The sequence below is a fragment of the Triturus cristatus genome, chromosome 3_1 (genome assembly GCF_964204655.1).
Source record: "Triturus cristatus chromosome 3_1, aTriCri1.1, whole genome shotgun sequence".
Lineage (NCBI taxonomy): Eukaryota > Metazoa > Chordata > Amphibia > Caudata > Salamandridae > Triturus > Triturus cristatus.
Genome location: NC_140583.1, coordinates 329039577 through 330193009, shown reverse-complemented (window position 1 = coordinate 330193009; position 1153433 = coordinate 329039577). Strand labels below are relative to the sequence as shown.

General features: G+C 44.9%; 3 protein-coding genes and 1 non-coding gene across 4 annotated transcripts in view; 1 reads left to right on the top strand and 3 right to left on the bottom strand.

Moving 5' to 3' along the window:
* Positions 1 to 14221, top strand: part of TSPAN3 (tetraspanin 3) — a 192921-nt gene extending 178700 nt beyond the window's left edge. Inside the window, exon 7 of the mRNA XM_085644042.1 lies at positions 13199 to 14221. Within this exon, the coding sequence (XP_085500168.1) occupies positions 13199 to 13291 (93 nt within the window). The 3' untranslated portion in view covers positions 13292 to 14221. The remainder of the gene's footprint in view (positions 1 to 13198) is intronic.
* A 147332-nt stretch (positions 14222 to 161553) lies between these two features.
* On the bottom strand, positions 161554 to 161625 carry TRNAH-GUG (transfer RNA histidin (anticodon GUG)). The gene has a single exon. It is a non-coding gene; the product is annotated as a tRNA-His (tRNA).
* Positions 161626 to 324195: 162570 nt separating this feature from the next.
* Positions 324196 to 957103, bottom strand: PSTPIP1 (proline-serine-threonine phosphatase interacting protein 1). Its single transcript, XM_085644041.1, has 15 exons — positions 956658 to 957103; positions 828873 to 828973; positions 824972 to 825046; positions 680038 to 680072; positions 533088 to 533194; positions 531786 to 531848; positions 504043 to 504141; positions 501179 to 501224; positions 495188 to 495267; positions 460930 to 461028; positions 430228 to 430324; positions 425121 to 425211; positions 390336 to 390421; positions 387177 to 387295; positions 324196 to 324715 (listed from the first exon to the last, which is right to left on the bottom strand). Exons 1-15 carry the CDS (start codon positions 956688 to 956690, stop codon positions 324584 to 324586), a joined length of 1263 nt encoding a protein of 420 aa, XP_085500167.1. The 5' UTR covers positions 956691 to 957103; the 3' UTR covers positions 324196 to 324583.
* A 95639-nt stretch (positions 957104 to 1052742) lies between these two features.
* The window catches only part of LOC146860199 (sodium/nucleoside cotransporter 2-like), a 347088-nt gene continuing 246397 nt past the window's right edge, over positions 1052743 to 1153433 (bottom strand). The window contains exons 12-18 of the mRNA XM_085644040.1: positions 1125803 to 1125933; positions 1125177 to 1125345; positions 1123964 to 1124161; positions 1123083 to 1123164; positions 1096521 to 1096619; positions 1083289 to 1083400; positions 1052743 to 1056260 (exon numbers count right to left, since the gene is read on the bottom strand). Of these exons, the coding sequence (XP_085500166.1) occupies positions 1056143 to 1056260; positions 1083289 to 1083400; positions 1096521 to 1096619; positions 1123083 to 1123164; positions 1123964 to 1124161; positions 1125177 to 1125345; positions 1125803 to 1125933 (909 nt within the window). The 3' untranslated portion in view covers positions 1052743 to 1056142. The remainder of the gene's footprint in view (positions 1056261 to 1083288; positions 1083401 to 1096520; positions 1096620 to 1123082; positions 1123165 to 1123963; positions 1124162 to 1125176; positions 1125346 to 1125802; positions 1125934 to 1153433) is intronic.

The window sequence follows — 1153433 nt, the reverse complement described above, 5'->3', positions numbered from 1 at the left end:
AGCAGACCAATGCTATTATGTCTGCCTCCCATTTTGTGATCAAGAAACTGAAGTAAATTCTACCTTATATCCCCGTCGACGCCAGAAGGACCATAGCGACTGCACTTGTGCAGTCAAAGTTAGACTACTGTAACAGGCTCTACCTGAATATGCAGAAACAATACCAAAAAACTTCAGATGGTTCAAAACGCAGCCGCAAGACTACTAGTGAATGTCCCTAAATAAGAGTCAGTACCTAAGGAAATTCGAAGACTACTGGCTTCGGGTGGCTCATCGTATCCAGTTCAAATCGCTATGCCTAGCATACAAGGCCCTGAACAACACCAGACCAATGTTTCTTGAAAATCTCTTCTCCTGGTACCATCCTGCCAGACAGGTACGTTCCACTGGTGCCAGACTTATGAGGGTTCCAAGGATCCGGACCTCCAGCTGGGGAGGCCGAAACATTTCGTATGGTACAGCGAAATTATGGAATACGCTTTCAATTGATATCAGAAGTGCGAGATCTCTTACCTTTTTAGGTCTCGGCTAGCGAAGGCTGCGCTTGCGCAGTCTCGCTCGCGAGATTTAATGTTTTAGAAGTGGGGCTTTAACCCGCCCCTCTTCTTCCCTCTTCTCCATTGGCTGGCCTCTTAAATGCTGGTCAGCCATTGGAGAAGAGCTTTGTCTCTCCAAAGAAGCCCCGTCTTTTTCGGATTCAGGGGCGTGTTTTTTACTTTTTTGCTCTCCTCTGGAATGTAAACATTCCAGCCAATGGCAAGAGGAGAGAAAGAAAAACACGGCCCGAATCCGAACATGACTCTGCGTTTCCCCGAGGCATTTCTGCTTGACCTCGGAGAAAGGCGTCACTATCTCCCTTTCCTCCCCGCCATGTTTGACATTTTAAAACGTTCGAGCATAAAATCGCCACATCTATGATTAATAAACCCATCTACTTCATCCCAAAACGTATAAACAATTACTTGCAAGCGGATAATTACAAATGCGCAGCGATGAAGCGAGAGCACATACCTGCTTGTATTTTCTGTTGATCATTCGGTCCGTTTCCAGCCCTCCGTGTGTCGAACAGCATAAAAAGACTGAACCAGGAAGAACCACAGCTTATCACGCAGAGCCTGGGTCTTGCACGTAAAAGCCTGTGTTCAAGCAACAAATCAGCAGCTGGTTTTCAAATTATTATTTATTATTTTTATTTTATAAATAATAAACGTGATCTTTAAATAGATCTTAGAATGACATCTTATTTTAATAGTGTGCTAGAATCGTGTTCAAGCGTGCTCCTTAGATGTGTCTACTACACACACGCATGCTTTAATTTGTGCTATTAATGCGCCTCTCCGCAGCATTGGGCACTCTTTTTCTAAACTGAAAGGTACGTATAGCACAGAAACGGCCAAACGCCCAGTAGAAGTAGGGTTGCCTGTACCCTGTTCCAGCATCTTCTGGGGGTAACTTGTGGCATTCGCTGAGTTCAGTTGCCTGCACCTCGCATTTGACCTTGTGTGACAGCTGGCTGCTACAGGCGATGTGCAAGGAGTCCCGCTGAAGGGACCGCGCGCGCTTGCAAAGGAGCTGCGGCGCGTGCAGGAGTGCTCTGCTTGCATAGTGGGAAAACACTGGCACCGAGCACAATAAAGCCTTCTGATAGTAGAACCTGCGTGATGATGGCATCTAAGTGATGACATCATTGAGCTGGCTTAGGGAGTAAGTAGATTTTGACGGGAGTACTGACTGTTCGCTATGACAACGAGGCTCTCACCAGCTGCTGATTTGTTGCTTGAACACAGGCTTTTACGGACCACAAAAGAGAAGTCCGAGTTAAATGCAGTTTTGGGGTACCATCTCTCCATCCCCACTGGTCACCCTTTACCAGGTTGTGCCTTTCACGCTCACAAATTATCATTTAAGCAAGCCAATAACGTAAGTGCCAGGACGCACCTGATTGTCAAAGGAAAGCAGTGAACTGGAAACATGGTAGCGAGGTGGCGGCCATATGTAGGAGGTCTAACATTTTTTGCCTTTAATTTCGCTTCAATTAATTACCAATGAACACATTTTACGTAGAAAATAGAACATTTCCATCTCTACTCACAGGTTTAGCCTAACCTGCCCATGTTTATTACAATAAAGCCTTATTATTCGTCAATGAGTACTTCCATTTCACACATTACTTCTAATATCGTTTCTTGCTGATAGCTTAATGACCATCCTTTAATCACCTCATGTGTCCGTCTCATTAAAAAGCAGACTTCAAGAGCAGCCACTTCTCAAATACACAATCTGAGCTGTGATCATGGTGTTCTCAGTGTGTGTGCGCGCCACACTGCCTGCTGGCCTGGCCTCTAGGACAACACCAGAACTGAGGAGTCAAACACAGGGGAAGAGACAGGTATAGGCCAACACAATTCCCCTGTGCCCCCACCCCCTCCACCGGATGGGCTCAACCTCTTATGGGGAGCTCGAAATAAATCTTTGAATCTGGATAGTTACACTAGAAGAATAGCAGTAACAAGAGCGCGCCTATGTGGAAAGAATAAGCATACGGGCGGATAGCTGTGCGTGCAGGAACTGGTGGGTGTGGGGGGGGGGGGGATCTGGTAGGGGCTACTAAAAGGCAGCCAAAAACATGGTAAACAAGACAAGGGAAGTGGGCAAAACAGAGGTTATAAGGGCTGACCTGTGAAGCAAGATCGCCGAGTACATGCATGGAGGCAGGAGCGCCTGTGCGGGAGACTGTGTGCAAGTGTTAGAATGCAAAGAAATACATAAACTTCCAAAATAAGGTAACAGGGCATTCATCTGTAGTAAACTTAAGTGACTGGGCGTCAGATGGCACGGGTGTGCAAGTTACAGTTGTTTTTTCTGGGTACAAGCGCGCACGGAGAGGGGCTTACACAGCTGCGAGGAGAGGGGTGATCACCGCACTGGCAGCCCGCAAGCAGGAGGTGCAAGAACCCACACCGAGGCGAGGAATTCGCCCTCCCGACTGGGCTTCACGAGGACAGGCTCCTATCTGGTGTTAGAAACAGAGAGCGCGGCGGCGGTCCTGGGAGGCAGGCCATACTAATTTGAGAGTGATTAAGCTATTGACATTGTAAATAACAATGCCGTTTCTTTAAATGTTTTAAAAACCAAAACATAAACAAAAATAATGTCATGAGCAATGCCAATAGCTCTAACTTTAACAATGCCGAGACCGTTGCATTGTAAATGCTTGTTTAGAAAGGGTCTCAAAACATGGTTATTTCAGAATTAGATGCTCCTCCTAGGCTTACTACAGTCTTGGTGCCAAGACACCTCCTGGTATTCGTGCGCTCAATACATTTTATTAACATATCATTGAAGGTTTAAAGAGGTTTGATCTGTGCCTCGCCAGTTTACTGGACCTTTTTTAACACATTCATCTTTACATCAATATGGGGCAGTGACGGTCCAGGACCTAAGCATTCCTTCTTATCACAGTGCCAAAAGAAGTACTTGCTTCTGTTGCTGGCCTGTGGGTGGGTGAACCAACCCAGTATCGGGTGAGGTGTCCAGCCCACTTAACCTGTATGTACATTTATCAGTTGTCCTCATCAGAGTCAGGCAAATCCTTCCCCATCCCCACCATTGCCATCTTCATATTGCAAGCTCTGGTCAGAGTACAAGCCAAAATACTAGTGTAATGTCTTTGCAAGGTATTATTATTATTAAAGCTTATATAGCACAACAGCTACCCACACGGGGTTTCTCTGCACTTAGATGCAGGTAAGGAGAAGTCTGAGCATACGAACACAAAACATCCAAGTCGTCAGGTTTCCAAAAAGCAGTCAGTGAGGTACAGCTTCTCAAGGATTGCAGAAGGGTGTTCCAGAGTTTAGGGCACTGGTAAGCGAAGGTGGGCCTCTCATACGAGTCTGTTTGACTCTCGTAACAGTGCATAAGGAGACATCTCTGGAACGTAGGGAGCAAGCTAGTTGATAAGGTTTCACCATTCTGCTGAGATATCGTGGGCCATCTCTTGAGCTTGCTCTGTGCAAGAAGCACAGGGCTTTAAATTGGAACAGTTTGTCCACCTTAAGCCAGTGCAACTCCTGCGGAAGAGAGGAGATTTATGCACTTTTTGGGAGCCCGTAGAGCAGCCTGGCCGCCAAATGTTGGGCCACTTGCAGCCTTCTCATGGAGCCTTTATCAGCTCCCAAATAGTCCAATCTAGATAAGATGAGTGCCTGGATGATTGTCCTTTGAGCTGAAAATTGAATTATCCAAAGAATTTTCGGCAGCCATTTCTTGGCCACAAAAAAGGTAGTAGGCACTTTCGCAACCTGGAGCTTCATGGACAGCTTTTCGTCCAGCAGGAAGCTGGGTTCTTAACTTTATGGGCCGGAGCTGTAAGAATGCCCAGGTTTTCAGGCCCATGATATGGGCCCCATAGGGGCGGGTTCTTTACTAGCGCCAGTATCTCAGTCCTTTCTCCGTATAGTTTCAGAGACTTTGTATTCATCCACAAGGCAACCAGACTGGAATTCAGGGCCTCAGAGTTATGGTTCTGACAAATGACCGAGAGAAGATGATTTGTGTGTCCCCTGCATAGGAAAATGTCAGGCCGAAGCTTTCAACCAGGTCAGCCAGAGGGCGGACACAGATATTGAATAAGGATGGACTTAAGGCAGAACTTTGGGGAACCCCTGAGGTGAGGGTATGTCATGCAGAGGACACATTGGCTGGAGAGACCTAGAAAGTTTGATCTTTCAAGAAAGATGCCATCCAGGATAAGGCCGTATCTTGGAAACCTAGGATGGCCAGTCTCTCAAACAGCGTGGCGTACGACACAGTATCAGTGCTGTCGTCACACCTTCTTCCCGGAGCCACCTAAGATGTGGTGGGACTCCTACAAGGGTAAATTTAGTACTATGACCCGCTCTGAACTCTGACTGTGAGGGATAAAGCCTGTTTTGAGTCTCCACAAAAGCAGAGCATTGTCTGTTAACATGCTTTTCCATGATTTTGGCCATATTAGGGAGCATATATATCAGTCTGTAATTGATCCATATTGGGTTTCTTCAGGAGTTTCAGAACCATAGGCTGTTTCTATGGCTGAGGAATGCACCCTGCCTGTTAGGATAAATTGAGGAGTCCCACCTTGAGCACCAAAATGTTGGGGTCCAGTGTATTAAGCTTCGCTGGAGGAAGAGGATCTGTGGGGGAGCCTGATCTTATGGATTGTACTAATGTCATGTATAGCAATCCGTTCATCATGTCCGATGAGGTAAATTTCTGGTAAACAGGTGTGGTAACAGAGGTGTTGAGGGAATGGGGGCGGGGAGTTATAGCTGGGGTGGTGGAGGCCTCAGAAATAGGAGGCGGCAAGTTAATGTTGAATGTTTTCAGCAAACTTCAGCGAACTAGATACTTGCAGTTTTGAACTATCTTTTCTACCACTTCCAAAGAAAGCCCTCCAAATATACTCTGAAAGTAATACTAATGTATATTCTTTAATCTCCTGCTATATGAGGAGATTCATTTAAACTCGAGAGAGTATGATATAGGGTTGTCAATTGAGTAAAATAAGATTGTGGTAGATCATATGAAAAGTTGGATGCTTCTTTGGTCCCAGAACCTCTGCCATAGTTGGTACAGCTGTTGCTTTCGCCACTTCAAAAAAGTGAAGATGAATCTCAAGTTATAAGTGAATAACAGTGACCTGTGAAGTTGACCTAAAGCACGAGTGTTTGAAATTGAATAAAGAGTGTTCCTTTCCGATGAGGTAGTCGCGTGAATACATCTTTGCTATATCATGTGATCATAGCACAGTACTCAATGATAGCAAACCTGTAGGGCTCCATCATGGCTTAAATCGCCTCAGCCACTATTCTAGCACAATGAGTGGGAAATGAAAATATTAAAACTGGAGGTTTTCAGTGAGTATTGCAACCCAGGAGCCTCAGATCCAAAACAGACAAAAATTGAAGTGTGGTAGTTCCCCTCATAGAATTCAGTGATGCCCAGAATGTCCTGCAGGTGACTTGCAGCACTCCGGTCATGTTCACTGGTAGGTGGACAGACTGATGTGTTTCATTTGGAGAAAAGACACCATTGTCTTCGGAGGGTATGTCCCGTAGAACTTGCTAGATGGATTTAGCCCCAGAACTAGCATTTTCATTTTCTTTTATAGTCGTGGACTCTAATTCAAACTTGTTGCACGTTCTCGTGATTAATCACTGGGATAGTATGTTGCAGCTGGTTACTTGCAACAGGCTCCCTTTACCTGGTCAAATGGAACAAAGCCATTGGGTTGATCAAATAATGAATTCCACTAAATGAATTTTGCTGAACATTGATGTTCGCTGCAAAGAATTCACTGAAGATTTGGTCAGTCTGATCACGATGCACTGAGCAAAATTCCACTTTCCAAGCAGTCTCCTTTGGCATCTCGAAATTGGTTCACCTTTAGGGAACACTGAGAAACTCGCATGGACCACTGTGCTGTATTCCCTGGGGCAACTTTGATCAACACATGAGAAAAGAGCCTCTGCACCAGTTGTTCTGGGAAGATCTGAAATTGTCTTGGGAAGAAAATAACTTGCGTCCAGTCATAGCTCAGCGAGGCATGCCACCTCCCACCCCAAACACCAACGTTTTCTTTACATGGGAATGGGTCCTTCATTAAACATGTTAAGGTCTGCTATCGTATAGATTCCTGAAGGAGGTTAAGAACAGCTGACAGGAAAGCTGCGACAGCTGCAGAAACCCAACCACTTTCTGAGTGTGTTTGAGGCGTTTCTTCCCTACTATGTGTAGTCTGCTCAGAAGGCTGGTGGCAGCAGGTGCTGTGACTGCCCTCCCATTCCCTGCTATTAACCTTTGAACACAAAGGCTTAGGGAGGCGTAGGGAGGGCCTATTGTGGACAAATAGTACAAGAGTGACTGGCGCATACAGACTTGGTAAGGGCCACCTGGATCCCGAGAGAACCTGCATAAAGAAACCTGAGTAGTACAGAGAGAAATATGAGTGGAGTGGAGTGGAGTGAGCTCTTAGAATTTGACCAGCTGCGAGAGGGATCCAGTTTCTGTGCATACAATAGAGCCAGGATTTGAAGTTGCGTTGTCATTCCTTTTACGAAGCTAAACATACGAAGCGTGGTATAAAATGCTTGATATTTATGGCAACAACTTTACAAACCGTGCGAATGGCACAGATGCACTGAATAACACACTTGATTTAACGGACTTCATTGCTGGTCCTAGTCTTTTACTCTATCATGTTCATCCAAGTGAAAAATAGAACTAGTGCTCCTACTTCATTCACTGATCATCTGCTTTGAAAAGAAAAACATCTGGAGATTTTCACAGTGGCATATACATATTTTTTACATACAGTTATGTATCCTATAACTTGCAGCAGAATAGGTTTTTGTACATGTGTCAGTTTCCGTGCAGGTGTAATAGTTTGCACCCTGCTTCACTACAGAAACAGTTTACTGTGTAATATTTCGCTGCCAGCGTGGTGCTCGATGCAGTCTTACAAGGCACTCGGTGTAACCGTGAGTGCGGTGAAACGGCTGGCCGATAACAAACGCTCGAACTCATTGAAATTGCAATAACCAGGTCACATGAAGGAGGAGGTTGTCTTGGGTATCTAGCTACGCATTGTCTGCATTTGTGAGTGAAAAGTGTGGGGCTGCCCTTCGCAGACGCACATGCCTGTCGGGAGAGGGTAACCGTGTGTTTGTTGCTGCCCCTCACCAGAAGAGACGTGACGTGTTGGAAAAAAAACATGTCAGAAGATAGTGCCATGAGAGGTATCATGCAAACTGCTTTGTGTTTTTTTCCAAAGCAAGGCTCCCCACTGTTGTACCAGATGCCTGCTAGGCTGTGGCAGACCAGTCCCATGGCATTTGCTTCAGAATTCCTGAGATTAAACAATCTGTGTTGTGTTTCCAAATATCCTGAAAGCATCCCTGACTCGAGCTCCAATCTGGTTGTGTTAAAAACTCCATGCAGCGGTCAGAAAGGGGACCAAGTGGAGGCCTTCATTGCTGGCAGCCCAGGACACACTAGACTGGCAATTGCCAAACTATTTTACTTTGTAGACTTACAGAAGCCCCATCGCTCAGGGCAGTGAGTATTCTAGCGCCTCTCGCTCACCATCTCTTGAACTAGAATGTTTTCTTTTGGGGTGAGTTTACACGAGGTCTGATGGCAGACACTTGAGAGAGGAAGAGGTAGCCTCCCGTGGCCTCTGCCCGTCCTGCCCAGCTGTATTTTGTTGATTGTACCATGATTTCTAACTGCCATGGCTTGATTTGTCTGACTGACACCCGTCGCCCTGGCACCCATCGCCTCCTCTCCCCTGCTGTTCCTTTCCTTCCAATTCCCTGTCCTACTATAGGTCTTGCTACCTGTCTCGCCTGCAAATTGCTCAGGCCAGCAACCCACAATGCACCTTGGCGTGGTCCGGTGGAAAGACTTGGCTTTTGATGAAGCCAACTCCATCCACGAGCCTCTTTCCTCTGTCCCTCTACCATCTCCTTTCCTCTCTTGTTTTCCATGTGCTCTGTAAGTCCAAGTGCTCTGAGGAATGCTTGAGGTTACATAAAATGCTGTTAACATAACTATCAAATGTACCAATTGGAACAACTCCATTCAATGCCAGGCATGCACACACACTTCTTTTGTAAAGTCAAAGTGCAAAGAAAATATACAAGTGGGGCAGATTGTAAACTTGTCCACTGTGACTTGATTAAAAAGAATCATTTAAATAAACATATTTTAGCCATGGTTAGATCTCTAGCCCAGTTGGACTACATGAACACATTCTTTGCATTTGAGTGCTTGTTTCGGAGAGTTACTTCATCCAATATACGTAAACAGATTCCCTTCTTGGAAAGTGAAATAAACATTGTGTGCATCATGGATTCTTCACTAGTATTATTAATGTGTCAAGCCCAGTTCTCATTCTAGTGAACAGGTCCCTTTACTCTGGTAAACAGTTGCTTTCACTAAATAATATCCGATTTCCTCCTGAGGCCTAAATTACGCACTTGAATTAAGCTAAAATTGAATTACAAAATAGCCGTGGCAACATGTTTCTATAAATTGTTTTTGCTTTTAAAATTACCATGTATGCACTAAACACATGGCATTGCTTTGAGCAGGAGTTTACAGAACCTGTACAATAGCCAGATTTCCCCTTTTAATCTGAATGAATGTTTGTTGTATCAAAATCAAAAAGCCAGGTAAAATCAAATGTGTTTTCCTGATGGTAAAATGTTCATGACTAGTGTTAGTTATCCTCATGCAACCTGTTTCCCACGTAATGACTTAGTAAGCTGGGGTGATGTCCACCTTTTAATCTCTCATAACTGTATTTTAAACGCATACAAATGCTAGCCTTCTTTATAAATGCACCATTTATCTGATAGCTGTTGATCCCAGTTATTTCCCTGTTGATGAGTAATTTCTTAAGACAACAGGCTATCTTGAATCTGGTGGCGTAGCGAGCACAGGACCCATGTCTGGGCATACCCTTTCCACTTAGGGCGACAAATGTAAAAAGAACAGATGATGGCAGGAATGCTGAATAAATCAAACATTCACCCCAAGCCACATATCTGAGTTAAATCTATATTTTTTTAACCCATGCCATACCAGTTTAGGCTCGGGCATATGCTAATCAGTCTTGACCCTGCTTCCCTTGGGAACAGTCCAGCCGGAACTGCCAGGCCAGGTCCTCCCTGGACTAGAAACATGCATCCTGGGACCGGTTTCGGGGTATCACCCCCTCATCTGCCAGGCTAGCTGTAATCTTGTAGCGTAGGGCCCCCATGGTAGAGTGATCTTTCTGCCACTCAATCTATCAGAATCTCTTGCAGTCTATCTTTATGTCTGACTTTCACTACCTGCTGTTATTTGTAGCACTTTTGGGTTCCCAAAACTTTTGGCTGGTTTTGTGTAAAAGTTAACATTTAATTAATTACTGTTTGGCATCATGAAGGCTTGAATTCGTAGAAAATAGGCAATAAATCCTAATTTCTTCTGAACAGGGGACCTAAAAAATCTTCCTTGCCCATGGCCCCGAAAATCCATAAGATTACACTGGCTTCAGCCCATTCACACAACATTCTGGATATACTATATTAGTTTACTGTCTGAAACTGCCCTTCTTTCTTCTTTGAATGGCAAATTAATAATAAATTATAGCCAAAAATGTTTTCAAGCTGGCTGCCTGGATAGGCCAGTGAGGTTGGTGGACAAGTGCATCTGTCGTTCATTTAGTGCTTTGTCTTTGGTAATATTTGGCTAAATCCCACCTGACTAGGAATCTCGGCCTCAGTAGCAAATGGCAGAGTTTTTTGTTAACTTAGCACCGTCTTCAAAATGATTTTGAAACCTTGATATTAAGTTTGTTTGGGCCTAAATTCGATTAAACATGTTTTATCTTAAGACATTAAAATAGGTTTGCAAAATAACACTTTGAAACCTGTGCATATTTTCGGTTCCTTAACCCCTCTTCCTCATATTTTTCTTCTTTACACTACTTGTTGACTCGTTTTCAAAGCCTAACCACCTTAGCACTTTGGGGTGACCCAGCGTGGCATGTAGTATTATACTAGTACGCCTAGCATAACTTTAACAAACTGAGTTCATCTTACATCGGTTTTTCCACGTCTTTCGTACACAAGAATTTATCTTGCTAACTCTGGCACATCGTGTTCTGTGTTCTTCTGTGTGCTGTGGACATGGGTTTGTGTTACAGCTCTATTTGTTGTGCAGACAGAATAAATATTTCAGCATGAGGCCTTCCCACACAGTCCCTTTATCAGGTTTCTACGGTCGGATCACGAGAGTCTGCTCCAGGCTAAGCTTGCAGTTATGACGGTTCTCTTGTACACCTTATCCTTCATATTATCAACTACTAGGCTATGCTCCTGGCGCAAAAGCTGTCTGAAATCTGCTCGAGAGCTTTCCTCTGCCTCCTCTGTTCCAGAGTCAGACTGGGCTACAGGGCAATCACGCAGTGCCCGATGGGCTGGTCTGTCAGATCAGGGTGTGGGTTGTGTTTTTTTTAGACATTTGCCTGGTGTGCCGTTTTTAGGTCTCGCCTACGCAACGCCTGAGCTGTCTTTCGAGACACGCTATATCTGCTCTGTGGGCTTTAATCATGATTTTAGCTTTTCATTGGTGCCTTTGTGTGTCTTGTAAAATCCATGTCTTTTGGGTGGTGATATCGTCCCAATAGTCACGCCTTTTTTGTTATAGTTGTCGCCCATGGCGACTGGCCCTGTTAATTGTATATTTTCACTTCTGTTTATTTAGGTTACCTGGCGCACTATTTTTTTTGTTGCTTTCTGAAGCCCGCCACAGGAGCCGACCTCCGATAACAGCTGATTAATGTTTGCGGGGTCAATTTGCAAAGGCAGCCCGGCTAGTGTCAGCCTGAAATGCAGGAGCCGTATGAAGCTCCCGCGGATGGCTTATCTCTTTCTAAGCAAGGCTTGCACGGTAAGGAGCTCCTAAAACCATTTGCTGGTAACTGCTTTTCCCGGCTTGCAAAAGTTCCTGCTCCACGCCCTCTGATAGTGTGCTCCGCTACGATAGCTGAACAGCATCCTTGGCGGCGCTTCATTGAGGCGTTGCCTTCTGTAGCAATAACCATACAATTAACGTGTTCTTTAGTGATCGTTTCCTGGTATGTGCAAGATGTGATTCAGTTCGGGATTGTCGGAGCACCCCAATGTGTGGACAGGGAAACTATAGTGACATAGGATTGCTCTATCTATGTATCTGTTCAAACAATGTTTGTACCTGAGCAGTCAGTCAGTCTATGACTGTAGACATCTCCTACCAAATGGAATGTTCATTAGGAGTTACTCGCTCCACTTTGAGAGCAGCTGATCGCTTTAATGCCTGGCACAACGCAGACTGTCTATCCCTGCTGGAAAAGACAGGAAAGATTGCTTAGGATAAGCCAATTTTGAAATAGTTTGCGGAAAGCAAGATGATTGGTTTCACTACAGAGTGAGACAGGCAAAGAATTCTATATTTTCACCACTAAACAAGAGAATGCACAATTAATATTTTACGAATGATGACACGTTCGGTAATCTAGCAGAAGAGGAGGTGTTATGAAATCCCTCATAGAAAGGTTAAATCCTTAGCTATTGACCACTTTATGGCAGATGTGCGGGCATTGGACACTGAGGCTTTTGCAACTGGTATTCCAATTTTAGCAGAATGTCCTGAAATGGAAACCCAGTGAGGGAGGCATAACAAAGGGGAACTGCAGCATTCTGAGCCATGTGCAGCTAAGGGACCAGCTAGGATGACTAGCCAGAGTATAAAAAAATGAAGTAGTCGAGGAATATCAAGACATCGCGTGGGCTACAGTAAATAAACTGCATGTAGACGATCGGAAGAGCATTTACGCACCATACTCCGGTTAGAGGGTGATAGTGCCCCCCTCAGAGTCTGCTTCTTACATAGCAGGGCTTCAAGGAGAGTCAGGCGGTGTGCAGCATGGCTTTTGGGGGCAGGAGGGAGACCAATCTCTCATGTCCCCCTCCACTGTTCCTGCGACCATATTTTTGTATACAGGCGGTAACAGGTTTTTTTTGTTGCTATTCATGTCACAGCTAAAGATGGTATTCAAACTAATTGTTGTGTTGCACTGTGGTGCTCAAAAAACCCCAAAGACAATAGTGTTTTTCAGTTTAATGAACGGTAATATAGTTGGATCAGTCTAGTAAATCGTCTAGAAATGGGGTGGCGGCTGGAGTTGGGGAAGTTTTTCTGACTCAGCAACTGAAAAGTTGATTGTGTTATGAAAGGTTCAGCTGTTCTTCATGGGCTGACGCACTTTACACGTTCGCTTATTTCTCAGCTACATCTTCAATTGATCGATTCCATACAGAAGTTTCCCCTGTGGATGGGTTTAGGACACCTAATGCCCCAATAAAATGAACACCCTCCCTGGCCGTATATATGTTCCAAGTCTCATCAGACCAACATTAATGCAGCTTCAGTAGAATATTGATACTTCACTTTGTCATAGCTATTTCATTAGCTGTTTTGGTCTATCCTCTAAGCAAGGTGCAGTCCACTCCATGATTGTAAATTGAGAACAAAGAGCAGATATTGATTAAATTCATTTTGTATGTGATCTCCCACTTGTATGGTCCTTTCATGTACTAATATTGGTTTCTTTTTCCACCGGCAGCTTTTAGGCATGCTCTGTGCCTGCATAGTGTTGTGCAGGCGGAGTCGCGATCCAGCCTATGAACTTCTCATCACTGGAGGAACCTATGCATAGAGGATTCTGTACCTGGAAGCTTTTCTTCTTTGTTTCTGGATGGTGAAGAGAGCTGGCCTGCTGCAGCAGCTTTCCTTTGTGTTGGCCAATAGCTGAAGTCCTCCTTGCACACAGTATAATGGCGGCCACTTTTAGGGTAATGGGCAATTTGGTAATCTGTGTGTGCTTACGCAAACGACCCGAGATGTCCCTATTCACATTCTCCTCTAGAGCCTTTCTAACCTAGACATTAGTTTCTAATCCCATGGCTGAGATGCAAAACCGGGTCACATGGGTGATATAAAAGCCTAGAGAGCATGCCTAAATTGCCTGGGTATCTCTGAGCATTACCTCTATGACCCGTAGAGATGTGAAAGCCCTTTAAATAGTAAAATGTGCATTTCTTTTGGTTTTATTTTGGCCAATGTGAAAAATGTTAATCCAGAATTACATTATGTGCTGCAACGGATGTTAAAATTAAATTTCATTTTCACTGGTATGTGTTACTTACCCCTAAATATGAGGCGTGTGGGCGAATGATGCAAGGGAGGGGGCGGGCGTGGTAAGAAAAATAATGGGGAGGGAGGTAATGGAAAGTCCAGTACAGGTAAAGAATCTGATTCAATAGCGACTGCTGACACCCAAAAATAGTTGGATCTGAATCATGTAGATTTCAGCATTCTGAGAATCAAAGATTGGATTTTCCAACTTTTTAGTGTTTGTAAAATACAAGCTGGCTTTTCAAGAGTATAGCGTATGCACTACTGTTCTATATTTAATGATTTTGTTCTGTTTTTGTTTCTGTGTAGCGCTGTTTTGTGTGAACTTTTTATTGTAGTTCTTTCATTTGATTTGAAAATAATGTAGCCTGTGTGGAACAGCAACGAATATGTGGAAATATACCCCTTTGTAAATAGTAAACCCAATTCAATAAAATATCTGTACAACCCATTTGAGTCTGCTGTAGTAATTTAAAAAGTTTATTTGATTGAACGCATGACAATTTGTCAAACTTTTTTATGCAGCAGTGTTAGTGTGCTGTTAAATTCAGAAAATGCTGTGTTATACATTAGTTTGCTGTGCCTTCCCTTCCATATTGCTGCTTAAATTCGACTTCATGCCTGCACTGACTTGGACCTCTGCCTTTACAGGAACAATTTGTCTGGCACTCCCTGTCACGAACTCTTCGCTCTTCTACCGCTCACTTGGTCCACACCACCAGAGCAAGAACCTCCAGGTTTGGAGGCAGAGCGTTCAGCTGTGTGGCAGCACAGCTGTGGAACAACCTCCCACCTAACATCCGACAACTAGAGGAGTCCTTGCAGTTTAGGAAAAAAATTAAAACCTATCTTTTCCCTTGGTGTGATAGAGCGCTTTATAAATGCTGGCTACATTACCGACATACATACATACATACGTTCAGTTCACTCAGGGAAATACTAGTTTCTGTGGTAACCCATGCGCTTCCAAGCTTTACTTCAGGTCCTTAGTCCCACGGGTCTCCACAAAGTTTTGTTGAAAGTCTCATTAGGCTCTCAACAGCTGTAGTGCCAGTGGGTGGGAGAACACTGCCTCTACTTCATCAAAATCCTGGAGTTTAAAACGATTTTCATATATCTGCTTTAGTGATCCCTGCTTAAATTCGACTTCATGCCCGCATCCGTGCAGTTCACTCTGTGAAATACTAGTGTTCGAGGCATATGAGCTGCCGATTACACACTGTGCATAGATCGCCATCTGGTGTTGGGCCCGGATGTTTGCAGTTGTTTTTCCTCTTGGAAAGTCTTTGGAAGTCAAAAGGTATGTGATTCCTCCTTTGGATCCTATTGCGCACGGGCTTCGGCTCCATCCTCAGATTGTTTTTTTCCGCCATCTGGCTCGGATGTGTTCTTCGCGCTCCAGTTCGGAACCGCTCCAGTTCTTCTGATCAGCGCGCAATCCTCTCCCTTTCGACGGTATTGTTTCGATCGCGATCTCCACGCTCGACGTGACTTATTATTCGAAGTCTTCGGTTCCGGTCGTCGACGAAGGCCTTAGGGCCTACCTGGCCTCCTGTCCTGGCTGATGGAAAGGACGCCATTCAAAAAGTGTCCTCAATGTGGGTCGAAGTTTCCCCACACCGATCTCCATGAGGTGTGCAACCTCTGCCTCTCCCCAGAACACGAGGCAAGAGACTGTCCGGCTTGCAAATCCTTCAGTTCGAAGAAGACTATTCGGGACCGACGAGCGAGGAGAACAATGGCTCACTCGTCGACTTCGATCTCCGACGACATCTTCGGAGAAGGCGTCGATGTTCCGGAAGAGCAGCACACCGAAGAGGGCCTCGTCAGCGCCTCCGAAGCTGATGACTCCGATGTCGAGGACATCACTCCGGCACAGAGGGGCGTGAGTACTAACATCGACCCCCACCCTCGACGACATCGAAAAAGGCTTCGGTCACGCTTTTGCACTCGGGCCTAGGCACAACCAAAGACACTGCTTCCCATACCTCGCTTTCTGGCCTGGTTAAGAAGCCCATCAAGCCTTCCGGCAGCTCGGGCTCGAGCCAGCCTGCCGTCAGTGCCGAGAAACACTCATCGGCACCGAAAAAGAAGACTGCATCTTCCTCCTCCGCGCCGAGCCCTACACCGAAGCACTCTGCGGCGAAGACTGGCACTAGCTCATCGGTACTGACACCATCCCCGAAGCCGAGCAAAAAATCAAAGGCCCTCGAATCCCACACCTTGAAGCCGAAAGTCATCTCGGAACCGAGGAAACAAACTAACATTTCAAAGCCCCACGGTTCAAAACAACTAACCAATGCCAAGTCCACGCCTAAGAAACCTACGGCACCGACACCTTCGGCGCCGAAGTATCGGCCCCCCACAGATTAACAATTTCGGCCCGATCCACTACAAAAAACACTTGTGAAGGACCCTAAAACTGGACATTTGATGCGCAGCATCGAAAAGAGACCGCTGGACAATCCAGCCCCAGCTCCACCTCCAAAGAGAAGAGACTTAGCTACCTCCCCTTTAAGACTGCCTTCACCCCCTCCTCCACCTCCTACTCCTCCTCCGCCTCTCCCACCTCATCATTCTCCCACACCCTCTCATGATGAGGATGATGATGATGACGTCGTCTACGACGACACAGGGGACGGGCCAGATGACCAGCCTACAGGGGACCCTACTCCTATAGGCTCCCCAGACCCATGGGACGACTGCAACATCCCAGACGTCCCGCAGGACGACCTTTACCCTTCAAGACCGTCCACCCCTGAAGGCACAATGGGAATTAACCAACTGCTCCATAGGGCTGCATACTACCACAGAGTTGATCTCCATACAGACCCCGTGGAGGAGGACTTCCTCCTAGACACTTTTGACACTACACAGAGGGCCACTTCCATTCTGCCCATACTTAAAGGGGTTATTAAGCACGCACCGGAGGTCTTTAAAGACCCGGTCAGGGCCAGGGTCATCAACCCTCACATTGAGAAAAAGTATAAGGCCGCCTCTACAGACCCCACCTACATCAGAGGCCCCGCATCACTAGACTCCCTAGTAGTCTCCAATGCGAGGAAGCGTGCAAACTCACAGGCATCAGGTGAGGCTCCACCACCCGATAAGGAGTCCAAACTCCTGGACGCCTCCGGCAAGCGAACAGCGTCCCAGGCTGCCAACGTATGGCGCATTGCAAGCACCCAAGCGCTTTTAACAAGATATGACAGGGCACATTATGATGAATTGGAAGCCATAATGCAACACCTCCCTGACAAATACAAGAATAGGGCCAACGAGCTAATCCAGGAGGGTAAAACCATCACCAACACCTTCATTTGCTGCGACCTCTATGTCGCTGACACCGCCTCTAGGGCAATTAACACCAGCGTCCTCCTGTGTAGGCATGCCTGGCTACGTATTTCAGGTTTCAAACCCGAGGTGCAGAGTTCCATCCTCAACCACCCTTTTGATGAGAAACATCTGTTTGGCCCCAACGTCGACGTTGCCCTTGAAAAAATGAAAAAGGACACCGACACGGCAAAATATATGGGAGCCTTGCAGTCGCAAGCTCCCAGGCGCTCCTTTCGCCGCTCTTCCTTTAGAAGCAACACCAGAGGCTACCCCTCCGACAGCGCCTCCACTTCCTATAAGGCCCCTACCCAATCCACCTTCACTAGGGGTTACCAGAGAGGCGGCTACAGGGGTAACAACAATAAAGGCAGAGGCAAAACTAACACTGCGCGCTCTGCCTCCATCCCCACCCAATGACTTCCCTCCACTCCCCCAAACCATCCCACTCCGGTCGGGGGCAGACTCCAAAATTTCCTTCCTGTCTGGACTACCATCACCTCAGACAGATGGGTGACACAGATAATTCGGTCAGGCTACTGCCTCGAACTAAAATCTACTCCCCAAATAGCGCCCAATGTCACAAAACATTTGTCACTTCTAAAGCAAGAGGTAATCTTCCTCCTACAAAAAAGTGCAATAGAACCAGTCCCTGCCCACCAACAAAACATGGGAGTTTACTCCCTATATTTTCTCACACCGAAAAGGGGCGACACTCTAAGGCCCATCCTGGACCTCAGACCACTGAATCACTACATACTCACATGGTCACACTCCAGCAGGTCCTTCCCCTACTCTCCTAGAATGACTTCCTTGCCACCCTAGACCTCAAGGACGCCTATTTCCACATTCCCGTTCACGACGCTCACAGGAAGTTTCTCAGATTTGTAGTGGACGGTCAACACTATCAATTCAAAGTACTCCCATTCGGAGTCACCACAGGTGTTTACCAAGTGCCTAACGGTAGTGGCAGCACACCTGCGAAGACAACACATCCACGTCTTCCCATACCTAGACGACTGGCTCATAAAGGCCAGCTCATACAACCAGTGTGTACAACACACTCACGCCACTATCCAACTAATTCACGAACTGGGCTTCACAGTGAACCACGCAAAGTCCCATCTGCAACCGTCCCAAGTACAACAATATCTCGGTGCCACCATTGACATCTCAAAAGCGCTACATTTCAACTGCAACACTCTCTTCCAGCTCGAGTGTTCATGCAACTTCTAGGAATGATGGCCTCTTGCATATTCATAGTACCTCACGCAAGACTCCAGATGCGTCCTCTCCAAGAGTGCTTAGCACGCCAATGGAACCAGGCCCAGGGTCAATTACAAGATCTGGTGTTGGTAGACTGTCGTGCCCATCGCTCTCTGCAGTGGTGGACAACCAAAAACCTTTCCAAAGGGTGACCGTTCCTGGAGCTGGTTCCTCAGATAGTACTGACAGCGGACACATCGCTCTCCGGCTGTGGCGCTCACCTACTACATCACACCATGCAAGGCAGGTGGACACCTCAACAAAAGTTTCTCCAGATCAACCATCTGGAGTTACTAGCCATATTCTTAGCCCTGAAGGCCTTTTAAACACGTCTCAGGCAAGGCCGTCCTAGTCCGCACGGACAACATGACAGCCATGTACTATATACAGAAACAAGGGGGCACACACACTCCGCAGCTATCTCAGCTAGCACAGAGCATATGGAGATGGGCCATACCCCAAAACATCTTTCTCCTAGCCCAACATGTCCCAGGAGTCCAAAACACCATAGCCCATCTGCTGAGCAGACAATCTGAAAGAAACATGTTAGTTATATTCCTTACCTTAGAATATCCCCAGGCGTCAGGCTGGATCCGTAAAGATTTTTGTAGCAATACCCCTTGCGCGTCGCTAGGCGTCGTCTGCGGCTCCCCGTCCGTCGTTGGCGTCGTGCGCCGGAATGACGTCGTCGGAGTACTTAGATGCCGCCCTCGCGCGCTGACGTCAGTTCTTCTTTTTTCCGCGCCAGACAGCGCCGATCCGGGAAGAGCTTACCCCGTAGTCAATTTTTGACTAAACTTTTTTGACTCTTTTTGGTCTTCTGTCGACTCGACTCCTGTAACTCCTGTCATCGACTGATTTCGGTGACGGACCACCATCACCGGTGCCTTTACTGCCTGGGGGCCGACCACGACGCTGAGTCGTGCCCCGATTGTCAGGCCTTGACCTCGAAGGCTAGGTGGGAGCGGTCCAGTAAGCTTCTCGAGCTTTGGCCCTCGTAGCCGCAGTCACCATCATCGCTCGTCGGGCTCGAAGTCTTTGGGTAAGTCGAAGCAATCTAAGAAGTCCAAGAGGCGATACCGTTCTTTGGACTCCCCTCGTCGGTCGCGCAACTCGGCCGAGGGTCAGGGTGGTCCAACCACCGCTGCTCCGTTGGAGCCGCAGGAGCCGCTTCCGTCCCCATACCCACCTGTCCCTGGAACTGACGCAACTCCGGTGGAGGTCAGTGCCTTCCTCTCGGCCATGAGGGGCCTGGCTCCGCTGTCGACGCCTGCCGGTGCGCCTTCGGGCCCCGCAGGCTCGACTGGCCGACCTCGCGCGCCGGCTGCTCCGGCGCCGTCGACGACTTTGGTCCCGACGCCGCAGGTCCCCGAGGGATCCAGGCCTGTATCTCTGCTGGCACCAGTCGACCTCACGACGCCTCCTCCTCCGGCGCCGACACCGGTTCCACCTCCGGCGTCGTCTCCAGACGACGACGTTCCCCGGTTCAGCCCCTGTCCGGGCCCGGCGCAGCGCCCCTTGACGCCACACCCGACGCCGATGGATGAGCGTTTCATCTACCGCTCGGCTCGGATCATTCCTCCTGTTTATCAGGACACGGATGACGGGGCGACTGGGAGGGGTCTGAGGACCCTATGGCCATACAGGGCCAACTTTCACAGGACTGGGCAGACGAACTGGGGGATGCCAGTGGTCTGGACACTTACCCGGACGCTGGTTTCATCTCTCCTCCAACTGTGGCCTCGGAGGAAGGTGCAGCTTTTTCAGTGGTGCTGCGCAAGGCGGCCGAAGCCCTGGGGCTCGAGTTGCCTGCTGTGGCCGTGAGGACTAACGTCCTCACAGAGGTGCTTCAACCGTCAGCAAGCTCCACAGAGCCTCTGCTGCAGTTCAATGAGGCCCTTATAGACGTTCTGCAGGGCACTTGGTCCAAGCCCTCCACAGTTCCTCCTGTGGATCAGAACGTGGCCCGGCGCCACCGCCCTGCTCCGGGCGACCCCAGTTTCCTGTCCCAACACCCCACTCCCGAGAGTCTGGTTATCCAGGTCTCCACTTCCCAATCCTCCTTCCCGTCCGCCCCTCCGGATCGGAAATCCAAGAGGCTGGAACAGTTCGGAAAGAAGCTGTTCTCTTCCCTGAGTTTGGGCCTGCTGTCTTTGAACACCGCTTGCCTCTTGGACCGTTTCTCCCACTCTCTGTGGGATACGGTGGAGGACGTGCTGCCCCTGTGTCTGGAGGAGGCCCGGACTCGTCTCACCCGGGCGCTTGCTGACGGGCGAGATGCAGCACGACCTGCCATACGGGGTGGACTAGACACCACGGACTCGCTGGGCAGGGCGATTTCCACCACGGTGGCGCTCCGGCGCCACGCCTGGCTGCGGTCCACGTCTTTTTCGGGGGATGTCCAAAGTTCCCTGGATATGCCCTTTGATGGCACTCGCCTTTTTGGTGAGAAGGCGGATAGTGCGCTGGCTCGTTTCAAGGACTCCTGGGCTACGGCCAGGTCCTTGGGTCTCTCGGCCGCAAACTTCTGCCTTTAGTGGCCAAGGAAGGGGCGCCTCCTCACATCCGCCTAGCCACCGGCCGCAGAACCAACCTGCATGCGGTCGCGGACGTGGCGGTACTGGAGGACAACGTGCCGGTCAGTCCACATCCACCCCGGCAGCATCCGCCTCCAAGCCCTCCTAGTCCGAGCTTTCCAGCCCATTCCACGCCAGTGGCCGGCAAAGTTCGCCATCACCTGCTCACTTCGGACAGTTGGGTGCTGCAAATCGTCCGAAGGGGCTACTCCCTCCCCTTCGAGACGACCCCTCCAGCCATGCCACCGCAGTGCCACCGTATATCGGAGGATCACTTGAATCTTCTGCGGGAGGAAGTTACGGCCCTCTTGGCTAAAGAGGCCGTTGAGCGCGTTCCTGGTCCAGAAGTAGGCCGTGGTTGCTATTCCCACTACTTTCTGGTTCCCAAGAAGGGCAAAGGGGGCCTACGCCCTATCTTGTACCTCAGGAGCGTCAACGCCTTCCTCCTGAAGGAACGGTTCAAGATGCTAACTTTAGCTCAGGTTCTGGCAGCCCTTGACCCTGGAGACTGGATGGTAGCGTTGGACTTGCAGGACGCCTATTTTCACATCCCCGTCCTGCCGGCCCACCGGCGTTACCTGCGGTTCATGGTGGGTCAGGAGTTCACTGTGCTCCCCTTCGGCCTCACCAGTGCCCCTCGGGTGTTCACGAAAGTGATGGTGGTGGTCGCAGCTCATCTGCGCAGATCGGAGGTTCCTGTTCCCCTATCTCGACGACTGGCTGTTGAAGGCGGGCTCGCCCCAGCAAGTCGTCTCCCACCTCCAGACTACGGCTGACCTCCTGCATTTGCTGGGGTTCTCCATCAACGTGCCGAAGTCACATCTGAGTCCCTCCCAGACGCTCCTCTTCATCGGAGCGGTTCTCGATTCGGCGCAGTTCCGGGCTTATCCTCCGGAACAGCGGGTCTGGGATATTCAGACTCTGATTCCATCTTTCGGCCTCTATCCTGGGTTTCGGTCAGGTTGGTACTGCGGCTTCTGGGGTTGATGGCCGCCTGCATCCTGTTGGTGCATTACGCCAGGTGGCGAATGCGGGCTCTGCAGTGGGACCTGAAGTTTCAGTGGGCCCAGCATCGAGGCAACCTGTCCGACCATGTCTTGATCTCGGAGGGCACTGCGAAACAGTAGCAGTGGTGACTCACGGACCGCGATTGGGTCAGGGGCAGATGCCTCTCCCTACCCCAACCGGAGCACGTAGAAGTGACAGATGCGTCCCTCCTGGGATGGGGGGGGCCATATGGGAGAGGCAGAGATCGTAGGCCTCTGGTCTCCGGCGGAGTCTCAACTCCATATCAACTTTTTGGAGCTGAGAGCGATCCGGCTTGCACTGAAAGCCTTCCTTCCCTCTGTCCGGGGAAGTGTTGTGCAGGTGTTCACGGACATCACCACCGCCATGTGGTATTGCAACAAACAGGGCGGGGTGGGGTTGTGGACTCTTTGTCAGGAAGCTCTGCGCCTCTGGACATGGCTGGAACACCAGGGCATCATCCTGGTGGTTCAACATCTGTTGGGCTCTCTGAATGCCAGAGCAGACGAACTCAGCCGCCGGTGCATGATGGATCACGAATGGCGTCTGAACTCGGACGTGGCGCAAGGTCTCTTTCTGCAGTGGGGAGAGCCTTGGTTAGATCTATTCGCCACCGAAGAGAACGTGCAATGTCAGCAGTTCTGCGTGTTGGAATTTCCAAGGCGGCACTCGCTCGGAGACGCTTTTCGTCGCGAGTGGAGTTGCGGTCTGTTGTACGCCTTTCCGCCTATACCACTTCTGCCCAGAGTGCTGAAGAAGATCAGGTGCGACCGGGCCCAAGTCATCTTAGTGGCTCCGGATTGGGCACGAAGGTACTGGTATCCCGAGCTACTCAGTATGTCAATCGATCCTCCGATACGACTGCCTCTTCAGGAGGACCTTGTGTCATAGCAGCAGGGGACGGTCCTCCACCTGTCCAGTCTCCACCTCCATGCGTGGAGATTGAGCGGCGACAGTTGATGCCATTTGACTTGCCTCCTGAAGTCTGTGATGTGATTCTGGCAGCCAGGCGTCCCTCCACAAAATCGGTACACGCCTGCAGGTGGAACAAATTTGTGGCATGGTGCACAGCAAAGGCCGTGGATCCCCTTTCCGCCCCTCTTTCTGAGGTTCTACTTTTTCTTCTTTCTTTGGCCCACTAGGGCTCTGCTCTGGGCACCTTGGAAGGTTATCTTTCTTCAATCTCTGCTTTCATACAGCTTGCTGATGAGCCTTCTCTATACAAGTCCCCTGTTGTTTCGCGTTTTCTTAAAGGCATTACTCACATGTTTCCTCCTGTCCCCTTCGTAATGCCTCAGTGGGATTTGAATTTTGTCTTAACCTTTCTGATGTGCGCTCCCTTTGAGCCCCTTCACAATTGTCCACTTCGTCTTCTGACCCTTAAGACTGCTTTCCTGGTAGCTATCACCTCGGCTAGACGGGTGAGTGAGCTCCAGGCTCTGTCATCTAAGCCTCCCTTTCTTTCTGTTCATCCGGACAAGGTTGTCCTCCGGACTCGTCCTTCTTTTCTTCGGAAAGTGGTGACCCCCTTTCACATCGGGCAATCGGTCACTTTGCCCACCTTCTTTCCGCCTCTGCATCCTTTGAAAGAGGAAGAGAGGCTCCACCGTCTGAAAACCCAAACGTGCGCTGTCCTTTTATTTGGACCGCACCAGACAGTTCCGGGTGGACGACCAACTTTTTGTTGGATACGTAGGTGCTAAGAAGGGGAGAGCCGTACACTAACGGACCATCTCACGGTGGGTTGTCTTGTGTATAAAAGTTTGTTACTCCTTGGTGAAAAAGGACCCTCCTGTTGGGCTGAGAGCCCATTCCACCCGGGCCACGGCGGCGACTACTGCCCTGGGACGGGGAGTTCCCTTGCAGGACATCTGTCCGGCGGCGACGTGGGCCTCACTGCACACCCAAGCACTATTGCCTGGACAGCCAAGTCCGGAGAGATGGCTTCTTTGGCCGTTCTGTTCTCCAGGACTTTCTGGTATGATCTTGGTTCGCAGACCCTCCACCGGGGTTGGTATTGCTGGGGTATCTATTCTAAGGTGAGGAATCTAACTAACGTGTTTCTTTGAGATGAACAAGTTACTTACCTTCGGTAACGATGTATCTGTAAGAAACATTAGTTAGTTAGATTCCTCACCGACCCACCCATCCTCCCCGCTCTGCGAACCGACATCTAGGGTTAAGGTCATCCTGTTCAGGGCCCTAGACTTTTTGGCACCAGTGTCGGTCTCTTGCATGGCTCTGCATTCCTGGCGTGGAAAGCTATGTACAAGAACTGACGTCCGCACGCGAGGGCGGCGTCTAAGTACTCCGTCATTCCGGCGCACGACGCCAACGACGGACGCGGAGCCGCAGACGACGCCTAGCGACGCGCATGGGGTAATGCTACAAAAATCTTTCCGGATCCAGCCTGACGCCTGGGGATATTCTAAGGTGAGGAATCTAACTAACTAATGTTTCTTACAGATACATCGTTACCGAAGGTAAGTAACTTGTTCAACGCAACAGATCCACGAGTGGGAACTCCATCCACAAGTTCTTCACCCGTACTTTCAAATGTGGGGGCATCCACAGATAGACCTCTTCGCCACCCACGAAAACGCCAAAAGCCCAAGCTTCACCGCCAGGTATGCACACCCATTGTCCAAAGGCAATGCGATATGGATGAACTGGTCTGTCAGATTTGCGTACGCCTTTCTGCCTCTCCCACTCATTCCATTAGTGGTGCGCAAACTACAGCAACACTCCCTCACTCTCCTAGTAGCTCCAACTTGGGCCAGACAACCGTGGTACACCACACTGCTGGAACTATCTGTAGTACCGCTCCAAAAGTTACACCTCTCTCCACGCCTATTAACCCAGAACCATGGAGAGATCAGGCACCCGGACCCAGCTCAGCTCAACCTTGCGATCTGGCTCCTGAAATCCTAGAATTTGGTTATCTTAATCTTTCCCCTGACTGTATAAACGTCATTAGAGAAGCTAGACGCCCTACCACTAGAGCTTGCTACGCAGCCAAGTGGAAACGTTTCGTGATCTATTGTCACAACAATAACTGCAATCCCCTAGATGTGTCCATTCAACACATCATAGGCTATTTACTACATCCACAAAGATGCAACCTAGCCTACACGTCTATTAGACTGCACCTTGCTGCCATAGGAGCTTATCTACAAAACCGGCAACATATATGGCAACATATATCACTCTTTAGAGTACCTGCCATAAAAGCCTTCATGGAAGGCCTCAAGAGAATAATTCCCCCCAGAGTGCCACCCTCGCCTGTGTGGAACCTGAACATTGTTCTCACAAGATAATGGGGCCTCCCTTTGAACCTCTACAAATGTGAACTTCAATTCCTAACATGGAAAACTGCATTTCTTGTAGCAATTACTTCCCTCAGAAAGGTCAGTGAGATACAAGCACTCACCATTCAAGAACCCTTTCTGCAAATGCACCATAACAAGGTTGTTCTACGCACTAATCCAAAATTCCTCCCTAAAGTCATTTCTCCCTTTCACCTAAACCAATCTGTGGAACTGCCTGTATTCTTCTTGCAGCCACAGACCATTGCAGAAAGAGCTCTCCACACACTAGATGTCAAACAAGCCTTACTCTACTACATCGAAAGAACACAACCCTTTTGTAAGACCAAACAACTGTTCGTGTCTTTCTCACCACCACACAAAGGCAACCCCATCTCCAAATCTTGGATAGCTAGGTGGATTGTCAAATGCATACAGATTTGCTACCACAAAGCAAAACGTATGCTCCCTGTTCCCCCTAAAGCCCACTCTACACGTAAGATAGGAGCTTACATGGCTTTTTTAGGGAACATTCCCTTCGATGATATCTGCACCACACACTTTCACTAAACACTATTGTGTAGATGTGCAAACTAAGCAACAAGCTAGTGTGGGCCAGGCTGTACTCAAAACTTTGTTTCAAACAACTGCAACAGATACTCTTGGTCGCCGCTAGGAGCGAGTACTGCTATATAATCTATGCACAGTGTGTAATCTGCAGCTCGTATGACTCGAACGGAAAATGCTACTTACCAGTATGCATCTGTTCTTGGCATGTAGAGCTGCAGATCTACACACGCCCACCCGCCTCCCCGGCTACCTTCATCTGTTCCAGTTTATCTTATTTAGATACAGAACACATGGGCATCTTCACTGCTTATTACTACGCTCCATCATTTTCCCGCTGGCGAAAAACAATCTGAGGATGGAGCCAAAGCCCATGCGCAATAGGATCCAAAGGAGGAGTCACATACCTCGTGACTTCCAAAGACTTTTTAAGAGAAAAAAAAAACTGCAAACATCCAGGCCCAACACCAGATGGCGATCTATGCACAGTGTAGATCTGCAGCTCTACATGCCAAGAACAGATGCATACTGGTAAGTAGCATTTCCCTTCTGTGGTAACCCATGCGCTTCCAAGCCTTACTTCAGGTCCTTAGTCCCACAGGTCTCCCCAAAGTTTTGTTGAAAGTCTCATTACAGGCTCACAACACCTGCAGTGCCAGTGGACGGGAGAACAGTCTCTACCACATCAAAATCTTGGAGCTTAAAACGATTTTCATATATCTGCTTTAGTGATCCCGCCTAACGCCCCTCCTCCGCAGGATTTTGTGAAACTACAATGAAAAATTTGTGTCACAAATTTGCATGGTTTGTGCCACTTTTGTGGTATTTTATTTTACAGAGGCTTCTTGGGTTATCACCATCTTCGGCCATTAACGTACCCTGTTATTATCATCACCCTCCTCTGCCATCACAGCCATCCTCCTCCTTGCCATCATCCTACTCACTCAGTGGGTACCTCCACTACCAGTAATCTCCTTGTTAGATTTGGGGGTGTCTATTTGGCAATGGTTTGCACCATGACCATGTAACTTTCATTTAGAAAATACCTCCTGTAGGGATACTCAATGTTTTTTGGAAACTCTGAGCTGCTGTGGGCTTGCCCAGCTGGTCGGAAGTTCTACTGATACTGCAGGGCACACCCTTGATGGGGTCTTTTCTAATGATCCTAGGCTAAAGGTGGGGCAGCCCATCCCCCTTGCCTGGTCTGATCATTTTGCTTTTCCGTTCGATCTGTATGGTCAGGCCTCGGCCTGCTCTGTCGTTAGCGATAAGAAATCAGACGAACAAAGAAATGTTAACCTTGTAGACAAAGAGGCACTTCGGCCTTTTCTTGATAAGTTGGAGCCGGCCTCCCAGCTTGATGCCAATTCCGCTGCCATAGAGCTAGCTCATACGTTAACAGCAGCCATGGATGTCCTTGCTCCGGCAAAAAAGCATTACTCGGCAAGAATTAGACCGTCCGCCCCCTGGTTTTCAGAAACACTTAGACAGGGTTGTCGTAAACAGGAGAGGCTGTGGCGTGCTCATTTAGAACCCTCGGAGAGGCTACGACATAAGCACTGCCTGAAAGAGTACAAGGTGGCTATCCTGGAGGAGAAGAGATTATATTTCTCGAGAGTTACCGCCTCTCTGAAATCCCCTAGGGATCTCTTTAAGGTTATCAACTCTCTTATCTCTCTGCGGGTAGTGGATCCCTCAGAATCCTTGCAGGAACGCTGTGATAGAATTTCGGATTTTTTTCAAGTTAAGATCTCTGATATATATTCCTTGCTGGAGGCAGCGAACTCCATTATTGGGACAGAAGCGAAGCTGCCGTCCCGGTGAAACCCTCCCCTTGGAGGAGACCCCGAGGTTGCTTTCCTTCCCCTTTTTGTCTTTGGAGGTGACGGACTGGCTCCTTGACGTATCAAATCTGGGTCCCCTTTGGATCCCTGTCCGCTCGAGGTGTTAAAAAAACTGCCAGGAGATAGTGATTCCTCTCTTTATGAGGGTCATGAATGCTGCCATCTCGGAAGGAGTCTACCCGTCCCTGTGGAAGACAGCGGTGGTTAAACCTCCTTTGAAGAAGCCCTCTTTAGACTCTGCGGAACTAAAGAACCTCCGGCCGATCTCTCTGCTTCCCGTTCCTGCCAAGATCTTGGAGGCCCACTTAAATTTTCACCTAAGCACATATCTAAAGGATCATCGTTTGCTTGATGGTTCTCAACATGGCTTTAGGAGACATCACAGTACAGAGACAGCTTTGACAGTAGTCTTTAATAACATCCGGACGCAGGTCTATGCTGGCCGTACTACGCTCCTGGTGCTTCTGGATCTCACTGCGGCTTTCAACACCTTATCTCCTCATAGGCTGATTGCTCGCCTTTGAGAGATGGGTGTCGGGGGCACAGCGCTGAGTCTCCTTGCCTCCTTTCTGGTGGAACGTGAACAGAAGGTGAAACTGGGTCAGTATCTCTCTGCCCCTAAGGCTCTATCTACAGTGTGGTGTCCCCCAGGGCTCTTCCCTAAGCCCTACACTTTTTAATATCTATGTGGCCCCTCTTGCTGAGGTGGTAAGATCCTTTGGGCTGGAGGTATTGTCCTACGCAGACGATACCCAAATAATGGTTTCTATAACTCATAACGTCAAAGACACAGCCCTTAATTTTAGGAGCTGCATGGAGGCAGTGTCTCTCTGGATGGTGGAAAATTTTCTGAAGCTGAACGGAGAGAAGACCGAGGTCTTGATCTTCGGAAATGATCAGGGAATCTGGTCCAGTGATTGGTGGGCGACCTCGTTGGGGGCCTGTCCTTGTCCAGTTTCCCATGGGAAAAATCTTGGGGTGATCATGGATAATGTGCTCTCTCTGAGGCTGCAGGTAAATAGGACTGTCTCCACCTGCTTTGGTATTATTAAGATTCTTAGAAAGATTTCTCACTTCCTTTCTTTTGAATCACGTAAGCAGGCTGTAGTGGCCTTGGTAACCTCAAGACTGGACTGTTGTAATGCCCTTTATTTGGGCATTAATAAAGGTCTCATCCATCGGTTACAGATGGTGCAGAATGCTGCGGCTAGATTTGTGCTGAATCTTCCTAGATCTCACTCAGCCACTGCCTCAATTAAGTCTCTGCACTGGCTCCCGTTGAATGATAGGATTATTTTTAAGATTCTCTGCCAGACCCATGAAGCCTTTTATGATGCCGGTCCTGAGGGTAAAAAAGTTGACTGTCAGTCACTATGCCCCCTCTAGGCCTCTTTGGTCTGCGGACAAAAATCTTCTTACTGTGCCCAGGTTTAGGAGGGCCAAATGGGGCGGTAGAGCCTTCTCTTCTTTGGCACCCAAAATGTGGAATTCCTTGCCTTTGAACATCTCTGGAGAGCCCTCGCAACCTCTATTCTGTAAGGCCTTAAAGACCTGGCTTTTCGTTAATCCTTCGGTATGAGCCTGTTTCTTTTCTCTCGTCCTTTGATGGTTTGCATCTAGCGCCTTGACGCCCTTGGGCAAAGTTCGCGCCTCTATAAATTTAATTTCATTCATTCAATTCCTGCAAACGTTTGGATATGGTGTTTGTGAAATCGCTATTGCTAAAATGTGAGGCTAGTTACTTCATGTGAAGTGTCTGTAGCGCCTGAACCCCGCCCATAGATCGTCAGCACCAGCCAGGAGAGCACGGGGTCTGATATTCTAACTGGAAGGCAGGGCCGTGAGTAAGAAGAATGCAAGAGAGGCATTAAAACAGAATTAAAGGCCCAAGGTCTGCACAGGTCCCGGATCTAGTCATTGGATTTGCAGTTCCTTGCTGTGGAGATTCTCACAGTGGAAGGTGCTAGCAGCATTGGTGCATGAGCATGGGCGCCTGCATGGAGGGGCGCTCGCCCCCCCCCTGGAATGCCCCTCCATGCCCCCCCCCCCCCCACTCCCCTCGAGTGTGTCAGCCCGGGCTGAGACAGCTTGTTTGCAGCCACACTCGAGTACTTCACAGGTCTTCAAAAGACCATTTACGTGTTAACGAGGCTTTTTGTGAGGCTTTGTTGTTTTTTCACCCCTTCATCGCCACTGTGCCTATTGTTGGAACAATTAGTGACCGCCGCCCCCCCCCCACCCTCCTGAAATTTGGGCTCTAGTTGCGCCTCTGGTCTGGGACTAAATATATTTTCACCACCCCTTCTGCTCTGCTCCGAATCCGCTCCGAAACTGAATCTAATTCCGATGTTTCCACCAGGCCAGAGAGTGGCGTGCATTGTACACCACGGATCACTGGAATTTTTATTTGAGTCTATCCGGCTATGAGTATGACTGTGATTACAAGTGTAAGTAACATTACTTGAGAGGCTGAGTGGATGTACTCAGACATTTCACGATGATCTGAGACTAACTATCTTGTGTGCTGCTTACTATTGCCAATGATTTCGTACCGAAGCTTTATGATGGAGTGGGTGATCTCTTTTTGTTGAATCCACTTCTCTGAGTGCTGACATAAGGGCCAAAAAACTACAGCTGCTGTCTAATTGTGAGGAAGGGGTGTCTACTTTCCAGATCATTCGGGGGTACTTTTCTCAGTCCTTGCACTGGATCTGGCTCAAATACTGTACAGTGTGCACAAACTACTTAAAACCAGAAAGAATATGTTTCTATTCGATCCTCCCACTCTTCATTTCTCTTTTAGTTTTCTTATAGTACTGCTTCCAGCGCTATTTCCAGTTTTTAATATGTAAAAAAGTAAATAAATAGGTTTAGGGACCCAATGTTTTTTTCTTAGAAGCTGCCAGCAGCACTGCTGAACACCAGGTTGGCCAAATACCAAGGCTGCATACTCTTGATTCCAGCTCACGCCTCTTATGTTCACCACCTTACACTTCTCTTTCTTTCTCCGAGTCTTGTCCATTCTTTTTCATCTCTGCTTCATGAACCCAGTTCATAAGTGTGGCCTCTTATTTTTGTATCCGGGCCGTTTGTACTCCAGTCTGACACTGAGTCTCCCAACACTTCTCCCCCTCCTTAGAACTCAGAGAGGGATCTCCCCTCACCTCTTAAACCTCCAATAAGTTTTGGATTTTGTCTCTCCCTTGTCAGTTGAAAAATTTGATCTTTTCTCTGTTACTACAGATGATTCGAGTCCTGCAGTTATGGTAAGTTGACACTCCCTTGGGCCATGTGCCACGTGCCACAAAGTCCACTGTAGAACTACAGGCTGTATGGCGCTAGTCGCAGAAGCAGCAGTAGATGGGCTTGCTTAACAGATTTTTGTAGCATCAGCCAGTCAAAATCTATTTATAGATGTTAAATCACGCAAACAACTCACGCATACAACCACTATATAGTGGCAGATACTGGAGGTGCCTGCATTCTTTCCTCAAGGACATTTTATTAACTTACTAACGGCTGCTTCTGAGTCACCTCTGCCGCTCATGGTCCAGGTGACGCTGTCTTTCCTGAGAATGTTTCTAAAAGCAGAGAAACACCCTGATGATCAGACAAAAAGGAACCATTAACTGAAAATAAGCTGAAAAAGATAGAGCGCTATGGGGTCTTACATACAGCATAACTGCGCTGTGCAAATGTTTATGACCTAGTGTCCTTGCACTTTGCTATCAAGAGGCCCCAGTTAAGAGACTTATCACTGCGAGTCATGGCGTTTTAGCCAACAGCAGTTTGGATTCTGCAAATCTGCTGTGATGCAGGCAATTTCAGAGTCTTAGGCAAAATTACATTTTATCGTTTGTCAAAAGTATTTTCCATAATAACAAGGCAAATTTAGGCCATTTGTTGCATTTTTTCACTTCCTCCTGTTCATTTGTGATAGTGCTGTCAAGTAACTGCCTGCAACAGCCTTAATTTATATCCGGCAGCCGCAGCCTGTGCAGGTAAGATCAGTGGGGGTGGTGGGGGATTTCGATGGACAATGATGAGTGAATTTTCTCTCCTCATCGTCCGTCGAAATACCACCCTTCCCCCCACCCCCCACAGACCGCGGCTACATCTAGCCCATTAAACCTCTGATAATCCCAGCTTTAGTCCAGAAGGCCATTTTCATTGCTTGCACCAGGACCCAAGGCATCTATACTGCTTTAGTGGGATAATACAAAATAAACATATATGGCAGTGGGAAATTTCCATAGATTGAGTAGTATCTTCAGAGCAAAGACCTTGCCCAGAGAATGCTGTCGTTGCCAAGTCTGCCAGCATTCTGATTATTTGCTGGATCATGCTGCACAGTACTAGATGGGGTCCTGAAAGTTGGGGTTGCATGCACTGACCTTGTGGCAATTTTCACTCAAAAGAAAGTTTCCGGTTAAATGGTGTTGCAGTAGTTCTGTGAGTTTTGGCCAGATTAACTGCTCACAAATCTTAAATTTACAAAACACTGATAAAGTTGTTTCGAAATTATGAAAACTAGTTGTCATATAACACCTCGGGGTAAAAATGGTTGCCAAAGATGCTAAATCCCAACTTCCAGAAATTTAAGTGATTAGGGGGGTGGCTTCACTCCTAAAAAATATTATCAGGGGGGGCTTGGCCTAAAAAAGTTTGAAGACCTCTGATCAACACAGTGAGACCTTCAGGAGGGGCTGTATGCCAGGACGACAGTGCTGCTGATCAGCCCGACTCCACTGAGTAGTATCAGAAGAGCAGGCAGCAGTTTTTAAGTAAGTTCTAGTAACTTTAATGCATTCTACAGCATCAGCATTACCTACTGGCTGCATATCTAGTTTACTCTAAGTCTTTCCAAACTGTGTGTGGCGACACAGCACTGTGTCGCCTCCTATGTGTGGGTGTGACGCAGCGCGACGTAATGACTTCTGCGGGCCGGGCCGATATGGGAATGTGAACTACCGTCCTAAGCTTGACAAGGACGACGTGCGTGCAAGGTGGAGCAGTAGAGCGGAACCTCGGCGGATCTGCAAGGTTCGCAGCTTGATTCCGCAATACCGAGGCTCAGTGGGGCATTGTCCAAGACTCAGCGGCGGACTGACGCGGGCCTGGATTTAACAAGCAAGAGGCCAGTGTGAGTATTGACCCCCTCCGGGAGTGCGCCGCATGGCGTGTGGTGTGGTGCTGCGGCGCTGCTCACGGCTCTGCCCTGACCCTGCCCTCACCGCTTCTGAGTGCGCGACCTTGTTGCGACATAGCGGCCAGGGAGCCGCCTCTGCCCCCCCATCCCAGGCGCTTGGTAAGTTATATTTGGACATTTACAAACTCCCACGTAGTCTGGCACAGATTTGACTTGTGCCTAACCATACGTGCCCTCTGGGTACCAACATTACCCCCACTCAAAGTCTTATTGCAACCGCCCGAAATAATTCCTGTTATTTCCTCGCCCTGCAATTGTTAGCCAGGTTCCAGGTAACTCCAGGGCCTGAGAAATTATAAGTCTTTGGGGAATAACATGTGAAAATCTGCATTACTATGACAATTCTTATATATTTTCCTCTTGTGTTTCAAAAGATTCCAGCTGCTTATAGCAGCCTGACAGATTTTGCTAGTGAAACACCAAAATGTATAATCCTGGTGAAGTTGGTACCTCGCTTCCCCTGCCCCAGAGGGCACTCTTAATGCAACTCCTCTTAGAAGTATTTAACTCTTAAAATCTGACATGAATATTGGCGACAGGGCAAATATTGTCTGTAGTTCTTTCTTGACAATATATCCAGCAGGCAAATAATGCAGCACGCCATGTACTGTAACAGATAAAAATACTTTCGGCACAGGAAATGCATGAAAAACAAACAGAATTTATTAAAAGGCCCTCCTATTATTTTTAATGGAGATTGTTTCTGAAGGCTAACCATGCCACAGTATTGTGCTTCTGGAAAGATAAGTAATGGCCCGCGCTCCATCAGAAAGTCTCTCCGGACTTCAGGCAACAGCCAAAGGTCAGAGGACCTGCGCATGTGACCACTGCGAGGGGGGAGGGGCAGGCAGCGCTCTATTGGCTTCTTGTCCCTAAAAAGGCATTTGTGCGGGACTGTGTGAGGCCAGCTGGCCCTTAGAATCTGCCTTTTGTACCTTCATATCTGGTGTCAAAGGGGCCTGCCTGGAAGTGCATGCGCGCCTCGATTTATCTGGAAAGCATCTCGAGAGCTGCTAACGGGGGTCGTGGGTGCAACTTGAGTTCTTCACACTCAAGCGCGTGCACAGATTTACTGGAAATATCATAGCTCTAGACTAGAACCAGAACCCTCCATCTTTTGCTCAAAGCACAGAAGCCCATCATTAAAGGCTAAAGCGGCGAGGAAAGTAACCCTATGCGCCGTCACTACCAGATGCTGAAAGACAATTAACTAAGTCCTATAATCCACAGAAAGCATTACAAGAATACAGTCCAAGTTTTTCAAGCTGGCCTTGATAAGATAGCACTGCACAATGCACTGGCAATTACACCTGGGGGAGTACAACTCGAATGTTACCCTTCCCTACAGTACCTGTGTGTTTGTATTAGTAGGTTGTGTTTTGTTAGCATGTCGTGTGTTTGTGTCTGCACACTTTTTCGTTTTTGCTCGTTCAGGTTTGTTTGATCCAGGCATTTCTTTGAGAGTTTGAGCATGTTTGTGGTGATATTTATGTCAGGTACTCTATTTCCCTGCGCTTGCCCGGATGCATTGGCCTCTGTATGTGTGTCTGTGATTGTGTGTTTTTTGTATGCGCATCTGCCCATGTGCGTGCACTGATTTGTGTATTTTAACTCTCTCTGTGCGTGTTCCTGTGTTCTGTGTATGCGCGTTTGGTTGTGTTTCTTTTTGTGTTTGTGTTTCTTATTGGAGTTTCTCTGCATGTGTTTGCACCGGTTTGTACTGTGTGCTCCTGGGACCATTTCTGGTTACATTCATGTTTAGGCTTTCCAACCTGCATTTATTGGCCTTCCTGTTTTTTTTGTGTCCTTATCTCTTATATGCAGTTAATTTTACTTCAAAGTTCTGAATGGAAAAACATATGACTCTTCTTATTTTCTGTTGCCTTTTGGCGTGATGCGCTGAGGAAAGCGGTCACACCTGAGTTCAATGCGCAGAGACCGGCTGATAAGTTGATGATTGTTTTACCACTCACAATTCCCCCTTCCTGAACGGAGTTTTGTATAACTCGTATTCAGCAAGGCAGCAGGCGGACTTTGTGCATGGTAGAAAGGGTTGGCAATGCGTGCACCCGCCCTTTTTGTGCCGTAAATGACTGGGGCATGCGTCAATGTGTGCATCATTACATTCTTGTTTCAGGCACAAACCTAACCTTGCTTACACCCAGGTTTGCCAGTCACTGTCTTTGTTAGAACAGATTCACAATTGCTTTATTAACTTTCCTGCTTTCTCAAATTTGCTTGAAAATGCACCATTTGCCCACTATTTTTTCAAAATATTCTCGGAGGGAGAACCCCCCTAAAGTGGTTCGGGCACGCTCGCTTTGCCGTGTTGCAAGATCAACATTGTCTAAAAGGTGTGTCACCAACATGAAAAGTTTGGAAAGCTGTGCTGTAAGTGAACGGTGTTCTAGACTTACATGCATGGAAATGTCAAGGAGGACAGTCCCCTCTGAATATGCAAATGTAGTGTAAACTTGTAGTGTTCAGCTTTTGGGGTGCCAGGGGGTAACTTTAGGGTTCATGTTGGGTGTGGGTTTTAGGGTGCCAGGGAGTAATTTTAGGGGTCAGGGTGGGTTAGTGATTGGGGTGCCAGGGGGTAATTTTAGGGTTCCGGGTGGGTATGGGTTTTGGGGTACCAGCTGCCAGGGTGTAATTTTAGGGTTCCAGGTGGGTATGGGTTTTGGGGTGCCAGGGGGATAACTTTAGGGTTCAGGGTGGGTATGGATTTTGGGGTACCAGGGGGGTAATTTTAGGGTTCAGGGAATGATTGAGTTTTAAGGGGCCAGGGGAGGTATTTTAGGGTTCATGTGTGCTCTAATTGTTGTCCAGTTTAAAATGCAGAATTCACCACTTTTTTTTTCTCTGCTTGGCCTGAGCATTACCCGATCCTGATTGTCTGCCATTTTAGCCCGTCCCTATTGATTAACATTAGCCACGCCCCTTCATTTGCCCCTCCACCCCCTCCCCCCCTGCAAAAATTTCTGCGGACGCCCATGTGCACGAGCCTTATAAATATGGGTGAAGAACACTTATACATTCATGCCCAGCAAGGTGTTAAACGCCACACCTGCTAACAAGTGATTTCTTTAGAAGGCCTGACTCGGGGCTAGAAGTGTGCTGCTGGCGTCGTAGGCACTAAAACGGGCTTAGCACATTGAGTTGTTGACGCACAACACTTTATTGTGAAGGGAAAAAAAATATTTGAACAAAAGTAATTGTATTAGCTAGGTCGTAAAAGCCCGTCGCACGTGCACAACAACCTCCAAGAATCTTCGCGTTTTGGCGCCTCTTCCCACTCCTCTCACCACACAGCTACAATGAAACGGAAGAAACAGGAAGTGTTATATCAAGGCACCAAGGATTCTTTCGGCCTGCCAGTTTAACACTGTTGAAACAACACACTCCACTGCTCCACACATGCCAGTATTGTTAACAAGCATTGTCATAGCCAATAGGTCTCGCCTTTGGGACCTTATAAGTGTTTAGCTATGCAACAGTTGCATAACTAAATACTTATAAGATCCCAAAAGCGAGACCTATTGGCTATGCAAAGCGGCCCTGCGGCCGCGAAAGTGATTGCGATCAAACATCAAAGCGGCCATGCGGCCGTGAAAGTGAGAGTAATCGCGGTAAAGCGCGGCGCGCTGGCCCGCGCACATGCACTGTAGCTCTATGCTGGCCTGGTAGCACTTTTTGGAGCCCTCTCAATAAGGCTCGCCAGACCAGCGCATGCGCTGGGGCAGGCGAGACCTAAAAATGAAAACACGAGATGTGATCTCAGAACAGATGTAGGGGTAGCCTCACGAAGAAGATGGGGCATCGGTGATTGTTGTGTGACCGAAGATGAAATAACAGTGGAGAACTAAGATTTGCTCTTTATTTGTTGAAAAGGTCTGAAAACATCTCGGAGCGTCTTTATTACTTGCTCTCTGTCTGCATAGTCATATTTTTTCTCCACCAAGTTAAGATATTGTATCAAACCCTCTGGAATTTCCTAGAGGGTTCCAACCTATTGTTTACCTCTGTATTGTAGCCTCTTGTGTCCTGTTCTCGTCCGTATGGAGGGATGTAATGGTGTATGCTTTTATTTGTCTCAAAGCATTCGAAATTGACCGAAAAGAAACGGGGATTAAGCTTTCGCCATACCAAGCTGAACAATATATGCCTCTCTTGAACTATCTGGTGTTAAAGGCTGGTCATGAAATGGCTCCTGTCCCTCCTAACATAATATCAGAACTGGGAATTACTCTTGCCTGAGCTCAATAGCAGTATGCCATTGGCGTCCTTCAGTGAGATGTTTGCCTTCAGTTAATCTTTCGTATAGGTTGACCCTGTGGTGCTGTTTGTACTTTTCTGTTTCAATCACCAGTGAGACGCTGATAGATGTTGAGGCAGTGATCAAGATGGAGCATGACATCAACATTGACGGAACACTTATCCAGATCTTTCGACTCATCTGCTCTCTGCTTTGCTAAGGACCAAGACCTAGACCTAGGTTTGTTTTGATTGCACTTCATTGAGTTTAGTATAATGAGGACTTTATAGCTTGTTCTTCCATACTAGAACAACTACTTGTGTATGGACTGAGATGCACTGAACATCATGAGCAGTAAATTCTTCAGCGAAAAGCTGGCTGTTGGGCTGATTCATTTGATAACCTGTCTGCTCTGTAGAAGATGTTCTGTTGGTCTGCAGGTAACAGAAATGTACCCGGCAGTGCCCTTATTAATGTGCATGGCCTCATATTATGATCAAAAGGAGGCGGATGAAGGGGAAGCACAAAAACCCAGTTGATTTTAATGTGGAGAGTACATGGTTTAAAATGTTCCTTGCCTGCGCTCACGCAATTTCGGTCTGCCGTCTAGTGCATGGGAACGTGTCTTAGTGTGTTCAGTGGCAGGCGGTGCTCTAGTGAGATCTTTGGCTGAAAGAATGGCCTAAATCTGTCTGAGCGAAATAAACTCTCCTATCTAGTACAGCCCTCTGACGAGAGCTAATGATCATGCATTACTTTCTAATTTCCAGAATAAATATGGTTGAGGGTGTTCCTGAGTCTCAAAATGTATCTGAATCTGCTCTCGAGAATTTCCATTACATTACGATTGTATAACTGGGTAATAATTGCATACATTCTAGTGTCCACTTTTAGGAGTACCTTAACCTTTTGGTATGAGCTTCTCATGTTGAACATCCCTGGTGATTCCTAGGCAAGGTCATCACTTCGGCATGTGCGGCACCTGGTGTTAATTACTTCTCTCCTCCCATCTTTCTTTTGTTGTATTAATTAGTTTGTATGCTACCTGAAATACCGGGAGCTTCTGACAGAACAGCTCTGAGAACACGTACCATAATCATTTCATGATGGTGATTTTCCCTCATGGAAACCACTGCTGTAGAATAATACCGAGAAGGTTAGAGACTGTCCCTAATCGTGTCCCATTTTTTGTCCCTTTTCTCCTTTGAGCATCTAAAAGCTGTGCTTCTTAAAGGTAGATATGCTATAGTATTTTATTGTCTTGAGTTGGACTTTAAGCCTTCCCATACTTATCTGGAAAAGAAAATACATTTGCAGAATTAGCTCTGATGTTACACATTGAACTTGTACATACAAATGATTTGCTATATACTATAGTATAATATATTTCATTAAATGGAAAGTGTGCTTGACTTTGGAGAACATGGGGGTGGGGTGAGGGAAATGGAAAAGTGGATATGCTTTGTATCACCAGTGACCTGCCCTACTCCAGTAGTGATAGAACTGCAGAATAGTTCATCCGGTCTTATGCCCTTGTCGAGGAAGCAAAGATCATGTCTAATAAAGTTGCTTTGAAAGCCCCCAAGATAGCCTGCTCCTTTATTTTTAAACTTTTTAAATATCCGGACATTGATAAAACCAGTACAATATAACCTAGGTCCACTGGTCATTGACTTGACTTGATCTGAATGTCCTTGAACTAATGTGTATAGCTTTCTGCTTTTTTTTTGTTTTACCAGTACAGGAACAAAACTTCAAGCTTGAGATTCATCCCACTGTACATGTATTCGTTAATGACTGGTGTTATCGTTCTTAATTGTTGTGCCTAAGCATGAAAAATGTTTCTCTTTCAATTTCATTTCCACTTAGAGTTAAGCCCTAGGAGGGCAAAAAAACAAGCACAATGTGCATTAAACAAGCCCTTATAAATTCAGAAAAATTGCCTTCTCATCCTCTCTTCAAATGCAGTTTTGGAGAGGGTGTTGACTAAGCATGTGCGTTACCAGAAACACTTCTGATGAATACTTCTATCTGCACGTTTTTCATCTCTTGAATCTCTCCCTGTCAGCAGAATCGATCCAACAGTGAATTGAAACAGCTCTCCTGTGCCACTAACTGGTACCATGGGTCTAGCTAGACTTACATGCCTCATTTGCGTTTGACCTCAAGGGGCTTCATGTGGTGCTACGTGTTTTTTTTGTGCTTTGTGAAGCAGGAGTTGATCTCTGCTGGAACTCTTTCTTCAAGGTGTTTTTGTAGTGACTTTTAAGGTAAATGTCACCACAGACAGCATCAGGATCTAGAAGATGTCTCGCCTGTCACAGTTGGCAATCCATTTCACTTTTCCAACATGTCTGTTTTTAAAATACGATTTGCACACCTCCAGGGGACTGGTGATGAACCTGGCTTCATGCATTTGGTGAATATTTAAGAGCTGGAGGGAAGTTCTTGTTTGACTTGAGTCACTGATCAATGCTACCAGCAAAACAAAGATAAGTCTCTTTGGCAGGCTCTAACATATCGCTTAACTGATAGAACACGATTATGGCCATGGCGCATATAGAGGTCAGAGAATAGACCTCTGCATGCCTTCCTCTTCTGGAATAGAAAGCACCATTAACAAGTTTGGCCCTTATAAGTCGTTCGACTCCAGGTCTTCTCTAGGTGGATCAGATCTGGCCATAGCTTTAATGAAAAGAACAATGCTGCTTCGGAGATAGGTTCGATTATCAATATGAAAGCTCCTACCGGAAGCGCCTTGACTCTTTCGGAGGTAGAAACCAAGGCGGGTCTAGCTGGGAAACTCTGTACACTCGTTCAACATTAAAGGCTGGGTTTATGGATGACCGAGTAAGAAACAGTTACTCTTCCTAAAGCACTTTTGCTTCACCTTACGTGAAGCCTACATCTGCAGGCTCCACGGGGAAAGGAATGCTTTATACCGAAGGTACATTTGGAAACAGAAGCTATGAGGCTTTTCGAGGATCGTCAAAAAAACCGAGACCAGGGACAAATGGGGAAATTTGGATTCATGGAGAGAACTGGGCTTTTTATTGGCTATCAGAGCAATTCTGGTTTTGGTGGGCCTGCTGGAAGTGGGATGAAGAAAAAGGTGATTCAGCCACTTAAACCCATTAGAAGAGTGTTTACCAGCAAAAAAACTAAATTTTACAAGAGCCGGACCAGTTGGCAATGTACTCAAGGAAGAGGAGAAAAATGGTGACAAAGATGAGAAATGCAGAATAGAAGCTCGGTGAGAGAAACAGACGGGTGGCGGGGGAAGAGAAAAACTAAAAAATATGGAGATGGATACATGATTTTAAGAAAAGGAGGTCACTTGGAAAATACTTTAATTCTTATACTTATTAATAAGTACATGTGAATATGATTATTATACCCATTGGTTTTTATGATGGTGATAGGGTGAATAACATGTGGCTGTTTTATCAATGTGGTGACACCTAAATGACATAGCCTTATATTGCATCTGGGATAGGTGTGGGTATTGTGGTTATGGGGTTCAGTATTCCACTATTGGTGAAATGTGAAATGAGGATGTCACCAACTGTATTTCCATCTAGCTGACGTATATATTAATAAATTAATGTATCAAGTCCCTAAGGAGAAACACTGGGAGAAGGTAGCATACTAATGTGCAGTCTTTAAATATAATTGGTATGCTCCATTTACTCAATCAGATGGCATAGAAGCAGTAGAATGGGAATCCTTAAATAAGGCGATTGAAGGGGTCACCAATATTTGTGTAATACAATAGTTACATAAATTATATGGTAGGATAAGACCTGGCAAAAATTACGCGGTACATCTGTGGCCTTGTGCAAACCCCAGGCTGGAACAATTTCTATATAAGCACATTTGAAATGAATAGATCTACAACAAGTATTGGGCCAAAAGATTAGTTGCTTGCTCGTGAGCCATCAAAGATATCTTTCTAACATGAGTGGCAATGAAACATCATCACAGAGAAATATAGAAGTACTTAACAATGCACATAACACAATAAAATGTGCCCAAAGCATTTGATGGAAAAAAATATATTGTTTGGATGGTGGGGTTATAATCAAAAAAAAGCACTGCTGTATTTAACAAATAGAAATTATATAAGAGATAAAGTAGCACCTACCCTACGTTAAAATGATATTGCAAGTCCATAAGTTCCATAACCATATATAGGAATGAGGCCGGAGGTAGAGTTCCTTTATAAGGTTATGGAACGTTGAGGTGACTTGCAGTATCCTTATCAAATACACCACGGGTACTTTATTCCATTTAATACATGGTCACGCAGTTGCCTTTCCCATAAACTACTTAAAACATTAGGGAGTAGCTCTTTCATATGAAACAGTGAGCATGTTTGCAAACATGAAGCACAGATAAAACCTCTAGTGCAAATTTCAACACATCAAAAGCCTGTTAGATATTTGTGGCCAATATTAGAAACAGTTCAATATGCCAGTTTAAAAAAAAAAAAAAAGGAAGCTGCAGTAGCACGGATTGTATCAAAACATGCAGAAAGAGTCTAGCTTTTCTCTATCTTAGGAGTGCAAAAAATAAACATATTCTCACTTTTTGTTGTTGTAAGCTATTAAAATAGGGCAGGAGAAATAAAAGCAACAATCCCTTTTTGTGTCTTTAAACAACTATTTCAATTATGCTCCGTGGCCTGACCTACTATTCACCTTGGCTGTTGGCTCTGACAGCAGGCATTGTGATGTCAGAACTTGACTGTTATAACTTACAATTGTCAAGTTATGACGTCTTTTCTTTATAATGGGTGACTGGGTGCATCCCAAGTCGCCAATTTTAAATAAATCAGAGATTGACGTTCATACAGGGTTTACAGAATCCCATGTATTTTATATTATATTTAACTGTCTTTCACAATTACCCTCCGAAGGTTAGTTTGCCACTCTCATAATTAGTGTAGTGTAGTTCCAACAAATCTGCGCGTTTAAACAACATAACCTAAGGGATTGGTGTCCAGACTGATTCCAGACACCCCCACAGGATATGTCAGCCTGTATACCAGCTAGCTCTCAGTGCCACTATAAGCTCCACAATCTTACCAAGGAGGGAATAGTTTCTGGCAACTCTTGTACATGACAACCCTGACCACTCGGCATTGTAGAAACAGTACAGTACTTTTTGCTCAGTCATTTGTCCTCACTTTATCTCAGAGAGGTACACAGAATAAACAGTGGGGACGTTTTCAATAGGTATTTATTGATCCAGCTTCATTCTAGTGTAAAATACATGTGTTGCAACAACCATTAGACAAAAACAGATACATACGATTACAAGCACCAACAGAGTAAATAAAAGGTAGAATTCTACCATGGTGCTAAAACAGTGGATATATGCAGGCATATAGATACATGGCAGTAATCGTGGGTTCTCCTACGATGCTTACCCTAGCTAAGTATACCTAAATGTACCTAGCACATATGTAGGTGTAAAGCCAGGAATCCCCCAAGGAAAGTGCCAACCCCATTACCTGATCTCGAGTTGGATACCCTGCAAGGGATGTCCGACCACTGTGTGCTGGAGTGTCTGCGTGCAGAGGCTTCAGTGTCTTGGGTCAGCATGGAAGTTTCTCCTCTGGTTTGCCCAGCGAAGATGTGGTACTTATATACCTGAAAGGTACCCTCAGGGGTTCTACCTAGATGTTTCATGGTACTGTGGGCACATCGTCCAAGGATGACGATAGCGGTGACCCTTGTACAGCGGTGACTGTTGTTATTATGCAGAAGATGGTAATCCTGCTGTGATACTTAGAATCCCCTTGCATCATAAATTAGGTTAGTTTTTGGAGAAAACCACATGACATTTATGCGGCACCTAACTAGGTAAAAGGTAAGTGCCAGAACCGTTATGTAGAGCAAGGTAGGACAAATGTAGGTAAAAGGTCGTGCAACTACCTAGGTCTATATTGTGGTTTATAACACCCACTCCTTATCCGACTGGATGTCATAATTAACAAATGCTAAAATATGCCGGTTTAAAAAGCATAAAAACTTTGCTAATATGAGTAAAAAAAATCTAAAAACGTTTTAGATGTTAAAAAACGAAGCAAAAGTTAAGAGCTCTATATTAGTCCTCTAAATAGTCAATATACTGCTAGACCATCTGAGCATGCCGAAAGCCATAGTGCTCAGTGAGATCAAGAGAGGACAAGCATTGGCATTGCCAATAGGTCTCGCTTTTGGGACCTTATAAGTATTTAGTTATGCAGCACAATATCGTTGGTGCAACAACATCAACTGTTGCATGGCTAAACACCTATAAGGTACAAGGTTTAGCCATTCAACAGCTGATGGTGTTGCGCAAAAGATATTGTGCTGCAAAACTAAATACTTATAAGGTCCAAAAAAGCGAGACCTATTGGCTATGCCAATGCTTGTTACAATTATGGGCACGTCGTGCCCATCAGACCCCTCCCTCCCCACACACACACACACTTGGACCACTGATGTGCGCAGACTCGGGTGGCTTCGGCACCCTCCACAAAGGACGGTTGTTGAGCCCACGCTGGGCGAGCACCAGACTTGTTTACACAGACATGAGCAGCAGCACCCTCGTGCACACATCTGGAGGAGTGGCGCTCAGTGGTGCATGCTTGGTCACCATCACCCTTTAGATACACTCGTAGCAGGGGCGCAACTAGAGCCAAATTTCGAGGGGGCTAAGAAAAAATTTCGGGTGGGGGGGCTGACTCTTCCAGCAGTAGTTAAGAGTGGAGATGCAGGGACTCTGAGAAGGGGTGAAAAACAGCAAAGCCTCATTCACAAGCAAATGGTCTTTTAAAGACCTGTGAAGTACTCGGGTGCCCAGGAAGCCGTCTCAGCCTGGGTTGCCACACACGACGTGAGGGGAGTGGGGCTGAAGCCCTTTGATCCCAATGTGCGTTGCGCGCCTGGCTCAAAGTCATCTGCACTGTCCCTTACTGTTCGTACCCACCCACACCCCTATTTAGACATGTTAACGGGCAATATGTTTCTTATGTGCATACTCGTCTACACCCCTCCGGAGGAAGAGCCTCGAAAGCCCCTCGTGGTTTCGAAATGAATCGTTTAAAATACTGGAAGCACTGCTTCGGATGGTTTTCATTTTTTCCGAGTTTTTTTGCTGTTGAAGTTTTATATAGCGCGAACGCGACCCGAAGGTATAACAGCGCTTTATATGGGCACCAGTTGCATTACAGACCCATTCATTTTGAGGCGCGGTGATATTAAAGGATTTGTTTAGTTATGATTTGGGTTTCGTTAAGTTTCTTGGAGAAGAGGATGTGGTCCGTCGGCTAAACTGCCGACTTTGGTGCTGGAAACTCAGCCTGGGTTGCCACACACGACGTGAGGGGAGTAGGGCTGAAGCCCTTTGATCCCAATGTGCGTTGCGCGCCTGGCTCGAATTCATCTGCACTGTCCCTTACTGTTCGTACCCACCCACACCCCTATTTAGACATGTTAACGGGCAATATGTTTCTTATGTGCATACTCGTCTACACCCCTCCGGAGGAAGAGCCTCGAAAGCCCCTCGTGGTTTCGAAATGAATCGTTTAAAATACCGCAAGCACTGCTTCCGATGGTTTTCATTTTTTCCGAGTTTTTTTGTTGTTGAAGTTTTATATAGCGCAAACGCGACCCGAAGGTATAACAGTGCTTTACATGGGCACCAGTTGCATTACAGACCCATTCATTTTGAGGCGCGGTGATATTAAATGATTTGCTTAGTTATGATTTGCGTTTCGCGGCGCGAAAGTGAAAGCAAATTTGGCGCGCGCGTTTGGCGGGGGCGGGGGAGTGCATTCCAGGCGGGGGAGCGGACCCTTTGAAGTACTCCCAAAAAGCGTAGTGCATGGCGGCACCAAGCGCGTGATTGTGCGCGTGCTAGCAATGCAATCCGCTTTTTGGGAGCACTTTGAAATGCCCTTTTACAATAATCTCGCTTTGCGATCGCTTACGCGATAGCAAGGCGAGACCTAAAAAATGAAACAAAAATGATGTTTTTGAATTCCAATTTTGGTTGTTTTGAAAAAGGCTGAATTGTAACTGATAGAGCGTCATGCGATTCTGAAATTTGTAGGGGTGCATCATATTCACTCTTAGTCAGCACCCGCATATTAATCGATGTGTGATAAGAAGTGTCATAGAAATGTAGTGCTGAAATCGTTTAACATAGAAGTGATTAGAAATGTAATAATGCTTTTGGTAAAGGATTTGGTTGTGTGGGAAATTGGTTTGCGAATTTGGAAAAGGGGTTTCTTGGATTCGTGCTGAAGCCTCTCATTATTGTTGTGGTTTGTGTGATCTGCTTGTGGGGTCTCATCAGAGCCAATAAGTGGTACAGAGGAAACCGAATTGAAAGAGCTCTCAGAGCGAGTGAGAGGCAAATGGCTAGACTGCAGGACAGTCAATACCAGAATCTCAAGAATATGGAGAGGTTCCGACGGGGGAGGATGGCAACAAGTACTGTTTAGGTCGGTTCTTTCTCCAAGGGAAGTAATTGTGTGATGGTGTGATGACATTTGTCATCAAAGGCGGGAACTGATAGAGCGTCATGCGATTCTGAAATTTGTAGGGGTGCATCATATTCACCGTTAGTCAGCACCCGCATATTAATCGATGTGTGCTAAGAAGTGTCATAGAAATGTATTGCTGAAATCGTTTAACATAGAAGTGATTAGAAATGTAATAATGCTTTTCGTGAAGAGTAACGTTGCAAGCTATTGTGAATGTATTTAGTAAATGCATAATGATTAGTTTTCATGCAATGTATTAGGTTAAACGTGTGCCATGTTAAAGTTACAAGTGCAAGTTGCTTACTCACGTATATGAGAATAATTAACTAATGCTTAGGGTGTGATTTAATAGTGTGTTTAACATTGTAAAGGCCTGATCACATATATTTTAGAAGAGAAAGGCCTGTTCATTTTCTTATGTTAGCTAACGTTGTAGGCCGAAAATGATTTCTCTTGGTAAAGGCTTTGGGTTGCAGGAAGACTTAAAATCCTGGAGACGTGAAATGTTTTTCATTACCATGTTTCTGTTGCAGGTGCAAGGACATTTAGCTCGTTAGTGAGACTAGGTCTTTGTTTTAGGAGTTAGGATGCTGCGAGAAGCCAACAGGGGAGTACATTGGAATGTGCGGATGATACTTTCAGCTGAGAAAGGTGCCTGGGACCCAAGGTCAAGCTAACCGTCGTTGTATGCCAGACAAGTTTGTAGGAAAACTACTGGGAGAAGACCTGGCTGAAGAGGTGTGCCGAACGGCGTGTTCTATGATTTTGGGGTTTTGTATTAGGGACAGTGCCCCGTGGGTTGAGCAGTTGAGGTTTAGAGCATCTTAGATCGAGCTCTGACTAAGTGAATGTACTTCTTAGGAAGTCTTCACTTCTGACACCTTTTCATTTTCTCGCCTGGGATGGGGAATGCTAAGTAGGGATGTCACCTTAGAGTTAGTGTAGGGACAGACTAACGCTTTTCCTTTTAGACTAATGATTCCTAATTTGGATATTGGCTTAACCATTGCTTTCTTGATGAGAATCCTCCGTAGACTTGCTTTTGTACTAGTGCCCATTTATCTTCTACACCTCGTATTGATGTGTTTGTATGTTCAGCTATTTTTGGTTGTGATAAAATCTTATACGTTTTAGATTCGGAGTCAGTGGTCCTTTCCAAGTGAAATCTAATTTTGGTGATTATGTTTGATAATCATATTTCCTCCCCTCTACGCTATTTAGCAGATAAAAAGATCCTGGCGACCGGAGAGGATTCTTGGAGATAACCAGGTAGGCAAGAATCCGGTCCTAGTAGTTGGTAGCAGAGGATGGTTATCTCTGATAGCGAGGGGAGATCTAGATCAGGAGAAGAGATTCTTGAGGCCAATAGAAGTCAAGTGATGGTGACTCATTGGATGGCGAGCAGCGGACGATGGCGGTTGATGGAGATTGATGGAGAGTAGCTGTGCGGCGGAAAGCAGCAGTTCGTGGAGGAGTGAGTATGAATAGGGTGAGATGTTTGTAGATTGTGTTGTTGATTTGTTGTGTGATATATTGCGGAGTTGGAGTGAGTGTTGAGTGATTGTGAGATCAGGCTGTGAGCGCGCGCAGCCCGGGAAAGTCTTAGGCTCGACGAGTAGCTTAAGCGATTGTGGTGTAGAAGACACCCAAGGTAGATTTTGTTGACCACCGAAAGGGGATCGTGAGACGTCATCGATTGTCCGGACCGAGATAGGGGGAGCGAATGTGTGAGTGTGTGAAGAACCGATGCTGGTCATGGGTTGATGTGCGTGGAATTGAGTATTTGTAACCTATCAGAGGTGATTGTCTGGTCATTCGTAGACAGACGGTTGCCAGCCGAGGTCGACAATTTCGAGAGACTGTGGACGGACAGTCAGAGAAGTAACTTGTTTGGGACAAACGGTTATTTCAGCATGTGAATGGGACGAATGCAAGGGTGAGACGTGAATTGTGAAGGAGGGGGAACTACTGCGAGCGGAGGACGAGTGACGTCAGAAGGTGCCGCGCTGCGATAGGTCGGTTGGTGTGAGTCACGCTGCTATTGGTGGGTTTGACATCAGGAAGTAAACGAAAACATTGTGTGCGAGAGAAAATTGCTCATCATGAAATGCTTTAAGGTTTTCCGAGAATTATGTAGAGGCTACAAACATGTGGTTAAAAAAAGAAGCCCCACCCGAGGATACTCCGGCGCACTACATGGCAAGAAATGTGGGGTTGCATACCATAATTTGGCTTGAAAATTGGCATAAAATGACTCGGGGTGAGGGTGAATTGGTTTTCCCAAGATATGACTCCTTCAGGTTGGAAGTGTTGTATCAGTTGAAATCTGTGATGGCGGCTTTACGACCTTTGCCGAGACCTAAACAATTTGAGGCGTTGCATGCATGGATTAGTGCAGCACGTGACAGGAAAAGAGATCGAAGTCAGGAAAGGGTGAAGAAGTCAATTAAGGCATTAAAGGATGCGAGGTGGGAGGCAGAAGAGAAAAGGTGGAGAGTGCAAACAATAGAGGGGGACAGGTTGTACCCACTATTGGTAAAGACTGATGACTCAAAGGTAAAGAGTGTGGATGATAACAGTGATACAGATGACAGCTTACTAGAGAGGTTGTTGTCTGAGAGACCACCTCCATACAATCCAGATTCTTATGAAGGTAAGTCAGCTCCAGTAGAAGGGACTAGTGGATTACAGACTCAGAAGTGAGAGTAGAAGGGAATATTTCGACAGTAATTGAGGGTACTGGAAATCAGCCTGTAGCTAGCACAGAGGTTGGGAGAGGTATGAGGCTACCGGATGCTTTAAAGGTACCGGTCACCATTGGACCCATTGTTTCTGTTTACGACCCAGATAAAGAGAAGGTTGGGAGTTCAGTACAGTCAGCTGTAAGAGCGAGGAGGGTGATCGAGGGAAATGGATCAGAGAGTGGAATGGAGCAGACTCCACAGCCTATAGAATGGAGTACGCCATTGCCAGCTACAGCAGACTCCTCTAGGCGACAGGCAGAGGCGAGACCTGTGAGGCCGAGGTCTTTGGCCGAGTCAAGATCAGATTTGAGGATGTGGGCACCACCAGTGAGAAATCAGAATCAGAGTGAGAGGACGGTAGAAAGTGAACGAGGCACTATAGTAAATCGTTCTGTTCCCATGAGTATGTCAGAAGACAGTAGGTCCCAGGAACGGGAATGTGATTATGACGAACGTGATGGAGCAGCTTGTCGAGAAATATTGAAGGGAGCTTTGAAAGGAAGAATGTTGGATGTTGTAAGGTTGAAAGCAGAAGTAGATGAGATAATAAATGGAAACTTGCCTCTTGAAAGAAACGTACATGTACGAAGAAGATGAGTTACTCTTTGTAGCGAAGGATGTGACTCGCAAGGCAAGAACTGCACATGAGAAGTTGTCAGGTTTGGCCAAGAAGTATGATGTGGACCTGTCTAAAACGAAATCATTGCAGGGAAGTCATAGATTGCAGTATAGCGATCAAGAATTGGAAGAGAAAAGGGTCATGGGATTGAGAACCCATATCAAGGATTTGATTGTAGCAATTCGTGCATGGCTCATGCTTGACAAGTGGGAAGAAAGGTGGTCCAATAAGAAGAGTTCTAGAACAACGATAGGAGAGACGCCACCTCCAGGTGGAGGGATGACAGAGGTAGGGAATTTCCCTTTATGAGAGGTACAGAATGAAGGATACGTGCATGTGCCTTGGAGTAGGGGTGACTTGGCTGCATTTATGAATGACTTTCCCCGTCTAAGGGAAAAGCCTGTGGAGTTGTATAGGCAGGTTGATCGGTTTGTTAAGATCTCGAAGGTGTTGTGGGTCTACGTTGTTTGACATTGTGGTTCCGAGTGATTTATGGTCGGCATGTAAAATTGCTGTTGAGTGGCCAACTTCAGAGCCTGACAGGGATCCAGTCTCAAATGGTCCATCACCCATAGTCATGAAGAAGTTCGAACAGGTGATCACATGGTTGAAGTCGAAAATCTCACCTCAGGATATTGATTGGGTCAAGATAGATCGGACAGTGCAAGAGCCAAAGGAGACAGTGCATGAGTTTTATGAGAGACTTTTGCAGGCTTTTAAGCAGTACAGTGGACTAGATGTATTAGATACAGAAGACATGGGACAGTTTGTTTCGAAGTTTGTTTTGGGATTGAGGCCAGAGGTTAGTCTCATGATACAACAGCATTTGATTTGTTGGCAGAACAAGCCTGTGGATGAGATCTTACGGTATGCTAGGTACTGTAGTGATGAGATAGAATCAAAGCACAGGAAGATAAAAGACAAATTGATGCTTGTTCAGATTCAAACTGCTCAGGGACAGCCTAATGGAGGAACGTTAGGAAGGGAGCAGGGAAATAGCCAAGGAGGAAATCAGAATGTTCAAGGTCAGGGAAGACCAAAGTCAATTGATCCTAAAACAGGGATGGATGTGGCGACATTGAAGAAGACCACTGCGTGTCATCTTTGTCACCAGATTGGACACTGGAAACGCAAGTGTCCTTTGAAACCGATGAATCAGGTGCAGCAGGAAGGGGAGGTAGTTCAGGTACCTGTATCTGAAATAGTTCCCACTGTGACTAGACCTAGGATGGTGAAAGGGGGACCAATAGCCCGCAAGTGCAAGCCCCTCAACCACCTAGGGTTCAGAACATGCAACAAGGAGTCCGAACTTACATGCAGATGCCCATGTTCGAGGGAAATGAGGAGTTTGGTCCGGATCCGTTGGCATGACGGTGCCTGAGAGGGGAGGAAGACTGCACACTTGGAGCAGTCTTAGAGGTAGACCAGAGGGGACCATTTGTGGAGGCTGACATTGATGGTCACCCTACCACCTTTTTGATTGACACTGGTGTTACCCAGTCTACTGTAAGATCAGCAGTAGTCCCCAACCTACCCCTCTCGGGACAATCGATCCAAGTTGTTGGCGTAGCTAATAAGAAACTAACTAGCCCACTGACAGAGCCAATTCCTGTGAGAATAGGAACCTTCAAAGATCGACACCAGTTTGTGGTGTGCGACTCGAGTCCAGTATGCCTGCTGTGCAAGCTGAATTGCACCATCTATTGCACACCAAAGGGAGTTGAAGTACAGACGAAGGATGATGATGCGACCTTTAAGGTTGCGAATCAGCGCGTGTGTATAGAAATGTACCCAGCGCTGACAGTGGAGGAACTTCCACTTGATTTGAGGGATTCTGTCAATTGATGTGTGGGACCTCAGTGGAGAGGAGATTGGATTGGTCAAGGGTGTAGACCCAGTGAAAATCCAGGTCAAGCCGAATGTAGAATTTCCTAGGACGCCGCAGTACATTTTGTCACCTGAGACAATTGCAGGGATCAAGCCTGTAATTGAGTCTATGATTAAGCAGGGAATTCTGAAAGAGATCATGGGTAGCCCATGTAACTCACCTATCATGGGACTACAGAAACCGAGTAGGAAATTCAGGATTGTACAAGACTTGCGAAAAATCAATGATATAGTTGTTCCATGTTGTCCGGTGGTACCGAATCCATCTGTAATTATGTTCCAGATTCCATGTGAAGCTGAGTGGTTTACAGTGATTGATTTGTGTCAAGCCTTCTTCTCGATCCCACTTCATGAGGATAGCCAATTTATTTTTGCTTTCCGGCTGGAGAACCGTGTGTTCACGTGGTGTCGTATCCCACAGGGGTACACAGAGAGTCCATCGATCTTTAATGAGATCCTGAAGAAGAATCTTGAAAGTCTTGTGTTGCCGCAGAACTCCATTCTGGTGCAATACATTGACGCCCTGCTCGTTGTGTCAGAAACTGAAGACGCTTGCAGGATCGATACCATCGCCTTACTGAATCATTTGGCAGAGAACGGACACAAGGTGTCTCCGAGCAAATTGCAGTACTGTCTGAGTGAAGTGCAGTATTTGGGTCACAAAATTGAGAAAGGCAAGAGAAAGGTGTCACCAGTTCGTATTGAGGCTATTATGAATATGCCTGTGCCTACCACTCAGAGAGAAGTCAGAATGTTCTTGGGGATGGTTGGTTATTGTCGCCAATGGATTCCCAGTTTCTCCTTTGAAGCAAAGCCCTTACAACGGCTGACGCGCAAGGATGCGAGTAATCCTGTACCATGGGACGAAGACTGCTTGAGATCATTTTTGAGGCTGAGAGAAGCCCTGTGTTGCGCTCCAGCTTTGGGGATGCCTGTTTACAACAAGGCATTCGCATTGATCTGCTGTGAGAGGGAAGGTTGCGCATTAGCAGTCTTGACTCAGTCATGGAGGTGTCCGTAGACCAGTTGCCTACTTTTCAGCTACTTTAGATCCAGTAGCTTCAGCGTTGCCCGGATGTCTTAAATCCGTTGCTGCAACAGGTGTCAGTATTGAAAGGTGTGAGAGCATTATAATGGGACATTCACTTACAGTCTATGTGCCACACTCTGTTGAACTGTTGATGACGAGAACTAAAACACAGCACCTCACAAACAATCGACTGACACGTTATGAGCAAGTTATACTTGCTACAGAGAATGTGACGTTGAAGAGGTGTTGTGTTTCAAATCCTGCGACATTGATGCCTATTCCAAATGTAGACGACGAAGATTATGAGGATCACGACTGTCTCGATGTGACTGAATTGTGCACCAAACCGAGACCAGACATTGTTGATGAACCGCTCCTTGACCCTGATGAAATTTTCTTTGTGGACGGTTCATGTTTAAGAGACAATGTCGGTCGACTGAGAGCAGCGTTCGCTGTATGTACCATCACAGGGGTGGTTGAAGCTGCTTGTTTAGAGGGAGTACACTCCGCACAGGTAGCTGAAATTATTGCCTTGACCCGGGCCTGCTTGGCGACTGATCAGATTCGGATAACGATTTATACCGATAGTCAGTACGGGTTTGGTGTCGTTCACGACTTCGGACAGTTATGGTCACAGAGAGGCTTTATGACATCTTCTGGTTCACCCTTTAGAAATGGGCAATATGTGAGACAGTTGTTGGAAGCATTGCAAGGTCCGAAAGAGATTGCTGTTGTCAAATGTTCAGCCCATTTCAAGGGAAGCGACTTTGTATCTATGGGGAATAGCTATGCTGACAAAGTCGCCCGGGTTTGTGCAGAACAAGGATGCGTATTTACTCGAGGGTACTCTGGAGAAAGCCAAGAAAGAACCGATCTCAGCATGATGTTAGCCATGGTCGATACATGGAGGAGCTAAAGCGACTGCAGGATTAGGTTACCGATCAGGAACGAGATAGCTGGATACGAGCAGGATGTGAGAAGGGAGATCTGGATGTGTGGGTTTTGAGTGATGGACGAGCTGTGCTACCAGAATGTCTGTTGAGTCCAATGGCAAGACTGATTCATGGTGCAGTACATCTTGACAGAGATGCGATGGTGTGAGTGTTCAGACAGACATGGTACCGTCCGAAGTTTCATGCAGTAGCTGAAGCTCTGTGTCAGAAGTGTGTTACATGTCAACAGATGAATGCAGGAAAGAGAACTGCTGTGACTTTAAGCCACATTGGGAGGTCAGGAGGGCCTTTCAATAGGATGCAGTTGGAATTTATTGAGATGCCGAAGTGCAATGGGTTGAGGTACATCCTAGTTGTGGTATGTGTCTTTTCAAGATGGGTGGAGGCTTACCCAACACGCAGATGTGACACACTCACTGTAACTAAGCTATTGCTGAGGGACACATTTCCATAGCGAAATCATTGCTCTGTGCTGTCTTGAATGTGGATCAGAGATTACATTGCAGTTACCGACCAGAGGCTTCTGGGATTGTGGAACAAGTTAATGGGACTTTGAAAGCACAGATGGCAAAAGTGTGTTCTTCGACATCCCTGAAATGGCCCGACGCACTGCCCTTGGTTCTTATGAGCCTTCGTAGTGTTCCTGATAGGAGGACTGGGTTGTCACCGTACGAGATACTGATGGAGAAGGCAATGCGAGTACCAGCGATACCTGCCACTGCTTTGATTAACATCACTGATGACTTGATTCTCGACTACTGTAAGGGACTGGCTGACGTAGTCCATTCTGTGTCACAGCAGGTGCTAGCAGCAACTGTTCCAGCCCCAAGTGACCTGTACCATGACTTGTGCCCGGGAGATTGGGTTCTTGTGCGTAAACACGTGAGGAAGAGTTACCTGGATGTTCGTTGGCGTGGTCCGTACCAGGTAATACTGATCACGAACATGGCAGTGAAATGTGGGGGACTGCCGAACTGGGTGCATGCCTCCCATACCCGCAGAGTTCCAGCACCCTTGGAAGATACAGCCCCTCTCGTAAATGAAAATCCAGCTGAGGTGGCACGGCCATCTGAGAGGGCAAGCCAAGCTGTGAGGGTTGCTGATGCAGTTGGTTGTGCACTAGATAGAGCAGAAAGGGGTTGTGCAAATCGAAGCCCCGATCTGACTCAGACGGAGAAAGTGTTGCTGTGGGTGGAGTAGAGTCAAATTCTGCTGAAAAAGGAAGTAGTGCACATGGTATCAGAAGGGAGAGCAGAAGTGCCACAGAAGCAGAGAGAGTTTGGCCTGTGAGTCAGAGGCGGCTGAACTTGAGATTGGCACCTGAAAGAGACCTTGCCCCAGTTTCTGAAACGTCTGAATCTGAGCAAAGTGACGAAGAGCAAGCTCGAGTCAATTTGAGAAGGTCCAGGAGAACAAGAGTGCTGTGTCAAAGGTACGCCTCACCAGAGTGGACTTACGTTGTGACTGATGCCAGGCGTATTGAGCACGGGGAGGCTGAGGTCTTTGACGCTGATCAGCAATTCTCTGAACCTTTAAATAGACGTGTTGTTACTGGTTCCAGGGGTGGAAATCAAAGGAATACTGACTCTCAATATTCCGAATCCACCACTTCTGAGTAAGGTTCGTGAGTTGATCTTGGAGACGCTGGTTTTTCCGACTTTTGGTATTGTACCACAGCATCAGGAGTTAGTGGTACTTCGTCTTGAAATTCTGCAAAGTGTCTTAGAGATTTTGGGAGCTGATCTTGTTCTGGACTGAGGGAAAAACCTTTGTTGTACATAAAGGTCCAAAGAAGAAGATAACCTAGACCCGAGTGGAAGAAGAGTAAAGTTAAGGACTTTCCGTCAAGACGATAAAAGAGGGCTAAGGAAGTCTTTTTGTGGACTGTAAATAAGGAACTGAAAACTGCAAGGGGATTTCCAGCTTTGAAGTGTCGTTTGAACTGGTTGACAAGCAATACCCGGAGGAGAAATAGACTCTTACTTGTTGCTGTCGAGCCAAGAACTTTGAGAACTTTGCAACATGGCAGATGCTGGAAATACTCACCGTAGGGCTAAATTAGTGATAGGTACACTCTTGGGGGTAGTGATTGTCACTATAGTTGTGATAGATGTAGCCTCATATATTGTTTCGCAGGAGGGGGAGGTACAGGGGACACCTACACCTACCACCTCTAGCCAGAAAGAGGTTACTATAGGAGCTCAAAGAGCTTTGTTACTTGAAGAGAGTCGTAGATTTCACATAGATCCATCTAGAAGTGACTTTAAGCTTAATGCTTATTCAAAGCTGTTGTATGAGTATGTGGATGCAATGGATGCGAAAGACTGCTATGTGTGTATGCAGCTACCTTCTTCAGTAGATGAGGGTATTAGATACCATCACCTTCCACTAACATATGGAATTTATTGTAGTTTGTTACTTAGTATCTTCTATGAGAGAAGACAGTTTGAGTATTTATTTTCCAATTACGATGCAGTACTTCCTGAAGTTCCAGCTTATAAGCATTTGAATAAATACGATTAATACAAGTCAGAGGATCGACTTCAGAAGTATTTCATACCGACTTTGGAATTGGATACGGCTTATGCTCACCGACATAATTTGACATGTTCATTGTCAGATACAGAGAAGAAGTTCATAGGTCAAGTAGAAGATAGATATAGAAAACTAACACAGACACAAAATACAGGAGAGAGTACAGTGGATTGGACTGACGAGGAGAGATTGCACAGATCCAAGGGGAGTTATGGACCCATAGCGTTAGATCAGGTGCAAAAGGGGAAGTTGTGTGTGAGACGTCCACAGACCTATTATGAAAAGGTTTCGGTAGGACAAAGTACATGTGATCATATCTTTACCATGTAAGACTCTGCTAAGAACTTTTTGCATGATCCAGTGCAAGTGATTCCAACTGTGTATTATGTGTGCAGAAGGAATGCCTATGTGAGGTTGCCTGCGAATTGGTATGGTGCATGTTACTTGGCTATTATTTTTCCGAAAATCTATCATGCAGAAGATTTGAATCTTTTGAAGACTGGACATCATTCTAAAGTACGGAGAGCTGCAAGTGCAGGAGCAGTAATTGGTGATATCTTTGGAGCGATGATACCAAGTCTGGGTGTGATTTTGAATGATGTGAAGATTAGAAGGTTGGCGACTGTGGTTGATGAGTTGTCGATGAATACTGCGAGGTCTTTGCTATTGGTGGATGGAGAGATGTTGTCGACAAGGACGATGGTTTTGCAGAATCGTCTTGCTATAGACGTATTATTGGCAAAAGAGGGTGGAGTCTGTAAATTATTGAAAGTTCAGGAATGTTGTACGTATATTCCAGATAATAGTAAGGACCTGGAGAAATATATAGATAACATCACTACGATTCATCAAGAGATTGGGGATTTGACTGAAGAGGGCGTGTGGGAAAAGATTGGAAAAGGATTTGGTTGTGTGGGAAATTGGTTTGCGAATTTGGTAAAGGGGTTCCTTGGATTCGTGCTGAAGCCTCATTATTGTTGTGGTTTGTGTGATCTGCTTGTGGGGTCTCATCAGAGCCTGTAAGTGGTACAGAGGAAACAGAATTGAAAGAGCTCTCAGAGCAAGTGAGAGGCGAATGGCAAGACTGCAGGACAGTCAATACCAGAATCTCAAGAATATGGAGAGGTTCCGACGGGGGAGGATGGCAACAAGTACTGTTTAGATCAGTTCTTTTTCCAAGGGAAGTAATTGTGTGATGACATTTGTCATCAAAGGGGGGAAACTGATAGAGCGTCATGCGATTCTGAAATTTGTAGGGGTGCATCATATTCACTGTTAGTCAGCACCCGCATATTAATCGATGTGTGCTAAGAAGTGTCATAGAAATGTATTGCTGAAATCGTTTAACATAGAAGTGATTAGAAATGTAATAATGCTTTTCGAGAAGAGTAACGTTGCAAGCTATTGTGAATGTATTTAGTAAATGCATAATGATTAGTTTTCGTGCAATGCAATGTATTATGTTAAACGTGTGCCATGTTAAAGTTACAAGTGCAAGTTGCTAACTCACGTATATGAGAATAATTAACTAATGCTTAGGGTGTGATTTAATAGTGTGTTTAACATTGTAAAGGCCTGATCACATATATTTTAGAAGAGAAAGGCCTGTTCATTTTCTTATGTTAGCTAACGTTGTAGGCCGAAAATGATTTCCCTTGGCAAAGGCTTTGGGTTGCAGGAAGACTTAAAATCCTGGAGACGTGATTTTTTTTTCGTTCCCATGTTTCTGTTGCAGGTGCAAGGACATTTAGCTCGTTAGTGAGAGTAGGTCTTTGTTTTAGGAGTTAGGATAATGCGAGAAGCTCTCTGTGCCCCTGTGCACCCTTCCCTCGTTTTTGCTTTCTGTACCCTGTGCCCCCTTCCCTCGTTTTTGCTCTCTGTGCCCCTGTGCCCCCTTCCCTCGTTTTTGCTTTCTGTACCCTGTGCCCCCTTCCCTCGTTTTTGCTTTCTGTACCCTGTGCCCCCTTCCCTTGTTTTTGCTCTCTGTACCTCTGTGCCCCCTTCCCTCGTTTTTGCTCTGTGCCCTTCTGCCTCCTTCCCCCGTTTTGCTTCTGTGTCCTTTCCCTCCCCGCCTCCCTCTGTGCCATTTTCCCGCCGCTGCGCCCCTGTCCCCCGCTGTTCCCATTCGCCACCCCGCTCCCACCTGCTCCTCCCTCCCACAGCCCCTCATATTTAGGCCGCGCGGCGGTAGAGGGAGCGACCCTTGACCTGTCCCCAGGTAGGTCCCCCCCCCAGCCGCCACACGGACCCCCGGTGACGCTGTAGCCTGCTCCCGATGCCTGTTGTTGCGTGAGTCCTTGCCATCTCACGTGTAGCCTGTCCTCTCGTTGCATTTCGCATTTCACTGTACTGCTGTGTTGTGCACTTGTGCCCCCTTCCCTCGTCTTTGCTCTCTGTGCCCCTGTGCCCCCTTCCCTTGTTTTTGCTCTCTGTGCCCCTGTGCCCCCTTTCCTCGTTTTTGCTTTCTGTACCCTGTGCCCCTTCCCTCATTTTTGCCCTCTGTGCCCCCTTCCCTCGGTTTTTGCTTTCTGTACCCTGTGCCCCTTCCCTCGTTTTTGCTCTGTGCCCTTGTGCCCCCTTCCCCTGTTTTGCTTCTGTGTCCTTTCCCTCCCCTGCGTCCCTCTGTGCCATTTTCCCGCCGCAGCGCCCCTGCGGCCCGCCCCCCGCTGTTCCCATTCGCCACCCCGCTCCCACCTCCCAGCTGCTCCTCCCTCCCACAGCCCCTCATATGGAGGCCGCGCGGTGGCCGCACAGCGGACGTGCGCAGCGGGCGTGCCGCTGGCGCGCCTATGGCAAGCCCGTCTGCGCCCGTCTGTGCCTGTCCACGCCTGGACCGCACCCAGTGCCAGAACCCCTGGCCCCCGACGGAGCCAAGGACCTCGACTGGGATACGACACTGCCGCCCCGTCTGTGCCCGTTCGCGCCTGGACCGCACCCAGTGCCAGAACCCCTGGCCCCCGACGGAGCCAAGGACCTCGACTGAGATACGACACTGCCGCCCTCAACGCACTCAACACCGGACGACCACCCGCCTGCTACCAAGCCACCCCGAAGCGAACACACGGACCCTTCACCTGTCAAGCCTGCAAATTCACCTGCCTCCGAACCTGCAGACCACCCCCCGGACCTAACATCAACAAAAACCACCTAAAGTGCATCCTCCTCAACACACGCTCCGTCCACAAGCACGCCGTCGAACTCTGGGACCTCCTCGACACAACAGCACCAGACGTCGCCTTCCTCACGGAAACCTGGATGAACGCCTCCTCGGCCCTCGACATCGCCATAGCCATCCCGGACGGCTTCAAGATCACCCGGAAGGACCGCATCAACCAAACCGGAGGATGAATCACCATCATCTACAAAAACACCATCAACATCACGACCGACGCCGAAGACACACTCCCCGCTGCCGAACACCTACACTTCCAGATTCACACCGACCCCAAAACCACCCTCAGGTAAACGCTCATCTGCAGACGCCCGGGCCCACGCACACAATTCAGCGAAACCATCGGCGACTTCGTCACCCCGCACGCTCTAGCCTCACCAGAATACATCCTCCTAGGGGACCTGAACTTCCACCTGGAGAAAAACAACGACAACAACACCACCAACCTGCTCGACAACCTTGCCAACCTTGGACTCAAACAACTGGTGAACACCTCCACCCTCCTCGCTGGCCACACGCTTGACCCCATCTTCTCTGCCAGCAACCACGTCTTCTTCAGCCACTCCACCGGACTACACTGGACCGAACACAGGTGCATCCACTTCACCTTCAAAAAGACTACATCCCACCAACGCACGCAACAAATCCCCCGCAGATGCTGGAGCAAAATCACCACAGGACCAGCCTCTCGCATCACTGAGCCAGAACCCGCCAACCGATACCGCTGACATCAACGACGCTGCCCACAACCTCGCACAGTGGATCACCAAATGCGCCGACGACCTCGCTCCACTGAAGAACTACCCAGGCAAGACCGGCAACAGGAAAACCCCATGGTTCACAGATGCTCTCACAGTCGCAAAGAAATCCTGCCGCACCCTCGAAAAAACCTGGCGCCAAGAACGGACAACAGAAAACATGACAGCCCTCAAGAACGCCACTCGCGAACACCACCAGCTGATCCGCACCACCAAAAGGACATCGTTCAAAGAGCGGCTGGACAACAACACGCAAAACAGCAAGGAACTCTTCAACATCGTCAAAGAGCTCTCCAACCCCAGCGCCAGCAACAACGACATCACACCGTCACAAGACCTCTGCAACTCCCTCGCAACGTTCTTCCACCGAAAGATCGTAGATATACACGACAGCTTCGGACCCCAGACTCCGCCTCCAGTCACCGAACCAACAACCCCCACCAACACCCTCAGCGCCTGGACCCCCACCAGCACCGAAGACACCACCAACGTCATGAACTCCATCCACTCCGGCTCCCCCTCTGACCCATGCCCCCACCATATCTTCAACAAAGCCGACACCATCATCGCACCCCATCTCCGGAAAGTCATAAACATCTCCTTCACGTCAGCCACCTTCCCTGAGAGCTGGAAGCACGCAGAAATCAACGCCCTTCTAAGAAACCTACAGCGGACCCCAAAGACCTCAAGAACTTCCGCCCCATCTCTCTTCTTCCCTTCCCGGCTAAAGTCATCGAGAAGACCATCAACAAACAGATGACTGCTTTCCTCGAGGCAAACAACTCGCTCGACCCATCCCAGTCTAGATTTCGAGCCAACCACAGCACCGAGACCGCCCTCATTGCAGCCACAGACGACATCAGGACCCTGATGGACAACGGAGAAACAACCGCTCTCATCCTCCTAGACCTCTCGGCAGCCTTCAACACCGTTTGCCATCGCACCCTAATAACCCGCCTCTTCCACACCGGGATCCAAGGAAAGGCCCTAGACTGGATTACCTAATTCCTCTCCGACAGAACCCAGAGAGTCCGCCTCCCTCCCTTCCGCTCAGAAGCCACCGAGATCTGCGGCGTACCCCAAGGCTCCTCGCTCAGCCCAACCCTCTTCAATATCTACATGAGCCCCCTCGCCGCCATCGCACGCAAACATAACATCAACATAATCTCCTACGCCGACGACACCCAACTGATACTCTCCCTCACCAAAGACACAGCCAAAACCAACCTCCAGGAAGGAATGAAAGACGTCGCAGAATGGATGAAGCTCAGTCGCCTGAAGCTGAACTCAGACAAGATGGAGGTCCTCATCCTCGGACAATCCCCATTGGCCTGGGACGACACCTGGTGGCCCACAGCACTGGGCACCGCACCTACACCCACAGACCACGCACGCAACCTGGGATTCATCCTGGACTCCTCCCTCACGATGAACAAGCAAGTCAACGCCATCTCATTTTCTTGCTTCAACACCCTGAGGATGCTCCGAAAAATCTTCCGGTGGTTCCCCACCAAAACCAGAAAGACTGTCACCCAAGCCCTCGTCACCAGCCGACTGGACTACGGAAACGCCCTATACGCAGGAACCACAGCCAAACTTCAGAAACGACTACAGCGCATACAGAACGCCTCCGCACGACTCATCCTCGACATCCCCCGCCACAGCCACATATCCGCCCACCTGAGAAACCTGCACTGGCTCCCCGTCAACAAGAGGATCACGTTCAGGCTCCTCACCCACGCACACAAAGCGCTCCACGACAAAGGCCCCGAATACCTCAACACCGCCACTCGTTCTACACCCCCACCCGCCAGCTCCGCTCCGCCAACCTCGCCCTCGCCACAGTCCCACGAATCCGCAGAACCACCACCGGAGGAAGATAATTCTCCTACCTGGGAGCCAAAACATGGAACTCCCTCCCCGCACACCTACGACGGATCCAGGGCCATCTCACCTTCAGGAGACACCTCAAGACCTGGCTATTCGAGCAGTAGCTACACCCCCCCTCCCCTCAGCGCCTTGAGACCCTAACGGGTGAGTAGAACGCTCTATAAATGGTTTGATTGATTGATTGAGCTCTCACTAACTGAATGGACTTCTTAGGAAGTCTTCACTTCTGACACCTTATCATTTTCTCGCCTGGGATGGGGAATACTAAGTAGGGATGTCACCTTAGAGTTAGTGTAGGGACAGACTAACACTTTTCCTTTTAGACTAATGATTTCTAATTTGGATATTGGCTTAACTATTGCTTTCTTGATGATTTTGGAGTCAGTGATTCTTTTTGTCTTGAGTCTGATGAGAATCCTCCGTAGACTTGCTTTTGTACTAGTGCCCATTTATCTTCTACACCTTGTATTGAGGAGTCTATATGTTCAGCTATTTTTGGTTGTAATAAAATCTTATACATTTTAGATTCGGAGTCAGTGGTCCTTTCCAAATGAATTCTAATTTTTGTGATTATGTTTGATAATCATATTTCCTCCCCTCTATGCTATTTAGCAGATAAAAATATCCTGGCGACCTGAGAGGATTCTTGGAGATAACCAAGTAGGCAAGAATCCGGTCCTAGCATTCCCATCACACAGAGAGCCAAATGTTTGTGCCTAGTGTGGGAGACGCAACATCAATGCTGCTTGCAGACGACGGTCCCTGTAACACCTCTTGGATCAGGTGAATGGAGCAAAGGTGTTCTTCTCCGGTTCCCACAGCCGCCGCTGAGGAAGCACTCGATGCTTGTCAGCCTATTGCAGAGCCGGTGTCCATGCCTATGGATACTAAACCCTTTGGTGGTACCCTTGAATCTTGACTGACACACCTATTTGTGTCGATAGGCCAAACCGACCATCCCTTCCAATTAGGGTCTGGCGAATTGTACGATCCATCATGTAGAATGTCATCTAGTGTATCCTTACTATGCTGTGTGTAATGCTGCCAACCCTTAAAATGTGTAAGTGAGGGAATCCGAGGTGTGTTCAAATCCTTTATTTTAGCTAATTCAAGACAGGAAGTCGGTTGCACAGTGTTGTTCAGGAAGGCAATATGCTGTGGTATGAGGCAGGCTCTAATAAAGGCCTCAGTTCCCTGAACCTGCCAATCTCTAGTCCCCCAGACAAATGTTGTGTCTGTGGTGTCTCTCCAAAAGTCGAAACCTTGTTAAGACAGCTGGGAAATAAAGGAAGCAGCGTATATATGTTTCGTGTTAGTGAACATATTTTGCTTTGCAGGTGTTGGTGCAATCTTATAATAATATTAGGTCAGGTCTGAATTATTAAACCCAGAAAAATAAGCAAACTTCTGTGCAAATGTTTGTGAACTACCTTTCGGTGGTGTTGTGCAATGTTCCCATTGATAGTAAGTGAAAACATTACGTGGCATACTTGCTTTGTGCAAGAAATGATGACCATTATGGTGGTAACAATACATGGTGTCAAAATCAGATGCATCCTTATACAATTCATTACTAGAGAATGCAGCAGATTGTTCTAAATCAGACAGCATACTATTTACCGTTTAAAGTCCCAATTATCAGAGAATGTACTGACAGTGATAGCATTTTAAGAAATTTTAAATGCATGTGGTATTTTCAAAAGTACAGTGGGACCAAATACATCATATGAGACCCTATCCACAACTAGTTCTTCAGGAACTGGAACTCTAACTGGAAGAACAGGCCTCCTGGTTCACGATGAGATGATGCATGTGGTTTCAGAACCAAGTTCACATTTCGTATGGCTGGGCATTTTGGGAAATAATGTCCATTCAGGAGCAGGAAAAAGACAGTCACTACACCTATCCATAGGACTAGGAGCAGTAGACCAATTGCCATCCAGAGCTGTAGCCAGGGAGAAAAAAAAGTAAGTCTTATTCAGTCAAAGGTAGAGTTTGCATATTTTTTCTTTGAGGGAAACAGAAGTTGGCGGTGACTCAGGTTCACTCGGACCCAGAGAAAAGATATCAAAATCGACAAAGTAGCCAGACGCTGTTCGGTCTATCTTTGGTAGCCCAGCAGGTTTTGTAGAACTGGCAGTTGACTAATTTTGAGACATATTCATATAGATGTTGGTATTTGGCCGAATTGAGATCTGTGTTTCATTTGTATTTTGTTGCTGTTCAATTTCAACAGGCACAAGTTCCATTCCATTGTTGTAACTTCTTTATTTCGTAGAGTCGAATCTTCAAATGTTATTGCTCTTCCTGTCTGAACTTCCTTAATGGTAGCAAAGGAGATCAGCAGCTACCCAGGAGCCCATGTGGCTTGCTATTCAGTATCGGCCACATAGTGTGGTTTGATCAGATCAATGGAGACTAATCTCTTTCCTTTTCTGCCGGCAAGAGGCGGTAGAAGTACTGTTCTTGTTCCTTCGACAGCCAGGGCAGTAGCAGGCACTCTGTAAGATGGCCCAAATTCTTTTTTGTCCACAATGTTTCCTCTGACCAGGTCCCCGATCTTTGGGACCCAGGCAGGTCTTGCCAGAACAGCTTTCACTTCCCCATTGGCGGTGTGCTTTATTTGCACGTTGCTTTGTAATGCCTGGAATTAATTGAGTTCCTGTAAAACAGCTAAACGATCATTGATATCAAATGCTTTTCCATCTGCCGCTGTTCTGCCACAATCGAGGTCTGTATCCACATTCTAGTCCCAAACAGGACTGTTGCAGGGATTCTGCTTATGCGCAGAACTATGCGCAGGAACCCAGGCCCTCAGTGAATTGCGGTGTACCAAAAACTCACCTCAAAACCCAGAACCCCTATCCGGCCAGCATCAGTGTCCCATTCGTTATCCGAGGTTTAGCTCGGCGGTCCCAATGTATAGACAACCCAGAGAAAGCGACTTAGTATATTTCTCAGGAATGGTGGGAATCAGAAACACCTTTTTGTAATTATTCTCGTACCAGTCACAACAGAATAAACAGAGACACGGGAAAAGTTTAAAGAGTTTATTTTATAAACCTCGTGTCCTAATATGCAGCAGTTTGGCTAACATTAGCAGACAAACGATTAAAATCAAAACCATCAGCATAGTTACAATACCATAGAGAATGAAAGGAGTAATCATACTAAAATGACAGTGTCTCTAGGCCACCTTCCTTTCTCTAACACACTAATAGTATTATTAGACTAATAAAAGATCTCTAGGCTTGAATGAGGAACCCCATACCGTATAGATCAGCTCAGAGAGTTCACATCACAGGATCAGCTATGCTCTGCTCCTAGGAACGCTCTTCTTCAGAATATCTTGAAAACATGTAGCACTGCAATATTAAAAGCATTCGACTTTCAGGTATTTGCAGCTGCGTGCGTGTTATGGCTAAACTAGTGGGCCGATCAACCTGAACTCAACAACATGCACCGTCTACCAATCCAGACTGTTTCTGTTACACTGTGTACAGACCAAGGTCGCTATTCACTGTTCAAGATGTTAACAACAGACAGTTCTCATGTGAAGCAAAGTCAAGTAAGCATTTCTCAATTCTAATAACATGTGACTACAGTGTTGTGTGCAAAAGCGGCAAGATGGCTTTCTAACATTAAACGCGGTTATGCTAACTTAGCGTTGTACATAGGTAGATAACGATCATCACTACATCCCCCCATGAACGGACCAGTAACCACTAGGGACGCACTAGCAAGAACGCAGAGTTCAAGTTCGATAGAACGGAACCAAGGGCATGAACTAGAAGTCCACATAAGGGAAGTGAAAAAGTACGAGAAAAACAATTTCAATGGAAAAAGTTAAAATGTAGAAGGGAGGTGAAAAAATCACACACAAAAAAAAAACAATCAAGGACTGAGGACCGAACGAAAGTACAAAAGTCAATCCATCAAAGTGTATGCACAATACGTTGCTACTGCTTCAAAGAGGAAATCATTGGAACGTTCCGCAAAAGTATCGGCCATCCAGTTCAGGACGGGGAAAGAACAGACGTGTTCTTCAACCACCGGAGCCTCCAGCACCTGGCGAGGACAACCGGTGGGTACCTCAAGATAACTGTTCGTCAAGAAGTCAATCGCCACATTTCCGATGTCCCAATTACCAAGAACTCCATGCGCTGCAGCACAGGCCATAATCCCGACACCAGAAGAGTCCGACTCGTCGGCCACTAGGGGGCTCATAAGGCGATCATAATCCGGATCAGGAGACACCGGGTTTGACAGACACAAATCCACAGCCCATTGGAACGGACAATCTAGGCAATGAAAGACAGGCTGCACACAATTAAAGTAGGCAAACCGGAAGGACAATCCATAGGCTACGCTCAGAGTCGCCAGTGGTAAGGTGCCATAGAATTCAATCATCTGGTTACGAAGATGGTGCAGCCGGGACATGTTGTTGTGTCACGCAAGTTGTGCATACATAGCGCAAGGCACAGATCAACAATAGTATTCCAGCTACGAGGGCAAGAAGTAAAGGGAGACCTCCGAAGACACTGGAAAAAATAGAATGAAAAAAGGCCGGGATCACTCCAAAAATAGTTTGAAAAGAGGTCAGGAGGCCGGAGCCCACGATTTTAAAAAAATGAGCTATGCCACTTGTGGAAGAGGCATTAAAGATAGTCTGTATCAAGGTCCCAAAATGAAGGGGAGATCAGTATTTAAAAGCGCTTGCACCTCAGTGCGCGTGTTTGCTACGTGAAGGACAAATGTTTCCCGGGATGAAGTCAAAGCGACCTCTTTCTGAGACAATAGAGCCTTTATTCTGCTCATCTTATTGAACTCTGCTTTCAAGGTTGGAATTGAAGCCCATATGGAGACATCCAGCCGGCCATGCGGGGGTGGGAAAAGGACGTTATTACAGCAAACCACCCTCTGTGATACAGTCACGATGTAGGGAATTCCCACTAGCATCCCACAGCAAGCTTCATTATTTAACAGCAAATAACTACCGTTAGCAAGCAGCGTAAAAGACAGGGTTATAACAGGGACAGGGATCCCTTTCAGGATGCAAGCTAAATTAGGGGCATGTACATCACATGCACCATGCAATTGAATGTGCCTACACACAACAGAGTGATCCGGTGCAGAAGTGCACTCTTCACCTTTCAAATAAACCTCCTTGCCGTCCCTCACACATCTGTATGTGAAAGGGAGCGACCAGACTTCATGTAAGAAGGCAGTACCCAACTGTTCGTACCTGCCCAAGGCATAATGTTTCATGCACAAACTAAACTTGAACAAGGGAAACGGTAGAGTGATCAACCCATGTACAAGCCACACGGCCGAATTCAGTTCGGCAACAGAGAAAGGCAAAGGTTCTAACTTTTCAATGTGCAGCAATGAATATATAGCATCCTTCATGGACATGAATTGCTGTTTCGCAGTCAAATTAAAGGGAAGGAATAAAGATGAAGTATTCATGAAATCCCAAGGGACTTTCCCTGCCTTCAATATTTGCAATGTCCATGCAAACTGCATAATAGAGCGCAATTGGTTCTGACCATGATACAAACCGATAAATCATCCTGCACAATGTCTACTACTGATGAAACAATGTTATCTAAAGTATAGATTCTGGAAGACAGGGTGTTAATGCTATTATCTATAACAGCCAGCACTTTTTCCATATTGGCCTGATCAATAGCACGCAATCTGGAAGCAGCCTCAATTTGTGACAACTTCCAAACTTCGTTATAAACAGCATACACCCATCGCTTGGGTCTGCCAACAGCAGGACCCTTAACAAAATCATTCAAATCTACTTTGTCATTTAATCGGGCTAAATGGAGCTTAACAGACGATAAAGTGGAATGTTGCAGCCAAGACTGGCATAACTTCCCTACTGAGTAGGTAGTTACAGTGTGAGAGGATTCAAAATGGGGGTCCACACGAACCTGTGTATACCCCTGCTTCAAATCCAGAAACCTATGTTGACAAGAGTCCGCACTCGTTTGCCACACCAACCACCCCTTCGGGTTCAATGTAGAAATATTGAAGGAAGTGTTGGAAACCTGTGTCTGCAACATATCAAGGGATAGACCCGTATGATTACCCCAATTTGGATAAGCACCCAGATCTGGCATGGAGGGAGAATTTAATTTTTTAGTGGTAGCCAATCCAAAACAGGTCGTCTGAAAAATGGAGGAATTTAAAAATAACATACGATTCGGGATGAGACAGGCACGATGCAAAGCCTCTGTTCCCTGTACTTGCCATCGTTTGGAACCCCAAACCGATTTAAGATCGACTGTAGCTTTCCACAGATCATACCCGCCAATTGCCAACTCGTCCATAAAGGACTTGGAATACAATAATTTGGTGTGTGCCAGTCTAACTTTAGAAGCAGCCTCAGGTGCAACCTTAAAATAAAAGGACGCTGGATGGGCTACACTAAAATCAGAAAAATAAGTGAACTTCTCCACTAGCGTGGTAGAACTGCCCATCCTAGGGGCGAGGCAGTGTTCCCATTGTGTAAAATTTACAAAATTTCTAAACGTATTTGCCTTGTGCAGGAAATGTGTGCCATAATGTTGATAACAAAATTGTTCATCATAATTAGCAGTATCTAAATACAAATCCTCAGCATCAAAAGCAGCATAATATTTCAAATCAGAAAACAGTGCTTCTATGGCTTGAACATCCCAATCATCTGAGTGAATGTTCTGTTTAACGACATCACCCATAGAAACACGAAATACATTTGGCACATTAATCACTTCAGTGGGGCCATGAATTTGAAATTTAACAGCATCCCAAGCGATCCCATCACGTACAGGCCAGGCAGTAATGTTCATAAAAGTCTGGTCCCTCTTCATTATGTGTGATGAGGAGTGGGGGGCCAAAGTTCCATTAATTAGTCGAATCGTAGAACGTTCATTCAGGTAGTGTCCATTGATAAGTCTAAAAAACACTACCACAAAGCCAATGGACATAAACAAAAAAACACATATGAGCACCAGCCAAATGTAAGTCCAAGGGGGTATCAAAAAATGTCTCGTGAACCAAGCCACAAAAATCGAAACCTTGGAAGGGGCAATGGAAGTCACTGAACGAGAATCAAAAGAGTCTTGTGAGAGGGCAACTGTGGTGGATTGTAAAACAGGCAAGGTAACATCCGCAGGATAAGCATATTCAACTTCTTCAAGCACGCCACTAGGTGTTTGTGGCAACAAGGGACCAGTAACGGCATGCATCTCAATGGCAACATCAGGCACTACGTCAGAAGCTCGGGCCACAACAGAATTTCTCAGCATCGAAGGGCATGAAACTGCCGGAGTCATACTAAGAAGAATCGGCCACTCGTTGTAGTTTGACACTGTCAATCGAAATGTACCTGTTATCCTTTCGACCAGGAAGAGGCGGTAAAATGACAGTTCTTGTACCCTGCACTCCAAGCACTGGAACCGGTGCATGATATGAGGGGCCAAACTCCTTCTTGTTCTCCACCTTCTCACGGACCAGATCACCAACTCGGGGCAGCCAGCCGACTACCGGAATCTGAACTTCAGCTTCAGATGAGGAGGGTACGTGTTCCTTCGCTAGACTGTTTCTGGCTTCTTGTAGAGTCTGCAATACAGCACAGTGTTCATCTACGTCAAAGGGTGCGGCTGACGCTGCCATGTCTAGACCGTCAAGGTCTGGAACAAACATTCGAACACCAAAGAGCATCATGTATGGGGTCCGCCCACCCAGAGACCTTCTAGGGAGATTATTAAGTGCACGTTGCACGTCATACAAGTGGGCAAGCCTGTTCCGGCCAGTACCCAAAACTCTGGCTGTCAAAGATTGCTTTAAGTCACGGTTCATTCGCTCCACGACACTATTGCCCTCAGGCCGGTATGGAGACGAAAATTTGACCTGGACCCCCAAACTTCTCATGGCTTCTTTGTACGCCTTAGAGGCGAACGCCGGGCCCTGATCAGAATGAAAGGTACCACACGCAAAACTTCCAACAAAGACACGCAAATCCTTAATGAAGTGCGAGAATCAGCACTCCTTTGTGGCCATACCCACAGAAAACGTGTGCACGAATCCACTGCAACCAAGATGTATTTAAAGCAGTATCTGAGGTAAAAGGACCGCTGTGATCTAAATAAACACAACCCAATGGTTTACTAGATATATACAACTGAGTTTGTGGTGGGCGTGCCGCAGATGAAGGTTTAATCTGCTGGCAAATGTCACGATTAAGAACTTAAGCCCTGGCCTGTTTGTACAAACCGCACCACCAGTAACGTTGTTGTAGCAAAGATACAGTAGCCGCAACGCCGGCATGCGTGGACGCCATGCCCTCGTGGGCTGCTAATATCAAAGAAGGTCTGCAGTCCGCGTTGGGAATCAATCTGTCACCAACGTCATTAATCCTCACTAATGGGACTTTATCAGGACTTAAGCGATAATGGTAACAAGCAGGGAAACCTTTCGGTGGCTTCATGCCCTGCTCTGTATCAGCAATAGCTGCCAAGATGTCATCATCGATCTTACTTTTGGATCTTGTAACTGCTGCTACCAAGTATGTTGCCACTGCTGTTTTTGCTGCCTCGTTAGCTAAGCTATTGCCGACAGCATGGACACCAACGCGTTGGTGACCAAGAGTGTGAATTACATTCACGAGAGGCAGACGGTCTTTAAGATCTGCTACTCGAACCCAAAGCAGTTTATGCTTTAAAGTGCTACCTTTGGAATCATGGTAGTCATTTTGAGACCAAAAATGTAGATTGTCGTTGTAAGATTGAACACAATAAAAGGAGTCACTAACTATAAGTGTAGTGACTCGGGGATCAGCAAACTCCAGTGCGAGCACCAGGGCACGTAGCTCCGCCAACTGAGCGGTACAATCACCCAATGACTGCGTGTGCACTACATCGGACATGAATTCACCATTCATGAAAGTACCAACTACAATTGCGCAAGCCGCTGAATAGGCGTGCTTTGATCCAGTTGCGGGTTGCGCAGACCCGTCAGTGTATATGACACAATGGTAATCCTCGAGCGGGCGCACGGACAGAGGAGCTGGATGAACGAATTCATACTGCAAAAACTCCTGAGTCTGAAGTGCCGCGTCAAATATAAAAGTGACGTCCGGCAAGGTCAAGGAAGTGGCCCATTGTATCCACCTTAGATGCAAAGCTTTAGAATTCGGTACACTTGCTTTCGTCACCGCCTCTAGGGCGGGATAGGGTGTAACCACCAACATGCGTTTTCCTTGTGACAGCGCTCGTTCTTTCAGAATCGCCATCTGTACTGCTGTCAGAACTTTCTCGACAGCGGAAAAACGCAGTTCAGCTGAAGTGTACAAGTGAGATTTGTAAGCAATGGGGACTGTGTCGCCCTCATTGAACGTTAAGTATGTGAAACCAACTGCGCCGGGCACTATTCTTATGACCAGGTTAGTGTGGTTATCATGTGTCAGTAAGTACTTAGAAGCAAGAAGATCAGCTTGCAATAACTGCAATATAGCTGAATGCTCAGGCAGCCAGCAGGATTTGGAAAAAGTAGGTTGAACCAAGGCGTAAAGCGGCTTGATACGCTGGGCATAATCCGGGATATAAGTTCGACCGAAATTTAGAAAACCCAGCAGGGATTGTAATTTCTTCAGTGAAGTAGGAGCACGAAGGCATGCGCACTTTTCTAGAAAGTGCGGAGCCAATCCTCGACCTTCATTGTTGAGTTCGTACCCCAAGAACAACACTGTATACTCTGCAATGTGCGACTTCGCAAAACTGAATTTGTAACCGAAGTCTGCAAACAAAACAATAATGCGATCAACGCGCCGAAGATGCGGGTCTATCTTGTCATCCGTGAGATAAATGTCATCCAAGTACGAGTACGCATCTGGGTCTACACCCTCTAAGAGGGAGACCACGCGAGCGGCAAAGACTCCCGGCTGTTTTTATAGCCCATTGGCAATCTTTTGAATTGTTTTTGTTTGCCACCAGAGGTGAACGCCGTCCACTCACTACTAAGAGAGGACTGGTTATAGCTGTAGAAGCCATTGGAAATGTCAAGTGTGGTTTTTCTCACGAGACTATCGACGAGAGCCGAACTATGGGTGTTCTGTACTGCACAGGTCCGGCATGAGAGTTAAGGTGCCGGTAATCCAAAACTAGGCGGTACGACCCGTCAGGCTTCGTCACAGTAAACAAGGGATTATTCATAGGTGTCACACATGTTTCGATTACTCCCTGATATTCCAATTGTTCAAGGATAGATGCTACGTGAGATCTAGCTTCACGACGCATGGGGTATTGGGCTTGTGGCTGGGGCGTAGTCCGTAACGGAATCTTATGGCCAGGGGAAAATTTATCCCAGCCCACCTGAGTCCGATATAACGCAGGCGCTTGCACCTGAGCCCATTCCCCGGCATACTTATCAGCTAGGACCTTAGGCACAGTGTGCGCAAAGGACGGGAGGATTACCTCCTCCCCTCTAGGAGCAGCCAAAACTAAAGCCGGGGGCCAATCTGCCTCCGCCAACAAAATATCATAGGTAGTGGTCAGATCATCCCAAAAAAAACCTTGAATTGTACGTTGTATGTCACCTTCAATGTGAAGAACTATATTATATAGTCTATCAGGGGGATACACACGAGTGTCAGCAGTTTCAATATTCACGAATATATCAGTTGCTGTCGCCACCAGATATGGACGCAGTGCTTGTCGCACTACTGTAACTTCCGCCGCGCTGTCCAGCAGCGTTAGCGCCCATGTTAGGTTCTGAAGCTGCGTCCGTACCATCTGAGGCATACCTCGCTGTCAGAGCAGCAACTTTCTTCTTCTGAAACGGGGGTCTTTGACGTGCAGAGTCTACTTGCTTGCCTTTGCCGTCAGTCTGTCGGGATTGCTCACGTGCTTGCGGTGCACCCCGACTTTTCCCAGCGCCTCCGCCACCGGATTGTGAAGCCGATGTTTCCTGTGAAGAACGAGGAGAGCGTTGTTCAGAAACCTGAAATCTATCAGGTGACTTAATAGTAGCACGATCGCGCAAATCATAAGTGCGTTCACTACTTGACTGAACAGGAGAGGCAGGACGGGACCCCTGTTTCTGTTGCTGTTTTTCCTGTTTTTTCGCCCTCCAACTTTGTTTAGGAAAGTTAGGGCGCTCATCCTTACCAGACAAATTTGCCTTTGTCTGCTGAGAATCAGGATTTTTCACAGTTGGCTTAACCCCTAAAGCGCTACGACCAACCAGTTTATAGGCCATCGCAATAATCTTTGCGAATTTCCTCGGCTTGTCGTCTTCGTCCACTGCGTCTAATTTATTAAGCACCTGGAACTGCATAGCATCTCCTTTGAGGTTGCCCAATATCATGGTAGCAACCACATCAAAGACACCGACAAGCCGCATACCTAATTCAATAGCAGCCTCCGCACCATGATTCTCCTGAACACGTTTTATAACGGAGGGCAGTACCGACAGAGACGGAGTGCCATAGCACTTCGAGTATGTCGCTGCAAAGACCTTACCCCAGTTTTCACAATCTGCCATATCTGGGACTAAGTCTTTAGGCAAAGCAATGGTAAGGATCCTGTGCTTCTCCACAGAAGATGTACGCGGATAAACCGCTTCTATTTGATCAAATTTCTCAGCAAGCCAATAAGGGAAATCATCCCTATTCTGGGGTCGCTTGCCTACCACCGAATTGACCATAACAGGACTAATAACCACCGCGTGGTGGTCCGTCGGTTGTCCTGCAACAGCAGTAGCGACCACCTGCACGTTGCGTGACACGTACTGCACCAGAGCCCTATGTACTGTAATCAGGGCAGTGTGCAGAACGCGCAACTCAGCCACCACTACCTGCAGGTAACGGGGATGAGGCGTAAATCCGGACAACACCGGCCACGTGGCCCCTGGAATTGACAAAGGGCCCATTCTCGCCGGTGTTACCGCATGGGGAAGGGCGCCATTAAACCAAATGTTATGCTGCCAAGCGGAAATAGGATTTTCTTGAGTCCTATATGGCGTATAGGTGGCTGGTAACGCCATGTGAGTATAACTGTGGTACGTATCATCGTCATCACTTATCGCCGGGAAAGTAACCCAAGAGTAGAACAACTCAAACGGAAACAACGCATCGGCACTCACTACAAAAATCACAGCCATACCATCGTCTGGCACCCCATAATTCGCCAAATTACGTTTCAGGGGTGCCCGGCTATGAGCCGGAATATCGACCGCCATTAGGACACTAACAGTAAATCTACAATATATCAGTAGCACTAGGGTTCAGATTAAATAACCTTTTAATTGATCAAACTTGAATGAACCTACTTAGTCGAAACACAGGTAGGTTAAACCGTCACTCCCGTTATCCGGAAACCAGAGTGAGGGTGTTGTGGACTAATACAAGCACTACTAAGGCGTCTCAAATCAATAGCCCAAACGTTAGGTGCGCCATGTTGCAGGGATTCTGCTTATGCGCAGAACTATGCGCAGGAACCCAGGCCCTCAGTGAATTGCGGTGTACCAAAAACTCACCTCAGAACCCAGAACCCCTATCCGGCCAGCATCAGTGTCCCATTCGTTATCCGAGGTTTAGCTCGGCGGTCCCAATGTATAGACAACCCAGAACAAGCGACTTAGTATATTTCTCAGGAATGGTGGGAATCAGAAACACCTTTTCGTAATTATTCTCGTACCAGTCCACAACAGAATAAACAGAGACACAGGAAAAGTTTAAAGAGTTTATTTTATAAACCTCGTGTCCTAATATGCAGTAGTTTGGCTAACATTAGCAGACAAACGATTAAAATCAAAACCATCAGCATAGTTACAATACCATAGAAAATGAAAGGAGCAATCATACTAAAATGACAGTGGCTCTAGGCCACCTTCCTTTCTCTAACACACTAATAGTATTATTAGACTAATAAAAGGTCTCTAGGCTTGAATGGGGAACCCCATACCGTATAGATCAGCTCAGAGAGTTCACATCACAGGATCAGCTGTGCTCTGCTCCTAGGAACGCTCTTCTTCAGAATGTCTTGAAAACATGTAGCACTGCAATATTAAAAGCATTCGACTTTCAGGTATTTGCAGCTGCGTGCGTGTTATGGCTAAACTAGTGGGCCGATCAACCTGAACTCAACAACATGCACCGTCTAGCGATCCAGACTGTTTCTGTTACACTGTGTACAGACCAAGGTCGCTATTCACTGTTCAAGATGTTAACAACAGACAGTTCTCATGTGACGCAAAGTCGAGTAAGCATTTCTCAATTCTAATAACATGTGACTACAGTGTCGTGTGCAAAAGCAGCAAAAGCGGCAAGATGGCTTTCTAACATTAAACGCGGTTATGCTAACTTAGCGTTGTACATAGGTAGATAATGATCATCACTACAGGACCTCATATGGAGTACAGCCTCCTAGGTAACTTCTTGGCTTGATATTTAGTGCTCTCTGGAACCCCATATAGGTGATTGACCCAACTACCACCCAGGCCTAATACCCTTGCTGTTAAGAACTGCTTTAAGTCCCGGTTTGTCCTCTCCACAATCTAATTTCCCTCGGGATGATATGGAGAGGAGTTTCACAAGACCACACCCAAACTTCCCATGGCTTCTTTGTAAGCCCAAGAGCTGAACTCAAGGCCACGTTCAGAATGTAATGTGCCAAATGCTTATGTCCCTTTAAAGACTCGCAAATCCTTTATAACAGTTCGAGCGTCAGCCGAGCGCTGGGGTCAAACCCACAGGAATCTATAGCATGAATCCACTGCCATCAAGATGTACTTTTAAGCCCCGTCAGGTTGTAAGGGGCCGCACTGGTCCAAATAGACACATGCGAGAGGTCTATCTGATATCAGTAATGGTAGATGTGCTACTGTGGAACCCTTCATCTGTTGACAGATGTCAAACTTAAGGACAAATCCCTTGGTCGGCTTGGTAAGACCTGGCCACCTATAACATTGTTTAGAAAAGAAACTGTTGCTGTAATACCTGTGTGTGCTGAACCCAGACCCTTGTGTGCAGCTAGTATTAAACCTAATCTGCGATCCATGTTTGGTATTACTCTATTCCCCACTCATGGAATTTGAGCATACAGTGTGTTTTGCGCATCTAACTTTTAGGAGTGCTTGAGTGGAAAACCTTTTGGCAAGGCTGAGCTGTTATTATGTGTAGCGTTGATAGCTACCATTAGCTGTCCGTCTGTCCTCGTGCTAGAACGAGTGATTGCAGCAATGGCAACAGTTCTCACTTTTGCCTTAGCGGCTTCGTCAGCCAATGAATTCCATTCAATGTGCACACCAACACGCTAATGACTCAGCTTATGTATCACGTGAGCCCGTGGTAAGCCTTTTGTTCAGCTCTGCCACTTGTTTCCAAAGCATCTTATGCTTTATTGTGCAACCTTTGGAATCTCTAGACCCATTCTGGCCCCAGTAGTGAAGATATTCGTTGTATGGCTGGGCACAGAAAAATGAATCGCACACAATAAGTGTGGGGAATTCACAATCCGTATTTTTTAGTGCCAGTATTAGGGCTTTAAGTTCTGCCAGCTGTGCCATACAATCTCCTAGAGACTGCATCTGCATATTGCTAGGACAGAACTTACCATCCTGCATACTTTCCTTTACAATTGCACATGCGGCACAGTATTGCTGTTTACTTTCTATGGCAGGATGAGCAGAACCGTCCGTGTAAATTATTTATTCATACTGGTCTAGAGGCATTATTTCATTTGGTAGAAGATATTATTGTTCCTACTGCAGGAATGTTTTTAATGTAGAATCAAATTTATAGTCCACATCTGTTGCAGTGAGAGAATTAGCCAATTGTATCCATCGCGGATGTAATGCTTTTGCGTTTGGAATGCTGGCTTTTATAACCGCCTCTAAGGTCAGTACTGGAGTCACAACAATTATGCGTTTCCCCTGACCTAGTCATATTTCTCTCACTACAGCAGCCTGTACCGCTCTCAGTATTTTTGCAGTTGATGCAAAGCGTATTTCAGCATTTGTGTAAAAATGGGATTTGTATGCAATGGGTACGGTTTTTCCTTCATTGAAGGTGAGGGAAGTGTACCCTTATTGACCCACGATTACGCAGATCACCAAATTAGTGGTGTTTACACTTGTGTGTAAATGTTTGTCATGTCAGCTTGTAAGGAACTGAGAATTTCTGTGTGCTTCTATGTCCAATGTCTAACTGAAAAATCAGGTCTTATTAATTAGTAGAATGGTTATACTTTTTGTGCGTAATCCAAAATGGATGTTCTGCCAAAATTTAGGAATCCTAAAATGGACTGTAGATTTTTCAGAGTCTTTGAAGGTTGGAACAGCGCACATTTTTCTAAAAATGCTAGGCTTTTCCCTTCACTTAAGAGCTCATATCCTAAAAATAGGACATTAAGGTGGGCAATTTTTGATTTTTTAAAGTTTCATTTGTAGCCCTCCAAGGCCAACCCCAGAATTATGTTGTTCACCCTGGTCAAATGATCCAATAGTTCATCCTCGGTCAGATAAATATCATTTATATAGAACAATGCGTCTTCATCAGAATTGTTAAGTAACTCTGATCCTAGGGCTATTCCTATACCCCTGGGGCAATCTACAGAATTGGTGTTGAGAGCCAAGGGGTGAAAATGCTGTTAAATGCCTGCTTTCAGGAATTATATTTTGGCAGAAGAATCCCTTTGAGATATCTAATGTTGTTTTATATTACTTCCACACAATGTTATTCATTAATGCGGCACTGTGTGCATTTTGCACAGCAAATATTTTTTTGCATGTATTCAAATGCCTGTAGTCTAAAACTAGACGGTATGAATTGTCCAGTTTCATTACGGGAAACAGGATTATTGATGGAAGAGGTGCAAGTTTTGATTACACCTTGTTATTCAAGTTGATCTAAGATCTCCCTGACTCGTCTTTTTACGTCATGTTTTATTGGGTACTGTCTCTGTGGAGTTGGAGTAGTTTTAACTGGGATTCCATGGTGAGATGACTCAGCATCCCACCCTACATGATTGCGGTATAATGCAGGAGACAGTGCTACCACCCACTCCTGCGCGTATGAATGACTTAGTGATTCTGGAAAAAGGTCGGAGAAAGCCGGTAAGATTGTGGTTTCTCCTTTTGGGTAGTCCATAACGAACTCAGATTGCCAATCTTCCTCAGCCAAAAGGATATCGGAACCATATGTCAGGTTCTCCCAAAAGAAACCTTTCACTTTCCTTGGTATGTCCCCCTCCATATGGAGTGTTATTTCCTGTAACTGATGTGGGATGCTTACCCTTTTATCAGGTGTCTCCACCATGATCATTCAACGCTGCTGTCACTAGAAATTCCATCAGGTTTTGGCGAGCTATTGTTAAATCTGCTGCGCTGTCTAATATCTTCAGAGCCCATTCCCTGTTCAGAAGTTGAGTCCTCAGTAGCCTGGACATTTCTTATTGTAAGGCCAGCTACCTTCTTTTTAAATTGAGGTTTAGATTTTGGTTTATCTTCTTGTTTGATAATGTAGTCTGAAGTGCGATGACTGTCCCTTAGCTTGACTCGCTCTTCTGATCTGCGTTCTGACCACGTTCCCTCTCAGAATTTCTTGATGGACCCTTAATGGAAAAAGAGGAACGTATATTAGTATCCTGATACCTGTCAGGTTTTTTAATACTGTCACGGTTTCGAAGGTTATGTTTCCTGTCGGAGAGCTCCTGTTGTGAAGACCCACTCCTTGCTTGTAAAGCATTCTGCTTGTTTTTCGATTGTTTATTATCCCATTTCTATTTAGAAGAATTGGGTGCTTCCTTTGAGTTATCCTTTTCAGGATTACCCATTAATTGTGGTTTGACAGGTCCAGCTCCCGAATTATCTTTACCCCAGGGAAGCATAGGTCTCTTCGATAATTTTAGATAATTCTCACTCCTGTTGTGCAGGAGTGCATTCCCTCAGGCATTGGTGTATAGCCATCACTGCTGCCTCCCCTTTTCTGTTGGCTTACATAATTGTTGATACCTGGACAAAATTGCCTTCAATTTCATCCCTAAGTCCAGGGCAGGTTCTGCCCCGTGCTCATTCTGTATTTGTTTCAATACCTCTGGTATCACTGCTATTGAGGGGGTACCATGAGTCCTGGTATAGACATCAGAAAAGACTGTACCCCAAGTGGTACAATCCTCTATCTGGGGAGCTATCCCTATTGGCAAGCAAATTGTCAGCATTCTGTGTTTTTCTTGCGGGCCTGTGTGTGGAAACACTGCCTTGAGCTGTGCTATTTTTTGTGCTATCCAGAATGGCATTTGCTCTCGTTTAATGGGCATTCTTCCCATAATCACGTTCAGCGTTTGAGGGGTTGTTTTTATTGTGGTCCCTTGTAGTTGACCTGTTTGAGTGACCCTTGTAGGATGAAGTGTGAGTGTTCGCATTACGAACTGTGTAAGATTTCTGTAAAGTTTAGTTATTTCTTTGTGAAGTGGACATAAGTCTGCTGCTGGTAATGTATCTGTCTCTGGATATGGTGTGTAAGCAGCTAGAACCAACCAAGTCGCTCCGTCTCTGCAGAGCGGACCGAGAATTACTTTATCTGGTGTATGGGGGAGGGTGTCTTTAAACCAATTTATATGCTCCTGGTATGTTAACAGGACTTCTATGTCCTTGTATGGAGAGTATTCATCTGGTATCTCATCTGGAATGTAGGAATTAAATGTATTTGTGCGTGCATCTACAGGTGAGAATTTGACCCAAGAATAGAACATCCCTGTTCTGTATGCCTCATGTGTCTTGATCACAAAGGTAAAAGTCCCGCCTAACGCTGAGAGACCAAAATGTTCTAATTTTGTAGCAAGTGCATTTCTGCAAATTTCTGAAATATATATAGCTCCTTCAAGCTCTTTTTCCCATACTTTTGCAGCGCCTTCCTGGACAGACATTGCGAAAGTATTTACAAGGTAATAGAGATATTTCGCACAATGTGGAACTATAATCCTTCAGGCTTGAATAAACCTACAGCCAATACATAGGGTATACCTACTCACCTGTGACTCCAAACGTCTCTGGGTAAATGTGAGTAGTGGACTCTGAGAAAGCCCGACTGAAATGCTCAAATTTAACCGATAAATGAGAATCAAACCAACGTTGGCGGCACCATGTAATGTAGTTCCTCCAAATCTATCTAGGATCTACGCGTTTAGACAACTTAACTTAAAGGATTGGGGTTCCAGACTGATTCCAGACACCCCCCAGGGTATGTTATTCTGTAGACCTGCTATCTCTCAGTGCCACTATGAACCCCTCAATCTTACCAAGGAGCAAATAGTTTCTGGCAACTATCGAACATGACAACCCACACCAATCAGGGATCATGGAAAAAGTACAGTACAGTACTTTTCGCTCAGTCACTCATGCTCACTTTGTCTCAGAGAGATACACAGAATAAACGGTGGGGACATTTTCAATATGTATTTATTGAACCAGCGCCATTCTAGTGTAAAATACGTGTGCTGCAACAACCTTGAGACAGAAACAGATATATACGATGAGAAGCACCAACAGAGTAAATAAAAGGTAGAATTCTACCATGGTGCTAAAACAGTGGATATATGCAGGCATATAAATACATGGCAGTAATTGTGCATATTCCTAAGATGCTAACCCTAGCTAAGTGTGGGGTCATGGTCTCGCCGGGCAACAAATTGGCCACTCGTTGAGTGAGCTCTGCCGGCCGAGACATAATCCTTTTAATATCCTGTCAATTGGAGAGCCAGTAGTACCTGCTACCAGCTACCAGGGGACTGTGCATCGGTGGAGCTGAGCTTGAGAACCAGATGGCCAGCTGATCCACCAGAAGATTGCAGAGTAGGAGACCTGGCGTGCAGGCCGGCCAAGAACATCGCAGGCAATTGACGTAGTGTGAGGAAAGGTCCGGACTCTGAGACCAGAGGAAGCCAAGGCCCAGCATGCAGAGGAGCGGAGCTGCAGTACTGGCGGCAGCCAGGAATCTGAGCGTGGTGCCGCTCTGCACCTATACTGAGTGCGCTCCGTTCTCCCACGGCATTCCCCTGGTGTGTCGGCAGTGAAATCTGGGCGGCCGCTCGCGGATTGCACTGGGCCTGGTGCAGCGTCGTTCCAGTGGGGACAGGAAGGAGGAGTGGCGTCCCGGTGCTCCTTGAGACCTGAGGTGAGTCGGCCCGTGACTCCTCAGCGGGGAGCGCCTGGAGAGCCGAAGGGCCTTGACACAGTGCTGCTTTCAGCAAGATCGGCTGGTGTGACAGAGGTGGCCTGGTGCTACCGACGGACGCAGCGATGTGCCCAGCAAGAATACATGCACAGATATTTCCAGGGCCCTGTCTGCATTTATCCTGGTTTGGGCCTGGAGATTCGCATAGAGCTAGATGGCTGATTGGGGCAGCCCCGGTTTGGCGGGGACGAGCCAAGGTGCCAGCAACTGCGACTTGGGTGGAGGAGGCGTGAGTGGCCCCCTTCTCTAGGAGCTTTGCGGCCACATGCGGCAGAGTGAACCAAGCTGCAAGAGGAGGCCAGTGTAGTTGTATGGGCACGTAGGGGGCGCTGTGACCAATGCATTCTGGAACTGTGCACCCCACATCAAGCCCATAGTCCTGTTGGCTCTGAGGCCGCTGTGCCTAGTGGTATGCGAAAGCATGATGCCAAGCAACCCAAATTAACCTTTGAAAACAAGAGGCGCACAGGACACATGGACACTGAGGCGGAAGTAGATTCAGATCACGGCCCCAGGGAGGCAGTAGACGGCCAAAACGATGATTTCTGTTCACTCTTGTTGGATATGAAATCCAGCCTAAAAACCATCGACAATAAGCTGGTTGTTCTTACCTCCCAGTTTGGACCAACTCAGGAAACAGTTTGGTACACATGAAACACACCTGGATCAGCTGGAGAACCGTTCCTCTGATGCCCACAAGTTCCAGGTCGAAACAAAAGAGCATCTGTTACAAATGGACAAGGTACTTAACATAGTTAGGGCCAAGAATGATGACCTGGAAGCCAGATCCCGCCGAAATATCCTTCTAATAACAGGCATACCAGAAATCACCGCCATATTCAAGATGGAAACTTTTGTGGAAGAACTTTTGTGAGAACTGTTTAGTATATATCTCTCCGCGGTGTTTATTATTGAGATAGCTCATCGTACCCTGGGACCCAGACCACCGGTAAGAGGCCCGCCCAGGCCGATTCTGGCCCGTCTGTTTGAACTACCGCGATCGCGATAACATCCTGCGTCTGGCCAGAGAACGGGGAAGCATTAATCATAAAGGAAACAACATCTCGTTCTATCCTGACTTCACTCCCGGCGGCCCGCAGGGAATTTGTACCTGTCAAACGTATCCTGTCACAAGCTGAGATCCCATATGCCTTGTTAAATCCTGCTATGTTGAAGGTGATGTATGATGGTGTATGATGGGTCAGTGCATCACTTTACAGACAACACATCTGCTATGAAATTTGCCAAACGTGGGAGGTCAGAAATGTGTTCTAAACACTACCAAAACAGTTCCACAGACACTGGCCTAAGCGACAATGACTGACTCTCTTCGTCATGGAGCACAGTAGAACACCACTTCCCTATGCCCAATCTGTAAGCACGAACGTTTAAGTCTACGCTGCGACGGCAACGGATCCTAGAGATGCTTCCACCTAAGATGTAGCCGATGATCACCATCAACACAGCGCTCTCATTCATTGATTCCTGGTTATCCCTTATATGCTCGGCCACCCCGCCCTTATGGCAGTGTTGTACGCTGGTGAACTCATGCCTACAGTGAGAGCTGCTTCCGTTTCTAGCCCCCAGGCTTGTTGCTGGTGAGCAGAGTTATGTTTGTCTGAATTTGTGGGTTTTTTCTCACATTACAACCTAATTGGGGGGTTGGTGTGGGAGGCGGGAGGATTGGGGATGTTATCGTAGGCGTTCTAGTAAGAGTGTCACCACATAGACATGTACTTCGACACTATAGGTTATGCTAAATCCTCTGGAAGGCTCAGCGGATAGGCCCACACTTACGCAAGGAGTCAGAGTATATTGGCATAGACAAAAACATAGAGAAGACCGCAATGCCCGGAGGGAACCTCGATCACTACCACACGCACTACAGCCTGACATGACCTCGTATAATTTCCTCACTTCGAACATCCGACGGTAAAATGACTACAGGAAAACCAGACTCTCCCACTACTATTTATTCAGACACAACATATACATCTGTTTCATTCAAGAAACTAATTTGAACAGCACATCCCACCTCTAAACTACATCACAAGAGATGGGGACACATTTACTCCTCTAAATACTCCAAATATGCTAAAGGGGTAGCTATACTAATACGTCAAGGGCTGGCATGGACAACAACTGAATCGCACATTGACCCGGAGGACAGATATGTAATGCTTAGTGGCATGTTGGGGATTGTGAGAATGACGTAATATGGGCCAAAAACCGACCAGCCCGATTTCTTCCAGGGTATCTGGGCAAAAATCAAGTTAACTGGCTGTGACACCCTTATTTGGGGGCAGGGGGGGTTTCAGTGAAATCTTAGACGATGTCTGGACAGCATTGGAGCCTCTCGTAGGCTACACCCCAGATCGAGTGAAACTCTTAACACTATCATATCAGATGGTAACCTGACATATGGCGGCAATGGAACCCTGATACGGCTGAGGTTACCTGTATTACGGCACACCATAGTGCCTGATCCAGGCTAGACTACTGGCTAGTGTCCAGAGAAATAGCTACCTGGACAACGATGTCATACATTTAACCAGGACACTATCGGACCATGACCCCTGCCGCTTACAACAGACCATTCCGGGGCTACCGCAATGGACTTTTAGTTGGAAGCTCCCTCCTGATGCTCTTTTGGACGCAGTATTTCGGGAGAACATACGGGCCGACATGAAGGAATATTTTGCATTGAACACAGGATCTGTTTCCTCTCAGGCCTCCTTGTGGGAGGCATTCAAGGTGGGAGGCATGCAAGGTGGTAGTATGTGGGAAATGTATAGCTCGACAAGCCGGGGCATTGAAATCAATCAGGAAATCCCTCGCTAATATAGAAACTCGCATCAGAGATATTGAATTGCAATATTAAACCCCCGAGAATCAGAGTCTATTAGCATCACTAAAGGAAAGGGTTATAGTGTTCGATGCGGAGGCGCAACGGGAGGTGAAATTCCTGGGAAAATACACTCAAGCTAGACAGTATGGCGAGGGAGTGGGCCGGGCAGAACCCTTGCGACCATACTTCGAACATTGCATAGTGCCACATATGTCACAGAGATCCTAGATGAGAATCGGAAACCTATTAGGGGCCCTCAGGAGATACTAGAACATTTCACACATTTTTACTCCAATCTGTACACCTCCACTTCCCCGACGGTTTTGGAGAACCTTCAGCCCTACCTACACTCTATAGAGCTATTATGGTTGGAGTGGGCACATAGGGCCTACCTGGATGAACCCTTCACCTCCGATGACATTATACAAGTCATTAATAGTATGCCTTTAGACAATGCCCCTAGCTCGGATGGTCTTACCACCGCTTAAAACTATGCATCAATACTGGCACCCCACCTTCTGACAGTCTTTGAGGAGGCACAGACATCCGGCATCCTCCCCCATTCCATGCGACAAGCAGTCATACAGTCACAGTTGAAAACTGGAAAGCCCCCTGACGAGTGGGATTCCTATCGCCCTCTATTGTTGATAAACATTGACAATGCTAAGCTACTTGCAAATAGATTGCAGACACTGCTCCCTTTAATTGCCTAACTCAACCAGTCAGGTTTTATCCTCGGTAGATCTACAGCACACAATCTTTGTACTTTCTTTGCAGTACTGCATTACCTAGATCCCCATACACAGGCACTTGTGGCACCAAAGCGTTGGACTCACTGGAATGGCCCTACCTGTTTGTCATTCTGGCGAAGCTGGGAGTCAGTCCGTCATTCTTAAAGCAGATTCAACTATTATACACTGAACCTATGGCCAGGCTTTGAATGACTTGCTAGCGGTTTGACTAAGGCAGCATCACACGTCCAGGGGGCTGGGGTTCACCACGAGAGGGCTTCTCATATTGCTTTATGTGGATGACATCCATTTATACATCAACAACCAGGCGAAAAATTTACATTTGATCCTTCGTGAAGGCCTTAAATTTGGAGGCCTATTGGGCGTACACAATAACTGGGCTAAATCAATCTTGTTCCCGCTGACCGAAGAGACCGTACCTTTTGCTTTGGACTATTCCCTCAAATGGGTGGAAGGTCTGGTAAAATATTTGGAGATTTGGCTGAGCCGTAGCGAGAAGGAGCTCTGGAGTATGAATTATGGACAGGCTATATCCTGGCTAGAAAGGAAGGTAAGCACATGGTCTAAATTGCCACTTTCCCTAGCTGGGTGAATTGCGATAGCTAAAATGATCATTTTACCCATATTCCTATACAGGTTTATAAATCTCCCGCTCCCACTTACTCAAGCCTTCTTCAAGGCATTGCGTTCTTTATTGTTATCTCTGGTGTGGGCAGGGAAACAAGCTTGCGCCTCGTGGGAACTAACACTCCCCCTGACTCCGGGAAACTGGGGGCTCCAGATATTCTATACGCATTCTGCGCGCTGGCCCAATTCCTGCACTATTGGATGCACCTGTTTAAACATCATGTCGCGGTTGAGATGGACAGGGCGGTGCTTGTGACCCCTTCTAAGTTGCAATCTTTCAGCCACACCGTCGGCGCCGAAATGAAATAGACTCAATTGAAGCACTGCGATGGGCATGGGAGAGCCTTTGGAACAGAGCCCAACTGGAGGCGCTGCATGCCCCCTCCGTACCCTTGGCGCACAACCCACAAATCCCTCCATTGGTAGATAAAGGAAATGTAGCCCTAGCGAGACAATTAGGCATGAATACATTCGCAGATCTATATCCAGGTGATAATTTCTGTTCCTCGCCATTAGCGACTGAGGAGAACACATCAAATTTCTCCATGGTGTTTCTGTATTATCGCATCTGCGTGTCATGACGTTAACTGCACAGCACCCAGACCAGCCCAGCTCCCCACCTACATTGCATGCCTATGAACACATAATAACGGAACCCTCGCTGCGCGGCTACATAATTTTTATTTTATTTATTTTTTGGAGTTTTGTATAGCGTGAACTAGACCCGAAGATATCTGTTATTGGAGCGCTTTACATGAGCTCCAGTTGCGTTACAGACGGACACATTCATTTTTGTTGGGCACGGGGAGATTAAGTGATTTGCCCAGAATCACAGGATGTTGAGCGTCGTTGCCGAGAATCAAACCCTGTTCCTCAACTGCAAGGTCGACCGCTCTAGCTGTAAGGCAACATCCTCACTCCCCATATCATGCAGAACACTTCCCCGTTGATTAAGCCTAAATCACTACTGGGTTGGAATGCAGAACTGAGCCCACAAGTAACAGATGAGCAGTGGGCATTCTGATGCGGACGATTACAAATGTTGTCCCCAAACTACAAGTTAAGACTGATCCTCTTTAAATTTCTGCACCGTTTCTATAGAACGCCCACCCAGCTCCAGAGGAAACCCGCAAACTTCACGCTATGCTGTTAATATTAGCGAAACGCAGGGTCGCCATGCACTGGGGGAAGAAGAAAGGCCCCCTGGTGAAGACTTGTATACAGTACGCCATCTTTTGTCAAAACCAACTTTCCACATTCTGGGAATTGATGCCCACAACCTCCAGGCCCGAAGACATCTGGGGTCCGTTCCTTGAATGGCTGCGCACACTCAATCTAGACGATGCTAGCCCCTAGAACTTAGTAGATGAGGACATATCACATATACCAGGTCTGGAGGCCATGGATAGCTCTTCAATACCCAAGGATAAACCGGTGGCAGATCAAAATAGGTTGTAGGATGCACCCACAGGTGGTGTTTAAATGCACTAACATACTCTAGGGTTAACATAGACTGGGATACTGCTTAAGTGTCATTACTCTGATCTGATACTGTCATTTTGACCTCTGACTGTTCTGTTAATGTTGTTGTTAGGTGAACTGCATATTTTTCTAAACTTGAATATGTCGCTTGACACCAGGATCTGCGACCATGTATGTGTTTGCCTAAATGCCAATAAACACATTTGTTTAAGTGCACCTAAATGTACATAGCATGTATATAGGTGTAAAGCCAAGAATCCCCCTAGGAAAGAGCCAACCCCACTACCTGGACCCTATCTTGGTCTTGAGTTGAACTCCTCGCGAGGGATGTCAGACCACTGCGTGCTGGAGTGTCTGCATGCAGGGACTTCAGCGTCTCGGGTCAGCATGAACGTTTCTCCTCTGGTTTGCCCAGCGAAGATGCAGTACTTATATACCCAAAAGGTACCCTCAGGGGTTCTACCTAGATGTGTCATGGTACTGTGGGCATGTCGGCCAAGGATGATGATAGCAGTGAACCTTGTAAAGAGTTATTATGCAGAAAATGGTAATCCTGCTGTGATACTAGGAATCCCCATGTATAATAAATAAGGCTAGTTATGGGAGAAAACCACACAACATTTATTCGGCACCTAACTAGGTAAAAGGTCCGCGCCCAAACCATTATGTAGAGCAAGGTAGAACAAATGTAGGTAAAAGGTCGTACAAATACCTAGACCTATATGGGGGTACATTGGGGTTCATAACATTACCTAGAATAAAATGAGTCATTTTGGGCAAATAAAAAAAGAAAATACAAGAAAGAATTGTGTGCAAAAAATTTCAAGCAAGGGCATGCCATGAATCAATCGTTCATGGAGCCATGGAGAATATATCTAAGTTTTCACAGTAATATTTACTTAACAAATGAAAGGAATATCAAATAGAATAGCGTTTATATACAGAGCCAAAGTAGATAAACATGAAATGAGTAAGCATTAAGGAATATTACATATGGAAGCTAACTTTAAAAAAATGCCACTAACTGCCTAGTAGAAAGTTGCTTTAGAAAGAACTTGGTTACTGTAATGAAAGGTCTCAGATCTCCCCTGGACCAAGGTATGTACCGTCACTTTCCCAGGGAGAGAATATCAGTTCCAAACTTATGGAATATAACATATACACAGCACTTCCTAAGGTGGGCAAACTTTCAACCCTCCCCCAAAGGCAAGGCAAGAAAACAATATCACATGAGTCTCCTCTAGACCAAGGTACCACACACAACACTTCTCTAGAGCGAGATATACTTTGCACATCACTTGCCAGGAGTAGAACAACTTCCTATAACACAATTACCTGCTAGAAGGGAATTCACCCATCCTTCTACAACAGAATACTTGGCCAAGAAGAGTCCACACCTCCTGCTACAAGAAAAAGACAAATTTGTATATCTGGGATATATTTATTAGTAAATAGCACCACACGGTAAGCCAAATGCACCTATCATAGCAGACTCTAACATATCAATAGTATGATTGAAACACAATCAAGACAAACATATATGTAGAAATATATATATGTATATAAATGTATGGAATCCTGAAAATAAAGTTATAGTAAGCAAGAACAGTAGGAAAACTAGAAATTAGTGGAACACCTCACCAACTGTCTGTCCATCCCGTTTCCACTTCGCCAAAGGGGAGTCCGTTTCTTCGGCCGAAACAGGAGACAGTAGTGACACTATATGCCCCACCGCCACAGCTGCACGTCTGCCCTGTGATGAACTTCCACCGAACAGGATAGGATAGGATATGATATAAATCTTTTAAAGCGCTCGAATGCCGAAGCGTCTTGGCGCTGGTAAGTGTGGAGAGGCAAAAACAGTCTTCAAATATAAGCTCCCTGAAAAAGCCAGGTTTTTAAAACTTTCCTAAAGCGTTGATGGTTATCTACTGATTTTAAAGAACAGGGAAGCCCATTCCAGAGTCCTGCAGCACGATTCGAAAAGGCTCTACCTAATCCTACTAACTTGGATGAGGTTCCGAGTGCTGGACCTTAGCACACGGCTGGGAGTATAATGGGTCAGTATTTTCTGGATGTCCTTGGCTCCGCCCCCAAAAACAGCTTTGTGGACCAGGCATACGGCCTTAAATTCTATCCATTGTTGGACGGGGAGCCAATGTAAGGTTTTAATTCCCGCAGAGACAGATTGATCTCTGGGAATGTCCAGAAGTAGTCTCGCCGCGGCATTTTGCAGAGCCTGCAGCCTATTAAGCTGTGCCTTATTTATCCATAACAATAAGGGATTAAATAGTCCAGCTTCGACAGCACAAGCGCCACCACGACAGTCTTGCGTAACTCTGGCGTGACAAAGGGGAATATCTTTCGCAAGGTCTTTATTAAGAAGAAACAGGATGATACAAGGTTGTTCACATGGGCAGAGAAATTTAACTGACCGTCAAACAGCATGCCCAGGTTTCTCACTTTGGGCACAGGGCAGGGGCACTCACCGGCCTTCGAAGGCCACCAAGAGTTGTTCCACAGGGGATTCCCCTGGCCAAACTCAATAATCTCTGTCTTTTCAGTGTTAATCTTCAGGAAGCTCTCATGCATCCAGGTCATAATTTCCGATAGGCAGTTGTGAAATTTAAGGGCCGTGTCGACAGTGGAAATTATGAGCTGGGAATCGTCCGCATATGAGACTAAGGCGAAACCATGCTTCCTGATGAGTCTGGCCATAGGGGTGACGTAGATGTTAAACAGTGTAGGCAACAACGCTGAACCCTGCGGAACCCCACAAGGGAGATGAAAGCTGTCAGACTGTAGGCCATCCCAGTGTAGACTTTGCTCCCTTCCTTCGAAAAAAGATGAGAGAAGGGACAGCGCTGGACCCTCAATACCGATCTACCGTAGTCTTCGTATCAGCACGTATGATTAACTGTGTCAAAAGCAGCCGACAGATCTAACAAGACAAGAATCGCCCTGCCTCCTTTATCGACTATGCTACGGATCTCCTCTGCTGCCATAAGCAGTGCTGATTCTGTCGAGTGTTGTGCACGAAAACCATGCTGGGTAGAATCTAACAGGTTATGGGAGTCTAGGTAGTCCATCAATGATCTGTTAACTGCTCTCTCTAAAATTTTAGCTGCAATAGGTAATGCAGCGATAGGGCGGTAATTCTTAGGTACAAGGGGATCCAGTGTGGGTTTCCTCAGTAGTGGTCTGATCGTAGCTATCTTCCAACTGGAAGGATAGCTACCAGACTCCAGTACTTGGTTAATTAGAGGAGCTAATTCACCTGCAATTGTATCAGCAGCGAGGTGCAAGATTGAAGGGGGGCAGGGGTCTTTAGGGGAGCCTGATTTGGTTAGAGTGATCAGTCTACGAGTTTCTTCTATCGTTTTTGATGGAAATCTCCTTAGTCGAGGGTGAGTCATACCTCTATTTGTCGGTGGTTGCCCTTGCTTCTCTAGGTCAAGGTGCGAATTCATGAGTTCTTTGTAAATTAGCTAAACCTTTTCCTGAAAAAAGGAGGCAAATTTTTCGCACATCGCTTGATCAGGCTGAAATGTATTATCCTGAGGTGGTTTTGAGAGTACAGTTATTGTTTTAAAAAGCTCTTTAGTCGAGTTCCCTGCTTCCCTAATCCTCGTTGCATAGAATAAGCTCTTTGCGGCAATTATTGCATTTCTGTACTGCAAAAGGGCACAATTGTACCTAGTTTTATTCTCCGAGCTATAGTTCACCCTCCAAAGGCGCTCGGCCTTTCTGCAGGCTATCTTTAGGGCCTTGAGTTCCCGACTATACCAGGGGGCAGACGACTTAGATCTCCTGACGACTTAGATCTCCTGACGGATAGCAGCTTTTCAGGCGCTACCTCGTCAACTGCTGTCGCCAACCACTTGTTGAAAACCCGAACCGCCTCAGAATTGTCCTTACTAAGAGGAGGATGGGACTGGCCAAGTGCAGTAGTTAGCCTATCTGCACAAACCTTAGACCATTGTCTGATCTTTACCTTTGCCGGCTTTGGACAAAGTAAAGGTGTTGGTAATCCTGATTTAATATTAAAGTAAATTGCATTATGATCAGATCAGGGAAGAGCAGTGATATTGGTCAACTCCAGCTCTATATTGTTGACGAAAATACCATCTAAGGTATGGCCCGCTTGATGGGTGGGACCATTGACTACTTGACTAAAGCCCAAGGCTGCCAAGTTATCAGGCAATTTGGTAGAATCTGGATGATTGGTGAGTTCCAGATAGTAGTTGAAGTCACCAAGAAGAATAAAAGGGTGGGGATCCATACGGTATTCTAGATTGTTCATTAGCGCTTGTGGAAAGGAAGTCTTGGGCCCAGGTGGGCGATAGACTAGAAGGCCCTGAAACTTAAAGAAGTTCCCTAGATAGACGGTAAAATAAAGTGCTTCTGCCAGTAAGTCTAGATGAGTTTCAACCCGTAGTTTTAGATAGGCTTGAGGAATGATCGCTATCCCTCCACCCCTATTTCCTACTCTATCTTGTGCAGTAACCACATAGCCGTTAGGTAGAGCTGTATTCCAATCTGGACCAGAGGTACTATCGGTCCAAGTCTCGGTTAGAAAAATTAGATCTGGAGAAGTATTGTCGATTAGATCCGCAATCTGATATTTGTTTTTATGTACAGACCGAACGTTCAGAAGAGTACAGCGTAAGGTTTGAGACTGGCCCATCTTACTATCTGTCCAGAAGTTATGTCTAGAGGAGTCTTCTGACCAAGTTACACCCACCCTGTCTAAAGAAATATCTGTCCCTGTGATGTTCTGATTACTACCCAGATCAGAGCCCCCTTAACTATCCAGTCTGATCTGATAGGCGCATTTAGTACAGGCCAGCCCTTCTGTATGTCTGCTAGGTAAAGCCAACTCATGAGCTTTACATAATGTCCTAACTAGATCCACCAACTGTTCTCTACTGTAAGTAGTTACCTTGAAAGGGGCAGGGGTCCTGGCGCAGGACGCGCTCCGGGTGCCGACGGGCGCAGACGGGCTTGCCATTGGCGCGCCTTCGACGCGCCGGCGGCGCGCCCGCTGCGCGGATGCCCCAGCGTGCCTTTTATGTGCATCCAGCAGGTAGAGAGCTGGCGCGTCAACCCAAGGTGCAATGCGGACCCGCCTAACTTCCGGGTTCTGCTAGGGTCCAGCGCCACAAAACAACAGGAAAAGCACGAAACGATCAGGCAAGGAGGAAGCAGGTAACATACATTTAGTCCAATTAAAACTAGGTTAAAATTAGATCAAAAACGTAATTTACAAGCGGTGTTGTGCCCAGTACTAATATATGTGCAAAATATGTGTGCAAACACGCGTTAGCAGCAAAGAGGAGCTGTCAGGAAAGATTAAAAAGATTACAGATCAAGAACTGGAACCCTCTTACTAACCACTGCGCGGACAGAACCCAGACACCTCCTTTAGTACAAGTGGAGATGTTAGACGAAGCTCCTGGTGAGCCTCGCCCCCTTTTCCCATCAGAGTCCGTACCACTCCGCATCAAGGCCACAACTTCAGCTGGCCAGGCGTCTGTTATGGCTTCAGAGCAGAGCGAGCACATTCCTCTGACAAGATCCAGTTCTTTCTGGTCAGTAAAGTGTGAAAAACAAGTGAAAAGGAAAACATGCCCATATCACCTAGTGAAGCTCAGAAAATGGCGACAGCTCAGAAAATGGAGTCACTCAAGGAGAAGCCTGTATTCACGCAAAAGAGCAAAATTAGTATGCAAGATGACATAAGATCAGGCCAAAGCCAATAGCAAGCACTGCCGTTAAGCAAGATAAAGTCAGTATCTGAAAGAGACATAATCAAGCCCTACTTCGTAGCTTATTCTTACTAGGCAGGCCTAGACATCCCTATATTATGTTATAATTTGCTAAATAAGAATGAGATGGTGAAGGGCGACTGCCATTATCAGGCTATTTATCCACATAAACGGCACATTCATTACATTCCACCCATGACCATCGTCCAACACCATTAAACATACAAAAACTTTAAACAATATGCAAACCATCTCTGGAATAAGAAGAAACATAACGTATAGACTGAGCATAGGTAATCCGAGGACGGATCATTCCAAAAAGATTAGGCACACATTGAATGCAACAACATAATGCAACTAAAAAACAAATAACAGATAATAATAGAGTGCACCACTCAAGATAGAACGTACCATACTAAAATCTGGTAGCCACCCCAAAAAAACAGTCCCACCACCCTTTATTCTTGGCAAGGCTATTCTACTGAAAGACAGCAAGATTATATAACAGAAGAGGAGCAGGCATATGCAAGACCATCCTACATTAAGTCTAGACTAACATAACACACTAAAATCAGTTAAAATGGTGGTGGTTGAGGGTCATCATATGGTGTCAGACCACAAACGTGGCTCATTCACTACATTGCACCCCATGACCCTCGATCATCACCATTCACATATGTCAAAAACAAAATCTCTTAACTAAAGGCACAACTATGAATGAAGCACTGCATCTCAACTGCTAAATTGAATTATTGCAAGGCAAATAGAAACTGTACATCATAACTGAAAAACAAAACTATCATTGAAGCACTGCATGTCTCAATTGAAAGCAAAAGCATTTAAAACTACATTTCTAAATTGAAAGACACAACTACTAAAAAGCACATGTTGAAACAGCAACTCATGTGTTGAAGTGGCTACACAAAAATATATAATTCAAAACAAATCATGACTAAAAAGCAACTATGATCGAAATACTACATTGCAAAACTGAAAACTCATCAAAAGTATATGATAATCACTTTAGAGCAAATAAAGACTGCATTCCCTAAATACGTGTAAAAACAATAACTCCAGTGCATCTAGAAATAGCACACAGATATCTGAATATATGTTGAATGGATACACAAAATAAATGAATCAAGCTTTTGAATGCTGCTAATGCCGCTAATGGTTAAACTGGAAACTCTACGGCCAAACTCATATATTGTAGCAACAGGTGTTTCTCTTCAGTCTCTAACTCAGAAAATATCTACTCTAATTTTAGTGTCTCTATTATTTCAACCCTAAAAAAAAGAAAAAGTTCTTCACTGTGAAAAAGAAATCACACACAGCCTTTTCCCAGCGCATCTGAACTTCACGTTGATAAAACAGTTCACAGTTCTGGCAAAGCACATCCTGTAGTTCCCTCGTTTTTTTCTTCACTTGTACACAAGCAGTTCCCCTGTGTGAAAGACACAAAGCCTTCATGCATGTAAAGTCGGCCTCACGTGAAGGAAACAGTTCCAATCGCAGCACACTCTGCTGATCTCTCTTCGCTTGGAAAGAAGCAGTTCATCTGTGTAGGACACAGCTCTCTGGCATCTATCTTCATCTGTATCTCCTTGACAAAGGAGGGACCCCATCCAGTCCGGTCAGCCACATGACATCAGCTGCCATTGTCTGGTCTGGCGATCACTCCGGGATTGGGGGGGAGGGGAGGGCCCCACTCACACGGGGGAAGGTAGTCCCACTCACACGGGGGACTGGGAGAATCTGAAAGAGAAACAAGCATCACTCTTCTTGCAAAAACATTTTTCAAAAGCACACGTTTTCTGTCTTGCATTTCTGAAAGTACAATATTTTAATTTCTGTCTACATAGCTCTCCTCTAGCTCTGGGGAATTGTCTAAGAATTCTACCCACGCTTTAGCCTCTGAATTCTTGGTAAAATCTCTCTTTTTCTTTACACAGCAAGAAGGGCTGGGGCAGTCTCCTTTACTCACTGCACCCCTCACAGGCGCTGCACCGTCTTCACAAAATCTCTGCAGACACTAACTGGTCCCTTGCCAAAAATAACAAGCAGAGCTCTCTCTCTGCTCCCTGACCTGGCCCCTCCTTTACAAAGTCTCCATAGACGCTGTGGAATGCCATCTTATCACAACAAGGTCATGGCAAGCCAGCAACAAACTCTCTCCTGTCTGGCCTGTTCCTCTCAACCCCTCCCTCTTCTTTTGCAGAGGGGAGGCGGGAAAACTGCTCCTATTTGCAAGCCTCCCAAACAACGCTGTCAATGAGGCATGAACTCTTCCCTTGCGCCAGATTTCTACGTGCCACCCACTCCCAGAACAACTCTTTTCATGTCTGAGAGGAAAAACAGCTTTAACATCTCCTGACCTCCAGCAAGACTTCACATTCTTTAATCTGAAAATGCTCCACCATTCTGTCTAACTAATTCAAGTAAATTCTTAACTGTCATTAGTCTACCACCTCATGAAAAAAAAAAAAACTAAACTGCTCTTGACATTCAGGGGCTATTGGTATCAAAAAGAAAAAAACATTGGCAATATCAAAAGTCACATACCAAGTCCCATGCTACTTCTGTAACAATATCTGGGACAGCATCAGTCAAAGAAGGTATATGTTTGTTCAGTTCACAATAATCAACTGTCATGCGCCAAGAATTATCACATTTGCGCACCAGCTACACAAAATCATTTTAAACATTAGTGATTGGGGTCACCAACACTACCTCTATAAAGTCCTGCACAAACTGCTTTTCTGTCTATATAGGCCATTTAATAACCATTGCAATCTCCCATAGGCAAATCACATTTTCTCTCATGCTGTTCTGTCCAGTATTGTTTAGTGCGCAAAAGCACAGAATCATCTGCATTTGTCCAGCATCTGGACAAATGCAAAGTGACCTCTTCTTTCCCTGCACTTCCCTGTAACTAAAAAGGGCACATTGCTCTTGAATTAACTCACAAAATACATTTTCATATTTCTGAATTAACCACATATCAGAATTATTGTACACAATCTGCTGTTGTTCACATTCAAAATCATATTGTTGCATTTATCTTTTGAAGCAAAATGGATCATTCACTGTCATGTCTAATTTATATCCGCAACCGGTGATCGTTAAGTCTAAAACACTGGTCTGTTTATCTCCCTGCACATTCCTTTCTGGCTGAAAAACCTCTTCGGAAGAGTTAATTAAAATTATCTGTGCAACTTGTAGCCTGACTGGATTCTCTGTTACATTTTTCATATCTAAATCATACACGTTTAATTCTGTCTTCAAAGATATATTTTCAAACTGGGCATCAACTAACTGTTTCTTCAGCTCACTGCGTTCTTTTTTGCAAATGCTCAAATGGTTGATGCATATCAAACAACAACACATTCAGAATAACACCGCTGTCTCTGTCTAAAATATCATTAATCTCCTGCTGAACACATTTTTTTCTCTAATGTCTCACATTCATGTTGCAGCTGAACACATTTTATATGCATTTCTTAATAAACACTTGAAAGGGATCCAGCCCTTTCTGCCTAACGTAGCAAGCTATTTATAAGCACTTTTTACAAAACACACCTAAACACACACACACCAATTCTAACTCAGCACAATAAGCTCACTTCACGAGCCAGTACACCATATAGGCTACCCCCATTCAAATAAATCAATTGATATCGAAGTCTGCTTTCAATTTCCCAAAAAACATAGTTTTTCCCCTTAATTCCACTTCTTCGATCCTGTTCGTGACACCAAAATGTAATGAAAGGTCTCAGATCTCCCCTGGACCAAGGTATGTACTGTCACTTTCCCAGGGAGAGAATATCAATTCCAAACTTATGGAATATAACATATACACAGCACTTCCTAAGGTGGGCAAACTTTCAACACTCCCCAAAAGGAAAGGCAAGAAAACAATATCACATGAGTCTCCTCTAGACCAAGGTAACACACACAACACTTCTCTAGAGCGAGAAATACTTTGCACATCACTTGCCAGGAGTAGAACAACTTCCTATAACACAATTACCTGCTAGAAGGGAATTCACCCATCCTTCTACAACAGAATACTTGGCCAAGAAGAGTTCACACCTCCTGCGACAAGGAAAAGACGAGTTGGTATATCTGGGATATATTTATTAGTAAATAGCACCACACGGTAAGCCCAATGCACCTATCATAGCAGACTCTAACCTATCAATAGTATGATTGAAACACAATCAAGGCAAACATATATGTAGAAATATATATGTATATAAATGTATGGAATCGTGAAAATAAAGTTATAGTAAGCAAGAACAGTAGGAAAACTAGAAACACCTCACCAACTGTCTGTCCATCCCGTTTCCACTTCGCCAAAGGGGAGTCCAGTTCTTCGGCCGAAACAGGAGACAGTAGTAACACAATACGCCCCACCGCCATAGCTGCATGTCTGCCCTGTGATGAACTTCCACCCGAACAGAGCCCAGACACCTCATTTAGTACAAGTGGAGACGTAAGACGAAGCTCCTGGTGAGCCTCGCCCCCTTTTCCCATCAGAGTCCGTACCACTCCGCCTCAAGGCCACAGCTTCAGCTGGCCAGGCTTCTGTTATGGCTTCAGAGCAGAGCGAGCAAATTCCTCTGACAAGATCCAGTTCTTACTGGTCAGTAAAGTGTGAAAAACAAGTGAAAAGGAAAACATGCCCTCTCACCTAGTGAAGCTCAGAAAATGGCGACAGCTGAGAAAATGGAGTCACTCAAGCATAAGCCTCTATTCACGCAAAAGAGCAAAATTAGTATGCAAGATGACATAAGATCAGGCCAAAGCCAATAGCAAGCACTGCCGTTAAGCAAGATAAAGTCAGAATCTGAAGGAGACATAATCAAGCCCTACTTCGTAGCTTATTCTTACTAGGCAGGCCTACACATCACTTTATTATGTTATAATATGCTAAATAAGACTGAGATGGTGATGGGCGACGGTCATTATCAGGCTATTTATCCACATAAATGGCACATTCATTACATTTACAGTAGCACCAGATAAATGTCAAAAAATCCAAAGAAAAATGAGTGCTGCATTAGGTCTGGGTTTTGACGGTGCATGCATGTCACACAGACGTTCATATCTTTCTCTCTCTCTCTCTCTCTCTCTCTCTCTCTCTCTCTCTCTCTCTCTCTCTCTCTCTCTCTCTCTCTCTCTCTCTCTCTCTCTCTCTCTCTCCCTCCCTCCCTCCCTCCCTCCCTCCGAAACCATAGGTTTCACACAGGTTATAGTTAGGTGGACATTTCACTCGTAAAAAACCAATGAAATTCCCCCGTTATAGTTAGTTCAGATAACTATAACAAAGGAGCAGCAATTAGGCCCAGTGTCGGCCCTGGAGTGACATGGCACGAATCAGCTGTGATGGCTGCACAGCAGCTGTTCCGAGCTCTCCACGGCCCGACAGTGAACTGAGCTGCGGCTGCATCAGAGGCATGCATGCATACCTTGTGATCAGGCGGTGCACCGGTGCATTCCTGACACTGGGGCAGCTGCAGATCGGCACTTGTCAGAAGATGTGCTTCTAGCCGTCAATGTCGGGCAGTGTGAGGGTCGCCGGTAAGAAGTTCTCCGTGGAGTGTTCTGGGCTAGCAACATGATTGTTCACTGCTCACTTTAGCCCTGCCAGCACCAGATTACCTTAACAAAGTCACCCCTGAGAATTTACTTATTATGCTGACCAGAAAGTCAGACTCGAGCCTGAGGATACATTTTCAGAAATAACCTGCTAACAAAAATAATAAAAATGTTTGTTTGCTATTCTTCATCCAAGCCAGTAAACACAAACGTGATTGCATCCATGCAGGTGTTTGGAAAAACTCAGTAAATCTGTCTACAAAATGAGCCATGGGCAAAAGTAAAGCTGTGTTGCAGGTTTGTTAAAGATGTTGAGCTGTGGTTGCAGCCCTCTCACCCACCCACTCACCTACTTATTGATCTCAAAGTTTGGTGATATATTCAGAAGGCTGAGATGAGCACAATGAACTTTCAGCAAATTCAGAATTTTTAGGCCACAGACTATATGAAACCAGCTTTGCAATGCGCCAGGTCTTGCATTTACGCGAGTTTAAGCTATTGACATTGTAAATGACCATGCCTATTAGTTTTATTTTTTTAAACATAAATAAAAGGCATTGTCATTTACAGTGCCAAAAGCTTAAATATGCGTAAATACGAAACCTATTGAATTGTAAATGGTTAAGTTTAAAACTAAGCGCGCGCCGCTTCAAGCACACCACAGCTATGATGATAATTGCAACGCATGACGGTGCTACAATTAACAACAGTACTTTCAGAAATACCCACAATCAGCCCACGCTAATGCAGCAAGTCCAAAAGCACGAGGTGTGCTTTACACGTCATGCTTGTGGACTTGATGCAGGTGACATGTTACTTGTTGTATTATATATCTGGATGCAGAGACAGTACGCCGGGTGGCACACTAAGCTAAGCAGAGATTTCGTAACTTAGGTGTTACCTAAAAGAAATGAATCCAGTCCGAAAGCATAGCGTGTGTGTTACACGTCTTGCTTTTGGACTTGCTGCATTTCTTTTAGGTAACACGCAAGTTAGAAATCTTTTCTTAGCTTAGTGTGCCGCCCGGCTGGTATTTTGCTGCTTCTTTCTGTTTCTGCATCCAGATATATAACAAGTAACATGTGTAACCAATTCATGTCATGGAGTGTGTATGCAAATCGCAAACCTGCCTGAAGACCCTTAACCTGGCACTGTTTGTGAGGAAATGCACAGACTTTTCACTTTCTTAAGCACTATTTTGGAGTGATATTTGGTGCAGCAACCACACGCGCAGTCTGTTTCCTGGCGCACATAGCCGTGGCTGCAGCGTACAGGGGCCCTACACTGCCGCACACAAAGGAAAAAAATTAGAGGGAACATTGGTTGGCAGCCATTTTGTGATTTACTCTGTCAGCTCGCATCTCTCCGTGTAGAAGCCATCGGGTCCGCAGTTTTACCTGTGTGAGGCAACACTGGCATCTGTGTCTGTGTGAGATATGCCTTTCACGCTGCCTCTCCTCATATCACCAGGTCGCGGGAATGCCTTTAGAAGCTCATCCGTCGGCTTGGAGCTCTGTGAGTCAGTCTGTTAGCACGACCCTCTACACTACCCAAACACCACTGCACTGTCCTAATCTCTATAACACTACCCCAGCACGATCCCCTGCACTACCCAAACACCAGTGCACTACCCTAAACCCTAAATCTACACCCAGCACAATCCCCCACCCAAAACCACTGCACTACCCTAAACCCTAAAATACTACCCCCAGCACAACCCCCTACACTACTCAAACACCACTGTACTACCCTAAAGCATAAAACAGTAGTAGTCTGTCAGCTTGCAGCTGTGCGTCTGCGAGCCGTCGTGTCCCTAGCTGTACATGTGCAAGTCAGTCTGTTAGGTGATTGGTGTGTCTCTGCTAGCAGGGCCATTGGCCCGTTGGTGACCCTTTGTGAGTTAGACTGGAGCTCTCCTTCTGCGAGCCAGCACGCCAGTGTGCGTTTGCGAGCCGACGGCCCATAGCTCACATTGTGCGAGCCGATGGCCCGTAGCTCTCCCTGTGCGAGCTGAGCCCTCGGGCCGCAGGTGTCCCTCTGTGAGGCTGCTGGACAGCCCGCAGGTCTCCCTGTGCTAGCCGGATCACAGCTGTCGCTCTGCGAACTGATATTTGGTATATAAAGTGGCTCTAAAAAGAGCCCTTGTGTTTATTAGTTGGAGCTACATATAAGTGCGGCTGCACAGCTTTAGGTTATTCAGAAAAACTCGATTTCCCATATCTGTGAAGTATACTCCATCACTTCTGTAGATATCAGCCATATGAAAACGTATGTTGTTGTTTTAGATCGACCCCATTCTATGGTCTCTGAGGTATGCAGACACAGCATTGTTGACATTCTTCCTAGATTTTTCAATCTGAGGACAAAATTAGTTTGACCATTTCCACTTCTGTCATTGGCATATATTGGAATATACATAGACAGTTTGAGGCAAAAGCAACATAAATTGTCGAAAGGTGTCCTTCATTAGCATTCCAGTCAATGTGCCTAGGTCGTTTCCACCACAGTGCACAATCATGAGGTCAGGGTGTTGGAGATGCAAACAGGTTTCAACCAAAGGCAACAATTGGTGCCACTTCAATCCTCTCTGTCCAAACCATTTAATGTCCACTTTTTTTAAACCTAGGTCTGAGTCAATACGTCTCTGTTCTGCATACCTCTTGCACCAGGAAACATAGCTATGTCCTACGATCCACACTAGCATTTTGAAGGTATGGCTGGGAGGAATGGATGGATGTCTGTAGCTCATGCAGTCCGTTCGTAGAATAAGAGGTATGTTTAAAGATGGGGGAACTACTTTTTTTTGCCATACAAAATGATACCTGATTGGGAGATGGAAAGCATTGTTTTTCAAAAGTAGGGTGCACATTCGTTTTGTGGAAAAGCATCTTTGTGATTGGTTAAGAAAAAGCAGTTTAAACGTGGAGTACATATCATAGGATAAAATTTGCTCAACTCAACCACACCTGCTACTTGCATTTGGAAGGCACTGTTCGAACTCAAAACAATCGTGAACTTTTAACCTGCACTTGCCGTTAAATGTCCGAGAAAATGTTGCATAAAAATTTCGTTAGGTTTTAAAAAATTGATGAAATTTTAACGTGCACGTGTTGTAGAATGTTCTAGAAAGTGTGTTGATAGAATACGTTGCACTTCTGACTTCTATGTGTCCTTGAAGGAAGTACAATATTTAGGACATAACATTGAAAAAGGACTGAGAAGGATAACCATAGACAGAATCAGGATCATAAAAACAATGAGTCCACCAATGACCCAAAGGGAAGTGAGAATGTTTCTGGGAATGGTTGGATATCGTCGTCAGTGGATTAGCAATTTTTCATTGACCGCAAAACCTTTGGTACGACTGACAAGAAGTGATGTGAAAGATCCCATTGATTTGAACAAAGAGGAATTGGCAGCATTCAAAAGATTGAGAGATGGGTTGTGTGAAGCACCTGCATTAGGTATGCCTGATTATGAAAAGGAATTTGAGTTGTATTGCAGTGAGATAAATGGATGTGGACTCTCTGTTCTAGTACAGAAGCATGGAAAACTAAGGAGACCAATTGCATATTTTTCATCAATGTTAGACCCAGTAGCTGTAGCCCTACCTGGGTGTTTGAAAGCAGTAGCTGCAGCATGTCGAAGTTTGGAACAGAGTGAGGGAATTGTGATGGGATATCCTGTGAAAGTGTTTGTACCTCATGATGTGGCGGTCCTTTTAACAAGGAGTCGTACTCAGTATATGACACACAGTCGGCTGACTAAGTATGAAAAGGTCATATTAGGTGCAACAAATGTGAGTCTTGTGAGATGCTTGAATGTGAATCCTTCAACACTGTTGCCTGATGCAGAAAATGTGGAAGTAAGAGATGAAGCAGATCATGACTGTTTGGATGTACTTGATTTCTGTACAAAACCACGACCTGACATAAAAGATTAACCCTTACCAGAAAGTGATTGTTATGTTTGTCGAGGACAGATGAGGGAGTGTTGAGTGCAGCATACGCAGTATGTACAGTTGCAGCAGTAATGGAAGCAACCTATTTGAAAGGAGTAAAATCGGCCCAAGTAGCTGAACTTGTTGCTTTGACGAGAGCATGCAAGATTGGGAAAAGTGTGAGAGTGACAGTGATAACTGATAGCCAGTATGGCTATGGAGTCGTCTACGACTTCGGCCAGATATGGCTGCAGAGAGATTGCCCAACCTCAAGTGGAACTCCCATTAAGAATGCTGAAGTGGTTGGAAAGTTGCTTGAGACGATACAGCTGCCTAGGCAATTGGCTGTTGTAAACTGTGCTGCCCATAGTCGCAGTGGTGATTATATTGCCACTGGTAACAAATTTGCAAATGACATGGCGCAATATTGTGCACAAAATCAGAATTCAATCAATCGAGCTAAGGAAAAGGAAGTGATTTCTTGCTTTTCAATGTTTACTAACACGGTAGGAACATGGGAAGAAGTAAGACAATTGCAGGAAGAAGCAGGAGAGGAGGAAATAAAACAGTGGGTAAAAGCAGGATGTGCACCAAGAGAGAAAGATCATGTGTGGGTCTATCGAGATGGAAGACCAGTCATGCCTGATAGCATGATGTCTGCCATGGCACGGATGTATCATGGACAGGGACACATGAGGAGAGACGCTATGATTAGGCCCTTTAAGCAAACCTGGTATAATGCAAAATTCAGACTTGTAGCAGAAAGTCTTTGTCAGAGATGCCTCATATGTCAGCAATACAATCGAGGAAGAAAGACAGTAGTGAGTCTAGGAACAATAGGTCGAGAAGGAGGGCCTTTTACCAGAATGCAAGTGGATTTCATTGAAATGCCTCCCTGTAACAGGTTGAGGTATGTTTTGGTTATGGTATGTCTATTTTCCAGGTGGGTAGAGGCATTTCCAACAAGAAGAAATGATGGGATGACCGTGGCAAAATTACTTTTGAGGGGATTTATCCCTAGATTTGGGTTCCCAGTGACAATTGAATCAGACCGAGGAGGACATTTTCATAATGAGATCATAAAATTGATTTGTGAAGCATTGAATGTACGACAAAAGCTACATTGTGCCTACCGACCAGAGGCTTCTGGTGTGGTGGAACAGATGAATGGTACCATCAAAAACAGAATAGGGAAAATGTGTTTAGCCACGGGTATGAAATGGCCCGATGTCTTGCCTCTAGTACTCATGACTATTAGATCAATTCCAGACAGAACTACAGGGTTGAGTCCACATGAAATCATCATGGGACGAGCCATGCGCCACGTTTTTATACCAGTCAACAAGCTGATGACTATAACTGATGACATGGTGTTGGAATACTGTAAAAGCCTGGCTGACGCAGTTCATTCTGTGTTTCATCAGGTTGGAGCGGATGCCACCACCCTTGAAAAGAAGCCAGCCCATGATCTAAGCCCAGGGGACTGGGTAAGGATAAAAGTCCACAGAAGAAGAAACTGTTTGGTTCCCAGGTGGGGAAAACCAAGACAAGTCATCTTGACCACAACAACAGCTGTGAAGTTTGCTGGATTGAAGAACTGGATCCATGCAAGCCATACTTTGAGAATTCCAAATCCAGACGACAGCACAGAAAAGGAGTATTTTAATGAATCAGAATCCAGTACTGAGTCAGATGACGGAGAGCCAAAAGACAAAGAAAACCCTGAAAGGGGGTAAACAGAACAGAGTTTAACTTTTGTCCCCAGAAGTAATTCCCTGAGGAGAAGGTTACAGATTTCTGATACCAGTTCAGATTCAGAGACAGAACAAAAAGCACAATCTTCCAGGAAAGAACAAAGAAAAAACAAAGAAAAGGACAGTGAAGAGACGATAAAAGAGATCCATGAGAAGGAAGTGCCAGATGAAAGATTGAGAGAAATTCCACCTGAAACAACACCTTTAGATAGACAGGTGCCAGATACAGAGAGAGAGGGAAAGATTAATGCGGAAGATCCCCGAGGAGTTGTAGGGAACTCCAACATCCAGTTAGAAGTAGGGACAAGTAGTCAGCAGGAAGATTGCGTGTCGGAGATTCGAGGAGGGACAGAAGTAGGGAAAACAAAAGAAGTAGTGGAAAAATAAACTGTTGAGAGTAAAAAGCAAGTTGAAACAGAGTCAGAGGAAAGCGAAGATGAAGTACCAGAAGGCCGAGTTCTAAGAAAGAGAGCTTGGAGAACTGAAAGGAACGATAAAGGGAGAAAATTGAAAAGAGCTGCAAAGGACGACGTTTGGCTGACTAAAATAAAAAGATTGAGATATCGACTAACACGAGTAAATTCACCAAGGGCTGAACAGGTAAATGAAGTGACGAGTCAGGAGAAATCAAAAGAAGAAGAAACAATTGTGGTTAAAGAAAGCAAAAGAACAAGGAAATCTAACCAGAAGTATAAATCACCGGAATGGACATATGTGTCCCTGCCTGAAGTAAAAGAAGAGGCGGATAGCCAAGGAAATCCAGAGGTGGTTGTACCGTAAGTGATTGAGGAAGACGAAGAATCAGAATTACTGAGAGTTATCTTGTCCGATATTGGAGAAGAAGCGGATGTTCGGGACATTCTGTATACCGAAAACGAAGGGAAAGTGAAAGATGATGAAATGCCAAACTGAATGAGACAAGAAAACTACTGATGGAAAGACAATAAAATACTGAAAAAGACAAAAACTGGTAGAACCAAGTAGGTGCTTAGAGCTTTGGATTAGAAAACTAGTTGTGAAGTAGAAGAGGCTAAGTCAAAAGACACGGTCCATTTTAGCAAAGATGGCAAACATAGATAGTAGCAAAGGTAGATGTACATTTTTGAGGAGATGGTGCAAAATGTGTTGTTGTACAGGATTATTAATGCTTCTATGGAGCATACTTGCTCTACTAATCTCATTTAAAGTTACTATAGATACATTAGAAGGACATAGTGAAAACATAACTAATATAGGGTAAATTGAAAAGGTAGTTCCGACTAGAATAGATAAAAATTATTTACATAAAGACAGGTCTATAACAGATTTTTCTAATAATGTGTTTTCAAAATTGTTGTATGAATATGTAAAGACAATGGACGTAAGGGATTGCTACGTATGCATGCAGTTACCTGCATCTGTATCAGAGGGAGTGACTTATCATCACCTTCTAGTAACTTATGGAATAACATGTAGTGTAATAGCTAGTTTATTTTATCAAACAGGTAAATTAGAGTATTATTTTTCAGATGTAGATACTATATTTTCACAAGTGCCGTCAATTAACAAACTAAACAAGGTAAAACCTGCAAAGGTAATAGGTGAATTTTTCTTAGAGACTGAAGAACTAACATTAGAATATATATTTAGAAATAATTTGACTTGCAGTTTAAAGAAAGAAGAGAAGACATTTTTAGATATGGTTGAAGAAAGGAGATTGAAAATGCAAAGAAAGGCTTCAGAAGGGAAAGTGGAGAAAACAGTCTGGGATGTAGAAATGGAAAAACACCTGAAAGGGGAAACGAGTACAACTATGGCTTTAGATTGGAATCAAACAGTATATGATAATTATTTTGTAGGGAATAGCGAGTGCCATGATACATACCGAATCATGGGAGGATGGGGATTTAAAGGTGGAAAAGATCCAGTTTTTCCAGGACTGTATTTCATTTGTGGGAACAGGGCTTATTATTGTTTGCCAGACCATTGGTATGGCACATGTTATGTTGGACTGGTTTTTCCAAAGATTTTTCATATGGACGTAGTAAGAGAGAATCTTGGACAGAAATTGTGGGTGACATTTTTGGAGCATTGATACCCGCAGTGGGAATATCTCTGAATGCAAACAAAATTAGAAGACTTTCAACAGTAGTAGATCGCTTGTCACCAAGCACCGCTGGAGGATTCTTATTGGTAAATACTGAAATGGTTGCCATGCGTGCTATGATAATGCAAAATCGACTTGCCCTTGATATATTATTGGCAAAAGAGGGTGGAGTCTGTGGAATACTGAAAGTTCAACATTGTTGTACTTACATTCCTGACGAAAGTAAAGATTTGAAAATTTATATTAAAAGTATTACAGAATTGCATGACGAAATTGCACCACTGGAGGTTGAAGGTGTTTGGGAAAAGATTGGAAAGAAATTATCAGCTATTAAAGATTTTGTAGTTAAACTAGGTAGTACATGTTTAGGTAAGATATTATTTCCATTAACGTGTGATTTTCTTAGTATTAATAATTAGATTATGATATATTTATCGTAAAAAGAATAAAAATCAGAAAAGGTTAAAAGGAGAAAATTTAAGGAGAAGCAATAAGAAACAAGAAAGAGAATTTGAAGAAATAGAATTGGAAGAAATCAAGGAGAGTATGTATAAAACAGCAAAAAGAGAAGAAACAGGGGAAACTGAAATATGAATAGAAACAAGAAATCACTTTGAAATTCCGCAAAAGGGATACAAAATTTTGGTGGTGTGGTGATATAATCACCAAAGGGGGGATTGCTGGAGCGGGTAGTACAACATTTTGTATACCCCCCCGCATTCTGCATGTTTATATTAATCTGAATAATCAACTAATAGTAATATTATTAATTTGTTTGAAGAGGAAACTTACCAATTATATTAACAAAAGAATTACACCTGGGATTTGCATTTTGCATGGCTAAATTAATTGTATACTAATATATGTACGCATACTAATGGTAGAAAATTAGAATATTGCATGATATATGTTGCTTTTGTGATGTAATTGTAAGTTGCGCCACACTGGTGAGTATAAACGCTTTGAATGTTGCTATTATGCTAGATAATTACTTACACATAGGGAAATCAGTGAGGGTTTAACATTTTATTAGCCATTTCCATGTTTTAATTAAGTTTTTGTGTTTGTTTTGTTTAAGTTGACCATTATGGCCTTCCTTAAGATGGCTGACTGAGACGTACAACGTGACTGCTGCCGTCACACGAGGTTTTGGGTGAAGTGCGCATGCGTCACCGCCAGCAACAATGGCCTCGTCCTGACCCTAGGAGACGATGTTCCTACCAAGGACACCCTGGGAGCTTCGACAGGACTACAACAATGGACTGTCTTTAAAACCGGAACCAGCAAGTGCGATGACTTAATCTTGCGGACTATGTGAGAACTTTACCGAACGACCCCAAATCCACCAATGAGGACTGTCTAAAACCCCAATCTTGATACATTTTGACATTAATTTCATTATAAAAGTAGGTAAAAAAGTGAATTAGGGAGAGTCCATCTTTGAACGAACTTTGATTTCCTGACGTTATGCTGACGGAGAGGACGGTGACACTGCTGGACAGCTGTTATCCTGATTCTGTGAGAGACTGAATTGCGGCCTGACTTTGATGAATTTAAAGATTTTTCCACGACTTCACTGACTTAGAGGACGACTAATAGCCAGATCATGTAAATATGATGTTCTGCGGTTTGATGGTGATTTCTAACAATTTGCAATTTTATTAGATAAACGATATTTGATTAATTGATAAATGTGTTGTGTCGATTATTTGAAGAAACTAGAATAAGAGAAGAGTATAGATAAATGAATTAAATCACTAAATCATATATACAACTAACTGATTCATCACCCAATGAGGGGAATATCACAAGGTTGGAGTTAATAAAGTATTCAATGCATTTAAGATTTAGGTAAAGATATTCCTTTCATGTCAGCGTTTGGAAACTTATCCCTCTAGGGAAGCAGATCAATGAAGTGTGATTATTGGTGTTATGGGCCTCACCAATGAATGTAGTTGAGTGAATTTGTTATTGCGGTATTTGGTCTGTGACGAAGGGGGAATTTGATGTTCCACGCTGCAACAATATTACCTCATTAAACAGCATTGCAGTTAATAGAAGGTTTTAAGACTTTAGTTACATTATAAATTATTTGTTGATGGTACCATACTCATTTTAGGAATTGTGGTGTGTTCTAAGGTGATTTTACCATGTGAAAAAGCCTTCTGCTGTGATATCATGAATCATGTTTGAGAGAAAACTATTTTCTCATGCTTTTCCCACAGAGGTTTGGAAGGTGATCTATAAGCTAAACCGAGAGCATATTTTCAGTAAATTCACATTATCTTTCTCAGTCATGTGAGAATGAAGTCTGACATTCTCAGTAAAACATGTACATCCAACAAGGGCAGAGACTGCCAGTTGATTCCTTTGTGTTCTACTGCAGCTTCCCAGAGTGTTCTAAAGTACAACTAGAGCGCTAACAGTCCTACTTATGACAAACGTATTGCACACCTGAAGCCATCTTGATTGGAATAAAGAGGTAACTCTTAAAATATTCAATTTAAAAAAGAACAAAATGAGGGGGTTCATTTTGCCATAGAAAGTATGATTAGTGCTGCAGAAAGAAAAATTAGGGCACATTTTGAGTGACTTCTCAAATCCTCTTCTATTTCATTAAAACATTCTGACATGCAGACTGAAACATGCACTTTCAATACCAGCAGCAGGTTTCCCTGGTGAGCAGTAGCTTTACTACAGTGATCTAATAAGCAACTAGAGTGCTAACATTCTGAATTTATGGCAAATGTGTGACCCATCTGAATGTCTTCTTGGTGGAATCAAAGTAAAAAACTGAAAGTATTTCCTACTGAGGAGACTGTAGTAAATGAGGAAATTAGGAAACTTCATAACAAATAAGTCTCCCAAAATGGCCACCAGAGACAAAAGAGCCCAAATGTAGCACAAATATCACCCAGATGTAGCCCAAGTATAGCCCAATGACAGAATGTCCCAGAGTGTTCTAACGAACAACTAGGGCGCTAACAGTCTTACTTAAGACAATATTATGGCACACCTGTAGCCATCTTGATTGGAATAAAGTGGTAACACTGAAAACATTTAATTTACAAAGGAACAAAATGAGGGGGTTCATTTTGCCATAGAAGTTATGATTAGTGCTGCAGAAAGAAAAATTAGGGCACATTTTGACTTCTCAAATCCTCTTCTATTTCATAAAAAAATTCTGACATGCAGACTGAAACATGCACTTTAAATACCAGCAGTAGCTTTACTACAGTGATCTAATGAGCAACTAGAGTGCTAACATTTAGAATTTATGGCAAATGTGTGACATATCTGAATACCTTCTTGATGGAATCAAAGTAAAAAACTGAAAGCATTTCCTACTGAGGAGACTGCAGTAAATGAGGAAATTAGGAAACTTCATAACAAATAAATCTCCCAAGATGGCCACCAGACACAAAAGAGCCCAAATGCAGCACAAATATCACCCAGATGGAGCCCACATGTAGCTCAATGACAGAAGTGTGCAAAACACTTATTTTTTGTGTATTTGCAGTTTTATATAGTGCAGACTTGTCAGGTATTGGAGTGCTTTACATGAGCATTGGTTACATCACACAAGATCAAATTCATGTTGGTTGTAGACATGGGGAGATTAAGTGATTTGACCAGAATCACAGAATGTTGAGCTGAAGCAGAAACTCCAACCTGGTTCCCCAGTTGCAAAGTCTGCAGCTCTGGAAGTAACACCACATCCTCTCCCCTAAGTGCAACATTAAATCAAGCGGTCAACTGGATAAAAAAACATAAAGATTACAAATAATTTAAAAGTTCTTTATCGCTATTTGAAAACTCAGAAAATATGTCCTCATTTTAGTTTTTTAGAGCACTAACCATAATTTTGATGCAAATAAGACCCTCTCATATATGTAATTTCTAAAGGAAATGCTCTAGGTATTACAGTTTTGATTACATCAAGATGACGTCAGGGGTTCCACACTTTTGTAATAATATAGAATGTTAGCAATCTAGTTGTTCATTGGGATACTGTTGAGAGGCAGAGGCCAGGGCCACGGACTCTGAAAATGGAAGGCAGATAGGAGAGTGCAGAGGCAACAATTTACCACACTGGGCAGGCAGGAAGGGCAGTGGCAGCACAACAGACGATGGAGGGCAGTGGAAAGGGGGGGCAGGGGCAACAAACCAACAATAAAGGACTGGCAAGAGAGGTTGTGGCAATATAATAGACCATTGTGGGCAGAAGGAAGAGGCAGTGGTAGTACAACCATACATGCCAACAGACCCGTTTCAGCCAGGAAACGTCTAATGTTTTTAAGCTCAAATGGGCTTTATTTGATCTGTCTCTTGTCTACAATCTCCTCTTTTTCAATGCAACTGAAATAACCCAGTTTTTTTTTCAAAATCTCCCTCTTACCAAGTTCAAAATATTCGCAAGTATGGTACATTGGATCATGGTAGGCAGGAGGAATTGGGGTAGGGACATGGACTCGGATAACAGAGGACAGGAGGGACATAGAGAGGTGCACCAAACTGACCCTACAGGGCAGGCATCAGGGTTTGCAGCAGCACAATACACCACACAGGGCATGCGGGACGGGAGTGCAGCACAACAATCCATAGAAAGCAATAGGGAGGGGACAGGACCATGCACATGGACAACAGAGAACAGAGGGTAAAGAGGCAATGGTAGCTAGCTGACCATAATGGACAGACAAGAGAGAAAGCTGCAGCATAACAGACCATAAAGTGCAGGAGGGACGGATCAGGGGCATTACAATGGAACAGACAAGCCAGGAGGGAGGGAATAGGGGTCTGCACATGGAAACAGAGGGCTGGGGGCAAGGTGGCAGGGCAGGAGCAGCAAGATGATCATGGAGGTCAGGCAGGATGGGCACTAGAAACAAGACACACCATGGAGAGCAACAGTGAGACTATGATGGCATACACACAGACCATGGAGGGAAGGTGGGAGCGGGTAAGGGGCAGCTAGCTGACCACACAGGGAAGGTGGGAGGGGCCATGGCATCACAGAAGACCATGCATGGCAAGCGGGAGGGTTAGTGGTAGCACAATGGCTATGATAGGCAAGAAGGAGGGTGCAGGGGCATGGAGAAAGGACCATGGAGGATAGAAGGGAGGGTCAGGACCTGGGCACACACAAGAGAGTTCATGGGAAGGGGCCTCACAACAGACCGCGCGGGGCAGGCAGGAGGAGCTGTTGCAGCACAACAGACCAGGGAGGGCAGAAGGGTGTGGTAGTAAAATGAACCATGGAGGACAGAAGGAAGGGGATAGGGGCATGGCATGTGGGCAGGCAGGGTGGAGGTGGCAGGGACACGTTACAGTCATCTGACAATGCTAGGCAGGTGGGAGGGGAGCTCAACAGAACACTCAGAGTAGATAGGAGTGGCAGGTCCATGGAACATGGTGGGCAAAAAGGATGGAGCAGGGGCATGCACAAAGACATCGGAGAGCAGGGGGAAGGAGAATAAGGGCAGCAAGCTAAGCACAGAGGCTAAGCAGGAGGTCAATGATGGGCCATAGAATTGGGCAATGGAGGGCAGGAGGAGTGAACTGGTACATCATGCTAAATGGAGGGCAGTGGCAGCACATCAGACCATGCATGGCAGGAGGGAGGAGGCTAACTAGCCCAACAGGTATCTCCGGTATGCACCAGGGAGCTGCGTTGCAAACAGATGTTTTGAGGCCACGCCCCTTTTTACACCTCTATGCAACGCAGCTCTGTGGCGCTTACTGGAGGTACCTAGTGGGCTATTTTGCCCCTAGGGACCCTCAGGATTCAAGGGGACTTAATCTCCCAACTTAAAACGGCCACAGGGCGTGTTTACACAGTGGGGAAGGGAGGTGTCAGGGCCTGAGGTGACGTGTGCAGACACGCCCTATGGCGCGTTTTAAGTTGGGGAAATAATTCCCCTTCAATCCTGAGGGCCCCTGGGGGCTAACTAGCCCACCAGGTGCTTCCAGTATGCGCCACTGAGCTGCGTTGCAGAGAGGTGGTCCAGGCCGTGCCACTTTTTACACCTCTCTGCAACGCAGCTCTGTGGCGCTTACTGGAGGTACCTAGTGGGCTAGTTGGACCCTAGGGACCCTCAGGATTCAAATGAACTTAATCTCCCAACTAAAAACGGCCACAGGGCGTGTTTATACAGTGGTGAAGGGAGGGGACGGGGCCTGAGTTAACGTGTGCAAACACGCCCTGTGGCGCGTTTTAAGTTGGGGAAATAAATCCCCTTCAATCCTGAGGGACCCTGGGAGCCAACTAGCCCACCATGTGTTTCCAGTAAGCGCCACTGCGCTGCATCGCAGAAAGGTGGTCTAGGCCGTGCTCCTTTTTACATCTCTCTGCAACGCAGCTCTGTGGCGCTTACTGGAGGTACCTAGTAGTCTAGTTGGACCCTAGGGACCCTCAGGATTCAAGGGGACTTAATCTCCCAACTTAAAACGGCCACAGGGCGTGTTTACACAGTGGGGAAGGGAGGGGACGGGGCCTAAGGTGACGTGTGCAAACACGCCCTGTGGCGCGTTTTAAGAGGTAGTTTTAATCCCCTGCCCTATTATATACTAGAGGCTTACAGAGGAGGTCATGCTAATCACAGGGGGACCCCAACGCATAGTGTTCCCTAGTGTATGTAGGTGTTTTCACTGTATTCCGAGTGTCTTTTAACATGGCACTGGCTCTAGGACTGGATAGTCCGACTCAGTTACCACCAGTATCCGTCTGAAAAAGTTGAGGGTACAGGATGATTTTGCAACAAGGCTTCTTTCTGCTCTTCTGTTTGTTCTTTCTGCACGTTATCCTTCTTCCTGCACTTTTCTTCGTCTTTGAGGACTTCTGTTGCTTCTTTCTACATTTCTTTTTTTTCTTTCTGTCCGTTTTTTCTTCTTTCTTCACATGTCCTATCTCTGTAGGCATAGTTAGAAATTAGCTTTTAAAAAACCTTTGAAATTCACTGAAAAAAACATAGGTTTCAGGCACGTTATAGTTAGGAATAAGCATTTAAAAAGCCTTAAAAATTCACTGAAAAAACCATAGGTTTCAGGGGCGTTATAGTTAGCTGGACTTTTCACTCGTACAAAACTATTGAAATTCCCCCGTTATAGTTAGTTGAGCTAACTATAACTCGCGCGCCCGCAATGCACTGCTGATGACGTCACATTACTATTTGGAATTTATAGAGCGCGACGGCTACCCCAAGTAGGGGTGTCCCGGCACTAAAAAACCATCAGGTGAGTTGCGGCAGCGAGTTATGAGCCATTAGGACCTGTTGAGATAGCCTAAAAGAGCCACGTTTTTAAGGCTTTTCTAAAGCCGGATTCAGTGTTTGCCTGCCGCAGGGCAACTGGTAGGGCATTCCACAGTGAGGCGGCACCAACTGTGAAGGTCCTCCCTCCCAGGCGTGTCTCCATGAAGCGGGGGGTTTGCAGCAAGATCTGAGAGTTTGATCGTAACACACGATTTTGCTTGTATAAACACAATCTTTGCTTCAGGTAGCTAGGACATTTGCCCTTAAGGGCCCGATACGCCAGAATCAGGGCCTTAAATTGAATTTGTTTCTCCACTTTCAGCCAATGGAGCTTCTGTAAATGCGGAGAGACATGGTGTTTAAAGGGTATCCGTAAAACTAGTCTCGCAGCCGCATTCTGTATCATCTGGAGACGTCCTATGGCATATTTGGGTAGACCAAGGTATAGGCTGTTTGCGTAGTCAAGCCTAGACGTGACTGTAGCATGTACTATTGATTTCCGGCAATCCTCCGGTAAAAAGTGAAGGATTCTCCGCAGACTTTTCAATGTACTAAAACAACCTGACGAGACCTGCTGAATTTGAGCGGTGAAGGAAAGATCCGCCTCCCATTTCACTCCTAAATTCCTAATGTGCGAAGCAGATGTTGGTGGTGACCCCATTTCAGACGGCCACCACATCACTGGATCTGGCGCTGAGCCCTTACCGAAGAACAAAACTTCGGTTTTTCCAGCGTTGAGCTTTAATTTGTTAGTATTCATCCAACATGCTATATCCTGTAAACAGCCCATAAAATTCTTAAAAGCTTCTGCCGTCCGCTCCTTAAATGGAAAAACCAGCTGGGTGTCGTCAGCGTAGGAAATCTCTTTCACACCCCAGTTGGCGATAAGGGAAAAAAGAGGAGCTAGATAGACATTAAACAGAAGTGGGCTTAAGGCTGAGCCCTGAGGAACGCCACGTCTATGTTGCTTAGGTTTAGAAACAAATGATTGTAGAGCAACTCTTGTGTGCGCCCTCTCAGATAGGTTTGCAACCAAGATAACACTGTCCCACCAAATCCCACGTCTTGTAATCTCTGGACCAAGATGGAATGGTCAACAGTATCAAAAGTAGCGGACAAGTCCAGGAGCACCAGCAATGCCGATGATCCTGAGTCCAATGTCCATCTTACAGACTCTGCCACCTCAAGAAGAGCGGTCTCCGTACACATATTACATCACTCATGACATGGTCAGTGACATCACTGATGACATCACTGATGACATCTCAAATGACATCACTGATGACATCATCCTCGTGATAGAGTGGCAGACCTCCTCTTCCCCTAATATAACCTTTGATACACACATTCAAAAATTGAAACTAAAATTTTCAAAACAATGGACATATCAATACCAGTTACAACAACCTATTCAGTAATTCTAAGATCCACATACACATCCACTCATTCACCAACAGTCCTATACAGTCACTCATACATGTACTCACTCATCATATGTACTCATACACCTATACATCCTGTTACACAACGCCACTCATCCATAGAGTTACTGACACGCATAGTCACTCATGCTAATAAAGAATCAAACATCCATTTACTTGCATATACAGTTATACACACACCACCACACTTACTTCTAAAGAAACTTACACATACTTAGTCTTTTAAACAATCACTTATAGAAACACATACTTATTCATACACAAACTCTTCCAATCTCTCACTCTCACATATACTCAATTATATACACCGATAGTCACATATACTAGTTTAAAACATATGTAGTTACTCATAAAGACACTATTGAGACAGTCATTCACTCACTAACACACCCCTACACACACACTCATCCACCCATACAGTCCTGCACACATGCTGTCTTCAACACATACAAACAGTGAGTCACTCATTCATGCATCTATGCACTTCGTAATACCCCCCACCGAACCATACAGACACTCAGACACTCATACTGATACTCAAAAACCAACTAATAACCTATATAGACATTCATGTAGCTACTCACCAACCCATCCAGCCACTTATACACAAAGTGAGAAACTGATACAGATATTTACATATTTAAACATTACTCACTAAGCCATGTATTCACTAAGATACACTTAATCAGTCAGTTATACAATCAATTTTTCAAAAACAAATCATCCATTTAGACACTTATATACCCATTTATTCTTCCATTGACCTTGAGATATACATATATAAAACATATGTAATTTTCAGAAAAACACACATTCACTGGATGATGTCATCAGTGATGTCATTAGTGATGTCATTTGAGATGTCATCAGTGATGTCATGAGTGATATCACTGACCATGCCATGAATGATGTAATATGTGACGTCATCAGCAGTGCATTGCGGGCGCGCAAGTTATAGTTAGCTGAACTAACTATAACGGGTGGAATTTCAATGGTTTTGTACGAGTGAAAAGTCCAGCTAACTATAACGCCCCTGAAACCTATGTTTTTTTCAGTGAATATATATATATATATATATATATATATATATATATATATATATATATATATATGCTCCGCTTTCAGCCATTAGCTTGATAGTTTGTCAATCATATCTTGGCTCAGCCCAGTAGAATATTCCCCTCTCAGTTAATGCCATAGGCACGTTAGGACAATTTATCCACCTTCACTCTAGCGCTTGCCTTGAACTGCATAAGGGACAAAGTTATTACTGTAAAGCTCCTTATTTATTGTCCATGCAACCAATAAAACTGTTCACAAGAAAAGAGAGTCAGTGGTGACCCGTTATAAACAGCCCAGGTGTAATCCCTCTTTTTAAGCATCCCGTGAGGTTTCAACAAAACCACGTGACTGTGAACACGATCTGCTAAATAAACAAGAAAGAAATGCATTAACCCCAGCATTGTAACGTATCCTGCGCACCATGCTCAATCATTATACTTAAATCATATTCTTGCCAGAATTGTTGTGAAAATAAAAATAGCAGCAAACAAAGTATATTAATACATCTGCCTAGTAAAAACAAAAGAAAGAGGAATGAATCAGTGTTTTAGTTAGCAATTTAGCTTAGAAAATGTTCGGCAATCCATTAATATGACATCCGCTGATGAACTTTGTATGACTCTGTATTCCCAGGTAGCCTCCGGAGTGGTGTTAGTTCTTTATGTTTGATCTTCAATATGAGTGCAAACGATTGGCGAGGTGTTAAAAATAGGGGTCTCTAGTTGGCAATGGTTTGCACCCTTGTCCAAGTAGGGACCCTTATCCTAATCAGGGTAAGGGGGATATATTTCTGAAATAACCCCTGCTCACCCCCTAAATAGCTTGGCACAAGCAGGCAGGCTTATCTCCGAGGCAGTGTGTAAAGCATTTGTGCACACATACAGTAATACAGTTTAAACGCTACAAATGGACACAACACGAGGGGGCGTGGCCGAACCGTGGACCAAGATGGCCGCGTAGTTTCGAAGCTCCGCTAATTTCCCCGGAACATTCAGCCAATCCAGCGGCCTCAGACATGGCAGCGGTGCGGCAATGATGTTATCGTGCTCCTGACTCACTCCGGAGCCCAGCGAGCCCTGAACATCAAACCCACGAGCACGTGAGCCGACATAGCATCGTGGTGCGCACAGGGCCTGGAACTCGCATGGGAGCCGGGGACTCAAGTAATGCCTACACTTACCCGAAGCGAGGGGCGCGCCTCGTTGCGTGATGGGAATTGGCGAGTCCCGTGCCTCAACTTTATTCCTCGCGACCTCCAGCTTGGCACTACGATGGAGACTAGCTATCAAGCGGTCAAATGAGCGGATGGGAGCGGAGATAGCAGCCGCACGGCACACAGTTAGGCCCACCTGATACCCCCGGAGGCCCCGTGGAGACAGGGTCCACGGGTGAGCCTGGGGACAGACCGGAACGTAGAGAAGCCCCCCCTTCCCTTGTGGGCCCGCTTCCGTTTTATTGTCCTGACCCCCCATGCTTAAAAGCACCCACAGCAGAGCGACTGGAGATCCTAGCTCCCACTCTGGGGCCACACCAGCACAACGCACCTGATAGTAGTGGGCAGCATCGAAGCTGCAGGAGCAAGTGCTAATCAAGAGCGCTGCAGCGACATTGTTTGAGCCACATCAACGCAATAAACTACGCTCCTGCACCAGTTGTAACCCTTGCAGCACCGACGACAAGGCTGACAACCCCCCCTGTTTGTCGTCAGCCTCTCAATAACTACTGACAATAATCATCAGATCGGCGTACCTTTAGACCCATTCCCTCACCCCCCCTAGATATGGATAAAGTGGACCCTAAGCCGAGGAAACTGCCCTTTGAGAAGACAACAGGTGGGACTGACCCCACTAGTGGCATTATGGCAGAAGGGGGTGACACTGCTAGCCCACCCCAAACCCCTAGGCTGGGTAATGAGGCTGTAATGGTGGAACTCAGGGCTGGATTTAGAGCACTGGACGCACACTTTGATGCCCTAGATATGAGGCTGGACGTGATGGGGGCCAGAATAGACAGACATGACACGAGGCTGGACATGGTTGAGGGCAGAATCTCGGATTTAGAGGATTGATCGGCTCAGGCAACCAAACGCATGGAAAAAGTGCTCAAAACCATTGCCATAAAGAACGAAGATTTGGAAGCCAGAGAGAGATGCAATAACATATGCATTGTGGGTATCTAGGGTCGACGAACACTGGACGGCTCGATGGGTTTGTGGAGGACCTTCTGTGCGATTTATTTGGTTGGAACTCTTTCACATCCACTTTTGTTGTCGAGAGGGCGCATCGGACCCTTGGTCTCCGTCCCAACCCTGGATGTCCCCCCGGCCAATCATGGCACGGTTTCTGAAATTTAAAGACAGGGACATTGCCCTACGGTTGGCCCGAGAGCGGGGATCTCTGGAATGGCAGGGATCCTCTATCTCTCTGTATCCTGATTTCACAGCAATGGTTCAGGAGGCCCGTTGGAAATTCGTGGCAGTCAAAGCTGCACTATGTAAAGCTGGTCTGAAATACGGGAAACTCTACCCAGCACATTTGAAGGTAGATACAGATGGTAGATCCCGAGTCTTCGATACCCCAACTGAGGTGCAGGAGTTACTCAAGCATTGTGCGAACACTGCCCTGTTACACAAATCGCCTACTCCAGACCAATCGCCTCGGTTGCCTGACTGGTGCCAGTTCTGACCTGTTCTTTGCACGTTCATAAGCTCGCAGCAGTGCAACAGACTTATAAGTACTGAACTCATATTTGACTCATTCCTTTCATTGATTCTAGTTGGCCCACTATGATTATGGTCCTTAAGATCTGTTTATATTATACACCTCTCAGACCCGGGGATTAGTTGTAGCGTTGCCTCCCCCGTGTGCTTTGGCACTCTTTTGTGATTTATATGTTTTGAGTGTTGCAACGATCACTAATGATTCTAACTGGGAATTGGGATTTCCCCTACGTACAGGGTAAGGGGATGGGTGGGAGGTGGGGGAATTGCAGGTTGATAACTCTTTTTTCCATTTATGGATTATTTGCTAGCCTAATAGTATATCCTTTGATCCACAATGCAGAATTGTCAAGAACTTTATTAATGTTACGTAACTCTAGCCACAATGAGAATATTACCCTGATGTCCTGGAATATTCGAGGGCTCAATGACACACGTAAACGTAAGCAGGTGCTCCATTATTTGCAGCGTCACCAGGCGGATATTGCATTTCTTTAAGAGACGCACTTGCCCCCACTCTCATCCCTATTTTTGCCATCTGCTGGGGTCCTAACCGATACTTTGCAGGTTACAGTACATACGTGAAAGGGGTCTCAATACTTCTACATAAGTGTCTGCCGTTTAAAACAGTTGCTGTGCACTCCGACCTGGCAGGTAGGTACTTATTGGTGAAGGGCTGGATCCTTGGCCACACAATTCTCCTGGTCAACGTTTATGCGCCCAATACAGACAGCCCGAATATTTTTTAATTTTTTTTAGCTCCCTCCCGCATAGATGCAATAGGAGCTGATCCCATTTGCGTGGGGGGAGGGGGGTGACCTCAACAGTCTTCTAAACCCCATGCTGGAAAGCACTGCCACCACACCTGACACAAAACCCAGAGCCAGAAGAACACTGACCACACTGACAGACACCCTTCAACTAATTGATGCGTGGCCTCACACACTCAAATAAACATGTTTACACACAATACTCGGCCCTGCACAATACATGGACGTGCCTGGACTACTGACTTCTCACCCCAAGCGTTGCAGTTTGGTTGAGCTCAATCACCCTCCTCCCAGACACACTTCCGATCATGCCCCTGTAGTGCTCGGACTATGGCTCCCGGGAGGCAGTGGTGAATCCCTGAGATGGCCCTCCGAGACTCTCTCTTTGAGGAGGAACTGCTCACAGCTGTGGAGGAATACTTTGAACTTAACTTAAATGCTGTAGAGTCCAAAGCCACGCTGTGGGACGCATTTAAAGCCTATATCAGGGGGATCTGTATCTCTAAAAGTGCCGGTATATTAAAGGATCTCCGTCATAAACTAGCTGGGATGGAGGCCAAGTTAGCAACCTTAGACGCAAGTCACTAGACGTCCCGGTCTAGCTCCGACCTTCGATTGAGAGCGACATTGTTGACCGGGTTCTAAGAGGCAGCAGAACGGGGGGGCTAATTTCCTGGCAAAATATGCCACGGCCAGGTGATATGGGGAGGGCGAGCAGCCCGGGCGCACATTAGCCAGACTGTGCCCCCAATCGAGGGCCTTCGAACATCACTAGCCTACACGGCTCGAACGGTGAGCAGATAACTGACTGTGAGGGCATTAACAACAGGGTTTTTTCATATTACCAGGACCTTTACAGGACCAGAGTCAACCCTGACCCTGCTGCCAGTAATGCCTATTTGGACAAGCTAGCCCTAGTCTGGTTGGAAAAGGTACATAGAGATTTCCTAGCGGAGTCTTTCACGGTCGATGAAGTGACCCAAGCAATAGAAGATATGGACGGCTCAAAAGCACCTGGCCTCGATGGGTTTCCAGGCTGTTTTTATAAGGTTTTCAAAAAGCCTTTGGCCCACACCTCATTGACTTGTTCCAGGAAGCTATAGAGAATGTGTGAGGCGGTTATTACGCTCCTCCCTAATTCCGGCAAGGATCCACAGCAGTGTGAATCCTACAGGCCCCTCTCACTGCTGAATTTTGACTATAGAGTTCTAGCAAAAATTCTAGTAACAGATTATACTTGATCATAGACAAGATGATATTGACCGCTCAGGCGGGCTTTATGCCACATAGGTCTACCGCTTTGAACTTGCGCACCCTGTTCGCCGCTCTCCACAGAATCAACTCCTCTCTTCCAGCGGCGGCTGTCCTATTGGACACCGAAAAAGCATTTGACTTGCTGGAATGGCCCTTCCTCAATGCCACTCTAGTGAGACTGGGTATACTACCTAGGTTTATATCAGTGATTGCACTATTATATACCTCTCCAATGGCGCAAATACAGCTGAATGGCTCACTCTCACCCCCCTTCATATTGTTAAGAGGGACCAGGCAGGGCAGCCCCCTCTACCTGCTCCTCTTTATAATAGCGATGGATCCGCTTGTTTTTCATCTCCAAGATAAACACTCCCACAGGGGTATACAATTTAATACGGGCCCTCTATTTCTTACAGTTTATGCCGGCGACCTCATCCTGTACGTGAGGAACCCAGATGAAAACCTAGGGCCGATCCTTCGTGAGTTCACTCGCTATGGTGCCCTTTCGGGCTTGCATATTAATTGGGGTAAATCTGAGTTTTTTCCTCTGACTGAGGCCCAATGCAACCAAAATTTGGATTTCCCACTTAAGTGGTGTGAGGATTCAGTTAAGTATTTGGGTATCCATATTCATAGGGACCAGTCACAAATCCTCCAACTTAACAATGGCCCAGCCATGGAAGAATTAAATGATAATATCGAGCGCTGACTGAAACTTCCTTTATCGATGGCTGGTAGAATTGCGTTAATTAAGATGGTCGTTCTCCCGCAGTTGTTATACCTCTTCCAGAATATCCCTATACCTTTGTACAAGAGCTTCTTTACGTCTCTTAGCTCACAGCTGTTGTGACTGGTGTGGGGGGGGGGGTAGTCAACCCAGGATTAGCTGGAACACCTTGACTCTTCCCTTTGAGCGCAGGGTGTTTGGGGTCCCGAACCTCCACATTTACTACTTGATCGCACAATGCAGCTTTTCACGCAATTGGTTCCACGTGGACGCTCGGATTCCCCATCTTAGGCCTGAAGCAGATCTAACCCTCTCCACCCCTTCTCGGCCCTGTTACCAGTAGGGCTGGCCCGGGACCCACAGGATCTGCAAACACGATCTACAACTAGTTGGGCATGGAAACAATTGATCCAGGCAACCGGGGCATCACTGCTGTACTCCTCATTCCTCCCCTTGGTGGGGAACCTGTGGATTCCTATTACCAAAGAGGCTATTGCCCAGCGCACTCTAAATAAATTCGACTTGAAAACATTCGGGGATCTATTCCCAAACAATCATGTTTTCTCTCGCACTGAGGACACCTGATTCACTGAAGCCACATTTCTTGGCCAGTTTATACTGTGCCGGCTACAGTATGCACTATGGTCGCAGGTCCCTCCATACCCGTTAGAGCCACCTGACTTCCCTCCACTGACACTCCTAATCAAAGACAACAGCAGGGAACACTTAATGTCTAAAATGTATAAAGCCACTATTGCACTCCTTCCGCCTGGGGATTTGAGGATAAGACAGGCATGGGAGCGTGACTTAGGTCAACCCCTGACGGGCTCGCAATGGCCCTTTTGCTGCGAACAAACTCGCAAAATCTCTTTCAACTATAGACATAAATTGTTACACTTCAAATACCTGTGGAGGGCATATTTTACACCACACAAGATCCATCGCATGGACTCCTCAAGGCCGCACACATGTACCCGATGTAGGACCCCTATGGCTGATTTTGCACGCCTGGACTTGACAGAGTTGCCTACTTGTGGGGAAAAGTATTTGGGGCACTATCTTCCATGTCGGACCAGCCTCTTCCTCCATCTCCCCTTATGGCTGTGCTGGGATATGTCAGAGATCCCCCAAGTCCCGCAGATGTTTCTGCGCAATGGCACTGCTTCTGGCTAAGAGGGAAGACGCTATATATTGGGGGAATAAATGCCCCCCGACACTGAAGGGTTGGATGTTCAGTATGACTTTTAGAAATGGGTGTCTCTAGTTGGCAGAGGTAGGTACCTTTGACCAAGTAGGGACCCTTGCTTCTAGTCAGTATAAGGGGGAAACACACTGTAGATAACCCCTGTTCACCCCCTTCGTAGCTTGGCAAGAGCAGAAAGGCTTATCTCCAAGGCAATGTGTAAAGTATTTGCACCATCACCCCCAGTAACACAGTGAAACGCCACAAATAGACACCGCACAGGTTGTTATAAAAATATATATATTTTTATCTAGATTAGGCAAGACCAAAAACAACAAAAATCCAACATACACGTATACTTATAATTGACTTTTCAGGATGTTACGCAAAAATCATTTGTAGGTTCTTCTTGGTACTTATGAGTAATTCAATCGTTGTAATGCAGTTCAATTCCGCACCGGCATTCGCGGTGCGGCCATGGTTAAAATATGCGTATTAGCTGCCAGCCCGTACAAAGATAGCCCCCAAATTGATGAGAAAGAAGAGTTAGATGGCACAAGGGTGACCCCGGTACTATTCTGTAAGTACGGGCCGCTCGAGGGTCTCAGCACAGAGACGCGATGCAGCTGGAGAGATCGGAGCTGCTCCTTCCTCTTCCAGCTAGCTCCCAGGTGACGCACACAGCGGCTCAGGACCAGAGTCCAAGCCTTACCTGAGGGTTGCTCCACTCGTCTCTCTCCACACGTCTGACGTCCTGCTGGGCGGCTCTGATGTCAGCAGCAGCTTGGCGGCTGAAGCACTCTGTTGCTACGCGATGCTGTGGCCGGACGGGTTACAGTGCTGCCTCTCCTCCTTCGGTGATCTCGGGCAGATTTCTCGGACCAGCAGAGGTCACGCTCACTCTCAGCTCATGCAGCTTCCGGGCTCGTAGAAATCCTTTTGTATGTTGCGGCTCGGGCTGGCAGAAGTGACAGACACTCACAGTCTCGCTACAGATGGCGGCCCGGACCGGGTGATGAAGACAGCAGCGTGGACGATGATTCACCCTGCGGGGGCAATGCGGTCACGGTGCACCTCCCAGATAAGCACCACAGACCCCACGGCAGTCTTAGGCTGCAAAAACACACGCACACAGTGTCTCTGAGACAGCGATGGAAACTTTGATGTTCCTGAGTTTCCACAACAGGAGGCCAGCTCTTCTCAGGCCCTTGGAGACTTGTTCCTTCAGGACACAGCACACAGCAAAGTCCTCTTGGCAAGAGGGGGGAGACACAGCACACAGCAAAGTCCCATGGTCCTCTCCTCAGTAGAAACAGCAAACTGCAGGCCAGCCCTAGACACACTTGGGCAGTACTTCTTCTCAGTCTCTTCAGCTGATCTTCATTGGCAGGAATTCCTTTTGATCAGGAAGTAGTCTAATTTTCAGGGGTTTCAGCTCTTACTTTTATACCCCAAAAGTCTTTATTCTCTGTGTGAGAGGTCCTGGACCTGGTCCAAACCAGTTCTGGGGGCACTCTGCCAGTTCACATCTTCTTCCTTTGTGAGTGTGGGCTAGGGCCATCAGACTCACCGCTGGAAGTGGAGCCAGCATTGTGGAAGGCAGGCACAGCCCTATTCAGGCCCAGGTGCTACTCCTCCCACCACTCCAAATGCAGATAGGTCTATTCAGCCGAGTGCTGGCTCACCCAGACTCCTGGAGCCACCTCAGGACCTGTCACAATCAAAACCAGACAGTCAATCCACAAACAGGCAGAGACATACAGAAAGGCTGAACAAAATAGCCACTTTCTAAAAGTGCTATTTTCAAACACAGAATTTAAAAACCATCCTTCCTAAAAGATGCGTTATTAAATTCTGAGTTCAAGGATAGCAGACTCCAATTTTCTATCTCACTCCCATGGGAAGATATGCAGGTAAATATGTTACACAGCATTCCCCAGTCTGTCCTATGGGCAAGATAGCCTTTCAATAGTGAAAAACGAAATTAGCAGTATTTCACTATCGGGACATTTTACACACACTAGGACATGTCCAACCTTTCACATACACTGCACCCTGCCCAGGGGGGTACCTTGGGCCTACCATAGTGGTGTCCTATGTGTAAGAAAATGGAATGGTTAGGCCTGGCAAGTGGGTACACTGGCCAGGTCAACATGGCAGTTAGCAAACTGTGCACAGGCACTGCGTTGGCAGGCCTGAGACATCTCTTTGGGGCTACTCATGTGGGTGGTACAATCATTGCTGCAGGCCCACTAGTAGTATTTGAATTACCAGCCCTGGCACACTCAGTGCACTTTACTAGGGACCTATTGGCAAGACAAATATGGCAATCATGGATAACCAATCACCATAACAATTTACACAGAGATCATATGCACTTTAGCACTGATCAGCAGTGGTAAAGGGCCCAGAGTCCTATAGCCAACAACCACAGGTCAGGAAACACAAAGGAGGAAGGAGCAAAAGGTTTGGGGATAGCCCTGCAAAATGGGCGTTGTCCAACAATGACTTACTGTAATACTAAATGTGAGTTATATGCCCAGCTACAGCCCCCTATGTCCAGCCCCCTTGATATTTGGCAACCCTTCAAAACTTCTGTCGGCCCAAATTTCAGTGAGCTCACAAACCGAACTGGAGTCCTCCCCAGAGCAATGACGGAGTAATTGCTATATTGATAACAACTTCAATTGTAATGTACTCAGGGAAAAAATGAACTAAATTGTTGTAATTTGACTGATATGTGTAAATGTGGATCTAAGATGTTTTGATTGTCATTAAAGGAAAAACTATAAATAAAGATTTTAAAAAAACAAATGGATACCACACCAGTTTAGTAAAATAAGTAATCTTTATCCAAACCAAACAAGACCAAAACGACAAAAATCTACAATACAGTAATAAAAATATAACTTTCAAAAGGTAGAAACAGTTATGTTCAAAGCACATTGCAGTTGCAACACTTTCAACACAAAGTACCTTGGATGTGTCAAAATCAAAAGCAAGAACAGCCGCAGGGATAGTGCGTCGGTTCCTTCCGCGCAGGGAAGGTGATGCATCGGTTCCTTACTCCAGGGGAGGTGATGCGTCAGTTCCTTACTGCCACGCAGGGGAGGTGATGCATCGGTTCATTACTGAAGGGGAGGTGATGCGTTGGTTTCTTACTGTGTGGGGGGGTGATGCGTCGGTTTCTTACTGCGGCCCCAGTGTCCTTATTGACTTGGCGCCCCAGTGCGATGCATGAGGATCGGGAATGCGGCGGTTCTCGATGCAGCTGCAACAGCACTTGCGTTGATTTCTTCAGCCACGGTCCCATGATGCGTTGGTTCTTGCAACCGCACAGCAAGACCTGCGTCAGAATCGATGCGGTGATCTCGGCCTTTGTAGATCGGTGCACTCGATGTGGCGTGCTGCGGTTTCTCGAGCTGCGGGAAGATGCTGCGTTGGTTTCTTCGGCGATGCGTCGGAAACAGGTACGGATGCGTTGCGCTACTCCTCATTGCGTTACTTATCTAGCTCCCACCAGCCAGAACAACCTCCAGAGGCCCAGAACAGCTACTTAGCAGGTCAAAATTCTCAGCAAGGGATACAGCACACATCAAAGTCCTTGTCCTTTCCTTGGCAGAAACAGCCACTGCAGGCCACCCCCAGACAGCACACAACAAGGGGCAGTACTTCTACTCAGTTTTTCCAGTTCTTCTCCTTGGCAAAGGTTCCTCTTGATTCCCAGAAGTGATCTAAAAGTCTGGGATCAGGACCCCTCTTTTTATAATACAAAATCCTTTGTTCTCTGTGGCAAAGAGGCTCTTTGCCCATCCCAAACCTGTTCTGTCTTCTCTGGTGCAGCTTCCTGGCAGGAGGTGGAGACAGCATTGTCCCTGGTATACCAGGCCCATTCTGGTGTGAAAGAAATATCTTCCCACCACTCTGAATGCATCCCAGGTCTATTCAGCCCAGCCCAGACTCACCCAGGAAAGGCAGGACACACATCAACCACCCCCCCCGCCCCGGTGGCCGTCTGAGAGAATGCACATCCCCAGCCCCTGTCATTCAAAAGCCAGACAGTCACTCCACAAACCAGCATAGGCACACAGGATGGCTAAGCAAGAAAATACCCACTTTCTAAAAGTATTATTTTCAAACACACAATATAAAAATAATCTTCACTACAAGATGCATTTTTATATTCTGAGTTCAGGAATGCTAAACTCCAACTTTCTATCTTGTCCCAGTGGGAAGTTATATTTATAGGATGTTATCAATAAACTCCCATTCTATACTATGGGACAGTAAGTCTTTCAATAGTGGAAAACAAAATTGGCAGTATTTCACTATCAGGAGATGCAACACACACCAGGGCATGTCCAACCTTATACCAACACTGCACCCTGCCCACAGTGGTACCTTGGGCCTACCTTAGGGGTGACTCACATGTAAGAAAAGCGAAGGTTAGGATCTGGCAAGTGGGTACACTTGCCAGGTTGACATGGCAGTACCAATCAGCGCACAGACACTGCGGTGGCAGGCCTGAGTTACATATACAGGCTGCTCGTGTGGGTGGCACAATCAGTGCTGCAGGTCCACTGGCAGCGTTTGATGTACAGGCCCTGGGCACACACAGTGCACTGTACTAGGGACTTACCAGTAAATCGAATACGCCAATCATGGAATTACTAATCCATCATAACAATTTACAGGGAGAGCATATGCACTTTAGCACTGATCAGCAGTGGTAAAGTGCCCAGAGTCATAAAACCAACAAACAGGTCAGAAACAGAAGGCCAAAAAGCAAAAAAGTCTGAGCATAAACCGACTGGACAAGCCAGGTCTAACAGGGGCCGAACTATATCCCAATAGATGATCGAGCGCACTTCTTATTTAAACAATCAATCTTATTGATGACATGCTCAGTGGCAGAATATTAGCGTGCAAACCTGATGTGTTCTCTGCCCCAATGGCAAGATCATCGAATGTATGATTGACCAGTGCTCTGTCACGTACCAGGTGCAAGTTGCATTCTTTGTGGGCAAAAGCCGACAATAGACTGGATTCTTTGTTTAACTATTGTTGGCTTTTACCCACAAAGCAGTGCAACTTGAATCTGGTATGCGACTGCGCACTGGTCAATCTTACAAAAGGTTTACTGTGCCTGGTTGAAATGGCAGTATAAAACTGTACACACACAGGCAGAAGTGGCAGACCTGAGACCTTTAAAGTGCTACCTAAGTGGGTGGCACAATCAGTGATGCAGGCCCACTAGTAGCAGTTATTTACAGTCTCTGGTCACAAGTAGTGCCACTTTACTAAGGACTTGCAAGTAAATTAAATATGGCAATTGGGTGCAAACCAATCTATTATTTTTAAAGGAGAGAGCACACACCCTTTAGCACTGGCTAGTAGTGGTAAAGTGTGTAGAGGCCAGCAAAAATTAAGACAGCCAAAACAGGAGGTATGAAGGCAAACCGTTAGGGGGAAAACCAATCCAAGGATGCTAGGTCTAACACCAGTTATGCAAGTTTACTACCAATACAAACGTGCGGAAAGTGGATTTTCAAAAGTACTTATTACTATTGTATTCTAACTGGAATATGAATAGTGTCATCAATTGACCCTGCAACCTATTGTATGTTGGACAAACAACACAAATGATCCAACAGTGCAGTGCATACGCCAACATCAAAGTCGCATCTGCTGCAAGGTGGAAGGGGCAGCCCTGGTCAAAACACTATATGGAAACACGACACACAGAAGAAATCATCAGATGACGAGTGGTGGCAGTGGTTAAACTGGATTCGGAAGGACGAAGCATCACTTTGATACTTTCCATGAGATAATGTAGATGATGGATCATCTAAGGGACTTGATGTATGTGAACTGCACAGAATTGCTGCACTTAACCTATGATTCAATTTTATATGGGACTTGTAAATTAGGATTATGTTTTCTTAATTTGTAGCCTCATTATGTAAACCAACCATGTAGAAGCTCACATGATGTTGCTCATATATATACGAGATGATAATATTATAATCTTATATTTTCCACAGACTTTGACCATACGCAGTGAGGGGTGGCCGCAGGGTGTGGCCATAGCACCAGCACCCAATCTGCTATTTGCGGCCTGCCTGTGATGTCTTTAGGGCTTGTCCTACAGAGATTGTCCATTGTCCAGGCCCTGTTTTTGTAGATCTCGCCTACCAGACCACACAAGAGGTCGTCTGCTTTTAAACAGGCCTATTTTCAGCTTGCAGTCTCTTTCATTTGCTTTCCTTTTTATTCATTAGATTAGGTAGACTTTCCTTGCTCTTCTTGTATTTGTCCCTCTCCTGGAGTATAGACATGGGGCCATCAATCTGAACCTTGGGATTGAACCAGGTTTGCCTGAGCAACTGCACCATGGCGTCTCTAGCTACATGTGCCGATCCATGCTATATTTCGCCATTGGAGGTAACCAGCTATCTAGAAAAAACAGGTCTTCCATCTCCTGAAAACCAAATGCCATTTTAATTTCTTGCCATTCATCCTGCTTTAATCCAGTTTTGCTGTTCTGCTTCTGACACTTCTTCCTACAACCTCCTAAGTTCCTCCCCAGGATAAACTAATTAACAACTGATTGCAATTTGTCTCATCCTGCTTTTCATTGTGATAGTCCCCCCTTAACGGTTCAAGCATTCAGGGCACAATACCTTGTGGTCTTACCTGCATATCTGTTGTCCACAGTAACATAGTTCCATTGCGGTTTGCAGCGCACTCAACAACTGCAATCTGGGCAGACAGCTGAAATGACTTTAACAGATTGTGTATGCTTTCACCATTGCAGATTAGTGACCTTGAAAAAGTAGTGATGAATCTGCGTTGCAACCATAACTGTCCAAAGTCATGAACAGCAACAAAGCCACACTGACTATCAGTGAAAATGGTCACTCTTAGCTGGTCTGAAACATAACATACCCTAGTAAGAGCAATCAATTTGCCACTTGTGAAACAGATACTGCTTGAATCCAGGAGGCTTCAACCACCCCTGAGACAGTACAGACTGCATAGGCAGTTCTCAGGGTTTCTTCATGGTCTCGTAAGCAGGAGCCATCAACAAACATCACATAATTTGATTCAGGTAGTGGCACATCTTGTATGTTAGGTCTCAGCTTGGTGCATAATTCAGTAACATCAACACAGTAATGCTCAATTTCACCTTCAGTGGCATTGTTTCCAGGTACAGGCAAAAGGGTTGCACTGTTAAGTGTAGTACATTTCCGAAGGGTGACATTATACGCACCAAGTATGACTTGCTCATACTTAGAGAGGCAACTGTTGACGAGATGCTGAATTCTGGTGTGAGTTACCAAAACCTCCACAGAATGGGGAACACAAACTGTTAATGGGTGGCCCATAACAATGCTCCCACACTGTTCGATATGGACACCTATGGATGCCATAGTTTTGAGACAGCTACAGCTTCTGGAGCAAGTATGGCTGAAAAATACACGACAGGTCTGCGAGCATTCCTGTGCATCTGAGTTAGCACTGAGAGAGCGCAGTCTTCCCTCTCACTGCAAAACAAAGCAACACATTTATTATAATCAGGCATTCCCAATGCCAGGACAAGGTAGAGACATTCTATCATCTCTGGGAAGGCACTCCTGCAGCTGTCATCCCATGGTACCAGATCTTACACAGCTCTCTGTGTCAGCCTGTGTAAAGGCTTGGCCAATATAGAAAAGTTGTGAATCCACAGTGGGCAGTAGCCCACCATTCACAAAAATCATCCTGACTTCTTTCTGGGTGGTTGACAGATTCACTTTCAGAATCGCCAAGATCCTCTCTTGTGACACCTTCCTCGCTCCTTTCTTAATGTGATATCCTAGGTCCAAAACTTCTTTCTGACAGTACTGCAACTTGGTTGGGGACACTTTATGCCCATTCACAGCTAAGTGAGGCAACAGAGAAATTGTGTCTCATTTGCAAGCCTCCTGCATATTTGATGCCACCAATAGGTCATCCATGTATTGGACCAAGACTGAATGATAGGGCATTACGAAGGACTCAAGCTTCTTCTTAAGTATCTCGTTGAAGATAGACGGACTCTCTGTATATACTTGTGAGATTCTGCACCATGCTAAAACATGACTGCCAAACTGAAATATGAAGAGGAATTGACTATCCTCATGCAATGGTATAGACAAGAATTATAGAACTGTGAGTCTCCTGAGGCGGAAGCCGGGAGTGAATTCCTACGCTTTTTAAACAAAAGTTGATTTTGTGTTTTTAACTAAGATCTACTCACCCCTGCTCTTGAACAGCGTTCTCAGCGCTGCAACGACTCCTTCATCGCCATCACAGAGGGCGAGGCGCGTCCTGAGACACGCCCCCTCAGCTGGCCACGCCCCCTGATATCACTTAAAGAGCGCGCACAGCTGACAGCGCGGCATTATAGAACTGTGAGTCTCCTGAGGCGGAAGCCGGGAGTGAATTCCTACGCTTTTTAAACAAAAGTTGATTTTGTGTTTTTAACTAAGATCTACTCACCCCTGCTCTTGAACAGCGTTCTCAGCGCTGCAACGACTCCTTCATCGCCATCACAGAGGGCGAGGCGCGTCCTGAGACACGCCCCCTCAGCTGGCCATGCCCCCTGATATCACTTAAAGAGCGCGCACAGCTGACAGCGCGGCATTATAGAACTGTGAGTCTCCTGAGGCGGAAGCCGGGAGTGAATTCCTACGCTTTTTAAACAAAAGTTGATTTTGTGTTTTTAACTAAGATCTACTCACCCCTGCTCTTGAACAGCGTTCTCAGCGCTGCAACGACTCCTTCATCGCCATCACAGAGGGCGAGGCGCGTCCTGAGACACGCCCCCTCAGCTGGCCACGCCCCCTGATATCACTTAAAGAGCGCGCACAGCTGACAGCGCGGCATTATAGAACTGTGAGTCTCCTGAGGCGGAAGCCGGGAGTGAATTCCTACGCTTTTTAAACAAAAGTTGATTTTGTGTTTTTAACTAAGATCTACTCACCCCTGCTCTTGAACAGCGTTCTCAGCGCTGCAACGACTCCTTCATCGCCATCACAGAGGGCGAGGCGCGTCCTGAGACACGCCCCCTCAGCTGGCCACGCCCCCTGATATCACTTAAAGAGCGCGCACAGCTGACAGCGCGGCATTATAGAACTGTGAGTCTCCTGAGGCGGAAGCCGGGAGTGAATTCCTACGCTTTTTAAACAAAAGTTGATTTTGTGTTTTTAACTAAGATCTACTCACCCCTGCTCTTGAACAGCGTTCTCAGCGCTGCAACGACTCCTTCATCGCCATCACAGAGGGCGAGGCGCGTCCTGAGACACGCCCCCTCAGCTGGCCACGCCCCCGTGACGCCCTCCCTCTTAGGTATAATTCATGTGCCTCGCCAGGAAGCGCAGCGGACGGGCGCAGCGGGCGCGCCGTCTGCGCGCCGAAGGCGCGCCAAAGGCAAGCCCGTCTGGGCCCGTCCGGGCCTGGACCGGGCCCAGGGCCTGTCCCCCTGTCCATGCTGCTGATTCCGCACGTATGTGCTGGACTAACTCCCAACTCCACTCTCTTAATCCTTCCCTCTGTACGGCCACTTCCTCCTGTAACCCTATCCATCTTGAATCAGCTCCATTTCACTGCCCTCAATGCAACTTCACTCTCCCGCCCTTCCTTTCCCATTCACTACCTTATCCCATGCCGCAGCTCTCAACCCCTAATCATCGGACACTGAAAGCAGGCTTAGTCAACTGCCGGTCTCTTCCCCCGTCATACCAACGACATCTGGTTGTTGATTTCCTCCGAGGAGTGGGACATTTTATTCCTCACTGAGTCTTGGATGACTGACTCCTCTTCTCCGGACATCTATTTAGCCATTCCATCAGGCTATGACATAAAATGTGTTAATCGCTCAGGGGGAAAATCGGGAGGCGGATTAGCAATTATCTTTAAATCTTATTTTCAGCTGACCATTACCAAACTCACCAACATTGGTATCATTGAAGCCCTCTATTTCTCAGTTTCCGACTCCGCGGCTGTTATTCTTGCTGGATCCCTAGTCTACAACCCCCCCTCGGCGGCTTCCCTTTCTCTTACCGCTCTCACTCACCAGTTAGCTGATCTAGCCTTGAAACATCAATACTTTTTAACTCTAGGTGATTTTAACCTTCATGTCGATAATTCCCTCTGCTCAAAAGCGAATAATTTACTGGAAATCATGGAAAGCCTTAATTTTACTCAACTTGTCACTGGTCCTACTCATGTGGCGGGTCACACCCTGGACCTTATTTTCGCTAATTTCCCCGCTATCACCCTCTCCCCCTCCCTTCCGCTTACCTGGTCCGATCATTACCTTATCCCTTTTTCTATGGCCTTAGACCGTAAACCTATCCCTCCTGTGCCCAGGAAAGAGCTGCGAAGGAAGTGGCACAAAGTCACTTGCGCTTCCCTGGACCCGATCTTCCATTTCCAGACGGACCATCTATCCCCGGATATCGACTCTAATATCGCCAAGCTCAACTCCGCCCTCATCAACGCTATTGACCACATTGCCCCCCAGAAACTCATCACTTCCACTAGATGCCGTCCTTCCGCTCCCTGGTTCTCCACCTCCCTCCGCGAGGAAAAAAGTAGCTGTAAAGCACTCGAACGGAAGTGGAGACTAAATTACGATCTTGAAGCTAAGCTTGCCTATAAGACGGCCTTGAAAAAATTTCTCAAACATAAAAAAACAGCCATGAAAGATCACTTCTCGCTCCAAATTTCCAAAGCCAAAAACTCTTCAAAAACTCTCTTCTCCATCGTTAAAGATTTCATTACCCCTCCGGCCAGGACCACTCAGGTCTTAGCTAGCCAGAAACTATGTGAAGGACTCTCGGACTTTTTCCTCGATAAGATCGATAGACTCTGCGTTTCCTTCCCTAAAGGGCCAATGCCTCGGCCTCCCTCTACCGATCCCCCTACCTCTCCGTCCCTCCTTGCCTTCGATAAACTTGCCCAGGAGGATGCTATCAGACTACTCATTCATTGCAAGTCTGGTGCACCCTCTGACCCCGTTCCGGCCAAAATTATGGGTGATCTGGCCCCCTTGCTAGCCGACCCTTTCCTCTCCGTCTGGAATGCCTCTCTGCACCATGGCTTTTTCCCTACCACCTGGAAGGAAGCTTTGGTGATCCCAATTCTAAAAAAGGCAGATGCCGATCCCACTGTTTTCTCCAACTACCGCCCTATTTCCCTCCTCCCCAAACCTGCTAAGGTTTTGGAAAAAGCCGTGCAGTTGCAACTCTCGGAGTATTTGGAGAACAACTTACTACTGCACGACTCGCAATCTGGATTTCGGGCGGGATACAGTACGGAGACGGCTCTGCTGGAGGTCTCGGAGACCATTCGGGAGTGCGTGGACAGAGGCGAGGAGGCCATGTTGGTCCTCCTCGACCTGTCCGCGGCATTCGATACGGTATCCCACTCCATCCTCCTTGACCGACTACGGCTTATGGGCATTGGCGGCACTGCCATCAGTTGGATCGAGTCCTTCCTCTCTGGAAGAAGTCAAAGGGTGCTGTTGCGACCTTTCAGATCGGAGGAAAAACCCTTATCTTGCGGTGTGCCACAGGGCTTGGCCCTCAGCCCTCTGTTTTTCAACATATATCTTGCCCCTCTGGCCGGCGTGGTGGAGTCCTACGGAGTCAGGGTGGTCTCTTATGCTGATGATACTCAGCTTGTGTTCTCCTTTAGAGGCCACTCTGACTCCGCGTTCTCTAACTTCCGCCGGTGCCTTAACAACATCAGTGATTGGATGTCTGAAAACCATCTAAGACTCAACGCAGACAAAACAGAGGTGCTGTTTTTTAACCAGAAAAATTCCATCCCCTCCTCCTGGTGGTGGCCCACGGCGCTCGATCCTGCTCCCTTTCCCGTCCATTCGGCCCGTAACCTGGGCTTCCATTTCAATGACTCCCTATCATGTAAGACTCAGATTCAAAAAGTGACCTCTGCCTGCTTCCTGAAGCTACGCATGATCAGGAAAATCCTCCCCTACCTCCCTTTGGATTCCCGCCGGACAGTTACCCACGCTCTCATCACGTCCCACCTGGACTATGCCAATAGCCTCTATGCCGGAGCTCCCCAATACCTGATTGACCGGCTGCAGATTGTCCAGAATGCGGCGGCGAGGCTGATTGGCAATATTTCTTATCGTCAGTCAGTTGCCGCATATCGTAAGGAACTGCACTGGCTACCTGTGGCCAGCCGTATTCAGTTTAAAATCCTCACTCTGACTCATCGAGCCATTAATGATCGCGGACCAAACTACCTAAAAAAACGAGTTTCAATATCCTGGTCCATCAGATCTCTGAGATCCAATGACCTACACCTTCTGATCTCTCCCCGCTTTAGACTATCCAGAATGGGTGGCAGAGGATTCAGTGTCATTGCTGCAAAACTATGGAACTCTCTGCCAGTCGATCTCAGATTCTGCCCTTCCGAATCTATCTTTCGGGCCAGACTCAAAACCTGGCTCTTTTCCAGACTCTGATTTTTCATGCCGCTTCCCCTGTTGTGCATTCTTTCCCCTCTAAGACTCAGGTTCTAGCGCCGGGACACCCCTTCGGGGGTAGCTGTGCGCTTTATAAGCTACATAAATAAATAAAATAAATAAATAAATAAGAAGGCTTAGCATAAGTCAATGATGGAGAACCACTCGACCTCACATGGAATCTGAAACAAAATCACAGCTGGATTTAGCACCACAGGACAACAAGGGACAACTAGGTTGATGACCTTTCCCAAATCTTGGACAATCCTATACTTTCCACTGGGTTTCTGCTACCCCATAATTGGTGAGTTACATGGATTCCCCTGTAGTGAGGACAGGGTTTGCCTACACACATTGCTATGTTGGCATAAGCGTTTTAGAAGTCAAACGCCATCTTGCCACTTTGCCGATTTTGCACACGACACTACACGCAACTGTTATTATAAGTAAAACTGCTTGCTTACTTTTTCTTCACATGAGAACGGTCTGTTTTTCACATCCCTAGACTTATACCGCGACCTTAGTCTGAACACTGTATGCAGAAACCGTCAAGGTCAAATAACAATGTATGCTGTTGAATTCAGGTTGATCGGCCCACGCTCTAGACACAACAAGCACACAGCTGCAAATAGCAGAGCATGATGCTGGCACTTTTGGAGACAACCTTTCCAGACACAGAGAGCAGTGCTGATCCTGTGATGTGATTCACCTAAGCTGATCTTGGAGGTATGGGGTTCCCCGTTCAAACCTAGAGACCTTCTATTATTATAAAACTAGCTTATAGCCAGGGGAGGGTGGTATACAAGGTGCTTTAGAACCTGTTTCATATGTCATTATAATATGATTTCTCCCTTTGTATTTTATGGAATTGTAACAATGCTGATGGTTTTATTTCTAATAATTTGTCTGCTTATGTTAGCCAAAATACTGCATCTTCGAGCACGTAGTTCAAAATAAACATTTTAAACTTTTCCGTGTCTCTGATTACTCAAGTTGTGGACTGATATGAGAGTAAAAACAAAAAGGTGTTCTTGATTCCCACCGTTCCTGAGAGTAACCTAAGTTGCTTGTTCTGGGTTGTCTAACCATTGGTAGATTTGCTGTAGTACGGAGAACGAATGAGACACTGATGCTAGTCAGATAGGGGTTCTGGGTACTAAGGTGAGTTTTTTGGTTTCCTGCCCATAGTTCTGTGCATGAGCAGAATCCCCGCAACACCCCTTAATCTCTTTCAGAATGCCTTGGTCAATCATTGAGTCAATCACAGGAGTAATCCCAGCAACAGTTTCAGGGGACTCAAATTACACACCTCAAATCAGTGATTCTCCTTGAAAGACCCTGTTCTGAGAGGTACTGCTTCTGAAACAGTGCTAGTCATTTGTTTGTTTGCAACTCCTAAAACTTGGATAGGTTGTGTACCTTTGCTATTCTCACAGTAGAGTGGGTAGCACCAGTGTTGATCAAGAATGACATGGGGTAACCATTCACCTCACCGTCCACAAATGGACCCCTCTAAACTACCTCAAAGGTTGTGACAAGCACGCAATCCTCCTCCCCTCTCAGGCCTTGCCATTATGACAGGTATTACCTAGTATCCTCGTCTATTTGTATTACAGAGCACTGTTGAGATGTACCCTGATTCACGAAAGAATTGGTGTTTACATTGGGAACTTGATTCAAGTTATATCTATGAACATTTTGTTGTTGTTGTGGCATTGTGGCTTGTGCAACCTGCATTACCTGGGCTTGAGGCACATTAAAGTTCTAGAGTCTCTGTACTTGCTGTGTCTGAGCCATGTTATTTCCTTGAGATTGCAAAAATCCACCATTCTCAATCTGATTCCCATTTGCGATGTTACCATCTTTGAAACAACATTCCCGTTTTCAGTGTCCCAACTTGCTGTAGATGTGGCAAGGATTGGACATTTTCAAAGTCGTCACATCAATCCCTGTACTCGGATCAATTGGAACACCATGACCTCTACCTTGCGATTGAAACGAATTTCCACATTGCATCACAGGAATTCCCTGCTGATACACTCCCTGCATATGAGCAGCATTCCCAGCAAACTGTTGATTCAGACCTCCCTGTTTGGATTTCAGCTGTGCCATAAACAACTTTTCTTTCAATTTCTTATGTTTCATTTGCAATTCATCCCTGCAATATTTAGCATATTGCAATATCTCATCAATGGGCTTACTCTGCCAACCAATCAAATGCTGTTGAATCATCAAACTAATATCAGGTTTCAATCCATGCACAAACCTGTACACTAAATGTCCCATGTCTTTAGTCTCAATTGTCTCTGTCCTACTATACTGCTTAAACACCTGCCACAGTCTCTCATAATAGGCATGCATTGTTTCTTTGGACTCTTGGGTTGTTCTGTCAATCATGACCCAATCTTTAGGAGATATTGTCGATTTCAAAAATGTAGTCACATGATGATACTTTTTTATCACCACTGGTAACAGAGTATATGATATACGGATGTCTCATCTGCTCCTTCTCGGGCCAATACACAGCAACTTTGCATTCGACCCACAAATCACCTGGATCCATAATTTCAAATAAGGTATTCCAATTATTCCACCGAAACTTTTATATCTTTACAAACCAATCAAATTGACTGTATAATTCCGATCGGGTTCTCTCAATTTTGGAAAATCATTTGTGAATGATGCAAAGTCAGACTTGCTCCAGAGTATGTGGACATAACCTCCACTAGGCACTTCTCTCATTGGAAGCATGTGTATCTCCTCCTCCTCCTAATGGAGGGAACTCTAATCTAACCTTTGGTTCCTTTTTCTTGGCCGATCTACCTTCCCATCTATCCAACTCACTCCATTTTTGGACATAAGCTATTAATTCTTTGATCTTCCACTTTATTCCTGACAGTCTCATGTTAGCAAGATCCCAGTCATTAATGCTCAAATGGTAACTTTAGATTTCTGCAAGTCAATTGCACATCTGTGAGCCAAAGCAGACAACTTTTCATGAGCTTGTCCAGCACGGCTAGTAATGTCTTTACACATGAACAATAGCTCATCATCCCGATCGACATTTAATTGTAACATGTTCCCAGAATAATTTCTTCCAATTCTGCTTTCAGGTTAGCCACCTCTATTGTTCTTTTCCTCTCTGGGACCTGATTATTTCTACCAATTATTCTGGGGTTTCTACTACTAGTCGGGCATCTATACCTCTGAAACAATCATTGAGTTCTTGGGCAGAAAGACCTGGTTGTTCTACTGGAGTATTAAGAATTATCTCTCCTTTAAAGGTACCACGATTTGTATAAGATGGTGAAGTCAAAAGAGACATGTCAGAACTTGGCGAACCCATTGGCATTTCTGTCCTGGGGTACTGTTACTAACAATTGAAAGCACATTCGTGTTGGGCAAAAAAAGGGTGGCGATCATTGGGAAAACCTTCCAGTGGGGTCAAACCATGTCCGATTTAATGTAGGGTCTGCACTCGCAGCACATGGGGTATTCTCTTGTGTCGGAACCAAAGGAGTTTGCGGAATTGGTTTCATTGTCGAGCCCACAGAATTGCTAACTGAGGTACTCATTCCAGTAGGAACAGCTAAAGTATGTGTAGTATTTCCTACCACTCTAGGTTCATACAAAGGAGCTACAGTGGCAATTGTAACAGGAACAGTCAGTGCATCTGGGGCTTTTACAGCAAGTGAATTTGAAGGACCTGAGCTTTCTTCCATTAGCTTAGAATTTACATTTACTGGTGCCGTGGGCACATCAAAAGTTTCACCAGTATTTACATTACTTGCTCCTCCAGCCTGGGACACATTGTATGGTGACGGACAGTTCAGTTATAAAGTCCTCATTTGAATCACTGTCACGGTCCTTAGCTACGTTCTCTTTATTATCTGCCTCCTTCTCATCCTTTTGTGTACCTTCCCCTTCTTCCTCACTCGTTAATACAGGATCTATTCAAGCTCCCTCAATCATATCAGTTCTCCAAGTTTTTCTGTTGTGCATCCCATTAAGCATCTGCACAAGTGCATATGGCTTTCTTGAACCTTTCTTAAAATCGCTCTCTGCCTAAGATGAGCTGTATGTTCCCAGACATTAAGTGCTTCATATTGTGTAGGTCTTAGAGGGGGTTTCACGTCATACAACGTCCTCTTTATATGTTCAATGATTCTCAAAGTAAATGTGTCATAATGAGGAAATGGCAGAAGACCATCTTTCTCAGTGATCTTGTGCCATTGTTCGAGCCAAATACATGTGTGAAGACCCATGTCTATTGCCCGATGATGACCAAGCGTACCTTCAGTTTGTGCCTCTGCCCCCTTTCTAACAGGTACAGTCACATCTCCCTTCATTAGACTTTGCAGTGCTTTAAAGAATTTCATATTCGATTATAATATACAAATGACTTATCGTTCAAACCAGGAAAGGATTTTTCTCCCACAATTCTGTCCAGCTATCACAATCCATACCAGCGCGGCTCTCTATGACTTATCCAACCAATACTAGCGCGTATTTGCACCGACTGACCAATACCAGTGTGGCACACTGTGACATCAATCTCACTCCTTGAAGCATCTCACACTCCTTTACAAATCTCACAAGTGCATTCTCTTAGCAATTTATGCACAAAACAAATGCAAGCTGTTGGACTTTCCCTTTTTGCAGGGTTATCCCCATACCTTTTGCTTCCTCCTCCTATTTTTTTTCCTGACCTCTTGTTGTTGGCTTTAGGACTCTGGGCACTTTACTACTGCTGATCAGTGTCAAAGTGCAAGTTCTCCCTGTGTAAATTGTTATTACAATTGGTTATCCATGATTGGCATATTTGAATAACTGGTAAGTCCCTAGTAAAGTGCACTGAGTGTGCCAGGGCCTATAAATCAAATGTTACTAGTGGGCCTGCAGCACTGATTGTGCCACCCACATGAGTAGCCCTGAAAAAGCCACTGCAGCGTATGCACTAAGTTTTAAACTGCCATGTCGACCTGGCAAGTGCACCCACTTTCCAGGCCCTTGCCTTCCCTTTTCTTACATTTAAGGCACCACTATGGTAACCCTAAAGTAACCCCTGGGCAGGGTGCAGTGTATGTGAAAGTTTGGATATGTACTGGTTGTGTTACATGTCCTGATAGAGAAATACTACAAATTTTGTTTTTCACTATTGAAAGGCTATCTGCCTCATAGGAAAGAATGAGAAATCCTTTGAAACATCTTACAAGTTTAACATCCCATTGGAACAAGATGGGGAAATAAAGTTTAGACACACTGAACTCAGAATTTAATAACACGTCTTTTAGTAAAGATGGTTTTTAAATTTGTTTTTTGAAAATGCCACTTTTAGAAAGCAGGCATTTTCTTATTTAACCATTCTGTGTGCCTCTACCTGTTTGTGTATTGATTGTCTGGTTTTGGAGTGACAGGGGCTGGGGATGTACATTCACTGTAGACAGCCACTGGGGGGGTTGAGGTGTGCCTTGCCCTTCCTGGATGACTCCGAGCTGAGCTGAATAGAACTTGACTGAATTTAGATGAGTGGGGGCAGTTTTCCTTGCTCCTAAATTGGGCCTGTCTCCCTTGTACAATGCTGTCTCCACCCCCTGTGGTCATACTTTACCAGTGAGGACAGAACTGGTTTGGACTGGGCTCAGAGACCCTTGCACAAAGACAAAATGGGGTATAAGTAGTGGACCTTAAACCGCAGAACTTTAGATCACTCCTGGACTCAGATTTCAGATTTAGAAATACGTTTATTTAGACTGTAGGTTTTTAAACAGCAAAGACATGATACAATACATTTAAAACTCATTAAAATGCACAACATTAGCTACACCATTATAATAACCTTATTCCCCCTGAGCCCTTACACTTCCACAATACAGTATATATAAAAGGTACCCATAATATTATAAAATCAGTAAAAAACTGTTCTAAAAAGTATTTCTTAAAACTAATAGCATCAAAAATTATTTTAAGATCAACAACCATCCTAACTTTAGGCCTAACTTTTAACCGTCCATTTCTTTTTCCAAGAAGGACCTTTTTACTGCCTTCATGTACTTTGCGATGGCTATTGCTATATCAAGGTTTGGCATATCCGTAAGGAGTTCTAGGCAGCACCATATATTTTTTTAATGGGGCGTTAAAAACAGTTTCTGCAGCTTTAAAATGTATTGACAATCCAATATGATATATAAATTGTCACATTTTGAACCCAACCTACATGAGCAATTACCACCAGGTTGTAGCATTACTGTTTTTATACTCCCAATTGATACACAATTATTACAGCCTATTCTCCATCTTAGAACTTCAGCTCTAAAATATTGATTGGATAATGTATCCAGGTAGGGGTACCAGGTTTCTTTCTCCCAACTGTTCATCATAAAATTCACAGAAACTTTCTTTCTCAGGTACATCATATCTTCTAACCTTGATACTTCCTTCCCTATTGTTCTGAGTTTGCCCTTTGTTACTTCTAATAGAAGATTCTGCAGATTAATACTCAAATTTAGATTTTTGCAAACCGAAAGCTTTTCTTTCTCACCTCTTTTGCCCATTTTAGGTCGCTATGCAGAGATTCATTCTTACACCATTGTGATACTTTCATATCTTCTCCTGAACCCAATCTTATCCAGAACCTTAAGAAGGCCACTTGCGTCATCACATTCCATGAAGTCAAGCCAAGCTCCAAACAGCTTGCCTGAATCATAGAGGAGGCAGGTAGTGACATTAAGGGTTTTAAACATGTCCCTTCCTCCATGTCCCAGCTAGATTTCCCACTTAAGCACAGAATTTCTACTCCATATAGAAATTGCGGGGGTATCATTGCATCATACGCTTTCAGCAATGGTCTGTGAGACATTTCCCCATGGATTCGATTACATTTTCTAAGCCAATGCACTGATGTAAGAGCTTTCGCTTTCTGCGCCTCCAAGTGCATGTCCCATTTTAGCAAATTGTCAAACCAGACCCCAAGATATTTATATTCATTCACATTTTCCAATTTGGTTGGGCCCAGGTACCAATTGAACCTCTGATCTCTCTTTCCAAAACACAGGATTTTGGTTTTGTCCATATTTACAGTCAGTTGCTTACCCACACAATATTCATTGAAGGCAGACAACTTCCTCTGGAGGCCCATCCCTATCTGATCAAGAATTACCAAGTCGTTGGCATACAGTAGGAAGGAAAGTTGTCTCCCATTCATTTTTGGGCTCGCACCTCTATCCACCGCCAAAATAGATGGCAAATCCGCCAAGTATATGGCGAAGAGCAGAGGGGCCAAAACACAGCCCTGTCTTCGACTATTGTTTATAATTAATTTCGGAGTCAAAGCCCCGGATGTATCCTTAATGACGGGCCCAATTATAACTATGTAATTCTTGGATGACAGCCAGGAGCCCCTCCGGGATATCACTTCTGGACTCAAGAGGAACTTTTGCCATGGAGAAGAGCTGGATAGCTGTGGAGGAGTACTGCCCCTGTTGTTGTGTGGGGTTGGCCTGCAGTTGCTGCTTCTGCAAAGGAAAGGACAAAGACTGGAACTTTGCTGAGAAGACTGCATGAAGAAGAATCTCCAAGGTCCTGTGTGTGCTGGCCTCCTGTTCTGAAGTCTGAGGGACACATAGACTTTACCCCCAGCTCCCCTAAACTCTATTGCTGAGAGTTAAGACCTGCCAGGAGGTGCCTATTCCAGTTTTGGGCCTCTGGAGGTTCTCCCAGCTGTTGGGAGCTGGAAACAACTTGAAAGAAGCAAGAAAACCATTCTCCGACGCTATCAGCGTCGCTGCTGTGACTCCGTGACCTGCACCGAGGCCAGGGGCACTGCTCATGAAGTGCACAATTCACTGCAGCTCAGACACCTGCAGTTATTGGCATTTCCCGATGCCAGCGCTCGCACCGACTCTGTCATCATCGCCGCCTGCTTCCTGTTGTCGTGGTGCCAGTAACCCCAAGGGTGACTCCCTTAACTTGCCTAATTCACACCATCACCGGAGCCGACGCAACCGACTTCCCCTGTCCTGGGTTTGGCATGTCGCCTCCTCGCGGACTCAATGCCTTGACTCCCCTGTGGGAACCAGGGAGCTGTCCTTGGCACCAATGCCACACCTCTACAAGGGCATGCATCATCATAGACTTTGTTATACAAAGGTACTGTTTGTTTGGGGGTCAGTGTGACTCCGTGCCAGATGCCGCACACCTCACGATCGGTGCCATACTTTGGATGTATTGCTGTCACGACGTCGCAATAGTCCCAGGTGGAGCTATTTGTTTTCTACAAGCTTCATTTTGGAAGTACCTATTTTGAAGCACTATTTTACTACATGTATGCTGGATTTTTGTTGCTTTGGTCTTGTTGAGTTTAGAAAACGATACTGTATTTTCCTAAACTGGTGTGGTACCCATGTGTGGTGTTATCACTGTATTACTGTGTGTTTTGAGTACAAATACTTTACACATTGCCTTGAGATAAGCCTTTCTGCTCGTGCCAGGCTATAAAGGGGGTGAGCAAGGGTTATCTAAAGTGTGTATCCCCCTTACTCTGACTAGAAACAAGGTACATACCTCTGCCAACTAGAGACCCACCTTTCTAACACAAGCAATTTCAACAACTAACTGTCTGCTCCTCTAATGAATTAAAGAAATTCATACATACAAGAACAAGAACCAGTTGGGGGCAACACTATCCGACCTACTCTGGTATTCACTACAAATGGAACCTCGACCAGCGGGGTCTCACTCAGATTGATACAGTTCCTCCCTGCACACTGAGATTCACTATACAAACCACACCATCACACAAAGATAAAGTGCCTATCTGAATAATGATGTTGACAATGCCTCGCGACTAGCATCACAACACAGCAGACAACTACATCCAGTGCCTCCTACACTGACAACTTATCTTTTGTCTGTCCGGGGATCTTAGGCTACGATGAACCTGATAACCACTTCAACTTCTCTGCATCAAGCGCCACATTCACACATCAACTTAAATCATCTTCGCAGAACACCACACAGCCACTGTAAAATACTGCTATCTAAGCATAAGCAATTGCAACGCGCAACCCACCTAATCCTCACAAACCCCGCTACTACAAATCATTTCCGATCTGCTGGAATTCCATCAATACTCTGACCAGACCATGAGCTTAGGGGTTTGGACTGAGCTTGGCCAATTTCTAAATGGGACACCCTAACCAGGGCCGGACTGGTTACCGGGCTTTCCTTAATAATGCAAAACAAATGTTTTTAAAAGTACGCTTTCAAACTATTTGTTTTGCATTGTTTATTTAGAAGCGCCGGCAGCTCGCCAGCAACAGTTAGGCCTGAGGGAGTTAGGGTCAGGCCCTGACCCTAACTCCCTCAGGCCTCTGAGAAACCATCCAACGTGCAACCAAGTTTATCCAGCGCTCTGGGCCAACCCTCATACCATTTATTCTCCGATTAATCTTTCCATTCCCAACTGAGAGGTGATGGGTGTTAACATTACATCAATCAATTGTAATTACAGTGTAACACATTTGGATACACAATAAGGAACAGGAATATGTGGCTATAGTTAAGAAGATTTATTACAAGTTCACAGTCAAGTTAAGGTACACAAATCTTAGCACCATGATATTAAGGTACAGAATAACAACTGGGAAACCCAACCTCCTAAAGATGTTCAGGCGTACCAGTATGAGACAAACAAGAAGTTAAGTCACAGCAATACAAAAAATCAATAACTATAATTTGGTGCTCAGAGTAGAGTTTCTGGTTCTCTCTTCTGTACATGAGTAAAATCTAGAATCATCTAGGTTAAAGTCCAAACTGAGAGGATGGTTTGATGGTTTAAGGAATCTCAAAATTCAGGGACATCCAGAAAAATAGGAAAATATGAGAAAATTTGGGAAGTAAAGGAAATAAGGGAAAGTGTCAGCCTCTCAGAAGCTCGGTTAAGAGTCTTTTTGGGTCAGAGGAATAAGTGATAACTTAAGCTACATTCAGCAGGAATCAAAAGAAAAAGCATAGAGGTGTAAGCCTCTCAGAGTCCAAGGAAAAGTGGCAGCAATATCAGGCAGTGTAGACCTCAATTATTTGCACCAAAATGTCCCAGGTACCACCCATCTGTTCACATCATCAGGAGTTCCATCGTCCTTGTTCAACCAAACGTTGTTGTGCAACACCTTGCATTAATGTCGTTAGGCCACACAGTAAACATGCTAAAAGCACGTTCATGTTAAGTATTTGTGACGTGTAAAGGTGGAGCTAAAATTAAGCTGATTCACACCTACCACATGATGCAGTCAGCCACTTCAAAGACTTTTTTCTAAAAAGGTAGCACAATGCCTCACATCCCAGCACTCCGTTCGCTCAGATGCATTATGGTAAAAGCGTTGCATGGTAACACTTACTTCAGATGCCCTTGCATTCATTGAGTAGTACAGACCCCTGAGAAGACTGTGAGCAGTATGTCCAGCACCGTTAAAACAACGTATTACTCTCTGCAAAAGAAGGACAACAGTACTGAAACACGTGTCTGGAGATACACAGCACAGGCTGCACCAACAATGGTGAAAACTAAAGGCTCTAATTGAAGTATGTATTACTATGGACTGCATTTACCATAATGTATCTGAGCAAACTGAGTGCTGGGATGTGAGCAGTGTGCTCCAGTCCCAGAACTTTTGTATATCCTTTGCAGATACAGGTGTTCAGGGCGTGCACACTTCTTCATTATCATGCAGTGGTTAGAGCGGCAGATGTTTCCATTGTGATGATGTGTTCTTGTTATTTGCCATCTACAGCTTACTTTCCATAGCTTGTTTGAAAATTATTTTCCTCTCTTGGTTTCCTGTGATGTTTTCCTTTGCACATCAATGCTGAGTTAATATTTTTCCTTATAAATGGACTCATCACAGCTCTCTGCCAGTAAGAGGAAATCCTCACCAGGTCCGGCGTAGTGCACGCACTGATTCCTTGGCTCCTCTTAACATTGTTTTCTTCAGAAGTTCCGGTGCATTGTATCGATTCATAAGTAATTTGATGTTTTGTACACGTCCTTTATTGTTGGGATGGTATTTGGAGGTGACGGTACTTGTTTCCATTTAGGCTTGCATTTTAGCCGAAGGTTGGTTGATAGTTGGGTATTGGGAAGGTATGTATATGATCTGAACATAATGTTTCCTCCGGAGTGCGGGTGGACACTTCTGTCATCGCACCTCCCACATGCTAAGTATTGCGGTAGGGGTGGGGAGGGAGGGGATGGGGGGTGATTGGGTTGAGAACGTCCACGTTTTCAATAACGTTTTCACTGATTTCATAGTTGATTCCTCAGCTGCTCTCCTTCTACTTTTCTTTCTTTTCCTTTCTTTCTTTTTCTCCTTCTCCTTCATTCCTCTCTTTTCCTGGTTTCTTCTACTCGCTAGACATGTCTGGTGCCCTATATCCCATATGCAATTTTCGGGATGTGATTATCTGACTCTCAAGGTTATAATGCTGTTGCAGATGTATGAGTTTGTTGACTGTCATATGAGCCCTGCTATGTGGTATTTAAAATATTCGCATCTGTTCCTATGTCAAGATCCATACTTATTGAGCTCACCATTTGAAACCGTTCCTGATGGCCACTAACAAACAATGTGCCCTTTCGAGCGATTTGAAGATAGTGTCTCTGAATGTTAAAGGTCTTAATCACCCTGTGAAAAGACGTAAGGTCTTAGAGTATTTAGCCAAGACCAAAAGTGACATTGTGCTGTTACAAGAGACAAAGCTTTCTGAGGAGGACAATAACCTCATTAAATGTAACTGGATTTCACAAATGGCATGCTCTCCAGCAGATAAGAAGAAACGAGGGGTCATAACCTTGATTTCGAGATCTGCTAACATAACGCTAGAATCCTCTGCACACGAAAATGAAGGCCGTTTTTTGATCACTCACTTGAGGAGAGGCGAAGATTTACTACATGTGGTCAATATTTATGGTCCCAACACGGATGACCCTTCCTTTTGGTCCAGCGTTTCAGACAGGTTAGATAGTATACCTCAGGAGGATCTTATAGTAATGGCAGGTGACTTCAACCTTCCCCTGGACCCGATAATTGACAGGCAGTCCAACTGCCATTATCAACCTACGAGCTCACACGCAGTGCTCACAACTATTTGCTCTAAATTTAATCTCAAAGATCCCTGGAGACTCCAGCACCCAGACACAAGGGATTACACTTTCTATTCGGCCCCTCACAACTCGTACACTAGGATTGATTATATCCTTGTCTCTGGGGCATACACCAGCCTCATTGAGTCCTCTGATATAGCTCCAAGGTTGATTTCTGATCATTCGTGCATCTCTCTTAAATTAACGGGAAGTCATAAGGAACAAACTCCCAAAAGATGGCGGTTTAACAACGATGTCTTGTCAGACCCTGAGGATAAAAAGAGGATTGCGGAGGCCATTTCAGACTATCTTGGTCATAACAAGGTGTCTGATACTAATATAAATATACACTGGGATGCCTTGAAGGCCACTGTAAGGGGACTAGTCATTGCTATAAAAACAAAAATAAATAAACGCCTGAACCAAGGACTACTCCAGCTAGAACGAGAAATTAGAGATTTAGAGACTGCCCACATTGCCTCCTTAAATGATTCTACCCTATTACTGACTTTGACACAGAAGAAATATGAGTACAATAAGATATTAAGTGAACGCGCGGGGGTGTGGATTAACAAATTTAAAGCACTGAATTTATGTGAGGCCAACAAGGCAGGGAAACTTTTAGCTTCATATCTTAAACATAGACAAAATCAATATGTCATCTCTTCAATCAAAGATGCTAATAATCAAACCCATACGACACACAATGGCATTCTCAGTACTTTTAAACAATTTTATCAGGACCTGTATTCAAATAATCAGACTTTTGACAGTGAGAAGTGCACTGCTTTCCTCCGTGATCTTAACCTGCCACAACTCTCAGAAGAGGATTCTGCCATGTTAGGTATGGAAATCAATAGCTCAGAGATAGAAAAGACGGTCAGGTCCTTGAAAGAAAATAAAGCGCCAGGGCCAGATGGCTTCACGGCATCCTTCTATAAATCCTTTTTAGGTCAATTAGGTCCTGCTTTGAAACAGGTTTTTAACCATAGTGCCACCACAGGACACACGCCTGATTCTATGTCCGAAGCTAACATTGTCGTTATCCCTAAGGAGGGAAAAGATCCTGTCTATCCAAAAAATTATAGGCCTATTTCGCTTATAAATGTTGATTGCAAAATATACGCCAAAATTCTTGTGGTCAGGCTAAATTCGGTCCTTCATAAATTGATAAGCAATTCCCAGGTGGGGTTTCTCCGGAACCGTTTATCCAATGATAACACACGGCTGTTATGCCATGTATTAGAAAATGCTGCAACTAAATCTGAACCCACTGTTGCCATCACGTTAGATGCCGAGAAGGCCTTCGACAGAGTCTCTTGGGCGTTCCTGGAACGTTGCCTGCATTTCTTTAGTTTGGGTAAGGACTTTATTAAAATGGTTATGTCACTATACCTAAAACCGACTGGCCGTATAGCTGTTAATGGGTCACTTTCGGAGGCCTTCCCTCTTTATCAGGGTACCAGACAGGAATGCCCTCTTTCTCCATCACTTTTCCTCTTGGCATTGGAACCTCTTCTTCAGGCCATCAAATTCAACACAGATATTACAGGAATTAATATCAATGGCGTACGAGTCAAATTGGCCGCATATGCGGATGATATTTTGATAGTTACAGAACGTCCGGACTCCTCCATTACAGCCCTGATGGAAACGATAGCATTATATTCTTTACACTCCGGGTATAAACTCAATAGAGACAAATCGGAAGTTAAACCATTAAACGTGTTTTGCACTAGCGATATGTTGGGGGACTCTGGGTTAACATGGCAATCGGGTAACATTAAATACTTGGGGATTGAATTTGGAAATAACATTATGGACACCCTGTATCAAAATGAAAAGGTACTCCTACAGAAAATTAAGAAACTTTTGGATGCCTGGTCCCCAAAATGTATCACGTGGTGGGGGAGAATTGAGACTGTCAAGATGATGGTTACCCCTTTAGTTAACTATCTCATAAGTATGCTGACTCCTTTCATCATAAATTAGATACTCTTTTAACATCCTTCATTTGGCGCGGTAAAAAAGCCAGAATTAGCATTCGAAAATTGAGGCTTGATAAGACGCTGGGAGGCGTTAACCTGGCTGACTTTCGTCTCTATCAATACGCCTTTCTGGCGAAACAAGGCCTACTTTGGGTTTCTCCTCCTGATAACTATATACCAGTGTGGTTGGAAGTGGAAGAGGCCCTCCTCAACAATATGCGCCACCTGTCCATTCTCACGGCCAACCGTCTTGTCGCCCCCCACTCTAGGTCCATCTTTAAGAACACTAAATTAGCTCTCTTGAAAATAGATAGGTCCATGGAAGTCAGTATGAAGGGCTCCAACATGGAATCGCTTTGGCTAAACTCCAAAATCCTTTATAATGGTAAACCATTATTCCTTGACTCCTGGTGCAAAAAAGGTATTTTTTTTCTCCATCAATTGGAAAATACTGCATACCCATTGACGTTCAAGGAACTTCAAGCTAGATACCAATTAGCTGATATTGAATTTTATAATTTCCTGAAAGTGAGGGCTGCCATTGCGAAATCCAGATTGTCCCCTAGTTCCCCATCGCTACCCACATTTCCAACAAAACTTAATAGGCTTGGCCATCAAGTCTCCCAGATTTACCAACTTTTGCGTCCAAAATCCTCAAAGCTTAATACTAAGGTAGTCGATTACTGGAACTTGCTTTCGGCTAATCAGCTAACCGAAGATTCGTGGTCTTCATTATGGAGGTCAGTTTCACGCAATAAGATTTCCCCAGTTCTATCTCAAACGAAATTCTGGCTATTACACAAGGCTTTTTGGACACCGGCTAGGCTGTTTTCCATGGGGATCCGGGAGGATGACATGTGTTGGAATTGTACTCAAGGCAGAGGAGATTTGGCTCACCTTATCTTACACTGTTCTGCAGTGAAACCCTTCTGGGATAGGGTCTACTTATTTTTGAATAAACTGTTTAACTGTGTACTTCCCAGGACCCTACCGACCGTGTTAACTGCTTTTTTACAGGAGGATTTGCAGTCGGAGGGGGACCGAGCTCTCCTTGATCTATTGTTGATTTCTGCAGTTAAAATGGTGCTCACCAATTGGAAGGATACTAGCAAGGCCTCTTACAATTGCTGGATGAACTGGGTCATACACCTCAGGGGGGCAGATAACATTGTCTTGCAACATTCACCTTGGAAATCCTCCACGAGGAGTATATGGTCTACCCTGGACGAATATTTTGCTTCTCATAAACCGCTATGATCTCTTTATTTTGAACGATAATTCCTATGTGGGCTTTACATTTACGAAAATTGTCCTGGCCAGATATTTGCTGTACTATATTAAGTATGGGGCTCGAGGCGCTAGACAATCTCTTCTCTCTTTCTCTTCCCCTTCTGGTTTTCCTTTCCTCTTTTTTCCTTTACTCACTCTATCTTTCCTTCCTTTCTTGAGCTGGTGATTAAGGGGTTACTTCACTGTTAAGATGTACGTCTATTGCTGGCATTTGCTTATTGATCAGTTGACATATCATTTCATGTACATTGTGGCCCTCGACCATGTTACCAGCTCCTGTTCTGATTTTACATAAAATTTCAATAAAGATAATTTGAAATTTAAAAAAAAAAAAAATAGTTTGAAGAGTTTCCCTGGGTGGTTTTAGCTATTAAATGTGTTTTTTTTTTTTTTTTTTTTTTTACAATTTCTGGTGTTTTACAGTGTTTGAATAGATGCTAATGAAGGTGTTGGTGCATGGTGTTAGAAACATTGACTCTTTATTTCGGACTTGGAGGGATAAATGTTGGTGACTCAACCCATATCATAACCTTGTACGCGTGTGACATCCTGCTTTATGTTATGGACCCCAGGTTAATGTTTGTTCCCATGGTGAACACCACTGAGGAATATGAAGAATAAGGGGCAGTTGTGGGTTTCCATGGGAACTGCATCAAATAGCTCTTATTTTCTTAACCAAATAAGATAGCAGGAGACTTGCTTGGGCTGCCAATAACTGTCAGGACAGGGTCCTTTACATAATTGGGCATACAGCCTATTACCCAATATCAGTCAATTGGAGAAATGTACAAAGTTCTGGCACCTTTCTACGATGTCTCTGATGGGTAGGATAGCAATACAAAAGATGATTATTGTGGGCAGCTTCCTACCCATTACGCACACTATGAATGACTAACCTATCCACCACCACTCAAATTACTTTCATATTTCACTATACTAATTCAACACTAATCCTTTAAGGGTTCCTGAGTAGCGTGCTACTCGCCAAAAAAGCACTTCAACACCTCATCAGGGGTAGTAAGCGCTATATAAATGCAATTGCAATACAGTACAATAGTGATAAATGAATAGATGGGCTGATGATGCCACATTTGTGGGATGACATATTGGCGTGTATAGCAATGACCACTCTAACACTTGTCTGGGACAGAGGTATGGCACTCCCCGATTTTAAAGAATGCTATACAGGTAGTCAACTACAGTACGTGGTGTCGTAGGCCTCTGGGCTTAGAGACTTGGTGACCTCTCAGACTGAGGACTTCACCAGTCCATTGAAACTGCTATCACTGTCCTTGCTGAGAGCCATGAAGAGCCTGAATGTGCCAACATATGTAAATACATTGACAGAAGTCTGTATTATGTTATGTTATGTTAAAATAAACTTATATAGCGCACAGCTACTCTAAAAGAGTGTCCCGGCGCTTTCCACAGGCGGCTCCGTGTGTAATAACATAACAAGAAAAAACTAATACAGAAAAGAAAAAAAAGAGAACCCCGCAAAGAAAACAGTTAAACATTAAAAAGCCAAGTCTTCAGGCTCTTCCTGAATTGAAGCAGATTAGAGGTACTGCGTAGCGCCAGTGGCAGAGAGTTCCACCACTGGGGTGCCTTAAAGCTGAAGGAACGGCCCCCAGTCCGCGCCTTCCGCACACGTGGCACCACGGCAGTAAAAAGAGATTCGGACCGCAGTGAGCGGGCAGGACGATAGAAGGCCAATCTACGCCGTAGATACCCAGCCCCTGAGCCAAACAGGGCTTTATGCATCAACGTAAGGGATTTGAACATAATCCGCTTACGGATAGGCAGCCAATGAAGCTTCTGCAGCAACCCAGAGGCTCGTGACCGCCTATGCAGGCCAAAGATGGCACGGGCAGCAGAGTTTTGTGCCACCTGAAGGCGTTGGACCAGGTAGTCCGGGAGGCCAAGAAAGAGGGCATTGGCATAGTCGAGCCGGGACCCGATAAGCGCCTGCACTGTAATCCGCCTATGCTCCGCAGAAAGCAGTGGAAGAAACTTGCGGAGCATCTTCAGAATACCAAAGCAGGTTCCGGCCAGACCCAGGATGTGCGCTCTCAGTGATAACTTATTATCAAGTTTGACGCCAAGATTTTTAGCAACCGCAGATGATTGTACAGGAGGACTCATTTCAGATGGCCACCATTGCCGCCACTCAGGGTTGGTGACACAGCCGAAGAATAGGACCTCCGACTTACTGGAGTTGGCCTTCAGGTTGTTATGCTGGAACCAGTCGAATACCCTGCCCAAACAACCCCGGATACTCTCTCCATCAAATGGTTGATCTTTACCACAAGTGAAGAGGAGTTGCGTGTCGTCGGCGTAGGACACGATCTGGGCCCCGTGAGCCTCCACCGCCGCCGCCAGGGGGGACATAAAGATGTTAAACAGTGATGGGCTCAACACAGAGCCCTGTGGAACCCCAACCCCCAGAGGCGGCATCTCGGCGGAGCTCTGGGAGACCCAGATCGTCTGGCGGCGGCCTTCCAGGAAAGATGTAAACCATTTGAGCACCGTCCCCCTAATGCCGATGTCGTGGAGCCTGGCGAGGAGCGCCGCGTGGGGGACGGTATCAAAGGCCGCCGACAGGTCCAACATGACTAACATGGCCTTGCCACCAACATCCAAGGTCTCTCTTATGCACAGCTTTGTTTATTGGGCAGTTCCCTGATTGACCTGTGTCCTTCACGTTAATTGCATGATAGGGGAATGATTGGCCCATCCACACACTCACGAAGAAGATACATTTTGGTGGTTTGTGAGAGGTGCGATAAATGGGGAATAATAGATATACATTTCCAAGTATATGGTAACATTTCAGACATTCTAGAATTTCCGGACATTTTGCTATCAACCTGAGAACTCCTCTATGGGACAAAGATTGGGGTGGAGTGTTGATACGTGTAGATCTGTAAGTAAGGATTCTAGATATAAACTTGTACGTGATATGGGAATTCACGGATTAGCAACAGCCCCCACTTGTTGCACTAAATTAACCCACAATTGAATGACTGATGCCCCAGATGCCGCTTTGAAATGGGGTCCCTGAACCGCGGGTGGAGAAAGTGTCAGGCGATCTGGACTTTCTAGGAGGCCGTGATCAGAGGACTATCTGAGTACTCTGCCTCGGTTCTAGTGGCAACTTCTAGCTGCGTCTAAGGACTGGTCTCAGTTAAGAAAACAGTCAACCAATCACAAAATGTGTGCAGTCTGGAATGGTACCAGCGGAAATATGTATTGCTACCCATGGAAGTCCATGAGGAGTGCACGGCTAAGTCAGCAGAAAAGAGAGCATTTACATATATTGGTGCGGGTGGAGGGCAGCATTAGAGATGGTTTGATATCAATTGAACACGTGCGAGGGGACTCAAATATGCAGTCTGCAGTTCTTACTAAGTTGGGTTGTCTGTCAGACAGACTGCTACCATGAGGAGACCTCCACGAGGCCAATTGTGTGATAGTGGCCCTCCTAAAAAGGAGGTCTGTTGTAATACATTGGACATTACTTCTCCTTACCTTGTTTAACTCAGATTGTAAAATATGTATACGGGATGGCTGTATGTGGTGTATAGATGTCATCCCATGTACAATGCAGATTCTTTTCAATATTGTGATTTAATAGATTGTTCTCCTGACTAGGGTTGAGGTTATGATTTAACTAGTAATTGGATTTTTTTTATGTACGCACCAAAGAAATGTATTAAGAACACAAAAAGTATTGGCCCTTTGCTCAATTACACTATGTTTGCACTTAAATTTCACTTTAGTCGTCATAAATCGAAAGGGACCACCATTTCAGGCATTTTGCCACCAGCAGCCAAGTTTGCTCGATGCGTCTTTCAATTTCCATTTTCCACGCATGATTGTATGGTCTACTCCTACCTGACAACTCCTCACTCACACGTTATTGCGATAACAACTGTGTGTGATCGTGTGTGATCTGTGTCTGCATAGATGATGATTATCCTATATCTCATTATACATACCTTTATGTGCTGTCCCTAAGCGGTCGATTAATGGAGTTCCTTGCTGCATGGAAAAAAAATGCCTTTTGATGAAATTGTCTGTTGTTGTATTGCTTAAAGAGAGGTGGGTCACTTGACTGTTAGCAGATCAGGTATACAAAAGGTGTCCAGGATTTGCTTGGTTGTGCCCAGTTTCGAGGACCATGCTCGAAATGTACTCCTTTTGGCTCACCCCCTACCAATAAGGGCAGGTTCTATCTCCTTGTGTGTCCCCTGGAATACAGGGCTAAAGTTGTAGTGTATTTCTACAGTGAACCTTTTGAACTTTGCAGTCAAGTGACCTCGGGACTGCAACAAATAAATGGATGTTTTTGAGAGCTGGCGTCCGTGAGGAGGTGGTGCCATCTATATTGTCTGTGCTGGAATTTAAGGTCTACCAGCATCAATAAGTCCTGCTCATTCCAGTGGACCTCCATGTTCTACAGGCCATAACTTAGGACCTTATATGAGCGATTTAGAACGTCCATTCTACTAGTGGACTACGCCATCATAAGTGTTCTTCTACTGCTTGTCAAACGTTGCAGCCCTAGATTCGCTCATGAGGCGATTGTTCCCACGGGCACTTGAACAGAGAAAAACGGTAACTTGATGAGTTTGCCACGTACATAAATACAAACCAGGCTAGAAGACACGGGAGACATAAAAAATATAGGAACTTGTTAAAATTGGCAGTGGATCAAAGCCATGCTTCCAAACTCACCCTCAATTGGTGGGTGTCATGCTTCTCGGAAACTCCCACCAGCAATATTGTCAATGAAGGGTAGCCTAAGGTAGCTGGTGCTACCCCTTGGCTTTCCCTTTGGTGCCCATCACATTGAACTTGGTAGAGTTGGGTCTGAGCTCATAAAACCAGAAAACGAAAGTATATTATTCTCTAGGGTGCACATGCATCAACAAAAGCAAAAGCGATTCCTTAATAGCGATAAATAAGGAATCGGTATCAAGGAATCGCTTTTCAGAATGCATCAACAGATTCGGTAAAATATAGCGATTCCTTAAAAATCGCTATATTTTACCGAATATACAATAGCGAGTAAAGAAAACACCGATTAGCTAAAAGCAAAATCGGCATCACCGATTTAGCTAATAGCGATTTCGGTATTAGCGAAATCAGTATTAGCGAAATCGCTATTAGCGAAAACGTGAAATAACGGGTCGCTCCGGGAACGGCATTATGACATCACCACCAGGAAATACTGCAGCCCCACCCTCATTGCCTCGCCAGAGGAGCAAACAGGATCTGGTACTGGAGACTGCCTGAGCCCATTGAAGCTAAACTTACAGGACTACCACCCTACACAACCAGGATGGAGAAAGAGGCACCATCCTGCGCAGAAGCTGCACGCAAGAGAAAACGCAAGTTTTCCGACCGGAAGCTGGAGCACCTGATCGAGGGGGTAAGCAGCAAACACGATCAGCTGTTCGGGAAGCTGTCCCTAAAGGTGCCAGAGTCAGAGAAGTGGCGCATATGGCTGCGCATCCGAGAGAGGGTCAATGCGGTGGGAGTGACGCCCCGCAGCATAGACGATCTAAAAAAGCGGTGGTACGACCTGAGGAAGCGGGCCGCGGAGAGGCTCCGGGAGGCATCCAGAACGGGAGGCGGACCTTCAACAGTGCAAGCAAACACTGCCCTGGAGGAGCTGGTGGAAGGGACCATCGAGCCTGAGGCCGTCGTGGGAGTTACCCAGATGGATACCTCCGGCGCAGCCACAAGTGCCCAAGGTAAGATGCATGCTTGTGCCCATACTCAGCATTCCCATTCCCCCAGCACAATCAGAGTGTGCATGCAGATTTGCCCCACACAACTTTACTCATAACAGTAGTGCATCATGGGAGTTGTAGTCAAGTCAGTGTGCATGCACAGGATAAAACTAAAATTAAAATTCACTACATCAGTAGAGGCTGGATATAGACAGTTTATTTAGTGGATCACAGAGGGACATGTATGTTTACAATACTACGTAGGTGTAACTATCCCACTAACCATGCACTGTTTCACACACAGATGCATCTCCTGGCGATTCCGACGACAGCGGCCGGCTGATCATTTCGGAGACACCAGCCGATTCGGACGTGGATACACCGCAAGAGACGCAATCACCACCTCCACCAGCAACCACACCAACACCAACACCACCACCACCACCACCACCACCACCACCACCAGCACCAGCAACACCTGCTGGCGCAACAACTTCAACTAAAGAGCGGAGACGCAGGTCACAAGTTCCACCCATGCAGGTGATGGATACATGTCAAACACCTGCAACACCATCGACCAAAGTCTGAGTATCATCCCACCGCCTGCAGCACCACCAGCACGTGTCAGACTCCCACAGCGCCGCAGGTCTCTGCACAGTTCACAATCTGTAGCCGACGTTGCAAGCTCCCCAAATGGTGGCATTGAGGAACGGATGCTGCGTGTCCAGCGCCTGCAGGGGAAACACATGGCTACAATCAGCTGTAACATAGCGCGCCTTGCTAAAGAAATGTGTTCCATGACTGCGGCAGTGAGGGACATGAGCACTGTGGTGGCAGAGGGCAATGGGTACCTGAGGGAGGACATACAGGAACTCACCCGTGCCATGAGAGAAGGCCATGACAGCGAGAGGAGGAGGCACCGGCAGAACTTGCTCCGGTCCGCAGCCTCTACGAAGGCCATCACCAGGCTGAGCAACAGCACCGCAGTGTTGGCACGCCGCTCGGTGTCACTGCAGGTGGACCTTGGACACTTTTGCAGTGATGTTGCCAAGGCCCTAGGACAGGTCACCGCTGCAGTTGAACACCTGCAGAGCGGTACATTCAGTGCTAGCGCATTGGGAGGGGAGGACGGCAGTGAGGCTGCCTCAAGTGTGAGCAGTGTTTCGGTTGCAGAGGCCAGCACCAGGCGGCGCAGTTCGCGGTGCTCCACAGGGACAGGCCGTGGTGAGGTGGTGGAGACACCTGAGAGGAGGCTTGGCGTTCATGACAAGCGCCACTAGACTAACTGACAGTCATGCTTGACCGTGGTGGGGCAACCAGGGTCCTCCCCTATTTGACGCTGCACAGCCGTGACTACAACGGCCATTTGTTGTTACACTTTTGTTGGGGATATATTATTTTATTGCTTGTTTGTTCGCACATACCTCAGTGCTCCTGTGCATTAAACAGTAGCACCACCAATGAATCGTCATGTTTCATTCTTACCTGGTTCATGAATGATGTTGCATGATGTATGTCCGCCTCCTATGGCCCTCAGCTGTGTTAGGGACGTGTGCCTGTCGGTGTTGCGCGGGTGGTTGGTCATCCCGGTAGTCGTCAGTCCTGTCCACCTCTATGGGTATCCCCCTTTTGGTCGCAATGTTGTGCAGCATTGCACATACAGCTACAATCCTGCAGCAGGTATCAGGTCTGTATTGCAAGGCACCGCCAGTCTTATGTAGGATTCTAAAGCGACTCTTCAGAATCCCAAAGGTCCTCTCTATGACATTCCTTGTGCTTATGTGGGCCGCGTTGTATCGTTGCTCCTGTGGTGTTGCAGGATTGATGTAGGGGGTGAGTATATATTCCCGCAGGGCGTATGCACTGTCACCTACAAGATAGAAGCAAAGGCTTAGCAACGGTGATGTATATACATGTGTGGTGCTCATGTGTGGAAGTGTTATGTGTACGTACCAAGCAGGAGTCCCTCTCCGAATTCTCCGTTGAGTAGACGCCTGTGGATGCCACTGTGTCTGAATATGTAGGAGTCAAGTGTGCTCCCCGGAAATTGTGCCACTAGGTCCGTGATGATGTGCTTGGCATCGCACACAGCCTGCACGTTGATTGAGTGGTAGGACTTGCGGTTACGGAATATGTACTCATTGGCAGAGAGTGGACAGATGGGGACATGCGTACAGTCGATGCATCCGATGACATGGGGGAACTGGGCCACCTGGTAGAATGCCTGTTTGTTGCGGTCCAACTGCTGTGGGGTTGTGGGTAAGCTGATGTGGGTGTGTATCATTGTCAGCATGGCATAAATGAATTTGTGGAAGAAGCGTGAGAGTACGCTTTGCGATACGCCTCCGGCTACGGCGATTACCCCCTGAAAACTTCCTGAGGCCAGTAGGTGCAGGCTGCATAGGACCTGGACGTGCGCAGGGATTGCATTGGTCCGATGTGTCTGGTGCTGCAGTAGTGGTTCGAGGTCTGCAATGAGGCGCATGATCATGGCACGATTCAGTCGATACTTGTCGTACACCTCGTCCTCATTCTGTCCTAGCAAGGTGATGCACACTCTGAATACTCTCTCCTGGACCCTTCTCCTGCGCTGTCCTGCTGCATTGATTTGCATCCTCCTTGCAAGCACGTAGAGGGCTGCCATTTTGTGCTGGCCAACAGGGTCTCCTGGGCCAAATTTAAGGGTTTACTGATTGGTACCATCTGTTGCACATGTAATTTTTTTTTAATATATTTTTGTTTCTTTGTTTGTAACTTTACCTCCAGGTTCTGATTCCCCTTAATCTGCTCATGCTAAATAGCGATTTTTGGGATTTTCGGTATTTGCGATTTTTGATGCATTGAGTAGCGATTCGTTATTAGCCATTGGCACTTGCCGGGAGCTAATAGTGATTTTGGTGATAGCGAGTTCGGTATTTTGCGATTATTTATTTTAGCGGGTTGGTTATTAGCGATTCCTTATTTTTCCGGGTCATTATTTAGCGATTCTTTATTTTTTCCCGATTAGTGTTGATGCATTGGGATTCGGTTTTTGACACTCGCTAACGGCTGATTTTACCGATTCGGTATTTTACCGACTGGATTTTTGCTTGATGCATGTGCTAGTAGGAGCCCTGTTTGCCTTCTGTATTTCCACTCCACGTTATTCTCTCTCTCCACCTCAGCAGAAAATAGGAGTCTGTTGTGAGGTTACTGAGCTGAAGGGGGCATGATACCATTTCCACTTCTCCTGGTATTTTAGTGCCCAACAGGCCACGTGCTTCCCATGGATGTCAATGTGGGCTTCGGCATGAGGCTGCAAGTGTTCCTTCCCCCCAAAGAAGTGTTCATCTCCAGCGATCTGAATTGGATAACCCACCACAAATTACTCTCCTTGGAGATAAACTAGGTTAAGAGCTATTCCCATGCAACAAAGATCATATTTTGGTTCTGAATTCATAGTGGGAGGAATTAAGACTCAACAGATTCCACCTGTGAACTGACACTAAGAAAAAGTTCTAAAAAGGATATAATAACAACAGTGGTTCCATTAAGAACCACATATTGACAAAAATGCTCAAAGTTCCTGGACACGATATGATGGTGGTTAGTTGTAGTGTGAGGATGACACGGATGATGCTATAACCATTTGCTGCAGAAACTGCTCTACATGATGCACGGCTTTGATTTACTTAGTCTCACTGGAATCAGGATATCAGAAGAAAGGATAGCGATTAAAGAAGACCTTCCTTTCATAGTAAGTTGACTGGTAGATTTATTTTCACAACCAAAGCGCACAACTTTGTAGTGGAAAGTTTGCTCTCAGGCCACCCTATATGGCTGATATTCAACAATTTTTTCTTCATACCCTCATGGGTGGCTTTTGCTCAGATGGTAACCTGGGCAAAACCAAATTTAGAGATGCCCACCAACCATCCCTTTAAAACTACTTCACCCTCTCTCTGCTTCTCAAGAAGTTATGCCTTTCAGACAAATTCCTTTCAGCCCAAATCTTAAGTGCGGGAGTCATGAACCTGTACATTAACTTTTTCTGACATCTGCTACTTTTATTATAGATACTACAAGCACTGATCAGGGAATGCTGCACTGGCCTTTAAGTACCATACGTAAAGTATTGCTGCAATGCATTAAATCTAAATGTCCACCGTGAGTGTTCTATTTGCACCTGACACACATACAGCTGCCTTACCTAGATTTATTTTGTCCCACATTAATATTAAATGTCTTTTATATTAAGGTGGTTCATTGTTTGGTCTGTCTCAACCCTAAAGTCATAGCACAAGTCCTAGAAAGGCCACAGTGGTGGGACTAATTAACATATCTAGTGATGTCACATGCAGGGACGTCACAGGAAATGAGTCACAAACCCCCATAATATCCTTCATGTGAAAGGGAGCGCTTCTACTTTACAACCAGCACGTAAATATAGTATTCGCTATACACTAGGATGTAAATATATATATATATATATATATATATATATATATATATATATATATATATATATATATATATATACACACACGCTGCATGTATTTGTATCTAAACCAAGTTTACATGTACATCTACTTGTCTGTAAATTAAAGCAGTACATGTTTTAACCAATGAGTAAATTTACATTTACTGCATAATCCCTGCATTTATATTCACTTGCATAGTATGAAATAATAGCCAAATAACTGATTAATACAAATTTGGATTAAGTAGCTATAGACTCTTAAATTTGACATGTTTATTTAGAACTAATTACATTGATCTCAAGGATAGTGTATGAAAGAAATTATTTACGATACTTAAAAAAAATAAAACATGGTGCTTAACATCTGATGTGCCCCCTTTCATGCATATTTGGTTTACAAAAGTAAAAATAATGAAGGCAGTGCACAGAAATGGAACAATATTATTTTTGAAGCCCATCTTTCTTTTTATAGGTCATGGATGATGTACATGGATCAATCGGTATTTACCCCTAGAAACAGCTGAAAATGAAAACATTGTAATAGACCACTAGAACGTGGTAATTACCTTTTGTAAACCTTAGGATATTTTAATTTTCACACTGATTTATAAGGCTCCCTTTTTTACGGATTGTAACAGATAAATACAGACAGAAACAATGTGTTCTCTGTCTGCATTTATATTTAAAAGTGGATAAATACTGAAAATGTGCTTCTTTTAAGTGACTCTTCGTGCTGTCTTTCATAAATTATAGCCCAATAGCGACCGAAGGAGACGTGGGAGCACTTACTGGAAGGTGTGAGCTATATTACTTGAAAAATAGGCGTGGAAGGGTCAGCGAGTAAGTAAACAAAATAAAAGAAAAGTGGTTTGGAGGTGCACAATATAATGTATGTGTAACTCCTGGTCTACATGTCTCAAGCCTTCCCCTGTAGCTTTTTGTCAGGGCCAAGCACAATTAATCCCCTAATACCACTCCTGAATAATGGCTGATATATTCCTCAGTACCTATTCAAGGTGTATTGTTATGAATTATGCGATACCCAATTGTTATGTTGCTTCAACGCTACCAATTTGGTATGATGTCTCAATTCATTTTATTATTATCCTAATTTTGCCCCATGAGCTCTGAATGGGAGGGGAGGGACGCTTGTAGTCAAACGTCCTTCAAACCTACTCCCTCTCCCAGCATACTGTGCCTGCCATAGCAAGAGTATCAGGTAGTAGTCTCGTTCTTAGAAGCAAAAATTACAGTTCAAAAATTGCAAATGGAAATATTTCCCTGAGATGTCTACCATTTGTATCAAAATAATTGTTACTTTGGTACAGTAAAATTAATTCCCAGGTCATGAGAGATACAGCCAGTGACCGGGCCGTAATGTGTAGCTATTCAATGCGGCTAATTCTTCAGTGACTTTACAAAGTAATAAAAAATGTTTCTACATATTCGAAAAAGTGACAATAATGTGCAGTACCTTTTACGTTTATGAACAATTAAGACACAACATGTAGAACAAAGTAACCATGAAGCGTTTAATGATGTTAATGTGAACAAATAATATGGCAATTTTAAAATATAAACATCCATATTAAAGAAAATATTTTTAAAAAACATACCCATCTGCCGTGACATTGCCTCACCGCAATGCCGTGACTCGGATTCGAACCGAGGTTGCTGCGGCCACAACGCAGAGTACTAACCACTATACGATCACGGCGAGCTACATGGGCTATGAAACACTCCTTGGCCTGTAGCTTAGATGAGTTTTAAATCACCTGACTGTTGACGAATGGTATTTGTTATTCTATCAGCCAATAGAAAATCAGGATCCTTTCTATATGCGACTGTGACCATAAGACAGTTAGGCAAACTAAACTGTCTCTGCTTACACGTATAATACACTTTTGTATAGTGCTAGCCACCGTTTATATCACTCGAAACGGTGTTTGAAGAAAAGAGGCTTTTCGCTTGATAAAGGAAGGGAAAGTGTTCCGTAATAGTGCGTTTTATGGACGATTCTAATGTTTCAGTTGTTGGGGCGAGCCCTGCCACAGTTTTTCAATGTCATCCTTCCAGTCAAGGAGTGATCTACGAGTCGATCCGCGTCCACTTCAGAAAGTAGCGCGTTGAAATGGTAGCAGTACAGCCATTCTGATGAAGCTGGGTTTTGTTACAGTTTTTTAGAGAGAAGTTCTTGTACAACAACTGCTGGCTGGCGGAAACTGTCACCAATCAATTGGAGGTGAGGGACGGTATTCGACACGCTAGGCGGAAAACAAGTTGGGGACACCCCTCGGACCGCAGGTGGTCTCCCCAAGTTATTGACGTACAATTTTGTAGAATAAATTATTGAGTCCTAACATGTTAGGCATCTAAATATTCTGATAACTCGAGTTATTTTAGGCATAATATTTTACAACGTGCTCCCAATAAAAGTTGGTTGAAGCTATGCGCACATTACTGGCATTTCAAAGAGGAATTTAGTTCGTAAACTTGGTGATTGCCGTAAAGTGAATCATATCCGTACTCTGTATTCGCGGTCAAATACAAAAACGGCAATAAGCGGCATGTTTGATTTTAAAAGTGGTGAAAATGATATATCGATTAAGTTTGTGGCAGTAATTTACTCAGGGCCAGCTGGTGGCGCCCTGTGCGACAATGTTTGTTGGCGCCCCCCCCAATGTCCACCTCCACCACGGATTCTCTCACTAGCACCCTTTAACAGTCTCTATAACCACACTCTCAGATACATTGAATTAGTTATATAGCGCCACTCATACCAGTGTAGGGTGTCAGAGCACTTTGCATCACACACACATTACACAGAGACAATTAATCATACGTGTTTTAAATCAGAGTATAGGAAATGTTTAAATAAGCCAAAGGACTAAAAGTGTAGGAGTCACATGTCATCCATACTGGTAGGCAGTATAGTTTAAGAGTGCTTGGTGTGGAGAAGCACACACTCGAAAAAGAAACGGCATAGTTGGGAGTTTTCTTTGATAATAAGAATCGATTTCTAGTCAAATTAACCCTTTATGCAACATTAATCAATGTTCTAATGTATGCTTTGCTGTGTGTATGCAGTTCTGTGATGAAAGTTAATAGCTCACTGTTGAATATTAGGACTTTAAGTTATAAATTGCAAGTAACAAAAGGAGGTCTCTTTTGAAAGCAGTAACTTGCTGATCTGTTTACATCATACGCACTCTGTAATCTACTTGGTACACGTTCTTTGCAGCAGGCATATTTAACCCTCTGCACTAACTTCACCTAAGTCAAAACCTCAACTATACAAAACACTGAGCTCTCTCCAGGAAGATAATTAATCACACAAGTTATCTTGACATTTTTGTGAGGCCTGGCAATTGTTGGAGGAAAGAATGGCTGCAGCAGGTGCTTTAAAAACATAATAAACTTGCAAACACGGCGCCCCCAGGAAACCAGCACCTGGTGCAGTGGCACTGGTCGCACCGCCCTAAAGCCGGCCCTGAATTTACTTATGCTTAGAAGTGCGTATTACGAATATCCGTTTTGTAATTGGAATCATCCTTTCAAATATGGCCTCTGTGTTCACATCAGCGACTGTAGACTAAAACAACAGTCTTTAAAATCTGCTGAGAGCAATGTGGTGCCCATCTTGGGACACGTTCTATGGTGATTGAGTGTAAACAGCCTTCTATTGAAAAGCTAATAACAGATCTTCAAAGCACGTTTTCTGTCCACAATGCGCCCATCAGTAGACTCTCTGTTGTGTCGCAGGGTCGCGGAAGATCTCCCGACCCTGCCGGGGTAATATGTGACCTGTGAAGGGGTTAATACATTAATAACCACAGGAGCCTGGTTACTGCTGGTGCTGCTGTCGCACGCCCTACTGGCGATACGTACGCGCACAGCCGTTTATTGCGACAGGGGTCACATGACCCAACGTGGCGTGCCTGTTACGTCACAGGCACGACATAACATCCCTCCCCAACAAACATCAAAACATAATCACAGCCATAGCGTCTGGCGGCTCGGGCAGTCCACGTCGGCAACAGATGGGCACTTTTAACAGCGCTTCAACAATAAAAATAAGAACAGTCTTACGTGAAATAATCTCGCAGCCTGCGAGTCGGCTCCGGATTTTCTCGAAGGTGATATCGGGAACAGCTACGCCCAGTGGTCTGACTTGCTTCAATATCAGCTGGCGCACTCACTTGATCATGCAGAAGACCATCAGGCTCATCCCCAGACACCTCCGTAGCAGGCCTGTTTTTCGAACCGGGAGCACAGTCAGGGAGTTCAACCGTGCCCCGTCTCGTGAGGTAGCTGGTCTCGGGCCCTGTTGGACCTGACGTCCTTGGGGTAGCTTGGCTCAAGCAGAAAGGCTTTTTCTCCAGAATCGCATGTTGCGCTTGCATCACACCCAATTCCCACTTCAGCGCTGCACCACTCAAAAAGGACGCTACACCAAGTAAGTAAAGCTGATAAGAGGAAGTTTTATATTTCCTTTTTAATTGCGCTCAATCAATTCTAACCATCACATTTCAGGTGCAAATATTTCATAGTATTCCAGTCAACAATACAATTCCTTCTTTTACTTCAGTATAGCCCCCCACCTAAACTTCATCAGATGTGTCAATCCAGCGCCTAGACCCTAGAGCGCCCTATTAGATTCCCACTTGTAGTGCTTCCCACAATGGTCTCATGGCATGGAATGTCAAAAGGTCAACACGCCCACTCGTTGCCCCTCAGTCCGAGGTCTACACTATCCACTTTACTACCTGGATCTTAGGCTGTGGTATACGATCACGCTTTTACCATTAGGCGCTATACTGCCACTCTAGTCTGTTGCTGGGAATCAAACTGATACATCTGAGCATGGCCACTGAAACTTCCTTTGCTACTGGTAATCAAGCTATTACAGTTGAACATTACACATGAATCTTTCTTTGTGCTGGCAATCAAGCTATTACAGTTGAACATTACACATGAATCTTTCTTTGTGCTGGCAATCTTACTATTACAGTTAAACATTACACATGACTCTTTCTTTGTGCTGGCAATCTTACTATTACAGTTAAACATTACACATGAATCCTTCTTTGTGCTGGCAATCTTACTATTACAGTTAAACATTACACATGACTCTTTCTTTGTGCTGGCAATCTTACTATTACAGTTAAACATTACACATGAATCTTTCTTTGTTCTGGCAATCTTACTCCCAGATCCTGGCTTCCCATGGGACCATCAGCCGGGACTGCCAGGTCTTCACCTGCTCGGTTCCACCCCCCTCCTTCCCTTTTCTCCTTAAGCCCAGCTTACTGTTTAACCTCGGTGTCCTCCTCTGCCTGGGAAGATCGGCGGTGCTGGGAGTTCAGTTCCCACTTCACGCGGGACAGACAGGGCTCAGGGGATTGGCAAAGGGAAGTCCCTCAAGGGGGGCGAACACGGGGCACACCCACCGGCCACCTCCCCCAAGGATTTCCCTGAGGCAAGGTCTTCTCACGGGGAGGAATCCTCGCACCAGCAATCCACAACACGGGCGCAGAGTCGTCCCCGGACCCCACACGGCTCCGCAGGCCAGGCGCTGACTCGGCTCCACTCCGCCGCTGCTGGGATCCGCGGCCGCCTGAGGCAACGCGGCTTGCGGGGGCGCGGCCTACTCCTTTTTCTGGCAACAGTGGGGCGGCGCTACTGAATCTGCCCTCGTCAGGTGACACTGGGAAGGCGCTTCCCGGCTTTACGCGACCTCTACTGCCTGGATGTACTTGTCCTCAGCTCCTCAGGCGCGTCGCCTGCTCACCGGCCCTCACCAGGGAGTCCCGATTCTCCCCTCAGACCTCCCAGAGACCACCGGCAACCTCCTAGCGAAAGCAGGCAACCTCCCAATCTCGGGGTTGCGGCGGTGAGTGCTCCAGGCGGGGACTCGTGCCAGGGGGGGGGCTGAAATTAAGGGTGCCGCGTTCACTCCAGGGCAGTCAAATAAGCCAACCAAATGCTTATCTCTAGGTCTCAGTCACCTTCCAAACAGGCAGGACTGGTGGTCAGACGTTAAGCCTTGTTCGATTCAACATCCCGGGCACAATAAGGGTGAGGGAGATATGGCTCAGGACGGAGGCTTTCCCCCTGGTCTTCCTTCAGGAATTCTGACTAAACAGGAGTCTCTTGAGGTGAAGATGTCCCGCAAAGTCAGTGGCTGGGGTCAGGGACAGGTCAAGAGGTCGAGGGTGGTATCAGCTGATGAGGGAAGTCATGCAGACCCTAAGACCTGTCAATTCCCTCTCTAGCGCAGCCACCTCCCCACTCAGGTGCCTCACTCCTGACTACCTCACAGCTCAGCTACCTTCTAAAATGGCCGACCCCCCTTCACCTCTATTTATAACCTGGGCCCTGACTGACCAGAGGGGTCCAGAAGGTTCCGGAACCCCCCTTGGCAGTCTATGGCCCAGGTTCTGAGGCGACAGTTGGGACCACCATTTTGTGGAGGAGCTCTCTCCCTCCCTCCATTTTAGGGAAGCGCCTTGCGCCACACCATCAATTAGTGATGATGGGGCACCCAGAGCCTATAAATCAACACCAAAAAAAACTAGTGGACAGAAAAATTAGAGGGTAAAGGGAGGAAAAAAATGAGGAGGGAACAGCCAAGGGCTGGCAGGTCTAACACGCGTCCCCCCCAGCTGAAAGTGGGGAGAGCTACCCAATCCCTTGGGAGTTCTCTTCACTAAGGCGGAAATACCTGGAGAGACCGTCAGCATTGGCGTGGTCCACTCCTGGGCGATGTTCCACCCTAAAGTCCATTCCCTGTAGGGAGATGGACCACCTCAATAACTTGGGATTCTCGCCCCTCATTTGCATCAGCCACCTGAGGGTCCGGTGGTCGGTCTGAACCAGGAAGTGCGAGCCAAGCAGGTATGGCCGCAGCTTCTTCAGAGCCCACACCACTGCAAAAGCCTCCCTCTCAATCGCACTCCACCTCTGTTCCCGGGGGAGTAGTCTCCTAGACAGGAAAACCACAGGTTGGTCCAGACCCTCTTCGTTAGGTTGCGACAGCACCCATGCTCCGACGCATCCGTCTGGACAATGAATTCCTTGGAGAAGTCAGGGGCCCTGAGGACAGGTGCCGCACACATTGCCTTTTTCAAGGTGTCAAAGGCTTGTTGACACCCCTCGGTCCAGATTACCCGTCGAGGGTGCTTTTTGGAGGTGAGCTCAGTCAAGGGAGCCACGATAGTACCATACCCCTTGACGAAGCGTCGGTAATAACCGGTGAAGCCCAGAAAGGCTCGGACCTCCGTCTGAGTCTTGGGGGGCTCCCAGGCCATGATAGTTTCAATCTTGGCCTGGAGGGGTTGCACCTTGCCCCGACCCAGCAAGTGACCGAGGTACACTACCGACCCCTTAACAACTCAAGAAAAATATGCTCTACCTAAACATATATCAATGGATCAGGAAGATCTCTCTGATTAAATAAACAAATTTGCCACCATAAAGAGAGGAACACACACTCATAGAAGGCATCAGGCAGTTGATAAAGAAGATTTATGATATTTTTATTATTGTTTTTTTTATATAAATCATATAAGATAACGAATTCAATCAGTGAGTTAACACATAGCTCCTAAACAGAAAATGAATGCACATATGATAATTGATAATACACAATACACATAGTAATCAAAAAGTGGGCCCCCTTCGGGGGTAGAAAAGAGTGAATGTATAATTAAATAACAATCAAATGATCAGGCATACAATACATTCATACACAATCAACCTTAAATGGTAAAAACATACATTGACTCTTAATTAAAAGTAGAGGGACAAAAACAGTGAGCAGAGGGGAAATCTCCTCGTGGTGAAAGGGTGTCTAGGATCAGGCACCGCTAGCTCATAGGGGGGGGGATGCGTCAGGACAAATGCAGTGGGACACGCCGACGCGCGTTTCGGTGCAATCACCCATAAAAATGGGGTGCCACCTTCTTCAGGGCGTTTTCTTTGATGTCAGGGGGCCTGCAGATATATAACATATAAAAGATTTAAGAAAAAAGAAATAGAAGAGAGATAATGAATAACAACACATAATAGGAGCTTTACACATACTAATAGATAGTGCAGTAAATCTAAAGTAAATCAAAAATAATGATGCAACAACTTAATTCTCATGTCACAGATAGACCAGACTTTAGGTGGCAAATAAATATTCATATTCGGTACAAAAAAAGTGAATTAAAAATTAAAAATTTTTGACCAATGTTCAAAGAGCAATCCAAATCTGGAGAAACAATATTGCTGCACCTCGTTGGTCATCTAGCATGGGATGGACCACCCATGGATGAACCAAAAACAGATCAGAAAAACTACGCATCAACAGGATAAGAAAATCAAACAATGAAACTATGTTCACTTCTGAGAGAGAGAAATTAATAAGTAAAAAATGATTATAGATATAAATAATATAATGGGGCCTCACCCAACTCAGGTAAATGGGAAGCTTCAAGGATGGTAGTGGTAGATGGCAATAAGGGAAAAGGATAGTACCACTTGCGTTGGGGTTCTAGAAAGTAGAAACAATTAGAAAATAGAATCAGATAAGTCAACAATAGAGCTTACTAGTAACCCAATCTAGAAATAAGGATAGAGAAGCAAAGGGGGGGATGGGGCTTGCCTTTAGATATGAGCGACTGAGGCGGTCATAGGATAAGTCTTCTAAGTTCATGTAGGTTCCATATGATATAAAGAAAACGGTAGTTGACTGGAACGTTCCTATAGGGTTAAGAGAACAGGCTGAATGATAAATTTTTAATTTTTAATTCACTTTTTTTGTACCGAATATGAATATTTATTTGCCACCTAAAGTCTGGTCTATCTGTGACATGAGAATTAAGTTGTTGCATCATTATTTTTGATTTACTTTAGATTTACTGCACTATCTATTAGTATGTGTAAAGCTCCTATTATGTGTTGTTATTCATTATCTCTCTTCTATTTCTTTTTTCTTAAATCTTTTATATGTTATATATCTGCAGGCCCCCTGACATCAAAGAAAACGCCCTGAAGAAGGTGGCACCCCATTTTTATGGGTGATTGCACCGAAACGCGCGTCGGCGTGTCCCACTGCATTTGTCCTGACGCATCCCCCCCCCTATGAGCTAGCGGTGCCTGATCCTAGACACCCTTTCACCACGAGGAGATTTCCCCTCTGCTCACTGTTTTTGTCCCTCTACTTTTAATTAAGAGTCAATGTATGTTTTTACCATTTAAGGTTGATTGTGTATGAATGTATTGTATGCCTGATCATTTGATTGTTATTTAATTATACATTCACTCTTTTCTACCCCCGAAGGGGGCCCACTTTTTGATTACTATGTGTATTGTGTATTATCAATTATCATATGTGCATTCATTTTCTGTTTAGGAGCTATGTGTTAACTCACTGATTGAATTCGTTATCTTATATGATTTATATAAAAAAAACAATAATAAAAATATCATAAATCTTCTTTATCAACTGCCTGATGCCTTCTATGAGTGTGTGTTCCTCTCTTTATGGTGGCAAATTTGTTTATTTAATCAGAGAGATCTTCCTGATCCATTGATATATGTTTAGGTAGAGCATATTTTTCTTGAGTTGTTGATGAGCTTATTTTCCCCTTCGCTCTACCTTATTATCCTAATTGGGGTACCCCTGTTTCTAGTGGACACTACCGACCCCTGCCCGATCTGGCAGTTACTGGCCTTGATCGTCAGACCCGCCTGCTGCAAAGCCTGAAGGACAGCCTGAAGGTGACACAAATGGTCCTCCCAGCTGCTGCTGAAGACAGCGATGTCATCCAGGTAAGCAACCGAAAAGGCCTCCATCCCGGAGAGGACCTGGTTCACCAGCCGCTGAAAAGTGGCAGGGGCGTTCTTGAGCCCAAAGGGCATTACACAGAACTGGTAGTGACCCTCAGGTGTGGAGAAGGCTGACCTTTCCTTTGCTCCATCTGTCAGGGAGATCTGCCAGTACCCAGATGTAAGGTCAAAGGTACTCAGATATTGGGTCAATGAGCTCATCCGCCCTTGGAATAGGATGAGCATCGGTCTTTGTCACAGAATTCAGTCCCCTGTAATCCACACAGAACTGGAGTTCCGGGGTAGTGCCCGGTGGGGCAGCTTTGGGTACCAGTACCACCGGACTGGCCCAGGGACTACTTGAAGGTTCAATCACCCCCAGCTCTAGCATCTAGGTAACTTCTCCATGGATGCTAGCCTTCACCTTATCCGATAAACGGTAGGACTTGGACTTCACAGGTGGGCTGTCTCCTGTGGCCACGTCATGGGTACACAGATGAGTCCTCCCCGGGATAAGTGAGAACAAGGAAGCATACTGTTCCAAAACCTGGCGACAGTCCCTCCGCTGTTCGGGAGTTAGGGATGGTGAGAGGATCACTCCCTCCACTGACCCATCCATTTCCTGGGACGCAAAAAGATCAGGAAGAGGTTCACTTTCCTCTTCCTCTGATCCATCAGTCACCATCATCAAAGTGACCTCTGGTCTATCTTGGTGGGGTTTGAGGCGGTTGACATGGAGCACTCGATGGGGCTGCCTGGGGGTCTTAAAGTCCACCACATATGTGACCTTGCCCTTCTTCTCAATCACCTCAAAGGGGCCTGACCAGTGATCCTGGAGGGCGCTAAGCGCTCCAGGCTCCATGACCCACACCTTCTGGCCAGGCTCCAGCTCCACTGGGTGAACATTTCGGTCATACCATTCCTTCATGACCGTCTGGCTGGCTTCTAGATTCTCGGAAGCCTGCTTCCACAACCGAGCCATTTGGCTACGAAAGGCCAGCATATAGCTCACCACATCCTGGGGAAGTTTTCTGGGAGTCCTTTCCCATCCATCCTTCACCAGGCTGAGGGGTCCACGCACAGGGTGTCCGTACAACAGCTCGAAGGGGCTGAAGCCTACTCCCTTCTGTGGTACCTCCCTGTAGGAAAATAGCAAACAAGGTAGGAGGATGTCCCATTTCCTCCGCAGGCTCTCAGGCAGACTCCTGATCATGCCCTTTAAGGTTTTGTTAAACCTTTCCACCAGACCATTGGTCTGGGGGTGATAAGGGGTGGAGAACCGGTAAGTGACTCCACACTCTTTCCACATAGCCCGCATGTATGCCGACATGAAGTTGGTACCTCTGTCCGACACAACTTCCTTGGGGAACCCCATCCGGGTGAAAATCCCCATCAGAGCCCGGGCCACCGCAGATTCAGTAATGGTCCTCAGAGGGATTGCCTCCGGGTACCGGGTGGCATGATCCACCAGAACCAGGATGAACCTGTGACCGGCAGACGTTGGTGGATCTAATGGCCCAACAATGTCGATGCCCACCCTTTCAAAGGTTGTGCCTGCCGTCGGTGACTTACTCGATTGTAGGCCCTCAGCCTTTGGGCATCCACCTGGGCATCATCAAGCACCTCAGGACGCCACTCAGGGTGGTGGGGAATAGAGTCAGGAACGATTCTCCCCATCAGCAGATGGGCTGGGGCTACCTCAGTGGTGGTGTGAGGTGTCTGGCGATAACTTCGCAGAAAAGTGAAGATGGCAAGTTCCACTGACTGACCCTTGTCATGAGCAAGGCGTATCACTTTATTCAGAGTTCGCAAGAACCTCTCGACCTCCCCATTTGCTTGGGGCAACCTTGGTGTAATTCTCTGATGTCGAATGCCCAATGCAGTGAGGTAGGCAGCCAGTTCCTGCTCCTGAAAAGGGGGTCCATTGTCCGTACGCAGCTCCTGAATAAGGCCATGAGTTGCCATAATCTTCTCCAACTTCGGGATCACTTTAGTAGCACTGGGCGAGGCTATGATCTAGACCTCGGGATACTTCGAATGGTCATCAATTGCTACGAACATGTGTCGGCCATCCGGCAGACTGCCAAAATCCAAGCTAACGCAGGACCACGGGGTTTGGGGTCTTGGTTCAACAATTATGGGAGCCGGACGAGGGGCCTCCCCAGTTACCTGGCACGATTGGCAAGAACGGACAGTAGCTTCCACTAGCTCATCCATGAGGGGTAACCATACCTTGGTCCTGAGCCGTGACTTTGTCTTGACCTGTCCAATGTGGGCCAGCTGAACGACCCGGGCTGTTAAGGCCGTGGGGCTTACCAGGGGATGTCCCCTTAGTTGACACCCACTGGCATCCTCACTGAGTTCTCCCCGGACATTGTACAAACTGTCCATGATGCGCTGAGCTCCAGTCAGAATTTTCCACTCCGCCTTTGCTCTGTGCCAATTGTCTTGTCGCAGGGCCACCTTTGCCCGTTGCAGACACTCATCCTTGCTCATTTCATCCCGTAGATCATCCATGGACAGAGGAATGGGGCAGGACTGGGCCATGACACATCTGACGTATTCCTCTGTATTAGCGGCATCTTCCTTTTCCTGTTCAATGGCCTCTCGAGGGTTACGCGACAGGTAGTCAGCCAGATTTCTCGATCCCGGCTGGTATTCCACTCTGCAGTTACAGTTTTGCAGCTGCAGCATCCATTTTTCGATCCGGGGTGGCGGCTTGGTGGACGTCCCTGAAAATAGAGCCACCAGGGATTTGTGGTCGGTGGCTACGACAAACGGCTTGCCATATACATAGAGATGAAAGTGACGGCATTCCCAATGTATCGCAATGGCCTCTTTCTCTATTTGTGAGTATCTCTGCTCCGTGTCTGTGAGGGCGCGACTGGCAAACGCTACAGGAGGCCAGTCTTCTTCAGGGCGTTGTCGTTGTAACAGCACTGCTCCCAGACCTGTGGGACTTGCATCCACCAAAATCAGTGTCATTTTCCTAGGATCAAAAAATGCTAAGGTGGTCGCCTCCGAGAGAGCCTGCTTGATGTCCCTGAAGGCTTTGTCTTGTTCCTTAGTCCATTTCCAGGGTACAGAGTCCTTCGTTAGCTCTCTCAGGGGCTGAGTGAGCGTTGTGAGGTCACGAATGAAACGTCCACAGTGGTTCACCATCCCGAGGAAGCTGCGGACTTCGGTGACGTTGGTGGGAGCAGCGGCATCCTTGATGCCTCGGACCTTGTCGGGGTCGGGATTGACTCCGCCAGCAGAGAAGGTGTAGCCAAAGAACTGCAGTTTCTTTTGCAGAAATTCACATTTCTCCCGGTGGAGAGTGAGTCCAGCCTCCTGTATGTGGCGGAGCACCATAGTTAGGTGAGAGTTGTGTTCCTGGATTGTCTTGGCATGCACCATGATGTCATCGCTGACATTGATGACTCCTGGTATGTCCATAATCAGCTCATATATAATGTTTTGAAACACTTCCGCCGCACTGGAAATTCCGAAACTCAGGCGAGTGTATCTCTGCAATCCAACGTGAGTCGAGAAGGTGGTGATGTTGCGGGACGCTTCATCCAGTACGAGTTGATGGTACCCCGATCTCAAATCTAACTTGGAGAACCAGCAGGCTCCGGCCATTTCTCCAATTAGGTCATCTATTGTGGATGTGATGTGACGTTCCCTCTTAATGGCTGCATTCGACAGCCTCATGTCCACACAGATTCTGACAGCCTCCGGTTGCTTGGGCTTCCGTGTGACGACGATTGGGGACACCCACGGGGTGGGCCCAGTCACCTTCTCGATAATGACGGCCACTTCCAACTTTTTTAGTTCTTCTTCCACTAAGGGACGCAGGTGGAATGCCACTCTCTGATGGTGCAGGGCTACCGGTTGCACAGTGGGGTCGATGTGGAGATGCACTTCTTTGCCTTTAAATCTTCCGATCCCTTCAAATACCTTCGAAAACTCCTCCAAAAGGTGTTGAATAGACTCCTGATGCACGCCGAATGCGAACATTACGACCCCCAGATCTTCTGCCGCCCGACAGCCTAATAGCATGCCTTGTCCATCTTCCGTCACGTATATGTTGGTGGTGATGGAATGCGTACCGTGTGAGATCACTGTCTTGAATTTGTCTCTTATTCTCAGTGGCGTGTCTCGACCATAAGTAAACATGGTGATCGCCGTGGTGAAGTACTGGGTTTTTCAGAACCCAGCGGTGCCAGGGAGCACACCCAAAGACTTCGAGTTCTTCCTGTTTCAGACTACAGAAACACAGAGTCTTCTTGGTGAAGTCAAAGATCGTATTTATTGGCTGCAACCAGTAACAGGTATCCTAGAAGTACAACACGGTGTATATTCTCAGGAGACTGCTCAACCTTACAAAGCCAGCCTTCTCTTTTTATACAAAATATTATGCTTTAGGCAAACATTACTTATTTTACAGTTGACCATTCACATATTTTCACTACAAAGAGAAAGCAAAGTCATGATGACAAGCCCATATTTCAGTTTGTCCAGCCCTCAATCAATTACCCGGCGAGGCTTAGTACTTTCATCAGATATCGACGGACCCCCAATAAAAACGAGCGGTCTGCTGATACCAAAATTGCCATGATACGACGATGTTTATAACACGGGTCCAGAATTTTCAGTACCACAGTGGGACGCAGCGTTGGCGCCGGATTCAAGGTCTCATACAGGCCAGTGGACATGATGTTGATAGTGGCACCCGTGTCCACTACTGCCATGATGTCATGGGAGCCCACGTGGATGTTGCACTGGGGCAGTCGCCGCGCCTTCCGGGTAGTCGTTCCTATCATGTGCACCTTGTGTACCACCCTCTCTTCTTCTTCGTCATCATCCATGTCACTGGGTTCTCTCTCTCCTTCCGGTACCATGTTGACCACTTGTCGGGGCTTCCGATATCTCTTCGACCGGCAGACTCTTTCGAAGTGATTGAAGCGCCCACATCCTGAGCATCTCTTGCCCTTCGCAGGACAGTCCCCTGCTTTGTGAGGTGGGCCTCCGCAGTACCACTGTGGAAATTTAGCTTGCAAACTGAACATTATCTGCGCCATCTTGCCTCTCTCCAGCGCCACGCACAGCGAGCACACGACAGTCATTTTAGACACCCCACTCTCTCCCCCGCTCATTGTCGATCGCCAGCGCGTTCCCCTGACGCTGCAAACACCCCCCGCGCACCGGCCACCCCCGCTCTCTCATACACGGGCCATAAACCCTCTCCTTCTGCGCGACCCTGCCATGGAACCACATCCCACGCCCGACCGACATCCCATACATGGTCATGCATCTCTTTGATAACCCCCTTCCTCTGCGCCCCATTATCCGAACCGGTCCCAGGCCATCACCTAGCCCTGCGGATGCAGTTTATTGCCCCTACTGTAAGGGAAACACCCCACATCAAAGGGATTACAGTGGATCAAAGCCCCTACCCCATGAGACCCGGCCGGTGGCACACATCCCCGGGAATTGGCGGAATGTCCAGCTGCGTGATAGCCATCTCCTACTGTAGATGGGGTGGGGACTTCCACTGTAGATATGTGTGGGAACGAGTTCGAAGTGGGGATTCCGAAGACGTTCTTTTATACATCAAAGTAATCTCAAGAATGTGCCATGTACAATAAGCCTGCAATAAAGTCATAAACCTGTGTATAAGAGGCCAGGCCTCAGAGATGCAGTTAGAGCACCTCGTGACGATACCTTGCTGTCTGATCTGATGTGTTCTGCTCCGACGGAATAAAACTTTGTTTCCTGCCTTCCAGTCTCCGGCGCCTGCCTCTTTCATTGGTAAATTATCGAATGGTATGAGAGGCGATTACCGCCGGGCAATACTTGAAGGGTTATCGACTGAAACTGCCGCTACCATTTAACAATTGGCGTCCCAAGCGTGGGGCCCATCAGAGACACGTGGATCCAGTGGGAGAGGTCCTGACGACAGAGTGAACGACTGCAACGATCGGGAGAGCTCCTGCCCAATAGACCCTCGTCTGGCAGCCGATCATCCGAACTTCACTGGTTCCGAGCAGACCTCTCTCGAGTGATCTACGGTCCTGACTGGGAACCATCAGGAGTGCCGCAGCAATAACGGAGAGTAGAGGACGATCGGGCGCTGGAGGCGGAAGACGAGAAACTGTCCACGCGGTCCGGGTAAGGTCGTGATACACGACAAATTGCGAAATAATTGATTGATTGTTTGAAGTTTTGAAAATACTAGTATTGCTCATTGATTGTTCTCTTTGAGATATTCGCTGTCTACAAACGGGGAGGAGTAGAAATACTCTCTCTCTCTCTCTCCCTTTGCAGATAGTGAAGGGTAGGTAACGCAGACTTTTGTCCCCGTTGAAACCCGTCGTGCCTATCTTTATCTCCCCACTGATTGATTGTTCGAACATTGATTGTTTTGAAGAATAGTGCTCTTTGAGATATTCTCTGTTTGCAAATAACGTAGAATAGAAATATTCTGTCTAGTCTTTGCAAATAGTGAAGGGTAGGTAACGCAGACTTTTGTCCCCGTTGTAACCCGTCGTGCCTATCTTTATCTCCCCATTGATTGATTGATTGATTGTTCGAACACTAGTTGTTCGATATTGGTTCTTTGGAGGTATTCTCTGCTTACAAATAACGAGGAATAGAGATATTCTGTCTAGTCTTTGCAAGCAGTGAAAAGATAGGTAGTGCTGACTTTTGTCCCCATTGAAACCCGTCATGCCTATCTTCTCCCCACTGATTGGTAGTTGGTTCTGCCCGGACCGCTTATTAGAGGTGGACCATCCGGCTCCACTGGAAGGCACCCCTAATAAGGACATGTTCACTAAATATGGACTAGTCGCCGTAGCTTATAGCAAGCTATGGCATAAATATACCAGGAAGGACCCCGAGAGTCAGTGGCCACTGATGGGATCCTTCGACGACCATAAGATAGAAGTGCTAGAAATGGCTCTGCGTAGCAATAAGACGACGCCTACTATGCTTGACAGTATCGGCATGTGGCGCAAAGAAGCAACGCAACGGAAAAAGAGGGAAGAAGTAAAGGCAGAAAAGGAATTACGAAAGGCAGCTCACCTTGCCGCTAGAAAGTTAGAAGAAGAAATAAAGGAGAGAAGGGAAACTAACCTAAGACAGGAGCCCGAAACCTCAGGCCAGTACGCTGTTAGGACCCCCTCTATGCTCTACCCTGAGTTGTCCTCTAAGCAACGAACGAATGACGAATTACTATTAGGTCCCCCAATCATTTACATGCCCCCTCCATACGCACCCTCCCAATCTGTAGTGCAACACCCACAACCCCCAAACACGAGCGAAAGCAGTACAGGGTCCTCGGTCCTCACGGCCTCCGCGCCGGCCGAGCCTCTTGTACTGAACACAACGTCGGCAATGACGTTGGATGACCCTGAGATAAGAAAGAAAGATTCCACCAGAATGAATCGACTAACGAAGGATGAACGAGCAGGAATCGACAAAATAGTAAAGGCACTGGTGGGATCCTTTTTGACCTTACAAAACTAAAGTAGCGCTAGAAGAAAGCCCTTTGTGGGATATATGAAACCAAGGGAAGGAGCCAAGCTCACGGTCGAGACGGCCACGAGGTAGCCCGACTCCATTACTCTCGCTACCTAAACATGTCTGCCCTACTGCCCACCCCGCCCAATAAGCATGACAAAATCCTGCACAAACGGAAGCCTGCTGACACCCACCATCGACGTCACCAAACTAGGGCTAGATCGCGCACAATTGGGCTATGTTATTTTTCCGATTACGCAGTAACATCCTTGTGCTCGTTGCCAGATTGCAAATATGTACAAACACTCCAACGAAGTAGTATAGTTATAACATTTTAATAACTTATAGATATAACAAACACACCAACAGGGTAAACAGGTTAAAACACGTTTTTAAACAACTATTTACATGACAGTCTGCTGCAACCTCCATCTCAAAGCCTTAACGTCCACGTGACACCGTCCTCGCCTCTCCTTCCTCGAAATTGCAACATTGGCCTGTTTTGGGCGGTCCTTTTAGTCAGCTCTGGGCTATAAAAACCATGCCAAATCCATCGACATCAGTGGCGGACGATTGTGCGAATAGGCCGGAGGCTATACGAAGCGCCAAAGCTCTGACAGTGCCAAGATGGAGTCTGCCACGCTGGGCGGATCTTCCCATTCTTTTCTTCTTTCTTCAATAACGGAGGGGTGCCCTGGCCGAGGGAAGCGCCGCGGACAGGCCTCCCCCACCTCCCCAGGTGGAGGCTCGCCAGCAGACGAGGGCACCCCAACCGTCGGATCTTCCCATTCTCTTCTTCCTTCAGTAACGAAAGGGTGCCATGGCCGGGGGAAGCGCCGCGGACAGGCCTCCCCCACCCCCCCAGGTGGAGGCTCGCCAGCAGATGAGGGCACCCCAACCGTCTTAATTCGCCGGCCAGCTGAGCTGCACCCAATCGTCATTAATTCGCCGGCCAACTGAGCTGCACCCTGCCGCTGCACGCGACCACCGGACAACCGCCCAAGCACGGGTTCACCAGGATCGCCACTAGCGCCCGACGCGAGGAGTGGGCCCCCGCAGCCAAGTAATCGGGGACCCACCCCGGTGGCGATACCATCCAAACTGCTGTCGTTGCTGCTACTGGAATCACCCCGGTGGCGATACCATCCGAACTTCTGCTGTCGCTGCTACTGGACCCACCCGGTGGCTGTACCGAAGAGCTGCTACTGCTGCTGCCTTTGGACTCCGGCGGTCGGTTCTCCGGATCCAGGCCTAGCCCACCGTGAGGCGATTCTGGACTCAAAAGCTTGTCTGCTCGGGCGTGGGCCCCACCCTTGACAAGACGCCCCCTCAGCTTTGCAGGGTCTGCGGGAGTCATTGGCACTCGACTCCCGCGGACTTCCGGTAAGGACAAACCGCCGCCATCGTCCTTTGCACCGGACAGCAGCCACCTTGCCTCTGCTTGGTGCAGTTAGAAAGACTGATTCAAGACGTCGGCGGAAGAACCCGCCTGCTGCCCCGCCCCAAGAACGGGCCACGACATTGCTACAGGATCGCGGTGGTGCCATGCTGACGCAAGTTGACGCTAACGAAAGTTCTCGAACTACCGAAAGGAATTCTGGTCCAACGGCTAATTCATGGAAAGACTTAGACTGTACACTGGCCCAACCCCGCCCCAGAATGGCGCCGATGTAGGAGAGGCCTACAACTCCTTGTGGCATTCCAGTCACGTGACATTTGTGTCAAAAGGATATGTATGTGATATTTCCACACATGATGAGCAGAGGGACGGGAAGGGTACTGACCGAACGTACGTACAATCTTACTGATTACTGACCTACCCATTTTTATTTAGCGTTCTTATTCTTAGATGCTAAAATAGTGTTGCTCATGATACTCGACGCCTCTCACGCCGTGGCCGGCCTGAACGGCTGTAGGCCCGTATCTTGTATACTGACATTGTTTTAAATAAAGGGCCTCTTGAAAGAATTACGGAATCAGTGTCATGACTAATCACATAGGTTGATAAAGATTTCTTCTTTTGAATAAATGATTGTTACTCCCAAGCAATAGAAAACAGATAATGCAGTCCCCATTTGCCTGAATCTTTTTGATTAACGGAATTTGTACCCATCACACCTACCTTTTTCCAAGAGTTGTCAAACAATGGTCAACCATAGCTTAAGATATATGCCGAACGCAAGGTATGGTATCTTGCACCTTAATACACGACCGATTGAGAAATGCATGTATGACAAGGGAACCCGAATTTAGGAAATGAATAACTTAGAGCATCTTCGTCTCGGACAAAAAGAATAAGAGGTCTGGGGTATTACCCACTCCTGCGGCTAGCCTAGTACGAGGTAAATAGAACTTTTTCGTGTCTACACGCGCTAAGGTACTTTGAATACTGCACATCCCCTCCCCTCTTTTTCCCCTCTATAGGTCACGACGAAGCTCCGACTGAAGAATGAAGTGGACATGGACCGCACCTTGTTCAATATCAGGAAAAACATAGACAAACGTTGTGGGATAGTGCATAAAGTGCAGACCACCCTTGGGGACATGAAAAACTGTATGGTGTGATTGTGCGTGTGTACTGCGATTATACGATGTGAATATGTATGCATTTCATGCTTGGGTCACTTGAAGAGAGCGTCACCATATGATTTAAGTTCTCGTCCATCGATCAAAGGGAGGAGAGCAGAAGGTCCGACACCCCCCCCCCCTCCCCAAGATAAACTACAAAATACTGAAAATACGCAGCATGCATAGGAAAGAGGACAGGAAAGGAGAAGTCCCCGCACTCAACGTAGTCCAGAGTCTCCGTCTTAAGTTTCTACGCTTGATGCATGTGCTGTCGCACCCTATGCGGTATTTGTGTGTACGTGATCACCGAATTTATGTCTTTCCCCCGCTTGTGTTTCCTTACATAGAACAGACCCATGCTACTCCATGTTGTGTGTGCACCAAGTGGCCTATTTTCGTACCCATGTCTCTCTCTCTCTCGTTTTGTGTCGTACATATGCCAAATAGCCTACTTGATGCACACGGCTCTCTCTCTCTCTCTCTCTCTCTCTCTCTTTCTATCTCTCTCTCTCTCTCTCTCTCTCTCTCTCTCTCTATCTCACTCCCTCCCTCACTAAAAAGCCTTCTTGCCCTCTTTCTTTTTGAATAAATTAACGACACATACCTCCTCGGTAAGTGTATAATTGGCCTGGAGCACGGTGGTGTTCGAACAAATTGACTGAAACAAAACGACCGTACTTTGCCACGTTACTACCTCTCCTTTCTACAAATATTGAGCTTAATTGGCTGAGAAAAGAAAGGACAGGTAAGACGACTGATGTCTCCCAATTTGGCCCTCATCACGGGGACTATATGTCAGTGGTTTCCGTTTTTTCAGAGCTTTAACAACACCATCTCCACCGCCCAGAATTGCCCCCACCCAATTTCCCCGAAATAGATACCTGTGAACCCATGACAGTAGCACCTCGCACTCTTTTCATAAACTTAGCAGTCCTCGGAAGGAAATATGTATTAACAAAACTTGTGTTGAGACGAACGAGTCTCTGCCGGAGAAGCCGGTTCGAATTTTTAATAGACTAGAAGGTTGACAGATGTCAGGCTTCCTGCAACCAGTATCGGGCGCAGGAATCGGCACCTAGAGGGCCAGACGATGGACAGGGACACCCACAGAAACTTGCACGACAGCAATGATTAATAGATTAGTAACGCACACACTAACATCAGAGTTAATAGACACCAATCATACAGCAACCGATAAAAGCATGTCCGCAACTACTCGGTGGTTGGGAGAGAGGATGAAGTATGTAAATGTCTTCCCTGCCAACTCTCTAAGATTTTGTTTCTTGTACTCATTTAAAGATAACGTGCTGCCATCGGAAGGGAGGGGTCGGACGTGACGCACAGCCTGGCTGCAGACCATGGAACATCTATGACATCGACCAAGGGGGAAGCTACGAAGCAAAAAGGGCATGAGACGAGACACCATTATCAGGATGATAAGCGCGAAGGGCTACATCGAGGCCCCCTGCTCACTGACCAGCGTGTCTGAAGTCTCAACCCGTCGGGCCCGATTGATGGGCCCAGTGCTGGAAGATCCTGCTCTCCTTGGTCCGCATTTTGATCCGATCCCACTCCACCCCCTCTTCCCTCGGCATCCCGACGCACGTCACACCCTTTTTTCTCTCTCCCTCTTTTATATGGATTATGAATTTGACCTAACTACAGAAGAACAAAAAGCGGATACACTGCCTTGAAGTACCTATGTTGAACTGTGTTAGGGAACAGGACTGTGATTGGAGAACGGCGAATGATCACACTCCGCCACGTGAGAAATTGGATTTGAGCTGGACCTTAGCTCCACCGCCGGTGCTCAACAGTGCCAACGAAAGAAGAACAACAATAAGAGCTTACCAGTGATGGCTCTTTGTAATAGGACACTGGAAAGAAGAACCTATGTTAAGTTGAAAATCCTCTCCCAACCACCTTTTTATTAACTATCTTCCTATCGAGTTTTCATGATGTTGCATCAGTCACCTCCGACTGCACACTGAGAAGTTTAGAAAATCTAACTTTGTATGATGACATTCATACAACGCCAGCCATGCACACGACTATACTGACTATCTTTTTGATCCACACAAAGTCTGGGCCTTATGTAATGTACGAAATATCCCTTGCTTTGCCAGAAACATTTTTGCTTTACAGTATCCTATTTGTGCTCAAACAAGCTCCCCCCTCCTACCCTTGGGCCTGACATGCGGCGCAGCTGATGTAACTTTGTATGTACTACCTCCTTGCCTACTTTATCACCTGTATGTAACTATGTACAAATGTGTCAGATTACTCCTGCCTGCCCTAAAAACTCTGTATCTTTAAGGAATGTATGACAGACATTAACGATATTATAGCTGAAGGTTAACGAAGGTAAATGTCGGCCAGGCAAGCTGGCGAGATATGTTAAAAGGGAGGACTGTGGAAATTTAGCTTGCAAACTGAACATTATCTGCGCCATCTTGCCTCTCCCCAGCGCCACGCACAGCGAGCACACGACAGTCATTTTAGACACCCCACTCTCTCCCCCGCTCATTGTCGATCGCCAGCGCGTTCCCCTGATGCTGCAAACACCCCCCGCGCACCGGCCACCCCCGCTCTCTCATACACGGGCCATAAACCCTCTCCTTCTGCGCGACCCTGCCATGGAACCACATCCCACGCCCGACCGACATCCCATACATGGTCATGCATCTCTTTGATAACCCCCTTCCTCTGCGCCCCATTATCCGAACCGGTCCCAGGCCATCACCTAGCCCTGCGGATGCAGTTTATTGCCCCTACTGTAAGGGAAACACCCCACATCAAAGGGATTACAGTGGATCAAAGCCCCTACCCCCTGAGACCCGGCCGGTGGCACACATCCCCGGGAATTGGCGGAATGTCCAGCTGCGTGATAGCCATCTCCTACTGTAGATGGGGTGGGGACTTCCACTGTAGATATGTGTGGGAACAAGTTCGAAGTGGGGATTCCGAAGACGTTCTTTTATACATCAAAGTAATCTCAAGAATGTGCCATGTGCAATAAGCCTGCAATAAAGTCATAAACCTGTGTATAAGAGGCCAGGCCTCAGAGATGCAGTTAGAGCACCTCGTGACGATACCTTGCTGTCTGATCTGATGTGTTCTGCTCCGACGGAATAAAACTTTGTTTCCTGCCTTCCAGTCTCCGGCGCCTGCCTCTTTCATTGGTAAATTATCGAATGGTATGAGAGGCGATTACCGCCGGGCAATACCGACTGAATTATCGACTGAAACTGCCGCTACCATTTAACACCCACAGGATCTTGCCTGCCCTGGGGACGCGGGCCCAGTGTCTTTTTTGGTCGACCGCGCCACTGGTTTAGTCGTTACCGCATTTACCGGCTCTATCTTCACTGGAGACTGCAGGGCCGCCTCCATGTGGGCCGCCCGGGCCTTGGATAATTCCTTGGTACGACCAAATGTTAGTATGTCCGTCATTGGCTTTCCCGACTCCTCAAGGATTCTTTCACGGAGCTTGGCCGATGCGCAACCTTGAATTATCTGTCCCCTGATCTCTTCCGTTTCATCTCTGAATCCGCATGTTACCGCTAAGTTCGTGAGCCAAGCGTGGAATGTATCTAGTGATTCGACAGGGAGTTGGTGCGCCTGCCGGAATATGAACCTTTCGTAATCTTGGTTCGCCATCGGCTCAAAGTATCCATTGAGAGCATTTATCAGGGTATTGTGGGTCTTGGGGGTGGCTTCTGCGAGAGTCTTGGTGATATTATGGATGTCTTTGCCCCCTAGGTGTAACAACATAGCTCTTTTTTGGTCCCTGTGCACCTTGGTAGCCTCGAAGAAAATGAGCAGGTGTTCAACCCAGTCTTTCCACTTAGGGGCAGGGCCGATGGGGACCCCTCCACTATGAATGGTTCTATAGGAGGGATGGTAGACATGATAATGACCTGCAAATTTAGCAGGGTCTTTATTACTGTCTCGCAGTGATTCGCTATGATCCTGCTCCTGACGCGCTGTGCACCTTACCCTTTTTATCTTTAGCACTGCTGTATATCCCTGACACTTTGTCCACCTCTTTGTGTCCCTGAATGTGTTGTTTTTTAATGTTATTTGTTTGCACCACTTGGGGGCGTTTTCCAGCCCTCTGCTGCCCACTGCACTGTTCCTTGTCTTTTAGTCTCACACAGACACGATGCTGTGAGGAGACGAGGTGCTGGGCTGGCTGCCACTCACTGCCTCGCGCGTGCAGAGCACACGGGAGCCCAGAGCAGGCGTTCACACTGGTAGGGAGCGCGCCCGCCTGCTGATGCGGTCACTCGATAGCGGGCTTCACATGCGGAAAGAAAATTGCGGGCTTCACACGCAGCAGGGCAATTATAGCGTCACAGTCGCTCTACGGCCTGACGCGACTGTCAATGATCAGCACCCTGCTGCGGCGCCCCTTGGCAGAGGTGCAGCGGCGATTGCAGCATTGTCGTACTTTAGAATTTGGGACCGCGTAGGAGGCAGGGCCCTACCTCTGTCTATCCCGGTATTAGCGAACCGCGAATGGTTAATGCGGTATGTACAAGTTCTTTGTGTAGCGTTTTAGCTATGAATGCACTGTGTATACGCTATTATACATCACTACGTGGGTTCCATTTTAGAGCGGTGGCCATCTTATGGTTGCCCTCACATAGGCTACATAGCATGAAGCAAATACGGGCCTTTTAGAGCACATGTGCTTTCCTTTGACTTTTCTGTGACCTGGGCAGCTTGGCTCCGCTGCCCCAGGTCAGTCCGGTCTCACCAGTTCCCCGTCCTCTGGCCACCTGTGATTAGCATCAGGGCTTGACACACCATAAAGCCTTTTCATCCTACACGAGCCTCCAGCTAATCTCTTTCACACCTGACTGTTCCTGCTTTATGGCTTGTTTTCCAAACAGGAGATGCTCATGTTTATTGGGGCCTATCGATATCTGATGTGGGATCTGAGCCTTGCTGGGTAAATAATTGCGGGCTGGCTTAACTGGAATGTGGGATGGTCATCATGACTCTGCTTTTTCGTTTGTAATGTATACTTTATATGGCCATGTCGTAAACTAGGAATGTATGCCTGAAGCAGGATATTTTTTATTTAAGGAGAAGCCCGTTTCTGTGATTTTCAGCAGTCTCCTAAGAACATACACGCCGTTGTACTTCTTGGATACCTGTAATTGGTCTGCAGCCAATAAATTGATCTTTGACTTCACCCAGAAGACTCTGTGTTTCTGTAGGTCTGAAACAGGCAGAACCCGAAGTCATAGGGTGTGTTCCCCTGCACCGCTGGGCTTAAAATTCCCAGTACTTCAGTTGGCGCCCAACTCAGCGCGATTTCAGCGGTACCGGTCCAAGCCAGAGGTTCGTGAGGAGCTTCGTGTGGAAATTCTGGAGGAAGGCCGCCACTTCATCGACCCCTGCATGTCGACGTGGTCCGAAAGTCTTTTCTGCGAGGTTCTCCGCGTCCCGACGGCTACGAAGGACTGCTGCCCTGATTAATCGCCCTGTTTTGGACCCTTGACGATTTTGGTAGAGCGAAACAATCGAGAGAGTCTTCTGGTGACGCCATTGATCATCGATATTCAGTTAAGTATAAGTGGAGCGTCTCCCAATTTGTTTGGTATCCTTCGGGATAATTTTGGTTTATTTGGAGTTTGCAAACCCCAAAGCCAGAGGACTCGTGTATTCACGAGACTATCGTAATCGATAATCCTTTGAAGTTTGGAACTAGACTAGTGAGCAAAGATGCCTGGTGCTAGTGTATTTGGAAGATTGTTTTGTTTGAGTTGTGGAAGGAATTTCCAGTTAGAGGATTCATGTCCGGTTCCTCCAATTGGAACTCCAACTTATGAGCTTTATGTAAAACATGGCGTGGGCCCTATTGCATATAATGAAGTATGGATCCGATATACCAGAAAGGACGGTGTTTTAAAATGGCCCCAAAATAGTAGTTTCGATACAGATATCTTAGATAATTTGGAAGTAAAATTGTTTAAAAAGAAAGCCCGGCCGGCGATGTTTGATTCTTTCCGCCTATGGCGAAAGGAAGCCAAACAGAAGGAAATTAAGCTAGCGAAAAGGAATAAGAGAGAGAGAGGTATGTCAGTGATGCAAGCAGCTGTGCAATTTAAAGATAATGAGGAGGAACAAATGAAGGAACAGTTACATAGACAGCGCAAACTAGGGATTGATAAATGTTACCCTGTTTTGTCACCCCTTGTGCAAGATGAGACAAAAGAGAAAGAAAAAGATTCCCTAATGTCCCATTTGCTAAGTGCGCCACCCCCATATGCGCAAAATGCCACCGCACCTCCACAGCTTGTAAATGCGCAGCCTCCAGTAAATATGCCGCAAGCCTTCCCACAGCTGCCAGCTCCTCCTCAGCTGGCTCCTATCCCTGCAGTGCAGCCCTCTCAAGGGCCGCCAGTTTTGCTACCTGTTGCCCCCGCGCTTCCTGCGACTTTGCCTAGCACGCCAGCGGCTTCCCCTGGCGCTCCTTCTTACACTACCCAGGTACCTGTATCTGAATCTGTTTTTCTTCCCTCTGTCTATCCCCCCGTTTTCGCCTCAACTTCTCCTTCAGCACGACAACGACTAGCTAATGTAGTTACTAGTTTAATGTCGCCTCTCTTTGGGTCATCTAGTGCGACTCCTGCCTTACAGCGTAAGCAATTGCGCAGTCAGCTGCCTGGTCCTGATGAGAAAGAGGTGTTAGATCATCTGGCACGTAGGTGGATTGGTTTCCCTTCACTTTATAATGTGGAATCAGTTGTTACCGTTTTTCACCAATGGGATGCCCCAACACAGAGGTATGTCTTTGACAAAATGTGTGAATTCCTCTGTGAGGAATTGGAGGATAATGGTGCAAACCCAAACCCACGGGAATTGTGTCGAGTGCGATTTGATTTTGAAAAAGGTACAATTGTGGGCCCCAATGTAGATAAAGCAGTTGCAACATTACTGTCCCTCAGAAATGGTGATTGTCAACAATCATTGTTCGAACAGGAATTCCCTGTGGGGAAGAAGGGAAAAGCGCGACAATACCCTATGAGAGAAGTCCCTCCGGTATGAAAAGAAGCCGTTGCGGCTAATGCCGCTCAAGGTATTGCTGCTGCTCCAGCTCATTTTCAGCGTGTTTGGGTACATGTTCCATGGAAGCGATCTGAAGTGTTAGCACTTAAGCAGACATTGCCTAACCCCCGTAAAAACCCTACCGGTTATTATAAGGAGTTATCACAAACTGCAGAATCATGTGTAATGAATTTGGCTGACATAGATATGTTGTTTGGGAATGTTGTTCCACAGCCTTTATGGGGATCCATTCGTAATGTAGATCACGCTGCAGAATTGGGTAACACATGGGCTAATATCATTGCTGCAGACGCTGGCCAAGTTGGTGGCGCGAAACCTGATCCTTTGGTAGCAGAACTCCCTGGTAGAATTATTACCTACATGAAAACTATAATGCCTGCGATGCGCGTAAATTGGGATAAACTATCCGCATGTAAGCAGAAGAAAGATGAGACAGTGTCTGATTTCTTCACCAGGTTTGAAGAAACGTTTATCGACCACAGTGGTCAAGACATGAGCACTGAAGGTGGACAACGGTTATTTGTTGATAAATTTGTGCAGAATCTACTTCCCGAGTTGTGTAAAAAATTAAAGGACTCAGAAAGTTCGTGGGATGTTTCCTCTTCAGCGCAAATACTGGCTACTGCACAGTATTATGAGAATAGAGACAAAGATGAGAAGGATAGAACAGATAAGAAAACGAAAGAACTAAAGACAAAGGTCCTCTTACAGCAGGCTTATCCGACACGTGGAGGACAGACTAATTATAGGCAAACACAAGGTATCTATCAGCAGCCCCAACAGTTTCAGAGTAATCAGCAAATGAATGGGTATTATCAACCACGAATCCCTGTAGGTCCCAACCAATGTTCATATTGCAAAGAGGAAGGTCATTTTAAATATAGTTGCCCTAAATTAATGCAGCGTAACCGTAATGCGTATGGCGCAAGAGGTAGAGGTGGTCAGCAAGCTCCTAGAGGCAGAGGGCATGGAAATGCTCCCCAGAACGCGCGTCCTCTTCCGCCTCAAAATACCATAAATAGCTTTGATCAGCAAGCCAACGCGACTGGCAATACAGCTCAGTACTACAATAATGATTATTATGCAGAAGATGACAATGTAGAAGATAACGATTACTAGGACAGCCATAGACAGAGAGAGGAAGTTGTTTCAGTGCCAGTGGATCAGAGCGGACCCTATGTTAAAGTAACTACAGCAAATGTAACGGAGCCCTTTCTGCTGGATACTGGTGCTGCAAAGAGTTCAATCATGCATTCAAAACTCCCTGGCGCGCCTTTGTCTGGCGAAATGAATGTTTCAGTAGGTTTTTCTGGCGCCCCAGTTAGGAACCCGATTTCTAGTCCTATGTCACTTTCTGTTGGACCTTGTGAGCTAAAAGCACCCCTCATTCTCACAACAGGTTGTAGTGAAAATTTGTTAGGCTTAGATTTGCTAAAAAGATTGCATGCAACGCTATATTGTTCTCCCTCAGGAGTACAACTTACATTAGGCAAGAAAGTGATTTCCCCAATGTATTTGTCTAAAAATGCAATGCCACCTGAATTGTCATCCCTTCCGGATGTCCTTTGGGCTACTGGTCCCAATGATGTGGGTCTTTTGGAAATACCGCCATATGTGGTCACTTTAAAAGCCAATGTAAGACTGCCACGTATTCCCCAGTACAAGATCTCCAATGAAGGTCAGAAAGCATTGTTAGCAATTGTCAGTGATTTGATTAAAAAGGGTGTAATTGAAGAGACAAGAGGCAACGTTTGCAATAGCCCTGTTTTACCTGTCTTAAAACGAACGGACCCTTCACAGCCACCTGTTTACAGATTTGTGATTGATCTTAGAGAGGTTAATAAGATTGTTGTGCCACAGATTCCAGTTGTCCCTGATATAACTGCCTTGTTAACCATGATTCCAGCCTCCGCTGCATGGTTCTCCGTGATCGATCTGAAGAATGCCTTCTTTAGCATCCCAATTGCAGAGGAGAGCAGAGACATTTTTGGCTTTAGTTTAGGAGGTCGCAGCTTCCGCTTTAAACGCGCTCCCCAGGGCTACTGTGAAAGTCCATCAATATACAGTCAGGCTTTAAAAGCGCAGCTTGATGCACTGGTTTTACCCAGTGGCGCTATCCTTATTCAGTATGTTGACGATTTACTAATCGCTGCGGATACTGAAAAGATTTGCAAAAACGCTACCTTGTCATTGTTGCGTCATTTGTCTGCCTTCCATCACAAAGTGTCTCTCTCAAAGCTGCAATATTGTCGACAAGAAGTGACCTACTTAGGTCATCTCTTATCGAAGGAGGGAAGGAAACTGACCCCAGAAAGAATTCAAGCCATTGCACAGTTGAGAGAAGTGCGTGCTTTCTTGGGGATTACTTCATACTGTAGGCATTGGATTCCCAATTTTTCCTTGTTGGCAAAACCTTTGTTAGCATTAACACGTAAAGACACACCGAATCCTATCCCATGGTCTGAAGAGTGTCAGAAACGTTTTTGGGAATTGCGCAATGCATTATGTTCAGCTCCTGTGTTGGGTACCCCTGACTACAGTAAGCCTTTTACATTGTATGTTCATGAGAAAGATGGTTGCGCATTATCAGTGTTAACACAGCCTTTTGGCGACAGACCGCGTCCATGCGCATATTTTTCGTCAACCTTGGACCCGGTAGCGAGGGCATTGCCAAGTTGTCTGAGAGCCACAGCCGCTGCAGCTATGTCTATTCGACAGTCTGCTGGCCTAGTAATGGATAACACATTGATTGTTATGGTTCCACATGCTGTGGACACATTGTTAAACAGGACCAAGACACAACACTTAACTAGTGCGCGATTATCTGGTTATGAGCTGACACTGTTAGCAAACCATATACACATAAAGAGATGCAACACGTTGAATCCAGCTACACTATTACCAATCCCAGCAGACCTAGATGAGATTGAGCAACATGATTGTCTGTTCAGAACAGAAGAAGAGACGAAAGGGAGAGTAGATCTTAAAGATACTCCCCTGACTGAGTGTGATGGTACTTTATGGGTGGATGGTTCGTGTTTCAAGCTTCCAAATGGTGATACGACTGCTGCATATGCCATCACGACTTTGCATACGATTGTGGAAACTGCAAGTGTGCCACAAAATTCGGCTCAAGCAGCGGAATTGATTGCCCTTACGAGAGCATGCGTGTTGTCTGAAGGAATGAAAGTGAACATATATACGGATAGCCAGTACGCCTTTGGCGTGGCTCATAGTTTTGGGCGATTGTGGAAAGAACGTGGGTTCCTGACTTCGCATGGAGCTAAGATTCAGAATGGCAAGTTGGTGAATGATCTCCTTGAGTCACTGACCCTACCGTTGCAAGTTGCGATTATGAAATGCAGTGCGCACAAGAAAATCACTGATGATGTTGGTCGTGGTAATGCGTTTGCTGATGAAACCGCGAAAGAAACTGCAAAAGATGTAAAGACTCGAATGTATGTTGCAGGCCCTGCAAGATGGGTTGGTGATGTTGGAATGTGTGAAAACACAATAGAGAGTGTAAAGTCCCTTCAAGCTGAAGCCACAGAGAAAGAGTTGAGCAAGTGGAGAGAAAGTATGGGTAAGTTGGATGAGAATGGTTGTTGGATTGATTTGTCAGAACATAGGCGATGGTTGTTACCTGATGCATATGTGCTTCCAGTGGTTACTATGGCACATGGAATGGCACATATCAGTACGAAAGGAATTTGTAAGTTGTTGGCTCCAGTATGGCAGAATGCTGAAATTCCCAAGTGTGCAGAGAATGTGGTCAAGAATTGTATGGTATGCTTGAAGTACAACCCTGGTAGGGGAACCCCAACTCCAGCTGGTCATTTTGTGCCTCCATCATATCCATTTGAAGTTTTGCAACTAGATTTTATCCATGTGGAAAGATGCAACAACCTGAAATATGTATTGGTGGTTGTTTGCGCTTTCTCAAAATGGATAGAGGCCTATCCCCTAAAAGATAACACTGCTCTGTCCACAGCCAAAGCCCTTGTGAAGGAATTTTTCCCTAGGTTTGGAATGTCAAGAATGGTGTGGAGTGATAATGGGAGTGAGTTTGTGGGTCAAGTGATGAAGAATGTGTGTGAGGGAGTAGGGATAAAGCAGAAATTCCACGCTGCAAATCACCCCCAATCAGCTGGATAAGTAGAGCGCTACAATGGCGCTCTAAAACTCAAACTGGCCAAAATCCAAGCGAGCTCAGGTCTTAAATGGCCTGACGCTCTGCCTCTAGCAGTCCTGTCCACCAGAATGAGTGTGCATTCACGAGTGGGACTTAGTCCCTACGAGGTCGTTTTTGGCCACCCGGCCAATGTATGGGGTGTGCCAAGACCGACGAAATTCAGTGAAATCGAACATCCAGTACTGCTTGATTACTTGTATGAATTGACGGCTAAATTACGTGTTTTACACCAACAGGTGCATGATACTCTCCCCCAGGCCTCTGAGGATCCAGGACACCCTATCGACCCTGGCACGTGGGTCTTGGTGAAAAACTTTCAGCGCAAGAGCAACGATGAGCCTCGTTGGATCGGCCCTCATCTCGTACTTCTATCTACAAGATCAGCTGTTCGAGTAAAGGGGAAGAAGAACTGGATCCACGGCGCCCACGTGAAAAGGATCCCTTTGCCTCTGCCGTATGACCAGTGGGTCCAGGAGGGTATCGCAGACTCTGAAACAGACACTGTACCTCGTTTTGTGCCGTTCAGTGATGCACGCATAAAAGGCACAACTTCAACACAGGAGAGTGACGATATTTTGCAAGAAGCTGTGCCACCGTCAATTCGATTGGACACCACAGAGCCAGAACTCTTGTTTCAAGATCGGACAGTACCTGGCCGTTTTCATTATAATCTAAGACCAAGGCCTATGGACAAATAAATATTCTTTTTCCTTACCCTTTTTATTTTTTGATAACCAGAGCTCTCCCATCTGAAGGACTTTCTTGATTTTTGTTTTTCGAACCACCATCCGGGTTCAGCCGCAGGGTCACGGTGCCAATACTTTGGGGTACAGGCCGAAGACGTTAGGTCGACAGTTCTGGTTGGTCTAGGGCGTTCCCTGGACTGACAGGCGTACTCCTTAGCAGAAGATACTCACCCGCCGCGAGCGGCACGATTAGAGGATGGAGTTTTTCAAGATGGAGAGACCCGCTGAGGAAATGAACTTTAAAGCAAGAATGTGTAAAATAATGAAGAGCAAACGTTTTGTATTTTTATGCCTGTTTGTATTATGTAGTATGGTAGTGTTTACTGTAGGATTTGTATTCTTCTCCTCTCAAGAGCCCATTGCACCCACTGTACAGCCTATACCTCCTCCTACTGTTTCCTCACACTCTTTTCACCCTCTGCCTGAACATGAACAAGCTAGACGATCAGAGTTTGTAAACAACTCGTTTATTCAGCTCCTGCACCAGCACCAACTAGTGATGAATACAACCAATTGCTGGGTGTGTGGTTTAATGCCACATACCATTAATAAGGGTATTCCTTATCTAGTGCTGCCGTTTAGTTACAATGGATCGTCATGGGCATTCCAGACCATGTTTCTCTTTGCTCTAGATGCGTACTCCCCGCGACAACCGCGTTCCATCAGACCTAGCACCAATAACAAAGCTTTAATGAAAGGAGTTGCCGATATGAGCAGAGGTATCGATGCATACTCATCTATTCCCAAAGAAGAGTTGAGAGCTTATGTAGGGTGGAACGCGACGGGGTATAGTATTAGTCTGGGTGAAAGACAGCGAAAAATCTCATCCCCAATCTGGGTCGTACCCCACATAGGTCGGTTCTGTTTGCAAGGTAATGGTCAGAATCCTAGAGCTCAACTGGGAAAAAGTGACTGTACTGAAACGTACACTTTTCCGTCACAGTTTTCCCCTGCGTTTCTGGCTGCCAAGGGTACATATTTTATCTGCAATGACCGAGCATATACATGGTTGCCCCCTGATTTCTCGGGCACATGTTATATTGCAAATCTGCTACCGCCAACATTTACTGCCGCCTCTGACTATCACAAGACCAGAGTTGTGAGAGGCGTGATTAGTAAGGAGGATACTGCCGGTCAGGAAGCGGGAGATTTCTTTTTGGGTTTCCTGCCGTTTTGGGGACCTATGGTCAATAGTAGGAACCTGAGACAACTGACTCGTGTGGTTGAATCCACTGTTAATGTTACGGCTGGTGCCCTTGGTAATTTGACAGCTGAGCTCCAAGCGGATCGCCTCATGACTTTGCAGAACCGTATGGTTCTAGACGTCATACTTGCAGACCGCGGTGGGGTATGTAAGGTTATCCAATCTAGTTGTTGCATTTTCATACCAGACAACGCTCCAACAGTTTATCAAGCCATCTCCAAACTACATAAAATATCTGAGTCCATACACGTGGATAAAGGAGATTGGTCACTGGTGGGGTGGTTCTGGGAACTGATATCTGCCTGGGGTTGGAAAGTTCTGATGGTCATTGGAATGATCTTAGCCATCCTTTTCCTGTTCTGTCTGTGCATACAGTGTGCTCCTGCGATATGTGGCCTCTGTGCTACATTATGTGTAAGGAAACCTGTATCGAGGGACGAGCTAAGTAATAGGATGATGCTACAGCAACATCTCCATGACTTCGTGAATATTGACCTAGACTCGGATTGAAATGAGTATAGTTATTGCCTATGTAAGGGCAAAAGGAGGGTCTGTCGTACTTTAGAATTTGGGACCGCGTAGGAGGCAGGGCCCTACCCCTGTCTATCCCGGTATTAGCGAACCGCGAATGGTTAATGCGGTATGTACAAGTGCTTTGTGTAGCGTTTTAGCTATGAATGCACAGTGTATACGCTATTATACATCACTACGTGGGTTCCATTTTAGAGCGGTGGCCATCTTATGGTTGCCCTCACATAGGCTACATAGCATGAAGCAAATACGGGCCTTTTCGAGCACATGTGCTTTCCTTTGACTTTTCTGTGACCTGGGCAGCTTGGCTCCGCTGCCCCAGGTCAGTCCGGTCTCACCAGTTCCCCGTCCTCTGGCCACCTGTGATTAGCATCAGGGCTTGACACACCATAAAGCCTTTTCATCCTACACGAGCCTCCAGCTAATCTCTTTCACACCTGACTGTTCCTGCTTTATGGCTTGTTTTCCAAACAGGAGATGCTCATGTTTATTGGGGCCTATCGATATCTGATGTGGGATCTGAGCCTTGCTGGGTAAATAATTGCGGGCTGGCTTAACTGGAATGTGGGATGGTCATCATGACTCTGCTTTTTCGTTTGTAATGTATACTTTATATGGCCATGTCGTAAACTAGGAATGTATGCCTGAAGCAGGATATTTTGTATTTAAGGAGAAGCCCGTTTCTGTGATTTTCAGCAGTCTCCTAAGAACATACACGCCGTTGTACTTCTTGGATACCTGTAATTGGTCTGCAGCCAATAAATTGATCTTTGACTTCACCCAGAAGACTCTGTGTTTCTGTAGGTCTGAAACAGGCAGAACCCGAAGTCATAGGGTGTGTTCCCCTGCACCGCTGGGCTTAAAATTCCCAGTACTTCAGCATTCCGATCGGCACTACTCCAGGCGTCAGCACACCGTGGCACGAGCACCGCAAGGTCGATGGCAGTACCTTTGCAGCCGCCGCACGGTGCACGCTCGGGGTAATCGCATCCTCGTCGCCAGTTGTTGTGTCGCAGGGTCGCGGAAGATCTCCCCACCTTGCCGGGGTAATATGTGACCTGTGAAGGGCTTAATACATTAATAACCCCAGGAGCCTGGTTACTGCTGGTGCTGCTGTCGCCATCGTACGCCCTACTGGCGATACGTACGTGCACAGCCATTTATTGCGACAGGGGTCACATGACCCAACGTGGCGTGCCTGCAGGCGCGACATAACAACTCTCCACATGGTCATGATCCAGCGGGTTACCAACCTCAGATACTCACTTACTAAACATTTACTTGGGCCCATAAACACACTTATTCATATAGGCTAGTAAATACCACTGTGGTCAATTTATTGTGCTAATACCTGTAAGATTAATTTTATCTGATTTTATCTTACCAAACTTCTTGATCCGATGTATTTTCCTCTGGTCAATGGCCCATTTAGTTAGCTAAATAGGTGAAACATTACATATAATAACCTTTATTGAATAACCACAGACTCGGGAGAGTTTAAAATGTTTATCTAATAAATTCATGTGAGCCAAGAACCATAATAGAGTTAGAACACAGTCTTTTGACAAGGAGAGGAAGAAAACATTAATTCAATCAAAATAATAGTTAAACAAAATTATTACGATGACAGAACCTGTGTAGGGGGGAAAAAGAGAGCAGTACATTGACATACTACACAGAGTTATATTTATTTATTCTTGCAAATTCACAGTTCTTTAACAGCCAACGCGTTTCGTTCTTTTACTTAGAACTTCATCAGGGCTGTAAAAACATATAAAATACAAATATATAATACGAGTTGCAAACAATCTATTAATATATTGTACTTTTTCTAAAACATTTTTCTAAAATATTTTTCTAAAATATTTTTCAATAGGCCAGAGACAGAATAAATAAAGGCTGTTAAGGAACTGTGAAATTGCAAGAATAAATAAAAGAAAATTATGAAAGCTTACATAAAGATGAATGGACATTCCTTCAATCATTAAAAGTCTGGACTATATGTTGTGGTGCAACCTGCAGTGGGTTTAAAGTTTTGGGTCTAGTTGATCACCTCTGAAAACGGCGGGGGTAGCAGGACTGCACACCACCATAGCTTATTAGCTTTTTCATTGGATCTACACTTTAGGAGGGTTGGCAATTGTATTGTCGAGAGAGGTGCAACCTGAATCCTTGGGGTTCAGTAATTGAACCGTTTCCTGTTGGTCTTACAGAGTTATATTTACCTAGTATGGTGTGGAAACCAACCCCTTGGCCAAGGAATTGGGAAGGACCCCTGGGACAGATCAGGCGACCAAAGCCCAGCCCAGGATTCAGGACAGGATAGATGACCTCTTCTAAACACGGCGCCTGCGCCGCACCCCTCTCTGACGCTATTTTTCTCCTCGACTCTTCTGCGATGTTCTCTAATTATGTGCCTCCTCGATTCTTCCGCAATGTTCTCTAATTAGGAGCCTCCTCGATTCTTCCGCGATGTTCTCTAATTCATTTACTCAAAGTTCTAAATCTGGATTTGGATCTTCTTCAGTATTTTCTCATCTCGGTCTCTCCACATTCTCCGTCTCTCTGTGTGTCTAATCTAACTAACTACCTCTATTATACCTTTCTAATGGCATGTACCACCCTTGAATGTTTCAAATTTACGAAACTCGTAACTCTGATTGGACAAGGAAAGGGGAGATGATCATCACACCATGCTAAGTTTAATAATTTTCTTTAAGCTCATTGTTCTGTGTTCCCTCCCCTTAATTTACTTTCCCATGCTTTATTTCCCACCCGTATTCATAAATTAATCAATACAAAGTATTTAGTTTTATTAAAATTTCTTCAGTTCGCAGGACATCATGCTTGTTCTCAGGACATGTTTCTTTTCTACTTTTGGATGACGTTCAAGGCTTTGCACAACGGCTCCTAGGTCATTTCAAATGCGGATGCGGAGTGGTCACGTGATGCGCGAGTTTCAGTCCTGCACGGAGGCCCAAATACGAACTAATAGAGAGGTCAAAGAAAATTAAAATAAAAAATAAATGATTTTACTGTATGCCACTTATCTCTACTCTATTCCCGTTTACTTATATAAATCTTACGCATTAGCATTTTAGGAAACTTACATGGTTTAGTTTCTATCAATCAATCAATCAATCATGTCACTTGTAAAGCGCACTACATACCCGGGCGGGTTTCAAGGCGCTGGGGGGGGGGGGGGCTGTTAGTGGTCAAAGAGCCAGGTCTTGAGTTGTCTCCTGAAGGTCAGCAGGTCTTCGGTTTGACGTAGGTGGAGGGGGAGGGTGTTCCAGGTCTTGGCAGCGCGATGGGAGAAGGATCTGCCTCCGGAAGTAGTTCTCCGGATGCGTGGGACCGTGGCCAGGGCGTGGTCAGCGGAGCGGAGTTTTCTGTTGGGTACGTAGAAGGAGAGTCGGCTGTTGAGAGAGGCTGGGCCGGTTTTGTGGAGTGCCTTGTGTGCGTGGATCAGGGGCTTGAAGGAGATTCTTTTGTCGACGGGGAGCCAGTGCAGGTTCTTCAGGTGGGGGGTGATGTGGTCGCTGCGCGGGACGTAGAGGATCAGGCGTGCAGAGGCACTCTGGATTCTCTGTAGTCTGCTGATGAGCTTGGACGAGGTTTCGGCGTAGAGGGCGTTTCCGTAGTCGAGCCTGCTGCTGACCAGGGCCTGGGTGACTGTTTTCCTCGTGTTTGTCGGGATCCATCTGAAGATCTTGCGGAGCATGCGGAGGGTGTTGAAACAGGTGGAGGAGACTTCGTTGACTTGTTTGGTCATGGAGAGTTTCGAGTCGAGGCTGGCTCCCAGGTTGCGTGCTTGGTCAGTGGGGGGCGGGGGGGGACCCCATGTGATGTGGGCCACCAAGAGTCGTCTCAAGCGGAGGGGTTGGACTCGAGAATTAGGACTTCCATTTTGTCTGTGTTCAGTTTGAGGCTGCTGATCTCCATCCAGTCGGCGACAGCCTTCATTCCCTGGTGGAGGTTGGATTTGGCGGTGAGGGGGTTCTTGGTGAGGGAGAGGATCAGCTGAGTGTCGTCGGCGTAGGAGATTATGTTGAGGTTGTGTTGTCGGGCGATGCGTGCTAGTGGTGCAATGTAGACGTTGAACAGCATTGGGCTGAGGGAGGATCCCTGTGGGACGCCGCAGATGATCCTGAAGGCCTTGGAGCGGAACGGGGGGAGGCGGACTCTCTGAGTTCTGCCGGAGAGGAAGGAGGTGGTCCAGTCCAGGGCCCTGTTTCGGATCACTGCGTTGTGGAGGCGCGTGCGTAGTGTGCGGTGGCAGACGGTGTCGAAGGCGGCGGAGAGGTCTAGGAGGATGAGGGCCGCCGTCTCACACAGGGCTTGTGATGGTGGGATGTCGTTGGCGTTGGAGCTGGGGTTGGGGAGTTCCTTCACGATGGTGAAGAGCTCCTTGCTGTTGTGTGCGTTGTTGTCAAGGTGGTCTGTGAAGGAGGTCCTTTTGGCGGTCCTGATGAGGTGGTGGTTGTTGCGGATGGCGTCTTTGTAGGCAGTGTGGCTGTCTGGCGTCTTGTTGCTGTTCCGTGTGTTTTCCAGTTTCCGGCAGGTGCGTTTGGAGTCAAGGAGTTCCAGGGTGAACCAGCTGACTCTTCTGCTGGTGCCTCTGTTGGTGGGGTTTTTCAGCGGCACGACGGTGTTGGCGCAGTCGTTCATCCAGCATTCGAGGGAGAGCGCACCATCATCCGGGTCGGTGGGGTTCGTCGGAGGGTTGAGTGCGAGGCTTGTCTGTAGTTGTTCTTCAGTGATTTGGCCCAGCGGCGGCGGGGTGTCTGTAGGGTGCGGTGGTGTGTGAGTGGTTTTCGGAAGGAGAAATGGATGCAGTGGTGGTCAGTCCAGGTGAGTTCGGAGGCATGGTGACGTGGGGGCTTGAGGAGAAGATTGCGTCAAGTGTGTGGCCGGCGATGTGGGTCGGCGTTGTGACGAGCTGTTTGAGTCCGAGGTTGGGGAGATTGTCGATCAGGGTGGAGGAGTTGCTGTCGTTGTTGTTCTCCAGGTGATAGTTCAGGTCTCCGAGGAGGATGTAGTTGGTGGAGGTCAGTGCGTGCGAGCTGATGAGGTCGGCGATGGAGTCGCAGAATTGATGCCGGGGTCCTGGGGGTCTGTAGACGAGGGTGCCTCTTAGGGTGGTCTTGGGGTCCGTGTGGATCTGAAAGTGCATGTGTTCGGCGGTGCTGAGGGTGTCGTTGGTGATTGTAGAGATCTTGATGGTGTTTTTGTGGACGATGGCGATACCTCCTCCGGCTCTGTTTACGCGGTCTCTGCGGGTGATCTTGTACCCATCAGGGATGGCTATGGCGATGTCTGGCGCAGAGGTTTCGTTCATCCAGGTTTCGGTCAGGAAGGCGACGTCCGGAGATGTAGTGTCGAGTAGGTCCCAGAGTTCGACGGCGTGTTTGTGTGCGGAGCGGGTGTTGATCAGGATGCATCTGAGCTGGTTGGGTTCCGTTGTGGTGGGTGTCTTGGCGCTTTCGTGGCAGGAGAAGTTGCAGTTCCGGCAGGTGAAGGGGCCGTGGGTGCGCCTCGGGGTGACCTTGCAGCAGGTGTGGGTCCTTCCTGGGTTGAGAGCGATGAGGGTCTTGGCGTCGTAGTGGAGGCGGTGGTCCTCGTCGCGGGGGTCAGGGGTTCTGGCGCTGGGCGCGGTCCAGGCGCGGTCGGGCGCGGACGGGCTTGCCTTAGGCACGCCTCCGGTGCGCCAGGGGTGCGGCCATGCAGCGCCTGCAAATATGGGGAGGTGGGGAGGTGGGGAGGTGGGGAGGGAGGAGCAGCTGGGCGGCGGGAGGCGAGGGACTGGAGTGACGAATGGGCGCGGAGCGGGCAGGGCCACAGGGGAGGCAGCGGTGGGGACGGGGGACAGGAGACTGGCGAGGTGGTACAGAAGATAAACGGGGAACAAAACAGGGTCACAGGCACAAAGTAAACACGTGGACGGCGAGGTGGTACAGAAGATAAACGGGGACAAAACAGGGTCACAGGCACAAAGTAAACACGTGGACGGCGAGGTGGTACAGAAATAAAAAAGGGGGCACAGAAGCGAGCGGCGAGCGAGGGGCAGGGGGCACGGACAGTCACAGGCACAAAATCAGGCTCACAGAGGCAAAAAGCAAAGGAACAGCACAAGGGAAATGGCACAGAGCAGAGTGGCGAGCGGGGGGCAGGGGCACGGGCAGTTACAGGCACAAATCAGGGTCACAGAGGCAAAAGGCAAAGAGACAGTACAAGGGAAATGGAACGAACCTAAGGCCACCACTGTCCACCAGGGATGAGGCGCAGCCGGAAGCCTGCGGGAGGTGGATGCTTCGAATTCTCCAGCGGCAGCGGCAACAGCGGGGGTGCAGGTGGAGCTACAGCGGGAGGGGGGAGCGACCTACCAGAAGGTCAAGGGTCGCTCTCCTCACCGCGCAGCGACCGCCATATATGGGGAGGTTGGGAGGGAGGAGCAGCTGGGAGGCGGGAGGCGAGGGACGGGAGTGGCGAATGGGCGCGGAGGGGGCGGGGCCGCAGGGGAGGCAGCGGCGGGGACTGGGGACAGGAGACCGGCGAGGTGGTACAGAAGATAAACGGGGCACAAAACAGGGTCACAGGCACAACGTAAACACATGGACGGCGTGGTGGTACAGATGATAAACGGGGCACAAAACAGGGTCACAGGCACAAAGTAAACACGTGGACGGCGAGGTGGTACAGAAATAAAAAAGGGGGCACAGAAGTGGAGCGGCGAGCGAGGGGCAGGGGGCACGGACAGTCACAGGCACAAAATCAGGGTCACAGAGGCAAAAAGCAAAGGAACAGCACAAGGGAAATGGCACAGAGCAGAGCGGCGAGCGGGGGGCAGGGGGCACGGGCAGTTACAGGCACAAATCAGGGTCACAGAGGCAAAAGGCAAAGAGACAGCACAAGGGAAATGGAACGAACCTAAGGCCACCACTGGCCACCAGGGATGAGGTGCAGGTGGAAGCCTGCGGGTGGTGGAGGGCCTCGAATTCTCTGGCGGCAGCGGCGACAGCGGGGGTGCAGGCGGAGCTGCAGCGGGGGGGGGAGCGACCTACCAGAAGGTCAAGGGTCAAGCAAAGCATGCGTATTATCATGTGGGTTTCAAGCAGCCATTTTAAGAGAGACTGCGCAGCTGCAAATATTTCCCTACAAGCGATAGTACGTCATACTGCGTAGATGCAGTAGACGCATGCGCAATGCAGAATCCTGCGTTTAGCGGCCATTTTAGAGACACATGAGTTACTTGTTAGTAATACACATATGCAAGCTTCCCCTACATTCTGTGCGCGGATCTTCTGGTGCGTTATTAGTATTTACAAACACAATTATTACGGTATTATAAGTTATTTGAGAAGATTGCTTCTGAGCAAGTTTCTTTTATACAAGTCCTTGCTCCATCAGGTCGACAACTGTAGTGGATACGCATGCCATACATGTGCAATAGTATATATTTTTCTTATCACCCGCCCCTCCTCCAACAATGTTGTTTCAGAGGGAAAACACATTTACATGCATCCCCGTAGTTTCAACCTTTTTTCCCCTAATTTTTGACAAGACACTTGCAATCGTTTTTACGGAGTACATTTTCATGAGTTTCCAGGCAGTGAAACAACCAGCACAAGCTACACTATTCATAATTGTCGAAGGAATTCCAAGCCGCATTTTGCTAGGAATGATCTCTTTTGTGGAAAGTCACTGTACCCGCCCTTAAAGTTACACCGGTCTTATGTCCACTTATTTTGTAAGCTTGATCCGTGAGGGGAAATGTCAATTGGTAACAGAATCAGGGACTTTCCATCCAAAGATCTCTTTTATGTACACTTCAGTTCCATTTTGCACAAAAAAATCTGTGAACTGGCCTATACCGATTTTGCCACAAAAGACCTGATTAGATGGTCAAGATTAGAACTGAGATTTAATAGTAAGCATCTAAGCCAGCACACCACATCTCTTCGCTACCTCCTCGTCCAACCTCACCGTCACAGTCCTTACATAGATGAGCGTCAGCTCCCCCTTCAGACTTCATCAAGAAAAAAAAAACACCAACCGCTCCCATCCCTAATCTCCAGGCCACGCCCACATCCTGTGGAACATAACCTCTGACTTCACATCCGGAAATCCTGTTGTTTTCTGCAGTTGGATTAGTCAATCAGAAGAGCTTGAGGCATGTCTCCGGATGTGCTGGTAAGTATAATTCTGGGCGGAGGTCTGCTCTAGCGACCTTCCTTGTTATGGGTGGAGGCAAGGCTTTGTGTCCCTGCTGTATAGGGACAGGCGCCTGCTCCACATTGATGCGTAAGAGCCTTGTTGAACAAGGCCTGTGGTTTGAGAATTGCGTCTCAGTGGCGCTTGCTCATTGACCACGTGGGATTCCGTGTCTGTGTGTATTGGGCGGATATCCTGTTTGGTGTGGTGGTGCATGGCCATTGGTGGTTTGGTGTACTAGCAATGGGTGTTGCTGGATTCTGGTGCTATGGTCCTGACCTGATTGGTTTAAGGACTATAAAAGGTTGATCTTTCGTATGGTCTCTCAGTCATCATGGAGGGTGGAAAGAGGTTGGAGAAGTGCCATAATCGTGAGGAGGAGGTGCTGGCTGGGCCTGTGGATGCTCCTTCCTTTGCTGATGTTCAAAGGATGAGAGAGGCGGCTGTATCACCTGCTTTACAGGCTAGAGAGACAATGGTACCTAAAAATCAGAGACTGGACGCCCCTGATCCTCCTGATTCTGACTGTGATTTGGAGGAGGAGGTGAAGCAGGTATATATTCAGGGGTCAGAACTTCGCAGTGTTTTACAACATATGTGGAACAGTTTGGCTTTTCCAGTGCCCAAGGTGGCTGAGAAATCAGAGAATTTCTTTGCCAATTACTAAAGATAAGAGCCTGAGCGTTTTTCCATTCATAAATCTGTCCGTAATGTACTGGAAGGGGAATGGAGGGATGTGGACAAGCATGCCTTTCCCCGTTTCTTGGCTAAAATATATCCATTGCAGGGAGTTTACAGAGGAGTTCCCTTCCGTTGTGAAGGTCGATATGCTATTGACTGGCCTTTCTTATCAGAGTGTGGTTGTTTCGGAGGATGCAGTGCCTTCAGGCCAAGTCATAAGCGGAAGTTGAAGGAGCTCTCAAGAGGTCCTTTGTTGCTTCCCATTTTGAGGTTAGGTCTGCTGCTTTTTATTTAGTTATTTAGTTCAGTCTCTGCTGAGGTACTGTCAGAGTATTCCTGAACAGCTGCTTCAGGATGATGAGAGAAGCAGTTGAGTTTTTTGTCCGACCTGTCTTTCGATTTCCTTTATGCCTCGGTGACAGCTGCTGGGGACTCCATTGCTGCTAGGTGGCAGTTGAGGCTTAAGCCTTGGAAGGTGGAGGCAGCGCAAAAGAGTGCGCTGATGAAAATTCCCTTCACGGGCTCCAAACTGTGTGGCGATCCCTTGGAGACGATGATCAAGAAGACGGAGGAGGACAAAAAATTGTTGGCCCCTGTCCGTCCACCCCAGAAAGGGAAGTTTGCTGGCTATAAAAGGGCTTTTGGCCAGGCTTTTCAGACCAAGATAGCCCTTTCGTGGTAGGGGATGTGTCCGGGGAGTCCCTTCCTTTAATGTCCCGGACCCTGCAGGGAGGTTCAGATGCTGCCGGTCAGGCTAAATCATGACTATCCTTTGTCTCTAGAGGGGGGCCTGGTTGGGGGTCGCGCAGGACATTTTTTGCCTGTGTGGGAGGAGTTTGTCAGGGATCAATGGGTCCTGCAGATTATCAGACTAGGCTATTGTATCAAGCTTTTGGCTCTTCCCTTGGAGATCTTCCGTTCTACCCTCGTTCTGGGGTCACCTGTGAAACGTCAGGCCCTATTGAGGGGGTTTCAGGAACTGTTGGACAAGGGGGCCATTGTAAGAGTCCCGGTGGAACAACGGGGAAAGGGGACTTACTTTGACCTTTTCTTGATCGAGAAACCGAATGGCAATTACAGACCAGTGTTGGATTTAAAGGCTGTGAATTTGAGCATTCCTCACAGGTCGTTCAAGATGGTAACTCTGCAACTGATTCTTCCCTTCCTGTCGGCGGAATATTTTCTAACCTCTCTGGATCTGAGGGGTGCTTATTTTTTTGTGCCAGTGCACCAGGCCTTGCAGAGGTTTCCGAGGTTCTGTGTGGGCGGCGAACATTTCCAGTTTCAGGTATTGCCATTTGATCTGTCTTCTCCACCTATAGTGTTTACCAAGGTGTTGGCTCCTTTGGTGGGTTTATTGCATGCGCAGGGGATTCAGGTGTTCCCGTACTTGGATGACTGGTTGATTTCTTCCTCTGCTTTCCCATAAGTCTCAGTCCCAGATTCAGGTTGTCTGCAGTCTTCTACAGAGGTTTGGGTGGTTGCTGAACCTGGAGAAATCCCATTTAATTCCCTCTCAGGTACTCTTGTTCATTGGAGGGGTCTTCAACATGAGGGTGGGGGAGGTGTTCCTTTCCGAGCCTCGAAGTATGAATCTTTTGCAAGAACACAGGGCAGTCTTGGCCTCTCTGGCTTCCACGGCAAGATGGTGGTTGAGAGTACAGGTGTTAATGGCCACTACTGTCACGATTATTCCTTGGGCCAGGTAGCATATGTATTCCTTTGGTGAATCACATCCTTTGCCTCTGGTGTCCGGGGTCACAGGATTACGAACAGTTGATTCCGGGGAGTCCGGGTATTGCCCAGGATTTGGCTTGGTGGTTGGATGTGGGGAATTAAGGGTTCTCCGTTTGTACTCCAGGACAGGGTGGTTTTGACGACAGATTCCAGCGAACTGAGTTGGGGAGCTGTGGTTGTTCAGACTCAGTTCTGGGGATCTGGTCGGTGCAGGAGGCTCGGATGTATTCCAGCTAGAGGGAGTTGAAGGTGGTCGAACTGGCCCTGGATCAACTTCTACCTTTGGTTGTGCATCGGGATCTTCTGTTGAGGACAGACAACACTGTGTTGGCGTGCTATGTGAACCATCAGGGGAGTGTGAAAGGACCTACTTTGAATTTGTTAACTCAGCAGATTTGCCAGTAGGCAGAACAACATTTGTTGATCTTCCTGGGGTGTTGAACGTGGATGCCGATCGCTTGAGCAGGTAGTGTCCTTCCCTTTTGGAGATGGGTTTATACAGGGGGTGTTTGGGGTCCTCATGCTGAAGTTTGGGGTACCTGATGTGGACCTCTTTGTGATGCCAGAGAAAGAGTTGAGAAACTAGTTTTGCTCTCTGAGTCTGGCGAGCAGGGTTTGGAAAGTGGATGCAATGTTGTTTGCTTGGGGGGAAGGGTTGATGTATCCCTTTCTTCTGATAGCAATGATTCAGAGGGTTCTTCTGAATGTCAACCAGGACAAGATGTCCGTGATCCTGGTGGTGCTGGGCTGGAACAGGCGGCTGTGGTTCCCTCCGTTGTTGCAGTTGGCGGCGTTGCTGTGTTGGAAGCTTACCCCTGGACCCGTGTACCCTGAGATTTCTGTGTCTGTCTCAGGAGTGTCTGGTCTGCTTTCAGTTGGCAGGCTGGCTATTGATAGGTTGAACCTTGTGGCTCTAGGTTGTTCTCCTGAGGTGTCTCTCTTTATTCAACAGTCTCGGAAGTTTTCTACACTGAAACCTATGCCAGACATTGGGTTTCGTTTCAGAGCTGGTGTTCTGGGAAGGGCTGATTGGCGTTGACTGTGGGCACTAAAAGTTCTGGACTTTCTGAAGGATGGTTTTAATTTCGGCTTGGCCGTTTCCACGTTATGGGCGCAGTGGGCTGCTGTGAGGGCTTTTCGGGGTCCAGACTGTGAGTGCATGGTGCAGCTTGTGGCATGGCTCTTGCAGAGTTGTTTTCTCCAGAAACCTCTGGTTAATGCCTTGTCTCCAGGTTTAGACTTGCCATTGGCCTTATGCCCGTTGCAGTCTGCCCTGTTTGAGGTTCTGGAGGAGATTTACCTTAGGTTTCTGACTATTAAGGTGATTTTCCTGGTGGCTATTACCTCAGCCTGGCGTGTGGGGGAGTTGGGCTAATTGTTGTGTTTAGAGCCCTTTTTGAGGTGCTATCCGGATAAGGTAGTTCTCTGGCCTGATCCTGTGTTTGTTCCTAAGGTGCCATCCTCTTTCCATTGTCTAGAGGAGTTGGTTTTGCCTGTGTTGTGTGCTGATCCTCAGTCTGAGGGTGAAGGCTCTGCTGCACCATTTAGATGCCAAGCTCTTGTGCTCCATGTTCCACTCTCGCTTGTCTGTGCTTAGCTCCCTCCGTGCTGCTCTGTCTTATCCATATGCTTCTTCCCCCATACTTTGTGTTCCGTGTTGCTCTTTCACCCCTGTGGTTTTGGTGTGTCTTTGGATCATACTCGCCCTTTTCGTAAGGTAGATTTACTTTTTGTGACCTTTGTTTTGTCGGGCCAGGGTCTGAAGCCTTCCGTGTCTACTCTCAGTCGGCGGTTGAAGTGGGCTATCTTTGGGGCTTATGAGTCCCGGGGGTATCGGTGCCTGGGGCTATGCAGGGCTGCTCTACCAGGAGGATGGCTGCTTCCTGGGCTAGTTTGCAAGGGTTTTCGATGGCTGAGATTTGTAGCGCTGCCACTTGGAGTTCACCTCACACCTTTATGTCCCATTACCGCTTAGTGGTGGGTGGGAGTGTGCCTGCTAGTTTTGGGGATGCAGTGTTGTGTTCTGTGCATGAAGTTTAATGATGCTGCTTGGTGTTTCTAATAAATTCTATTTTTACAGGTGTTTTGTTTCTGCTCACGTATGTAAGGACTGTGACAGAAAGGTCGAACAAGGAGGCAATGGGCGGTTACTTACCGGTAAAGTTCATAATTCTGAGTCAACAACCTCCCCATAACAGTCCTGGTTCCCCTCTCACCCTCCCTGTATTTGGCTTCATGTGCTTTGGTTTGCAGGATTTCCGGATGTGAGGTCAGTGGTTATGTTCCATGGGATGTGAACGTGGTCTGGAGGGAAGTGATGGGAGTGGTTGGAGGTTTTTTTTTGCTTGATGTCTGTGGGGGGAGGGGGTAGCTGACGCTCCCGTATGTAAGGACTGTGACAGGGAGGTCATAGACTCAGAGTAATGAACTTTACTGGTAAATAACCGGCCATTCCTCTTGTTTAACCGTACTATATTTCCTAGGTCAATGCGATCTGCTCCGGGCCAGGTTTTTTGTTGGAATTCTGGGACTTGTAGTCTAGGTTAATCCTTCACAAAACCAGGACTACTCGAACCTGAATTTAAAGGAAAGAAAACTGTAGTTGAGCAGATCATCAAGCATGGACCTGGGAAACTAGGCAGCTATGCTTGTTCTCTTTTCTTTCCTTCATTAATTACTTCTTTCTTTCCCATTTTTATCCCTCGTTGTTTCTACTTCCTTCTTTTTTCTTTTCATTGATTTTCTCCTTGCCATTCCTTTCTTCCCATCAAATCACTTTTCTTTCTTTCTCTCAATGATTCCTCCCCTCCTTCATTTTCCTCCTTTTCTCACTGATCTTTTCTTTCTTTATATTGTCCATTCCTTCATCTCACCACCCTCTTTCCTGATCTCCACTTCCTCTCTTAAAGTGGATAGTGTCGTTCCACTGGTGGATGTAAGGACACCTCTGCTTTAAGCATGTCATGTAGTTGTTGGTGAAATTAATCATTGTTAATGCATGCTGCAGATCTCTGCAAGGTTTCTTTTCTAGCCATTGCTATTACACCAGCCTCCCTCATCCATGCCCTGCCCCTATCTTTCACAAGTCATTGAGGAACAAGTTACTTACCTTCGGTAACAATATATCTGTAAGAAACATTAGTTAGTTATGGGAGCTCCCTGATATACCGTCCACCTGGTCCTTCCGGTGCCTTTTCGAAGGCTATTGGTGAAGTTATTGTGCCGAGGGCCCTGGCCTACTCGAATTTTTTACTACTAGGGGACTTCAACATCCATTTGGACTGTGTTGAGGCCACCGACACAAGGGACTTTTGCGACTCGCTGAACCTGGCTCAACTGTCCCAATGGATTAGTTCCCCATCTCATAGGGCGGAGCATATTTTAGATGCAGTCTGCTCCCACTTCCCTCTAAGTGTTCCGGAACTGCTTCCTGTTTCCTGGTCGAATCATTTTCTAATTCACTTTTCATGGACCATTCATGCGCCTTATCCTGCCAAAAGGTCCCCTAAGGACAGACCATCTCAACGAATAGAGCCCGCTGCACTTTGCAGAGTCCTGTCTGACACCCGCCCTATCGCTTCTATGGATTTGACTGACGCTTTTGGGAGCTTTAATAACTGGATCTCACAGGGGATGGAACATCTTTCCCCACCTCTGGCCAACAAGCGAGTGAGAAATACCCTGTCTAAACCCTGGTTCTCAAGCGAGCTCAAGGAGCTAAAGCATTGATGCAAAAAGCTGGAGTGCAGCTGGAGACAGGCCTACTGCTCATTGGCTAAAATTTTGCTAAGAAAATCCCAGAAAGAGTACTACGCAGCTATCAAGAAGGCTAAAGGCAATTTTTATACGGAGCGCATTGTTCAGACTAAAAATAACTCTAAAGAAATCTTTTCTATCGTCCAGAGTTTTCTGAAGCCTTGCGTGGAACGTATTACCTTCCCTGCCTCTAATTCTTGGTGTGAGAAGCTGTCCGGTTTCTTTATAGACAAGATCCAAACGATCCAGGACAGTTTCGAGACGAGTATTCAAGGGCAGGCGGGGCGCGCTATTAAGACTGCCCTGGTCTCTGACTCAGTCCTCACCTCTCTGACGGGTTTCTTACCCATTTCCCTGCTGGATTCACTGACCAGTCTTAAATCCCTCAAATCGGGTTCTCTAGCCGATTGATGTTTAGCTAGGCAGTTAGCAGCAGTTACGGAGGTGGTCAACCCCAAAGTAAATAATATTATTACTATATCGCTTCAGGCTGCCACTGTTCCACTCGAGTGGAAACAGGCTAAACTGCTCCCGCTGCTAAAAAAGGCATCCTTAAATCCTGCGACGCTAGCAAGTTACCGGCCTATTTCACTCCTCCCGGCCGTGGCGAAGGCGTGTGATAAGGCAGTGCAAAAACAACTCTCCTACTTTATTGAGTCCTCTGGTGCTCTCCACCCAGTGCAGTCAGGATTTAGGGCCACATGCAGCACTGAGACTGCCTTTGTTGAGATGTCGGAGGCGATTAGAGAATGCCTGGATGCAGGCAGCACAGCAGCTCTGATTTTATTGGATCTCTCTGCCGCCTTCGATACGGTGCCTCATCCTCAACTGTTGACCCGTCCCTCTAATATTGGAATCTCAGGCTCTGCGTGGGATTGGATTAAATGATTTTTAGAGGACAGAACACACCAGGTATGGCTGCCCCCGTTTTCTTCGGCACCAAGAAAGGTGACCACGGGAGTCCCGCAAGGTTCCACTTTGAGCCCCCTTCTCTTCAACGTATATATCACACCTTTAATCTATTTGGGAGAGTAGCTGGGAGCTAAGATCATAGCTTACGCTGATGATACTCAGCTCCTCTTTATGTGGAAGGGAAAAGATTTGTCCCCAGACTTAGCCAAAAATTGTCTTTCAGCCTTTTTTAACTGGCTCTCTAGGGCTCAGCTCAAATGCAATGAGGACAGGTCTGAGGTTCTACTATATGGGTCCTTACCTCCCCATTTCCGGGAAGATCTTTGGCCCGCCGACTATCCCAGGCGTAACTCTACGGGCAGTCCGGTGAAGAATTTGGGGGTCTGGTTCAGTGAGGACTTCAGATTATTACCACAGATAAAAAACATTAGCCGGAGTGTGCTTTGGCACACTGAAATCACTTAGAAAATTCCTGACTTTGCTGCCCAGATCGGCTAAGGAAATGGTGGCTCGTGCCCTCATCTTGTCATGCATTGATTACACCAATGCATTATATATAGGCCTTCCCGGATACCAGCTGAAAAAGCTGCAAACCATTCAAAACGCGGCCACAAGAGTGTTGCTTGGCATCCCCGGTAGATCAAGTTTAAAACAACATCTTCGGAATCTGCATTGACTTCCTGTGGTGGGCCGTGTTCTGTTTAAGGCCCTTACCCTTGCCCACGGCGCCCTATACAAGTGTGGCCCGCCCTATCTAAGGAGACGCTTTGTGATCAGCAGCCCAATGCCTCGCAGTTAGCCCCCGTTTCCGCCTGGCTAGAACGGGGGGGTAGCTCTCTTTCTTTTAAGGCGGCCAAAGCTTGGAATGCCCTCCCTTACGATCTGCAAAACACTAAAGACCTCAGGCTGTTTAAACAGCAGTTAAAGACCTTGCTTTTTAATTAACATTCAGCTCCTTTTCACGCCCCCCTGTCTGTCTCCTGTATTTGGCTTTCGCGCCAGGACACACTTGAGTATCCGTGCGCCTTATAAGTGCTGCCTAACAAAGGGAGTGGCTACCTTCTGAGATTGTGTTCTTTTGTTTAAGGTACAGTGGAGTATCATAGTGTAGGACTTTGTGTGTGAGACACACATTATTTAGCTCAATCCTTCTTCGAAAAGGAGACAGACGAGAGTCTTGAGAGATGGTGTGATATGGTAGAAGCGTAGTGTTTCTGTTATCAATCTTGCTGCAGTGTTAAGGGTTGCCTTGAGTGGAGTTGTATGGGATTTTAGTAAACCCGTCAGGGTCGCAATCCCATACTCCTGTCTTAATATCACTAGTGACTGTACTGTGATCTTGATGTCTGGGTGGGTGGGATGAACGGTTTCACCTTTTTGAGAAGGTAGAGTTACTGGGCTTCACTACAAGTGGATGCGTAAATTTCTGTTTGCATGTTAAGGTATTTTTTTTCAAAATCAATCTGAGGGGCTTTGTTGATTCAATTGTAGCTTGTTGCAATTGAGGGCATCTAGGTGGTTGATCCATTCTGATATGAGGGTGGTGCTGTTAAGTGGTGAAATGATAAGGAATTCTGTTTTCAGGGAGCTTGATATGAGGTGATTTTGTGGCAAAACCCCAGCTGTGGGTTTTTGTTAGGGTGTCATTGAGTTGGGTGATATCCTCCATGGAGAAAATGTTTACGTATATATGGGTGTCATCAGCATACATGTGGTAAGCAATGTTATCATTCTTGAGTATCTCAATCAGCGGCACCATCTAAAGATTCAAGAGTTTTGGAGAGATGGTGGAACCTTGAAGGACTCCACACCTGAGTGGGGATTCTTTGGATAGTGAGCTGCCCACTGTGACTTGTGAGCTATTTCAGAGGAAAGAAGTAAGCCATTTTAGAATGATACCAGATAGCCCCATTTTGTGCTCAATTAGCGCTAGGAGAGTGACGTGATTGGCCACGTTGAATACTAACTTGGGGTTGAGGAGGTTGAGCAAGAAGGAATCGTTACAGTGTAGGAATTTGAGAGCATTGTTCATGATGTAAAGGGTAGCTATTTCTGTGCTGTGTCCTTGTCTGAATCCAGATTGGAACTTATCTAACAGTTTGAACTGTTCAGTGTGCTCACAGAGTTGGTTGTGTGTGCATTTTTCAATGGTTTTGCTAGGAAAATATGTCAGAGACTAGATGAAAATTGTTTAGTTAAGAAGTTAAGATGTTTCATCATCTGGCTTTTTCATGATCATAGTTACATGTGCAATCTTCAAGCAGTCTGTGATTTCGCCTTGAGTTAGTGAGGCATTAACAATCCTCAGAGGAGAGAAAACAGTTGTCCAAGGCCCTTGATGATTATAGAGGGGATGGGGACATTGAAGTGTATGGTTTGTTTCATCGATACTATGATGTTATTGATATCATCTTCATTGAAAGTGTTGAACTGGTTGCAAAAAGCGTAATTTTTGGATTTCAAGGGTTAATTGGTTAATTGGAATAATTAACCTTATCGATTGACCGGCTGTTTGTTTGGATTCAGCTCCTGTTTCATGTCCTGGGACATGGTGGTTGACTCTTCGATCTTCTCTTCGAAAAAAAGAATGAGAAAGCATCACAGGACTCTGTTGAGGTGTTCATGCTTATGGTGAAGCTCACGGTTCTCAGTCAGTTTTGGCCATTTTCTAGTTGGGATCTTGTTGGAAATAGTCTTTTTTAGGGTGCTTCTCCTCGATTTTTTGCTTTTCCCTTTCCTGGATTTCAACTGATCTACGTGCTAGCCTTTGAACTTTTAGTGCTTTGACACTGCCATTCAGTGCCAAAGTGCTTGGCTTGTCATATACATACTGATGATTGGTGTATACATGATTGGCTGATTTGAGTTAGCAGTAAGTCCCTTGTCCAGTGGTAAGACATATACCTAGAGCATGTAAATCAAATTCTACTCCGTGGGCCTGCAGCACCGGTTGTGCTACCCAAGGAGCTAGCTCTTCAAACGTACCACAGGTTTGCTATGGCGGGGCCTGTGTGTGCATGTTACTGTTACTCAGCTTGGCATTTAAACGCTACTTGTCAAAGTTCTGCATGTCTCTCACTACATCTGAGTACTCCATGGGGGCAGAGTGTGGTACAGGGAAGAGATAGGGCATGTGTTTGTATGCGCTACCTGACCTAGGAGTGAATACCAAGGGATAGTGTGTTGGGGGATCTATGGGAAGGCTATTGAGCTGTATTTCCTACGTGCAGAAAAGTAGCAGTATGGGGTTTGTTATCAATGGATTAGTGGTAGCAAATCCTCTCTTGTAGTGAGAGCAGATTTGACATTACTAATGTGGATATGCCATTTCGTGGGCATTTCAATGCTCATGGCTCTATGTGTGCTTGTCAGCATACCTTTAATCCACACCTGGGTGCTGGGGGGACAAGTACATCTGTGCATTCCTGAGAGATGGCCATAAACTAGAGGCAGTCAAGGGAAATGTCAGACCTCTGACTCTGAGGGGCTTTCCTAGACGGATAAGAGGGGGTGGAATTGGCATGTGCATTCCAAGGGGCAGGGTCCTGGCCCCACTAAAGATATTGCTCAAGTCTCCCAGGTTAGGATGGCAGACAACACTAAATTTAGAGGATGCCTGTGCATTTCAAAGGTGGCCTTTTGAATTGATCTCATCGACAGAGGCCATTGTGGGTATAACTACTGGGACTCTGTCCTCAGAAGTTTAGAAATGCTTTTGGGACTTGAACCATACTATGTGGTTCAACTCTGGGACATAGACAAGAGGAATCATTGGGGCAGGAGGGACTGCAACTGTTTTATCCGCAGACTTGTGTTAGCCTGGGGCTTGTTGTGCTCCAGGAAGGGGACTATCACTGCAGGCCTGGATGTTGCTGAGCACTCTCCAATTGCCGGTTGGCTGGCTTCCTGTTCACGAGATCCCAGGGACAGAAAAGATATCTCCGTTTCCACTAGATTGTAAGGACTGCGCACTGTGTGGTGGAAATGGGTGGACGTTATCATCGGCTGGGACAAGGACCGTCTTGATGTATGCAGTAATCACACTGTGCAGAGGACAGTGCTCGTAAAGATCAGTAGCCTACCTCGGGTGCCGTACTGTGTGGAGTTTGAGGAGTTCTAGGGAAGTTAGGCGAGTTGGAGGGACTTAAGCTTGCATCTGGAATCCTGTGCTAGCTCGCACTTAATAGCTGACCGAGCGGTGTTGGGGGACATTTGCAGAGTCCGTGGGACCTTAGCAGAAAGCCTGGACTATTTCCAACCTCCACATTGTCAGGACGACAGTGCCTGACATTGCATCCTCAGTCCAAGGATACCGGCTCCCTCCCCCATGGACCTATGCCACAAGGCACTCTGTTGCTGGTGACATTGTGACTGGACGTGAGGGGTCTCGTTATGCTTTGCGTGCACCCACAGCTGCCTGCCTGGAGCAACTGCGGCCATGAACTAGGGGCACTCAAGGGAAACTGCAGACCCCTGACTCTAAGGGGCCTTCCTGTGATGGATAAAAGGGGATGGAATTGGCACCTGCGTTCCAAAGGACAGGGTCCTGGCTTCACTTAAGATATTGATCAGGCCTCCCAGGGTAGGATAGAAGACAGGGCTACATTTAGAGGGGGCCTGTGCATGCCAAAGGTGGCCTTTTGACCTGAGCTCATCTTCAAAGGCCATTGTGAGTATAACTACTGCGGCTCTGTCCGCAGAAGCTTAGGGACACGTTTGGGATTTGAACCATACTAAAGTGGTTCAATGCTGGGGCATCAAAAAGAGGAACCATTGGGAAAGGAGGGACTGCAACTGGATTATCTGCAGACTTGTGATGGCTTGAGGCTTGTTGTGCTTTAGGAAGTGGACTATCCCTTTGTGGATTTTGAGGCATAGTTTAAACCTGTGATTTCTTGACCATTACGACCATAAAGGATATGCGATATTTGGGAATGTTGTGGTTTATGCTAATGTGATAGCGGGAAAGTGGAGTACCTCTGAACAGCCTGCATACATGTTCCTGTTGTTTTAATGTTGGAGGGATCACTTGGATCGTGAATACCTTGAGGAAAGGATGCTCATGGGTTTATGTCGCTTTCAAGGCTAAGGGGATAACGGAGCAAGTGAATTCCTATGAAGGGTGTATATATATATATATACTGGTCAAATATGCGGAAAGTGACATGAAAGCAGCACAGATCAAAATTGTGGAATTTAATGAGTTAATTTCAAAGATTGGTGATTCAGAATCGGAAAGAAAATTCCGTGAAGAGATGCATAACAGATTAGCCAAGGAGGAAGATAGCATCAAAAAGCGCAAAGCGTTTAAATTTCAGAGGGACAAGATGGATTATTTAAATGGACAGGTATTCACATTTGCCCAAAAATTTGACTCTTTCAAAAGGGCTAATATATCGGGGCACCAATTGACAACAACCCATGGGGCCCCAGTCCAGTCTTCGACATCTGTCTCTGATCTAAGCTCTGTACCCGGTAGTGAATCTGAGGTTGAACAGGCGACCACTAGCTCACTGTTGGGGTTTACAAAGTTTTCCCTGGGCCAGGAGTTAGACTGTCTTCGCCAAGATCGCAGGCAAACTCTAGACCCCGGGTGTCAAATCGCAAAACAAACAAAGAGCAAACATCAAACGCCGTAAGCGCAGAGCAAGCCGCAAAAGGAGACAACAGCGGCAAGCCGATCTTCAAGAAACAACAGAAGAAATGGGCTCGCAAATAAGTCCTCGTGTTGAGAGTTCTCTGTCCATCATCAACTTATCTGATATGCAACTCACGATGGCTGAACATGATATCCTTTCTTTGGGACTTTCATTCTGTCCACCCAATAACTTCAATTACACGCAGACCCGCATTGATCTGTACAAATTCATCCGTAAACTCAAACTCAACAAGTTTCATCTCTTGAATACATCTGCACGCACAGTTCGGGAAACAATAACTGCTGTCAATCCTAGTCCGTCTTGCTCTTCGATAGGGGAGTATGAACTACTCTGTGATTTGCAGGAGCTGCACAGGGAAGGAACATTAGATCTGAATGCTGTTGAGGATAACTTACAGCCAAGATTGGATATGCCTGGTTGTTCTGGATTTAAACCTAAGTCAAAATTCAATCCCATCATGACACATGACAACATCGATGTGTACAACGACTTGGTCATTTCCCAACTCAAGAAATTGCATATCTCAACTCTGCAGGCACAGAAGCAACGTCAGAGACAAAACACCTGCTTTGGTAGCCTAATGAAAAAGTTGCAAAGCAATGACAATGTTGTAATCCGTCAATCTGACAAGGGGGGCAACATTGTCCTCTGGCCCAAATCCATGTACATGGCCGAGGCGCTCCATCATTTAAATGACCGCCATTGTTATCGATGTGGCGATTGGCAAGCTGTCAATCGAGCTTGAAATGAGCTGAATGCTAAGTTGTTATCTTGGAAAAGTATGGGCCTGCTCAGTGGCGATGAGTTCAAATTTTTGAAAACCAAATACCCGGTGATTCCAGTTTTTTATTTGATTCCCAAAGTGCACAAGGATCCAGCCTAGCCCCCGGGGAGACCAATCATCTCCGCAAGATTCAATATGATGGAGAACATCTCACGCTATATTGACTTCTTCCTTCAGGACCATGTAAAGAATCTACCCTCATATTTACAGGACACAGGGGATTTCCTGAGAAAAATAGGTACTGTAACCTGGCAAGATGACTTTCTCCTGATGACATTAGATGTCACGGCCCTTTATACCAGCATCCACCATTTGGATGGAATTCGGGCAGTGGAACATTACTTACGGACCAAACGTGTTCACATGCTACAACACAGTAAGATGTTAATTGAGATTATTCAGACCTGTCTAAATAACAACTATTTTTTATTCCAGAATCAGGTATACCAACAGATGAGAGGCGTGGCTATGGGGGCTTGCTTCTCCCCCAGTTACGCCAGTTTACATATGGGACTGTGGGAGGAGCAGGTCCTCAGAGTACGATTTGGTCTTGTTATCGATAATCATATTATAGCCTGGTATCGTTACATTGACGATTTGTTTATAATCTGGAAAGGTTCTGAAGCCTCAGCAAATGTGTTTGTCAATGATATCAATGTGAACAGCTTAAATTTGGTCTTCACGGCATCCGTGAGTAATGTTTCGGTTAATTTTTTAGACACAGAAGTATTCATCAGGGACAATCACTTAGAGACCAAATTACATCGCAAGGCCACGGCAGGCAACACAGTTTTACATGCTTCCAGTCATCATCCCGAACACCTGGTGCGCAGTATCCCCTACGGGGAAATGCTGCGCATCAGAAGGATCTGCAGCAGGGATGTTGACTGTGTGGCAGCACAGATGGAAAGCAGGCATTGTTTCAGAAATAGAGGATATTCCATCAAAGTGCTTGATTCAGCAATTAACAAAGCCAATTCTGTTACACGCTTGGCAGCACTTAACAACTGTCCTGCTTCCAACCCCTTGCCTGATCCGTTAGGCCCCAACTCAGAGCCACCGAGACTGATCACCACATACAATCGACAACACAGCAAGGCGCGATCAAGTTTTAACAAAAATTGGCCATTGGTCCGCAATGATCCGATCCTGGGTGATCAGTTGCCTAAACTCCCAGCTATCACATTCCGTAGATGTCGTTCTATGAATGATATGCTGGTAAAGAGTAGCCCTGAAGTCAGTACTAGAGGGACGTAGTTACAGAGCTCTAAGGGTTTTTTCAAGTGTGCAAGCTGTAAAGCTTGCAGATTTGGAAAAAATAGGACATCTTATACAACACCCTTTAGCGATGCTCCGATTTTGATCTCCAAGAAATTGACTTGCAAGACGGAGTTTGCCATGTATGTGCTGGAGTGTGCGTGTGGCCTGCAATATGTTGGTAGCACCAAGCTGCAGGTTCACAAACGCATTCTCCAGCACATACGGGCAATTGGCAACAGTGATCCAGCATACCCTGTTGCGAGGCACTTCAAGGAATTCCATGGTAACTGCCTGGAGTTTTTGAGTTACTTTGTAGTTGATACTGTTCCGCGTCTACGCCGGGGTGGTGACCGTGAGTCATTGCTCAGACAATTGGAGACTAAGTACATAGTTGAGCTTGACTCCAAAACTCCTAACGGTCTGAACTCCAGCGAAGACCTGTTCACTTGTCTGTGAGGTTCTTTAGCATCCTTGGTATTGTTTGACAGCTATCAATATGCAATAGGGTTTACAATCGGGTTGGTGCTCTTCTTTCTCCCTACTTGGTTTCAGCGAAGTTGATGCTGGCTGACCTCTCATATGTATAGCAAGTCACAGCCTAGGAGCACGTCATAATTTTAGCTACTTGTTCATACAGTTATCACTCCTCTTTGTACAATTAATTCACTCAATATGTGACTCACTTTCAGGCAGATTAGATATTGACAATAGAAGGTTTTCCGGGCTCGGGAACCCACACGCTGTATTTTGAATTTTACATATCATGTGGCCTATAAGCTTAATAGTTGTAGATGTTGTAATATCGTTTATGTGGCACTATTCTTGTCTGCATTTGCACTTTAACATGATGACTTTTTAATGGCATTACCTCACTATGAGGATCATATTTCTTGCACATGCCTACATTTTGCACTTGCTACGATTTGCACATTGCCTTGATTTGCACAGTTATTTTAGCTGGGCAGGTATTGTGGTACGATCAGCGCACTGTTTACTGAAATTATTCAGTATTTTATACTAGAATGCATGCGACGCATTACTAAAGGGTATTTATTCCATCAATGTTTTGTAAATGCTGCTAAATATAGAACTCTGCACTTGTATAAATTCACACAATGCTGGAATTTGCACAGTCACTTTATCTAGATAGATGTGGTGGCGTGATCAATCCACAGCGCCAACGGCAACTATGCAGTATTGTTTATTCAAATGTAGGTGGCATGGTGCTAATGGTCACACATACCATCAATATTTTGCAAATGCTGTTACAATTCGTTTTTATGCTAATGTTGACTAAATTTGCACAATTTATCTGCAAACTTCATATAAGTTTTACAAATGCCTGAGTTCAGGTCAATTGTTGTATGGCCACTAACCATTATGTATAGTTGCATTTTGTGGTATTTTCTCTATATCTATTGGCCTGTGTGTCACGAGTTACTTGCACTTGCACTTTAAATTTTCTGGCTTCCGCCCTAAGCGTCATGTGATCAAGGCTTCCGTGTTGAGGCCGAAACGCATCATGGTGGTACGAGGTCCACAAATGGAATAAAAATTTCACCTTGCACTATATTCCTTTGGGTCCGTGGTCGTCTTTCCCTGTGGATTGGGAGCAGCAGACGAAGTTCTTAGCATATATATATATATATATATATATATATATATATATATGTTCATGCCATTCTGCTGCTAATGGGAGAGGTTGACAATTGCATATAACTGTGAAGCATATAGCCAATGTGTATGTCGCTTTGATTTTGATGTGTGTGTAATGCAAAGACCAGTGTTCGATACATACAGTGTGGTCTTTTTGTATAGTACTTAGTGTGTTGTGAGGGTGGTGCTGTGCCAATACTTTGCACGTTGACCCTGAGAAGGGGTGTTGGGGGATGTTTGCTGAGTCCGCAGAACCTGAGCCGGAAGCCTGGACTTTCTCCTAATGGAAGATCGGTAGGGCGACAGTGCATGACATCACGGCTTCATTCCAAGGTTGTCCGCTCCCTTTACCCGGACCCACGCCACAAGGTACTTTGTTGTTGGTAACATTGTGACTGGACCCAAAGGGTCTCGTTGTGCTTTGTGTGCACCCCCAGCTGCCATCCTGGAGCAACTGAGCCTCGCACCTCCAGCTGATGGGAAACATTTCTCCATATTGAAAGTGGGCCTGCTTCTTGTGCCACAGTCTTTTGCCTACGGGGGATAGTGATCCCACACTCGTGAAGGTGCCCCAAGGTGCCTTGACAGGCTAATCTGGATGGACGAAACCAAGTAACTATTTCCTTCCACTTTAAGTGGTCGTGTTAATCTAATCAAAGTGTCGCCAGCGGGTGCAACATGTATCATTGACTGGTGTAGTTTGAGTGGCTAAGAGGCTGGGTCACAAGGCATAGTGAAAACCTGTAATTTCTTGACCATTACATCTGTATGTGGTATGCAATATTTGGGAATGTTGAGGTTTATGCCAATGTGACAGCGGGAATGTGGAATACCTCTGAACAGCCTGCATATATGTTTCTGTTATTTTTGATGTGGGAGGGATCGCTTTGCTCGTGAACACCTAGGGGAAAGGATGCACATGGGTTTATGTTGCTTTCGACTTTCGAGGCTGAGGGGATAAAGTAATAAGTGAATTCTGATAAAGGGTACATATAAGTTCATGCCACTTTGCTGCTAATGGGAGAGTTTGACAATTGCATATAACTGTAAAGCATATATCCAATTTGTATATAATTTTGATTTCGATGTGTGTATAATACAAAGACCAGTGTTTTATACATACGGTGTGGAGTCTTTTTGTAGCGTACTCAGTGCGTTTCAAGGGTGGTACTGTGCCAGCACTTTACACTTTGACCCTGAGGATAAGCCTGACCGCTGTGTGCCAAGCTACCAGAGGGTGAGTACAGGTTATATGATGAGTGCATTGTTCCCATCCTATCTAGGATGGTGGATTCTGTCTGGCTCCGGTGCATTCCAGCTAGCCAGAAGCCGCTGGCCTAATAGATTTGAATAAAGGCCGTTTTTGCATACCATATGCTCTTTTTGCTTTTGTTTCTGCTCTCCTGCAGTCGTTTTAGGTGTGTTGCCGAGGGATTGTTTCCACGATCTCTCTGCAATCTTCAAGCCTTCCTTTTTTTTGTTTAAATGTTAGTTGTACCAGGGGTTTTGCTGCTTTGTGTTTGTGGCTTTTGAGACGAACTGGAGCCATTGCTTTCATTATGGCATCATTGTTATATTATAATGATTGGTTAATTCTTGCACCCTTTGTAATCCGCTTGAGGGTGTGACATTCATTCAGTAAAAAGAGGCACAGCACTCTTTCCTCAAGCTTCTGGTGTCCCTTGTCCAATATTGTGGTTTGAGTCCTTGGTATTTATACTTCTGTCCCTTTGCTGGGAGTGGAAATAGGTATGATTCTGATCTAACCAGTCATCTGGGATTATATAGTCAATGTTTATTGTCCTTGTGATATGATTAAATCAAGTGTAACACATATGTCGTGTGGTGGGCCTCTACAGGCTTGCACAATGTTTTGATCGATGAGGAAGTTGGATAGAGTGGATACCAGTGGGACATCCTGATTGTTCCAGTGTAGGTTGAAACCACCTAGAAAGATGAAATTTTGGTTTTGCATGGAGTATACTGTGGTGGTTTCCAGTACTTGTAATAAGAACAGTTTGTTTCCTAGGGGTGTGGTAGAACAGATTAGCTATTAATATGCCTGCTGTGAAGCCTGATACTCCCATGTATTCACAGGAGGACAAATCATCCACTGGAAAGGGTTTAATGTGTAGTGAGTTTCTGTGTGTGATTGCAGTGTTCCCTCCCTGCCTCTGCTGATGGGCTAGATGCTTGATGGTAAAGTTCGAGAGAACAAGTATATCTATGAGCCATATATCTGTTAGGAGTATCTGGTCCAGTTCATGGTGAAGGATGGCTTTGGCAATGTCTGTGGTTTGTTTAGCGGCTGATCTGCAATTGTGTAGTAAGCACTTTAGGGTCCCACTTGCTGATGGGGAGAGGTTGCATGGTCCTAAATAAGCACGTTTGAGATCAGGTTTCCATGGTTCACAATTTGGTCTCTGCTATATGGCCTAAACTAGGTAGTGTTAACCACAACCTGTAAGGCATTTATCAGTAATGGAGGGGACAGATATACTTCCTCATAAAACTGCAGCAGGGATTCAATGTCCACTCTGGATAGCTGATTGATTGCCGTGGTGGGTCAGTGGGTATAGTTAGGTACTGGTTTGGAAGGCCATAGAGACTGGCTATGTAGAGGAATGGCTGTTGGTAGTAGGAGATGTCCCGCAATTTGATTGTGTCTATAACTCTTGTATTGATTTAAGAGCCAGTTTCAGGATCGACAAAACAGTTTTTAGCTCTTCCTTAAGTTTGTTGAAATTGTTCTCAATTGAAATTTGATGATGGAGCCATGGTTTAAGGTGGTCTTATCTCTGTTTAGTATTTCAGTGAAAGTTTTGATGGGCTGGATTCCCTGATGGTCTGATTGTGTGCTTCCTCTTCAAGTACGAGCACTGTAGTTTCTTAGCCGCCTTTTGAAATTCTTATGAGAGACTGTGTCTATTTGGCAATTGAGTAAGTGTCTATCCACATTTGGTGGGGGGAATTCATAGGGTTGTGTTCCCCTGTTGTGGTTAGGTGGGACAGAGAGAGTAAGGGACAGGTCTTGTGCACCATGGAGGGTTTCGTTGTTTTCTACCCTGCTGTTTCTCTATGGGAGGCTGTGTGCGATTTAGTTGGGGTTGAATTGATGTTGGCATTAAGTACGGGCCAGGAGGAGTTACTGGGCTGGTGAATGAGTTGGTCTGAAAGCTGCCTTCATAGCAGAAGGGATCGGTTTGGATGGATGGACATGGGGTGTTGACTAATTTATTGTTTTGGCTGGGCAATGTGCATTGATTGCTGGGAAATTACCACATGGCTATGTTTGGTTAATGTCAGTGTTAGGCCAGGTTGGAGACTTCTAAAGATAGGTGGGTAGCAGTACCATGTTATTCTCATAGTTGAAACTCTTTTGGCTAGTGAGTTGTTCTGTGTTTTTCCAAATATTTACATTGTAGGGTGTTGGCTCAGAGTGGGATGGTGAACTGAAAGTGTTATCAGCATTATGTCCTGAAACAGGAGGAGGATCTCGACAGTTGGGAGGATTAGGCATATTTTAGTGAATGGTCAGGTGACCTTCAGAGGTTGCGTTTTCAGCATTAAGTCCTGAAACAGTTGGAGGATCCTAACAGGTGAGGGGATCAAATGTATCATTGCAAGTGGTCAGGTAAACTTCAGAGGTTCTGTGGGCCTTTACATTGTGGATGAGCCGGTAAAAGGTCTCCAAACCGGGTCTGATGCTTGAACAAGAATACTGCCATTTTATGTAGATTAAGATGACTGCCTCTGCATTAAAAAAAAGAGGATGGTGAGATGGAAAGTTTCAGCCCATGAGAAATTTGTGTGGTCATGACCTCCAGGAGGGTGTTGAGCATATCTACCCATGGGCAGTGCGACATGTAAGGGTTCCTTTGTCCAAACAGAAATATGAGTCGAAGATGAGAGTTTCTGAGAGGTCTTTCAGGAGTCTGTGTTTAAAATTCTTTGTTGCATTCTTAGTAATGTTCTGTGGGTAGTCTATTCAGAAGGATTTTGGACCTGTTTTAGTTATCCTATTATTTGTGCTAGAGTGGGCTTGTCCAGTCAACGTAATGGTTGACGTTGCCTGACATAGGTGTAGAGAGATCAGGTCAGGCTTCAGGTACTATAAAGCTATGAACTCAAGTCATGGTGGGTTATGAGGGGAGATAATCCAAGTGCAAGATCCAGTACCTCCATTCTCTATTGTTCAGGGGCAGCCTTGCCTAAACTCAGAACCTAAGTTCTTGTGTTGCGTTATGGGTAATGTGTAGATTAGGATGTTGGGGACATCTCCTGTAATGTTATAAAGGGTGCTCTCTTGGCAATAGATAGGTGATCAATTCAAGGAGGCTAAGCATTGACTTAGTATGGTTAACAACCAGTTCATTAGGTCCTTCCTCAATTCTTCTAAGGAGGGAGCTCTTGTTAATAAAGTTTGAAGAAGTCAAGCAGGAAAATTATGGGTACAATTCAGTGCCTTCAAAGTAAGTCCTTTTCCTTCTCAGGCCCTATTACCAAACTGGAAGCTGTTTATTTATTCACCTGCACATTCTCTAAGGTTATTACTTTTCTGTAAAATAGTAATTTAAGCTATTAACACGTTTATAATTGATTGTCATAACTCCCTTTACATATGACTACCTGCCTATCTTATGCAATGCATTCATCTGATAGAGATTGCAATTTCTCACCATGTTAATGTGCCCAGTAAACATATATCTATAAATGTGTTGATATATTATATATTGTTTAAAAATTGTAGTTCATTTCTCACAAATCTTACCTGAGAATTATTCATTCTGGGGCAACTAGTGTGTACAATTATCTCCACTCTTCTTGCATTTGAGACATTGTCAGTGATGCCTGGATTATATTTGTAATTTTGAAGGGAGATATGTATTACTGTTTGCCGAAGTGGTAGTGGTTTAGCAGAATGGAGTGAGATGCTAGTGCCTGCATATTATCGTGTTTTCTCTGAAAGAAAAATGACCACGCTAACAATCTCCACTACCTCAGGTGGTATTGATTTCACTGGAACAATGAATTCCTGACTGTAGTTGGGTGCTCTTACACATGACGAATAACAAATCTGAGTGACAATGGTAAATGCCAGTGCACACCCAAATAAATTCAAAATCTACTTTAAAAATGATATCATATAAGTGGTGCTTAACTTGAGAAAATCCTCTCTCTCTCTCTCTCTCTCTCTCTCTCTTTCTCTTTCTCTTTCTCTTTCTCTCTCTCTCTCTCTCTCTCTAAACCATGCAGGAGTAAATATTGTTCCAGAAATAGGTTGAAAATTGATCAATAAGCCTATGCCTTAATGGTGTACTTTTGAACAAACTTTCAGTGCGGTTATGAAGAATACAGCCAATATTTGTTTTATCTCTTTTACAATTGGGACTTGGTGATTTTAATACCATTTGCAGGCACTGGTATTAGAAACTATGCTAAAACATAAGGCAGGAGATATTATTGGTCAGGTGGCTGCTTTCAAAGTACTCTGTGAGTGCCAAAGAAGTCCTGAAGTGGTGGATAGGATAAACAGTACCCGGTGGTTTATTGTGGTCAAATAATTGAACTATAGTAGTCGACATGAAGTGTAACGTGGGTTGTTGCACGTAAGTAAAGAGGGCATGAAGATAGATCCTATAGGTTGATTGTAATTGACCTAACTTGTGAATGGACTTATCAGAAATCATATGTCACGGTGGTGGTAGAGTGGAGTTTGCTGCGGTCCACAGTCAATTGATTCTATGTGATATCAGTCTTGGGAAGAATAATCCCGGTGCTTTACCAGGTTTCCTGGGCACTTCAGTTCAAAGTGCTCTTGTCCCTTTGGCAGGTTCTCTTGCGACGGCCAGCCGGACATGTGCACTTCGACACCTCTCTAACCCATCTATCTTAATTCAGATTGGTAAGACCAAGACCAGGCCTGCAGTGCCCTTGGGAGCACCGAGAGAGGCTGCTTTCTCCAATCCTGATGCTGCTCACATGCTGGTTAACAGCATGAGAGCAGCGCCAGGATTGGTTACGGGAGTTGTTGAGGTTACTGCGCTGGTGGCAGAGTCGAGAAGAAGAAACCAGACAGGAGCAAGGAGGACGTTCGTCAGTTAAGTGCTTATTTATTTATTTTCTTTGTTTAATGTGTGAAGTCTCCCACCCACCACCCATTTGCCCACCCCACCACTCTCTGGTGCTGCAAGCTGCAACTGGTCACAGGTATTAAAAACGGTCCATGGGTAGTTAAGAATTTATATGAGATTAGTACTCACACGCATGATGGTATTTGAATCAGATCTACAGTTGGATGGTGGGGCTAGCCCAGCCTCCTCCAGATAATAATGGGTGTTAGGGATATAGCACCCGCCCTGAGTTCAGCAATTACGGTGGAACTTTGGAAATGAATTGACAGTGTCTTGCCTGAACCGCCACAGTGCATCTGAGCTGGTATTCTTCTTACGACTGGTTTCGGCAATTAATTAATTGTGGGATGAGATGGACATTTGACTGACTCTCTGACATATTATCTACGTGGATTTTTGATTATGGCTGTTGTGAGGTATGCCATTCCCGATGAATAACATTGCAAGCACAATGACAAGTTTTCCCTGGGGGACAGGGGCAAGCCATGCAGGGTACGATATGTTAGAGGGGACTAAAGATTTTCATTTGGTATAATTAAATATTTATTTTTCTGGTTTTCATGTGCCTATTGGCGGCCGGATTGTATATTGGGTTTCCGAAACTATACTATTATGACATATGAAAACAGAGACATTTCCATTAGGATCAATTCTTATCTAACTACACCAATATGGCTGCCAAAAGATGAGGTATGCGACCTAAGAAGGCAGTCCTCTCTCTACTGCTGCCAGAGTCCTCCTTTAGGGATGTACGATGGTGGATATTTAAATGCTGTATGTATCATGGCGTCAATTGTAATGCTTAGCAAAGATTGAAAAGGCTAACGCCGAAACGTGTCTTCATTTGCCAATAATGGAAGAAACGGCGATCCTGTGAGTGCTCCATGTGGTCCTTTGGGACGTGTATTACTATGTATTCACGATTCCAGCCTCGCGTTATGGATATAGCACCCGCCCTGAGTTCGGCAAGTATGGTGAAACTTTGCAAACGAATATATATATATATATATACACACACATTATGTGTGTGTGTGTGTATATATATATATATCTTTATTACCAACTGGCGGGCGCTGGTTGATAGTTATAGTTAGGACAATGTTTTCATAGGAAAAGCGTTTTTGGTGCTGTTTCACAAATCTTTACGAGGTTGTCCAAAAATAGTACGCCGGTGATTCTAGTTGTGCATTGAAAGTTTTTGGGTGATCCGTCAAGCGGGGCCAAGAAAAAAGTGTGGTCAGAAAAAGTTTGTTTCCCATGTTTATTTCCTTAGAGTCTTTAGACACGCCTGCAGCCCGAACTGCTGGACAGAATTACACCAAATTTGGGAGAAAGGTAGATTTTGTTCCGTAGATTACACTTTTTGTTATTTGGTGTAAATCTATTCAATAGTTTCTGAGAAATTAAAGGAAAGCCAAATTTGTATATCTACGATCGTGAAGCCTTCGTGAATAAAGGAGAGCTCGTGCAGAGATCTGCAGAGCTCTGATTGGCTGCCAACACTTCAACCAGGAAGTGTTGGGAGCCATTTTGGGACTCAATTTCAGCCGAGTCCCAAATTACAAAAATATGCAAAGAAAAAGGGACAGGGTACGAATACCTTAACCCTCTATTCTTGGTCTAGGGGTCCCCTTGGTATCCTGCCAGGGCAAAAAAGCTTTTATTTATTAAAATTCTGGCAATTTTCATGAATATTTGCAAATTTCACCGAATTAGAAAAAATACAAACAAGGGTGGTCCCCTACGCTTGTCATAGTTATAGCCCCTGGGTGGGTCAGATCCTGGGGGCATGCCAATTTTATTTTTTTTAAATGGTGGGGGGCGCATAGGGACCCCATCCAAGGGCTTAATAATGTCCTGGGGACCACCACCTCCCCAGGGCTACTGGGAATATTAATGTGAGGGGACTACCACCTATATTTGCTTTATGGAAAAAATAATATGGATGGGCCTCATGGACCCGCGGGCCCAGGGGACCACCACCTTCCCGGGCTAAAATACACATAAAAGAAGGGGTACGCGCAGACCTCCGGCCCCGGGGAACACCACCGCCCTGGGATTTCTTTTTTTGTGTTTAGAAGGAGGGGGGGCATGCGTCCCTTCCTCCCAGGCCGTTCTCGGCCCAGGGATCCCCACCTCCCAGGGGCAGGCCCTTGAAAATCAAACGAGGGGGGCAGCACAACCCTTCCTCCCCCGGAGCCATACATGGCCCTGGGGGCAGCCACCCCCCAGGTCCGGCGCCTGCTATCCCCTGAGGTGCCCGCCCTCAAGAGATAGCTGTTTGCTTTTACTTGGAGGGAGCTTTCACAGCTCCCGTCAAGCTAAAGCAAACACTCCACTTCCAGCAGGCAGGAGCTGTCAAACTGCTCCTGCTTGCTGCAAGCAGAGTTTTCATATCTTTCCCAGCCCGCAGACATGTGAGCAGGGAAAGAGATGAAAGTATGACTCTCTCACACAGGGAGCTGCATTTCCAGCAGCTCCCTGTGTGCGAGAGCAATGCCAGCTCCCATAGGAGCCGGAGAGCCGGCTGGGACCGCAGGGGCATTCAGGCTCCTCCTGCAGTCCCCAGCAGTGATCACTGGGCACCCAGGAGGTTGTGGCTGGGTCCCGGGGGCCAAAAACAGCCTCGGGAGAGGGGCCATGCAGAGCCCCTCCCCCATTCAATTGCTTCCAGGCCCTGGGCCATGGGGACCCCAGGGCCGAAATCGGCCCAGGGAGGTAGGGCTGTGCAGTCCCCCTCTCCCATTACATTTCTACCAGGCCCCAGGGAATGGGGTCTCCGGGGCAAAAAAAAGCCTGGGGAGAGTGCCATGCAGCCCCCTCCCCCATTAAGTTGTGGCTGGGTCCCAAGGTATGGTGTCCCCATGGTCGTTCTGTCCCTGATGCTCATTTCAAAGAGATTAAACCTCAACAGGAAGAGCTTACAAATGTAGGCATAGCTGGTGCCCCAGCCAACACTCACTTCTGTAAAGGACAAATGATTCTAACTCCTGGGCTGGCAAAGGCAAAACAAGTTTGTTTTCTCTGCAGTTCCATATTGAAAAACGATCTGAAATGCTTTGTGGGGTGAATGCATCGTTGAGCTATTGGAGGCAATCTGTAGTGACTGTGACGAGTGGGTCCTTTCTTATCCTTACCTGGAGAGAGCAGAGTCCATGGTTCTCCCGTTAAATTGCTACGAGTTTTCAAATGTACAACTCTCTTGGAAGCCTGGCTGTTTGGCCCCGCCCACCTAAGTAGTATGCAAAGGTATTCCTACCTTTTTGCCAGGATGATGTACAGCTTAACAAGTGGCCCCCCCCAGCGCATTTTTCCACCGATTTTGGCGAGGCGTTCTTGATGCCGAGGAATATGAGGACATTTCCACCAAACAAAGAAGCACTTGCTTCCTATAGTTCAGAGGATAGAGCCTTGTTTGGTGGGGATTTACCTCTTTGTAGTCGCATTGTCTTCTCTATAGGAGGATTTATATATCACATATTTCTCTATATAGATGCACCAGGAACAATCACTTTGCCAAAACACACAAAAGTTCACTAATGGACATATCCTCATGCTCCATTACACAGCTGTAGTGTAGAATACGTACTGGACATTTACCCAATGAGGTAGCACTTAGTAATAAACCAGTATCAAGTACTCCACTTGGGTAGATATTTTGTGCAAAACTGCCGAGTCTTGATGGATTAAGTAGCAGGTGCGATTCTTTTGTGGCCCAGTCACTCACACAGCTACAGACACTTTGACACCTACTCATACTCTCAGGCACTTACACACGCATTGACAGTCCCACTCAGACACTGATACACCTGCTCAAAGACCCACTCAGACACACACACACCCACTCACAGACCCCCTCACACACCTACTCACAGACCTACTCAGACACTCTCACATGCACTCATAGACCCACTCAGACACTCATGTACCCACTCACAAATGCACCCAGCCCCTCACACCCACTCAGAAATCTACTCAGGCACTCATGCACTCACTCATAGAACCACTGAGAAACTCGTATACTCACTCAGACACTCATGCAATCACTCACAGACTGACTCACACTCTCACGGAAGCACTTGAGAATCCTCTCAGACACTGACAACCACTCACAGAGGCACTCAGACACTCACATACCCACTCACAGATCCACTCAGACACTCACACTGCCACTCACACAGCCAGGGAGACACTTATGCAGCTACTTCCAGACCCACTCACACACCCTCTGACAGACCCACTCAGATACTCTGCCACCCCCTCACAGAACCACTGAGACATTCATGCACTCACTCACACAGTCACTCTCAAAGATTACAGGTTACAGATAAGAAATAAAAATTTAAAAAACCTTAGAAATTCACTTAAAAAAAACAAAGGTTTCAGGGACATTATAGTTAGAAAATAACATTAATACACCGTAACAATTCACACACAAAAACAAAGGTTACAGGGACATTATAGTTAGGAAATATAATTTTAAAGGTTACAGGGACATTATGGTTAACTGTATGGGTGAGTGTGTGGATGTGTGAGTGTCTGTATGCGTGTGTGACTGTTAGAAATGGGAGTCTCTAGTTGGCAGAGGTAGGTACCTTTGTCCAAATAGGGACCCTTGCTTCTAGTTAGGGTAAGGGGGATATGCACTTTAGATAAGTTAGAGCATGCATCCTGAACTTTGTATTACACACTGACTGGCACTGTAAGAAATTCACATTACCTTCTGCCTGAACTCCACATCTCTCAATCGTGGCCTGTTGTGAACAAAGATCCACAACCCAAACTCATACATATGCATAGAGGGGACTCTTTTCACAATAGGAACAATACATGAGAAATATGTCACGAACAAAAACTACAGAAACACATCCTGGAAAAAGCAAATACTCATATGGATGCAAAAGTAAGTAAAACGTGAAATGTAAACAGGTAGAACATCACTGTTGCTAGGCTAAGAGGGGGCAGTGTCTGTTTGTTTTTGTTTGTTGGCTGCAGCTGTCGCCTGGCGGTGGGGCACAAGTGGGGTCCACAACAGTTATTAAAGGGTCGCTGCCCCACCTGACACCGCCTCCCTCATTTCCCACACTCCCAGTAACACCCCTACAGTATCATCTATTATAGCAGTAGAGGGCAGCTGCAGTAAACTGATGAAAGTGTGAATAGGGCTGATATGTGCAAATAATCCCTGTAGGAGTTTAACTGTGGTCAGGAGGTCCAGAACTCCCACAACAGTGAAACCATTCCGATAATGTGGTAGTAAAGTTACCAGCCTGTATCATGTTCATACCTTTGCACTTACAGAATTCCCAGACTGAGGTTCATCTTTCAGGCGAGTCCAGCATGCACCACTAAAACACCTCGTGGGCAGGTGGAGCAACACTATGAAGTGGTGGCAATGGAAAATACCGCGCTTTAGCGCAAAAAGTAAATTCATAAATGAATAAACGTTTTTTTATGTAAAGGGATAGCATCAAAAATGCTTTCTTTGGTTTTTGCCATCTTTCTCTGATTTTGCCATCGCCAGCAATGCTGCGTTGTGCCTCCTGCTAATCTGTGTTTGCTAGCTCACCACTGCAAATGTAGTACAAAGAGCCTAAAGCTAATTTGGAAAAAAGTCTGCAATCCTACATTTTGTATTCAAAATATTTCTGTTAAATGTCCTATGTCTAAGAAATGGTGTTCGAGTAACAGTTAGTTTAATGACTGCAATTTCCTCAAGGGTTGCAAGCCACATGCAAGCTGACAGGTGCGTCTGCTATATGAAACCTGCACTAATGCAGACACACCTAGTAAAACCTTCCATAGAAAGTGCGAAACTATCAGTGATGTAATCAACAATGACCCACTTTGTCTTGGCTTAGTGAACCGGATTTAGGTGTTCAATGGATGGCATTATTTCGTAAATATTAGTAGGATTTCACAATATTAATGTGTGGTTAAACTGTGGCCATTATTATCATTATTGTAGCTTGTAGAGCGCACGGCTACCTCCAACAGAGGTGTCACGGTGCTAGCAGCGGATGCAGAGAGGTAGGGGCAGGTTACCAAGTGCTAAGGGAGGCCAAAGAGACAGGTCTGTAGGATCTTCCTGAATTCAGATTCTAACTTGGCCTTCCGAATATGCTCAGGCATAGAGTTCCAAAGAGAAGCGGGTCTAACGGGGAACGACCGGCCACCTAGCATAGCTTTCGCAAAGCTGGGGAGTGACTAGGAGTTCCTGGTGATTGGACCTCAGGACCCTGTCTGATGGTATTTTCGGAGTCTCTTCATCAGATGTTGAGGGCCAGTGTCTCTGACTGCCCTGTAGGCGAGAGTCAGTGCCTTGAATTCTATCCTCCTTTTAATGGGCAGCCAGTGCATGCTGCGTAGGTGGGGGATATGTGGTGTCGGAGTGGTACATTTCTGATGAGCCTGGCCGCTATCCCATATTTAATGGTTCAAACCTTTGACTATATGCAGTGTCGTTCCTTTCACAGCATATGATTTGAAGTATAAAAATAGTAAATTCATTCTTTCTATGCATTTTTAAGCCGATATTAAAAGAATATGTTGTGTTTCTAAATATCTATATAGAGAAACAGTTTGCGATATAGAGGAAACGTTCATGTAATATGTGTTGTCCCACAGAAACCTGCTGATCTGAAGTGCAAGCAAAATGTACGTCCGTGAGCTGTGAATAAATATATAATAATAATAAAACAGGTTAAATAAACTTTTTGCAAATGCGTTGTCGTTCTTAGTTTTTGCGCAGTAAACCACACCTTAGCGGCCTTTATTTCCATGTTGCATGACTACGTCGTATAAACATAGCTAATCCTGTATGCACACACGTGCTCTCCTAATCTATACAAACTACTTTCCCAAAAGCTGATACGTTTAGAGAATTAGCTGTCGCTCTGTTCAGAGACCAAATAAGGAAGTAGAAGAACCCATCCTGGGAAAGTGGTGACCTTTCACCCTTAAAGGAGCGAAGCTTTAAAATGGGGGACAATTGGGTATTTCTTTGGTGCCAGCACACAATGTTCTGACAGACACGCAAGGGTCTTTTGTCTGGGCACGGCTAGCAGTGGGACCCTCTTGGTTCAGAGCAGTGATCTTCAAACTTTTTTATGCCGTGCCCTCCCCCCCCCCCAGGGAAAAAAAATCATTAGGACCCCCTCTCAAAAATGTTCACAATTATTCTATTAAACTGGCAATGTTTATATATGTCGAGATTTATTGCATTTAAGTTCTGTTACCGTTTTAAAAATGCAATCAAATACACGATTATCAAAGATACTATTCTGTTCAGGCAGGCTTTACTAATGTGTAAAAGTATCCACTGTGTGATCATTAGAAATGGGGCTGGGGGTTTTGAAGAATATTTGGGGTCCCTTTCCTTGTGACACCCTCCCCCAGCCAGGATATAAATGGCAAAATATGTTACTGATGGCCTAGTAAAGAGTGGCTAACTGCCGCTCCTGTTTTATTCCACGGAAAACAAAGCAGTGTTGTCAGCATAATGGTTGTCCCCCCCCCCCCCCCCCCCATCACTTGAAGCCCCTTCCCCCTGTGGGGCCCGCCCCCTAGTTTGATGACCCCTGCTTCAGAGGAAGACTCGGCTTGTGAGGCGCGAGAGCCTTCCCATTGTCCGTTGATGGAGCTGGGACTGTTGCCACCGACTTAGTAAATAAGGGAGGGGCGGTGAATACAGAGGGTGTTTCCTTACAGCAGCTGGCAGAGGGCGGCTGAATTGCCTACATTTGAAAGCAACAAAAAGGAAAACTGCTTAACAGTGTAACCATGACCACCTATCCCTTCTCTAGGCTTGCATAGATGAAAATACTGCAGGGACTAAGAAAAAAATAACAAGGCAGGTGAAGAAAAGTACTAAAACGTGGGTGAGATGAGTTACTGGGTGAATCGATAATTCACCATTTAATACAAGCACTGATTTTCCTGTACAAGCACCCGTCGATCCTGGTGAACTTTCAGACAAGTCAGGCATTATTGCCTGTTCTAGAACAAAGCAGGCAGCCAGAACTTAGCAAGCACCTTCATCCTTATCCTTGATTGTTGTAGTTGGAGCAGGAGATCTGTCCTGGAGGCAGGGCCGACTTTAGCGCTGGTGGCGTCTGTAGTGTTGGGGCCGTGGGCCTAGAAATCAAGGGGGCCACAACACACGTGTTTTCAACTGGTGGCTAGAACACTGCTTGCCACGCCCGGTGCTCCGGGCTCTTTATTACTTTACACCACGTGTCTCCTCCCTGGACGTCAGGCACGTCCACGGAAGGCACGTTCGCAGGGGGGCATGCTTTCACTTTGGCCAGGGACTCCCACGACAGTGGAAGGGTCCACCTGGCAACATTACATTCCTCCTTTACCCACAAATAGAAAAGCTTGAAAACAACAATAAACATAGCGACCATGGCCACACATTTCTTTTAGAGTCTCTAGCACAGTCTCTGCAGGTTTCCAGACACAACATCAACAAAGAATAGTCTTACTTGGTCTTGGCGCAGCTCACTTCGGCTTTGGGAGATGACAGCGGGCCACAAAGTCTCAGTATCTCTGGGATGGCTGCGGGCATGGGCGTAGGTGGTACCTGCTCTGGCTGCACCCTTCGGGAGGGGTGAGACGCATGTCCTCCGAACAGTCTGCGCCTGCTCCGTGGGGGCGGTTCTGTGTCTCTTGCGACTCCTGACCTACTTGGGCTGAGGCGGTCGGGGCGCTCACCTCTTCTTCGGCGCTGCGGGGAGTCACTCCTGCTGCCGCTGGTTCTTGTTCCGTGGCACTCCTGGGGCTCGGGTGCGCCATTGGCCAGTCATCTTCCTGCTCGGGATACTCTTCCTCTCCACCATCTGGGACCTTCTTGAAGAACGATACGTTTCTTGTGACCTCTTCACCATTCCTGGCCGCCGTGACCAGGGTTCCGCTGACTCGCGTGACTGTCCAAGGGTCCAGCTCGAAGGGCAGTCGGAACTTTCCCCCGGGGAGGCGGTCTTTCACCAGCACCTGGTCACCCACTTGGATGGTGCTGTCGGCCGCTCTCCTTCTCCGTGATGCTTCGCAATTAGTTTTTGTCCTTTGTTCCATGGACCGGTTGGGCGGGGTTGGTGCTGACGCCCACCGGGGATGGTGTGGAATAGTGTCGGTGACCGTTCTGCCAAAACAGAGGCGGCTCGGAGAAATCCCCGTGGTGCAGTGGGGCGTCACTCTGTACTCCCGTAGAAATTGATAGAGGGCTAGTTCTATGCTCTGGCCGTCTGCCAGTACGATTTGAATTGTCTTGTTTAAAGTCCTCATTAGTCTCTCGACTTCTCCATTAGCTTGCGGCCACCTTGGGGTTATGCGTCGGTGTTTGATGCTGTGTGACTGCAGGCACTCTGCCAGCTCGGTGCCATTGAACGGGGGCCCATTGTCCGTGCGCAGCTCCCCGATGAGGCCGTGGGTGGCAAGTATCTTTTCCAACTTGGGGACCACTTCCGCAGCGGCTGTGGAGGACAGGAGCTCCACCTCGGGGTATCGCGAGAAATCGTCCACCACTACCAGCATGTACTTCCCTCCGGGGAGACTGCCGAAGTCTGCGCTGGCTCGCTCCCATGGAGCCGTTGGGCCTTCCTCAGTGATTATAGGTGCTGGAGAGTTGGATAGGCTGGTCGCTAGGCACACGGGACACCGCTGGACGATTGTCTCCACCACCCTGTCGAGGCCGGGGAACCAGAGCTTGCTCCGGAGGCGGTTCTTCGATTTCACGATGCCTTGGTGCGCGCCGTGCGCCAGAAGGGCTGCCTGTTGGGTGAGACAGCTAGGTAGTACCAGACGGGGCCCTCTCAGGAGGCATCCTTCCGGGGATACGGACAGTTTGTTCCGGACTTGATGTAGGGCTTTAAGGGTTGCTTGGGCATCCGATGTGCGGAACGACGCTGGGCTTTGGAGGTCTTTCCAGTTGCCTGACGTGACGGCTTGGATGGCGATCTGGAGACAGTCATCATCTTTGGTGGCTAGCGCCACTTCCTCCAACGAGATTGGTAGTGGCCGCGACCTTTCCACGATCATCCTGACAAATTCCTCCGTGGCCGCGGCTTCAGCAGCCTCTGAGTCTGTGGCAGGACGTGCGTGCCTCGACAGAAAGTCAGCAGGGTTCCGGGTGCCTGGTCGATACTCCACCGTGAACTGGAATTCCTGGAGTTGGAGCACCCATTTCTCGATGCGCGGAGGGGGGCGAGTGGAGGAACCCTGGAACAGCGGGACTAGAGGTTTGTGGTCCGTGATGACCACAAAGGGGTGCCCATACAGGTAGATGTGGAAATGCCGGCACCCCCAGAGGATGGCGATGGCCTCGTGTTCAATTTGCGAGTACCGCTGCTCCGTTGGTGTGAGGGTCCTGCTCGCGTATGCAATGGGGGCCCATTCCCCGCATGCTTGTCGTTGGGTTAGCACGGCCCCTAGGCCTGTCGGGCTGGCATCCACCACGAGTTGCGACTCATTACGGGGGTCAAAGTAGGCCAGGGTGGTGTCGGCCGAGAGCGCCGCCTTGCTCTTCTGAAACGCCTCCTGCTGTGCCGGGCCCCATTCCCAGGTGGCGGCCGCCTTGGTGAGGTCCCGGAGGGGGCCGGTGAGGTCGGACAGGTCCTTGATGAACCTCCCGCAGTAGGTGACCATCCCCAGGAAACTGCGGACCGCGGTCACCGACGTGGGGGCTGGAGCAGCGTGGATGTCCTTGACCTTTTCTGGGTCCGGCCCAATTCCGTGGTCTGAGAACCGGTAGCCGAAGAAACTGATGTCTTTGCGTAGAAAGTCGCATTTTTCTCGGTGGAGGGTCAGCCCTTGCTCTTGGAGTCGGGTGAACACGGCGTGGAGGCGTTGGATGTGCTCGTCCAAAGTCGGTGCGTGAACCAAAATGTCATCACTGACATTCAGAACTCCCTCGAGTCCCGGTAGTACATTCTGGATGATGTTTTGGAACACCTCCGCGACACTCGAGATTCCAAAGTTGAGCCGGGTGTAGCGCCAGAGGCCCGCATGCGTTGAGAAGGTGGTGATTGGACGCGAATCCGGGTGCAGGGGAATCTGGTGGTATCCTGACCTCAAGTCCATCTTGGAGAACCACTTTGAGCCGGACAGCTCTCCGACTATTTCATCAATCATTGGCGTCAGGTGGCGTTCGCGCTTGATAGCGAGGTTGGGGATGCGCATGTCCACGCATATTCGCACCGCATCTGGCTGCTTCGGTTTCTTTGCCACCACGATGGGTGACACCCACGGGGTGGGCCCGCTTACCCTCTCGATGATGCCAGCCCGCTCAAGTACTCTCAGTTCTGCTTCCACCTTGGGTCGCAGGTGGAATGCAATGCGTCGGTGCCGGAGAGCCACCGGGGCGACCGACTTGTCTATGTGGAGGTGAATAGCAGGTCCTTTCAGGCAGCCTATCCCTTCGAATAGAGATGTGTGGTTCTGAACTAGGTGGTCGAGGCTGCTGGCTTGGACGGTGAGTGCGAAATGGATCAAACCGAGGTCTTGGGCTGTTCGACAACCAAGCAGGAATCCTGATCCCTCTTGCGACACATAGATCTTGGTTTGTAATCGAGTGGTGTCGTGGGACAGGTCCGTCCGGAACATCCCGCACAGGCGGAGTGTGCGACTGGTGCCGTAGGCGTACACTTGTACCCTCGTGGGATGGAGCGCCGGGGCATTCTCTAACGTCCGGTATATGCTGGCAGCCATCAGGTTGATTGATGCGCCTGTGTCGATCAGGGCCACCACGGCTTAGTCCTGTACGTTGACTGTGCACATGGGTTCTGTGGATGGAGAGGTCGCCAGGGTGTGTAGAACTCTCACGACATGGACAGAGGCCACGTCTGCTTCATCGTCATCCATGTCGCTGCTGGTGGATGTGCTAGGTAGCGGCTCTACCTGCCTTACCCTCCTGGGCGGGCCACTCTGTTTCTTCCGGGGTGCCGACAGACATACACTCGCAAAGTGCTTGGCCTTTCCGCATGCGCTGCATACTTTGCCGTGTGCTGGGCACGCTCCTCTGTGGGGCGTCGCTCCTCCGCACCACGCGCACGCGTGGCCGGGGGGGGCTTGCGCTGGTCTTGGGTTCCTCCGCCGAGGCTGCTTTGAGTTGTTCTCGCCGGCGTCGGTCTTGAGGGCGCACACTGGCTCTGTCTTGATTGCGACTGTCGGCTTTGGTTCCATGTGGGCGGCACGTGCTTTAGACAACTCCTTTGACCGCCTGAGCGCGAGGATGTCCCGCATGGGCATGTTGTCCGTTTCTAACACCCTCTCGCGCAACTTTGATGACGCGCAACCTTGTATGAATTGGGCGCGGATTTCGTCGTCCATGTCGGGGAGTGTGCATGTGCTGGCTAGCTTCTTTAGTCTGGCGTGAAAGACGTCCACTGACTCCTCCGGGAGTTGGCGGGCTTGTCGCAGTAGGAATCGCTCATAGTCGGCATTCGCAAATGGCTCAAAGTATCCAGTGATAGCGTCGCGCAGCGTGGCATACGTCCTGGGTGGACCAGCCTCCGTCACGTCCTTCGATATGTCGTGGATTGCTTCACCTCCTAAGTGTAGCAGCATGGCGCGCCGTCGCTCTGCCGCGATTTCCGCCGCCACAAAGTAGTTCTCGAGTCGTTCCACCCACTTCCTCCACCGTGCCGCCTGCGACGGGGGTGTGCCAGTGACTGCAAACGGCTCCAGGGGGGGCACATTGGCCATGGTTGTCGTGGGCGGGCGCAGCAGCGGGGGTAGGCTCACCTTCACCCTTTCGGGGCCGGCTCACTCGTCTTCCGGGCGTCGTGTACTGACCTTCTGGGGCCTTCCCGGCATCCAGGGGCGTCCTGGGAGGCAGGAGGGGCAATTCCAGGCTGCAGAACGGTCAAAAACGTGTCTCACGCGAGATGCATGAGAAACGGCAAGGCTGGATCACCCGGTGCACGCGAGATGCGTGAGGAACGGCAGGCGGGACCGGTGTTCCGCGTGTGCAGGCTCCGCGGGCTCAGAAGCTTCTCGGGCAGCCAGGCGGCAGGCGCTGGAGGCCGAGGGGGGCAGCGGAGGGCCCGGCTAGGCGAAGGATGGGCGCAGCACGGCTGGGCACCAGGTAGGCGGTCCGGGGGCAGCTGGGGGCCACGCTGGGGGCACAACTCCTCACGAGGTGAGGAAATCAAAGTCGCTCCTTGGGCAAGATCGCAGCGAGGCGATGCACGCGATGGGGTGGCGAGACCACCTCGTCGCCAGTGTAGTGTTGGGGCCGATGGCCTAGAAATCAAGGGGGCCACAACACACGTGTTTTCAACTGGTGGCTAGAACACTGCTTGCCACGCCCGGTGCTCCGGGCTCTTTATTACTTTACACCACGTGTCTCCTCCCTGGACGTCAGGCACGTCCACGGAAGGCACGTTCGCAGGGGGGGCATGCTTTCACTTTGGCCAGGGACCCCCACGACAGTGGAAGGGTCCACCTGGCAACATTACAGCGTCCAGTACCAAACATTTTTTGGGCCCCCCCCCAAATGTTCCCCTTCTCTGATTCCCTCACTACCATTCTTCAAAAGTGCTCCATATCTCGCCACAGCCTCTCTCTCAAATACATTTCACTGTTTAAAAGCGCTGGTAAAGGCTGACTTTAAAAACCACTCAGCTATCCACAAAAAATACAGATCTGTTCTTTACAGCAGGCATATTAACCTTCTGTACTACTTTATGGCGAGTCAAAACTGCCACTAGACAAAATTCAGATCCCTCTCTCTAGCAGGAACATTAATCACAAGAGTTGTTGTTACATTTTTATTGCTGCCTGAAAGCTGGACACACAGGGAACTCTGCAACAGGGGCTTTTAACATTACTGCCAAATAGAGCAACTCCCCCCCCCCTCACCTACCCCCCCTGAGGTCAGTGCCTCCCCCAGGTCAGCACCTAGTGCGACCGCACAGATCGCACTGTCCTGCTAGCAGAAATTGATTAACTTAAAATAGACAAAATGGCACATTTTACAGCACAATTTCGACAAATAGGAGTAAAAATGCAAAAGGTTTGACAGTCATGAAGGACACCCAATAAAACTCCAACACTTCAGGTTGCAGAATGATTCCGATCAGCGTTTTCTTTTTGGGGGAGGGAAGGCGGAGGGGGGGTGGGGGAGGTTGGGGGAGGCGTGTGGTTCTCCACTCAATAATATATTTAAATTTATTGAACCAAATCCACCAAAATTATTAGGCGTCAAAGGAAGTACAGATGATTTGAATATGCAAAATCTAATAAGCAGCTTCCTTCACTTCTACCTTTTTCTTTTTTTCATTGTTACTGCTCTACCCCTTCCCATGAGAATATCTACAGGATAACATGATGAAAGGGGAAGAGTGGCAAATATTAAGTCACCCCCATGTAATGAAATATTTTTCAATGTCTGAACATCTGCTTTGGTGAAGCCCTTACTGATGAAGAATTGATCAACTACTGTCCAATATCTTAATTATCCTGTAGAGAAAAGTATTGGAAATGATGATTCGCAAATGACAATGCTTCATTTTGTTCAGTCCAGGCATGCTTTAGAGTTTTGAGCGGGCCACAGAATGGGGTTAGTTGTGCTAGCAGTACTAGACAGCCTGGATACATCGTTCGACATCATTGGCATCATGACTATAGTTTATTAGTTCTCTCAGCAGCTTTTACCACCATCATGCTTACTAGACTGACTGACGCAGGCTTGGCTGAACAGTAAGTCATTCTAAAGAAAATGCCCAATAAGGTCATCATATTTCTTCTTGCCTCTCAACGCAGGGGATCTACCTGTGGTGTCCATCAAAGGTCAAGATTATTCCTTTTTAATACAAGATAACCCTATCCAATCTTAATTCAGCTGGAGCTACATAATACCTGTAGAAAGCTGACATCTAGCTTCATTTTTGGAAGTTAAAACAAGCTCTGAGTGCTGAAGGGATTCAAGATGTCCACATCTTATTGCAATATCAATCCCTCAGAAATAGAACTGCTCTTCACCACACAGCCACCTAGCACCAGGCAATCTTACTGCCTTCCAGGGAAGGCCGACCCATATGTCAAAATTACGCCCAAAAGAATCAATTTTCCTCTTGCTTGCCATTTGGATGGTTGCAGTATTTGAGCTCTGGGGCTTAGGGAGCTGAACATGGGGGCAGGGAGAATGTTGGTTCTTTAGGGTAGCAATTAGGGTCTAGTGCCAGGATGGACTGGGTCCTAACCCTTTAAAAAAAAATATATATATATATTATTAGCTTTCAGTGGGTTTCCTGCCCCCACGCAAGTACGTCTGTTGGGTTCCTAGGGGTGGGGGATGCGGCCCAATGTCATGACAGGCTGGCACCCACCTCATTTTTATTTTGATTAGCAAATTGCTGGGATTTAGTGAACTTGTTTTCCCTCCAGGGTAGGGCAGTTTGTGGGTAAACCCTGCAATTTGGTCCCCCAAATAGAACAAAAAGACTGTTAATGCATTTGGTGGATGGGGGAGCTGTCCCTATGCCTATGAGGGCTGCTACCCCCATCTTTAACAGCCCTAGTGGTCTACTGGGCTTTTTGGCCCCCTCTCTCAGAAGAGTAGAGTAGGGGTTAGAGGTCAACCACATACTCTGCCATCCATGAAGGAGCGGCAGAAGTCTGTCACTACACTCAGGTGGGATGCGACCCAGTGTTATGACAGGCTGGCCACTCCTCATTCTTTTCTTTTAATTAACTATCCCTCGGATCTGGTAGGTTTTCTGCCCCTCCTCCCCTGGGGAGGGTGGCTGGACAAAAATCCACCAACCTGCAAGGAGGCAGAAAGACTGTTGGGGATTTAGTATTGGGTTATACGGCCCGATAATAGGCCAAGCCACCTCTATCCAATTATGTTTTATAATTATCAAATCCCTTGTGTCTACTGGGCCTTCTGCCACCTTTGGGGTGATAGGTTGGGAATTCTCTCCCCAAATCTGCCCTCGGGAGGCAGAAAGACTGTTGGAGCTTTTAGGGTTGGGGGTGCAGTCCAGTGCCAGGGCTGGCCATCCCCCGCACCCAGTCCGTTTCATAAAAAAGCAAATAAATCCTAGATCTGGTTACGTTCTGCACAGCTGGTGGAGCAGATGGTGGGTGTACCCACCAGTTCCACCCTCCCCCACGGATAGATAAAGAATGTAGTCCCCCTTAGGGGGGTTTACGAATGCCTAAGGGGCATCCCTGCTTCGCTATCTCTTGTAGCTAGTGTATTAATTTATTTTTTGGGATTGCCATCCTGTGGTGATCCCCAAGCAGGGATGCACTAGCGAAAGGTAACATTGGAAAGCACAGAGTACCCTGTTTCAAGGGTACCTCTCCCATAGTCATCAGTGCTTGGAGGAAAGATAGGCCTTTGAGCACTGAGCGCACTGAAAGTAAAATGAGCCAAATGTTTCCGTTTACTATGACTTTCTCCATTTATGAAGTAAGCACACCATGTGCTGATCATCATTGAGGGAGGAAAAAATAGCCTTAGCCTACAGTGGAGACTGTTTCCTGGGAGCCTGAGCTGAAAGTATAACAAGCATTGGCAATTGGTCTTGCCAATGTGATTTCTAATGGCTTTGTTGGAGTGTAGTAGCTTGGCGTGGGGTGGCATAGTAAGTTGTGGAGTGGCATTGTGTGATGTGGAGTGACATTGTGTGATGTGGAGTGCAGTGGCATTATATGGAGTGGAGTGTAGTGGAGTGGATTGGTGCCGAGTGGAATGCAGTGGCATTGAGTGGAGTGCAGTGGAGTGGCAAGGTGTGGCATAGTGTGGCATGGACTGTGGTGGAGTAGAGCAGCACTGTTTGGAAGCGAATGGCACTGAGTGGAGTTGCATTCTATAGCATAGAGTGAAGTGGAATTGTGTGGCATGGACTGGCAATGTTTGGATTGGATTGGAATTGTGTGGTATGGAGTGGAGTGGAATTGTGTAGCATGGAGTTTAACTGTGTAGAGTGGAATGATGTGGTGTGGGTTGGAATTGTGTGGCATGGAGTGGAATTGTGTGGTGTGGAGAGGACTTCTGTGGTATGGAGCTGAATTGTATGGCGTGCAGTGGAAGTGTGTGGAGTTGAGTGGAATTGTGTGGGGTTGAGTGTAGTGGAATTGTGTGGTGTGGAGTGGAATTGTGTGCAGTAGAGTGGAATTGTGTGGCATGGAGTGAAATTGAGTGGCATGGAGTGAAGTGACTTGGACTTGTGTGGTGTGAAATTGTGTGGTATGAAACTGTAGCATGAAGTGTAGTGGAATTTTGTGGTGTGGAATTGTGTAGCATGGAGTGCAATTGTTTGGCGCAGAGTGGAATTGAGTGGCATGACATAGAGTGGATTGAGTGGAGAATCGCATCGCACCACCAGGAAGCCTGCAAACAGGGGACTGCATACCCTAGAAGCCTTTGCTGCCCGCGCCCGGAGGCGCTGAGCCGACATCATCTCTAAGCGCCCAGGGGGGCATATTTAGCTGATCGCCCGCATCGCACCACCAGGAAGCCTGCAAACAGGGGACTGCATACCCCAGAAGCCTTTGCTGCCCGCGCCCGGAGGCGCTGAGCCGAAATCATCTCTAAGCGCCCAGGGAGGCATATTTAGCTGCTCGACGCTCCCGCTTCGCAGAACGCGAGCGGGCGCGCGCCGGGCAAAGCCCGGGCCAAGGGCGGGCCCATCAGCGCCCGTCCGCGATCGGCTGAGACCGGACCAGGCCATCCCTCTTTCATCAGGCCTTCGGAATGGGTAAGCGAAAGGACCTCTGCTCGGCTGTATCTATTAAATATAAGTCTAAAATCCCACGTAACTGTGCCTCCATCATCACATATTTGACAACTGCTGTCGGGGCTATAACTAATGAGATTCAAGACGTGGAGGCTCAGTTGGGGTTGGGGATTGACACTATACCTGATGTTGTCATCGAGGATGGCATAAGTTCTGACATTGATCAAAGCCAAAATACAGCTGTGCCTACAAACAACACCGAAGCTGCTCCCCTATCCGGCCCCAGTAGGGGACCGGAGTATAAGGGAAGTATGGATTTGCTAAGTGAGGGGGCCATAGCCTCTGTAAAGAAAGGGAGGAAAAAATGTCCAAAAACTGGCCCGGCTACCAAAAGGCTTCCAATATGGAAGGTGTGCGCTGATCAACGACCCATGGAGAGACTGCTTTCTACCAACCTGGCCAACGTAGATTTGGACCCAGTATTTATGCACATTAACAAACTTGTTGATTCGCTAAAAGATGATTTATTTAAATGTGTCAAATCCGGTTTGGACCATGTAATGGCCAGGTTAAGTAAAATAGAGTCCAAACTTGATATTTTCAGCCTGAGTGGGCGCCAGGCCTATAAATCAAACGCAGTGGGTAATAAAACAGGTCAGGTTGAGGAAGTCAGAAGTCAACTTATACCCTGTATTACGACTACTGACAATGATACTACACTGACACCAAAACCCAGGGGTCTTACTATTAGATCTGCTGCTTGTAGTACTCAACTGGGCGATATTACTAAAGGAGTTGTGAGCTTCAAGGAACAGAAGCCCATTACATCACTCCCTACAGGGCCTCATTTATCAACCCCAGGAGCATTTGTTAAACAAACAACTCTGGATTTTCCCCAGGTGGCTTCCCCGTTGGTAGTGGGCCTAGCAGGGGTACTTCCTCTTAAAAGTAATTGCATTGAGACAACTGAAGAGCTTATTCGAAAAGTGATGTTTTGGTGTAGTAGGGCTTCTGAGGGAGGCTTAAGTGCTTCTACACATATTATAATGGCAAGGCGGGTAGGTTGGGTGGGGAATGGCCCAAAAACAAAGGATGGTGATTGCATAGTGATTAATTTTGATCGGCCAGAGGTGGCGGGGTGGGTTCTTTACGGGAGCTCTGATAGGGCCAGAGGAGGGATCACAGCTTTACCTTTGGGCTTCTTCTATCCACCTGATATGGGCATAAGGTCAAGAGATAGTGGGGGGGCACTGAGATATAGGACTGGTATAGGTGCATATGGTTCTGCTCCCCATCTCTTGCACAAAGTTACTCAGTCTCCCAGAGTAAACTCCATGGCTCTCACCCAAGATCATTTAGCAAAAGATACCACTGTAGATTATAGAGCTATAGAGAGCAGGTTCATGACATCAAATAGATTTGCCCCACTTAATCAGCTGGACAATAATGACTGACTAGCTCCTTGTCCTGAAGGTCGCAATGGGGATGGAGCTAATAGTATGAGATGTCGGAGTAAATTCCCCCAGGGGACTTTGAGTAACCCTGGACAATGCACCAAAGTTTTAAGTTGGAATACAGCAGGTCTTAAAAATAAGTCTGATGATGCCAGGTGGTTAAATTTTTTTAAGCAAATTTTGTATCATAGGACTACAAGAAACCTGGGATACCGAGAATAACTTCTGATTGGATGGTTACACAATTTATATGGAGTCAGCTAAAGCCACTGCTATAGGCAGGGCAAAGGGTGGTCTTATGACCTTGATCTCTATAAAAGTGGCAGGACACCATTGTAAATTGGATACAGGCTCACCTAATTGCTTAGTGGTACAGATCACTTTCCCCAATGCTTCAAATCTGCTTATTGTTAATTTTTACAATTCTTTTGATAAAACTACAATCAATGAACACTTGGTCAGTTTGAACTGTTTTCTTTATTCTTATAGTAAGAAACAAACTACTTCCTATTCGGTTATTATTTTAGGTGATTTTAATATACATCGTAGCTGCTTATATTGTTATGTTTCGGATAGCTTGAGCTCTACCGATTGTTCAGAAACCCATTTTGAACACACACCGCAGGGTGGTTTTTTGGATAGTATCCTGGCGGATCATGATTTATTTTATCCTAATATAAGGCAAGAAGGTGAGGATATCCCCTCTTTTAAAGGCAGAGGCGCGCATACTATCATCGATTATATCTTCACTAGCGCAGCTCTGACCCCTTAGGTAAAGGATTACACTATCAAGTGGTCAGTGTATAGCGATCACAACCCCATTAGCTTGATAATGGCGGGTGGTTTTAAGAAACCTCAAAAACCGGTTAGACCGGCTCGCATTCTGGATATTTGTTCTACAGATCAGGCTCGCAGACTCAAATGGTGCTCCATAGTACCGGGGGATTTTCAGGCAAATTTGTCATATACCGTCGGAAGAGAGATGAACCTCTGTTTAGATGTTAAATCGAGGGACAGGGACGTCCTTATGGCATATATTAAAATCTGTACCCAGGTGGCCTCTGATCTTAAATGCCCGGTTAGGAAACACCAATACAAAGGGGAGAGATGGTTTGATCACAATTGTTCAGTTGCTCATCGAAAGCTGTTAGTGGCCTTAAAATCTAATCCAGACGATAGGTCTGCCCTAGCAGGATAAGGAAAACATATAAACTGGCAATCCATAAACGCAAAAATGAGATCAAACAAGAGGCATGGAATGACCTACTTTCCACTGATGTTATTAAAAATAGTGCCAAATTTTGGGATATTGTCAACAAACCTGTCTTTCAAGAATCTATCGTCTCTTCCTTAGATTGTAATATACAGGAGCAAGATTGGTTTAACCATTTTAAATCGATGTATGGTGACCAGGGACCCTCAGCCATTACTTTTGAAGTTAAAGTTTATACTCTGATGTTCACGGAGTTAGAAGTTGCGGAGGCCATAGCTCAAATGACTGGCAACAAAGCCCCTGGACCAGACGGTGTCCCAGCCGACCTTTTCAAGTTTGACACTATGTTTTGGTCAAAAATACTGGCTCATGTTTTTAACTCTGCTTGTAAAATAGGACTCCCTAGCTCATGGTCAGAGACAGTAATCGTCCCAATTTTTAAAAAAGGAGACAGAGGGGACGCAAGCTGTTATAGACCAATATCGCTTATTGACTCTGCAGTTAAGGTACTTGGCAGGGTGATACTGGGAAAATTGACAGCCTGGTTAGTTGAATCCAAAACGCTTTCGACTTTGCAATACGGTTTTAGGAAAGGAAGAGGCACTATTGATCAATGCCTCAATCTGCACCTTTTAATAGGGAAGTACACCATTGCCAGGAAGGGAACACTCTACTTGGCGTTTATGGACCTTTCCTCGGCATTTGACCGAGTGAATAGGTCAAAACTATGGTCAATGTTTCTCAAATTAGGTGTTGATAAAAATATTGTTTATTTCCTTGCCGATTTGCATAGGGACCTGACTGCTACCGTGAGGTACGACCAAAGGGGGAATTGCACTCAGAGAATACGTATTGCAAATGGTGTGAGGCAGGGGTGTATTTTGGCCCCTTTACTTTTTACTCTTTACATTAATAATCTGGAGCAAGTTTTAGGGCAAGCCAGTAAGGACATCCCGCGTGTGGGGGTGCGATCGATCCCGGCACTCCTTTACGCGGATGATGCCGCATTGTTAGCAAGAACGGCAGTTGGTTTACAACTTCTTTTAAACTCCTTTGCCACATTTATGAAATCTCTGGGCTTAAGCGTAAACTTCGCAAAATCGCACACAATGATAATTGGCATTAAGCCTAGAAGGGTTAAAACACTTCATTGTGAGGGCAATGTGATCACTAGGGTTTCAACTTTTCCCTATTTGGGCGTCCTATTTGATGAACGAGGTACATGAATTCCGCAATTACATGCAAAGAGGAATTTTTTGGCAAGATCTACTTCCGCAGTTTTAGCCTTTGCTCGCAAACTAGGGGCAAAAGCAATGCAAGCCCTTTAAAAAATATATGGTGCAAAATGTATCTCCATTGCAACCTATGGTTCGGACATATGGGGTTTTCGAAAGGCAAGTGAAATTCAAGTTGTTGAGAACAAATTTCTAAGAAATTTGTTAGCGGTGCCACAATCCTCACCTACATATATAATCCATCAAGAGTTTGGGATTGGCTTTGTTGAGGACCAAATTGCATTAGCACCTCTCTTGAAATGCATCACAACCTGGTTAAACCCCGAACTAGAACTAAATCGTGAGATATTAAATGATTGTCTGGCCTTAGATCAAGCTAGCCGCATCCCCTGGTTGAGCCACGTTAAAAGTTTGGCGGCGAAACTGGGTCGACAAGAACTATTTAACTCACCAGCTAAAATAGTTAAGGGTGACCTGCAGTGGGTAAAGCGTTCCTATTTATATATGGTTACCATGGAGAGAGAAGAAAGGGAGCTGACAAAACCAACTGTACGCGATCATCAACTATTAAAAACGTCTCCTGCAATAGAACCATATCTGATTGTGGTATCTAATCCCAACCACCGCTTCCTTTTGACAAGATTTAGACTAAATCAGATACATTTCCTTCTTGCTAAACCGGCACTTATGTATTTACAGTTGATGTCCAATGTCTGGGAGATTTTTAGCATAGCAAGTTTTCTTACTGCAGCAACTAGGATAAAGAAGAAAAAATGAGTGATTTTTAAGATTGTGACTACATTGATTGATTATAATGTTTTAAGGAATAATTTTAAATTGTGCAGACAATTAATGTGGGGAACAATAATGAGATTGATTTTTATGATTCAGATTATATCAATTGACTTTCATGTTTTATGGCTTTTCTACAAATGTCACACTATAGATCGTTTGTTTGTGACTATTTAGGTGCCGATTCCGATCCTGTAAAACCCAGGTACAAATGGTCGTACGGAGCGTTTTCTCCGTACGACTCGTACCCGGGAATTCCACCGTACAAACCAGCAAGTACGATTCGTACAGAAATACCATTTCCGTACGAATCGTAAAAAACACCGTACGGCTAAAAAATACATACAATTCCGATCCTGGACAGCGTTTTACGGACCAGCAAGTATGATTCGTACCCACAGCACTCTGCACGGCTATATTTTTACGGGAGCCAAAAAATGCCGAAAAGCTAAGTACGCCGCGATGCATGAGGAAAAGGGGGCCCGGTACGCGCCGTACATGCCATCACACACATCGTACGTGTCATCATGTACGGTGCGTACCCCAACATTGCATATGTATGGACTGTACCCCCAGCCCCCTCCTTATGTACGCGCCGTACCCCCCACCCCCATATGTATGCGCGTACCCCCATCCCCGTATGTACACGCCGTACCCCCAGCCCCGTATGTACGCACCGTACCCCCAGCCCCCCGTATGTACGTGCCGTACCCCCAGCCCCGTATGTATACGCCGTACCCCCAGCGCTAGGGGGTACGGCACGTACATACGGGGCTGGGGGTACGGCGTGTACATACGGGGGAGCTGGGGGTACAGCACGTACATACGGGTGGCTGGGAGTACGGCACGTACATACGGGGGGTGGGGGGTATGCACCGTACATACGGGGAGTGGGGGGTATGCGCCGTACATATGGGGGGTACATGCCGTACATACAGGGGGTGGGGGTACGCGCCGTACAGCGCCGTTCATACGGGGGTGGTGGGTACGGTGCGGACGTACGCGGGAGAGGTGGGAGGCTGGAGGGGCCGTACGTCTCGTACCCCGAGCACAAGTGTACCCAGGGTAGGGGTCGTGCAAAGTTCGCTCCTTACGGGACGTTTTCCATACGCTTGTGTATTCGGGACGCCGGTACGGATCGGACTTGTGCGCTCGGACTTCAGTTTTACGACTCGTATGTAAAACTGTCCGGGGACGTCTCGTAAACCTTTCCCGAGGTCATTCGTATGTATTTTTCACGTACGAATCGTACTTCGCCATTTGTACGGGGCTTGTACGATTCGTACGTAAAAAAATACGGATACGAGTCGGACTGTAAATTTTTTTAACGGATCGGAAACGGCACCATAATGTTAAGACTTGTGTAAAAACTTTTGCTACTAATTGACATTTTATCAATTTTAATTTCATGTATAGTATGCTTTTATGGTTTTAATTAACCGAAAAAAAGTACTTTGACTGACTGAGTGGAGAAGCCTGCAGTGGAATTGTGTGGAGTGGAGTGGAATTATGTGGTGTGGAATTGTGTGGTAGAGAATGGAATTGTGTGGTTTGGAGTGGAATTGTGAGGCATGAAGTGGAATTGTGTGGCATGAAGTGGAATTGTGTGGCGTGAAGTGGGATTGTGTGAAGAAGAGTAGAATTGTGTGGAGTTGCATGGAGTGAAACTGCAATGTGGAGTAGAGTAGAATTGTGTGGATTGGAGTCAAATTGCATGGAATGGAGTTGTGTGACCTGGAGTGGAATTGTGTGACCTGGAGTGGAGTGTAATTGTGTGGCATGGAATTTAGTTGAGTAGCATGGAGTGGAATTTGTTGAGTGGATTGCAATTGTGTAGCGTAGATTGGAATTGTGTGGGGAGGAGTAGAATTGTGTGCAGTGGAATTGTGTCCCATGGAGTGTAATTATGCGGAGTGGAGAGAAATTATGTGGCGTGCAGTGGAGTGAACGCTTGTGAGGGGGAGTGGAGTGAAATTGTGTGGCATGTAGTGTAATTATGTGGAGTGGAGTGGAATTGAGTGGAGTGGAATTGTGTGGAGTAGCTTGAGTACAATTGTGTGAAGTGGAGTGGACTTGTGTGGCTTGGAGTGGTGTGGAACTGTGTGGCATAGAGTGGAATTGTGTGGCAGGGAATTGTGTGGTCCAGAGTGGAGTGGAATTGTGCAGCGTGGAATTGTGTGGCTTGGAGTGGAATTGGGTGTCATGGAGTGAATTGTGTGGCATGGACTGAAATTGTGTGGCGTGGAGTGAAATTGTGCAGCATGGAATGGAATTGTGTGGCATGGACTTGTGTGGCTTGCAGTGAAATTGCATTGTATAATGTGGTATCTAATGAAGTTTCATTGTATGTATGGAAATTTGTCTGAGTTACCCCAAAATTGCTCTTTGGCGGTTCAAAGCCTCATGCTATATAAGTGCAATTATGATCTGTTGGAAATGGCCCTATTTGCAGGGTTATCCCAAATGTTTTGTCTTCCTCCTCCTCTTTTTGCTGAATTCATTTTGTTGGCCTTAGGACTCTGAGCACGTTACCACTGCTAACCAGTGCTAAAGTGCATTTGCTTCTCCCCTTGGTGTATGCCTGATTGGCATATTTAGTTTATCTGTAAGCCCCTTGTAAAGTGGTACACTATGTACCCAGGGCCTACTAATGGGCCTGCAGCATTGGTTGTTCCGCCCACACAAGTAGCCTTTCAAACCTGTCTCAGGCCTACCATTTGCAGGGCCTATGTGCTCAGGTTACTGCCACTTAGACTTGGCATTTAAAACCACGTACCAAGCCTTAAAACCTCCCTTTTAGTACTCCTAAGTCACCCCTAATGCAAGCCCTAAGAGACCCAAAGGGCAGAGTGCTATGTAACTAAAAGGCAGGACAAGTACTTTTAAGTTCTATATGTCCTGGGAGTGATAAACAGCTAAATTCTTTCTCACTGCTGAGAGCCTTACTCCTTCCATAGGCTTGCATTGGGGATTCCTTAAAATACCTTTTAAGCTGCAATTTCTGATTGGAAGCGATTAGGTACTACATGATTAATGTCTTTGAAATGATGATGATGGATTCTATTTAGTGGCAAAGTTGGATTTGACATTACCATTTCAGAAATGCCACTTTTAGAAAATGTGGGCATTTCTCTGTTCTTAACTTTGCTCTGTGTGCCTGCAGCCTATCTCCAATACACATCAAAGCTGGGTGACAGGTATACTTTGTGCATATGCTTTAGACAGCCACAACACAGGAAGAGCTGGGTGTGACAGGGGATACATCTGCGTTCATCTGCATACTGATAGTCTTCGGCAGGGAGAGGCAGAGGTGGTTCACACTTACATCTGAATAGGTTGTGTCCTGCCCTCACACAAAGGGCTAATTTACCCCCTACTCGTCGTCTGGAGCCAGGGCTGGGCTGAAAAGAATCCTTGAGCACTTTAGAAGGCTCTTTGAAGTCATCCCATGCATCAATGGCACTTTGGAGTTTAAGAATTAGGGCTCTGGCCCTATCAAATCAGTACACCACTGGACCGGTAGGAAACCTTGCTGGAGTAAAGGCTTCTATGCTGAAGGATTGCCACTCTGCTGTGCCCGATTCTTCTAGGGAACTGCTTTCCTGCTTTGTTGAGCTGCTCTGATACCTGCTGTCCTCTGCCCTGCAAGACGACCAAGGGACTAAGCCCCAGAGTGACTCCAAGGGCTTGCTGGCTGGCCCCCTGCTCTCCTCGAGTTCTTAGGGACATCAAAGACCATGCTGTCTGCCTTTCAAGTATTTCACGTTCACAGAAGCTTTCCTTTCGAAACTGGTGCTCCTCTCTGAGAGAGCCAAGAGCCTTGTGTGGCGAACCAGAGCGCTGTGTATAGCTGGCTAAGACTTCGCTAAGCAGCTTCCCCTGCCAGTGACTGCCTTTCTCTCATAAACGAGGAGGCCCGCACCCCCTATCTGCATGCTGATCGGAGTTGCCATATCCCTATCTAAAATGCCATCACTCACTGAGGGAAACCCCTCTCCAGCGCATCCCCCCCCTCACAGAAAGGGAGACGTGATAACCAGCACCAGGATCCTATGTGCTTAGGGAAGACACCACCTGTTGGCTTATTTCATCACCATGGCTCACAGAACGATGATGGATTCAACCCAGATCTGTGACTGGGGGTGAGTGTCTGAAAAAGCTTCAGCACTCCGTCCATCATCTCCTTGTGTTTGCATCATTTATCGTCGGCACAGAAAGTCCATGCATGACGTTTTGCCTGTTTCCAGCTTTCCCCTGATGACCTCCAGCTCGACAACGCAGGCCCTGCCAGCGCCACCAGAGCCTGCCACCATGCTCCAGAGCCCAGAAGTGATGCTGATATCTAAATCCTCAGGGTACTAATAGTGGTGGGACCCACCGGGGGATTGATATAGGCCCATGCTGCCTTATTTACGATTAACTCAGTCTAACGACCTGTTCTTTGTGGAAAAAGAATTGACCTAAAGTTGTTTTAGCTACAGTATTACCCAGTATACTCTGCAGCAATCCTCATAGTGATTGTACTACACTACACTGCACTACAACAGTGACACTAACCTGAACTCAATAATTAAGGGTGTTTAAAGCACTGCTTTACATATATTCCTTTAAAAGTGAATATCTCGTGATATACAAGTTGGATTTTTGTCCTTTTGGTCTTATTTTATTTCTATGAATACTGTCTATTTTTCTAATCCTGCGTGGAGTCTTTTTGTGGTATAATCATTGCATTACTATGTGTGTGGGTTGCACAAATACTTTACATATTGCCTCTTATGATAAGCCTGCCTGCTCTGTTCCAAGCTACCAGAGTGTGAGCACAGTCTGTGTGAGCATAGGTGTGTATCTAGCTTACCCTGACTAGAGTGGTGGGTTCGTCCTGGCTTAGGCGCATACCCTAGCCAACCAGATTCCCCGTTTCTAACAAGATGCAATGTTATTAATTATCTCAAACTACAATCTATGTAAACATTTAATGCCTTTGATCCAATGCAGGAACTTGTTAGCATGTACAGCACTTCTGTGAGAACTGGTTTGTGTACAAAGATATGTGTTCTAGACATGTAGGGCTAGTGTGCGAGGGAGCAACATATATGGTCTCAGCTGAGAATAAAGGAGATGGTGCCAGGTGGGGTCATTGTTGTGAAGCTAGACGTTGGTGTCAGGGGTAGGAGAGGAAGAAACAAAACGGAGCAGGAGTGGAAAGGAAAGAAGAAATAGTACCTTAGCCACTAATTAAGATAACTCAATCTGAGCTCCACAGAAAGAAATGGAAGTGATGCCCTGCACGCACTGGCCAATTAGCAGGTAGCACAAAAGAGTGACAATGATGCCTAAGAATGGTAAGTAAAGGGCGGGCTCCCTGCCTTTCTTAGTAAACAATAGCCCTCGCAGCTGCCACAGTGCATGTGCTTGGCAAGCGAGACCTAAAAAGGGAATCTCTCTGATGGAGAACACAGCACGGATTTCCTAAGAGATGAGTTTCCTTGCAGTGGTAGCACGAGACGTTCACAGAGATAGTGAGGAGCAGGCACGCAACACCCATTGGGCTCACCGGGCTTCAGCCTACTCCCGTCGTGTGTGTCAGCCCGGCTGAGATAGCTTCGCGGGCTGGCGACCCTCTAATTGCAGCCGCATCCGAGTACTTCACAGGTCTTTAAAAGACCATTTACTTGGCAATGAGGTTTTTGTTGTGTTTTCTCGCCTCTTCTTAGAGCCACTCTGCCTATGGCTGGAAGAATTAGCCCCCCTCCTTGAAATCTCCCCCCCCGAAATCTTTTTCATCCCCCCCATGCCCCTTCCCCGAAATTTGACTCTAGTTGCCCGCCTGACGAGGAGTATGAGAACATCTAATCCTACGCACTCAAGGGGTTAAAACATTTCTATTAGCAAATAGGATCTACTTCTTCTTGTAATGTTTTATGTACTGAATGTTACCTCCAAAGTTCAAAAGGTGTCTAATCACACAAAAAACAGATGTCTGTGCGTTCTCGGAAACCTAGCATTTACTTGTCAGCAAAAGAAAACAGTGACTGCCTTTCTGGAAATGTGCGTGAAAGGTTAGGACTGCTCTCCTTCAAACTTGCACCTACAGATTATTTAAGTAACAAGCATTTGCAATGCAATAGGTCTCGCATTTATAAGAGTTTGAGCTATTGGCATTGTAAAATTACAATGCCTTTTATTTATGTTTTGGTTTTAAAACAAATAAAAGGCATTGTCATTTACAATGTCAGTAGCATAAACTCGCATAAAAGCAGTGTGTGGAGTGCAGCAGTGTGCGGCGTGCAGCAGTGTGCGGCGTGCAGCAGTGTGTGGTGTGCAGCAGTGTGAGGCGTGCAGCAGTGTGAGGCGTGCAGCAGTGTGCGGCGTGCAGCAGTGTGTGGCGTAGAGCAGTGTGTGGCATGCAGCAGTGTGTGGTGTGCAGCAGTGTGCGGCGTGCAGCAGTGTGTGGCATGCAGCAGTGTTTCGTGTAGCAGTGTGAGGCATGCAGCACTGTGTGGCGTGCAGCGGTGTGCAGCAGTGTGCGGCGTGCAGCAGTGTGCGGCGTGCAGCAGTGTGCTGCGTGCAGCAGTGTCGTGCAGCATGCAGCAGTGAGTAATGCAGCAGTGTGTGGCGTGCAGCAGTGTGTGGCGTGCAGCAGTGTTTCGTGTAGCATTTTGTGGCGTGCAGCAGTGTGTGGCGTGCAGCAGTGTGTGACGTGCAGCAGTGTGTGGCGTGCAGCAGTGTTTCGTGTAGCAGTGTGCGGCGTGCAGCAGTGTGTGGCGTGCAGCAGTGTGTGGCGTGCAGCGGCATGCAGCAGTGTGTGGCGTGCAGCAGTGTGTGGCGTGCAGCAGTGTTTCGTGTAGCATTGTGTGGCATGCAGCAGTGTGTGGCGTGCAGCAGTGTGTGGCGTGCAGCAGTGTGTGAAGTGCAGCAGTGTGTGGCGTGCAGCAGTGTTTCGTGTAGCAGTGTGCGGCGTGCAGCAGTGTGCGGCATGCAGCAGTGTGTGGCATGCAGCGGCATGCAGCAGTGTGTGGCGTGCAGCAGTGTGTGGCGTGCAGCAGTGTGTGGCATGTAGCAGTGTGCGGCGGGCAGCATTGTGCGGCGTGCAGCAGTGTGCGGCATGCAGCAGTGTGAGGCGTGCAGCAGTGTGAGGCGTGCAGCAGTGTGTGGCGTGCAGCAGTGTGTGGCGTGCAGCAGTGTGTGGCGTGCAGCAGTGTGAGGCGTGCAGCAGTGTTTCGTGTAGCAGTGTGAGGTGTGCAGCAGTGTGCGGCATGCAGCAGTGCGCAGCGTGCAGCAGTGTGTAATGCAGCAGTGTGCGCAGCAGTGTGTGGCGTGCCGTAGTGTGCGGTGTGCAGCAGTGTGCGGCGTGCAGCAGTGTGTGGCGTGCAGCAGTGTGTGGCGTGCAGCAGTGTGTGGCGTGGTTTGTAAACAACAAGAAAAGCGGACATCAAAGGAAGGGTGGGAGGGAACGAGCATATCGGGTGTGAGTTATTACGAAAGTTAATTGTTGTAAGAGGGGATGCAGGAAGTGAGGCAGAGCGCGCGCTGGCAAAAGCAGTCTGCTGCTTTCAAGTCTGATGCCAGATGCCAGCTTCGCGCTTGAATGCCTCACATGCACTGGCCATAAACCGCATTCCTAAGGTCTTGTGCCCCTTACTAAATCTCTCTGAATGCGTGAGGCGGCGCACGCGCAGGAAGTAGCTGGTGGCAAATGGAATGCGTGTGGTTGTGCGCGTAACCGCCACCCGATCAGCCTGGGAAGCTTTAGGGAGCATTTTCTGAAGCCCCTACATAAGTCTCGCCTCGCTGAGCGATCGCTTACGCGATAGCCAGGTGAGACCTAAAAATGTGCGCAATACCCTTTCGGGCGTAGTACATTTTCTTTACTTTCTTTCACACAAGTCACAACCAAAATTCCTGTTCCATTAAGCCCACCCAGGGGAGGATTCTAATTTTATCTGGTGATTATGTGCGGTTCCTAAAGCAGCAAGAAACCTCGCATATGTTGTACTAATTCAATGCACGTCGCATTCTATAATAAATGCATATCTCTCACGCGCTCCAGACGTATACAGCACAGCTCCACTTCACTTAAGGCATGTCTTACCGGGTCAGATACCAAATTTGGTTGCAAAAATCGAATAGGCATCCGAAAGTAAGATATGTATTATCAAAATCATGAAAAATCAAATAATATTGATTATGAACGCCTGCTCAAATATCAGCTGCCACAGCAAGGAAGACCCATCTATAATCAAGTGATGCCAGAGTATCAGCAATACGTGTTCCCAAGTTGTCGTGAGCTATCACTCTAATACTGGCTTGAATGTTTTTAACCGCAATTATTTTGTTTTATAAATAGAGCATGGGTATTTCCATTAAATAACTTTTGAAGTCCCTAATCTAAAAATTAGCTTGTCATATTCTGAAAAATATCCCCTGAAAACCCGTTTTCTAATCTTATTAAGGGAACTCATTTTCTTATTTGGGGACTCATTTTGGACCCAAAGAAACAACTTTTTTTTTTTTTACATACTCAATTTTTGTAAAAAAAAAAACAAAATCACAGCTCTTCGTTTAGCAAATAAACACATTTTTAATTTTCTGGTATCCCTTAAAATGTCTGAGATCACCCTTCAATAAACTTTTCTTTTTAATTCATTCTTTTTCCATAAAGTAAATTGATATGCCTAAAAAATAAAACAAAAAGTCTGTTTTAGAATTGGCAGTAGTCACTTGACCACTGCCTACTATCCAACAAACTTTATTTGAACATTTACAAACAGGTAGGGTCCTATGGGACCCCTTACATTTTGCAAAAGCTCACCACCAGGGCTTTAAGTGGGCTGGCTCCTGCACGTGCAGTTCTAAAAAGCAGATGCCGAGACGGGCTCTATCGGGCTCCCCATTTTAGCCTCACGCTCAAAATCTTAACTCTGCAGCAGTACCACTCTTCACGGCCTTTGATGTAACTTCAAAGAGACTCGGTGTAGGCTTTTCATAGTCCTACCATTTCAGAATGGAAGCATTTTCAATGTTACATACAACAAAGTTGGTTTTGCTTTGTTCGCCCTAAGTTGGCAGGGTATGCCCAGACGTGGGTCCCTTGCTCACTTTGCCACTGGATTCAAGCTAGCCTGGCTGATGATGGCTGATTAGCCAGAAACCGGTCCCAGGATGCTTGATTCCGGTCCAGGGAAGACATGGCTTGGCAGTTCGGACTGGACTGTTCCCATGAGGCACAGGGTCAGACTGATTTGCATATGGCCATGTCTGAACTGGGGTGGTGGTGTGAGCTAAAGAATGATGATGGATTAAACCCAGATCAGATGACTGGGGGTGAGTGCTTGCAATGTTCAACACTCCGTCCATCATCCCCTTTGGTTTTGCTTATTTATCCTGTACTGCTAACAACCACGGACAAAGCCAATAGTCCTGGCTTGTTGTTGGTGTAATGTTGCTTGCTGTATTATATATCTCTGGATGAAATGACAGAAACAGCAAAATGTCAGTCCGGCGACACAATATGCCAAGTACAGGTTTTTAGCTTAGGAGTGGGTGTTTTTAAACCACGCCCTAAATTACATAGGCCACGCCCGTTCGAGAGACCCCCCCCCCCCCCCCCCCCCCGTTTTTTCATCCCGCTTAAATAGGGTGACCAGGCTTCCCGGATTCGCTCGGACAGTCCCGATTTTTCGGCAGCTGTCCCGGCAGATTTCAGGAAATTAAGCTCATGTCCCGGTTTTTAGGTCTCGGCTAGCGAAGGCTGCGCTTGTGCAGTCCCGCTCGCGAGATTTAACGTTTTAGGAGTGGGGCTTAAACCCGACCCTTTTTTTCCCTCTTCTCCATTGGCTGGCCTCTTAAATGCTGGTCAGCCATTGTAGAAGAGCTTTATCTCTCCAAACAAGCCCCGTCTTTTTCGGAATCGTGGGCGTGTTTTTTCGATTCTTTCGCTTTTTTGAAGCCCCACCCCTTTCAGCCCCTTTTACACGTGGTGGGCGTGTTTGTTTTTGTTTTTAGCGTCTTAAGATTCGTCCATTTTATCGGAGCGGGATGTGGGGTCGCCTCTTCCTTGCTGCTCGGCGTTTCAAGGCCCCTTTCAGGTAAAAGCACTCACTCACCAGTGGGTTATTTAATATTTGTCTGACCATAGTGAATATACTGTGGGGTTTGTGGCTTATTTGTTTTACGCATAAATGTCGAAACAGGCTTTCCGTACCCTGCCGTCATTCAGTCCGTGCATTGCAGCACCGTGGACTTGCCAGTACTCGTTATTATCTTTATATGTTGTTTCCCAGAAGTGGCTGGTTTAAGTTTGCCAGTGGGTGCAGGGCCAAGGGTTGCACAAGCATCGTGCAGTATGGTTTTATAGTTCACAATGTATCCCGCATATTCCTTTGGGCTGTGAATGGTATTATTTACATGAACACGTTCATAGGACCTGCGATCAAATGTGTCTCTAAAGCTGCAACATGACTAAAGTGGGTAACAAGACACCCGTTGCCATGTATGCTGACAGCCTAGCAGCCTCGCTCTGTGTATTGAAGTTTGCGTGCCAGCATGGTTCCGTCTTCAGGGATGCGTTTCAACTTTACTGATTAACCCTAAAACCATTAACAGACCAAAGATGAAAGCATTGTGTATTTCCGTGCAAAGTAGCTGGAACTAAACACCCACGTGGTGGTTTCTAAATAGTATGCAATGCCGATGTTCTGCACAAGTTTAAAAGTCCCAGTTTTAATAAAATAACCCGGGGAGAGATCAAATGAGTAATGTGCCCAGGATCACACATTTTTTGGTCCAAGTGCGAAATAATGAATGAGAATTCAGGTCTCCCTGTACCTAGGTCAGCTGTTTCTCCCAGCTCCATGCTATGTTCCTATAGCACGGCATGAGATAGGCATCTTCGTTATTATGTATAATACTGACTATACCATGTTTCTCACACTGTCCCGTGCACACCAAGAATCACCTCTACTGCTCTGCCTGACGTTTGCACTGGAAGTAGAACCAGCAGTGGCAAAGCTAAAAGGCTTGAGTTGTGTATAAGTATAGAGGCACAAAGACATGCACACATTGACATAGATCACACATGGCAACACCTGCAGACAGACATATGTGCACAAACAGGTCAGCACACTTACAGAAAACAATAAACCGACTACTATTCATAAGAGTACTCCTGTACACAGACCATACATATCAGCACTTAGGCTTGAAGGCTGTCATTATTTGTTTTTTTAAGTCTGGGGCTAAAAGTAATTTGGCGGGGCCTCTGCATCCCATTTTGTGAAGGATATAGGGTGACTGTCTTAAGTGTTTAAAATTATAATTTTATCCTCTACGTTGTTTGTTCCCAAACCAAGTAGCTGTGTGTTTCGTTCTCTATTTCGCCCGTCAGTAATTATTAATTTATTTTGCCTGCCCTCTTCTTTGAGTCACGGTGTAATGTGAGTTCAACCCTAATTTGCAAATCCATTGGCGTCACACGGACTGCTGTGTCGCTAGGCCTAATGAAACGAACGCTGAGTCATCGCTTAATCACAGCTTTACTATAATAGATAACCCATAGAACCAAAGCCTGAAAGAAGTCTGGGGGGAGGACATTTGGCCCCTATTTAACAAAGTTAGCGCCTCGGCTAATTTAAAAAAACAGACAAATGTGTCCTCCCTTTGTATTACACTAAGACTTTCTATGATGTGATGTTGGCAATTCTTAGACATAAACACGCCACTTTTGATGAACCCACTGCTGCCACTGTTTTGTCCTGTCTGGCGATGTCCTGTAGAAGCCATTAGCTTGGTTCCATATCACCTCGAGCTTCTGCCTCAGTTGCCGGCTAAGGGCTAAGTTGTGGCTTGGGCATCCTTAGCAATTCTTTATCCTTTAAAAAAGAAACATCTCATGTCAGTCTCCACATTGGCTGGGTCTGGTTCAATGCCTGCTCCTGGAGTCTACTATGCAGCTGACTCATGTGGTAGATACTGTTTTACTCAAAAGCGAGAAAAAGAGATGTAGGTTGCTTACCTGAGGATGTTTTAAGACGGCATATTTATATGTAATTCTCGGTTCATCATGTCCCATGGCATAGCCATGTTATGTGTTATTGTGGAGTGTCTCTTCCCCCTATCAAATTTATCATTGCCAGCCCTCATCTCCTTTTTAGGTCTCGGCTAGCGAATCTGTATGTGTCTAGATCTATGTGTGTGTGTGTGGCTCTGTATGTGTGTGTGTGTGTGGCTGTGTGTGTATGTGGCTCTGTGTATGTATGTGTGGCTTTGTGTGTGTGGATCTGTGTAAGTGTGGGTGGCTCTGTGTTTGTGTGGGAGGCTCTGTGTGTGTGTGTATGTGTGTGGCTCTGTGTGGGTGGCTCTGTGTGGGTGGCTTTTTTTGTAGGTGGCTCTATGCGTGGGTGGCTCAGTCTGTGTGTGGGTAACTGTGTGTGTGTGTGTGTGTAGGTGGCTATGTGTGGGTGGCTCTATTTTTCTGTGGGTTGCTCTATGTGAATAGCTCTGTGTAGGTGACTATGTGTGGGTGGCTCTGTGTGTGTGGGTGGCTTTGTGTGTGTGGCTCTGTGTGTGGGTGCAAATGCAATAGGTCTCGAATTTGAGAGAGATTTAGATATTGACATTGTAAATAACAATGCCGTTTCTTTAAATGTTTTAAAAACAAAAACATAAACAAAAATAATGTCATGAGCAATGCCAATAGCTCTAACTTTAACAATGCCGAGACCGTTGCATTGTAAATGCTTGTTAGAGAGGGTCGGCAGAAAACGGTGAGAGGTATCTTTTTATATTTTGCAAAGCAGGGATAGTTAGCAGCTGTTATAAGAATGCCATTTAATTAACAGGCATGTTACTGACTTTAAAATGGCATTTAATGTATGTTCTGACCAGGCGCGCAACGCACATTGGGCTCAAAGGGCTTCAGCTCCCCCTGTCGTATGTGTCAGCCTGGCTGAGACAGCTTCCCGACGCACACATCGTTTTTGAGCTGCTGTGGGCTGGTGTCTGTCTTCTTCCAGCTGCACCCGAGTACTTCACAGGTCTTTAAAAGACCATTTACCTGTTAAACAGGCTTTGTTGTTTTTCACCCCTACTTAGAGCCCCTGCATCTCCACTCTGCATATTGCTGGAAGAGTCAGACCCGCCCTCCCCCCCCCCCCCCTGAAGTATTTAGTAGGCCCCCCCTCCCCGAAATTTGGCTCTAGTTGCACCTCTGGTTCTGACTTCCTTTTTCTGTAATTCTCTGCTAAGAAGCACTGTCATTCTGTGCGCTGGATTAAAGTAAAATTGTAGTCCTCCTTTTATTTTTGGGAAATGTCCCGGTTTTTGGCTTTAAAATTTATTCTGGTCACCCTGCACTTAAAGCCCTGCTTACCACCCTCACTAAGAGCCAAAAATATTTTAGTGTCTTGCAACTGGATTTGGTAAGGTATCGCACACCAATTGAAGATGTTGGTAACAAGCATTTGCAATGCAATAGGTCTCGCATTTGGAGCAGTTTGAGCTCTTGGCATTGTAAATGACAATGCCTTTTTTTTTATATGTGTTGGTTTTTAAAACATAAATAAAAGGCATTATCATTTACAATGCCAATAGCTTAAACTCTCGCAAATGCGAGACCTATTGCATTGAAAATGCTTGTTGTTACAGGGCCGTTTTTGCAGCATAGCTGTAAAATCGGCCCTGTAACAAAATCGGCCGAAAACCGGCTCTGGCAAAGAGCTCGGCGGCACCCCAAACCCCGTGGGGGGCCTGCCGAGCACTTTGCCAGGGCCGGGTTTGGTTCCCAGTCCGGCCCTGACTGCAGCTCTCTTCCTTATGCAGGACCCGCAGTGAGGGCTCTGCAGCACCTGGTGCTGCTGGGATCCTGATGGGGATGCTGGTGCTCTGCTGCCCCTGCTGTGCTTTGCTGCATCACAAGCTGCAGGTCACAGGTTGAAGGATGGTCCACAGGCCACCATCGGGTATACTGACTGACACATACAAGAATTGACACTGCACCATCCTACCCACTTCCAGTCTTTTTTTTTTTAAATTTCTTTTTATTTGCAGAAATAAACAAATCAACAACATGGTCAATGAATTCGCATTAACGTCATTCGAACACCGGTGACACACAGCGACAGTATGAGTTAGAGTTTCCTGTGAATTAGCAAGAAGCGGTCAATATGTTCAGTCTATGGCCTCTAAGCCTGCGGGGGCTCACAGACGTAACCTCTGTATTCATTCCATTTGGACCACACCTCCCCCCACTTCCGGGGGCACCCTCGTGCCGTGTATACAGTCTTTTCCTGCAGCTTACACCAGTCCATGTCTCTTTGCCATTCGGCCAATTTCGGCGGAGCGGATGCACCCCAGAGGCGGGCAATGTTCCTTTTAGCCACCATTTGCCCCAGTGTGACCCAGAGTTTCCCTTTCACAGGCAGGTCCGTGGGTTCCCATATGTTGAGGAGGCATCTCTTCGCCTCCGGGCGTATTTCTACCTCCCATACCTACCCACTTCCAGTCTTGATACAGACAGCACCAGTAGGCTGGCCCTTTGTGCTGCATGTCTTTTTGGACATTGGTAGCCTGTTCTGTAACATGTAGTGACAGCAGCAGCTGTCGTTCTGTACATGTGTGTACGTGCAGTGTGCGGACTGTTCACGTCTGCCATGACCACCTCACATCGGCATCAGTAAATGCGGTATCATCGATCAATACTCTGGTTACCAGAAGCACCGGGAAGGGATTTACCGCTTCTCTTTTATTTTTTTGCTTCATTATTGTTTCTAATGTCTTAATATTTTAGCTATGTCATTTTCATTTCCAGACAGTTTTGTATCGATGTGTGATCCTTCCAGCTCCTTTGCATGCTTTCTTCAGATGCCGCTGGCACAGTATCCAAGTGGAATGCCCGAGAGACATGCTGCATTCTCACAAACGCTGAGCTCTGCTGGGGTCGTGACCCCTGTTCCTACTCCCATTAGGGTTCTCGAACCGCCGATGAGACACTTGAGGTCGATCTTAAATTTGGTGCTATTTTACCACTGGTTCAATTCATGCAGTAAACACGTTTCAGCCTTTAAATACAGCAGATGTATTTTCTTAAATATTGCAAACACATTTATTCACTAAAACCATTCCGTTCGTGTTAATTATGAAGAACCTTAGACTGCCGCTTCGGAAACATTGCCGCCTCTACTCAATTTTGCAAGAAAAATCTGAATGGTTTATCAAAATCAAGGAAGGACTACGATGACCTACCTTTATTTAGCTGAAATGTATAGACGCATATTTGCAAAGGCAACTGAAGCCTCCTGAATTAGTTTACAAATAATTTTCTGACATAGCATTGCCATCCTGGATTATGCAGGTAGCATACTTGAAGTTATTCACTGTCCAAGCATGTCTGAAGTACCTTAAATAAATCCAGAAGACTCTTGAGACATCACCCCCGAGATGTCATCTTCAGACACAGAGCTTTGCCAGACACTGCACACACGTACGTACCTATTAATAACAAGCTACAGAAGCAGAGTCTTCCATTGGCGTTAGAGTGGATTAATATTTGGTGGATTTGAGCTTCCAAGCAGTGGTCTCATGGGCGGTGTTACGCTACATTTTCCTCCCCCTAATTAAACCCTCGACAGGAAAGCCTGAAACTGACCCACAAAAACAACAAGCAGACCAAATAAGTGTACATAAAATATTGACTGATCGCGGGTGGAACCTTATTCGCTCATCAGCGTGCAGGTTTGTGGCTACAGGAAACCGGGAGCAGTTCGTCCTTGGTCTCCGTCACGAAGTTGACATCTGTGCCAACTAAGTTTAACATGACTGGATCCGCTGTCTTTCTTTGTTCCGGCGCGCACTCAAAGTTGTTAATCTAGAAGAGCCAATAAAAAACAAGACGTATCCGCCGTACTGGCTTCAGACCGATTGAAGTTCTCATGGACTGCTGACACTTTGCTGCCTTCACACTCAGGATGTTTTTGTTGTTTGCGCGCAGGGTTTATGGCTTTTGCAGCTCAAACGATCAAAGTTCTCCATGGGGGCATGTTGTAATGATGTTGTTGCTTCACATGCCTTCGGTGTTTGATTTAAACCGTTTGGTCAACTGCATCATATATACAAATAAAAAACAAGCCGGGCGGAGCGTGGCGCGCGCGCGCTTGGGGGCGGGGGAGCAGACCCTTTGAAGTGCTCCCAAAAGGCGGATTGCATGGCGGCACGATGCGCGTGATTGTGCGCGTGCTAGCCATGCAATGCGCTTTTTGGGAGCACTTTTCAAACCCGCTTTCTATGGTCTCGCTTTGCGATCGCTCACGCGATAGCAAGGTCGAGACCTAAAAATGAACAGACTCCTAAAATGCAATGAGGCCACGACTCGACGGTCCCGGCCGGAGGCTGTCTTGTGACCTGTAAGCCTGCTCGGCCTATCATTCTGGCGTACCGTGGTACATCACACTTTCCCACCGAGTTAACGTTGGGGGCCTGTGAACTCTTACACAATGTAGTGCATCCTTTTTTTCTTCACTGCCTTTTCCCCTTTCTTTTTTTTCTTTTTTGGTATCGTTATACTTCCTTGATTTTGTTTTTGTACTTTTCAGTCTACACCTTCAACTACCCTTTGTTAAAGTCTTTCTTCTCCTTACTTTTGCTTTTTTGTTACATTGGCTCCCTGTTTCCATCATGCATATTTGGATGTTCTCTTGTCTGTCAATATTTGCTGTGTATCCAAAAATGATAATAAAAAGATTTAAACACATAAAATTCAATGGGTATATGGCAAAAAAACGTTTTTGCGATCACAAATAGGTTTATACACCTGGCGCTTAATGCTTTCAGAGCAGGAAAAGGTGCTGCCCTCGACTTTTTCCCACATAGGCACATGGGGCCCGATTCACAGAACAAACTTAAGACTAAATCCTAAACTTAGTACCATTCTGGTATTCACAGAATGCACTTAGTACTTCTGGTATTCACAGAATGAACTTAGTACTTTTGCTATTCACAGAATGAACTTAGTACTTTTGCTATTCACAGAATGGATTTACGACTCCTAAACTTACGTCCGCACTCGGGCCGGAAATTCCGGCCCGGAGGCGGAGCTTCCGGGCCGGAGGCGGAGCTTCCGGGCCGGAGGCGGGGCTTCCGGGCCAGAGGCGGAGCTTCCGGCCCGGAGGTGGGGATTCTGGCCGATTTAGCTATGGCTGAAATCTCCACCTCTGGGCCGGAAGCCCCGCCTCCGGGCCGGAAGCCCCGCCTCCGGGCCGGAAGCTCCGCCTCCGGGCCGGAATTTCCGGCCCGAGTGCGGACGTAAGTTTAGGAGTCGTAAATCCATTCTGTGAATAGCAAAAGTACTAAGTTCATTCTGTGAATAGCAAAAGTAGTAAGTTCATTCTGTGAATACCAGAAGTACTAGGTGCATTCTGTGAATACCAGAATGGTACTAAGTTTAGGATTTAGTCTTAAGTTTGTTCTGTGAATCGGGCCCAATGACATTAAGCAAATGGCTGGAAACTGACAGACCTGTGCACCCTCCATTCAAACATGCTCAGGGCGCCTGTCAGTTCCAGCAAACAATATAAGGCCCGTCGGCTTTCTTCCTGCAATGGCATCTAGCTAAATGTGTGTGCCAGTCACTACTAACAACCACACACCAGGCTAAGCCAAGTGGCGATTGCTCCTTCTCTGTCATGCGAGACCCTAATACATAATTGATTGTTCAGTCACAATACACCCCAGCTCTCCTGCTAGCATTGTTCAAGCCTTCCTGGATAGCTGATCCGACTCGCCTGTCACTCGAGCTTTCTAATTCCAAAGAGTATTTTTGGTTAGTCAGAATATCACCACTCTCAACAAATAAAATGTAATGTAAATGAGAATTTAACTCTGATGTTTTGCTAACTAAGTAAGACACACATTTGCATTATCCTCACGACCCCCTTAAATTTCTATTATTCGGGGTGCAGGTTTAAAGTCCTCTAGATTGCTTCTTTCTTAGGTTATCACCCTTCTTGTAACAATTTGACCCACAGACGCATGTCTCATGAACACTGGCCATAGGTAAATAAGCATCACTGGAAGCATGATGGTAGGTGAGGTGTCCTGACCAAAGGACTTTGAAAGGATTTTTTGAACTCAATGAGGCAAAGGAAAACACTGTTGAGCTCCATGTTCATTAAACATTGTGATGTGAATACGACTGTCAGACCAGTCCATGCCAGGAGGAGAGCATTTTTCCAGTCCTGGGCTTCCATTTAACAAATCACTGTAATAGGATGGTGAAGGACACAGCGCCAGTATCAAGCACGGATGAGCATGAACACATTTCATTGAACCTCAGTTCATTACCGACAAGCAACCTAGAACCCTAACACTGACTCTCTCTAGAAAGAGAGTTGCATTTGGAAAACAGAGCATGAGACTTGGAATAGAGCCCTGTAAGGTTAGAAGATGCAAAACCTCTGAACACATCTGCATGGACCTGTCCAGAGCAACCCCAGGGATCCAGAGTAAATACAAAATCTGCGGATGAAGATATGTTGCTGTAAGAAATTGGGTTGTTGGTTGACTGGGGTGTAAGCCCTGGTCAAGCAGCAACTACAGTCCTTGTTAGGGTAAGGCACAAGCAAACTCCAAATTAACCTGTGCTCACCCCCTTGGTAGCTTGGCACAGAGCAGCCAGGCTAACTTAGAAACAATGTGTAAAGTATATGTGCAACACTTCAAAGAGTTAAACAGTGTACACCCATTTCAAAAGGAGCTAACAACAGGTATAGAAAAATAGAGTATGTTTAAATAAATAAAACAAGACAAAAATGACAAAAATCCAATCAGTAGAACTAGAGATATTGAAATTTTAAATGTATAATGAAAATAGCACCCAAAAGCACAAAACGCCCCTGGGGATAGCTGGTCGCTCTTGACCGGGACAAAGTCACAAGTTCAGGCCGACCGCGATGAAGGGCAGACTGGCTACAGGGATCCAGTTAGACCTGCAGAACAGAGTGCCTTAAATGCTAGTTGCGAAGCATTGCGTGGGTCCGTGTCGAAGATGTGCTGCGAAGCCAAAGGGATCCGTTGGTTCTGAGCTGCGGTGCGAAGTCCTGTTGCATCGTCGCCGAGGCTCCCATCGACAGGGCTTGCAATGCGAAGTCCGGCATTGGGTATGAGGCATGCAGCTGGCGATATGTCGGTTTCAAGGAGCTGCGATGCGGAGTCAAGCGGAGTCGTTGAGGCTGCCATAGACGAGAAATGTGAGGACCTAGGCTGTGGATGCGGCACACCATCTGGGTGATGCGTCAGTTCTGAGGATTACGAAGGTGTTGCAGGTCTTTATGACATGTCTAATCTAAGCTGCAGCAGCAATGCAGCGATTCTGCTTGTGGATGCGCTGCCTGCACCGTGCCATCTGGGCTGTGCAGGGCCTACCTTAGGGGTGACATTTAATTATTAAAAAGGAAGGTTTGGGCCTGGCAAAAGGTTTATTTTACCAGGTCGATGGCAGTTTAAACTGCACACACATGCTCTGCAATGGCAGGCCTGAGCCACGTTTAGAGAGCTACTTAAGTGGGTGACACAATCAGTGCTGCAGGCCCACTAGATTACAGGTCCTGAGCACATGTTGTGCACTTCACTAAGAACGTATAATTAAATTAAATATGCCAATGGGGTATGTGCCAATATTACCATGTTTAGTGGAGCAAGTACATGCACTTTAGCACTGGTTAGCAGTGGTAGAGTGCTCAGAGTCCTAAAGCCAGTGAAAACGAGGTCAGAATAAATGGAGGAGGAAGGCAAAAAGTTGGGGGGGGGGGGGGGACGACCCTAAGGCTAACAGATGTAACAGTTGCTAACACTTCACTGGAGCTACACAAGAAAATAAACCAAGAAGGGCCTCATTTATGAGGTTTGTCCGTAGAGCAGCGTCACAGGCCTCCCTGCTGCCCTTTCCTACGGCAAAAGAAAAGGGCAGGAATGCGGCGTATCTATCAAATACGGCACATTTCTGTCCTTTTCCCCAGCGCCGGTGCACAATGGACTGCTGTGTGCCAACGCAGGCACCTTTGCACCATGGTGCAAGGGTGCCTGTGTTGCAGAGATCATTATTTTGGTGCACAAGGGGAAACCTTAACAAGAGGCTTTTTCCTCTTTCTATGTGTGCTGCACAATGCAGTACACATAGAAAAAGGAAACACAAAGAGGAACAAAGATATTTCCACTCGTTGTACCTCCCTTACACCTCCCCTGGGAGGCGTAAGCTTTTGGGGCAGCCTCAGAGTTACGATTTCTCGTAAATCTGGGGCAGTGTCAAAAAGCCATGGATGTTGCTGGGAACGCCCACAGTAACACCCATTGTACGCCGCTTTAACGCAGAAAACTGCGTTAAAGGGTACGATATTTATGAGGCAGCATTACTCCAAAAAAAGAGCTTAGTGCTGCCCCGTAAATATGGAGCAGGCTCCTGCTCCACTGAACATCACAAAAAGTGATCCTCCTAAGGCTCAAGGGGCCTCATAAATGAGGCCCGAAGTGTTTAATATCAAGAAGTACAATACTGAAAAAGACTCCTGTGGGATTGCTTCTACTTGTAAGAGAGGAACAACATATAAGCCTGATCGGCCATAGTATTGTAGGGAAAGTTGGCAAGCACATAAAACTAAAGCATAAGCACTTGACTATGCAAAATGTGAAAGTCAAAAGCATTAACAGGGGTGTTAATTTCATGTTGTACTAAGGTGAACTTTGGGCCTGCACTATGAGAGGCTCACATCAACAACAGTACAGGAGAACTAGGAAGTGACATTTATCTCAAATGAAAAAACATTTGTAGGGCACTACCTTATATGCCTCTTAAGGGCCATGGTTGCAAGACATGCATGACCTCTCAGTGCCACCCAGCTTCACCTTTCAAAACAATTAAGAGATAAGATTATCAACATTACCAAGCTTAAAGTGAGATGCGTGGGTGATAAAATAGTATCACCTCACCTGTATCATTTAAAGCCATTGTCACGTGACCAGTGCACATTCTTAAAACACTTTTGATGGGTGGACACTTGATCATTGGTCGGTTTTGGGTCACATAGGCCGCTAACTGTTGCTCAGGCCTAAGACACACAAGGACCACATTGGACTTTTTCCCCTTTGCCCACCGGTAATATATCTGTGAGAAACCAACCCATGTTACTATGCCCAGCAGCCAAGTCCACAAAAGTAAACATCTTTCAATTAGTACGTTTACTTTCCGTTGGTAATTTCAGCTGAGCAACAAGGCAATCTTCAGAAAAACTATTCTCAACAAAAGCAACCATAGAGTAAGAAATAGAGACGTTTAAAGCTGAAGCTAAGTTCAACCAAAGTTATAAAAATGTAATATAAAAAAAATGAATAAGTGTTTAAAAACTTCTGGAAAAGGAGAAAACGTCAACACAAGACTCAACGGCTAAAAGGTGTTGCATTAACGAAAAGCAGAAAATAATGACAAATGTTGCCAATTCGAAGAAATGGTCAAAAGCATTGCATTAAATAATCAGAGAACCAGACAAAACTAAAAAATGTATAGTGTTCTCCAAGGAGTTGGTATAACGTAAACGTGTTGGGGCTTATAAATTATTTAAATTGATTTTGTTACTCTTAACCTCAAGATAACCTCAGCTACCATACTAAGGGGCATATGTATAAAGAAGTGGCGTAGTGAGGCGTTAGCTGTCAAGACTTAACGTCTCACTCTGCCACTTCAGAAATGAAAGGCTGCACCATATTTACAAGAATATGGTGCAGCCTTGCGTTCCTCCCTGCGCTGGCGCTACACTTAGCAGCCTAGCGCCAACGCAGGTGCAAGGGTGTCTGCGTGCAGGGGAAGATTGTTTATGTGCAGCACCCATAAAAGTGACAAAATGGCATTTTAGGATTGTTTATGTGAAGGAAGGGACAACCTTTGACATCACCAAATTTGTCAGACCTGTCCCATTGGTCAGTTTCGATAGGATGAAACGATAGGCTTCAGACTATTCAGTTCATAAGTTCATACTAGAAAAGAAAAACACATTTTGAGGCCTCCATGAAACACAGCTTGTGCACGATGAGTTGGTGCTAAATTATGGATCTCATATTATTGAATACAATGCATTAGTTCTTCAATTAGGCAGATTAATGATGTGTAATTACATTATGCAAGTATAAGGTACCCCTAAATTTAATTTATTAACACTTCATTATTATTTCGCTTATAATTTGAAAGTTTTGTTGCACATTAAAGGTTTGTACATCATTCAGGATTTGAAAGGCACATTTAAAATAAACCTTTACACAGCACAAATTATTATAGCTTCTATTTTCTCATCAATGTCAGTGCTCACATTACACATTCTATTGTTATTGACCATTTTCCTAACACATAAAACGACTTTATCTTATTAATACATTTCTATATTATTGTTTGTTAACTAAGTTCATCTATGTATAAAGAAAACATATGTCAATATAATTTGTTAAGCTTCACATCAGCTTATTTCTTGCTAAGTGTTATCAGAAAACTACGTCTAACATTATGCATGCTTTTACGATGTAGCATCTAAATCAAACTTAATTTATGTGTTTTTCTTAAACTTGGTAACCGAAAACACATTTGTCATTATCGTAAATTAATGCCACAAATAATTTTTCCTGGGTGAATTCATATAGATAGACAAAAGATAACAACTATGCTCTATCAAGTTGTTCAGGAGACCCTGCAGCTGACAATTAAGCACTCTTAGTCGAACACAGGATTGTGGTTTGTGCCAGTACAAGGTGTTATATTTGCACGTACAAATAATTATGGAGTAAACAAATGTCTAATTGGACCAACCTAACTGTGCCAGGGTGATGGGAAATATATAGCCAAGGCCCTCAGTCAACTACATAATTTGGTTGAAAAAGCTTCAGCCAATACAAAGTTACTCACCTTTAAACACCACACCCTCCACATCCCTTTTGGCACTTTCGCGTCCAATCTCCCAACTTGCACAATCACTTATTCCCAGTGGATCCCATGTCTAAGCACACCACTGGTCACAGAGTCTTCAAGGAATCCAGGTGCAGATAATTGGTGGGTATCATCTTGTTTGTCAGTATTAGAGATCGTGGGCGTTGTTAGACCTGTCAGCCTTACGGTGGTCTCCCCCCAAACCTTTTGCCTACTTACCTTCAATGTTTTGCTTTTTTGGGCCTTAGGACTCTGTGTACTTTACCACCGCTAAACAGTGCTAATGTGCTTGTGCTCACTCCCCTAAACATAATGTATTGGCATATACCTAATCAGCATATTTAATTTACTTAGAAGCCCCTTGTAGAGTGGTATACCATATACCCAGGGCCTGTAAATTAAATGCTACCAGTGGTCATGCAGCACTTATTGGGCAGTCAGTTAAGTAGCACCTTAAAACATGTCCTAGGCCTGTCATTGCAGCCTGAATACAGTGTCACACTGCCTTATCAACTTGGCATTTAAACCCCCTTGCCTTAAACTTCCATTTTATTACATATGTCACCCATAAGCTAGGCCCTACGTAGCTCATAGGGCAAGGTGCTGTGTAATTAAAAGATTGTACTTGTACTTTTAAGTTTTTACTTTGGGATTCCTTATTACATTTAATAAGCTGTAATTCCTAGTTGAGAGGAGTTAGATGTCATGTTTGGTACTTATGCCATTGTAATTATAAACCCTCTTTAATGGTAAGGTCTGATTTTTTATTACAATTCAGAAAATGCCTGCTCAGTGCCTGGATTGGAAAAGAATCTGCAGGTAAATAGTTCTCAGTCCTGTAAGTGCTGGGTTTCCCCTTGTGTGTTCCTTTGCAGATTGGCGCTGTGGAGGGTAGCTGGATGGCTGGATGAAAGGGTGGATGGATAGATGAGTGAAATGGAGAATGGATGGATGAACGGATAAAGGGGGCTTGGATAAGTGAAAGCATGGATGACTGAGTGAAAGGATGAAAATGATTGATCTATAGGTTCGAAGATAGATGAATAGGTTTAGATATGAATGGGCGAATGGATCGACAGAATGGTGACAGACTAACTGTTGGACGAAAGATTTAATGAATGACAGAATGTAAATGTGAAATGGTGATTATCAGCGGGTGCGTGGAAGGATGAAAGGATGACTAGCTGTCAACATTTTAAAAAGAATCTGTTTGGAAACCATTATTATATTGAGGCATGTCACTGGCCTAATCATTTACCATGGGGCCCTTGGATTTTGGAAATGCCTTAAAATGGTTCTGCTTCTGGGGGAACAGGTGAGCACAATGTGGTCATATTTTTTTTATTGTAGCACTTCTATAATAAGTTCTCTACCTTTTGCGGAGGCCTCAAAGTTCTCCAAATGGGTGAACAGGAAGGACCAAATCTTCCGATGCACGCTCGAGGATGGGTATTGGTTGAAGTATCAACTAAAGTGTAGCGTTTACATGTCACACATAATGCTAAGGAAGCGTGCTCCAAAGGTGTTGCCAACTAGTGCAGCACTGTCCTATGCATGAGTGACGAGTAAGAGACAGCGTGAGTGATGACTTTGCAGCAGCAAATACAATCCAGAGTCATTTGAGGTGATATGTGTCACATTTTAGGATATCTCTTTATCATAATGGAGAGCGAGAGAAATCAGATCAGTTGCACTCTCCCGCTGTCGATGCTTACATACACACACACGCAACTGATGTAATACAATTTCTACCAAAAATCTCCAGATTTCCTGTTGTGTCATGATGTTAGAATTTGCTTCTGCCCTGTCCTACAAGTTTGGGATATCCAAAGACATTGCAGTAGATGCCTCACTCACTTGTCATGACCAGGCCCAGGCGGAGCTGGAATAGTTGCACTACGCGGAGTTCCACGGAGTTGGGCAAATACTCTGTGGAACTACGCTCCGCGCCTCCACCCTCCCTAATAAATATTTACAAAATTAAAACAAATAACATTTAAAAATAATACACTTACCTGTATACGCGGCACCTCCGGGCTGTCCTTCTCCTCCTCCTCCTTGCCGTGGTCTCTGCAAACCCCTACGTCATATATACATCGTGGTAGGACTGCGCGCGCATGCTGGGCAGTTTTAAGGTGGGTGATGGGCAGATTCTCAAGGGATTCCGTCATAACAGATGAAGTAAATAGTACCCTGTTGTCAGTGACAATAGTGGACAGAATGCCTTCCGTAACGAATGTGTCTTTCAAGAAATGAATGAGGCTCTGTAGTGATTTGGTTCACCATTCTCATAACAGTCCAATGGGATTGGTAGTCAATTAAAACGAAAGCAAATCCTTTTAATACACCTTTGCGGTTTATGGGAACTATTATGTCTAAATAAAGTTCTTCCCATGGCTTGTCTGGAATATAAACCGGGGATAAAGGAACCTTGGGGGTCATTTAGACATACCACTATTTGCACAAATATAGCAATTCTTTACTTTGGTTTCCACCATGTAGTCCATGTTGGGAAACCAGTATCGTTCCCTAAGTCTAGATTTAGTCAGGCTCCTTCCCAGATGACCCTCATGTACTAAATCTATAGTCCTGCTGCGTAAGAGTTCTGGTGGTATAATTTTGTCATTTCTAAGTAAAAGCTTCTGACTTAGGTTGAGTTCATGGTGGGCTTCCCAAAATTTCTTGACTTCCTCCCTGATATCGCTAGGAGAATTGGGCCAGCCTTGCAAGGTATATACTTTGATTTGGTTCAAAGTCACATCCTTGCTCATACACTCCTCCTACTCCTGGGACGTAATGGTTGAGGATCTGATTTGTAGTATGGGGTATTCCAAAGTATCAAATTGCTCCTCCTTGTTTAATGGTGCTCTAGAAAGGAAGTCAGCAGCTGCATTTTGATTCCCTGGGACATATTCTACCTTAAAACAAAAACATTCTAAGCCTAACAAACATCTAGCTATGCAAGGTGTATTGCAAAAGGAACATTTAGAGCTGAACATGAATGTGAGGGGTTTATGGTCAGTACATATGAAGAATTGTAGACCCCATAAAAAACCTGAAATGCTTAACAGCCCAGAAGCATGCAAGGGCTTCCCTTTCAACCACTGAGTAGTTCATTTCTGACTTGGTAAGGGTATGTGAGGCAAAGGCTTTCTTTGCCCTCAATTATTTGAGAAAGTGTGGCTCCTAATCCCTAGTTACTGGCATCAGTAGTCAGTATGATTCAAAATTGCACAAGTAGGGAGCTAAAAAAAGAATAGCTTCTTTTATTTTCTTGAATGAGGACTGATGTTCATCTAATAATACTGTGTGTGTGTTTATTTTTTACTAGTTCTCTGAGGTTGAATGTTAAAATGGCAAAATTCCTTACATATTTTGCTATATAAACTGCCAGGCCTAAACAGTGAGTACGTCTTTATTTTCAGGAGCAGGAGCATCTATTATGGTTTTCAGTAAGCAAATTTTGGGTTAAAATCCGTCTCTGGAAATTGTGTGCCCAAGATATTCCACTACACTGACACCCATTTAGCATTTATCTCTTTTTAACATTAACCCTGCATTTTTTAACTTGGTGAGTACTTGTCTCAATATTCTGTCATGTTCTTCAGTAGTGGCTCCGTAAATTGGAACATCATCTTGGAAGCACAAGGTTTTAGGTACTTCATCTAAGATTTATTGCATAATCTTTTGAAAATCCGCCGCCGGGGAGGCAAGTCCAAATAGCATCCGGTGGAACATGAATGTGCTCATAGGTGTAGTAAAAGCCGTTAACCATCTGGACTACGGGTGCAGTTCAACTTGGTGATGGCCATGGAAAGGTCCAGGACGCTAAAACATGTGGCTTCTCCCATTGTGCTTAGCATTTTATGAATGCGGTGTAAGGGATGTCTTTCGACCCAGATGTCGGTGTTTCAGGCAAGTCAACACACAATCTGATGCCATCTCCATGTTTTTTTTCAGCAATTACAATAGGGGCTACCCAATCAGAGCATTCTATAGGTTGTATGATTCCTAAATCTTTTAGCCTCGCAAGTTCTTTTTTTAATGGGTCCCACATTAAATGGGGTATAGTTCTGGTTTGGTGTACAACAGGTTTTGCATTGGATTTTAAATTAATCTTGTGCTGGAAATCTTTCAGCATACCCAATTCCTCTGTGAAGACCTCAGGGAACTCACTCATTATTTTCTCCCCAGTGACTGACAGGTTTACCATTAAGACTTGTTCAGGGTTATTAAGAACAAGTTTGATACCTAATTCCCTTTGATGTTGCCAGCCGAGGAGATTTGAACCTTCTTCCACCACATAAACCTTGCCAACTGTTGAGCGACCTTTGAACGATATGAGAGTATTAACTATCCCTTTAAGAGGAATTGGGTCTTTAGTGTACTCACTGGGTGATATATCAGCCGAAAGCAAAATTACTTTGTTATCAATTACAATTGATTTATAATTGGAGTAATTGATCAAAGTAAAAGATGAGCATGAATCAGCAAACATCTTATCTAAGTTACCATCTAGATATACATCACATTCGGGTTACTTGGGTTGATTATTTGTACAATCATCTTTGACTTGCAGTATTATCATGTTGACTTGAGATTTCTCCTCTGGTACAATATTTCCACTCCCGTTACCTTTCTTGGAGAAATTTTAGCAGACTCTTGCCAAATGACCTCTTTTACTACATTTACTACAAATAACCAATCTACCTTGACAAATAGGGTTATTAGCTAGATGGTTGCTACTTCCATAATGAAAGCACTTAAATTTGAATAATTCTGAATCCCCCATCTGAGAAGACAACCTTTTGTTCTTTACTCTGCATACAGAAAATTTGGGTTCCAGGTTTGATACCTCAGAAATTTGCTCATTAGTCCCTGGGGAATTGATTTCTCTTAAGCAGATGGATGTGTGTTCAATAGATTTTGCTATTTCGATATGCTCCTTAAGGTTGGGATGCTTTTGCAACAGTTTTTCCTGTATTTTGTTGTTAATAGTGCACCGCGCTAGTTGGTCTCTTATGAGGGAATCATTCAAATCATGGAATTCGCGCAACTTGCTTAACCCTCTGAGCACCGCCACATAATTGGCTACACTCACTTGTTCACCTTGAGACCTACTGAACAATTTGTGACATTCAAGAACAATATTAATTTTGTCTCCGAAATGTTTCTGTAATTTGATTAAAGTGGGTTTGTAAGCATCAACTTCATCCTCATGCGCATCACTACCATTGGACAATATTTCTGGTTCAGGAAAGGATTCAAAACAAAATTCTGCCATGTGAGCCCAGATTGTGGAATAGTATGTGTTGTTTCTATTAAGTATGACCCGAATATATTTTCCCATTCTTTCCACTGTATGTTAGGTTCACCCAACTCATTCAGGAATGGTGCAGGTCAAGACATACTCGCAGCTGCCATCATAATACAATAAAATACTTGAAGACCAGAGAAAATGTACACAATAGATCAGTTGTCAATAAAGATAAATAGTAATAGTGTACTGTAAGAATATAATAGACAATAAAAAATAGAGAAAACAATGCTTTAAATACGAAATCGAGAAAATATTACACAATGAGAATAATGCAGAGCAATACAGGAGATTATGAATACAATACTTTACGATATGCAGAACACTAAGTTAAAGAATTCCTAAGTACACTGAGTGCGAGGTTGACATGCAGGGCCACACTCATTCAATGAGGAGTAGCTGGGAATGTGACGCCGCAAGAAAAGAAGGGGAAGTCCTTCAACCATTGGTGTGCGTGCCACCAAGCAGAGCGAAATATGAATAAGTAAAAACAAGGAGAGTTTATCACAGTGAAATAAACAGAGCACGCTGTGACATATAAATATAGCTATCCATAGAGGGTATGCATGCCACAGAGCAGAGCACACTTTAAACATGTATAATCAAGGTGTGCGTGTCACCGTGAAATAAATGGAGCAGGCTGTGACTGTATATCTAATATAGGTGTGTGTGTCACCGTGAAATGACACGCAGGTGTGATCAGGTAAACCCAAAGGTGTGCGTGCCACCGAGCAGAGCCACTATGAACAGGTATAATTAAGGTGTGCATGTCACCGTGAAATAAACGGAGCACGTTGTGACTGTATATCAAATGTAGGTGTGCGTGCCACCGTGAAATGACACGCAGGTGATAAAGCCGGATTCTAATCTGTCTTACCATCACAAAGCATCCTATCGGGTCGCCGGGTCGTCAGGATCTTTCTATCTGCTAAATAGTGTAGAGGGGAGAAAATCAAATTTTAACACATAATCAAACAAATCGAATTTGAACTCTGAAGGACCACTGACTCCAAATCTCAAATTTTAGGGATTTAATACAAAGCCAAAAATAATTGCACATACAACCACCTCAGCACGAGGTTAAGAAAATTAATGGGCACTAATACAAAAAATATCCTACGCAGGAGTCTCATCCGACTATGAATAAGAAGAATAGTCAGTTCTAGAAGCATTAGGCTGCCAATAACAGCTCCAATCTATATATTAGAAGTCATTAACCTAAAAAGAAAATTAATTAGTCTATCCCTACTTTATCTCTAAGGTGACATCCCTACTTAGCATTTTCCCCAGGCAAGAGGGTAAAAGGTGTCAGAAGTGAAGACTTCCTTAGAAGTACACTCACTTGCAGAGCTCGTTCTAAGATGCTCCTTCTAGCTTCCCATCTATCCTCAACTGCTCAACCCACAGGGCACTGTCCCTATTTCAAAATCCCAAAAACGTAGAACACGCCCTCTGTCACACCTCTCCAACCAGGTCTTCCTCCGGTACTTTTCCACTGAAACTTGTATCCCATCCAAAGACGGTTAGCTTGGCCTTGGGTCCCAGGCACCTTCTCCACCAAAAGTATCATCCCTGCATTCCAGTATACTCCTGTGTTGGCTTCTCATGCCATCCTAACTCCAGAAACAAAGGGTTAGTTTCACTAACGAGCTAGGTGTCCTTGCACCTGCAACAGAAACATGGGAACGAGAAACTTTCCACTTCTCTGAGACTTCCTAACATCTCTGAAACCCAAAGCCTTACCAAGTGAAACCATTTTCGGCCTACAATATTTAGCTAACATAAGAATGAATAGGCCTTTCTCTTAAACGTGTATGCGATCAGGCCTTTACACAATTTAAACACACATTTCTAGAATCACACTATAAGCACTGATGTCATTACACTTCATATATGAGTAAGAAAACTACATGTGCAGACTTTAATATGGCGCACGTTTAAACCTAATGCATCACATTATACGGGAACCAATTCATTATGTGTTGTCCTAATACATTTTCGATTAAACACTACATTGAGATTCATACATGACATGATTACAGTTCTACTCACTCAAATATATGCTGCTTTTAGTATTACATTTCTAAACCACACGTTAATACAATCCCACTAAATATATGGGTGCAGACTAACAGTGATTATGATGCACCCCTACAAATTTCAGAATAACATGGCGCTCTATCACAGGTGTGAGCAGGTAACCCAAAGGTGTGTGTGTCACCGTGTTTAGAATAAGTACAACAAATTTAGGTATGCGTGTCACTGTGGCAACTCACAAGAGCTGCAAACATGACATGCCAGGAATAGCCTTAACTAGGAAAGGCACATTGCACTGCAGAAGAGAGGCCAGCACTCCCAATCACAACGAAGGCAACCCGAGGAGTTTCGCTCCGATTTCTCGCTGCGGATATAGCAAGAAATATGTTACGTCAGAGGAATCCTCCTTAGAAATCAGTCAACCGGCACACCCACAGGAGGTCCTCCACACAACAAAAGCCACGCCCAGGAGAGGTCTCTCCTTGTACCTCTTCCTAGAGCCCTGAACTGCTCTGGCAAATGCCACAAAGTCACGGGTAGGGACGAAATTACTGTGAATTCAGCCGGAAGGGAATAAAGCAGGAGAGACAGAATCCGCCGTGGAGACAGTATGACTCAAGGAAGCAGCTGAAAATCGAGAGAACGAAGAAAGGTTAGCGTCGCCGTGCTTTAAGCAAACATGCAGTACCTTATAGGAGTCACCCAGAAAGCGCGGAATTGTAGAGCAGTCCTTACTTGAGAAAGAGCAATGAACAGAAGGGGAGGAGACAATGACTTCTGTCCACTTTCACAGATCGTCGCCAGTGTTACAATTACGAGGCAGGAACAATATGCATTCAAGCCCAGTTTAATGAAACGTCTCCTCTCTCCACCATGCAAGTTTAAAACCAAGGAAAAGCAAATGCCTGCTCCAACATTCTAAGGCAGTCTCTAAGAATGGTAAGGAAGTACCAACTGGTAGGCAGAGGGAGGGGTGCAGGGAAGGGGAATAGCAGGTGAGAACGGTAAGGGAAAATTCACATGCCAGCATAACTCCAACTGGAAAATGAGCAAAGAGGATCACAACATAATTATTAGAAGGAATATATAACAAACAGGTTATGCTCCACGGGAGGGATAAAGACATGCTGGAAAGCCTAAAACAAATAAACTCAGCAAATAGAAAGCAAGCAAATGTGAGTTATAAAACACAAAGCCAATGTTGAGCGATGATGATGATGAATCGGAATTTGTAGAGCACACAGCTACGCAAAAGAGTGTCCCGGTGCTAGATTCCAAAGAGTGGAATGGATTCCTAGAGAAGGTTTCAGCATGTACCCAACTGGCTGCGACCTAAAAGGAAACAGAAACAGAGCCTCCTCCCTCGTAAAGAAAAAAAATACCAAAGTCAATGACGGGAGGGAGCTTCAAAATCATTGAGGGGTAAACACCTGTGCCTAGAGTGTCTCTGTTAGTTCTGTTGCGCAATAACTGAAAATCGTGTTAATCGCGAAATGTGACTAGTGTGGAATATACCTATAAATGTTATCCTCTGCCCACTGTTATGAAGGTAAGTCACATAGTGAGCAATGGGCATGTGGTACCCAGACTCAGTCGTGAGGGCCATGACGGCAGTGTATACTTGCCTGGAGACCATCGGTCTGAGGACATGGCAGGGATGCTAAACCGAGGGGCCAAGCAGGTCCAACAAGTTAATAGTAAAGGCCCATTGTTTCACAAAATAGCACTTGATTCACAAAGGCAATGGGATTGTAGTACCTTTCTGTTAGAACTGGGGGTCTCTAGTTGGCAATGGTATACACCTTTGTCCAAATAGGGACCCTTGCTTCTAGTCAGGGAAAGGGGATTACGCTCCTGGATAACCCCTGCTCACCCCCTCGGTAGCTTGGCATGAGCAGACAGGCTTATCTTAGAGGCAGTGTGTTACGCATTTGTGAACACATACAGCTATACAGTGAAAACACTACAAATGGACACCACACAGGTTGTATAAAAATAAGTATTCTATATATAGGCTTAACACAAGACCATAAACGACAAAAATCCACACTGCTGTACTCAAAATAGACTTAAAGATGGTAGAAGTAACTCAGTTCAAGTTGATGATAAATGTGACACGTTTCTCACAAAAGTACCTGGATGTGTAATGCAAAACAAACAAAAGGTTCGCAGGGAGGGTGATGTGTCGGTTCCTTGCTTCGGGGGAGGCAATGCGTCGCTCCTCAATGCTTGCGCGGAGTAGGGGATGCGTCTTGTTCCTTACCGGAGAGGAGGTGATGCATTGATTCTCGTACTGTGTTTCAGTTAGGATGCGGCAAGATGGCTTCTCAATGCGACAAACAGGTGCTATGCGATAAGATGGCGCCCTTGATGCGATGCGACAACGTGAAGACGATGCATGCACGCCTGATGGCCGTGCGGCGAACTCTGTAACTTTGGAGCCGCAACAGGCCCTGCGACACGCTTCTCCGGTGATGCAACGGCGACCCTTCCGGTGGCGATCCGCTTCTCCGGTGATGCGACGGCAAACAGCTGCGACGAAGACACGCTTCTCTGGTGATGCGGCGGCTGCCTCTGCAGCAGCGACACTCTTCTCTGGCGATGCGACGGCAACAGCTGCGATGGTGACACGCTTCTTCTCGTTGAGTCACGCTTCCAGCTCCCAGCAACACGCAGGCTTCTGCAGACAAAATTCCCAGCAAGGAAATTCAGAGGGGAGCTGGCGGTGAAGTCTTGTAGCCCTGAGACTTCAGCAGGAGGCAAGCACAAGTTCAAGCCCTGGGAGAAATATTCTGCAAGATTATGAAAGTTCCTTAAAAGTTCCTTCTCCTTTCCTTGGCAATGAAGACACCACTGCAGGCCAACCCAGCAAACAGCACACTGGCAGAGGGGCAGTCCAAACTCCTGCAGCTTCCTTGGTTCTTCTCCTTGGCAAAGGTTTGTCTTGTTGTTCCAGAAGTGATCTAAAGTCTTGGGGTCTGGGTCCCCATATTTATACAACTATTCTCTTTGTTCTCTGAAGGCAGAGGGTCCTGTACCTAGTCCAAACCAGTTCTGGGTACATTCTGCCAGTGCACACCTTCTCCCTTTGTCAGTGTGGGCCAGGGTCCTCAGACACACCACAGGAGTTGGTGCCAGAATTGTGGAAGGCATGCACTGTCCTATTCAGGCCTAGGTGACCCCGAAACCGGTCCTAGGATGCTTGTTTCCAGTCCAGGGAGGACCTGGCTTGGCAGTTCGGGCTGGACTGTTCCCATGAGGCACAGGGTCAAGACTGATTTGCATATGGCCAGGTCTAAATTGGGGTGGCATGGTGAGCAAAAGAATGATGGATTTAACCCAGATGTCTTGACTGGGGGTGAATGTTATGATTTGTTCTGCATTCCGCCATCAATTGTGTGTCTTTTGCTTCCTCGCCCTAAGTGCACTGGGTATGCCCAGACGTGGGTCCCGGGCTCACTGTGCCACTGGAATCAAGCTATCCTGGCTGAAGAGGGGTGAAACCCCGAAACCTGTCCTAGGATGTTTGTTTCCAGTCCAGGGAGGACCTGGCTTGGCAGTTCAGGATGGACTGTTCCCATGAGGCACAGGGTCAAGACTGATTTGCATATGGCCAGGTCTAAACTGGGGTGGCATGGTGAGCAAGAGCATGATGGATTTAACACAGATCTCTTGACTGGGGGTGAATGTTATGATTTGTTCTGCATTCCGTCCATCAATTGTGTGTCTTTTGCTTCCTCGCCCAAAGTGCACTGGGTATGCCCAGACGTGGGTCCCGTGCTCACTGTGCCACTGGAATCAAGCTATCCTGGCTGAAGAGGGGTGAAATGCTGAAACCGGTCCTAGGATGCTTGTTTCCAGTCCAGGGAGGACCTGGCTGGGCAGTTCGGGCTGGACTGTTCCCATGAGGCACAGGGTCAAGACTGATTTGCATATGGCCAGGTCTAAACTGGGGTGGCATGGTGAGCAAAAGAATGATGGATTTAACCCAGATCTCTTGACTGGGGGTGAATGTTATGATTTGTTCTGCATTCCGTCCATCAATTGTGTGTCTTTTGCTTTCTCACCCCTCATATACATCAACCATCTGAGGGGCCTGTGCTCTGTCTGAACCCAGACGAGAGTCCCAAACAGGTATGGTCTCAACTTCTTCAATGCCCAGACCACAGCAAATGCCTCACGCTCAATTGCATTCCACCTCTGTTCCCGTGGAAGTAACCTCTTACTGATGAAGGCTACAGGTTGGTCTAGGCCCTCCTCATTAATCTGTGATAGAACTGCCCCCACACCATGCTCGGAAGCATCTGTTTGGACAATAAATTCCTTTGAGAAGTTGGGCGCCTGAAGCACGGGTGCTGTGCACATGGCAGTCTTCAGGGCATCAAAAGCCTTCTGACAGGTGTCAGTCCAGTTCACTCTCTTGGGCTGCTTCCTGCAAGTCAGCTCAGTCAAGGGTGCAATATTGTTGCCATACCCCTTGACAAACCTCCTGTAGTACCCTGTGAGTCCTAAAAAGGCTCTCACCTGTGTCTGAGTCTTGGGGGGGGTTCCCATGCCAGGATGGTATCAATCTTGGGTTGTAGGGGCGCCACCTGGCCGCTCCCTACCTGGTGCCACAAGTACACCACAGAACCCTGCCCGATCTGCCACTTACTCACCTTGATCGTGAGGCCTGCCTTTTGCAGTACCATCAACACTTCCCAGAGGTGGCGCAGATGTTCTTCCCAAGTGCCGCTGAACACTGCAGTCATCCAGGTGGGCGGCACTGAAATCCTCCAGTCCAGCCAACACCTGGTTGACCAACCTCTGAAAGGTGGCAGGGGCATTCTTCATCCCAAAGGGCATAACCCGGAATTGGTAGTGCCCATCTGGTGTGGAGAATGCTGATCTCTCTTTGGCCCCATCAGTTAAGGCGATCTGCCAGTACCCAGACGTCTAATCAAACGTACTGAGGTACCATGCAGCCCCTAACCGATCAATGAGCTCTTCAGCTCTGGGGATGGGGTGCGCGTCAGTCCTGGTGACTGAATTGAGTCCTTGGTAGTCCATACAGAACCGGAGATTGGGTGTGACACCAGGCGCTGCAGCTTTTGGGACCAAGACCACTGGGCTAGACCAAGGGCTGTTAGAGGACTCAATCACCCCTAAGGCAAACATCTTGGAGACCTCCTCCTTGATGTAAGCTCGGACCCTGTCAGTCACTCTGTAAGCCTTGTGCTTAACAGGAGGACTGTCTCCAGTGTCCACATCATGGAGGCACCACTCAATGACACCAGGGAGAACAAATCAGAGAATAGTCCCAACAGTTGGCGCGATCTTGCTGCAGTTCAGGGGTCAGTGTGGCAGAGAGGCTGACACCCTCCACTGACCCATCTTGCTCTGTTGCAGACAGGATGTCAGGAAGAGGCTCGGTCTCTTCCTCCATTCCATCATCTGTCACTAGGAGCATGCCCACTTCGGACCTTTCTAAGTGGGGTTTCAGGCGGTTGACATGCAGGACCCGCAAAGGGTTCCTAGAAGGTGGCAAGTCCACCAGGTAGGTGACATCACTCTTGTGCTCCACCACCTCAAATGGTCCGGTCCACCTGTCCTGGAGCGCACAGGGCTCTACAGGGGCCATGACCCAAACTTTCTGACCAGGCTGAAGCTCAATCAGAGTGGCATTCTGATCATACGATCGCTTCATCTCTTCCTGGCTGGCTTTCAGATTCGCCTGAGCGAGTTGTCTGAATCGCCGAGTCTGATTCCTGAAGGCCAGCATGTAACTGTATACATCCTGGGGAGGTTTCCTGGGGGATTGCTCCCAGCCTTCCTTGACCAGACTCAAAGGTCCTCTTACCGGGTGGCCATATAGTAGTTCAAAGAGACTGAACCCTAGGGACTTCTGTGGCACCTCATGGTAAGCAAAAAGAAGGCATGGCAAGAGGACGTCCCACTTATGCCTCATAGGTTCCTCAAGACCCATAATCATGCCTTTAAGGGTCCGGTTGAATCTATCAACCAGCCCATTACCTTGGGGGTGGTACGGAGTGCTGAACTTGTATGTAACACTGCACTCCTGCCACAGGGACTTCATATAATTATATATGAAGTTTGTATCACGGTCTGACACCACCTCTCTGGGGAACCCACACGGGAGAAAATCCCACCAAAGGGGCCGTCACTGTCCTGAGAGGGATGGCTTCCGGGTACCTGGTAGCATGGTCCACCAAGACCATGGGCAACAGGCTGTCTTGGGGTCCAGTGGCCCCACAATGTCAATGCCCACCCGTTCAAAGGGGGTACTGACTACAGGGAAAGGTTGGAGAGGAGCCTTGTGCTTCCTTCCACTTTTCCCACTTGCCTGGCAAGTTTGACAAGTCCTACAAGGAGTGCCTGAACTCTTCCGCATCTGGGGCCAATAAAAGTGGGTGAAAGCCTTTCAAAGGCCTTGTCTTTCCCCAGATGCCCAGCTAAAGGCACCTCGTGAGCCAAACCCAGTAGGAAGGCTCTGAAGCGCCGGGGTACCACCAGTACACGGGCTAACCCAGGCTCAGCAACCGTAGGCTCGCTATACAGGAAGTCGTTCTCCCAGTAGTTCCAATGTGATCCAGATTGATCACCTGCTGCCAGGTTTGTGGCCTGTTGCCGCAAACCTACAAGAGAAGGGCACTTCTTCTGTTCTGCACGAAATTCCTCCCTGGAGAGTCCTCTTCCTGCTGCCAATGGGTCAGCTCAGGCAGGTGCCCCAGTTCGGCCACTTGTTCCCTTGTAAGTTCCAGGGCATCCCTCTCAAGGTCTGCCTCCTCCTAGACCGTGGGAACTATGGGGGCTGGTTTCTCGTGCCCCTACCTCTTCTCTTTAAGGCATGGGTCTGGGACATATTTTCAGGCTCCAGAACCTCTTGAACACCCCTACTGGCTGCCATAGACCGAGTGGTCACATACGCCCTCTCAGGCAGACCCAACATCTCCAGATGAGACTTTCTCTCCACCTTCACCCAAGGAGAGCTCTCTAAATCATTTCCCAACAGACAATCAACAGGCATGGCTGGCCTCACAGCTACTTGAAGAGTACCTGAGACCCCCACCCCCCACTGAAAGGGAACCTGTGCCACCTCCCACTGGCTCTCTGAGTTGCCCGCCGCAACTACAGGGAATAATGCATGAGGGATAACCTGCTCTTTGGACACCAGCCGGCAACTGACAGCTGTCACACTAGCCCCGGTGTCTCTTAGAGCTTCTACCCTATGGCCATTGATGGTCACCCACTGCCTGTACTTCTTGGTATTATCAGGCAGCTGGTTCTTAGGGACCATCTCAAAGTCTCCTAAAGAGACAAGGGATATTTCTGCGGGACCCCACCCACCTTGGGCACCCATCTCCTCCCCCCCCAGGGTTACACTCGCCATCCGACAGGATGGTGCATGAGGTGGTGTTTTGGAATTCCTCATGGGACACTGTGCTTCATACCAATGGTGGCCCACTTGACCACACATAAAACACTTAGAGGGGCCCCTGTGAACAGGTTTACCTGTCGGGCCTCTTGCTTTTTCTCAGGGGGAGGCAGGGAACCTTTCCCTTGGTTCCCTTGGGAATTACTTTGGGGCCCTTTCTGGAATTTCCTCCGTTTACCCTTGTGTCCCCCACTCTTCTGCTGGGGGCCCTGCCCACCTTTGGCGAGGTCCCCCACGTGACCATTGTGGACCCGGGTGCTGACCCAGTGGTCCGCCTCCTCAGCAAGCTTCCTAGGGTTAGTTAACTTGCTATCAATAAGGTGCTGGCGTAGCTCTGGAAAACAATTTGAAGACAAGTGCTCCCATGCAAACAAATCATAGAGCGCTTCAAAAGTATCCACTTTCCTACCCTTCACCCAACCATCCATAGCTCTGCAAAAGAAAGACACATACTCCACCCAGGTAGTTGCCTCTAGTTTCATGCAATACCTGAACCTCTGTCTATAGAGTTCAGGGGTCAAACCATACCTTGTCATCAGGGCTTCCTTTATATGGGCATAAGACATCCTATTCTCACTGGGTAGGTCTAACAATGTATCCCTCCAATCACTCACAAAGCGGCCCCACAACCCCGCTCCCCAATCCTTCTCAGGGACCTAGTGGGCCAACATTGCTATTTCATAGGCTGCAAACCACTTCCAAATATCTTCCTGTTTATGGAACTCTCTGATGAGTTCCTTGGGGAAGTAGACTCTGCCTTCTGCAGGCACAGATGGTGCGCTGCCACCAGAGGGATTGATTTCTAAGCATTTTGCTTTGAGCTCTATCTCCCTCAACATCCTCTCATGTTTCAATCTCATTCTCTCTCTTTCCAAGGACAACCTGCTATTCTCTAGGTCCCTTTGACCCTCCATCTTGAGCCTAGCCATCTCCAGCTTGTGCAACCTATTTCTCTTCCTGTCTTCCAACTCTCTTGGGGACATGTCCTTGGAAGAGACGCTACTGCCAGGCGGGGACGGTACCCCTTCCCTGGCTGGAACCAATGTCCTATCCAGCTGCCCATCTGCATCCCCTACTGGCTCCACCACCAGCTCAGTGGCATTTCTTGCTTCCACCCAAGCCCTCGGCGCCTTTTGGTATTCATCCTTTTTAGCAACACCTGGGGTAGCAACTTTAAACTTTTTGCAGAAGTGCTTTAGCTGTTTCACATTGTAGGTTTCCAACCTCTCTTCCTCAAAATCTAGATCCATAGATGCAACAGATGCTGGTCTGCTCATGGCAGTAAGAATTGGCAGTTCTCAGAAACAATAACAGTCCAAGGAAAATAAATTCTACGAAAGAAAGTATGTGGTTGCGTTTGGTCTGCACTCACTAGCATCGTTCCCTGTAACCTGTGCGGTTGTGCGCACGCACAGTGCATTTCACCAGCGCACACAGACTCTTGCAAAGCACGCACGTAGTTGATTAACCACAGCCACGGCCTTTAAATTTGAGCGCCCTGAAAGGTGTGGTATTTTCTTAACTTTGAAGTGCAGTGATATTACGGCACAGGCCAACTTTCAGGTTACTCTTGCCATGGGTCTGTGGTGTGGAATGCCTCAGGGGGTTGGGGGGCGGGGGGCCTAATTCTTCCAGCCATAGGCGGAGTGGGGCTGCAGGGCCTCTAAGAAGCAGTGAAAAATCGATAAAGCCTCATTAACACGAGAATGGCCTTGTAAAGACCTGTGAAGTACTCGGTGTGGCTGGCAGCTCAAGAACTGTCTGTGTACCCTGGAAGCTGTCTCAGCCTGGGGGTGGCACACACGACGGGTGGGGCGGATGCGGGGGGTGGGGGGGACAGGGGAAGGGGCTGAAGCCCTTTGAGCACGATGGGCGTTGCACGTCTATTCCCAATGTAGGATCAGGGCTGCTTTTCACTTACATTTTTGATAGTGTGCTGTACAAATGCCTCTCTCTGGTCGATGCTGCTAAAAATAAAATTATTAAATTGTTAAGTTTTCCCATCGGACTGGGAGCTGGTTCCATGCACTGACCAGCAGGAAGACGTTGGTGAATAGTGTTGTTATTCAAAAGCTCACAACTGATTTTTTAAATGTTTTCTTTGTTTCACATAACACAGGATGGATTAATGCCATTGCTGTGTGTGTGTTCAATCAGGGCCAGCTTTAGGACGTTAGTGCAGTTGCACCTGGCACTGATCTTGTGAGGTTTGTGGGTGGGGGGGTCACTGTGTTTTTATAATAACTTTTGAGTTTGAAAGTAGGCGCTGCTAGTTTCCTTGGGTGGCAATCTGTCTTGAGGCAACATTAAACATTTCAAGATAATGACAGTGATTAATGCTCCTGCTGGAACCCTCAAAGGTTCATGTGCCTGCTGCAAAGAACGTGTGACTGACATACCATGATCAGAGAACTGACTGTGAGTGAACAATGAGTGAGTGAACAATGAGTAGACCTATAAAAAAATAAATGTATGTCAGAGATAAGCTTTGGAGATGTGAAGGGTACTGTTGAAGGATGGTAGTAAGGGAATTCATGGAGAAGGTGGTCAGTTGGGGGCTGACAAAACGATTGTCACACTGGGTTCCAGCAGCGCTAAAGCCTACCTGTTTTTCAGCCTCATCCAGTAGTCCCTGCGTTACATAACCCACCACCATTTTCAGCAGAAGGAATACCTCTTACCATAGTTTTCAGGGTAGCATGCATATTTTCCCATACTCTTTCATTCTTTTAATGGGAAACCATGTTGTGATACATTACGTCATCAGACTAGAAGGTCTGCTTGTTCCTAAGCACATGGCATATTGAGGCATCACAAGTATAAGGTATTACCAGGGCCACTGGAATTATGCTTTATATTTGCATAATTATGGATTTGCCACATAATCCATCATCTGAAACAGAAATCTAGATTTAAACCAAATAAAAATAGTTTCTATCTTAAACAAATCAAAAGATCAAAAGTTAAAAAAAAAAGTGAGACATATGTTTGCGTGCATGGAAGGCTCCTCGCAAAGGTTGGCTGGACATCTTTCGGTTGCTTATGTCTGTATTTGGTTTCTATACCGGTCCTAAGGTGGTGAAATATTTGCGCAGACAGGATTAGCATGTATAAAAAAGTTATAAAAGAATGAAGTAACACTATGAAAGCATGCGCTATATTATCCCACATAATTTGCCTATTCTTATTCCATAATTTAGCCAACACTGCTGCATAATTTGGTGCTTTCCTCTGCTGCAGAATTCCAGGGGCCCTGGGTATTTTTGTTCAGCTTTTGTACAGTACACAATGTGCCATTACTACAGTTTCATTGAATGTATAGACACTGACAATCGTTCTCTCACACATTTTTACTCACCTTCTCCTACAGTCTTGCACCACATACACACACCTTCAGGTCATATACTGCCTGTGTCCTGGAATGCACCCTGCATTCTGACAACTCACTCATCATTCTCGCCCTTCACTTTCCCGCTTACCCTGCACTCACAGCGATCACAATGCACTCACACTGATCACCATGCACTCACACCATTCACCCGCTCACCCTGCACTCACAGTGATCACTCTGCACTCACAATACACTTGTGCTGTTCACCCTGTACCTCACCCTGCAGCCACAGGAGCACACTACTCACCATGCACTCATGTGATACTTCACTCACCTGTGCCTCTCACTGCTCAATCTGCAATCTCACTCAAACAAGCCCATCACAAGCAATGCATTCATTTATCCCACTCTGCACTCACTTCCGCACCCAAATTCATATGGTCTCCTCAGTCACCCTGCAGTCACTCCTCTTACCCTACCTACTCTTACACTGTTGCATCACTCACTGTGCATTCACATGGGCATTTCTGCCACCCACACAGCGCAGAGGGTTAATGTGCCTGCTACAAAGAACGTGTACCATGCAGTTCACAGAACTGAGTGTGAGTAAACTAGGAGCAGCGTTATTAAAAAATGAAATGTTTGTCAGAAAGGTGCTATAGACAGATGAGGTGCATTGTTGGTGAGTGGTAGTGAGCGAATTCATGAAGGAGGAGGAAATGGGTGCCAAAAAATGCTGTTGCACAGTGTGCGAATAGTGCAGAGCCAGCCCTGGCTGGGAGTGTTAGACACAGAAGTTCAGGACTAGTTGCTCCCCTGCTCACAGCGTCCGTCATGGGCCGGAATTAACATAAATTCTTTCAAAAGGCAAACAATCAACCCCACATTTAAAAAAGAAATGCAGCAAGTTTTATATAGTGCGAACTCAATCCAAAAGTATTGGAGCGATTTAAATGATTTATTTATTTTTGTATGCATGGGTGATTAATTGATTTGCTGAAAATCACAGGATATTTATCTGACCCGAGACTCAAAACCCATCTCCTAAATTAGCAGCTCAAACATTAAGCCACAACCTCTACCACAAGAGCTGAAGCATTTTCAATATTATATACAATTTTATGCAACAAACAACCATTAACAAAGCCAATAGTCCTGGATTCTTGTAGGTGTAATATTACTTGTATTATATATTTGGATGCAATGACAGAAGAAGCAAAACATCAGTCAGGTGGCACACTATGCTAAACACAGATATTTAGCTTAATTGCTTTAAAGCCATGCCCTTAATTGCACCGGTCACGCCCCTTTGAGAGACCCCCCTAGTTGTTTCATCCCACTTAAAGCCCTGGTCTACATGTGCGGTCAAGTTCTTGGTGCACATAGCCTTGGCTGCAGCGCACAGAGACCCTACTCTGCCGCACACAGAGGAAAAAAAGGGAACATTGCTCACTAGTAGTGTACACCAATCACTGTATATGAGTCACAAATGCAAGTCCAGAATCCTCACCGCTGACCACCAATGTTAGAACTGGGCGTCTCTAGTTGGCAATGGTATACACCTTTGTCCAAATAGGGACCCTTGATTCTAGTCAGGGAAAGGGGAATACACTCCTGGATAACCACTGCTCACCCCCTTGGTAGCTTGGCACGAGCAGACAGGCTTATCTCAGAGGCAACTTGTGAACACATACAGCAATACAGTGAAAACACTACAAATGGACACCACACAGGTTGTATAAAAATAAGTATTCTTTATATAGACTTAACACAAGACCAGAAATGACAAAAATCCACAATGCTGTACTCAAAATAGACTTAAACATGGTAGAAGTAACTTAGTTCAAGTTGATGATAAATGCGACACGTTTCTCACAAAAGTACCTGGATGCGTAACTTAAAACAAACAAAAGGTTCACAGGGAGGGTGATGCGTCGGTTCCTTGCTTCGGGGGAGGCGATGCGTCGCTCCTCAGTGCTTGCGCAGAGTAGGGAAGGCATCTTGTTCCTTACTGGAGAGGAGGTGATGCGTTGATTTTAGTACTGTGTTCCGGTTACGATGCGGCAAGATGGCGCATCCATGCGATGCGACAATCCGGTGCGATGCGATAAGATGGTGCCTTTGATGTAATGCGATGACGTGAAGATAATGCGTGCATGCCCGACGGCCGTGCAGCGAACTCTGTAACTTTGGAGCAGCGACAGGCCCTGCGACATGCTTCTCCGGTGATGCGACGGCGACCCTTGCGGTGACGACACAGTTCTCCGGAGATGCGACGGCAAACAGCTGCGACGAAGACATGCTTCTCTGTTGATGCGGCGGAGGCGGCGACACTCTTCTCCGGCGATGCAACGGCAACAGCTGCGACGGTGACATGCTTCTTCTCGTTGAGTCGCGCTTCCAGCTCCCAGCGACACACAGGCTTTGGCAGACAGAATTCCCAGAAAGGAAATTCAGAGGGGAGCTGGCGGTGAAGTCTTGTAGCCCTGAGACTTCAGCAGGAGGCAAGTACAAGTTCAAGCCCTTGGAGAAATATTCTGCAAGATGATGAAAGTTCTTTATGAGTTCCATCTCCTTTCCTTGGCAATGAAGACACCACTGCAGGCCAACCCAGCAAACAGCACACTGGCAGAGGGGCAGTCCAAACTCCTGCAGCTTCCTTGGTTCTTCTCCTTGGCAAAGGTTTGTCTGGTTGTTCCAGAAGTGATCTATAGTCTTGGGGTCTGGGTCCCCATATTTATACTACTATTCTCTTTGTTCTCTGAAGGCAGAGGGTCCTGTGCCTAGTCCAAACCAGTTCTGGGTGCATTCTGCCAGTACACACCTTCTTCCTTTGTCAGTGTGGGCCAGGGTCCTCAGACACACCACAGGAGGTGGAGCCATCATTGTGGAAGGCAGGCACAGTCCTATTCAGGCCTAGGTGCTACTCCACCCACCACTCTACATGCAGATAGGTCTATTCAGACCTGTGCTGACTCACCCTGTCTCCTGGAGCCCCCAGTCCCTGTCACTCACAAAACCAGACATACAATACAGAAGCTAGCAGAGGCAGGCTGGATGGTTAGGTAAGAAAATACCTACTTTCTAAAAGTGGTATTTTGAAACACAGAATGTTAAAACCAACTTCACTAAAAGATGTATTTTATCATTCTGGGTTCAGGTATACTAAACTCGAATTTCTACCATGTTCCCTGGGTCAGTTAGGATTATAAGATGTTATAATCAAACTGCCCATTCTGGCCTATGGGGACAGGTAGCCTTGCAACAGTGCAAAACAAAATAGGCTGTAAATCACTATCAGGTCATGCCACACACATCAGGGCATGGCCTACCTTTTACATACAATGCACACTGTCCTCGGGCCTACCTTAGGGGTGTCTGCTATGTAGAAAAGGGAAGGTTTAGGGACTGGCAAGTGGATGCACTTACCAAGTCGACATGGCAGTACTAGACTGCACACAGGCTCTGCAATGGTAGGCCTGAGACACACTTTACAAGCTGCTTCTGTGGGTGGCACAACTAGTGCTGCTACTCCACCAGCAGCATTTCATTTACAGGCCCTGGGCACATATGGTGCACTGTAATAGGGTCTGACAAGTTAATCAAATAAGTCAATCATGGAGTCACGCATCCATTACATCAATTTAACATAGGGAGCACTTGTACTGTGGCGCTGAATAGCAGTGGCACAGTGCCCAAAGCATCTAACCATCACAAACATATAAAAAACGGGGGAGGCAATCAGTGAAAAGTGGAAGGGAGACCCATGCCAATGGTACTAGGTTTAACACTTTCCATTGCTGCTAAAGTACTTTTTTGCATCAGAATGAAATGTTGTACCTTCAACAGAGTGAGGAAGCCTACATGGGGACTGCAGCGTACCGATTGAGAACACACATAATCAATCTGATACAGCAATCTTGCCGTAGCCTTCTCAACCGACAGCTCTCCAAAGCTAACAAATTCAACCTAAGAAAGGATTATTCCTTCAGTCAACCGATTACACATCTCCACAGAACGAATGAGACTTTAGTCAAAGATGGACATCTATGAACCATTGGGAAAGTTACCCACGGATTATGGAATGCTCTGCAAAGTTTGGAACCTCAGATAATTTATTATAAATGTTGCAAATCACAACAGCAAATGGCTGCTGCATATTAGAGTAATTATTTTTAGAATTAAGGGAACAAAAACCTGTCATGTGCACATACTGTATTCTCTAGATAGGAAATTAACGAAATCACAGCAATTTCAAACATCATATGATTCTTTTTGCACAAACATTTCTGTTTGTGACCTGTCCAAAGTTGTCAACATCACAAAAGAAGTCGATTGAAATCCGAAAAAGAAAATGTTTTCCTACAAAATATTGCCATGCTACAAGTAGTTCATCACTGGGGGTCGTTTTCTGCAAAATCTACCTTTGTGTGATTTTTTCCCCAGAAAATGTCTCTAAGGGACCTAAAGATGAGGATTTGTACAAATAACGTCTAGAAATAGAAACATGGAGTCCAGATGACTAGGAGTGCAGTGCCAACCCTAGCTTTATTACTTATAGATACTAATGTATAAAATGGCAAGCCGTGCAGCTGAAAAGGGGTTAATTCTGCTGCCTTCAAAACTGGTACAGAAACATGGAACAATAAGACTAGGTTCACAATCTACCTGCCTGTGACTCAGCTGGCTGCTTTTTAGGTCTCGCCTAGGAAGCTATTAGCTGTCTGTGACAGGGGGGCGCCGACCAGGGACACTTACGACTGGTGGTCGCCTTCAAACATTCTGTTTCCTTCCTGTCAGGACGATTGGCGTGAAGACCTGGATGCCTGGGGACCGGGGACTCAGCCCGAGGAACAGCAAGGTCCCTTTAACTGGAATACGGGTCTCGCGGAAAACCAACCCTCCCACGACGTCATGGCCCTTTCATTGGTCACTCGCCCGGAACTCGGAGAGGAGGCGGGATATATGGCCGGAACACGGAACTCAGGGGAGAGAGTGAAGGAGGAAGTGGTGATCGTTGGAGAGGAACAAGCGGAGGCGGCAGAGACGAAGAATACGGGAGCCGATTCGGAAGAGGGAGCCAGAGCAGGCGAGCCAGGAGGCCAACGTCCCGGCGAATCCCCGAGCCACGTACCAAGGGGTGCGTGGCTTTTCCAGGTACGGGAGCGAATGTCAAGGGTTTTGGGAAGGCGGGAGCGGGCACAGGTGTAGGTACGGAGTTTTGCCTTGAGAACCGCCGTCTGCACAACCTTGTTGTCCATCCCCACGACCCCTCCCTATACTGTCACAGTCGGCCCTACAGTGCACGTTTAAGCACTTGTTTGTTGTATTATTTGGTGATCCCTTCACTCCCGGTCCCTTGGGCAGCGTCCTCATTACGACAATAGTGAGAACTGACCCCTCCCTATATTTCCTTTTCTTTCATCTATCGAAACCCCGGAGAAGCACACCGGCCCAGACGACAGAAGGGAGCAGCACCATCCGCAACCTGGGAAACAAAGATCCTTCAGCGTCAAGAACAGAACTAAGTCCTTCTGGGAAAAACAGGAAGACGAATTCCCTTTTCCCTGAACTAGACCTTCAAAAACCCTTGTATGAAAAAAACAAAATACAAAGGAATAAAACCGTATATCTGCAGACCTGGTTTCCGACTCCTCACTGCCCCATCCCGACAACTGGTGTCAGAAGTGGGATCAATTCCATCATCCATCAGTACGCCAATGATGGAGGCCGTCGTCCAACAACTGATAGTCGGACAGGAAAAGTTAGAGTGGGCTGTAAACCAACAGCTAACATTGGCTCAAGCAGATCGGGATGCGTTTAAAGAGACTGTCACCACACAGATAGCTGGTTTACAAAGAGTTGTGCAGGCCGCCCCTGTTGTCGCATCACCTGAAGGGAGGTCTGCACATCCACATCACTCCGGGGTCTCCTTGCAAAAGTATATTCCCGGAGAGGACCCGGACGCATTCCTCTCTAATTTCGAAAGAGTGGCCAGGGCCTGTGGCTGGCCTGATGAAAAATGGCCCTTCTTTCTGGCTCCACTCCTAAGCGGAGATGCACAGGCCGCATATCAAGTGGCCAACAACGCCGGTACTACACCGTATGCCATGGTGAAGGAAGTAATCTTGGATCATCTAGGACTCGACCGTGAAGCATATCGAGTCCGCTTTCGAAAGGAGAAAGGGGCTCCCGGAGAAAACCCTAAAACTCTATTTTTTAGGCTCAAGATGGCGGCGGACAAATGGCTTCGGCCTACCTCCAGTACGAAGGAAGAAATAATGAATCAAATATATATGGAACAATTCATAGAGGCCCTCCCGTGTGGTACACAGAGGTGGCTCAGGCAGCAACCCAATCTGTCCATGGAGCAAGCCGTGGAAGTAGCAGCAAATTTCTCTCGTGCTCAACCAAGACTTATGCCATGGGACGTAGAGAAAAAGATGGGAAAAGGGGGTGCTCCCCTATACAAACCAGAAAAAAAAGGGATAAAACCCCTGCTGGAGGTCCCAAAAACCCGCTTTAGCAAAACTGAGCCCTTGCCGCTAAAAGGTCCCCAATGTTTCGAATGCGGGGAATGGGGCCATATTGCCAGGATGTGTCCTCACAGAAAACCAGCGGAGGAACCTATGGAGGTTGGGTACATTCCCCGAGCGGTGTTATATACCGCTGAAATGGGACCATCGTTCTATGTAAGTGTCTTGGTTAATGAAAAATTCATAAAGGCCCTATTAGATTCCGGGTGTAGGCAATCAGTGGTCCAGAAAACTCTGGTTAGACCCGAGCAAGTCCTACCAACCCAAATGGTCCACATAAAGTGTGTTCATGGGGACGTTAAGACCTATCCCGTGGCACAGTTGACTCTGAAAACACAAGAGCAGGCCCCGTGTGTAGTAAGGGTGGGGGTGGTAGACACACTTCCCGAGGATCTAATAATAGGTGTAGACAATCCTCATTTCCTTTCCTATTTTCGCTCAGAAGTCTTACCCCGAATGACAGAAAGGAAACCACCAGTGGCGTTTACCACAGCAGAACCCTGGGTTTTGGATAGTAGTTTCAAATTCGCACAGGCTAATGACTCCACCCTCTTTAATGCCTGGGAAATGGCCCACATGACCCAAGACTCTCCAACCCCTGTATATCCCCGGTTTTTGATCAGTAATGACTTGTTGTATAGAGAATCCAAAAAAGGGGAACCCTTGCAGTTGTTAGTGCCCAAAGTATTCAGGGACCAGATCTTGTTCTACTCACATGCCCACTTGGTCGCCGGACATACAGGAGCAGAGAAAACGACGAAACATCTTTTACGTTTCTTTTATTGGCCCGGTATCTATAAAGAAACCCTACAGTATTGTCAAACCTGTGACGTCTGCCAGAGGGGTAACACCCAACGACCCCCCAGGGTCCCGCTCCAACCGTTACCGGTGGTCGGGACCCCCTTCGAACGAGTAGGCATGGACCTGATAGGACCACTCCCTAAAACTGCCCGAGGTCATACATATGCTTTAGTCGTAGTAGACTACGCCACCAGGTTCCCTGAAGCCTTCCCGTTGAAAGCTCCCACTACTAAAAACATTGGCGAAAAATTGATAGAACTTTTCTCCCGGGTGGGGTTCCCAAAAGCCATTCTAACTGACCAAGGTACTCCATTCACCTCCAGACTCATGAAGGAGATATGTCAGACGTTACATTTGGATCATCTTAAAACGTCGGTATATCACCCACAGACTGATGGACTGGTTGAACGTTATAATAAAACAATCAAAGGAACCTTGAAGAAGATGCTGGAGGTGGAAAGAAAAGAATGGGACCAACTCTTGCCTTTGGCCCTCTATGTGATACGGGCCCAGGACCAAAGCAGCCTCGGCTGCTCTGCCTTTGAACTTTTATATGGACGAACCCCTCGTTCGTTACTTGAGATCACACGGGACGCATGGGAAAACGAAATAGACACAGACAGAAGGACCCTTTTGGATTATACCTGTCGTCTCAAGTCCAAGCTAGGGAAGCTACGGGACCTGGCCCACGATAATCTCAAGAAAAGTCAAGAACGACAAAAGAAAGCATATGACAGGGGGACCACCTGGAGAAAACTGGAGATCGGTGACTGGGCCCTCGTCATGCTACCAACCACAGCGCAAAGATTCAAGAACAAGTGGTCGGGTCCTTATCCTGTCGTCAGCACCATAGGAAAAACCACATACCGGTTGCAGATGACGCCGTCCCGAACACAATGTTTTCATATCAATTTACTAAAAAAATGGCTAGGACCACCGCCGAAGGCTTCCCAGTTAATCTTCCCCACCTCCTCCGGGGACACGACGTTGTCTCAACTTCCTGTGAATGAACAATTGACTGACACCATGAAGGAAGAACTACAACAACTCCTCCGAAAGTATAGCCCGATTTTCTCGGATGTTCCCGGCAGGACGACCCTTGCAGAACACCACATCGAGACTCAGCCGGGGAAGCATGTCAAACTGAAGCCCTACAGGATTCCCGAAGCTCGGAGAGCGGACGTAAAGAGGGAAGTGCAAGACATGCTCCGCCTGGGTGTGATTAGACCATCACACAGTAACTGGTCATCACCCATTGTCATGGTACCGAAACCCGACGGGAGTACCCGTTTCTGTATGGATTTTCGTGCCCTGAACGCCATCTCGAACTGTGACGCCTACCCCATACCCAGAGTAGACGACCTCATCGAGAAACTGGGTGACGCCAAGTTCATCACGACCTTTGATCTTACCAAAGGATATTGGCAGGTGCCCCTAAGAGAGGAAGATCGAAAAAAGACAGCCTTCGCGACTGAGGAGGGTCTCTTCGAATTTAATGTCCTACCTTTTGGCCTACATGGTGCCCCTGCCACATTTCAGAGGCTTATGAACTCCATCCTGTCGCCCCATTCGTCTTTTTGTTCAGCCTACCTGGATGATATTGTCATCTTCAGTCCAACATGGTCAAAACATCTACAAGACCTGCATGTCATCCTACAAACGCTCCACCGTGCCGGACTGCACATAAATTCGAAGAAGTCAAGAGCAGCCTTTCACAAGGTTAATTATCTGGGTTATGTGTTGGGCGATGGAATGATCGCCCCTCAAGCGGAGAAAATAAGAGCCATCACCAATACTCCCTTTCCGACTTCCAAACGAGAGTTGAGATCCTTTCTCGGACTAATTGGGTATTATCGACGGTTTATACCTGAGTTTTCTGACATCGCATCCCCGCTGACGGATGTCTTGCGAAAAGAAGCACCAACCAAACTCCTGTTACACCCGTCCAGTGACATGCAAAACGCATTCCAATCCCTGAGGCACCTGATCACCTCCAGTCCTATACTCATTTCCCCTAATTTCCAAAAGCAATTCATCCTCACAACAGACGCTTCCAACACGGGGCTCGGGGCGGTATTGTCACAGGAGGGGGAAGACGGAATGGAACACCCCATACTCTTTCTTAGTCGGAAGTTATTCCCCAGGGAGCGTAATTATTCCACAATTGAGAGGGAGTGCCTAGCGGTGAAATGGGCGATAGACAAATTGCGATTTTATTTGGAGGGCCGCCCTTTTCTCCTGTACACAGACCACGCTCCCCTGCAGTGGATGTATAGGAATAAATCCCAGAACCCTAGGGTACTTCGCTGGTTTCTGTCCCTTCAGCCCTTTTCCTTTCATGTGCGACACAAAAAAGGGAAGAACAACGGGACAGCGGACTATCTCTCTAGGTCCCATACTCTCCCCGATCGGGAGAGTCCAAGGGGGGAGGTATGTGACAGGGGGGCGCCGACCAGGGACACTTACGACTGGTGGTCGCCTTCAAACATTCTGTTTCCTTCCTGTCAGGACGATTGGCGTGAAGACCTGGATGCCTGGGGACCGGGGACTCAGCCCGAGGAACAGCAAGGTCCCTTTAACTGGAATACGGGTCTCGCGGAAAACCAACCCTCCCACGACGTCATGGCCCTTTCATTGGTCACTCGCCCGGAACTCGGAGAGGAGGCGGGATATATGGCCGGAACACGGAACTCAGGGGAGAGAGTGAAGGAGGAAGTGGTGATCGTTGGAGAGGAACAAGCGGAGGCGGCAGAGACGAAGAATACGGGAGCCGATTCGGAAGAGGGAGCCAGAGCAGGCGAGCCAGGAGGCCAACGTCCCGGCGAATCCCCGAGCCACGTACCAAGGGGTGCGTGGCTTTTCCAGGTACGGGAGCGAATGTCAAGGGTTTTGGGAAGGCGGGAGCGGGCACAGGTGTAGGTACGGAGTTTTGCCTTGAGAACCGCCGTCTGCACAACCTTGTTGTCCATCCCCACGACCCCTCCCTATACTGTCACAGTCGGCCCTACAGTGCACGTTTAAGCACTTGTTTGTTGTATTATTTGGTGATCCCTTCACTCCCGGTCCCTTGGGCAGCGTCCTCATTACGACAATAGTGAGAACTGACCCCTCCCTATATTTCCTTTTCTTTCATCTATCGAAACCCCGGAGAAGCACACCGGCCCAGACGACAGAAGGGAGCAGCACCATCCGCAACCTGGGAAACAAAGATCCTTCAGCGTCAAGAACAGAACTAAGTCCTTCTGGGAAAAACAGGAAGACGAATTCCCTTTTCCCTGAACTAGACCTTCAAAAACCCTTGTATGAAAAAAACAAAATACAAAGGAATAAAACCGTATATCTGCAGACCTGGTTTCCGACTCCTCACTGCCCCATCCCGACACTGTCTCTTGTTGAAGACCTATGGTGGACAATAGCAATACTTAGGAGGGCTTTGGGTCAGTCCACTGCTTACCATTGGTTGCTTTTTTGTCAGTCCCCTTTGCCTACGTCTTATTCGACGGCCTGCCTTCCCCTTCCTGTGATTGTCACTCCCCTGAGCTACTTTACCATCTATTTGACTGGATACCTTGTAGTGCTACATTGCTTACATTTAGGGAAGGTCTTTTATCTTTTTCTTTGACTGCTCCATGAGAGTTCATGTATGTTATCTCTCTCTTGTCTGCTGTTTCTCCATCCAAAACCACCCATGCTGTCCATCTTCTCCCCTATGCTCTCCTAATCATCCATTGCTGTGTCCCACCACTCGCAGTCCCACTCAGTTTTGCTTCTTCTAATTGATTTTGTTTATTTCACACTCCTTGATCGCCTCTGTTACTTAATTTGCTGCTCCCAACACTCATCAGCACTTACATCATCCCTTCCACCCTTTCCACAATTGCTCCACCTCCCCTCTTTTTAGTTTGAGCCTAGGCGGTGCGCATGCGCAATCTCCCAACATGCTGTAATCAGTCTGTGGGCTGTATGCCCACCCATAGGCTTGTGGTTCGCTAGTTCCTTTGTCAATCTTGTAATCTTTGTTTTTATTTTTTTTGACAGGCGTTTGTCATGCCGCTTTTCATGTTTATCCCTCCTCGAGTATAGCGACCAAGTACAATCTTCTTTCACTGCTTTTCTTTATTATGTGTTTGTGGGACTTTTTTGTGTGTTTGCAATCGCACTGCAGCCACCACCGTGTTTTTTCTTGCAAGCATGTGAAATCCAAGCAGCAGTTCCTCATTTGGGCTTGATCAGTGTGGCACCTGCTTCATGGATGCTACGCTTTCCATGCCTTTCTTTCGTTTCATGCTTTTATGGGTTGAAATTCTTAACAAGCACTTCCCACCGGCCGCAGCACCAGTCTCATGGCTGCTGCACTTCATTTAAGATGATGCTTTTTTTAAATTGCAATTCTGAACAAGCACTTCCCACTCAGCAAGGTGGCCACTTCTTGGCCGCCGCATCTCATTTTAAATGAGCCCTCCCTTCAAGTGTTATTATTTAACATATAAATATAAATTATAATTATTATTGTAATCATGGACTACTGTGTTTTCTTTCAGGATTCGACCTATTCCAACATGGCTGCCACATCATCAGCTCAGTTAGACCATGCACATGATAAACTGCATCAACAGCTTCCGGTGTCACACATCCGTCTCTTGTCTGGAGTGCCATGGCCTACATTCAGCAGCGCGCAAAGGCTAGAAGCTCTGGTTTCTTCTTGTGGTGGATGAAGGTGCCAGAGAGGTAAGGCAGCAGGGGTTTAATGATGGGGCGCCCAGGCTTGGTTCTCAGCTGCACACCCACACTGCTCCTAGCTTTCATTCTAGCTGTCCCGCAGCCTACTCTTTCTCACCAGCCCTACTACCTTCCTCCACTCTGTCTACCCTCCTCTCCTGTAGTTCTTTGGTCCAGCGCTCCCACAGCCCTCCTCGGCCACTTCCAACCCTTCCAGTCCTACTGCATGCCTCATCTTAAGCCCTACTGCATTGCTCTTTTCCACCCCCTGCCACATTCTCCTTATGAAACTGCTTCACCTGCAGCTCTCCCGCAGCCCTGGTACCTATAGTTCTGCAGCCTTCCCTCTCCTCCCCATATTCCCTGCTGTCCCCCAGCTACCTTTCCTTTTAGCAGCACTGCCGCCTTTCTACTGCAACCTCTTACGCCAGTGCATTCATCCTCTCAAACCTAGCAGCAGTCATCCTCGCCATTACCCTCGGCTCCTGCAGCTCCCCTCCCTGCCGCCCTCATCTTCCACAGCCCTACTGCCTCAGCTATCTATAACTTTACAGCTGCCCCTACTCCTTATTGCCTCCACTTCCGCCCCCTGTCCTCTACACCTAGCCATGGTGCAATAGTTATAGTAAAGTGTGTCCCTTTCCCACACCAACATGCGCTCGCCAGGCCCTCCCTCTGCCCTTTTTCATTCAGCACCCTTCCCTGAAATCAAACGTTTGCACCTTCCAAGCACAGAAACTGGAAAAAAGGGGTGTGTGGGGGCGGAGAGAGATACATAAATGGTGGAAATCTAACCTTCTTGAGCACAAGCATAATTTAATGTAATATTAGCATCATGTATCGTTTGAACTTGTCATAGAATCACAAGTTCCATAATATGTATTCAAGCTCATATAGACCTGATATTTTTAAAAAAGTGAGTTTATATTCATTGCAAATTAAGTAGGCCGGGGGCTCATACATTCTATACCTGTACTCATGAATGGCTTTCATGGACATGGTCAGGCCAAGCAGCTTAGTGGTTTGAGCACCTGTGTGTAGCCTCCGGGCCACAAGTTTAAATTCCTGACTGGAAGACCTTTCATTCTTTATACATCATGCAATACGTACAAAAGGGTTGGACCATATCCATACTATCGGTGACAGTTCGCAGAGACAATTCAGAGTGTGACCTGTGCTAAGGTGTTAAAGTTACTCTCTGGAGTAAATCTGGTACTTGTCCTTGTTTAGGTAGGAGCTACCAGACAGCCTAGCTGTCTGGTTGTGAAAATACTTTTTGTGGGCAGTCTGAAAGCTACCCTGGGAATGCATTCCACCCATTGCTAACCATGGCTTTGTGGTTTGTAACTCACATTTTCTGCTGGCTTTATTTCTTCTAGTACTCATAGTACGGCCCGCGGGCCGCCAGCGTCCCGGCATGCCTTTCTTGGCGGCCCGCGGACCTTGCAGTCATCGTACCGGTGTTTGTTTGTTTTTTTACAGTGTCAGCAAACACAGATTCTGCTCTGTGGGGGCCAGGCGATTCAAGTGATAGTCCGAGTGGAGCTGCAGGGGCGCTAAGAAGAGGTGAAATACAACAAAGCCTTGTTATCATGCAAATGGTCTCTTAAAGACCTGTGAAGTACTCGGGTGGGGCTGTGTGTGCCCGGGAAGGGAAGCTGCCCCAGCTGCCACACAAGCGGGGGTGAGGTGACAAAGAATGACAGAGGACAGCAGAGTGTGAGAGTCGGGTGAGGTGACAGAGGGTGAGAGGGCAGTAGGGAGAGACAGAAACAGACAGAGACAGATAGAGATAGAGACAGACAGAGACAGACTGACAGATAGAGACAGAAACAGATAGAGGCAGAGACAGATAGAGACACAGACAGATAGAGACAGAGCCATATATAGAGACAGAGACAGATAGAGACAGGGGCAGACAGAGCTAGATAGAGGCAGAGACAGGGACAGACAGACAGAGACAGATAGAGGAAGAAACAGACAGAGATAGAGACAGACAGAGATAGAGACAGACAGACAGAGACAGGGAAAGACAGAGACAGATAGAGGCAGAGACAGGGACGGGGCAGACAGATAGAGAGATGGAAAGGGAGACAGAGGGAGGGAGACAGAGAGAGGGAGGGAGACAGAGACAGGGACAAACAGAGACAGGGACAGAGCCAGATAGAGGCAGAGACAGGGACAGACAGATAGAGGCAGAGACAGACGGAGACAGAGAGGCAGAGAGATGGAGAGGGAGACAGAGAGGGAAACGGAGGGAGACAGGGAGTGGGAGGGAGAGGGAGACAGAGGGTGACAGAGGGAGGGAGAGGGAGGGAGACAGAGAGGGAGGGACAGAGATACAGAGGGAGGGAGACAGAGGGAGGGAGGCGGAGGGAGGCAGAGGGAGACAGAGGGAGGGAGTCAGGGGGAGACAGGGTGAGGGAGAGGGAGACAGACAGAGGGAGGGAGGGAGGGAGACGGAGGGAGGGAGACAGAGGGAGAAAGACGGAGTGAGGGAGATGGAGGGAGGGAGACAGAGAGAGAGGGAGAGAGAGGGAGGGAGACAGAGAGAGGAAGATAGAGGGAGACAGAGAGAGGGAGAGAGAGGGAGACAGGGAGAGGGAGACAGAGGGAGTGACAGAGGGAGGGAGACAGGGAGGGAGACAGACAGAGAGCGACAGACAAAGGGAGGGAGACAGACAGAGAGAGACAGAGGGAGACAGACAGAAGGAGGAGGGCGACAGGCAGAGAGAGGAGGGTGACAGAGGGAGGGAGACAGAGGGAGGGAGTCAGGGGGAGACAGAGGGAGGGAGAGGGAGGCAGACAGAGGGGGACAGACAGAGGGAGGGAGACAGACAGAGGGAGACAGACAGAGGGAGGGAGACAGGGGGAGGGGACAGAGAGAGGGAGACAGAGAGAGAGGGAGACAGAGAGAGAGGGAGACAGATAGAAGGAGACAAATAGAAGGAGACAGATAGAAGGAGACAGATAGAGGGAGACAGATAGAGGGAGAGAGAGGGAGGGAGGGAGAGAGAGGGAGGGGGAGAGAGGGAGGGAGAGAGAGAGAGGGAGACAGAGATAGGGAGAAAGAGATAGACAGAGGGAGGGAGACAGACAGAGGGAGGGAGATAGTGAGAGGGAGAGAGAGATAGCGAGACGGAGAGAGAGAGAGAGAGAGAGATATGTGTATGCCGGGTCCGGTTGCTCATTGGACGAAGGCGTCCGCTGCAGGGGCCTGTGTTCCACCTCATCGTCACAGGTTCTTTTTTGTTGCTCTAGCCCTGCCCCCTTCCCCAATTACTTCACCCCCACGGTGCGGCCCTCGGCCACAAACCACACTGTAAATTTGGCCCCCGAGAGATAGTTTGTGAGTACCCATGTTCTAGACTATCCAGTATGTCTTTGTACATCCCGAGAAGCAAAGCTAGTTCACCATTTTCCCCTGTATTCTTCCACAAGTCCTCACTTTATGTAAACAGGTTTTTTAATTTTGTTCTTATCTTGTCATATTTGCTGTGCATTCAGAGATCGAGGCCAAATGTCAGGCTCTGTCTTCCGAGGGAGCTTGTTTGACCTGTTTCTATAGCAGGGAGCCAAGCTATCGTTCGGGTACATATCAAACTGCTTGAGCAAACGTCCATATCAGCTCTTTTCCAAAACCATTCACTGCACTACTTGGAGAAACGCAGCATATTAGATAATTCAGGTTTCCAAGTATTTGGAAAAGAGACTGCTAAAATGCAGAAAAGCTTCCTTTTCTCCATTGTTTTGACAGTTTTCTTTTCATTTCCCTGCTTGGACTGAGCGACGCCTTTGTTCTAATGTGCATCTGCGCACAGCTAAAACATGCTGACCCCGTTATTGACCATTGTACAAAAAAATATTTTGCATTTTTAGAACCTTCTTTGAATACTTTCATGACTTTTGTTGAGGTTTAAGTGAAGTAGCAATTTCCGTTTGCATTTTTAACAAATATAGTTTGGCTCGTTTCTTTAGTTTTGAACGAAAGTAACCAACATTTCTATATTTAACAATTTTAGGAGAGAGTTCATTGCCTCACATCTCAAAATTCCCACCCCTGCTCAAATTTGCATAGGCATCAGAATGCCAACACTGTCAAAGGACTTTAATTAATGCCTGTTAGTAATAGGGCCTGTATATCAGATGATTTACCATAAACTCTGATGTCTGTAATGGCTAATGGAATGCAATGGATAATGTGCTGCATGGCTAAACAATTATAAGGCCCCAAAGGCAAGACCTATTAGCTATGGCAATGCTTGTTTTTTCACATAAATTTGCTTTATTTCATGGAGGGCATGGCAGCTGAATTTGTTGCTGGACCACACCATTCCAAAAAATAAATGCAAAATTCATATTTTTTTTAATTAACACTGTAAGATGGGCATCAACCATCTTGGAATAGTAAATTAAAACAAAATGGCTGTGACGTCATTGCGCATATGTGGTGATGTTGGGTAAAGTGGGAATGATGCATAATTGCTCTTGCATAATGACGTGTATGCATCATCACAATGTTTGTACTTATGCTGCACAGTATGGGCAAAAACCATTGTTAAAGCCATTAGGTTTTGCACTGACAGCCAGAGTTATTGGCTTTGCTAGTGCTTGTTTTTTTTGTTTTTTTTTTTAAACTTTGTTTATTGAAATTTTATGGTTCACTTTCACATACATACAAAACGACGAAACATATGCAGGTTCAAATGGCAATGAGGGTTAAACATTACATGAGCATCATATATACCTCTTCCCCTGGAGGCGAACGAGTCTCGTTACACAGTAGTGCGTATGGCCAGTGGCTTACCCAAATAGTGGGGACATCAGGTAGGGAAATAATGTATATCATAGTTGTCCAGAATCGGCTTGGGAGCCCCCAAGTCAATCGTGTCCGTCTTTTCGATCCACTCCAACGCCTGGCCCCCTCCCAGCAGCTCGGCCTCCCCATCACAGAAACAAGAAACAAGCTGTATGTATCAGAAGATCAGTATCTCATCATTCCCAAGGCCCCCCTCAGGGGAGCAGAAGCAACAGAGCAGGTGCACCTATAATGTCCCAGCAGTACACCTCCCTCCCTATGCAGGATGTCAACCTTGGGTATTGGAAGTAGGATCGTCAGGGGCCATAGGGGGGGCGCTCTCCGCCAGAACCTCCGGATACTGCAACAGATAACTCTGCAACGGCCCCCAGATGTCGGCAGGGCGGGACCGGGCGGGAAGCAGCTCGGAGTATATCAGTACTTGCTCTTGACAATATATAAGGTCTTTGAGCCACTCCTTGAATTTCGGGGCCCGTCCCCGTCCCCAGCGGCAAGCAATACGCCGTTTCGCTAATAAAAGCGCTATCGTGACAAATCGACGACATGAGCGCGGAATCTGTTTGGTATATCCTAGCAACGCCTGTACCGGCTCAGGCGCAAGAGGAAGTTCTATCATGTGTGCAAGAGCAGAGTACACCTGTCCCCAGTAGCTCTGAATAGCAGGGCATGTCCAGGAGAGGTGGAGGAAGTCCGCCTGAGGGGCGCGACATCTCTCGCAATTATCAGAATCTTGCAGTCGAAATTTGTGCTTGGTTACTGGAGTGCAGTAGAGACAGTTCAGAAATTTAAAATGGATGATCCGATGCCTACTACTCGCTGAGACCTGCTCTGTCTGCAAGCAACAGTAGGTCCACCTGTCTTCACCGAGCTCCATTCCCAACTCACGCTCCCACTCCCCACGAGCCCTCGAGGCAGAAACAGGCGCATCCGAGCGAACCGCATGGTATAATATCGAGACCAGATGGGAGGGTGAGGCTGCCTGTAGGAGCCTATGTAGGGGAGCGAGAGTCTCGGGCTCAGCCGGGAACGTCTGCAGTAGGGCCTTCATGCCGTGTCTCAGTCGAAAGTAAGTGAAAAGCTCCAGAGGGGTGGGCGCGTAGCCTACAAAGAAGTGATCCCTGTCACGAAACTGCCCACTCGTAAACAGATCACCCCAAGTCAGAATCCCCAATTTGCGACTTAAGTTTTGAAACAGGTTCTCCTGTAAAAGGGGGAGCTGAGGGTGGTAAGCAATGGGGAGGAGAGGCGAGTACAGAAACGAGCTCCCCACTCGCTTTGATATTTCCAACCACGCATCCACCGTACCCTGGAGGGCGTTGTAGTTAGCGGTGGTATGTGGGAGCACGCTATGCAATAAGCCAGGCAGGGGCAAAGGCGCCGCAAGCCAGTCCTCAGCAGCAAGTTGGGGCATGAAGGCAATGGGACGGAACCAGTAATACGCGTAATGCGCCTGGGCGCAGTAATAGTATAGCTCCAGATCTGGAATATCGAAGCCCCCATGGAGTAAGGAGAGGTCATCACAGCCCATTTCAATCTAGGTCTCCTCCCCCCCCACACCAGCCGTATCAGTTCCGAACGCAACCGGGAGAAGAAGTGTCTCCCCGGAGGAAAAGGAATATTCAGGAACAAATATAAGAGCTTGGGAAGCACCACCATCTTGATCAGAGCGGCACGTCCGGCCATCGATAATGGGAGCGTAAGCCAGCGGTCAACGCAAGAGGCGACATGCAGCAGCGTCGTACCATAGTTTAATCGCATCAGCTCCTCCCTATCTCGAGAGACCTTAATGCCAAGATGTTTGACCTCGGAGTCGCTCCATTCTATGGGGTAGTCAAGCGAGAATTTCTGGGAGCCGTCTGTCAAATGGAAAATCTGAGACTTAGACCAGTTAATCCGTACTCCCGACACCTCCCCGAAGACTAAAGATTCCCGAAGTAGAGGGTTCAGATTATTCTGAGGGTCCCGAACATATAGGGTAATGTCATCTGCATACAGCGACAGCAAAATCTGTCGCTGCTCGCAGAACAGCGCCCTGTTCTGATGGTGCTGCCGCAGCCTCGAGGCAAGTGGCTCAATCGCCAGTGCGAATAAAAGTGGGGAGAGAGGGCACCCCTGTCTGGTCCCTCTGGCGACCCGGAAAGGCTCCGACACTCTGCCATTGACCAAGACCCTAGCGCACGGGCTACCATAGAGGATAGCTATCCACCCCAGGAACACCAAAGGAAAGCCCATGTGGGACAGCGCGGCCACCAGGTAGTCCCATTCCAAGGAGTCAAATGCTTTTGTGGCGTCCAGAAAGACCGCCACCATCTGCAAATCGGGATCCACGTTCTGTAAGGTGGCGAATAGCGTGCGTAAGTTGTGCGACGTCGCCCTGCCAGGTATAAATCCCGATTGGTCCGGGAGAACCAGTCCATCCATCAGGAGTGTCACACGATTAGCCAAAGTCTTAGCAAGGATCTTCGCGTCGCAATTAAGGAGGGACAGTGGGCGATAAGAGTCCGGGGAGGTTGCCGGTTTACCCGGTTTTAAGAGGGAGGTGATTAGTGCCTCTCTCATGGAAGGCGGAAGCACTCCCAGCGTATGGGCCTCATCAAACACCACCTTCAGTATCGGCGCAAGAATATCAATATAAGTTTTATAGAATTCTATCGGGAAGCCATCAAGGCCGGGGGCCTTTCCTGAGGCCATTTGCATTATAGCCTCCCAGATTTCGTCAAGGCCTAGCGGAGCCATAAGGAACTTTCTCTGCGCGTCAGAGAGCCATCCCAGTGTGATCTCTCCCAAGTAGCGGTCCAGCTCCGGTGGGTGTGTGTGAGCGGAGGAATATAAGTCAGCGTAATGAGTAACAAACGCATGCATTATAGCCCGGGTATCTCTGTGGAGGTCTCCCGAGTGTCCCCGTAATTCGAGGACGTGATTATTAAAGCGAGGCGGTCGCGTCGCCCAAGCTAAGAACTTGCCCGGCCGTTCGCCCTCCCCATACCGTCGGGCCTGAAAGTATTTCCCCCTGAATCGAACCTCTCTGTCCGCAGTTGCCGTGTAGTCAGACAGCAGGTCTCGGAATTTGGCTTGCGCTTCAGCATTACTGGTGAACGTGGGGCGAGACTCCAGATCTCTAAGGTCGGATTCCAATTTACGAAGAGTGTTACGTAGGTCTCTGAGTATGCCCCCCCCCTTGGAAATGCACATCCCCCGAATGGTGACCTTGAAGGCCTCCCAAACTACCGCCACACTATCCACCGTCCCACCATTACGTTGGAAGAAACTCTCAATTTCCTGCGCTAGTTCAGACCGGAAGACGTCGTCCAGCAGGACATTAGGCTGCAATCTCCACGCCATCGGAGATCCAACCAAGTCCACTAAATCCACACCCATCGAGACAGGGGCACGATCGGAGTAAGTGCGGGCCAAGTGTTTTACCCAACAGAGCCTGGGAGCAAGCCCAGGGGAAACCAGGATGTAATCCAATCGTGCCCAAGTGGAGTGTGCAGCTGACCAATGTGTACCCTCAAGGGTCGCAGGGTGTCTATGGCGCCACGCGTCTATCAGATGGCGATCAGTGAGGAGGCCATGGACATAAGCCTGGGAGCGGGAGTAGTGCTGAGGGCCTGGGTTCGCTCTGTCCTGTGTGGGGTCAGCAACTAGGTTGAAGTCTCCCCCCCAAACTAGATACGTGGAGCCAATGCTCAAAATCTCAGTCCAAAGCGCCTGGAGGCAATGCGGATCATCCGAGTTGGGGCCATGATAACAAGCTAAAGTAAGCGGATCCATACCCAGACGTCCCCAAATGACACAGTACCTGCCCTCTCTGTCGGTGCGCTCTCCTATGTACGCAAAGGGGGTATGCTTCCGAATAAGGATTGCAACACCTCGTGAGTAGGTGGAATATGAGGAAAAAGCACGATGACCGGCCCAACGCGATGCAAACAGCGAGGGCCTGGAAGGGTCGAGGTGTGTCTCCTGAAGGAACGCTACCCCAATGTGATGTCTATCTAGGTATGCCAGAATTTGCCTACGCTTTCTAGGGTTTCCCAAACCCCTCACATTCCACGTGAGGAAGGTGAGCTGACTAGTACAGTCCCCACCTGTTGGCGGATCACTCATAATAAGTCGCCAAATTCATATAGCACAACACAATGTACCTGTCGCCCCCTGAATGATGCAAAGAGAACAATGCAAACGCCACTTCCTGCCAATCAGAACCATCAAATACCTTAAATCCCCAACACCCCCCTCCTCCCCCCACCCACAGCAGCATCCCAATCATGCCATCTGGATCAACCCCCTGGCCCCCTCCCCCCCACAAAACTCCCCCACAGCAAGTACCATAAGGGATCAACATATAACAATGAACGGACAATGGGGTGATACCCTTGAGGGTGCAATCTAGGTGGAGACACTATGTCCCCCTGAGCCATTAGAGCATACCCAGTAGAAAACCGAGTTCTCACCATGGACAGAGGGTGCCCAGCAAAGCATAACGTCCTGAAAGTCTGACGCGCCGGGAGTAGGAGCGAGACTCCGACGACTTCCCCCCAATACAGTTCAGGTAGGCTCGCAGGCCATCATATCCAGTGTCGTATCAGCGTTCACTCGCACCAACCTACCAGTCACTGAGCTTCCGGTCCCAGCGTTGCACAACGGTGGCTTGGCTCCATCAGTCCAAGGTCGGCGTGGAGGGGCGCTCCAGATCGCGCTTCTTGACACGTTTCAGGAATTCCTCTGCTTGTTGAGGACTCGTGCAGAAGGTCTGTTTCCCCTGATGTGTGATGCGCAAGCGGGCTGGGTATAATAGCGCATAGTCAATTTGTGCAGCCCGCAGTTTTTGCTTGACGACAATGAACTTCTTTCGTTCTTCTCGAACCACGGGGGTGAAGTCCGGGAATATAGTGAAGGAGTTGCCATCATAGGATTAGGTCCTCTGTTCCCTCGCCGTCCGAAGGGCTGCGTCGCGGTCTCGAAAGTTCAGCAGGCGAGCAATGATGGGGCGAGGAGGAGCCCCCCGCGGTGGCCTCGAAGCTAGCGATCTATGCGCCCTCTCGACAATAAAATGAGGAGAGAGGGAATCCGTGCCCACCACTGCTCGCAGCAAGCCCTCCACATAGTCCTCCATCTTACCCGTGTGGGTGGACTCCGGTACGCCAATGATGCGTATGTTCTTTCTGCGACTACGCGCCTCCAACTCCTCGTTCTTGGCTGCTATCACTCGGAGGACTTTATCCATACGTGTCACCGTAGCCGATAATTGTGTCGTTCGGTCTTCGGAATCCGAAATACGCCGCTCCGTCTCTGTGAGGCGTTCACCATGGCTATCCACCTTATGGACTATGGAGTCCATACGTGATTGCATAGAGTCCATTTTGTCCACGATAGTCACCAGACTCTGCCTCATGTCCAGTAGGATAGATTTGACATCGTCTGCCGGCGGAGCGGCTGATTGGGCCGACCCTCCCGCGTCCTCCCCGGGCTGGGATTTAGTGGATTTTTTCGCCTCAAAGGTGAGACGAGGCTGACGGCTGTCCGGCTTCCCCATGCCAGTCCCGATAGGTAGACCACTGCAGGCGCGAAGTCGGAAACACACGACCCAGTGTATCCGGGGCGCAGGAATACAAGACAGTCCGCCCGCTCCCCAATGAGCAACACCACAGGGCAACCGGGTCTTCTCCGCGGTATCGCTAGGGCGACCTTCGTCTCCGGTGCCTGCGCCCGGACTCAGCCCCAAACGCGTGGTCAGACCACGTACTTCCTCAGCAGGCCATCCGCCATCAGGATTTTGGGAGCGAGTGCGACCTCCGCATCCACAGCCGCCGGCAGCCAACGAGGGGGGGGGTAGGATCAGGGCGATACAAGTCGGGGCTCCCCGGAACCCACGGCAGGCCTCTTACCTCCGCCGCAACGCCGTCCGGGCCCAGCAAGGGAGGAGCGCAACACTCCGACCAGCGCCCCCAGGCAAACAGCAACCGCCTCAGTCCAGGAAGGACGCCCTCGCGGGCGCCAACACGGGCCCCTCGGTCGCAGCACTCACGTCCTCTAGACAGGGGCAGCACGGCTTCAGCCTCCTCTCCTAAGCACCAGCACTCGCCCTCCGGCTGGACAGGCAGGCCGCCAGAGCCAACAGGAGACAGCAGGTCGCAGCGGGGCGGGTCGTGGAGGGCCGCTTCACACCGGGCAGGGAACTCGCGTCCTCACCGCCCAATGTCACAACGCCAGCGGTTTCCTCAGGTATGGGCGTCAGGAAGGGTTCCGCAGCCCCTCCGCACCTCCGATGTAGGTCCGATTGTCCGGGACCCAGAGGACGCAGCCGGGCCTCTCCGCCCACGTGTGCAGCACCGGCCTCTCGTAGCAGTCACCGCCCGGCTCCGGCACCAGCAAGGATTTCACGCCAGTCGGCGGCCGTGACAGCGGCCGTACATCCAGCAGACGCCTGGTCGCCCAGCTCCACGAGGGTCGCAATCGGTGGCCGAGTTAGCAAGGCATCCACCGAGATCCTTTCTGACAGGATTTGCGACGTTCAGGGAGGATTATTTCAGGATTTCAGCGCTGAGCAGCGGGAGCTTCACCCAGAGGCAGCCATTCCGCCGTGCGCCACCTAGCGCCCCCTGCTAGTGCTTGTTTTAGGCCCCTGGCACTACATATACCCAGCAAGGTATTTCAACAATAATCTGTAAAGCACTGTAAGCCTGTGATAACTAAAGTGTACGTCCTTCGGCACAATCCAAATGAAACTACAGCATTTTGAATCTTCTAAATATTTAGTAGGAAGGTTGTGATTCAGAGGGTGGTTGTTATGTATGGAGTCTTGTTTTTAGGAAGAAATGTCATTCATGCATTTCTCAGACCCCACGCCGCCTTCTGCCATGGCCTCCATAACATGTATTTATAAAGTGCAAGTTCACCGAGATGAGTACCCTGGTGCTGAATAACAGATGTCAATTGTTACCCAACTCAATGGTACTCATTATGACGGCCAATTATGAGCACTGCAGACCCGAGGACTCATGCAAGGTCCCCGGCTGATAATTCTGTTCTTAAGAAAATATGATCCCCAAAGAGGCCTATTCATAAGTGAGCAGCATTCTTGGAAATTGTGTCAGAAACACCAGGAGCTGCTATGATGCCTCATCCAGAGTACACTGCACTTATTCAGGTATGAGTCTCATGCCCGGCCCCACCTGAACATTCTAACTTTGGCAAAGCCCGTCAAAAGTCAGTGTGTTGTGTGCCTTCACTGTGCTTTGCTACCTGAATTCCCTCGAAAGGATTTTTGAAACTTGCAACAGATTCTAGTTGCTATGCTAGGCTAGTCTTATATTTTGGGCCCCACTCCAATCTGCCCCACTCCACTACAAAACAATCTGTCCCACTCCAAAACTATATGCCTCATTCCAAACTATGGCACTCTAGTCCAAACCAATCTACCCTACTTCAATCTGCTCCACTTCAATCCAAAACAGTCTGCCCCACTCCATTCCAAAATGATCTTCCCCACTCCAATCCAAAATAATCTGCCCCACTCAATACAAAACAATTTGCCCCACTCCACTCCAATCCACCTCACTCCAGTTCATCCACTCTATACCAATTCACCCCACTCCATTCCACCATAATTCACCTCATTCCAATCCAATCCACCCACACCAATCCAATCAACCCCAATCCAACTCAATCCAATCTACCCCACTCCAACCCAATCCACCTAACCCAATCCAATCCAATCCACCCCACTCCAATCCCAAACAATCTGCCCCACTCCAATTTGCCCCACAACAATCTGCCCCAATCCAAACGATCTGCCCACTCCAATCCAAAACAATCTGCTCCACTCAATCCAAAACAATATGCCCCACTCCATTCCAAAATAATCTTCCCCTCTCCAATACAAAACAATCTGCCCCACTCAATCCAAAATAATCTGCTCCACTCCAATCTGCCCCGCTCCACTCAAATCCAATCCCCCTCACTCCAGTCCACCCACTCTATACCAATCCACTTGACGCCAGTCCACCATAACCCACCTCTTTCCAATCCAATCCAATCCACCCCACACCAATCCAATCAACCCCAATCCAGCTCAATCCAATCTACCCCACTCCAACCCAATCCACCTCACCCAATCCAATCCACCCCACACCAATCCCAAACAATCTGCCCCACTCCAATTTGCCCCACAACAATCTGCCCCAATCCAAAACAATCTGCCCGCTCCAATCCAAAACAATCTGCCCCACTCCAATCCAAAATAACGTGCCTTACTCCAATCAGCCCCGCTTGAATCCAAAATAATCTTGCCTACTCCAATCTGCCCCACTTCAATCGGTTCCAATCCAAAACATTCTGCCCCACTCTAATCTGCACCACGTCTGCCTGCTCCACTCCAATCTAAAACAATCTGTCCCACTCCATTCTGCCCCACTCCAATCCAAAATAATCTGCCCCACTCCAATCCAAAACAATCTGCAGCACTCCAATCTGCCCTGCTGCAATCCACCTCAGTCCAATCCACCTCACTTAAATCCAATCCACCTCAACCCAATCCAATCCAATCCACCCACTCAAATCCAATCCAATCTACCCCACACCAATCCACTCCAACCCACCCCAATCCACCTCAATTCAATTCATCCAACCCCACCACACAGCAGTTCACCAAACCCCAGTCAAGTTAACCCCAACACAGTCCAACCCACTCAATCCACCCCACTTCATTCTGCTCCACTCCACTGCAGTTCAATCCACCCCACTTCACTCCAATCCACCGCACCCTACCCCAATCCAGTTCATCCCACACTAGTTCAGTCCATCCCACTCAATCCATCCAGCTCACCACACTCCAGCCAAATCCACCAAACTCCAATCCACCCCACTCCAGTCCAATCCACTTCACTCCAATCCAATCCATGCCCGTCCGGTTCAGTCCAATCCACCCCCCTCCACTTCACTCCACTCTAATCCCATCCACCCTAATCTAATCCACTCCACTCCAATCCAATCCACTACACCCCATTTCAATCCACCCCACTCCAAACATTCCACCCCATCCAGTCCACTCAATCCAACCCACTCTACCTGAATCTACTACAATCCAATACACCCCACTACCTCAATCCTCTTCAATCCACTACACCCTATTTCACACCACTCTACTCTACGGCACACCACTCCATGCCAATCCATTCTACAACACTGCACTCTACAACACTCTCTGCCACTCTATCACTGAACTCTATTCCCCTCTACTCAACTTCACAACACTCTACAACCCCAACTCCACTCTACAACCCCCATCTCCAACAAATCCAGTCTACGACACTCTACTATCCCCACTCCACTGTAGGACACTCCATGCCACTAACTTTTAGTCATGCTGAACATCAGCCACACTTGTGTACAGTATGGCAAAAACACATTGCCAAATCCAATGGCTCCTGTATAGGCGAGACCTATGTGCTTTGCCAATGCTTGTATGTGTTTGTCATTCTGAATGGGGTGATTTAGGAAAATGAGTACCCTTCATAGGTAGTAGGGCCATCTTCAAATGTCTGGCTTCAGGGCGGGCCTTGGACATAAGCCAGCTGGGCCGAAGCCCGTTGCGCCAATATTCAGAGGTGCATAGCAGTGAGCCTTCTGACATAATGTTTTGCAAACAATAGCTCGTCCATCCCACTTGGTCTCAATCAGGTCCCGTTGAAGACTTTGCAACCAGCCCTTAATGTACCACAGTGTAATTGTTAGCAGCCTATCAACCCCCTGCACTCCTTCCATCTTCCTCACACCTCCTGCCATCACAATACACGACTCATTGTCCCCACAACAAACACCACATTTTCTTTCCACCCAGTCAACCCAATTTAGGGCCAGCCATGGCTGGCTTAATCACTTAAATGCATTGGAACACGTCCCTTTGTCTTGAAAGAGATGTGGTGTTTTACACCCGCAGAGTGACAGGAAGGACTTTTCACATCTCTTTATTTGCAAGACCCACTCAATCGACGTATTGGAATAGATAGGCACTAAACAGCAGTACTGTGAATGTGGTCAGGAGTAGGCAGGTTAGTAAACCAACCAAGGCTTTAGATGTTTTCTGGAAATACATCAGAGCTCCTTCTGGAGATGACGGCGCAGTTATTTCCAAAGTTTGGGTCACTAAACTTAGAACCTGCGATCACCCTGCACCTTGTATATGTGTCAAAGGAACAGTAGGCGGCAAAGTTCTTTTGAGTACAGTGGCCTGTTAGGCTGATGCCATATGGTTCTCTGTCCTAGATAACTTGGTGGGATCACATGGATAAATCCATGTAGCAAGTTAAGCATACTTAAATTCACTTTGTCCTTCAGTGGATACAAGTGGATGGCCTCATTTAAAAGGAGAAGCACAGTCTCGCTTGCGCAGGATAAGAATAAGAGCTCACTGTATTTTGGACTACCCAAGTTTCAAGGATGCCTGCATTTAAAGCAAACCTGTCACCAAACTTGGAGGTAATCAGGGCCCCTATAGTCGTTTGTGGGAGACCACAGGAAAGAAGGGTACTACTTTGTGGAGTAGTATAGCTTGAACCACTGTTTCTTGACAACACCAACTAAATGTGCTTGACGTTTGTTTCTATTTCCCAAATAAAGCACTGAGTAAATTGCTTCCAAGTCAGTCAGTGATCTGGTTATCTCTACCTCAAAAGTGTGGCAGATCTGGAGTGTACTTTTAACTCTTTCTGGAACATTAGTTGGACCAGCAGTGTTAAATAGATGCTAAAATATAGCAGGAGTGAACATGAAGCAGATTCCAGGAGAAATGTTCAGCAGATTGCTAAGGGAGGGTTTGTAAATGACCACTAACTTCAGAAACTGTGATCTATCTTTAAGGAGGCACACAACTCACAACTCACAACTTAAGAGCCAGATCAGAGACTCCTACAATGGGTTCTAGAAGCTCTTGATTAGGACATTATCATCAGTGTTTAACACATCCAAGAGGTCCAGCATAGTAAGTAGAGACATGCTACCCTCATCCCAGAACATTAAGAGATCATCTCAAATATCTACCAGAGCTGTCTTTTTCTGACTCAGAAGACAGACTTAAGTTTACATAGGCATCCCAGAGCTAGATGACGTCCGACTAGGCCGAAGTTGTGAACGCTTTATTCTGTCTGAATGTCTAGCACCGGTAAGCCATGGAAATAATAAAGCAGTGGCCTATGAATAATAACAAGCATTTACATATACAATAGCTTTCACTTTGCTAGACCTTCTATGCAACTCGTTGCATTGGCAGAGATATATCTGTCCTGGGTTTTGGAGCAAGGGTTAGCTAAACTTGTGCACTGGCATACATGTTGCATATGTTCCCATGCACTGTTAGGGGATGGTTTGAGGAAGTTTTCCAGTACCCAATGCCTTCTGGGCATGAGCATATTCTGAATTGAAGGATCTGCGTGCTAACTTCCAGACTGCCTCATAGATATGGAGGATATCATGGAGTACAAAGTGCTATGGCATGGATGGATGCCATCACCTTTTTGTGCAATAGGCCATGCAGATCTAAAACTTTCGTAAAAACACAACATTTCTTCACACTTCTATGACAGAAAGTTTTGGAATTTCTGAGGAACAGCACAAGTCCCACCATCCACCATTACCATCCATCTACAGATGAAAACAGTACCTCACATGTGTAGGTGCGTCTCTCGAATAGGCCAAAACTTACAGCAGGTGAAGTTAAGGCAGCGTCTATCTGTACATGGTCAAAACTTTGACCTATTCCTGTCGCATGCAGTAGGCCCACCCAGAGATGTGATGTACTGTTTTAGTTTGGAGAACTAAGCTAGACGTTGGATGGTACAACTGTTTTAGTTTGGAGAACTATGCTAGACGTTGGATGGTACAACGTTTGGCATTTGCTGGAAGTTCTGAAGTTTTCTGTGCTTGAGCAATTAAGAAATTGTGTTTTTTTATCCATATTTTGTGATTTGTAGGACGTTCTGGGAAATGAAACATGCTGGGATTCATACACACCACATTGCCTTGGATTCCTCTGGGTGTCAAATTTCTTAAATGTTTGGTGTTGGTAGTTTTCACTGGGTTCTAGAAGACCCTTAGCCCAAATACTACAGTCACCCCTCACAGAGGGCCCCCCCCCCAATAAACATCTCTTGCTGCCTAGTAGGTGGATCCCTACTCTAACACATTAAAAAGCCATGCTTATCTAAGACACCTATATTCAGGAGACCCATGGGAACATGTTATGGTTCAAGCCATGGCAGGGTCATGTTCCTGCGTGAAGAAAACTGGATGGAATTTCCATGTTTTGGGAATACGTTGATGAAAAACCGGTGCCTAATATTCAACATGTTGTCCCAGGCAGATAATCGGGTTAGTGAGAGCTGGACCCCGGCATTAGAATCCATAGAAAATGTAGGTGTAGGGAGTTGAGGTAGGTTTTCATATGACCTAGCTGTGATACCTGCAACCAAATGAAAGGTACCATAAACCAACGTTTCAATTTGAGTTCCTTTTGAAATATCCTGAATGCACTACACGTAGGCTACTGCTAAATCCATTGAAAATCCACAGGTCTGACACACTCAGGAAACCCAGGGCCCCCCATAAGGCATTCCTTGGTTCATACTGGGTGGATCCCTGCACAATCCCATTGAAACTCCATGCACATTCAGGAGACCAATGAAAACACAGATGTGGGCTAAGCCTTGCTAGGAATATGGTCCTGCGCACTGGAAACTGGAGAGAATGACCATGTTTTGAGGAAACATTGCTAGAAATCTGACAAATGTTGGGTTTGGTGTGTTGTCTCGGCCAGTCAATCAGGGCAAGGAAGATCTGACACTAAGCGAAATAACCCTTAGGATGTGTAGATATTGAAATGTATAGTTGTGGAAGGTTCCCAAACGCCTATGGGTGCTACCTGCAATCCAGACGAGCGTTCTAAACCACCATTTAACTTTTAGTGCTTTTCTAATTTTTCCAAACCCACTGCACCTAGAATGCCATCTGTGGACACTACAAACTCATTGAAAAAACACATTTGTCTGATACCCTTTCCCTCAGCTCAGGAGTCCCAGGGGATAAAAGATGTCAGTTAGGCATTGGCAGTCGTATATTTCTGCATAAGGACCACTGGAGTAGCTTACATGTTTTGGGGAACAGAACTAATGTAACCTGCTGAAAAGCATGAGCAATGTCTTCTGTCTTCCATAAATACCATAGACTGCAGAGTATTATAAAGTATTTAGGGCTTCATTTTGAAGTCGGTGAGACTGCCATGATCAGGCTGTCGGTGCCGGTCCGATAAGCCATCCAGGCCATCGGTCCAACCACTGCATTATGATGCAGACGGTCAGACTACAGCAGTCCCTACAATGGAGGCGGTGCCTAAGCAGGCACCGCCGTATGGATTAGGATGTCCATTTCGCACAGCCTTTTCATGGCGGTCCCACCGCCATGAAAAGGCTGTCAGAAAGAGACTTTGGGGGCTGCAAGCAGGGCCCTTGTCTACGGTGGGCCCCTGCTAAGTGGCAATGGGGGCACATGTGGTGCCCCCCCAAACATCCATGCACCGTGTGCCAGGAACCACGTGGTACCTGGCACATGGTTTAAGGATGTTGAAAACATGCCTTTTTTCACTGCGGTTTATGCTGTGACCCTTTTCCGGCCCGCAGCGCAAGTTGCAGAAGAAAAATTTAGTTTCCTACCGCCCACACGGTGGTCTTATCAAAATATAGCAGGTGAGCCCGGCGTCTACATGTTGGGTGGTTTCAATTCCACTGCGATGGCGGTTGAATGCTCGTCCGATCGCCATCGTAATGAGGCCCATAGTGTTTATGCATTCTAATTAACCATGTGCATCGTCATGTTATTTTTAAAAAAACAGTGTACCATAACATAATAGATTGTGCATTACACAGGAAATCCTCACAGTTGGTATTTCAGGATTCTTCTCATTCAGGACAACATTTCCTTGCTTAATGTATGCTTTTGAGAAATGTATTACATTTAATATTGAGAAATGTAGCGTAATATTAAGCACATTATTTTTTTAAAATAAAGAAGAAAACACAATATTGAGGGTGTAATGAGATACTGCTGCTGAGGTTGCATCAATATGAAGACCTTAATGTACTGACAAAAACATATCATTTGTATGGGCGCATAGTACAACCTAACACTGACTTTTTAGGGGAAAAATGTTCAGGCGCACGGGTGTGTAAAGTAAACACTGTAGCAGAAAGAGTTTAGAAAAAAATAAACAGTCCCTTGAATGCTCCAATTAAATACATGGTACAATGGTTGCACTGGTACTTTATAAATGTTAGCATGGAACTTTGTGGCAATTATTACTTGATGAAAAAAGATATACTCACAACCTTCGCTGCATCATGATTAGATGTCATAATCATAATCAGTTGTAGATAATCACTGGCATAGCTGTCAAGCCATCTCAGGCTTTAACCCTTCAGCAAGCTGCAATGTAGGATCTGGAGCTTTGCTTTTAACATTGCCCAAAGTAGCTCAAGGATGTCAGCAATGGAGGTTAAAAAGCCAATTCCGGTTGAGGAAGTCATCAATGACATGCACTCATTAGGCAACTGTTCCTGAGGCAAAGGGCTCCATGTCATGTACTATACATTCAGCTAGTCCGCTCTTTACATTCAACAGCACTTTCCATTCTGGCACTTGTAGTTTAATTTGTACTCTTAGCAGTACGAGCTTAAAACATATCAGCATGACAATTGCAGTTGGATAAAAAGCCAGGACTGGCTCACGGGCCACGCATGAAATGGGGCTGCAGCTTTTCTTCACTAATTCAGTTGTCCAGGTATTACCAGCATGACCTTCCGGACTCCGTGGCGAGGGTAGGTCAACTTGCATGGCATGAGCCACGAAAAACTCCTACTTTGTGAAGAGTTGTTGCTCATGTTACATCCACCGAGTACTGTTGTGGTCTGGATCTATACTAAATAGGGTAGTACCAGACACTAACAGGTATTTTAATTTGGAGACATTGACTCGCTTTATACCACTTCAACTGAGAATATTAATATTATAACATTCTCTCTATTTTGTAGATAGTTTTGTTCTAGGTCCTGAAGAATCGCGAGTGCAATAACTCTATGCGAGAAACATGTTGACCATTAAATACTAACATAGGCCACTCTTACATGAGACATTATACTCTGTTGAGTGCTACACCTTCACGTTTTTAATCAGGGAAGGAGGCCATCAGAATAAAATCAATTCCCAATTGGCACTTTCAACCCTGTTTTATATCACTTATTCACATCTACACCACCCAGGCCCCCACACCCGCACTTCACCATACGGCAGTTGGATTGAAGATCTCCGACAAAGTGCCCCTTATTAAGGGAGCCCGTTAGGCATTGCACCGCCGGTCCGACGAGGAGCAGCCCATATGATGAAGCATGACACCTGAAAGGGTGTGTGAGGGCATTATTATCCAACAAATGGATTACCAACTCTAAACGCACATTGTATGTAGTTGGGTCCAGCCCTTCCTTTGACTCTTCTTCTTCCTCTTTTTTCGTATATTGAGGAACAGCAGGAATACCCTTCCTTGGTAAATTACCAGCATGCTGCCTTTCAGATTGCTTCAGGTACTGTAAACAAATACACAAACAGGCAGCGGTACCCAGGCAATAGCCTAGCATTGTGCTTCAGTGGGGTGAGCTCTTGACACATTCACGTCTTCAAATGTGTTGACTCCTATGTAAAGAACTGCCTGGCATTTTGAACGTTCGACACCAGACCATGAGGCTTTATCTCCAGCACAGAGATAGTGGGGAGCCCTTACCCTGCAGGTGGAAGGCGTCTGTTAAGGACCACGACCTGCTCACCAACCCAGTGACTCCTTGCACATGTCCTTCTGTGGCATCCAGGACGGGTGGATGCACTGTCTCTCACTCCCTTTGCGTGACGTTGATGCATTCAACTAACTAATGCCCTCACCCACAGCCTCCCTCATACGCCACATAACTAGCGATCTGCTTTAAGATGTGAATTGCCTCCCCAGCTGGTCTCCCAAACATGTTGCCTTTCTGCTGGAAGCCTTCTCAAAATGGCACTGATTATCATTTCAAGATATCAAGTAATGGTGGCTCGTGCATACGATGCACTGGAGTGAAATGATACCCCTCACAGTGGAAAAAAAACCTCTCTCTGCAGGTCCGACTGGAATAAATGTGAAGACATCCACTTACAGGTTCCTTGTAAGTTGGCGCTTACATTTTGATAATCGGTGCAGAGTGCCCATATTTGCAGTACAAGAGAGGAGCGTTAAGAGTACTCCATTGATTGTGGATTTTTGAGGGTGACTTTAATTTTTGCTCGGTTCACAATCCATAGCTTTCATGCTTTATATATCCCTGGCAGCAAAGGATGTCAAAGGCTCTGCTTGGGGTGCTGACGCTGTTTTTTAAAGTCATCCCTAACCATACTTAGGACAGAGGTAGGGCGGACTAGATCTGAGCTGAAAAAGAAGCGTCATCAATCCCCAACCCAACTGAGACCAAAAGTCTCCTCACACTGAGAAGAACAGGTTTGTGGATCTGCTCCTTGGTAGAGGAGAAGCAGGCTGGCCAGGCTGGAACACACCATCCCTATACATCTCCAATGGTCATGTCCACTGGAAATGTGTAAGGATGGTGAGTTCCAGCCTGGATCTCTATAACATAATGTGGACTTTTGGATACAATTTGTTATCATCTTTGATGATAGTGATCACCGTGTGATTATGTGGGCATATTTGGTGAAATTCTAGCTATCCCTTTCAATAGTCCATTAACATGCCCCCTCCCTGATATATTGTGATTATATTTGGTGACTATCTTGCTTTCCTTGGCGTGATAGTAGTCACTTCACAACATAACATGAACTTTTTTGTTAAAAGTTTGGCAATCAATGGCATAATTAGTGGCTCCTCCCGGAATATATATTTGGCATTTTGTGGGCATCTAGCTTTCCCTGGCGTGACAGCGGACACTCCGTGATATAATGTGTGCCACTTCGCTGACATTCTGGCTATCTCTATAAATATCAAGATTGGGGATGTAGAGGTAAAGCCCTCCACGGGCATAGGAGGTGGATACGTCCTCCACACAGAGAATCAGTTACAAAACAAATGGATCCACCTCTGGGGGAAAAGGAGGGGGTGGAGAAGAACCTGGGTTCAGATATCTAGGGTAGTGGAAGGTGTGTATCCTACTGTGGTTGGACACACACTGTGTTTGTTTAAATACCCCTCACACACCAGAATGGCCCTTGGTGTCGATTCATCATAGGGGTCTTCCCGCCCTGCTGCGGGACGGGGCGTGCTACGACCTGCGACTACGCAGGAGCACTGATAATGTAGTGCTATGTGTGATGCAAGAGGGAGGGTCTGAAGTGAATGTAGGTAGGTGTATTAAAAAGGACCTGGCCTCATTAGACGTAGAAACTTTAATAGGTCAAGGGAGGCTGGTGCTGTTAAAAAGGTGGTGCGGAGATGTTCTGCGTAATGTGCGGATACTCCTAGTAGGTCAACATGTTTCGATGCAGCAAGGCATCTTCGTCAGGACAAGAACAAGATCCCTCCTGTATAAATACAGTGTGCTCTAATTAGAGACTATTGATATAAGTGAAAATGCAATTAATAAAGCATTTGTATACAATACCTAATGGTATGCTTTTTTTGGTGTTTATGTATATGAGAGAACAATGCCTCATGAACCTCTAGAACAGGTGGATAGGGCGAGGTAACTCAGTGGTGCCCCTTGAAAACCCTGGCTCAATGTGAGTTCATCCCGCGGTTCCGCTGCACATTCTGGCTATACCTGGCATTAGTGGAGACCGCTCCACAGTGAGTATTTTTGACAAACAACTGGTTTTCCTGGTAAAGTGTGGCCAACCCATGACAAAGTGCAAAACTTTTACAATCCCTGGCATAATCGTAACCATTCTTGACCTATTGCGAGTGCTCTTGACATACTAGTGCTCGCTGCTGCATAGTAAATGCTCTGGCACCCTGGTGCCCTTTCCATACCTAGTATAGACATTCTTAACATACACAACATGTGCCCCATTCCCCCCGCATGCACACCCAGACCGAAAAGCAACGGGGGCCGTTTTGGAGCCCCCTTAGTTGCATCTCCACCACCCTTTTCATGGTGGGCTCACCGACATGAAATGAGTGGTGGAAAGCCAACTAGTAATATGCTTTGTGGTGTTGGCATTAGCACCGCCAGCATACAGACCGCCAGCGCAGCAGGATCCTTCATCCCTGCGCAGCCGGCGGTCTCGTGGCGATCCGACTGCCAAACTCAGATTACTGCGGGCAGACCCACAGTGCTAGCAGTGGCCGGACCGGCACCGTGAGTACGGTGGTCCTGAGGACGGGTCAAATATGAAAATATTACACTGTCCATTGGACTTGAAAAAATGCCTATGAATGTAAAATATGTGGTTCTCAATTAAATGTAACAGTGTAGTTAGGTGTTTTTTATCATCATGCTCACATACCACAAACATCGGCGTAGAAGTGTCAATGTTCCAAGAAAAAACCAAACCAGCATGTTTTGCCGTTTCTTTAAAAGAGGTCAAAGACAAGCTTTTATATTGTCGTGTATCTAAAACCTTTAAAAATGGCCATTTTGAACTTTAAGTTAGCATTCTTAAATACTTTATTAATATTTGGATTTTTATGTCTCTATTTCCATACTCGATTGCACATGTTGCAATTTTTTCTTATGCATTATGATTTAACCATATGTACAAACTCATCCCTTTTTGAACTTTACAACCTGCTGAAGCAGAACATTGAACAAAATTGCAAACTCATTCTAAGATTCAAAAACTTTCCAAGAGTTACATTTTTGCAGAGATTTCTTGCTTTCTACTTTAAAATACAAAATAAATACAGTGTTGCCCGTGCACTATTGTATTAATAATGCCCACTTAATCACTTATAAAATCATTTTCTCTTTAAAATGCTAATGAAATGTCACAGAAGGAGATTTTTGGGGAAGTGAAATATACAGGAGGACAACCCTATTACGGAACACAGAGATGAAAGTTTTAAGAATGTTACACCTCGACAGTCCTATGTGGACATCATGGTCTTTTCAATCCACTTCTGAAACAGGTCTCTGCATTATAATTTTTTTAATTTTGTTGCAGCTTCGGGATCTGGAATTGACATACGAGTTCTAGTGTACTCAAAACGAGTCGCTCTCCCTTCCTCCCAAACAATGGAACTTCTGATGTATATGATGGAATATATTCCACCTTGAAATAGCCTTGTGCTGGGGCTTGAGAACGGTGGGTGGGATGGATAAAAAGTAATGTATATTTTACTGTAATGATTTTAATTAATCGAACGGCTAATAAAGAATACAATACAACACAAGCCTGGGCCAGTGCAATGATGTTCGCCTGACGGCAGGAGAACCTTGAGCTTCATCAAGCCGATCTTCTACCAGAAATGTGTAAAGAAATGAGTCTCAAGTTCAGGCTCTCAATAAGAAGGTTCTTTCTTTAGTGCACATAAGACAATAGGCGCTCCCGACACGCCATCTACAATGCTTTCCTTCTCATTGGAGATGGATGCTAATGCCCGCCTCTGTGTTTGTCATTCCAATCAGAGGTCTCATTATGGTATTTTTGACAAAACGTTCTCGCTAATTGCCTTCATTTCTCAGATGTTCTTAGGATGAGACTGCGGTTTCCATTAGTGGGTCACCGTGCCCCTAAATCTGGATATAAATGCCTCAAGGATCCTGGGCGCACTGTTTCATTATTCGGACGTGGTGGCGAGCCAGAAGTCGTCGGCTACACAGGTCTTGTTTGACTGTCAACTCAAGGTCTGCTTTGGGACGCCTTAATAAAACAATCATCATCTCTTCATATTCTTTCCAGGTAGGACCCAGGCACAAATCCTTGTTCTCCATTCCGTTCCACCATCCACCAGCCATCTTCTCCTTCGGACACCACGTTCACGACATCTCCGGCGCTGATGCTCAGCTCATCTGGACCCTGAAAAATGGGAACAACATTTGAAATAAGCTATAACAAACCATTTATGTATGTAACATTCCTTAATAATGACTTGGTAAGATAAGAGCTAAGAAGAGGGAGAAAAAATACAAGTGAAACAATCAGGGCAAATGTGCATGTCGAACACGTGAAATATTTCTGTGTCCACTGGGTTTTGTTTTAGCCAGGTTTCATTGTTTACTTCTGCCACGTGCCTGGGCATTGGATCCAAAGGAACGCAATTTAGAAGGTATTGGCGGAGAGTGGCAAAGCCCCTGGGGGTTGGTGGGGTAGAAATATAGGACCCTTTGAAACATTTTGTAGATGGTGAGGAAGCTAAATGATAATTGTGGGGGTACCCCCAAAACTATGACATGTCGGCAGAATATTGCAGCTTAACTACCACATCCTCCACCGACAGTTTAAATTGATGCAAAACCACAGAGTTTCTCACTTTCTTGCCATTACTTGATTTATGACCAGCCTGAGTCACAGGCATCAATGATAGAGGAGCTTGTTTGCTTGCTCCGTTGCATCCCGCGCAGCGTTCAACGCTACGTATCAGCGCTGCCTGTGCGTCAGTCATATGCATCAAACTGAGAGCTGATATGCCACATTCAATGCTCTGCTTGGTTGAAGCTCTCACACATGGGCAAAGGCTCATTTTTATAAGGAAGTGCAATTTCCTGATAAAATTGATACCTCAAATGGGCTAAAGAGAGGGCTTTGTGCGGGGCCCCTCCTTGTGGCCCTGTAAATAGTGGACCTCCCTAAAGCATTGTCCAGGAGGGACACCTTAACATCCTGCTTTATTGTGAGACTTTAGTCACATTAGACAGGACAGGGGTCCAGCGTCAGCTTTCGGACTTATTCGTCTACTGTGAGAATAACGAGCTGATAGTTAATGCCCTGAAAATATATTTAGATTTTTTGGACAAAGCTAGCTTCTTTCAGCTTGATATTGGGGGCTTCTGTTTCAAGGACTGTGGAGCAATATAAACAGCTAGGGGTCTAGTTCAGTAGTAACCTCTTCAGACAACCACTTCGGAAACTTATGCCAATGAAAGTCTTTCGATTTTCTCTAAAACTGCTTATTAAGGCCTTTACGTATTTGCAGACATGTCTGATGGCCTGCAAGGCTCTTGTTGTCTAGTATTTACTTTTTTGGCATCTCAGTCTGTATTTATCCATGTTTATCCATTTTTAGGTCTTGTCCGCCACAGCCAGTGCTAATTTTGTGAAAGAAAGAGTGCCGATGCTCGGAACTATGCTCAGAAGCCTGTAACTAGTACAATGAAATGTCAGCGCGCCAAATAACAGGGCTTGTAGTCCTTAATCCGCTACCAGACACTCCCTGTCCCTTTGTCTTGCTCTTCCACATTCATGCTTTCTTCCTTTGTGACGGTTTTGCCGTCTTTCTCTTCCTCTGTCTTTCCCATTTGTGTTTTCCCCTCTCTTGCACTCGGCAAATATCTGGTGCTGGAAAGTAAGTGCTGGTCCCCCCATGAAAGTGCTGGTGGCTCCCACCGGCAGCTACCAGATCAAATTTAACACTGGTGACAACGCATGCACTGCATGTACTCTTGCTTGCGAGAGATATTATATACAGCCCAACATGTCTCACCTATGAGAGTTATTGGCTGTGGCAATGATTTATAGCCATGCTGTACAGCTTTGTGGCTGCTGTGCAGCATGACTAAAAATAATAATAATAAAAAATACTATGATACATCCAGCGCTAATGCACTTTAACAAAAAAAAGACTTCAGCCCTGGATGCATCAGTGTGCTTTCTTGAATAAGTTTTATCCACATTGCAAAGCATCCACGTTGCTGTACAGCATGGCTACAAATCACTGCCAAAGCCAATAGCTCTCATAGGCATATGCTTGTTATTTTGGGGTTTGTGAAAAATAAAGCTGCAAGTAGTATATTGCTGCATAGATGTAACTGATAAAGGTGCACTAATACATGAACGCCTTGTGGGTTTTAATGCTGTGGGTACCATATATATAACTACACTCGTCTGAAAATGTGAACATTGCAGAACATACACAAGCACATCTGATGCTCGCCTTTTAACTCCCAAACCTATCATTAGATATTGGCCTAGAACTCATGACTAAAAGCTTTGAGAATCAGTCAAACAAGGCATAGTTTTCGTTTTAATCCACTTTTAAAATTAAATACAGGCAGGGAAATTGTTTTCTGTCTGTGTTTATCTATAAAAGGCAGTAACATGGAAAACTGGGAGCCTTCAATTCATTTTAAGTTATCCAAGGCAAAGTGCATGAAAAAGCTCCCTGCCTCGCCCGTTCAGATGAAACAGGGGGTGTGCATATGGAGGATGGTTTGTGAGGTCTGAACTGAAAGTTGGAAACTTTGGGCTTGATCGTCCTACGAAGACTCCCTTCTTCTAAGGCACAATCTTATATACTTCTGCTGCGCTGGAAAGTTGCTCATAAAGCAGCACAAATAGCATCTTATGCTACTTTGCGTCAGGGGGCAATCAATGGTGTCCATTTTAATGTATGTATTGGTATTTATGTAGTGTGAACTTAGCTGTGAAGCAATGGAGCGCTGTGGTCAGTGGTGGGCGCATGCGCAAATATTAATATTAAAAATAAAACTTACCTGAACCGACACCCTCCACTCCGGACTTCTTTTGAGGAACTGGATGCTGCAGTGCGGTCACCAATCCTGACGCTGCTCTCATGCTGTGACAGCAGTGCCCTGATTGGAGGGAGCGGCCTCACTCAGCGCTCCCCAGTGCCCTGGAGGCCTGCACTTACTCTAACTCCACTGTCCTTAGACAGCTGGGTTAGAGGTTTCGAATTGCGCATGTCTGGCTGGCCATCACCAGAAGGCCAGCCAAAGGGACATGCGCACATTGAAAAGTGCACACACAGCCCACCCTCCTCCTTGCTGCTGTAATTCCGCAGCAGCCCCGTCCCCGTCCCCACGCTTGGTTCAGGACGGAAGGATGAAAAATAAAATGGTAATGAATTACCATGTTATTGTTCCTCTTTGGGGGAAATATAAGTGGGGTGACACTCCTCCGCTCCAACGGAGGAGCCGCCCCTGCACCATATTTAGGTGCCGATTCCGATCCTGGAAAAACCGGGTACGAATCGTCGGACGGAGCGTTTTCTCCGTCCGACTCGTACCCGGGAAAACCACCTTACAAACCCGCAAGTACGATTCGTACAGAAACACCATTTCCGTATGAATCGTAAAAAACACCGACCGGCTAAAATATACCCACAATTCCGATCCGGAACACCGCGTACGCGACATTCGCACGGAGTCAGGCAGCGTTTTACGGACCAGCAAGTACGATTCGTACCCACAGCACTTCGCACGGCAATATTTTTACGGGACCCAAAAAGTGCCGGAAAAGCTAAGTACGCCACGATGCACGGCGAAAAGGGGGCCCGGTACGCACCGTACCCCCATCCCTACACGTCCGCACCGTACCCCCCACCCCCGTATGTACGGTGCGTACCCCCGCCCCCCGTATGTACGGTGCGTACCCCCACCCCCCGTATGTACGGTACCTACCCCCGCCCCCCGTATGTACGGTGCGTACCCTCACCCCCCGTATGTACGGTGTGTACCCCCGCCCCCCGTATGTACGGTGCGTACCCCCACCCCCCGTATGTACGGTGCGTACCCCCAGTGCTTTGCGCTGGGGGTACGCACCGTACATACGGGGGGTGGGGGTACGCTCCGTACCTATGGGGTGGGGTGGGGGTACGCTCCGTACCTACGGGGGTGGGGGTACGCTCCGTGCCTATGGGGGTGGGGTGGGGGTACGGTGCGTACATGGGGGTGCTGGGTGTACGGCGCGTACTTGGGGGGGTGTGTCGGGGGGTTGTTCGGCGCGTATGCGGGCACATGTTTGGACGTCTCCAGGGTTGCTATGGAAGTTCGCTCCGTACGGCGTTTTTTCCATACGGTTGTGCATTCGGACGGACGGGCCGGATCGTACTTGCGCGCTCGGACTTCAGTTTCCCGATTCGTACGTAAAACTGGCCGGGGACGTGTCGGACACTTTTTCCGACCCGAGGACGTGTCGGGGAATTTTCCCAATGCGATTCATATGGATTTTTTAACATACGAATCGTACTTGCCAGTTTGTACGGGACTTGCATGATTCGTACGTAAAAAATCCGGATACGATTCGTACGGGGAATATTTTTAACGGATCGGAATCGGCACCTTAGTGTCCTCCTGCCCTACTAAACCCATACGCACCCCGCTATATTAAGAGACATGTTAACTGCTGGGTTACCGTCCGTGGAGCCTCTGCTGGCTCTGCGGCAGTAAACCTATTTATCCAGGAGTCCATAGGCCACAGGACCACTGGGTACCGTGATGGTCTATCCCACAATTGAGGCCGAGACTACCATCACTCATTTTCCCTGCCCCGTGGCAAGGAAAATATTAAATGGACCCAGGGACAAAGCTTTGTCCGTGTCGGACCATTTACATTTTGTGCAGGAAAAAACAAACTTTCACTTTGGGATTTTGTTTTCTGAACAAAAAAGTTAGTTGAGCAGGCAGGGATCTCTAAATGGGGCAGATGGTCACGCTCCTGGGAGGCAGAAGTCATGGCCTCCGCTTCCCTAATGGAAAGGCAGGGGACTCGCCAACGTCTAAATAAGGCCATTAATAGTTTCTGCGCCTAGTAATTGTTAAATATAGGTAAAGTCTAACCTCTCCTCATGCTGTGGGAAACTGTACTGTATTAACTTTATATTTCGAGATGCTCACTACATTTCCTGCACACTGATTGTGACCCAGAGTTCTTGCTTTCACATGGTGTCCTAGTTGAGTGCATGTCCATAATTCTCTCGTTAAGAGTTTCTATCACTAGCATATTTGGATAACGAATATATGATTTGCTAGACCGTTATCACGATGAATCAGTGAATCCAGGAAGAACTTTTCGTAGTACACCTGAGTAGGAAATAATAATACTCTGCTTGTGTTCTGGGGTACCAAGTGTTACATAAACCATTCAATCAATCTATCTGAAAAGCCCACCTCATAGTCATAGCAGACTGGTAAACAAGGGAGCAACTAGAAATATAAACTGCCACTCTGAATCATATGGCAATGAGTGTTCGAGTAAAGTGAGTGATTCCGACCCTTTCTATGAAGGGGGTGGTAATTCCTCCCCCTTCCATTAATTCCTTTTCTCTATCTATCTTTTATTCTTTGTTTCTTCTTTGCTCTTTCTTTTAATCTTTTCTACTTTATATTATTATTTCTTTAATTCTCTCCTTTCTCCTTCCATTCCACCTGTCCTTAATTCCAGTATTCTTTCTTTCTTTTCATTCCTTTTTCATTCCACCTCTCCTTATATATATTTTGGAACACTGACCGAATATCGAGGAGAAGAATATCGACCTGCCACAATATCGAGGTAAAAATATTGAATTACAGAATATCGACTTCCTATCCACAAACAGGTAAGTACAAAAATATTGAGTCCTAAATATCATTGTTAATAATTATGGGGTCCATTACGATGGCGGGCAGACCTTGTCCGCCCGCCACCGTATCGGGAAAGGGGACCACCCGCCATTGTCACGGCGGCCACACAGGTGGCATTAGTATGCGCCCGCCAGTCTGGCGGGCGCATCCCACATTTTAAACATTGCGGCGGGCGGTGCCGCAATGTGTAAAATGCATGTTGTGCATTTGAATGCACAACGTGACAGGCACTGCGCGGTGCCTGTCACCCCCCCATGTGCATCACTCACCCCCCCAACACCCTGGGGGCACGCAACGGGCCCCCATGGACAGAACCGCCTGCCTTTCCATGACGGAGTCTCCGCCATGGAAAGGTAGTTCACCGCAATGATTATATTATGGATGGCGGTGCCTGCAAGGCACCGCCACCATATTCATGGGCTTTTCCGCCCGGTAGGCAATCGGGCGGATTGCCTACCGGCAGAAAACCGGTGGACGGTCTTCCCGTCTGCCGGGGTCCCCCCCGCCATCGTAATGTGGCGGGAGGAAAAGTCATGCGGGTGGTAGGATTTTGCGGGCGGATCGCCACCGCCATACGGCCGGTGGCGATCCGTCCGTTATCTTAATGACCCTCATAGTTTGCTAAAATAGCGACTTTTTAAAATGTCTTAATAGTAATATAACATTAATTAAATAATAAATATAATTAAGTAAAAGATACTTGAAAATATTTTAAAAACTTTAAAATTATTGAATAATAAATGTAATGTAAAAAATAAACATGCATATATACCTATAATATAAATGAGTGTTACTGTAGGGAAAGTTTTGGATAGCGGGTGGATAAAAATTACCATTCCCACTCCAGTGAGTGCAACAGTATGGAAAGTGTTGGATAGCGGGAGGGTAAAAATTACTATTCTCACTCCAGTGAGTGCAACAGTAGGGAAAGTATTGGATAGTGGGTGGGTAAAAATTACTATTCCCACTCCACCAAGTGTAACAGTAGGGAAAGTGTTGGATAGCGGGAGGGTAAAAAATAATTATTCCCACTCCAGTGAGTGCAACAGTAGGGAAAGTGTTGGATAGCGGGTGGGAATAATGTACTATTCCCACTCCACCAAATGTAATAGTAGGGAAAGTGTTGGATAGAGGGAGGGTAAAAATGACTATTCCCACTCCAGTAAGTGCAACAGTAGGGAAAGTGTTGGATAGCGGGTGGGTAAAAATTACTATTCCCACTCCAGTGAGTGCAACAGTAGGGAAAGTGTTGGATAGCGGGAGGGTAAAAATTACTATTCCCATTCCAGCGAATGCAACAGTAGGGAAAGTGTTGGATAGCAGAGGGGAATCATTTAGTATACCCACTCCTGCAATATAAGTAACATTAATTAACAAATAATAATTTATTCAAAATTAATTTACCTCCCACCATTTCCCCCTATAAATGTCACCTACAATATTGTAAAATATTATTAAATTAACATAATTAACAATTAATTAATTAATAATAATTAACAATAAAATTAATAACCACCAAATCAAAATTATTTCACACATTTAACACTACAAAATAACTTTTAATAAATATAATATAAAAAATAATAAAAATTACATTAAAAGTAAATTACTTCCTACCCTACTCCCTTATCAACCCTCAACCCACTCCTAAAAAAAGTACACAACGAACATATTTACACATTAATAATTAGTAATTAATATCTAATAAATTACTAATTCATAAAACAAAATTAACCCAATTAACATAATTACCAATTAATTAATTGTTATTAATCAATTCGTAATTAATTAATAATGAAGTAATTAACTTATGTAACAATACAAATGATTAAATACTAAATTATTAATTAATAAAATAATTAATTTCAATTAAATTACTTCCCACCCTATTCCCCTATAAACCCACAACCTGCTACAGAATTAAATTACGCAAAAACTAATTAACATATAATTTTTTAATTCTAAATAATTCTTTAAAAAATATATTATAATTAAATTACTTCCCACCCTATTCCCCTATAAACCCACAACGGAATTAAATTACGCAAAAATTAATTAACATAAAAATGAAGCATACATTAAAAATATAATACATACTTTTAACACATATACTAACACTTAAAACACTAAAAAAATCGATATTTTTAACAACTATATTATGACTGTCGATAATATTAACTTCGATATTATGAAAAACGATATTTCTTACCTGCATTTCGATATTCTGCACCACTATATTTTTGAAAGTCGATATTATGTCCACTCGATATTTAAAACTCGATATTTTGCCATATTTATATTTAAAATTCGATATTTTGACTGTTCACCATATATTTTGTCCTTTATATTATTTCATGTCTCTACTTCGTTCCATCTTTGCTTACTTCCTCCCATTCATCTTAAATTGTTTTCTTTCTTTCGTCGTCCCTCTTTCACCCCTCCTTTCATTAAATCACTTCAATTCTTCCCTTATTTCTCTTCTTTTTTCCTTTCATCTGTCCTTCCTTACCTTCCTTGCTAGCTTCCTCCCTCTGCTCCTCCTGTCATTCCTTCTTTACATATTTCTTTTTACATTATTTAATTCTACATTACAGCTTTCCTTCTTTCTTTTTATTCTCCCTTTGCCTTTTATTCTTTCTTTATACCGCCCTTCTTAGACTTGCTATCTTTTTCTCCACCCTTTCTTTTCTGTTTCTTTCCTTCCTTCCTGTTTCTTTCCTTCTCTTCATCCTCCGCTTATTCTTTCCATCTTTCCATTCTTTCTTTTTTTACTTTTCCTTCTTTTGATTTTGCTCCCTTTTCTTCCATCAGTTTTCTTCTTCTTTGCATTGTTCTTCACTTTCTTCTTCCATGTTTTCCCACTCCATTTACCTTTTGCTTCTTTGTTTTCGTTTCCATTTTCTGAATTTTTATTTTTCTCACATATTAACTTATTTTTTGCGACTTACGGGTCAAATATCAAAGCTCCTGGGGCCATACAGAACAATCGTGGCCCAGTGGCAACCCCTACTGAAACTGGTTTAGTAGGTGATTCACTATACCCTTCCAATTTATTGAGGAAGTCCCAAAAGCTGCATTCTCCATGGACAATCTGCCAGTAGACAAACCTCTGCCATTCTCTCTATATGGTAGGGACTTCCAATGGCCAATTCTCCACTTGAGGGCTTTGGATTTCCACCACAAATCAGAGGATTTTATTTCATGATCCAATTCTAAAACAGGTCATATTTAGAGCTGTATAATAATGGGAACCCTTCGATTTCTGGAGAAAATATTAAACTCGGTTAGAAAACCTCTAATGGAATTTTTTACTCAGTCATGGTTCCAAGAAGCTTGCTCAGCCATACACCACATATCAAAGAAAGTAATCAAATAAAAGCACACTATCCCAAAGTTGGACAAAAATCTCCTCTAACACTTTGTACAGGAATCAGAGGACTGTCCATTAGCCTCCAACTCTCAATGAGGCCCTAACTGTGGACATATGAAGTTGAGAAGTCATACTGCCCACACATTTGCAAATGTTATACTTTAAGCTCTGGAAGCTTTGTGGAGCATAAAGTTTTCAAGAACATGAAACACTGGCGCCTTCATCAGCCCTTCTCAACTGTAGGAAGCGGTTCAGGCATCGGAGGCATGGTGTGTGTCCCTGCAGCAGCGGGACCGCCAAGGGCTCCGATCCGTTTTTAGGTCGAGCCTAGACAGCACATGCGCTGTCGCAAGACCTGTAGTAAATACAAATTCGAAGGTAATTTCTCCTGCCGCTTGCCATTGGTTAACTGTGGCATTGCTTTTATTAGCAGGCTTATGGTTGGCTGTGGATGCAATACGTCACTTCCGTTTTTGGAGGAAGCAGCACCGACCAACTACAGTTAAGTTACGCTGCAGGGCTGTATCTTTTAATTTAGGGACTACTTTGTTGTTTTTTTACCATGGCGCCTGGTTTGTGCTTACGTTTAATATGCACAACCACTTTCCTCGGTGTTGCACGGTCGCTTTCCTCAGCCTTGGTACCCCCCACCACCACCCGCCCCTCGCTACTTGTTTGCCACGGAGCCTGGTTCGCGTATATGTTTAATATGCACAGCCGCTTTCCTCGGTGTTGCACGGCCGCTTTCCTCGGTGTTGTCACCCCCCCACCACCCGCCCATCGCTCCTTGTTTTAATGCCCAAGCCTGTATTTACTGCGCTGACTGAAACCCTGCTGTCACGGTTGAGGACGGTTAGACGTTTTAGTTTCGCGCTCACATTGTGTAATTACATTATTTGGACAGCTACGTTTACCAAGATATGAAAACATTTCTCGGCTCTCCTGTGCTGTTAATCATTTGAGCTCCTGACATCTGGCACGCGCGTGCCAACGGAGCTTAAGAGGGAAAGACATTTCTTGGCATCTGAGCATCATGGCCAAAGAAAGCTTAGCAGGTCCTAATGACAACATTACAAGATCTGTTTTTTACACGCAGGCGTACTCACACTGCAGTTAGCAAAAAGCAAGCTTCACCACCTCCTGTGAAATATTCTCACGCCCGGGACGCAGACATTAACCGTAGCTGACCCCTGTCACTGTTAACAGGTAGGCCTGCTTCTGAAAGTAGCCGGCAGCAGACGGGGACTCGTAGCACAGAGAGTTCAACACTCACTGCTGACATCTTCTGTTATTGTAACCTCCTAGACATGAGGTCAAGTTCTGCGAAGGGCAAACTCAACTGTCTTTCCTTCGGTGGTTGATAAAATAAGTGCTTAGAAACTGAATAATAGGCCTGCATATTATTTACCCCCCTCAGTAAACGCAAAATTGTACTGTTTTATTTAAACAACACAAAAAAACGATTATTATTCAAATTTTAGCTTCAAAAACTTTAAGCAGACAACGTTCATTGGTCACCCTGCATAAAACAAATAAACGTTTTGGTAGAAAGAAAATACCCTTTCCACAGTTTTTCAGCATGCTTAGAAAGAGTGGAGGGTATGCTCATACAAATTCGCAGCAGGCAAAACTCAATAGAGCTCAATTTTGGGGGATTTGTATAAAAAGGAATTAAACGGATATAATTTACTCCACATTTAAAATAAAAGTAAGTGTCAGGCAAAATCAGTTTCTCCCGTTTCTTACTATGGAATAAGCCTAAAGAATACAAGGATAGCATGCACCAAAGTTTTTAATGGTTCAGGTATTTTCTTTGTTAAAAACTACGTACAATCATAAAATTATCTAATACTAAAAAATGATGTGCTTTGCAATGTCTTAATAATCCATTTATTTATGCCCCCCCCCCCCCCCCCGGACCAAGCTTAATTTTGCCGCTTTCACTTTTAAAACACCCTCCCAGGGACCAAGCTTAATTTTGCCGCTTTCACTTTTAAAACACGGGCGCGCACTTTTAACAATGGCTCCCGTGGCTCGTTTTAAGATCCTGGGACAAGGAGCAGGGACAGCGCTGGCTCCTTCAGATCTCTGCTTCCACACTGCTCGAAGGACCCCATCACTGCTGTTTTGCTTGTTTATTAAGGCCCCAATATACATGCCAACATTTGAACTTCAATAAGAGGGAGAAATATGCATGGGTGGAAAGACCTGAATAACGCGTAACACGAAATGGGTCAGGCGTAACACAAAATGGATAACAGGTAGTGGTGGCTGGTGACATTTGAAAGTGGTGAAGCGTAAACTTTCTGTCGAAGTGCACCGTGGCAAGCGAGCGCAGCGAGCGAGGCTGAACATCTTTAGGGGGATTCAGGGGTGTTCTCCCCCTTAGAAAATTTTGAAAAAAGAGTGGGTAAATAGTGCCTTTTCAAGCAAATTTGAGAAGCAAGAAGGTTAATGAAGCAATTGTGAAAATGCAGTTATTACATTAATGGAGGGATGTCATATAACAACATGCAGATAGAAATGTTTCTGAAGCTAGGCCCTGCCAGTGCCACGCACCTCTGAGCAATATACACGCTGTGTGCCAGCAGGGCCTACCGTCAGAAACATTTCTATTGTTATGCTTTTGAAGCTAGGCCTAGTGCTGGCACTCAGTGTGTATGCTTCTCAGAGGTGCATCACACGTGGCAGGGCCTGTAGCTTCAGAGTGAGAATCATTTTCTGCACCATTCTGCATTCTCATTGTCACGTACCTGAAGCAGACAACCGCTCTACCCGTCCCTCCGCAAACGAAAGCAGCATAGGTGAGACAGGCTGCGGTGTTCCAGGAGCTCTGCGCGCACTGGAGTCAGGAAGTCGCGTACAGCCCCATCTCGCCGCCTAAAAGAACTACCACTCCCAGCGGGCCACATGAGGAATCGCGCGCGCACCCAGGAAGTGACGACAAGGAGTCCCCGAAGGCAACGTAGCCGACCACAATGAGGAAGACGCCGCAGATAATTCGTTGCAGGTTGGCGATCCCGAAGGTCCTCGGAGTCGGACCCGCGGTCCTTGGCGGTGCGGTAAGGGTGTCACGGACACCGCAAGCTTCTGAACTGTTTGCTGGTATCTAGCGTAACGTTGCGCAAATTACTGAGACCTTAGTGCACAGTTCGAATTCATTTCTGCTAAAACATCTTGGGACCATTTTTAGCTCTATCTGAACCTAATGTATTAGAGAGAAGAGGAAAAAGGGGGTTCATTGATAATTGTAGTTCAAGGATAAAGAACAGTTGCTTATCTACCAGGTAGCTTCCGGAACAGTTCAAAGTCCGCAATCCTGGTGGGTGCCTACGGCACGTTTGTAGTGGGTGACAGAAACCGCTGACATTCAAAAACACGGCAGCAAGAGTGCGAGGAGTGTGTGACGTAACACGCTGATATTTTGAGACAAGGCGACCAGAGTGAAATGAATGTGTGTGACATAACACGCTGATAATTGGAGACAAAGAAACAAGAGAAACTTGAATGAGTGTGACAGAGCACTTTATTTACCCACGCGCTTGCTTTTTGCTTCATTTGGGATATATAATTGTGGCGTGTGTTTTGTTGTCCATTTTATAGCAGGGGGGAACAGTGAGAGGTGGAAGTTGCACCTTCCGCCCTTGTGAAGCCCGAACCAACAAGCACATGGTGGGTATAAGGCTCAGCGGTTCTATTGGGGTGTAATGCCTATGTGTATGATATACGGATTCTGAGGCTTGTTTTCTGTTCTAGTACTCACTTTCTAAGCTTCATAAGAGTCTGTGAGCGATACCAAGCACTACTACGGCCTTGTGAAAGAGGTGTGAAGTCTTACAACATCTTTAAGAAATTTGACCAACAAAGCTATTTATTTTTCTTTACAGTATCACAGTGCAGGTCATAACGGGATAGAAAAGACCCTTGACAGAATACGACGTCAGTTCTGGTGGCCTCAGATGGAAACAGAAGTACGAGATATGATTCGCAAATGCGAAGTTTGTGTGCAATCCAAAACCGACCATGGGAAAACTAGAGGTTTGCTACAACCCCTTCCCACGCCATTGGTGCCTTGGAAGACTATTTCACTAGATTTTGTGGTCGGGCTTCCCAAGGATAACGGCTGTACAGCCATCCTAATGGTGGTGGACAGCCTCACGAAAATGGGGCATTTCATCGCCTGTGCGCAGGAACCCACCGCAGGACAATTGACACAGTTACTAACACAACACGTGTTTCACGTCCTTCCGTCCAATATCGTGTCCGATCGAGGCCCCCAGTTCACAGCAAGGTTTTGGAAAGCCCGGTGCAAGGCTCTTCATATGAAGTCCTCCACTTCAACCAGTTTTCACCCACAAACAGATGGGCAAACTGAAAGACTAAATCAAACTTTAAAACAATACCTAAGGTGTTATGTAGCGAAGAACTCGGATGGGTGGGTTGAATTACTATGTCTTGCAGAAGTTGCGTACAATAGTGCCAAACATCAGTCAACAAGAGTAGCGCCTTTTTACAGCAGCTATGGGTTCCATCCGTGAATCATACCTTTGTCCAGCCCCACCAACAATCTACAAGTACCAGAAGCCCAAAAAAGAGTGAACCACATCCGACAGACCTTGAAACAGACATATACCAATCTTGAGAAAGCTAAAGTCAAATACAAAGCAGAAGCGGATAAACACCGACAACCGGCACCTTCCTATAAAGTAGGGGATGTGGTATGGCTATCGACACGGAACATTCGTTTCCGTAAATACAGTATCTTTAACCCAAGGTTCGTTGGCCATTACAGGATTAAAAAGGTTATCTCGCCAGTGGCCATGTTTTTGGATCTTCCGAACACCATGAAAATGCATCCCGTATTTCATGTGTCCCTCTTGAAACCCTCTTATATACCAGTAAAGAAAAGACCCAAACCCATTTGGGTAAATAACGAGCTGGAGTATGAAGTCCGTGAAATAGTGGACTCCAAAATGAGAGGTTCCAAACTATGGTACTTAGTGTCCTTGAAGGGATACGGAGTAGAAGAAAATTCATGGGAACCAGCGATAGGAATACATGCTCCAAAGAAAGTTAAACTATTTCACACAAGGTATCCCAACAAACCTGGCCCGTGTAGGCAGTCGTCGGAAGAGGGACGTGCTGTCACGTACCTGAAGCAGACAACCGCACTACCCGTCCCTCCGCAAACGAAAGCAGCGTGGGTGAGACAGGCTGCGGTGTTCCAGGAGGTCTGCGCGCACTGGAGTCAGGAAGTCGCGTACAGCCCCTTCTCGCCGCCTAAAAGAACTACCACTCCCAGCGGGCCACATGAGGAGTCGCGCGCCCAGGAAGTGAGGACAAGGCGTCCCCGAAGGCTACGTAAGCCGACCACAATGAGGAAGATGCCGCAGATTATTCGTTGCAGGTTGGCGATCCCGGTGGTTCTCGGAGTCGGACCCGCGGTCCTTGGCGGTGCGGTAATGGTGTCACGGACACCGCAAGCTTCTGAACTGTTTGCTGGTATCTAACGTAACGTTGCGCAAATTACTGAGACCTTAGTGCACAGTTCGAATTCATTTCTGCTAAAACATCTTGGGACCATTTTTTGCTCTATCTGAACCTAATGTACTAGAGAGAAGAGGAAAAAGGGGGTTCATTGATAATTGTAGTTCAAGGATAAAGAACAGTTGCTTATCTACCAGGTAGCTTCCGGAACAGTTCAAAGTCCGCAATCCTGGTGGGTGCCTACGGCACGTTTGTAGTGGGTGACAGAAACCGCTGACATTCAAAAAACACGGCAGCAAGAGTGCGAGGAGTGTGTGTGACGTAACACGTTGATATTTTGAGACAAGGCGACCAGAGTGAAATTAATGTGTGTGACGTAACACGCTGATAATTGGAGACAAAGAAACAAGAGAAACTTGAATGAGTGTGACAGAGCACTTTATTTACCCACGCGCTTGCTTTTTGCTTCATTTGGGATATATAATTGTCGCGTGTGTTTTGTTGTCCATTTCATGGCAGGGGGAACAGTGAGAGGTGGAAGTTGCACCTTCCGCCCTAGTGAAGCCCGAACCAACACGCACATGGTGGGTATAAGGCTCAGCGGTTCTATAGGGGTGTAAAGCCTATGTGTATGATATACGGATTCTGAGGCTTGTTTTCTGTTCTAGTACGCCCTTTCTAAGCTTCATAAGAGTCTGTGAGCGATACCAAGCCCTACTACGGCCTTGTGAAAGAGGTGTGAAGTCTTACAACACCTTTAAGAAACTTGACCAACAAAGCTATTTATCTTATTTTACATGTGGTGTGAATATCTTTTTGTTTCCTTTACAGGTCTCCCTCCCCGCTGTCCCCATCCTTTCCTTCCCCCGATTGACCACCTTAAGCTTCCGTGCCATTAAGGCATTCCGGAATTAAGGCTGTCAATAGGTGGACCCATTTGAGCAACGAGCCGATTCTGAGAGGCAACCGAAGGACCGACGACACTCACTCTATAACCACTAACACTCTTTGAAGTGCAGAGTCACTCTGCACTTCAAAGAGTGTTAGTGTTTAGAGTGGGTACGCGACCCGAAGGTAATTCAGAACTGCTTTTGATGAAGGCGCACCTTTGCTTTGTGCGACTGTCCTTTAATTGTTCCAATCGCCTCTGACGGTCAATGATAACATTTCAACTTCGATAAGAGGGAGTAATATGCGTGTGTGCAACAACCTGAATAACGTGTAACACAGTACACTAGTTGTGTTCTTGTTGTAATCTGAGTCAATACCGTCGACAGTCTGTAGCACTCAAGTACAAATCTGTAGACCTCGAAGATGAGCTGTTGATGAAGATGAGGTGGAGAGAGCACATTAGAGCAGATACTCCTGTTTGCACAGTGCAAACCAGAAATCGGCCCATTTGTGACCGCTAAATAGCTCTGCGCAATGTACAAACCCTATTTTGCGAGTCAGTAATCTATTACCAACTCACAAAATAGGGTTTGCGACTCGCTATTAGGAAGGGGCGTGCCAAGGGCATCCCTTCCTAACAGCGATTGGCACTTCTTTGTACGATTGTTTTGCAACCGCAATTGTGGTAGCAAAACACTTACAGTTTACCACCTACTTCAAGGAGGTGGTAAGCCACTCGCAAACAGCGAGAATATTTTTTACAAGCAGGCAGTGGTCCCACAGAACACTGCCTACTCTTAAAAAATGAAACAGAAATGTTTCATTTTTCTTTTTTAAATGCTTCCAGTTTTCCTTTATGGAAAATGGGCTGAATTTAAAAATAACTGCTTTATTTAAAAAGCTGTCACAGACATGGTGGTCTGCTGACCCTAGCAGGTCACCATCCCTGTGAGTACTGGCCACTCCCAATGGGGTTGCAAATTGCCCCCTGTCTCATGATCATTAATGAGGCAAGTCGTTTGCGACCCAATTGGGAATCGCAAACAGTGTCTGAGACCCTGTCTGAGACCCTGTCGCACACTCCATTTTGCGAGTCGCAAATGTGTTGCAATTTGCAGCTCGCAAAATGGAATGGTCATACATCTGTCCCTAAGAGGCAAAACAAGTGTCATGTAAACCCTGTACAATGACCAGGATATTATAGAGCAATATTATAGTCTATTAAATCAAACACAATAGATTTTTTGTAACTGCTATTCTGAACTCACATATTTGAAAGTGCTTTCATATTCTATAATGAAGAAAAAGAAGTTTGAGTGAAATAAAGTATTTACCCAAGAAAAATTTAAGCGGGGAAGCCACAATTTACAAATCAGCCACTAAATAGGTATTTATTTTGCCTATATTAATATTAAAGCTTTGTTTTTACCTTGTTGTTCATTTCTCATATAGCAGACATGACCTGAAGGTAAAGGAGTGCTTTACATGAGCACCAATTACATTACACAATGTCACCACTCGTTTTGGCGCTAACAAAAACAGAGTTTTAGACTCTGTTTTTATGTGCACTAATGTGTAAAACTGGCAAAAATAAAATGTCGATTCCCATCACATGCTCCTGTCTCCCCCTTCAAGAATTAAGGACAAAGCGTTAAGCTTTGATGTCTGAGGTAATTCTTGGAGAGGGAGATTAAAGCGTGCGTGAATCAAGACTGGCATCAACATTTTATTGTTGGCAGTTTTACAAAGTGTTCAAACAAAAACAAAGTTGGAACACATATTTCTCAGTTTTACTGAATGTTATTTTTTCTTACCTTGACTTCTTAACCTGTGTCAGGAGCAGGCTATAGCAGTGATTGGGAGCTTGGCAATATATTGTGCACTGGCCTACAGGAGCAGGTTACCGGCAGTGCAGTACTTCCAGTCTGTCACTCTCACAGAAGATGCCTGCTGTGCTGAAGCCCGCCAAGAAATACTAATTACGCAGGGCGTAGGAGGCAGGAAAATGATTTGTTTCTGGAGTTCTCAACCCTGGGCCCGCATAAGCTCATATTTAAACCAATAGCTTTTAGGGCGGGCTCAGGATATAGTAAAACTACGGGGACTAGGTGGGGGGAAGTCCAGAAGAAAAGAGCAGAAACTAAAGCCGGACTCGGTTTGAGCGCACTGCTTCTGTGTTATTAAGCAGCCTAGAGCAGCAGGCAACCTAATTAGTGCTGGCATCAGGTTTCTAGATGCATGAATCGGGAGGTGGGAGACTAGCCTTCAACTCGGTAGTCTCCCGCCTGAATCGGGAGGGTTGACATGTCTGCATTCTACTTTACCCAAACTACGCCACTTCACTTCACTCCATACTACCACATGGGCTCAAATCGACCCCACTCCAGCCCAGTATACTCCACTGCAGCCATTCCACCCCACCCACTCCAATCTACCCTACTGCACTGCACCCCAAACCACCCTACTCCAATCTACCCCATCCAATCCGCCCACTCCAATCTACCCTACTCAAATCTACCCCACTCCAGTTTACTCCACTCCAATTTACCCCACCCTAGCCCAGTCTACTCAATCCACTGCACTCCACTCTTCCCTAACCTACCCTACTCCACTCCAATTTACCCCAAAATATCCCACTTCAATCTACCTCACTCCACTCTATCCCACTCAAATCTACCCCACTCCAATCGACCTCACTCCACTCCAATCTTACCCACTCCACCCCCTTCAATATACAGCACTCACCACTGCAATCGACCCCCTCCACTCTACCCCACTCCACTCTACCCTACTCCACTCGACCTCACTCCACTCCAATCTACCCCATTCCAATATACAATACTCCCCACTCCATTCTATCCCTCTCCATTCTAACTTACCCCAATCTAGCCCACTCCAAACTACCTCCATCTTGATTTGCCAGAACAGCGGATCAAACAGTGGCATGGACAATTAGTGGCCTCAATTGAAGCGCTAGTATGCACTGACAAACTGCTCCTTCCCAGGCTAGAGACGTGTGGCATCAGACACAGTGCGCTGAACTGGTTAGCATCGTTCCTCTCTTCAAGGAGCTTCATGGTTACACAACAATCATATCGTTCCAAGAGCATCCCCTGTCTCAGGGTGTACCACAGGGCTCGATCCTGAGCTCCACTCTCTTCAATATTTACGTGGGACCACTAGCAGAGAAAGTTGAGAAGTATAAGGTGTCAATTGTCTCTTACGCAGATGACACGCACCTGATTGTTTTGCTTTCACAAAACAAAGACCAGGCAGCTGTACGTTTCTCTGAATGTTTAAAAGAAGTAGCACACTGGATGTCAAATCAGTGCCTCAAACTAAATGGCAGCAAGACGGAGGTACTGATCGCAGGCACGATGCCATCCATATGGTCCACCGCGTGGTGAACTGATTCACTAGGCCAAACACCCACCCCAAAGGCTGAAGTAAAGAACCTCGGGTATGGTCTGACTCAGAATTGACATTTGAAAGCCAAATCAGGAAGGTAGCGGGAAAATGTTATGGCGATGAAAACTCTGCAGAAAATCCTGGATCTCCTACCATCTAATGCCAGAAGACCATTGTACATTCAGTAATAACTTCCCAACTGGACTATGGGAATGTATTATATCTGGGAGCCACTAAGAAGGATCTGGCCAGATTGCAGAGGGTACAGAATGCGGCGGCTCATTTGGTACTTGATCTGCCAAGAAGAGCCAACGCTAAGAAAACCCTGACAGCTCTCCACTGGTTGCCAGTGGAAAAGCGAGTAGTGTTTAAGGCAATGTGCCATTGCCACCGAATTCTACTAAAGAATGGCCCAAGATACCTGCAACCTTTAATCACCAAATACATACCAGGGCGTAGTTTAAGATCACTGGATAAGGACTTGGTGACTGTACCGAGAACTTTCAGAGCTAGAATGGGTGAACGCTCTTTCAGGTACCGCGCCGCAAAAATATGGAATAGCCTACCTATTAACTTGAGAAGAGAGCCATGCGAAACTAAACTTCGTAAGCAACTAAAGACCTGGCTATTTGTACATCTACTTCAAGGATAAGCCACGGCTGGCCTTACATCATGGTCAAACATTCAGTTAGCTACCGCATGTCCTAGAATTCTCTCGTAGCGCGGGGACACACTGGTGGTGTAACCAGGAGCTCTATAAATGAATAAAATAAAAATAAAATAAAATAAATAAAAAGAGAGGGTGCATTAGGAGCATAAAAGACACAGCAATATGCTAGATGTTTGCAAATCACGTTGTCTTTTAGAAATAAAACCAATTTTTGAATAAACTCAAACCTTCCCATTCAAATTTTGATTTTTGTGTATATTTTTGTTAATTAACAATTATTTCATAATTTGTGCATTTTTGGATGTTTACTTGTTTTTCTAGGTGTGAGCAATTTCTATAGTTCAAACCTCAAAAAATACAGAGGCAGGGGTCCTCTTTTCAATAGCCTTTCAGTGGAGGTCCACAAATTTCAAAGGGTTAAAAAGTTGCTGCTATATACCCATTTCCAATAAGGAGTGGGTAATGGAGTATGTTGTGTTATGTTTTGTTAGTTTGCCTGTAAAACGCTTTTGGCAGCCTTAAGACTGCTTCAGTATGTCAGGTGCTGGTGCAAGGCATAATTAGTGGGTAGGAACAATCAGGAAAGAGCAAAGGATGGAACAAGAGAACATATGAGGCAAAAGGCTTGTATGTTTCTGGGGCCAGTGGTGCCCAATGATAAGATCAGGAAAGGGCATTGTTGTACCTACTTCTGAGGACTAGTGACCTACACAAGTGGTTCTTAACCTTTTGTCTTCTGTGGTCCCCCACTATATCTCTACTGGATGTCCGGTGACCCTCACCTAAGCATTTTTTATAACTACAAAATCAAAACAGTGCTCCAAAATTCTGAAACCAGTATTATATCAAACACATACACAAATTATGAAATATTTTAATAAATTCTCAAAAAAGTGCTAAAATCAAAATTTCAATTTTAATTAGAAATTGAAAAATGTTTCAAAATGTTGTTTTATTTCTAAAAGACATAGCAATATAGTGGATGCTAGCATGTTATTTTGCCTTTTTTGGTCCAAAAGAATGATTTTTTTGACAGTTTATCTCAATGCTTCAGATGAGGTCACCAATCATCCATACTAGAATCATTTTGCTGCACTTGCTCTGCCTTGACAAAAATAAAATTAAGGATACTAAATTAATTGGTAGCCTCCAATTTCAATTCCTCTACTTTTACAGAGCGTTTTATATTTTTTGATGTTGCTTTTTTAAGTATATATATTTTATTAATGTGCTAATATTACATTTTCTTACCAATTGTGTCCCCCCCGAGAAGTAGTTGCGGACCCCTAGAGGTCCCCAGATCAAAGGTTAAGAATCACTGATCTACAACATTAACTAATCTACCCAAACCTCACTATCTCACAACTCTATGACTCATCGTATTCTTCTTCCAAAATGTCCCCTACCTACTCTTCCTGACATGCCAAACTTCTTTACTGGTGTGAACTCCCAAATAACCCTTTCCAAACTCTTCCCTCCTCTATCAATGCTTTATCCTATTCATCTAACCCAAATCTCTTGACTGGGGGTGAATGTTTTGATTTGTTCTGCATTCTGTCCATCAATTGTGTGTCTTTTGCTTTCTGGACCAGAGTTTAAGCGGTGGATCATGGAAGAAAGTCTGTGTGCCTAGTTCTTTGGTCCAAGATCACATAGCACACACAGTGCCAAGAAAGGCAGCCCAGATACCCGGTTCTCTTGATCAGACCTGAAGTCTGAGAAATGGCCAGAGAAGGCATCCATACACCCACACCCATGAGCACCAACAGTGGTCAAGCATAGATCAGAGAAGATAGTCCACATATCCACTTCCGGTAGCCCAGATCAGACGTCTTATAGATCTGACAAGGCATTATATATCGACTACCGGAGGGCGCGATTAGACATCAAGCAGATCAGGGAAGGCATTCTGTGTACCCACTTCCAGGGGCCCTTTTATTTGGGTGGGACAAGAGTGTATTCGGTTGGGCCACTGCTTGCCCGATTTGTCACTTATTTATCTAGCAAGGCCTGCTTCCGGGCCCTCCTTTATCTCTTCTTAGTCTTACAAGGCCCAGTAAAACGCACTCTATTCCAAATCTCTTTCTAAATGTTATCACTCTCAAAAAGTGTTTTTTTTCCATGTAATGTCCCTTTGATGGGAAGAGGAGATTTCTAAGGTGGGAGTATCAGGCATGTGACACTACTCGGGCACCCTCAGGGAGAATCCCTTTTCATTACTACCTCCACCTGACCCCAGACTCTGCAGCGCGCTCTCTTACAGGCTTGATTATCCACTTTTCTACCACCCCTCTTCAGTGCATCTTATCTCACAGCTGACCTTGGGCCCCAGCCCCATATCAGCCACCATCTGGTTCCACTTTCATTATTCCTGGTAAAAAATATTAGTAAAATCACCTTCAAACTTGAAACATTGAATTTAGCAGTAAATGTAATTAGCAGGCACTTTAAAGTATGCTCCCCAGTTTTCCTAATCACCCGACTGTTAATTAAATAAACGAAAACAGAAAGGCCATGACAGGGCTGGCTTTAGTGCTGGTGTGAAAGTCTTTTTTGGGACCCCAACAATGACCTCTTTCTCTGTAGATACCTTTACTACCACCCTCCAACAGTGTCCTTCATCTCTCCATAGCCTCTCCCTCTCATGACCTCCTCCTCAAACTCCATCACTGCCACCCGCCACTAGTGCCCCTCATTTCTCCGTAGCTTCCCCCACCCCATGACCTCCTCCTTAGCTTCCCTCACTGCCAATCTCCACTAGTGCCCCTTATCTCTTCGTAGTTCCCCCCTACCCCATGACCTCCTCCTCGGCTTCCCTTACTGCCAGCCTCCACTAGTGCCCCTCATTTCTCCGTAGCCACTCCTATCCAATGACCACCTCCTTGGATTCCCTCACTGCCACCCTCCACTAGTACCCCTCATTTCTCCGTAGCCCCCCCACACCATGACCTCCTCCTTGGCTTCCCTCACTGCCACCCTCCGCTAGTGCCCCTCATTTCTCCGTAGCCCCCCCTACCCCATGACCTCCTCCACGGCTTCCCTCACTGCCACCCTCCACTAGTGCCCCTCATTTCTCCGTAGCCCCCCCTACCCCATGACCTGCTCCACGGCTTCCCTCACTGCCACCCTCCACCCATGCCCCTCATCGCTCCGTAGCTCCCCCACCCCATGACCTCCTCCTCGGCTTCCCTCACTGCCACCCTACACTAATGCCCCTCATCTCTCGGTTAGTCCCCCACCCCATGACCTCCTCCTCGGCTTCCCTTACTGCCACCCTCCACTAGTGCCCCTCATCTTCCTGTAGCTCCACCCCCGGACCTCTTCCTCGGCTTCCCTCACTACCACCCTCCACTAGTGCCCCTCATCTTTCAATTGCCCCTCCCTCATATGCTTTTCATTTGTTGTATAGTGTAGGGTGTCACAGTACTTTACATCGGGCACACATAATACAGAGACAATAAATCAGTCTACAGGGAATGTCACATAAGCCAATAAGGATTACAAGGTGTAGGAATCACATGTCATCCATACTGGTGGGCAGTATATTTTATGACGGTTTGGTCTGGAGAAGCACAAACTTAGGATTTAAAGAGTACTCCAGTGGTTGGGGGTTGGCTTTACTGATAAAAACGTAAAACTGCCCAAACAAACTCTTTTTACCAACATTAGAATAATGAACGACTGGAGAAGTTCTACCTATATCACAACACAAAAACGCGATGTTTGTATGCAGCTCTTTGATGACAGTTCATAGGTCACTGTCGTTTCTTAGGATTGTAACTTCTGAACTGCAAGTAACACAAGGATCTCTGTGAGAAAAGCAGTAACCCACTGAGCTATCAACATAAAATTCAGTGTACCTGCATTTAAAATCTACCAACAGACAAATGATTGCTCTCCAGCAGGATCATAAATCACCAGTTATCTAAACATTTTTTATTGTTGTTGTACATCGGTGGCAGATTCATTGCCAGGGCCAAGGCTCATGTTTGGGTGGGCCAGGCTCATGTTTGGGTGGGCCTGGCCCACCCGACCCGCCCCCTAGACCCGGGCCTGGGTCGCAGGGTAGGGGCGGTCAGTCCTCTTAGCAATGCGAAGACCACTGTTCTTTAATAAATGAATATTTGTTTCTTATGCTTGTCGCAGGTCAGTTTCAGGTTATTATTAAGCAGCCTAGAGCAGCAGGCAACCTAATTAGTGCTGGGATCGGGTTTCTATATGCATGAATCGGGAGGCGGGAGACTAGCCTTCAAATCCGTAGTCTCCCGCCTGAATCGGGAGGGTTGGCATGTCTGCCACCACCCGCCCCTCGCTCCTTGTTTGTTCTTTCCTCATTTATTTCCGCCACCCCCCTCCCCCCCCCCGGACCAATCTTAATTTTGCCACTTTCACTTTTAAAACATGGGCGCGTACTTTTACCAATGGCGCCTGTGGCTCGTTTTAAGATCATGGGACAAGGAGCAGGGATAGCGCTGGCTCCTTCAGATCTCTGCTCCCATACTGCTCGAAGGACCCCACCACTGCTGTTTTGCTTGTTAGGTCTCGCCTGACCCAGCACATGCACTGGTCTGGCGAGACTTTTTGAGAGGGCTCCAAAAAGTGCTACCAGGCCAGCCTAGACCTACAGTGCATGTGCGCGTGCGCCGCGCTTGACTACGGTTGCTTTCACTTTCGCGGCCGCTTTGATGTTTACCGTGATTATTTTCGGGGCCGCATGGCCGCTTAGATGTTTGATCGGGATCGCGATCACTTTTGCGGCAGCACGGCCGCTTGTTTTTAAATTGTACTCGCATTCTTTCTCACCTCCTGGGTGGTTAAATGCAGTAGCGGTCCGTGGAGGGAGTTCCGTGGGGCGGTGAGGCGGGACGGGGCAGGGGCAGGGTGGGGAAATGTAAACACCGGAATATGGATGAACGGAGGTAAGTACACATTTAAATAAATAAAACAAATTCCTTTGCGCGCGCTGCATCGCAAAATGCGATGCAGCGCGCACAACAAAATTCGTTTTATTTATTTAAATGTGTACTTACCTCCGTTCATCCATATTCCGGTGTTTACATTTCCCCACCCTGCCCCTCCCCCTCCCCCGCCTCACCGCCACCCGGAACTCCCTCCACGGACCGCTACTGGTTAAATGGAGTGATATCACATCTCTCTTTACGTAGTCACAAAATAAGGCTGCGCAGAATCAAGTTGATTCCATTGTTGCCTCCTGCATAAACTTGCAAAAACAGAATTCCTTGGCTACTCTTTGATAAAGCACTCGAAATGAAGGTTTGTCGCCACATCTAACCATGCAGAAATATGCTGCATTGCTAACTTCAGTTGGTTCAGAATATGGGTAGCTAGTGGTTGTTTATTAAACAGCTATGGGTCATTAATTGCTCTGGGAGCTCATGGCAAGGGAGTTGCTGCTCTTGGAGACGCCATCTTGCAGCACCCTGGGACCCACGCCCAGTCTGTTAAGCCTTGAAAACAGGCTGCAGCAAGAGCCAAGTAGAGTAGATTAACAGGGGGGTTTATGTGGAGCTGGATGGACGCACACACCCAGGCACCAGCTTGCCAGTGTCAGACCTGGTTACCAGAGCTCTGTTTTTTAGGTCTCGCTGTGTCAGCGCGCATGCGCTGCACGGAGAGACATTTTGTGTGTGAGTTTTTAAAGTGCTGCTGGCTGGCTTAGCGCTTGTGTGCACGTGAGCATGCACGCGCGCAGCCACCATGCGCTAGGCCAGCCAGCAGCACTAGCGCATCATCGCAATCACTTTCGGTTTCACAGCGATCGTGATCGCGATGACTTTCGAGGCCAATGCTTGTTTTATTTTGCTTCAATTCTGATGAGCCGACTGTAAGGAAAGGGAAAGATACAACACCAACATTTTGCCTTCTTTTATTTAACCTCCTCCACCCTATGCCCTCACGCTTCCCGTAGTCTTTTGTGGTTGGTTAGCTTTTTCAATCTTGTACAACTTAAAAAAAAATCAAACCCCACTACTATTTTGTGTAAAGAATTTAACTTGCATAGTAAAGCATGAGAATGTGGTTGCTTTGCAGAGGCTTTCGGAAGCGTATTATGATATATGCTGTTATGAGGGTCTGAGTCACTGTCTCTTGAAGACTACATACATCTACATACTTTTTTCTACCTATGCGCTTCTCATCATTGTACATTAGTTTGCTATTCCTTCCTGAAAGAGGAAATGTTCTGTCCTTAAAATTGGCATACTACAAGCTTTCCAGAGGTGAAAGCCGCACAAAGAGAAGTTGCAATTTAAAGAATATCCTGTCTTTACTGTGCAGTTGATGAAAACATCGAGTCCTCTCCGGCGTGTTCTGTGAACGATTAATATTCCTTTTAGAATTTAGAACTTCCTTTTGTGTTTTTTTACTCTTGTTTTTATATTTCCTCTGAATGCTTCTCTTTGCTTTGGATAATTGGCCCATCTGGGACCAGACATATCTCATTCTATGAAAAGGAACCGAACACAGATGCAATCCGCCCTCTATAAACTATATTTGACCACTGTTCTGTCTGTCAAGTGTGGCTCTAATCTTTGTCCCTATACGCTTAGTCTCCTTTCACATCTACTGTGCTTTCACCCAGCAGGAAGGCATTTCTCACACTGTTTACATTATTAGTTGACACGTGACATGGTATTTATTGTCTAATCGTGTGAGAAGGAAACTGTTATTTCAACTAATGTGATTATTATTTCTTTAGGCGGTCGCTCTCGGGTGTCCGCTTGCTCCTCTGCCAGCATATTGTTTGTGGCAAACAGGGTAACTGTTCATTGAAAAAGGTGATGGGTTCTTACAAATGCTAGAAAAAATATATATAAAAGCCCCATGTAAGGAAATCACTGCTCCTTGGAGAAACGACATTTTGGGCAGAGCTGAACCATCACAGTAGATATCGAATGCCAAGCTTTAATGGAAATAGACACATACGTTTTTTGGTTTTCAAGAATTCTTTTTTTCTTCTGGCTTTGAGAAATAACAAGAAATATAGTGCTCTCTACCTCGATCATCCATATTATTCTCAAGGCTCAACTACGCTCACTTCTCTCACGAACACCAATATATGTTACATTTATTTTCGACCTTTTTGGTTTATTAGTCTAGTTTTGCACAATTGTTATTTAGATCACTTTGTTTAATCAAACAAACTCTTGCTAAGACTGTGTAGCCGATAAGATTCACAGTAGGACACTATCTGAGCTGGCCCGCTTTGTACTAATCAATTTACTAACAGATTTTCAGTGGATTTTTTGTGTATATTGTTACATGATGACAACCAATGGTGCCTTTGATTGGCAGCTGAAAATTAGAAATTGGTCTGTGTACCATTTAGTCTATAAATATCTTTGAATTCTGTAACCTAACGAAAACATACATTCCTCCTTTGAGATGCTTTCTTACGCAGCTAGGCAACGTTAATCTGTGCTCCCTTCCACTCTAGTTTCTTCCACTGATGTTTGTGGCCTGATATTTGGGGAACACTTTCTGTCACTGATGGGTCTTAGCAGAGGTGGGGAGGGGATGTGAAATGGCTGTGTTAATTAAACTTCGTGGTTATTGTTGATGAGGATCTGACTTGGGCACCTGAACTTCTTCTAGGTCACATAAAGATGTCACAGTTTGCTAGAAAGCCAATTACTAAAGCCTAGCGCAAGAGAAATGACTGTAGGCTCTCCCACCAGGCACTCAAAAAGGAAGCTAACCTACATTCTTGGTCTGGTTGCACTGGCAATGAAAATTTGTGTACTTTTAGATACCACCTCTGAGAAAGCCTAAATGGTTTTCCATATGGGTAAGGTAATCCTACATCTTGTTCTTGTAAAGGTCCTTTTCGATTTTCTTAAGAATCAGACAATCTTGTTTCCTACTTTTTACAGTTATAGCTCACTAATTTCACATTTCTCTCTATTGAGACTGCATTTCCATGTTTAATGTTTTGTTTATAGTTGCTGGTTGCACGCTTGGGGTAACATGGTGTGAATATTGTACAGTTGTTGGAATATTAGCTGTTGTTAATGTTCTATTTTTCATACTGAATCTATTATCCACATCTTTTGTTGTGTACCTGGATTACCAGTTATAAAATTAAAAATAAATTGCAACCAAGAACCCTTCTTCTGATGCCACTGGCGTTCTACTTAATTGAATTCTCTGGAGAACTCTCTGGTTTTACCTGGGCCTGTAAATGCACTTCCTCGCTTATGTATTTGTTTTAAGCAGCAGTAAAGCCTCTTGAATCCTTTATTTCCAGCTGTGTTGTGACTTCTGTCTTCAGAGTAGTACTTGAATGCTGAATCAGTCAGCAAGGCAACACCAGTGGATTTACAGTTCGCCGTCCCTCTGGGGGTGATGTGCTAGGTGACTACATGGACTATTCCCTTGGATGTTTTCAAGAAGTATGTATGTGATACTAGTCCTAGGGTGATTGCTGGGTTTGGTAAGTTTTTGAGAAACCTTTCCCTGGCCATCTGTAGAATTATTAAATTAGCCGCCTCCTCCCTGTGGGTTTTGTGTTTTAAAATCTTCCTTTGAGTCTAGATTTTAGAGCATGTTGTTTGGGATGTAGTGGCAAGTAAAAGTTGCTCACCCAATGGCTCTTGGATTATTACTTCTTTAGCATCCTCCCTCCACAGAAGCAGCATTCCGTTCCTGGTGTCTTTTTTATGTCCATACTTTGCTGGGCAGATGGAAAGAGGAAAGCTGCAGGAATGCTTCTGTGCACCGTTCTACTAAGTGTGTTCTGTGTTGTGCAAATAATGCTCTTGTTCCCTCTGCATAGGGAGGAAGGCCTATCAATTTTGCGGAAGGACTGACTTGTGCAAATTCAGAGTCACTTGGTTATTAACGTTTGATTTCAGGGGCATGTTGGAAGATGGATCATATAATTTGGAATCCATATCAAATAGACTTGTAACATGCAAACAATTACCTTGTTACTCTTCCAAACAGTTTTACCCTGTAGCTATAGGGAATGTTGAAACAGATTTGCGAGTTAGTATGCTTCAGTTTTGTTATTTATCTCTTTGACAGCAGTATTTACTATTGATTAGTGTACCTGTTTTCTAATATTGGTGGTTGTTGCAGAGTCTGATTCACAAAAGGTTTGGCACTTCTGATGCCAGGCCTGCAAAAACAGGGATGATTGAATTTTAAATACTCATTACCGGATAATGATTTTTGGAAATTGGTTTGCAAAATGCAGATATTCATCTGAAAATCTACCCTTAGTTTAAAACTGCTTCCTTTGTAAATGCAGGATTCTGGTCGTCCAGGCAGGCAGTCCTGGCAAATTAAATGAACAATATCGGACTCCTAGGTTTATAGATGCAACCATTATTTTGCAATTACTCACCTCCAACGTCTTCAAATGTATGTAATCTCTTTGATACAGGACGGTTTCAAGCATGTAAAGGTGAGGTAACAGTCTTAAAAGTGGTGTGCCCACAGGAAGAAAAAAAATCCACGTGGAGCAGAAATAAATAAATATATAAATGTGGAAATGCACATTATTCACGAATGTAGAAATGTTCTTCAGATGGAACTTCCGGATGTGTAATTTTGTGCATTGGAATACTGCAGGAAATCCATCTGTGCCTGTTATAGATTGTTTATGAAGTGTACTTGGGATTCATTTGAATTTCCAAAAACACGAAAATGTGCTAAAACGTTTGGGAGCAAATTTTCATCTGTCTGCAAAAGCCTTTGTGAACTGGATCCTAGAAGAATTGAAACGCGTTTAGCTTTTCCGAAACTGTTCCTTAACTGGAGCAGAAAGTAATCTTTACTGCATGCATGCGGATTGGCAATTATTTATATCGCTGTATGTCGATGATATGGTATTTTATAAATATAACCCTAAGGATAACCTGGCTCAAATCATACAGGAAAATATACAACAACGAAACCCGATCAGGGTGATTAATGTATTGGGATGAGTCTCTTATATTCCCCTTACACCCTTTGAATATCCGCTTCAATGGAACACCGACTCAGTAAAATATATGCTTGCGGCGTAACCAGATACAACAAGCATTGGCATAGTCAATAGGTCTCGCCTTTGGGATCTTATAAGTGTTTAGCCATGCAACAGTTGATGCTGTTGTACCAATGATATTGTGCTGCATAAATAAATACTTATAAGGTCCCAAAGGCGAGACCTATTGGCTATGCCAATGCTTGTTTAATTCTTGTATTCGTGATGTCCTAAAATAGCTCAAATCATAAACCTGTTAAAAGCAAACACATTGTGAACTCTGTGTTTCGAATGGGCAATGTGCATGATATTTATGTTGGTTCAAAGGCAGTGATCACCTTTCTCCTTAAGAGTTTGGGATGGTGAATGGCAGAAGTAGTCCAAGTACGTTTTTCTGTTAAGCTAAGCAAAATTTGCTTACAGCCTTTGACACATGTTCAGAACAGAGAATAACGAGTTTTGTTTGGAGGCCACTTCTAGGCTGCGCTGTATGTAGTCCTTGCACCTTTTAGAGTTCTAAGTAAAACTATTCCCTAGAGTGATCCATTTACATTCTAATGCGAAAAACATTTTCTTTAGAATCATTAGATTAGTCTAGAATTTTAGAAAGTATTATCTTTCTAACCGTCTAACAGAAAGATTAAGGAAAAGGCACTTTTTACAGCTAATTTTTTGGGATACTTTGTTGGTATGGGAGGGGGATTCAGTTGAACTAACTTTTTAAAAAGATCGTTTGCCCTTACATAATCTCTTAATATTCAGTTCTGATTAGCAGACCAGACCGGATGTTGTGATGCAGGATTCTTTTCTGCAGTCTGTGCACCTGATGAAGGCCTGGCTGACGTTTGCACTTTGGTTATCCATTGACAGATTGGTCTGTGTCGCATTAGAAATTTCCGAACTGCGGATCCTCTCTGCCCTGTCCTTGCTGTGCTGCAAGGCGACCTGATGTTACAGTCCTTTCATATTAATCTGTCTTCGAGAAAATATACCTGTAGTCACTTGGAAGGAAAGCCACCCTTTCCTTTTGTTCCTGTGTTGTGGGTGGGTCGTGGTTGTGTTGTAGTAAGCATGATGGCTTCTGGTTCAGTATTTGCAGTCACCTTGTTTGACTTTCAGCGATATTACTGTTGCGTGCCAATCCCGTGTGTTAGTTGGCCTGCTTCCCAGATCTGCACTTTAAAGGACGAGCGGCAAGCATTAAACATGTATTCCCCAAATACTGTAATGGCATTTTACACACCGGCTTCTGGTGCCAAAGAAGGCCTTGAAGGGAGAAGTTCTTACACTGTATGTTGTCTTACGGCTGGAGCGGTCGACCTTGAAGCTGGGGAACTGGGTTTGAGTCTCGACAACGACGCTCAACATGCTGTGACTCTGGGCAAATCACATAATCCCCCCCCCCAACAAAAATTAAATTGTCCTTCTGTAACGAAACTGCTTCTCATGTAAAGCGCTCTGATACCTGATATCTTCCGGTCTAATTAGCGCAATAAAAAGAAAAACAAGCATTGGCATTGCCAATAGGTCTCGCTTTTGGGACCTTATAAGTATTTAGTTATGCAGCACAATATCCTTGGTGCAACAACACCAACTGTTGCATGGCTAAACACTTATAAGGTCCCAAAAGCGAGACCTATTGGCTATGCCAATGCTTGTTTATTAAGGGGGCAGACGGAACTCAAAACACAGAGAGACAAGCGGACAGAGACTTGCCACCAGCTCTAGCACTCAATGCGCAGGGCATAAGCAGCTGCACAGTTGCAAGGGATTTTCCCAGTGAATGGCTTCCTGAGCCCCCATTACCTTTCTCCATGTCTTGTGGAAAGGCTCCCTGCTTGAACCTTCATGCAAACATCGCATTGCTACTTCTCTGCATTTCTATCCATAGCTTAAGGCCTTTACGTTTGATACACTAAAGGCATTTTGTCCTACAAAATGAGTAGGCATTCGTCTTCAGCAAGCTGACTGCTGTTCGGTGAACATTAGTGCGAGAGCATTATTATGAGAGTTCAGCGCGCCGAACTGCCGTGGTCACTAGTGCAAGTGAGGCAGCCTCCTGTACCTCCTGTACCTCTCCGGAGTGAGCACTGGTGCACGGGAGCCAGGGGGTTGCTCCACTCTGGGACTCACACTATCCTGCCCCTTCTTTCGCCTCTTTTTAGGTCTCGCGAGCCAAAGGCTCGAAGAGACATTTTATATCTGGTCTTTTCAAAGTGCTGCCGTGGCCTAAAGCTACAGTGCACGTGAACGTGCACGCGCGCAGCGCCATGTGTCTTTCCTCCGTAGCGATCGTAATCACGATCACTTTCACTTTCGCGGCCGCGTTTCCAAAGCTTGTTGTGCTTGCCGCTGCTTGATCCCAACAACAATGCTCTTCGCGCTTATCTTGTTTAGTGTTTAGGGATTTCAACCATTTCCGGCTTCCGTCCCTATTTCAAGTCTGCCATGGTTTAATTTTAGCGTTACGATCGGCATTCGCGTTGCACTGACCTAGTTTACTATTTAAAGGGAGTTCAACCATTGCCGCTAAGTCTGCCATTCTTCAATTTTATTTTCACAATTGGCATTTATTTTTTGTACGCACAGAAGAGCCGAGACTCGAACCTGGTTCCCCAGTCACTAAGTCGGCAGCTCTGTTAAAACTTTCGGCGCGCGCTTTTTGTGCTTGCCGCTGCTTGATCCCAACAACAATGCTCTTCGCGCTTACCTTGTTTAGTGTTTAGGGATTTCAACCATTTCCAGCTTCCGTCCCTATTTCAAGTCTGCCATGGTTTAATTTTAGCGTTACGATCGGCATTCGCTTTGCACTGACCTAGTTTATTATTTAAAGTTTCTTTCCCTGGGTGTGGCTTATTGTGGGCTTGTTATAGTCCACAGATGTGAGGATAGGAGCCAGATTATGAAATATCATCTCAGCACTCTGTGATGTATTGTGTTCAGCTACAGAGCAGCTGTGCATTGCAAAGCTTAATCGGTCTTTTGGCAGTTATCCATACTTATTATATGTTACTTCCCTTCGTCACTGCCGCTTTGCCGTTGTATTTGCTTTCCCGTCCACCCTCACTCCTCTGGCGCAATTACTTGTTTAAATATTGCCTTCAACTCGACATCAAATTATGTTATATTTGTTAATTATGTGGAATCTATATATGTGTGTTTGCACACAGAGAGGCTATGTTGTTAGTATTGTGCGTACGGCGCTTACTAACTAAAACAGGCTTATAGGCAGAGGGAAAGAAAACATTTAATTGAAAACATTCTGCATGGTATTTCCAATAGCATCGGAATGTTGTTTACTTCTGCATTTGTAAAATCAAATGTTTGTTTTGGTTTTCACTGCTGAAGCTGGTTAAACCGCCACTCACAGGCTTTCAGGCGGGTTCACCGCCTCTTGGAGAAAGATACCCGTGGAGCCTGAAACAATGGCGCGTGGGTTCTTATGTGTTTCTACAGTACCTACACCATCTTTAGTGCGTGGTGTCCTGGCTTCCTAATCCAAGGCATGCTTCAGCAGCCCTGTAAACCGTCTTGGTCAGGGGCGTATTTTATCCAGCTCAGGTATTTAACGTTGCAGTCAGTGGTTTGTAATCCTTATGACATGGGTACTTCAAGTCCCATGATGCAAGGAAAATACCTGGCCTGGATGAGCTATTCAAGTATGCCCTGGCATAGGAAACTTTGTGAGAGCTCTGGCAGTGAAAGCACAACCAGCTAACCGGCACAGCAGTGGTTAACAACATGGTGCCACTTTTGGTTAAAAAAAGGGTTTTCATGAATATAATGATGCCCACCATAAGCGTATGGCAATGGTGTGGGGTCCTCTTTCAAATGTAAACAGACCACAATCCGCGTTTATAACCTTATCTGTTCCTGAAGTAGAAGTAAATTGAAGAACTAATAATATTCAGAATATAGCATTACCGACGAGTACAATTTGCTTTTATTTAGTTGAATTTTTACAAACATAACTTTCGAGTATTTCAAGAACTTAAAACATAGCGAGGATGATGATTTGCATACGGAATTAGCACATAATAGAGAGCGGATGGATGTCATGTTGGTTTCCTATTTCTTCCACTTCTGTGAACATGAGGCAAGGTGATGTTAATTCCTCATGATTGACAGCACAGCACAATGTTACAAGGTAGAGCAAGGGGCGGACGAGAACAGCATTGTTTCTGTGCTAAAACAGGTTGGCGATTTGACTTGATTTCTCTATATAGGTGTGCAGCAGACACGTTCAGTTTTTCAGTTGTGTTCCCCAAAGCATTTGAAATTATGGGCCATAGCTGCCAAGTTTTGAGCTTTCTTAGGTGTGACATTTTTTTCTCCCTCTATCAGGCCCCTTCTGCTTTTGTGATAAACAGTAAAAAAAGCTCTGGCAGGTAACAATAAATGAAATATATATGTGTCTAGCGCCAAAGCACTCTTAGGACATCAGTGCGCTGCACAAGTGACTTCCATTCCAGTATAAAACCACATGTGGAAATGCACAGCTCCGCAAACAATGGTGCCTTAAACCCACTGCACTGAAGTTGTAATCTCGGTACGTGTGCTCCAGTGGCCCCTGTCCCTGCGCCTCCTCTCCGGCAGTAAACACAAGCCCGCCCCCCCCCCCCCCCCCCCCCCCCGCAGACAGGGGTATTTAACACCGCCCCTGCCCAACCCCCCTTCACTGGTGGCTAATGAGACCTGGAGCAGGTTCTCTTTGAAGATCCCCATGAACCAGAGGCCGGCAGAGCCCAGCCCCCGACCAGAGCAGCAGATTGGGAACATGTGGGGTGGCACTGCATGCCCTGCAGCTATCGTAAGGGGCACTGCACACCCTGCAGGCACGGGCACAGCATAGCACTGCTACCATGCTCACAGCACTGCATACCCTGCAGCCATGGTAAGGGGCACAGCAATGTTATAGTATTTATTTATATTTATAGCAGTTTTATGTAGCGTGAACGTGCCCAAAGCATTTACAATGCAATATGGCATTGTAAATGACAATGCCTTTTATGTATGCGTTAAGAAAACCTGCAAAGTGTGTGTTTACGCGCACCACTTGCAGGTTTTCAAAACACATAAATAAAAGGCAGTGTCATTTACAATGTCAATAGCACAAACTCTGGCAAATGCGAGACCTATTGCATTGCAAATGCTTGTTTTGCTCTTTGTAATCTCCTCTGTCGCTTTTTATCTCTCTTCCTCTTGGTTCTCTTGCTCTTTCGTTCCCTCCCCATTCACTTCTCCCCCCTGTCTCTTGTCTCCTTCTCTCGGCCTCTCTTTTCTTTCTCTTGCTGTCCTTTGCTCTATCTATTTGATTCTTTCCCTCATTCATTTTCTCCCTACCCCCTCTATTTTCCTTCTATTTCTCCTTCCTCTCCTCCCCCCGCCTGTCATTATTGTTTTGAGCTCCGTGAAGTTGCACCTATGAACGAACGATTTTAAACTCTTCTTATCTCCAGTGAAACCCAAGCGCGCGTGACGTTATGCTTACTCGCCCCTCTCGTTCAGTCTTGTCATCGTTTTTACTACAAACACCCATAATAAGTCTGCCCCATATAAAACAAGCATTTGCAATGCAAAAGGTCTCGCTTTTGTGAGAGTTTAAGCAATTAGCATTGTAAATAACAATGCCTTTTATTTATGTTTTAAAAACCAAAACAAAAAGAAAAGGCATTGTCATTTACAATGCCAATAGTTCAAACTCGCGTAAATGCGATACCTATTGCATTGCAAAATGCTTGTTTCATGCCCCGCTTCCACCCGGCACTCCTGCGGCGTGGTGGTGAGTTCACCTCCTCTGCTGTAGAGGGGACCTTGGTGGGTTGCTTATCGAGGAGCAGAGGCGTGGCTGGTGTCCCTGCTACAGGAGGACTGCCGGGGTCTCTGTCTGTTTTTCCGCTATTGGTGTATGACATGCCAGGGGCGTGTGGGTAGCACAGGGCACAAGTCCTAAAAAAAGAAGTGGGGGGACGCTCCAAGTTAGGTGGTGTCACCGGAAGTGACATCACGGCAGGAAGTGACGTCACGAGATGTAGTCCCCACTAATTAACAAAGGTTAGAAGGCGATGGGGGCAGGTTCAAAGGGCAAATGAGAATCTTTACGTTGGAATTAGTCACCGTATTGACACTCAAAGGAGCGGGGAAATTAAAGATGCGCTTTTTCGGTGCGTATTTATTGCCCACAGTAAATTTGCCGGTCTCCGTCTGAAATGCATAAACACATACTGACCTTTTCTAATATACGGCCACGAGCGCCCGTCTGTCATACTGAACGGCTCCATCAACGTGAAACAACTTAAAGAGCTCTGTTCGCCCTCTCTCGACAATAGAAGGTGGGGTTTGGTGAGTGCTGAGCGCGCGCGCAGGCTCGGGTATCGGCTCCATCTTTTGGGCAGGGGGGACGGCGTCCACCCGGTAAAAACCCGGTAAAATAAGTGGGGGGACGCCGTCCACCCGCGTGGTACCCCGACTCGAACCCTGGGGTAGCATTGACCTTTCGGGAACCCTGTGCGGCTGTGCCCAGAAGTGCGCTTCACTTTACGGAGGCGTGGCTGGAGACTAAGTCCTGGTTAAAGGGACAGCTGCGGGCTCCGTTCAGTGGTTTCTTGGCGCCGTAGTAGGGTGACCAACCGTCCGTAAATTTCACGGACAGTCCGTAATTTCGGCCGTCTGTCCGTTGTCCGTGAAGGATTCTTTAACGGACGCCATTTGTCCGTAATTTTAACCGGGCACCGGTCGCACCACAGCTTCCACCCACCTCCCTTCTTGACTCCGATGCTGTACCAAGGCTCAAATACCCAGCAGCATTGGAGAGGCACAGCGGCTGGCAACCCTCACACCTTCAGCCCTTGATGAGCTGTTAAGAGGTTTTGAAGGTGACTGAGAGGGAGGGGCTGCAGCTGCAGGGGCATCTATTCAGATGCAAACAGCCCTGAATGGGTCATGTCTCTGCAATTTAGAGGGGCCTCACACCGTTTGCTCTTGATACTTGCACTATTGTCACTATTGCCTCATGTAACGTACCGTTTGATTTTGTAACATGCTCACTTATGTATCATTACTGCTCCTATTGTGAAGCGCTCCGACACCTTCGGGTGAAGTCCGTGCTATATAAAACGCAATAAATAAATACATTCCCTTTCTGCCCAGGGCACCAAACATCCTAGAACCAGCCCTGATTACACCGAGGCAGCACGCGGTTCTCTTCACAGAGCTTAATTACTGTCACTAAATTGTAAGCAAACCTTGGTTCTTCGAACATGCAGTCTATAATGTAATAAAATAAAGAAATGGCGCAATCGCACCCACACTGATTAACAAAGTATGGAGGACAAGACGTTAAATCAGTTCTCTTGGAGTATCTCCTTTAAACTACTGTACATCAGTGTGGGGTGTCTAAAACTAACATTTTAGAAAGAGAGCCTGTCTTCTCGTTGTATTGTCCAGGAGGGAGCCCTACCCCCACCCTGGAAGGGCCAAGATGACACCTGAATACTGCATGCCCACCCCTGTGCCCACCCTGGTGGATCCTGTTCCCCCTCTTGTGATGGCTCCTGCCCCCCCCCCCCTAGTGATGGCTCCAGTCCGCCCATGTGGTGGCTGCTGCCCCCCCCTGCCCCCCATCCCCGTCTGTGATGGCTCCTGTCCCCCCTGTGATGGATCCGGTCACTGCCCTGGGTGGCTTATGCCCCAGTCCTGGAATGGCTCCTGCAGCAAGGGTGAAGTTCTTGATGGGCCACTTCTCAAAAAGGATCAGCTCAAAATTAATATGGAAAGGTGGGCGAGTGAGTAAGTGAAGGGATGGGTGGATGGCTGGATGAATTAGTGAAAGGGTGAATGGGTGAATTAAAGATTGAATAGATGGAGAATGAGAGAGGATGGATGGATTGATGAGTGAGTGGAAGGATGGATGAGAGAAAAGGTAAATAGCTAGATGTATGGGTGGAAGGGTAGCTGGATGGGTAAAAGGGTGGATGGATGAGTGAAAGGATGGATGAGTGAAAGGATGGATGAGTGATAAGGTGGATGATGAGTGAGTGGATGGATGAGTGAAATGATGGCTGGATTGATGAATTGATAAGTGCAAGGGTGAATGGATGGATGGACGGATGAGTGAAAGGGTGGATGTAAGGATGGATGAGTGAGTGAAAGGGAGGGTAGATGGACAAAAGGATGAATAGATGAGTGAAGGAGTGAAAGGATAGATGGATGAGAGAAAGGTTGGGTGAGTGATAGGGTCAATGGATGGATTCATGAGTAGATGGATGGGTGGGTGGATGGATGGAAGGAAGGAAGAAAGGATGGCGAAGTGAAAGGATCGACGGAGAGAGAAAGGGAAGATGGATGGATGACTGAAAGGGTGGATGGGTGGGTGGAAGGATGAGTGACTGGGTGACTGGATGAGTAAGTGAAAGGATGGCTGGATGGGTAAAAGGCTGGATGTATGAGTGAATGGATGGAAGGGTAGAAGAGTGGATGGATGAGTGTACAGATGGATAGGGTGGATGGATGATGTATGGATGAGTGAAAGGATGGATGGATGGATGGGTGAAATGATAGATGGAAGGATACATGATGGATAGGTCTGCAAATGGTTGAATATGTGGGCTTACTTATATACTATTGCGCGACGTCCTATGATGTGTCTGTAAAACTTATCTATTGTCCTGAAGTTTTGTCCTGAATTTTGACCTCCTGTCCTGAATTTGTGTCATGAATTTTGACCCTTTGTCCTGAATTTTTACACTCACCGTCCTGAATTTGCACCAATTCCAGTTGGTCACCCTACGCCGTAGGGGCCCGGAGCTCAGGAGGCTGGGGTTTTATTAAATCAGAGACATGTATGTTTGGATGGTCTCTGAATTTCTGTAAGCGGGAGGGGGTCGTTTATGGTTTTCATGGCATGGACGTATGGGTCGTGTTCTTTATTTGGCAGGCAGCATGGTGTGATTTCTCCTCCTGTGTAGTGATTGGTTAAGGGGCGTAGTGGATGGGTTGGATTGGACTGATTGATAGGTCAATGGGCTGGTGTATATAAGCAGGAAGTGCTTCTTCTGGCTTCTGACTCATCATGGATGGGGTTCAGAGATCAGAGAAGTGTAAGCTCTTAGAGGAGGAGGTGGTTGATGGGCCTTCCACTGCACCTTTCTTGGCAGATGTTCAAAAGATCATTGAGACCGCTGTTTCTGCTGCCTTTCAGGCTAGGGATTCCCTGGGGGCGAAGAAGCAGAAATTGGATACCTCTATTCCTCCTGATCCTGACTGTGATTTAGAGCATGAGGTGAAGGGTCGTTTTATTAATAGGGCTGACCTTCGCAGTATTCTACAACATGTACGGGACAATTTGGGGTTCCCTGATCCCTCGGTGGTTGAGGAGTCTGAAGATTTCTTTGCCAATTATCAGAAACAGGAGCCTGAAAGTCTTCCTGTCCATAAGTCTGTCTGGAATGTACTGGAAGGGAATGGAAGGATGTAGATAAACATGCCTTTCCCCAGATACTGGCTTAGCGTTATCCATTGCAAAGGTTTTCAGAGGGCCTTACCCCGGTTTCTGGCTAAGCGTTATCCATTGCGAGGGTTTTCAGAGGAATTCCCTTCAGGGGTGAAGGTTGATTCCCTGTTGGCTGGATTTTCTTCACAGATCCTGTTTTTTTCAACGGGTGCGGTTCCTTCTGGTCCTGGGGCTAAGCAGGTTGAGGGGGCTTTGAAAAGGTCCTTTGCAGCTTCCAAACTGGCTGTTAGATCTGCAGCATATACCAGTTATCTGGTCCCGTCACTGCTGAAAGACTGTCAATGTAATTCGGAGCAGATGTTTCAGGAGGAGGATACCTCAGAGCCCTTGACTATGATGGAGCAGCAGTTGCGTTTCTTGTCCGACTTGTCGTTTGATTCCCTTGGTGCTTCATCTGCCGCTGCTGGGGCCTCGGTGGCCGTTAGGCGGCAGTTGTGGCTTAAGCCTTGGAAAGTGGAGGAGGCTCAAAAGAATGCGCTCATAAAAATTCCTTTCACAGGCTCCAAACTGCTTGGGGATCCATTGGAAGCTATAATGAAGAAAACTGCGGAGGATACAAAGTTGTTGGCTCTGGTCTGCCTACACAGAAGGGAAAGTTTGCAGGCTATAAGAGGGTATTTGGGCAGGCGTTTCACTAAAAAATGGCAGGTTAGCCCTTTCGTGGTAGGGGACGTGCCCGGGCTGTCCCTTCCTTCCAAACACCCCAGAGTCAGCAAGGAAATTCTGGAGCATCCAGACAGTCTAAATCGTGACTGTCTGGTGTTTCAGGAGCAGAGCCCACTTGGGGGTCGCCTCAGGAACTTTTTGTTGGTCTGGGAGGAGTTTGTCAGGGATCAGTGGGTCCTGCAGATTGTCAGTCTGGGGTATTGTATAGAGTTTATGGAGCCCCCCGTGGAGGTGTTCCATGCTACCCCTGTTCCCAGTGCACCAGTAAAAAATTTAGCTCTGTTGGATGGGGTTCAGGACCTGTTGAACAATGGGGCCATAGTGAAGATCCCTGTGGGGCAACGGGTAAAAGGGACTTACTCTATCCGGTTTTTGATCAGGAAGCCCAATGGAGACTACCGTTCTGTGTTGGACTTAAAAGTAGTGAATTTGGGCATTCCTCATCGGTCCTTCAAGATGGTGACTCTCCAGTGGATTCTGCCCTTCCTTTTGGTGAGAGACTTTCTCACATCTCTGGATCTGAAAAACGCATATTTTCATGTGCAAGTTCACAGGGACTCACAGCAGTTTCTGAGATTTTGTCTGGCCTGGTGGTTGGATGTGGGGAATCTCATGAAAGGCTCTCCGTTTGTCCCCCAGGGATGGTTGGTTCTAACGATGGATGCCAGCATGCAGGGCGGGGGGCTGTGATTGCTCAAGATTCAGTTCAGGAGATCTGGTTGGTCCAAGAGGCTTGGATGTCTTCCAACTGGAGGGAGTTAAAGGCTGGGCAGTTGGCCCTGGTTTATTTTCTTCCTTGGGTCCTGCAGCAGGATGTTCTGCTGCGGACAGACAACACTGTGTTGGTGTGCTATGTCAACCACCAGGGGAGTGCAAAAGTGGCTTCACTGAACTTGTTAGCTCAGTAGCTTTGCCAGTGGGCTGAAATGAATTTGTTGTCACTGAGGGTATTACATCTACCTGGGGTGTTGAACTTGGAGGCGGATCGTTTGAGCAAGTTGTTTCCCTCCCTGTTGGAAATGTGCTTGGAAACTAAGGTGTTTGGGGTGCTCATGGGGAAGTTTGAGGAGTCCAGGGTGGACCTGTGTGCCACCCTGGAGAATGCCTTGAGGGAGAGGTTTGGCTCTCTGTGCCAGTTGGAGACTGTTTGGAGGGTGGATGCTCTGTCCTTTCAGTGGAGGAAGGGCTTGATGTATGCCTTTCCTCTGATAGCTTCAATTCAGAGTGTTCTTCCGAAGGTCAAGTTGGACAGGGCCTCTGTGCTCCTGGTGGCTCCAGTCTGGAGCAGGCGGCCTTGGTTTCCTTTGTTGTTATAGTTGGCTGTGGGGCCTTGCTGGAAACTTCCTGTGGACCCCTGTTCTCTGTCACTACCAGCTCTGTCTCTGGAGTGTTTGGTCCATTTGCAACTGGCGGGCTGGCTATTGAAAGGATTAACCTGGTGGCTTTGGGGTGTTCTACTGAGGTGGCTCTCTTTATTAAGCAGTCTCGTAGGCCTTCTACGTTAAATCTTATGCCTGGCATTGGGTGTCCTTTAGGGGTTGGTGTGCTAATAAGTGTTGTACATGTCTTGGACTTTCTGAAGGATGGTTTTGAATTGGGCTTGGCGGTTTCCTCTCGAAGGGCTCAGTGAGCGGCTGTGAGGGCTTTTCGGGGTCTTGCTTGTGAAACTGTTGTGCCATTGGTGTCCTGGCTGTTGAGGAGTTGTTTTCTCAAGACGCCTGTGGCTAAAACCTTGACTATGGGTTAGAATCTCCTGTTGTCGCTGAGGGCGTTGCAGTCAGCTCCTTTTGAGCTGCTGGGGGAGGGTTCCCTGAGGTTTTTAACTATCAAGGTAGTTTTTCTGGTGGCTATTATCTCGACGAGAAGGGTTGTGTAATTGGGCTTGTTGCTTTGCTTGGAGCCTTTTTTGAAGTGCTATCCGGTTCGGGTGGTTCTCCAGCCTGACCTTTCTTGTTTTCCTAAGGTACCCTCCGCTTTTCAATGCCCGGATGAGCTGGTGCTGCTTATTTTGTGTCTTGATCCTCAGTCTAAGGAGGAGGTGCGGCTGCACAGTTTGGATGTTAAGCGTGCTCTCGGCGTGTACTTGGTTTGTACCTCCCCATTTCGTAAAGGGGATTCCCTTTTTGTTACTTTTGGCCTGGCAGGCCAAGGTCTGAAGCCTTCTGTTGCTACTCTCAGTAGGTGGCTGAGGTGGTCTATCTTGGCGGGTTATGAGTCTAGTGGAGTGTCGGCACCTGGGTCTGTGAAGGGGCGTCCGACTCGGGGGATGGCTGCTTCCTGGGCTTGTTTCCATGGGACTTCTATGGCGCAAATCTGCAAGGCCGCCACTTGGAGTGCTCCCCACACCTTTATGTCCCATCATCGCCTGGTGGTGGGTGGTGTTGAGTCTGCCAGATTTGGGGACGCTGTGATGTGATCTGTACATGGGGTTTAACTTTGCTGCTTGTTGTTCTAAATAAAGTCTGTCTGCAACTGTTGTTGAAGCCGATTCTTGCTTGGGTATCTGCTCATGTGTGTAAGGACTGTGACTGGGAGGTCTGGCAAGGAGGTAATTAATGGATACTTACCAGTAATATTCATTACTCTGAGTCTCAGACCTCCCCGCCACAGTCCTGGTTCCCTTCCCTCCCTCCCTCCCTATTTCGCCTTCTTGTGCTTTGTGGTACAGGATATTGGAAGGTAAGGTCGGGGTTATGAGCCACAGGATGTGGGCATGGCCTGGAGTGTAGGGATGGGAGCAGGAGAGTTTCAGCTTGGGATGTCTGTGGGGAGGAGCTACCACTCATGTGTGTAAGGACTGTGACGGGGATGTCGAAGACTTGGAGTAATGAATATTACGGGTAGGTAACCAGTCATTCCGGCAGCTGAAAACAGCTGATTTGTGCGTGCTGCAGGCTGTGGAGTAGGTCAAATTAGATGACTTTGGAAAACTGCCTGCTTAACCGAAGGAAAGTTCCTTGCGACTTTGTCCAACTTCCTAGTTCAAGGTTTTTCATTTGCACGCCTCTATCACTAAGTGCCAGGAGTGTTGTGAATTTCTGTCTAGCTTGAAATGCATCATCTACTCTTTTAGGTTTAACTTCTCATGATAAAACAAAACTATAGTTAGTACTCTGTGCCAAAGCCCCACCCTGCCTGTATATGTCATGAGCATGTTTGCTTCAAACCCTGGTTTTGCTTTCACTACAACCATTTTCTGGTAATTGCATGCACATGACACATTGAGAGTCTGTGTCAGGTTAGTAAGCAATAGTGACTATTTGTTTATTTATTTAAATTTGTGAAACTATGGACCACCATGTCTATCTTCACTTGCGACATAAGGGGAATCTTTATGCGTTTTTGTGCCGTAAGTGGTAAGGATGGTTATCGTTTAACATGAAACTTTATAGTTCGGGCCCAGCCAGGGCACTTTTTTCAATAGCAGTGATCAACATATTTTCAAAAACAGATTGGTGAAACAGCGAACATTTTATTTAATGTGATGAGAGGTTCAACTACGTGCACATGTTCAACAGTACACAACGCTACATCGCTGGCTCCTGATTTATTCTAAATGTTCATACATAGCAAATATCAAGACTTTTAATTAATTACAACAATATATTAACAGATCCCTTGTCCTACAGTGTCTGTGACCTAACCAGTTATGGACAGCCAGCTCTTATTTACAAGGTTTTTTAGAAGCACGGCCAGTACCGTTTACCATTGATTTTTATACATGGTCTTTGCAGATATTGGTGATATTACATTTGAATCCAGATCCAATTGGATTCTGACTGGAGACACGATGGGGGTTTTTCATCACCTGAAATGCTCCATATACTGTTTTTTGTTGCTTTTCTTTGAGAACTACAATCCTAATTATTGCAGTTATTGGTGTCTATGTCATAAACATCACAGATATGCTGCACTTATTCTAACCCTCTACACATGTTGAAACGGAACTTCTGGGGCAGGTACCTAAGATTTGGGAGGAAGAGAACCTATCTTACAGTGGCACCCTTGTGACACTGTTAGAATGAGAACTTGCACGCCGCCCTCAAAGCACCTAATCCCAGCACTACATTTCTGCTATTTTTACAGGAACCAGGATGCAGAGCAGTTTGTTTCAATCCCTACACATACCTGCATATGTCCCTAAATGCACCTCATTCCAGTCCAGTAGCACCTCTTGCTGTTTCCTTCTGCCCTCACAGCACCCTCCCATCTGTACACCACCAACTTCATTTCTGGTCTAGTGCTCAAGTAGTAACCCTCTATCTTACACTACAGCACCTCCACCATCACCACCACTATCACCACCCTCACCTATACTACCACTATCACGACTAACATCACTATTATATGCACAGTAGTACCCCACCACCAACGCCGCCATCATCACAATTACTACCATTTATCATTGTTTCACTATCACAGCTATCACAATTTCTACCACTATCATTATCACCCTTTCAACTAATGCTAATACTACCATTGCTGTTACTTCTACAACCACTATCACAATGTCTACAACCACTATCACAATGTCTCTCTCCACCATCACCACCATCATCTCAACTTCCACCACCCACAGTACTACCATCATAACCATTACCATCACCTCTAGTATGACCACTGCTATCACCATCATCACCATTGCTACTACCATCTACACGTTAATCATCAGAACCACTTCTGCTGGAACCACACTGGTCTTAAGTGTTTGTGTGTATATAAAAGAATTGAGTGTTTGATGCTGTTTTTTATGTTGAAGAGGAAGAGTAATGTGTAATGTTAGAGTGGGTTCTGGGGTAACATATAGTTTTTATGCACACGAAGGGTGGTAAAAAGCAACATACTTCCTTCTAACAGGGGTGATGGGGCAAAGTGAATAAAGTAATTTTGTACATTGAAAACTGGCAAGGGGGAGTGATAGTACTGTGAGCACAAAGCCAGATCTGGAGACTTTATGATGTTGTACTGGCAAACAATATTGTGCGTATTGCCTTCGTTGTATTGCCAATTTCTGTTCTAAGCCTATGAAATTGTTAGTTTAGGTGTGCGAATATCAGCTGTCAAGAGGGCCAACTTCAAGCATTTATGTACCGAACAATATTCAAGTATTTATGCATGAAAGTTATGTATCATCAACCTAATATCAACAGAGGGTACCAGAAAAGTATGATTACTTATTCCCATCAACACTCAGAATACATACACCTCAGACAATAATTACATTACATTATTTACCGCATATTTAGCCCAATGGTTTTGCATAAAAACAAATCATGTCTTTTGCTGCCCTTCTTAGGTCTAGAAGTTGGTCAAATTCTCCTCTTTCTTGGGACACTTTGACCGTCCTGGGTTAAAAGGCAGCCAACATTGTTCAATTTAAGCGGATAGGCAAGATCTAGGAGTAGGTACAGGCTCTTTGCTGGCATTTTTCCTGTGATAAATAGCATTCTGCCAGGAGTAAATTGTGTAGTGTTTTTCTTTGTGACTCAATAAAGCTTCTCAATTGCCACTATATCCTGATCAGCAGAGATTAATATGTGCTAGAGGTTGCACCTGCACTCATTGCCGGAGACCCCAAAACTTATTTTTCAGCATCGGATTTTGAATCAGAGCAAGAGATAGAAAGATAGTATAAGGAGAAAATGGAAACCAATGACAAAAGGAGAAAGCAGAGATGGAAAAGACCTACAAGAGTGGAATAAAGAGACAGCCAGTGAAGGTGGTGTAAGAAGTAGGCATGATGTAGAATAGAAATTAGGCACCCTTGGTTTTTCACAACTTCAGTTTTGGACCTGGCCCTTTTGCAAGGGTATTCCCTAATTTTGTGCCTTCCTCTGCCTATTTTTCCTGCCTTTTTTTGTTGGCTTTGGGGCTCTGGGCACTTTACCACTGCTAATCCGTGCTAAAGTGCATGTGCTCTCTCCTCTAAACATGGTATGCTTGGTTTACACCTGTTTTGCATATTTGAATTACTTGTAAGTCCCTTGTAAAGTGGTATCCCATATACCCAGGACCTGTAAATTAAATGCTACTAGTGGAACTGCAGCACTGCTTTGCCACCCACAGCCGTAGCCTTTCAAACCTGCCTCAGGCCTGCCAATGCAGGGCCAAGGTGAACAGTTTACTGCCATTTAGACTTGGCATTTAAAACTACTTGCCAAGCCTTAAACTCCCCCTTTATTACATATAGGTCACCCCTAAGGCAGTCCCTCTGTATCCTTATGGGCAGGGTGCTGTGTAGGTAAAAGAAAAGATAGGACCTGTGCCTTTATGAGTGGCATGTCCTGGTAGTGCCAAACAACCTATTTTGTTTCGCACTGCTGTGAGGCCTACTCCTTTCATAGGCTAACATTGGGAATTACCTTATATACATTTAAGTGGTAATTCCTGATCAGAAAGGAGTGGCGTTGCCATGTTTGGTATGTTTAAAATGGCAGTGATAAATCCTGCTTACTGGTATAGTTGGATTCTACATTACTACTTTAGAAATACCAAGAAAGTAGGCATTTCTCTGTGCTTATGACTCTTTGTGCTTTGCAGCCTGACTCAAATCCACGTCTAGGCCTGGGTGACAGTTACAGTTGGTGCATACTTTCCAGACAGCCACAACACAAGAAGGGGTGGGTGTGACAGGGGTTACATCTGCATTAATATGCATACTGATGGTCTTGCTGGGCTGGGAGAGGGTGTTCACACTTTACATTTGTATAGATTGTGTCCTGCCCTCACACAAAGTGTTAATTTACCCCCTCATGATGTCTGGAGCCAGGGCTTGGTTGAAAGGGAGTGTTGTGCACTTCTAAGATTTCTTGTTAAGTCCCCCCCCTACATCAAAGACACTTATGAGTATAACTACAGGGGCTCTGAACCCATGATTTGAGACACTGCATGGGACTTGTAACCAGACTCTGCTGGCTTCACATGCTACACATTGCCAGAGGACTGCTGTGCTGCCAGGAGGAACCGCCACTGGGACTACTTGCTTTGTTGTGCTGGCCTGCCTTTCAAACTGTCTTTTTGTGCTGGCCTGCTCTCTGCTCTTGTAACCTCCAGTGTTCTCCAAGGGCTGGATGGCTAGCCCACTCCCTGTTCTGGCCATCATAAGGTTTTTAAATCAGCACGAGTGGAGCAACACCTGGGGCCCTCAGTTTACCAGGATCAGTGTGGAGCGCTTCATTTTTTTGTAAAAGCCTCCAGTGTGGCCCCTTTGTCACCTTTTATTGTCCAGCGTGCACTTCGTCTTCAGTGAGAGAGATGGGTGTTTCACCCTAGTGCGGCACCTCCTGTGACGTGCAGCCACCCTGGACCAGGTACCGTGTTGGGGTACCCGCTCCCTGCCAAAATCGCAGTCAGTGGTTGGGAACCCTCGTGAGGCCCCTCCTGCAGGGAAGCTGCAGTGCCACAGAGGGACGGGCCAGCATCTCATTCATGACAGCTTCCACTGGACCAGGCAGAGGTCCAGGGAGGGGCTTTTCCATTTTCACTGTGCACTTGCGGGCAGCCGATCCCTGAAGGAGTGCAGCGCAGAGGACTGAGGGAGGTCTTTTGCGCACTCTTTTCCCCGGGGCCTCCCTCTGCTATGGGCTGGCTGGTGCAATATTTTGGCACGGTGCGCCGCACACTTGTGGGCAGTTGCAGGTGGTGCCTTCTCCCCTCCTTTCTCCTGCAGAGATGAACCACGGGGGCACTGTTGTACTGACACGCGGGTGTCCTGTTTGGGGCTCGGGGCAAAGACTTCCTATACTGCGTGGTGGGAAGAAACCCCACCCTTTGGGAGTGAGGGATCATCAGCCCGCAGTTGGCCACAGTCATGTGCACCCAGAAGCAGTATCACATTCATAATAGTGGCTGCCTCTGTACGGGGGTGATGGGGTGGGGGGTGGGAGGAGGAAAGGCTGCCACACATCTCCCCTCAGTCCTCAGTGCAGGAGCAGCGTCGCGATTGGTTTGAGCGGCCGAAATGGCCACTCAGGCAGTAACTGGGAGGCTGGGCATGATCTCCACTGGGCTGTGCAACACAGCCCAGTGGAGAACATGCCAAGTGTGCATGACTGTTTGGACAGCCCCAGAGGTTCGACCAAGCCGTCATGCACACTTAGGGAGGGAGTGCAAACTACTCCTGCTCCCTCTGACAGTGAGGAGCCTAGCTCCGCCCCACCTGACTTGGCTGCAATCAGAGTCCCGCAAAGTAAAATAAAATGATAATAACTTCTTGTTATTATCATTTTATTTTTCTTTTGCACTGGTCAGCGAGCAGTGGGGCAACGCTCCTCTGCCTTAGCTGAGGAGCCGCCACTGCGCATTCAGCATAAAGAACCTTTCTTTTCTTCCATTCAGAAAAGGATGATCATAGAATTACCGTAGTACAACTAGAATCGCACATGTGCCTTACATGGGATCCCTAATTACTGTATAAGGCGTGATAAGAGTGCAGGGACACTGCACCTGATGCTCTTATGGTGATATTTTGTGATTTATGTACTACTGGAGATATTTGTTGACTTATGTGTTTTTTCTCTAACCTAACTGCTGCATTACATGTCCTGATGTTATGTTGTAGTTTGTTTTGATTCTTACATTGTTCAGAATAACGAATATTATCTCAGAATTTGCGTAGTATGCACAGTATTTATGATTGATGTCATTTTGGTCTATGTTTTATGTACAATATACTCTATAATTTTCATATAATCCTGTGTGGAGTCTCTTTTGTGGTGTATTCATTTTGTTTCTGTGAGAGTGTGTTGCGTAAACGCTTTACACATTGCCTTTGTTGATAAGCCTGCCTGCTCTGTGCCAAGCTACCAGAGGGTGAGCACAGATTATCTATGGTGTGTAGCTTACTTGCTCTGACTAGAGTGATGGATTCTGCCTGGCATATGGGTGTACCGTAGCCAGCCAGAAACCCAATTTCTCTGCACTCACATTATTTTATTAACTATTTATTTTTTTTACAAATTAAGCTCTACTGATTACATTTCTTCAATTTAGTATTTTAGTATGGTGATAGTACTCGCTGGTTCCAAGAGACGCGCTCTGTGAAATCTCAGTATACATATCAGGTAATGTGTTATTTATTAATGGAATGATAGACATTCCTTCCTCAAGTTTAGCAAAGTTGACACAGGAATTGTGGGCGGACATAGTCCAATCCGTGGCATACCACACCCCTCTTGGTATGACTTTGAAGTGGAAGACAGGCTGATAACCTGTTCAGTGGGAATGTCATGTTCTATTTGTTTTCTGGGCTGCATTGATGCTGCTGTTTGGAAAGTCAATCAAGGTTTTAGGTTGCAAATTCCAGTGTGGAAATTAACCTAATTTAAAAGTGGTTGTAAATTAAGTTACTTTTGTCTCTGAATGCAGTTATAAAGTGTGTCCAGAATCTAATTTACACAAACCATTTCTAGATGCCTCCATGTCGCTAGTGTTGGGGCAGCTCATTCCCAGCTATGGGGTTTAATTTAAGGGTGACAATGTGTAAGAAATTGTATAACTAGTTGAGTGGGGTAAGTAGCCACCTTAAATATTAATCTCAAACCCTGTTCGAGTGAACATTTAAAGTCACTAAATTAACTTGAGCTCTATCACCTGGCAGCTATTCCACAGAGCGGACCAGCTTAGGCAGTGTAAAGTATTTATGCAGTTATAAAACAGTAAGGAATTCGAATGAAATTTAATTTAAAAACTTAACACTAAAATTACAAAACAAAATCAATAAGGGGAAGTGGAGATATGAATTTTTAAAGTTTTAAGTAGAAATAGCACCAAAAAGCACTAAAAGTCAAAATTTGACGCAGACTGCAATGGAGAGAGGGTTGGATACACTGAGTAGTATTGCCCTTGTCTAACATTCTACATTCTGACTTTAGTCTTTTAAGTTCCAATCCACCACAGGAGTACACTTTTAAAGCCTCCCGCGACCTCAGGGAAGCAATTGAGACTCACAGGGTGTCAGGCAGGGTCAGACAGCGGGGTCCAGTCCAGGTCCAGTTAGCTGGGCAGCAGGAGGAAAAGGCTTCTTGTGTTCCTGTAGTCTTAACAGCTAAGTCTTATGACCCTTGGAGTCCACTTCTTTGTCCTGGGTACAAGAGGGAGAGGCCCAGTGTTCTAGGCTCTTCTCAGGTCTCAAACGGCAGGTTCAGTCCTTTTCTGATTTTCCACAAGTCCACAGGTTTTCTGAAGAGTGTCCCTGGAGGTGCCACATTTATGCCTGGCACGAGCTACTGGGTTAGGAGCACTACTGTGGACCCCCTAACCAAGAAGATAAAGCGTCTGGGGGCTAATCCTACCCACTTTATGCATTTTCATGATGGTCAAAGTCTTTGGTCCCACTAAACGTAGGCTCTTAGGGCTAGAGGTGTGTGTTGGGAGTATACTATGAAAATCCTGGTGTCCTCCCACATCTAATACTAAAATCCAGTTTTAGGCAGTCCCTGTACACCAACAAACTCAGAGATAGAAGTCTGGTAAAATCAAAGATGAGCTTTCAGCAACCAGACAGAGGATACGCACAAAGTGTTTCGGCATTCTGTTTCCCTCCTTTAAATGTAATATGCAAACCCAGCAAACCTGTCAACAGGTGTAGACACTGCAATGTCAAAGAGAGTCCCTCTCTGACTAGGGTCTGATTGGCTGGGAGGACTAAAGATGGTCCCTGCCCAAGTGTCAGCTAACATTTGCCGGTGACAGAGGTGACCTCGTTGAAGTGCGCCCCAAGTGTCATATGAAAATCCTCAGCAGATCTGTCAAGAAGGATGTGAAATTCAAGCAGAACACAACATTTTAATGTCAAAGAGGATGCTCACAGCCCCACCCCAGTGGCCACTTCAAACCAGTTCTGAGGCAGTGATCGCTCCCACTGTCTGACTAGAAGGACAAAAAGGACCACAGGCCCAAGTGCGAGCTACATCTGCCTGTGACATGGGATGCCCCTCTGATGTGCGCCAAGTGTCTGGGCACAGCCCCATGGCCATTATGTCAAGGGGAGGACAACTCCTCCCCACACCTAACACCCATTGTACCTATCCTGGGAGCCGTTCAGACTTCACCACAAGCTTCCAAGTAACGGTTGAATACTTATATTTAACTTACAGGGCCTGGGTAGCCTGTGTGTCCCATATACTAGGCAACTGTAGGCAAGTTAAATATGCCAATTAGAGGTATTCCAAATGTAATTGTGTTGAAACTAGCAGCACAAACATGTTAGCACTGTTCAGCAAGGGTAAAGTACACAGATTTATATAGACAACAAAAATAAATAAATCAGGGTGACACTACAGAAAGGGAAAGTTTCCAACACAGTGGATTCTAGGAGTTGTAGTCTTGGTTAATTAAAACTAATTTTGTTCACATACCTGAAAACAATGTTTTATTAATGGTAAAATAAGAAGTGGAAACTCTGTGCCCCATTTACCTGAAGTAATAAACTAAACCTTGAAACACCCTTAATATACTCGTAGGTGCCAGGCATGCTTGACAATACGGAAAAGGATTGAAGTACATAGCTAATCTGGGGTTCATACCAGTTTACTATATGCCCTACAGGACCTTCACTGGGTCTATCAATGAAATGCCTGTGTAGCAAATCATATATATCTATCCCCCTTTTTGTGTGTCGCACTCTTGTGTTATGTCTCTGTTACAACTGAAAGGCCTACGGGGCTTGGTAGACTCTATTGTCCCTTTCTTAATGTGCATGGAGTAGGTGATTAAGCTGTACTAATGGAATAGAAAAGTGTGTGTGCTCTGAAATATATTCTGCAGCAAGTATTCAGATGTCTGATAAAAACAGAAAATTATGTATATACTAATGAGTTTCCAGGATTAGGAAGTGATGTCATTGTACAAGCAATTTTTTCTCCTGGGTCTTTAGATGGGTATCGGGACTCATGTTCAGAGACACAGGGTAGTGGGGAAGGGCATGATTAGTTGTTGAAATAGAAGCCGCCTCCGTGAGACTAGAGTAGAGTGTCTGTGCTGCAGGGAGATGAGAGACAGCTTGTGTGCCTGGCTTGTTGTTTCAGTGCTGGTCGGCTAGCTTGGAAAGGGAGACAGTCCTGCGAGAGAGAAGTGACCCGAGGCATTGTGTGAAAGTTGTAGGGAAGGAAGAGACAATACCTAAGGACTTTGCACTCTGAAGTAGAAGCAGCTCTCAGCGTGATCAAACCAATGTATGGTATGAGACACCCAAATGTAAATCAGATACCCGTGCATTCTGAACTGCGCTTGGAACAGTGTTTTACAGCTCCGAACCGCATTGCCCAAGTACTTGACTCAGACTTTTATTGCACCACTAAGCCAAGCATGTCCTTGAACTGTCCGTTTTCTGTTCACAGCGTCTCTTTAACAGAGAACTCTAAGTATTTGCTATCTTTGTCTTAAGACATATCTTCTTCCTTTTCTACTAGTTCAGCTTCGTTACTGTGGGATACGAATCCATGACTCTAGCTGGGTACCCTCATCTAACTTGATAATTGCCAAGGTTTACACCATGTGCCTGTGCACCTGGGGACAGAGGAGAAAGACTGCTCTTTCCTGCCACCAGCTAGGAGTCTAAATGTTCGATTTTTTCAAGGGAATGTTTCCGTGAGGCACTCAATATTTAGCACAATAATGTGCTCTCTTACACACGAGGGTGGCAGACAGGGACTTCTTCTTTCTTTCAGGTTCTGGTCAGAATTCTAAGAGTTCTTGTTTAAATATTGATGGAGGAAGAGCCAGGTCGGAGAGTTCTATGGTGTTTATGCTGGTACTTTTGCAATTGATTTTGTCAGTAAAGACGTTTTGTCATTTGAAAGAACATTTCTAGGGTGGTTTGCAGAGTGTGATTGATTTCAGGTGTTAAGTTGTCTAATTATCTTGGATAGGGTTACAAGGTGGTGGAAGCTTTTGGTTTTGAAAGAAACTGTCATAGGCTGCAAAGATGTTGGCTTTGTATTTCTTTTTGAGGATCACACCTGGGAGAGGATTTAAGGAGAGTTGTGGTATTCCCCAAAATGCTCATATCTTATAGATTGTGTATGTGCTTGAACATTAACAATTGTTCTTAGCATACAGTGGGGGCGAGACGTGTATGTTCTTTACTGTTATTGGTACAGAAAAGAGTTTGATTGCTAAATTGTTGTTGCCTTTCTGCAAGTTGGGATTCGGAGCACAATATCTGTTGAAACTATTTTAAGGGTACATCATGTTGGTACCCATAGGTGTTCATCGTGTCTTCCAGTTAGTGTGCCTAGTACCACCAGGTCTCAGAAGTCCAGTCTCTGAAATGGATCACAACCCCATCTCTGTATCCTCGTTTTTCATTTCATGGTGGATAAGCTGCAGAACGCATCCTGCAAATCCTGTTCTTTTTTACCTTCACCGGTAGGAACTAAGCTACACTAACTCCCATAGGCAGCCCATTCTAAACGGGAGTGATTTGAGGTATTCTCCTGTTACTGGCACACCCTAAAAAAATAACTCTGCTACACCTAAATAAATATTGGCATAGATGGTGAGCACATGTATTCAAATTTGTCCATACAAATGTTTACTGAGATGCAAATGTTTCAAATGTGAAGAAGTGCAGATCGCTGCAAGAAGCAATCCTCCTCACCCTCCACACCAACTCCCTATTCAAGGCAATCTCAAACATCACCAGCCAAATCTGAAGCTACATCTTGACGGAGAGGGGTCTTGCACCCACTGCCATATTTATCCTTGATCTCTTTGCTCCTATATGATAGAGAATACACCTCATAGGCCAATCAAAATATCCTGAAGGAAGCCTTACAGTCATCTTCAATCCCACCAGGTGGTCGTGCATGCTACAGCAAACCTGCTAAGAAACTCCATCACTAAGAACATGAACAACACTTTCTCAATATTCTTGACACTGTGGATAACAAGAAATATATCATTAAACCAACCTACACAAAAGGCAACACTCTTGACCTTTTCTCCATCACAATGATAACCCCGGGCTTTCATAAATTGGTACCACTGAACTGGACTGACCATGTCATGATCCTATTCCTCATCCAGGACATGCCAAACACTCGCTGAGGTCAACATAAATCCATCAAACAGTAACATAATGTCTTCAAGGACTTCCTACCAGATTCTCTTAACAAAGATCTTACTGCTGCAGCAACCAGTAGTCACCCGCCAGCCAACAGCAACTCAATGATATACTTGCCCTTACCCTTCCTAGGGCGCAGGTTTAGCAAGCACAAATTAAGAGCAACAGCCGCTTATGTGACTATAAATATCGTTTTGAAACATTCTACTGGAGAGAGATGGAGAATATCCTGGTCACAGATAATTTCCCTCTCATTACCGACCCAGGCCTTCTGGGCCTCCTTGACTTTGGAGTGGCTTTTGATATTTTCCACCTTTAAGTGAAGATTACCTTCTTGTCAACTGGTGTGGATTTAACAACAAGGTAACAACACTGTTACGTCATTATGCAGGCACACCTACAAAATTACGCTGGTGTAATTTTTTATTTACAGACCTGAGATGGTAAATAAAAAAAAAGTAGTAGTGCAAAAAGTGCTTTTTTTTAAGGCAGAGTGACCTGTACATATTTACTGCCTAGTTCTCCCCCACAAAAACAAGCATTTTCAATGCAATTGGTCTCGCATTTGCGAGAGTTTAAGCTATTAGTATTGTAATTGACAATGCGTTTTATTTATGTTTTAAAACATAAATAAAAGGCACTGTCATTTATAATACTAATAGCTTAAACTCGCGTGAATGCGAGACCTATCGCATTGCAAATGCTTGTTTTTCTGTGCCACCTCCAAGAGCATTCACCAGCTGTGGCAGGGGGCCCCACAGAGAGGCCTAGACAAATCAGGCTGGGGCAATGAACCAATCTAGCACCACTCTAGAGATGCCAGGGTCTTGATGCTTGTGGGCACTCTGAAAATTGAATGCGTGAAATGTTTAACTCAGTTCCCAAGAGTAGGCAGCTAATTACCAAGAAGCCTCTTAGTTAATGTTTGAAGTGCATGCCTCGAAGCTGCTACCATGGGTGGGTGCTCCCTGATCTGGCTTCTTTGCGGATCAAGAGATGTGCTGGTGAGGTTTAAACTAACCAAATACACAAAGGCCTCTCATTTATGCAATGCTTTTGAGTTGTCATGAGGCCATCTAAGGCTCTCACGGATTCGCATCCCATGGCATGCAATGTCATTTCCTGTGATTAATTCATTGGTCTAAAGGGTATGTGATGTAATTTCTATTGATGACAAATTTATGCTCCATTAGTGGTTTTAAAACTTGAATAATCCAGCCTCTTTTTGGTCATTAAATTTTGTCTTCTCCCAACCACCTTTTATTTTTAAGCATACACAAATGGGTCTGTAGTTTAGTCAGTCCTCAATTGGGAGACTTACGTTTTCAATCTGTTGGTTGAGCTAGGACCCTGAAGGTCACCCATTCCCTTCCCTACATTGGCTACTCCCAATGGGGGGTCACGAGGGACAGGAAATGACAGTGGCAGAGAGGAAATGGCAAAGGTGGTAGACGGACATGCACGCCCACGCGCATGCAAGCAAGGAGGGTGAGGGGACGTGCTGTAACTCTAAAGTGCTCAAGAGGAATAAAAAACAATTCAGCACTTACCCTGCATGGCGTCCAGGCTCTCCAGTAGTGCCAGTCTTTGGCACCCAACATGGCACAAATGGTATTTGTTTTTATAGAGGAGCAGATGCAGTCAGTTTTCACCATAAACGCGTGCAATCATGAAAACAAAGTGGTGATGCAAATGGGAACCCAAGCAGGTATTTATATTTGTTATTGACTTGGCAAGTAATTGCTCAGTTGAATTGAAATACATGTTTTGTTTTGTAAATGTGTTGACATGCATGTTTGCTGAGTGCATTCAAGCATCTTTAATTGACTCACCTGTGTTGGGAATCATCTAATTGCCGGTTTTCTAAAATGCACAATGCTGTATATTTATGATTTTGTGTACATTGCGAGTGAGTGAGTACGAGAGAACTGGTATGACTTAGCACTGTACACAATGTGCATTGTGAGTGTTTGCTGTGCGCATGCTCTTTGCTGTAATTTGAAAGGTGACTGTCCGAGGCGTCTTCAGTTTCATATTTACAGATCTGCATTATCGCTCATTCAGTGGTGTAACACAAAATGATGGGGCCCCCACTGCTGTATGTGACGAGGGCCCCCGAGGTTCCAAGATCTCACAGATATGCAATGGCGTACCCTGAATGGGGGCCCTGTGGAAGCCCCCTCACTCTACACATCCCCCTCCTCCCCACATCCCCCCACAAGCTGCAGGGACCGGGGTTACTCACCCATGTCCATTTGTCCTAAGGTACAATCATGAAAGTATGGGCCTCAGTGTACAAATTAAGCGATACCAAAGGGGATGATGGACGGAGCGTTTGAGCAAATCAAACACTCACCCCCAGTCAACTGATCTGGGTTTAATCCATCATCATTCTTTAGCTCACTCCACCACCCCAGTTCAGACATGGCCATATGCAAATCAGTCTGACCCTGTGCCTCATGGGAACAGTCCAGCCCGAACTGCCAAGCCATGTCTTCCCTGGACCGGAAGCAAGCATCCTGGGACCGGTTTCGAGTTCATAACCCTCGTCAGCCAGGCTATCTTAAATCCCGTGGTAAAGTGAGCAAGGGTCCCATATCTGGGCATACCCTGCCAACTTAGGGCAAACAAAGCGATACCAAAGGGGATGATGGACGGAGCGTTTGAGCAAATCAAACACTCACCCCCAGTCAACTGATCTGGGTTTAATCCATCATCATTCTTTAGCTCACTCCACCACCCCAGTTCAGACATGGCCATATGCAAATCAGTCTGACCCTGTGCCTCATGGCAACAGTCCAGCCCGAACTGCCAAGCCATGTCTTCCCTGGACCGGAAATAAGCATCCTGGGACCGGTTTCGGGTTCATAACCCTCGTCAGCCAGGCTATCTTGAATCCAGTGGTAAAGTAAGCAAGGGACCCACGTCTGGGCATACCCTGCCAGCTTAGGGCAAACAAAGCGATACCAAAGGGGATGATGGACGGAGTGTTTGAGCAAATCAAATACTCACCCCCAGTCAACTGATCTGGGTTTAATCCATCATCATTCTTTAGCTCACTCCACCACCCCAGTTCAGACATGGCCATATGCAAATCAGTCTGACCCTGTGCCTCATGGGAACAGTCCAGCCCGAACTGCCAAGCCATGTCTTCCCTGGACCGGAAACAAGCATCCTGGGACCGGTTTCGGGTTCATAACCCTTGTCAGCCAGGCTATCTTGAATCCAGTGGTAAAGTGAGCCAAGGACCAACGTCTGGGCATACCCTGCCAACTTAGGGCAAACAAAGCGATACCAAAGGGGATGATGGACGGAGCGTTTGAGCAAATCAAACACTCACCCCCAGTCAAGTGATCTGGGTTTAATCCATTTGTTCTTTTTGCATTAGTGCACAAATGTGCATGTGTTTTGTGATGCACTAAAGTGCAGGTGTTTTTTCACTTACCTACTTTTGACCCGAGGCACACTGAATAGTCTGCGGTGAGTGCCACTAAAATGCATGTGCACTGAGGTGCACTACTGTGAAACAAGTTCTAAAGTATGTTCGACCTATCATCACCCTGCCCATGTACTGATTACACTTAACTGTTTGTGTACCAAAGCACACTGAGCAGCCTATTTGTGTGTATGCCAAATGACACTAAATTGCATGTGTACTAATCACTGCACTGAGCTTCATGTGTGATGCCGAACGCCAGGTGGTATGTTTGGATTTTAACCTCAATGCCACGTGTGCCAACTGCAAAGCACAATGAGGTGTATGTGACAAGGCGGTATTGGCATCACTCACATTTAGGCAGAGAGAGAGAAAAGAGGTTTGCCTAGAACCACACACTGTCTCTGGTCAAGAGCCGTGCTATCAGTAAGAGAAACTCCATATAGAAAATAGTGCTCACAGTCTAAATAACACGTTCCGTGCACCAACCAAAGTAAAGGGGCCAGTAGACATGGGAGGTTACAAATTAAGAAAAGGCAGGACTAACAAGCCTATTAAGGAATCAGAAACCAGCATTTATGAAGGACAAAGACACAAGCCAATGACAAATATGGGCGGGACTTCACCTCCGTACTCTGCCTACAACAGGTCACAAGAGCAGCGCTTGCGCGATGGCTCAGTCTCGACCTAAAAAGACAGTGGACATGGGGGGGGAAGGGGTTCTATGGAGGAACAGGGTGGAGGGAGGCAATGGGGAGTGGATGGAGGGAGTGGAAAAGCAGCACAGGGGGTGTGGATGCACAAGCACATGTGCGAAAAAGAAACATGGAGCGGGTGGAGGCAGTGAGTTTGAGGGCGAGAAGCAAATGGGACTATGAGCTGCAAGAAACCCCTGGCAATAACACTGTGGTCCTACTGAAATATTCAATTTAAACCGATGGACTTTTGTGAGTAAACACTGACTAAGGTAGTGATAATTTTTTTAAAATATAAAGCTGGGTAACATGAGGTCTGACCCTAAATGTATGTTCACCTGAGACTGAATGAGAGGTGTGCCTTTGCCCAGTTCCCTCTATAGTAGGCATGATTTTTAACTATATCATTGCTAATTAGGATGTAGGTACTTTTAGAAGATACACATGGTGTAAGGAGCAAGTGTCCTGACGAAAGAAATAAAGGTGAAGATGCAGTAAGATGGCTAGCTGTTAATAAGGGAGGAGAATTACTCCTCACATTCAAATGGAATACCAATATGGCTGGTAAAATGGATTACAGAAAATTGTGGGAGTGAAATCAGATGGTTGATGAGTAATATATATAAATCTTTAATCTGGTTTGAGCATCAAACTGTACAGTGCTGTACGGTATGAGGCTGTCCATGACAAAGTGAGGGTACTAGGGACCGGTAGGTAAATGAGATGCAGATGTTGAAGTCGCTGGCAACCTGAGCTGAGTTGTAACCCAAAGAGGAGAAGTCTAATTTTGAGTTTGGTTGTAGCAGAGGTGTAAGAGTAGCAGGGTATGGAATGAAAGTAGAACCAGAGAGGGTAGAGCCAGTTTTCCCTAGGTGAGACTTTGTCAACAGGGCATGTTGTGGTCCCCTGGCAAGTCTAGTCAAGAGGCAAAAGGCGAGCCTAAACTAGAAGCGGTTGTGACGATAATCAGTTCAAAGACATGCATGGGGGTAGAGATTGCTCGTAGAAGCATAGTTGATAAGTCAAATGAAGGTGATCATCTTAAGGCTCTTAGAGGAGATTGTAAGGAAAAATAGAAACCAAATAGGTTGCTCCGGTCAACAGGGGGACTCCGAGTATTGGAATAGCTCTACCAATTTTGTATTAGGGATGTTAGGCACTAGGGGCGAAGGGGAAAATTGAACATTTGAAAAGTTGGTTAAGAAAGTGGGAGAATCAAAGGGTGGATCAATGGAAAATAAAGGTAAGTTAAAGATTTACGGTAGGTATCAAATCAGTGATCGGGTGTTGAGGGGTATATTGAATATGGGGTTATAATGAAGGGAGAAGGGATAGAAAGAAGAGTTAAGATGTAAACAATTATTGTTTTGATTGTTGTCAAGAGCGCGTGTTCTGCATGCAAAAAGAGTGACAGGTATGCTTGGTGGGATAAGGAGGCGTTAAAAGGTCATTGGTGGCTGTGCGTATTGGGCTATTCAAATAAGAAAACTGAGCAAGATCGCAATCTTATGTGAGGGCGTGGGGGAACACTGTGTATGGGTTTGAGCAGCCATGCGCTACTTGAATGGGTGAATCTGCTTTGAGTTACGATATGGCAAGTGGTGTGGGTGGCCCAATATTGTGATCTTTCTTTAAAGGGATGATGGTTTAGAGATATAGGAGAAAACAAAGGCAACGTGGAGTACACTGTGAAAAAACTCTAATGACTGAATGCTGAAGAAGGACGTTCTCAATGAATAGAGAAACAAATCCATTCATGTGGAGTGACTGGGAAAGAGATCTGAGGAAAAAGGCAGTGCTAGCCACAGGTAACTCTATTGGGGTTAATGGGTTTTCTGGAACGGTGGAGTTGATTATTGCGCAAGAGAACTGTGTGGAATTGATGAGGAAGATGTCACCTTGACAATGGGTGGGCAGAGAGATTGAGTTGTTGAAATTGAGGTTTCACTCTCGTTGTGAACCGAAAATCAAATTATAACAAGTTTCTTGGACATTGTACTTTGATTCATAACAAAATTCTTTTAAACCTAAGGCCTTTTCAGTGTTCGCTTCTGGAACAACTTTTGTGGAAACTAAACATAAGTGAACACGAAATAACAGCAATTACAACAAAGTTGTGTAAAAACAACAACTATAACATGGAGATGTTCCTAGGTATTTTCAGAGTGTGAGTGTGTGTGATCAGTGGTTTACTCCCAAGTGACACCCACTGAGGGTACAGGGTCTAGTCTCTGGTTCAAACCTCATACATTCCTTTTGTGGATGCCTCCAATTTATTTTCAAGTTCTACTAAAAAGTTACTTATTTCACTGATACATCTACCTAACAAGTTTGAGTATTTGGCCAATGTGGTCTTGTAAAGTCCTGTGGCATCCTCCTTTACACACTACATGCTGTTGTGGTTTTCAAGAATGTGCTGACAGGGCTCAGATTCCTAATAGAGAGTAAAGAGAATATCAAAATTGATTTGTTGTTCCAGCTACAAAAGTCCAAAAGGCCATCATCGTTTGCAGACATGGGGGTCTGATACCCACCAACTTGGCCTCTTTGCTGGGTTGAAGGCTTGGCCATGTCATTTTTTGTTCTATAGAGACATGCTTCTGGCATAAAGCTTACTCCTACATGGTAGTAGTTCAACATAGCGATAGGCATTAGGAAAATGCTCTATACCAATTAATCGACAGATAAATGCTTCTGAGCAGAAAAAAAATAGAATTCATGGACATTTGGAAGTCAGTCTTTTAAGGCTCAGACACACTATACTAACCTATTTATATTATCTTTCATTTTGCTGTTTTATTGACTGCCAGCATGCTGGAGTGTCTTGCATTCACAGGGACATGTGATGATGTAACAATGTGCCACGGTATAGGATTAGTTATATATTTACTTGGTGACCAGTTGTGCTTTACAGGTACTGATCTATGTAATGGGTGCTAGGTTACATCACTGGAGAGAGCATGAGAGTTTTCGTGCTTATGCCATCAATTCCAAACAAAAACGGAATATTAGCATTCACGAGACCTTGTTTACATAAACTGCAAAAAATGCAATTTATTGTCAAAGTAATTGGCATCTAATACAATTATTATTCAAAGCATTGATCATTTAAGGCAACACAGTTGCTCATACATCTGACGGTATGATTTGTATATACAGAGCCAGAGTGCCGCAAGGAAGAAATTTGGATTTGTTCTTTTGACTGCGAGTAATTGGTTGGCCCACAGCACACACAACGGATGTTGATTCTTTCTTCTCCCTAATTAGAGCTCGTATGAGCCCACTTCCTCTGACTGTAAAGCTGAGCCCATCTGCTGTTTTCTGGAGTAGGCGGTCTTCTCAGTTTTGTCCTGATGAAGACCCCATCTTGAGGATTCAACCTACCCTCCTTCCCAGGTCGAAACGTTGACTATACATACCAACTTCACAAGCTATGACGACAATATTCTCATTAGTTGATGCCCTTCAGGGTTATGTGTATATATGGGAGCAATTGACCTGATTTAGGCTGAAAGGTTATATCATGTATAATTGATGTATATATGTCACACTACCTCTTCCCTGTCCACCACCTTCACTCACTCACTTGAACCCCAACCCACATACCTCCCTCTACCCACACCAAGAGCACTGTAAATACAAATCATACCGTCAGATGTATGAGCAACTGTGTTGCTTTAAATGATCAATGCTTTGAATAATAATTGCATTAGATACCAATTACTTTGACAATAAATTGCATATTTTGCAGTTCATGTAAACAAGGTCTTGTGAATGCTAATTTTCCTATTTTGTTTGTAAATGTTGCTATTGCGACCGTTCTTCATTGTACTGCAACTGTAACCCGGGTCGGGTAGCATTTTTGGGTAACCCCATTAATACTTAAGTACACTAGAACAAAGCAGTTACAGCACACCCTTTGATATCTATGACAATCAAGGTAAAGTGTTAGACAAATAATAGACACAGTCTGAAATCATATGCATTCCTAGACATATGTTGATGCGGACAGTTCAATGCGACAACAGATGTGTGGAGCATGTAGAAAATTCAATGATGTCATCAGGCAATAATTTTTTCACTTTTTATTGATTTTTCAAAACATTCCCAGCACACGACTTTTCAGACACGTGTTTCGTCTATACTTAGACTTTGTCAAGGCACTTTACCTTGATTGCCATAGATATCAAAGGGTGTGCTGTAACAGCTTTGTTCTAGTGTACTTATTTGCATATTAGTTTCTAATGTGCCAATAGCACCTCCAGGTAGTAGGTGTATCAAGCTACTTTAGCACCCCGTCCCAATTATAGTAACATAATTATTCACACACAACCATTGTTAATTACAAATACATTGCCCATATTGATGTGCAGTTCCCCCTTGTAGGGACCACTACTACCTATCAGCCATTAATACTTAATATGCCATCAATTCTGCACATCTCAGTTTTATGGATACATTTTGTGGTGGTGTGCTCGGAAAAATAATTACCCTGACAAAGGGCATTCTTGAGATTCTGCAATCCCAGGAAATAGTACACAAAAGACTTCGGTGATAGCCCTAATGACAAGTTGCTGATCTGCAAATTGCAGTTGTTTAACTTTGAAGTAAATATATATCTCTTCAACCAGCCATCACAAACCAAGAACGGTGGAGTCTGAGAGAGTGACTGGAAATTGATATACTGCTTCGGATACATATCTTCTATTTTTTTAATAACGGAAATACAATCAGAGTAGTGAGCCTGCAAGTGAAGTAAAGTTCTATTATTACCTGGGCCATGTAGTCGTAAAGTACGGTGCAGTCCTGGAACGAGTTTAATTCTCCTATGTCGTCTTCTTTTTCTTCTTTTTCTTGAATGTGAATTGCTGCATATTCTCCATCAGCTTTACCTAATTTGATGGCAAAGAGAAGTACAAGTCACATCAGTGAACTTTAGGGCTTCCTAATTTCACCAAGGTTGTTGTAAGAAGCTACCAACTAGATAGGTTTCTGCTCCTGAAAGACATATTTGGAGGTGTGAAAACCTTTTTATTTTGCCAGCTGGAAAACAAAAACCTCTAGGAGATAAGCTGTAGCTAGTAATAGAGTTCTGGTAGGCAACTCTTCCAATACTGCCAGTCATCCCTGCAGCCATTTCTGGCAGTGAGGAATGTGGCAGTCCAAGACTGTGGGCTGGCCTATATTTTCCCTGCTGTCCTAGTCACAAGGGCTGTGACCCAAGGAAGATATGATGAGCCATCCTGCTCCCTACATTCGCTTGACATGCATGCCCACAGTCGTGAAGCTACTTTTTTCTCATCACACTACCAGTGTGCAAATATGCAGACAAATCTGCTGCGGAATATAATCCCTGGGTTTAGTGAGTTCGGAGTAGGTGTTAATATTTTAATTTAGGTAGCAGTGAGATGATCTCGACTGGTTCATTACCATGAGCTGGCCTCAGCCTGAAAGCCAGTACTTTGAGTCTTGCCCAGTATGAAGATCACTCATGTCATAGTTAAGTTACACCCTTGTGGATCTCTGAGTACCATAACTCATAACAAGATGTCTGTATGCTAAGTGACTAGCTGCTAGCCCACGACTGGCAATACGACACTCCCTCAGCCTTACCCCAGGAGCTGTAAGAGGCTCTTACAGAGGAACAGTTTAGGCAACGGATTAATGATGGGTACTGCCCTCCCAGCCCTACCAGAAATATCCACATCAGGCAATAGATGTGGAAGAGTCATGAAAGGAAGGGTTTGCTTTCACCAATATCTGGCTATAGTCCTACCTCCCACCTCCCTGCTGCTCAGAAGAGGGATAGATCCAGGTGGTTTAACTCTAGCACCTATGTCAGTTAAGCTGTGATTTCAGTCTCAGAGCTCCTATTTTAAACTATGCACTAGTGAGTCACTACAGCCTCAAATAGTATTAAGATTTCACCAAAGAAGACATGGTAATCCAGGCCAAGCAAATACACCCACCTGTGAAGCTTACACTCTGGACAAAAGATATGCTCAATATAGTCACACGAAAAGTGATAGGGGGAATACTTTAACCTCAGACACTGAGAGCTGCATTCCAGTTCATCATATTTTGCTCAATGTGCCATTCAAGAGAGGGAGCAGCCGTACCACCAGTCTTGGTCCTACCGAACTGCTTAACCACATCCCCTTTGTGTTGTCGAAGTAGGTCTCCATAAGTAGGTGGGGGGGAACGCACACCTGTGGCTGCCATCTTTGCTGTGCAATCGGACTTAAACTGCATCTCAGTCACTGATGAGGCCCAACAAGGCTGCAACTGGCCTGAGATTGATTGTGTTCCTGCTCAGAAGGGCCAATGCCAATTATACAAAGGATTATCTTTATGGCCATGCTTATCCTTTTCAGAGCATTGGACCACAAAGGGCTCCGGTACTTACAGAGAATAATCAAGACATACATTCCAGTGAGGGCTCTTCATTCATCAAATTCAAGAAATGGTCTGCATTCTAAGAATGTGTAAAGTAAGATCTGGCGGCAGGTCCTTTTCCTTTCTTGCAGATAAATTGTGGAACTCGCTGCCTAAACCTCTGAGACTTCTTGATTCTGAACAAACTTTAAAGCAGGACTGAAACCCCAGTTATTTAGGGATGTCCACTTATCAGTTTGATGTCGCCTATTCTCCTCTGTGAAGTAGCTGTGCACTTTATAAATAGCTGTTTATTCATTCAATGCCTGGGTTTTGGGTCTGGGCTGTTCCTCGTGGGGCGGGACCGAAAATGATTTGCATATGGTTAGGTCATTTTCGTTCTGCAAAAGACAAGCTAAAATTGATGTTTTGGAATGCAACCCAGCATAAATCCCAGTGGCTAAGATTAATTTAAACATTTCGTTCATTACTTTTTGTGTCATATTGTCACGTGGAACAATATCTGCCTACAAGTTTGTGCCTGAGTTCAATACAGATTAACAGTAGCTCAAGCCACGGTAAAGCGCAGCATGAGGATAGCTCCACTGAAGAGGTGCCTCATTGAGTGGCGTGCACTCAGACAGGGACTGGGAGATCTGTGCAAAATTCCAACAACTTGACTTAATGCAGAAAAAAAGGTGGTCTTAGAGCTCAACAAGCAACAGATAAGGGAGCTCACAAGGGCAGAACTAAGCCACCAAGGTCAACCCATGCATGAGTTTCCATTGTCATGGAAAATTGGTTGAATGCACAGGCTGATTACAAAGGCGACCAGGTTGGTTGTAATTTACACATTCTACTTGTGACAAGCTTAGAAGGGTCCACTCACTAAAGGCCAGGGCATGTAATGTTGATAATACTATTCCTATATTTGTATACTTGATGCTGTTGTTATAATATGTTTTTGTAGTCATTGGGATGACACTGAGCTTCGTGCAGCTCTTTTTAAGTAACACCAGTTAATATTAAATATGTTACTTTGATATAACTCGCTTAATAGAGATTCTGCAGCAGAGATTCATGAACACATTTTGAAATTAAAAGCTCTGAGAGAATCCCTTCATTCTCACTGGCGAACATTATATTGACTCTATGTCGCAGTCACTTAGATGTTCATTGGTACCCTGAGACACAAGGACATCAAGGTGACCAGACTGCCCCATACTCAAGTTCATGGAAAAGCCATGGTTAGCCACAATCTATTCATGGAACCATATATCACCATGGTGGAACCTTGATGAACCTTATCTGGAGTAACATGGCATGCGCACCTACAATGCTGCCATGCATCTTAGATTAATGAAAATTTGCATTGCCAGGGCCAGAGCTTAGAGCAGTCAGGCTCCCATATATCCTTACGCTGGTTAACGTTTGATTTGGACCGCTGACAGGCATAGAGGTTGACACACTTTTGCAATCCAGACTTCCTGGTTGTGATTGGGTTTTTACTCTGCCCTGTCCAACATTTCTAGATTTCTACAGCTAATAAATCCTTACCAGGAGGAGGACCTGAAGGTGTCGACACCTCACTGACATTTCTGGAGCTTCCAAGGCCTTGCAACAAACCTGAGAAACCGGAGAACCTGTAAACGGAAAAGACAGCGTTGACTATAAAAGGCACCAAGACGGGTCAAGTAATACTCTAGCAAACAAAGAAACACGGGGAAGTAATGTGCAGGAGGAACACTCTTGAAACAATAAGATGTCACAATACTGTCCAGATTCAGTAGGAGGATAGATGCAAATAGAACGGGATGAAAGCTGTGATGGTAGTCCTGTGGGAAGAGGAGTATGGGGAGTGTCATCAGCCGTGGCCTGAGCAGGTAAGAGCGGTGGGGCCGGGTGGGGGGGGGTATTTCAACAGACGACGACGAGGGAACATTCATTATTTATAGATTTTCCCTCGTGGTTGTCTGTCGAATCCCCCCAACTTGGCTCCACCGCTCTTGCCTGCACAGGCCATTGCTGAGTGTCATAGTCAAGCTTGAAGAATTGAGGTGTAGTGTGACATGGTGTAGTCTAGTGTAAGAGTTGTGGCTTAATATGAATAGATGCGATCTTATGAGAGGAGGTGCTGTTTGCTGTGATAAGTGTGGTTCTATGAGAGGTACTGTGGCCTAAAGAAGAATGTAAGGTCTGCCAGAGTGAGCTGAAATCTCATTGGCAGAGACCTGACTGAGAAAGCGATAGCGTAGATCAATGCAGCAATTCATTGTCTACTACGAGAAGCCACAGTAGAGTGTTAGGATGTGGAGGCTAACAGCAGGTGTGGTGTTCTGAAGAAAAAAATGTGGTTTAGTGGCAATAGGCATGGCATCATATAAAAAGGTGTGCTATAATGGGTGTGAGGTGGAATGCAATTGGAGAGGATATGACTCACTTTAGGAATGCATTCCCTAATGGGTGGCATAATAGTCTAATGGGAGGTACATTGGTATAATATAGGAAGCACATCTTAGCGGGGGTAGGATTGACTTCATATAGAGGGATATGTTATAATGTCAGGTTTTTTCTTCTACTTGGAGATGGTGCTATTGGAATGAAGTGTGAACTAGTGGATTGGGGTGTGGTCTAGTAGAAAGCGATAGGGTCAAGTGGGAGGAAGTGGATTTTAATTTTGTTATGTTTAGCTCTCATGGAGAGCCTCTATCACTGAAGTTTCTGAAAGTCATAACTCCTTTCTATGACATCAAAACAGTCCATAACAAAACTGGTTATCAACTGTTGTGATGTCATAATGGCCTTGGCCAAGCTGGCCGGCATCCCTGAAAGCCTGCTAGCGCAGCTCTGCTGGTCTACTTTGACTGAAAGCAGAAAGCACAGCTGCAGGAGGGGAAAGGAAGGTAGGGAAGGTGGTGGGTTTCGGTTAAGGATGGCAGGTAAGATATTTATTTTTCACATTTCCGTCAGGGAGGAAAGGGCATGTTATGTATAGCTCTCCCATTATCCTTCGCCCCTGGCATGTAGTTCAAGGCATGGGCAGATGATTTTTGGCGGCCATACATAACATAAAAATTATAGATGGTAAAAAGTGAATTTTTCACCTTGGGGGTTCTCAGTGACGTCACAGACAACTCGAGCTTCGCTCACATTTTCTATTTGAGGTCACTCATAACCCCTTGATAAAAATCATCCCTGTAATTCATATTTTCTCCGCAGTCCTTGGGTCTGATCTAGCAAATAATTTTAAAGCATTTTCTGTACATTAAACAATGTTGTTGGGCTTCTTAATATTAATAGGTCTTCCTGCACCTCAATAAATGAACTATACCAATGGGGCTACTTTTGAGTATAAACTGAAAAATGACAATCATGTTTACCCAAATTAGTGATATATTGTACCAAGCAATCTGACTACAGCAAAAGAAAATGTGAACATAATAACCCTGTGTTTTTCCGTAGAAAAGAAATCCTTCTCAGAAATACTCTCCTTGACTTTAGGAACATGCCAAAGGTTTGAGTCAGTAGTTATCAGTCATCTGGAATTACCATTTGTCTGGAATCATTTGTAGTTTATTAGTACATTGGAATGTTAGGCGCTCCATTGAAAACAATGGAGCGCGCTCTGCGCTTCTAATGGCTCCATAATTCCAATGTTTGTTGTTCACAGGGGACTTTGTTTTATTTGTTAAAACATTCTGCCCTCTAGTGGCAGAATGTTCTAATAGCATTATAGCCCCCATAGCTGGGCTATACCAGCCATTAAAGGCTCGCCCCCTTGTTAAAGGCATGAGACGAAACGGCTCAGGCCTTTATTGCTGGAGCAGGCCTTTAATGGCCGGTGTAGCCCACTAAGAGATAAGGCTATAGTATTAGCTATCATTTAACACTGTAATGGTTGTTGTATGACTGCAAAGTCAATAGCTGATTCTCTGTTCGGCGCAGTGCATTGAAAATAAATCCAGGCACAGAGACAGGACAGTCCATGCCCAAGATTTAAGACACACTTAGACAACACAAAGGTTTGCTTGAATCAGTGCCCTGAGGATGTTGCTTAATGTAACAGGACAAAATAAGCTTCACAGATACCAGCAGTCCTTTTTGTTACCTGATGTGCTTAATACTAGTTGTAAAGACTGAAAGCTATTTTATTCTGGAAAAAAAAGACTACTGTGGAAAGGGTACCATAGCATTTGAGAAAAGCTGCTAGCACTGCACATACCTATGGCATATGGAGAGGGAAAGGCAACAGGTAGCTTCTATGGAAAGCGAAGCACAGAGACGCTGCGAAGGTGTGCTATGGCATGCATCAAGATTCACCACAGGTGTTGCAGTAAATATGAAAGCAGATGAAATCTAATCTGAAATTCAACAATGTTTTGCCTGATTTAAGCTAGTTTCCAAGAAGATCCAATCACGCTGTGGCAAATGCTGCTGTCTACCAGAGTACAAAAGCTCGCTCTCATGAGTTCTTAAGGCTTGCATAACTGTTAGTAACCTGTATACCTGCTTGTGAATTGCTTAAAGCGAGGGGATAACCTGCAATATAAGAAGTTTACAAGTGTTAGTGGTGTTAGGATGGTAGGTATGTTTTAACACAGTACATGCAAAGCAACAATCATTTGTAAACCTAGCTCCTGTGTCCGAAGACCAAGCAAGCAGGACCTTCTTCCATCATCCTTTTTGATAAACCTTTAACTTATGTGGCCGGCAGTGCTGAATTAGGGTGGCATTGTATATAATGTCCTTCTGCCATCTTAATGCCCTTAATGCGAAATACGAATATCATTGAATTTAGTGCTGGATACTGGAGGGGGTTGGGTTAAGCTGAATTTACGATTCCAGCCATTTTGCCCACACCGAATTCTGACATTTACATGTTTCCCCCCACCCGACAATGGGGAATAACTGCTCTGACGCGGTAATACTGGGCCCTTTTCCGTGCCCATTTTCCTATTCGGGTGACAAAACCGCGGGCATTTTCCACCTGCTATGAGCAGGATAAACGTGTGTGCAGGAGGGCCAGCGAGAGGTAGGGCGTAACAAAATACGGATGACCCAGACACCCAGTGAGTTTTCTTTCAGGGCGTGGGAGTCATTATGTAAAAGCCTACTAGACAGCACAGCTGTCTGCTTGCTAAAGACTACCCAGGTCCCTGGGCTAGCTCCCCACTAATGTTGTCGACCTCGGTTGATCCACTGTATCCGTGAAGTCACACGCCGCTCTCCCCCAAGTATTCATTCTTTTTTTTCTCACCCCTAACCACATTTTTTGCCTCCTCCAAACTGCTTGTTTTTTTCCTTATTTACATCCTCATAACTGCTCATTTCTTCAATTTGCCTCCTCTTAACTGCTTTTTTTCCCCTTCTTGCTTCGCCTAAGTGCTTGTTTCTTCCAAGTTGCCTCCTCCTAACTGCTCACTTTTTTCTATTTGAGCTCCTCCTAACTGCTCCTTTTTTCCCCAAATTCATCTCTTCTCCGCTTAACCAGGTTTTTCCTTTTACCTTCTCCAAATTAAACACTCTTTTTTCTTAACCGACTCTCTTGTTGCCAGTCATTTTTTCTGGCTCTATGACCTCTCTCCCTCCTGCCTCTCAGTGACCCCATCCCGCTCCCAGGGACATACTTAATGGAGGACGCAGCACGCCGCGCAGTGGGTGGGCCAAAGGAAAGGCTGTGTGTGCCCACTCGCGCTTCGACCACGACCAGCACTGGAGGAGAAAGGAAGCTACACCAATGCCGAGATATCATCCCTCAATCCCGGAACCCACAACGACAACTGCAGCTGCACATCTCCATGCTCAAAGGTAGGACTTTTCTCATGCCGTCACTACCCTTTATTGTCAGTGACATCAGAAGTCCCGCTCATGGGCCCTCACTAACCACAACTGAGCCAGGACATTGCCAATACCTCCTGATCAATGTCCACTCACTCCACAAACATGCCACCGGAATCTGGGACTGCATCACTTCCTTCACCCCCAATATTGTCTTCCTCACCGAGACCTGGCTCAACCCTGCATCAGCAACTGACATCGCCAAGGCTCCCAGCGAACGGACACAAGATCATACAGGGGAACGCATCAACGCATATGGAGGTGGGACAGCCATCATCTATAAAGAATCCCTACACGACTGAAGACACCACCCCCATTATTGAACACCTCAACTTTCAACTCAACACAGATGGCAAGACCACCATCAGAGGTACCCTCACATACAGACCACCAGGACCACGCCCTGCCTTATGTGAGGCCATCTCTGACTTCATCGCCTCTCTGACCATTAACTTCGATAATTTCGTCTTCCTAGGAGACCTCAACTTCTACATCAACGACACCAATGCAGCCAACCTACTTGATAGCATGACCTACCTCGGCCTCACCCAACTTGTAACCGACCCCATGCACATCACCGGATACACGCTGGACCCCATCTTCACATCCAGCAATGGATTAAGATACAGCCATGCCTCCGTAATCACCTATTCGGACCATGCGATCGTCCACTTCTCCATCACAGCCACCCTCACATCCTCACCATCCAGACCAGCGCCTCGCACTGGAGTTACAGCAAGGTAGCCAAAAACCTCGAGACCAACACCTGCAGAGCCCCGGCCCCTAAACACCATGTCGACCCTCGAGGAAGCCATCAAAAACTTCAGAACTCATGGATGACCAAATGCACTAACATAGTCACCCTCCTAAACCAGACCAACCCACCAAACACTCCAGCTGTTTCACACCAGAACTGAAATCCACCAAACGCAATTGCAAATGACTGGAAAGAATCTGGAGCGCCAGCAAGGAGCCAAACAACAGAGCCTCCTTCAAACTGCCCATCAACAACTACCACCAACGCCTGAAAGACACTAAAAAGGACACCCTGACACCCCGCCTCAAAGCCAGCAACAACCACAGAAAAGAACTCTTCAGCATCATCAAAGTTCTCCAACCCTTCAGCAACTGAAAACACCATCACTCCCTCTCAAGAGCTCTGCGACACGCTAACAAACTTATTTCACAGCAAAATCTCCACAATTTATGAACACTTCAACCTCCACCTACCCATCACCAGCATCCACAGCCTCCACAGCCTCCACAACCTCACCAACCCCCACTCAAGCTCTAGGATTACAACCTGGGACCAACTCACAATGCAGTTCACCTCCACCATCATGAGCTCCATCCATTCAGGAGCACCCAGGGACCCCTGCCCCCACCACATGTTTAACCGGGGGAACAGCACCATCAACAAGGAACTCACCACCATATTTAATCCTCCATCGCCTCTGCCACCTTTCCAAAGGAATGGAAACATGCAATAGTTAAACAACTCATCAAAAAAAACATCAGCAGACCCAGAAGAGCTCAAGAAGTACCAGGCCATCTCCCTGCTCTTTTTTCCTGCCAATGTTCTGGACAAAGCTATCAACCACCAACTCGCCAACCACCTACAGAACAACAACCTACTGGATCCATCCCAATCCAGATTATGCTTAAATCACAGCACAGAAACTGTCCTAATCACAACTGCATACTGCAGAGCTGGGACCCTCACCCACACCCAATGCCCTTGCCAGAAACATAGGCATCATACTAGACAGCAAACTCACCATGAAAAAACAGATAAACGCAGTATCATCAGTCTACTTCCTAATTCTCCGCATACTCCGGAAAATCTTCAAGTGGCTCCCCACTGACACCAGACACACTGTCACAAAAGGTCTCATCACCAGCAGCCTGGACAAAGACAACACACTCTACGAGGGTATCACCGCACAGCTGCTAAACAGACTTCAGACCATTAAGAACTCAGCTGCTAGGCTCGTCCTTGACCTCCCGAGGTGGGCCCACATCACCCCTCACCTCAGAGCACTTTAACTGGGTCTCTGTCCACAAATGTTCAAGTTCAAGATGCTAAACCACACCTACAGGCTCTGCACAAAAGTACAAGTCTACATCAACCACAGGTTGAACTTCCACCAGCCCCTCAGTCAACCGCACTCCGCCTCCCTCGCCCACACTCCCTGCCTCTGCCGAAGCACAAGTGGTGGGTGCTATTTCCCCTACCTGGCCAACAAGCCTGGAATGGCCTCCACCTCCGGACTTCTCCCACGCTGCAGGAATTTAGGAAAGGTCTGAAAACCTGGCTGTTCGGCTAATATACACCCAGCAGCAGGAACCTTGAGGACCTGGAAACCCTCACGGGTGATAAGCAGCGCTTTACAAATCCAGGGGCAGATTTACAAGCCCCTTGTGCTGCCAGTGCATCACTTTTTGTGACACACTGGCAGCACATTTTTCTGCTCCATACTTACAAGGATAGGAAAAGCCATGCAGGGTGGCTTTTCCTGTCCTTGTAAATACCGCTCCTTTACACGCAGTACTTTGCGTGAAGGGGGCCTTCCATGGGTGTTGCTGTGGGTGTCCCCAGGCAAAACACCCATGAAACTAGACACATTTCCAGATTTACAAGAAATCGTAAAAAGGTGCAACGAGGAGAAATGTATTAATTTCTCCTCGTTGTTTTACTCTTTCCAAGAATGCTGCATTCTGCAGCACACATAGAACGAGAAAATAACCTCTAATGTTTGTTTATGTACAGGAAGGTGTCCCTTCCTGCCATAAACAATCATTCCTGTGACGCAGGCATCTTTGCACCATGGTGCAAGGGTACCTGCGTCGGCACATGGCAGCAGTTTGTGCGCCAGCGCAGGGGGGAGCACAGAGATGCGACATATTGTTGTAAATATGTTGCATCCCTGTGCTTCTAAACTAAACTGGCTAAAATGACTTGATGCACTGCTCTACGTATGTTTATTATAAATCTGCCCCTCAGTTTGATTGATTGATTCTTGTGGACACTCTGAAAGCTGGTCCAGAATTTCATTCCACCCATTGTGTTAGAAATGGGAGTTCGAGGCATATGAGCTGCAGATTGTACACTTAGCATAGATCGCCATCTGGTGTTGGGCCCGGATGTTTGCAGTTTGTTTTTCTTCTTGGACAGTCTTTGGAAGTCACGAGTTCGGTGACTCCTCCTTCGGTCCGTACTGCGCATGGGCTTCGGCTCCATCCTCAGATTGTTTTTTTCCGCCATCGGGCTCGGATGTGATACTTCGTGCTCCGGCTTCGAACTTCTACGGTTCCAGCCTCGACGGAAAATCCTCGTTTCTTCGAGTTTCTTCATCATCATCTTCATCTCTCGAAGCGGCACTTTCTCCATCCCGTACATCGGCACCGGCCTTCGGGCCCTCCTCGACTCCGGTCCCGGCCGATGGAAAGGACTCCGTTCAAAAAGTGCCCAAAATGTGGGTCTAAATTTCCCCACACCGACCTCCATCAGGTGTGTAATCTTTGCCTCTCTCCAGAACACGAGGCCAGAGACTGCCCTGCCTGTAAGTCTTTTCGATCGAAGAAGACCATCCGAGATCGAAGAGCTCGACGCACCATGGCGCACTCATCGTCTGCAGCTCCACCGGACATCTTCGGAGACGGCGCCGAAGCTTCGGGGCAAATACACACCGAGCAGGAGGAAGACGTCGTCAGCGCTTCCGAGGCTGACGACTCCGACGTGGAGGACATCACACCGGCGCAGCGGGTCGTGAGTACTGTGCCCCCTCCCACCCCCGCGCCCAAAACCAAAGAGACTCAGGTTACACCCTCGCCTGCTGGCCTGGGCAAAACCAAGACCAAAGCTTCTATCACCCCACCTTCGGGCCCGGTGTCGAAGCCTCCAAAGTCTCACGGCAGCTCGGGATCGAGCCCGCCGACGCCCGGTGCCGAAAAACAGCATCCGGCACCGAAGAAAGTAATATCCAGCTCGACTCCGAAGCCACCGGTGCCGAAGCCTGGACTCTCGGCGCCGACCAAACACAAACACAAATCAGTCGGCACCGACGCTCCGGCGCCGAAAACTCCCTCGACGCCGAAAAAACCGGAGGCCCCAAAAAAGCATGGCGCACAGAAACCATCGAAGCCCTCGGATCCGAAATCATCAGTGCCGACGGACGATTCGGCACCATTGGCTCTGTTTACACCAGACCCTTTACAAAAGACTCTGTCCAAAGATCCAAAGACTGGGCTATTGACTTTAATTATCAAGAAAAGACGCCTTGATACTCCGGCTCCTCCTCCACCGCCCAAACGGAAGGACTCTGCTACTTCTCCCCTCAGAGTGCCCTCCCCACTACCTCCTCCACCTCTTCCACCCCCTCCCCCTCCCAGGTCTCCGCCACCTTTACCTCATTACTCTCCGACCCCGTCCCCAGATCCGGACGACGGGGACCCGGACAATTACCCGGCGGACGCCCCAATGGATCCCACTCCACCGGGGACCCCAGACCCATGGGAGGATTACAATAACCCTGATATACCCGATATGCCTCAGGACGACCTATACCCATCCAGGCCGTCTCCTCCAGAGGACTCCTTAGGTTTCCATCATTTAGTGCAGAGAGCAGCACACTACCATGGGGTGGACATGCACAGTGAACCAGTGGAAGACGACTTCTTACTGGACACATTTGACATACAGGACAAATCCACATCTATTTTACCCATGCTTAAGGGTGTCACCAAGCATGCCGCAGAGGTGTTCAAAGATCCTGTCAGGGCCAGGGTACTAAACCCTAGAATAGAGAAAAAGTACAAGGCGGCACCCACAGACCCTGCATACATTAAGGGCCCTGCTCCCTTAGATTCCCTAGTTGTCTCTACAGCTAGAAAGCGGGCTAACTCCCAGTCCTCAGGAGAAGCCCCACCGCCAGACAAGGAATCCAAACTCCTAGACGCGTCTGGCAAACGCACCGCCTCTCAAGCTGCAAACATGTGGCGCATTGCAAACACACAAGCGCTACTTGCGCGCTATGACAGAGCACACTACGACGAACTTGAGGCTCTTATGCAGCACCTTCCCGAGAAACACAAGCGTAGGGCTCATGAACTAATACAGGAGGGTAAACTAATTACAAACACCTCCATTAAATGTGCCCTCGATGCAGCCGACACTGCTTCTAGAGCCATAAATACCAGTGTCCTGCTTCGTCGCCATGCCTGGCTCAGGATCTCAGGGTTCAAGCCTGAAGTCCAGGCGTCCATACTCAATCACCCCTTTGACCAACAAACTCTCTTTGGGCCAAAGGTAGACGAAGCGTTGGAAAAGATGAAAAAGGACACAGACACAGCAAAGTCTATGGGGGCACTCCAAACACAAGCCTCTAAACGTTCCTTTCGACGCTCCTCCTTTCGTGGCACAGGCAGAGGCTTCTCCACCGATAGCGCCTCTACCTCCTACAAGTCCCCTCCTCAAAATACCTTTTCAAAGGGCAACCAAAGGGGGTGGTTACAGAGGCAACAACAATAAGGGCAGGGGCAAAACTAACACCACCCGTTCTGCCACCCCGCCCACACAATGACTTCCCTCCGCTCCCCCCAGACCATTCCACTCCGGTCGGGGGCAGACTACAAAACTTTATCCACGCATGGGAGTCCATAACATCGGACAAATGGGTGACCCAAATCATTCGGTCAGGGTACTGTCTCGAGCTAACATCTACCCCACCCAATATCCCACCAAGGCACCGTCCAATGTCTCAAGAACATTCCACACTGCTCAAACAGGAGGTACTCTCCCTCCTCCAAAAACACGCTATAGAGCAGGTCCCCGTCAATCAGCAAAATCTAGGGGTCTACTCCCTATATTTCTTAATACCAAAGAAAGACGGGACCCTCAGGCCCATTCTGGACCTCCGGCCTCTAAATGCCTACATACATTCAGACCATTTCCACATGGTCACCCTACAACAAGTCCTCCCGCTCCTCTGTCAGGGAGACTTTCTCACAACCTTGGATCTGAAAGACGCATACTTTCACATTCCAATACCCCCTCTCACAGGAAATACCTCAGGTTCGTGGTGGACGGGCAACATTACCAATTCACGGTTCTCCCCTTCGGGGTCACCACCGCACCACGGGTGTTTACCAAATGCCTAGCGGTAGTAGCAGCACACCTCAGACGTCAACATATTCATGTCTTCCCTTACTTAGACGACTGGCTGATAAAAGCCGCGTCCTACCACCAATGTGTGCAACATACAAACAGCACCATCCAACTGCTCCACCAGCTAGGCTTCACGGTGAACTACCAAAAGTCCCACCTCATACCATCTCACACAAAGCAATATCTCGGGGCCACTATAGACACCTCCAAAGGTATTGCCTATCCAAACTCAGCCAGAATCACAAGCATTCAAGTCTTACGCAAAACATTCCTTCCCCAACACTCTCTTCCAGCAAGAGTGTTTATGAAGCTCATAGGAATGATGGCGTCTTGCATCTTCATAGTGCCCCATGCAAGACTCCACATGCGTCCACTTCAAGAGTGCCTAGCACAACAGTGGAACCAGGCCCAGGGTCAGCTGACGGATCTGGTGTTGGTGGACGGCCGCACACATCACTCTCTGCAGTGGTGGAACACCACAAACCTTTCCAAAGGGCGGCCGTTCCTGGACCCGGTTCCTCAGGTGATTCTAACAGCGGACGCATCGCTCTCCGGCTGGGGAGCGCACCTCCTACACCTCACAATGCAAGGTCTATGGACGCCACAGCAAAAATCGCTCCACATCAACCATCTGGAGCTCTTGGCGATCTTTCTAGCCCTAAAATCTTTCCAAAAACAGATTTCGGGCAAAGCAGTCCTCATTCGCACAGACAACATGACTGCAATATATTATATCCAAAAACAGGGGGGGACACACTCTCCCCAGCTCTCCCGCTTAGCCCAGAGCATATGGAGATGGGCAATTTCCCAAAACATCTTTCTCCTGGCACAGCACGTTCCAGGCGTACAAAACACCATGGCAGATCTGCTCAGCAGACAAACGCAACAACTACACGAATGGGAACTGCATCCACAAGTTATTCACCCATTCTTCCAACAGTGGGGGCATCCTCAGATAGACCTCTTCGCCACCCACGAAAACAAAAAATGCCCAAGCTTCGCCGCCAGATACCCACACCCATTGTCCAAGGGCAATGCGATATGGATGAACTGGTCAGGCAGATTTGCATACGCCTTTCCACCTCTCCCACTAATTCCATTAGTGGTAAGGAAGCTACAACAACACTCCCTCACACTCATTCTAGTAGCTCCGACGTGGGCCAGGCAGCCGTGGTACACCACGCTACTACAACTGTCAGTGGTACCACATCAAAAACTGCACCTATCCCCATGCCTCCTAACCCAGAACCATGGAGAAATCAGGCACCCGGACCCAGCTCAGCTCAACCTGGCGATCTGGCTCCTGAAATCTTAGAATTTGGATACCTTAACCTTCCCCCTGATTGCATGAACATCATCATGGAAGCCAGACGTCCTACCACTAGAGCATGCTATGCCGCAAAGTGGAAAAGATTTGTAATTTACTGCCGTAACAATACAATCAACCCTTTAGATGCATCCATACAGCACATCATATGCTATCTGCTCCATCTTCACAGGTGTAACCTGGCATATTCATCCATACGTCTACACCTAGCAGCGATCGCTGCTTATCTACAAAACAGACAGCATTTATCACTCTTCAGAGTGCCCGCTATTAGAGCCTTCATGGAAGGCCTTAAACGAGTAATTCCTCCCAGGGCACCACCTTCCCCTGTATGGAATCTAAATTTAGTTCTTACACGACTAATGGGTCCGCCCTTCGAACCAATGCATAAATGTGAGCTACAGTTTCTCACCTGGAAAACAGCTTTTCTCGTAGCTATCACTTCCCTTAGAAGGGTTGGTGAAATACAAGCGTTCACTATACAGAAACCCTTCATACAAATACATCACAGCAAGGTCATACTTCGCACAAATCCGAAGTTTCTGCCCAAGGTCATTTCCCCCTTCCATCTCAATCAATCGGTGGAATTACCTGTCTTCTTCTCGCAACCTCAATCTGTTGCAGAAAGGGCCTTACACACACTCGATGTGAAAAGGGCTTTGCTATACTACATACAAAGAACGCAACCCTTCAGGAAGACTAAACAATTGTTCGTTTCCTTCTCTCCACCACATAAAGGCAACCCCATTTCTAAATCAGGGATAGCTAGGTGGATTGTAAAGTGCATACAAATTTGCTATCAAAAGGCAAAAAGAACATTATCTGTTCCGCCTAAAGCCCACTCTACAAGAAAGTTAGGGGCTTCTATGGCTTTTCTAGGGAATATACCCTTAGATGACATCTGCAAAGCAGCCACATGGTCTACACCGCACACCTTCACAAAACATTACTGTGTAGATGTGCATTCCAAGCAGCAAGCTAGGGTGTGCCAGGCTGTACTAAAGACACTTTTTCAAACCACTGCAACGGATACCGGTGGTCGCCGCTAAGGTTGGGTACTGCTATATAATCTATGCTAAGTGTACAATCTGCAGCTCATATGCCTCGAACGGAATATGCTACTTACCAGTATGCATCTGTTCTTGGCATGTAGAGCTGCAGAGTTGTACACGCCCACCCGCCTCCCCGGCTACCTGTATCCGTTCCAGTACATCTTATTTAGATACAACACACATGGGTTTCTCACTGTTATTACTACGCTCCATCATTTCCCTGTTGGCGAAAAACAATCTGAGGATGGAGCCGAAGCCCATGCGCAGTACGGACCGAAGGAGGAGTCACCGAACTCGTGACTTTCAAAGACTGTCCAAGAAGAAAAACAAACTGCAAACATCCGGGCCCAACACCAGATGGCGATCTATGCTAAGTGTACAACTCTGCAGCTCTACATGCCAAGAACAGATGCATACTGGTAAGTAGCATATTCCTTTCAGGTTGGCTAGGGCTTGCGCCTAAGCCAGGCAGGAACCACCACTCTAGTCAGGGCATGGGAGTTACACGCTGAAGATAACCCCTGCTCACCCCCTTGGAGCTTGGCACGAGCAGTCAGGCTTATCCCAGAGGCAATGTGTAAAGCATTTGCGCAACACACACACACACAGCATCAACACACTAGGCACACCACAAAAGAAACTCCACACAAGGTTATATAAAAATAGCCTTTGTATTATCCAAAACACATTACAATTATAATCACACAATATACACTGTGTCAAGTGGCACTAGGCAATATTTACAGGGGATTATATACACCTGGCAGGGCCAATCGGGCCCCTGTCAGAACCTTTTAGAAGGCACTAGTAACAAGTAGTAAATAACGCACAACCAGTAACTACTGGTATAAAAATGACCTCAGAAAACACAACCTGTTACTACTGGTAAAATACTGTGCGTAGCATTATATCACCTTAGCAACCTAAACACATGGTGCATAAATCCCATCAGATCAGGTATAATCAGCAGCACAAACAAGTATGTAATAAATCACATTATGCAATAGGCATCACAAGAATAAACACATTATGCAATCATCATGGGGCATAACACACTGAAACTGACCCCAGGCCAACTGGCCTTTCACTGGGGCTCAAATGCCCTATGTCCAAAATTTCAGGGCGTAGCTGCAATTGCAGCGAAGCAAAGTGCGCCAGGCGCTGGGGCACAGGAGTGTATCTCACTCCTTCATCTCAAGAAATGAGATGCCCCCAAAGGAAAATATGGCGCTGGCACTAACTGTGCCCTGAGAACCCCACTGGGACTCTATCAATAAGTGACCCCCTGGTGCAGCTGTCTGCAACAGCGGTGCACCTGTGAAGCCAAATAAAACAGGCCAAATGGGCACGGGCACCTCCGGGCCATAGGGAGCATCCACGGGGCTCCAGGCACCGACAATGTGCCTCGGGGGGAGCCCCACTCTGGGACTGTCAAACATAAACTTGCCCCCACAGTGCAGAGAAAATGTAAGCACCGGCAACACAGTGCCTCACGGAGTACTGCCAATGTGCAATGGAGGGTGCAGGCACCGACAATGTGCCTCGAACAACCACCCAGCCGCTCACCCCACGCTACCACTCACCGGGGCTTCTCCCGACTTGACCCAGGCTCTCGGGTGCAGGTGGCCGAATTAGCAGCACGCAGGGCTCTCTCCAGCGCCTGGGAGCCCCACACACCAACAGGCTGCCACCTCGGATTCTCTCCACATACGCGGGGCTCTCTCATCACCACGGGAGCCCCGCCGACCCACCGCAGCACCTCTCCTCCCTTACGGCTGGCCTCTGCTCGCGTCTTGCGGCCCCGGCCACAGTCAGGCGTAGGTGCCTGACTTCCGGTTTCGCCAGACTCTGCGGCTTCTCCTCTCCTCACCGGAGCGCGGCGTAGGCTCCCGCCTTCGATTAAGCGTGATGGCGGGTTGGGCACCCGCTTTCCTCACAATGCAGGGTGGGCTCCCGCCAGTAAACACCAAATGCGGGGTGGGCACCCGCTCCAAAGGGGCATAAATGTGGGGTGGGCACCCGCTTTTCAAAGGAACTCAGGGTAATCCCTACGCCAGGGTTACCTCCAGCAATCTTGGCAGCAGCACGCTGCAGGCCACCCATGCTCCTCCCGTCTGGAGAGTAGATAAAGCGCTCTTCAGAATAAAAGTAAAGCGCCCACAAGGCGCTAGAGTCCAAAGTCCCGGCGGCAAAGGCTGGGCCCAGGCAGGCCAGCACACAGGGCCTCCCAGCAGGGAGGCAGTTCCTTGTGGCGGTTTCTCCTGGAGCCAAGCAGCAGCAACAATCCCCCAGTCACAAGAACAGCACACCTTTCATGGGGTCACAGCCCCTATACTTATATTACATTTCCCCTTTGTCTGCGCTGGCACAGGGCTTGGGGGAACCAGTTCCAACTGGTTCTGGAGCCCTCTGTTTACAGTGTTCACACCCTTCTTTGGGAGATGGGGGCTCTGCCATCAGACACACCACAGGGGGGCGGAGCCAGCATTGACTTAGGCAGGCACAATCCTATTCAGGGTCAGGGGACTATTTCTCTCATTACTTCAAATGCAGATGCCCTATTCAGCCTAGCGCTGACTCACCCTGCCCCTCCTGGAGCCACACACAACTCACCAGCCCCTGTCACTCCAAAGCCAGACATGCAATCCACATCAGGCAGGCAGACAGGTAGCACACAGAAATGCCAACTTCTAAAAGTGGCATTTCTGAAATAGTTATAATAAATCTGCGCACATAATTGCGTAGCATTTATTATTACCATTCCAACTATACTAAACTTGACCATGCTGCGCCTCTCATATCAGCAATTACCACTGAAACACTTATCAGGGAATCTCCAATGCATTCCTATGAGAGGGCAGCCTCACAGCAGTGAGAAACCACAAGGTTGTTTGTCAGTACCAGGACATGTCACACACTTAAGGTACATGTCCTACCTTTTACCTACAATGCACCCTGCCCATATGGCTAGCTAGGGCCTACCTTAGGGGTGACTGACATGTAGTAAAAAGGGGGGTCACAGACATGGCACACATTTTAGGTGCCATGTCACAGCGGCAGTAACACTGCGCACACAAGCCCTGCAATGGCAGAGGCCTGAGATAGGTTTGAAAGGCTACTTTGGTGGGTGGCGCAATCAGTGCTGCAAGCCCACCAGTAGCATTTAATTTCTCAGCCCTGGGTATATGAGATACCACTTAACAAGGGACTGACAGGTAAATTAAATATGCCAAACAGGTGTTGACCAATCTTACCATAAGTAACACAGAGAGCACACAAACTTTACACTGGACAGCACTGCTAAAGTGCACAGAGTCCTAAAATCACCAACACCATGTCAGAAAAAAAGGCTAGGAGGAAGGCAAAAAGTTCAGGCATGACCCTGCAAAAAGGGCCAAGTCCAACACATTGCTTACCATTGGCTTTGTGGCAACTCACATTTGCTTGCTTTCTATTTGCTGGCTTTATTTGTTTAAGGTATATCCAGAATGTCTTTGTCCCTCCAGTGGAGGATAGCCTGTTTATCACCTCACTGACTTGCTCCTTGTATTCGGCCACAAGTGCAGGATTTCTGTAAGCAGGCCTTTACATTTTGTGCTAAGCTTGTCAAATTTGCTATGCATTCAGAGACAGAGTTCTAATGTCAGTATTGGTCTTCCCAGAGACCTTGGTGTTTGCTTTTCTTTCGCTGACTTCAAAATGAGAGGATTTATGTGGCAAGCTGGGAGTGTGAAAGGAAAGGCTTTTTCTAGCACACAACAACATGTAAATGTTTGTAAATGAACTGTGCAAATATTTCAGAATATATGAGAATTAGGAAAGCACAGATTAAGCAAATGTTTTGTAGTTCTGAAGTTGAGTTAAAAGAAATATGTTAATACAAACAAAGCAAATCAATACAGTTGGTGATGCTATATGCACACATTATTGTTTGCTTTCTGTATAGTTTTGTCTGTAAAACTGTATGTCTGTGCAAATTTAATAGTTATTTCAATTGAAAAAATGTATTGTTAGTGATGACAGTGTGCTACGACATCACGCATACTCCACTTTAGGCCACTCTCCTCCACTCTGTGCCATTCGACGCCCACCCAAACTACTCCACTCTGCGCCACTCTATGTCACTCTACACCATGCCACTCTATGGCACTCCAAGATAGTCCACACTACTCCATTGTGCTCCACTCCACAGTGCGCAACACCACTCAACAACACCTCACTCTACTCCACTTTCCTTTACTGTTTGCCACTCCACTTTAGGCCACTCCACAATACTCTACGACACTTGCCTCCACTCTACACTATGGCCTTCCACTCTGCAGCACTTTACTCCACTCCACAACACTTTAATCCACTCTAATCTACGCCCTTGTACGCCCCACCACTCTACGATACTCCACTATACAACACTTTACTTCACTTTAGGCCTCTCTACTCCACTCTACGACACTCCACTCAAAACAATCCACTCCACAACACTCTATGTTTTCCCACACTACTACAATCCATTCTATGACACTCCTTTCTACGACACTCTACTCCACTCCACAATGCTCCACTCTACGCTACTCCACCACACAATACACCACTCCACTCCAACGCACACTACTCCACTCCCCTATACACCACTCCACTCAACGACACACTACTCCACTCCGCCATACGCCACTCCATGCCATTAATTTTTAGCCATGCTGAACAGAAGCCACGCTAGTGTACAGCATGGCTAAAACACATTGGCAAATTCAATAGCTGTTGCATTATCGAGGCCTATTGGCTTTGCCAATGCTTGTTTTGTCTTCTGCCCAGAGCCTCTAGGTTTTCTTTGTCAGTCCGAGTCAGAAAAAAAAAGTACATCAGACTGTCCCCTCTAAATAGGGAGGATTGGTGCAATGTACCCACACCAACACCCCCAAGCATGTTTGGCAATCAGTATAAGGTTTCCACCAGCTGGGCACAATGGGCAGAAATTTGACATTTGCCCGATTGTAAACAGAGCAGGCATGTTGTCGAGCCACTGAATTTATTTTAATTGGCCAATCACACATATGCTCTGCACTCTCGCAAGCACATAGAGTCTTTACACTACTTCCATTGTAAAAGACTTCTTCTGTCATGATCCATGGAAGGTAATTTAACCTTCATGGAAAGTCCTAACCCAAGGGTGACCATTTCCCTTCAGGTAATTGCGGACATTTTTCCATTTCAAAATATTTTGTGCATCTAACTTGTAGGAGTACTTGAGTGGGAAGCCTGTCGGTGGTGTTGTGCTGTTGTGTGTAGCATTAACAGCTATCATAGTTGTTCCGTCTATTTTACTGCTGGAACGAGTGATTGCAGCAACAGCAGCAGGTCGCACTGTTGCCTTGGTGGCTTCATCTGCCACGGAATTCCCTTCAACATGAATGCCAACACGCTGATAACTCAATGTATGAATTACATGAGCCTGTGGCAGGCCTTCTTTCAATTTTGCCACTTGTTCCCAAAGCAACTTGTGCTTGATTGTACAACCCTTTGAATCACAAAACTCATTTTGGTCCCAAAAGTGAAGATATTCATTATAAGACTGGACACAGTAAAATTAATCATAAACTATAAGTGTAGGGAATTTGAGATCCGTATTTTGTAGTGCCAGTAGCAGGGCTTTTAGTTCTGCCAACTGTGCTGTGCAGTCCCTAGGGACTGTGTTGGTGTTATTCCGGGAAGAAACTTTCTGTCTCGCATGCACCCTTTTACACAATTGCATATGCTGCAGAATATTGCTTTTTTGATCCTACGGCAGGTTGAGCAGATCCTTTGGAATAAATGATGCATTCATATCGATCTAGAGACATAATTTAATTTGACAGAGGATATTCTTGTTCGTACTGCAGGAATGCTTGTATTTGTAAAGTAGCGTCAAATCTGTAATCTACATGCGTTGCAGTGTGGGAGTTAGCCCACTGAATCCATCTTGGATGTAGACCTGTAGAATTCAGAATGCTTACTGTAGTAACCGCCTCTAGAGCCGGTACCGGGGTACCGACAATTATGCATTTTCTCTGAGCCATGGCTCTCTCTCTTATTACAGCAGTCTAAACATCTGGGAGTAATTTCTCAGGAGATGCAAAATGCATTTCAGCGTTTGTGTACAGATGTGATTTGTATGCTTTAGATACTGTATCACCTTCAGTGAAAATGATGTAAGTATACCCGGTAGGTCCAGTGACTACACAGATCACCAGGTTAGTTGTGTTGACACGTGTATGTAAATGTCTGGAAGCTAGCATGTCAGCTTGTACTGAATGTAATATATCAGTATGTTCCTGTGTCCAGTGTTGCACTGAAAAGTCCAGCCCTGCAGTATGGGCATCTTGCCTACTTTGGTGCACTGGATGATGCCTTGGAGTTATGTTACATGTCCGACACTTCAGGTTAAGACTTGAGTTAGGGTTAGTAACTCAATCAATCGAGATAAGGCATCCATGTTAAAATATTTCATCAAGTGCAGGGCCGCTCCCAAGAATTCGTAAAAAAATCTTTTTAAATCGATTTATGAAAAAACTGGCAATTCATGGTCTAGTCAACTTAATGAAGCGATTCTGTTATTTAAGATTGAGGAGCCTGCCTTGGGGGATGGTGTCATCCCATATCGGGCATGAAAGACTGCTATTAATAAGCAAATGAAAGAGTCTTCCTGGGAACATGACTTACAGACCGCTGAGTTTCGAGGATTGACACAGCCCCTAATGGATTACTATTATGTTGGGAAGCCACAAAAATATTTTTCGGATCTTATTAATGCAAATACTCAGGACCAAATCCTTTACATGAGAGTGGTTGCACTACCAATAAGAGATTTTAACCCGCGCTGGGCTGGTTTAGGGGGTGACATCAAGTGCAGGCTATGCTACAAATTATCGGGAGTCATGGTTTTATCTGTTATGCTGTTGCCCCGCTCTACATCAACAAAGGAGACTACTGCTAAAACCTTTCTTTTTGGCAGAGGGAGTTCGCTCTTGTGCACAGGTATTGTCCTTCTGCTTTAGCAGTAGACCACCCAGGGGGCTGGGGCAATGTGAAAATTTGTGATTATTTAAAAGCAATTACTGTCGAATACCCGGGTGATAAGTTTTTCTCTAAAACAATGTCAGCTATCAATTACACCCTTTGCAATTAGTACGGGGGTTCCTGCTGAAAAGACTGGGTGTAAGCAAGAGCAGACTTGGAGTACAGTGGCCACCTAGGATGGATGGTGCCCGTTAGCGAGGTTTAATCCTTTTTAGAAGGCACATTTGGCAAAAGAATTTTAGGTAGGGTCTCTGGGTGGGTACCCTTGTATTTGGGCATTCTCCGCTAGTGAGACACCAGGAGGGTAGGGTAAAGGTAATGGGAGGGATAAGCCCAGTGGGCATTAAGCTCAAACAGTTATATCGAAGGCTCTAAGTTTGACAAGACTAGAGTGCAACAATCATTTCGTCCCCCTAGATTGAACTGCTCCATCGGTCCCATGGAAAGGATTTAGGCACTATTTTAATTTGGTTCACCGTTAATATAAACCAGATCGATGTATAGATTCCCGACTTTGTATTATGAACATTTTATATTGAATATGAATTTTAGTGGCTATGAGATGATGTTCTACTTTTATGACAGAAATCAATCATTCGGATTGAGTTAGATCAAGGTACTTGGCACTTTAATAAGGTACATTGTATAGGTGATCTGAATGATGGACTATCGTTGATTCTATTGTTAATTACGTTTTTGAAATTTTGTGTATCATGTTGATGGTTTTAACACTTTTTTTGCTTAATTGTTATGGTTTTAATTTCTGCCAAAATTAAAAAATCTAAAAAAGGATTGTAGTCTCTTCCGAGTTGTTAGAGGTTGGAACAATGCACATTTAAAATAAAAAAATAAGTCACCAGGCTTTTGCCTTCACTTGATAACTTGTATCCCAGAAACAGGACACTGAGGTGGGCTATTTTAGCCCAGGTAAGGAACTCCCCGTTATTTTGTTGTTTACTCTAGCCAAATGTTCCATTGATGCGTCTGTCAGATACATATCATCTACATAGGACACTGCCTCTTCATCAGTACTTTGAAGTAATTCTGTTACTCTGGCTGAAAACAGCCCAGGGCTATTCTTACACCCTTGTGGCAAGTGACAAAATTGACTCTGAGACCCTAGCGCTGAAAATGCAGCCAAATATCTACTTCCAGGCACTATATTCTGGAAGAAAAAAACATTTGAGATGTCTAGTGTTGTTTTGAATTTCTTCCGCACAATGTTATTCATCAGTGCGGCACTGTGTGCATTCTGTACTGCAAATGTGCATGTGGAGGCATTCAAATATCTATAATCTAAGACTAAACAATATGAATTGCCGTGTTTCATTACGGATAACAAAGGATTATTCATAGATGAGGTGTAAGTCTCTATCACACCCTGGTGCTCGAGTTGAATTAAGATTTCTCTGACTTATTTCTTTCCTTCATGTTTAATTGAGTATTGTCTCTGCGGTTGAGGGACTCATCATCCCACCCAACATGATTGTGGTATAGAGCAGGCGTTAAAGCTAACGCCCACTCCTGCACGTGTACATGTTTAACTGATTTGTCTATGAGGTCAGAGAAAGCAGATAAAATTACTTCTTTCCCCATTGGGCAATCTATTACAAACTCAGGTGGCCAATCTTTTTTAGCCAAAATAATGTCATAACCATGTGTCAGGTCCTCCCAAAAGAGACCCTTCACTTCTCTTGGTATGTCCCCTTATATTGGAAGCGTTATTCTGTGTAAATGATGTGGGACACTCACTCTCGTATCAGGTGTTTCCACCGTGATATACTCACTCAGCTGTACTACTTCCAGAAAATCCATCATGTTCTGGCGAGTTATTGTGACTTCTGCTGCGCTGTCCAGCATCGTCACTGCTCATTCCCTGTTCAGAAGCAGAGTCCTCAGCAGTCTGGGCATCTCTGATCTTTATCTCTGCTACCTTTTTATTCTTAAATTGTGGTTGCTTTGATTTTTGTTTATCTTCTTGTTTGATGATGAAGTCTGAAGTGCGATGTGTCTCCCTTTTCGGCTTTGTTCGCTCTTCTGATCGTTGCTCTGACCATCCTCTCTCCGAACGTTTCTCAGATTGATTCTAAAAGGAATGAGAGGAATGAGTACCATTATCCCGATATCTGTCAGGCTTTCTAATGTTATCACGGTTTGTGAGATTATATCTCTTTTCAGTGTGCTCCTGTTGAGGAGACCCACTACGTGATTGTTGTTGATTTTATTATTTTTTTGTTTATTATCCCATTTCTTTTTAGAAGAATTGGGTGCTTGCTTAGAGTTATCCTCTTCAGAATTACCGTTAACCACTGGTTTCCTAGGTCTGGCTCCCAGATTAGCTCTTCCCAAGGATAATCTTAGGTAACTCCCTCTCCTGTTGTATAGGAGAGAGTTCCCTAAGGCGTTGGCGTATTGCCATTGTGGCTGCCTCCCCTTTTATGTTGCTTAACATAATTGCAGAAACCTGGGCAAATTTGCCTATTAGTTTCTTCCCAAAGTCCAGGGCAGGTTCTGCCCCGTACTCAATCTGTATTTGTTTCAATACTTCCGGTATTACCGCTATTGAAGGGATACCATGAGTTCTGGTGTAAACGGCAGCTAAGACTGTAGCCCAAGCGGCACAATCGGGGGAGCTATCCCCACCGACAAGCAAATTGTTAAAATTCTGTGTTTTCACTGTGGGCCCGGATAAGGAAAAACCGCTACAAGTTGTGCTATTTTTTGTGCTATCCAGAACGGTACTTGTTCCCGACTGGTGAGAATTCTTCCCATTACAGCATTCAGCGTTTGAGGGCAGATACCCAAGGTAGCCAGTTGAGGTTGTGCAGCCTGAGCAGCCCTATCAGGTTGAACTATAAGTGTTCGCATTATGTATTGTGTAAGATTTCTGTACATTTTCACTAAATCTTCGTTTAGTGTGCACATTTGTGCTGCTCCAAATCCATGAATGTCGGGGTATAGTGTATACAAAGCTAGCCAGGTCTCTTCTTCTTTACTGAGCGGACCGAGTCACAAGTTTTCTACAGTGTGGGGGAGGGTGCCTTTAAACCAATTTATGTGCCCTTGGTAAGTTAACAGGGCTTCTATGTCCACCTATGGAAAGTATTCCTCTGGTGTCTCATCTTCAATGTGAGTGTGAACCAATTTTGTGCGTGTGTCTGTAGCTGGGAATTTACCCCACAAATAGAATACCTCTGTTCTGAATGCTTTGTATGCCTCTACTACGAAAGTAACATCTCCACCCATTGCCGGAAGGCCATGTTGTAATATTTCCATAGTAACTGCCTGTCTGCAATGTTTGGAAATATTTAGTCCTATTAACTGTTCTCCAATGTCATCATCTTGTTCTGTCATTGTAAAAGTGAAAAAATGTTTTTTAAGAAAATTAATTTATTGAGATTCTGTTTGCACAATATGGCAATATTCTTTAATCCTTTAAGCTTGATAAAACCTACAGCCAATACATAGGATGTACCTACTCAGCTGAGGCAGATTCCCTTTTAACCACTACAGACGTCTCCGTTTCAATGTGACTAGGGGTCTCTGAGAAAGCACGACTGAACTACTCAGATTTGACCGTTAAATAAGTGCCTAACCAATGTTGGCAGCGCCATGTCGTGTAGTTCCTACTAATCCATAGGATCTGTGCATTGTTTGTACTACATAAACTAAGGGCTTGGTGCCTAGACGGATTCTGCCCCCCGTAGGATATGTTGGCCTATAGACCAGCTAGCTCACAGTGCCTCTGTAAGCCCTCTTAACCTACCAGGGAGTGAACAGTTTCTGGAAACCGTTGAACATGACAACCCTGATTCTTCAGGTATCGTGGAAACAATACAGAATCTTTCGCTCAGTCCCTTGTGCTCACTTGTTCTCAGAGAAATATACAGAGAATACACAGTGGGACGTTTTCAATATATTTATTGAACCAACGTTATTCTTGTATAAAATACATGAGCTGCAATGATTAGGAGACAGTTGCAAATGAAGGAGATTACAAGCACCAAAACAGTAAACAGTAGATACATTTCTACCATGGTGCTGAAGCAATGAATATATGCATGCATATATGCAAAATGGTAACCTAACGGACTCCTACGATGCAAACCCAACACTAAGTGTAGCTAGGGTGTGTATGGGTGTAAAGCCAAGAATCCCCCCTAGGGACGATCCAACCCCATTACCTGATGGGAGAAAGTGAAGGACCCCGTCTTGGTCTTGAGTTGGACACTCCTCACAGAATGACAGATTGGTGCGTAGTGATTTCTCAGCAGGCAGGAACCTTCGATGTACGCAGAAGTGCCACCTCTACCAATCTATCGAGATGCCTATTATTTATAATAAAATCAGCCTTCGCGATGAGTGCGCTAGATTAGTGATGTTATGGATATGTGGATAGCACTGTTGCCCAGTGGATGAAGATAGGATGACTTTTGTACCTAGTGCATAGAGAGGCCTAGTACATGATTTTCAAGGAACTGTGACAATGTTGTGCAAAGCTGGATGTATAAACAAAGTAGTTTCAGAAAAACTAATCCAACATTGTCGTGCATGCAAGTGTGTGCAAAACGTCACAGCTGAAACGTTATTTTCTAGGACAATGTAAGGAATAGGTTGCCTTGCTATATGGGCTTGACTCAGGAATATAACACCTGCAGGTGGGTAAGAGGGACAAGGCGGTTCGCCAAAACTCTACCCAGGATCTTGCAGTCCAGGTGCAGCAGAGAAAGTGAGCGGATATCCAGCGGATCCCTGCCGGGTTTGGGTAAGACTATGATCAAGACTGTGCGCATTGAGTCAGGGAGGTGCCATCATTCTCTCGCCTCAACAAAAAAGTCTAAGCGGAGCTGCAAGGGCTGAGTAACAAAGGTGGCATACTACTCGAATGGCAAACCGTCGGTGCCTGGGTCTTCCCACGTGCACACAGCCGCGACCTCTGCAAGTAAGCACGGTGGAGAGGTAGGGCCAGGTGGGGGGGGGGGATTTCGACAGACGACGACTAGGGAAAATTAATTATTTATTTAATTTTCCCTCATCATTGCCCCGTCGAAATCCCCTCCACCCCGCCCCACCGCTCTTACGGGCAGCGGTAGCGCACGCAAACTGGGCCACGGCCATGTGGATCTCCTCCAATTGTAGCAGATCATCTAATTCAGCCCTCTGTAGGGTTGAAGGGGACCAAAGAAATCGCGAGCACGAGACAGAGATAGTGGAGCAGGGGCTGCGTATAGTTTCCGGTAGTAATCACGGAGAGCCCCATTTATGTCTAACTGCCTGGGGTGCAACCTGCCAGTGGGCTTGCGTATCACGCCTGCGGGGTTGCATTGTTGATCCTCCCATACTAGCCAGGCAAGTAGTCTCACCGAGTGATCGCCATCCGAGTGCTGTAAAGCTGCACATCATCTATAATCATGTCTGCTAAGCATGCCCTCAGCCTCGTTACGCTGGTTCCATAATAGGTGAAGCTGCTCAGTTGTGGTTGCCCGATTGGCCACCAGGTTCTCCAAGGAGCAGAGACCATGCCCTATATTCGAGAGGTCGTTCAGCAGCCTCTTACATATCCCCCAGGAGGCTGACAAGCAGTGGCCCCACACCACCACTTTGTAGGCATCCCATTAAAGCGCTCGAGACGTGGCACTGCCTGCATTAAAGGTAAAATATTGATCAATACAGTGGGCGAGATCCGCGCGGAGGTGGGGTCAGATAAAGCCTCCGACTGTAGCCGCAGGTTGGTGTGGTTGCACGTTTTTGTCCCCACTGCAGGGTTAGTCATGAGGGACAATGGTCAGATAGGGAGCGTGCAAGGTATTCCACCCTAGATAAATGCACTCCTAGATGGGTCGCATAAAGAAATAGGTCAATTCTGGTGTGGACGTCATGGACCTGCGAGTAGAAGGAATATTCCCAATCTAGGGGTGCAGGTATCGCCATGCATCCAAAAGGTGCATTTGAGACATCCATTGACCAAAGTGCTCTGAGAGCCATCACATGGCAGCCGCTCTGAGTCGGGGGGTAGAGTGATCAAGGATCACACCTGGGACACAATTAAAATCCCTGCCCCAGAGTCCAGGTGATGATGAGTCTCTGAGGAGCGCTGGTGTGAGGCTATCTAGAAATTCGCCCTGTTAAGTGTTGGAGACGTGAAATGCGCTGAGCATGAGGGGTTCACCAGCTAATTGGCCTTCTAGGATCACAAATAGACTATGTGTGTCCACCCTCTGAGTGTCCACCTTGTAGGGTACCCCCAGAGCCACCCAAATTAAGACTCCTCAAGCGAAGGAGGATTCCAAAGTTTCATATACCTGCCCCCTCCATTTAGCACGTAGTCTATGCAATTCAGTGGCATTGAGGTGTTTTTCTTGGAGCATGGCTATATGTATCTGGCTCCGTTTAAGAGAAGCATAAATGCGATACAGTTTAAAGGGCACAGCCATATCGCGTACATTCCAGGTAATTATGTGATATTGAGGGACACAGGTTTCTGGTAGCTCACTCATCATGTCATGAATTGCATGTAAACTGGGGACCCTATGAACCTGCTGCCCCCTCCCTGTGGCGTGTGCGTCTCAGCGAGGGCGTATCAGGCAGACGCTACATATATCCATGGAGCATGGGGTTGCAGCAATTACTGTGTGGAACATTAATTGAGCATCACAGTTAACTATGATAATAATAATCAACAGAGTCCCCCCATGACAGTAGCCATGGGAAGGCCCGTCCATAGAAAAATCCCCAAACTATACATCAATCTCAATATAATGCGAAAAGAGAGAAGCACAAAATAAAAAAATAGAATCCATGCTAGAGTCCACTTGGAAACATGGGGGTAGCATGGCACCAAAATCAAAGTCGGGGCAGTCTGTGGCCCAGATGACCAAGCAGCATTGCTTGGGTAGATCTCCGTGCAGGCCCTGATTATAAGTGCACCACAATCCCATATATACAATCTTTTACCTGCTGGCTATCGGCTTATCTAGCAAAGTGCACATACAGTTCAGTACCAGAGAGGTGGCACTCCCGAGAGGCACAAGTCATCAGCTGATGTGGCAGTGACCTTCGGACCCCAACTGTCCCCGATGACTGAAGTGAGTGAACCGCCCGAGTCCGACCTCACTCCGATGGGCGTTCATCTAGGAGAAGTGCGAAGGAATTCATGCTGTGGAGGGAGGCTAAAACCACCACTTGGGCTCGTTCCTCAGCGGCCTGGACTTGGGATGGATGTGCCCTCAGGGTGCGGCACTCGCGCTGTCTCTGTTGGGGTAATAACCATTCTCTTTCATGTTGATCCAAAGAAGGGGAAGGTAGCACATCCTTCGCGTGGAGTCATGTCCACACGTCCTCCGGCGAGTGGATATTGTGTCTTCTCACCATAAATGACGCGTAGCTTGGCAGGAAATAAAAGAGCATAATTAAGGTCCAGTTCTTGGAGGAATTGTTTAACATGGGAGTACACTGTACCTCCATGATGCAGTTGGGATATGCCATTATGTTAGCATTTTCGTGGGCTATGGGACCCTTGGTGCGGAAACATTGTAGGAGCAAGTCGCGTTCACTATAGTTAAGGAGTCCCGCTATGATGGGGTGTGGGGGAGCCCCCGACTGAGAAGAAAGCAGGCACCTTGCCGTCCAGGATGTTCTTCACCAGCCATTCTTCCAAGAACAGATCCACAATGGGGTCATCCGTGCACTCAGGAATCACCAGGCTGATATTATTATGCGTATAGGTTACTGTTTGGGTGGAAAGTTCTGGACTTTTGGTGCTACAATTGTCAGGGCTCAATTTAGTTGTGGCACATTCCTCGTAAAGGGCTACACCCAAGAGCCATTGTAGAGTTGAGTGTGAAGAGAGATGGAGGGCTGTGCCCTCTCTATTAGTCAACGTTGGTAAGGAATAAATGTCAGACGTTTTGCTGATGTTTATCACGTGCTTGGTTTTTATTTATATTTCCATAGATAAAGTGCAGACAGAGATAGTGAAAAGAAAAGCCGACACGTGTTTCGCCCTAGTGGCCCATTGGCCATGGGCTTTTTCAAGGCAGAGCTTCGTTATGACAAATAGTCTTCCTATTCCTTTGAAAGTAAAGTGCTTCATCTCTGCAGTCCCAGAACAAACTCTGGAGGGTGAGAACTTCAGCTTCCACCTACTTCCAGCATTCCTGCACGTCCTGCAGCGAGGGCGGCACCGTCGCTAGCATGGACTCGGCCTCCTCAACTCGATCCTTAAGTCTGTGGTGATCAGCTCCTAGTAGTTTGCCCTCCACTGTGACAGAGTCTATACAGGTCTCCAGCGAGGCTTAGTGTCCATGATGGCCTGAAGGACCTTATCAAATTGGGCAGAGTGGGCAAGGAGTGTCTTCTCTAGGTGCTGCAGGCTGCCAAGGGTCTTGTCTACCGATGGGGAGTCTGCTTCCGGGTCTGTGCCGCCCGGGCAGATGTGGTTTATTGAGCTTTGGTTTTACCATCATTAGAGGGCACCAGAGTGAGTCCACTGAAAAAGTATGGGATCGTGCAGTCTGAGCTCTTGGCCAGGTATATTGCTGGGAATAGTGGACAGCAGGTTTGTTGAGTACAGTACAATGAGTGATCACATGGAGCAAGGAATCCAGCGACGGGTAAGCCCCCCTGGAGCACAACCCCACCGCCGTTCTGCCAGGTAGCGCAAGCCCTCAAGGAAACAATGCGTAATACGCACTAGTGGGGATGCAATGTGTGGTTTTCCCCTTCAGGTGAGAGTCACTCATAAACCGCATAAGTCCAGGGTGGCACCTCAGCAGCACTAAGGAGACACAATGTCAGTCACTGAAGGGGCTTCTATACAGCAGGCTGCGCTCACCAAGGATCCCTGAAATTATATGCGCGGGCTGGTGCACCACGGCGCAGCAATGAGGATGTTGTCTGAGCAACCATGGCCCAGGCTCCCGAGTACCCGCTGAGTCAGTGTGCTACACCACACGTCCTTAGGTGTGAGGTGTTACCTCTCGTGCAGGGAGAGAAGGAAAAGGTTCCAACCACACTCCAGAACCAGCAATAGTCTCCTCAACCGCCTCACCTCTGTTGCTCCGCTAGGTCCGCTGCAGTGATAGCCTCAAAGTCAACACCACCAGCTCTGCAAGTCAGCGGTCAAACAAGGGCAGGCAGGGCAAGCAGGCAGCCAAGCAAGAGGGAAGTAACACCTGATCCAGGTACTTCTCAGCAGGCAAATCGGGGTCCTCTATCCCTCCTATACACTCCTTTTATCACCTGCATGATTGGTATTGCATTTGTTCTGGTTTCGCTTTCCTAGAGTAGTCCCCTCAGATGTTAATGGTGGGCCCAGAAAAATGCCCGACTCACTTTGTAGGACTGTGGGCAGTGTTTGTCAGTCTGGCCTCCAACTAGGCAAGCCAGGGCCGACACACCCGTTTGAGATCCACAGCCTGTTTCCCCACAAGGGGCAGTGAACAAGCAGGCGGCGCCAAGAAAGGCCCGAAGTCCGTGTTGGCAAGCCGGCCCAAATGGCACGGCAGCGCAAGCCACCGCAGGCCTACGTCACTAAGTTTGGTGGAGGGACGGAGGTGCACAGCCAGTCCACTCACATCTGCCCTGCGAGTCCAAAGTGGGTGATCCGTAAAGGAGAAGTGGTCCACAAGGTCGCACCTCATAATCTCCGTCTCTGGTCCTCTGGTGCCCTGCCACGGTCTCACAGCACTCTTGGGCCCAGTGGTTGGATGTCCGGTAGTGGCCAGGAGGGTCGGGCCCACCCCACTCTCACCACCTCTGGTGACAGCGACTCCGGGCCAGATACAACCCGGGCAGCAGGTCGAGAGGTGTTCATAGACTCTGGCACCTCCAGGCCCCGGGGTCTATCGGCAGTGTGGTGTGCTCGAAGGGGGCCGCTTCCGAAGGGCCAGAATCTCAGGGTCATAGCTGGGTTGTGGGCTGTTCACTGTGCGAGAGTCACCGGCAGGGAGCACTCGCTCTCATCGAAAAAAGCGGTCCGCCAACCCACAGACTCCATGCATACTAGCTATCAGTGATAGCTAGTATGTGGGGGATTAAAACAGGATAGATATCGGGCCAGATACGGAGCTCTAAATTACACGTCCGCCATGTACGCCATCTTGGCCACGCCACCCGCCCATGTCAAACATGATCCTCCTTCAGTCAAAAGCCAGGGTAGACTAATCAGTACCTTGCTGGCCTTATCTGCTTTGGTGAGAGAACATGGACAATGGGCCTCTTCTGCAATGGGACTTGTAAGTTCAATTCCCCTCTGAACTCGGTTGAGTCCCTCTGTTATTACTCTCCTAAGTCATTGAATTGACCTATGGGCACCCCTACTCCTCATCTATGAAGCACCTAACTTTAACCTGCTCACAGATGCATCCCAGTAGGCAGGCAGTACCACCATTGCCAACAAAAAGAAGTGGCCCATCCCGCTCGTGGATCAGACTTCTGTAGCAAACCCAAGGAAACCCAAGGAAAACTCTACCCACAACGACAACAAACAGCAGAGGCCAGGCTATCCATTGCCAGGTGGAGGGTCAAAGTGGGAACCATGGGGCAGGCCTCATTTGCAGACTTGGGGCTGGCAAGGAGTTCCCTAACTGCTCTTCAGGATTCCCAGCCACAGGTGTTAAGCACCCTACTTCCACTTTCTTTCCCACCAGTCCAAGAGACTGGCCACTCAGTCCCAGGTCTGTACCCTGAAGCTGAACAGGTGCATGGCGAGCCAGGAACTCCAGGGGGGAACACCACCCCCCTCAATAGTGACATACTCTGTCTGTGTCATGCAGGGTCTGCCTGGTGCAGGTCTCTAGCCCTCTGTCCCTGTGACAGCACAAGGAGCACCTCCAAGTCAAGAGTGCCCTCACCAGGGTCAGTCTAGGATGCCCTGTTCTCAGAGATGGCAATCCCTACGCCACTGGTCCTCTCACTATGGATGGTTTCTACCTCCTTCCCTACCATATGGGCCTTTGTACTCCCCCTGCTGGAGTAGTATACTCAGAAACCTAGGCTTTCAAGACGTCGTGAGCGGCTGCCCCTCATTATCCAGAATACAATCAATGGGCATCTGGGGACATACTAATACCCTCCTCTGGGTCACTTCCACCCCATCCCAGGGTCACCAGAGCCATATGGTGGATGAATTCTTGTTCATGGGCCTGGGTTACCGTATACACGTGTCCAGTGTACTGCTCTGGGGACAACAGTCTTTCCACCACCATGGTCTGACTGGCCCTTAGGGAGTGATAGGTATCCATTAAACTGTTACCTGATGGAAGTGGTTCCCTCCAAGCTAAGGGACACCAGGCCTCTTCTCCTGGGACTACCTACCCATGAGGAGCTCCCACCAGTGGTTGGCCTCTGTACAGACCAGGTCCCCTTGATTGTGTCCCAACTGGGAGTAATCAAAGCACTGGGGTTGGAAATAGGGCACCCTGGTCCATGGCCTACAAGGACCTATCCTCCTATTCTTAGAAGGAGCATGGGATCTCTTTCCTCCCATAGTATTCTGAGACCTTTCTAGATCACTGTGGACCCTCGCTCTGCTCAGAGGAACCTGAACCACCCTCCTCAGAATCACTTCCAGGTACCTTCTCAGACACTCTGGTACTAATCTAGAGATCTGCTTCCTTTGCAAGCTCTCTGGGATCAGTGAGCTTGCCGGAAATCAGGTGCAACTTTGTGACATAGTTACTGGGCATATGGTCTCTGAAACTTAGATAGTACAGCCCCTCATAACTACTCACTTGGCTTCCCTTCACTCAACCATTCAGTGACTTACTGAATGAGTCCAGGAAATCTACCCAAGAATGGTCAGATAATGTATGACTATTCTTAAACCTTAAATGTTATCTCTCTGTGGCGAGACCAAAACTTGGTGATAAGGGCTGCTTCATTTAGTCAGCCAACTCTAAAGCCAACAGGGATGGTCCATTTTGACAAAAACTACTGTTTGGGAGGAATACACAAAGGCCAAATGCAAGATATACCCAATCATGTGACCCGGGATAAAGCATCTAGGCATCAAATGGAGAGGACAAGAACATTTTAACATTCTAAAAGTAGAACAATAGTAGGAGGGGGAGGGGGTGGGGAAAAAAGGGTATAGGTAAACAGGTAGGAGAAGGACTGAAGGGGGGAGAGCTCCAATAAGGAGCAAGGGCCCTCACACACCTCGAGAGATGTCATGCTTCATCATAGAGCAGCTCCTCATTAGGCCGGGGCTGCAATGCCCAACGGACCCCGCAGGAGGTCTTTAGAGTTGGAAGCCAGGAGGCCCCATATGTGGAGGGGCAAAGGGAGGTGAATAGAGTGGGTGCAATAAGTGTGTTTAAAAATAGCTATGAGTGCTCCAGGGAACCTTTATTAGCTGGACCCTTGTGCTATGGTTAAAAAACGAGACTGCAGGAGTCTTGGCTAGCAGGGGGAATTCAACCTGCTACAGCCCAGTGTTGTGGTGACGAGTGTTAGTGGTTAAGAGGTCGACATGTTTCACGGCATTTCTTCAGGACCAGGGAAGAAAAAAACCTTATCTACTTTTACATGTAGGAGACATCCAAGGCCATCCACAACAATGGCGGAAGCGAGTAACCACCTGCTCGGTGTACTCCTCCCCACGGCCAGGCTCCTGGGACGATGTCTGGCCTTGGATGTCCTGGCTGAAGCACCAGTTTACCCCCCCCAGAGGTTCGCTGGAAGGACAAACCACTCGGCATTTCATGCTTGCCCCCCTTTTTGGTTTAACTTAATTCCATATAATAGGGACGATACAATTTAGGATACTCCTATGACCGTCACCTACATTTAAGAGTAGGTAAGGGTTTTTCTTCCCTGGTCCTGAAGAAACACCGCACATCCACTAGGAGTTTTTAGGTGTGAAACATGTCGACCTTTTAACCACTAACACTCATCACCGCACACACTGAGCAGTAGCAGGTCAAATTCCCCCTGCTAGCCAAGACTCATGCAGTCTTATTTTTTAATCAGAGCATAAGTGCCCAGTTATTAAAGGTTCCCTTGAGCACTCATAGCTAAAAAGGAAGGTTTGGGCCTGGCAAAATATCTATTTCGAATGCTATCTGGAACTGATAGGCCAATATAGACGCCAAACAAGGTTGTAAAAATATCTATTTCACCAGGCATTTTAAAACTGTACACAGGGTGCAATGGCAGGGCTGAGATTGGTTTTGAAGGACAACTTAAGTGGATGACACAATATGTGCTGAAGGCCCGCTAGTAGCATTTACAGGCCTTGGGTACATGTAGTATTACCACTTTACCAAGTTAATTAAATGTGCCAATTGGGTGTACGCCAATTTTGTCATGTTTAAAAGAGAGGGCACAAGCACTTTAGCACTGGTTGGCATTGGTCAAGTGAACAGTCTTAGAACCAACAAAAAAACATTGCAGCAAACAGGAGGGGAGAAGGCAAAATGTTTGGGTGAAGACCACACCAAGACTGTCCGAAGTCCATACTAGACTTATGCAGACACCTTTGCACTATGGTGCAAATGTGTGTGTGTAGCACTCAGCAGTTTGATTGTGCGCCTGTGCTGAGTTGTGTGAGACTTTTGTAAATAGACCAAAATATATTTTAAAAGGAGTTTACTGAGAAAGAGAAGTAACCTGGGTGTCATCTTGTTTGTGGAAACTAAGTTGTTTGGATAGCAAACATGAAACTAACTTTAGACTAATTACAGTCTTTTGAACTTGAATCCTTTGTTAAGAAACAGAAAGGATTCTATCACCACTGTACAATTCTTGATGCTATGCATATATACTTTGTGTTAAGTTGCAAGTGATTTGTAGCAAGGGATATATTTGTCACTAAGATTAGAAAGCACACTGTATTAATACATGTTAAATTACATCTAAGTGTAACAATTATTTAATTAATGTGAGTCAATAACAGAAGGATTATGACATTTATGGCAATGCTGGTTGAGAGAGATGGTAAGATGGGACCTCACACTTTGCACTAAGAAAATTACAGGTATACTTACAGGTCTTTATGGTGACTAAAGAAGGAGGGTAGCATGGCAGGAGAATGTTTTTAACTTATTTCATGGGACATTGTTTATTCTTTTTATTGTTACTGAAGTGAATGCACATAATATGGCAACACTTCAATAAAAAGATGTGGGCATAGCACTTTACTTGCATTGAGGTTAATCAGAAACTAGAAAATCCATCGCAGAAGGTGCACCTGTAGGATGTTAGAGATAGGCATTTGCAATAGGTAGACAGTTCAATCAGCATTACATGGATGCTTGTATATTGTATTTTGGTTTTAGGAAGAGCTGCTTGATACCAAGGCAAAGGGCATTGGTTAGACTTAGATGTTTGAAAGGTGTATCCTTTCACTCACTGTTGAAGTTAGATGCAGGATGTTTATGACAGATTAATAAAAGCTTCCTTCTTTGCCTTAGGTATATATTCTATTCTGCAGAAGTTCATACCCAGAGGAGTGACATGGCAGTTTTTTGTAGGAGCCCTCTGCCGGCACTGCGGTTTGCTAGGGTTGCTGAACATCAAGACGGCCTAGTTTTTTATTACACTTCATGTCTCTTTCTTTCACCACTCTACATTTCCTGTCTCTTTATCTCACTCTTGTAAGTTCTTTTTCATACCAGCTTTCTCCCTTTGTCATTGTGTTTCTATCTTTCGCTTTCTTCTACTCTTTCTCTTTTCTCCCTTTCTTTCTCCCTTGCTGTTGGTCAAGGTCTGACAATTAAAAATAAGCCCCAGTCACCAGAAATGAGTGACAGTACCTACCACCTGCAACCACCATCACAAATTAATCACTGAAATTATCACAGGTTATTCACACTGGCTGTTGTGGCTGCTGCTGTGACTATAAGTAGGAGCACACCTACCCATTCGGTGGATATTGTAGATACAGCCTAGGAGTTTATTTCACTTACTTTTTCATCTTGGGACTGCACCCACCGACAGCCAAACCATTGCTGCTTCCCAGAGGGAAACGGTCATAGTAATTCTCGTACAATATGGGAGCTGCAAACAACAAAGACATTAAAATAATGCTTTTATGTGTCAATACAAAATCCATCCCATATATGTAATGCAATGCTCAGATTAGGTACCTGTAATCTTCATTTGACAGGTTTTCCTCTTGTTTTTCATTTAACTTAAATGGTGCTTTAAATATTGTGTCTTTCGTGAATATAAATTGTCTTGTTTTTTGATTTAATATACCACCTCCCGCTATCTTCTATATAAAACAGACACCTTCTCTCAGGCAGTTTCTTTTTATTAACCCAAAACTGTAATTCTCAACATACTTTTAAAAGATGTACCGCATCTCCATACATAAACTGCTCAGTGATTCAAAAAGAGTGTACTAAAGTCTTCATAAAATTAGCTAATCATACAGCAAGTCTATACAGCTAGAACTACAGCAGCAAATGGCATCCACCTTTTTTAATTTTTGCATATTATTCAAAGATCAATAATTTAAAGTTACATCTGCAAGACTGTGTAATTGCGCCTAAATATACCGTCATTCCTTATTGATGGGAATGAGGATTCAGTTATCTTAAAGTAAACGATAAGATAATCCATATACTATATAATATTGAAACTGAAGTCAAATCAAATGGTATTAAACAAGTCTTTTATGAAAAGGACAAGTAATACGAAATCTAAAATCCTGTTGTATGTGATAAGACAATGAATCAATCTTTGGACCAGATGATGTGGAAGTGCCATTATTGCTGTAACAATAAATGCTGTAAGAAATAAACTTCTGCCCTTGATTCCGTCCACATTGGAATATGGGCCTGTCACAAAACAAAGACAATGTTGGAAATATTGATAAGTAGGTGCTAAATTTCATTGGTCATTTTTATCTATCTATCTGAAACTCAGGTCTGGTTAGTGAGATGGGTTAAGCTGCTGCTCTCTTTGGTCCTACCCTTGAAGCCATTTTTGCAAACCTACTGGAGGCTTATGCAACTGGGACGAAGAGAAAACTTGGAGTTAGCGGCTCTGCTTAGCACTCTGGCCATCTGGTTCGATAGCTGTCAACAAGATGGCCCAAACAGCTGGTGACCAGATGTCCCAAACCAGGTGTTCACCAGATGACCCAGGTCAGCCGTCAGTCCAATGACCCAGGCCAGCTGCCGTCGACTAGCGTAGGCCAATGGTTGATTCAATTGCCCAGGCCTTCTGCTGACCACATAACCCAGGGCTGCTTCTGACCAGATGGTGCTGGCCACTGAACTTGAACCCATTGGCCTTACTGACCAGGGTCACTGGAGCCAATGGCCAGAATTCCCAGGCACGCTGGGGCAAGAAGGCTCGGGTCTCAAGGCCACTAGCCATCTTGCCTCCCTATACCTATTAGGGTCATTTGGTCATCATGCTCACCAGCAGGGAGTGTGACTTTGACCACGCCCCTGGAGGCTGAGGGGGCATGGAGGCCCACACCCTGCACAGTTGCAGAGGCAGCCTCTTTTGTGCCAGAGACCCGTCCTTCCTGCTAACAGCTGAGGAATGCTGGCAAGCGCCCCTACCGTCACAAAAACGTGATCAGAAGAGGACTTTAAATACATAATTGAAAGATAACCACTCTACTGCTAATAACGAAAGCCTGTCCCAGAACCAGGTAACCTATGGATGATTTAGCTCTCTATTCATTTTCTTACTGTATTGCATTTCCTCCACTATGAAGCTGTCATACAGGAGTCATAATATTGGATTTGCCCAACAGTACACCACACTGTGAATATAAAAGGCCAGTTTCCTAGCATAATCAGTCAGGAAACATAATTTATAATTAGGGCTCCCGGTTTTATGGAATTATTTTTTTTGCCATTTCCGTCTGTATTTATCCATATTTATTTTTTGCTACTTTTATCTGTAGTTATCCATATTTATTATGGGTTTTGTGGAAAAATTAAGCTGAAATTAGTATATTTATTTAACTGAAAAATATGCACTCATGCTTGAATGTCTGCCAGGTTTCAGTGCTGTGAACACCTGCAGAAGATAAATCAGTGCACTTTTATGAAAATGTGCAGATTTCAGTATCAACCTTGTGCATATCTACTGTTTTAAAGCCTCTTTACTAAAATTCCTTTAATTTTTAACCCCCTTATCTATCAATCCACACCTCTATTGGCCTGGCAGTAATGGCAGACAGTATTTAAAATTACTCAAAAAGCAACCCAATTTCCGTTTTTATCCACATCTAAAAATAAATACAGACAAGAAAACAAATGTTTTCTGTTTGTATTTATCTGTACAAATCATTAAAAACGGAAAGCAGGGAGCATTATTATAGCCTTATAGCCCGCCGTAGCGGGCTATACCAGCTATTAAAGGCCCACTCCAACGGGAGCAGGACTTTAATAGCCGGTATAGCCCAGCTACGAAGGGCTATAATGCTCCCTGTTTTCCGTTTTTACTGATTATTACAGGCTATTAGAACATTCTGCGACTAGAGGGCAGAATGTTCCAACAAATAAAACAAAGGCCTCTTGTAGTTCGAGGGGTTTAAATTCCCTCTGGCTCCGAGAGGCCTTTGAAAACAATATTGGAATGTTGCTTTGCGGGCCTTTACCGGCCCGTAGAAGTACGGAGCACCTCATTGTTTTCAATGGAGCTCCCAATATTCTAATGTTCTAATTATAATGAGGAGTTAAAAAAAGGGTGCGTTTAACAGGTACACAACTAAATAATTCTTCCTAGAACAGACAGAAAATGCATGGAACTTCGTTATGGGCATCACTTAGGTGTCGCAGTTAAGACCATTTTGGACTCACTGGTGATCTCTGCTCCAGTCTGTGGGTGCTCTGATGGAAACATGGTGCTGAGAGACATATCGAGATAAAACTCAATGTTGGCTCAGGTCAAAGGAGTAATTGGCTTTTTGAATGCATGTTAGGTGCAGGACACTCTCAATGTATTTTGGTGCCTTGGGTGAGATATAGACCCCCCCTTATTATAGTACCAATTTAGTTATATCCCTATACGATCACTTATGTGGCATATGTGCCATTCTCTGGCACAGTTCTTATGTTTGTTGCAACACTTGAAATGTTTACATTGTGCAACTGCAGTCCATGTAATGTGGCTGGATTCTCTAAGATCAAAGTCTTATTTGGCCTATGCTTCATTTCCTGGCGCAGTTCTTTTTTATTTGATGCAGCCTTTGCTATGTTTATATTATGCAACTGCACTCCACATAATGCAGCTCTGTTCACTATGTTCATATTCTGCATATTTGAATGTCCCTTCCTATATGGTATTCTAATTCCTACTGTTAGATAATTACTTTATTCATCGTTCACATTCACCAGGTTGGTAGTCTAACCCAGGTTGGAAGTCTAATTTGGTACCCCTATGATAACGTTGTAAACTCAGGAAATCACCTCAATTTTTAAAACGTGGATATTAACTTTACATGTTATTGAGAGCTACAAATTACCTGAAAGTCTCCTCTGCTCTTGATATCCCACTCCTCAAACACTACCTGCACGTCATCCAGACCTGTACGTCCAGTGCCTACTTGACGCTCAACCAAACCAAAATATAATTCATATTGTTTACCAAGAACAACAAACAAGAAGTAATACAAACCTGGATCAATTCCATGAATTGACAGCTTCAAACACCAACTTTCACCCAATGGCAAGTCGCTTGGATTCACCCTGGACTCCAACCTCAGCCTCAGAGAACACGTTACCAAAAACGACAGCCTAGTACCAGCTCTCTCTTCTGAAGAAAGCAACTCGAGGACTGCTGTTCAAGCCCTCGTACTCTCTGACATGTGGATGGTGGCAATGTCCTGCTGCACGGCCTTCCATGAGTTCCCTTAAGGGCATCCTACATGCCACAGCATGTCTCATCCAGGGATTGAAGGAAGTATGATCATATCACCCCCACCCTTATGGAACACAATTTGCTCCCCATGCCAGCCCACACCATCTTCAAACCCAACTGCATCATTTACAAAGCCATCACATCCAGGGCACCACTTATCTGGCAAACTCACCATCTCTGGTAGTTCTTGGAACAATCGCAGCCAGGGCAAGCGTAACCCCCCGCCCAAAAAAGGGGGGGAAAAGCAGCAGGTTGCTTCAATCCATGCACCCAGGATCTGCAGCAACATCCCCACATCTATTAGGACCGATCACCAATGCTCCAGTTCAGGAAAGAAATGAATGTGCACCTCTTTAAAAGAGACTGCAACACACTGCATTAGTCCTGCACAACCCAGATACCTCGCCTATCACCCGTTGGCTTCACGCTTATCTTTGACCGCGTGTAGCGCCTGCTGCCTTTAGGCTAGGTTCACGCTATAGCAATACCACATGCATGTATACAGACTTAGACACACATACATACATACATACATGCATGCATACATTCTTTGTTGGGCCCTTGAGCCTCAGCATGGTGTGGGGAGACGCTTATACTTCATTTATGAATGTGCCCACTCACAGCGCGAGCCATGCTGCGTGATGCAGGTCGGAGGCATTCAGTGGCACTGACGCAGAGCATAGAGGGCATGATATAAACAATTCTAGCACGAGGCAGCAAAGTAGGATGGAAGCATGTGGGAAGATTTACACATAAACAATGCCATACAACGAGGTTACATAATACATTACCACAATCTGCGGTTCCCAGCCCTAATTGTATCACCCAAGCAGACTGCTCGTGCCACCTAGAGACACTCTGAAATCCTCGGTGTCAAAGGCTCAGCACTCTGCTACGGAATCGGCTTTTCGTTTTCATTTCGTACCTTCCGAAGCTGACATCTGCACCATGTGATGATAATCGCATTCTTTCAGTCCTGGTCTCTACACCACCACACTCTCTCATAAATCTGGATCTAAGAGAATCAAAGTGCTGCTAACTACAATGCCAGGTGAGGCTGAAGGTTATCCTCACGAGACAGGGTCAGCTGGCAGCATATACCGGTCAGCTGGCAGCATGTACCATCCACACGGCAGCCCACGGAAAATAGTATTTTGTACAAACAATTACACCCCCCAGACTTACCAGGCCGCTCTGTTCCCGTCATTTTATTCTGAATGAAGAAGTCTACGTCGGCGTCTACGTCACACTCTTCCAGGCCTTTCCGGACTTCTTCATACAGCTGCAGAAAGAAAGCAGAATGCATGTTCCATGCCTTACTTTGGGTAACTCCACAGTGCGGCCCTACTGAAGTGACCAGTCCATGATGTCCTAAGGTGGGACTTGTAGGACTTCAGCATAGCTCTGCCTTCTAAGCAGCCTACCAGGGAAGCCCTTAACTAATCCAGTCTCGCGTATATGATTTGATACCACTCATATTCACAGTCTCATCCCAGTGTATTCTGGTGGTCGTGGACATATTTTTCTCCCTAATAAACAGAAGATCAGGTTCCAAAATGCATTACTGTAACCAATAACCAATATATTGTATTTTTCTTGGCAACCAAAAATACGACACAAGATGGAAAAGAGTTTGGACCAGAATTACAAAATAAAATCTACTGTTTTTGACATTCTGTGCGGTGTCAATCAAGACAAAAGCAAAGAAGCTTGCAAGGATGAGCTAAGGTTGTCACTAAAAATGACTTGTTTCCGGCTGCCACGTGTCAAGGTCACAAGGGCCTTTCCTTTCATGAGCTTATTGAATAGTATGCTTCGGCTTCAGAGAACAATTTTGCAAGAGCAGGTCTTTTTAGGTCTCGTGAGCCAAAGGCTCGAAGAGACATTTTATATCTGGGCTTTTCAAAGTGCTGCCGTGGCCTAAAGCTACAGTGCACGTGAACGTGCACGCGCGCAGCGCCATGTGTCTTAACTCCGTAGCGATCGTAATCACGATCACTTTCACGGGCTCCTCTGTTGCTGGCATTCCCCCCTCCCTTCTCGCCCAGCCCTTCTTGTTAAAGCTGCAGGCGTATTAACGCAATACTGCATTTCAACTCAAATATTCTTGTGCATGGAGCCAGTATTTGTATTGGGGCATTTTAACATCTATAACCGAGTGTTTGACAACATAAGATGAAAGTAATTTACCGTTGCGATTCATCCTGGCGTTTCTTAACCCCGCAACGGAGCTGAAAGTTAATTAACATGACCACGTGTCACACAACCAAAGCAACTTATCGCAGTGCTTTCCAAGGTTCCCTAAACTTGTTTTTTTATTTAAAGGGTAGCACAGTTGTCTGTTTCCCTGTCATGATTCTTCCCCCACAGTAAGGGCGTTGACGAGGAAGCACAGGACAAAGTATAATGACGATTACCAGCAAGTAATCACAGCATAACAGAGCACTGATGTGCCTTCTTAATATTGGTTACTTGCTACCCACCAGGACTTTACCACTTTCATTAATACCCTCCCAGCTCTTATCTCATACCTGCTCATGTCACCGCTGTACATTTCTACGAGTCGTACCATATCATAGCATTAATGTTGAGGGTTAAACCTGTATGCAACTTAAAGTTAGCTTTTTATTAACACAAAATGCGGCATCTTTTATTGACTAAATCCATTCCTGGACACGCCTTCCTTTATACAGCGGGTATCCCACACTGAAGATCTGACATCACAACTTTTCCTGGCTCGTTTTTTTTTTTCATGGAGCCAATATAAGCAAAGCTTTGATTTAATAAGATTCTGGACAAACACTGACATCATTCAGCGGCCGCTTATCAAAGCAGGCATCCTTCCCTGCAGCGACCATCTGGCTCGCCTCGCTGCTCGTCCCTCCTGGCTCCTGCGCATCTTCATTTATTACCTCTCAGTAAACAAGCTTCAAAGGGGCTGCTATCATCATTCACACCTCCCGTGCTTAGCAGGCAGCGCGGTGCCCATTTGCCTTGCATACCACGCTCCTTCTGGCCAGCGACCACAAAGCTGAAGCCATTAATCCAGTAGTCTAACAAGGTCCTGGGTTTCGTTAGAATGGTGCAAATATCTGCGCATATTTGAGAAGGGCATTCTCTGACCTGGAAATCTATGAATTATGGAGTGATGGTGACGGGGCACAGAGCGTAGAAGTGCCAAGACGCTCTAAAATGGTAAACTGATGTTGATGTGGGGAACATATTTGACACATGAGGATGTTCCACCTGCACCTACGTCAGGTGAGTAACTCTAAAGATGTTAGCTGCCCATCAATGCAATGTGCTTCCAGTTCCTTTTACAAAACACATCGGTGAGCTGCTCTCACACAGGCGACTCTAGGCTGTACAATGTTTCACTTTACTACCGAAGTCATTTTTGGGTTGCGTTTGCAGTTTTGTGTAGCGCAACCACAACCCGAAGGTATAGCAGCGCTTTACATGAGCACCAGTTACATTACACATGGACAAACCCTTCTCTTTTTTATTACAGTATATGCAAGTGATTAACTGGCTTGCGTGTTATTGTAACGAATGAGTGCTCTCCATCACACATATGAACAACTAAAGGCCTACGTGAGTTGACAGGGCAAATATGCCAACATTGTGGATTGTAATTGCATCGCTGCACCGTGCAATGAGGGGTTTCAGTCTCCAGGTCGGTAATAACCATGTCCACCTGTAATTACCGGTTCCCTTGCCGTGGGCTTATACCTGATTTCAGGGACATCTCTGCTACCATTTACCCCATTAATTGAGCTAATGGTAACAGGGTGTAGGGGGAGTTGGAGGAGGGGCAACGCGATGCACAGGGTGGTGGTGGGGAAGGCGGAGGTGAAGATGCAGGGCAGGCTTTGGGGCTGCTGGGGTGCCACAGGAGGTGGCCGGGTGGGGCCAGGCTGACCACAACTCCAACCCAACCTGCTTTTAATTTTACTGGGTGCAGGTGCTGAAAATAGAAAATATTTGCTCCTGGCACCCATGAATTGATCAAGGTGTGGCAGAGGAATGGGGTGGAGGCACAAAAATGCAGAGTCATGAAAAACTGTGTTTAACAGTCAACTTTACATTTTTTTTTTTTTTACTGCTGCCTAGAAACTGGCACTAAGGACAAATGAGACATCAAGTCTGTTCTGGCTTACCCAATTGGTCACACAGTGGCTGCATCTTAAAATATATTATGGAGTGAAGGCACTGGCCGCTGAGATCTTTGTGTGCCTAGTACTTTCATTGGATAATAATGGTAAGATAATTCTGGTGGTTCCAGGATTGATCTGTGTTTTATCTAATCAAAGTTTTGACTCATAAAGTAGCATAAAGTGTTACTGCATCTGCTGAAAAACACATTGCATAAGATGAAGATCACAGATTTGTATTCTAGGTAGATAAGTAAGTTGATCATTGCCTTTGACACAGAGATCCATATGTTTGCAGTTCATACGTTGCAATCCTTATACTATAGAACAGTGAGCTCTGAATAGTCATTAAGGCGCTGCATGCAAGCTGCTAGCTATGGTGGGGTTAGAACCTTATTGTTTTTTTCTCAAGCTATCATTTTTCTTAGGTTACTACAAAGGGTTCCTTTTCGGAGTGATACTGCCTAATTGGTGCAGATAACCTCAACCACTTTTATATTCTGACTTTGTATTTCTCCCGACCATGCACTATTTAATATAAAGCCTAGCAGTATGGGCCATACATTGTAACCCTCATTGCCTTATATAACATTTCCTGCACTTTGATTTACACACTTGTATGATTTATTGTCTGTGTATAATATGTGTATGTGTGTGATGCAAAGCGCTCTGACAACCTACAATGGAATGAGTAGGTATATACAAAGCAAATAAATAAATGAATTAGTAAGTTCTATTTAAATCACTATTTGTGTAATTACTAATACAGATGCTCCTGACATTCTTACAGTGCATGCATCTCTTACTTGCAGGGGTTGAACAAAGTCAAAGCCCCGGCTCCAGTTCATAGTTTCTGTTAAATATTTCTGAAACTATAACAACCTGAGTGCCTTTGTTTCCCTCCATTGCATTGGCGTATAGGTTTTAGGCTACAGATAGCTCCCACCCAGGATTAAACTAAAACAAAAGAAGCGCTGATGAACCTTTAAATCAGGCCTTTGTTTTTGGCCCAGATGGAAGTGAAACAAGCATTGGCATAGCCAATAGGTCTCGCTTTTGGGACCTTATAAGTGTTTAACTATACAACAGTTGCATAACTAAATACTTATAAGGTCCCAAAAGCGAGACCTATTGGCTATGCCAATGCTTGTTTAAGTTTGGTTACAGACAACTTTAGCTTGTTCACAATCCTCATCTCATCAATACCTTATAAAACACATTACTTAGTACTATATAGAGAGTGAGCTTTGGGTCGGCCCACTCCAGCTACTGTATTTCATGGTTTGCCAACGCTTGCATGGGCTGCCTCTCAAATGCATTACATTTCAGTAGATACATGATTGCACTATTAATTTAATATTAAGATTTTAGAGATGAGGACAACACAATAGTTCTTTTCCGAAGAGAAAAGATGGGTGCCGTGGATGTGGTATACTTTGAAAGCATAGCATAACTGAGCGCAGCTGGGCCATGACTTGAACTCGGCGGATATTTCACTCAGACCAGATCTAGCACTGACCGAAAGGAGCCGGGCGGCTCAGTCCCAGGTTTTCAACCTTTGCTTCCTCATTCCACAGGCCTCTCTGGAAACCAGTGAGAGACCAGCCACCTCCTCAAGGTGGGCTCCTAGCCTCTCCTTCCACTCAAGCTGGTGGCTCTCCTGCTGCCAGGATGTCCTCTGAAGCAGTCTTCTGCTCCAGCTGCTAGGAGCTTGCTTACTTTTTACAAAAAAAGCTCTTATTAACCTCGCATAGTGGCACCCAGGCCCTGCTCCTCCAGCTCGCTCTCCTCCAAGGGCAGCTCCCCCATCAGCCACCTGGTCTATTGAACCTCTCCGGCGCCTCTTGGAGGGTGAGAACACAAGGGACCTTATTTATGAAAAGCGTCGCATCGCTGGGGGAAAACAGCAACATTACACTTTTCAGAGCGGTATCCTTGCAACACCATGGATGCGCTATATTTACAGTACGGTGCTGCATGTCGCAAGGATTTAGAGATACATCAGTAATCCTGACGTATCTGTAGGCGCAAAAATGGCATATTGCTGGACTGTGTCTGAAAACAGGCGCAACTCCAGCAATGAGTCATTTCACATGGGGCAGGCCCCATGTGAAACGCACAGAGTCACCCCTTACGCCTGCTTCAAGCAGGTCTAAGGAACTGACGCCGTAGAAGTGGCACAGTGTAATCTCATAGTTTTCACTGTGCCACTACTACGCGGCCTTTCTCTGTCGGCATGTCCACCCTGCATATATTATACCTGTCACAGGTACAATGTAGCGCAGGGGTTTACAAAGTGACACATCTGCCTAGATGTGTCACTTTGTAAATATGGCGCAGGGTAGTGCATTTTTTAAACCGCCGCAACATCACAACAAGTGACGCAATGGCAGTGTAAGGACCTCATAAATAAGGCCCAAGGTATCAACAGTCACCACACACAAGGAGAGCCAGGAGTGCAAGGGCAGGTGTGTGTATGGTGGAAGAGCAGGCACGGCTGGACTACTGCATACTAAATGAGCAATAGGGCGTTCCACACATTGTATGCAACATTCCAGCAGCATACTCAATGGCATGGTCTTCTGACATGTAGTCACGCTCCTTAAATAAATACATGGTGCTTTCCCTTGGATGTCCCTGTAAGGGTCAGTGGGAACACTACACCCAGTTCCTAGGTTATCCCTGTAAGGGTCAGTGGGAACACTACACACAGTCCCTAGGTTATCCCTGTAAGGGTCAGTGTGAACACTACACCCAGTCACTAGGTTATCCCTGTAAGGGTCAGTGTGCACACTAGACCCAGTCTGTGCCATACCTCAGTGTCTACAGGAATGGCACAGGCTTCACATGGGTACTGCTGTTGTAGGAGAACGCACCAGTGTGTCTTTGCACGTTCCCTCATACTACTGCTGGCCTGCATTGTAATGTATTTTTTTACAAGAAGTGTAGATGTCTGTTAGCTCTGTATCGAAAGTGGGTAGCACTGTTAAATAAAATGCTATTACCCTTCCAGTGCGGACGGTCGTACCAGCCAAGAGAGTTATTTGCATGAAAACAGAAAACCGACACAAAGAGCAAGGTCCCCAAAAGGCTGGCTACGCTCTTGCCTTAATCGTATAGTGCCGTATTTACTAGCATCTTATATGGAGATTAACATTTCCACTGATATTTTAAATAGGTGCAGCAAGATATATAATAAACACTGCCACTTCAAGATGGCGGCGCCAAGTACTGTCTTCTGACAGTCTTGCTATCAGATAAATATGTACAGACTCTCTCTTTCTCTTTCTCTCTCTCTCTCTCTCTCTCTCTCTCTCTCTCTCTCTCTCTTCAAGTTAGCAGAACGTTTGAAGGAACTTTCTGAAACACTCCTTTCAGGCTTTTGTTTGCGCTGTTCACAAACAGCGCACAAAGCTTGCATGCTCCCTTTTTCAAGCATTCTATCCAGGACATCAATCTGCTCCTGGGTGTTACTCTGTGTGAGACTGGGTTTCACACTGAGGGGCTGGTGTGCCAAAGGAATCAACTGATCTCATTTTCATGAAGTGACCTTTCACATACCAGATGTTGCTAGTACCAATACAAGTAGTGTTACAATTTGCAAAGTTGAATCTTAATTGTGAACAAATTGGTTGAGGTTGTGAGACTAGGCACAGCACATGGCTTGCACGGAAATCATAGTGGGCTGCCACATTACTGAAGGTATCCGATTTGGAGTGAACTACAGAAAGCTGGCAAAGCAAAATCCTTTCAAATACCTAGAACAATTGAGTAGTCAACCAGCAGAAGCTGGAACCTATTGGATTCTGATTGTTCTGAAGTACTGACAAGGACAATAGTACAGCCACTGAGTCTGCAGGGCTCGGTTTGAAATATTGCATTCTTACTGCGGCTAGCAGAGTGGCAGTCGTACTAGACTTGGATATTGGAGTGCTCCCTCCAATCGGAATCCAGAACTCAGGTAATTATGCCAAGAAAATGGACTGGCTGCTCTGACAGTGCAACTGAACCATTCAGAAGAACTATCACCCCGTACAGATAATCTTCTAAGCTTTACTGTATGGCTGGCCCAGGGCCTGCTTTGTGGCAGTGCGACTGGTGCGGCCGCACTGAGCGCTGCCCTGTGGAGGGGGCGCTGACCTAAGGGAGGGCCAAAGTGCTTTGTAATAACTTATGATTGGAGAGATGAGGGGCACTTTTTACCGGTGGTAATGAGAGAATCCGAGGAGAAGGTCATGGGGTGTGGGGCGTCAAATGATTGTCGCACGTATTTTTTTTTACAAATTGACCACTGGTCTATGACCATAGAGTCTAAGCTGATTTTGACAATAAGCCGGAGGAGTCCTGAGACACCAGATAGCTGGAGGTAATGGTACAACAAACGGCTACAGGAGGTTTTGATGCAAGCTGAGAAAGGAGGATCGATTCCTATTAAAGGAGTAAACACATTTGGTACGCATATCCATAAATCAGGACTTCTAATAAAGATCTTGGGGCTAGATCTTCTACTAACCACTTTAGTTGTCACAACTCTGCAATTCGCTACATTAGCGGGTTTGAACTACCAACAAGCTTTTATATATGTACTACCCCTATTTACCTAATCGCAAAAGTGTTTGTGACCCACCAAATGAGTTTAGAAGTGCTTTACAAATTGCTATTTGGGATGGGCGTGTTGTGAATGTATTTTCCAAATAGCGATTTCCGCACAGTGATTCAGTACCATATGTATCAATGGTTTGTGACTGTAAATCCGGTTGTAAACCATTGAAAAGAAGTGGTAACCCCTTTGCTTTGTGACTTTTGGAAAAGTTTTTGGGTGAGTAGACAGTAGTTCTGAGGACTTTTGCCAACATTCAAAGACATTTTAATAAAAAGATAACTTTTTTTTAAAGCAGTCTGGTGTCCTTTAGGGAAATTGAGCTTCAAGAAAAAAAAATCATTACAAAGAATCACAGACATGATGGTGTAAATTATGACCAGCATTTGCAACAAAAAAGTATGTAAATCTGGCCCTAGGGGGTTCTAACTGAATTCTTAAATCTGGAGCTCTACAGCAACCACCACACTGTGCTTCTAAAGACCTCTGGAATAATCATTCAGTCCTATGAGCAGACTAATGGATGAATATATTTGTTTCTGCTATTTTCACGATAGTTGTAGAATTAGTAAGTTTCCAAGACACAGGTTGTTTTCGTCTATAATCAAGCATTTAAACTGTTAAAGCATGTTTAATGATTTGTTTTTATGATAATAGTGTCTGAAATGGAAAAATACCACTGCTCCTGAAACAACTGTTTGGCTGGGAAAAGCAGAGTCATGAGGGATGACTCAAAGTTGTCTGCCAGCACACTGGATTTACATCTAAGTTTGAAAGAAAATGGCAAAGAGAAATACTTTAGTACAGCAGCACTTAATTGACCACAAGCACAGTGTAGTTTAAGACAGCTTATAGGGTTAAGGTGCATATTTGCTATATCTGTGTGTCTCCAGGAAGTCTTTGGGTGAAGTTCTGTTAAAAGTGTTAATGTTGGTACTATGTGATTCTTCCCGTTGTGGAGAAATGGCCCTCAAACTACCTTTATCAAGATTAGAAGATGAAAATAAGCCAAGCCCTGACAGCTATGAAAAATAAAACTATCGCTTACCACTTTCAGGCTGGTTGCAGTGTCGAGCCAGCGTTGATAATTCCTGGGCACCGGGCTCTATCCTGCTGACCCTTTGCATTGAAAAAAAGGACTTGCAATCTGCCTTTATTGGCATTAGAAGATAAAACTAAACTGAGCCTTACAGGCCAGAAACAATTAAACTACAAACTACCACACTAGGGCTGACCACAATGTCTACGCCTAGCCTTGCTGAAACCTAGGCAAATGGTCCCATCTTGTTACCTCTTCCCATTGCAAATCTGCTCTTACTGGCATTAGGAAATAAAATGATGGATTGCTGAGCACTTCCTGCCGGAAAATACAAAACGGCACCCCACTCCTTGAAGGCTGGTCACAGTTTCTCAGGCTAACCTGGCTAATTCCTGGGCATTTGGTCCCGTCCTGCTGACCCACAACATTATGTGGATGTCACGCACAACCTGCTATTATCAGCACTTGAAGTTGAAGTACATTGAATCCTGCCCGCTAATAGATTTACATCCCCTAAGTTAAATCAAGAATATCTTAGCTGCAGAGGCATCAAGTGGTGCAGTCCTTGGGACTTAGCCACTCAAGTTTGCTAATTAGGAGAAGAGCCTTTGCACCCTCGTAGTACTGAAATGTATTGTACCAGTTGCATAGCACTTACTATCCTTATGTGGGGGTGCTGAACCCAAGCTACACAGTGTAGGATGTGTGGTTGGGAGGTTGCTGGATTTGAGCCCATATTATTATTATTATTATTATTAATACGATTTATAGAGCGCACGGCTACCCCAAATAGGGGTGTCCCGGCGCTAGAGGCAGCTGAGTTGCAACCAACGGGACTAAGGACCTAAAAAAGCCATGTTTTCAAAGTTTTTCTAAAACTGGATTCAGTGTTTACCTTCCGCAGGGGTTCTGGAAGGGTGTTCCACAGTGATGCTGCACCCACTGTGAAAGTCCTCCCTCCCAAACGGGCCCTCACAAAGCAAGGGGCCTGCAGCAGAGTCTGAGAATTAGATCGGAGCACCCGATTTTGTTTATATATGCTCATTCTTTGCTTAAGGTAGTTAGGACAGTTTCCTTTTAAGGCCCGATACGCCAGAATCATGGCCTTAAATTGGAGTCGCTTCTCCACCTTCAACCAATGGAGCTTCTGTAAATACGGAGAGACATGATGTTTGAAAGGTATTCGTAGCACCAGTCTCGCAGCCGCATTCTGAATCATTTGGAGACGTCCTATGGCATATTTGGGGAGGCCAAGATATAGACTATTGGCATAGTCTAACCTGGACGTGACTGTAGCATGTACTATAGATTTCCGGAAATCCTCCAGTAAAAAATGGAGGATTTTCTGTAGATTTTTCAATATGCTAAAACAGCCAGAAGAAACCTGCTTAATTTGAGCAGAGAAGGAGAGATTTGCCTCCCATTTCACACCCAAATTCCTGGCGCACGAACCCGGTATTGGTGGTGACCCCATCTCTGATGGCCACCACAGTACTGGATCTGGAGCTAAGCCTCTGCCGAAAAACAAAACTTCGTTTTTTTCGGCATTGAGCTTTAATTTATTAGCATTCATCCAGCGTGCTATATCTTGTAGGCAGCCCTTGAAGTTCTTAAAAGTGTCTGACGACCGCTCCTTAAATGGAAAAATCAGCTGGGTGTCATCAGCGTAAGAAATCGCCTTGACACCCCAATTGGCGATAAGAGTAAAGAGCGGAGCTAGGTAGAGATTAAACAACAGGGGGCTTAGGGCTGAGCCCTGAGGGACGCCATGTTTAATTTGCTTAGGTCTAGAAGCATGAGATTGTAGAGCCACTTTCTGGGAGCGCCCGCTAAGGTAAGATTGTACTCAAGCTAGCACCATCCCTCCTAGACCCGCCTCTTGTAATCTCTGGACCAAGATGACATGGTCTACGGTATCAAAGGCCGCGGATAGGTCCAGGAGCACCAGCAATGCAGATGCTCCTGAATCCAATGACAATTTTACCGACTCTGCCACCTCAAGAAGAGCGGTCTCAGTACTGAAACTTGCTCGAAAGCCAGATTGAGTGTCATGTAGAGCCCGATTCCGCTCTAAGAAAGAGGTCAGTTGGCATTGAACCATTTTCTCCAACAGGGAGCAGTGAAATGGGCCTCAGATTACTAAGGTCGCCTGGGTCACCATTCACTTTCTTCCTCAGAGGGAGGAGAGTTGCATTTTTCCAGGAGTCGGGAAAGATGCCTGTCTCTAAAGAGGTATTCCAAATATGGTGCAGGCCCTCGGTCAGCGATGGAGCTAACATTTTCCAAAACTTTGGAGGGCAGGGATCATCTTGTGCGCCAGACCTGCATTTCAGAGTTTCCGCTAACGCCTCCTGGTACGTAATCTGGGTAAAATTTAAGAGTATTGCCCTCTCACCACCATCTACTGATGTTTCCAGTTTCACAGTGGCCTCGGGGGAAGTAAAGGAGTCCTAAACTTTAGAAATGTTGTCGTCAAAATAGCTAGCTATTTTTTCACATCGTCCGACAGAGGCTGTAACCTCCAACTCACTAGCCTTAGGTTTAAAAAAGGATTGGACTACTTTAAAAACTTCTGTGCCAGAATGGTCCGCATTCTGGATGCGTGCTACAAGGTAATCCCGTCTGGCAACTTTTAGAGCCTTATGAAGTTCTTTTGTAGCTTTTTTATACACCACTTTGGCTGAATCACAATAGGCTGTTCTCCATTGGCATTCCAGTTTTTTGCATTTGCTTTTTGTTCTTTCAGGGAAGTGGAGAACCACGGAGCCGAGGGTGAGCATCTTGCGGGTTTCCCCAATCTAATTGGTGCAACAGCCTCCACTGCATTTGCAATCCATTGGTGCAGCATAACTGCGTCCAAATTGGGGTCCTGAGACAGATGAGGCTGACTCTCCCTCAGTATGGGGCTTAGGGATTCCACAGACAATTTCTTCCAGTCTCTTTTATGTACCACCTGGGTGCTTTTTAATAACTTAACAGTCGGGAAGGAAATTGAAAAGGGGACTAGGGAGTGGTCCGACCAGATAAGTGGAAGTGGGGACCCAATTACAGTATTTTTAATATTGGAAAAAATAAGGTCTAAGGTATGACCCGCACTGTGTGTCGGAGAGAGCATCCCTTGTGGGAGGTTAGCCCCCTCTAGGGATGACACAAGTTGCGTCGCTTATACGCAATCTGGGTCATCTACGTGTAAATTAAAATCACCCAAAGTCAAAAAATTAGAATAAACCACTGACTTTTGGGCAATCAGATCACATAAAGACTGCAAAGCGGATGCTGCACAGGCAGGCGGTCTATAAATAAGAATGCCAGCTAGGGCAAATGTGGGGTTAATCTGGAAGCAGAAATGTAAGCCTTCAATACCATGCAGGAGCAGCGAGGCAGAAGACGTAAGTTCCCAGGAATCTCTAAAAATAATAGCCACCCCCCCTCCTCTTTTTCCCCCTTCACGATTAGCAAAACACATTTTAAATCCTGGCGGGGTAGCTAATGAAATCGAGGTCATTGCGTCAGCACTCAGCCAAGTTTCTGTGAGGAACAGGGCATCCCAATTATCTTCAGTTAAAGTTGACCAAATCTCCTCGGCATGTTTAGGTAGCAATCTACAATTAACTAAGCCTAAACTAATTAAGGACTTCTGATCAGGCACGGAGCCCTGGGAAGCCTGGCCCGCCCTATCCACCTTACTTTGAAACAGCATCTGCCCGCATTCTCTGCAGCAGTGTGGCAATGGGGAGTGGGCCAAGTCGAGCTGATGCGCCCTCCCACAAACAGCACCCTGAAGGTTTAGGAGTAGCTCTCGTGGCCACCTTAAGTGGGTCATTCTAACGATCCCAGCATCATAGGTGGTGCTGGACGCGCTCCAGACGCGGACGGGCGCAGACGGGCTTGCCTTAGGCGCGCCATTGGCGCACCAGCGGCGCACCCGCTGCGTGCATCCGCTGCGCGGCCGGCGAGTCTCCCCCAACATATACCACCCGATCCGGAAGTAGTGTGGAAAGTGGGCGGAGTCGCGTCTGTCCCTCCGCAGCAATCGGCACTATTATGCCGTGACGGACCGAGGACTGCGACCCGCCAGACATTTCAAACCACAAGCTATCGCCCCCGAAAGTGACACAGTGCAGCAGCAAACAGTTTTAAAAACGATAAATGCGTGATACTATGGCAAGTGTTTTCGTGCCATGAGTGATGATCACCGACATACAGTTGCTGTCTTATGGCACACAACCCCCGGAGGTTTGATGGGTCAGAGTATGTGAGAGACAGGTGTGCAATTTATAATTATAATTACTAACCAGCTTAGCCACAGTGTGAGGTGGGGTGCTGTGTGCCAATATACCAAAAAAAGGCGTAATCACAGAAGTCAAAATAGTCAATATGGTGCCATGCACCAGGCAGAGATGCTGCTAGATGAGTAAAAGGATACCCCAAGAGAAAGAATGGGAATTGATGGCACAAGCAGTAGTCAAGGACCATTTTATTTAATTTATGTACTTATTTTAAAAGGCATGGATACTGCTTGTAAAGAATAACTACATCCATGAATATAATTTGTATCCCCACAAAGCAGTGGTGCCACTGATAGAGCGCCATGAGGTTTTGAAATTGTAGAGGTGTATCATAATCACGTATAGTCCGCATCCACATATATCTTTATGTTTTATTAACAGAGGATCATTAGAAGAGTAAATGTAATAACGAATAATGTGAGTGTAATGTTTGAAATGTAATTTGTGTTCAAAAGAGTAAAATGACTTTTAAAAGTAACTGCATATTGTAAAGGGCCTAGTGAATTAATGTGTGTGTAATGTAATGCATTTGATTTAAATGTGCACAATATTAAAGTCTGCACGTGTAGGAATGATTACTTATATACTGAATGTAATGAAATATAGTGCTTACAGATGCAACGTTATTAACGTGTGTAGTTTTTGATGTATGGAGGGCTAATGAATTTCTATGTTTTACTATGAGAGGCCTACTCGCATTTCTTAAGTTAGCTAAATTGTGCAGGCCAAGATGTATTTTCCCTGGGAAGGCTCTCATTTGGAGGTAGTCAGTGAATTTCATGTACAGGGAAGAATTTTCTATTCTCAGGCTTCTGTTGCAGGTGCAAGGACATCGTCCTCATTAGCAAAGACTAACCTTTTGTTTTAGGAGTTAGGTATGGAGGAGCGTTTGCTACAAGAGTCTCCAGGAATGCAGATAATGAGAAGCCGATACGTTCAGTGCTGAAGGAGCCTGGGACTCTAGGACGTTTCAACCGTTATTGGACGACATACAGGTTTTAATGGAAAATTACCTCCAGGAGATGTCCAGCCAGAAGAGGTGTAACGAAGGCGTGTCTTCCATGTTGTACATTTTGTATTAGGGACAGTGCCCAGAGGGAGGAGAGTCAGAGAAGGAGCAGATGAGGGTAGAAGGAAGAAATCGATATTGAGGAAGGAGACTTAGAACAAATTTGGTAGCTTTGGCTACTGACCCCTTCAACATGAGTCTACTTCTTAGGACGTCTTCACGAGCTGACACCTTTTTCTGATCTTGCCTTGGGAGATGCTAAGTAGGGATGCCACTTTAGTGTTAGAGTAGGGATAGACTAATCAATTTCTTTGTAGGTATCCATGTAGACTGATTTAGATATTGGAGCAGTTATATTTTGTTTGATATTTTTAGAGTTCATCATCCTTTTTATGCTTCATCGAATTAGGTTGCTGCGTAGGTTACATTTTGTATTAGTGCCCATGTATTTTCTTAACCTCATCATGAGGTGCTTGTATGTCCAGTTATTTTTGGCTTTGTAATAAAGCCCCTAAAATTAACTCGGAGTTAGTGATTCCTTAGCGTTGGAATTGTTTGGTTACTGATCTTGTTTGGATGGGTTGGTTTTCTCCCCTTTACACTTCATAGCAGATAAAAAGGTCCAGTCGGCCGAGGATTCTTAACAGTGGTAAGAGATGGTAAGATAAGATAAGAATCCGGCGTTATCACCACTCCGTTGAGCTTCGTGCTGCCCAACAGTCTCAGGCGCTATTTCTATCTCCTGTTATCTCTTTTATTCAATGACTTCTTCACCCAAACAACCCCACACAAACACAAGCACTTTCAGTAATACGAGCCAGAACATTACCTATTAGATATACTAAAGTGTTTTAAAAAATGTATTAAACGATACCTCCTCCATTGGTAACCATATATAATTCCAGTGGCCCTGCAAATAGTTTCCTACCTGCCGCGTTCATTCAAACTTAAATGTACTTTTAGAAATCAATCACAAGGTGGCAGCAGCGGCACACATGCCGTTAAACATTTTCTTTGAGTAGAGCAGAAAATATTTTACTCTTACTGGCACTCGAAAGCCATGGGTGTTACGTTTGTACAGATCAATAGATTTATGACCCTAGGTACAACATTAAGAGAAGATCTGGTTTCACTACAAGCAAAAAATAAAGATACATAGACACCCATTCATACAGTGCAGATAATGTACAGGCATGGATGCACACATAGACTTGCGTAGATCAACTGGCACTCAGAAAGCCATTTCCACATACCAATCGCACACAGCCCCCCTTGTCCAAAGCCAAACAGACTTCTCGCGCATGTAGGCAAAAACGTGTGGAGGCACACACGCAACACACTGCACCCACATACACAGAGTACTGTGACACAAATAAGCAATCAAAGCAGGCTTATGGACACAATCACAAAAACAAAAAATGCAGCCCACAGACATGTTCAGTTAAAGGCAATATACATGTACATGGTGTTTTGATATATGTAGAATGATCTTTGCAACCCTAGCTACAATGTAGTCGACACGTAATGACATTACCAGATGTGATTTTCTATAAAAATTACCCTCAGGAAACTGGTGGAGGAAGAAGAACATTCTCGATGAAGAAAGGAGTGAGGATGCAGATAAATATGTTCATTTCATGTTATTTTCTCTTTATTTGTAGGCTGCATTCTGCAGCATACATAGAAAGTGGAAAATGCCCCATTGGATTGTTTTTATGAAGGAAGATGTCACTTCCTGCACAAAAATAATCCTTCCTGTAACTCTGGCACCCTTGCACTGTGGTACAAGGAAGCCTGCATTGGTGCTTCACAGCTACAAGTGCACTAGTGCAGAGAGAGAGAGAGAGAGAGCAGGAATGAGCCATATATTAGTAAATATGGTGCATTCCTGCCCTCTCCACTAAACGTAGCGCAGCAAGTTGTCTTGCTGCGTTGCATTGTGCCAAATATTAGTAAATCTGTCTCCAACTGTCTGACTCTGATGCTAGGTGGCATATTTACTAAAGGCGTGCGTTACCCCTGTATGACGCAAGTCATCGCAAGACAACAGAAGTCCTTAAATGGTATTCACTAAACCATGAAAAGCCCCCTTGCATGGCTCTGCAAGATTGAATAAATCCAAATTAACACAAGACAGTACATATCGCTGCTTTGCATTGCCTTGGGGTAGGGAAGTGTTCCATTGCCGGAGAGTGGGCCTTCCCGTGCATCTACCCATGGTTTTGGACACAATTTCAGATTTACAAGTAAACCTGGGATTGCACCAAAAAGATGCACCTCCCTGATTGAGATATAATGAGGAGAAAGATCATTAGTTCTCCTTGTTACTTACCCTTTCTTTGCAGGCTAAACACTGCAGCACACATAAAAAGAAGAAAATGCCTCAAAGGATTTTTTTGTGCAGGAAGTTGGGCCTTACTGCTCAAAAACATTTCTGCTCGGTACGCAGACACCCTTGCACTATGGTGCAAGGACGCTTGTCTTGGCACTAGGCTGACACCAGTGTGCCAGTGCTAGAAGACAGAAGAAATGCACAATATCTTACTAGATGTGGTGCATTTCTGCTGTTCACCTCTGTACTGGTAGGCGTTCGAGGCCCTCCTCCACCCGCAGGCTCTTGCCTGCACCGCATCCCTGGTGGTCCAGTGGGGGAGCCTTGCTCTTCTGCTGGTCCGCTGCTGTCTGCCTCTGTGTTTGTACCCATTTTTCTGTCTTTGTTAGTGTTTTGTTATTGTGCCTTTGGTGTCTTGTTATTGTGCCTTTTTTCCTGTTTGTGCCTTTAATTTCAGTTTTTCTGCCTTTCCTGTTGTTCCTGTTTGTGTCCTCCATGCCCGTTTCCTTCCCGCCGCTGCTGCCCCTGTGGCCCCTCCCCCTCCCTGCGCTTCCCTACCCCTTCCCTATTTAATTGCGGCTGCTGCTCAGGTGTCCGAGCGAGACCCTTGACCTCCTGGTCAGAGATCTGCTCTCTCCACCAGCAGCTCCGCTGTTGTGCCGCTGACCCCGTTCACCTTTGTACTTGTAGGTGTTCGAGGCCCTCCTCCACCCGCAGGCTCCTGCCTGTGCCTCATCCCTGGTGGTCCAGTGGGAAAGCCTTGCTCTTCTGCTGATCCGCTGCTGTCTGTCTCTGTTTGTGCCCGTTTTTCTGTCTTTGTTAGTGTTTTGTTATTGTGACTTTGATGTCTTGTTATTGTGCCTTTTTTGCTGTTTTTCTGTCTTTCCTGTTGGTCCTGTTTGTGTTCTCCGTGCCCGTTTCCTTCCAGCCACTGCTGCGCCTGTGGCCGCTCCCCCCGTCCACTTCCGCCTCCCAGCTGTGCTTCCCTCCCCCTTCCCTATTTAATGGTGACTGATGTGCAGCTTCTCAGCGGACGAGCGCAAGGCACGCCAAAGGCAAGCCCGACTGTGCCTGCTCGCGACCCGACCGCGACCAGCGCCAGGGACTCTGGTTCTCAGACCTCTCACCGCTACGACTCGCCCCTTGAAGGCCACCTCGTTCACCACCGACCTCCAAGAATACCGACACAGCTGCAGACGTCTCAAAAAATGATGGAGGAACAGCAAAACCACTGAAGACCAGATCACCTACAAAAACGCCATGACAGAATCCCACCAACTCATAAGATCCACCAAAAGGTCCTTCATCCGGGACAAAATCCTCACCAACTTCAGCAACTTAAAGGAACTCTTCAGCATCATCCAGCAATTCACCAAAACCCCCAGCAAAACCATAGATGTCACACCCTCCCAGGAACTCTGCAACAAGCTCAGCTCCTACTTCCACCTGAAAATCAAGGCCCTCTATGACAACTTCAGCAAATATACTCCAGAAACTACCCCTTCCTCCAGCAACGACAGCCAGCCCACCATCACCACCGGACCCCGGTCACCACCGAAGATACCACCATGACCATGAAGAGCACTCTCTCAGGAGCCCCCATGGACCCCTGCCCGCCGCACATCTTCCAAAGAGCAGCCAGTGCCAACATAGCGCCCGAACTACGACGCACCATCAACACCACCTTTGAATCCGGAACTTTCCCCGATGACTGAAAAATCGCAGAAGTCAAGCCCCTCCTCCCTCAAGAAACCCTCTGCAGAACCGACAGACTTGAAAAACTATCAACACATCTCTCTCATTCCCTTCGCAGCCAAAGTCACCAAGAAGATTGTCAACGGCCAGCGACAAACATCCTCGAAGAGAACGCCATCCTCGACTCCTCCCAATCCGGATTCCGCAGTAACCACAGCACCGAGACCGCCCTATTTGCCGCTACAGGTGACATCCGGACTCTCCTTAACCAAGGCCACACCGCAGCCTTGATCCTACTCGACCTCTCTGCAGCCTTCAACACCGTCTCCCACTGCACACTCACTGCCAGACTCCACGACACCGGCATACAGGAAACCGTCCTCGACTGGCCCCGCTCCTTCCTCACCGGCAGAACCCAAAGAATCAGACTCCCACCCTTCCTCTCCGAACTAACAGAGATCAACTGCGGAGTACCCCAAGGATCATCGCTCAGACCCACGCTCTTCAGTAGCTACATTTGCCCCCCTCGCCACCTTCATCAGATAGCATAAACTCAACATAGTATCCTACACTGATGACACCCAGCTCATTCTCTCCCTCACAAAGGACTCCAAAGCCACCAAACTCAGCTTCCAGGAGAGAATGAAAGACCTTGTAGCTTGGATGAGCAGCAGCTGTCTGAAGCTCAACTCAGAGAAGACAGAAATCCTCGTCCTTGGACCCACACCCTCAGCTTGGAACAACATCTGGTGGCCCACCGCCCTCGGCAAGCCCCCACCCCCACGGACCACGCCCGGAACCTCGGCATCATGTTCGACTCCTCCCTCACCATGACCCGCCAGATCGACACCATCACCTCCACCTGCTTCAACACCCTCATCATCCTATGCAAGACCTTCAAGTGGATCCCCCCCAAAGCCAGAAAGACCGTCACCCACGCACTCATAACGAGCAGACTGGACTACGGAAACTCCCTCTACGCGGGAATCAACAAATCCCTGCTACACAAACTCCAGACCATCCAGAACACCACGACCAGACTCGTCCCCAGCATTCCGCGACATGAGCACATCACCCAACACCTGCGAGACCTCCACTGGGGCCCCGTAGAGAAGAGAGTAACCTTCAAGCTACTCACCCATGCCTACAAATCTCTCCACAACACCAGACCTAAATACCTCAACAAAAGAGTTTCCGTCCACATACCCAAAAGAAACCTCTGCTCCTCCGACCCCACCCTAGCAGAAACCTTGTGCATCCGCAGAACCAGAGCGGGTGAAAGAGCCTTCTCCTACGTCGCAGTTAAGGACTGAAACAAGCTACCGGTCAACATCAGACTCTGCACACCTTCAGGAACAGCCTCAAGACCTGACTTTTCGGAAGGTTACGGAGCTGCTCCCAACTACCCCCACAGTGCCTTGAGACCCTAACAGGTGAGTGGCGTGCTATACAATTCTCTGATTGATTGATTAATACATGAAAAAATAACCAAATATGCATTACAGATGAGAAAGAATTGCATGTAAGTTCAATTTCAAAATGCACGAGTCCAGAGCAAATGTAAACAGACAATTAATTAGAAACCAAGTGAAAAAGTAGCTTACCTTTGATTCCGGTGACAACGGAGTTGAGTTGCTTTGCGGTCAAGTAGCAGGGACAGGTGTGGCACATGGCCAGGGCAGCTGACTCCGGAGCGCAGGGCTCACGGTTCGATCCCCGGCGCCGGTGCCAGCTCAGCTCAGCTCAGCACCATGTGACTCTGGGCAATAGCTCCCTGACTTCCCCCAGTGCCTTGGGACCCTTAGGGGTGAGTAGTTTGTGCTTTACAAATACCAGATTTAGATTTAGCAGCAGCAAAGGAAGGACTTAGACAATCAGGTTCATAATGGAAAAGGAAGTGGAAAACAGAAAAAAGGTAAGTTTCTACCTCATATCCTTTCAATTCCACCAACTCAGGTTTGAAGGTTTACCCGCCACAGTTTCTTCAACGGAAAGGCACATCGTGATTGGCCTGGCAGAAATATTGACTGGCCTCCCTCTGACAGCCGCTTTTGCCTATAACACTATTGAAGCAGGAGGAAAATTCTGGCGAAGATGGCGGAACTTGGACATCCTACCATCCATAGACGCGACAGCAGCTAAATAGAGTGGGTGGACCACCTAGTAGGCGGGCAGAGAAACTGTCGGAATAGTGAAAGCAGGACCAGATCCGGCAAGATCGCAATCAGGCCCTTAGTCTCTTGATTGAAAGTCGAAACTCTCCAGTTGGACGAGACTGCAGGTTGTAGCCGATGAGGACTCGAAGAGGCTGGATACCTCCAGAAGAAGAGCCACTGAACCAAATTTGCTGCTGCGGAGATGAACATAGTAGGAGCTACAGCGAAGTCAGGCTGACTGGTGATGCACCTTGGGCAGATAGCGGTGCAGGGATGTTGTGGTCTCCTGTCAGTTTCAGAACACATTTAGGCCAAAAAGTCGCAAGTTTTGGATTTTGGGCTATCTGGAAAGCTTTAGCATAACTTCCAAGGGCCAGGACTGGGTGGGTACCACTTGGAAGGTAGGAGTCACTTTGGGCAGGCTCAAGGTGCAAATTAAATGTTGTTGGAGCTTATTATGTCCTTTTAGCTCAGAACAGGAGGCCAGCCAATTAGCCCTTGGAGTCACTCTGTTGGTCTTTGCTTCAAGCAGCGAGGCAGGCCTCAGGCAGCAAGGCAGTCCTCTCAGGGTACAAGACAGGCTTCAAATAGAAGGGCAGACATCTGGTAGCAGCAGTGCAGTGCTCTTAAGTACAAAGCAGGCCTCAAGCAGAAGGGCAGAGTTGAAATACAAGGCAGGCCTTCTGAGTGTTCTCCGCAGGTCCAAGAGTGAACTATAGTATGGGTCTCAGCCGGGTCCTATTTTTAGGTCTCGCCTAGTATTACAGCGCACATGCGCTGCTCGCTCTGCGAGGCTTCTTGTAGTCAGGATTTTCTGGAAGTTCAGTTTAAGCCCCGTCCATCATTATCATTGGGTCGCGTCAGCGTTTATGCTAAACACAGGCTATGCATTGTAAGTGAGGCTTCTTAGCCCCTCCTTTTTACCACCCTGTCTCCTTTTGGCCCACCCATCCAGACTGAATCGTTTTCTTGCGGCGTTACACTGTCTTCTTCATTACTCGGTGTAGGCACTTCGTTTTTTTCATTAAAGTGAAACTGCTTTCACGTCGTATCACTCTACTATCCCGGGGCGGTCTACTACTAGTTGAAGGTCGCATCACTTTACTATCCCTGGTCGGTACGCTACTCCTTGAAGGTCGTATCACTCTACTATCCCGGGTCCATCCACTACTCATTGAAGGTCGCATCACTCTACTATCCTGGGGCGATCCACTAACCATTGACGGTCGCATCACTCTCCTATCCTGGGTCGACCCTTTACTCATTGAAGGTCGCATCACTCTACTATACAGGGTTAGTCCCCTACTCAATCGAAGTGCCCTCGCTCTACTATCCAGCACAGTGTTCCTTGCCTGAGACAATACAATGCATAACAGAAGCTAATATGGTTGCTATCCCCGAGTTGTGCATGACATGCACTGTGCTGTAGCATCTTCCCTCACAGCCATCCACGTCATCAGTGGGAAGCAAAGCCATTTTTTGTGCCAGAACAACTAAGCATGTGGCTGTAACATGAGATGAGAGTAGTAACTGAGCTGCAGCCACATTCAGCCCCCCCTGCTGGCGACATCACAGACTGGTCCTTTTCAGGGAACTGCACTGCGCACCTCTAAGCGGGGATTGGTTTATTCTACAGCTTATGGTTGTGCAATGGATTGCAGAATGTATATAGCGCTTCATACCACTGAGGAGGCTTTGAAGCGCTCCGATTCACATATGCTTCGTTGGGGTGCACGGCTGGTAGGCTGCTGGGTATAGTGGCCAGTAAGGGGTCTCAGATGCAGGGCATGACATTTGGCCTTCTGTTTATGAATAAATATTTCTATTTCAAGTCCAGCCACAGATGCCCGGCTCTGTAAGAATTCATCCCGCGTGACCTTGAAGCTGTTGGCTCAGGATGAAGGCCGATGCGGTCTGCGATTGTTAAATTTTCCTTAGGTCCCAAGTTCTGTCCTTGGTAGGTGCGTAAAATATTTAATATTTACCGGGCACTGCCCTGGGAACAGGAAACTGCACTTGGCAGCAAAAGGGTGGAGATCTCTGGTGGATGCATGTCCTCCTCTGCCAACGTGTGCCAGGTCTGCTTGTGTGCTCACCGGTGGCTGGGCACCAGCTTCGCCGAGCAGGGCACCTTAGGCACAGAGGAATTTGTTTTATCTGAACATTGAAATCAAAAATCAAATCTTGACATCCGCACAGTCAAAACAAGCTGCCGCCTTCCGTGATCTCTTTAGTGACATTCAGGGAATTTATTGGCCCCGGGGCCAAGTGAAACATTCAGGTACGAGTACTGTCTGCAAACATCAAACCAGTCCAGTGCTGCTAATTTCCATCCGTGAAAACCTTCCTGCCTAAACTGTGGTGAGCGGGGGAGTTAATAACATTCAAAAGCCTGACAAATAGCTCAGTGGGTTCAACCATGGCTACTGTAGAAATCTCAACGTAATTCGCACACTCAAGTGTTTCTATCCCGGCAGTTCATGCTTCTCAGGTCGATAAAACTATGGATCGGAGCACAAGGCTCTTCTAATAGCACAGGACATAACCTTAGACCAGTGGCGTAATGAACCGTAAGGCCGCCCCCTGCAAAGTACACCGAGGGGGCCCCACGATACAGACCCAGTCAGGGGCTCTCAGACCAGTACCTGTTACCTATGCACGGTGAGGGAGGGGACCCCCTGGAGCTCGCCCACTTCCCCCACACACAAACATACACTGCGGGGGCTATTATTACGCCAGTGCCTTAAACGTGCAAGCTACAAGGATCCACCTCTTGCTACGCCAAAGGGAACCTTTGAAACCATCCCGTTTTAACACTGGCAGCCAGGGTTGACAGACAATACAAAGTAGTGACAGATGAGAAACAAGCATTTGCAATGCAATAGGTCTCGCATTTGCGAAATTTTAAGCTATTGGCATTGTAAATGACAATGCCTTTTATTGATATGTTTTCAAAACCAACATATAGATAAAAGGTTTGTCATTTACAATGCAAGTAGCTCAAAGTCTCGCAAATGCGAGACCTATTGCATTGCAAATGCTTGTTATACCTGGTCCCAGCTTTGAAGTGATAGAAACTTCTGTAGCTTTCCCCCCACTGATGGTTCTGGAATTTCTTCCCCCTCTGCCCAGGCTCCAAGAGGTCTAAGGTGACAAAAGGCTGGTGTGAAGTCAGTGGCGACTCCTGCGATATGGCAGAGGAGCATTGCCCCACTGCTTTCTCGCAATGCGAGAAGCAAAAACATAAAATGGAAAAAACTTTTAGTTATTACCATTTTATGTTTCCTTTGCGGGTGGGCGGTGCTGCTCTGCTAACGGAGCAGGGCAAGTGCGCAATGCCGTTTGGTTGCCCCTCTCGGGCCGCTCAAACCAGTTATGCGCACTGTACCCTTCTCCATGAAGGCTGCATCACAGAGAGAATGCATAGAGAACATGCCGACCCCTCCAGCCCCTGGTTGGGCGCCCAGACAAATCACAACGCTGCATTGCAGTATTGTGATTGGCTTAGGGAAGGGAGCCTGGCTGCCTGCTTCCTGTTCCTGTCCAAGTCGGAGGCAGGCGAGCAGGAGCAGAGAAGACGCGGGACCCGGCCTCAAGGTAAGATTTTCTTTTCTTGGATTATACTTAGGGCTCCCGGTTTTATGGTATTTATTTTTTTGCCATTTCCGTCTGTATTTATCCATATTTATTTTTTGGGCATTTTTTCTGTATTTATCCACATTTATTTTTGCCACAAGCAGAAGGCAACGCTGCAGCTAGTATTTTTCCACATTTATTTAAATTGACAATGCACACATGCATTTGGTTGTTCTTGGTCAACACAATACATTCATCTGAAAACTTTGCCATTCGCAGAATGTCCCAAATACACTTAAAAGTGCTATCACAAGCCATTTGTCTCAAAGCCTTGCAGTTTCTGTCATCTGCAGAGAGTGATGTATCCTCTCCCCACTGTCCCACTGAGATAAACTCACACTCCCTTCAGCTACAATCCAATTGTGCCCTGCTATAAACACCGAGAAGCAACTCTATTCAAACTATGCACTAGACCAGAGTAATTTGCTGCCTGAAAAAAGTAACAACATTCTGGAAAAATCAAACACTCATAGGGAATACAACTTAAAGCTTTTACACTCATTATTCAGAATGCTAAGGACATGAAAAGAAAAGTAGCGCTAGACTGGCAAACTCTGTAAGGTGGCGCTAATGTGTTTGGGTGTGAATAAAACCAATCTGGCCACTTTGCGACGACTCTGTCTTGTTTTATTTAGTTATGATTTTATTGTTCGTATTTTAAAACCTTTTTTCTCCTCCTGAGGCCGCGTTTTGGAATAGAAAGATATCAGAAAAAGACTTTTGTAAGACGTGTCCTCTTTTTTTGGATCCCTTTCACAGGGGAACGAATGACGGAAAGGAGAGGAAAGAACAGTCACGGTTTTCTACAAGTGAGGAGGAGCACGACAAAGAGAGGGAGGAAGAGGAAAAAAAAGGGGGTCAGCAGAATTGGACACTGTCCTTGTCTTGTCCAGGCAAGAAGGAAGAGACAGCAATGGCTTTGGGCAATGCAGTCAGGTCACAAACTCTGCAAAGACTCTGTTTCTGAGTCTCACTTACACCCTCTTCCCTGTATGTGTGTCTGACTGAGCCCTGCCTTCCAGCGCAGCCCGGGCTGAAAATACAAGGATCCGGTTTCTTCTCTCCACTGCCCACTACCCCCTGTCCACCCCAGGTGTGTCTGCGAGAGTGAGAGCTCAGCCCGAGCCAAGGGAGGGGGGCTGAATGCGCTGTGTGTGAGAGTGATTCACTTCGCACAGGTGGGGCGCTGAGAACAATGCAGGCCTACTGGCGCTAGCAGCCACAGATCATCCAGGAGCTCAGGGCACTGATCCTCCTGCCACGACCCCCCATTGTGCAGGCACTTACTGAGTGTGAAAACAATGTAGCAGACATTGTGAGGGTGAGACACAGGGAGGGGGCTGCCCACAACACAATATGACGAGCTGAATGGGACAAACAGCAGCGCCAGCGCCAGAGTGAAATACTAGTATTTTCCCGTTTTTACATATAAATACAGACAAAGGCAAACTTGTTTTCCGTCTGTATTTATATGTAAAAATCCGTTTAAACGGAAAACTGGGAGCCCTAATTATACTCCCTCCTGCGTGAACCTCCACGTGACCCCCGCCATGCCAGCCAAAATTTTGTGAAGTTCTTTATGAGTGTGCTGAGGCAGCTCCTTTGAAATCTAAGTGGGGCAGAGAATAGCTCTGCCCCTCCGATCCTGGTCAAAACCTAGTCCCCCTTTGTGTCACTGGCTGGGAGGAATAACCACAGGCCACGTGACCCATGACAAAGGCTGCAGGAACTAAATGGTTAGGCAAGTAAATGCAAACTTTCTAAAAGTTGCATTTTCAGGATTGTGAATTAAAATCCAACTTTACCATTAAAGAGGATTTTTAATTACAATTTTTGAGAGACCAAAGATGACATTTATGCCCATTTCTAAACAAAAGTTATCACTTACTACATGTAATAAGGTAGCCCAATTTTGTCCTATGGGAGAGGAAGCCTTGAAGAAGTGAAAAATTAATTTAACAGTTTTTCACTACCATGACATACAATACTTAAAAGTGCATGTCCAAATTTTTAAATATGCTGCATCTTGCCCTGTTTAGATACTATCTTAGGGGCAGCGTATATGTATTTAAAAGGCAGGCCTAGACTTGGCAAAATGGGTTATTTTGCCAAGTGGAATTGGCAGTTTAAAACGGCATACAAGCTGCAATGTCAGGCCTGAAACATGTTCTAAAGTGTACTTAAGTGAGTAGAACAATAAATGCTTAAGGCACCCTAGTAGCATTTAATTTACAGGCCCTGTGTACAAGTTGTACTACTTTACTGGGGACTTATAAGTAAATTAAATATACAATTTGGGTGTGAGCCAATTCTACCCGTTTTAGAAGAGTGAGCACACACACTTTAGCACTGGTTAGCAGTGATAAAGTGCACAGAGTTCTAAGATGACCAAATCGCTTTCCAGCAAACAGGAGAGGAGAAGGCAAAACATGTGGGAGTTACCCTGAAGAGAGAGACAAGTCCCATACTGGTCCACACCATCTTCAAAATCACTTGCATCATTTACAAATCCATCATGACCAGCACCCCTGCTTATCTTGCAGTCAAGCTCATCATCTCTGGTGGCACACTGGCAGCCAGGACACAATCAGACTGCAGACTAATAATTATAAAAAAGAAAATAAAAGACAGCCGGGTCTGGAACAACATCACATAATCCATCAGGGCCGCTTCAATGCTTCTCCAATTTAGCAAACAGTTGAATACTCACATCTTTAAAGAATACTACAGTACAGTGTATTAATATCTAAACAACCCAGCTTACCCCCAACTACTTTATGCTTGTCTTTGACCCTCTACAGCACTCTGCTGTCTTTTGTTAAGGTGTGAGCTTTAGAAATGCCATATAGAAACATACATACATTCTTGTTTGTGGGTAGAAGATGTGTTAGAATGATGGTCTACATGGTGAGAGGAGTGAGGATCTGGGTGGTTATGGGCAAAAAGACTGGGTGGACTATCTTAGTATAGCTAATGCGTGAGAGAGGTGGGATTCTCGTTGGCAAGAGAATGATGGCAAAGAATAGCGGGGCATGTCTTGAGAGAAGACAGGGTCGAGAGAGTAGAATGTAGTCACAGAGATTGAAGATGTTGTTAAATGTGTCAGGATGGGGGGAGAGTACTTGATAATTAGCGTGCTCCCTGCCTCACCTGCACGGTAACTGGGGTGAGTTTGTTAATTGCCGTAAGGGTGGGAACCCGTGCCTTTTCAAAACGGTTTTATACCAGACGGTCCACTTCCCGGGTGGATTAGTTACAGCTCCGCACTCACCAGCCCCTATGTCCGCCCCGTGCGCTAGCAAGAGCACCATATTAGAATACAGTACGAGACGGGTGACAGCCACCGGATAGCATAAGGGATGCGCTTGCTGTAAGCCAAATGCCCGTTTTGGGAGAGAATGACTACCGGGTAACACCCACGACAATATAACAGCATAAGGGGTGCACTCGCAGCAAGCTAAAGACCAAATTAAGAATAGAGTGACTACCGGAAAGCACCTACGCCCACACTACAGAACTTGCCAGTAAGAACAAATACAGGGCGGGCACATAATGATACCATGACTGCACACGGTTAGGACTAAGCTTAAGTTTGAGTTCTTGAGTGATGGCCTCCACACAGGCCATTATCCAACACGAGATGTATTACTGAATTCAGTATGATTGGTGGCTATTGGTGGTAATTATGAGACCATGAGTATGGGTTTATTCATTATGATAAAAGGGATCAATGTGCATTGAGAAAAATTGGTACCTTCCATTTTTTGTTTCCCTTTTAATCTAGTTTCACATATAAGCAATGCCTTACGTGTGACCTACCGGGTACTGTTGAAGCCTGGTTAGTCTACAGAATTGGGTGAGTTCACATGGATGTACCTCTGCTGCTGTACCTATGTGCCAGAAGGGCTATAGTTCACACTAGCTCACTGTGGGCACTCACTACACGTCACTGTTTTTAATTGTTTTTATTGTTTGTAGAGTCCTCAATGCAATTGCGTTTACTGTTCGACACTATAGATAAGAAGTCAGAGTCACAAGGGAATACAAACTGTATATTTAAGTGTACCACATTGAACTGAATGATGTAATGTTTTGTCTCTCCACACAGGTGTGAGTATGATTCCATGTCACCATTTCTAAAGTGTAGATAGTTTACCGTTCCTTATCCCATCATCGATTCTCTAATTCACCCACATCACACTCACAATTGAATTTTGTTTTCCCACTCCCTTTCTTGTAATGCTGGTCTCCAACAGATTGCCTTATAGTGATGATTCTTCTAGTTCTACTGTGCCCTTTTCAAATGTGTGTGCAAGGTGAGTATTTAGTTGTAAGTATCTAAATGCCCGTGTGCCCACTAGTGAATATTCTATTTGCAGTTGTGAGAATGACTTAATGCCAGAGGTATCTCATATATCTCCAAATAGAATCTGATGCTGTTGGGAATCTACTTTAAAAGTGTTCTTAGTGTCACGTTTCCCTTTCCACCACACTTTCAACCTTCATCCTTAATTCCAATGTTAATTCTGTGGCGCAGGAGTGCAATATCCCAAGTTACTTCATTAAACTTCAGTCTCAGAGCAGGCTTATTCTGTGGGGCAATGCCGCGTGGCCTCGTAGCGCCCTAATGTTAGGTAGTGCCATTCTTCTCTTGAAAGGTATAATCTCACAAAGTTGTCAATGCTATTCTAAGTGAATTGTCTTTCCATAGCATTGACCACACCTAGGTATCCAGGTTCATGAACATCACACCAGTGATTCCATAAGGCATGCTTTGGAGCATGTATAGTAACCGTGGCAAAGATGCCATTTTCATTAGGGCTTTGCAAACCATCAGTGAGAGTGGGTGAATTTTCCACTGTGAGATACATCAGAACTAAAGTCTTAGAGCAGTGGATTTAAATGATCCCTTTGAAACTTGCCTAGGTTTGTTGACACCCATACCCCTAGATATCTGGTTTGAGGTGGTGGGGCAGTGGTTTGCTCCTATGGGCATTGAGGCTCAGCTCTGCTTGTTTTTATGAGCTTTTTCATTACACTACTAGTGAACGACAGTCTATTATGCATTATTAGTATAATAAAAAAATGGTAATCCTCTCTGTTAAGAATGAGGGTTCAGCAACAGTCTGAGGCAGGCAGTGACATTTGTGTGATGGCTGGTGCAGACACATAAAAGTGCCTGAATCAGCCATTAGACATTGTCCAGGGCTGGCAAAGTCACAGTCCTGGGGGCAGAGACCAAGCACACATGAGTGCCTCCCCATTTGTACTCCCACGCTGTAGCATCTGTTGTAAATGTAGACCATGCCTCTTTAGGCCCAAGCCCTAGAGTGCCCCTGGATATACAGCAGTCGATGTGTCACCCCCCCTCAGCACAGAAGAAAGTGTGGGGTGAAAAAGCAAGATGATATAAATTGGAAAATTCACAACACCAATTCCAGCTATTCCAGGAATAAGGGAGTTCAACTATGGCATATGAGAGTGGGTAAACCATGACCTATTGCTGCTCTTGACATACGAGAGACATTTGCTCACATAAGAGTCTCCCCATTTTATATGGATGGTATCTCTAGCGAAATTCAGGCGCTGGTACATTGCAATATATGCACCCATCCCATATAGGGGAAGCTCATGATAAAACGCTGATCCAGGCACATTCGAGATCATTGACATATGAGGGCATTGATACAACATTTTTAAATAATATGTGCCAACTCTGGGAGCATGAGGCTTCTTTGGTTTGCCACTCCACGCAAGTGTTTGAATATTTAATGGCTGGCCTTTCATAACCCAAGGGTTTTTAGTAAATGTATGTGAAGACTGTAGTTTAAGGGCACTCTTTGATCCCATTTCTTTTACATTGTTCTCGCCAGAGAAGCCACGGACCCACATACAAGAAGTTGGGCTTGCTCGCTGGAATTCACAGCAAGGATTGCTCCCCACTTCTTTTAAAGATCGCCAGCCGCCAGTGGAGCTAATAAAACCCTCGGTTAAAAGGCTACAGACGAGTTTAAAGAGCCTGGTGGAGCTATTCTTGGGCAACATTTTGTAACAACCACTGCAGTAACAGAGTAAGCCCCAGATCTGAAGTGAGAGAAAAGGTAACTTTCCCAACCAGTCCCAACCTCTTGGGTGAGACCACCTAGGGTCTCTTGTGGCATTTCCTACATTGGGGCACATGCCCCACTGAAAAAACCTATAGAGCCAGCTTTTTTTCCATGCCCTCATAAAAGTGGGCTCCACAGATTTAATGTCAAACACTTATCGACAGTGACCTGAATTAAATCGATTACGTTTATTTTTGTGCAGTGTGCCTTTTTTCATTGTTTATTGCATTTTTTTTTCTATAATCTTATGCCAAAGTGATATGTAGGTTATCATTTACCTGATGACAGGTGACCGTGTGAATGTTTGCCTTTCTGCCTGGAGTTCAGCCTTTGAGTTTGGCTTGCACTGCTATTGGTGAGTAAACGGTACTTGATGCAGTTACTTGTTAGGCTCTACAAAGTAACTGTTGGACTTTGTAGGCGCTCTACTTGTTAGGCGCCTACAAAGTAACTGTTGGACATCAAGCTGCCTCTTACCCTGGCAATGCCAGCCAGTCCTGACAGGGGAACCTACTGCAGATTGCACAGTCTTTCAAGAGGTTGACTGTTGAGGATTTCACAGGCTGATCTTAGGTGATAACTTATATATAGGCCTATTGAAGGAGAGAGTGATGGTCAAGAGGGATCACTGACCGAGAAGAGTGACATACTCCTAGGGGCACGGAAGACTGCTCCTGGGAGTGATCTGTGAAAAACCAACTGCGGTGGATTCTCGCATCTAAATAGGGAACAGAGAATCAAGTAGCAAAGGACAGCTTGAGAAGGATGTGAACATGTCCAAAAATGAGGATGCGAATCTGAAAGGCAATTCATTATGACAATGTCTAGAAGCGCAGTGTATCTTTTTCAGTGAGTATGAAGGGAACCTACCTCATCATCCTTGACGCACTGCATGGAGTAATGGTTGCAATGAGCCCACAAGGCGCTCCTCAGGACAGTGATGCGGTCGTTCTCCTGTGTCTGAAAGGCCTGCATAGAAAGGAGGCTATGAATATTAAATGAATAGCGCCTGTGGTATTATCAAAGTACCTTGGGTCACACTTACTGCTAAGACCCGAGATGTTACTCTGGTTGCCTCAAAGCAAGGATTTCTACTACTCAAATTTGAAAGCCTACAATGTTACCAACTGTGACATTTACTGCAAACTCACCCTGCCATAACTTAAAGCCCGCCATGCTGTCATACCCAGTGCTTAATTTGTAAAATAATAAGTGCCAGGGCCCTGACCACGAGGCCCCTGCAGCTTGCACCACCCATCACCCCTGTCATCGCTGCCAAAACTACTAACCATCTCTCTCACCTGCAAGTGCGACAGTTCAGATTATTCCAGTTCCCAAACGCTAAAGGAATGGCTGGGGAGGCAGGTATTAGTCATTTTTAATGCATATTGTATTAAAAAACAACCGTTGTTCTGTTCATCTCTAAATTAGATGAGCAGCGCCACCATAAGGCAGACTGTCATAAGTGCAGCATTGACAATTAAGTGCTGGTGCCGAGCACCGGAAACCACTAGCTCAAATTAAGCACTGCCCAGGCCCTACTCACAAGGAAAATAGTGAAATCATAAAACCCACAAAACTATCCTGACTATAGGCTACTGAAATCTTACCAATCCAAATTAAAGAAGCCCTCCTCTCTAATTCTTCTCTGATCTGCTTCTACCTTCTGAATACCACCTTTGATGAATGCTGTTTGTCCACTGCTCACCACTGAGACATGTCAATGCAAACGATCCGACCTTTTCTCAAGTGGCCGTCAAATCCCACATTTAACAGTACAACTTCATTTATTTTGTCTGCGTTCAGGTGGCCCTTTTGGACCAGCAGGTTATGAGGACATAAAAAAAACAAAGGTTATGCTGGGACTCAATGGAATGAGACAGATCTTAGTGATAACATTCTGATGCCAACCCTTGGGACTGCGAGGCACCCAAGATTCCAAATTTGTCTTTGAGAGTTCATCTGGGTGAAAAGCACCTGCAACACTTCGTATCTCTGGCAAGATTTATTTTTAATATATTGCAGTAGGTTTTTAAGGTAACAAACAGGTCCTGTACATGTATAGTATTCAATATCTCCATGTGCGCATTTCAGCAATTAGACAAACTGCAAAAGCACATATTCCTGTTCATGATTCGCCCCTAACGCTCCAAATTGCAATAATAATAGTCAGAGCTGCAACAGTCATGCGCAACTTTTCTTGTAATTTGCATGTATCTCCCACAAATGTTTAACTCTTTCCCTTCTGAATGGTAGACTGCTCTACAGTAGCCATTAAGGTACAATGCAAGCAGTTGTGGTTTGAGCACAGTTAAATAAACCTATGAGGCAGCCCCCTTGTCACTCCCCCAACCCTGTTATAGTAAAGTGCTCATAAGTGTTCCAGTGAATCTCTCCTGGCTTTTTTTTTCGCATGCCACGCCACTCTTTGGAGTGAAGTGCAGCCCCTTCCACTAATGCCCATTTCTCATCAGCCTTTTTTGCACCTACAAAGTGGTGGTCCTTGGGATGTAAACAAAGAGGAAGAAGAGCTATATGTTTAATGAGGTCCTACACCTGTGCTCCTCCTAGACCTAGACTAATGTACTTCAACACATTGACTGGAGTAGTTCCTCTCTCGGGAAAAAGGTAAGCCCTAAGCTTAGTGGAATTATAGACCCGGTCAAGGGGATTCAAGGGGATCCGAATAATCAGATTTGAGTGTCCTCACACACTGGGTAGGGTGTCATGCTTCATCATAGGGCACTCCTTGTCAGGCCGGCGTTGCAATGCTTGACGGGCCAGGGGGCTCTTTGTTGGAGGTCTTGTGATCTGTAACGCAGTTCAGATAAGTGCAAGTGAGGGGGTATCTAAAAAAATAGGGTGGTGAAAAAGTGAACATCAAGAGTAAAAGACTCTAAGGGAATCAAGGGTATATTTATGGGATAGTGTTCCCTTGACCCAGTAAAAACAATGGAGCTATACTAAGGTTGCAATGTACCCTGATAGCTAGGATGGGAGAAATAAAGTGGGGTTGACATGTTTCACGACTATGTTGCCAGGAGGATCAATCTGCATTTCATCAGTGCCTAAATCAAATTAATCTTACCCTGAATAAATCTGTGGGCATGATAATGGTCATGGGGACCCTCTAGAACAACACATACTGCACCTGAATCGATGCAATGGGGCTGATTCCACCTGACAATCTGGATAGAGTTACCCCTTAGGTAAGGCAGAGGTCCTCCCAATACATTAAGGGAGAAAGTGAATTTCGTGGCAGAATATCCCTGGACATACCCTCCTCAGCCGGCCTGCCCCATTGCATCGATTCAGGTGCAGTATGTGTTGTTCTATGATGTCATAAGTGATGTCGTAGAACATGTCATGAGTGATGTAATATGTAACGTCTTAAGCAGTGCATGGCGGGGCGCAGGTTATTGTTAGCTCTGCTAACTAAACTATAATTAGTGAATGTGTTTTTTTTAGTTCAGAACATTAATGTTGTCACTGACAAAGTCATTTAACTATAACGTTACTTAAACCTTTGTTTTTTTCAGTGAATTTGTAGATTTATTTTTAACATAAAGTAATATTTTATTACCAGCCAACCCCCCAACTCGCATGGCCTTCTGCTGTGTTCTGCGGTAGAGTTTGCTGCAGGGCCTTATGTTTTTAAAGGGGAGGCGGGCCACGGAGCACCCTCTCACAACCTAATTAAGTCCATTAGGACCTGGGGACCCACAGGGCTTATGTTTTTATGAGAAGGGAGCCAAGTGGCCCTCCTGCCTGAGCCTTATTAGTCCCTGGGGTCTCCATCCACCATGACCATTTTTTATGAAAGAAGAGGATGCCGCATGGCCCCCCTCTCCAAACCTTATAAGGCCCAGGGGACCAGATCTCCCAGGGCTGTTTTTTTTAATCATAGGGGAGGGAGACCACGTGGCCCCTTCCCTGAGCTTTCTTAGGTCTTAGAACCCCATCTCCTTCGGCTACTACTAAAACAAAAGGGTAGTGGGACTGCACACCCATGGTAGCATTTTTAAAGTTCCCGCGCCCTGGGAAAGAACTTAGTGTTTGCTCCCACTAGGCGAGAGAGAAAAAAAAATGCTCCCGCCAAGCAGGAGCAAACACAGGTTTCCCTGCCCACACCGGTGTTAGCAGGGAAATTGCTATGTCCCTGGGGTGGTTACCGCTGGACATAGCATGTGAGCCAGACCCACAGGATGGGGTCCGGAGGTTCATTTATGGCTCATGCTGGTGGGCGACAAGGCATCCTACCTCCTCCCTTAAAGTAATTGCCACGAATTATGCTGTGGATGGATGATGGCGTCTCCAAAGGTCAGTGAGCTTGAGGGCCGCCTGGAACCTAGCCACTGCTGTGGTCTCCTGTTGCCTTGATCGCGTCAGTGAGCGATCCAGGGCAGGATCGCTCACGTCATTGATGTCGCCTCTTATCAAATGTGTTGCAGGGCCAGACTGCAACAGGGGTTCGGACAATTTATCCAGCGTACGCTGCTGGAGACACTGACTATTAACCAGTATTTATGATTCCAAGTATCTTGGACCGCCACGTATGTGCCCTTTGTGTCTTCCCACCGCCGAGTGACCCGGAAGGGGGTTGATCGTTTGATTAGAATCGCTACGCCCCGTGATCCTCTGGTGAATCCCACATGTGCCAAGGTAATGTATTGTCCCCTACCCAGGAAAGCACAGTGTGGCCTTATGAGGTGAGTTTCCTGTAGTAGTATGATGTCCAGTTTATGCCTTTTAATATATTGTGAAACTAACCCCCTCTTGATTTTATTGCCTTGTTCATTGACGTTACACGTCAGCACTGAGTACCCATCGATAGCCATGGTGTAAGGTGAGTTAGAGCTTACTGCTCCCATCCAGGCCACCCAACCCCGCCCGTGCAATGCCAGCTCGCTTCATGTCTTTCCAAGAGAATGCTCCATTTTTAAACTGGCGCTCCCAGTCTCTCGAACCTCTCGGGGACTCAACCATCCAGATTTACAATGAGGGCCAGACTTACTAACCTTTCATGCAACGGGGTGTAGTAAGGCAACTTGCAGTGCTGCCTTGTGTGGGAGGAAGAGATCAGTAATGCACGATATCTACTAAGATATGGCACACTTCTGCTCTCTTATAGCACTGGTGCACTTCAGGCAGCTTAGCGCTGATGCAGGCACCCTTGCAGGGTGACTGCATAACAAGGAGAATTGTTTTTGTGCAGGAACGGATACTTTCCTGCACAATAACAATCTCTAGAGGCATTTTCCTCTTTTTATGTGTGCCGAGGATTGCAGCATACATAGAAATAGTAAATAATGAGGATAACAAAATATTTTTCTCCGCGTTATGCCATCCTCTGGTAGGCATAGTGATTTCACGCAATCCCAGGTTAACAAACCTTTGTAAATCTGGGATTGCATGAAATCCATGGGTGGATGCATGGGAACACCAACGTTCCACTCATGGAACACTGCACCGAATGAAATGCAATGCAGCACAAGCCACTGCATTGTGTTATATTTTTTTACAAAGCCATACAAGCACAATCTGCGGGCCAAGAGCTAGCTTTCTGACAAATTTGGTCTAATGAACTCTATTGAAAATGCATGGGGATTTTGCATTTTCCAACCCCCTTTTTTCTTACCTCCCCTATTTGACCCACCACACTAAAACATTCCAGGCGCAAACTAGACAAAAAGTAGTACCTACACAAAAAAAGCTTTTCCTATGGAAAACCAATCCTAACTATAACTACCTGTGTGTGTGTGTGTGTGTGTGTGTGTGTGTGTGTGTGTGTGTGTGTATATATACACACACACACAAACACACATGCATATATATACATATATATAGATATGTATATACACATATATATATATATTTATTATCTACTGGCGGTCGCCAGTAGATAGTTATAGTTAGGACCGTGTTTCCATAGGAAATCCGCAACATTCTATTTGGAATAACTTTGGAGCCGGTTGACGAATCCTCGCGAAATTTTCAAAATAGGTGGGGCGCTCCGCTCCGCTCCTATCCTGAAAGTCTCGAGGGGGATTCGTCAAGCGGGGGCTGAGAAAAAAGGGGGGTCCCAAAACGCGTTTTCCCCATGCAATTTTCCATAGGGACCTTTAGTCCAAGGTACAGCCCGAACGGCTGAACAGAATTACTTGAAATTTGGCAGAGAGGTAGTCCTCAGGTCAGGGATGTGCCTTTTGCAGGTCTGGTGTCAATCTGTTCAGTAGTTCCTGAGAAAATCAAAAGTAAAATCATATATATATGTGGGCGGGGCCTAACCACACATCTCATCCTGAGATCTGATTGGCTGTCAGCACTTCATCCAAGAAGTGTTGGCAGCCATATTGGGACCAATATACATGATAGCACCTCATTAAAAAGCATTGCAGTTAATAGAAGGTTTTAAGACTTTAGTTACATTATAAATCATTTGTTGATGGTACCATACTCGTTTTAGGAATTGTGGTATGTTCCAAGGTGATTTCACCATGTGAAAAAGCCTTCTGCTGGGATATCATGATTGAGAGAAACATATTTTCTCATGCTTTTCCCACAGAGGTTTGGAAGGTGATCTATAAGCTAAACTGAGAGCTTATTTTCTGTAAATTCACATTATCCTTCTCAGTCATGTGAGAATGAAGTCTGTAATTCTCAGAAAAACATGTACATCCAACAAGGGCAGAGACTGTCAGTTGATTCCTTTGTGTTCTACTGCAGCTTCCCAGAGTGTTCCAAAGAACAACTAGAGCGCTAACAGTCCTACTTATGATAAACGTATGGCACACCTGAAGCCATCTTGCTTGGATTAAAGTGGTAACTCTTAAAACATTTAATTTAAAAAGGAACAAAATGAGGGGGTTCATTTTTCCATAACAAGTATGATTAGTGCTGCAGAAAGAAAAACTAGGGCACATTTTGACTTCTGAAATCCTCTTTTATTTCATTAAAGAATTCTGACATGCAGACTGAAACATGCACTTTCAATACCAGCAGCAGTTTTCCCTGGTGAGCAGTAGCTTTACTACAGTGATCTAATGAGCAAAAAGAGTGCTAACATTCTGAATTTAGGGCAAATGTGTGACACATCTGAATGCCTTCTTGATGGAATCAAAGTAAAAAACTGAAAGTATTTCCTACTGAGGAGACTGCAGTAAATGAGGAAATTAGGAAACTTCATAACAAATAAGTCTCCCAAGATGGCCACCAGAGACAAAAGAGCCCAAATGTAGCCCAAATATCACCCAGATGTAGCCCAAGTATAGCCAAATGAAAGAATGTCCCAGAGTGTTCTTAAAAACAACTAGAGCGCTTACTGTCTTCATTATGACAAAAGTATGGTACACCTGAAGCCATCTTGATTGGAATAAACTGGTAACACTTAAAACATTTAATTTAAAAAGGAACACAATGAGGGGGTTCATTTAGCCATAGAAATTATGATTAATGCTGAAGAAAGAAAATGAGGGCACATTTTGAGTGACTTCTCAAATCCTCTTCTATTTCATTAAAAAATTCTAACATGCAGACTGAAACATGCACTTTTAATACCAGGAGCAGACTTCCATGGTGAACAGTAGTTTTACTACAGTGATCTAATGAGCAACTAGAGTGCTAACTTTCAGAATTTATGGCAAATGTGTGACATATCTGAATACCTTCATGATGGAATCAAAGTAAAAAACTGAAAGCATTTCCTACTGAGGAGACTGCAGTACATGAGGAAGTTTGGAAACTTCATAACAAATAAATCTCTCAAGATGGCCACCGGAGACAAAAGAGCCCAAATGTAGCACAAAATCACCCAGATGTAGCCCAAATATAGCCCAATGACAGAAGTGTGCAAAACACTTAATTTTTTGTGTTTTTGCAGTGTTATATAGTGCAGACTTGTCAGGTATTGGAGTGCTTTACATGAGCATTGGTTACATCACACAAGAACAAATTCATTTTGGTTGTAGACATGGGGAGACTAAGTGATTTGACCAGAATCACAGAATGTCGAGCTGAAGCAGAAACTCCAACCTGGTTCCCCAGTTGCAAAGTCTGCAGTTCTGGAAGTAACACCACATCCTCTCCCCTAAGTACAACATTTAATCAAGTGGTCAACTGGATAAAAAAACATAAAGATAACAAATAATTTAAAAGTGCTTTGTCGCTATTTGAAAACTCAGAAAATATGTCCCTATTTTAGTCTTTTAGAGCACTAACCATAATTTTGATGCCAATAAGACCCTCTCATATATGTAATTTCTAAAGGAAATGCTCTAGGTATTACAGTTTTGATTACATCAAGATGACGTCAGGCGTTCCACACTTTTGTAATAAATATAGAATGTTAGCAATCTAGTTGTTCATTAGGATACTGTTGAGAGGCAGAGGCCATGGGCACGGACTCTGAAAATTGAAGGCAGGTAGGAGGGTGCAAAGGCAACAATTTAACCACACTGAGCAGGCAGGAAGGGCTGTGGCAGCACAACAGACTATGGAGGCCAGTGGAAAGCGGGGCAGGGGCAACAAACCAACAATACAGGACTTGCAAGAGAGGCTGTGGCACTGTAATAGACCATTGTGGGCAGAAGGAAGAGGCAATGGTAGTACAACCATACATGCCAACAGACCCGATTCAGCCAGGAAACGTCCAATGTAAGCTCAAATGGGCTTTATTTGATCTGTCTCTTGTCTACAATCTCCTCTTTTTCAATGTAACTCAAAGGGGAAAATCAATACCCTAGTTTTTTTTCAAAATCTCCCTCTTACCAAGTTCAAAATGTTCGCAAGTATGGTACATTGGATCATGGAAGAAAATATGGTAGGGACATGGACTTGGATAACAGAGGACAGGAGGGACATGGAGAGGTGCACCAAACTGACCCTGCAGGGCAGGCATCAGGGTTTGCAGCAGCACAATACACCACACAGGGCATGCGAGACGGGAGTGCAGCACAACAATCCATAGAAAGCAAGAGGGAGGGGACAGGACCATGCACATGGACAACAGAGAACAGAGGGGCAAGAGGCAATGGTAGCTAGCTGACCATAATGGACAGACAGGAGAGAAAGCTGCAGCATAACAGACCATAAAGGGCAGGAGGGACGGATCAGGGGCATTGCAATGGAACAGACAAGCCAGGAGGGAGGGAGTAGGGGTCTGCACTTGTAAACAGAGGGCTGGGGGCAAGGGGGAAGGGCAGGAGCAGCAAGATAGCCATGGAGGTCAGGCAGGATGGGCACTAGAAGCAAGACACACCATGAAGAGCAACAGTGAGACTGTGATGGCATACACACAGACCATGGAGGGAAGGTGGGAGGGGGTCAGGGGCAGCTAACTGACCACACAGGGAAGGTGGGAGGGGCCATGGCAGCACAGAAGACCATGCATGGCAAGTGGGAGGGTTAGTGGCAGCACAATGGCTATGATGGGCAAGAAGGAGGGTGCAGGGGCATGCACAAAGGACGATGGAGGATAGAAGGGAGGGTCAGGACCTGTGCACAGACAAGAAAGTTCAGGGGAAGGGGCCTCACAACAGACCGCACGGGGCAGGCAGGAGGAGCAGTTGCAGCACAACAGACCAGGGAGGGCAGAAGGGTGTGGCAGTATAATGGACCATGTAGGACAGGAGGAAGAGGATAGGGGCATGGCATGTGGACAGGCAGGGTGGAGGTGGCAGGGACAGGTTACAGTCATCTGACAATGCTAGGCAGGTGGGAGGGGAGTGGCAGCTCAACAGAGTAGATAGGAGTGGCAGGTCCATGGAACATGGTGGGCAAAAAGGATGGAGCAGGGGCATGCACAAAGACATCGGAGGGCAGGGGGAAGGAGAATAGGGGCAGCAAGCTAAGCACAGAGTTTAAGCAGGAGGTCAATGATGGGGCATAGAATTGGGCAATGGAGGGCAGGAGGAGGGGACTGGTACATCATACTAAATTGAGGGCAGTGGCAGCACATCAGACCATGCATGGCAGGAGGGAGGAGGCTAGTCCATGGATTCACACAACAGAGGATAGGGAGGAGGGGGGGGATGAGGCAGCAAGCTAACTGTTCAGAGAAGGCGAGTATTAGGAACTTTATTGTTTTTAAAACGTGTATCTGTGCGAACTACTTAAAATATGAACAAGTATGCAGCATAATCTCACTTTTATTCAGGAAGAAGAGGATGTTTGTGACTGTGACTCCGGGCTCACCCCCTGACCCTCCACCCCCTATCGCAAAATGTAATGCCGTTGAAAAGGGTAGGGGAACACAGTGTTATATAGAACATAGTCCTGAGAGCACGATTGAAAATGAAAACTAGATATAGTGTATGGTATAAACTATGCACCAAAAAGTGTGATATAAGATGAACCGGGCGTGAAATATAATATGCAATACATTGTGCGCAATGACAGATTCATTGGAGAGCGCGAGATAGCACAGGCACTAGCGCGTGCTATGCGATGTGCGCCTTGGAGTGTAATATGCACAGGGCAGTGTTGTGTAACCTAACTAGTCTCTAAAGTTGTAATATAAAATATGTGCTGGGGAGTGTAACGTTGCATATGCACTGTGACAAAGATATGGATCCCAGATTGTAATATGTATGGCATAGCACTGTGCGTTATAACATAGGCATCGAGGAAGGCACGTTAGATGGGGCAATATAACCCTTGCGAAGACAAGTGTGGCATGACATATTCACGGGGTGGTGTTACAGTGCACATGGGCTAGAGAGTGTCATAGCATATGCACTAGCTGGTGGAATACAACACAGAGGTGTGTGGCACTCGGCAGGCAATGGTGGGTGTAACACAGCATTGGGCTCTGCCAGAAGCGCGCTGTGACTCTCAAGTGATGTTCGTCCCCTTTCCAGAGAGTAAAATAAAAAGTATTACACATCCGGCAGTGGATGTGTGTTTTATTAACCATGAGGGGGGTTTCTTACATAGTTTTGGTCGAATTTTTGTCGAATCCCCTTTGAATGGCTTGGTGTGCAGGTGTATTAAATGTGCCCGTCAATAGCTACCCATGTTTGTATAAATAAACGACAAGGGTGTCTACCGGGATTAGGCATGGTAGGGCATCAGACAAGTCAGAGCTTCACTAGTGGTGTAAATACATTCCACGTGGATTCATTGTATGCATAGTCGCCTTTTAATGAATATCACTCAAATCGTCATGGTGATAGGTACGTACGGTTTGTCCAGCATGTCCTAGGTGTGTCTATAAATATATATTTTTTAAAAATAATAAAAAACAGTGGCCGGCCCTGGGGATTGGGGTCAAAAAAATATAATTAGGAGACAGGCCCTGGGGGATGGGGTCATCAGGGCCAATAAATTAGAATAAGAAGGGGAACCACACAGCCCCCCTTCTTAAAAAATTAAAATAAATAAAAGACTGGCATCGTGCCGGAGGCCACGCCCCCTCCCTGCAGCACTCTGCAAATGCGCCCCCTGGCGAGTTGTAAGTTGGGGAATTAATTCCTCTTCAATACTGAGGGTCCCTGAGGGCCAACTAGCCCAACAGGCATCTCCAGTATGCGCCAGGGAGCTGCGCTGCAGACAGGTGTTCTGAGGCCAAGCCCCTTTTTACACCTCTATGCAACGCAGCTCTGTGGCACTTACTGGAAGTACCTAGTGGTCTAGTTTGACCCTAGGGACCCTTAGGATTCAAGGGGACTTAATCTCTCAATTTAGAACAGCCACAGGGGGCGTTTACACAGTGGTGAAGGGAGGGGACGGGGCCTGAGGTGACGTGTGCAAACACGCACTATGGCACGTTTTAAATTGGGGATATAATTTCCCTTCAATACTGAGGGCCCCTGGGGGATAACTAGCCCACCAAGTGCTTCCAGTAAGCGCCACTGAGCTGCATTGCAGAGAGGTGGTCAAGGCTGTGCCACTTTTTGCACCTCTCTGCAACGCAGCTCTGTGGCACTTACTGGAGGTACCTAGTGGGCTATTTCGACCCTAGGGACCCTCAGGATTCAAATGAACTTAATCTCCCAACTAAAAACGGACACAGGGCGTGTTTACACAGTGGTGAAGGGAGGGGACGGGGCCTGAGTTAACGTGTGCAAAAACGCCCTGTGGCCTGTTTTAAGAGGTAGTTTTAATCCCCCTGCCCTATTATATACTAGGGGCTTACAGAGGAGGTCATGCTAATCACAGGGGGACCCCAACGCATAATGTTCCCTAGTGTATGTAGGTGTTTTCACTGTATTCTGAGTGTCTTTTAACATAGCACTGGCTCGAGGACTGGTTAGTCAGACTCAGTTACCACCAGTATCCGTCTGAAAAAGTTGAGGGTACAGGATGATTTTGCAACAAGGATTCTTTCTGCTCTTCTTTTTGTTCTTTCTGCACGTTATCCTTCTTCCTGCACTTTTCTTCGTCTTTGAGGACTTCTGTTGCTTCTTTCTGCACTTCTTTTTTTTCTTTCTGTGCATTTTTTCTTCTTTCTTCACATGTCCTATCTCTGTAGGCATAGTTAGAAATTAGCATTTAAAAAACCTTTGAAATTCACAGAAAAAACCATAGGTTTCAGGCACGTTATAGTTAGGATTTAGCATTTAAAAAACCTCAGAAATTCACTGAAAAAACCATAGGTTTCAGGGGTGTTATAGTTAGCTGGACTTTTCACTTGTACAAAACCATTGAAATTCCCCCGTTATAGTTAGTTCAGCTAACTATAACTCGCGCGCCCGCAATGCACTGCTGATGACGTCACATATTACATCACTCATGACATGGTCAGTGACATCACTCATGACATCACTGATGACATCTCAAATGACATCACTGATGACATCACTGATGACATCATCCTTGTGATAGAGTGGCAGACCTCCTCTCACCCTAATATAACCTTTGATACACACATTCAAAAATAGAGACTAAAATTTTCAAAACAATGGACAAACCAACACCAGTTACAACAACCTCTTCAGTAATTCTAAGATCCACATACACATCCACTAATTCAACAACAGTCCTATACAGTCACTCATACATGTACTCACTCATCATATGTACTCATGCACCTATACATCCTGTTACACAATGCCACTCATCCATAGAGTTACTCACACAAATAGTCACTCATGCTGATAAAGAATCAAACATCCGTTTACTTGCATATACAGCTATACACACACCACCACACTTACTTCTACGGAAACTTACACATACTTAGTCTTTTAAACAATCACTTATAGAAACACATACTTATTCATACAGGAACTCTTTCAATCTCTCACTCTCACATATACTCACTTATATACACCAATAGTCACGTATACTAGTTTAAAACATATGTAGTTACTCATAAAGACACTATTGAGAGAGTCATTCACTCACTAACACACCCATACACACACTCATCCACCCATACAGTCCTACACATATGCTGTCTTCAACACATACAAACAGTGAGTCACTCATTCATGCACCTATGCACTACGTAATACCCCCCACCGAACCATGCAGACACTCAGACTGATACTCAAAAAACCAACTAATAACCTATATAGACACCCATGTACCTACTCAGCAACCCATGCAGCCACTTATACACAAAGTGAGAGACTGATACAGATATTTACATATTTAAACATTACTCACTAAGCCATGTATTCACTATGATACACTTAATCAGTCAGTTACACAATCAATTTTTCAAAAACAAATCATCCATTTAGACACTTATATACCCATTTATTCTTCCATCGACCTTGAGATATACATATATAAAACATATTTAATTTTCAGAAAAACAGACATTCACTGGATGATGTCATCAGTGATGTATTCAGTGATGTCATTTGAGATGTCATCAGTGATGTCATGAGTGATGTCACTGACCATGTCATGAGTGATGTAATATGTGACGTCATCAGCAGTGCATTGCGGGAGCGCGAGTTATAGTTAGCTGAACTAACTATAACGGGGGAATTTCAATGGTTTTGTACAAGTGAAAAGTCCAGCTAACTATAACACCCCTGAAACCTATGGTTTTTCAGTGAATTTCTGAGGTTTTTTAAATGCTAATTCCTAACTATAACGTGCATGAAACCTATGGTTTTTTTCTGTGAATCTATATATAGACATATATAGCTATAGACATATATATAGCTATGGATCTATATGACATCACTGTTGACATCATCCAGTGAATGTGTGTTTTTCTGAAAATTAAATATGTTTTATATATGTATATCTCAAGGTCGATGGAAGAATAAATGGGTATATAAGTATCTAAATGGATGATTTTTTTTGTTGAAAAATCTATTGTATAACTGACTAATTAAGTGTATCTTAGTGAATACATGGGTTAGTGAGTAATGTTTAAATACATAAATATCTGTATCAGTCTCTCACTTTGTGTATAAGTGGCTGCGTTGGTTGGTGAGTAGCTACATAAGTGTCTATATAGGTTATTAGTTGTTTTTTTGAGTATCAGTATGAGTGTCTGAGTGTCTGTATGGTTCGGTGGGGGGTATTACGTAGTGCATAGATGCATGAATGAGTGACTCACTGTTTGTATGTTTTGAAGACAGCATGTGTGCAGGACTGTATGGGTGGATGAGTGTGTGTATGGGTGTGTTAGTGAGTGAATGAATGTCTCAATAGTGTCTTTATGAGTAACTACATATGTTTTAAACTAGTATATGTGAGTATTCGTGTATATAAGTGAGTATATGTGAGAGTGAGAGATTGGAAGAGTTCCTGTATAAATTAGTATGTGTTTCTATAAGTGATTGCTTAAGAGAGTAAGCATGTGTAAGTTTCTGTAGAAGTATGTGTGGTGGTGTGTGTCTAACTGTATATGCAAGTAAATGGATGTTTGATACTGTGTTTGCATGTGTGACTATATGTGTGAATAACTCTATGGATGAGTGTCGGTGTGTAACAGGATGTATAGGTGTATGAGTACATATGATGAGTGAGTATATGTATGAGTGACTGTATAGGACTGTTGGTGAATGAGAGGATGTGTGTGTAGATCTTGGAATTACTGAATAGGTGTGTTGTAAGTGGTATTGGTATGTCCATTGTTTTGAAAATGTTAGTTTCTATTTTTGAGTGAGTGTATCAAAGGTTATATTAGGGTGAGAGGAGGCCTGCCACTCTATCACAAGGATGATGTCATCAGTGATGTCATTTGAGATGTCATGAGTGATGTCATGAGTGATGTCACTGACCATGTCATGAGTGATGTAATATGTGACGTCATCAGCAGTGCATTGCGGGCGCACGAGTTATAGTTAGCTGAACTAACTATTGGAATTTCAGTGGTTTTTTACGAGTGAAATGTCCAACTAACTATAACGTCCCTGAAACCTATGTTTTTTTCAGTGAATATATATATACATACACACACACACATATATATATTCACTGAAAAATACAAAGGTTACAGGGACGTTATAGTGAGGAAATGGAATTAAATAAACATTAGAAATGCAGTGAAAAAACGAAAATTTACAGGGAGGCTCAGATTTCACATGCACAAAACCATTGAAATTCAGCAATTATAATTATCTGAGCTAACTATGACTTAAGCCCCGCAATGCAATGCTTATGACCTCACATATTACATCACTCATGACATGGCCAGTGACATCACTGATGGCATCTCAAATTATATCACTGAAGACATCATGCAATCAGTGTGTTTTGTTAACGTTTCTGATATATACCAAGGCATTACATAAGTTAAATTACTATTCTTTTGATACTACTAATGAGTGATACTTTTTCTAACATGTCATCTGAATATCTGTATCAGTGTGTGAGTGGGTGTCTGAGTGGCTATAGGAGTATGTGAGTGGCTGTATGGATCTGTTAGTGGAGTATGTGAGTGGCTTTATAGGTCTGTCAGTGGATATGTGAGTGGATGTATGGGGCTGTGAATAGGTTTGTGAGTGGTTTTCTGGGTGTTTGAGTGGCTGTTTGAGTGGTTGTATGGGTGTGTGAGTGGCTGAGTTGGTGTGTGAGTGGTTGCATGTGTATGAGTTGTTATATGGGTGTGTGAGTGCTTGTATGGGTGAACAAGTGGGTGTGTGAGTGGTTGTCTGGGTGTATGAGTGGGTGTGTGAGTGGTTGTATGGGTCTGTGAGTTGGTGTGTGAGTGGGTGTGTGAGGGGTTGTATGGGTCTGTAAGTGGGTGTTTGAGTGGTTATATGGGTGTGTGAATGGATGTATGGGTGTGTGAGTAGGTGTGTGAGTGGTTGTATGGGTGTGTGAGTACTTGTATGGGTTTAATCAGTGGGTATGTGAGTGATTGTGTGGGTGTATGAGTGGGTGTGGGAGTGGCTGTATGTGTGTGTGAGTGGCTGTATGTGTGTGTGAGTGGTTGTATGGGTCTGTGAGTGGTAGTATGGGTCTGTGAGTGGCTTTATGTCTCTGTGATTGGGGGTGTGAGTGATTGTATGAGTGTGCTAGTGGGTGTCTGAGTGGTTGTGTAAGTGGTTTTCTGGATGATGTAATCAGCAATATCATTTAAGATGTAATCAGTGATGTCACTGAACATGTCATGAGTGATGTAATATGTGAGGTTATAAGCAGGCTGTTGTGGGGGCGTAAGTAAAGTTAGCTTAGGTAACTATGACTGCTGAATTTCGATGGTTTTGTGCATGTGGAATCTGAGCCTAATTAAATGTCCCTGTAACTGTTTTTTTCAGTTCATTTCTAAGATTTTTTTAAATTCTATTTCCTAACTGTAATGTACCCGTAACCTCAGTTATTTCAGTGAATTTCTGTTTTTTAATGTTATTTCCTAACTATAACGTCATTGTAACCTTTGTTTATTTAGTGAATTTCAACAGTTTTTTATTTATTAACTGTAACCTGTAACCTTTGAGAGTGGGTGTGTGAGTGGCTGTATAGATCTGTGAGTGGGTGTGTGAGTGGCTGTATGGGTCTGTGAGTGGGTGTGTGAGTGGCTTTATGGGGCTTTGAGTGGGAGTGGGTGTGAGTGGGTATGTGTGTGTGTGTGTGTCTGTGTATGAGTGACTGTATTAGTCTGTGAGTGGGTGTGTGAATAGCTGTGGGCATGTGAGTGGGTGTGTAAGTGCCTGTATGGGTCTGTGAGTGGCTGTATGGATCAGTAAGCAGGTGTTTGAGTGGCTGTATGGGTCAGTGAGTGAGTGTCTGAGTGGCTAAATGGGTCTGTAAGTCATTATGTTGGTGTGTGAGTGGCTGTATGGGTCTGTGAGTGGGTATTTGAGTGATTTTGTGGGTGTGTGAGTGGATGTGTGTGACTGTATGGGTCTGGGAGTGGCTGTGTGGGTCTGTGAGAGTGGCCAAATGAGTGTGTGAGTAGATGTCTGAGTAGCTGTGTGGGTGTGTCAGTAGCTGTGGGAGTGACTGGGCCAGAACAGATCCTCACCTGCGCCTATATCCAACAAGCACCCACAGTGTTGCACAAACTTCCAACTGGAGTACTGTCCACTGGTTAGTTAGTAAGTGCTACCTCGTTGGGTAAACGTCTAGTCTGTATTCTACACTAGAGCTGCGTAATGAACCACGAGGGAATGTCTCCAGTGACCGTTTGTGCATTTAAATTCAGTAATGTGATTGTTCCTCAAAAAAATGTGCCGTACACCTCGTTCTGAAAACACCAGGAGCTTTAATGGGCAATGACAGGAGGTGTATGGTACTTTATTTCTGCATATTAAAGTAACAGGATTCTTCGTTTCTGTTTCGCCAATAATGCCCTGACAGGGTTGGGGCTCCTCTAATATGAAGGAATGTACTTTGTTGTTTAATTGTTGGGGCATGACCTGCCTGCTTCCACTTACACAGAAGAGGATTTCCCTGATACATGATGAATGTGAAAGCAGGCAAGGGATGTAAAGAGATATTTTTTCACCTCTTGTTGGTTCTGGGATGACTGACCAAATGGCATGTGTTTAACATTGTGGCAGGATATGCTATGCGAATGTCAGCAAATAAACTATGCACACTGAAGGGACAAAAGACTAATCATCGTCTGCAATGATAATGGATTGCGTAAATACATTGCAGCCTAATCTTATCCATTCTATATTTTCTTTTGCGCATTTGACTATAGAGTTTAAAAGCACGTTCAGGCAATCCTTAACATGTGAATTTTTCCAAACTCTCAAGACCACTCACCTGTGAACAAGGCTTACTTAAAACCGAAACGCGTCAGCAGAGCAAGCTGCCACATTTTCCTGTCATTGCCCATTAAGCTACTGGTGTTTTCTGAACTGAGGTGTGCGCCACTTTTTTTCTGCACATTAAAGTAACAGGATTCTTTATTCCTGGTTCGCCAATGGCATCCTGACAGGGTTGGGGGCTCCCATAATACGAAGGAATGTACTTTGATAATAGTAGGTGTGGGTAGGGATATAGGGTGGTAAAGCGATTTTATGGCTATGGGGTGGGTAAGGAGGTAGGGTGGTAAAGGTAATTTAAAAAGAGGGGTTTTGGGGTGGTCTACCCCAATAAAGAAAAACAGTAAAAATATATATATTCTTTTTGAAAGGTGGTTGGCCTGGGGGTTAGGGTGGTCAGGGTATTTTTAGAGTATGGGGTGGGTAAATGTATTGGGGTCAGGGTATTTTTAGGGATTAGGATGGGTAGAGATATAGGGTGGCAAGGTAGTTTTAGGGTTTCGGAGTGGGAGCAGTGTAGGGTGATAAGGGTATTTTAGGGTGTAGGGTTGGGTAAGGAGATAGGGTGGTAAGATACTTTTCGGAGTGTAGGGGCATAGGGTGGTAAGTTAATTTTTAGGGTGTAGGGATTTGGGTTGGTAATGATATTTTTCGGGTTTAGGGGTGAGTAAGGGTATATGGTGGTAAAAGTAATTAAAGAGAGAGGATTTGGGGTAGCTTCCACCCTAATAAAGAAAACAGTAAATGTATAATTATTATTTTTTAAAAGGTGGGTGGCGTGGGGGCATCACCCCCCAAAATAATTCAATCACGCTCACTCACACACAAACACACACATATATATATGTGCATATTACCTACTGGCGGTCGCCAGTAGGTAGTTATAGTTAGGACCACGTTTCCATAGGAAATCCGCAACATTCTATTTTGAATAACTTTGGCGCCGGTCGACGAATCCTTGCGAATTTTTCAAAATAGGTGGGGCGCTACGCTCCGCTCCTACCCTGAAAGTCTCGGGGGGATTCGTCAAGCGGGGGCTGAGATAAAAGGGGGGTCCAAAACGCGTTTTTCCCATGCATTTTTCCATAGGACCTTTAGACACAGCTACAGCCCGAACGGCTGAACAGAATTACTAGAAATTTGGCAGAGAGGTAGTCCTCAGGTCAAGGAAGTGCCTTTTGTAGGTTTAGTGTAAATCTGTTCAGTAGATTCTGAGAAAATAGCCTTTAAATCAATATATATATCTGAGCCAGCTTACGGTGCGCTTACGGTGCGCTTACCGTACGCGTACGGTGGCGTGCGCGAGCGCGATTCTGATTGGCTCTTAGATCTTAGTAAACATTCGAATCGGTCGAAACCAGGAAGCGGCGGCCGCCATTTTCTCTCTCGCACTCTGAGTGGGGCAGCATAAATGAAGCCCAAAAATGTGTAAAGGGGCAGTATATTGAGATAATAATCACCCAGCAATGATATACGGGCCCCCAAACAACCCACAAGGCCAACAAAAATTTTTTTTTTTTTTTTTTCGAAAAATTGCCGATTACGCTTACCGTACGCGTACGGTAAAAAAATTTTTTTTAAAAAAAAAGTATCCACACTCTCCCCGCCCATTTGTGCATGGCTTATCAATCAAATGAAAACAATAAACAAAACATTTCACAACGATGCGCATAATATGTCCCCCATGTGCGCACGGTGCGCGAAGCGCATCGTGCGTACATGGCCCATCTCGCATAATGTGGGCACGCGGTGCGCGCAGCGCACCGCGTGACCACCGTGCGTGCATGGTACTAACTGCGTAAAGTGGGCGCGCGGTGCGCGCTCACTGTGCGCGCACGGAACGAACTGCGTTAACTGGGCGCGCACGCCACGAATGGCGTAAAGTAAGTTAGCATTTAAAAAAACGTACAAATTCACTGAAAAAACCATAGGTTTCACACACGTTATAGTTAGGAATTAGCATTTAAAAAACCTTGCAAATTCACTGAAAAAACCATAGGTTTCACACATGTTATAGTTAGCTGTAGATTTTACTGATAAAAAACCAATGAAATTCCCCCGTTATAGTTACTGTAGGCAACTATAACTCACGCGACCGTAATCCTCTGCTGATGACATATGTGTCTTTATGAAAAAAAAATATTTGTAATATATGTATAGCTAAAATTTAATGGAAGAAGACATGGGCAAATAAGTGTCTAAATACAGTATTAGCATCAGCAGAGGATTACGGTCGCGTAAAGTTAGGAGTCCTAACCTTAGGACTCCTAAACTGAGAAAAATCCTAATTTTAAGACTTTCGGTATTCACAGAAGACATTTAGGAGTCCTAAATTTAGGACTACTAAATTGAGAAAAATCCTAATTTTAAGACTTTCGGTATTCACAGAAGGCATTTAGGAGTCCTAAAGTTAGGAGTCCTAACTGTACTATTACTAAACTGAGAAAAATCCTAATTTTAAGACTTTCGGTATTCACAGAAGGCATTTAGGAGTCCTAAATTTAGGAGTCCTAAATTTAGGACTACTAAATTGAGAAAAATCCTAATTTTAAGACTTTCGGTATTCACAGAAGGCATTTAGGAGTCCTAAAGTTAGGAGTCCTAACTATACTACTACTAAACTGAGAAAAATCCTAATTTTAGGACTTTCGGTATTCACAGAAGGCATTTAGGAGTCCTAAAGTTAGGACTCCTAACTTCTGTGAATACCGAAATGAGTAAGTGCCTTCTGTGAATACCAAAATGAGTAAGTGCCTTCTGTGAATACCAAAATGGTAGTAAGTTTAGGATTTTGTCTTAAGTTAGTTCTGTGAATCGGGCCCAGAGGTTTCAGGCACGTTATAGTTACAAATTAGCATTTAAAAAAACCATTGAAATTCACTGAAAAAACCATAGGTTTCAGGCACGTTATAGTTAGGAATTAGCATTTAAAAAACCTTAGAAATTCACTGAAAAAACCATAGGTTTCAGGGGTGTTATAGTTAGCTGGACATTTCACTCGTACAAAACCATTGAAATTCCTCATCAGTGATGTCATCAGTGATGTTACTGACCATGTCATGAATGATGTAATATGTGAAATCATCAGCAGTGGATTGCGGGCGCGCGAGTTATAGTTAGCAGAACTAACTATAACGGAGGAATTTCAATGGAGTGAAATGTCCAGCTAACTATAACACCCCTGAAACCTATGGTTTTTTCAGTGAATATATATATAGAGAGAGAGAGAGAGGGAGGAAGGTAGGGGTTTAACGTACCTTAAATATACTTACCTTGCACGGTAAAGGCATGTGTGGTAAAAGTATATGTGGGGTAAAGGCATCTGTGGTTTAAGCCATATGCACGGTAAATGGTTCAGGGTAGAGGCATGTGTAGTAAAGGCATGCATTTTAAAGACATACAAACCAGATCAGCTCCTGAAGTAAGGTGTTCAGAGCTTTAAGCCACATCTGTGGGATTCAAAATGGCAAGTTGAGGAAATATGAATTTTTATGGTCAATTGTGTCCCCTATCTTAGACCCCAACGGCTCCATGTACATGCTACAAGTACATGTATGTTCCCTCCACTTCAAGCTATGAAGACGCAAATACAATTGTGTCCAACGTTAACATGTCCTCTTTCAGATCCACCATGAATGGGTCAAATATTCTGTTCCTAAGTATGCCTTGCCACCGACTTTATATGATGCACTTTTCACGTTTTACAGCTCAGGCGAGTAGGCCCTGAGTTCTGCCATCGAGCCTTTTCCTGCTTTCTGCCTCTGAATGCTCCAGCCTGGACCTGCATCTGTATCCATGACCTTTGTCTTACTTCCTGCGCGGCTAACGGTGCCTGACTCGGCCTGTTGCCTGCCAAGACTGTATTCAGCCTTCAAGTTATCTGCTCCGCTCCTCGAGAAATGCATTCCTGTCTAGTAGTTTAGGTAAACATCCTTCCAGCTACAGAGCAAAGGGCCCGGTCTCACTGTCTCCGAGCAAGTAATTCATGACTTTCGTTACCATGGTAGGCCCATGCCCCCTCGCATCTCATGTAGACACTTAGACGCTTGTACACGCACTAGCAGTCAGTATAGAATAGACTCTGTCCGAGAGACCTTCCCTTCCAGATAATATAGTTCCTTAAACACAAGATATTAGATACGATTTGGGATTAGGTTGTTCTGACATCCCAGACTTCTGTCTCCTCATGTAGGGCTAAATGTCAAGTTCCCTTCACCCTCTAGTTACACGTCAATCACACGTCATGCGGCTGCGCGCGCATCTCTGCCATATATTTCTGCTGACATTGCAGGATTCTCTTATGGATCCACCCACTTGTGTCATCATCATAATGACGTTTCTGGTACATGCCCTCATGCACGCCTATTGTAACGCCTTCTTATTACGTATGTGTATTCTTATCTTACCTATCAGCTGTTACGCCTCCTGCATCTGTCTTTACTGTAATGCATTTACTATAAATATAATAACCTGTCAATAATGTATTGCCGATCCCTTCCTGAACCTCCGTGGTGACGGAACCCGATTGCCTGGTTCGAACCATAATTCCTTTGTAAGGAATAAATTCCCTTTTATAACCTCAAATACCACGGATTCTGCCTCTTATTTTTACTGAGTTATTCTTATTGAATTTTACCGCATAAATTAAGTCTAGGTAATTTAAATTTACCACATAATTGGCGCCCGAACAGGGACACCTCTCACACCCCACGCGCCGGAGGTGCGTTGCAGACCCGGTCTCCTGCCACAGCCGGACGGACAACTACGCGTACCCGCAGGATTTCCTGTATCTCCCTCAGGCCAACGGGGGCGACTGAGGCTGCGATCAACACCCAGACGAGGCGGTGAGGAGTGCGGAGAATCCCGACCAGAGCCTAGCTGAGAGAGCAAGATCCGAGGTATACAGAGGCCCACCAGATTCCGAAGTTCCGAAGTATCTATGTCACGAGTCGAGTCGAGTCCAGTCCGATCTAGTCCAGTCCAGTTTCCGAGGCCTTCCGTTCCGTGCTTCCCGGTGAGTACCGTTGCTGGGGACGCATCTAGACGTGCACATTGGTTTGTGCCGGTCAAGACGGGTTTGGGTACACAGATCCGGTCTGCACTGTTTCAGCAGTGTATCTGTACTGTTTAGCAGTACATCCAGTATATCTAGTATTATGCAGTTAACTAGTTTTATTCTAATTATTATTGTTCGTTCTAAAATGTTTTGATATGTTTTAAATGTCGTGGTATGAGTGATTGTTCGATCTTCATTACTGTGTTTATTGTATTAATTGTGTTCAAGTCCAAGTAAGAATAAAGTAGCGAGGTTCAAGATGCCGTTATTCTCAAAATTAAGACAGATAAAAACTAGAAAAGGGATACTCGAGGAAGCTGTTCCCATTCCACCTAGCGACACTCCAGGGTACTTTATGTACCATAAACATGGCCTAGATGCCGTATTATATCTTGATTTATGGGTGGACTACACCAAGGATTTAGCAGAGAGTCAGAGATGGCCCGCTGCTGGGACATGGGATGCAGATTGCATCATGAGAGTAGAAGAAGTATTATGGAAAAAGAAAGCCAGACAGTCACAGAAAGATGCCATTGAATTATGGCGTAAAGAATCGCATAGACGCGCAGAGAAAGCGTTCAGAAAAGAAGAGAAAAGTAGAGAGAATTCAGACAAAGCCCGAGAAAACATATTAATTGACGAAGGTATCCGAGTAAAAACAGAACAAGTAGACAGACAACGAAACACTCTTATGAATGGTATGTATCCTCTTCTGGCCGAGGGTTTGCCTAAGGCCACCTTGGAGGTACCAAAGGATCTGCCACCTCCATTACTCCCGATTAAAGTACATCCCAAGACCGCAAAGGACATTTTCCTTTCTTCCTATTTAGATGATGCCGCCCCCGAATATGCTAATGGTGCGCAGCCACGCGCACCACCTGTTGACGACGCTCAACACCAAGATCATCTGCCCCCACCTCCGCAGCAACAAACTCCTCCTCACGTTCTAAACGTTCCTACTGTTTCTACAGTCCTTCCTGCATCTACACTCTCTACCCTACATCCAACAAATCCTTTTGGACTTGGCACCTCAGGAGGTGCGACAGGAGGTGCGACAGGAGGTTTTTCCACGCCAGCACCTAGATTGACTTATAGGGATTTAGCACACCAACGTACACCCCAAACAGCTAATCATAATATATTTAATGAGCCTCTTACAGATTGTAGATATGATCCCGTGCCCGGTAAACATGACAGAATGTTGCTATCATCAGTACGTTTACGACGAGTTTCGACCTATCTAATGACGCTACCAGGAATGATTGGTCATCTAGACAAAATATATCACTTTATCCAAACAGGGGAAGGTCCTGAAAGTATTGGCGAGGCCATGGAATACCAGAAAGTGGACATGCAAAAATTATTGTTACGCTTCTTCATAAACTGCTTGATCAGAAACAGAGATAGGCCTGAGGTAGATCCGGAGGAAATGCAAGTACTTACCAGATGGGGTCAGAATATAGCAGACGGAAAACATGATAAACAGAAGAGTATAGAAGTTATGCACCGAAAGATCAGAAAAGAAGTAGAACGAATACATGAAAGAAGATTAGAGGCAGATAAAACTGAATCAGAGGGAGAGGAGGAGGAACAGTCAGAAATGAGCACAGGACAATTAGAACTACCAGCTAGAGAAACGATAGCTTATGTAGGAAAAGGAAGATCTTTTAATAATACAATACGTCCGATACGTCCAGAATGTAACAGAATTTTTCAAGCAGCTATCTCAAATCCAAGGACCCCTGAACACTTATTTCAGGCTACTGATAAATTACTTCGAGAACGAAGGGGGTACCATGTGCTCGATTCTATGGATGAACAAGAATTAGCCAGGTCAGCAGTACAATGGGCTGACAGTTCTGAAAAATACAGTGATGATGCGCTAGCACACACATTTCTGAATCTCACACCAGACGAACAGCGTTTAGCTGGTATATACATGATACAACACCTCCTTATATTGTATAAAAACGAACACTCCGATCCTGGTCCCCTACCTGATATACTGATAGAATTACTCACGAATAAATGGAGAGGTATGGGGACCGATCTAATTAAAGAAATTCTAGAACATCGGCATCGATACAGTGCCTTCCTATGTCCAGAGCATGATTCAGCTCCCTCCATGGAAAGAAAAATGTATTACATAGACAGACAGAATCCCTTACGAGAAGTGCACCCAGTTAAAAATGTGGATGATTCTTTTTCGCGCGTGTTTGTGTACACGCCCATAACTAAAACAGAACTATTGGAAATGAAAAAATTAGTGCCCAGCCATAACAAAGATACAGCAGGTTGTCTCCGTGAACTAAAGGACATGTTACTCATGGGTGATTATACCTATCCTGACATTATGAAAATATTGAAAGTATTATTGCCTGCCGGTATTTACGAGAAACTCAAAGAAAAGGAATGGGAGGTGGGAGACCAAAAGATTGATTGGACCGCATTAGAAAACGAAGAAAAAGCCCGAACAGCAGGCCGAGGGCTTGGGGACAAAATTAAAGCATTACCAGGATTATTAGTACAAGTATTGCCACGTTTATTAACTACGAAAAAGGAAGACTGGGGTGCAATCTCAGCCTGTAAACAGAAACCCGATGAAGACACTAGTGATTTCTATTCCCGATTTGAAAAATGTTTTGGTATTAATAGCGGCTTAAAAGCAAATAGCGAGTCATATCCACATCTTTTTGTAACAAAACTAGTCGAGAATTCCCTGCCCCAGGTTAAAAACAGAGTATTGAAAGTTGAGAGCACTTGGCAAGCTAACACTCCTTCACAAATGTTACAAATGTTACAGTATCACCAGAATAGAATTAGAGAAGAACAAGAACACGAACAAAGACGTATGAAAGACACGAAAATGAAAATGCTTGTTGCTCAGTCAGTTCCAGCTGACGGTCATAAAAAGGGTGCGACACAGTCCAGTAATTCAGCGGTTCCCGTTAAAGGGACATGCAACTATTGTAAACAGCCAGGTCATTATATAAACGATTGTGCAGTTCTGAAACATAATATCTCTACGGGTAAAACCAAGGAGAGACCACGTCCGCCTAGACAGGATCAGATCCAACAACAAGCACCTCAGAATGTACAGCCTATGCAAGCTGCACAACAGACCGTAGCGGTACCACAGTCACAGCCTATTGCCGCAACACAAAACACGACACAACAGATGTACCAGTATGCACAAAATGAGTATCCAGATTATCAGCGATACACATGAAATAGCCTAGAGAGGGAAGTTGGCTTACCCCTTATTGAGGTTCCCGTAGATCAAGAGGGTCCTTATGTACAGAGTCAAGTATTAGGGAAAGACAGAAAGTTTTTAATTGATACAGGGGCAAGCAGAACAACTATAAGTCACGACGAGGTTCCAGGGGCACCCCTCTCAGGCTCACAGAATATTTCCCTTGGTTTTTCAGGAAAGCCTACTATTAACGAAGTATCGCAACCGCTTCCACTTGCAGTTGGTCCATTGACACGGACTACAGATTTATTGCTTACTAAATCATGTCCAGAAAACTTGTTAGGTATAAAGACATTGAAAGCTCTAGGAGCTATAATATGTTGTTCTCCGGACGGAGTACGACTATTTTTGCGTGACTTTAAAGGTCACTACGTGTCAAGAGACATGGATCACCGGTTACAGAATCTACCTGCACATTTATGGGCACAAGGCCCCACTGATGTAGGTTGTATGCACATTACACCATATCGAGTCACACTCAAAGCAGGAGTGGTATTACCACGAATGCGACAATACAAGTTACCTCCAGATGCTGTAGTGGCTTTACTGCAAATCATTGACGAGCTCATTGCACAAGGAGTGGTTGTGGAAACGGACTCCAATGTATGTAATTCTCCGATCATTCCGATTCTTAAACGAACTGATCCAAAAGCACCCCCAGTATATCGATTAGTTATTGATCTGCGCGAATTGAATAAATGCATTGTACCACAATATCCCGTGGTCCCAGATATCTCTTCATTACTGACAGCTATTGATTCAGAAGCAACGTTCTTCACCGTAATTGACCTCAAGAATGCCTTCTTTAGCGTCCCAATCGATCCGGAAAGCCAATATTTGTTCGGATTTAGTTTAAATGGACGAAGCTTTAAATTTACACGCGCACCTCAAGGATTCACAGAAAGCCCCAGCATCTACAGCCAAGCACTGAAAAGACAACTTGACAGTATCCACATGCCTGTTAACACTGCACTGCTTCAGTATGTCGATGATCTGCTGATCACCGCCCGAAGCGAACCCGAATGTGAAAAAGCATCACTGACGGTTTTACATTTTCTGGCCGACAAGGGGCACAAGGTGTCCCCTTCGGAGCTACAATTCTGTGCCCAGCAAGTTGTGTACCTTGGGCACTTGCTGCCCAAGGGGGGGAGACAGCTCACACCTGACCGCATCCAGTTAATTGTAAACATGCCACCACCCAAGACACAAAAGGAGGTACGGGCCTTCATAGGCCTCACTTCGTACTGTAGGCAGTGGATTCCCCAATATGCATTTCTAGCAAAACCACTCATTCAGTTGACAACCCAGGAGGCAGCGACATCGACTGTCCTCCCTTGGACTCCAGAACATACACAAGCTTTTGAAGACTTAAAGAAAGCCTTATGCCAAGCACCTGTTTTAGCGACACCATGTTACAGTAAGCCTTTTACACTCTTTGTTACAGAACGTGAAGGTACTGCCTTGTCAGTACTCACTCAGGAACAAGCAGGATCACACAAACCATGTGCTTACTTTTCTAGCACATTAGATCCCGTAGCTCAGGCTCTTCCTGCGTGCCTGAAATCAGTCGCAGCGACAGCTTTAGCGATCAGACAAAGCGATTCCATAGTATTAGGACATCAATTGACAGTACAAGTACCACACGCAGTAGAGGTTCTCTTGAACCGGACACAAACACAACACTTGACTATAGCACGACTGACGGGTTATGAACTAACATTGTTCCAGCCACACATAGAAATCAGACGTTGTAGTACATTAAATCCTGCCACACTTTTGCCATTAAGTGGAACAGACCCATTAGCACATGATTGTATTGAAGTTATTACTATTACGACGAAACCCAGACAAGACTTGACAGATATTCCATTATCAGATCCAGACCTGACATTTTATGTAGATGGTTCATGTATGAGAACAAGTACAGGAGAGTTAGTGGCCGCTTATGCAGTCACAACAGACACTGAAGTCATTGAAACGAATCGTATTAACACTTTGTCAGCTCAAGCAGCAGAGCTCATCGCTCTGACACAGGCCTGTATTCAAGCCAAAAATAAAAAAGTTAACATATATACAGATTCACGTTATGCATTCGGAGTTGTCCATGACTTCGGAGTCCTTTGGCGAGAGAGAGGTTATTTAACTTCTCATGGTGCCAACATTCAACACGGTCCCCTCATTCAAGCTCTATTAGATGCAATACATCTACCTACTGCGATATCTATCATGAAGTGTAAGGCCCATACAAAAGTCACCGATATTATTTCCCAGGGTAACGATCTAGCAGACCGAACAGCTAAGCAAACAGCACAGAATCGGACTCATGAAACTGACGTGACAAAGACAATAGTTCCGACATCGACACACTGCATGACAGTTAAGGATCCCGCCCTTGATGTAATTGACATACAGACACATGCTACACCAGAGGAAATAAAGAAATGGACTGAATTAGGAGGGATCCAAACAGATCAGGGATGGATGACGAAGGGAAAATCTATATGGTTTCTCCCCGACTACATGGTTCAAGTTATCATTAATACCATACATAGTCCAGCACATCTGGGAGAAAAAGCTATGCTAGATAGTATTCAACACATTTGGTTCAACAAACACTTACGAGCAGCAGCCAAACAGAAAGTCCGAACTTGTATGATTTGTTGTCAGTTCAACCCAGGTAAAGGCGTACCTGTAGAGCAGGGTGGATTTCAACCTCCCGATCACCCTTTTGAAGTCCTCCAGATGGATTATATCCAGATGGAACGTTGTCGAGGATTCAAATATGTCCTCGTAGTTGTATGTGCTCTTTCCCGTTGGACAGAGGCATATCCCGTCTCAGATTACACTGCCCCGACTACTGCCAAACAGTTAGTTCGTGAATTCTTCCCACGGTATGGTTTGCCCCGTATCGTGTACTCAGATAACGGCCAGCCGTTATCATCCGAGCTAATGAAACACATTTCACTCTTGTTAGGCTATCAATGGAAATTCCACTGTGTCCGACATCCCGAGGCAGCAGGTCTCGTGGAACGTCATAATCAGACTTTGAAAATTCGACTTTCTAAAATCTGTAGAGAGAAAGGTGTCGACTGGATAGTAGCCTTACCAGTTGCACTCTTTTACATGAGAATGGTAGCACACTCTCGAACAGGGCTATCCCCATACGAGGTGGTCTTCGGTAGGCCACCAAATATGTGGGGGACGCCTATACCCCGTAAAATCACTGATGTTGATTGTAATATGCTGACAGATTACCTTGCTTCCTTGATGTCTGCACTACAATCTTGCCGTTCACAGGTAGCTGCAGCCTTTCCCGACAACACCGAGGTGAAGCCCCATGAAGTGGTTCCTGGAGACCTTGTCTTCATAAGAAATTTCGACAGGAGGAGCCCGTTGGAGCCTCGCTGGCAAACACCAAGATTGGTACTTCTGACCACGAGGACAGCAGTGAAGGTCGAGGGTCGTAAGGGTTGGCTACACTCGAGCCATATCAAGAAATTTCATGGACTACCTTCTGATTTGAACTCTCAGCCCTGCCCCCTTCCACTGACTGATTCAAAACTCCCCCTGGTTGAGAAAACAGAATCTCAAGACTATAAACTGAAACTAAGGTCTAGCAAGTCAGACAATTTGATTGTTTAAGTCCTCTCCAAGGTGAATCGGTTGAATTAGTCTCTGACATGTATCCTCTAGACCGAATTAGAGAGAGAAATAGACAGAAACAGCTCAAGAAACATGCATACTGTAAATCACTTCGTAGTCACTGTGTAGTAACATTATTAATTATGTTTTTTCTAAATTTATTGATTATTGTTGCAAGTATACTGTTGCACATGTACTATCCTATTTCCAAGCGTGCTTACAATGTTACTGCCGAACATTCTTTTAGCGAATTACCTTCACATGAGTTGTCCTATAGATTTGCGCTGCGCAACAACACATTCATTAGTATGTTACATCATTCCCATCAGACCAGCAATGCTACAAATTGTTGGATATGTGGCCGACTCCCTCCCTATCAGAAATACAAAGGAGTTCTGCCTCTCTTTCCGTACCCGTTCACACACAATGGCTCCTGTGGAGCATGGTTTAGTTTGATTAATTCTTTAGATTCAAACACTGTAGTTTTCCAGAGCAACTGGGTATGGGGAAACCTGAACTTAGTTTTGCTTAAAGTCTGCTACCCTAACAAGGAGGGACTTCCCAAAAAGACAGGAACTGACCTAGAAAATGAAGTATATGGAATAGGTAATTTTACACTTAACCTCATGATTCTGAATGTTGAATCCGAAGCTGCACCAGTCTTGCCCGCTATGTCAGTATTTCCAGTTAAAGGTGAATTATGTGTAAGAAAGTATGGTTCAGTACACATGGGCCATAGTAAATGTACCACTGTGATCGAATTCAGTGATCAAGGCAAGTCTACATTTAGAGCTTCCCGTCATTCCTACTTCATATGTGGTCATACCGCATATATACGCTTACCTCTAGATTGGGATGGTACCTGTTACATTGCATTCCTTCTGCCACCTGTTTTCCTAGCCCCTCCTGACTACCACAGAAATACCCATTTAGTACACAATAGATCCCAGAGAGATCTCCCGATTGTTGACTACACTGAAACAGCATGGGAGCAATACACAGATTTCAATAAAGGTTTCTTTCCCTACATAGGTGTTGTCACTAATAGTAAACTGATACGTAGATTAACAAGAACCCTTGAAGCAGTAGTGAATGAAACTACTTCCGCCCTAGGCAACTTAACAGAGGAGCAGTCTGCGATGCGGATTGTTGTTCTTCAAAATCGTCTTGTCCTTGACGTCATCCTAGCCGATAGGGGCGGAGCCTGTAGGGTCATCGGATCGAGTTGCTGTGTTTTCATTCCAGAAAACGCGCCATCAGTATATAAAGCAATAACTCGTCTTCATAAGATTGCAAGCCAGATACATCAGAATCCAGGCACCTGGACTTGGTCCGGTTGGTTCTGGAGCGTGTTGTCAGCCTGGGGATGGAGGATCTTATCCTTCCTAGGTATTGGCCTTCTCATAATATTCAGTTGTTGCCTGTGTCTACAATGTGGACCAGCGATTTGCGGCCTGTGTGCCACATCATGTATTCCACGTTCAAGTTCTCATTCAAAATCCCGGAAGAAGAAAGAAGAGCAAATGATGTTACATGAACAGATTGATGGATTCCTGAGGATCGATATTTCATGAAGGGTCTGTAGGGGACAAGGAGGGAATGAGGAAATATGAATTTTTATGGTCAATTGTGTCCCCTATCTTAGACCCCAACGGCTCCATGTACATGCTACAAGTACATGTATGTTCCCTCCACTTCAAGCTATGAAGACGCAAATACAATTGTGTCCAACGTTAACATGTCCTCTTTCAGATCCACCATGAATGGGTCAAATATTCCGTTCCTAAGTATGCCTTGCCACCGACTTTATATGATGCACTTTTCACGTTTTACAGCTCAGGCGAGTAGGCCCTGAATTCTGCCAACTAGCCTTTTCCTGCTTTCTGCCTCTGAATGCTCCAGCCTGGACCTGCATCTGTATCCATGACCTTTGTCTTACTTCCTGCGCGGCTAACGGTGCCTGACTCGGCCTGTTGCCTGCCAAGACTGTATTCAGCCTTCAAGTTATCTGCTCCGCTCCTCGAGAAATGCATTCCTGTCTAGTAGTTTAGGTAAACATCCTTCCAGCTACAGAGCAAAGGGCCCGGTCTCACTGTCTCCGAGCAAGTAATTCATGACTTTCATTACCATGGTAGGCCCATGCCCCCTCGCATCTCATGTAGACACTTAGACGCTTGTACACGCACTAGCAGTCAGTATAGAATAGACTCTGTCCGAGAGACCTTCCCTTCCAGATAATATAGTTCCTTAAACACAAGATATTAGATACGATTTGGGATTAGGTTGTTCTGACATCCCAGACTTCTGTCTCCTCATGTAGGGCTAAATGTCAAGTTCCCTTCACCCTCTAGTTACACGTCAATCACACGTCATGTGGCTGCGCGCGCATCTCTGCCATATATTTCTGCTGACATTGCAGGATTCTCTTATGGATCCACCCACTTGTGTCATCATCATAATGACGTTTCTGGTACATGCCCTCATGCACGCCTATTGTAACGCCTTCTTATTACGTATGTGTATTCTTATCTTACCTATCAGCTGTTACGCCTCCTGCATCTGTCTTTACTGTAATGCATTTACTATAAATATAATAACCTGTCAATAATGTATTGCCGATCCCTTCCTGAACCTCCGTGGTGACGGAACCCGATTGCCTGGTTCGAACCATAATTCCTTTGTAAGGAATAAATTCCCATTTATAACCTCAAATACCACGGATTCTGCCTCTTATTTTTACTGAGTTATTCTTATTGAATTTTACCGCATAAATTAAGTCTAGGTAATTTAAATTTACCACAAAGTTCTCAAACTAGTATAGCAGATGCAGGAAGATCCCCACTTTGATACAGCAGTTATCAACATGATTGGCAGCTTCAAAGAGCAAGAAAAGCCATGTTTCACCTCAGTGCTTCCAGAGCCCCACCCAACTTCCCTTCTCTGATGTCCGTGTAAGTGCGATATATTTCAACACCCAAGTATTTAAAAACCTGGTGCTGCCATTTAATAGTCAGACGGCTAACTGCTGACAGGGGTGATAATAGCTCGGAGTTACCGGAAAAGCACAAGCTTTGTCCCAAATTTGCATGCCCTCCCCAAGTCTTTAAGTGTGCCCAAGCTCCCTGGGATGCCTGTTTCCATGTCCCGGAGATAAAGAATAATGTTATCCGCGTGTAGTGATATCATATGTTCACCATTCCAAGGAATGTCCTTTCCTCTTCCCACCATTTTCATTACACCAGCAAATGGCACAATTGCCACAGTGAAAAGCAGGTGCAGTAGGGGGCATCCCTTTAAGGTTCCCCTATATATCCAAAACACCTCTGATTTGCATTGCTCAGACCGGAGCCGTGCACGGGCGCCAGCATACAGAAGGGTAACCAACCTGTCCAGACCATTTGCCATGCTCATTTATCTCCTTACTGCATACAAGTACCCCCGAAGCTGTCAAATGCTTTACATAAATCTAGTAGCTATGTCAAGATAATGTGCATTTTAAAGGCTTGCTTCACAAATAAAGGCACCAGCACCTTTTCTCATGACAGTGTGATTTTGCTTTTTTTGTGGCAAATTAAAGGTGACTGGCATTGTCTTGTGATTGATCGCTTTGATGGGCATTCTAGTGGCATAGTGCTTTGATAGGCCTAATATTTCTAATACAATAGGTATGACTGAAATTTGGTCTAGAATGGTAATCATGGACAACGCTTTCACATATGAATTATGAGCACTCTAAGTGTATCCGGCATTCCTCATTGAATACCCTTCCCAAAGACTTATGAACATTTGAAAATCTGTACAGGAAATTCGAAGTGTTGCAGATCTTCATGTACTATGGTCCAAGGGTGCAAAGATCCAGGATGCCTGCTGAAACTTAAACCTCCTAATATCCCCTCCAGAAGCCTTTGCTCAAGATGTGCTCTCCAGATAAACCAATGACTCTTCAAGAGGATTAAACACAGGTTAAAATCTCTGGGTTTAATCCAACCTAAGAGTGTAACCCAACCTTATGAAGTTCAGGAACTTCTAAAAATTGACGTTTTCACACTTTCCTTCAGTTGAAATTGACATGGAATATGAGACGTGTTGAAGAATATCATACACAATGACTTGCCCTTCCCAACTGGACACTAAGTTCCAGTTGAAATAAGCAAACTGTATCTTCTATGGGTCAGCGCTCTGAGGGAACGGATTTAAAATGCACAGCACTATACAAAACACCTCAGTAAATATATCCGTTCCCTTCACCTATTATGGCAAGTTACAACAATATTTATGGGAGAAATTCCAGTTGAGGTACAGGATTTTAGGCAGATACCTGCAAGTAAACCTGTTCAAAACCTAACTTACGAGGGTGAAAGCGCTGCAGGGAAGAGGTGGTTGTGGAATGCAGCTGGTAAGGAACTCCAGTCGAAGGACTTCCGGTCCCTCTGGAAATTTGTTATTTTGCAGTTTGGTGCTCCTTGTTGAAATCTGATGCCGTCTTGTGGTGACGCCTTAGGTAGCTGTCTACAACTTCCAGAAAATAGCACTGGCCACGTATTGAGTAGCATCGTAAGTGAAGAGAGCACTTATGCAAAATGTTCGTATGATTGTTATGTAGAAGTAAAAACATGCAAACTCTGCAACAAGCAGAGCCGACTAGGAACAAAAAAAGCAGTACTTGCAAAACTGCTCAAACCAGCATCTATCTTTCATCTATCCACTCTCTCTTCCCTTTCTCCTCTCTCTTCTCCCCCTTTGAACATTTTTTCTCTATCTTCCCCTTCTTTCCCTCTATTTTTCAGTCTCTTGAAGCTTCCCCCAACCTACTGCAATTAATTTATGGGAGCTTGGGAAAGGGACGGAGGCACCAGCAGCAGCCCTGTGCTCTCAAAATCGGTATCCAAGGACTCCCACCCACCGGGGAAATGCCCTGTGGAATAAAAAGCCTATTCAACCCTGGCAGTGAGATGGCTTATCTGGTTTATGTTCCTGCACTGGAGATTTACCTGAATGTGAATGGATTTAAGGAAGATAATATATTTACAAATTAACAAAAAGTCTTACGTCGCAGGAGTTGATGTGCGCCAGCTCCCACTCGATCCGTGCTTTCTCAAGCAGTTCCACATTCTGTAAGTAAGCCTTGTCTGTAAAATAAGCAAACTATGTTAACACGAGCGAGTCATGAATTGTAAGGTACACGTCACAGGCTAAGTTGCCCGGGCTGTAGTGAAAAATTCATAAAGTATGCAAATACTACTGACAAATGGCCTCGAGGGCCTTAATAATGAGTTAGCTGGGATTTAGGGCTTCCTGTAGAAAGTGTTTTAGCAGTCGCAAACCCTCAGATTTGATCAACTGTCTGCTAAAATACTTTTTGAAATGTACTAGACCTAATTAACGATTCGGAAAAGGTTTTCCGAATTGTCAAATAGGTTTAGGAAACAATAAGTAATCAGTATTTGAGAAAGACATGTTTAGGGCGACCCTGCCAAATACTGATTCCTTATGCTATTTATGTATTATGTTTTGTGACTGAAATCCATTTGTAAATCATATATCAATATTTTACTACCAACTCAAAGCATGTGGTAACCTGAGCTATCCGTTCCCTTTGTCAATGTTGCCAAAAATATTATTCAAGAGTAGTCAGTGGGCCATGGGACCACAAGCTTCTACTAAAAATGGTTTGAATAACTTTTTTTGTAAACACTTCTTGTTTTCCTTTGAGGTATTATTAAATAGGTTGGTTTGAAAAGATGCGGTAAGAGTCAGTACGCTGTTTGCGACCACTTTTACTGAATCGATTCTTTGTACATGAGGCTCTTGTTTGTGTGGAGCTACAAGGGGCCTACGTTACTGGCCAATCAGCACCAAAATCTGCCCATTTTGAATTTTTCTCTAAAATGGGGAACAGTTGTTTAGATCCAGAGTTTCAAGGTAAATTCCAGGCAATTTTTCTCTATTTTGGCAAAAGGACACATGCTGATATTTTCCACCTACTCTGAGTAATCGGAGAGTGTCAGAGGAGACCAGGTGGGCGGGAAGGGGACAGGTTAGGGAAGCAGGGGTGCAGGGCACACATCTGACTGTCCAAAGGGAGCACTGTCTGCTCCCCCCAGACTGCTGCAGGTGCAGAAAGACTCATGCAGCCTCTGCCCTTCAGCAACTGTGACAGGCCCACTGTTTCTGGGCCTTGAATGATCAAGTCCAGAGTTTTTGGATCTAAAAATCCCATGCCGAGACACATTTAAAATTGGGACTTGTAGTATTTCAGATGGAGTTATTGCTCTCAGTGAAATAATCCAACTTTTAATGATGGCCTAAATGTGTTCATGTACTGTGCTTGTAAGCCAGACTTACATTTGGGCTTTCTAATATTACAGCTAGATATTTGTTAGCTCACAACATTTTTATATGACATTGCAACCACTCTCTGTTACTCATATGCCAAAAATGAATATTTTCCAAAATGCCATAGGGGGTGGGGAGAACGAGGGAGGTAAAACCAAAAGGGTCATTCTGTCGAATGGTTCCTACGAATTAAGCAGGACTGCGTGTTAGAACAACATAAACATCATAATATGGGGACAGAGCCCTTCCATGCCAGCAGAGTGTGCTGTCCAGATTCCTGAGTAGCTCATAGTGCCCAAACCAGACCCCTAACCATTACAGGGTACCAGATGGTATTTGCAACCTCAGAAAATGAGCACTCTGATTCCCCAAGGAAATCGTAGAAACAGATCTACCCATTCGTTTGTTACTTAGACATGCCCAGAGGGAGACACAAGAAATATACGAATTGGATTTTCTAACATTTATCAAAGCAATGGTATTCATGTGCAAAAAACATGAGCTGCAATTAGTAGCAGGAGGAAACATATCTGTTACCAGCACTACAAGAATGGTGAAGAAGATTAATCATTTAACCATTGTGACAACATGGTGTGATTATATGATTTTGTGATAATGCATATATGAATACTCCTACCCTAATCCTACCTTAACTATCAAGAGCATAGTAAGAGTACCCTCTGCCAGATTTCTTGGGACAGCCAAACCCCCATACCTGTGTATGATGTATAAGGCAGCCAGTCTGGTGCAGAGTAGGCCGCCATCAGCAGGATAGAGACTGGAATCAGCAGAGCTGCTTTTGAGTCCCGGCGTCCGGGACAATCCATGAAATTTCTCCACAGACGCATAAAGCTCCAAGGTGGTTTATATAATAGAATAAGCTTTTGCAATTGCACTATGTCAGAGGTACACAGCTGATGTGTTTGTTTGTCTTCGCGGCTCAGCTGCCTCCAACCAGATAATTAAAAACAAGAGCATCTTTGCTCAATGTCCTTAACCTTGGACAGAGTATACTAGGCAACCTGATAATGAATTTATCTGGAAATGTACTGCCCGCAGAACCATTTCTAAGTATGTGCAAAGCATGTGGCAAGGTGCTGTTTGAAAAAGATTTCAAGTTTAAGTGTGTAACTAAAGTGGGGACTATGTGCTCCGGCACAGTTGAACTTTACAACAATTCAGACATAACCATTAAATACAGACACAATCCCCACACCACATGTGCAAAGAAGCATTGGTGCTAAGTTTTCCTTCTGTTTTTGTACCCGATTTACAGATTGAAGCTATAAATGACCAATAAAGAATGGAAATGGTTCTTACACCTGCTCTGCACCGGTTATTACTGCTAGTGCCGTGGCTTTCATTGGGAAGTACCACCAGGACCGATCTGATGGTTAGTAGCTGCACAAAAACTGGGGGTTAACGAAACACCGCTAACACCAGATTTTATACTAGTGTATAGGTTTGAATGACCAGGTAAAATAGTGGCATTAATTCATCTATTTTTGGCAAGGAGAAAATGTACAAATGGATAGGGAAAATAATAAGATGGTAGCGGTTTGGAATCAACAAATGACTTCCCTCTCGCCACAGACAGATTTTTTGTTACTTATGACTGACTTGATCCAGATTGTTGAACATCACTGCACACTAAAGTGGGTCAGCCCTGAGATAGAAGGATACAGAATACATTCAGTGACAAGAAAAAGGATGTGTTTTTCATGGAAACACTCCTACATTTTGGCGAAGGGTGTTTACATGTGAATCTAGGGAAGAGACGGTAGAAAGAGGAATTCAGCGAGGCCATGACACATAATCTGCTGCATCCACAGTCCTGCAAACCAATATTGTGGGTCTTACTGTGGGTCTTACTGAGCAAGCAGAGATTCATCTAGATGATCTGTGTTCGCCGAGGAAAAGTCCTCAGCTTCATCGAATAGCGAGCCCTGCCAATCAGACAGTGCCAGACACTACACCATGAGTTATTCCACCTGAGCAGGAGTCTAAAAACCTTGGAGTGCAGTGATGGCCCTAGAGCCAAATAAGAACTAACAAAGGAACTCATTCAGACAGGGACTTGTATTGTGGGCTCCTGCACACTGCATGCTGTTGACCTGTACTCCAGTTGTCTCACCCTAATTGGTATAGCTGTGGGTTGCATTGAAGCCTGCCACAGTTGACATTGTTAGTCGCTTTGGATGTATTAACCCATTGATCTTTTTTAATGGCTTTGTTCTCAGATTTAAGATTGAGGGTCGATCACAATGACCAAGTACTCAAGGATCCACGGAGCTACAGGTCTTCTCGCCCACCTTAGGCTATAGGCTTATCATTGGCAGGAGCAGGCCATTTTACAGAGCCCAATCAGCTCCATTTGTCATTGCTTCATCTAAGAACTGTGCCATGCACTGCTACAAAGTCCAGTCCATGTACTTTTATGGCCATCATGTGGCCGAATAAAGTTTTAATTGATGATTGATTGATGAAGTCCAGTATCAAGATCTGGGGCTACTTAATGGGGATCCTAATAACTGAATTTCAACGACTGAATTCTTCCTATGCTGTAAGCCTTTGAGTGGAGTCATCAACAAAACCAATGTACACACTATTTTCAAAATCTGAATAGATGATATGTAGGTGTAGGCATTTAGAGCTGGTAGAACTGGAGAACAACGTCTGACATAATGAATCTGTTTCAGAAATCCTACTGTTTCTTGTTTTAATTTTGCTGGCTTGTCAGTCACCCTTTAGCCTTCTTTTCTTCTTGTCTCTACACCCCAGCTCTCATTCCTCTTTTCCCTGTTCCATCCTACCCTGAAGATGTTCCCCATTACCATCAGGGGAAAGCTGAATTTGGTGCAAAAACAACTCCATGCCATGCAGTAGCAGTACTTCCCATGTGACCTTTGCGCTCGATTTTACCTCAACACTCATCATTATTAGGAGTTTTTTTAATGCACTTTGGGTTTTTCCTTCCTGTATTATTTCCCTGCAGGAAGGAGCTCCTTCCCACAATAAGGCTACCAGAAGGAGCTGCCATACACTGAAAGAGGAGGTAAAGGAGCAACTGTTGGGTCTACCCGTTGACAAGAACTATTCTCAAAGAGAGGGGCAGATGTGAGATCTTTCCTTGTCTAAGCAAAGAAACCCACCAAAGAAGAAAACTGTAAGGCTGAGCTAAGTATGTTGGAGCCTATGTCCTTGTTCACCTCTGCTCGAAGTCCAAGCTGCCTTAGACACTTAGGAATATCAGAAGCTATTTAAAAACTTTTCTCCAGCTTAGTGCTGAGGCTGAAATGGTGTAATGATAATCAGCACATGGCGCACCTGATCCACCAGCAAAATGGCTGTACTTGTAGGTTCTGCAATATGGTGCTCTTTGCTGACCCTGGCTGGTCATATTACACAGTAGCTACCTCCCCTCTACGTATGGACCCCAAGCCGTGTGTTGAACAGATAAGAGGTGTTGGTATGTATTTTTTTTCTAATGGTGGAGCTCAGTGGGCTGCTTTCTTTCATCTCCTTTGGTGCTGCAATGCAAGAGATTCTATAGTAGGACTGGGCAGATGTTTTGTCAAGTGGGAGTCCCAGCCCCCTCTTCTGAATTGGGCCCTTTAAGGCATAACTTTGGTAGGACTGGGCTTGCAGCCAGGCCTCCTCCTGAGGTCACCCCAGGACAGAGGGCCTCTGCTCTTGTAAGACTGGTAGTCTTCTAAAGTTATTGAAAAACCTGATCCCACCCGATCCCTAGACAAGGCACAGGGGCGGGGGGGGGGGGGAGGACTGCATTTCCAGGGGACATTCTCCCTGCCCTCCTTCACTCTATCCCCACTACCATGCAGAAGGTCAAGCAGACATTTACCACCTGCCCTTAGTGGGTCGCACATGCCCACTTTAAACTCCTTTGAAATTGGGTATACTGTGCAGAATTCCACCATTGATTCCAGGTCCAATCAGTTATTCCCTTTTCAAGGGGTATAATTCGTAATTGAAGGACTGCTGTGTTGTGATTCCAGTTACCCAAAATATGCACCTAGAGGGGCTGATTCACAAGCATTTATGAGTACAGGAAGTAGGAGTCGTTGTTTACGTGCTCTTAAATGCCTTTGTGAATAGGTCCCGAAACATCCAACCCCTTACTAGTAAAAGTGTGAAGCGGTCATACGGCAACTTGGAACCGCTTATATTATGCCCTGTTATCAATAAAAAGAGTTTAAAAAAAAGTGTGAAGCGGGAACAATCCTTACTATTAGTACTTGTTGTATGTCTATGTTCCTGAATAGTTGCATTTTAGATGTTTTGGGGTCAGTTCTTTTGGGGCAATCCACAAGAGGATGAAAGCGTACATAAAAGAGTAGTGCAGAGGCGCTACTTTAAGTACTCCAAAACACCTTTGTGAATAGACCCCCATTTACCCTCCATTACCAGTACTAAATGGGGAAAATAATCTTACCCTGTGGGAAAATACTTCGCTTGGGTGAAGAGAAATAAAAAAATGGTTTAACTTGGAGTAGGGATACACTCAGAAAGTTAGCAAAAAGTTCACAACCCGGTTTTCCAACACACAATTTGTGAAAGTACTAAATAAACACACACAAAATATAGAAAGCAGTGGAGGGGGCAATGGAGGTAACGTAATTTTGGTTCTTATTTTGTCATTTCATCTCTGCTCTGGGCTGTTAGAAAGGATTTAAGTGACCATACCTGCTTCGCCGGCTGCACTCCTGCACTGTTTCGCTTTATTCTGTATCTGGAAGGGACAGAAGGGACCATGTCATTCACACACCACCTTGGGACATGGGTATTTTTAACAACTTGGCACCAGCAAACAATAGAGCATGTTGTCAATGTAGCTAAATATATCTATTATTACTGCCACAGGTGCAGGCATGAGGGGGCCACTGCATGCTGCATTCTAATTAAGACTGACTTTAACTTCCAAAGCAGGGGTCTTTGCTTCTAACAAGAAACATGGCACACTTGCTGAGCCATTGCAATACCTGGAGCTGCATTTCTTATAAAATAGCAAGAAGGCTGTAAATCAGTCTCTTGCCAATCGGGTGTTTCCTTTCTAAGTGAAAGACTTGTCCAGGTCCCACGCAAACCCAGATTCAATAGCAAACGGCCTTTTCCCCTCTGACTAGATATCCAACTTCCATGAAAAGTATCACTAACACGGCAGTTTTTCCCTAAAATATTGTGCTGGCATGACACCTGCCAACATATTTGCAAAGAATTTGGAGCTGTGCACCTCATAAGGGTGGAAACGTGCATTTGTCCTGCATTATACATCATTCCCAGGTGCATAGTTCGGAATGGTGCAATAGCGCTGCATCCAGTAAGCACCGCTCCCAGCACTATCAGTATTTAGTGGGTCTGGTATTACCCCCTCAAATCACGGGCCCAAAAGGTAACAATGCCATACAGAGTAGGTGGGACAACAGGGTCAGGGAGTCATTGTGTAACACACTGCCTTATTTTGCTGGAGAGTGGAAAGCTTCGCGAGTTTCAAGTAACACAAACCATCTGTTGGTCTTTGAAGGTGGAAATAATATCGGTAGTAACCAAATCAAGGCTACAATACCGGTTGTTGACCTGGCACCCCCGAAAAACGTTGATTGCTTGAAGAAAGGGCATCCAACATGGAGCCTTATGGATGAATTGTCAAGGGACCCCTTCGCAAGAGCTGGGGAAAGCCTGGGCTCGCAGACAAATAACATTCAGATATTTTATTATATTATTATAGTATTATATAACAAACATTGTCCACAGAGACCAAAAAATACAGTTCAGAAAAAAAGATAAAGATTGCAGAGTGCCATAATAATTTCCCCTACTCACAGTAATCATTTAGGGCCAGATGTAGGTGGCCAAATAGCGATCGGTAACGCTGAAATTAGCAGAATTCCAGCAATACCAATCGCTATTTGGCTGCGAGCAATGTAGGTGAGTTTAAACCTACTAGCAAAATAAGGAATAGCAAAATAGCGATTCCTTATTTTGCTCTTGCATTTAAGGAATAAGTAATTGCGATTCCTTAAATGCAATGTAAGTAGCACAAAAGTAAGTGCACTTTAGCCTTAAGGAATCGCTAATTACTACCAACTTCATGTTGGTGGTAATTAGCGAGTTCCTTTAAAAAAGCACTTTTTTGTTTTTTTAAAGTGCCATGTGGCACACATTCATGCCCTGAGGGCATGTATGTGCGCCACATGTGCACACATGCACATTTCAGGGGTGCAACAGGGTGTCCTTTTGACACCCTGGCACCCTTGAAATAGCGCCCGCTATTTGCCATTCTTTAATACCGAATCGCTAATAGTGAATATCTTCCCATTCATTCCTATGGGACTCCTAGCCCATAGGCATGAATGGGCTTTGTATTCCTTATTAGCTAATCTCAATTTGGGATTCGTTATTAAGGAATATTAAGGAATCGCTAATATTTTAGCGATTCCTACCTACATTCAATTTTGCGAGTCCTTAATAGCGAATCAGTAAAATTCGCTATTAAGGACTCGGTATTTCGGTTTTACCTACATCAGGCCCTTAGTGAGTTTGTGTTGATCATGAGGATTTCCAGAGAGACTTCAGAGGAGCAGAGGGAATTTAGGGAATGAGGAGCAGGAGGAGGTGAAAGGGGTGACAGAAAGAAAAAACAGAGAATGAGATGAGATGCAGCAGGAGAAATGTGCACCCCATGAAGACATGAAAAGGTTAACATGGGAAAAACAGAAATAAAATGGGAGGAGATTGGGTTCTCCTCTGTAAAAGACATAACGGGGCATATGTATCAAAAAAACGTCTTGCAAATCCTTAATTGAGAATTTTAGCGAACCGCTATTAAGGACTCGGAAAATGAAATGTATGTAGGGGGTCGTAATATTAATTGCGATTCCTATGTATTCCTTAATTGCGATTTGCAATTTGCGATTCGCAATTAAGGAATGCCTTCCCATTCATTCCTATGGGCCCATAGGAATGAATGGGAAGACATTCGCAATTCATTAGGTACTCGCAAATTGGGAATGCAATTTCAAGGATGCCAGGGTGTCAAAAGGACACCCTGTTGCACCCCTGAAATATGCATGTGTGCACATGTGGCGCACATACATGCCCTACGCACATTTTTCAAGGAAATCGCAAATTACCACTAACTTGAAGTTGGTGGTAATTTGCGATTTCTTTAGGGAAATTCGCACAACTTGGGTGCTCTCAGAATTGCATTTAAGGAATCGCAGTTTACGATTCCTTAAATGCATTCGCAAAATAGGGAATCGCAAATTTAGCGATTCCCTATTCTGCGATGGCTTTTTGGGATGATACATCCCAAAAGGCTTCTTGCCGTTCGTAAACGGGCCGATTCTGTGAATCGGGCCGTTTGCGAACGGGAAAAAGGATTGATACATAAGTTTCTTAGTGATCCTGACAAGAATTTGCGAAAACCTGTTTGTGGAAAAATGTTTCTCCAGAAGAGGTTTCCACAAATTTTATTTTCATCTAGCTCACAAACGTATCCATTATCCATAGGTCTATACGTGAACTGGATGTCGCACTGTGAGCCTCACCTTTTCCACTTGTTTGGGATTTGCTGATGATCCAGTGCGCTCAGAGGCACCTTCCGCCTCATCTGCATCCCTGCACTTCTGCTCGTAGCTCTTTTTACACTAGAAAAGGAGAACAACACCAGCATTATGTAAGGCAGAGCAATGCAATCTCTTTAGTAAGAACTCTTTCAGATCTGGGCAATGTTGGACTAGTCAACAGGGCCATCAGGCAGTGCCCGATGGGCTAGACTGAAAGGTCAGCGTGTGGGCATGTTTTTTTGTTGGGATGTTTAGGGGCCTGTTTTATGGTCTGCTGGGCCAGATTTTACTGTTGATTTCCCTGATATTAAAACAAACATTGCATACAGAAAGCAAAAATCCATGCAGTCTTCCATACATTGCAAAACATTTATACAGCGTGTCTTTACAGATTCAAAACTACCCCAATAGGCAAACATGGACCACTTTTTCTAGCTATCTAATTCACTGCTGAGAATTTTTATTTTAGAGGCCGGCCAATTTTATGTCCCAGTCTGACCCTCGGGTTGGGTATTGACAGAGCAGTTATCAAAGTGACCTCCTGCTAACAATAACATACCAAACTTTGTGTCCACACCTTTCAAACATTGGCTTTATTTGATCTGCATATTTCAGTCTTTTGCTTGAGATATTTGTCAATTACATTGGCTCAGCCTAGCCATGTAATCATCCCTCACCTAATGCGTTTCTGTCTGGGTATGAGAAGCCTTCATTGCTCACTGTTATATCAGTGGATGTATGGATAGATCACTTTAATTATATTTTTAGTTGTTGTAGTTGGTGGGTGTTACCAGGGTTCACACACAATTGGTCAGGACCCAATTAAGGTTGTGGCACAAGCCAAAACGGTGGTTTCACCTAGATACCACCTATTCCAAAGTTTTGTTATGTGTGATTGGCTATGTGCTCTTTTTGGTGTAGATTTCAGGGGTAAATGAATCCCCAAGTCCAGTTCTAGATGTCATATATTGAGAGATTGAGTACTCGTTTGTGGTGTTCTTTTCTTCTTTATTTAAAGACATGTGTTTCGCCCAAGGGCCAACTGGCCAGGGCTTTCTCAAGTCTGATTATGAGACTGGAATTTATAGGAATTGAAGAAAAAGGCATAGTATGGGGTGGTGAACGGAGAGAAAGACAAGACAGCCTGGAGCATGCGCGCAGGGAGAAGTTGGCACACAGTACTATGTGGCATGTTTTAGCGTAAATAAATATGGTCAATCCGCAACGTTATGTGGTACCTCGCATAGGATAGAAGATAATGGGTAGTTGACACAGCTTCTGCTCAGGTATTGTATATATGTTAGGTGCAAAGCACAGCGTGGTACCTGGAATAGGAACATACAGTGCAACAAAAATAAAAGCGGTTCTTTAGTTGTTGTAGGCGTCAGTCGAGTTCAACTTACCAAATAAATCTTTTGGTTGGTGTTTGTTATCCGTGAAGTGTGAAACAAAGTGTGAGCGAAAGGAGGGGGGGGGTCGCAAGAAAAGCCAAAGTACCAGAAAAAAGTGGACAGTAGCGGAATCTAATCGAGGTAGGTGGTGCCCCACCTATGCGACAGATAAGAAGCCGCAAAGCCAGAGAGCTGAAGAGAGGCTGAAAGAAACATAGCCGGTACGCTATGCTAAATCTAATCGAGGTAGGTGGTGCGTCACCTACGTGAGAGATAAGGAGCTACAAAGCCAGAGGGCTGAAGAGATTGAAAGAAACATAGCCGGTATGCTATGCTAAACGGACCGATCCTGTTTAGAGGTGAAAGGAGTGGTGTTAAGCAAGTAAGGTGATATTAAGTGGCCTTGTAGGCTAGAAGGTGAGAAACGGCAGTACTAAGTGGAGAGGAGTGGTGTCGCGCAAGCACACATAATGTGGCCTCGTAGTTTAAAAGGCGAAGGCGGTGGTGCTGAGGTCCCGGATACGGCCTGAGCGGAGGCGCCGGGTGACGGAGAGGTCCGAATACTTACTATTCCATTTGAGTCCAAAGTGAAAGATGCAAGTTGCAAGCGTACTTAGCGAAGTGTAATTCCTGCGTTCCGAGTGACCTGGCAGCCGCTAAACCAGCTCCTTAAATCACAGAAGGGCGCCGGAAACTGGCAGCGGGTGACGGGTAAAGGCCGTAAAAGTGTAAAATCATTTGACCTAGGTTCGGGGTTCGAGGCTGCAGTGAAACACCAATTATAAAGTACAGAACCCAGGGCCGGACTGGGAACTGAAATCAGCCCTGGCAAAATTTGGCAGACCAGCCCCCGTCAAATTTGGCAGACCAGCCCTTGTCCAGCGCGCAGTGAGCGAGCGCAGCGAGCGAGCCCGACCGCTATTAGGGGGGTTTCGGGGGGTTCTCCCCCCCAGAAAATTTTGAAAAACAACCGACCAAAATTGTGAATTTTACAGCACATTTTTCATTACATAGTCAATTGTATCAACTTTCAAACCACAGTAAATAGTAGAAGATGACCTTCAAGAGCACCAGGTTACCCACCCAGTCATATGTACCCATAGACATTCTTTCAGAGAGCACCAAAAATAGGCACAAGTAGTAAATCAGAGAGAAGTAAAAGTGAGACCAGCCCCCATATGGTGTGTATCGAGCAAGCGCAGTGAGCAACCATTACTAGGGGGTACTATGGTGTACATGGACCTGCTCCTAAAGGGCAAAATGGATCCTTTATCAAGCTTATGAGTGAATAGGACGTCTTTCTCGTTATCTCCTCCAAGTTTCTCCCCCCAAATTTCCATTATTCCCCACTTTCCTTTCCCTCCTCTCCAGCATTTCCTGGCTTTAATTGCGTCACTGGGGGATTTCAACATATGACACTGGCCTTGTAACCATAACATACAATTATCTCCTTTATCAGTACAATTTAGTGATCTTGTGCCATGGGGGATGGGGGGGTCACAGTGGTGGACATTTAGTGTGGTATGGTAAATCTGGTCCCATTCTCAACAGATCAGTATTACAATTATTCAGAGATAGCAACGAGATTGTTGAGCAGGCAATGCAATGCAAACTGTAATGGGAATGTTTTGAAAAGTTAGGTAGAAACTTCAATGCGGAAGGCCGGTGTTATTTCTACGAGACTGCGTGATTTCTGCTACTGTACGGTACCTGTGCCAATCAATGCCTCTTAAGTGATGAATGTGATCTGGCCTCAGGCTCTCCTCCTTACTGCAGCATGATGTTCTATTTATATCATTTTGTAGTGGCAGGCCACAGGAAGTGATTCAGTGTAAAATTGCTATAGATTTCGCATATTTGTGTGATTACATATTTAATTGCTGGCCTCAGCGAGGTAGCAGTACTTGTGAGATAAAGAACACAGCGCGGAAATAGAAGCCACTGTTTTGGGGGAGGTCTCAGATTATCTTGTTGAATCAATGCGCTGCTTCAGAATGTACAACCGCATAAAAAGCTGCACCGTATAGAAGTGCGCGATCCCGGCTACTTGGAGAAGTGTCCAATAGCAATTGGTTTCATCATGACAAAGAAGTAATACCTTTCCTGGAAAGGTATTACTTCTTTCCTCCCCTTCAACACTGAAGCAACCAATTTCGGCTTTAACTTGCTGGTATAGTCATGCCCTGCCCCCCCCCCCAAACCTCCCTCACTGCACCCACCAGCACGTCACCGCCTCCCTGAGTGTGTGTCTGTTTATGTGCGCCAGGGTCAGGAGGAAGAGTGTTGTTTGGCACATGGCTGCCAAGTGCTAACTCGCTAGCCAAGCGGAACTGATTGGGGCCGTTTCGATTTCCTCACACAGCAAAAGAGCAGGCCCTAGCAGCAGGAGGCGACTTTCAAAAGAGACACTAGCACTGAACACGCAAGTGCGCATTTTACCAGCGCAAACTCCTTTCTTGTGAAATCCGGCCTGAAATCTGGAAAATTAAACAAAATATAGGTCATGATTCATGAAGCAACTGAGCCAGCGCATAGGGAACGCACCGAGGGCGACCTTCAACAGATGGAACTGATACAAGGGTACAAAGACCCATTAGAGGTCAAAAGTTACATTGAAGAAGATGGTAGCAGCGCTAAGCCCTTTACTCTATAACCTGCACCATAAGATGTTAAATTACAATCCTATATCAGAACCGTGAATGATCCTGGAGCCCATAAGACACTTCTTGTAGGCTAGCTTCAAATTCTGTTCGCATTAGTTGGTGAAAACTTTATTAATAAGAACGTGCACGAGGGGCACACTTTGGAGTGCTTTAATAAAATGCTGCTCTCCCGAGAGATGTGATTTGTCTAGTACTGTTTTTATTTAATGTATCCCATAATGGTAGCGAGAGGAGAATGCAAGGACGTGGCCCTAAAATAAACACCATCTTTAAAGAAAAGCAGCTGCCACCTTTGACTTGCCTATGTCTGTGTTTCAATGCAATGCCCTCTTCTATGTTGAGGTCACTCGCCGATATTGTCGATGCGATGCTGAAATTACTGAGATAAGTAAAGGCATGTAAATATTGTGCGCAGCTCATCATCTTGTCGCTGTGTGCCTTGAATACGAAGCACACTTCCTACAGCGAATATAAAATCAGGCACCGTGTTAGCAGCCGGTTAAGATGCGCTGTCTCTCAGCACACTACATCGGTTATTTAGCGTGAATACTGACTGCACAATCACAATGACATCTAGATACAAGAAAAATCCATGTGCACCACACAATAATTTGACACCGAATTGAAACATCTAACCTAATCCAGGAAACAATGCGGACTACACTACAACAACCACCCTGATGTAAGGATTGAACGCGGCGCCGACCAGGCTGACTGCCACGTGTTGGCAGTATGTTCTGTTAAACTCGGTAATCCACATGGCTCGGACTCCTTCCCAAAAAACAGACTTATCTTTCATGTTCAGGACAAAGCCTTTGTCCTGAACATGAGCTAAAAAAGGCCCCCCACGTTAGCCTAAGCGGCGCAAGTGCCAGAGCTCAGTGGCAACACCAGGCAGTGGCCAGTGGAAAACAAAACAAAAGGACTCAGTCGTGTTAAAAAAATATATTTTAAGCAGACTTGCTGACCCCAACCTTCGCCCCAGTTACAGCCCCCCCAAGAGTCAAGCAGCACAACAGCGCCACCAATGGGAGCACAGTCGCACATATCCACAGTGCTGCACTAGCATAGTCAGACTCTCGCAGGCACAGGCAGGCACAGGCAGGCAGCCACCCACCCACCACCACCACCTCGCTCCGGCAGCAGTGGACTCCGCCGGTGGAAGGAGGAACCAAAGGGTTGCCTGCAATGTAAAGGGGGGTGTAGGTAGCAGGCCCGGCTCCAGGAATTTTTGTTTGGGTGGGCCAAACGTACATTCAGGTGGGCCACTGCTGGCCCGATTTATCGCTTATATATCTAGCCAAGCCTGCTTCTGGGCCCTACTTTTATCTCTCCTTAGTCTTACAAGGTACAAGGTACAGTAAAACACACTCTTTCTAAATGTTATCACTCTAAAAAAGTGCTTTTCTTCCATGTAATGTCCCTTTGATGGGAAGAGGAGGTTTCTAAAGTGGGAGTATCTAGCAAGTGACTCTACTCGGGCTTCCTCTGTGCGAGCCTTCAGGGAGAAACCCTCTTCATTACTACCTCCACCTGACCCATGACTGTGCAGCGCACTCCCTTACAGACTTGATTATCGACTTTTCTACCACCCCTCTCCATTGCACCTTATCTCACAGCTGACCTTGGGACCCAGCCCCATATCAGGCACCATCGGGCTGCACTTTCATTATTCCCAGTAAAAAACAAAATTAAAATCCCCTTCAAACTTGAAACATTGAATATAGCAGTAAATGTAATCAGCATGCATGTTAAAGTATGCTCAACAGTTGTACTAATCACCTGACTTAATTAAATGAACACAAACAGAAAGGCCATGACAGGGCCGGCTTTAGTGCTGGTACAAAAGTCTTTTTAACCTCTTTTTTGACCTCTTTCTCTGCAGATAACTTACCAACCACCCTCCAACAGTGCTCTTCATCTCTCCGTAGCCACTCCCCCTCATGGCCTCTTCCTCACACCCTAACTACCACCCTCCACCAGTACCTCTCATCTCTCTGTAGCTCCCACACCCCATGACCTCCTCCTCAGATTCCCTCACTGCTCCCTCCACCAGCGCCCCTCATCTGTCTGTAGTTCCCCCCACGCCCCACCCCATGACCAGATGACCTCCTCCTCGGATTACCTCACTGACACCCTCCACCAGTGCCCCTCATCTCTCTGTAGTTTCCCCTCCACCCCGTGACCTCCTCCTCGGATTCCCTCACTGCTCCCTCTACCAGCGCCCCTCATCTCTCTGTATTTTCCCCCCCACCCCGTGACCACCTCCTCGGATTCCCTCACTGCCACCCTCCACCAGTGCCCCTCATCTCTCTGTAGTTCCCCTCCAGCCTGTGACCCACCTCCTCCTCAGATTCCCTCACTGGCACCCTCCACTAGTGCCCCTCATCTCTCTGTAGTTCCCCCTGCCCCATGACATCCTCCTCGGCTTCCCTCACTGCCACCCTCCATTAGTGCCCCTCATCTCTCTGTAGTTCCCCCACCTCATGACCTCCTCCTCGGCTTCCCTCGCTGCCACTCTCCACTAGTGCCCCTCAGCTGTCTGTAGTTCCCCCCACCCCGTGACCTCCTCCTCTGACTCCCTCACTGCCACCCGCACCCTTCATCTCCCCGTAGCTCCTCCCCACCCCATGACCTCTTCCTGGTATTCCCTCACTGCCACCCTCCACTAGTGCCCCTCATGTCTCCGTTGCCCCTCTCTCTGTGCTACTCATATGAGTGTAGGGTAGGGTGTCACAGTACTTTACATAGCACACATTATACAGAGACAATAAATCGGTTTACACGAAATGTCACATAAACTAATGAGGATTACAAGGTGTAGAAATCAATTCATCCATTCTGGTGGGTAATATATTTTATGGGGGTTTGGTCGACAGAAACACAAAATCAGGATTTAAAGAGTACTCCAGTGGTCAGGGTCGGCTTTACTAATAAAAATGTATAACTGCCCAAACTCTTTTGGAGAAGTTCTAACTACATCACAACACAAAAAAGCGAAATTTGCATGCAGTTCTTTGATGACCGTTCATAGGTCACTGTCTTATGTTAAGATAGCAACTTCTGAACTGCAAGTAACACAAGGATCGCTGTGACAAAGGCGTAACCTACTGAGCTATTCCCATACAATTCAGTTTATCTGCATTTAAAAACTACCAACAACAGACAAATGGTTGCTCTGCAGCAGCCAGCAGGATAGTCAAGACAAGAACCGTCCTGGTAGGTAGTCAGGGGCCGGCCCAGGGCGCTAGTGCGCTGCCGCCGCGCAGAACCGGCCGGGCCGGGGAAAAAGGCCTATACCCTTTGTTAATCCCGGTGGGATTAACAAAGGGTATAGGCCTTTCCCCCGGCCCGACCGGTTCTGCGCAGCGATTCCCGGCCCCTCGGCCCAGCCCCTCGGCCCGGCCCACAGAAGTGCCAATTTTGCACGTTTGCTATCTGATAATAAATAATTCAATTGCCTAATAGTAAAGAGTGACACACTGACTCACCTCTGCGTGCGGCGGGCCGGGGCGACGATTCGACGACGGATGGACAGCCTCGCTCTGTACTAGAAATAAATTATGGGGTGCGGCGCCCGTGCGTTCCCTGTCTTCTGGCTGTTCTGGAATGCTACGGCTCCTCGGTCGGGGTCACGAGTCACACGCACCTAAACCCCAATGCGCATGTCACCACAAGGTGGGTGAACTGAGACCGCGCACACGCGGGGGCTGGCGCCAGCGGAGATTTCTGCGACTGTGCAAAGCGCGCGAGCGCGACCCGACGACCCACCCCCCAATGCAGGTGATTATAATAATAAATGAATTTGCAGGCGAATGCGGCGGCGCTGCCCAGGCAGTGTAGAGAGCCTGAGACTAAGTGTGAACAGTGATGTGTACGAACAGTGCGATATGATTGTACATTTTCTGTCCCGCACGGAGAGAGTAGTGAGTGTCAGTGAGTGTCTTATGTTATCCAAATAATTTTCTTACAAACGCTGTCGTCGCGTCCGCGCGTCGGACCAAAAAATAGGCCCCAGGAATGAAACCGGCCCCCTACCAAAAAACCGGCCCCCACCCCTGGCAGCCTACCGGGGGATTGCCCGACATTGCCAGTCTGGGCCTGACAGAACCTACATAGATGTCCGAAAGAATAGAATAGTAAATGTTATATTAAATAACGGTGACAGGGCTACTGATGGATAAATGTAATAAATTAATGATTGACATCATGGTTAAGGAAATAAAATGAAATGAAAAAGCCTACAGAGATGGTCTGATTTTATGGTGCAGCAGTTCGAGGCTGCAGTGATAATCGAAAAGGTGTAGGGTACAAAAACTAAAATCGGAGAAATGATGATATAAGCAGCGTTGGTGGAGCAAGGGAGTGGAGAAGTAGAAGGTCGGAAGAGAGGCAACTTTCTGTGTCTAGAACCCAGGTATAATGGAAGCTGTGAACAAGACAGACGTTAAGTTCATGGATAGACACAAGTGGTGCAGTTGACAAAAACCACATTGTCCAATAGACCTTGGCTGTGATGGTAAATTCATAGATACTCACATAATTAGGCAGGTAACATGAAACCAGACTGTCCAATAGACCCTGGTTGTTAGGAAAGAACAGAAAATGAGTAACTAGAGTGCTCAAGTAGGGCGATGAGGGTTGATATGAGGCTGAAATTGCAGAGGCTTTTTTAGCTGGGAAAAATGGCGGCAGTGGACTTCTGGTGAGTTGAAGGATTGAATAGGGGATGAAAGGGCTAGCACAAGGAACTACGTTGGGTCTAGAACGGAAGTCCGACAATGGGAGACTCCTACTGGGTGAGACCAGCAGTGGTCTCAGAGCCAAGGTGCATAGTGGTCAAGGTGTAGGGGGGATCTGAAAACGTGGAGGACGATCTACATGGAGATAAGAGGAGGTGATTTCGCGGAAAGGTAAACGGCTGGTGTGGGTAGTGAGGTACACAGGCTAATACTATGTTGGAGTACTTTTGGAGCCCCTAATACATTACTGCATACTTGTTAGAACCGGTACCGTCAGTGAGAAACCAAGTAATTCAAAGTTTGTTCACTTATACGGCCAATAGTGCATTGCTGCAACCTAGTTAAAACCGGTTACAAAAATGATGGCTTGGAGGATTGGTGGTTGGCGGGTGCATGCAGTGAACAAGACAATATGGATAATAAGTTAAATCACTTATATAACCAATAGTGCATTTCTGCATCCTTGTTGAGCCCAGTATTGACAGTGCCCATGCGTAAAATGAGTTCACTCTCTTTCTTCCTCCTACGAAGTTCTCGGCCTCCACCTCTAGGTTGTTGCTTCACATGCTCCAATCCAAAGAATTTGAAAGTTTTGTTGTGCGGGTGGTATTCCTGAAAATGTTCCGTTAGTGGTGGTCCCGTTTCTGTTTTGTGAATGTTGCGGTGGTGCTCTAGAATTCTGGTTTTCAGTGGTCTGATGGTGCTGCCTATGTAGATTTTATTGCATGGGCAGATGATGATGTAAATTACATGGTTCAAGTTGCAATTCAGCCACTCTTTGATTTTTATTGTGTGTTTATCTGGTGCGGTTAATTCCTTCTGTTTGTTTATGCCTAGTTTGCAGGCATTACAATTGTGGCATGTGTAGAATCCTTGGAGCCTGGACATTAAGTGTGCTTCCGGTTGTTTCCTTTTGTCGATGAATTCTGATTGGCAAAGTTTCTGTCTCAGATTTCTTGCTCTCCTGAAACCCATTTGTGGGAAGGTTTGATCTGGTTTTTCGGGGTCATATTATTTGACAGCAGATACCAGTGCTTTTGGAGAGTTTTTCGGATATAGTAGTGTCCATTGTGATAGTCTGTAAGGAAACGGATTGTATTGGGTCTTTGTGTAACATTTTCCACAGCCTTAGCTTGTAAGAGTTCCTGGTATGGTATCTTCGTAGTCGAATGCCGCTGTTTCCAGTTGTGAGCGTTTGTAGCCTCTTTGTTCCAATCTGCTCGTTAGGTCAGTTGCTTTCTCTTCATAAGTGTCCATGGTGCTGCAGTTTCGTCTTAGTCTCCGGAATTCCCCATTGGGGATATTTTTTATTGTTGTTTTGGGGTGACAGTTGTCTGCTCTGAGGATTGAGTTGGCCGCTGTGGGTTTACGAAATGCCTTTGTATGTAATTTCCCCTCTTGTACATAAATTGTTATGTCTAAGAAGTCTATTTTTGAGGTTGAGGACTGAGAAGTTGTTTTGATATTCCATCTGTTCTCATTGATTTTGCTTAGAAAAAGTTGTAGACACTCTTTTGACCCCTGCCAGATGCATAGTATATCATCTATAAAGCGTCCCTAATACAGTATTTTGGAGGTGTATTCTAAGAATGCTTCTTCCCATAACCAGTATCTTTCAACTTCTCCCATGAATATGCATGCATATGGTGAGGCGAATTTGGTCCCCATAGCGCTGCCTTGTAGTTGTAAAAAATATTCAGAGTTGAATGAGAACAAGTTGATTGTTAAGCAGAAGAAAAGCATCTCAAGTAGCATTTGATTGAATTCAAAGAAATGCACTGGTTTGGTGGATAGTGCCTTTCTTACTGCATTCATGCCATCTTCGTGTTTGATGGAGGTGTAAAGACTTACCACATCAATGGTTGTAAGTATGCAGTCAGAGTCCCAGGGTATATTGTCCAGTTTGAGCAAGATGTCTTTGGTGTCTCTTATGAATGATGGCAGGTCTTTCTTGTATGGTTGTAGGTGGAAGTCCCCTAGTTTGGAGCAAATGGAGTTGATCCCTGCTATGATTGGTCTACCCGGTGGTGGGTGATTGTTCTTGTGTATTTTGGATAGTAAATTTAGGGTGGCCATTGTGGGATGTTCAATGTACAGATTATTGCGTTCTTCCAATGTCAACAAATTGTTCTGATACTAGTTGTCAAGTTTCTTTTTCAGTTCCATAAGGATTTGATTGCTGGGATTGGTTTCAAATTTTCTGTAGCAGTCTCGATCATTTAGCTGTCTTTTTGCTTCAGCGATGTAATCATCTAGGTGCATTATGACGACATTGCCCTCTTTGTCCGCTTCTTTTATGATTATATCTTGAATGTGTTCAAGTTCCTTTAGTGCAAGGATCTCAGGGTTTTTCAAGTTTCTTGGGAGGAAGTGTCTCTTTTTTTGGTACTTGTGAAATTCCCTGGACAAGTCTTTGCTGACAGCTGTATGGAAAAGGTCAATGGTTTTGGCTTGTGGTAGCTGTGGGCAAAATATATATGTTGTCTTGGCATCGGTGTTAATGGTGTAGTTTGTTGCAATACCTAGTTCCTGGGCCACCATGAGTGGAGTTGTATGATCAATCTCAGAGTCGTCTGATAGTGTTGTGATAAGGTGGACATTTTCTAGGTCTTGGACCGATAATGCAGTGGTGATGGCAGGTCTAGGTTGTCTCTGGCCTGGTGGTTTGTCATGGAAGAACGATGTAAGTTTCAGTTTCCATGTGAACTTAAATAGGTCAATCATGGCTATAGGTAAGTCGCAGAAGGCAGTTGGGCAGAAGCTCAGGCCCTTGTTCAGAATCATTTCTTGAGGTTGTGTTTGTGGGGTGTCGGAGATGTTAATCATTAAGTTGTTTGATTCTTGGGATCCGCACCATCTACCTCGATTAGATTCCGCTACTGTCCTCTTTTTTCTGGTACTTTGGCTTTTCTTGCAACCCCCTTCTTTCGCTCACACTTTGTTTCACACTTCGCAGATAACAAACACCAACCAAAAAGATTTATCTGGTAAGTTGAACTCAACTGACTCCTACAACAACTAAAGAACCGCTTTCATTTTTGTTGCACTGTATGTTCCTATGCTAGGTACCACGCTGTGCTTTGCACCTAACATATATACAATAACTGAGCAGAAGCTGTGTCAACTACCCATTATCTTCCATCCTATGCGAGGTACCACATAACATTGCGTATTGACTATATTTATTTACACTAAAACATGCCACATAGTACTGTGTGCCAACTTCTCCCTGCACGCATGCTCCAGGCTAGGATCAATCAATGTAAATATTTTGTGTTTTGTCCTATCTACTTTGTTACTTTTCTACATGCCTTGAATGTAGTTTCATTTACCTGTGACAGAACTGGACACACCACCAATGTGGCTCTGTTTCTCTATGTCTCATATATCTTACATATATTCTTTATCTGTATATTTTTTTGGCAATTTGTTCTCGCCTTTCTAGGCGTTGCCTTTATTATAATGAGCCTATTGATTTGCGCGCTTATGACTAATGTTGAAATGCCTTAATTATCTTCATTGGCATTTTATTGTATTTCTAATTGTACCTTCTCTCACTTTCAACTTATCTTTTCTCCCATTTTCAATATATCTCCATACACTTTGTGTTTTATTGAAGTGTCACTTATCAACCTTCAAACCGCTTCTTTAACTGTATCAACCTTTCCTTTTGCTTTGTCTAAATCTTTCATCCTTTCTCTCCGGTCACTTTCATAATTTCCATTTCTCCTTTTTTTTAAAATAAAAATCTTTCTACCTCCCTTCATCCTCTCCATATGCTACCATCTGTCTTGTCTTTCTTTCCATTCACCACCCCATACTATGCCTTTTTTTTCAATTCTTATAAATTCCTGTCTCATAATCAGCCTTGAGAAAGCCCTGGCCTGTTGGCCCTTGGGCGAAACACGTGTCGGCTGTTTCTCTGTCTCTGCACATGTCTTTAAATAAAGAAGAAAAGAACACCACAAACGAGTAATCAATCTCTCAGTATATGACTTCCAGAACTGGACTTGGGGATTCATTTATCCCTGAAATCTACACCAAAAAGAGCACAAAGCCAATTACACATAATTATATTTGTAACCTGAAAAACAGGGATTTTACCATAGAAAATGGAGAAGCAGTAGGCTATACTCCTGAAATGTATTTAATATTAGTGAAAGCATTGAAGTTAGGGATGTGATGGCTGCTATTAATCAGAGACCCCTGAATCTGATTGTGTACCACTGGATATCTATAACAATAGCATTATTTTTTGGGCCTCTATTTTAACAAACTATTTTGATGCCGAAATTAAGGGGAATCTTGTTCCATCCAGGAGGGAACTGGTAGTTGTCCCATTTTCAAAAAAGGGGATAGACATTCTCCGCCCTGTTATCATTCAATTTCTCTTTATGTTAATTCTTTAAAAAATTTAGACAAGGTCTTGGCAGCTAAACTTGAGGCCTGGCTAGAGGAAAACCAGTTCATGTGGAAAGTTCAGTACAGATTCTGCACAGGGTTTGGCACGGTAAAACGGTGCCTAAATCTTCAACTGATCATAGGTGAATAAGTCAAGGCCAGGAAGGGATTAATTCATCTTGCATTTATGGACTTCTCTTCTGCCTTTGACTTGGCGAATGGGGTGAGGCTCTGGAACACCATGGCAAGGATGGGATTTGATGTGGCATTAATTGGTTTATTACAAAGGAGGCACTGAGATACCATAGCCAGAATTAGATATGGAACAGATGGTGAACTCTCCCCCACAATCAAATTTTCATTAGGGTTTTGGCAAGGCTGTGTGATGGTCCCTTTACTGTTTCTTATTTATATCAATAGCCTTAATCACTATTTGTGTGATATAGGAACAGACGTATCCAAATTGAAATCTTGTGCACTGCCAGTTCTACTTTATGCTGACAAAATGGTTTTAATTTCAAGAACCTACAACTCCTCCTAGATGCTTTTGATAGTTTTATGAGGGGGTTGGACCTTAAAACCAATCTTTGTAAATTGTTTGTGATGAGTATAGGTCCTAAAAACATCAAAACAAGATGATTTCAATTTGAAAGGTCTGAAATCCTTAAAGTAAAAACGTTCACTTATTTAGGTGTCCCCCTAGATTCGAATTTAAGTTGGAATAGTCTATTTAATACCAAAGCTATCCAATGTCAAAGAGCTGCAGAAGCAATATTTTGCGTTTCCAGTTGAAACAGGTATAAGCCTGTACAGGAGCTGGCTAATATCTATAAAAGTAAGTGTATATTCTTGGCGACGTATGGAGCCGATGTTTGTGGGTACAAGGGCTGAGGTCAACTCCAGCTGGTTGAAAAAAAAATCTGCAGTCCCCCAATCTACCCCATCCTTTATGTGCTACTCTGAAGTAGGCAGAATTAAGATGGAGCTCCTACTTGTCTGGATTAGAATTTGGGATAACCCAAAGCGAACCTCTAAAGAGAATTGCTGGCAGACTGCCTTTCATTGGATAATGCCATGGTAATTCCTTGGATAAATTATGTTAAAAATGGTTTGACAGACTAGGCCTGCCGAAGCTCTTTTATAACCCAGGAAATGTAGAAGCAAGAGTTAAGATGCAGGTAAAAGAGTTATTTATGGATAGGCAAGGAAGACTTCATCAGAAGGATTTTCCCAAGCTGTGCTCCAGTACCCATTATCATTTAGTCAAATTATATCCGGATTGTAAGTTTTATTTAACATTGGTTTTTAATGGGAATTTTAGGTTTTATTTGACAAGATACCATTTTAACATGTTACAGTTTTTAGTGGTTTCCCCTAGTAAAGCAGATTGGAGCTCAACATTGCCTATGTGCCCATGTGATAAAACCTCTTTTTAAAGCATATTGTACTTTACTCTTTTTTGTGGGTTATATTTTTGTGCATGGAAATTCCATAAGGTCCCAATTTTGCTTGCTTCTAAAATCAGATCACAAAAGAAGGCTCTAGTATTCCTGCAACAACTAAGCAGTTTTGAATTGTGAGTTGCTGTTGTAAATTTTGTCAGTTGTACCCGGGTGATCAGAAATATCTACGGGCCCACGTAAACTATTATGGGGCCGATTATGATGCAGTCGTAAAGACTCTGACCTTAGATGAGAGCCTTTACGAGCTGCATCTAACTGGGTTGCTCGATTTCCTTTAAAACCGCCTCATTATGATGGAGGCGGTCGGAAAGGAAACTGACCGGTCATTCTGGCCAGCTTCCGAGGGGCTCGGAGAGCCCGTCCGCCAGTTGGAAGCCGTGTAGTAATCTCAAGAGCGGGCCTTTCGCCCTTGAGATTACGATGAAGGTTTCCGACATGGTTTCCATGCTGGTCTGTCTGACAAGGAAACCATGTCGGAAAGCATGTTTGGGGCCCCCAGCAGGGCCCCCTTGGGTGCACGGCCTCCGATTGGAGGCCGATGGGGCACGTATGGTGCCCCCCTGTGGATCCCTGACCCCTGTTGATACCTGCAACCTTGAGGTGCCTGCCACAGGGTACAGGTATGAACCACACCTCCCATTTCACTGGGGGAGCATGTATTACGGCCGGTTTATGGCCGTAATGAATGCTCCCATAGTGAAATACAGGAATCCTAATGGGGTGGTCGGGACCTCTGACTGGGTGTCGGTAGGTCCCATGACCGAGTCGGTGTCCATCGTAATGACCCCCTATGTGTTTTGATCTTAGGCTTCTTTTTATTGCTCTTGTTGTATCATTTTGAGATTTGCCTTCTAGATTTGATATCTCTGCCGATTGTTTATTTTTAAGAGTTATGCTTAAGAATTGATGTTTCTAGTTTTCTTGCTGATTTTATAGATTTTAGACTTATGTCCATGAATTGATGTTTTTCCTATGTGCTTTCATGGCTATTCTGTACTAAGCCGAGTAAAGTTTGTTGTCTGACTTACTGATTGACTGTTTGGATGTATCCTGGTACTTACTCTTGTTGTGTTTATTGGCTCTCAGCCAAGACTACAGCCTGACATTTAGGAACTCTCAAACCTTTTCTAAATATACACTATATATCAATTCAGTCAGCTTAATTATAACGTCACTTTAACCTTTGTTTTTTTCCAGTGAATTTCCAAGGTTTTTTAAAAATTGTTGTCAACTGAACTATAACATCACTTTAGTTTGTCTTAATGTGAATTTCTGAGGTTATTTTAACATAAAGTAAGAATATAAAGAGATGTCATCTTAAGTAAGGCAGACTTACTGGCTTTGTTAAAGGGGTTGAGCACCAAAATATAAAAGGCTGGTCTATTGGATTTAGAAAGTGGTTATCACCTCAGCCTATATAAACCAATCTGCCACAATCATTTATCACTACCCATATTCATAAGTAATCTTTATAAATCTACGCATGCACAATCATTTTTGTCACCAAAAAATTAAAATAGGGTATTTTCTTCAAAATCATTAACACGTTTTTGAGTTTTTCTTTAAAACACTTCAGGTCACAACATGCAGCTATTGAACGAACCACAAGTGGTCCCCACACTCCAGCTGAAGAAAATACAGCTCCAGCTGTGAGTGCTTTGAAATAATTGGTAAGCTGTCCTAGGGTTATGAATTTACTGGCCCCGGTGACTTACAGTACTTTTTTCTTTAAAAACAAAAAAAGTTTCCTGGGGGGCCATATGCCCCCTCCTCTTAATGTTCTGTTACAGTGACCAACCCGGGCCCTGCCACCCCCGTGGGACTTCAAACTGAAAAGGGCGGGTCCTTTTTTTAACAAAAAACTGTTACCATGGTACTGTTAAAATAAAAAATCTTTGTTGAAGTGAGGCAGCAAAGCAAATCTAATCTGTTGATCTCCTTATGTTCTAAGATGCTAAACAACTGTCTAACTGTGAGGCTGAATTAGTCCACTGAAAATGCCCCAGAGTCATTTCTATTTTTATTAGTTAAGGACTTAAAGGGTATTTCGAGCATACAATCAGCTCTGTTGATTTTCTTCTCCTCAGGTATGCTACCTCATGTCCACAGTGAACACATAATTTAGGCTCTCATAGTATTATGCCATGGTGGATTACTTCTAGAATACTTTGCCATACTGAATACCTCTAAATAAACAAACAGTGATGACATTTGACGGGGTAGATGAGTTCAGGTTTGATACCCCTAAATAACGACATTGTTATCTTTTCAAAATTAATTTGTTCCATGTAGCACTGGCAGGAACCAAATGAAATGTTGCCTGGATCTGCACGAGGTTGCTGCAGGCATGTTCTGCCTAACCTTCCCAGCGGAGATTTTCAATTAAGCAATGTACATGTTGAGAAGAAATTCACCACTGTGCAAGCTAAACGAATCAAGGGGCATATTTACGGGCTCCTTTGCATCGCTCTTGCAACATGGAACGTGGTGCAAGAGTGACACCATAAAAATGAGATTCATATAGCCATGCAAGGCCTCCTTGCGTGGCCGTAAGTGGCATCATAAATCTTGAGTAATGCAACACAGTGTAAATCGCTGCGTTGCATTACTCTGCGCTAGGGAGGTGTTTCCATGAGCACTGAGTGGGTGTTCCCACGCAACATCCTTCTTTATTGACGCATTTCCAGATTTACCAGAAGTGGTAGACTTGGGAATGCACCAAACTTACACCTCCCCAGGTGAGAAATAACAAGAAGAAATATGTTTATTTTTCCATGTTTCTTCCTCTTTCTATGTGTGCTCCATTATGCAGCACACATAAAATGAGGAAAACACCTCAGAGGATTGCTTTTGTGAAGGAAGGTGCCCTTTCCTGCTCAAATACAATCCTCCTTACAAATCAGGCACCATTAAACAATGGTGCAAAGGTGCCTGCGCTTGCGCTAGGCAGCCAAAAGGGTGCCAGCGCAGAGGAAAAAGCAGCAATGTGCCAAATTGACTCAAATACAGTGCATTCCTGCCTTTTCCCTGTTACGCAGTGCAGCATGGTGACTTGCTGCGCTGTATTGCGTGACTTGGCCATAAATATGGCCCAAGTGTGCTAGCCGTAGTGGGCATACCTTAATACTGCATTTGGCAGTAGGATGTTAAAAAGATAAGGGAATATGAAGTATTATTTGGTAAAATATTTTCCAGTCCACTGCTGACTCTTTTGCTTGTCCTTAGCCATCAGAAAAGGTATTTGCTAAATCAGGGAATAACTAGAGTTAACCAACTACAATTCTTGATTTCAGTCAGTTGGTACTCTCCCAGGGTGGTTACGTTCAATCAATCAAATGACACTTGATACCAACGATCATGAGTTGAATAACCCACTGATAAGTGGTGATTGATTCTGCATGTGAACATTACTCTGAGTAATTACTGGCTGAACTGGATACGTTTCAACCCATACAATGTATAATGTTAGGGGGTAATGGTAGGGGGTGTATGTGACGAACTCTAGGTCAGACACAAATCACCTGTTTTACCAATGTGAAAGTCTATCCATTTTTTTTCTCCATTTCCAAGCTTTATTTCGATCATTACAGACCATAAAAGCAGAAGATAAAAAACATATAATACATAATTTTTGAAACATCACAAAGTATAACCATTAGCAGCTATTTATACAACCTTGATAGCAAGTTAAAAAGTTATTAGAGTTTAAAAAGCATTTAAAACAGTGAATTCATATTTTATAGGTTCAAAGCAGTGGAAAACGGAAAAGATATATTTAGGCTGCACTAGAGGAATTAAAAAACTTGCGAAGCCTAAGCCACATGGAGTTAAGGAAACGGGACACAGCAAAAACAATTGGGGGGTGCGTTCGAATTCGCATAACTCTAAGAGCCTCCTGTATCTGTCTGAACCCCATATTCCTGCATATTGATAGGAGCCAGTACCTTCTGGTTGCAATATAACCTGTTACAACAAACAAATGATGGACGGAATGCTGACAATGCAGACATTCTCCCCCAGTCAAGAGATCTGGGTTAAATCCATCGTTCTTTTGCCCACTACGCCACCCCAGTTTAGACATGGCCATATGCAAATCAGTCTTGACCCTGTGCCTCATGGGAACAGTCCAGCCCGAACTGCCAAGCCATGTCTTCCCTGGACCGGAATCAAGCATCCTAGGAACGGTTTCTGGCTATCAGCCGTCATCAGCCAGGATAGCATAACTCCAGTGGCGTAGTGAGCACGGGTCCCACGTCTGGGAATACCCATCCCACTTAGGGCGAAAAGCGTTACAACAAACAAATGATGGACGGAATGCTGACAATGCAGACATTCTCCCCCAGTCAAGAGATCTGGGTTAAATCCATCGTTCTTTTGCCCACTACGCCACCCCAGTTTAGACATGGCCATATGCAAATCAGTCTTGACCCTGTGCCTCATGGGAACAGTCCAGCCCGAACTGCCAAGCCATGTCTTCCCTGGACCGGAATCAAGCATTCTAGGACCGGTTTCTGGCTATCAGCCGTCATCAGCCAGGATAGCATAACTCCAGTGGCGTAGTGAGCACGGGTGATGACGGCTGATAGCCAGAAACCGGTCCTAGGATGCTTGATTCCGGTCCAGGGAAGACATGGCTTGGCAGTTCGGGCTGGACTGTTCCCATGAGGCACAGGGTCAAGACTGATTTGCATATGGCCATGTCTGAACTGGGGTGGCGTAGTGGGCAAAAGAACGATGGATTTAACCCAGATCTCTTGACTGGGGGAGAATGTCTGCATTGTCAGCATTCCGTCCATCATTTATTTGTTGTAACGCTTTTCGCCCTAAGTGGCATGGGTATTCCCAGACGTGGGGCCCGTGCTCACTACGCCACTGGAGTCAAGCTATCCTGGCTGATGACGGCTGATAGCCAGAAACCGGTCCTAGGATGCTTGATTCCGGTCCAGGGAAGACATGGCTTGGCAGTTCGGGCTGGACTGTTCCCATGAGGCACAGGGTCAAGACTGATTTGCATATGGCCATGTGTGAACTGGGGTGGCGTAGTGGGCAAAAGAACGATGGATTTAACCCAGATCTCTTGACTGGGGGAGAATATCTGCGTTGTCAGCATTCCGTCCATCATTTGTTTGTTGTAACGCTTTTCGCCCTAAGTGGGATGGGTATTCCCAGACGTGGGACCCGTGCTCACTACGCCACTGGAGTCAAGCTATCCTGGCTGATGACGGCTGATAGCCAGAAACCGGTCCTAGGATGCTTGATTCCGGTCCAGGGAAGACATGGCTTGGCAGTTCGGGCTGGACTGTTCCCATGAGGCACAGGGTCAAGACTGATTTGCATATGGCCATGTCTGAACTGGGGTGGCGTAGTGGGCAAAAGAACGATGGATTTAACCCAGATCTCTTGACTGGGGGAGAATGTCTGCATTGTCAGCATTCCGTCCATCATTTGTTTGTTGTAACGCTTTTCGCCCTAAGTTGGATGGGTATTCCCAGACGTGGGACCCGTGCTCACTACGCCACTGGAGTCAAGTTATCCTGGCTGATGACGGCTGATAGCCAGAAACTGGTCCTAGGATGCTTGATTCCGGTCCAGGGAAGACATGGCTTGGCAGTTCGGGCTGGACTGTTCCCATGAGGCACAGGGTCAAGACTGATTTGCATATGGCCATGTGTGAACTGGGGTGGCGTAGTGGGCAAAAGAACGATGGATTTAACCCAGATCTTTTGACTGGGGGAGAATGTCTGCATTGTCAGCATTCCGTCCATCATTTGTTTGTTGTAACGCTTTTCGCCCTAAGTGGGATGGGTATTCCCAGACGTGGGACCCGTGCTCACTACGCCACTGGAGTCAAGCTATCCTGGCTGATGACGGCTGATAGCCAGAAACCGGTCCTAGGATGCTTGATTCCGGTCCAGGGAAGACATGGCTTGGCAGTTTGGGCTGGACTGTTCCCATGAGGCACAGGGTCAAGACTGATTTGCATATGGCCATGTCTGAACTGGGGTGGCGTAGTGGGCAAAAGAACGATGGATTTAACCCAGATCTCTTGACTGGGGGAGAATGTCTGCATTGTCAGCATTCCGTCCATCATTTGTTTGTTGTAACGCTTTTCGCCCTAAGTGGGATGGGTATTCCCAGACGTGGGACCCGTGCTCACTACGCCACTGGAGTCAAGCTATCCTGGCTGATGACGGCTGATAGCCAGAAACCGGTCCTAGGATGCTTGATTCCGGTCCAGGGAAGACATGGCTTGGCAGTTCGGGCTGGACTGTTCCCATGAGGCACAGGGTCAAGACTGATTTGCATATGGCCATGTCTGAACTGGGGTGGCGTAGTGGGCAAAAGAACGATGGATTTAATCCAGATCTCTTGACTGGGGGAGAATGTCTGCATTGTCAGCATTCCGTCCATCATTTGTTTGTTGTAACGTTTTTCGCCCTAAGTGGGATGGGTATTCCCAGACGTGGGACCCGTGCTCACTACGCCACTGGAGTCAAGCTATCCTGGCTGATGATGGCTGATAGCCAGAAACCGGCCCTAGGATGCTTGATTCCGGTCCAGGGAAGACATGGCTTGGCAGTTCGGGCTGGACTGTTCCCATGAGGCACAGGGTCAAGACTGATTTGCATATGGCCATGTCTGAACTGGGGTGGCGTAGTGGGCAAAAGAACGATGGATTTAACCCAGATCTCTTGACTGGGGGAGAATGTCTGCATTATCAGCATTCCGTCCATCATTTGTTGGTTGTAACGCTTTTCGCCCTAAGTGGGATGGGTGTTCCCAGACGTGGGACCCGTGCTCACTACGCCACTGGAGTCAAGCTATCCTGGCTGATGACGGCTGATAGCCAGAAACCGGTCCTAGGATGCTTGATTCCGGTCCAGGGAAGACATGGCTTGGCAGTTCGGGCTGGACTGTTCCAATGAGGCACAGGGTCAAGACTGATTTGCATATGGCCATGTCTGAACTGGGGTGGCGTAGTGGGCAAAAGAACGATGGATTTAACCCAGATCTCTTGACTGGGGGAGAATGTCTGCATTGTCAGCATTCCGTCCATCATTTGTTTGTTGTAACGCTTTTCGCCCTAAGTGGGATGGGTTTTCCCAGACGTGGGACCCGTGCTCACTACGCCACTGGAGTCAAGCTATCCTGGCTGATGACGGCTGATAGCCAGAAACCGGTCCTAGAATGCTTGATTCCGGTCCAGGGAAGACATGGCTTGGCAGTTCGGGCTGGACTGTTCCCATGAGGCACAGGGTCAAGACTGATTTGCATATGGCCATGTCTGAACTGGGGTGGCGTAGAGGGCAAAAGAACGATGGATTTAACCCAGATCTCTTGACTGGGGGAGAATGTCTGCATTGTCAGCATTCCGTCCATCAATTGTTTGTTGTAACGCTTTTCGCCCTAAGTGGGATGGGTATTCCCAGACGTGGGACCCGTGCTCACTACGCCACTGGAGTCAAGCTATCCTGGCTGATGACGGCTGATAGCCAGAAACCGGTCCTAGGATGCTTGATTCCGGTCCAGGGAAGACATGGCTTGGCAGTTCGGGCTGGACTGTTCCCATGAGGCACAGGGTCAAGACTGATTTGCATATGGCCATGTCTGAACTGGGGTGGCGTAGTGGGCAAAAGAACGATGGATTTAACCCAGATCTCTTGACTGGGGGAGAATGTCTGCATTGTCAGCATTCTGTCCATCATTTGTTTGTTGTAACGCTTTTCGCCCTAAGTGGGATGGGTATTCCCAGACGTGGGACCCGTGCTCACTACGCCACTGGAGTCAAGCTATCCTGGCTGATGACGGCTGATAGCCAGAAACCGGTCCTAGGATGCTTGATTCCGGTCCAGGGAAGACATGGCTTGGCAGTTCGGGCTGGACTGTTCCCATGAGGCACAGGGTCAAGACTGATTTGCATATGGCCATGTCTGAACTGGGGTGGCGTAGTGGGCAAAAGAACGATGGATTTAACCCAGATCTCTTGACTGGGGGAGAATATCTGCATTGTCAGCATTCCGTCCATCATTTGTTTGTTGTAACGCTTTTCGCCCTAAGTGGGATGGGTATTCCCAGACGTGGGACCCGTGCTCACTACGCCACTGGAGTCAAGCTATCCTGGCTGATGACGGCTGATAGCCAGAAACCGGTCCTAGGATGCTTGATTCCGGTCCAGGGAAGACATGGCTTGGCAGTTCGGGCTGGACTGTTCCCATGAGGCACAGGGTCAAGACTGATTTGCATATGGCCATGTCTGAACTGGGGTGGCGTAGTGGGCAAAAGAACGATGGATTTAACCCAGATCTCTTGACTGGGGGAGAATGTCTGCATTGTCAGCATTCCGTCCATCATTTGTTTGTTGTAACGCTTTTCGCCCTAAGTGGGATGGGTATTCCCAGACGTGGGACCCGTGCTCACTACGCCACTGGAGTCAAGCTATCCTGGCTGATGACGGCTGATAGCCAGAAACCGGTCCTAGGATACTTGATTCCGGTCCAGGGAAGACATGGCTTGGCAGTTCGGGCTGGACTGTTCCCATGAGGCACAGGGTCAAGACTGATTTGCATATGGCCATGTCTGAACTGGGGTGGCGTAGTGGGCAAAAGAACGATGGATTTAACCCAGATCTCTTGACTGGGGGAGAATGTCTGCATTGTCAGCATTCCGTCCATCATTTGTTTGTTGTAACGCTTTTCGCCCTAAGTGGGATGGGTATTCCCAGACGTGGGACCCGTGCTCACTACGCCACTGGAGTCAAGCTATCCTGGCTGATGACGGCTGATAGCCAGAAACCGGTCCTAGGATGCTTGATTCCGGTCCAGGGAAGACATGGCTTGGCAGTTCGGGCTGGACTGTTCCCATGAGGCACAGGGTCAAGACTGATTTGCATATGGCCATGTGTGAACTGGGGTGGCGTAGTGGGCAAAAGAACGATGGATTTAACCCAGATCTCTTGACTGGGGGAGAATGTCTGCATTGTCAGCATTCCGTCCATCATTTGTTTGTTGTAACGCTTTTCGCCCTAAGTGGGATGGGTATTCCCAGACGTGGGACCCGTGCTCACTACGCCACTGGAGTCAAGCTATCCTGGCTGATGACGGCTGATAGCCAGAAACCGGTCCTAGGATGCTTGATTCCGGTCCAGGGAAGACATGGCTTGGCAGTTCGGGCTGGACTGTTCCCATGAGGCACAGGGTCAAGACTGATTTGCATATGGCCATGTCTGAACTGGGGTGGCGTAGTGGGCAAAAGAACGATGGATTTAACCCAGATCTCTTGACTGGGGGAGAATGTCTGCATTGTCAGCATTCCGTCCATCATTTGTTTGTTGTAATGCAATATAACCTGGGCAGAAGAAACAAACGTGTGTAAGGGTCTCTACCTGGCTCTCACAGGCAGGACAGCCGAGTGGGGAGACTTTGGTCCATTTATTTGGCAGGCAACCCCATCTAAACTGGACATAGAGTTTCCTTGCCATGAGTGGATAGACGTCATCAAGGAAAGTCTCAAATAAATATTGATCTTTAAAGATAAAAAAATCAGAAGTTAAACAGCCATGTTTAGTATTCCCATGGAGTTCACCCAGTCTAAAAAGGCTGTTAGATTTAACTAGCTCAATGCGTGAAATAGTCTGGGACGCTTCCTCCGGGTGGGTCCATAAATTTGGCCAGCCTAGTCTAAAGCACAGGTCTTTTATATGTGCCAACCAGGATATTTTTCCCACCCCTGGAAGCCCCAGGATCCCCTTGAGTTCCGACAGGTAAACTAGTAGTTCGGGTGTCGCCCTTAGTCGGCGCCAGAAGGTCAAGGGTCGCAACTCGATTTCCTCATTTATGGGTCTGAGGCCAAGGTCCATGTGTAAGGGGATGAGAGGGGTACTTGGCGGTAGGCCCAAGAGTTGTCTCATAAACGTATTCTCGGTTCTGACCAATGCACCTACAGGGCAGTGTCCCCAAAGTTCAGTCCCATACATAATTGCGCTCCTGATTTGAACTTTGTAAATCTCTATTAACGGGCCCAGTTGTCTCGATGTTATTTTCCTATATAATTTTGCTAAGCCCCTGGTCATCTGTGCTAGCCTCAGGCCTGCCTTTTCTTGATGTGGGCCCCACCCAAAGGTTTCCGTCACTGTGACACCCAGGTAGTCAAAGACTGCCACCCTCTCCATCTGGGTGCCATTTAGGATGGGGTTGGGACGAGAAGTTCTTCTAGGTTTAAATACCATATACTTGGTTTTTGCTGTATTAATCTAAAGCCCCCTTTCTTTGCAGAATATAGAAAAGGTGTCAAGAATCCTTTGGATGCCCATGGGTGATTTAGAAAGTAACAAGGTGTCGTCCGCAAACATCATTGCTGGCACCTTGTCACGGGCAAGCTTTGGGGCATCGATATTGGCGATTTGGTTCAGTTGTTCCACCAGAGCATTTATATAAAGACAAAACAGTGTGGGGGCCAAAACACACCCCTGTCTTACACCCCTATTCACTGGGAAGCGTAACGTCAATTCCCCGTGTTTCCCATATCTAACCTCTGCAAAGTTTCCAGTGTGTAATCGCTTGATCAGGGTGAGCAGATAATGTGGAATGCCCAGTTCCTCCAAAACTACCCAAAGTTTATGGTGAGGTACCAAATCGAACGCTGATCTAAGATCAACAAAGATCAGATAGACGCTCCCACCCTCTATCGTCACCGTCTTCCAATATAGTAGTTGGAGCCTTAAGATTTGGTCAATGGTGGAGATGTTTTTTCGGAAGCCTGCCTGATATGCACTCAGCGTCTCACGCTCTTCCATCCAGGACTGGAGACGATCTAGAATGATCCTGGCGAACAGCTTTTACGTTACATCAATCAGGCTGATTGGCCTATAATTTAAGGGCAGAAGAGGGGATCCTTTTTTGTATACTGGAAAGATTTCGGCCCCTAGCCAGGTATCCGGGATTTCCATACCGCATTAAATATTACACATAAATATGTGCCCCAGATGCTGGGTTCTTCCCGATATAAGTCCCCGGGGATCTTATCCAGACCAGGGGCCTTTCCAAGGGGCAGCTTCCCAATAGCACTCAGCACTTCAGTCAGAGAGAACCATGTCTCGTCTTCAAGGGGGATCTCTACGCCAATTAGCTGGGAGCCCTCTGTGGGGTCCATAACATCCTGGGTGGAGTACAATGATTGGAAATGAAGTTTCCATGCTTCCGCAGATATATTTGGCTCAATGGGCGAACTCCCAGAGGAACTCGCAGTTCGAACCAAGGACCAAAACTCCCTCATAACTCTGTTGGTAAGTGCCTGTTTAATCGCGTCCCATCTTTCAGACTCCCACTCGTCTTTGGCAGACTTTATACTATTCCTATAGAAAACCCTACTAGTTTTTATCAAAGATCTGTCTTTGGTTTTTATGGCATCAATAAGGGCACTCTTTGCCATACGGCAAGCGTTGTTATACCAGGTGGATTTCGGGGACCTTTTGCCCTTAATATGCATCAGGGGATTAAAAATATTAGTTAGACTGGTGGTCAAGTCCGAGTGTATGGCCGTGATTTGGGTGATGGTGTCAGGAGCGCTAAGAGTTTGCGCTGCCGTTTCCATCACCAACAAAGGGGGGATGATTAAGGTATAGAGTGCAGCTACCTTGTCCGGTGACTTCCTCAGATTATCCCATCTGATTCTCCTTCTATTATTGTCTAGGGACAGGCTGGAATCAGAAAAGGGGCCTGCAATGGGCAGACCATGAAGTTCTGGGAGCTGGAGTTCAAGAACCAGGGCATTGTGGTCGCTGTCGTGTCTTGGCAAGACAGCGAAATCAATCACCCAATGCCTGATGCTTGCCTCCACTAGAATGTAATCAATAAGAGATGATTGTCCCGGTCTATTAATGGTGTGATGTCCTGGTTGGTCTGACTTGGTGCGCCCTTTACAAGCCCTCAATGCACGAGTTAATGTTACTGCATTTATCTGTAAGACCAGAGGTGTCCATGCTCTGACCGGAGGAATAAGTGGAGGAGGGATTAACCAAAGAGAATCCTCTGCGGTAAGCAGAGAGTCAGTAGAAACTGTTAGTGGTTCATATTGGCAATTGAAATCACCGCCTATCACCATCCTGGGTTTTGGGGGAACCAGGTCAATAAGCGTTGAAAGCATGCATATGGTCTTTGATTCCTGGGCCATGGTGACCGGGCGGGAATAGATATTGATGAAGGCAATCTTAATTGAGGCGTTAAAAGTAAGGAGGGTGCACTGGATATCATCCGAGGAAGTGGCCAGCGGTTCAAAAGTACAATCCAGGTGAGTTGCAACCCACATGCCTAGCCCTCCCGATGGTCTGCCTCTGCCTCCCATAGTAGCCAACACATCAAATGTGGCAAAGCCCCTCATGGCGATATCATCTCTGGCCCAGGTCTCCTGGAACATGCACACATCATACTTTTGTACAAATTGTATCCAATCAGGGTTGTGAAGTTTATTTTTCATTCCGGCAATATTCCAGGACAGCACCCTCAACTGGAGGTCCAGACTTGCAATGGCGTCTTGCGCGGTGGGAGTGGGACCTGCGGTGTTTGGGGCTAACGTGGGCTCATGCTCGTTCAGAGTGTTGGAAGTTCCCACTTGTGCTAAAAAATTAAAAAACTATTCATGGCCCTAGGTGCAGTTTTTCGGTCAATGGTATAGGGGATTCGATTATTTAATGAGGTTAACAGTACATCAACGGGACCTTGTGCTCCCGGTTGAGGTTCGTACTGGGATGCCTTTGTTGTATCATGGGTCGCACCAGGAATATCTGTGGACAGTAGCCCACTAGTATTCGGATTGACCTCTCTGTGGTGCTCCCCTAATCCCAGTTTAGAAGAGTTATCAAATGAGATCGAAAGTCAATCCACTTCTTCAAGGGCCCCATACCTGTTCGCTACTGCAACATTATAGTGGGTTCGAGAGGATTGGGCAGATGTAGAGTGGGGGTGAACCAGTGGGTTGGAACTCTTGTGCCTGGGGTCCATGATGGTGGGTATTTACAGGCATAAAAAAAATACTATCACACTTAAGTTATTGTGGACTCTGGAAGCATACCTCAACAGTTTTCTTGTGCATGGCCAGTTTAGTCTTCTGCAGAGTATCCATCGCTGACTCGAACTGTAAGATACAATTCAGAAGCAAAAATCAGCATTAATTCTTCCCATGGGGGAACTCTGATGATGGATGGAACCCAGCTCCAAGGCACAGTTTCATAAGCCCTTCACCTTATTATTTTGGCACTGCTTGGAAAGCACCCTACAAGTGGCAATAAATGCCTGAGATCACCAATATATAAATCAGAAGGAAAACATCTTAAGACAGTACTCATTCATTCATGCATGCACACAATTATCACATTTCTCCAATTTGGATGTTCCAAACCCTTTTCTGTTCATCTATTGAAACGCCCTGATCTTTTTATATATTGCATTGACTCTTCATCCAGTTTAGACAAAATATCGAAGGACCCTGTGTTCGAACTCAGGATATTAACTAACTCACTGAGAAAGCGGGAACACATAATGCGTCACCCAAGGTTAGTATAAAGGTGTTCATAAAAAAGTCATTCCACTTAGCAGCCACTTCAAAGCACTCAGAGCCCTCGTGTGATCTGCAGGCAGAAAAAGAGACAATCTGATAGGGCTGAAAGAGTGTTTTATCTTCCTCAACTACCCCGTGGAGAGTCCTCTTCATGAATCTTGGATTCAATCTTTACTCTGGCAGTCTAGCACTACAACAGTCTTGCATCAGACACCATTGCAGCAATCAGATCTGGTCCTACCTTCTTCAGCTTTGGATTCCCAGAAGTAGCTGTAGAGGTCACATGTTCTGTGCTGCATATCACATCTTTCAACCCTCCCAGTTTCCCAGAGGTCCGTGAAATGAGGTTACACTGAGTAGTAGTGAGATATTATGGGCCTACTTCAGATTCATCACTTCACAGGCTGCATGGATGCATTACTTATAGTGCTCTAGGGGACACGATTAAAGGAAGATATACCAGGTTTGCTCCGGGCTGTGTTAAGATGTAGACAGATCAGGTCAGACAATTCCAGTTAGTACCAAATTAGGCTTTATTGGTACAGTACCTCACCATCGAAAGACCAAGCATTGAGTAGCCATTAACAACTGACCTTCCAAGGTTCCAGCACTCTCAACTTATCCCACCCAAATTCCACGCTAAATAACATCCATACATTCGAGAGGACATAATTCATGGAGCTAAAACACAACATTCATCCAATTAATTTGAATGCTGCTACTCCTACCTGTTGGTAGTGGACAGCAATGCGCGGTGAGAACCACTCCCACTTTGTACAAGACAATTGCAGTACTTAAGTTACATTATATATTTACCTTTTTTCTTAATTCCTTCTGTCTGTCTCTGAAGTCCTCCAGGCGTTTCACCTCTTCCCTCAATGTTTGTGCCAGCTGGATATGAGAATTTCCAATATTCTCAATTTCTAATAAACGGTTACAAATATATAAATGGTCAGTATTAGGTAACTATTTTTAAAAAGTAATAAGCATTACTTTACCAGGTGTATCGTAAAAAGAGATGGGAGTCTTATTTTCTTTCATCTGGTTTTTGTGAAATTCATGATTCTGTACTCAGCAAAATTGCAGACTTTTAAAGATTTGTACTCGATTTCTGTAATGATATTCTTTAACAGGGTTTGTGGCAGAGCCGCCCTCAAATATATGAATTCCTAGTTTCTTTTAAGCATAACTGTAATATTGTCAGCATACCAGTTGCTGGAAGAAACACATGCCAAATACAAAAATGTCAGAAACGAATTACATTTCTGAGTTTCACTCCAAGGGGCATATTATCAACGGCCAGCGATAAGTATCGCTGGCCGTGCTTCGCGATAAATTTCTTATCGCAGGCTATCTCCGAATTTATCGCCCTGGTAGAGCGTTATTAACAACGCGTTTCTTCAGGGCGATAAAAATTCCAGAGATAGGGAGGTTATCGCCGTTTTGCAGGGAACATCGCTGGTTTTCCAGTGATGTTCCCTGCAAAACGGCGATAACCTTGCTGATACGACCATGTGGTCGTATCAGCATAATCCACCCCCTATGTCAAACATAGGTAAGTCAGGATTTTAGCAGACGTTAGAATTTGGCGAAAACAGCCATTTTCGCCAAAATCTAACGTCTGCTAAAATCCTGTGGGCTGCCTTGTAAATATTGCGATGTGAACATCAGCGATATTTGCAAGGTAGTCCATCCGGGGTACGCCCAGTGACGCCCACTTTGCATCTCATTAGAGACGCACAGGGAGGCACTGGGAAAAAGGGTGCTAACACGCGATTATGCATGTTTGCACCCTCTTGTAAATAGGGCGATAGTTTTATCTCCGCTTTTTTGGCTTTTTAAGCCAAAAAAGCGGAGCTAAAGCCCTTGTAAATATGCCCCCAAGTGCAGCATTTAAGAGGGCTAAAACTAAGCAAGTACTGCTTTTGCTAAAACTTATTCCGTTTTTCTCTGTGCACTCAAACCTGCCCCCTCCTTGTGAGTTGCACCCCATATTTCATGAGTTATAACTGCTGCACCCACCATAGCGCTTTGAGATCTAAAGCGCTACATTGGTCTAATCGACTAACCAGTCGTTTCCAGCTTCCTCATCATGTCGTCATGAAAGCACCAAAGAAAGCACTGCCTGAATGGTGCAACGGACATGAAGCAGCCGCTGCGATCAGAAATAAACACTGTGAACGTTGTCCAGTTTCACGGTAACATTTACTTAATGTTCCTTAAGTCACAAAACAGTAACAACCATTGGCCGCGCGGCTCACTGAGAACATCAAAGGGGCGCCGCGAAAGTGAAAGTGATCGCGGGTGCTTAATGAGGGTGCCTCTGCTCAAGCGCGCGCCCGCGCACATGCACTGCAAGTTCTGGCCGGTGGTAGCATTTTCTGAGCCCTCACTAAAAGTCTCGGCAGACCAGCGCATAGAATGAAATCTTGAATGTGAACAGGAATCCCAAACTACAACCACGTGGGAATAACTTCAGTTTAAGCTTCTGCACCCCAAAACTACAACCACGTGTGCTTTCTGAACAAGAGCAACACCAAATTACAGCCGCATGGGGGCTACGAGTATATGCAAAAATACAGCTACCGAAAAACTACAGCTACATGTTCCTATCTTCAGGGCAGACTAAAGAACAGCAACTCAAAACTACGACCACACAAAGCTACTTTATTGTTACACTCTAGTAGTTCAAAGCGCAACCATGAGAACTGAACAACTACATCCTCAATTAATGCAGAGGTCCATTAAGCCACAAACTACTTCCACATGGAGCTATCTTCAGTGCATGTTAACTACAGCAACCCCAAATTATTGTCATGTACCCCAAACTACAACCATAACGGCTTTGAGCCCTCAAACTGAAGCAGGTGGGCCACCCTTTCAAGGTGCAAGCCAGAGCCACACCGGGAATCCTCCAGCAGATGCAAACCAGAGCCACCAGGGATGACTTGCTATGACAGCAACTGCAGCAATATATGGCTACTTGCAGACCACTCACTTACAGTTATATGCCACGACATTAAGTGCATACTACAGTACAGCAATCCACGGTCATACTGGGTTATCCTTGATATCTCAAAAAGAGACCACATGGGTGTTACTTGAGAACATCAAAGCACAGCCACATGCTGCTACCTTCGGTGCATGCGCAACTGCTGTGTGCTGTAAACTACAGCACACTGGGTAAAACCCTGAGCCCCTAAACCAGGCGTTTGGGGAAAGCTGCAGCATGTTAAAACCACAGCTATGTGGGTCATCCCAGAGCATGTGCAGGCCACAGCCAGCATGGGCTGCCTTCAGCACACGCTAGCTGTACATACACAGAGTGACAGACTCAGGAACACTCAACTGCAGTCACATGGGGCTGCCTTCAGCACACGCTAGCTGTACATACACAGCATGACAGCCTCAGGAACACTCAACTGGAGTCACATGGGGCTGCCTTCAGCAAGTCTGAACCTCTGTCACATAGGGCCACATAACGCATGCGTACACCACAGCCAAATTAGGCCACCCTCGGCATGTACAAAGGACAGATACATGGATCAACCCCTCAGCAGGTGCACAACACAACCACAAGGGTCATCCCCTCAAGCATAAGAAAACCACAGCCCCATGTGTACGCCCCTCAGCAGGTGTAAACCACAAACACATGGGGCAAACCGCTGCATATACAAACTATAGCTAGTGGGCCAACCTTAAGCAGGGTCAGGCCACAGCCAGACAGGGCTGCCATCTGTACATGCCAGTCAAACAAGGCAACTGGTCCTGTGAATCCCCAAATGCAGCCACATGGGGCAATCTTCAGCAGGACCTAATCACTGCCACATCTGACCACGGACCACTGCCACATCTAACCACTTTAAGCAGACCACAGTCAATCAATAGAATTCTTTATTTGGCACAAATACTAGTACCAAAAAAGTCCATAAAATATATCACAAATAAGTATAACATTTAAAAACACAATGGGAATTAAACAGCAAAATCAGCTCTAAAATTTGTGTTACAATACATTGCTTTTCAAATTGGGCTACCTTCAGAAAGTGAAAGCCAGACATATGGGCTAACATTGGAGCTCCCAAAATCAGCCACATGTAGCCAGGTCCAGCAAACCACACTATAAATGCGTGGCGGACCCTCCTAGCATTCAACTCACACGCCAGTAGAGCTATTGTGAGCAACCCAAACAATAGCCACATGGAATTAGCCTCAGCATCGCCAACCCAAAACTACACACAGCCTTCTCCAGCACCACCACACCATAGTCACATGGGGCTACCATACTAACAGCGCACCCAAACCAGAGGCAGCACCAGAGCAAGCACCTCTACCCACAACCCCTATTACATCCCCAAATCTCCCTCTTCTCATCCTGTGACACTGTCTTAGTCTCTTCTCACATCCTGCAGTATACTGTCCGATCTCCCTCCTCTCATCCTGTGACACTGCCCCGAAACTGGTCCTAGGATGCTTGTTTCCGGTCCAGGGAGGACCTGGCTTGGCAGTTCGGGCTGGACTGTTTCCATGAGGCACAGGGTTAAGACTGATTTGCATATAGCCAGGTCTAAACTGGGGTGGCATGCTGAGCAAAAGAATGATGGATTTTTCCCAGATCTCTTGACTGGGGGTGAATGTCTTGATTTGTACTGCATTCCGTCCATCAATTGTGTGTCTTTTGCTTTCTCGCCCTAAGTGAGCCAGGTATGCCCAGAAGTGGGTCCTGGGCTCACTGTGCCACTGGAATCAAGCTATCCTGGCTGAAGAGGGGTGAAACCCCGAAACCGGTCCTAGGATGCTTGTTTCCGGTCCAGGGAGCACCTGGCTTGGCAGTTCCGGCTGGACTGTTCCCATGAGGCACAGGGTCAAGACTGATTTGCATATGGCCATGTGTGAACTGGGGTGGCGTAGTGGGCAAAAGAACGATGGATTTAACCCAGATCTCTTGACTGGGGGAGAATGTCTGCATTGTCAGCATTCCGTCCATCATTTGTTTGTTGTAACGCTTTTCGCCCTAAGTGGGATGGGTATTCCCAGACGTGGGACCCGTGCTCACTACGCCACTGGAGTCAAGCTATCCTGGCTGATGACGGCTGATAGCCAGAAACCGGTCCTAGGATGCTTGATTCCGGTCCAGGGAAGACATGGCTTGGCAGTTCGGGCTGGACTGTTCCCATGAGGCACAGGGTCAAGACTGATTTGCATATGGCCATGTGTGAACTGGGGTGGCGTAGTGGGCAAAAGAACGATGGATTTAACCCAGATCTCTTGACTGGGGGAGAATGTCTGCATTGTCAGCATTCCGTCCATCATTTGTTTGTTGTAACGCTTTTCGCCCTAAGTGGGATGGGTATTCCCAGACGTGGGACCCGTGCTCACTACGCCACTGGAGTCAAGCTATCCTGGCTGATGACGGCTGATAGCCAGAAACCGGTCCTAGGATGCTTGATTCCGGTCCAGGGAAGACATGGCTTGGCAGTTCGGGCTGGACTGTTCCCATGAGGCACAGGGTCAAGGCTGATTTGCATATGGCCAGGTCTAAACTGGGGTGGCATGGTGAGCAAAAGAATGATGGATTTTCCCAGATCTCTTGTCTGGTGGTAAATGTTTTGATATGTTCTGCATTCCGTCCATCAATTGTGTGTCTTTTACTGTCCAGTCTCTTCTCACATCCTGCAGTATACTGCGGTCTCACTCCTCTCAGCCCTGCTGACACTGTCCCACTCCCCATCCTCACCCCTTGCAGTATACTGTCCGTCTCACTTCTCTCAGCCCTGTTGAGACACTGCCTCAGTCTCTTCTCACCCCTTGCAGTGTATTGACCCATCTCCCTCCTCTCATCGCCGCTGTGACACTGCCCAGGTCTCTTCTCTCACCCACTGCAGTGTACTGCCCCGTCTTCGTTCTATCAGCCCCGCTGTGACACTGCCCCACTCTCATCTCTCACACCCTACAGTATAATGCCCAGTCTGCCCCCTCATCCCGTGACACTGCCCCAGTCTCTTCTCTCATCATGCAGTTTACTGCCGTCTCTTTCCTCAGCCCTGCTGTAACACTGTCCCACTCCATTTCCTCAGCCCTTGCCGCCTCCCTCCTCTCATCCATGCTGTGACACTGCTGCACTCACTATCCTCACCCCGTGCCATATACTGCCAGTCTCACACCTCTCAGGCCTGCTGTGACACTGTCCCAGTCTCATCTCTCACCCCCTGCAGTGATAGTGAGTCAGGCTCTTCACTTCGCTCTTTGACGGACACTGTCCTAATCTCCTTTCACCTCATGCGGTACACAAATCCTGTCGCGCCTTTCTCAGCCCCTTCTGAGATACTGCCCTAGTCTAATCTGAGCTCTTGGGATGACACGGCCCAGTCTATGCTCGCCCCTCCAGCAGTAACTAAGTCCTGGGGTTTCTTATTCATTCCCTGTCGTGTCTTCACCTCCGCAGGTGCATCTCTGACCCGTTTCTCTTTTGTCACGTGCCATTAGCAGCGCTTCAGTCTCTGTCATGGACTGCACGTGAGGCGAGGCGTGCCACGCGCTGGGCATCTTCTGTCAGAAGGGGGGCGTCCATTTCTAAAGCGGAATAAAGTTATAAGCACCGCAAAGCACACGCCCAGGTGGCATCGACCACTCTGCAGCCCCTGCCAACTTGGATGTGTAAGGGAGCGTTGGGTCCTGGAGCCCGAGGCACCTGGCCAGCCTCATCCTAAGGCTCACCCCTTCCTCCTAAAATAACAAGCTTGCAGGCTGGAAGATACCGCAAACTACTCAAAAACAGCTTACAGCAGCATCTCTCAAAACAACAGCTGTACTAGCAAAATCCGAGTTTCTCTCAAGATCGCACCAATACACGCGTTTTATTTGCCCGAGAACTTCATTAAAAAAAAACGCCCGCGATTGGTGCGCACGCGCGCGCCACTGCGAGGCATATGTGCTGGGCACGATAATTGAAAACATATGGGCTTTGGTGCGCGGAACAGACACCAATAGGCCATGGGCGGAGCTACGCGGCCGCCTATGGCCTATTGTGTGTTCTGTTACAAAACAACACGCACTACAAGCCCAATCAGAAAAGACCATAGGAAATGAACACGCTTGTGCGTGTGCATTTCCCAGGTCTATTTTGAAAACCCCGTCAAAAGGACTCTGACTGCGCGAACACTGCTGCGCAGTGTAACGCTAGGCCGAGACCTAAAAATAAAAAAAGGGGGGAAGTGAGAATCCAATAAATAGCTTTTTCTAAAACTTCACATACATTTTATATTATACAGTGCAGATGAGCTAAAGTGCTATTTAGAGAAGAGGCGAGAATAAATACATTCATAGGTGAAAGTGCTTTGGAATTATACTAACCCCCCATCTCTCTCCCTCGCCACCTCCTCTGTTTCAAGACAAGAGACAGACCAAGAGAGCAGGAGGGATTTTCCTGTTTTGTATTCCCCGGAGCCAAGAGGAACCACTGAGGGTTCCATCCCACATCTGAGATCACTGCTTGTCCAGTAAGTTTTTTATTTATTTTTTATGTTGGGTTTGTGCATGTGTCTGTGTGTGTGTGTATGTATGTATGAATATATGTGTTTTTGTGCATGCATGCTATGAATTTGTAAATGGATGGATGGGAGTGAGTGTGCATGTGGATGGCTGTGAGTATGCGTGTGCGGGTGTAGAAAGTACTCAACATTATTGGCCACCACTGATAGGCTCCATGGTCAAGACTACAGATTAGGCACCTCTGAGATGCTATAGAAGCATAAATAAATCTTCCTGTTTTTCACACAATACAACAGTTTTTATATATCGTGGCTGCATACAACTCAAGTGACACTGTGTCCAGAAAAAGGAAAACTAAACTCCAATATTCTGCCAACATTAGGGCTTAGTGTTATATTCACTGTATAACTGTGAATTCAGAGCATATTAAAGTTTTAATATTATTCTTAGTAGTTCCAGAATCGTCCCAAACATATTTTACTTCATATCTATGTTCAAGACTATTCATAAAGAGGCTAAAAGGATGAAAGCAATTCTTGCTGAGTTCTCCCATGGCCATTTATTAAAAGACCTTTAACTATCCTCCTATTTAAAGTTCAGAAGTGTGAACTCGACAATTGTTCCAGAAGCCATTCACAACAAATTGCAGTTTAAATCCCCAATAATAATACAATAGTAGCCTCCAGTGTCCTATGGGATAGTAGATATTTCACATATAAAAATGCCACTATGTCCTTCCTCTAGTTTTTGAATGTGTGGTAAATAAAATAAATATTACCGGACTGAATTTCATGCGGAATCTTAAATTAAAGTAAATAGCTCAAAATAACAAGAGGCAGAATCCGTGGTATAAGAGGTTTTCTAATGGGCTTTATTCCATTCAAAATGGCCGACTCGAGTGGCGGCCTTCAGGTTCCGTCACCACGAGGGTTCAGGAAGTGAAGTACAATAACTTATTAACAGACATACATTTTTATAATAAGTGCATTACAATAAAACGAATGTAGAAGGCGTAACATTTGATAAGAAAAATGACGTAACAGTGACATAATCGAAACTAGGCGTAATAAGGAATAAAAGAAACATAATTGGCTTGCATTATCAGACATAGGTGGATCTATAAGATAATACTTGGCATAGATGCGCGCGCAGCAGCATGACGTGTAATTGACGTGTAACTAGGGGGTGAAGGGGACTTGACATTTAGCTCTACATGTGGAGACGAGAAGTCTGGGGTCAAGTCATCCTAATCCCAAATCATATCTAACATCCTATGTTTAAAGAACTATGTTATCCACAAGGAAGAGACTCTCGGACAGAATCTATTCTATACTGACTATGTGCGTGTACAAGCGTCTAAGTGTCTATATGAGATGCGAGGGGCAGAAAACTTTCCATAGCAACAGGGCTATGAATCACTTGCATGAAGACAGAGAAGCCTGGCCTTTTGCTTGGTAACTGGAGGAATGTTTACTTAAACTACTAGGCAAGAATGCATCGGCTGAAGAGCAAAATAGATAATTCGAAGGTGAAATACAACTTCTTGGCAGACAGGCGAAAACTGGCCGAGGCAGGCACCGTTAGCTGCACAGAGAGTAGGACAAAGTTCATGGATACAGATGCGAGCTCAAGCTGAAGCTGTCAGAGACAGAGAGCAGGGAAAGGCTTTGAGGACAGAATCGGGCCTACTCGCCTGAACTGTAAAAATGGAGTAACTTGGCCATATAAAGTCGGTGGCCTTTTATACTTAGGAATCGAATATCCAGCCCATTGATGGCGGGTCTGACAGAGAACATGTTGACGGTAGACACACATATGTTTGCGTCTTAGAAACTGGAACTGGAGGGAACATACATGTACTTGTAACATGCATATAGAACCGTTGGGGTCCAAGATAGGGGACATAACTGACCAGGAAAATCCACATTTCCACATTCCCTCCTTGTCCCCTTCTTGCCCTTCACGAGACATCAATCTTCATCATTCCATCGATTTGCTCATGGAGCATCATTTCTTCTTCCTTCTTCTTCCGGGATCTTGAGCGAAAACCTTGATGTGGAATACACGATGTGGCACACAGACCACAAATCGCTGGTCCACATTGCAAACATATGCAACAACTGAAAAGCATAAGAAGGCCAATACCTAGGAAGGATAGAACTCTCCATCCCCAGGCTGATATCACACTCCAAAACCACCCGGACCACGTCCAAGTGCCTGGATTCTCGTGTATCTGGCTTACAATCTTATGAAGGCGTGTTATAGCTTTATATACAGATGGCGAATTTTCTGGTATGAAAATGCAGCAGCTGGATCCGATGACCCTGCAAGCTCCGCCCCTATCGGCCAGGATGACGTCAAGGACAAGACGATTCTGGAGAACAACAATTCTCATCACTGATTGTTCCTCTGTCAGATTGCCTAGGGCGGCTATAGTCTCGTTTACTACAGCTTCAAGAGTCTTGGTGAGTCTGCGTATCAGCTTACTATTTGATATTGTACCTATATAGGGAAAGATACCTTTATTGAAATCTACATACTTGTCCCATGCCGTCTCAGTATAATCGACAACTGGGAGATCTCTTCGCTCTCTATTGTGTACTAAATGAACATTTCGATAATAATCAGGAGGAGCTAGGAAAACAGGTGGCAGAAGGAATGCTATGTAACAGGTACCATCCCAATCTAGAGGCAGACGCATATATGCCGTCTGACCACATATAAAGTAAGAATGGCGAGAAGCTCTAAATGAAGATTTGCCTTGATCACTATATTCTACTGTAGTAACGCATTGGCTATGGCCCATATGTATGGAACCAACTTTTCTCACACATAATTCACCCTTTACTGGAAATACTGACATAGTGGGCAGAATTAGTTCAACTTCGGATTTGACATTCAAAATCATAAGATTAGGCGTAAAATTACCTAATTTATACACTTCATTTTCTAAATCAGTTCCTGTTCTACTGGGGTGACCCTCCTTATTAGGGTGACAGACTTTGAATAAAACTAGATTTAGATTTCCCCATATCCAATGTTGTTGATAAACTGCTGTGTCTGGGTCTATGGAATTTAATAAACTAAACCATGCTCCACAGGAGCCATTGCGTGTAAATGGATGTGGAAAGAAAGGCAGAACTCCTTTGTTATTCTGATAGGGAGGGAGTCGGCCACACACCCAACAATTGGTCGCATTACTAGTCTGATGGGAATGATGTAACATACTAATGAATGTGTTATTGCGCAGCGCAAGTCTATAGGACAACTCATGTGGCGGTAGGTCACTAAAAGAATGTTCATCAGTTATATTGAAAACACGTTTAGAAACAGGATGATATATGTGCAAAATCATACTCGTAATAATTACTAAAATACTCAATAAAAACAAAATTAATAATGTCACAATACAGTGGTTACGCAGTAATTTACAATAAGCATGTCGTTTCATTATGATTCTGGACTCTGCATCATTCAGACCTAAGGGATACATGTCGGGACAGATTCAACCGCTTCACCTTGGAGAGGACTTAAACAATCAAATCGTCCGACAGTTTAGATCTGGACCTGAGTTTCTGTTTATAGCACTGAGAGTCATTTTGTTCAACAAAAGGAAGTTTTGAATCAGTCTGTGAGGGAGTGCAGGGCACAGTGTCTATATCTGAAGGTAGTCCATGAAATTTTTTTATATGGGTGGAATGCACCCATCCTTTCCGTCCTTCGATCTTCACAGCTGTTCTGGTCGTCAGCAGGACCTGCTTAGGCAACTTCCACCTAGGATCCAATTGGCTTTTCCTATCAAAATTCCGAACCAGGACAAAGTCCCCGGGGACCACGTCATGGGGTTTCACCTCAGTGTTGTCAGGAAAAGCTGCGACCACCTGTGAACGAGAAGATTGTAGTGCAGACATCAAGGAAGCCAGGTAATCTGTCAGCATATTACAGTCAACATCAGTTATTTTACGGGGTATAGGCGTCCCCCACATATTCGGTGGTCTACCAAAGATCACCTCATACGGGGATAGCCCTGTTCGAGAGTGTGCTACCATTCTCATGTAGAATAGCGCAACTGGTAAGGCTACTATCCAGTCCACACCTTTTTCCTGACATATTTTGGACAATCTGATTTTTAAAAGTTGATTATGTCGTTCCACGAGACCTGCTGCCTCGGGGTGTCGGACACAGTGGAATTTCCACTGATATCCCAACAAAAGTGAGACATGTTTCATTAATTCGGATGAGAAAGGCTGGCCGTTATCTGAATATACAACACGTGGTAAACCGTACCGTGGGAAGAATTCTCGAACTAGCTGCTTGGCAGTAGTCGGGGCAGTGTAATCTGATACGGGATACGCCTCTGTCCAACGGGAGAGAGCGCAGACAACTACGAGGACATATTTGAATCCTCGACAACGTTCCATCTGAATATAATCCATCTGGAGGACTTCAAAAGGATGGTCAGGAGGCTGAAATCCACCCTGCTCTACGGGAACACTCTTTCCTGGATTAAACTGACAACATATCATACAGGTACGAACTTTTTGTTTAGCTGCTGCTCGTAAATGTTTGTTGAACCAAATGTGCTGAATGCTGTCTAGCATAGCCTTCTCTCCTAAATGTGCTGGACTGTGAACTGTAGCTATAATGGCTTGAACCATGGAATCAGGGAGAAACCATACAGATTTCTCTTTCGTCATCCATCCTTGATCTGTCTGGATCCCTCCTAGTTCAGTCCACTTCTTTATTTCTTCTGCTGTGGCATGTGTCTGTATGTCAATTACATCAAGTGTGGGATCCTTAATTGTCATACACTGTGTTGGTGTCTGAACTATTGGCTTTGTCATGTCGGATGTGCGATTCTGAGCAGTCTGTTTGGCTGTTCTGTCAGCTAAATCATTGCCTTGAGAAATGATATCAGTAACCTTCGTGTGTGCTTTACATTTCATAATTGATATTGCAGTCGGTAAATGAATCGCGTCTAACAGAGCATGAATGAGGGACCCGTGTTGAATATGTGTTCCATGAGAAGTTAAATAACCCCTCTCCCGCCAAAGCACTCCGAAGTCATGTACGACTCCAAATGCATAACGTGAATCAGTATATATGTTGACTTTCTTGTCCGTGGCTTGAATACAGGCTTGTGTTAGAGCAACAAGTTCTGCTGCTTGGGCTGACAAAGTATCTATACAATTTGTCTCAATAACTTCAGTGTCTGTTGTGACTGCATATGCGGCAACTAAATTTCCTGTACTTGTCCTCATACACGAACCATCTACATATAACGTCAGGTCTGGATCTAGCAATGGAACGTCTGTCAAGTCTTGTCTAGGTTTCGTCTTTATTTCAATGATTTCAACACAATCATGAGCTAGTGGGTCTGTTCCAATTACAGGTAATAGTGTAGCAGGATTCAATGTATTACACCGTCGGATCTCTATGTGTGGTTGAAACAATGTCAGTTCATAACCAGTAAGTCTTGCTATGGTCAAGTGTTGTGTTTGTGTTCGGTTCACAAGAACCTCTACTGCATGTGGTACTTGTACTGTCAATGGGTGTCCTAATACTATGGCATCGCTTTGTCTAATTGCTAAAGCTGTCGCTGCCACTGATTTCAGGCATGCAGGCAAAGCCTGAGCTACGGGATCTAATGTACTGGAAAAATAAGCACATGGCTTGCGTGATCCTGCTTGATCCTGAGTGAGTACTGATAAGGCAGTACCTTCGCGTTCTGTAACAAAGAGTGTAAAATGTTTGCTATAACATGGTGTTGCTAAAACAGGTGCTTGACATAAAGCTTCCTTTAGGCTTTCAAAAGCTTGTGTATGTTCCTGAGTCCAAGGGAGAACAGTCGATGTGGCTGCCTCCTGTGTGGTTAACTGAATGAGTGGTTTTGCTAGAAATGCGTACTGAGGGATCCACTGTCTACAATATGAAGTGAGGCCTATAAAAGCCCGCACCTCCTTTTGTGTCTGGGGTATTGACATGTTAGCAATTAACTGGATGCGATCTGGTGTAAGCTGCCTTCCCTCCTTGGACAGCGAGTGACCAAGATAAATAACTCGCTGAACACAGAATTGCAGCTTAGAAGGGGACACCTTGTGCCCCTTGTCGGCTAGGAAATGTAAAACTGTCAGAGAAGCTTTTTCACATTCTGGCTCGCTTCTCGCGGTGATCAGCAGATCATCGACATATTGAAGCAGTGCTGTATTGACTGGCATGTGGATACTGTCAAGTTCTCGTTTCAGTGCTTGGCTGTAGATGCTGGGGCTTTCTGTAAATCCTTGGGGAGCGCGTGAGAATTTAAAGCTGCGCCCATTTAAACTGAATCCGAACAAGTATTGGCTTTCCGGATCTATTGGGACGCTGAAAAAGGCATTCTTGAGATCAATTACAGTAAAGAATGTTGCTTCGGAATCAATTGCTGTCAATAACGATGATATATCAGGGACCACAGGGAATTGTGGTACAATACACTTGTTTAGTTCACGCAAATCAATAACCAATCGGTACACTGGTGGAGCAGTAGGATCAGTTCGTTTAAGAATCGGAATTATCGGTGAATTACATACATTGGAGTCTGTTTCTACAACTACTCCCTGGGCAATTAGCTCATCAATGATTTTCAGCAAAGCCACTACAGCATCATGCGGTAACTTGTATTGTCGCATTCGTGGTAGTACCACTCCTGCTTTCAGTGTGACTCGATAGGGTGTAATGTTCATGCAGCCAACATCCGTAGGGCCTTGTGCCCATAGATGTACTGGTAAAGTCTGTAGTCGGGGATCCATGTCTCTAGACACATAGTGACCTTTAAAATCACGTAAAAACAACCTTACTCCTTCCGGAGAACAACATATTATGGCTCCTAGTGCTTTCAGAGTTTTAATTCCTAACAGATTTTCTGGGCATGATTTAGTAAGCAATAAATCTGTAGTTCGTGTCAAAGGTCCTATCGTAAGTGGTAGAGGCTTTGATACTTCATTAACAATAGGTTTTCCTGAAAAACCAAGGGAAACATTTTGAGAGCCTGAGAGGGGTGCCCCTGGAACTTCACTACGTTTTATAGTTGTTCGACTTGCCCCTGTATCGAGTAAGAATTTTCTATCTTGACCTAATAATTCACTATGTACATAAGGTCCTTCTTGATCTACAGGAATCTCGATAAGTGGTAAGTCAACTTCCCTCTCTAGGCTGGTTCATGCGTAACGCTGGTATTCAGGGTATTCATACTGTGCAGTCTGATACAGTTGTCGTGTTGCGGTTTGTGTGGCAGTAGCAGGCAACGGTGGTGCAGCTGGCACAAACTGTATGGGTTGCTGTGAGGCTGGCATGGACTGTTGCTGAACTGGCACGGACTGTCCATGCAGCATAGCTCCTTGTTCATTCTGATCTTGTCTAACTAATCGTGGTCTCTCCTTTGTAATGCCTGTAGCTATATTACGTTTCAGGACTGGACAATCGTGTACATGATGGCCCAGTTGTTTACAGTAATTGCAGGTTCCTTTTACAGGAACTGCAGAATCACCAGAATGTGTCACACTCTTTTTGTGACCATCTGCTGGTACTGTCTGAGAAACTAGCATTTTCATTTTTGTATCCTTCATGCGTCTATGCTCGTGTTCTTGTTCATCCCTAATTCTATTGTGATGATACTGTAACATTTGTAGCATTTGCGACGGAGTGTTACTTTGCCAGGTACTCTCGAATTTCAATATTCTATTCTTTACTGGAGGTAATGCATTTTCCACTAATTTTGTCACAAATAAATGTGGATATGAGTCACTACTTGCTTTTATACCACTATTTATACCAAAACATTTTTCAAATCGAGCATAATAATCGCTTGTGTCTTCATCTTGCTTTTGTTTGCAGGCTGTGATTGCACCCCAATCTTCCTTTTTTGTAGTTAATAAACGTGGCAGTACCTGTACTAGTAAACCTGGTAATAGTTTAACTTTATCCCCGAGCCCCGAACCTGCAGTTCGGCCCCTTTCTTCCTCTGCTAATGCTGTCCAGTCTATCTTTTGGTCTCCCACTTCCCACTCTTTTTCTTTCAGTTTTTCATAAATGCCAGCAGGCAAAAGCACCTTTAATATCGTCATAATATCAGGAAAGGTGTACTCTCCCATCAGTAACATGTCTTTAATTTCTCGGTGGAAACCCGCTGGGTCTTTATCATGGCTAGGTACTACTTTCTTCATTTCTAATAATTCCATTTTTGATATGGGTGTGTAAACAAATACACGGTGAAACTCATTGTCTTCGCCTTTTATTGGGTGCACTTCTCGTAAAGGATTTTGTCTATCCATATAGTACGGCGTTCTTTCTCTATGGGGCAGCGAGAGAGAATCCGGACTTACAAAAAGGACATACTGTTTACGTGACACTAATATCTCTTTAATTAACTTGTTACTAGAACCTCTCCATCTGTTCGTGAGTAGTTCCGTTAATATATCAGGTAAAGGACCAGGATCAGCATGTTGGCTCTTATATAATATGAGGAGTTGCTGAATCATATAGATTCCAGCTAAACGTTGTTCATCTGTACTGAGATTGAGAAACGTGTGTGCTACGGTCTCATCACCATACTTTTCAGGACTAACGATCCAGTGGACGGCTGATCTGGCTAATTCTTGCTCATCCATGGAATCGAGGAGGTGGTAACCCCTTCGTTCTCGTAGTATTTTATCTGCGGCTTGAAACGAATGTTCAGGAGACTTCAGATTTATTACAGGCGTTGGATACGTTCTGCTATTATTTGGACATACAGAATGTATGGGATCAGAAAAACATCTAGTATTTTCACAGGATCTTCCTCTGCCTACATAGGCTATGGTCTCTGACTGTCTTGCAGAGTCCCCTGATTCGGACACTTCATCTTGCTCAAACTCGTCTGTTCCCAATCTTTCTGCATGAATACGTTCTATTTCTTTACGGATTTTTCGGCACATGGCTATTATACAATTTTGCTTATCGTGTCTCCCTTCTGATATATTCTGACTCCATCTTGTAAGAGTAAGCATTACGTTCATGTCTACCCCCGGACGATCTTGATTTCTGATCACACAGTTTATGAGGAAACGTAACAGTTCCCCCTGTATTTCTACTTTCTGGAATTCCATAGCTCTGTTAATACATCCTGGATCTCGTCCTGTTTGAACAAAATGATATATGTTATCCAGATGCGTAGTCATCCCTGGTAACCTTGCTAAATACTCTGCGGCTCGCCTAATACGTAATGATGCCAGGACCATTTCATCCTCTTTACCAACCACCGGGTCATATCTACAATTTACAAGGAGTTCCTTAAGCGCACGTTCACTTACGAACTTAGGTGTACGTGAATGTGCTGACTCTTGAAAGACAAGTTTATTTATTCTAGGTGGTGTAAAAGTACTGCTAGCACCTCCCGTGGCCCCATCTGGGGCGTCGGGTGTGAAAGGGTTCGTTGAACGTGACACAGCAACTATGGGTGTCGATACCCCTGTAGAGTCGACTGCGGAAACAGATGCGGAAACAGATGTGCTTGCCGAAACTTGCGTCGGGACTTGCTGTTGCACGGGGACAGATACCTGATCCTGACGTTGAACCCCTCCGCCAGACGGTCTATGTGGTGTGGCGTTAGCATACTCGGGGGCTGCATCATCTAGATATGAGGAAAGGAAAACGTCTTCTGCGGTTCTGGGACGCCCTTTTGGATGTACCTTAATTGGAAATAATGGGGGTGGCAAGTCTTTTGGTATCTCTGGAGCAGCCTTAGGTAATCCTTCGGCTAGAAGGGGATACATACCATTCATAAGAGCATTACTTTGTCTATTTACTTGTTCTGATTTCACTCGGATACCTTCCTCAATTAATAGATTTTCTTGAACTTTATTTGAACTTTCTTTACTCCTCTCTTCTTGTCTACGTGCTTTTTCTGTTCGTCTATGAGATTCTTTACGCCATAACTCGATAGCGTCTTTCTGTGACTGTCTGACCTTTCTTTTCCATAACTCTTCCTCCACTTTCATGATGCACTCTGCATCCCAGGTTCCCGCTATGGGCCACCTTTGACTTTCCGGTAATCCCTTGGTATAATCTACCCATAGATCAAGAAACAATATGGCATCTATGCCATGTTTATGGTACATGAAATGTCCTGGAGTGTCTCTAGGAGGAATAGGAACTGCTTCTTCAAGCACCCCTTTTCTGGTGGTAATCTGTCTTAACTTCGAGAAGAGCGGCATATTAACAACTGATCTGATACTTACTCTTGAACTTACTTAATACGAGAAACACAATAATGAACAGTGAACAATGAACAGTCATTCATACCACAATATGCAAGACATTTTCTGAATACTTTAAACATTAAACATTAAACATTTAATAATGGTCGACAATGATGACAGTCTGCTTAACTAATCACCACGCTGAATTCTTGACAATAACTGAATACTTCGGAATACTTGATATACTGCTAAACAGTACATATACACTGCTAAACAGTGCAGACCGGATTTGTGTACCCAAATCCGTCTTGACCGGCACAACCTATGTGCACGTCAACATGCCTCCCCGGCGATGGTACTCACCGAGTAGCTCCTTGAAACGGAAGGCCTCAGAGAATGGACAGGACTCGATAACTGCGGACATCGGACCCTCTGGACGTCGGAATTTCGGAAAACCTGGTGGGCCTCTGTATACCTCGGATCTTGCTCTCTCAGCTAGGCTCTGGTCGGGATACTTCGCACTTCTCACCGCCTCGTCTGGGTTGATCGCAGCCTCAGTCGCCCCCGCTTGACCGGAGGGAGCTTACAGGAAATCCTGCTGGTACGCGTTTATGGTCCGTCCAGCTGTGGCAGGAGTCCGGGCCTGCAACGCACCGCCGGCGCGTGAGATGAGAAAGTGTCCCTGTTCGGGCGCCATTATGTGGTAAATAAAATAAATATTACCGGACTGAATTTCATGCGGAATCTTAAATTAAAGTAAATAGCTCAAAATAACAAGAGGCAGAATCCGTGGTATAAGAGGTTTTCTAATGGGCTTTATTCCATTCAAAATGGCCGACTCGAGTGGCGGCCTTCAGGTTCCGTCACCACGAGGGTTCAGGAAGTGAAGTACAATAACTTATTAACAGACATACATTTTTATAATAAGTGCATTACAATAAAACGAATGTAGAAGGCGTAACATTTGATAAGAAAAATGACGTAACAGTGACATAATCGAAACTAGGCGTAATAAGGAATAAAAGAAACATAATTGGCTTGCATTATCAGACATAGGTGGATCTATAAGATAATACTTGGCATAGATGCGCGCGCAGCAGCATGACGTGTAATTGACGTGTAACTAGGGGGTGAAGGGGACTTGACATTTAGCTCTACATGTGGAGACGAGAAGTCTGGGGTCAAGTCATCCTAATCCCAAATCATATCTAACATCCTATGTTTAAAGAACTATGTTATCCACAAGGAAGAGACTCTCGGACAGAATCTATTCTATACTGACTATGTGCGTGTACAAGCGTCTAAGTGTCTATATGAGATGCGAGGGGCAGAAAACTTTCCATAGCAACAGGGCTATGAATCACTTGCATGAAGACAGAGAAGCCTGGCCTTTTGCTTGGTAACTGGAGGAATGTTTACTTAAACTACTAGGCAAGAATGCATCGGCTGAAGAGCAAAATAGATAATTCGAAGGTGAAATACAACTTCTTGGCAGACAGGCGAAAACTGGCCGAGGCAGGCACCGTTAGCTGCACAGAGAGTAGGACAAAGTTCATGGATACAGATGCGAGCTCAAGCTGAAGCTGTCAGAGACAGAGAGCAGGGAAAGGCTTTGAGGACAGAATCGGGCCTACTCGCCTGAACTGTAAAAATGGAGTAACTTGGCCATATAAAGTCGGTGGCCTTTTATACTTAGGAATCGAATATCCAGCCCATTGATGGCGGGTCTGACAGAGAACATGTTGACGGTAGACACACATATGTTTGCGTCTTAGAAACTGGAACTGGAGGGAACATACATGTACTTGTAACATGCATATAGAACCGTTGGGGTCCAAGATAGGGGACATAACTGACCAGGAAAATCCACATTTCCACAAATGGCACATATTGAACTAAGATTTCACAGGAATCCGTCTGGCAAGTTTACTAGCAACTTATTATATATATCACAGCTACTTGCAAAGGGCCTAATTCCAGGTTGTTCCATATTTACATTCACCCATAAATATTCCAGGTGAAAATGGATAAAGACAGCATATTGTATTCCTTTGATTTTCATATGCCAATAGTACAAAACTGTATTATAAATAGTCTTTAATCTTTAATAAAGAAAATTACTAAATCGTTAGTTTGTTGACTCATTCCCGGAAGACTAGATAAAAGAACTGCATCGAACTCAGAGTTGGATATCAAACAGTGAGACAAATGAATCTCTATCCTGCCATAGCAGGCTAAACTTATCCTTAGAGTCCCACAGTTGTGTTCTAGACCCAAGCCAAAGCCAAAGGTAAGGGCTGTAACTAAGGGGTGGGAATTCACTGGCCGGTATAACCCACGATGGTGGGCTATAGGCTATTCGTTCGTTCTGCCCCATGAGGGCTGAATGTTCTAACTGAAAACAAAAGTCTTCCGGAATACACAGGGTGTTTAAATTACCCACAGTTCTGAAGCTACAGAACCTTTGTTGCATAGCTGTTGTGTATGTTAAACAATTATTACCAAGCACAGGGCCTTGGCAGTAATTGTCAAACATGGACATGTTGTGAAAGGTAAATGAAGTCAGCCCCTGATAAGCCCTTGGTTCTGTAAAACTGCTTTTCTTCATTTGGCAAAGCAAAGGAAGACACAGGAGCTGAAGAGAACTCCCTCCTCCCTATAGCTCCCATGACACAGTGAAGCTCAAGAGGAGGGGAAGGGGGAAAGCTTTCAGTTTTTCCCTTCCACAGTCTCTTGCTCTCTCATTCCACTGCACAATCCACACATGTTGGAGAGAAATGGAAAAGGGAGAGTCGGAGGCTGTATAGAGGTCCTGGTTACAGCCACGGCACGTGCAGGTAAGAGCGGTGGGACTGTACGGGGTGGGGGGCGTGGGGGGGTTTCAACATACGACAGCAAGGGAAAATTAAATAAATAATTCATTTTCCCTCGTGGTCGTATGTCGAAATCACCCCCTCACCAGGCCCCACTGCTCTTACCTGCACGGACCGCGGCTGCCGGGTTAGCGCTAATGGCGCTTGCTGCATTAATCTTTTTGGCACCCTCCCATCATCTCCTTCTCAGATTCCCTCACTACCACCCAGCAAAAGTGCCCCTCATCTGTCCATAGCCTCTCTCTCATATACATTTCATTTGTTTACACGCACTAATAAAGGCTGGTCCTGCTATTTAACCCCCCTGTTTTCCAACAGCTTAGAGACCGGAATTATTCCCGATTCTTAGAGGGGCAGTATTCTTCAACCCATTTATAAGTCAGGGACACGTTCAGACCTCAACAATTATAGACTGATAGCCCTTACAGACGTAGAAGCAAAGATCTATGCAACAAATCTACTGGCAGACCTGGAGACATGGGGTAAGCAGTAAAAGTCTGATTCCGAAAACGCAGACTGGATTTGGGGCTGGCACGGGGACTTCAACAAATATCTCAGCACTTACCCTCTTAGCAAAGAAAGTGATGGTCAACTCAAACATCCTCTACACATGCTTTGTAGATCTCAAAGCAGCCTTTGACAAAGTGCCAAGAGCCAAGCTATGGGCAAAAATGAAAGTGTGGGGAACCCCCTCCAAATTATTAAAAGCAATCATCAACCTATACACACAAACTAAAGTTCAGATAAAAAAAGGGGATGGCCGGAGTCTTACCAAGAAACGTCCGACAATAAATGGGCTAATGCAAGGCTGCGTTTTGGTGCCCTGCCTTTTTAGCATCTACATCGCTGATTTAAAGAGCAACCTTAGTCTCATCCAGGGAGACCCTCCTAAATTGGGAAAGACATCAATTGCAAGCCTGCAAAATGCGGACGATATTGTGCTACTAAACTCCACTTGGCTTGCAGCGCTTGATTTCACAACTTGCACTATACATCTCGAATAAACAACTGATAATTAATCTAAAAAAATCTAATGTCTTATGTTTTGCCAGCACTCATAAAAAACGCCCCAAATTCATCTGGAGGATAAATTCCAGCATCTTACTGCAGGTGGATGTATATAAACACCTGAGGGTTCTCCTAGATCGCCTTCTAAATTACAAACATCATCTAGAACACGCTCAAACCAAAATCAAACAATTATTATTTGCTTTCAAAACTTTACAGAAAAGCCGAAGTGGAAGTTAAACAAACCACCTCCTAAAGGTAGTGGCTGCAAAATATTTGCCAGCAATAACATACGGCTCAAAAATGCTGAACACCAAGGACCCCCAAATGTTAAATCTAGCCCAGTCCAAATTATTTAAAAAACTGTTCTTAATCCCGCTTCATATCTCTCAGGCACAGATACATCTGAAATATGGACTAACTAACCAGATACAGGCCAGACAAGGAATCCTGGTTAAATATTACTGCCGAATGAGGGCAGCCGAAGACAACATGCTAGCTCACCACTGCTGGGAGGAGGTTGAAAAACAATCAAGGCCCAACAACACTATATGCCAAATGTTATAACAAGCACTTCTATTGCTAAATCTAGAGGAAGCCTGGCAAACACCTATATCAAACCCTGTTTTCAAAAAAATCGCCAATAAATCAACTAAAAAATTATCATTCCAAACTGATAAAGCCTCACTGGCCGGTAAAAGTCACGCATGTTCGGTGATGCCAACTTACAAGCAAACGAAACCCCAACCCTACTTGCAAGAATGCTTCAGAGACCACTACAAGCGGAAATTGACTTTACTGAGATTCAGGTCATTTTCCAATAAAGATCTTACTCCAAAATGGCTACAGACTTGGCTATCCCTGGACTACCGCCTCTGTGGTAACGGAGCAGAGTCACTATTACATCTATTATGCATGTGCCCGGCATTACATAATTTAAGGACGTCACTCTTAAGGCCAATCTTAAGAGAAACTCAAATCAGGACCTGCAGAGCGGCCGTCATAAAATGCCTCAGTGGTTCCTCAGTCCAACTGTCTTGAAAGACTATCAAATTATTGTCACTAGCAGCACAAGTATTAGAAAAGAAAGAAACAGCACAAGAATTTGAAAAGAAAGAAGCAGCGAAACAGGAATTTGGAAAGAAGGGCACAAAGCGGCCGGCTTGAGTCCTTTTTAGATCTTTCTTGCCCTCCCCTTCTTCCAAAGCTCTCTTCTATGACAAGCCTTACTTTTTAAACAGGAGGCATAGTCACGCTCATACCAGTACACGTTCGGGGATAGAAAGCCTTAGTGACTTAAGAACCTGGACAGAAGGTCATTTGCATCCGGGCAAAACTTCCCCCAGATCGCTTTGCACTTTTCTCCTCTTTCCCTCTTCCGTTGGCATTAGCACTTTACTTGTCATAGAAGGCATGGACATGTTTACATCGCTGCTTATAATAAACTGTTGCACCTTGGTACCATACCTCGTCAGGGTCACGACTACAAAAAAATGTTTTATTGCAATTTATATTCTGTATTTGAGTTATGTTGTTTATATTATGGTGGTAAGTCCCACCCTTTTTCCTGATCTTAACAGATCAAATAAAAGTATGATTATCACTACTAAAGGCTGGCTTTACTAATCTACTCAGCTATCCACATAAAATGCAGATTTGTTCTTTGCTGCAGGCATATTAACCCTCTGCACTACTTTATGGAGGGACAAATCTGCCACTAGACAAAACTCTCTTGCAGGAACATTAATCACAAGAGTTATCTTGACATTTTAATTGCTGCCTGAAAGGGGGATGCAGGAGGAACTCTGCAGCAGGTGCTTTTAATGCGTAAGTTAAATTGTAAGTTACTGATACACACTGCGCCCCCTCCCAAAGGTCAGTGCCCACCTCTCCAGTGTGGCCGCATCAGTTGCAGTGCCGTAAAGCCAGCCCAGGCTGTATATTAGGACATTGAAAAGTTTACAACAGAGGGCATATTGAAGTGTTTATAGTCCACTTCTGCTCCATTGTCTTCAGTGGAGATGTCAACATTCTACTGATCTGATATTTAACAGTCAACTAATATACAGCAGTTATCATCCTATATATTATTTCTTATGTACTTTGGCACAAAATACTAGGCTATAGATGTATTACTGCCATTGTAGCTGAATGGTAATGCTTCTGAATTCCCTAAATTCCTGTAAAATTCTCTGACAATTAAGGGTGTTCTAACCGTAGCCATACTACTTTCAAACTGTGGCCTGAAGTTTAAAGTTGTAATTTTGGCATGGTTAGTATGTAAGATAATGATGGGAATGAATCAAAATATATTAATAATTTGCCCTTTTTGACTAACTATAATAAATTCCCTCAATGCTGTATAATGGAAGAAATGGGAGTCTGTTATAGGTCTCCCTTTCTCCCCAATGCTATATAAATCGTACTCATCTACAATTGCTGGACTCCAGGGCTTGAAAGTGGCTACCATATGATTTAGTTGTAAATTCTGCAGGCTAAAATTGATACAAAGTGATTTATTAATTGGGGTGAATGGTAGTCTAACAAAAGTAATCAAGTCACTAACCTGATAGGTCCAGTCAAAGGTTTCATTAATTTAAACCTGAGCTCAAACCCTAGTAGCTGTGACACACAGCAGAAAGGCTTAACTTCCAGAAAATGTCTAAAGCATGGGTACTCACAAACCTTCTCTCATGGGCCAAATTTACAGTGTGCTTTGTGGCTGAGGGCCACACCGGTGGGGGTGGGGTCAGTGAGAGAGGGGGCGGGGTTAGAGAAAAAAAAACTGACCATGAGGTTGAACACAGGCCCCTGCATCAGACGCCTTCGTCCACTGAGCCACCAGAACTGGCATACACACATCTCTCTCTCTCTATCTCTCTTACTGCCTCTCTCTGCCTCCCTCCCTCCCCCTCTCTCCGTCTCTCTCCCTCCCTCTCTCTATCTCTCTCTGTCTCTCTCCCTCCCTGTCTCCCTTCCTCCCTGTCTCCCTCCCTCCGTCTCCCTCCCTCCCTCTGTCTCCCTCCGTCTGCCTCCCTCCCTCCGTCTCCCTCCTTCCCTCCGTCGCCCTCCCTCCCTCTGGCTCCCTCCCTCCCTCTGGCTCCCGCCCTCCCTCCGTCGCCCGCCCTCCCTCCGTCGCCCGCTCTCCCTCCATCGCCCACCCTCCCTCCGTCGCCTGCCCTCCGTCTCCCTTCCTCCGTCTCCCTTCCTCCGTCTCCCTCCTTCTGTCTCCCTCCTTCTGTCTCCCTCTTTCTGTATTCCTCTCTCTGTATCCCTCTCTCTGTATCCCTGTCTCTGTCGCTGTCTCCCTCTCTCTCTGTCTCCCTCTGTCTCCCTCTTTCTGTCTCCCTCTCTCTGTGTATCCCTCTCTCTGTGTCTCCCTCCCTCAGTCTGTCTCCGTCTCCCTCCCACAGTCTGTCTCTGTCTCCCTCCCTCGGTCTGTCTCCCTCCCTCTGTCTCTGTCCTTCTATCTCCCTCTGTCTGTCTCCCTCTCCCTCCCTCTGTCTCCCCCTGACTCCCTCGGTCTCCCCCTGACTCCCCTTGTTTCTCTCTCTTTACCCCTGATTCCCTTTGTCTCCCTCTCTCTGTCTCCCTCTGTCTGTCTCCCTCTCCTTCCCTCTGTTTCCCCCTGACTTCCTCTGTCTCCCTCTCTCTGTCTCCCTCTCTCTGTCTCCCTCTGTCTGTCTCCCTCTCCTTCCCTATGTTTCCCCCTGACTCCCTCTGTCGCCCCCTCTGTCTCTCTCTGTCTGTCTCCCTCTCCTTCACTCTGTTTCCCCCTGACTCCCTCTGTCTCCCTCTCTCTGTCTAACTCTGTCTCCCTCTCTCTCTATCTCCCTCCCTCTCTCTCCCTCTCGCTCCGTCTCCCTCTCTATCTAGGCGAGGTGTAATAATTCTATTAGAAATGTCTCGAAAAGCAAGAGCTCTTTGCGGCACACATCGAACCACCTTCCCCAGCATTCCCAAAATCTGCAGCACGTTATTAATGACACCCTAATGTAGAGGGTGCACGAGAGCTGGCTGGACCACTGCAGCAGTGATCAAGTGTAATCCGGAGGGCAGAGATTCCAAGTAAGGCTGGGCCGACTCAAGACTTTCAGCCCCCCCCCCCTCGTGTCAGCGCGGCAGAGACAGCTTCCTGGGCGCACCCTAGTAATTCACGGGTCTTTAAAAGACCATTAATATGCTAACGAGGCTTTGTTGTATTTCATATCTTCTTCACGCTCCTGAATCTCCCTGAATATCGCTGCCCATAGAGCAGAGTCTCTTGGAGTCCAACAGGTACGATGTCTGCAAGGTCCGCGGGCCGCCAAGGAAGGCTTGCTGGGACGCTGGCGGCCCGCGGGCCGTACTCTGAGTATCCGTGGTCGAAAGCATTTAGAAGTACCAAAACCATTACAAATTCAAATACCAAAGATAGTAAAAATCCCATTCCAATTTATAAAAATAGAGACATATTTAGTGAGCCAAATAACACCAAAACAACAAACATCCAATATGGAAAACAAGAGATATGAATTTTAAAGATTTTAAAGAAAATAGTGGCAAGAAGCACGGAGCACCAATGGAAATCAATGGTTGAGGAATCCCAAACCTAAGCATGATTTGAGGCTGATTGCAATAGAGCTCTGGTCAAATATTTCATGTTCATTGGTCCTGGTGAAAGTCTGGAAGTCATGACGTTTGTAAAAGACTTAAAGCCCCAATCCAAAAAGGTACTTTGTCATTTTTTTTAAGAAAAACATCTTTCCGACTGGGACATGGCTGAAATTGTATCTACCACCATGCTATGGTAGCATGGATGAATATATGACGTTATCCCGCAAACAATTAGCCCGCATACCATCACTCCGCATTTATTATAACGCGGCTGCTATTACTCCGCAATACCATCACCCCGCAAACTTTTACCCCGCATATGACTTTACCACGAATGCCATTACAACGCAAATGCATGCGTGGTGAAGGCATAAACTTAGTAAAAGTACTTAACCTAAATATTACCTACTGGCGGTCGCAAGTAGGTAGTTATAGTTAGGACCCTGTTTCCATAGGAAAACCGCAACATTCTATTTGGAATAACTTTGGCGCCGGTCGACGAATCCTCGCGAAATTTTCAAAACTAATGGGGCGCTACGCTCCGCTCCTACCCTGAAAGTCTCAGGGGGATTCGTCAAGCGGGGGCTGAGATAAAAGGGAGGTCCCATAACGCGTTTTTCCCATGCATTTTTCCATAGGACCTTTAGACACAGCTACAGCCCGAACGGCTGAACAGAGTTCCTTGAAATTTGGCAGAGAGGTAGTCTACAGGTCAAGGAAGTGCCTTTTGTAGGTTTGGTGTAAATCTGTTCAGTAGATTCTGAGAAAATAGCCTTTAAATCAATATATATATCTGAGCCAGCTTACGGTGCGCTGACGGTGCGCTTACCGTACGCGTACGGTGACGTGCGCGAGCGCGATTCTGATTGGCTGTTAGATCTTAGTAAACATTCGAATCGGTCGAAACCAGGAAGCGGCGGCCGCCATTTTGTGTGTTTCACTCAGAAAAAAAAGGGTGATAACTTGAAAAGGGGGCAAGGAAGAGAGTTACAGACCCCCTAACATTTGAAAGGGGGTCAAAGAAGGACAGAAAAGTACAAAAAAAACATTTATTAATTTTAAAAAAAATCGCGGGGTACGCGTACGGTAAGCTCACCGTACGCGTACGGTAAATAAAAAAAAAAAAAAATGAAATGAAATGCAGTTTTAAGTGTTTAGATATTAGGGGGCTCTAAAAAGAGCCGTTGTGTTTATTAAGTGATTTTTTAGTGGTACCTACAAGTAAGTACCGATGCAGAGTCTAAGGTTCAAGAGGAAGACTCTGTTCCCTTCATCAGTGAAGTGTACACCATCTCCTCTATAAATGTCTTGCATGTCGTAACGCAAGTTGTTGTGGTAAATGGAACCCATACCATAGTCACGGAGGAAAGCAGAAACAGATTTGTTGACGTGCTTTCTTGCTTTGTCAATCTGTGGACAAAAATGATTGGACCAGTTCCATTTTTGCCTTTGGCATACGTTAGAAAACACAAAGGCAGTTTTAGGGAAAAGTGAAAACAGTTGTGCAAAGGTCTCCTTCATAAGCATTTCCAGACCTACCCCAGTCAAAGTGCCTAGGTCATTGCCACCACAGTGCACTATTATGAGGTCAGGGTGTTGGATTTGCATGAAGGATTTCACCAATGGCATTAATTGGTGCCACTTTAACCCTCTCTGACCAATCCATTTAATGTCTACATTTGGCAAAGCAAGGTCTCTCACCATACCTGTTTTCTCTGCAAACTTTTCACTCCAGAAAACATAGCTGTGCCCTACAATCCACACTGTGAACATCTTCCAAGGAGATCTGGATGCACTCAGGAGGTGTATTTCAGTAGAATGGGAAAATGAAATGAAAGACAGTTTGGAAATGGAGGCATACATATTTTTTTAAAATAAAATGAACACATTGGCTGTTTCATACCATTCTACACTAAAAACTAGGCTGTGTGTGTCAATTTATAGAAGCATGATTTGTATTGGTACAGAAAAATGTGTTACCAAAGAACATTAGTATGGATTTGCTGTTAGGTTAGAAAAGTCAAGCACTCTTGCTCATTGAAAATGAAACATTGTGTGGTGAACTTCTGACCTGACTGTAGACAGCAGTGTTCCATGAGCTGTTGCTATGGTAGCAGGCAGAAGTCAAGTTGGGGGAAGGGTACTAGGCTGAAGTCAAGTTGGGGGAAGGGTACTTTTTGAAAAGGGTTGGTTTTCAACCAATAGAAATGTGTGATTACATTTGAAAAAAAAGGGGAAGCACTGAGATTTGAACCTAACATGTATATGTGTGGAAAAAGAGAGGGAAACTTTGCCATTATCTGGTTCTGCTGAGAGGAGAGAGGTGTACAGAACAGAGATCCTGGCTCTGATAATCTGCTGTTTGAGTGCCACATTTCTTTCACAACTAACTAATTTTAAAGGTGAGTTAAGAATTTGAGAGGGGGTGTATATGGTAAATTAAGAAATGAATAATAGCATTGGAATTCCTTTTGTTGAAGTTGTGTTTATCATTTTGTGTTTTGGGAGAAATTTAAATGTGAGGAACATGTAAAATATTATGGACTATGTTTTCACCATAAATTAAGTACTGGTATAAATAAGGAATACTTTTAGGGTTTGAGGTTCCAGTCAGTAATGCACATACATTCAGCATCACTAAGGCTGGTTGCCCTTGCTGGAGTGTAGTCAGTCACCCAGGTTACACATGTTGCTGGTCTCAGAAAGCTGTTTGGTATTGCTCTGGTGATTTTACATTTGCATTAGATGGAAAGGGGGAGCTATTTTTTTATGCAGAAGCAGACTCTTAGCACACAGCCAGCTGCTTATCCTGTTGAATCATGCACAGTATTCACAACCGAGTGGGGTTTGAGGTTGCAGTCAGTAATGCAAATACATTCAGCATCACTAAGGCTGGTTGCCCTTGCTAGAGTGTAGTCAGTCACCCAGGTTACACATGTTTCTGGTCTGAAAAAGCTGTTTGGACATGTGCTTTTTTAAGAATATGAAAAGTGGATTGAAAAAGTGTCAGACTGTAAAAGTACTTATCACTTGCCAAAAAAAAGAGTAGTAAGTGTGCTTTCAAATTGGCAAAGAAATTTCGTTTTCTGACTAATATGAAAACATGACTCTGTGTGCAAAGAGGAATTACAGGCAGAGATTTATTGCGTATTGCTCTGGTAATTTTACAGTTGCATTAGTAGGAAAGGGGGAGCTATTTTTTTGTGCAGAAGCAGACTCTTAGCACACAGCCAGCTGCTTATCCTGTGGAATCATGCACAGTATTCACAACCGAGTGGGGTTTGAGGTTGCAGTCAGTAATGCAAATACATTCTGGATCACTAAGGCTGGTTGCCCTTGCTGGAGTGTAGTCAGTCACCCAGGTTACACATGTTGGTGGTCTCAAAAAGCTGTTTGGACATGTGCTTTTTTAAGAATCTGAAAAGTGGATTCAAAATGTGTCAGACTTTAAAAGTACTTATCAATTGGCAAAAAAAAAGAGTAGTAAGTGTGCTTTCAAATTGGCAAAGAAATTTCGTTTTCTGACTAATATGAAAGCATGACTCTGTGTGCAAAGAGGAATTACAGGCAGAGATTTATTGCGTATTGCTCTGGTAATTTTACAGTTGCATAAGTAGGAAAGGGGGAACTATTTTTTTTATGCAGAAGCAGACTCTTAGCACACAGCCAGCTGCTTATCCTGTGGAATCATGCACAGTATTCACAACCGAGTGGGGTTTGAGGTTGCAGTCAGTAATGCAAATACATTCAGCATCACTAAGGCTGGTTGCCCTTGCTGGAGTGTAGTCAGTCACCCAGGTTACACATGTTGCTGGTCTCAAAAAGCTGTTTGGACATGTGCTTTTTTGAGAATCTGAAAAGTGGATTAGAAATGTGTCAGACTGTAAAAGTACTTATCACTTGCCAAAAAAACAGAGTAGTAAGTGTGCTTTCAAATTGGCAAAGAAATTTCGTTTTATGACTAATATGAAAACATGACTCTGTGTGCAAAGAGGAATTACAGGCAGAGATTTATTGCATATTGCTCTGGTAATTTTACAGTTGCATTAGTAGGAAAGGGGGAACTATTTTTTTTGTGCAGAAGCAGACTCTTAGCACACAGCCAGCTGCTTATCCTGTGGAATCATGCACAGTATTCACAACCGAGTGGGGTTTGAGGTTGCAGTCAGTAATGCAAATACATTCAGCATTACTAAGGCTGGTTGCCCTTGCTGGAGTGTAGTCAGTCACCCAGGTTACACATGTTGCTGGTCTCAAAAAGGTGTTTGGACATGTGCTTTTTTGAGAATCTGAAAAGTGGATTAGAAATGTGTCAGATTGTAAAAGTACTTATCACTTGCCAAAAAAAAGAGTAGTAAGTGTGCTTTCAAATTGGCAAAGAAATTTCATTTTCTGAGTAATATGAAAACATGACTCTGTGTGCAAAGAGGAATTACAGGCAGAGATTTATTGCGTATTGCTCTGGTAATTTTACAGTTGCATTAGTAGGAAAGGGGGAACTATTTTTTTTATGCAGAAGCAGACTCTAAGCACACACCCAGCTGCTTACCCTGTGGAATCATGCACAGTATTCACAACCGAGTGGGGTTTGAGGTTGCAGTCAGTAATGCAAATACATTCAGCATCACTAAGGCTGGTTGCCCTTGCTGGAGTGTAGTCAGTCACCCAGGTTACACATGTTGCTGGTCTCAAAAAGCTGTTTGGACATGTGCTTTTTTGAGAATCTGAAAAGTGGATTAGAAACGTGTCAGATTGTAAAAGTACTTATCACTTGCCAAAAAAAAGAGTAGTAAGTGTGCTTTCAAATTGGCAAAGAAATTTCGTTTTATGACTAATATGAAAACATGACTCTGTGTGCAAAGAGGAATTACAGGCAGAGATTTATTGCATATTGCTCTGGTAATTTTACAGTTGCATTAGTAGGAAAGAGGGAACTATTTTTTTTGTGCAGAAGCAGACTCTTAGCACACAGCCAGCTGCTTATCCTGTGGAATCATGCACAGTATTCACAACCGAGTGGGGTTTGAGATTGCAGTCAGTAATGCAAATACATTCAGCATCACTAAGGCTGGTTGCCCTTGCTGGAGTGTAGTCAGTCACCCAGGTTACAGATTTTTCTGGTCTGAAAAAGCAGTTTGGACATGTGCTTTTTTAAGAATATGAAAAGTGGATTCAAAATGTGTCAGACTGTAAAAGTACTTATCACTTGCCAAAAAAAAGAGTAGTGAGTGTGCTTTCAAATTGGCAAAGAAATTTCGTTTTCTGACTAATATGAAAACATGACTCTGTGTGCAAAGAGGAATTACAGGCAGAGATTTATTGCGTATTGCTCTGGTAATTTTACAGTTGCATTAGTAGGAAAGGGGGAGCTATTTTTTTGTGCAGAAGCAGACTCTTAGCACACACCCAGCTGCTTACCCTGTGGAATCATGCACAGTATTCACAACCGAGTGGGGTTTGAGGTTGCAGTCAGTAATGCAAATACATTCAGCATCACTAAGGCTGGTTGCCCTTGCTGGAGTGTAGTCAGTCACCCAGGTTACACATGTTGCTGGTCTCAAAAAGGTGTTTGGACATGTTCTTTTTTGAGAATCTGAAAAGTGGATTAGAAATGTGTCAGATTGTAAAAGTACTTATCACTTGCCAAAAAAAAGAGTAGTAAGTGTGCTTTCAAATTGGCAAAGAAATTTCGTTTTCTGACTAATATGAAAGCATGACTCTGTGTGCAAAGAGGAATTACAGGCAGAGATTTATTGCGTATTGCTCTGGTAATTTTACAGTTGCATAAGTAGGAAAGGGGGAACTATTTTTTTTATGCAGAAGCAGACTCTTAGCACACACCCAGCTGCTTACCCTGTGGAATCATGCACAGTATTCACAATTGAGTGGGATTTGAGGTTGCAGTCAGTAATGCAAATACATTCAGCATCACTAAGGCTGGTTGCCCTTGCTGGAGTGTAGTCAGTCACCCAGGTTACACATGTTGCTGGTCTCAGAAAGCTGTTTGGACATGTGCTTTTTTAAGAATCTGAAAAGTGGATTAGAAATGTGTCAGAATGTAAAAGTACTTATCACTTGCCAAAAAAAAGAGTAGTAAGTGTGCTTTCAAATTGGCAAAGAAATTTCGTTTTCTGACTAATATGAAAACATGACTCTGTGTGCAAAGAGGAATTACAGACAGAGATTTATTGCGTATTGCTCTGGTAATTTTACAGTTGCATTAGTAGGAAAGGGGGAACTATTTTTTTTATGCAGAAGCAGACTCTTAGCACACACCCAGCTGCTTACCCTGTGGAATCATGCACAGTATTCACAACCGAGTGGGGTTTGAGGTTGCAGTCAGTAATGCAAATACATTCAGCATCACTAAGGCTGGTTGCCCTTGCTGGAGTGTAGTCAGTCACCCAGGTTACACATGTTGCTGGTCTCAAAAAGCTGTTTGGACATGTGCTTTTTTGAGAATCTGAAAAGTGGATTAGAAATGTGTCAGATTGTAAAAGTACTTATCACTTGCCAAAAAAAAGATTAGTAAGTGTGCTTTAAAATTGGCAAAGAAATTTCGTTTTATGACTAATATGAAAACATGACTCTGTGTGCAAAGAGGAATTACAGGCAGAGATTTATTGCATATTGCTCTGGTAATTTTACAGTTGCATTAGTAGGAAAGAGGGAACTATTTTTTTTGTGCAGAAGCAGACTCTTAGCACACAGCCAGCTGCTTATCCTGTGGAATCATGCACAGTATTCACAACCGAGTGGGGTTTGAGATTGCAGTCAGTAATGCAAATACATTCAGCATCACTAAGGCTGGTTGCCCTTGCTGGAGTGTAGTCAGTCACCCAGGTTACAGATTTTTCTAGTCTGAAAAAGCAGTTTGGACATGTGCTTTTTTAAGAATATGAAAAGTGGATTCAAAATGTGTCAGACTGTAAAAGTACTTATCACTTGCCAAAAAAAAGAGTAGTGAGTGTGCTTTCAAATTGGCAAAGAAATTTCGTTTTCTGACTAATATGAAAACATGACTCTGTGTGCAAAGAGGAATTACAGGCAGAGATTTATTGCGTATTGCTCTGGTAATTTTACAGTTGCATTAGTAGGAAAGGGGGAGCTATTTTTTTGTGCAGAAGCAGACTCTTAGCACACACCCAGCTGCTTACCCTGTGGAATCATGCACAGTATTCACAATTGAGTGGGGTTTGAGGTTGCAGTCAGTAATGCAAATACATTCAGCATCACTAAGGCTGGTTGCCCTTGCTGGAGTGTAGTCAGTCACCCAGGTTACACATGTTGCTGGTCTCAGAAAGCTGTTTGGACATGTGCTTTTTTAAGAATCTGAAAAGTGGATTAGAAATGTGTCAGAATGTAAAAGTACTTATCACTTGCCAAAAAAAAGAGTAGTAAGTGTGCTTTCAAATTGGCAAAGAAATTTCGTTTTCTGACTAATATGAAAACATGACTCTGTGTGCAAAGAGGAATTACAGACAGAGATTTATTGCGTATTGCTCTGGTAATTTTACAGTTGCATTAGTAGGAAAGGGGGAACTATTTTTTTTATGCAGAAGCAGACTCTTAGCACACACCCAGCTGCTTACCCTGTGGAATCATGCACAGTATTCACAACCGAGTGGGGTTTGAGGTTGCAGTCAGTAATGCAAATACATTCAGCATCACTAAGGCTGGTTGCCCTTGCTGGAGTGTAGTCAGTCACCCAGGTTACACATGTTGCTGGTCTCAAAAAGCTGTTTGGACATGTGCTTTTTTGAGAATCTGAAAAGTGGATTAGAAATGTGTCAGATTGTAAAAGTACTTATCACTTGCCAAAAAAAAGATTAGTAAGTGTGCTTTCAAATTGGCAAAGAAATTTCGTTTTATGACTAATATGAAAACATGACTCTGTGTGCAAAGAGGAATTACAGGCAGAGATTTATTGCATATTGCTCTGGTAATTTTACAGTTGCATTAGTAGGAAAGAGGGAACTATTTTTTTTGTGCAGAAGCAGACTCTTAGCACACAGCCAGCTGCTTATCCTGTGGAATCATGCACAGTATTCACAACCGAGTGGGGTTTGAGATTGCAGTCAGTAATGCAAATACATTCAGCATCACTAAGGCTGGTTGCCCTTGCTGGAGTGTAGTCAGTCACCCAGGTTACAGATTTTTCTGGTCTGAAAAAGCAGTTTGGACATGTGCTTTTTTAAGAATATGAAAAGTGGATTCAAAATGTGTCAGACTGTAAAAGTACTTATCACTTGCCAAAAAAAAGAGTAGTGAGTGTGCTTTCAAATTGGCAAAGAAATTTCGTTTTCTGACTAATATGAAAACATGACTCTGTGTGCAAAGAGGAATTACAGGCAGAGATTTATTGCGTATTGCTCTGGTAATTTTACAGTTGCATTAGTAGGAAAGGGGGAGCTATTTTTTTGTGCAGAAGCAGACTCTTAGCACACACCCAGCTGCTTACCCTGTGGAATCGTGCACAGTATTCACAACCGAGTGGGGTTTGAGGTTGCAGTCAGTAATGCAAATACATTCAGCATCACTAAGGCTGGTTGCCCTTGCTGGAGTGTAGTCAGTCACCCAGGTTACACATGTTGCTGGTCTCAAAAAGGTGTTTGGACATGTTCTTTTTTGAGAATCTGAAAAGTGGATTAGAAATGTGTCAGATTGTAAAAGTACTTATCACTTGCCAAAAAAGAGAGTAGTAAGTGTGCTTTCAAATTGGCAAAGAAATTTCGTTTTCTGACTAATATGAAAGCATGACTCTGTGTGCAAAGAGGAATTACAGGCAGAGATTTATTGCGTATTGCTCTGGTAATTTTACAGTTGCATAAGTAGGAAAGGGGGAACTATTTTTTTTATGCAGAAGCAGACTCTTAGCACACACCCAGCTGCTTACCCTGTGGAATCATGCACAGTATTCACAATTGAGTGGGGTTTGAGGTTGCAGTCAGTAATGCAAATACATTCAGCATCACTAAGGCTGGTTGCCCTTGCTGGAGTGTAGTCAGTCACCCAGGTTACACATGTTGCTGGTCTCAGAAAGCTGTTTGGACATGTGCTTTTTTAAGAATCTGAAAAGTGGATTAGAAATGTGTCAGAATGTAAAAGTACTTATCACTTGCCAAAAAAAAGAGTAGTAAGTGTGCTTTCAAATTGGCAAAGAAATTTCGTTTTCTGACTAATATGAAAACATGACTCTGTGTGCAAAGAGGAATTACAGACAGAGATTTATTGCGTATTGCTCTGGTAATTTTACAGTTGCATTAGTAGGAAAGGGGGAACTATTTTTTTTATGCAGAAGCAGACTCTTAGCACACAGCCAGCTGCTTATCCTGTGGAATCATGCACAGTATTCACAACCGAGTGGGGTTTGAGGTTGCAGTTAGTAATGCAAATACATTCAGCATCACTAAGGCTGGTTGCCCTTGCTGGAGTGTAGTCAGTCACCCAGGTTATAGATGTTTCTGGTCTGAAAAAGCTGTTTGGACATGTGCTTTTTTGAGAATCTGAAAAGTGGATTAGAAATGTGTCAGATTGTAAAAGTACTTATCACTTGCCAAAAAAGCACTAGGAAGTGTGCTTTCCAATTGGCAAAGAAATTTCGGTTTTTGCCTAATTTCAAACCATGACTCTGTGTGCACACAGGAATTGTTTTTAGATATTTAATTTGTGAAGGTGTTATTGTGATTTTCACTTGTAGGAAAGGGGTACTTAGTATTTTAAGATTTGAAAAGATCATAAAAAATGTAGTAATATATTTAAATAAAATAAAGAATTTTTTTTTTAGTTTTTTTCAGGTATTGCTGAAGAGCAGTGAACAAAATTTAAGATGCCTACAAAATCCAGACTAAGGAAAAACCACAAAAAAAAACTATATTTGAAGACAACTGGAGGACCTAAGTTAGCTGGAGATGCTCATGTTGGGAAAAAGAGAAAGTCTTCTGGTAAGCAGACAAAAGATTTTTTAAAGAACATCTTCAAAAAAAGGAAAAATGTACAAAATGTCTGTACTGGAAAGAATGTTTTAAATAGAAAAGAACAGGAAAAAATTGAGCATTTAGTTAATGCAAATTTACCTTCAGAAACAATAAAGATTAATTTAAACAGAAAAACAGCGTTTAAAGAGATACGTAGAAAAATGTTTCAGAGAAGAGTTATGTCCAATTTGATAAAGGATGTGAAGAAATATAAGCAAAAGGCTAAATTTTATAAGAGAAAAAAAGAAATTGAAGCCATTGCAGCAAAGGCATTAGAATTAAAAAGGAAACTATTCACTTTAATTTTGAATAGGATGCGTACATTAGATAAAATGGTTAATGTACTGAAATCACAAACCAAAAGGAAAAGAGAAGTGAAAAGAACAAACTTTTGTAAAGTGTTTTTAGGAGAATGGATGCATAGTTCAAGTAGTGAACCTTTTTTTAATGAAGAGAGTTATTTTCAAAGTAATAGTTTGCTGCATGCAGTTGACACCAGAGGTCGTGCTTACGAAGTGAAAAATGGTTGTATAATGGAGAAGGAGAAAATGGTTCCAAGAGATGAGGTACAAGTGATGGCGGATGAGGCTATGGGGAGACGTCCTAAAGCCCCAGTGTACACTTGGAATTGTAGTAGTATTTGCACTGTGCGTCAGGAATCTATTGATAAATTTCGTGAGTTTCTAAGAGAATATAGTAAAAAAAGTGTAAAACAGAAGATTAAGGTCCTTCAAAGTCTAGATCCATGCAGAGTGAGAGAGAATACTGGTTTGCAGGGTCATTCTCTGGCTTGTCTATCTAGAAAAGTGTGTAAAAGTGTTTTTCATCATTTTAGGATGCTGGCTGTTCATCATACTGAAATGAGAAAGTTTGTGAGACGGTTGTATTTTGCTAAAAGTCCAGCAATAAAGTTAGATGAATTGAATAGGGCTCTGTTCCGTGGATCGGTATCAGATGTAGAGAAGGTTATTGATGAAATTCAGTTTTGTTACTTTGGTCCTGAACAAGACAGTGCAGAAAAGGACACAGTAAATGAGGAAGAAGTGGAAGAGAATGTAGAACCCTCTGTAAGTAAGACATTTAATGATCACATAACAAAATTTGCAATAATCTCTAATGAAAGACCAAATATTACTTGTATTTGTTGCCGCAGAACTCATTATAGAAAACAAACCAGGTATGTTGATCTCTACAGAAAAAGTGAAAATGAAAATAATTATAAGTGGAAGGATTTTGCCACATATATATTTCTTGAAAATTGTTTTGAATTGGGTGAAGATCAGCGTATTTGTAAATACTGTTACAACAAATTAGAAGAAAATAGAATGCCGACCAGAGCTGTACATAATAATTTAGAATTGGATGCTATTCCTGCCGAACTTTCTGAATTAAATACATATGAGTCTATACTTATTCAATGTGTTCATCCGTTCCAGACCATAGTGCGTATGGAGCCAAAAACTGGTAAATTACCTCCTTCAGATTTAGTAAGAGGTTTAAAAGGAAGAGTGGTGTATTTGCCCTTGGATTTGAAAAAAAATATGGAAACTATTAATGCAGATACTTTGGAAACTGAACCATTAGTTATTCTGGTTAATGGTGTACCTACAAAGAATAAGAAGATTTGGCAGGAGCTGGTAGACGTACGGAAAGTACAAAGAGCAAATTTGTATTTGAAAAGGAATAACAAATGGTATGAATCAATTTATATAGAAGAAGAAGAAGAAGATTTACAAGAAGACACAGAAACACCAACTGGACAAATTGAAAAAGTGGACAAGTCAAAGGAAGAAGAAGTTTATGAACATTTTAGCATACATCCTCTTCATTCAAAAGAAGTTATGGGAGACAATATTGATCTGTTTCAGATGAAGAAAGCAAAAGGAACTCCTGTGAGTGTATGGGAGGAGAGCTTGGAAGCTCGATGTTTTCCCCAGCTGTTTCCTACAGGAAAAGGAGGACGATACGATGAACGTCCAGAACAGATTCCAGCTTCTGAGTATCGGACTACAAGACTATATGCAGAAGATCCAAGATTTCGACAAAGTATTCCTTATTTATTCCATCTTTTATTTGAAAGCAACTTGTCTGCATTATCATATGCAGTAAATCACATTTTAAAAAGTGGAGTACATTTACAAAATGTGTCTGCTAAGGATTTTATGGAGAAAGTGCAGCACCGAGATGATCATTTGGAAACACAACTGATCAATCTGATGGCTTGTCAGCGTGGGACAAATGAATATTGGTACCGACGCCATGGTGAATTAAAATGCATGAAGAGAAAAAGTTAAAGGAGCAAGTTTTACGTTTCCAAAGTCATCGGTGTGGAAAATACTGTCGACGGAAATACAAGAGCAAAGATAAATACTACACTAAATGTCGATTTGGATTTCCTAGACCTGTTCTTTCAAATGGAAGAGTAAACAGTTTTATGTCATCTGTGAGACATACTATTACAAGAAAATCACCTAAGAATACCTACAACCTTAAAAGAAAAGAAGAATCAAAAAATATAAATGACTACAACCCAGTCATTTTATCCATGTGGAATGCTAACATGGATATACAGTATGTAGCTGACAATTCCATTGCTGTTGCTCGATATGTAACGTCTTACATTACTAAATCAGAAAAAACTGAATTGAAGGAAATGTGGGAAGAGATTTCTCACGAGAAGACTGTCAGTAAGAAGCTGTACAGTTTCAGTTTAAAGATGTTATTGCATCGAGAAATTGGATCCTACGAATGTTCAGATAGGTTATCTTCTGCAAGTCTCTACTCGAAATCAAGAAGAATAATTTGGCCAAGTTTAGGCCTTGCAGCAATGAGAAATCGGGTACTGAAATCTGTTGGAGAAATTGAATATTTGGCCGAGAATGACCCAGAAAGTACAGATATTTTGAAATCAAACATGTTGGACACATATTATCCCAAGAGAAGTCATCATCTGGAGAACATGTGTCTCTATGAAGTGCTGCAGAACTACATTTATTCACGGAAAGCCACAGAAGACATCAACAATGGAAAATATAAAGTCATTGGTGAGGAAGGATGTTTGGTGAAGCAAACAAAAGGAAGTTTGATAAATCACAGGAAGCTGAGTTGCGACACTACTGACAAAAAGGAATTTTACTACTTGGCTCTTTTACAGCTGTTTAAACCATGGCGTACAGAGGACGAACTACTGGGAGAATTTCAAAGCTATGAAGATTCCTTTAATGCTTGCAAAGACAGCATACAATGCAGTACATTCACAACTTATGTGGAAATGTTAAATGAAGAAATTGAACAGGAAACTACAATTGCAGCTGAATTAGCTAGAGACAGTTCTCAAGACAGCCAAAATTCAGGAACACTCAGTCAAGATCCCCTAGGACAACCAATCGTTGAAAATTAAGCTGCAATAGCCATGAATGAAGTGGAAACAGCTATGAATCAAGCTCAAGAAGAATTTATAGACTTACCAAATTTGGAAAGACAACTGAATGAAGAGCAGCAACAAATTTATGAAGAAATCAGAAACAAAATTGATCACGGATTACTACATGAAAAAAAGAGTGCTCATGCACATCATTTCATCCAATCAGGATGTATGTAAGCGGACAAGCTGGAACTGGAAAAAGTTTCCTAATAAAAGTCATCAGAAGCTACCTACAGCAAAAAACGGATTCTACTTTGTCTTGTGTGGTTACTGCTCCAACTGGGTTAGCAGCATATAACATAAAAGGAATCACCTTACATCGTTTGCTAATGTTACCAGTGGAGCATGAGAACAAAATACAATACCACAAGCTAACTGGAGAAGCATGCTTGGAAGTTTCAAGAGTATTGAAGAAGATGCAAGTTCTCATTATTGATGAGGTGAGCATGGTATCAAACTTAATGCTTGCCTTTGTGCATTTAAGAATGCAGCAAACTCTAAGGACAGACTATGACGTGTTATTTGGTGGAAAACATGTCATAGTTTTTGGGGATCTTCTACAGCTTACTCCAGTTAAAGGACAACCAGTGTTTAATACTGTGACACATGAAGACACCAAGAAGTCATTGGGAAGCATCGGTAATGCAAATATTTGGTCCTTCTTTGAGTACAAGGAACTTACTACTAATATGAGACAAGCAAACGATGAAGAATATGGAAGTATTCTGAAAGATATCAGAATTGGACTACTCACTGAAGCTGGCACAAAAGCATTACAGAGTCGGTTGCTACATAATTTATTTCCAAAGGAAGAAATAGTTGCAGAGAAGATATACAAGAACATTGCAGAAAAGAAAAGTGTCATCTGCTTAATGCCAACTCTACGTGAATGCTTAATATTCAATGAGGAGCTTTTGAAATTGGAAAAGGAAGATATCAGGAAATTGGAAGCAGTGGACAAAATTCAGGATGGAAGAATTACTATCACATTAACAGGCAAACTGAAAAATAAATTGGATTCACTAGAGAAGAACATTTCCAAAACTGCTGGATTAGAAAAAAATCTATATGTTTGCATGAACTGTAGAGTATTTTTAAGGAGAAATTTGGATGTTGAAAAAGGTTTAGTTAATGGAGCTATGGGAAGAGTTGTGGGTTTTATTAATTATCAGAAAAAAGATGGAATTGAATGTTTAAAAATAAAATTTGATCAGATAGAAGAAGTTATAGACATTTGTCGTTGTTCAGTTCGTTTCATGCTTGTAAAAGACTTATATGTACAAAGGAAACAGTTTCCGTTTTCTCTAGCATATGCTGTAACTATTCACAAGTCTCAAGGATTGACTGTAGATTGTGCATTTGTAAACATTGGTTCAACTGTGTTCAAAGAAGGTAGGGCTTATGTAGCTTTGTCACGAGTGAAAACATTATCTGGTTTATTCATGATAGACTTTGATGATTCAAAAGTTAGTGCTGATGCAAATTGTGTAAAGGAGTACAATAGATTAAGAAGAACCTATGCTCCTCATTTAGGTCAGTATCCTGTGTTAGAGAAACGTGTAGTTTCTCGTAAAAGGAGAAATGAGAATATCTGTAATGAGGATGTAGAGAGGAGGAAAAAAAAGAGGAGTGATGTAATTGCAAGCAAAAAGAAAAAGGAAAATGAAGAAGAGGTTGTAGGATGTCATTTTGAAAATAGCTCTGGTGTCAACTGCTACGCTAATGTAGTGCTGAATGTTGCATTTTATCTGGAAAGTTTGCAAGAGCAGATAATAGTAAATCAGAGAAAAAGATTCTGTTCTGAGTTGAGTCTCCTTTTTCAAAAGCTGAGTAATGATAAAACTCAAATAGAAAGTGCTACTGAAATTAGAAAACTTTTAGATGTATGTTCTGGATGTACACAGTTTTCTCAAAATGTACAGCAAGACGCACAGGAATTCTTGTTGTATTTTCTTCAGGTACTGGAAGAAGAAGGTGTACACATTGAAAATATGTTTGGTGTCTCTTATAAATGGGAACATAGTTGTGAAAACTGTTTCAATACATGTGGCTCTAATGTTGATTCTGAAAGGTTTATTTATTTAACATTGCCAGAGAGTAAAACAGTCACTTTTGCTAAATTAGTTAAAGATGCTAATCGTAGCATGGAATGCGGTGAGTGTAAATCTGACATGTTTTCAACGTTAGTTTTAAAGGAATACGGACAGTATGTAATTTTAATGATGCAACGATGTAGAGCTGATGGTTCAAAATTGGATACTTTAATAAAGAAGTTTACAGGACAGCAATTATCAATTTCAGGAAAAACTTTTGTAACAGTTGCAATAATTTTCCATGATGGACCTACTGTAACTTCTGGTCATTACACAGTTTATCTAAAATGTAAAAAAGGCTGGACAATGTGTAATGATTGTCAATTGGTTTTTAAGCAACGTTTGCCGTTTGATTTAGCAAATTCCTATCTAATCTTCCTGAAACCTAAATTTTAGAGAGAATTGGCAACATCTGTACAAAACAATTTTACCATTTTATTGGATTACCATTGGAATTTTCAAATTTAAAGATTTTTAAAATTATCATTTGGCCTAAAGGAAAGGTAACCAATTGTATTGTGGACTTATATAATTCTTAATTAATGTTTCGGAAAACAAAATTTTAGAGAGAATCGGTAACATCTGTACAATTTAAATTTTTGTATTTTATTGGATTACCGTTGGAAATTTAATCAAAAAAGATTTTTAAAATTACCATTTGGCCTAAAGGAAAGGTATCCAATTGTATTGTGGACTTAATTAAATCCTAATTAATCTTTCGGAAACCAAAATTTTAGAGAGAATCGGTAACATCTGTACAATTTAAATTTTGGAATTTTATTGGATTATCGTTGGAAATTTAATCAAAAAATAATTTCAAAAATTAACATTTGGCCTAAAAGAAAGGAAACTAGATGTATTGTGGATTTATTTGAGATATATTATTTTTGAGATTATGCTTCTGTAAGAAAATTGTCAGACGGTATTTTTTAGAAATAGTTTTTGTTATTAGATGATATTTTTAATGAATAATATTTTGCATTTCGATAATGTTATGTTTAACTGAGAAGAGATTCTGGGCTTTTTTTTAACAATCTTTGAGATTGTTATTTTTTTTTTGCCCGCTGTTAAGTGATGAATGCAATTGCTTTCACGATTTATAGTGAAATGCAATATATTCTGAAAACAGCAAAAAAAAGGCAAAAAATTGTTTTTGGAAAATATGTAAATATGTGTAGTGTATTATAAAATGTTTTATTAAATATTAATACTTTTCTTTTTTTTCAGATTGAGAAAGAAAATTTTCGAAAACTTGAACCATTTTTATAGCAATTAAAATTATATTTTAATTAATAAATAATTTTTTGAGTGGGTATGGTAAGTCAGAAATTTCCTGGTCCCTTTTTTCCACTTCTCCACAATCACATTTTCAGTTTTTCATTGTAGTCTCTCAAGGACCTTGTAATGTGATAATTGATTTTTAGTGTTTTTAAAAAAAAAAAAAAAAAATACGCGTACGCGTACGGTAAAAAAAAAAATCAAAAAAAAGTTGAAAAAAATATATAAAAAAAAGTTGAAAGGTAAGGTTGGCTCTTAAAAGAGCCGTTGTGTTCGTACAGGGACAGAGGAAAGAAAGAATGGGAATATTAGTCGGTAGGACAAATGTGCTGGTCTATTTTATTGTTAACTAGGGCAACACTGGTGTCTCCCTATGACAAATTAGACCATAACAAGTGGCGCACCGCATTGTAACCCTCGCAAACCGATGGTTAGTTTCCAGAGGACCAGAAAAAGGAGATGCTCCCCCCACAGATGAAGGGCTCAGCTGACCTGCCGAAGATGGACTCGGCCCTGCAGATGATGGACCAGGCTGAGCTGCTGTGGATGTGCTTGGTTGACTTACTGAAGGGTTTCCTCCAGTATGTCCAGCATATGTCCTACCGTGTACATCATGAAGGTGTCTCAACATAATGTGATTCCCGAAGGAATACTTCTTGTTAGGATTCCCTCTTGAAAGTACACGGTCACAAAGCTTACAAGTCACTAAAGGTGCATTTACCTTTTTCTTGCCCTCTGGAAAAGAAAAATACTCCCATATGAAAGAGCTCTTTTGTTTCCTCCTTCTCTGCCTCATGGTAGTGCTGCTAGCCTCACTCTCAGAAGAGGTCTGCTGTTCTGCCATCGTATCACAAAGACAACTCAGCTCCTTCTCCTAAGGGATCACAAGCAGAAATGAGGGGAATGGGTGTGGTGTAGGAGAGTTCTAGAACTGAAAGTAGTAAAAACCAATCAAAAGTGTTGTTTCTTGATCACATGACCCAACGTGCGCGTACGTTACGCTTACGGTGCGCTTACGGAGCGCTTACGGTAAAAGTACGCATGCGCGTAAAAAAGACACGCGCACATGCGCAAAACAGGCACGCCCCTTCACTTCCGCGTAACATGCGCGTGCAGCGTACGCGTTACGCGCCGCGTGCGCGTGACGCACGTCTACGCAAATTGCGTAACTGAACGCAAACAGCGTAGAAATCTAACGTACTAAAAGCAAGACGTGCGCTTACCGTACGCGCACGTTAAAAAAATACTAAAAAAAAAAAAGAAAAGGGAAAAAAAGATTCACTATGTTATACTACTAAATCTTACCTGTTTAGTTTGAAAAAAGGTAAAAATAAAAAATATATTGTAGAATTTTTAAAATTTAACCATAGTCTTTAAAAAAGGATATAAAATTAAAATAAAAATATGTAAAAAACATTGCAAAAAAAAAAAAAAAAAAAAGGTAAATATAAGAATCAGCATTTAAAAAACCTTGCAAATTCACTGAAAAAACCATGGGTTTCACACACGTTATAGTTAGGAATTAGCATTTAAAAAACCTTAGAAATTCAATGAAAAAACCAAAGGTTTCACACATGTTAAAGTTAGCTGGACATTTCACTCGTAAAAAACCAATGAAATTCCCCCGTTATAGTTAGTTTAGCTAACTATAACTCGCGCGCCCGCAATGCACTGCTGATGACGTCACATATTACATCACTCATGACATGGTCAGTGACATCACTCATGACATCACTGATGACATCTCAAATGACATCACTGATGACATCATCCAGTGAATGTGTGTATTTCTGAAAATTAAATATGTTTTATATATGTATATCTCAAGGTCGATTGAAGAATAAATGGATATATAAGTGTCTAAATGGATGATTTGTTTTTGAAAAATTGATTGTGTAACTGACTGATTAAGTGTTTCATAGTGAATACATGGCTTACTGAGTAATGTTTAAATATGTAAATATCTGTATCAGTCTCTCACTTTGTGTATAAGTGGCTGCATGGGTTGGTGAGTAGCTACATGGGTGTCTATATAGGTTATTAGTTGGTTTTTTGAGTATCAGTCTGAGTGTCTGCATGGTTCGGTGGGGGGTATTACGTAGTGCATAGGTGCATGAATGAGTGACTCACTGTTTGTATGTGTTGAACACAGCATGTGTGCAGGACTGTATGGGTGGATGAGTGTGTGTATGGGTGTGTTGGTGAGTGAATGACTGTCTCAATAGTGTCTTTATGAGTAACTACATATGTTTTAAACTAGTATATGTGACTATTGGTGTATATATGTGAGTATATGTGAGAGTGAGAGATTGAAAGAGTTCCTGTATGAATAAGTATGTGTTTCTATAAGTGATTGTTTAAAAGACTAAGTATGTGTAAGTTTCCGTAGAAGTAAGTGTGGTGGTGTGTGTATAACTGTATATGCAATTAAATGTATGTTTGATTCTTTATTAGCATGAGTGACTATGTGTGTGAGTAACTCTATGGATGAGTGGCATTGTGTAACAGGATGTATAGGTGTATGAGTACATATGATGAGTGAGTACATGTATGAGTGACTGTATAGGACTGTTGGTGAATGAGTGGATGTGTATGTGGATCTTAGAATTACTGAAGAGGTTGTTGTAACTGGTATTGGTATGTCCATTGTTTTGAAAATTTTAGTCTCTATTTCTGAATGTGTGTATCAAAGGTTATATTAGGGTGAGAGGAGGTCTGCCACTCTATCACAAGGATGATGTCATCAATGATGTCATCAGTGATGTCATTTGAGATGTCATCAGTGATGTCATGAGTGATGTCACTGACCATGTCATGAGTGATGTAATATGTGACGTCATCAGCAGTGCATTGCGGGCGCGCGAGTTATAGTTAGCTGAACTAACTATAACGGGGGAATTTCAATGGTTTTGTACAAGTGAAAAGTCCAGCTAACTATAACACCCCTGAAACCTATGGTTTTTTCAGTGAATTTCTGAGGTTTTTTAAATGCTAATTCCTAACTATGACGTGCCTGAAACCTATGGTTTTTTCTGTGAATTTCAAAGGTTTTTTAAATGCTAATTTCTAACTATGCCTACAGAGATAGGACATGTGAAGAAAGAAGAAAAAATGCACAGAAAGAAACAAAAGAAGTGCAGAAAGAAGCAACAGAAGTCCTCAAATACGAAGATAAGTGCAGGAAGAAGGATAACGTGCAGAAAGAACAAAAAGAAGAGCAGAAAGAAGCCTTGTTGCAAAATCATCCTGTACCCTCAACTTTTTCAGACGGATACTGGTGGTAACTGAGTCTGACTAACCAGTCCTAGAGCCAGTGCTATGTTAAAAGACACTTAGAATACAGTGAAAACACCTACATACACTAGGGAACATTATGCGTTGGGGTCCCCCTGTGATTAGCATGACCTCCTCTGTAAGCCCCTAGTATATAATAGGGCATGGGGATTAAAACTACCTCTTAAAACAGGCCACAGGGCGTTTTTGTACATGTTAACTCAGGCCCCGTCCCCTCCCTTCACCACTGTGTAAACACGCCCTGTGTCCAATTTTAGTTGGGAGATTAAGTTCATTTGAATCCTGAGGGTCCCTAGGGTCCAACTAGCCCACTAGGTACCTCCAGTAAGTGCCACAGAGCTGCGTTGCAGAGAGGTGTAAAAAGTGGCACGGCCTAGACCACCTCTCTGCAATGCAGCTCAGTGGCGCTTACTGGAAGCACTTGGTGGGCTAGTTAGCCCCCAGGGGCCCTCAGTATTGAAGGGAAATTATATCCCCAATTTAAAACGTGCCATAGTGCGTGTTTGCACACGTCACCTCAGGCCCCGTCCCCTCCCTTCACCACTGTGTAAACGCGCCCTGTGGCTGTTCTAAGTTGAGAGATTAAGTCCCCTTGAATCCTAAGGGTCCCTAGGGTCAAACTAGACCAGTAGGTACCTCCAGTAAGCGCCACAGAGCTGCGTTGCAGAGAGGTGTAAATAGGGGCTTGGCCTCAGAACACCTGTCTGCAGCGCAGCTCCCTGGCGCATACTGGAGATGCCTATTGGGGGCGCGTTTGCAGAGTGCTGCACGGAGGGGGTATGGCCTCCGGCACAACGCCAGTCTTTTATTTATTTTAATTTTTTAAGAAGGGGGCTGTGTGGTTCCCCTTCTTATTCTAATTTATAGGCCCTGATGACCCCATCCCCCAGGGCCTGTCTCCTAATTATATTTTTTTGACCCCAATCCCCAGGGCCGGCCACTGTTTTTTATTATTTTTAAAAAATATATATTTATAGACACACCTAGGACATGCTGGACAAACCGTACGTACCGATCACCATGACGATTTGCGTGATATTCATTAAAAGGCGACTATGCATGCAATGAATCCCCGTGGAATGTATTTACACCACTAGTAAAGCTCTGACATGTCTGATGCCCTACCATGCCTAATGCCGGTAGACACCCTTGTCGTTTATTTATACAAACATGGGTAGCTATTGACGGGCACATTTAATACACATGCACACCAAGCCATTCAAAGAGGATTCGACAAAAATTCGACCAAAACTATGTAAGAAACCCCCCTCACGGTTAATAAAACACACATCCACTGCCGGATGTGTAATACTTTTTATTTTACTCTCTGGAAAGGGGATGAACATCACTTGAGAGTCACAGCGCGCTCCTGACAGAGCCCAATGCTGTGTTACACCCACCATTGCCTGCCGAGTGCCACACACCTCTGTGTTGTATTCCACTAGCTAGTGCATATGCTATGACACTCTCTAGCCCATGTGCACTGTAACACCACCCCGTGAATATGTCATGCCACACTTGTCTTCGCACGGGTTATATTGCCCCATCTAACGTGCCTTCCTCGATGCCTATGTTATAACGCACAGTGCTATGTCATACATATTATAATCTGGGATCCATATCTTTGTCACAGTGCATATGCAACGTTACACTCCCCAGCACATATTTTATATTACAACTTTAGAGACTAGTTAGGTTACACAACACTGCCCTGTGCATATTACGCTCCAAGGCGCATATCGCATAGCACGCGCTAGTGCCTGTGCTATCTCGCGCTCTCCAATGAATCTGTCATTGCGCACAATGTATTGCATATTATATTTCACGCCCGGTTCATCTTATATCACACTTTTTGGTGCATAGTTTATACCATACACTATATCTAGTTTTCATTTTCAATCGTGCTCTCAGGACTATGTTCTATATAACACTGTGTTCACCTACCCTTTTCACGGGCATTACATTTTGCGATAGGGGGTGGAGGGTCAGGGGGTGTTTCTGCCAAGTGAGCCCGGAGTCACAGTCACAAACGTCCTCTTCTTCCTGAATAAAAGTGAGATTATGCTGCATACTTGTTCATATTTTAAGTAGTTCGCACAGACACAATGTTTTAAAACCAATAAAGTTCCTAATACCCGCCTTCTCTGAACAGTTAGCTTGCTGCCCCATCCCCCTCCTCCCTATCCTCTGTTGTGTGAATCCATGAACTAGCCTCCTCCCTCCTGCCATGCATGGTCTGATGTGCTGCCACTGCCCTCAATTTAGTATGATGTACCTTTCCACTCCTCCTGCCCTCCATTGCCCAATTCTATGCCCCATCATTGACCTCCTGCTTAAACTCTGTGCTTAGCTTGCTGCCCCTATTCTCCTTCCCCCTGCCCTCCGATGTCTTTGTGCATGCCCCTGCTCCATCCTTTTTGCCCACCATGTTCCATGGACCTGCCACTCCTATCTACTCTGAGTGTTCTGTTGAGCTGCCACTCCCCTCCCACCTGCCTAGCATTGTCAGATGACTGTAACCTGTCCCTGCCACCTCCACCCTGCCTGTCCACATGCCATGCCCCTATCCTCTTCCTCCTGTCCTACATGGTCCATTGCACTGCCACACCCTTCTGCCCTCCCTGGTCTGTTGTGCTGCAACTGCTCCTCCTGCCTGCCCCGTGTGGTCTGTTGTGAGGTCCCTTCCCCTGAACTTTCTTGTCTGTGCACAGGTCCTGACCCTCCCTTCTATCCTCCATCGTCCTTTGTGCATGCCCCTGCACCCTCCTTCTTGCCCATCATAGCCATTGTGCTGCCACTAACCCTCCCACTTGCCATGCATGGTCTTCTGTGCTGCCATGGCCCCTCCCACCTTCCCTGGGTGGTCAGTTAGCTGCCCCTGACCCCCTCCCACCTTCCCTCCATGGTCTGTGTGAATGCCATCACAGTCTCACTGTTGCTCTTCATGGTGTGTCTTGCTTCTAGTGCCCATCCTGCCTGACCTCCATGGCTATCTTGCTGCTCCTGCCCTGCCCCCTTGCCCCCAGCCCTCTGTTTACATGTGCAGACCCCTACTCCCTCCCTCCTGGCTTGTCTGTTCCATTGTAATGCCCCTGATCCGTCCCTCCTGCCCTTTATGTTCTGTTATGCTGCAGCTTTCTCTCCTGTCTGTCCATTATGGTCAGCTAGCTACCATTGCCTCTTGCCCCTCTGTTCTCTGTTGTCCATGTGCATGGTCCTGTCCCCTCCCTCTTGCTTTCTATGGATTGTTGTGCTGCACTCCCGTCCTGCATGCCCTGTGTGGTGTATTGTGCTGCTGCAAACCCTGATGCCTGCCCTGCAGGATCAGTTTGGTGCACCTCTCCATGTCCCTCCTGTCCTCTGTTATCCAAGTCCATGTCCCTATCCCATTTCCTTCCATGATCCAATGTACCATACTTGCAAACATTTTGAACTTGGTAAGAGGGAGATTTTGAAAAAAATCTGGGGTATTGATTTTCCCCTTTGAGTTACATTGAAAAAGAGGATATTGTAGACAGGAGACAGTCAAATAAAGCCCATTTGAGCTTAAAAACATTGGACGTTTCCTGGCTGAATCGGGTCTGTTGGCATGTATGGTTGTACTACCATTGCCTCTTCCTTCTGCCCACAATGGTCTATTACATTGCCACAGCCTTGAAGGAGGGTAGATTTTGTATCACAGGGGGCCCCTGGCCCGTTCTGTCCACACCTGAAGTATGAGACCCTTGTCCTTGCCCCGCCAGCCGCATTTGTAGGCCGTATTAAATTGACCAGCGGGTCCTGTGTTGCTATATAATTATCCTGAGACATCCTTACCACTCAGCCAGCATAAAACCCCTGTGTAGGCCCTTCTGTTCAATATGTAGGCCTCTTTGTTAAATTGACCATAGCTCTGCAATTTTAGTGTATAGCAGTCTGAAGGCAGGTCAGCGAGGCCTTCTGCTCCAAACTAGTAGCCCCCACCCTACCCGAGTGCTCCGTGCTCGGTATCAAAGTTCAACAACCCCCTGAAGCTGTCGATATACAGTAGGCTGCATCCTGGACTGGTACTTGCTTCCTGGGCAGGTTTCCCGCTTTTAAGGAAGTGGCAACCGCAGAGCGTCAAGTTAGGAGAACTGAGAAGATTTTATACATGAATATATTGAATTCCCGTACAATACCCATTATTTTCTGCTTGCTCTATGGAACTTACGATAAGCGATTGGCCTGAGAGACTGACCTTTTCACCCAGTCCATTGTCAGCATTAAGTGGGTAAATGACGAAATGTCTGGTAAAATCTGCAGACGAAGCTTTTGGGTAGCATACGTAGGTAGATGTAGCGTGCAAAGGAGCCCACAAAATGATATAAAAAGGGAGCACCCACAGATATCGAGGGACTACCTCGCCGTCTGTATGTAGGTTAACAGGCTGTGCAGGTTTTCCCCAAGAGCTGGGAGCTCTTGTCTTCCAATGCTTAAAATGTCTTGCTCTGCTTTGCTTGAAGTATCTTATTCTATTTTACCTATATGAAATGTCATGTTATGTTTAACCATTGTTCTCTTTACTTTTGCATTTAAATGATTTTGTATTGTAATTGCAGGAATGCTTGCTCTAAGAGTAAACGTGAGTGTTCCTAGGTAACATTTTCCTTGGTGTTACTTGTTTCTCATGATGCATTTATAGATGTGTTTTCTCTCTCTCTCTGTCAGTACATTAATTGAGATACAGAGAATATCATGACAGCTGTATGATTATCTGGATTCTGTATTTTGTACTTTATGTCTCTATTCTGCGGTTTCTTTGAAGTTGCATCTTCTCATTAAACTGCCATTGTATTCTGCCTCCAATTCCATGTCTCATATGTCTGTTTTCTTCATTTTTGGAGCAAGCGTTCCTAGGCACCCCGGCTCAAATTAAGGTGCCCCTTTTGTCCCTGACTCACTCTCCTGCTCAGTTCTGTGGTGGCTCCCGGGGCTCTGGGGACCGCCCCTAGCTTCCTTGACCCGTAATAGATCTTCCCTCCAACAGCCTCTCTTGCAAGTCCTGTATTGTTGGTTTGTTGCCCCTGCCCCCCTTTCCACTGCCCTCCATAGTCTGTTGTGCTTCCACGGCCCTTCCTGCCTGCTCAGTGTGGTTAAATTGTTGCCTTTGCACCCTCCTACCTGCCTTCAATTTTCAGAGTCCGTGCCCCTGGCCTCTGCCTCTCAACAGTATCCTAATGAACAACTGGATTGCTAACATTCCATATTTATTACAAAAGTGTGGAACGCCTGACATCATCTTGATGTAATCAAAACTGTAATACCTAGAGCATTTCCTTTAGAAATTACATATATGAGAAGGTCTTATTGGCATCAAAATTATGGTTAGTGCTCTAAAAGACTAAAATAAGGACATATTTTCTGAGTTTTCAAATAGCGACAAAGCACTTTTAAATTATTTGTTATCTTTATGTTTTTTTATCCAGTTGACCACTTGATTAAATGTTGCACTTAGGGGAGAGGATGTGGCGTTACTTCCAGAACTGCAGACTTTGCAACTGGGGAACCAGGTTGATGCTTCTGCTTCAGCTCGACATTCTGTGATTCTGGTCAAATCACTTAGTTTCCCCATGTCTACAACCAAAATGAATTTGTTCTTGTGTGATGTAACCAATGCTCATGTAAAGCACTCCAATACCTGACAAGTCTGCACTATATAACACTGCAAAAACACAAAATAATAAGTGTTTTGCACACTTCTGTCATTGGGCTATATTTGGGCTACATCTGGGTGATTTTGGGCTACATTTGGGCTCTTTTGTCTCCGGTGGCCATCTTGGGAGATTTATTTGTTATGAAGTTTCCTAATTTCCTCATGTACTGCAGTCTCCTCAGTAGGAAATGCTTTCAGTTTTTTACTTTGATTCCATCATGAAGGTATTCAGATATGTCACACATTTGCCATACATTCTGAATGTTAGCACTCTAGTTGCTCATTAGATCACTGTAGTAAAACTACTGTTCACCATGGAAGACTGCTCCTGGTATTAAATGTGCATGTTTCAGTCTGCATGTCAGACTTTTTTAATGAAATAGAAGAGGATTTGAGAAGTCACTCAAAATGTGCCCTCATTTTCTTTCTTCAGCATTAATCATAATTTCTATGGCAAAATGAACCCCCTCATTGTGTTCCTTTTTAAATTAAATGTTTTAAGTGTTACCAGTTTATTCCAATCAAGATGGCTTCAGGTGTGCCATACTTTTGTCATAATGAAGACAGTAAGCGCTCTAGTTGTTTTTAAGAACATTCTGGGACATTCTGTCATTGGGCTATACTTGGGCTACATCTGGGTGATATTTGGGCTACATTTGGGCTCTTTTGTCTCTGGTGGCCATCTTGGGAGACTTCTTTGTTATGAAGTTTCCTAATTTCCTCATTTACTGCAGTCTCCTCAGTAGGAAATACTTTCAGTTTTTTACTTTGATTCCATCAAGAAGGCATTCAGATGTGTCACACATTTGCCATAAATTCAGAATGTTAGCACTCTTTTTGCTCATTAGATCACTGTAGTAAAGCTACTGCTCACCAGGGAAAACTGCTGCTGGTATTGAAAATGCATGTTTCAGTCTGCATGTCAGAATTTTTTTATGAAATAGAAGAGGATTTGAGAAGTCACTCAAAATGTGCCCTAATTTTTCTTTCTGCAGCACTAATCATACTTTTTATGGAAAAATGAACCCCCTCATTTTGTTCCTTTTTAAATTAAATGTTTTAAGAGTTACCACTTTAATCCAAGCAAGATGGCTTCAGGTGTGCCATACGTTTATCATAAGTAGGGCTGTTAGCGCTCTAGTAGTTCTTTGGAACACTCTGGGAAGCTGCAGTAGAACACAAAGGAATCAACTGACAGTCTCTGCCCTTGTTGGATGTACATGTTTTACTGAGAATGTCAGACTTCATTCTCACATGACTGAGAAAGATAATGTGAATTTACAGAAAATAAGCTCTCAGTTTAGCTTATAGATCACCTTCCAAACCTCTGTGGTAAAAGCATGAGTAAATATTTTTCTCTCAATCATGATATCCCAGCAGAAGGCTTTTTCACATGGTGAAATCACCTTAGAACATACCACAATTCCTAAAATGAGTATGGTACCATCAACAAATGATTTATAATGTAACTAAAGTCTTAAAACCTTCTATTAACTGCAATGCTTTTTAATGAGGTGCTATCATGTATATTGGTCCCAAGATGGCTGCCAACACTTCTTGGATGAAGTGCTGACAGCCAATCAGATCTCAGGACGAGATGTGTGGTTAGGCTCCGCCCACATATATATATGCTTTTAAATGCTATTTTCTCAGGAAATACTGAACAGATTTACACCAGACCTGCAAAAGGCACTTCCTTGACCTTATGGCTACCTCTCTGCCAAATTTCAAGGAATTCTGTTCAGCCGTTCGGGCTGTAGCTGTGTCTAAAGGTCCTATGGAAAAATGCATGGGAAAAACGCGTTTTGGGACCCCCCTTTTATCTCAGCCCCCGCTTGACGAATCACCCCGAGACTTTCAGGGTAGGAGCGGAGCGCAGCGCCCCACCTATTTTGAAAATTTTGCGAGGATTCGTCGACCGGCGCCAAAGTTATTCAAAATAGAATGTTGCGGTTTTCCTATGGAAACAGGGTCCTAACTATAACTACCTACTGGCGACCGCCAGTAGGTAATATATATATATGTATATATATTTATATATATATATATTTTTTTTTTAAATATCAAAATTAATTACTAATTAAAATATTAATTATATATATATACACATATATGTTTAATACATTTTTTATTAACCTTTGAACCCTAAAAACAAACCCACTCTGATCCCTTAAAATTCCCCTGCACCCCAAAATCCCAACCCTACCCCTAAAAATACACCTGAACCCCAAAACCCAAACAAACCCTGATCCCTAAAAATGCCCCTGTACCCCAAAAACCTAAACCCACCCTTACACCTAAAAATACACCTGTACCCCAAAACTTAAACCAACCCTTAACCCTAAAAATACACCTGTACCCGAAAACCTAAATACACCCTAAACATTCACCTGTACCCCAAAACCCAAACCCACCCTAAACCCCAAAAATGCCCTCTTACCCCAAAACATGAATACCTCCAAACTCTAAACATACCCCAACACTCCAAAACCACCCTAAACCCTTAAAATGCCCCTGTACCCCAAATCCTAAACCCACCCTGACCCCCTAAAACTACCTCCTGCACCCTAAAACCCAAACCCACCCGAAACCCTAAAAATGCCCCTGTACCCCAAAACCCAAACAAACCCTGAGCCCTAAAAATGCCGCTGTACCCCAAAAACCTAAGCCCACCCATACCCCTAAAATACACCTGTACCCCAAACAAACCCTGAACCCTAAAAATGCCCCTGTACCCCTAAACCCAAACCCACTCTAAACCCTAAAAATACACCTGTACCCCAAATTCTAAACCCACCCTGAACCCTAAAAATACCTCCTGCTCCCCAAAACCACCCTAAACCCTAAAAATACACCTGTACCCCAAACCCTGAGCCCTAAAAATGCCCCTGCACCCCAAAAACTTAAACCCACCCTGACCCCTAAAAATACCCCAGCACCCCAAACCCACCCTAAACCATAAAAACTCCCCTGTACCCTAAAATCCTAAACCCACCCTTACCCCTAAAAATACACCTATACCCCAAACCCAAACAAACCCTGAACCCTAAAAATGCCCCTGTACCCCTAAACTCAAAATAAACCCTAAAAATACACCTGTACCCCAAAACCCAAACCCAGCCTATACCCTAAAATTACCCTGAACCCCAAAAGATATACCCCTACACCCCAAAACCATATACTTACCTTAAACAAATATATGCTTTTATCATTCATGCAATTACAACGAATTTCGTTGTAAAAGCATGCATGGTAAAAGCATATAAAATGTAATGCCATGCGTTATATGCGTTATAATGCTATTGCTGGGTAATGGTACTTGGGTTAATATTGTATGCGGGGTGAAAGTTGCGTTGTAAAGGTTGATTACCAGCATGGATATTGTGAGATTTCACGCCAAAAAGGGGATGCGCGCTCATCCTACCTGGTGCCATAACGGAGTCTACCTACCTACCGTGAGGGGAACGGCGTTCATTGGGGGAAAATACTCGACTGCAGTCCAGCGCTATTTCCCGTTGCCGTGAGGGGAACGGCCTCGACAAACTTCAATTCCCAGCATCCCTAGCCCCGGGCGCCTGCCATTATCGTCATCAGGCAGCGCCGGGGAGGGATTAAAGCACATCAGTAGCCCCGCAGCGCGGGACGCGCGCGGGCCAAGGGCGGGCCCGTCCTTGCCCGTCAAAGGCCGGAGAAGGCCGGGCTGGGCCATTCCCTTAATCGGTGTCAGGGGATTAGTTGGACTTCGCACCATTTCCACATGTGGTAATTTTATCTGTCTTATTGTTTTGTATTGAAGCAGTCAAAACCTGTTATTATAACTTTCCCATTTTAAATATTGTTTGTGTTAGCTAATTAGCTGATACTCACTAGGAATATTCTGTGCCTAAGTCCCTTGCGATTTAATCTTGGGGAAACATTGTAAGACTTCTAATACTCGCCCAATGACTAGGCAATTAGCAAATTTGAATCCGCCGCTCCTGAGCCTCACAGCTATAGATAAAATGCTCCAGAAAACCATTGGGGTGGTAGCTACAGCAATTGAAAATACCGAAAGGCGGTTGTCAATTACGCCTGCTATTCCTCCTGCATCGTCCTTGGATGATTGTTCTGCAGATTTACTAAATCAGGACGATGTGGAAGCCCTGTCGTTCATGTTGCCCTCTTTTACACACCTACCATGTGCCCAGACACCACTCGTTGAGAACGTGCCAGTGGAAGCTGCTTTGTCTATATCTTCCATGGTATCTCCTGTGGCACATAAAAAGCGAGTAAGGTAAAAAAAAAAGAAGTTAGTCAAAAAAATGGTTAAAACTTCAGTGCCATCCCTATCCATTCCTGGTCAGCTGGATATTGCTCCCCATCCACCTACCTCGAGTCCGCCTGTGTGGGCTACTCACTTATTAATAGATCTACAGACTCACAGAGACCATACTCTAAATGTTCATTTTAAATCTCTGTCGACAAAGATCGACAGACTAGTAACTTTGATTAATAATAAAGGTGTAGGGAAAATCCAATCAAATTGTGCCCTGCGAGATCCTGGTAGCCTGGGGGGTTTGGGAACATCTACCATGACTAGCAAAGCCATTCCACAGGTTCCCTGTATTTCCCAACAATCTACACTACAAGATTCAGTCCAGCTGCCTATGGTGATGCCAGCTCAACCCCTTATTGCTCCTGGTCCATCTATCTCTTCTAACACGCCTCGAGCAGCTACTGGTCCAGCCCCTTGTGAACAACCCCCCATTCCAAAGTCTCTTGGAACACAGAGCCTGGGGGCGGGTAGGCCGCAACCTAACCCGCTTGTGAACACTGGCATAAAGGGTCTGGCTAAATCTCCTCCCTATCCGCAGCTACCCCCCGAGGCTTCATCATATGTGGCGGTGCTCACGGGAGTACCTCCATTGTTGAGCGATAGGGGGGAATCCTATCATGAACTAAAAAATAAAGTTATTCACTGGTTAAGTAATCATAGACCACTGAATGGAGTAGGTTGGGGGGAGATTCTCTTTGTGCGAAGAATTTCTTGGTTGGGGACCAGACCTAAAGATATCTGTGGGGACTGCGTCTTAATTAATTTCAGGATTCCGAGAGTAGTGGGCCATATACTATCATGGAGGGCCGACCAAAGTAGGCTCCATTAACACCTGTCACTTGGGGTATTTTTACACGCATCCTCGTGTTCCAAGGCCCACAGAACTACCTTATTTCCATCAAGCCACCCAGTATTTTTATTATAATATTCCGGTCGCCAATTCATTTAATGCACTTAGCTTTGTGGATTGACCACCACCTTCGAGGCAGGCTGAAGGAAAGGCTACGCATACGAAAGGAGGCCAGGCAAAGGGTGGCTGTAGCACGGAGGTGGGCCTCCTTAATCTGGCACATGGAACTGGGATAGGAGCAACTGCTATCCCCTTATCCCCCCAAAGTAACAGCTTAGTACAAGGGACAATAGAGTCAGGTTCTCCAGACCCAGTAGCATCTCCCTGTTCTGTTGCCTGTGACCTCTTAGAGGACTGTTCCATTCAAGAAGTGACACGTAGACCCCTAGTAGGGTCTTGGAACGTGGCTGGACTGGGGTCCAAACTCCCTAATCCAGAGTGGGGTGGGTTTGTGGATAGCTACGATATATGCTTATTTCAAGAAACGTGGCTACGGTCCACCCCAGCAAGGGTAGGCTATGCGACCTTTTATGCACCTGCGGCCCAAGGTGCCAGGGGAAGACCCTCGGGGGGCTAGCTATCTGGGATGCCTCTCACCTTGGCTGTTCAGCTAAGACCATAGACACTCACTGCCCAGATATTCTATGTCTAGTGCTTACCTTCCCCGCTGGATATTGCTGGTAGTACTTAATGTCTACTTGCGTCCCTACCCCCTTCAGTTGGGATTATCGATTCTGGGTGCCTTAGACGCTCTTCTACACTCTCTTCCCCCTTTGTCCCACAAAATTATAGGCGCTGATTTTAATTGCCACTTTGAACCCCTCCTTGGGATCCTCCCAGTGACCTCGGATGAGGATGAAAATTATAAAATCCCAGACTGTATTATGTACCTGGAAAAACGTTTATTGCCTCTGGCCCTTGAGATTAATAAGCTAGCTATTCTACATTCTTTGAGGGCCTGTAATGGCAGACTTCTTCCTGATGTCCCGGGTTCATATACTTTTAATAGACCCGGGAATTGTTCAATAATTGATTATATTTTGGTGAGCGTTAAATTCTGGGGCTACTTGGGAGCTTTCTCTGTCATCCCTAGGGTCGACAGTGACCATAATCTCCTGTCACTAGAATTGGTAAATAATATCGGGGGTCGTAGTGTTTTTAGGGGTCTAGTAACAACAAGCAGTGTGAATTTGGTTTTAGCGGCAGGTGGTAGACGCATCAGGTGGGCAAAGATTGTGACTGAGGAGGCTAAGCTGGCGGAATTATACCGCCATGTTGCCTGCTCTTTGGCAGAAGTTTCCCACCTCTTGAGTCTCAATGGAGATACCTTCCAGCATTATCTCCTGGACCTGCAGTCCATTCACAATAAACTCCTTGGTTCTCTGGCTGGTTACTTTTATAGTACCACCACACAGAGGCCAAGGATAACCAAGAACGACCACTGGTATAATAAAAGTTGTAGGCTGGCCAAGAGTGCTTTGATTAGGGAAGTAAAATTGGGTACCCAGCCAAGCATCAGGGCTGCGAGGGATAACTACAAAAATCTGATAAAAGAGGCAAAATCCGAGTGGGAGGACTCAAGGTGGCTAAGTATGAAGCTAGCCCTAGAAGCTCGTGACTTCAGGGCATTCTGGAATCTTTTTCGAGTTGGTTCGGCAGAAAGTCCCTCTGCGATCATTCCTAATCTTAGCGAAGAGGTTTGGCTAGAGCATTTCAAGCCCCTCTATTCGCTTAGTAATTCTGATAGTGGATTAGATCTAGTAACCCAATCAAATGATATTGTTATGGCTTACCCGGAACATGGGGACTCAGAGAGTCGAACCTGTACCCTTCTGGAAATCGAGCTGGCTCTTAGTAACCTTTCATCGGGGAAAGCCCCGGGCCTCGATAGGATCCCAGGTGACTTATATCAAAGCGAACAAAAAATCTGGGCTCCTTATATTTGGGTTTACTTTAATGCTATCTTGCAGGGCCTTGAGATTCCCCACACCTGGTTAGGTGCCGAAATTATACCTATCCACAAAAAATCTTCCCCATTGGACCCGGCCAACTATCGCCCCATAAGCCTGATTGATGTTTTACAGAAACTGTTTGCCCGCATGCTTTTAACAAGATTACAGAGTTGGATGGAGGAACATCACATCTTAACCTCTCTTCAAGCGGGCTTTCGAGCAAAAGTCTCCACTATTGATCAACTGTTCAGGCTACAGCTGGTCTATTGGAAGACGGTTTCTATGGGTGCTGGCAATTTGTATTTGATTTTCGTGGACCTTCGGTCCGCGTTTGACATGGTCCAAAGGGAGAAGTTATGGGCTTTATTATTGGAGATGGGCGCCCCCCCCCCGCCTTACCTGTGCCATCTATTTAAGCGAATGCATATGAAAGGGTGAGATACGGGAGATGTGGGGAAATCTCGGGTCCATTTCCGGTCGAAAAGGGTGTGAGGCAGGGGTGTGTTCTGGCTCCAACATTATTCTCTCTTTTTATTAATGGGCTGATTGAGCATTTATTGTGCGCTATTAATCTGGATTCCCCAAGGCTAGCGGGGCGAAAGATACCTGCCCTAATGTTCGCGGATGACACGCTTTTATTGTCAAAATCATTTATGGGCATCCAGCGTACACTAGAGGCATTTTGCTCCTTTTGTAAAATAAGGGATCTGAAATTGAATTTATCCAAAACTAAATTTATGGTCTTCAGCCCTAGTTCGGCTAACTGTCCTCATCCCCGGATGGAAGGAATAGAGCTGGACCGTGTGTCTACATTTGACTACCTGGGGGTAACCCTTAATGATAAAATGAAATGGGAGTCTCATCTGGTGAAGGCCAATCTGAAGTTGATACAAACTGTGGGGGGTATTTTGAAGGTCTTTAATAACTCCTCTTCTAAGCCCTTGGGCCCCCCAATGGAAATATATAAATCCCAAGCAAGAGGGGTGCGCTTTATGGCGCAGAGCTTTGGGGCCATTGTAGTATTGCCCCTCTAATCTTAACCGAGAATAGTTTAATTAGGTGGCTTTTGAAATTACCAATGAGTACCCCCTTAATCCCTCTGAGATGGGATTTAGGTTTAGTTCCTATTGAAGAGATCGTCCTGAACCGCCCACTCCTGTATTGGAGACGTCTCTGGTCAACACCCGAGCTTGCGAGTTATAGGCAGGATCTCGGTGATCTCCTGTCAAGAGGGAATTTGGGGAAAATCTCATGGCTAATGTACGTTAAGAACCTTTGTTATGCCATAGGTAAGAGGGACCTGTGGATGTCACCTGAAGAGTCTTGCCCTTTACTGACTAAGAAATCACTGATCGTGGCTCTCCAGCAGTATCGAAAGGAAATTTTACTAAACTTCTCCTTGGGCAGGCTTACCAACACCTTTTTGGACATTAAGACCAGTCCTCATTTTGAAATTTTTTTGGATGTTATTCAGCCCCCACTGGCCAAGAAATTATACATCCAGTTTAGACATGGTTCCTTACCACTGAGGGTTTTAACCCATAGGTGGACTAGCGTGCCCTGTCCTATGAGTTCTTGTCCTGAATGTGCTGACATCTGTGAGACAGAGTTGCATGTCGTGCTCTTTTGTCCTCTTTACACCAAGGAAAGAGCAAAATGGATTATCCAACTCTGCAAGTCTAGGGGCCTTAGGGACTATCAAGAGGTTTTCAGAATCCTTAAATATGACACTACCCCTATCATAGTGTTTGCGACGGCTAGATTCCTCCTTTCCATGTGCTACTCAAGGTGTAAAAAATTACAATATGATAGGTTATAAACTGTTCCTACAGAGATGAATTTAGCGCTGCAGCGAAAGCTCGCTTAGATATAAGATTGCGTAGGGATGGGATATTGTTCTATGTGTTTACATTGTTATTGATATTACTTCGTCCCTCTAATAATGCTTTCAATTGTGTTTTAAATGTTCACTTATCTTTTAAAACAGGTTCTTATTCTTGATGGACTATACCACTTGTAAATGTTCATTTTTATCAATTTTTATTGTAAATATGTATTTATGTCTTTTTATGGTAATATACCGAAATAAAAGTTTTGACTGACTGACTGACTGACTGACTTTTTTTTCAGAGGTACTGGAGCTTTTCAGGAGGATGAAACTGAAATTCATTCAAGTGCTGTGGAACTGCCAGTTGGGTACTTTTCACGGTAGGTCCCCTTGGCTCTGGAGCTTTGGAGAAAAAGGTTTTTCAAGTTTCCAACTTTTTCTTTGTGCCCAATCAATACATGAGCATACTCTTAAGCCCCCCAGCACCTCTGGTTGGAAAAGGGGGAGGCACCTAGGGATTTTCAGGGTGTCAGGCAGAAGTCAGCAGCAAAGTAAAGTACAGTACAGTACTGTTTCCACTAGTCAGTTGGGAATTGTAGGGAAAAGACCTCTTGCATCTTATTGTGTCCTTGTAGCTGCAAAGAGTTCACTTCTTTGTCCTTGATACAAGGAGGAGCAGGTCCAGTCCTTCAGGGCTGCTCTCCGGTCACATAGAGCTGGTTCATTCCTCTACTATTCTTCTGCAGGTCCAGACAGTGGCGGCTCCTCCGCTATGGTGGAGAAGCGTCTCCCCACTACGTTGCAGATGAGAAGGAAAGGGAAAATTAAATGATAATTAATAGATGTTATTATCATTTTATTTTCTTCCTTCCTGCTGTAGCTGCATGGGGTCGGGGAGGGGCTTCTCTGCTCACAGAGCAGGGGAGGAGTGTTGGGCACACTGAAGTGTGATGACGCTTCTGCCAGCCGTCTTGGGCCATTCAAACTGTCATGCTCACTTAGCATGTTCTCCACTGGGCTGCATTACAGTCTGGGTGGAAAACATGCAAAAGCCCTCCCATCTGAGTGCCCAACTACGGTGCTAAGACCAATCACAGTGCTGCATTGCAGCATTGTGATTGTCTTAGGGGAGCCAATCACAACACTGCAGTGCAGCGTTGTGATTGGCTCAGGAGAGCCTTGCTGCTTCATGGTCGGCCGCCGGAGGGGAGATGACATGGGAGAAGACTGGCGAGGAGGTAAGTGTATTTTTCATTTTTACGCCCTCTTGCCCCATTGCCCCGCCACCACAGATCCATGCCGGCCACCACTGGGTCCAGAAAGTGTTCTGTCGAGGTGCCTTGGAGTGCCACATATATGCCTGGCACGAGCTAGGTGTTAGGAGAGACTTCTGGGCATTCGCTTACCAATAGGTTGAAAGTTCCTGGGGACAGCCCAACCTACTTTTTCAGTAGTTATAGTTTGCTATCTCGCAAACAGTCCCAAAATGCAATGTGGTAGGGCAATACCAAAATGACTATAGTCTTCTGCAACACTAAACTTGGAATCTGAATGATGAGTGTGTTTTGGGGAGAGGACTCTGGAAATCACCGGTGTCCACCCACTACTAACACTAAAATCCAGTCTGAAGCTGGCCCTTTAGTCACAAAAAACCAGGAGGCGGAGGAGGAGCCTAGCGCGCAACCAAGATGGCCGCGTAGGTGCGAGGCTCCCGAGGACCTCCGCAACCTCCTACGTTTATCCTGACTTCATCCTGCATCGGTTGAGGGAACTGTGTCGGTGAGCCTGAGCCGAGGTGGTACCCGTTTCCCGTTTTCGAATCGGACCTCGGGTGCCGGAGTGAGCACCGATTGAAGTTTGCGGCCTACTTCTATCCTGACCCCGGATTCGCGTTTGGGGGCGACCCGGTGGCAAAGTGAACAACAAAGGCGGGCTGGGCCTGGCGAGTCGCGTACCCCGCACTTTCACTTTCACTTTCGCGCCCCCTTGCTGTCTTTGCAAGTGGGATCGCGGCGCTCTTGGTGTTGGGGTGGCATCGCTGGGAGACCCTGCCTGCCTGCCTGCTGTGGCCCGCTCCGCCGTCCTGGGGTGGCCCCCCGGAGCTCGTGGCCTTGATTGCTCGCTTTTTACTGCGTGGCTGGTGAGGGTGTGAGACCCGCGACGATGGCCACTAAACAAGATGGAGATCGGTTGAAGGCCAAGTCGACCCGGCGTGGCGCCGCACATCAGGCCAACGTCATGGACCGCTACACCCTCCCGAAGGGATCTCCCGGTGGACCGCACAAGTCCTCTGAGTGCCCCCCGGATGCCCCGGATTTGCCCACAGATCTGACTCTGCAAGACGTCATGGGCGCCATTGCTGAGATGAAGGCCTCGGTGGGCCAGCAGTTTGACACGCTAGCGCATAAAATCGACGCGGTCCTCGTTGATGTCAACCTGGTGAGAGCTGATCTCTCGAAGACCAACGACCGGGTCGATTCTTTGGCCCACACCGCGTCGGGCCTCACGACTGAGGTGGCGGCCCTTCAGACGGAGGTACACCGGCTTCGTCAGGCGAGTGCGCTCATGGATCGGCGCCTGGAGGATTCCGAGAGCCGGGCCCGGAGGAATAATATCCGCATCATCGGAGTACCTGAGGGACGGGAGGAGTCGGCGGCGAATCTTTTTGTGGAGGACCTGATCACTACCCATCTCCAGCCTCGGGGACTGAGTAAATTTTTTGCGGTGGAGAGGGCTCATAGAGTTCCCGGGGGAAGGCCGAAGGTCGGAGCCCCTCCGCGGCCTCTTATTGCCCGTATCTTTAATTTTCGGGACAGGGATGCGATTCTGCAAGCCTCCAGACTGCAAGGGCCGATTAAGTTGGAGAACATGGAGGTGAACTTTTATCCTGACTTCACCCAAGCGGTCCAGAAGCAGAGACTGAGCTTCTTGGGCGTCAAGCGGCGGCTTCGGGACATGAACTTAAAATACGCCATGCTCTTCCCGGCCAGGTTGCGGGTGGAGGTGGATGGTCGCACTCACTTTTTTGACCCTCCTGAAACGTCCGGGGACTGGCTGGACACTTTGTCTGGGGGTCGGGATCAGGATGGCGGGGGGGGGGCTGCGGGAGGAGAGGGCCCACTGGACCGGGACTGAGGTGCTGATACTGGGACTCACTCTGGACGAAGATGCTGCCGCTTTCGGCCAAGCTTAGGGTCTCTCGTTTTTTGTACTCGTTCTCCCTCCTTTGTAGGTGGTGCGGGGTCTCGAAGGGGTACTCTTTCCTCCTCTAGGGGGTTTACCTAGTTTCAACTATATAGGGGCGACAGGCACACTGCAAGTTGGGGGGGCTGTTTGGGCTCATGCAGGGGTGCAGGGAGGGGGGAGTTTTGTTGGGGCAGTTGGGTTGGGGTGGGGTGTTGTTCATTTGTACCACAAGGCAAAAGTATCGTCGTGCTATTCCCAAAGTGCTCTCGGGGGGACGAGTGATTGCTTTCGTTTATGATGGGGGGTAGGGGACTGAGTCTTTTGTCCTGGAACGTTAATGGACTGGGGGACAGGATAAAACGAGGTGTGGTCCTGCAGTTCCTGAAACGAATTTCACCTGACATAGTTTTTCTGCAGGAGACGCACCTCATTGGCAACTCCTTTCGTGCTATGAACCGGCGGGGCTACCGCCTTCTGGCCCATTTGGGCTTCACGTCGGGTTCAAGGGGTGTGGGCATCATGGCCAAGACCTCGCTCCCGTTGGAAGTTGATGAGGTGCTCCATGATGACAGGGGACGTTACACGGTTCTGGTGGGTAGAATGGAGGGCAGAGTGATTATTTTTGTTTCTGTCTATGTCCCGCCAGGGTTGCAGACGACCACCTTTGCGGATCTGGGGCGCCTCCTCCTTGGCCTTCCGGAGGGGATTCTGGTGGTTGGGGGGGATTTTAACGCTGTGGTTTCCGGAACTGAGGACCGTCACCCCCCTAGGGATCTCCCCCGTGCCCAAGCGTGGTTGTCTGGCCTATTGGATGCCTTGGGGCTGGTGGATTGTTGGCGTTTGAAACATCCTACGCAGAAACAGTACACTTTTCATTCCGGGGCCCATGGCAGTCTATCAAGACTAGACTATGTCCTGGTGCCGGCGGCGCATGCGGGGAGGATCGGGGAGGTGCGCCATTTGGCGCGGGGTATTTCAGACCACTCCCCGCTCTTATTGCACTTCGATATTCTCCCGAGGGGAGAGGGTAGGGTGGCCCTGATTAATCCCTGGTACCTGCGTGACCCCACCATTCGCGCAGAGTTGGTTAAGTCCCTTAAGCGATATTTTGATGATAATGTGGGGTCGGTGTCATCTGCGGTCTCGCTATGGGAGGCATTTAAGACGGTGATTCGGGGGTATGCCCTGTCCCTTATTTCCCATTCCCGGAGGTGCGAGCGGGAGGAGGTGACCCGTGTTGAAACTGAAATAACTGAGTTGGAGGGCGACCTCGAATGTGGGGTGACGGATGACAAATTACATGTTCTCCGACTCAAGCAGGCGGCCTATAAGGCCCTCGTCACGGAGGCGGCCAGGGGCCTCAGTAGAGAGCAACAGGGGAGACTGTATGATGTGGGTGATAAGGCTGGGAAATTGATTGCGTGGCTGGATAAAAAGGAGAGAGCGAGTCGAGTTGTCCCGTCGATTGAGAAACTGGATGGTGTGTGTGTCACGGAACCGGAAGAAATAGTCGATTGCTTTGCAGAATATTTCCGTGGGGTGTATTCCCCGGTGTCCTCCCGCTCGGAAGAGGATTCCCATGCCCTGCTTAGGGATATCGCGCTGCCTTCCCTTTCGGAGGAGGACAGAGTGTCGTTGGACGCCGCCCCAACCTCTGAAGAAATTGCTCTCGCCATACGCTCGGTCGCTTCCGGCAAGGCCATGGGTCCTAACGGTCTTCCCATCGAATTGTACAAGCTGCGACCGGATACGCTGGCGCCGCATCTCCGTGCGATGTTCCTCGCGGCCCGTTCGGTGGGTTCCCTCCCGCTAGACCAGTGTCTGGCTACTATCGTGGTCATTCACAAGGAGGGGAGGCCGCGGGACCGGGTCACGTCCTACCGGCCTATTTCGCTGCTGAATGCTGAGCCCAAAATTCTCGCCAAGGTGTTGGCCAATCGGCTGGTTGGCGTGGTGTGCGATTTGATTCACCAGGATCAGTCCGGCTTTATCCCCCATCGCAACACTGCGCTTAACCTGCGGCGCTTGCATGGGGTGCTCGCGCGTGTCCCGTTTATACGGGAACCGGCCATTTTGGCATACCTGGACGCCACTATGGCGTTTGACACACTTGAGTGGCCATATATTTGGGCGACACTGGCGAAGTTTGGGTTTGGCCCGGGATTCATCGGTTGGGTGAAATTGTTGTACTCGGGACCGCTGGCGCAGGTGGTTGTGAACGGTAGAGTGTCGGCTCCGTTTGAGCTGGGCAGGGGCACGCGGCAGGGCTGCCCATTATCACCGCTCCTCTTCGCGCTTGCCCTGGAGCCCCTGGCGGAGTGGCTGCGGTGGGAACCTTCTATTCGTGGTCTCCGATGGACCCCCGAGTATGAGGACCGCGTATCTCTTTACGCTGATGATATTCTTCTGTACCTGGCTTCCCCACGTAAATCACTGATAGTACTGGTTGATGTATTGCACTCATTTGGCCTCAACTCCGGCCTGGTCATCAACTGGGCTAAATCGTGTGTGTATGTCCTCTCTGGGGAGGATCCTATCCTTCCGCGGGGTTGTCCTATCCAGATCGCCCCACGGGGATTTAGGTACCTGGGTGTCTTCATTACCCTGGACGCGGAGGCCCGATATAGCCAGAACTTGCTTCCCCCCCTCCAGCGCCTGAAGGAGGACGTCGCGCATTGGAAGCGCTTGCCGCTCTCGCCGCTCGGCCGGGCGGCATTGTTTAAGATGATGTCGCTGCCACGTTTCCTGTATGCTTTGCAGAATACAATGGACGTTGTCCCGGCGCGTTACTTTCGCGAGGTGGAGAGTTTGCAGCGCCGACTGTTCTGGGAGGGTAGGCCGCGTATCGCCCTGGCGAAGCTGACGCTCCCGTGGTACGACGGGGGGGTTGCCCTCCCAGATATCAAGCGATATTACTGGGCCTCCCAGCTGGCTGCGATCAATCACGGCCTTTACGGGCCCGCCCTAAACCCGGCCTTTGAGATGGATAAAATGTTACTGCCGGGTGGTGACTATAATCGGGCGCTTTATTCTAGCTCGCATGACGCGCGGCTGACGGGCCCCACGAGGGTCATGGTACGGGTGTGGCACACGGCTAACGTGGCGATGGGGGTGGAAGGATCGCTTGACCCGGGCGACGCCACTATACGCATCTGAGCGGCTGGGCTCCCTGTGGACCTCGAAGGGCTTTGAGAAGTGGGACATGATAGGCATCAGTAGGGTGGGCGATCTCTGGACGAGGGGGGGATTCAAAACGTTCGATGTGCTGCAGACAGAATTCCAGCTGCAGGACAGGGAGTACTTTCGTTATATGCAGATCCGTCATGCGTTGTGCTCCGTATTTCCGGACGTTGCCTCCATCCCGGAGTACTCCCCTCTGGAGGATAGAGTGCTAGATGGGCATGTCCCGGACGGCACAATTTCATTAATTTACAAAAAGCTCATCAATGACCGTTCGGGACTGCTGACCGGCCTTCGTGAGGCGTGGGGGGCTGATGGATTAGAGCTGGATGACGAGGACTGGGTGTCTGCGGTGGCCTCCCCGAAAGAGGTGGCCATACCGGCCCGCCTTCGCTTCGTCCAGCTCAAGATACTCCATAGGGTCTATGTTACGGGGCCGAGGCTGATGCGTATGGGCTATGCTGTGGACGGGTTGTGTAAGCGTGGGTGTGGTTCTTTGGGGACCTTTCTCCATATTCTGTGGGAATGCCCGGAGGTGGTGCGATTCTGGCGTGGTGTGCATGAGGTTTTGCAGGTAGTTACGCATGTGCCGCTGTTGCCTGAGGCGAGGAGATGTCTTTTGAATGTATGGGAGCCAACCGACTACTCAGTGCCGCAGACGTGGTGGGCGACTCTGGGATATATGGTGGCCAAACGTGACATTGCGCAACTGTGGGGTTCCCAGAGGTCGCCAACTGTCTCGGCGTGGAAGGACAACATGGATTGGTGTATGTTTCGGGAAAAGGTGGTGTATGTTGCGAGAGGTAAGCCTGGGACATGGGTGAAAGTATGGGCCCCTGGAACGCTTACCGTGGGGGAATCTGTACACCGCCGCTACTGCCTGATCCGTCACCGGCCCCGTCTCCTTAGCCTGTTTGTCTTCCCGGTTCTGGGCAATGAGTTTACTTAGTCCCCGTCCTGACCTATTCCCCCCCTCGATATTCCTAAGAATCGGTGGGGTCCCCCCCCTAGGGGAGCACATGCTGTTGTTTCCGACTGTGGGTTGCCTTGTGGACTTGCTTTTTGTTGTTATTTATATAAAAATGAAACCGTCGTGTGGGGTCCGGATGGTGTGGCTGCCAACGCCTCTTTCAACTCCTGTGAATTCCCTTTTGCCACAGCGTGCGTTCTATTGTCTGTATTACATGCTCCTTCTGTTTGCTAGCGGCCGGCCTGAAGGTTGTAGGCCCATCTTTGTATATTTTTGGGATTCTGTAATAAACGGTTTAAAAAAAAAAAAAAAAAAAAAAACCAGGAGGCAGAAGACAAGCAGGGTCATTTAGTAGCCAAACAGGTGATACACATAAATCGTCCGGCCATCCTCTTTACTTCCTTTCAAGTACACCAACCATTTCCATATGCTTCAGATAGACCTGTCATGCACAATTTGACGGATTGGTTTCAAGGGAGTCAGCACCACCCTCAATTGAGCTCCAAGGAGTTATCCATGCTCATTCAGGTTGCCCTGTCAACTAAAGTGGTCTATTGTGTGGCTCCTGTAAGGAACCTCACACCTCTTTCACATTTAATTCAGACCAAGTACAGGCTGACCAGCTGTCTGAGGCTAATAATAATTAGCCTCCTAAAGGCTCTGATAGCGAAAAGGCAACTTTCTAAAAGTTCATTTTCTTTAATAGTTATTACAAATTAGATGTCTCCATTAAATTGAATTTTTTGATAACTACTAAAAAAAGATGTTTCATTATCTTGCTAGCTGGCCCCATTTCAGAGATACAGTTTTGGTATTTTAATCTGTACTCTGATTTTCCAAATAGGATAGCTAGGCCTAACTTGCTTAAAGCATGTGACCACCATCATCGCTAGACTGCAATGTTCTTGGGCAATACTGGCGAAACCTGCCTGTCAGATACTGCGGACCCATGTCACAGAACATCTGATGGGCTAAAACCAGATTTTTAAACAAGATTCACTTTTTTAACAGGCAACCAATATACTTTTATCAGATACAAAGAAGTAGAAGCCCATCGTGGATGTTTAAATAAAAGGCGGGCTGCCGTGTTCTGCAAAACTTGCAGACGCTGAAGAAGGTAATCAGAAATGCCCAGGTAAAGCACATTGGCATATTCCAGTCAAGAAATGACCAGAGCCTGAACAACAGATCTCTGAGCATCCAATGAGAGATAAGCTAAGAACTTCTTTAAATCTATCATAATCCCAAAACAAGATCTTAGCACCGAAAAAACCTGAGCCTTGAAAGAAAGATGACAGTCAAATTGAATGCCCAGGTTTCTGGCCACCGCTGCTGAGCAGGGAGATGCTGGAGGCTTTCTTGGCAAACTCCCCACCCACCCAGGTACAGGATCTAAACAAAAACACAAAACCTCTGTTTTGTCCAGGTTGTACTATAAATTATTAATTCTCATCCAACTCATCACTGCCCCATGCAGACCGAAAATACTTACTTTGCTGTTTCAGAGCCACCCAGATAGGATAGCAGGAGATCAGTGCCGTCTGCATACAATATGATCTTAATGGTTCCACTAAGATGGCAAGAGGGTACATATAACTGTTAAACAATGTTGGACTCAGTGAGGACCCTCGAGGTTCGCCCTGTTTTGGAGTCTTAGTGAACAAAGTGTGAAACCTGCCTGCTCTCTATGATCCAAACACAAGCTTAATCAATTCCAGGTTGACCCTCCTACCCCAATGGCCGATAGGAATTGCAGAAGGATATCATGGAAAACAGTGTCAAATACCAATGAGAGATCTAATAGAATTAAAGCGCCATGGTGGCTCTCATCCAAGATCGACTGAATAGAGATCTCTGTTTCCAGCAGAGCCGTCTCTGTACTGTGTTGTGGGTGGAAGCCAGATTGAGAAGGATACAGCAGCTTGAATTTCTCCAGAAGCTCTGATAATTGTGCTTTGACGATTTTTTTCAAACTTTTTGGTGCCGTAAGTACAAGTGAGATAGGTCTAAAATTAGATGACACTGACCTATCTGCTGTTGGATTTTTCAGAAGGGGATTCACTGTTTGCAGACATTATGAACTTGACCCATCCGCAACAATTCATTAAACAATTTGGCATATACTGGATTGATAATATTGACAACCTGTCTCAGAATGTGAGGAGGATATGGAGCCAGTGGAGAACCTGCTCTACAATTTAAAATACCAGCTTTGGACGCCTCATCGTCAATCAGCTTAAATTGCAGAAATTCACATTTTGGTGCTGGCTACAGTTCCATTGGAGGCAACAGCTCGGCTGAAGACCATCCCTGAAGACCATTCCTGAGATAAAAGATTGAGCAGAATTTTATCAATTTCCTCTTCAAAAAAGTATCCAAGCCTAGTGCATAAGTCAGACGTAACATTAAGGGGAGAAGCGGCTGCTTTAGGGTGCAAGAAATTTGAGACAATCTTAAAAATCTCTCTTGGCTTGTAATTAGCCTCATCGACCTTCATAGTATAATAGTTACTATGAGCATGTTTTAAGTTCATGTGGTATTTGTTTAATGCCTCCTTTTAAATTGTCTTATCTGCTATGGAGTAATGTCTCCTTCATAATCTTTCTACAATATTTTCTCCCCTCAGTGAGACTAGCAGAGAACCATGAGACAGAAGGGGCTCGCCATTGCTTAGTAAAGATTTTTTTACAGGCCCAGTTTATTCTCGGCCGCCACGAGCCATTGATTAACCACTATGATATCATTATTGACTTCTCCTATCATAGTGAGAACTGAAGTGTCTATATGGAAATTACAGATAATCTGTTAGCATGAGCTGAAGCCATTTTGGTTTAGGCGTCCATTTTGTTAGCCATGTGCTTCGTCCGTCTTCACTGTTGCTTGCCTTTCTATTCTGCCAGAGTCATCAATTGTAGTTAACTCCTTCAGTACTGAGCCAGAGCACTTTGTATGGTCAGAAAGGCCTGTAGCTGCTAGAATGCACCTGTCTTACAATGTAACTGTCAGGCTGTTTCGACTGATGTAAGCAGTTCTATCTCCCCTCCCATTTTGCTGACGAAGTAATATTTGACTGCCCATGTAAGTCAATAACTATTCCTGTGTATGCCTGTACCTCCCCTTTGAGTCTCCATGCTTACTCAGCTGCAAACAGGGTACATAAGACCCTTGGTTTCTGTATTCTATGGACTTTATTCTATGGAGCGACCTCTGACCCTGTCCTCCAGGCAGGTCGCTCCCCGCACCGTCACGCGGCCCCCAGTGTGACATCCAGCCTCGCTGCCGCTCGCTGTAGCCCTCAGCCTTGGTTCCTGCCATCTCCGTGCCTCCACGCCCCATTGCCTTCTGAATCCCGAGTGCCTGTGATCCCCGTTGCCTTCTGTATCCCGAGTGCCTGTGATCCCGAGTGCCTGTGATCCCCGTTGCCTTCTGTATCCCGAGTGCCTGTGATCCCCGTTGCCTTCTGTAGCCTGAGTGCCTGTGTCCTTTTGCCCATTTGTGCCCTGGTTTTTGCCCCCATTTTTCTTCTGTATCCCTCGTTTTTTCGCCTCCTTTCCTCCCCCCATCACCCGTTTTCCCGCCGCTGCGTCCCGGCGGCCCCGCCCCCTCGCACCCCATTGGCCGCCCCGCTTCCGCCTCCCAGCTGCTCCTCCCTCCCTCTCCCCCTCATATGGAGGCCGCGAAGCGGCCGCGCAGCGGATGCGCGCAGCGGGCGTGCTGCTGGCGCGCCAAAGGCACGGCCAAGGCAAGCCCATCTGCGCCGTCCGCGCCTGGACCGCGCCCAATGCCAGAACCCCAGGCCCCCGCCAGACCCCACGACGGACCTACGGCGCCGCCACCCTCATCGCACTCAACACCGGCCGGACCCCCGGCTGCTGCCGAGCCACCCCAAGACGCACCCCCGGACCATTCGCCTGCCACTCCTGCAAGTTCTCCTGCATCCGGACCCGTACCGCTCCCACCAAGCCAAACACCAGCAGCAACCACCTGAAGTGCATCCTGCTCAACACCCGCTCCGTCCACAGGCACGCCGTGGAACTCTGGAACCTGCTCGACACCACGTCCCCAGACGTCGCCTTCCTCACGGAAACATGGATGAACGCCTCATCGGCGCCCGCCATCGCCATCCCAGACGGTTACAAGAGCACCAGGAGGGACCGCGTTAACAAGACCGGAGGAGGCATCGCCATCGTCCACAAGAACACCATCCGCATCACGACCAACTCCGACGACACCCTCACAGCCGCCGAACATCTCCACTTCCAGATACACACCGACCCCAAGACCACACTCAGAGGCACCCTCATCTACAGACCTCCAGGACCCCGCACACAATTCAGCGAAGACATCGCAGACTTCATCAGCCCACATGCCCTCCCCTCCGCCGACTACATCCTCCTAGGGGACCTCAACTTCCACCTAGAGAACAAGAGCGACAACAACACCACCACCCTGCTGGACAACCTCGCCAACCTCGGACTCAAGCAACTAGTGAACACTCCCACCCACTACGCCGGACACACGCTTGACCCAATCGTCTCCTCCAGCAAGCACATCTCCTTCAGCCACTCCACCGGACTCCACTGGACAGACCACAGCTGCGTCCACTTCAGCTTCAGAAGAACCACGACTCACCACCACCAGCAATAGGCTCCCCGCAGGAACTGGAACAAGATCACCACCGACCAGCTCTCCACCTCACTGAGCCAGACCCCCCCGCCAGCTCAACGGACCCCAACAAAGCAGCCAACAACCTCACACAGTGGATCACAGACTGCGTCGACGACCTCGCACCCCTGAAAAACCATCCCAACAGGCCCAACAGCAAGAAAGCCTCTTGGTTAAACAACGACCTCAAGAACTCCAAGAAGAACTGCCGCACCCTCGAGAAAGCCTGGCAAAAAAACCCGACGACAGACAACATGACCGCCCTCAAGCACGCCTCCCGCAAACACCACCAGCTGATCCACACCACCAAAAGGACAGCTTTCAAGGAACGACTAGACAACAACGCACACAACAGCAAGGAACTCTTCAGCATCGTTAAAGAGCTCTCCAACCACAGCGCCGGAAACAACGACATCACTCCCTCACAAGACCTCTGCGACTCACTCGCCTCGTTCTTTCACCGCAAGATCGCCGACATACACAACAGCCTCGGCGCACAGACCACGCACCCAACCACCGAACCAACACCCCCCACCACCACCCTCCGCACCTGGACCCCGGTCAGCACCGAAGACACCATCCACACGATGAACACCATCCACTCCGGATCACAAACCGACCCATGCCCCCACCACGTCTTCAACAAGGCCGACTACGTCATCGCACCCCAACTCCGGGACATCATCAACTGCTCCTTCAGCACCACCACCTTCCCGGAGAGCTGGAAGCATGCCGAACTCAGCGCCCTCCTGAAGAAACCATCAGCAGACCCCACCGACCTCAAGAACTACCGCCCCATCTCGCTCCTCCCGTTTCCTGCCAAAGTCATCGAGAAGACCATCAACAAACAGCTTGCCGCCTTCCTCGAGACAAACGGATCCCTCGACCACTCGCAGTCCGGCTTCCGAGCCAACCACAGCACCGAGACCACCCTCATCGCAGCCACAGACGACATCCGAGCCCTACTCGACAACGGGGAAACAGCGGACCTCATCCTCCTGGACCTCTCCGCAGCGTTCGATACTGTCTGCCACCGCACCCTAGTACAGCGTCTCAGCAACATCGGAATCCGAGAGAAAGCTCTAGAATGGATCATCTCGTTCCTTGCCGGAAGAACCCAGAGAGTCTGCCTCCCCCCCCCTTCAGGTCCAAGGCCACCGAAGTCATCTGCGGCGTACCACAAGGATCTTCACTCCGGCCCACCCTCTTCAACGTCTACATGAGCCCCCTCGCAGTCATCGCACGCCAACACAACCTCAACATCATTTCCTACGCCGACGACACCCAGCTGATCCTCTCCCTCACCAACGACCCTGCCACCGCCAGAACCAACCTACACGAAGGGATGAAAGAAGTAGCCAAGTGGATGAAGAACAGCCGCCTGAAACTGAACTCAGACAAGACGGAAGTCCTCATCCTTGGATCATCGCCTTCTGCCTCGGACGACTCCTGGTGGCCCCCTGCCCTGGGCAGCGCACCCAAACCAACGGACCACGCACGCAACCTGGGCTTCATCCTGGACTCCTCCCTCTCGATGACCAGACAAGTCAACGCCGTCTCATTATCATGTTTCAACATCCTACGCATGCTCCGAAAGATCTTCAGATAGATCCCCACCGAAACCAGGAAGACGGTCACCCAGGCACTCGTCACCAGCCGACTGGACTACGGTAACACCCTCTACACCGGAACCACAGCCAAACTACAGAAAAGACTCCAACGCATCCAGAACGCCTCCGCACGACTCATCCTGGACATCCCCCGACACAGCCACATCTCCGGACATCTGAGAGACCTGCACTGGCTCCCCGTCAGCAAGAGAATCACGTTCTGACTCCTCACCCACGCACACAAGGCCCTCCACGACCTGGGCCCCAGGTACCTCAACAACCGCCTGGCCTTCTACACTCCCACCCGCCAGCTACGATCATCCAGCCACGCCCTCGCCGCCGTTCCATGCATTCGAAGAGCCACCATGGGAGGAAGATCCTTCTCCTACCTGGCAGCCAAGACTTGGAACACCCTCCCCATCCACCTCCGTCTGACCCAAGACCACCTCTCCTTCAGGAAGCAACTCAAGACCTGGCCGTTCGAGCAGTAGCAGACCCCCCCTACCCCTAGCGCCTTGAGACCCTCCGGGTGAGTAGCGCGCTTTACAAATTTCTTGATGGATTGATTGATTACCTCCTACAGTACCTGAGGGTGCTGTATTGATGTAGTACCACTCATGAGAGATTAATAAACGTTTTATTTGATATTCCAGCTTCCGTGCCAATCTCTATTTTGTTAGTTTAAGGACCAGTGGACAGATAAAGGTGAACCCCTGCACCAGTGAGCCCCTAAAAAGGCTCATTTTCCACAAATTGTCGCCAGACTCGTGGGGCTTATCGGAGGCGCGGCCATCCGAAAGAGCGGTCTTGACGGAGGATAGGAATCTACTGAGGAGGTACCCTGAATGAAGAGATTCTTTGTCTTTGTAGACCAACGTGTTTTTCCGGTTTTCCCGATCTGACCCTCCAGGTGTTGGCCGGTCCCGACTGAGATCTCCTTTGGCGTAATTGACCATTAGGTCGACCCAGAGGTTGGAGAGTTTGGTTTGGTAAGGTCGCTGAAGCGACACTCTTGTTTTGGATTTGCTTGGCCAAGATTCTGGTTTTGTTTGATTTGTCTATTGCAATAAACAAAGGCAGGTAATGAGGAGATGTTTTGCCTCTAATTTTAATAAATTTGGGATAAGTACTATATTTGGGATAAGTACTACTTTAGTTATAATATTATATTTACTATAATATTTTTGGCATGCCTGCTCCTAGCACACTTCGTAGAATGTGTTGCTGTCTTGGAGGTACCAATATGGAGAAAGTATCTAGAAATATCTAGAAAGTAGTCAGCCGGCTCCCCTAGAGGGTACACCTAATAGGTTTATGTATATTAAATATGGTATTTCTTCCATAATGTATAGTACACTATGGAACAAATATACAAAAAAGGATCCTGATCTACTGTAATAGGCATGCCATTTGGAATAAGTATGATTTGGTAAAGACACAGAGTGTTTGCGAGCACTCTGCCAGACCAACTGGTAATTCGGCGTATTTTGGAAAAGGCCAGGGGCTAGAGCCTGTCTTCCTGAACATGGAACAGTCTCTGGGCTGTTTTACTTGTCTTGGTGCAGTCTCTGGACTGCTTTTGAGAGCTCTTTTCTTTGTAAATATGATTTACAATTGGTTTGGTTTTAGTACAGTCTGTGGGCTGCCTCTTGTTTTTGTCCTGGTGTTGATTTGTGGGTTGATTGTGTGTTTGAGTGTCTATGAGGTTTGTGGACTGACACCGGTGTTAATGCTTGTGAAGTACTTGTTTGAGTCAGTAGTGACTGCTCTTTGTGTAAGGATGGCTTGCCTCAGCAAGCTGTGTTGTGTGTTATGAGTGTGTGGCCCCTTCTTGAAAATGTTTGGAGTGAGCTTAATTTGGTTTGTTGTCATTGTGTTCTGTAGATTCCATTGGGAGAATTACACTCTAAATTTCAAAGATGAGCTATATAAAATATGTTAAGTAGCTGCACGCTACTATGGAAAGTAAAGCAGTAACAAAGTATAGATGTGTGAACATTCAATTATTATATTGCAACAATGGTAAAAAATGTGAATTAAAACTCAATAGGAAAAAGTAGGCCTCACAGAGAAAAACGAATTTGTGTATGTTACACAACTAGGACTTAGCAAAATTAAAAATAGATGCCCAACATTTTGTTAGTACTGTCTATCAGCTGTGCAAAATGTTATAGCACTATCCTCAGATACATCATAATAAATATTAAAAGGCATTCACATTATATGAGTAATTGGTTGCTGCTAAAATAAAAGCGTCCTCCTTTTACCACACTGCAAACAATAGATTTTGACTGGCTTGAAATGCCTGGTTTTTAATAGAATGAACTGAGCCTCATTCCCAGCACCAGAAAGAGAGCTTTTAACCGCTGCTCAAGCTGCCTGTCCAAAGGAAGCTGTCTGTCACAGCAGAGGGAGGAAATGAGTGGTTTATCAACTTTTTGGGGTTTCTGTGAGGACATTAGAATACAGCACATTGCTGTCATATTGGAAACATAATAAGGGGCCCTGTGCCATTAATTGTCAGACAGGATTTATCAGTCCTAGAACACGATGCCTTCTCTCCTGAAAAAATAATTTAGAAGCTAACACCTGCAGGTCATAAAACACAGCTAAATAAATAAGACAGGCCTTACCCAGGCACAAGCTACAAATAAACACTGTGGCAACTAGGTATTAATTTAGTGCAAAATGGCATAAAAGCACGTGCATTAAAGACTACTAATTTTGAGAGTTAGAAATACAACTTCATTATTTTGGATAAAAGAGAAAGGATAAAATTAAGGACTTTCTTTCCTGTTTCTATCCTTAGAAGCACGTCTGTGGATCTGATGGTAAATAATTACTACTTTCTAATAGGTGAAACAAACTTTCTATGTTTCAGTAAAGCTTCTGTGCTTAGTTTCAAAAGAGGTTTTGTAAGTGTTATAAATAAATGCATTTAAAGACAAAAGGAAAGGAATGAGGCTTGCTTTTCATATGTAGAAACAACAAAAAGGGTTAGTGATCATTATTAAAAAAACGACTACATGAAAAAAATTATTAAAAGTCATTGCACTATTATCATCTTTATAATGTCTAATGTCTAATGTCTAATAACACTACTGTGAAAATTCAATAATATTTTGCAATGTGGAAAATTACCCTGTGCAAAGTGTGCATTAAGATTTCAATGTCTAAATGGTTACATATATTGTGCAAGCAAAAACAACAGAAGAGTGCAGGGTAAACACAATTGGTGAATTGAAAAGTTAGAAAACAAGGAAAGAAAAATGTGAAATCACTCTTGTGAGTAAAAAGAACCCTCACTCACCAACCTGGTTGGTGACATGCTTCATCATTGGGTTCCCACCAGAGAGGCCAAATACTTCCCTGGTGTGCTACAATGCCTGGTTACAGCGGAGCGGGTTTTTATGTCATCCAAGTGCGATGAAACAGAAAAGGTGATTTAAAAAGTACTTGGTTTAAACCAAAAAAAAAAAAAACATTATTCACAGTAAACCGAGCACTATTAAAATGGTGGCTGGATGTCAAAGTTGTCTAGCCAGAATTAACCAGACTCATCCGTAGTGTAAGTGAATAAGATCGTGGTCAACATGTTTCTGCCTCGTTTTTGCTACTTTAGCGAGGCTTTCGTCAGGACCAACGGAAAAAAACACACCACGGCGGTATGCACACACTAAGGTGCACCCTAACCTGTGATGTTTGTGAAGAATTGATTCAAGACTTACAATTCGTAGTCAGGCCTCCCACTTTTCTGAAAGCCATATGTATCTGTGAACAGATAAGAAAAACACACAGACACATAGTCGTACAGACAAACATATTATCTTAGTTGTCCTTGAAGTAAGATAAATACAGGAGTGATTTGAGCTGGCACTTTATCATGACTAATGGTGCTCATAAACAAGTCGCCTCATTTATGCAGTGTTTTTAGTAACTACGCTACTTTCAGAGGTCGAGTTAAACAAAACACCATATTCCACTTGAATATTTAGTCTGGTGCCTTGTTTTCAAAGAAACCCTTAATTTTCTTCGTAATAAGGGAACAGAGCGTCTATATTGTGCACTCTATATTAGTCAATGCTAATTTAAATTGAAAAAAACTGAAAAAAACACACTCGCCCATTTACTCAGACTGAACCAAAAGTACCATGGTTGAAAAGAACATTATAGGTGTTAAATATTCAACAAAGTGATCCGCTTACTTGTAAGGAACAGGGGATTTACCCCATAGGTCCGGACGGGGGCGAGTACTTATAGTAACACTCTGTTGTTAGAAAAGCAAGGTATAGCCAGTTACCAATGAGGTGAAGCAAGCTACGACTCACCCGTCTTACAGAGAGATTCGTTGTCAACAACTTACTACTCCAAAGTCCGACGCCCGCAGCCGACCTAATTCTGCCCAGTGACAGGACCCCGGCGATGTTGGTCGGTACGCGGGAAGGGTCTTAAATAATACTGCCAATACAGCATTCTGGTTCCAACGCGCACACGTAGTGACGTCACAACGTCGTAGCGCATGTGGCGCGGAACAACTAGACCCGTTAGTTTAGAATAATAGGGCCATGTTATTGAAAGGCATGCAAACCTAAACGCGCTTGCTGACAAAAGGGAGACAGGAGAAAAACCCATATATTTATGGAGTTAGCGTCCAATCCATATTTTCACACAAACGTAACACGTGGGGAAAAGGACACTTGTGAAACAAACACTGGTGGTAACTATGTTTAAAGAGGCCCTATATGCCCGCCTTGTGAAAATTAAAAGACAGCCTGATCATATCTTTTAAATGTACAGACTTCTTGTGCAAAGTGTGGGCAGGGCTCAAAGCTTGCATTAAGAAACTTAATAAATAGAAGCCAATGCCCACATTATTGTAGAAATTTTTTTCGGTAAAGGGTACGAGTTCCAATGCACACACTCAATGAAGTCAGCGTCATAGTGCGTGTGGCATAGAACAACAAGTCCAGTGGTTTGGGAATTAGAGGGCAGTGCTATTAAGAAGGGTAAAAACTTTGATCACGCTTACTAACAAAAGGAAAGAACATAAATATAAATAGGAATTAGCGTCCAAACCATACTCTTCCAGGTAAGAAAGAAGAATGGACACAGCGTTCGTTCGCACAAGGATAGACAGAGTTCTCATAGAAAGGACCTGATGAAAAGAGTCATTGCCCACAAGGTTCTAAGGATAAAAGTTCAAAAGAGGTTCAAAAAAACCTTTTAATCCATGAACATTTCGCAATGTATGTAATAACCTGGCTTAGTACAACTCAATGTGGTTATTCTAAAGTCTGCAATTTGAGACATAGCGCTGCTACCGTGAAAGGATCGTGCCCCATGGGATATTATTATTAAGACCTGAGATGTGGGTTGCCAAACGGTACACCCACCTTTGTTCTTTCTCAAAAAGACGTTGTGTTTGGTTTCCCCCTGAGATGATCTGTTCTTTTATTGTCCATTGCAAATCGTTGGTTGTGTGATTCATCTGGAGGAAATGATCCGTCATACGGGTGGCACTTCTTTTACAACGGATATTGCTATGATGTTCACACACGTGTTGTTTGATTTTGCGTGTGGTCATGCCCACATACCTCATGCCACAAGGGCAAGTGATCAAATAGAACATATTTGATGAATTGCAATTGGTATGTGAGCGTTGTGTTCAGATGGTTCCATTTTCCAAATTCAGAGTTTTTGTATGAGTAGTGAGGTGACAAACACTACAATTTCCACAAGGGAAATGCCCCTGTATTTGAGGTAAGCCCCAAGCGTTCAAAACAGTAGGAGTAACATCCTTCACAATTTGCCTTGGGCGTGTATGAACAAGGGCATCCCTGATGCTACTTGCCTTTTTGTATGAAAAGAGCGGTTTTGTCCACTTTCTGTTGTTACTCTCCAGGATTTTCCAATGTCTATTGATTGATTTATAAATTGTATTTGAGGCCACGTTGTATGATGTTACGCAAGTCAACGGGGCATCTTCTGGGGGTTTTTTGTGGACTTCAAGCAACGCTTCTCTTGGCTGATTCCTAGCTCGTTTTTGTCCCTTGTTGAGAATCCAATCAGGATACCCTTGTTTCTGGAGTTTTTTTGCAAGGTCGGTAGCCTGAATACAAAAATCATTGACAATACTACAGTTTCGTCTGATTCTAAGGTACTGACTATAGGGTAAATTCTCTCTTAAGGGCCTAGGATGAAAACAAATTTGAAAGGTTATTCTTAGCCGTTGGTTTATAGTGAGTTCTAGTAGTCAGTCTACCCTCTGATTTTATTATCCCCAAGTCTAAAAAATGATCTCTTTCTTATCCATGGTGTGTGCAAACTTAAGATAAGGGTCCAAGGTGTTTATCTATTCTACAAACTCAAGCAACTGAGTTTCGGGACCTTGCCAGATGATCAAAATATCATTGATATATCTCTTCCAGAAAGAGATTCCGGCAAGGTAAGGGTTGTTGGCATTGAGGATGTATTTACATTCAAAATTATGAACATACAAACCCGCTACACTAGGGGCAAATGTACTGCCCATAAAAGTACCGGTAGTTTGTAGGAAAAGGTCCTTCTTGTATTGGAAAAAGTTCTGTTTTAAAGCGAGGGTTGCACACTCAATGATAAATTCTCTCGGGGTCTGGTAATTCCATTTGCCTTCACCGAGAGCCTCAGTCAAGACTTGAATTGTGTCATCCTGTAGGATGCTTGTATAGAGGCTTTCGAGACCAAAATGGTCAATTCATCCTCAGCCTCAAAATTTTGTAATATTGCCAATAGACTCTTAGTATCTTTGAGGTAAGTTGAATTTTGTTGCACAAGTGGCTTAAGAAAAAAGTCACAAAATTGAGACAATGGTTGCAGAAGGGAACCAATCCCGGACACAGTTGGGCGACCTGGAGGTGGAAATATATTTTTATGTGTCTTCGAGAGAGTGTAAAAATGCGGCATTGTTCCTTGGCCAATTGTTAGAAACTCGGCTTCATGTTTGGTAATGTAGCCATTAACCTCAGCATTATTCACAAGGGTACTAATCTCGGTCTTGAGTTGTAAAGATGGATCAGTACCCAGAAGGGTATCATTCCTGGGGTCACTGAGAAGACGTCTACCCTCCTTATCGTAGTCTTCTGCATCCTGAATTACCAGACCTCCACCTTTGTCTGCTGGTTTAATAACAATTGCGACGTTAGATTGTAAGGACTGCACTGCTTGATATTCAGCCGCATTTAGATTCCTAAAGATTTGTGGCTCGACATAGGCTTCCACATCATTGAATATTGCTTGTTCGAAAGCTAGTATTTCAGGTGGAACCATATGTGGTGGTGGATGGAATGTCGATTTTAGCCTGAGACCAGTGTCACCCTTTGGATTATTTGTCTCAGAAGGCTCTAATTTTTCAAAAAAGGCCTTAAGTTTCAATTTCCTAAAGAATTCTGAGAGTTCGCAGTGCAGTCGGAATTTATCCAGGTGTGCTGTGGGGACAAAACCTAATCCCCGTTCAAGGACTGTAAGTTCTGAAGTAGATACATTTATTGAGGAGAGGTTAGTAACTAAGCTCTCTCGTAGCTCGGTCCCGCTTGTTGGTCCCGTTGTTTGCTGCATGTATGATTGCCCACTGCATCTTCCTGCTCCCAGAGGACTTGCCCCGTACCTCTTCTTTTCCCTCTTCCTCTCCTGCCCCTCTCTAAACAAGCATTAAAAATGCAATAGGTCTCGCCTTTTATTAAGTTAAAGCCATTTGCTTTGCTATCCAATACCATTAGCAAAGCAAATGACTTTAACTTAATCAAAGGCGAGGCCGATTGCATTTGCAATGCTTGTTATAGACACTAGTGAACTTCCCTTATGCATCAGATGGACGACTATTTGCGAACTCAATCTATTTATCGTTCTTTATTTCCTTACCTGGAAGTTTTTTGATTGCTTGTTGCCAATAAAATTTAAAGTGCATTTTCCAAATACTGCATCCGTCTCTTTTTGAGGTTGTTTAATCTTTATCACAGCTCTTCGTACATGATATATTCTGCTGGAAGGTAACTCTGCAATTTTGTTTTTGGCGTGGATGGGGGGTGAAACAATAGGACCCCCTCCCAAAAAAATGTTGTTTGATTAAATGGAGCACTCCATATACACTGCAGACGTTTTTAGAGGACAGCCCGTAATTGACTCTGAAGTTGTAATCTACATTTAGTCTATTTGTGACGACTATTCTATTTGCCCTTCAGGCAACGTAAGGTCGCTTTAATGCGCCATGACAATCTGGGAGGTGCCTAGAAATGCAGGGGAGGGGGGCAAACTAAGGCAATATGTGGATTAATGTGGGTACCTCTTCCCTGTTTATTGATGTTGAAGCCTGCCGGCAGGGCAATAGCGACGTACAATAGAGGGAGATAGATGCAGAGCGTAAACAATGCAAGCAACAACAGAACTCTAAGATAGTGTTTTTTATTCCCCTCATCCCCAGAAAACAAGCATTGGAATAGCCAATAGGCCTTTCCTTTGGGACCTTATAAGTGTTTAGCCATGCAGCACATTATCCTGGGTGTTGTGCCACTAGATTGGCATGGTAAATGACAATGCCTTTTATTTATGTTTTTTAAAATATAAATAAAAGGCATAGTCATTTTCAAAGGCCAGCCTGTTTAGATACTGTGACATCCCTCAGAAACACATTGGGGGGGTGTAGGGAATGGACGGCGGCCGGCAGAAAGGTAGAAATGCATCGACGACGGATTAGGGACCTTAGCATGTGCAGCACCCAGTGTAACGTGCACCTCTCTGTGTGTCATCTGCGGTTTGGGAGGTACAAAGAACAGGTTATTCGAACAAAAATGTACACATCCCTGAACTACGCTTTTATTTTCAAAACTATTTTCTTCAGTATTTGCTTTGAGCATTGTTTCACCTGTGTCTTCCTGTGGTTTAATAAACCAAATAGTTTATCTTAAAGCAACATAGCACAGACCGTCTGAGGAGAAACCAATATCAGCCCTGGCAAAGGTGCTCAAACCACCCCCGACCTGCAGGAGACCTTGGCTTGGATGGAGTCGTGAGGGCATGGACGGGTCAAGCAGGGTCTAACCTGCTCTGAAAGCGGCCCTGACCAAATTGTGAAAATCAAAAACAGGACATGCACAAAAGACATAAAAGTGGGACTACAACTGTGTAGCAACTGTGAGGAACAGAATGACTTAAACGACTGAACTACGATAGAAAACGACATATAATTGCAAAATCACATACAACTTTGACGCTTGGTATCATCTGTGCCTCTTGCATTGCGTCCTCATGAGGCTTGCTACGCAACTCTGCACTGGCAAACATAAAGACTGCTCTCACACTGCTCAGTCGACCCTCTTTGAAAACTAGGACCTGTAGCTTATTTACAGAAATTTGCCAGACAGGGACTTTTCCTATAAATATGTGACAACATGTGGTCACGCTAGACTGTATTCCGATCCCGAGCTTACCTCGGCAGCTAAAAATGAGAACATATTTTAATATTCTGAATTATCTAAAACAGCTAGCACTGGAAGCCCCAGCAGTTGTTAGATGCATGGCAACACCGCAACACTCACAAAGCCTTACGTATGTACACCTCTACCTGCTTTGCAGAAATACCATTGGCAGAAATTCTAACCTCCCACTATCTAATTGCCATGAAAAACCTGTGACCAATAAAATAAATTGATTTAACCCGTCCCCTTTGCCCCCCTACAGCCATTGAGCTCATGCTGTGTGGTTATTAACTGTTACAGACCAGGAATGGCGGCTTCAGAGGGTCAGGAATGCGGTGCACTGGCAGAAGTGTGCGCATGCCCCGTTACTGCAATATCCTGGGTCAACAGGTCAGGACTGAGGTCATTGGAGAGCTCAGTACTGGAACGGTATGGGGATGATGTATCAGTGTGAGGACTGAGGTGCCTCAGCAGAGCTGTGTATTCGGGCCCATACTGGGTTAGAATATGTCCTCTCGTGGGTTAGGGAGGGAGGCGAGCGTGGAATGCATTCACCCAAAGACCAGTCCAGCCCCCCCCCTTCCTCCACACCTCTTACAATGACCCTCGTCGAAGTTCACTCACCTCCCCCTGGGAGGAGGCTTTCTTCGGAGCACTGGTGAATAGTGAGAAAAGGGTGGGGCGCCTAGGCATCAACAATGGAAGGACAGGATAACACCTCTGTACTTCTCTCTCTGCATGGACTCCCTCCTCCCAAAACTGCGGCGCCCTATGAACCCCGCCAACATCCGTGTCAACACCTTCACGCACTCTAAAACTTAACCCCTAGCGCGAGGGTTGAAAGGAGGAAACGAAGACTGTCAGCAGCTTGTTTTGAAATTCGCGCTGTATGTGAATTCTCACAGGAGAATGAACACAAAAATGAAGGGACGAGACCTAGCTTTGCACTCTCAAAGTAGGACTCCACCTAGTGCTGCCACCTTTCCAAGGGTCTGCAAAGGCCGGGATGCGATACTAAATACGACTTTAAATAACAAGCAAACCGGCTTTGTCAATGTTTTTTTTTACCCATGTTGCACGGCAACATGGCTGAAAGCAAAGAAAATAAAAGCACCATGGTTCGGCCATTGTTGACTGCTTCATAGTTTTGTTTTTTTAACTCTTCAGCCATATTGGGCTGCTGTACAACATGGTTAAAAAAACACACAGGCGAGACCTATTTGCTTTATCAGTGTTTGTTTCCGATGTCACACTTCTCCATGCAGTTAATTTAGTTGAGGTGTGTGAGTAATCGGGTTGTCACCTGGTCAGAGGCTCGAGGCCATGTACACTCTCCCGAGTTTCTTTGGTTCTTGAATACACATTAAGTTACACATTAAAAACATTTCAGCTAGTGTCTATTTTCACACTGAGCCATCTCACACTGCTACTTTGATATTTCTCAGCCACCTCCTTCTGCCCGTAGCTATCTCTGCCTTTTCCATCAACCTGCACTTTACTATTCAAAGAATGAGCCAGCCACGTTGGGGTGCCTGCAAAGAAGTCAGGGATCGCATAGGCACGGCTCAGCTGCGATCCTAACATCCTGTTGTGAGTTTGCAGGTAGTGTGCGAAGCTCTTGTGGCACGCTTTAGTGTCTGTGTTACTGGGTTACACTTGCTAGGCATCACGCCTTTGTTCGGCAGTGTACTTCGCCCCAGTGACAGGACCCGCACAGCCCATTAGAAAAACATACACCCCTACAACAGATAAGAATGTTGGATATGGTTCTCCTTCAGTGTTGAATTCTATCGCTCTTGTGATATTTATCAAACTTCCCTGAGCGCTGGATACACGCCGTAAAGCGCACACCAGCAGGTCCTCGGTGCGCTATGCAATCAGTTTTTGGGTAGATGGATTGTTACCCTGCAATCTAGGTGCTGTCCAGCCATGCCCTTCATAGGGTCCTTTGGGGGTAGATTACTGTATTTCTTCCATGTCTTTGAAGGGCGGTGTCGGGTGCAGATGACCATGGAATAAGAAGGAAAACAAGCGCGCGTGCCTCGCGCTGAGAGAGGAGGAGGCAGCAGGGGGAGGGGAGAGAGGAGGGGGCCTGTGCCTGTTTCCCATGCGGGAGCGAGCGGGGCACCATATGGATTCAAAGCTCGCTCCTGCAAAGGAATAGCCAAACGTGCACGCGTTGCCATTGAAGGCAATGGAACGCGTGCACGTTTTGGGGCGAAAAAGGGAACTTGATGGCTAAAGGTCTTTTTTCCTATGCAGCGAATGCGCGCTGCATAGGCAAGACCTAAAAAGGGGGGCGGAAGGTGTTCTGTAAGTAAGGGGGGGCTGCATAAACGGTGGGTTCCATCCCATCATTGGGAGATGTGGATGTTGAAAGGGATTGTGAAAACCACCACATTTGTTGGGGATGATGTTGTCTACCTCTGCCTCTACCTCTCTGTCTCGATTTGTGCCTATCCCCACTGGAGCTACTTGACATTGATCCCTCGTCTTCTGATGTGTTTCATGTAGTGGGATTCTTTGGGGGTGCAACAAAATCAGGGCCAGCATAAGGATATGATTTATTAAATGTGAACTTCTTAAGAACTTTCTGAAATTTCTGAACTTTTGATTGCGTAAGATTATCTTTGTAATCATTGATATCTTTGTTCAGTTCATCAAGTCTTTTCTTGTACCCTGTTAGAGGGGTTTTAAAATGATTTTCCGTAAGCTGGATTTCAATCAGCATAGCTCCGGATAGTCTTAATGCGGTCTTAATAATGAGCACCAACCCGTCGCGGGTACAGTGCCACGCGATTTGGGCCCATTCCTTTCTAAAAATGGCATGCTCTAAAAAGATGCGCGGAGCATTAGTGACCAGAGGCCTTTAGGGGCAATATTGTTTCGCAGATATTCTGTTAAAATTGTCCCATGAAAAATAGTACGGATCCTGTTTCTTTTTTGTTCAGTAAGCTTTTCCCAATCACTGGTTTGAGAAATGGTTTGCGCTATTGAAGGATCTGAAAACTTAGAGGGATTTGCCAAAATGGCATCCACATCTGCATCAGAAAAGGACAAACCTGGAATCTCCATGGTATGAATTAAGTTCAGTCAGAGCTAAATAAACAGGCGGTGTAGAGACGTCAGAAGAACTCTCACAGCTGTGCGCTGTCAGGATATATCTCAACAACGAGAGAGAGAGGGAAAAATAAGACACTCTTATACCCCCTAATAAGTCTAAGCAAAAACAACAGAAGAGTACAGGGCAAACACAATTGGTGAATTGAAAAGTAAGAAAACAAGGAAATTAAAAAGTGAATTCACTCTTGTGAGTAAAAAGAACCTTCACTCACCAACCTGGTTGGTGACATGCTTCATCATTGGGTTCCCACCAGAGAGGCCGAATGCCTCCCTGGTGTGCTACAACGCCTGGTTACAGCGGAGCGGGTTTTTATGTTATCCAAGTGTGATGAAACAGAAATGGTGATTTAAAAAGTACTTGGTTTAAACCACTCTAACAGGGTACAAGAAAAGACTTGATGAACTCAACAAAGACATCAATGATTACAAAGATAATCTTACACAATCAAAAGTTCAGAAATTTCAGAAAGATCTTAAGAAGTTCACATTTAATAAATCATATCCCTATGCTGACCCTGATTTTGTCACATCCCCAAAGAATCTAAAGAAAACCAGCTGTTTAAGCACACCCTTATTTTAGAATACAGAAAGTCCATCAATGCAATATTTGGTCTAGGGACCAATATCTATGATAAATGTAGAAGCAATGTGAGGAAAGTCCTTGGAGGATTCAAAATATTCCAAGAAAATCACCGTACAGGATGCAATAATCATCAGAGTTTCAGAAATTGTCCTCTTTATTGGTTTAAGGACCCAAAATCCAGTATTCAAACACAGCCGTCCAGTATCCAAGGCAGCCAACACGTGTTTCGTCCGTACTAAATAGGTACAATGACTTTCTCAAGGCTGTAGACATAAGGATATATACATAAGCAACACAATAAAACTTGAGAAAGAAAATACATCATCTCATAATGGCAATGCATCACCATTGTGCGCAATTGATGTTAAGAAATTTCTTCTTGAACAATAACAAAGAATGCCAGAAAAATGATAAAGTGTTCTGGTATAGAGCCCCAAGGGACAGAGTGTGTTCACCAGAGTGGTCATATGGCACATGCAAAATGTGAAAAGAAAGAGAAATCCAATGAGAAAGCAAAACCATAGATAGACCAATAGTAGTGTGTTATAAAATATAGACTCATCAAGAGGTTATAGAGAATCATGGTGTAAGACCTGGGGTCTCCAGGCCCTAAGGGGGTAACGTGACACGAGCGGCTGGGCACCCAAAGGCCTGTGTGTTAAGCGACCATGCAACACACGCATCCTCTGAAGCAGTAAACGCACACAATAATGGACGCCACACAATAAGGTGAATGGAAAGTAATCAGGTTTTATCTAATCAAAGGAGCACACACGGTACTCTTGGAGGGCAATGTATCTTAACTTGTACACATTAACATTTGCATTACAGCTTCTCATTACCTGTACACTTTAACATGTGCATTACCGCATCTCATTACGGTTACCTCAGCAATCCCTGCAGTATGAGCTTCCCTAGTGCTGCGGGCCGGGGCCTGCACACGTGGCGCTACTGGTGTCTACGAAGAAACAAAGGCACATGAGCATAACTTGAGGTCGTATAATGTCTGCCTAGCACCCTGAGCATAAGCGTTGTGTGTACAGTAAGCGCCTTGCACTTGGGACCTTCACTGGCGAATGGAGCGCTTGTGGACGCAACACTTGGGGTCAGCGCTCCTTAGACTTAGACCGCATTGAGGACTGGTGAATACACAGGAATGATTAGCGCTACTGCAACATAGAACGCATTGAGTACTGGTAAATACAGTTGGACGATCAGCGCTACTCCCACATAGAACGCATTTAGCACTGTTACATACAATGGAATGATCATCGCTACGGGGACATAGAACGCATTGAGCACTGGTAAATACGATTGAATGATCAGCGCTACTGGGACATAGAACACATTGAGCACTGTTAAATACAATTGAACGATCAGCGCTACTCCAACATAGAACGCATTGAGCACTGGTAAATACAATTGGACGATCAGCGCTACTCCCACATAGAACGCATTGAGCACTGTTAAATACAATGGAATGATCAGCGCTACGGGGACATAGAATGCATTGAGCACTGTTGAGTCCTGCGAACGGCAGTCCCCAGGAGAGGGTAATCCCACGGAGGGGAGACTCACAATTACGGCGGGAAATCCCACGGAGGGGAGACTCACAATTACGGCGGGAAATCCCACGGAGGGGGGAAAGTCACAGTCACTGCATGCGGTGTCGTTCCCGCTTGGCAGGGGGTGCACCGGGCCTTCCCACGACTCCCGGGGAGCAGAGGGGGGCGAGTCTCAGGTCGCCACACGGCCGCGCTACCTCCCAGCCCCCGGGGGTTACCTTGGTCTCGTCGCTCGGTTCCGGTCCGGGTCCTCCTTCCGATGCGCGCAACGGCGCGGGACACTCCTGGACACTCGCTCTTCCTTCTGATGCTGCGACGGCAGCGGCGGGGCCCCGGGCTTCTCCGCAGGCTCCGACTTGGCACTGACACTTCCTTGAGGCCTACGGGCCGCGGCGGTGATCGCGTTGCGGGTCCTCGCACCAGGGGGGTCACAAATTAAGCGGGAGCTCGGCCAGCTCCGCGCTCGACAGCAGATCTGCACAGGGGGTCACAGGTCAGGTCTGGCAGCGCAGGAAACACAGCGCCAGTACCTGGTCGATCCCCAGCAGTAAGGCAATCAGTCGTTTCGTGAAGTTACAATATTCAGCTTGGCATGAAGTTTCAGGATGTCACTTCTGCAGTTTCAATATTCAGTCTTTGTGGCGCAGATGATACTGGCGCCCTTGGGGTTCTGTTCCTTGGGGGGTAGGGGATGAGTTGGCAACTAGGTCCTTCCTGGTCAGGCTGGGCAGAGGTTCCCTGGGTCCTCCTACTGCTGGGCAAGATCAGTGGGTTTCACAGGATCCCTCACTCACTTAAGAGGCAGCACCTAAGCCCTGTCACTCTCAGAGGCATAAGTCCCTGGCTAGGCCCTACCGCCTACACTCCTGCGTGGATTCTCCAGCTCTGCTTCACCCCAACTGGCCAACTAACTGGAAAAAGTTCCCCCCCTCACTTATGTATCCCTAGGTCAAGTGACCTCTAGCCAAGGCGGCAAAAGTAAAAACCACACCTCCCTTCTAGAAGGTTCCAGCACATTCCAGGAGCTTCCCCATTCTACCTATGGGACAAAAAAGGCGGGCTGGTGTCGCAACATTGTTGTGGGGTTCCAGCCAGCTCCTGGCAGCTAGGGTGCTACTATGAAAGACCACTCTGCAGTAGCAGGGGTCTGTGGCAGCCATCTTGGGAGAAGGGAGCACCTGCACCTTAACACTGGTTGGCAATGAAAAGGCGCCCGGAGACCTAAGTCCAACATCAGAAATAAGGGTGGAAAAGATGAGGCACGATCAAAAATAGATGGGGAGACTACCCTAGGGCTGACAGGTCCAACACATGGTATTCGAGATATGCACATTATATTATAAGATCATGCTAAACTATGAAGATGCACATATAATCATGGTTTGGATCGACTTTTTTACGGTGATTGTTGTAACATTCAGACCCACATTTTCTTTCTATTTAGGCTCCTTATATATTAGTCACAATTTATTTCAGTATGATTTTATATCTAGGATTGGACAACACCATATATAATATTGATACACGTATGACTCTGGTGAGTGTCTAACATATTGAGACTTTATATATATTTTCTTGTAATATTGTGTATCAATTTTGGGGCAATATCTTATGAGTTGGGGTTGTCTATGACAATTGTGAGGATGGTATTGTGCACACAAGGTTTTCTCGTCGATACACGAAAAGCGTGATAATATAATTCCTTGTCATGCAGGGTATTACAACAAGCAACCTAGGAGATCCAACTCAACTCACGCATTATGATTATGAGCATCACATTGATTGCTGTGTATGCAAATTTTTTAAATACATTTTTTTTTGGATACCACTGGAATTCTTGTATGGACACCATTTATATATAATATGTGCTATTATTCTTGTTTTCTCATATTTGGGACGTCGCGCCATATTACAATACGGATTAGGAATTGTAGACTCTTTTTAGGTTGATTGGGATACGTCCGCTCTGATTAGTGAATTCAGACTTCTATATACATAGGGACGCCACAAACAACTATTATATTGAGAGTTATAATACAGTATTTTTATTGGTCCAGAATTGTTCCTGTATATATTCATATTTGTGACAAGAGTATTGCTTGTTAGGATTGACAAATGTGTTATAATCCAACTACATAGTGAATTTCATTACGTTCTCTTACTAGAGCTCATGTGAATTTCTATCTATACATCATGGAGATGATTATTTGACTTGATACCCTACCATTGATGTCGTGCGTGAAGGGTGGATTTATCAAACGTATATTGAGGTGGATTTTTTGTATATACCCACCTCCTCTTCTATTCAGATACCCTACGAGCATACACCTCTTAGTCCGCTCAATAGGTTGAGATAATTACTGTAGGATTTTAGGTGCACTGCAAAACTGGATACCTCTGCTAGGATTTCACAGTGATTCTCTATAACCTCTTGATGAGTCTATATTTTATAACACACTACTATTGGTCTATCTATGGTTTTGCTTTCTCATTGGATTTCTCTTTCTTTTCACATTTTTCATGTGCCATATGACCACTCTGGTGAACACACTCTGTCCCTTGGGGCTCTATACCAGAACACTTTATCATTTTTCTGGCATTCTTTGTTATTGTTCAAAAAGAAATTTCTTAACATCAATTGCGCACAATGGTGATGCATTGCCATTATAAGATGATGTTGTTTTTTCTTTCTCAAGTTTTATTGTGTTGCTTATGTATATATCCTTATGTCCACAGCCTTGAGAAAGTCATTGTACCTATTTAGTATGGACGAAACACGTGTTGGCTGCCTTGGATACTGGACGGCTGTGTATGAATACTGGAATTTGGGCTCTTAAACCAATAAAGAGAACAATTTCTGAATCTCTGATGATTATTGCATCCTGTCCGGTGATTCTCTTGGAATATTTTGAATCCTCCAAGGACTTTCCTCACATTGCTTCTACATTTATCATAGATATTGGTCCCTAGACCAAATGTTGCATTGATGGACTTTCTGTATTCTAAAATAAGGGTGTGCTTAAACAGCTGGTTTTCTTTAGATAATTGTACGGATAAGTCGCTTTGTCGACTTGCCAACAGCACTTTTTGGGTAGTCAGTGCTTACAGCTTCATCAGCACCCCGTTACATCAACAATATATTGCTAACGTGAATACGTTATTGATTAACTATATATGACAATTTTGTTTAATTTGATGTGCGGTTTTTCACCCATTTTGAGGAACACTACTACCTTACATGGAATTGCATCCCCAAAAAATCCCACTACATCAGACACATCAGAAGACGAGGGATCAATGTCAAGTAGCTCCAGTGGGGGTAGTTATAGATCAAGACAGAGAGGTAGAGGCAGAGATAGACAACATCATCCCCAACAAATGTGGTGGTTTTCACAATCCCTTTCAACAGCCACATCTCCCAATGATGGGATGGAACCCACCGTTTATGCAGCCCCCCCTTACTTACAGAACACCTTTCGCCCTCCCTTTTTTAGAGAGGGGCCGGAGAGGAAGAGGGAAAAGAAGAAGTACGGGGCAAGTCCACTCGGAGCAGTGGGCAATCATACATGCAGCAAACAACGGGACCAATAAGCGGGACCGAGCAATGAGAGAGCTTAGTTACTAACCTCTCCTCAATAAATTTATCTACTTCAGAACTTGCAGTCCTTGAACGGAGATTAGGTTTTGACCGCACGGCACGCCTGGATAAATTCCGACTGCACTGCGAACTCTCAGAATTCTTTATGAAGTTGAAACTTAAGGCCTTTTTTGAAAAATTAGAGCCTTCTGAGACAAATAATCCAAAGGGTGACACTGGTCTCAGGCTAAAATCAACATTCCATCAACCACCACATATGGTTCCACCTGAAATACTAGCTTTCGAACAAGCAGTATTCAATGATGTGGAAGCCTATGTCGAGCCACAAACCTTTAAGAATCTAAATGCAGCCGAATAACAAGCAGTGCAGTCCTTACAATCTAACGTCGCAATTGTTATTAAACCAGCAGACAAAGGTGGAGGTCTGGTGATTCAGGATGCAGAAGACTACGATAAGAAGTGTAGACGTCTTCTCAGTGACCCCAGGAATGATACCCTTCTGGGTACTGATCCATCTTTACAACTCAAGACCGAGATTAGTACCATTGTGAATAATGCTGAGGTTAATGGCTACATTACCAAACATGAAGCAGAGTTTCTAACAATTAGCCAAGGAACAATACCGTATTTTTACACTCTCCCGAAGACACATAAAATATATTTCCACCTCCAGGTCGCCCAGTTGTGTCTGGGATTGGTTCTCTTCTGGGACCATTGTCACAATTTTGTGGGAGGCCTGACTACGAATTGTAAGTCTTGAATCAATTCTTCACAAACATCACAGGTTAGGGTGCACCTTAGTGTGTGCATACCGCCGTGGTATGTTTTATTCCATTGGTCCTCATGAAAGCCTCGCCTAAGTAGCAAAAACGAAGCAGAAACATGTTGACCACGATCTTATTCACTTACACTACGGATGAGTCTGGTTAATTCTGGCTAGACAATTTTGACATCCAACCACCATTTTAATAGTGCTCGGTATACCGTGAATAAAGTTTTTTTTTTGGTTTAAACCAAGTACTTTTTAAATCACCATTTCTGTTTCATCACACTCGGATGACATAAAAACCCGCTCCGCTGTAACCAGGTATTGTAGCACACCAGGGAGGCATTCGGCCACTCTGGTGGGAACCCAATGATGAAGCATGTCACCAACCAGGTTGGTGAGTGAGGGTTCTTTTTACTCAAAAGAGTGATTTCACTTTTTTCTTTCCTTGTTTTCTTACTTTTCAATTCACCAATTGTGTTTGCCCTGCACTCTTCAGTTGTTTTTGCTTAGACTTATTAGGGGGTATAAGAGTGTCTTATTTTTCCCTCTCTCTCTCGTTGAGAAATAAATATATTGTGCATCAAAATTAAAAAGGTGAATATTAGTTTCTCTAACAATGACAATATTACTGTATGTTAGTGATGAACTTAAAATATGATTTCTAGTATGGCCTAATGGCTGCAGTCTCAAATACAATTAAAAGTTATATAAAAAGAGTAGCTCTAGAGACATGTGAATTACATGTCACTCCTTAGTGCACAATAGTTCTGGGCGCATTATGGCATTCTGAAAACTAAATTTGATAGCCAGTTTTTTAGGTGCTAGAAAGCACAGTGCACAAGAATAAAAAAAATAAAGAGCAAACATTACATCCTGCCTTTGGAATATCAGCACACAGGCACGGAGCCGGGAAGCCCCTCAGTCACGCTTCTCGAAGAGTTACTTTGAATTGTGATGGCAACATGGGAATAACTTTGCTTAGACAAAGGACAACAGGTTTAAGGGTCAGAGGTCGAGTTTTGTATTTAGCAAACTAGCACGGTTGAAAGCAAAATGGCCACACAGGAAGGTTTATTTCTGGCAGGCTTGCTCTGGCACTTCGACCTTAGTAGACATTCCCAAGGAAGGGGCCAGAGCGTAGAGAGAGAAGGAGGGGCAGCAGCATCTGTGGGCCATGTGCAGCTCCTGACACAGAGAGGGGCAATGAAATAAAGTTTACATTAATGCGCCATCATGTTAAACAGCACAATAAGCTAAGGGAATCGGTAGTTGGTCATTGGATTAGTGTTTTCTAATTAGCTCAATGTGCTTGTATAGCAAAATTTACAAAGTGGTACAGTCCAATAGTATTGGACATGGCCTCCTTGGTGTGGTTTCCCCTAGTTATTTACCTCCTACAAGTCTGTCCGTGCCCAGCTGCCAAAAGAGGAAAGTATTGTCGACAGGAGGTCACCTGCTTAGGTTACCTACTGTTGAAGAGGGGTAGGAGACTAGCTCCTGGGCAAATTAAGGGTAAGCAAAATTAAGTAACACACTGTTTTTGTTTTGGTTTTTGTGCTGGGTATATGTATTATTGTGCCCTTTTTTCTTGGTTTATGTGCCTATTATGTGTGGTATTGTGAGCTATTCTGCGTGGAAAGTACGCATGGCAGCTTGTTGTTGTGCTCTCTCTCTCTCTCTCTTTCTTGAGCCTGTCTAAGTTGTCTAGGAACGGCCATGAGACAATCGGTTGGGCTCGCTTTAGTCATTCATTTCACAGGATGCTGTGAATATATGTAGGTGGTTTTTGTTCCAAATTCCCAGGTGGCAACACCATTATTGTTGATGTTTGTTAGACTTGGGAGTCTCTAGTTGGCACAGGTATGCACTTGTGACAAATAGGGACCCTCGCCTCTAGTCAGGGTAAGAGGATACACTCCTAAAATAACCCCTGCTCACCCCCTTGGTAGCTTGGCACAAGCAGACAGGCTTATCTCAGAGGCAGTGTGTAAAGCATTTGTGAACACACACAGTAACCAAGTGACAACACTACAGATGGACACCACACAGGTTTTATATCAAAAATAAGTATTCTTTATATAGGTTTACCACAAGACCATTAAACGACAAAAATACGCAATACTGTTACTTTAGATGGTAGAATTTTGCTTAGTTCTCTTAAGTTCTTAAATGCGACACTTTAAGTCAATGTACCTTTTAGATGCGACACGCAGGGCAACGAAAGTGTTGCAACGATGTTGATGCGATGAAGTTTTTGGTGCAAAGAAATAAAGACGTGAAGATCTTCCAGATGTGGCACGCTTCTCCGATGTTGCGAGAAGACTCGACTCGATGCTTCAGCTGCAGCGGCGACACACTTTACCCGATGCGACGACAGCGGCCTTGGCAGCGACACTCTTCTCCGATGTTTGTGAGACGCTTCCGCTCGATGCGATGTTGCAGCGGCGACACCCCTTTACGCGATGCGACAACAGCAGCTCCGACGGCGACACGCTTCTCCGTGGATGCGAGGCGCTTTTCTTGATGCGGTGCAATGCGACAGCTACGATGGCTGCGATGGTGACATGCTTCTTCCTCGATGCGAGACTCTTCTCTTGATGCGGTGGAATGCATCAGCTACGATGGCGACACGCTTCTTTGGCATTGCGAGACACTTCCTGGATGATGCGAGACGCTTCCGCTCGATGCGATGCTGCAGCGGCGACACACTTTACGAGATGCGACGTCAACAGCTCCGACGGCGGCATGCTTCTCCTTCTTGAGTCGCGCTTCCAGCTCCTTGCGACACACAGTCCCTCAGAAGGCCCAACAACAGCAGCAGGCACTTCCAAAGAAGCTGGGGGGTGAAGTCTGTTGTTCCTGAGACTTCAGCAGGAGGCAAGCTTTTTTCCAAGCCCTTGGAGATCCTTCACAAGTTGAGCAAAAGTACACACAAAGTTCCTTTCTCCTCTCTTTGGCAGTAAGGCAACCACTGCAGGCCAATCCCCCAGGTTCAGGGATAGTTTCCTCCTCAACTTCTTCTGGTTCCTCCCTCAGCAGAGGTTCTTCTTGTTTTCCCAAAGTGATCTAAATTCTTGGGATCAGGGTCCCAATATTTATATTCAAAAATCCTTTGTCCTCTGAGGGCAGAGGGGCCTTTGCCTTGTTCAAACCGGTTCTGGTTAGTCCTGGATCACTTTGTTTACCTGACTCCTTCTTTCTTTTCACAGTGCAGGGCAGAGACATCAGACGGACCACAGGAGGGGGAGCCAGCATTGTGGAAGGCAAGTACAGCCCTGGAGCACTTTGTTGACAGGATTCCTTCTCTCCATTCACTGTGCAGGGCAGAGACATCAGCCGCTCCCCAGGAGGTGGAGCCAGCATTGTGGAGGGAAGGCACAGCCCTATTCAGGTCCCAGGTGCAACTCCTCCCACCCATCTAGATGCAGATCTCTCTATTCACCACTGGGGCACCTCACCCTGTCTCCTGGAATTCCCCAGCCCTGTCACTCAAACTCCAGACAAAGGAATACACAGCCTAGCAGAGGCAGGTTTGAATGGTTAGACAGAAAATGCCTACTTTCTAAAAGTGGTATTTTCAAACACAGAATGTTAAAACCAACTTCACTAAAAGATGTATCTTATCATTCTGAGTTCAGGCATACTAAATTCGAATTTCTACCATGTTCCCTGAGTCAGTTAGGATTATAAAATGTAATAACAAAACTGCCCATTCCGGCCTATGGAGAACAGGTAGCCTTGCAACAGTGAAAAAGAAAATGGCTGTAATTCACTATTAGAACATGCCACACACACCAGGGCATGTCCTACCTTATCCTTACAATGCACCCTGCCCTTGGGCCTACCATGGGGGTGTCTGATATGAAGAAAAGGGAAGGTTTAGGGACTGGCAAGTGGGTGCACTTGCCCAGTCAGCATGACAGTACCAGACTGCATGCAGGCTCTGCAATGGCAGACCTTAGATACACTTTTACAGGCTGCTTCTGTGGGTGGCGCAACCAGTGCTGCAAGCCCACCAGCAGCATTTGGATTTACAAGCCCTGGGCACTCCTGGTGCACTGTACTAGGGTCTGACAAGTAACCCAAACCAACCAATCATGGAATCACAAATCATACAAATCATACAATAATTTACAATAGGGAGAGCATAAGCACTTTAGCACTGATCAGCAGTGGTAAAGTGCCGAGAGTCATAAAATAGCCAACAACAGGTCAGAAAAAATATAGGAGGAAGGCAAAAAGTTCAGGGATGACCCTGCAAAAAGGGCCAAGTTCAACAATGTTATTACAGCATTACATAAGTCGCAGAGGCACCACAAGTCCTTTATTAGTTAGTCTATGTAATTAAGCTGACAGCCCTTGCTAGAGCTGGTGAATAGGTTTCTCCCCTGAATATGATATTACATGGCCCAGAACGTGAAAAGTATGATGCACATGGTTCACAATGCTAGGAAAGATGCCCATTTTCCATTAGCGCACATTTTTAAGAACAAAATTATCTTTTGCTTGTTTTCTTGTCTGCCACAAACAAGTTCTGCTGGAAAATTCATGTACCTACTAGGTTATGTTTAATTTATCAGTTACTCATGTAACATGGATCTCTGTTACATTCACAATTTTAGAGTTTCCCGCTACACCTATAATATGAGAGCATGGTCATAAGAGCAAGACATGGTTGTTCTTATGCAAGGAAAATAATTTTAGAGGTGTCTGCCTTCTATGACTTATAAGTCCAAGTTTGTTTAAAGAATAGTTGTTTTGAAATTCCTTTTTCTTTGAGGTTCTTCAGAAAAATAATATAGGGGTGTTTCTGAAATTGAATAGCCTCTTTTGATTGATTATTTTTATGTTGTGTCTAAAGATTTCTGTTCTGTTCACTAACAGATATCTGCATCCTTACAACCATTGATAGACGGGCCCGGACATCAGATCCAGCCAGGGGATTCAGCGCAAGTCCAGCTTGGAGTTGAGGTGAAGGAAACCAGCACAGGTGGTGCTGACAACTATAACAGTGGTGAAGGTGGAAGGCCGGAAGAAACATGTACCCCTACCACTGTCGGATAATTCTCGGGCGAAAGACGGGGTCACAAATCAGGAAAGAGAGCTGATTCCTTGCTTTGTTCCTTTTTTCCTGATGCCCGGCTGAGAGAGGCACAAACCGACAAGGACGACAAGGAGACTTTGCTTGAGGTGACCGTCGTTCTGTACATCGAGCCCTCGAGTCCCGGTCCCCAACTGAAACTGAGCCTGCACCTCTGTTTGTTGATCAGGAGGGGTCCGGGCGTGATAGGTACAATCTGTGGCCCCGACAAAAGGACAGTGCGCCAGCAGAGCAAAACAGGAGTTAGGGAAGGACTTGAGTTCAGGGTACAGGTGCTGTGCCTCTGGTGCCTGTTAGATTAGAGTTAAGAATACTGGTGCACTGTCTGAGGCACTGCACAGGATCGTTGTGGGTATTTGTCCTGGAGGGTAATTGCCCTATCCTGAAAGAAATACTTTTTCCTTAGCCTGGGCCGTGATTGTTTTTCTGTGTTGCAAGTTGTGCAGTTCCACCGTGGGAGAAGTGAACACTTGATGAGCGATAAGACACTGCCTGTGAGGCTCAGATGGACACAGGGAGAAGACTCCCCTCTGGCTGGTTGTATAGTGGCTTCAATTCACCAAGTACTTTTTTGTTAGCAATGTACCCCTTTGGTCGTCCCATTTTTGAGGAGGAGCAATTCCCATGGCCCCGTTTGGTCCTTCAAGAAAAATATTTTGTAAAATTTTGATAAGTACTCCTCCGCCCTCCCCCTGAACATATCATTGGTACTCTAGCCCTCATAAAGAACACTGGAAGGTCTATCAAGATAATGTTTTTGTTTAGACATTGCATCAGACATGTGCTGTTGGCTATTTCCATTATTTTCTCCTGCTATCTATGTGTTCATTACAGCCCAATGCTCTGTTCCCTATGTATTTCTACTTGCACCTCATGTATACTAGCTAAACAAAATGCCAAGAATGCAAATGCCCAACTAGTAATGGACCAGGAGATCAATAACCTGATGAGAATAGAGGTGCAGGATAACTTCTATGTTCCTTCCAAATCATAGGGATGTCTTCAGCTAATGCTAAAAGGGCCGTCCGTGGAAATCGCAGATAATCTGTTAGCATGAGCTGAAGCCATTTTAATTGTGGCGTCCATTTTGTTAGCCATGTGCGCCTTCCGTCTTCACTGTTGCTTGCCTTTCTATTCTGCTTGAGTCATCAATTGTAGGTAACTCCTTCAGTACTGAGCCAGAGCACTGTGTATGCTCAGAAAGGACTGCAGCTGCTAGAATGCACCTGTCTTAGACTGTAACTGGCTGGCTGTTTCGACTGATGTAAGCAGTTCTATCTCCCCTCCCATTTTGCTGACGAAGTAATATTTGCCTGCCCATGTTAGTCAATAGCTATTCCTGTGTATGCCTGTACTTCCTCTTTGAGTCTCCATGCTTACTTAGCTGTAAACAGGGTATATAAGATCCTTGGTTTCTGTATTCTATGGACTACCTCCTACAGTGCCTGAGGGTGCTGTATTGATGTAGTCCCACTAATGAGCGATTAATAAACTTTTTATTTGATATTCCAGCTTCTGTGCCAATCTCTAGTTTGTTGGTTTAAGGACCAGCGGACAGATAAGGGTGAACTTCTGCACCAGTGAGCCCCTAAAGAGGCTCATTTTCCACATCTAGAACATCTCTCAACTCTGGGATCTTAACATTGTTTCATGCTCTAAACAAATTTGCTGTTACCTGAAGTTCCTGCCCCTCTTTAAAACCTGTAAGGCTACGAAAACAGGATCATACAATGATCCGAATATACAACCTAGAATGGGCTTTCCACTAATATATTATTTATTTATTTATTTCGTCCTCATCTCACCAATAAGCATCTGCAGATCTTACTTGACGGCGTATACCGAACTGTGCACCCTACGGCTACTGCATTCGCTTAGGTCAAACCAGACCGGCCCCTTTGATGTTGGCTTGGTGTAATCAGTAGACCTGGACGTACCAGAGGGAATTTTATCAATCTCAAGGCCAGGCCCCAGATTACTAGAGCCTGCCAGATGTTCACTTCACTTGCCCTAGTCTCACCCTGATCCAAACGAGCCATAGCAAACGCTGCTTTAAACCAATCCTCACACCTCAGAGGTCATGGCTCTTTCAACTTCATGCAGATCTCTCTCCGAGCTAATAGTACCAGGTATAGCAACAGCTCTCTATGTGGCTGCGATAGTTTCCTCCCAGACACACCATCATCTCCAAACATTACCAGAGAGATATTCATCACTATATTAACTTTAAAAAATGCCACATAGTGCATCTCCCACCTCCTTCCAGTGAGCTCCAAGTTGAGGGCATTCATAGAAAATGTGTATGTCGTTGGCGTTAAGAAGGTTGCATCTATAGGACATTTGGGGGAGGAAAGAGGGGCAAACTTGGCAATTTTGCAGGTGTGTAGTAAAGTCTGTTGATCACTAAGAAGTGTTTTTTCTTTAAACTGGCCGATTTAACATGCTTATAGAGAAGTTTCAAGGAGGGTTCATAAAGATCTGTAATATTAGACTCAAAAGGAGACTGATTCCAAACCTCATGTTGCGGGGGGATTTCCATGTCGTTGGCCTAAATGAGCTTCTTATACCAGATAGAAACTTCGTTCTTTTTGCATTGTGCTGTTTGCCAGAGCTGCTCCATTTCCTAATCTCCTCTTATATCTCCCTTCTCTGCAGTGAACCAAGAGGCAAGTTGCAGGTATTTAAACCTGGAGAAACTACCCCTCACCTTAGCCCTTAATACTTCCCATGGATGAAGTCCCTCTTCAGAAACAAGCTCTGACCAGATTTTAATACCCGCCCTTTTCATTGGGATTGCAAGACTGTCCTTCAAACAGGGCGGGGTCCCTGGGGAATCCCAGATGGGTGCAAAGTCTGAATAGTACCCAATCCCTCATCTGCATCTGACCTTAACCCAGACATCCAGGGCAGCCCTAAGAACCTTCAGACGGACTTGTTTAAAGAACCTTTGTGCCCCAAACTTATATAGAAAGCCTTCTTCTCCACATCCACCCTCCATCGTGACCATCTCACCCAGTAGCCTCCCCCATAATGACTCTTCGGTTTTACAAGTAGCATCCAGATGTTTTTAAACTGAAAAGCGATAGAGTACCAGCTAATATCTGGGAGAGCCAGCCCTCCCCTTATAAGCCTGCGTCTCAACTTTTTCCAGGATAGTCTCGCTCCCTTGTCAACCCAGATAAAGCTTCTGATTTAAACTTTGAATGTTACTAATGTCCTTATTAGGGAAGGCTAAGGGGATCGTATTAAACAGGTATGTCAACTTGGGCAGAATGACCATCTTCACCAAGTTAACCCTACCAAAGATAGTCAATGGGAGATTCTTCCATCTGGCAAATAGAAGTCCATCTCTTTACAGATTCTATTTAAATTTATCTTGGGAATTTTATCCAGATCCTTAACAATGATAATACCCAGATACTTCAGCTCTTTACTTGTAAGGCCTTCCCAATCATCGATGTTCCAGCACATTACCTCAGTTTTGGAAGTGTTGGCCAGATAACCAGAGAGGGAGCCAAATTCCTCCAATAATGCTTCAACCCTTGGTATAACCGCCCCTGGGTTACTGGTATATAGCAGAAAGTCATCTGAGTACAGGGCCAACTTGCTACTATATTGCTGCTATTTAAAGGAGAAAATTAAATTGTCTAATTGTATTGCTTGTGCCAATGGCTCGATGTAGATGTCAAACAACAGGGGAGAGATGGGACAACCCTGTCTTGTTCCTCTTTGGATGTTGAAACTGGAGGTCACCAAGCAATTTAACTAGATTTTTGCGGATGCTTCGTGATAACAATTTATCATAGTCTGGATAAAGATTGGACCAAAGCCCATTGACCTTAAAACTTCCCAGAGATATACCCAACACACTCTGTCGAAGGCCTTGGTAGCGTCAAGAGCTACCACAGCCAGGGGATCGTATCTAGCCATAGCCAAGTCGATATTACCTATTAGCTGTTGCGTCTGCTCCTGAATATATATCCCGGGTATAAACCCTTTTTGATCTGCGTTAATCAATTTGGGGACTAACTTGACCAGTCTCCCTGCCAGAATACCCATAAAGATCTTATAATCAGCATTCAGCAGGGAGATCGGTCGGTAGGAGTCCACCTATAGAGGGTCTTTCCCAGGTTTCATTATAAGGACTATGGTTGCTTCCTTCCAGGACCTAGGTACCTGTCCTGTCGAGCTATATACTGAATTGAATAAAACACCCAATATCGGAACCAGCTCATCCGAGAGGAGTCTATAGACCTAACTTAGGAGCGCGTCTGTGCCCGCAGCTTTGTTATTTTTACATTTGTTTATCTGATCTTTAATCTCTCTCTGTAATTGGGGCATCTAAGCATTCTCGGCTATCAGCCGTCGAGGTCAGCAACCAAGCTTGTAGGGCTTCAGAACTGGGCACCGTTTCTTCTTTATAAAGATCAGAGAACAAGGAGAGTAGGCAGGCTTGCATATCCTCGATACTACTTGATATTCCAGCTTCCGTACCAATCTCTATTTTGTTGGTTTAAGGACCAGTGGACAGATAAGGGTGAGCCCCTGAACCAGTGAGCCCCTAAAGAGGCTCATTTTCCACATCTAGAGCATCTCTCAACTCTGGGATCTTAACATTGTTACATGCTCTAAACAAATTTGCTGTCACCTGAAGTTCCTGCCCCTCTTTAAACCTGTAAGGCTACGAAAACAGGATCATACAATGATCCGAATATACAACCTATAATGGGCTTCCCACTAATATATTAGTGTTAGATAGAATCATATTAATAGTACGTCCTGCAATATGAGTTGGTCCAGTAAGGCTCATAGTCAAATTAAGAGAATCGAAGATCTCAACTAATGATCTCGCTAGAGAATTGCTAGTGTCATCCACATGTAAATTTAGATCTCTTAGTACTGTAAAGTTGGCATATTACAATATCTTAGAGGTCAATGCCTAATCCATAGGGCTAATAACAATAACTTGCCTGCATAACCGGGTGGTTGATAGATTAAGTTGTCTGAAAAAGAGGACTGATATGAGGAAGAGTTGTAATAATACAATGCTTCTGCCCTTTTAAAATTCTCCAACTGGAAGGTTGACCTCTTGAAATTGTTATTGAAAGCAATTACCAGGCCCCAACCCCATCTACCATCCCTAGCTAGATGTATGCGCACATAGTTCTCTTGAAACACTAGCTGTAAATCTGGGACAGAGTCCTCCCCATCCAAGTGCCTGTCATAGATAAGGTAACTAACTGAAACTCCTCTAAAAGATTGTGGATATGTAATGCGTGCCTATGAAGGGAACAGATATTTATTAAGGCTGCATTAATGTAATTCTTCCACTCCACATAGGCAAGGCCCTCATCAGCCTCACTTCTTCTTCCCGTCGCAGTGTGCTGAAACTGCAGGACTCCCTTACAACTACCCGCAGGCTACATGACCCAAACAATTAGTCAAAGACATTGCACACTCCCCAACCATCTGCCTTCTGATTCAAGTAACTCTGTGTCAGATTAGGTAACCCACAGCCCATTTCAAGGGACTTGCAGCATCCCTGGTGCTGGCCGTGGTCCAGATGAGAACGGGTCAGACGGGCTTGCCTTTAGCGCACCAGTGGCACCTCCGCTGTGCATCTGCTCCACAGCCCTTTTTTATATGAAATAGTCATCCCCCATAGCACCAACAGAAAGACTAGAGCGCTGCCTTTTCAAAATGGCACTGCTAGTCAGGCCAATGCAGTAATAACGGCCCCCGTGCAAGTAAAGCCCAAAATAGCGAGATTCTAGGATTCACTGCCCCAACTCCAGAAACCTCTTTTGCACAATGCTCTTCCCCAGTCTAAAAAACATTAAAAACAAGTTCCAAGTTCAGATTCCATTTTAAACATTTCAAGTTCAGTTTAAAACAATTAGCTCACACAGATGTTTCCACCGTAGTTTGGTCTTCCTGAATGATCAGCAAGTCCATGCCATGGTCCTATTTTTATACAAAATAGTAATCCCAAATAGCACCAAAAAAAAGCCTATAGCGCTGTGCTAAGATATGAAGTCCACAAATATGGGAGAGATAATCTTATAACCAAAAGGGACAGGATCAATTACAAATTACAAAAGAAAGGGATCCCTTTTGTGTTGCACAGTCACAACATTTATACCATATACTGATTTATACCATAACTTGATTTTGAGGATGCACAACCCAGAGACTATCAATCCGATGTCTTATCACTAAACACTGTTTTATATAAAAATTTCTAATTTTATTAAATATAAAGTGTTTACACATCATAAAACCGTGTCTCAATTAAAAACATATTACATTCAAGTTCATCCTTATTACACTTATATAAATCACTAATATATTTGTAGTAAAATCATAAAAACATTATTTGCACCATATACATTTTTTATCACAATAATATATCTGCATGAATTTAAAAAGTTGTTTTTGCTTATTACAAAGCGACAAGTGCATGAAGTTGTTTGAAGAACACATTTAAGGAAAGCAGAAGGAGAATATTACCATCTGACCTTGTAACAACATTAAAGAGTCATTATACAGAGATGGTTACCCGCAGTAGGCAAGTAAATTTATATATATATGGTCGCAGGGTTGTGTAGTGCCCTCTTCATTTGGAGCAGAATTGTGTGTTCATATATATATATATATATTCACTGAAAAAACCATAGGTTTCAGGGGTGTTATAGTTAGCTGGACATTTCCCTCATACAAAACCCTAGAAATTCCCCCGTTATAGTTAGTTCAGCTAACTATAACTCGCGCGCCCCCGCAATGCACTGCTGATGACGTCACATATTACATCACTCATGGCATGGTCAGTGACATCACTGATGACATTACTGATGACATCTCAAATGACACCGGAGCTGGCCAAAAGTTTGGAAAATTTCGGGAAGATTCGTCAACCGGTGCCAGATTTATTGGGAATAGAATGTTGCAGATTTCCTATGGAAAATAGGTCCTAACTATAACTACCTACTGGCGACCGCCAGCAGGTAATATCTATATATATACATATATACACATCATCAATCTATCGGAAATGGTATTAGACAAAGCAGAGCAACAACTATTGGCATTAGGACTCATGTAGTGCCCGGAAAATAACTTTGATTATCCCCAAACCAGAGCTGACATCATTCATTAGGAAGCTTAAATTACAAAAATATCATCATCAATGGTCAAATAAAACAGCAGATCATGGGACATTTACAACCTCCACCAGTGTAAAAAGCAAAGTATCAGCTTCAGATGTCAGTATTCTCTGCGACTTACATGCATCAATGAACAAGTTTCTACTCAAAGAACAATGGAAAATCGATCTATTAACATTAGCGTCACCCCCAAGACAGGATTCAAACTCAAATCCATGTTTATTCCCGTTATGCCAAGGGATTCGGTCGATACGTTCCATAAAATTGTAACAGGGAAGTCAAAAAACTTGAACTTCAAAATTCAAAGGGAGGTCAGGAATCGAACTGCACATCAACTCAAGTACCATCAAATTATTAGAAAATTGCGGGACAATGATTCAATTGTGGTGCGTAGTTCGGACAAGGGTGGCAATGTAGTCATCTGGCCACTAAAACAATATCAGGAAGAAGCATCACGACAACTGTCAGACAGCAACTGTTACAGAATAAGTAATCGACAAATGACCAGGACTGTGCAAGATCAACTATACTCAAAGCTTTTAGCCTGGAAAAGTATGGGGCTCATCAATAAGGATGAATTTAAATTCTTAAAAAATTATTATCCTATAATGCCCAGCATGTACCTAATACTGAAAGCGCACAAAGAGCCTTCCCGTCCACCTGGAAGACCAATAATATCTGCCAAGCAGGGTCTCTTGGAAAATGTTTCAGTGTACATAGATTCATTTCTATAAGAACATGTGAAGACTCTTCCATCATTCATCCAAGATACCACAGATTTTTTTAATACAAATACATGATTTTGAATGGCGCAATGAATATCTACTTATTGCACTAGATGTGTCTAATTTGTATACATTCATTCAGCATGAGGATGGTATAAGGGCTCTGAATTACTATTTGGGTACCAGACCAATTGAATACTATGCACACAACAAAATGCTTATTGATCTAACTAGATTCTTTTTGGAAAACAACTATTTCTTGTTCAATCAACAGGTGTACCATCAAGTAAGAGGCGTAGCTATGGGGGCAAGTTTTTCCCCTAGCTACGCCTGCTTGCATATGGGATGGTGGGAGAAAATGATTTTGACAACCAAGTATGCGGAGATTATGACACATAATATTGTCAAATGGGTCCGATATATTGACGACCTTTTTGTGGTTTGGCGAGGGGACAGAGAGAGTGCTGAAGAGTTTGTATCCAAACTCAATATCAATGATTTTAATCTACATTTTATTCATGACATCAGTGACAGGTCTCTCACCTTCTTAGATGTTGAAGTATTTGTTGCAAATGGAAAATTGGAAACCAAACTTCATTGCAAATCAACTGCTGGCAACACAATACTCCTTTCATCTAGTTTTCACCCGGAGAATCCTATCTGCAGCATTCCCTATGGGGAAATGCTGAGAATCCGCTGAATATGCAGCAGGGATGAGGACTTGGTGGTGGCACAACAAGAATGTAAGAATAGATTCCGGGAAAGGGGCTATGCCAACTGCATCATTGATGATGCAACTGAACGTACTAGGGCATTGTCTCGCAAAGATCTGTTAATGAAACCATCCCGAGACAAAAATACGAACCCCAACACAAGTCAAAATTCTAACAATCCAAGACTCATCCTTACTTACAATAATCAAAAGGACAGCCTGTATAAAATATTAAAGAAAAACTGGCATCTAGTATTGAGTGACCCTATATTGGGGAAAAAGTTACCGCGTGCCCCTACGATTACATATAGAAGGGTGCCCAGTACCAGAGAGAAGTTAAGACGGGGTGCAGTTGGTTGACGAATCGCAAAGGCTTTGTCAAATGCTCGTCTTGCAAAGCTTGCAAATATGGGATGAACAGAACCACCTATAGTTCACCATTTAAAGACAAGCCCTGCAATATTGAAAAAGTGTTGACCTGCAATTCAGAATACGCTGTATATGTTATGGAGTGCTCTTGTGGACTGCAGTACGTTGGCAGAACGAAACTGCAAGTCCACAAGAGAGTGCTCCAGCACATAAGGGCTATTACAAACTCCGATGTGACCTATCCTGTCACACACCACTTTAAAGAGGTCCATCACATTGACCTGGGCAAACTTAAATTCTACATGGTGGATGTCGTGCCCCTACCAATGTGTGGAGGTAACAGGGAGGCCACCCTCAGATGCCTTGAGACCAAATAAATTTTGGAATTGGACTATAAGAGTCCGAACGGCCTCAATACAACCGAGGATTTACATACCTGGTTATAAGGGATACTGCATTCATTATATGAGATCTTAGGCAAGAGACCACACATGAGAAACTCCACACTCTAATACCATCAAAAATTGCAGTGTCCTCTTCTTTCTCACCCAGTTTCCTTGTTCTTTTTGGTTACCTAGGGCGTTCTGATTAGGCCGTCCTTGGTATGTCAAGTAATTTTAGTCCCACATTAGCACTTTTTAGGCAAGGTCTCAATGTAGACACTGCACTATAGTAATCAAGTTTACAGCACTTTTGCACGTTTTGCACAGTTTTTTAACAGAACATCTACAGCAGGTTTTATCTCCATCTCAACATTGGGCGAAGCTCTTGTGTCAAGTGAAGTAAATAACTATATTGAAGTGCTAAGATTGCTTTTCCAACTATACACTGAAATCTTTACTACGACTCAAGGATATCCGATGATGAGGCTCCCTCCTCGGACACCTCCTGTAGCCTTACCCTGCTGAACTTTGTCTTCTCAGACATTTTTCTTCAAGAATTTTTCTAAGTCCGAACGTAAGCGCTGACCGGGCCCAATCCACTTCTTGTATCCAAACCGTGATCCATCGCGGTAGGCCTTAACTTTTGAATTTGACCCGGTCTAGCATGACTAGGTGTCGGTGGTTGGCGATTTGATCTTTTAGGTGCTAGATTTCACATAAAATTGAAAAAATCATAACTCCTGTTGTACTGATTGAATTTTTGTCATTTAGGTGTCAAATAATTTATTAAAATGTACTATTTTTCTAAATTGGTTTGGGATTTTTCTTGTGTTATGTTTTCACTTTATTACAGTTTGTGTGCCGCATAAATACTTTACATATTGCCTCTAAATTGAGCCTTTTTGTGCCAAGCTCTCCAGGGTTCAACACAGGTTAGTTTAGTGACTTTTTGTGGTTTACCCTGCAAGGGACTGTGGCTGTTGTTTGACCACTTCTCACACGCCAGTCAATCAACAACCCAATTTTTCACACTATTCTTTTGCAAGTAATCCTACACAAAACATCTTCAGAAGCGCCAAATACAAAGCTGCCCTTCAAATTCTTCTACACCCACAGAAAATATTCATTTGGCAGTGTGCACTTCACAGAAAGAAACTATTAATGTACAATTTCTCAGAAGTGGGAAGGAATAATCGTGCTACCTAGTATTTCATTTCTCTCACTGCTCTGAAGAACTATTTATTTACTGATCTATCAGTATTTGTTTAAAAAAAATGTGACCGCCCTATCACCTGTAAACTTAATGATATGTGGCCTTTTCCACTACGAATTCAGAAAACATATTTTTAACTACCCGATTTTGATCAAAATCTAGCAAATTTTAAATACCCTTGTGGAAATTACATGTGGTTTCTCTCTTCATCTGAAAGTGAGCTGTCCAGGGTGTTTGCTCTCTCTGCACCTTGTTAACTTTCCATAGACAGACATGTAAATGCGATACTTGATTGATATCAACCGCTTCGACACAAATAATGCAGAAACCACATGTGACTTCCGCTGGTGCTGTGACAGAAACAGATATATGGCGGAAAATAACTGTCGTGCGGTCATACAATGCTAGGGGTGGGGCGAAGGTTCATATCAGGCAGATGATATGCTGAGCAGCTAAAATGTACTCCCGTAATTCATGATGTTTCCTCCATTATTGTTTCCCCCAAATTACTGGGGTCACGCCTGTTAAATTTCCTGAGCCTCAAAAGTGAACTGTGACGTTTTCAGAGAAAAGAAAAACCAGCAGGTTTCTTTCACTTCTGTCCTACTGAGTTATGCGTCTGTATACAGGAGTGTTAGGAAACAGGCACAACCTGTCAGAATAACCAATCTGCAGGCGGTACACGGATCACACTTCGAGCCCCGAAACCAGAACGCACACACAGCAGCTGGTCTTTTACACTGTATTAGTATTTATCATACACTATTTGTCCACAAACTATGTTTATTAGAATTACTGTAAATATTATAATTAAGCCAATAGTTATTATACACATTTGGGCAAATATTAGATAAACGTCAATATTATTTTATTACACACCCTTTTAATTTAGTCTAAAATACCTGTGTTATGACTTGATGCCAGCAGAGCTGCATTAGTCTGTTAGTGATAATTCCATGTCATGTTAAGATTCTCCATTTATCTAACTGTGCCATTAGGCCTGGAGTCGGAATTCTATGTTTCATCATCCCTTAGCAAACGGTCCATGTGTGTAACCTCATCCCTAACCCAGTATCTTATATGTATTTCTTATGCATGGTGCCCTACGGAGCCTCACCCCTAAACCAGTATCCCCTAAACCAGTATTTTATATTTCTTTCAAATGCATGGTGCTCTATGGAGCCTCACCCCTAAACCAGTATCTTATATGTATTTCTTACGCATGGTGCTCTATGGCGCCTCGCCCCTAAACCAGTACCTTATGTATCTTTCTTATGCATGGTGCCCTATGGAGCCTAACCCCTAAACCAGTATCTTATATGTCTTTCTTATGCATGGTGCCCTATGGAGCCTCGCCCCTAAACCGGTATCTTATATATCTTTCCTATGCATGGAGCTCTATGAAGGCTCACCCCTAAACCAGTATCTTATATTTATTTCTTATGCATTGTGCCCTATGGAGCCTCACCCCTAAACCAGTACCTTATATGTACTTCTTATGCATGGTGTTCTATGGAGCTTCACTCCTAAACCAGTATTTTATATTTATTTCTTATGCATGGTGCTCTATGGAGCCTCACCCCTAAACCAGTATCTTATATGTATTTCTTATGCATGGTGCTCTATGGAGCCTCGCCCCTAAACCAGTATCTTATATGGATTTCTTATGCATGGTGCCCTATGGAACCTCACCCCTAAACCAGTACCTTATATGTCTTTCTTATGCATGGTGCCCTATGGAGTCTCACCCCTAAACCAGTATCTTATAAATATTTCTTATGCATGGTGCCCTGTGGAGCCTCACCCCTAACCCAGTATCCCCTAAACCAGTATTTTATATTTCTTTCGAATGCATGGTGCTCTATGGAGCCTCACCCCATAACCAGTATCTCATATATCTTTCTTATGCATGGTGCCCTATGGAGTCTCACCCCTAACCCAGTATCTTATATGTATTTCTTATGCATGGTGCCCTACGGAGCCTCACCCCTAAACCAGTATCCCCTAAACCAGTATTTTATATTTCTTTCAAATGCATGGTGCTCTATGGAGCCTCACCCCTAAACCAGTATCTTATATGTATTTCTTACGCATGGTGCTCTATGGCGCCTCGCCCCTAAACCAGTACCTTATGTATCTTTCTTATGCATGGTGCCCTATGGAGCCTAACCCCTAAACCAGTATCTTATATGTCTTTCTTATGCATGGTGCCCTATGGAGCCTCGCCCCTAAACCGGTATCTTATATATCTTTCCTATGCATGGAGCTCTATGAAGGCTCACCCCTAAACCAGTATCTTATATTTATTTCTTATGCATTGTGCCCTATGGAGCCTCACCCCTAAACCAGTACCTTATATGTACTTCTTATGCATGGTGTTCTATGGAGCTTCACTCCTAAACCAGTATTTTATATTTATTTCTTATGCATGGTGCTCTATGGAGCCTCACCCCTAAACCAGTATCTTATATGTATTTCTTATGCATGGTGCTCTATGGAGCCTCGCCCCTAAACCAGTATCTTATATGGATTTCTTATGCATGGTGCCCTATGGAACCTCACCCCTAAACCAGTACCTTATATGTCTTTCTTATGCATGGTGCCCTATGGAGTCTCACCCCTAAACCAGTATCTTATAAATCTTTCTTATGCATGGTGCCCTGTGGAGCCTCACCCCTAACCCAGTATCCCCTAAACCAGTATTTTATATTTCTTTCGAATGCATGGTGCTCTATGGAGCCTCACCCCATAACCAGTATTTTATATTTCGTTCGTATGCATGGTGTTCTATGGAGCCTCGCCCCTAAACCAGTATCTTATATGTATTTCTTACGCATGGTGCTCTATGGCGCCTCGCCCCTAAACTAGTATCTTATATATCTTTCTTATGCATGGTGCCCTATGGAGCATAACCCCTAAACCAGTATCTTATATGTCTTTCTAATGCATGGTGCCCTATGGAGCCTCACCCCTAAACCGGTATCTTATATACCTTTCCTAAGCATGGAGCTCTATGAAGCCTCACCCCTAAACCAGTATCTTATATTTATTTCTTATGCATTGTGCCCTATGGAGCCTCACCCCTAAACCAGTACCTTATATGTATTTCTTATGCATGGTGCCCTATGGAGCTTCACTCCTAAACCAGTATTTTATATTTCTTTTGTATGCATGGTGCTCTATGTAGCTTCACTCCTAAACCAGTATTTTATATTTCTTTTGTATGCATGGTGCTCTATGTAGCTTCACTCCTAAACCAGTATTTTATATTTCTTTTGTATGCATGGTGCTCTATGTAGCTTCACTCCTAAACCAGTATTTTATATTTCTTTTGTATGCATGGTGCTCTATGGAGCCTCATCCCTAAACCAGTATTTTATATGCATTTCTTATGCATGGTGCTCTATGGAGCCTCGCCCCTAAACCAGTATCTTATATGTATTTCTTATGCATGGTGCCCTATGGAACCTCACCCCTAAACCAGTATCTTATATATCTTTCCTATGCATGGAGCTCCATAGAGCCTCGCCCCAAAACCAGTATCGTACATGTCTTTCTGCATGGTGCTCTATGGAGCCTCACCCCTAAACCAGTATCTTATTTATCTTTCTTATGCATAGTGCTCTATGGAGCGAGAGGACACAGCTAATGTTTTTGCTCTGTTTTGTTACAGAAGGAAGTTACCAGTACATCTTTTTCAGAATGTTGCAAGTACACAGAAGTGTAATGCCACTTTTCTCCCTCTGTCCTACAAGACAGAACTTGCAAAATCATCTCTCCTTTAGTCACGTTAGCTGCTGTGTTTTATGAAAAAGCTTCAGAGAATAGAAAGTTCCCTTCGACCTCTTGACGTGAGTCTCTGAAAAACTAAGCAATCGAGCACACATTTTGTTAGCTGCATATTTAAACCATTCCTTGTTACAAGAGAGCATACCTGCTTTTTGGACCCTATCTCTTCACCACGCACTCTACTGCGTTTAATACACAAGCAATGACCTTGTTAGCATAGAAGCAGCCCTGCATTGCATGTAATGTTTTGTTACAAGTGGGCCCTGACAAAATTTTAATTACGATGGTGTAATTTGCGTAATTTCTGAAATTTCCTGTTATTACTATGCAAAATTCCTGAAATTATGTCAAGTCGTATAAATGGGCTGGCATTCGTGGGAAAATTATAGTGCTGGAGCACAGGAACTACCAGAACACCAGCAGCTGTTTGCAGTAATTGTGTTGTGGACATTATTTGTTTAGTGTGAAATATGTCCTCCCGTCACGAATTTTGCAATGGGGAGAGGATATGGCCTAACCGTGAGAGCAGTCGGCCCTGAAGCTAGGGAACCCGGTTCGAGTCTCAGCAGGGACGCTCAACATCCTTTGATTCTGGGCAAATCACTTTATCTCCCCGTGCCTAACAAAATAAATGTGCCCGTCTGTAACAACTAGTGCTCAGGTAAAGCATTCTGATACCTTCGAGTCGAGTTCGCACTATATAAATCTCAACAAAAAAAGTATAGTGCTAAATGATAAATTTCAGTTTGTGTAAATCAATATGACTTTTGCAAAATGTTGTGTAATTGTGTAAAATCAAATAATGCTAATTTTACACCCCCCCCCCAGTTAAAGGTAGAACCCATAGTAGTCGCATCACCATATTACTGCTCTGCAGGTTTGCTGTACCATCAACGGGGAGCTGCCAGTGCTTATCCCACAGTAGCAGCTCTTTTATAGAGTGGTGTCGATAATTCTTTTCACAGCTGCTGTACTGTTTTTTAAAGGTAATAACAGTTCTCGCCACACCTGTGCTATTTGTTTTGGATACTCCTGCCATTAGTGAAAGTTAATGGATCCTTGTTAGAAATTAGGGTCTTTAGTTGGCAATGGCTTGAACCTTTGTCCAAGTCTGGACCCTTCTTCCTAGCCAGGGTAAGAGGGATAAACTTCTAAAATAACCCCTGCTCACCCCCTTGGTAGCTGGGCACGAGCAGGCAGGCCTATCTCAGAGGCAGTGTGTAAAGCATTTGTGAATATATACAGTGACACAGTGAAAACACTACAAATGGACAGCACACCAGTTTAGAAAAGAAATAACTAATCTTTATCTAAACCAGTGATACTCAAAATATGGCCCGGGGGCGACATGAGGCCCTCCTGATCCTTAATTGCGGCCCCCTGGTGAACATCAACACTGTGCTGCTGTTCCCTTGGCTGAGCAGGAACATTAAGAAAGCTGTGAAACACATAGGCCTACTTTATTTACATGTTAACTAAAGTAACAGTAAGGAAGAATAGAAGGTGTGATAGACAACTTATCTTTAGGTACACCTTTAGTTTTAAAAACATCTTGTGCTAAACATGTAAAAACATGATAAACTAACTGCAAACTTCAAAAAAGTCAATTTTATTAACATGCATGAGCGTTTTAGCTTAATAGATCAGATTCTATCACTGAATTGAGAGGCATTTATTAGCAGTGATAGTTTTCAAACATGCACTTGGAAACATTCATGCTACCCCCATTCTGAAAACAATGCCATTAGTGAACCAAGAGGAAAGACATTTGTCAGGTGCACCTTGTGCGTAGCCTTAGTTGTTATATAATTGGAACAATATAATAGCTTATTGAATAAAACACAAAATAATGTTTTGTACAGCACACATCCTCAAATTCTATATTTTAAAGGGGCCCCTCATATGTGGTAATGAAGAAATAGGAGGCAAAGTGATATTAACTAATTGGCTAGGATCACACAGTTTCATCAAGTGGGGAAGCCAGGACTGATATCAGGTGTTCTTGCTTTCACATTTTACAATTCAACCACCAAATGAGTATCTCTTTCCCTCTCATGTTTTACATTAGAAGTTAATGGTTTGACTTTAATTCTTGGTGCATGAGAATAGATGATTGGTGGAAGACAGAAGTCACGTGAAGGCTCGGTTTGTTGTCCACACCATTCATCTGCTTCGTGTCCCCCTATGCCCACCTTTTATTACCCCAACCCTTGCACTGCTCGCATCAGTTCAGCCCTTGAGCATGCCACAGACAGTAGCTTGCAGCCCCCGGGTACATGTTTGTGAGTACCCATGATCTAAACAAAACAAGGCCAAAACGACAAAAATCGACAATACAGCAGTAACAATATGACTTTCAAAGGTAGAAATAGTTCTGTTCAAAGCAAATTGTAGATGCAACACTTTTCACATAAAGTACCTTGGATGCGTCGCACACACAAACAAAAACATTTGCATAGAAGGTGATGCGTCGGTTCCTTACTTCAGGGGAGGTGATGTGTCAGTGCCTTACTGCCACGAAGGGTCGGTGATGCGTCGGTTCGTTACTGTGCTCCCCGGTGTTCTTACTGGCGTGGCACCCAGATGCGATGCGTGATGATCTGGGATGCGTCGGTTCTCGATGAGGCAGCGGCAATGACACTGCGTTGTTCTCTCCAGCCGCAGTCCCGCGATGCGTTGGTTCTTGCAGCTGCACAGTATGGCCTGCGTCAGAATCGGAGCGGTGATCTCTCGATCCGCAGCATGCACTGCATCGATTTCTTCTGCAATGCGTCAGAAACAGTTGCGGATGCGTCGTGCTTCTTGAAGTTGTGTTGCTTTTCCAACTCCCAGTGGCAAGACAGCCTCCAGAGGTCAAAAGCAGCAGCAGACACCTCTTAGCAGGTAAGAACTCCCAGCAAGGAAGTTCAGGGGAGCTGGTGGTGAAGTCTTTGTGTCCCTGAAACTTCAGAACAGGAGGCAAGCTCGATTTCAAGCCCTTGGAGATCTTCCTCAAGCAGGGGACACAGCACACAGCAAAGTCCTTGTCCTTTCCTTGGCAGAAACAGCCACTGCAGGGGAACCCCAGATAGCAAACAGCAAAGGGGCAGTACTCCTCCTCAGTTTCTCCAGTTATTCTCCTTGGCAAAGGTTCCTCTTGATTCCCAGAAGTGATCTTTGAAGTCTTTGCTATCCCTGAGACTTCCAACAGGAGGCAAGCTCTACTTGGAGAAAACTCTAACAGCAGGATGATGAAAGCACAGTCCAGTCCTTTCCCTGCCCAAGACAGAAGCAACCACTGCAGGCCAACCCCTACAGCACACAGCACAGAGGCAGTACTCCTCCTCCAGCTTTCCCGGTTCTACTTCCTGGCAGGTTCCTTACCTCAGCAGTAATCTCAAGTTCAGGGGTCTGGACCCCACTTTTTATAGCACAATTTCCTTTGTTCTCTGGTGGCACAGAAGCTCTTTGCCCAGCCAAAACCAGTTATGTCCCCTCTGGTGCAGCTACCTGGCAGGAAGTAGAGACAGCATTGTCCAAGGCAGACCAGACCCATTCAGGTGTGAAATAAACCTCTTCCCCCTACTCTAAATGCAGCCCAGGTCTATTCAGCCCAGCCTTGGCTCATCCTGGAAAGGCAGGACACACCTAATCCCCCAAGTGGCTGTCTGAACAGAATGCACATCCCCAGCCCCTGTCACTCCAACAAAGCCAGACAGTCAATACACAACCTAGCAGAGGCACACTAACTGGATGGTTAGGCAAGAAAATACCTACTTTCTAAAAGTGGTATTTTCAAACCCAGAATGTAAAAATCACCCTCACTAAAAGGTGCATCTTAACATTCTGAGTTCAGGCATATTAAACTTTATTTTCCTATCTTGTTCCCATGGGCAGTATTGCGCATCAGATGTTATGGGCAAACTCCCCATTCTATCGTATCGGACAGATAGCCTTATAATAGTGAAAAACAAAATTGGCAGTATTTCACTAATAGGACATGCTGCACACCAGGGCATGTCCTACCTTTCACATACACTGCACCCTACCCACAGGGGTACCTTGGGCCAACCTTTGGGATGACTCACAATTAAGAAAAGGAAAGGTTAGGGCCTGGCAAGTGGTTGCAAGGTTCACATGGCAGTACTTTGTTGCACACGGGCACTGCAATAGCTGGCCTGAGACCTTGTTTCAAGGCTGCTTGTGTAGGTGGCACAATCAGTGCTGCAAACCTGCCAGCAGCATTTGATTTACAGGCCCTGGGCATACACAGTGCACTGTACTAGGGACTGACTAGTAAATCAAATATGCCAATCATGGAATCACCAATCCATAACAACAATTTACAAAGGAAGCACTTACACTTTGGCACTGAACAGCAGTGGCAAAGTGCCCAAAGAATCTAAACCAGCAAAAACAAATCCATCACACGGTAAAAATACAGGGGAAACCCACGCCAATGATGCCAGGTCTAACAATCCTTGACAACTATCATTTACTAATGCGTTTGGTTTGCTGTACTCTAGGTAGCAAGTTAGATTCCCATCAACTCTGACTCTGCTTTTCATCTTTCTGAGGTAGATAATATGCATCCTTTGCTCTGATTAGTCGTAATAAGTCTATATTAAAATTATCTTTGCAAATTACTTCGTCAACATGCTGTATAAGGAACAGAATATTACTTTGCCACTACTGAATGGCTTAAAAAGGAAAACAAGAAGCAAAAGAGCATGAAAAGACTGTGGAAATAATTCACCACAGTACTAGAGGTCTCCCTCCCTCACTGGAAACACATCATTTTTCCAAAAGTATAAAGCACCAGGTACCTCCTTTCTAAGGCTCTTTTAGGGGATGGAAGCACAATAAACACAGGATTTCACTGTGCTTTTGCTTGTGCTCACTTACCTACCTTTAACTGAGGCATGCATTAGACATAGGGGCTGATTACGAGTCTGGCGGGCCACGGACTGCCCTATTACAAGTAGGGCAGTTAGACTGCCATTGCACCTCCGCAACCGCCAGAGATCAGAGATCCCTGGCGGTGGCGAGGTGGTCTTGTGGCACGGTCCCGCCAAGCACATTACGAGTTTCCTCTCCACCACGGTTTTCATGGCGGATCATCCGCCATGAAAAACGTAGCGGAGAGGATACAAAGGGGGCCTACAGGGCCCCCTGTTGTCACAGGGCCAAGAAGGGGGGCACATGTGCCCCCCTGTGTGCATGCACTGCAGTACCTGCCCGGAATGGACTGCACCAGTCCATGCAGTGCAGGTACTGTCTTTGACATTCTCATTACGGTGCCTATTTCATAGGCATCGCCGTGGGAACGCCAAAGAACTGCCCACCAGTGACCCAAAAAATCATAATATGGTCGGCAGTGCTCACACATTTTTGGCGGTGTCGGTGGCAGGGCGGTCCCACCGCCGCACCTCTAAACTCATAATCAGGCAGAGACTGGACACTGCAGTAGAAAGCAGACCACTAGCTGCCTGTCAGGCTTGAAGGAAGGACTGTAGTACTGGGGGAAAAGCAGTGAACCGTGAACCTCTTCTGCTAAGAACTGTGGATAACTTATACTTTTGAGGAAGCTGCTACAATATCCAAAACACAATGGGCTGCCCTTGGAGTATGTGCACTGGGCTACCGTACACAATCTGCAACCACCATTTTGTTTGTGAGTTGATTAGATCAACTTTGTTTGGTGTAGAGGGAGAAGGAGATGGTGACCTGAGTGTCTGAGGAAGTTGTATTATGCAGTTTTGCTCACTGTGTTTTTTACTTGTTTCTTGCTCTGCGTTGTGAGCATAGGAGGTGCTTCAACATCATTGTGTGTGTATGACAGTGTATGCGGAAGCTGGATTTTGTGAGAGAGGTTAGATATGTTGGTATAAAGTATAGATATGTCATAGGCAATGTTTGCCTCAGAAGCTTTCGTACTTGGTGAGATGAAAGCAAAACCTGACACTGCAACATCCAGTTGATGGTGTGTTTAAGCCTTCTTATTCAATAAGGCGTTGTGTGCTTATTTCAGACGAGAACCACTTTTCACTTATACTTCATTATTATTGTAAATATATATTCAAACCGACACACCCTCACAATGCTGTGGTGGAATCAAAAATAAAGTTTTGTACCTGTTCACGGGTCAGAAATGGGCATGACCCAGTTTCCAAAGAAACAGTGCATACATTGACATAGTAACTTTATTGGTACAACTCAAAACTCTGAGTGGTAACAAAATTTGATTGTGGCATTAAAACACATCTAAAATGGTTGTTTTTAGGCAAGTGTGGCTTACATGATAATAATTTTAATATTTTCTTTTTTTGTATAATCGGAATAATATATATAATAAATCCACAGTGGTGTTTCTGTGGGGTAGAATATGGTGGTGCAAAATCTATAAATTGGGCACATATTTCAGCAGACTCCCTTCATTGTGGATGAAGGACGGTTAAACTGCTAGATCTGTAAGGTGTTTTGGAGATTTAAAAATATGAATTGTTTGTTCATTAATTTCAAGGTAGCCACGGTCTAACGCTTTTGTGAGTTTACAATTTTATACATATTAACAACAAGCAAAATGCACTAGCACGCTCAATGTCCTGCTATGGGTTAACTATGCCACAAATTAGCCATCTTTTCCAAAATGGAAGTTACCCTGTCACTTGTGTTTCTTCCCCCGTTCCCACTTCTCTCTGAAGCATACAGTCAGGCTAAGATGTACTGATTTATTTCTATGGTTATTGTTATTTTGTGCTTGATTAACTTTCAGACACAATCTGTGACATTCCTAAGGTTCTTCCATTGGTTTACTTTGTCCTAGATTCTTCCACTGGTTTACTGTGTTCTATTCATTCATATAACAAGTTATTGTTCATGTATCTAGTTTTGTTATAACATCTCCAGATGAAATTAGCATAAAGGGTGCTGAATAAATATTTATGCAGTGGAGATAGTGCTTAGGTGATAAGGCAATATGTATGTGCTCTGATTTGCTGATGAAATGCTACATTAGCTTACACCACCGTGAGTCTTCAGATCTTGTAATTTCATATTAAAATAATGCATAAACACCCTTGGTTTTCGGGGTGAGCCTGAAAACTTTCCTGATCTACTGAGCGATGATGTCTGTTACTTCTTCAATTTTGCTAGACTTGGGACTTAAAAATAATTTCAAATTTTGCATTCTATGTATAATTTTCATTGAGAGCCTTCATGGCAATTGACTCCATACCACCAATTTTTGGAATTTGTAAAACCCTCTAACTAGTCTAATTCTCTGTTTTTGAGTGGTCATATATACTTTATAAAATGTATTTCTGATTTTGGGGTTGCCTTAAAACTGGGACACTATGCCGCATGGAATTGATGTTTAACACCATCTCCGATCCAGCGAAATGTGGGCATTCTGACTGAGGTAAATTTTGAGATATTCAAATTTTCGGTGTACTCCCCTGCCCACACCAGATATCTGAAACTGATCAGAAACGTAATTTTGCAGTTTCAAGATCATGAATCATGGACGGGATTATTTTAACAAAATCAGAATCACTCATTTGATTTTACTGGACATGTTCTTTGAAAAAAGCACAGAAATTAATTAGATACACAGTAATTTTTTGATGCACTAGCAGTTGAAAAATATCTTGTGGAACTGTAGACGTTTCACAACTCAGATGAAACGAAAATTCAGAGATGATTAGCTGTTTTGCCATTAGGATAAAATTGTACTCTAGTTGATCACTGGAGGTCCATAAAGGGTTAACAGTAGGCAGCACTTGAGGACAGCAACATATTACCCTTCAGTATGAAATCTGAAAGATGTAACAGCTACTCCTGATATGTGTTTTTCTCCTTAACAGCTTATTAGTGGAGTACAGAATACTCAAGACACTCAGTTATGATGCAACTGAAAGACTCCAAAGCATAAAGTAAATCTAATACATTAGACAAAACTTAAAAAGGTAGTTCTGGGAGAGTTTGGGAGAATCCTATTGAACGTGTGAATGCCATTTAGAATACTGGGGTAGGCCATGCAGACACTGAAAGAGGGGAGGTGAAACAGGGCGACAACAAGCATGAGAAAGGGAGTCAGAAGGGTACACAAACACTGGGGTGGTGCATATTGGCCCTGGGACAAACCAACATGGGTACTGGGATGGGATGTCGCATAACGCATACATTGGGATAGAGACTGTTGGACTAAGCCCTTTTTGCAGGGTTATTCCTAAATGTTTTGCCTTTCTCCTAGCCTTTTTTCTGACATGGTGTTAGTGGTTTTAGGACTCAGGGCACTTTAGTACTGCTGTTCAGTGTAAAGTGTGTGTGCTCTCTGTGATAAATGTGGTGAAGATTGGTCTACACCTGTTTGGCATATTTAATTTACCTGTCAGTCCCTTGTAAAGTGGTATCTCATATACCCTTGAACTGGTAAATTAAATTCTACTGGTGGGCTTGCAGCGCTGATTGCGCCACCCACCAAAGTAGCCTTTCAAACCTATCCCAGGCCTCTGCCATTGCAGGGCCTGTGCACGCAGTGTTACTGCTGCTGTGACGTGGCACCTAAAGTGTGTGCCATGTCTGTGACCCCCCTTTTACTACATGTCAGTAACCCGTAGGGTAGGCCCTAGATATCCCTATGGGCAGGGTGCATTGTAGGTAAAAGGTAGGACATGTACCTTAAGTGTGTGACATGTCCTGGTAGTGACAAACAGCCATTTTGGTTTCTCACTACTGTGAGGCTGCCCTCCCATAGGAGTACATTGGGGATTCCCTGATAAGTGTTTCAGTAGGAATTCCTGATATGAGAGAAGGAGCTTGGTCAAGTTTGGTATATTTAGAATAGTGATAATATATGCTACGCAATGGTGTGCGCAGATTTATTATAACTATTTTAGATATGCCACTTTTAGAAGTTGTCATTTCTGTGTGCTATGTGTCTGCCTGCCTGATGTGAATTGCATGTCTTTCTTTTGAGTGACAGGGGCTGGTGAGGTGTGTGTGGCTCCAGGAGGGGCAGAGTGAGTCAGCGCTAGGCTGAATAGGGCATCTACATTTGGAGTAGTGGGAGGAGTAGTCCCCTGACCCTGACTAGGATTGGGCCTGCCTTAGTTAATGCTGGCTCCAACCCCCTGTGGTGTGTCTGATGATGAGCCCCCACCTGACAAAGGGGAAGGGGAGCCTTGTAAACAAAGTGCTCCAATTCCCTCCTGAACCAGTTTAGGCTGGTTCCCCCAAGCCCTGTAAGGGTAGACAAAGCCAATATGTCATATAAATATAGGGGCTGGGACCCCATGAAAGTTGTGCTGTTCCTGTGCTTACTGGGGCTTGCTGCTGCAGGGGACCCAGGAGGAACCTTCACGAGGGCTTGCCTCCCTGCTGGAGGGCCCTGTGTGCTAGCATCCATGGACCCAACTGTGCCCCTTGGACCTTTTAGAAATCCAGTGCCTCGTGGGCGCTCTGACTTTATTGGCCAGGACGAAAGAAGCATTTTTGTCTGGATTTGCAGCGCTGAGCCGTGACAAATATAGAGGGAATCCCTACGTGGGGATTGCCCCGCAATTGCTGAGGGAAGCGGGTGCCCACCCCACTTTTATCCGTATTTTATTAGCAGGAGCCCACCCCGCGTTTTACAGATCGGTGGGAGCATACCCCGCTTTTGGTACCTTTTTGAGCGGCAGCCCACCCCGCATTGTGGTGCCGGTGGTGGGTGCCCATCCCGCAACAGTCTTTATTTTATGGCGGGTGCCCACTCCGCACTTGTGAGGAGGAATCACCGACCCGACAAGAAGAGCCGCATCTTGGAAGCCAGGCAAGTTGCCTGATGCTGGGTGGGGCCAACGGGAGGAGGCTGCCAATAAGCAGCACCGGCGACCGGAAGAGCAAGCCAAGCGATGGCCTGATGCTGAGTGGGGCTCCCGTGAACTGGGGAGAGCCCCGCGGTGCAGGCGGAGAGGAACCAAGTGCAGGACCAGCAAATGCACATTGTCGGTGCCGGTCCTGGTCCCAGCAGCGACAGGAGACGGAGCCTCCAAACCTACCCCGGTGAGTGGGGGCTGCATGGGAAGCAGCACCACGGGGGCCCCCTTTCAAGGCACATTGTCGATGCCTGTTTTCCTGAGCGGACCTGCAGGAGAGCGGGCTGTTCCAACATTGGGGGCAATTTTGTAGAAAGAGCACCAGAGCTGGGCTCCAGAGTGCCGCGGCTCATTTTCTAGCCACAGCTGCACCGCGGGAGAGGGCGGGCAGCTGCAACGTTGGGCACATTGGTTTTGTAGAGTCCCAGTGGGGTACTCCAGAGGCACTGTTAGTGCTAGTGCTATTATTTCTTTGGGAGCATTTTCGTTTGCACGATAGGAAAGGAGTGAGATGCACTCCTGCCCTGCCCCAGCGCATTGCACGCACTTTGATTTTACTGCATTTGCAACCAAGCCCTGACATTCTGGACACAAGGGCATTGGGCCCCAGAGAGAGGCCAGTTGGCCTGGTATCAAGGTGGGTAGCAGTGTTGGTAGGGCGCAAGGCCTTGATGTTATGCCTACTGGGATTGTTAGAGTGTTTATGCTAGGATATTATTGCATAATGTGTTTATGCTTATGAGGTTGGCGCATAATGTGTTTTATGCCTAACGTGATGCTGATTGCATAATGTGATTTATGTTGCAGGATATAATGCTGAGTACAGTATTTTGCCAGTAATTACTGGTTGTGGTCTACATTTTCTACTTGTGCTTTGTGATGGTTCTGACAGTGGCCCAATTGGCCCTGTCATGTATATAATCCCCTGTAAATATTGCGTAGTGCCAGTTGGCACAGTGTATATGTTGTGATTACTATTCTAATGTGTTTTGGATAATACAAAGGCTATTTTTATATATAACCTTGTGTGGAGTTTCTTTTGTGGTGTGCCTAGGGTGTTGCTGCTGTGTGTGTGTTGCGCAAACACTTTACACATTGCCTCTGGGATAAGCCTGACTGCTCGTGCCAAGCTACCAAGGGGGTGAGCAGGGGGTATCTTCAGCATGTAACTCCCGTGCACTGACTAGAGTGGTGGTTTCTGCCTGGCTTAGGCGCAAGCCCTAGCCAACCAGAAACCTCATTTCTAAAAGAGACACACAGACACACATACACAGTTTATCAGGGAGACTCACAGACTCTAAACTTGTAGAAAAGGACACTAGGACAGGAAGACACAGAAACACACAGTACCCAGTCAAAACCTCACGCTTCAGATGCCAGCTTTTAAACACGCTTGCAGTTGTTGGGAAGACGCAAGATGTGACATCTATACTGGCTTCAAACCCTCTTCACCCATTTGTGGCCCCGAGACATAAAGCAAAGTGTTTCACTTTTTATTGATAGGTTTCATTTTCTTTGTTTGCAGTAGTGTTGTTTGCTCTTAAAGTAAAGAAGTAGAAAAAATACCGTATTTGTGTCAAAAATGAACACTGCCCGCTGTGCATTTATGAACCTGGTAGTAGATTCGCCGCGGTTTTCCAAGCGAACGTTTGCTGTGAGATGTCACAACGTTCACCAAGACATTTTACAATAACAGGAAGAAATCAAGCAATGTGACCATGTGGCAATATTTGCAACACAAAATAAACTCCAGTTTCATGAAGTCGTTTCTCTCTGTCGACTTCCTGCCATGTAAAGACTTGTAACAGTCACTATCCGGGAAGGAGGCCCTGGGATTCTGTAGGTTCGAGGTGCTGAAAGAGTATCTCAGTCCCAACCTGGTGTGCTTATCTATGCATGCTGCATTACATATGGAAGCTGTAATATCCTTAGACAGTAAAGTGGAGTACATTATTGCAGTAGCATATTCTAGCCTAGTGCCTGTTAGAAAGAAAGTGAGAGAAGCCTCCAGCAAGCGCCTAGACTTTGCTTGTAGCTTACGATACGTTTGCACAACACTGACCCTTCTCTCGGGCACAAGGGGTGGCAGAGATCTTGCATACAGTAATGTGAGAGGTGGGCAGAGTTGTCCTCCTTCAGTGTGTGTTCCAAGCGGGGACACATTACAGCAGGGGTGGTTACATCACTGGCTTTCACAGAGCGATATTAGCTTCTAGGGGTCAAGAGATTGTATTCAAGTTAGTCTGCCACTTGCTCAAAGCACACCGGGGCAAGGTCACAAAAGACCTACAGAAGCTCAACCCATTGCACCCTGGCAATAACCCTGGAGTCAGAAATGGCAGTCTTATTCCTCGCCTTGATCAAGATTGACCTTTGACCTATTTTCTTCACCTAGCACACACGAAGAATTAGCTCCGTGTCACTCACGTAAAATAGATATTTGGCACAAAGCATAAAATGTTTAGCTGGACTGGATATCACTAATATTTTTTAGTCCGGCTCTCAGCATTCTCACCTTTATAATGTACCGAGGTCTCTCACCTTTATAATGTACCGAGGTGTAAACAAATTGCTGTGTTATGGTTGCGTGTGAGAGAGAAACAGCGAGAGAGTTTGAGCTGGGTGATTGATGATGACATCATCCTTAGAATGTTGACAAAAGTCTGTTTGGTGCTGGCTGGTGTGAGCAGGAAGGGAAAAAACAAGCAATAGTAAAAACAATAGCTTTTGACTATGTGATTAAGAATAAGCTCCTTTTTGGTGTACGTTGTAGCTTGGTGAGCAGTTGTGCAATATAAGTTACTGAAACTCCGTTGAAGTGTTATGACTTGTTTTTTTTTTAGAAAGGCAATATATTGTTATTTTACTCGTGGTACTATAAAGCAGTGAGTACCGGCCATATATAAGTGGTTTAGATATAAAGAAGGTAGGAAAACACGCAAGCTATAGGTAGCCCATTCACCATGGTCTAGGTCACAATCCTTTGAAATGAAAAATGAGGTTCACCCCTATCTATTGCCCTTCTGTAGCAGGAAGTGAAATGAATGTCCCAGGGATGCAGGGGTCTTATGCATAAATGAGTTTAAATGAAACTATAATGCATATTTACTGTAAAACTGTCCATATTCGAGCAAAGTGAACCTGGTAGCAGGTGAAAATCGGTGCCTTTCACGATACGCACAGAATAATTTCAGAGACAATTTAACAAGTATCATAGAAAAAGTCCACGGAGAGGGGGCCCGGGACTGGAACATGCATTATGGTTCAAGGCACATGTGGGTGCCTGGGCATCAAGTGTCAACTAAAACCTGGGATTCTATGAGCCCTCCCTTGCTATCCGGTGACCCCGGGAGCTTCAGACCAGCCTTCTTTGTTAGCGAGGATAGCCTTCGCTTTAGAAACAGCACCCAGTAACAGGATACCTGCAGGCCATGTGACACAGAAAGACCTGGAGTTATTTTACCTGAGCCGCAGCAAACACTTGCTCACAAGCAGGGCAAAGGTACCTTGACAATAGTGGGTGTGTGTGCGAACAGCCTTCCCGGGGTGCAAAGGCTAGGGTTACAGAGCTTGGAAACTCAATTTATATGGCTCTGCGTGCCCCGAGCTTCAGTCAATACATTCTGAAACGAAGCAATGACGTAACTACACCTGCCAGAGCCATTCTCACGATTTCTCAGCATTTGCATATTAGATCGTATCCCGCCAATTCAATATACAAAAGGGTGCTCTGAGCTCAAGTTGTTCCCCGTCTCTAATCTATTAAACTTCAACCCTTCTGCTGGTCTTTTATTCACTGTTTAATGCAGGCTTTTGAGAAGAACCAGCCTGTTGTCAGTGTTATTGCGTTTATCTGTTGAAGGGCATAGCAGAAAGAATGCACTTAAACACACTCATGGGTCAGTTCAAGTGCCACTCTCCCAAGCATGCAGCAGACAAGCTGTAACCTTTCTCCCAGTGACAGAGCAGGGCAAGAGAGGCACGAATTACACTTGGTTATTTGGTAATCTCCAAAGAAGCAGTCAAGTTCAAGTTAATTCTAGTGTTTAGTCTTTTTAAAACAATGACTGCAAAGTAGCAGTCATAGAACCCGATCAAGTCAGAAGTGGCAAGGATGCTGCGAGAACTAACTCTAGACTGTCCTGGAGATGGAAGTCTGATACGTGACAGGGGTGACTCCTCCATGTGGGAGGAGGAGCGTCGCCTTACTGCTTTCTCGCAGTGCGAGAAGCAGAAACATAAAATAGTATTTTAAATATAATTTTATGTTTCTGCTTCTTGCACTGCGAGAAAGCAGAAGGCAGGGTTTGTTTGAGGGCAGGCGGGTGGGCGGTCCAGCTCGAGGGCAGGGGAGGAGTGGCTTGCTCACTGTTGTGGGCGCTGACTGTTTGGTCGAACCAGTCGTACGCACTTTGCATTTTCTCATGCAGCCTACATAGAGAAAATGGCCTACCTATAGACACCTGTGGGGTTGGCGTCCCAGCCAATCACAACGCTGCCATTGCAGCGTTGTGATTGGTTTAGGGGAGGTAGGCTGCCTGCGGCTGCTTCCTATTGTAGACAGGACAACGCAGACCAACGGCGCGGGACGGGCCGGCAAAGGTAAGTTAAATTAACTTTTATTTTTTTTAAATTAAACATCCCCCCAAGGAATTTACCCGAAAATTCAACTTCACTACTCAGTGCTCACAATCGCAGTGAAGAGTTAGACCTCTGATCGGAAACCACAACGGAGGCATCACACAGATGACCCCAGCGGGTGCTGACTGAGCAGTGCCAGCTGGTTGCTGCAGTGTTTATGGACTGGGCAGCTCAAGACGCTGCAGATATGTGGATTCAGTTGTGGGGTGTGAGCATGCCCATGCACGGCATAAAGGAACTTCCCCTTTAGTTGAGCTTGGATGCCAGTTTGCATCTCCTGAATATAGAAAACATCGAGTTTTGGTGAAATACAATATTTGCCTAAATTCACACAATTTAAGCAGAGAAGGTATGATTTAATCTGGTTTCACATTTTACAAATCAGCGATAGTGAAAAAATTGAGCACTTTCATGAGCACCAGTAACAACGTCTCATTTATTGATTATAGTCATGGGGAGATTCAGTGATATATGCCCATAATCACAGGATGATGAGCCAATCACAAGACTCAAACCTGGTTCACCAGTTCCAGAGCCGGTATCTCTGGAGATAACATGTAGGGAGTGGCACAGAAGTCACATGAAAGCTCGGCTCGTTATGTGCTCGAGCTTCGAACAGGACCTCGACCTGAACCAGAGTTAGGCATCAAGCTCATGTCTGTCTCAAACTTGCAGTGGCTCTCCCACCTCTACCTGCCAAGTATGATGGAATCCCAGCACAGCAGTGTGCCCAGTATTATTGGGAGCAGCGCAGGGAGGTGGCCCCCATCCATGAACAAAACAATACAGGGAGGGACGATGCAGCAGGGATTTAAATACCTAGATGGCTAAATGCATGGCGTTTGGGCAGTGGTAGGGTTGAGCAGTACAGGGCATCTGGCAGAGATGGCAGCAATATAATAAATTACGGAGCAATAAAGGCATTGTGTTTTTGGAATGAGTCATAGAACTAGTTTAGAGAAGAACAAAGCATTGCCGTACCTACTGATAAATTGGCGGTGTGCTGTGCAGTCATACAGCAGGCACAGATACTGAAACACTATAGGCAGTAGGATACGCCAGCGTCATCCAGAGAATACTGCTGCTTCTTACCGTTTACAGAGAGAAGAAACTGAATCCACTATCAATAAGTATTTAACACACTAGCCTTCGTACAACAAAAAGTGATGTAAATAGGGTCATGTAGCTGTAGTTATAGATTGAAACAAAATGAAGTCATGTGACTCACATCTACTACAGCTTCAATGCCGAATAGAGACCGGTATCTAATATGTTATTGTAAATGCAACGGCCATCTTAACGTTGTATGACAGTGAATATACCTCACAGTAATTCCTCCACAGGTAGCAATTAAATTAAAAACACTCCTTACGTTGTATCAAAATAACATGAATTCCGGTGCGTGACCACAAATGAACTACTGCTGACAGCAGGTAAAATTACCATTTTTGGCCTGTTGTGTCCTCCACTTGCCTCTCTTTTAATGGCTAGCTTCATTGGAAACAGAGCAAGTAATCACATTTCACACTCCTAGCACCGCTGAGTGACACGGCATCGGCGTGGATGCTAAACGTAATGCGATCAATCTAAAACAAACTACAGAGAGCTAGATGCAGTGTCCGAGCCGCATCACAGCAGCCAGCCACATGGGCCTGAGCTCATCGGATCAATTTTCGGGTAAATCTGTGTTTGCACACAAACACTTGATGGCAGTAGGTCACCAGTATTTGCAGCCCTATCTTACAGTTTTTAATGTAGATTAAGTAAACAAGGGGAGATTAAGTAAATTAAGAAAACCAGCACAAGTGCTGTGCAGGCAAAAGCTTTAAAAAGGCCCACAAAGCGGATGAAGCCAGTACTTGGGCCTCGGTACACTGATAAGACAAACACACTAGAAGAACAATGGGAAATAGTATGCTACAGCCAATAGAAACGGAGGAAAAGTAAGTGGCAAGCACACCAAACAATGAAAAGTGAGAGTGTGATGTGAACCATCTTTTAAGATTCATATTAACCACAGTAGATTTCACAAGCACTGAGCATGCGCTGTGCAGATGAAACCTAAAAAATGAGCTAAGAGCGAGGGGCAGTAAAGAGTGAGTCTGAAGCAGTGTCAGACTGGGCCACAAAATAGGCCCGGGTACCAAAATAAATATGGTCCCCATTAGTAAATTAGATAGCTAAAAAAGTGGCCCATGTTTGCAAATTGGGGCAGTTTTGAACTTGCGAAAGTACACTCTATAAGTGTTTTGCAAAGTATGGAAATGAGCTTGCTGCAGGCAATGCTTGTTTTAATATCATGGGACTACAGTAAAAACCGGCTACAGGCCATACAACACACCGAAAAACAGCCCAAAAACACAGCCCACAGCACTTCTCGCATTTCCTGATCGCCCTATAGGCCAGTCTGACCCCAGATGATGCCTGGAAGATGATTGTTTCTCCAAGGAGAACCTTCATGCAAGTAGTAGAGATTCATTTAAGTACACCTAGCTTTCCCGGGACCTTTCTCATGCTATCTGAGGGAAATCTCCCAGGTGTCTGGAATCCGGGCCTGGATCTAGTTCACCAATAATTATTGGCTAAAGGTAGACCATCAGTAACTTATCAGTAACAGCGACTTTACTTTCCACTATAGGCACTGACTACAATTCTGACAGGGAGGACAGAATGAATGAGAGAATATATGATATGAAGAGATAACTTAGCTTGCTTATTCAACCTGGTATTTCCCAAGTCCCTTAGCATTGTTAGATTGTAGGGTCCCATGACGTACTATTACGAAACAGAGCTAGAAAAGTACCTGATTTGAAGAGAACAAATCACTCTAAAGAAAAGTCTCTTATAGTCTTGGGCTTTGTAAACAATAGAGGGCTTGATCAGTCATTACGGTGGAGCACCGGACAGGTAGCCCCTAGTAAAGATACATTTACTCAAACTAACATTCTAAGCAAGTAAAATCATGGGCATGACAACCATCTTTTAGAAACATGAGCACTAAGCGATACATTGGGGAAGTTTTCAAGATTGCCTAGAACCTTCTATTATCGCAGTACTTGGTGTAAAACATTGTATTCTCAACCTGTGGTATTATTTATTTAGGTCTGTACAGCATGTAAGCTAACCAATGTTTGAAAAGTATAGTAATGGATGAAATTTGTACTGATGAAGACATGCTCCAGTACAACTACAAAACAAAAGATAGAAAAGAGGCACATGCTCTAGTACAACTACAAAACAAAAGATAGAATAGAGGCACACAATCATCTAACATATGTGATCATTATTCGTTGCATAGTATTTATTTGGCACAAGTACTACAATTTATGGCACATCTGAAAGGGCTTTGGTTGACTTGTGAGAGAGTGAGAGCCCCTCTTCTGTAGTTTTTTAGTTGGGTGATAGCACTATGAATCTGAATAAAAGGGTTAAGGCACCGCACCCACCTAAGTTGTCACAAAGGTCATTCTTGATGACTGTTAATAATGGGGTCTCTAGTTGGCAGTGGAATGCACCATGTCCAAGTAGGACCCCTGACTCTAGTTATGGTAAGGGAATAACACAACTAAAATAGCCCTGCTCAACCCCTTGGTCGATTGGCATGAGCAGTCAGGCTTTTCTTAGAGGCAATGTGTAAAGTATTTATACATACACCCACAGTAACACAGTGCAAACACTACAAAATGAGTCCACACTAGTTTAGAAACATAGCAAATATTTATTGGAATAAAACAACACCAAACCAACAAACATCCAAACATACACAAGTAAAGATATCACTTTTTAATGATTAGGCAAGTTTAGTCCATAGATACCTTGGATACATTGAAATTCATAGACGAAACAGGCGCTGGGAAGGTGAGGCACCAGAAAAACAAAGCGATGCGTCGGTTTCTTACTTCCAGGGGAGGTGATGCGTTGGTTCCAGAATGCTACATAGTGGAGGTGAGGTGTTCAGTTCCTTACTGTCAGGGGACAGTAAGGAACTAAACACCTCAATGGGTTAGTTCATTACTGGACGTAGAGGTGATGCATTGATCTCCGGACACACGGCCTTGGTTCCTTACTGATGGGCAACGTCAATGAAGAAATCGGTGCCCAGGGACGATGAGTCGAAAATCCAGATGTGCTGCATCGATTCCACAGCGATGAAGCAGGTACTGTTTTGGAGTTAGAGTGGTGAGTCATGGACTAGAGTGATGCGATGCACGAAACTCATGCTGAGGCGGTTCATCCAACACGCTGTGACAGAAAACTGGGGTCTGCGGTGAAAGCCGTGGTTGATGCGCCAATCAGGAACCATGCTCCACTGCTGGCAGCGGTGATGCATCAAAGTTTATAGCGATGCATCGATAAAACCCGACATTGGGAGTTAATGCATGAATTTTCTACTTCAGTTCACCAGATTCCACTTCCAAGGGCCCAGGGACTGGATTTGGCACCACTTGGCAAGTCAGGACTCTCAGTAGAAGAGCCCATTCACTAGTAGATGAAGTCTTTGATGGCCCTGAGACTTCTTAAAAGGAGCCAAGCACACACAAGCTTTTGGTGAACCTAGGAAGCAGGATACAGAAAGTAAAGTCCAGTCCTTTCACTCCCAGGACAGAAGCAGCAATCAGCCTGCCAGAACAACAAACCAACAGGTAGAGTTCAGTCCATCCTACAGCATCCAGCTCTTCTTCTTGGCAGAATGTCCTTTAGTTCAGAAGTGTTCTGATTTGAGAGTGTCACGGTCCAATTCTTATACCCCTTTCTGCCTTTAAAAGTAGGCAAACTTCAAAGGAAAGTCATTGTAGTGCACAAGAACCTGCTATTCCCTGACCTGGCTCCAGATACAGTAGAGGGGGTTGGAGACAGCTTTGTGTGAAGACAGGCACAGCCCTAATCAGGTGTCAGTGACAACTCCTCCCACCACATTAGCTCAGGAAGCCTCATTAGCCTGGCGATGGCCCATCACGATATGCAAGGTGCACCTCAGCTCCCTTTGTGTGACTGTCTAGAGTGAATACACTAGAGCCAACTGTCATCGTAACCCAGATGTAGATTCTACAGAAAGGCAAAGGCACAGAATTGTAAAGCAAGAAAATGCCCGCCTTCTAAAAGTGGCATTTTCACAAACGCAATTTAAAAACCAATTCCACCTAAATATGTATTTTTAAATTGTGAGTTCAGAGACCCCAAACTCCAAAGCTCCATCTGCTCCCAATGAGAACTTACACTTAAAAGATATTTCAAGGCAATCCCCATGTTACCCTATGGGAAAGATAGTCCTTGCAATACTGAAAAACAAAATTAGCAGTATTTCACTAATACGACATGAAAAACACACCAGTACATTTCCTACCTTTTAAATACACTGCACCTTGTCCATGGGGTTACCTTGGTCCTACCTTAGGGCTGACTTACATGTAGTAAAAGGGAAGGTTTCAACCTGACAAGTGGGTGCACTTGCCAGGCCAGAATGGCAGTTTAAAACTGCACACACAGACACTGCAGTGGCGGGTATGAGGCATGTTTTCAGTGCTACTCATGTGGGTGACACAATCAGTGCTGCAGGCCCACTAGTAACTATAAAGGAACAATGATCCCTCAAAACATAAGTTATAATGAACACAGAAATACAATGATGTTTATGTTAAAGCAATCCCAATTGAATTTATAATTTTATTTAAACCAGAATAAATAGACTGTATTCAATGAAAAAGGGAGTTTCCAAACTCAGCCTTGCAACATCTGGCCGCAATGCAATCAATAATTAAGCCACAAATATATAAAAAGCACCATTGCACATATGTACTACAAATAAATAAACAAGTATGTGTCAAGATGCTGAGGTCGACGACGTTTCGATCACTAACATCATAATGGGATCATTATCAGGACACAACAAGTGATGCCTGAGGGAAATGCCTGCAGGTTGCGGTGGATACGGTGATGCCACACAATGACTTTAAAGGAAATCCAGAAAGTCTGAATCTAGAGGGGCTATGTACCATATATCATGTTAGAGAGTCAGAGCGATCAATAGCCGAGATAGGAGAGATAGGTAATGGATGCTACGGGATGGAACCAGACCAAGATCTAACTATGAGATGACAATTAAACATCCAGAACAAGGGTTCAATCAAGAAAAAAAATACAGGGATACCAGCATCAGCCCGTGAATGTAGACGTATCACCCTATGTATTCACAATATTCTCATAGTCAGATCTTGCTTGCTTCTTAGCCTGCATGGGTAACCTAGATTACACGTGGTTTAACTGCGGCTCCATGATGGGTTGAGAACTTTTTAAGGGCAAGTACACTTCCACAGTAACAAGTCTTTAAAGCAAAATTAAATACTACTCTGATCGTGGGGAAAATATGTACACAGGATTATACATGCAATACCGAAGTTTACTTTGAGCTCGGCTTAGGAGAGGGATGCACACTTTCACAATACATAAAACAACACATATGGAAAATAACAACCGGTACGAAAGTGCATTGGTTAACTCAAAAACGTTATGAACTGTACTTTTTCATACGCACATAGAATCATTGACTGGACATAACATTTAACACAAAATATAGTTTGCAATACTTTTATCAGCACCACAAATTCAAGAAAGAAATGTGTCAATTGAAAACCACAATTAAAATAAAAGAAAAAATGACAGAGGAGAAAATGTTGACTTGTTTCAAAAACCTTAGTCTGCTCCTAGCGCATGCCACTCAATGACGAGGGGAGGCTTGCTTGGTACACGGAACTAAGTGAGCCTCTCAGTATCAGTTCGGGAGACAAAGATAGCCACAATTTACGCAGAAAAGAAGGAGCGACTTGACAACTACTGGCCCTCCTTGGCCCAGCACAAGATGCACCTCACTTTCCAAGGTACAAATTTGTACCTAACGCCCGAATTACACCCTATGTCACACCCAGGGGCCATGTGTACTGGCTGTCACATCCAGTGGTCCAAGCAAATAACACCTCTCACTTCTTTCAGATACTGCTAGTGTTAAGAAACCAAAAGCACTAAGAAAACTTCTTTAGACTAAAAAATTAAGATCGAAATCCTGGCTCTAGATCACACCCAGAGCTTATGCCTGGCCTCTGTGCCATGACCAGTTGTCCAAACAACCTTATATCACACAGGAAACAAGCGTACCCTCTGTGTCTCGGTCCAAGCAGTCCTTGTATGAGACCCAGAGACAAGCGTACCCTCTGTCATGCCCAGTGGTCCAAGCGACTAGTACAACTCTCAACTTTCCCAGCGCACTGACTATCAAAGAAAGATGATCTCCAGCTAGTTTGCCATATGCCAAATGCTGGGACTAAGGAACAGATGTAGTCTCTTACCCACTGACGGAGGCTTCCAGAGGGACCTCCCCGCACAAATTCAGCATAACTTCCGATCGATTGCAGCGTCTGCTCACTGTTCTTTGTTGCACAGATGTGAATCTGTACGGGTGGGGTCCTGTTCCTTCGACTGGAGTCCGACTCGAAGAACCAACCTTTTTTTAGCTGGTTCACCAACATGTTGCTCGAATATAAATATATATAAGTATAAGACTAAATATAAGACTAGAGGCGTTTGGCAAAACAGGAACAGCTGGTTTAATTAAATGCAGTGGCCGGGAATGCAGGCAACAGAGTCAGGGTCTGAATACAATGGTTTGGGCCATCTTTTTATACGTTTCACAAAGTGTAATAAAGTGATTTGTGCATTATTTTTAGGACTGGAATTTGGGTCTAGTCACAGAGCCATAAATCTGTTTATTTGATAAGAAATGCAAGTGGGTCTCGGTCCTGCGTGGACACATTGTGGAGCTATGGGTACGTCTCCAGAAGTCCGACATGAGGAGCACATGATCACTGCGTGTAGTGTGTGTGCTGTGTTATGATTGGCTGAGTGTTCCTAACTTAGTGTGGCATCTGACTATATGCTGTTTGGGAATGCGCGTTCCTCCAACAAACCTGTTTTTATTGGAGACCAATCTCCTGAGACAATTGTGGTTTTGTTGCCTATTTGTGGGATCGATCTGGGTTTTCCTGATCCCGCGTTTGTCTAAGGGTTACATGTCCCCCCACCTGTGATCTGTCAATCAGTTGCTTCAGGCATAGGTTGCAGGGCCTGCTTGACCATGTATTTCTGACTCGTGGTTGAAGGGGAGGTCACATCGGGTGAATTCAACAACGGTGATGCAAGTTTGTTATTATACCTACATATATGATGGTGTATATCTACATTGTATTTATCAATTTTAACAGTGGAGGGAGTTGTACTCTCTCCCAAATTGACAGATCAACAGGACAGAGACTGTGAGCAGTTTGCTGGTCTGTCCTCTTTGACCATAGGTAGCGTCAGCTGGTGTGTACACGGCATTGACACTGGTGACAGCCTACCTGTCAGGAATTAGTTGTACGGGTTGTCTGACCGGTCATCAAGGCTGAAGTAGCTCACTTGCTGGAGTTGGGGGCAATAGAGCCCTCTGGCAGTCCAAGGGGCAGCCCAATTGTGCTGGTGCCCAAACCTTATGCGCCAGGGGAAAGAAGGAATTGCGGTTCTTTGTGGACTACAGTGGACTGAATGCAGTCACAAAGACTGATGCTCACCTTATACCTAGAGTTGATGAGCTCATTGATAGGTTAGGGGCTGCCAAGTACCCAAGTTCATTTGATTTGACCTCAGGCTACTGGCAGTTTGCCCTCAATGAAAGAGCAAAGGAGAGGTGAGCATTCTCCACCCCAGTGGAACATTATCAAGTTAATGTAATGCCCTTTGGCTTAAAGAATGCCTCTGCCTCCTTTCAATGGTTGGTGAACAGGGTTCTGCCTGGGCAGGAGCAGTTCAGTGTAGCTTATCAGGATGATAAAGCTATGTACAGTTCCACTTGGGAGGATCACATAAGCCACCGGAAGGAAGTCTTTCAGGCTCTGCAGTAGGCAGGCCTGACTATTAAGGCCAGTGAGTGCCAAAAAGGGTGTAGGTGGCGGTCATGTACAAACTCTCCAGGTCAAAACCCAAACCCTTTTGGACTGGACAGCTCCTACAACCCAGACACAGGTCAGGGCCTTCCTTGGTCTGATTGGGTATTATAGAAGCTTTGTTCACAATTATTGGACCATTGTGGCTCCCCTGACAAAACACACTCCTAAAAAGCAGCCAAAGAAAGTAATTTGGACCCCAGAGTGTCAGCAGGCCTTTGACACTCTGAAAGAGGCTATGTGTTCAGCACCAGTGTTACTGGTCCATGGCTACACAAAGGTTCTGACAGATGCTTCAGAACAAGGGATTGGGGCAGTGTTGGCACAAGTATATGAGAAGGGCCTTGATCAGCCAGTTGCCTTCATTAGCAAGTGACTTCTCCCCAGAGAACAAATGTAGAGTGCCATTGAGAGGGAAGTCTTTGCTGTGGTTTGGTCCCTGAAAAAGCTGAGTCCATACCTATTTAGTATTCACTTCTGTGTTCAAACTGACCACAGACCTCTAAGATGGCTCGTGCAGATGAGGGGTGAGAATCCAAAGCTATTGAAGTGGTTCATTTCCCTACAGGGTATGGACTTCACAGTGCCCATGCCAATGCAGATGGACTTTCCAGGTTTTTCCACTTAGCTGATGAGGACTACCAGGGTGTAGGTTAGTTACCCATCCATCACCTTTCATTTGGGGGAGGAGGCATGTGAGAAAGTCATCCTTTTAGCCACAATCACCCCCATTTTTTTTTGACTGATACTGGTGGTAACTGACTCTGAGTGTGCCCTGCGCCAGTGATCGATTAGTAAGTATATGGTAATTTGGTGTAATTACAATTGGCTCTGACACCCTTCATATAAGTTCCTAGTATATGGTAGGGCATGTAGGTTTAGAGACCCAGCAGCATTGAGGCACTTAAGTGTGCACTGCTGTGTTGCCTGCTGTCATTTTAAAAGTCAACCTTGCTTTGCAAGCTGCTTGTAAATTGAAATTTCATGCAAATTAGACTGGATTTAAAAGGTACTTCCAAAGTAATAAACAACCTCATTTTTACATTTATGTCACCCCTAAGGTCTACCCTAGGAGCCCCCAGGGCAGGGTGCCATGTAAAAATAAGCAAGGACATTTTAAAACCAATTTCGTTCCCACCCCCCCCCCCCATTGCAGCACTTTTAGCTCCATATGCTAACATGGGAATAATGTAATACACTGTAACTATTGACTGGAGTAAGCTAAAATAATATTTCAAGGGCTTGAAATAGTGGTAGTGATAAATCCAACAACTTGCCACTGTTAAATCTATCATAATTAATGCGAAAAAAAAGTTATAGAACTTTCTTTTCTGTGAGCCAAAATCCAGCCTTCTAGAATCCTCTCCTGGTTGGCCACAAGCCGCGAACTGCAGGACCTGCGAAAAGTTTGTATATCGTCTGAAAATGAACCAAAAACCATGCCAAGGCAGTCCAGTACGCCCCGGGATCAGCCGCGGGATCGACCGCGACTACGGCTGAGGATGATTATGCTGACTGCTGACTCCTCCGGCGAGTTGTGTGGCAGGGGTGAGTGCCCCCGGGGTTCTTTAACAGCAAAGAAACGTGCTGCAGCGGAGAAGCACTGTGCAGCAGCTGTGAAAAGCTGAACATTGAAGCCAGGCAGTGGCAGATACACCACGCGGTCCACCAGAGCCAGCACTGAGAGGTGAGGCCGGGGGACCTGGAGCAGTGGCAGTCTGATTAGTCTGACCATAGCTGACTAGAGCTGAAACTGAAAGCCGAAAAGTGTGGGGTGGTTGGAGTGTGGCTCGGGCATCTCTAGCTGGGTATTACCCAGGCAGCCTTTCTGTGCACTGTCTACCAGCCTAGCTCCATTCAGGCTGGTTGTATTATGGTGGTATTATTATTCTGACTTTGCCACAGTTAATCATACCTAGCTGTCAGCTAACAACTAATTTAAAACAGAGCCTGAGAATTGGTTAACAGGATAACAGGATAACCCTGTACATATACATTTACATGTACACTGAGGAAACAGCAGATATATACTGAAAGTCAGCCTTTGTGAGTAACCCGAGAGCCTTCTGACATCTAATATTTAATATAAAATTAGCAGGATCAACAGAGAGAAGACTAATGAGTGGAGAGAAAATGAGATCAGCAGAATTAGGCAGACACCAGGCCAAAAGACCAAAAGCGTAAGGCAAAGCGTAAAAAAAAGAATACAAAACAAACAACTAAATCAGAAGACCCAGGGTTTACTCAAAAGAGCCCATTTATTTCTCCAATACTAACAATGTTTAGAAATATAGACAAAGATAGAAAAAGGAATTCAAGTTTGAACTCTGGATACTTCTTTCTTAAAGACCCTAGAATCCTAATCTACTCATCGCCTGTAAAGGTACCAGGTCTCTTGCCACAATTAGCTCCTCAGAAGTCAGCTTCATTTACTACCAAAAAAGACTTACAAAAGGACCCTACACAAGTTACAATGGATTCAAACAGCCTAAAGAGTCCACTAAACCTGGACCAGGACCAGGTAGGAACAAACTTTGCAATCCTAGAGGAGGTGTTTAAGGGAGACAGCATCGACAGAATTAACAATGGGAAAACACTCTAAAATAAGAAGCAGCTCTTAGACGATAAGACAAATGGCTCAAACAACATGATAGAAGAAAACAGAAGATATACCAGATAATAAGACCAAAGCAATTAGTCCATTACAGTATGGGATAAAAGAGTTCGCTGGAAAAAAACAAACAGAATCACTGACAAAGTTTAAAACACATCAGGAAAATCCGACGTCTTCCACTCCTAAGTTCGCAACAAACAATGGTACAACAAAAAGTTAAAAAATAGCAGTACAGGTCCATCAGGGTGATCAAGATGACCCCGAAGGTCTGGAAGACTCATGGCAGAATGTTCCCAGGCTTTCATCGAACAAAGACTCCTCACATATGTCTGTCACCAAACCAGGAACACCGACTGGAGAAATGCACAATGTCAATATACAAAATAATACGGTCATACAAGGCTCAAAAAATTCACAAACCAACAATAACTCCTCCCAGTCCTCTCACAATACCAGCTATTTATTTAACCAAAATCAATTCACCAAACAAGAATCAAAATCAAAATTAATAGAAGGGGAGACAATTAGCGACCAAAGTAGCTTTCTGCAGCTTTTCAAATCATTATTATGAACATTACAGACAACAACAAAGGCTCTCAATATGCAATCAGACAAAATGTACATTCAAATTGAATTAATCAATATGATAGCCCTACAAATGGCAATACAAAACTGGACAATATGAACAATCTAATAACAAGAGTACAATCCAAATATTCAGCCCAGTATGCTTATAGCCCGATAATCGATAAACTGTGCCTCCTACCAACGTTATTAGAACAGATAATAACGTTAAGTAAACTAAACTTGGTAGCTACAGAATATAATGCTGAAGAGCATGACAAGCATGTAGTTAACACTTTGCAACTTACGCAATCTTTACCAAAAGAAGAACATAAGCAAACCAAAATACCATCTAAACCACAAAAAATGCAAGTTAACTAAGCCCGGCTCGCCTAAAAGCTACAAATCAAGAGCCGAAACTAGAAAATTTAGGTTTAACAAACCTGGAGGGAAACAAAGCATTGAAGCAGACCTGAAGACAAAAAAAGTGTGATAGAAAAGCAAGAAACAAATTGGCATTACTAACAAAACAGCAGGCCACCAAGGTATTTCCAATATTTAGCTCAACCAGGGTGAATAAGGCAGTGAAGGATTTGACTAGTTCTACAGCAAGCACAGTTGATACCTCGAGTAGCTATCAAAAGGAAGAAAAGGTGGATTACAATAGCCTAGCTTAAGTAAATCGGATCAAAGAAAGAGGAGCGGAACGTGTGGGAACCGAGGTGACAACAAATAGAAAAGGAGAAACATCGTATGGCCCTGAGGAAAAACATACAGTTGCTAGGCATAAAATGGGAAATAAGCGACTGGCCCAGTCATATGACGCATGCAGGTCACAGGCAGAGAATATAAAAACGTAAGGGACTGACCCCGACGGATACGACTGAAAGAGCAACGATCAGCCAGCAAAAACAGCAAAGAAACAACAAGGCTCCAACGCCCTAGCTCTAATGTGCGCAGATAACAAGGGATCAACAAGACAAGGAGGGCCAAAAAAAAGTCCAAGGCACTACAGAAGTCTATGAGCTTGGAAACTGAGATCCTAACATAATAAACGAGAAAAATGAGAACCTAAAGCCTCAGTCTCATATACTTCGTAACAGCACTAGGGTAGGACCGCCACCGGAAAATCTTACATCCCATGCAATTGAAATCTTTATGGGAAAACAGACCAGAGAGCGATCAAGGACACCCTGGGCAGGAAACAGCAAGTAAAAACAAAAAGGAGGCGAATCAGGTGAATTTGTCATCATTAGAAATCCCAGCTCATAATACCTGAAAGAGAAGCATGACCCAATACAGAAATCTAAGAGTTCAAATAAAAAATGAAAAGAAGCTAATTATAGCTGATGATAAGAACGAAGAGCCTACATCGCTAATAGAGCAAGGGCAAGGACTACCGAAGCAGCAAATACTCTTAACACCAGAATACGAATCGAAAGGGCGGCATGATATATTAAACAGAGGAAATATACTGAAATGAACAGCAGAAATCCCAGCTTTAAAACACTTGAATTCATTGAACTTATTGGCTGTAGAAGTTATCTCAAAAGAAAATCATAAAAATATTGAACAAACATTGACTACATGTCAGAAGAAGAAGTCCAGCTCATTATGAATTCTAATCTGCAATTCAAAGCTTGGGCTATTAAGCTGTCAAGACCGATTATACCACGCTATCCTGGTCCTGTCGTAAATAAAGTATTACGCACTCATAATTTCTATAGGTATCAATAGGATCATGCATAAAGCAAGAGGCTGAGTCCGTGGTATCAGGTTCAAAAGGGCTTTATTCCAATAACTCGAGTTATAGGGAGAATGGTTCCATCACCACAAGGGATCAGGAAGGGTCTTCTGCTCAGCATTCTCAAACTTTATTCACAGAGTACAGTATATATACATTCAATAATATACGTAAGCAGGAGTGCTTCAGGCAGAGCAAGAGAGAATGAGATAAGAGCATGTGGGCGTGTAAGTAGGCGTGAAGGTGGGCGTCCATGTGGGCGTCCACTTGATGAGTCATAGGTGAGTGTCATAGGTGGGTGGATACCTGGAGGGGGTTGCGTGATCAGCTGGAACTTTACTGGAACTTTGCCTTACTTGTGCTCAACTCGAGCATGACGTGTAACTGACGTGTAACTGGGGGAAGGCTGCTGTGCAGTCGGGGAGTCTGGAAGAGAGGCCTTCAGTGTCAGGACGACCAGTACATTTTGTATTATCTGATATCTATAGTCCGGAGCAGGGACTGATCTGTGACATAGGTTGCCCATCACCAAGAGCCGATGTGGCACCTATTTCTTCATTTCTTCATTCACTGCGTAGGCCTTACATGGGGGCTATGGGCTTTTCACTGACGTGAGCTTTGCAATCACACAGAAAGAGACAGAAAGGCTAGGCTCTCTCCTTTGCAGAAGGGTTGTGTTTTTATTCCTCCTTCTCCAGGCAGGAATGTGGTTCAGTAGGAGTAAGCAGATAACCGTGCTCAATACTGTCTCGGCACCCCGGACTGGGCCCCTTTGGCTGAGGCCCAAGTGTGCGATGCCAAGGATACGCAGCTGCAGCTCTCAGAGCGTCTGAGGCCTGAAACCTCTTTTCGCCTCTGGCTGAGCCACAAAAATGGGCTTTCATGAAAATGACACAAGTGCAGAAAAACATGATGCAAAACGTGTAGGCCTTAATGCAGATTTTTTTGTTTCTCTCATGGGAGACTGGATGATGGCAGGCCACGTTATAGCATAAGCATCATGATAGACAGGCCATGGAGGGGAAATGCATGGGATACATGCATGTGTACATAAAGCGTTGGTGGGCACATAGGGGACACATAGGTCTCATAATTTTTATTTCCTCAGTCCTTTGACTGTAAACTCTAACTATAATGTGAGTCACGGATCAGGACAAAGAAAAAACAACCAGCAGGTGTTTGCAGTTCTGCAGAGTGCAAAAGGTAGTAGCCTAATGACCTCACAGAGGAGTGGAGTGCAGAAAGAACAGGAGGCTGCGATTGAATCAGATCAAAACAGATGGAGTTGGCTGCCAGGAGCGCTAAGAGTAGGCAAGGGTAACTGACCTATGGAAAAGCTATCCGATAAGCTTGACTCGGGAAACATACATCTGCTCTCATGGAACATCGCTGGAGCAAATAAATGGCTTGAAGAAGGCTGCCACCCTCAAAACTGGGAAACATGTGACATAATAGCGCTTCAGGAGACATGGGCACTGGACGATATACCACTGGCTGGGTACATACATTATACCTTACCTACAGTAAAAAAAAAAGACTCATGGACAGCCAAAAGGGGGTTTGACAGTCTACATATCCACAGCATTAAACATTGAATCAGAACAGATAGTCTTTCCGGGACCAAATATACAACTGATTAAACTTACCTCATGCATTGTCGGCAGATCTGTCTTGCTGATCAATACGTACACACATCCGATAGTAAGGGGAAAAAAGGCCCATAACGCCCAGTTAATTGCTACAATTACAGACATAAGGAGCACATATCTCTTATGGGATATGGTACTGACAGGGGACTTTAACTCCAATTTAAAATATACCCTGGATGAAGACGAGAAGCTAGTAGCTGACAACATATACTGGAACGTCCCACTACAAAACCAGCTAAAGAGAACATCCCAGGACCACGTAGGTCAACGCCTGATAAATGCTTTAGAGTTACTTGGATTGTGAGTAATAAATGGCAGAACAACTGACGACTTTCCACCCAAATATACATTCCATGGAGGAAAGACATGATCTAGACTGGACTATACAGCCATCTCATTATCACTGATGCCATTACTCTCTCATTTGTCCATAGAGTATACAACTAGGAGTGACCATTCTTATCAGCATATACATTTCAGCTTAAAATGAGCCAAACATCAGGCTAATCCTACAACAGAAGGAAGCATCTACATAATTGACCTTAAACGTTTAAAATGATCATATGAAACTATAGAAGCACTTCAAATTAAACTATAGAGGCTGATAATGGATTGTGAAATCGAGGCCCCAAATAAAATCCAAGCATGGGTAAATTTCATTTCAGATCTCACAACAATAATGCCCAGGAAACAACATCAGGCTAACAAAAAAAAACAGAACTATACAAAATTTGACGGAAGGAGTGGGTGCCTTGAAACGTGAACTCAAAAAAGCCATCAGGAGGCTAAAAATAACATACCTCGATCAAGCTGCCTGGGACAACACACGTCAGCTGAGGAAAACTTATAAAAAAAGTTATGGGAAGAAAAGAGAAATAACAATGATAAAAACTGGGCTGAATTACTCTGTTATGCAAAGAAAAACAACTCGAGTACATTCTGGGAAATGATAAATAAATTGCATAGGCCGGTGAACATGCTATCGTCAAACCTACAAGAACACGAGTGGGCTGAATTTCTAACTACAAAGTTTGCAGAAATCACAATTCTTGATAATCCAGCATTGACCAACCAAGAATTAACAAAGGTAAAAAATACATAGGAAAACATCATACAAGGTGGTGGTGATATAAGCAAACTAGGAGAGGACAGCATGAGCAATTCAATAGTAAAGATGGATTCTGGTGCTAACCCAATTGAGGAAAACACTAAACTGCATGGCAAATATGGCACCAGTTCCCTCAGAGTAAAGACAGACCGGTCCCCTCTTCCGGCTGATGAAATAATACGCATAATACAGAAAGGCAAAGGAGACGGTGCTTCAGGACCTAATGGCATTCCTCAAGCCATCTTTAAGAACAATCCATCCTTCTGGAGCGAGCATCTATTCATGTTATTTGAAGAAACAGAGCTACTAAATTGTATTCCACCTAATTGGCAAGGCTCGATAATGACACCTATCTTTAAAAGGAGAAGATAGAACAAATCCATCAAATTACAGGCTAATCGCCCTATTAGATGTCGAAGCCAATTATCATGCCACACTTATTTTGGATGACCTGAAGGAATGGTCAAACAAGCTTAATCTGATTCCAGTCAATCAAACAGGTTTCAGGCAAGGCATAGGGATAATCACAAACATCTTAGCTCTATCACTAATAGCAAACAAATGCAAACTGCAATTCTATTCTAAAACATGGATAAGAATCAAGATAGGAGACGGTTCTAAACTATCCAGGAAGCTGCCTACAACCAAAGGCCTAAAACAAGGTTGCGTATTGGCGCCACACCTTTTCAATTTGTTTATGTCTGATCTTGCACAAAGGCTTGATCGTATTAATTCCCATCCACCGAAAATAGGTAAATTATTACTAACACATCTCTTGTATGCTGACGATGTGGTGTTAATGAGTTTAACTAAGATCGGTCTTCGAAGAGCTCTAAATGAGATGTCAGAATATATTTAATTTAACAAATTAGAAATAAATACAACAAAAACCAAAACAATGTTGATTGGTAATCACCGGAGAAGCAATCAGAACATCTGGCTAAATGGCAACCAGATGGAGCAAGTAACAAGTTACAAATATCTGGGGTTCTATATAGATAATAGACAAAACCATCTAGAGCAAAAAATGTACATGTCACAGTGAACCAGTGCACTTACATTTGCCTTCAGAATACTGGTAAAAAAATTGAATGGACTGTCATACAAACCTCTGCATGCGGTGATGGTGGCCAAAATGCTGCCAACGCTAACGTATGCCAGTACCGCTCTACATGGCAAAGATTCAGACCTTTTAAACCGACTAATAGTCTGAACTTATGAAAATGTTTTCCAGATACATTGGTCGGCTTCATCGGTCCAGGTTTGACTTGGATTTGGTCTCTTAAACAAAACTAAAGGGAGAATGTATACCACAATAAAGCTTTAGTATCGGTTGAAACAGAACGCGGCTACCTCTCCAATTAACAAAGCCTTTTGGACAGAAGTGGATGAGGATTAAAAAATCACCATACGACCAATATCTATATAAATCCTTGTTAACAACCTGCACGACTGAGTTCTGGAATAAAAACTTGCCGTATCAGTCCTTCAAACAAGTAATAAACAAATCAGCAAAATTCCATTCACTACTGCTCGACAAAAATATCTTCAGCTCAAGGTCGCATGCCTGGATAGTGATTAATCACTATAAGACCCTTGCACCAGCACCGTACTACCTGAGCATAACATTCTCAATCTACTTGAAGAAACAATTAATGGCTATATGTTTTGCGAAACTACCGTCGATAGCGGACCAGCCAAACGGGGTGCACATGGGGCCTAAATCATGGCGACTTTGCGGCAACAATAAAGAGGATTTTATCCATATAATCTTTACATGCTCTAAACTTCACAATGCACGAGTCACTTTACTTGGAAAAACTCTTAATGCCAGAGGTATTAGGACCTGCAGAGCTGCAATAATTTCAGGGCTAGACCCATCGGACTCACAATTGAATTGCAAATTTATTAAATTCCTTAATGTCTTCGAACACGCTCTGAAAATTGACTAAAAAAAATCCAGCTAGAAGGTGGCAATTTTTGCATCCTCTGGAGTAAAGCAAGTGACTCAACCTTTTAAACAACAGATCAAGTCAGTTGAAATGGTTGGGACTTTGCCAGTGCAAATAGACGGGGATCTGGACTAATAATTAGAGTATGTTTAATTAACTGTGTTTAATATTTTATCAGCAACATATTGATGTCAAGTTTTAAAAACTGGCAAATTTTATTGATTGTTTTAAATGTCTTTTTATATTGTTAAGGTTTTCACTGACCAAACGATAAAACTTACTTTGACTTTGACCCTTCAGGACTGAGCAGAAACAGCAGCTCTGATCCTCTTCAACCTATCTGTGGATTTTGACACCATCTTCCGCCATACCCTCATCAGAAGACTCCACCACAACGGCATCCAGGGAGACGCCCTCAAAGGCCTTGCCGCCTTCCTCACCGGACACACTCAAAGAATCCACCTCCTGCCCTACATCTCCGAGCCCAAGAGAATCATCTGCAGCATCCCCCAAGGATCCTCCCTCAGCCCCACCTTGTTCAACGTATATAGATTAGCCCTCTGGCCGATATTGTACGAACCCATGAACTCAACATCATCTCCTACATGGATGACACCAAGCTCATCCTCTCGCTCACGGAAGACCCAGTCACCACCAGAACCAACTTCTGTAACACCATGACAAATATCAGAGACTGAATAAGGGCCAACTGCTTCAAGTTGAACTCAGGCAAAACGGAGGTGCTCATCTTTGGAAGGGACACCTCACTGTGGGACGACACCTGATGAACAACCAAACTCAGACCCACACCCAGTCTGACCGACCACGCCCACAACCTTGGGTTCATCCTGGATGGCGAACTCTCAACTCTGTATCTTCCTACTGCTTCCACACCCTTCATATGTTCTGTAAGATCTTCAGATGGATCCCCATCAACACCAGGAAAATAATAAAGCAAGCCCTCGTCAAAAGGTGACTAGATTACGGAAATACACTCTACACTGGAACTTCCACCCAACTCCTCAAACAACTTCAAACCATACAGAACACTGCAGCCAGACTCATCCTCAACTTTCCCAAATGGACTAGCAACACCCCCACCTCAGAATTTGCCACTGGCTCCCCGTCCCAAAGATATGCCAGCTCAAGATGCTAACCCATGCCTTCAAAGCCCTCCAAAACCAAGGCCCTGCACACCTCAATCTCCTTCCACCAACCTGTCAGACAACTGCGCTCTGCCTCCCTTGCCCACTTTCTCCGCATCCACAAAAGCTGCAGCGGAGGTCCCTCCTTCTGCTACCTTGCAGCCAAGCCCCCTCCACCCCCAAACTGCACCTTCACTGTTGGACTTCAGAAAGGGACTCAAGACCTGGCTCTTCAACTAAGACCTATGAGACCTCATCGGTTGGATACCCCCCTGGGTGATTGGCCGCGCTTTAGAAATACTGCTTAATTGATTGATTTATATCAAAAGACTGTTGTCTGGGAAGAGCTCAACCTTTTTCTCTAGGAAAGGAATGAAAATATGAGTTCTCCTGTGAACGAATGTAATCAGAGTCATGTAAAAGCTTGAGTTCAACACTTCAGACATGTTAATATGCACAGACTCAACTGTCAGACATTAATGAACAGCAATTACAATCTTAGGAAATTGTTAATTACTCACGTTGTTTGAGAATATCGAAGGAGGATCTCAGTGTACTGAAAGAAAAAAGAGATGTGTTTATTACCAGAAAATGTTCCAAAACCTCAGAAGAGCATCAGCATGTAATGAATTCTGGCCATCCTCTACCATCTCAAGCCTGCCAACCTTAGAATAGTTTTTACCCTGTGACTGTTGCTAGTCACTGAAACCGGTCCTAGGATGCTTGATTCCGGTCCAGGGAAGACATGGCTTGGCAGTTCGGGTTGGACTGTTCCCATGAGGCACAGGGTCAAGACTGATTTGCATATGGCCATGTCTGAACTGGAGTGGCATGGTGAGCAAACTAACAATGGATTAAACCCAGATCTGTGACTGGGGGTGAATTTTTTGCCAATGTGCAACATTCCATCCATCATTTTGTGTGTTTTGCTAGTCACTGAGGTTTCCATGACCATATAGAGAAATGAGGTCGAAGTCTGAGTTGCTTTAGAAGGTTAATGAATTACCAAGGTGATTGTATTATCCTTTTTAGTACAGCAGACGGTACTTTATTTCTTATAATACACGGTCCCACCACCACATTTCTCACAAATCACTTAAATCCTTGGTGCATAACTCTTTAATAAGAAAGAGAGAGATCATGCTTGCAAACATATAGGATAACAACTAGAACCTCTAGTCTAGTGCATAATGAAACTCCATGCATGTCAATAGACCCAAATCAGGCAGGAGACTCACGAATTCTTAAGGCAAAAATGGCTTTATCTTGACTGTCTCCCATTTGAAATGGCCTCTCCTTCAATAGAAGTCGATGGGAAAAATATGTTCTACCGATAATTCTTTTTAAATCTCCCACTTTCTTCTTCTAAAATGTTGGCATGTATGAACACACATCAAATGCTGTTAGATATTTGTTACAAAAAGATATAGGATTTAGTTTAATACAAGTCAGTTTTAAAAAAAAAGGTACAGTAGCTTGGAATCTGTAGAAACATGCAGAGAGATTCTAAATTTTCCATAATTACCTAACGAGTGCAAAAAAATGAACATTTCTACTTGTCCTGTACATCTAGTACTGAAAAGCAGAACAAAGAAAAGCAATGTTTATGCTCAATTATCTGACGAGCCTGTACCCTGGCTGCTGGCATCAGGCAGTGTGACATCAGTACTTAACTGTAATAAGTTATTACAATTTAGTGGCTGGGTGCGTCACAAGTCACAGATTATAAAGAAATTAGAGAGGCCTATTACAGGGATTGCAGAATCACATGCATTTTGGAGCCATTACATTCTTATCTAGTGCTCCCCACACTAAATTGTGAAACACACGTTGTTGATAAAGAGAGTAGCAATAAAACGGAATTGGATTTGTTCTGGTCTGCTGGGAAGTAGAACTGTAAACCTTATCTATGCTGTCACAAGGGTGCAACTTCGTTTCCTTGAAATTATTCGAGGAGACACGTGTTTCTCCTTTTATCACAGTCAGTGAGAAACACAAATGGTTAATTCAAGAGTATGATATACTTAAAAGGTCCAAGTAGACAGTAAAAAAAGCATAAACAGTGCAGTTTCTATTCTCAATCCCACCCTTAGTTTGAAATGTTTTGAGAATAAATCTTTCAACAGCACAGTGTTCCAAAGCTGTCTAGTTTCACTTTGCTTTGAATGCTGGATAGATAGATTGATAGAAGCGCGCTGGTGACAAGTCTTTAGCCTCGTGTTTTTAAACGTGTGCATTTCGTTTTTAAGGGAAATCTTGTTTTAGTAACTTACGTTTGAACTGCATTTAATTCTGTTCGCACTGCACTTTAGTTCCGCTATCTGCTATCCACGGTCCACCACGGCTTTGTGTGCCGCTTGTGTGGAGGGACGCAGCTCCACCCCCAGCCCTCAATACTTCCGGGTGGATACACTATTTAAACCACATGTTTGGTCCGTTGCGCAGCGGGCGCGCCAAAGGCAAGCCCGTCTGCGCCCGACCGGGACCAGGGGCCATGACCTCTGGTCCGGCCTGGATGCATAGATTGGTTTATCCACCAAGCCATCTAGCGACTTATCAGCCCTCCCCTTCACAGGCATGCACGCTTTTACAATTATGCAACAGGGAAGAAACATGCTTACATTGCGGTTTCTCACTTGGTACTACCCAGAGACCGGCAACTATTACTAAGGGAAGAAGAAACAATAAGCAGGCTGTACAAACTAATAAGGAATTCTCTTTCCTGAGTACTAATTGCCGTTCTCTTTCTAAGCATAAAATGGACATCTTTGATCTCCTGGTTAAGGATCAACTAGATGCTCTATTCCTTATGGAAACATGGCTGCATGAGAGCTCTGGTACAGATGTCGCTGCTGCCCTGCCTTCCAACTACGCCATAGTTAGGAAGGAACGGGGCTTAAAAATAGGAGGGGGTATAGCTATTATTTTTAAGAAGGACATCCAGTGTAATTTTGAGCCTTTAACACTCACGAACTGTGAAGCAGCACTATTCAGACTGACACTAACTCCAAACTTTAACTTTTCTGGAATACTTGTATACCGTCCTCCTGGGTCTTCGGCTCTTTTGGGCCTCTTCTTTTCCCAGTCTAATTATTCCCCTACTTATGAGCTCTGCCAATTTCTCTATTTTGGGCGATCAAAATATCCATTTGGACGATCCTACGTGTAAAATCAGTACATCCTTTGTCTCAGATTTAGCAGGTCTAAATATTCTTTTACAGAATACAGGTCCCACACACGAGGCAGGCCATTTGTTAGATCCTATCTCCTCTAACTTACCCAGTATTCAGTGTTTTCCCGCGCTCCCCCTTTGTTGGTCGGATCACTTTATCACCCAGTTTAGTCTTACACCTTCCGCAAACTCTATGCCTATCACTCCTATCCTAAGGACTCTAACCAGAAACTGGAAAAAACTAGACATCAATGTCCAAAATAAAATACTGTGCTCAAATGTGCCCATTTCCAAACAGAGGATCAACCAGCTTTCTGATACTGTGCAAAAATGTCTTCTCACTGCCATAGATGCTTGTCTCCCCCTCTCAAAAAATAGGGTTAACAACTACCGCCCTCCAGCACCTTGGTTCACTGACACCTTAAAAGTCGAGAGAGCCAAATGTAAAGTGCTGGAATGCAGATGGAGAAACAAGTATGCTTTCGAATCTAAAATTATATATAAAAAGGCTAAGAAAACATACCATAGTCTCTGCAAATCAGCCCGTGCTGAGTATGTTTTCACTACCATTTCGGATGCTCTGAACTGTTCCCAAACCCTTTTCAATATGGTAAAAGAGTTCGCTGGCGCTACCACCTTGGCCAGCCCTCCCCCCTCTTAATAAACAGAAATGTGATTATCTAGCTCTCTTTTTTATCCAGAAAGTCGAAAAAATCTACTTGGATATTACTAGTGTACAGGGCAATAACCCCCCTTTGCTGCAATTTATCAATTCCCTATTAACTGCTCACGTACAACCTCCAGCAGACTTTATTCATCCTGACCAGGATACGCCGCTTTGTACCCACTTAAATAACTTAGGCACCTGGCCCCTACTTAATGTGGCCTCTTTTAAAAGACTTTTAGAAAGTATCAAATCTGGATCTCCTAAAGATTCCCTGCCAGTCTCTGTGCTAAAGCAACTTGAACCATCATCCCTGCTTACCATCATGGACCTACTAAATATGTCCTTGCAGGAAGCCATAGTTCCACCAGACTGGAAGAACGCTATGGTGATCCCTCTTTTAAAAAAGGCTAATGCCGATCCTGAGATACTTTCAAACTACCGGCCCATTTCTTTATTACCGTCTTTTTCTAAAATCTTGGAGAAACATATTCACACTCAACTTTCTGCCTTTGTTGAATCCAATAAGCTCCTTCACTCGTCACAATCTGGCTTTCGAGCTGGTTTCTCCACAGAGACCACGTTATTAGGGGTAACGGAATGACTACGGCGACACCTGGATGCTGGAGATACGGTCGCGCTCATCTTACTCGATTTGAGCGTGGCTTTTGACACAGTGTCTCATACCATACTGGCAAAAACGTTAAGCTCATTGGGCATTGGCGGTCAGCCCTGAACTGGCTAATTTCTTTTTTAACCAATTGCAGTTTTCAAATTTTTTCTTCAACATCTTGCTCTGATTATCACTTCTTACCACATGGGGTGCCACAGGGCTCTATACTTATCCCCCTGTTTTTTAACCTGTATGTGCGACCTTTGGCTGACGTCGCGGAGGAGGCTGGACTGTCCTTGTTTTCTTATGCTGACGACTCCCAAATCATTTTCTCTCTCTCCATGGAAAGCGAGGCCAGGCCCTCCCTCCTTTAGCTTGGCCTAGGTAAAATTGCATCATGGATGCAAAACAATTACCTAAAACTCAATGGAGAGAAGACGGAGGTCCTGATTTTGGGTAATAACAAAGATCTCTGGGGCCCACAACATTGGCCCAGTGAAATGGGAGTACTTCCTCAGCCCTCCAGCCAAGTCCACAATTTAGGCGTTATAATTGATGATTCGCTTACGATGCACCATCAAGCAATCAAAGTGTCCTCCACATGTTTTACCATCTTGAAGTGGCTAAGAAAGATTTTATGGATGTTGCCCCAGCAAACTCAAAGAACAGTAGTCCAGGCTTAGATTAATTCGAGGCTGGACTACGGAAACATTCTCTATCTTGGATCTAACAAGGTAGTGACTCGTAGACTGCAGACGGTGTAGAATGCTGCGGCAAGATTACTGTGCAGGGTCCCCAGATTTGCTTCTGTTTCCAGTCATCTGCGGGATCTCCATTAGCTCAGGGTTGAGAACCGAATTAAGTTCAAAGCCCTAAGCCATATGTTTAAAATCAAAGTGAGAACTGCTCCTTCATATCTGCAGTCTTTGGTCAGCCCATATGTGCCCTTGCGGTGTCTTCATTCATCGACCCAAGAGAAATTTGTTGTGCCTAGAACTAAACTGTCTCGGATGGGCGGCAGATCATTCGCATATCTTGGTCCCTTATTATGGAACGCACTTCCTTTAACTATCCGGAGTGAAACGGTTTATACACAATTTCGTAAATCTCTCAAGACCTGGCTTTTTAACGAGTAGCGAATTTAAGCTGACACCTCTTCTTCTAGTCTTTGTCGGCGCCGGAAAACCCTTTTTGAGTACCTGTTGTGCATTATAAATTTAATAATAATAATAATAATATTGGAGGGACTTGTGTATGTGAATGTGTAACTATTCAGTACTCGTGTGGACTGAAAAAAATATTCAAAGATACACCGAAGAATCAATGGCTGAAAGGGGAGTGACCCTATAATCAATCTCTGGACCTAATTACAAGTGCCCTTATAATCCTGCTGGGGCCCCGGATGCAGGCACTATTAGGATTATGAGGTCTGCAGTAACTTGATGGATCCTGTGCATTTCATATAGACAATAATGTCCAGATGAAACTCAATGGAGAAATGAGGAGTTACTGGAGAAATTGGACACTGTGTTCCCAATGCACAGAGACATTCTAGGTATTTCCCTTCCCCCACACAAACTGATGACCCTGGTATTTATAACTCCATGAGAAGCTGGAAATTTTGACCAGGTGCTGGGGCAATTGTATGAAGTCAGGCTCTTATTTATATTTCTTGCTAACTTAGCTCTGGCGGAGAGTTGAATCGGTGCTTAATTTGAGCCGCTGGTTTCTGGTGCTCAACACCGGCACTTAACTTTCAACACAGGAACTTATGACAGTCTGCCACATTGTAGCGCTGTCTGTCTAATTTAGATATGAGCAAAATAAGAGATGTTTATTAATTCAAAAGACATTAAAAAGGAATAATACCTGCCGCCCAAGCCATCCTTATAGTGTTGGCCGCCTGGAATAGTTTGAATTGTCACACTTGTAGAAGTGTGATGGTTAGTAGTTGTTTTAGTACTGTCATTGGCAGTGCTGGCAGGGACAATGGGTGGTGAAAGCTGCAGTGGCCTCCTAACGAGGGCCCTGGTACTTTTAAAAATAAATAATTCTATATATTAATATTTTATATATTAAATTCAAAACTAGATTGACTGTATTTTTTAATCTATGAGAATTTTGCTAAAGAGCAGTGGTGGCCCGTACTGTGGCTGAGCAGTTCGGGTAAGCACACACGTACACTCTCACATCCCCGCACCCAATTACAAGCGCACACACATAATCACACCCGTCTAACCAATATACACTCACTCACACTCCTCTATTCACAGGAACATACACGCGTGCACACCTATTCACAGCATGCATGAGCAAATACACATACATTCATACACTACATACATGCACCTAACATTCACATGCACTTAGCGGGCCATAGAAGTGACATCCGGTGGAGAAGCTGGAAGTCCTCAGTGATTCCTGAAGGCTTTGGGATGGAAGCAGCTGATGCAAGATCCAGCCACCATCTCCCTCTGACTGACTTGTGGGTTAGCCAATGACGTGCTCCTTCCCTAACTCATCAGAGCGTAAGATGGGTTCAGTAAGAGTTGCTGACCCCACCCCACTCTGTGATGAGGTGTAACTGATAGATAGTCAGTTCTGGGCACTTCAGTACTTAAAGTTGAAGCACCCGGGTCCGTGTCTATCTATCGTGAGGGTGAGGCTCTCACAAGACTTAGCTGGGCTGATGAGGTCATGCCCTCAGGGCTATGAAATCTTGAGCATAGCAAAGCTTGGCTAAGAGTGCCAGGTGACAGAGCATTAGGGCATTTGAAGCACCTGGCTTCCTGTACTAACCATGATGAATGCCGGGAGAATTAATGCTATAAGTGTACAGCCTATATGTATGTGGTTTACCTCATGCCCTGTTCCTCACTGTGTTATATACAAGGATGATTATGTACCCCTATTGTGATTGTCTATCTCCAATGCTGCAACCTGTACCAAGTGTCAACAAGAAAAAAGAAGGGATGACCCTGTCTGCAGTATCGTTGACGATATGTTTTTCTTATTGTAAAATGAAAAACAAAGTTTTAAAAAAATTGTCTGACAGACACACATCATACTTAAAAAAGTGATTGTGGGCCAGGTGCCTCCGCCCTTAATGCTGAGCTGCGCCTGTTCAAGAGTACACTGAAAAATACTATTGAAAGGTTATACTATTAAAAGGTTGGTAGGATTGCAGATTTGGATCATTTGAATAAATTACCATCATGAGAGTGTTATGATAATATATTATTTTACCCAATCAACAATATTGTCAATAGAGGATTGTAAACATATTTCAAAGGAAACCAGTTCTGAGCCTTGTAGTAATAGCTGGGAGACAAAAAGCATATAGATATGAAATTTAGACTTGTAGAGTGCGTTACTACCCTGAGGTGTCTGAGCGCTATTCAGATGTGTTGCCTAATATTGCTTAGTAATGATGTGAAACAAACAGAGTTTGCATAGTAGTTAGCAGCATTAGGGAACATATACAGAGTATATATGGGGCAACCCATAAGTGATGGTATGCACTTGGGTAGGTTTAAATAGCAAATTTGTGATGTACAATCTGCATTATGAAATCTGATTTTATTAAATGAACCTAAGATGCTCCTTTTACATTCTGACAGTATCTATAAATTGTGTGTTTTAGCTAAAGTAATAGAATTGTTTAATTACGTGCAACCTTGTACCTATGCAATCCAAACTGAGGTAGAATTGATTGACCGCTAAGCACAGAAGGAGGTGGTGTACTCTAGAACTAATGAAAACCGATACCTACAAAGGAACATCAAAAGTTTCCTTCGGTCACTGTGCATTGCAGATCCTCACTTTGAAGACATCTAGGGGTTTTAATGATCTTATCATTGATTAATATCAAGATCCAAGAGCCCTCTAGCCAGGACAGCTTTCGCTTAGGACCATAATTGAAAGTCGATGAATGAGCTGAACTATAGTTGGGAGCCAAGGCTCAATGCCAGCCTTCCCTTCTCTGTCTTCATTGCTCAAGATGGACTGCGCACCCGGCCTTTTAAGGTATTGTTTATCGTGTGTGGATGTCACTGCATAGGCATAAAGGCAAATTGGATTTTTAATTGGATTCTGGTTGAATTTCCATATCAACCAGACTAGTGCACAATAATCAGAGGGACAAACAATCTCTTTCTTTTTTTGACTCTCTCTCTCTCTAGTAGCTTTGGGCAAGCCCAAGGTATAACTATGCCAGAGGTACTGTGGTGGCTAGAAACGTATATCCACAATGTATGTCAGTAAAGAGGCACACAACCTGTGATCCGGATAAAGGCAGATATACAAGTAGTATAAAGTATGATCCAAACATCCAGACAAAGTGAAAGATGGAACTGGAGCTAACACATAAGAAACAACTGAACCATTTCTTAAAACGGCTATAAACCTATACCATCAGAATTTCCAGCTGGCGTGAAAACAGTTCCATTGATGATTTTCATAAACAATACATAAAAGAGAGGAACTAAATACAACTAAGCTTTGAATTGTTTTCAGACAAGTTTAAAGACCTGGGTCCAAGTCTGCCAGCAGAAGAGGTTTGAACTGCTAAAGAAAGCTACCTCTTGGTGCACTATGCGATAAATCGCTCCTTCAGACAGCACACCAGGAGAAGCCCTGCGAGAGGCTGTCCGGATATGGGGCAGGTCAGCCATAATCCATTCCTAAAGTGCTCTGAAAGTTAATTCGCACTTTGGAATCTCTGGGGATTTGTTGAGATGCTTGCATTTGAGATGATCAAATACACTAGGACAAAAGCACTAGCCGTAGCCACATCAAGTGGCAAGGGTGCTACGTTTTCACAGGCCATCGAAGAAATTACAATGGCATCAAATCACGCTGTCCCCAGCTGAACCGGTCAGTTGCCAAAAGAAGTCAGCAGTGGCGGCTTTAATCTACTTACTTGAGTGCTTTGTGCAGCAAGTTCAGACCGTCAAAAAAGAGCTGAAGCGTATCTACACCACTTGGGGTGGTGACGTAGTCTTACCATCAAGATTAGAGGTGCTTCAGCTCCACAGCTAAGAGACAGTGCTTTACAGTCTTCTAGGCACTTGGTCTTTCTGCACACAAACATCAGCCTGGCTCCAAACCTTGCTGCAGAAGTCACACAGGTCCTTATGATCAGTCAATAAGTCATACCTCTTCCACAAGCTTCTCTTTAATGCTTTGTGCAATGAATCTCTGAAAGGCACAAAGCTTTTATTAAACAATCCACTTGGGTTCGCCCAAGAGCGTCTTGTGAAGTGGTTTAAAGTTTTCCAATGAGGAGTGCTACTGGGGCCCATCTGCTACCACTGGCTCAAACTAAGCGCTGTCCCAGGGTGGCCGCCATAAATCGCATCAGAAACAGGATTTACCATTAATTTCATACTTTCAGGGTGTCTTTATTTTAAAAGCAAGTGTGGTACTACACTGTCTTAATCCTCACACTGAGTTTTAAAATAAAGAGACTCTGAAAGCGTGCATTTAATAGAAAATCCAGTTTCTGTTACGATTCATGAGGATAGAGCCCACTCATTCTCGGCGACCAGCACTTATTTTTCCTCAAAAGACGTTGATCCAGAGTAAGAGAGTGAAAACGAAACCAGTAGAAACATGCAATTACTTCAATTGAACAGCCGCGGTGCATCCATTGGGGCGTAGGGGCGTAGCCCCACCAGCCCAGCCAGCCAGCACAATGATGAGCACAGAGCCACAGAATCAGACAAGTCAACTACTCAACTCAGTCCGAAAGACTCGAGAGTTCGCAAATCGCACGCTGCGCGCGCGCTCGCAGTCAGCATTGCAAGTCAAGCAGTCGGCATTATTATGCGTTCACCAAAGATTCAATCGCGGCGCTGAAGGGGGTGGGTGGGGGCGGGGCTGAGTGACAGCAGAGAGGTAGCTGCTGCAATACTAGTGCGGGTAAGTGCGCATGCTCGATTTTGGGATATGACCATCCCGAACATGCGCAATACCCAAGTTATGATCGTATTGGCCAATAGATAGCCTCAAGCGAGTCAAGCCAGGAAAGCGAGTGGGGGGGAGTCGGAGCCGAGGGTTGCTTCATGCAGCAGCCCCCGGTCTCCTAATGGGCGAGCCGTCATCAGTGCTCTAACCAATCCAATCCTGGCGCTGCTAATGCAGCATCTGGATTGGCAGAGACACCGCGCAGCCTGAGACTGAGGGCAGGAATTTGCCGCATTGGGTGCCGCACGTGGGTGGGGTGGCCCTGCCGCTGTGCTGCACTGTGATTGGCCGGCATCATTCGTGATCGTGACGTGACCTCGCTTGCGCAGGCTCCGGCGTCACCGCGTCGTTACTCAGTGCCACGAGTCGACACGACTGTGACCACGACTCCGAGACCTCGTGCGGTGCAGCCACAGGCCTACTACTTAGTTTCACTCTCTGGCGATTGATTCGATGATTCGAAGTGTGAACTAACTTAAGTAAGTCTGCAGCAAAATTGTTGGAATAGAATAGTAATGGTTTTCGTTTGGGAGCACTGAGCTTGTTTTAAAATAAATCGACTTTGATATAAATAAATTAAGATGCGCACAGGGACGTTCATCGCGCACAAATCAAGAATATTGATTGCTATATGTTGAATGGCAGCATTTTGTAAAATACGATTTATATGCTTTGTTTGCTGGAGTGTTGTTGAGCTCCGTTTCTCATGTGGGCGGCAGAGTTCTCTGGTTTCAGGCTCCAAGTATCCACAGGCTTACAATTCCTCTTTTTTCAATTTGAAAAATGCCATTAGCAAGAGTTCCCATATATTAATGCTTTTTTGCTTAGAGACAAATTTGGGCTTATTTATTTTGTCAAAGACAAGTTAATGATGTTGCATGAGGCTCAGCCGGTTTCTCTTTTCCCTTTCACAGCCTCCGGCTCGGCCTGCTACAATGCTGCCGTCTGGGGAATTAATATCGAAAGGAAGAAACAAAATTGAATTTTAGTCGCTGTGTAAGATTTGTCTGCACACTTTTAATTAACCGCTTGTGTCAGCATTTGAAAGACAGTGAGTGCAGTTGGTTCCATACACATTTCAATCAAACTTAGCTAATATTCTTTTTGGTAACCAGCGAGCATTTAAAGATCCCTCCATTTACTACATTGCCCTTGTAACACATTCTTATTGAGACGCTTACTTGTGTAAATTTCTCCACGTTGCTGAAGCGTCTGATTTACTTTACAAATCGCTACTCGCTAGCGTTGTGGTCCTGGTTGCAAGCGTCAAAGGTGACCGATTTTCTGTTGTATTTTATCTGCTCTCGCGTTTCTGTTTTGGCGCCTCTCTCTTTTCTTTGGGTTAATTCCCAGAAGCCCAAAGTAATCATTACTTCCCGAAGATTTGCCCTGGGGCATCCTAGCTATTGTAGTCCAGTGAGAATAGTCTGTACATGAAATTCACCTGGGCTGGGACGATGGGTCAGTGAATGGCCCCTCGGTTAGCCACAAATTCGGCTAAGTGAAGGCTGCAAGTGTCAATCGCAGCAAGGCGGGCTCAGCTTTACATGCTCCTGAGGTCGGTGAATTACAGTTCCTACCATAACAGTTACTCATTGGGTGGCACCTCAAACATAAACATTGGTTGTATTTTCCGCCTCTGTGAGTATTATTTGTTTCACCAGTACTAACGGAGGCCTACCTTCCGGTTCCATGAAACTGGCAAATTAGGAAGTTTATTACCAGGTCTCTTCTTGGTAAGATTGGTGTGTGATGAATGATGGTCTAGAAATCCGCGGCTGCGCTTTTTTGATTAAAGTTTGTCTTTTCTCTTTTTTTAGTATGTGGGTGTGCTATATATAGCTCATGAAGAAATCTCGGCAGAGTTCCCACACCTGCCCACACTTTAGAAGATGCCCAAATCTCCCCAAGCCTTTTACTCACTCCCAGTTAGTGGAATACTATGAGTCTGCCAGCTCAGGAATGACTCACTTCTGCAAACTTCCACCAAACAAAATCCGCTCATCACACCGGGCAAATGATTCAGTACTAATATTAAATAATATACACATTTACATTTGACGAAAGAAAAATGGATAAATTAGCAAACGTCTGGGAGTACCTGCCACAGAACTCTGAATTATCACAGCAAAAATTGGAGCGTTATGTTTTTTTCCCCGCAGTCTTTGTTTCATTACCCTACTGTTTCAAAAATAAATTGTTATCTTTTCATTTTCAGCACCTGACAACCTGAAACATTACCGCATTTTGGGGCAATTTTCCAGCAAACAACAAGAGGACCCCAACTTCCTTTGCTGCTCTCTCACCCGACCCCGGCTACAACCCAGCAAACACCAGTGTTAAAGGTAAGGAAACTGATGCTATATATTTTTTTACATGGGAGTTAGGGGTATGTATGTGGTCACTCTCAAGGCCCTCAAGCAGTGTCTTTCAGTGCCTCCAGCAACCACTATGGCACAGAGAGGAAGGAGGCAGTACGGCTCTATTTTTAGCAGTCATTTGAGATGTATTAGGATAATGCACAAGATATATGTATAATGTATTTATACTGAATTTTGATATTATTGCACTGCACCTTATACGTTGTACTTTGATTATTGACAGGTTTCTTTAATATATATATATATATTGGTAAGGCCAGCAACACACCATCATGAATACAGTACAAGAGCTGATTACAAAGTCATTCCAGTCACGGCCACTTGAACAAAAACTACAGATAAAACAATTAGGACCTCATCAGCCTAAAATAAACCTACAGCAAACTAACCAGGACAGAGGAAAAATGTCAAAACGTACATTCTCAAATGCCTGGTACACAAAAGCTGATTGGCTTACAGGGTGCCCTATAAGAAATTCTCTGTTCTGCTTCCCCTGCTTGCTGTTTGGCGGTGACTTTTCTTGGACACGGCAAGGAATGGTCGACCTGAAGCACATCGCTGAAAAAATAAAGAAGCATGCGCTCACAAGAAATCATCTGGAAAACCTGACAAGACTGGGAATGTTGGGGGAAGACGCAAAAATTGAGCAGCAGATAAATGATGCGTATCGCAAATCCATTCAAAAACAGAATGAAGCTGTTGATAAGAACAGACAAAATCTATCCAAGATCATTGATTGCATTCGTTTCTGTGGTGCTTTCGAACTGGCATTGCGAGGCCATGACGAATCAGAAACTTCCTCAAAACCTGGGATCTTCCAAGGCCTAGTGGATTTAATGTCAACCATAGACCAGGATTTGGAAAGACATTTAGCACATGCTACAGTCTTTAAGGGCACCTCTAATACAATACAAAATGAACTCCTTGACTGTATGCTCGAAATTATAAGAAGCCATATTGTGCAAGAGTTGCGAAACACAGACTTTGTGGCTATTCAGGCTGATGACACCACTGATGTGTCCACTCAAACACAGTCCGTGTTAGTGTTTCGGTACCTTGACAGTGACAGAAACGTTGTGGAAAGATTTTATGGCTTCACGCATTTAAGTGACTCTAGTGCAGCCACCATCACTGAAGCAATACTGTGTCAACTGGACTTAATTTTCCCGGACCTGCCTCAAAAACAAAAACTTATCGCACAAAGCTATGATGGTGCGTCCGTAATGAGTGGAAGCCTTAGTGGAGTACAAAAACAAATTCAAGATGTGTACCCTAATGCTCATTTTGTGCACTGTGATGCCCACCAACTCAATCTTATTATGCAACAGGCGGTATCAAAGATCAGAGAGACACGAGTTTTCTTTCAGGATATCGGAGGCATAGCAGCATTCTTCACACGTTCCCCCAAAAGAACAGAAGCCCATCATGAGATTGTGGACAAAAGCGTACCAAGGGGATCCTCAACTCGTTGGAACTTTCACATTCGTACAGTCAACTTAATCTTTGAACAGAGGGAGGGCCTTGAGAAATGTTTTGTCGCCATAGCATCCAGAGCAGACTTTGATCACACAAGTCAGAGTGAAGCCCATGGCTTTATTAGAACACTACAAGACAAAGAGTTTCAGTTCTTACTGTTTTTATTTCATGACATAATGATTCCTGTTGATGTGTTATACGATCAGTTGCAAAGAAAAGACCTAGATACTGTCTCTGTGAAAGCCAATACATCTGCATTTGTACAACAGATTATGAAAGTGAGAGATGGGGTTGAAGATTTAGAGAGCAAACTGCCGGAGCATTCTATTTTTGCAAACCGCAGACAAAACATCACCTCTCTGGTTCGAATTGGAAAGGAGATATGTGACATTGTAATTGTGCAGGCGAAAGAATGTTTTTCATTCACAAAACATTTGGTGAGTTCGACTTTATTGCAAAGTAAAGAGTTTGCACAATATGATGAATCCTTCCCTGAGCGTGCTCTGAATCAGGCTGTGGAAGCATATCCTATGCTCAAAAAAGAGCAGCTGAGAACTGAGTTAACTGTACTCTACGGAATGCCTGTGTACCGGAAGGCCACAAGCTCCTTGACTTTGCTGAGTTTAATTCATAAACTGCATATGGAAAACTCACTTACAGAGACAGTGACTTTACTAAAAATTGTGATTACGACTCCAATGACAACAGTAGAAGCTGAACGATGTTTTTCAGCCTTAAAGCGCATAAAGACATTCCTCAGGAACACCATGCTAGAGGAAAGACTAACAGCCTCATGCATCAACCCAAAATCCAGTCGGTAAAATACCGATTCGCTAATAGCTCCCGGTATTAAGTTAAAAATACCCAATCCCAATGCATCAACCCAAAAGCAGAAATCGCTATTTAAGGAATCCTTAAATAGCGATTCTTTAAATAGGGATTCCTTAAATACCGATTCCTTAAATAGGGATTCCTTAAATACCGATTCCTTAAATAGCGATTGCATTTAAGGAATCCCAAAGTGAGATTCCTTAAATGCAATGCATCAAAGTTAAAAAATTAGCGATTCCGCTAATAGGGGGAGCAAATTACCATGAAGATGAACTGCATGGTAATTTTCAAAAACTTTGAAAAATGCACTTTTGTGCATTTTTCAAAGTTTCATGTTGCGCACACACATGCCCTTAGAGCATGTGTGTGTGCAACATATGTGCACATATCATTTTCAGGGGTGCTATAGGGTGTCATTTTGACACCCTTGCACCCTTGAAATTGCATGAGCAATTAGCGAGAACCTACTGGTACTCGCTATTTGCTCATGCAATCTCCGATTCATTCCTATGGGCCTGGAGGCCCATAGGAATGATTGGGACGGCATTCCTTAATTGCTACTCGCTATTTGCTAGTAGCAATTAAGGAAAGTTAAGGAATCGCTATTTGAATAGCGATTCCTACATGCATAGCCTTTTGCTATTCCTTATTAGCGAATCCTTATTTTTCGCTAATAAGGAATCGCAAATGCTAATGTTGATGCATATGCCCCCAAATGCTTTGGCGATGCTATCTGTAGAGAGCAAGCTAGTCCAAAAGATACCGGACTTCAACATGAAAGTAATTGACAAGTTTGCTACACTGAAAGACAGACGTGCGGATTTCATTTACAAAAAGTGAATGCTGCTACTTGTTTGTTGAATACAAAAAATTCTGATTGAGGTAAGAAATGCATTGTTATCTCTGTTTTCAAAAGTTTTGTAGTGTTTGTTCTATTTGGAGACTACACAGATTTGCTCACCTTTGTTCACTGGCCGGACCTGTCTCCCGCAGGGTGAACGATTCGTTGCTTGTGTTGCCTATCAAACCTTTCCCCTTGGCAAATTGCGAAAACCTTTATACCATTTATATTTGGGGTACTTGCGTGGACCTATGTGAAGTGTGTGTACAAAGCTCAGCTCAACCAGAATCACGGTAACAGCGCATTGCGCTGCCTCTTTTATATTCAGTATATTGTAAGACTGTTTTTCTTCCCCCGCCTTTCCTTGTTTTGTTTCCCTGTTTTCCCCTTGCTTGCCATTCGTTACTCTAGAGTCTAATATTCAGTATGTTGTAAGACTGTTTTGTCTTCCCCCGCCTTTCCTTGTTTTTTTTCCCTGTTTTCCCCTTGCGTGCCATTTGTTACTCTAGAGTCTAATAGAGTCGGAAGGCCGTAGGGGAAGACTGTGGACTTTTCTTCAAGTTCCTGACGCTCCTGCGGAACGAGCCTGGCAACCATTACACTGCTGTGCAACTTCTTCTACTCTTAGAGCTGAGATTTCCATGAGTCTTATAGTCTGAATTCAGCACCTGAGCATAATAGGACAGAATGTATGAAGCTCTGTGGTAATACTGAATAAGCAGCTACCTATGTTATGCCATCTATTAATGTAATAACTGCACTTTCACAATTGCTTTATTAACCTTCCTGCTTTCTCAAATTTGCTTGAAAATGCACGATTTTTCTTCTTTTTTTTCAAAATTTTCTTGGGGGGGGTAACCCCCCTTTTGGGGTTCGGGATCGCTCGCTGCGCTCGCTCGCTACGGTGCTGTATGCTAATTAGTTTGCGCCCCACCACTTTAAAATCTCACCCACCGCCCCTGCAATTGAAGCACGAAGACTTCAACTCCCACAAGGCAACATGTCGTCAAATAAAAGGGGCTGGAACATGGTCTCCTTCCAACATAGCCCGAGGTGGTAATTTCAGCCACATCAGTTTGTACTGAGCTTTGAACGTGGATTTGTGCTATTTTTGGGTATTAGAATAACGATAGGGAGAAGTTCCGTGCTCTGATCCTGTCAACAAATGCTAGTGAAGAATAGCATTAAATTATTAACACTTATGATTCTCTCTTTCCTATAACAGCGATAAGAGGATGTACTAAGAACATTTGTTATATCTTGTTAACTGCTATGTTATATGCTACATTATATTCTCTGGTATGTTATAAGTTACCTTATATGTTATGTAATGTTTCCAATTTTCTCTTTTTACTGATTTTTACAAATAAATATAGACTAAAACTATTTTTCTGGCTGTATTTATTTTTTAATTATGGAAAAAGGGTTTTCTTTTGGACGTTTCTCACTGCTGGTAATTATGAGTATTAGGTAAATAGTTGTACAGGTGAAAGGCAGGGGATGATGGATAAAGAAATTGTGTCCTCACCCGAATGATGTTTAAGTTTTCTACGGAAGCTTTAAAGGGGATGGTCTGTCTGTGACTTGATGTGTACTGTGCCACCTGATGGTGGGCTCTGATATATTGTGCTACTGCGGGTACCGAATGAAGAATTGCCTTTCCATTGTTGTTTTGTACGCACATCCGTGTGCTCGTTGTTTACTTGTTATAAAAAACAAAACACAACATTTTTTTAAAAGATTGGCAATGAAAAATGTCCATCATCAGCAACGTAAGCATCTCATTTAGCTCTGAGACCAAAACAGTGCCTCGCTGCTAGTATAACTGATGGATAGCTCCAGCTTCAGATGCTGATTCAATAAAGTATGCACGTTGACATGATGTGTTTGTCTTCATGATTTTACAGATCCAGGCAAGTTCTGCAGAAGGGCAAGTTTTGTAAAAGTAATGGAGCTCTTTTTAGAACCCAAAAATGTTGTTCTGATTTTTTGAGAGAGGAGGTCATCTCTCCTGTATTAAGTGAATAATTCACCAATTTGGCTATACAAGAAGCAATGTTATTGACGACAACACTAGGTAGCACATCAAATGAAAACAGGAGCAAATTAAATGGGGTTAATAGCTCCTTTCCTGGCTCTTTGAAGCAACTATCTATGAAGGTAGGACTGAGAAGCAGAAGTAAGCAATCAGAGTTCACAAATGACTGGAAAACTCTGGTTGGATCTATGGAGAGCTTTCAGTTCCCTTGAATTCCTGACCTCAAGAAATTCCAAACTTCCAGCAAAACAGGGGGTGAAGGCTCCCAGTAAGATAAAGGCCCAACTACAGACCCTTGAGAAAGTGGACTCAACTTAACAAAGAAAGGTAGAGCCAGAAGGTAGAGGTGAGCCCATGTGACAAAAGCTCCTCAACAGGGTCAGAGGGGAAGTGCAACTTCAAGGCACAAACATGAAACCCTGAGCTGGAACAGCGCCTGTCATATAGACACAGGAGAGCTGCTTCGGAGAGGCTATGGGTGGGAGCCCCCTGGAGAATGAAGGCGTAGAAAATTTAAATTCCATCACCCCATGTGCTGCACAAAAGAAAGCAGGGCCACAGAGACCATGAGGCAGTGGGGCGGCCCAGACTTAAAGAGGAGCGGAATGGATTCAGCATGCTGTCCAGCTGCATAGCCAACAAGAACAATGTTGGGCCTCAGAAGCATCGGGAGGATCTGTCGGGTGCCTCCTGTGCCTGCACTCTGTCTTCCCATTGCTATGCGGGACACTTGGTGTGGACACCTCCCAAAAGATTACTAAAGGAACACTGATAGTGCCACTACAGTGAATGCCCCTCGTGGCAAATGAATAAAGTTGACCCTCACACCGAGGAGAGCATGCAGCACCAGGGGACAAGCTCGGGCTGACAAAGTCACTGTGTCGTGGGGGATCCTACTCAACAGGAGTGTTATGTGAGCTTGCATATCTCATTCACAGGGTTATGCAGGCAGCAAGGCACTGATCAGAGAAGACTAGCTGCTGCACCCTGGGCTCCGAAGCATCGACCGGAGTAGGTGCTGAAAATAGCATTCAGTAGTTAACATGTGGGATCATTTCAACCATACAAAGTTAACACAGAACCTGGGAAACCTGGTCCAGCTGACACACCCTAGACAAGACTCTCCGCCATTACTTAGGATACTTAGGACTACCTAGTTCACGTGCTAAATGAGATCTGCATAGAGGTGGGTTCAATTAAGACCTAACTAAAGATGCATAGCCATGAACTATAGGGTGAAGCTACAGAATTGGGGTTGGGATGATAATTTAGAGCAAGGGGCAACAGATATGAACAGCAGGCACAGAACTGGAACACGAGCATGAACATGACTCTGGAGAAGGTCAGGCGCACCTCCAATCAGGTTTCCAACTAGATCAGATACACAGAGCTTATGCGCAGCAAGGCTGCAAGGAAGAACCCTCCCGGCATTCTGACGAAGGGTTCTGACTTCAAGTAGGAAAAATCAATCATGAAGCAAGCGAAATATTACTCTCTTCAGAGGCCACAAACAACAGTTGTACCAAGATTTGTTGGCAGTTACCCTGAGAAAACGCAGAGACTATTAGTAAAAGAATTTTATAGGGAATAGCAGATCCTCCACTCATAGGGCCACTCCTTTTGCCGGCAGTTCAAAGGCAAGCAGAGGGCACTACGGCAATTAACAAAGCAAAAGCATCACAGGCAGAAGAAGCCTAAATAATGACAAACCTTTTGGTGTCGATAAGACATTGGGGAAAGAACTGGTGGGGTAATCAGGCCGGGATTAGTGGTCCACTGGCTCCAAAGCTTTTCTAAGCTCTCGCACATCACAGAACTGCACCCCTCACAACTCATCACAAAATGCCCCTACAGACCCGGAGAGACTAACTTACTATTGCCAAGCACCCAAGTATCCTAGGCAACTCCAATAGGTACTCCAGTTGGCCAGTTACATTTTATTTTCTATGTTATGAGGTGGGAAGTGGACTGAGGACAGCACTAAGCACACCCGATGTTAACATTCAAACTACTTTCCTTGACTGTGAAGGGGCTAAACTCCCAGAATAAGCAACAACAAATGTTTATTTATCTCTTTAAGCACACTCCAGATGTGGTCCTTCTCTATGAAACCACCTATTGCAGCAGTACTAGTTTTAGACTCAGCACAACCCCTACCCCGCATCCTACTTTGGGTACCAAACCCCATAAAAACAGCAGGCATGGCAATCCTCTGCACACCAAATTTGGGTGAGAGAAGGAGTCACACTTAAAAGAAACAGAGAAGAATGCTTCACTAAACTCCAACTTGCTTTTGCACAACACACCTTATTGCCTCTTCAGTCTTTTCGCATCCAACAAAGCCCGGACTCTTTCCTCCAACAACTTTTTAGCAAACAACTGGAGGACGCAAAGGGGGATATAATAGTTAGGGGTAGCTTCAACTTCGCATGGGACATAAAGCTGGATAGGGACAGAAGGTCATACACTGGCACAATGGCCATGCCAGGGGAACTAAAAGAGAATTCATAGACTTAGTCCTATAGACACCTGGCGGTACCTCCATCCTTCAGGAAATAACTTTTCTCACTACTCTCAATCGCAAGCCACATACTCACATATAGATTGCTCTCTGATTTTCTACACTCTGATTCGCTCTCTCATGAAAGGGGCCATGTCCGATAACTCCATTTCCAATCACACACATTTGGAAATGACATAGGAGAGGGGTGTACGCCCCACAGGGATATCATGCAGATGCGGCTGATAATGCTTAAGAGTCCTGTACATGCAGAGGTAATGGAAAATACAATATATTCTTTGGCGATAATGCCACCTTGAGTGTGCACATTAGTATGATCTGGAGGCATTAAAGGCAACCCTGCGAGGTACTGGAATCAGTGGGACAGACCGGGTAATAGGGACTGGGACAGTGTGCACAATAATCACACTCAATAAACTTAATCTATGGCAGCGTTTATCATTTAATATGTACTTTTTTGGAGGGGGGATTTAGAACGGAATTCCAAAAATACGGTACGTGACTTATAGCTCCCCCATTTTCAATGCCACCACGCGCTATGTTTTGCTATATTCGCAAAGTGTCCTGCGAAATCATATTGGAAACTTGACCACCCTAATAAAAGTCGTTTCTTAAATTAAAATTATTTTTCCTTAGTGTTGCCTTTCTCTATATGTCACTCTCCCCAATCATAGCTTGTACATATCTCCTCTCATTCTAAAGTGTCTATACCCATCCGAAAAATGGCAAAATAATGTGTCTGCCTTTTCACATACACTGCTTTTCCCAAGCAGTGACACCCCGATGTGCTTGCCGTGCCGAGTTCCTAATGCTACGCCTTCCGTACCTTCAGTATTTCTGCTCTTACCTCATTGTATCGCTGTACCAGACGGCTGATGCTCTCCTTCTCCACTTGCCACTCTGGCTTACGTCTGTCTTTTCGCAATTCTGTTGCTTTTTAGTGTACTTTTTCTTCAATCCCTCAAAGTTCTTCACGGGGTCTGTGCGGTTGTTAAACCTAGGAGCTTTCTTGACTACTGAGGAAGCTGGTGTCTGGGACTGAGTGGTCTCAATGCCGATATCTGACAGAAAGCATATAACCCAGTACCCCTTCTACTCCCGAATGGTAAACTCACAAGTACTCCAGTGTGGATACATCGATTCTGCGCATTCCTTACTGCGCCAGGGAGTAACAGAGTCACAAGCGTAGCCATTTTAATAACAGGCAAGTCTTTGTAGTGATCAAAACGGGTCGCCGATTGCACAAGACCCTGGACTATTATCTTCCTGACTATGACATGGCCGCCTCCATGAATCATATGCGCCCCATGCTGATGTTAGAATAGCAATCAACGTGAGACAAAACTACTTCCACAACATAGCGCATTTGAATGACGGCTTTCGAATTCAGTAAGCTCTATTAGTATCGTGGAATTGAACAGTACAGAGTAGCTCTGTACACCCTCTTTGCTTAACATTACGGCTATGTAAAACAGTATAAGAGCAGTTCTGAAAGACGCCGGTTGTCACTGCAAAATATTTTTATGGTCCTGCTTACCACTATATTAAAACAGCGATCAATCAATGCATCCAGTGTGTAGAACACAGCCTTCAAAACAAGCATTTGCAATGCAATCGGACTCATATTTACGCGAGACCTATTGCATTGGAAACAGGAATGCGGGCGGGTGGGGAGTGCAGGGGCAGGGGCGCGAGAAGGCACGGACTCGAAGTAAAGGGGCCAGTAGACATGGAAGGATACAAATGATGACATGGCAGTCATATGGAGGAACACGCCTATAAACCAATCAGAAGCAAGCATTTAGGAAGGACAAAGACACAAGCCAATGAAAAATATGGGTGGGGGAGTGGGCAGGGCTTCCCTCACGTACTGAACTACCCCAGAACTTCCCTAGAGCAGCGCTGACTCTAGGCTCGACCTAAAAACAGGGAAAGAAAGAGGAAGAAAAATACAGAAAAATAGAGAAAAAGATAGAAACAAGGAATAAAAAAGAATCTTGGAAGACTGAAATAAAGAGGAATGATTGTCGGTGGTGGATGAAATAGACATGAAGTAGAATCAAAAATACACCTATTCTGTTACAAATTAAGTGTTTTCTTTGGAACAAAACCACATGACGTTGTACGTATAGGCAGTAGACTCACATAAACTGCTGTGCTGAAGGTAAACCAGCAGAGCGACACATTGAGAGGATCAGAAAAAATTGCAGGTTACTTTGTTATATTTTGAAAGTTACAATGTTGCTTGGCAACGTATTGTCATTTATAAATAGTGATGGCAACTTCTGCATTGCAGACATTAGTATGAAACAGCTACTATGTGATAGCCAAAGGGGGATTTCCACTGTGCCTGCCACACACACCCCAAGTGGTGTTAAATACTCTGCTTTGTTGCAGTAAAATTCAGGAGGGCGGGGCTTTGACTTTAAAGGGGAGCCTTAATGTCTGTAAGAGGATGGCAGCACCCATTCATAATGGCACCCTCAAACCTCTCACCCCCAATGGGCAGACAAAGTGTTCCTTGCGAAGATTCTCTAAGTCGGGTCTATGACAACTGAGCCTGCAAGTCTTCTTTCTCTGCTGTCAAAGCCTGGGGGTAGAAGGGCATCAAATGTAGATCAACGCCCTCCTGGTGTAAATTGTGTACCTTCCTCGGATTACCTTTCAGTGACACACAATGTCGACTGCCATCACACGATTATCTGGTGAGGAGCCGAGAGCCGATATCACATGGTGGCAGGAAAAAAGAGCTGAAAATCACTATAAACAGTGAATTTTTAGCTCATTTGTGGAGGCTTTGAACTGCTGACATCCATTAAGGGGTTTGAAAACATCCATGACATACGCAACACACTCGGCCAGCATCTCATTTTTTTCTTTTTGAGGAGAGGATTTGGGGGTGGGGGCACAGGTGCCTCTTAGGTAATTCTTAGCACGAGGCCCTATCCCTCCAAGGCCCACCCCTTCTCACACTGTATGATTTTTATTTAGTAGGCAGGTCTGAAATTACACCATGGTGGCCCAGAGAAGAGCCCCACATCTAAACTGTTGGGCCTGCACCAAAAACAGTACTTTTCTGTATCGCTCCACACTTGTAGTTTTTCAAAAAACACATAGGATTTTAGCATAAACATACATTATCTGAGGTCCAAGAATATAGAAGCTAAGGGGCCGATTTATGTTTAGGCAGACATTCCACCATTCCACTATGGGGATGGAGTAAAACTCTCCATTACAATGACGGCGGGACCGCCAGTCTAATTTAAAAATGATCGCCAAGCAGGAGGTCATTTATAAAAGCATTGGCAGGAACCGTCGTCACAGCAATTCCTGTCAATGCATTTTACTTTTTTGCTACAGATCTGTGTCAGCAGGATGCAGCCCTGTACCAAACAGTATTCTTTTTTTTATTTACAAAAAGAAAATCCCGAAATGGGATTTTCTTTATATAAATAAATAAAATAATGCTCTCTTCCCCATGGGAGTCATCTCCCATGCCAGGTGTGATTTTTATTTTTATTTTACAGTTCCTCACTACCAGGCGTTGCCTAGCGGTGAAAGACAGAAAAAAATGGCTATATGTCCAGCCATCCTGATTGGGCGAGCCCACATGTAGCCATTTCCCCAACTGCCCTTACTTTGTAGGGCTGCCAGAGAAGCTTAGACACTGAGGAGACAGAATAGTCTCAGCAGTTGTCAAACTTACGGTACGCCTGCATATAGATCTGGCAGGCAGACACTATTTTGGTGGAGAGGGAACTCAGTAGCAGCTGCATATGAGTTCCCTTCCTGACAACATGTAAATCAGGCCCTAAATCTTCTCTCAGTTCTGCAGACGGCAGATAGATCTTCTGAATATTGATATTACATATTGTTAGACTTGGCACTTTCAGCGGGTTTACCCCCGGATTTTTTGCTTTTTTGGCCTCCGATGTTTAATGACCCTGTTTTAGTTGGTTTTAGGACACTGGGCACTTTACCACTGCTGTTCAGGGCTAACGTGCAGATGCCCTCCCTGTAAATTGTGTTTATGGATTGGTGATTCCATGATTGGCATATTTGATTTACTGGTAAGTCCAGAGTACAGTGCACTGTGTGTGCCCAGGGCCTATATTTCAAATACTGCTAGTGTGCCTGCAGCACTGACTGTGTCACCTACATGAGCAGCCTCTAAATGTTACTCAGACCTGCCACTAAAGAGTCTGTGCGCAGTTTGTAACTGCCATGTTGACCTGGCACGTGCACCCACTTACCAGGCCCTAGCCTTCCCTTTTCACCCCTAAGGTAGGCCCAAGGTACTCCTGTGGGCAGGGTGCCATGTATATGAAAGGTAGTACATGTACTGGTGTGTGTGACATGTCCTGATAGTGAAATACATTGTAGTTCATTTTTCACTATCAAAAGGCTTTCTGTTCCACAGGATAGAATGGGAGTTTATTTATAACATCTTATAAATATAACTTCACATTGAGACAAGATAGAATGATGGAGTTTAGTATGCCTTAACTCAGAATATAAAAATGCACCCTTTAGTAAAGATGATTTTTATATTGTGTGTTTGAAAATACCACTTTCAGAAAGTGGGTATTTTCTTGCTTAGCCGTCCTGTGTGCCTCTGCTGGTTTGTGTAGTGACTTTCTGGCTTCGGAGTGACAGTGGCTGGGGAGGTGCCTTCTCTCAGACAGCCACCGGGGGGTTGAATCAGGGGTGGCCTGAATAGACCTGGGCAGCATTCAGAGTAGGGGGGGAGTTCTCACTAGCACCTGAATAGGCCACATCTGCATTTAGAGTGGTGGGAGGAATTTCCCTTGCACCTGAATATGCACTGACTGTCTTGGACAATGCTGTCTCCACCTCCTGCGGGAAGCTGGACCAGAAAGGACAGAACTGGTTTTGGCTGAGCACAGAGCCTCTCTGCACCAAGAGAACAAAGGAATTTGCTGTATAAATATTGGGGCCCAGGCCCCTGTATTTTAGATTACTGGTGACCTAAGGAACCTGCCAGGAAGAAGAGCTGGAAAAGCTGTCAGGAGGAACTGCCACTTTGCTGCATGGTCTGCTGTGTTGGCCTGCTGCTTACTGCGTCTGTCTTGGGCAGGGAAAGGAATAGATTGTATTGTGATCATCCTGCTGTTAGAGTTTTCTCCAAGGGCTTGAAGCAGAGCTTACTTCCTGTTCTGTAGTCTCAGGGAGATACAAGACTCAACCAACCTCTGGGTACTGCTTCTGGAACCGCTGTTTCAGTTGCCACAAAGAAGGGAAAAGCAACCGACTGCGTCCCCGACTCTGTCGCTGGCTCCGTGTCCTGAAGGCACCGCAGAGGGCACTGCCGCATCTCGCACCGCAACCCTGGTCTCACCGATGACGACCGCCACTGCTGCCACCGAGCTGCTGCTTGCTCCGTGACTTGTGGGCACCGCACACCACTCCGCCTAGCTTAACTTTGCCACCCTGGTTTCACTAACAACGTTGCTGCATACTGACCGCGACCTCCGTGACCTAATCATGGCTGGGGGGTACCGCTCGTAAGTCACACGACGCACCGTCCCATACCACACAGCTCTGTCGCATGCAATGTGATCTGTCAGCACCGCAACGAGCACCGCCTTCACTCTGCACCGCAGCCCTGATCTCACCGATGCCACTGGATGACCATCACCGAGTCACTGCCTGCACCGCGACTTGAGGGCACCGCAAGCTGCACCCCTCCACTTCACACCGCAACCACGACGGTTGCCACGACCGGCACACAACAGGTACTGTTAACAAGTCTGTTGACACCCCTGACTGACGCAGTCAGACAGAACTGTTGGATTCTGTTGTTTACAGCACCGTGGTAGCACCGGCCAGAGCTACCAACTTCAAGGAACTGTGTTTTTCAAGTAATCTTGCAAAGTGCATATTTCTAAAGTACTGTATGTTGGATTTTTTGTTGTTTTGGTCTTGTTTTGGATATATAAAAATATTGGCTATTTTTCTGAACTGGTGTAGTGCCCTTTGGTAGTGTTTTTCACTATATTACTGTTGGTTATATGCAAATGCTTTACACACTGACTGAGCTAAGCCTGACTGCTCATGCCAAGATGCCAAGATACCAAGGGGTTATTTTAGAAGTGTAACTTCCTTACCCTGACTTGGAAGAAGTGTTCCTACTTGGACAAAGGTGCAAACCCCTGCCAACTAGAGACCCTCATTTCTAACTCATATAAAGATATATGCTTTAATTTTTTTTTTTTAAATGGTGTCTCACACTGGATATTTTAAAAAGTGATTCAGGCACACTCAAATGCAATAATATACGAATCATAAAAAAGTCCCAGCACAATGCAGATTACTACTATATGAAAGACATTTACATAAAAAAGGATAACACATATAATAGACACTTCAGTAGTCTTGGGAAAATCCATGGAAGTACTTCATTGATATTTACTGGAAAAAATGAACATTTACAGATGAACTCAGGAACTCCAACTTCATCATCTTCAAAAATGTTTGTTTTGGATACACTATTTTGGATACAATAATCCATTTAATGCAATCAGCATGATTAAAAAGATATAAAAATAATCAATTTAGTTTAAAACAATAAATACCATCAATCACATGCTAAATGACAGTGACGTAGTCACAAAAACACATTGTAGGTAACAGGAGAAGAACCCCTAGCAAGATTAAAAACATTCAGCATGGTTTCAGGTAAAATGAGAGATAGAAAGTATAAGATTAAGGCATCACTGCTTCGTTACTTTGACATTACGGGTGTGGATGAGCCAAGCTGCATGTCTTTCCAACAACAATCACCTTTTTTGTGTCTGAGAATAAAGTGCGAAATGCTGGCCCAAAATGACGAAAACCCAGAAGTTTACACACAGACTTCAGCCATTGCTTGCGCGGCATGGCATATGAGGGACAGAAAAAGGCAAGTGATGCAGAGTTTCCTCTGACAAATTGGAAGAGGGGCATTTGCCGGAGCTACAATGCTTTGCGCCTGACCTCATGCAGAAACTGTTCACTGGTAGGACCCTGAGAGAGCGTCCCTGGTGTTAAGATTTGTAGGGGTGCACCATATTCACTGTTAGTCAGCACCCGTATATAATTCAAGAGCGTTTAGAGTTATCATAGAAATATATTCATTGATATAGAGATGTAGAAATGTAATCAGGCCTTGAAAGACATAAAGGCCATCAGTTATTATGAAATGTATTTGTATTACGTTTAATGTTTAAGCTCTGCAATGATGCGATGTATTAAGTAATTGTAGGTCATGTTAAAAGTTAGAATGTAGGTTGCTCACGTATAAATATGCTGAAATGGTGATTGTAATGCGTTTTATTTGCAAGGCCTAATTGTTTATGTAAAAGAAAGGACTCTTCGTTCCTTATTTTAGCTATGCTTATTAGGCTGATAGGGCTTTAAGGAAAGCTTAAATTGCAGTGAAATGTAAAACTCCATGATGTGTGGGTTTTTTCTGTTCCCTGTTTTTGTTGCAGGTGCAAGGACATTTAGCTCGTTAGTCAGAATAAGTCGTTGTTGTAGGAGTTGAGACAGAAGGAGTAGACTGGAGTGGAGTGAATTGGAATGTGAAATCGCAACTCCTGTTACAGAAGGAGCCTGGGACCCAAGGTCGAATTAATGAACAAAGAAAGATGAAAAAGTCTGGATGGAAAATCACAGAAGGAAGACCTGCTTGAAGGGGTGTGCTGAAGGGCGTGTACGAAGTTTTAGGGGTTTCGTATTAGGGACAGTGTCCCGTGGGTTGAGCAGACGAGGCTCGAAGGAGCACCATAGATCGAGCTCTCATCGAGTGAAGACTTCTTAGGAAGTTTCACTGCTGACACCTTTTTATCCTTTTCTCACCTGAAGGGGAATGCTGTGTAGGGATGTCACTTTAGAATAGAGTAGGGACAGAAATGCTTTGATTAATGACTTTGAAATTTGACATCACGATAGCCATTTTGTACTTGATGCTCTTAGAAGCTGTAATCCTTTTTATCTTTAGTCGGATGCGGATACTTCGTAGAGTAGTATTTGTGTTAGTTCCCATTTATCTTTTGTGCCTGTTGTGATGTTTTTGCTGATAATAAAAGGTCAACTTCCCAGACTTTGAGTCATCCTTCACGAATAATGTCAAATTGCGGTAAATACGTTCTGATAATTGTGTTTCTTCCCTCTACGCTATTAAGCAAGTAAAAAGATCCTGGCGACCTGAGTGGGTTCTTGTAGATAATTGGGTAGAGACAAGAATCCGGCTTACTCAACCCCATACTTCCATTTCAGGAAGAGTTGCAATGGGGTAGGTCCTGGGAGAATATAAAAAAGCAATCCATAAGCAGGAGCAAGCCGAATATCTAGAAAGAGGTCAGATAGGCTCCCTGCTTGGACCCGTTTCAATTCCCTCAGCCACAACTCCTACTTGTTTGCTGTAAGTCCACAGTAGATAATTTATCTATGGGCTAAAGTACCCCCTGCTGTAAATTGTAAGGATATTGTAAGTCACCAAGGAAATCTTTGACCGTGCAGAGGGCGGAGCATGGAGTGAGCTGCGACTACACTTCTTTAGTCACAGCAGCATGAGATAAGTTACAGTTGCGCGTCTTTGGATCACAGCAGTACTGGATGGGCCTCAGCCGCACAGGTCCACCCACTGTCACCGTTCTTGGCATGGAGGCACTAAGCAGCTATGACACTGCTGTTCCAGTCTAGAACTGTAACCTGGACAGTTTGCTGCCCACCGACTCCTGGGGTATGCGTATTGCTCTCCTCTGTCCTCCTTTGTCTTGTACATCCCACCAGCACTGGGGGGCCGCTGCTCTGGCTCTTCTGCGACAATCCTACCTTCTGCAGAATTGCCAGGCTCCTTTCCTCTATCAGCAGGAAAAGTGGTTATTAGGCACCACAGGCCAGAAGAACAGTTTCTTTCGACCAGACAGAAGATGTTCTCTCAGCTCTGGGAAGCTGGCTATAAGGCAAACAATAGCCGAGGCTGCACAGCAGTGCTATAAGTATTCAGTGGCGTTTTCCCTGTCTTGGTCATATTTAATTTTTGGATCTGGTGTCTGCACTTTCAAAACAGGTATTGGTTGATTCTCCATTAAAGTGTCCGCTCCAGACTTATTGCAAGATACAGGCTTTGCACAGATTGATGCTCCTCAGTGCAGGATAGTCTCCACTCCGAAACACCCACAACAGAAGCAACAAGCATTTGCAATGCAATAGGTCTCGCATTTGTAAAAGTTAGAGCTGTTGGCGATAAAATGACAATTTTTTTGCAGTGGAATAATTTGCAAAGCGGTATTGCCATTGGTATTTTTAACGTCAACATCTCTACCTTTAACAAATGAGAAAGTGTTATAAGCTGAATACATATTATGAACTAAAACAACAGCCAGACTGATTTGAATGCACTGCTGCAAAGTAATACTGGCATTCCTTATAGAGTACATATTGGAATGTAAATAACAGTGCGGGCTATGTCAAGGATGGGTGTTATACGGATTACTGAAACTAGGCAAGCACTATCGGGCAACCAACAGTGGTCTACCACTTTGCAAATGCAGGCGGCAAATTCCCCAGTTGCCAGGAAAGAGGGAGCACTAAACCGGCAAAATGTAATTTTGCTTGGGGGTTTTAAAAAGGAGGCACCAGGCATGTCTACAAGATCTGAGAGAGCCTTAAAGGTATATATGTGACTATACCTTGGTAGAAAGTAGATTTTGGTGTCTCCGTGCCCCCCTTTCCGTCTTGTACTTCCAGAGTGCTCCTTAATTTTTCAATCTATCCCACAGCGCTGTTCCAGAAGGCAGGGAAAGAGAGAGAGGAAAGGTGGAGAATAGAGTGAGGAAGTGCGGAGAATAGAGGGACAGGGAGAGGAGAAAGAAGGGGGTGTCACTATGGCACACGTGTTCCTTGAAATATGGTCATGTACCACAGCGCTGTTGCATTAGGCAGGGAAAGAGAGAAAGGAAGGGTGGAGAATAGAGTGAAGAAAGGTGGAGAATAGAGGGACATGGAGAGGAGAAAAAAGGGGGTGTCACTATGGCACATGTGTTCCTTGAAATATGGTCATATACTTAGCAGCGTTCAGAGCCAGAAAGGTGTTAGGGAGTGTGGAGAAAGAACATGGAGAGTGCAGTGATTGGGAACAGACGTTAACTAACCTATTTGTGCCCCAAAGCTTAAGATCCCCGTCGAATGGGAAGCTTTCCATTTAATGAGATCCCTTGAAACTAGAACATGTGTCTTAAAGACAATAGGTAATCAAATTCCCACAGGAGCACTGATGTGAAAGCGAGCAGGAAATTGTAAAAGAAAACTTTTGTTGTTGCATATTTATATAGCGCGAACTCGACCCGCTTTACATGAGCACCGTTTTTACATTACACATTCAGGCACGGGGAGATTCAGTGATTTGCCCAGAATCACAGGATGTGGAACGACCCCGAGGCTCGAACCCTGGTTTCCTGTACCAAAGTCGGCAGTCTAGCCGACGGACCATATCCTCTCCCTGCTGCCTGCCTTTAATTTTACTGGGAAGGAAGACCTGCACATTTTGGACGGCAGCTGTAAGTAAACAAGAAAGACGAAAGAGAAAGTAGAACAGGAGATGGTAAACAAGTGAAGCATCAGACTGCGCTGTGCAAGCCACCCAATAAACAGATCAGTGCACTGCAGCCTTGTGATACCAAGAAAAGGATACAATCGTGGTTCAGAGTCTCGGCCAACAGCACACGTTCAATCGATTAGATCCACAGGAGCTGCCAGTCGAGAAGTGAATAGTACAACTCCCTAGTATGAGTATGATGCTCCCACTCAAGCGCACCAGTTCTAAAGTTATGGTAACTGGGCACCACAACTTAACAGGAGTCACCTGATTCTATGGAACGCACTGAGCCATCGTCACACTGAACCATCGCCCTGACTCTGTTAGTACACATGACCTTTATGAGGGGTACAAAGTACAGCCCATCGTCTACTTATCTGGACATTCGTTAAGGCCTCACTATTCAGCTGAATATTGTTTCAAGCTGATTAATATGTAAAAAAAAAACTATGGTGACAGTTACATCTATTTTTCTGATTGATCCACTTGCAGGTTTTCCTGTACACCCAATCCATTCGATCTACTGAAAGTACATTTGTCATGTGGAGTTAATTTCATTAAGATGAATGCAAAGGGAAAATGTTTGCCACTTGATTTTGTTCCTCATAGGTTTCTAAATGTTCATGGTTATAGCTGTCACAAATTGATAGGAAGGAAGGCAACAAATGCAAAATGTGAGAAATAACGAAGATTTCACCCCATCTAACCCTGGGTGGAAGCAGTGAATTTCAACCTCGATCTTCCACACCAATGCACAGTGAGACGTAGGATAGAAGTGGACAATGTTGGGCAACTAATTGGAAGAAATGATGACTAATAAGGTTGCTTACTGACACAAAATTTCCAATCAGATATGAGATTTGAGTCTTTGTCAATATTTGATTAGCATGTCAAGGGTGAACTGTGGTAGAACTGGGGGAAAATGTGGAGAGCGACCTCGGTAAGGGGTGGAAGCATTGAGGAGGCAGATTATTAAAATGACCAGAAAAGGACACTTTTCAAGCATTCTGGTAGAAAATCCTACGTGGCTATGCTGCGCTCACTTCTACAGATAACATACTTTAATTTGAGCAACATTTTTTCAGTTTCATTGCACGAGCCTCTCATATTATTGCTTAACATTTGAATCAGTGTACAAGTGTGACGGACAGATAACATTACTCATGCTGATATTGTGGGGAACAGCTGTATGTTACATCCTGTGCTAGCACGTTTCCAGGAAGACCAGAAATAGGCTACAGCAAGAACTTCCTTTCAAACTCTGCATTTACACCATGTAAAAGTGAAGTAAGGCCTGACATGCTGACAATCTTAGACTTATCCGGTTGGGAGAAGCGGCCTGTATGGTAATGGTTAGTAAAGCCAAATCCACCACAAATGTTCCGTCTTTACCAAGTCCACAGCAGTGTTTCATTTGAGCTGGTGAATGCAGGTGGGGCCCATCGGCACTCATTTGTGGATGCTGGGACTTATTTATCAGGCTTTGAACCAGTACAAGAGCGAGAAAGCCAAAAACAAGGAAAAGAAAGACTAAGCTAGAAAGCAGGGGAAACAATGACTAAGCTAGAAAGCAGGGATGAAAAAGAACCTGGAAAAGTCAAGAACATTTAGTGAACTATTGGTGAACAATCAACTCACCATAGCTGGCCAAGTACCCACAGTCTCAGTCTCCTTCCACACACTCAAGATGCTCAAGAAGATCTTCAAATGTCTCCTCATTCACAAAACCATCACCCAAGCTGTCGTCACCGGCAAAGTGGCCTAAGGTAACAGACTCTGTGCTGGAATCAACACTCAACTGACCAGAAGACTCCAGACCATAAAAAACTCAGAGGCCAGGTTCATCCTCAACCTCCCACCACGCTCTCACATCACCCCTCACTTCATAGTGCTCCACTGGCTACAAATTCACAAATTAGCACTTTTCAAACTCGTCACACACACACACACATAAAAGCCTACACAACATTGCCCCCACATAGCTCACCAATCGCATAAACTTCCACAAACCTACCATACAACTCCCATCCCAGCTTCTACTTGCATAGACCCTCACTTACACAGAACCAGATCTAGCAGTCATGCCTTCTACTTTGCTAAGGCCTGGAACAACCTGCACATCAGAGCCTTCTTGATTCTTGAATTCTACAGTAAACTGATGACCTGACTCTTCCGCTATCTCTGACACTGGCTCGGCTCATAGAGCTCTTGCTTCAGTGGAGGCATACCCTCCAGGGTACGAGGTGCTATATACAGATACCCATAACATAACATTACGAGGCAAGGAGTGAATAGCAATGGATGTAAGAGGCATGTAGTGGAATTAAGACTGGATAGCCTAGGCATTTAACAACCCCAACATTTGGCAGCACAGGCGGCGGTCTCCTATGGAAAACACTGGACATCATCACTTATCTTTACAGATTAAACACTGGTCTATATGTGCTGCTTTATTCATGGACACAACATTTTGAGGGTGTGTGTGCTTGGTGACATGAGAAACATGACATATAGAAGAAATCTAAGGACGTTGCGATCACTTTTCAAAATTCAGCTGCTATTCCTGGCTCAGGGAGATGAGTGAATGACAACTTTGAAATTCCATATAGTTTTTCTTTATACTGCACTTCTTAAAGGTTACATGCTCTTCAGTCCAAGGTGGAATCCTTTTCCTTTCCCTTTATAGATCTTCCTTAAATCCGCAAAAGTGTTTTTCCCTTTTACTGTACCATTCATTTATCAAAGTAGGTTCTTTCTTCTTGGGTGTAATTTCATGGTGGCTGAGTGCTCCTGCCCCACCACTCATTACAGAGTCGCCCCACCTATGCAGTTCTAGGCGCTTATACTTCTTTTCTGTCCTCTGATTGTGCACAGTAGCTTACATGTTATTCACTCTCATGGATCGTTCCTAGTGCATAAGACACCTACAAAACTCATTACCTGCAAACAGTCCACGTGTGAGCAAAACGAAAGGTTTGCACCCAGAGGACTTATCTGGGAGTTTCAAACCAGTTTGCACAAGAAAATTCTAGAACTGCAACTCCTATCTCTACAGGTGGAATGGGTGGTATCTCAGAATTTGGCGAATGTTGACACACACACACTTCAAGAAAGTTGGTTTTGCACTTATTACAGGATTTCTTGACTGTGAGGTTTCTGCCAAACCAAATTTCCTCTGTGTATGGGAAGTAGGTGTTCCAGGGTGGGAAATCCATGGAATTTTGGGTTTAGCCACAAACGTTAACATTTGTGGATATTCACAAATCATTGTTCAAGGCCTTTTCCAGACTGAAAAAGGTGGGAGATTTACTCCTGTTGTGAAATGAAAGCAAAAGATCTTCTGTCACTCCGTCCTGGCCAAAATCCAGGACTGGATGGAGGAGAGTGACATCCTCTCTCCACTCCAAGCGGGCGCAATGGATCAAGTATTTCGCTTAGTTATGTTATACTGGAAGGTATAGGGCAAGGGAAGTCTATTCCTTGCCTTCATTGATTTAAAAACCGCATTCAGCCTTGTGCCCAGGGACTCCTTATAGCTGGTGCTTAGGGACATGGGAATGCCTTTGGAGATCCTAGAAATATTAGTTAGGTTGTATGATGGAAACTATGCCCGGGTGAGGTGGGGAAACCAGGGACAACTCACCGAGCCTATCACGATCCAGCGGGGGTCCGCCAGGGATGTGCATTAGCTCCAAAAGTTTCTCCCTATACGTCTATGAGGTAGCAGGCCTATTGTGCTCTTTACCAGCTGATGCACCATCTCCGGTGAACCAAACAATTGCTACATTGCTATTTGCTGACGATACCCTACTGGTTTCCAAAACTCCCATGGGTCTCCAAAGACTTTTAAACCATTTTAAGGCATTTTGCTTGGTCATCAACACCACCAACACCAAGCTAATGATGTTCAACCCGCATAAATCTTTTAAGGGAAACATACTCTTGGATAATGTCCCGCTCGAGAGGGTTAGTTCCTTCGATTATATGGGTATTAAACTACCAGAGGGAATGACTTGGAAAAGACATTTAGAGAAAGCTTCCCTGAAATTTACACAGCTTACCAGAGCTTTGAGGAGAGAGCATTGCTTGTCCCATACCAGGCCCGTAGCTCCTGTCTTTAACTTGTACAACGGCAAGGCCGTGACCAGTGCCCTTTACGGGGCAGAGCTGTGGGGCACAGCACCCTCTAACAAGCTCATAGCTGTGGAAAACAAGTTCGTTTGGAACTTGATATCCCTTCCTCTAAGTACACCTCTTCTACCTTTCAAGCTCGTTTTGGACATTAAGTCCATCAACGATCTTGCGAGGCTGCGCCCATTGCTGTTTTGGCACAGATTGGCCTCTACCCCTGATTTGGCACATTATGCAGCTGCTTTTTGCGAGGTCTCTAGTTTGAACACCGCTAATAAAATTGGCTGGATTAAACAAGTAAATGCCCTACAGTCTAGTATTGGTTTGCCAATTGAGCCAATCAGCCACCCACCTTCATACTCAAGAAGTCAAGTAAAATTCTGTATTGGGCTTGAGTTGACGAGAACAACTTTCAGAAGAGCCAACCTGCCAGCCTAACAGATGCTTTCACCGATTTGAAATCTAAATGCCACCTAAAAAGCTATTTTGATATTATCAAGGTGCCAACCATCAGGAAGATGTACACACAGTTTAGACACGGTAGCTTACCAATTAAAGCTTTTACCAATTCCTGGCAGAATAACAAACTCCAACCTAAGGGTTGTACTTCCTGTCCATGTCCACATAAATCCATTGTACATGTATTTTTTGCCTGCAAAGCATACGTACAGCCAAGAGGCAAATGGTTAGCTCCTGTGTGCAGACAACTAGGGACCCAAAGCTCTAAAGAGCCCTACAGATATTAAAATGAGATGCCAGACCTCTTTTTGCCTGTGCCACTCCATACATTTTAGGACATTTCTGGGCGATTAGAAGGAGGGCACAGCTAATAGGTTTGACTGGTATGAATGAATAGATAAAACAGATCGTGCTGACCAATCAAGACTGTACTGATCAATTAATGCTGCTATTTTCTACTTTAAAATAATTGTTTTATGGTTACACTTTATGTATCTTTTTCTGCCCATTGTGACTAGTGCTTGTGCCTTGTTCTTAGACTAGTGGCAATCCCTTTTTCTGATTAATGCGCAGGCTATCAACCTGGAAACGGATGTATATAAATTTTAATGATGCACTTGCACTTTAGCCCCACAATTGTGTTAGAGAGGTCAAAGTTTTGAATTGTGTGGAATTGCCTTACTCATATGATGTCAATGTCATTTTTTCTTATTATATTAATTTGAGGATTTTTATTCCTTATTTGCACACTTGTCTTCCGAAATGCTCTTTTAGCCTAAAATGACATACTCATGATTTGTAAGGTTGTTTCTTTTATGGTTTACTTAACCGAAATAAAGAATTTTGAAAGGAAAGCTTTACCTCCTACACTCCCTGGGATCAGATAAAAGGACATATGTAAAGATTCAGCCAACGTGTTTCCCTATAACCCAAGAGAGCATCATCAGGGCTGAAAACAACAATAGAAAATACAAATAAACTTTAAATTACCATACAAAGCATTGTGTTGACAAACAACCAATATTCTACATTACAAGATCTAAAATCACAAATTCCCTCACTCCTATATTATACACCTAAAATATGTTCTCAGCAAGGGGAGCATAAAATCATCAAACCACAGCAATCCAACAAATGTAAGGCTCTTGTTGTCTAGGAGGATGCAAAATACTACAAGACATACAGGTTATTTTGTAAGAAAGCGAACTATAATCAGGGAGGAAAATCAGCAATCCCTATATCATTCTACAATTGTAAACAGCACAAGGGAGAAGGAACACAAGTGTAATCTAACATTTCATCCGGATGAATAGAATATTATTATTGAGCAGTTCAATTAATTAATAAAGCACATTTGCCAAGTTGTGGCATGTAAACATGATGGAGAGTATATTCTACATATGTCATACAACTCAAGTCTTAACATAAATAATACGAACATACTATTACAAGGGGAACCATGTACTGACTTTCAGACAAAGAGGGTTATTTTAGGATCTTTTGTTGCTCCCCCAGTCAAAATATAAACAATGTCATTGTCTTAATAAAACCCTAAAGACCCTCAAGTTCCTGTAAACCTCAAGATGACCCTTAAACATCAATTTGTAAGTGCATTTGCACACCACCTACACCGTACCGAGAAGCATTGTAGTAATATAGCATTTTTTTTTTACAAATGTATAACCTAGAAAAGCATAACAATAAGACTATTAATCTCAAAGCAGATTTCCTGAGGGTTGAGCCCCACTTCCCAATCTACATTACATGTAATAATGGACAACTCCCGTTACATATAGTTACCCTCTACACCTACAGTTAGGTAATGACTCTATTAGTAAGTAGGGTTATGTTTGAAATATTGAATGATTCTATGCATCACCAGTCAATTAAACCAGTCAATGAAACTGCTAAGGCCCATTTTTGTTCGATGTGAGACATGGTGGTAGAGAACAGAAATAATTGTAACTCATTCACTGCAACAAATTTCAGAGTAACAGGGACAGGGATTTATTTTTATTTTCCAGAAACAAGCCCCGGATTGGCAGGGGTTTGAAAAAAGGTGCTGGTAGGTACACAGTACCCCCCCTAAATTTGGTTGTAAAGAGACACTCAGCATTAATACAAGCCACAATATCCTGGGCGTAGTCCGCGTAGTTCCGTGAGTGGCGGAGTGCAGTGCGAACTGGAGTTTGTGTTGGTATTCCTGCTGCTCGGGTAGAAATTCTACCTGAGCGGCAGCTCGCGCTCGCCAACTTACCATTTGCGATCGCGAACTTACCTTTCGCGATCGCGAGTGGGGAAAAAACCCGCCTGCACATCGCGAAGCGAAGTTTTTTGCACTCCGTGAGCTCTGCGGAGTGCAGAAAACTCTACAAACTGAGCAAAGTTCACCCCCCAGGCTAACGACCTTTCATGTCAAAAGATGCTGCCTTATGAGCACATGTACAAAGCTTGAAGACAAAACCGTAACACAAATTTAGCCTGACCACTGATGTGTAATAATATACAGCACAAACATATCTTTATCAAAACTGGTAAAGGTCATACACAGAAGTAAGGTTTGTATTTTGCAGGAATGTTAACACCTGATCCTACACTAAATGCAATTATTGGTATTTGAGGTCTTCAGTAGAGGTGGGTATTGGTCCCGTGGTGCTGGGTGAAAAGTGGGCATCTCTGGGTCTGCATGGAAAACAAGGGTAAATAATTTTAAATGTCTTTGGGCTGGATGCACGACCCGTTATTGCATGCGCAAACAGGTTTGTGAACCCGTTAGTGCATGCAAAAACATCATGGGCCATGTACAAAGCCTATTTAGCCAGTCACAATTTTTTTGCGACTCGCTAAATAGGTTTTGCGACTCGCTATATGGAAGGGGCGTTCCCTTCCAAATAGAAAGTCTCAAAAGCATGTACTCATGTTTTGCGAACACTCGCAATTACCAACTATTTCAAGTAGGTGGTAATGCATTCGCAAATGGGAAGGGGTCCCTTTGCCCTTCCCCTTTGCAAATGCATGCAAAAATATTCTTTAAGAGCAGGCAGGGGTCCCAGGGACCACTGCCTGCCGTTAAAACATGAAACGAAAACATTTCTTTTTTTTTTTTTAATGCAGCCCGTTTCCCTTTAGGGAAAACGGGCTCCATTTAAAAAAAAAAGAAAAACTGCTTTATTTCAAAGCAGTCCCAGACATGGTGTCTGCTGAGCCCAGCAGGCCACCATCCCTGGGAGGGCCTGTAATTCCCAATGGACTCGCAAATTGCAAGAGGCTCATTAATATTAACAAGACTCGCAATTTGAGACCCTATTGAGAATCGCAAACAGTGTTAAACACACTGTTGTACATTTTTTTTTGCGCCTTGCAATTTGCGCCTCGCAATTAGTCGCAAATTGCGAGGCGCAAAATAAAATGGTTGTACATCTGGCCCATTATTTTCAGCAGATTACTGATCAGCCTGTTGTTGGAAGAGAAAGATGGGGTCTCATAAAGGAGAGTGTGGTGGGGCAGAGGATGTGTAGAGGAATACAATAAAAGAAGGACTTACCTTTAACGGCCGGGCCGCCGCCTCTCCCCCGTCCTCCGTCCTCTTCCTGTCCCAGCTGGCAGCAGGAAGCACCCGAGCAGGCAGGCTCCCATGAGCCAATCACAATGCTGCAATGCAGCGATGTAATTGGGCAGAGCGCCACGGATCGGTGCTCAGACTGGAACAGAGAGCCTGTGCATGTTCCTGACCAGGCTGTGGAATGCAGCCTGCTAGGAACATGTAAAGTTTGCATAAACTGTTTGGTCGGCCCAAGAGGGCCGGCCAAACAGTTCATGCACACTTGGGGAGTGCACACTACTCCTTCCCTGCTCTGGCCAGCCCTGCCCCGCTACTGACTACAATGGGAATAATAAATTTATAATAATTATATGTTATTATCATTTTATTTTTCCTTTTGAGCTATGGGACGGCTCTCCTCTGCCTTAGCGGAGGAGCTCCCACTGAGTGTAGAAGGTGTCGGCGTCAAATTTGAGAACTATCTTAATGAGAGAAATGGTAAACACAAGTGGCTATTCCTGTTTTCTAGTTAGGGCAGTAATCAAAGCTAAATGGGAGGTGAGGATGTTTCCTGGAGATATTTAGAAGTTGAAAGGTGTCAGAAGACACACAAGGAGTGAAAAAGGAGGTCAGTTTCCTATTGTTTGAAGTGATCCTTTTAGTTGATGATGATGAGTGAGATTTGTAAAGCGCACAGATGCTCCTAAGAGAGCCCCGGTGCTAGTCGGTCAGCAATTCGGTCAATACTGGATGAAAGACATGTTTTAACTTTTTTTTAAATCATGCTCAGAGCTCTCCTGCCAAAGATTCTGGGGAAGTTTATTCCACTAGGAAGCACCAAGGCAGGAGAAGGTATGCCCACACGTCCTAGCCCAAGGGAATCTGGGGACCTTTGTTAAGGCCCTTTTTGTGATCTGGAGGCTCCTAGCACGGCAGTAGAACTGGATTCTGCTAGACAAATAACTTGAGCCAATCTGATGTAGAGCATGAAAAGACAGAACCAGTGTCTTGATTAGGATTTGCTTCCTAACAGGCAGCCAGTGCAAATTATGAAGATTGTTTGTGACCCTGGTTCTCTGAGGAAGATTAAATAAAAGTCGTGCTGCAGCATTCTGGACAACTGGAAGTCTATGGATGACGTATTCGGGCAGTCCAAGATAAAGAGCATTGGCATAGTCCAACCAAGAGATAATGAAGGCCTGAATAACAGTTTTCCTGGATGGAAAAGACAAAATACACAGGATAATTTTCAGTGCTCGGAGGAGTCCAAAACACTTTCCAACATAGATCTAATCTGCAGCTGGAAGGATAACCGGGTATCAAACTTATCTCCTAGGTTCTTAAAAACTTCTGTTGGAGGAACCGGAAAGGGAGCTCCTTCCAGCCAGCGTGCCGGCCAATTAATAGGAGTCGGAGTGCCAAAGAAAGGAATTTCTGTCTTGTCAGCATTACACATCAGCTGTTTCTGATGCATCTAGTTGAACACAGCAGTCAGGCAAGGCCTGATTTAATCAGGTGCAATATCAATGCCCTCATCAAAGGAGAAGGGATTCTGAGTATCATCTGCATCTGATATAATCTTGGCACCAATTGATTCAACCCAAAAGGCAAGAGGGGTAAGGTAGATATTGAACAAAGTGGGCGTGAGGGCAGAACCCTGGAGGGCCACAGCTGTAATCGTCTTATTGCCAGAGGCAACAGGAGGTGTCCAGACCTCCTGATCTCTATTCCCTAGAAAGGAGGCTATCCACTTAAGTGCCGACCCCTTTACTCCAATTGTCTGGAGGTGGCCCAAAAGAGAAGAATGAGGTAGTGTATCACAGGTTGCCGATAGATCTAACAAAACCAGCACAGCCTTGTGCCCTGTCTCCAAACTGCACTTGATTATTTATACTCAAATACTGCCTGAAGCCTGACTGACAGGGAAGAAAGAGGTAATTTGTCTCCAGGTAACAGGAAAGTTGCCTGTTCACGAATTTCTCCAGGATCTTTGACAGTGCTGGGAGCAAGGAGATAGGTCTATAAATTGCCTGAAATGTTGGGGTCGGCTGATGGCTTCCTCAAAATGGAAGAATTGTAGCCTGTTTCGAATCTATATGTACCATTGTCATGGCAAGAGAATCATTAAGTAACTTGTTTACCAATGGATTAATTACCTCAGCACCCATAAATAGCAAGCTAGTGGGGCAGGAGTCTGCTGGTGAGCCAGCTTTAAGACTCCGAAGGGCTACTAGAGATTCTGCTAAAGGAACAGGGATATAGAAGGGGAGGGAACATGCCACCTCCTTGATCACTTCCTTATAAAGAAGAAGGCTACTAGCTTCAGAAGTGGAAGCTGCCAAGTTCAGTTGAATTTTGAGAGTCTTGTCTTGAAATAAGTCAGCCATTTTTCCGCACTATTCTAATGAGGGTGAGATTCCTCCGGTACAAGCACAGGGGGTCAAAAAGTTATTAACTACCTTAAAGACTTCTTGCACCTTGTTTCCAGCCATTTCAAGCTTGCTTTCAAAGAAAGCCTTTTAGGCAGCCGTGAGCAAAGTATGATATTTCTGCAAGCCTCCCAATATATCTCTTTCAATTTATAGTCTTTTTGTCAGTTTGTCTCCGTCTTTTTACAGAGTTGTTTCTTTCCAGTGAGAACTTTAGTAAACCAAGGAGCAGAAGGTCTGCTGCTGCCCAATTTTCTGGATTTATTAGGGACAAGTGTGTTGACTGCAAAACTTATCCCATTGTCAACACTGATAATATCAGTTTCAATATTGCCCACAAGCTTAGGGGTGCTCTCACTGAAAGAGGTCAGAAGCTCACTTTGCTTTACTTTACTGTAGGGTCCAAAATAGGAAAAGACCTAACCTATCCGATCAGCCTTCAGGGAAGTAGCAGGCCAGCTGAACCTAATTAGGAATTGGTCTGTCCATGGAAGGGGAAGAGGAGCCCACATCTGCAAATTGAAGCTGGAGAAAAGCAAATCGATCATATGACCCGCCGTATGAGTGGGCTGGGTGACAAATTGGGCGAGGTTAAGAAATGACATATTATCTAACAAGGAGACTGACTCATTATCTGTAGAGCAATCTAAATGGATATTAAAATCTGCAAGTAACATGAAATGTAAGTTCTTGTCTAAGATTGTTTTGATACTGATGTTGGAAGGGACAAGGAAAAAGGAAGGCATGTGGACATAGTGACTGTTAGAAAATATTTCATGTTAGGTTTTCCAGATATTCTTGTACGTTAAGAACATTTGAGTGTCAGTGGTGACGATGACGTAGCAGAATTTAAATAAAGAAATAATGTTTCCAAGGGTGGTGTGTTGACCAGTGGCAATAAGTTATTAGAAGAACGTTGATGCTGTGTAGGGCCGTCAGAGAGGAGGAAAAAGAACTAGATGAGAGAAGTACTGATTTTGCCCTATGAAGACAGGATAGATAAAGATATTGTATGGCTGAAAATGCTGAATGCTTCAGAAAGATGCTGGAGGGTACCAAGAGAGGAATAGTTATGGTGGGCAGAAATGAGAACCAGTGGGCAGACATGAGAACGATGAACCAGTGTTCCCTGTGCTGGAATAAAGATTACATCCAGTTCGTTCTGCTGGATTAAATTTCCCACTGATAACTCAATTTGTTAATATTCGTTTTATGCCGATGAACCGCTAAGGGGTGCCTGACCTTAAGATGGCAGCGTATCGGGACATGGCCAACAAAATCACAGGATCTAATTTACTCCAACCAATTGTTGGCTGAACATCAAAGTCAAGTCCTGCGACCAGCACAAGCAGCGGCCAACATGAGCTCCATAACCAACTAACTCAGCCAAATGACGGCTATGCCACAAATCTCGGAACTTTAATTGAGACCTCCGGGAGGTCTGACTTCAAAATGGCGGCCACACGGGGCCAGGTACTCCTGCAATCAAGTCCTCCACAGTCCTGATGTACCCAGCGGTCACCTGACATGCAAATAAACAAATAAATAAATAATAAACATCTTCAATCACAGCCAAATGAACGTAAAGTCACAACTTTAAGCCCCACAAATTCAACATCCCCAAAATGGCGTCCACTCGGGGCCAGGCACACAGGTGACCACGTCCTGCGGCCTTCCATGCCTGACTACAAAATGGCGGCTCCCCGAGTCCAGGCACACCGTTGACAAAATTATTTTCTCCAGAGAGGGGCAACCCAGTCAATCAACCTAGCACAGGCATCGAACACCTCAGGCTCCAGGTCACTGTGATGCAAATAGATAAACCAGGATCTAAACTCAACAAAATCAACCAAAATAGCATAGGTCTTAAGCAAATTGTAGCATTGCGGTCCTGCAAGCAGGTAATTCTCAGTACCCTACACTAATCCGGTGACCAACAAGGTTACAAATGGAGTGGCTCAACTAACCTCATGACAACCCTAACGAATCGAGCACAAGTAACAACCAGGTACAGTCAGAACGCTGTCTAGAAAGAGCCTGTCACCCATTACAGTACACTCTTTAGTCCACCCAGCTGGAAGAACTCAAGGAAGACGTCCACTAATATCTCACGAAAATTAACATCCTCCTCAGATCGCACCCTCCATCCCCTGACTCCTAGCCCTCAATAGAACAACAATGCACCCACATAACAGAACAAATAGATCACTGGACAGTTCAACCCCCCTTCGTGCCAACTCAGCACATGGCTTAAAACCCCATTGCCAGAACTCATTTTCCGTCATCTATCCCCCAACCTCTCTCCTAAAGCAAAAAGAAATTTTAAACACAGGCTGATAAGACAGCACTAAGAAACACTAATTGCAGACATATACCAATGCTCCTCAAAAGGCAAGCAGAAAATGGACCTTATTTTCCACACCCAGAATCCGGCAGGATGGAACTCCACTCTCAGATCCCTCCTCCACATCTCTAAAATTATTGGCACCCCTCTCAGCTGCAAACTAACGCTCCTAATTTCCACACACGCAACGGCAACACCTTGGTGACCATTTACAGCAATGGAACAGTCCTGATCCAAGCCAACAATGACAACCTGGACGCATTCGACTCACTCTTCCCCACGCTACATATCGCCTTCACTCACCTATCCCACTCTCACTCGAATTTAACCCTATCCTAGAGCCAACCGTCCCTAGAAAACTATCAAAACAATCCCTCGATTCAAACCCAATGCTCCAACCTATCTCCCCCCAGCGTCATACCCAATGCTCCAACCCATCTCCCCCCAGCGTCATCATCCCCTCCAACTACCCCCCAATTCACACAACCCATTCCTTTTAGATACGCCAAACACAAGGCTCGTTCAAGATGTTACATTAAAGCACTTCTACAGTCTCCCCCTCTCCCAGTACACCCAACTAGCAACCAACGAAACCGACCCGCAGACAATAGCCCCGAACTCCCTTCCTGCACTAAAACCAGGGAAATCGGATACAAAACAACCCCCCCCCCGATTCACACAACTCATCCCTTCTATACACGCCAAACACGAGGCTTGTTCAAAATGATACATTACAGCCCTTCTACAGTCTCCCCTTCTTCCAGTACCCTCAGCTATCAGCCAACGAAACCGGCCCACAGACAACAGCCCCAAACCCCCTTCCTACACTAAAAACAGTGAAATCGCCACATAATTCCCGAAACAACCGTTCACGAGTCACCCCCACGACTTCCCCCAAAAACCTCACAGACACTAGAAGCACAGAGAGCCCCACCCACACAGATCAGCTCTCCCCGAACACAACCAAGCACCCCCCATGCACAGAAGGCCAGATGCTGGACACACCAGAACCAAACTCCTCCACTCCTTCCTCAATGAGTACAGCCCAAAGATTGGCACGACGGAATACCAGCTAGATGTAGTCATACATGGTATTAATAAAATCTTATCTAACCACACCACATCCACCACCCAACCCCCAACCCCCACCCCTCACACACACAGACACTCCCACCAAACACACATATCACCACAAAGCGCAACAACTCAGATGGAAGACAACCCCTATTAGAACCCAACCACATAGAACCAAAAGGACTAGCGCTGTAATGTCCATGCAAGAGGCGAGGAATCTCGCTGAATCCTATAAAGTAGCTCCTAATGCCCCCCCTAGCTCTGTGATACAAGTAATCACTGGATTTGATAGAGAACATACCGCTCCGAGAACAGTGAGACCTACAGCTCACCTCACTAATATTCCTATGGCTGTGATCCAAGTAATCACTGGATTTCATAGAGATCTTACTGCACTGAGAACAGTAAGATCTCCAGCATACCTCACCAATATTCCTATGACTCCCCCATATGAGAATCTCAACACCAAGAAGGCAACCCACTGCATGCTCATAAACTGCAGATCTGCGATCAAACAAGCAACCGAACTGGCAAAACCATCCTAACACACGACATAGACATCACGTTCATCACAGAAACCTGGTTGAACGAATCCTCACCCCCCATCTTCGATATGCTAGTACCGCTGGGTTTCTCAATCATCAACAAGGACAGAAAAACCAGCGAGGTGGGGAAACCACAACCATACATAAAAAGAACATCTCAATAACCGAAATGGACTCCTTCAAATACAATACATTGGAATACCTAACCACCACCGTCAAGATGTCAGACAACAAAATGCTTCACTGTCACCTCCTCTACCATCCACCTGGCAACACTCCCACATTTGGAGAACATCTGGCAGACCTGATCACACACTGCTCACTATCAGACGCAAACTACATAATTCTAGGAGACCTAACCCTTCACTGGAACAAGGTAAACAACCCTCTGATACAAACCTTAAATGAACTCCTTCACAATAACAATTTGACCCAATACTTCACTGAACAAACACACAACAAAGGCTCGATCCTGGATGCCATCATAGCTCACGAAGATTCAATCACCATCGACAGTACCCTTCCTGTTGACTGGTCAGACCACCATCTCATTCTTTTTCATATCAATCAAAAGACACATCAACCGCATAGCACTAACGATCACTTTCACTGGTCGAGAAACCTGAGACAGATTCCCCTGTAAGAACTAGTAGAATGGCTAAATACACTTCCCCCTCCACCGCAGGCGACAGGTCCACAACAGAACTTACCTCACAGTACAATGCGGCTATGACCGCCATGCTGGACCAAATAGCCCCCCTGAAACGGAAAAAAACAAGACCCTCAGATCGAGATCATGGTTCAACACTGACCTAAACCTGGAAAGAAGACAGCTAAGAGCTGCAGAAAGAATTTGGCGCGAAAACACTTCGACAGCCCACCTTGAGCAACTCAAAAAGTAACGTAGGAACTATAAAAAGCACATCATGAATGAAAAATACACCTTCTTCTGTGGTGCACTCAATAATGCTAAAAATGGTCCCAAAGAACTATTCAATATCATCAGACAACAAACATCCAAACCATCACCTTCTGCAATTCCGGCCTCCAAAGACCTATGCAACAAATTTGCTAACTTCTTCAATGAAAAAATATCAAAGATTGAGCTCTCACTCAAGGATCACCTCTGTCCTCCCAATAAAGACCCGCTACTCTACAAAGAAGACACGATCCCACTCAAGCAATCCACAAAAAACTGGATAACATTTGAACCCATCACTGAAACCGAAATTATTGAACTGACTACTGGATCCAAGCCTTCTTCACACATTGAAGACCCTCTCCCCGCCCAACTGGCAAAAAATCTCAAACCCTCCCTCACCCCACGCTGGTCGGAGATTATAAATAGCTCCCTGAAAACAGGAATCATGCCTGACTGCCTCAAAATCTGTCAGGTAACACCACTATTGAAAAAAGCAGGCGCTGACCCAAACAATCTCAACAACTTCAGACCTGTCTCCAATCTCCCATTCCTAGCACAACTACTAGAAAAATGTGTTCTCCGTCAACTCACCAATCACATGGACATCAATGATCTCCTAGACCCACACCAATCAGGCTTTAGAAAAGGATGCAGCACAGAGACTGCCATCTTGAATGTCATTGATGACATCCACATATCACTGCACATGGACCGCTGCCTTCTCCTCATACCCCTGGACCTTTCGTCGGCCTTTGACACGGTTGACCACAAACTACTCATCAACATACTCAAAGATAGGGTAGGAGCAAAAGGGGTGGTCTTACAATGGTTCACCTCCTTCCTGCATAACCGATCTCAAAGAATAAAAATCAGAAACTTCACGTCCGACCTACACCCTTTAACCAGAGGCGTTCCCCAAGGCTCAGTTCTCTCACACACACTGTATAACATTTACATGGAGCCACTCACCATCATCCTTAAAAAAGCCAACATACCCTTCCACCTCTATGCTGATGACACCCAGATCTACCTCGAAACCTCCTCCATAGCGGACATGCATAGAATCGATGACACCCTAATAGAAGTCCAAAAATGTCTGTCACAAAACCATCTGAAACTCAACCAAGACAAAACGGAAATCCTCCTCATAGCCAACAAAGAGCAGACCCCCTGAATCACGGAATGGATAAAGTCTATTGATGCTCTCAACTGCACTCTCATACCGGTAGACTCCGTGAAGTCACTGGGAATAACTTTAGACCCCAACCTTGACATGGTCAAACACAGCAAGAACACCGCAAGATGTGCCTTCTTCAACTTAAAACTACTAAACAAAATAAAACCCTTCATCCCTCCAAATGACCTTAAGCAAGTCACGCAATCCCTCGTGCTATCCAGATTAGACTACGGGAACGCCACCCTCACAGGCACGGCTAAGCTACACCTTGCTCCCCTTAGATCTACCATAAATGCAGCAACCAGAATGGTGAAGGGAGTAAAGAAATACGAACACATCTCCCCTGCTCTCAAAGAGCTCAACTGGCTCCCTATTGAATTGGGTGCTAACTACAGAACTGTCTGTCTCACCCACAAAGCCCTCCACACTGGCAAACCCACCTATCTAGCCGCCAAACTCAACAAAGCGGGACAGACAAGAAATCTCAGGAGCACCAACACTATGCTACTCATCCCCCCGAAAACCCACAAACAAAAGACCTTATCTTTCTCTGGGAATGCACCCAGAATTTGGAATGCCATCCCTATACATATTAGGACTAACCCTTCCTTCACAGAATTCAAGAGCCAGCTCAAAGTACTCTTCCTCAATCGAGCTCTCTCGAAATGACAAAGGTCCTACAATTACTGATCTGACATCAACTGAGGATCCAGTCACTACGAGAAGAACAACTCCTTACAGCATCTTACTCGTGCCTCGCACATTACTCTCCATGACTATTACCACCTCCACTACTACTCTGCATTAGAATGATACATGACTTATACCGATCAATGACCCATATTTGAACACTGTGTTTATTGTTCCACTTTGTGTATACTCAACTGTTATTCAACAAATGTTGTAAAGCGCTCCGATACCTTCGGGTCTGGCTAGCGCTATATAAAAATCCAAAATAAATAAAAGAAAATAAAATGAGAAATTTCAAGACATATGGAGAAGCAGTCCGAATAGAGTACAGTCTGTGGAAGACTTATTTGTGTGGGTACTTATGGTTATTCACTGAAAATAGCCTCAGGTATCTGCTAAACTCATTATGGCTCTGAGAATCAAAGTAGTAGAAGGAAAAGGCGGGGATAGCGGCCTTACAGGGTTCTAAAGAGGGTGATGACAAATGCCATCCTAAACCATGAAGTGAGAATAGGCGCGAGTGTGATGGCTGGGAAGTCAAGGAGGGTTGTCTTCGGAGTCAGAAAACAGTCCAAGGTGACAGGAAGAGCTGGCTCAATAAAGGATGTGTGTAATCTCGGTGTTGGAGGTGCAGTGTAGTGTGTACAGTGTTGAAAGAGGAACAGGGACCACAGAGGAAAAAGAAGTAGCTAGAAACAATAGATCTGAAGTACTGATTGAGTAAAGAATAGTGACGGGAAGTAAACCTTTTCCTCATGAAGAAACAGGGTTTTTGTGGCGAGGGCTAAGATGCAGTTAGCAAGCTTCTAGAATGTGAGATTGGTGGGCCTCACTCACAAGATCACATGATGTTGTAACAAGCCTACCTCAACACAACATTGCGCAAAGCATGTGTTTCCCTGCACCTGCAAATCAGTGAAATATAAAGATCTTCATTATAAGAGCTCTAGATAGCCTCGTAACTTTTTTTTTAATAACCATCTTTATTGAGAATTTTGCAGCAAGACACAGCATAACACAGTGCAAAACTTGATCGATGTAAATGCATGGCATAACAGCAAGCCCAATCGTCAATAAAAAATATAACAGTGCGTAGTCAAATTGATAGACCATAGTAACTACACCATTTCTCCCAGATACGTTCATGCTTCTTAGGAAAGCCACAAGCCTTAAAGATCGGCTTTTCCTGATGAGCGCAGCAGTTAACACCTGTACGCCAGCTGCTAACAGTCGGTGACTTCTGTTGTTTTCATGCACGGGCCGCATTCCGCTTGGCAACCAAGCAAGCAATCTCCAGAAATACACATTCAGCTCTAGGTCCCCCTACCTCCTCCATTAATCCTAGTAGTGCAGTACGAGTGGTTAACTCCAGGAAGCGACCTAGGACAGCGGAAAGTATTTGACCTACCTCCTCCCAAAAGGGCCTCAGCACTGAACACTCCCAGGTCACATGGAAAAAATCTGCCAAGGGAAGCACGTAGCACACGCACACCCTTTGTGCATCGGGGAGAAAATGTTGTAAGCACCACAGAAAGAAATACGTCTCATGCAGGTAGTATATTGTATAATATGCAGCCTCATCGAAATCACCCGCTCTCTAGGAGTATTGCAAGCCTCCCTCCAATCATCCTCCTCCGGGTCTCCCACCCGGAACGCCCACCTCTGATGGACCTTCTCAAGACCTCCTGGGGTGTGGATCAATAAATCACAGAGGCCGCCCCTTTACCTAGCCGCCCAAAGAAAATATTTGCCTCCAACGGACTGAATTCAGGCAGTGAACCATACAGGAATTCATGGGCTTGCAGGGCTTATCACAATTGGAGGTACTGAAAGAACTGCTATTTAGAAAGAGAGTACTTAGCTTTTGACTCCTGAAATGACATGCTACACCCCACTCTATAAATATCTCTCAGGTATGAGATCCCAATGGGATCCAATGGCATAAACCGCTCCAGAGCCAAGAGCTGACCAAGCCATGTTGCTCACCAGAGGGGTCATCCCGGTTAGGCGATGGTCCCAACCAGTGAGGCGAAGGGTCGCCCTCCAATAGATGAGGGACATCCGTGTGCAAGGGGGCAGTGTACCCGGTAAACAAGCTCTATATAAGAGATCAAGCATGCCATCTATACCCAGTGAATGTATTTCCAATCAACATGCCGGATCATCCCACCCTCTCTGAACCAGTCATTAATCGGTACCATGTGCGCTGCAAGATAACATAAGTAGATATCTGATAGACCCAAGCCTCCATCAAAGGAGACTTGCACAGTGAATGAAATGCCACCTTGTGCCGATCACCAGCCCACACAAAGTTGGTAGTCTTAGAGGTCAAGGAGTGGAACCATTGCAGGGGATGGAATAAAAAGGGTTGTACGCCGGTTCAATGGCAGCTTGGCCCAGCGGCTGAGATCGCGATCAAGCCGCATGTCCAGTCCTCAGAAATTAAGGGCCCAGGCCAAAACCCGGGATAGGGGACACGTGCACCTCTAAATACTTAAAAGAGTTATGCTATGCAGGAATGTTGTAAATTGAAACAACGATGTGATTAAGCATTTACTAAAGACATGAATTCTCTCCCCTTAAACATGTCTCTTTCGTTATGTTGACTAAAGTCTGGACTCCATTTTGTATTGTCATGTCTCCACGTGCTCAACACGAGAGAAGTCCTATCTCCGTGTTAGTTGCTCTTGCAATCTGCCTAGTAACAGTCTATAAATAGCTCCTTTGTCCGTCTGGCGCATGCCCAGACTTGACCACATCTGTTATCAGTTAGTCCTTGCTTGACCATGTTTTCGCGGGCTCAAGGAGTGTGTCAGCTCCGCCCATATATTGATTCTGTATCGAAAATGACCATAAAAGGTAATATTCTTTGCCTCATGTTGTATCCACCCACTTATGAGCCCCTCTGTTGTGTATAAAAGGGGACCGTGTACGCAAGATCTTTGTGCTACTCTATGCAATACTGAAGGGTGTTGTATGGATTGTAGGACCACCCTTAAGGGTTAATAAACTTTGTCTTTGTACTTTGCAGTTTCCGTGCCAACTTCCTTGTAGATTCCATTGCAGGAGAGCGAACCCTTGTGTCCTGCGGGCCTAGCTGGGGCCTGTATTCATCAATTGGCGCCCGTCACGTGGGGCTCATTGGCGACTCGGATGCTCGAAGGATTGGTCGTGACGAAGGTGAGGAATTTGGCCGGGGATGTGATCACTGCCAGAGGCACTTTAGTCCTGGCATCCCGAGGTTTTCTTCCTCCCCTTCCGAGCTGACCATCTGGGTGGCGCCGGTCCTCGACTGAGACCTCTTCTGTCGGTCCTGCCGTGACAGCCGTTTGGGCGAATTTTGGAGCTTGGCAGTTGGAATCTGGACTCTTGATTGGTAAGAACCGTTGTACGGTACTTGCTCCGAGTTTTTTTGAAGCCTGGTTTGGCTATTTGAGTTTGATTTGTGATGACCGGTCATATCTTGTATTGGTTATTGTGAGAATATATGCGTTGCAACACATATAGGCAGGTAATGTGGAGATATTTCTCCGGAGCTGTGTAACTTTGAACGGCACAACGTTTAAGTGCCATTTTTGATAATACTGCATATTTTGCATTATTCTTGAGCATGCCTGCTTTTAGCGCACTCCGTAAGTGGTGCTGCTGTTTTGGGAACCGGTTAAACCTCGAGGAATCTGCCCCAGCTCCCCCAGAGGGGACTCCTAATAGGGATATGTATGTGAAGCATGGTCTTTCTTCCATACTGTACAGCACAGTATGGAGGAAATACACCAGAAAGGATCCTGAGTTACGATGGCCTTTGTATGGGTCGTTTGATATGCGTAAGATTGAGTATGTGGAACAGTGTATGTGTAAACGGCGTGCTCGTCAAGACATGTTTGAATGTGTGCGATTATGGGTGAAGGAAGTGCGTGAGCGAGAGAAACGTGAGAAAGCGCTGCTTGATAAAGAGCAACGGAAGAATGATCATGTGCGAGCACAGGAAGCGAAGCGTCGGGAGGAAAGAGAACAGACGGAGAGGCAAGAGAAAGAGCGCAGGTTGCAAGTCTCGGGTCAATATGCTGTTCGTCAACCACTTTATCCTGTCCTTAATAACCCTGACGATGATTTTTATTTATTAGATCGCTCTCCGCCCCCTTATGTTGGCGCGTCCGCCCCGAGATCGCAGGATTCTGGATCGGCGTCGGGTAAGGTAGACACGCGGTCCATGTTATCGGCTGACCGAATGGGTGAGCTTCGGCAAGTTTCCTATCGGGCACTTAAGGGCAAGTTATCCCTCGCTGAATTGTTGGACTCTTGGGAAACGTGGCAGGATAGAGAGAAGTTGTATTTTTTGGGCCACTTTTCTGATGAAGTGATTACTGTCTTTCGGAAATATTCCGACGTTTTTGAGCCTGATGATGTGGTATTAGATGCTAAAGCATTGCGTAATGGTGTTTTTTCTCCCTCTAAGGCGCCTGATGCGGTTCGACGGCTGTTTGCATTACGAGACGCGGCGAATGACCTTAAAGAGAGGGCGCGCCAAAAAGCAGAGGAGGAAAAGCAGTCGGATTCGTGTACCGGTGATGGCCACTCATCCACCTCCCACTCAGATAAAAGCGAACTAGTGCATGCTAAACCAATGCGAGAGGCGGCACCCTTGTATGTTCCCCCTAAGGGAGCGGGAACTAGTGCGGACATTACCTCCGCTGATGCTAAGGGATATTTTGTGTACAATTGGGTTTATACTCCTTGGCATAGGGCTGATGTTATGGCATTAAAAAATGCATTGCCTGATCCCCGCAAGAATCCAGCGGCTTTTTATGAAGAAGTGGAGGGGGCCTTGAATTCTTGTACTATGACCTTAGCGGATATAGATCTGTTCTTTGGGCTTATTTTACCACCGGATATGTGGCGATCCGTGCGGAAGGTGAACGATGTTGCCGCTTTTAAGGCTCAGTGGTCTCAACTTGAGGATGAGGATAGGGAGAGGAAGCCCGCGCAGAAGCCACCTCAGATTATCTTAGATCTCCCTGCTGCTATTCTGACTAAGTTGAAAACAATCATTCCCCCTAAAAAGATTGACTGGAACATGTTAGCCTCGTGTAAGCAGAAAGTCGATGAATCAGTTGCAGATTTCTTTACGCGCTTTGAGGAGACGTTTCACGATTTTAGTGGTCAGTCACTTACGGATGATACGGGTCGGCACCTCTTTGCTGATAAATATGTGGCGAATTTACTGCCGGCGATCGCAGTCCGCCTAAAAGCGAGTGAAAGTTCTTGGTCCACCGCGACCCCGACAGCCCTCCTGACTATAGCTCAGTATTATGAGCGTCAAGAGCAAGAAGCGAAGGGACAGGAGGAGAAGAAATCGAAAGATTTAAAAACGAAGGTGATGTTAGCGCAAGTATATGGTCCGCCCCGTTGGGGTGTCAATAGAGGTAGGGGAGGATTTTATGGTCCTCCCTCGGGCCGATCTGATTTGAATAGGAATCAATGTGCTTATTGTAAACAATCGGGACACTGGGCCAGAGATTGCCCGGCGTTGCATGCTTCGCGTCAGGGACACAATCAGGGTGGCCCGAGAGGTAGAGGAGGTTTCTCGAATTTTAGAGGGAATTCTAACGATCACGCTCGTTTTGACCCTGCCGGGCAGCACCGAGATAGGTCTAATGTTTTTGATCGACAAAACCAGTATCAAGTGTCGGGGATTGACCGCTCTGGGTACCATGATTCTCAGCATGCATAGGAATGCGTTGGATGGGGGTTAGAATCAGTTGAGGTGCCGGTTGATCAGAAGGGTCCTTACGTATCAGCTGAGGTTTTGGGTTCTACTGATCAGTTCCTAGTGGATACAGGAGCGACTCGTAGTGCGCTGTCTAAACAATTGGTTCCGAGGGCTCCCCCATCTGGCTTAATGGTTACATCGGTAGGGTTTGATGGTACACTCTCCCGAAGCCCTCTTTCGCGGCCCCTCACATTTCAGGTTGATTCTTTTTCTGCACCCTGTCCGTTTTTGCTTGCCCCGAACACGCCGGACAACATTATCGGTCTTGATATGTTAAAGCACTTCAGAGCTACGATCCGCTGCTCCCCCGCTGGTGTGCGTGTGATATTAAATGATAATCACCCTCGGTCTGAACGGATGTGTGTGGTTGCAGAGGATGCGGTGTTAGCTGCCCTCCCTCGTGCTTTGTGGGCCACTTCGGATACTGATGTGGGACAGATGGTGATTCCGCCTGTTCACATTAGTGTCCAGGAGGGGGCGGTGTTACCGCGCCTCCCACAGTATCGTATTTCCCAGGAGGGGGAGGTGGCTCTTATACAGATTGTGCAGGATTTGATTAAAGTGGGAGTAGTGGAGGAAGTTCCCTACAACGTCTGTAACAGTCCGATTCTACCCATTTTGAAAAAGGATACGGATGCCAAAGTTTATCGGTTTATCATTGATTTGAGAGAAGTGAACAAGATCGTGATACCTCAATATCCAGTGGTTTCTGATATCACGACGTTGCTTACTTTGGTCCCGCCTACGGCGACCACGTTTTCGGTCATTGATTTGAAAAATGCCTTCTTTTCGATTCCTATTCATCCCGACAGCCGATACCTTTTTGGTTTCACTCTGAACAATAGGTCTTATCGATTTTGTAGAGTTCCTCAGGGCTACACAGAAAGCCCTAGCATTTACAGTCAAGCTTTGAAAAGACAATTGGACTCCTTTGTTCTGCCCGAGGGTGTCGCCCTCATTCAATATGTCGATGACATCTTGTTGGCGGCTGACACTCCGGAGTTGTGTGAGAAGAGTACGTTGTCCTTGCTTTCCTTTTTGGCATCCCACAATCACAAAGTATCTCGGAAGAAATTGCAGTTCTGTAGACCAAGGGTGACTTATCTGGGTCACCTTTTGTCTAAGGAGGGGTGTGCACTCACACCAGATCGTATTCAAGTAATTTTGGACACGCCAGTGCCTTCCACGCAGAAGGACGTGCGTGCATTTTTGGGGCTTGTTTCTTTTTGTAGGCAATGGATATTAGGGTTTTCGCACATAGCTAAGCCATTATTAGCCCTTTTGACAAAAGACACACCTATTCCGATTCCTTGGTCAAATGAGTGTGACGCTGCCTTCCAGCAACTACGACAGGCCCTTTGTTCAGCACCAGTGTTAGGGACCCCTGATTATACAAAACCTTTTTCGCTGTATGTGCATGAGAAAGATGGATGTGCATTATCAGTTTTAGTGCAGATGCACGGCGACAAGCAGCGCCCTTGTGCATATTTTTCGGCTGTACTTGATCCTGTTGCCCGAGCATTGCCTGGTTGTTTTCGCTCGGTTGTGGCGACAGCTGTGTCAATACGCCAAAGCGAGGGAATTGTGTTATCTCATAAGTTGTTGGTATTAGTTCCCCATGCTGTTGATGCCCTGTTTAATCAGACAAAGACGCAGCATTTGACCAGTGCCCGTTTAACGGGATATGAGCTGACGCTTTTGGCTCCTCATATTACGTTAAAGAGGTGTGTAACGTTAAATCCGGCCACATTGTTGCCGTTCCCCGAGACTCAGTCTGAAGCACGGAAGGCACATGACTGTATTCTTGTGACTGAGGAACAAACAAAGGGTCGTATTGATCTCCAGGATACGCCCTTTCCAGATGTAGATGGAGAACTGTGGGTGGACGGATCATGCCTGAAGCTACCAGATGGTACGACTTCAGCAGCATATGCAATTACCACACTGCAAACAATAGTGGAGACAGCACGCATACCGCAGAAATCAGCTCAAGCAGCGGAACTGATAGCATTAACACGAGCATGTGAGCTCAGTACAGGATTGTGTGTGAATGTTTATACAGATAGCCGCTATGCTTTCGGAGTAGCGCACGATTTCGGCCTACTCTGGAAGGAGAGAGGGTTTCTGACGTCGCATGGAGTACAAATAATGCATGGAGAGTTAGTTCACAACCTTTTAACTGCATTGACATATCCGAAGAAAATTGCCATCGTTAAATGTAGCGCCCATAGGAAAGTAGTCGATAAAGTTGGAGAAGGGAATGCGTTAGCAGACCGGGTGGCACGGGAGACTGCGATGCAGCCCGGTGCTACTGCCATGTATGTGGTGAAGTCGCAGGTAGAGAGATGGCACGATGCGAAGGAAGAAGTGCGAGAAATACAGAGGACCGCTTCTGACAAAGAACGGGAGCAAATGTCCAATGATAGAGAATTGGATGATGAGGGTTGTTGGAGAAATAAGCAGATGGATAGATGGAAGCTACCCACAGCTTTTGTACAACCTATGGTCCAGATGGCACATGGGCTAGCACATGTTGGAGCTTCCGCAATTGTAAAATTGCTTACCCAAGTCTGGGAGCATCCAGAGATTGCTAGCACGGCAAAGAGGGGGGTGCAGACCTGTATGATTTGCCTGAGGTACAACCCAGGAAAGGGTACTCGAACTCCAGCAGGAGGATTTGTGACACCTACTGCACCCTTTGAGGTTTTGCAGATGGATTATATCCAGCTTGAGCGCTGTAACAATTTGAAGTATGTTCTAGTAGTGGTTTGTGCCTTTAGCAAATGGGTTGAGGCATACCCTACGAAAGACAATACTGCAATGACGACCGCCAAGATGCTGTTGAAGGAGTTCTTCCCTCGGTATGGCGTTTGTAGACTTCTGTGGAGTGATAACGGACCCCACTTTATAGCGGATGTTATAAAGTATGTTCTGAAGGGTCTGGGCATCACCCAGAAGTTTCACGCAGTGTTTCACCCTCAGTCTGCAGGACTAGTCGAGAAGTATAATGGTACACTGAAGCTCAAGATTGCTAAAATCCAAGCTTCGACATCTTTGACTTGGCCAGATGCTTTACCGCTGGCGTTATTGTCAATTAGATCGGTACCGCACTCTCGAACCGGTCTTACACCGTACGAGATTGTCTTTGGACGCCCAATGAATATTTGGGGTCCACCAAAACCTAAGACTGTGTATGATGTACCTTGTGTAATGATGAATGATTATCTGGTGCAGTTAACGGATAACTTGGTTTCTATTCATCAACAGGTCCGGGAGGCGCTCCCTGATCGGTCCACCGGTGAAGGACATAGTCTCCGGCCTGGCGACTATGTCATGGTGAAGATTTTTGACAGGACGAACAGCTTGGAGCCGAGATGGGTTGGTCCTGAGCAGGTCCTACTTGCAACGAGGACAGCTGTGCGAGTTTCCAACAGAAAGAATTGGATCCATTCTCTGCACTATCGCAAAGTACCGCCTGGATTGGTGGAGCCTGCTGTATTGACCGACCACCGAGAACTTCTGACTGCAGAGAAAGGCCGTGCTGGGGAACCGAACGATACTGAGGAGCTCTTTTCGGACCATGCGACTCCTGGAGGAAAGCGATATCATCTGAGGCCAAGGAAGTGAATTCTTCAGTTTCAGGACATGTTGTCAGAACGGCCCTTGGGTTAGTGAAACGGAGAGCCAATGAGGCAAGGGGGGGGGATCAGCCCTGCATTAGTGTAGCGACACCCGTCTTGGCCCGCTGGTGAAGAAATCGACCACTGCCCAAGGGGAAGAGTTCTGACAAACCTTTTAGTTTCAGGAAGATATTGATTCTTTATTCTGACATGGAGAAAAAGAAAATCCTTTGTGCAACAGGTTTTATGCTTACAGTAGCTATTGTTGGGATAGCCACATGGTTTGTGGAGGATGTGACTCCTGCTCGAAAGTTACTTGTGTTGACTACTCCAGTGCCTGAGGAGCACTACTTTTATACACTGCCGTATCAAGAGTTGAAGCATCGTCAGTCTTATTTGAATAACACTTTCATCCAGATGTTGCATCATACCCACGTTGCCACGAATGCTACGAACTGTTGGATATGCGGTATGATGCCAGCTCATCAGAAGAAAGGAGGAACGCCATTCATACCTCTTCCTTTCTCTCATAATGGCTCTTGTAGAGCATGGTACACTTTGCTTTTTGCCACCCGGAAACCTACAGTGGGACGATTACTCTTCAGACTCAATAAAGAATGCCATCAGGATAAAGATGGATATCCGCAAGCGAATGGGACAATTTGGGAATGGGAAGAGTATCGACCAGACAATGAATCGATTCCCTATATTTTCACGAACACCAGAGACACGGTGGGAAAAGACAGATTTGTGATTCAAGTGGCACAAGCTCAAGCGGACCTGTGTGTCCAGAGTGTGGGTTATATTCCTGTTGGTGTTAGTGATTGCATTACCATATTAAATATCGACGGGTTGAATAACAGTACCTTTTTAGCATCCCATAATACATACTTCGTATGTGGAAATAAAGGTTATTACCGTTTGCCAGCCGGTTGGTCCGGAGTATGTTATGTGGCATTTCTATTGCCCCCTGTATTCTTGGCACCTGCATCTTATCATAAGGATTTGAAGTTGTTAAATAATGTGACTGTAAATAGGTATAAACGTACTCTATCAATTGATGACGTGGATCAGACTGACACTAGTCTGCAACAGTATATTGATTTTAATTTAGGATTGTTTTTCTTCGTTGGAGCTGCCCTGAATAGTAGGAAAGTTCGAAGATTAACAAGAGTGGTAGAGGCTGTGACAAACCAAACTGCTGCTGCTCTTGGGAATCTTACGGAAGAATTACAGATTACTAGAATTGTTGCATTACAGAATCGTATGGTGCTAGATGTTATGTTAGCCGACCGAGGTGGAGCTTGTAAAATTATCGGAAGTAGTTGTTGTGTGTTTATCCCTGACCACACGCCGTCAGTCTATAATGCAATCAACAGGTTGCACAAAATTGCAGCTGAAATCCATACAGAAAACGGCACTTGGTCCTTTTCTGGATGGTTTTGGGCCTTGATCACCGCTTGGGGGTGGAAGGTCTTTACTGGTCTCTGTATTATTGTAGCAGTTCTGTTTTCTTGTTGCATTTGTGTCCAATGTGGTCCCTTGCTCTGTTCCTTATGTGTATCATTCTGTATTCCCGATAAGAAAGCTATTGCCGACGTCACTTATCAGAAACATTTAGCTAAAGAAGTAGAAGAAATGATGACAATCGACATATACGATGATTATTCTAACAAACCGGATGTCTTCAGTAAATGCTGAAAGGGTCGTCTGTTGTAAATTGAAACAACGATGTGATTAAGCATTTACTAAAGACATGAATTCTCTCCCCTTAAACATGTCTCTTTCGTTATGTTGACTAAAGTCTGGACTCCATTTTGTATTGTCATGTCTCCACGTGCTCAACACGAGAGAAGTCCTATCTCCGTGTTAGTTGCTCTTGCAATCTGCCTAGTAACAGTCTATAAATAGCTCCTTTGTCCGTCTGGCGCATGCCCAGACTTGACCACATCTGTTATCAGTTAGTCCTTGCTTGACCATGTTTTCGCGGGCTCAAGGAGTGTGTCAGCTCCGCCCATATATTGATTCTGTATCGAAAATGACCATAAAAGGTAATATTCTTTGCCTCATGTTGTATCCACCCACTTATGAGCCCCTCTGTTGTGTATAAAAGGGGACCGTGTACGCAAGTTCTTTGTGCTACTCTATGCAATACTGAAGGGTGTTGTATGGATTGTAGGACCACCCTTAAGGGTTAATAAACTTTGTCTTTGTACTTTGCAGTTTCCGTGCCAACTTCCTTGTAGATTCCATTGCAGGAGAGCGAACCCTTGTGTCCTGCGGGCCTAGCTGGGGCCTGTATTCATCAGGAATGTTGGGACACCAAACCCGCCCCAGAACGTCATCCTTTACCTCCACTAAACAGGACTTGCCTTTATTAACCCAGAGCCCGGACGAGTCACTGTATAGCCTGTAGAGTGTCAGACAGCTGGGCCCAGAGCGATGTGGATCTTTCCAGAATAAAAGCATATCATCCACGTAAAACACTAAGCAATCTTCAAGGCCAGTTCCACCACCGCCAGCCCCAAACCTGGTCATCACAACGTATAAGCCGTGCTAGGGACTCTATCACCAAAGCAAATAGCAGTGGGGACAGTGGGCACCCCTGGCAGGTGCCATGCTCAATGGGAGATGCAGGAGACAAGATCCCATTCACCCGGACCTAAGCAGTCGGGGAGTGGTAGAGAAGTTGAACCATACAACGGAACCCCTCTCCCAGGCTGTGTAGCTAACACTTTTGCATAGACCTTAATGTCAGTGTTAATCAATGAAATAGCCTTCTTTTCAGCTGGCAACCCCAACACCACAACACTCAGCTCTTCAAGCATCAGGTCTTGGTCCAGTTCTTGGGCCAACACATTGGGTATAGCCTGTAGCGGGTGAACAACCTTTACAACGCTTTACAATAATTGAGGACAAGGTAGTGATGGAATTAGGTCGCACATCTATTCCCTAGTCGCTAGAACAGTATTTCAAGGTGCCCATCCGGATAGAGAAGCATCCCACTACCTAGGATGCGAAAGTCCACTAGGCCCAGGATATGGTGCTAGTGGCTAGAATACGCTTTTCAACAGGGTACTATCCCGGCACTCCAAGTACCAAAATCATGTATCACACAGAAAAGTGAAAGGCGAACCATCTGACCTAGTATAATTATCAGTTACGACTTTCCCCACAGTTGTTCCGGAAATAAACAGTACCGTACCAATGAAGTTCAGTCATAATATGTACATAGTTTAATTAACAAATGATATCACATACATGTTTGAAGTTAGCATCTAATAGCAAAATCCAATTGTTTTAGCAGAAAAGCATACATAGTACAAGAGATGTCAAATATCAGAGTACACAGACAAGTGAAAAGATATCTGAATCAATTCAATATTGTGCCATGATTCTTCAAATAGCACATATGGATACAGACATATGTAAAATACATCAATGTAGTAATTTCAGAACAGCAACACGTGTTTCGTTACTGATGTAACTTCTTCAAGGCTGTTAGGGTAAAATCAAAAAACCATTTAAACACAAACCCTCCTTATAGTATTTCCAGTTCAGAGTATCGAAATTAGTCTCAACATTAGAGCCCATTTGACCAAAAGTGGTGAGATATCCAAACATGCATGGGTACAGTAATATTCACAAAAGACCCCAATACTAGGGTCTAGCCAGAGAGCAGGAGAAATAGATCCAAAACACCATGTCACCCGTCGTGGTGAGTGAGATGAGCCAAAAGTTCAATCTGTATACTGTCAATTCGGTATAATAGTTGAACAAGGTCACGCTATTGTAGCACACATCCTTGTGTCGATAATGCACGGTATGTGTAGAAAAGGCACTTTAACATTCCTTTGGAAAGTATGAACAATCTATAAGGCAAAAGAACCCATTATCACCCGATCCTGAGAGCATGGCATAGTGACACACTTCCGAACCAAAAAACAGTTGTAAGCACACGTAGCGCCCAAATATGTATGTTGGGGCCACTCCAAGTAAATGTTACGAGACGCCGAAATGCGTAGACAACAGTTAGAGTTAACCTCAAAGATAATAACAAGGGTAATGATACTTGGTCACTGGTAAAGGGACCCTGTAACGAAGTGTTCCCCACGAAAGCACTGTGGTAGGTGTCTGTCTCCAAAACGACACTAAGTATCCAGTATGTGATGAAGCAAGTTTGCAGTGGACACACCTCCCATGCTAAGAATAGTACGCGTCTATACAATGTGTGCAGACTGTCATATAAACACTTACTGGTATAATTCTTACTTAGTCAAAAAACAACGGAACCATGTTGTCGAGCGTCTTCTCACGGAAGCACTATGGTAGGTGCCTGTATGAAGAACCAATTTAACCGTTAAGTATATAATGATAGAAGTTAACAGAGGAAAAGAACCTCCCATTCTAACGCTTAATAGCGTCTTCAAAGTAAACGCGAGCTCTCGCTGAATCACTTACTAGTTAGATTCTTCGGACCTTGGACCCATAGTACGGCCAGTATTCGCGGAGGCAGTCTGTGACGGTCCCGTCCCTTCTATTTGAAATCCAAGCTGGAAAGAGTAAACAGACTTCGCATCCTACACGGACTTCCTGTTCCCAAGTCCGACGCAAGCAGGACTACGCTTCCTGCTAATTTTTCGGCCATATTGGAAAGATAATTATATCACGCATAGGAATTGTAATTAAACCGAACATTGTACCGTGTATCAATAGTCATTCCCATGGGAGGTGACCAGGAATCAAATAACCACCCCTGAGTAGGTCAACATATTTTGGAGAGTATCTAGTCCATGTGAATAATTATAGTCTGCATCTTCCTATAGCTTCTCACAACGTCTTATTGGGCCATCTGAAAAATCTTAATCGATATCACACCCTGTCTGGTCCAAGCCCTACGAACTAAATAGGCCAAGGGAAAAGAAAAGAAGAACAGTCATAGATAGATTAGTGTGTAAGCAAAAAGGAGACTGTAAGTCTTAGTGTGTGGAGTGTGCAACCAAGTCATTCCAATTAACAACCTGAATATTATGACAGCTTGCAGTATCCAATATATTCAGACCCCAGACATTTAGTCTCTTAGAAACACTTGTAACTCTCTATCAAAGTTAATTCCCTGTTCTACGGCCCGTAACCTGATAATCCATTGCGCCTCAAGTTTTCTGAGATTGAGTGTGCGATCACCCCCTCTAGGGTGGTTGAAAGCTTGGGTAATCCCATGAAACTTAATATTATGCAGTGAGTCATCAGAGTGCAAGGTAATAAAATGCACTGCCAGAGGGTAGCTCTGGTCATTTTTCCGAATGGCCCTCATGTGTTCCTGAATCCTTTCCTTAAGCGCACGAATAGTGCTGCCAATGTAAATTTGATTACAGGTGCATACTATGCAGTAAACCACAAACTTAGAATCACAGTTCATGAAGTCTTTAATGTAGTGAGTCGTACATGTATTGTATTTGAATTCCTTTATGCCATTCAATGCCAAGGGACACATGTTACAATGAGTGCACCTATAGAATCCCTTTGGTTTTGCGGGTAGCCATGAAAGAGTCTTAGGCATGGGTGGAAGGTAGCTATTGCATAGTATGTCCCTCATCGTTTTGTTCCTTCTGTGTATAATTCTAGGTTTACCAGTGAGGTATTTCTCCACTGATTTGTCACACAACAGAAGGTGCCAGTGCTTTGACACTATTTTGTTTATTGCCCTACTCTCCACATGATAGTCCGTTATGAGGCCAATTTCTTTGGTCTTGGTTTGTTTCTTGTTCGTCATGCTCCCACTCTTTTTGAGGAGTGAGTTTCTAGGTGTAGAAAGTGCTCGATTCCTAGCGGTTTCAAGGACCTTTGGTGTATAGCCCCTACGCATGAAACGTTCCTGTAGGAGTTGTAATTCATGCATGAAAACCTCATCCTCACTACAGTTTCCACGGAGGCGGAACATTTCGCCTAGAGGGATGGCATTGATTTGTGTCATGGGGTGAGCACTGTCCGCATGCAGCACAGAGTTACATGCCGTTTTCTTTCTGTATAGTTTAGACATGATTTTGTTGCCTTTAACATAGAGGGTAATGTCTAAGAAGGCAGCCTGTGTGGTGCTAAAGTTTGAAGTGAATTTGAGGTTGTACGAGTTGTCATTCAAAAATTCTGTTAGAGAAATGAATTGGGATTGGCTTCCTGTCCATATAAGAAAAATATCATCAATGTACCTCCCCCAATACATGATGTGTGCAGTTAGTTCTGGCGGGCCGTTCATCCACAGGTGTTGTTTCTCGAACATGCCCATGTAAATGTTTGCTATGGATGGCGAGAATTTATTCCCCATGGCTACTCCCATTGCTTGTTGGTACCACTCCCCTCTGTACATGAAGACATTATTTTCCAGAACCAGTTTGGTCATTTCTAGAAGCATCAATGTATGACCATATAGTGTAGCATCCCTCTGGAATAATGTATCCTTTAGAGCCCGTAGGCCTGCTTCCCATGGGATGCTGGTATACAGAGCACACACATCTAATGTGGCAAACGACATCTCAGATAACCACTCAATATCCTCCAATTTGTTTAACAAGTCCCCCGTGTCCCTCAAATAAGATGGAAGGTTGAGTACAAACGGTTGCAAGAAATGATCAATGTACTCCGAAATTCGTTCGGTGGGGGAACCCAGACCAGAAACTATTGGTCTGCCCGGGGGAAACGTGGCTGGTTTGTGTACCTTAGGTAATACGTAAAAGCAAGGTGCTTTCGGTGCGGGATTGAGAAGGTATCTAGCTTCTCCATCACTGATTAGACCCTGTCCTTGCCATGTTGTCAGTTTCGACTCAATCAGGAGGTTTATGTTTCTCAAGGGATTTCCTAATAGCTTAATGTAGGCCTGATGATCTGATAGTTGCCTATTTACTTCTTTGTCATAATCCCTCTCTTGCATTAGGACAATGTTGCCTCCCTTGTCTGCCTCTTTTATTATTAGATGTGTGTTGGCCGAGAGTTGTTTCAGAGAATGGTATTCTGATTTCGACATATTGTATCTGTAATGTTTATTTTTTTGTCTTAACTTATCCTCAAGAGCATGCAGGTCTTTTGTCACAGCTCTGTAAGATGCGTCAATCATATTGTCTGCTGGTAGTCGTGGTACAAACTGTGAGGCAATCCTCAGCCCACTGTCCCAATTAGTATTCATTTCTATCCCCAGATCTCTCAAGACATTAGACATAGAGATAGAGTCATCATTTAGTGAAGACAAATCATGTACATTGACAATATCATCAATAGTCTTGTGGCACGGTGTGGTCACCGAATCAGGGCAAGAAGTAGGAGTCTGATTCTCCTCAAAGTATTTTTTAAGTTTTATTTTTCTCACAAATTTGTACAAGTCAACATGAATATTAACAAAGTCCGGTTTACTGGTTGGACAAAAGCTCAACTCTTTCATAAGAGCCGTTTCCTCACATTTAGACAACTCATGGTTTGACAGATTAACAATTTGCACATGATCAGGAGATTCTGCCACCGCAGTCTCCGTATTGAGCTGGTTGTGAATCGTCTGCATCAATTCTTTACATTGCGGGCCGAGGATCTGGTATTCGTTGCCCCTTCGTTGGGACAGTGGGCTGAGGATTGCCTCACAGTTTGTACCACGACTACCAGCAGACAATATGATTGACGCATTTTACAGAGCTGTGACAAAAGACCTGCATGCTCTTGAGGATAAGTTAAGACAAAAAAATAAACATTACAGATACAATATGTCGAAATCAGAATACCATTCTCTGAAACAACTCTCGGCCAACACACATCTAATAATAAAAGAGGCAGACAAGGGAGGCAACATTGTCCTAATGCAAGAGAGTGATTATGACAAAGAAGTAAATAGGCAACTATCAGATCATCAGGCCTACATTAAGCTATTAGGAAATCCCTTGAGAAACATAAACCTCCTGATTGAGTCGAAACTGACAACATGGCAAGGACAGGGTCTAATCAGTGATGGAGAAGCTAGATACCTTCTCAATCCCGCACCGAAAGCACCTTGCTTTTACGTATTACCTAAGGTACACAAACCAGCCACGTTTCCCCCGGGCAGACCAATAGTTTCTGGTCTGGGTTCCCCCACCGAACGAATTTCGGAGTACATTGATCATTTCTTGCAACCGTTTGTACTCAACCTTCCATCTTATTTGAGGGACACGGGGGACTTGTTAAACAAATTGGAGGATATTGAGTGGTTACCTGACATGTCGTTTGCCACATTAGATGTGTGTGCTCTGTATACCAGCATCCCATGGGAAGCAGGCCTACGGGCTCTAAAGGATACATTATTCCAGAGGGATGCTACACTATATGGTCATACATTGATGCTTCTAGAAATGACCAAACTGGTTCTGGAAAATAATGTCTTCATGTACAGAGGGGAGTGGTACCAACAAGCAATGGGAGTAGCCATGGGGTGTAAATTCTCGCCATCCATAGCAAACATTTACATGGGCATGTTCGAGAAACAACACCTGTGGATGAACGGCCCGCCAGAACTAACTGCACACATCATGTATTGGGGGAGGTACATTGATGATATTTTTCTTATATGGACAGGAAGCCAATCCCAATTCATTTCTCTACAGAATTTTTGAATGACAACTCGTACAACCTCAAATTCACTTCAAACTTTAGCACCACACAGGCTGCCTTCTTAGACATTACCCTCTATGTTAAAGGCAACAAAATCATGTCTAAACTATACAGAAAGAAAACGGCATGTAACTCTGTGCTGCATGCAGACAGTGCTCACCCCATGACACAAATCAATGCCATCCCACTAGGCGAAATGTTCCGCCTCCGTAGAAACTGTAGTGAGGATGAGGTTTTCATGCATGAATTACAACTCCTACAGGAACGTTTCATGCGTAGGGGCTATACACCAAAGGTCCTTGAAACCGCTAGGAATCGAGCACTTTCTACACCTAGAAACTCACTCCTCAAAAAGAGTGGGAGCATGACGAACAAGAAACACACCAAGACCAAAGAAATAGGCCTCATAACGGACTATCATGTGGAGAGTAGGGCAATAAACAAAATAGTGTCAAAGCACTGGCACCTTCTGTTGTGTGACAAATCAGTGGAGAAATACCTCACTGGTAAACCTAGAATTATACACAGAAGGAACAAAACGATGAGGGACATACTATGCAATAGCTACCTTCCACCCATGCCTAAGACTCTTTCATGGCTACCCGCAAAACCAAAGGGATTCTATAGGTGCACTCATTGTAACATGTGTCCCTTGGCATTGAATGGCATAAAGGAATTCAAATACAATACATGTACGACTCACTACATTAAAGACTTCATGAACTGTGATTCTAAGTTTGTGGTTTACTGCATAGTATGCACCTGTAATCAAATTTACATTGGCAGCACTATTCGTGCGCTTAAGGAAAGGATTCAGGAACACATGAGGGCCATTCGGAAAAATGACCAGAGCTACCCTCTGGCAGTGCATTTTAATACCTTGCACTCTGATGACTCACTGCATAATATTAAGTTTCATGGGATTACCCAAGCTTTCAACCACCCTAGAGGGGGTGATCGCACACTCAATCTCAGAAAACTTGAGGCGCAATGGATTATCAGGTTACGGGCCGTAGAACAGGGAATTAACTTTGATAGAGAGTTACAAGTGTTTCTAAGAGACTAAATGTCTGGGGTCTGAATATATTGGATACTGCAAGCTGTCATAATATTCAGGTTGTTAATTGGAATGACTTGGTTGCACACTCCACACACTAAGACTTATAGTCTCCTTTTTGCTTACACACTAATCTATCTATGACTGTTCTTCTTTTCTTTTCCCTTGGCCTATTTAGTTCGTAGGGCTTGGACCAGACAGGGTGTGATATCGATTAAGATTTTTCAGATGGCCCAATAAGACGTTGTGAGAAGCTATAGGAAGATGCAGACTATAATTATTCACATGGACTAGATACTCTCCAAAATATGTTGACCTACTCAGGGGTGGTTATTTGATTCCTGGTCACCTCCCATGGGAATGACTATTGATACACGGTACAATGTTTGGTTTAATTACAATTCCTATGCGTGATATAATTATCTTTCCAATATGGCCGAAAAATTAGCAGGAAGCGTAGTCCTGCTTGCGTCGGACTTGGGAACAGGAAGTCCGTGTAGGATGCGAAGTCTGTTTACTCTTTCCAGCTTGGATTTCAAATAGAAGGGACGGGACCGTCACAGACTGCCTCCGCGAATACTGGCCGTACTATGGGTCCAAGGTCCGAAGAATCTAACTAGTAAGTGATTCAGCGAGAGCTCGCGTTTACTTTGAAGACGCTATTAAGCGTTAGAATGGGAGGTTCTTTTCCTCTGTTAACTTCTATCATTATATACTTAACGGTTAAATTGCTTCTTCTTACAGGCACCTACCATAGTGCTTCCGTGAGAAGACGCTCGACAACATGGTTCCGTTGTTTTTTGACTAAGTAAGAATTATACCAGTAAGTGTTTATATGACAGTCTGCACACATTGTATAGACGCGTACTATTCTTAGCATGGGAGGTGTGTCCACTGCAAACTTGCTTCATCACATACTGGATACTTAGTGTCGTTTTGGAGACAGACACCTACCACAGTGCTTTCGTGGGGAACACTTCGTTACAGGGTCCCTTTACCAGTGACCAAGTATCATTACCCTTGTTATTATCTTTGAGGTTAACTCTAACTGTTGTCTACGCATTTCGGCGTCTCGTAACATTTACTTAGAGTGGCCCCAACATACATATTTGGGCGCTACGTGTGCTTACAACTGTTTTTTGGTTCGGAAGTGTGTCACTATGCCATGCTCTCAGGATCGGGTGATAATGGGTTCTTTTGCCTTATAGATTGTTCATACTTTCCAAAGGAATGTTAAAGTGCCTTTTCTACACATACCGTGCATTATCGACACAAGGATGTGTGCTACAATAGCGTGACCTTGTTCAACTATTATACCGAATTGACAGTATACAGATTGAACTTTTGGCTCATCTCACTCACCACGACGGGTGACATGGTGTTTTGGATCTATTTCTCCTGCTCTCTGGCTAGACCCTAGTATTGGGGTCTTTTGTGAATATTACTGTACCCATGCATGTTTGGATATCTCACCACTTTTGGTCAAATGGGCTCTAATGTTGAGACTAATTTCGATACTCTGAACTGGAAATACTATAAGGAGGGTTTGTGTTTAAATGGTTTTTTGATTTTACCCTAACAGCCTTGAAGAAGTTACATCAGTAACGAAACACGTGTCGGCTGTTCTGAAATTACTACATTGATGTATTTTACATATGTCTGTATCCATATGTGCTATTTGAAGAATCATGGCACAATATTGAATTGATTCAGATATCTTTTCACTTGTCTGTGTACTCTGATATTTGACATCTCTTGTACTATGTATGCTTTTCTGCTAAAACAATTGGATTTTGCTATTAGATGCTAACTTCAAACATGTATGTGATATCATTTGTTAATTAAACTATGTACATATTATGACTGAACTTCATCGGTACGGTACTGTTTATTTCCGGAACAACTGTGGGGAAAGTTGTAACTGATAATTATACTAGGTCAGATGGTTCGCCTTTCACTTTACTGTGTGATACATGATTTTGGTACTTGGAGTGCCGGGATAGTACCCTGTTGAAAAGCGTATTCTAGCCACTAGCACCATATCCTGGGCCTAGTGGACTTTCGCATCCTAGGTAGTGGGATGCTTCTCTATCCGGATGGGCACCTTGAAATACTGTTCTAGCGACTAGGGAATAGATGTGCGACCTAATTCCATCACTACCTTGTCCTCAATTATTGTAAAGCTGTTGTGGAGGTCTGCACTCTCTTCTTTGCATTGTATTCGTTACACACAACAATTACCCTTTCTTTTTGTTATTTTCTTTCCCCCCGTGTCGTGGGACACTACAACCTGACATGGCAAACTTTGATGATGAAAGAGACAAAATCTTTCTAGAACTGTGTTCCGGGAAAACTTTCACGAATCCCGAAGAAAAGGCCTCCACTGAGCAGGAGGGCCTTAGATCCAAATTCATCAAGTTAGAGAGACTAAAAAAACAGGAGCTTTCAAGGTGGTGGGATGCCACCACCCTGAAACGGTACATTGATATAAGGCAAATTCCCAGAGGTCTCCGAGTCATTATTTTTCCTTCTTTTGAGGACTTGGACCCAGACCTGTTAAAGGAATGGGAGGAACTTATCACCTCATCCTCCTATAAAATGATGGATGTCCTCATCCGACATGCAGATCGTAAGCGAAATAAATTATTAATGGACATTGAAACACTAGAACAGGAGATTAAAAACATTAACCTACCGGAGCCCACTGAGAAAAACTATCAGATTTTGAAAGACATTCTTAGTGGTCACCAGAGATACATTAAAGATAAAAAGATGAGAAAATTCAAACGAGATGAGAATGATTATAAAAATGGCAGAGTATTTACTTTTGCAAAAAAATTTGACGAGGAACGACCCACTAGAGGTCCTAGAAACATGGCGACTACCAGTGCCCCCAGTGTACCATCTACCAGTGGGTCAGATATTTCTAGTATCTGCAGCGAAACGAGCCATACCACTGAACCGGAATCCGCTGCCCAGGGTACTCATTTAGACCCCACTACAAGCTCTTCTTTTTTAGAGGAGCTGAACCGTTATCGGAAGGGTACTCGGAATATATACAACCGAGACACCTCAAAAAAACTAGAAGGGGCGGGAGGTGGAAACGCAGGGAGAGAAGGGGCAACGAATACCAGATCCTCGGCCCGCAATGTAAAGAATTGATGCAGACGATTCAAAACCAGCTCAATACGGAGACTGCGGTGGCAGAATCTCCTGATCATGTGCAAATTGTTAATCTGTCAAACCATGAGTTGTCTAAATGTGAGGAAACGGCTCTTATGAAAGGGTTGAGCTTTTGTCCAACCAGTAAACCGGACTTTGTTAATATTCATGTTGACTTGTACAAATTTGTGAGAAAAATAAAACTTAAAAAATACTTTGAGGAGAATCAGACTCCTACTTCTTGCCCTGATTCGGTGACCACACCGTGCCACAAGACTATTGATGATATTGTCAATGTACATGTTTTGTCTTCACTAAATGATGACTCTATCTCTATGTCTAATGTCTTGAGAGATCTGGGGATAGAAATGAATACTAATTGGGACAGTGGGCTGAGGATTGCCTCACAGTTTGTACCACGACTACCAGCAGACAATATGATTGACGCATCTTACAGAGCTGTGACAAAAGACCTGCATGCTCTTGAGGATAAGTTAAGACAAAAAAATAAACATTACAGATACAATATGTCGAAATCAGAATACCATTCTCTGAAACAACTCTCGGCCAACACACATCTAATAATAAAAGAGGCAGACAAGGGAGGCAACATTGTCCTAATGCAAGAGAGGGATTATGACAAAGAAGTAAATAGGCAACTATCAGATCATCAGGCCTACATTAAGCTATTAGGAAATCCCTTGAGAAACATAAACCTCCTGATTGAGTCGAAACTGACAACATGGCAAGGACAGGGTCTAATCAGTGATGGAGAAGCTAGATACCTTCTCAATCCCGCACCGAAAGCACCTTGCTTTTACGTATTACCTAAGGTACACAAACCAGCCACGTTTCCCCCGGGCAGACCAATAGTTTCTGGTCTGGGTTCCCCCACCGAACGAATTTCGGAGTACATTGATCATTTCTTGCAACCGTTTGTACTCAACCTTCCATCTTATTTGAGGGACACGGGGGACTTGTTAAACAAATTGGAGGATATTGAGTGGTTACCTGACATGTCGTTTGCCACATTAGATGTGTGTGCTCTGTATACCAGCATCCCATGGGAAGCAGGCCTACGGGCTCTAAAGGATACATTATTCCAGAGGGATGCTACACTATATGGTCATACATTGATGCTTCTAGAAATGACCAAACTGGTTCTGGAAAATAATGTCTTCATGTACAGAGGGGAGTGGTACCAACAAGCAATGGGAGTAGCCATGGGGTGTAAATTCTCGCCATCCATAGCAAACATTTACATGGGCATGTTCGAGAAACAACACCTGTGGATGAACGGCCCGCCAGAACTAACTGCACACATCATGTATTGGGGGAGGTACATTGATGATATTTTTCTTATATGGACAGGAAGCCAATCCCAATTCATTTCTCTAACAGAATTTTTGAATGACAACTCGTACAACCTCAAATTCACTTCAAACTTTAGCACCACACAGGCTGCCTTCTTAGACATTACCCTCTATGTTAAAGGCAACAAAATCATGTCTAAACTATACAGAAAGAAAACGGCATGTAACTCTGTGCTGCATGCGGACAGTGCTCACCCCATGACACAAATCAATGCCATCCCACTAGGCGAAATGTTCCGCCTCCGTAGAAACTGTAGTGAGGATGAGCTTTTCATGCATGAATTACAACTCCTACAGGAACGTTTCATGCGTAGGGGCTATACACCAAAGGTCCTTGAAACCGCTAGGAATCGAGCACTTTCTACACCTAGAAACTCACTCCTCAAAAAGAGTGGGAGCATGACGAACAAGAAACACACCAAGACCAAAGAAATAGGCCTCATAACGGACTATCATGTGGAGAGTAGGGCAATAAACAAAATAGTGTCAAAGCACTGGCACCTTCTGTTGTGTGACAAATCAGTGGAGAAATACCTCACTGGTAAACCTAGAATTATACACAGAAGGAACAAAACGATGAGGGACATACTATGCAATAGCTACCTTCCACCCATGCCTAAGACTCTTTCATGGCTACCCGCAAAACCAAAGGGATTCTATAGGTGCACTCATTGTAACATGTGTCCCTTGGCATTGAATGGCATAAAGGAATTCAAATACAATACATGTACGACTCACTACATTAAAGACTTCATGAACTGTGATTCTAAGTTTGTGGTTTACTGCATAGTATGCACCTGTAATCAAATTTACATTGGCAGCACTATTCGTGCGCTTAAGGAAAGGATTCAGGAACACATGAGGGCCATTCGGAAAAATGACCAGAGCTACCCTCTGGCAGTGCATTTTAATACCTTGCACTCTGATGACTCACTGCATAATATTAAGTTTCATGGGATTACCCAAGCTTTCAACCACCCTAGAGGGGGTGATCGCACACTCAATCTCAGAAAACTTGAGGCGCAATGGATTATCAGGTTACGGGCCGTAGAACAGGGAATTAACTTTGATAGAGAGTTACAAGTGTTTCTAAGAGACTAAATGTCTGGGGTCTGAATATATTGGATACTGCAAGCTGTCATAATATTCAGGTTGTTAATTGGAATGACTTGGTTGCACACTCCACACACTAAGACTTACAGTCTCCTTTTTGCTTACACACTAATCTATCTATGACTGTTCTTCTTTTCTTTTCCCTTGGCCTATTTAGTTCGTAGGGCTTGGACCAGACAGGGTGTGATATCGATTAAGATTTTTCAGATGGCCCAATAAGACGTTGTGAGAAGCTATAGGAAGATGCAGACTATAATTATTCACATGGACTAGATACTCTCCAAAATATGTTGACCTACTCAGGGGTGGTTATTTGATTCCTGGTCACCTCCCATGGGAATGACTATTGATACACGGTACAATGTTCGGTTTAATTACAATTCCTATGCGTGATATAATTATCTTTCCAATATGGCCAAAAAATTAGCAGGAAGCGTAGTCCTGCTTGCGTCGGACTTGGGAACAGGAAGTCCGTGTAGGATGCGAAGTCTGTTTACTCTTTCCAGCTTGGATTTCAAATAGAAGGGACGGGACCGTCACAGACTGCCTCCGCGAATACTGGCCGTACTATGGGTCCAAGGTCCGAAGAATCTAACTAGTAAGTGATTCAGCGAGAGCTCGCGTTTACTTTGAAGACGCTATTAAGCGTTAGAATGGGAGGTTCTTTTCCTCTGTTAACTTCTATCATTATATACTTAACGGTTAAATTGGTTCTTCTTACAGGCACCTACCATAGTGCTTCCGTGAGAAGACGCTCGACAACATGGTTCCGTTGTTTTTTGACTAAGTAAGAATTATACCAGTAAGTGTTTATATGACAGTCTGCACACATTGTATAGACGCGTACTATTCTTAGCATGGGAGGTGTGTCCACTGCAAACTTGCTTCATCACATACTGGATACTTAGTGTCGTTTTGGAGACAGACACCTACCACAGTGCTTTCGTGGGGAACACTTCGTTACAGGGTCCCTTTACCAGTGACCAAGTATCATTACCCTTGTTATTATCTTTGAGGTTAACTCTAACTGTTGTCTATGCATTTCGGCGTCTCGTAACATTTACTTAGAGTGGCCCCAACATACATATTTGGGCGCTACGTGTGCTTACAACTGTTTTTTGGTTCGGAAGTGTGTCACTATGCCATGCTCTCAGGATCGGGTGATAATGGGTTCTTTTGCCTTATAGATTGTTCATACTTTCCAAAGGAATGTTAAAGTGCCTTTTCTACACATACCGTGCATTATCGACACAAGGATGTGTGCTACAATAGCGTGACCTTGTTCAACTATTATACCGAATTGACAGTATACAGATTGAACTTTTGGCTCATCTCACTCACCACGACGGGTGACATGGTGTTTTGGATCTATTTCTCCTGCTCTCTGGCTAGACCCTAGTATTGGGGTCTTTTGTGAATATTACTGTACCCATGCATGTTTGGATATCTCACCACTTTTGGTCAAATGGGCTCTAATGTTGAGACTAATTTCGATACTCTGAACTGGAAATACTATAAGGAGGGTTTGTGTTTAAATGGTTTTTTGATTTTACCCTAACAGCCTTGAAGAAGTTACATCAGTAACGAAACACGTGTCGGCTGTTCTGAAATTACTACATTGATGTATTTTACATATGTCTGTATCCATATGTGCTATTTGAAGAATCATGGCACAATATTGAATTGATTCAGATATCTTTTCACTTGTCTGTGTACTCTGATATTTGACATCTCTTGTACTATGTATGCTTTTCTGCTAAAACAATTGGATTTTGCTATTAGATGCTAACTTCAAACATGTATGTGATATCATTTGTTAATTAAACTATGTACATATTATGACTGAACTTCATCGGTACGGTACTGTTTATTTCCGGAACAACTGTGGGGAAAGTTGTAACTGATAATTATACTAGGTCAGATGGTTCGCCTTTCACTTTACTGTGTGATACATGATTTTGGTACTTGGAGTGCCGGGATAGTACCCTGTTGAAAAGCGTATTCTAGCCACTAGCACCATATCCTGGGCCTAGTGGACTTTCGCATCCTAGGTAGTGGGATGCTTCTCTATCCGGATGGGCACCTTGAAATACTGTTCTAGCGACTAGGGAATAGATGTGCGACCTAATTCCATCACTACCTTGTCCTCAATTATTGTAAAGCTGTTGTGGAGGTCTGCACTCTCTTCTTTGCATTGTATTCGTTACACACAACAATTACCCTTTCTTTTTGTTATTTTCTTTCCCCCCGTGTCGTGGGACACTACAACCTGACATGGCAAACTTTGATGATGAAAGAGACAAAATCTTTCTAGAACTGTGTTCCGGGAAAACTTTCACGAATCCCGAAGAAAAGGCCTCCACTGAGCAGGAGGGCCTTAGATCCAAATTCATCAAGTTAGAGAGACTAAAAAAACAGGAGCTTTCAAGGTGGTGGGATGCCACCACCCTGAAACGGTACATTGATATAAGGCAAATTCCCAGAGGTCTCCGAGTCATTATTTTTCCTTCTTTTGAGGACTTGGACCCAGACCTGTTAAAGGAATGGGAGGAACTTATCACCTCATCCTCCTATAAAATGATGGATGTCCTCATCCGACATGCAGATCGTAAGCGAAATAAATTATTAATGGACATTGAAACACTAGAACAGGAGATTAAAAACATTAACCTACCGGAGCCCACTGAGAAAAACTATCAGATTTTGAAAGACATTCTTAGTGGTCACCAGAGATACATTAAAGATAAAAAGATGAGAAAATTCAAACGAGATGAGAATGATTATAAAAATGGCAGAGTATTTACTTTTGCAAAAAAATTTGACGAGGAACGACCCACTAGAGGTCCTAGAAACATGGCGACTACCAGTGCCCCCAGTGTACCATCTACCAGTGGGTCAGATATTTCTAGTATCTGCAGCGAAACGAGCCATACCACTGAACCGGAATCCGCTGCCCAGGGTACTCATTTAGACCCCACTACAAGCTCTTCTTTTTTAGAGGAGCTGAACCGTTATCGGAAGGGTACTCGGAATATATACAACCGAGACACCTCAAAAAAACTAGAAGGGGCGGGAGGTGGAAACGCAGGGAGAGAAGGGGCAACGAATACCAGATCCTCGGCCCGCAATGTAAAGAATTGATGCAGACGATTCAAAACCAGCTCAATACGGAGACTGCGGTGGCAGAATCTCCTGATCATGTGCAAATTGTTAATCTGTCAAACCATGAGTTGTCTAAATGTGAGGAAACGGCTCTTATGAAAGGGTTGAGCTTTTGTCCAACCAGTAAACCGGACTTTGTTAATATTCATGTTGACTTGTACAAATTTGTGAGAAAAATAAAACTTAAAAAATACTTTGAGGAGAATCAGACTCCTACTTCTTGCCCTGATTCGGTGACCACACCGTGCCACAAGACTATTGATGATATTGTCAATGTACATGTTTTGTCTTCACTAAATGATGACTCTATCTCTATGTCTAATGTCTTGAGAGATCTGGGGATAGAAATGAATACTAATTGGGACAGTGGGCTGAGGATTGCCTCACAGTTTGTACCACGACTACCAGCAGACAATATGATTGACGCATCTTACAGAGCTGTGACAAAAGACCTGCATGCTCTTGAGGATAAGTTAAGACAAAAAAATAAACATTACAGATACAATATGTCGAAATCAGAATACCATTCTCTGAAACAACTCTCGGCCAACACACATCTAATAATAAAAGAGGCAGACAAGGGAGGCAACATTGTCCTAATGCAAGAGAGGGATTATGACAAAGAAGTAAATAGGCAACTATCAGATCATCAGGCCTACATTAAGCTATTAGGAAATCCCTTGAGAAACATAAACCTCCTGATTGAGTCGAAACTGACAACATGGCAAGGACAGGGTCTAATCAGTGATGGAGAAGCTAGATACCTTCTCAATCCCGCACCGAAAGCACCTTGCTTTTACGTATTACCTAAGGTACACAAACCAGCCACGTTTCCCCCGGGCAGACCAATAGTTTCTGGTCTGGGTTCCCCCACCGAACGAATTTCGGAGTACATTGATCATTTCTTGCAACCGTTTGTACTCAACCTTCCATCTTATTTGAGGGACACGGGGGACTTGTTAAACAAATTGGAGGATATTGAGTGGTTACCTGACATGTCGTTTGCCACATTAGATGTGTGTGCTCTGTATACCAGCATCCCATGGGAAGCAGGCCTACGGGCTCTAAAGGATACATTATTCCAGAGGGATGCTACACTATATGGTCATACATTGATGCTTCTAGAAATGACCAAACTGGTTCTGGAAAATAATGTCTTCATGTACAGAGGGGAGTGGTACCAACAAGCAATGGGAGTAGCCATGGGGTGTAAATTCTCGCCATCCATAGCAAACATTTACATGGGCATGTTCGAGAAACAACACCTGTGGATGAACGGCCCGCCAGAACTAACTGCACACATCATGTATTGGGGGAGGTACATTGATGATATTTTTCTTATATGGACAGGAAGCCAATCCCAATTCATTTCTCTAACAGAATTTTTGAATGACAACTCGTACAACCTCAAATTCACTTCAAACTTTAGCACCACACAGGCTGCCTTCTTAGACATTACCCTCTATGTTAAAGGCAACAAAATCATGTCTAAACTATACAGAAAGAAAACGGCATGTAACTCTGTGCTGCATGCGGACAGTGCTCACCCCATGACACAAATCAATGCCATCCCACTAGGCGAAATGTTCCGCCTCCGTAGAAACTGTAGTGAGGATGAGCTTTTCATGCATGAATTACAACTCCTACAGGAACGTTTCATGCGTAGGGGCTATACACCAAAGGTCCTTGAAACCGCTAGGAATCGAGCACTTTCTACACCTAGAAACTCACTCCTCAAAAAGAGTGGGAGCATGACGAACAAGAAACACACCAAGACCAAAGAAATAGGCCTCATAACGGACTATCATGTGGAGAGTAGGGCAATAAACAAAATAGTGTCAAAGCACTGGCACCTTCTGTTGTGTGACAAATCAGTGGAGAAATACCTCACTGGTAAACCTAGAATTATACACAGAAGGAACAAAACGATGAGGGACATACTATGCAATAGCTACCTTCCACCCATGCCTAAGACTCTTTCATGGCTACCCGCAAAACCAAAGGGATTCTATAGGTGCACTCATTGTAACATGTGTCCCTTGGCATTGAATGGCATAAAGGAATTCAAATACAATACATGTACGACTCACTACATTAAAGACTTCATGAACTGCGATTCTAAGTTTGTGGTTTACTGCATAGTATGCACCTGTAATCAAATTTACATTGGCAGCACTATTCGTGCGCTTAAGGAAAGGATTCAGGAACACATGAGGGCCATTCGGAAAAATGACCAGAGCTACCCTCTGGCAGTGCATTTTAATACCTTGCACTCTGATGACTCACTGCATAATATTAAGTTTCATGGGATTACCCAAGCTTTCAACCACCCTAGAGGGGGTGATCGCACACTCAATCTCAGAAAACTTGAGGCGCAATGGATTATCAGGTTACGGGCCGTAGAACAGGGAATTAACTTTGATAGAGAGTTACAAGTGTTTCTAAGAGACTAAATGTCTGGGGTCTGAATATATTGGATACTGCAAGCTGTCATAATATTCAGGTTGTTAATTGGAATGACTTGGTTGCACACTCCACACACTAAGACTTACAGTCTCCTTTTTGCTTACACACTAATCTATCTATGACTGTTCTTCTTTTCTTTTCCCTTGGCCTATTTAGTTCGTAGGGCTTGGACCAGACAGGGTGTGATATCGATTAAGATTTTTCAGATGGCCCAATAAGACGTTGTGAGAAGCTATAGGAAGATGCAGACTATAATTATTCACATGGACTAGATACTCTCCAAAATATGTTGACCTACTCAGGGGTGGTTATTTGATTCCTGGTCACCTCCCATGGGAATGACTATTGATACACGGTACAATGTTCGGTTTAATTACAATTCCTATGCGTGATATAATTATCTTTCCAATATGGCCAAAAAATTAGCAGGAAGCGTAGTCCTGCTTGCGTCGGACTTGGGAACAGGAAGTCCGTGTAGGATGCGAAGTCTGTTTACTCTTTCCAGCTTGGATTTCAAATAGAAGGGACGGGACCGTCACAGACTGCCTCCGCGAATACTGGCCGTACTATGGGTCCAAGGTCCGAAGAATCTAACTAGTAAGTGATTCAGCGAGAGCTCGCGTTTACTTTGAAGACGCTATTAAGCGTTAGAATGGGAGGTTCTTTTCCTCTGTTAACTTCTATCATTATATACTTAACGGTTAAATTGGTTCTTCTTACAGGCACCTACCATAGTGCTTCCGTGAGAAGACGCTCGACAACATGGTTCCGTTGTTTTTTGACTAAGTAAGAATTATACCAGTAAGTGTTTATATGACAGTCTGCACACATTGTATAGACGCGTACTATTCTTAGCATGGGAGGTGTGTCCACTGCAAACTTGCTTCATCACATACTGGATACTTAGTGTCGTTTTGGAGACAGACACCTACCACAGTGCTTTCGTGGGGAACACTTCGTTACAGGGTCCCTTTACCAGTGACCAAGTATCATTACCCTTGTTATTATCTTTGAGGTTAACTCTAACTGTTGTCTATGCATTTCGGCGTCTCGTAACATTTACTTAGAGTGGCCCCAACATACATATTTGGGCGCTACGTGTGCTTACAACTGTTTTTTGGTTCGGAAGTGTGTCACTATGCCATGCTCTCAGGATCGGGTGATAATAGGTTCTTTTGCCTTATAGATTGTTCATACTTTCCAAAGGAATGTTAAAGTGCCTTTTCTACACATACCGTGCATTATCGACACAAGGATGTGTGCTACAATAGCGTGACCTTGTTCAACTATTATACCGAATTGACATTATACAGATTGAACTTTTGGCTCATCTCACTCACCACGACGGGTGATATGGTGTTTTGGATCTATTTCTCCTGCTCTCTGGCTAGACCCTAGTATTGGGGTCTTTTGTGAATATTACTGTACCCATGCATGTTTGGATATCTCACCACTTTTGGTCAAATGGGCTCTAATGTTGAGACTAATTTCGATACTCTGAACTGGAAATACTATAAGGAGGGTTTGGGTTTAAATGGTTTTTTGATTTTACCCTAACAGCCTTGAAGAAGTTACATCAGTAACGAAACACGTGTCGGCTGTTCTGAAATTACTACATTGATGTATTTTACATATGTCTGTATCCATATGTGCTATTTGAAGAATCATGGCACAATATTGAATTGATTCAGATATCTTTTCACTTGTCTGTGTACTCTGATATTTGACATCTCTTGTACTATGTATGCTTTTCTGCTAAAACAATTGGATTTTGCTATTAGATGCTAACGTCAAACATGTATGTGATATCATTTGTTAATTAAACTATGTACATATTATGACTGAACTTCATTGGTACGGTACTGTTTATTTCCGGAACAACTGTGGGGAAAGTTGTAACTGATAATTATACTAGGTCAGATGGTTCGCCTTTCACTTTACTGTGTGATACATGATTTTGGTACTTGGAGTGCCGGGATAGTACCCTGTTGAAAAACCTTTACAACGCAACTATTACAACGCACTACACTTACAAATAAATTTTTACAACGCAACATCCACTACAACGCATTCCATTACATCGCATGACACTACAACGCATGTTTAAAAACTACCTTTACAACGCATTCCATTACATCGCATACTACCTTTACAACGCATACCATTACAACGCAATCCAACACTTACCCTACTGTTGCACCCCCTGGAGTTAGAATAGTAATTTTTACCCCTATACTATCCAATACTTACCTTAAATGCAATTTAATATTATGCGTTGTAATGGTATGCGTTGTAAAGGTAGTATGCGATGTAATGGAATGCGTTGTAAAGGTAGTTTTTAAAAATACGTTGTAGTGTCATGCTATATAATGGAATGCGTTGTAGTGGATGTTGCGTTGTAAAAAATGCGTTGTAAGTGCATGCGTTGTAAAAGTGTGCGTTGTAACGACATACATCCCCTGTAGCGGTATACTGTCAAGGAGGGGATTTGCAACTTTCGCTGCCGCCAGGAGGCATTGCGATTATAAATCCCCCAAAAAAGACAGCAAATGGCCAAGCAATTATGGGAAGCTCATCCTGAACACGTCCCAAGGCATCCCGAATCACCGGAACAACTCGAAAGAGACGATGCGGGTTGCCAGTCAATACAATAATTTACATGACTTATTGCCCGAGGCATATACCCTCTGCATTGAGGACCTCCAGCATTGTCTGGCTTCCTTTAAAAAAAACTGCCACAGGTCCGTACGGGCAATGGCTAGAAGACGATGTGAATGCTCGGTGTCGCGGCGGCAGACAGCAGCTTCCTCGGAAAGTATCTGGGCTTCAAAGTCAGTCAGGCACGCCACTCGGAGCGCCTCAACCTGACAAACATAGCCTTCAATACAGCCTCTCAAGGATGGCTTACTAGCTGCCCATAGCATCGCTGTAGAGGCTACCGAGCCCACATTGAGCTTAAAGAACTGAAGTAACTCTTCCTAGACAGAGTCCTCGCATTCAAGGCTTTGCAAGTATCATGCACTGAAACTCATGGCCAGGCGCAGGACAGTGGTTTGAACCCCCCACGACAACAACAGCGGGGCATGATCAGAGATACCATGCGGGAGAATGCGCGCCGTTTAAACCGAGAGAAGATCTGCAGAAGGTAGCCACACCAAATCTATGCGGGATTCTGCTGCATGCGTGGCAGATTGATGTGTGTAAGCCCGTTCTGTGGCATGCCAGAAGCACCATGCATAACAGAGGCCAACCAAATCTGTCCACGAGGACAAGCAGACCGACCAGGAATGCCTGGCAGAATATGGGGCAGAGGATGCATCCAGAACCGGGTCAGGAAGTGCATTAAAATCTCCTCCAAATACTACAACGCCCTGAGGGAGAGCCAGGATGAAGGATCGCAGTGATTACAAGGAAGGCTGCAACTGGGGCAGTGGTACATAACAGGATATAAAATGATAATTCCTCGCTTCCAAACGGCCTTCAATACCCACATAGCATTCCTGAGTGTCCGTGTGGTGCGCTGTAACTGCTAAGGGAAGAGATTTGTGCAGCAGTATGGTGATTCCTCTAGAGTCACGTGTAAAACCTGAGTGGTTTACCCTGTCATAGCGGAAACAGCCCAGAAAGGGGCAGTTTGTACTTAGTAGATGGGACTCCTGCAAGAAAATGACTGCTGACCTGTGTCGCTTGAAACATCGTTAACACTGCAGAATGCTTGATGCGGTCCAGGAGGCCGTTCACATTCCAGAAGAGCACAGTTATCTTATGGGAGTTCATAATGCCGCTGGAAAAATCTGGAATAGTTCCCAACCAAGACAGGAGGGGACATGATAACCCGAGGTCTTACAGTGCCATGCCATATCAAGCTAACAGCTGTTATCTGAGTAGTCGCCGCTTTCAACCTCGAAGAGAAAAGCATTGTTAAAACAGAACATTCACAGCAATAAACCAGGCTAAAAGGCCCGAGTAGACTGCCCATCCCCCAGCCCACCCACACTCCACCCCAGAAAGCATCTGTTGCCCTAACTAATTGACCCAAAACCTCTAACTAGGGGGTAGGAAACCTCTGTGGGCCATATGCGCCCATTCAGTAGGATCTAGCACCTGACAATAAAGTATACAACATGGAAATGAATGTGACTCTCATTACCCAACAGAAGCAAAGCAAGAACGAGATGAGAGACACACGGGCCAGGGCCCTGAGGTTCTGTAATTCTCGAGTCTGACTCCATTTTGTTCTGTGCCACCATTTTGTGTTGCCCTCACGTAAGCCTGTGAAGGTAGCCTGGCGAATAAAGTGGCCTAGCCTTATTAGTTCATGTATACATTAACTAGGTTTCTTTTTGACTCTGAAATGAACTGTAAGAAACTGACCTCTGCACCTGAAACTGCCCCCGCAAAGCCAATTTCCTTGATCGATTTTTGTCTGAGATTGCCAATCAACGTTCAGGACATCGTTAACTTTTAGTTTCCTTGCACATGCCTTATCTTGTTCAGCATCGGTTACCGTTTCTTTTTTTATGTTTCTTCATTACATGGGTTATGCTTTCAATTATAGGTGTGTTCGGCTTGTGGAGATTGAATTTGGGACATTCCTGATAATTAACTTTTGGGTTGGGATACTGTAAATTGAGTTTTTGTTATGTGACACTTTGTTTGAAAATGTACCTTATTGGCTAGAATTTTGTGCAGTGGGTGTACATTTATAATGTGAATATTGGGTATAAAAGGAGACGTCTCGCCTTAGTAAAATGAGCAGTCTCCTGAGAATTTCCTCCGTGATGTATTTCTAGGATCACTGTTACTAGCTGCAGCTAATAAACTTGGTCTCTGATGCCATCCAGAAGTATTCCGTGTCTCTGTATACCAAGACAGGTGAACTCGAAGATCTTAGGTGTGCCCCTGACGCCGCTGGGTTAAACCCCGGTTCTTCAACTGGTGCCCAACGTGCGGCGACTTCAGCGGTACTGGTCCAAGCCCGAAGATTGTGAGGAGCCCCGTGAGGAAATTCGGGAGGACTGCCGCCACTTCATCGACCCCTGCATGTCGACGTAGACCGAAGGTTTTTTTTCTGCGAGGCTTTCCCTTTCCGACGGCTTCGAAGGACTGCTGCCCTGACTGTTGCCCTGTCTTGGACCCTCTTGTGATGATTTGTAAGGCGAGACGTTTGACGGTCTTTTGGTGGCATGACAGACATTTTGGTTAAGTATAAGTGGGTCGCTCCCACGACTTTGTTTTGTTTCTTGGTTTTGATTCGGCCATTGCAATAGTCGAAGCCGGGGGGTTCGTATATTTGCGAGTGTATCATTTTTGATAACCCCTTGAAGTTTGAAGCAAGACTAGTGAGCTAAAAGATGCCTGGTTTTAGCAAATTTAGGAAATGGTTTTGTTGTAGTTGTAATAGGGATTCCCGATTGGAGGACTCGTGTCCGATACCTCCGGTTGGAACTCCAACTTATGAGCTCTATTCAAAGCATGGTGTAGGTCCCATTACCTTTAATGAAGTATGGGTCCGTTATACAAGGAAAGATGGCGTTTTACGATGGCCCCAACATGGTAGTTTTGAATCAGATGTTTTAGATAACCTAGAAGTTGCACTATTTAAGAAGAAATCCCGGCCGGCGATGTTTGACTCTTTCCGCCTTTGGCGTAAGGAAGCCAAACAGCGAGAAATTAAGCAAGCTAAGAGAGATAGGAAGGAAAAGAATATATCGGTAATGCAAGCTGCTAGGCAGTTTAAGGAAGATGAAGAAGATTGTGCGATTGAAGTGTCAGATAGACAACATTGCATGGCCATTGACAAATGTTACCCAGCTTTGCCACCTCCCCGTTCAAATGTGACTGTAGACCCTGAAAAGGATCCTTTGATGTCACATTTACTGAGACTACCACCCCCTTATGTGCAGGGTGCTACTGCACCTCCGTTACCTCCACTTGTTGCACCCCTTATTGTCGTTCAACCCCCTGTTGTAGTTCAGCCACCCGTTGCTTCACAGGTGGTTCTTCCTCCCACCGGCGCAGCCCCCTCCAGGGCCGCCAGCCTTGCCACCAGCCTTGCCTCAAACTCCTTTGCCTTACACTCCTTTATCTTCGACTTCTCTTATTTCTGTCCCTACATCTCTGTCACCTCAAAACACTTTGTCTCCTGTCCTCATGTCAACTTCTTCTCCTTCTGCTCGGCAACGAATGACTGAGACTGTCACTAGTCTTTTGTCTCCTTTCTTTGGGTCACTGAATATGACCCCTGTTTCTGAACGTAAGCAGAGACTTAGTCAGCTCCCTGGTCCCGAAGAGCGGGCAGTGTTAGATCTCCTTGCTCGTAGATGGGTTTCGAATACCTCCAAGTACAGTCCACAAGTGGTTATGGATATCTTCCTACAGTGGAAGGCACCAAAACAAAGGTATGTTTTTGATGTCATGTGTACCTTCCTTCGTCAGGAGTGGGAAGATAATGAGTTGGGTTCAATTCCACTGGAATTGCTTAATGTTCAGTCTGAATTTGCTAAAGGGACGATAGTGGGTTCCGATGTTGAGGAAGCGGTAGAGACACTACTCACTTTTAGGTCTAGACTTCCACCTCAGTCATTGTTCGAACCTGACCCTTCTATTAGGAGAAAAGTGAAGCAGTATCCTATGAGGGAGGTTTCCCCTGTATGGAGAGAGGCAGTTGTGGCTGATGCCGCTCATGGTATTGCGGCTGCACCGGCTCATTTTCAGCGAGTGTGGGTGCATGTCCCTTGGAAGAGAGCTGAGGTCCTGGCTCTTAAGCAGACTTTGCCTGACCCCCGTAAAAATCCTGCTGGTTATTATAAAGAGTTGTCTCAGACAGTTGATGCGTGTGTTATGAATTTAGCTGACATAGATATGTTGATGGGTAATGTAGTTCCTCAACCCTTGTGGGCGAAGATCCGTCACGAGGATCACGCGCCAGAGTTAGGAGATACGTGGGTTAATATTACTGCTGCAGATGATCGGCAGGTAAGAGGTGCCGAACCTGAACCCTTAGTTGCAGAACTACCTGGTAGGATTATTAATTTAATGAAAACTATGATGCTTCCTCTGCGGGTGAATTGGGACAAGTTAGCAGCATGCAAACAAAAGAAAGACGAGAGTGTGTCTGATTTCTTCACTAGGTTTGAGGAAACATTCATTGATCATAGTGGTCAGGATATGAGTACAGAAGGTGGTCAGAGGTTGTTTGTAGATAAGTTTGTTTTTAATTTACTTTCTGAAATTTCTAATAAGTTAAAGGACTCTGAGAGTTCACGGGCTGTTTCTTCTTCGGCTAAGATAGTGGCTACTGCACAATACTATGAGAATAGAGATAAAGATGAGAAGGATAAAGTAGAGAAGAAGACTAGAGAATTAAAAATGAAAGTTCTTCTGCAGCAGGCTTATCCGCCTCGCCCTAATCAGCGTCAGTTTCAGCAACCTTCCCAGTTTCAGCAACCCCCACAGTTTCAGAAACTGTTGCAGAAGCCTGAGTCTTTTGCTTCGTGGCTCCCGCTAGGCCCTAATCAGTGTGCTTATTGTTAAGAAGAAAGTCACTTCAAGAATAGTTGCCCTATCTTGCTACTGCGTGCGAATGGTATGTCTGGTCTGAGAGGTCGTGGTGGTTTCCAACAAGTACCTAGGGGTAGGGGACGTGGTACGTTTCCCCAGAATGAACATTCCTTTTCCCCTCAGAATTCTATGAATTATTTTGACCGACTGGAATGTTCCGACCGTCCAGTCCGCTCAGTACTACACTGATGATTATTATGTTGGAAGTGAGAGTGCTGGTTTTAATGATAGTTAGGACAGCCATGGACAAAGGGAGGGAGTAGTGTCAGTTCCAGTAGACCAGAGTGGACCTTATGTTGGGGTGATTACATCAGGTGTGGCAGAACCTTTTCTTTTGGATACTGGTGCAGCAAAGAGTTCTATCATGCACTCTAAACTCCCCGGCGCACCTTTGTCTGGCTTGACCAATGTTTCAGTAGGATTTTCTGGCGCCCCAGTTCGTAATCCGGTTTCTTGTCCTTTGCCCCTTTCTATTGGTCCCTGTGAATTGGAGGCTCCCCTTATTCTAAAGACGGGCTGTGGCGAGAATCTGTTGGGTTTGGACTTGTTGAAAAGATTGCATGCGACATTACATTGTTCTCCTTCGGGAGTACATCTTACGGTGGGTAAGAAAGTGATTTCCCTGATATATCTGTCTAAGGATCGCCTTCCACTGGAACTGCGTTCTCTCCCTGATACACTTTGGGCTACAGGTCCCAATGATGTTGGTCTCTTGCAGATTCCACCCTATGTTGTTACCCTTAAGTTGAATGCTAAATTACCTCGCATTCCCCAGTACAAAATTTCCAGTGATGGCGAAAGAGCTTTTTTAGCGATTATCTATGATTTGGTTGAGAAAGGTGTGGTTGAAGAAACGAGAGGTAATGTGTGCAACAGTCCTGTTCTGCCTGTCCTTAAGCGTACTGACTCTTCTCAGCCACCTGTGTATCGGTTTGTGATCGACCTTCGAGAGGTCAATAAGATCGTTGTGCCACAGTTTCCTGTTGTCCCGGACATTACTGCTTTATTGACTATGATCCCTGCCTCAGCTGCTTGGTTTTCTGTTATTGATCTGAAGAACGCTTTCTTCAGTATTCCGATTGCTGAGGAAAGTAGGGATATTTTTGGCTTCTCTTTAGGAGGCCGCAGTTTCCGGTTTAAGCGCGCTCCTCAAGGTTATTGTGAGAGTCCCTCCATTTACAGTCAGCCTTTGAAAACTCAGCTTGATACTCTTGCATTGCCTTCTGGTGTTACTCTTATCCAGTATGTTGATGATCTGTTGGTTGCTGCTGATGATGAAGAGATTTGTAAAGAAGTTACTCTTTCTTTGTTGCGACACCTGTCTGACCTTCATCATAAAGTGTCACCTTCGAAGTTGCAGTATTGCCGCCAAGAAGTGACCTACTTAGGTCATCTCTTGTCGAAGGAGGGAAGGCGATTGACCCCAGAGCATATTCAAGCGATTGCCCAAATGACTGTGCCATGCACACAGAGAGAGGTGCGTGCCTTCTTAGGTATCACCTCGTATTGTAGACAGTGGATTTCGAATTTTTCTTTGCTAGCGAAACCTTTGTTGGCACTTACTCTTAAGGACACACCACACCCTCTTCCTTGGTCTGTTGAATGTCAGAAGAGTTTTTCCGAATTGCGTGATGCATTGTGTTCTGCTCCGGTGTTGGGTATCCCTGACTACAGTAAACCTTTTTCACTTTATGTACACGAGAGAGAAGGTTGTGCGTTGTCAGTGTTGATGCAACAATTTGGAGACAAGCAGCGCCCATGTGTGTATTTTTCAGCTACTTTAGATCCGGTAGCTAGGGCGTTGCCTAGTTGTCTAAGAGCTACAGCGGCAGCGGCTGTTTCTATCCGTCATTCTGCTGGTTTGGTATTGGATAATACATTGATTGTGATGGTCCCACATGCAGTGGATACCCTATTGAATAGAACGAAGACTCAACATCTTACCAGTGCGCGTTTGTCAGGTTATGAGTTGACGCTTTTGGCTAGCCATGTGCACATCAAGCGGTGCAACACATTGAATCCAGCTACATTGTTGCCGATTTTTGTAGAGACAGATGCTCAGGAACAGCATGACTGTTTTCTCCGGACAGAGGAGGAAACGAAGGGTAGAGTTGATCTGAAAGATCCTCCTCTTTCGAATCCTGATGGTACCCTATGGGTAGATGGTTCCTGCTTTAACAACTTTGCACACGATTGTTGAAACAGCACGTATTGCACAGAATTCAGCGCAAGCAGCAGAGTTGATAGCATTGACTAGAGCGTGTGTGTTGTTAAAAGGAAAGAGAGTGAATGTTTATACTGATAGCCAATACGCATTTGGCATGGCTCACAGTTTTGGTCGCTTGTGGAAAGAGAGAGGATTTCTTACTTCCCATGGTACGAAAATTCAGCATGGACAATTAGTGAGTGAACTTCTTGAATCACTTACTTTGCCGACCCAAATTGCAATAGTGAAGTGTAGTGCACATAAGAAGGTTACAGATGATGTGGGTCAAGGGAATGCGTTTGCAGATGAAGTAGCGAGAGAAACGGCGAAAGATGTGACGAGTCGGATGTATGTTGCAGGTCCTGCCAAATGGGTTGTGGAAGGAGGAATGTGTGAAGATACAACAGAAAGTGTGAAGATGATTCAGGCAGAAGCTACTGAGAAAGAATTGAGTATGTAGAGAGAGTACGGGAATGTTGGATTCAACAGGCTGTTGGGTTGAGCTGTCAGAGCACCAGCGATGGTTGTTGCTGGATGCATATGTGCTTCCGGTGGTTACTATGGCTCATGGGTTGGCTCACATTAGTTCAAAAGGGATATGTAAGTTGTTGGCTCCGGTATGGCAGAATGGTGGAATTCCTAAGTGTGCTGAGAATTTGGTTAAACACTGCATGATTTGCTTGATGCATAATCCTGGAAAGGGAACCCCAACTCCAGCGGGTCATTTTGCTCCTCCAACGTATCTGTTCGAGGTGCTGCAGATAGACTATATTCATATGGAAAGATGCAATAACTTGAAGTATGTCCTTGTGGTTATTTGTGCCTTTTCCAGATGGATAGAGGCCTACCCCCTAAAGGATAATACTGCCTTGTCTACAGCCAAGGTTTTGCTTAAAGAATTCTTTCCCATATATGGCTTGCCGACGATATTATGGAGTGATAATGGAAGTGAATTCGTGGATCAGATTATGAAGAAAGTATGTGCGGGTCTGGGTATTAAATAGAAATTTCACGCTGCGAATCACCCCCAGTCAGCAGGCCTGGTCGAGTGCTATAATGGCACTCTGAAGCTGAAGTTGGCCAAGGTGCAAGCGAGCTCTGGTCTTACATGGCCCGATGCCTTACCATTGGCACTTTTGTACAACAGTACATTCTCGCGTGGGACTTAGCCCATACAAGATTGTTTTTGGACGCCCGGCGAATGTCTGGGGTGTGCCGAGGCCTGAGAAGTACAGTGATATCGAGTACCCTATGTTGGTTGACTACTTACATGATTTGACTGCTAAATTGCGTGTTCTTCACCAACAGGTCCATGACACTTTGCCTTCAGTCTCTGTAGACGCAGGCCACATGATTCAACCTGGCGACTGGGTTCTAACCAAGAATTTCCAGAGGTCAAAGAACTTGGAATCAAGATGGACCGGTCCATACCAAGTCCTGTTATCAACTCGGACTGCTATTAAGGTGTTCGGCAAGAAAAACTGGGTACATGGTACCCATTGTAAGAAGATACCTTTGCCCTTACCGTACGATAAGTGGGTCCGGGAAGGTGTTGCCGATTCCGAGAGTGAAAGGGTTCCGAGATTTGTACCTTTTAGCGATGCACATCTGGAATGGACTCAGTCAGAACGTGCGGATGATAAAGTCTTGCAAGAAGCTGTGCCGCCGTGTTTGAGACTTGATACCACGCACCCAGAGACACTCTTTCAGGATCAAACTGTGCCTGGTAAAGAACGCTACAACTTAAGGTCTAAAACGGACAAATAAAATTTGAATTTTTTTGTGAATTACACTCTTTCAGACAAGAAACTATTTTTCTTTTTCTTTTTCGAACCACCATCCGGGTTCAGCTGCAGGGTCGCGGTATAAGAACTTAAGGGGTGGCCCGCGTATTAACGAAAGGTCTGCGGTTCTAGGGACGTCTAGAACGCCTGGACGCACACTTGAGTGAAAAAGGAAAATTGACGCGAGCAGCACGTTAGAGGATGGAGTCTGTTGTAACTGAAAGAGATGTTGAGAGAATAGATCTTAAGACAAGATTTTGTACATTGATACATAGCAAATGTTTTATAATATTGTGCTTTTTGATGTTTTTAAGTATCACATTAGCTTGTGTGGGTTGGACTGTCTATGCTACACAACAGACATCTGCACCCACCTCCCAACCTATGCTTTCTTTCACTACTGTTTCTTTGCACCAGTTTTATACGTTGCCTGAACATGAACAGACAAGGAGATCAGAATTTGTCAACAACTCGTTTATACAGTTGTTGCATCAGCATCAGTTAGTAGTAAATACCACTAATTGTTGGGTTTGTGGTCTTATGCCTCATACGACAGATAAAGGTATGCCATATTTGGTTTTGCCTTTTTCTTTTAATGGGTCTGTGTGGGCTTTTCAGACCATGTTTATCTATGCAAATGAGGTACGCCCCTTACGTTCCCTTAAAGATAACTCGAGCAATAGTGCCTTAATAAGGGGAATAGTAGCTATAATCCGAGATATTGATGCATATAATGCTATCCCTAAGGATGAGGTGCAGGCTTACATTGGTTGGAACGTGACTGGATATAGTACCAGTTTGACAGAGAAGGAGAGATGAAAAAGGTCTCCCCCTATTTGGATTGTACCCCACCGAAGCTTTTCAAGGTAATGGTCGGAATCCGAAAGCTCAGCTAGGTAAGAGTGTGTGTGCTCAAACTTATGTCTATTCATCTCGGACTTCTCCACCGTTTGTGCCAGCTAAAGGCACATATTTTGTTTGTCATGACAGAGCCTACACATGGTTGCCACCTGATTTTTCAGGAACGTGTTATGTGGCGTTTCTACTTCCCCCTACATACACTACTGCTTCAGACTATCATAGAACGAGATATGGTAGAGGTGTCTTCAATTAGGAAGATACCGAAGCACACGAAGTAGGAGATTTCGTCAAGGGCTTCTTGCCCTTTTGGGGTCCTATGATCAATAGTAGGCATATTCGACAGCTTGTCCGTGTTGTTGAAGCTACTATTAATGAGACAGCAGGTGCTCTTAGTAATGTTACAGCTGAGCTTCAAGCGGACCGCCTTATGACTTTGCAGAACCGTATGGTATTAGACATCATACTTGCAGATCGAGGAGGAGTATGTAAATTGATTGGATCCAGTTGCTGTGTTTAGATAATGCCCCTACAGTGTACCAAGCCATCTCTAGGTTGTATAAAATCTCTGAGTCTATCCATGTAGACGAAGGAGACTGGTCATTGACGGGATGGTTTTGGGGACTGCTGTCCAAATGGGGATGGAAGATTTTGACATTCCTTGGTATGGTTCTAACCATCCTTTTTTCTTGTTGTCTTTGCATCCAGTGTGGTCCCGCCATTTGTAGTCTTTGTGCTACTATGTGTGTTCGGAGACCTGTCCCGAGAGAAGTAGAGAATAATAAGATGATGCTACAGCAACACCTTGATGACCTAATGAATATCGACATAGACCTAGATTCAGATTAACATGAGTCTTAGGTTATTGCCTACGTAATGGCAAAAGGAGGGTCTGAGGTTCTGTAATTCTCGAATCTGACATTTTGTTCTGTGCCACCATTTTGTGTTGCCCTCACGTAGGCCTGTGAAGGTAGCCTGGCGAATAAAGTGGCCTGGCATTCTTAATTCATTTATACATTAACTAGGTTTCTTTTTGACTCTGAAATGAACTGTAAGAAACTGACCTCTGCACCTGAAACTGCCCCCGCAAAGCCAATTTCCCTGATCGATCTTTGTCTGAGATTGCCAATCAACGTTCAGGACATCGTTAACTTTTAGTTTCCTTGCACATGCCTTATCTTGTTCAGCATCGGTTACCGTTTCTTTTTTTATGTTTCTTCATTACATGGGTTATGCTTTCAATTATAGGTTTGTCCGGCTTGTGGAGATTGAATTTGGGACATTCCTAATAATTAACATTTGGGTTGGGATACTGTAAATTGAGTTTTTGTTATGTGACACTTTGTTTGAAAATGTACCTTATTGGCTAGAATTTTGTGCAGTGGGTGAACATTTATAATGTGAATATTGGGTATAAAAGGAGATGTCTTGCCTTAGTAAAATGAGCAGTCTCCTGAGAATTTACACCGTGATGTATTTCTAGGATCACTGTTACTAGCTGCAGCTAATAAACTTGGTCTCTGATGCCATCCAGAAGTATTCCGTGTCCCTGTATACCAAAACAGGTGCACTCGAAGATCTTAGGCGTGCCCCTGACGCCGCTGGGATAAACCCCGGTTCTTCAGCCTCCATTGAGAGAGGGAGGGAGGGAGGAAGCCCAACCATCCTCTCCAACAGTCCCTCCTAACCCACCCCTAGAACACAACTGTCAGTGTAAGTGTAGAAGGAGCATCTAAGTCATGATGTTCTGAAAAGCTGGGAAGAGAAACTCAAGTCCACCTCTGTGTGAAAAAACGATGGATTATGCGAGGGTTTTCAACCTCCCTCAGTGAAGCCGGGTCCAAGGTAGGTTCCTCTTGAGCCGAGCCCTCCTCATTGGCACTACACTTGACCTGGGAATTTAGAGTTCGGGAGCACCCCCCTCTGCCGACGGTGGGAGAGTGACCCAACACGCACCTAGATTTGCGCAGCTCGAGAGGGGGTCGCAATAGCCCATGCTCAGTTGCCCATTCCCAAGCATGATCCGGCATGTTGAAGTAAAGATTTCTGGACTGCAAGAAGACCTTAAGGCGGGCAGGAAACAGAAGCATGTAGCGCAGGTCTAATACACAACGCTTCTGCTTTACTTTGCCAAAAGAGTGCCGATGCTGTTGGACCACCTATGTATAATCTGGAAACAAGAGAATATTTGAGCTATCAAACAGAAGATCAGGATGGGAGCGGGCCTCTTGTAATATCACGTCTCAGTCATTAAAGTTGAGCAGCCTCTGGATCACAGGCCACGGGGAGGCCCCAGGCAGAGGCCTCGGCACCAATGAGTGGTGCACCCTTTTGATCACAAAAAAGAGGGACAGTTTATTTTTGGGCACCCATGTTTTGAACCAGTCCTCCAGTGCTCCGGCCAGTCACCTGTGCTCCAAGGATTCAGGTAGGCGAATAAGCCTAAAGGTTATCATGCCAAGGCCTGTTTTCAGCATCCTCCGCCCTATCTGTCAGGGCAGACACCGAGGTGGACAGTCTGGAATCTGACTCTTGAGTGATGAATTTTAATCCTCGACATTGGAGACACGGTCCTTGACCTCTGTAGTCTATCCATCACATTACACAGATCATGGCGCAGCAGGGAGAGATCCACACAGAGGCCTTCCATCTTGGACTCCACAGCATCTCTGGAGTCCTTTAAGGCCTTGAGAACCACATCTAGATCTGCAGTTCCCTGCAGCGCCGAATCAGACATCAGATCTATTGAACCTTCTCCATGCTCATGTTTTTTTTGGGGGGGGACTTTGTATTGATCCAGCTTTGTCTGGGCCGGGGTTTGTGGCGGAACCTTACTTGGCACCATCCTCCAGAATAAGGAGTCCAATGAGTAGGTAAGCAGAATGCAAGGACACCTCCAGGTCAGGGCCCAGGGGGGGAGGGGTGGGAGGGGCGGGAGAGCCACCAGCCGCCCGGTCCACCCGACTGAGAGTCCTCAAAGAGCAGATGATGGAGAGAGAGGCAAGGAATGTCCCAGGACAATCTGTAGATGGGTGCGCTAGATAGGAGGGTTCCTTTTCAACAATTCCTGGCTCTCACCCCCCAGAGCACCTCAGTGCCCCACAGCACCTGGAGGCAGCAGTCTACAGGCAGTCCACTTCCTATGCCTGAGCCTCTCACTTTGGGTCCAAACTCAATCTGCAGACAAAGGGCTAGTCCGCACTCCCAGCCACTCCAGGCACCAGGGAGCCAACAGGGAGCGCCATCATCACAGGACTTGGAAAGGAACATCCAGGTCCTGGGGGTAGGGGGGGCGGCTTCCCGGCTGCACAAGATCCAGATCAGCCAAGGTCCTTTCCCCATTTGCGGCCCCTCAGAAGTGTCAGCGATGCACCCCACAGTCCATCACTGCAGCCACCTGCCATGCTCGCCACAGCTAAATCCAGGTCAAATCTTGCCTCCATCTTAGCAAGCAGGCAGCCTCAGAATCCGGAGGCTAATTACAGAAGGCTACCACAGCTGACTCCGTCTCTGATCCTTCCCAGCTGGCGCACAGTCCTCCTCGCTGCGGGTTCCCACCCCCACCCACACCCCCTCCGGTGCCCCTGCAACACCACACACATGGTCCAGGCAGAGACGGGAAGAGGGGAAAGGAGAAAGAGACAGGGCCTCCCGGAAAGGTGATCGTTGCGCAGCTCTCACCTCAGGTCTCAGATGCACTCCACTGCACTGTCAGTACTCTCCTGTCTGGCCACAACTGAGCAATGCAGCAAGTGGCTCTGTAATTCCTCAGGTCCTGCCCACTGAGGGCCGAAGTAGGGAAGGGCCCTCACCTCCCAGCAGGTCACCAACTCCTGGAGTAGCTCCTCACTGTGGATCATCACAGTCCGCAGCCAATCACCGTGCAGCCGCTGACTGGTCCCGCCAGGGTTCACCAGGTAAGGGGTCGCTACCCGGACAGAGATCGTCCCCTCAGTTCGTTTCTACCTCCGTCAGGGCCTCAGTCACCCCGCGCGGCAGGAAGTGAACCAGGTGACTCTACTGAGCCCGGCGGCACCACGGTAAGGTCTTGTCCTTGCAGAGACACCATAGCGCAACAGACCTCCACTATGGCACAGTCATCCAGCAGCCCAGGACGGACTCAAAGTAGGGCCCGTTTGGTGCTCCAAAGACCCACAAGGAGCCCTGGTACCCTGAGGAGCGAGAAGAGCATAGTTGTCAGACAGGATGACAATGGATCCTCCTCGGGCAACTGGAGCAACGCAAAGGCTCAACTGTCATCTTAGCCGCCTAGGCCAGGGCTTTAAGTGGGAAAAAAACCAGGGCGTACTCTAAAAGGGGCGTGGAAACCCTCTTAAAGGGGTGTGGCCTATCCAAGTAGGGACGTGGTCTAAATAAAGATATGTATGGATAAAGCCATACACCCTCCCCAGAGGCGCAAGTAGAGCCAAATTTCAAGCGGGGGGGTTAAAAAACATTGCGGGGTGGTGGGCTAATTATTCAAGCAATAGGCCGAGTGGAGCGACAGGGGCTCTACAAAGGGGTGAAAAACAACAAAGCCTCATTAACAAGCAAATGGTCTTTTAAAGACCTGTGAAGTACTCGGGTGCGGCTGTGTGTTTGGAGGCTGGTTGCAGGATCGCAATCTTACGCTTACCAAAAATAAGGCCCTAGATCTATGAAATTACAAGTTTTTTTATTATCCTTAGTTCTACGTAACTTACCCAACAAACAAAGCTTTACTCAGAAAGACTCAAAGATAGGTGCCTGAAAAGTCATTAATTAAAGAGAGGACTTTCTGTCCTAAATTGTGATCCTTCCCCACATACCCGCATCATATGATAAAAATCTGCATACAGCGTGCACAACGGTCAGCGGCCTCAGGATCTAGCCTGGCAGCTAGAGCAAAATAAGTTTGGTGCAAAAAAAAAAAAAGAAAATGGACTACCTCTGCGAGGCCCAAAAATAGAGCCCGATAGAGACCCGTTCCGAGGCCCCCTGAAAATAACTGCTGATGCTCAGACCCGGCCCACTTAAAGCCCTGTCTCTCTCCATTTTCTGCTCTTCTCCCTTTCCCTTCAATGGAAGGAGCAGCGCTTATTGTGACGTGAGGTCACTCTATGTTTTTAGGTCTCGCCTAGCGTTGCTGCGCACATGCGCAGCTCGTTCGGCGAGATTTATTGCAGATGAGTACTTTGAGAAAAGGGCTTGAAGCCCCGCCCCGTATTCCCATTGGCTTGCGTCACCGTTTATGTTAAATGGTGGGCTGCCATTGGAAATAAGGTTTCTAGGGTGCCTCCTTTTCGCTATTTTGGCCGGCCCATCCGGACTGGCTTGCATGCATTACGGCTGTCATGACAAAGTTTCTTATCAGAAGCTTTGTCACGCTGCCTTGCACGCGTCAGTCCGGCTCTCTGATTGGGTGCTGTGAGAACGCTCTTCATATGGTAACGGGCGTGTTTTAGTAGGATTTCCGCATCTTTGGGCATCCTTCAAAGGTGTGCATGGCTTGCGTAGCTGCTTTTTCCTACTTTGTTTTTCTTAACATCTTAACATTTATATAGCGCAAACTCGACACAAAGCTTTCGGAGCGCTTCACATAAGCACCCTATTCCAGCACTGTCATCACCAATCGCCCTCATACACCCGCCAGGCTCCAACAGACATACACGGAGAAGCCCATTAGGGGTTATAGCCACAACATAGACACCTAGGCGGCGTGTCGGGTGTATGCGCTTGCCACAAACTGAATTCGACCCAAGTGTGCATGCCGGCACGTGCACACTCCGGCACCTACAGCAAATGCACGGACACGCCCAAACGAGCCCGGGACACCAGGAGGCACAATCTGACTGAAGCAGAATACCACCGGTCAATCCGTTCAGCCCATCCATTCCGTCTCCTTACACATAAACTCTACCAAGCCTACAGTGCCACCCTTGCCTGCTGAGCTACAGTAGGAATTATACACACCGTGGCATGGGAATGAAATATACTGACACACACCTCGGCATATAGCGCCTTGACGTGGCATCAAGCGCTCACTGAGGCAGCGCCATGATGGTGGTGACAACCAAGGCATAGTCTTCACACTGCCCGGACCGGACAAAACCTCCCCACTTACCTGGTACTCTGGACAATCCAAACTCTGTCCAGTCACATCCCGTGTCATTGCCCTGTCTATCTATAAACTGCCCTCGTCCGGAATGGCCTGCTGCCTTAAACGCTGCCTGGCGTTTCCATGTCCTGGCACTGCCCCCTTCCCCCGTCAGTGATTTCCTTCTGCCTCTGCAGTTTGCCTTTCCCTCCACCCAGCCCAACAGGTCGTTCAGTTTCCATCTACTTGGAAATATCTGTGCCGTCCTGGCACACTAACTGTTCCCGCCGCCCCAGCAAAGTTTACACAATGCCCCAAATGTGCACGACCCCTTCCCAGTTCACTGTTCCAGCACAGTTCCCTCTGTCCCACCGCCAGCCAGCGCCCCTCCCCTTTAGTGTCCTTATCCCCTGGCTGAGCCCAGTCCAATCGGTTCCTCCGAGTCCCTGCACCCTTGTCACCACTCTCTAGGGATCCTCAGCCCCTCTCCGCCTCCTGGATGCAAAAAGAAAGCAGCAGCTCCCCAAGCTGCGGGGGGAGCTCCAAAAAGGAAGAAAACAACAGGGAGAGCCAGACAGCGATCAGGAACTCACAATGGAGACGGTACATGTGAGTAGCACCTCTGGGGGCATATAAACGTGCTGTTAACATTAATAATGTTATTAATGGGGGGCGTGGCTTGCAGCCGAGGGAAATGGCTGCGGCGTAAGGGAGTTCCGAGACCAGCTCCGAGACCAGCGCGAGTTCCCCACACAATCTTGACGTCCTATCCGGCATGAAATCCGCCCTCAAAGGCATTTAATAGGTAGCGGAAGGCACGAGGCATCTTCCGATTCTGCTTGCGGCTCGGCAGCAGCGTCGCACAAGGGACAGGAGCCGCTGACGTGTAGCGGCCTGGCAACCTGGAAGAAGCCGCGGCCTCGATTTATGTGAGGCCCGGCGGAGGAGTGCACGACGTCACCGAAGGCCCAACGACTGACGTCCCAGACGCCGCGGCGCTACGGCGCAGGTTTGACTACCGCGACCCTGCCCTCTCTGGGGAGCCATGAGGGAGGCAAGTGCAGGCGGCGACGCGGTCCCTCTAACTGAGGGGCGGGCTGAGGGGCACAGTAGCGGCCGGCAGCACGGGCGGGATGGTAGCAGATTGGGGCCCACACATAGGATCTGCCCCCACCTTAAGCACGCCCTGCAAGATATCTTGAAGTGACAAAGTGCAGGGACTAAACTTTCAAGGTGCAGGCTGTGGGACCACGTGGATTGCGGCACTGGAGAGGTAATCTTGACACCGGCTAGCAGTCTGGGCCTCTGTGCTGGGGCCGGAAGGGAGTGTGGCCGGACAGACGTGGCAGCGTCGGCGGAGGCATTGGAGAGTGCTGGTGGTGTGGGCACCAGCCTGGACTGGATAATCCGCTGAACATACAGGGAGCAAGCGGCGCAGTGCAGAGCCGGTGGGCATGAGAGCCAACTGGTTGGGGATGCCGCAAGGGCTCATTTGGCACGATCCATGATTTATCAAGATAACCGAGCCCAGGAGTAGTGACTACCCGGTAGGATACGCGGCACGCGGTGGTGATTCACAACCCAGGGGGAATCGACCTTACAAGACACCAAATATCCGGAGGTGAGTGTAAGCAGCGCCACTCCTACCCTCACCCTGTAGCGGGCCCACACTGTCTGGATACGCGCGGAGAAGACCTGTCCTGAGGGGGCTATAATCCTGCCCACCTCCCATTTAACTGGGTGCTCGGGAAAACCGACAGGCTGTCCTGTTGGCGCACGGCAGGCGGCGGCGAATACCGCCCAGTGGTGGGATATAGGCCCTTAAAGACCTTGGCGATCTGCCAAAGATGGGGGGCAGAGAGCCTCGCAGGACTTCGCAGCTCAACTTGGATAAATATGCATATGCTAAAGATTCTCCAGCAATGCCAGAGCGACGGGCCCCAGCGGAAGTGGGCCACACATCTGAAGGGTCGCCCAAAGTCACGTTTGAAGATATAATGTCTGCCCTTACGAACGTGCAATCCACAGTAGGGTCAATCTCCTCAGATGTTTCATTTCTGAGAGCGGACTTTAAGAAAATAGCCACTAGAGTCACCGAGGTGGAGAAGAAGACGACCGTGCTTGCGACAGACACAGGCGAGCTACAACGGAAGGTTCGTCAACTGGAAGCTGACAACAAGATCATGGCGGCCAAACTGGATGACCAGGAAGGGCGTTCTAGACGCAACAATGTACGATTCACGGGAGTCCCGGAGAACGAAGGTAGTCAAGCCATGGATCTTTACGTCGAAGAACTGATCAAAACCCAGCTTCAGCCCAGGGGGCTCTCCTCCTTCTTTTCAGTGAAGAGGGCACATCGGGTCCCGGGGGGCAAACCTAAACCGGGGGCACCCCCCAGGCCTATCCTAGCCCGTATTTTCAATTTTCGTGATCGAGACGTCATACTACACCGCACGGGCGGCTCCCCCGCTGCGGGTCCAGAACTCGGTGATCTCCTTTTTTCCGGATTACACCGCGGCGGTCACAAAGCGAAGACGAAGCTTCATGGAGGTCAAAAAAGAACTCAGAAGCAGAGAAGTATCGTACTCCATGTTATTCCCGGCCCGGCTGAGAGTAGTGGGGGAGGGGAAAACGTGGTTCTTCGACACACCGGAGGAGGCATGGGATTGGGTAGAGGGCTGGCGACGGGCAGGTGGACCCGGCGGGGAGGAAGATATACGCAACGACTCCCAGAGGGGAACGAAGCGGACGATCGGGCTGTTGAGACCAACAAGGAGGCCTCCCCGCACAGTCGGCTGGACAGCGATGTCCCTTGCCCTTAAACTGTTGAGTATCGACCCGAAGTAAAGACTGGCCCGTAATCAGTGGTAAGCACAAGACGAACTGTAAACATGGGAAGAATCGGAACAAGAGGGATACAGTAGCCGTGGAGATTGATCAACGCTGCCGGGTTTAGAGCGGCATCACCGGAATGTAAATGGCACGACGCACTGGAATTCTATCGATGCTCACACATGACAAGACTAATAGTTTGTTACTTGTCTTTGAGAAGGGGGACTTCCAAGCGCTTCTCGGACTTCCTTCCCCCGCACGCAAGTATTGTTTAATGGGATCGAAGCACTCTGCATTGTTGGGGAGGCGGGTAGTTGGGAAAACGTCAGGCAGGGAGGGGGGAGGAGAAGGGGTTTGTTCTTTTTTCATTCTTTCTTTTTTCATTAAGTGAAGTTTGTCTTATGTCTTTAGTTGCTTATTACGCATTCTGTACACGAGCATATACATATCTATTGGAATTAATCACGCAAGAGTCAATACACACGCCAGGTATGTCGCTGCCTAAGACTCGCCTTCATGTCCTCGTCACCAAACCCATGGGGCTATGACAGACACTACCTTTAGGACACAAGCGAACAACGCGAATACACTGGGGTCGCCTCTAATAGTGGTCTCTTGGAATGTCAACGGCCTTGGTAACAAGATAAAAAAAGGCCTGGTGCTGCAATATATCAAAAGACACGCCCCGTCTGTCACCCTGATACAGGAAACACACCTGGTAGGTACAGCAGTCAAGGCATTCGACAGATGGGGCTTCAAAATGGTGACCCACTCTGAATTCATATCAGGCTCCAGAGGGGTTGGGATCCTGCTTCGTAAGACCTGCCCTCTGATCCTCACTGCAACCTGGACTGAAGATCAGGGGCGCTTCGCAGCGGCCTCCTGACAATGGGAAGGGCGGGTTTTCAACTTTGTCTCGGTATACATTCCTCCGGCGCTACACACGTTAGCTTTCAAGGACCATGGCAAGTTCCTGCTAGACCTGCCCCCCGGGGAGCTCATAGTGGGAGGTGACCTTAACACCGTGGTGGATGCCACGCGCGATAGATGCCCCCCCAGGGGTCACGGAACGGGTTTCTCGCCCCTACAAGATTTCACAGACGCACTAGGCCTGGTGGATGTCTGGCTCGTGCGCCATCCCTCAGAGTATCAATACACATTCCACTCGGGAGCGCACAATAGTCTTTCCCGGATAGACTATTTTCTCACCGCCCAAACAGGATTAGAAGGCATACAAGAGGTCAAACATCTCCTGAGAGGAATCTCTGATCATTCACCCCTACTATTAACATACTCCTCACAGCTCAGGGGTCGAAGACGTATTTTCCCCATTCACCCGGCATACCTTAAAGTTCCACAGATTAGTAAAACCATGCATAAGACCACGAAGCACTACTTTCAGGAAAACACACATACAGTTAAGTCTCCAGGTGTCCTCTGGGAGGCATATAAGGAAGTTATACGAGGACAGGCCATTTCAACGATCACCGCACATAAACGAGCACTAACACAACAAGTATTGGAATTGGAACAAGCGGTAGACCGCGCTGAGAGTGACCATGCTGCAGATCCAAATGACATCAACACCCATGCCCTACATTTAGCTCGACAGACATATAGAGACCATGTATGGGAGGTAGCCAAGACTCGGATCGCAAAAACACGCCATACAATATACGAAGCAGGGGACAAGGCTGGTAAGTTACTAGCATGGCTAGACAAAAAAGAGAGGGCCAGCCGCTGGGTGGCACACCTTCAGTTATCTACCGGAGAGACGATAACGGTCCCAGATGCTATCACAATGGCATTTGCGCAGCATTTCGAAACGGTATACACTCTTATAGCAACGGCGACGGTTGAGCAGAATCTAGAATTCCTCCGGGACATACAGCTTCCACAATTAACCCCGCAAGACGTACAATTATTAGACGCAGACCTCACCACTGAGGAAATTGCTGCGTCCATCAAAGTCCTTCAAACCGGGAAAGCGATGGGACCCAACGGGATCCCGGTGGAATGGTACAAACGAGATACGGACACACTGGTACCACACTTATTAAGAATGTACCAGACCAGTCTGTAGGAAGGGATGCTCCCGAGAGACCAAAGGGTGGCTACACTAATAGCGATACTTAAACCCGGGAAACCCCCCCAGGAGTGTGCCTCCTACCGGCCGATCTCCCTGCTCAATTCTGAAGCGAAAATACTGGCAAAAGCGCTCGCGACTAGATTGCAACCCCATTTAGCGACGCTCATACATCCGGACCAGTCAGGGTTTATGCCGGGCAGAAACACAGCGATGAACCTCAGACGCCTACACGGTATACTAGCCAGTGCGTTTGACATACAAGAAAAGGCGGTCATCCTTTCACTGGATGCCAGTATGGCCTTTGATCGGGTAGAGTGGCCATTTCTTTTTGCGGTACTACAGCGCATGGGGTTCGGACCCAAAATCTGTGCATGGATACGGGCGACTGTCGGAAGACTTTCCGCTGCGGCAGGGAACAAGACAGGGATGCCCCCTCTCCCCATTGTTGTTTGCGTTAGTGCCGGAGCCGCTTGCGGCATGGATTCGGACAGACCCGGTGGTAAAAGGACGGAAGTGGACAGAGGACTGGGAGGACCGTATCTCCCTCTATGCAGATGACATTCTACTATACTTAACACAACCAGAGCGCTCCCTCAATAGCCTATTAGACATTTGCGCCTCATACGGCAGGGTCTCTGGGTACTCCATTAACTGGAACAAATCTGTACTATATATACTTAACGGCCCTCCCCCGCGCCTGCCCAGAGGAGCTGAAATACAGATAGCATCGAATGGTTTTAAATATCTTGGCATTCACATCACACCAAACTACGCACACTTTACAGAACGTAACCTGCTTCCGCCGCTGCAGAGATTAAAGAGTGCTGTGAGGAATTGGCACTCCCTCCCGCTGACAATGTTGGGGCGGGCTGCGTTGTTTAAAATGATGGCCCTCCCCCGGTTTCTTTACGCGATTCAGAATACACCCATGCCAATACCCGACTCATATTTCAAAGCCATTGCAGCGGAGGTGGGTCACCTGCTATGGGCAGGGAAACCTCATCGTATAGCTGTACGTAAGTTAATGCGGAGCTGGTATGACGGTGGCATTGCGCTGCCAAACATCAATCTATACTACTGGGCCTCCCAACTGATAGTGCTCAACAATGGCTGCACGCCCCCAGGACTTTACATATGGACAGACACATGATGGGCACCGACAGAATAATGGGCGCTCTATATGATAAATCAAAAATAAGCAAATTGATCTGCCCTACGGCCCATACGGTGCAGGTTTGGTTTAGAGCACAGCGAGCACTGGGGTGGGAGGGGGTGATAACCCAACATACACCACTGTGGGACTCCCCCCGGTTTGGTAAGCTACGTAAGAGCAAAGGTTTTAAACAGTGGGATCTGATAGGCATCTCCAGGGTGGGCGATCTGTGGAATAAGGGGGAGGTGGTCACGTTTGCGCAACTCCAATCCACGTACCAGATGGCAGAGACAGAGCAATATAGGTACTTACAAATAAAACATGCCCTTACAAAGGCCATACCTCCGGGAAGCGATTTGCCCGCGTCCTCACCTCTGGAGGACCGTTTGCTAACTGATTCTCTAACTAAAAAAGCGATCTCATGCACATATCGCAAACTGATTAATAACAAGAAAGACCCTACAAAGACCCTTAGGGAGAGATGGCAGGCGGAGATAGGTGAGATGGACGAGCAAGGTTGGCAGGAGGCGCTTGCGTCCCAGCGAGAGGTTGCGATCCCCTCCAGACTAAAACTTGCGCTGTTGAAAATACTGCACAGAATGTACTTTACCAGATCGACAGTTCACAAAATAGGGAAGGCAGATACGCCACTTTGCCTTAGAGGCTGCGGATCTATAGGCACATTCTATCACACCATCTGGGACTGTCCCAGCATTCAACACTACTGGAGGGCAGTGGCGGCCACGGTGACTTAGGTCTGCAGAGTTGATGTCCCCCCTGAGCTGCGTAGATGTATACTTAATGTGTGGGAGCCAACAGATCTATGCTGTGCGGCGCAGGAGTGGGTGACACTGACCTTCGCGTTAGCCAAGCGGAACATCGCACAGCGCTGGGGGGCGCGGGTGGCCCCCACCCATCAGCAATGGTGCCTAGACCTTGATAGTACCAAGGTAGCGAAAAAGGCAGCTTTTATCAATAGGGGATGCCCACGTAAATGGAAACACATATGGGGTAACTGGAATACCTTTCGGGGAAACATATGTGCCCCACCACCTGAAGACTCAGAATCAGACTTGAGTGACTAAAGTTTGACGCTGTGCTACCCATGGGGGGTCTTGATGAGGGACGAATGGGTGGCGATATACGGATGGCACTGTAAGAGATTTGATTTAAATATATCTCAATGTATAATTTGAAATGTGAATGGATAGCGTGTGGTGTATGATATCAATCACTAATGGCATTACTTGTGATGATGTATGGCTCAATTATGTTGTATTTGTTAATGACAATAAAGAAAAATAATTTAGAGAAAAAAAACAATAATGTTATTAATGCTAGCATTCGTACTATCATAATGAAAACATTATTGTCATATCATATTACTGACAGAATTGTTATTTTGATATTAATAATATCGGGTCAAGTTCGAGCTATATAAAACTCTGTAAAAAATAAAATTAAAATAATAGCATTGTTGCATAGTATACTGTAATAATAATTCATACAGACATTCAATGACTACAGTGACCACACAAATTACCCACTCGGAACGGCCTACACTGACAGCCACTTCAGGGTGCCTGGTCTTAGCCCTGCTGAGTCCTGTCCAGAGCCCTTATGGGCAGCCCGCCCTCCACTCGGCAGGCTAAAAATAACAACACGGCCTCAGGTCAGTTCATCGGGAGGAGTCAGAAATCACCAAATGACCGCTAACCCCCAGACACACTGAAAACACTAATAAAACAAGCATTTTCAATATTCCATATATATCCAGGTAATGGAATGCCGGCCTTCCCACCCACACATCAGGCGTGTTCCATGGACCCCAGCAGTTCGGTTAAGATCTCAGTGTACAAGTTTATTCTGTGTGAGTGCGAGGGAGGGGTTGTATTTGGGTCGATAATTGTTAGGTCTCGCCTGATCCAGCGCATGCGCTGGTCTGGCGAGACTTATTGAGAGGGCTTCAAAAAGTGCTACCAGGCCAGCCTAGAGCTACAGTGCATGTGCGCGGGCACGCACGCCGCGCTTTACCGCGATTACTTTCACTTTCGCGGCCGCTTGTTTCTTAATTTCCCAGGTTCTTTTGTTGCCCCAAATCTTTTCTTGATTCTTCCATCGTGATTTTTCTTTTGCTCTCAGTTTCCCTTTATGCTCAATATTTATTCCTTTTACTTTAATGCAGCTTTCTGTGAGATCCTGTCCACTCTTGATATCGTTACCATGGTCCCTATGTTACTGCCAACCCATGGTGGTTGTCTCCTTTCTCTTCTTCCCCTCTTTCTAGCCCTGCTACCCCTCACATGCACTGCTCACCGCCCCTTCTCTCTGATTCTCGCCTTGCTTTCCTTATATTTGTCACTTGCTGTTTCTCCCCTAGTCCCTGCCTTCCCCTCTATCCTGCCGCACCCACACCTTCTTTCTCATGCACTGCCTGTGAATCATCTCTCTCTCTCTCTTAATCCCTCCCGGGCCTTTATCTCTGTCCCTCTCAGACCAGCACCTGTTCCTGTCCTGACAGAACATGCCCCGCCTATTTTGTCACTGATTCCTCTTTCCCTCACGAGCGCGACACTTTTTCACTCCCTCCCCCTTGCTCACTCTCCAATATGCCGTGGCTTCTTGTTCTCTGTTCGCAAGGTGGAAAAAGGCCGCGCCTGGAGATATTCAGTTTGCGGCACGTGCGTTAAGTGCAAGCAGCAACACGCACGGAGGCCGCACAATATCGAGTCCTTCCCAGTTCCAAGGTCGTCAGCTTGCGGCCGCCTCTCTGTGCTGCCATTTTTGCCATCTGTACTGTTGCATGTCTGTCAGACCACAGGCATGTTCATGCCCTCTGAGCAAGGGCTGCGTCTGTTGCTTCTCTGCCTGGCGGCTGTCCATACTGTCTCCTAATGTGTTATGCTTTCCGAGCAATAATCCCTTGGCCTAGGCATGGCCCTTTTCCGAACGCCTGCACTTTTTCTTATGTGAGCTCACACAAATCCATGTCTAATTTATAAGCATTGAAACCATTTTCACATCCTATTTTCGTGTGTTCGTTTAGCGTCCCCTTGCCAGATTTAACGTTATAACACCGTACAAGATGGAGCAGTGTTTAATTTGTAAAATATGAAGTGCCAGGGCTCTGACCAGGAGGCCACTACAGCTTGCACCACCCATCGCCCCTGTCACCACTGCCAAAACAACTACGGATCATCTCTCTCGCATGTGAATGCAATAGTTCAGATTATTCCAGGTCCCCAAAGCTAAAGGAATGGCTGGGGAGGCAGGTATTAGTAATTTTTTAATGTATATTGTTTTCCTAAACACTGTTATACTGCTAATCTCTAAATTACATGAGCAGCACCACCTTGTGGCAGACTGCCCTAAGTGTGGTCTTGACAATTAGGTGCCGGTGCCGAGCACAGGAAACCAATTAAGTGCCGGTGCTCAGCACCGGAAAGCTCCGGCCCAAATTAAGCACTGAAATGGAGGCCTCCTCGTTTTCGTTTTTATGTCTCGCCTGACCCAGCGCATGCGCTGGTCTGGCGAGACTTATTGAGAGGGCTCCAAAAAGTGCTACCAGGCCAGCCTAGAGCTACAGTGCATGTGCGCGGGCGCCACGCTTTACCGCGATTACTTTCACTTTCGCGGCTGCACGGCCGCTTTGATCGCGATCACTTTCCCTTTCGTGAGAATAGACGTCTGAAATTTTGAGTTGGTGTATCAACGATTAAATTAGGGTGTGAGAAGATGCAGTAATTTATCACATGGATGATGTCATCAGTGATGTCATCAGTGATGTCATTTGAGATGTCATCAGTGATGTCATCAGTGATGTCACTGACCATGTCATGAGTGATGTAATATGTGACGTCATCATCAGTGCATTGCGGGGGCGCGAGTTATAGTTAGCTGAACTAACTATAACAGGGGAATTTCTAGGGTTTTGTACAAGGGAAATGTCCAGCTAACTATAACACCCCTGAAACCTATGGTTTTTTCAGTGAATTTCTAAGGTTTTTTAAATGCCAATTCCGAACTATAACGACCCTGAAACCTTTGGTTTTTATAGTGAATTTCAAAGGTTTTTTAAATGCCAATTCCTAACTATAACTTATATCTAAAGATATCATGTTTAATAATTTTCATTGGATTTCTATATTTTTCAAATTCAGTGTGTCAATTTCATTAATTATGTTTTTTTTTAAATACTTTTTTATCACCATTCTTTAAACTTATTTTTTCAATTAATTCTTTTAAAAATTAAAAAATATTATTTGAATTTAATGGGTTTTTCAAACATATTCTTTTATATTTTTCAAAATATTTTTTTAACTATATGCTCAAAACTTTATTTTATATATTTTTTTTGCATGTTTTTGGATCCGCGCACCCTTAGCGCACTGTTCTCGATCCCGACGTGTTTGCATCCATGCATGGTACGAGTTGGGTACGTGTTTAATGCGCGATCGCAATGCGACTGGTACGCGACTCCCAGCCTATACGCGACACGTTCGATGTACTTAACGTGACATTTACGCGCTTCCGCGATGCATCATCTGCATCTATGACGCGGTAGGTGCGCGGATCCCGCGAAGTATTTAACATTTAAAAAAACATATATATGTATTTCATGTAAATATTAATTGAAGACAAACTCTAAACTAGTCTTAAAACTAATATATTTTTACATCTAATCCTATAATTTTTTTTAATTCAATTTCGCGGATGCGGGCTGGATGCATGCTGCATAAGCGGAGGGTGAGCGGATCCCATGTGACCTGCAAAAAAAGAGATTAGATTGGTTCATTACACTTCCTCTTCTAACTATTGAAAGACCCCACCCATTTCAATCATTCTTCTTTGACCTTCTTTGGAGGACCATCTCTTTGGAGAGAAGAAGATTCTTTAGACTAAGTTTACACTTAGCTCTATCTTTTTTCAACCAAAAATGGCTTCAGGGTAGCAGGCATCACCTGCATCTCCTCATACATCTGAGGATGAATTTATGGAGGAGGCACCAGCCAAAGAACGTTTTTCTTCAGTGGTGTGGAAATTTTTTACTTTTCCCGAGGGGCAGAATAAGACCAATGCCACCTTAGTCACGTGCAAGATTTGCAAAAGAGTCCTGTCGCGAGGGGATCCTAACAAGAAATACTCGTGTGGCAAGGCAAGTATGATGAAGCACCTGAGGACCCTTCATCCGAACAATCTTGCACGAGAAGAGTGCCGACGTATGAGAAACACTCCTGCTCCTGCGCCTTCCACCTCATTGCAGCCGAGCACATCAAGAGTGCATCCATCAGCTCAAACCTTGAACATCCGTCCTCAATTTTAATTTTTAAAAGTGCTCTGCACTAAGTGCAATGCGACTTTGTGCTATGGTGAACAGTCGATCGATCTGATCTGCCGCCGGCAAGAAAGTCACATTTGCTAGTTTTTTTTCTTTTCTTTTTTATTGTTCCCTGAAGTTCATTGTTTGGTTTCTCCTGTTTTTTTTTTTTTTTTTTTTTTTTGCAGAAAAACCAAAAAAAATTAAAAATTGTTCAGAAACCCCCCCAAAAAATATAAAAGAAGAAAGAAGAAAAAAAAAGTTCTTGTAAGAACTAACTTTCCTGGTTTAAAAAAAGAGCTAAATATCTTTGTTAGTGTGTGAAAGTTTAGATGAATGTATGTGTAGTACGTAATTTACTGAATGAATGCATTAGTAGCGAATGGTGAATGTATAAATGCAGAACTATGCAGCATCACACAGTAACCTCTTTAACTGCAGTGTGCTGTAGTACTTCCGAAGCACAGGGATGCAACATATGTACATAAATATGTTGCAAATCTATGCTTCTGTCTGCACGGCTGCTTAAACTGCAGCCATGTGGTGACACAGGCACCCATGCACCATAGTGCAAGGATATCTGTGTCATGTGCTGTTTGTTTTTCTACAGGAAGGCACACCTTCCTGCACAAAAACAATGAGAAAATGCATTTTCCTCTTTCAATGTATGCTGAACATTTCAGCATGCATAGAAGATATAAAAATGTGAAGAAATTAAAACAATTCTCCTTGTTGTGCTTTCCTACACCAATTTTAGAATGGTGCACCATTCACACACATATCGAGATTTATGATTTCTGATAAATCTAGACATGTGTCTTGTTCTATGAGTATTAAGTACAATCATGCACAACAACACTTATAGAACACCCTTTCAACACAAAGTGGTCTGCATGATGAGGTTGTATTTACATGGAGTATAAAAAGTGCACCGAGTGCCTTTTCCTCTCTTTGTAAATATGAAAGAGTATCTTACACAATAACTATGTTACAAAAAGTGACATATTTCCGTTTTTAAAATTCCTTGCGAATGATAAAAGGTAAGCACAGAGTTTTCTCTGCAAAGATGTTCAAAGAAGAATGATTGAAATAATTGCGGTCCTTCAATAGCTAAAATGGGAAATATTATGAACCCCTCAAATCTCTTTTTTTGCAGGTCACATGATATCTGATTATGGTCAGATTTCAAAACTACATAAGTATAAACAGAGTGTTTTTAGAAACATGTTTCAACTTTGTAGCTTCTTGCAGACCTCCTCATTCTGCATATTGAGACTTAGTTAAACTTACCTTCACAGTAATAGGAATAAAAAATGGTACAAATGGACAACAACCACTATACCTAGGAGTTTACCAAAAATCATTCACTACTGTGGAACTGATAAGGGAACTGCACACAATCTACATATTTCAGGACTGCACTTTTGTGTCAAAGCCTGACATTTAATAAAAGCATAAGCAAAAACTGGCTTCTAATTCTACTAAAACTTGACAACATGACAGGTTTTAAAACAATTATCTGTCAGCAAATACACAACTTTACCAAATACTTCTCTCACAGTGGTTCCCAAATGCACCCAGACTCACAGTGTGATTCTAGACAAGCAACACTATCCCTAGCAGCTTACCAAAACTCATTCACTACTGTGGAAGGGGTAAGGGGACTGCACACAATCTACATATTTCAGGACTGCACTTTTGTGTCAAAGCCTAACTCATTTAATCAACACATAAGCAAAGACTGGCTTCTAATGCTACTAAAACTTGACAACATGACAGGTTTTTAAAAAGTTATCTGTCAGAAAATACACGATGTTACCAAATGCTTCTCTCACAGTGGTTCCCAAATACATACTAACTCACAGTGTGATTCTAGACAAGCACCACTATCCCTAGGAGTTTAACAAAATTCATTCACTACAGTGCAAGTGGTATGGGAACTGCACACAATCTACATATTTCAGGACTGCACTTTTGTGTCAAAGCCTGGCTCATTTAATCAAAGCATAAGCAAAAACTGCCTTCTAATGCTACTAAAACTTGACAACAAGACAGGTTTTAAAACAGTTATCTGTCAGCAAATACACAATATTACCACATACTTCTCTCACAGTGGTTCCCAAATGCACACAGACTCACAGTGTAATTCTAGACAAGCAATACTATCCCTAGCAGCTTACCAAAACTCATTCACTACTGTGCAAGGGGTAAGGAGACTACACACAATCTACATATTAAAGTACAGCACATTAGTGTCAAAGCATGACTTATTTTATCAATGCATAAGTAAAGACTGGCTTCTAATGCTACTAAAACTTGACAACATGACAGGTTTTAAAACAGTTATCTGTCAGCAAATACACGATGTTACCAAATGCTTCTCTCACAGTGGTTCCTAAATGCACACATACTCACTGTGTGATTCTAGACAAACAACACTACCCCTTGCACTATACCAAAACACATTTCTTCATCTAGAAGGAGTACTACATTTTAGTATAGAAACATAACTCATTTTACAAATTCATAAACAATGACTGGTTTCTAATTCTACCAAAATATAAAAACAGCACAGTTATCTGTCTGCAAACACATGAAAAACACAAATGCTTATCACAGAATGGTTTCTACATGCACACACACTGTCAATACGATTGTAGAGAAAAAAGTACTCCCTACACTTTAGCAGGAGAAATACATTAGTCTGATTAAAATCAAAATAGTCTACATACATCCCCTCACAATTAAATAACTCACCTTTCAAGTTGTTTTGTAGATTAAGAAGTATATCAGTCACACACCAGATTTTCTTTTACAGAATCTCTGCACTGTGCACCTCTCAGCAAAAACAAAGAATGGAAACGTTTCCCTTTCATTTTCCACACATATACATGTAAACATCAAATAACAATCCTTCACACATAAACTCAAAAGCAAACACACATTTCTATTGGTTAAACATTTCAACCCTTTCCAACTGAAATACATTTCAACCCTTCCCCCAATATGCCTTCTGCCTCTTACCATAGAAACAGGTCATGAAACACTGCACTGAGCACACAGGTCACAAGTTCAGCACACAATGTTGCTAAACAAGACGGGAAGTGTGCTTGACTTTTCAACATATCAGCTTATCATATATAATGTTCCTTACAATCAGTTTTTGTTAACCAATAAGAATCATACCTTTAAAAAACAGAAATATACACCCTACCTTTCAGTGTAGAAAGTAGTCATACAACCAATGATTTCTTGTCTTTTTTCAAAAAAAATTCCGTGGATCAGCGCACCCAACGCGAGAGAATCCGTGCATCCAACGCGATAGGACCCCCTAAGCACCTCTAGAGGGTCAGAGTATTTCCACTCTGCCCCCTTCATGTGTTTTACACACTTATTCCCCTTGCTTCTTCAGCCTCGCTTCTACCGAGGCAGAAAATGGCTGCCAACAGTTCCTGGTTTCGAATGTAGACAGACACTCGACAGCCAATTAGCATTCAGCGCGCGATCAGGAGGGGAAGTCGCCAGTATATAGTTATAGTTAGGACCTATTTTCCATAGGAAATCCGCAACATTCTATTCCCAATAAGTCTGGCGCCAGTTGACGACCTTTGCGAAATTTTCCAAACTTTTGGCCAGCTCTGCTCCGCTCCTACCCTGAAAGTTTCGTGGTGATTTGTCAAGCGGGGGCCGAGAAAAAAGGGGGGTCCCATAACACGTTTTCCCCATGCAATTTCCCATAGGATCTGTTGTCGCAGCTACAGCCCGAACTGCTGAATTGAATGACACCAAATTTGGCAAAGAGGTAGTCCTCAGTTCAGACTCGTGCCTTTTGCATAAATGGTGTGAATCCGTTCAGTAGTTCCTGAGAAAATTAGAGTTAAAAGTACATAAATATCTATGGCCGGGGGGGATCCGTGGACCCTACCCGCACCGTAAGCGCACCCTCCCCGAACCGAGCGCGCACCCTGACGATCATGCGCTGAATGCTAGTTGGCTGTCGAGTGTCTGTCTACATTCGAAACCAGGAACTGTTGGCAGCCATTTTCTGCCTCGGTAGAAGCGAGGCTGAAGAAGCAAGGGGAATGGGTGTGTAAAACATATAAAGGGGGCAGAGTGGAAATACTCTGACCCTCTAGAGGTGCTAGGGGGTCCCAAAAGGACGTCCTGGGGCCCTCTTTTTTTTTTTAAACGGCAAAATGCGCGCATGGTGCGCACATCCTATCGCGTTGGGTGCACAGATTCTCTCGCGGTGGGTTCGCGGATCCAAGGGAAAAAAAATGAAATTGTTGGGAGATAAAGATTAAGGTTAAGTGTTTTGTTCTTGAGTGGCTCTGAAAAGAGCTGTTGTGTTCATTCAGAGTTTTTGGTACTTATAAGTAAGTACCTATACAGAGTCTAAAGTTGTTGAGGAAGACTCTGTTTCCTTCATCAGTAAAGTGTACTCCATCTCTCCTATACATCTCTTGCATATGAAAGCGCAGATTGTTATTGTAAATGGACCCCATTCTGTAGTCTCGGAGAAAAGCAGAAACAGATGTATTCACATGTTTCCTAGCTTTCTCAATCTGTGGACAAAAATGATCGGACCAGTTCCATTTCTGCCTTTGGCATATATTAGAATACACAAAGGCAGTTTTGGGAAAAAGTGAAAACAATTCTGCAAAGGTGTCCTTCAAAAGCATTTCCAGACCTATCCCAGTCAAAGTGCCTAGGTCATTGCCACCACAGTGCACTATTATGAGGTCAGGGTGTTGGATTTGCATGAAGGATTTCACCAATGGCATCAATTGGTGCCACTTTAACCCTCTCTGTCCAATCCATTTAATGTCTACATTTGGCAAACCAAGGTCTTTGTGAATGCCTTTGTTTTCTGCATACCTTTGGCTCCAGAAAATGTAGCTGTGCCCCACAATCCACACTCTAAGCATCTTGTAAGGAGGTCTGGATGCACTCAGATGGTCTCTGTAAATGAAATGGCAGTTTGGAAAGTAAGATGTTTCTAAAATGGTGTCTAAGATGCAATTTTGAAAAAAGACAAGAAATCATTGGTTGTTTGACAACCTTCTACACTGAAAGGTAGGGTGTATATTTCTGTTTTTTAAACACCTGATTCTTATTGGTTAACAAAAACTGATTGTAAGGAACATTATATATGATAAGCTGATAAGTTGAAAAGTCAAGCACACTTGATATCTTGATTAGCAACATTGTGTGTGCTGAACTTGTGACCTGTGTGCTCAGTACAGTGTTCCATGACCTGTTTCTATGGTAACGGGCAGAAGGCAGATTGGGGGAAGGGTTGAAGTTTATGTCATTTGGAAAGGGTTGAAATGTTTAACCAATAGAAATGTGTGTTTGCTTTTGAATTTATGTGGGAAGGAATGTGATTTGATGTTTACATGTATATGTGTGGAAAATGAGAGGGAACCTTTGCCATTCTTTGGTTCTGCTGACAGGTGCACAGTGCAGAGATTCTGTATAAGAAAATCTGGTGTGTGACTGATATCTGGTGTGTGACTGATATGCTTCTTAATCTACAAAACAACTTGAAAGGTGAGTTATTTATTTGTGAGGGGATGTATGTAGATATTTTGATTTTAATCAGACTAATGTATTTCTCCTGCTAAAGTGTAGGGAGTACTTTTTTTCTCTACAATCTTATAAACAGTGTGTGTACATGTAGAAACCATTCTGTGATAAGCATATGTTTTTTTCATGTTTTTGTAGACAGATAACTGTGCAGTTTTTATATTTTGGTAGAATTAGAAACCAGTCATTGTTTATGAATTTGTGAAATGAGTTATGTTTCTCCACTAAAATGTAGTACTCCTTGTAGATGAAGAAATATGTTTTGGTATAGTGCAAGGGATAGTGTTGTTTGTCTAGAATCACACAGTGAGTCTGTGTGCATTTGGGAACCACTGTGAGAGAAGCATTTGGTAACATCGTGTATTTGCTGACAGATAACTCTTTTAAAACCTGTCATGTTGTCAAGTTTTAGTAGCATTAGAAGTCAGTCTTTGCTTATGCGTTGATTAAATGAGTCAGGCTTTGACACAAAAGTGTACTCTTGAAATTTGTACATTGTGTGCAGTTCCCTTACCACTTTCATAGTAGTGAATAAGTTTTGGTAAACTCCTAGGGATAGTGGTTGTTGTCTAGAATCACACTGTGAGTCTGTGTGCATTTGGGAACCACTGTGAGAGAAGCATTTGGTAACATTGTGTATTTGCTGACAGATAACTGTTTTAAAACCTGTCATGTTGTGAAGTTTTAGTAGCATTAGAAGCCAGTCTTTGCTTATGCTTTGATTAAATGAGTGAGGCTTTGACACAAAAGTGCAGTCCTGAAATATGTAGATTGTGTGCAGTTCCCTTACCACTTCCATAGTAGTGAATGAGTTTTGGTAAACTCCTAGGGATAGTGTTGTTTGTCTAGAATCACACTGTGAGTATGTGTGCATTTGGGAACCACTGTGAGAGAAGCATTTGGTAACATCATGTATTTTCTGACAGATAACTGTTTTAAAACCTGTCATGTTGTCAAGTTTTAGTAGCATTAGAAGCCAGTCTTTGCTTATGCGTTGAATAAATGAGTTAGGCTTTGACACAAAAATGCAGTCCTGAAATATGTACATTGTGTGCAGTTCCCTTACCACTTCCACAGTAGTGAATGAGTTTTGGTAAGCTGTTAGGGATAGTGTTGTTTGTCTAGAATCACACTGTGAGTCTGTGTATATTTGGGAACCAGTGTCAGAGAAGCGTTTGGTAACATCGTGTATTTGCTGACAGATAACTGTTTTAAAACATGTCATGTTGTCAAGTTTTAGTAGCATTAGAAGACAGTTATGGCTTATACTTTGATTAAATGACTCAGGCATTGACACTAAAGTGCAGTCCTGAAATATGTAGATTGTGTGCAGTTCCCTTACCACTTCCACTGTAGTGAATGAGTTTTGGTAAGCTGTTAGGGATAGTGTTGTTTGTCTAGAATCACACTGTGAGTGTGTGTGCATTTGGGAACCACTGTGAGAGAAGGATTGGGTAACATCGTGTATTTTCTGACAGATAACTCTTTTAAAACCGGTCATGTTGTCAAGTTTTAGTAGCATTAGAAGCCAGTCTTTGTTTATGCGTTGATTAAATGAGTCAGGCTTTGACACAAAAGTGCAGTCTTGAAATATGTACATTGTGTGCAGTTTCCTTAACACTTCCATAGTAGTGAATGAGTTTTGGTAAACTCCTAGGGGTAGTGGTTGTTGTCTAGAATCACACTGTGAGTCTGTGTGCATTTGAGAACCACTGTGAGAGAAGCATTTGGTAACATCGTGTATTTGGTGGCAGATAACTGTTTTAAAACCTGTCATGTTGTCAAGTTTTAGTAGCATTAGAAGCCAGTCTTTGCTTATGCGTTGATTAAATGAGTCAGGCTTTGACACAAAAATGCAGTCCTGAAATATGTACATTGTGTGCAGTTCCCTTACCAATTCCACAGTAGTGAATGAGTTTTGGTAAATTTCTAGGGATAGTGGTTGTTGTCTAGAATCACACAGTGAGTCTGTGTGCATTTGGGAACCACTGTGAGAGAAGCATTTGGTAACATCGTGTATTTGGTGGCAGATAACTGTTTTAAAACCTGTCATGTTGTCAAGTTTTAGTAGCATTAGAAGCCAGTCTTTGCTTATGCTTTGATTAAATGAGTCAGGCTTTGACAGAAAAGTGCAGTCCTGAAATATGTAGATTGTGTGCAGTTCCCTTACCACTTCCACAGTAGTGAATGAGTTTTGGTAAACTTCTAGGGATAGTGGTTGTTGTCTAGAATCACACAGTGAGTCTGTGTGCATTTGGGAACCACTGTGAGAGAAGCATTTGGTAACATCATGTATTTGGTGATAGATAACTGTTTTAAAACCTGTCATGTTGTTAAGTTTTAGTAGCATTAGAAGCCAGTGTTTGCTTATGCATTGATAAAATGAATCATGCTTTGACACTAAAGTGCAGTACTTAAATATGTAGAATGTGTGTAGTCTCCTTATCCCCTGCACAGTAGTGAATAAGTTTTGGTAAGCTGCTAGGGATAGTGTTGTTTTTCTAGAATCACACTGTGAGTCTGTGTGCATTTGGGAACCACTGTGAGAGAAGCGTTTGGTAACATTGTGTATTTGCTGACAGATACCTGTTTTAAAACATGTCATGTTGTCAAGTTTTAGTAGCATAGGAAGACAGTTATGGCTTATGCTTTGATTAAATGAGCCAGGCATTGACACTAAAGTGCAGCCCTGAAATATGTAGATTGTGTGCAGTTCACTTACCACTTCCACTGTAGTGAATGAGTTTTGGTAAACTCCTAGGGATAGTGGTGCTTGTCTAGAATCACACTGTGAGTGTGTGTGCATTTGGGAACCACTGTGAGAGAAGGATTGGGTAACATTGTGTATTTTCTGACAGATAACTCTTTTAAAACTGGTCATGTTGTCAAGTTTTAGTGCATTAGAAGCTAGTCTTTGCTTATGCATTGATAAAATGAGTCAGGGTTTGACACTAAGGTGCCGTACCATGTACTATTCTCTTCACTGTGGCAGAACTGAACATTTAAAAGTTTTACCCAGGCACTGTCCTAGAACCCGGGACAGGTATCGGGTCTAGAGATTATCCGTTTAACAAGTACTTACTTGCACCCACTGGGGTGAACCACTCAAGAACTTCATGTACCAACTTCCCATGGGGCAACCCGGAGGAGGAGCTAGCGGTGTGCGCTCCATTGCGGTGGTTTATATAAATGGCTCCCTTGCGCTTTGAGCTGACGAGCTCCTGGACGACGCACCTGCGTGCCTGTGCGGGCACTGAGGCCCTTGACGGTTGCTTGGCGGCCCTCTCTTCCACCCCTAACTATTTTCTCTACTGAGGAGGGAAGTTATCCCGAAACCCGAGCCATGTCTCGGGCGATATTTTAAAACCCGGGACATGTATCGGGTCTAGAGATTATCCGTTTAACAAGTACTTACTTGCACCCACTGGGGTGAACCACTCAAGAACTTCATGTACCAGCTTCCCATGAGGCAACCCGGAGGAGGAGCTAGCGGTGTGCGCTCCATTGCGGTGGTTTATATAAATGGCTCCCTTGAGCTTTGAGCTGACGAGCTCCTGGACGACGCACCTGCGTGCCTGTGCGGGCACTGAGGCCCTTGACGGTTGCTTGGCGGCCCTCTCTTCCACCCCTAACTATTTTCTCTACTGAGGAGGGAAGTTATCCCGAAACCCGAGCCATGTCTCGGGCGATATTTTAAAACCCGGGACATGTATCGGGTCTAGAGATTATCCGTTTAACAAGTACTTACTTGCACCCACTGGGGTGAACCACTCAAGAACTTCATGTACCAGCTTCCCATGGGGCAACCCGGAGGAGGAGCTAGCGGTGTGCGCTCCATTGCGGTGGTTTATATAAATGGCTCCCTTGAGCTTTGAGCTGACGAGCTCCTGGACGACGCACCTGCGTGCCTGTGCGGGCACTGAGGCCCTTGACGGTTGCTTGGCGGCCCTCTCTTCCACCCCTATTTTCTCAACTGAGGAGGGAAGTTATCCCGAAACCCGAGCCATGTCTCGGGCGATATTTTAAAACCCGGGACATGTATCGGGTCTAGAGATTATCCGTTTAACAAGTACTTACTTGCACCCACTGGGGTGAACCACTCAAGAACTTCATGTACCAGCTTCCCATGGGGCAACCCGGAGGAGGAGCTAGCGGTGTGCGCTCCATTGCGGTGGTTTATATAAATGGCTCCCTTGAGCTTTGAGCTGACGAGCTCCTGGACGACGCACCTGCGTGCCTGTGCGGGCACTGAGGCCCTTGACGGTTGCTTGGCGGCCCTCTCTTCCACCCCTAACTATTTTCTCTACTGAGGAGGGAAGTTATCCCGAAACCCGAGCCATGTCTCGGGCGATATTTTAAAACCCGGGACATGTATCGGGTCTAGAGATTATCCGTTTAACAAGTACTTACTTGCACCCACTGGGGTGAACCACTCAAGAACTTCATGTACCAGCTTCCCATGGGGCAACCCGGAGGAGGAGCTAGCGGTGTGCGCTCCATTGCGGTGGTTTATACTGTCCTAGAAGTCGTCTGATGATTTAGTCAGTTTCTAAGTAATTATGTTGTGAACCATTCATTACCAAATAGTCTGCTTCAAATGTCTATGCAGTATGCATGTCATGTTCTAACATACTATACACTTGTCTTTTACACCTTCAATTCCCTAGTCAGTATCCATACACTTCCAGGAAACACCCTGTCACTCCCTTTGCAGTCCTCTAGTGACCCATTCAGCACCATGTACTAATCCATTCACTGTGCCAAAACCCAAACACTTATAAATTCACCAAGACACTCTCTTTCCAGTGCTCTAATGATTCAGTCACTGCCTAAGTATTCATGCACTGAGCAAGGCCTTAGAACATGGACTTCTTCAAACCCCTATCCACTATGCATGCAGTCTTCTAACCACCTAGACACTTGTCTTTCACACTTTCAATTAGCTAGTCAGTATCCATACAGTCCAGCAAACATCCTGTCACTCCCTTTGCACTCTTCTAGTGACCCATTCAGTACCAAGTACTAATCCATTCCCTGCGCCAAAAGCCTACCACTTATAAATTCACCCAGGCACTCTTCTTGCTGTACTCTAATCATTCAGTCAGTACCCAAGTACTCATGCAGTGAGCCAGGCATTATCACATAGACTGCTTCAAACGCCTATTCACTATGCATGTAGTCCTCTAACCACCTACACAGTTGTTTTTCACACCTTCAATTCCCTAGTCAGTATCCATACACTTCCAGGAAACACCCTGTCACTCCCTTTGCAGTCCTCTAGTGACCCATTCAGCACCATGTACTAATCCATTCACTGTGCCAAAACCCAAACACTTATACATTCACCAAGACACTCTCTTTGCAGTACTCTAATCATTCAGTCAGTGCCTAAGTATTCATGCACTGAGCCAGGCCTTAGCACATGGACTGCTTCAAACCCCTATCCACTATGCATGCAGTCTTCTAACCACCTAGACACCTGTCTTTCACACTTTCAATTTCGTAGTCAGTATCCATACAGTCCAGCAAACATCCTGTCACTCCCTTTGCACTCCTATAGTAACCCATTCAGTACCAAGTACTAATCCATTCCCTGCGCCAAAAGCCTACCACTTATAAATTCACACAGGCACTCTCCTTGCTGTACTCTAATCATTCAGTCAGTACCCAAGTACTCATGCAGTGAGCCAGGCCTTAGCACATGGACTGCTTTAAATGCCTATCCAGTATGCATTCAGTCCTCTAATCACCTACACAGTTGTCTTTCACACCTTCAATTCCCCAGTTAGTATTCATACACTTCTAGCAAACACCCTGTTACTCACCCAGTGTGTCTCCTTATAGTACTGTAATCATTCAGTCAGTTAGCATGTAGTCTTTTAGTGAAGTAGGCTTTAGGGCATGAACTGCTTCAAAGTACTATGCACTATGCATGTAGTGTTTTAACCATCGTCACACTTGTGGTTCAGGGCTATAGTTTCTTAGTCAGTTTTTATATAAAATGTGTTTGAACAGTAATGGAATAGTGTAAATTTGAAAGTTATTAATATACATTTATTTATGATTCTTTTTTACAGATACTGTTTGTCAACGTTAAAATAGAGACAGGAGTATTTGTAGGGAAGAATCACGCAGGGTTATACTTTGAACATAAGGTTTAATCTGGAAAAACATCCATCCAAGAAGAGGCTCTGGAGCAACTGACACTAAGAAGAATCTTCATACAGGAATATAGAACACTTGCTCCATGAGCTCATTACATTCTAAGCCAGAGGCTTAGTAAATACACATTACCACACATCCCCCTTTCATAAAGGAAGATAACAGGAAAATTTAAGAAACAATAAAGCAGAAATATAATACCTAAACATACCTAAAAACATATATTTCTAACATAACAGTACATGTAAAAACAATTAAAGCTTCCTCTTTGAAATACAAATAGATTACATAAGAAAGAGGAAATGGACTCAAGTTAGAACATTTCAAATAAGAATACAACAACCATCATTCCCTCCTCTTTTAAAGTTTTCACGAGAAACAAAATCATTAAATCTTTTGAGTCTCCGGTGAATACGATCACTCCTACGTGGAGTAGAATTGCTTCTTGAAAAATTTGCAACTCTCTTTGGAACAGAAAAGTTACGTGTAATTAAAGCTACACGAGAGATACCCCACCAATTCCCATCAGAAAGTTTCACAGCATTCTTCCTTACTTCACAAACTTGACCAGGATCCTTAAACTTTGAAAAACCTTTCCCAACCATGATGGGATTCCTGACACGGACCCAATCCCCTATTTTTAGTCGGCAAGGTTTCACCAAAGAATACTTTTTATTTTCAATTTTTTTTAAATTGTAAATATTAGAGCTAGATTCAGCAGATTTACACCAACTACCAACATCCCCTGGTTTGGGTAACACCTTTAGAATCCAAGATGGACATAATTCAGTAGCAGCTTAAAAATGTGTACACATCACAGAGAAAATGGATATGCACAATGTTGAGAAGACGAATTCCCTTTTCACAGGATACATGTGTGCACATCACAAAAGAATGACGAAGAAGCAAGCCTGCAATTGTAAAATACACCACTGGGAGTGCTGCAATTGTGAAGTATGCCACTGGACGTGCTGTTTAAACTCTATGATCTCTTCAGTCATAGAGAAAGTACAATGGACAAAAAACAGAGGTGAGAGCCTTCCTATTCTATCTTTCTTTTGATGGCTTAAATTGCTAAAGAGATTAAGTGTGAGTTATCAGTCAGCCGATTAGCGCTGGATTGAACGCTGCGAGCGTAGACATTCAGTGAAGGCACGAGCATGTAAGAGCTCGAAACACCGTCGCAAGCAACAGACCTTCACTGCCGAAAATTATACCAATAATGCGCTGAGAAAAGTTTTTCCAGCAGACTAAGGTGTCAGAGGCCAATAGAAGAGACAAAGCAGAGCCTCAGCAACTGCACGGCTCTACGCCTTAAGACACTGCTGCCTGAAACGGTTTCAATTGACCGGCTTCACCGCGCACCATGGCAACGCAGCAATAACTGAACGGAGAGTCCCGCACACTGTAAAACAACGTCGAGCTGCTCCTTCTCAAAACGGGGACAGCACAATTAACAACGAAGGAATTTCTCACCTTGCTCGTCGAGTAGGACAATAAAATGTTCAAAATACCGGATCCAATACTTCACTGCTTCAAATCCTTCGAAGCACTTCACTGCTTCGTCCTCTGGCCCCTTCTTGCTACACGCAGTGATTGGGAGATAGAAACAATCCCAGTCGTCGCCAATCTTGTAGTGAAGAGTCACGTAGGGTTATACTTTGAACATAAGGTTTAATCTGGAAATACATCCATCCAAGAAGAGGCTCTTGAGCAACTGACACTAAGAAGAATCTTCATACAGGAATATAGAACACTTGCTCCATGAGCTAATTACATTTTAAGCCAGAGGCTTAGTAAATACACATTACCACAGGATTATTTGAAGAAACATCAACCACAAGTATTGAATGAACAAGATAATGTGGCTAAAAGGAAAAAATCTTCTAGTAAGATCACGAAGCAATTGATTAAAAAAGTTTGTAGGAGCAAAAAGAATGTAGATAATGCTGGAACTACTGAGAATTTTTCAAGTAAGAAAAAAATTCAAAATAAGAGGAAAAGTAAAAAAGCAAATGTTCAGTCAAAGGAGATAAAGTATGGTTAAAGAAGGCAAAATCGTTATAAGGAATTACGCCAAACTTTTTTTTACAAGAGAGTAGTGCATAATTTGCTGAAAGATGTGAAGAAATATAAAAAGAGAGCTTTATTTTATAAAAAGAAGAAGCATATTGAAAGCATTGTGGAAAAGGCTTTTGAAGTAAAAAGGAAACTGTTTATTTTAGTATTAAACAGAATTCGATCACTAGATAAACCAATATATGTAATGAAGGCCAAAAGTAGGAGAAAAAGAGTTATTAATAAAAAAAATGTTTGTGATGTTTTTTTGGGAGAATGGAAACACGGTTCTAGTTCAGAGCCTTTTTTTAATGAAGAGAGTTATTCACTGAGCGAAAAATTATTGTCTGCAGTTGACACCAGTGGTAGAGGTTATGAGGTTAGTGACGGTTGTCCAATGGAGAAAGAGAAAATGGTTGAAAGAAATGCAGAAGAAGTGATAGCTGATGAAGTTTTAGGGAGACGTGCTAAAAACCCTGTGTACACTTGGGATTGCAGTAGTGTTTGCAGTGTACGACAGGAATCTATTGAATAATTATGTAGTTTTTTACGAGCCTATACTAAAAAAAGTGTAAAACAAAAGATTAAGCTGTTGCAAGGACTAGACCCTTGCAGAGTGAGAAAACATACTGGTTTGCAAGGTCATTCTCTGGCTTGTCTTTCTAGGAAAGTTTGTCAAAGTGTTTTTCACCATTTCAGAATGCTGGCAGTACACCATACTCAAATGCGGAAGTTAGTGAGAAGGTTGTATTATGCAAAAAGTCCAGCACTAAAGTTAAATGAGTTGAACAGTGCTCTTTTGCATGGGTCAGTATCAGATGTGAAGCAGATCTGTGAGGATATTGAGTTTTGTTACTTTGGGCCTCAGCAAGAGAGTGAAGAAACTGACACATTAGTAGAACAAAATATTGAAGATAATGTAGAACCCGTAATTACAGAAATATTTGAGGATGAAATCACAAAGTTTAAGGTAATTTCAGGTGAAAGACCAAATGTTTCTTGTATTTGTTGTCGGCGAAGTCACTATAAACATCAGACTAGGGGTGTCAATCTGTATTTAAAAAGTGAAATAGAAGATAATGATAAGTGGATGGAATTTGCAACTAATTTGTTTTGGGATGTGAGCAGCGTATTTTAAAATATTGTTATAACAAATTAGATGAGAATAAAATGCCTGCTAGAGCTGTTCATAATAATCTAGAGTTGGTTGCTATTCCACCAGAGCTGATAGATTTAAATACGTATGAGTCTTTTCTCATAAAATGTGTTCACCCGTTTCAGGCTATTGTTCGTATGGAGCCCAAAACAAGTAAATTGCCTCCATCAGCGTTGCAAAGAGGATTGAAAGGAAGAGTTGTGTATTTACCATTAGATTTAAGGAAAAATATTGAAACTATTGGTGAAGACCATGCAGAAAATGAGCCACTAGTCATTCTAGTTAATGGTGTTCCTACAAAGAATAAGAAAATCTGGCAAGAGTTAGTGGATGTTAGAAAAGTGCAAAAGGCGTCATTGTATCTGTTAAAAAATAATGAGTACTATAGAAATGTGTTTGTTGGAGAAGAAGAAATAGATTTAGCAGAAGATACTGAAACATTAAGTGGACAAATTGAAAAAGTGGACATGTCCAGATGTGAAGAGATCTATGAACATTACAGTGTACATCCATGTTACAAAGAAGATGAAGTAATCCAATGAAATTCTAGTAGATTTTAATGTGAGCAGCACAGCAACCAAAGAGATACGATCAGTAGCTTCAGGACAGTACAACTCACCACAGCCCCTCACAGTATCTCCAAGGTTCCACATGGAACCAGAATGCAAATCATAAAATGCCAGCATGCATGGACATAACATCAGATAATTTAAACAAATTTAGCAAATGCAAATGTAACATATCTCCCTTTTTTTTTTTAAACTAAGAAACAAACAGGTAAAAGAAACAGAACAGATAAACTCCAAATATACATCAAATGAGATGAGGCACCCTGAATTATTCATCATCAAATCTTTTTGGAGCAAGTTTTACACGCTTGGAAACTTTAACTCTGGACGCTACAGTATCATTACCAAGTAGTGGCGAACGGTTAATATTTTGGGAGAATGTATTAGCACATTTTGCAACACGCTTAACATTCCATAGTTTTCCATCATGAGTTATGACACTGTTATCAAAGAGCTTTACAATTTTCATGGGTTTACCAAAAGTATCAGAACATTTCATATTAAAACCAGGCTTTTTAACTCTGACCCAATCACCCCTGTTGAAATTGTGCGATTTGGTTTTCTACTTCCTGTCATACCAGATCTTAGTCTTCACTTGTTTTGATCAAACTCTTTCTCTAATGCCAGTAAGCATGGAATCAGAGAATGACTTGTACTTGCATTTTTCTTTAAACCACCATGGACATATCTTGGACGCGGGGTCTCTGCCCTTTAATAGACGGAAAGGACTAACCTCGGTGGTGGAGTGGGGTGTAATACGGTATAACCATAATTTTTCTCTCACAAAATTCTTCCAATCACAATTCGTTTTAATACCATCTGAAACATACCCCTTTAAGACCCTGCTAAAACGTTCCACCAAACCGTTCTCATGTGGTTCATATACTGAAACAGTATGGTGTTTGATGTTGTGACATTTTAAAAAACTCTCCATTTCATTAGATGTGAGTTGCACACCATTATCGGTAACCAATTCGGCAGGACACCCTTCTCTAGAGAAAACCTCTTTAAAGAACTCTATGACTAAGTTGGTTGAAGCACTTGATGAAAATTTTACTTCTGGCCATTTGGAGTGGTAATCTACCAACACAAATGCATAACGTGAATTTTGAGGCAAACACCTGAAAGCACCAGAGATGTCAAACGCAATCTTCTTCCATGGTTCAGTAGGCCATTCAGTATTCTTTAAAGGGGGAATGTTCAGTTTCAACATCTTCTCACTGCCCATACACACTTCGCACTCTCTGACCATGCGATCCACCATGCGATCTAAACCAAGCCACCAAAAGTAATTCCTGACCAAACGTTTCATTGCTGATGTTCCTGGGTGTGATTTGTGTGCCAACTCTAGAATGATCTTTTGAATACCACAAGGAGGCACACACTTACCATCTTTAAACATTAAATCACCATTAAGAATTAAAACATCCGAAACTCTATACATTGGCATAAGTTCTTCTGGCAACATTTCCTTATCTGGCCACCCCTTCAAAATGTATTCTTTAACAGTTTGCCAAATGGAGTCCTCTTTCTCACAACACTTCCAACTATTTTCAGAAATATCCTCAAACATTCCAGCCACAACATCTTGAATAGTGGTAATGACATCCGAATCCTCAGACATAATAGTATCCGAGACCTGACAAGGAAGTCTGGAAATAAAATCTGCCATGACATTCTTTTTCACAGGAACAAACTCTGGTTTGATACAATATTCCTGTAACCTTGAAGTAAGTCTTGCAATGCGGGCGGTGGAGTTCCAGCCACCCCCAGGAGTATGTTAACAAGCGGTTTGTGATCAGTCCTTAGAACAAACTTGCTCCCCCAAATGTAGTTCCTGTAATGTTCAATAGCCCAAACACATGCTAACAGTTCTTTTTCTATCACTGCATATTTGCGTTCAGTCTCATTTAAGGTGCGGGATGCAAAACAAACATTCCATTCATCCTTCCCACACCTTTGGGATAACACACCTCCAATCCCTTACAAACTTGCATCGACATTAATGATGCATTCTTTATTCATGCAATAAGGTTTAAGTGTGGGAGCCCTAAGGATTTCAGCTTTGATAAGTTCAAACGTTTGTTGTTGTTCTACACCCCACTCAAAAACTGCCTTGAGTTTTAACAATTTCCTTAAAGGTTCCATTTTGGTGGCAAAATTTTCAACAAACTTACTATAGTACTCACACATACCAGTGAACGATAATAACTGTTCCTTGTTTGATGGCGGAGGAGCATTAACAATCCCTTCTACATTAGACCTCTTGGGTACTACTCCCTCACTAGATAGGGTATGGCCTAAATATTCTACCGAATCTTTAAACATTTTACATTTGTTGGCCTTAAGAGTTAATCCACTGCATCTTAACCTTTCGCAGACCTCAGTTAAATGCTTGAAGTGTTCTTCCTCATTTTTTGAAAAAATTAGAATATCATCCTGGAAACACTTTGTAAATGTATCAAAATCCCTAAAAATGTTGAACATAACCTTTTGAAATACAGATGCCGCTGAGGCTAAACCAAACGGCATTCTAGTGAACTGAAAAAGACCCTGAGGAGTAATGAAGGCTGTAAGTGGTTTGGAATCATCAGTAAGACAAATTTGATGGTAGGCAGACCTGATATCTAAGGTGGAAAAAACTTTGGCACCTTCCAACATTGAGACAACCTCATTTATATTAGGGAGAGGATGACAATCAATGACAATACCAGAATTAAGTGCCCTTAAGTCAACACATACTCTCAATTTTTTGTCTGGTTTTCTTACAAAAACAATGGGAGAAACCCATTCAGCCGAATCAATAGGTTCAATGATATTTTCTGAGACTAAGTTGTCTAAATTGTTCTTAAGCTCTTCCCTGACATTAATTGGTACGTTTCTTAGTTTTTGTTTAACAGGCTGAACACCTTTTTTACGTTTTATCCTATGGGAAAAATCTTTTAATTTAATCAATGTATCTGAAAAAACATCACTGAAGTTCTCCATTATAATAGCCTCTTTTGCGCGTGGAGAAACCATAGAGATGTTGTTCACATGTAATTCCTCATCAAGTAGAACAGGTTCCTTAGAGCGAGGATTAAGGATAATGCCTAATTTACATTGATCCCACCATCCCAAAACATTAATGCCTTTGACCGCAATATATAATTTAACATCAATTTTCCTTGTCTTGAACAAAAGATTTACCTCAAAATATCCGATCATGTCAATTTTAGAACCATCATAACCATGTGCAACTATGTCAGAAGTTAACAATTTAGAAGGAAGAAGTACTTTACTCAGTTTTTCAAGAAAGTAATCATTTGAAATGATGGTCCATGGTGAACCTGAATCAGCCGTGAGATCTAATAATACACCACAGACCTCCACAACACACATAGGCGATCTCTTACATTTGTAGAAATCTGAATTGTTTATGCTGGAGACTTCTTCATACATCGAGACAACAAAACCTCTGTTATGTTCCGTGCAACCACATGTACCACAAACATGGGGAATGTCATTTGCTTCAGAAACAGACGACACCTTGCCTTGTGTAGGGACACTGTTCCTCCTTATGTCCCTACATGCAGAAGCAAAATGGCCAATTCTACCACATTTCCTACACTCTTTGTTGATAGCTGTACAACCTCCATAATTGGCTAAATGTAACCTGCTACCACATCTGTAACAGGATCCGGCCCTATCATTCCTTTCAAACCTCTTTTGGGAAGTGTGAATACTAGTACGCAATGAATTTGGTACTGAAGGAGATTGTTCACTTTGTTTTGTTCTGGTCGTAGAGAGATCACTTTGTTGTATATCTGGACGTTTAACTACACATATGTCATCAGATACTTCAGTTTTATTAACGGTACTGTTTTTTGTGGTTAGCATCCATTTTTCAGATTGTTCTAATGCTTTTACTGTAGAAATCGCTTCAGCTAATTTCGGATCACCAATTTCCCATAAACGTTCCTGAGTTTTTTTATTCTTGACATGAACGATGATTTGATCTCTAATCATCTCATCACAGATTGCACCGAAGTTGCAGTGAATACTCAATGCTCTTAAAGCTGTTAGAAAATCATCAAAAGATTCATTTTCATGTTGTACCCTGGTATAAAACTTATATCTGTTAAGTGCAATGTTAGTGACGGGTTTAAATCTGTGTTCCATTCATTGTAGGGCTTCCTTGTACACATTAAAACCTTCCCCTTCTCCTTCTAATGGAGGTACCTGAGGTAAAGCTCTGAAAACCATTTGACCCTCCGACCCCAAACAATGTAAAAAAATGCTTTTTTTCCTTTCTGCTCCCATGCGTTCTCCATCAATTGCCTTCATATAATTTAAAAATTCTTCCTTCCAACGAGTCCAAGGAATTGGTGGGTCGCCTTTATTATGAAGAAACTTGTCGGGTGGATCAAATTGCATGTTGTTACTTTGAATGAGTAAAGCACACAGAGTTGCAAATTAAAATATAAAGTACGTGTCACGGGCTATGTGCAGTATATTCCAAAAATACTTAATGTAACTTTTTTCTTTTACTGTTTTAATGTAATGTTCACTGGTGAGCTATTGAACTGCAGGAAGAAAAAAAAATAATGTCCACTAATGAGTTACTAAACTGCAGAAATAATAAAAAGATTTATTTCTCCTTTTTTTTTTAAAAAACTTAATGAATGGTTGCCATTAACAACTTAAAAACAAATTGTAGAATCTGTCATTCTTGGCACCCGATAACTATTCCTTCTGCCGATGAAATCCTTCGTTTATCCGCGATGCGTTGTTATGGAAACGCTTCGAGGAACAATGACGTGTCAAATGGGCTAACGCGCATGCGCGGTGATGCGTGTTCCCTTGAACAGTCTGGTAACCATAGAGTGCCGCGCCGCATAGACTGTCTCCCAGGAAATTCGTCGTCAGCAAAGCAGCCTTCTATATTAGAATACCAGCAGCTTAATGGAACTACCACACGGAACGCCTCGAATGACGATCTCGCGTCAATTAGGTATTTCTTTTCAAACCTCGTCAGTCCCACGTGCTGAACATTGTTAAAAGTAAAATTTTAGTTTTGTAATAAATCCTATAACTCACGTTGCCAAAAGTGTTGATGAGTCGGATTTTGACACGCAAGCAGAGATAGTGTCTCTATCGGCGGCTGTAACGGGTCCAATTCACCAATTAGGCCGACATTAAATATTCAGAGAACACACCACTCCTGTGCTGCTGAAGTAGGGTTGGTAAGGTGTTCTCCCTCCTCATAACTCGTCGCCATTGTTACAAAGAAGATGAAGTAATCCAATGAAATTCTAGTAGATTTTAATGTGAGCAGCACAGCAACCAAAGAGATCCGATCAGTAGCTTCAGGACAGTACAACTCACCACAGCCCCTCACAGTATCTCCAAGGTTCCACATGGAACCAGAATGCAAATCATAAAATGCCAGCATGCATGGACATAACATCAGATAATTTAAACAAACTTAGCAAATGCAAATGTAACAATCCACTTCATTCCAAAGAGGTGATGGGGAATACGATTGAGTTGTTTTAAATAAAAAAAAAGCAATAGGAAGTCCCATGAGTGTATGGGAAGAGAGCTTGGAACCTCGTTGTTTCCCGCAGTTGTTTCCAACAGGAAAAGGTGGACGATATGATGAACGTCCAGTGCAGATTCCTGCATCTGAATATCGGACAACAAGATTATATGCAGAAGATCCAAGATTTCGTCAATGTATCCCTTATATGTTTCACATTTTAAAAACTGGAATGCATCTTCAAAATGTAACTGCAAAGGATTTTATGGATAAAGTGCATCAGAGAGATGATCATTTAGAATCTCAGTTGATTAATCTGATGGCATGTCAGTGTGGGACTAATAATTATTGGTAACGTCGACATTGAGAACTGAAATGTATGCTACGGAACTTGGGAACTCCTACATGGTTCGTTACACTAAGCTATGCTGAGTATGCTTGAGATGATTTACTTGAATTTCTTCGAGAGGCAAATTCCAATATAAAATATATTGAATACAAGACACCTGGAGAATTGTGCTCTTTGGATCCTGTCAATGTATGCAGATATTTCAATCATAGATTTGAAGCTATGATGTCTTTCATCTGCGATAAAAAGAATCCTCCTCTTGGAGAAGTTGTGGATTTCTTTTGGAGAAAGGAGTATCAAGCAAGAGGTGCTCCTCACATACATATGTTGTTATGGGTCAAGGACGTCCCCAAATTTGGAACAGATTCAGATGAAACTGTTTTGTCTTTAATTGAAGATTATGCTACATGTGCTCTTCCCAATAGCAGAGAAGACAAAAACCTAAAACAACAAGTCTTACGATTTCAAAGCCACAGGTGTGGAAAATACTGTCGACGAAAGTACAAGTCAAAGGATAAGTTCTATACCAAATGTCGTTTTGGATTTCCATGTCCTGTATTATCCAAAGGAAGAGTGAACAGTTTTATGTCAGCTGTACGACATACCATCACAAGAAAGTCTCCGAAAAACACCTACAACTTAAGAAGAAGCGAATAATCAAAATACATACATGACTACAATCCAGTTATTTTATCCATGTGGAACGCTAACATGGATATTCAGTATGTTGCGGACAATTCCATTGCTGTTGCTCGATATGTAACGTCTTACATTACTAAATCAGAAAAGACTGAATTGAAAGAAATGTGGGAAGAGATTTCTCACAAGAAGACTCTAAGTAAGAAATTATACAGTTTCAGTTTGAAGATGTTATCGCATTGTGAAATTGGAGCATATGAATGTTCAGATCGGTTATCATCTGCAAGTCTATATTCCAAAAGTAGAAGAATCATTTGGGTGAGTCTAGGTCTTGCAGGAATGAGAAATCAGGTACTGAGATCTGTTCAAGAAATTGAATATTTAGCAGAAAATGACCCTGAAAGTACAGATATTTTGAAAACCAATATGTTGGACACATACTATTCAAATAGAAGTCATCATTTTGAGAACATGTGTCTCTATGAAGTGCTGCAAAACTACACTTTTAAACGGAATACTACAGAGAACATCAATAATGGAAAATATGGAGTGATTGGTTCCGAAGGATGTCTGGTGAAACAAAGGAAAGGAAATTTAATTAATCACAGAAAACTGAGTTGCGACACTGCTGACAAAAGGGAATTTCACTATTTAACCCTTTTGCAAATGTTCAAACCATGGCGTTCAGAACTGGAATTACTTGGAGATTTTCCCAGCTATGAAGATTCATTTAATGCTTGTAAAGATAGCATACAATGCAATGCTTTCGCAAATTATGTCAAAATGTTGAATGAGGAAATTGATCAAGAAGCTATAATTGCAGCTGAGATTGCTAGAGACAGTTCTCAAGACAGTCAAAGTTCTGCTGCACTGAGTCAAGATCCACTAGGACAACCAATTGTTGAAAATGAAGCAGCGATTGCAATGAATGAGGTGGAAACAGCAATGTATCAAGCACAAGAAGATGCAATACCGTTAGGAAACTTGGAAGAGCTACTAAATGTTGAACAGAAACAAATATATCAGCAAGTGAAAGAGCAGATTGACCATGGATTACTTCATGAAAAGAGAGGGTGCTCATGTACATCATTTAAACCTATCCGAATGTATGTAAGTGGTCAAGCTGGAACAGGAAAACGTTTCTTAATTAAAGTAATTACAAGTTATCTGCAAAAAACTACTGAGTAGCATTTGTCTTGTGTTGTCACTGCTCCAACTGGGTTGGCAGCACATAACATTAAAGGAATTACTTTACATTGTTTACTAATGCTACCAGTAGAGCATGAGAACAAATTGGAATACCACAAGCTATCTGGAGAAGCTGGCTGTGAAGTTTCAAGAGTCCTGAAGAAAAGGAAAGTTCTCATTATTGATGAGGTGGGCATGGTTTCAAACTTGATGCTTGCCTTTGTGCATTTAAGAATGCAGCAAATTCTTAAAACAGAGTATGACGTGTTATTTGGAAGAAAACACGTCATAGTTTTTGGAGATCTACTGCAACTGACTCCGGTAAAAGGACAACCGGTATTTAAAACACTTGCCCATGAAGATACCAGAAAGTCTCTTGGCAGTGTTGGTAATGTGAACTTTTGAAGTAATTTTGAATACAAAGAACTGACTACAAATATGCGACAGGCAAATGATGCTGAATATGGAAGTATTCTTCAAGATATAAGAATTGGAATTCTTTCAAAACAAGGGAAAGAAGCTTTGGAGAGTCGATTACTTTGGAATGTCTTTCCAAATGAAAATGCAGTTCCTGCAAAAGTGTACGTGGAAATTGCTAATAATAAGTCAGTGATTTGCTTAATGCCAACACTGCGTGAGTGTTAAATATTCAACGAAGAATTATTAAAACTGGAAAATGAAGAAATTGTAAAAATGGAAGCCATCGATAAAATACTGCATGAAGGAATCACTATTATTTTGACGGGAAAGTTGAGATCAAAACTGGATTGTTTAGAAAAAAAAATATCTAAAACTGCTGGTTTAGAAAAGACACTATATGCGTGTGTAAACTGTCGGGTAATTTTAAGGCGTAATTTGGATGTGGAGAAAGGTTTAGTTAATGGTGCAATGGGCAAAGTGGTGGATTTTGTGAATTATCAGAAAAAAAAAGGAATTGAATTTTTTAAAATTAAATTTGATCAGATTGATGAAGTTAAAGAAATTGGTCGTGGTTCAGTTCGTTTTTTGCTTGTTAAAGATTTATATGTCCGTAGGAAACAATTTCCATTTTCTCTGGCATATGCAGTGACTATTCATAAATCTCAAGGATTAAGTGTAGACAGTGCATTGGTGAACATTGGATCTACCGTATTTAAAGAGGGTATGGCATATGTTGCTTTGTCGCGAGTCAGAACATTATCTGGTTTGTTTTTGATTGATTTTGATGAGACAGAGGTTACTGCAGATGCAAACTGTGTAAAAGAGTATAATAGGTTAAGAAGGGTGTATGCTCCAAATTTAGGTCAATATCCTGTATTTGAAAAGCGTGTGGTTGGTCGAAAAAGAAGGTTAGAAAATATCTGTTCTGAAGGTGTCAAGAAAAGAAAAGAACAAGATAATGTTGTGATTGTAGGTAAAAAGAAATTGGACACTGTTGGAGAGATTGTTGGTTATCAGTTTGAAAATAGTTTTGGTGTCAACTGCTATGCTAATGTAGTGGTCAATGTTGTTTTATATCTTGAAGGTTTGCAAGAACAAATTATGGAGAATCGGCAAAAAAGATGTTGTTCTCTGTTGCATTCTGTTTATGAAAAATTGACAACAGATAGAAGTAAAATACAATCTGTTTCAGATGTTCGTAGTCTTTTGGATGTGTGTTCTGGTTCTACGCAATTTACACAAAATATCCAACAGGATGCTCAGGAATTTTTAATGTATATGCTTACCATTTTCGAAAATGAAGGTGTAGAAATAGAAAATATTTTTGGCCTTTCTTATAAATGTGAACATTATTGTGAAAATTGCATGTATACATGTAGCACCAATGTAGACACTGAGAGATTTCTGTATTTAACATTACCAGACTGTAAATCAGTGTCTTTCAATAAATTAGTTAAAGGTGCAATTCAAAACATGGAGTGTAGCCAATGTAAATCAGAAATGTTATCCACATTATTTTTAACAAAATATGGAAAATACATAATTTTAATGATGCAACGTTGTACAGCTGACGGAAGAAAATTGGATACTTTAATAAAACAACTTGTAGCAGCACAGCTATCAATATCAGGAAGGACTTTTGTAGCAATTGCAATAATTTTCCATGATGGTCCTTCCACCACATCTGGACATTACACTGCCTATCTAAAATGTGACAAAGGCTGGACACTTTGTAATGATGCCCAGTTGGTTTTCAAAAAACGTTTTCCTAGTGAATTACCAAATTCCTACCTAATATTTTTAAAGCCAAAGTTTTAGGAAGATAATTCACTCTCTGAGTATTTTATTATTATAATTTAATAGGACTATAATTGGACAATTTACATAAAGAAGAACTGCAAAAATACCATTTGGCCTCAAGGAAAGGTATATTTTTGAATTATGGACTTTTTGGTGGTCATTTATTCGGTGATTATTTTAATGCGGCAACATTTACAGTTTTTATAAGTTAAAGTAATAACATTTTGTAATCTGTAAGCATTTCATATATGTATGATTTGTATTTTCTGGTATTTCACTGAGAATAGTATGTTGGTTTTTTTTTAACAATCTTTCTGATTGTTTTTTTTTTGCCCGCTGTTAACGAGTACGATTGAAATCACTATTTCTAGTGAAATTCAATATATTCTGAGAACAGCGAAAAAGGCAAACAAATTACTTTGGGGAAATTATGCTGTGTAGTAAAAAATGTATTATTACATGTAATAATTTTTTTTTCTTTTCTTTCACAAATCCAAATTTTAAAACAAGCAATTTATATGAATTTAGATTGCAATGAATATATGAAAAAAATGTATACCATTTTTAATTCCTATTATTGTGAAGGTAAGTTTAACTAAGTCTCAATATGCAGAATGATGAGGTCTGCAAGAAGCTACAAAGTTGAAACATGTTTCTAAAAACACTCTGTTTATACGTATGTAGTTTTGAAATCTGACCATAATCAGATATCATGTGACCTGCAAAAAAAGAGATTTGAGGGGTTCATAATATTTCCCATTGTACCTATTGAAGGACCACAATCATTTCAATCATTCTTCTTTGAACATCTTTGCAGACAAAACTCTGTGCTTACCTTCTATCATTCGCAGGGAATTTTGAAACCGGAAATATGTCACTTTTTGTAACATAGTTATTGCGCAAGACACTCTTTCATATTTACAAAGAGAGGAAAAGGCACTCTGTGCACTTTTTATACTCCATGTAAATACAACCTCATTATTCACACCACTTTGCGTTGAAAGGGTGTTCTATAAGTGTTGTTGTGCAGGATTGCACTGAATACTCATAAAACAAGACACATGTCTAGATTTATCAGAAATCATGAATCTCGATATGTGTGTGAATGCTGCACCATTCTAAAATTGGTGTAGGAAAGCACAACAAGGAGAATTGTTTTCATTTCTCCACATTTTTATATCTTCAATGCATGCTGAAATGTTCAGCATACATTGAAGGAGAAAAATGCATTTTCTCATTGTTTTTGTGCAGGAAGGTGTGTCTTCCTGCAGAAAAACAAACAGCACATGACACAGATATCCTTGCACTATGGTGCAAGGGTGCCTGTGTCACCATATGGCTGCAGTTTAAACAGCCGTGCAGAGAGAAGCATAGATTTGCAACATATTTATGTACATATGTTGCATCCCTGTGCTTCGGAAGTACTACAGCACACTGCAGTTAAAGAGGTTACTGTGTGATGCTGCAGCACTTCCTCATAGTTCTGCACTTATACATTAACCATACGCTACTAATGCATTCATTCAGTCAATTACGTACTACACATACATTCATCTAATCTTTGACACACTAACAAAGAAATGTAGCTCTTTTTTTAAACCAGGAAAGTTAGTTCTTACAAGAACTTTTTTTTTTCTTCTTTCTTCTTTTATATATTTTTTTGGGTTTTCTGAACAATTTTTAATTTTTTTTTGTTTTTCTGCAAAAACAAAAAACAAAACAGGAGAAACCAAACAATGAACTTCAGGGAACAATTAAAAAAAACAAAAAAAAAACTGGCAAATGTGACTTTCTTGCCGGCGGCTGATCAGATCGATCGACTGCTCACCATAGCACAAAGTCGCATTGCACTTAGTGCAGAGCACTTTTAAAAATGGAAATTGAGGACGGATGTCCAAGGTTTGGGCTGATGGATGCACTCTTGATGTGCTCTGCTGCGATGTCATCAGTGATGTCATCAGTGATTTCACTGACCATGTCATGAGTGATGTGACATCATCAGTAGTGCATTGCGGAGGCGCGGGTTATAGTTAGCTGAACTAACTATAATAGGGGAATTTCTAGGGTTTTGTACGAGGGAAATGTCCAGCTAACTATAACACAACTCAAACCTATGGTTTTTTCAGTGAATTTCTAAGGTTTTTTAAATGCCAATTCCTAACTTTAACGCCTCTGAAACCTTTGGTTTTTTCAGTGAATTTCAAAGGTTTTTTAAATGCCAATTCCTAACTATAACGTGCATGAAACCTATGGTTTTTTCAGTGAATATATATATATATATATATATATATATATATACATATACATATATACACACAAAACCTTTAATAAATATAAACAACCCCTGCCACATGTTTCACTATCATTATAACTCTTCAGGGAGGTTTAGCTTTGCCCAAACATAAGGGAGCACCCAGCATAAGTCAAAACAAAACCCTTTCAGAGTTAGAGTTCCGTATAAATGATGCAAAAACAAAGCAGAGAACACTGTATAGTTCCCAATTTTAGGTGGAGAGCAGCTCCTGTAGAGAGCACCCTACAACACCAGCGACACTCTGAATCTGCTCACATCAAATGTATGTTTTTCTAACAAAGTTTTTTAACCCTAGGATTAGCAAGGTGCTATCCATGTGAAGCTAGAAAAGGGCAAAGTCGTTTGCCATTTCTAATGCAAAATCTTTAATCATAGGATTAGCATAATGCCAAACACACCAATCCAGTGGTGTCATTGACCATTTCATGAGTGATGTAATATGTGCAGTCATACGCAGTGCATTACAGGGGCATAAGTTATAGCAGCTCAGGTAACTATAACTGCTAAATTTCTATGGTTTTGTACGTGTGAAATCTGAGCCTAACTGCAACATCCTTGTAACCATTGTTTTTTTTAGGTGAATGACTGAGTTTTTATGCTATTTCCTAATTATAACATACCTGTAACCTTTGTTTTTTATGTGAATTTCTAAGTTTTTATTTTTCTAACTGGAATCTGTAAACTTTGAGAGTGGGTGTGTGAGTGGCTATATAGGTCGGAGAGCGGGTGTGGGAGTCGCTGTATGGTCTGTGAGTGGGTGTGTGAGTGGCTGTATGGGTCTGTGAGTGTCTGAGTGAGTCGGTGAGTGACTGTGTTAGTGTCTGAATGGCTCTGTGAGTGGGTTTCTGAGTTTGTGAGTGGGTGTGCCAGTGTCTCAATGGGTCTGTGAGTGTCTGAGTGGGTCTGTGAGTGAGTGTGTAAGTGTCTAAGGGGATCTGTGAGTGAATGTTTGAGTGTCTGAGTGGGTCTGTCAGTGGGTGTAAGAGTGTCTGAGTGGGTCTGTGAGTGGGTGTGTCAGTGTCTGAATGGCTCTGTGAGTGGGTTTGTCAGTGTGTGAGTGGGTGTGCTAGTATCTCAATGGGGCTGTGAGTAGGTGTGTGAGTGCCAGAGGGGTAGTGTGAGTGGGTGTGTGAGTGAGTGGATTTGTGAGTGGGTGTAAGAATGTCTGAGGGGATCTGTCAGTGGGGGTTTGAGTGTCTGAGTGGGTCTGTAAGTAGATGTGAGAGTGTCTGAGGGTCTGTCAGTGGGTGTGTAAGTGTCTGGGTGGGTTGGTGAGTGGGTGTGAGAGTATGTGATTGGGTCAGTAAGTGGGTGTGTCAGTGTCTGAATAGCTCTGAGTGGGTTTATGAGCTTGTGAATTGGTGTATGAGTGTCCAAATAGGTCTGTTAGTGGGTGCCTCTGTATCTGAGTGTGTAAGTGATGGAGTGCATGAGCTTCTGAGTGTGTCTGTGGGCATGTATGTAAATGTCTGAGTGGCTCTGTCAGTGGGTGTGTGTGTATGAGAGAGACTGTGAGTGGGTGCGTGAGTCTCTGAGCGGGTCTGTTAGTGGGTGTGTGAGTGTCTAAATGGGTATGTGAGTCTGTAAGTGGGTGCGTGAGTGTCTGAGTGAGTCTGTGAGTGTTTGCGTAAATGTCTGAGTGGCTCTGTCAGTGAGTGCATGAGTCTCTGACTGGGTCTGTGAGTGTTAGTGTGTCTGAATTGGTACATGAGTGGGTGTGTGAGTCTATGGGTTGGTGTGTGAGTATCTGAGTGGGACTGTGAGTGTGTGTGTAAATGTCTGACTGGCTCTGTCAGTGGGTACGTGGATGTCTGAGTGGGTCTGTGAGTGGATGCATGAGTCTCTGAGTGGATCTATGAGTGGGTGTGAATGTATTTTTTTTAATTGTGCAATGATATGCGCAAATTCAGCACCCTTTACACGAGGGTTGCGCTGAGCATCACACCAACTTTGCAAATGTAGTGCGTCGGGAAAAAATAATTTGTCAACATATCTCACTTACATAAGGGGTCTCTGAAGCACCCCTATATTGCAGCCATGGGGTCAGGGTACCTCTATCCTGACCCCTAATTCCTCTTTTTAGGTCGAGCCTAATCAGCGAGCAAGCGCTGCTTAGGATCTGACCTTTTGGAATCGGTCTGTACTTTTTAAAAAACTGGTGCATGTAAAGCATCCACCTTGCGGGAGCTGGCAGCTGCACCATCTTTTTCCAATTATCGCACCTGCGCTTGTTAATTGGAAACAGATGGCGCTGCAAGGTAGATGCAGTACATGCACAAGTGCTTTCTCTTTCTTGCCGGCTCTTTGCTTCGTCCTGCTAATGGCTCCTCCCTCCTGTCGCCTCCCCTGTTCTCACTCCTGCACTTGGAGGTGTCCGGGCAGTGGAGGCCGAGACAAACCTTTGTTGGGTTTAAAAGTATCCAGGTTTTCTGTTTTAAAAGAGTGTGCTGCACGTTTTATTTAACAGCCAAGTCACTTGACCTTCCAGTCCTGCCTTCGTGAAAAGAGGACCTAAATCAATACAGGCTGGCCTAGCCTTTACATACTCCCTCCTTCCCCTGTGGCTCCAGCATTAAAATAATTCTAATTGTAATACTGTACTTGAAATAACCTCTGCCCATCACTTCCCTCTACCACTCAACTTTTAAAAATGAAAAAATCATACCTGGCATTCTGGCAGCCTCTCACAGTACTCTCCACTCTCATCATTATCTTCACTTACTCTCACAAATCATTTTTTAATAATAATGTGAGGCTCTTGCCATGCCACACCACCACCCCACATACACACACTCATCGGTCAAACCCCCTCCCCCCCGAACCCGGCTGATTTGAAAAAAGATCTGTTATTTCCACCCACTCACACCACCTTCTTTTCAATCCTCCCCCACCTGCCCAAATGTAAAAATACACATCTGGCCTACTGTCACCCCTCACAACCCGCTGTGCCTTCTCCCCTCCTCCGCACCTAACCCGGGCTCTGCTTCCTGGAGCGGAGTGACGCAGCTCCATCAGCCCTATCAGCGTAGCTCAGCAGCTCCTCTGTCAGCACGCGGCTGAATGAGGCAGTCAGGCAGGAAACCACTTTTTGTTTCCTTTTGTCTTGTTTCTCCTCTTTTGCACTCACTACTCTAGGTCATCCCCTTTTCTTCTCCAGCATACAGATCACAGCAAAGCTGGTCCTTCCCTCTGACAAGCATCTGAAGTGTGTGCCGCCCTCCCTGTGCCCCGTGTGGGCATACACTGCCTCTGCGTGACCTAATCCTCGACACTCACATTTGTTTTAAAATGTCAGCCTCTCTGGGTGATGTTAAGAGGGGTCAGGCCATCTCTCCTTGGCCCCTACGGAGCAATGTTTGAAGATGTATGTGTCAACCTTCTAGTGCGTACCCACTTTGTACTGCACCCTGCCTCACACGCATTATATTATATCAGTACACGGTTGGAGCCATTTTTTGGTTACTTACCTACTCTGACGTCCCATACCTCGATTGCCATAGTGTAACCATTTATAACCATGCATGAGCTTGCTTCCTTGCTATACTACTTTTTATCTACCTCCCTTTAACTCAATTCCTTTTTCCTTTTTTTCCCCACACCCTTTCCCTATTTCCCTTCCTTTCTTTTATACTTATCCAGGCAACTTCCCAGGCATTTGTTTTACCGCTTAGTCGACACATACATCTTCAACTCTATACTATAATTTGCATCCAATTGTTGAGTATGAGATGTAACCCTGATTGTGACTTTCTGTTTACTTACATTCTCACAAATGCAAAAGTCACTTTTTAAGTCACTTGTCTGCAGTAAGGAAATCGGCTGATTTCCCTTTACCCTGTCACGTCTTGCTCACTCACCTTTTTTGTATATTATCCTTGCATTGAATTTAATTGTTAATTAAAATCCCTATTTTGCATAATTACATTTGTAATTCCAATTGTGATTACTAAATTGTGATATTGTAATTATCTAACTTGTATGGGACCATTGTTTTCTTTAGCATACGTCCACCATTGGTCCCTTCAGACTTTTTGGGTCTCCTTGTCCTTTTTTGAATGCCAGCCAATCATAGCATGGGGTCAAGATTGTTAGAGCCTTTTCTGTCCCTGAAGTTCTGATCAGGAGGCCAGCTAAATAGCCCCTGGAGTCACTCTGGAGGTCCGGGGCTCAAGATGCAGGTCCAGATCTTTTTACTCAGGTTGATACCTGAGTAAAAAGATCTGGACCTGCATCTTGAGCAGCAGAGTAGCAGGGTAGTGCTTCTTTTAGCAGCACAGCAGTTTTTTTCTGAGTCTTCCACAGGTAAAGAGGTGCACTGAAGATTTGGGTCCGAGGGTCCACTTTATACATAGTGCCCACTTTAAAGTGGGAGAAGCTTCAACAGTCCACCTCCTACAAAGGTGTCTAGAATGTCCTGCCTCCCTGACCTAGCCCCAGCTTGTCTGGGGGCACAAAAGGCTAGTGTGAAACCCTTTGTGAGCGTGCTGAGACAGAGTCTATGTGATGTACATGTGTGGAAGGTGACAGGTCTGCCCCCCCCCCTATAAAGTCAGAAATGGCCTATCCTGCCAACACCTATTCATCTTTTGTCTCACTGTCTGGGAGAAATACACAAAGACCAACTTCCAGCTAAACTTAGCCGTGACCCAGGATAGAGGCTGTAGGCACCAAATGGTTGAGAAAACAAAACAACAACTTTTTTAAAAGTAGCATTTTCAGAATTGGGACTTAAGATCCAACTTTACCATAAAAGAGGGTTTTAAATTATAATTCTTTAGAGACCAAACTCGACATTTCTATCTGCTCCTAATTGAAAGTTATCTCTTATTAAATGTAATAAGGTAATCCAATGTTTTCCTATGGGGGAGGTAGGCCTAGCAGCAATGATATACAAATTTACAAGTTTTTCACTACCAGGATATGTCCAACTATGTAAAAACAACACACTCTGCACTATGGGCTTTTTAGGGCCTACCCTAAGGGTAACTTACATGTATAAAAAAGGCAGGTTTATGCCTGGAAAGTGGTTTATTTGGCCAGGCCGAAATGGCAGTTTACAACTGTGCACACAGGCTGCAATGGCAGGCCTGGGACATGTTTTAAAATGCTACTTAAATGGGTGGTACAATCAGTGCAGCAGGGTCACTAGATGCATTTAATTTCCAGGCCCTGGGTAAATGTAGTACCACTTTACTAGGGACTTACAAGTAAATTAAATGTGCCAATTGGGTGTAAGTCAATTTCACCAGGTTTAAAGGAGAGAGCACAAACACTTTAGCACTTGTTAGGAGTGGTAAAGTGCCCAGGGTCCTAAAAACCAATAAAAACGGGTTCAGAAAACATAAGCGTGAAAGCAAAAGGTTTGGTGATGATCCTGCAGAGAAGGCCAAATCCAACAGGGTCCAACAACAACAGCTCCAGGACCTCTGAAAGGGCTCCCAAATGGAAGCTAAAGGAATACTAACGATTACTTAAAATGTTATTTTTATTGTAACGTGCTGTGCGTTGAAAGACAGAGGGCAAATGTCAGTATAGTATTCTGAAAAATTGGTTTTTATTGTTTGAACTTAGAGAATGGTGTTTACTTTTCATTCCTTACATCAAAGTGTGTGGATTTTGTAAAGTGAACCATGTGCAAATCTTGCTGGTGTGAACAGAAAGACCCTAGAATGTTTTTTTCAACATCTAAATACCTACGGATGAACTGTGCAAATATTTTAAAAGAAATAAACAGTAAAGCACAAATGAGGCACATTCTTTCTAATACCAATGTGTGAAGGAAACAAAGACTTTATTTAATAGGTTCAAAACAAATCAAGACACTTTACTTGGCAATGTGTGAATAACAAATATTAGCAGAAATCAAATTTTTATAGAGTTTTATATAGCGCGAACTTGACCCGAATCGGGTATCAGAGCGCTTTACATAGCACCAGTTACTTTACATGAGGACACACATTCATTTTTGTTAGGCACGGGTAGATTAAGTGATTTGCCCAGAATCACAGGATGTTCAGTGTCATTGCCGAGACTCGAACCCAGTTCCCCAGGTTTGAGTGTTATATAGTTTTATTTAAAAAAATATATGTCTGCAAATGTATTTGTCATTTCAATGGAAAATGTACTGTCTGTAAAGGAGAGTGACAACCACACCATTCTTTATCAATATGTATGGTTCAAAATGCATTACCAGCTACATTATAAATCCTTACCACTCTTCTGCTTAATGGGCATTGCTAGTTTGCAACACCTGTTCTTTGTGTGATGCTTGGATTTTTCAGACTCCCTATGAGTTCAGTGATGTAACACTGATGTCCGCACAGATAATCAAAAAATTGTTCCAGCATTCTACTTTCTAGGGCCACATAAGCTCTTACAGCTCTGAGAGCTTAATGTTAGTTCCATCTGATTCCCTCAGCTGCAACAGTCAGCCTCCAAGCAGCAGAATCTATTGAAGAACCTGCGAGAGTACGGCGAAGGCCTCATTGTGCGTGCACTGAATGGCTAAGCAGTGTGCATATGACTTTTGTAAATGCAGTGTGCTATTGAGCCCTGGCTGCCTGACACCAGTAGCGGTTAAAGAAGAAGTTATGCTCAAGCTGCTGGGTGGCTTCTGAAGGGTGGAAGCACAGGATGGAAGTTGATAAAAGAACATGGACTTACAACAAAGTGCTGGACCTGGGAAAATGAACTATTTGAAAATTATTCGTTTCATTTTATGCTAAAGAAATGCACATGTAACTTTAAACAACTTCTTGGGGTTGCTAATACACAATTCTTCCTTATTAAAACCAGAAGTATGAATAGTTTCGTTCTGAGGCCTGCTGAAACCAGCCAGCATCTCGGAAAACAAGATGTTGCTCCAAAGAGCAAGATACTCTGAGAGATGGAACTCAAGTAACTTTTGAACATAGTACTGTAGCAGATGTGGGCAAGCAAACAAATGAATAAGGAGAGCTGAGTTAAGGGACTTTCATGGGTCTAAGAGCCCATCTTGGCTCTAAGAGCCGTGGCCTGAGCTGAGTCATGAGAAGGTTTGGCATGGAAATCATGCAGCCAATAGCTTGTAAAGATATGATAAAGTGTCTTCAAATTTCAATAAAGTATATTTTTTTGACAACCGTTCCAACTCAGTACATCAGATTATTTCACTGCATTTAGATGCAATTATAATTTCATTAGTTTTTAAACATGAACTTATAAACATTCATGCCCCAACCTCCCACTCTGACGACAATTAATGAATCATAAGCAAATCAGTTGGCTTGTGCACACTATATGTGGGCACTATTCTTATTTTACACATTAACATTATAGTCCATTGAGTAAAACACAAGAAAGATTTTTGTACAGCACACATATTCACCTATGTCAACATTTTCTCATATCCAATAATAAAAAAATAGAAGGCACCATAAAATAATTGAGTAAGATCTCAGAAATTGGCTACATGGCCAAACTAGAATTGACCCCAGGTTTTCTGGTCACATGTGTAATTCAGCCACTAGATTGGTATCCTTTTCTTGCTTTTAGATGACATCAAATGTTAACTCTTTGTCTTTCATCCTTGGTACATGAGGTTAGAGTGTGTGATTCACCTAATAAGCGCCTCTTTACACCATACTTTGGTGTACCCGGATTCATTTCACAGATTCCACCTTCATGTCATTGTCCGGTGAACTTGATTTCAGTTTCCTATGTTATGATTTTTTTTCAATATCCAGGCACTGGCAAATTCACTTTCTCCTACATTTCTATATTTTTAATTTTGGTCTACTGATTATACCCAACTTTGCTTTCTTTGGTTGTATTTTTTTTTTGCAGTTCTATATAGTACGAGCATTCACCCGAAGGTACTGGAGTGTTTTACTTACGCACCAGTTACATTACACAGAGCAATATTTATTTTATTATGTTTCCTTTTTTAGTCCCTGGGAGATTAAGGGCCTGATATTTTTAGAGTTCACAAATGTTACGAACATCCCGCGAATCACAGGAGGTTGAGCTCACGCCGAGACTCGAATCGGTTATCCCAGTACCAAAGTCGGCAGCTCTGGCCACAGCGCCACATCCTCTCCTCATAAATACATTCACAAATGCAGTTTGTTTGTACACTGTGGTACCTTTAACTGGCGCTTCTAAGAATGCACCTAAAAATGTGGCACCATGGGCAACCGCCCCTTTGGACCCCCCTATGCTACACCGCTGCCTTTAACTGTTTATGGAGAGTGATCAGTAAATGTAGCCAATCCTTTCCCTGATAGTTCATTTATGTTACATGAATGTCAGAGAAGAGCTTTTACATTTTTCACGTTTACGCCGATGATGGCTGTGGCACGAATTACTAAGTACTAAGTAAAGCCGGACATTATCCCCTGCTTAAGTGAGAGAGCTTGTGGGATGGTGATAACTGATGACAATTTGTGATTATTAGTGGTAATTCCTGAGATACATTACGGTCTCAAATCTCACTGTGGCGCAATGATGAGGTTCTCTTGAGAATTTGTTTACCGCACAGATTAGCCCTACTTTAATAGTCACTCGTTTTGGGGCAGCGCATGTTGGCGCCCTTTGTTCATTTCGTAGCAGTGCTCATAACAGCCTTAACACAGTGACCCACTTTTAAAGGTTGACATCTTATCCACCTTGGAAACAAGAAGGTCTGGGCGACCCTGATGGGATTTAAATCTAAGGCCTGCAGGTCGCACCAACAGTTTAGGCAAAGCGTTTTTCATTCACTGAGCCACAGGATCAGCTACAAGGAGTGTGTAGAATGGTTACAGGAAAACAACATCACCGGACCGAGTGGTTTACTCACTGTAGAACGACAGAATGAAGCGATGTGCACGGGAACCTCCAGAAATAGATTCACCGAGTTACTCAGTTTTAAACTAAAATTAAACTATTTGACGAAATATTTGTAGTGAGCAGATAGATACATCACAGTTGAGACTGTGGATTAGAGAAGAGTGATCGAAAGGGGTGTGAAAGGCGATTGTGTCCTAGTCAACACTTCCCACTGAAGAGAACCATGGCGATAAGTCTTACTTGGTCTCTGTGAGGCCGCCTGACTTCCGGGCGATTTGAATCAGCTCCTTCCCATAGCGCTCCTCTGCCTGGGCTCTGAAAGAAAACATAATTTGTGTTCACTGCATGGTAGGCCTACAATTTTACAACTTTTTAACATTTATGTCACATTGATGGGCCATTCAAATGTTATTTGGGTTTCTTGGGGGCATATCAACAACAACCGGCGATAATTATCTCTAAGCGCACTTAGCGCTAGGATAATTATCGCTGGCTAGCGTGAATTTTTATCGCTGAGATAGCGTGCTATTAGCAACGCTTATCTCAATAGCGATAAAAATCCTCACGCTAACAGGCTAACGTGAGATTATCGCTGGAAACCCAGCGATAATCTCACGTTACCTTGTTGATAGGGACAGGCAAACTTAGCCATGATATCCTCCTTCCATAGGATATCATGGCTAAATCAGAAAATACCAGATGTAAAAAAGCAGCGTTAACCGCGGTTAGCGCTGCTTTTTTTGTCTCTAACAGGGTTAGCGACATTCTTGATAATAGGAGAAATGTCGCTTAGCGACATTTCTCCTATTATTTTACTCTGGAACGCCCCTTTGCATCTCATTAGAGATGCAAGGGGAAGCGTAGAGTAAAAGGGTGCTAACATGCAAATTTGCATGTTAGCACCCTGTTGTTGATAGGGCGCTAGTTTTATCTCTCCTTTTTTGGCTTTTGAAGAGATAAAGCCCTTGTTGATATGCCCCTTGGTACTTATAATGCCTTCTACCGACCTCTCCTGCATGATGAGGGCTCGAAGGGGGCGGCAGCGCTTCTTTATTGCACATTAAAATGACATGAATGCAATGTTTCTGTTAGGACAAAATGAAGCATGAATGAACCAAAAGTGACTTCACTTGCCTATGTACGATAATTCTTCTCTACACAGTGTCCTTTATGTTTAGTTCAGCTAAACGAAGAGACAGGGATATTTAAAATATTTGTTTAATCAAGTTCCATGTTCTTGTTCCTGTTACATACAACATTTGTAGTTTTGGGCGAGATTATGGTAATATGTTGATACTTTTCCTTTCTAAAACTTTTTTTCGACATGTCGTGTCTATCAAATAAATAAAATAAACATTGTTGAAGTCTCAACTAGCATTGCCGAAGCCAATAGTTCCTGCCTTTGGGATGCTGTGCAGCATGGCTAAAGAGTTAAGATAAGAAGGCATTATAGCGAGCTATTTAGAGAAGATGACGCAGGAACAAACCATGTGTTAGAAGTCTGCTGTTTCTGCTTTACAGCGCCGACATTGTGGGACTGGGAGGAAGCCTGCCCATGTGGAGCCGCACCGGGGTAAGATATGCGCAGTGAAGGTAGTAGATCTGAATGTGACAGAGCCTAGCAGAGATCGTGAGTGTCCTAGGGGCCATGAGGGCATCTCTCCCATCTTCCTCTTCGAGAGGACCATGCCAACAATCCCAATGGGCCTTAAGAGGTTCTATTGTCAATGGGGTATTGTTAACCAGGGAGCGGTAAATTTGGGATATTCCCCCCTTTCCTAAATTCCCCATAAGGAATTTGGCCTCTAATGGGATTAACTCAGGGATGGTTGTGTGGTCAGGGACGTGGACTGTCAGGGCATGCCGCAGTTAGAGGTATCGAAAGAATTGGGTGGAGTGCAAGGAGTATGTCTGTTGGAGGTCTAGGAAGGAGGACAGATGCACTCCCTTCCATATGTCTCCCAGGCAAGTTATGCCAATTTAATCCCATTTCTGGAACCCTGATAGTGTGGTGACCTCCCGCAACCAAGTGCCATGCCACAGCGGTGTTTGCAGTGCGAGTTTGGTGTCCCAGTGGATGTGTCGCAGCGCGGAGCGCCATGCCAGGAGGCCTGTGCGGGAAACTTCTGGCAGAGTGCGTGAAATTGGGGCACTGTAGAGCATGGCCTGGACTCGAGAGAATCCGAGGCTCTCTAACTCCAGTGGGTAGGTTGGATCCGACCATCTGCATTAAACCAATCATGGATCACTAAAAGGCGGGTGGTTAAATAGTATAGAAATGGGTTCGTCATCCCCATACCCTCATCATATGTGGGTCGTTGAGATGTTGTGAGGGCCTGGCGCGATCTCGACCCACCCCAGGGGAAGGTTGTGATTACTTCGTCTAGGTCACAGAGCCAGCTGCAAGGGAGGTGGAGCGGAAGGTTTTGAATGGTGTACAAGAGATGGGGGAGAACCATCATCTTAAAAAGTGCGACTATGCCGAGGGGATTAAGCGGAAGTGTCTGCCAATGGCAGATGTCGTCTTTTATGCGCTTGAGGAGTGGAGTGAGGTTAAGGGACCAGGTTAATTCGGGGAGGAGTGCCACCCAGATCCTGAGATATTTGAATGAAAGCCTTCGCAAGGGAATAGTTGCTTGCCAATCCACACACTCTCTAGAGATATGGAGAGGCACCACCGTGGATTTTGCCGGGCTGAGACGTAATCCCGACACCCTCTCTAACGAGTGGATGATATAAAGAAATCTTGGTCCAGATTGGGCTCGATCAGCCAGATGGAGGAGGCAGTCATCAGCATATGGGGCGATCCGGTTCTCATGAGACTCCTGCCAACGCCAACCGTGGATAGGAGTTTAAATGGTGAAATTTTGACTACACAATGTAATGCTAAACCAGGCAAGGCTTGCTGGAATTCGGTAACACAATGTCTAGGGTTGGGAAAACAAACAGTGGACTGATCAAACAAAGAGTCGGCAAGTGTTTTCAATGCCTTATTTGAACACTGCCTGTGGCTGTGAAATTATTTAATGAAAACCTGTAAATAAATAATTTGTTTCACCTAGTTAAGGTAGCAATGTGTTACTTTCTGTGAGCGGATTATAGTTTTATTTATTCATTATTATTTTCGGGTTTCTTAAACTTTATTTTGTAATATCACTATTAGATCACTGATTTAGGGATTCGGTCAAAACCTTGAAAACATACTCAGTGCATCATTATACTGATAGTCACTGTCCCAAAGCATAACATTGCAGCCATTCTAACCTCTCTTTCATGTGATCAGTTTCTTTCATTTGTGATTACATATGTATAGTGTTGCTGATACAAATACTGTTTTGTTTGATACTTGTATGGAATGGAAAATCCAGCAGTATTTACCTGGAGAAAACTATACCCAAAGGAGATGCCAAGAGTTGTAAGTGGCTTTAGGAAGAAACTGTTAAAGGATGAGGGAAGAAGCTCTGCTGCCCCCCGGAGTGAAAATCAGATGAATGTTCCTGGAAACTTCCTATTGGAAGAAGTCTCCCCTCCGGGAGAGTGGTGGTCCCCGTTCCACACCAGCAAAGCTCACAATCCTTGCTCTCTCTGGAGACTGTGTTTGAGGACCGAGTATTCCTACATTCCTCCACTGAGTCGAAACTCTTAGAACATCATTAGAGAACTCTTGTCTTATCCTGGCTCTTACTAACTACAACTACGTAACTTCATACAAAAATGTGACTCCGATCACCTTTCTGTAAAGATGTATATACCCCTTGGAAACAAGACCATTCGCTACACGATACATATCTCCTTTGTATTCTCCTTTTTGACCCTCTCAGCTCTAAAGATATTACATTTCAATCTTCTTCCTTTCCCACACTTTAAAATACCTCATTTGTTTAATGCTCTCACGCAACAGCTAAGTGTTCAATCTTAAGGTCACGGCTTCTATCGAAGCCGTCCATTCAAGCACTTACCCTTCCAACATACACATTAGCAGCATTGAATTACATACTATTGAAATAATTTATCAACGCCTAAAAATGGTGCATTTCATACAGAGCTATAGGCACGGCCACTGCCACTGCCTGATATACTGGTATGTGATGGTGTCCGAAGAATGGACGTTACCTTGGGAATGCAGTGCACATCTCCTCACCTTAGTTTGAAGAACTCCTCCACGTCTTTGCACATCTTCCGTCCATCCATCAAGCGCTGCAAAATAACCTCATATCCTGAGTGGACCGTGATATCTTTACTCTGGAAAAGCAAGATGATGGTTACATGTCTGGGGCGATGGAGGAGGCCGTAGACCATCAGCGTTTGCAATGCGCTCAGTAATTAAGCCTCAGCGCTTCCCCAACAGGTGCTAAGTCTTTGTGTGGAAACTAACATTATATATTCTTTTAATATCATTCCCTAAGTTATTTTCACTTAAACGCTCGGTACTGTTTCTATAAAAAAAATATTCGGTGTTGAAATCCGATGTTTTTAGGTGTTTGCTTTAGAATTGACACAGATTCGAGGACCTGCGATAATTTTGCAGAGAACTAACTACAAGGTACCCCTATTCTAATGTTACAAGACCACACCTCCCTCCCCTTAAAATAAATTAATTTCCAGTATAGGGAATTAGAAAGAGTTCAAATTTACATACTATTGAATAGAAAACAAGCTTATGATTTGAATGGGCTTTCAGTAGAATCAAAAATCAAAAATACATTGCATCTTTTTTTTCTGAAATGTGCTGCTTTACATGTATTTCTTTAGAAAATCAATCGACCATTGCAAACCAAAGAGAAACTGGCAAGTCAGTGGGTTAATGAATGCCTGCATGACTTAGATTTGCTTATAACGTTTGAGGCACTTTCGTTGTGGATGAGATGAACATCTCGTGCAAGTTATAGAAACATCTGTTCGTACAGGGTTTCGCAACTCGGATAACTGTGCTAAGTATAAAGCAGTCACACTAGAAATAGCGTAGACAAAGAGGACATGATGAGTTGAGCAGTAATAATAACTTTATTGAACAGTTTCTTTCTTAAAGGCCCTCTCAACACATTTGATTTGCAAGGAAAATGAAGGTAGTGTAGTGTTGGGGATGGGGCTGTATTAAGGTAAGGACACCGACTCTCCAGTCACGTAATAGGGGTGCTGCAAAAAGGTCATCCGAGAAAGTTCCTGGATCAAACTCTTGGTCGCACTCGCTGTTGGCATCTTGAGAAATTCCCTCCAGGATGGTGGTCTTGCATTAGCACTCGGTCTCCCACCATTGTGGGGCTCTCTCTCTCGGGCTCCGGGATACTTCTTCATTGGTGCAGGCCCCCCCTGGTATCTGACTGATTCAGAGGATTAGTTGTCTCTTCCCACACGGGGTGATGTGGAATGGTATGAGTCACCAACCGGCCAAAACATAGCTTGCTTGGGGATATGCCTGTAGTGCAGTGCGGTGTAAGCCGGTACTCTCTTAAGAACTGGCGCAATACTCGTTCCGTGTTGCGACTTTCAGCCATTGCAATTTGGATCACTTTGGGGAGGGTTCTTATCAGGCACTCCACTTCTCCATTGGCTTGAGGCCATCAAGGGGTGATCCGGCGGTGTTTGATGTTGTGGGATGCTAGGTAGTCCGTCAGCTTGGAGCTGTTGAACGGAGGCCTGTTGTCAGTGTGAATTTCTCCGAACAGTCCATGGGTTGCCATGAGCTTTTCTAGCTTTCTGCTGCGGACGTAGTTGTTACTATTTCCACCTCCGGGTAATGCGACTAGTTGTCCACAATGACCAGTATGTGTCTTCCTCCGGGGAGGCTGCCAAAATAGGTGCTCACTCTCTGCCATGGAACACTGGGACCTGCCTCAGTGATGACTGGCGCTGGCCGGTCTGGTGGGACCATGGCTTCTGATCCAGACCTGGGAACCAGACCTTGCTTCTGAGATGGCTCTTGGATTTGACGATTCCTTGGTGTGCTTCATGCGCTAAGAGTGCAGCCTTCTGTGCAAGGTCTTCGGGCAATACAAGTCGTGGGCCTTGGAGAAGACATCCATCGTTAGTCACGGACAGCTCCTGGTGGATTAAATACATGGCCTTTAGGACCAACTGGGCCGTTTCTGTACGGAGAGATGTTGGGTTTTGCAGCGCTCGCCAATCTCCCGGAGTGATCGCTTTGATGGTGATCTGTAGGCAGTCATTACGCTGAGTGGATGTGATGACGTCTTCCAGAGATATTGGAAGGAGTCTGGACCTGTCCACGACCATTGTCATTTAGTCCTCAGTTGCTGCTGCTTCTGCGGCTTCAGGAGGCGTGGCTGGCCTGGCATGCCTTGATAGGAAGTCGTCGGGTTTTCGGGTACCAGGTCGGTATTCCAAGGTGAATTGAAACTCTTATAGTTGCAGGATCCATTTCTCGATCCTTAGGGGGGGGGTCGTGATGAAGTTTCTTAAAATAGGGGGATCAATGGCTTATGGTCTGTAATGACAGTGAATGGGTGGCCATATAGGTAGATGTAGAAGTGTCGACAGCCCCAGAGGATCGCAATCGCCTCACGCTCTATTTGTGCGTATCGCTGCTCTGTTGGCGTGAATGTGCGGCTGGCATAGGTTACCGGAGCCCATTCTCCGCAGTCCTATAGTTGGGTCAGAACTAGACCGGTGATGCTGGCATCCACTACGAGTTGTGACTCTTTCTGGGGGTCAAAATACATCAGTGTGGTGTTTTCAGAGAGAGCGGCCTTGGTTTGCTGGAATGATTCTTCTTGCTCGGGCCCCCACAACCACGGGCTGGTTGCCTTAGTAAGGTCTCTGAGTGGACCGTGAGGTCTGACAGGTTCTGTATGAAGCGTCCGCAATAGGTTACCATGCCCAGGAAGCTGCAGACTCCTGACACTGATGACGAAGCGGGGGGCGTCTTGGATATCCTTCACTTTGTCGGGGTCAGGGTCAATAACTTTGTCTGAAAAGCAAAATCCAAAGAAGCTGATGTCTGGTCTAAGGAAGACATACTTCTCCCGTTGTATGGTAAGCCTACTTTCTTTGAGACGTGAGAAGATGGCGTGGAGGCGAGTTAGATGCTGCTCTAATGTGGGGGCATGGACCAGAATGTCATCTCTCACGTTGAGTACACTGTGTAGGCTCTGGAGGACACCTTTGACAATGTTCTGGGAGACTTTAGTCGCACTGGAGATCCCAGAGTTAAACCTTGTGTACCTCCAGAGTCCTGCGTAAGTTGAAAAGGTGGTGATGGAGCGGGAATCCGGGAGTAGCGGTATCTGATGGTAGCCGGATCGGAGTTTTATTTTAGAGAACCACCTTGAGCCTGCCAGCTCACCGATGATGTCTTCTACGGTCAATGTGAGGTGGCATTCCTGCTTGATCTCTAAGTTCAGGACCATCATGTCAACACAGATGCTCATGGAGTCTGGTTGTTTGGGCTTCTTTACTACCATGATGTGGATATCCACGGTGTGCGTCCGCGCACACGTTCAATGATGCCTGCTTTCTCTAGAAGTCTCAGCTCAGCTTCCACCTTGGGTTGGAGGTGGAAAGCGATTCTTCGATGCCTGACGGCTATCTGGGTACCCAACTTTTCAATGTGCAGATGGATGGCTGGACCTTGTAAACAACCGATCCCCTCAAACAGCGGTGCAAAGTCCTGCAACAGGTGGTCTACATCATGTGTGTGAACGTCAAATGCAAATTGTATGAGGTTGAGGTCAGAATCCGGATCCTTCTTGTGAGATGTAGACTTTTGCTCTCTGATGGGTGGAGTTGTGAGATAGATCCGCCTGAAATACACCACATAGTCTCAGTGGTGAGCGGTTACCAAAAGCGTAGACTTGCACACTGGTGTTTCGAAGTGCTGTCGGGTTGGGCAGGCTGTGGTCCCTGCATGTGGTGAGCTGCTGTACTTGCAGACACGTTTACTTTCCTTTATGTAATGGTCCCTTTGATTGTGTGCATTTCAGGCCGGTAAAGCAGGAGGGCCTGATCTTAGCCAAGCATTGGGGAGGCTGGGGCACATCCCCATGTGTTGCCGTGATGGTGCGTTTGCAGCGAGAGGCAGGACAGTCGGAAGGAGGGCAGGGCCCACCCCTCGGGATCACCGGAGCGGGCGGGCACGAGGCAGACAAGCGGCTCAAAGAGCAAGGAACACACCGATCGCACTGACCAGCGCTTGTCAGAGGCAGTAGGTGGTGCTTGACATCGCGCTTGACATCTAGTGAGCGAAGGAGGCAGCAGGAGGCAGTGGACAGTTCCTGCGGTGAGCTGGGACTTTACAAGTGCCGCTTGGTCTGGGGAAGGGCAGTCACACAGTGGGTATCATGGCTTCCCTCGTCGCCAATGTGGTATTGGGGATGAGGTCCCTATCATGTATCAAAGTAAAGACACTGACTCTCCAGTCACGTAGTTGCTTAAGAATAACCATACCCGAAGCCCGGGTTCTTTATTACTTTCCCTATTGGCATACGTCAGCATCCCCCATCTGTACGTAGGGGTAGGCAGTTACTTTCCACAGCCCAATCTGAGACAATGGGACAGCCCATGACTCTGCAACATTAGAGGTAGAACCAAGATGATATGATGGGGCAGAAAAAATATGCCAATATGTAAGAGTTGTGGTCGTTGGGCCAAAAGTAACATTTAAGACAAATGAAAAAGTTATTGTAATAAAGGAGGCTTTCTGTTGCAATACTTACACTCAACTCTTGGATTACAGAGGTCGTGGAAAATACATTAAAATGTTATGACACCTAAGAATTAGTGTATTAGAGATATGGAATAGATAATCATTTTACCGAGATTTTTGTTTTCGGGTTGCAATATTTTGAACAAACAAGTTACTACTAACTGAGTACAACAAGCTGTGCACGGCAAACTGCACTCAAAAATTCAACAGTTTTAGTGAACATTTCTGAATGAAGAATATCTGTGCCTGAAGCAGTAAAGTATTTCTCTGTTTTTTACAAGTCCAACATCTTTTATATACACTCTTTCATGCATTCATGTACAACTGTAGTAAAATATACTTTCTAGGCATATTTCGCATGATGCACTTACCTACTTGCCTTGTAGACCTGAGTAGAGCCACAATTTTCTTTATTATTGTTATGAACGTGGTGGTCTTAACACTGCTTAGTCCTCACTACATCTATACACAAAATCACATTTATAATAAACAACATAATGTAACAGAAAAAGAAGTATTATGACCACATATATTGCAGTGGTACAAAAACCCCTATTTCACATGGAAGAATGAAATATGGAATATATGTCACGATTCCCTGTCAAATACGCATTTTCACATTCTACGGGCAGCCACTCCACTGTCCAGGCTACTATGGTTATGTGGCCTGGAGTGCCACATAATGTATCAACATTCTAAACACAAATTAGGCGGCATATTCTCTGGCAGTAATATTTCCATCCATTTGAACTAGAAACATATTTTGTGTATTACACTAAATGAAATTCTGCGCATTTTGTGGCCAAACGTGGTAAATGTGCGTTGTAGTTAGGCTCAGATTTCACACACACAAAACCATAGAAATTCAGCAATTATAGTTACATGAGCTAACTATAACTTACGCCAATGCAATGCACTGCTTATGACCTCACATATTACATCACTCATGGCATGGTCAGTGTCATCACTGATGACATCTCAAATGACATCACTGATGACGTCATCCACAGAACCACTCACACCCACACACACAGCCAATGACATACCTATAGAACCATGTTCGACAAAGGGAAGGAGAATAAAAGGTGGGCTATTTTTATAGAGGTCCTACACATAGGCCCTAAGTAACTGTATCAACAAGAGATGTGTAGTTCCTACAGGAAGGGAAGTCAAAGGGGAATAAAGTATTCCATACCTAGACTTTAACCTAGTGAATATAGGTGCACAAGGGAAGGGAATCCCTTAAGGGTGGAACTAAAACCCTCACACACCCAGCAAGCTAGGTGTCATGCTTCATCATCTGGGTTTTGCTCCTCGTCGGGTCGGCGGTGCAATACCCGACGGGCACCCATACAGGGGCTCTTTGTCGGAGATCTTTTGTTCCCTGCCGTATGGTGCATGCGTGTGAGGGCCCGGGAGTGTAGATGTAAGTGATTTAAAAAGGTTGGTTAATCTGAAATATAAGTTTATTGGCTCAGTCAACCACCTAATTAAAAGGGGGGTGAGTGGCGTAAAAGCTATATATGCTCACAACGGAGGAGTGGCTAGCTACGCTCTACTCTTCTGGTCAACATGTTTCGCGCCCAGTTAGTCAGAAGGATCTCATGGCGCTTCGTCAGGACCTATAATACTAAAGTGAAATGTGCTCAAAAAACTATCTACAGTGTGGTGAGAACAACAAGGGTGAGAACAAATATGTTGGTCAGCCCTTAATAGGCGCCCCTACCTTATGTATTGTTTTAAAAGGGGGTCACCTAGGGAAAGAAAAATTGGAAGAAATATGAACCAAAAAGCCACCCTTGGCATCTGTAAGGCATTATAACACAAAGGTTAATCAATCACCACTAGTCTAGTAAAGCAGTGATCCATTTAATATACTCCAGATTGTAAATTGTACTGGACTCCTACCTGTTTACTAATCAATTAATAAATACAAGACGTAGGACCAGGTAGGACAAGTTAAAAAATGGTTAAAACAAGCAGTATAGCAAGGCTCTAGTTGGAAGCACAACCATTGTTTCAATTGTAGAAAATAAATCATGGTTACGCATGGACTCACCATTTCATATTATAAAAAGCTCATCATCAGGTGCATGGCGCGTCAACAGGGGGAGAAACACATTCGTTCCCTATGGTATAATGGTATTATGGAGAAAGGTAGAGGCATAGAAAGATATCACATAAACAAAGTCACAAGAGAGAGGTCTCTATCTCTGGTGTCTCATAAACATATCATTTGAGCGTGTGACACCTCTCGTGTGCAAAGGTACTCTGATCTGTAACGTGGTTGGCCAGGTGCAGTTAACCGGGGGTGGGGCAAAGATATGCAAGTCCCGATTGGTTCATTAAAAAGGCTATGATCAATTGTAGTGAGTCCAAGTGGAAGATTCTGACTCAGTGTGTGCCTGAATTAGTCTTAGCACTCCTTAGCATAATCACCCTGTGTAATTGTGCGTGTCGAAGTGGTCACATGCGAGCAATCCAAACGTGTCCCGATGGTGGACAGTGATTCGAAAATAGGTTCGAATATACTACATGCGTCTGGAGTGCCCCAACGAGACTCTGGTATTAGAAACCCCCCTCCAAATTGAGCATCGAGACACCCATGGTGTACTTACTTAGTAAACATCCCCTGGAGGTGAGTAAACCTGCCCGCGTCGCCGAACCCGGAAGCTGGACAGTGGGTCGGTGACGCTATTATTTATTCAGACCAGGATTGGTTGTGAGCCTGACACGTGTGATGATGTCACGTCTAGCGGACCAATCACTGACTTGGGAAAAATTCTGATTGGCCAATGGTTGGAACTGTGTGACGTAGATGCGTCTTTAGCAGTGAGATGTAAATGAATGTATATCATGCCGTGATTAAAAAGCTCATTTATCATGGGCGCCATGTTGTAATGGGCAAAATGTGTTGCACACCACGTAGAAGGACTGAAATAATTGCCCATTGAGCGAAAGGGGCTAGTCACGTGTGTATGCTGTAGTGATGAATGTCTCTCAGATAAGAACCCCACAGATAATGTTTTTAGTAGGTGGTTCATACCCAATCTTGTTAGTAAGGAGACCAAAATCGGGGCCATGATGTAATGGTGTTGGTCTGTAATACCAGGAAGGTTGATAAACGGGTTTATGGCTCTATTACTGTCATGAGCAAAGTAAAAAATATATTGAATATATATAGTGATGCCCGCATCAATCTGTACTATGGTAACTGAATCTCAGACTCACGGTTTGTCGTACAGAGGTGGGTCAATGTTAAAGACCAAGTATCAGTAGGAACATAAGGTGGTACATGTGCTATCCTGCCCTCTCAACATTATCGGCAGGAAAGAATCCTATCGATTAGATATCGTTGACCAAGGTATGTCATCGTTGAGGCCAAGTCTATCCAAAGAGAGGCGATGTACCCAGCGCTGTTCTAGCCTAAACAAGGAATGTTGAGACATGCCAGGCTGGCTTTCAAGGACAATCCAACGTAGATCAGTCGGGCTGTGTTTGCATGCCAGGTAATGACTGTAAAGTTTCGTGTTAGCTTTACCACATCTAATGTTGCTTTTATGTTCGGTGATGCGTGTTTTCACAGCTCGTGTCGTCATCCCTATATAGTGGAGACCGCATGGGCAAGTTAGTAAATAGATACAGTTAGTGGAATTACAATTTGTATGTCTTTTGAGGGCCCATTCGAAAGTGTCAGTGAGGCGAATAGATTTTGCCACAATGGTTTGTCCGCAGCAGGAGCACCCACCGCAGGTGTAATGCCCCTGTACAGGGGGAAGATTCCAGAGGGTGTTATGTGCTGAAGTTATTTGTTTCTTGGGTCTCGTGTGTATCAAGGTGTCCTTCAAATTGTTGGTCCTTTTAAAAGCGAACCGTGGTGGGGGAATCATAAGTGTACCTGCGGATAGTATTCCCCAATGTTTCTTTATCACTTTTTTGAGGTTGTTGGACTCTGGTGTGAAGGATGTTACACAAGTGATGATCTCTCTGGTGTCTTTTGTTCTCACTTCCAAAAGTGCCTCACGGTTGTTATTTCTGGCCCTCTTCATTGAGTTGTAAATCACTCGGGGAGGGTAGCCTCTTTGAGTCAAGTTCCCTGAGAGAATGTTGGCCTCAATTTTGTAGTCTGTGACAGAACTACAATTTCTCCTGAGTCGAAGGAATTGGCCAAAAGGCAAGTTATCGCGCAGGGCTTTAGGGTGATGACTGTTGTAGAGGAGTAAACTGTTCTTATCAGTGGGTTTTCTGTAGAGAGTAGTACTTAACCCTGTGGGTGTCAATCTGATGTTTAAATCTAGGAAAGGGATATCTGAGTCAGAGATATGACTTGTGAATTTCAAAAACTGATTTTTGGTGTTGATCCATTCACAGAATTCATTACAGGTTGTTAAATCCCCTTTCCATAGAATCATGACATCATCGATGTATCTTTTCCACAAGGTTAGGTTCGGCCCAAAGGGATTGTCCACGTTCATTATCACTGTCTCTTCAAACGCTGCCATATACAGGCAGGCCACACTGGGGGCAAATGTACTCCCCATCGAAGTACCTTGGGACTGATGGTAAAGGTTGTCTTTAAATGCAAAATAGTTCTCAGTTAGAGCTAATGTTGCCAGATCCATGATAAATGTTATGGGAGTAGGAGATATCCATTCCCTTTTCTGTAGGGCCGCCTCTATCACCGTCAGAGTAGCTTGTTGCGGGATGTTGGTGTAGAGAGCCTCTACATCAAGGGTCACTAGGAAGTCAACATTTTCGGTGTTCTGTATTCCCTCAATCATATTCAAAATGTCAGTTGTGTCCCTGACGTAAGAAGGTGTCTCTTTTACCAAGGGTTGTAGGAAGTAATCACAGAATTTTGATAAAGGTTCCAAGAGGGAACCAATACCAGAGACAATCGGTCTGCCAGGGACAGGGGTGATGCCTTTATGTACCTTAGGTAATGTATAGAAATAAGGTACGACAGGTTTGGTAGTGATAAGAAAGTCTGCTTCTTTTTTCGTGATCCAGCCATTTGCTTCGGCCTCCAAGACCTTACTAGCTATCGTTAAACTTAATCTCGGCGTGGGATCGGTGTCAATAGGTGTGTAATACTTCCTATCCCCAAGTTGTCGTAAACATTCTGTTTCATAATCACTAGTAGACTGGATAACTGTCGCCCCTCCCTTATCCGCCTGTTTGATGGTGATAGTCGTATCAGCTGCTAGTATACTGGCCGCTTCCCTTTCTTTGCAAGTAAAGTTGTTGTATACAGTAGTTCTGCTCTGTATTTTGTCCAGGTCTTTTAGTACAGCCTTCTCGAAGGTAAGGACCTCCGAGGGGATCATGCTGTTTGTCGGGGTAAAGGTGGAAGCCTTATGTAGGCCAGTGTCACTGGGTTCAGTAGCCGGTTCGTCCTGAAAAAATGCTTTGAGGCGTATTTTTCGAAAGAAATTCTGGACCTCGCAGATAAATTCGAATTTATCTACTCTAGGAGTAGGTACGAAGCCCAGACCTTTCTTTATTACATCCTCCTCTATGTTACTGAGGGGTCTATGGGAGAGGTTGATAACTAATCCCTCTGACCCCTCCTTTTGCTCCGAGTTTCCATTTGTGGCTGGGGTTGAGGTTGATCTTGCCACTGGACATGTGGTGTAGTTTGCTGTTGTCCTCGCCTTCGCCCTCTTCCTCTTCCTCTGCCCCAGCCTCTGCCTAAAAAAGGTTTCGGGTTATTACCAGGATAGAATTGTGGCGGATACTGAGGAAACATGGGATATTGCCAAAACGGAGGTTGAGGGGGGACAGGAAACATAGGACCACCTTGGTTTTGATATGACCGTGTGTTGGTCTTTCTCTGATTTTTGTTGTTCCAACTCCCTGTGCTAGATCCACTAGATGAACCTCTTCTGCTGTGATTAGAGTCCTCATCACTTGAATAGTCTATCTTGTTGGAAGTGTAATCTGCTTTCAGGTAAGGAAATACTCTCTCTTTGTCAAATCTGGTGATATCTTTCTGTAGTTTCGTTATTTTTTGTTTTAACAAAAACTCCCTAATTTCAGCAATCTCCTGATTAATCTCTGCTAATTTGGTTTTAAAAATAGCAGATTGAGTGACAGGTTTCATCGTGCTTTCAAGATCTTGAATGCGTGTAAGGATGCAGTCAGCCAACCTCTTGGCTGTCCCTATGATAAGTACCAATAAGTCCCTGGTGCATTTCCACGACACCAGGGACCATTCTTTCTTGAACAATGGATCATCCCGGAATAAGCGGGGTACTAAATTGACGATGAGACCATTAGGGGCGATGTTGGCCCTAAGGTACTCAGTCATCATGGCACCATGTATGGTTATTTTTAACCATTCTTTCTTCAAAGTTGTTAAATTCGTCCAGTCGTCCGACTGGGAACCTGAAGCTATGCTGCTGTCGGTAACCAAAAGTGACGGTGTTCTTAAAATATCAGACACGGCGTCTTCACCATAGCTGATGCCTAGTTCCCCTTCCATAGTTATTGGAGGGACAAGTGGTCCTCTTAGAGCCAGATAGCACTATAGGTAACCTTGAAAATAGACTCCTGCGGGGGGCTCCCGCGCTAGATATGTTCGACAAAGGGAAGGAGAATAAAAGGTGGGCTATTTTTATAGAGGTCCTACACATAGGCCCTAAGTAACTGTATCAACAAGAGATGTGTAGTTCCTACAGGATGGGAAGTCAAAGGGGAATAAAGTATTCCATACCTAGACTTTAACCTAGTGAATATAGGTGCACAAGGGAAGGGAATCCCTTAAGGGTGGAACTAAAACCCTCACACACCCAGCAAGCTAGGTGTCATGCTTCATCATCTGGGTTTTGCTCCTCGTCGGGTCGGCGGTGCAATACCCGACGGGCACCCATACAGGGGCTCTTTGTCGGAGATCTTTTGTTCCCTGCCGTATGGTGCATGCGTGTGAGGGCCCGGGAGTGTAGATGTAAGTGATTTAAAAAGGTTGGTTAATCTGAAATATAAGTTTATTGGCTCAGTCAACCACCTAATTAAAAGGGGGGTGAGTGGCGTAAAAGCTATATATGCTCACAACGGAGGAGTGGCTAGCTACGCTCTACTCTTCTGGTCAACATGTTTCGCGCCCAGTTAGTCAGAAGGATCTCATGGCGCTTCGTCAGGACCTATAATACTAAAGTGAAATGTGCTCAAAAAACTATCTACAGTGTGGTGAGAACAACAAGGGTGAGAACAAATATGTTGGTCAGCCCTTAATAGGCGCCCCTACCTTATGTATTGTTTTAAAAGGGGGTCACATAGGGAAAGAAAAATTGGAAGAAATATGAACCAAAAAGCCACCCTTGGCATCTGTAAGGCATTATAACACAAAGGTTAATCAATCACCACTAGTCTAGTAAAGCAGTGATCCATTTAATATACTCCAGATTGTAAATTGTACTGGACTCCTACCTGTTTACTAATCAATTAATAAATACAAGACGTAGGACCAGGTAGGACAAGTTAAAAAATGGTTAAAACAAGCAGTATAGCAAGGCTCTAGTTGGAAGCACAACCATTGTTTCAATTGTAGAAAATAAATCATGGTTACGCATGGACTCACCATTTCATATTATAAAAAGCTCATCATCAGGTGCATGGCGCGTCAACAGGGGGAGAAACACATTCGTTCCCTATGGTATAATGGTATTATGGAGAAAGGTAGAGGCATAGAAAGATATCACATAAACAAAGTCACAAGAGAGAGGTCTCTATCTCTGGTGTCTCATAAACATATCATTTGAGCGTGTGACACCTCTCGTGTGCAAAGGTACTCTGATCTGTAACGTGGTTGGCCAGGTGCAGTTAACCGGGGGTGGGGCAAAGATATGCAAGTCCCGATTGGTTCATTAAAAAGGCTATGATCAATTGTAGTGAGTCCAAGTGGAAGATTCTGACTCAGTGTGTGCCTGAATTAGTCTTAGCACTCCTTAGCATAATCACCCTGTGTAATTGTGCGTGTCGAAGTGGTCACATGCGAGCAATCCAAACGTGTCCCGATGGTGGACAGTGATTCGAAAATAGGTTCGAATATACTACATGCGTCTGGAGTGCCCCAACGAGACTCTGGTATTAGAAACCCCCCTCCAAATTGAGCATCGAGACACCCATGGTGTACTTACTTAGTAAACATCCCCTGGAGGTGAGTAAACCTGCCCGCGTCGCCGAACCCGGAAGCTGGACAGTGGGTCGGTGACGCTATTATTTATTCAGACCAGGATTGGTTGTGAGCCTGACACGTGTGATGATGTCACGTCTAGCGGACCAATCACTGACTTGGGAAAAATTCTGATTGGCCAATGGTTGGAACTGTGTGACGTAGATGCGTCTTTAGCAGTGAGATGTAAATGAATGTATATCATGCCGTGATTAAAAAGCTCATTTATCATGGGCGCCATGTTGTAATGGGCAAAATGTGTTGCACACCACGTAGAAGGACTGAAATAATTGCCCATTGAGCGAAAGGGGCTAGTCACGTGTGTATGCTGTAGTGATGAATGTCTCTCAGATAAGAACCCCACAGATAATGTTTTTAGTAGGTGGTTCATACCCAATCTTGTTAGTAAGGAGACCAAAATCGGGGCCATGATGTAATGGTGTTGGTCTGTAATACCAGGAAGGTTGATAAACGGGTTTATGGCTCTATTACTGTCATGAGCAAAGTAAAAAATATATTAATATATATATAGTGATGCCCGCATCAATCTGTACTATGGTAACTGAATCTCAGACTCACGGTTTGTCGTACAGAGGTGGGTCAATGTTAAAGACCAAGTATCAGTAGGAACATAAGGTGGTACATGTGCTATCCTGCCCTCTCAACATTATCGGCAGGAAAGAATCCTATCGATTAGATATCGTTGACCAAGGTATGTCATCGTTGAGGCCAAGTCTATCCAAAGAGAGGCGATGTACCCAGCGCTGTTCTAGCCTAAACAAGGAATGTTGAGACATGCCAGGCTGGCTTTCAAGGACAATCCAACGTAGATCAGTCGGGCTGTGTTTGCATGCCAGGTAATGACTGTAAAGTTTCGTGTTAGCTTTACCACATCTAATGTTGCTTTTATGTTCGGTGATGCGTGTTTTCACAGCTCGTGTCGTCATCCCTATATAGTGGAGACCGCATGGGCAAGTTAGTAAATAGATACAGTTAGTGGAATTACAATTTGTATGTCTTTTGAGGGCCCATTCGAAAGTGTCAGTGAGGCGAATAGATTTTGCCACAATGGTTTGTCCGCAGCAGGAGCACCCACCGCAGGTGTAATGCCCCTGTACAGGGGGAAGATTCCAGAGGGTGTTATGTGCTGAAGTTATTTGTTTCTTGGGTCTCGTGTGTATCAAGGTGTCCTTCAAATTGTTGGTCCTTTTAAAAGCGAACCGTGGAAGGGGAACTAGGCATCAGCTATGGTGAAGACGCCGTGTCTGATATTTTAAGAACACCGTCACTTTTGGTTACCGACAGCAGCATAGCTTCAGGTTCCCAGTCGGACGACTGGACGAATTTAACAACTTTGAAGAAAGAATGGTTAAAAATAACCATACATGGTGCCATGATGACTGAGTACCTTAGGGCCAACATCGCCCCTAATGGTCTCATCGTCAATTTAGTACCCCGCTTATTCCTGGATGATCCATTGTTCAAGAAAGAATGGTCCCTGGTGTCGTGGAAATGCACCAGGGACTTATTGGTACTTATCATAGGGACAGCCAAGAGGTTGGCTGACTGCATCCTTACACGCATTCAAGATCTTGAAAGCACGATGAAACCTGTCACTCAATCTGCTATTTTTAAAACCAAATTAGCAGAGATTAATCAGGAGATTGCTGAAAGTAGGGAGTTTTTGTTAAAACAAAAAATAACGAAACTACAGAAAGATATCACCAGATTTGACAAAGAGAGAGTATTTCCTTACCTGAAAGCAGATTACACTTCCAACAAGATAGACTATTCAAGTGATGAGGACTCTAATCACAGCAGAAGAGGTTCATCTAGTGGATCTAGCACAGGGAGTTGGAACAACAAAAATCAGAGAAAGACCAACACACGGTCATATCAAAACCAAGGTGGTCCTATGTTTCCTGTCCCCCCTCAACCTCCGTTTTGGCAATATCCCATGTTTCCTCAGTATCCGCCACAATTCTATCCTGGTAATAACCCGAAACCTTTTTTAGGCAGAGGCTGGGGCAGAGGAAGAGGGCGAAGGCGAGGACAACAGCAAACTACACCACATGTCCAGTGGCAAGATCAACCTCAACCCCAGCCACAAATGGAAACTCGGAGCAAAAGGAGGGGTCAGAGGGATTAGTTATCAACCTCTCCCATAGACCCCTCAGTAACATAGAGGAGGATGTAATAAAGAAAGGTCTGGGCTTCGTACCTACTCCTAGAGTAGATAAATTCGAATTGATCTGCGAGGTCCAGAATTTCTTTCGAAAAATACGCCTCAAAGCATTTTTTCAGGACGAACCGGCTACTGAACCCAGTGACACTGGCCTACATAAGGCTTCCACCTTTACCCCGACAAACAGCATGATCCCCTCGGAGGTCCTTACCTTCGAGAAGGCTGTACTAAAAGACCTGGACAAAATACAGAGCAGAACTACTGTATACAACAACTTTACTTGCAAAGAAAGGGAAGCGGCCAGTATACTAGCAGCTGATACGACTATCACCATCAAACAGGCGGATAAGGGAGGGGCGACAGTTATCCAGTCTACTAGTGATTATGAAACAGAATGTTTACGACAACTTGGGGATAGGAAGTATTACACACCTATTGAGACCGATCCCACGCCGAGATTAAGTTTAACGATAGCTAGTAAGGTCTTGGAGGCCGAAGCAAATGGCTGGATCACGAAAAAAGAAGCAGACTTTCTTATCACTACCAAACCTGTCGTACCTTATTTCTATACATTACCTAAGGTACATAAAGGCATCACCCCTGTCCCTGGCAGACCGATTGTCTCTGGTATTGGTTCCCTCTTGGAACCTTTATCAAAATTCTGTGATTACTTCCTACAACCCTTGGTAAAAGAGACACCTTCTTACGTCAGGGACACAACTGACATTTTGAATATGATTGAGGGAATACAGAACACCGAAAATGTTGACTTCCTAGTGACCCTTGATGTAGAGGCTCTCTACACCAACATCCCGCAACAAGCTACTCTGACGGTGATAGAGGCGGCCCTACAGAAAAGGGAATGGATATCTCCTACTCCCATAACATTTATCATGGATCTGGCAACATTAGCTCTAACTGAGAACTATTTTGCATTTAAAGACAACCTTTACCATCAGTCCCAAGGTACTTCGATGGGGAGTACCTTTGCCCCCAGTGTGGCCTGCCTGTATATGGCAGCGTTTGAAGAGACAGTGATAATGAACGTGGACAATCCCTTTGGGCCGAACCTAACCTTGTGGAAAAGATACATCGATGATGTCATGATTCTATGGAAAGGGGATTTAACAACCTGTAATGAATTCTGTGAATGGATCAACACCAAAAATCAGTTTTTGAAATTCACAAGTCATATCTCTGACTCAGATATCCCTTTCCTAGATTTAAACATCAGATTGACACCCACAGGGTTAAGTACTACTCTCTACAGAAAACCCACTGATAAGAACAGTTTACTCCTCTACAACAGTCATCACCCTAAAGCCCTGCGCGATAACTTGCCTTTTGGCCAATTCCTTCGACTCAGGAGAAATTGTAGTTCTGTCACAGACTACAAAATTGAGGCCAACATTCTCTCAGGGAACTTGACTCAAAGAGGCTACCCTCCCCGAGTGGTTTACAACTCAATGAAGAGGGCCAGAAATAACAACCGTGAGGCACTTTTGGAAGTGAGAACAAAAGACACCAGAGAGATCATCACTTGTGTAACATCCTTCACACCAGAGTCCAACAACCTCAAAAAAGTGATAAAGAAACATTGGGGAATACTATCCGCAGGTACACTTATGATTCCCCCACCACGGTTCGCTTTTAAAAGGACCAACAATTTGAAGGACACCTTGATACACACGAGACCCAAGAAACAAATAACTTCAGCACATAACACCCTCTGGAATCTTCCCCCTGTACAGGGGCATTACACCTGCGGTGGGTGCTCCTGCTGCGGACAAACCATTGTGGCAAAATCTATTCGCCTCACTGACACTTTCGAATGGGCCCTCAAAAGACATACAAATTGTAATTCCACTAACTGTATCTATTTACTTACTTGCCCATGCGGTCTCCACTATATAGGGATGACGACACGAGCTGTGAAAACACGCATCACCGAACATAAAAGCAACATTAGATGTGGTAAAGCTAACACGAAACTTTACAGTCATTACCTGGCATGCAAACACAGCCCGACTGATCTACGTTGGATTGTCCTTGAATGCCAGCCTGGCATGTCTCAACATTCCTTGTTTAGGCTAGAACAGCGCTGGGTACATCGCCTCTCTTTGGATAGACTTGGCCTCAACGATGACATACCTTGGTCAACGATATCTAATCGATAGGATTCTTTCCTGCCGATAATGTTGAGAGGGCAGGATAGCACATGTACCACCTTATGTTCCTACTGATACTTGGTCTTTAACATTGACCCACCTCTGTACGACAAACCGTGAGTCTGAGATTCAGTTACCATAGTACAGATTGATGCGGGCATCACTATATATATATTAATATATTTTTTACTTTGCTCATGACAGTAATAGAGCCATAAACCCGTTTATCAACCTTCCTGGTATTACAGACCAACACCATTACATCATGGCCCCGATTTTGGTCTCCTTACTAACAAGATTGGGTATGAACCACCTACTAAAAACATTATCTGTGGGGTTCTTATCTGAGAGACATTCATCACTACAGCATACACACGTGACTAGCCCCTTTCGCTCAATGGGCAATTATTTCAGTCCTTCTACGTGGTGTGCAACACATTTTGCCCATTACAACATGGCGCCCATGATAAATGAGCTTTTTAATCACGGCATGATATACATTCATTTACATCTCACTGCTAAAGACGCATCTACGTCACACAGTTCCAACCATTGGCCAATCAGAATTTTTCCCAAGTCAGTGATTGGTCCGCTAGACGTGACATCATCACACGTGTCAGGCTCACAACCAATCCTGGTCTGAATAAATAATAGCGTCACCGACCCACTGTCCAGCTTCCGGGTTCGGCGACGCGGGCAGGTTTACTCACCTCCAGGGGATGTTTACTAAGTAAGTACACCATGGGTGTCTCGATGCTCAATTTGGAGGGGGGTTTCTAATACCAGAGTCTCGTTGGGGCACTCCAGACGCATGTAGTATATTCGAACCTATTTTCGAATCACTGTCCACCATCGGGACACGTTTGGATTGCTCGCATGTGACCACTTCGACACGCACAATTACACAGGGTGATTATGCTAAGGAGTGCTAAGACTAATTCAGGCACACACTGAGTCAGAATCTTCCACTTGGACTCACTACAATTGATCATAGCCTTTTTAATGAACCAATCGGGACTTGCATATCTTTGCCCCACCCCCGGTTAACTGCACCTGGCCAACCACGTTACAGATCAGAGTACCTTTGCACACGAGAGGTGTCACACGCTCAAATGATATGTTTATGAGACACCAGAGATAGAGACCTCTCTCTTGTGACTTTGTTTATGTGATATCTTTCTATGCCTCTACCTTTCTCCATAATACCATTATACCATAGGGAACGAATGTGTTTCTCCCCCTGTTGACGCGCCATGCACCTGATGATGAGCTTTTTATAATATGAAATGGTGAGTCCATGCGTAACCATGATTTATTTTCTACAATTGAAACAATGGTTGTGCTTCCAACTAGAGCCTTGCTATACTGCTTGTTTTAACCATTTTTTAACTTGTCCTACCTGGTCCTACGTCTTGTATTTATTAATTGATTAGTAAACAGGTAGGAGTCCAGTACAATTTACAATCTGGAGTATATTAAATGGATCACTGCTTTACTAGACTAGTGGTGATTGATTAACCTTTGTGTTATAATGCCTTACAGATGCCAAGGGTGGCTTTTTGGTTCATATTTCTTCCAATTTTTCTTTCCCTAGATGACCCCCTTTTAAAACAATACATAAGGTAGGGGCGCCTATTAAGGGCTGACCAACATATTTGTTCTCACCCTTGTTGTTCTCACCACACTGTAGATAGTTTTTTGAGCACATTTCACTTTAGTATTATAGGTCCTGACGAAGCGCCATGAGATCCTTCTGACTAACTGGGCGCGAAACATGTTGACCAGAAGAGTAGAGCGTAGCTAGCCACTCCTCCGTTGTGAGCATATATAGCTTTTACGCCACTCACCCCCCTTTTAATTAGGTGGTTGACTGAGCCAATAAACTTATATTTCAGATTAACCAACCTTTTTAAATCACTTACATCTACACTCCCGGGCCCTCACACGCATGCACCATACGGCAGGGAACAAAAGATCTCCGACAAAGAGCCCCTGTATGGGTGCCCGTCGGGTATTGCACCGCCGACCCGACGAGGAGCAAAACCCAGATGATGAAGCATGACACCTAGCTTGCTGGGTGTGTGAGGGTTTTAGTTCCACCCTTAAGGGATTCCCTTCCCTTGTGCACCTATATTCACTAGGTTAAAGTCTAGGTATGGAATACTTTATTCCCCTTTGACTTCCCATCCTGTAGGAACTACACATCTCTTGTTGATACAGTTAATTAGGGCCTATGTGTAGGACCTCTATAAAAATAGCCCACCTTTTATTCTCCTTCCCTTTGTCGAACATATCTAGCGCGGGAGCCCCCCGCAGGAGTCTATTTTCAAGGTTACCTATAGTGCTATCTGGCTCTAAGAGGACCACTTGTCCCTCCAATAACTATGGAAGGGGAACTAGGCATCAGCTATGGTGAAGACGCCGTGTCTGATATTTTAAGAACACCGTCACTTTTGGTTACCGACAGCAGCATAGCTTCAGGTTCCCAGTCGGACGACTGGACGAATTTAACAACTTTGAAGAAAGAATGGTTAAAAATAACCATACATGGTGCCATGATGACTGAGTACCTTAGGGCCAACATCACCACTAATGGTCTCATCGTCAATTTAGTACCCCGCTTATTCCTGGATGATCCATTGTTCAAGAAAGAATGGTCCCTGGTGTCGTGGAAATGCACCAGGGACTTATTGGTACTTATCATAGGGACAGCCAAGAGGTTGGCTGACTGCATCCTTACACGCATTCAAGATCTTGAAAGCACGATGAAACCTGTCACTCAATCTGCTATTTTTAAAACCAAATTAGCAGAGATTAATCAGGAGATTGCTGAAAGTAGGGAGTTTTTGTTAAAACAAAAAATAACGAAACTACAGAAAGATATCACCAGATTTGACAAAGAGAGAGTATTTCCTTACCTGAAAGCAGATTACACTTCCAACAAGATAGACTATTCAAGTGATGAGGACTCTAATCACAGCAGAAGAGGTTCATCTAGTGGATCTAGCACAGGGAGTTGGAACAACAAAAATCAGAGAAAGACCAACACACGGTCATATCAAAACCAAGGTGGTCCTATGTTTCCTGTCCCCCCTCAACCTCCGTTTTGGCAATATCCCATGTTTCCTCAGTATCCGCCACAATTCTATCCTGGTAATAACCCGAAACCTTTTTTAGGCAGAGGCTGGGGCAGAGGAAGAGGGCGAAGGCGAGGACAACAGCAAACTACACCACATGTCCAGTGGCAAGATCAACCTCAACCCCAGCCACAAATGGAAACTCGGAGCAAAAGGAGGGGTCAGAGGGAATAGTTATCAACCTCTCCCATAGACCCCTCAGTAACATAGAGGAGGATGTAATAAAGAAAGGTCTGGGCTTCGTACCTACTCCTAGAGTAGATAAATTCGAATTTATCTGCGAGGTCCAGAATTTCTTTCGAAAAATACGCCTCAAAGCATTTTTTCAGGACGAACCGGCTACTGAACCCAGTGACACTGGCCTACATAAGGCTTCCACCTTTACCCCGACAAACAGCATGATCCCCTCGGAGGTCCTTACCTTCGAGAAGGCTGTACTAAAAGACCTGGACAAAATACAGAGCAGAACTACTGTATACAACAACTTTACTTGCAAAGAAAGGGAAGCGGCCAGTATACTAGCAGCTGATACGACTATCACCATCAAACAGGCGGATAAGGGAGGGGCGACAGTTATCCAGTCTACTAGTGATTATGAAACAGAATGTTTACGACAACTTGGGGATAGGAAGTATTACACACCTATTGACACCGATCCCACGCCGAGATTAAGTTTAACGATAGCTAGTAAGGTCTTGGAGGCCGAAGCAAATGGCTGGATCACGAAAAAAGAAGCAGACTTTCTTATCACTACCAAACCTGTCGTACCTTATTTCTATACATTACCTAAGGTACATAAAGGCATCACCCCTGTCCCTGGCAGACCGATTGTCTCTGGTATTGGTTCCCTCTTGGAACCTTTATCAAAATTCTGTGATTACTTCCTACAACCCTTGGTAAAAGAGACACCTTCTTACGTCAGGGACACAACTGACATTTTGAATATGATTGAGGGAATACAGAACACCGAAAATGTTGACTTCCTAGTGACCCTTGATGTAGAGGCTCTCTACACCAACATCCCGCAACAAGCTACTCTGACGGTGATAGAGGCGGCCCTACAGAAAAGGGAATGGATATCTCCTACTCCCATAACATTTATCATGGATCTGGCAACATTAGCTCTAACTGAGAACTATTTTGCATTTAAAGACAACCTTTACCATCAGTCCCAAGGTACTTCGATGGGGAGTACCTTTGCCCCCAGTGTGGCCTGCCTGTATATGGCAGCGTTTGAAGAGACAGTGATAATGAACGTGGACAATCCCTTTGGGCCGAACCTAACCTTGTGGAAAAGATACATCGATGATGTCATGATTCTATGGAAAGGGGATTTAACAACCTGTAATGAATTCTGTGAATGGATCAACACCAAAAATCAGTTTTTGAAATTCACAAGTCATATCTCTGACTCAGATATCCCTTTCCTAGATTTAAACATCAGATTGACACCCACAGGGTTAAGTACTACTCTCTACAGAAAACCCACTGATAAGAACAGTTTACTCCTCTACAACAGTCATCACCCTAAAGCCCTGCGCGATAACTTGCCTTTTGGCCAATTCCTTCGACTCAGGAGAAATTGTAGTTCTGTCACAGACTACAAAATTGAGGCCAACATTCTCTCAGGGAACTTGACTCAAAGAGGCTACCCTCCCCGAGTGATTTACAACTCAATGAAGAGGGCCAGAAATAACAACCGTGAGGCACTTTTGGAAGTGAGAACAAAAGACACCAGAGAGATCATCACTTGTGTAACATCCTTCACACCAGAGTCCAACAACCTCAAAAAAGTGATAAAGAAACATTGGGGAATACTATCCGCAGGTACACTTATGATTCCCCCACCACGGTTCGCTTTTAAAAGGACCAACAATTTGAAGGACACCTTGATACACACGAGACCCAAGAAACAAATAACTTCAGCACATAACACCCTCTGGAATCTTCCCCCTGTACAGGGGCATTACACCTGCGGTGGGTGCTCCTGCTGCGGACAAACCATTGTGGCAAAATCTATTCGCCTCACTGACACTTTCGAATGGGCCCTCAAAAGACATACAAATTGTAATTCCACTAACTGTATCTATTTACTAACTTGCCCATGCGGTCTCCACTATATAGGGATGACGACACGAGCTGTGAAAACACGCATCACCGAACATAAAAGCAACATTAGATGTGGTAAAGCTAACACGAAACTTTACAGTCATTACCTGGCATGCAAACACAGCCCGACTGATCTACGTTGGATTGTCCTTGAAAGCCAGCCTGGCATGTCTCAACATTCCTTGTTTAGGCTAGAACAGCGCTGGGTACATCGCCTCTCTTTGGATAGACTTGGCCTCAACGATGACATACCTTGGTCAACGATATCTAATCGATAGGATTCTTTCCTGCCGATAATGTTGAGAGGGCAGGATAGCACATGTACCACCTTATGTTCCTACTGATACTTGGTCTTTAACATTGACCCACCTCTGTACGACAAACCGTGAGTCTGAGATTCAGTTACCATAGTACAGATTGATGCGGGCATCACTATATATATTCAATATATTTTTTACTTTGCTCATGACAGTAATAGAGCCATAAACCCGTTTATCAACCTTCCTGGTATTACAGACCAACACCATTACATCATGGCCCCGATTTTGGTCTCCTTACTAACAAGATTGGGTATGAACCACCTACTAAAAACATTATCTGTGGGGTTCTTATCTGAGAGACATTCATCACTACAGCATACACACGTGACTAGCCCCTTTCGCTCAATGGGCAATTATTTCAGTCCTTCTACGTGGTGTGCAACACATTTTGCCCATTACAACATGGCGCCCATGATAAATGAGCTTTTTAATCACGGCATGATATACATTCATTTACATCTCACTGCTAAAGACGCATCTACGTCACACAGTTCCAACCATTGGCCAATCAGAATTTTTCCCAAGTCAGTGATTGGTCCGCTAGACGTGACATCATCACACGTGTCAGGCTCACAACCAATCCTGGTCTGAATAAATAATAGCGTCACCGACCCACTGTCCAGCTTCCGGGTTCGGCGACGCGGGCAGGTTTACTCACCTCCAGGGGATGTTTACTAAGTAAGTACACCATGGGTGTCTCGATGCTCAATTTGGAGGGGGGTTTCTAATACCAGAGTCTCGTTGGGGCACTCCAGACGCATGTAGTATATTCGAACCTATTTTCGAATCACTGTCCACCATCGGGACACGTTTGGATTGCTCGCATGTGACCACTTCGACGCGCACAATTACACAGGGTGATTATGCTAAGGAGTGCTAAGACTAATTCAGGCACACACTGAGTCAGAATCTTCCACTTGGACTCACCACAATTGATCATAGCCTTTTTAATGAACCAATCGGGACTTGCATATCTTTGCCCCACCCCCGGTTAACTGCACCTGGCCAACCACGTTACAGATCAGAGTACCTTTGCACACGAGAGGTGTCACACGCTCAAATGATATGTTTATGAGACACCAGAGATAGAGACCTCTCTCTTGTGACTTTGTTTATGTGATATCTTTCTATGCCTCTACCTTTCTCCATAATACCATTATACCATAGGGAACGAATGTGTTTCTCCCCCTGTTGACGCGCCATGCACCTGATGATGAGCTTTTTATAATATGAAATGGTGAGTCCATGCGTAACCATGATTTATTTTCTACAATTGAAACAATGGTTGTGCTTCCAACTAGAGCCTTGCTATACTGCTTGTTTTAACCATTTTTTAACTTGTCCTACCTGGTCCTACGTCTTGTATTTATTAATTGATTAGTAAACAGGTAGGAGTCCAGTACAATTTACAATCTGGAGTATATTAAATGGATCACTGCTTTACTAGACTAGTGGTGATTGATTAACCTTTGTGTTATAATGCCTTACAGATGCCAAGGGTGGCTTTTTGGTTCATATTTCTTCCAATTTTTCTTTCCCTAGGTGACCCCCTTTTAAAACAATACATAAGGTAGGGGCGCCTATTAAGGGCTGACCAACATATTTGTTCTCACCCTTGTTGTTCTCACCACACTGTAGATAGTTTTTTGAGCACATTTCACTTTAGTATTATAGGTCCTGACGAAGCGCCATGAGATCCTTCTGACTAACTGGGCGCGAAACATGTTGACCAGAAGAGTAGAGCGTAGCTAGCCACTCCTCCGTTGTGAGCATATATAGCTTTTACGCCACTCACCCCCCTTTTAATTAGGTGGTTGACTGAGCCAATAAACTTATATTTCAGATTAACCAACCTTTTTAAATCACTTACATCTACACTCCCGGGCCCTCACACGCATGCACCATACGGCAGGGAACAAAAGATCTCCGACAAAGAGCCCCTGTATGGGTGCCCGTCGGGTATTGCACCGCCGACCCGACGAGGAGCAAAACCCAGATGATGAAGCATGACACCTAGCTTGCTGGGTGTGTGAGGGTTTTAGTTCCACCCTTAAGGGATTCCCTTCCCTTGTGCACCTAACCTATAGAACCACTCACACACCCACACCACTCACACATCCACTCACAAACACATACAACCACTCACACACCCACAACCACTCACACATCCACTCACATACCCAACAACCACTCACACACTCACTTAGACCCATACAACCTCTCATACACCCACTCACACACTCATACAATCACTCACACACCCACCCACACAACAAATCAGACACCCACTTACACACCCATACAACCACTAAGACAGCCACTCACACACTCATAAAACCACTTACACACCCACTCACACACCCACACAGTTGCTCAAATACCCAGTCACACACCAATACTGCTACTTACATACCCACACACACACTAAATTACAACTTATACACCCTTTCACACATCCATACAACCACTCACATGCCCACACAACCCCTCACATATCCATTCACACACCGATACAAGCACTAACACGATCACTAACACACTCAGGTGGTGGGAGGAGCAGGTGGCCTGGGCCGCGCCCAAGCAAGTCTGGGCAGATAGGATAATAGCATGCCATCACTATATTGACGATCTATTTATTCTTTTCAAAGGATCACCAGAGTTGGCACGAACTTACATTGCGGTATTAAACTCAAACAACATCAGTCTTAGATTTACAGGTGAAGTGAGCACACAGGCAGCAAACTATCTAGATCTCAATGTATTCATAGCAGATGGTGAGTTACATACTAAATTCTATCTTAAATCTACCGCAGGAAATTCAACCCTGCATGCCTCGAGTAGCCACCCCAAGAAACTCATCGACAGCATCCCATATGGGGAACTGTTGTGATTGAGGAGCAAAAACACTAGGGATCAGGAGTTTAATTTGGATGCCAAGGAGAGCATGCTACATTTGAGAGTGAGGGGTTACAGTGATGCTGTTTTATCGCAAGCCTTACAGAAAGTGCACTCTACCAAAAGAGGTGAGTTACTTAGAGAGCAAGACAGGCCCAAGAAAGAAGGGAATAACACTTCTACAAAATGGCATGTTCAGAATGATTACACATTCTCGGACAATTCTGGGCAGCTAAAACGCATATTAAAGAAAAACTGGCACACTCTCCTTTCAGACACAATAATAGGGGAAGATTTACCCTCTAACCTCCTAGTCACCTTTAGAAAGGCTAGATCATTATGTGACACCTTGGTCCATAGTTACCAATGCATTGAAAACTCTAAATCATCGCTTAAATCCCTCAATGGATTTTATCCATGCGGAAAATGTAAGGCGTGTAGAAAGAGCAAACGCCTATTATCTTACAATATTCTGGGGCTAACCATACCCAAGAGAATCATGAAGTACCTAACCTGAACAACTCCTTACACTGTGTATTGTTTTGTATGCCGATGTGGGCTCCGATACATCGGAAGCACCATCCACCCTGCGAAGATTTGCATACTCGAACATATGCGGGCTACTGCCAATGCTGATGAGCCTTATCCTGTTGCGAGACATTTTAATCAACATCACAACCATAACAGAGATCTTTTAACTTACTACTGCTTGGATCATGTACCAGCTAATCCCAGGGGAGAGGACAGGATTCAGAGACCGAGACGTCTAGAATCTCGGTATATTACTGACCTCCAGAGTAAATGTCCTCACGGCTTGAACAGCAGTGAAGAACTAGCAGTTCACTTAGGAGACTGAAGGGACCTTTTTCGTCCACTTTCTATTGGCATCTTTTCTCTGTCCCATTATTGAGTCTGTTTCTATGAAATGCAATACTTTATTACATTACGTTACAATATATTATGACTGCCTTTAAGTTGCTAAAGTCAAGATTGTGGTATATAAGTTCTATTTCCAGTGTAAATACAGTGTTGGTCCACAGCCCATTCAGGTCTATATGAGGTACTGTGCATATGTTAACGCATTCTTCGTGAATCATAGGAATGGGTGCGGCCCATCCAGGGCTTGATTGTTAATGCTGGTTTTATGAACACGCACATACATAATGGTGGCAAGCTTGCCATGTGGATGATGGTATTTAATAAATACGTATTCCATTGTTGACATTTTAAGATGGCGGAACCTTCTGTGCCTGTTGTATAATGTTATGCACTATTGGTCCTTTTACTGTTTCAATGAACTGGAAATATGTAATGCTTGCTTATATAGAAAATGGTGCCGCTGTTGTTTCGTGCACACATCGATAAAGGCGGTTGCCGAAAAGCGTCTTTGCGCCCCGAGTTCCTGTGAATAAAATTTGGAACTCACCCCCATGAGTGCTGTCATCTGTGAAGGGTACGATTACCTAGCAGAAGTGGGAGCTGAATACGTAGGCGGGAGCAACCCCACCGTGACATGCACCGTTCGTGAGTGCAACAGGCTGGTGCACAGGGAGCAGTGATATATATTTATATATATGTCGAGTCAAACTGTTCTTTAATAGCAGCAGGTTTTCCAGCATAATGCGTTTCGACTCTAACGAGTCTTAATCATATTCGGCAAAAGAGCGGCCTTTAGTTAGATATTATTTAAATACAAATCAAAGAAACAATGAAGAGGAACTAAGATCTCCAAACTTACATCCAATTTTTAAAGTGGCAGTGGGTTGGTCTTAAAAGTATTTTATACTAATCTTTTGGCATGAAAACAGTGGAAGTTCTTTAAAATAGCCATGTGCCATGTGATGGTTAATCCAAAAGAAGTGCAGTACTCCTTATTTACTTATTACAACACTGTAATTATGTCGCTCATTTTCTGACGTTATGATGACCACAACTACCATAATGCACTATAATTGTGAAATGAACAATGTACCTTTCCTTCAGTCTCTTTTACTTGTATCATTCCATACCTTTGGTTACTCATACCAAAATGTCCCTTTCCATGCCTTTCAAGGATATGATTCCACTTATGGCAGGGTCATTTGGAATCATGTCATATCCAAAGCAATCACAAGTTATTGAATCAAGCACTCCGTGGTATTCAAATTGTGCCTGTATTGATTGTTGTAAACACGTTCGTGGGCGTGCGCTGTGGTATCATCCCCTAAACCAGGGCGTGTCCAATTAACTCCAGTTGCACCTCCCCACCGGGAAGTTTCCCTCAATGCACCCTGCAGAAAATTCTAAGTTCACAAATTTGCTCAAATAATGAAAAATATTCCAGATATTCCAATCAGTGCTTCTTTAATGTGCTGTGCAATGATTGTTGCTCATTGTCTTCATGAGGTCATTACATCATTTCAGCAATCCATTAATGGTTAACCATGATATGTTAAACATCCTAGTATGAGCCCCAATGCATTTCGGGCAGATGCACCGTTGTTCGAGCCACTGGATTGACATTTGAACCACAAGAGCTACACTAAGGAATTTACCCCTGAAGAAGGGCGGTGCATCTGCCCGAAATGCATTAGGGCTCGTACTAGGATGTTTAACATATCATGGTTAACCATTAATGTATTGCTGAAATGATGTAATGACCTCATGAAGACAATGAGCAACAATCATTGCATAACACATTAAAGGCGCACTGATTTGAATTTCTGGAATACTTTTGATATCCAAAGCAATCCCACTCACATTGTCAAACATCAATAAGTTTTGTGACTATAAATATGAATTTATATAACCATTATTGTTTTCTTTATCTTCACCAAATTGCAATAAATTTGTTTCTTGTATGTTAAGAAACAGCAAACATAGAGATGCACTGTTTAAAGATTATGGGCAAGTGTCATACCAGCTGATCATTATCCTTAATGTCCAACCAATCTTGCTGATGCAACAAACAATGTTTATAAATGTCAATGTGTGAATATCTACTTACAGAATACTGCTTAATGTACCCCTGTGAATATTGATTTAACAGTCGCTTCTCAACCTAAAAGTACTACCCTAATATTAGTGACTAAAAAAACCCCAATACTAAAAAATCTAAAGTGCATAAACTAGATGGCTGAATTTGTTCTATTATATAAACAATAAATTACATAGTTCATAGGTGGACATGAAGGTCTTCTTCTGTGTTTAGGCAGTTAGGCATCTTAGAATTTAACCTAAAAAAGATCTAGATTCAAGCTGCCTCGAACATTTCTCCCTCTCTCCACCCCTCAATCTCTTGGGCACCTGATCTATTTCAAAGTATTTAGGATCCTTTAATCTGTTTGCAGGGATTGCTTCGAAGTGTCTAGCCACTGAATAAGTTTGATCTTTGTTTGTTATAGCTCTAACATGTTGTAATATCCGTTGATGAACTTTCAAAATGGTACTGCCCATATATAGCTTCATACAGGTGCACCACAAAGCACAAATGGCAAAATCACTCCTACAATAGAAAGGTTTCTTGATTTTCCACATTTTGCCTGAAAATAGTAGAGGAAGTTCAGTGGTATTTATTCCATAGTTGCATGCTTTGCACTTATGGCATTTCCTGAACCCTCCACTTCCAATCATCCAAGTCCCTTGTTGTTGTATTTGTGGTCTGTTTATTACAAGATCCTGCCTCGTTGATCTTGCTTTTCAAAATGCAATGAGTGGTCTACTCTGTATTTTTGAACCAATCACTGGATCACTTAGCAAAATATGGCAAGGTTTTTGAAAAACTGCTCTTATTTTTTGATGTTGAGTATTGTAACCTGTAATAAAACAGGATCTCTGTTCTAGCTGTGACTCTGAATTGTTAGCCGTCTCTGAGAATAACAACTGTTCCCTAGGTTTTTTATTAGCTCTAGTCTTTGCATCTTACAAGTCTTGTTGGCTATAGACTTGTGACGCAAATCTATCACTAAGTACTTCTTGTGCTTTATGAAGCTGATCTACATTACTACAATTTCTCCGAATGCGTAAGTTTGCAGCATAAGGAATGCTGTTCTTAAGTTTGCTGGGTAGGAAACTACAGGCACAAAGCACTGTGTTTCCCACTATACATTTACGGTACGTCTTAGTATGTAAACTTCTATTCTATGCATACACTGTTAGGACAAAGAATTGGACCTCGTTTTCACTAATGTGTGATGTAAAGTGTAAATTAAATTTATTGTCGTTGAGTCTGTCCACAAAAATGTCACCATATGATAAAAAGATCATCTATATAGTGTGACCATAAGCCCACGTTCTTCATCACTTCTTCAACATAGTCATAAGCCAGAAGCTGCTCCTCCCACCAGCCTATATGCAGATTCACATAACTGGGGGCGAACTAGGTGCCCAAGGCTGTCCCTCTAAGTTGACGATACTAATCTGGACCATAAAGAAAGATATTATTATACAGACACCAAGCAACACACTCAAACGCATCTCAGTATGTTTATACAAGGTTAATGATCTCGAGCTCAAAAAATACTCTACCGCTCTGATTCCATCAGAGTGTGAGATGCTTGTATAGAGAGAAGATACAGCCAACATCATCAAAATGTAATCGTCTTCCCAAATGATGTAGTAAACTTTCTTTAAAAAGTCCCCAGTGTCTTGAATATAAGACAACAGATTCCCAAATGAGTCCTGAAGAAAGTAGTCTAAATATTTCAATGTATTCTCAAACAGACTACATGTAGCCAAGATGATTGGACGGCCTGATGGTTTAGTCACATTTTTATGTATTTTTGGTATTAGATACAGAATGGGTGTGGTCAGTAAATATATTTTAAGAAACAAGAATTCAGCTTGTGTGATTAGCCCCAACGATCTCCATTTGGACAAATCTGAATGGTACCCGGTAGTTACAAATAGCAGTCGCTGTCACTCAATTGGTTCATCGCCTCTTCATGAGACATATCAATAGGCCAAAGTACAATATTATCTCCTTTGTCTGCCTGTCTCACTACTATGTCTGATCGTGAGCGTAGTCTGGTCACTAAACGTATGTATTGAATCTCAAATGGTTCTATAGATGTATTGATATCTTGTGCAACATACAGTTTTTCAAGGTCTTGTACCACCAAATCTGAAAACATGCCTATTGAATCTCTTGGGACCATGGGCAAAAAAACTGACTTAAGTTTGGATGGTGTCAATCTCCTCTAAAGACACTATCCAGATCCCTCAGAAGATTTAAATCTGAGAATGCCAGATTGCCCATTTCTTCCTGCTCATGGGGATATTTCTGCCCATCTGCATTCTTATGATCAAAGAATTTGGCCAATCTTAACCTTCTAACTAATTTAAAACCATCAATTCTGGTCTGGACAGAGTCCATACTTATTGGGGCACAGTATGACAGAATCCTATTGTCCTCTTCATTCAGTACAAAAACGGATTAATTCACTATATTAGTGCTTTCTGTTCCATCGCATACTTTAACCAAACATATACCTTTACCACGCATGCCATTACAACGCAAAGGCATGCGTGGTAAAGGTATATGCGTGGTAAAAGTATGAAATGTAAGTGACACTACCCTGCCCAACCCTAATGCCTAATGTAGTACCCCTGCACAATCCTCCCCCGACCCCTGCCCTACATTTACACTACCCAGCACGACTCCCCGACACTACCCTAAACCCTAAAACACTACCCTGCACTACACACACCAAAATACTACCCTAAACCCTAAAACACTACCCTGCACTACACACACTCGCCACAATACTACCCTAAATCCTAAAACACTACCCTGCACTACACACACACCCCGACACTACTCTAAACCCTAAAACACTACCTTGCACTACACACACATCCTGACACTACCCTAAACATTGAAAAAGTAATCCCCACCCCAGGCCCAATCCCTCTTACCTCTCTCTCTTCATGGTTCCTCTCTCCTTCTCTCACATCGGCTGAGGGACGCTGCACAGTGCACGTTGTTGTGAGGAAATGGAAGAGCCTCAGTTTACTCACAACGAGGTGGATCACCATTACATTGCATGCGTTATAAAAGCGCATGTGATGTAAAAAAATACTTAGTAATGGCTACGAGTTGTAATGCTTGCGATTTAATGGCACGCAGGGAAACAGTCATGTTATAATGGCTGTTTCCCGTTGTCAACTGACAATTATCCTCATTATCCGTATCAATCTCTGAACTCAGCTCTGTGCTCGTTTCATCACACCTCTGGGCAGCATTACTCTGTGGGTTACACAATAACTTTTGGCGGCGTATATTATCAAACCGTTTTGTGAACGTGAAGATCTGACCTCTAGGATAATCAAGTTTATACAGTCTACTATCAAAAACGATGAGGGCCAAATATGTGTGCACTGATGAATATACAATTAATGCAAATAGTATTAGGTGTATAAGTTCCACTCCACCTCCAGTGGCCCACCACAAAAAAACACTCAACAACAAACAATATATTAGAAAATGGAAGGAGTGGACAAGTGATCCGTAAACAATAAATTATTGTAGTCCAAGAAAAATTATTTTCTGTAGTCCAAGAGATTTCTTCCAAATAGATTCTTTTATTCTTTCAAATTATTTTCAATTTGGTGCTCCAACACATTCTTAGAAGTCCAAACAAAATCTTAATTCTACATAAACACAGCCAACGCGTTTCGTCCCCCTTGGGACCTCATCAGGGCTACAAGAATAGAAAAGAAAATATCACTGAAGGAATTGGATAATCTCCACAACGAGGATATGCCAAAAATATTCTGAATAAAGCCAGGGGCAAGATAATGAAGGTTGAGAGAAATTTCACCCTGGTACAGAAAGACAGAAGCAGCTCTGCTGATCGAATATCATTTGTGACAACTTACTGTTCACAAAAAAATGAAATTTTTAAGGCTTTGGGAAGAAATTGGGGTCTATTGAAAGGCGTACCAGGTTTAACCAATATCATTGGGGATAAACCTGGGGTGATATATAAACGCAGTCCAAATATAAGAGAAATGATCACAAGGAATTATATTGAACCGATAGCAAAGACAAACACAAATTGGTTGCCCAAGCCGCCGAATGGTTTCTTCGCATGTGGTTCCTGTAATGTGTGTGACTTGGGCATTAACAAGATTAAAAACTTTATGTATAACACTGTGAAAAGATACACTATTAATGAATTTATCAATTGTAATAGTGTGGGCGTGATCTATGCCATAATATGCGCTTGTGGAAGAATCTATATTGGTAGTACCAAGCGTAGTTTAAAGCTTCGAATTCAAGAACATAGAAGATCAATAATGAATCATGATAATAGATCCCCACTGTATTTACATATTAAGGAGAAACATCCTGGGGAGAGTGGCATCAAGTTCCATGATATTCAGAGAATCTTACCAAGAAAAAGAGGAGGAAATTGGGAACTTAGAATTAGACAAAATGAAGCAAGATGGATAAGTCGGTGTAGATCGGTAGAGCTGGGACTTAATAGTGATACAGAGCTACATTATTTTTTGGAATGATGAAACTGTTAATTAAACGTAAAAAAAAAAATGTGGGTCTGTATACACTTGACGATTTGGTCACAACTATTAGGAGTTAGTTTTACAATATTGGCATACATGATAAATGTACATAGTAAATGGTTGCTTCATCTCATCATTTTAGGAACAAATTATTTAAATAGTTTACATTAGAATGGGATATCAACTTGTGATACGTATATAGAATGAGGATGTATTTTAATCAGTGAGTGGGTATGTTTTTTTTTGACTGATAATGGACTTTAAATCAAGGATACATTTGCTTGTTATATGTATGGTGTTTACGGCGCAGTACTGGTAACACGACTACTCTGATTGGTTGAACGTTTGAGATTGGTTAGTGGAGTGGGAGAGTTTTGCCGCTATCATATTTAGTGGCCACTGATGGGGATTAGTAATAAAATTCAACGCTGAAGCTATAAAGATACAAGATAACATTATCATTTTGCTGACGAGAACATATTGGAATATGCCCGATTTGATCGGCCGCTGTGATGCGGATCGGGCAGGAAGTGTTCGTAATGTGAACTAATTTAAGACTTAATGAATTACGAATATGTGAATAGTTAGCGTGGGGAAATCGTCCACGTTTTACTAATTATATGCCGTTAAATGGTTTTTAGCAACAGAGGTATGCATTGGTGTTAATAATAAAAAGAGCATACAGGGTTACTGATTCCAGGATCGACAAGCATTGTAACACAATACATGCGGACTGAATGGGAAACAATCGTGTCTCATGCAAATAGCAGGCTTAGTGACCAGAGAATATGATTGGTCAATGATGTATTAGGAATACGTTTCCGATTGGACAGGACGTACCAGGACTGGCGTTAGCAGGAGCAGGCTAAAATAATGATTTTGATTGATTGGCAGCTCACGGACCGGAGAGGAAACAGTTTAAGATAATTAGGAGATGGAAGGCGGGAAATGTGCTTGGTGCAATAGAAATATAAAAAGGAAACGCTAAAGATACTGAGTTAAGCGGTGATATTCGATTGAAAGTGGAGGCCACGAGGAAGCTATTGTTAGAATTAAAGGTATGTGGATACATATGAATATTCGGCCTTAAACAAGTTGATATTTTGTTTAAATAAGTTTAGAAAGGAACACTAATTTGGTCCTATTTATGCTATATTGTTATAGGGTTCATTGCGTCGAGGACACCATTTAATTGACTAGAACGGATGTAGAATGAGGTGAGGACTAAGGATTGTTGAATAGAAATACCAAAGTAAATAGTAGTATGAGAATAACTGATTTTTATGTTTCACACTTTTTTTTTTAGAAAAGTTTTATTTTGATGGGAAAACTAAAGACCTGGATGATACTAGTGCTTAATAATAACTGATATTTCATACCACCGTGTCAATTATAGGAGGTATGTGATAGGTCATTATAAGGAAATAACAATTAGCGACAATAAGAACAAATGGAATAGCTAAATATAATAAACTAATTGTAAATAGGAAATAATTGAGTATTATGTTTTATTTTAACTAGATAAAATTTAACTCAAAGAGAAAACAACAGACTTTGATGATACTGGTACCCTTCCGTGACTGATATTTTATACCATCGTGTTATTATTTAGGAGGTATGTGATATTTCATTATGCAGATACTGTAATGAGCTATGATCAAAATCCGGTAATGATTTATATGAAAAAAGTTTAGTAAGAAGGAATGATAGGCTGGGTTCTGAGAGGACTAATGGTCTAATCAGTGGCATAAACCATAACATGATAAATTATGATGTTGTTCTTTTAAAACTGAGTGATTATCGATTTGGGTAAATTCATCAAATTTGAGATTGTTATATAGACAGGTCTCAGAGGTTATAGATGTATTAAACAATATCAATTTGACTGTCAGCTGGACTTGGGATATAGAGATGTATGATGTATTTTTCAGTGATATTTTCTTTTCTATTCTTGCAGCCCTGATGAGGTCCCAAGGGGGACGAAACGCGTTGGCTGTGTTTATGTATAATTAAGATTTTGTTTGGACTTCTAAGAATGTGTTGGAGCACCAAATTGAAAATAATTTGAAAGAATAAAAGAATCTATTTGGAAGAAATCTCTTGGACTACAGAAAATAATTTTTCTTGGACTACAATAATTTATTGTTTACGGATCAGTTGTCCACTCCTTCCATTTTCTAAGATAATCAAGTTTATCCCTTCTGAATTTGATAGCCTTTCATTCTTTAATATTTTGTTCACATTTTGTTCATATTTTTTCACTCGCTCTTTCATATCTGACTTTTATTTCTTAATGGTTTCATGTTCCGGTAGTTTGCTTAATTATTCAGTTATAATTTCTTTGTCCTTCAAAAGAGCCTGGCGGTCTATATGCGTGTGGCGCTTACTGGTGGTACCTGGTGGGCTAGTTGGCCCCCAGGGCCCCTCAGGAATCAAGGGGATTTAAACCCCCAATTTACAACGCACCAGGGGGTGCGTTTGCATAGTGGTGGAGGGAGGGGGCGTGGCCTGATGTGACAAGTGTGCAAACGCACCCTGTGGCGCGTTTTACGTTGGGGGATTAAGTCCCCTTGAATCCTGAGGGTCCCTGGGGGCAACCTAGCCCACCAGCTACCTCCAGTAAGCGCCACAGAGCTGTGCTGCAGAGTGGTGGTAAAAGGGTGCGTGGTCTGGAGTAGTGTGCTACTTGACAAAAAAGCACTTCAACACCTCATTGGGGTAGCAAGCGCTATACAAATGCAAACGTTTTTACCTCTTCTTCCCTTTCGCTGTCCTGCTTTCATATTTCACTATACTAATTCACCACTAACACTGTACGGGTTCCCAAGTAACGTGCTACTCGCCAAAAAAAACCCACTTCAACCCCATCAGGGGTAGCAAGCGCTATAGAAATGCAAACCCTTTTCCCTTCTCTATCCCTCTACTATCCTTCTCAATCCAAAAAACTGACTAACATATCCACCACTCAAATAAGTTTCTGGTTTTCACTATACTAGTTCATCACTAATCCTATTTGGGTTCCGAAGTAGCGCGCTACTTGCCGAAAAAGCGCTTCAACACCCTATCAAGGGTAGCAAGCGCTATATAAATGCAAACCTTTTTCCCTCTTCTATCCCTCCATTATCCTTCTCAATCCAAATAACTGACTAACATATCAACCACTTAAATTACTTTCATATTTACACTTACTAATTCACCACTAATCCTTTATGGGTTCCGGAGTAGTGTGCTACTCACGGAAAAAGTGCTTTGACGCCTCGTCAGGGGTAGTAATTGCTATATATATGCAATTGCAATAGAATACAATACAATATACCCACATATACACATGGGTGTGTATATATATAGATTGACAAAGGCCTCCTGAGGCCGAAACGCGCCTCTCCTTGTGCTAGGGATTGAGGGCGACATCAACTAATAAAGAGATGCTGTATCCTGAACCACTTCGTGTCCGTGCTTCCTTCCATGGTATCACTGTGGGAGGTGGATTGTAGTATATATATATATATATATATATATATATATATATTATCTACTGGCGGTCGCCAGTAGATAGTTATAGTGAGGACCGTGTTTCCATAGGAAATCTCAAAATTCTATTTTGAATAACTTTGGCGCCGGATAACGAATCTTCGCGAAATTTTCAAAACTAATGGGGCGCTTCGCTCAGCTCCTACCCTGAAAGTCTCAGGGGGATTCGTCAAGCGGGGGCCGAGAAAAAAGGGGGGTCCCAAAACACGTTTTCCCCATGCCTTTTCCCATAGGACCTTTAGTCGAAGGTACAGCCCGAACGGCTGAACAGAATTACTTGAAATTTGGCGGAGAGGTAGTCCTCAGGTCAGGGATGTGCCTTTTGCATATATGGAGTCAATCTGTTCAGTAGTTCCTGAGAAAATTGCAGTTAAAAGCACATACATATCTATAGCCGCGCGCACCGTGCGCGCACCCTAACGTGCGCGAGCGTAATTCTGATTGGTTGTTACATATCAGTCAACGTTCGAATCGGTCGAAATCAGGAAGTGTCGGCCGCCATTTTGTTTGTTTTCAGTGCGAGAGTGGAAAAGGAAGGTGGCGAACGTGAAAAGGGGGCAGGGTAGAGAGTTCCTGACCCCCTAGCCTTGGTCAGGGGGTCCCTGAAGGACCCCGAAGGCAAAAAAAAACATTTAAATTTTTTTTTTTAAATCGCGGAGGTGCGCGCACGGTGCGCGCACGGTGCGCACATGGTGAAAAACTATAAAAAAAATTAAAAACATTTTTAATATGTAGTTTATTGAAAAATAAATATATAAAAAAAATTAAAATACATACATAACTTAGCATTTTAAAAACCGTACAAATTCACTGAAAAAACCATAGGTTTCACACACGTTATAGTTAGGAATTAGCATTTACAAAACCTTGCAAATTCACTTAAAAAACCATAGGTTTCACACATGTTATAGTTAGGTGGATATTTCACTCGTAAAAAACCAATGAAATTCCCCCGTTATAGTTAGTTGAGATAACTATAACTCGCGCGACTGCCACTCTATCACAAGGATGATGTCATCAGTGATGTCATGAGTGATGCCACTGACCATGTCATGAGTGATGTAATATGTGAAGTCATGAGCAGAGGATTGCGGGCGCGCGAGTTATAGTTATCTCAACTAACTATAACGGGGGAATTTCATTGGTTTTTGTACGAGTGAAATATCCACCTAACTATATGGTTTTTTAAGTGAATTTGCAAGGTTTTGTAAATGCTAATTCCTAACTATAACGTGTGTGAAACCTATGGTTTTTTCAGTGAGTGTATATATATATATATATGAATGCTCGATTGCCATACCCCAAAATTGAGCTGCACTTGAATGCTGGACTAAAGGTGGCAAGCCTTTAATAAACAGTACAGGCAAGATGCTGCTGGTGGATATAATTTGACAGCTGCAGACGCGAAGCGCCTAACGCGTTTCGAAGGCAAAATCCTTCTTCTTCAGAGGCAGTCGTGGTCACAAATGCGTGCTTGGATCAACGTCCATTGATGCTCATAATACGCCCCCAGATGGGCGGGTCCAATGTCCCAAAGCATTATGGATATCGAAGTCCCAATCGAACCACTGATGGTGCACTAATTTCTGTCCTTTTCAAGCCCGCAGATGGGCCTCCACCAACAGTTTGCCTTCATCCAAAGTCAGCATTCCACAAGGACGGCTATGCATATATCAAGCCGCGTGGCCCCCTCTCTTCCCGGGGTGGTGCAACTCGACGGCGGGCCGCCGCCAAAAATGAATGCTCGATTGCCATACCCCAAAATTGAGCTGCACTCGAATGCTGGACTAAAGGTGGCAAGCCTTTAATAAACAGTACAGGCAAGATGCTGCTGGTGGATATAATTTGACAGCTGCAGACGCGAAGCGCCTAACGCGTTTCGAAGGCAAAATCCTTCTTCTTCAGAGGCAGTCGCGGTCACAAATGCGTGCTTGGATCAACGTCCATTGATGCTCATAATACGCCCCCAGATGGGCGGGTCCAATGTCCCAAAGCATTATGGATATCGAAGTCCCAATCGAACCACTGATGGTGCACTAATTTCTGTCCTTTTCAAGCCCGCAGATGGGCCTCCACCAACAGTTTGCCTTCATCCAAAGTCAGCATTCCACAAGGACGGCTATGCATATATCAAGCCGCGTGGCCCCCTCTCTTCCCGGGGTGGTGCAACTCGACGACGGGCCGCCGCCAAAAATGAATGCTCGATTGCCATACCCCAAAATTCGAGCCTCTGAAGACGAGCGAAGGCTCAGAAACGCGTCAGGCTTATAATCGAGACATGAGAGCTGCAGACCGGCATGCGGTGATGTCCTTTACCCGCTTGAAACTGTAGTGCTGCTGGATGAGTGCAACCTTGCCTGTGGGCACCCTGGAGCTTTAATATATATATATATATATATATATATAAATATATATATATATATATATATATATAGATATAGATATATATATAGATATATTACCTACTGGCGGTCGCCAGTAGGTAGTTATAGTTAGGACCCCTTTTCCATAGGAAATCCGCAACATTCTATTTGGAATAACTTTGGCGCCGGTCGACGAATTCTCGCGAATTTCTCAAAATAGGTGGGGCGCTACGCTCCGCTCCTTCCCTGAAAGTCTCGGGGGGATTCGTCAAGCGGGGGCTGAGATAAAAGGGGGGTCCCAAAACGCGTTTTTCCCATGCATTTTTCCATAGGACCTTTAGACAGGGCTACAGCCCGAACGGCTGAACAGAATTACTAGAAATTTGGCAGAGAGGTAGTGCCCAGGTCAAGGAAGTGCCTTTTGTAGGTTTGGTGTAAATCTGTTCAGTAGATTATGAGAAAATAGCCTTTAAATCAATATATATATATCTAAGCGCGCTCCGTGCGCGCTGGGTGCGCGCACCTCGCCGTGCGCGAGCGCAATTCTGATTGGTTGTTAGATCTTAGTAAACATTCGAATCGGTGGAAATCAGGAAGCGGCGGCCGCCATTTTGTCTATCGCATAAAGAGGGGGTGATAAACAAAGGGGGAGAACTTGAAAAGGGGGCAGAGTGGGTAGAAATAGACCCAGTAGGCATTGTAAGGGGGTCAAAGTAGGACCTTGTAGGGCAAAAAAAAAGATTAATATTTTGTTAAAAAATATCGCCGAGTGCGCGCACCCAGCGCGCACCCGGAAAAAAACTTTATTAAACCTACTAAAAAAAATCGCATTTAAGTGTTTAGATATAAGTTATGAGATAAACTAAAATATAAAAAAAAAAACTAATAATAAAAAAAATTATCCACACTCTCTCCACCCCGTGTGCAAATGGTGCCCGAAGGGCACCATTTGTGCATTGCTTATAATATATACGAAAAATTAAAATATTACGTTTCAAAACGAAGTGCATCATATGTCCTCCATGTGCGCACGGTGCGCGAAGCGCATCGTGCGTACATGGCCCATCTAGCGTAATGTGGGCACGCGGTGCGCGTAGCGCACCGCGTGCCCACCGTGCGTGCACGGCACTAACTGCGTAAAGTGGGCGCGCGGTGCGCTTCGCACCGCGTGCTCAATGTGCGCGCACGGTGCGCGAAGCGCACCGTGCGCGCACGGAACGAACTGCGTTAAGTGGGCGCGCACGCCACGAATGGCGTAAAGTAACTTAGCATTTAAAAAAACGTACAAATTCACTGAAAAAACCATAGGTTTCACACACGTTATAGTTAGGAATTAGCATTTAAAAAACCTTGCAAATTCACTGAAAAAAACATAGGTTTCACACATGTTATAGTTAGCGGAAATTTTACTGATAAAAAACCAATGAAATTCCCCCGTTATAGTTAGTGCAGGCAACTATAACTCACGCGACCGCAATCTTCTGCTGATGACATATGTGTCTTTATGAAAAAAAAATATTTGTAATATATGTATAGCTAAAAATGTATGGAAGAAGACATGGGCAAATAAGTGTCTAAATACAGTATTAGCATCAGCAGAGGATTGCGGTCGCGTGAGTTATAGTTGCCTGCACTAACTATAACGGGGGAATTTCATTGGTTTTTTATCAGTAAAATTTCCGCTAACTATAACATGTGTGAAACCTATGGTTTTTTCAGTGAATTTGCAAGGTTTTTTAAATGCTAATTCCTAACTATAACGTGTGTGAAACCTATGGTTTTTTCAGTGAATATCTCTCTCTCTCTATATATATATATATATATATATATATATATATATATATATATATATACAATGAAGGTGCAAAATAAACATGCAGTCCCAGTTGATGTATTTCCATCATGTTGGATCCTAACAGTTACGTTTTGGACTGAGTCGAAAGTTCCTTAATGTAGGTTAAAAGTCAGTGGTCAACACAATAAAGCACCCCATGAATTGAGCATGGATTAAGCGAGGTCTTTACCCTGTTTATCTCAATGGGTCCTGCCAGACTGCTGTACAGCAGCAAAGTCCATTTGTATGCTGAGAGCCGATACAGGGCCAATACAGAGAGGAGAGGGGCTAAGCCCAGCAAATGTGTGTTTTCCTTTCGATGGAACACTCACTCCATGCCAAACTCTGAAACCACAGCTTCTCCATTGTGAACATCTAAAAGCAAGTTAACCACTCCATGGGCCAGTGGCAGACAGGCTAACTTAACATGCTCATAATGGAGTTTGCCTTTGGGAGGCTTACGATTACACATTACAATCATAATAATGATTGTCACAAAATATATTCAATAAAGCATTACGAAAACATTAACATAATTGAGTCTTTTTTAAACATTTTGCAGGCCACAAAGTGGTGCTTTAGAACCAACCACAAGGGGTTCCTGCACTTCAACAGAAAAGCATGCAGCTCCAGCTTAGAGTGCTTTAAAAAATATGGCAAGCTATCCAGCGGTCATGGATTCAATGACCTAGGAGACATACTGTTTTTTTGTGATGTTGCTGGGGTTCTGCTCCATGCCCTGCAGCCCTCCATAACATTAAAAACAAATGCTAGGTGGTCCCACTGCTCCTTCTGGGGGCACCACCATAATCCACTAATATAACTAAAGAGCCCTCAAAGGGCATTATGGGGTGGACCTTGAAAGGTGCAGTGAATAATAAATAAGCGTCTCCTGTCATCCTTTACTATAATTTGTTTATGGGTTTCAGGTACCATTGGGGCACTACAACATGCCCTCCAGCTTCCTGGCCAGCACTCGGTGCAGAGGGAACCAGGTCTGTCACTTTGCTACCACCCCGACGGCAGCCTCTTTTTTCTGCTCCCGCTGAATGGGAGCAAAGCTACTTTTCCTGCCCTGACGAGTGCGGGCAGGAAATTAAATTTGGACTTTGAGCCTGTACGCTCCTGGACACGGAACAACAGTGTCTGACACTGTTCCCTACAGACCCCAGAGGATTGGGTTCACAAGGCTGTTATACAGTCCGGGGAGGGGAGACCCAAGGCCCCCTTCCCAATAGGCTCCCTGAGGCTTAAGAAGAGAGGGCACACAACTCTCTCCCCAAAAACAATAATTAATCTCCAGGAGATGATGTCTTCTGAGCCTTATAGAGGCTGAGGGAAGAGGGCTGCATACTACCCTCCCCATAAAAAGTATATATGCCTAAAGGATGTGGCCCCCAAGGCCCTGAAGAGGCTCGAGGAGGTGGGCCACATGCGCCCCCACCCCTCAAAATAGGTTAATCGGCCCCAGGAAATTCACGCATTTCATCCATCTTTTTTTATTAGTTTAGTGTGTCATTTTAAGAGGGATGGGTATGCCAACGTACGTCCTGTGCAGACTGGACCTGGAATCATGCTATACCTGGCTAATGAGCACTAATTAGGGCAAAACTGGTCTTGGGTTGCTTGTGTTCTGTTTCAGAACTGGCTTGGCAGTTTGGGCTGGATTGGTTCCAGTGGGGCAGGGTCAAGACTTATTTGCATATGGATGGATGCAAACTGAGGTGGCATAGTGGGCAAAATACTGAAGGATTGGAATGCAGCCCGAGTAATTACCAGTGGCTGAGATTAATTCAAGCACTTTTTTGGGATACTTTAGACTACCTTAATGAAAATGTTTTGATCCCTGTGGTCTTTCTCAGTTCTTACGATATGAAGAGGCAGTGTTTTGCCAGAAAGATCCAAACCACACCCCCAAGCCCACCCACCTTGTATACTGTAGTATTTGTGTTATTGGAGTGAGCGTATCAGATGTTTACTTGCATAAACCACTTTTCCCACCCTATTCTTCTTCATCTTATCAGCTTTTTAGTGGGACAGGTGTGCCTCTTGACCAACACCATGTTCCTATGTTCAAATACCATGGATAATATAAAATAAGAGAGAGACCCCTTAAACCAGACCAGGGGAATAGGGTACTACTCAAATGTAGGAAAGGAAAAATCCCTAGGTGGAGTGATAGAGGTTAACACTTCAACCAGTGCTTAACCTTATAGAGCAAGTGTACAACTAAAACACAACAGTAATACAGCCAAATGCCTCAAAAAGCCCATGTTATGGAATTACACAACTAACAATTATCTAATTCTTGTTAAAATCATATATTTTATTAAAATCTTTATATCACACAAATAGTTAAAATACAAGAAGCACTGTTTAAAAACATGAACACAGCTATCCAATTTCATAAAAAATTACATACTCATTCTAAGCCCCAGAAATCCACAACAATAGTAACACCGTTTGTTAAGAGAGAAACATAAAGACACTATATTTTGTCATAAGTTAACATATCCCATCAGAACACTTCATTAACTACTCCTGGATACATTCAATTATTACAGGGTAGACTTGTTCCACGTTCAAGTATAAAACATATTTGCTGCGGCAATCATTGGACAGAAGAAAATGTATAAGATTACAAGCACAAACAGAGTAAATAGAAGGGAGAATTCTACCATGGTACTCAAACAGTAAATATATGCAAGCATGTAATCATGACAGTAATCAGGCATATGAGATATCTTTATATACTACTGTGGGGAGTCTCTTTTGTGGTGTGCTAATTGTATCACGGGTATGTGTGTGTGTGTGTATGTGTTGCACAAATGCTTTTGACTCTGGGATAAGCCTGACTGCTCTGCCAAGCTACCAAGGGAGTGAGCAGGGGTTATCTTGGGTGTTTAACTCCCTTACCCTGACTAGAGTGGTGGGTTCTGCCTGGCCATTTCTAACACTATTCTTTTATTCAGCCATCAGAAAATAAAGTGGTCTATAGATTGTGCTGTTCTAGCATTTTATACAAAAGAGTTGGCCACGGGGGTGGGGTCAGGATTGTATTGGTCCAGTGTAATAATTGACTCTATAAACAAAAGAAAAAACCTAAAATGTCCTTTATTAAGCAGGTCAAACTCTCTACCTCACGCTATCCAGCAGGTAATCCCAACCATAAGGTGGAGTGTCTCTAAGTCATAGCAAACAATGTTTTGTTGTGTTTAACTACTTAAATGCCGAGTCTTTTGCCGTCCCAGTGCTGAGCACTTTTTTGATGTTTAAGGCACTTTGCCTTCAGATATTTTCCCCCGCAAAAGGTATGCAGGTCAAGTGCATTCTTTTTTGTTCCACATGTTGGCCATTCTAAAGTTATTCAGTGTTTGTGGACTCCCCTGTAGGGAACAGACAAACTGTGTAGGTTTTTGGAAAAATGGGAAAACAGTCCTGTATGAATGAATGAAAAATTAGTATGAAGGAAAACTGCATTTTTTTTTATTTACCCCATATACTGAATTTAGGAATAATTATTAATTGTAGAACTCTCGAGTCACAAGTATATCATATGATTCAGAGGGCATTTTGAAAAATGTTTTCTTTCTTGCACACTGGCTTATATTTAGATGCTAAACATTTAGAGAAAGTCAATTGCTGATACCAAATGTATTATTATTCTGTGTTCCACACTTTTCCTGATAAAACCATACCTGACTTATATATGTGGGTTTATAGCTATTAAAGCTGACGCATTAGGGTGGTGAGAGTAGGTGAGATATTTATGAGGCAGAACGACTGTTTTGCACATTTAGGGTGGGCACATCGCCCAATGCCAGGATGGACCACCCCTACCCCTTATATGTTTTTTTAAACGTTAGCCCAGGTGCTCTGGTGGGCTTTCTGCTCTTGGCATTGCTCTGGGAAGCCGCTCCACCCCCAAAAGTACCCCTGTTGTTTGGAGATTGCAGTCCTGTTGTTTGGGAATCACAAATGATGGTGCAATCCCCAAGCTGGGATTCACAAGGGATAGGTACTACAGGAAAAGGGCCTTGGTTCCCTTTCCAACAGTACCTCTGCCACACTGATTGGTACTCAGAGCCAGAGTTATGCTTTACTGGGGAGGGGTGATCAGAGGTAACTTGCAGCAGAACAATAAAGGAAAAAGTCTTAATGTTGGCTATGCGGCACAAATTATGCAGTGGCACAGACTACAATATTAGTTCACAAGGAGAAGGACAGAGCTGATTTGATGAATAGTACTTTGCTTAGAAATTCAAATGTATTCCAGGAGTCTATAGTCATGAATTAGTACATCATATTTCTTTATTTTGGTTTTTCTTTCTTCTTTTTCAACTTGATAGGATTCTATAGTCAGAATCGCAGGATACAGCGGACTGCTAACGTGTTTTGCCGCTTACTTAGCGCACAGGCCTCGGGCTTTCACAAGGCATGTAAAATAATTGCAAGTATTATCTCTGCTGCTTAGGCTGTATTGTACTTGAGTTCTGTTCTTAAGGTTGGTTTCAGTGCGAAGCCGTGTGAGGAGCCGAGATCAATATAATGCCAAATTCTTTGGTGGTTGTTTCAAGTTCATTCAACGCGGTATTGGGAGAAGCACAGAGGGCAGCATGGTCTACAATTTCTCTGAGTGATTGTAGAACATGCTTGCTATAAATATAAAGGCAGTTTGTTTCTGCTAATTCCTCCAGAGTCTGGTAGATCAGTGGACTGGTATCGGAATTATACCCCATGATCACAGGTTTAATCGGGCAGGTTAAGTTAGCCTTTAATACTCTCAGGTCCATAAAAATTAGAACTTTGGAGCTGGAAAACAATAAACGTGTTCTCAATAAACCCCTGGGGTAAAAGAACTTTACAAATGCTGCCAATGTCATCTCCTTCCTGCACAGTGAACTTCGTAAGTGAAGAAAGCATGAGCAGAAATTGCCCTCACTTCACCTTGAGGTCCATATCACTGTAACTGAGACACACTGGTAGGAACTTGTGTAAGATTAACAGGAGACATGTCAGAATCAGAACCTTTGTCTTCCTTAGATGGAGTGTCTCCTGGGACAATCAATATTGCAGATACCAAAACATAAGGGCAAATAACAAGATTTTTCAAAATGATTGACTGATTGGTTGATTTTGAAAATTGTAAAAGTTCTAAGTAGCTACTTCGGTAACAGTGTCCTGGTGCTTGAGCAGAATTAACAGTAGAAAGGAACTCATGTATTCTTTTTTTTATTTTGTTTTATTGAGATCCATAAAAAATGTACAAAAACCGAATAAAGAATCGAGATATAACAAAATATGGAGCTTCTGATGGCATTTCACAAGAAAAGACCAGGTACAACATCAACTACCTGTTAAAGAGGAACTAAAGTGTATATAGAGCAAAAAAGTGCAATAAATTATACAAATATGTCCACATACGAGACATCGAATAGTATTTCATCATATTAACAGTGCCTTTAAAATGTTGAGCTCTATTTATTATTTAGTGGAAATATGACTCCCAAATGTTTTCAAATGTCCTAATCCCCCCACTTTGTATTGCAAACAGATGTTCACTATTTCTTACCTGCTTCATTTTCCGAACCCACTCAAATTTTGTTGATACCTGACCTGATCGCCATCTTTGAAGCAGCAGCGACCTGGTGACCGCCACTGCAATATATAATAGTTTAACCCATTTATCAGACAAGCGAAGGGAGGGATCGTACCCCAGGACTTTCAGCCAACTGTTAGAATCCAATTTAATTAAACATTCCGCCTCCAAATGTAGAAAAATATTGTTCCAAAACCCCTGAATTAAAGGTCACTGTGAAATGATATGCATCCAGTTGGCTGTCGACTGATTTGAGCAACGGAGACACTGACTGAATTGACTAGGACAAACCTTGGATAGAAAGTGTGGGGTTCTATATAGGAGCCATTTGCTGAAGAATGGCATCCGACGCCAATTAGCTCCCCGTAATGTACTGAAATTAAGTTTATTTACTTTGGTCCACATTCTCGCTGTTACCTCCAACCCTTCGTGTTTTTCCCATTTTATTATTGCTTTCTGAGTGAGATCCAGACCTTTGATAGGGGCCATGAGTTTTTTCCACTCCCCAGGTTTCCTAACTACGCTTTCTTCAAATAGTGCGAGAGCCAGATATTTACACTCCATAATCTGCATCAAATCCAGATTACTAAGGAACTTTTAGAGCATGCTATAGGACCCAAGCAGATCATTTGAAAGTAGATCATGCAATTCGGAAATATTGAGCCACCTATCAATCGTAAAAAAGTCTGAGATATTCCCAAATCTGGCCTTGGCCCATTTTTGAATAATTTCGGATGGTTCTCTGATCCCGAATACCAAAGTGAGTTTGGATAAAAGTGTTGAAGTATTGATAGCTGGGATTGTATATCTTCTATAAAAGTCCTGAAGTTTGCGAAAGAACCACTGCATACACTTATGGCGCACTAGTTTTGGTGATTTTTAAATGTTTCAAGGACAACGTATCTGGTGCTCTTTACAGATTAAACTCATAAAATAGTTCACAAATACTCCTGTATGCTATTCTGACTTAAACCTAGACATGTATTGTGCAAAGTATGCAAAATAATAATCCCTGAGATTAAGGTGGGCTAACCCACCCTTCTCCTAATCCTCGTATAAAGTGCTTGGTGCGATTGGTTTTTTTCTCCCTCAGTACAAAGACGTAAACATGGACTCTAGCTCTCGGAAGAAAGGTGCTGTTAAAACACAGGGAATTGCAGAGAATAGGAAATTAAACAGCGGGAGAACAGACATAATAATCAATGAGACCCTCCCCTTAATAGTTAACGGGAGTGAGTTCCAGCGGAGCAGTAAATCCTGTACTTTCAACAGAAACGGAACAACATTTACATTGTACGGGTCAGATATTCATGACGAAAAGTTAATTCCTAAATATTTTTTCGGTTGAGAATTTACGCATGATATCAGTAAACAAGTCATCAGACTTGCATCCGCTCTGGATTATTTTGGTTTTCTTTTTATTAATTTTATACCCGCTGAAAGATTCAAACTGTTCAAAGATCTTGCTTGCACCCCCTTATGGCAGTTGAGAATGAGCATGATATTTTCAGCATATAATTTTAGTTTCCCCATAGTTGGCAAAGGGGGGCAATTATCTACCTTATCTCGGATGGCAATAGCCAGAGGCTCAATAAAAAAAGCAAATAGTACAGAGGAAAGTGGACAGCCTTGTCTGGTCCCTCATTTAACACTGATTTGTCCTACCTCAGAGGCATTGACAATAATACTGGTTGCTGCATTGTGATACATTCTATGAATCAGCCCCGTGATCTGGGGGGGTATACCGAACCTGGACAAGATACGGAATAAACTCTCCCAGACCAGGAGGTCGAATGACTTCTCGGCATCTAACAGGAGGACCAGTACTGGTATTTTCGTGGTCTCGAAATAATCTAGTGCTTCTGCTAAATAATGCGTATTTGTCCCAAGCTGTCTCCCTGCAATAAAACCATTTTGATCAGAATGGATCAGGTTTGAAGCTATTATATTAAATCTATTGGATATAAGTTTGGTAATAATTTTGTAATCAGAATTCAACAGTGATATTGGGCGATATGAATTTGCCGTCCTTCCTCTTTTTTAAAAAGCTAACTACGTTCCCTCTAGGACTAAGTTGGCAATCAATAAAAAATATTCTGATAAAACCCCAGAAAATGTTTTTAAAAATTCCGCTGGTAAACCATCCGGTCCACAGGCATTACCTTTCAGTAGGTTTTTTATAACATCCCCCAGTTCTTCTTTAGTTCTTTAGAAAAGAGGCACATCATAATAATTTTATCGGTCTTGGACAGAATGTTTGTTTTTGACCATAAATGCGCCTGTAATGCTCCACCATTATATCCCCTATGTTTGCCGGGTCCTCGCTTAGGGGTAGCAGTAGCTGGACATTTTCAATATACTGATCTGATTATTTGCGCCCTGCTCCCAAGCCTGCCATGAGAGAAACCTCCCTGTAAAGTTACTTTCTTCGTATACCTTTTACTAATAGTTAAGGATGTATGTTTCACATTTTAAATAATAAGCCTTGCTTAGAGCCCATTTAGCCTGGTCGAGCTTTCATTGACTCGGAGCCGAAGGGCTTCTAAGTAAGGTATCGTAGCACCTCTGAACCTTCTGTTCTAGGATTTGCTTTTTTTCTTTCTCTTTTTTGAAACTTTCTGCATCTTTACCTATAGCCAGGCCACAGATATATGCTTTAAGGGAGTCCAGGACAATGTGAGGAGGAGCCGTTCCATGATTTCGTGTTAGAAATTCCTTTATCTCTGTTTTACAGAGTGCCACCCAACTTTCTTCCAGTTGGTATTGCCTATTAAGAGTCCATATCTTGGGGTGAACCAGGTTTTTGCCTAACTCGACCTTTAAAATACCCATAGCATGATCTGAAAATCCATTGGGGAGGATTCTCTGATTACTGAAGTTCAGGGCCTTGGATATGACAAAAAATCTATACGTGAGTAAGTGCGGAATCTGCCCGAAAAACAAGTATATGGGATTATAGTTGGAAATGCTTGCTGTTTTGATAAAAAAAAAAAAAATCGCCCCCTATGATTATTTCACCGGGAATTTGTATTAAAGATTCAAATAATTCTTTTTATGGCTCAGCATTATCTTCAACTGGGGCATAAATACTCGCAAAGGTTAGTTATCTACTCCCCACCTAACAAGTCGCCCAACACCACCTTCCTCTCTTATCACTAACAAAATTCACCACCTCTGCTTTAAATTTTTAACCCAGAAAAATCGCAGTGCCCCAATGTGTTCCTGGGGAAGAGGAGAAGCCTTGATATCCTGCCCAGGATCTAAACATAGTGAAATCCGCTAACTTCCCAACTGGTATATGGGTCTCTTGAATAAAAATTACAGATGTATTTTCCATCTTAATCCAGGATTCAATGGCCTGCATTTTCTTTTTATTATTGAGGCCGTTAACATTAAGGAGACCACCTTTAGGAATTCCCTTTTATCCATTACCCTGATATACTATTTTAGCCCTAATGTGGGTCTCAAATAGAAACTGAAACTTTAGGACAAATAAGTCCTCTAATATACCGGCCAACCCCAAAGGTCTATTATTGACGCAGCACTGACACTCACAGGGTGCAAATTTACAAATACATTTACAAATACAATTTGGATAGCGCAATTTACATTTGACTTTGGATTTTTTTTTAATGGATCTCTTTTTCCCTTTTTGCTTCCCATTCCTATACACAATCTCCACCCTACCCCACCCATGTCCCATCCACCGTCCCCGCTCACACCTGACAAGCTAACCCCCACTCCCCAAAACTGGCACCATGACCTTGTTACAGAAGCTATCGGCCTACCCACCCCAACACATGAAAAAAAAGAAGGAATAAATCCTGAGTACTTTCTTAGAAAAGGAAAAGAAAAAGAAGAAAGACAAAAAGATATGCAGACAGTCATGGAATTCGTCTAAGAGCCCTGAGCTAAGAAATTAGGATTTAACCCCTTCGCTGCTAGGCCTTTTCCCCCCCTGTGCTAAGCCTTTTTTGGGCTATTTGGGGTAGTGCGCGCTTAGGCCCCTGTAACTTTTTGACCACATAAGGTATCCACGCCAAATTTGCGTCCTTTTCTTCCAACATCATGGGGATTCTAAAGGTACCCAGGGTTTGTGGATTCCCCTGGAAGGGTCCCAGAAATTAGCCAGAATACAGCAAAAAATTGTTTTTTTTGTGAAAAATGGGATAAACGGGCTGCAAATGAAAGCGTCTGGGTTATTCTCTGCAAATGGTATCAAAAAAGGGTTTGTAGGGCTGAAATCATCATTTCTCCAGCTTTTAGGGAATGACAGAATTTTGTCAGAAAACCAACATTTTTTACACAGTTTTGGCATTTTTCTGGGACATACCCTATTTTTGCTATTTTTTGTGCTTTCACCCTCCTTCCAGTTAATGGTAGAAATGGGTACAAAAGCAATAATGTATCCTGGAAAGCTATACACTTTTGAAAAATAGACAACATTCTGAATTCAGAAAGGGGTCATTTGTGTAGATCCATCAAGGTTTCTTTATAGAAACTACCATTTAAATATAGGAAAAATTAAAAATTAGTTGAAAAAAGCAGCCTTTTGTGTCAACGTTTTCACCTGTAACTTCTTTTAATTATGACATCTCTTTGAAAGCAATGTACCGTTACATCCGCTGGACCTTCCTGGTTGTGGGGATATATAGGACTTGTAGGCTCACCAAGAGCCCAACGAACCCAGAGTAAAAAACTGAGCAGCATTTTGTAATGGTTTTTTATTATGTTCCGGGTATATAGCAATTATTGTGGGAAAATGTATACATGGAAAAATCGGTATGAAAGACACCTATGTATTTCTGAAATGGGAACAAATTACAGAGTTTAGAAACAGTGCATATTTGCACATTTTCGAAATTGGGAATACTCATACTAGCATGAGAATTATTGGTCATTTTTCAAAATGACTTTTTTTTTACACAATGTCTTTCATTTGGAAGGGAGAAATGCATCAAAAATCAATAGGTAATAGCAGTTGCTTTACAAATCTGAACTACCCTAAGTCTCCCGATAAAAATGGTACCTCACTTATGTGGGTAGGCATAGTGCCCACGACAGGAAGTGAACACACCACATTTTCACAATGAAAATTTACACATTTTTTGCAAAGAGTCTAGCTGTAGTTTTTGAACCCTAGCTCTGCCGGCACCTAGGGAAACCTAGCAAACCTATATATTTTTGAAAGCTAGACACCCAGGGGAATCCAGGATGGGGTGACTTGAGTGCCTCCCACCAGGGTCTGTTAGCCAGAATCCCTTGCAAACGTTAAAAATTGACAAAACAAACACGTTTTCCCCACATTTCTGTGATGGAAAGTTCTGGAATCTGCGTGGATCCACAAATTTCCACCCACCCCGCGTTCCCCAAAGTCCTACGAGAAAAATTGTGCCTTACTTGTGCGGGTCGGCCTAGTGCCCACGACAGGAAACGGCGCAAAACGCAACGTGGTCACACCTCAATTTTGCAGTCAAAAATGACCCTTTTTTGGCAAAGTGCCTAGCTGTAGTTTTTGAACCCTAGCTCTGCCGGCACCTAGGGAAACTTAGCAAACCTATATATTTTTGAAAACTAGACACCCAGGGGAATCCAGGATTGGGTGACTTGAGTGCCTCCCACCAGGGTCTGTTACCCAGAATCCCTTGCAAACGTAAAAAATTGACCAAATAAACACATTTTCCCCACATTTCTGTGATGGAAAGTTCTGGAATCTGCGTGTATCCACAAATTTCCACCCACCCCGCATTCCTAAAAGACCTACGAGAAAAATGGTACCTCACTTGTGCGGGTCGGCCTAGTGCCCGCGACAGGAAACGGCGCAAAACGCAACGTGATCACACCTCAATTTTGCAGTGAAAAATGACCCTTTTTTGGCAAAGTGCCTAGCTGTAGTTTTTTAACCCTAGCTCTGCCGACACCTAGGGAAACCTAGCAAACCTATATATTTGTGAAAACTAGACAACCAGGGGAATCCAGGATGGGGTGACTTGAGTGCCTCCCACCAGGGTCTGTTACCCAGAATCCCTTGCAAACGTAAAAAATTGACAAAAAAAACACATTTTCCCCACATTTCTGTGATGGAAAGTTCTGGAATCTGCGTGGATCCACAAATTTCCACCCACCCCGCGTTCCCCAAAGTCCTACGAGAAAAATGGTACCTCACTTGTGCGGGTCGGCCTAGTGCCCGCGAGAGGAAACGGCACAAAATGCAACGTGGTCACACCTCAATTTTGCAGTGAAAAATGACCCTTTTTTGGCAAAGTGACTAGCTGTAGTTTTTGAACCCTAGTTCTGCCAGCACATAGGGAAACCTACCAAACCCATACATTTCTGAAAACTAGACACCCGGGGGCTTCCAGGGAGGTATGGCTTGCGTGGATCCCCCAAAGTTTCCTTACCCAGAATCCCCTGCAAACCTCAATTTTAGCTGAAAAAAATCACTTTTTTCACACAGTTTTGTGTGGGAAAGTTGTGGCATCACCGGGCTCACACAAATTTACCACCAAGGGCTCAAAACGTAGTGAGGCGAAATCAACATTGCCTATCAAAAACATTTTTGGGCCCTTGCCTGCCGTGGGTACTTGGGCCTCCCACAAAAGTGAGGCACCATTTTTACCGGGATACCTGGGGGAACGCTGGGTGGTGGAAAATTTGTGTAAGCCCGGTGATGCCACAACTTTCCCACAAAAAATGTGTGAAAAAAGTGATTTTTTCAGCTAAAATTGAGGTTTGCAGGGGATTCTGGGTAAGGAAACGTTGGGGGATCCACGCAAGCCATACCTCCCTGGAAGCCGTCGGGTGTCTAGTTTTCAGAAATGTATGGGTTTGGTAGGTTTCCCTAGATGGCTGCTGAGCACCGGGCCAAAAACCCAAGTGACTCCCCTTGCAAAACCAGGTGGTTTTGCGATAGGCCATTTTGATGTCGCCTCACTATGTTTTGGGCCCTTGCCTGTCGCGGTTACTAGGGCCTCCCACACGAGTGAGGCACCATTTTTATCGGGAGACCTGGGGGAATGCTGGGTGGTGGGAAATCTGTGTGAGCCCGGTGATGCCACAACATTCCCACACAAAAATGTGTGAAAAGAGTGATTTTTTCAGCTAAAATTGAGGTTTGCAGGGAATTCTGGGTAAGGAAACATTGGGGGATCCATGCAAGCCATACCTCCCTGGAAATCCCCGGGTGTCTAGTTTTCAGAAATGTGTGGGTTTGGTAGGATTCCCTAGATGGCTGCCGAGCACGGACCAAAAACCCTTGCAAAACCAGGTGGTTTTGAGAGAGGCAATTTTGATGCCGCCTCACTACGTTTTGGGCCCTTGCCTGTCATTGGTACTTGGGCCTCCCACACAAGTGAGGAACCATTTTTACCGCTAGACCTAGGGGAAAACTGGGTGGTGGGAAATTTGAGTGAGCCCATTGATGCCACAACTTTCCCACACAAAAATATGTGAAAAAAGTGTTTGTTTCAGCTAAAATTGAGGTTTGCAGGGGATTCTGGGTAAGGAAACGTTGGGGGATCCACGCAAGCCATACCTCCCTGGAAGCCACCGGGTGTCTAGTTTTCAGAAATGTGTGGGTTTAGTAGGTTTCCCTATGTGCCGGCTGCGCTAGTGCCCAAAATCCACAGGTAGGCATATTGCTAAAAACAACTCTGTGCCTAGTTGGCTTTCTGCCACCCAGGGGGGGTATCGGGGGGGAGGGGGTTACCCCGATATGCCCCCAAGGGGGGCAAAAACACTGTGGCTATTTTTTGGGGGGTGGGGGCATTGGTATGCCCATTCTGGGCAGCCCCCACACCCACACATAAAAAAGCCAGCGTAAACGTTGGCGTCTAGTGGGCTTTTGCCCCCCAAGGGGGGCAGATTGAGGGCTACTGCCCCTATCTGCCCCCCCGGGGGGCAGAAGGTATACTAGATGCCAGGGATTTTTTTGGGCACATTTTAATTAGGGTGGGGGCTGTTCAAAAAGGCATGCCAATGCCCCCACCCTAATTAAAATTTGCCTAAAGAAATCCCTGGTGTCTAGTGGGCTTTTTGCCCCCCAGAGGGGCAGATTGGGGACTACTGCCCCATCTGTCCCTCGGGGGGGCAGGAAGGCTGTAATTTTTTCGGGGAGGGGGTGGGTGCATGGGCATGCCCGTTTTGGGCAACCCCCACCCTAATTCAAATTTGCCCCAAAACACTCCCTCGCGTCTAGTGGGCTTTTTGCCCCCCCCGGTGGGGCAGATTGGGGGCTAATGCCCCCATCTTCCCCCCAGGGGAGGCAGAAAGTCCACTAGGCGCCAGAGAGTTTTTTGGGTAAATTTTAATTAGGGTGGGGGTTGCCCAAAACGGGCATGCCAATGCCCCCACCCTAATTAAAATTTGCCCGGAAAAATCCCTGGCGTCTAGTGGGCTTTTTGTCCCCCAGGGGGGGAAGATTGGGGGCTACTGCCCCATCTGTCCCCCACGGGGGGCAGGAAGGCTGTAACTTTTGCAGGGAGGGGGTGGGGGCATGGGCATGTCAGTTTTGGGCAACCCCCAACCTAATTAAAATTTGCCCCAAAATAATCCCTATCGTCTAGTGGGCTTTTTACCCCCCCAACAGGGCAGATTGGGGGCTGATGCCCCAATCTGCTCTCCAGGGGAGGTAGAAAATCCACTTGAATCCAGGGAGTTTTTGGGGCAAATTTTAATTAGGGGGGGGCTGCTCAAAACGGGCATGCCAATGCCCCCACCCTAATTAAATTTTGCCCAAAAAAATCCCTGGCATCTAATGGGCTTTTTGCCCCCTGGGAGGGGCAAATTGGGGGTTACTGCCCCATCTGTCTCCCACGGGGGCCAGAAAGGCTGTAATTTTTGCAGGGAGGGGGTGGGGGCCTGAGCATGTCCGTTTTAGGCAAACCCCACCCTAATTCGAATTTGCCCCAAAATAATCCCTGGCGTCTAGTGGGCTTTTTGCCCCCCTGGCAGGGTAGATTGGGGGCTGACGCCCCCATCTGCCCCCCAGGGGAGGCAGAAAGTCCACTAGACGGCAGGGAGTTTTTGGGGCAAATGTTAATTAGGGAGGGGACTGCCCAAAACGGGTATGCCAATGTCCCCACCCTAATTAAAATTTGCCCAAAAAAATCTCTGGCGTCTAGTGGGTGTTTTGCCCCGTGGCGGCAGAATGGGGGCTACTGTCCCATCTGCCCCCCAGGGGGGCAGGAAGGCTGTAATTTTGGTGGGGGCATGGGCATGCCCTTTTTGGGACCCTCCACCCTAATACAAATTTGCCCCCAAAAAATCCCTGGCGTCTAGTGGGCTTTTTGCCCCCCCGTGGGGCAGATTGGCGGCTAAAGCCCCCTTTTACCCCGGGGGGGGGGTAGAAAGTCCATTAGATGCCAGGGAGGTTTTTGGGCAAATTTTTATTAGGTTGGGGGCTGCCCAAAAGGGGCATGCCAATATCCCCACCCTAATTAAAATTTGCCCAAAAAATCCCTGGCATCTAGTGGGCTTTTTGGCCCCCTGGGGGGGCAGATTGGGGGCTACTGCCCCATCTGCCCCCCAGGGGAGCAGGAAGGCTGTTATTTTTGCGGGGGTTGGGGGTATGGGCATGCTCGTTTTGGGAGCCCCCACCCTAATTCAAAATTGCCCCAAAAAAACTCCCTGGCGTCTATTGGGCTTTTTGCCCCCCTGGCATGGCGGTATGGCAGATTGGGGGCTAATGCCCCATCTGCCCCCCAGGGGGTAGGAAGGCTGTTATTTTTGCAGAGGAGGAGGTGGGGGCATGGGCATGCCCGTTTTGGGATCCCCCCACCATAATTCAAATTTGCCCCAAAAAAAACCCTGGCATCTAGTGGGCTTTTTGTTCCTCCTGGGGGGGCAGATTGGGGGCTACTGCCCCATCTTCCCCCCAGGGGAGCAGGAAGGCTGTTATTTTTGTGGGAGTTGGGGGTGGGGGCATGGGCATGCCCGTTTTGGGAGCCCCCACCCTAATTCAAATTTGCCCCCAAAATACTCCCTGGCGTCTATTGGGCTTTTTGCCCCCCTGGCATGGCAGATTGGGGGCTAATGCCCCCATCTGCCCGCGGGGGGGCAGAAAGTCCACTACACACCAAGGAGTTTTTGGGCAAATTTTAATTAGGTTGGGGGCTGCCCAAAATGGGCATGCCAATGCCCCCACCCTAATTAAAATTTGCCCAAAAAATCCCTGGCCTCTAGCGGACTTTTTGCCCCCCCCGGGGGGGCAGATTGGGGGTTACTGCCCCATCTGCCCCCCTGTGGGTAGGAAGGCTGTTATTTTTGCAGAGGAGGGGGTGGGGGCATGGGCATGCCCGTTTTGGGAGCCCCCCACCATAATTCAAATTTGCCTAAAAAAAAACCCTGGCATCTAGTGGGCTCGTTGTTCCCCCCCCCCGGCAGGGCAGATTGGCGGCTAATGGCCCCATCTGCCCCCCAGGGGGGCAGAAAGTCAACTAGACGCCAGGGAGTTTTTTGGACAAATTTTAATTAGGGTGGGGGCTGCCCAAAACGGGCATGCCAATGCCCCCACCCTAATTAAAATTTGCCAAAAAAATCCCTGGCGGCTAGTGGGCTTTTTGCTCCTCCGAGGAGGGCAGATTGGGAGCTACTGCCCCATCTGCCCTCCAAGGGGTGCAGGAAGGCTGTTATTTTTGCCGGTGGGGGCATGGGCATGCCCGTTTTGGGAGCCCCCACCCTAATTCAAATTTGCCCCCAAAAAATCCCTGGTGTCTTGTGGGCTTTTTGCCCCCCCGGCGGGGCATATTGGGGGCTAATGCCCCATCTGCCCACCAGGGGGGGGCAGAAAGTCCACATGACGCCAGGGAGTTTTTTGGATAATTTTAATTAGGGTGGGGGCTTCCCAAAACGGGCAGGCCAATGCCCCCACCCTAATTAAAATTTGCCTAAAAAATCTCTGGTGTCTACTGGGCCTTTTGCCCCCCCGGGGGGCAGATTTGGGGCTAATGCCCCCATCTGCCCCCCAGGGGGGGCAGAAAGGCTGTCATTTTTGCGGAGGGTGGGTGGGGGCATAGGCATGCCCGTATTGGGCAGCCCCCACCACAAATTACAAGAAAAAATAAATCCCTGGCGTATAGTGGGCTTTCTGCCCCCCGGGGGGGCATATTAGGGCTACTGCCCCCAACTGCCCCCCAGGGGGGCAGAAGGGCTGTACATTACGCGAGGGGGGGTATGGACATGTCCTCCATGGGCAGCCCCCACCCTAATAAATTATGTGCGCCAAGTAAATATCCCTGGTGTCTAGTGGGCTTTTTGCCCCCTCGGGGGGGCAGATTGGGGGCTACTGCCCCCATCTGCCCCCCAGGGGGGGCAAAAAGACTAAATTACACTCCAAATATTTCAGGGGAGAAAAAGCCCTTGCCTAAGGGGCCGCTCCCCCCTCCCTGGTGTCTAGTGGGTGGATCCCTGCTTGGGGATCGCCCTCCTATGTGCCCGGGGGGCTGAGATAGCCCCCTGAGCACATACAAAGTGAAACTGAAATGAGCCTAAAGGCTCATTTCAATTTCAGTTTCTGTGCAATGAAGACAGCGCGACGTGCACGCTGATCTTCATTGTACAGAAACCAGAGAGGGGGCCTTGGGAGCTGGGGAAGCTCTTCCCCAGCTCCCAAGGTCAAAGGGATTAAATAGAAATCCCTCTGCTGTCTGCAGCAGAGGGATTTCGTGCCCCTGGCCTCATGACGGAATGGTTCCATCATGAGCACAGGGGCACCGATGCTCATGATGGAACCATTCCGTCATGAGCATCGAAGGGGTTAAGAGAATTATTGCAATAGCTCCAGGGCTTCGAGGACATTTCAAAATACATGAAATCTTCCTTTCACAGCACTTTTAGTTTACTTTGATGTGCAATCATTGCCTGTGCCCTTTGTTCTTTGAACAAATGCAACATTTTAACAAATTATTTCCGCCTTCTGGCTGCGGAGGCAGACATATCAGGGAAAATACAACAGAATGGCACTTCCGGCAAGGTAAACTGTTGCTTCTCAACCGCTTTAGATAGAATTTGTTCCTTCACCCTGTAATCTCCAAAGTTGACCAGGATCGTTTGTGTGAATTTGGCGTTGGGAGGAAGATACGCTGGCACCCGATAGGCCCTTGTGAGAGTCAAATCGCCATTGTATTCCGGGAGGACATTTTTTAAATAAATGAATCGACCCATTGAAGTATCTGCTGACCCTCAAGGCCTTCTGGAATACCGAGGATATGAAGATTATAGCATCTAGAGTCATTCTCCAGTACCTCCAATTTGTATTCCATCGCAGATTTTTGACTCTGGCAAGTAGCTACCTTATCTTTCATGATGGAAACCTGATCCTCCAGCTGCAACATCATGTATTCTGCCTCATTAAGTCACGCCAGAACCCGGCCCATTTTATCTTTGATTTTTGTAAACCGGGCATGTATAGCAGCGATCTCTGATGTTTTGAGCGGCTTTAAATTCCCTAATCTCCCCCAAAGTTAGGTTGAGCAGGCTTTTGGCATCCCATTGCAGAGTGAAGGGTGTATCGCCCTGAGAGGGGCCTTCCTGAATTGATTCAGGCCTGGATTTGGTTTGTGCTGCTAATGCTTCAGTGTTTTCGAGTACTGCCTGCCCTGTGATTTTTCGGCACAGCTAATCCTGCTAGCCTCTGTGAGGGAGACATCAGAGACTGTGGTGGAAGTTGTAATGAAACATTACTGTCGCCTCTGGGAGACATACCCTCCGTTGAGCCAGGGGACTAAGCAGCTACTGATGGAACACTCTCCACCACATCTGCGCCAGGTGTTGATCCAGATTTAGCCTTAAAAAATAAAGGGTATTTTTTAAGTTCCTTGGATTTTCCAGCCTCAGCATCACTCATAGAAGTAATCGCCTCTGATTCCTCTACAGATATTCATGCGGTTGGGACCCCCACCCACAGAGTCGCCGAGAGCGGAGCTAAAACTTGTATGTAAATCGGCTGAGGCACCCCCCTGACAGTTCTTCTGAGAGAGCACTGAGGCTGCCATTTCTGAATTTTCTGTAGGCAGTACCAGGTCTTTCCGTGAGGATGAGGCGTGATTTGACCGGGCTGCTGCTTGCCGTACACGCTTTTTGACCCTCTGTACCAAGACCGGGGAATCAATATAGGTTGCGGCAGTACTTTTAGAAAAGTTTTGCATGTTGAAAGTACCTCTACTCCACCTCCCCTAGAATTTGAGGATAAATCATTAGTCAAAGTCACTGCTGGAATTAGATGCCGCTTGCTGCGCTTGTGGAGATTACAGAAGTTAAAAAAGCGAAAATTAGATATTGTTGCGCATAGGACCCCCCAGCGACTCTCTAATAGGTAGTACATGGCCGGGCTGGCAACAGAGTAAATGCACTTACTCCCTGGTGATAAACCTGGTGGTCTATGAAGACGAGGAAACACAACCCGTAAGTGGTTGACCTGCTCTGATTCTGGGAGGTTCCACTGGCAATTCCAAATTTCCTCAGCGTTTCTCAGCATTCACCTCAAATTTGAAACAACAAAGTCAATTAAGGAGATTTCTTACAGCTACTGCTGCTGTCCTATGGGTCTAAAGAGCGCCAAAAATGCTGATCCTGTAATCGGCTTCTTGCCCGTATGACCCAGTCGCCGAGTGGAATGAAGCAGTCCAGCTGGCAGAACCGAAAACCAAAACCCAGGAGCTCAATCAGTCCTTATGGCCCCCCTCCCAGCTTCCAAAACAGCATGTTTACCTTCATTCTGTCTACAGTTGGAGGACGAAGCAAGATATCCTCAGGTTGCAACTTTTGCCAACAACCCCTACATAGAAAACGCTGCAATCCACGGACTCCGGTTCTAAAACTCACCCGCGGCCATTGCCAGCCGCGTATGCATCGTCCTGACGTGGAGAGGAGGAGTGGCTTAAGGCGCGCTCAGCCGACAGCCTGCATGCTCAGAAAGGAACTCATTCATGATGCTGGGTGAGAACACTGACTCAAATTTTATTAATAAACAAAAAGGTCTTCAGATCTTTCCTGGAGAACATGAGGTTTTGTTGGGAATGGAGGGCCAAGGGAAGAGAATTCAAGGTTTTTGGTGTCACCACCGCAACAAGGGGGGAGAAATATTGAGTGAAACACCTTTACAGTTTGACACAGCAGCACCACCCTGGCCTGTAATGCAAAACTGACCTGCACTCAACCTTATCTAAGCTGGAGCTCCTTCTAATAGAAATGCATCTTTAGTGCAGCCAAATTCCAAAAGTTTAAGTAACAGTGATAGACATTCAATGTGAAGATCAGGGATTATATAATTTAGCATCTACATCTGGGTGAGGGAACCCAATGCAAGCACACACTGCTGCCCTTCCTTCCAAAGCTGCTGAAATGAGGCCTTGGTTTTTGTTTAGTAGTGTAGCCACTACTAACGGCAAAAGATGGGGGTGAAGGGGGGCTCTGGGCCCTCGGCAAACTAAATGTGCAGTGCAAACTGAGGCATGAGAGAGAGAGAGAGTGAAAGATAGAGAGAAAGAGAGAAAGAAAGAGCTAGAGAGAGAGCAAGAGAGAGAGAGAGAGTGAGTCCGAAAGGCATCCCTATTAGGTGATATGGGTTTTCTTTCAATTAATCGAGGTCCAGGGTGTTTACTATTTAAAGGAGTGGAAGGATTAGAGATGCCTAACAGTTCTGACTATAAAAGGGAGCTCGGAAGAGCAACAGTACCAAATGAAGCTCAGCAATCTGGTGCATGCACAGAGCCTGATGGCTGAGGAGCAGTGGTAGGCTTTGATTGCAGTGTTATGCATGGTGGCATCATGCGAGGCAAGGACACAGAGTTTGGACAGCTACAGCAAAGACACTACAAAAGCGAGAACACAGTAGAAACAAGCACTGGCAAAGACATTAGGTCTTGCCTATGCAAATGCTATTGGCTGTGTCAATGTTATTCTTTTAGTTATGTTGTATAATATGGTATAATATGGTACGGTACGGTACGGTACGGTACGACCTCTCATTGTATAGTATGGCATAGTATGGCCTGGAATTGTATGGTATGGTATGGCCTGTTATTGTATGGCATTGTAGGGTTTGGGCTATCATTGTATGGTATGGTATAGCCTGGTACTGTATAGTATGGCATGGCCTGTCATTGCATAGTATGGTATGACCTGTCATTGTATGGTATGGAATGGTCTGGCCTATCATTGTATGGTATGGTATGGCCTGGTACTGTACAGTATGGCATGGCCTGTCATTGTATGCTTTTGCCTATCATGATATGTATAGCATGTCACATTTTATGGTTTGGGATGACATGGGATGGCCTATCATTGTATAGTATGGTATTGAATTGTATGACTTACCATTGTACTGTGTAGTATGGTACAGCCTGTTGTGTAGTATGGTCTGGAATGGACTGTCATTGGATAGTATGGTATGGTACAGTATGGGTGGTTATTGTGTAATATGGTATGGTATGGCTTGTCTAAGTATTGTTTGGTATGGCAAGGCCTGCCATGCAGTATAGTAGGATATGGCATGGATGGTCTGTTCTTGTATAGGACAGTGTGGCCAGTTATTGTATAGTATGGTATGGTATGGTCTGGCCTGTCATTTTAAAGTATGGTGTGGTTTGGCCTGTCAATGCATAGAGTGGTATGGTATGGCCTGTCATTGTATGGTATGGTATGGCCTTTCATTTTATAGTATGGTATGGTATGTTATGGTATGTCTTGTCATTCTATGATATGGTATGGCTGGGCCTGTCATTATAAAGTGTACACATGTTGTTCACATAGTCTGTGTTCTTTTCCTGCACTCATCTATGTGAAACCATATGATGTGCATGTACTGCTCAAAACATCACTTGTAAAATATACTGCCCAAGATACCCCTGTAGGCACACCCGGGTGTGCACATGTTGTAGACACATTGTTGATGCATGTCTGCATCATGATTTTGCCCCAATGATCCCAGTGTGACCTGTTATGACAGCGTACATCGGGCTCTCCATTTATATTAGGGGTGGGCGGAACTTGCGAGCCTTCACTCCATGAAATTCAGCAAAGTTCCATATAAACTCAGCAAGATTCAACGGAGTACTGCTAATGGATGAAAAATATGCATGTCACGCTGTTTATGCTGCAATTTAGTGCTAGTAGCATGAGCAGCGCTGAAAAATCCATGTGAACAACCCCATGCGGTGCTCAAGAGCACACAGTAATTCGAGTTGATCATACTGCCGCTCGAGTGAAAAATCTACTCGAACAGCAGCAAATTCACCAGAGAAGCAGTCCTCTGACCGCGACCATACACGAATACTTGCATTACAATATCTTGCTGGGGGACGCTAAATCTCACTTGTGTTCGCATTTCTGCAGCCTTTTGGGATAAAATTCTGCCATGCGGCAATTGGCAGAATTTGACTGGCAATCAGCGTTACATGAACAACACGCAATCCCCAAATCGGGCAAATTCTGCGGACAGAAGGAAACATTCTGTCCACCCAAAAATTATATCCCCAGGAGGCAGCGATTACTCCGTGTGCTGAGCCAAAGGTGCAGACACCACACTACACAGCACGCCCAATCCATTCAAATCACTGTGCATGGCCACATACCCAAAACCCATCCTCCATGCAATACCATGGACAATGTCCAACACACGTGAATTGCTTTCCACATCGTGCCCACCTAGAGTGTGCTGTGACCTTTTTATCCTGACCTGTTGAGGTTAAAGGCATTGGTGGCATCACGGAACTTGGCATAAAAAAACCTGCAGCTTCTCCCGGAGGGCATACTGCTCTGAGGTTAAAATTAAGAAAAGAAGTACAGGGTTAGAAGCAAAGTGCCTGCTGGATGAGCCGGCGACGCACGTGAACCAATGTGCATTGCAGTGTGTGCGGCTGCAGGTCTACAACCCTACATTCAGTGACATAGCAAGTTGCAGACCATGAACTACCAATGTGCCATGCTGCAGCCACCTCCTGATTCCAAACGTGTTTACTTTATCTTTTTTCATACGAATATATTTGTAGGTCACGAATGACGCTGATGATTGTTATACATTCGGATGATACTGCTGCATTAAAGTATCTCCCAAAAAAGGCACGTGTCCTTGTGTAATTTAACTGGTGCTGATGTAAAGTGCTCAAATACCATCAATACCTTTGGGTCGCACTATGTACAACTGTCCCTCCAAAAAAGGCGATGGTTTCTCATTGAGAGATGAAGAGATAAGGAATACTTATTAAGAAATAACACCCGCCCCCCGCAGCCTCCCAAATCTTTCTCTGGGATTTTATCGGGGTAAAACCAGGAAGACGTGTAAGTCCAATGTGCGCATGTGACTGCGTTTGCACGTTGAAAGAAAGAAAATGCATTTAAACATTAACTAAGTCAGTGATTACAATGCCTAAAGACCGCGAGCAGCGGAAGGAAACTAATGATGCAATCAAACAGTACTCGGTTCATATATCTTCCTTTTGATTGGTTGTCAAAGACCATCCAAGCTGTCAGTCATGACTACTAGGCCAATAGCTAAGATGGACAGCTGATGGAGTGAAAGAAAGCAGAAACTTTTCAAATGGCGCTTAAACTGCTGATGATGTGCACATCACTCATGTTATCATATGAGTGTAGGGATTTCTCATTTTTTACCTACAGCATAATCAATCACCCATCAGGTATTCATGTAATTGTAAACCTTTATCAGATAAATACATGCAGCAACATACTAGCTGCAGATTTATGTTTTCCCAAACCCCAACATAAATATAGATAAACACAGAAAATAAATATGGATAAATACAGACTGAAATGCCAGAGCATTAATACTGTAACTAGAGCCCTAGGTATGATCAGGTCTCATCCATCAACCAGCAGGAAGGAAGAGGGAAAGACCAGTTGAGCTGGGCTCGCCCACCACATGAAGAAAAATCTAGTCAGGTTTTCAGAATGAGTAGCAAACATTCAAACAGTTTCCACTAAAATGCCTATACATAATTTGCCTCATACATACGCATAGTTGGTATTCCAACCAGATTAAACTATTTGGCAGGTCAAAGAGTAGAGCTCTAACAAAGCATATTCATGGAGGATGGGAGACAGGTAGTAGTGGGAAAGGAGTTTGGAGTTTTGACTCTCTGTTGAACATAAATGTTGGTTTTAGCTCGACTTGGAACACAAGTAAAAAATAATGAGAAGAGAGTATTTCACTATTCAACAGAGAAAGAGTCAAAAACATCCATGAAACCTAAAGCAGAACAAGGCTTAAACCATAAGCGGGCCACAGAGGGAAGCTCACCGGAAACTATTAAGCCTACTGAAAACGAAACGGCTTAGAATGATGAACCACCATTATGAGTCATAAGACCAGGAGGGCGGGGACATTCACACTGCTGTACATGTACAGTGCACTTGCAGTCAGAAAGCAACTGATGCATCTGGTATTTGGGGAAGAGGGGGAGCAACACAGACCACTGACATCAAATTTGTGTGAAAACAGACGCTTTATTGAAACAGGTGCATATAATAAGAGAACTTAGGGCTTTGACTTACAAAACTAGAGCCTCACTATACCAATTTACTCACCTATGTTAAGCTATCCCCCTATGCTAAAATCTCCCCCCACAACAATTTAATATAGTAATAGTGTACCCGTCCAGAGATGGCGATCTGCAACTGTGACCTTTAAACTCCCCAGCCCCTTTACTACAACTATTACCCCTTAATGATCCAAACTTCCTACCAAACCTTTACTTCATGGATCATCCTGGTGTGAACTAATTTACCCGTTCCATGTCAGCCTGAATTGGTGCTGTTAACAACAACAATAATAAACTTTGGTAAACGATGGGAACTTCTTTGCCAACCACCACGCAGAAAAAGGAAGGCACCCATGCCTTTTTGGGCCCCCGCACCAGCCCACTTCTTAGTTCTAACAGATGTTTAAAACTTTAGCTAACACCAGCTAATTCCATGTCCATGAAGAACAAATGTACACTGTCCTCCCGGTAACATTAGACGTCCTCATAATGCCTATCTGTGTGTTTCACCCTACCTACACCAAACTCCCTACAAAAGGAGAGCATCCTCTTATTGAGCTTTCTCCTGACTTTGCCTATTGCTGCAAGATGACGCGCCCCTCGCAACTCTCCTAGGTATGAACTCTGTTCAAAGGACATGACAACCTACTCAACATCTGCTAATCTCCTTTAAGTCATCTTTCATGTGTTTCAACAAGGCTAAACCTTTCTATGTCACGAAATCATTCTCGCCTAGATGTACCAGCAACATATCTGGGTACCTACCTCTACCATCAATCTATTCAAACATGGATAAACTCTCTCCATGTCATGCCCTTTTTACCATGGCAAGAAATAGTGTACATGCCAACATTTAAGCTCAAATTCAACCAGTGTGTACTGGACTTGGCCTGCCATCTAGCCCAATTTACGAAGGAGTGTCCCACAATCTAGCTATTCAAACCGACTGCCAAAGGACTGGGAAGGGAACCTGAAAAATAGAAACAAAAGTTGACAACCTGTACATGTCTCAACAACTCCCTTTACCCTCTAACATAACGCTGAAAACAGTTAGATGACCATCTTCCCAAACCCATTATCATTTCCCGGCACCAGCCCTGTCTACCCACTATTGTAGCCAGCTCAATACATAAAGAATGTGTACCAAAACTCTAAGCCTCCAAACCAATGCACTCCAGAGTGTTATGCAAGATAACCAACAGTTGAAATGCAGACACTGGTTTACTGTTCAAGTGTTGAAATACCTTCTCCCCCAACCAAACATACTGAGTTTTGAGAGACAATCTCCATCGTACTGGGTAAAACATGGCCCAAAGATACACATGCAGCAGAACACTTTTGCCCTGACCCCTTTGGTTGTTTTTGGACTTGCAAAGCAAGACCCTTATCTCTTCCTCAAACCCACTAAATTCCTCCAAGAGTATCCCCTGGCTCCCCTTACCCCTCCAAAAGCTCAGACACCTGAAACGCGCTAAAAACATCCACATCATATGTGTGGAAAACAACACCACCTCACTGTCTGTGCTGCAAATTCCCAGCAGCACAATAAGCACTTTGCAAAAGAGTCTCCTCTTACGACCCATAGGACCCAACGGACTCCTTTCCCTGGACCACCCTTCCAGAATCCTCTCACCAAGCTTGATTGTGGAAGGGGCATAGCCGCACCACAGCTTACCCGTAATTGCAATACCTGCTAATTTCCCTGAAATTGTCACCCAAGAATGGCCTTTTTCAGTGAATGTCATGATGAATTTCACTACGTTCTCCACCCTAGTCCTCTGTTGCACCACCCCTGCTAAGAACACAGCCAAAAACTGTGAATATGCCACTCTTGTGGATACAGCTAGAAAATCCTCTACCAATTCTGTCCATAGGTCTTTAGGCATTCTGGTCCTGACTCTGTCCGCGTCCGTGGCCAGTCCATGCAACCTCACCCACTGTGAACGAGACAAGGCATCCGCAATGTCATTGTCCACACCTGGCACATGTCTGGCTCTGAATACAACATTAAGTTGTAAGCATTTCCACACAAAGACCTTCAACAACTTCAATAGTTGTGCCTCCCTTGCTGACTGTCTGTTTCTACCTGTATCACTGACATATTATCAATCCAAAACAGAACCAGCGGGGGAAAAAAGGCCAAAAACGCAATGCTGCAGCTGCCACGTTTCCACAATTGTGGACATTCCTCAGCACACCAGTGACACTGCCATTATAGGCCAAATCTGAAACCTCCTAAAGCATCTGGAAAAATCTGTGCATCCCAGTCCACATCTGTTAAGGATGCTAAGGGAATCTGTTTAAATGAGTGGAGAAAAACTCGCCACATCCTCAGGTCCTCCTTAACCCCCGCTGACAGTCACAAATCATGGTGCGGCAATGGTATCGCCGAAAGAGTCGACCTGAATCTCCTCTTCTAGAACATCATACCCGCTCTCACCACCCTGCATGCAAAATTCAAATGTCCCTAGAGCTGCACCTCTTTGAATGTGACTTTTGCTTTTGACAACATCGTTACTAACAGCCACTGCATACTTCTTTTCTTATCCTTGGGCAACCTGGCTTCCATTACTCTTGAATCAGTCAGTCAGTCAGTCAGTCAAAGTACTTTTATTTCGATAAATAAATATCATAAAAAGACATAGGAACAATACAATATAAATTCATAAAGAAACATTATTTCATTAAGACAACTCAATCATTAAAAATGTTAAAAAAGAGGTCAGTCAAATAAAACCATCTATTTACATTCACCTAAAAATTTATATACAACAATCCCCAAAGAAGCGAGATCCTGCTAACAATATTAGTGATATCACCATAATAAATTGATATTTGTCTGATTATTGGGTAACTTGCTTTTCTTGATCCTAACAGCCCCCACCAGGAAGCTAGCTACATGATACATAATCCTAGGTGTCTGTAAAAGCTGTAAAAACAGGATTGCAGGCTTAACTTGAATAAACCCTGCCTCCCTTAAAATGGGAAGCAAATATTTCTTTCTCGGCGCTGTGTAATGGTCACAGAACATCAAAAAATGCGTTGTGTCCTGTATCGAAAAATTATCACATTTACACGGGCTGGTGTTTTCTGGAATACACCAGGTTGGAAAATGTCCAAGTATTAGGTGGATCATGTTAAACCTGAAACGAGTTAAAAGGAACCGGTGAAAAGGTAGGTTTACTGTGGTTAGATAGGGTTCGGTACCTATGTGAGTACTCAAAATAATGCTACTCCGAACCGATGGTTTCTCCAATTCAACTCTTTCCCTTTCTGAGCTTAATAACTCGCCCATCATCCCCTTAATAAGACCAATATCTTTAGCAGTAATCCGTTCCGGAGAAGAAAAAAGTTCCAATCTCCCTAACTTAACAAAAAATTTTTAATGTAAGCTAGCCACGGTATATTTATAGCTCTATCCAACTGCAAACAGTCTTTTAAAATGATGTGGTTGAGGGGAATTTCTTGATTCAGCCAGGTTTTTAACCAGGCCACCACCGGAGCTACTCTAATCAGGTCTGTGATGTAACCTATTCCAAGTTCTGTATGGACAATATATGTGGGAGAGGACTGCGGTACGGAGAGTACCGATCTCAAAAATTTATTTTCAGTAATCTGTATACTCTCAGAGTTGCAATTGCCCCATATAGTACTTCCATATGTGGCAACAGCAAGACATTTTGCCCTATAAATTTTTAGTAGTGATGCTATTGGCCTAGCTCCTAATTTTTTACCAAATCCCTGAAGGGCTGAAGATGATCTAGCTAGGGCAATGTTTCTATTTTTTATCTGGGGGCCCCAAGTGCCTCTTTCATCAAATGTGATCCCCAGGTAAGGAAAAGTAGCTACTTTACACAGCTCTTGCTTCCCACAAATAAATGTCTTTGAGATCTTACTCTTTTTACTCTTGCCCATTATCATGATTTGGGACTTTTTAGCATTAATCTTTAAGTCCAATGATCCCATAAAAGTCTCAAATGCGTCCAATAATTTTTGTAGACCCACCCCAGTGCGAGAGAGCAGGACGGCATCATCGGCATATAAGAGAACTGGAATACCAAGTTCTCCTACGCGTGGGATGTCTAGGGTTGCATCTTTGAGAATAGGGTCCAGGGCGTTTATATAAATGGTGAATAGTAGCGGCGCCAGAATGCACCCCTGCCGCACGCCCCTTTCTGACTTAAAGTGACTCGTGCAGCGCCCTTCTGAAGTTATTCTAATCGAGGCTGTTAGATCAGTATGTAGGTGTACTAATAGATTGACAAGGGCCCTATCTAGTCCAATGTCTAGCAAAATTTCCCATAATTTAGAGCGATTTACCAGGTCAAACGCTGACGAGAGGTCCATGAACGCCAGGTACATAGAACCCTCCTTAGCCCTTGTATATTTTTCAACTAGTAGGTGCAAATTGAATCAATTTTGATTCCAAAAAATGAGATCACTACAGTGGGGCCTACTGTCTTTTGTGGCAACAAGAGCAGCCCGAAGTCCCCCATAAGCTCCAGGAAACTTGACAGCAAACGCTGACAGTCTAAGGAACCGGGGTGAGTCACGTAAAAGAAGTTGTCTAAGTAATGTGTTATATGTTTGTGGCCCGTAGCATCTAGTAAACAGCCATTGCATGAAGATGCTGAAGCACTCAAAAAAAGCACATGATATGGAGCAGCCCATGGGAAGCACTTTGCCTAAACACCTTTTGCCCTCAAACTGGACCCCCAGTAGCTGAAAGTCGGCAGGGTGTACCGGCAACAAACAGAATGCGGACTTTATGTCACTCTTCGCCAAAAGCGTCCCCTACTTTTTCCACTATGGATAATGTCACATCGACAAATGAGTAAGTGACTAAAACCTGGTCCTCCGGTATAAAATCATTCACAGACAGGCTCTAAAGCATTGAGAAGTATTGAATCAGTCTAAACTGGGGTGGTTTCTTCTTGGGTACTACCCTGATCAAGCCACCCATTGGTCAATCGTCAAAAGGCTCTGCCATTCTACACTCTTCACTTTCTTTGAGCAACTTACCCCTCACCAATTGCCTGTGTTCGCTTGACGGTTTCAAATTATATGCCCAGCGTCTCTCCCTTGGGCCCTCGTACCACAGTCTGAGACCCCTGGTAAACCCATGCAACAAAATCCTAGGGTCAATACATAATCGGTAAACCTCTAGCGTGAAAATTATGTTTCCAAACTCCCCATTCTATGCTGCCCAAGGTCCATATCAATTTCTCCCCATTGTGCCTCTGGGCCAAATGCATATGGGCCCTGAACTCCTTATTATACTGGAACCATGCACAGCCACCATAATTTATTTGTGCTTTTCTAATGACATCCATGTATTTGAAAAGTGCGACCTTCCTCTCCGGGTACTCTTCACAGTAAAACACTATCATATATAAGGAATGCTGCTGCCCAGTTCTCAATGTTGATAGGCACCTTTGGTCGCTTGGACAGCTCAAGTACTTCTTCCATGGACTCTCCCTTTGACCTTAGCTCCCTGTGTAGTAGCTTCATCATTTTCACATATTCCTCCCTCCATATCCTGTCCTTAGTGTACGTCATGAGGTGAGATCCCAAGGGCTTTGATATCCCCATATAAAACTGTTTCTTAATTCTCAACTTTTTACTCTCCGGCTTATTTGACTTCCCCTCCTTCCTCTACCTTAGTAACGTGTTTTGTTTTCTCATCTGTTTCCACAGGCTTGTCTGTTTCTTTCCCAGATGACCCCCACTGCTCCTTACCTGGCTACGTCAACCCTGCACTGCTTTGAACCCCTTGTTTTTAGCCCCAAACTATTGACCCACTTATGCATGTTGTGTGCGCGTCTGTACCCACACCTGTATCTCTGAAATAATTACTTTTGCTGACAGCAGGATCTATTGCCTCTAAACCCACAGATATCATTAAAGCGGCATTTGCCCCACTCCACGTTGCCTTACCTGGCGTTAAAGTCAATGCCCACTCGTGGGCCCGCCATCTCGCCATATCTTCTCTCCGCAAGGTTTACCTTCTTCGTCTGGGGACACCATCCCCTGGGTTGATTTATGCTACAAGGGGCCAGGACCACATCCCAGACCCCAAGTACTTTCAGGATCGGGGCAGCACGTCGCACTTCCCTGAGATTTCAAGGATGGGGGGAAGGCCATCTCACTCCTCCTGCAGGAGGTAGAAAGGAGCCAGGACCAGGACCCCATCTCAGGGCCTTGTTATGAAAACTGAGGATGAGGGGAGTGCTGCTGCACCCCCCCACATAGGCCCCTCTCCCCGCGCCAATGTCTGGGGTGAGCGGGAGGTGGCCACATGAGCACATGGCAGACACAAAGGAATGCTGCACGCGATCGTGCTGTCAGCGTGGGGAGCCGACAAGGGCAGCCACGGCTGCGCTCCCCGAGCTTCCCTCCAACAGGCAATCCCTGGGGGTGACCGGGTGGGCCCAGGCACCCCGATCACCAATAATAAGAAAACCGTGGTGCGAGGTCGCATTCTCAAAGAAACAAAAAGGAAAACATCACTGCGGCTTTCTCCGGCGCAGTGGGAGAGCTGCTCCTACAGTATGCACTGATTTTGGAGAAACTCGCCCTATAATGCTTTGCTTTGCCTCATATCTAAAATGCCTGTTTCCCCATATCTCAGCCTGTGGTGGTACCAGGATGATAGGACCACCACCAAATTGTTCAGCATGACATGGCATTGCTTTCTTGTCAACTTCCAGGTCCTTATCCTCATTTGGAGGGGGGGGGGCAAAATCATCACAATCCCTGCCTTCCAATGCATTTTCAAGCTCTCTCCTGGTTGGTGCTTTTGATCTACAGCTGGAAGTGGTTTGCTCTCTAGATTCCTTGTGTAGAGCAACCTGGTAGAAGGCCTGAAAGTCCTAAAATTGTACAAAGGCACTGTTAATCTGGTTACCTCCTCTAGGGGTTGATTGTATGGTTGCAATGCAATGCTTTTTCACAATACTGTTTCACTGTGGTGCCTTCTAGGGGTTGTTTTGACCATTACAGTGTAATGGCAATGTATGAAAGAATGCACTAACACAGAGTTTACTTATGATAAATGTTTTATAGGGTTTTCATAATGAATACACTTTTTATTGATTAATCATTAAATCAATAATGACCATGAATCATGCCAAAGCAATGTAGTTATTACACAAAGACTGTTGAAACTCACTTGGTATGTTTGGGTGGCTCTACTAGGGGGTCACCAGTAATTACACATTGTCATCTATGGTATGTTCCATCTGCCAATTTGTATTTGTAAATTACTGTGTAGTATTTAGTAATGTGTGCGTAATAAATGTACTTCTCCTTTTCCTAAAGAAAAAGTACTGACTGGAAATCATTTATTGAGTGCTATTTTTTGGGTGCCAGTGATTGGTGATTACTAGCCCACACCACCTTCCTTGAGTAGGCCTAGGACTGCTCCGCTTTACTACTCTGTGAGAGTTAAGTGCTACAATGGGGTGTTTGGTTCCAACTGCGAACAATTGTGGATCTGTTACTTGTGATGGCCACACAACAAACAGCTCAATTTCCAACAGTGCATTCATAAGCCAAATAATTAATTGTGTGATGATTGAGTGTACTTTGAGTGTGAATTTCAGATGCAAAATTGTTCCTCAATCGCCCAATGGAGGTGGATGGACCACTCAAAGAAACAGAGGGAAAGGTAGTGAGACTAAAACACTGGACTGATGCACAATACGATTGAAAATGCCTCAAACGAATGGCTGAAGTGTATTGAGCCAAAGAAACAAATGCCCAAGTGGCCTGACCTAAAGCAACTTTCTGTATGTATTGAATACAATATGCTCCCCATGAATGAGGCCAGCGCCATCACTCATCAAACCTAATAATATGAATGAACTTCCTTCACCACAGATTTAACACTGTGCTCCTAATCATTTTACTAACTATAAACAGACCCTTAGTGACCTCACATTTTCTCTCATCACCGCTAAATCAATTACCTGCAGGTCCTTGTCGCCTGTCTGAAACACAGACCACAAGTGACTATTCAATACCATTAACTCTTTATTTTCATACTCAAATCACCATAATACACTCTAGTTTATCTGCTACTATTCTATGTCTCTTCCAAAGTACACAGCACAAGGAACACATATTTCAGCCTCAGCAATGCAATGATTCATCTTTTTCGCTTAAATCATGCCAAACTCCTCATCATTCAGCCTAAGCCCATATGGAGCCCATCTCAAGCCAAAGACAATTAACCCACTCTTTGCTTCCTTTGACTCTTTAAGTCGCAACCCATCACACCTCTGGCCTTCCCCTTCAGAGTCTGGTGCTTCCCCGCCACCATATTTATTCTTTAAACGAGTTACAAAGAAGACCTTAGACATAGAATACCGCATGTATTACACTGTGAGGGTGGTGTCTAAGTGGTGCTAAGATCAGGGGAGAAAGCCTCCTAATCCCCTGTTAGTGGAGAATATCCACGCATACACAAACAAAAAGACGATCAGCACCCACTATTTTCAAACGATGTCAATAATGCATCAAAATTGAGATAGACTATTGTGATACTGATTAGACCCCAACATGTGTTTCAAAATCACATTTGATAAATCACAATTAGATCCATGGAGACATTTTTGTAAGTTTTGAAATTCTTTATTCTTTACAAAAAATAGGTCCTCCAAAAGTAGCCAACGTGTTTCGTCCCGTCTTGGGACTTCTTCAGGGCTTGTTTTTGTATATTAATTTCCTTATTTCTGATGCATAGTATCTTCTCTATTGTTTAGATCATAAGATATTGATCTTAGTAATGTAAATATGGATTACCAATCCTTGGTTGCAGTCTGGTTCGTCAAGAATGGATTCAGGCCCATTTTGGCCACCGCACCTAGTACATAGTTAGTTCGTGGGCATAGTCAATCTTCGTGTGCAGTCCCCGCATTCATGATCAAACGGGAGCCCATTTTCACACCAAAGACAATTAACCCTCTCTTTGCTGCCATCACACCTCTGGCCTTCCCCTTCAGAGTCTTGTGTTTCCTCGCCACCATTTTCATCCTTTCCCTTCACTTGGTGCTGATCTTTAACACTTCAAATTGGTTAGAGTTGGGCTTTTTCCTAAGGAGCCCATAGTCAATCCCCCCTGTTTAAACACAGGCGGTCAATCAATTAGTTACACCTCTCTCAATCCCCAGACTACTGAACTACTTTAATAATTACAACACTTTTAGAGCGCGCTCTACAGTTTGGTCTGCTAACAGTTGTTAATTATTACCCAATTCATTTTATCAATCTCGGAAGGATGAAAGACTAATAGGACCCTCTGGACTTCACAAAGATTTCTTCCGTGGATGCATTAGTCTACTGATCTATCGTACCAGCTTTTCAATCTGGTTCTCGTGCTCTCCACCCCATGGAGACCACCTATCATAACCACCTCTCCTAGGCCTCACAGTAGCATTCAGTTCAAGCTGTGGTATTGTTTTCCCTTAACCGTCTGTCCCAACAACATTGCCTGCCCACACTTTCTGTTGTCCCAGAATCTCTAACTTCGCCCACTCTGCCAGGACCCTTGGTGTGTCATGTGTCTTGAGTCGTTCGTCTGCACCCAGGAGGCAGGCACTAGGTTTTGATAGATCAGTCTCCACTTCACCCTTCAGATTGTAAAATCCCTCATCAACGCAATGGGAATATAAGGCTTGTGTCCATCTCATTTACCACCCACCATTGCTCCCGCCTTTTATATGCAACCTTGGAACGGGCCATATATTGTGCCCTGTGAAATGCACATAACTCTTTCATTAAATAAATAACTAAAGTTAATAACAGTGAGGGCACATTTTCACACAGGACTGCTGGGGGGAAAGATTACTTTGCTAGGGCCCTATTATAGCACTTATTTCTCTGTTGGGATAATTTAACACTAAGCTCCCTGGAAGATCGGACATGTTCATTGCTCAAGCGTGTTGCCCTGATAATTGTTACGCAAATATTCTCATTAAGGATAAACTACATAGATAATTTAGTATGACTTAGAAACAAACCCATTAAATGTCATCACCGCTTTATTTTAAAACATATTGCAGAAAACAAATTTTATGAATTAAAGTACGGTCATTGGCTGGTTAAGTTAATGCAAGTACTATTCTTTCATATTAACTGTCTATTATCATTGGGAGTTTGACTTGTTTTTGCCATTTTTGGAAATGGAGTTGTGCTTGCTTACCCTTTCTGACCAGGATAATGTACATTATGGCTTTAGTGAGGCTCTTGTGAACAAGCTCTGATAAAGCAGCATCTTTTAAGAAGGATATTGTCCTCATACTGAGCCCCAGTCACTGACCCACATGCACGCTTTCAATCTCCATGTCACTTCCTACCGCCGGTGGGTAATAACAATTCATACCTCTTCAGTAAACACGGCATTCCTTTTTGCAGGCTCTGGGTAGAAACCCAAGATATGGATTGCTTTGAACGTCTTTTGAAGCGAAGTTGAGCTTGTTTGCACTTTTTCACTAGGATAATGTACATCCCAACTTCTTTTAGTGGGGGAGCTCTTGTGAACAAGCTTTGATGAACAAAGAAATTATTTCCCATACTTATCCCCAAGTTTGATAATCCTGGATACTCTGCACCCACATTCTGGTGGTAAAGCTCAGAGAAAGCAGCAGCTTTCCCAAGCTTGCACCTTCAATCAAGCTTTTACCTGCTACTCACGTCACTGATAACAATTGATTCCCCTTCATATGATACACAACTCCTTTCACTCAGCTCTGGACAGGCACTCTGGGCCTGATTCAAAAAGGTAAACTTACTGGTTTGTGAACGTTTATGATTGTTTGGTATTCACAAAGGGGTGCAGAGAATCCGAACATAAAAAGAAAGTCCTATCTTTACAGTGTATACATGTTCAGAAATGTTATAATCACATGGCATGCAGGCACAACCTAATTGGTGGCTTTGGGACAGCAATATTTGGAACCTAGATTAGTTGCTTTATTAATTCTGCATTGCTCTTGAGCAACAGGTTTCCTCTTCCAGGATACTGACACAGCACCAGGACCACCTCTTTCTGCCCTGACAAATGGCATATCCAGCTGCATTACAGCCTGCAGGCAGAGTGTCAGGTAATGTCTGAACACATTTCTGCTCAATAAGGAAGTTGTCAAGTCTTTTCGTCTGTAGTGATGCCACATTATTATGGATGTTTTATATACAAAATATATCTTTACATAAGCACCACGCTTTAATACTCTATGCACTGATGTTGATGGGGTCTTGAAACACGTAGTTTATAGTCAATTTTTGGTGTCAACATTGGGTGGTAAATATCCTTGCTCTTTAACCCAGCATTTGCCTTTCTGATCAATTCCGCCAGCGTCTTTTTTCCTTCTCTGCTGATATTGCTAATAAGTGACAGTACACTACTACAACACTACTATAACCTTCCATGAACTTACTCCTGTCATCTATTCACTTCCACACCCCTTACACTCACTTTCAACCACATTGTTACACCTTGCCCACTTTATTAACTTATGCACATATCAATGATCTAGCCATCCATGTGGTCAATTACTCATCCATTCACCCATCTATTAATGTGTTCAATCACTTGTTCATCCATTCGGCTATCTTTCCATCGGCATTCATCATAGAAATATCAAACTTAATGAACTTGCCTTTTCTTCTCAAGCTATGTTGTCCAGAGCTGCAGTGATAGCATGTACGTGGTAGTATGAGTAAAAAGATGATTATATAAGCTGATCTGAAAGTGAAGTGAGTGCTTGTTTCCCAATTATGAAACTTTGGGGCTGATTAGGATGGTGGGAGGACTTTCATCCGCCCGCCACCCTAGCGGTGCTGGGACTGGCCGCCAGTGGTGCAGCGGTCCAGCACCTGCAATTAGATTGCCACCGCCACCGTGGCGGTGGCATCCTCTATTCCCAGCATTGTGGCGGGCGGTGCTCACAGCACCGTCCGCCACAATACTGGGAATGCACTGTGTGAATTGTCATGCACAAGGTGACAGGCACCTCGTGGTGCCTGCCACCTTGTCCATGACAATGTACTCAATGCACTCCCCACCCCCCCAATACCCTGGGGGCCCACAATGGGCACTCAACAGCAAAATCAGCATGCCTTTCCGTGGCGACATCGCTTCCAGCACCCATGCTAATATGGTTAGCAGACACCGCCGCCATATCTAGCCCCTTTTCTGCCTGGTCGACTGGACCGTCCGCTGGGGTCCCCCCCGCCATACTAATATGGCAGGGGAAATAGGTGGCGGGCGGAGGGAAATGTAGGGCGGATCGCCACCGCCATGCGGGCGGTGGCGATCCGCCCTACATCGTAATCAGCCCCTATGTGTCCATATTTCCCTGTGTGCTAGTAAGCATGTCCATATCTTTGGCGATGATGAGGCAAAAAGGTGAAGAGGGAAGCAAAAAAGAAAGGCACATCACGTAAAACAGGATAAGAAGTAAAAGAAAAAGAGAGGAGAGCAATAGAGTGGAAAAGCGAGAGGTGAGAAGAAGAGAATTCAGTGCTTAATTTGTGCCAGTAGTTATCAGGGCTGGTTCTGTAACTCATTCTTGAGCACTTGCACTTTTTTTTAGGGATGTCCTATGAGCAGACTCGCCCGACTATTATTTGAAAAACATATATATATCTTTAGCTATCTAGATAGCTATCTAGATAGCTATCTAGATAGCTAGATAGATAGCTAGATAGCTAGATAGATAGCTAGACAGACAGACAGACAGACAGACAGACAGACAGATAGATAGATAGATAGATAGATAGATAGATAGATAGATAGATAGATAGATAGATAGATAGATAGATAGATAGATAGATAGATAGATAGATAGATAGATAGATAGATAGATAGATAGATAGATAGATAGATAGATAGATAGATAGATAATGTACATAAATCTAGGGGTTTTGGTCACTAGGCTTCATTTATTGGTCTGTTAAACTGTCATTCAAGTTTTATTTATTTTGGGAGGGAAATGTGATATTATGTTGTTTAAGTCAAATTTATGTGTTTGTTATATGGAATTGTTTGTATTATTTCTTGTAATTTTATGTGATGGATTGAGTTTACTTTTATCTACTTTGGTTAGTGATAGTTAAATTTGTAAATATTTTTTTTATATATAGTTATTATATCAGTCTTTATTAATATTGCAATTTTATATAATTGTTGACTGATCTAATACAATATTATATTTATAATTTAAAAAAATTGATTTGGTGTGTTGCTTTAGAGTTTGTCATAGTTTTTGAGTACTTTAGTAGGGTTACGATATATTTTACAATAGGCTTTTGGCTATGATTTATAAGCAATCTATTCCTTGTTATTTTTGAAGAGTTTGACTTTAAAGTGTAGCATGCCGTACACTCTTTTGGTTTGTTTGCTGAGTTTAGGGTCAATTTGGCTAACAGATTGCACCATTCAATGCTTCTATACATTCCTGTAGTGTAGGTTGAGTTCTGCCTAGTGTTGATTGGAAGGCATTGTGCCATCCTTCCATTGTGTTGTATATTATGGCTTCCTGTGCCAAGGTGCTGTCATAGACATTCCACCATTGTATTTGGTATTTGGGTTTGCATGTGTGTCTGGAGCGATGCAGTCTGCCAACCCAAGTGTCTTCAAAAACACTGCATTTGGGGACTTTCTATTAGTAAATTGTATTGGTTGGCTACCTCTGTGACAGGGACATAGGCTACTGCTATACATTTTTTTTATTTCAAAGGCACATAGGCTTTTGTGGAATATTCTACACTTAGGGCCTGATTACGAGTTTGGCTGTGCGGCTGTGGGACCACACCGCCATTGCACTGCCAAAACTGTGTGCGCACATCCTACCATATTATGACTTTTTAAGTCACTGCCGGTAGATTTATTGGCTTCCCCATGGCGATGGCTATGAAATAGGCACCACTGTGGGAATTTCAAAGACAGTACCTGAACAGCATGGACTGGTGCAATCCATGCCGTGCAGGTACTGAGGTGCATGCACATAGGGAAGCACAACATATGCCACCTTGCATGCACTCCATGGCCCAGAGGCAAAATGGGGCCCAGTAGGGCCCCCCTATTTTTTCTTATCGGCCATGCTTTTCATGGAGGAAGAACCGCCAAGAAAACCGTGGTGGAGAGAAAACTAGTAATATGCTTGGTGGGACCGCGGTGGTCCCACCAAGCATATTGCGGTCCTAGGACTGCTGCGCCACTGCCAGGGATCTCTCATCCCTGGCGGTTGTGGTGGTGCAATGGCGGGCCTCCACCGCCATGCCCCACACAAGTCTAGTGGTCCAGACTCATAATTAGGCCATTAGTGCAGATTTCTTAAGGTGTCTCCATATACTTCGATTGAAATGATAGTATCAACCTTGTATGGCTGTGTGGGGGTATGTTTTTAGATGTGTTTGAATCATGGCTTGCTCAAAGTCTATGATTATCTTTTGAGGGTAGCAGTTATTTTTGTTATGTTTTATATGGTTTAAGAACTTGTAGTAAGTGCCACTTAGCTTATTTGGTAGAAGGGCATATATAAAAGAGATATTTGTGTTTTGACATTCACCATGTATGGGGTGTACTTGAGTGAAAGGTTTGGGACACATTTTGAAGGTCCCATCCATCATCCATGTTTGGCATTGTCTAAGTTTCTTTAAGTTGTATGCAGTAGTGAATATTGGGATTTGTTTCTTATTATTTAGGTTGTCATGTAAAGGAAAGGTTCTTCATTATGTGTAATTGTTGAATGTTCAGGTATGTGTATGTCTTGGTATCTTCCAGGGACAGATACGTTATTGCATGTGGATTTTTTGACATATTATATAATTATTTCAAGGTAGCAATATTTTTGTTTTTGATCATTTTATGTTTGATATATGTAAGAAGTTGATATTTCTAGCAATTATATTTGAGGTTTTTATAGTTAAGTATACAGAGTCGATATTTTTGTTATCAATATTTAATTTCTGATATTTTAGACATTTTATGGATTGATATTTTGTCAGTAATCCCATATAAAATATATCTTAATAGCTGCCAGATGGTGGCCTCCAAAATGAGGGACAAATAAATAATAAGCATTGGCAAGCCCAATAGGTCTGAGCTTGGCAAACTGGTGTGAGGGTTATTTTCCTAATTTGTGGATTGCAAACGTATGCCAGAAAAATAAAAAGCAGAAAAAGGTGAACTTTGTACAGATATATAAAACCCGTTTCAGTTTTAATGAGAATTATAGGAAAATATGATTCGCATTAGCACAAAGAAAACTTTACTCAGCTTGAGTTACTGTAACCTGAAGGCATAGTTTAAATATATAGGGATGACTAAAGAAATTTCAATGGATCAAGGAAAAAGCATTGACAAAGTGAACTATTGCCCACCGGCTTCGGCACTGAAGTGTACTTCTTTTTAAAAAGATGTTCACATGTGCTCACACAAAATGCCATCACACACACACAAAATGAAATCACTCATGGTGCAAGAGAGCCAGTGGCTGAAGCGGGCTGGCCCACTGCCCCAAATTGTTCAGTTTGTGGAAGCAAAATGTGAATGACAGTCGAACAGACCAAAGAATGAAGAGTTCTGACCCAAACCTCTCTCTGTAAATATGTACATATACATTTTATCTATTATTATTCTGATTTTGTAAGGATAACGATACATGTACCACTGTCTCTGGACCATATCTAAAAAGGTTTACTGGGAAGAGTGAAGTAGAGCCAGGTCAGATTCAGAACTTGAATTGCATCAGTTCAAAAAGACGCACTTTGCATTAACAACCGGTGATTGGGCATACTTGCAAATTAAATATATTTTTAAAAAAAGAAACATGTTGAAATTGGGCAACAATATGAAACATTGCCTTGCTTCGTCTACCAAGGCATACTTCTACTCTATTGCCACGTCAATAAGCACTACTTTATTCTGCCACCGTCTATCCAATATTACAACACCCACATGTAGGAAAGTGCCTCTTTTAGACATGGTCGCCCCCACTTTTTGCCCACTGGTACTGATGCTCTTGATTGGAAGTGCACTGGGGCCCTGATAACCAGGCCCTACAGCCAGACTCATTCCCTACAAATGTGAATTGTAACTCAATTGGAAAGGACTTTAGCACCCTTGTAAGACCCTGATAAATTGTACATCTGGTACCTAATTCATGGGTACTAATAAGGGTTCGTAAGGGCTACAGCATGTATCATGCCACCCATAGGGACACACACACATCCTGTATGCATACTTCCAGTGGAGAATGTGTGAAATGGTGCAAGCAGTTCTGAAAACATGCAATTGTCCATTCCCTGTGAGCAGTCACAAAGTACACTACAGGTATTATTTGTAAGCCATACCTATTGCAGGCCTTTGCAGCCCTAAAGCAGGGTGTATTATAGTACATGTGAAAGCACATCTGCATGAGCAGATATGCCCCTGTGATACCTAGTTCCAATACTAGTCATTGCAAGTGATCAGGAAGCCATTATAAAGGTATGCACCGGGCACTGGTCATTAAGAGTTTCCCAGCTACATAATGGCTTCACTGAAAATAATGGTACTTGGTATCAAACATCTTGTCTTAACAAATCTGTACTGAATATCAGATTTATGAACACATGCAACCAGAGGGTTCCTTAGAGGTGCCCCCTGTAGCCCTATTAGTCACTCAGGCCCCAATTACGAGCCTGGCAGTCCGGGGACTGCCAGATTTGCGGGGCATGGCGGTGAAGCTACCGCCACACCAGTGGTTCAACCGCCCCATTATGAGTTGGGCAGTCGGACCGCCCTTTCACCCCTGCCACCACCAGAGAACCGCCGTTTCTTGGAGGTGGATTGCGGTCAGGAGGCCACACTATGCGAGGCAGGAACACCTCCATGTACACTGTGAAGGAGAGAAAACAAAGGGCACCCTGTAGGGCCCCATGTGCCTCCTATGCTTGTGGATGCACACAGGGGGGCATAACATTTATTCCCATGTATGCAGGCACAACAGTTCCTGCACAGAATGGATGTTTGAGTCAATGTCGTGCAGGAACCTTGAGTGGCATTCCCATTGCGGTGCCTTTTTCAAAGGCACCACTGCCTTTGAAAGAGGCACCGCCACGCTGCCCGTCTGCCAGACCACTTTAAAGTCATAATCTGGCAGGTGGCGGCAAGTCTTGGTGTTGCGAGGGTGCGGCGGTTGCGTACCACCCGCCCCCGCACCGCCGAAACTCGTAATTGGGCCATTGGTGTGTTGGCTGACTGGTACCTTCCAGCCTGCCACCACATACAGGTTTCTGGCCCCCTGCAAGGGAGAGCCCGCACTCTCAGAGGACAGGAACAATGCCTGCTCAGCAGAAGGAGCTCTCACTTCCTCCAGCGGGATGGCTAGTGATTTAGCATATCAAGACCAGAGGCTTCAAAGCCTTGCCGCCTTGGACATGGAACCCCAGCTCCTCCCTCCAGACCTAGGGAAAGCAAACTCCTGCCTATTTGGCACCATAGAAGGTGGGAAATTAGATATTCAGAGGCGTGTTTCACTCACAGGCCAGTCACATCCCTTGGTGAAGTAGAGACTTCTGGGACAGGGTTATACTGAATCCCCACAGGAAATGGTAATATAGGAAGTGTAGTCACCCAGGGGTATGTAACCCATTGGCTACTACCTCGTACTCCCCTAAACACCCCTAAATTGAGTATTTGAGGGTCGCCCAGACACCAGACTGACAGATTCGACTACCTGGGAACAGAAGAATGACAAAGAAGAGATGGCAACGTGAGAACCAAGGACCTGCACAGCAACTGGCACCAAACCCTGCCTTGCTGCCTACTCCTTAAAAATTGCAGTGACCCGGCTTGTCCTACAGCTGTTCATTCTTCTCAACACTTAAACGACTTTCCAACACTTTTACAACCAGCTAGCATCTCCTTCGGGGTAGAGGAGCCATCCCCCTGCATCTGCAAGCTCCGACAGCCCCTGCCTGGTTCACTGTGGTATTGGCCATTTGGCCCACCAAGGGAGCAACACTTCAGGCAGAGGTTTTTGGGGCTCCAGAGGGCCTGCCCCATCCCTCTACTGAGATTTGAGATGCTAGACCCCCCAGGAGCCCTCCTGCACCAATACCATGAGTACTTGGGTCTTGTACCAGCCAAGGCTTGTTATCAATCCAGTCCGAACACCAAGGCTTGGAAACCTTCCTGCATATCGAAGGATATCAGGAAAGATGAGACCCATGACCAGAGTGGCCCTGTTGTTTCGTTTTTCCCTCATCTACAGGTGACTGACAACCGTGAAAGCCTCAAACGCAAGTGCCTAGCCAGCCAAGCAACTCTGCATCCGAGCCCCCCAGGCCAGACTGTGTCCCCTTGTACTAGGGGTCCCCACCACCTGAGTTCCCCTTTGGGTTCAGCTAAACTTGGCCCCAAATCCCCCATTGAAGACTCTTTGTTTCAGGTCCCCTTGACTTTACCAGTGTAGCGCCCGAGGCCACAATCTCGACCAGCACCTCTGCACCCGGACACACCAGGACAGGTAAAGTAAAACTACTGGTGGTACTTTGGGCTTTGGCCCACTAGCACCTTAAGTCTCAAAGGGAACCTCTGAACTCTGCAAATACCATCTTGCTACACTTGCTTTTCCTCCCAAAGGTTAACATTGTAAAGTTCGAGACTCGCGCCTCAAAACCATTATTTGAACTATTTCGCTATTTTCTTTTCAAATCGATATCTCTAAATTTACAAAAGTTATTCTAAAGATCTTGGTTTCTAAATTTATATAAAAATCTACTTTATTTTTAAGAATTGTTCTTGGATTTCTTATTGAGTGTGTGAACCATTTATTGACTGTCAGTGTGCAACAAAAGCTTAACACTCCCCCTGATAAGCCTAAACCGCACTACCACCAATAGAGCACTAGGCATTATTAAAGTAAGCCTTGTAAACCAAATAGTTAACCTGGACTTTTTGTATGGTGTGCCTTTACACTGGAATTACTTCATAAAAAGCCAGCTTCCTACAACACACTACACCACATTGCCCACTCTGGAACTTTCCAATGAAGTACAGTCAGCATCACAGAACCACAATGTCCCATCCAAAATTAACCCACTTTTAGACAGCCACATCCCAGAAGATTCCATTACAGCATGGCCCACTCTTGCATTATTCACTACCCCTCCCCCAATCTAGCTCTGCTAAACATGTTTACCATCCAAACTCCCTATCTGTTACTCAGCACTGTCCTAATGAGACACTGTCCCTCTTGACAAGCGCAATCCCAATGTATCTCTGTTGTAGCAAGTAGTGTCAGTGCTCAATTTGTAAAAAAAATTAAGTACTAGAACCCACCTCAGGATGCCACTGCAGCTTGCACCATCGATTGATCCTGTCAGCACTGACAATGACTGTACCAATCCAAATACTAACCATCACACTCCAACAAGTGTGATAGTTCAGACTATTCCTGGCTCCCAACATTTAAGGAATGGCTTGGGAGGAAGGTATTAGTCATTTTAATGTATACTGAATTAAGGAACAAGTGTTGTTCTGCTCGTCTCTACATTAGTCAAACAGCACCACCAAGTAGAAGACTTTCATACCTGCAAATTCAGTACTGTTAGTGCCTATTCCAGAACTGCTCCATTCAACAGTACCACAGTCAGGAAATGCCCTAATCCCCAAACAAGAAGAAAAGACACCACTTGATGCTGAATCTTCGGGAATACAACCCATACACAGGGAGTGTAAATCTGGGAGACAAACAATTCTTTGGTGTTTTCACGGAGGTAGGGACCCCTTAGTTCAGATCATTAGGTTAGGATTTCCACCCCTTGAGAAGATAAGGTATTTAATACGAAGTCATGATGAAGTGCCATAGATCATTAGGGACAGAAGAGGCATGAAACATGTCGAACATAATTTGACTAAAGTCTACCATATCATTTATCAAAGAGTGGCTATTTAAAAGAGAACACCAGGAACATTAATCCCTGTGGATTCTCTATCCTGTTTTTAATCTTAACATAGATCCTCTAACCAAAAAAAGAAGATAGTGAGGAATCTGTAGTTAATTTTAGCTACTCAACAACAATTTTCCAAAGAGCCCCGTTGAGAGACACGTTGAGCATTACAGCGCCAGCACAACGAGGAGCAAGGCCCAATGATGAAGCATGCCACCCTTGAGAGGATGAAGTATTGTTCTACTATGATCTGATGCTCCTAGTGACTGATCGGGGTCCAGGTATTTAATACACTGCCTTGAACCATTTTCGGAATGGTATACTTTATTGAAATTGATACATGTCGGGAGAATGTATACTGAACAATAATCTTCCCCTGTCCTCCAATGTTTAAGGTATCAAAGCACCACACTGCAACAGATATGAACTATGAACATTCAACAGGCATGTCAAAGTATGGGCATATACACTAGAACATGCACATTCACATGGACAGCACAAAACTTGAAAGGAACAGCAACTTAACACGCAGAGACACAATCAAACCACTTCATCAATGCAGAAATATATTACCTTGAATTAAATCATTTTATCCAGAGTCATGTTTCCTTTTTTGTATTTTATCATTCTTTCATGTATCTGTTTCTTTAGGGCAGGTGGTGGCCAAGATAATTTATTTTACTAATATATACTATATATTTACCTTCAGGGGACCTCAGCTAGCCCTCTTCATTTGGTGCTATTCAAATTTCTCCCACAAAATACACCATGATCAGTGGGTAACCACACTCCATTCATTAGTTTCATTTTGTGTGAGCAACGGCATTTTGCAAGAGCACAATGTTGCCAGGCAGGCAGAAATTAATCTCTTTCACTACTAGAGATTGTAGTGGGCCTATGTGCTTGTTTAGTTTCTTCTTTTTGTTGTTGTTCCTTACTTTGCAATGATCTCGCAGCTCTTCAGTCACTGCTTTTGGGCCCTTAGCCACTCTTGCAGTGCACTGCATCCACTCTGTGTCTGTGGTATGGTGTGGAAGATTCTAAGGAGGGGAAGCTGGCTTTAACATCAGGTGGTTTATTTCACATTAACCACCCTGGGCAATCACATATATTACCTTTGTGTCTGTCAATGGGGCTTGTTCCATGGGTACTAGAGTGCGGAGTGTGGGCTAGAGTGTAGAGTGTCATGTGGTCACATTAGACCCATGCTGGAACACCACCATTTTACATGCTCACGTTTTAAGTTGACATGTTTTTCGTGAACGTTGACTTTTGACACACATTTCCTTGCAAGCTTGTATGGATAATGTTTCCTGAAATAACTTTGCTTACATTTACACATCTTAATAGGCATGTTATCAAAGTCTTGAACATTCTGTACGAAAGCTAAAGTTCACTGCGCAAAATTAGGTTGTTTATTATTGTTTGTTTATGACAGCTTTGTCAGGATAGAATCAACTGTGATGGCCTGACTGGGACTTCGGCATGGCATTATGGGTGATGTTTATTATATAAATAACAGCACTCCTTTGCTTAGTGAGAGGAGAAATTTCACTGACACTGTTGAGGTCACCCGTGCCGGATTTCCGACCCAATTGGATATTGTTTACCTCCTGAGAAGGATGGTTCCCAGCTCTATACGAAGACATGCTCCCAACTGAAACATACATATAATTTGGGAGTATGATCACCCTACAGAGCTTCTGGCAGTTTCATCTACTCTAGGCACACTAGGATAGGGAGCGCTAGATAGGAGCACTACTACCACTGTACTTATATGCAAGCATATATTCAATGTAACAGCACAAGGTTTGAATTGTTAATCTTCTTTACCATTCTGGTGATGCTGATTACTCTGCTTTGTTGCCTTCTATTGATTATTGCAGCACACATATTTTACACAAGAATCTTATTGCTTCAATAAATATTGAAATGTCAATTAGAGTAATACTTGTGACTAACGTTGGGCATGCATGAGTTACCAAACAAAGGGTTTAGATTTGTTTCCACAATTTCCTTGGGGAGTCAAGGTTGCCATGTTTTGAGGTTGCACATACCAACTGTTACCCTGCTAGGTTATGGGTACAGATGGTGCACTGTGAGCTAGCCAGGACTCAGGCCAACATATCCTGATGGTGTGCATAGAATCAGTCTTGCACAGCGTTGATGTTTATTTCCTCCAGCAAGCACACAATTATACTGAGAAAGTATGAACCATTTGACATGGCGCCGCCAACGTTCTAGCTTGGGTACTTATTTAATGGGTCTCATGAGTACTTTTTCTTTTGTGTGCCCAAACCCCCTACTCAGCTGCTAACCGGAGACATCCATCGCATTAGGGAGACATCCTTCTCAACTAAGTAGGGAACCCCTATTTTCTAACTGTAGGTTGTTTTAGTTTGAACCTTTAAAAGGATGACCCCAATGAGGTACCCTCTCTAAATACAAAATATTCCAAATACCTAAATGACTGATCCAACACAAGTGGGTGTACCAATTAATTGTAGACATGCATAAACACAAATGTTATTACAGTACAGACTCCCGTGAACGGGAGGGGAGATTACCTCTGTGATAGAGGCTCATAAAATGTACAAAACAGAGGTATTCAATTCATGGGTCACATTCCTGGCAGTAAATGCCAATTCAGGGAATTTCCACACATACACTAAACTAGCAGTACCAAACCAATACATAGCATTAGAGATCCAGCTTACTTGTCAGGAACACATGAATTGGTTCCTAGGCGCCCTTCCACATACATTAGAAAATGTCATACTTGCAATAGGGGAGTAACATGGCTAGTCAGCTGGTTACACACCATATCCAGCTATAATAAACATTTTAGATGCAGAGCTAGGAGAACTATACAGAGAATTATTTACACTCTCTAGATGTCTAGTATAATCCGTTATGCAACCCTTAACGGCTATCCCACAATGAGCTGCTGAAGCTGCACAACCGCAATTGGCTATGCTTGGAATTAGTCCAGTAACCGTTAATGCAATAATGGGTAAGGTTCCCATCAAACACAATGAGATTCCATTCTGGATTGCGCTAAAACAAGTCAGCTTGAAGCAATGTTTTCCCATACAGGACTCCAAGAAAAACATAGAATTCTCACATTTTGCCTGCCAATAAGCATAGCTCCCCTGTTGAAAGACTGCACCACTTGGGGCACAGTCTTTGCTTTGGTATATATCAGAGCACATGGTACACCATCATTAGCTGTTTTGCCAGAGACGCTTAAACAAATTCAAAATGAGTACGGTGCAGCCCCTATCCTGGATTTGGTGATTAAACTAGTGGTCAATTTTGCCGTGCTATCCTCAATTATACTAAGCAATATAAAAGGGGAAGTAGAAGAGTTGGCAATACGCCAACAACTCATGCATGTTCCTCCAGTAGAACAGGAGCATGAATTCCTTAAAATAATTGAGGAAACCTATGCATCTATAGGTTGAAATAATTTGGGAGCCAGACTGAATTTACCGCAGCTTAAGGGTAATTCTGAAAAGGATAACTTGAAGTTGACAACTGAGCCTTCAGAAAAGAAGTGTGATAATAGGGAAAATAAAGGAAAGACTAAAGCACAAGGTAGATCTCCTCAACAGGAGTTCACCGAAAGCACTATCATTCGCGTAACCTTGATTCGATTAAACAGCCTGATAAGAATGTGGATACTGATACACGTCCTTCTTGTTCCTTTCATCAGGCATCCGGAAAACGTTCGGGGAGAGGAGGATGATCATAGCGCAGATCAGAGCAGTACGTGAAACCAAAGAAGGACTCATAACACTCTTCTGACTCACATCTTTAACAATGAAGACAAAACTATACAGTCTTAGCCTCAATTTAAAAAGAAGAAGGTTGCTGGAATTAGAGTCAAACATGCCACAGATATTGAGAACACTGCTTCTGAATGGGGAGTTAGTTCTGACCATTCTGGACAGATCAGCAGAAGTCACAATAGTTTGCTGAAATCTTATGGAGTGTCTGGTGCATGTAGCAATGAATGACAATGTTCAGGTGAAAACACCGGAACAGAGACACCAGTCCCTAGTCGATTATATGAATTGCAACTCCAGATGGAGGGAAATACGCAATGTACTATCAATGTTCTCTTTGGTGACAACTTGACATTCGGCTACAACATTCTTTTGGCTGAAAAGGATTTGCCAACAGAGTTTGTTAGGGATTGCCCACAAGTAGAAACAGTAATTTTACCAGCTTTTTTTGACCTAGTTTCAGAATCTGTTAAACACACATATGCCAAGGAGAGGGCCTTAGCGCAAGCTCTGGCATTATACCGCAATCACATAGGTTGGGATGAAGGATCTCCTTATCACATCGTACATGTGAGGTCCAGCCCACAACCACAAAGACAATACCCCACTAAACCTGAGGCCAAAAGACTAGTTAGAGCGCCCACGGATAGAAACAATCTACTATCCTTTCACAGTTTCCATCCCAAGTCTCTCAGGGAAAACCTCCCATAGGGGCAATTTTTATGCTTGCAGAGGAATTGCTCTGAAACAAAGGACTTCGAGAAAAAAGCTGACAAATTGAGTGATAAACTCCGAGAACGTGACTACCCCAACACGTAGTGAGAAGGGCCTGGAAACAAGATAAAAATAATACCAGTGAATCTCTGTTGCAGGAAGACAGAGGGATGATAGAAATATCTGTGTCACTACATTTATTACAACTTCTAATTGTGTAAAAAAGATCATCACGAAAAATTGGCACATCTTGAACTCAAATGGACTGAACCTGAAGAGCCCACTCTTCTCTTTTAAAAAGAGCCCAAGCTTCAGGAATATTCTGGTACACACCAGACCCTAGGATGTGGAACCTAAGGAGAGAACTGATCTAACACCCTGGGGCCTGCCTCCCATCACAAGACACTATGCCTGTGGAACATGTAAAGCCTATCCATAGACTAAAAATACAAAATCAATAGATGTCGGTCTTAAATATCCTTGGGAACTAAGGAACCACACCACTTGTAATTGAGAGAGTACTGTCTATTTGATTAAATGCCTGTGTTGCTACCAATATAGAGGCATAAATACTAGACGCATACAAATCAGAATTTTAAAGCAATTGGGTAACATTAGAGGCAAAAAGATGACGACTAAATTAACTGCACACTTTCTTGAGAATAATCAATCAGAAAAAGACATTAGATGGGTTGTAATAGATAAACCTTATATTCCCATTATAGTTAAAGATGTTACTAATTCTTTGTTCCAGTGAGAGCAACGATGGGTAAACAGGTTCCAAGGCATTGAAAGGGGGCTCAATGATTCAATACTGTGGCACCATTTAAACTGTACTGGGTAAAAGGACATAAGAATTCTCTTTTCCAAAAAATCATTGAATTTGACTAATCGACATATACAATTACTCATCAGTAGTAAGGAAAAACATTATCCCACTACAATGAGTATTGGCTGACACCTACTAAGGAAGGAGAGACGGTCTGTACTTAAGATACAGAGTAGTCCCGGACGGGACATATCTAAGCAGGCCTCAGCTTATTCATAAACCTGCCCTGGTAGGAAACTTACTAGCTGTTTGCCCATTATGGACCCAATGGATTGAACACCACCGGGCAATAGGGGCAAATAGGAAACATAGGGCGCTAATTACTATACCTACTGTGGGAATAGAAACAGTAATATGTCCAAAAGAACGTGAGATAAGCAGCCAGCGGCACATAATCATATTAGAATCCCTGACCTTTCTAATATGGCCGCCATAGGTTCCGTACAGAAACTAAGGGTCACGCTCTAACAGCACAGCTGGGCCTGCAACAGGAAGTTGCAGGATTGCAACCGGCAGCCCCGGAAGACTTCTAATAGAAATGCCGAACGAGTGGGATCAATGTCGGAGGGTGCAGAGTGGCTCGGATCGAGACGTCGCACCTTGAAGAAGTAAGTGGGGCATGTTTCTTTTTATTGATACACTGTTACACTAACATTAGAATACCAGACCATGGAGAATATTTCAATTAATATATAGGTCTAGACCTATGGGTACATGAATAAACTAGGTGGAGTAAGGGGCACAACAATTACATCACTCCCCAAGCTTCGGACTACTGTTATGACAGAATGATCTAAGAGACCTGCGAACTACAGGGGTTATTTAGCCCCCCAAAGATTGTGTTTGGAGATGTAAAAATAGACAGAGACAAAAGAATTAACATAAGACATAAGTTACAAAGAAGGAGTCTATGCTAACATAAGCCATAGGATTCACTGTCACACACACAAAAAGAAATTGTTTTCTTTTAAATGCCTGTGTTTGCAGAGTTTGACTATAGGGCGGCGTTCCCACTCTGGCCCCCGGTTTGGAGTAGAAATAATGAAACTAGGGTAAGGAAGTTAACTTTTGATTTTATATTTATGATTGTAGATGGCTTTAGCTAAATTCAAGATGAGTGTCTCACAATTCACAGTGTGTTGGGTGCCATATGATGGTGAGAGGTTTATATAAACCAGTCTTTTACTATATAAATATGAAGATCGATAGTTTAAAAAAAGGAGATCCTGACTGATGAAAGAACACAGAATCAATTATGGGATTTATATTCTTTATATTTGTAGGTACGCTTCAGAGGTGTGTTTATCAAAGGCAAGTATTGCCGTATATCTATCCCTACCATTCACTTTAGCTAACTAGGAGGGACTAGGTCCTTACTAAGCCATCTCGATCCTGAAGAAGGCCAACGACCCATTAGGCTGATAGGCATGGGATGAAACATGTTGATACTAGCGGACAGAGTGATGGAGATATAGTCTCTCTGATACACCCGCTCAATCATATTTTTAATCCTGGCAAGGGGGGCCCAGAATACATAAGAAGAGGGGCACCTACTTAGACAGTTTTAATACTTTTTTCTTTCTGCAATTGGAATACCTTTCATGAAAAATTATTTCTGAAAAAATATATGCACTCCACCCTGAGCGTCGGTCTGCATCAGGGTGTTGGAGTGGCCCTATGATGAAGCATGCCACTATTTAGTGGGTGAGAGAAATGTTAACAACCCTATGGGTCTTTCAGTTAGTTTTCGTCCTAGACTGTCTCTATGCCACACATTCCCAGATCCCGACTAGGGTAACTGGGCGTCTAATAATGTTTTGTCCTTCCCGTTTTGTGGGTTCAATAGTCTGGTTTGGAGAGTGAGGGAGGACTCATTCTTTAGTGTTACATAGTTAGAGAGATACGCACACAACCTGAATACCAGGGTGGAATAGAAAGTTGCTCATCGCCAATGAATTCCTTGTTTCCAGTAATGAAACCAGCCCATTTATATTATTTAGTCCTAGACACTTGAACACTACTACATGCACATTTGCATAGTGTGGTACTAATGAACAATATAGTATGCAAGAACTACAAAACCATATTCAACATTTCAAATGGGTTTTTCTGCCAAAACATAGCGCCTGAAAGGAGGTACTTGACTGCATTCAAGTCTCTTGGGGCCCCATTTGGATGGACTAGCGGTGCTGGGACCGTCCGCTAGCGGTGCGGCGGTCCCACACCACTGATTAGGATGTGAATGCCACCCTGCCGGTCGCATTCCGCATCTTTTACATTGCGGCGGGTGCTGCTGTAGGCAGCACCCGCCGCAATGTCAAAGAGGCATGTTGTACATTGCCATGCACAACGTGACAGGCACAGCGCGGTGCCTGCCACGTTGTGCATGGCAATGCCCCCCAGTGCACAGCCGACACGGCCTCACTCCCGGGGGCCCGCAACGGGCCCCCAAAGCCAGTCTCCCACTGCCTTTTTGCGGCAGAAAATCCGCCGCAAAAAGACAGGCGGAGAGGACCATGGTAATCACTACGGCGGTGCCTGCACTGCACCGCCACAATGATTGCCTGGTTCTGGGTTCCGCAAGGTGGACGGAAAAGGACCGCTTTGCAGAACCGTGGCGGTTGGACTTTCTGACCGCCATGGAACAATAGTGATTCCCACCGCCATCCTAATATGGCGGTGGGTAAATCACCTCTTGATGGCGTGCGGATCGCCACTGCCGGATCTGCACACCACCATAATAAACCCCTCGGTTATCAAAAATAGTTCTGTCGATCACCCCAGGGGTATAAGAAGACCCCCGGGGTGTTTTCAGCTCGGGCAACAGAACTTTTACAAGATTTTGATGACACAGCATTGTCCTGTATCGATGACATATACCTGACAGATGATGACTTAAGAACACACTTGAGCAGAGTAGATCGCATAATTTTGGGATTTGCTCACATGGGCTACAAATGTAATTGAAGAAAATCAAAGATTGCCCATCTCAGTTTTCTGTTCTTGGGATACGAGCTGTCAAGTGAAGATAGAAATAAATGCCTGGCTACACATTTCTTAGAGAAGTGTACGCTTCTACAACCGCCAAACACATTTAAAAAACTCCAATGATTATTGGGTTTTCTAAATTTTGGCAGAACCTATATACCAGATTATGTTAAACTGTTTTACGACTTGATTCATCCAGACTTTTTAAGTACACATTAGACATCTGAACACGCACAGATTTTATGTTCAGTACAAGCTGACATGTTAGCTTCAAAACACTTACACACTTGTCAACACCACAAACTTGGTGATCCATATAATTGCAGGTATATCAGGATACACTTATGTCACATTGAATGAAGGAGACATTGTACCAATTGCATATAAATCACATTTATATACCTGTGCAGAAATGCATTTTGCACCGACAGAAAAGATCCTGATGGTGGTACAGATAGTTGTAGTAAAAGAAAGATCATTGGCTCAGAGAAAATGGATAATTGTCATTACCCCCATTCCAGCCTTAGAGGCAGTCACAAAGGTTAGCGTTCCAATCATGAAAGCTTTACATCCAAGATGGATAGAATGGGCTAACTCACAAACAGCAACAGATGTAGATTACATATTTGACTCTACACTCCAAACACAAGTGTTTTTGAGCATGAATATCCTCTGCTTAATGAAATAATGCCTCTGGATTAGTCTGATTTTCTAATCTACACTGATGGTTCTGCCCAGCCTGCAGTAGGGACAAAACACCAATAATCTTCAGTTTGCACAGCGCTAAACGGTAAAATGAGGAGTGTAGAATTCCAGCCTCATAAAACATACACACAGTCACTTGGTGATTGCACTGCACAGCTGCCTGAACTGAAAGCTCTAATTCTGGCACTAGAGACTACGGATCCTGAATGCCATACACTTAGAGTGTGATTGTGATTATTGTATCCAGTCTTACAATGAGTACTTATGCTACTGGAACCAGAATGGTCAAGCATAAGATGCTTTAGGGACAAGTGGCCAAGTTTAAAGCTAGCTTGCCACAGGCTCATGTCATTCACACACTGAGCCACCAATATGTAGGGATACACACTGCACAGAATTCAATGGCTGACAAAGCAACAGTGCAAACTGCTGCAGCCGCTGCAATTACTTGTTCCAGTACGAGAATAGATGGAGACATCATGATGGCTGTCAAGGCTGAGCACAATGGCACCCACTTAACGAAAGGTTTTCCACTAAAATACATCTACCAGCTAAGCGTGCAAAACATTCTATTAGCTCATATTGCCGGAGTGGGGGCTAGAGTAATATCTAATTCAGATCCCAGGTTAGGACTGATCTTAGCAGCAAATAAGGGTCTAGCATATGCTCATGCTAGGGTGTGGGCTACAATTTCATTATTGCAGCAATGCTACAGGTGGCCAGATCTTTACAAACAGAATAAAGACTATGTCTTTAAATGTGACATTTGCCGGCAAATTAGAGTATCTACCACATCTCATCCACTACAGACACCTCCTTTGATCTCAGATAAGCCTCTGGCTTGTGTTTACCTGGACCACTGTGTACCCTTACACTCCAATGGGTCTTACAAATATATCACTTTAGCAGTGGATTCCTGCTCTCAATTTCTAATGGTATGGCCAAAGCTATCAGCTGACACTCGAACTGTATAAAGGTCTTGCAAGTCTTTATCGGCATATATGCAGTAGCCACGTTCCATTCGGACCAGGGTTCGGCGTTCACTTCTAGGGCTTACAGAGACACCATGGGTAAATTGGGTGTGACTGTGTAGTACACTTCCCCCTATGAATAGTGAAGAGGAAAAAACATGACTTAAAGCAGGCTTTAACAGCTAGACTCTTAGGTTCAGGTCATAGTTGGTTCAACGCCTGTATGGGGTCCAAAGAACGTTAAAGAATCTGCCTAGAAGATTCTTGGGTGGTCGGATTCCCTACAAAGTCCTGTTCTGGGTTAGGATGTCAGTTCCAGACCTTGACAGTCCCAGTACAGTGGTGAATGAGTAGTCTTTTGATATCAGTGACCGTTTCGATGTTTTATAGGACCTGAACGACTTCAGAGATGCTCAGAGCAATGTCTGGAAGAAACGTTCCACCGCTGGTGAAGTGAAGGAAGCACCTGCAACTCTTGGTTGGATTCCAAAGATCGGGGATCTAGTAAGGGAGAAAACAATTGACAAGAAAGAATTTGGGTCATCTTACAGAGTATCTGTGTCTGACTGTTGATGGTACCAGAACTGTACTTTTATCCCCACTTGCCGGTAGCAAACACAATCAATTTATGTCTATTGATCTCATCAAACCACATCATGTGGTTGGTTCTACATAGTACATAGTAGGCCAAAAGAGCTCCTGGGTATTTACATGCCTCCCCACTCTACCTTACCAGAAGTCCTGTTAAAAGCTTTGACCAATGATGAGGCTTCTTATCCCCCAATGGGACAACTAACACTGAAGTATCACTACTTCCCGTTACACCGTCAAATACGAATACACAGTTTTCTACCTCTGCAAGCAGACAATGATGGTGTCTACAACGTACCACCCTTGGAGTCAGCTATCAGTTCTACACAGCTTCATGAGCCCACCCACATTTGTGCAAACAGCCGGTGCCTATTTTTTTGACTTTGATGACTTCTCTTCAGATTCATCATATCCACTTCCACAAAGAGAAACAAGTGAACTTTTTATTTGGCTCAAAAATACATACTTTATCCCACCATAGATATACATTTAGATTGAAATTCCATTCCTTTTCCTCATCATTTGCTTCTGAATGGACAGTATCTTCCAGAACACTCTGTTGTTGAACTGGTAAACAAGGTTTTCAAACCTCATTCTTCATCACACAAAGTGCGAAGAAACCTTTCCCATGGTGAACATTTCAGCTATTCCAATTCTGGATGGAATTGTTTGGGATAGGTATGCTATGATATATTTGGACGACAGAAACTCTTCAAGTACCATACGTATACCGCATTTCCTTAAATTGAATTATCACTCCTGGTACTATCGCTGATGGTTTGGACATTAACACAGTGCGTGAAATGCTTGCTGATTTAGAGCATTATATGGTTTTTAATAGTGAAGAAATATATGGTGCTACATCCAATTATGATGAAATGTTCTTTTTTTACCATTACGGTCACCATTATTTACATAAAGCAAGTACTCCATGTGCAGTATTTTATCACACCTAATGGGAACACTGCCCAGACACAAAGTTGATTTATTTTGCATCTTTCATTTCCCAGTTGTACACACAAAATATGTGACTTTTGGAAAGACAATATTGATGTAAAATCTATACGGGGAACGAGCGTTTGGCAGGTTCAGTGAAACAAGGCTTCATTTGGAGCATGCGTTATGCCACACCAACTGATTTTCCTGAATGAAACTGTGCAGCAGACATCCTGTCTCGGGCTGGCCATGATAAAGGATCTCAATACACCGAAAATTCCCACATTTGTATGCTTTGCGAATTGGCAGCAATTCACAAATTACATGGAGGACAAGTTTGACAACATACTTAGAAATGGGACATACAATTCCTCACATTCCAATCCAAAGGGATGGTAAGTGTGGTTGTTAGATACTAACAGATGTCAGGCATGTTTTCTTGATAATACAAAAGGGTTTCGGATAAACAGGTCAGGCCCACGTTATGTGCTGACAGAACACACAGGAGTGGTCACAACATACAGTGTTGGTAAGTTGTGCCTAGAGTTGCTAAAACATTCAACGTCGTCTGAGGGGAAACAGTACTTGTCTTGTCTTTCTAATTAAATGGCCCTACATGATTTTTTTCGAAAGCCACGTCAAAAGCACTTTCTGCACACAATATACAATAAAATATGGAAAGGTTCACAGAAGGTAGCTGCTGAAAGACTTTGTGAAATTGTCAGTACAAATTTAGAAAAGGCCCAGCAGTAGTTGGCAATGGTGTGACTACATTATCCAGTAGGATATATTCTCTCTCGGTAGGATTGTGTTGTCTGCTATTGCCATCATACAGAGTGACATGTCCTCTTTGCAACATGGGCAATCACAGCTTAGGGCTATTATTGCTACTAAGCTGGACTATACAGATACTATGCATTGGTTGTATTCAATGGAAACACCTAAATGCCACTAGTTTGTGTTTACCATGCAACTTAACAAAAAATAGACCATTATGGCTAAGAAAGAATGACATACAGTATGCTACCCATAGAAAAGTTAGAGAAATTACCATTTACTGTTGCGGAGGTACCATCTGCAGATTAGATGATACACAGATTTATTTCTCTGGAAATTTCTAAATTTCACTTGAAATGCTGCTTGCAACACCAACAAGGAGCTAGGGGAAGGGTTTGTACGAGGCATGGATCTACCTTTCACTTATCATTGTAGGAATGGTGCAACTGAGGTTTTTCTTGGCAGTACAGACTGCGAGGTTTTTCTTGGCAGTACAGACTGCGAGAATACTTTGGGCCATTCTCTAGTTTGCAGGGAGGTTACGCTCCACAGAGCATTTATTGAGTCCAAGGCAAACTTGTCATGTTATTTGAAAGGATCCCCGACTTCTGTGATTCGTCCGGTCTTCAGATTGGTCTCTAATGGGAGTTATTTGATGTTGAATAGTCAAGGTTGCTGTGGGATGAAACAGGGAATGGAGTATCTGGGACGGTTTCTAGGGTCGTGACCAATTGGTCAAAAGTACTGTTTCCACCTGCGCGTAAAATAGGGATGCGACAATTTGGCCTTGGCTTGAAATTTCGAGTGGGGCCTTTGATAATCTAAGCAGACTGAAATCCTTATTGTTTCAGAAGAAAATTGGCCCTAACACCTGCCTGACAGATGTGTGATCTGCAACTTGCAAGGTCTTCCTCTGAGATACAGTCTCAACTTCACTCAAATCTCCCACACTATTTTGGGGAGCTAGTGCACAGCATTTTTAACTTATCCAACACTGCGGGAATAGCGCACTTTTTAAAAACAATTGGCTTTGGGTTGCTTAGCATATTCTAGACGATCTTCGGAGCTATACCATCTTTCATACATGCCATGCTTGGAAGCGTTTTTGGAAGGTAACTACTTGTCCTATTCCGAATAGTTAATACACTGATTTCATTAAATTTGCTCCACAATGGATGTTCCGCCACGTGGTCAAATGGGGATGGCACTGCCACATGTGCTACTATGTCATAAGAGAAGGATGCAGTACTTTGGCACACCCTTGTGTCAAGAAATAAATGACAACTGGTTCTTGTCCTTACGGCCTGTCTGGCTATACTGCGTGCAGCCTGTGTTCTGCTGTCGGTACAAAAGGGGGTGGTGATGGACGGAGCATCAGAACCAATCAAACACTCACACCCAGTCATCAGATCTGGGTTTGATACATCACCGTTCTTTAGCCCACTCTGCCACCCCAGTTCAGACATGGCCATATGCAAATCAGTCTGACCCTGTGCCTCATGGGAACAGTCCAGCCTGAACTGCCAAGCCATGCCTTCCCTGGACCGGAAACAAGCTTCCTAGGACCGGTTTCTGGCATTTCAGCCGTCTTCAGCCAGGCTTGCTTGAATCCAGTGGCAAAGTGAGCAAGGGACTCACGTCTGAGCATACCCTGCCAACTAATGGCGAACAAAGCGGTACAAAAAGGGGAGGTGATGGACGGAGCATCAGAACCAATCAAACACTCACACCCAGTCAACAGATCTGGGTTTGATACATCACCGTTCTTTAGCCCACTCTGCCACCTCAGTTCAGACATGGCCATATGCAAATCAGTCTGACCCTGTGCCTCATGGGAACAGTCCAGCCCGAACTGCCAAGCCATGCCTTCCCTGGACCGGAAACAAGCTTCCTAGGACCGGTTTCTGGCATTTCAGCCGTCTTCAGCCAGGCTTGCTTGAATCCAGTGGCAAAGTGAGCAAGGGACTCACGTCTGAGCATACCCTGCCAACTAATGGCGAACAAAGCGGTACAAAAGGGGGTGGTGATGGACGGAGCATCAGAACCAATCAAACACTCACACCCAGTCAACAGATCTGGGTTTGATACATCACCGTTCTTTAGCCCACTCTGCCACCCCAGTTCAGACATGGCCATATGCAAATCAGTCTGACCCTGTGCCTCATGGGAACAGTCCAGCCCGAAGTGCCAAGCCATGCCTTCCCTGGACTGGAAACAAGCTTCCTAGGACCGGTTTCTGGCATTTCAGCCGTCTTCAGCCAGGCTTGCTTGAATCCAGTGGCAAAGTGAGCAAGGGACTCACGTCTGAGCATACCCTGCCAACTAATGGCGAACAAAGCGGTACAAAAGGGGGTGGTGATGGACGGAGCATCAGAACCAATCAAACACTCACACCCAGTCAACAGATCTGGGTTTGATACATCACCGTTCTTTAGCCCACTCTGCCACCCCAGTTCAGACATGGCCATATGCAAATCAGTCTGACCCTGTGCCTCATGGGAACAGTCCAGCCCGAACTGCCAAGCCATGCCTTCCCTGGACCGGAAACAAGCTTCCTAGGACCGGTTTCTGGCATTTCAGCCGTCTTCAGCCAGGCTTGCTTGAATCCAGTGGCAAAGTGAGCAAGGGACTCACGTCTGAGCATACCCTGCCAACTAATGGCGAACAAAGCGGTACAAAAGGGGGTGGTGATGGACGGAGCATCAGAACCAATCAAACACTCACACCCAGTCAACAGATCTGGGTTTGATACATCACCGTTCTTTAGCCCACTCTGCCACCCCAGTTCAGACATGGCCATATGCAAATCAGTCTGACCCTGTGCCTCATGGGAACAGTCCAGCCCGAACTGCCAAGCCATGCCTTCCCTGGACCGGAAACAAGCTTCCTAGGACCGGTTTCTGGCATTTCAGCCGTCTTCAGCCAGGCTTGCTTGAATCCAGTGGCAAAGTGAGCAAGGGACTCACGTCTGAGCATACCCTGCCAACTAATGGTGAACAAAGCGGTACAAAAGGGGGTGGTGATGGACGGAGCATCAGAACCAATCAAACACTCACACCCAGTCAACAGATCTGGGTTTGATACATCACCGTTCTTTAGCCCACTGTGCCACCCCAGTTCAGACATGGCTATATGCAAATCAGTCTGACCCTGTGCCTCATGGGAACAGTCCAGCCCGAACTGCCAAGCCATGCCTTCCATGGACCGGAAACAAGCTTCCTAGGACCGGTTTCTGGCATTTCAGCCGTCTTCAGCCAGGCTTGCTTGAATCCAGTGGCAAAGTGAGCAAGGGACTCACGTCTGAGCATACCCTGCCAACTAATGGCGAACAAAGCGGTACAAAAGGGGGTGGTGATGGACGGAGCATCAGAACCAATCAAACACTCACACCCAGTCAACAGATCTGGGTTTGATACATCACCGTTCTTTAGCCCACTCTGCCACCCCAGTTCAGACATGGCCATATGCAAATCAGTCTGACCCTGTGCCTCATGGGAACAGTCAAGCCCGAACTGCCAAGCCATGCCTTCCCTGGACCGGAAACAAGCTTCCTAGGACCGGTTTCTGGCATTTCAGCCGTCTTCAGCCAGGCTTGCTTGAATCCAGTGGCAAAGTGAGCAAGGGACTCACGTCTGAGCATACCCTGCCAACTAATGGCGAACAAAGCGGTGCAAAAGGGGGTGGTGATGGACGGAGCATCAGAACCAATCAAACACTCACACCCAGTCAACAGATCTGGGTTTGATACATCACCGTTCTTTAGCCCACTCTGGGAAACAAGCTTCCTAGGACTGGTTTCTGGCAGAAACCGGTCCTAGGAAGCTTGTATCCGGTCCAGGGAAGGCATGGCTTGGCAGTTCGGGCTGGACTGTTCCCATGAGGCACAGGGTCAGACTGATTTGCATACGGCCATGTCTGAACTGGGGTGGCAGAGTGGGCTAAAGAACGGTGATGGATCAAACCCAGATCTGTTGACTGGGTGTGAGTGTTTGATTGGTTCTGATGCTCCGTCCATCACCACCCCCTTTTGTACCACTTTGTTCACCATAAGTTGGCAGGGTATGCTCAGACGTGAGTCCCTTGCTCACTTTGCCACTGGATTCAAGCAAGCCTGGCTGAAGACGGCTGAAATGCCAGAAACCGGTCCTAGGAAGCTTGTTTCCGGTCCAGGGAAGGCATGGCTTGGCAGTTCGGGCTGGACTGTTCCCATGAGGCACAGGGTCAGACTGATTTGCATACGGCCATGTCTGAACTGGGGTGGCAGAGTGGGCTAAAGAACGGTGATGGATCAAACCCAGATCTGTTGACTGGGTGTGAGTGTTTGATTGGTTCTGATGCTCCGTCCATCACCACCCCCTTTTGTACCACTTTGTTCGCCATAAGTTGGCAGGGTATGCTCAGACGTGAGTCCCTTGCTCACTTTGCCACTGGATTCAAGCAAGCCTGGCTGAAGACGGCTGAAATGCCAGAAACCGGTCCTAGGAAGCTTGTTTCCGGTCCAGGGAAGGCATGGCTTGGCAGTTCGGGCTGGACTGTTCCCATGAGGCACAGGGTCAGACTGATTTGCATACGGCCATGTCTGAACTGGGGTGGCAGAGTGGGCTAAAGAACGGTGATGGATCAAACCCAGATCTGTTGACTGGGTGTGAGTGTTTGATTGGTTCTGATGCTCCGTCCATCACCACCCCCTTTTGTACCACTGTGTTCTGCTGTCAGCTGTGCAATTTGGAGAGGATGTGGCCTTACAGCTAGAGCGGTCGACCTCGACACTAGAGAACCGGGTTCGAGTCTCGGCAGGGACGGTCAACATCCTGTAATTCTGTGCAAACCACTTAATCTCCCCGTGCCTAACAAAAAATGAATGTGTCTGTCTGTAACACTACTGCTCGCACTGCTAGCCATCACTCTTAAAGTGGCTGCTGAAGGGGTTGGATTTTAACAAAATTGTTCCCTGGAGCTGGCAAGAAGTATGCCAATGGAACACCTGTATGCGGATGCCTCTTTTTGAGGGAATATCAGTGCCTTTTGAATGAAATTGTATGATTTTTGAGCTTTTATTTCCTTTTTGTAAATTGTAGAGCCAATTGATTCCTTTGTTTTGGTGGTGGATCCGGTTTGTGGGTGAAACTTTGGCAGATCTGTTGTTTGTGGAGCTGTGGTTGGTAAGCAACTCACTTTATTGTTTATTTTGACTGCTGTATTAATGTTTGAATCTTTAACTTTTTGTGTGATTGTCTTTCTAAGTAACGTATTGATTTGTACATGCCCTATACTGCCTTGTGATATGTGTGATATAGAGTTTTTTAGTTTTTTCCTTTCCAGTGGGTCTTCTTTTGAGCTTACTGTGTCTGTGCAGAGTAGGTACAGTTGAGCCTCAGTTTAGCTGTCTCTGACAAGTGAGTTGGATCATTTTTGAGTATGTATGTCTTGATATGTTTTGTATTGATTGACTTTTCCTTACAGATTACAATTTGCCAGTAGTTTTACTTTCTTTTTTAAAATGCCACAGTATGTTTATTTATTATTTTACACAGTGTTGGTTATTGTTGACTTTTTGTTGGGTTACTTTTATCAGTAAGGACTATGGCTGGCCTCAGGTTGCCCGCTCAGAAGGCTGTTTTTTTGCTTTTCAAATCTTCCTCTGACCATGGTTCCAAGACTGACTTTGCATCTCAGGCAGAGGGCAAAGTCCAAGAATATGGCAGTGAATTTTTCATCCAAGAGGACTCATCTGATGATAAAGCCACTATCAGTGCAGAGGAAGTGCCTCTTTTAGAGAAGGACACTGATATGCTAATAGAGAAGCAAAAGAAATCAAGATTGTAGCCTGGGGCTGAAAGCCTTCCCATTCGAGTGCTGACCTTTGGGTTGCCCCAAACATGATGCAGCCTGTGTTCCCAGCCTTTAGTGGTGTTATAGGGCAGTGTTTCCCAAACTGGGGTCCGAGGACCCCCAGGGGTCCGTGGCACATTCCCAGGGGGTCCGAAGGCAACAATTTTAAAAGCACGTCAAAGTTCTTTGTGAAATTAGCAGTTTTCGAGCGACTAAAAAAGTGTCAGGAAAATGCCAGTGATTAATGTACCTGCTGGAGAGAGATCAGAGTTTTGTCCAGTGGCAACTTTGACTTATCTAATGTGACAAAGAGAGTTAATATGCCTACTGCAAATAACGCGTACCATGCATTTTAAAAAACAGTATTTTATGTGCATAGGTCAATGGGTTACTGATTTTGTCACAGAGATTCTTTCGTCACTGTGCAATTCATAAGGGACAATCGTAATCTAGCAGTGTCCTATAAGCTGTCATCAAAGAGATGCTTGCAAACTGCATGGTAAAAGTTAGCAACATATGTTTATTCCCAGTCTATCATTATCCTGATGCTGCTATGTTCCCACTTCCTGTACATGAACAATTTTGTAATGCTGTTTTGTCACTTCTATGTGTGCTGCCTAATGCAGCACACATGGAAGTTACAAAACTTGATTTTTAGTAAAGATTGTTTATGTGCAGGAAGGGTCACCTTCCTGAACATAAACAATCAAAGGTGGTTTGCTTTTTCCGTTGGAAAAAGCAAAAACGAGGAGAAATAAGGCATTTCTCCTCATTTCGCAAAGTTAAGACCAGGTTTTTCATGGTATTAATTCTGGTGCTGTCTCCTATTTAAGCTGACCTTGTAAATAAAGGGCAGCGTTAAAATCAATGGGTGTCGGAGTGAAACGCCCACTGCAACTCCCACTGCCCACCTTTTTCACGCTAAGCATTGCGTGAAAGGGGGCCTTATTTACAAGGCAGCGTTAAGCCACAATAAGTGGCTTAACGCTGCCTTGTAAATAAGGTGAAGCCCCTATTGCCACAGGAACATCGCTAAAAGTGACGTTCCCATGGTGATAGGGACTTGTAAATATGCCCCTGAAATCCTTAGTAATTAGAGTATTTGTTTTGTGTGCACACGTGTTTTTTTATTTTTTTATTACTATTTTAAATGCTTGAAATTTAAATCCTACAAATTGCTTGGGGGTCCCCGGCTTTCAGTGGTGACTCAATGGGGGTCCTCAGGAGTCAAAAGTTTGGGAACCACTGTTATAGGGTGTAGAATCAATACGGAAGACTTTTTGTCTAGAAATGTCTTTCAGTTGTTTTTGGACAATGTATCTTTAGATGAGATTGTTGACCAGACTAATTTGTATGCTGAACAGCATTTGAAGGACATTAGTGCCAGACTTAAGTCCCACTCTAGAGCTAGCCGGCAGAATCCCACAAATCTGTGTCAGTTGAAGACGTTCTGGGGTTTAACTTTGTTGATGGAAATATAAGTAAACTGCTGCTGTCTTCATATTGCTCTACTAGTCCCTTGATGGCAACTGCTATATTTCCTGCAACCATGAGTTGTGATCGGTACATGCTTCTGCTTCGAATGATGCATTTTGTTGATACTGCTTCAGCATTGCCCCTGGATTGCCCTAATTGTGACAGTCTCTTCAAGATTCGGCCTGTCCTTGATCATTTTGTAGATTGTTTTTCAGAGATCTAGGTTGCAGAGAAAGAAATAGCTGTGGAGGAGTCGTTGGTCTTGTTGAAGCGCCATTTGGTTTTTAGGCAGTATGTTCCTAGCAACAGGGTACGTTATGGAATTAAGATGTATATGCTGTCTGAGAGTAGTACTTGATATGTCTATTCATTTCAGAGTGTACACTGGTAGGGATTCTTCCATTGACCCTCCCTGGTTGTCTGTCCACTTTGGAGTCAGTGAGAAAATTGTGTGGGAACTTAGTAGAGGCCATTTTAACAAAGGTCACCATTTATACATAGATAACTTCTTCACTGGTGTGCAATTGTTTAAGGAATTCTTCAAAGTGGACACTGTTGGTTATGGTACAATCCATTCTAACAGTAAAGCTTACCCTGAAGAGCTTGTATGTAAAAAACTTCAGAGGGGCCAGTGCAGTGCCTTACACAGTGATGAACTTCTAGACACAAGAGATGTCCACACGCTGACAACCATTCATGATGAAAGTACTTCACCTGTGACTGTTTGGGGTCAGGTTGCTGAAGTGTGCAAACCTGTGTTCATTTTAGACTACAATAAGCACATGGGTGGTGTATATGGAGTAGATCAGAGGCTGGAGCCTTACAGAGCTGTTCGTCAGTTATAGACTTGGTATCACACGTTTACTGTTTATTTGTTTCATTTGGCAACCTTTATTGTTTTTGTTGTATTCAAGGATTGTTCTTCAGATTCAAACATGACTTTTGTCCAGTTTCAGCAGTCTGCACTAGGCAGACTTGTTGTAGTTGAGCAGGCAAGTGTTCCTATAGTTAGAGTTGTTGAGGATGTAGCTAGATTGAAAGATCAATACTTTCCTGGTTAAATTCCTCCCACACCCAAAAACTTGGAGATTTAGAGTCTGTGTCCGAAGAGGCCTGCAAAAGAAGAGTTGTATGTACTGCTCTGAGTGTCCTTCTAGTCCTGAGCTGTGTGTGCCTGCATGTTATAAATTGCACTACATGCCACTCAAGTATTGGGAGCAACCATGAGAGTAAATGTGAACTTGCTGGTCTGTATTATTTTATATTTTTTGATCTGTTTCATGATTGACGGTTGTTTGATGTATTTAGTTAAAACTGTTGTATTTGTAATCATAGTTAGTTTTTCATCTCCTTCAACTTGTGTGTTTTCTTGTTTGTTAAAAAAATGTTATGGTGGTATGTGTAGGCTTGCGCTTGGCTGGTGGTGTGTATGGGACGGCGCTTGGCTGGGAGTCTGTGTGGGCTGGCACTTAGCTGGTGGTGTGTGTAGACTGGTGCTTGGCTGGCGGTGTGCATGATCTGACCCTTGGCTGGCAGTGTGTGTGTGTACTGGAGCTTGGCTGGCGGTGTGCGTGGACTGGTGCTTGGCTAGTGATGTGAATGGACTGGCATTTGGCTGGCGGTGTGTGTGGCTGGTGGTGTGTGTGGACTGACATTTGGTTGCCAGTGTGCGTGTGTGTTGTGACAAGCAGCAAGCCACTACACACACACTGCCACCTAAACCACAGTCCACACATTCCAGCATCTTCCAGGTGGTGTAATTGTTGTGTCTTTACTGGCATTTGGCTGATGGTGTGAGCACTGGTGTGTGTTGTGTGTGCTTCTCCTCTGGCTGACGGTGTGTGCGAGCTGACATTTGGCTGGTGGTGTGTGTGTAGTGACTTGCTGCTGGTCACCCAAGAAAATCCTACCACTCCCATGCATTTCTGAAAACTATACACCCAGGAGAGTACAGGGTGGTGAGCCTCCCATGGATTCCAGAAAGATTTTTTTCCCACAATGCCCTGCAAACCTAAACATTTTACTAGAATCACACATTTTCCCTTCATTTCTGTGATGTATTCTTCTAGAATAAGAAGGAATCCACAACATTTCTACCACCCAGCGTTTTCCCACTTGTCCCAATAAAAATGCAGCCCCACTTGTGTGGCTGGGCTTAGTACCTGCAACAGGAATGGATTGAAATAACATCAATGAGAGTCCTTGCAAAGGGACACTCATTGACCTTGGTTTGATCAGTTCCTGCCACTGGCACTAGGCCCAACCACACAAGTGAGGTACCATTTTTATCAGGAGACTGGAAGGAAAGTAGTTGCTCCCTGCAGATTCAAAACTTTCCATCACAGAAATATGAGGAAATGTGTTCTATAGTCAACGTTTGAGGTTTGCAAGGGCTTCTGGGTAAGAAAACCTAGTGGGAGTCACACAGAACACCCCACCCTAGATTCTCCTAGGGGTCTAGCTCTCAAAGATGTACAGGTTTGATAGGTTTTTCTAGGTGCCAGCTGAGCTAGGGCCCAAAATCCACAGCTAGACACATTGCAAAAAAAAGTTCAGTTTTCAATGGAAATGGAGTCTACGGAGGTCAGTACGATGGCAGTCGGCCGAGTGTTCAACCGCCATCATTGCAGGATTGGGACAGGCCGACAAGAAGTCGGCGGTCCCACCTACCAGATTAGGATGCGACCACCGTGCAGGCGGTCAGAAACATCCCTTTTTCAACTGCGGCTTTGTGCTGCAGCCCAGAAAAAGGCCTCAGCACCAGCCGCAGTTGAAAAAGGGATGTATTTAAACACTCACCCACTGTCTGCCGTGGTGCATGGCAGACAGTGCATGGATGTTTGGGGGGCACCACATGTGCCCCCCTGGCCACATAGTGGAGGCCGAGGCAGTACGGGGGCCCTTCTACAGGCCCCTAAAGTTGCTTTTCGGCTGCCTGTTCATGGCAGCGGGACCGCCATAAACATTCAGTCAGAAAGGAATATGCTAATCCCTATGGAAGTGCCTGCGCAGGCACTGCCTCCATTATAGGGATTAGTAATCCGAACGCCGTCCCATTCGACCAGCAGCATTGTAATGCAGCGGTCGGACCAATGCCCTAGGTGAAGGGTCTATGTTGTGTTTTGGTGTCTTTCCTCTTGCATGAAACTAGCCCTACACATACAAGTGAGGTACCGTTTTATCGGGAGACTTGGGGAGGTGGTAGGTGGTAGGAAAGTAATTGCTCCCTGCAGATTTCAGAACTTTCCATCACAGAAATGTAAGGACAATGTGTTTTTTAGTCAAAGTTTGAGGTTTACAAGGGCTCCACAGCTAGCCACATTGCAACAAAAGGGTCAGTTTTCAGTGGATAAATGTGATGTGTCCATGTTACTTTTGGTTCCTTTCTTACTGCGGGCACTAGGCCTACTAGTTTGGTGCCATTTTTATTGGGAGACATAGGTGAAAACACAGAGTAGTAGAACAAGTGTTATTACCAATTGTCTTTCTCTGCATTTGCGCCTTCCGAAAGTAAGCCAGTGTGTAAGAAAGACACAATTTTGAGAAATGCCATTTAATTCACATGCTAGTATAGGTACCCACAAATTCAGAGATGTGCAAATAATCCCTGCTTCTAAATTCCATATCATGTGTCCCCTACAAGGGAATCCACATACCTTGGGTACCTTAAGAATCCTGGGGATGTTGAAAAAAAAGGACGCAAATTTGGCATGGATAGCTTATGGGGAAAAAAAGGAGGCCTAAGCGTGAACTATCCCAAATAGCCAAAAAAAAAGGCTTAACACTGGCGGGGGAAGGCCTAGCAGTAAATGGGTGTGTATGTACTCCAATACTTGTCTCACTAAAAAACTTCATTCTTTTCCAACATTATTAAGACCGATGATTGTGAGGATAATTCTGAATAAGGTACTCAAAAATGTGTTGATGAGGAAATGGCGCATGAAGTAAACACACTCATGACAATTAATTCTATTGAATTGCTTCAGAGGTTGCACTATATTGGTAAAAAAAGGAGTGATTGTAATTTTTTTATTATTTACCCTAGCCTAACTGTGCCAGCCGCTAACATTTTCTTTCTAATGTTAACCATGGTACTAAGCAGTGTCCCTTCTGTAGTGGCCCTTTTGTTGTAAAATCGTACTCAATCTGCATTGTAAGAGACTAAGGTGCCGATTACGGTGCCTGACGGACCGCGTCCGTCCGGGATCGTTCTGGAACCAGAACCGAACGGCCTCCTGTTGTCGGTTCCATTACAGGAGTTAGGATGTAACCAAACCCTGTTTGGTTGCAATCCTATTCTTTGCTATGGGAGCATGCTTTCCGAATGGAATGCATGCTCTCATAGCAAAATGCTAAGGTGCAGTTCATCTCTGCACCCTGAGGTGCCTGCCAACGGGTGCAGGGATCAATGGTGCCCCCTAGGCCGCCATTCGGCAGCCTTGCACCCATGGGGTCCTGTTGGAGGCCCCCAAAGCTGTTTCCCAATGCCTTTTTGTGCCGATAAGGCTGGCACAATAAGGCAGTGGGAAACTGCCATCATAATCCCTTGGTAGGAAAGAGCTGCCCGGGGGATTACTGTGGGCCTTCCAAATGGCGGATGGGCTCTCCGAGCTCGTCGTAAGCCATTCGGAAGACTGATTCGGATTCCCTTCCGACCGAGCACATCAAAATGGATCGGTCAGAAGGGAATCCAAATCGATGATTACAATGCGGGCAGGAGGGCTCCGACTGACGGTCTGAGCCCTACCTGCCTGCATTGTAATTAGGCCCTAATTCTCGAATTATTTGCTCAGCTCTGTAAATTTACTTTTTGGAATCATTTTGAAAGTCGCATGTGTACTATCTCATGTTTACTTCCGCACCTACGCAACCTTCGTCCGTTTCAGTTTTGACATGTAATCCCCATTGGAGCCCTGTGTATGAGAATGTACAACAATTCTCCTGTGTGCACATTAGCATTTACACCAATTAGGTGCTAGTCTGCATTTCCTGTGGTTCTCAAACTGTTATTCTGTTTGTTAATAAACATTTTTGGACTTCATGGAGGTATGTGAACATATTTCTTTGCCACCATTATAACTCATTTAGCATTGCTTTTAGCTGTTGGTGTGCTGTTTAATATGTTTGAAAGCCTCTAGGGCCGCAAAACTTAAACGGTACTACCTAGCTACAAAAAGATCATTTCGGCGGGAACATTTTATCCTCCTTTTGTTAACAGAATTCTTTTTGCTTATAGCAATTGTTCATGAGCACTGGTTATTTGTCAACGCCGGTTAAGCTTGTCATACTGCATGCTGGTTGAGCTTGTCATACTGCATTGATTTTCGCATTGTGCTTTTTTTGTTCTAGGTGTGTTTTATTCAGCCTCCTCATCCCCTCTCGAGTTCCACAAGGAGCTGAAGATCTGGCTATTTGAATAAGCTCAATGCAGAGACACTGCCTAACCCACCTGCAAAGCGCCTGCTTACTCTCCAGTAGAGGCCAGTGTGTCGAGAGAGTGGCGGGGTGTGGCGGAGGATGGATGTGCGGATGACGAAACAACATTTTTTTTTAACTTAGCTACCGCATTGCACTCCTCTCCACTGCGGGCACAGGCTCCCAGAGTCCACTGCAGCCAATCCTGATGCTGCTTTCAAGCTGCTGAAAGGAGCACCAGGATTGGACTGAGTGCCGACGATTTGTGCTCCTAGTTAGACTGGGAGCCTGAACTTGCTCTCTCCAACCCGGCTACGCAGCTCGGGTTGCAGAGAGCTTGAGTACGCATGACGGTTTGGCCATCCTGAGACAGCCAGCCAAACCGTCATGCCCACTGAATAGCAGTTCAACCACTTCTCCACCAGCCTGCCATCCACTTTGCCCTTCCCCGATGCTTCGGCTCCAAGAGAAAAAAGAAAATGATAATAAGCGAGGGTTTATTACTGTTTTATTTTTCATATTTTTAGCTACTGGCAGGTGAGGCGACACTGCTTTGCCATAGCGGAGGAGCCGCCACTGTTCCTTCCACAGGTGATGGCTGCTCTCTACAAATACACATAACATAACATTCATGGTTTTCAAACAATAGAGTTTTACAAACATTTTATAGTTTGCATTGTAAGGAGCCCTTCTCTCCTCCAGCCCCCAAAACTTTTATTGATCCTATGGCACTGCAAGCCACTCTAAAATATTCAGGTACCATGAGCACAAAGAGACAATCATTTTTAAAACCGCTTGAAATCGAAACTAGACTGCAAAACTAAGAAATTCCATTACATAAGTCCTAACAGCTTCAGTTCCTCGACCCCACACTAGGTCAGAGGAACACAGCAACTTTTTGTCAATGGCAGAGCAAGGGTGCCATTAGCCGTAGCGCACTAAAGTAAATTTACCCCCCTAACTTACTTAGCTAGGACACAGAGGGCCCCTTTACATCTCTGTAGGCTGATACAACCTGTTGGACGTGGCCCTTTTTGCAGGGCCATCCCTGAACTTTTTGCCTTCCTCCTGTATTTTTTCTGACCTGTTGTTGGTGGTTTTATGACTCTGGGCACTTTACCACTGCTGATCAGTGCTAAAGTGCATGTACTCTCTATTGTAAATTATTGTAATGGATTAGTGACTCCATGATTGGCTTATTTGGTTTACTTGTCAGACCCTAGTACACTGCACCGTGTGTGCCAAGGGCTTGTAAATAAAATGCTGATGGTGGACTTTGAAACGTCGACAGCACCTAGGCCCAGTTCAAGACCTTGTTTTACAAAGAACTTAAGTCATCGCTGGAAACAGTGTCATTGCTCTTCTTTATACTGGCCTGTTTTATTGTGTATATATATTTTTTCTACTCACTTTGTATATATTACGCACCAATTGTGTCACTTATGTCACCTACTCACAAATTCACTCTAATGTTCACAATTTTGGCAGCTATTTATATATAAAGAATACCTTACCACCCAGCAAATCTGACTCTACCCTGGTTTGTGCATTCTCAATATTGTTTTCATGTGTTTTTCTTAAATGTAATTTTTGCTTGATTTTTTTTGTCGATTGATATATTCAGCTTTCTTCAAATTCTATTGCAAAGCAAAGTATTTGTGTGGTTATACCCGACAGAACCATTGTACTTTATATGATGGTGGACTTGCAGCACTGATTGTGCCACCCACCGGGGCAGCTTGTTAAAGTGTGTCTCAGGCCTGCCATTGCATAGCCTGTGTACAGTCTGGTACTGCCTTATTGACTTGGCAAGTGGACCCACTTGCAAGTCCCTAAATCTTCATTTTCTACATGTTAGCCACCCCTAAGGTAGGCCCAAGGGCAGGGTGCATTGTATGTGGAAAGTAGGACATGCCCTGATGTGTGTGACATGTCCTGATAGTGAATTAGAGTCATTTTTGCTTTTCACTATTGCAAGGCTACCTGCTCCCATAGGCCAGCATGGGCAGTGTGATTATAACACCTTATAATCCTAACTGACCTAGGGAACAAGGTGGAAATTCCAGTTCAGTATGCCTGAACTCAGAATGATAAAATACATCTTTTAGTGAAGTTGGTTTTAACATTCTTGAGTTTGAAAATACCACTTTTAGAAAGCCTGCCTCTGCTAGATTGTGTATTTCATGTCTGGTTTCTCAGTGACAGGGGCTGGGGGCCTCCAAGAGACAGGGTGAATCAGCATAAGGCTGAATAGACCTATCTGCATGAGGAGTGGTGGGAGGAGTAGCACCTGGGCCTGAATAGGGCTGTGCCTGGTTTCCACAATGCTGGCTCCACCTCCTGTGGTGCGTCTGATAACCCTGGCCCACACTGTCAAAGGAAAGAAGGAGTCTTGTACACAAAGTGCTCCAGAACTGCACAGAACTGGTTTGGACTACATACAGACACTCTCTGCCTTCAGAGACAAAGGATTTTGGTGTATAAAAAGGGGGACCCGGACCCCAGAACTTTAGATCACTTCTGGGAATCAAGACAAACCTTTGCTGAGGAGAAGAATCAGGAAGCTGAAGGAGGAGACCACCCCTGTGCTGTGTGTTTGGGGGTTGGCCCGCAGTGGTTGCTTCATTGCCAAAGAAAGAAGAAGAGGACTGAGTGTGCTTTTCATCAACCTGCAGAAGATCTCCAAGGACTTGAACTTGAGCTTACTTCCTGCCTGAAGTCTCAGGGGTACGAGACTTCACCAACCAGCTCCTCCCTGAATTCCCTTGCTGGGAATTGAAGTGTCCGCTGTTGTGCTGGGCCTTGTGAGAGACTGCGTATTGCTGGGAGCTGGAAGCGCGACTCAACGACGAGAAGCGTGTCGCCGTCGCAGCAGTTGCCATTGCAACACCAAGGCAGCGTGCCGCCGCTGCCGCTGCCGCCATCGCATCACAGAGGTTGCCGTCGCATCACCAGAAAAGCGTGTCGCAGGGCCTGTGAAGGCTCAGAAGATCATCGAGTCGCTGCACAGCAGTGGGGCGTTCACGCATCACATCAACGTTGTCACATCGTAACCAAGATGCCGTTTGGTTGCATCGCACCGGAGAGAAGTATCGCATCGAGGCCGAGGCACCATCTTGTTGCATCGTACCGGAGAGCAGTAAGAAACCGACGCATCACCTCCCCACACAATAAGGAAGCAAGCATCAACTCGTCTGCGCAGCAGTAAGAAACCGACACATCCACTCCCCTGAGTGTAAGCAACCGACGCATTACCTTCCCTGCGACCCTTTTGTTTGCTTTGCGTTACGCCTCCAAGGTACTTTGAGAGTAAAGTGTTGCATTTACAATCTTAAGAGAACTGAGCTATTTACTACCATTTTAAAGTCTAATTTTGAGTACAGTATTGTGGACTTTTGTCGTTTGGTCTTGTGATAAGTCTATATAAAAATACTTTTTTTTACAATACAACCTGTGTGGTGTCCATCTGTAGTGTTGTCACTGTATTACTGTATGTGCTCACAAATGCTTAACACTCTGCCTCTGAGATAAGCCTGCCTGCTCGTGCCAAGCTACCAAGGGGGTGAGCAGGGGCTATTTTAGGAGTGTAGCCCCTTACCCTGACTAGACGCAAGGGTCCCTATTTGGTCAAAGGTACCTACCTCTGCCAACTAGAGACCCCCAAATCTAACACAACCTCAGCTACTGCTCTCTTTATAGCTAGACCCCGGAGCTCCATAATAAATGTGCCCACTGTCTGTAATAAACATAAGTATTTATAATTAATGCAATGAAATATGAATTTCAGCAGTTTTAATCATTTGATTTACACTCTTCCTACATAGAGTATCTTCTTTAATATTGATATTCTAAACTTCAAATTCAGAAATGCAAGTTCTAAGACACTCTGAGCAGGCACAAGTGGAACAATTTGATTATTTTACATGTTCATCTCTTTCTAAATGTGATATTAGGAAAATACTTTTTGTCTCAACTTTTGTTCTTACCTCCTTCATGTGAAACATCCGAAGGAGTCTGTGGTTAACGGGGACAAATGGTGGAAAACAATTTTCTCTGTTTTCTATCACACAAAATAACTTAAATCAAAAATGAATTTAGTTTTCTTAATATTAAGAATGCAAAACCCAACAGTTTAAAATAATGCATCATTTATTTTGGCTTTATAAATCCTACATCTTGAATGATGGCATATCATTGAAAATGTCGCTATCAAATCCAAGTGGGAAGGCACTGCAATGGAAAATGATCTAAAAACCAACTAGAGATATAAATTATAAAGATCTTTTACCAGAGGTCGCTTAGAAGGAGTGTGGCAAAGATTCACAGGGGAAGGCAAGTAGTGGTGCAGGGTTTAGCTGAAAGAGACTCAGGGCCGATTATGATGTCAAAGGGACTGGCACCAACAGGCCATTGGTGGGGGTGCCCCCGACATCCAGCATAGTGGTCCAATCTCCGCATTATGATGCGATCGGTCTAACCGCAGCAGTCGGAGGGAACGACCTATGCTTACGACAGGCTCAAGGAGCCCATCGGGGTGTTTGTCGGATCATCATCCCTAAAATGAAGGCGGTGCCTGTGCAGGCACCGCCATAGGGATTACCGTGTCCCTTTCCAACAGCCTTTGCAGGGTGGTCGACCGCCCTGGAAAGGCTTTCGGAAAGGGGCTTTAGGGGCCCCGTCCCCTGAGGGTCTCTTCAATGTGGCGCTGAGGGCACCTGTGGTGTGCCCAAAAACATCCATGCACTGTGTGCCAGGCACCACATGGTGCCTGGCACGAGGTGGCGTGGATGTTTGAAAAATGCTCTTTACCATTGCGGCTTGTGCAGCTGTACATTTCCTGGGCTGCTGCTCAAGCCGCAATCGTAAACAGCATTGTATGACTGCCTCAACTGAGGGTCCATCGTAATTGGGCTCTCGGGACCATCAACTCCTTGTCGGACAGCCCTGAGCCCAAAACGATCGCTGTCAGATGCTTGTCCTACTGCCATCGTAATGAGGTCCTCAGTATTAGGGACTACATGGTGAGATATCATGTACTATCTACTTGTTGTGGATTTGCTTACATTCTCCTCCCATACCTTACAAAAAATGAGATCGGAGTTTTGATCCATGGTGCCTTGTGCTCTGGCTTAAATTCACCATGCCACATTGTATCAAGCTACTTTACTTTAACTACTTTCTGCAGATGAAGTAACTTCAGGGTAGCTTGATCTTTCTCATAGGTGTATTACATTCCCTTCTGCTCTGTGTACGCAACTTCTAATGACTTGGCCTAGAGAAACACCTCAGCAGCACTGATCAGAAGGGAACAAAGGAATGGCCAGAGTTTGCTGAAACAAACATCTCCCAGATAGCATAGCCTTCAGGGACAATGGGCCAAGTTGGATGATCCATATGTCCCAACTACTTTTATAAAAGCAAATCCTTACCAAGCAACAGAAAATCTCAGTAGAACCTGTCATAATAAAGTCAGTCTTAATGGTGACTATACAATCAGCTGGAAAGGATATGCTTCTGTATAAACATAGAATACATTGTGATGAAGATACCTCCCTACCTCCTTTACAAGTTATTCTATACAGCAATCATATTTCTTACAGTCTACTAGGGCCCCACCAGATAAAGAGAAGAAAAATTTATATATGTCCCCAACCCCAATAACACTAACATTCAAGTAAATACACATATGTTAGAATATACATACGTGGAAACTGCAACATAATTAATCCTTGCTGGTCCTTCTTCTCTGAGATTACAGGACAAAATTAGATCTTGACTAGGTTAGGCTATTTCAACACTGCGCCTACAGCTTCATTCAAGAAAGTTCAGAAATAGTTGGGATCTCATTTTGAAAGTCATAATTCTGAAGGGAGTGGTCACAGCTCCTACTGGCCTCATTGGAATTATGAGCTCTACAGAGGCGCCACATGTGGTTGAGCGGAGAAGGGTCTGTTGGAGGATTGTGGAAGTAGGAGCCATAGCAAAAAACATGTTTGAGTTGAGTTTCTCTTTAACTCTGGTTGAGCCACAGAGGATGCTGCGGTCCTAAATTTCAACATTGCCTATCAAGAAGTGTCAGAGCAGTGATGCTTAGATTGCTATAAAATAAGGAAGGATGCGTGTTGCAAATAACACAATGACCCATCGATGTTCTCCTATGACTTCCTTTTTAAAGTGCATGCCTTTATGCGTATCTACGTTGGTATGAGTTTGCACATGACATCATAAGCCCTTTGTATAGATAGCCAAAAACCATCACAGGTTGTTATTTCCTCTCGCTTGCATTAACATCAAAGCAAACTTTTGTCTGTATACATATCATGGCAGCAGACATCCTTAGGAGGCAAAATTATGCATTCCTTTGGAGATAACATCTGTTGATCAGAACATTAGACCTAAACTTTTCTGAAACTACACAAACCAAGACAAATTACCTAGTTAAAACTCGACTAATTTGCATGCAAAGGCATTATCTGCTGTTTGCTGATGAGGTCTGCTCTAAACTTGAAGATACATCTTCAAAGCACAATTCCAACGTGGCATGGTAACACTAGTCAACACACATTGAATCTTCCTTTGTATTGTAGAATCCCAGCTGTTAATATCGGCATTGTTGCCCACCTATTTGAAATCACAGCAGTGACATAGGATGTTGCCTTTGTTTCACCTTGGTAGAAGGGAAGGTCTGTAAATACAGGCAGCCACAAGTCTCTGACCCCCAAGAGGGATTTTCATTGCCCATATCCTGCCTTATACGCCTCTAGAGAACTACCTGCTAGCAGTGCGAACCTGAACCTTGGACTGCCAAACGATCAAGTCTGGTATTTCAAATGACACACCACGCATCAGCAAGACCCATAGCCAGAAAGAATGCACAGAATTCCTTTTCCCTGACATCACTACACTGGCTCCATGCCAACACCGGAGTTAACATATTTACCCCCAAATATTGTGTTAACAAAATGCAAAACTGTATTCCTGTGAGCTTAACAGAAGTAACAAAAGCTCCTGCAAGCATTCTGCAACTCCAAATGTGGGAATACCCTCCCCAGTTCAAGGACCCTCATTTAGAGCACATCCTGGTGGCCATGCACAACAAAGGTAACCTTCTCACCTACAGATGTACCTTCTCCCTTCCATGAAGCTCTCTGAGGTGAGGTACAGTGTATTTCTTTCATTCAGTCTTTCCCATGAGACTGTGAGACCCAGAAGACTTAAGACCCAACAGCACCAATTTACCATTGCTACTGTTTTTAGGTCTCACCTACGCAGCCTGCATGCACTACATAGGAGAGTCCTTTAGTAATCGGTTCGCTTTTTCGCCCAAATATGTGCACTTGTTGCATTGCTTTCAATGGCAACGCGTTCACGTTTGGCGATTCCCTTGCGGGAGCGAGCTTTGGCAACATCTGTTTGTAATTAACGTCCTAACAGATGGTGCCCAAGGTACGCTCCTGCAAGGGAATCGCTGTGTGTTCTCTCGGCTGCACCCCCCCCGCCCCTCCTACTTGTTAACCCGTTTGTTCACCGTGTTTTAAAAGTTGACAGGCAGTTGTTGAGTTCTCAGCTGTATTTTAATATATTTTGAAAACTTCAGCAAGTGTATATTGAAGGTGACTTTTTCATTAAATAATTTAATAATTTTAGACAAAAAGACTGTACAGGCAAAAAATATATTCCTTGTATTTATTTTAAGGGGGCTATGCTATTTGCAACATGGCAAACTTATTGCTTGCGTACTCTCTTCTGTTGTCGTGAGGCGTTCTTCAGATTCTAAAATGGACTTCTGCTGTTTATTAAGCCATCATGTGTCAGTAGCATTTCTTTTATGAGAATGACAATCGAAACATGGCGGTATTTACAGTAGCGTCCTCCCCAAGATGGGCACTATTGGCACTTCCGGTGGATTGAAGCTGCGCATGTCGGGAAGTAGGAGGGGGTACTTTCTATGGGCAGAGCGTCGCTTGACGGACCGGGTGGGACCCAGCAGCTGCCTCCATAGTAAGCACCTGCTAAAGGGGGGAGCAGTGTGTGAGGATGGGGAGGCCTTTTCGTCAGCTCTCTTTTAGCGCAACAACAGGCGTAGACTAACGGGGTAACACTGGGAGACCAAGCCCTGGTTCTGACCATCTCAATATGGCTCAAGACTCAGTATTTTCATAACGTCATTTTCAGGCATTGTTTGAGTATGCCTGGACTTCGTTCTCTATAGCAGTGGGTATTTGAGCCTCATTGCGTTAAATTCTGGGGAGACTATTTTGCTATATTCGAAAAATCGTTCTCTTCCAACTAAATTTCTTCCCCCATTCCTTAAGGTCCCTATTAGTGCAACCTCGCCTAAATCGAGAGCGGGTAGCTAGTAATTTTGATATACTATCTTAGCGTAATGGGAACCTGATTTGGAAAAGGATGGGTCGGATACAACAACTCACCTTTCCGTACCCACTTTGGTGGAGTTTTGGCCGTTTCCAGTGCTCTTTTAGTGGACTGCCACACTTAAGATGAAACCGCTTCCGCTTTAGCTCATTCTGGATTGTCAATGGCAGGGGATTTTTGGGGAAAGTCACTATGATTTTTTTCTCATAAGAACACAGCCAACCATACGAACGTCAAATTTCCTCTTAATAGCCACACAAGGCTCTATACCATCCCAAATAAACGTTTTTTGTGAAAAGTTGTAGGATATTACTATTCAAAGTGAAATCAATTACAATCTGGTGCTCTGGATTCTATGCTTGTAGTTCAGTCTATGCCCGTAGTAAACTTTGAAATATGACAGCACCTAAGTAATCATAATTCAACAATCAGGCTGTGGGTGTTTTTCCATCGCCGGATTCTAGTAGCTTCATGGAGATCAGATATTTTTTTCAAATTTCTGTGCAGTATGTATCCTTCTCATCCATTTTACTTAATTGTAGACTGGCTCGCGAGCCTATAGGCCTAATAGTGAGGCCCATGTTCTCTCACCAGACACTAATCAGCGATCTAACATTGGATAGAATGTGTCATATGAAGTAAGGCAAGGTAATCGGATAGCTGAGTCGGCCCTTTTCTGAGTCTAATTTGTAACCTGGGAGTTACAAACGTCTCTGTATCCTGTCCTAAAAAACTGAGCTGTTTTAGTGTCAAGGTTGTCATACAGTATGGAAATCGAATGACAAGCTCTTATTGCAGTTGCGGTTGTGGATTAAAACGGTACGGTTCATTTGTGACGAAGTGTAACAAGCATTGGCACAGCCAATCGGTCTCGCCTTTGGGACCTAATAAGTGTTTAGCCCTGCAACAGTTGATGTTGTTGCACCAAGGATATTGTGCTGCATAACTAAATACTTATAATGTCCCAAAGGCGAGACCTATTGGCTATGCAAATGCTTGTTAAAACTTGAGAGGAGTCACAGCTATAATAAGACACAGGGAGAAAGCAGGTGGTGGCAGGAAGAGGACTCAAGTTAATCAGAGATATTTTAAGACATGGGCAGGGCCAGCTTTAGCGCTGGTGGTGCCCGGTCAGACAATGTTTGTAGGAGCCCCACAAATACCTCCTCCTCCACAGATTCCCTCACTCACACCCTTTAAAAGTGCCCCTCAAGTCTCCATAGCCACTCTCTCTCCTGCATTTCATTTGTTTTATAGCGCCACTCATACCAATGTAAGGTGTCACAGCACGTTACAGCACATACACATTACACAGAGACAATCATAAGTGCGTAAATTAGTCAATAAGAAATATTACATCAGGCCGCGGACTACAAGGTGTAGGAGTCACAAGTCATCCCTACTGGTAGACAGTATAGTTTAAGAGTGCTTGGTCTGCAGAAGCACAAACTCAGAATTTAAAATGTAACACCATGGATGGGGGTTGGTTTTACTAATACAAATTGATTTCTACCCAAATGAACCCTTTCTGCGACATTAGGATAATGAAAGACTGGGGGAAAAATCATATCCTGTAATCTATACCTAGCAGATTGCATGCCGCTCTTTGATGATAGTTAATAGCTCACTGTTCTAAATTAGGATTTAAACTTATAAACTGCAAGTAACAAAAAGGTCTCTCTGACAGAAGCAGTAATACACTGACATATTTACATTAATGTATGATCTGCATTGTTTACCTGCTTTGCAGCAGGCATTTTAACCTCCTGTGCTACTTTATGATAAGTCAAAACTTCCACTAGACAAAACTCCAATCTCTCTGCAGCAGGTCCATCAATCACCAGAGTTATCGTGACGTTTTAATGGTTGCCTGGAAATTGCTGCAAGCAAGGAACATAGCAGCAGGTGCTTTTAAAACCAGCCGCAGCCCGTGGAGGGAGTTCGTTTTATTTATTTAATTGTTTACTTACCTCCAATTGTCCATATTCCGATTTTTAGTACTCCCCACCCTCCCCTCCCCCGCCCCGCCTTTCCGCCCCACGGAACTCCCTCCACGGGCCGCGGCTGTTTAAAACCCTATTATACTTGAAAACATCCGCGCCCCACTAAAGTCAGCACCAGGTACAGTGGCACCGATCGCACCGCACTGGACATGGGCAAATTGCCCAGATCCCCTACCTTCCAGGCCCTCCCTCCCCACCCCCCCATGAAAGTGAACTTTCTCTCTAGCTCATGTCTGTATTTTTGTATCTTATATTTTTGTGTATTTTGTATTTCGCATAATTCAATATTGTTAGGCAACATAGGGCTTGATTTAGCAAACATGAGTACTAAAATTCAAAGCTGTTCCTAACAGGCGACCCCAAAATATTTTTCTCTGCCTCACCGACAGCCCAACCTGCCTTCTCTACCTCAGGTGGAGACGTCATCCCACTTCCAGAGCGAGGACATGACACAGAGGTGCTAATACACAAGATACATGACAACGCCCTTATTTTTTTACTACAACTTTCGTTGCATCCATCACCTATCAATTGACACAGCCCCATTTATTTAATGAGTTTATCCTCAGTTTGCAAATATTTATACACATTACGACGATAAACCGTGTAGCAAACGTTTAATCTAGATGTAACCAATCCTGTAGATACACAAAATGCACTGAAATATTTCCGTCATGAAAATGACAAATAATTCATTTAAATGTCGCTTTTTCTACGTTTTAGTACATTTTTAACATTTGAATTGTGTGTTTTTAAGGATGTGTATATTTCTAATCGAAATAAACGTATTTATGACTAAACTAAATTTAATTAAAATAAAACTTTTCATTTTTCATATTGCAGGCCTCCTCAGATGTACAGAAGACATTGCTCTAGATAAGTTCTTGAGGTTATAAAGTGCTGAGTAATAAATGTTGAATTATTTCACAGTCTTCTCTACACAATGTACGGGCCCTGTAAATATCTGAAACGGATGACCCTGCCCCCAAAACCTTGTGATACTAGGGTCCTGTACAAAGTCCAGGTATCCTGACAGGCAGTCCATCATTTAGACCCCATAAATCTGTCTTTTGCTCCAAATATAAGTAGATGTAGCTTTGGGAACAAGGATTAAAATTGACGGATCAACAAACATATCACTAGGGTTTACTCATTCCATTCGGGTCATACAAAAGGTACCATTACCAATGTCACAATGAGCATATTATTTCTTAATTGTCTCGTAACACAGTGCCAACAAACAATAGTGGAGAACAGTTCCAAGACAGACAAACAACCACGTGCTAGGATCAAGCACGGGTTCAAACCAAACACAAAATGTCAATTAGGCTCCGAAGACATTTCTTCACAGGAACATGTTGAAGCCATTGACAGGGTGGAACACGTGTGGCAACCACGCATGTGCACAGAATCACAACATATTATGATACTATGATTCAATTACCTAATTTAAGGCGCAGCTGAATGTGACTTTTATAAACTTCATAGGGCCATGACCTTCAAATCTCCATCTTCATCCTATGCCAATTTATTGTCAAATACTATATCCAAATACCGGTAAGAATTTTGTGTGGCAATCATCTATCACGTACGCATAATACCCCATCTAGATAGGACCACACAATAGCCAGCGAGCCAAATTCCTGAAAGCATTTATGATGGTGAGACGTCCTACCTGAGTACTCTGTAATGTACGTACTTGTACACGCCTTCAGGAATCGGTAAAGACACGCCCAAATATTAGAAGTACAAAGATGGCAAAGTCCTTTCCATATTAACTAATTGTATATTAACATTCCACGAATTTTCCCATTCTATAGGTTTTGTGGGTAATTCACAAAGCATGTATGAGTACATAAAATAGAACTACAGGAATGCCTCGGTGAAGTGGCACCATTGTCTGAATCCTTGACAGGCCAATTGTCAAATGGTAGGAACGCGAATTATCTACCAGGGCTTGGAGTACCCATTGCAGTCCCACAGGTGTTGGATCACAGGTGACAATACAGACAGGAAGTGAACATTCACAGATATTAAAAGGTCGCTATTGTGACTCCAAGTGCTGCTTGACCTGAAAATTGACAGACTACTGAAGCGACTAAACAGGTATTTTCTTGTACTCGCATGGATTTACTGGATTTTTTTAAGACACGTATATGTAAATTCAGATGAGAGCTACATAATCCTGTTATTGGAAGCCTCAGAGCCCCAAGGCAAGGCCTGGTCATGAGCACAAGAGTTGCTTTGTTTCCTCCAAAAGAAACGCGCACGCATCACGGCCACTGCCCCTGCGTCGCTGTTTCACCGTCTGTAAAAGTAACACTTTATTCACTGAACAAAAAGATTGGAGCAAGGAGTAAAAGATCAAGACCCCCTTAGATGTTTTCAATACCGAAGACATCTTTAGAAAACGAAGCACTGCAAAGTAAATCTCGTTTTTGCTTCGCTTTTAAAAACTTAATATCTTTTGGAATTTGTTTTTGATGTACTGATGGTGCTTTTATTTGACTTTCGTACATAAGATCTCCTCACCTGAGCAGACTGAGCTGAATTCATCTTTTACTGAGTAGTACACGGAGTTTTATCTTATACTGAATCGATAAGTACCTGAAAACCTTCATGAAAGACAAATTTGTGAAATTCTTTACAATGTAAAGGGTAATAATTTTAGACAATTGTTTTGCCCAATGTGTGCCATGCTTCAACATACTGATGAGGTAGAGGAATTTATTACGTAATTTTACACTTAGGGAAGAATATTTCTTCAGGTCTCTTGCTACCCCCCGCCAGGTTCAGCTTTCTACCTGCTAGCTGTGGCCTGCTTCTCATCACCTCAGATGTTTCTCTCGCTTCTCATTCCCACAGAAGTTTCTCTTGCTTCTCATTCCCACAGATGTTTGTCTTGCTTCTCATCCCCTCTGATGTTTCTCTTGCTTCTCATATCAACAGAAGTTTCTCTTGCTTCTCCTCCCCTCAGATGTTTCTATTGCTTCTCATTCCCAAAGAAGTTTATCTTGCTTCTCATCCCCTCAGATGTTTGTCTTGCTTCCCATTCCCACAGATGTTTCTCTTGCTTCTCATCCCCTCAGATGTGTCTCTTGCTTCTTATCCCCTCAGGTGTTTCTCTTGCTTCTCATTCCCACAGATGTTTGTCTTGCTTCTCATCTGTGGGAGAAGTTTGTCTTGCTTCTCATTTCCACAGATGTTTGTCTTGCTTCCCATTCCCACAGATGTTTCTCTTGCTTCTCATCCCCTCAGATGATTCTCTTGCTTCTCATGCCCTCAGATGTTTCTCTTGCTTCTCATCCCCTCAGATGTTTCTCTCGCTTCTCATCCCCTGAGGTGTTTCTCTTGCTTCTCATTCCCACAGATGTTTGTCTTGCTTCTCATCCCCTCAGATGTTTCTCTTGCTTCTCATTCCCACAGATGTTTGTGTTGCTTCTCATGCCCTCAGATGTTTCTGTTGCTTCTCATATCAACAGACGTTTCTCTTGCTTCTCATCCCCTCAGATGTTTCTCTTGCTTCTCATTCCCACAGAAGTGTATCTTGCTTCTCTTCCCCTCAGATGTTTGTCTTGCTTCCCATTCCCACAGATGTTTCTCTTGCTTCTCATACCCTCAGATGTGTCTCTTGCTTCTCATTCCCACAGAAGTTTGTCTTGCTTCTCATTTCCACAGATGTTTGTCTTGCTTCCCATTCCCACAGATGTTTCTCTTGCTTCTCATCCCCCTCAGATGATTCTCTTGCTTCTCATCCCCTCAGATGTTTCTCTTGCTTGAATGTGTGCTTCGTCAAGAATTCTCTTCCTCTGGTCCTGAGCCTCTTCACCAACCCCCGCTCCCTTCAGTATACACGGTCACTCAGGTCAAGTAGCTCACTCATCAACATTAGAAAGAGGTGGAAAAGTGGTTTCAATCAATTTCCTTCTGCATCCCTTCACCAGATCACTTGGCTGACATTGCTCTCTACAAGGTCATGGAGCTTGGCGGTCGGCCATCTTCATTGGCACTGCAACTAAGGGAGGTATTCTTCCACTTTTAATGTGAAGTACTTCACCTAGTAAAAGGGAGCACGAGTCTAGTGGCATCAACCCCTGGTGCTTGGGAGGACTAACCATTTGGGACAGGGACAAACCCAAGGTAGGCTGGAAGAAAAGGGCCCACTTTCTGGTTTGAAAGGACAAAGGTTGCTTCTGCTCATTTTGCCACGGAACCAGCACTGACGGAGAAACACGCAATGTCTATACAGGCTGATACGTTATTTGCTGTGATGAGAAATACTGCTTCTCTGTACTTTGCCTTGCTCTGAAATATAGGATATTTCCTGCGGACGGCTGGCTTGCACATTGTGCTCACTTTGTTCCACATGCGGCAGGTAGTGACATATTTTCCAGGGCTGCTTTTGTCTCCCAGTCAAACCTTGGATAAGGAAATTAATTAAAGGAAGAAATTATGTAATATCTGCACACTCCGCTGATAATATGTACACATACAGAATATATTTCTAAGCGAGCTGTGGAGTGTGACTTTCTTTCCTACATGATCTATTGATTCCAGTCTGCTGCATGTCGTAAAGACATTCTTTAATAGTGCATGGAAATAGCTTTTATGCTCGCTTCTTAACAAGTTTTGTATAAAGCAACTCCTCAATTATAGACGTTTAGTGAAAAGTCTAATGGTACCAAACATCTGGGTCCCTCACAGGGTGCTGGACCCGTCTATAGAACTGTTTTTTAGGTCTCGCCCAAAAGCATAAGCGAGAGAGCAAAACTTTAAATACAAAAAACATAAATCGGAGCTTTAAACCTGATAATGGAAAACAGTGATGCAGGCAATGATGCAAAATAAAGTTTATTCTTATGGCTGTGAAATAATAGATCTGCGGTGATTAAGTACACGAAGGAGGTATTTTTAAGCATTTCTTGAAGAGGGCTTTTGATGGAGGTGGGGGTAGTGCATTCCATATTTTATTTTTACGCCCACAGAAAGATTTTTTTAGGCACAGAGAAGAGTGATGTATCATTGTGTGGAAGGATGCATGTGTTAAGCGTGTCAAGGGAGCCATAGACCTCTCTACATGTTATTATTGTGTGTGTAGCTGCAGTGTCCTGTGTAAGAGAGAGGTGTGTAACTTTGTCCACAATGCGCTGGTTCTGCTAGTGGTAACTACCATGGCGATATCCTTAGTTCATGTCTTTTAATGGTGATCTATCCACGCTGTGGGCATTATATGCACATAGCCATGTAGATTTGAAGTTCACTGGCCTCTGACATGCCTGGCTATGATCCAGCCTCTTTAGCTGGATCAGGATGGCCTTGATTACGAGTGCATCGTCCTCTATGTGTTGGTTTGCTGTTGTTATTTATTTCAGAGTTGTCCTTCCTAGGTGATCAATACAAACAGCGGTTATAACATGAACGTCGCTATAGAATTTCTGGACCAGACTGGTTTCCAGTGTAACTTCGACAGCAATAGTTAAGGTCTTCTGAGAACCACTTTCTTGAGCCTTGCCACCCTGTTCGGTCGGATTGTAATCTATTGTCCAGCTTTCCACAGACTGCCTGCCCCGCATACTACCTACCTCCTCCATGTCCTTCTGCCCACACAGAGATTGGTCCATAGTAATTCTCTTCCACAAGCACCTGTAGATAGTAAAACATTTTTCAAATCTTGTATTTTAAGTGAAATGACCACTGAAGGCCCAGATTCTATATTAAAAACAAAGCTTTGGACTATAGCCATTTCCCGCTGAAAGCCAATATTTCTCTCCATGTGTTCCCATAACTGGAGTTTCACGCTGTTTGGTGCTCACTTTCCCTTCATATTAAAGAACACTATATGTTTCAGCGCCCAGGCCAATATGCCGCATAGCTAAATACATATAAGGTCCCAAAGGCGAGACTGATGCATTGCAAATGCTTGTTTTTTAAAGCGATGGTGTAAGATGGAAAGCATATCATACCTTGAGGCCTCCTATTTTCTCTGGACCACCCATAAAACGTGGAGAATGTGATGGCGAGTAACAATCATGAAGATGGTCTAGATAGCCAATTTCCTTCTAGAGAGCACACAGACTAAGCAGACTAGGCCTGGGTGCATTTATGTATTTGCCAATAAAGTTTTGGGAGTGTGGCAAAGTTGGCAACTTCAGGGAATCGGAAAGTTTATCACCTCAGGAACACAATACATGAAGGGTGAAATCTCCTGCAAAACACATGTGTTTCGAGTCCCTTCGGCCCTTTGCGGGACTGCAAATGCACTCAGATATTACAACAAGCATTGTCAAAACCAACATGTCTTGGCATTAACCTATTGTATTTGCCAATGCTTTTCACCAAAGTTTGGCAAGCAGGCTGCCAAAGCATTGTAATGCATGCACACATGTGTATCATAACACTTGCTGACCTGTGTCTTGTGACACACGTGTGCGCATGAGTTATGCTACATGCCGGCTATTTTTGATTGACATTTTTCAACATTGCGGATGCCACTGTGAGAATGGTTAAATAAAATGTTCAAAATATGAAAGAGTGTGCGCAATAAGCTAAATAAGGAAGTGAGTGTCCTGTCAGCAACTTTGCAGCTGCTGGGCCCTCTTGAAAAACACAAAAATTAAAGCAAGGAGAGTGGGAGCAGGATGAGAAGCATCAGAGAATGTGGGGAGTGAAAAGTGAATGGGCGGGGAAGGAAGAGGAAAAGGGAAGAGAGATAAAGAATTACAGGTATTCCCATGGAATACTAAAAACAAAATTTAAAAAAGTTGCTCATGTATGCAGTAGAACGATACAACGTATCCAGTCAGAACACTGTAAGAAAGAAATGTTCCTGGGTGGGACTAACACAAGAACAGGGAGTGCAGGTAACTGAGACAGACACCAAAGCCACCCAATCAGCACCAAGAGGAAGGCCCAAAGCTCACTCCAGGCATATGATATGTGATGGAAACAGAACAAACGAGTTTTTGTAGTCGAGTCCTCAAAATCGCTCTAGAAGACTCTTCCGTAATACACATCATGCATTTGCGCATTTTGCACCGTGCCATGTATAGTGACGTTCCCCTCAGGCATCGGAGCCACATTACTGATACAGATGCATGGGTAAAACAGCCGTCAGGGGTGTGATATGTGTAAGCCGCCAAGGAAGTTGTCGTTGATTACACCCTTTGGGAGGAGACATGGACATGGAGGAGGGCATGACTCCCTCCCTACCCGAGGGCACGGTTACTCCAGCACTACCGGCTCTGATGTCCTCTCAATGCTTTTTTAATGTGCTATTTAACAAATACAATAGAACAAACATATATCTCAAAATCTCACAGAGTGACAGATCTAACTGTAGTCCCGATTCACAAGGAGGTAACCAACAAATATAGTGAGCTGCACCTCATCATTTCTTAGGAAAAGAGGAGGGGGTAAAGGGTCAGCTCTTCTGCATCTGCTAAAATACACCATGAGTCTCCTTTTTAAGGCAAAAGCACACACAGGCAATTCAGTCCACTGTGCTTCTCAGTTTATGCATTCATTAATTCAGACAACGAATGAACAAAAAGAGGCTTAATCAAGTGCGCTGATATTACATGTAAGCGGCGTCTGTCGGGCACTTACCCAAAAAGCATCTTTAAACTCCAGCCGGGCCATGATGGTCGCTCTTGTGCGTGCAACAGGTGAACCCAGCCAAGAAAGGTGTTGTGGTTCCTCTCAGCCTCCCCTCGGCGCAGAAGAACCGAAGCTTCCAGCTCCTGCAGCCACAACCCACCGGAGCCGACAAGCGGAAAACACCGAGGCCTGAAGTCCACTCTCTGCAGGGGAGGTGGAAATGAGGAACCCCTGGGCTGCCAGATGAGATCACTAACCGCACGTGCAAAAACTCCTCAGGCAGGCCCCTTTCAGTTCACTGAAAACTGAACTGAGTATTGCACAGAAACAAAATGTACAGTCTTAAAACACACAGAGCATCGACAAACTGCATCCTCTCTTCTCCACTGTGGGGCAGTTTCCGAAAGCTCTGCAGAGGCGTCGGAGCAGCGCACACTGAGGCATTGTCAGAGACCCCTCCCGCCCCTGCCGCCGCAAAGATGGCACAAGTTCACCCGACAGGAAGTGAGGCAGATTTAACCTCAAACAGACGCATGCTTCTGAGTTCTCACTAGAAAGAGGGCTTTTAACATCATATCGGTTTCCCAGCAGTATATATTTTCTTTGCGTTTACAGCCAGGCTGTTTTCAGAACTTCAGAAAAATGGGACAGTGAAGTATCTCTGGATGCTGCAGGACCTCTCAAGTTAAGCTGGCGAGATAATAAAGCAGACGGCGTGATGCGGGTTGCAGCAGGCGTAGCGCAGATACTCGGAGGTGAAGTAGACGTGATGATAAGGCAGACACTGACTCGGGGTTGCAGCAGGCGTGATTCAAATACTCGGGTTGCAGCAGGCGTTATGATGAAGCAGACGCTCGGGGTTGCAGCAGGCGTCATGATGAGGCAGACGCTCGGGGTTGCAGCAGGCAGAGGCGCAACTAGAGCCAAATTTCGGGGGGGCCTAAGCAAAAATTTCGGGGGAGGGGGGGCTGAATCTTTAAGCAGTAGGCAGAGTGGCGCTGATTTCGGGGGTGGGGGGGGAGGGCTGTATCTAGGCAGAGTGGAGCTGCAGGGGCTCTTAGAAGGGGTGAAACAACAGCAAGGCCTCATTAACATGCAAATGGTCTTTTTAAAGACCTGTGAAGTGCTCGGGTGAGGCTGTGTGTCTGCCCGGGAAGCTGTCTCATCCCGGGCTGCCACACACGACGGGGGGGGGGGGGCTGAAGCCCTTTGAGTCCAATGGGTGTTGCGCGCCTGGCAGCAGGCGTCATGATGAAGCGAACGCTCGGGGTTGCAGCATGCGCAGCAGGCGTTATTATTGTGGTAACGGAGCCACCCGGCCCGTTCCAGCACGCTGGTCACGCACCCACGCACCCGGAGGGCGGGCACGCCCGAAGGTATAAATAAACGGGCGCGAGACCGCTCTTGGTCTTCGGCCCACCACAGTGACCCTGGCTGTTGTGTCCTCCTTTAGTAAACCAGTTCCCCATGCCCCTAGGCCTCTCCTGTCCCAGTGCTCCCCCAAACACTACATTGGCGACGAGGGCGGAGCCTACCCGCGCCTCGCCCCTCCGGCGCACTGCTGACTTGCCTGGTGGTGCCCGGCGCTCTCCGCGGAGGCGGAACGAAGCGGACCTCGCCGAGCGCGTCCTCGCGCTGTGGGTCCTGAGACGGGCGCTCTGCAGGTGAGCTCTAATCGGAGGGGGGAGTCGGCCCTCGTGAGCTTCGTGAGCGGCTGAACAGACAGAGCTGGCCTTGGCTCTGCCGGTGAAGGCCCCGAGGGAGTTTGTAGCAGGGGGCGTCCTCAGCGGTGCCTGCTGGGGAGAGTGGGACAATAAAGCATCAAAATCAGAAGAAAAAAAAAAACGAAGGCAAAAGGGAAGAAGAGCAGGTCTCGCCCACGCGCAGCACCAGCAGAAGAGCAGGTCTCGCCCACGCGCAGCACCAGCCAGGCAGTTTGTCCACGTCACGCAACACAGCGATTGGTCTCGCCTGCGTGCAGCGACAGGCAGGTGGCCTGCATCGGCCCGAACAAGGGAGGAAGTGCAACGGTGGTCTCGCCTGGACACCAGCCAAGCAGCCACGGTCTGGGAGGTGAGCAGTGAGAAGTGACGAGTATGACCACCCCTGCCCCCAGTGGAAGTGGCACGGCGCAGCAGCCTCAGCCGGTGGCCGCCGCGCAGCCCGCGGCCGCCGCGCCTGGGCACAGCGCGGTGGCCCCGTTGCCGCCGTTCAGCGAATTGTCGGACCCCTCCACGGCGGCGGTGCGGTGGCGCTCATGGATCGGACGGCTGGAGCATTACTTTGTCGGGGTGCGGGAGACGGACAACACGGTCAAGAGGTCTCTCCTCATGTGCTACGGTGGTGAAGAACTGTACGACCTCTTCGAAACTCTACCGGACAGGGGGAACGACAACGACTATGCGGGCGCCATAAGGGCCCTGAACCGCCATTTTGATCCCCAAACCAACCCCGATTTTGAGTGGTTTAAGCTCCGCCAGGCGCGACAAGAAGAAACGGAAAGCATCGACGTCTTCTATGCCCGCCTCCGGAAACTCTCGCTGTCCTGCGAGCTGCCAGACCAGCGGGCAGAGATCCGGGCTCAGCTCATACAAGGGTGCAGGTCGGTCCCGTTGCGGCGTCTCATCCTACGGGAGCCAGGCATCTCCCTAGATAACATCCTGGTCCTGGGCCGGTCTCACGAGCTATCCAATGCTCGGGCGGATGCGATGGAGGCGGCCCTCAATCGGCCAACGACGGCCCCGAAAACGCCGGCAATCAAGGAAGAGAGAGTAGACGCGCTGCAGAAGCGGCCACACCAGCAGCGAGGAGCCGCGAGGGCTCCACAGGGCAGCACTTGTGGCAACTGCGGCCTAGGTCACCCACCTGGCGGCCGGTGCGTCGCAATAGGACAAACATGTCTGAAGTGCGGTCGGGCGAACCATTTTGCGAAGGTCTGCAGAGGTGGCCGAAGGGGGCGCGGAGGTGCTTCCGGCCCGCGTGGGGCTGCGGCGCGCGTGCACCAACTGACAGTGGAGGAATCCGCCGCCCTGCGCGAAAACTCCAAGCCAGAGTTCGAGGAAGAGGTGGAAGAAGAGGAAGTATTCTTCGTTTCGTTCGTGGGCCGGGAAGGCACGAGGAGAAGACCGCCGCCCATGTGCGACATCATGGTGGCCGGGTCCCCGGTGAGCGCTCTCATCGACACGGGGGCGTCGGTGAACGTCATGGACAGCTGCCAGTATGAGAGGCTGTCGCCACGACCACCCCTGAGACCCTCCAAAGCCCAAATCTTCACATATGACAGTGACCAGCCACTGTCCCTGCGAGGGGTGATTGACATCGAAGTCGTCAGCGATGGCAGGAAGCTGGCCACGACATTCCACGTGGCGGAAGGCAAGAGGGGCACCCTGCTGAGCTGCCACACCGCTGAAGATCTGGCGCTGGTATTCTTCGCGAATCAGGTGCACGACCTGCATGCAAGGGAGATATTGAAGGACTTTCCGATGCTGTTTCAAGGTCTAGGGTGCCTACGCGGGAAACAGTTCAAACTGCACGTGGACCCGACGGTCCGGCCCATGGGGCTGCGTCACCGGAGAATACCATTCCTCCTGCGACCACGGGTAGAGAAGGAGTTGCAGAAATTGGAAGACTTGGGGGTGATTGAGAAGGTATCGGGTCCGACCCCGTGGGTGTCCCCCCTGGTCGTGGCGCCCAAAGCCAAGCAGCCCGGCGCCATCCGGTTGTGTGTGGATATGCGCCTCCCAAACAAGGCAGTCAAGCGCGAAAGGCACCTCACGCCCACCATGGACGATATTGTGGCCGACCTTAACGGCGCGCAGTGGTTCACGAAACTGGATCTCAACACGGGGTACCACCAGCTTGAACTCCACCCCGATAGCCGCAACATAACCACCTTCTCCACCCACGTGGGCCTGCGGAGATACAAGCGGTTGAGTTTCGGAATCTCGTCAGCGGCCGAAGTGTTCCAAAATGCCATACGGGAGACTCTCTCGGGTCTCCAGGGAGTCATCAATTTGAGTGACGACATTCTGGTGTTCTCACGAACTCTGGAAGAACACCATCGGCATCTGCGAGACACGCTGCAGCGGCTAGCGGATAGCGGCCTCACCCTGCACGAGGCCAAGTGCTCCTTCTACCAGGAGTCGGTCGAGTTCTTCGGCTACATCTTCTCGAGGGAAGGCCTGAGAGTGGATCCGAAGAAAGCGGAGGCGATCCGCGCTGCCCCGAGGCCCACATCCGCCACCGAGGTCAGGAGCTTTCTAGGGATGGCAACCTACTGTGGGAGGTTTATTCCCAATCTGGCGTCCCTGTCGGAGCCGCTCCGGCTTCTCACGAAGAGTGGTCAACCCTGGACCTGGGCGGCTAAGGAAGATCTGGCGTTCCAAGCGGTCAAGGACGCGCTGATCGACGACAAGGTCATGGCGTACTTCAGACCACACCGGCGGACAGAGGTGGTGGTGGACGCGAGCCCCGTGGGGCTGGGCGCGGTCCTGATGCAGGAGACGGAGGCGAAAGAATGGGTCCCGACCGCGTATGCCAGCAGGGCTCTGACGGCCACGGAGATGAGGTACGCGCAGATTGAGCGGGAGGCGCTGGCTATCAAGTGGGCCTGTCAACATTTTCATCTCTACCTTTATGGTCACGACTTCCGGGTGGTCACCGACCACAAGCCCCTTGTTCCGCTCTTCGCCGGCACGGCGAGGCTAGGGCCCCCGAGGATCGAGAGATGGGCGGTCCAATTACAAGCGTACCGATTTGAGGTCGTGTTCCGACCCGGGGCCAGCAACCCAGCGGACTTCCTGTCCCGACACCCGGAGCCGGTGCACCCTGATCAGTCGGACGAGCGGGGAACGGAGGAGTTCGTCCGCTTGGTGTCGCAAGCTGCATGCCCGGTGGCACTCACATTGGAAGACATCGGTAAGGCCACGGAGCTGGACGATTGCCTCGTGAAAGTGAAGCACACGCTGGCAACCCACCACTGGCGGAACTTCCTGGATGGGGTGCAAGCCCTCACTGAAGAGGAGAGAGTTTATCGGCAGCAAATGTGGAACGCGCGGAGTGAACTCAGCGAGGGGCCGCATGGCGTGGTCTTGCGAGGAGCAACACTTGTCATTCCGAGGAGTCTCCAAGGAGAGGTGGTTAGGTTGGCGCATCAAGGGCATCAAGGCGTCTCCAAGACCAAGGCAAGGCTGCCGAGCAAGGTGTGGTTCCCTCGGATGGACGGTTTGGTTGAGGAAGCCATCCGCAACTGTCACTCGTGTAACATCACCGGGGGGGAGCCGACACCTCACCCAGTGATTACGGAGGACCCATGTCTGGAACCCTGGTCCAAGTTGAGTGTAGACTTTGGTTCTTTCCCGGATGGGCGACACACCTTAGTGGTGGTAGATTCACACTCCAAGTTCCCGGTGGTGGAAGTGGTTTCATCCACGGCATTCAACCAGGTGCGAGCGGCGCTGGACCGCATATTTGCCATGATGGGCCTACCTGAAGAAGTCCGGTCGGACAACGGGCCACCGTTCCAAGGGCGAGAGTTCCAGGACTACTTAGCGGCTCGAGGGGTCAGGCACAGGAAGATCACCCCGCAGTGGCCCCAGGCGAATGGCGAGGTGGAGCGATTTATGCGCACGATGAACCGGGCGCTGAGAATCGGAGTTGAGCAAGGAGAAGACGCGGATCAATGCCTCTCGCAGTTCCTAAGTGCTTACCGCCGGACACCCCACTGTACGACTCGGTGTGCGCCAGCGCACCTTCTGTTCAAGAAGGCACCCAGGGACAATATCCCGGCGAGTCATGTGTGGCAGCCTCGGCCGCTAGACCAAGAGGCGGCGCAAGGGAGAAGGTGAACCTCCAACGAGAAGGCCAGTCTGAAGAGGAGAGCCCGGGCGAGGAGTCTCCAGGTGGGAGACTGGGTCATCCTGAAAGACCGGTACCCGAACTGGAAGTATCGCACCCCGTTTGAACCGGAAGTGTGGGAAGTGACCGGGGTGCAGGGCACCATGGTGTCCGCCAGGAGAGGAACGCGGACGGTGACTCGGAATGCATCTTGGTTCAAACGAATAACATCCGTCTCCCCTGAGACTGACCCGCAGGAGGAAGAGCTTGAGGCCCCGGAAGGGTGCGGATCACCGGGAGGGCAGGCGAGCACATCGCGGAGTGACCCCCCATCGCCCGGGGCGGGCGATCGAGAGGATGGGCCCTCTGCGGAGGCCGAGGCGCCCAGTGGCAGAGGTGCAGGAGGAACCGGACGAGGAGATGTGCCACGGAGCCAGCCGTATGGCCTTCGGCCAAACCCAGCCCCGAGTAAGAGACTCAGAGACTTTGCGTGGTGTGCGCAAGAACCGAACTGTTCCGTGATAAATGATCTCTGTATCTGAAAGATTGGAGGGATGTGGTAACGGAGCCACCCGGCCCGTTCCAGCACGCTGGTCACGCACCCACGCACCCGGAGGGCGGGCACGCCCGAAGGTATAAATAAATGGGCGCGAGACCGCTCGCGGTCTTCGGCCCACCACAGTGACCCTGGCTGTTGTGTCCTCCTTTAGTAAACCAGTTCCCCATGCCCCTAGGCCTCTCCTGTCCCAGTGCTCCCCCAAACACTACAATTATGAGGCGGACGCTCAGGGTTGCGGCAGGTGCAACAGGCGTTATGATGAGGCAGACGCTCGGGGTTACAGCAGGCGGGGATTCAGATACTGGGGTTATAGCAGGCGTCATGATGAAGTAGACGCTCGGGGTTGCAGCAATGTTATGTTCTGGGCCCTAGGCCTACATGTTGTTGGAAGGACCACAGGGACGCCGGAATACTGTACTGGTAACTAGCCACGAGCACGTGCACTCGGGCCCTTTTATTAGCGGGGTCACCTGACTGATGACGTCCGTCCGTGTTGGATGGGTGAGGGGGGTGTCTGTGTTGGCCAGCCCTCCAAAGAGTGGCTTGCAGAAACACTAGACAACATTCCTTCCAAATTTTATTGAAACGAAAAACAACAAAGCAAGAGTCCAACCTATGGGAAGCAATGAGAAAACAACTAAAATAACTGAGGTCTCACAGTTCAGAGATGTAGCTCGTAGGACAGCAGTGGACATGCGCAGCAAGGTGCACCAGGACATCTTGGCACATGTCCATACTTTAACCAGGTATATCTGGGGACGAACACGGTGCTGATGATATCTGGACCTTCCAGCTTCGCTTCAGTTGAGGGATGGTCCACCTACTTGATGTTCATCGGTCCGGCGCACTCTTGCTGTGAGTCAATTAGTGTCTTATTGTTCAACATGGGTGCATCAGGAGCGTATAGATGAGTCCACTGTAACACACCGGACGATTGTGTCGCTTGATCCTTTAACGACAGTCTTGGCATTCTGTGACCAGTTGAGATTCTCAGTTGGATGGCCTAGCTACTTCTTGGAATCCATTGGTGGGGCACAGTAAAGTCCATCTCTCACGCTCTGGGAGGCCCCTTGGATGAGTTGCCCCAGGACTGCATATGGGTTCTGACTCTGGAGCCACCGCCTCGTCACTCGTGCAAACTTCAGGGGTGGATGTGTCTTGGTCAGAAACATGCTCTTGCTACCAGGATCAGGACATGCGCCGGTTAAACAGATGGTCACTGTATTTTCGGATCGTCGCTTGTCCTGGCAAGTGGTGTAGGACTCCAGTTATTGTACTTGATGCTCCAAGGATGGTAGTGATGCACATGACAGATGATGGAGTGGATGCCATGAGACGACTCGCACAACATGTGGTGATGACTGGCAATGAGTAGGGATGACTGGCGAATCTTTGCAGTCATGATTCTCGTCGGACACTTGGTGCAGCTCTTCTGATTTGGCATTTGTGTAAGCAGAACAGGGATGCCCTTTTTTGTTTACACAGCTTGGGACAGGTGGCTGACGGTCACTGAGAAAAATGATGTCCCCGCACCCCAGTGGCTGGCGTGTGTCAGAAGGTGCATTCTGGTGAACGGCGTCCCTTTCTTGACTTCCACTGCGCACCAGTTGTCGTCTGCTTTCTTGTAATAGGACCGTTACCGTCCTATATTTCTCCACTTTGTAGGTTTTCTGAAGATGTGGCGAGAAGGCCACTCAAACTTGTAGGGATCTTCTGCTCACTCCGTCTTGTTCTCTGAGCTTTGCATTTGCTCCCACCACAGACCTCTCATCGGTCTCATTCCCCACAGAGAATTCCACAGAATCTCAGGTTTCCTTTTGTGGCCACGCTCACCTGCGGGTTGGGCACCATCTCCTTCTACCGCAACACGACCACACGCGGCAGGGAAATTAGTGTCTCTCTTCTCCTCCGCATGGGATTGGCAGACACGACGGGCAGCGAACATCTACGCTAATCGTGCTCCTCACTGGGGAAACGCTCTTGCTTGGACCACACTCTGGGTTTCGCCACACATCTTGGGGAGGGTGCCGCTTCCTCCTTGCACTCCGCAGTAGATGGCGCCAGGCAGCCAAAATTGACGGGCACCTCAGTAGGCAGAGGGAAGAAAGTCATACCTCTTGCGCCGCAGTGACTGGTGCATTGTCCTTTCCTGCCGGCATTGGAGAGCCAGCAGTGACGCTGGTGTGGCAGGGGTGTTTTCTCTCGCTGCACTGCCTTTAACTCACGGGCACACCTCACGCCCGCCAGGTTTTGCGGCAGCTTACATGCGGGGTGGGCTCCCGCTTATCTTCTTCACATCGGGGCTCTGCACATGCCCCACGGGTCTTCCCGCAATTTTCTCACCTTCTGCAGGGGGTGCCCTTGACACGGGCAGTACACATTCCCCTTTCAAAACACCTTGTAAACGGCGGCTGCACGCGCGGGGAAATCCCACCCTCGTCGCCAGTGTTATGTTCTGGGCCCTAGGCCCACATGTTGTTGGAAGGACCACACGGACACCGGAATACTGTACTGGTAACTAGCCACGAGCACGTGCACTCGGGCCCTTTTATTAGCGGGGTCACCTGACTAGTGACGTCCGTGTTGGATGGGTGAGGGTGTGTGTGTGTGTGGGCCAGCCCTCGAGAGAGTGGCTGACAGAAACACTAGACTGTGTCCAGCAGGACACAACAAGCAGGTCGTGTAATCAAGCGAAGCCTACACTAACTTATTCAGATGCAGTTACCGTGTGAGTGGTGGCCGGGGAAGTCAGTATTATAATACAAATCTGGCCTTCAAGAAACACTTTTATACAGTTATGTATAAACTCGATCCCCAGCAGTGAGTGCCTAATAATTTACTAACTTTTCACAAAATTTTTTAGTCTTATTTCTTCCCTTTGTTATTTTTATTGCCATGCTGTACTACAGAATGTAAGAAACACACTTGGCTTCCCTTTTGCAATTAAAGCTCTAGCAAAGAGCAGCAGATCACTCCGCAGCACAAAGCCGTACTTTTTCCTACTTTTTGCAGGTGTCCATATCACATTCTCTCCCAAGGCCTCTCATTTTTTGCAGGTGTTTGTATTATACCTTCTCAATATAGTGGGTAATCACACTCTGCCTAGAGGCTGTCTCCGGCTATCTCTGGTGGGACAGCAGGAGCAGCTGTCCCAAACATCATTGGACACTATTGAGGCCTACTCAGAGCCATTGTGTTCTTTGTCCGCAACATCCTGTATCAGGAGACGGTAGAGCCAAACCAGGCAATGGCGGCCAACAGAGAGGAGGCAGCTTGTTGATCGCCCCATCAACATGTTAAGTACTTTGTACGCTGAATGAATGTTGCCGTGCCTGGAACCATGGCAGGCCTTTAGCATGGGTGAGCTGGGCCCATGCCCCGGAGACAATTGTCTGAGGGGCTCATGGAATCTGTGTGCATTAAGGCTATAATATAATCAAAAGAATATCCCCCACATACCGATTTCTAAACCACATTGAAATATTCACACATTCATCATAACCCACATACTTTCTAGTCTCATAACACTGAACCCAAATATATGCGAAAATGTCTAATATTTATTATATTATCTCAATGTACATATACAAGACAGTTAAAGCAATGTAAAAATCCTACTATTAGACTCAGGTATTTGTTGTCACTTTCCACGTTATGGAGGATATGGGGGATATTCTTTAGACATTATAGTAAACCCTGTCCCCTGCATTTGTAAGGGTACCTCTCGAACTTTGGAAACAGCATTAAGGCTATGCCACCAGCAGTGCCATTCTCTTATTGCTACAGACTTGCCCTTGTCCCTGCCTGTTCGGTTCTGTATGATTTACCAGTTTAAAGTGGTTTTAGCCCTTCATTATCATATGGGGTGATGTTTTTAACACCCCTTTGGCCCCCTTTCTTGCCCTCTCTTCACCTTTTGACCCCTATTGCCACACATCAATAAAACCATCATGTGCATGAGGCAGCTACGCTATTGGTGATATAGCTGTGCTGGGAGAGGTTCGGGGATGTTTGTGTTCGGGGCCAGTCTCTGTTCATCCAGGTACTGGCCAGGAAACACAAAAGGGACCCCGTCTGCCACATTTAATTCACTATCATCAGCAAGGGCGCATAATTTCTTTCTGCCCAGGAAAGGCCAGCTCTGCCTGGAACCATCAGCAACAATCCTTAATGGGCCCATACACCTGCAGACAGCTGCAAACATGCCACACATAGCCTTCTCTTGCTTGCTGAAATGGGATGATGTCATGGGCTTTTGACAAGGAATAGCTGACAAGCAACAGTTTGGGACCCCAAGAGGAGGCACAGTGGGAAATCAGGATCCAGCTAGTTTGAGAAAAGCTTACACAGATTGACTGATCCAACACATTCATTGGGTGTTTCCTTAGCAAGAGGAACAATTGAAGGGTCAGACATTATTGGCGCGCATGCGACTCTGGGATCAGGCCTCCGTGAAGGATTCAAGACCTGCCAGCCTGTCCTGTGGGCTCTGCGCCTGCCTCCTCGCTGGTCCCGTAATCTTTTTACTGTTTTATTTAGTTAGTAGTATTATTCATTATTTAGTTAACTTGGTCACAGTTCACTGTCTGCATTGTACTTTACTGTCCACTGTGTTCTTTCTTTCCCTCATTTCCTTTTTTTCTTCTGTAACGCCCGTTTTACTGCCGCTAAGCTACGTTGTAGCTTTGTCGCACCCTCAAGCAGTTTCCCGCCGCTGCTGCCCCTGCGGCCCTGCCCCTGTCCACGCCCGATCGCTCTAGCCTCCCAGCTGCCATCCCTCCCCTATTTAATGGCGGCCGCATGCAGCTGGCGCACCGCTGGCGCGCCTAAGGCAAGCCCGTCTGCGCCCGTCCATGCCTGGACCATGCACAGTGCCAGACCCCCTGGCCCCCGCAAGCGACACACCACCCGACGCCGCTACGACGCCAACACCATCCACGCACTCAACACCGGCCAATCCTCCACCTGTTTCCAGGCCACCCCGAAGCTCACCCACGGACCTTTCACCTGCCGAAACTGCAGCTACACCTGCCAGCGCACACCTGCATGTCCTGCCCACCCCACCAAAGTGGACCACAGCCATCTCAGATGCATACTACTCAACACCCGCTCAGTCCACAAGCACGCCATCGAACTCTGGGACCTGCTGGATTCATCCTCCCGGACATCGCCTTCCTGATGTGACCTGGATGAACGCCTCCTCGGCGCCCGAATAGCCATAGCCATCCCAGACGGCTACAAGATCACCCACAGGGACCGTAACAACAAACCAGGAGGAGGAATCGCCATCGTCCACAGGAACACCATCGGAATTTCGACCAACACCGAATACTCCCTCAGCACGGCAGAACACCTACACTCCCAGATCCACGTCAATCACAACACCACCCTCAGAGGAACCCTCGTCTACAGACCCCCGGGACCCCGACCGCAGTTCAGTGACTCCATCACCGACCTCATCAGCATGCACGCCCTCGCCTCCACAGACTACATTCTCCTTGGAAACCTGAACTTCCACCTCGAGAACTCAAACGACAACAACTTCGCCAAGCTCGGACTCAAACAGCTCGTCACAACACCCACCCACACCGCCGGACACACCCTTGACCCCATCTTCTCTGCCAGCAACCACGTCACCTTCAGCCACACCACCGAACGTCACTGGACCGACCACCACTGCATCCACTTCTCCTTCGAGAAACATACCATGTACAAGCAACCTCAACGAATCCCACACCACAGCTGGAAAAAAGTCACCGAAGACCAGCTTATCACCACCCTCGCCCGAGTCCCTCCATCCGAGCCCTCAGACACCAACGCAGCTGCCCTCAACCTCAGACAATGGATCGACGACAGCGCCAACACCCTCGCCCCGATCAGGAAACCCTCTTAACAGGCACACCGGCACGAGAGCCATCTGGTTCAACACCGACCTCCAGACTTCCAAGCAAACCTGCCGAAGACTCGAGAAGCAGTGGCGCCACGACCAAACACCAGACAACCACACAGCGCCAGACGCAAGTACCACCAACTCATCCGATCCACCAAAAGAACCTCCTTCAAGGAGCGCATCGACAACAATGCACACAACAGCAAAGAGCTCTTCAACATCGTGAAAGAACTCGCCTCCCCCAGCTTCAGCTCCAATGACATTCCGCCGTCGCAAGAACTCTGCGACTCCTTGGCCACCTTCTTCCACCGCAAGATCGCAGACATCCACGCCAGCTTCCACACCCAGACACCAACGACAGACGCCGTCACCCCCGACTCGACGCCCACCAAACACACCGACCTCCTGCTCTCCTGGAACAACATCAATGACGAAGACACCATCAAAATCATGAACACCATCCACTCTGGCTCCCCTTCCGACCCCTGCCCCACCACATCTTCAACAAAGCAAGCTCCGTCATCGCACCCCAACTCCGGAAGATCATTAACAGCTCATTTGAGACTGGTACCTTCCCGGAGGGCTGGAAACACGCCGAGATCAACGCCCTACTCAAGAAACCCAAGGCGGACCCAAAGGACCTCAAGAACTTCCGACCCATCTCACTGCTCCCGTTTCCGGCGAATGTCATTGAGAAGACTGCCAACAGACAACTGATGCACTTCCTTGAGGAGAACAACATCCTGGACTCCTCCCAATCTGGCTTCCGTAGCAATCACAGCACTGAAACTGCCCTCATCGCTGCCACCGACGACATAAGGGCCCTGCTGGACAACGGCGAAACCGCAGCCCTCATCCTCCTGGACCCTCGGCCGCCTTCTACACCGTCTGTCACCACACCCTACACACACGCCTCCACGACGCAGGGGTCCGCAACAAAACCCTGAACTGGATCACCTCCTTCCTCACCGGCAGAACCCAGAGAGTCCGCCTCTCCCCATTCCAATCCGAAGCCACCACGATCACCTGCGGCGTACCCCAAGGATCATCCCTCAGCCTGACCCTTTTCAACATCTACATGGCTCCTCTCGCCAACATCATCCGAGCACACCACCTCAACATCATCTCGAACGCCGACGACTCCCAGCTGATCCTCTCTCTCACCAAGGACCCGGCCACTGTCAAATCCAACCTCCATGAAGGAATGAAGGCCATCGCAGAGTGGATGAAGACCAGCCGCCTGAAACTGACCTCTGACAAGACGGAAGTCCTCATCCTCAGCCCCACCCCCTCCGTGTGGGACGACTCCTGGTGGTGGCTACACTAGTAACTGTCCCGAAACCGACCAACCATGCTTGCAACCTGGGGTTCATCCTGGACTCAACGCTCTCTATGACCCAGCAAGTCAACGCAGTCTCCTCCTCCTGCTTCAACACCCTCCGCATGCTGCGCAAGGTCTACAGATGGATCCCCACTGAGACCAGAAGGACAGTCACCCAAGCCCTCGTCATCAGCAGGCTGGACTACGGCAATGCCTTCTGCGCGGGAACCACGGCCAAACTCCAGAAAAGACTTCAACACATACAAAACACCTCTGCACGCCTCATCCTCGGAATCCCTCGCCACAGCCACATCACCGCCCACCTGAGAGACCTGCACTGACTCCCGGTCAACAAGAGGATCACCTTCAAGCTCCTCACCCATGCTCACAAAGCACTCCACAACACCGGACCAGCATACCTCAACGAACGACTCACCTTCTACACCCCGAACTTCCAGCTCCTCTCCTCTGACCTCGCCTTCGCCACCGTCCCTAGCATCCGCGGAACGATCACCGGTGGCAGATCATTCTCCCACCTCGCCGCCAAGACATGGAATACCCTCCCCACCCACCTGCCTCAAACCCAGGACCTGCTGACCTTCAGGAGACTTCTTAAGACCTGACTGTTCGATCAGTAGCTGCCTCCCCCACCCCCAGCGCCTTCAGACCCTCACGGGTGAGTAGCGCGCTTTACAAATGACTGATTGATTGATTGATTGATGGCTCAGAGGCAGGTGAGAACAGGACTGCCAGCGGCTACGGTTTAAGGAGTCAGGACTTCCTTGAAGTCACTCATAAAGGCCTAAAACATATTGCTATGCAAACTTCAAGCTAATATTTGTACTTCACATCTTTCTCATAAGACACATATTCTCTAGAAACATTGCAATTGCCATGACTGTCTTCCAACCAAAGCACCTTCAGCCTGTCTAATTAGATGACAAAAGACAGGAATTTGTGGTTGATACTGTTCTTTGGCGCCCTCACTGGTGTCAAGCGAATATTGTGGTTTGATTCAGTTGGAAGAGTGGGATATTTGACAGTGTTTTTTAGCAAATGGAGTTTTGGTCTGAAAAATTTTCATCATCTCGCCTTACAAAGAATGTTGATCTCTTTCTCATATTAGTAACCCTGAATGAACGAAGAACTCACATATTTGTCTGGATATCTGCCCTCTGTAGAGTCAGCAGTACCAACCAAAGAGATCACTTCCCTAAGAGGTATTTGCAATGCAATCGGTATTGCCTTTGGGACCTTATATGTATTTAGCTATGCAGCACATTAGCCTGGATGCTGAAACATCTCCTGTTCTTTAACATGAATGGAAAGTAAGCACCAAACTGCGTGACACACCAGGTATGGGAACACATAGAGAGAAATGGTACAGTCTAAAGCCTTGTTTTTAATATAAAATCAGGACCTCCAGTGGTCATATCACCGAAAATCCAAGATTGGAAATAAATATTATTCTCTACGGGTTCTCATGGAAGATGGGTGCTTGTCCAAGATTTGAAAAAAATATTATTCTCTATGGGTGCTCGTGGAAGATGGGTGCTCGTCCAAGATTTGAAAAAAATATTAATCTCCACGGGTGCTCGTGGAAGACAATTTCTATGGACTGGAATCTAGAGAATGCTAAAATGATTCTGGTACTTTACTGACCTCTGCTGGTCGTTTTCTATCAAGAAAGTTAAATAGAAGCAGTTGCCAGTAAAAGAAAAGAATGAAAGTCCCTCAGCAGAAAGCAATTCTGGTATTTTACTGACCTCTACTGGTTGTTTTTCATCAAGACAGTTAAATAGAGGCAGTTGAACAAGCAGAAAGCATTTCTGGTATTTTACTAACCTCTACTGGTTGTTTTCTAGCAAGACAGTTAAATAGAGGCAGTTGAACAGAAAAAAAGTCCTAGGGCTGATCTCCAGAGCCCACAAAGTACATACACATATAAGTATATACTAAAGTATATATATACAAGAGGTCTCGAATGCTCGATCTAAAAATGTAAAAAAATGGGATGGAAGGCTACACGATAGAGAACAATAAGAAAGAGGAGAGTACATGGGAGAAAGTATTTTATCCACTTAGCATTCCTTCTCTGGTCCCACACTTGAACTCTCTTGGCTTCATCCTCAACCAGTATATAAACTTGAATAATCGCATTGCCGAACTAACTGGACCTCCCTCCTATAAACTATATCTCATCAGAAAAATTAAAACATTTAATCCCCCAGTCAGACTTTAGAAACACATTATATTCAATTATTGACATTCACCTAGATGCCCTCCTAAGTCATTGACTGCTCTTCTCAAAGCTGTAATAGCTGGTGCTGTCAGGCTAGTTTGCGACACCAATATACAAGACCATATAACAACCCTTCGGAAAGAACTCACAAACTACTCTAAGGCTATGGAGCTTTGTTCCTGACTACATCAGACGTAGGGCCTGATTTAGAACTTTGCAGACAGTTTACCTCCTATTTCGAGTCAGGCAGACTCTCATGTTTCCGACAGCAGTGACATCACAGGTTCTGCCATCGGGAAACCCTTCACTAGCTGTCCAACAGAGTTGTAGCCTTCGGTGTAGCTACAACAGACCTTATGCTCTATTAAGAGTTGAAGGACTTATGTACTTTATTCTGTTTGGAACCACCAGTAAAAAAACAAAATGGCCTCCACACCCTGGGTGAAAACTACCAGTCAGGGTCAATTCTTTTTATTCAAAAACAAACCTTGAGTTTTGGAGTTGATTTTAGGTAAACAAAAATATTTGGTGCCCGGTCATTGAACTTTCAGTGCCTTCAAACGAGCCCCCATGATGACAGCTCCTCTCAAAGCACATAGATGTCTTCAGAACTGACAGAGATCTCAAAATATGGTAGGCGGCACTAGTGGCAGAAGAAAGACTTCCTCCTCAGTGGTGGACTGCAGGCTGCCTACCAAAATCTAAATTAGTCCCTTAATCGGGTTCTACCGGCTGTCTGTAAAGAGCTGAAGAAACGCCTTTATAAACTATAATTCACTGGACTACTTACCAAATAATGTTCAGGATGTTTCTACGTTATCCTTCTATTATGTTGTCCTGTAATATGTTATCCTTTAGTGTTATTGGTAAAATGCTAATATTTCTATATTAGAATCTAATATGTTATTTTTAAAGTGCTTTATTGCTCTGTGACTGGCACGCACAAATAAATAAATACATAAATAAATGCATACATACCTAAATAATTAAAATAAATAAATAAATAAACAAATAAATAAGGGAATTCTATTTTGTTTGGGATTGGAGATTAGTGGATAGAAAAGCTTTGTGTCCTATTCACCACAACCAATAGTCTCAACAATATATTCCAGGACCAAGAAGGCTTCTGTATTGCATACTTTTCTGAGTTTAGTGGCAGCCACAGACGTGCCAGACCCCTTCTTTTTATAACGTGGGCCATTCGGTTGAAAGACCAAGCACTCAAAGTCCCAGGTTTCAGCCAAGAGAAGGCAGCCAAGACTGACTTTACTGATTAAGCGCTTGTAGATCAGCATTGAACCTGTAGAGAAGAATAGAAGAGAGTGCATGCTAAGTCTTCACTTTCGTTTCTTTGCAGAGGAAGGAAACGTGTGGTGTGCAAGGGTGAGCAAAGCGTGTGTAGTCAGGAAGAGAGGTGCTTTCGGCTAGAGGTTTTGGTGAGAGATCCTTAACAGAGTCTGGTCCTTTATTGTTATTAAAGCAGTGAAATTGAGCTATGATATAGATAATCTTTGAGGGTTGTAAGTGAGAGGTATTGGCATGGTGAGTTGCAAGAGGTCGGTATGGAAAGGGGGTATGAGGACTTGCAGAGAGAATAATACAGATAGTGAGGATTCTAGTTGTGCTGCTGGCTGTGAAGACACCTGAAGAGAAAGATGTTGGCAGTATAGCGTGGCCAAGGCGTCTACCACAGCAACCCTCCCTCACCCCCCCAAGTCAACTTTACTTTGTACCACTCGCAAACTGTTCCAGTAGTACAGTAGCCACATAGATATAGTAAATACTTATTTGTGTATGTACTTTGTGGACTCTGGAGATCAGCCCTAGGACTTGTCTGCTTCCGCTTGGGGACTTTTTTTTCTGTTCAACTGCCTCTATTTAACTGTCTTGCTAGAAAACGACCAGTAGAGGTCAGTAAAATACCAGAATTGCTTTTTGCTTGTTCAACTGTGTTGGAAGCCGGAGTCCCACTCCCGCACTACTGTCGCCAAGTGCGCGACCTGGGCCTCCCCACTCAACGTTTGGCCAAGTAAGGACACCGTTTGAGATAGCCCTACTCACCCCCTTAGTAGCTTGGCACGAGCAGCCAGGCCTATCTCCAAGGCACAAGTGTTCTGTATGTGCAACCACGCCCACAGCAACCCCCTGTTGACACCACAAATGGACTCCACCGAGTTTGATAAAAACAAGTATAACTTTATACAAAAAGATATACGATCAGACCACACGATACAGAAGCCAACATGGAATACAGGGTAATATTCGTTTTGGCTGGCTGGTAGGTTCAAATCCCAACCACCCCTTTCAAAATGCTATGCTGGTCGCAATGCTAGAATCACACACGTTGCGATAGACAAACAATAGTGCTCTGCGTAATGATAGAATCCTGTGCTGGGCACAGGAGAAATAATACAATGCGTAACAATACACCCCGGTACCTGCAAAGGGAGAAATAATGCAATGCGTACCGCTACATTCACGTACTGCGCAAGGAAGGAATAATGCAATGTGTCACACCCCAATCACGTACTTTGCAATGAAGAAATAATGCAATGTGGGCCGCTACAATCACTTACTTTGCAATTAAGAAATAATGCAATGCGTAACTACAATCATGTACTTTGCAGTGAAGAAATAGTGCAATGCCGACCGCTACACTCCTGTACTTGGCAAGGGAGAAATAATGCAATGCGTAGCGCTACAATCGTGTACTTTGTTAGGCAATAATAATGTCAGGCGTTCTAAGACAGTCGTTAGCAGCAATATTGGCAATGTGTATTACGACAATCAGCCTCTTCGATAACAGTTGCCCCCCACACGGATCAACGATGACACAGAGTACAGCTTCTTACTGGGGCCCCTGTACTTCTGCTCCTTTCGTCAGTACGGGCCCCACTCTGAGCCGAAGCAAAGGCTCACGTCGTCAGAAGGACTGAGAGTGTTCCTCTGAGCCCACACCCCACCCAGGTAGTAATCCACGTTACCTTGGGGCGCGACCCCACTCTCCTCTTCTCCTTCCTCGAACTGGGCCTTCCGTGCAGAACTCTCTCAATGGGCCTCAGCAGCTCCGCCTGGCAGCTCAGCTCCTCCGGGGCTGCCGGTCCGGGCCACGGACGTTAGGAAGGTCTCAGGCGGCCACAGGGCAACTTACTCCACGCCCCTGAGATTACTTTTACTCCGGGTGCACGTTCACCACCGCACCGTCCAGGTCTCTTCTGGCATGAAGCCACGCACACAACGCTGATGGGACTCCACGTTGACTCCGAGTGCACTCTCACCAGGCACTCCTTCCTGCGGTCTCAGTTGGCACCAAGACATGCACACTGCGCTGCAGATACTCATGTTCTTCCGGTGCACACGATGATCAGCCGATCACCTGAGACTTATTCCATCTCCGGTGCCCCGATATCCAGGTGCTCTTCACCAATGCCTTCGGCCGCACCACGACTCGCACACCATGTCCGAGTCTCACTTCTCCTCCGGTGCACTTAATAACCAGGCGCTCCTCACCAATGCCTTTGATGTACCCCGACACGCACCATGCGCGTCCGAGACTCACTCCACTTCCGATGCACACGTTAGTCTGGCGCTCCTCACCAACGCTTCACGTGCATCACGATACACACCCTGCACGTCCAAGACTGACTTCACCTCTGGTGCACACGCCAACAAGGCGCTCCTCACCAGCCCCTGCGGTGCACCACAACACACACCCTGCGTGTCCGAGTCTCACTTCAGCTTCAGTGCACACGCTGACCAGGCGCTCTTCACTAACGCCTGCGGGGCACCATGACACACAACCAGCGCGTCAGAGACTCACTTCACCGGCAATGCCCAAGTTGGCCAGGCACTCTTCACCTGTGCTTCCTGTGCACCACGATGATTCGCAGCTTCTTGACAGGACTTATGCCTGACAATGCCTCAAATAATCCAAAGCGTTTAAAGAAACCATTTTAGAATCAACCTTTGATTCACCCATCGCATCACTTCAGACAAGAGCCCGAGTGCGCTTTTTCAAATACGAGCAAGCATAGCTGAAAAGCGGGTCCATTATTAATTATCGCTCCCGCCATCATGCCGATATTATGATTTGAATTGCCACGACGGGGCTACGATCCCACATACTCGATCCTTATGTGTTACTGATGCTTAATTGGGTATCTGTAGGCTGTCATCCCTCTTCCCCCACCTTTGTCCTGATGAGGATCCGCATTGACTACTCAGTAGTGCATAGATTGGGTTGAAACGTCGACGATACTTCTTGGTCCAGATCAAGGCTTTGCTTGCAAAAGATAAATTTGTATAAAGAAGCAAAGTCATTGTTTTCTCCGCTCTATTCTGGCCTTCTTTTTCCCCTGTACATATCTTGATCACTTTCTACATATTACACACTAAACTTTATCACTGAGCACAATATGTCACTTGAACATGTATCACCTTTAATTACACCTTATGTTGACAGCTTTTTTACAAATGTTTGGGTATATATAAATGTTGCAATTTATATAAAATAACATGATACCCATCAACCTGTGTTGCTTCTATGTTTTTGTGTTTTCCATCTGTCAAAACTGCTCAGATACAAACATTTGATGATTGTAGAAAATAACTGAGTAAATTGATCATTTGTATAAGAAATAGTTTTTACACCCAACAGAACAATTGTTTTTGTTTACACACCACGACACGGACCCAGCGCGTCCGAGTCTCACTCCTCCTTTGTGTGTCCAAGATCACAGGGCACACCTTCCGAGGGTCTCAAGCTGCCACAACAAGCGGCCACCGCGTTGCTTGAAACTTCTCCGGAAACTTTTATATTCCTCTGTTTCCAAATAGGGAGCCAGCTCAACTCGGGCCCTTGGGGTTACAAGACACAGCACAAAGCACAGTCTCCGTCAACCAGTGCCTCCAACTACAGTCCCAACAGCCTCTTCCTTGGTTATAACAGAACTCTTCAGACCAGCCCCAGATCACGAAGCAAGGGTTGGGCTTTCTACAGCAGTCTCTTCAGTTGCTCCTTCCTTTGCAGAGATTCCTCTTGACAACGAAATGGGTCCAAGCCTTTTCAGTCTCAATCCATTTCTGTTTCATTCCAACGTTCAGGGGTTTCAGCTCTCTTAGTTATACCCCTTAATGTCTTTGAAGTTTGCTGTGCTCAGGGGTCCCTGACCCCTCCCTAAATCAGTTCTGGGTGTCTCCCTCCCAGTGTCACCTTTCTCCCTTTGATACTGGGGGTCAGGATCCTTAATCACTCACCAGGAGATGGGTCAATTGGTTTATAGCACCAGCCCAGGTCTTTTCACCTCCCGGGCTTCTCCTCCCATTACACTTCAGATGCAGGGCAGCCTGGTGCCTTCTCTACCCCTTCCTGGGTCAAAACCTCTCCCAGCTCCTCTCACCTCTCAGATCTAGACATTCAATCCACATTCAGCAGAGACACACAGAAATGCTTAAAGCACAAAACTCAGCTACTTTCTAAAAGAGTGTTTTCTGAACACACAGTGATTAAACCATTTTCATAGAAAACTGTGTTATGACACTGTGAGTTGATACATACTAAACTTCACCTCTCCATCATAAACTTACAGGAGACTAGGCTACCAAAACACAACACCTAACCTCCCCCATTCTATCCTTTCAGCAGTGAAAAACGAAATGGAGTGTTTTTCACTGGCACGACATAACACACACCTTAGTATATGTCCTGCCTTTAACCTGCACTGCACCCTGCACAGGGGGTACCCAATGTGTATGAAAAAGAGAAAGTAAGACCTGACAAGTGGTTACACTTGTCAGGACAACATGCTTACTTAGCAAACTGCGCGCAGGCCCTACACTGCAGGTCTGAGTTCCCTTCTCCACGCGTCTTTGCATTACCATCCCTGGCACACACAGTGCACATCACTAGGGACTTTACTAGTAAGACAAACATACCAAACATGGCTAACCAATTACCATTACACTTTACATAGGGAACACTTGTACTTTGACACTGATCAGCTGTGGCAAAGTACCCAAAGCAGCTAAATTAGCAACTCTATGTCAGGAAAACGGCGTCGACAGTGAAAAGGAGCAATCATCTACATCAAAACATACAGACAATGAAATTGTTGAAGACTTTTAGTACAGTCAATAAAGAGAATTTGTGTGAGTTAAGGTGGGTTATTAATCAATTCTTTAAGATCCTTATTTTTTCAATAAGTGTTAAAAATGGGATCTCTAGTTGGCAAAAGTATACACCCTGTTCAAGTAGGGACCACTGTTATGTTTCATATAGTGACCCCAATATAGGCTCATGTCACCTAATCTTTTACCTATATTCTCCCCTACCATTACATTAAATAATGGTTCTTGGGACTGACCCTCTACCTAGTTATGGTACTACTTGCAGGACGTGGGGTTTTCCCTGAAAACTAGCCTCATCAATTATGCATGAGGATTCATGGAAACTCAGCAGGACTACCATCTCCTGCATAATAACTATGTATAAGGGTAATTCCTTCCGTCATCCTAAGTCTGACATGACACAGCAAGGTAGAACCCCTGAGGGTACCACTTTGGGTATCTAAACACCATATCTTGCTGAGGTCTGCAGAAGAGAAAAGGACTTCCATGCTGACACACTGACGCGAGACGCTGAGGTTCCTGCACGCAGACACTCCAGCTTGCAGTGGTCTGACATCTTGAGACCAAGACAGGGTCCCACAGTCTCTCACTTTAGATAATGGGGTTGACTTTATCCTAGAGGGATTCTTGCCTACACACCTACATACATGCTAGGTACACTTAGGTACATCTAGTTAGGGTCGCATCGTAGGAGTACACATTTTTTTGTCAATTATTTTACTACCTGCCTGTATTCATTGTTTTAGCACCATGGTAGAAATCTACCATCCTTTTACTCCGTTAGTGCTTATAATCATTTATATCTGTTTCTGTATTATGGTTGTTTCAGCACACCTATTTTACACTAGAATGATGCGGGTTCAATAAATGCTTATTGAAAAACGTCCCCACCGTTTATTCTGTGTGACTCTCTATGACAAAGTGAGCATGAGTTACTGAGCGAAAAGTACTGTACTGATTCCATGACCCCTGATGGGACAGAGTTGTCATGTTCGATAGTTGCCAAGAACTAGTCTCTCCTTGGTAAGAGGTGTTTCTAATGGCTTTGTGAGCTACCTGGTATACAGGCAAACATACCCAGTGGAGGTGTCAGGAATCAGACTGGACACCAATCCCAAAATCTATGGTGTCTAAACGTGCAGATCCTATATAGGTTTATAGGAACTACACGACATGGCGCCGCCAACGTTGGTTTGGTACTTATGTAACAGTCAAATCTGAGTAGTTCAGTCGTGCTATTCTCAGAGACCCCTACTCACATTTCCCCAGAGACGCCTGGAGTGGGAAGGGAACTATCTGCCACAGCTGAGTAGGTATATCCTATGTAATGGCTGTAGGTTTATCAAGCTTGAAGGACAAAAAGTTCCTATTATGCATATAACCTTTCCTTGAAACTTCTTCCTTTTCATAATAAGGGCTGACGAAGACGCAGTTGCACCAGCACAACGTACTGCAGCTAGGGAGGAAGATCAAGAAGGGGAAATCAACATTTCAGAAAATGTTAGAACTGCCTTACTCTAAAATTAGTAGACTATGGAGTCTCAGCTAGGGGTGGGACAGTAACATTTGTGATTGAGGCACATGAATCATATAGAAAAGAGGTATTCTATTCATGGGTAGAATTCACACAAGTATATGCACAATCACATACATTTCATTCTTACTCTGAAGATGAAACACCAGCCAAATACCATCCATATGAGTACATTGACGTTCTGCTCACCTACCAGGAGCACATAAACTGGTTTAAAGGCTCCATCCCACACACAAAAGAACAGTGAGACTTGGTCCACTCAGAAGAAATGGAGCAACTTGGCCAGTCCTAGCGGCCTACACACCACATCCAAACATTGATACAATGTCAGTAGCAGACGTACGTCCACTTTATAAAGAAATAATACAACTTTACAGAAACCTGACGCAGTTTGTGATGAGAACACTCACACTTCAGCCAGCAAGGGCTACACGTGCAGGAACAATTCAGGGATCTACAACTAAAATAACACCACAAACGCTACATGCAGGTTTGGTTAAAATGACCACTAAACGTAAGCAAATGCCATTATGGAGAGCTGAAAAAATAACACAGCTAGAGGCAGTATTTCCACACACAAGGCTTCAAGAAAAACACAGAATGCTAACAATCTGCTTGCCAATGGGGATAGCTCACCAGATAGAGGATTTCAACTCCTGGGGTACAGTTTCCGCTGCCATATATACCAGAACCCATGGTATCCCTTAAATAGCAGTAATACCAGCTGCATTAAGACAAATACAGAATGAGTATGGAGCAGAACCTGCTCTGAACTTAGGGATGAAATTATTAGGTAATTTTGCCCAGGTATCAGCTATCGTATTGGCAAACATAAAAGGGGAGGCAGCAGCAGTGGCAATACGCCAACACCTGAGGGATTTCACTCCTTTACAACAGAAACGTGAATTATCTAAACTTATCGAAGACACCTATGCTGAATTAGGTAGAGACAATTTGGGAGCTAGGGCAACAAAACCTCAACTCATGGGTGGTCCTGAAAAGGATAACACCAAGCAAGCACCTGATTCTTCAAAGTAGAAATGGGACAATAAAAGCAAAAGAATAGAGAGAATAGATCACAATCTAGGGGTGGGTCTCCTCAACAGGAGCCCTCCGAAAGGAATTACAACCTTAGGAATCATGATAACATAAAAAAACCTGACAGGTATCAAGATACTGATACACCTTCCTCTCGTTACTATCAGGGTTCATCAAAAAAATCTGAGAGGGAAGGATGGGCAGAACACAGACAAGAAGAGCGGAGGAAGTCAAGAGACACGCAACGCGCTTCAGACTATACTTCCAAAAAAGAAGATAAACAAAAATCCAAACATCAAATTAAAAAGAAGAAAGTAGCAAGTCTTAAAGTTAGACATGCCCAGAATTCTGAGGACTCAACTTCTGAATGGGGAATGGGCTCTGACGATGCTAGACAGTGCAGCAGAAGTAACAATAGCTTGCCAAAACCTGATGGAATTGTAATCCCAGTAAAAACTACTCCAACTCCACAGAGACAGTACCCAATAAAACAAAAATCGAAAAAACATGTCAGGGAGATCTTAGATCAACTTGAATGTCAGGGTGTAATTGAAACTTGTACCTCGTCAATGAACAATCCTTTGTTTCCTGTAATGAAACCTGATAATTCATATAGTCTAGTTTTAGGCTACAGACATCTGAACACATGCTCTAAAACACTTGCAGTACAGAATGCACACAATGCCGCATCAATGAATAACATTGAGCAGAAAAAATACAAAACATTAGATATCTCTAATTGATTTTTCTGTCAAAATATAGCGCCTGAAAGTAGATATTTGACAGCATTCTCAGCACTAGGTTTCCAGCTGCAATTTTGTCGACTCCCCCAAGGGTATAAGAATAGCCCTGGGTTGTTCTCTGCTAGGGTAACAGTGTTACTTCAGAATTTGGATGAAGAGTCATTGACCTATGTAGATGATATTTATCTGACGGGTGATGATTTAAAGGAACAATTGACCAGGTTGAGCAACATCATTTTGGGGTTCGCCTCTGAGAGCTACAAATTCAACGTAAAAAAATCTAAACTAGCCCACCTCATTGTCGTATTTTTGGGATATGAGCTTTCACGTTACTATTGTTATTGTTAACTGATTTTTATGTAGCGCTAATCACTGGCAGGTCTCTAAGCGCTTGAGAGAGAGTTGCCAGAGGTCATCATGGGTCACAGGTGCATGGCCGCATAGTAGGCTAGTTAAGCCATAACTAATGCATCCATGAACAGAAGCGTGTTAAGCTGTTGCCTAAATGGGAGGAGTGCCGGTTCCTTGCGCAGGTAATCGGGCAGTTGGTTCCAAAGTTGTGGGAGCAGGTTGGAGACTGCTCGACCCCCGTTGGTTGCAGTTTTGTATCCTGGAGTGGCCAGGCGTCAGGTCTCGGAAGACGGCAGTGTGCGGCCCGGAGCATAGTTTTAATATAGGCTGAGGCTTTGCCATGGATTGCCTTGTGGGCGATACAGAGGCCCTTAAATCTAGCTCTCTATTTGATTGTAAGCCAGTGCAATTTGCGCAGCAGTGGGTAGGCGTGGGACCGTCTTGGCAACCTAAAGATCAGTCTGGCTGCGTCATTCAGCACTACCTGTAATTTATTAGTCAACTTCTGAGGGAGACTGATGTATAGGTCGTTGCCGTAACCCAATCTGGAGACAATCATGGCTGATACGATCATTTGCAGCGAGGCAGTTGAAAGGAGGGGGACAAGTTTCCGTAACCGTCTCATAAGCCCTATACAGGTTCCGACCACTGTGGTGACTTGGTTGGCCATGGAGAGCTTTGAATCAATTTTTATGCCCAGGCTTTTTACGGCATGTACTGGTGTGGGGGTGGCACCCAGCTCTTGGGGCCAGAAACGGTCACTCCAGGGGTTGTCTTTCGTTGGGATGACAAGTACTTTCGGGGTTCATTTTCAGTGAGTTGGCAGTCATCCAGTTCACCGTGAATCGAAGGATTTTTTGTGCCACGTCCTAGGCATAGCTGGAATTGTCAATCTGGAGAATGAGCTAGGTGTCATCCGCATGTGAGGGTACCTCTATTCGATACTCGCTCCCCTAGCTGGCTCCGCTCTGTCAGGAAGGAGGCTAGCCACTGATGTGCCGGCTCAAGAATATTCATATCCGCTATTCGGTCCAACAACCGGGTGTGGTTGACCATATCGAACGTCGCTGATAGATCTAATAGGATCAGGGCGCCCCATTTTTTGTTGTCCGCCATTATTCTGAGGTCATCAAGGACAGACAACATCACCAGTTCCGTGCTGTGGTGGGCTCTAAAGCCAGCTTGTCGCTTCTGGAGCAGTTTGTTATCCTCCAGGAATGACAAAAGTGTTTTGAGAACATGTTGTTCTATCACTTTCGACAAGAAAGGGAGCTGGGAAAGGGGCCTATAGTTCATGAGCCTCGCGGCATCAGCTCCAGGTTTCTTTAGGAGGGGGGTGACCCTGGCTTCCTTCAAGTTGGAAGGTAGATGGCAAGTCTTCAAGGAGTTATTTAATAGGGTAAGGAGCTGTTTTTCCATGCCGGGGAGGGCCATTCGGAAAATCCTTGGGGGACAGGGGTCTGCGCGGGAACCGGATTTAGTGCGGTTCATCAACTGTGTCAATGACATAGAATCCAGCATAGGGAAGGTTGTTCTATCACTTTCGACAAGAAAGGGAGCTGGGAAAGGGGCCTATAGTTCTTGAGGCTCGTGGCATCAGCTCCAGGTTTCTTTAGGAGGGATGTGACCCTGGCTTCCTTCAAGTTGGAAGGTAGATGGCAAGTCTTCAAGGAGTTATTTAATAGGGCAAGGAGCTGTTTTTCCATGCTGAGGAGGGCCATTCGGAAACTCATTGGGGGACAGGGGTATGCGGGGGAACCGGATTTAGTGCGGTTCATCAACTGTGTCAATGACATAGAATCCAGCATAGGGAAGGTGGAGAGTTGCTTGCCGGAAGGAGGGGGGGGGCCTGATTCTGGATTAGTTGCCCTTGATTGCTAGGGGTATTGTCAATCTCAGAGATGATGTCCCTGACCTTTTGGAGGAAGTAGGTCTGGAATGTAATGCAGTCTAGGGGTGCGGCTGCAGATTTCACCTCCGATTTTTGGCTGAGTTCTTTCAGTATTCTGAAGGTCTCTTTCTGCTTATTAGGTGCAACTATGATTCTTGCCTTGTAGTATTCGGCTTTCCTGACAGTGATGGATTTTTTATATGCAGTGAGCATGGATTTATAGGTTCTGCCGGGTCGTAGGCTTTCCGCCACCTCCTCTCGGCGTGGCGGAGGCTCTGTTTCAACGCCCTCAGCATCTCATTAAACCAAGGGGCCCCTTTCCCTTTATCTCTCACTCTTCTCTTCGCACTGGTGCCACTTTATCTATAGCACAGCGTAGAGAGTTTGTCAGGGCTTCACTCTCCTGGTCGAGATTGCCTGGTTTGAGGTTGGGGCGGGATTCTGTGTAGGGTTTCTAATAGGTTCTCAGCTTCCATTTTTTTCCAGCTTCGCACCTTTCTCCCCTCTGGTGGTGGTTGAGATAGTTGACCCTCTGTTGGAACCCAACAGCTGAGTAGTGCGTGGTCCGACCATGCATAGGGGCTGATGGCTATTAGCCTGGCCCATGATTGCGAGGTCCAGATGAGATCCAGGATGTGCCCCTTTGAGTGTGTCGGTGCATCCACCAGTTGGTGGAGCCCCATTGTGCACATTCCTGTCTCAAACTGGCTAGCGAGCGGCTCCTTTGGAGCTTTATCCCATTGATAATTAAAATCACCCGCCACAAAGAGTCGTTTGTATCATGAGCAGAGGTCCGTGATTACCTCCGCAAACAGATCGTTGAAGCTGGGGGGGTCGGTATACCAAATAAACAAAGAAGGGGGTATCCTTAAATGAGAGAAGGTAAAAACCTTCTATCTATTAGAGAGTTCACAGAGAAGTAGAAAGAGAAATTATTTCTTTATTATGAAACCCCTCACTCACCAACCTAGTTGGTGACGTGCTTCATCATCGGGGTCCACCCGGGCAGCCGAATACCACCCGGGTGTGCTTCAACGCTTGATTACAGAGGAGCAGGTTTGTTATTATGTCAGTACGGGTAAGTGACGTGTGTGAGTGAGTGAAATAAGGTTAAAAGTAATCCTGCTGTACTCCCTAATGAGTTTAATATGGAGCAGCAGGATCACAGTTAAAAAAGTGGTGAGGTGTAATACTAATGTAGGTTTGATTTGACCTAAAGTATTATCCAAAAATTGATGGTCTACATGTTTCAACCTTTGAGTGTAGTCACAGGTTTTCGTCAGGACCTATCGACACACCGGGCGGTCTACACACACTAAGGTGCATCCAACCCTGGAGCGTCTGTGTGCCACCTATATATACTTGCGGAGGTGGTAAAAGGGTTCAGGGAGTCCTCTGCGTACAGATGAACCTGAAAAAAGAACATACAGTACTGGGCAGTCAGAAAATAATCTATTTAAAATTGGAGTGAACAGTGCCCATTTCCGTGTGAACTCTCATTTTTGCGCATATAATCACCACATTCTGAGTTATATGCCCCGGTAATTGCCAATGATTATTGGAACCGAACCTCCGTTCCATATTATGCTAAATTAGCATCAACCCACTAAATCGTAGTGGAAGTCGTGGGTGTCTTACGGCTACACAGCAATGGTGAGCATACTTGATGTGTAATTCTACAGAGCGGCAAGACGCACGTGAAAACGACTCTATTTGTGACATGCGTGCGCTAAGGAAATTATTTAAAAACAGAACACGGTGAAAATGAGGAAAAGACTCAAAACTCACTCGCGATTCTTAATCGAATCGTATCATGGGCTCATAAGGGAGGCAGACCGTGCTGCGTTACTGTTGGACAAAAAACACAAAACACGGTCGGCACTGGTCCGAACACTCAACTCTAAGTGCCTCACGTGTGTATGGCCACCAGTCTTCCCTCCACACTCTTACCTCAGCTCACCGACTACCACCCACAAACCTGCGGTACTTCCCCCAGGCGCCCGGATGTTACTGAATGGGCTGCAAAGCTTCAACTAAATACTTCTCACTTCCTGGTTAAATGTCACATGATTAGTGGGCGTGGCCTGGAGTGAGGAGACAATTCGTAAAGGGACAGGTCGGTTTTACCGGTGAATGGCTAGTCAAAGGTGAGAAGATAAAAAGGAGTCAAGAGTGATTATTAAAAAATATTTTTTTTTTTACATGGAATAGGACATTCCACACGTAGGAGGAATGCTCCAAAAAGGAAAACAGTAGTTCAACTAAAATTACATGGCACATTGAGGTTACTTGTTCTGCACAGAGTTCCAGGGTATGCAATCATTCATACCATGTTTGTGGGTGGACAATCTGTGTATCCAGCGTTGTTCTTTCTCATACAGATATTTCTGTGTGTTGGTACCAGTCATAGTTTCAATTATTGTCCAACGCATGTCGTTAGGTGTATGATGGTGGTGAAGAAAGTGTTCTGTTAGACGTGTAGTTTATTTTTTGCATCTAATAGTGCTCCTGTGCTCACAGATTCTCTGCTTCACTTTCCTTGTTGTCATCCCTATGTAACGACGTTTACACGGGCAGGTAATTAAATATACTGCATTGGTGGTATTACAGTTTGTGTGTTTTCTTTGTGACCATTCTCTGCCAGGTCCTAGGGATAGTGTTTTTGTGGCTGTGGTGAGGTGGCACATGCTACAGTCACCGCATGGAAAATGACCTGTAATGTTAGGTAGTCCCCATGAATTAAGGACAGTACATCTTGTTGGTATTTCTGGTTGTTTTGGTCTGATGTGTACCAATGCATCCTTAATACTCCTTGCTCTCTTAAAAGAGAACAAGGGTTTATCCCATTTTGGATTGCCTGTATTCAAGATGTTCCAGTGTTTGTTAATTGTCCTTGTGACCTGGTTAGAGATTGTACTGTATGTGGTGACGCACATAAGAGGCGTGTCCGTCACTTGTTTCAGATTGGGTTCCAACAGTGCCTCACGGTTCTGATTGGCAGCCCGTTTTTTGCAAGTTGCTAATATCTTTTCGGGATATCCTCTGTCTGACAATTTGAGTGACAGGTCATTAGCTTGGGAGCGGAAGTCAGAGCTCTTGCTACAATTTCTCCTAATTCTGAGATATTGTCCGAAGGGGAGGTTTTCCCTGAGGGGCCTGGGATGGAAGCTATCAAACCTAAGTAGATTGTTTTTCGCAGTCGGTTTGTAGTGTGTGCGGGTTTCAAGGGCCCCGTTCTCTATGGTGATCACAGCGTCCAGAAAGACTGAGGACTGGGTGTCACTGCAGTGAGTAAATCTTAGATGGTCATCACATGTATTTATCCATAGGAAAAATTTATTTAGAACATTCTGAGGTCCATTCCATATTAGGAGTACATCATCAATGTACCTGCGCCATAGTGTTATGTTACTAGAGAAGGGGTTGGATGTGGTCAGGATGAATTTCTTCTCAAAGTCGTAGACATAGAGTCCTGCCACACTCGGGGCGAAGGTACTACCCATAGAAGTTCCGCCTGTTTGTAAATACAGGGTACCCTTGAACTCCCAAAAATTCCGTTTCAGGGCTAGGGTGTCGCAATCGATGATACACCCCTTGGGGGATCTATGGGACCATTCTGAGTTCTCGAGTGACTGCTCAAGCACGTTTAGAGTCGCATCCTGAGGGATGCTGGTGTAAAGGCTTTCAATATCCAGGCTGACGAGGATGGTGTGTTCGTCAACCTGGATTGTTTTGAGTAATGACAAAAGACTTTTGGTGTCCTGGAGATATGTTTCCGATTGTTGGACCATAGTCTTAAAAAAGAAGTCACAAAATCGTGATAATGGTTCCAGGAGTGAACCAATCCCAGAGACAATGGGCCTCCCTGGTGGTGGAAACTTATCTTTGTGCATTTTGGGGAGGATGTAAAAGTAAGGAATTTTGCCTTCCGTAGTGGTCAAGTAATCTGCCTCCATTTTGGAGATCTCATTGTTACAGGCTGCTGCATTAACCAATGCACTGATGTCACATTTTAGGTCAAAAGATGGATCAGAGGGGAGTGGGAGGTAATTTCTCCTATCAGATAACAGTCTCAGACATTCTGCTTGATACATTGCTTTATCCAGTATAACCACCCCTCCATCCTTATCGGCTTGTTTTCTTACGATGTCCTCACAGTTCTTGAGACCCTCTAGAGCAATCTTGCAATCTTTGTTGAGATTGAAAAACGGCTTCTTGTCTGGTAGTCTCTCGATTTCATTGAAGACCGCTTGTTCAAAGGTGCTTATTTCACCAGGGAGTGTGGAGGGAAGAGCTGGTGGCCATACACACGTGAGGCACTTAGAGTTGAGTGTTCTGACCAGTGCCGCCCGTGTTTTGGGTTTTTTGTCCAACAGTAACGCAGCACCGTCTGCCTCCCTTATGAACCCATGATACGATTCGATTAAGAATCGCAAGTGAGTTTTGAGTCTTTTCCTCATTTTCACCGTGTTCTGTTTTTAAATAATTTCCTTAGCGCACGCATGTCACATATAGAGTCGTTTTCACGTGCATCTGGCCGCTCTGTAGAATTACACATCAAGTATGCTCACCATTGCTGTGTAGCCGTAAGACACCCACGACTTCCACAACGATTTAGTGGGTTGATGCTAATTTCGCATAATATGGAACGGATGTTCGGTTCCAATAATTACTGGCAATTACCGAGGCGTATAACTCAGAATGTGGTGATTATATGCGCAAAAATGAGAGTTCACACGGAAATGGGCACTGTTCACTCTAATTTTAAATAGATTATTTTCTGACTGCCCAGTACTGTATGTTCTTTTTTCAGGTTCATCTGTACGCAGAGGACTACCTGAACCATTTTACCACCTCCGCAAGTATATGTAGGTGGCACACAGACGCTCCAGGGTTGGATGCACCTTAGTGTGTGTAGACTGCCCGGTGTGTCGATAGGTCCTGACGAAAACCTGTGACTACACTCAAAGGTTGAAACATGTAGACCATCAATTTTTGGATAATACTTTAGGTCAAATCAAACCTACATTAGTATTACACCTCACCACTTTTTTAACTGTGATCCTGCTGCTCCATATTAAACTCATTAGGGAGTACAGCAGGATTACTTTTAACCTTATTTCACTTACTCACACACGTCACTTACACGTACTGACATAATAACAAACCTGCTCCGCTGTAATCAGACGTTGAAGCACACCCGGGTGGTATTCGGCTGCCCAGGTGGACCCCGATGATGAAGCACGTCACCAACTAGGTTGGTGAGTGAGGGGTTTCATAATAAAGAAATTATTTCTCTTTTTACTTTTCTGTGAACTCTCTAATAGATAGAAAGTTTTTACCTTCTCTCATTTAAGGATACCCCCTTCTTTGTTTATTTTGTATACCTTAGGGGACTGGGAGTACCCCTTACAACTTAGTTGTGAAATCCCTTTCTCTCTCTTTTGTTATATTGGGGTCGGTATACCACCAGCAGTAGTAGGCAGGATGATTTGAGTGAGATTTTGACCCCTAGTATATCTGCATTGTCAATGCTCTCTGCTACTACTTTGGTGGCTATTAACCGTTGGCTACACCCCCTCCCCGTGTCTTTCCTTGTCTGTTTTGCCAGAAAGCATCGAAGTTCCACGGAAGGGCAGCGATGATGTCTGGAACCAAAAAGTCACCCAACCAAGTTTCAGTGAGTGCTAGGATGTCTATGTCTCCATCCTGGAGGATTGAAAAGACTTCCAGGTAGTGTTTCTGTAGGGACCGTGTATTAAGAAGTGCCATTTTCAAACCTAGTGGATTGCTAGGTGTGGTGATAGTATGGGGGACTGTGCGCGAGGTGATAGGTCCTCCCGCCTCATTGCTTCCCATCAGATTTACTGCTCTCAGCTTCTCTACTGCCTCTATATTAAGGGCATGACTCCCCGAGGCTATTGTCTACAGTTCTGCCCCTGTGTAAGCCCGGGAAGGACCAGGGGTCCTGGCCCCTGGCCCCGGTCGTACGCGGATGGGCGCAGGCTGGCTTGCCTTAGGCACGCCAGCGGTGCGCCCGCTGCGTGCGTGCGTCCGCTGCACGTCCGCTCCAGCGTGGCTTTTGAACTACTCCCCTTCCGACCACCAACCAATCAATTTTGCGTGGCAGCAGCTGTTCACCCACCTGGGCACTAGACCGCTATAGCAGAGTGGAAGTGCGAGGCCCTGGGAGGTGATATCGGCAGGGAATAGGTAGCGCGAGTTCTTGTCTCTCCAAAGTGCAAATCGATTTAAAAACAATAAAACCAGTTTCACAATCAATTTTCAAAAGATGCCGCACGGTGCTAAAAACAATTCCCCATCTCCTGATCCACCCCGAGATTTCAGCAGCAGGAATATCGAGTTTCAGCAGGTAAAAACAGCTCAGATTAACATTTTAAAAACCAAACATACGCATGCATTGAGACCGCAATCAGACTGTGGCGTATCTATCTCTTTCGCTGCGCGTCCGCTCCAGCGTGGCTTTTTAACTACTCCCCTTCTGCCCACCAACCAATCAGCTCTGCGTGGCAGCAGCTGATTCCCCCCCTGGGCACTAGATCGCTGTGGCAGAGCAGAAGTGTGAGGCCCTAGGAGGTGATATCGGCGGGGAACAGGTAGCGCGAGTTTTTGTTTCTCCAAAGTGCAAATCGATTTAGAAACAATAAAACCAGTTTCACAATCAGTTTTCAAAAGATGCTGCACAGTGCTAAAAACAATTCCCCAGCTCCTGATACACCCCCGAGATTTTATCAGCAGGAATATCGAGTTTCAGCAGGTAAAAACAGCTCAGATTAACGTTTTAAAAACCAAACATACACATGCATTGAGACCACGATCAGACTGTGGCGTGTCTCTCTCTTTGTGAAGGAAAAAGCCTGGCAGCAAGCTTTCTAGAAAAGTGTGCACTGCTCCAACCTCCTAAATTGTTGAAAAACTTAAAGTCCATATTGGGATTTCTACATTTTGGCAGAACATACATTTTAAATTACGCAGAAAAAGTAAAAACATTCTCCGACCTAATAAGAACTGAGTTTTCAGTTAGGCATCAGGCACAGGAACACACAGATATCCTTTGTTCCCTACAAGCTGACATGATAGCTTCCAAACACTTACACACACGTGTATATAACACAAATCTAGTGATCGTGTTATAGTGGGTGTAGGAAGCTGGCTCTGTATATACTATACCAAAGTGAGGTATAGTGTGCACATAGTCCAGTGGAACTCCACTGGCAGAGGTACAAGTAGATAGAACCTTACTCTCTATTTGTGTCAGGGTGGGTGAGCAGTAAGACTTTATCAGAGGGTAGTGTTAAGTATTTGTTGTACACACTCAATCAGCAAATGATATCACACACTCAACGACAGAACAATTGGTTTTGTATAAAAATATTCTTTTAGTTATTTTATTTCCTAGAACCAAGCAAGCATGGCACAGGTAAGTGATAAGTACTTTGCAGTAATATTACAGTTTATAAACAGTTTGTATTGCAGTTGTATATATACTTTGGTTTGATTACAGTAGAACTACTAGAAATGCAATGTTTTGAAATACTGTACATATATATTGGCTTTTTAGTAGAATGTCAAGTAGATTACTTTACAGATTACTTTTCTTACACAGTGGAGTAAACCTGGATACTGTCCTTGGACATTTCCTGTAAACAGGTAAGTAAAAGTATTTCGGTTATTTTGTTACAGTTATAGAGACTTTTATAGAATTTCCAACTCCACACTTCGAAACTTTTCACAGAAAACAGTCAATGTTATCCTATGGAGGAAAATAGGGTTATCGGTTCAAAGGTAACTATTCGGTTGTGCGAGTTGGTATTCTGGGGGTAGACTCAGGGGTCCTCTAGGGTCAAGGATGCACTCTTGTTATACCCTCATCTGCACTAGTGTGGAAATGTACCTTTTTAGGGGTACACTGGTGCAGGGTCACCCTTTTGTCCACGGGCTCAGAGACCAACAAAATAGAGATCAGCACTGGAGTTGGAAAAAATAACAAGTTTAATAATCACTCATGAATGGGACCACATCCACACAGCACTCTAAAGTGCTGCCTGATGTAGTACGCTGAAGTCACAGAACACCGGTCTTTTTATACAGGTTTTCTGCAGTGTAAGCATGTGAACAGAAATAGGGAGAACACGTTTTAGAAATAGTTATCGGCAAACAAGGGCAGATGAATAACCACGTGGTCAGCAAAGTGGAAGGGGGAGCAGGAGTGCTTATGGCAGCTGTAAATGATTGACAGTTAACAGCTATGACCAGGTGCACTGGCAGCTACAAGTACGAACATTGCTTTTAGCTGAGTGAGGAAGTCAACTAAAATAGATAGCACATGCAGAGTGAAAAGATGAAGGAATTACGCAGGAAACTTAAATGGACACCACACCAAAATGGCTGTCGCTTATGCCAAGTAAAATATTAAACGTTTTCCACACTAGGGCAGTCGGGTGCTGAGTGCTGAGGCCCAATGTTATCGAATGGTGGAGAGAGGGACTCCGGTTGGTGGCTGCTTACGAGCAGGCTACAAGATTATGGGAGCAAAGCTCCTGGACTTAAGCTCAGGGCAAATGGGGGTTCAAGCCAGCACAAAAGGTCCACCTTCAGTAGCACTGGGGCGGCCGGGTGCAAAGTGCTGTTCTGGCATCAGACTTTCAATGGGGAGTCTCCTGTTTGCAAACACACTGCAGGCTCGGGGACGAAGGTCTTCTGGGTGCAACCGCCACTAGTAGAGGTACGTTGGAATGCTGGGGGTTGGTTAGGCACCGTTGGTTGGACCCCCAAGGCCGTGGGGCGTCGGGTGCAGGGGTGCCTTTTAGGGTCGGATCTTCTTACCAGCTCCTGGTCGCGGTTGGGGTGACCTTTCGGTTTGAGGCTGAAGGTGTTGGCTGAAGGCTTGAGGCAGGTCAGGGATCACCAGATCTCGGGTCAGAATCGCTGGGGAGACCTCCCCGTGGTGTTGGGCAACTGGAACTCCGGCCGTGGGCTCGGGTGCAGAGTAGTGCAGACTCGCAGATCCTGCCAGAGCTGAAGTCTATTGGTGAACAAATACACTGTTCACTGGAGATAGTCTTTTCTTTTGAAGGCAGGGCAGGTCCTCAGGGTTCTTGAGGCTGCTGGCTGCAGGACACACTGGAGTTTCGCTTCTGCAGTTCAAGGTGGGGACCGGCCGGTTGTGCTGGAGCCAAGTCAGTGGGCGTCCGCCTCTTCTTAGCTTCGGCATGGCTATTCAGTCCTCCTTCTTCTTTTCTTCTTGTAGTTGCTTGTCTGAGGAAGCAGGGTTCGGGGTGCCCCTAAATACTAGATTTAGGGGCATTACAGGTAGGTAAAAGGTTAGGACCAATGGGTCCCTTTGCTGGAGTGGGTACACCCCCTATTATGCCACCTCCAGTGGGAGGGGGGCATAAGCCTCACCCTGGTTGACTGGGTCCCCACATCTGCAAGATGGTGGGGACTGAGAGTTGTGCTTCACCTCGCCTCCCCCACTTGAGGGATGGGGTTGGCAGAGGCGGGCACACCTCCCTTCCTCACTTGGTTTTCCCGCCGGTTCTCCTGCCGAACGTAGGGCTCAGAACCTATGGTGACCAGTTGCTGGAAGCAGCAAAAGGCCTGGGGAAGCTCACAAAGGTGGCAAGCCTTTGAAACTTCCCCTTCGTGGACCCTGCCCATCCTAGGGGAGGAGGCTTGGCACCTCGTCCTAGGAAGTGCATTGTTTCAGACCCCGAGAGCAGCAGGCTCTCGACCCAGGGGTCCGGAAACATGTCTGGTGGTGGCAGCTGAAAGCAGCCACTGACCCTGGACACTAGTGGTACGTTGTTTTTCAGAGGGCATCTCAAAGATGCCCTCTGTGTGTATTTTTCATTAAATCTCACACTAGCATCAGTGTGGGTTTGATGTGCTCAGAAGTTTGATATCAAACTTCTCAGTTTTCAGTGCAGCCTTTATGGTACTGTGGAGTTCGTAATGACAAATTTCCAGCACCATATACTCTTAATGGCAGAACTGCACTTACAATGTCTAAGAATTGACTTAGACACTGTAGGGGTACAGGGCTCATGCACCTGTACCCTCAACACTGGTTTAGTGCACCCAGCTAGAGGGGTGGCTGATCTATGCCAGGGCAATAGGTTGCAGGCATGGCACACAGGGATGTGTGCCATGTCAACTCTTCACTTTTGTCTGCACCAAAACACGCAGCCCGCAAAGGCAGTGTGTGAGTGTAAGGGTACAGGGCCTCTAAGGGTGGCACAATATGTGCTGTAGCCCTTAGAGGCCTTCTCTGGTCTCTTTGCCTTGGGTACCTGTGGTACCATTTACCAGGGACTGACCTGTGGCTAGAGCATGCCAATTGGGTTTGGTCTCCAATGCAGTTTTAGGGAAAGAAAACAGGCCCTGGGTTCCTGATTGGCAGGAGCCCAGGGCACACTCAGTCAAAGCACATCAGCAGTTCAGCAAAAAGTGGGGGCAACCATGCAGAAAGTGGGCTCTTTCTGACAGCGGGTGAATCTGGGCACACTTACCTACAATGAAGGTGAAAAAGTACCCATAGCATGCAAATCACACTTGTACAGAAACGCTGAAATGCGTTTTGCTTCTACAGAAACAATTCTGACAGCAGTACAGACCGCTGTAGTGAGAGAAAGATCACTGGCTCAGGTGAAACTAATGATTGTCTTAACTCCAGTGCCAGCCTTAGAGGCTGTTACAAAGGCAAGCGTTCCAAATGCTAAAGCCTTTCATCCAAGATGGATACAATGGGCTAATTCTCTCACTGCAACAGATGTAGATTACAAATTTGACCTTACACTAAAAACGCAAGCATTCCTACAATATGAACAAGAATATCCTCTCCCAAATGAAATAATGCCTGTAGATCTGTATGAATAAATTATTTACACTGATGGTTCTGCTCAGCCGGCCATAGGTAGTAAACAACAATACAGCACCGCACGTGTGATTGTGAAGGGTCGTATGCAGGAAGGCAAGTTCCATCCAAGCAGTACGAAGACACAGTCTCTAGGAGACTGCACAGCGCAGCTAGCAGAACTAAAAGCTCTGTGACTGGCACTTATAAATATGGATCGAGAATTCTCCACACTGATAGTGTGCGATTCTTTTTACTGTGTCCAGTCATACAATGAATATCTTCACAACTGGGGTCATAATGGGTTTAAAGGCGTGCACAATTAAGCATAAATTGCTATGGAAACAGGTAGGTGAGTTGAAAAACGAACTACCGAGAGCTCACATGATACACACACTGAGTCATCAACGTTATGGCGTTCAGGTTGAAGGGAATTCATTGGCCGATGAACCGCAAAAGTTGCAGTACGAACTGCCACCGTTGCGGCAATCACTCATTCAAAAACAAGAATAGACAGACAGATAATGGTACCTGTCATTGCTTCACGCAAAAACAGCACAGCCTTACCGAAAAGTTTTCCACTCAAGTACTCCTACAAGTTAGATGCAAATAACATTCCATATGCTCAAATTCCAGGAGTGGGGGATGGATTAATACCAAACATAGATCGCAGATTAAGCTTAATACTAGCTGCACACGAGGGTCTAGGTTCTGCACATGGATTACTGTGACGGTTTCCTTACTGAAACAACGCTATTGGTGGCCACGGTTAACAAAACAAACGAAGAATTTTGTCTTAAAGTGAGACATCTGTCAGAAGATGAAGGGTTCCACCGTGGTTCGTCCAGCGCAGACACCATTACTAATATCAGACAGACAACTCACTTGTGTCTATTTGGACATCTGCGGCCCCCAACAATCGTATGGGGCTTACAAGTATATCTCGGTGGCCATGGATTCATGCTCTAGATTTCTGTGGGTTTGGCCTCGGCTCTGGGCTGACGCTCAAACTGTTATAAAACATTTGCGAGGCTTCATAGGGACATACGCAGTTGGCACAATACATTCTGACCATGGCCACTCGTTTAGCTCTAGGGCTTACAAGGAAGCCATGGGAAGTTTGGGGGTTGCATTGCGGTACTCCTCTCTGTAACATCTATTGGGAAATTCTGTCTTGGAGAGGGAAAACCAAGGCTTAAAGCAATCTTTAACAGCAAGAGTATTAGGTTTGGGTGGTAGTTGGATAAATCACTTATACTAGGTCCAAAGAGTCCTAAACAATATGCCAAGAAGTTCCCTAGGAGGTGTCACTCCTTACGAAGTCCTATTTAGGACAAGAATGTTGGTACCTGATCTTGATTAGGAAAGCACAGTGGCAGATGAGAAACCATTTGACATCAATAAACATTTGGCTGTTTTACAGGATCTCAATGAATTCAGGGCACTACAAAGCAACGTGCTAGTAAAACGCACCACCACTGGGCAAGTCAAATCAGTCACAGCAAGACGTGCCTGGATCCCTGAAGTCGGGATCTGGTCAGAGAAAAGATAGTGGACAAGACGGAATTTGGGCCATCATACAGGAAGCCTGTACCTTTCCTGGCAGTCGAAGGAACAAGAACAGTACTTCTTCCTTTTCTTGCCAGCAAAAAAGAGAAGAGATTTGTCTCTATTGATCTGATCAAACTACACTATGTGGCCAGTACTGAATAGTAGGCCTCGTAGGCTCCTGGGTAGCTGACGCTCTCCTCTCGCTACCATGCAGGAAGTTTAGACAGAAAGACTCATAATATTTGAAGAGTCGCCAATACAAAGTGATGGAGTTTTCAAAAATTAAATGGAACTCGTTCCTCTGGAAACAGAACTTCAAAACCAAAATGAAAGACAAATATCAATTCTGCATAACACCGATGTCTACATAAATGTGCCTCTAAAAGACACGCCTGCCAGTTCAAAAAAACCTGCTGAGCTACCAAAAATTGTTCAAACTGCATCTGGCTACTTCATCGATTTTGATACCTTTTCTCTGAATCCCAGTGACCCTGAAACAACGCCAGCCCCAGTTTTCCATAAGCAATACCTTTGTGACTTCTACATTTTTCAGAAAAAGACTTACCTAGTATCACCTTGGCTCCACCTCTGGATAATAACTGGAATATAGTTTCTTTCTGTTCTGGATTGGTCTAGTAACTGTCTTTTGCTTACTCATGAATGGAAACTATCTCTCAGAATGCTCTGCAGTATCAAATGTCAACTTGGTCCTGAAACCGCATACATCATCTCATCGTGAACAAAGAGACCTGCCCTTTGTGAACATTACAGCTGTTCCAGTTCCTGATGGTATAGTTTGGGACAAGGTTCATTATGATGTATTTGGTCCCACTGAACTTTTAAAAATGCCTTATGTATTTACAATTTCTCTAAACAATATCATTACCTCCATTACATTTTCTGACGATTGAGATTTTGAAACTGTAAATAATATGTTGTCTGATTTAGAACAAACCGCTGCATTTTCAAGCATTGAAATGTTAGAAGACACATTAGACTATAACACTATGTACTGTTGCCAATTTTGTGGTCATCACTTTTTACACAAATTCAGTATCCCACGAAATGTTTTTACATACCACCAATGGGAACATTGCCCAACACCACCAAAAAGTAGTTGGAGAACGTTTGCACAGACATTTTCTTATTTTACAGGGTTTAACACTTCTGACCCGACCTCCTATTACTATAAGGTTGCATCTACAACTGCATGAAAAAAATATGCTAACTAACACCAAACAGATTTATTCTGCATCCTTTATTTCTTAACTGTCTGAACAAGGTTTCAGCTTATGGAAAGACAATATAGACATAAAATCAGTCTGGGGTTAAAAGGACCGGCAAGTTCAGGGAACAGAAGCACTATTTAGCGTGTGCCTCATTCCACAGCAGATAATATTTCTGACTGACACTGTGCAACAGACTTGCTGTCTTGGAATAGCCAAGTACAAGGATTTGAACACACCTCGGATTCCAACACCAGCACACTTTGAGGGGTGGCAAAACTTTACATCACGTGGAGGAGAGACAATAAATGACACCATACAGTATAATTTATCAGACCCCAATTGGAAGGGATGGTTAGTTTGCCCCACAGACACAAACAGATGTCAAACAATATTCAGGGGTACCACCGAAGGGTTTAGTATCCATAGGCCAGACCAATGCTATGTACAAAGTGAACATCCTGGGGTGGTGACATAATACATTGTTGGGAAGTTATGCATCGATTAGCTAAAAACCTCGACACTGTTTCAGGTGAAACAACATTTATCCTTACTCTCAGATGAGGTGGATCTAAGGGATATTTTATTAGGTCCCAGAAAGCCACGTAAGACATTTTTCTTATTTGCTGTCTAAAATGAAATCTGGAAAATCTCTCAACAAGAAGCTGCAGAGAGACTTTGTGAAATGGATAGAATTAACCTAGAAAAGGCGTTAGGTGTAGTTGACAATGGAATGACTACATTAACATCGAGGATCTAGTCACTGGTCAACATTGTATCTGCTAGTATAGATATACTAGAACAGGATCTGTCCATACTACAGCATGGACAATCTCAACTACGTTCTATTATGTTGTTGAGCTGGACGCTGATATCATTGCGCGCTGGTTATGTGCCTTGGCGATTTATCAACAGTATGTTCTTGTTCTTTGCATACAATCTAACTGAAAAACAGATGACAATGGCACAAAGGGGAGCAAAATATACAATGCAGCGTATTGAAAAACTGGACAAGTTACCTTTCACTGTGGAAGAGTCACCATCCACATAATGGTTAATTCATGGCCATATAACATTACCGGTCACCACTTTCCAGTTTCAGTATTGCCTAGAACAACAACAGGCAGGCAGATATGAAGCGATGGGTAGGGAATTCATCAAGGATTCTTGGGAACTGCCATACAGATCTTGATGCAGGAGTGGGGACATGGAAGTGTTTCTAAGCGGTCCAAACTGCGAGAACTCTTTAAGTGGATCTCTCATATGCCAGGATATCATGCTTCACAGGGCCTGTAATGGTTCAGTTGTGAACTTATCCTGTCACTTGAAAGGGTCCCCGGCTGCTGTGATTAATCTGGTGTTCAAGTTGCTCTTGAATGGGAGTTACTTAATGCTGAATAATCAAGGTTGTTGTGGGATGCTTCCGGGCACCGCATAACTTGTCACTGTAAACTCCAGGGTTACTTGCTGTATGTAAGTATTGTTTCCACCGACCCATACAGTCAGGGAGGCACCATTATGGCCTTCGTTGAATGTTTCCTCTATAAGTTTTGATACTCTGAGCTGAATGAAAGCCATGCTTTTACAGAAAACTGTGCCCTTAACCTCTGCCTGATATTTAAGCCCATAGGTTCTGGACTGTTAAGTACCTTTCATGCAGTCTTCGGAGTTATTCCCAACTTTATACACCCCATATTTGGAATCATTTTTGGAGGGCTTCCGTTGATCCGGTTCCTAATAGCAGGTATCCTATTTGTCATTTTTCTGCTACGCAATGGATGTCCCAGTCACCAAGGAGATGAAATAAACGCTCTTGGAGCACCAATACCGTGATCGCATGGTAATCCATCTGTGCACTCCTCGCCTCTGAGAACTGAGTGAGTCTTGGTTCCTGTCATTTAGACCAGTCTGGATTGACTGTGTTCTGCCTGTCCTCCGATGCCTGTTCCGCGGACATAAATGCGTGTTGGATCGCTGTCTAACACTTCCATCAGTTGCACCACAGTACGTTGATGCTTTACTGGGCCTGATAACGGCCCATGTTCTCCGGTGTCCTCAGCGAATTTCCATGTTGATGTCTGCATTCTTAGAGCCACCACAGGATGCGTCAGCTCCTGTTGGAACGGATACTGGCTCCTCAACAAATACTCAGGCCTTGGATGTTACACCGGCTTCATAATTGCAGAAGTAATCTGGGCTCAATTGACCTAATCTGTGAGGTGTTGCAGGGATCGTCCTCTGCTATAGCAAGCAACTGCGATGTTGCAACTCCCAGCCAGGACACATAAACATATGGCTAATCGAGTGCTGGGAAAAATTTGGCCTTTTTCAAAGCAACCAAATTTGGAATTTTAACACAATAGACACTTTTGCTGAGGTGCATGGCTTTCATATCTTAGTAAATACTTCTATCGCTTAAACTATCATTTTAGCATTTTAAAATAATTTTTTACATTTTTTAAACCCTATTTTTATGGATCTAATAGTTGTTTGCATACAACGCCTACAAATACGTTGGAATTTTAATATGTTGTCCAGTCGGATGAGGTGTGGGTGTTATGTTTCATATAGGTACCCCCAATATAGGCTCAGGAAACCTAAGCTTTCACCTATATTCGCCCCTACCATTACACTACATAATGGTTCTTGGGACTGAACTTTTACCTAGTTACGGTGCTGCTTATAGGACGTGGGGTTTTCCCTTAAAACTAGCCTCATCCATTATGCATGAGGATTATGGCCTTCGTTGAATGTTTCCTCTATAGGTTTTGATACTCTAAGCTGAATGAAAGCCATGCTTTTACAGAAAACTGTGCCCTTAATCTCTGCCTGAGAAACTTATGATCTTCAGGTCGCAAGGTCCTAAGCTGAGATACAGGCACTAGTACAATCGAACTGCCCATTCCATTCCACAGAAATGATACAACGTATCTTTAACATGTCTGATACGACGGGTATAGTACACCTATTTAAGACCATAGGTTCTGGACTGTTAAGCACCTTTCAGGCAGTCTTCGGAGTTATTCCCAACTTTTTACACCCCATATTTGGAATCATTTTTGGAGGGGTTCCGTTGATCCGGTTCCTAATAGCAGGTATCCTATTTGTCATTTTTCTGCTACGCAATGGATGTCCCAGTCACCAAGGAGATGGAAAAAACGCTCTTGGAGCACCAATACCGTAATCGCATGGTAATCCATCTGTGCACTCCTCACCTCTGATAACGGAGTGAGTCTTGGTTCCTGTCATTTAGACCAGTCTGGATTGACTGTGTTCTGCCTGTCCTCCGATGCCTGGTCCGCGGACATAAATGCGTGTTGGATCGCTGTCTAACACTTCTATCGGTTGCACCACAGGACGTTGATGCTTTACTGGGCCTGATAATGGCCCATGTTCTGCGGTGTCCTCAGTGAATTCCCATGTTGATGTCTGCATTCTTAGAGGCCCCACAGGATGCGTCAGTTCCTGTTGGAACTGATACCGGCTCCTCAACAAATACTCAGGCCTTGGATGTTACACAGGCTTCAGAAGTACAGAAGTCATCTGGGCTCGATTGACCCAATCTGTGAGGTGTTGCAGGGATCGTCCTCTGCTATAGCAGGCAACTGCGATGTTGCAACTCCCAGCCAGGACACATAAACATATGGCTAATCGAGTGCTGGGAAAAATTTGGCCTTTTTCAAAGCAACCAAATTTGGAATTTTAGAACAATAGACACTTTTGCTGAGCTGCGTGGCTTTCATATCTTAGTAAATATTTCTATCGCTTAAACTATCATCTTAGCATTTTTAAATAATTGTTTGCATTTTTTAAACCCTATTTTTATGGACCTAATAGTTGTTTGCGTACAACGCCTACAAATACGTTGGAATTTTAATATGTTGTCCAGTCGGGTGAGGTGTGGGTGTTATGTTTCATATAGGTACCCCCAATATAGGCTCAGGCAACCTTAGCTTTCACCTATATTCGCCCCTACTATTACACTACATAATGGTTCTTGGGACTGAACTTTTACCTAGTTACGGTACTGCTTACAGGACTTGGGGTTTTCCCTTAAAACTAGCCTCATCCATTATGCATGAGGATTCTTGGAAAATCTCAGCAGAGCTACCATCTCCTGCATTATTACTATGTATAAGGGTCTTTCCTTTTGTCATCCTAAGTCTGACATGGCACAGCAAGGTAGAACCCCTGAGGGTACCACTTTGGGTATCAAAAATCCATATCTTGATGAGGTAGGCAGAGGAGAAAAGGACTTCCATGCTGACACACTGACGCGAGACGCTGAGGTTCCTGCACGCAGAAACTCCTGCTCGCTGTGGTCTATAATCCCTCGCGGGGTGTTGATCTCGAGACCAAGATAGAGTCCCTACTTACATGCTAGGTACACTTAGGTACATCTAGTTAGGGTCGCATCGTAGGAGTACGCAGTTTTGTATCATGCATTTTAATACCTGCCTGTATTTATTGTTGTTTTAGCACTATGGTAGAATTTTACCATCCTTATACTCTGTTGGTGCTTATAATCATTTATATGTGTTTCTGTCTTATGGGTGTTTCAGCACACCTATATTACACTAGAATGACTCTGGTTAAATAAATGCTTATTGAAAAACGCCCCCACCGTTTATTCTGTGTATCTCTCTGAGACAAAGTGAGCACGAGTGACTGAGTGATAAGTACTGTACTGTTTCCACGATCCCTGATAGGACAGAGTTGTCATGTTGGATAGATGCCAAGAACTATTCTCTGCTTGGTAAGAGGGGTTTCTAGTGGCACTGTGAGCTAGCTGGTATACAGGCAAACATACCCGGTGGGGGTGACGGGATCAGTCTGGACACCAATCCCACAGTCTATGTTGTCTAAGCGTGCAGATCGTATATAGGTTTATAGGAACTACACAAAACCACCACTCTAGTCAGGGTAAGCTGGGTACACTCTTAGAGATAACCTGTGCTCGCCTTCTGCTAGCTTGGCACAGCCGAGTCAGGCTTACCTAAAGAGGGAATGTGTAAATTATTTGTGCAGTGCACACTCAGTGACACAATGAAAACACCACAAAAAGATTCCACAAAAGTTTAGAAGAATAGACAATAATATTATAAATAAATCAAGACTATAAGGACAAAAATTGTAGAAGTCGAGATATGAATTTTTAAAGAATAAATAAAAACAGTTGTAAAGTTTAGAAGCAATAAGCAGATATGGGGGTTATGTGGTCATGCTGGACTGAGGCAAAGTCAACAGTTCAAGCTGACCACGATGGAGGGCATGCCGGGGACAAGAGACATGCAGGCCCAGTGTACAGAGTACCTTGATCCTGATCGCAACAACGAGATGCGCGGTGTAGACAAGCAATGCGTCGATGTCAAGCCCACAGTCAAGGGGATGCATTAATTTTCTTTATGCTGGTCCATTGGTTCCATTGAGCAAAGTGCCGGTTTAGAGTGAGGCAGTTCTGAAGATGATGTGCTTGATTAATCCATGCTGAGGGGTGGATGCCCCTGTCCTCTCCATGCAGTGGCTGCGATGAGTTGGTTACGAATGCGATGCTGTAGTTCCGAGTGTGATGCACTGATTCTACTCCTGCAACAGGGTTAATGCGCCAGTTTTGCTACACACAGACTGGAGATGAATCAATTTCTCTGGTAGAAGTATCTGTGTCCACTTCCAGCGAACCAGACACAGGAGTAGAGGTAGAGACAGACTTTGATAGCCCCTGGGTCTCAAGCAACAGGTGGCAAGTCAAAAAGCCTTCAAGATCACTTCAGTTGCAAAGCAGAGTCTAGTTCTTCTCAGCAGGGTCAGGGAGATGTAGACAGCAAGGCAGCACCGCATAAAAGCAAACTTTCCAGGCCAGCAGTCCGGCAGAGTGTAGTTCTTGATGCAGCACAGCCGTTCTTGTGACAGAGTCCAGTTGTTGGTCCAGAAGTGTCTGATTTGGTGGGATCAGAGACCCAATACTTATACCCAGTTGTGCCTTTGAAGTGGGGGTGACTTTGAAGAAGGGTCTTTAAAGCGCACAAAGGTCTTTTCTTCCCAGCCTTGGCTTCATACTCTTGGTAGGGGGTAATTAGCTCTTTGTGTGGGGAGAGAGAACTGCCTATTCAGGTGTAAGTGTTAGCCCCTCCACCCCTTCCTGCTCAGGAAGCAGATGAGTAGTCGACACACCTAGCTTTCTGATATTTGTGGCTGTCTAAGGGAATGCACAAAGTGTAGCTGTCATATCTATTGGAGACAGGCTGCAGGTACACAGAGCTGAAAGAGCAGAGGAATGTCCAATTTCTAAAAGTGGCATTTTTAGAATAGTAATGTTGAATTCAACCTTAACAGCAAAGAGGATTTATCATTACCATTCCAAAGATATGAAATATGACACAGTATGCCTTTCTAATTACGAATTACAGCTTAAAAGTGTATTAAGGAATTCTCAATGCTAACCTATGAGAGGAGTGGGCTTCACAGTAGTGAAAAACGAATTTAGGTGTTTTTCACTATCAGGACATGCAAAACTTAAGAGTACATGTTCTACCTTGTACTTACACAGCACCATGCCCTATGGGCTACCTAGGGCCTACCTTAGGGATGACCTGTGTGTAATAAAAGGGGGAAAAATGTGTGCACAACAACAGCACATCATGGAAGACAGGCCTTTCAATGCTAATGTTTTACTTTGGAGTTAATATGGCATCATCAGTAAAGCCAGCTTATCAATGTATTATTATATATATATATGTCCATATAGCCTAAGTATGATTGCTTAATACAAATTGTATTCAAATATACATTTTATTTAACATAGTCTTTTGCACATTTTGGTTAAACACAGTTATTTTGAAATATGAAGACATTTGCTGGGCCAGTTTCTTTGTTGTATGTATTTGTTGATTTTCTTCCTGATGAAGAGTGATCCTTTGCCATATATTGCTTTCTGTATGATACAAAGCAGCCTGAAGGTGGATATTCTGGCAACTGGTAAGCAGTGTAGGGAGATGTATGATTGGGGCTTTCATGTAGGAGGAGTCCACTGACAGTGGTCTGAATTCTCTGTAATTTTTTCATAGTAGACATAGTTGAACTGTTATACAGACCGCTAGCATAATCTAGCTTAGATAGGGTGAGAGAGATGGTAGCTTTAACTTTGTGTAGAAATGCTAGGTACAGGGAAATGTGTCACACTATTTTCGTTGTGAGGACTCTTGATTTGGCGACCTTGTCTGCTTACGCATTCATTGACAGCTTGACATCCTTAATAATTCAGAGGTTTCTTAACTCCTTAGATATTTTTGGTGGTTGTCTTAGAACATCTGGCCTGCCACATAGAGGGTCATAGGTTTTCCAGTCACCACAGGCGAGCATTGCGGTTTTGAAGGCATTCAGTTTGAGGTGGCACCATAGAATCCATTGCTCAACGACCTAGAGCAAACTGAAGATTTTTGATATTCTATTGTCCTTTGGATTTTTCAATTTTAGAAGTATCTGCCATCTGCATAGATGTAGTCAAAACCATTGATCAGATCTGGTAATGATTTCATAGAGATGAAAAGCATAGGTGAGATGATGGTGCTTCGAGGACTCTTGATTTAATGCTATATATTTCATACTAGAATATAGGTATGATTTGATCCAAGCAAGAGTTGTGTCCTCTTCCTCAAGTCTTTCGATGAGTGTGTCATGATCCACTATGTCAAAGGATGCTGAAAGATCCAAAAGAAGTTTGGCAACAACACTGTTGTGGCTTACTGTGTTTTTAAGGTCATCCTAGATAGAGATTAATGACGATTCTGCAGCTCTTCTTGGGCAGAATACAGTTTGGAATTCAGAAATTATGGAATTGTCTTCAATGAACTGCGACATCTGGGAGAAAGCTGCTCTTTCTATAAGTTTGCACAGGAGTGGTGTGTTTGCCATGGGTCTGTAGTTGTCGGAGTCTTGATTGCCAAGGTTTTTTTAAAGTAAATAATGGGCATATGTATGCCTGTTTTAATTCTACTAGGAAAACTCCTTTTGTTAAGGGGTTGTTGATGAGTGTTTTGACTGGGATTGCAGCAGAAGTTAATAGTAGAATGTTTGCAAATATTTGAAGTGTACAAGGGTCAGAGTGGTAGCCTGTTGGTTTGCTCCCAATGACAAGACCCAGAAATTCAATTGGTGATAGTTCTTTTAAGGAGCGTAGAGGTTGTGTTTGCCATTACCTGGAGGGTTTTGTAGGGTATGGTTTTGGGCTGTTGGTTATTTTGTTGTTTAAATAAGAATCCCAACATGTCTTGCAACAGGAGCTATAGCCACTCTATATCAGGCACAGCCGCTAAAAAGGCTTTGGCAAGTCATTTTTACATAGGCCAAGTGGGTGCCAGGGATAGATCAAACTTAGCAGTAGATGACCAAAGAACAGATTCTCGAGCCATGGCTTAAAGCGGATGATGGAGAAGACAGCATTTTGCCCTAGAAGCAAGCGGTTCTGGGGAGGCCTCAGAGCATGCAGCATAAGGAAGGCTACATAAGGAATAGGCAGGAGAAGTGGTGAAAGAATCCAGTGATGAAGCAGTTATGTAGCTCTTCGGAACTTGGAATAAGGGGTCTGTAACCAAACAGTAGACACAATTAGAAAAAAAACTTTGAAAAAATATTTTTTCTTTGGACAAGATGACTTTGAGCAATCCAGACTTCTCAATGTCAGCTGTTAGATAAATAGTGATTATAGAAAGCCAAGAGCTCTATTCTTGAGGTTAGCGGCTATGGTTTGTATCTCATGATTCCTCAAATAATGAAGACCAGTGTCTTCAGGAGGCCTGACCCTCCAGGGAACTCTGTGCAACAGTACTCATGTCCAGCTATCTATAGGTACAATTACAGACTATCTGGTCTGTAGCATAAAAGTGATCTCCCCCAGAGCCACCCTGCTGTGTCTGTACATCCACACTATCAGCTCAAAACAAGTTCTTGTACTGCAGGCACACACACAATCAGACCCGCACACACAAGCGTTGTCATAGTTTGGTAGCTATTTTTCTAGCATCAAATGTATAAAAGCCTGGGTTGACACTGAAGAGGCAAAGGGCCAGATGTACGGACACCAATTTGCAAACCATAATGTACAGTTTGCACACTGGCCGGTTTGAGAATGGGTTTTTAATTTGAAACTGAGCAATATGCTAATAGGTCGCATTGTAAATCGTCCATTTACATAGAGGTCGCAAAACAACCAGTAAATTAGGCAGTTTGCAATTTGTGAGCCTCAGATATTAGCTACAAATGCAGGAGTGGAGACTTGAAAAGGATCTGTCGCTGCATTTGCATTCCCAAACAGGAAGCTTTTTAAAAATGGTAGTTCCCTTATTGTTCTCTTTCGGTAGGAAACAAACTCGTAGTCATGCTGCTTTATGTTGCCGAGGAGCCAGTATAGACGTGACAATTTGCAAAAAGTACTGCAGGTTGCCTGGGTTATATTGTGCAGTGATCGGTTTAGGAACACAAACTGTACTTTTTAGTTTCAGCAAGCATACAGAGCTGTTTTAGAAACATTCACTTCACATCAGAACTCTAGGTGCGTTTTTGTCATCGGGCCTGTAGCAGTAGGGAATATGGCGACGGGTAAATCTCACGAGGTGGGAGAGAGCACAGTTGGACCTGGTGAGCTGTTTCTTTCCTCAACGAAAGTTTGCCGGCTTCGCAGCCCGCAACATCATGGAGCAGTGGCTGACACCTGTAGGGCCAGAACGGGCGCCTGCTGTGCTCTCGCTCCGGTACCCGATTGCTCTTTGTTGCTTTAAGCCTTCGCAAATGTTATTTAACAGCCATGTTGGGTGAAACGGGGCGTTACAGTGAAGCTTCTCGTTGAAACAAAGGAGCCGAGACAGCTGCATCTTCTTGTTACATTTAGGGTGATGGGCTTTCATAGACAACATGACGCCATAATCGGTCACTTAAGGCGCCAAAAGCAGTTTTTAGCTGCTTAAAACGCAGTCAAGTTTTCATCGTTTTCTTAGACAAGGCTCTGTGGAACACACTCCTTATTCCGTTTAGTATAACGTAATACGCCTCGTGAAGAAAAAAAATTATTCTTACAATGTACACCCACTTCTTAAAAACAGTCACATCGGGCTGACATCAGCTGGGTCCCGGAGTCAAAGGTCACCGTCTGGGTTAAAAAGCCGCACGGCCGAGTCCATGGAAACACTCATTTAGGTGCCGAACAATATCCGACATGTCTGCAAGGCTGAATGCTGAACGGTTCGCCAGTGTGTCCGTCTGATGGGTTTTCCCCCCAAATTAATTTTAAAGCACTTGTGTGGGAGGTGGGCGTGTGTACTTGGCCAACAGCAAGGAACGTTAACACACTGGTCTGGTCTATTAAATCTACGAACTACAAATTTAAAACAAGTAAAGCGACATGAGATTCAATAAAACTTACGGTGTGGCTAACTTAGCCCTTTGCCTCAGGAAGCCCATTAACAATAAACAGCGCAACTCTGGGGAGTTTGCTTTCGAATGGGGGGAAGGTGAGGGAGGAGCTGGACGAATTCCCAATGAGGAGCCTGCGTTTCCGCTAGCAGCACACCCTCCAACGTCACGCCAAACAAAGATGGCGTCGGCCTGTCCACATGGGCCGTCCTAAAAGTGGACACGGCGGTAACCCAAAAGCCCTATTTTCAATCGCGTTTAACATAAACGATGACGCTAGCCAATTGAAAACAAGTCCCCTTCCGAAACTGTATCGATTCCAAAACGCCCTCACAGAACGAGCAGTGCTGCAACGCCAGGCGAGACCTAAAAAGCAGCCAGTGCCCCTTAAAGGGGCAGGTACTGCTTTAAAGAAGGTTTTTCATTTGTAAAGAGAACGGTGGGAGAAGGCAATTGTCCAATGGTCCTCTGGTTGCTTGCCAGAGACCATGTACCTGATTTCTAAAGAGTCCGTTGTCCCACAAGGACTGATACCCCTCTCCAGTTGTGTTCATAGATTATTGACACCTAGCTTTCTGAATCACAGATAGGAGGGCACTGCACCTTTCACGCCCCCCCCCTCCTATTTGCAATTCTGTAAAGGTCACAAAATCCAGTAAGAAAGATTATTCTAACTCATAAATGGGCTTTTCCCTATTGTGAAAAGTCTTTTTGCGTCACAGGATTTTGTGAAGTGCAGGGTGCTCAACAGTGAAAAGACTTTGAAAATAAGGCCCTAAATCCATTGTTAAGTTTCAAAAGTCATCTTTTAGAAAGTACTGATTAAAAAAAGCACAAACGTCATCAGATGCCCGTTTTTAATTTCAAAATGTATATTATTACTCCATGGTTATCAATTACTTGTGGTTGGTACTAATTAAACAACTGAAAATCTTACAAAGCTTAGTATAATTTTACATTTTCCTTTTATCAAATAAAGAAACAATCCTGTAACACTTTAGGTAGAGAATAAGACTCCAGATAATTTTCATGTTTAAAAAGGTATATACATGAGAATGTGTTGGAAAAAAAACCCTAAAATAATGGAGTCATGCTCAAGTGCATGAGCACTCGGACATTAGCAGAGTTCTCCAGCCTGGCTCATCCACTTCATTTTTCGGATATTTAAGGTGGAAAAAAGCAGTTCAACCATTGGGCGAGATGAACCTACACACGCTCATCCTGTGCCTAAATCGAGAGGCTTCTAAGAGCTTTCTGTATGAGTAAAACTCCTGTGAGTGGGCAGTGAGCAGTCCAGGGAATGAATGCTCTGGCAGTTGGTAAATAGCCTCAAACGTACTTGTGGCTATTGACACATCATTTTCGGGGCCCGTTTCACTATAGGGTAGACATTTACTCCTGTCAAGGGCAGAAGTGAACGCCTGAACGCCTCTACAGGTTTGAACGGGTTTCCTCCCAAGATTGGTAGGGATGTAGCATACGTTTTTGCTCTACAACACAAAATATTTTACCCTTGGGGAAAAAGAAAGTGCGTTTGCACTTGCTCTGTTTTTTTCCATCCACATATAAACATTTTCAAATTAATACAATGATTTCAGGAATTCTGGGCCTGATAGACCAAGCTATTTGCACTGGTGTTTCCTTGTGAGTAAATCTACTCTTGTTGGAGAAAAGTGGGCGTTCCAGGAATGGAATGCTCTGGAAGGGTGTGAGCATTTCAAAGGTACATAACTCCTTGTGCCTTTCCAGCCCATTAAACAGTCGTAGAGCTGCTCGTGTCAAGAGCTGCGGTTAATCTCTTTTTAAGATGGAAAGGCAAAGGGGAGACCCAAAACTTGGGAGGGGAGTGTGGCTGGTAGAAAGCACTTAAATAAAAAATGACAGGAAATGGCTTTCAACTGCCATTGCACGGAAGTTGTAATGAACATAGCAGGAAGTGGGGCAAGCGTTAGAGCGAAAACGTTTCACAATATTCACACGCTCACCCACTTGCAGGAAACTGATCTGCAGATATGGCAGTATGGAAATGACAGTATAACCGGGGTGACTTGTGACACCTCGTTTGTGGACCTTGCTGTAAAGAGCGAGAAGTGGAACAAGCATTGGCATAGCCAATAGGTCTCGCCTTTGGGATCTTATAAGTGTATAGCCAGAGCTATTGGCGTTGCCAATGTTTTTAAGCTATGTTGTAGAGCATTATGGCCGCTGTGCAACATGCTGAAAAGCTATAATAAAAAAGTGTTAAAAGGATTTTTGCTACCTTGAATAAAACTAAGCAGACATTATGTACAGCTGAACAACCCTATTAAAACAAGGTAAAATTAGCTTCTCATGTGCACAATAGCAAGGCAGGGTGGCTGAGAGGAGAATGAGGGCACCAACCCTGGGTATGTAGTACATTTGATTTTGCTATGCTCATAGGAAATAAGGCAATTACCAGGTCTGATTTGCTTTCAGAGATATCCATTAAACTTTTTTGTTGTGCCACTATCCCATTGATCTATGTTAAAGCTAAACAACAAACAGGACTTTTTCAAATGAAATTGCACACTGGAAAATATGATGTACACAAAGGCATCAAAACAATGTAAACTGGCTCACTAAATTAATGATGCATGGCGATCTATTTTAATACATGCCACCTCCCTTACGCGTAAATGATGTAAGAGCACCCTAAAAGAACATAAAATGAGAGTCACAATACACTGAGAACTATATGTTGCGACAGCATTACCTTTCAGTTTCCTACAACATGTCAACAGGCAAAAAGAACACACGTGCATCGCAAAATGAGGCACTTGTGTGTTCTCACCATAATTTGATTCTCCTTTCAGTCAGACTGAAAAGAGTTGGAGTGCAGACTGAAGGAATAGCCATCAGCAGACTAGCGATACCACTGAACCTCTGCTTTGATTCTGCCAAAGCCTCATTTGTGGTGTGGAGGGGGGTAGCGGGTAAATGCCTGTGCATCACCACCAAACTATTGGAAGGTCGAAAGGTTTTGTAGACAAAGTACTTGAGAGTCAGTTCTGGAGGCTCCATCATTCCTGTGCATGTATCCATGTAGTAAGGGAAACACGATGAGCGTCACCCAGTAGTTGATATAATGTCCATTATAATTCTCACGCGGCAAACAGGATATAATACGGTCTAACTTACCCGTGTGCGGCAGAAGTGTTAGAAACAACGTGGCCAACAGACTGAAGAGTTATCACAGTGAGGGGCAGACCTAAAGCCTGTCGGAAATGGCAAGTTTTTGGTGATTTTTTTAATATTGGGGAATTCTCAGTGGTCTGTGGTGTTAAAGAAAGCGCGTCGCAGAAAGAAGTGACTTCTCCAGCAGCACTTAACTGCGCCCATCACCCCACACGGGCTGTTTCAAATGCCACATTTAAACATGATGTGCAGGCTCCAATCCAACAACAAACATTGGCCGTGAAAGTGATCGCGCGCACACCATGACAGGTGCACACTCTCGATCTGGGGAACAGCCTCAGGACAGGCCTTCATCTCTTGCTCTGTACGATTGTATGTCATGACTTTGGGCTTTAGAGAAGAACACGCATGGCTAGGACTCTGCAGCAGTGCTGCCATGATTTGCAATGGAGCTAGGACTCACCTGAAAAGTCACTCGTCAAGGAGCCTTTTGAAAATGGATCAGAGGTGCTGCCTGGGCTCCCAAAATCAAAAAGCCTCTTTTGAGATACATAAACACCAGAGTCAGACGGAGAACTATCACCATCACCCACGGGTAAAGATTGGTATCCCGAACTGCTGAACATATTTTCGACAGCACTGGCTGCAATACCTGCCTCTGAAGGAACAGGATCTGGAGAACGCTGACTACTGTACCCGGAAACGATGAAGGCTGCAAGTTAAAAATCATAATTCAGTAATCCCCGCAATGTCTTATTCATAAGAACACAAAATGCACCCCCCTTCCAAGTAGAAAGAGGGGTGGTGCCTGGCCGTCCTGTAGGTGTTAAATTTCGGAGAGAGGCACGCAGGCTGGCAAATGGTGTGCACTTTTGCGGCCGCTTTGATGTTCTCAGTGGCCGTGTGGCTCACTGAGAACATCAAAGGGGCCGCGAAAGTGATCACGCAGGCTGTTGTCATGCAGTAAGGGAGAGGGAGGAGCGGATGAGAGAGGGGGAGGAAAGCCTGCCATGCTAGGGATGCTAGAAAGGATAGCAGCTGTGCGCGTGCACGACATCACAAACGCAAGCCGGAGGCCTGAAAAGCCACTAGTTTGCACTTCCAAAACCCGCTTACTAAAACTCTCGCCAGAGCAGCGCTAAAGCGCTGGCTCAGGCGAGACCTAAAACCTTAATCTTTGAACGGATTTGACCTGATTCAACCCAGTGTTTTTGAGTTTGCACAGTGATAGTAACCATTGCAAGCACATACTTGTGAGAAGAGAGAGATTGTGCACAGCCTTCTGCTGCAGATGACACTAAGGGATTGTAGATGCAGAAAGGGAGGGACAAAATCACACAAAATCACACTACTGATTCCAGAAACTCTTCCACTCTTGCCCCACGACGCTATCTTAAGCATGATTCAAGAGACCAAATCATATCCGTAGTGTCCTGCCGGACACGTTCTAGTGTCCCAGCATGTAGAAGTTTACCAGCCACTTTCTTCGAGGGCTGGCCTTAACACTCACTCCACACCCATCCAACACAGGCCTCACTGGTCAGGTGACCCTGCCAATAAAAGAGCCAGAGTGCACAAACTTGTGACTAATTCAGTAACTATACCCACCATGTCTATGTCCATTATTTATTAGCATGGGGGCCTAGGGCAAATGTAGGCGGCTGGCTTAGTGTATGGTGCACACTTATTCAAGTGATGCACCTTGCACTAATCCAGACAACCCTTATGGTGATTTTAGTGCTCTTTGATAATCTTTGAAAGCTCTCAAAGTGGTAGCTTTGTAGAGCAGCCTTCAGGCTTAGCTTGAAGTAGTGTAAAGCAGCTTGTTTTAAGAACTTTATTCAAGGGTGCAAGTTAAATGAAAAATAACCACACAGTGGTTATATAAAAATAATTCTATTTATTATACCACACTCAGTAACACATTGGCATACCTCCAACCTGAAGATATCACCACCACAGATACACAAGAATACTTTGCAAGAATCAGGTAAGTATCAATTCAATTCAATTCAGGTAAATAGCAAAGATATACACTGGTCTCCATGGGAAGAGCCAACCAAATATTAAGAAAGTGGAATGCGAACTGCAATGGGGTACCGGACTTGGACCAGAAGACGCAGAGGAGCCGGAGAAACAAGGATCCACCCAAAGTAAGTACCCAGGAATCCCACGGAGTCTGTGTGCAGAGTGGAAATACAGCCCCGTGCCCAATGGAAGTCAATGGAGAAGTCACGGTTGCAGTGTTAAGGAAGAAGAAACCTTCCCGGAGGTCCCCGAGGAAACACTTTGAAAGACAGAAGATTGGAGAACACACCCCACCCATGGATGCCTCAGGCACCAGGTTACCTGCACCAGGGAAGCTGGGTGCATGGGGTGAAGTGGCATCCGAACCTACCATAGACAGCAATGGGAAACTTCGAAGATGCCACTGGAGAGGACTGAGAAGAAGACCAGTGGATTCCAAGGGTGGGTTCTGGAAATGAAGAACCTACAAGCATAGGGGACAGAGTCTATGCCACTCGGAGGTGACCAGGGGCCACGGAAGCACCATGCCCACCGATGTTCTGGAGAGTCGACAGCGACCTTGCTGCTGAAGCTGTGACGACCAGGCAATGCTGAGGATCTGTCCCATGTAGGATGTCAGTGTCTAGGTGGTCGGTGTCCGGTAGGAGCACCAACAAGCCTTGGTAGCCGCAACTGGTTGGAAGACGAAAAGGAGCAAACATTGGGCTCACCAACAGCATCAACTAATTGCCGCCATATTGCAGGGAAGTGAGGCCACGCCCACTGCCCTTAGGCTACGCCCCCTCTGGAGACTATATAAGACGCGCTAAGTAGACAAGCCGCATTAGCCTGACACAAACACTCCTGAGGCGGAAGCCGGGAGGTACGATCGCTGTTTCTTTTAAAAAGCACTGAATTGAATAGCTGTTTTTTAAAAATATTCACCTGCTGTTGCACATTTTCCTTGAGCACTCGCCCCTCCTTAGAGCTGCTCTCATACCGCGCAGCCGATCTAAACGCTGCCGCGGACCTGTCAACTAATTGCCGCCATATTGCAGGGAAGTGAGGCCACGCCCACCGCCCTTAGGACACGCCCCTTCTACTATCCTCAGAAGGATGTGCCTCCACCGGACGCGCAGCAGACGCGCGCTGCGGGTGCGCCGCCAGCGCGCCGAAGGCGCGCCAAAGGCAAGCCCGTCTGCGCCCGTCCGCGCCAGTTCGTGCCCAGAGCCCAGCACCCCTGTTCCTCTCGTTGTAGCCCCCATTACCTACTCGTCAAACACTATTAGGAAACTAGCAACAAACTCCCCTGATCTCTGTCTTCACTCAATTTCTCCAGAAGAGCGGCACAACAAATGTAAACACTGTGCATACAAACTCACCTCGCAGTCAACCCCTAAAGTACAGACAATCAAAAGGGCTCTACTCAACTGTAGATCACTCCCCAAACACAGTACCGAAATAAACTTACTAATTCAGAACTTCGATCTTGAAGTACTGTTCCTCACGGAAACATGGATTAATTCCGCATCTGACCCAGATATAATGACCCAGATATAATCCAAGCCCTCCCTCCAGGCTATACAATTAAACATCTGGATAGACCGCAAGGATCAGGAGGCGGACTTGCAATAATTACAAAAGCCCACCTTACCTGCCAGCTTAAGGACAGTCCAATCCTCAATTGTGAAAATGTTCAATTGTCCCTACATCTTTCACCGGAAAAAACTCTGTCGGGTATACTTATATACAGACCCCCGGGACCTCTTGAACAGTTCCCTAACTCTCTGGTGGAGACCGCCACCTCCCTAGCCTGTCTATCGTCCAACTTTACAGTGCTTGGAGATCTCAACATCCACTTTGACGATCCTGGGAACAAAATAGCGGAAGACCTCAAGGAAGATCTCTCAGCAATCAGCCTTTCCTTAAAAAACCTCCTGCCCACTCATAAAAAGGGCCACCTTTTGGACCCCATCTTTTCAAATATTCCAGAACTTTTCACCTCCTCTCCCCTTCCTATTCCCTGGACTGATCACCACATTATCTTCCTCAGTATCCCTACCACCAGTCAGACCAGCCTTCCACCCCATGCGCCGTCGCGCCCGTGGAATAAACTAAATACGGATGCCTGGACCCACCAGCTCATAGCTTCCACCCCTACCTTGAGTCAAGATCCCTCGCTAGCAGACATCCAATTCCGAGACTGGATAGAATCATCTCTGGACGCAGTTCTCCCCGCTAAACTGCTCCCTAGTAAGAGGAACTCATACAAATCCCCCTGGTTCACCTCGGAACTACGAGATCTCCGCAAAAAATGCAAAAAACTGGAACGTATCTGGAGAAAAGATTGGATCCCTAACAACAAAGAAACCTATAAATCGGCTATGAAACAATACAAACTTCTTATCAAAAAGACACAAGCCTCCTATTACGAAGAGAAAATCATGGCTGCCTCCAACTCCTCCAGGGAGACCTATCGCGTAGTAAAAAGTCTCTTGAAAGTCCCTGAACCTCAACCAGCCGCCGATCCCACCGGTGCCAGGTGTACCCAACTCGCTGAGTTTTTCTCTGCTAAAATCTTAAAAATCACAATGACTTTCCCCAACACCGATCCCTCAACCGACCTCCCAGCTGTGCCCATCGACCCAGACGCACCAACACTAAGAGCCTTCCTTCCCGTCTCCACCGAGAGGCTGCTGGACACTCTCAACCGTGTGAAGAGTGGATCCCCAGATGACCCAGTCCCCATGAGCAAACTTAAATTAGTAGCCCCCACGATAGCTCCCCATCTCACGAGGCTGATAAATGCCTCTTTCTCCTGCGGCACAGTCCCCGCCAGCTGGAAAAATGCGGTAGTTCGCGCACTCATAAAAAAACCTCACCTAGACCCATTGGACCCCTCTAATTTCAGACCCATCTCCCTCCTGCCAGGCATTAGCAAAGTGGCAGAGAGAATCGTAAATGAACAACTCTCGACTTTTTTAGAGTCTAACAACCTCCTTCGCCACTCACAGACAGGGTTCAGACCTGGACAGGGGACGGATACCGCCCTTCTGGCAGTGACTGAGGAGACAAGGTCCATTCTAGATGCGGGAGGATCAGTGGTAGTGATCCTCCTGGACTTGAGTGCTGCCTTCGACATGGTGGATCACACCATTCTTCTACACCGCCTCCAAAAAACAGGCATTTCAGAGACCGCTTTGGAATGGTTAAAATCTTACTTGGAACACAGGTCCTTCCAGGTAGCCGATAGCCACGGCCACTCTAAATCTCTCCCCCTGAACTGTGGAGTCCCTCAGGGCTCCTCCCTGAGTCCCACACTTTTTAATGTTTACATGGCCCCTCTGGATGACATCGTCTCTCCATTCGGCATAAAGGTGGTCATGTACGCTGACGACACACAACTAGTCGTCTCCATCAACCAGGACAATCAATCAATGGATAATCTAGTCTCCTGCTTGCACAACATATCTGTATGGATGGGAGACTCCAGGCTCAAACTCAACGGAGAGAAATCCAAAATCATGCTTCTGGGCAACCCAAACAAACTCCCCAAAACCCTTGCCTGGCCAGCTAGCATGGGCTCCCCCCCCATACCAAAACAAGAAATCAAAAGCCTTGGCTTCTGGCTAGACCAGGATCTCAGCTTCAGAGCCCAAGCAAGAAAGACAACTGGGACTTGCTTTGGGCTCATGCGAGCAGCCCGTAAGATCCTTCCGCTCATTCCCCCCCAGTCTAGGAAAATTCTGATTCAGGGCCTCATTATATCAAGACTGGACTACAGAAACGCCCTATACCTGGGTGCACCTATAGCTGCCATAAAAAAACTGCAGCATACCCAGAGCGTCGCAGCAAGACTTCTGACTGAAACAAAATCTAGATGCTCAGCTAGACCCTCCCTTAAAGCTCTTCACTGGCTTCCCATCCAAGAACGCATTTCCTTCAAAGCCTTGTGCATCTCCCACAAAATCCTACAAGGCAAGGGCCCACCAATACTGAGACCCCTATTCAAGCCACACAAATCATCCCGACAGCTCAGATTGGACACCCTGTTCCTAGCAAGCGTTCCCAGAATAAGGAAAGCTCGTGCTGGCGGTCGCCGCTTTTCTTATAACGCTTCTAAGCTCTGGAACAGCCTCCCCCTTAACATCCGAAAAGAAAATAATCTTCTCTCATTCCGCAGACTGCTGAAAACCTGGTTGTTCCCCCAATAATCCACCCCCAGGAGTACTGTCAAGCTTTTACGTTAGCGCTGGGACGCCCGAGGGTAGCTACGCGCTCTAGAAATCCTAAATCAAATCAAATCAAATCAATCAACAGCAGGAGAGTCAGAGCAGGCTCCTGAGCAAGCAGGGGAACCCACTGAAGCTATAGAAGACCCTCAAGAGGAACCACAAGTCGAAGGCACAGAAGTCACAAGAGGACCTTGAGCAGCTCACTAAAGATGGATGCCCACGGTTCAGAGGATGATGATATTGGAGAGAAAAGGTGCTGGAGGCTGGAGCTTCTTGTAGCCCTAAGATCTCTGGAGTGCAGAGCCAAGAAGCCATGGCAACATCAAGTCGACATGGTGCACAGAGGCTTGATCGCAGCGGCCCGACGAGGGATACTGTCCTCAAATTTGATGAGAAGACTGGGCAGGCCTCTAGGAAGCTGCAGAACCACCATCTGTGTTGCTGGGCCTCGGGAAGTCCGTAGGACGACAGGAACAGCAGACCGGTCAGCTTCGTTGCGGTGCCTGCAAATACAGGGGAGTGACTCCTTTACTCCGAGGGAGATTTCTTTGGATGCCCTTGATGCCCACAGGTCTTCTGGAGAACCAGAATGAAGGACAGACACAGACGATGAAAAAGACTTGAAGAACAGCGAGACCAGGAGCAGCAAGATTCTTCCTTGGTGCAGTTTTGGTTCCAGTTGAAGTCCAAGTGTCCAGACGATAGAAGAGTTATGTAGTTTCAGGGTTAAGTCTTGTCCCATTACGAATCTGAGGACCGTTCACGGAGTTCCCTTAAGTACTCTAAGGAGAGGGTTGGAACGAATCAGGGGTCCCTCCTAGAGGAGGGGCTGGACAAAAGGGGGGATACTCACATGTCCTTTGTCTAGTTTCGGGCCAGAGCGGGAACTAAGGGTTCTTGAACTGGTTTCAACTGGAGTATGCAAGGAGGGCACCAAATGTGCCCCTCAAAGCAGTCTGGTGGTGCTGGCAAGCACCCCGCCCCCAGCCCAATACACTAAGTCGTGTCTGGGAGGTGATCACACCTCCCTGTGACAGGATTCCTATTGTTCAAACTTCCTCTGGTCAAGCTTGGCTCAGCAGCAGGAGGTCGGAAGCAGCACTAGCTTGCTTACAGACCCTGAAAGGCTGTTACCGGGAGTACAGGGGTGTCCCCTAAGGAGCCCCTCAGTACAACGGTCACACTGTAATCGGTGTTGGGGTATGATTCCAACATGTTTGATGCCAAACATGACCTGGTTTGGTGCAGCCACTATATAGCTAGACATCTCATAATGACTGATGCCCACTATATGTCTTAAAATGTCTGGCCGCATTTACAAAGCCAGGAGAATCGACTCTGGGTTTTGTAGGGTTGTCTTGCTCATGAAGGTGCACCCTCAGACTGATAACAAGAACCCTGCCCTCAGGACTGAATAGCCTGCCACAGGTTTTAAGTGCTGTGACCTCAGTTGTAAGGAAAGTTATATCTGTTGTGAGAGGTGCAAGCACCAACCCACACAGGCTGCAATAGCAGGACTGTAGTCACAGTTTAAGTGGACTCCCATGAGTGGTATAATACATGCTGCATCCCAAGAGAGACCCCTGGTGTACCTATGCCCTGGGTACTTTAGTACCATATACTAGGGACTTATAAGGGTACACCAGTAGCCAAATGTGGATGCACCAAAGTACTTACAAAAGCCAACATTTTGGGGAGAGAGCACAGTTGCTGGGATCTTGATTAGCAGGATCCCAGCAGGCTAGGTCAACAACACACTGACACCAGGCAAAACGTGGGAGTAATTATTGACACACAACAAACAATGACAGGTGTCTATTCCCTTTGCGAATGCACATCTATTCAAATTGTTTTCCGGATGATAGTAGGGTTAACAAATAGTGCCTTGTGGTGCTCTCAAGGTATTAGCCCTCCAGCCACTCGGAGGGTGTACACTCTAGAGAGAAAACTCTAGGGAGATAACTATTTACATCCACAGATACAGAGGCACACAATAAATAGTCCATGCAGTATATAGGTTAGTAACTGTTGGACTTGGCTCTTTTTGGCAGGTTCACCCCTGAACTTTTTGCCTTAAGCTCTGACATAGTGGTAGTGATTTTAGGTCCCTGCGCACTTTAGCACTGTGGCCCAGTGTAAAGTGCGTGCGCTCTGTGTTACATTTAGTGAGATTGGCCTGCCCTCCCATAAAAAATGCATTGGGAATGAGTGTGTCCATGGTAATTCCTGGTATGAGAGGAGTGCAGGGTCGAGTTTAGTATGTGCGAACTCGTGAGAATAAATGCTGCGCAATGGTGTGCGCAGATTTATGGTGACTGGTGGAGAAGTGCCACTTTTGGCATTTCTGTGTATTGTGTGTCTGCCTCCCTGATGTGAATTGCATGTCTGGCTTGTGATTGACAGGAGCTGAGAGGTGTGGGGGGCTCCAGGAGACAGAGGGGGTCAGCCCAGTGGTGAATAGAGAGATCAGCATGTAGATGGGAGGGAGGAGTTGCACCTGGGACCTGAATAGGGCTGTGCCTTCCCTCCACAATGCTGGCTCTGCCCCCTGTGGTGCATCTGATCCCTGAGCCCCCACCTGACAAAGGAGAGGGGAGCGGGGCAAAACAAAGTGCTCCAAAGCTCCCCCAAACCAGTTGCATCTGGTTTCCCCAGCCCTGTGCTTACAGACAAAGGGAAAAGTGGTATAAATGCAAATGCTGTGACCCCATGAAAATGTTGTGTTGTGTTGTTCTCCTGACTTGGGGGTGCCTGCTGCTGCTGGGCTCCAGGAGGAACCACCACTAGGGACTGCCTCCCTGTTGGAGGGCCCTGTGAGCTGGCCTGCCTGTGCCCAGCCCTTTGCCCCCCTTTCTCCTAAAGGACTTTTCTCTGGACTGAGCGCCTACCTGGATTCTTGCTGAAAAGCGCTACATCCTTATTGCTGAGGAACACTGTGCTTCTTGGGAGCGCTTTTCTTTTATTTCAAGGAGCGCTGGTAGCCTGCAGCACAAGGCTGCAGCGTGTGGGTGTCCCCCCACCATCGCTAGGATTGAGTGGGTGCCCACCCCGCTGATTAATGCGTGAAAACTGAGCTGGAGCCCACCCCGCATCAGTGCCTTTGTTGCGGGTGCCTACCCCACTTTGTATGCTTATGGGAGAGGGAGCCTATCCCTCATTGCCGCACTTTTTAATTTAATTATTGGCGGATGCCCACCCCGCATCGCCGCTTTGGAGGAAAAGAAATTCACCGCTGCGGGCCCGAGGGAAGCTGGAGTGTTGCCTGGCAACCGGGACTCGCACCACCACGTCATCGCAACGCAGGGCGGAGGCAGGAACTCCCAGCTCCAGGGAGATTGTGCCCCGAGAGGTTCCGTGAGGAGGGAGTTGGCGCCTTCACACGGGGCCCCCGAGAGCGAGCCCCGTGGTGCCCGCGGAAGAACCGAGGAGTGCTGCAAGTTCCTGGTGGAGCTAGTGTGTTGAAGGGAGGAGCCCCGCGTGCAGTCTAGAGACCAGCCAGAGTTGCGGAGTCCTGTGACCAGCAGCGGAGAAGGAGGTGTCAGAGTCCGGCAGTGCTCCTGGTGAGTGGGGGTGGCGGCCTCTGAACCTGACCAGTGGCGCGATTGGCACCAGGAGAGCCCTGTGAGTGGGGCCCCAGACACAGTTGAGCCCATTATTAATTTTGCTTCACAACGGCGCCACAGTTGCGGGCCGCTGCAACGTTGGGCCCTTCTCAAATTTCTGATCTCCAAGGAGAGGCTGTGCTTTCCCCCATAGTGGCAAGACTTCTTTACAGTTGCCCCGTGTGACAGTGGGCAACTGCGACATTTGGGGGCATAGGTTATTTTCAGAGTCCCAGGGCGGAACTCCCATGTGCACAGCACCCGTCCTCATTGCTTGTGGGGCATTGTTTTGAGCACCAAAGGCACCGAGAGTGCCAGGGCAGTTTCTGTCGCCACAGCTGCGCAGCAGATACTGGCAGCTGCAACGGTTGGGCACATTTATTTTGGTTAAAGTCCCAGAGAGGGATTCAGGGAACACGCTGGTGCCCATGCTCATTGTTACAGCTGCCCAGCAAGTAGTGGGCAGCTGCTACGTTTAGGCCAGTACTTTGCGTACTTTTGCTTTTGCTACCTTGGCAGCTTACGCCCTGACATTATTGGACATCGGGCATTGGAGCCCCTGAGAGAGGCCAGTTGGCCTGGGGCCAGTTCCAGGTAGGGTGCACACTGTGTTTTGCTGAGTATTGCCTAATGTATTTATGAGTGTGATGTCGAATGTGATAATGCTGAGGTCATTATTGTGCCAGTAGTTACTGGGTGTGCTATACTTACTAGTTGTGCTACAATTACTGACTGTGGTCTACGTTTATGATAAATCTTACTTTTACTATTTCTACTAAGTGATGATTCTGACAGTGGTCCATGTGGCCCTGTCATGTGTAAATAGTCCCCTGTAAATACTGCCTAGTGCCAGTTGGCACAGTGTATATTGTGTGATTACCATCTAATGATAATACAAAGGCTATTTTTACTATAACCATGTGTGGAGTTCCTTTTGTGGTGTACCTAGTGTGTTGCTGCTGTGTGTGTGTGTTGTGCAAACGCTTACACATTGCCTCCAGGATAAACCTGACTGCTCGTGCCAAGCTACCAAGGGGGTGAGCATGGGTTATCGTCGGCGTGTAACTCCCTTGCCATGACTAGAGTGGTGGTCTCTGCCTGGCTTTGGCGCAAGCCTTAGCCAACCAGAGATCCCATTTCTAACAGTAATCATGAGAGTAATCAAAGGTAGTCCAATTCAAATGTTCTTTCTTTTATTTTCCGGTCTTTTTATTATGAAATCGGTGAGACACACTGGCAGCCAACACGTGATTTGTCCTATGGACTTTTTCAAAGCCTGACAGGTGAAAAGTGAAAACGAGCCACAAATATCAGACGACCACAATTCCTAGCACGTACTGCACTCCATACCATGTTACTGGTAGAAAATCTTATCTGTTGTCGAACTGAGTCACCATAATGCTCCTTAATATTCCTTCAAATGCCGGAATCCATAGTATGGTTGCATAAGGTAATTACAACCAGAGAAATATCGAGGGTCGACACATAAAGGAAAAATGGGGCATGCCCTTAATAAGCCTGTACTTCTCCTGACCGCGAGCAAAAACTCCTCCCGAGGTCCCGACATGTGAGAGTGTCACATCTGTGGATGTAAATAAAAAGTGGTGGTAACCATGCTAAAAGGATCCTACCTTCCTACAGCCCAAGACACCACAATGGCGATGAGGGGTCTTGATGCCACATGCTGTGCCACCTTGCGCCTCAACTGCTGTTAAGGAGGAGGAGAAATCTCCATAGGCACTGTGCGCTCCAGCCAGCCGGGGAAGTGGTCATATCTCCACTAGAAGAGGGTGACCTTATCCCCGCGTGAGAAAAAAGAAATAGAGACCCTCCAGCACCTCACCGCACATGCTCGCGGATGTCTGCTGTGAGAATCCATGAGTCGGGAACCGCAGAGAAGAGCTATGCCCTGGTCCCTCAAGGAGAGAGCAGGCTATCAGCAAAGCTGCGGTGAGCGAGTGCAGTGCACAGTTATTGTAGGAGTTGCCGTGACTGCACCCAGCATGCCGCTGCAGCTCCCGCATGCCCGGGCTCCTATACAGTGCTGAGCCAGTGGTCAGGTGCAGGATTAGAGGTAAAGAAGAAGTAATCTATCAAAGAAGGGAAGAAATATTAGAAGAAAGATCATTAGATTTGCAACGAGTTGGGCCTATAGATACATGGCTATTTTTAGAACCAATAGGTTATAGAAAGGGGGGGAAAAGAGCTAAGAAATTAAACCCCCTAAATCGTGCCCAGCTCCTCTCCTCATTTGCAAAATGCCCCAGTTTAAGATACGTAAGCACAGAAGACCTAAAAGAAGTGGGGTTCCTGTTGAATACCAAAGGACAAGAAATAACAAAGGTTTTACTCCACTCAGCACTAATAAAAGTAGCGCTGGAAAAGGCAGAAGCCGAGATGAAAAGGGAAGGAATAAGGATTGTAAAAAGAGAGGATGTGCTGAGCGACAAAAAAGAGAAACCTTTCCTTAGGAATCATGCAGGGTTGTGGGAAAGGCAAATAAAAATGATTAGTTCAAGTCGGGACACGAAAGAAGCCCTCGAAATCACTATAACCCCTAAAAATTTAGGGTGGGATGAGGTAGACGCCTGGGTAGGAAATGCACTTGGAGAGATTATTTATACGGATGATGAAGAAGAAGTTGGGGATTTGAGTGAAGTTGATTAGGAACGGGGGTCGTTGCACAGCCTAGCCATAATGTCTTGGAATGTTAATGGATATAAAAGAATATGTGAACATGAAAACTTTGAAGATATTCTAAGGAAGACCGATATTGCCTGTTTACAGGAGACTTGGCTGTGCGACGAAACCCTTGTTATGGAAGGCTTCACATACCATGTAAAGCTGGGAAAAAAGAATAGATTTGGGAGACCATCAGGAGGTCAGATAACATTGGTCTCAACAAGGATAGCGAAAAGTATAGAACCACTTGAACTCAAGTGTAACTGGGCTTTAGGTAGCAGAGTGTTGTTATTGAATAATAATGCAGAGGGGGAAGGTTTATGCATGGTAAATGTGTATATATGTAAAGGCAAAATAAAAGAGTATAAAGCAGACTTGGAAAGATTGAAAAAGGACCTGGAGGTTTTACAAGATACATACCCAAGAGATGTGTTATTGTTATTGGGTGATTTTAACCACAGACTAGACCCCCAAAAAACCGACTCTTGGCAGAGGGAGCTGCTAAGAGTATATAACATAGAGTTTGCTAAGTTCCCTAGGTGTGGTAGCTCAAACCAAGATATGGAGCTCGGTAAATTGCTGGGGGGTATGGGTTTGTTTTGTGTAAATGGAAGAAAGGATCCAGATCGGCCTGCAAAGCGTACTTTTAAAATAGGGCAGCAAAAGTGCCCCATAGATTACGCATTTATTCCGGCATGGAGCTTTCATTTAATTAAACACTTTGAAGTAGGGGGGGCAGATGGTAGTGACCATTACCCACTGATGATAAAACTACAAGTAAACAGGGGCCCGCAGAGGCAAGAAGTGTTACAAGTAGACGTGGAATACCCGAAGCGGCTGACAACTAGGATTAGTGATGACCACATAAGGAAATTGAGTGCACTCCAATTACTAGTGGAAATAGAAAATCAACTAGCAGGAGTGGATTTACCCTGGTATGAGGATATGATAAGGCAACTAGTAGATTGCCTTAGGATTAATATTAAACTGGGTAACAATGGGTCTCAAAATAGACCAAAAGCACCCTCAAATAGTAAACCATGGTTTGATGATGACTGCAGAAAAGTAAAAGCCACTATTAGGCAGAAAGAAAGACGCCTAAGAAAGACTTATAATGATGCTCTATTGCATGAACTAAAGGAATTAAGGACGAAATATAAGGCAACCATTAGAGCAAAAAAAGGATCCTATAAAGATAGATGCTGGATGAATTTATTGGAGGCAATTGAAGATAAAAATATCAAAGGCTTCTGGAAAATGATACAAGAATGTATGGGAAAAGTTGTAGGGACCCTACAGTGTTCGGTTGTGGAAGATAAGTGGGAAAGTCACCTTGAAGAAATCTATGGTAAATGGCCAAGGAAAGAGGAAATATTATCAAATAATTGGCCAGGGGTCAGGGAAAATGTGAAAGAGAACTTCTCCACCGATCATATTAAGAGTATCATATCAAATTTAAAATTAACACAAGCAGCAGGTCCGGACAATTTACCAGCAGTTGTGATAAAAACGAACTCTGAGTGGTGGGCCGAGTTCTTTTCAAAGATGTTTCTGAGGATATTGATTACAGGAATTTTCCCAGATAGCTGGAAAGGGGCGATAATTAGGCCAATACATAAAAAAGGTGATGTAAAAGATCCCAAAAATTACCGCTTGATAAACCTCCTGGATATAGGCGAAAAAGTATTCTCCAAAGTAATCCTAGGTATGCTAAAGGATTGGGCATATGATAATCAGATAGTACCACCAGAACAGGGAGGATTTAGAGAAGGACATTCGACGGTGGACCACTGTTTTGCTCTCTGGGCCATAGCGCGGAAGTCGATAGAACAGAGGGGTAATTTATTCTGCTGCTTTGTGGACTTCCGCGCGGCTTTTGATCTTGTGGACAGAGAGCAGTTGTGGACAACCCTGATAGAATATAAAATAAAGGATGATCTTTTAGCACTGATCCAAGCCCTACACATTGAAAACTGGGCACAGATAATTTTGGATAAGGATGGAGGTCTGTCAGGGAGGATACAAATTGGAAATGGATTGAGGCAGGGGTGTGTACTTGCCCCCCTACTTTTTTCCCTGTTCATAGCAGATCTACCTCAAAAATTAAGAGAGGTCAGAGGGGCTAGCCCGAAACTGGGAGGGAATCATGTACCCTGTTTACTATATGCAGACGACCTGGTGATTATGGACCAGACGGAGATAGGTCTCCAGAGAAAATTAAATAGGTTTAAAGACTACTGTGTGAATAAAAAACTAGTAGTGAATATGGAGAAGACAAAAATTTTATGCTTCGGAAAGAATAAAACAAAGTTTCAATGGAATCTTGGTATAGAACGCCTCGAGAGAGTTACGGAGTATAGATATCTAGGTATATGGTTTACGAGTAATCTAAAATGGAATACTCATCTGGAAGCGCTAAAAATACGGGCAGCGGCGTCTGTGAAGGGCCTAAAAAGATTTAATAGCGTATATGGGGAGATGTCGGATAGGCCGGTTATAAAGGCCTATATAGCAATGGTTCCGCCACAATTCCTGTACGGGATAGAAGTACTATATTTAAGCGGAAAATCCAGCTGGGATAAAGAAGAGGGAAATATCCTAAAAAGTTTGTTCTCGCTGCCAAAATCATCAATGGTACAAGCAGCAAGGCTTGAGTTGGGAATCACCTCATGGGCCATAACAGCCTGTATGGCACTAATACGCTTCTGGCAGCGCTTAGGGGCAGAGGAGTCTCATAAAGTTTCCCAGTGGTGTAAAGCAGAAATTGCCACGAGTGAGCTGTCCTGGGCAAAAGAGGCAAAATCTGTAATAAAGGAAGCGTATGGAATACTAGGTTTAATGCTGGATCCGCAGTTAGGTCACCCCCGAATAGATAAGAAAGAACTCAGGTCATTGGGTTTTGATACGTCATGTATACATGACCGGGAGTATCTCTCACGAAAAATGTCAGTATCACATATGATTTTGGCTTGGGAAAAGGATAAACATTACCCTTATATAGATAGGTTACCAAGTCACTATTTACGACGTGAGGTGCTAAGAGTGCGAATGGGGATAAACCCCTGTTATATGAATAATGGGGTGAAAAATTCATGATAGATCTTAGGGGGAAATGCACTTGCACTTTGGGGACCCCCTGTGATATTCTACACATTTTATTGGATTGTATGAAATTTTTAGATTTACGAAAGGAGATTCTACGCCCAATATTCATAAAATACAGAATAATGAGTAGGATGCAAGCTGTTGAACTTTTAATGGAAATGAGGAATTTAGACATAGCTTGCGCCATGGGGAAATTTATGTGTAAGGTCAAAGCGATTCTTAAGGGCTTAGAGTAACCTTTGTATCGGTACGCAAACGTTGTTATGAGATGGCACAACGAAAAGACATCAGTCCTGCAATTGATCTATCGGAAATACTGGATGTAAAGGTACAAACGCAGGAATCACCTGGTTTTATTAATTTTAGAATATTTTATAGGATATGGATTATTTTAGCTATGATGAATATGTGATATATTTTATATATGTATTTTAATAGACGAAACAGATGTAATGTACACTTTTATGGTTGTAACAAACTAAATAAAGTTAAATTGACTGACTGACTGACAGTGCTGAGCCACCCGACAACAGAGCGACCAAAGCAGCAGGAAAAAACTGCACCTGCCCTGATTAAACCCTGCATCTAAATGGATTGTCTGCAAAAAGGTTTAGAAAAACAGCCTTAGGTCAGAATTTGTTTTTGTTCATTCTGTTACCTTTCATTGATGATTACTGAAGTATGGAAATTAAGCAGGAGGCTTGTGAATCTGACAATTGGAATATTCTCACACATTTAAGAATACTGTGTGATTTTTATGACACATTTCCTAGTCTTGTAAAAGCTGGGTGGTGTTTTTTTGGCTTGTTTTGCACGAACTATAACACTGTGCACCATAAACCTTGCTGATCATCTCTCGGATTCACTTAGATGATACATATCAGTGCCAACACATGCCAGGCTCTGCTGCAGATGTGTAATGTAAAGTAATGTGGGTTTGTAGAGTGCTGCTTGTCACCCTTGAGGGTATCTAGGTGCTCAAAAAGATATGAACAAGCAGGTACTGTGTAGACATTGTAAGGCATTGTAAGATCTATGTAGCACAGGACGATCCCTTGTTTATTGGCTGTTGAGTGTCTAGTATGTGTCTCAAGGATCACAGACTTCTAAAGGCTATCTAGTGATCCCTCCTATATTACTACATCATGCATCTTCTTTGCCAAGTACATGATGCATGTTTCAACCATCTCCCTCCTCTCCGAATAACTGATACTAGCCATGACAATAAGGAGTTGATTGAAACCTTTGTATGAGTGCACCATGTTGGTCAGTGTTTGCCCTTCCAAACATTGTTATTTCCTCCTTCTTGAGTCCTCTGCCCAATATGTTTTCCCAATCAGTCAAGTTTCTGGAGTTCTGCAGCAGTCCCATTGATTGTCCTCCGGCCATCTCTAAAAGTGATGATTCTTCACTGACAGTTTTGCCACTGTTCTGCTGTATTGGGTACATAACCAGTTTCAGATTAGTTTCACATGGCTCTTGGAGAGTTCTCTCTTGGCCTGAATGGTAGAGCAGCTTCATATGTGGCCAGAAAGGGAATGTTCAACACCAGGTGAAAGTTGTTCAAGGTTGTAGGTCTGCCACCGGCAATTTTCAAAAGGACTGCCTCTTGCCCAATGTTCAGGCAGTGTGGGACAAAGCCTTGTTTTAGCAAATAATTTATTATCTTTGTCAGCATGGCCCTGGTCCATGCCCAGGTCCATGCCTCTTCTTAGGTATCAAAGAAGTGGGTTTTATTGTTGTAGAGGACTCTTAGGCGAGCCAGAAACAGGAGTGTGTGCGGAAGGTTGGGAGCCCTGAGCTTTTGCTTTACTGCTGTGTAAGAGCAAAGTAGTGATTGCACCTCTCTGCTGTAGTCTGGAAAGAACATCACCTTGTTCCCTTGGTAGGCAAGGGAGGGACGAGAGCGAGCTTCCTGCAGGATAGTGTCTCTGGCTTAAAAGTGAAGCACTCGGGCGATGATTGGTCTGTGTGGGGCCCCCGGAAGAGGTCCGGGCACAAGAGCCTGATAAGCCTGCTCCACAACAAACCATGCTGAGAGGCAATCCGAGGGCATACAGGATTTAATCCAGGTCTCCAGGAAGATCGCGACCTGCATCAGTTCCACTCCATCAGGAATGCCAACGAAGCGAAGATTGTTCCAGCGGGAGGGACCGCTGCCTGCCCTTAAAAAAAGAAACTGAAAAGTTTCATTTTTCTTTTTTAAATGCATTCCATTTTCCTTTAAGGAAAACAGGCTGCATTTTTTTGTCAAATGCTTTGTTGAAAAAGCAGTTCCAGACATGGTGTGCTGACCCCAGCAGGCCACCATCTCTAGGAGTGCTATCTATTCCCAATTGGGTCACAAATTGCAACAGACTCGTTAATATTCATGAGGCATGTCATTTTCGACCACATTGGGAATCGCAAATTGAATTTTGCGACTCGCAAGTGCACCATTCCAACTTAAACTACTGAAGAAAATGAAACCATTCCTGCCACTACCAGATTTCAAACAAGCACTAGTGGTCTCCAGACTAGAATATGTCTGTGCAGCCCTTCAGGTCTTCCTAAATCATTAACGGCTCCACTCAAAGTGACCCTCAATGCAGCAGCATGCTCCTTTTCAGGATATGGAATTCCCAACCATCCGAGATTCAGTCAAACCCATCGACCCACATTTTCAAAAAAAGAGGAGAAAAGGATCCCAATGAATGGATTCCTCACACAAAATCTTGGTTAGCCTATCTCTATGGGTGTTACAATGACACTAATTCTAATACGTGGCAGAAGCACATCCATCCCAATAGAATTGCACACATATACTGTTCCCCAGGTACCTGGAACTGAACTAAATCAGTGCAGAACCAAGAAAGCCATCTTGGAGAATTCTCCTAGTGCTTCATAGCTGAATGGTGGATGTTTAATAATAGCTTTGATACAAATTACCATACCTTTCTCAACTTTTAACTTTCATGTTCTATATTTTATGTTAAATGTTTTTTTCATCAGGTCGTTGATTCTGTTTCCAGTCGTGTTAACAGCACTATGATACTCTTGTGTCATGTTCGTGCTTTATAAACCACTTTGAATAAATAAAATAACTAAAATAAATATGTGGTACCTCAATACCCCATCCTACACTGCCTATTCAAAACACAAATGCAGAGCTCATTTACATATAAATTCATGTTAGCATCCACATATGTCCAAAGGCTATCTACTCATATGCAGGTGTAGGACACAGCCCATACATGTCATACCACTCAAGTGTCATAGCAAAGAAAACAACCTGAGAGTTTAAATCAACCAGAAAACTTCACCCAAAAAAACCAGAAAACTTCACCCAAAAAAACCTAAACGAACCTGTGGGGCAGCCTCGTACAGCAGTAATCAGGACCATCCGATAGACAGCCCACCTAGAAACAATTGGAAGACACCACTGCAACAAAATTGACACTAGTGGGACCACCTCCACTAACAGTTATCAGCAACTGGCTACACACATAAAGCATACTGTATTTAACCAGATGCGAGCTAGCAAGATGTGAAACATCACCAAGGAAGAAATAGTCATCCTTATCCAGAAATTACAGCGACTAGCAACATAGGGTTTGTACATTGGGCTGACCTATTTTGCGGTTGCAAAGGGGCCAAAATCCCCTTTGTGACCGTAAATAACGGTCATACATCTGGCCCCAACTCTTTAGCACACTTCTGGACCTGTGGATATTTGGCGAGGAAGAAGGACTACTGTGCTGCTACAAGGACTGCCACTCTGATGAACTGCTGCACTAAAGGAACTGCTGCCCTGTTGTGCTGCCCTGCTGCCCTCTTGCCTGGGGAAGAAAAACTGGACCTGCAACTTCAAGTTGAACCCAGGATTCCAGAGTGACTCCAAGGGCTAGTGTGTTGGCCTCCTGATCTGAACCTCAGGGACATAAATGGCTCCCCAACAGCTCCTGCACCAAGCTGCAGCGAGTTCCTGACCCCCATGTGGTGCCTCTCAGGTCCTGGACCCTTGGTGTGGCTCAAGGCTCTATAATTCAAGATTTAGGCTCTTTTTAACCACAAATGGGCCAGTTAGCTATGGAACCGTGATACTCGCAATGAAGATTAGCCCGAGCTATCGCCAGCCAGTCGTAGCACACCAAGCATTGAGTGCCCGCAGAGGCCCACGAACGCTAATCTCCAGCCCACCTGTCCATGAAGCCTGTCCTGCTATTTGCGCCACGCCGACCCCCACCCGCAATGCTCTCCTTGCTCCCCGCGGCCCTCTCCAACGTGAACAGGACTCTTAGCACAAAACTTGAGAAGGGAAAACTTCAGTGAGACTGATCTGGGATTGTGTCTGACACATGCTCCATCTCAGTGGACCTGGACTTTAGACTTTGACCTGATTCAGTGCAACCAGATATCCCCATTTGGCGCTTTATGCTCTAAGGAGCTATTTTCACCAAATTCTATAATATTTCATAACTCTGATTGGATTTTTGTTGTTTTGGTGGTCCTGTTTTATTTATTAAAATAAGCTCTATTTGTCTAACCTGGTGTGGTTTCTTTTTGTGTGGTGTTGTCACTGCTGTACGTTTGAAGTGCTGCACCAATACTTTACATATTGCTTCTAAGTTAAGCCTGACTATCTGTGACAAGCTACCAGATGATTGAGAACAGGTTAATTTGAGGTTTTCTGGTGCTTTACCCTGACAGGGATTGTGTTTGCTGCTTGAGCAGGGCTCACATCCCAGTCAACCAGTAGCCCACATTTTAACACCCTTAAAGAGCTTGTCTCAGACTCCAATACCCTCCATGTGAAAAGAAAGAACTGGTAAAGTTGATGCCTTTTCAGTAGTCTATATGGATTTCCTTGATATGTTCAGCAGGAAAATGGCAGATGAGTTTCATCAAGAGTGTGATTGCATGAATTACTTGATTCATAATGCAATCATTACTCATCATTGGTCATTGTTCATTTCCTGTTTAGATTATCAGTTCATATATAGACCAGGCAATAGATGCAGAAAAGCTGATGCTATGTCTAAACCTGTACAGAAATTAGTAGTTGAGTCCAGCCGCGGTCGGTAGTAGGAGTTCCTGCAAGGCGGTGACGTCGGGAGGGGGAGGGGCAGAGTGGGGGGTAGTAAACTATGGATTACGGAGGTTTACAGGTAAGTAAACATATAAATTAATAAAAATGAATTTCGTTGCGTGCACTGCATCGCATTTGGGGATGCAGTGCACGCAACGAAATTCATTTTATTAAGTTATATGTTTACTGACCTGTAAACCTCCGTAATCCATAGTTTACTACCTCCCACCCTGCCCCTCCCCCTCCCGACGTCACCGCCCTGCAGGAACTCCTACTACCGACCGCGGCTGGTTGAGTCTGATTCTCCTAACATTTTGGCCATTGCTGCACCCAAATGATCCTGTATCTTTTTACAGAAAGTTCCATAAGGTTAAAAAAAGAATTAATTAAGACTCATTACATGGATAAGAAGATACACGAAAAAGAAGAAAGGAGCATATTTTATCATATAATAAATAAGCTTTGTTTATGCCAGAGGAATTCTCTCAAGAACAGGATACTGTCCAGTAGCAGGAAACCTTGAACATAGAAAGGTGAATAAGTTAGTGACTTTCTTTAGAGGCCAAAACTCAGGCAAACTGTTAGTAACTATATTCATCAATGTGCTATGGGTGATCAACTGCTCATTCTCGACCAGAAAGGAGGTTATAACTTCGCCCCACTCTGCGACAGCCATGATCCATGATTTCTATGGTTTTTATTGTGGAAATGTCTACATTTTATGTAGACACTGTGTTTTAGTAGTATTGGATTAATTTAACATGTTAGGTTATTTTAGTCCCCAAAAGATTTTACCAATAGTCATAGAACTTGCTTTTATAATTTTGGAAAGCATCTTTTGTCTCCACGAGCTAGCTGGCCACATTACCACAGGTCAAAGATCTCAGTTTGTATCCAAGTTTTGGAAAGAACTGATGAAACAAGTTAATATTGTACACCACAGGTCTATGAGCTATCATCCAAAGATATATGGACATAAGGAGAGGTTGAATCAGTCTACAAAATAAAACCTCAAATGTGTCCTTATGAATCATCCCACACAATGGAGCACATGGATACCTTTGTCAGAATTTGTCTAAAACAAATCTTGTTGTACATAGTTTAATGGATAGGTCTCCCTTCTTTTGCACCTTTGGATTCTATCCTAGTAAGCTGGCTTCTGACATGGCACCCTCCATTGTGCCTTCTGTGAGCCTCCCTTCAGAATGATAAGATGCTCTATTTCCCAGTATTCAACAAAGGCTGATTGTTTGCGAACAACTGATGCTCATCGTTAGGCAAGACCCCCAAACAAACGAAGATAGGGGTAGGCTCTCCACATAATATCTTTTCATACTCCATTTGGAAGGGGCTGTAGCATCTACGTTACAATTTCCTAATAAGTGGAAGATCCAACTTGTGATGAATTGCTTGCATTTGAAACCCACTGGGTCACTGCAAGGGGTCATTCCTCCATTTCCTTTGATTGATGGGTCTCTATATTATGAGGTAAAATCTATCTCAGACTCCAGTATCCATTATGGGTAATTACAATATTTAATTGCATGGAAAGCGTATGGTGGAGGATAGGGCTCTGAGGAGCCTAGTTCTTTTGTTCATGCTTCTGAATTAGCCAAGACTTTTCAAGCTCAGTAGCCTGACAAGCCAAGACTTTCCACAAAATTCTACGATGGGGGGAGACTATCAGGGCACAGTGGTACTATCAGGACTTACGGTAGGGCTCACACATCACAGAACAAGAAGACACATATGTATCGACAAGAATCAGAAACTTTGGAAGACTCGGAAGTGGAGGTCAGGCGGATATTCACTTCTTAGCTACGTCTTCATTTCCAGGTCAACATAGCTAGTGCAAATATGTAAACTACTCAGCACTCAGGTAGCTGTCTGGCAACAATTTGGTTATTGTATGGTTTATCCATTTGCGTTTAGCTCGTGACCTGGCTTCCTATCCGATTACTTTAATCAATCATGGTTATTTGTGCAGGGCAACAAATCACCTATGAAGGTCTTGAGGCACTGAAGTTGCTGGTCACTTGATGGTAGTACTGCTCAGTTGAGTGATGTCATTGTTGATGTATGCTGCCCCTGTGTTGTGCAAGCCTTTGTGTGTTTGGGTCCGCATTTTGAACTGGCACCTCTTCTGGAGTGGGAGCTAGTGCAGGTTTTTAAGCTTTGGTGTGATGTGTGATTATTTGGGGAGGTTGAGGGATAAGTCTTGCTACCGAGTTCTGTATTGTCTGAATTCTCTTCAGTAAGAGTGCGGTGATCCCTACGTAGAGTGAGTTCCTACGTAGAGTGTGTTCCCGTAGTCCAATCTGCTTGTGTTGAAACAGGCTGAGGAAACTGCATTTACCTGTGTCTTCATGAATAGCTTGTTGCCCAGGATAATACCAAGATTACAGGTGTTTTTCTGTGGGGGAAGGAGGTGGGAGGTGGGCCGAGGATAACCGGCCACCATGGGTTGTTCCACGGCAACAGGTTGTTTCCCGAAAAAGAGGACTTCTGTTTTGTCTGAGCTGAGCTTGAGACAGTTGTCCTTCAACCAGTCGGCGATGTTTAACATGCATCTGTCAAAGTTGGTTTTGGTGGTGGTGGTGGGGTCTTGAGAGGATGAGTTTGTGTCGTCAGCAAATGAGATGATGTTGAGTCTGTGTGATCTAAATGTGCCTACCCGGGGGGTCATGTAGGTCATTTCGATCTTTGATGTATGATGAGAACAACAAAATGTGAGCTCTGCTGCACATCTGTTCAGTTTCACTGTGCTTTTCCAGAAATGTCGAAAGTGATGAACATATTTCATATGCTCTAGAAATACACTATCAGAGAATAATAAAACACTTATATCCTATAATTGCACATACATCTATATGAAAAATGTATAGCATTTATACATGTTAAAGGAGATGTGAAGCATTTAGCAATAAGTAGCCTATTAAGCAAATAGCAGGAGGAAGGTGCTTTGGATCAACAATGGATCACTATGACTGACGCTGATTTTTCTATTAATAAGGATCTTTATTCAAGAAAGTGTAATTTCTCAACCAGTATACCTGAATGACAGAATGGAAGTCCTGCCGCTTTTGCAGGGGATCGAATTGACCCAAAAATGTTGGTGACTTTGGGCATTGACTCCATATATACAAACATCCCTCAGGATGTTACCTTGGGAGCAGCAGCTAGAGTCTTAGCGGTGCAAGAATGGTTTCATGACACACCCCAGACTTTCATTCTTCAGTGCATTGACTTGGCTCAGACACCCAATTTGTTCAATACATGGATCAGGTATTTCTCCAAGTCTGAGGGACTTAGATGGGAGCAACCTTTGCCTTTAGTCTGGCCTGCATATACATGGGAATGTTCAAGTCCCACCACATTTTCAATGGATGTCCATATTGTAACATCAGTACATCAAAAACCAACAGAAAGGAATGTCTTATTGCGTTACAATTCATTTCATCCGAGAACACTGACGGATAATCTCCCAGTTGGTCGATCTTTCACTACCGATGCAACTGTACAGAGTAGACTACGTTGTTAGAACAATCTAAAGGTCTACAGGATTGCTTTGACTAACTGGCTTATTCTAGACAGGTTGTGAATCAGTCGAAGAAGTGAGCCTTGAATATCCCCAAAGGTGCCTTAATTGAGACATTTTCCAAACCTAGGACTGACTGTGTTACAGTAGTAGTGATGCATGACCTGTTGACCACTCAAACAAGGAGTATCATCAGAAAACATTAACACAATCTAAATGTGGGTCCTAGCCATGCCCCTAGACCATGGTTTGCCTTCCGGTGGTCAGCGAATCTAAAGGATAAGCTGGCCCACCCTCGATCCTGGCTAGCAGCAAGAAAGCAGGACATGCATCTTCCATCAGTAAATGGAAATTTCCCATTTTAGGGATGCAGCATCTGTAACATGATCAAACATACGAAGGACGTAACTCTATGCGATAGCAGCGTTTGGTTCCAGAATTGAATGACAAACTGCAATTTCTCTTTTGTTATCTACAGTTTGAAGTGCCCTTATGGTCTATTCTATATTGGTTCGACCACTAGAAATGTGAAAGTACAAATGCAAGAACACATCAGTACTTTAAAAGTTGGCAGTCTCACCACTAAACTGGTTCAACACTTTAAACACATTAAATATGGGTCAATTGATATTGAATGGATGGTTCTGGAAAAGATAGACAAGGGGCTTAATGGAGTGTAAGCAGCTCTAGTATAAAGGGAGGCTTGCTTGATTTTTCAGAGGAGACTGATAAATAGGGCCTTAACAAGTTAATTGAGTGTCCTAAAATTAGATCATAAATTTGAAACGCTTTGTCGTCATCTTAAGTACTAGATATTATGTTCTGTGTTTCAATCTATATGGGTTACCCACTCTCTTGCTACTGATTGTATTATACATTTTTTAAGTCTCGCCTAAGCAGTGCTTACACCGTCTCTTCGAGACGTGCTGTATTCAGGTATGGACTTGGAGCTCCACCTATTCTCTGCCCATCTTTTCAGTTGGCTCCTGTAACTGGCCTTTCTAAATGGTGGCTTTTGTTTCATGAATAGGCTTAGTACTTTCTCCTTAGTACTGCATTTTCTCCATTTGTTACCTCCCATGAGCAACTGGCCCTTTTACTTGTGCTGTGTATGTTTTATTTACAGTCTGTGGCACTATTTTCTTCAAGGACTTTCTCCTGCCTGCTGTTGCCTGCAGGCAGGACACGCTCTACCGCAACTGCAGTTGTAGCACCAGTTCTCCAGTTCCAATGTAGCAGCTCTCCGCTATAACATTTTCCAGTAAGGACATCAGACGGCATTAAGTTTGCTCCTCCGCTCACTTGCTAAAAACCATGACTTCAACAAAGGGCTCTTACCCTCTTTCCTTGATTTGTTGCTTTGTGAAATGTATCCAACATAGAAAGAAACTCTTTTGTTGCAGATGTCATCTTCAGACACACTCTCCTGCACCTGCTTGTTTTGCAGTTGTAGCGTGAACCTGACCAGAAGGTATTGGAGCACTTTACTGAGCACCAGTTCTTCAGTTCCAAAATGGCAGTTCGCTGCGCTTTCCTCCTCGGCTCCGATTACCTGTACTGGGTGTGCTTTCACCCCCAGCTTCACGATGCTCTTGCTTATTTGCTTTTCTCCCCCTGCCCTCAACGTTGCTCTCTCTATCGTTTGCTTCCCCATGTCCTCCATGCCATTGGCGGCCGGTAAGTTTAGGAGGGGGGTGGAAGGGACGCACACATATACATACACACTCACAGCCATGCATTCACACATGCACACACACACACACACAAACACATTCATTCACAACACTCATTGCCAAATATTCACACTTACATGCACACACCAAACAATAATTAAAAAAAGAAAACACACACACTTACCTGCAGCTCTGCCTCGGAGGTCCCAGGAGGCTTGGGACCGCTGCCTTCCCTCATTGGCTGACCTAAGGTCAACCAATGAGGGAAGGCAGCAGTCCCACCATCATAACAGAGTGGGATTAGATCAGTGAGACTGCTGACCCCAATCCACTCTGTGATGAAGTGTCACTGATTGACATTCGACACTGGGCACTTCAGGGCTTAAAACTGAAGCGCCCAAGTGCGAGGCAATCAGTGACACCACCCCTCTTCACTGAGGGGAGGGTCTCAGGGACCTTTGCTGAGCTGAGGAGATCACGCCCATAGGGGCTGTGACTGTCTCAGCCCGGCAAAGTTCAGCTCAGGCAGCCAGGAGCCTGCACATTTAACGTGTGTCCGGCTCCTGGCTGCATGATCTGAAAATGAACAGTGTCTCTCAGGCTGACCTTTGTCCAGCCTGACAGACACTGATAGTGAGGGGCAAAAGGTGGGGGGTCATGACCCCTCAGCTCCAATGGACCAGCTGTGGCTGCTCCATGCCCCTTTCCCCACCGCGCCGTCAGGTTTGCTTTCCTAAACCTGCACCCTCAGTTTTGCTTCCCCACACCCGCCCTGTCTGTGTTCCTTCTGCTATCAACTGTTTGACCCCGCTTTAAAAAAATGCTTTGGTCATTTTTTTCCTTTTTATTTCAGGATCCAAATTGGTCTTTTTTCCTGATCAGATTGATGCTTTGCACTATCCATATAAAAGTGCTGCTTTCAAGGCACGCCTGCTGCCACCATGTTGAAGTGCTGTTTTCCTCTTCAGTCCACATGTCTCTCTCCTGCTGCATTTTTATTCTTGTGTATGTAGGCTTAGCCTCCGTATTAAAATTCTTATTTTTGCTATTCTTTAGTAGTGTGTGTCTTCTTGCATTAATGATTGGAGGAAACAACCATTTCACTGCAGTCATTACAACGCACTACCTTTACAACGCAGTCCTTACAACGTGACTGCATTTACATCACATGCCATTACAACGCAGGCATTACAACGCATGTCACTACAACGTATGCCATTATAACGCATACCATTACAAAGCATACCATTACAACGCATTATAAGGTAAGTAATGGAGTTTGTTTTAGTTTTAGGGTGGGTATGGGTTTGGCGGTACATGGTAATAGTAATTTCTACCCTTACACTATCCAACACTTACCCTACTGTTGCACTCACTGGGGTGGGAATAGTAATTTTACCCCTACACTTTCCAAAACTTACCCCACTGTCATCCTAAAAGTAATATGAATTGTAATGGTATGCGTTGTAATGGAATGCGTTGTAAGGGTAGTAATGGCATGCGTTGCAAGGGTAGCTGCGATGTAAAAACCACATTGTAAAGGCATGTGTTGTAATTGTTTGCGTTGTAACATCATATATTCATGTGTGCACGCTGAGGCGCCCCCTAGTCTCACAAATATTTGTTGATCTTGGGGTGAGTGGGGCTCACTGGATGGTTGCCCCTCTGTGTTTTCATGTGTGTATTACTTCAGCCTCCAGATTAAAATGCTTCCCTGTGAGCCACCGCATCGAGTATATATTCTTGCATCTGTTTTGAAGTGCTTTGTACCCTTCATCTGACCACTGCCGCGAGCGTGAAGTCGTGTATCCCACGCACCGCTTACATTTAAAGTACTGTTTTCAGATCAGACGCTCGTGTATATTTGTATGTTTAAGTGGAGCGCCCTGCAAAGGCTTTTTTTTTTTTACTCGTAGCAAACGGAGAGCTCTTCAGGGTCCATGGGAGACAAAAGGGGTCAACTCAGCGATGCCTTTGGGAGGTCAAAGGTGTGTGATGTAACTACGACTACATCATGCGTGTTTACTTTCTGAACGGACATTCATGTTACTATCTATGGTATTTACCACTTTCCTGTTCACTTGACAGCAGAATCTCAGTCACTCAACACTCTCTGTGACAAATGTGAAGTGGGAGAAAACACAAGTGGTGATGGATGTAAGTAGATAGGTCAGAATAAGGGTATTCTTGCTAGAGAGAGGGGCAGCCTGAAAGAGAGAGACTGATGAGGAGAGTTTGTAAGTACACACATTTGTAAACTGACTTCTGGTTTATGAATATACTTTTTGACGTTTTGGTCTGTAAGTATCTGCATTTATGTTCTTCTTAACAAACTGGCAGTCGTTCATACTTTTTGTGAGTGAAAAATAGAAATTGCAAGCAGTATTGTATGAATTGCTTCTAGGCACTTCAAAGAGTTGCCGGCTAATAGCAGGCTTGTGTTTACATTGACTGACCCAGGAGTTTTTCATAGTCTCTTCAGGGGTATGAAGCGATGCTTACATTATAGAACAGAATACCATACTATTGAGGCATTTTAGAATGCTACAACAATTATACACTATAAACAATACAATGCCATGATAGATGTTTTTAGGTCGAGCCTAGCATCGCGCATGTGCTGCTCTGCGAGGCATGGTGTATTCAGTACATGGGCTTCAAACTGACCAATCATTTGTCATTGGTTGTTACGGGTGCCTTTCTAAAAATCCCTTACTTTGAATGGTAAATCTTGCCCATTTGTACCTCCTTTTCTAAGTCCTCTATGCAGTGCTGCAGCTTTGTCTCTGTTCCCAGTGGTAATTCCTCATTCTTAGTCCTCTAGGCAGTGCTGCTAGCTGATTCTCTGGTCCCGTTGGTAATTCCTCATTTTAGGTCCTCTTGGTAGTGCTGATAGCTGCTGCTCTGGTCGCAGTGGTAAGTCCTCATTCTAAGTTCTCTACACAGTGCTGCTAGCTGCTACTGTGGTCTCGTCTGTAATTCCTCATTCTAAGTCTTCCAGGCAGTGCTGCTAGCTGCTACTCTGGTACAGTTGGTAATTCCTCCTTATAACTCTTCCATACAGTGCTGCTAGCTGCTACTCTTGCCCAGTCTGAAATTCCCACATTTTAAGTCCTCTAGGCTGTGGTAATTCCTAATTCTTAGTCCTCTAGGCAATGCTACTAGCTACTTCTCTGGTCATAGTGGTAATTCCTTATTCTTATGCCTCTAGGCAGTGCTGCTAGCTGCTTCTTTGGTCCCGCCGGTAAATCCACATTCTAAGTCCTCTAGGCAGTGCTGCAGCTGCATCTTTGGTCCTGTCAGTAATTCGAAGTCCTCTTGACAGTGCTGCTAGCTGCTTCTCTGGTCCCATCTGCAATTCCTCATTCTAAGTCCTCTAGGCAGTGCTGCAGCTGTGTCTCTGGTCACACATCCACTACACACCAAACCAAAAGACATTGCCATTTACAACACGAATAGCTCTAACTCATACAAATGCGAGACCTATTGCATTGCATATGCTTATTTTTGTGTTACACTTGATTTAGGTTACCTTCTCCCTTGACTTCCTTCTGCGGCTGGTTACTCTTTGATATGGCATATGGCAAAAAAAACTATTTCCAATATGGCCCCTTACTGAAGTGCCAGTTTAATTTACCGATGAGTAATTGGGCCATAGGAAGTTGACCGTCTTTAGTTATCGAGAGAGGTTTGGTTGAGAAATGGAGTACCTGACAGACTGGAGCCAATGGCACCGGAGGTAAGGAAGAAGAGTGTTGGATGAAGGTCTTCCAACAAGTGTTTTTCAGCTTTACCACAGTCCTGTGGTGAAAACGGACCAGGTAAAGAAAGTGTCAGAATGGCATGTCCTTTATGCAGAGCCATGTTTTGGGTTCCTAGCCCCGACACTGAAGTGTTGGTTATTTTAAGCATTCTGTAGCAATTGGCTTTTAGACTGATGACTCAAATGGGACAGATAGGGAATTTTTGCTCCAGGTGAAATGACATAATCATTTCCCACCTAAAGATATATTGGTTATCTGTGCATTCTGTAGCCTTCTTGTTATTACCTGACGGCTCAGTCACGGCAAGTTTGTTTTTTCATACAGTAATCTATTGAATTCAAACTCTTTTTAACTATAAAAAAGATCTTAAAACGTTTTCTAGGTGGCAGTGTAAGCAGTGAAAATCCACATGATTAGCTGTATCCATTAACACTGGCATGTTACTCGCCTGATGGACATTTGGTAAGTATTTACATCTTAAACCTTTTTTACATGTGTAGGTATGTGTTATATTTTTTTGACCACTGTCATCAGTTTTCTGCTCTCCTCTCTTTTTTTCTAGGTACGATGCAAAAAAAAACACACATGTCCTCCTTTAATTTCAGAATTGACCCTGCCCTATGGGCATTTAGGATCTTCCAGAGGAGTGACTAACAAGTATTAAAAAGGATGGTTTAGTCCTGGCAAAAGGGTTATTTTGCTAGATCGAAATGACAGTTTAAAACTGCATTACAGACTCCTGCGGCAGATCTGAGACATGTATTAAAAGGCTACTTTAGTAGGTGGCACAAGTAGTGGTGCAGGTCCACTGGTAGCAGTTAATTTACAGGCACTGGGTATAGGTAGTAGCATTTACAATGGACTTACAAGTACATTAAAGGTGCCAATTAGGTGTAGTCCAATTTCATCATGAGAACAAGCACTTTAGCATTGGATAGCAGCCCACAGCCAACAAGAATAGATTCCGCAAAACAGGAGGGGTGAAGGCTAAAAGTCTGTGAGCATACCATGCCGAGGATGTCAAGTCTAACAAACATGCTTTGTAGACACTGAAAACGAAAACACACAGTTTTTGTTGATTTTGGGAGTTAGGTATCTGACTAAACAGGGATAAGCAACTCTTTTCAAAAAGTTTGGAAAACACTGTGGAAACACTTTTGAGATCCACAAAGAATAAACATTAAAAACAAGACAGCCTAGACATTTTGAAGTAATTTAGGCTTGGCTGTTTCATCTTTTACGGGGTGAAAGTTGAGTTCCAATTGGTTAATCCTCATCTGTAATCAAGCAGTTAGCAAAAACATACCATTCTGGGTAGGGCTGTACTTTAAGGGCATGATTCACTTGCATAATGTTATTTTTCTTTGTAACGGCACAGAAATAAAGGATGGCGTGGATCGTACACAGAGTAAACAGGAATGGCTCTGATTAATTGAATGTCAGAACCCAAGATAAATGTCTTATGAAATCCCCTAACCTGAGGTAATCGGACCAGCAGGCACGATGCACAAGGATTGTCCGGGCACCACGACCCTCAATGACAACGGAGTGGTCAGTAGACAGAACCCACTACCCTGTAACAATGAAGGGAATGGGAGATGGAACAACAAAAGAAAAAGGCCAACCACTGTCCGCGTATCATTGACACCTGGACCATCTGTCGTACTACCACATCTCTATGGGAGGTTATACACACTAATTTAGTTGCAAGCTACTTGCACATATTCCTCAACATTAATACCTCTAGTAAACATACATTTCTACTATTTTTTCCACAAAGTTTTGAATTAGTACCTGGCAGCTCTGGCCAAGACTCCTCTCAAAGGACACAATTAAGTAAAGGGTGGTTGGCATTCATTACTCAATTCACCGGTGTCTCTCAGTTTTCTGCAGATTGCCGTCCTTAGTTTTCAGAGTAGGTCTCAAACACAAGAGTCTCTCACTAACTGAAGTCTCCATTAAGTCTTTTACTTTCACTAGTCAGGTGCGCTCATGGTAGTCGCTCCTTTGAGTACGGAAGAACATGTTGAGACCAAGTCCCTGCAGTTGAGCATGCGCATATGCGACTAAACACAAATGTGAGTACATTTTTTCCTTTTGTTGCTTTTGCCTAGATTTTCACATGAATACTGCTGACTAGACCAGGCGGTGCTCTGAAGAATCTGCTTCAGAGCTCAGGAGTATCCGCTCTGGTGGTCAGGAGAGTTTGCTGCACCACAGGCTTACAGGAGTTCTGTCTGGAAGCACACTGATTGCCTAGCAAGGGTATGGTTCACATGAAGTGGTGTTTATACCCGCCTGATTTCAAAATGGCTACTGAGATTTCAATGCCTCACACAACTGTTTATGGAAGTTTCTGTCTGTGGAGTTCTAATGTTCAGTTCAAACCAGCAAGTCGGAGCATGTGCCCTTGTGAACATCAATCGTTTTAATGATGGCGAGTGGTTTCTACAAATGGTTGATCACTGCCTTTTGAAAAGCAAACAATAATTGTATGGTATTTCTTCTTTTTACACTCCTTTGAGCGACGTGTGAGGGTTCTAGAACTCGGTGGGGGAAAAGGATTTGACAGTTGGTGCAAGCGGTTGCGGCTAATAGAGCAGCAGAGTGAAGCCCCCGTTTTGTATTCGTAAATCTTTCAATAAACATCATCTACATGTTTTACCTGCATGTGCCTGGTTATTCATCTTCATTTGCAACACTGGACTTTGAGATCACAGAATTCAAGGAGCTGACTCTGCTGATGCACAGTGAAGCATTGATATTTCTAGGTGGAGCAAGATAGTTTACTCTTCATCAATGGTTAGTCCTTCAGTGTGGTAAGAGTTATTTTTATTGATTTATTTGTCCCTGGGTAATGCATTGGATTTAACTACACGTGAGTACAGTTGCGCCTATCTTGACCACTTGTTAGTTATCTCCTGTGCTGCGCTTGCTTTGGCTGTGTGCCAGTTGCCTAAGCTGCCATTGGCTCCTTATTGGTTCCTCCGACCACATCATTCTTGGCAGTCATTTTGAAATGGGTGTGCTTGACCCATGTGGCTAGTTTAGATTTCTTTGACTGAGTCATTATTGGCAGCCATTTTTAAGCGGACTCAGTGGAGTTTCACTGTTTTGTTAATTTTACTACAGTTTCAAGTACATTTCCCTAGACGTTTTGCTGGGTATTTTCAAGCAGCAAATATGTACTAACTGCTTTCTATGGATGACTACTTGACTACTTCACACTAGGTTATACTGGAATACTACACATCTTCTATTTGAGTATCTATAGGAAATTGCTGAAGGTTTCGTGTGACAAGGGTGACTACTTTATTTATTATGTGATTTGACATCCGCGACTACATAATTTATTTTAGTTTATTTTGTTTACAATGTTATGCATAATCCCTCCTGCAAAATTCCTGCCATCTCACGGAGATCCACTAATGGATTGGGAAACAAGGGTGGGCACTTTTTTTTGCATTGGTGGAGGTGTTGCAAGGTGTTTCTTGTGAACCTGAAAGGACACTTTCCTTATTAAAATATATTATGGGGGACAAACTAATGTATTCATGGGAAGATACACATTTTATTGTAGGAAACAAGAAGAAAATGAATCTATTGAGGAATATGCTTCTGTATTAAGGGCATTCGTATCTACTTGTGATTTTTAACATATAAATTACTAACACGTTTTACGTGATTGCATTTTTATTGAAAACCTATAAAGTAGGTAAGAAAATACAGGAGAGGTTGTGGGTCAGTGCAGATATGTCATTAAATGCAGCTATTGAGATAGCAAAAGGAGCAGAACATTCTGAATGTTTTGTTCAAGAAATAAGGAGTGAGTTCAAACCTCAGGTGTATAATGTTTCAAAGAAATACACTGATGACAAGTTAAATAAAAATACTAATGCATTAGAAAGAAGAAAGCAAGCTATCAGTCTAGCATGCTACAGGCGTGGGAGTCGGACACATTTAGGGCATTTCAGGTGTTGTCTTGCTCTAGATAAATTCTAATCTAAATGTAGAGAAAAAGGACCTTTCAGTAAAGTGTATAAGAGTACTGACAACAAGGAAGTTAATTTTGTGACTAATAAATACAACTCTGAGATGGTAGAATCTGGATTTGATCATGATCCCAATGTCATTTTGTGTGTGGATGATAACCAAGTGAACCATAAAAATAAGAATTTTCCGTCTTCCACAGTCAGGGTAGATGGGAATCTGGTGACCGTTTTTGTTGATTTTTGTGCCTGGTATAATAATTTGAGTAAAGATGTTTGTTGTAAAGGAACATTGGAGACATATGATACTGCAATTAACTGATGTGTCACCTGGTGGGTACATTGGACATAAGAAAACTGGCAGGATACTTTGGTGTGAAGTTTTCTGGCATGTGTACTCGTGGGGAAATCTATGTAGCAGTACATGGGCAGTCATTGTTGGGGTGGCTGCATCAACAAGATATGGATATTATGATAGATCCTAGAGCTGATCCTTCAGTTTATGCAATCAGTTCCATGAACTGTAAGTCATTTTCCAACAGTAACACAGAATTTTCAGAAGAATTAAAAGCCAGTTTCAGTTCAGTGAGAGGGCTGCATGGAGCAAGGAAAGTGTTGCTGGCGATGGTCGGTGTGGCGCAAGGAGCAGCCAGGCATTGTCCTTGGGCAGGCTGGAACTTCGCATTGGTGGTCCTCTGTGGGTGATCAATGCTTGCCATGGGGAGAGATGGGATGTTGGTGGCCTGTGCTGATGTTCGGTGCAAACGGAGCGGCTCCAGTGTGAACAGGCCTGATTGCAGTCACGAAGAGCCCAAAAGCTTGATTTAAAGAGCCTGTGGGACACACAAAGGGTCTAGGACCTCAATGGCACTTGGGGTACAGGAACTCACTGCAACTGGATCCAAGAGCTGTTTGGAGAGCCTTCTATTTCCCTGAGACTCAGATCAGGAGGTCAGCAGAGCAGCCCTTTGAGTCACTCTGGGGTCCTGGGTTCAGGATGAAATTGCAGGTCCAGCTCTCCAAGCAAGAGGTCAGCAGGTAGTAGGTCAACAGTTCCTTTCGAGCAGCAGTCCTGTAGACTGGCAGTCCTTGTAGCATTACAGCAGTCCTTCTTCCTGGCAGAGTATTCACAGACCAGAAGTACACTGAAGAGATAGTGCCTGAGGGTGTTCTTTTATACCCTGGTGCCCTGGTTCTGAAAGGTGGGAGAAGCTTCTGACAGTGGCTTTGGAATTCTCTGTCTTCCCTTCCCTGGCTCCAGGCTGGTTGATGTGACAATACAGGGTCATTAGGCCCTTTATGTGAAGGCAGAACTGAGGCTATTCAGTTGTAAGTGGGGCTGTGGTAAGCTTCGCCCATTCATCCTGTCAGCAGATGGCCCATACAGGCACAACTAACCCCTGTATTGTGTAACTGTCTGGAAGGAATTCACAAAGTCTGTCAGTTACACTCAGTCTTCTGACCCAAGACAGGCTACAGGCACATAAGGGCTGAGGGCGGAGAAATGCCAACATTCTAAAAGTAAATAATTAAAAGAAGGCACCCCAGTATTCCCTTGTGGGCTTGGGTATCTATACTAGAGTAAGTAAAGGTGCCAACAAGGGAGTTGTTTACCAAAACAAGTTGACTACTCAGATTATTTGGTGATTTCCAAAAGTTACATCAAAAGTAAATTTATTATAGTCAATTTGAAAAACCAATAAAGTCTAGAATACATCACAGAAACAGGTATATATGCTGCATCATATTGTATTAAGAATAACCATACAGAAAAATATAGTGAATTGGGGGATTCCAAATATAGAATCTTGCATAATACATTGACATCGTGTTGTGCACACTGATTGTAAACATTTGCTAATGTACTAATCACCCACCCTCTGCATTCAACATAAGAATGTACATCAATATTTGAAGACAAATAAATGAACAGGTAGTCCAAGAGAGAGATGGGTTGTGCCTTGACGTTTCGGTCTCAAAAGGTGGACATCCATGAGACCATCTTCAGTACTGTGTTGTTTCGATCGAAGATATGTAAAGGGCCAGGTTCTGGGTCACTGAAAAGGTTCCTCTGGAAAAGGAGCCATTTAGAACCATCTATCTGTTTTGTGAGTTTAAATGCCATGGCTCGCCATTGTAACCATGTGGGTAACGCGGAGGATATTCAACGCTACCCTTGATCGTAACAAGTGTGCGACTTGATCAGGTCCATGGAAAGAATTTTCAATGCACAATGTGATAACGTTTGCAGAAGACAGTTAAAGAATAGGGAAGCAACACTTTTCCTCTGATACCGACATAGCAGACATGCAGCTGCTGTACAAAGACTCCCGGCCAAACTTTATATGTCACTGTTACAAATGGGGGTCTCTGGTTGGCAGTGGATGGCCACTGTCCAAGCAGGGACCCTTCTTTCTAAGTCAGAGTGAAGGGCTGCACCCCCTTGACAACCCCTGCTCCACCCTGTGGTAACGTAGCACGAGCAGTTACGCTAATCTCAGAGGCAGTGTATAAAGCGTTGATGATCATACACAGTAAATACAGTGAGGAACACTACAAAGGGACACAACAAAGGTAGTTATCAAAGAAAATAGTTATATTTATATAGACTTATCACAAGACCAAATAACGAGGAAATCACAATACTGTAAAAAAATAGTTCTCTCTGGATGCTGCAAAAATAGTTCCAATGGGTAAGGTAAAGTTCAGTTCAGGACAGTGGTCTCTGCGACCCCTCTACTCACAGTTCTGAGATGTTGGCAAATAATCCACAAGAAATGTCGCTCCGGCGGGTTAGCGATGTTTTTCCTCACGCTCTGGTCACGCCCGCTCGCTAACGGGGGTTAGCGACGATATTCCGGATGCTCAGCAGCTGTAGCGATGATTTTTGGGCTGCAAACGTGCGGGGCGATGATCAGGCCAGCGGGCCCTCAGCGGCAGCGATGCGACGATTTTCTTTACGCTCAGCAGCTGTAGCGATGATTTTCTGGCCGCAAACGTGCAGGGCGATGATCAGGCCAGTGAGCCTTCAGCGGCAGCGATGCGATTATTTTCTTTACGCTCTGTAGGTGTAACGATGATTTTCGGGCTGCAAACGTGCAGGGCGATGATCAGGCCAGCGAGCCTTCAGCGGCGCGATGCGATGATTTTCTTTATGCTCTGTAGGTGTAGCGATGATTTTCTTCACACTCCTTGGCTGCGGCGGCTCGCTAATAGGCCTTAGCGATGCAATGAAGTCTACTGGTCCTGAGACTTCAGTCAGGAGGCTAGTTCTCTTTCTGGCACTTGGGTGATTGCAGGGTCAAGATTATAAAGTTCTCTTACAGCTCCTTTTCCCTGATTTTTCCAGTCCAATGAAAACTGCTGCAGGCCAATCCAGGGAACAGCACACAACACCAGGACAGTCCTCCCCTGCAGCTTTCTTCAGTTCCACGGACAGAGGTTGGTCTTGAAATCCAGGGGCAATACAAATTGTAGGGGTTTCAGCACAGATATTGATACCCCAAAAGTCTTTGTTTTAAAGAGTCACAAGTCACTGTACCCAGCCAGAACCAGTTCTGCCCAGCCCTGGAGCACTTTGTTTACCAGACTGCATCCTTCCTTTCAGAAAGAGGGGGTCTGCCCTGAGACGCACAGTGGGAGGTGGAGCCAGCATTCACCTTGCCAGGCACAGCCCTATTCAAGTGCAGGAGCTACCCCTCCCCTCACTCCAAGGCAGATCTCTCTATTCAACCTAGGTCTGACTCAGCCTGGCCTGTCCCTCCAAAACCAGACAGCCAATACACATAACAGCAGAGCACACTGGAAGGATTAGGCAAGAAAGTACCTACATTCTAAAAGTGGTATTTTTAAACACAGAATATAAAAATACTAAAATCACTAAAAGATGTATTTTAATATTTTGAGCTCAGGCATACGAAATTCGTTTTTCTACCATGTTCTATGGGTCAGTTAGGACTATAGAATGTAATAGCCAAAACCTCCCATTCTGGCCTATGGAGAACATGTAGCCTTACAGTAGTGAAAAACGAAATTGGGTGTAATTCACTACCAGGGCATGCTACACACATCAAAGCATGTCCTACCTTACACATACAATGCACCCTACCATAGGGATGCCTTACATGATGCCAAGGGAAGGTTCAGGGGCTGGGAAGTGGGTGCACTTCACAGCCAAGATGGCAGTTCTAGAGAGCACACATACACTGCAGTGGCAGGTCGGAGACACACTTTACAAGCTGCTTCTGTGGGTGGCGCATATCAGCGCTGCAGGCCCACCAGCAGCATTCGGGTTACCAGCCCTGGGCACACACAGGCCACATTACTAGGGACTAACAGGTAGACCAAATAAGCCAATCAGGGATACACCAATTCATATGTCATCTTTATACAGGGAGCAGCCACGCTGCGGCACTGGATGGCAGTGGCGCAGCAGCCAGAGCATCTATCAGAGGAGGCACAGTGAAAAAATGGAAGGGAGACTCACGCCAATGGTGCCAGGTCTTACAGTCACGTTTGGATATCGCCAAACTATCTGAGTAGTCAACTTGTTTTGTTAAAGAACTCCATTGTTGGAACCTTTACTTACTCAACTTTATAAAAATTGCATTTTTAAAATTGTAATTAAAATCCCACTTCACTATAAGTTAGGATTTTAAATTCCAGTTCTAGAGATACCAAACATGAACCGATTAACTCTTCCCATTTAGAAATTGCACTTGTAAAGGGTAATAAGGCAACTCCAATGTTATCCTAAGGGAGAGATAGGCTTCACCATAGTGAAAAACGAATTTGGGAGTTTTTCACTACTAGGACATGTAAAACTTAAAAGTACATGTCCAACCATTAACTTACACAGCACCCTGCCCTATGGGCTACCTGGGGCTTACCTTAGTGGTGACTCATATGTTGTAAAAAGAGAGTTTAAGGCTTGGCAAATGAGTTTAAATGCCAAGTTGACATGAAAGTTTAAAACAGATTTCAAGCTGCAATGGCAGGCCTGGGGCATGTTTTACAGGGTGGCAAAATAGGTGCTGCAGGCCCACTGCTAGCATTTAATTTACAGGTCCTGAGTATATGGTTTACCATTCTACAAAGGACCTATAAGTAATTAATATAAGCCAATTTAACCCTGTTTTAGGGGAGTGAGTTCAAGCACTTTAGCACTCATTAGCAGTGGTAAAGTATGTACAGTCCTAAGGCACACACAAATAAGGTCAGCAAAAATGGCGGAGGTGAGGCAAAATATTTGGGGGAAGACCACACTAAGGCTGACAGGTCTAATATGCAGTTAATATTATAGGAAATGGAACAGACAGGGTTTGCTAAAAATTTACTTTGTATCATTTGACAGAAAGCTTTGAACTAAGGCCATAAATGTAACAAAGTGAGGTTACACTTCTTCCCTTGGGTTTACATAAGAGGGAATAAGGCAATCGCATTTGAATCTTCTTTTCAAATGTTAAACAGGCATATTCACAAACTGCATTTTGTAGTTCATTGAGTCAATCAATCAATCCATCAATCAGGATTTGTAAAGCTCAACTGCTTCACCTGTGAGTGTCTCGAGGCGCTGTGGGATCATGCTGCCTGCACCTATTGGTTCAACATACAGGTCTTGAGGTCCTTCCTGAACTGCTGGAGTGATGGTGAGGCTCTGAGATGCAGAGGGAGGGTGTTCCATGTCTTAGCCACCCGGTGGGAGATGGAGTGGCCTCCGCTGTTTGCTCGGTAGATGCGTAGTACTACAATAGTCCTAATAAAGTACTACAAAATGCTTTTCACAAACTGAAGAGTGTAAATCTCCAATGCTACTTCTATCTTTTCTAAAGTGAGATCCTCACACATATAAGTTTACTACTTAGGATAAAATATAACTTTCGTTGACTCAGTAATACTCATGCTATCTATCTTGGAAGACTGAAAAATGGAGAATGCCTAATTAATTTTGATACTTATAATTTACAGCAACATTTGTAACCCACTGCACTATCTTTTTGAGATTTGGTCTGTGGTCTGCAGATAACATAACATTTTCTGCGGCATGCAAATTGACCCAATATTCTAGTTTATTGGTACAAGTAAGACAATGATCTTTGTGTATGGCACATCAATCTGCTGAGTTATTTCATTTGGCTTCAAACCAGCTGCCTGTAGATTGCATACATATCACTGCTGAAGTCACATTAGCTACCTCAATGCACATAGTTGAACAGGGTGAAGTTTTCTAATGAATTGGCATTACTGCAAAACTGGTTGAGTCACGTTTCATCCTTCTGAAGTTGATAACAGGGTGCTGCTGTTACAGAAAGTCAGTCCAGGCACCAAAATAAAAGTGTCTCCCAGTAGTGAATTAGGTAGCTAAAAAAGTGGCCCGTGTTACATAAACGTTTTGCAGTGTATGGAAGACTGCATGGATCTGAGCTTTCTGCAAGCAATGTTTGTTTTAATATTAGGGAAATTAACAGTAAAAATCAGCCCTGCAGACCATAAAACAGACCCACAAATAGCCCAAAACATTGCCCACACTCTGACCTACCAGGCCAGCCCATTGGGCACTGACTGTTTTACCTATAGGCCATTCCGACCCTGGTTTATAAATGGAGTACCATGGAGTTGGGGCAATGTCGTAGTACTGGAGCAATCATTCACATTTCAGATTTATCTAAAGTACCATTTCGTTCTCAATGGGCAGATAAAATGTGCATATTTAGTTGAGGCAAAATGAAGTAAGAACGTTTCCTGACGAGTTAGAATCTATGAAATATTCAGTGGACCAGATCTAAGCCTGGAACATCACAGTTGTGCCTGTCTCTGTCTTTCATTGGAATGGCATGAATTTGGTTAAAACCTAAATCGTTTTCAAAAATGCAAAAGTGACTCTGAAACACCAGCCTATGTTCTAAGGTCTACAACACTGAAAAAGGTCTGCTTTGGAGCTGCTTTAGGAGGTTGAGAAGTTTTGATTATTGTCGTAAATGTTTTTGTTCTTCCAAAAATTAAAATAGACACTTTGTATAACTTAGCATTGCATTTGTTGGGACTTGGCCCTCATTACGTGTCAGGTGGAGAGTATACTAATTACCACATGGAAATCCGCTCGGACTGATTATGAATGTGTAGGTTTTTCTGGGCTAGGGAGTACAGGACCTTAGTGTCCACTTGGAAAAAATGCATAAGACAGTGGCAGCAGCACCAGCCAAGCCTCACTCCATGCTCCAGCTGCCAGAATTTACCTTCCCCTTCCCTCCTCTAATCTCCCACCCCAGTCCCTCATTCCGGCGACTCACCCAAGATCCCTACATCCATTCATCACCTGCTAAAAGCAGGTGGTACATGCATGCATTAAGCCACACGGAACTGTGAATTTTGTGTGGTTTTATGACTGAAAAAATGGGTCTCTATTCCTGGTTTAACTTGTAAATGCACAGTACAGGGGCAGAAGTACCGCACAGTAACAGCACATTTGCTTGGAAACTTACAATGCCCCAGAACCGTGCACTTCAGAATGAGGGCCTTTCTAGTGAAAAGTTTAAATAATGGATGGATTAAATACTTTACTCTTTCCATTCTGGTGGAAGTGCTTCAACAGCCAACAGGGAGTACATCCTGCTACCCCTCACCCCCACCCATCCGTATAAGGATTTAATGTTGCCTTAACTCTGAATAAAATAATTTTACATTTACGATGGGGTTTAATTCAATTTATTTCACATCCACGCTTTCTTTGCAGATGTCATCTTTGTAAACATAATTTTGCATTATATTGCAGAACACATAGTGGTTTCGGTCTGGTGGACTTTGGAACCTAGTACAGTCAATAACACATAGTGACAGCGTTGGTTGTGGAGAGCTGGTTTGGGATGAGACGTGCACGTGGTGTAGTTGCAAGCAAAAGTGCAGGGCTGTCGGCTATGTGGGAGTCCTGGGTGATGCTTTTGTTGCACACCTGTGAAAGAATGGCCAACTGTCTGTTCGTTTGAAGTTTGGTGTTTCTAAGTTTGATACTGCTTTGCTGTCAATTGTGTTGATTGCTTCAGCGACAACATGATTTGAAAGGATAAGTTGGACTGTCTATGTGGATGACTTTGTAAGGTCAATATGACAGTCTTGAAGATACGCCTTGAAAGTGCCCAGAGTAGCCGTGGAATGGTTCTCGCACAAGGGGCCGGCTCTCAGGTTGACTGTAAGGTGAAGAACTGCTTTGAAGGGATGAAAGTGAATTTTGGGAGTCTTGCCATTAACATGTCCCTGTATCCTACCTTGGATTGACTGACAGATGGTAAATATTTGGTGGAAGTTAGGAGCAGGGGTAAATTTTTACATCTTACATAGCTGGTGTAGTCTGAGCTAACGTGGCAGTGTGATTATTGAGAACATGAGGAAATCTAGCAATTTATTTTGTGAGTCTCAAGTTAGGATGGCATCATTGACTCTCTGAGCCAGACTGGGAGCAGCTGACCTTGAGAGTGGTAGGTCAAGGAGAATCACTGCTCTTCTAATGATGACATTTTAAATGTTATGTCTAGGTTTTTGAATGTAGTGAGTAGGTGTAGGTAGGGCCTGGTTTCTTTTTGCATTCAAATTAGGTTGGGTCAAATTAGAAAACATCATGTCCTAGAATTTGTGAGATCATGTTACATCATTTTTCTATCACAAACCTGATATCTGTTTCAGTTCTAGGATGCTGTGGTCAACCTCCGTTGGATGGTTGTTGGTTGCGTATTCTCGGTGGTCACATGTGAAGTTTATTTTATAATAATCAGGCTTCTTTTTCATGCAAGACTTCGCTGGTTTGCCTTTTCTATGACAGGTGTGTAGTTTTATGAGGGATCACTTAGAAGCATTCATATGATTTGGGCGTAAATGAAAGCTAAGTGTGGAGTAACACTGTAGTGCAGAGATGGGGGTTGAAGTTGTGACCTTTGACTCACTGTTGTTTGGGATCGATGAGGGAAAGTATCGCATTACACTCATACCAGTGTATAGTGTTGCCATGAGTTGAGTTACAGGAGTAATTTGAAGGATGTGGCACAGGGGCTTTGCTGAATGAATTTGTGAAAAAACACACTTTTCACCAATAATGCAATATGCTAATGATCTTATTGAATTGCCGTGCAGCCTGTTACAGAAAGCGTGGATGGAATTTGCTGGCTGAATTTTAAAAGAAAAGGGGAACTCTCATTTGACTCAGGATCTGCTCACGGAATTGTAAAATACGTCATTAATTCTGATTTGTTTACGGACTTTGGTCACAGAATAGTAAATTAAAACAATTGTTTCAGAGGCAGTGTTAACAAGCTAACTTGATTGAGAATGCTGATGCCTAAGTCCAACAAGCCTTAATATCCAACATCTTAACAATAAAGATAGGTTTTGCTCACTTCATTCTCAAGTGAATAATTATTTTGAAGTGAGTGCGTTTTGTTTACTGAGTTATTAAACTTTATTTTACTGGCAGTGATCAGTTAAGCACTGCTGTATAACAGGACTGTATTTTCTAAATTATTCAAAAACAAACATTCAGGCACATGCATCAATATTGGCTGTCGCGATTCCTTAATTGCGATTTTTAAGGAATCGCAATTAAGGAATCGCAAAAGCCTATGCATGTAGAAATCGCTGGAAAAATTGCAATTTCTAAACATTCCTTAATTGCGACTCACAAATTGCGAGTCGCAATTACGGAATACCTCCCCATTGATTCCTATGGGCCACGAGGCCCATAGGAATCAATGGGAAGACATTCTCAATTTGCGATTCTCAATTAGAGAATCGCAAATTGAGAATGCATTTTCAAGGGTGCAAGGGTGTCAAGACAACACCCAGTTGCACCCCTGAAATCGATCTGTGCACAAATGTTGCGCACACACATGTCCAAAGGACATGTGTGTGTGTAACCTACGACTTTTAAAAAAGCACTTTAGTGCATTTTTCAAAGTTTTCACTATTTACCATGTGGTATGATTCCACGGTAAATAGCGGGCCCAAATAGCGAAATCGCAATTTTTAAAGGCATCTTCCATTGCAGTTAAGGAATCGCAATTTGCGATTCCTTAAATGCAATCGCAATTTAAGAAATCACAAAAATTTGTGATTTCTTAAATTGCGAGTGGCAAGTTGTTTTATGCATCGCAAAAGCTATTTTTGCGATCGCAAATGGCCGATTTTTGCGATTCGCTCCGTTTGCGATCGCAAAAAGCTTTGATGCATGTGCCTGTATATTCGGAGTATTGATCAATGAATTGAAAATGTAATCAATTAAAAAGTGTTGGTACAGGCAGCCAATATGCAGACAACAACCACGGAGAATACAGCAGATCCTTCAGGGTAATATCTATGTACAAACATATAAGCAAGGAGTGTGCATACATGAGGCAAACAGAGCGTAAGACCCAAGTCACTGTCAAACAACCCACCACATTGTGTGCTAAACCGAACATCCGGGATATTTTGTATTTTCTGCTTGATACAAGTGTTGACTTCTGGTGTTCTCGTTTTCCATGTCTGTTATCACCCCTTTGAAACTGTTTATTTATTGCATTCTTCCGAAGTTAAGTCCACCTGCTGGCCGATTACCCTCACACGTGTTCTTCTTCTTTGACGTATGATTGCTGCTGAGAAACCAGTGTGATGATGATCAGAGGCAGTGGTCTTCAGCAGGAGACGGATAACCATTTGCAAGATAATCAGTAGCCAGCTCTAAGGATCCGTCTTTCCTGGGTGCAGCCTTTTCTCCAGTGAAGAGGTAACTGTCCATTGGTGTGATTGCTGCTCAGAATGTGTGGTAGGCCACAGCTGACATGCTGGGTACAAGGCATCGTTTTCAAATGGAATTATATTTCATTCCCTACTTATCCCTGGAAACAGATGGGATGCTGGAAGGGGTGTTCCATCTCAAGCTGTGTCAGTTCTGGTACTTCCATTAGCCCCAGTGTACCATTCCATCCGCATCTTTTCTGACAGCACACATTAGCATACTGAAAACATCTCTTGTTCATCTATTTTGTAAACGTTTAAGAGGTAATATCTTTTTGTTTGGTTTACTTGTAGGTGGGGAGCTTTAAGTTCAATAAATAGGCTTAGAGCCTATGGAGTACAGGCTGTGTTGTTGTAGAGGTGACAGCAGCCTGTAAGTGAAAGCAATGCGTTGGTGCCCGCCCAGTCTCCTGTAAATGTTGGCGTTCCATTGATGGGCCACTCAGTGCTGGAATGAATACAAAAAATATTAAATTAGTCACTGAAGTTCAAACCCAAATATGTTACCCAACCCTCAGCTAGTGAAGCCTTTACAGTCACCTCAGAACTGCTTAAAAGCAATGGCGGCTGATGAACTTTAAAAGTGGATGCAGGTATAGGGGATTCTCCCCCAGCCAAACTTTTGAAACATTGTCAATTGTGCACTTTACAGCAATAATTTCACATTACTTGCCAAGCAATTCAGAGTTTATAAATGAAGCGGTACAATACTTTTGCAGGGTGCCAGGCAAACATTAACCTTTCCTGGGGTGTTGGGGTTCACCATCCCCAAAAAACACATTGTAAAATGGGTCAAAACGGTGGATTTAACTGCACTATTCCCCTCGAAATTGAATTAAGATTTGAATGTGTTACACATTGTTTAAAAAACATCTAATTATTAATATGTCACGCAGGGCATCACTTTTTTTCCAAATCTACACAACATCTTGTCGACTTAATTTTTTCATGTAGCCTCATCAGTAAATATTGTCAGTAATATGCTATGAATAAGTTTCTACTTGGAATCACAAATAATATAAACCTTGCAATAATAAATCAAATGGACGATAGAAACATGTGTCCTACAGTCTTAAAAAGCAATGCTACTGTTCAATTACATACAGCCTGCAGAATCTCTGAGCAACATGTCACCAGCACTATGCCTGACGTAAAGATGCACCAAATAGAAACCAAAGAATCTGGTCACATACTGAATATGCTCTTTGCTCCGGGAAACATCCATTACAACACAGTCGTTACAACGCACTGCTTTTACAACGCAACTGCCTTTACATTGCATGCCATTACACCGCATGCCATTACAACGCATGTCACTTCAACGCATGTGATTACAATGCATACCATTACAGCTCATGCCATTATAAAGCATTATAAGGTAAGTAATGGAGATTTTTTTAGTTTATGGGTAGGTATGTGTTTTAGGGTAGATGGGAATAGTAATTTTTACCCCTACACTATTCAACACTTTCCCTACTGTTTCACTCACTGGTGTTGGATTAGTAATTTTTACCCTTACACTATCTAACACTTACCCTACTGTTGCACTCACTGCAGTGGGAATAGTAATTTTTACCCCTACACTATCCAACACTTATCCTACTGTTGCCCTAAAAGTATTATGCGTTGTAATGGTATGCGTTGTAATGGTATGCATTGTAATGGAATGCATCGTAATGGTAGTTTTTAAAAATGTGTTGTAATGGCATGCGTTGTAAAATCATGCGATTTAATGATAGTTGCAATGTAAAAACCATGTTGTAAAAGCATGCGTTGTAATTGTTTACATTGTAATGTCATATATACTTTGCTCCCCTATCCACTCTCGTTTGATGGCCAGACAGAGATATAAGTCGTTTAAAATAGCCACAACAATAATGACAGCCCTTAATGCAATCCAGTATGCTATTCTGGCACTTATTGAACATACAAAACCCAAGAACACCAGGCGCCGTATTAGGTATACAGTGCACTTTCTCTGTTTGTGCCATAGTGCACCTTCCAAAAGGTGCGCCATGTGGAAACAGGGACAGTGTGCCATATCGGAAAGAATGTGCTGCCTGCAGGGCAGCCGCGAACTTGTGCTGCCCCCAGGACAGCGCCATCAGTGAAATATGGAGCGGCTGCTTTAAAACCACTCCTTCATGTTTCACAGTGCAGGCAGCATGCCACCTGCACTTTGAAGAGGGGAGAGAGAGCCCATTGTATGTGGGTGTAGTCAGTGACTGCATCCGACTGCAGGAGAATGTCTGGGGGGTCGATAGAGCCCCTTTCTGCCCCCCAGAGAGCTGCCTTTCGGAGGCGCACTGAAAGTGTGCCACCTTTTTGTGGCTCACTTTCAATGTGCCTCCTAAGGTCATGTATGCCTCTTGGCCCGTGTTCATAGTACAAAGCAGGTGCAGAGGCAAAGTGCCACACTCCCATGCAAATGAAGGAAGACCTTCTCATAATAGCGCTGGCGCTATATGTGCGCGAGTGCTATCAGTATTGCAGAAGGGTACGCACAAGTGTCTGCAGTCCCTTCTGTAATACTATTGTGCCCCGGTTGTGCTCAAAGTGGGCACACATATCCGTTGCTCCCTAGGTGACAATATATAATATGACCCCTAATCGCATGTTTCAAATGCAATGGACTACAAAATATGGCCATTGGAAATCAATTGGATGCATGCGTTTGCACTCCCTGTAATCTTAAAATACTCCAGGTCCTATATATTAGTTGATCAAGATGAGCAAGTCTTCGGTTGCCATAGGGTCTGGTGGCTAGTCCATGTCTTGCAAACCAGCATTGGTAAAGCCAATAGGTCTCGCCTTTGGGTTTTAGCCATGCTGCACAGCATCCTTGAGCATGGTAAAAGAATTACAAATACAAAAAAAACCTCTTGATATAGATGGCCATGTCATTTTGCAGGCATGTTCAGCATGCATGCTCACGCCTGCAAACTGATGGGGGTGCAGAAGCAAAACAGGGGGCACTGGTGGGCGGGGAAGCAAAACTAGAACGCAGGTGGTAGGTAAACAACACTGGGGACTGAAGCAACATGGGAGGAGTAGAGAACCAGACTGTGGGACAAAGCAACACAGAGATTGAAGAGCACAAAGGCACGAGGGCGAGTAACATGGCAGTGGGGGAAGAAACACTGGGAACGGAGCCACACGGAGCAGGAGGTGGAGGGTGAGCACAGAAGCAGTTGGAGAGACAAAGGAACATGGACACTGGGGCAGAGAATCACATGAGTCAGCTGGAAAATGCACTCACTCCCATAGAGTACTTATCTAAAAAGCAAAAGGTAGCACCAAACCAAACAAGCATTTGCAATGCAATAGGTCTCGCAGTTACGCAAGTTTATGCCACTGGCATTGTAAATAACAATGCCTTTTATTTATGTTTATAAAAAGAAAACAAAACTAAAAGGCATTGTTATTTGCAATGTCAATAGCTCAAACTCACGTCAATGCGAGACCTATTGCATTGCAAATGCTTGTTTTTTTTGGGTGGAGTTTTATATAGCGCGAACTCGACCCGGAGGTATCAGAGCGCTTTACATGAGCACTAGTTATGCTACAGACGCACCCATACATTTTACAATAGCGATCGCTTTCAGTGCCGCTTGTTATTGCAGTCTCTTGATTGGTTGATAGGCCAATTCCTGTTTACTAAGGGTTCGTCCCCCTTATAAATCTTTTCGTGACGTCCCGTTCCAACAATCTTGAAATGTTGTGATCTGATGATTGTTTTATAGACTGTAAGTTTTAAGGGATCAATTTTTCGAAATAACTTTATAGTGATGGAGCTACGTGAATCACTGCCAGGGGCAGATGCCGGGGTGCCATCAGGTGCGGGTCACGAGAGAGCCTGGCACATATCGCCAGCTCGCACCAGTATCCGACCGCTGCTTAGCGCCTGGTTCAAGTTCCCACTAAGTGGCACTACAGGTGGACCTTGGAGCCAGGCACAACTCTCCAGCTAGCGCCAACGTGTCTTTCTGGCAGCGCCTCAAAGCCAGCCAGTTAGACACCACCCTGACATCCCGGGCTTCAAGGATGAACGTTTCGGGGGGGGGGGGTGATCCACAGGGCTGCGCACCCACAGAATCCCATGATCCTGCCTCACGTGACACTACAGATATGGAGGATTCATTCTGAAAGTGAATAAACACTCCGGGGGAGTATAAGCGAGCAGAGCCCCTCTGCGCCCCAACCCTGGCCCTGGCTCAGTGCTTCGAAGGGTCCAGCTTCGGAGGCCAGGCACAGGCCATGAAGGCTGTCCTATGACCACATGTCCTCTCTGAGGCCTTTTCTTGGGAAGTCGGGGGACAGTTTCCTAGTGTGTACTAGACGTGCAGAGGAATGTAGTCCCAGCAAGCAAGGTCACCGTATTCCTTCATCTAGATCCGCAGCTAAATTGTTCAATTTGAGTTAAACCAGAACTACAACTCCCACAATACTTTGTCGTCTACTTAAGGACAAGACAGGAACATAAAGTCTCTGATGACGTGGTGGCCAGTCACCTTAAGGGACCGGTCTGTAGGCGCGCGCCTTACACAGACTCCTGGGTAACAAGCCGGTACAGAAAAACGAAAGGAACAGAGGGCAGAAAGGCACGAAAAACGAGTGGCACAGAGGGCAGAAGGGCACAAAAAAACGAGTGGAACAGAGGGCAGAAAGGCACAAAAAAAAAGAGGGAAACGAGTGGAACAGAGGACAGAAAGGCACAAAAAAGAGTGGAAAACGAGTGGCACAGAGGGTAGAAAGGCACAAAAAAGAGTGGCGCAGAAGGGCACAAAAGACGAGAGGAGCAGAGGGCAGAAAGGCACACAAAAAACGAGTGGAACAGAGGGCAGAAGGGCACAAAAACGAGTGGAACAGAGGGCAGAAGGGCACAAAAACGAGAGGAGCAGAGGGCAGAAAGGAACAAAAAAAGAGGGAAAACGAGTGTAACAGAGGACAGAAAGGCACAAAAAGAGGGAAAACGAGTGGAACAGAGGGCAGAAAGGCACAAAAAACGAGGAAAAAAACGGGTGGCACAGAACAAGAGCGCACTGAAGCTGACGAGGAGGGAGTGGGAGGGGGGAGTGGGGGCGGGCGCAGTGGTGCAGGCCGCAGTTGTAAAAGGCAGGGAGAGGGTGAGATTGAGGAAGGGAAAGATAGGGATCAAAGGAAAAAACAAGGGGTGGCAAATGGTGTGCACTTTGATGTCCTCAGTGGCCCCGCGGCTCACTGAGGACATCAAAGCAAGTGATCAGGCAGTGCTTTTCAGGCTGCCAAATGGTGCGCGCGCCCAGGGCACATGCACTGTATTTGGAGGCCTGGAAAGCACTGTTTGCACTTCCAAAAGTGCTTACTATAAGTCTCGCCAGAACAGCGCTAAAGCGCTGTCTCAGACGAGACCTAAAAAGCAGTGTTAGTGCACAGTAATATGTCCATGCTCCTGGGGGGGGGAGAAACGCCCACACAAGCCATCAAAAAAGAAGCAAGCAATGAGAATGATATGAGGCAAATCAGTGGTAAACAACGGGCAGGCTCTAAGCCCACTGTAAGCTAACTAAATGTCTGGCAACAGACAGTGCATATGCTGTCTTAGGAGAGATCTAAAGCATGCATTAACAGGACAGCTCCTTTATTATTGACCAGGTTGAATGTCATTTTACCAACAGATAGAATTTTGTCAGTATGTTCAATGGTATTAATTGTTCCTGTACTGAAAAAGGCAGGCTAGCAGTAGTTAAAAGCGAATTTAGGGCCAGATGTACGATCCTTTTTTGCATGCGCATACGGGTTTTCAACCCAGTTGCGCATGCAAAAAACAAATGGGCCATGTACTAACCCTATTTAGCGAGTCTAAAAATGATTTTTGACTCGTTTAATAGGATTAGCGACTCGCTATTAGGAAGGGGCGTCCCTTATAAGACTGTTTGGGACCGCAATTGCGATTGCGATTGCAAAACAGTCCCAGTTTACCACCCTTCTCAGAAGGGTGGTAAAGCACTCGACAACCAGAAGGGGTCCCTAGGAGACCCCTTCCCCTTTGTGAATGCAGGGAAAATATTTTTTAGGGTAGGCAGTGGTCCCAGGGGCCACTACCTGCCCTTAAAAAATGAAACAAAAACGTTTCATTTTAATTTTTTTTAATGCATTCCGTTTTCATTTAAGGAAAACAGGCTCTATTTAAAAAAAAAAAAACTGCTTTGTTTCATAGCAGTCCCAGACATTGAGGTCTGCTGAGCCCAACAGGCCACCATACCTGGGAGGGCCAGCCATTCCCAATGAGGTCGCAAATTGCGAGTGCCTCATTAATTTTCATGAGGCATGCAATTTGCGACCCCATTGGGAATCGCAAACAGTGTCTCAGACACTGTTGTACATAGCATTTTGCGACTCGCAAATTGCGATCCGCAATTTGGCGCAATTTACAAGTCGCAAAATGCTATAGTTGTACATCTGGCCCTTACAGTTTTTCACTACCAAGACATGTAAAACTTAACATCCCATGTACTACTTTTTAAATACATTGCACCCTGCCATGTGGGCTGTTTAGGGCTTACCCTAGGGGTGACGTAAATGTATTAAAAAGGCAGGTTTGAGCCTGGCAAAAGGTTATTTGGCCAGGTTGAAATGGCAGGCCTGAGAGATGTTTAAAGGGCTACTTCAGTGAGTGGCACAATTAGTGCTGCCGGCCCATTAGAAGCATTTAATTTACAGGCCCTGGGCATATATAGTAACACTTTACTAGGGGCTTATAAGAACATTAAATATGCCAATTGAGTGTCAACCAATTCTACTATGTTTAGAGGGGAGAGCACAAGCACTTTAGCACTGGTTAGAAGTGGTAAGAGCACAAAGTCCTAAAATCAACAAAAAACGAGATCCCAAAAATATGGTGGAGTAAGGCAAAAAGTTTGGGGGAAGACCACCCTAAAGGCTGCTTCTTAGAAGTTAGCTCTTTTAAAGGGCAACTATGGTGCCATATCCCTTACCAAGCCTCCTATAGTATTGTGTAAGGCTTAGGAAGGTGCTCACCTTAGTCTGTGTTTTAGAGGGTTGCCAGGATGGTCTCAATATTGGCCTGAAGAGGCTACGCATTGCCCAGCCCACTCTGTGGCCCAGATATATCACAGAACCCTGCCCTATCTAGCACTTTCACTTTCGCGGCCGCGTCACTTTCACAGCCGCGTGGCCAAAGCTTGTTTAGTTTAATGCTTTTGTCATTCGCGGCCGCGTGGCCAATGCTTGTTTGTTTTTAAATTGGAGTAGCAGGACTCGACTACAAGAATAAACAGGAAACCGTATTTATGTTAAATATGTAGTTATCTCCTTTTTTGTTCCGTACATTTTACTGACGTTTTATATCCATGAGAACAATATACACTTTCCTACTAGGCCATTAGAAACATTCTGCGTGCTTCTGGCTCATTTTGGCTGTAAAGGGATGGTAACCCCAGTCAGTTCATCACTTTATCGTCACCCTATTAAAATAAATATGATGTTCTTGCGAGATGCAGGACGCCTGCCCCCTCTCAGTATATACAAATGATAAACGCTGGCGTACAGGCAGTAGTAGGGCTAAGGGCCTGCAACCTAATGTTCTGCAGATAAATACATAAAGAGCGCGGGGGCTTAACGTTTCTGGAAGGAGCCCGGCGCAGGCGTTGACGGGCAAATGGGTGCCAGAGTCACCGTTTCTATGTATTTCTTCACCTCGTTATTTCTCCTTTTCTGACTTTCTTTCTCTTGCTGTGGGGCAAAGCCTGACAATGTAAAATAAGGCCCGGCTCTGCAACCACCGACACAAAGTTTGAGCACGTCTGTGAAGGAAACACCGGAGACTTTTAGTAACATTTGTTGCCAGACGGGTGCCCTCTGCATAATAACCAGACACCTAGAGGCTTTAATTTGGAATTCTGGATGCAGGCTCGGGACGTCCACATTGGACTTTGTGGGATAGTATCCCCCGTACGTGGCATGTAGTCAACTGGGCGGTGTCTGTCTTAGAGCTTGGCTTGCTATTCTGATATTAAGTTCCATTGGGCGTTTTGGAGTGCGCCACCGAAATACCTGCCATTGGCACAGCCCTCTTGTCTGGCTGCAAGTGAAAACGATGTCACCGCGCGATAGATTTTTAAAGTCCGACATATTTGCTTCGCAGCCCAGCGCACACATAAGGACTGGAATGTGATATTCCTGTTAAGTGCAATATCGCCGATCCACTAGGTGGAGACAGCAGGCAATTGATAAAATGTTATACTTCCCCCTCTGTTAGAGGATTCACTGAAACGCGAGTATACCCAGGCTTTTCGATATGGACATCTTACCCGCAGTCTCAGTTAGTTCAAATTTTCCTTCAAAAAAGTTTGTTTTAACTGATTTTTTTTATGCAACAGTATCCTCTTGCAATACTATATGCTAATGTTAATTAATGCTTGCTTTTGGAAAGCGTTGATAGAATGCAAAGTTATTAGCTTGGCATTAGAATATAAACATGTAGGAACAAGGAGTCTAACATTCTTTTCTAGGTCTCCTTTCTCAGCAGGTGGATGGGCCACCTGTGTTACGACCGTTATTGGTGGGGGGCTGAGCGGGGTGTGAGTGTTTGGGGTTCCGTGGTCCCAGAACGAAGCTTGTCCTATCAGCCATGAATCCTCCCCGACCCACGGCCATCAGTGGGTGGAGTGCTCAAGCCCTCACCCCCTCCACATCTCGCCCATTGCCAATGGATACATGTGATATAATATTAGAGATTCAGAGGCCCCGCCTCACGGGCAGTATGGACGGTAACATTCTGCGTTACGTTACTGGCCACCCGGGAGCAGTCGTGATATTTATGGATTAATTAACAGATCATAATAATCACACTAGTGGCCACAATTGTTCCCACTGCTTGAGATGAGTAAATAGTAGCACGTTCTGTGAAATAAAGGAATTTCTTTCAGTACAGCATTAAAAAACAAGCATTGGCATGGCCAATAGGTCTCGCTTTTGGGACCTTATAAGTGTTTAGCCATGCAACAGTTGCATAACTAAATACTTATAAGGTCCCAAAAGCGAGACCTATTGGCTATGCCAATGCTTGTTAATTTGTTGCACCTCGGTCTGCAGGGTAGTGATATTAGTCTCAGCATTCTCAACCTTGTCTTCTACTTTGTGGAGGTCCGCCCTCAGCAGGTTAACCTCTATGGACACCCTGCAATCTGACCCTCAAGGGCTACCCTCAACCCCGGTATTGTTTCCATCAGTGCGGCGTGGGAAATCTCCTCCTGACACTCCGGTAAGGGCTCTGGTGTGGACTTATGATCTAAACGAGTGAGTCTATGAGTGGCCTGTTGGGACGTAATATATATTGTGTGATAGTATTCCCCTGTTGTTGTCTCTGGGGCCCGTCCTTTCCCATCATGGAATTAGAAGAAAGAGACAACACTGGCCGCAACACACCAATGGCCAATAAGGCACAAGAAATCCTCCGGAACTACGCCACAAGGGGCAAGCACCTCAAGATGACATCCACTCAGGTCTCAGAAAGATGCATAGGAGGCTGAAAGCAGTTAAATCCTGCTCCATTAGAGTCACCATTGCCCCCTAACGGTACCATCGCCCCCCGCAGTACCGTCTCATCAGCAGGAAAGGTAGCTGACCAGGTCTAGCTTTCTGGCTACCAGGGGAGAGCCTTCAGGCAAAGTACGCCCAGCAGGGGGACCAGGCAGCTGACATAAATCAGGGTTCTGAAATCAGGGTCCCCTGGAATCCTACTTGATTCCTCAGGGTGGTAAGGACCCACCTCACTCCACCTACGCACCCAGTTAGGACTGAGGCCAGCTCTACAAGGCGCTCTCACCCCTCCCACAGTCCTCATGTGCTCCACTTTGGGCTGGTGACCCTTCAGCCCAGAGAGGGCCCGACACATTGCAGACCTTGCTTGCGTCCCTCCCCCCAGCCAGCTCGAGATGAGAAAGCAGCCAGTCCCCAGGATGTCCCCTTGGTCATTCATGTGAGTGCGGCAGGGCAGAAGAAGGCATCAGTGGACCTGGATGGCATGGGGGAAACAGGATAATACGAGGATTAGAAAGCGGGAGCTGGAGCTCCTTAAGGGCATGTCCAGGCAGCCATCTTGGCAGCCCATGCATCAGGCTCCAGGCACCCTTGACTCCCTAGTGTGCTTTACGTCATTGCCCAACAAACAGTCTACAGGCATGGCAGTGCTCACAGCTTCTTTTAGAGAACCTGAGACCACCCCCATCCCCCCACTCGTAAGGAGCCAGAGCCTCTGGTAGATGGCTCTTGCGGTTGTCTGAGACTCTGACTTGGTGGAATGTGTTAGGGAGAACCTGCTCGTAGGATACCAGCTGACTCCTCACAGTAGTCATGCTTGCTCCTGTGTCCTTCAGAGCCTCCACTCGTTGTCCATTGATGGTGACCCACTGCCTATACTGAGACGTCTTTGCAAGCATATGGGCTTTTCGCACCATCTCCTTACCCTCAGAGACACTAGGGTAACTTCTGTCTGCTTCCCAAAGCTAACTGGGACCACCTCATCCACAAGCGCTACAATCGCCAACCCACCCAGGTGTTTGCCAACCGATGACCAGCTGTGTCCTCTTGGGACATTTGGTTTGTCACTTGGAGTGCCCATATTTGTAGCACTCAGTGCACTGAGGGACGAATCTCCCAGTCTGCTTATCAAAGAACCCTTTCTTCTTTGGCTCAGATTGGGTCTGGTTACTGCTGTTCCCTTGGGATTTATCTTGGAGGCCTTTCGAGAACTAATTATAGTTAAGTTTGTCTGCCCCACTTTCTTCAGGTGGGACCGCTGACCACCCTTCTGGGGTTCCCCCCCAGATTTCTTTTTAGACACTCTGGTGCTGGCTCTAGGTCTGCCTTCTCAGCAAGCTTCCTGAGGTCACTCAGCTGCTGTCCACTAGTTGCTGGCACAGTTCTGTAAAACAAATATTGAGTATATGCTCCCTGAGAAACTAGTTATACAGCCCCTTGTAATCATCAACCTTGCTGCCCCTCACCCAGCCATTCAGTGCCTTGCTGGAGTAGTCCTAGAGATCCACCGACAAAGATTTGAAAGCTTGTGTCTGTCACTGATCCTTCAGCAGTACGTTTCAGGGGTCAGCTCAAATTTAGTGATCATTTCGGATTTTATGGGGGCATACCGGGTTTGATTCTCTACTTCTAGTGTGAGTGGTGCATCCCTCCCCACTTGAGGCATACGTTTACACAAGCCACTCGCCCCAGTGCTCCTTTGGGATCTTTTGCACCCCCGGGTCACATCATAAGTAGAAAAGAACTTATCAGTGTCCTTTCCCACCACTATTGCTGGACTCTGATTGTTTAGCTCTAAGGTCACTTTATTCTCCTCAAGAGCCAATTTCCTTTCCTCTATTTTGAGTTGGGCCATCTTTAGCCTGAGCTCCCTCAATTCCTTTCTGTCTGCCTGCTCCTATGGCAGAGAGCTCCAACTCAGGAGATGGGTCATCTTCCTCCCCTGAAGGCTGTGTTTCAGGGCTGATGTCCAGGTCCTGATCCTGCTCTTCCATATCGTCCTCCTCATTTCCAACCTCTGTTGCTGTCGTCAACTCTTGGACCTCTGGCCAGGCCCACAGAGCTTTCTGAAGCTCCAACCTCTTGTGCCCTTCTTCATTTGCAGTCCTTTTCCTTACAGAACTGTTTGAGCTCAACCACAGTTTAACTACGAAGGCTGGCTAGCTCAAGCTCCATTACTGAAGGTATCTTACTCCGTAGAATCAATCTGGTTTCTGCATGGGACAGGGCACGCTGTCAAATTTAACTGCCCTTATTATTTGTATGACATCCGCCCTTACCACCAAAACCACACTATAGATATGTTTGTTGGAGTTTAAGGTGGCATTCAACAGGTTCCCACGTCACTTATTATGGCAGAAATTAACGTACGCTGGGATTCCAACTAATGTTCTAAAAGCAATTTAACTTTTATTTACTGGCACATCGCTCCGGGTGGAGTTGGTAGACGGTACCATACTTTCACGGAAGATACATGCAACAACATATACATTTCAGACCTATCACATGTTCTAAACTCTTTAAATGCTAACTCCCTAAATTTGGTGGTTTACCAATTATGCACATCCTGCACGCGGATGACCTGCTACTTATGAGTCTGACCCAGGTAAGATTACAACATCTTTTAAATACTCTTTTCTCCTATACACAACAGAATAAATTAGAAGTGAACGTCTCTAAAACTGAAGTAGTAAAATTCACAAAGAAACTTAGATCTCCAAGGGCTTGGTCCACTGGTTAATCTCATCTTGAGTGCATATCGCAATATAAATATCTTGGAGTGGTATTTGATTATAGAGGTACTGCTATGTAGTGTAGTTCCTATAAACCCATATAGGGTCTGCACGTTTAGACAACATACACTGTAGGATTGGAGTCAGACTGATTCTAGACACCCCTGCCGAATATGTTAGCCTGTATACCAGCTGGCTCACAGTGCCACTAGAAACCTAGAAAATAGCTCTTGGCAACTATCGAACATGACAACCCTGATCCCTCAGAATTGTAACAGGACTGAGCTTCAAACTAAATCCGTCCTGGACCATATCCCACTACCTACTAGTTTTGGGAGTTTCCATTGTACCAGAGCAGAGCAGCGCAGCGGTGAGGAGCAGCCTCTGGAGCATCGGAGTGCGGTAGGGGCTGTGTAACTGGACCGGCGCTGGTGGTTCACAGCCTGCTTGACTTGCGAGATTGAGTTCCTCCCCCACCCTGCGGAAGCGGCCCAGCGAGGCAGCCTCAGAGTAGCCTCCGGAGCAACGGAGTGCGTGGTGGCATGAAGTTGGACCCAGCGGTGGCTCGCAACTTGTTTGACCCGCGGAGTGCAGAGAGCCAGCTGAGAGTCAGAGAGTCAGCTGAACTCCGAGTGGCGTGCTCTGAGCGACGTGCTGCGAGCAAGACACCGCAGGACTCACGCGGAGGCGCCGCATCGCAGAAAGCCCTGGAGTTGAGGGCAGAGGATCTGTGTGGTCTGCGGACGACGGCCAGAGACAGAGGGTAAGAGGTAGCGGGAGCATGGGACTGCGGCCGCCAGCTGCACGGCGTGTCTGCAGGTCTCCAGTTTCTCCACTCTGTCCTCTCTCCCTCTGCACCTCTGCCTTGGTGCGAGCCAGTGTGTGGGGGGGGCCGAGCACTTCGAGAACTGCAGACTGCACCCGGCTACATTTGGCTGCACTTGGCAGGGAGCTTGTGAGGCACTCCTGGACCGAGCCCCACTCCGGGGAGCAAGAAACAACACAGCCTTCTCATCCCTCCCTCCCAGCCTGTTTTTGTTTTTCTCTGCCTGCGCAGCTGTCCAACTGCTTTCCAATGCGACCCCCGGATACCTGAGGTGGAGGGGAGCCCTGATCCTTGGGCTAGGGCCAGGGTTTGGGCTTTGGGCTTTGGAAAAATCACGAGGGTGGCATCCCACAGGGCCTATAGAAAACTGAGGCTGGCAGCCCAAGGGCGGTCCATAGGCTGACTAAAGAGGTCACTTGAAATCTGAAAACACACATCAATATCACATTTTATTCACTAGTGACTAATAGACCAATGGTGACCCAGCAACAACAGAGAGTCACACCCCAAGACCCCAAGTCCAAAGGAGATCAACAACCGGGTCCAACCGGGCCCAATCATAAGTTCGTCAATCATCAACTAATAAAAAAGATAGAAGAGGAAAGAGGAAAGAGGAATATTCCATGTGGCATTTAGAGGAACCGTCAAAACAACAAAACCACAAAACAATACAATTATACAACAGAACAGCGAGGGACCGAGGGTAAGGGACCTAATCAACACTGCAGGAAGACAGTTACAACAAAGAGTGCCAAGATTTTAAGAATCTAATTTAAGGAGCAAGGTCTCGAAGAACTTAAGAATTACAAGAATCATAAGAACTTCGTAAACCATATGTGCATGAAGGCTTGAGGAGATGAGATCAGGACGGGAGAGACGTATGGTCACATCCATACCCAACAAAAGGAAAAAAATTAGCAAAAGCTTAACTGACATAGCCAGCAAGGAGATCTTAATGATGGAAGAAAAATCCCTTAATATACTGATTGATGTTGTAGGGCCCGAACAGAATGCAAAAAATACAACAACTAGTCATCAACCAAAGATCTACACAAAATGTGCATTTCTATGGGATGCTGGGGCAGCCCTCTGTAACAAAAGTCTCAAAGGCCTTCCCTCCCCTTTGTGTCCTGTGAAAACAGACCATCAACACCTCAATGAAGACATGCCTGCCCAAGGTAGAGAAGGTAAAGAAGGAAAGAAAGGTAAAAGCAAAAATTATTCTATAGTTACAATTACCCCACATTTAGAAGGCCAGTAACAGTAACTCAACAAATGGGGACTCCTTCGGACTCTGCCAAGCAATGGAAACGGCGCTCGGGGGCAACCAGATATCAACAGTAAGAGCAGAATCTTTTACTGTAAGGACCGAGCAAGATACAGGTCCACCACTCGATCCAATTGTCACAATTCTTTCAGGGAACTCAAACTGTATTTGCAATATGCACAATATCAATTCCAATTATTCCCATAAAACTGGAAAATTGCCAACAACTGCCTCTAGCTTAACCCTTTCATCAAAAACATCCAATGAGGCACTCGTAGGGAGCCTAGCACATTTTAGAAAAGGACTTACACCATCAAATACCGAACCAACTCACATTGAGGAAGAGAATCATATTGATCCACCAGAGCCACAGTTCCAAAAGCCCCCGAGGCAGAAAAACTCAAGTTATTCCTGCTCAGAGACAGGTTCGAATATCCAGCACAGTGGGACCAGCCCTGGTGGGGCAGTGACCCTAATGAATATCGACAACACAATACCAAATTGGGATAACACTACTGCAACAGAATGCCTCAACACTGTCCTGCTCTCCTCTCTTAATACACAATCTACTCATTCCACTTGTAGCTCACATCAAATACCTAGAGAAAGAGGATTGGGAATCACAGAAGGCCTAAAGGATGACACAACTGGCAATCGAGGGCAAAGGACTTATAGCCAAGATAAGCAAGAGATTTCCCCTTCTTCTCATTTTTCAGATTTCTGGCAGGCAAAGGCCAATCCCGCTCCTGTAAACAACAACGCAGGAGCCAATCAATTGGATTCAGATAGACTCTGGGAATCCTTACTGGACACCATGAAGCTCACCATCAAGTCAATGCAGTACCACTCTGACAAAATGTACATCCAACTATCCATCCTCAGCTCAGTGGCCATCCATATCTCTAATATCGATGGCAGACTAGCTGACGTCCAATTTGACTAAAAGGGCCCAGGCAGATATGGAATTGTTACCAACACACTGCACCTGCTTCGCCATTGTTGACAAACTCTCCACCTTCCCAGTGGTTATGGGGGATATCCTAGCAGACATCAGGAAAATAGCAGAAAACTCCAGTGATCCACCTCAGGAGGCTTCAATAAAAGGTCCTTTGACGGGATCACTCTACCGCGAGAAAGATGAGGTCAACAAAAGATGGGTAAAGGGACCCTCAAACGACCCTCTAAATGAAACACGACCAGCCAATCGCTAACAGTTGATAATAAAGCAGCCGACTACAATAGCAAGGATCCTGGGAGTTACAACACAACAGAGCATAGCAGGGGCGCTAAATACAGCTATGACCACCTTTCGGAGGAATTCTCCTCCACAAAACCTGAATCAGAATTCTCTGAAAAATCAGATGCTGTGAGAAAGGACAACTTAAAACTTGGTTGCAAAAAGAGGAGAAACGGAAGAAAGAAGAATAAGAACATAACGGATTATTTCCGCACAGGGAGCATAAAATTAGGGGTGAAAAGTCATGCAGCTAGAAACACAACAGAAGTATTGCCCCCAGAAGGAGATAATAAAGCAAACTAGTGGATGACTCCAATAGCAGGGGATCCCATTACCATATTGGAAAAGATAGAGGACGAACCAATAGAGCCACCTATAAAAGAATAGGATGAAAGCACAAAGAGCATAAGTACCCAACCACCAGCACTCCACATCAAGAATAGACTGACAGATGTAGCTGACGCCGGGAAAACAACAGGAGTCAATCTCTTTAATTATTCCCATAGCAGAGGATTTAGGCACCAAACAGGAAGAGATAGTGGAAGAACCATTAGTGGCACGCAAAAAAGCACAGTATGAGAACGGAAAGCACGAAAGCTCCAGAGCACCAGTATATGCCACCAATGAAAGGCCCGTAGAGGCAGCAACTTTAAGGAAAATAATAACCACAGCCAGAGACGACAGCAGAGACCGAGTGGATCTTCCTAACTCGCATGCTGAAGAGGAGATAGTTTCCCAGACAAAACCTCCGACCGCCAACCAATCACAAATTAAAAATAACTCAATCCTGTTTATCTCGGAATATAAGTCTAGAGGCTGTGGAGATATCCTCAACAGAGGAAATATAATACAATGAATTCAAGCAATCGGAAACCTGGCGGGCATAAGTACACTCGATCTCGAAAGAATTGAATTCAAAAGCATCAAGGGAATTTCTGACAGGGAAATAACTAAGACAACTTGGACCTCAGAAGAAACAGCAAGGAGGATTTTGAAAGAAGAACCCCAATTAAAAGCATGGGGGATCAAAATACTACTCGATCAAAAGCCTGGCTATTCGGATCCACTGATACCAATCAAGAGAGAGGAAGTAAATTCAGCTCCAGCAATAGCGGACACACAATCACAATCTGTGTTGAAAGGGGCCCGCAGTAGAGACGCACGACCAGCAGAGAGGAAAGATCAGCATCAAGTTCTTAAATCGGAAGAATGGTCCTGGCTAGCAAGGACGATAAATCGGCAAGACAATAGCACCTGACTCAGGACAAATAAAATACCCCCAGGCGATACTCACCTATGAATTTGCTCCTGGAATATTAATGGTCTGGGTAACAAAACATCGGACAAAGATCTTCTGGATTACCTTCAAGGATTCAACCTCATATTGCTCCATGAGACATGGCTAGAAAAACCCCATCATTTACTTGGCTTCAAAACCCATCACACCCCAGCAGTAAAAGGCTCCATATTCGGACATTCAAAGGGCGGTTTAACAATCTATTCATCAATAAAAACAATAACATCGACCAAAGATGTTGAAACTTTCACATCACCAACAAATGCAATTAAAGCACTTAGAGTAGATATAAGGGATGGCAATATTAAACAAAAACTATTACTCCTAAACATCTACATACACCCTTGTGATAAAAAGAAAAATTAGTGGGGGCAGAAATAACCAGACTACTCACAGGCGAACCCACAACCAATTTATTGCTGACGGGGGACTTCAATATGCATCTGATGGGGCCCAGAAGAGGGACGAGCTACTTGAGGAACAGTATACCGCCTGGAATATCTCTTGTCAGGAGCCGAGTGCTAAGAAGTGACAATCAGCACATGCTAAGAACTTAGTTAAGGACCTGGAACATCTAAGCTTTGTGGCACTAAACGGGCGCTTTCCGGGAGACCAGCCTCTGGTGGCAACATTTCACAGCGAAAACCTCAAGTACGCTAATAAACTTCACTTTTGTATCATTATCATTCTTCAGCAGGATCACAGGCTTCCAGATAGAGGCCTAAGATCAAAGCGACCATCTCCCACAAGAAATTTTTCCAAGTATATTTAGACCATCACTAGATAAGCCAGTCGAGGACCCTGAGTCCATTCATACGGACAACTTCAGGCGGATTAAAAGTAAAACTAATCACCCAGAGGAACTACTAGCCTCAGCTAAGTTATTATGGGAGCAACAGGAAGAGAAAGGTGTGAATGTGATAGCACACTGGGAACATCTAACTAAAGCATTAGGAGCAGCGAATATGGTAAATGCTCGCCCAGCTTCTACGACAACCAGCTCATTAGTCCATCAGGAGAATCAGGAGAATCATATCTCCAATTTCAAAGCTCCAAACCTCTGCATGCTCATGAAAGCAATAAATAAAACAATACGGAATCTTCAGCGCACAGAGCAGGACCCTATTTTACAAATGGAGCTATTGCAACTAAAACCAAAAAAGATAAAAGAAATCTGGCAGGCAAAAAAGAAATCGGACGAAACTCTGTTGGCTAGACTATTGCAGGACTAAAAGTCAAACAACAGTGCAAGATTTTGGTGCACAATAAATAGCCTAGCCATTAAGGGCCTCATGTAGGTAGCCAAATACCGGTCGGTAACGGCCGAAATTCGGTAAATATGCCGTTACCGACCGGTAGTCAGACAAGTGAGATGTAGGAGTCCAAAAACCACTGTTCGGTAAATATGAGGCGGTAAATACCGATTCATAGTTACCGAATACATAATTAACGAATCGGTAAATATGAAGTGGTAAATATGAAGTGGTAAAAACCAAAATGACATGTAGGAGCACTCGGTAATTAAGAAATCCAAGAAAATCGGTAAATAAGAGTCGGTAATTAACACGGATTGAAAGCAGGTGGTAACCAACAACAGTGCAGCTAAGCAATCCCAAAATGCAACAGCGTGGACACCCTGGCAGCTATGTACGTCATTGCAAGGCGCCTACGTCTACAGGCAGCAGGACTGAGGGTTTGGCGACGGAAGGAACGCATCCACAGACAGCGCATCACACTATTCCAGCTGACTGATGCAGAGATACATGAGAGGCACAGGCTACACCCCCAAACCATCATGGACTCAATCAGGGACCCGCACCCACTCCTGGACCAGCCAATAAGAAGGGCGCACGCCATACCCCCACATGTGCAGGTGCTCTGCAGCCCACATCTGCTGGCATCCGGTATTTCTCAGGTGGTGACAGCTGCGGTGGGTGGTGTATCCCAGAGTTGCCTGTCCCGTTCCTTCAGGAATTTCTACCACCATTATATTGGCTGCATTGATGGGACACACATCCCACTCTGTCCACCAGCTGACACAGAGCACATCTACAGGATCAGGAAGTCCACCCACTCCATCAACGTGCATACCGAATGGAATGATGTTGTGAATGGTCCCGTGGGTGGCAGAACCAAAAGGTGCGCGTATGCTATTTACAACGAGGTCTGCAAGTTGTCGCACAGTGAGGCGGCTTCCAGACTGAGAGCTATTGACCAAGCAAACATGGAGAAGGCCTAAGCCGTTATAGATATTGGCTCTAGCACTCTCACTTCTAGGATTCATACATGAGACAATAGGCACATGCAAGTACACGGCGCATGCAATGTACAAGCCCCGATTTTGGCGTGCGTCCTACGAGGTATCCCAGTGCCTGTGATTACACCTTCTTTCACTGTGCTTGCAAACGGTATTCATTTAATTATGAATAATGAAGTTTGCTGCGGGATGTGAGTGGTAATCCCGTACATAACTGTCTCGCATGAAGTTGTCTGCTGCTATACTGTTCTTTTTCCACCCCCGCATGGGCGGCGGGATGTTTCCATCTGGCCTTCGATTCCAACCTTGAAAGCAGAGTCCAACAAGTTGAGCAGAATAGAGCGCCATTGTCCCACAAAGAGGTGCCTTTGACTTCCTCTCGTGAAATATTTGTCCTTCACGTTGCTACTACGCGCACTGAGGAACAGGCGCCTCTGAATACTGACCTCCCCCTGCATTTCGGCTCTTTGATCCAAAGTATTATCAATGCCTCGTCCACGACCGGCCTGGCTCAATTTTTTTTAACATGTGGGGCTCGGGTCTCGTGACCTCTTTCCAAACTATTTTTGGTGTAATTCCGGCATTTGTTCATTCACTGTTCTCGAGCATCTTTGGAGGTGTTCCGCTGCTTCTGGCGCTGGTGGCAGGTGTGCTGCTTTCACTCTTCATACTCCGGAATGGCTGCTCCTTCTGTGCCACACGAGCACCTGTCCCGTCTGCATCTTCTTCGTGATAGGATGCTTGACTTCTATGGTACTTTGCCATTGGCGACTTTGAGCCTGGCTTATGGATTATCCTTCAGGTATTCCTACTTCACCTGCGTACAACCTGTATTACACTGCCTGGATTGTCCCTTTGAATGGCCTCTGGATTTGTGCTTGACCAACATGGTGTCTCCGGTGCCGGATTTCGATCGACTGATGCGGCCCTTAGTGTCTCACGAGTTGTCCTGTTCTGGTGTCCGGATCATGGCGTGTGGAGCGGCGCATGGTATCCTGGGTAATTGGGACATCTCAGCGGCAGCCTACGACTTCTTGTCCATGAGCTATTTGGAGGAACATTCCGGGTGCCCTCTGATTGTGCTGGAGGCTCCGTTGGTTGGAGAACACGTATGTTCCTTTTCTTTACTCAATTGGATGGCTGAGACTTTTAGTGGCCCTGGAAACGATTGCTTGTTGGAAGCCGTGGCCACATATGCTGCCTATACATTCATGGATTAACTGGATTGTCGTCCATTGCGCCTGTGCTACTGGACAGCACCCTGGCGCAACATTTATATCTTTTATTTCTCGTGTTTCTCTTCCTAATGGTCTGCTTGAGTTTTTTACTATACTTGCATTGTGTTTTTTGGAATTGTATGCAGCAATTAATTGGACTGTAGGACTTTGGCGCTGCATTGGTTACGCCCTGTTCTGCTCTGACGAAACTGAACTCTGCGTTCTCTCTTTTCTTGCCTATTACATATTGCTTCGCTCAAGGGGGCGTGTAGTGAGTTCTCCCTGAATACGTACATGCATTGTTCAGTTGGCATAACCACGTTGAATGTTATGTAGCCATATTTGTGTCTTTGCACACGACACTGCGTTTACATGTTCTTTCTTGAATAAACTGCTGACTCGAGACTTCCTTCAGACGAGTGCATTCTGTTGTTCCCATCCCAAGCTCTGCGCAGCGACCTTGGTCTGTACATGCTGTGACACACAGTCTGGAATGTTACACGATGCATGTTTTCCACTCTAGGTTGTTCGACCCACGATTTAGCCATGGCACACGCGCAGCTGCACATACCTGACAGTTGGTGCTTTTCATAGCTCAGACATCATGTTTATTATTCAGACCGAAGACGAGCCTTCCTGCGAGGAGACTCCTGATGCTCCTGTGATGTGATTTCACTAAGCTGATCTTTGTGGTATGGGGTCCCCTATTCACGCCTGAGAGACCTTCTGTAATGACATGATTGTGATATTGGCTACTCAGTTAAGGGAAGGTGGTAGTATCCTCGGTATTTTCCGATTCGCTAAATACCACCTCGGTATTTACCGATTCGGTGGATACCACCTCGGTATTTACCGATTCGGTGAATTCCGATTCGTATTTACCGACTGTTACCGAATCGGTAACTGTTACCGAATTTTTACCTACATATAACTTACCGGTTCTAATTTACCGATTCGGTACGGCTCGGTATTTATGAACCGGTAAAATTTATTTACCTACATGAGGCCCTAAGTATCTAGTCTGATCTTTCTGATGCAGATTTCTAGGCTTTTGACATTCAACATTGGTTGAGAGATTTCCCTTGAGACCAGCCAACATCTCCATGGGCCTGAACTTAACTCGACCCACACTATTTTCGTCTGTATTTTTTCTGCCAGATATGCGCTGATCTGAAAATGGCCAAAGGAATATATACTTGTACTACGTCCCAATTTGTATCTCTTGACTGAACATGATGGGTCTTCACTGACCCAACAATTATGGCCAGCATTTTTATGATTAGATTGCCTCATCCAATATGGGAGATGTCAATTACAGCTGATCTGGCCAGCTTGCATTGATTGGCTTCTTACTTGTGCAATATGTTCTCTACCTTTTGCGTATGCATAGTATGGAGACCTGTCAGATCGCAGAAGAATAATTACATTGGATTACATTGCATTGAATTACTTTGGATACCCTCGAGTGCCTGGATACCCTCACAGGTGACAGGCAGCGCTCTGCAAATCCACCCTACATTACATTATGTTACATTACATTACATTACACAAATGGGGACCTTTTGTAGGAATGGATCATAAGCTTATGTTATGATATGTTATTTGAGTGCTTATTTAATAAAAATAATAATAATAATCCACATTTGTAAAGCGCGAACAATCACCCGTAAGGGTCTCTAGGCGCTGGGGGCCATCGGGAAGATTAAGCAAGCTATTGCCCAGAGTCACATGGTGCTGGGCTAATCTGCCGCCGCCGATCGAACCGTGAGCCCCAGATTCCGGAGTCAGTCGCCCTCGCCGCGGCGCCACACCTCTTCCTTTGCCAGTGCTAGGAGGTTTAGCCCACCAGCACTCATTTTTGGGGCAGGCACTTATTTTTCCTCATTGGACATTTACTGTGACAAAAAGAGGAACAACATACAAAGAGCGAAGAAGGAGGCAGAGAGATATGGAAAAAACGTATTCAGCGCCCCAACATGTAATAGTGCTGGGTATGGGATTCTAAGCAGAGCTTTGGGCGCCAGCACTCATTTTTTTCCTATTAAACAGCACAGAGTATTTGTTATGTTATGTATTTTACAAGTGTTTGGTAGTTAGTTGTCTATTTTTACTTACAATCCATTCTGCTTTAAAGATTATGCACATACACCAAATTTAAAAATGGAAAATGTCAGCTCTTGGCCCACAAAAATAAACATGAAGCACTGGTTCTACAGTCCTAACATAGCCAACTTACTGCAACGCACATCAATCAGAACATTTGTAAAGCGCACTACTCACCCGTGAGGGTCTCAAGGTGCTGGGGGATGGATGCTGCTACTGCTCGAATAGCCAGGTCTTTAGGACTCTTCTGAAGGTCAGCAGGTCCTGGGTCTGCTGTAGGAGGATGGGGAGGGTGTTCCAAGTCTTGGCTGCGAGGTGGGAGAACGATCTGCCGCCGGAGGTCACTCTTCTGATGCGGGGGACGGTGGCGAGGGCGAGGTCGGCGGAGCGTAGCTGGCGGTTGGGGCTGTAGAAGCTCAGTCGTCTGTTGAGGTATGCTGGTCTGGTGTTGTGGAGTGCCTTGTGTGCGTGGGTGAGGAGCTTGAAGGTGACCCTCTTGTTGACCGGGAGCCAGTGCAGGTCTCTCAGGTTGGGTGTGATGTGGCTGCGGCGGGCAGAGGCGTTTTGAATGCGTTGAAGTCGTTTCAGGAGTTTGGCACATGAATTGTTTCCCGGTAGGTTAGGCCAGCAAGTCGTATCAAAATATTGTAAAACCACTCATTTAATCGAGTGTCTATTTTAGATAAATTACGAAAACTGATTTCTGCTTCTACAAAATGCAACTGACTGTCACCACAAATAAACGTAGCAAGGCTTCAGACACTTACTATAAATAATGTGATCAATTTTACCTCTGCCAAAATTAGTCCTACCTGGTCAGTCTATGTACTAGTCCCACGTCTGTTCACGGCGATTAACGGATAAATATAGTTAGACAGGCTACTCCTGCATTTATTTGCATCAGTTTCTCGATAGCACCAATTAATACGATTCAAAATGAGATTGTCTTCAACAGAGGACCAAGTAAACATAAATGACGGACCTGACACTAGGCTGCCTCACTGTTCACTTGTTGCTTGTGGTAATGTCAATCCTTACTGCTAGCGGAAGACTGCGTTTAAAGACACCGAAAACGACCATCATCCACATTGGTCTGGTATTAGAGATGCTGTCTGTCCTCTGTCCTAGTACGGTCAGCACGCTTTAAAGCTTTAAAGCATGTGCCGCGAAAGAAAAGCCCATGCCACTACTACAGCTGTTAACACAGTGGGCGATTATCATGTTGACTCTCTTAGTAAAAAACATTTTTTTAAATAGTGTGATAAAGGGCATATTCAATTAACCATACCTTTTGGTGTTTCTGTATAATGACCACGATCATGTACACCAATTGCCTGACCCCATCATGGACATCGTTAAGAAATGAGTAGTGTCTTATTATTCACCATCTACTTACACAAATGCCATAGGTAGAGTGCAACATATGTCTTTCATACATTTGAATTGTTCCTTTCCTAACGCCAATAGAAAATCTTTTGACATTACATTTCATCCCAACTGCCTGCGACTTTTATTTGCAAAAGATTTGCCACAAAAGGTGGTGAAGTCCTATTAAAGACAAATAGAACAAGCATTGGTAAATGCATTAGGTTTTGCCTGTGTGATTAATAATATGCTGTTTTTTGTTGTAAGTTGTAGCTTGCTAAGTTGTTGTACAATATAAGTTACAGAAATTCTGTTAAAGTGTTATGACTTGTTTAGGTACAAAAAGGCAATATATTGTGCTGCTGTTAGTGGTATATTAGTGGTATAGTGCAGGTAAGTAAAAACCACATTTTGAAAAATGATAGAATTAATTGATGTAACAGCAATATTATGTGTTTAGTGGAGTTCTGACAACTTTAAGGCCTGGTGCCACTACACTTGCTGCACCATTCGAAACATGCCCCTAGTGCCTGCAAGATAAATACATTTGTGACTGCCTGTTTAGTAGTAAAATATAGCAATAATCAGTGTTTAGTGGGGTGCCTTGACCTTTTGGTCCCAGTGTCACTGCATCTGCTGCATTATTAACATCATGGCGCTAGTGAAGGAACAGGGTGCAATCACAAAACTCGAGGAGTACGTACTTGCAATAATGTATGAATTTTCAGCAAAAGTCCTACCACTCCTAAACTGAGAAAAATCCTAACTTTAAGACTTTCGGTATTCACAGAAGGCATTTAGGAGTCCTAACTTTACTACTCCTAAACTGAGAAAAATCCTAACTTTAAGTCTTTTGGTATTCACAGAAGGCATTTAGGAGTCCTAAAGTTAGGACTCCTAACTTCTGTGAATACCGAAATGAGTAAGTGCCTTCTGTGAATACCAAAATGAGTAAGTGCCTTCTGTGAATACCAAAATGGTAGTAAGTTTAGGATTTTGTCTTAAGTTAGTTCTGTGAATCGGACCCATTGTAACACACACAATAGCCATCACATACATCCACTTCACTCCAAAAAACATAAGCAAAAAAAATGTACATTACAACGTCAATAGCTCTAACCCTAAAAAATGCGAAACCTACTACATTGCAAATGCCTGGGATTTTTTTGGGTATGACGCTTGAATGTATCACAGTCCCTAAGACTTCCGTGATATAACATCAACGGCAGCAACCCCACTCTGAAAAGTGTTCCAGCACCAGTGGGTGAACCTGCCCGAAAACAGTTCCAATATGGCTGTGCCTTTAGCATGCATTTACAGAACATGCACATGCAGTACAGACCTGACCCTGTGAATTAAAAAAAAATAGCATATAGCAACGGGAATATCAGAAATGCGGTTAAGATTACAGCTATCATTGGTGAAACTCACATGAAATACAACAGGCCGTAAAAGCGCCATTCTCGATGTGTATTCAGGCTCTGCCTTTAACTGTATATATCTTCACTATGTATGACACATGACAATCTGTGTTTATTTCCAGTACACGCTGTATGATGAGCAATGTTTAAATAAAAAGATTTTTCGAGAAAAAAAAAGATAACAGCTGCCAGACATACTTGAGCATCACATGGAATTGACACGATTGGAGCATTGCTTCTGAACTAGCACCTTCTGGAATTTGAGACACTAGTTCATGATTCGAATGTTCTATGCAGACAATTCCACACTTAGCAGAAAATCCAAAGCTCACTGCATGGATAATGGTATGTTCAATCAACTGGACCACCTACACATCCAGTTCTTCAAACATTGCATATTATGGGCAGTAGTAGGCATCTAATAAAGGGGCATATCAACAACAACCGGCGATAATTATCTCTAAGCGCACTTAGCGCTAGGATAATTATCGCCGGCTAGCATGAATTTTTATTGCTGAGATAGCGTGCTATTAGCAACGCTTATCTCAATAGCGATAAAAATCCTCACGCTAACAGGCTAATGTGAGATTATCGCTGGAAACCCAGCGATAATCTCACGTTACCTTGTTGATAGGGACAGGCAAACTTAGCCATGATATCCTCCTTCCATAGGATATCATGGCTAAGTCAGAAAAATACCAGACGTAAAAAAGCAGCGTTAACCGCGGTTAGCGCTGCTTTTTTTGTCTCTAACAGGGTTAGCGACATTCTTGATAATAGGAGAAATGTCGCTTAGCGACATTTCTCCTATTATTTTACTCTGGAACGCCCCCTTTGCATCTCATTAGAGATGCAAGGGGAAGCGTAGAGTAAAAGGGTGCTAACATGCAAATTTGTATGTTAGCACCCTGTTGTTGATAGGGCGCTAGTTTTATCTCTCCTTTTTTGGCTTTTAAAGCCAAAAAAGCAGAGATAAAGCCCTTGTTGATATGCCCCTAAGTGCCTTTAGAGCGCTTTCATGCTGCACACGGATGTACTATGCAGTACACTGCGCACACAATGGGAATGAGATTTATCTAGGCTGTTAAATGATTTAGAAAGGAAAAAAATTCTTATTTACCCGCAAAAGCTATTGCGCATGTAAACATATTCAGTTTAACATTTTAAATAGAGCATATCTTATGCCTCAGAGAGTTAGCAGGATCTCCCCCGGAGCCTCCGCTCATTGCCCTCGATGTAGTTCAATTGAAGCTGAGCCCCCTCATTTGCTGTGGTCTTATGGTTCTCTGTTGCTACACTGTGACTGGAACAAAACTGCATTCACAGTCATAACTGGTTATGAAGTTCTTATACCTTGAAGGAGTTTGTACTTGGCCTCGCCGCACCACTGACACAGGACAAAGCCTCTAAGAAAGTAATTATATTGGCAACAATACTGGTGAGACAAAATATAACTTTGAACTGGAAAACTGCCAATCCTCCTTCCACCACAAGATGGCAGGCAGTAGCTGTGCAATTGCTAGAAGTCGAAAGCAGACATTTACACAGGGAAGAACGTACAGAAGTATGAAAAACCTTTGTAGCCCAAAGCGGAAATGATGCAGTGTTGGAAGTATTGATAACCTATTACAACAAACACAGCGCAAACGTTGTGCATGCAAAACCTTAAAAAGTGCTTCCACAAAAGGTGATGGAAACAGTACTTGCTTGCCGTAAAACTGATAGAAGCACACCAAGAAAACACGAGGAACAGGAAACAGTATGCTACGGCCAATACAAACATAGGAAAAATAAGCGGCAAACACAGGAACCAATGAAATGCAAGGAAAGCAAGGAAAGCAAGGGGGCGGGATGTAAGCCCCTTTTAAGATTTATTTTAAATACAATAGATTCACAAGCACAACGCTGTGCAGACGAGACCTAAAAAATGCTTCCTCATGAAAGAGGAAAACCTTAACATTTGGACAAAATAATCTCTGCAAAAGTAGTTTTATATTCTAAGTCAGAAATCATTGACAGAAAAGGAACCAAGGTGTGCTGCCTCTCAAAAATGTTGAGTTAATTGGTTTGGTTTCTGGGGCTGTGTGGGCATGAGGGATGCAGTACATAAGAATTCACACTGAGAATGGAGAGGGTGGGCAGTATGAGGCGGTTTGGTAGACAAATTTACACAGTCAATTTCCCTGCCTTTGGATTAGTCTCCTGACTTACCTTGAATATAAGTTGTGACAGCACACATTGATGTCGTAAGTACGGTTTGCAAAACTTGTTTCGTTCAAGAAAGACTGGCATATCACATCGTCTCTGGGAACATACAAAATTCCTAAAAAAGTTGAAAAAATATTATTTAAAAAAAACTCAGACATAATCCTAAACACTGGTACGGCCAAAAGTAACACACTATGATACAACAATAGCATTTCTCAATAGCACTGAAAATGATGGACTGGCCTCAGACTACGGCATCAGGACCCTCTCTGGCAGGCCATTATTAATTTTGGGTATTCAAAAAGGACAAGGAAACCCAAAAGGTAATCAAGGGCCTTGGGTAGTAGTCAATTACAAAAAACAGTGGTCCTCAAATGATTTGAATAGGGATGAAAATAAATATAGTCCAGAATCGGTACTATATTAAGGATGTCCAGCCGGACAACCAATTTAATTCTTCAATAAAACAATGCAGATATGCAACAACAAAATACTTGTGGGACACAGTCCTGTATCCGCTAAGAACAATGACATTTACAAAACACACAAAGACATTTCAGGCAAGACAAAGGAGCTTATTTACATTATCCAATGTTTTAAGCTTTTTCAAAACAGCAATTGCACTTTTTTACGCAATGGATTGATGTGCATGCTGTTTTAACTAAGGTCGACGACGTTTCGATCCTGTTGAGAGGATACTAGGATCATCATCAGGACAGTGATATGTACAGGCCTGATTGTTAAAGAAATTGCCTGTGAGAGAAACAAGGGGTGATGTAAAGAAAAAGTTAAGCGGTGATTGGAAAAAGTAAAGAGAGAGAGAAGATAATTAGAGCTCTAAAATGGCAGCTGAGATATAGGTACAATAGTGGTGCCAGGCTAACACGCTGGTGTAGGAACGTGCGTCTGATTGCGGTGAGGGTTGGTCAGAGTGAGACTAGGGGAAAGTGAAACGCAAGTGAAGCGGGTGACATGCGTATTAAAAACGGATGACGAATGATTAGGAGCGCGAGGTATAAGCGCCGGAAAGGATCAGGCATTAGATGGTGCCTACGGAATAGTCCTTATGTGCTGACAACAAGCCTCGACAGGGACGAACAATACAACGGGGACCGCTTACCGTAGTAAGGAGTCCGTATGCACAGCGTGTGCAACGCCTCGGAGGTGTAAACCGCACTACAAGCGTCAAGGGTGAGATCCAGCGGTGAAAACAGGATTACGGGTATGAACGTGAAAATACTGAAACATGAAAAGACCACGTTAGGCAGGAAAGCCGTGAGCATAGTGGATAAAAACGGGGCAGTGAGGGAGGCAGGGTACCTGGAATAGAAGGAACCGGGAGTAAAGACCACTTATTGACAATCCAACGAAGTTAGTGGCTCAGGTCCGTGACAACGTGACAATGCACTATAAGGGAAGGAAGCTACGAATTAGAAGACAAAACACCTATGGGAGGAGCAGTGACGGAAAGTGAAATGAGCGCTTAGCGGAATAAGACCAGGTCCTCTGATACAGTTAGCCGAGTGACAAAGTTGCAGTGAGGACGTGCAGGTATAAATGCTATGGAAGCCTGTGGGGCCCACATTTCCGGTAAGCGCTCATTTCACTTTCCGTCACTGCTCCTCCCATAGGTGTTTTGTCTTCTAATTCGTAGCTTCCTTCCCTTATAGTGCATTGTCACGTTGTCACGGACCTGAGCCACTAACTTCGTTGGATTGTCAATAAGTGGTCTTTACTCCTGGTTCCTTCTATTCCAGGAACCCTGCCTCCCTCACTGCCCCGTTTTTATCCACTATGCTCACGGCTTTCCTGCCTAACGCAGTCTTTTCATGTTTCAGTATTTTCACGTTCATACCCGTAATCCTGTTTTCACCGCCCGATCTCACCCTTGACGCTTGTAGCGCCGTTTACACATCCGAGGCGTTGCACACGCTGTGCATACGGACTCCTTACTACGGTAAGCGGTCCCCGTTGTATTGTTCGTCCCTGTCGAGGCTTGTTGTCAGCACATAAGGACTATTCCGTAGGCACCTTCTAATGCCTGATCCTTTACGGCGCTTAAACCTCGCGCTCCTAATCATTCGTCATTCGTTTTTAATACGCATGTCACCAGCTTCACTTGCGTTTCACTTTCCCCTAGTCTCATTCTGACCAACCCTCACCGCAATCAGACGCATTTTCCTACACCAGCGTGTTAGCCTGGCACCACTATTGTACCTATATCGCAGCTGCCATTTTACAGCTCTAATTATCTTCTCTCTCTCTCCTTTTTCCAATCACCGCTTATCTTTTTCTTTACATCACACCTTGTTTCTCCCACAGGCAATTTCTTTAACAATCAGGCCTGTACATATCACTGTCCTGATGATGATCCTAGTATCCTCTTAACAGGATCGAAAAGTCGTCGACCTTAGTTAAAACAGCATGCACATCAATCCATTGCGTAAAAAAGTGCAATTGCTGTTATGAAAAAGCTTAAAACATTGGATAATGTAAATAAGCTCCTTTGTCTTGCCTGAAATGTCTTTGTGTGTTTTGTAAATGTCATTGTTCTTAGCGGATACAGGACTGTGTCCCACAAGTATTTTGTTGTTGCATATCTGCATTGTTTTATTGAAGAATTAAATTGGTTGTCCGGCTGGACATCCTTAATTTAGTACCGATTCTGGACTATATTTATTTTCATCCCTATTCAAATCATTTGAGGACCACTGTTTTTTGTAATTGATAATTAATTTTGGGAACTCATATTAAGGAACTACTTTTATATTCATCTGGGAGTAATAATATATTTCCATTAACTTTAATGTTTAAATGCTGTATTTGATTTGATATTCAAGGAGATGGAGGTGACCTGTTTTGTTTGGCTCTTTGTCCTTTTGTCAGAAGCTGCAAATTCAAGGTTCTATTCCACGCTGACACCCTGTGCCTTCATAAACAACAAAGGGCCAGATTTCTCGTTTGGTGGATGGATACTGTGTCACAAATGTGACAGATATGCAGTTTGCCATACCACAGCTGCATTATATAGTAATACACTGGTAATAGGACGGATGTGATATGTATCTCCTTTGTGATGGGGTACCTGCCCACAAAACGCTAAATCAGTCCTATTGAAAGAAGTACAGTGAAGCATTACAGCACAAACAAATAGTCATGATAGCAGATATGTGCAAACCAACAACCTCCTGATGTTACAAACCAACAACCTGCTGACTCCGTGATGTACACAATTGTGCAATCTACTCAGCAGTGCAGCCAGCACTGGAGAGTAGATGAAAAAATGTGTGTAAACACATGGGGCTGTATTATAGAAAGCGTACGCCTATTTGTTGTGCTCTTGGGGCACTTTAGTATTACGAAGGTGTTGCAGATGTTTGCTAAGCCCCTTCTATAATATAGATTGAGTCAGTGCTAAATGTGTGATCCCGAAGGCAATCGCCCTCATTTGCATTGGAGCATCACTCTGTATGTTGCCTTTGCACCTGCTTCATATTATAGAAGCAAAGAGACTGTCAGGAGGTGCACTGACTGTGTGCCACATAGACGTGCCGGACAGTTAGACAGTACCCCGCGAGTGCCTCTTTAATGGCTGGTAAGGGGGTCACAGCAGGGCCAGTCTGGGAACCAAAGCACACCAGAGAAAATGTCCAAACCTACTTCTGGTCCGTCCATCCATCCACCCGCCCATCCACCCACCCACTCATCCATCGATCCATCCATCCTCTCTTCTTCCCTCTCTAGCTTCTCGCTCTCTCTGATCTCTCCTGACCCCTCTCTCTCTCTCTTTCCTTCTGCACTCTTTCCCTCCTCTCTGTCTCTTTGCTCATGGCCTCACTGTGCCTGCTGCAGTAAACTCCTAGGAGCTCCTAGTTGTCTTCAGAAATCAGCCTCCATTTTTTAAAGTGACCAATGAGATAAACTGTCAGTCTGGCCTAGACTTCCCAGGTATCCCTCAGCAGGCAGATGCAGTCACTCACTGCACCTGCCTGCAAGGGGATTTCTTCCCCCCTTTGAATCTCAGGCCAAGTTGATGCCTGCATGGTGAAAAGCTGATTGGCAGCTTCAAAGATACAGTCTGTCTTTCACCAATGAGCTGTTTCAGTACAGGCGCAAGTCCACTCCTGCATCAGGAACTGTGCATTCACTGTAATAGGGCACACTCTCCAGGTCTCTCCCCAGAGCATCTAGTTAAAGAGGTACTGAGGCAGTGCACCCGACATTTAATACAGGGCAGTTTGTAGGTTAGTAATTAGTTGAACAAAGCCTTAAACAAAATTATTGACTTAGCTCACATGAGACCATTATTTGCTAGTGAGTCCACGATGCTGCAAATCAATTAACTAGACACTATTTATAACAGGTCGATTGGAATTGCACAAACGATCTTCAACCTCATTCTCCTATTCACCGTGTCCACTCTCCCCAATCAGCTTCAGTTGCAAACTACACTGCCTTGCCTTGTTTCGGGCTTATCTTCCAAGCCCCAGGTTCCTGCATCCACATGAAACTCCTTGAAGTATTCACTGGTTGAATGAGGAAAGGTATGCTAAAGGGTGAGGCAGGAAAGGGTTTCTAGTGGGTAGACACTTAGGGGAGGTATGCCAATAACGTTGTAGAAAATTCCTGCTCTGAACCTTGATTAAATATACCTAGGAAGTAATACTGTGATATATTTTGAATATTTGTTTTTTAGAATTATGTTAAAAGACAGGTAGTAAGGGAAGAAGCATGCATTTCAACATGAAGAGGTATAGGTTGGTGTAAGTATATATTTTTGGGCAGTTTTCTATAGCACAAACATGGCCCAAAGGCACGAGAGTGGTTCACATGGGCACCAGATTCTATAGCATAGGTAACGAGTAAGCAATTTATTTTACATTGATGCCAGAGCTTGAGAGGCAGCTCGGGGACTGGTAGTGTTGAATGAAGCACCGCGGGGCGCCCTTCTCAGCTCTCCTCCCAATCAGGTTAGGATCGAGTCTGGCCAGCTGGTGGTGGCTTGTGCGGTGTTATCCCAGTCCTGGAGGGGAACATGGAATGCAGGAGATGCTGCAGACATGCAGCTGACCACTGTACCGCACTCACTGTGGAAAGAAGGTAGGTTGCCCAGAGGGGCCACAACCTTTATAATACCATTATTTTATGTGGGGCTTTAAACTGTTATGGCTGATTGGAGATTAGTGCATGCATTGTTTGCCCTCCTTCTGGAACTGGCACTGAGTAAGCATAGGTCTTCCTCATTGTATCTTTAATGGGTTGATCTCTCCTACAGGCAGTAGAGTTCATCATGTCTGGGAACCGTTCTTGCAGGAGGCGAGTTATTTCTTCTTCTTTCTCGGAGGATGATGGACTGGTTCTGGTTAGGGTTATTAGGTCTCCGGAATTGCCTCAAGCTCAACCTGATACTCCTGCACTGCTGACTGCAGAAGAACTCCAATTTATGATACAGGTTGCAGCAGCTTCAGTTCTCAGGGAGAGAGACAAAAAGAGGGGTTCTAAACTGGGAACGGCTCAAGATACTTCCTCTTCAGACCACAATACACCTTCTACTTCGTCTAGGAAATTTACAAGAGATATTGGGACATATCAGGCATAACCTAGGGTTTCAGCATTTTCCTGGGCAAGATAATGAGGATGTGTAGTTTTCTCATTATGCCAAGTCACCAGGGGGCATATCAGCAACAACCGGCGATAATTATCGCTAAGCGCACTTAGCGCTAGGATAATTATCGCCGGCTAGCGTGGATTTTTATCACTGAGATAGCGTGCTATTAACAACGCTTATCTCAAAAGCGATAAAAATCCTAGCGCTAACTGCCAAACATGAGATTATCGCTGGAAACCCAGCGATAATCCCACGAAGTTTGGCGATTGCTTGCTGATGGGGCCTCACATACTTAGCCATGATATCCACCTTCCATAGGATATCATGGCTAAGTCAGTTTCAAAGCAGGCGTAAAGAAAGTAGCGATAACTGAGGTTATCGCTACTTTTCTTGTCGCTATGCTGCTTTGCGTGAGTCTTGATAATAGGAGAAATGTCGCTTAGCGACATTTCTCCCGTTATCCTGGGGAGGAACGCCCACTTTGCATCTCATCAGAGATGCAAAGATGGGTGTTCGGAATTCAGGCCCTAAGGCAAGGTTTCACGCGATAGCGTGACCTTGCTGATATAGCGATAAAATTATCACCGCTTTTCGGCCGAAAACGGCGATCCTTTTTTAGCGCCGCCTTGTAGATATGCCCCCAGATATTTCCATGCCTTTCCACTTTAAAGTTAAAGATCTGTTTTTTTAAGAATGGAGGGAGCCTGCTTGAACTTCTGTGCCTAGATTTCCGCAAAAACTCTACTCTGTGGAAGAAGATGCAATTAACTCTTTACCAGACTCTCTCAAAACTGACATGATTCTGGCAACTCTTACTGGGTGCACATCTCTTAATCCTGAAGATTATTCTCCTTTGGAGTTTACTGACAAGAAAGTGGAGAGTGCCATGAAAAGAGCATTTTCGGCACAAAATCTGTCCTCGAGATCCACCACTTATGCTGCATTTAGTGCACAGTCTTTGGTAACTAACTTTGAGGGATTGCCTACAGCAATTCAGGCTGGCATCAACTGTTCTGCTCTCTTGCTGGCGGCGGAGCAACAGGCCAAGTACATGGAGTATATATCCTCAGATATCCTTCGGGCATCCTCAGTTACGGTGGGTGCCTTAGTGGTGGTGAAACACAGTCTTTGGATGTGGAATTGGAAGACGGATCATGTAGAAAAAGCTTCTTTGTTTAAGATTCCAATTGATGGAAAAAAGATATGTGAAGAGAAAATTGAAAAAAATATTACAAAAGCTTTTAAAGATAGAAAGCACACTCTTCTTTATAGAGAAAGGCCTTCATTGCCCTCATTTTATCAAAAGCCTTGGGATTGGTCTTTCTGGTCTTCTACTTCCATGCGGGACTTCAAATCTTCTTCTCACAAAAAAGATTTCACCCACGGAAGAAGGATAGAAAGGATGATTTTCCTAATCAGCCTTTGTTAGAAATGGGGGTCCCTAGTTGGCACCTTGTCCAAGTAGGGACCCTTCCTTATAGTCAGGATGAGTAAAATACACACCTAAATTTGTCTGTGCTCACCCTCTGGTAGCTTGGCATAGAGCAGTCAGGCTAAACTACAGAGGTAATGTGTAAAGCATTTGTAAATAACCCATAGTAAAACAGTGAAAAAAACACAAACGGACACTTCACCAGTTTAGAACAATAACGTATCTTAATCTAAACCAAACAAGACCAACATGACAAAAAATCCAACATAGGAATATCAAACTATGACTTTTAAAAGGTAAAAGCAGCTCTGTCTATAGGAAACTATGGCTGCGTCACTTCAGCACTACCTGGGAGAGTCAAAATCACAAGCAAAAAGAGACGCAGGGAAGGTGATGCGTTGGTTCCTAACAAGCAAGGAAGGTGATGCATCGGCTCCTTGCTCCAGGGGAGGTGATGCGCCGGTTCCTTACTGCCACGCAGGGGAAGTGATGCATTGGTTCCTTACTGGAGAGGAGGTGATGAGTTGGTTTCTTACTGTCCGGGGAGGTGATGCGTCCATTTCTTACTTGTTGTAGATTCGGTGCTCAGCTGCGATGCGTAGAAAATACGGACGCGCTGGAGGCGATGCAGCGATGGCAAACCAGGTGCTGCGTCAATTTCTCCAGCCGCTGACTGGCGATACATTGCCTCTTCTTTCCGCCCAGCAGGGCCTGCGTCGGAGTCGGTGCAGTGATCTTTGACGTTGGAGATCAGCGCACTGGACTCGGCGCGCAGCACTTTCTCGCCACACTAGCAGGCGCTGCGATGTGCTGATTTTTGGGCCGCACAGGGCTGCAAATTGAGAATTTCTCCCGCAAGGCGGTGCTGCATTGGAAAATTCAGCCGCAAGGAGGGCGAAGAGTCAATTTCCTTCAGAACTTTAGTTCTTGGCAGCTTCCTATATTAGGAACTACCTCCAGAGGACCAGAACTGGAATATGCACCTCCTGGCGGGTCCGACCTCCCAGCAGTGGAGCTCCAGGAAGCTGTGGGTGAAGTCTTTGTGGCCGTGAGACTTTAGAACAGGAGGCAAGCACACACAAGCCCTTGGAGAATCTTCTCAAACAGGTTTCAAAGCAAAGTCCAGTCTTTGTTCTCTCCTTCGTGGAAGCAGCAACTGCAGGCCAGCCCATCAAAGCAACACACAGCTCTTCAGCTCTTCTTCCTTGGAAGAAGTTACTGTTAATTCCAGAAGTAATTTAACATTCTGGGGTTTTAGGTCTAATACTTATACTCCATTTTCTCTTTGTAGTCTTTATTGCAAAAGTCTCTGAGCTCAGTAAAATTCAGTTTTGTCCTCCCTGGTCCACCGTCACTACAGGAGGTGAAGACAGTATTGTGCAGAGCAGACACAGCCAATTCCTACTCCTCCCACCACTCTAAATGCAGAAAGGTCTATTCAGCCTAGCTATGAGTCACCCAGGAAAGGCAGGGCACACCTCAACCCCCCCCTTGTGCCTGTCTAGAGTGAATGCACATCCCCAGCTCCTGTCACTCCAAAACCAGACAGTGAATACACAAACAGGCAGAGGCACACAGAATCGTTAAACAAGAAAATGCACATTTTCTAAAAGTAGCATTTTCAAACACACAATTAAAAAAGACCTTGACTAAAAGATGTGTTATTAAATTCTGAGTTCAGAGAGCCTAACTCCAAATCTCTATTTTGGCCCAATGGAACGTTACGCTTGCAAAATATTACAAGGCAGCTCCAATGTTAACCTACGGGGCCGACAGCCTTTCATTACTGAAAAGCGAAATGCACAGTATTTCAGTATCAGGACATTCAATACACACCAGTACATGTCCTACCTTTTAACTCAGTAGTTTGTCAGGTTTTTCTTGCCCTGTGGGAAACCCTCTGCAAGGACCTAGCCCTAAGAATACTATTATTCTACATGATCCGCCATCAGTTGCAGTGGTAGTTGGAATCTGCAAACCTCCTGAAGGTAATTCCTCTTTCCTCTTTCCTTCCCATCATCATCACAATGGATGACAGTCTCCTAGCTTGGGGGTAGGGGTGTGGTCCCCAATGATTGCAGGGAATTTAGGCAATGGAACAGAGCCAGAAGTCCTCAAATTGGGATGGAGTTGGAGGCAATTAGTCTAGCTCTGAGGACTTTCTCCTGCAGAATATCAGATCAGGTGGTGATAGTCCATCCAGACAACATAATGACCAAAGCCTACCTGATCAAGCAGGTAGGGGGACACGATCTCCCTCTTTGGTAAATATTTTGGACAGGATGTTCTAGTGATCAGGGAAGATGATCTCCTCAATCTCTGCATTTCACTTAGCAGGGGGGTTTGAATGTTGTGGCAGACAATTCCCTGAGCAGAACTCTTCCTTCTTCAATGGATTTCTACCTTCATCCACACATCTTCTCTTGGATTGTCCAGAGAGGGGGAGTTTCACTAGTCCACCTTTTTGCCACCTGGTGAAAAGCTCTAGTGGACAGATACAGCTCCAAAGTGAAAGAAAACTAGGTTTGGGTGGAGGATGCTCTGACCTGCAGGTGGCTGCCAGGTTTTCTACTTGTTTTGCCCCCTTTTCCTCTGCTTCAGAGTTCTCTAAGGAGAGAGAAAGTTACAGTACTTCTGCTTGCTCCAGCATGGGCTTGCACATGTTGGTATCCCCTCCTGACATCGAAGTATTGGAGACCTCCAGTAGCTTTTCCTGTTTTTCAGCGGGATGTTCTTGTCATGTTCAGACTGACGGTTTGAAAACTGAGTGTCTGAGTCTCAGGTGGGACGGGGGAGTTACGGATTCTTTACTGGGTACTCTGCAGGCTTCTACATGTTCTTCCACTCTCAATGTAAACTGCAGTCACTGGAGTACTTTAGGTAAGTGGTGTTGATCTAGGGCTTTAGATCAATCTCAGGCTTATCTATTTCAGATTATGACTTTGTTACAAGATAGGGTGGCATTAGGTCTCCATATTTCCACTCTTAAGCTGCAATGAGCTGATGTAAATGTTTTTATGACATTCTGAGATAATCTTCGAGCCCCTTCCAGTCTGGTTCCTAGTTTTTTAAGACCCTGCTCAATCTCCATTCTCATTCTCCAAGTCAATTTACAGACAGTATCGGTGGCTCTGAAGGTTCCATCTTTCCAACCATTAACGGAGGTGGCTTTGAAGTTTCGTATGCTGAAAACTTTATTTTTATTGGCAATTACCATGGCTAGGTGACTGGATGAACTAGCTGCTCTTTCCTACAAACACCCTTTTTGCAAGATCTTTAAAGACAGAGTGATTTTGAAACCATTACCTTCCTTCTGTCCAAAGACAATTCTACTCGTGCAAAGTCCACTGCTGTAGCAGAAGTTTAGGGTGCTTCCATTTCTAAAATTTGCAGGGTGGCAACCTGGAGTTCCCCATCTACTTCAATTAGGTATTATCGCATTGTGCAAGAACTGGATTGAGATAATGCATCTATTACTTACCGGTAATTGCATTACTCTAAGTCCTTCCTCCCTTTCCTTACTTACATCTCTGCCTCCTGGATTGCCAGGCCAACTGCTTACAGAGGCATTCAATGTTTGTTACTAACAGGAGGATTAGGGGGGAGGGGTGCATTTATTTCTTCAGGGATGGTGTTAATTAGCTGTCTCAGGAGGCAGGGCTGCCTCTGTAAATAACAAATGAAAGCAAGAATGGCCTTAGAGCAGAGGTCTTCAATCTTTTTGATGCCGAAACCCCCTTCTCAAAAGTTTATAGGTGTAAGGACCCCCTCCTGACGAAAAATTCTAGAACCTGTTACTCATCATCAATAACAATAAACACCCTCAATTCCCATGGCAAATCAGTTTTACAGTGGGGAAATAATGTTGAAAATAGTGTATTCTGTAAGATTTTTAGGTCTTTCAATGCCAGGTAGCTAGGTAAAAATGAACGGGTAGCTTAAATGAAAAATAAATATAAAACATTGTTACTCAGTGGGAAATGCACAATAGTACATTATGAAACCATTATTAGTTAATGCACTGCTGCGGTCTGTGTGTAACCAGAGACCCGCAGAATTAAATCTTGGATGATGTAGTGACTTATGCATTTTTACTGCTAGAAGGTCACAGCTTGTGACAGAAAGCACTGTGAATATGTAAGTCATTATTTAAATCTTGCATTTTAGTAATACTCAGATTGCAAGCAATTGTTTGTTTTGTGTTTTTTACAAAACTATTGCTTCAACACCTCCTGGGGTAGTAAGCGCTATACAAATACAATTATAAGCACACACTTTACAGTTCAATTGTTATCTCTTTGCACTACCACTCAAAAAGAATAGCTCTTTGTCATCACAAATCTTTGAGTGATTTGATCAATTGAAACCAGTACCTGCTTCCAAGCAACCTTTATTAAAAATGTGCAGAATAACTTGTAGCTCACATTTGCATTTCTTTAAGGCAAGCTGTCAGTTAGCGGTCTGCTCGATTTCCGTGTCACAGCACGACACTCTTTGAATGACATTCCAGCTATCAGAATTAACCGTCCCAGGACGGTTGTCTTAATCAAAAAAATAGGAGAATGGCCATTTAAATGTGTTTGAGAGCGTTTTCCCTGCAGAAACCATCTTCATCACACGAAGGGTCATGCAACTGCACTTTATAAATATATTTAGCAAAATTATGCCTCAATGAGAGCAAGGAATAATAAATTAGAAGTTAATAGAGGTAAATCTTCAAAATAATCTGCAAACGTATTTAAAAGGAAATATAGATATTCTAGCAACAGATGTCAATAAGCCTTTCTAGTACAAAGGTTTTTTTATGCACAATAAAAAATAGAAAATTTAAAACCGCTTCTTAATACAAGAGCCCTTTACAGTATGCATTATAAACGTTGTTGTGTAAACTAGGTGACAAAATCAGGAAAAATGGCAAATGGTAAGGAAAGTTCGTGGCTGGGTGGTTTAGGCCTGTGACTTCCATCCCATTTTCATCTCGGACAGAATGGCTCCTCCAACCCCCAAGCCCAACTCGCACCTTCCCTTGTGGACGCAGTACATTAACAGGCTTGCTGGGCTCAATTAAGCGGGTACTTGCCCTCTCCCCCCCCCAGCAAGACCCATCCTCCTTCATCAGCTGGTGAGGAGTGTGCACAATAGGTTTGCTTCTCAGAGCAGCTCCCAGTGCGAGACTCTGTCTCGTACAACCGCCTGGAGCTGATGACATTCAACAATCCTTGCGTGCAGACAATAAGGCTGGGAATGCGCGCCCCCCTTCTCGTGACTCCACGCCCCCCTGGGGGTCGCGCCCCACAGATTGAAGACCGCTGGCTTAGAGTAATGTGATTACCCGTAACTAATAGATGCATTACACAAGGTCAAATTTCTTAGGTCGAGCATCCGAGACCTCCTGTATATACTTTAGTATATACTTATACGTGTATATACTTTGTGGGCTCTGGAGATCAGCCCTAGGACTTGTCTGCTTCCGCTTAGAGACTTTTTTTCTGTTCAACTGCCTCTATTTAACTGTCTTGAGAGAAAACGACCAGTAGAGGTCAGTAAAATACCAGATTCACTTTAGCATTCTCTATATTCCAGTCCACAGAAATTGTCTTCCACGAGCATGCGTAGACAATATAATTTTTTTCAAATCGTGTTTTTTCAGTGATATGACCACCAAAGGCCCTGATTTTCTATTATAAACAGAGCTTTGGACTATGCCATTTCCCGCTGAAAGGCAATATTTCTCTCCATGTGTTTCCATACCTGGCGTGTCACGCAATTTGTTGTTTACTTTCCCTCCATGTTAAAGAACAGTAGATGTTTCAGCACCCAGGCTAATGTGCTGCATAGCTAAATACATGTAAGGTCCCAAAGGCGAGACTGATTGCATTGCAAATGCTTGATTCTGTTTCTATTTTCTTTGTCACGGGGAGATTAAATGACTTGCCCAGTGGAACCGACGCTAGGACTCTTACCTGGTTCCCCATTTCCAAAGTCAGTAGCGCTGAACGCTAGGCCAAATGTTATGTCAAGCATTAGTAGAATATATATTGTATAAAGCAATTCGTTTTTTTCCCAAATAATGTGGATCTGCTGTATCTGTAATTCGGTTGTACAATGACTGATGTTAAACAGATGAACTGTATCATCCGTCAAATGAGGTGCTGAAGCAAGGGTGTACTGGATATTGATAAACAATAAACATACCTGCAATGCAAGCATTGACGAACGAGACACACGCCCCAGTCATGAGTGCGCGGAGCACAATTCTTGCAAAATCTCCTTTTCGTTTAGGAGCCATGCATGCTGAAAAAGATGGAAAAGATGAGACATTAAGCAGCTGTCAGCAACAGAAAACCAAACCCCTGTGCTTTGCTGTGTGCAGAACAACAATCTACTAAGGGACTCTTCCCGCTGTCTGCACAATCTAGGTCTCTGTGGTATATATAGAGAGTATTCTGTAACTCACTATGCCTTCTACCATCGTTAATGTGTTCATCTGTAGTGTGCGTTGTAGAGAGTTTACTCTGTTAGTAAATGTTCTACACCACACACAGGCAAATACCCTGCAAGCAGCAATGGGAAGAAGACCTCGATGTGGCCTTTGGAGGAAGGATGCTTTACTCTGACGTCACCGAGATACCACCACCAGCCACCTCACGAGCATTACACGACAGGGCCAGAGGTTGGCGCCGCATGTCATGTTTAGAGGCCTCCTGTCTCCTCTTCCCAGGATTCAGGGATTCCGCATGTCAGCAATGGATTTCTTGGGGTTTCCCTAGTGCTTGGTGTTTCTGAAAGGCGCAAGTTTCTCTAGTCCACTAAGGGGCACATGGATATCAGCACTGCATGCTTGCACTGCCACGCCGATGACTACCACCGTCCTCTAGGCACTTTCCAGTCTTCACTAAGTACCACCACCAGTGGACATCACAGGGGCATGGTACTGATGTTTAGGTCTGCGAGCACCAGCTCCATGTCACTGATGAATGCCCAAGGGACTAAGTAGACGCATTCTCATAATACAACTTTATTACATTAAGTGCAATCAAATATCTCTAAGAGCTGCACCACATGAACACTGCACAGGAAGCCTTTTACTAGACTGTTGGCTAATTTCTTTCTTCCATGTGTTACCTGAAGTGCACTGCAAAGTACAAGTGAACTGAAAAACAAAACTTACCCAAGTGACTGTATGTTATCAGATGTCGCGTGTCTACAGATGTTTTCTACTGAGAGGACTGGGGTGGACCATAGAATATTTATTGGGTCGGAAGACTGGGGTTAACTTCCCTTGGGTTGAGCGGGTAGCAAGACCACTGTCCACAACCCTGGTGAAACGTGGTCTCTTTTTCTCAGGCAAAATGCCAGTCTTGATCCTACAGTGTGCGTCTTTTGAAGCTGAACGTTCATTTTTTTTTATGACTTATTTGGTTACAGGAAGGGAAGTGTTTATCACAACCCTCAACTTCTTTTGCCCTAAGCCTCTGCAAGATAACTACTAACCAGTTTTTGTCTAGTGCAGCAGCAGAATCATGCAGTAAACAACCCAATGCTTCGCAAGTGTTCTTAGCACATTTTTATTTTCTTATATTATCAATAAGAGCTCCTAAATACCAGACCCTGGTATCTGGCTGTGTGTGTGCACTACCTTCCAGGTATTGGTCTTGTTTATTGTCCATGTATAGAAGGAATTCAATATGAAGCCTTCCAGTGAAAGCAAACCAGTCATAATCGTGGACCTTACAGCACCACACCAAGTCTGACGGCAGCTGAAGAAATTGGCTTAGTCCTCATAGGTCTTCAAAGACTTACAGAAAACAGGAAGACCCCTTGGTGCTACGGGGGATGTACCTGCAACTCCTAACTGCTCAAAAGGTGGTTGGTCACTAGTGTCAAGAAGTCCAAAAGAGCACTCTTGCCTCTGTCAGCTCTCTGTAGCAGTTAATCCCAAACCATGACTGCCAAAGATGAAGGAGTTCAAAGTCCCCCAGGTCCCCTGGACATACTGGACCACTCTTTATTGGTCTTAGCTACAACTTGGTTTAGCTTTTTATGTCTTGCCTGGAATGGGCAGACTTGATTTATTATTATTATATGTAATTTGTAAAGCACACGGCTACCCAAAACAAAAAATATTTCCCAGTGGCCAATAATTGCTGGGCAAATGGGGATAGGTCAGAGTTCTTTTCATCAGTGGGGTAATTCACTCTGTAAGCAAAGCTCTACAGGTTTCACGTTTCATGCATCAGATTCTGGCTCTCATGCCTTATTTACCATTATAAATTTGGAAGAACCAGAATGCAAAAAATGCAACAAAAAACTGTCCTGGCTGAGCAGCTCATGCATGTAATCGGTAAACATCAGAGCTGAGTGGAAGTGGAATCTATTATGGTGGTTTAGTTTTCTGCAAGTGGTAGCAGGAGGTGGGAGCATTCTTGCTGCTACCGGTTCTGTGTACAGAGAAGTTTCGTTAGTGCTCCACCTGTTTCCTTCCATGTTCCTCATATGATATCAGATCAACAATTTCACTTCATTATAAGGCTGAGACTCTCCTGTGCATCCAGACATGGATCTTTATTCAAGTCGATGCGATTTCTTACTCGAATGAATGAGGTCTGTTTTTTACAATTGGCGGTCTTTTATTATGTAAGTGTCAGACGTATACCGTAATTCCATAGTTAAGGCTAGTGAGAAGAGTAGATTTCAAAAAGGGACCTGATCTTGGTAGTCAGAGAGTGTGATAGACAGAGCAAGCGTATTTGAGAATATTGCTGTCATGAGCAACTACAATTCAAGACACAGAAGATGCTGTAAAACTTGAATAAATCACACATTCACCATCCATCCAGGACTCAAGTGACCTTCTCCCTTAGAAGAATGAGGAGGCCCAAATGTTAGGGTAGGGCACAAGGCTGGGCTTGAGACCATAAGCCACCGGGTCTGTTCTGCAGGTTCTCCTCCAATTGCCAATCCCTGACAACCAGTAGTCCAGTCCTTGTGTGTCACAGATGCCATGACGCCCAGGTGCCTGTGGTTCTGTTTACAGAAAGTCTGTGTTAGCATGATGACACTCCCAGGGTGGCATGGCCACAGACACTGAAATTGACTCTCCTCACCACTGGGCCCAGTAGAACCAGTACTGGCTCCAGCAAAGAAAGCTACATGCTTCAGTCGGAATTATGACTAATTCAATAATTTCTCTGTTTTTCTCGAAACAGACAATGGCACAGACTTGTGATTGTATTACATAGGTAAGATTCTCAAGACCAGGCATTTTAATATCCATTCATTTTAGTAAACTTTGAAATGGAAGGTGCACTAGAATTGAAGTCAAAATCCAAAGTTTAGGTCCAGCCTCTTTTTTTATTGATCAAAATTAATTGCATATGAATTAGAATCAGCCATCAGCCAATGCGTTTCGTTCCTGTCACAGAGGAACTTCATGAGGGCTTCAATAATCAAATTGCGTATTCACACAGATTTTCAAGAGAACCGTAGGGTCATCACCTGGATGGCCACCCGCAGATAAGGGTGTATATTCAAAGTAAATCCTAACTCAAAATCTGAGTCGCAGGGAATCCTGATGTGGGTAGAATCACCTGTTTCCTGGATACAGGAAACGGGCGATTCTACCCACATCAGAATTCCCCTATCTGCTGGTCGCCATCTTGGTGCTGACCCTACGGTTCTCTTGAAAATCTGTGTGAATAGGCTATTTGATTTTTGAAGCCCTGATGAAGTTCTTCTGTGACAGGAACGAAACGCATTGGCGGATGGCTGATTTTAATTCATATGCAACACATTTTGATTAATAAAAAGATGATGGACCTAAACTTTTGATTTTGACTTCAGTTCTGGTGCACCTTCCATTTCAAGGTTTATTTATCTTTCTGGTTCTCAGTGGCACCAAACGGCAGTAAGTGCTGGAAGAGGATTGCACAGGACAATACATAATTCAAATGATGGGGATTGAGGTGCAGAATTTATAGTCCACCGCTGGTAGTTTTGTGAATATCTATTCATTTTAGCACGGCTGCATCTAGCAACACATTTCCGAATTCTTTGGGCCAGTCAGGTCAATAAAGTGTTTGGGTTTCGCCCAAATTCAGCTTGGGCGGGTTCAGATACAGAGCCTTGTGTGATTCCATGTGCAGAACAAAAATATGCAATTTAGCTGTCTATGCTTCTCCAAGTGTTGTGGAATGTTTAAAAATGTGTTTCTTTCAGCACAACTGTGGTTTTCTCTGCACCTCAGTCAATAGAATGATACTTTGTGCATCACTACTTTGCACTGACTACAAGCAGGTAGTGAGGGAAAATGTAGATATAAAATCGACAGGTAATATAAGGGAGCAGACTTCAGGGAACAATAAATCCCAAGAACTGACCAGACTCAGAGACTCATTCGTTTAGTTCTGCTATGGGATTAGTATATTAGTATAGTTAAATAAATAAATAAATATTAAATATATATATATATATATATATATATATATATTTATTCACTGAAAAAACCATAGGTTTCACACATGTTATAGTTAGCAGGACATTTCACTCGTGAAAAACCAATGAAATTCCCCCGTTATAGTTAGAGCAGGCAACTATAACTCACGCGACCGCAATCCTCTGCTGATGACGTCAGATATTACATCACTGTATTTAGACACTTATTTACTCATGTCTTCTTCCATTAATTTTTAGCTATACATATATTACAAATATTTATTTTTCAGAAAGACACATATGTCATCAGTGATGTAATATCTGACGTCATCAGCAGAGGATTGCGGTCGCGTGAGTTATAGTTGCCTGCACTAACTATAACGGGGGAATTTCATTGGTTTTTCACAAGTGAAATGTCCTGCTAACTATAACATGTGTGAAACCTATGGTTTTTTCAGTGAATTTGCAAGGTTTTTTAAATGCTAATTCCTAACTATAACGTGTGTGAAACCTATGGTTTTTTCAGTGAATTTCAAAGGTTTTTTAAATGTAAATTTTTTTTGGAGATTTTTGTTAAAAAATAATATCCAACCTATGTATAAAATAATATATGTACTATATCCTGCATTATGGAATGGTTAATTTTTTTAAAAATTAATCTTTACATACAGTTGTACATCACAGTTATTATCTTCTACAACCCTTGAAACTTTTTTTTTTTTTAATGAATTTTTTGCCGTGCGTGTACGGTAAGCTGACGCTACGCGCTCCGTACGTCATAAGTACGGTGCGCTTACGTGACGTACGTACACACGCGTACTTCTTCGGCAACACGTACACGCATGCTCCTTGCGCGGAACCAACGTCGCGGTTACGCGGGTGCGTGTAATGCGCATGCGCGAGTGCGTCATACGTACGCGCTCCGTAAGCGCTCCGTAAGCGCATGTGTACGTCACGTTTGCGCATGCGTACTTGTTTACGAGCGCGTAGCGTAAGCTTATGGAGCGCGTAGCGTAAGCTTACGGAGCGCGTACGGTAGGTCATGTGATCCACAAAGAACACTTTTCATTGGTTTAAACTACTTTCAGTTCCAGAAACTTCCCACACCACACCCATTCCCCTCATTACTGCTTGAGATCCCCTAGGAGAAGAAGCTGAATTGACATTGAGATACAATGGCAGAACAGCAGTCCTCTTCTGATAGTGAGCCTAGCAGCACCATCATCATACAGAGAAGGAGGAAACAAAAGGATTCTTTTGTGTGGGAGTATTTTACTTTTCCAGAGGGGCAGAAAAAGGTCAATGCTCCATTGGTCACTTGTACACTTTGTGACCGTGTTTTATCTAGAGGAAATCCAAGGAAGAAGTATTCCTTTGGAAATCACTCTATGATGAGACACCTTAGGGATAAACATCCCAGGACCTTTGCTCGACATACTGGAGAAAACTCTTCAGTAAGTCACCGGAGCCCAACCTCAGAAGCTCAGCCGAGTACATCATCGGCAGCTCAGCTGAGCCCTTCCTCTGAGGTGGGAGCATCACCTTCTTCAGCTCCTCTGGACATTAACCCTCGATTTCGGAGGGTTTCAATGAGATGTACAACGTGTTGTGGTCTTATTGTTTTTGGGGAGACCAGTGTTTCCCTTATTAACAATAAGATAGACCAGCACGTTTGTAGACGTTCATAATATTCCCATTCTTTCTTTCCTCTATCCCTGTATTAACACAACGGCTCTTTTAAGAGGCAACCTTACCTCACAATTTTTGTGATTTTTTTTTAACCTCTCCTTTTTGAAAATTTTTTTTTACCGTGCGCGCACGGTACGCATAATCGCAGAATCGTTACACGAAGTTCGCGGAATTTTTCCGTTTATGACGTACGCGTACCCTACGCGCATTTGGCGATTTTTCGAAAAAAATATAAAATTAATTGTTGTGCTTTTAACTGCAATTTTCTCAGGAACTACTGAACAGATTGACTCCATATATGCAAAAGGCACATCCCTGACCTGAGGACTACCTCTCTGCCAAATTTCAAGTAATTCTGTTCAGCCGTTCGGGCTGTACCTTCGACTAAAGGTCCTATGGGAAAATGCATGGGGAAAACGCATTTTGGGACCCCCCTTTTTTCTTGGCCCCCGCTTGACGAATCCCCCCGAGACTTTCAGGGTAGGAGCTGAGCGGAGCGCCCCATTAGTTTTGAAAATTTCACGAAGATTCGTCAACCGGCGCCAAAGTTATTCAAAATAGAAAAATAGAATTTTGAGATTTCCTATGGAAACATGGTCCTAACTATAACTATCTACTGGCGACCGCCAGTAGATAATATAATATATATATATATAGATATCAACTAACTATAACAGGCGAATTTCTATGGTTTTATATGAATCCAATGTCCAAGTAACTATAACGTCCCTGAAACCTATGGTTTTTTCAGTGAATTTTTAAGGTTTTTTAAATGCTAATTTCTAACTATAACGTGCCTGAAACCTATGTTTTCTTTCAGTGAATTTCTAAGGTTTTTTAAATGCTAATTTCGAACTATAATGTGCCTGAAACCTACGTTTTTTTCAGTGAATTTCAAAGGTTTTTTAAATGCTAATTTCTAATTATACTGTTCATAAAACCTATGTTTTTCTCAGTAATTTTTTTTTATTTTTTATATTTTGTAACTTTAATATCCTAAAAATTGTTTTTGTATTTTTTATATTTATTATTTAATGTCTTCCTGTTTTTCAAATATTAAACAACTACGTACAGTATGAAAGGGAGCCCAGCCCAGAGCCACATCTGAAGACCAACACATGTCATAGACCTACTGATGAAGCAGGTCCGACACCGAAGAACGCCACAACACCCACCACCACCCTCAGGACCCCCCCTACCACCGAGGCAGCACAGAACAAGACAGCAAACTTTCCGAAAACGGCATGGCCCCTCAGTCACACAATAGCTGAATATTGGGACAGGTGTGAACAAACTATATGTTAAGGAAGCAATTCACCCATGAATAACAATGCACACAATGCAAAGTGTAGCGGTGATGTGCTGGACACATCTCAGTATGCAGAACACACACCTCTCCATGTGCACAAATACTACTGGTGCTTGTAGTGTTGTGGACAGTGGACCCAATGATGTTACATCAAACACTAGGGACGATCTCAGTCATGTAGCTGTATCATCCCCCTCTGTAAGCATAAGGGTAACCGAAGTGGGCTGGTCCGACGTATGTGACTTCAGCATAGGAGTGTGAATAAATAGGCCGGGTCTCTGGGCATGGTTCACTTGTGAACTGTGAAGACCAACGACTGTGCCAGAACGGCGGGCCTCACCCTGCCATGAGGTTGCCGCCATGAGCGGGACTCTCCTCGACACAGGCCCCCTGCGAACCCAGCGGTACAGCACCGCACACTTATGTCTGTACAGACTACTGTCCTCGATCTACACTGCGGACAGCAGGCCTCACAATTCAGATGGAGTAGCGATTGCAGATGACGCAGTGCAGTACGCAAGATACATTGCTGCCAGTGCGGCCCTCTCGGACCATGCATCATCTCAGTGTGCGCCCACGCTGAGTACTTCAGATGCCACTAACTCACTGCACCATAAGTCATCGCCACGTGGCCTTACTGGGGCAGAATTCAATAGACAAAAGACATTTGTCTGAGTGCAGCCCCTCCCGGACTATGCATCATCGCAGGTTACGTACACGCTGAGCGCCAAAGGTACTACTAACTCAGTGCACCACAAGACATCGACACGTCGCCTTACTGAGGCAGAATTCAATAGACAAAAGACATTGGTCCAAATGCGGCCCTCCCGGACAACGCATCATCGCAGGGTACGTACACGCTGAGCGCCAAAGGTACTACTAACTCAGTGCACCACAAGACATCGACACGTCGCCTTACTGAGGCAGAATTCAATAGACAAAAGCATTGCTTCGAATGCAGCCCTCCCGGACAACGCATCATCACAGGGTACGTACACGCTGAGTGCCAAAGGTACTACTAACTCAGTGCACCATAAGTCATCGCAAGGAAGAGTAAACAGTTTTATGTCAGCAGTGAGGCATACTATCACTCGAAAATCACCCAAAAATACTTATAATATAAAAAGAACAGAAGAATCAAAGTACATTAATGATTACAATCCAGTAATTTTGAAGATGTGGAATACAAATATGGACATACAATATGTTTCAGATAACTCAATTCCTGTTCCTCGCATACTATCCAAATAGAAGTCCATACCTGGAAAACATATACTGCAACATTATAGTTTTAGAAAAAATGTTACAGACAAAATAAATAAAGTGAAATATGCTATAATTGGATCTGATGGATGTTTCTTAAAGAATGCCAAAGGAATTTTGATTAATCACAAGAAATTAAATTGTGATACTCCAAATAAGAGAGAGTTTTTCTATTTAGCTCTTCTCCAACTCTTCAAACCTTGGAGGACTGAAATGGAATTACTTGGAGATTTTGACTGCTATGAAGATTCTTTCAAAGCATGTAAAGACATTGCTACCAGTGAGGCCCGCCCGGACCACGCATCATCGCAGGGTGCGCACACGCTGAGTGCTTCAGGTGCCACTAACTCACTGCACCACAAGTCATCACCACGTGGACTTATTCAGGCAGAATTCAACGCAAGCCGCAACACATGGTGCCACTAACCCTGTTCAACACTAGCCGGCAAAACGTGGTGCCACTAACCCTGTTCAACACAAGCCGATACCACATGTGTAACTGTGTGCTGAGTCCTGAATGGCAGTGACCCCAAGTCCATGGCAGCGACCACAGTAGCAGACTCCCTCTGATTAGTTAGGCATATTTCCATATGCAAGGCCGGCGACACGTGGTGCCACTAACCCTGTTCAACACAAGCCAATTCCACATGTGTAACTGTGTGCTGAGTCCTGAATGGCAGTGACCCCAAGTCTGTGGCAGCGACCAAAGCACCAGACTACCTCTGATTAGTTAGGCATATTTCCATATGTAAGGCCGGCGACACGTGGTGCCACTAACCCTGTTCAACATAAGCCGATCCCACATGTGGAACTGTGTCCTGAGTCCTAAATGGCACTGACCCCAAGTCCGTGCAATGACCACAGCAGCATACTCCCTTTGATCAGTTAGGCATATTTCCATATGCAAGGCCAGCGGCACGTGGTGCCACTAACCCTGTTCAACACAAGCCGATCCCACATGTGTTACTGTGTCCTGAGTCCTGAATGGCAGTGACCCTAAATCCGTGGCAGCGACCACAGCAGCATACACCCTTTGCTCAGTTAGGCATATTTCCATATGCAAGGCCGGCGACACGTGGTGCCACTAACCCTCTTCAACACAAGCCAATCTCACATGTGGAACTGTGTCCTGAGTCCTGAATAGCAGTGACCCCAACTTTGTGGCAGCGACCACAGCACCAGACTCCCATCAGTTTTATTTGTTGTTGTTTTCTTTAAATAAAATGTTTCATATGTAAACCTATACAAGACTAAGATTCTTATTTGTCCAACCGCACAGGGACACTTCCGGGCCCAAGAAGGTTGTTGGGGGTATGTTGGTAATGTGGGAAGAGGGTGTGTTACCTGCTGATGTGGGGAGAGGCAGCGTTAAAGGGGTATCTCTCACAGAAAGAACTCCGATATGTTTTCAGAAATGCCTCAGACAGATGCCAGCTGACGGACTGAATCACAAAATGGTTTTTCAATGCTTATGTAGTGTGAGTTATGAACAGTTTGCACCCAGACTCGCGGAGGGACAACTGCCGCCTGTCCGCTCGACCCACAGACGCAGTACTACGAGCCGTCCGCTGCCAAAGGAACAGCACCGTAGTAGTTTGTTGAGGTACAGGCACAGTAGCGTACTAGCTCGCAAAGGTAGAGAGCTACACGCCGACGGACTGGCTTCTAACGGCATAGCTGTGAAGTGGTAATGTTGGGCAGAGGCAGCCTGAAAGAGTTATCTTGCAGAAACAGAGCTCCGGTATATTAAATTGCCCCCAAGACCTTTCTTTTATATTTTCACTCGATGCAAGAAAGCCCGCTTTCTGGACCAAGACCTTGCTCCCTGCCAAATTTGGCGTAATTCCGTTCAGCAGTTTGACCTGTAGCCTTGTCTAAAGTTTCCTATGGAAAATCCATTGAGAAAACACGTTTTCACACCCCCACATACCTACCTGACGCAGGCGTACTTGCTGTTGGTGTGCAGGTCAGTGCTCTAGTTGTCAACATGTCACGGCCACTCCCTGAGGGCAGGTTTGCACACACACCACACCCATCCGGCACATGCGTCAGAGGCCATGTGACCACGCAAATATAATGCATCGACAACCTCACATCCTTTATTGCCGGTGGTGACTGGATGGCGGACGCTCCATGGGTCTGAATCATAAAGAGTCCATGAAGAGTTGCGCAGAGGGTTAGTTGCACCCTGAGCTGCATGGCCATCAGGGGCCTACTAGCACGTGGCACGGACTTGACTTGCACAGGGTTAGTGCGACCCAAAGCTGATGTGGCCATCAGGGGCCTACCACCATGTGGCGCTGACTTGAGTTGCACAGGGTTAGTCGCACCCTAAGTTGTATGGCTGTCAGCGGCCTACCACCACGTGGCACTGACTTGCGTTGCACAGGATTAGCGGCCCCAAAAGCTGATGTGGTCTCCGCCATTGATGACTCAGCGACATGTGTGAGATCTGCCGGGCCGCGGAGAAGCTGATGTGGTCTCCGCCATTCATGACTCAGCGACATCTGTGCGATCTGCCGGGCCGCGGAGCTTTGACGGGCACGTGGAGGGCCCACTGGTAGACACTCCGGTGGCAGCAGGTAATTATTTGGTCATGGCTGCGCAGGGGTGGCAGTGTCTCTCTCTCTCTCTCTCTCTCTCTCTCTCTCACTTCCCTCTCTTCACTCTCTCACTCTCTTCCTTCCTTTCCTTCTATCTCTCTCTCTCTCTCCCTTCTCCCTTTCTCACTCCCTTTCTTTCCTTCCCTCTTTTTTTCTCTCTGGCATTTTTTTCCTTCTCTCTTTCTCTGTGTCTCACTCCTCTATGTGCATTACACATGTCCTTATTTTGTGCTTTATTTTCCAGGCTGTGTCGTCAATATTGATGGACCCGACAGGAGTATTCCGCCTTGTTGTGTTGAGTTTTTTAAATTTCAATATCGTTTTTGGTTGTTACTTAAGTGCTGTGTCACTCTTTCCTGTTCTTATTACTGTTATTTGGTGGTGTCCACAATGGTGTTAAATTTTGGGGCAGTTATCGCGGGAATACTGGTGATGTCTGCAGTTTGCACCAGCTTCTGAATAGTGTGTTAGATTTATCTCAACTTTAGTTGCAGAAAGTGCTGATAATGAGATGCAGAGTAGGCGTTCCCGTGCAAAAACCCACGAGGTGCACCTTTGCGATCTATTCTAATTACTAAAATCCTGTATTGAATTCCACTGTGGTAGTGGATGCATTTACAGTGTACACATAAAATCAATAAAGAAATCTCATTGTATTTATATTGATCGGGAATAGTGGGTCAAGTGCTGGATCTTGACGGGATACACTGCCCAGTTTGTTTATTTTTCTGTACACGATAAAACCAAATCACAACTTTCACAACAAAAGCCAAAAAGTACGAAGCGAATCAAATTCCGGCGATAAGCCGCGTTAGCACCAAAGGTTTTACACCTGCTTTCTGCTGGTGTTAAGCAGGACGACTACCTGCAGCATGAAAAGGAAGACAGCCAAGAGCCACACCTGAACACCCACAGTTGCCATAGAGTCAATGAGCATGATACACGGATACCCATGAGGGCCATAACACTCCTCGCAACAATCCCAGGACCGCGAACGCCCCCGAACTCGCATCTGAGCAAGTATGTCCGTGTGGTCATTGTGATAGCATGATAGCCACCGACCCTGCAACATCACAGTGTGCTGTCTTCTGCGGACGTTACCATGTCACCTCAGCATTGGCAGTGAGCCTGGAGATGTAGCTACGCACGCATCCTCCTGCATGCACAGCGGCAAAGAGAATGAGGTGTCTCACACATGTCCGTGTGCAAGAAGTTCAGTAAGTGTGTCTCTGTGTTCTGCAGTGTCTGCCACAAGGGCTGCAGCAGTCGATGTTGTAAAGTGGCATGCACCATCTCCAAACAGCAGTGTCACGGTGTCATTGGAATGCCGCAGGACATGCGCCAATAGGCATTACAAACGTGTGCCGTAGGAGTGCATGGGATACAACAGCGCAGCGCACAAAAGTGTGGGGGCTCGTTGGAGGGAGGAGCAGCTGTTTGGCAACGTAACACACAGTGAACCCGCCCATGTACCACGTGCTGGGCATCTCATCTATGATGACTAGGGTCGCAGACATCCCACAACACCCACGACTGGCCTTTGTACACATCCTGTATGAATGCACCTGGAGAAGTTACTGTAAGGATGAAAGGTTCTTTGTCTAAGCTATCTTGCGCTTACACATCTGCTGCTCTAAGAAGGAACTTGCAAGAAGCCAGCCCCCCTGACAGATACGAAATTTGCATCCATCTCCCACACTAGCCACTGCCCGATTTGAGAATAACGAGTGGACATCCCACACTCAAAAGTCCTTCATCGTAGTTAGCGTGCGTGAAATGGCCTTCACACATACTCCCACCACAACCCTGCCCTGCACCCAGAGCACACAGACCTGGCTCATTGCACCAAGCTGTGCCATTTCATCCACAAGACTGGCACACGGCAAGCCAGTGCAGCTACAAGCAGAGCCACTGACGCATAGCAGGGCATCCCGAACACATGGTCGACTCCATTCACGTCCATCTATACCTTGCACTTCTGCTGCATGTCCTGGGTGCACTGCCTTTGCAAGTGCTGCGGATCACTTACCAGCACCATATACAAGTTACCGTGTTCCAAACAAAACTTCCTCCTACTACGTATAAAATATTGCTGACACTACTTGGACAGGTGTGGCACAGCGCCCAGAACACATGACTTCACAGCATAGGACACACAGTTTGGGCTCATGGTTTCATCCCCGAGTCCAGTAGCAGCTCAATTTAGCAGCATAACACGGGGAACATCCATTATAACGCATGCGTTATGTCGCATGCAATTACGTCGCAAGCGTTACAACGCAAGCGACGTCACGACGCGGACCACTACCCCACGTACCATTACATCGCATGTGCATTTAAAACGCATACGCTTTTAAATCGCATGTGGTGTAATGGACGCGAGGCGGGAGGCACGGACGAGCACCGAGACAGAGACAGAGGCGGAGGAGCACCGGGACAACGCGAGGAGAAAAAGGTAAGGGGGGTTATGCTTAGAGTGTAGTATTTAGGGTTTAGGGCAGTGTCTGGAGATTGTGCTTACAGTGCAGTGTTTAGTGTTTAGGGCAGTATCTGGTGGTCGTACTGTAGGGCAGTGTGTTAGGCGTAGTGTATTAGAGTTTAGGGCTTATGGCTAAGGTTTAGGGAAGTGTAGGCCACTTTTTTAGGCTTTAGGGTAGTGTGTGTTATGTAGGGCAGTGTGTTTAGGCGTACTGTCTTGGGGTTTAGGGCTTAGGGTTTAGGGTTTAGGGAAGTGTAGGCTACTTTTTTAGGCTTTAGGGTAGTGTGTGTTATGTAGGGCAGTGTGTTAGGCTGACTGTCTTTGTGTTATGTAGGGGGTATTCGGGAAACAAATCGCGATTTTAAAGCATGCTGGGTGTTTGTGCGCGTTGTGAATGTATTTTGCCTGCACTTCGATACACAATCGAAGTAATGGTTTGCGTGGTGAAAGCATGCGTTGTGAATGGCCATGCGGTGTAAAGACGCCGATGTAAAGGTATGCAATCTTAACACTTGCGATGTAGCATCATACATCCCATAACACTCTAGGCAATACCTCACTTAATTTCCGTAGCCCGCACTTTCAGACCGGTAGGGGTCAGTAGTTCAGCGCCTTTATCCCCGAGTCCCCAGCGCTATGAGACCCGTACGAGTGAGTAGTTTGTACTTTCCAAATAACTAATTGATTTGATACGCGAGAATTTACCTTCGCACTCACTGTATAACACCCCCTAAACACCATACACAACTTACAATATTCGAAACAAAAGTTCCTCCGAGTAGGTATAACCTCATGCTGACACTACTTGCACAGATGTGGCACAGCGGCCTGAGCACATGAATTCACAGCATATGACACACAGTTTGGACTCACGCTTTCATCCCCGAGTCCGGCAGCAGCTCAGCTTAGCAGCATGCGACACTAGAGAATACCTCACATATTTTCCGTACCCTACCACTTTCAGACCAGTATGGGTAAGTAGTTTGTCCTAGTAGGTATAAACACATGCTGATACTACTTCCACAGGTGTGGTGCAACGGAGAGGGCACCTCAATTTACAATATAAGACACACAGTTTGGGCTCACGCTTTAATCCCCGAGTCCCGCAGCAGCTCACCTTAGCAGCATCAGACTCTATGCAATACCTCACTTAATTTCCGTAGCCCAGCACTTTCAGCCCGGTAGGGATGAGTAGTTCGCTTCGCACCCCTGTATAGCACACCCTAATCACCCCACAGAGGTTACAGTGCTCCTACCCTCCTCTTTCCTCATTTTTTCGCCCTTTTTTCCCCTTACTCGCTTCAACAGAATCACAAAATGGCTGCCAACACTTCCTAGTTGCAACCGCTCGCACTGCTCACAGCCAATAAGCAGCAAGCTTGTGCTCGTAACACCTCAGCCAATCAGATGGCAGAATTCCCAAATATCGATATCTGTAAATTTCGATATTTCTCCAAAACTACTGAACGGATTTACACAAAAAACAAAAGTGTGCTCTCTAGACCAAGACCCTTCTCCCTGCCAAATTTGGGGTAATTCCGTTCACCCGTTTGACCTGTAGCCTTGTCTAAATTTTCCTACGGAAATTAACATGAAGAAAACACGTTTTGAGACCCCCCTTTTTTCTCGGCATCCCCTGACGAATCACCCCCAAACTTTCAACTTAGGAGCTGATATGAACAAAGAATTAGTATGGAAAGTTTTATGAAGATTCATCAAACGACGCCAAAGTTATAAGCAAAACAAAAAATGTTCTTCCTATGGAAACTTGGTCCTAACTATAACTACCTACTGGCGACTGCCAGTAGGTAATATATATATATATGTTCCACGTTCCTCCGTTCAAACCAAGCTCGATGAAAGATCACAGCACCACACTCAGAGGGTTCAGGTACGTGCTATTTATTTGTTTAAACCATAGTGCAATACAAAACGGTAGAGGACTGTCTACGCGTTTCGACTCCCAGCCTTCTACTGGACCACAGAGTCCCGGTGCCTAGAATGTCTCTTTTAAAGTGCTCAATGTATTTTCCTGATATTCATTCTATTAGAAGAAAGACTAGGCTTAAAAGAATCCTGACAGGCAGTGCATATGTTTACAATCAATTTCAATTCAGGCTGAGATAGATACATATAAATTCATATGTTAATGTGCAAGTTACACAAAAGTTTTTAAGATCGAGTAAAAGATTTAAATATTTTGTAAAACATTGTGAGTAATTGTTGTCAATGTCGTTGTTAAAAACACATATCATAAGATGTAAAGTACGTTATTGTTTTTATGTGTTTAAAACAGAAGCAAAGAGATCCAAACAATAAAGTGACTGGTGCATATGTTGTACGGACAGTGATTTGTAAAGTACATTCTGATCACTGTATCTGCTCACTTCAAGTTTTTAAATAAATGGTTCTTTGTTTCATAAAGTTAGAAGTGCTGAATTCTCATTGTCAATTATTCAAAAGTATAAGAAGTAAGAGATAAGAACTACAAGGTCAAGTTTTCCTATATATACATTCCTCTACCCTAGATATCAAATTTGAGCAGCAAGATAAGGGAGGAGGGGAGAGAGGAAAGGGGAAGGAAAGGAGAGAGATTTTCAGTCTTCAATTTTAAAGTGACTAGTGCATATCCTAAAGTGAAAATAATATTTGACCATTTTTGTACAAGAGTTATTTGTAAAGTACATTCTGATTTGATAGTCCCCATGTTACCTCGTTTCTTTCTTTCAGTTCTTACTATATTTTCCATGATTAAAAAGACAATACGATTTCTACACTCGGTTTTCAAAATGTAATAATGTCACAATGTTCCATTGGGAGATGGCAGTATCCCAATTGTTCACTTCTTGTCTCTTCTTGACTGCCTTGATAAGGTAATTGCCATTAGATTTAAGCTGTTATCATTTTTCTATTGATTTTTCTAAGGAGACCCATAATCCACTTTGGAGAATTCAGATAATTTAAAAGCAATGTGTGATTAGGTTTATAAGTTCCTCGACGGTCAAAGTAATGCCTGTAAGATTGTGGTCATTGTAGTTATGATATTTGTTCGGTTTCCTTGATAAATTTGCATATCTTTGTTTATTGCAGATGGATGTGCAGTTCTGCGTCCAAGTTGTGGCCAAATGGTTTTTCAGTGCCAATTGCTAAAATTAATCTGGATTCTGTTTTTCACAAGTCCAAAGTTCTATCCCCATCTCTTTCTTTGGCTTTCACAATTTTAATCCCACAGTATTTAAGGTGTTGACAATCACTTGAATGGAATTTGTGAAAGTGTTTGGCCATGGGATAGGTGAAGTCTTTGTTCTTGATGGCACGTAAGTGCTGTAAAATTCTCAGTTTTAACTTATTGATGGTGCTTCCTACGTATTGTTTTTTGCAGGAGCATGTTATGTGGTCCTTTATATTTTCAATTTGGCCATTATATAATGGATACGATGCAGTATTCTCACCACATTCACAAGCATTACATTTAAAACATTTCCAAAATCCTGGAGAGTTCAGCCATGATGATGTTATTGGTTTTGGAGTCTCATAATGACTTTGTGTGAGAATGTCCCCCAGAGATGCAGTTTTTCTGTACGTGATGTTTGGATATGGGGACAATGTATTTTGCAATATTTCGTCCAACATCAGAATGCTCAAGTTTTTTCGAGTGATTTTCTTTAATTCCCCACTCTGGTTATTGAAGTCCATTATAAGTCGAATGGTATTGTTTTCGTTTTGGTTTCTTCCTGCCATTTCTTGTTTTGGTTTTAACAGTTCTGTCCTTGCTTTCAAGGCCACTCTTGTTTTAGCTGTTTTGATTAAATCTTGTGGATAGCCTCGTTCTGAGAAGCGGTTACTCATTTCTTCAATTTGGGAGTTGATGTCTGTTGCTTCAGAGCAGTTCCTTTTTGCCCGCAACATTCACCATAGGGTATGGACCATTTTAAGTTCTGTGGAAGCCCAATGTTGGCGTATAAAATACTGTGCCTTCTGGTGTATACTCTCTGGTTTTCAAAGAACACTTTCACATCTAAAAAGATGATATTTGTGGGGCTTATTGTTGATGTGAAGGATGGGTTATACTTATTTGTGTTCAGTGATTCAATGAAATTTGGAGATCAATGTGGTCTCCCTCCTAAACTATGAAGTGGTCATCGATAAATCTAGTCCAAAATTTTATGTTCTGAGATTTCCGATACTTCAATACTTCTGTTTCCCAGACTGCCATGATGTACCCATGGCAGTCCCTTGTTTTTGTAAAAAGTTGTCACCTTGAAACAGAAAGATGCTATGTGCCAGGCACTATTTGAGCATTTCAATTAACACCTCTGAATGTTCAAGATAGCTGATTGATCTAGTCTATAAAAATTGTTTTACAGCTGCTATACCGTCAGAGTGGAGAATTGATGTATAAAGAGATGTGACATCAATCGTTGCCATCAAAAAGTTGTCTTCCCATGCAATTGTTTTGATTCTATTTAAGAAATCCATCGTACCTCTCAGATATGATGGAAGTCCAGTGACATAGTTCATGAGGAAGATGTCCAAGAAGCGTGATGTGTATTCAAGCAAAGAGCCAATGGAGCTGACTATCGGTCTGCCTGGTGGATTCAGTAGTGATTTATGGACTTTCGTTGGAAAGTAAATTGTAGCCATAACCGGATGATCAGTTTTCAAGTATAAGAATTCTTCTACATCAATTAGATTTCTTTCTTTCCATGTATGTAGCATCTGATGGTACTCTATAGTCCAAATTTCTATTGGATTTAATGTCAACTTCTCGTAATGATCTTGACTGTTCAATTGCCTTACAGCTTCAACTATGTAATCCTTTCGGTTTTGAATCACAATGTTTCCGCCCTTATCTGAGGCTTTTATAATTATCAATGTATCTTCCCATATTTCCTTAAGAGCTTGATGTTCACCGGGTGACAAGTTCCATGATTTCTTTTTCCCTCTGTTCTTCTTTTGATCATAGTGTTTTGAGATGTCCTTGTTTTTCCCAAGGGTGTTGCGTGCCATCTTGTTGATTTCTTCCACCATAATCTCGTGAAACAGGTCAACCTTGTTTCCTGCTGGCAATTGTGGACAGAAAGTAGATCTTGTTTTTAGTCCACTGTAGCCTCCTTTGTTTGTTTCAATTCCTATTCTTTGACACAATTCTCGATCAGTTTCAAATGAAGATCGTTGTTGTTCTTGTTCTTCTTGTAAAGAGGTTAATGCTCATAAGGTGGGTATGTCCCTTTGCTTTAGAGTTGACATTTCCTGATTGATTGTTGACTGCTGTTGGTGTACTAACAACCACAAGTATGGCTCAGCACCACAATCCGTCAACAATAGAGTCTATTAGTAACAGTAGAAGCAAATCACTGCTAATACAAGATCTTCTCATTCTGTTCTTCTTTTTTATATCATTTAATCAAAAAGGTATTTTCTTCTCATCAGCTGACGCGTTTCATCCTATTGACTTAGGACTTCTCCAGGGCGAAGAAGTGGCAAACCAGTCACAGAAGAATCAAAAAAACTGTAGTTGTCCTTTTATGTCTGGAACATTTTTGTGCGTAGATCTATTGCTACCCCGAACTTCCTATTAAATAGGATTGTCAAAAAAAGGGGAAAATCCAAATCCAGACTCAATAAAGTAGACAGATTCCAATCACCATCTACGTTCACACATATGTATCCAGAGGAAAAAATGGCTTGATAACCATAGCTTCTAGGAAAGCCTAAAGCCAAAGCGTTCCATTAAGAACATATGGCAATGGGTAAATAGTGTCCAATTTGACTTGTACCCGAAGCAGGCGCAGTATTCCAAACGATCATATGTTGGTGTACTGGTGTTTTTTCCTCAAAGTACTTCTTCAATTTTAGTTTTTGGCAAAATTTTAAAGGTCCATGTGTAAATTTGGTATGTTCATATCTTTGTTGGGGCAGAATGATAATCCCTTGTTTAATAGTGATATTTGTGCTATAGAGAGAGTCTCATTAGAGATGTTGATCATCAAGTTATTTTTGATAAGATTTTTCTTTAGTTTTGCTTTGTCCATCCTCTTACTCCTTTGTCTTTTGCCCCCTCTTCTTTTTCTTCTGGTTGTGGTTTTCATTGGCCTCTCCCCCCGTTGTTCCTCTTCCTCTCCCTCGCTGTTGCGTTATCATTTGCATGAGTCTCATCTCCCCTGAAAAATCCAGGTTTGAAGTGCTTGCTTCTTCATCGGCAGAGCTTAGATCGGAGCTGTCAATCATTGCAGGGGTTTCATGTCCAGCACATTTGTCCATAACTACCTGATTTCTAAACATATCATACTTTCCTGCAAAAGTGTATATGCGTCCGTGGGCATAATCCAGTCTGTCTCTGTTAAACTTATTGGCTTTGCGTTTCTCAACATCTGCTTCATGTTTGTTAATTTTCTTTTCCTAGGTTTCGATCAGTGCTTTGTTCTCTTCACTTCCAGAGTATTGCTGTAGTTCTTTCTCCAGGTCTTGAATCAGGGCCACTAATTTCTTCAGCTTTCTTTCAGCGTGCAAAATTAGGGTTCTCATCAGTTTAAATGAGCATTCGTTGGTGTCTATCTGCCATTGTTTTATTAAGTCTGCATCTAGATCGTTTAAAGTTGGCATGATGAGAATGCGCAACCCCCTTGGGATACGCTTAAAATTGATATATTTCGCCAAGGTTTCTTTCTCCCACCATTTGTTCACTTCCAAAATGCGATACTGTTGTAGTTCTTTAAGTACACAGGTGATTGTTCTTTTTCCCTTTTTTATGAAAGTGACTGAGGCCATCATTAGGAGTTTTCACAATATGTAAATACAAGAATATAAGATGTGATAAAAAACGTATCTCCTGGATAAATTTCAGCTCTTCTAGATAAATTTCAGCAGGTCAAAATTACTGATATTTATTGGGGGGAAAAATTACTTGCACATGTTTTTAGGTCTCGCCTAGGCAGCGCATGCACTGTCTCGTTGAGACATGCAGTATATGCTTTAGTGAGGGAGTCTCCGTTTTCCTATTTGTTTTTGAGTGTGTCTTTCAAAATGTCTTACTTGCTATTGGGTTAGCGTGTGTTATGTCCCTCCTTTTTCCCTGTTGGGCACGTCTATGGCTATTGGCCCCTTTACTGGTATTAGTGCATGTTTTTTTGTGTCTGTTGTTTTTCAAGGATCTCTTTTTTTTTACTTCAACGCAAGCACAGATGTTTTTTCAGCTGGCGTAATATTTATAAAGTGCAAAAGGTTACAGCCCATGCTAATCGTATGCCTTCCAGACAGAAACATACAGGTTTTTTTTTATTAGCAGCTGCTTACTATGTGTCCGTCTTTTTCAAGATTACAGTTTATCATATTGTGTTGTTTTTTAGCCAAGCGCGTCATGTTCATAAAGTGCAAAAGGTTTCAGCCTTTAATAATCATATGCCTCCCAGGTACACATATACATAGTTTTAATAAACATTACAATTTATTTTTGTGCTGTGTTGTTTTTCAGCCAAGCGCATAATGTTAATAAAGGTTTCAGCTCCTACCCACAGTGTGCTTCCTAGACACACAGGAACACTTTTATTTTGTTGCTAAGTCGGTGCCTGCTTTAATGTCCATTTTGTTGGAGCCGCAGCAAAGGAGTTCCAGGTCTCCTTCTGATTATAGGCTTTTGGAGTAAACAAACACATAATTGCAAACTTGCTGCTTCGCTTGGTTTTTAAGCCGCACCCGAGTACTTCACAGGTCTTCTCCAGATTGTGTGCTTAACAAACAGAATGAAACAAATAACTTCAAATTAGCTGCGTAGCCCTGTCCGTCTTCTTGTAGTGGCAGTTAAGTACTTCACATGTTTCTAAAATAGCATGCATATGTTAAAAAGGCTGTATTGTTTCTTTTGGTCAAAGGGCTTGCATTTCCACTGTGTCTATTGCTAAAACAATTACCCCCCATCCAAGGCACAAATTTATGCCAAGCGCGTAATGTTCATAAACTGCAAGATGTTTCAGCCCCTGCTGATTGTGTGCCTCCCAGGTACAAATGCATATAATTTTTGAGCAGCTGTTTAGTTTGGGTCCGTCTTGCATACTGTTAGAAATGGGATTTCTTGTTGGCTAAGGCTTGCGCCAAAGCCAGGCAGAAACCACCACTCTAGTCAGGGCAAGGGCCTTACACGCTGAAGATAACCCCTGCTCACCCCCTTGGTAGCTTGGCACGAACAGTCAGGCTTATCCCGGAGGCAATGTGTAAAGCATTTGCACAACACACTCACAGCAACAACACACTAGGCACACTACATAAGGAACTCCACACAAGGTTATATCAAAAATAGCCTTTGTATTTTGTATTACTATAAACACATAGATTAGTAATTACACAATATACACTGTGCCACCTGGAACTAGGTAATATTTACAGGGGATTATATACACATGACAGGGCCAATTGGACCACTGTCAGAACCATCAAAAAGGGAACCTAGTAAATGTAAAACATAACACAACCAGTAATTACTGGCAAACACTGTACTCAGCATTATATCCTGCAATATAAACCATATTATGCACAGTATCACTTCCGGCGTAAAATACATTATGCGCCAACCTCATAAGCCTTAACATATTAGACCATAACCTCCCAAGCATAACTCACATTAGGGGCATCAATCACAGTAGCGAATAACTTCACAAGCATCAACCTCAGTATGCAAACAACCTCATACACAAACCACATTAGAGGCATATATCAGGCTGCCTAACCCACAGTACATGAATCACATTTCCTGCGCACCACATAAATCACATTAGGGCCTGGCGCCCTATCAACCTAACAGTCCTCCTGGCCAACGGGCCTTCTCAGAGGGCTCATATGCCCTATGTCCATAATGTCAGGGCGTGCTGCCAATGCAGCAGAATCTCAAAGTGCGCAATTGCGCTGGCCTAAACGTTGCAGCTGCCACTAATTGCTGTGCAGCTGTGAAGCAGAACGTGGGCCTGGGCACTCCCTGTGTCCTCTGAACAAATATGCCAAAACGTTGCAGCTGCCTACGCTATTGCGACGCAGCTGAGGACAAGGTAAATGGGCCCTGGCATTACTGTGCCCTCGGGGCCCCACTGGGGCTCTCTAAAAAAAATTGGCCTCATTGTTGCAGTTGCCCACTGTAAAGCAGGGCAACTGTGAAAACATAGCCAAACTGAGCCCTCTAACAACAAATATGCCCCCTCGTTGGAGTGGCCCACAACAGCGGGTCCGCTCAGGAACTAGGCACTGTACAGTGTGCCAAATGAGCCCCCACTCATGGGCTCTCCAGGGACTCTGCTCTCCTCTTCTTTTGTGGCCTGCGGGACTCCCACAGCTCACGGCGGCCCCGCTCAAGAAGACACTGACCTCAGGACTTCTCTGGCACTGCGGCGAAGGCAGGGCTATTCCGGCTCTTCTGTGGATGCAGGGCTGGGCTTCCTTTGGTGATGCGGAAGTCCCGCCCCACGTCAGGCACCACGTTGCCTGACTTCCTCTCCGGCCACACTGCGATTGGCAGCCTCCGGCCGGTCAATTTAATTTCGGATCGGGCTGCGGCGGTGAAACGCGGGGTGGGCACCTGCCAAGGCAAAGCATAAGCGGGGTGGGCACCCATAATTTCCAAATCTCAAAATAAGCGTGGTGGGCACCCGTGAAAAATAGAGGAAAACGCGGGTGGGCACCCGCCATTTAAGCATCAAGGGGGAATACCTACGATGGGGATTCCCTTTTAAAGGGCGGCAGCTCAGCACTGCGCAGCCCTCACTTTCCCCCTTCCTTGGGGACAATTAAAATAAAGTGCTCACATGGCGCAAGAGGCAGCCACAGTCCTGAAGGTCCTGGAAGATACAAAGAAAAGCCAGAAGGTCCAAGTAAAAAGTTCTTCCAGATCCGTGGGGCATAGCTGGGCCCAGGGAGGCCAGCACACAGGGCCCTCCAGCAGGGAGGTAAGCCCCCATGGCGGTTCCTCTTGGGCCCCAGCAGCAGCAAGCCCCCAGTAAATCAGGAATAGCACACCAGCATAGAACAACTTCATTGGGTCACAGCCCCTATATTTATATTAGGCATTCCTTTGTCTGGATTGTAGGGCTTGGGGAACCAGATGCACCTGGTTCAGGTGGGAATTGGAGCACTTTGTTTACCAAGCTCCTCTTCTCCTTTGTCAGGTGAGGGCTAGGTGATCAGACACACCACAAGGGGTGGAGCCAGCATTGTCCAGGCTGGGCACAGTCTTATTCAGAGTCAGAGGATTCCTCCTCCCACTACTCCCAATGCAGATGTCCCATTCATCCTAGCGCTGACTCATCCTGCCACACACTTCCCAGCCCCTGTCAAGCCAGACATGCAATTCACATCAGGCACACAGACACATAACACACAGAAATGCCAACTTCTAAAAGTGGCATTTCTCAAATAATCATAATAAATCTGCTCATACCCTTGTGCAGAATTAATTATTACCATTCCATACATACTAAACTCGACCACGCTGCTCCTCTCATCCCCGGAATTACCACTAACACACTGATCAGGGAATCCCCAATGCATTCCTATGGGAGAGCAGGCCAACCTTACCAAATGTACATTGAGAGCGCACACACTTTACACTGGACCACAGTGCTTAAGTGCCCAGAGGCCTAAAACCACCAACACCATGTTACAGAAAAGGCTAGGAGAAGGCAAAAAGTTTAGGGATGAACCTGCCAAAAAGGGCCAAGTCCAACATATACTTACATATATTTTGTAGCATGTGCTTGGTGTAGCATCTGTGTTTGTATTATTACTATAAATTACACTTTTTTTGGTACTCTCTCGTGTGCTATCCCTCGAGATACCACATACATACGCAGTGCTCATATTGGCAATGTTTGCTTTTTTGTCTAAGCCGCTGCTTACCCATCCTTTTAACTCATGCTTGCTTGCTCCCACTTCTTAGCGGTGGGTGGAGATGGCGCTGTGCATTCCAGACGGAAATACATTTTTTTTTATTAGCAGCTGCTTACTGTGTTGCCGTTGTTTTCAAGATTACATTTTATCGTACTGTGTTGTTTTTCAGCCAAGCGCGTCATGTTAATAAGTCATGTTGATAAAGTGAAAAAGGTTTCAGCCTTCATACACATGCAGTGCTATGCGAGGACGGACACAGCAGCGCTATCCCTCAAATCCCTATGACATATTCTATTTGCAATAAATACAAAAAACTTAAAAATATGGAGAGACCGATTGGCATTGCCAATGCTTGTTTTCTGCGGCAAGCACCAAAATCTGAATGTCATTCCTCATTTTAGGGAAGAAACTAATAAGTGCTGGTTATCCACACGGAATAAATAATAAACCCAACTGTATTGTTATTTGTGAGTTGCCATAAATGTTGCATTAAACTCCAAGCCACTCATGATGCGATAATGTGTGTCTTGAAGGTTTGAGGCTTCAGACCTTTGTTCCTGTGAGAGCTGTGTTGTAATCCTTGCTATAGAGTAATTCTGGGCAATCTCAAATTGCAACTATCTGTAATGTCAACACGAGAGCCAGGATGGATTCAGTAAAAGTGGTCACAAATTGTGCACCAATATTTTCCGACTACATTCTGATTTCTCAGACTGACCTATATACTAATATGTCAGGTCACATGGCACAAAATGATAGTGAGCCACGCACAATTCGACCTACCTCCTGAACGTTAACGAGGTAGGTCGCAAATTGCGACCCACTTCGATTCTTTGTCATTACAGGGATTGTGACCCACTGCGGTCAGCAGACCTCAATGTCTGTGATTGCTTTTTAATAAAGCAAACCATTTTTTAGCACAGCTCATTTTCTTAAAAGGAAAAAGGGTTGCATTTAAAAAATAATTAAAAGTTTTAAAAATGTTTTTTAAGACTAGGCAGTAGTCCATTGGACCGCTTTCCGTTTGTAAATGCCTTACCACTACTTTTCAGTAGTTGGGTAAACATTAGTTTTTTGCAACCAGATTTCAGTGCCAAAACATTAATACATCCCGCTGCAAATCAGTATTTGGAAGAGACGTTCTTAACACGCCCATTCCAAATACCAATTTGTTATATAGTAGTAACAAATCCAAGTTGCAACTCGCTAACGTAATTTGGGTTTCTTACATACCAAAAGGCCTTTTTTGTGGTTGCAAATGACCTGATTCACAAAAAGCCTATGTAACCCGTAACAAGTATGCCATCTAGTGCTGTCCAAATTACTCACTTTTACTGCATCTCTGTGAATGTTCAGTTTTTTGCTAACAATTCTATATATAGGACCTCTTGCGTGAGATGTTCATGGTAAAATAAAAATATTCTCTTTAACCCCTTGTGTGCCCCGCCCTTTCCCCGCCCTGTGCCGGGCGTTGAATTAGCGGGCGGGGTTCATGACGAAATAGTCTCGTCATGGGCACAGCGCAACCGCGGCCCATGACGAGACCATCTCGTCATGGGCACTCAAGGGGTTAAGGCGCATTTTTGTTCTGTGAGCTAGGTCTTTGTCAGACAAGCATCTAACAAATAAAAAACATAGCAGCAACCACCCGTGTGACACAGAACATGTAGACATGTGTGTGTATGATGTCAGCTTCATGGTGGGAATGCCAGCCCTGAGAACAGTCTAGAGGTAGATGGCAGCATTGACCACAAATTACAATAACAGTATAGAGGCCTAGATGATCTTTAATGATCATTACATTTAAAAGTGCACCATAACTCATGATTTACTGCTAGTACAATGTAGAGATTAAACAGTCGCATATTCTACCTATACACATGCATAGCATTGGAGTCTGGGTCATGTCACTGTCTCACTGATTACAGAAGTCTACTTCATCTACTTAGGAAGGATACTCCCTACTTAGCTCTGGGAGTTTCTGGTGTTTGGGAGTCTGTAAAGAGAACAGGCATTGACCTGGACATTAACACTGACACTTTAGGTAATAATCATGACTCTTTACGAGAAACCGCACATTTCTCTGTGCTTTTTCTCACAGTGATACTTACATAAGCCTCCAAGCATGATCCCTATTGAGCTGACATTCGCAAAGCCACAGAGAGCAAACGTGGTGATGGTTTCTGCTCTGATCTGGAATAAAAAAACAAGCATGGGCATAGTCAATGCTTCTTCATTTTGGACTTATTTAGTTTTTTTTTGTAGAAAGCTGCTCGCCCCCTATTGGAAGTCTAGAGCTCATATCATGAAGAGTTATATCCCTGAGTAAACCTTTAGTAACTTAGGAGGAGGGGAGGGGAGGTGGCCTTAAGCATCTGACTATTGTACTCTAAAGTAGTTCATGTATATGGCCTCTGGATGATGGTATTATCCGAATGTATGGAGATGAAGAGGGCCTTTAAGGATTTCCTGAATTTGAAGTGATATTTTTCTAACTTGAGGTGAATATCTGAGGAGTTGCTTTTGTACTGCCACACATCTTCTGAAACTTGACCTCTAGACACTCAAAGCTGCATCATGGACACCAGCAGTGCAAGCTTTCTTCATTCACACAGAACAACCACAGAATGGACACTGGGAGGGCAAGTTTCCCTCATAAAAAGCATAGCTTCCAACACAGGCCAAATCAAGCTGTACATGCGCACACACAGGCACACATTTGCACACACACACACACACATATGCACACCCCACTGGAACTGAATATGCTGCCGTTGAATATGCTGCAGTCCCTCTACTTTATACTTCGACCTGGCGCAGTTGTGTCAACGAATGTGGGCACTGGTAAGTATCATATTCAAGTCTGTGGGAGAGAGACACCTTCCCACTGGCGGGAGCACAATATCAGTAGCAAAATCAACTGGATTAAACAACTCCATCGAATTATAATCAAATTAATCCAAGTCGATTTGATTTATGTTGGGGTACTCACAGAAATCCACTGTTTGGTGTCACCTATCCATTCTTCCACGCCGGAGAGTCGTGCGCTCTTGTATTTAGACAGCCGCTCGTAGGCTACAAACTCATTGAGGATGATTTTGGTCCCCAACATTTCACCAACTATCATGGCCTCGTCCCACTGCACCCCCATCATAAAGGCTACTGGCATGAAAATATAGGAAAGGATGAGCTGGAAACAATATACAAAAATGTCAGTTAACTCACATATATCAAAGGTGAAACATGCATCCTTTTCAAGAAACCTAAATTCATCTTCTCTTTCCATACATTTTCATCATGTAAATTCAACAAATTTGCTCTACCAAAATATGATCTCTCAAGCAAGAACTTGCTGATTCTCTACTATTTATTTTTAGATGTGTTAGAAATGGCCCTCTCTAGGGTGCTTTCCTTTGACTTTTTGCTTTTCTCCTTCCCAGTTTTCCGCTGCTCTGGATGCTAGCCATAGAACTTTGAGCACGTTTGACACTGCTGTGTAGTGCCAAAGTGGTGTGCCCCCCCCCGATCTGATCGGGCGCCGAAGGGGCTGAAACATGTTGACCACACACGTCCTTTAAAGCAGGTGCTATCGAACAATAGCCCTTCTATTTACGCACCACCCTCCTTTTTAATCGTATCCCATTTCCACAAGAATAAAACCACTTTGAGATTTGGAGGTAATTTTAATTCACTTTACTCTCACCTTCACTGTTTCTGATCACTACTGAAAATACCAGTTGGTCTCCCTCCATGTGGAGGAAAGCATAATAAAGATCTTATGATGATGCTTTTCACATAACCACTGTAGCGGAAAATCAAGATATACCGCTATGAATGAGGGTTTTTTTAGATGATAAGAACCCAAGACCCTGGTTAAAAACCAGAACAAGTGATCCATTCTCTCTCTGATTATGTGCCTATTGAATGGAAGCCAAATTGATCTCAGCTTCTCTCTCCCCTGATTGATTACGTGGATATGTACATAATAACAACTCATGTCTACTATATTTCCAGGAAGAAGGTTCTAGGTGACTAAACAAGATTTTCTCCTATTAATGTATATTATTATGACATTCATCTTTCATAGGACAGCAGAGGGAATACATAGGAGAACATTTGTTATGAGGAATACCCATCTCAGCCATAGATATGAGGGTTCCCCCCCCCCCAGTTATGCGTGCATTGTTTTGCTCAGTTTTTCTTACCTGCAGTGTGAGTTCCGGATAATTCACCATCCCTCCTAACCAGGAGAAAGCAGAGTTCACAAACTGCAGCAGGGCCATGAAAGCAATGAGGTTGGCAGCAATGTTAGCCACGAGTCCCACAGAGGCAGATGCGCCATTGCTCGCAGCTTCCAGTAAATTTCTCTCTTCTCTGTAGAATAAAGGAGCCAACATATAAAAAGCGAAACTTGGGAGGCAGTGCTATCACGACTCATTAGACTAATGTGAAAGGAAGCAATAGTGTATTTTCGCTTACAGATGGTAAGTAGGGTTTATAAGACTATACTTTAGTGTACCACCAAATGGCTCCAAAGTCTGGTGGATGATTTTGGCATAAGGTTCATTGACAGGACAATTCCATTTCTTGTTAAAACATTGATGGGTGATGCTAGGATAGAGAAATGCAATGTATGATCAGTTAATCATAGCATTGCTTGGTGTCTTTCTTTCTTCTCTTGGGTTCTTCATTGAGTGAGACAATGCAGAAAGGGGTGGCATAAAAAAAGGATTGAAAAACAGCCACAAAAACAAAGCAAGCCCTTGTGTTTGCATCACACAGATCATCTGTAAATATAAAAGTATGACATTCCTTGAACTACTGAACATACCCTTTTTCTATCTTAACTCCTTCTTCATCCTTGAATTTAGATTCTTCGACTTCAGGGTAGACCAGCTTGGACAGAGCGAGAGCACATGGAGCCGCCATGACAGAGGCTGCGATCAATGAGGAGGCGTCAATCTGAAATAATAAAATACAGCGAACGGGAATGAGTATGACATGGTATGCACCGTGTTTGCCTGGACACACTGTTCCTAATGCTAAGCAATCTGGAGTCCTCTTGTGTAGTTATTTGGAATGCCATCGATCTATCTGAAGGCCTATGTTACCTAATTTGGCAATGCATTTTCCTAGGACTTTTAAAATAAAGGACTATGACCTTTTACAAAATCATAACATTAGGACCCTTATAAACAAAATATTTCTGAAGATCGTTTTAGCACCTTCAGATGCTGACTTGTGAGTCCAAAAGTACAGTAGCACCTAAAAGCATAACTGTTAGGTTGAATGTTCATTGGGTTAAAAATAAACTCACTATCAGTCAGTCGAAGCTTTTTGACTCAACTTTGTGATCTGAAAGTTAAGCTATTTTATAGGTTTGTTTGGCTTTTGGGTCCCACGCTCGAGCCAATGACTGGTACATCTCAAAATTACCCGATAGGTACATGAAACGACACTAATGACAATGGAAGAACAATGGCTGCTCTCTTATTGGTTTGGGTATCCAGTGAAGAGTTTTTGGGGGTCTTTAAAGAGCACTGGAGCATATGGGCTTGAAGTTACAGCGGATAATCCATATTGGACAGGGTTTGTTGAACCAGTGGGCAGCCACATTATTATGCCATAGGGTGCATAAAATGGCATAGTACCTCGGGGCTGGCACCTATGTCTATCAGGGGTTCGGATCTCAGTTTATACTAGCAGTCAGTGTTTCCAATGCTGGAGGCAGCCACAAACACAGGAGCCTGTGTTAATATCTTGTAACTGTTCTCAGCTCTGCTCTGCTTGTGCCCCTGTTTACCAGCCTCCTGTTGTCCCCGTTACCCGTGACTGCTTTCCGTCGCTTCTCCACCTCCCCGCTCCCCGCCGCTGCTCCCTTACGGCCCGCCTCCTTTCCTTCTGTAACCCACCCATTGGCCACCCCGCTCCCGCCTCCCAGCTGCTCCGCCCTCCCACTTGCCCACTTATGGAGGTCGCCGCACGGTGGTGAGCTGTGACCTTGTCCCTGCCTGCAGGGCCGGTTGCTCCACGCACCGCGCGGCGCCCCCCCGTGAGTGCCTTGACCCCTGACCCCTCCGCTGCTGCCTCGCTCCGCTGAGCACCTGGATTGCCTGTGATAAGTATCTTGTGCCAGTCTCATCTTCCTTTTGTTCTAGCTGTGCCCCTGTTTTGCCTGTGATAAGTATCTTGTGCCAGTCTCTTCTTCTTTTTGTACTAGCTGTGCCCCTGTTTTGCCTGTGTTAATATCTTGTACCAGTTCTCAGCTCTGCTCTGCTTGTGCCCCTGTTTACCAGCCTCCTGTTGTCCCTGTTACCCGTGACTGCTTTCCGTCGCTTCTCCACCTCCCCGCTCCCCGCCGCTGCTCCCTTACGGCCCGCCCCCTTTGCTTCTGTAAGCCACCCATTGGCCACCCCGCTCCCGCCTCCCAGCTGCTCCGCCCTCCCACTTGCCCACTTATGGAGGTCACCGCACGGTGGTGAGCTGTGACCTTGTCCCTGCCTGCAGGGCCGGTCGCTCCACGCACCGCGCGGCTCCCCCCCCGTGAGTGCCTCGACCCCTGACCCCTCCGCTGCTGCCTAGCTCCGCTGAGCGCCTGGATTGCCTGTGATAAGTATCTTGTGCCAGTCTCATCTTCCTTTTGTTCTAGCTGTGCCCCTGTTTTGCCTGTGATAAGTATCTTGTGCCAGTCTCTTCTTCTTTTTGTATTAGCTGTGCCCCTGTTTTGCCTGTGTTAATATCTTGTACCAGTTCTCAGCTCTGCTCTGCTTGTGCCCCTGTTTACCAGCCTCCTGTTGTCCCCATTACCCGTGACTGCTTTCCGTCGCTGCTCCACCTCCCCGCCGCTGCTCCCTTACGGCCTTCTCCATTTATGGCAGAGTCTGCGCGTACGTGCAGCGTTCACGCGCAGCGGGCGCGCTGATTGTGCGCCGAAGGCGCGCCAAAGGCAAGCCCGTCTGCGCCCGTCCGCGCCTGGACCGCGCCCAGCGCCAGACCCCCTGGTCCCGCAGATGCCAGCCCACCCGCCAGACCTACGCCGCCGCCACCCTCAACGCACTCAACACCGGCCGAATCCCCGGTTGCTACCGAGCCACCCCAAGACGCACCCACGGACCCTTCACCTGCCAATCCTGCAAGTTCTACTGCATCAGAACCTGTACCGCACCCGCCAAGCCAAGCACCAGTAGCAACCACCTGAAGTGCATCCTGCTCAACACCCGCTCCGTCCACAGACACGCCGCAGAACTCTGGAACCTGCTCGACACCACATCTCCAGACGTCGCCTTCCTCACGGAAACATGAATGAACGCCTCCTCAGCGCCCGAAATCGCCATCGCCATCCCGGACGGATACAAGATCACCCGAGGGACCGTGTCAACCAAACAGGAGGAGGCATCGCCATCGTCCACAAGAACACCATCCGCATCACGACCAACTCCGACGACACACTCACAGCCGCCGAACATCTCCACTTCCAGATACACACCGACCCCAAGACCACACTCAGAGGCACCCTCATCTACAGACCCTCAGGACCCCGCACACAATTCAGCTAAGACATCGCAGACTTCATCAGCCCACACGCCCTCGCCTCCGCAGACTACATCCTCCTAGGAGACCTCAACTTCCACCTGGAGAACAACAGCGACAACAACACCACCACCGTGCTGGATAACCTCGCCAACCTCGGACTCAAGCAACTGGTGAACACCCCCACCCACTTTGCCGGACACACGCTTGACCCAGTCTTCTCCTCCAGCAAGTACATCTCCTTCAGCCACTCCACCGGACTCCACTGGACAGACCACAGCTGCGTCCACTTCAGCTTCAGAAAGACCACGACTCACCACCACCCGCAACAGATTCCCCGCAGAAACTGGAACAAAATCACCACCGACCAGCTCACCACATCACTGAGCCAGAACCCTCATGCCAGCTCCACGGACCCCAACCAAGCAGCCAACATCCTCACACGGTGGATCACCAACTGCGCGGACGTCCTCGCACCACTGAAAAACCATCCCATCAGGCCCAGCGGCAAGAAGGCCTCCTGGTTCAACGACGACCTCAAGAACTCCAAGAAGAACTGCCGTACCCTCGAGAAAGCCTGGCGAAAAAACCCGACCACAGACAACATGACCGCCTTCAAGCACGCCTCCCGCAAACACCACCATCTGATCCACACCGCCAAGAAGACAGTATTCAAGGAACGACTAGACAACAATGCACACAACAGCAAGGAACTCTTCAGCATCGTCAAAGAGCTCTCCAACCCCAGCGCCAGAAACAACGACATCACTCCCTCACAAGACCTCTGCGACTCACTCGCCTCGTTCTTCCACAGCAAGATCGCCGACATACACAACAGCTTCGGCACACAGACCACGCACCCAACCACCGAACCAACGCCCCCCACCATCACCCTCCGTGCCTGGACCCCGGTCAGCACCGAAGAAACCATCCACACGATGAACACCATCCACTCCGGATCACCAACCGACCCATGCCCCCACCACGTCTTCAACAAGGCCTACTCCGTCATCGCACCCCAACTCCGGAACATCATCAACTGCTCCTTCAACACCGCCACCTTCCCCGAGAGCTGGAAGCACGCCGAACTCAGCGCCCTCCTGAAGAAACCATCAGCTGACCCCACCGACCTCAAGAACTACCACCCCATCTCGCTCCTCCCTTTTCCTGCCAAAGTCATCGAGAAGACCGTCAACAGACAGCTGGCCGCCTTCCTCGAGACGAACGGATCCCTCGACCACTCGCAGTCCGGCTTCCGAGCCAACCACAGCACCGAGACCGCCCTCATCGCAGCGACTGATGACATCCGAGCCCTGCTCGACAACGGGGAAACAGCGGCCCTCATCCTCCTGGACCTCTCCGCAGCATTCGATACGGTCTGCCACCGCACCCTAGTGCAGCGCCTCAGCAACATCGGAATCCAAGAGAAGGCACTGGAGTGGATCATCTCGTTCCTCGCCAGAAGAACCCAGAGAGTCCGCCTCCCCCCGTTCAGATCCGAGGCCACCGAAGTCATCTGTGGCGTACCGCAAGGATAATCACTCAGCCCCACCCTCTTCAACGTCTACATGAGCCCCCTCGCAGCAATCGCACGCCAACACAACCTCAACATCATCTCCTACGCCGACGACACACAGTTGATCCTCTCCCTCACCAACGACCCAGCCACCGCCAGAACCATCCTACACGAAGGGATGAAAGACATAGCCGAGTGGATGATGAACAGCCGCCTGAAACTGAACTCAGACAAGACGGAAGTCCTCATCCTTGGATCATCACCCTCTGCCTGGGACGACTCCTAGTGGCCCCCTGACCTGGGCAGCGCTCCCAAACCAACGGACCACGCATGCAACCTGGGCTTCATCCTGGACTCCTCCCTCTCAATGACCAGACAAGTCAACGCCGTCTCATCATCTTGTTTCAACATCCTACGCATGCTCCGAAAGATCTTCCGATGGATCCCCACCGAAACCAGGAAAACGGTCACACAAGCACTCGTCACCAGCCGACTGGACTACGGTAACACCCTCTACACCGGAACCACAGCCAAACTACAGAAAAGACTCCAGCGCATCCAGAATGCCTCTGCACGACTCATCCTGGACATCCCCCGACACAGCCACCTCTCCGGACACCTGAGAGACCTGCACTGGCTCCCCGTCAGCAAGAGAATCACGTTCCGGCTACTCACCCACGCACACAAGGCCCTCTACAACCTGGGCCCCAGGTACCTCAACAACCGCCTGACCTTCTACACTTCCACCCGCCAGCTATGATCGACCAGCCACGCCCTCGCCGCCGTTCCACGCATTCGAAGAGCCACCATGGGAGGAAGATCCTTCTCCTACCTGGCAGCCAAGACTTGGAACTCCCTGCCCATCCACCTCCGTCTGACCCAAGACCACCTCTCCTTCAGGAAGCAACTCAAGACCTGGCTGTTAGAGCAGTAGTGGACCCCCTCCCCCAAGCGCCTTGAGACCCTCCGGGGTGAGTAGCACGCTATATAAATTCTTGATTGATTGATTGATTGAGCACAGGCTGGAAAATAGTTCACCTCATGGGAATGTCGTCGACCCTACTCTGGACTTAGAGTGACACCAAATCATTAACCAATAATAACTCAAGAGCCATACAATGTAGAGAAATGGTTCAAATGCCTAGGAGTATATAAGGTTCTTCAACTACATATCACTTTTAGTTCATGCTGCAACATCAGCATCTGCAAAGCATATCCATCACCTGGCACATTCCTTCTTCAGTACTAATACTCCATGCGGAAATCTTCTGAAACATGGAAGTAGGCATCTCATATTTCAGCATTTAAATCCATTGTTGTGGTGCAATATCATGCGTATAACCATTTTATCAGTTCATAACCAACAGGAGTATATGTTCCTTGCCTGCTATGTGACATTATAACTGTTTGGAAGATTGGAATATAATTGGCTAGTTTAATTCCAGACATTGCAGATTATTGCCGGTTGTAAAACTAAAAAAAGGTTACTCATATTCAAAGAACCAAATAAGCTGTCCCTTTGATGGATCTTTCCTTTACCACTTTCAGGGCTAATAAAGCAATGGTTACATTCCCAGTTTTCGCCCCTGGGTCCACTGTCCATGAATTATTTAAAAGGTCACTATCCATACAATACAAATTGTGCCAGTGCTTGACAGGTTCATGACACAAAGCGATAGGGCCTCTTTGCAGAATGTGACGAAGGAGCCCAATTTGTCCATATTTTACAGATATTCCTTATTTTTGTTGATGAATGTGGCCACCTTGAAGGGTTGGGAACAACTGGAGGGTCATGCCCCCCTGCGCCTCAGGGGCCTGCGTTATGCTTCTAAGTGCAAGATTAACTGTACAACCAACCCATGTTCCAACAAAACTACTATGTTTCTGTGTGAAACTGGGTTTTTGGTTCACTGGGGTATTAGACCTTGTCAAGCAATAGGCACAATCCTTGTCAGGTGAACCACAAAAGTCACTAAATTAACCTGTGCTTAACCCAGGGTAGTTTGGCTCACAAAGCAGTCAGATTTAACTTAGAGGCAATGTGTAAAGTATTTATGTAGTACTCAAATAGTAATAAAGTGAAAACACAACACAAGAAAAATACCACACCAACTTAAAAAAAGAGAGAACATTTTAATAAATGATTTGACACCAAAATGACAAAATTCCAATCATTAGAACTAAGATTATACATTTTTAAAGTTTCTTAGAAAAACCAGTGCTTAAAAGATCAAAACACCAACTACGGACATCTAGTTGCTCAAGACTGGATCAAACTAAAAAAATATGTCCACTCGCGATGCAGCGTGGGTCGGATACAAGACGCCTACCCCCGAACTAAGAAGAATTTTCAAGAAAAATGTTCAGAGAAGGTAAGATTCAGTGGGGCAAGGCTGCAAGGCAGTGTCAAAGGAAGGAGCCTCATCGTCAGGGAGCTGCTGTATGAAGTCATGGTGAACATTTCTATGTTCAGCCTAAGGGCCTCATTACGATGCCGTTTTTTGTCTGCACACCGATATGCCGTTGGTGGTGGTCCAACCACCAACATACCATCTGTCCAACCTCCACACTACAATGCTGGTGGTTGAACAAAGGACTGCTGCCTCTGCCAGGATCAGGGATCCTGACAGGGCGGCAGTCAGAGCAGCATCCGACAATGGCGGAATCGCCAATTTTGGCACCGCCATCGGGATTAAAATATCCCTTTCCGACAGCCTTTTGATGACGCGACCACCGGCATGTAAAGGTTGTCAGAAATGGAGATTTGTGGTCCCAAACAGGGCCCCGTCGGTGTGGGCCATTGTTAAGTGGCCCTGGGGGTACATGTAGTGCCCTCACTCACCTCCGTGCACCCTGTGCCATGTACAACATAGTGCATGACACACGGTCCACAGATGTTCAGGATGTGCCCTTACGGCATCAGCATTTAGTAAAACATTTCTAGAATATTGGACCAGATGTGTAAAAGGATTTTGCGGATGCAAAACCTGCAATTTCCAAAATCACAGAATTTGCAAGAGCAAAATCTCTTCATGTGATGTACAAAACACATTTTGAAAGTCAGAAAACTTATTCTGACTCATACAATGGTTTCTGCAACACACAGTGAATCACAATTTGGAAGGGGGAGGGTGAAATGGTTGTTCCTCACAAGTTGTTATTATGTAATCTATCAATCCTTGGTTTATGACTGGAATTTGGGTCACAAACCATTGTTCAGTTAATGTCTCCTGAATGGAGGTGATGAATGATTCAGAAAGAGGAAGGCGTGGCAGCATCAGGGGGAGCAGTCAGTAGATCAGGGAAAGCTTTATATTTTTAAAGCAGCACAAGCTCCTTTAAGGAACATGGGCTGCGTTAAGAAAAAAACCTTTTCATTTTGCATTGTAATTCCAGGCATGGTGGTCTAATGCCCCTTGAAGGCCACTGTCCGTATGATTGTAATCAATCCCAGTTGGTCTCAAATTGCAATGTGACCAATGATAAATAATTAGGGGGGGGAGGCATTCTGTGACCCTTCATGATTAGCTATTTTGTGAATCCACCTAATAAATAGAGGTTTTCTGACACAATATCAAAACCAAAAATATCGTGATACCGAAATATTGTGCCAAAAATATTGATCACAAAAATATAGTTTTTCTATACATATAACAGTAAGTACAAAAATAATGTAAACAAATAGCGTATTACACTAAAATTGAAAAAATATATACAAACGTATCTTTTGTTAAAGATATATAGTTAAGAACAGTAAATATAAAATATTTTAACATATAACATTCATTTAATGTAAATTAGATATGTTTAAGTAATATTTAAAGATATATATATATATATATATTCACTGAAAAAACCATGGGTTTCACACACGTTATAGTTAGGAATTAGCATTTAAAAAACCTTAGAAATTCAGTGAAAAAACCATAGGTTTCACACACGTTATAGTTAGGAATTAGCATTTAAAAAACCTTAGAAATTCAGTGAAAAAACCATAGGTTTCACACATGTTATAGTTAGCTGGACATTTTACTCGTAAAAAACCAATGAAATTCCCCCGTTATAGTTAGTTCAGCTAACTATAACTCGCGCGCCCGCAATGCACTGCTGATGACGTCACATATTACATCACTCATGACATGGTCAGTGACATCACTCATGACATCACTGATGACATCTCAAATGACATCACTGATGACATCATCCAGTGAATGTGTGTTTTTCTGAAAATTAAATATGTTTTATATATGTATATCTCAAGGTCGATGGAAGAATAAATGGGTATATAAGTGTCTAAATGGATTATTTGTTTTTGAAAAAGTGATTGTGTAACTGACTGATTAAGTGTATCATAGTGAATACATGGCTTAGTGAGTAATGTTTAAATATGTAAATATCTGTATCAGTCTCTCACTTTGTGTATAAGTGGCTGCATGGGTTGGTGAGTAGCTACATGGGTATCTATATAGGTTATTAGTTGGTTTTCTGAGTATCAGTCTGAGTGTCTGCATGGTTCGGTGGGGGGTATTACATAGTGCATAGGTGCATGAATGAGTGACTCACTGTTTGTATGTGTTGAAGACAGCATGTGTGCAGGACTGTATGGGTGGATGAGTGTGTGTATGGGTGTGTTAGTGAGTGAATGACTGTCTCAATAGTATCTTTATGAGTAACTACACATGTTTTAAACTAGTATATGTGACTATTGGTGTATATAAGTGAGTATATGTGATAGTGAGAGATTGAAAGAGTTCCTGTATGAATAAGTATGTGTTTCTATAAGTGATTGTTTAAAAGACTAGGTATGTGTAAGTTTCCGTAGAAGTAAGTGTGGTGGTGTGTGTATAACTGTATATGCAAGTAAATGTATGTTTGATTCTTTATTAGCATGAGTGACTATGTGTGTGAGTAACTCTATTGATGAGTGGCATTGTGTAACAGGATGTATAGGTGTATGAGTACATATGATGAGTGAGTACATGTATGAGTGACTGTATAGGACTGTTGGTGAATGAGTGGATGTGTATGTGGATCTTAGAATTACTGAAGAGGTTGTTGTAACTGTTATTGGTATGTCCTTTGTTTTGAAAATTTTAGTCTCTATTTTTGAATGCGTGTATCAAAGGTTTTATTAGGGTGAGAGGAGGTCTGCCACTCTATCACAAGGATGATGTCATCAGTGATGTCATTTGAGATGTCATCAGTGATGTCATGAGTGATGTCACTGACCATGTCATGAGTGATGTAATATGTGACGTCATCAGCAGTGCATTGCGGGCGCGCGAGTTATAGTTAGCTGAACTAACTATAACGGGGGAATTTAACATGTGTGAAACCTATGGTTTTTTCACTGAATTTCTAAGGTTTTTTAAATGCTAATTCCTAACTATAACGTGTGTGAAACCTATGGTTTTTTCACTGAATTTCTAAGGTTTTTTAAATGCTAATTCCTAACTATAACGTGTGTGAAACCCATGGTTTTTTCAGTGAATTTGCAAGGTTTTTTAAATGCTAATTGTTTTTTTTTTCTTCTATTTTTTTTAACTTATTTTTATTTTATTTTATTTTTCTTACCTTTTATAAAGACTATGGCTAAATTTTTAAAATTCTTTAATATGTTTTTTGTTAATATATTTTTTAAAATAAACATGTAAAATTTATTTGCAGTACTTTTTTTTTTTTTTTATTTTTTTTTTAGTACGCGTACCGTAAGCTTACGGTAAGCGTACGGTTTCCGCAACGCTCGTAATTTTTCTACGCTGCTTGCGTATAGTTACGCAATTTGCGTAGCCGCGTGTACTCCGCGTGGGACGCGTGCGCGCGTACGCTACACGCGCACGTTACGCGGAAGTGTCGGGTAGTGTCTGTTATGCGCATGCGCGCAAGCGCGTGTCTTTTTTACGCGCATGCGCACTTTTGACGTAAGCGTACCGTAAGCGTACCGTAAGCGTACGGTAGGTCATGTGATCATGAAACACAACTTTTGATTGGTTGAAACTACTTTCAGTTCTAGAACTCTCCTACACCACACCCATTCCCCTCATTTCTGCTTGTGATCCCTTAGGAGAAGGAGCTGGGTTGTCTTTGTGATACGATGGCAGAACAGCAGAGCTCTTCTGAGAGTGAGGCTAGCACTAGCAGCACTGTTTTGAGGCAGAGAGTGAGGAAACAAAAGCCCTCTTATGTATGGGATTATTTTACTTTTCCTGAAGGCCAGCAAAAGGTGAATGCACCCTTAGTAACTTGCAAGCTGTGTCAGCGTGTACTTTCAAGAGGTAATCCTGACAGGAAGTATTCCTTTGGGAATCATACCATGAAGAGACACCTCAAGGATGTACACAAAAGGACACATGGTCATCTTTTTGGAGGTAACTCTTCAGAAAGACAAGCAAGTACATCCACAGCAGCTCAGCCTGGACCATCATCTGCAGAGCTGACTCCTTCTTCTGCAGGTCAGGTGAGCCCTTCATCTGTGGGGGGAGCATCTCCTTTTGCTGGCCCTCTGGAAATGAACCCTCGATTTCGGAGGGTTGATATTCGATGCGCCTTTTGTCAAGATCTAATTTGCCATAGGGAGACCAGTGTTTCCCTAGTGAACAACAAAATAGATCAGCACACTTGTCGCTTTGAATAATTTTCCCATTCTTTCTTTCCTCTGTCCCTGCATGAACACAACGGTTCTTTCAAGAGCCAACCTTATCTTTCATCTTTTTTTTACATATGTTTTTAAAAACTTTTTTTTTTTTTTTTTTACCGTATATATTTATTCATTTGTTTTTTTAAAAAATAGCTTTAAAAATGGTTCTAGTTTTCGAAATTTTTCTATGGTGGCTGCCTACATTCCAGCAAGGGCAACCAGCCTTAGTGATGCTGAATGTCTTTGCATTACAGACTGAAACCTCAAACCCCACTCGCTTGTAAATACTGTGCATGATTATACATGGCAAGCAGATGGGTGTGTGCTAAGAGTCTGCTTCTTCCCCCCAAAAATCGCTCCCCCTTTTTCCTACTAATGCAACTGTGAAATCACCAGAGCAAAACGCAATAAATCTCTGCCTGTAATTCCTATTTCCACACAGAGTCATGTTTTCACATTAGTCCCAAAACGAAATTTCTTTGCCAATTTGAATGCACACTTACTGCTCTTTTTTTTTGGCAAGTGAAAATCACTTTTACAGACTGACACATTATGAAACCACTTTTTTGATTTTTTTAAATGCACATGTCCAAACTGCTTTTTCAGACCACCACCATGTGTAACCTGGGTGGCTGCCTACATTCCAGCAAGGGCAACCAGCCTTAGTGATGCTGAATGTATTTGCATTACAGACTGAAACCTGAAAACCCCACTCGCTTGTAAATACTGTGCATGATTATACATGGAAAGGAGCTGGGTGTGTGCTAAGAGTCTGCTTCTTCCCCCAAAAAATCGCTCCCCCTTTTTCCTACTAATGCAACTGTGAAATCACCAGAGCAAAACGCATTAAATCTCTGCCTGTAATTCCTATTTCCACACAGAGTCATGTTTTCACATTAGTCCCAAAACGAAATTTCTTTGCCAATTTGAATGCACACTTACTGCTCTTTTTTTTTGGCAAGTGAAAATCACTTTTACAGACTGACACATTATGAAACCACTTTTCAGTTTTTTTAAAAAGCCCATGTCCAAACTGCTTTTTCAGACCACCACCATGTGTAACCTGGGTGGCTGCCTACATTCCAGCAAGGGCAACCAGCCTTAGTGATGCTGAATGTATTTGCATTACAGACTGAAACCTGAAAACCCCACTCGCTTGTAAATACTGTGCATGATTATACATGGCAAGCAGATGGGTGTGTGCTAAGAGTCTGCTTCTTCCCCCAAAAAATCGCTCCCCCTTTTTCCTACTAATGCAACTGTGAAATCACCAGAAAAAAACGCAATAAATCTCTGCCTGTAATTCCTATTTCCACACAGAGTCATGTTTTCACATTAGTCCCAAAACGAAATTTCTTTGCCAATTTGAATGCACACTTACTGCTCTTTTTTTTTGGCAAGTGAAAATCACTTTTACAGACTGACACATTATGAAACCACTTTTTTGATTTTTTTAAATGCACATGTCCAAACTGCTTTTTCAGACCACCACCATGTGTAACCTGGGTGGCTGCCTACATTCCAGCAAGGGCAACCAGCCTTAGTGATGCTGAATGTATTTGCATTACTGAGTCCAACCTCAAACCCTTAAACTATTCTTTTTTTTTCCAGTACACCTTAATTTATCGTGAAAACATAGTCCATATTATTTTACATGTTCCTCACATTTAAATTTCTCCCAAAACAGAAAATGATAAACGCAACTTCAACAAAAAGAATTTCCATTTCTATTATTCATTTCTTAATTTACCATATACATCTCCTCTCAAACTCTAACCTCACCTTTAAAATTAGTTAGTTGTGAAAGAAATGTGGCACTCAAACAGCAGATTATCAGAGCCAGGATCTCTGTTCTGTTCACCTCTCTCCTCTCAGCAGAACCAGATAATGGCAAACTTTCCCTCTATCCTGCAACACTGGCCAGTGCTAAATGCGGGCAATCTTTCCATAGAGCGACCCCTGTTTGCCTTCCGAAAGAGCCGCAATCTCAAGGATCACCTGGTAAGGGCCACCCTGCCAACCACTCGTCCCCTGACTACCTTGGACGAACACTGGGGGCTCACGCCCCTCATTGGTCATGCTAAATGTGGGAATTGCAATGTATGTAACATGACTATTGAAGGCAAAACTTTTCTTTTTAATAATGTACTTATCACCTTGACGTCATTTTCCAATTGCAATACCAGTAATGTCATTTATCTGATTTCCTGTCCCTGTAACAAAGTTTATATAGGCCAAACTACCCAAAAGATTAAACTACGCATTGGCCAACACAGGAGCAGACTGCGCTGTAAAACTCCCAATGCTCCTCTTGTTGAACACTTTTCAGAAATGGGACACACCGAGGATGACATTAAGTGGACAATCATCAAGAGCGTCAAACTACCCCCAAGGGGCGGTGACATCGCCAAGATTCTAAATAAAGAAGAGCTGAGAATGATCATTCGTATGAACAGCATCAAAGATGGTCTCAATCGGAATGAGGACTGGACTAATCTCATCTAAACAACAAACTTTGACCACATTCTGTCTCATACTGTCTCCTGAGATAAGTAAATCAGATCGCCGGTAGCTGTGACTAATGTCACGTGATGCCTCTCATCTATACCTAACTCTAACATAACGGATTGTTTCGCTTCTACATTCCTCACAGTTCTTGATGTTCGCACGTTATTATTTCCCTATGTCTTGCTCATTTTGCTCCACTGCTTTCCTTGGGGTCTGCCCAGTAATTATGCTGATGAGCCTTGGTTCGCTTTATATTTAATTGTAATTTCGCTTTCTAATTAATTGTATTTTCGTCTCACTTGCAAAAATGTCTATTCGTAATAATTATGTATTCTTAAACTTTCCGCTTTTTGGTCAGTCTTTCCTCTATCTTTACTATTCTCTTCCATCATGGCGCCGTACTCTCACGCTCTAGTGTTCCACACGAACACGTTGCTCGTATATCTGCACGCTTCTCTGGCCCTTCCGCTCACTCGTTCATTGCAACTGAGGACGCCGCGCGATAACGGTAAGCACCTGAATCTCCACCCCATTTTGGCTCACTCATAAATTGATCCCTTGAGGTAACTGTAATCTTCCCTTCTAGTGTAATTTCACGGATCCGTTTTACCCGCAATTCTATCATGATTGCCTACCTACCCCGGAACTGTTTACATTGACCATGGACCGGAGCTAGAAATCCCTTTTGCCCGTCTCCATATTCTAACAGGTACCTGATCCGCATGCCGTCACCCTGGCTTTTTTCCCCCTTCCCTCCTCACTCGCTCCCTTGCCTTAATTGGTTCCCTTCCTTCCCCAGCGGCTGTCGCGGTCCCAGCCGCACACGCCAGCATATTTCCAGACCTTTTGGCACCTCCAGACGTTTATTTTATTCTGGCACATGACCACGCCGTCTGTTCCTGGTAAGCGTACACTTGGACACCGTCTGTGTAATTTCCTTGCGGCCACACGTTACGCTCAAAATTAAGACTCCTCCACCGGCGTTTAACTAATGCCTGCCAACCCTTGGATTCCAGATCGTCTTATTTTAGTTCACTAGCTCACTCGTTTGCATTCTAGCAACTGCATGAAGTCACATGTAGCATGTGCACTGAACACCATGACGGTAATTTATTCCGCGCTGCCATATTCTGGTCTTAAATTTTCCCTTCTCTCTCTTCCTTCCTTTCATTTTTCCATGTTTTTCCCCAGGCAATTCCTTTAAACACCAGGCTTGTTCATTGTCTCGTCCTGATGATGATCCTTGTATCCTTGTAATAGGATCGAAACGTCGTCGACCCCAATCTAGACAGCATGCACATCAGTCCATTATGAAAAAAAGTGCACTGTTTGTAGAAAGAAAAGCTTAAAACATTGGATTTCGTAATTAAGCTCTGCTTGTCCTGCCTGTATTGTTTGTTTGTTCTGTATTTGTTTTCTTCCCCCTACGGATACAGGACTGTGTCCCACCTCTGTTTTACTGTTGAGTATTGTTATCTTTTTTCATTGAAGAATTAAATTGGATGTCCGGCTGGACATTCCTAAAAATATAGTTTCGATTCTGTACTATATTCATCCCCCCCATTCCTTAAACCAAATTGAGGACCACTGTTTGCTTAAAATCATACATTCCAGCAAGGGCAACCAGCCTTAGTGATGCTGAATGTATTTGCATTACAGACTGAAACCTGAAAACCCCACTCGCTTGTAAATACTGTGCATGATTATACATGGCAAGCAGATGGGTGTGTGCTAAGAGTCTGCTTCTTCCCCCAAAAAATCGCTCCCCCTTTTTCCTACTAATGCAACTGTGAAATCACCAGAAAAAAACGCAATAAATCTCTGCCTGTAATTCCTATTTCCACACAGAGTCATGTTTTCACATTAGTCCCAAAACGAAATTTCTTTGCCAATTTGAATGCACACTTACTGCTCTTTTTTTTTGGCAAGTGAAAATCACTTTTACAGACTGACACATTATGAAACCACTTTTTTGATTTTTTTAAATGCACATGTCCAAACTGCTTTTTCAGACCACCACCATGTGTAACCTGGGTGGCTGCCTACATTCCAGCAAGGGCAACCAGCCTTAGTGATGCTGAATGTATTTGCATTACTGAGTCCAACCTCAAACCCTTAAACTATTCTTTTTTTTTCCAGTACACCTTAATTTATCGTGAAAACATAGTCCATATTATTTTACATGTTCCTCACATTTAAATTTCTCCCAAAACAGAAAATGATAAACGCAACTTCAACAAAAAGAATTTCCATTTCTATTATTCATTTCTTAATTTACCATATACATCTCCTCTCAAACTCTAACCTCACCTTTAAAATTAGTTAGTTGTGAAAGAAATGTGGCACTCAAACAGCAGATTATCAGAGCCAGGATCTCTGTTCTGTTCACCTCTCTCCTCTCAGCAGAACCAGATAATGGCAAACTTTCCCTCTATTTTTCCACACATATACATGTAAGTTTCAAATCTCAGTGCTTCCCCCTTTTTTTCAAATGTAATCACACATTTCTATTGGTTGAAAACCAACCCTTTTCCAAAAGTACCCTGCCCCCAACTTGACTTCTGCCTAGTACCCTTCCCCCAACTTGACTTCTGCCTGCTACCATAGCAACAGCTCATGGAACACTGCTGTGTGGAGTTAGGTCAGAAGTTCGCCACACAATGTTTCAATTCCACAGAGCAAGAGTGCTTGACTTTTCAAACCTAACAGCAAATCCATAGTACTGTTCTTTGGTAACACATTTTTTTGTACCAATACAAAACATGCTTCTATTAATTTACACATACAGCCTAGTTTTTATTCTAGAATGGTATGAAACAGCCAATCAGTTCTTTTTGTTTTGTAAAAAATATGTATGCCTCCATTTCCAAACTGTCTTTCTTTTCATATTGCCATTCTACTGAAAGACACCTCCTGAGTGCATCCAGTTCTCCTTTGAAGATGTTCACAGTGTGGATTGTAGGGCACAGCTATGTCTTCTGGAGTGAAAAGTTTGCAGAGAAAACAGATATGGTGAGAGACCTTGCTTTGCCAAATGTAGACATTAAATGGATTGGTCAGAGAGGGTTAAAGTGGCACCAATTGATGCCATTGGTGAAATCCTTCATGCAAATCCAACACCCTGACCTCATAATAGTGCACTGTGGTGGCAATGACCTAGGCACTTTGACTGGGGTAGGTCTGGAAATGCTTATGAAGGACACCTTTGCACAACTGTTTTCACTATTCCCTAAAACTGCCTTTGTGTTTTCCAACATATGCCAAAGGCAAAAATGGAACTGGTCCAATCATTTCTGTCCGCAGATTGACAAAGCAAGAAAGCACGTCAACAAATCTGTTTCTGCTTTCCTCCGTGACTATGGTATGGGTGCCATTTACCACAACAACTTGCGTTATGACATGCAAGACATTTATAGAGGAGATGGTGTGCACTTCAATGATGAAGGGAACAGAGTCTTCCTCTTGAACCTTAGACTCTGCATCGGTACTTACTTGTAGGTACCACTAAAAAATCATTTCATAAACACAACGGCTCTTTTTAGAGCCCCCTAATATCTTAACACTTAAATCTGAATTTCATTTATTTTTTTATTTTTTTTTTCTACCGTACGCTTACCGTAAGCTTACCGTACGCGTACCCCGTGATTTTTTTTAAAATCCATAAATGTTTTCTTTTTACTTTACAGTCCTTCTTTGACCCCCTCACAAATGTAAGGGGGGTCTGTAACTCTCCTCATTGCCCCCTTTTCTTGTTTTCACTCTTTTTTTTCTGAGTGAAACACACAAAATGGCGGCCGCCGCTTCCTGGTTTCGGCCGATTCGAATGTTTACTAAGATCTAACAGCCAATCAGAATCGCGCTCGCGCACGCCACCGTACGCGTACCGTAAGCGCACCGTAAGCGTACGGTAAGCGTACCGTAAGCGGGCTCAGATATATATATTGATTTAAAGGCTATTTTCTCAGAATCTACTGAACAGATTTACACCAAACCTACAAAAGGCACTTCCTTGACATAGGGACTACCTCTCTGCCAAATTTCTAGTAATTCTGTTCAGCCATTCGGGCTGTAGCTCGTTCTAAAGGTCCTATGGAAAAATGCATGGGAAAAACGCGTTTTGGGACCCCCCTTTTATCTCAGCCCCCGCTTGACGTATCCCCCCGAGACTTTCAGGGTAGGAGCGGAGCGTAGCGCCCCACCTATTTTGAGAAATTCGCGAGGATTCATCAACCGGCGCCAAAGTTATTCAAAATAGAATGTTGCGGATTTCCTATGGAAAAGGGGTCCTAACTATAACTACCTACTGCGACAGTTGATCCGGCATCGTCCGTACACACTGCATGGCCACGGAACCCATTTCTGCAAGTTGATTGAGACCTATCCGTGTCCTTCCTCCCGGAAGAATTGTGCGTAGGCATTGTCCTACCGTAAACCTTAACTCAACGTTACCTTTTCGTGAATCGGCATCTTTTCCGTTGCCTCCATGGCAACATGAGGCATTCAAAATAAGGGCAATTTAACTAAATTAGTCCTGATGATGATCCTGTATCTTTCTCATAAGGATCGAAACGCCGTCGACTCTGTTGCCCACCCTACACCTTAAATATTGCTGTATGTAATATAGTGTGAAGGTGGCAATCTGAATATCAGATGTTTCGCTATTCATTATTTCTCAAAGAAACATCACTGTAATTGCCTGAATGTGTTTTGTCATTTTCTGTCTACTTGGTATGTAAGTCAGAGGATACAGGCTTGTGTCCCACCGAATTTCTACTTACATTTCCTTGTTTACTGTCAAGAATTTCTACTTATTAAAGTTGCCATGCCCGGCCGGACATTGGCTATAATATAGTTCCAATTTTGACTATATTCATTTTTTGCTCTATCGTTTGGTTTCAGGGACCACTGTTTCCTGCAATACGTATCTACCCAAGGTCCCTGTCTAATTCCTTTGGGTGCCCTTGTTCCTCCTTTGTTAGATTTTAGTAAACATTCGAATCGGCCGAAACCAGGAAGCGGCGGCCGCCATTTTGTGTATTTCACTCCGGTAAAAAAGAGTGATATCTTGAAAAGGGGGCAAGGGAGAGAGTTACAGACCCCCTAACATTTGTAAGGGGGTAAAAGAAGGACAGAAAAGTACAAAGGAAACATTTATTGATTTTTAAAAAAAACACGGGGTACGCGTACGGTAAGCTTACGGTAAGCGTACGGTAAAAAAAAAAACCAAAAAAAAAATGAAATTCAGATTTAAGTGTTTAGATATTAGGGGGCTCTAAAAAGAGCCGTTGTGTTTATTAAGTGATTTTTTTGTGGTACCTACAAGTAAGTACCGATGCAGAGTCTAAGGTTCAAGAGGAAGACTCTGTTCCCTTCATCATTGAAGTGCACACCATCTCCTCTATAAATGTCTTGCATGTCGTAACGCAAGTTGTTGTGGTAAATGGAACCCATACCATAGTCACGGAGGAAAGCAGAAACAGATTTGTTGACGTGCTTTCTTGCTTTGTCAATCTGCGGACAGAAATGATTAGACCAGTTCCATTTTTGCCTTTTGCATATGTTAGAAAACACAAAGGCAGTTTTAGGGAAAAGTGAAAACAGTTGTGCAAAGGTGTCCTTCATAAGCATTTCCAGACCTACCCCAGTCAAAGTGCCTAGGTCATTGCCACCACAGTGCACTATTATGAGGTCAGGGTGTTGGATTTGCATGAAGGATTTCACCAATGGCATCAATTGGTGCCACTTTAACCCTCTCTGACCAATCCATTTAATGTCTACATTTGGTAAAGCAAGGTCTCTCACCATACCTGTTTTCTCTGCATACTTTTCACTCCAGAAGACATAGCTGTGCCCTACAATCCACACTGTGAACATCTTCAGAGGAGAACTGGATGCACTCAGGAGGTGTAATTCAGTAGAATGGTAAAAAGAAATGAAAGACAGTTTGGAAATGGAGGCATACATATTTTTTTCAAAACAAAAAGAACTGATTGGCTGTTTCATACCATTCTAGAATAAAAACTAGGCTGTATGTGTAAATTAATAGAAGCATGTTTTGTATTGGTACAAAAAAATGTGTTACCAAAGAACAGTACTATGGATTTGCTGTTAGGTTTGAAAAGTCAAGCACTCTTGCTCTGTGGAATTGAAACATTGTGTGGCGAACTTCTGCTGTTGCTATGGTAGCAGGCAGAAGTCAAGTTGGGGGAAGGGCACTAGGCAGAAGTCAAGTTGGGGGAAGGGTACTTTTGGAAAAGGGTTGGTTTTCAACCAATAGAAATGTGTGATTACATTTGAAAAAAAGGGGGAAGCACTGAGATTTGAAATTAACATGTATATGTGTGGAAAAAGAGAGGGAAAGTTTGCCATTATCTGGTTCTGCTGAGAGGAGAGAGGTGTAAAGAACAGAGATCCTGGCTCTGATAATCTGCAATATATTCTGAAAACAGCAAAAATAAGGCAAAAATATTTTTTGATAAATATGTAAATATGTGTACTGTATTATAAAATGTTTTAAAAATATTAATACTTTTTTCTTTTTTTTCAGATTGATATAGAAAATTTTCGAAAACTAGAACCATTTTTAAAGCTATTTTTTTAAAAAACAAATGAATAAATATTTTTTTGAGTGGGTATGGTAAGTCAATAATAATAATTGTAGTCTCTCAAGGACCTTGTAATGTGATAATTGATTTTTAGTGTCTTAAAAAAAAAAAAAAAAAATTACGCGCAAAAAGTTTTAAAAAACATATATAAAAAAAAGATGAAAGATAAGGTTGGCTCTTAAAAGAGCCGTTGTGTTCATGCAGGGACAGAGGAAAGAAAGAGTGGGAATATTAGTCTCTGCGACAAGTGTGCTGATCTATTTTGTTGTTCACTAGGGAAACACTGGTCTCCCTATGACAAATTAGATCATGACAAGAGGCGCATCGAATATCAACCCTCAGAAATCGAGGGTTAATTTCCTGAGGGTCAGCAAAAGGAGATGCTCCCCCCACAGATGAAGGGCTCACCTGACCTGCAGAAGAAGGACTCAGCCCTGCAGATGATGGTCCAGGCTGAGCTGCTGTGGATGTGCTTGGTTGACTTAATGAAGGGTTACCTCCAAAAAGTCGAGCATGTGTCCTTTTGTGTACATCCTTGAGGTGCCTCATCATGGTATGATTCCCAAAGGAATACTTCCTGTCAGGATTACCTCTTGAAAGTACACGCTGACACAGCTTGCAAGTCACTAAGGGTGCATTTACCTTAAGCTGGCCTTCAGGAAAAGTAAAATATTCCCATACATAAGAGGTCTTTTGTTTCCTCGCTCTCTGCCTCAAGGTAGTGCTGCTAGTGCTAGCCTCACTCTCAGAAGGGCTCTGCTGTTCTGCCATCGTATCACAAAGACAACCCAGCTCCTTCTCCTAAGGGATCACAAGCAGAAATGAGGGGAATGGGTGTGGTGTAGGGGAGTTCTAGAACTGAAAGTAGTTTCATCCAATCAAAAGTTGTGTTTTATGATCACATGACCTACCGTACGCTTACGGTACGCTTACGGTGCGCTTACGGCAAAAGTACGCATGCGCGTAAAAAAGACACGTGCTTGCGCGCATGCGCATAAAAAAGACACGTGCTTGCGCGCATGCGCATAACAGTCACTACCCGACACTTCCGCGTAACGTGCGCGTGTAGCGTACACGTGTACGCGTCCTACGCGGAGTACGCGCGGCTACGCAAATTGCGTAACTATACGCAAACAGCGTAGAAAAATTACAGACGTTGCGTAAACCGTACGCTTACCGTAAGCTTACGGTACGCGTACCAAAAAAAAATAGATAAATAAATAAATATATATATTGCTAATAAATTTTACATGTTTATTTTATAAAATATATTAAAAAAAACATATTATAGAATTTTAAAAATTTAACCATAGTCTTTAAAAAAGGATAGAAAATTAAAATAAAAATATGTTAAAAAAAATAGAAGAAAAAAAAAAAAAAATTAGCATTTAAAAAACCTTGCAAATTCACTGAAAAAAACATGGGTTAAACACACGTTATAGTTAGGAATTAGCATTTAAAAAACCTTGCAAATTCACTGAAAAAACCATGGGTTTCACACACGTTATAGTTAGGAATTAGCATTTAAAAAACCTTAGAAATTCAATGAAAAAACCAAAGGTTTCACACATGTTATAGTTAGCTGGACATTTCACTCGTAAAAAACCAATGAAATTCCCCCGTTATAGTTAGTTCAGCTAACTATAACTCGCGCGCCCGCAATGTACTACTGATGACGTCACATATTACATCACTCATAACATGGTCAGTGACATCACTCATGACATCCCCTGGGCCAGGCCCCAGGGGATGGGGTCTCTGGGGCCAAGAGTGGCCTGGGAGGGGGGCCACACGGCCCCCCGCCCCTCCAAAGAAAAAAAAAGGAAAGGCCGGCCCCAAGAGATGGGGTCCCCGGGGCCATGAATGGCCTGAAGAGGGTGGGCCACGTGGCCCCCCTTTAAATATATATTAAAAAAATAAAAATACTGGCCATGCCCTGGGGAATGGGGTCCCCGGGGCCGAGAATGGCCACGGGAGGGTGGCCAAGCGACACCCTTCTGTTTTTTTAAAAAATAATTACGAAAATAGGGACCAGGCCCTGGGGGATGGGGTCCTAAGGACCCTAAAAATAGGAAAGGAAGCGGAGCCACACAGCCCCCCTTCTAAAAAATAAATTTTTATAAAGCCGGCATTGCGCCAGAGGCCCCGCCCCCTCCCAGCAATACTCTGCAAACGTGCCCCGTGGCGTGTTTTAAATTGGGGGATAAGTCCCCTTGAAACCTGAGAGTCACTGGGGGCCAACTAGCCCACCAGGTACCTCCAGTAAGCACCACAGGGCTGCGTTGGCAAGAGGTGGTCTGAGGCCACGCCCCTTTTTACACCTCTCTGCAACGGCGCTCTGTGGCGCTTACTGGAGGTAGCTGGTGGGCCAGTTGGCCCCCAGGGACCCTCAGGACTCAAGGGGATTTAATCTCCCAATTTACAATGCACCAGGGGGTGTGTTTGCATAGTGGTGAAGGCAGGGGGCGGGGTCTGATGTGACAACTGTGCAAATGAGCCCTGTGGCACGTTTTAAGTTGGGAGATTAAGAGCCCCTTGAATCCTGAGGGTCCCTGGGAGGCAACTAGCCCACCAGGTACGTCCAGTAAGTGCCGCAGAGTTGCACTGCAGAGAGGTGTAAAAAGGGGCATGGCCTCGGACCACCCCTGCATAAAACCCGCAAGGAGGCGCGTTTGCACATGTGTGTACTTATCCAATCACTTATAAATTCACCATGCACTCTCCTTACAGCACTCTAGTCAACCAGTCACTACCCATGCACTTCTGCAATGACCCATGCACTAACTCATGCATTGCTACAATACCATGAGAACTACCCATGCAGTCCAGCCATCGCCCTGTCACAACCCATGCACTCCTCCAATCACCCAGCGAGCACCATGTACTTATCCAATCATTCTGCCAAACCCAAGCACTTATAATTTCACCATGCACTCTCCTTGCAGTACTTGAATCATCCAATCAGTACCCATGTACTCATGCAACAAATCAGTCACTCCCGTGCACTCCTTCAGTTACTCAGCCACTACTATGTACTAATCCAAACACTCTGCCAATTCCCAAGGACTTATAAATTCACTCATGTACTCTCCTTGCAGTATTCTAATGTTTCAGTCTGTAGCTATGTACTCATGCAATGATGCAGGCACTAATTGATCACTGCTACAATCCCCTATGCACTACCTATGCAGACCTCTAACCACCTACACAGTACTGATTCACTCCTGCGGTTACCCAGGTAGTACCCATGCACTCCAGAAATCCCCCTGTCACTACCCATACACTCCTCCAATCAACCATCCAGCATCATGTACTTATCCAATCAATCTGCCAAAACTCAAGCAGTGATAAAATCACCATGCACTGTCCTTGCAGCACTCTAATCATCCAGTCACTACCCATGTACTCATGCAATGACCCAGGCACTAACTCATGGCAAATACAGAGGAGGTCATGCTAATCACAGGGGGTACCCCAACGCATAGTGTTCCCTAGTGTATGTAGGTGTTTCACTGTATTCTAGGTGTCTTTTAATATAGCACTGTTTCTAGGCCTGATTAGTCAGAGTCAGTTAACACCAGTACCCATCAGCAAAACGTTGGAGGCACAGGAGGACTTTCTTCTCCTCTGTTGGTTCTTTCTGCACATCTCTTGCTTTTTCCTGCACTTTTCTTCGTCTTTCTGGACTTCTGTTGCCTCTTTCTGCATTTGTCTTGCTTCTTTCTGCGCTTTTCTTCCTCTTTCTTCACATGTCCTACCTTTGTATGCATAGTTAGAAATTAGCATTTAAAAAACCTTTGAAATTCACTGAAAAAACCATAGGTTTCAGTGATGTTACAGTTAGAAATTAGCATTTAAAAAACCTTAGAAATTCACTGAAAAAAACACAGGTTTCAGGGACGTTATAGTTAGTTGGATATTTCACTCGTTCAGCTAACCATAACTCGCGCCCCCGCAATGCACTGCTGATGGCTTCACATGTTATATCATTCATGACATGGTCAGTGACATCACTGATGACATCACTGGTGACATCTCAAATGACATCACTGATGACATCATCCACATGATAATCTGATGCATCTCCTCATATCCTAATACAACCTTTGATACACCCACTCTAAAATACAGACTACCATTTTTGAAACCATAGACACACCAATACCAGTTAGTACATACCCACTCACTAATTCCTAGGTCTACACACACATCCACTCATTCGCCCATACAGTCACTAATACATGCAGTCAACCATCAATACGGCATTATCATATACACTCACATATCTATACAGACACTCACACACCACCACTCATCCCTAGAGTTACTCACACATCTAGTCAGTCATGCAAAGAATCAATCACACTCCCATTTACTCACCTATACAGTTATACACACACCACCTCACTTATTCAAATATATACTAACACATACTTACACTCTTATACGATAACTAATACAAGCACACACTGATCCATATAGCCACTCTCACAATCACTCACCCTCACTCTCACATATAGTCATTTATACACTCCAACACTCAGACATACTGTCTTTCAAATATGCAGTTACTCACACATGTACCACTGAGGCATCCATTCACTCACAAGCACACCCATATACACACACTCACCCACCCATACAGCCCTTCACAGATGCACTCTCGAACCCGTACACCCAGTGAATCATCCACTCACACATCTATGCATGGAGTCACGCCCCCCCACCCACCCACACAGACACTCAGGCACCCATACAGATACTCAGACAGCCAATCAATAACCCATAGAGATCCTCATTTAGCTACTCACCAACCCATGCAACCCCTTACACACCAACTGACAAACTAAACTGTGTTAATGTCTGTATCAGTCACTAACCCATGCATTCAGTAAGACACATTTAATCACTCACTTATACAGCCAGTCACACACCTACTAAATCATCCATCTAGACACTTATACACCCACTCATTCTTCAATACACTTTGGCATATATATATATATATATATATATATATATATATATATATATATATATATATATATATATATATATATATATATATATATATATATATATGTATATATATTCATCCCAAAGGTTGCCCAAAAGCGGAGACGCACACAATGAAAGGCAGACCCCAGTTTTCACAGCGGAGTCTTTATTCGGCAATCGGCAGACACATACGGATATTTCCTCGCCTCACCCAACATGTTTCGGAGCTCCTGCTCCTTGATCACTGGTCGTGGCTTGCTCTCTGTGCAGATGCGTAGGTAGGCAGTCCCTTAATTAGCAATTTATCGCCCTCCAATGGGCTTCTTCCTCGCTTTGCTTTCTGGGGCTTGCAGTCCCTGCGCTGACATATTACCCTAGATGGGTTCTGCATTAAGAACAATGTTTTTAAACTCTTGATAGAGCCTCCAGTGTGCCTGCTGACGAAAATATTGCTACCTTATCATCCTGTCATGGAGACTCCCGTGTATCGAGAATCGACAGTCCGTAGTATACACGGTGGTGCTGTTTCCCCGACCGAGGCTGGCCGGTAAATATTCATCCCAAAGGTTGCCCAAAAGCGGAGACGCACACAATGAAAGGCAGACCCCAGTTTTCACAGCGGAGTCTTTATTCGGCAATCGGCAGACACATCCGGATATTTCCTCGCCTCACCCAACATGTTTCAGAGCTCCTGCTCCTTGATCAAGGGTCGTGGCTTGCTCTCTGTGCAAATGCGTAGGTAGGCAGTCCCTTAATTAGCAATTTATCGCCCTCCAATGCGCTTCTTCCTCGCTTTGCTTTCTGGGGCTTGCAGTCCCTGCGCTGACATATTACCCTAGATGGGTTCTGTATTAAGAACAATGTTTTCAAACTCTTGATAGAGCCTCCAGTGTGCCTGCTGACGAAAATATTGCTACCTTATCATCCTGTCATGGAGACTCCCGTGTATCGGGAATCGACAGTCCGTAGTATACACCGTGGTGCTGTCTCCCCGACCGAGGCTTGCCGGTAAATATTCATCCCAAAGGTTGCCCAAAAGCGGAGACGCACACAATGAAAGGCAGACCCCAGTTTTCACAGCAGAGTCTTTATTCGGCAATCGGCAGACACATCCGGATATTTCCTCGCCTCACCCAACATGTTTCGGAGCTCCTGCTCCTTGATCACGGGTCGTGGCTTGCTCTCTGTGCAGATGCGTAGGTAGGCAGTCCCTTAATTAGCAATTTATCGCCCTCCAATGGGCTTCTTCCTCGCTTTGCTTTCTGGGGCTTGCAGTCCCTGCGCTGACATATTACCCTAGATGGGTTCTGCATTAAGAACAATGTTTTCAAACTCTTGATAGAGCCTCCAGCGTGCCTGCTGACGAAAATATTGCTACCTTATCATCCTGTCATGGAGACTCCCGTGTATCGGGAATCGACAGTCCGTAGTATACACGGTGGTGCTGTCTCCCCGTCCGAGGCTGGCCGGTAAATATTCATCCCAAAGGTTGCCCAAAAGCGGAGACGCACACAATGAAAGGCAGACCCCAGTTTTCACAGCGGAGTCTTTATTCGGCAATCGGCAGACACATCCGGATATTTCCTCGCCTCACCCAACATGTTTCGGAGCTCCTGCTCCTTGATCACGGGTCGTGGCTTGCTCTCTGTGCAGATTCGTAGGTAGGCAGTCCCTTAATTAGCAATTTATCGCCCTCCAATGGGCTTCTTCCTCGCTTTGCTTTCTGGGGCTTGCAGTCCCAGCGCTGACATATTACCCTAGATGGGTTCTGCATTAAGAACAATGTTTTCAAACTCTTCATAGAGCCTCCAGTGTGCCTGCTGACGAAAATATTGCTACCTTATCATCCTGTCATGGAGACTCCTGTGTATCGGGAATCGACAGTCCGTAGTATACACGGTGGTGCTGTCTCCCCGACTGAGGCTGGCCGGTAAATATTCATCCCAAAGGTTGCCCAAAAGCGGAGATGCACACAATGAAAGGCAGACCCCAGTTTTCACAGCGGAGTCTTTATTCGGCAATCGGCAGACACATCCGGATATTTCCTCGCCTCACCCAACATGTTTCAGAGCTCCTGCTCCTTGATCACGGGTCGTGGCTTGCTCTCTGTGCAGATGCGTAGGTAGGCAGTCCCTTAATTAGCAATTTATCGCCCTCCAATGGGCTTCTTCCTCGCTTTGCTTTAAGGGGCTTGCAGTCCCTGCGCTGACATATTACCCTTGATAGAGCCTCCAGTGTGCCTGCTGACAAAAATATTGCTACCTTATCATCCTGTCATGGAGACTTTCGTCAGCAGGCACATTGGAGGCTCTATCAAGAGTTTGAAAACATTGTTCTTAATGCAGAACCCATCTAGGGTAATATGTCAGCGCAGGGACTGCAAGCCCCAGAAAGCAAAGCGAGGAAGAAGCCCATTGGAGGGCGATAAATTGCTAATTAAGGGACTGCCTACCTACGCATCTGCACAGAGAGCAAGCCACGACCCGTGATCAAGGAGCAGGAGCTCCGAAACATGTTGGGTGAGGCGGGGAAATATCCGGATGTGTCTGCCGATTGCCGAATAAAGACTCCGCTGTGAAAACTGGGGTCTGCCTTTCATTGTGTGCGTCTCCGCTTTTGGGCAACCTTTGGGATGAATATTTACCGGCCAGCCTCGGTCGGGGAGACA

Excerpts from the sequence above, each read along its gene's own strand:
- PSTPIP1 (XM_085644041.1), bottom strand. The coding sequence starts at position 956,690 with ATGGCCCGGCTGGAGTTTAAAGATGCTTTTTGG. Across the intron at positions 495,268-501,178 it reads GAGTGCAGCCGGCGAAGCAG|ACAAGGCTTACTTACAGAAT; the intron begins GTATGGTCACTT and ends CTTATTTTACAG. Across the intron at positions 425,212-430,227 it reads GACGGGAACAGAGCGGCCTG|CTCCCATATTGTACGAGAAT; the intron begins GTAAGTCTGGGG and ends TGTTGTTTGCAG.